The 1,105,214-nt window shown below is 32.6% G+C and overlaps 29 protein-coding genes, 6 long non-coding RNA genes and 1 other non-coding gene across 80 annotated transcripts; 22 read left to right on the plus strand and 14 right to left on the minus strand.

Annotated features, from left to right (window-relative positions):
• Positions 1 to 1,199: 1,199 nt before the first annotated feature.
• On the plus strand, positions 1,200 to 11,590 carry LOC141457176 (inhibitor of nuclear factor kappa-B kinase subunit beta-like). 6 transcript variants are annotated; one of them, XM_074133768.1, is made up of 13 exons: positions 2,769 to 2,931; positions 3,499 to 3,701; positions 3,917 to 4,075; positions 4,182 to 4,294; positions 5,756 to 5,854; positions 6,749 to 6,856; positions 7,281 to 7,407; positions 7,952 to 8,149; positions 8,281 to 8,489; positions 9,883 to 10,031; positions 10,623 to 10,806; positions 11,025 to 11,183; positions 11,400 to 11,590. In XM_074133768.1, exons 1-13 carry the CDS (start codon positions 2,820 to 2,822, stop codon positions 11,548 to 11,550), a joined length of 1,971 nt encoding a protein of 656 aa, XP_073989869.1. In that variant the 5' UTR covers positions 2,769 to 2,819; the 3' UTR covers positions 11,551 to 11,590. The 6 variants fall into 6 exon arrangements, with proteins under 6 accessions (XP_073989901.1, XP_073989917.1, XP_073989869.1 ...); XM_074133779.1 differs by having other exon boundaries at positions 2,771 to 2,931; positions 10,626 to 10,806; XM_074133800.1 differs by lacking the exons at positions 2,769 to 2,931; positions 3,499 to 3,701 and adding an exon at positions 1,200 to 1,335.
• Positions 11,591 to 17,552: 5,962 nt separating this feature from the next.
• Positions 17,553 to 30,595, plus strand: LOC141457267 (ceramide phosphoethanolamine synthase-like). Of its 2 annotated transcripts, XM_074133997.1 has the most exons (7): positions 17,555 to 17,994; positions 18,069 to 18,236; positions 18,319 to 18,662; positions 18,734 to 18,865; positions 19,067 to 19,224; positions 20,351 to 29,831; positions 30,190 to 30,595. In XM_074133997.1, exons 1-6 carry the CDS (start codon positions 17,824 to 17,826, stop codon positions 20,776 to 20,778), a joined length of 1,401 nt encoding a protein of 466 aa, XP_073990098.1. In that variant the 5' UTR covers positions 17,555 to 17,823; the 3' UTR covers positions 20,779 to 29,831; positions 30,190 to 30,595. The 2 variants fall into 2 exon arrangements, with proteins under 2 accessions (XP_073990107.1, XP_073990098.1); XM_074134006.1 differs by lacking the exon at positions 18,069 to 18,236 and having other exon boundaries at positions 17,553 to 17,994.
• Positions 30,596 to 30,601: 6 nt separating this feature from the next.
• On the plus strand, positions 30,602 to 32,195 carry LOC141457289 (uncharacterized). The gene is made up of 2 exons (XR_012460299.1): positions 30,602 to 31,969; positions 32,044 to 32,195. It is a non-coding gene; the product is annotated as an uncharacterized lncRNA (long non-coding RNA).
• On the minus strand, positions 32,082 to 34,655 carry Arpc3A (Actin-related protein 2/3 complex, subunit 3A). Its single transcript, XM_074134042.1, has 2 exons — positions 34,258 to 34,655; positions 32,082 to 32,831 (listed from the first exon to the last, which is right to left on the minus strand). Exon 2 carries the CDS (start codon positions 32,818 to 32,820, stop codon positions 32,290 to 32,292), a length of 531 nt encoding a protein of 176 aa, XP_073990143.1. The 5' UTR covers positions 32,821 to 32,831; positions 34,258 to 34,655; the 3' UTR covers positions 32,082 to 32,289.
• Positions 34,656 to 34,761: 106 nt separating this feature from the next.
• On the plus strand, positions 34,762 to 47,605 carry LOC141457237 (protein MMS22-like). 4 transcript variants are annotated; one of them, XM_074133946.1, is made up of 21 exons: positions 34,762 to 35,077; positions 36,090 to 36,327; positions 36,442 to 36,591; positions 36,732 to 36,882; positions 37,370 to 37,585; positions 37,656 to 37,769; positions 37,976 to 38,149; positions 38,238 to 38,467; positions 38,549 to 38,643; positions 38,716 to 38,885; positions 40,313 to 40,577; positions 41,922 to 42,038; positions 42,969 to 43,179; positions 43,294 to 43,378; positions 43,466 to 43,654; positions 44,299 to 44,373; positions 44,709 to 44,856; positions 44,924 to 45,150; positions 45,226 to 45,425; positions 46,159 to 46,350; positions 46,623 to 47,605. In XM_074133946.1, exons 1-21 carry the CDS (start codon positions 35,029 to 35,031, stop codon positions 46,678 to 46,680), a joined length of 3,354 nt encoding a protein of 1,117 aa, XP_073990047.1. In that variant the 5' UTR covers positions 34,762 to 35,028; the 3' UTR covers positions 46,681 to 47,605. The 4 variants fall into 4 exon arrangements, with proteins under 4 accessions (XP_073990047.1, XP_073990055.1, XP_073990027.1 ...); XM_074133926.1 differs by having other exon boundaries at positions 34,767 to 35,077; positions 44,299 to 44,469; XM_074133936.1 differs by lacking the exon at positions 34,762 to 35,077 and adding an exon at positions 35,334 to 35,535 and having other exon boundaries at positions 44,299 to 44,469.
• Positions 47,606 to 48,669: 1,064 nt separating this feature from the next.
• On the plus strand, positions 48,670 to 57,028 carry dib (Cytochrome P450 302a1, mitochondrial). Of its 2 annotated transcripts, none has more exons than XM_074133988.1 (9): positions 48,670 to 49,018; positions 51,183 to 51,336; positions 51,642 to 51,876; positions 52,841 to 53,022; positions 53,114 to 53,318; positions 53,401 to 53,569; positions 54,561 to 54,809; positions 54,898 to 55,104; positions 56,494 to 57,028. In XM_074133988.1, the coding sequence occupies exons 2-9, from the start codon at positions 51,195 to 51,197 to the stop codon at positions 56,599 to 56,601; spliced, it is 1,497 nt and encodes a 498-aa protein (XP_073990089.1). In that variant the 5' UTR covers positions 48,670 to 49,018; positions 51,183 to 51,194; the 3' UTR covers positions 56,602 to 57,028. The 2 variants fall into 2 exon arrangements, with proteins under 2 accessions (XP_073990089.1, XP_073990078.1); XM_074133977.1 differs by having other exon boundaries at positions 51,195 to 51,336.
• Positions 57,029 to 57,130: 102 nt separating this feature from the next.
• Positions 57,131 to 61,790, minus strand: LOC141457251 (uncharacterized). Its single transcript, XM_074133963.1, has 3 exons — positions 61,504 to 61,790; positions 60,307 to 60,592; positions 57,131 to 59,177 (listed from the first exon to the last, which is right to left on the minus strand). Exons 2-3 carry the CDS (start codon positions 60,307 to 60,309, stop codon positions 57,369 to 57,371), a joined length of 1,812 nt encoding a protein of 603 aa, XP_073990064.1. The 5' UTR covers positions 60,310 to 60,592; positions 61,504 to 61,790; the 3' UTR covers positions 57,131 to 57,368.
• Positions 61,791 to 65,908: 4,118 nt separating this feature from the next.
• On the minus strand, positions 65,909 to 129,855 carry LOC141457276 (uncharacterized). Of its 2 annotated transcripts, none has more exons than XM_074134028.1 (3): positions 129,697 to 129,855; positions 68,134 to 68,930; positions 65,909 to 67,494 (listed from the first exon to the last, which is right to left on the minus strand). In XM_074134028.1, the coding sequence occupies exons 1-3, from the start codon at positions 129,727 to 129,729 to the stop codon at positions 67,299 to 67,301; spliced, it is 1,026 nt and encodes a 341-aa protein (XP_073990129.1). In that variant the 5' UTR covers positions 129,730 to 129,855; the 3' UTR covers positions 65,909 to 67,298. The 2 variants fall into 2 exon arrangements, with proteins under 2 accessions (XP_073990129.1, XP_073990120.1); XM_074134019.1 differs by lacking the exon at positions 129,697 to 129,855 and adding an exon at positions 87,393 to 87,681.
• Positions 129,856 to 139,907: 10,052 nt separating this feature from the next.
• On the plus strand, positions 139,908 to 140,228 carry LOC141457418 (small lysine-rich protein 1). The gene has a single exon (XM_074134371.1). It carries the CDS (start codon positions 139,943 to 139,945, stop codon positions 140,192 to 140,194), a length of 252 nt encoding a protein of 83 aa, XP_073990472.1. The 5' UTR covers positions 139,908 to 139,942; the 3' UTR covers positions 140,195 to 140,228.
• A 1,449-nt stretch (positions 140,229 to 141,677) lies between these two features.
• On the plus strand, positions 141,678 to 143,590 carry galla-1 (cytosolic iron-sulfur assembly component galla-1). The gene is made up of 5 exons (XM_074134231.1): positions 141,678 to 141,692; positions 141,799 to 141,977; positions 142,707 to 142,786; positions 142,945 to 143,128; positions 143,356 to 143,590. The coding sequence occupies exons 2-5, from the start codon at positions 141,824 to 141,826 to the stop codon at positions 143,451 to 143,453; spliced, it is 516 nt and encodes a 171-aa protein (XP_073990332.1). The 5' UTR covers positions 141,678 to 141,692; positions 141,799 to 141,823; the 3' UTR covers positions 143,454 to 143,590.
• LOC141457341 (uncharacterized) lies at positions 143,386 to 166,006 on the minus strand. 4 transcript variants are annotated; one of them, XM_074134208.1, is made up of 5 exons: positions 159,097 to 160,059; positions 157,133 to 157,285; positions 147,413 to 147,533; positions 146,523 to 146,654; positions 143,386 to 145,430 (listed from the first exon to the last, which is right to left on the minus strand). In XM_074134208.1, the coding sequence occupies exons 4-5, from the start codon at positions 146,635 to 146,637 to the stop codon at positions 144,649 to 144,651; spliced, it is 897 nt and encodes a 298-aa protein (XP_073990309.1). In that variant the 5' UTR covers positions 146,638 to 146,654; positions 147,413 to 147,533; positions 157,133 to 157,285; positions 159,097 to 160,059; the 3' UTR covers positions 143,386 to 144,648. The 4 variants fall into 4 exon arrangements, 3 of the variants coding, with proteins under 3 accessions (XP_073990309.1, XP_073990317.1, XP_073990301.1); XR_012460322.1 differs by lacking the exons at positions 143,386 to 145,430; positions 146,523 to 146,654; positions 147,413 to 147,533; positions 157,133 to 157,285 and adding exons at positions 158,545 to 158,927; positions 160,704 to 160,814; positions 161,814 to 161,924; positions 165,867 to 166,006 and having other exon boundaries at positions 159,097 to 160,627; XM_074134216.1 differs by lacking the exons at positions 157,133 to 157,285; positions 159,097 to 160,059 and adding an exon at positions 165,867 to 165,996.
• Positions 160,332 to 166,137, plus strand: LOC141457357 (uncharacterized). The gene is made up of 5 exons (XM_074134242.1): positions 160,332 to 160,473; positions 160,564 to 160,640; positions 164,911 to 165,026; positions 165,676 to 165,774; positions 165,853 to 166,137. Exons 1-5 carry the CDS (start codon positions 160,465 to 160,467, stop codon positions 165,921 to 165,923), a joined length of 372 nt encoding a protein of 123 aa, XP_073990343.1. The 5' UTR covers positions 160,332 to 160,464; the 3' UTR covers positions 165,924 to 166,137.
• Positions 166,138 to 166,458: 321 nt separating this feature from the next.
• LOC141457392 (uncharacterized) lies at positions 166,459 to 173,521 on the plus strand. Its single transcript, XM_074134275.1, has 6 exons — positions 166,459 to 166,763; positions 167,156 to 167,192; positions 167,787 to 167,875; positions 168,237 to 168,325; positions 169,316 to 169,408; positions 170,474 to 173,521. Exons 2-6 carry the CDS (start codon positions 167,184 to 167,186, stop codon positions 170,530 to 170,532), a joined length of 339 nt encoding a protein of 112 aa, XP_073990376.1. The 5' UTR covers positions 166,459 to 166,763; positions 167,156 to 167,183; the 3' UTR covers positions 170,533 to 173,521.
• A 4,440-nt stretch (positions 173,522 to 177,961) lies between these two features.
• LOC141457331 (uncharacterized) lies at positions 177,962 to 183,198 on the plus strand. 3 transcript variants are annotated; one of them, XM_074134184.1, is made up of 7 exons: positions 177,962 to 178,043; positions 178,514 to 178,590; positions 179,019 to 179,101; positions 179,585 to 179,677; positions 181,505 to 181,988; positions 182,129 to 182,248; positions 182,938 to 183,198. In XM_074134184.1, the coding sequence occupies exons 1-5, from the start codon at positions 178,038 to 178,040 to the stop codon at positions 181,582 to 181,584; spliced, it is 339 nt and encodes a 112-aa protein (XP_073990285.1). In that variant the 5' UTR covers positions 177,962 to 178,037; the 3' UTR covers positions 181,585 to 181,988; positions 182,129 to 182,248; positions 182,938 to 183,198. The 3 variants fall into 3 exon arrangements, with proteins under 3 accessions (XP_073990285.1, XP_073990275.1, XP_073990290.1); XM_074134174.1 differs by having other exon boundaries at positions 181,505 to 182,248; XM_074134189.1 differs by lacking the exons at positions 181,505 to 181,988; positions 182,129 to 182,248 and having other exon boundaries at positions 177,964 to 178,043.
• A 9,136-nt stretch (positions 183,199 to 192,334) lies between these two features.
• On the plus strand, positions 192,335 to 196,821 carry LOC141457294 (uncharacterized). Of its 12 annotated transcripts, none has more exons than XM_074134155.1 (7): positions 192,358 to 192,558; positions 192,931 to 193,000; positions 193,066 to 193,144; positions 193,588 to 193,676; positions 194,027 to 194,115; positions 194,986 to 195,078; positions 196,563 to 196,821. In XM_074134155.1, exons 4-7 carry the CDS (start codon positions 193,618 to 193,620, stop codon positions 196,622 to 196,624), a joined length of 303 nt encoding a protein of 100 aa, XP_073990256.1. In that variant the 5' UTR covers positions 192,358 to 192,558; positions 192,931 to 193,000; positions 193,066 to 193,144; positions 193,588 to 193,617; the 3' UTR covers positions 196,625 to 196,821. The 12 variants fall into 12 exon arrangements, with proteins under 12 accessions (XP_073990183.1, XP_073990176.1, XP_073990171.1 ...); XM_074134145.1 differs by having other exon boundaries at positions 193,071 to 193,144; XM_074134134.1 differs by having other exon boundaries at positions 192,955 to 193,000.
• Positions 196,822 to 200,460: 3,639 nt separating this feature from the next.
• Positions 200,461 to 204,808, minus strand: LOC141457425 (uncharacterized). The gene is made up of 4 exons (XR_012460378.1): positions 204,456 to 204,808; positions 203,733 to 203,782; positions 203,379 to 203,546; positions 200,461 to 201,685 (listed from the first exon to the last, which is right to left on the minus strand). It is a non-coding gene; the product is annotated as an uncharacterized lncRNA (long non-coding RNA).
• On the plus strand, positions 203,816 to 208,292 carry LOC141457360 (uncharacterized). 5 transcript variants are annotated; one of them, XM_074134264.1, is made up of 6 exons: positions 203,830 to 203,964; positions 204,361 to 204,397; positions 204,986 to 205,074; positions 205,428 to 205,522; positions 206,470 to 206,562; positions 208,030 to 208,292. In XM_074134264.1, exons 2-6 carry the CDS (start codon positions 204,389 to 204,391, stop codon positions 208,089 to 208,091), a joined length of 348 nt encoding a protein of 115 aa, XP_073990365.1. In that variant the 5' UTR covers positions 203,830 to 203,964; positions 204,361 to 204,388; the 3' UTR covers positions 208,092 to 208,292. The 5 variants fall into 5 exon arrangements, with proteins under 5 accessions (XP_073990373.1, XP_073990365.1, XP_073990372.1 ...); XM_074134271.1 differs by having other exon boundaries at positions 203,853 to 203,964; positions 204,305 to 204,397; XM_074134267.1 differs by having other exon boundaries at positions 203,854 to 203,964; positions 204,352 to 204,397.
• Positions 208,293 to 274,083: 65,791 nt separating this feature from the next.
• On the plus strand, positions 274,084 to 276,492 carry LOC141451363 (uncharacterized). 2 transcript variants are annotated; one of them, XR_012456716.1, is made up of 3 exons: positions 274,084 to 274,117; positions 274,841 to 275,334; positions 275,935 to 276,492. It is a non-coding gene; the product is annotated as an uncharacterized lncRNA (long non-coding RNA). The 2 variants fall into 2 exon arrangements; XR_012456724.1 differs by having other exon boundaries at positions 274,841 to 275,004; positions 275,160 to 275,958.
• A 3,986-nt stretch (positions 276,493 to 280,478) lies between these two features.
• On the plus strand, positions 280,479 to 280,985 carry LOC141446323 (histone-lysine N-methyltransferase SETMAR-like). The gene has a single exon (XM_074112884.1). The coding sequence runs from the start codon at positions 280,479 to 280,481 to the stop codon at positions 280,983 to 280,985; it is 507 nt and encodes a 168-aa protein (XP_073968985.1).
• A 656-nt stretch (positions 280,986 to 281,641) lies between these two features.
• cv-c (RhoGTPase activating protein) lies at positions 281,642 to 793,879 on the plus strand. 3 transcript variants are annotated; one of them, XM_074134447.1, is made up of 22 exons: positions 281,642 to 281,727; positions 369,824 to 369,884; positions 415,871 to 415,980; positions 491,311 to 491,652; positions 494,294 to 494,474; positions 498,562 to 498,953; positions 504,781 to 504,823; positions 722,213 to 722,284; positions 752,434 to 752,576; positions 778,278 to 778,410; positions 782,599 to 782,831; positions 782,944 to 783,144; positions 784,920 to 785,055; positions 785,136 to 785,226; positions 786,596 to 786,819; positions 787,372 to 787,484; positions 788,385 to 788,583; positions 789,360 to 789,682; positions 789,820 to 789,971; positions 790,045 to 790,320; positions 790,402 to 790,581; positions 791,641 to 793,879. In XM_074134447.1, the coding sequence occupies exons 3-22, from the start codon at positions 415,885 to 415,887 to the stop codon at positions 791,753 to 791,755; spliced, it is 3,645 nt and encodes a 1,214-aa protein (XP_073990548.1). In that variant the 5' UTR covers positions 281,642 to 281,727; positions 369,824 to 369,884; positions 415,871 to 415,884; the 3' UTR covers positions 791,756 to 793,879. The 3 variants fall into 3 exon arrangements, with proteins under 3 accessions (XP_073990548.1, XP_073990540.1, XP_073990559.1); XM_074134439.1 differs by lacking the exon at positions 281,642 to 281,727 and adding an exon at positions 284,892 to 285,209; XM_074134458.1 differs by lacking the exons at positions 281,642 to 281,727; positions 369,824 to 369,884; positions 415,871 to 415,980 and adding an exon at positions 468,054 to 468,147.
• Positions 288,469 to 289,986, minus strand: LOC141446324 (uncharacterized). The gene is made up of 2 exons (XM_074112885.1): positions 289,781 to 289,986; positions 288,469 to 288,752 (listed from the first exon to the last, which is right to left on the minus strand). The coding sequence occupies exons 1-2, from the start codon at positions 289,984 to 289,986 to the stop codon at positions 288,578 to 288,580; spliced, it is 381 nt and encodes a 126-aa protein (XP_073968986.1). The 3' UTR covers positions 288,469 to 288,577.
• TRNAF-GAA (transfer RNA phenylalanine (anticodon GAA)) lies at positions 535,697 to 535,769 on the plus strand. The gene has a single exon. It is a non-coding gene; the product is annotated as a tRNA-Phe (tRNA).
• Positions 624,676 to 639,630, plus strand: LOC141457461 (uncharacterized). Its single transcript, XR_012460385.1, has 2 exons — positions 624,676 to 639,328; positions 639,398 to 639,630. It is a non-coding gene; the product is annotated as an uncharacterized lncRNA (long non-coding RNA).
• A 2,855-nt stretch (positions 793,880 to 796,734) lies between the features above and the next one.
• Sobp (Sine oculis-binding protein) lies at positions 796,735 to 853,001 on the minus strand. The gene is made up of 5 exons (XM_074134471.1): positions 852,769 to 853,001; positions 823,938 to 824,103; positions 800,524 to 800,752; positions 799,731 to 800,037; positions 796,735 to 799,378 (listed from the first exon to the last, which is right to left on the minus strand). The coding sequence occupies exons 1-5, from the start codon at positions 852,859 to 852,861 to the stop codon at positions 798,599 to 798,601; spliced, it is 1,575 nt and encodes a 524-aa protein (XP_073990572.1). The 5' UTR covers positions 852,862 to 853,001; the 3' UTR covers positions 796,735 to 798,598.
• Positions 853,002 to 863,281: 10,280 nt separating this feature from the next.
• bdg (sodium-dependent transporter bedraggled) lies at positions 863,282 to 966,706 on the plus strand. Of its 3 annotated transcripts, none has more exons than XM_074134492.1 (16): positions 863,282 to 863,557; positions 910,407 to 910,521; positions 930,383 to 931,161; positions 936,613 to 936,879; positions 957,299 to 957,438; positions 958,334 to 958,464; positions 958,787 to 958,934; positions 959,139 to 959,324; positions 961,263 to 961,423; positions 962,403 to 962,625; positions 962,708 to 962,988; positions 963,068 to 963,199; positions 963,362 to 963,589; positions 964,450 to 964,650; positions 964,730 to 964,905; positions 966,124 to 966,706. In XM_074134492.1, the coding sequence occupies exons 3-16, from the start codon at positions 930,392 to 930,394 to the stop codon at positions 966,566 to 966,568; spliced, it is 3,489 nt and encodes a 1,162-aa protein (XP_073990593.1). In that variant the 5' UTR covers positions 863,282 to 863,557; positions 910,407 to 910,521; positions 930,383 to 930,391; the 3' UTR covers positions 966,569 to 966,706. The 3 variants fall into 3 exon arrangements, with proteins under 3 accessions (XP_073990593.1, XP_073990606.1, XP_073990598.1); XM_074134505.1 differs by having other exon boundaries at positions 959,148 to 959,324; XM_074134497.1 differs by lacking the exon at positions 910,407 to 910,521 and having other exon boundaries at positions 863,431 to 863,557.
• A 1,498-nt stretch (positions 966,707 to 968,204) lies between these two features.
• On the minus strand, positions 968,205 to 970,429 carry beag (IC cytokine homolog beag). Its single transcript, XM_074134521.1, has 2 exons — positions 969,298 to 970,429; positions 968,205 to 969,191 (listed from the first exon to the last, which is right to left on the minus strand). The coding sequence occupies exons 1-2, from the start codon at positions 970,189 to 970,191 to the stop codon at positions 968,613 to 968,615; spliced, it is 1,473 nt and encodes a 490-aa protein (XP_073990622.1). The 5' UTR covers positions 970,192 to 970,429; the 3' UTR covers positions 968,205 to 968,612.
• A 2,333-nt stretch (positions 970,430 to 972,762) lies between these two features.
• Positions 972,763 to 979,774, minus strand: LOC141457492 (rho guanine nucleotide exchange factor 39-like). Its single transcript, XM_074134565.1, has 9 exons — positions 979,507 to 979,774; positions 979,307 to 979,437; positions 978,017 to 978,238; positions 977,674 to 977,860; positions 977,318 to 977,481; positions 975,817 to 976,083; positions 975,016 to 975,132; positions 974,699 to 974,779; positions 972,763 to 973,257 (listed from the first exon to the last, which is right to left on the minus strand). Exons 1-9 carry the CDS (start codon positions 979,604 to 979,606, stop codon positions 973,090 to 973,092), a joined length of 1,437 nt encoding a protein of 478 aa, XP_073990666.1. The 5' UTR covers positions 979,607 to 979,774; the 3' UTR covers positions 972,763 to 973,089.
• A 781-nt stretch (positions 979,775 to 980,555) lies between these two features.
• LOC141457479 (uncharacterized) lies at positions 980,556 to 996,309 on the plus strand. Of its 3 annotated transcripts, XM_074134537.1 has the most exons (14): positions 980,556 to 981,405; positions 982,142 to 982,306; positions 983,454 to 983,505; positions 984,108 to 984,842; positions 985,057 to 985,262; positions 985,791 to 985,936; positions 986,017 to 986,125; positions 986,306 to 986,520; positions 986,806 to 986,892; positions 987,479 to 987,592; positions 993,816 to 993,963; positions 994,877 to 994,969; positions 995,890 to 996,005; positions 996,123 to 996,309. In XM_074134537.1, the coding sequence occupies exons 1-14, from the start codon at positions 980,781 to 980,783 to the stop codon at positions 996,237 to 996,239; spliced, it is 2,928 nt and encodes a 975-aa protein (XP_073990638.1). In that variant the 5' UTR covers positions 980,556 to 980,780; the 3' UTR covers positions 996,240 to 996,309. The 3 variants fall into 3 exon arrangements, with proteins under 3 accessions (XP_073990638.1, XP_073990645.1, XP_073990653.1); XM_074134544.1 differs by lacking the exons at positions 994,877 to 994,969; positions 995,890 to 996,005; positions 996,123 to 996,309 and adding an exon at positions 991,349 to 991,513 and having other exon boundaries at positions 993,816 to 993,861; XM_074134552.1 differs by lacking the exons at positions 994,877 to 994,969; positions 995,890 to 996,005; positions 996,123 to 996,309 and adding an exon at positions 991,409 to 991,513 and having other exon boundaries at positions 993,816 to 993,861.
• A 4,583-nt stretch (positions 996,310 to 1,000,892) lies between these two features.
• LOC141457501 (uncharacterized) lies at positions 1,000,893 to 1,002,756 on the minus strand. The gene is made up of 2 exons (XM_074134591.1): positions 1,002,634 to 1,002,756; positions 1,000,893 to 1,001,994 (listed from the first exon to the last, which is right to left on the minus strand). The coding sequence occupies exon 2, from the start codon at positions 1,001,900 to 1,001,902 to the stop codon at positions 1,000,973 to 1,000,975; it is 930 nt and encodes a 309-aa protein (XP_073990692.1). The 5' UTR covers positions 1,001,903 to 1,001,994; positions 1,002,634 to 1,002,756; the 3' UTR covers positions 1,000,893 to 1,000,972.
• Positions 1,002,757 to 1,003,255: 499 nt separating this feature from the next.
• Positions 1,003,256 to 1,007,208, plus strand: LOC141457517 (fibroblast growth factor 1-like). 4 transcript variants are annotated; one of them, XM_074134642.1, is made up of 5 exons: positions 1,003,256 to 1,003,394; positions 1,004,217 to 1,004,406; positions 1,004,967 to 1,005,070; positions 1,005,154 to 1,005,340; positions 1,007,035 to 1,007,208. In XM_074134642.1, exons 2-5 carry the CDS (start codon positions 1,004,232 to 1,004,234, stop codon positions 1,007,064 to 1,007,066), a joined length of 498 nt encoding a protein of 165 aa, XP_073990743.1. In that variant the 5' UTR covers positions 1,003,256 to 1,003,394; positions 1,004,217 to 1,004,231; the 3' UTR covers positions 1,007,067 to 1,007,208. The 4 variants fall into 4 exon arrangements, with proteins under 4 accessions (XP_073990743.1, XP_073990722.1, XP_073990754.1 ...); XM_074134621.1 differs by having other exon boundaries at positions 1,003,257 to 1,003,394; positions 1,004,201 to 1,004,406; XM_074134653.1 differs by lacking the exon at positions 1,003,256 to 1,003,394 and adding an exon at positions 1,004,001 to 1,004,129.
• A 3,024-nt stretch (positions 1,007,209 to 1,010,232) lies between these two features.
• On the minus strand, positions 1,010,233 to 1,013,610 carry LOC141457527 (uncharacterized). The gene is made up of 4 exons (XM_074134664.1): positions 1,013,400 to 1,013,610; positions 1,012,808 to 1,012,933; positions 1,012,455 to 1,012,541; positions 1,010,233 to 1,010,731 (listed from the first exon to the last, which is right to left on the minus strand). Exons 1-4 carry the CDS (start codon positions 1,013,461 to 1,013,463, stop codon positions 1,010,589 to 1,010,591), a joined length of 420 nt encoding a protein of 139 aa, XP_073990765.1. The 5' UTR covers positions 1,013,464 to 1,013,610; the 3' UTR covers positions 1,010,233 to 1,010,588.
• A 224-nt stretch (positions 1,013,611 to 1,013,834) lies between these two features.
• On the plus strand, positions 1,013,835 to 1,019,365 carry LOC141457509 (cysteine-rich hydrophobic domain-containing protein 2). 2 transcript variants are annotated; one of them, XR_012460398.1, is made up of 5 exons: positions 1,013,835 to 1,014,085; positions 1,016,298 to 1,016,508; positions 1,016,592 to 1,016,708; positions 1,018,872 to 1,019,113; positions 1,019,204 to 1,019,365. XR_012460398.1 is itself a non-coding variant. In XM_074134604.1 (4 exons), exons 1-4 carry the CDS (start codon positions 1,013,967 to 1,013,969, stop codon positions 1,018,920 to 1,018,922), a joined length of 498 nt encoding a protein of 165 aa, XP_073990705.1. In that variant the 5' UTR covers positions 1,013,835 to 1,013,966; the 3' UTR covers positions 1,018,923 to 1,019,365. The 2 variants fall into 2 exon arrangements, 1 of the variants encoding a protein (XP_073990705.1); XM_074134604.1 differs by having other exon boundaries at positions 1,018,872 to 1,019,365.
• A 9,201-nt stretch (positions 1,019,366 to 1,028,566) lies between these two features.
• LOC141457499 (uncharacterized) lies at positions 1,028,567 to 1,035,915 on the minus strand. Its single transcript, XM_074134578.1, has 8 exons — positions 1,035,757 to 1,035,915; positions 1,035,602 to 1,035,689; positions 1,035,365 to 1,035,458; positions 1,033,618 to 1,033,829; positions 1,031,672 to 1,032,119; positions 1,030,948 to 1,031,028; positions 1,029,514 to 1,029,711; positions 1,028,567 to 1,028,832 (listed from the first exon to the last, which is right to left on the minus strand). Exons 1-8 carry the CDS (start codon positions 1,035,773 to 1,035,775, stop codon positions 1,028,704 to 1,028,706), a joined length of 1,269 nt encoding a protein of 422 aa, XP_073990679.1. The 5' UTR covers positions 1,035,776 to 1,035,915; the 3' UTR covers positions 1,028,567 to 1,028,703.
• A 6,352-nt stretch (positions 1,035,916 to 1,042,267) lies between these two features.
• Positions 1,042,268 to 1,046,513, minus strand: ATPsynO (ATP synthase subunit O, mitochondrial). The gene is made up of 5 exons (XM_074134824.1): positions 1,046,412 to 1,046,513; positions 1,046,278 to 1,046,319; positions 1,045,390 to 1,045,500; positions 1,044,018 to 1,044,263; positions 1,042,268 to 1,042,595 (listed from the first exon to the last, which is right to left on the minus strand). The coding sequence occupies exons 1-5, from the start codon at positions 1,046,436 to 1,046,438 to the stop codon at positions 1,042,395 to 1,042,397; spliced, it is 627 nt and encodes a 208-aa protein (XP_073990925.1). The 5' UTR covers positions 1,046,439 to 1,046,513; the 3' UTR covers positions 1,042,268 to 1,042,394.
• Positions 1,046,473 to 1,048,976, plus strand: LOC141457674 (uncharacterized). The gene is made up of 2 exons (XR_012460437.1): positions 1,046,473 to 1,046,610; positions 1,048,679 to 1,048,976. It is a non-coding gene; the product is annotated as an uncharacterized lncRNA (long non-coding RNA).
• Positions 1,048,977 to 1,053,575: 4,599 nt separating this feature from the next.
• LOC141457690 (uncharacterized) lies at positions 1,053,576 to 1,088,147 on the minus strand. 3 transcript variants are annotated; one of them, XR_012460455.1, is made up of 4 exons: positions 1,088,008 to 1,088,147; positions 1,087,753 to 1,087,930; positions 1,085,354 to 1,086,766; positions 1,053,576 to 1,053,810 (listed from the first exon to the last, which is right to left on the minus strand). It is a non-coding gene; the product is annotated as an uncharacterized lncRNA (long non-coding RNA). The 3 variants fall into 3 exon arrangements; XR_012460456.1 differs by lacking the exon at positions 1,053,576 to 1,053,810 and adding an exon at positions 1,083,835 to 1,083,970; XR_012460465.1 differs by lacking the exon at positions 1,053,576 to 1,053,810 and having other exon boundaries at positions 1,085,357 to 1,085,492; positions 1,086,635 to 1,086,766.
• Positions 1,088,148 to 1,105,214: the final 17,067 nt, after the last annotated feature.

Consider the following 1,105,214-nt stretch of genomic DNA (forward strand, 5'->3'; position numbering starts at 1 on the left):
GCAAAATTAAAATCACAGTTAAAAACTCAAAATGAGGAAAAACTAAGATTAGAAAAGCTCTTGTGTAAAGAAAGGAATGCCACTTTGTCTATAAAAGAATCGTTAGATTCCACTTTGAATTTAAAGAAAACATTAGAAAGGGAGTTAAGAGAATATAAAAAAGAAATTAAAAATTTAAAAAAAATTATAGATATTCAGAATATGCAGTATGGAAACGAACTTTTAGGAAAAGAAAATACTATAGCCAATCTTAAATTTAAATTGAACAAATTCGTGAACAACGACAACAGTTCAGACAAAGAAGAGTTATTTGTACAAAAACATTTGCCGTTAACCAAATATCCAAAATTAAAAGAATATGTTAATTCTCTTAATAATAATGTACAGTGGCTAATATTGGATAATGCAAATTTAAGAAATTTAATTTTAAAAATAATGATTGTCCTTTCCGATAAATTAAGTTCTAAAAATATTGACGAAAAGAAGTTATCTGAACAATTGTTGAATCTTCCTGGTGAAGATTTGATCGTTAAATTAGAAAAGGAATTTAAAAATATTTTGAACCAGTTTAAAATTTAGAAGGTTGTATTTCTGTTAAAAAAAACAACAAAAATTTAAAAATAACACAACTAGTAACTTTATTAAATTAGTGATTTTAATAACTGTTAAAACAAGAATAGTTACTTTTTAAAGAATAACTGCTACTTGTTCATTTCAGTTATTCAAATAAGTAGTTCTTTTGTTACTTATTTCTGTTTTAATAATAAATCTGGCGTGAGCCCGACTTTCTCTTACTACTATGTTTATTTATTTGAAAGAACCCTTTCAGTAATTCCCAGAGAAGCATTTGACGACCAGGTTGTTTGTGCTGTCATCGAGAAGATCCAAGAAGACTTGTTTGCTTATCCTTTGTTCTAGATATCAATGTGTACTACCATCTCTCAGGAGTAGGAATGGAGGTGTTCTATAGGTGGATCATGTTTGGATCGGTATGTATTACGTTTCTGGGCATGATCCAAATGAATTATTTAAAAAAGGACACCTTTTCAGTTTTCATAACAAGATAGCTAAGGCGGCATCAGGTGGCTACACATAAGTTGTTGTTCCAAGAACTCTGGACTGTCAGGTAAGAAAATTGCGTACATCAATGACCACATTCTTGATAGGAGTAATGTTAATTACAAGATTTGGTGTCGATTCAGGTGTAATATTGGTCGAGTAAGGAACATAGCATCTTATCAAGGGTCTTAACGTTGCTGAAGGAATCCCAAATTAGAGGAATTCTGACGGGAGTGTACACTTCTAGTCGAAAGCGTGAGGGCTCCTAGCATTGTGGTAAGAATACCAAAATAAATATAATATTCTATCGTATGTGGGAGAAATAATATACTAATGTGACGGTATCTTTATGAGTATTAAATAGTTTATAATAATCATAAATTAGATACATATCCCTAGGATTTAATTTAAAATATACAAAAAAAAAGGAAATGATTTGGATTCTGAGTATAGATTTCATAGATTTATTATTGTGTTTGTTTTAAGTTTTTTCATTTACTGTAAAAACTATCAGAGCTTTATCTTGTGAGTTAACAACTGTCTACGAGTGCTAGTAGACCATATATTGTGAATAAATGGTGCGGGATAAGAGGTTTTTCAGCAATCCACAAAAAAATTAAATTTGTCCTTTTACTCAAAAAGAGGAAACTGTTTTAACTCAGGCATTTTACTCCTTTTGTCCCTTGAACTTCTTCACTAGCAACCAGAACTCGTAAAATAACTTTCCAGAAAAGCGGTTAAATTAAAATTACATATTTAATTATCTATTTGGTAGATCTTTAGTTCAAGAAAAGACGTTGTTGATAATATTCCATAAACTTTAAATTAATTTTATACACTGCATTATTCCGATGTCCTTGGAAGTTAGTATACTATCTACTCTACAAATGTACCTTTTCCAACTGATGCAATTTTACACTGCATGTACGTTTCACTTTTGTGTGCAAAATTTTACATTTTGAGGTGCGCAAAATAAATTTGTCTGGGTAAATTTTCTAAATAGAAATATAGAATAGAGCTTTAATTTTTCCAAAATATTCGATTTGTAACAAAATTATTAGAACTATTTTTCTGAATAAAACTGAAAAATCCTCTTTACAAGACGTATTTGCGGTTGATCTACTGCACCCAAAGCCTCAGAAAATATCACCATGTCCTGAAACACAGATAAAATACTGAGTAAAAGGGTTCCTTGCATCCTTTTGTGTTTGTGGTATTCTGTTGAAAATGTAGTTAGGTCCGCAGTGCTGGATAAGATCTTTGATTTTATTTTGTGTTTGTGTGCAGGGCACCTGAACGCTTGTATTTTTCTTAAACTGAATTACGAAAATTTTTACGCGCTTCAAAAAATGTTGAATATTAACAAATAAAAAATAGTCGACATTTAAACAATTACCCATGGTAAATTTGATAGAATTTGATGTGTGATCACACTTTAAAAATTGGCTGAGTTAAAAAATATAGAAAATTTCTGCCTGTTTTTATAGACTAGCATTTTGTTTTTAATTTATTTAATTTATTTTTTTCTTATGCAAATATAATGATTTATATAAGTGAAATCAATTAATTGTTTAACTATTAGGAAGATTATTAATGAATTTTAAAGATCAAATAACTGACTTTTTTCTGGCAAATTGTTAATACTGTATTGGTGCTACCAAAATAGTTTCCAACTGCATTCCATAAGTAGGAAGGAGCGCTTTCTAAAAATAAAAATGTATAGACAGTTTTTATATAGGTGTGTGGTTTGTTAGGTAGTTATGGGCACAAAAAAACAAACTGTGGGTCTATGGTGCAAAGAAAGTGTTTTGGGAAAAGGTGGTTTTGGTGTGGTTACCCAATGGAAAAATATGAATACTGGAGAAATGATAGGTACTTGTAAAATTTAACAATAAAAATATTGGGATGCTTTAAAGCCCAAATTAATTTGTGCCAAGGGCACCGTAAGTGAATTAAAAATAAAAGAAAAACCAAAGCCAAGGATTTATGTGTTACTAAGGGACGTGGAATTTTTGACTTTTATTTTTATATTTTAAAACAGATTGTTTAAATTTAAACACTCAGTTTAAAATATTTAAAGAAAAAAACAAAATAATAGTTTCTTATTTTTTCATTTATTTATAATATGAATAAATTATTTAATTTTCTCAATTTATTAATTGATATAGTTGATTTATAAAGTTTATTTTATTATTGACTTTTAGTCTGTATTTATGATGCATGCGTACTTGTTAATTTGTCTTGAGACAAAGAATATTTGTTTAAAATTTTAATAACGAAATCAAATAAGTTTCTTAATCATCGCCTTCAGCATAAAAATAAATTTAATTTAATACCTAGAGTAATTCCAAAAAAAATTGAAAACCATAAGAGTAGAATACATAATTTTTTTTTTGCTTTCTTTCATGTACTTTTCGTTAAAGATAGACACTATTTCAGCATTGAAGTTAATCCGTACCGGTGAAGGAAAGAATCAAAAACGTTTTAGAGAAAAATTGCTCAAAGAAGTTGATGATATTAAAAAGCTTTCTCATACAAATTTAGTAAAAATTTTACCTTTACCTGATGAAATGTGTGAAAAGTTGTCGGACAATGTAGTATTAATTTGTATGGAATATTGTAAAGGTGGTGATCTTAGAAAGGTGCGTTAAATTGAGGAATTGGTTTTTGTAATAATATGTATATGTATTTATGTAATTAAAAATATATATACTTTGTGAAAGCTCTGAACATTTTAAAAGAACTTTCTTCTAAAAACGAAATAATTATTTTAAATTAGATGTACGTGTTTTTAACCTGTTCTTTTTTAAAACATTAACCACCCATGAAAAAGATGCAGTAAAACTTTGTTTTATAGATATTAAATCAACCCAAAAATTGTTGCGGCCTTACCGAACGAATCATTAGACAATTATTGAGGGATATTAAAAATGGAGTTCATTATCTACATAAAATGGGCATAATTCATGGTGATATAAAACCAGAGAATATTGTCTTACAAGAAATAAATAATGAGGTAACCTTATATTATTTCTTTTAAATTTAGTTTTAACTTAAATCCCAAGAATAAATTACAAATACCTAGAAATGCATTCACATAAATAACATTTGCATTTTTGTAGGTAGTGTACAAGTTAATAGATCTTGGCCATCGAAAAGAATTGGATCAAAACAAACTTTACTCGTCCTACGTTGGCACATTGCAATATCTTGCCCCGGAGATATTAAGCCAAACGTAAGTAAATTTAATAATAGTCAATTAGGGAAGGGATTAGCTATGAGGTTAGCATACTGGACTCCCACGCGGAGGACCCGGGTTCGAATCCAGCAGCTGACCCTTAGATTTTCTCTTCCTAGGAGCTTCTTACAGCTCACTGTCCGGTGATGGACAGTGTTGTCTGTAACGAGAGAACACTGTCCGGAGGCCGGCAGTGCACTGGAAAAAGCTCCAGGCGCTAATGACCTCAGCTATTGATGCGCCAAAAAAAAAAAAAAAAAAAATAGTCACTCAAAATAGTAACAAACTTCAAGGATGAGGCCAAAGACCTGTTCCGGCTTCCAATCGTCAACATATTAAGCAATAACAACAGTAGGCCTTAAAGTGCAAAATACTTTATAAAATAACGAAATAAACCCTGAAACACGATGGTAACCTCTTTGGGAGACATTATTATTTACTTAGTCTCAAAAAAATATTAGCTTGGTTGGTTGCGCGGGGACGTAAGCTGTAGGTCCCCAGTTCAAATTCAGGCGCACTACCATCAAATTTTTTTTTTCTAGAAAACTTCTGCGGTTCTCTGAGCGGTAATGGATGAGTTCAGACACAGCCCGAGAGTCGGTAGAATACTGAGCAGAATTCGGCTGCTAAGGACCTTAGATGTGACGTACTTTAAATACATAAATAAAATAATAATAAATTTGTTAATAAGAAACAAGCACAACCATGTGGAAAACTCTCGTATTACTTGTATTAACTGCATAATTTCTCTGGAAGAGCCGGGTAAGGATATATTGGTTGCCTTGATGATTGATCAATGACAGGGCAATTCCGAATAAAAATTCTGAAACACTAATACTATAATTGAGAAATAAGGTTTCCCAAATATTATTTTTTGCTTTAATGAGAATGAACGAAAATGCAAGAGGTAAGATTAGAAAATATCTAAAATTGGTTTATCAGTTGAAGGAAATTTATGAATGGATAAGTTGGTGATCGTTCATTCAAATTTAATCATGATGTCTGTCATTGGATTTGTATCTAAGAGCACTGTAGAAGTTTTTCGCTAGCTGGACTTCGCTATTCTGAAGAAATCCAGAAATAGGTTCTTTTAGAATTCACAAGAATAGGTGAGAAATTCTGAAGACGAAAATATTAAGGTGCAGAAGATTGCAACTTCGTTGCCCCATCCAACTTAAAAAAAATCCCGCTTCTGCTAGAAGTACTACTAATAACTATATTAGTAACATGAACAAGTATTTTACAGCGTGGATTTTGAAAGTAAACTATTACGCAGTTTGTTTTTTTCCTAAGCAGTTTTCTGAAGTTTCAAATGATAATTTTCGCATATTCTTTGTAGAAAAGTTACTTTGAAATTAATAATGATCAAGATAGATAGGATTTTCTAATGTAGCGCATATAGAAGAAGACTAATAATTTGCAAATTGATGTGAAAGAGATTTGATTGATTACTTTTAGGAATTCATTTTCGGTGGATTACTGGAGTCTAGGTGTCGTATGCCATGAAATTATTACTGGTTTCAGGCCATTTCCTTCAGATATTCCCCCATTGAGGTGGTAAGTATATCCACATTTCACGTAGTAAAACTGATCAAGGAATTGCTTGCAATTGTTTTTTTGTCCCAAGCTGGAGAGATAAAATGAGACTGAAATTGGCAATAATTTCTCTTCCCTCGTAAAAAATTAAATTATTTGCTTTTTACTGTGCAAGTTCAGATTTAAGTCAAATTTTGGATTCACAGTTTTCATCGATATCCTAGTTTTTATGTCTCCTGGGACCAATAAACAATTGAAAAATGTTTTTGAAGATGTGTTGAAACAAATTCCCGCTTCCGAACATGGAAGTTAGCTAAATATTTCACTCATACTAATATAATTTTGAATCTGTAACTTACGATAAATTTAAAAGTCAATTTTGGGACTAATTCGGAAACGTGGTACTACTTTAATTTTGTTTAAATTCATTTTTGAGTCATACTAACTCTCATTTTTTTCAGTTTTCATTTCTAAATGTTTGGTTTAAAAATGCTGTTTTAACAGGCTAGTTTATAAATTCTAGAAACTTCATACTTAGTGAAAATGTTCAAATAAAAAAAAGTTTGATTGCAATACCTTCCTTAAATCAGTACTAAGGAAAATTAATGAGGTGAATATCTATAGAGAAATCAAAATAATCTGTGTAATTCAAAATTTTATTTACTTGACTTTGCGACCCGATATTTTTAGAAAAAAGTAATTTAAAATGAATTAATTGTGTACAGGAGTGATTTTTAATTTTCCCACTCTAGTCTTTATTTTATTTTATTTTTGTAATGAATAATGGAAATAGATTTTTGCCGGATCACCATGTTATTTTGGTTTGTGAATATTGAAAGATTTGTTTGATTGAATGACTTTTAAATTATTTTTCTTTTTATCATCGAATACTATTCTCATATATTTCATTCTTAGGGCTTCGCTTATAAAGAGCAAAGATTATGAAGATATATGCATCAGTAAAAATATTGATGGAGTTATGGAATTTAATAAACATCTTCCATCAGAAGTTCACATATCACAGTAATAAACTATTAAAACTTAAATACAAGAATATAATTAATGAAGACATTTAACGTTTTGCTTATAGAGAAGAGAAGTAAGTGTAGTGGACTCTCTCACCTGAAGATCTCGGGTTCGATTCCAGTTTTGAATGAATATAGCATTTGTGAAACACATTAAGCATGTCCGCCCATATAATGTTTCTTAAACTAATTTCAGGCAATACTTTGTTTCCACAAAATTTTAAAACAGTGAAAATTTATTTACTATGCTTTCAAATTTAGATGTGATTATTACATTTTGGTCGAAACTAATTACTATTTAAACAAAACTTTAACATTTACTTTTCTTCTGTATTAAGGATGTGATCCTATTTAGTGATTGTCTTTTTATTTCGTTAAATTTTCAGACTTTTCATTTATTGTTAAATATTTTTTCTTTTCAGATTTCTAAAAGATGAATTTGAATATTGGTTAAGACTTTCATTAGAGTGGAATGGAAAAATAAGAGGAAGAAATATTAACAACGAAATTCTTATATTTTCTGCGCTCGATTCTATTCTAAATAAAAAAGTAAATTGCGTTATAATTAGATTTTCAAGTTTTTATTGAACCTACATAGCGAAGTTCTCGTAAGATATTCATGGATGCATAAGGAAATTATACACTTGCACCAATCAAAACTTTAGGAATAAGCTTAAAGGACAAGTTGGAACACAAGTTTATTGTAACTCTTGGATATATTGTGGTCTTTATTATATTCTATTTAACAGTGAATTACGATTCAAAATTATCATCTAGCAGTTGCAACCTTAAAAGTTATTCAAAAGTCATTTAGGTGTACATGTGGGCGGAAGCAGATGCTTTACTATTAACTTTTTTGTTAACATTTAAAAGTAGTACACGCGGGATTCGAAGTGGAGATCTCCCACTTACAAATCTCCGCTTCTTTACCACTAAACATCTAATATATTTGTTTTGTAGGTAATCAAGATAATTTATAACTGATTTATATGAATAAATGAATGAATATTTATATGAATTATAACTGAATTATTTATGAATAAACAAAATTTATAAATAAAAACTGAGATAAGGATAATAAACTATTTTTTAGATTATCACAATATTTTCAACAGTCACTCTAAAACAACTTAGCTACGAAATAGATTATTCTACTGCGATCACTACATTGAAGGGATGGATTCAGAGAGATACAAAGCATTTCATTGACGATCAATTAATTTTACTTCCTTCAGGAGAGACCTTATTGGACGAAAGTATGGCCTGCACTTGCTGGGATCCAACTAACGAGGTTTAAGCAATAGATTTCATTTTTTAGAAATACCTAACTACATGTTACTTTGTATCACTGCATTCCAGAATTTGTTACTTAATTATATAACTAAAAATATACGGAGTTGTTTCATGAAATGTTTATTGCAGGTTGCGATGGCGTATGTATTCAGTAAATCAGATTTAAAACTTCCTTCAGTATATCCAGAAATTCCATCAATGGTAAAAACAATTATAGAAGAACCTAAACGATTACACGAATATAAAGTAATCAAAAAAATTTGGAGTCATGCTGTATACTTCATTCAAAATCAACTTCGCTTATACAGTACTTTTTTGGAAGCGCTTGCTGTAAAATTGTGAGTGACTTATTTTAATACTATGAGAAGCAGATGCAGAGTACTTTTATTCGAAAAAGTTTGTCATTTAGACTTAGAGAGAGAGGATAAAAGTTAAAAATGAGTGGATTACTCCCTTTCATACTTGAGGATCTATCAAATTTATGTTATTGAATTGTTCAAGTCATTATTTACTGCAATGTCATTAAAAATTCGGCTTCCTGCCAATGAGTAAGCGAGCGTTTCCTTCACCTTCGTGAACGCGGCTTCCGCTTCAACTGTCATAAGATAGGCTTTTTTCCGTCGGGCGGTTTCAAACGTCAATGGGAAATGAAACGTCAATGAACTTCGGTTTCGTGGCAATCTGGTACAAATTTTCTGTCATGAATACAAAATCGAGCAATCCCGAAGCTCTTTCTTATTTTGGATGCTCGCCATAATCACTTCCAGTTTGCTAGGCGAATTGCATTAAAAAACGATGCAATATAGTCAAGGTAAATTACTTCTTTCTGCACAAGATGGAACTTTACTGGGTTTGGGCCTGCGCTCTTACATGTACCTTTGAAGATTTATTTCAGATTCCTCAATTGCTATTCGCCCAGAATTATTAGTTTATCGAGATATTTCAGGCCTGCAGCATTTCTCTATTATTCAATCGAAGTTTGCAGGAATGTTGCACAATCTGAAAGGCATTACAGTGGTGAGATGTGCTCCTGACAGCAGATGTTGCCTTTTTTTTAATTTGCGTGCAGCGCCACCTGCCAATATCCTCTTCAAACATATGGATCCCTGAGTTATCTGAAACGTCAACTATGTATGGTAGCGGGTAGCTGTTGTGCACCTTGCAAAACTATTTTTAATTTTTAACTGTGGAATATGATCTCACGATACTGTAGGAATGTACTCAGAGAAAGAAGACGTATCTCAAACGTGATAAATTGGTTTGATTGCGAGAATGTTTAAATGAAGGTGCCCTCGAGGACAGAAACAGAAAGAAGTCTGCAAGACCTTGATTATAAAGGAAGTGAAATAGACCATTCGTAATTTGGTACCTCAGTTTTCAAACAGTCATGGTCTTTCTCATATACGTACAAGAAATGCAAAACCGATTCGGCACTTCTTTTTCATTCGTTATCCTATGATATCTGAGCATCCTTGCGTTCCAAGGCCGATTGTCTGTCTGTAGCAAAATTTTGGATTTACCCATACAATACAGGCTCAGCATTATAACGGATGTGTGTAACAAAAATTTAGGGAAACATTTGTTTGATTTATATAATATTAATAGGAAAGTAAAATAATCTTCAATAAGTTTTCAAATTCCTTTTTTAAATTAGAAAATGCTATAAATGTGGATTTGAAAATGTGTTGTTTTTAACGAACTTCTTTCCAAAATATATACTTTTCTTTTCAGGCTCTCTATTTTAAAAAACATTGAAGTTTTGACTTCTTCAGACACTGTAATAACAAATGAGATTCAACAAGCTATTGGAAAAATGAAGTTATGTACCGATTCTATGAATTTTAATCAAGAATATTTGAAAAAAATCGGTGCTCTAAATGGTAAAGGATTTTTTTTTTTTAGTACAATCGACCTAATCAAATTCTTTATTTAATAACAGAATAAAGCAAAAAATACCTTAAAAATGTTATAAATTTCCATGTTTACACTATTCAAGAGAAATTCGTCCTGATACATTTCTAGGGTTTTTTTTTTAAAAAGAAGGTAATCAAACTTGTAAATATTATCATAACTTGTATTATTAGTACTGGTCCCCTCTCATACATAGTGATAACTTTGTCGTAAAAAACAAAAAATATTTCATTACAAGTTCCAGAATTATTATTTCAGAGGCAATATGCATTAAAATTTCATACTTAAATTTTTTTTTTGATTCAGAACAAAATAGTTCTCATTTCATACGAGTGCAAAGATGTTTTTGTGTATTTTTGTTTATTACTAATTTATTATTAATATGTTTCAACTTTTTACGAACTTTTCTTTAACATAAAGTAATCCTTGACACAATAGTGGTCTTATCCGCCGATTTTATTATTACAATTAATTATTATTATTAATTATTATTATTAATATTATTATTATTAATCTAATATTTCACAGAAAGCTTATTATTATTTTTTAATATAAATAAGCAGGAAAAATAAATATAACAAGCGACTGGCGAAAGCGATCAAAAGTACTTCACGAACAACTGTCTCAAATCTATGCTATTGCCAAAACATTATCAAGCAAAATTACCGTGGCCAAATTTAACTTCGAAAAAGCTCAAACAATCCATGAAAGAGCCTTGGATCATGAGGATCAGCTGCAGAAAATGTAAGAGATATCTATCTACTACTTTACTTTCTGTTATATACATATAAAAAAAAATTCCAACATTTTAGATAAAAATTTGTACTTCTAGTTCTTATAAGAAGTAACACAAATTTATATAAAAAAAAATATAAAATATAAAAAATATAAAATTTATATTTATATTTTAGTCATCTGCGATCTTTTAGTTAGGTGTGATTAATATGTTTTTTATTTATTAGATTAGAAGCCAGCTATAAACTATATAAAAGTCTTCAGACTATGCCAAAAGAACTTAGAGAAAGTGAATCTAATTCATTTGAAATGGTAGCACTAGTTGTTAAAACTTTGGAAGCAAGAGACAATTTGCTGAAAAATAGAATTTTTTGTACTAATCTAAAGTAAGTAATGTTGCATTAAAAATTGAGCATTCATTTAAAAAATATAACAGACTCAAGTGTAAATAGTCAAACGAATTTCTCTTACAAGGATCTAAATATTCTTTTCTTCAATTAATGAATATTAAAATAATCTTATTTCTTGCTATATGGTAAAACCAGATATATAAATATAAATAAGCAGGAAAAATAAAAATAAATATAACAAGCGACTGGCAGATTTATATGTGAATCCGAAAGTGAAATAATAAATCTCAAGCATCCATTAGAAGAATTCTATAGCAGTGTGAAAGAATTAAGTAATGACATAGCCAAGTTTCATTGTGCAACATTGCAAGATACTTGGGAAGCAACAACATGCAGGGTTTAATTTATTTTTTCTTATTTTATCAAATTTATATTTTAGACATCTGCGAAAAGATCGATGCTTTATGTTCTGCTAAAATGCTTTAAGTTACTGAAAAAAAGACACTGTAAAAAGTTTCAAATTAAAGTTAAGCGTACTTTGTGAAAGATATTTGTAATTAAAAGGATATTACTCTAGGATATTTACAATTTTGCTTGCACCTTTTCCTTCAAATACGAAATTTTAACAACTCATTTGATGGAGATACTCATTTAATCATTCTCATTATTTTATTAGTATTAGACTCGTACATTACAAACAATTACACTTTTGAAGGAAGCGTGACCATTCTCTTTCCAGAAGTGCCCAAAGCTGAATTGTTCCTTGTAAACAAACATGTGGGCGATGATTATACTAACTTTAAAGGAAATAAGAGACGTTTAAAGAATTTGTCAAAAAACAAATTAATAACAAAATAATGTGCTACATCGGTTAACAGATTTGAACTAAATTGTTCCTTAGGGGGTACCTAAGCGAAATATCAAATTTTAACTTTTTGCTATTGTTTGTTTTTTAAATTATATACTTAGGAAAATTTCTAGATATCACTTTTGCGTATAATTTTTCAAAACACTCATTTTCGTGAAAACAAATTAAAATCTACAATACTTCTGAACTACCTTTTAATTGAAAGATACAAATTAGAATTTCATGTTTGGATATTTATTGGACTCAGAATAAGCAGAAGATTTGGAAATAGTTTTGGTAGACTTTTTTCATTTTTAAACTTCTTCTTTTCAAAATAACTACACATAAATACGGAACTGTAATTTTCAGTTGGAAAATTATTCATTTTTATTTTCGATCACTACTAGTAAGAATATGCGAACTGTCTAATTTTCGAATTAGATTTCACTGATAATATTCATTTTGAGGACTATCCAGTCCTCTTTCTTTTCTAAAAATGTTTAATACCTGTGTATGAAAGCATTTAGAGAGATGTAGCGGCGTAGAATTAATGATTCTATTAAGTTATTATTAATTAATTAATTAACTTTGATTCAAATTTATATTGAATTTCAGATTTATATGTGAATCCGAAAGTGAAATAATAAATCTCAAGCATCCATTAGAAGAATTCTATAGCAGTGTGAAAGAATTAAGTAATGACATAGCCAAGTTTCATTGTGCAACATTGCAAGATACTTGGGAAGCAACAACATGTAGGGTTTAATTTATTTTTTCTTATTTTATCAAATTTATATTTTAGACATCTGCGAAAAGATCGATGCTTTATGTTCTGCTAAATCTTCAGTATCTGCTTTACCTACAATTCGTTCTATATTCCTACTTAAAAATAAAATTAGTTAATGAGAAAATGATTCTATCTAATAAGTAAATTTTAAATTCACCTAATCACCCACTTAAAAAATAGTAATGTTAAAAAAGTTCTTGTTCCAATTAAATAATGCAAATGTTCGTTTATTCATTAATTATATTTATGATGCAAATTTTCTAATTTATAAATATATTATAATTTAATACTACTAATTTATGTATTTTACTAATAATAAAGGAAATCAAAGAAATTTATCACTTTTCTAATACTTCCGTGTGATATTTGGCTTCCCTTTCTAGATGGTAAAAATCATAAACTGCACATTTATAAATTTCTAGTCGATTCCTTATTAATTTGCGTCAATCGTTGCATTAATATTTTCCTAGGAATTTAATTTCATTACTCAGAAATTTTGTGACTCACACTAACTACATTGCGAAAGAAGGACCTCTTCGTAAACTTCGTTCTTATTCTAATCCTATTAAATTTAAATTCAGGTGCTCATTTATGATGAGTTCACAAAAAAACTGACCATTTGTGAAATAGTCCATTCTCAGACATATACACCATCTCGCTTCTAAGATAACTCTGAGATTTAACCCTGAGATGCCGTTGCAAAGCCTATCTTTCGACTTCATTTGTCGTACATTCTTACATTAATGTCAAGACGGAAGGAACGTTTCCACGGGATTTGACTTGGTCACTTTTTAAAGAGCTATTCTAAATGAAAAATTTACTTAATACTGATTGGAAGATTACCTTACACCTATTTTTCTGCTTTTCACAAGTGGTTCATTGTATTTTAATAATTTTTATTTTTATTTTAATCTTTATGACTTTTTCATTTTTTCAGAATCATTGTGACATCTCGAGGAAGCGATTTCTGTCAATTTTTTAATTTTTAGTTCAAACAAGAACAAAGCATTAAGGTGGCTTGAAAAGTTAAGTTTTAGGCACCAGCAGTGTTGGAGAAAGTAAAAGTGCAGCCTTTCCAGAAATTTCTATCTTTATCTCGCCCAAAAACCGGTCGACGTGTGGTAACTGTAGATCACGCATTACGGATCATTGAGAGATCCAAAGCAACTGGACGTTATCCAACTGCAGTAATAATTGGTTTAAAGAGTATCATAAAAAAGAAAACCTCGAAGTGTGAGTCCCCGAAAATTTTCCATTGGCCAAAACCAATTTTAAAAAAAACGTTGGCTACGTTTTGTCTCCCGCAATTCATTTTTGAAAACCTGTGAAATAAGCAGAGGTTATTGACGAAAGGTACCAGAAATTATAATTTTTAATTAGAAATTGTCTGAAACAATACACTTTGAAAGTCTTCAAAATAATTCTCACAGTGCATTGGTGGCCTTTAAGCTAGACATTCTGATAAAGCATAACTTCCATTCATTTTGAATAAGCGTCTAATCTAACGTTTTAATATGCGAAAAACCTAGATTTCGACGCTCCTATCTGCTTCCAAGAACAATCGTCTATTACCATTAACTAAAACTTCACTATAACTGGTCCTGTGACATTTATTTATAGCTTTGGCTCCGACAATATATTCTAAGAGAACTTCGCAGATTCTCAGTCATAAAGACAGTACACGATTTTATAAAGGCTTGAGAATAAACAATGTATCCTTAAGTGGCATAGATAGGTAACTTTCATGAACTGAAGTGCAGAGACAGCTTTCTTAGCGCTGAAGGAACCACAATCAGCCACATCAAATCACAGCAGTCATCACATGATAATTCTTCTGGAAGTAGTTGTATAGTTCTTGAGTAAGGTTTTCTTATCCGCCCATCACATTTCCATAAATTTTAAAACTAGGGGCAGTGTTGTACCTTCCAAGTTACTCCTTGTCAATTTTAATTTCGTCACTGCTAAGTTCTTAAGCTCATCTGATAATACAAGTTCCGGGTTTGTTAATACGAACCCATTTATTAAGATTTTTTATTAACAAACCTAACTAATTGAGAATTTATATTAGTTTTTACTAACTAATTATTGTGTAAAAATGAGTATTCCTGGAGCATCATGAATAATATGGTTTCTGCAAAAACTGAAAAATAAAACTGTTTTCACCTAACAAGTTCTTTGTTAATATCCGATTTATTCCACCTCCGACGCAGCAATGCCTGTAGAAGCGATATAGCTGGTAGTAGATTCACACTAACGTTTACCCGGTACCTCCGCGAAGATCCAGAAAAATATTCGACCATTACCCTTTTTATCACCTTCTAAAATTTGGTTGTAAATAATATAGTATTCTTTAGTTAATGAAATTTCGTAATTAAAAACTACAGTACTGAGAAATTTGTGTCGTACCTAATTTGTCTGAGGTCGTCTTTAATTTGTAACTCTGTTTCACAGATTATAGCTGAGGAAAACCATTCTGTTCTAAACATTGTTCTCCCAAAGACACTGCAAATTTAAAATGAAACAGGTATTTATTGTAGACTTCATCGTGGTGAACATTCTGATGTAACTCTGACTCTTCTTGACGCAATAAGTTCTCTGCCATGCTATTATCCTGTTTTTCTCAATAAGTGACGCATCCGATACTTGACAAGATTGAAAAAATAAGCAAAATTCCCACAGTTGAAAGAAGCATTACCAAGAGCAACTTCTACCTTAATGGCGTAGCAGTACTTGTTATCTAGCAAACAAAAAAAAATTGTGTGCTGATACAACCATATCCTAATGGTATATGGGATGAACTGTAGCATAAGCAGTCTTCAAATTGAAGAATAACGTTTTGATCTTAAATTTATAAATTAGATAACAGCATTTTAGAAGGAACAGTATCCATCCTATCCAAAGCGTTGTCTTTTTTCCACACGCTGACAGCCGTCGACACCAGTTCACTATATCTTTCCTCAAATCTGTTGATTTCCCTTACATAACAGGAAGGAACTTCAACAAAATCATTCGATAAAAGAGCAGTTTTCTGAAGTGGTTGTTAAATTTTTTGTCCATATGTTATTTGGATTAAAGTCAAATCGCTTCTATTTTCCACGTACCTACACATCTTTCCAAGATGGACGCAAGCGGTTAGAAGCGTACTATTTAGAAAAATCCTGTCTACTTCATAAAAGGAACTTACTGGCCAAATATCATGTTTCTAGCTTTAATTTTCGGCTCTAGTTGATGAAGCAGCCACTCAGTAAGGATACGACTCATTATAAATATATCAGATAAAGTTTGTTTAAATGGATCCAGTTTTAGTTTACAATATTCAGAATTCCAAAGCAAACTATAGATTTAAATTAATTTCTAATTAATATTTTCTTGTTCAGAGAGTCTAGTACCATTGAAGACAATGCAGCAAAAAGCATTTCGTAAAAGTTTCACTTGATGAGTAGATAAATACGTGTAAATAAGTAGAAAACGTAAAGAAGTTTCAATATGTAGTGAATAATGGGAGAATAGAAAATGTTCAATTAACTTTTCCTTTACTTTTTTAGTGAAAGTGAAAATTAATACTTCTGAATATTGACTAATTAGTGTTTTATTTTTATTTTTTATATATTTTTTGTGTTGTATTATATAAAAATAAAATAGTGCTAACAATAGCTTCCTTTATCATTGAAGTTTACTTCTGTAATTAAAATTTATTTATTACTCATTGTCGTAAGAATATCTTTTTCCAAATTTGCAATAAATATTGATTTTTATAAATTGAGAATAAGATGGAATAACTTAGTCTAGAATAGTTTAAAATTAAATATATATATAATCTCTTTTGCGCCAAAAATAGTTTTCCTAACTTACATTGATCTTTACATTTTCAGTTCATGAGCCAATGATGAATGAAAGTGAGAAACATATCCAATTACTTTGGTTACTATTCTTGACTAAGTGATTCCAGCTTATCTTTACATACATGAAGAGCTCGTTTAGCCAGTTGGATTTTAAGTTGTTGATTGGGGGCCCGGATAGATGAATTGGTCTTTTGTGGAAAAATCTGAGTCTCCCGTAGTTGACTTTACTTTTAATTGACCGTGCATTTACACCTTTACATAATGGGACTCGAACCATTTCTTTTTCTCACTTTGAAAAACAGAGGAGGAAACATTTTATCTCATAAAGCTTGTTTGGAAATTAGGTTTAGTTGTTTGGGCAGGAACAGGTTGAGTGGAAAAGTTCAAGATGCTCCACTTAAGTTTTTTTCCATTGGTTCGGGCCAATTGGAATCAGTTCGATGCTGCGAATCTTAAATGGTTCAAGTTCGGACCTGGATTTTTTCCTATGTTGGATTGTCGTGCTGTTTTGACCTATTGAGTCAAGAGTGCTTTATAGAGATTCGCTTTGTCCTTTTCCAAAGGAAAATAATTATTATTTTAATTAATTGTATTCACCCACTTTTCAATACACAAGATTTCAAAACACGAATTTTCTGCCGAATTAAAGACCAAAAATTGTCATTCAACGCATTTCCAGTAACATCACAATAATTAAATAATAAGCCCACAATAATTTTTTGGAGGGGGCTTTACCTAGTATTTTTTAAAATGCTTTTCTGAATGAATTTTGAATCACCAAGATTATGATTTAAAATATTTTAATTTTAAGCTTTCTAATGAAAAGGACGATTGAATTTAAAGTGAAGAACACGTAAGTTATGGAGATATAATGTCCAACTCAAAAGGGATTTTTTTTGTTTCAATTGTTTCTGCATTTTCTTTGTAGGGGCTATCAGTTCTTTTACCTTGCAGTTTTGTGTTAGTACGAATCGGTTTCGTTGATGCTTATCAATGTTATTACAGCTCCTCGCATACTACTTATACCTAAAACGCCATCACAATTAACACGATAACATATGTTTTTATTTTATTGTAGATTATTCCTGCCCTTCGTACTTCATTAGGACATAACTAAAATTATACATTTTGTTTAGGTAAAAATATTAAGACCTTTCTGTAAATTTATGTTTGCTTCCGTGAGTTTTGGTTTTTCCAGCGATGGCAAATACGGAGCAGGTGTTAAAATGGACTGCTGATAAAGTAAGTGACTGGTTAGTTGAGAAAGGATTTTCGAAGTACAGTAACGTATTTAAAGAACACAAAATTGATGGAAAAGCTCTTCTGCTAATTAATGAGGCTGACCTAAAATCTGCCCCAATAAGTATTAATGTAAGTAGCTTTTAATAATTAGTTCGATATAATATTCTTTGTCTAAAAACTAACTTAAAATTTTTCTCCTATAGACCTTAGGAGATATTAAGCGCTTGAGTTTAGAAATAAGACAGTTAAAAGTTGAGTGCCAACAAGCTCTGATAGATCAAGGCTATCATCCTGATACACTAATCTATTTATCAAAAGGCTTTCCTAACATTATAACTCATGGGAACTACCAATCAAATCACCGATTTGAAGTTCGTTTTATTTTTTGATGTTACAAAGTTGTTCAAATTAACATGTTAGGGTTTTATTTATTAGCTTTTAACTTCATTGTAGGAAAGTATTCTGAATTACCGTTATCAATCGCTGGATGGCATGGAACATGAGCTTCTTCATCCTCAGTCAAGTAGATCTTCAGAAGATGGGCGAGCAACTAATCTTAGGCCTGAATTATGGAAAGCTTTCATCGCTTTAGCATATTGCTTCGTAGTAACTTGGATTACTGCTTTTGTTATGGTGATTGTTCACGACAGAGTACCCGATATGAAAAAGTATCCTCCGCTTCCGGATATCTTCCTCGATAATGTACCTCATATACCATGGGCCTTCCACATGTGTGAATGGACTGGGACTTTACTTCTTTTCATATGGCTGTGCGTCTTAGTTTTCCACAAACATAGGTAAAAAAGTGTTCAATATTTAGAACTGACTAATAGGAAAGATTGAAATTAATTCTACTTTTTTTTTTTAGATTTATTTTACTACGAAGATTTTTTGCACTATCGGGAACAGTATTTTTATTACGTTGTATTACTATGTTAATAACATCTCTTTCGGTACCAGGGACACATTTAGATTGCAACCCTAGGCCAAATTCTTCCAGGTATTTTATTAAATTTAATTGTCTTATTTGCATTGCTAAAAATCAGAAAATGTTTTTCGAAAACAGGTGCCAAACTTGTGATATGATTGGTTCAGAAATTTATTTTTAAAAATGTAAAACTTAATGAACTTTATTGAAGAAAATGATTGAACTAGGAGGTCATTCGTCTTATAAAATTTTATTAACTTAGAATAATTTCAGTGGGAATGGAACGTCGGATATATTAACTAAAATGCAGGCAGCGTACGAAATATGGAGAGGAGCCGGAATGTCCATACAAGGTGTTAGGACATGTGGTGATTATATGTTTAGTGGTCATACGGTTGCTTTAACTATGCTCAACTTTTTTATCACTGAATGTAAGTACTTTTTCCATTCTAAAGTACCTTTGAAATTTCTGTTTGTTTCTTTTTAAGTTTATTCAATGCTATGTGATCTGGATATTTTAAAGTTCGAAAAGATAAAGTAGAATAGTATTCTGCACAGTAATTCCTTATAAATTAAGTAGTTTTTATGGAAAAAAAAACTGCCGTCTCTGACATGACAAAACATCTAATTTCGAGGAGCTAGGAAAGTCAAAAGTGTCCCATCTTGTCTTAACATCATAAACCACCTATGATGCAACCGTGGAGGTTGGATTTGTTTGAAGCATTATTAAACACGCCTCTGTTTGCCATGTTAATTCTTCTGTTCCTGGTTTGCTTTCCTATAATAACTCTATGTCCTCAGATTTGAGAAGCCTGTATTGATCGACCGGCTCTGTTTTGTGGTCCTATTGGGTGAATGTGTGAATATTGTTAATTGGGAGGGAGATTTTATCTTCATAAGTGCACTCCACCCTTGTAACTGCCGTATTGCTCTTCCTTCCAACAATCCTGGATTTATCAGGATTTAAGAGATCCTCATTTGGTTAGATAACATGGGATTATTACCGGATTATTATTATGATAATATTATAAAAATTAATTGATGAATTACTATTTTCCCATAATTCATGAGGGAAAGAACTGATACTGAAACGATTTAAGTCGCAACCTCAGTCTAGTTTTATTTTATGATTAACAAAATCAAATATATAAAGATCATTTTTTTTTCGAAATTTATCTTTTATTTTCTTCTATATGTCTATTTCATTCGTTATGACTACCATTTCGTCTAGTTTTGAAATGATACCTAGAATTGATAGAATGCTATTTTTAGTTCACTTTGCTAGTGATAGCTTATAATTATAAATTGTTTTCCTCGTAGTGATTGCCATTATATTAAAGCTTGTTATGGCTTTGTCACACTGAGTAAAACATATATATTAAAAATAATTGTATGAACAATGTGTAGAACTATTTGTTTGTAAAAGTTTACATTTAGATATTTATAAGTTGTTTACTCTTTCTTAAAGTTGTTTACTTGGGTTGATTGTTTATGAGTCATTAATTATTTATGTTTGTAAGCTGATCTCTTTTTTCTTTTTTTTTTCTTTTTTTCCAGACTCTCCAAGGGATATTTATTTACTCCATACCTTTACGTGGCTGTTAAATATGTTTGGTATATTTTTCATTCTTTCAGGCCATGAACATTATTCAATTGATGTATTTATAGCATTTTATATTACATCTCGATTATTTCTCTATTATCATACTTTGGCAAATAATCAATCGTTAATGCAGCGAGATTCTGGAAGAACTAGAATTTGGTTTCCTCTATTTAGCTTTTTTGAATCAGATGTTGATGGTATTGTCCCAAATGAGTATGAATCACCATTTGTGGTTATCCACAAAGTTAATGGAATAATAAAACAATCTATTAAACATATAATATTTCTAATTCAAGCAAATTTAACCATGAAATCCAATGCTACGCAGAGTAGCCCAACCAGTATTCACGCTAGTAAAAAACATAAGAAAAAAGTAAATTAGTACTTTAAAGACTGTTTTGTGATATGTAATATATTGTCCTTAATTATTGTACTCAGGATGTCATGTGAGCCATTTTTGTGAACATAAACCTTAAACAAAATGAATTCTCCAATACATTTAAAGTTGATAATGTCCTTTTTAAAAATGCTATTCATTTATTTTATTAACGATAATAAAGTAAATATGCTGCCAGTGATATATAGTTGTGTTAAAAATAATAATAATAATAGGCTCCTTAATTTCTTCCATCCATATTAAAAATATGTATCAAAAAATATGATAATAATAGCTGTATATTTGTTTTCATTCTTTCTTAAAATATGTACAAAATATGGCGTTTGAGCTTACAATTTTCTCCACCAATTAATAAGATTCTTCCAAGAAAACTTGTGAGAAGGCTGTCATATCTAGTTTTGCTGAGTTGGTTTTACATAATTTTTATTTTTATAACGCCTCTACATGTTTGATTATTGTTGTTGGAAGCCTCTCTAGTGTTGTCACATTAAAATCAATATTTCTCACGTTTGGAAGTTGGTAATTGATTATTCTTGCGCGAGAATATCTGTGGCTAAGTTGAAGTCGATAGTCATTTACAACCAAGACTATATTGGAACTTTCCTCTTCCTTTTGTTATTACAATATAATAATAGTGACTTTGGTTGTCAAAATCTAGTCTCATTATTTGCTTTGCTACCAAAACAGGAGATACTTAATTTTTTGCATGTTCACTGTCGTCTAGAAGTCATGGTCCATTCAAAAAAATGTTCTGGATTTCATTAGAGAGAGAAAGAAAGAGAGAGAGAGACCATACATTTTGACTAAAGAATTCTGAATTCGACACAAATGCACTTCTAAAAGAAGTCCTTTTAAGAATTGAGCAAAGCCATTTTTCACCGTGCTTGAAGGGTCACGCTGAAATCAAAGGGTTAGTTGTCATAACTGATCCCTTTTCGCAGACTGTTAAGATAGATTACTTGGAGATATCTAGCTCTATACCACCACCTTTACACAAAGAGCTTATTGTGGTATTCGGAATTAGGAAATTGTCTTCTCCCAGCTGTTTGATTAGTGTTCGAAGTCGAGAATGGATTCTGGGGAATTTCGTTTTGGCAATCATATAATTTAAGACTTGGGTAATATCTTATGGTTAGATTTAATTAAAAACGCAGTGCAAAACCTCCTCTAAAAAAAAAAATAAAAGAAAAAAATATATATATATATATATATATATATATATATATATATATAAATTTATATAAAGTAAAAATGCACAAGTTAAATACGATACTACGTTGAAAAATAATCTCTTTATCAGTGTGTACTATTATTACACTTAAGTACTGTTCGATAAAAAGAGTGTCAATGTCCAGTCTAAGCAACTGATATAATTTCTTGGAGTAGTGTTGTGAGCAATCCTTGAGCAATGCGAAAATTGACGCCCGAAGCAAATCAATAATTTGGCATTTCTCCTGCGTTTTACAAACATGATTGAGAAAATTATGTTGAAAGAAAAAATCTCCATTCGAGAACATTCTAAAAATAAAACATAAATAAATAAAATTACGTTATAAAACTAACTTATTATAAAAAAAGTTGCGTTTTGTATGGATTAGGTTTGATGCTGGAAATTTAACTGTAGCCGGTTGATGTACCAGATTATTTTTATTTTCTTTACTTACTTTTCATATAAATAAAGAGGGAGTGTTGAATCGTGCAGTTTTTAAATTTCGAAGAAGTCCGTTTTGAGCTTTGTGGGTCCGAAAAAGTGGTATATCTAATTGGCAATTGTTAGTATGTGTATTTGGACGCGCATTATAATTCAAAAACGAAATTCGCTGAATGATTATTATTTTTTTACTTTTTTTTTTGAACTACCAGTGGACAGATGATAACTTTTTAGTAAAAATCGGGCAAATAGAAGTGATTCTTTACAGAATATATTTTTCAGATTTTTTAAAGTTTTATCGAAAAGAGCTTAAACAATTTTCTTTGAACTCCGTTCCCTCGTTGCATTAGGATGGATTATAACAAACACTTTTCCAAGGAAATACTTCTTTTGGCAGTTCCGAGGGGTGACGAGATTAAGCTTATATTTAATGAGTCATTTCTAATATCATGTGTCTTCTTCATTTGTTTAAGTAAAATTCTAACTTTGAAGAAATTCGGTCGTCCCCGAGGTGCTGTACTAAAGTAACTTTAGTATTTTGCATATTTTCTTAGTAATCCTATGTTTAAGAAATGTCACTACATTTGATCGCCTTAGAAAAAATGGTTCAGTAGAAAACCATATTGCTTTGTCACAAAGCCAAACATTCTGTAATTGAAAATTTAGTGCTTGAAATTTCAAGTTTTTGTTTTATTTTCAAGTGCACACCTCTGTAAAATTGAAGACCTGGAGTTGGCCTGAAAATAATAATAAACTTAAATACTTAACACTTAAATGCATAATACCTTCAATGCATTCAAATGCATATTACCTGCAAGCGCCCTGTTTAGGATGCGTGTGTCACAGTTAAATGTTGCTTTTTATAAACCTCGAAAACCAATTAAAACTAAGTTGCTTTGAAAAATGTCTCAGTTTTCCTATCGAAGTTGCGAATCTGCCACTTTTCAACTGTAGTTAACATTTTCATTTGATCAAACGTTGCTTTAGTCAAAATTTCCATTTTTATTTATAGTATATGATGATGGTTTATTAGTCATAAGTTCGTGACAGCACTTTCTTTGCTATTATGCATGCTATTTATTTAAGATGCATATTCAGCCTCATGTATCTCGAACCCACCTCACTTACGCCATATGGCTACGGAACACATAAAACTGTAAAATATTAACTATCATTAAATTAATTACTTATTTTAATTAAATTAAACTCAACTAAATGGAGATACTGACATGAAAAGTATTATTAATAATACTTTAAAAATATTATTGATAATTATTATTATAATAACAATAGTTTTACATGATTAGACTCTCCCACGTTAACAATAAGTTGGCGCTAATGGCTGCAACAGTCGTTGCGCCCGAAAAAATCAACAAATTATTCGAAAACAAAATTTATAAAAATTCCATTTGTACGGTTCACAGTACATACAAGCATTAGAAACCTAGCACAAATAGCAAAGAAAATGCACGTATGTACATAAATAAATATAAGGCTACAAATAAAATGGATAACAACCGTTAAAAAGTTAACAATAATAATAATAATTAAATTAAAATTTTAAGATATTAAAATACTGAACAGTTGGCACAAAAAACTGTACTCCGCAGTGAAGGGACGTACGAGGGGGTACCCAAAAATAACCGGAATTGCGTTGCCGCGCATGGAGCTTATGTAGTACGCATTTCTGCCGCTAGACGTGTATAGCGCAATTCCTTGCCAGTTCAGTCCTGCCTGTGTTGTCTGCCTGGCTTGTTCTGTTCATCTGCAGTGATTGTTTTTACCAGCGCTGTTTTGTTCTTTTTTCGTTTTTTATGATGGCAAGTTTAAGTGGACAACGTGCATCTCTGAAATTTTGTTTTCTACTCGGCAAAAATGCTGCTGAAAGTGTTTTAATGTTGAAAACAGCTTACAAAAATGACGCTATGGGAAAAACTCAAGTATACGAGTGGTTTACTCGGTTTAAAAATGGCGACATGTCGATTGATGACAAACCTCGTTCTGGACGTCCATCAACTGCCCGAATCGACGAAAATGTTGAAAAAATTCGAGAGCTGGTGTTCACAGACCGTCGACAGACAATTGATCAACTGTCCGAGAGTAGTGGGTTATCTTGGAGCTCGGTTCAGCGAATTTTAACGGAAGATTTGGGGATGAAAAGGGTTGCTGCCAAGTTTGTTCCTCGAGTTCTAGTCAGTCGACAATCAAAAAGAACATCGAGTTGAAACATGTCGTGCTTTGAAACAACAGCTTGAAACTGATCCAGACTTTCTGTCAAAGGTCATTACTGGTGATGAGTCATGGTGCTATGGTTATGACCCAGAAACAAAGCAACAGTCGAGCCAATGGAAGACGTCATCTTCACCCCGACCAAAAAAATGTCAAGTCAAGTCAAACATCAAAACAATGCTGATTTGCTTTTTTGATGCCAAAGGCGTAGTCCATTCAGAGTTTGTCCCCGTCAATCAAACCTTGTATTTGGAAGTTTTGAAAAGATTGCGCAATAGTGTTCGCCAAAAAAGACCCGATTTGTGGCAAACAGGAGACTGGTTCTTCCACCACGACAATGCACCTGCACACACAGCCATCTCTGTTACACAGTTTTTGGCTAAAAATGGCATGGTTCCGCTGCCCCACGCACCTTACTCGCCTGACCTGGCTCCGTGCGACTTTTTCTTATTTCCACTCATGAAAAAGGGCATGAAAGGTCACCGATTTGACAACATTGAAGAGGTCAAGAAAAAAACGAAGAAGGAGCTGTCAGCCATTTCTAAAGATGACTACAAAAAATGTTTCGAACAGTGGAAGCACCGTTGGGACAAATGTATTAGTTGTAATGGAGAGTATTTTGAAGGGGATAAGGTTGTTCTGTAAAAAATTTGTAAATAAATAGCTTTTAAAAAATAATTCCGGTTTTTTTTGGGTACCCCCTCGTATACGAATGTGCTCCATTCTATTAGTTTATTGGTTTTAAAACTTTCACTGATCCGTATTGTGTCACGCTTCTGCCTGCCCACAAAATACGCCAAGATAGGGAGCGATGCTTTTTTAACAATTCGCTGGAATTATCATGCAAAGTTGTCTCAGTCCTATAGAATAACCATGCCTCTTTTCGTTACTAGGGAAACAAATTCTGTGCAGGAAATAATCTATTCTTTAGAATAATAATTAATTTACAACTTTTCACCATATAGATTATAAACGGATAATTGCAGTATGAAATAAAGTGATAAATTCGCTTTTGAATAGATTAATGAGCCTCTTTATGCTAGACTGTTCCCTTTATTGAATGTATGTTGTTTGATACAATAAATTCTTTCTGTAAATCTTGGGAGTTTCAAATACAGGTCCTGATTTTCTTCCTTGGTTAGGCTTATGGTTTTTTTTTTTTTTCTTTAGACTGCAGTTTGGGCACTTCGTAGCTTTAGATAACTTAATTAAATAAAATAGTATTTGGATAACTTATTAAATATTATAGTAACCTTTCAGGATTCCCTTTTTCTAGATTTTAGTAGCTTTTTATTAAGAGTAATTAGCATTACATAAAGTTAAGCATAAGTCTGCTCTTGCTCTTGTGCTCATGTATTCTACTCAAAATCTTAGAAATGGTAATTTTCTAAATTGACTTTAGTTCCTAATGTAAAAATGTTTTCTTATTTAATTTCAAATGTACATATAAAAAGATTCTCTTTTAACAACCTGAATAAATGTAAAATTATTGTAAATAATATTTAAAAAAAATATTAAATTATTTTTTGTACTTTTATTAATTTTTTTTTTTACAATATAGTAAATTTTAATTTTGTTACCCTACTATTGGAAATTATATTTTATTATATTAGGGGAACTTTGGTAATCGTGCACTTGTATATATTAGAGTTGCAGCTTTTATACATTTATTAATACCGTATAAAGATTTAGTTGTTACTAGTTTGTCTTGAGTCTTTTTAAGCAACTCAAGATAGTGAATTTTCTTAAACCTGTTACTAAACTTAATTTTCTGTAATGTACATTTTCTGAATTTAGTAACTTGTAAAACATTTCCAATTTTATCTGAAGATTTGAAGTACAAGTATAACTGTAATAATTCAATGTTTATTTGGTTAGAATTTTTTTAGGTTGCAGGAAAAAAATTACTAAAGCTGCATGAAAACCTGTATAATAAAAAAATACTTTAAACAGAAACAATCAGAGCTTACAACTGAATCAGTTTTGATTTTAAAGATAAGATTTTTACAGCAACCAGAATTATACCATTATCTTTATAATCGTCACAATAACTGCGATATTGCGATAAGTTTTCTTCAAGAGGTTTAAAGCTTTATCCTAATCAGTAAGTTCAAGTTGATATTTAATAAGAACCGTCAAGTCATTAAATGTTATTTAAAATTACATTTAAGCTTCAGTTGTTTTTTCACATATGTAATTGTTTAGTTTAAAACTTATTTTTATTGTGACTTATTTCTTATCTTTTTCAAGTTAAAAAAAATTTATGTACTCATTTTTTATTTATTTAATGTCTTTTGTTGTAATTTATAATACCCTATTAAAATTATTTGTTTGTTTGTTACTAAACTCATTTATACTGCACATTTAAGAAATATGTGAAAAATAAAATGAAAACAAACAATAAAGTGTAACTATGACAGCCTTACATAGTGTATATAGTTAAGATATTAATGTTAAGATTTTGCAATTGTGAAATACTGAATAGCTAAAAAATACGACAGTTAAAAGTATATATTTTAAATTTGATATTTTGCTAATTAAAATAAGCTTTCGGTCCTTTACTGAGGTACCAGAATGCTATTGAGACGTTAAGTGCGCTTTGTTAAGAAACTAGAATAGAAATTGAATTTTTCTTTTCTCCTTTAACTTTACTTGATTTTTTTATCCTCATTTTTTACCATAATAGGTAAAAGTTGAAGCTAAAGATTAAAATTAGACTTTAACTTAAATTTCAAAATTATTTAGCAATTATTTATTTGTCAAAATGTTGAACACAAACCTTTGTTCTTCCTTGTAATAAGTGCGTAAAATTTTCTACTTCTTTATAGTTATTTGATTTATTAAAAAGAATTTATTTTTTAACTTTGAAATAATTGTTAATCCTTGTTTAATCCCTTCATTCTGGGCGCTGACGCAACCTGAATTTGAATTTCTTACATTGAAATATTAATTTTAATTTGTTGAATCTTCTAATTTGATTAAGAAATGTGAAATCCAAAATGCTTAATGCATGCTACGGAATCACTGCTGCTAGAAGTACATGGATCTTTCCAGTTGTAGAAAAAATATGGTCTGAATTTGTAAAACAGGTAGTTCAAACTTTTCTTTTAGGTACGACTACTCCGATTTCTTTATTACTATCTGTTCCTGAATGCCTCCATGTCTATTAGAAACAGTTTCCAGGAAAATTCATCTTTATTGGTTCTCTGGATCAATTTAAAAGAATTCATATTTATTTATTCTTTCTCATAATTTTTATAATATTAAAGATCACCAAAGAATTCCGATTTCAGGGCTTGAAGGCAATCGTCTACTAATTATGTTTCAGCTCACTAGAAACATAAGTGTGCCAGAATTTTATCGAAAAAGAATCTACATTTTCTTCAGAGTTGGAGTGAAGCATTGTAAAACCTCTTCTTTAATTCAAGCTATCACTCGTTATGGAGTTAAATTATATTATTATTATCTTATGGTAGTCCATGGTGCCTCAGGTTCCCTTGTATTCTAGAAGATGGACAACAAGTGATTTTTTGTTTTATATATTTTATATTTTAAGATTTTACTGTTCCATCCCGTTCCATGTGTATTTTACACTTTTATGCCCTCCGGATGAATTTTAAACAAGACTTTAAGTAGGAAGTCACGTAATTAAAACGCTGCTATACCCAGATGATATAGTATTAATTACTGATCAGCCGCATACTCTGGAAAAAAAAAAAAATTCTGAAGCTAGAAGGATATTGCAAGAGGTGGAATTTCAAGTGAACCATGGCAGACGAATATCCATACCTTAATAAGTTTGTATTTTTATAAATTATAATGTCTTTTTGTATTTTGAATTTTTTCAATAAAACTTGCAATTATTATTCATATAGTTTTTATACTATATTTGAAACTCAATTTAACATAGCTGAACAATAACAAAAAAATTAAAATTTTTACAGAAAATTAGATAAATTTCAATAAATGAACATGAAAATTGCGTTGAGGCACAGAACTCGTCGGGTCATTCAGCCTCTCATGCGTCTCATTTGACGGATCTAAGTGCTTGTAACTCTGACGCAAAAAAGGCACCATGTAAACTTAACATTTATTCCGCCTTATCGTATACGTTACACAAAACATTTCACTGGTATATCGCTCTAGAGCGAAGTTGAATACTTAGTCTCCTCCACACAAATTAAGATAAATAATAATAATAAAAAAAAAATCAAATTTTAAACGAGTGATAGATACTCATTAAGAAGGATACGAAGTAGAAAGAAACCCTTAGGTTTCGAGAAAATACATAATGAATTATCTATTTAATGAAATGGTGTTTCGTTGAGTGATGGTGCCCAGAATGGTACTAAGAGTAATGTAAAGTTTGAGCTTCTGAAATTTTTGTTTGGAGCTTTATAGTTCACATAGTTGCATATGCAATTTTCTATAAAACACTTTCTCTTGCTTAGAAAACGCATCCAGAGAAATCACTGTACCTAGGAAGCAGGTATTTACTTACTTTAGCCTGTTATATAGAAAAATGAAAAAAAGGTCACATCTTTGTACAATATCATAATTTGACAAAGTAAGATATGTATGTTCCAGGGTTTATAATACAATATTACTAGAATGTATTAATAACTTTTGAGGATCTTCTTTAAAAATTAATAAACTTAGACCGTACTTTTTTAAAACTTCAATAAGGACTAATTCATGAATATTGGTACCTATAAGTCAACTATATTAAATTTAACAATTCACAATTATTCTGCTCATGTCACCTAAACATCAGATAACATAAAACATCCGGCTTATTGTACTAAAAAATTATTTCATTTTGATTTCCGCTGATAGATTAATATTGCAACATTGCCACAAAGGTTCTTTTATTATTACTTTAATTATACGATCATATTTTTATTTTCTAAGAATGCTTTCTAGAGTTTTCACGATACTCCTGTTTCTGTGGTTTGGGCTATTCAATTTAGTTTTGGTAAGTACAATCTTTAGTATCTTAATGACTTATTTTTGTGGAATTCATGTCTAAGTGGAATCTAACTTTTCCAGCTTCAAAGACCAAAGACAGGTGGACACCCTCAAAATAAAACTGCTTTACTTAAAGCAAGTTTTATAGAATCATCTAAATATTGCTCTGAAAGGCATGATGTGAATATGGGTAATAATCATTTTTATTTTACTAATTTATTCAATTTAACGCCTCTTACTCTATTATTTATTTCTAACTGGTACGACTTTCATTTATCATTTTTCTCTAGTTCATTTTTGTAACTACTCCAGAATATCCCCTTCATATTTCATGTTTTATTTTCATTCAAACATTGTACCTAAAAATAAAAAGGAACTTTTTCTAAGATTTTTGATTCAATTGAAATGATCTCCATAAGTAGCAAAAACCCAGAGCACAGATTATTTTATATAAATACTTTTTTAAAAATAATTTACTAGTAATTTTAATTCTAGCATTATAATCCGAATAAAGGGTTATTATAATATTGTATATATATATTTTTTAGTTCAAATGTTGGTCTTGTTTTCCGAAAAAGAAGTTAATGACTATAAAGGAAAATGTTACTTGCATTGCATGTTACAGAGATATAGATTGGTAAGGAAATCTTTTTAATTCAAAATTGAGAATTAAGCATACGTTGTAATAATATTGTAATTTGGCTAAATATCATCAGTAATATGGGATATTTACAATTATTATTACTTCTACTATCCACGGCGCTAGGTTTTGTAGGATCCTTATTTTTTTTTTGTACGCCCTTTAAAAATAGTTTTTGAACACATTTTTTTTTTTTCAGATGGATAAGGATGGAAATTACTTAAAAGATAGGTTTCAACCATTTATGGAGTACATCCCCATTTCTAACTTCCTGAAAACACTAAAAAAGAATCTTAATTATTGCCTAAATCAAGGTTAATTATTTGCTTTATCTGTCTGTTCGAAAAGTAATTAGAATGTAAACTATCCAGTTTATATAGTTAGTAAAGTAGCATTTCATTCACAAAGATCAGTGAAAAAATAAAATATAATGACTACAACCCTCATATTTTCTTTCATTATGAGCGGGTTTGGATTTTCGCCCATCATTAGAGATATAATGTTAAGCTATACATCTGGGTCTGCTGCTGAAATAAATATCTAAACTACGAATCCCTCCATTCTGTGTAAGTCATCAGAGTGAACCAGGTAGATTGTCTTCGGTCCCATTACTTCTACATGCTTGGAAATTTAAGCACTAGTACCCCGCGATCCTTGAGTGCCCGAAGTTGATGCTAACTCAAAATAATTTATGGAGATCATACGAATGCGAATAGGCAAATGCGTCTGCAAAAACCTGGGGTACCTTCTGCGAGGTATCAGCTGTCCACAATATTCAAAGCCGGCTGGATCCTCTTCGTATCCAAGAAAAGGAATTAACTATCCCAGACAGATCATCCTTATTGGAAGTCCTCCAGGATAACCAATTTAGCTAACGAAAAAGGTGGCTTTACTCCCCATTGGGATCACTTTTTAAAACCCAAGCCACTTCTGAAATTTCGTTCATTATATAGTTAACAATATTGTCTAATATGAGGTTGGCCAAGTTACACTAATTGGATAGATGCCTCCTTGCATAGTAATAGAGATTTAAGTGTCAAACGAGATATTAATAACCTTAGATATTTACAAAGACTTGCTTATAGGTACGTACTGTTGTAGATTTGCACCCATGTTCTCTAGCCTGTCATAACGTCCAGCAGCCGATATGTCATCATTAAGAAGCAATTAAAACTCATGGGTATGGGGGGAAAAAAAATTAGCGATACAAATTGAGTATAGAATTTTTTTCACTTAGACTGTTAAACTTCCAGCCTCAAAACAGGTTGGTTTGTATTGCACACCAGAACTTTCGAAATGCATTAGCTCTGAGTTTGACATAATGTTACTAATTATCAAAAATTAGAATAACTTTTCAATCAGATAAAACTGGAATTTTTTGGTTACGTTAATTCGGTTTTTGGCTTGAAATTTAAAATTTTATCCTCTTTTAAAGCAATAAATGTTGATTTATTTTAGATATATGTTAAATACATATATTGATTTTCTATGCGGGATCATGCATGAACAGAAGTTCACTAATAGATCATTTATGCTTACTTATTTATATCATTCAAGTTATACTATTTGATATAAACAGTAATAGTATAGTTTAATAGAAATCCCTTATATTAATTTTAGACAGTGAAGATCCTTGCGAAAAAGCATATAGATTTATAAAATGTTTTCAAATGAGAGGGGGAACAAAGGTATGTAGGTCTTTATTTTTATTATTCCAATTTCCTACTAAATGCTTTATCCTGGAATTCTTTTTAATTTTTAGACAAACCCGTTCCAAGAAACAGAAGTTCAACCTGCAGATGGATTTTAATATAAAACATATATTTGAATAAAATAAATGTATACATTAATTTGGCTTTCATTATTCTAACACTTCTATTTTATAATCCTTAATTACTTATATCATTGTTCAAAGCTAGCTTGCAAAAAAAGATTTCATTAGATATTCGTAAATTTAATACATTGTTGCAACTGAAATTTAAAACTTAATCTTCGCAAAATACAATAATTATTGGCCAGGGGCAGAAAGTGATTTATCCATAAATTTCTTTTTAGCAAAACAAAGCCACCATTTGGAAGGCTTTCCATCTTCACCATAAACTTTGTCACAAATGCGTACACCTGTTTCTTGCCTAATTTGTTGCAAATATTGTCTCATAAGATCAGCTTCACTCGATGTAGCAGGTTTTGCATATACTGAGTTAAGAGGAAATCCTGGTTCTCCAGGAATATCAAACTTTGATATTGCTAATGTGTACATTTCCTTCAAGCCATCGTTTTTTGATATACATTTTTGTAATTTTTTCAAACATTCTGTAATATATAGTATTATATAGATTAACACTCGATCAGCTTCACTTTTAATTTCATAAGTTCTGAAGAATACATTAGCCTTAAAATAGTATATAGCTTCATCAATAATATCCATATCTTTATCTGTTATGGGAGCTGGACCTCTATATTGTGTCCTCAAAGGAAGGATTGCCATGTTTCCTACTTGGTTACTGTAATCCAAAAATGAGGAGTGGTAGGCTGGCATTTCGATCTCTTCTAGAAGAAAATACAGAAAATTTCCGTTAAAAATGCGTTTAGAGAATCCACAATGCAATACATAGTTACATATCTGTTATTAATTCTAGAACATCTGATTAACAAGTATTTCATGTAACTGTTGAGATATTCTTAGAAATTTTAAATGATAGTAAAGTTCACCAAGGGAGAATAAGTTAGTTCTTATTAAAACACAATGTGTCAGAACTTATGTAAAGGGAGTCTCAAAATTCACGCAAGATTTCAATTTTGCTCCATTTGTTCGGTAAAGTGGTGCCAATGAAAAAAAAGACAGCTTGACAGCCGACTGTTCAGGGTTAATAAAAATGGAGCGCTACACAAAAGGAGAACGCGGCTGTTCAGGCAATGACAGTAAATAGTGCTTGCTATTGCGTCATGATATCCAATTTCTGTGCCTAAATTGCAAGATATGAATGTGGACGACATGTTGTCTCAACAAACGGTGCCACATGCCATACAACCCGAGAAACAATTATACAATTAATCCTTGCGAATATTAAGGAGCGGTAAAAATATTCTCAAGGATAATCTATTAACAACAGTCGATAACCAACCCATAAATCAATTATTGCTTGAGTCCTTTCCTGGTCGTGTAATTACTGTTTTAGTGATCAGGATTGGCTGCTCAGATCAAGCCATTTAGCGCCGTTGGACTTTTTTCTTTGGGGCTCCTTGAAGTCTAAGGTTAATGCCAATAAACCCACGACTACCCACGCCTTGAAGGAGGAAATTGAGCGCTGTATCAACGAAATTCATCCATTGAGGCCACATATATACAAGCAGTCATGGAAAACTTCAACATTTCAGTACGTAATGTGCCAGGCAAATGGAGACCACTTACTTGATATACTATTCCATACATAAACCCTTTATAAGATTGCTATAAAAAAATTAATCACAGAAATATTATAAGATGATCCTGTTTGATTTCAATGGTGACATAGACAGAAAAACATTCTAAAAAGGAGCAATTAATTTTATTTTGTTAAGGCGAGCCAACATCTCTGGTCGTGTAACAAATAATGGATTGAACGTGCAGCCAGCCGGGGACTTGGCTCTCAGCGTTTTGGGTTCAGAAATCACTCTTACTAACCAAATTGAAGCCACTAATTCTCATTGGAATATTAGAAAATTTTGACTCCGTCTACTAAAGTAATGCCTATTTTTTCAGGAGAGCTTTACGCCTAACCACCTAATTACCTGTCGATAGAGGCAATAGCAAACGTACTGTTCTCATATCAAATATTTAATAAAATCCAAGGTCAAGACCCTGAATTGAAACCAGTGCCACAACACATCTTAATTTTGGGAGCCTCTACAATTTCTTTCTTAAGATACATTACACCTTGCTTTTTCAGAACTTGCTTTATAAAATAAACTTTCTGATATTACTGAAAATACTTACCTTTTAAATTTCAACTGTTCTTAAAATTATTTCCAAACAACTAAACCCATTCAGCCCCTATAACTTATCAACTTCACTTTTAGAAACCTTTTCTTTATTCCTTTTAAATCACTAATAAAGAAAACCCAAAATGATTAAAAGTAAAGATTCTTAAACTGTCAATTTGTTTCCAAAATACTAGTTACTTAAGTTTCTACTTTCACCGATTCCACCTGCAGTTCCCAGTCTTAATTCCTATCCTATACTATTGCAACACCTGAATCTGAATCACTACACTAGGTGAGGCGTGGTAAATGCTATCCGTATCTGTTTGGAGTGTGGAGGGTTCTGGGCGTTAACTGTTGTGTAGAATGTAGATGTAGAGGAGTGTAGACGTTAATGAAGATGCTTGAACACGGCATGAGATTACTTTTGAAGATATTTGATTATCGATTAGTTGGGAATCGATATTGCGAGCAAAACCGAGAATTTCGCCTAAATGACCCCACTTATACTTTATTTATAAGTTTTAAAAGGAAAAGTATATATTTTAAATTATAAATCTTTGTTGTAAGCAAAATAAACGACTGATTGGAATTATTTCATCAATTACCCGCCAATTGCAATAAATGGAAGGTTATATTGTTTACTAATATTCAAAAGTAAAGGTTCTTTAAAATAAGGGATGATAAATGGAAGAAAAGCTAAGACCAATAATTTCTTTCCTTACTTTTATTTTTAAATGTTAGTTTTAATATCTAACGATTCAAGCAAGAGAATTTGACAAGTAATATGGATGAATCCATTTTTCTTCTTAAAAAAAGCGATGAAGAATTTGAGGGTAAGTAACTTAAATTGTTAACAGAAAAAAGTGCTTAATTATTAATTTCGAATTTTTTTTTACGTTCGCAGAGAATTAGAAAAAGAAGGAAATTTTCTAACCTTATATTTTGCTACATTATTTTATTATTACATTTTTTGGGGGGAACATTGCTATCCGGGAGTAAATTTGTTTTAATGGACAGAAGCTAATATGCAAGCGCATGAGGACACACCTCTCCTATTTGATCAACTTTCTCCAGTGGGAAGCTGCGCCGTTAGTTTTTTCAGCCATGTCCAAAAAGTGTTAATTATTGAACGGAAAATTTTCTCCTTTAGAGTTAGAAAGTTAGAGTGACTACGATAATTTTCCTAAAACTTTACAATATTTGATATATAATTGAGACCCTATGTACAATATAACACATTATATTGTAAACTAGATGAAACTTTACTTAGTTTCGTCTCTTCATGAAGAAGGTATCCATTTTTATAGTGCAATAAAAAAATATTAGTAGATTAGTTAATTATTGTATTTGCTGACTCCTGTAATTGATAGGTTTCAATAAAAAAGACTTTAATGTACTTTAGTGTCCTTATTAGAACTGTTTCGAGTAGGATTCCAATGAGCTGTCAAATTTGAACTGCATTTAGTTCAGTTGGATAGGGTTCTTACTTTCAGGGCGAAAAATTTTGCAGAATGATAATGAACTGATGTTTGAACTTCTTCCTCATCCTCCTTATTTCTCATACTGAAAATAAGTGCTTGGCATTTAAAGTACTTCCATGTACTAGAGTAATGATGGTTGATACTTTGAACGATAAACTAGTAAGTTTTAATTTAATGCTCATTTAAGTGAATCATCCATAAACTTAGATTTTTGATTCACTCTATTAAAATGCTATTTTTCCTCTAGAACCATAATCAAGAGCTGAGGTTCCCTTCACAAAACTACTTGCTGAATTCTGAATAAGAACGTGTAACTATAAAAGTTATCTGATTATTTCCACTAATTAGTGTTAATCTATTTCAGGAAATTACGAATTTAAAAATAGCGTGCTTTTCAACTGTAGGGGTGAAGTGAATATTAAACAGATGCATTTCCCTAGTGATAGTTATTTAAAATATTATGAAGGAGCGCAACTTGAAGACATTACTCTTAAACCTCTATCATCTATGAATAGATGCTGTGACACGTATTTGTTCGGAAAACGATGGGATTACGGCTCGGTTTTGTACAAACATTTAGACATTCTTTTTAAAATGGCAAGGTTTGTAGTAGAAAAAATATGTATTATTTCGATTGTAATTAATAAATTTAGAATAAAATTATTATGATAAATAATTTAGAATTTAGTTAGATTTAATTTATAAACCTTTTTTAGCCAAGAGCTTATGCAAATTGAAGAAGGTGCCAAATTGCATAATTCTTTAGGAACAAATGCTGAAAGAGTGTCAAACAAATTAATAAATTATAAAAATTCAAGATTTTATTGTGTGGAATTGTATTTGTTTATTGAAAAGTTCGTCAAGTGGTCAGTTACCATGTTTTACTAGATTCCAGTCCTAACATATTCCATAAAACACAAGTTTTTTTTTGTACAATTGAGTGATACATGCTTATTTGAAGTTTTAACATGTAATTATTATTTTTAACATTAACTTATTTTTATAGTTTATGCAGTTCGCCAGATTTTGTTTGGATGTTACAACATATGTGTCCTCTAATAATTAAAAAAATGAACACTTTACAACGCCAATTAAAACGCTTTACTGACTTACCTGATTATGTCTATCTTCATGGATGTAATTCGTTAGGAAATAAGGTAAAAATGCAAAATGATTTACCGAGACATTTTTAGCATATGGCTGTTTTAATAAGAGATAATTTTACTTTCATTATTTACTGTCATTATAATGTTTGTAGCTCTTAAGATGAGGTGATTTTTTTTGTTTAGGCGCGTCAACATCTGAGGCCATTTGCGCCCAGAGCTTTTCTTAGTTCTCTGCCTTCCTTTGTACTATTCAGCTTTCAATTTTGCTCATTCTTATTTTACATTATCTAGGGTATAATAAATAAAACTGTTAATAGAACTGAATCTTCCTTATTTTACAATTGTACTTTGGTTTAATTTAATTATTCCATTTATCTCGGACCTCTTTGATCGATTCGATAATGGAATGTACAATATTATTGTAGATAGGCCTGCAAAATTCCGTTAATTATTTAAATGATTGCCTAAATTTTAATACAAAACTAAAAACTATTGAATTTAACATTAGTTTGTTTTTTTCATGATTTCATTTTTTCAGATTGCTCAGCCCTCCTATCATCTGCTTCATGTTTATCTAGATCTGCGTTGGTTAAATATTACATTGTTATTTTCTCTTTCTAAAGCAAAGGAACTTGTTAAATTCAACTCAGACTCCACATTATCCCAACATTCTTTTGATTTAAGTGCAGTTTATAAAAGCATACAACAATTAATTTTTGAATTGTTTGATATTATTGTCAAACGTTATGAAAAGGTATTGCAATGCTTTAGATTTGAATAATGCCATATTGTTTTCAGATTGTTAATAATAAATTTTGATTTAGATAGAAATCAATTCATTGTATAAGAAATCGCCTTTCGTATGTACATGTGTCCAGGAACTGTGGGCCCTCCTTCAGATACTTTCAGATACTCTGTGTAAGAATAATAGTGGAAAAGTAAGTAATTATATATTTATATTTAATAATAATAGTGTAATCTTGTTAGTTTTTGAAAATGACTTAACTATTTAAAAAAAAAAAATCATAAAAAATGAAACTCTCTAAATAGGTAGAGCAAATATTTATAAAAGTAAAGTAAAGTAATCGCCAATTTTTTCAGGCGGGTATTAACAATTTAATTCTTTAATGTTTTATTTTTGTAGAAATTTTGGGATTTTTTGTCAGATTATATAAATGAAATGAACGGTTTTCAAAATAATTCATTTCTTGAAAATGATAATGACGCTGTTTATTCCAACCTCTCTTGCACTTCAAGGATTACTTGCAGTTTGTGGGCATTATGCAGTATTGCAAATCTTTACAAGTTAGCTGGTTACGTTAGTATAAAATGAAATCTTTATAATTTACCTGATTTCTTACAAATAGAAGTTACGATTTTTGTTTTGTTTTCATCGTAACTTGCAGGACGTAATTAGCTGTTATCCCTTACTGGAAGATTTACTAAAAGCGATAGGAACTGAAGATATGACAGAAAGTTTAATGAGAACCTGCCTTACATTTATTGAAAAAATATGTATAGATATATGGGAACCCAAAGTAGAACCACTAGTGCTTCTTTGGGAATATTTTCAGAAAAAGTTAAATAATTCTTTTTACATTCCTGGTACTACTCCTGATTCTCTAGCAGTTGTAAGGTATATTTATAATGTATTTTTTTTTACTTGAAAATTTATGAAATTTCTTGAATGATAAATTTGTAAAATCCTCGGATTTAGTAAAAATGCCAGAGGCCTACTTAATCAAATAAAATCTTTTTTGCAAGATATAAATTTTGTTCGAGATAGTTTTCAGCACTTTTTAAGGATTTTAGGTAATTTTATATCTTGTTATGTATGTTATTGATTACAGTTTTTACCAAAATTGATATGAATTTGAAATGTAGGTTTACATTTAGAAAAAACGAAAGATTCGCCTAAAAATTGGAGGCTGATTAAAGCTAGAATATTCACAAAATTATCGCCGGCAAATGTAGCCACCTTGAGTCAGATTGGAGAATATCATTTTGTGTCCATTTTTTTAACGTTGGCTTTAACTCTTGGCTATACTCAGGTGGTAAGTTCAGTTTAAGCGAAATTTATTATTGCACAACTGTTATGTTTTACACATTTCAATCTTAATATATAAACTCCTAACCACAAAACAATGGACTAATTAGTTTCTCAGTTTCAATTCTTTAAATAATCACACCTATTAATCTACAACTTTGCTTCAATAATTTCTACCTACTACCATTGCTGCTACAGGCCAACTTACCCGTAGGCCTAATGAATCACAGATCTCTATTGGCTCCTCTCCCAGTTTCTTACTTTCTAGCTCCCAAACTCTGTTCTAAACCTTAGCTCTCCAACTCCAAACGGAAAAATACAAAATTGTATAGATAGGAAGCCATTTTACGTGTCCAGGTAGATGCTGTGACAGTTCTTAATCTCTGTTGTGTCCATTTAAAGGCCACTATAACTAGAAAATATTTCAATGGTCGGTAGGCCCGTCAGAGTGTATACAGATTTTCCCAGCATACTATACAGAGCTGTTCTTTCCATCCCTTCAAATAAGTTAGAGCGAATATTAATTAGGAGTACCACTTTTTTAACCTCTTCTGCCGGTTTATTTGCACATTTATTTATTTATTTTTTCACGCTTATATAGGCTTTAACCCATAAGAAACAAAGCTTAACGTTGCTCAAGCTTGAATAATGTGCTTCTTATGTGTTCGCTAAGCTGTCAGTGGATTCTGGTGTTTCTCAATGAATCATTGCACCCTTCCAGAATTTTACCATTTTTATTGTAGCGGATGTCAAAACAGAATACCTTTCAAGATTCTATTTTGGTATAATTTATTTTGGCTGGATAAGCAGTCCTAAATTAAGGTAATTTTTTTCCTGGTTTCAAGAAGAGGTTAGTTGATAATTGCATAAGTACAGTCTGGCATTAAAGGTTTTGTCTTAAACTGTGTTCGTCATCATTTTCCCAAACTTATACTTTTTTTGGGGGGGGAGGGCAGGTATTAACTTATGGCTAGCAAGCTCTTTCAAATGCCTTTATCACCATTTCATACAGTTCATCAACACACTTTTCCTTATTTTGATTATTGCGAACCAAGTCAATTAAATCGTCTAACCTCTCATTTCTGAAAACAAAACATCTGTATTAACATTAACAAAGTCGCATTACTGCTTATGTAACTCCTCCTTAAGTTCTTACCAATCCGCATTTTTATTTTTGTATACTCAAGTTTACCTAAGACGTTGGAGTTGCATGATCAATTTCCGGTTGAGCAGAAGTTTATTTTCTTCAGCCCAATTTGGAGAAATTAATTTTATAAAAATTTCTTTCTATATAAAATTTCTGTAAAATTTGGTATTTTATCCACAGTAAGTCTTGTATTTTTTTTAAAATGTAAATTAACGGCAATTTTTGGAGAAATGCAAATTTTTAAAGTAAGTTGTTCAACTTTTTTGCTTTGTATTTTTTTTTTTTAGGGAAACAAAATGATTGAATTAGGGAATTTATCCAAAAATTCACGGGGAAGTATGAATATTGAATTAGTCAAAGGGCAACTTGCTTTTATTATAATTATATTTGAAAATAATGGCGATGCTGAAAATTTAATTAAACCAATTGTGGAACATGTAAATACCTTATCTGGAATCGAACATATTGACAAATTAAGATTGTTTGCCGAAGCAGTGCAAGATATTTTACAAAGCCATGATTGTTTGGCAGTGGGACAACATTTGTTGATAGGTAATGATTATTATATATTTTATTAGTTAAAGTGATATTATATTAAGAATTAATTCTTTATCCTAAAATGTTTCGTTACTATCATTGTGCAACAGGCATAACTATTGTATTCGCTTAATATCTCTCTCTTTTATATATACATATATAATTTCAGATATATATATATATCTGATTAATATACATGTATATAAAGTAAAGTAATCACATATTTTGTTCAGGCGGGAATTGACGTCCACTATCATTAGTGGACATGTATGTAATATAAAGTACGAGTATATAATATATACTACTTTTAAATCTAATTGCACTTCTTTTATCAGTATTACAGTTTATGTTAACTTTTTATAATTAAAATTAATATTTCTAGGGAAGGGATTAGCTATGGGTTAGCATACTGGACTCCCACGCGGAGGTCCCGGGTTCGAATCCAGCAGCTGGCCCTTAGATTTTCTCTTCCTAGGAGCTTCTTACAGCTCACTGTCCGGTGATGGACAGTGTTGTCTGTAACGAGAGAACACTGTCCGGAGGCCGGCAGTGCACTGGAAAAAGCTCCGGGCGCTAATGACCTCAGCTGTTGATGCGCCAAAAAAAAAAAAAAAAAAATATTTCTATTTTTTAAAAGAAATTTTCATCTCTAAATGAGCACTTCTTTTTTCCCTCCAATCAACTTGTTACCTCATTATGAACAATTAGCATCTTTTTCCTACCACCATCTTGTCTTAGGCAACTTCGTAGTTTATTATGGTGCAATATTGACTAATTTCACTCATGCTGATTTTTCTTTTAACCAAGTTGGTACATCTTTGTTTCGCAAATTAGACTTTCTTTCTTCCAACTTGGATTTTATTAATAGCAATTTGATCCAATTTTGGATGTGGTTTTTACAAATGAGCCATTTACTGCACAAATCGATTTACTTTACTTTTTGAAATATTTTAAATTTAAGTGTCAAAGCACTTGTTTCAGTCACAGCTTTTTATATTTAAGCTAAATATTGAAGATTAACACCATACAACGACAATTTTTTTTTGGCTATTGGATAATAATAAATTTATTTCAGAAACCATTTTGTATAACTTCGTGCTGTAAGTAAATTGTTGCAATAAATCAACTCAAATTCACTAGCAGGCACTAATTGATTACGGTAAATTTATTTGAATTTATATTATGATCGGCATTTTAAAAAACAATGTACATTATTTTGTCGCATTTCTCCAATTTTTGTTTTATGGTGTTAATCGAGTTGTACTGTAAACGGCTCAAATATTTATATGTAAATTGCGTATGTATTACGATATTATATAAATAAAAAATCTGTTTTTTAATGTACTTTTATTCTATTAGATGTTTGGATGGTCAATTATTTATCGTGTTGCTCTACTATGGAGGGAACTAAACTGCTAATTTCTTTATTGAGAATTATAAAACGTCATAAAGAGTTAATTGTTTTTCAAAAGCCAGGTAATTTTTAAACATATTACTTTGTGTTAATTTACTATCGCATTGACTGTTTTACTACTATGCTAAGTGGTGAGCTGAAATATTAAAACCAAAAATGATAAAGACGTAGTACTCAAAAGTGTATTAAAGTTAAACCGTTGACAATTTCAGACTGAAAACATTTACTACTTGATACACACCAACTAAATTTATTGCCAGTTTAGTTCTGAAAAATACCTCAGGTCTCACTTGTTCGTTTTCAATTACCCAGCAATAGAACAATATTTTCTAGTAATTTTCTATAGCCTAAACATACTCTCCCACTGAAGGTGAGCCAACTTTCAACTCACAGATTTCACGACTTTCATTTTATAACAAATGAATCTCACAAGCCTTTTCGATAATCAGTAATTTTATAAAAATAATTTTTTAATTTTTAAAAAAGTGTCATTCATCAACGATGCCTCTAATTCTAATCAAAAATTAAAATATGCTGGCTATATTTAGCCACTTTTCCTTGTTTATTTACTCTTTGGACACCAGCTTTCAAATAACAAAGTTTTTTCAGTAGATTTAAATTTAAATTTGTTTAATTCTATTATTAGTTTCTCGCCTAAGAACTCTAAAATTCTTTCTAAGAGCTCAATTCTTGTGGAGGCAATTTTACTGGACAAATAGTTTATTTTGGGAATTACCCATAAACGACGCCTTCATTTTCTTTAAAATTTTAGGTGCCTAATATTTAATTTAAATATGATTTTTGACTATAGTTGCAAAATAAATAAATAAGTAAAAAGATATGATTTGATATTAGTGAGTTAGAACAATAATTTTTAACAATTGCGGTAAGAAGAGTAGAAAAAGCGTTTCCTAAAAAGTTTGCTTTTCTTTAAAAAAAATCTCTTCTTTTACCTACAAGAAGGTTCTAATAGATTCTTTTATTTCTTGCAGAACCACAGTTTTTATTGTTCATTAACAAATTATGGGCCCAACTTGAACCTTACTTGAGCGCAATGCTGCTGGCATCGTCGCACTCAACAATTCCCACTGAAGCATTAGAACTCGCAGCAGCATTAGCTATGCTATATCATAATTTAGCTTGTCAGGAAACATTTAAAAATATTTTGTCTTTATTTTTATGCCGCGAAGTTGCTGAAATAAGGTAGGCTTTATATATACCATTTTACAATTTAAAATGATCAATAAATCTATAATTAAATAGATGTACAGTTTCTGATTTTAAAGTATGATAGTGATTTCTATTCTTTCATTTCAGTTTGATAAGAAATTTTTTGTTTCAATTCATAGAATATTTTGGAATGAATAATCTTACACCATATTACAACAAAATGATAATTAAGGTTTGTGTAGATTATTTTTAGTTTATTATGGAACAACACATTTAAATGACGAGAAAATCTCTATAAAACAAAATGTTTTATTTTAAGGCATGGATTCGTTGTTGTTTTTTTTGCGCCTGTAAAGAAAGTCCTGAAATGAGACAGCTCACTACATTTATTTTAACAGTTCCTGAAATAAAAAATTTATTTGATGGATATGAAGAAAATTTAAGTTCTTTGGAAGAGCCGTTATTAATACTCTTTGTGTGCTTACAGAATAAATACACATCCTTAGAGGTATATTTTAAATTCTTATTTATCTTTAAATTCGTCATTATCTTCGCCTATAACGTGAAGTTGTTTATTTATTCTCAACAATAGTACTGTGAAAACTTTTTTATATTGTGTGCTATTTCTTTGAAATTTGAATATTACCATGAAATTGGTTTTCGTTGTTGTAGACTGTTTACAATATATAAAAATATATTATTTTATCTGAAAAAGGCAGAAGTAGCGAAAATATTCTTTACATTTTCTTTCTTTTTTAATTTATATTTATGTATGTACAAAAATGGCTTATATGAATACAGATTGAAATATGTCTTTCTTGCTTTTTAAAGTGCACACTTGTGATAATCTTCATGAAAGAATTCGTATTTTCATGTAGGCCATATTCTCTAAAGATTGAGTTAAGTCTCTTATTTATTTTCGAGGGATCTGGTGTCGGGTAAGTTCTTAACTTCTTAGCGTAGTTCATGCTCTCCAAAACAAACAATATAAGTTTTTTCAACAACAAGTATGATAAGTGCTTTTAGAGAAAGGAGCCTTTTATTTCCCCTCGAGTTGGGAATGTATTCGCAGGATTTTTCTTTTTCTTATTTCTTTCTTATACAGTTAAAAAAGCCATTCCAAGAATTAATTTGTAACTTTATTTTGTTTAGGACATTTACAAGAAGCAGGCCATACGTGAACAGTTATTAAGTTATATTGAAGGGCTGGAGATTTGGGTTAAACCGGTAATTAGTAATCCACGAAACGTAATTCAAGTTAACAGATTATATAGTACAGTAGGGAACATGTTTCGACTAGTTGCTCCTCTCCTTTATGTCAAGGTAGAAATAACTTAATTCTATGAAAAGTAAATACCTACACTACTACTGGCAGCTTATTCTAATGATTTCATTAATGTGGCTTATCCCACGGTAATGAAGAAATGAACGATTAAAATAACTACTAGAGAGAATCATTGCTGGTATTCTCTGCAGAGTAAAATATTCAATTGTTGAGATCAAAACATGTTGTTCTAATGGTGTATATTAACTCTTTTTTTTTTGTTCATTGTATTTTGCAGTCCAAGCCTAGTACATTGTTGCAACAGTTAGTAGACCAACTTCTTTTGCCATTTGCTGTTCATAATCCTGATACTAAAGTACATGAAAATATTATTGTAGCTATCAAATCATATTTGCATTTATTTATTCAAGGCTTAATGCAATTGTGTAAGTATTATTTCATTAATACTAAGTATACCTAAAAATTATTTTTCTTAAGTTTTACTGCGCTCAGGCCCCGAAGAGGATCATTACATTTTAAGGATTCTAAAAGAATTAATAACGATATACGTTCCAAAATGTCTTTATTCCTCAAGAAATAGTACATTTTCTCAGACAACATTTTCGTTAATAAGAGAATTTCAAAATTTTGATTTCAAGTTAAAAACATTTATTCTAAAAACTGTTTGCAATATTTTTCTGAAAAGAAGAACTAGAATTCCAAGTGATCAGGCTATATTCGTAAGTTTTCAGAATATGTTTATTTATTTGTAGTATTAAACTATTAGTTTTTTCTCATACATTTTATCTTTTCAGGGTTTAATTTTCGTAAGAGAAATAATGAATTTACATGGAAAATGCGAAAATGTATTTTCTTGTTTAGTAACATGCACTTTCGACCGCTTGTGCGATGTTATTATGTATTGTGATGAAAATGCTTCAGTTCATCGGTCAGCTAAAGAGTTAATGAAACTTTTCTTAAATAACAATTCTCTCCGAATAAATAATAACTTAATGTAAGAATTTAAATTTAATAAGTAGTAATTAATTTTAATTAGTTATTTGATCCATCATAGTTTATGTGGTCAGATAGGTGATATAACTTGACCAAAACATACCGTTGAGGAAGTTCTCTACTCATACCTGATTATTCGCTTATCGATGAAAATCCAAAAATACAGGAAGACAAAAACAAGAATGCTTTAATGAAAACTAATTTGCCCAGCATTATTAACTATTCAACAATTAGTTGTAATCGTTTAAAAATTCAAGTAATTAGCTTCCTAGAAGTCTCTAACAGCTGTTTTCCAGAGATGGACAGTTTTATACAACTACAGAGCAGAGTCCGGAAGCCTAAAGTGCAGTGATAAAGTGTCCAGACACCAAAGAAAAATAGACAACGTGCCCTAATTAGAAAAGATTAAAATAAAATATACTGTAAAAATGAATTTAGTTAACTAAATCTTATCCTTTTTGACATTGAAAAGTAAACCTCGTTACTTTAACGTTAAAAATCTTACAAATTATGAACAAATTAATACTTAAAAAATGTATAAACAAGGAATTACTCAAAGAGAAATGGTTAGTAATTAGAAACCCGCTTTTAATATTCGTCCAAAACATGAAATAGAGGTTAATTGATATTTCCTGCTTGTTATCTATTATACAGTATTGATATCACAATTTTGTTTTTTTGTTTTTTTAATTAACATTTTCACTTAAATATGTAATTGTTTTCTATTTTATCAGGGAAGATGTAAAGACGGCGCTAGCTGTTGTAACAAACGAGAATTTGGCTTGGTCCTCAAAGCAGGTATTTGAATTGTTGACTTTCCTGTCATCGGAGGCTCCAGATATTGTGTTAAATTTTTTGCCAAAATTATTGCATCTTATTAAGGAAGTGGAATTAAAGCGAGGAGTGGGTTATGATAAAACATTAAGGTATAGCTTTTGCATTTCTTCTAATATGATTACATGGTTAAAACCTTAGCAGATTTCGTTTCAAGAATCTATCGATTAAATACATATGAAGGCTGCTACTTCAGTTTATGTAGAAAGTTTTGGAAATTAGCAAACAACAGATTTTCAACATTAATTTATTTTTGTTATATTAAAACTGTCCGGTAGGTAACTGAGGTTCATCGACAAAAACTGCACGAAAAAGCGCAACGTTGAATAACACCCAACTTTGACAATTTTTTTTTTTTTTGTAGGATTGGATTTGAGAAAATAGAGCAGCACTTAAATGTTTTAACGAAAAGAATGGTATAAATAATTTAATACATCACACCATGAAGAAGTACGATAGCTCGATTTTAGAAAGGAACTCCAACATTTTCCTTACTTTAAGTTTAAATGTTTCACTGTATGATGAAAGCCAATCAATGTAAAAACAAAAGCTGACAAAAGATGTGAAAATCCTTAAAAATGGTGCTATTTTTTTTTGTTAATTTCAAAATTATATCCATTTATTTGTTATACTATTTGTGAGGTCCTCTTGTTTTTGAATCAGACGCTTGGAAAATTAAAACCATTAAGTTTTCTGACTCATTTCAAGCTGAAGATCCACATTGTAACTTTGTTCCTTTAATGCACAAAGTTGAGGTTCGTTATTTTTAAGTGAGGAAATTTACCATTGATGATTACATTTTTTTTACTTAAATTGAGTTTAATTATTATGTAGATCTTTTCGTAAATAACTGTTAAAATTTAGTATTTTATTATGAACTGTTTCGTGAATCGTTGGGCCTTAAAATATTAATGTTAAGTAGGTTTTATCAGCATTTGGTTGGAGAAAGACTTTTGGAGACTATTTTAATTGTTATTATAATTTTTATATATTTCGGATACAGTAATGAAAATTATTGATGGTCAACTGGCATTTTTCTGGCCATTGCTGGTCAAATCTCACATTATTGGAAGTTGTACCTATTTTTAAAGATTCTTGATATTTTAATTTTATGTGTATATATGTAAATTGAAAATACTAGTTGTTATTTGTAGAATTTATTAGTCATATAGTATGTAATATTTGATTTGTATAGCGAAATAGTTTTCATATAACATCACTACCAAATTTTCAAGTATTTAAGGCTGTGATGTGAATTCAGTTAGGAATATAAGTTCTTTTATTTGTATGTATATATTAGTTTTATCATTCTTATATTAAATTATTATTATTTTTTTTATAATTTCACTAGACATGTTTTACAAGATAAATAACCAATTCTCCTACCAGCTAAAAAACAAAACATGAATTTATTATTCTGACATTTATCTCTTCAATTTTTTCAACGTTAAATCAAAATTCTTGAGTAATTTTTCAACACTGTTGATTTTGGAGTTCAATATTATGCTGCCGATAGTAGCGATGATTCAAGTTACTTTGAAGTGGTGCTTTAACGTTACACTTTGCCTAAGCCTCTTAAAGTGAATTCAAGATATCACATTGTCTAACAAGATACAGAATGAACCATTTACAGAGCACATCGCTAGCAAGTTGTGAAGGAATGTTTTCACGTTCTGCTTGTGAAATTTAATCCTTAGTTAATATCTTCATGATTCCTCACTAATTCGTCAGGAATTACTCAATTCTACTTGTGTTTGGAGGGTGGATTTTTTTCTTGTTAACGCAGCTTTTTCTGCTAGTGTGTGCAATCCTACAAGAGGCCAGCATTACCATGGTAATATCCTTTAATCTCTATCCAGTAAGCTATTTATGCTTCTAGTTTCTTGATATTTTAAAAACAAGTAAGGGAAGCGTGTTTGTCGGTGGGAGGAACGGATTTTATACAAGTACTTATAGAACGATGTTCCAGTGTCTCAATTCCAAAGCTTCTTCATAGTGATACAATAGACTTTTTTATCCATGAAACGGTTGTAGAGAAGCACGCGACGCGACATGTACTCTCCATATCTCCTATGCCACATATATGTTATTGTGCTATTAATTGCTACCCACCCTTAGTTGTGCAAAATGTCATCAATTAAGCTTTCTTGAGTCAATCTAATGTTTGTTGGCTCTTGGTTGTCCATTCGAAAGATTCCTCATTATTGGTCATCTGATGATAAGGCCTGGATATATGCACAAATTTCAGAAAGGATTTACTGCAGCTCCTAACTTCATATTTTTATTTCTACATTACCCTTCGGTCTTACAAGGGTCGGTTTTAATTCTTCATCAGCCTCTCGAAAGAAGCTGGGGCATTGCATATTTCGAAACACATCGCTTTGGACTGACGAGAACTTGTTAAGAAAGCCGACATTTCTCTCGATCCACTGAACTTGATTATCCATTACTTTGATTTATCGATACTTTTCTGGTAATTTATAGTAGTTTAAATTCATCAATACTGGTTTAAATATGTATCGATACGTTCCCGACTATCGCACATCGGTAGGGTATATGTGACGTTTTACTTGTAGTGAATTTTGTTTAGAGTAGTTTTGAGATGGTTCGTGTTGTTTGGAATGCGGAGTTTCGGGGTTATAATCGTTCATATGAACTGTATGAAGCTGTAATCTCTTCACTTCGCAGATAGCACAACTAATTCTACATCATCAAACCTCATCAGTACCCTAGAGGAAAGCATACAACAACGGTTGCCAGGTATAATTAAATAGTTTGTAACATAAGCACAGAAATCTATCCAAACTGAAATTTACAATTATACTGGATGCGTATTAAAAAACATGCTGGTAAATTTGGCAAGTAAAAATAAACAGATGTGTAGATCAGTGCGATATCACGGATGATCAGCAGCAACAGGTTTAAGAGCTTTTTTCTTTAGTTCTTCTTCATTCATGACTAGATATGATAGCTCTCTAGTCCTGCAGTTAATCACACCTGGTTTCCATTCTTTCTTTTTTTTTATCCAAATTTCTTGTCCCTCAGTACATTCTCTCTTTTAGATACTTTGATCGTGGTAACTTTTCTGTTTCCCTATCTCCTTCTCCATGACTTCCTTCGGATCTTAGTTCAACCTATCTAACACTATTTATTCTTTTCATAAATAACTCGGCCGGTGATTTATGTGCAGTTTAGTTCTTCCGTTAACTTAGTAACAACCTTGCTTTCTTTTTATTGAGGGCTGCCTCCTCCGTCTTACCCCGCTAGATACCTTTGTTCCAATGAATCGTTCCAATAATCTATCAGACTTCGAGTGGTATTGTGAGATCCTGGGGTGCTGAATCGTTACTGGAGAAATAGATTAATCTATTTATGGACGAATTGTAGATTCTTTGGTTATATTTCTCATTGTGGCTATTTCTGACCACTTGGAGTTAGCATCCATTTCCACCATCCAGTAGTTACTTTGGAGTGGTCCAGCGAAGTTAACGTGTATTCTCTACCATGGTTTGCCTACATAGTCGTGAATTTCAAGAAAATAATTTTGTTTTATTAATTTAAACTACTAAAATTAAATAAGGATTTAAATTTAGTGAAAAGGGAATTTTATTTTATTTCGGTTAAAAGGCAAATTTTGCGGGTTTGACGATTTAAAATTGTACAACACAACTAATTCTCATTTTATGTAATTGCAACATCATCAGCATTAGCATATCTTTGCCATCCAGAAATTAGTCGATTTATCCAATCACTGTTAAAATTGGATCCTCCAAATTCAAAGGATTTCACATATGTCATTTTTGCCTAGCCCTCAGTGGGAAGTTTATCCAGGAAGAAAGTTACACAGTTGCTTTAAAAGGCGATAATTTGGCAGAGTTCTGGGAAAAGGCAGAACTTCGATCTCCTAGTCATTCAATTTTTGGACAATAATTTGTGAAATTCATGTGGGCAGCCACTGTTTTGCATTAAGATAGTACCCCTTTTATTGACGAGTGCCGACAGTTATTGGTATAATTTTCAATACATCCGTCAATTTCTAGAAAATATCTCCATGCATTGGTAGTTTTACCGGTTTTCAAAAATGTATGGAGGATGACACCATCGCAGATCATCACACTCTAATCAGGTTTAATTTATTATTATTTTATTTTTTTTGCTGGGTTTTGGTGATTGGGAACTATTAGCGGGACTCAACCTTGCCCAATCGCTGTCAATAGTTGTTCAGGAGTCATTTTTTGTCACAAAACACGAGTCGATCAAAGCTCAGGTAGTTTTCAGTTCGCAAGTACATGTAGAAAAAAATTCCACACTTGAAAATGTTTGTCGATGGTTTAAATTATGAGGCACCCACTTTTCTAACTTACCAATGCGCTTTAAATCTCCAAAATAGCAGGGTAGCAAACGTTCATTTGCGCTGCAATGCTACGAACCATTCAAGGTGGGTTAGTTTCCACGATGTTCTTAAAATTGTTCTTGGGTTCCGAGGTGTTTTCGAGGTCAAGATTTTCAGACTGGATGTTCTGGAAACATTTTTAAACATGCTTTCACTAATCCCGTTGCACCAAACTGCATTTATTTTTCGAGTGATTTCAACAGCGCTTTGCCCAGACATTTGTATTTAAAAAAAGTAAATCGACCAAATTGCTTCCTGGGCATTTAATAGTTTTAGAGTAATGGAAAAAACAATAAAGGCTAAGTGAAAAACAAGATGAAGTGATTCACAAGATAAAATTTATTTATATAAATCGAACAAAACCAAACATTTAAATGATTGAATACATAATGTAAAGTATATGATTTAAATATAATTTTCTCACGAATTCAGTGCTACATTTAACACTTACGAGGCTAAGTTCAATCTTGGTTAGTTCTTTAGTTACATTGGTTCCTATCCTATTTAACTTAGTTATTTAAGTAATTACAGTTTGTTAATTAGATGGAAGTAACTAAGAGAGGATTGAAGCAGTTAATATCTTCAGCTATTCAAGCTGATGTATCTGCAAAACCATTTGAATGCATACCTGGCCCAAAATCACTACCAATTTTGGGAGGATTGTGGAAATACTTGCCATTAATAGGTAATGGAATTCACCATTTATGATAACTTAAAAATTCATTTTTATTTTTTTCTTTAATAAGAATAAGTTTCAACTTTTAAGACCAATCCAAATGTCTTTTGAGCTAACTGAAGAAAGTTTTTTTCTTTTTAAGGAAATTTCTGTACAATTAATATCTATTTTATATTTAGAACACTCAAGTAGCTTACCATTTTCTTTTTCTTATTCTACTACAAAACTAAAATGCTTATTTTGAATTGTTAAATAAAAACCATAATTGCGACTTATGTAAAAATGTAAAGAATTTGTAAAATCTTGTGCTACAGGTAATTACGACCTAAATCGCCTACATATTACCGGTTATAAAATGCAAGAAGAATATGGAAGTCTTGTAAAGCAGAATATGGGTGGAGAGGTAATTGTTAACGTATTTGATCCAAGTGATATTGAACAAGTTTATAAATCTGAAGGAAAGTTTCCTGCAAGAAGGAGCCATTTGGCAGTTGCACACTACCGTTTGTCGCGACCACACCTTTATAATACTGGCGGACTTCTTCCGACGTTAGTAATAATGTATTGCTTTCAATAAGTTTTTTTTAAAAATTTAATTAGTGAAAATTGAAACTTGATGTTTTTTACAAATTAATTAGTTGAAGGCGCTAATGGCCAAGCAGTCGATGCGCCCCCCCCAAAAAAAATTAGTTAAATTTTTAATTAATTTTATATCTTAATTAATTTTATATTTTGTGGAAGAGGGTAAGAGAGTGAGGGGGAGAGAGTATGTGTGTGTGTAGCATAATTCTAAAACAAGAAATCTCAGAAAGTCCAAATGTAATATTTTGGATTTGGATCTCGAGTGATGCAATTGTAAGGTGTTAGATAATATCTGCCATTAGAAGAACACTTCACTGAATAGATTTTTAAGTTTTTGAGATTTTTATGACAATAGCTGTTTCATTTTGTCTAAAATTCGTTTCCTCATTGCAGACATGAAGATCTGTAGCTTTTATTTAAAACATCATCTCTGGAAAATGCTTCTTAAGGCAGTTGTAGGCAAGAGGTAGAAGTGGGATTAAGGCTTCCTCTAAACGATCATTAAGTGTAATATTCTCCTTACGTATAAGCTAGTGTATGAATTCAATTTGTAATCTAAAATTGTTGAAAATAGATTGAGCAAAAATGGCAATTTGCTGAATAAAGTTTGTTGTTTTTAGCTTTTTTCCCCTCTAAAGTTGAAGTTTTAAGAAAATTTCATCAGGTTCACATTTCAGGTTAAAAATTCGTGTGGGTGTTTACTCTTTCTGATTTTTAATGATTAAAATTTAGTGCGAAGACGTTTCGAAAATTTGATTGGAAGTATGATGAATCCTCTTAAAAAAAAAAAATTGTTAAAGGAAGATCTTTAGATGCCTTTGATTTATTGCTATTTGCATAATTTTTTCTAACAACGGTTGCTCATTTATTATCATTTTTATTTGGCTTAGCTTTTTTTTTTTTGCATTTTTGTATGTTTTTTTTGTTCTAGAAATGGAAGTGAATGGTGGCGTTTGAGGAGTACATTTCAAAAACCACTTGCTCGCATTCAGGATGTGAGATTATTTCTGCCTTCATCCGACAAGATAATCGGAGATTTTCTGACGACATTCATTGGTGAAGGGGTAGTGATATATGACTTTCTTCCACATATTTCAAGATTAAATTTGGAATGTACTTCCATCAAATTTTTATCGATTAATTTATAGCTATATTTTTACTTTAACTACTATAAAAATTTTTTAGATGGAACTTTTTTTTTCAGTAACATGGTCAGCATTATTCGGAGAGAGATTAGGTAGTTTCCACTCAACTCAATCAAATTGTGATTCTATAGTTGCTGGATTAATTGAAGCTACAGAAATAGCAAATTCTTGTATTCTTCGGACGGATATGACAGAAACGATTTGGTCTAAGATGAAAACACCTATTTATAAGAAATTAGAAAAGAGCCTTAGTTTCATTGAATGGTATTGCTTTTTTTAAATTAAAAAAAAAAGAAAAAGTGTAATATTTTATTTTTAGCCATATTTTAGTTACAAATTATTGAAGTGTTGTAGATAAGCAGTTAAATAAAATAACAACTGTAACAGATGAATCTGCCCAAAAAAAAACAGAAGAAACTATCTCTTTAGTAGATAAATATTTGAAATTTGAAGAGTCTGACCTGAAAGATGTTCGTGGAATGGTTTCTGACTTAATTTTAGGTGGAATAGATACGGTAATGTAACTAGAATATTTGATATACTTGGTGTACTTGATTCATTTGATGTAATTTTTAATACCCATACAACTTAATTTTTGTTCCTTAAACGATTATTAAGTTTTTAGAGGCATTATGGGACCTATACTTGCTTCTTTGAAAATTGGTGTTCATTTAGTGTTCTTAGATTTAGGTTTTCTGAAAAAAAAATCTGTTGTGAATACTCTCTCAATTTTTTTGTTTTTCTTTAATTCCAAGATTCTAACTTACACATTTTCTTCAAACTTGAAAAGCAGAACATACGGTCAAACCTGTTTTTGTGCGGTCTTTTTTAATGCGTTTTTTTGTGCGATTTATTTTTTTGTTCGTTCTTTTTGATGCGTTGTATGAATATGTATCGAGATTCTATATATTGCATTAGCCAGTTTCATTATATGCTCATTGTATAAACCAGGATACTTCAGCAGATGTTTAAAAAAATACACACTTTAAATTCGTGTTGCTAAGCCTGTATGTGTCATTAATAGGAATGTAACCGCAAAAACATCCACGTTATTATCAGAAATCGTCGCGTTAGCACATAACATTTGCGGAGAAAGTTTTGACACTTTCAGCGAAAATGATCGAAATGATTAAGGACGAAACATTATATTTATTGTAGATGTATTAGTACCTTTTAAATAAATTAAAAATTATACAGAGAAGTGGTAATTCCCGCTTTAATCGTTTTCTTTCCGCCAGATCCCATGGGATATCTAAAGGAAAATTGAATTTGTAGATCCTCATATTTCTTGTTTTTGAGTTTATGTTTTCTTTAATACATAAAGAGATCATTTTGCTTTTAAAAACTCATTTTCGAAAATTTGTAATGAAGGCAATTCTTCCCTTAGGGCGATAAATCAATAATCTTATATGTTTTGAAATTTTATTTTATTTTTAATTAATTTATTTTGATAAATGAATTAATTTTTATTTACTATTTAATATTTGAATTCCTTTGTGTTTTTAGACATCTTATACATCATGCTTTATTTTGTATCATATATCACGCAATAAGTTTGTTCAAGAACGTTTAAAAGCTGAAGCACTGAAGCTATTACCCAATGCGAATTCGCCAGTTAGTCCATCAGTGTTAAACGAAGCTATTTATTCAAGAGCTATTTTAAAGGAAACGTTTAGGCTTAACCCTATTGCTACTGGCATCAGCCGTAATTTAGACCAGGATACTACTCTTTCAGGTTACTTAGTGCCAAAAGGGGTAATTATCTAACATTACCTGCATTTTCTATAAAAAAATTAATTTTTTATGAAATACCTTCTTAGAATCCAATTTTTAATTGTTGCAGACATTAATTATTACTCATAATTTGGTGGCTTGCCGTTTAGAAAAAAATTTCAAAGACCCACTTACATTCTTACCTGAACGTTGGATTCGAGGAAGTAAAGATTACTGTAATGTTTCTCCTTATCTAGTCCTTCCATTCAGTCACGGAATTCGTACATGTATTGCTCGCAGATTGGCTGAACAAAATTTGCTGAGCTTTATATTGAAGGTAAATAAACCTGACTAATTTATTATTTATCTTCAAATTTTTTCCTTAATATGTAAATATGTTCCCCTTTAATCTGTACTAATGTTATCTGATGAGTGTATTAGGCACTAAGCTTGAAATCTCAATTTCTGTATTCTTTCATTTTTGTGTACATACGTAAAGATCTTCAATTTCTTCTAATTCGCCTTAAAAAGATTAAAAAGTGAAAAAAATAAATTTAACCTATTAACTTATTAAATTGTTACATTTTGGAAACTTTATTATTTGAAATGAACCTCGACAAAAATGGTTTTCTAAAATATGTATATTTACCAAAATTGAAAGAAACGTTTGGTTACTTAAAATCATAGAATAAATACATTTGTTGTCAACATGACATACCATTAAAATACTGTCTGCTTTAATGTTGCGGTCTTTATGATTTCACGTAGAAGATAGAAATGGTTTATTTTACAAAATTTGGTTCCCTGTTAGTCGCAGTTTTTCGTTTTAAATATAAAATAAATATGTGAAATATGATATTGTTTTTAGAAGTTGGCTATTGGCCTTATAAGCGGGTGTTGGTCTAGTAGTCAAGAGCGTGGCTTTGTAGTTGGGAATCCTGCGTAAGACTACTTTTTATTTGTTAGAAAAAATTGTTTATTGTAAAGTACGAGCTTCCGCCCCCGTCCACGAAACCTAATTAACGTTAAGCCTTGCCTGAAAAATAGGTGATTACTTTCTCTTTGCTTTTTGGCCTTATAAAGGTAAAAGAAAAAAAAAACAGAAAAAAGGAAGAAGAAGAGTTGCTAAACGGAAGTTACACTCTACAATCTAGAATCATGATGTTAATATCCCTAAAAACGTAAAATATACACCTCATGTTTTAGAAAGTTTGGAATTATATGGATCTGAGGCATGGAAGCCCATAAGCAAAATGCAGAATACGTGTGAAAAAAAAAAATTGTTTTTTTGGGGGAGGTAAAAACGTACCGTTGCAGAGCATATTATGCTAGATGGTCGCTGAAGATATGGACAAGAATGAGGATATCCTCTACAAGAATTTGAATAAATTCTTAAAATAAAAAAGTTCTCAGTTTACCCTCCCAGAAGGTGCTGGATCTTGCTGGTAACTGAAGACATGACAGCGCGAAGTGCAAGGAACCCTGATTGAGCAAAACACCATGGCCAAGAAGAAAGAGAACCTTATAGACAGACCCTGGTAGCGTGAAATCGAAGTAATACATTTGAACTTTCTACTATGTGAGTGAAAGCAAAAAAAAAAAAAAAAAAATCTTCAGAAATCTGTTCTTTATTATTTTTCCATAATGTTTTACAGACATGGTCTATCATTTTTGAGGGATTACAAAAATAATAATAATAACTTAAAATATTGTTTTGTGTTTCTAGGTTGGAAGAAATTATTCTCTGGAGTGGAAGGGCTCCCAGCTGGACGTGGTAACTCCAATTATATGTAAGCCTGATAATCATGTTGCTATTGCCTTCAAATCTATTTAGTTTACATTGAATACTTATAGTATAGTGAATATAGTGAATATTTTTTTAAATAAATGATAATAAAAGTATGTTTATAATTTCACTGTCATTTAAAGAGTTTGGTCTTTAAACATTCTTAAAATGGAAGGGTTTCAGAGTAATAAATTTAACAAAGTATCCTAAAGGATTGTAGAATCATGTAATTATTTTCCCTCGCTTGAGAGAAAACGCATGATTGAGTAGGAATACTGCAATAGTAATGTCAGAAGTAACAATAGAGGTAAGTTTTCTCGAACTCTTACTGTAGTTCGTTGTTCATAACATGAAAGCATGCCGTTAGAAAAAAGGAATCCTCCACTCAATTAAACAACAGCGGCATACTTACATTGAAAGAACTAAGTATTTTAAAAATTCTGTTTTTTGTTTTGCTTTATAGCTGATTTAAAGTCTATTCTAAAGAAACATAAAGTTTAACCAGATAATTTTAGAAAAATTAAACTAGTTGCTGAAAATGTTTGATGACTTGAAATTCATTAAACAATTAAATTAATTTATCATTCAATTACTTTATACAAAAAATATTTGTCTTTAAATATAATTATTACTAGCTAGTTATTTTGTAATAGTTTTTTATTTTTTATAAATAAATAATGGAATTTGGAAAATACAGCACAAGATTAAAGAAAAAATTACTTACAAATTTCATTTGTTTTAATAAAAATATATAAAAACTTAAGTGTAATTTTTTTACATATTAAAATTCTTACTTAGCTTTATTTATTAATGACTTAGAAACCTCCGGGTGCACCATAAGTGGAAGCAGGTTTTGGTGGTGGAGCTGGTAGTTCATAATGCGAAGGCGCTGGAGCTGAATAAGGCGCTGGAGCTGGGTAAGGCCCTGGCCGCCTAGAAGGATGAGGTTCATGGTGCGGTGCGTGTGCGTGTGAAGGGGATGGAGGAGGTGGAGGTGCTTTATAAGGTTTGGGCGGTCCATACTTTACTTTAAGTGGCTCTGGAGGAGAAGGTGCAGTTGGGGGGGCTGGTGGGGCAGGTGCAGATGTAGTATAGGGACCTGATGATTCGTGTTCTTCTTTTGGTGGCTCTGATAGGTGAGGATGACCATATTCTGGAGCGGGTGCATGTGGCGGATATGGAGGTAGCACAACCGCTGGATGTGGAGCTGCCGGCCTGTTTTCGTCATTTGTTTGCTCCGGAGGAGATGGATGTCCATACTCTGGAGCAGGCGCTGGAGGTGGTGGTGGAGGAGGTAATGGCGCTGCATAAGGACCAGGCGGTGGTCCGTACTCATGATTTGGAGGTTCCGGTGGCCCATATTCTGCTGCGGGTGCCGAAGGTGGAGGCGGTAGTGGAGCTGGATAGGGAGCTGGCGGTCCATTTTCTTCCGTTGGTGGCTCTGTTTCGGATGGAAGTCCGTACTCTGGAGCAGGCGCTGGAGGTGGTGGTGGTGGAGGAGGTAATGGCGCTGCATAAGGACCAGGCGCTCCGTACTCATGATTTGGAGGTTCTGGTGGCCCATATTCTGCTGCGGGTGCCGAAGGTGGAGGCGGTATTGTAGCTGGATAGGGAGCTGGTGGTCCATTTTCTTCCGTTGGTGGCTCTGTTTCGGATGGAAGTCCGTACTCTGGAGCAGGCGCTGGAGGTGGTGGTGGTGGTGGTGGAGGAGGTAATGGCGCTGCATAAGGACCAGGCGGTCCGTACTCATGATTTGGAGGTTCTGGTGGCCCATATTCTGCTGCGGGTGCCGAAGGTGGAGGCGGTATTGTAGCTGGATAGGGAGCTGGCGGTCCATTTTCTTCCGTTGGTGGCTCTGTTTCGGATGGAAGTCCGTACTCTGGAGCAGGCGCTGGAGGTGGTAGTGGAGGAGGAGGTAATGGCGCTGCATAAGGACCAGGCGGTCCGTACTCATGATTTGGAGGTTCTGGTGGCCCATATTCTGCTGCGGGTGCCGAAGGTGGAGGCGGTATTGTAGCTGGATAGGGAGCTGGCGGTCCATTTTCTTCCGTTGGTGGCTCTGTTTCGGATGGAAGTCCGTACTCTGGAGCAGGCGCTGGAGGTGTTAGTGGAGGAGGAGGTAATGGCGCTGCATAAGGACCAGGCGGTCCGTACTCATGATTTGGAGGTTCTGGTGGTGGTGCCAGTGGAGGATAAGGACCTGGGGGACCATATTCTTCGTTTGGGATTTCTGGTTCTGCTGGAGGTCCGTATTCTGAAACTGGTGAAGGAGGCGATGGCGCTGAAGCTACTGGTTCTGGAGCTGGATACGGATAATCATCTTCTGTAGATGGTGTTGCTATTCCTGGTGGTCTGTATTCTGTGTGTGGAGATTCCGGGAAAGATGGCTTCTCTTCGTGTGGAACTACTGGGGCTGCTGGATGAGGAGCAGCTGGAGCATAAGGAGCAGTGTTCGAAAAACTGTCTTGTTCATTGTCTAATCCAAAACCATTACCTTGATTGTTGTCGAAGCGTGGCAGAAGGATATTAGTATGTACAGGTCTGTGAAATATTCGGCCTCTGTGGAAAAACACAGCATTGCCGCTCACTGAAAGGATTATACTTCCCCATATTATTAACACCAGCTGGAAAATATTCAAGTATTGAGTTAGTAAATACATATTGCCTTGGTTTATAAGGGACCAAGTATTTTGGTCCATATTTATTCCATTTTGTCTAAAATATAAGAATCAACTTACTGGTTAATTAATCTTTTTTTTTACTTGAAAATTCGCCTGTTACTATCAAGTTCGTAACGCATGATTTTGTAAAAATTATACAATAATTATCTATATAGTCTGACCATATTTTGAAAGTTACTTGCGGATTGATTGATTTACTAATCCTTTCTTAGATTTATTTATAAAAATATTAATGTTTGGGTAAAGCGTCACTTTACTGTCAGGTGAGCCCCAAGATAAATATTTTGATATATAATAGAAGATAGCCGGATATCATCTACACTTGTTTAAACAAATAAGACAGCTTTTTTTTTCGGAATCATTATAGCTTCTAACATTTTTAGGCTTGGCTTTGCTCTCTAGTTACGAAAGTATTTATTATTTTTTAATACATTTGAACGTTGAATATGGGAATTAATGCATTCTTTTTGCTTAATAGAAAAATAAAACAAAGTAATATTTTCTAGGTAGGGTAGTCCTACATATATGTGATCATTTTAGTAACCCCTAATTAAAACAATGTGAAAGTTTAAAAGAGTATTATTTTTAAAGGGTAGTAGTAGCGCAAGCATTTTACTTCATTTATTGATATCTTGAGAGCTAAAGCTAAATCATTTTAGTTTGAAACTTTTTTATGATCATTTTTAATGGGACTAAATGGGACCCTCAGTGACTGATTTGTTACTTTTAGTGTAAGCAGTCTCATTTTAAAGTTCTTCAGAAAATTAGGGCGTGCGTCATTTATTTTCTCAGCAAATTGCTTATTGCACTCATTTAGCTTAGATTTTGACCCGATATTATAAAGTATTGAAATTAAGTGGAAAAATGTGCCTTTTGTTATTTGTATTTCTATTGATGGGAGAAAAATAATAAAATTAACAATGGTAACTTTATATTTACTTAATTTTTGTAAACTGATAGAGCTACTTAAGTGATATACTGTTAATTGAAGATTAATTCTAATTCTAAATAAATTATTTTGTTTCAAAAAATTCCTTAATTAAAGAAATCATTACAATTTTTTAGTACTTACCATAGCCGGTTGTGTTTCTTACTGATTTCATTCTGGAAAATTCTTTCTTATATATGTATATACCCCTTCTATGAACTCTTTTGGAATTTTATGTGAAATCTTACTGCTCTAGGGAAAATTATTTGTGTATGTGTGTGTTTCGAGTACATTTCATAAACAACTTAATTTGGAAGATGTAACATTCTCTCAATTTTTAGGTTTATATTTTTAAATAAAATGGTCTCGTTTACTTTTTAATCACTTTAATCGAATATTCATTCGGAGGCGGAACTGTTCATTTAATAGTCTGAAACACGGTAACCAAAGAAATTATTCCGTAGAGTCATACCACCACAAAATAATGTTAAAACATTTAGTATTTTTTTGTTTTTCTGTACAGTTAAATTTATCCCTTTCTGATGTAGATTAACAATGATTTACAATGGAATTTATATCAAATCAATAATCAGATACTTAGTGCTGATACAGAAATCCTATATTTTGAACTTTGGTTAGTTAAGTCTGACACTTAAAAAATTGAAAGACTAAGGTTATTGCGGGCTGTTAATTGTGGAGCGCGAGGAATGGAAGATTATTAAGTCACCTGGAATATATAAGAAAATCAGTGTCACTGAGTGCAGTCCCGTATCTGCAGTTATTTAAAAAATTATTATTTTAAGGATAATTAAACTTCATTTTAAACATCTTTTTGGAGATTTCGTCTGCTATGATTGAGATCCGTCCCTTGATCTCACCTTAGAAAGAAATCAGATATTACTTAACACAAGTTCATTTCTCCTAAACATATCCTTACCAATATTCTTTCTAATACATAAATCAAAATATAGATGTTTACTACTAAGGAAAATATTAGAAGCTGCGCATTAGGTCTAGACTCAAGGAATTGAAAGAAATTGAAGTTTGCACATTAAGTTTGTTGGAAATTGCTTGCTGGACATGTAGCATCTGTTCTTAAAAAAAACAATGGCATATTCCTTAATAGCAGAAGACCTCATTGGAATACATCTTTTTTCAGAATATATTGATTGTTTTTTAAGAAAATCTGGAACTTTAGGATACTGGTCTGATCTATAGCCTACAATTTTCTATTTATGCTTTTAAATTGCTGAACTGCAACTTTAGTTACATACAAATTTTGGTTTCTTTTAAAGTGATCTCCAGGGATCTACTTAATGTCCACTCCAGTTCCTTACTTACTTGAACCGAATGCCACGCTCTAATTGATAATAGTACCATTCGATGATGTTGTTATTTCTGAAAATTGAGATCAATTTGTCACCAAGTGTTAGCGAAGGATTCAGCTGGTACCTTCATCAGCCCAGTAAATTATCTGGTAAACTCCCGATCAAAAGCTCACGTTTATTCAATACATGAGGGACAGGATCAACTGTGGCAAGCCGAAATTTAAGAAATTTCTTAAATAAAATATTAATTTATTGCAAATGATTAGTTTGTTTAAATTTTTAATTTGGTAATCATGATAGCTACTTTGTTGCATATGATCTATAAGTTATAAAATAATTACATTTTACTTTTCAAGTATTTAATTACTTAACATCCAAGGATCATAACCAAGTAAAATTTCCAGACCACACATATGTTAAAAGATTAAAATAAAAATCTAATTTATAAATGAAGAGAGCAGCCACACACGTCATGGTTTTATAATAGCCAATAATTCTCCCAAATATTGGTGCAAATATCCATTATTGTTTTTCATTCATATCTTCTGTACTATCTTGACGTTATTTTTTATTTTATTTTATTTTTTTGCGGGTTGTTGAGCGAAATCGGGGAATAAAATCTTAAAAGGTTACTTCTTTCTGAATTGATTGCATTAGCACGCAGAAAGTAATTTGACTTTTATCTGAATATTGTTTTTTAAAAATAATTCTCACAATTTTCTAAGCGTTATCACTCGAAGAATATGGCTAACCAGTAATGTTTGGGATAAAGTCAAAAGTTACAATAGAGTCAGTTTTTGTGAAATCAAGATAGGAAAATAGCAAACTTTGTTAGTCCAGGATTCTTGAAGACCGTAAAAAAACTTATAGAATCTAGGTTATATCAATATTAGAGACGTTATTCTCAAACGAATATTGAAACTGTATTAAGATGTCAGACGGGCTCTTCTGCAAGTGAGATATTATATTTCCTCCCAAGAAAACGTTTGACAAAGAGATAAAGATAAATCACCTTTTGCAAAACTGAATATTGTAAATAGTTACATTCTTTCAAACTCTTAAGATTGACAGTTGATATTTTTTACTGGTTAAGATTCAGAAAATGGAGCATAATATTTCAGTTACTGGATTTTACCAGCTTTCTTGCATTTCAAAGAAGACAAAACAAAACTTGTCATTACATAGACGTGCGCTTTAACAAAAAATATGCTGATGGTCTCTCGCCCTTAACCAGTGTTCCAGCACACGGTACATACAGATTAGTCCAAAAACAGGCATGTTGAATACCTAGTTTCTTCACACAGTGTCAAACCTTTAAAACTAACAAACGTCAGGAATGAGGCAAGACCCAGATTTTACTGTTTTTGCTCTGTTTTGACAATGTATTCCCGTCCCAAACCTAGGAACCTTTACAAGCGCAAATATGTTAAAACCAATTCGTAAATAAAGCAAAAGTATTTTATCCTTCTGGCGGCCCTCTTTTTTTTTACAAACGGATCTTCTATGAGACCAAATTATGTATGCGTTTCCTAAAGAGCCATACCTCTTTGATGTGATTCCTAAAGAGACTTAACTTTTGTTACCAATACTCCTTTTAATTTTTTCTCTTGCGCCGATGTGAGTTTCCAAAACATCATCTCGGCGCTAACCTGAAATAAGGCTCTTATCCAAAACGATTTGCTTTTTTTTTAACTAACCAGTAATATATTCTCAGGCAGTGCATGCTTCGAGCAGCGACCTTTTCTGACATAGTTCCTCGCTAATAATTGAAATTACTACTTGGTTAAGATTACTTTCTTCAATTGTTAGATTAATAATGTATTATTATATTTCAGTTTCAAGTTAAATTGTTCAATTTTTTAAAGTGAAACTTATCATTTGTGGCTATTCACTTATGAAGCATAAACTTCATTAACAGCCGATAATTGCTAAAAACAAATGTCTCATTAGAGGTAATTGTTCTACAGTTTTAAACTAATTGTAGATCCATTAGTATATGTGATTTATGTTTATTTTGTCAAACTCTAATTGTTAACAAGGATATTCTTCTAAAATTATCACATTCCGTTTTAAGTTTAAAATTATTTCTCAAGGTTCCTGGAAAGCTGAATGTTTTCCTATTTTTCAAATTTCGGACAAATAATTGTAGTACATTAACAAGGTCACACATTATCAACCGGATGTTGTAGTCAGGAATAAAAATTAATGATTGATGATTGTGATAATAAAGGTAATTTTCACTCTTTCAGCCAGAAGTATTTTCATTTATTCTATACAGCAAAGAAGTTCATACTAATTTCAATACACACTACATTTTACGATGTTAGGCTGCAAAAATAACGGAACATATTGTTGAAATAACATAGATTCTATAAGTTTTTACGGACTTCAAGCATTCCTTGGCTCAGTGAAAAGATCTTATAACAAAATTTGCTATTTTCCTAAACCTGATTTAGCAGAACCTGACCCTATCTTAACTAATGACTTCATCCAGACTTTACTGGTTGGCCATACTCTTCGAGTGATAACGCTTAGAAAATTTTGCCCTAAGATTTTCTCTTCCTAGGGGCTTCACTGACCATTGACAGACAGCTATGGTTGCCCAACGCCAGTACCACTTTTGCTATCTTGACAGACGTTATCATAATGACTTAACTATCTTGAGTCTATACCGTTTGTTCGATACAGGATCGGTGGTAAGATCTTAAAGGAAGAATTCATCAGCTGCACCAGATGTCGGAATTGAGAAGATCATGCTTGAAGCCAACAGTGTATAAGAAGTTAGAAGACGAAACTGCCTCAGAAAACTGAGACAAAAACTTTTCTTTTTTCTTTAAGCTGTGTGAAACCGTGCTCGATTGTGTATTAGGAAAGAGGTCGGCAGTTTGAGAATATTCTCATTAAATTACTTGTAAAGTATTAACTTGCGATTTTTTAAATAAATAAAGTTTAAATTGAATACAAATACGATTCAACTCTCCCCTGTCACACCCTTTAAACACCATGTTTTTTCATACTTTTGTGGTAATAATGAATCAACGAAATCAACTAACAAAAAAATTACACCATTAGAACGTTATCAAATCAGTTTTTTAAAATGTGAAAGTTTATATTTTCATTGATTGGGAAATTTTTTAAATGTTAAAATTCCTAATTTTCAAAAATATTAATGTTTGATTTGTACTTAATTAATCCATGTTTGATAGATATAAGTCTTAACTGACTGTAAATTCAATACTGAATCCGACACTGAGCTTAATTCTGGGACTAAATAAGTCAAAGTTCAAGAAATAGTGATTTTATTTTAAAGTCAGGTTTAACTGAATCCGACGAGTTGTTGACGCACTGGTTGCTCCTGTGGAGATCCCAGTTTCGGATCCAGCTGCTTATATTTAGATTTTTTTCTTCCTTGGAGCCTCTTACCGCTCACTTCTGTACTATTCGGAGGCTAACAGTGCACTGAAGAGGACTCCAAGCACCAAAACCGTCAAATGATTAAAACGAGAATAAAGACACGAAATTAGAACCGTAACCATGAACAAGGGTCCGATTTATATTTTATTTTATTTATTATGTATTGTGTCAACATCTACTTGTTTAAAATCTGAACGTATTCTCAATATGTAAATTGTGTTAAATACCTAATAATTTAGTTTTAATTCTTATGGGATCCAACACCCTTATCAGAATGGATCTAGAAAGAGTGTTTAGAAGGTCGCAATGCTACTTTCAGTTCTTAGCGCTTAGAATAGAAGCTAATAGAAGATTATCGTGATTTTGGACGCCGGTAGGGATGAGCAATGAGATGCTAAATTATTGTGGAATTCAGAAAGCGAGAATATCTAGTTTTTTCGCGACTACTCCAATCCAAAATTTGCCAGCATTTTGTTTTACAAAATAAACGGGTTTCGCTTTAATCATTAAAAATGATGTTAGAAACGAATCCAAAAATAATATCTACCCAGTAAGAAAAAGTAATAATTAATGTGCTAATTCACCTGAAAGAAAAAATTAAAATTAAGAGAAATCTGCAGGATTTTTGTTGACAAATTGGATAACTCTTTAATATTCTTTTTCTTTATATTCGCGATATTATTTTCCCTATCGTTTAAACCTATTTTTTAAAAATCCTTCTTTTATTCTGATTTTTACTGATTCCCAAAGCCGTTGATTAAGAGAAGGTTCGCTTTGATCTGGAAATGTGATTCCTGTTAACCTTTGTCTATCTACACTTTTTGTCAGTTTTAGTTTTAATAACTCTCTTATAAAATTCCTTGCTCATAAATTTTCAAGTTCACAGAAAAAAAAAAAAAATCATGAAAGAAAATAACTGTTGGTAAGCCATTTACAAATGATCAGAATATGGGTGATATTTTGTATTGAACTCAAAAGTTTTAATAAAGGAAGACAACAATTAATCGATTTGTACAAATTTAATATTTTTCAATTAGTCGTACAATTTGTATTAGTAACTTGCCCTTTCTTACATTCTAAATATTAAAACGATTTATTCCTTCAAGTACAGATATAAATAGGTCTTTACAAAAATTTAGTTAGAAATCTTTAAGTTTAGTACAAAATCAGCCAAATATAAAATAAATTACGCAGAGAGTTTGTTTTGAATGTATTGATTTTCAAAATTTTATCTCTCACAGATACTAATTCATCAAGATTTCTACAATGTAAGAGAACTCATCTTTCTCGCGCTTATAAGTTTTTAGACATTGAAACCATAGTACATTATATATTTTCTCAATGTCCAATGATTTCAGTGTCAATTATGGCACATCAGTAAACCCTTACAGGGTTAACGATCTTACCTTAATCGTTTAATTCGGCTCACATGTTATGAGCAACAATTATAAATTATTTACTCTACATAATGTCGTTTATTCTGTCGACTAGGATATAATTCTACTGGTTGCTAGTATTTATAATTAGAATAACTTTTTCATGATGTGGACAACTTTACTATTTAAAATATCTAGTCAAAGTTTGTTAAAGAATTGTTTGTACAATTCAGGCCACACTTAAATAATCTTTTAAATTTAAATATTGAAATTTAAATAATATTGACATAATTTGAATGCCATATTTAAACCATAATTCAAAGGTTTTTACAGTTTCAGATAACTTTTAATCTGCAAAATTTAATAGTTCTTGTTGGTAATTAAAGTTAAATTAATTAATGTTTTGTGGTTTTTGTTCATTTTTTATTTTTTGCTAATCAGCAATTTGAATTAGTTTTTAGAATACAATTTGATGAGCGAAATATATATTTTTTTTTTACGATTCACTCCCTGTGAATTGCTAATAGTCTTCACTACTCCAGTAGAATAAGATAAATTAAGTAGGTGGCACTCGGCGCCAAACAAGGCTACCCTCCTACGTTTTTTTCTATGTCCGGGTTTTGGAAATTCACACGTTTGTCAATGTTAATATATTGTTATTATTTAAACATTAAATATTCTCAATGTCCACACCAGATGCTCGATAAAACATATCATCTGCAAAAAACTTAAAAACCTATCACGTCTTTAAAGCTAAAACCAAAGTCTTATTTTTATCCACGAATTATTATTTTAAACTATTGTGTTACTAATCTTTAAAGACTTTTTAATGTAAAGTTATAACTAACAAATAACAAAATTTACATGTTAAGTTATAACAATAAATAAATAATTTTATATTACATCACTTTTACTCAAAAAATAGAGAAGATTGAGATAGACCCTAGATTGTTGTGACGAGATCAATGCGATGTACCTCATTTCATCTCTGGATTCGTTTGAAAATGTGGCACAAAAATCAGAATCGTGGATCGTATGGAGTAGCCTGGAAGCCCACATATCTATTGTTCTTTCGATGAACAAAACCATCTACAGGCGAAGTATTGTAGTAGATTACTCTTCTAATTCCAAAAGGGTCGATATAACCGAAACTTCCAGCTCTTTGATCCCCTTGTAGAGTTTCTTCTTCGTGATAGTGGCGAGGTAGGTAGTATCTGAAAAGGAATTTGATTTTACATTAGTCTCAATGAGTATAAAGTTATTTTTTGATTGAGAGATATATTAAGAATGTAAAAGCTTCTCTAACGTATTAAGTAAAGTTAACATATTCACCACTTGAGATCTGTGATGGGCAATACAAAACATTTTTTCGATTTTTTTTTTAAATAGTTTTATTTAGTTACAATCAACGCATATATTGCGTTTCAAGCAACAAAGATAATATATGATTCCCAGTGGTAACACCCCAACATTTCTCTATCTATTGTATATCTCTCTTCGACAGAGAGTTTCCCCTCTTTAAATAATCTTTCCTTTAATGAAATAATTTAATAATACGTTCAAAAACTTTGAAGAAGAAAATTTCTACCAAACATAATTTTTCTCCCTCTGAGACGAATAAATATTTTTAAGTGAAATAGGGGATGGAAGGCTGTAGCACCTCAGAGATTCCATTTCAGGCAAGCGCTTTTTTATTTTCTCTTCCTGCCAGTGTCTACAGTTCCGGAATCAGATTGTTTAGATTGTAATGTTACAACAATGTATCTGATATTGCGTTGTTCAGACTTTGGTAGCCAGTGATGAAAATGTTGACGCACCTTAATAAGAATGACAAAAAGATAAAAATGAGATACCTGAAGCCATTGTGCGTCATAGCCACTCCGTCATACTGAGGAGGCTCGCCTTGTCCAGTTTCATACCTTGCAGCTCCCACACTCTCGTACGCCTTTTGATCATATGTGATAGCATTTGGATTGAAATATGGTCTGAAAGTTTGCGGTCTCACATGAGATGGTGTAGTTGAATAATACGGAGCCGGAGTAGACGGGTATTCAATGGGAGCTGGTGTGGTGTTTGGCTCTTGTCTAAAAGGAGCAGCTGTCGATGATGGCAGGCCATTGTTTGATACTTCTACGATTGGTGACTTTAGGTAAGTACTGAGTGCCAATGGCGCTGGAGTGGTAGCATATTGTTTTTCTTTCAGATAATCACTCAACGATATTGGAGCTGGTGATGTTACAAATTTTTCGTTGAGGTAATCACTTAACGATATTGGGGCAGGCTTTGTTGGTGGACGCCTTGTGGTTTGTTGTAAGCCAACTCCTCCTTGGCTAGGTAGCTTCTTAGAAACGGACACAGCTTCACCTATTGGCATATCTACTCCCACCCGTACCATTTTAGTATTTACTATTCTGTATCCTTTGTCATCCGCTATGTAGTCTCGTAATCTGAGAAAGCCGTTAGCGTCAACCCAACCATATGATCCTACTACTGTACCATCCTGCAGTCTCTTCTCTTTACGATATTGCCCGCTAATGGTTTGGTATTTAAAATATCTTTCTGGACCTTCGTCAGTTTGAATATGATACTGGGTATTTGGAGCAGTATCCCAGCCTCCTATTTTGGCTCCGGCGCTCCAGGCATAGCAAAGCTGAAACATGTAAAACATAAAATTAATGATCTTATTAAATTGCATTATTACGAGTAGTTATTTAAAAAATACTAACACCAAATTACAAGATTTGATGATAAATTATAATCTTAAATGAGTGTAAAAATTTGTTAAAATAATTCAGCTTATAAATACGTATCACAATATTTCGCGAGCATTTGACTCTTCTTTGCCAGATGATATTGTATGCTAACTAGAGCGTGACATAATAGATTCTCCGGATCTCGTTGATATTGGGTTACTTGGACAACAAAAGGATTCATGATTCTATTCAGTTGTAGGAACGTTAAGCCATTTAATCATTTCTGGGATTTTCTAAAATTTGAATGCAGTCAACATTTTCAACTTCTAATCCCACTGGTTATACCTATGTTGCTGGCATTCTAATCTACAAACAACAAATGAGAAACTCAATTGGTTTGTGTAATGATTCTGAACCTCACGACCACTTTGTTTTAGGGAACCGATCTGGATTTAACTTCCTTATAAAAGATTTATTTGTTTGTTTCAAATTCTGCTAATCAATTTTTATTTCGACAATTATTCTTAATTTTTTATCATTTTCACAAAAGAACAGATTTTTAAATTAGGGTTACTAGCATTCTTACGAGTATCTTACATGACTCATAAATTTCTTGCTAACATAGAAAACCAGCGCTAACGCCTTGGCAGCCGATGTACCCCCAAAGCAAATACTGGAAATGTATTTGAGGTCCTCATTCTCATTAATAAAAATATTTAAGCAGTAACTTATTAAAGTAATGCCAATTTTTAATGCGGACTTTAAAACCAACTACTGTTCAGGTATCGTGAAGGAGGTTGATGAACAGATATGTTACTTTACGATTCAATTTTAGGTAACAGGGTAACATTCATTATTATGCATTTCCTAACTTAATGCAATAGATAAAATTTAGCCAGGACCGGGAATGAAACGGAGAATAGCATGTATCTCAGCTTACCTGCATGTATCTCTAAGCAAAAACAACTCATATGGAAAAATACAATTTCAAGAAAATTTGCTATTTGGAGTTAACAATAAAAAACTTCTGTTACGTTTTTTATTTGATTTGTTATTCAGACTTCTTGTGTACTTGTTATTCTTCAGTACCTACGTTAAAGAGTAGGTCAGTGTCCTTTCTTAACCGCTGCAAAGGTAGTAAATACGTATTTGGCAAATAATAACCGCAAGTATGGTTTCTTTCTGAAGAAAAGGATTTAGCGGTGAATAGATATCTCATTGACTATAGACCTCTTCATTTTCCATGTAATTCATATGAAAATAATTAGAGACTCTACAGAAATAGTAAACATAGAGCACATTGAGTTTTGTTTTGCAATCAATAAATAAGTTTTGTGGGAAGATCTACGTCTGTGGCTTTTCAAATAATTACTCAGCCACTTCAATTCAATAGAGCCAGATAATATTCTGAAAAAGAATAAAATAACTAGCAGAAAGAAGGTGAACAATACCGCACTGGTTTCTATAAATTTTAAATAAATGTTCATACGGTTAATGTCCTTTCAAACTTCTTCAGTTGATACTTCAAAAAGAAATGAACATCCATAGCAATAGTGAAAATAATCGGCCCGGCCAAACCATCTGAAACTGACTGGAAAATTGATGTAATCTCATTTGTTGTTACAACAGGGTTTGTCAACAGGGAAAGATGGAGTTACCATCTTTCATGACAAGGTTGCAGTTTGGACTTTTCCTTTCATTGGTTTATAAAGCTCTAGAAAAGCCTAGGATAATTTAGAAACGACTGTCCCACCCTATTAAAAAATGTTATGTATTCTTTAATTTCAAATACCTAAATTTTATTTTGTTGAGTACACATAATGAGAAATAAAAGCTTTCAGTTTTAGTGAAGCACCTTTTTTCCTGTATGTAAGTTTTGTAGTTTCTATGCTAAACCATTTTTGAAATTTCGCAAACCGATCATTATTGAGGTGCGAAAACGCCTATCTCTGTGTCATGATAAATATTATTATAAACAACGCTTCGAAAGTTTTTAAGAAATGGTGATCGATTAATGTATATGTTTAAAAGAGGATGGTGCTTATCCAAGCACCATGGATTTCTTGTCTCGCCGATCAGTACTGCATAATTTGAAAAGAAAACAAGATCTAACAGAACACACGAACATATCTTTCTTTATGAAAAAATATTTAAAGATAAATCATCAGGGTAGAGAGCCGAGCTAGGTTTAATGTCTAGGTTAGTGATCTCATTGAAAATAAATTAAAAAATGTTGGCCCCAGAAAAAAATCTTGAGGAACACCAGCTGAGGTCAGATGAAACGCTACTATCAGTTAAATACATTAAATTTTCTGTAATCTTATTAATTTTAATTTTAATTAAACATTTCAGCATCATAGAGAGATATGCAGGCCTCTAGCTCTGTTCAGCAGATATTAGTATGTCAATTCTCTTCTTTTTTTTTATAAATTGTGTGCTACATCTATGTCTTAAATGATTTTGATTAAAATTTCAGCGTTATTAACAGCGGAAGTTAGCCAAATCTCAGTAAAAATAATAGTGTGATAGTAATGTAAGTACCACTCTCTAATGCAGGCTAAGTGGAATTAATTTATTCTTACATACAATTAGATTACAACCAAGTAAACTTACAAAGATTTCTCAATTTACCTTCATATTATTATTTCAGTCAGTTTTTTAGAGAACCAAGAACTAAAAAATATTCTTAAGTGAGAGAATCCATCACGAAGTCTTATTATTTATAACATTAAATTGTTATCCAATTAAAGCTTAAACTGAGTCGATGGTTTGATCTAAGCATTCTTCGTCCAGTTTTGTTAAATTGATTAATATATTTCAAAATCAATTACATTTGAGAAACTAGGACACTATGTATTTTTATTAATTCTCTCTTCATAATATGGTTCGAGTGGGCACAGAATTAACAGTTGCCCACATGTCGAGAGTGGTCAGTAATTTTTAAATGATTAATTAAAAATAAACCTGCTACTATTAAGAAAAAAATTACTCTATAAAAACTTCTATGACAGCGTGAGAAAACAGCATTTGCTTATTTGTTATGTAAGCTTGCTAAATATCAATTTTTGTTTTGGTTAAATGTGTAGATTTTTACACTGTTTTACAGCGAACTTTTTTATTCCATTCTCCTTGGAGATATAACTAAGAGGCAAACATTTGTATTTATTGGTTATTTTCTATTCGAACTACGAATGGGCGAAGGACAACTAAAACAACATTCAATGAACAAAGAGAGAAATGGATAGGAAGTAGGAAATAAATGCATCTGAAAATTTGCAGTTTTTAATTGTAACGATAGTTCAATCTCTTAAGTGCTTCTATAAAATTTTCAAAGTCTCTTAATGACTATTTTAGGACAAAAAAATAAATAAATAAATTAGAAATGTGATACTGTTAGATAGATGCACTTGTAAGTGCTATTTGTCAATATTTCCAAGCGATGGATAAACATTATCTAAGAATGCCTGAGCCACAAAATAGATTATCGGCTCTAACGTTAATTTTAATTAAAATCAATTAGAAGATTGTCTTTGCTTAATAATAATACTTTGAAGTTTGCGTTCCTGAAATGTAGGAAGTAACTACAGATTCCACGGGAAAAAAAACTGTTGATTTTTATCTAATCAGTTATTAATCATTAAAAATGACGTCAAATAAATATAATCAATTTAACAAACCTGCGAAGACTTGTAAGTTGACAAAGAGAAAGAAAATTACAAATTTCTTTATTGTTGGCGATGTCCCCATTGGTGACGAGCATATTTAACGATCTGATTGTTCGGGAAATTAGCTGATATAAGAGCTGACTTTTGTCAAGGAAGAATGACGTGATAAGAACCTCGAATCGTTATTAGAATAGAGCTTTCTGCTAAAAAAAAAAAAAAAAAAAACAATATCTTTCCTTACAAGGAAGTTACCATGCAACACTCTTTCCAAGAACACAGAGAAATTGAGATAAAACTCTTCTCTGAGATAATCTGAGTAATATTTATATTTATTTTTTGCGTCGGGAAGGAGTTTTGGGTGAATTTATTTTGCAGGCAGGAGTCTAGATTTTTTTGTTTTTTGTTTAATTTCCCGAGAATTTTAAATGATAAGAACCTAATATGATTCTGCCATCTAGGGAAACCAGTTAACAATATTAGATATTTAATTTATCAAAAGTCCAAAAATAAGTAAATTTCCTATAAATTACTAGAGAACAGAAAAAGTATGTATATTTAAGCAATGCAGAAAATAGGACATTAATTGTGGTGATAAGGAAGTAAACTAATAGACGGTCAGTGCAAGCGATGATTCGGGCGACTCTTTATAAATTGCACAACAGAACTGGGGAAATGGAACGTTCTACAAAACTTAATTTACTTCATTTAAATCATTTGTTAAAACTTTATAGTCTACATGCAGGTCAAGGTTTTGGTTACTTTATTGTGAATTAATTTGTTAAGATTACTGATAATAAACTATGATGACGTAATAAAAAGGTAATCTAATGAAGTATGTAATTACCTACTACCATTTGTGAAAGGTGTATTACGTTATCATAATGTAATATAAGGAATATTAAAATTAATTAAGGGAACGACTGAATTGTCCATTCATTACTAACAGTTGATTTTTAACGAAAAATAAAAATTGAAAGATTTCTTTCCGGCTTAATTATGCAGTTCTATTCTCTTTCAATAGAATAGATTCCAAAGAAGCCGAACAGATCTAGTTTCAAATAATTTACAGTAGTCATTCGTCACATATCCAAATCAATAGATTTGTAGTTAATTTATGAAAAAACAGGGAAATAACGCCAATGTTAAGGAAAACAAAATTATCTTTTGTTTAGTTTAAACGTGTAGTGATTGGACGATAGTTAATGTGCAGAATAATGTGAACAAATGATATCATCATGACGTGCAAGAAATATGTCATCTGACGAAAATAAAAACTTTCATTACTGCAATAATTACCATTTATGACAAATTTTGTTCTTGATAACAATTTTACATGTTGCTCTTTTAAAAATGGAGGGTATTAATCTGTCACCAATTTCAATTCTGATAAGTGAATACTTATACGTTGAAGTTCCTTAACTGAAATTTCTTTAGAGTCAAACATCTACTCATTTTCTGGAACTTCACTGGAAAAATCACTGTTTTGTGTAAAAATAGAGCAGATGAAAGTGCTAAGCATTAAGTTCAAAAGGATTCTGTGCAACCAGAAAGACTAAAAACAGTAGTCTTCTCGTCTAACTTGCTTTAATGAATAAGAACAGAGACTTTGTAAAAGCTTTATGATATTAACGTAATAACCGTTGACACAGCAATAGTTTGAAGCTCTCATTAATGACATCATCAGGCCCTGAAGCTACGAGCAACTTAAGATTCCCTGTACCCTCTTCAGTACCCTGATGTGATCTCATATTCTAAAATCGGATGGCAATCAAAACTCAGGAGAAAAATCAGGAGTAGATTCATCATATTGTAATGCATACTGCGCTTAAATTTCTCACCAAAAAATATGTTCATTAATCCGTAAAAATCTAAATAATTAATTTTGTAAATCTGCTCTCCTTAACGATTTTATTTTGACATTGTGTTATTTTCGTTCAATTCACCACTGTTATTAGAAGTTCGTAGTTTTCAGATCATAGATTCTCCGTAGTCTTTTGGAAATTCTTTCTGGAGAATATTTTTTTAATTAAAAGTTAAAGTGATATCTACGGCAGTTAATTTTACGGAAATTAGTGGAAGCCTTCGGAAGTAATAATTGAAATGTAGAAATATTCATTAAAGGCATTTCCGTTTGAAGCGACAGTTGCGTTTATCGCTTTAGGATCGCAGCTTCTGCGATTTTCTTTAATATATTGAATATATTTTCAATACACTTTTTCATACATAGATCCAAGCACATATTTCCACATAACTCTCGAACAGATGTAGATAAAAATTGCAAAATATTTTTTTTCCTTCAAAGTATTTCTTAGCTTAATCACGACAAAGAATGAAAATGAAAAAAGCCTTATCAGTTATTGATATTTTGAAAGATTGGAATTTGTAATCTTTGTTTGGGAAATTGATCTTGTTTTGAAAGAATAAAACAATCTCTTGCTTCAATTGCGTCTTTATTACAAGAATGTTATAAGACAAACGGATTGTCTGATATCTGTTATCCAACTTACTTAATATCGGATACAAGTGTCTTCCTTTCTTTCTTACAATGTTGCATTTCATTTCCAAACTATATTGTCAATTTGATTTCTTTTGGAAATTTCTAAACTCTTTTTGGTGAAATAGTTGCTTAATATCAATTGCGTATTTTCAACTAACAAATATATAACCAATTACCTTAAATAATACATGTTTCTCATTAACAATATTGGTTCACCTTTTCCTTACTTATATTACGTTGGACTGTATTAATAATAACTGCTTTTAACATTCCTTACTAGGATATAAGGTGGAATGAAATGTTGGGATGGTTGCGTATGTTTGGAATCAGGCTTCCAGAACTGCAGTTTCATACCTTGGATGAGCTCTTTAGTTTAGTCGAGACTCTAAAAAAATGCAACTGAGGTTTCAAACGAGACTTTAGGGAGATGTTACTGTGATCGCCTCTGTTTCATCAGATTCTGAGCTAAAAATGATTCAAACTTGATTCAAATTAAATTATAAAATTAAACAAAAATATATTTTTCTACAAAAATCTGGATAGCCAAAGACCTCAAAAATTAAATTAAAATTTTTAAATTAAATTATGATTACTTAAAGAAGAAATAACAAAAAATGATTTCAAAATTCACTAACGTAGCAGATGTTCGATAATTTTGATAAATGATGGGCATTATGAATTGTAAACCCAATTAATCCAAAAAGAAAGAGTCCTTTTCATTAAGCGAGCAGCTGTTTCTGAAATAACTATTTTTTCGTGAATTGCTACTCAAGGATTAGCTAAAATTTCGTTGTAAAAAGATAAAACTAGATATAAAAGTTATTGTACGCTCTTGGCCCTTGTTATTTTCAAGGATATTATGTGGGTTTAGTGGTCGTAATGTATTTTATGTAGTAAAACAAATTACAAGGTTGGCTATTTCATTGATTTTAGATTTTAAATAATTAGATGGACACGAACTAGGTCAGGATCAAATTCATTGATAAACGAAACATTGTGAAAGTCAACAGTTATTGTAACTATCACAGTGCACGCTTAAAAATGTATGTAATTTGTCTGTGCAGTTACAATTCTCTCACACATTGTACTTTTAACAAACAAATATTAATATTGCAGACAAAACTTTCAATTTTATCGTCTTAGTGTTGCTTGTGAAAAATTTCCACCCGTTATGAAGTTAGAGAAATTTCACTGCTAAACTCATAGTTCCCATTGTTTTACATTAATAGAAAACTTTATTCAATTCTCCACAAACAACATTATATTTTCCTCGATGTTCTAACTTTTCATTTAGAAACTTGAATTAATAAGACCTTTATTAAATTTATTCAATCTAAAGAAGTTGTCTTAGAACCAGAAAAAATAGATTATAACAATAGAAAATAGGTTGACCTACATCTAGTGAACCCAGAAAAAGGCTTTTTTCTTTCCAGAGAGTCTCCAAAGTTCATTTTTTCTAAAAAATTTCTTTATCTGGTGATTCTGCGTTGACTAGTTTCCATTTAATTTGCCGCGCTATTTGGTTGAAGTGAATATAGTCTGAGGAATTCCTAGTTCTCTGCCATAACTTGTAGATTCTGTTTTCCTCATGAATAAGATTGAGAAACCGTTCTAGGCATTTAGTTTTATTTGTAGAATAGTCAGTGTAAATAATACAAGTGATTCATTAGTAGAGTTCCATGAATTTTTTAAATTAAGCAAGAACATTGATGATGCAAGAAGTTCTTTTATATCCTACAGAGTTAAAGAACATAATTTTTAAAAAGTTTAATTACGGGAAAATGTCGTTTCTGTAACAGCAATCAATCGTCCTTTCGTTTGAGCTATTAAAAACATCTACCTATTTTGTTTTCTACCTTGCAGAACGTACAGTTTTTCATTTTATGAATAATGAATGTAACTCTAGTGATTACATCTTTTTTTTTGCAATTTAGCTAATTGCCTTGTTTCATTCTAATTAAATAAATCATAACACTTAGATTTCTTATTATTTTAGTTTAACAATGAAAAGCTACCTTTAGGTAGCTTTAACTAACAGAGCCCTCTTCTAATGTGATGTAATAAATCGTTCTATAAGGACGATGACCTAAAAAACTCAAATTTTGAGATCTTTGTCCCTTTAAAGTGTTATTCAAAGTTTTTGAACATTCAATCCATATTTGATTCCGTTCAAAGTATAAATTATTTATTTATCTTGACATTTTGCGCACAATAAAATTTATGTTGTTTTTGAATAAAAATGAATATAACTTTTGTTACTTGTGAAACATAAAATGTAATTCTTTGTCTGAGCATAATTATAAATATCTTTCTTACAGCATATTACAACAGGTTTTGGAAAATTTTTAAAAAATGAAATTGAGTAAATTCAAGGTTGATCGGTTAGGTGAATTGCTATCAACTTAATAAGATTTTTCCTTCATTTTTCAATTTTATATGGAATCGTTCGCTTCCAAATTTGAATTTTAATCCATTACTCTCAATTAATGGAACTGTTTAAGTTGTAGAGTATAAGTGGCAAGAGGGATTTTCTTAATATAATAATCGGTATTAAACAATAATTGTAAACCGTTGGGCAGATATATTCTTAGGTTTGAAGTATTAGGCGAAGGAGAAAACAATACGAATATTCACCAATATCACCATGATGTTATTACCTTTTTCGTAGGCACAAATATATGTTGAATTGTAAGCTGTAATAAGTCCATAGATCCGGTTTAATTTATATGAAACAGTCTCTCCGACGAACCCAACTTTAAAAAATGTGATAAAATTTTCAAAACGGCGCAATTATTATTAGTGAAGTGCCTCACAAACCTTTTTTCTTTTTCCTGCAGCTTACTATTATTATTATTTCTTTTTATTAATGGCACATAATACCACTTAATTACATCACAATAATATGTTTCATTCTACTCAAATGTCTTGCAGGATGAATTACAGTAACTGCTTAATTAAAGATACCGTTTATCATTATTTTGTAACACCTTGCTGCAAATTCTTGAATTGTCTGCTAGTTTTTTTTTTTTTAATAGTAATTTTCACACTTTTTAAAAATATGTATCTTTGAGAAGATTCTCCTTTTGACCTACTAAAGAATTGCAATGTCATGGAGTTTTCAATTATTACTCAATACACGAGTCAAAAAAGGAATAATTTTATTTCTGTCCACCACTCTAGAGATGGGTTTGCAAATTTAAGCTTAATTTCTCATTCATAAACAACTTCATTATACTTACCTACTTCTTCTAGAAAGGCAATATTCTAAATTTTAATTTCAAAAACAAACTAAATTAAGAGTTAATGTAGGTCAGGTGAAACCCAATAAATAAAATCATGCCTAACAACATTCATTTAAACAGAAAAGAAAGTTTATAAAGCAAGAAATAAGTACTTTATTCAACTAAATAGGATGGGTGCCAGCATTGTTGTAGTTTAAGATATTAAGGCTTGTATATGTTTAGTTTACGAAATAGACCAACATGTGCATGTGCAGGAAACAAACGGTCTACATTTTACCAAGACTTGTTCTCTATTAATTCTTTATCAACATCTTAAAACTGGCTCAGCGAGAAAGTGTGGCCTGACGTAATTCTGGTGTGACTGGAGTTTCGGACACACGCCTACATATTTTATGAGTTCAGCAACATATTAACACAATGAAAGGTCATTTTGGATTTTTTGCTAAATAAAAAGCAAACAAAAAACACTCCTTTCGATTTTAAATTACCGGTTATATTGTATTATGAGGAAAATAAGTATCTGAAATAAAAATAAAAGATTGATGACTTAGATTTGCTGTAATGATGAGCACAATAATATGCTGGGCTTGTGCAAACTATAGGAAAATTGAAACTTTTGTTGTAAGAATAAGTCCTTATAAGCAATAAATAAAATTACAAATTATAGGAAATTTAGATTATTGTTTGGATTTTTCAATTCAATTATCTTTAAGAATTTAAATTACTACCCATTTTCAATTCAATACTTTCCAATGCCGATACTCTTCTTGTTCAATTTGACTAAATCTTTACTCTGCAGTTACAAGTAGGGTCTTTTGGTACTTAACTACTACATAGTCCAAATCCATGTCACAGTCTTTAATTAAACTGTCTACTTTTTTCATTTCAACTATGTTTTGGATACTTTAAAACTTAAATGACCTTGCTTTAGTCAATTTAATAACTAACTGTCATTGTTCAATTTACATGTATACAGGATGAACCGGTAAGAAATGTCCATAGGCCTACAGTGTGTAGTACATCTGAAGTGGAGTTCAATGACGTATTGGCCAACTTCATATTTTCCACTGTTCTTAAGTGACGTCACTTTAATTTTTTTATAAAATCATTACTTTTTTGCAATAAAAATGCTATTACTCAGAAAGTTTTAGTCCGAATTCGATTCTGATGACACGGTTAGAAAGACAGATAAATTTTCTAAAAATTGACATTATTTCGAAGCATAAGTCATTCTCCAAGCAGCCTCAATCTTCCTCCGGATGCTGGAAAAATAAAAGTAATCGAAATTTTTAAGGAAACTCATTAGGCCATTATGTGATCATTATCGGCACCTTTTATAAAAGTTTCCTTGCCTAATGGGCTTTCAAATGGTATATCATTTTATAGGATTCCTTTTATCTTCTTATGAGAAATTACGTTTGTTTTACAAGAAAACGTGTTCACGAGCACTCAACAGTGTTAGTTATCAAGTAGTTTCATTCATTGAAAACTCTTTTAGATGGGCCAGTAGTCAATTTTTAAAGTAGATTGTCTTAAAAAAACGAAGTCAAAGGTTACAAAGAGTTATACAAGTTCTAAATTTCAAATATCTGAATAAAAAAATGTTCAATCTTTTAAAATCGACAAAAGTTTTTAGAACTTAAATATTTTTAATTATGTTGCAGGAAATAACTGATTTTATAGCTGAGAAAAATTATAATATTGAACATGATATCTAATAACGATTCTCCGCTGCGAAGATCCACAAAAATATAACGTAATATAATGTTTGTTGTGATCGATGAGTGAGTTCCGTCATTACACAATACGAAATATAGATGGATGGATAGATATATTAGTTCAGTCACTTCACTATTTGGAGAGACTGAGTCAGCAACATGAGAATACTAATCAACCCAACTATTTGTTTACTAGAACCTTTCAATGTCACTAACAAACCATGTCAGGTACTTGGTTTATCAAACGACCATTAATCAAGTATTGCATAATTCAAATTATTTGGTTTCGGTGACTCGCTTGTAACAAATTGAGTGTTGCTTAGAAGTGGGGAGAAGTTATTTTTAATATATCCAGCGACAGAAATATTTCAAAGCTTATTTCCTGATCGTCGTTAGGATCCTGATTAAAGGGTTATAAATAGTAAATCTTTGGAATTATGAAGCCTCAAATTTTAGGAAAGGTTCTTAAAAAATAGGAGTGCACTTTTATAATTTACCAAGTTTTCTTTCTTTTTAAACCGTGAGTTTTCCTCAAATAAATGTGGGTGTTGTGGAGATAATGGAGGCATCTCAGGTATTACTGCTAGTCCTGCAGACATTAAAGTCAACCTCTCTTTTTACACTTGTGTTCATAGATTCTCAACGTCTCAACGTCAAGATTCTTCACAGTCAAACATTCACATAAAATCTGTTATTATGTTATCTGTAACAATTATCGTGATAAAACTGAAAGGGTAAATAGAAAACAAAGGTTCAAGAAAAATCGTTGGGGCTATTTTTTTTTTTTTATAAAATCGTGAAAAAATGAAAAATTGTCCTTTCGGTTGATTAATTGTGGCCAAAACTTGCACTATTGGTGCTAAGTGTAAGCACTGCGATTTTTAGTTTCAATGTAATGCTGCTTTTACATGCATTATTTGTTTAAAAACATTTCATATATTTTTTTTTGCGTTCAGAGAATTATAAAACAAATATTCCATTTTAGAAACCAGTTTAGAAACTTTGAAGAAATAAGTTTATAACAAGTTTTCAGAGCATTTGTCAGCATCTGATCCTAAATCGGCTACTAGGTAATAAATACGTAATGCTTTTATACATACTAAAACCTTGTTAAGCGGTAACATAGTTTATGATTGAGTTGTTATTAAAACTAAACAACAAGAACCAATTGGCCATCGAAAGAAGTGATGATAAAACCATATCTAATCATTGGCCACAGTTTTTATAAGAGTTAAGGCTTCCTCCAGTTAGAATAAACAATGAATACTGAAGTCGGATATAATGTAACCGTAACTAAAAACTCCTTGATATGCGATACTATTACGCTTGTAATAATTATAATAATAAAACAAAATCTGTGTGCGCATAATATTAATTCTCAGTGTTACTTGTGAAAAATGAGATGTTAGATGGTTAAAGACGACTGACAGTGAAGGTTCGGAAGGAAAATCTTAAATTAATCTGATGTGAACACTGATTCGAGTTCATCTTAACGTGGTTTTCGTAATTAAATTTTCTTTTAACTAATTACTAATTAGTACTAGAAAGTAGTTAACTTCCATATTATCCATGTACCACTTTAAAGGTGCAAAAATGTCGCCGAAAATCATAAAATCAACTCCAGAAAGTGGCACTTTTGGTTTACAAATTTGGAATTGGGTTACTTGTTTTATTATTATTAATAATTAATAAGCTGCAAGTTCATAAATTACCCGGAAGGGGAGTTAAAGAGGAATGACCAGTAACTACCCTCGCAACTCTCAGAGAATCTTAATCTTCGCTGGAACTAAATTGCGCTAAATGTACACCTTCCTTAGAGACTAATCGTTTGGGTCTTATCGAGATAATCTAAAAAAAAAAATGCAAAAAATCGTTTCAATTAAACAGTACTTTAAGTTGGTTGATTTTATCCAAAAGTTTACTGCCGGGTCCAATAAGCACCTAAATCATATACCAAATTTTAAATTTCTGCTATTTTTTATTTTATTTTTGGATTAAGCGGACAAAGCACACACTACGGACTGATGGATCAACAGTCAGATACAAACCAGATAGGCCACCAATTTGAAACAATCGCAATGCTTTCCCTTACCTAGAGTGGATATACTGAGTAAAAAATGGAATTTGTTTAGAGTTAGACTAGTAACAGAATAGTATGAAATTAAAAGAGTGTCACCAAAAGTGACACCAATAATTTCACAGTAAGACCTATATGTGCAGAGTAATCTAATGATTAAAAGAATAATTCTAAACTAAAAATCATTCTAACGTCACTGGATTAAATCCAGAAAACAGTAGCTTTAAGTCAGATTTCATGTACCTACCTGTACAATAATAACCAGCTGCTCAGTTTAGTTGGCTTTCCTTGGGTGGTCTTATTTCAAGCCGAAATAATCAATTCACCTGATTCACTCAACTAAACAGCAATAATTATTATTTCGATTTAATAACCAACAAAATGCTCAAATGGATTGACCAAGTAACACGCCAGATGTTTCACTCAAAGAGATCAACTTGTTTCATATAGCCTATCTCGGTTTTTTTGTACCTTGATATTAATGAATGAAGATTTTGTAAAAGCCGTGAGTTAATGGCATAATGAGCCAATAGCGCTTGAATATGTTACCTGCAGTCTTTGCGGCAAGTTTATTCACTTCACTCTTCGGGGGTGTTCTGAGGCGGCGAGAAACTTTGATCTTTATTTCTGTAAATTTTTACTCTATCCCAATATATTTTCTGCCATTTTGTGAAGGAATCGCCTTTGCTTTTATTTTTTATTTTTTACACTTGGCTACGCTTTCTTCGATAATAGCTTAATAAAGAAACATTTTTTGCTTTAAAAAGTTTAGCTTAAATTCCAAACACAGTGACAATGAATTGGTGGGTGAATGATTAAACCAAATATAGGCCTCTTGTGTAGAAAAGGTTTTGAACATTCATTATATTTTATATAAATAAAAAACCTTTTGCAGTATTGGAACAACTGAAAGTACGACGATTTCACTTTTAAATTAGCAATGAAGTGCACGTAATTAGCTAATAACGTCAATCAAGGAAGGAAGTAAAATTGGAAAAGTAATTATTGCGGCTGTGTATTATTGGAGATTTGTCAAAATATTTTCTTAATATATTTATTGGCAATTTTCTCCTCTTGAGTGTCATATGAACATTTTTCCTCGTATAATATTTTGTGAAATTTGCTCCCTAGTGCAGGGTTTAGAAATTATTTTATGGATACGTTCGAAAATTCCTTTGTTTTTTGTACCAAACAATTTTATTTTGGGTTAGATTATATTATACACACTTATGATCTTTGTGTTTATAAATTGTACTCCAATATCACTTCAAAATAGTCAAAAGAAGAGCGCTAGAGCTATCTTTCTTCAACTTCTCGTTTCTCCCAATATATTTGTCTTCTTGGCTGTTCTTAATGGATTTCGGCGGTAGTTTTTACATTTAAACATTTTAATTTATTAAATCTCTATTTTTCCCTTTCTTTGATAAGGCATTCTTAAATCTTTATTTTCTCTTTAATGGCAATTTAAGGATCTCGCTAAATATGTAAACCTCTTGGGACATTGTTACCAATAACTATAAGTTCTTGTAAATAAATAAAGTATAAATTGCGTCTTATAATATCGGAGTTCAATACTTAGCATGATAAAAGATCGTGGTAGACGAATGTTATATACGAGTATATTTTTAATAATTTTTTCTGTGACTCTTTTCCTCCCCAAAATTATTATTTTGTTTCTTACACTCGATTACTGATAATAATTGTAAATTTAGAAGTACGTGTAATAATCTAACCAAAAATACGATAGTTTTAAACTAAGAAATAAGAAATTGAAAATGTGTGTAATAAATATAATTTCTACGTCTTGAAGTACGTACATAAATTTTACAAAAATTGGCCTATGAAACGAATTTATTTGATTGATGTCTTACCAAGAAAAGAAACAAAAAAAAAAGAAGTTAAATATATAAGAAATAAAAGCTAATCATAGCAAAAGAAATGTACATTGTAATTTATTTCTTTATTATAGATGTGGTAAGTTTAGTTTGGCCCTAACCACCACCAGTGTGGAGTTCCGATAGAAAAAGAAAGCTTTCTAATGAATGAAGTTCAGGGCCGTCATTGGTAAACTTATCACGTCATCATAGCTATTTCACGGAGCTTGCGGTATTTAGGATTTGTTTTAACGTATTTAAATCACGTTAGTAGCAATTCACACGGAATTTAAAAAATAAACAAGTACAGAGCATTTTAAGATTTGCTTACTATAAAAATTAAAGGTCAGGTGTACAATACTGGATATTAATAGTGATTGTAGCGTATAATTGCATTATTTCATTGCAATAGTTCGTAATGGGTTATTTTGCCACTTCTGCTTTTTCCATTTAGAACAGGCCTCTACAATCGACGATCCTCGTAGCATTTTGTGCGACCTCCAGGGCGAAATGGAATTAAAAGCCTACAGTATCTACAGTATAGATGTAAACCCTCTTTAAGTGAAATAATTTCTTTATTAATTTTTTGCAGTCATTCTTTAGGACGGTATTAAAAAAGAAATATTTTCATTTTCTTAAATGTTATTAGACACTCGATAAAATTCGAGTGATCAATTCCCCATTATAGTCGGCTAGATTGTAACGTCGGATGTCTCCGCTTGACGGCGATGCAATATTTTATACCTTCAGGTTAATCTTTACCAAGATAGGGATGTGTGAGTCCTTTGGAAGATGCGATAACTATCGTGAATGTCCTTACCGAATAAGTGAATAATCCTGAGAAGGCGCCACGCTAGCCGAGCGGTTAGAGGCAAGACCTGTAGCTAATATGTATTGTGGTACTGGGTTCGATTCCCGGTCTTAGGCCTTGGATTTTATTTAATGGTTAATAAAAGAAATTTACAGTAGTTTGCTAGTCGCCTCCGTCCTCGACACCTAATTGGTAGTTTGACGTAAAGCCCGCTTGAAAAAAATAGAATAAGTCCTGAGGGAATGGGACAGTTCTAGACTATGGGGGCAGTCATCTAGACATGAACTTGGGATTATTAGTACAGTAGACAAACCAATGAAGTTCCTGATCCCTGCGTTGAATTGAAAGAAAAGGATCATTACTTATAAGAACTTAAAGCAAGATTTTTCTAAAAAGGTTTCGAATGTTTTTTAAAGCTCAGCTTTACCTTAGTGGTTAATACAGGAAAGTACATCATCTACTTTCTTTCTTTTATCGTCAAGTGCAAGTTCTTTATTTACATGTCCTTAAAAAGTAATCATTTCCTATATAAACCTGATTAGAAAACACAAAGAGCAACATTATACACAGTTAAGAGGAGCTTTTTTATTCGCCATTTCTCCAAATAGAGTCTCTGTCTGATTCTACAAGTGCTGCTTCTGATCCGTGACTAACACTAAGCGGAGAAACTAAAGATTATCCCATTCACACACCCTTTTGTCTGTTTTGGTGTTAATCTGATGAAGAATACATTCAGTCTACATCTGACTCCAAATTAATGTTATGAAAGGAAGCAGAAGTGCAAAGTATGAATTTCTACTAATATCTGCAATATTAATTATTAAATAAAATCCGTGCAAACAACTTCCGTTCTAGAATCTAACTTTGTGACCCTTGTCTCTAACCGCTTTATTATGATTAACCAAATAATCATGATTAACTGAAATAATTAAAAGTAACTAAAGTCTTTGATTCTTCTATTTTACATTATTTCATTGCAATTAAGGAAGTTTCATTCTAATAATACAATTTCAAATTAGTAGTAATAATCTTTGCTTTTTTAATATTTTAATGGTCCAGTTATTTGATCTTACAGTTGGAACATTCACTGAGTTATTTTGATGATTCAAAAACATTTTAAACATTTCTGATTCATTGATATTTTAAAACATGATCTCTTCCTTGCTGGACAAAGTCAAGCGTTTTCTTTAAGTTTTTATCTAACGTTATTCCCAGCCGTGTGATGGCAGTTCACATTCACAAGTAAGTAAGTTACTTACAGAATACACACTTGCCTTTTTTGCGATTTTCAAAACGAGTACTTCGTTGTCCGTTAATAAAATCTATTGCTTTCAAAATATACCTGAACATTCTCGCGACTTTAAAGATTGAAACTTTAATAATAATAATAATAAAAACAAAGTTACTCTAAATATTTATTGTCTTATTTTAGTACCAAAGGATTTTATAAAGTCAGAATCTCTTTCAGTTAGCATTAAGATTTTAGTAAGTTTTTCAAGTTCACAATGAAAACTATACTTAGTTTTTTGCATCGATGTTTTATATTTAAAGAATATTTTTCTCCTTTAGGAAAAACTAGTTTAAATTCAATGTAAACATCAATTTTTTTAAAATTAATTCACATTATTTTTATTATTTTGCAAATACGTAGGTTTTTTACTATCGTCTAATCCCAACTGTATTTGGTCCAGGAAGAAAAGTTGTATGTGTCAAATAATTACATATTTATAGTGCCACATAAAAATTAAGAAATGGTATTTTACGAATTAGGTAATAATGAAACTTCTAAAAAATAACATTTTTTGAAGAGAAAGAGATACGTATAACATACATATTGAAAATGTGGTTAAATCCCCTCGGAAAGATATCTTTGATTTTATCCTTCTCAGTATACCATTAAAAATGGTATTAATATACAAATTTACACATCTCATACCATTGAATAAATAAACTAATTAATAATAATTTAAGAATAATCGCAATTTTCTTTGTAACTGATAATACACATCTGTCAAAAATCGGCTCACCAGCTTTATGTTTTCTATGTGCCAGACAGTATTCTGTACTCCATGTATAAACGAAATAGAGATTAATGAAAATCGTTAAAAATAGAAAGAAAGGCGTGAAGCCATTTTTATTCAGATCCAGTTTATTTCGGGTCTTCTATTTAACTTTTAGAAGGATACTAAATCATATTTTGTGAAGTTAATTCCACACAAAGCGCAGTAATTTTTTTAAAGTACTTTTGTGTCATGATATTCCGATTAATATGTTACAAATCCCAAATTTTTCTGCATTAATAGGCACAAGATAAACATATGCCTAAAAAATATAGATAGATTAGGTGAGTGGAGCAATGATTAAGTGTAATTTCAAAATAATTCCTTGGAGCTATAACATTTATAGTGAAATAAATAAGCGATTAAGGAAAGCAAGTGTTTTTCATGATAGAATTAATATTAAAATCATTGAATGCAAACTTTTCAATTGTTTGTTCGGCTATTTATAGAAAATTTGACACAAAAGAAAACTTACAGATATAATGAGATGAATCCTTGTCCCCAAACACATGTTTGTTGAATGAACGCCCCCTTAACTACGTCCAAACAGTTTCATATATAAACAGCGGCTTTCAATTAGCAAAATGTATACCCAAATGCACCAAATAACAAGTAACAACAAGAGTAATTGGTTTTTAACATTCTTTAATTTCACTTAGTTTTTCATGACACGCATTTGTTTTAGTAATGTTTAGAGATGTAACTATGTCACACTTGCAACCTGACCAGTTATGAGGACTGCCCAAATATAGATACAGTAGGAAAGCTACAAATATAGAGCAAATGAAAAAGATTTAAAAAAATTATTTTATAATGATGATCACTACTAAATAAATATAAAATAAAATAAGAGAGAGAGAGTGAGAGAGGGAGAGATTGTCTGTTTATAAAGACAGCCGAACAAGAACTGAGAGACCACATCTACCTTCCAGTGGTGTCTCTTCCGAAATAGCAGAGATACAGTCATAGAGCGGGAGAATCAACCAGTGAAAGTTATAGACCAACACTCATCATGTGGTGGGTCTAACACTTACCGTCTGATTTCAGCGAGGATCCATCGCCTTCCACTTAATCTAAGCGAGTATGATCGATTCCGTCTAGAAAAATAATACCTATCTTCCACTGTACTATATTTCGGAACTAAATTACATCACAGTAGTTTCATCAGAAATCATAAAAATATTTATTTTTAAACCAAACTACCATTGTATTATAATTTTTTTTTTTTATGAATCCTTGAAAATATTGTTAGCACATCGGTAAAAATATATATCGCTCAGTCACATATAAAGAATCTCCATTTGTGTAAAGGACTAACTGAATAATTAGAAACAAAAATCAACAAAGCTAATAATCAATCATCAAAAAGACCAAAAATACGATTTTTGAAAGACCATATTGGTTATCATAAAGAGAATAGATCGTGAAAACTTGTTGATGGAATTAATACTTATCATAAAATGTATAGTAATAAAAGAGAAAGAAGATATACTTAATTATTTTTATAACACTAACTTTAAAAGAAAATAGTATTAAAAATTATACTATAAAAAAGAAATCAGCAGACACAAAACTTAATTTTTACTTTTATCATCCTAAACACATGGAGATGAATATTTATCCTATATTAATGGTAGCTGTATCTTAACAATAAAAGAAGTAATAATAATATTAAAAAACAATGGATATCCAGAATGTCTCTAATGAAATTATTCTCTTTTCACTGACATCGCTGTCCATCTGAGCTGTAAGAGGTATTTGGGAAAAGAAACCACTGAATATAATTACTAATTATTGTTATTTTACCTTCGGTCTTTACAAGTTAAACTTTATTAATAGCGAATTGACATGCATTGAATGTCACTATTTTAAATAAATTTCATAGATTTCTGCATGCTTATTAGACTGCATCCGGCAAATTTTAAAGCAATTGATTTAAAGTTAAAAAACTGAACAGTTCTGTTAGTTTACATAATTATCTGCATTTAATATACTTTAAACGAAAAAAGAATGTATTTAAACTCCTTAAATTAACACTTTACATTTAAAATACTTTAATACATCACAAGTATTTTAAATGTAAAGAATAACTGCGTCAGTTGCTTTTAAATGGATCACAATTTTTAAAGCTTAGGTAGTACTCTCTTTCAAAAGTTGTTTAAGTATAATTAAATGCAGATGAATAGAAAGTATTGAAAGATGATTGGACGGGTAACTTGGTATTTACCATACTTAAATATTTTGATGAGTAATGTCGTACATATATTACCATAACATGCTAGAGGAAAACATATGGTCACTAGTTGTCAGCATATTTCTATAATTGTGGTCTTCTCTGATTGTGAACCAGCAATTATGTACAGGATATGCCTTTGCTGGCGATGAGTGTTAGATTTATGTAACTTTGTTTTTGTGAGGTATAAAACTTTCTTCTTTGGATGAAACAAAATCTGGATGGAGTTATCCGGTATCTGATTATTGTGACGATCGCGAAGTGGAACATTAAGTTGGAAATCCTTATGAGTTACTTAGTTCAAACACAAGTATGATTAACTTAGTTCCTCATACAGTAAAAAACGCAAACAGGACTATTGAGGATAAGTATTTGTTAAAGAGGAAGGGATATGAACATGATTGGTGAGATTGTCCTCAAGAACTACTTTCCACTTCATTATATTAGGGACAGTGTTTGCGATATCCGCTCACCTTTCTTAATCTACTATTTTAAGAGGTTTGAAGACATGATTATATGATACTGGGTTCTTCTCTTCCAAACCTTATATTTCTGCCTTTACTAGTCACTGATCACTTGTCGACCACCAAATATTCGTACCATCCACCCACAAGATTAACATATTTCTTTTTTCTTAAGCTGATTCTAAGATAAATACTTTGTTTTAAACATGGAAATGAAATTTTGTTACTTCAACACAAAGAGCACCTAATCAATCCATATCAAGAAATGATTTCATCTACGAGACACCTAGAGTTGACTAAAAATTGAGATGGAAGATTTGTAATAATTCTAAGGAATCCTCAGTTTAGGAAACGAAAAACTAAGTATTAATAGCGATTCTAAAATATGATTGTTGTCATTCAAGTTAAGATGTGATTAGCTGAGAGAAATTATGGATGAAACATTTTGGACTAAAAATAGAAAATTGAAATTTGATGAAAGATTTTTAGAATTTCTGGTCTTTTAAATTTCTCTTTCACATATTTGAACTAATGCCTCCTTTGTTTGACTGTGAATTAGAAGAAATAAATGTTTAAATAACAATAATCAAGATAATAAAGGAAAAGGTTTATCAAGAGGAAGTGGGATCTACGCTGAGTTTCAGAATCAAATCAAGCTAGTTACTCTAAGATGTTTTCTTCCTAGTAGCTTATATCTCACAGGAGCTCTTAAGTGATGTATGTATACCTGCAATGCGAGTACACTCACCCACGCAGCACTTGCGGCAATGAAACAGGTCATCCAGGTTCTACAAGAAAGATCTAAGAAAAGAAATGGGAGTCAAGGATATCCTCCCTGGTGCCAATTTTCTTTTCCTCTCCTGTTCTGATTGGTTGTCTATTGGCTGGATCTCAAGAGAAGTTCTAGGAAGAGAGGGAAGCTAATAGTCAGGGATAACCTCTCTGTGGTAACATCCTCTCCAAATATGATATTCTAAATTAGATATTCCAAATTTGGCACCATAAATGAAGTAGATATTAGGGATTTAGAGAAGGTATATTCCTTTCCAATCCTGTTAACCTGATCCCGATTTGATTTCGGAGAGCCGGCAGATTAGGATTGCCGCTTCCCGGTGACAGTCACCCTCCCCTCTAATGCCCAAAGGAGGATAAATCCCTCTTCAACACTGTATAAATACTTAAGTTTACTACGTTAAGCTCCTGAAAGAGATAGAAACCGGCAGATTGAGACAATACTGGTGCTTAAAACAACCTCTCTTCCAAGAGGAGTAGTTCTCCTACACCACCAGGTAACTACGTGGGCTTCCTGAGGAAGTCTTAAAACCCTCCCAAGCCTAAGCCAGCCAGGAAAAGCTTCTTAATCCTTAACTCAACATAGTGATGCTTGGCCATCCTTTACGGGTCGTGGGAACTTAGATTAGGCTAGGAACATGTTGAACTGCTGTTCCAAGTTCCTCGAAAGGAGTTGAAAGCTAGCTACTATCATTCCTTCATCCTGTGTTTACATTCTTAGTAGTATTCCCGGTAAAAAAGTTGCCTTAACTTTCTGAATGTTCGTTACCAAGGTGAAGATTCTTTCTTGATCCGGTAAGTATTATTACCCTTTTCCTGTACCGGCAGAGAAAAAAAGTCTATTTAGAGTTCATTTCCTTCTTGTGACAGTTAATTAGCCAGCCTTAGATTGATGATCATTTCAACATTTCCCTTTCATTTTTAACTTTATTATTCATTCTTGGTGTTATTTATAATTGACTTCGTTTTCTGATGCTTTTGTTCTGAAAGTGCAAAATTCTTTAAACAGTAATAACTTCTTTTAGCCTGCCTTTTCCTTTAGTCTTTAACTTCAGTATTAGACTACAATGTAACAATAGAATTGACTCAAATAAGCGTGGATTAAATTATATTTAATACATAATATTATTCGCACTAACAGGCTCCAAAACTATATTGGTCTGAATTAAAAGTGTATTTTAGATTTTTAAAATATCATAACTTACTGAATTAAAATTACTTACTTACTCCGCTGGAAGGGATTTGCCGATACTGATATTAGGTTCTTCACGGATAGCCAGGCTGCAATTAAAGCTCTGGCCTCTCATAGTAAGAACCAAATCTCGGTCAATTCTTGTCATGTTGCTCTCAATTTGTTAGGAGCTCTGAATTCTGTTTCGGTTGCTTGGTCCCCTGGTCATACTGGGATTCCGGGTAATGAACTTGCTGATGAAACAGCAAAGGAAGGAGCTGCGTTGATAACAATGACTCCTCAGCCCATTTTCCCTGTATCCTATCGACGTTGTAGAACAGAGGTGGAGCAGTGGATTTTGAAAAAACATCGGAAACGGTGGAGATCTCGAACTGACTGCCGTCAGACTAAGGAAATCCTTGGCCTTTCAAAAACGGATATGGTTGGTTTTAGCAGGTCCCGGATCCGCCAGTTGGTTCAGGTGTTAAGTTGACATGCGAATTTAGCGTATCATCTTTTCAAATGCGGCCTTATCCAGTCGCCAAATTGTGCTGGTTGTGGTGAGTTCGATGAAACTGTGCGGCACTTTGTTGAGGTGTGTCCAGTTTATTCTAAAACTAGATTCCTCGTCTTCGGTAGGGTAAATGTTTCCCTACCGGAAATTGTGGCATCTGGTAATCTTAACTAACTTTCTAGGTTTATTCAGTGCACTGGGCGATTGAATCGCTCCCTAGTGTCCTGTTACAACTTTATTAGTTTATTATATTAGCGTCTGGCAACCTTTAGCCGGCTTTGTTGTTCTAAAGCCCCGGTATCTCTTATGAGATGATTGGTGGACGGGGAACAATGGGCATTTCGGATTGCCTGCGTTCCTTCCCCTTTCTGGTGGAACCGCCCGTCTAAAGCAATCTAATCTAATCTACTGAATTAATATTATATCATTCTAAAATAATAGTAACATATATCTGGCACTTTTAGTGCTTTCAGAAATCAAGGTAGAATTTTAAGACATTTCCATTATAATTGAAAGGAGATGAAAATTACAAAAAGATATATATTCAGATTTAGAATGAGAGAGAGAATCTTTACTCACCTTAAATTTTATGAATTCTAATTTTTTAAACCTCTTTATGTTTGACAATATGACGTGACATAAATTTAAACAAAATGTAGTATGCATATATACTCGTACAATAAAACCAATGCCGGATATTTATTACCAACAAGAAATGAAATGTAAATATTTCCGGTAAATTATGTAAGTAGAACGTAATTTTTTGTTTACATTTTAAATCTTCTTTTTGTTTTTATTTCTAAGAGCATTATCTTCAAGTAACTAAGAGAATGATCTATTGTTTTTAAGGTGTGAGAAAGACAGTTTGCCTCACCAGCATTCGGTATTGTGATTTTTTGTTCTGTTTTGGAAAGCGTGAGACTCCACAAATCATGACTATTTTTTAATATATTTACTCAATGAATTAGATCATAATATAATTTTAATCTTTTAGCGATAATAAATTTATCCAGAATGCTGTCTATTTTTTTTTTTCCATTATATGTTTAATACAAATAGATACGATCAGAAGATAAAGAGAATATATTATGTTTATACTTTCTTACCTGCAGTTAAAATAGTACAAATAAATAAATATATTGGGCCTTCAATATAAATATTAGAGAAGTAAGAAAGATTGAAATAAAAAATTATTATTATTATTTTTTGTTTTCGTTTCTTTTTAAAATTCTTGGTTAAAAAACGTTCTACAAAAGTGCCAATCTATTTATAGCATGTTTTAGGGCTACTGTAATAGTGACGGCTGAAGTGCTAATAACTTAATAGTCTTTCAGATATAATGAAAACATTTGTATGAATTTGAAATCTAAGTTATTTATATTCTGAAGATAAAAAAGTAGGTGGTTTGAAAGGAACTTTATAGGAAAGGACGCAGAGTAGAGATATATTGCAGTACCGGAATCGATTACTCATCTGTTAGCCATGGATTTTATTTTATACTTTATTATGGAGACGTTTAGTGTAGTTAGCTGTCCGCCTGAGTTCACGTCACTGATCGGTTAGTGGACGGACGTTAATCCACTTGAAAACATAGCATTAGTTTTCTTTAATAAGCTTACATTTGCCTTTAAGTTTAAGCAAATCTTAAATTCCTTAGAATAGGAGCCGAATCCGAAGGTAATAAACAGTTGGTTCCAGAATGCTTGACAATATTCAATATTTCTTCTTTCATAGTATGCTTGTTTCTAATCTTTCCTACAAGCTTCGGATTTTCATCAATGTTCAAAGATTGTATAATCAAGAGAGAAATTCGACTTACTCGCGAATTGCTACTGTTAAAATAATAAAAATTACCAATTGCATTTTGTGCTCGAAGTACATCTTATCTAGTTTTTCCTTTGAACACTTTTCTAGAATTTTTTGTTTAGAGTACATATGATTTTTTATAACTTTTACTGGCTACTTTCCAAGTTTTGAAGCAATTAATTAGGTCTGCAGATTGGAATTCCGATGCTTCTATGACATAATAATCAACAAATAAAACTAAGGGCTACTACCGACTACATTGGTAATCAAGTTGTAGAAAATTAGACGTTTAGGAACCGCCCAGATTTAAAGAAAATTATATTAGTTTTTCCACAACACAAGTTTATTACCTTTAGAAAGATTTATAGCAATGTTTGGGACAATCTCTCAAGCAAATCTCTAATGTGAGAAATAGTTTGAAGGCTTTGGAATAGATTTGTAACTGGAATTAAATTTCTTTACACAAACATGATGAATTCGTCTCTGAAGATAGATGAAAATGAGAAACAAATTTAAAGGAATGGTTTGGTTTATTGACTTTGAAATTGGTAGACCTGTACGTAGATACTATATATAGTAAATATAATCGCTGACAGCTTGCGTCATATATTAATCTCTTACTTGACAATTAGTCAGTTTTCCTAGCGATCTCTGCTACTGACTACGTCTCTTGATCTAGACCAAGGCGAGGGACATGATGACCTAATCTGACCTTAATTCTGAAAGCAACTTGTTCATGCTCAGAAAAAGAATAAAACAAGTTTTCCACACACGTTTTACCTGTGAAAAACGGATCTTGACGATTTCCCGACTGACATAGTAAAACATTTGTTTCTCTATACCAGACACAGTAAATATGGACCGACGATTGACCTAATGGATGGATTAGCTGGCACTGTCTCCAGCAACAAACATATGGCTAATTACATTATCAACGAATATATCACCAACTTTCACTTTGTAATCATTTTCGTCCGTTTCAAATTACAATTCGTTACGTCTTGTTGTGCTAACAATTTGTGACAGACTTCTTGTACAAACAGTATGGTATCCCCCATGTAAAATAATATTTATACCGCTTCATACAATATAGTGCTCACATCATCAGAGGAACAATGGAGGGAGAGTTAAGAGCGGGAATGTGTTAACACTGAAGCAATGTCGTTGGGGATAAATGGCGAATTATCTTGGTAGTCAGGCATTAGTACGGAACCTTTCTTATTGAGCTCTGTAAGTGCATATTTGGCCTGGAAGGGAATTGTTTTGTTCATTAGATTCGGCATGGTGATATTGAGTTATAGATCGAACTTCAGAATTATAATTTTTTTTTTTATAAAAAAGATACATTAAATCAAGATCAATTTCCAAAATTACTCTTTTAGCCTGTTCATTTTCTTAAAAGAAAAGCAAGTTTATTTTGAAAAATAAAGGGTTCTTATTAGTTTCACCTAAAATAATAAATATCTCCAATAGTTCAAACTTACAACGGCTACAAGCGCTTAATACCAAGCGTTTGGGTCCCAATTGTGACACTGAAACTTTCCAGCTCACTGCCCTTAGTAAGTAGCGTGGAGAACAAGAACAAGAACTCTATATCCGGAGGCTTCCATGATTAATTTTATTTTTACATTTTATCAAAAATTATAACATTTCACTAAACAATATCGACATAAAATTGATTGGTATTTTCACATCACTGAGCATAAAATGTTATTGTAAAAGAAGCGAGTTCACATCCTCCTGCATAGTAACCAAGAGATAGTGGAGAGTTAGTTGCAATGAAATCTAACGTCATTTTATATATCCTATTTCCTTTATAATAATTATACTGCACTATTATGCTAATCCAATTCAAAGTGTGTGAATATTGGAAAGTTGAACATGAATTGGGCTTTAGTAAATCCAATATTTAATTTTGCGCGACCATCTTAACATACTTCTTCAAATTCGTTTATAATTATATTTAATTCCTCGACTTTATTTGCTTAGTTAAAATTCCTAATAATAAGTTGATTGCAAAGATCTTATTGCACATAACTTTAATTATTCCCTCCACTTTCACTCAAAGTGTAACATCAAATCTTATTTAGAAGGAAAATTTTACTTTATATTGTAAACTCTAATTTCCTGATAGCTTTATGATATCATAAGTGATTGAAGTATCAAGAATGTTGTTCTGATCATTAAGATTGTTTTTCAATTTCAAGGTAATGTGATATCATTCCTTAATAGTTGGTGTGAAATTCCCTTTTATAAAAGTCTTGTAATTCTATTTCAAAATAATAGATATCTTGAAAGTCAAGAAATAAATAATTAATCTACTTAACATTAGTTAAAAGAATTTACGATTAATTTAACGATTAATCAATTACAAAAGAACAATTACTTTCTTGGTTGATTACATTGAACTTTTTTAATTATATAAAAGATGTCGTTTCAGTTTGAGGACAAATTTTTGATGAACATTTTTGAGAATTTGAAGGATAGATAGATAAACCTTAATGTGTAAATAGCTGTGCCATTTATAAATAATTTGTTTTACATATGTATATGAATAATTACATAATAGAAATTGTACAAAGAAAATGAATAATGTTTTTCACACAGCATTGGAAGACTATGTAAACATAAATTTAAAAATAATAAATTAAAACGAATCAAAAACAAAATAATTTACTTTAAAAAAAAATTATATTTTGAGTTTATAATATTAAATAATATTAAATAAATAATATTATAATAAATTATTTATTATATTTGAATTTTTACATATTTAAACAACTATAGACGCCACAAGTATAAACTTTACAAGCGATGAATTAAATTAAAACAATTTGTTTTAACAAATAAATACTCCGGAATCATTATATTTCAAAGATTGATTTTCTTCATTCTAGTCAACTATCTGCAAAAAATAGGAAATTACTGGCCTTACAACCTATTACAATAACTGTATCACTATTTAGCTAAGTTTAGGATGAATAATCTTAAACTACGAGAATATTCAGCAAATTAACTATTTTACAAATAAATATAATCTTTAAAATAAAGATAATGCTAGATTGTTTTAACATCCTCTCTAATTGAAATGAATATTAGAAACTCAGATCAGTGTGAGCAGTTAACATAAGGTCATTGTGTGAAATAGTGTTTTTTTTTTATTCTGCAAGTAAAAGTGCATTTTAAAGGCAGTTGTTGTTGGTAGAAAATATCGATATGGCAGATTAAAGCTAAATACATAAGGTTACAGCAGATCCTTTAGGATGGCAGTGACTTTGGTCCGTTTGACTCATTTCCTCTCGTCTGTATTCTCAGGGTAAATTGGAGAGATAGGAGTAGAATGGAGGACCTTCTAGAAGGAAAGAAACTGTGAAAGGCAGTACACGATATCGTGGACTGGGGCGGATGCATAAACTTTTCAAGTAACATTTTTCTTACAGGTTCAAGGGTATTTAGTTGCTGGTCGAACTAGGGTTCTTTTAAATTTCTTACTTGTCCAACCTTCAACCAAATTACACCAAACTAGCCCCTGAAATTCTTTGCGTTATATTAATTACACTTGGAAAAGAAAAAAGAAATCATTGCATTCTAGTTTATATCAAACAAATATATTTGTGCTCACTCAAAACTGCACATATGGCTGACTACAGAAAGAATTAGTCTATTGCCAGCGCTGATCAGATTTTGGTTCAAGTCTTGCTAACCTTTTCTTTCTTTCCTAGGTATCTCTGTGCTTCTTGATAGGCGACGGTCAGGGTTATTTGCATCGGGAGTGTGGGGAAAATCATTAATAGACAGCGAAGACTTCGAGCTCCGAACATAATGACGTTTATAGGAATGATTGATGATCACCTGTGATGTTAACTAAATTGTTGTAATTAATGTTCTTAACCATTGTTTGTTTGTTGTTCACATAATTTTAGGACCATTACTGAATCCTTCTTTAGTTTCGGATCGTTTGCGAGAAAATTTCAGACAACTTAGATAGCTATAGAAATTTAGTATTGCATTTTATATTGCAGATTGTTAATGTAAAACTCTACATTTTTTCGTAAAGACCTTTCAGTTTACCAGGCAGGTTAACATACACTAGAAACAAAAATGTTGGAAGTAAAAGCGTTAGCCCTTGTACTTTAAGCTTAATGGCTTGTGGGAAAAGAAATTGAAAAAGTTGCTGCTGAAGTATTTTAGACGGATACAGTGGTAAGGACTATCCTGAACAAATCGTCAAATTCTGCTTTTCTGAGCTTCTTTTCTTAATTAACCTTTATCACACAAACAAAGGGAAGGGAACTCTTCAAATAAGTTAACAACTATAGTTCGAAATTAGTTGCGAACCCAACACCACTGCTTTAGCAATAGGAAAACAAAAAAAAATTCAAACCTCTTTGCATTAATTGTTATACACTTGACAATGAAAGGTTATTGAACTAGTTTAGAATTACAATGAAACATAATATGATGGTAAATTTAGCGTAGGATGTTGGTTTGTAGTTGTAACGCCTACTTGGAGAGGATCTCGACAAGCTGGTACAGAACGATGGAAAAGCCATGTATAGATTTCTGTAAGCGTTGTGGGTGTTTGGAAATACTCAGGAATTTAAAAAAAACATGGTTACAACATCCCACTTATATCTTGTGACAGAATTCATCACTCCTTAATGAAAAGTACCGTATTGAAAGGACTGTAGCACATTTACTAGTTTAAGGTGTCATTCTAGAATCATTACATTATTTTGCAATTTTAGTGCAAAAATCACTTCAATTTTGTTTATCTTCAGTTAAATTTAAATGAAAATAAAAATTACAGTAAATATGAATAGATAAAGAATTTGAAATTGACCGTTAAATTAAAAATAGAGCTTATAAAAAGTGTAACAAGAAAATGATATAATATGCGCACGGTGTAATGACTTGGTATTCTATGGGGAATGTTGCATGCAGAAGAGGCTGATAGAGGGGAGCCCTTCTAGTTGGTATGGGAGTGACACATCACTTCCTTGTACGATTAGCTCGGCACTGAGTGGCGCCGCATCAGCTGATTCCGCCAGCATGCTTTAGCAGTCAGTTAGAACCAGTGCTTAATGACATTTCTAATCATTAAGAATGGTGGGGTTGGACTTATTACAGCTGGCTTTATACATTTACTTTTATTTTACTTCCTCTATAAGCGCCGAAGAAAATATGGCAACGCCCTCTCTTTTCTTCCCAAATACTACGTTTTTTAGGTAATAAAAAGATCTCTTTTGCGATCGATAAAGCAAACGTGAGTGCACACTAATAAGTCACTTTCACTTTGACCAAAAAGATTTATTGTCGCTTCCTTAGATAGATTCCATGGCGATTGGCCAGTTACCCATCGCTCCACGTTTAAAATGAGCTATTACCGCATTCTGTACTCATTAAAACCTTCTGTTTAAGCTTAGGTACCTGGAGGGTAGCTCCATAACAAAGCTCAAAAGATATTTTTTTTTGTTTCTCTGCTGAAAAAAAGCTCAACTTTCAGCCATAAATGTCTTTTACAATATTACGATGCCGATTTCAGGTCAATTTGTCCTCAAGCTGCAATGGCAACCTTATGGTTGCCTCAAGTTGTTGCCACGCGACTTTTCCAAACTAATTTTAAAGTAAGCTTATGCTTAGGAGAGTCTTTTTTAATTTTTAGCTAGTTTTAGACTTAATTAATTTCTCCATTCCTGTGATTTTTTTGTGCGTCCAGGCTATACCGCAATAGCCTCCAACAACCCTCTTTCCTGACCAAGCGATCTCATTAACTTTACATTCCAATCCGGTAACCAAGACGAGTGAAACATTAATGCGGCTGTAAAGTGCCGCAGCCATGCACATCAGTCAATTAAATAAATAAATTGTCAGAAAGCATGAGCTGAAGGGCAATCGTGAGCACATTCAGCCCGCTTGCTGTGCAACAAGGAATTCATCAGAGCTGCGAAACAAGGACCCTAAAGGTCCGAAATGTTTCACTTTTAGCTAGCAGTATGTAGTAGTTTCACGGTAATTTCGGCCAACAAAAATAATTGCCTCTTTATTCATTTGTTCCCTGAAGATGAAAAATGAAAATAAACAAATATTTTAATAACCAGTAAAATACGGAAGAAACCGTCCATTGCTTTACTGATCATATCATCAATGGTGAACTGCCGAAATTCAGCTACGATATATTCTACTTTTGTGTTTTTGTTTTTTTAGTTTTTTATTATATTCTTAAATAATTATAGTTGTGTTAACTTCAATTTTTTTATATTTTCTGTTTAAACCAATACAATACTTTGTTTATTCAATTTTATTGAGAAGGATTAAATAACATCTGGCAACATTTCATTCATGTTTTTGGGAAGATAAGGAAATACGAGCTGCAGTAAGAGATCAGTGGCTAGCAATTCAGCCTTTTTGATACATTACAATGGTAAGCACCAAGTTCTAGTGTTGATTTAAACAGATGGTAGAATAGTGGCGAGTGAAAGTGGACAAGTAACCTCTGGTTCCGGACACATAATATAGTTCACGTCTGACCTACAAGGGGTCACAGTGCCGAATGTGAAAATCGCTGATTTTCCTTTCATGGGTGTTGGGCCCATGAAAGATTGGTCAAACTGTTTTTTTTTTTGTTTTTTTTGTAAATTTTGATTTACTTTGAAATCGTAAATCTTACATTTTTCCACTCTTAAGTTACGTAATAAATAAAACTGATGTATTTGTTGTAAATCAAAATCGATTTGAACCGCTCTTATCAGATATTTTTACTAAACATTGTTCCTTTCACTTGTATGAAACGGAAATATCATTATTTTTAAATTTTGTCTATTTGTTCTTGGTTTATGTAAATGTAGGCTGCGGAACATAAAAGAACATATGCACTATAACCTTAAACAGACAATCGAATATATTTACAACACATTAACTAAAGAATTCAAAAAACAAGAAGAAGATCTCATGCAGTTTCTTTACTCGTTAGCCATTGAAGGCTGTTGCGACCAAAAGCCTAGGTAAAATCAAACTTACCCAGAACTAGACGGATAGGTTTCATTGATATATCCATTTACCAATAACTTGTTTATTTACTTAAACTAATAAAATCTATCAGTTTTAACTGATCATGCTCAAAGTATAATCAAATTAATGGTACCAGCAAAAATGCCGAGAAATTTGCAAAGGCAAACATAATTGAACTCTTTCCTCTGCTGTCAGTTTGACAGTGGCTCTCCTCACTGTATCTGAGTATCTGCATGATTTGAGAGGTAATTAAAATTTCTACAATCAGGCAGTTATTTTTAAGGCAGGACTATTTCAACTTAAGTTAGTGAAAATTGTCATTAAATTTTTCTCAAGAATAAGACGGCGAGTTGTTCAATTTTTAGAGTTATACAAAGGAATGGTTTAATAAATCCAATATTAATGATCGCAGTGCCAATATTGCTAGATGTGCGCGGGTTATCAGAGGTACGCCTTCCTTAATTTCTGATATTAGGGTGTTAGTGCTGATTAGTATATTTCTACCAGCCCTTAAGGCAGGTCTCGAATTGGATAGATCCTCCAATGCTTAGTGGAATCTTCCACAAAAGCACTCCTTTTTAAAACGAACGACTTGCTTGCGGGGAGCTTCGGCTTACTTCGAAACGAAGCAAGTTTGCTATCTGAAAATCCCTGGACAAATAAAATGAGGCAAAATGGTTGAAACTAGAAGAGAATCATAATAAATTACAATTGAAGTTGGAGAGTTGAGTTTAAACGTGAATCAAATTGTCTAAATGCCTTGTCTGTCTTCCATGTTCACTATAATAAATAAATAAATATTAAGAAATTAGAAAATAAGTAGAATTAATTTCAAAAAGAACAGAGAACGTAATTATCTAACTTGAACATTTCGTTAAATTTGGTAAATAATTTTAAGTGAATTAAAAAAAGCCAATTAAATGTCGTTATGCCAAAACATAAAAGCCAATTATGTTGCTGGTAAACACCTAATAAAAACGATATAAAAGCTACCCTTGTTTAGTCATTGATCAAAAAATAAATTGCCATTATTTTGATTACATAAATCAATAATAATAATAATAATGACAGCGGAATGGATGAGATAATGAGGTTTACAATATCCAATTCGAAATGGACTTGACAGTGACCCAATTCTCTCTGAAAGACCTTAACTCTGAAGGCCATATTAATGTTTCTCAGAACAATTTTATGCCTTATCATATACTAAGTACCATTTATATTCTTGCATTACCACTTTTTAAAATAAAAAATATTCATTAAATATTATTTCATTATTTCGCAGGAATTTATTTCATATTAAATCAATATAACAGGTGTGAGGGGAAATAATTTTCTATTGTGAAATAAAATGAGAGAATAGACGAGGAAGGAGAGGGAAATACTTCAGGTTATTGTGTGTTCATATAGACCTTGTGTGATGGTTAAAAATGCAAGATAAATTCAGTCTCCGCAACTTTTGGATTAAGTCGCTTCGGATCTGTCCGAAGATTGCATCTATAACAACGCATTATTTGTGATTCAGTTCGTAGAGAATCATAGTTATTCATAATGCATAGAGTATTTTTTTTTTTTTTTTTCATAGAGCAATATATATTTATTTCAGCTATTAGAATGATTGTTACTAGAATAGTTTCAAGAAAATATAGGTAATTAAGTTTTACCAGAGAACTATGCAACTTCTCAAGATAATGGAAAAACCGTGTTCGTAAAAGTTAAAGAATAAAAGCTGGGATAACATTGTAAAACAAAAATAACGCATAATATTACGAGTATTGAAAAATAAATAATGATCAAACAAATTACATTTAAATAATCATGTTTCAGAATTAAGACTGATGATGGATCCAGCTAAAATCCGAAACGTAAAAACAAATAAAGAAACAGACTGTAGTGTAAAGACTGAATTTGTGCAGTAAAGCTCATCTTAGGTTTCGTCTCTTGGTACTATCGTGACAGGAGTACATGCCTTACTCGAGAATTAAGGATTTACAAATCTAATAAAGTAAGTATGTAATGCCAGTCATTATAAGTAATAAGTGCAATATTAGTCATACAATCCGGATGGATGTTTCTAAATATCCACAAAATCTAAGTCTTCTCATCTAGGAGGCGGTTCCAGTTTACTTAGTAAAGTGCAAAGGGCACCACCATCTCTTCTAACGATAGTTTCCCCCAAGGTTCTGGTAATCGACAGAAAGCGCATATCTCTCGACAATTATTTACAAACACATCCCATGTACTCTACAATGGATGATTATAAGAAAAATCCACCAAACAGTCCTCGAGCTTCAAACTCTAATGTTTCCTGCTTCTTCAGACTCAGGGTTTCTTATATCTTCTAAACGATCTTCGCTGAAAAATTGAAAAATTTACGTAAGTGCTCCCTTATTTCCTAAACCATTCCTTCCGTGTTCACGCCAAACTTGTTTTATTACTCGCCCTTTTGTTATTAATTAATAGTACCATTCTTATGTTAATACTATAACAGACTTCATGTTGCAGAGTAAAGGTGACAAATTTCATTTAGGAATTACTCGCTCGTTTGTTTTTAATGGCTAGTAAATATTTATTCTTAAACTTTTATTTTATTACGAAGTTTTAATTATTTTTGTTTATAACAACTTCAACAATAGTAATAGGAATAGTATCTTTTAAATCGTCACTAAAAAAAAAACAGAGTGGGTGTACTTTAAACCCACAGAGATAAGTGGCTATGATCTAAGTTTACTACGACGAAATATATGCAATACAATACAATTTAAATATTAAACTCGCAGTTCTGACGGGAACGAAAGAACTTATAAAGGAGTGGTTTACCCTAGTTGTGGCCATGAGAAGATGGCAAAATAAAAATAATGAAAAACTATGACAGAGAAGTTTGTAGGCGTAACTGGGTGACCTCCGACTGTGCCAGTAAACATCCCCATGTTTATCTTAGAAGTCGATTACCTCTACGTCACAGAATATAGTATGAATCACTTGCAAGTTTTAGCAGCTGATATGTTTTTAATAACTTGATAACTATTTTACAACGAACTACTTTAAAGTAGTTCACCAAATTAGAATGAAATTGGTTTGAGAAACGATAAGGCACAAACCTTTACTGATAAAACGTTTTGCAGGAAAAGAAGTAATAATAGTCAAACCAGTTCCACAAAAGGGGGAAAAAAATCTTAAGAAATTTATAGAAAACTAATGATATCAGAAGGAATTTCATTTGCGGTAAAATGTTAAACCTCAAGAAGAAGGTGACGATGGTGACCGCTGAAAATGGAAACCAAACGACTACGTAGAAGACAAAAAAAGGTGAAAAAGTCACCTCAAAATAGAAAGAAAGCAATTCCAAGAAGAAGAGAAAAAAAAAATATACTTAAATAAATTAAAGATTTCATAAGAAAGTAAAAATAGGAAGCAAAAAAAGATTAGCGAGAAAGAGCGAGAACAGTTTGGAGCAAGAACGAAAGAGCATCGAAAACAAACACGAAAAACAGCGTTTAGGGAAAAATGTTACCCTTTTGCAATAATCAAGAGAACACTGAAATAAACATTTCGTTTGGGTATTACACAATTTTTTTTTAAAAAAAATATACTCGATTAGTATTTTGTGTTGAATATAAAGTAACTAAAAAGACATCAAATCTATGAAAAGCCGTAAAATATAATTATGTAATCCATTAAAAAGTGGTAGACAGCCAGATGTAGGCGGTTTGACAATATTCGCACGTTAATTAACTTAGATCAATCTGAAAACTGGTTTATTGTATCATAACCACAATTAATTATCGTGAATGAACTGGCAACTTTTTCCTGGATATGGTCAGTAATTATCCTCGGTCAGGTAGTTTACCCTTACTTAGATCGTAATAGAGTTTATTTATGTTTTGTTTTTTTTGGACTTGTTTTGTTTAGAACCATTTTATTTTTTACTTGATTAATATTATATACCTATATATCGTTTACTATTTTTGTTCTTATTTCCAAATTCTAAAATATTTCGTTATCAGTTCTGACTGCAAGTAGAAACAGACTGTACACTACATCTACCAAACTGAAACCAATTTTCGTAACAAATCTATAATTAAAATTTCCACACTCATTATTAAAATAGACGTAGTGTCCAAGTTGTAAGAAACTCGCTAAACAGTTTACGAAAAAGTAACTATCATTGAACAAACTAACAGTTTGATCGCACACCCACTTATCCAATGTTCTTTAGCTTCTAACTGTAACCAGCGTATTGTTAAGGAACTTACAATAAAATTCTTCCCTAAATGTAGAATGTGTATTTTAATGCGTAATCTAATGCGCAGAACAAAACTTGATGCAAAATTAAACGCTAAAGAATCCACCAATAATTAAGATAAGAAAAACTTTTTTTAAAAATGAATGACTTGAATCACTTGCTTTTTCGGTTGACTTAATTTACTTCTGTAACATTTAGAGACTTGAAATGCTTAACAATTATGGAATCAATTAACAATTGGAACATCAAGTTAGTGCTTTCTTGTCCATATACTGGTGTACATACACACATATGTAGCCATACATATACACAAGAGAGAAAGTAAATAAGCAAAAAGACATTTCTTAACAATTATGTTGTGGCGTAGAATGGAATTTTAATCGGGATATGTCCAATCCACTGTGGTTTCATTTGTGAGAGATACATGATACTTCATCAAAATAGTAAAAAAAAAAGTATATTTAATATGCAGTATCAAAATGCAATTCAGATTATTCATGTATTTTTTGTGTGCTCTATCTAATTTACCCAGCTTCAAATTACATATTTGCATTTTATTAAAGTATGAAACAATGACAAAAATTTATTGTGGTAAATATATCAGAGCAGTTGCATTTTAATGGTGAAATAAAATAGAATGGATAATCATCATCTGTTAGATCTAATGCAGTTATTAACATTTATATTCTATTTACCTAATTGGTATATGAATAAAATTGGAATATACATAAATTTATTGAAGCAATAATGATTTTCTGTGGTCATTAGTAATATTTGAGCAACTTTGAAACGATAAAATGGTTCAATTTACCATTTAATAGTCTCATTTATTTTTAAGTTGGAACCCAACTGTGGCTGGCATAGGTACAAGAACTTAGTGACTAGTACATTCAGTTGCACTGTGAAATTGGCGGGTGATTTATAATAGCGAGCATGCTCAAACTGCATGCTCTACAAGAATACTTGAAGAGCGAAGTGCTGGGCTTCAAGTCAGCTGGGCATCTGATTGGTTTCTGCTTCGGAAAATTACTTTTACCTCATTTCGCTGTTGCGCATTGACTCAAATCACTCTTTTCTTTACAACAATTCCAATAAATTCTATTTTAATTTTCTTAAATTTCATTTTATTATTTATTTTTTTGTTTAACCTTTCTTTTTAATAGTTATGTACTAATGAACAGAAGCCGGCGTCCGCTCTGAACTATTCACCCCAAAATGGTACACCTCTGCAACTATGCTACGAGTAGTTCAAGTGAACACAAAACTTTTAAGTAGACAGAGTTAGATTGTAATCCTTCTTCGTGCTTAAACAAGAGAAAATAAATGATATAATTCTAAATCTAAGATATTTTTGTTTAAATTTGGAGAATCACATTTTGTTTACTAAAAACACTGATGTCAATACTAACACGACTTTGTCTTAATTAATATTTTCAAGAGTCTGGCTAAAAATTTTCTTCAAAAGTAAAGTATGCAAAATTAAAAACATCTTGTGACATATTAAATTTTTAACAACATAATACAGTCTATAAAATCTTTCGACTCACTGAAACGTTACTTTAAGGGAATCCTGCACCGACCCCTCCGCGGGAAGAGCTCTAAAATGATTTTTTTTTTTTGAAAATATAAAAGCTAGAAATCTATTAGTAAGTAGCCACGTTAGCCGAACGGTTATAGGCGAGACCTGCTAAGCTAATATGCATTGTGGTACTGGGTTCGATTCCCGGTCTTAGGCCTTGGATTTTATTTAATGGTTAATAAAAGAAATTTACAGTAAAGTATGTTTGCTAGTCGCCTCCTTCCACGACACATAATTGGTAGTTGGACGTTAGGCCCCGCCTGAAAAAATAGGCAATTACTTTACTTTATTTTTTTTATTCGTGAGTCATGTATATAAGTAGTTTAAAGAAGTGCCTAGAAGGCTCATTCAACAAAGTGGACAAATCCATTGAGTAAAGATTACTTCTTCAATATCGACTTTAAAAAACACAAACAAACCGTCTTATCATTATTAAATCTCTAGGACCGAATAATTCCCCAAAATGGCTTAATGGAGGAAATTTAGCCATGTCTTTCCCATAAGGATCCTTAATAGAATTTTACGGGAAAAATTTATAAAAGTTGCAGGGCTACTAATGCTACTAGTTGAACAAGTGGACTGATTTTCAACAAAACCTTAGTATGCTGCCATATTCCTAAGCGGAATATGGAATGACAACTTCCAGTAATTTTAAGTTTTTGAATAACGGGGTAATCCCACAAAAATGGACCAATCGGTAAAAATCGCTTCTGAGTTAGTAAAAGTTAATTACACACTTCTAGTTGAATCTCAAAATGGAAAATCAGCACGATCTGCCTTAACTAGTAAAGTAAATAAATAAATTAAAATTAACGAAATGTTTAGAATGAACGAAAAATATCAAATGAAATTTAAATGCCCATATTGGCGTAAATAACTCAGTATGATTTACAGTTTTATTTAAACTAATATTTACTGTCTAAAGAACGTTACCTTTTAACCTACGACATTATTTAGTTTATTATTGCCAAGTCTAGAAAGTTGTGGAACTTAGGAAATGGAGCGCAGTTACTAGAGAGAGATTGCAGTTCTAACTTCCTGTTTGATATATTGTCTAGTTAAACATTAAAACACCATAAAAATAAAACAATTACTCCACACTCATTTAAATTGAATAAATGGTAATAAATTTCTTTTTTTTTTCAAAGTTTCACGTTCCAATTTCAAAATAATTTTTTTTTTTTGCACTCGTTAAGAAATTTTAACGCCACAAATGGCTCGATTTTTGAAGTTAGCATTTAGAGGAAAGTCTAAATTTCTATTTTATGAGAAGGTTCCAAAATCAACTTTGCTATGTCAAAAAGGGAAAGTGAAAATGAAATCTGGGAAAAAAACTGTATGGGTTTCAAAGAATCAAAGAAAATTCGAACTAATGCTAATGGCTGTTTTATTTGTAGTTTTATGTTAATATAATTTTGAACATGAATGAAATAGCAAATTAATTAGGCTTAGAATACAGTGATGGTTTACGTTGTACAGTAAATCAGGTGGATTATCAAGTCATTTAAAAACCATATTCATAACATTTTAGAGAAACTAATCTGCGCAGGTTTTATAGCAAAACTGGTGAAAATATGGACAAATACGATTTGTTGTACAGAAATCCTTTACCTTTCTTAAGATTTTAGGTTTGAACATGGCAGTCTGTGTTAACAAGTATAGAATTAAAATATAGTGAACCTTATATTGGTAATGTAAAGTTATTATATTTATTTAGGATAATTGTAAGCAATGAAGATGAAATATCGTTAATTTTTTTTTATAGCTTTGACATTTAAAGCTATTGCAGAAACAAAAACGTCCTAAGTTCTTTAGAGCTGTTGAATGAAGTTACGTAAATGGTTGATAGTTCGGCTTACCACTGTTTGGCTGCAACTTATTATTTATTTATTTATTTATTTTATTTTATTTTTTTTTTTGGCGCATCAACAGCTGAGGTCATTAGCGCCCGGAGCTTTTTCCAGTGCACTGCCGGCCTCCGGACAGTGTTCTCTCGTTACAGACAACACTGTCCATCACCGGACAGTGAGCTGTAAGAAGCTCCTAGGAAGAGAAAATCTAAGGGTCAGCTGCTGGATTCGAACCCGGGACCTCCGCGTGGTAGTCCAGTATGCTAACCTCATAGCTAATCCCTTCCCTTTATTTTATTTATACGATGCAAACCAATTAAATTCACCCACTTATTAATCTACTTTTGTTTTTCTGTCCGTATGGGATTAATTATAGCAATGTGAACAAAGAGGTCCCTCAAAACGTCCATTTTACCACATTAATTGCCTATATTACAAGTTTTCAGCTTTTAAAAATAATAATCATTAATGTCTCAACATTTTTCCGAAGAAAACCAAGCTTTTACATATATTTCTACATTTTGTAATTTCCTAACTCATTAACGAATATTGTTTTGTGTGGACTTGTTTAAACAAGTAACATTAGCGTAACATTTATCTGAAGGCGTGTTTGCACATTTCGTAATAAAGCACTATATATAACAGAATAATTTATATGCCAAACATTAAACCTTGCCAGTTAATAGTAAACACAGTTCTCTGCGGGGAATGTCTGTGACCTCTTCTAAGAGAAAACTACACGCCCACCTGGAGGTCAATCAGACATCTTTCGGCCTTCCCTGATAACGCGAATATTTTTTTTTTGGATTTTGATCTCATCACAGTTGAGTAATTGTAGAGGAGGGATTAGCTCAGGGGTTAGCGTATTCATGGAAATACATTGCAGAACACTGATCTAATAAATTTATAATGTATAAAAAAAAAATTGCTATGGCAACTGTGCCAGATTGAAAATACAAACACTGTAAAGTGAGGAAATAACTCAAGGTTAAGGTATATTGTAATTGTTCATTCAATAGTTCCTCTTGATCTGACTTGATTACTGAACGCTTCATAAATAAATAAAATATGATTTTAATAAGGTAATTCGCTTCTATCTACATTCTGCTGTTAGGTGCACTGTTGGTGGCTCTTACAATGCAACAAGTTTGTATGTTCACACATTTGCCACCGTAAAAAGTGAAAAATCAGCAAGTAACTAAATAAGTTCCTATCAAACCAGCTGATTTCCGGTGAGAGCTGACTTTTAAAAGCAAGTTAGGTAACAGACTCAACTTTGAAAAGAAAAAAATGTTTCAAAGAATAGAAATTTCATTCGTTAAAGTAAATATATTTTTACAAAATATTTTGTTTTTTAATTTCTAAAATATCACGTTCTAGAAAGATTTCCCTAAAGTTCTGTTTTTTTTATTTAAATATATATTTTCTTTAATATCTGGTACGAAACGCATGCACAATAGTTTTTTACTAATTATTAACAAATTATTTTACAAATTACAGACTTCTTTTTCTTAAAAAAGGATTGTTGACCGAGGCTCTTGGTAGGAAGATAGTTTGGCTTCTATGCGAAGTCAGGCCGTTTATTCCGGTGAATTCTTTTTCATATTTTCTCTTCACTTTGATTTTGCTGACTGCCAAAGTGCTGTTCACTCCCATTTTTATCATTCGCTAGGACCGGCCCTGTTAGGGTGATGCAGGATGGAAAGTTATTTAAAAAAAAAAACGTAAAATGCAGTATACAAATCATTCTGTTTAAATGATTAATCGAAATAAATATTCAAGGTAGATTTTAAAAACAGTGTGAAATAATTTGCGAAAAATAAATGTGTAATTAAAACGCAATGTTTTTTAAAGTATATCCTTTAAAGTATTAAAAAAATAGCGCAAATATTTCATTTTCAGTTGTTTACTAGAAATGGGTATATAACAATCTATATTTACTTTTTTCTTAATCGGTCGATCTTTATGAACATTTTTCAATTAGGCATATATTTCTGTTGAGAGCTCGCATAGATTCTAATTTTAATTAAAATATTGACCTTAAACTTGATATTGAACAGGAACAAAAACGGATGTGGCAATGCTTTTAAGCGACTCTATTACACTATCATTAAATAATGGGATGGGCTTTATTATATCCGAGGCAATTACCATAAGAATTTGACCTTGATATTGTGAGAACTATATTATGTTTATTTTTGTAAGCGTTTAATTAAACAGAAGATAGCTATTTGTCCACTCTGATTTTTTTTTTTTTTTTAGGACAGATCTGCTAATAATTTGCATTGTGTGCGTTGGAATTTGGGGAGAAAAATAAAAAGTTGTAATTGCGCACATTTTGTAAAAAAAAGAAAAGAAAAATAGAATGCATATTTTTCTAAACTTAATTCAGATTGTTATAATATTAATACATATTTCAGAGATCTCATTATCTCTTCATTCTATTGCTCAAAATCTAATCTATTATCTGTTGCACTGTTGAATTATCGGCGGATTAGATTGTTTGGAAAAAGATGATAGTCAGATAATAATCTACTACTATTTAGTTACAATTTTAGCAACAATCATTGAACTCTTCCACTCTTCAAACATTGAATTCACTCTGAACGTATTAATGAAGAATTCATATAGAAATAGGAGATTGATATTTTAGCTGATGGTTTTTTCATCTAAATTTACTTGAATCTGAATATGCAGTATTTTATTAAGACTTATCTAAAATTAGTAAGTAGCTTCATCTAAACAGAGCCAGTCAGAATTCAAGGGAGATTGTTCCAAATAAATATGAAAAGCCGTTGTTATGTAGTTAGCAGAGGACTTTAATAAAACCAACGTTTGAACCAACTTTGAGAAAAGTTCCATGAAGTGAAAATGATGATTACTAAAGTCCCAAATTGTTTTGATTTTGCGCAGAACGTTTTGGGGTGATACAAAATCGAATCCCAACTTTGGACCTTCCGGCAATTTTTATTTTATTTTTGTTTTCTCATACTAGTCGCATCGACTATCGATTTCAACTTTTCTCAGGAGATATTTTGAAGACCCAGTGAATTCAGGAAAAAATTGTTTTTATTTAAAAATTGATTTGATTGTGTACCTAAATACGGAAAATCGATGAAAGTACCAATTTAATACTTCAATCCAGTACCGAGATGGTTTTTTGGTTATGAGGTTATGGACAACATTAGCCAAGTAAAAGTGCCACTGAGACGATTTTCGGTTTTGTGGAATTTTCCTGAAAATATCTCCAACGATTTTTTTTAAACTTCTTTTTTTATGCTCATGACACCAGAAAATGGCAATTAGAGGTGTGTTGAGCTTCGCTCTTAAGTGACATTTAAGTTTAATGTGCAGATAATAACCTTTACAACTTGAATAAGAATATGTAAGCAAAGTGTCAAATCGAATAAAATCATCTGAACAGAAGTGCCACCCCAATGTTTGTATTTTTATCCTTTTTTTTTGCCCAAAATATGTCAAGAAAAATTTTCCTACATCGGTAGTGTTAAGATGATCGGGTCCAGTGTCTGTCAGGTTACGTTAAATTCCTATAAAAATAGCTCTCTGTCATAATCGTTATCGTACAGTCAACTGAGCAAACTTTATGTAAATATCCAGCTATATCAACAAATGAAGATACTAGAAGGTTGTCCCTGGTTCGTCAAGTAGGTCTGTTACCGTACAAGGAGTGAAGATTGTTCGGAACATCTGGGGGTCAAGGAAACTACTAAGATCAGTGGCGAGTGATTGTGTAGATGCCACAATAACCCCACAGGAATGCTATTTACTACAGCCTAAGCCCAGCACACTGCTGCAGGCAAAACTAATATAGACTTAATAACAATAGATTAATGTCGAGTAACTAGCCACTCAGGTGAGGAGATCCTTCGCCTTCAACCGTTTCAACATAACTGAGCTATTCCATCATATTTGTAATTTTCAATTTACGAGCATTAAATGCTTTTATACATTAAAATTATTGTTCTTTTAATTACATGTCATATAACTTTAATGGCTGTTGCTTGTAATTGCTAAGAGGTTTATAAGAGTCTTAATTACTTCGGCATATAACTTTCCGAATTCCGCATACAACCTTCTAGTAGTCGCATATAACATATAGTTCGATCTCGGTTAATTGCACATAAAAAAAGGGCGCTTCACCAATAATAAATGTTTCTATTATGCCTCAAGTAATGAATTCAATTCATTACTCAACTCTACTAAAGGCCCCCGGATAAAAACAATGTGGAAGGGCTTCTACGACAATCAGTTGCTTAAAAAATGTTAAAGGTCGACAGGACAATAATATGAATGGCATTTCAACTAAATTAGCAATAAAACTTCAAAAGTATGTTATACAACAGTAACTAATCAACATGATGTTCATTTAAGTATACATAAAGCTTAGAAAACTTAATAATACTCAGTAGGTCACACATTTTTGATGGCTAAGTTTGAAATTACTACGAAATTCTTATTTTAACTAGATAGGCGGAATTTATTCACAGATAATTGTTGCATTATTGACGTGGAGTAAATACTTCAGCATGTCGATTTCCGTGCTGCAATGTAGCAGTTTTTTTAAAAAATAAAAATTGGTTTCCAAACTCTTCACGGGCACCAGACAATCGCAAAAGGCGTACTTTTATCAGTTACATGTTTTATAAGATCACACAAGCCTCAAAATTTTTGGCGAGTAGTTCATTAAGTTAAGAAATAAGGGAAATAAGGCACGTAAGGGTAATAGAAGGTATATTCTAAGAAATTAGCAAGCCTAAATTAACTATTACACTAAAATAAATAAAAACTATCTTTACCTTCTCTTTCTCTTAGGGCAAAGAAAGTATTGCTATTACATTATTGCGATAACAGCAGTTTTCTCTGGATAAAACCTTTTTGAGATCTCCGGAGTCCAAGAACTTAATATTTCGATTTGGTCCCGCAAGGGGTTAAGTTAAAACTAATTAAAGCCCTTCAGCCCAATTTTCTTGACTCCTAATTTTCTTTATGTTTTTTTCTAGAATCCTTACTTTACATAGCATTTTTTTATTTTAATTTTAATGATTTTTTTAGTAAAAATTCGATTTAGGGCAGTTTTGGGGAAAGGTGGGAAAACTTTCCCACATCGTGAAAAGAAAATGGAATTGCTCCCCATTTGGGATTGACAAAGAGAAAGTCTAGTAACTTTACTCCAGATTTTTCTTTCAAGAACTTTATAGAATGTAGTATATTGAACTATTAAATCATTGTAATATGAAGGAAGTATTACAAAATTGAACTCTTTTAAAAATGATGGAGGGCGCGACAATTTATTTATAAGAGAACTCACAGAAATACAGGTTTCAAATTGTCCGAAAATTTCTGCGCAGTGAGATGCTAGTGGTACACATAATGGCGTCACTTATTACACACTGAGGATGCGGCCTCAATGCTAGTGTTCTGGCATAAATCTTGTTAAAAAAAACTAAACACCTAAACTTGTTTCAGCAACAAGTAGCCAACAACAGTCTAGAAGAGCAACGCTCACCTGTGTTTTTTTTTCTGAAAGTACCATCAGAGCCCCAGCATCTCCTTAGGGTGATATGAGATTTAGTTGACAATAATTATCTTCGGTAACTTACTCGTATTCATTTGGAGAAACAGATGAATTAAGAGCAAAAGTTACATGATAGATAGAAAGGCATAACTAATGCTCATTTGACCTGAAACCTCACAGATATTTGCAAATTCAATTGGAAACCTGTCTCTTTCAAGATTGATAGAAACAATTTTAATTCTACTTAAAGGCATAATTCAAGGGGATCAGCAGCGTTAATCTTTCGTCTAAACTGACATTGAAAAACTAGAAAAAGTAAGAGAAAGTAAAAATCTTTGTTTTCTTAATTTCTATTTGACTACGTTGTTGTGTGGTGTTCACGTTGAAAATTTAGAAATCTGTAATTTCTATTCTGTCTTCAAATCTTACCACAGATTGTTAAACAATTAACGTATTCACATCTTCTAAAAACTTATACCTACCATAAGTTTAAACGAACTCAAGTTAGGTTGTAGATTTTATTTATTTTAAAGGAAGAAAAGTTAATTATAATATTGAACAGAAAGATAATGCTAAAGATAATTGCACTGTATCATTTCTTGCATAGACTACAACATGCAACTGGCTGTTTAGACGTTATTCAACTACAGGGTCAAAATTATTTTGTCAAATTAATCTTTCTCTATTACAGGTAATTCACAGGTAATTTATGTGAATACGGAAAACGAACAAGTCCTCAAAAAACAAAAGAAGCTTAAACCTGAAATAAGGGAGCGCACCCTACAATATGGCCGGTAATTTTAAAGATATTTCTACCCCCAAAAAATCGATCCAACACTTTTACTTTTTCTGCGACAAATATTTTTTACTTTGGTGAACACGTTTCAAGATAGAAATGTGATTATTTTTATGAGTAATTGCAGAACAATTTCAGATGTAAGTTTACTCTCTTTAAGTATTTAAGAAGAAACTAAAGTTTAAATCTCAAATTTATATTTCACAGAGGGTAAACTTAGAAGAAATGTGGACAAAAAAAAACCCATAGCCGAAGTTATAACATTTTTTATTAAATACCTAAAAAAAATTCTATACCTACGTACTTGTTTAATATTAACAAAAAACTGGGAGAGTTGTACTGACAAGTACCAAAATAATACTAAAGATATTTTTATTTAATTTGGTGTTTGCAGATAATACATTCATAAGTAAGCTGCAAGATACCTGAAATATATCCTTGCTACTTATATTGTGCGTTTTTTTTGAAAGAATAGAATAGAATTTTATTACTTAAATTAATTGATACTTAATCTGAATGTTAGAATCTTTCCTAAAGTTTGAAAAATAATTTCCTAGTTTATTTAGGCAATCAACTAACAATACCCTATCCACTTTAAGTTCTGATTAATTGCTAAACCGTATATTATAGCTTACTCATTTTTTTACTTAAAACTGTTTTTTGATGGTGAACTTAATTCATATATTACACATTAAGGAAGGAATAGACTTCAACTATAATCTTTAAACATTTCTGTTAATACACACCAATCTATTTCTATTTTTAATTCTCTTAATTCTCCTTCCTTCAGATGTAGATCAGGAGAAAACTGTTGGGTTAAAAACTTTTAAAGATGAGTTTAAATATCAGTTGAATTTCTGTTCAAACTTTTTTATCTGAATGTGCAAAGCAATGCTTTTTTAAATCACCTTTAATTAAAAATATTTTTTATAAATTCAAAAGGAAGGGAATGCAATAAGCGTTTAGCCGTAATGTACTTACAGCCAAAGAATAATGAATGATAGAGTTCGCAATTAAGGATTCAAGTGCAAGGCTGGCGCACTGTGCAGACAATGCAATCGCGATACTAATGATCCTGGATGGATAAGAAAAGAAGAAAGAATTGGCAAATTTGAAAAAATAATTCATTCAACTTGTTTTTATTATGTTATTATGCGTTCGATCTCACTAGGTCTTTTAATTTACACTAACTAATAGTACATTTAATGTGTTGAAAGTAGAGTGCAGTTCCTTCAATTATAACATAAAATAAAAAGATGTTTCATCTGTTTTAGTGCCACTGATTTTTGTGATAAATTTTAATATTTAATTACGCTGAAACTCTTCCAGGGAAATGGGTATGGTAGTGCTTTAACACTACCATCATCAGTAATGCCGGAGATGTGCTTACATTGCTCATTTGGTAGCAAATAAAAACTTGGAAATAACCAAGAAATGGGTAGCATCGAATAATACGATTCTGAACGAGCAGAAAACAGTGTACAGGATTTTTACGTTGAGTAAGAACTCCCAGCTTTGAAGTGTTCACATTCTTGGAAATTACTTTAGATTCTAAATCTACCTGGAATCATCATATAGATGTCCTCGCCGGCAAGTAATTAATCTAAAGTAACTTATCTTTTGAGAAAACTGCCTATGAAGTGGACCTCCATTTAGTTAAAATGGCTTATTATGGATTGTTTCAGTCTCCAATTCTAATATGGGGTGCTACTCCAAACGCCAATATAATATTCAAGCAACAGAAGAAAGCATTAAGATTATATCCATGAAAAGTACACTGCAGTCTTTAGACTTGTTGTGCTTAAAAGTATAATGGTGAAACCAAACCAGCGACAGGCAGATAATTACAAAAAATAGAAAAATAAATCTGATAAATATTCCTACTAACAGGTTAGTCTATCTTACTTATTCCAATTATCTTAGCTAGAAAAAAATTTAATAAGTTACCTATGGAGACAAAAGAATAAAGTTTAAAACTTTAACAAGATTATATAAGATTTAAAATAAAACAATTTTATACCGATTTGAATAATTTGTTTAAAATTATAAATACACAATTTTTAGTTGAATGTAAATTAGTGAATGGGGTTGTGATTCAGAATATTAGAATAGTCATCATTAAGTACCGGCAATGAGCAAATGAAAGCGGTTAATTATTATTAAATAGCAAACAAAAACCTGCATTTAAATTAAAGAGATTAAGATGAATTTAAAATCAGAAAATCTGAGAAATTTGTAAAGGGTTTACTTTGTTAATATCTAATGTTAATGCTTAAACAGCAAATTAAGAAAACTTGGGTTGCAAAATTATTATTTTCTAGCGTTTATTTTCTACAACTTCCATTTTGTAAAGTGTTTGTAAGAAGCAAAGATGCGATTATTAGAGAATTCTTATCTTTTAAGTTTCAGATGTAACAATGATTAAGTAAGAAAACAAAATTTAGCAAGTTACAAGTTGTCATTAAACATGAGTTGCTTAATATTTCCTTTTTAAAATCTAGATCGTATCAATGGTTTACTCTCAAATGACTGAAGACATTATTGTGGGAGAGCATGACGTGGGAATACCTGTTCTCCAGAGAATGATAAATAATAATGTTTAGAGGTAGCACTAAATTATTATTTTTAAAAAATAAACAAAAATGAACTAACTTGTAAAAATTTGTTCACTAGAAATTAGCTAATACCGTCTTTTTTCCGCAATGTAAAGTGACAAAATTCTTAGTTTGCTCTTGCAATTCAATACTAATTTTTTTCTGGCGCAAAAAACTGTTAAAGACATTAGCGCTTTAAATTTATTTAGTATTAAAGATGTTAACAATCGCGGAATCTGAGTTACTCTTCTAGGCAGCAAAGGTTTTTTTTTTTTTTTTTAATTGTAATTATGGTTAAATATTTAATACTTACCGTTTAAAAGGAGATAAGTCAGTTTAGAGGTGAAATTGCACCAGAGAAGAAAACTAAATAACCACCCCTCTCCCAAATTGACCTTAATGGAATTTTTATGTTAATCTTAAAAGACAATGTTAAAAAACTATTTGTACTCAATAAATATCAAGTTTGAAATACCAGGGTGCGCCCTCCAAAACAATCTAAAAAAAAATAGTAAAAAGTCTCTTAGTAAAGTGTTTAATAAAGTCTTCAATAAAATGTTCTGGTTCAGGATTTTAGGTTCCATGTGGGTACCCAATCGAAATATAAAATTTAAGCTTCCTGCTATTTTTTCATTTTTTTGAGATAGTGTTCCGCTCACACACATTGCCAAAAACAAAAAACTTTTTCGGGCACAGGGAATTTCAAAACGGATAATTCTGTTAAAAACTCGGTCTCAAAAATTTCAAAATCGCCATACACGAAATAGTAGACAAATATATAATACAATAATAAATAATAAACACATTGTAGCTTCGTTGATTTTATCCGTGTAGCACGCATGTTTGTGCCTGTTCAAGCAAGTGTGTGAAACAGAAACATAAGTGAAGACTCTACCATCAAACTGATAAATCTACCTCTAATGATGGATGAGAATCTCAAGCCGGTTAGGGTTGCTAAAGGCAAATAAATAAAGCACCTCATATGTTAAAGTGGTACTCCAGGCGGGGCTCCTGAGCACAACTCTCTCTTCCAGAACTGCCCTAAAAAATTTTAGTATTTAATATTTATTAGCAAATAAATATTTGCATGGAAAAAAATATTTGAAATTTGATGTAAAGTTTAAGATTAAAGAAAATCGAAGGAGAGTATTTGTGAACAGCTAAAAAACTGAAAAAATGAAATAGATTTCGCTAACTAACTTACAGTCGGTTTCTTTAAGTAGTATCTAAACAACATGCATCAAACAATCAACTTAAATGGACGAGTACAAATATCTTAGATGAAGGAGTTGTGTAATTTTCAACACATTAAATGTAAATAAAATGTTACAACTTGTATTTCTTTTTGGTTAAGAGCAAAAGCAAAAAAATACTTAAAGACAAGAATAGTAAAAAATCAATGAAAATGATATGCAGCGATTAAGAGAGTAAATACACAGAATAACTAAGGGAAAATAAAAATATGGGACTATTGTTATTTAAAAAAAACCATCAAGGCCCTGGCACTAAATCATAATGGCCACAATTAAATACAAACAATAAACATCGAAATGACAGTCTTATAATAAATAAGTAAATAAAATAAACGATGAATAGATATGTCTTTACATAGTTTAAGTGGGTACTATTGAACAAAATGAGTTTAAATATTATGAGATTTTTCTATTTTAATAAGTTACCATAAAAAGTAATAACAGGCTATAGCCATTTTTCTGCGTTCATATTATTATTTTTTAAACAAACAATTTTCTGAGAGAGGGCTACATAACATTATCATTGATAATTTTTTTTTAAAGTTAGTTCCAATTGAAAAGGATGCCGGTCACTCCAGGAAAAACGGTGGAATCATTGTTCCTGCCCAGATCGCAATCCTGGCAGAGTTCTCCTTGGTGGAATGAGATTTCTCTCCTCTTAATACAACTCTACACTTTCAATTCGCAAGTCTGATCTGTACCACCCGTCTGATCTTTTTTTTTCATCTCTTTTAAACAATTTGTAACTTGATTCCTTCCCTTTAGTTAATGTCAGCAACCATTCAAGAAAAAAATTTACATTTTTGCTGATCAAATGAATTTCTCAACCTTCCATCATTGTACTTTTGAAGAATAAGGCAGACTAATAATTTCATTGAAAAATAAAGTGATCGTATCAAATAGAAATTAGATTAGTTATTAATTTCACATTCCAGCTGAACGGTTATCAAAACAAGACAGTCATAAAACGAACTTAATTCAAACAGGCTTTACGTCCACAGATCTCTAAGTATGATGTCTTTGGTAGAGCAGTTAGCTAAAATACTTAATTTTTTTCATTTAAGACAAAAGATAAAAAGAGTTAGGCTGGGAATCACACCTTGTACCATGATACAACTTCGCTCTGCGGGCTGGGGCACCGTGGCGCTTATATAATGAACATCCTTCTCTCATCATGGATGAAAATCCAACACTAAATACCAAGAAATACGCATCTTATGTTGAATAAAATCTTAGTTAAGAGTAAAATCTTCTAAAAACAAACTTCATCGTATCGTCCTGCTTTACTGTCAAGTATTGCAGAATAAATTATTAATTGTAGCACACCATCGTAACTTTAAACACAATTACTTAAAGGAGCTACAGTAGACGTTTTGGCTCTACAATCTACAAACCAGAATTAAAATTTAAAGAACAAAGAGAGAATCACAGGAAGCTAAGTTTAATTTTCTTTCTTCACAGCAACTTGCAAGTTGTAATTTAGATTATATATCTGTTCAATGTACTCGAGTAGACTAGATAAATATCAAGACATCAGAGTTGGAACGTCAAGGAAGGATTGCTAATAGATGTAATTAAATATGAAATTATTATTATTAATTTGTATTTATTTTTTGTAAATTCTAAATTACTATACTCACAGGTAAATACTTTTCTTTTTTATGTAACTTGTAATTTCAAGGACGAATCCAACAAAAAAGGGGTATTAATTTCTAACGATTAAAAGATTAGAAAATAAAGCTATAAAAAGAAATGGCTATTGAAAACGTTTTCAAACGCGTACGAATCTTTACAGTTCATCGAACAAAGTTCAAACGGTGATTACCTTGACATGTTTAGCGCTCATTTTATAGTTTAAACATTTATTTATAATCAAAAGTAGTTGGTTATTAAATGAGATTGATTTTTTTAGAGAGACATTTTGTGTTGGCTGAAAAATAACTGCTAACTTAGACATCAATATCGAATTTGTAGGAAAGGAATTAGATCTGTGGTGGGTATAGAGTGCTCCCACGAAGAGATCTGGATTCGAGTTCAGTTTTCTGCCCTTGGATTTGTTGCCTGAAATGAAATAACGAAGTCCGGAGGCCAGAATAGCTTTAAAAAAAGGCACTTAAGATGTGATGTCCAAATTAAAAAAAAAATTCAATAATGCAAACATTAAGTGTGTGAATGAATTGAAAAGTCATTGAACTTTGAATGTGCCCCATTAACATACTTAATTTAGGCCTAACAAAATTTGTATATTTATTTACTATTAATTTTTATCCTCCACTAGACAACTCCGAGCAGCCCAAAATAGAAAAATGGGTTAAGTATACCTTAGTGTACCTAATACGATATATACATCGCATATACATATGCCTTCCAGTTTGTGCACAATTAGTAGAAATAAAGCTACCGGTACTTCAAACTGTTTTAGTTTATAAGTAAATATATACTAGAATCTAAAAAGTGAAATGGTATTAAAAAGAGATCTTGCGTCACCAATAGTTATTAAAGAAAACAAAATCGGAATGCAGCTTCTGAATTCAGCAATTTAAATAAATTTATTCACTTTCATTTCGAGATAGTTTCTTGGCCTTTCAGCATTATTCATAGAAGGTTAACTCTGCTCTAGACACTTCAATCATTCGTTATATTAGGGTTTTTAATGTACCTATGAATACACCAACAGGCTTTAAGAAAATAATGTCACCAAGTGGTGACAGTTCTTAAAGTGGATGATGTTTCTCATGAATGTAGAAGTCACAAAACAAAAATTATACACATTTTTTACGAACATTAATGAATTTACCTTACTGGCAAATAAAAAAAGTTTTTGTTTTAAACTATGTTTCAACAAAAATTAATCAATAAATGTTTCTTAATTCGAAAAAAAATGAGAGAAAATAAAAAGTAACTTGTCAAGGTGAATAATTTTTCCCAGCAGCTAAATATGTTAAATGTTGAAATAATAGCATGTTATGAAAATAGATAATTGATTGTAAAAAGGTCTAATTTGCTTGAAAAATAGAGTTTAATTTCAATGAAAAAAGCTTTACTTGATTTGGAAAAGCTTCAATTTTCTGTGTTTATTAATATCATGTTTGACTGAATAATTCTTGTTACAATCAACTGACAATTTGATAACGTTGCTTTATTATGAACAATTCTAATGTGGAGACAAAGTAAACATTTTAATAAGAAAAACGTTGGTGATAAACTCAATAACATTCTAGATGTGATTGTTTTATAAAACTAATTTACATATTACTTAATAGTTGTAATTTACTCCTTCTTGAAGGTTGAACAAAGGAGCGACAATGTATAACGCCTTTTGTAAGTACAAGTTCAAAATTCTTCATAAGTTCAGGGGCGTATATGTATTTGTGTAAAATTACGGCATCCCATACAATCCGCGACAGTTATTATGGCTGCCGATAACTGATGTGGTGAATAAAAAGGATAAGTTACATATAATATTTTTAAAACCAAGTGTAATAATAAATTAAATAAAATTTCCTCTTAGATTGTTCCCTTACTGCAAGCTTCTTACAGCTCAATACAGAGCTATCTGCAACGAAACAACTCAACATCCGGGAGCTAGCAGTGGAAAAGCTCTATGGAGCTAATGACCTCAAAATGTTGACCCACCTTGAATGGCAAAACAATAATAAAAGAGTAGTTGAAGCTTCATCGACTTAAGAGCAAGTAAATTGCCTTTATAACGTTTATTCCACCCCCATATTTAATGTTTTTCAGCTTTTTGGCCCTCGGATCTGTTTCAGCAAGCTGTCCCTGAACTGTCACTTGGAACCAGGGAATCCAGTACACTAACCTCTTAATTGATCCTTTCCGTTACTCTGTTGGCCGTCCACACATAGTTGATCAATCTTGGCTAAGAGACCGAAGTGTGGGTCAGAGTAGAAAATTGAAACCGAACACAAACTATTTTTTTCTGAATAAGTAAGCAGAAGAGTAGCATTTTTAGTACAACATAGTCTCTCTCCAAACCTCAAAATCTCTATTCTGGCCGAAATCCAATAATGATTATTAAGGGAAAAGTTGCTAAGTAGATGGTAAAATTACTGATGCAGACCTAGAAAAAAAAAACAAAGGAAAAGAAAAGACCACCATGTTGGAAATAAACTAGTTTGTTCCTTAATAACTGTGATATTTAATGTGGTCTCGAAATAATTATTTACATATCATTGCATTGGTTGCTGTGGTTCGCAACTTACTGTCAGTGAAAGGCAGCACTTTTTTACCAACAAGAAGAAGACTGCTACTGACGGCTAAATAAGATTTGACCTACGAATCCACGAAAATATTTAGGAAACCATGTAAATGTTGTCAACAGTGCTTTTAAAAACAACATTCTAATACTCAAAATCCTGTATTTTTCTTTAATTCTAATTCTTGCTTCTCTAAATAGGAGAGACAAGAGATTTCACTTTTTTCTTTGCTATTATTGAATAAAAAATCACTCACATTCGGTGACTCGATTTATACTTCAGTTACAAACTTAACAATAGTGTGTAAGGTAATGAAATGAGTTAGTGGGTGTTGAAAACCTCTTAAAAGATTTAGTGGAAGAAGTTAGTTCGCTGCAGGCAACAAAGGTAAAAAAAAAGGAGCAACATTTGTTGAAAGGAGGTGCGTTAACAAATCTGCATAGCTAGAAATATAAATAATGTGCAAATATTCCGTTCAAAATAAAATAAGTAAACTGGTGTATTTGTAATGATAGAAACTATACAGAAAAGGGGAAAAAGCAGTAACTTAGTAAAATATGAAGCATGAAATACAACGTATTTCCTACGTGTTCCACTTGAACGGCGCTCGGAGTCAACAGCGGAAGACAGTAACAGATCAGCCAGGAAGTTGAGGTAAAATAGTTAATTAGTGAAGATCGATTCAAGTAAATTCTTCCTGTCATCTGTAATTAATGGGCAAGAAATGCTTTTCTTCAACACAGTGTCTACAACATCGATATTTTCACATTTCTACTAACATTACATTGCCAAAAATATGGATGCAAAATTTGTGTATGTTGATTTCAGCCAGGAGATATAAATTGTTTACTATTCAAGAATATATCTACGTTAAGAAATGAAGAACTAGAAGAAGAAAGAAATAAAAAAGATACAAGAGAACAAACTAGCTATACGTTTAGCGTATACTGGATTTCAACGCGGAGATCCCGGGTTCGAATCCAGCCTTTGGCCATTAGATTTTCTCTTCCTAGGAGCTTTTTACTGCTTACTAATGGTCCGGTGATCCAGTGTATTGAGAGAACACTGTCCGGAGGCCAGCTATGCACTAAAAAGAAAAATCTCCGGGTGCCAATGTCCTCAAAAAAAAAGAAGATACAATTTGAGTTTTAGCATTGAAATTTGGGATTTAAGAAAATATGGAAAACTGAGTGCAATTCAACAGATCACAAACTATAGTCTGCGTAATTAATTGCATGAATTTCTCGCGAATTAAAAGCAAACAAATATTAATGCACATAAAAATGTAAATTCAATTTGGATGTAAAAATTGGTTACCAATGCAGTATTTCTTTTAAAAAGTTGTATAGAAAGATAATTGTTTCTGCATTAGTCTAATTTTTCACAAAATTAAGGCTAAATTCAAAGGTGATTTCCATTGGTATCAGATAACAAATTGAAATTCCCTTCCATAAAGCCGGGATTACACACAAAACTTAATTTCCGTCCTTAATGTGAACTGTTTACAAAATTATCATTAATTAACTATTATAATTTACAAATACATATTACTGTATTTTTTATTAAATTCAAAATATGTGGAAGTAATAATCACTTAATATAATCATAGTTATCTATGTGCATATTTCCCTTTTTTTCGGAAACCTAAGTTGTAAGGTTGCCTAGGTCTAGTCCTTTTTGTCTAGCATGTTGTCTTGTCTTCTTCATCCTTCTCTCTGTTTCGAGAAATGAGAACTTGGCGAATGAATTCACGATTTCGAAGATAAATAGTCCCAGTAACCTCTTGAGATGAGATCACGAACTTAGAGGTTTCACCCATTATTACGGCTCCGGTGTGAGTTTCACGCCTGATAGATCACTGTTGGCTATCTATGGCAGAAATGTGCACTACTATAGTAATTTTTTGTTAACTTTTCTTTTCTTACTGTTAATTTTCCGCGATGTTAGGCTCCAATAAATCGCTTAAAACAAGAAGTCCACTTCTCAGTAATCTAGAAAAAAATCTCTATGTTGGACAACTTTCCTAAATTCGGCTTGAAAATTCTGGAAGAAATCAAAGGCTACCAAGCTGTTTCCACAAATTGCAGGCTATCTCCACAGCAGAGTCTTCTTGTCTGTGTTATATGGCAATGATGTCGCCCCAGACTTTTGCTGAATTCATAATCTATGGGGCGTCATCATTGACGATGAATTGATATAAAACGGCAAGTAACAATTTTCTCTAATATTTATTCTAACAATTTAAATTTTGCAGTTTGTAGTGATAATAAAATATAAACAAATCGACTAGTTTTTTGAATTATGTAGGACCCAATAGCATACAAAATTTCCAACAAGGTGTCTATTAAAAATAGTTCTAAACGTAATATGTTTTTACCCTAATCACTTAACATATATTCAACAAACAAGCAAAATTTTCCACGCGTAAACGTTTCAATTTACCATAGTTACTGGACAGGAAATATTGAATTATTATTTATGTAAGCGTAAAGTTGATACGCACGTAAAAATAAATTTAACTTTTACAATGTCTATTATCGCCACTTTAGTATCACTTAGACGCTAAGGTTATTCACTTATATAATATTTTAGGAAAGGATATGTTCTTGTCTGACCTTTTTAGGTAGAACGCACAAACTTATTTTGTCCAAGCACTGTTTGAATTACTTACGTAAAGCAAAAAAAAAGTAATAAAACTAGATTATTTGTTTAACTTGCGGTATGAAGTCTCCCACACTATATTTGCTCGTAAATAGAAATGTGAATCGTCCAGTTTGAATACGAGTAATTTTAAGTTGGGTAAAATATTCGGACTAAGTTGGGAGTGCAGTTTTGTAATCAAATGGTTACTTGAATTTGTTTTACTACATCCGCGAACTCTAAATAAGTTATGTAAAATAAGAAAGTAACAAAATACTATTTTTCTCTAACAGATGTTGCGAAAATATAAGCCTTGCGCACAATATTGTTATACTAATAGACAGTTGTTTGAAAGATTACAACTTCCTTGTTTAAGAATCAGTACTTGGCAGATAAATGTTTAAAGAATAAAGAATTTGAATTTTTGTTGTTCATTAAATAATAAGCAGGCGATATGTAGGGCAAAGTCCAATTAACGTTCAAAGAACGATTTTTCGTAATTTTATTCTAATTTCTCCTGACAAATAAATCTTTAAAAAATCAGCCATTAAAATATCTTTGATAGGACCACTTTCAAACCTAGATAACGTTTCCGAAAAATTGATGACAAATAAATTTAATATACTATCAGACTGATGATATCGCATCATGTCTCAGACTGGATTTCCTTGTGCTGATACAGTACGACTCTTTGAACCAAACGATTCCAAAAGACTAGACTCAAAAGACAAAAATTCAAAAAACTTTATCATTTACTGGCTCGTTTTATATACAGGGTGTCCCAAGCTATATGGATAACGACTTTTTCTCGGAAACTAAGATAGCTAGAAAAAAACTAAAAAATATGTATTCCCTTAGTTTTTTGTTAGGAATCCAAATTTAATTTGTAAATTTTTTTCAGTGCCACCAGAAGCGAGATACAGACACCAACTTCATTTTTTCAAATGGGAAGGTGCGGTTTTTATTTCAGAAATAGATTCCTCTATTTTTTTAAAGAAAAATTTACCTGAGCGGTTTTTTTCTGTGAGCGATATTTTACAAGTTATGAATGAAAACATGATTCTTATAAGAAATTTCAAAATGATAATATTTAACGGTTTTTTGATAGAATAAGAAGAAAAGTACTATTTTATTATAAATTTTACTCCTCATTAATATTACAGATCGTGCTCGAAATGGCCTCCACCATTAGAGATGCAAAGACATGCACTTTCCTGCCAATTGCCCCTTACTGTCAAAGAAATAGATTCGGCTTTAACCGACTTACAGGTATCTGTTATTCTCTGCTTTAGTTCATCTACAGATGCAATTCCGGCTTGATTCTGATGCACCTAGATTTAGAAATGCTTTTAGGTAAGCAGAAATAAGGAAAGAAAGAAAAAAGTTATGAATAATCACCTTGTTTTTCAGGGATACCCAAAGGAAATAGTCCATAAGTGTCCAATCCGGTGAGAGAGGTATCACTGAATCGCCCCCCGAGTTGATATAATACGCCCATCAAATTGCCTATCGAAAAATCTCTTTACATGCCTGGTGGTGTGTATCGACACAGGGGGCGATTCAGTGGCCACCTCTCTCACCGGATTTGACACCTATGGACACCTGTAATATTAATGAGGAGTAAAATTTATAATAAAATAGTACTTTTCTTCATATTCAATCAAAAAACCGTTATATCATTTTGAAATTTCTTATAAGAATCATGTTTTCATTCATAACTTCTAAATTATCGCTCACAGAAAAAAACCGTTCAAGTAAATTTTTCTTTTAAAAAATAGAGGAATCTATTTCTGAAATAAAAACCGCCCCTTCCCATTTGAAAAAATGAAGTTGGTGTCTGTATCTCGCTTCTGGAAGCACCGAAAAAAATTTACAAAGTAAATTTGGATTCCTAACAAAAAAACTAAGGGAACACGTATTTTTTAGTTTTTTTCTAGCTATCTTAGTTTCCGAGAAAAAGTCGTTATCCATATAGCTTGGGACACCCTGTATATAAAAAACAGACATTAAAAAATATTTAATAGATTTACAACTCACAACTGAAACCTACATTTGGACATCTGGTATTAAAACTCTAAAGACAAAGACGTCTGGACTATCTCACTCGCATAACTCAGAGCACTAGTTACATCCTTCCTGACTATTTAAGGACAGTGTAAGATGTAGAAGTGTCAGCATGATACAGTTGAAGGATCACATGGATGAACTGGAACCTGGGACCAAAAGTAAACTGACTAATTTGAGTTATTGCAAAAGGAATCCATACGTACGAAATGGACTGAAGTATCTAAATGAGATAGACTTACTTCTTTTTTCCAATACTTTTGTTTAGAATTATTAAAAAGTACCGATTGTTAACTTTAAGTAAGGTTATCCATAATTGATTTCAAAATTACATAAAATATAATAAAGCAAAATAATAGCTATTGAGAACGGTGAAAGATGAAATAGCTCCTTATACGGTTAGTCCACATAACCCGTATTAACAATGTTGTAACGCTATTGGTAAGATCCTTTGCAATACATTATATATGGGTCAGAATCAACTACAGGCTACATACGCCTACTACCTTAATTTTTATGTGAAAATTTTTATTTATTTATGAAATGTCTACTAGTTTATATGCGCATAATTTAAAAACTCCTGTTTATTGACTTCCTGTAATACAATTTAGTTCCCTATAAAGATCCTAAAGAAAAAGAAAACTTCAAGTCTGAGGATTTAAAATTTGTTCGTGTTTGATTGAAAACATATTTGGTTTTTAGGAAAGACCTGCTATTTTATGGAAATTTAATTGCTTCATAATGTCATAAAATTAAAGATATGGTATACACTACTCGTATATCCAAAACTTGTATTGGAGCAGCTAGCCCTCTTGGAGCCCCTGACAAATTTATTTATGAAAATTAAAACAAACGAGGAGCACTTTTGAAAAAATATGTTTATATTCATGAGGTATTAAAACTAAATTCTCTTTTCATAATGAAGCAATTAAACAGTACTGGACTATATGTATAGACGCAATATGCGATTGCATTCTCAACTAAAAAGATTTAAAATTGCAATTAGACGTCTGTACCATTCATCGATGTCGTTTGTTGAATTATCAATACAATCAAAATATTGTTTTGATAGTTAAAAAGTTGGTTTGTCTTTTATGTCCACCTCTTAGATTGCTGATTAGATTCCTTGCTGGGCATTTTGGTTTCATCTTATGCCAGATGGGGATCACAATGGTGATCATACCATAACTTTTCTTGTAGAATTGTGAGGAGGAAGAAGCTACCCTCATTGAATTCTGCTTAGTTTGTTGTAAGATCTCTGGTTAGATAGCTGTGCTGAAATACTAAGGGCGTTTCTCTCTGAGGTTACTAACTGAATCGTTCATAATGCTGGCATTGAATAGTTCCTAGCATTGAACTTCCAATCACTTCTTCAACCAAATGTTCATTATTGATGTTTAGGAAATAAATTTTCATAAAAATTTAATACGCCATTTTAAGGAGGGAATGAACAGGGCATCCTTGTGAAATAAGTACCCGAAGGTGAAAGAGAAATAAAGAGTTGCTGCGTTAGTTTATAAAAGGAAAATAAAAAAAATCGTGGGTATCGTTTACATTAGAGCAAAATTAACGCTTATCTACATAAGGTAAAAATACTTATAAATTGCTAAAACAAAAATCATCGTAATCTGAAAAAAAAATATCTGTGATTTTGATGTGATAAAATAAAAATGTTTTAAACTAATAATTAAGAATTACTGATAAAATAGATTCATTGATTGTTGAAAAATTTAAATATCAAGTTCAGCATTCATGTATTATTAAAATTAAATCTGTAATAGTATGTTGGAAAATGATGCCATTGATTTTGTTTGAATGAAGGTTGCAGTAACAAGAGCGGTATAGGGGTTGTTAGTGGGTTAGTTATGTGCAAAATCTTATCAAAGTTTTCAAGAAAATTAAAAATAAATAAATAAATAAAACTGATATTAGATTTTTCTGAAGAATCCTTACTTTTAAAATTAGACAAAAAAACAATGGGTTAGTTGTAAAATAAAGGCAAGTGGCACATACGATCAGAAGACAGGCGAGAAGGGATGTCGGCATGACGACCTGGTGGACACACTGTACCGTACTCCTGAATAGTGAACTTAAGAAGAGAATGCAACACACTGTACAGCCACCGCGGATCTGTGTGGGAGCCACGCCGCCACAATATTCTCTCTTAGCCCCCTCCGCTGCGACGCACCTAACTTCTATCTCTTTAGCCTCACTAATATAGTCATATCTTTAATTGCCGCTAAATTGCCGATTATACAGTGCGATGATTTACAGCTTAGAGACAACAGTTCTCTCAAGATTTGAGCCATTAAACGAGGCTTCGGTTTAAACTATTGTTAAGAAGAAGCATAAACAAAAGTTTCCTTAAACGAAGCAGCTTTTGATTTTATTGCTTTCGTTTTTTTTTAACTGTAATGTTTCCCAACCTAAGAAGTTAGGACAGTTTCTTGTACTGAGCCAGGTCTGACTTTCTATAATCTTTTAATACGCATTAAATAAAATTTCAGGCTAAAACGTGAGTCAAAACACTGAAGCTTTGAGATCTGCGCAAAAAACAACTCGATCCACAAACATGTTTACAACTTCAAACTTTAAAATGTCGAAGATCCTCTATCGTCTCTCTGAAATGAACTACGTTTATTAGTAGCATAAATCCTAATTAAGGCCGAGTATTACTTACAAAATTACCAATATCTTTTTTCTTGCTGTTACAATGGTTCTGATCCCTAAATAAAATAATATTTATATAAAGTATACGTTTAATTATATAAAGTATACATTTATTAATATATTTGTATATCAAATTTATATGTATATGTGAATGGACAGATCACAAATTTGTTCTAAGAAGTTCTATAAATTAATTCAGTTACCATAATTAGAGAATTATATCAAGAACTTTCATGGACAGTCATGTCACTATTTATGGAGCACAAAGATGTATCTTCCATATTTTGCAATAAATACATAAATAAATAATAAATTGAGTATATGATTAGTTGAGATAGCCAAGATTAATGCTGAGAGGTAATCCAATTCGGGTGATCCGTGGCCTAAGAATTTTATCATTTCTTTTGGATATATGTTCTTTTCAGATATTAACTTAGTATCGTTGATAGTGCTGTGGGCTGACCTATTGAATCAATCAGTATCATCAGAAAGGTTTGCCTATATTTATTGTTTTTCCGAGGTAGGGCAATACCCTGGGACCTTTAAAATCTACTGGGCTTCCTTTTCTCGTGTCAGATGGTTTCTTATAGCACTCGCTGATATCAGAGAAATCCTAGGATCTGAGTGGTATGTGCTACTCCAGAACCTGGTAGTTTCGCTGTCAGTCAGAACGTGTTCTGAAGTTCGCTCCATCTTTCCACAAAATCTACCAGTGCCATCACGTCCTAGACCTCAGCTTCTTTAGATGCCTTCTGAGCCGACAATGCCCCGTAAAGAAACCTGCTATTTTTTGGGGAATTTATCTTTATTCAGGCTGAGGCGTGCCTCAGATCGGTTACGATTATAATTACCCAAATAGATCTTCGCTTGTCTCACAGCAGGAAGGCTAGTCCAGTGCGCACTTTAGTAGTTCTCCCTCTTCAAACTCCTCACGGAACTTTTTTTTGTGTGTTAATGTTGGTTTTGGATATACTAACACACGGCTTAAAACCGTGGCTGAGGTGTTTTCAAATTCAGAAAAGCTGATCTGTCCAACTTGGGAATATCTGGACGGCGATACGGCTTTCTTTGTGCTTCCATCCCCTCTAATAATGATTGAATTCTTCGTAGTAATGTATATAACCATTAAATCTAAGTAGCCAGTTGATTAAGCGACTTCATCCAGATCACATGTAGTATAACCTTGATTGAAGTTCGATAGGTAAATAAGGTTCAGGAGGAAGACCTCCCAGTTTTAGTTTAGAAAAAACGATTTTTACTTTAAAACGTCACACTAGTACAATAAAAGATGTCTACGTAATTGATACGACCCATACAAATAGTTTTTCAATGAGGTGAACAGTGGGCTAACATATTGTTAGTCTGTACACTTATTTACATATCTAGGATGGTGTTACATCAAACAATAAACTAATAACATAGGATAGACCGCCGGCAGCATTGGTACTCAAACTGTTCACCTGGTAGGAAGCTCTGGACAAGGTCACCACTACGTCATAACCGTGTAATAAACGTTACATATTAATTAGTTGCTATGAAATGAATTATACATAAATATAGGGAAATAATATGATTTAGCGAAGAATTTCATAAAACACGGTAATAGTCGAAGATATTCGTTCAATATCTTTATTTAAGACAAACAATTCGACCTCTCAAGAACGACAAACACAAAACAGTAGCGTTACTAACTACTAACTAGGTCACTAACCTCTTTTAAAGTACAACAAGTCAAAATCAAATTGAAACCATAACTACAAAACTAAATGAAAAATAAACATTACAAAACACATTACACGAAAAGATATTTTTTCTCAAATCTCATGTGGCGATTGAAAAAGTCCAACAATCAAATCCAATGTAGGAAATGATATGAAATGAATTCCGGGGGAAAAAAATATAGAAGAAATATTCCAATATTTAATAGAACAGTGACCCAAGCCTCGTATGATACAAAATTAAGTAAGAACACTACAACACTGTTGATACTCAGCGCAAAAACCATCAAAAATTTAGATTTCTCCGACCCAAAAATACTAAAATAGGAAGAAACACACAAAAGATAGAAATAATGGAACAGAAAACAGTGTTTAAACTATTTCAGCGAGAGACTTTTTCTTCCGAGAAGTTTGGTTTTATTGCAATTAATTGATGGATTATTTTTGCAATTTGAATGTGACTATATAAATATTCATTTAAAGCTGTTCTCAAACTTGTCCCTATGCTGTGAGTGATGTATCCCAATTTTGGCGTTTCACTTGTCATCTTATACAGATCCATATGCTTTACAAAATATTCGTGTTGCTTACCTGGTCTTGTATCTCCGTCATAAATCCTTAAGTATCTGGCCCTCGAGTAATTCACGAGTTCGATGCATCTTTATCTTTATAAATATTTAGCCATCTCAGTTCTCAATTCATGAGGGTGCTTCCAGTCAGTTTTCTTAGATTCTTCTACGTTCTTTTGCTGGAGATGTGCAACTACTTAATTTATGAGATTTAAGTTTCTCATTAGCGCTTCATAGTTATTGTTGCTGGCTAATTAATTATTTTTATTACTATTGTAACTTATGGGCTATATTGTTCAGTGGTTGATGGACTGGCGAAGAAAGAGAGGCAACGCCACCAGAACAACCGGTTGCGTACCTTCAAGCTAAGAGTAATGGTGGAATTGGAGGAGGCACAGAAGAAGTGAAGCTGAAAGAGGCTTTCCTGCAGAGATGGTGCCAAACACCTCTCGCAGAAGACGAAGCATGATTTCCAATAGGCGCTTTTCTTTAAAATTAATGTGAAAGACAGCTCTATTGCCTTGGGTGCAACTGGACCAGAGAATGACAGGCAACTGCTCGACATTTTCTTCAAAACTGTCATGACTATGCAATAAATTTCGCCATATTGCTATTAAGATCTTTATTGTATTGGGCTGCAAAATCGAAACGGGATTTTCCCCCTTCAAAAGACTGTCTTTTTCTGTTCTCACGTTACAAACAACTCTATTTAGCTATTGCAGTAAACTGATCTAAGAAGATCTAAGGCAGTCAAGCTCGATCCCTGAATATTTTTATAGAATCCAGTGCACTAACGTATCAGCTAATAACTAAAAAATGATTTTTTTTATTATTAAGTGAGAGTAGCGAATAAAAAAGGTAGTATTATCTTTAAATTACTGGAGACGAGACAATTTAATAAGTAAGTACACTATAAAAACAAGCGTCTGTATTTTTCTGCGAATTTGTTTAACTAACAAAGCAGAAGGGGAAAAATACATCGGTCAGGTCAACGTCTATTTGAAAAACCATTGGTTGAACGTATATGGAATGATGACTGTACTCGTGTGGGAAGCTGTGCCTACACGGTGAACATTGTATGGCTGTGAATCGTCTGCAAACTCAACAAACCGGAACAGTGTTAATGTGTACATTGAACTTGGAAAAATAGAAAAATTAATCTCCTCTGTAATCATTATATTTTTATCTCAATTCTAATCAGACCCTTTAGAGTGAGGAGTAGCAAAAAAAAAAAAGGTAAATCTGCAATCTATTAAAGCCGATTGAGACAGTAGCCTAGTGGGCGAGAATAGACCCCAAAGTCGTTCCTTTGCTCGTTTAAAAGAATATGATTAAAAAAATATGGTAACTCAAAGTCTCCAATTTTTTTATAGGTTTTTCTAATAAAAAATTTATCATCTATTACTAAATGGAGCCAATCGACTAAGAAAAAAAAATATTACCGAAGAATGTAGAACTTGTGCTAAAATAACCAAAATTATTAACTTGAAATCCTCCATTTCTTGAGGTAATAAGAATTCTTTTTCAAGAAGATAAAGTATTTGATAATATTTTGTGTGCAACTAATAAAGATAGCATATTTCTCTCTATGAATTTTGAAAATTGTAAAGAAATTATAGAAAATGGTTATTCTATTCTTAAACGTGACAAGTTCCTATTATTATTAATAATAATAATTATAATACTAATAAAATACTCTGACAAAATGTATTAAATATAAACTTAAGTCTTCTCAGACTAGTAGGAGAAAGTAATACCTGAATTCTAAGTAATACTTTAAAATGACTATATCGTAATTACCTTCAATTAATAATTTTTTAATAAAATGATAAAGGAGATTTAACCTTGCCTACGATAGTACTCAATAGGAAAAATCTAACCGTCAATCAGGACACTTCCTAGAGTGGAGCTATTGACAAACAAAATAGGTTTTGTAGCGATAATTCGATTAAAGTTGAATATATGTAGCTAGCTTCACCTTCATGGAATAAAAATTAGCGGACAGTACATTGCACGATTGCTGCAATTGGGAAGACAATGTTTGCCTCTCGGGCTTTGTATGATTACTTTTTGATATTTGATTGCTACAGACCCCAATTAAAAAATCTAATTTCATTTGTATCTCTAAACCAGTTGGTTGTGAATTAGCTGAAGATGAAACCTAAACCACAGCATTTGTTTCATGCAGGAGAAATGAGTTGTGGGAAATATATGAGAATGTGTGGTTGTTTTATCTCAGCCGACATCAACATTTTCTCTCTAGTAGTTTCTTTTACTTTATTTTTACTTCGCAAATTATTCTTTCAGTTTAAAACAACTGACGGCTCGAAACAAACAATTTTCCTAATATTGATTTACTGAAGTAAAAAAGGAAATATGCTATTTTCAATTTTTTTCCTGTAAAATTATAAAAAAAGATTTTGTATTTTTTGATGTACATTTAATTTCTACAATCTTAACCTTTTCGTGGTCATGAGCGTTCTTTAAAAAAATAACTAACTTATTGTATGTTTGTTGAACGATGCCCATTTCATTTCTTTTTTATTTATTTATAAATCCCACTACAACTCTTTTATAAATACTGAGATTCAAACTGTTCCAAAGATATTTTTCAAATTTGAAAACAATCGCTTACTTATAAAGTTCAGAACAAATACCATTTACTTTAGCTCCGAAATATTGTAGATATACTTCATCATTAATCTCAAATAGTTTGAATGACAAAATGGAATATAATGTCAATTATAATTAATTATAATGTCAATATAATGGCATATAGTATCTCACTTCAGGTAAAAAAATCGATTACAAAATGATTGGAACCTTTCCAAATTGTGAAATTCATATTGTGACCTGTTGTGGGTCGTGGAAGACGTAGCCTTTCTTGACAACCTCCTTGGAATCAGTGGCAAAGCAAAGAGAGAGTGAGTGAGGGTTCCCAAAGTAAATATGAAGAAAACATTTTATATGAATAACCAAAAAAGTGTATTAGGAAATAGAAAAGCTAAGAATTAATGCTGAAGAAGTCCTCATTTAATTAAAAGTTTTAATATCTCGTCTCGTCGAATGAATTGGAATAATTAAAAATCATATAGGAATATACGGTGAACGAGTTTTAGAAATCGGGTTTGATCGTGAACTTGATTTAAATAATATAATAAAATATACGGAAAATTAGAAATTTACTTTGAATATATGTATCTAAATACACATTGTTTAATTTAGGGTTAATGTAGACTTGTATTCTTAACAGAGACTTACCCAGTACCAATTGCATAGCTGGTTTTTTGGGTCCTATCTGATTATGACTAAACCCAACATCACACTTTTGTGACGCATTGATGAAATTAATACTCCAAATTAAAATAAACAAACCTTGTATTAATGTTTAGAGTGGGCACACGAGTCTCTATTATACATCCTTGCGCTCATCCTACGAATAACATTAAATACCTACTAGCGCCTACACATTACAAATATTCTATACATTTGATCAGTCTGATTGCGACTTAGATATTTTTATTTTTTAATTATTCTAATAAATTATATTTGCATGTTTGCGAGCTTATTAAAGAAATAAAACCTGCACATAGTGTAAGTTCAATCTTATCAATCCGTACACTTATTTCCAGAGATTTAACATTGTTTTTACTTTATCTTCTTCCTATTTGGAAGATATTGGAACATTAGGGCTAGACATTCGGGACTGTTTATAAAGGATCTTAAATTACTTTAAATTTGTATTAAATCATAAACTGTATTTTTTCTTTTGAATATTAAAATGTGGTTTGATAAATGTTTTTAAAGTACAGTTGTTTTTAAATTAGCTTAATAAGTGTAATTAAAAACTTCCCCAACTATTTCTGTTTAGAAACATTTCATAAAATATCTTTTAATTATTATACCTTAATTAATTTATTTATTTTTAAACTGTTATTTTGAAAAAGAAACATTGTGCAGTATGTTTTTTAACTTTAAATTTTTAACAGTCTTATTTTTGCATTTCTTCAATAATATATACTCAACTCTTCATCCGCCCAATAGAATTTTCTTTCCACTTTTTTTTACCTCTAAAAAATGGATTTTTACACTTAGATATTTTACTACTCATTTAAAATCCTTAAAAATATCATGAATTGTGGAAGAATACAATTTATTTAGATTGAAATAACAGTTGTTATGGAGATAACAACACAACTACTGGATTGTAAACCTATTAAACTACAAGGTTGAGTCCATGAATAATACAGTTGATTTAAACTGTGTTTGTCTAATGCGTTCTGACAGAAACTTTATATTTACTTGGAAAACAAATTCCCACAATGACAAGACAACTACAAAGTTCCAAGATTAAAAAATCTGAAACCGGTCGGATGTATGTATAAAAAAAAGAGCAATATTTTTTAAGTTTAAGGCGGAAAATAAATCTACGTTTTTAAAATTCCAATTTGTTTTTCCCCAGCACTTGCATAAATTTTGAAAAGAGGCAGTATGTGAACTGCCAGCGGTCCATTGTGAGAAAAAGATAAAATGTGTGGAGATTATACATACAAATTAAAAAATTAAAATAAAAATTATAATTGAAAATATAAACTTTATTTGGTCGGTCCAAAAAAAAAAAAAAAAATGAATGAAAAAATAATTGTAAAAATTTAACTTATAACAAATTGTAATCTGACCCTTAAAACAACTCAGACCTTATTCTAAAAATACATTTTTATTTTTATTTTTATTAACTTAGATATATAATACAAACGACATTGTACATTTATACAGGGCAAACATACCAGTATGGATTACATACCTATATCCTCACTCAGAGTACAATGACACATTCATATAAACGTGTTTGTCTAAATAATCTACGTAGATCTTTTACATTATTGTGTTGCCCTTGATGCAAGGCCGCAGTGGGTGTACCACGCCTCGGACGGTTTAATACCTCAACTTCTGTGCTGTTGGGCGCCCCTCATCATTCATTCATTCATTTGTTTTTCTTTTTCTTTTTTTTTCAGTACCACCCGGTCATTCTCGCATATAAAGTAAGTAGGTGTTGCAGACCATCTGTAGCAGCAACATTTTGCCGAGCTGATTTCAGCATAATGTTGATTTGAGTTATTAAAAAAGCATTTTAAAAAAATCAAGTGTGTTAATTGTAAATTATTAATAATTAGTTATATGCTTTACTCACTTACAAGCTATAGTTTTTTTGAGTACAGATCCATAAATTGAGAAGATACTGAGAGTTGAAATTTTTGTGGGCAATAACTTCCTCAAAAATTGGTTCCCCGTTTATCTCACTTTCTAAACAACATATTAGAATGGAATTTTGTTCTCTTATACACTATACTCTACTCAGTTATAAGCTACAGTTTTTATGTTTACAGATCCATAAATTCAAAAGAAAGAGAGAGTTGAATTATTGGTTCAAATATCAAAAAAATTAAGAATTAGTTAGTATTTTTCAATATTTTGACACGCCGAGCTTAAAACGTTCGCCATCGCTGGCTTAGTTTTAAATATCTACTCCTGTTGATGCATTGTTTAGTCGATTTTTTAAGTTGTACTATAGGCTCCTCACTTATTCAAATCGAGAATCCATCCATTTTGATCTACGATGGATATGGTGCTTGTAAGTGGAAGTATTTGATCGAAACTGTGTTTTCAAATTGTTGTTCAATTTGAAAAACTCGTGTGACGTCCGTCCCTTTAGTCCGTAAAATTGAATTTTAGATAATGATTCGATGGGCGAACTAACTTATGAACTACGTAGATATAATTGGTTAGTGTTGCATTATTTTTAACTACCACAACCTCCAAGAGATCTTCAAGAAATTACTATTTCTTCCTGAAGAAATCTCTCATTTGAATAACCATTTAGCGGAATGAATTTTTAAGCTTTTAGAGACATGGACTAAAGTGATAGGTATGCAAATTCTTGAAACTTTTATTTAAAACATTTTAGCGTAGAAATTGATGTTAAACGTTTTACGAGTGTGAAATCCTTCTCTTAAAAGTGTCATTTTATTAAAATAACAGAACCATCTCCTGCGCCATTGAATGGGAATTTGATTTTTTGCTACGATCCTGGAACGAAAAAGCCCAATTAACTGTTTGTTAGTTAAGGATTCAACATGTTTCAAGTGAACTTGATAAGAAATACTTCTATTCATATTCTGAACAATTTTTCACTCATTTCTGCAAAAATTGTTGATCATTAAAAAAATATGTTTTTCCCCTGCTTCCATAATACGAATTTGGAATATCCAGGTTTCTCTTCGATGTAAAAGGTTTTAATTTTTTTAACTTGAACAGAACGGAAGTGTTTAGAGTTCATTAGTTAATAGAAAGTAGTTGCATAGATGGTGTTGTGGTGATACATGCGGGTTTCCTGAAAAAATCACCACATTGACAGTACATTACTTCACGACGAGTACATTTAAAAGGAACGATTCATTTTCATCCACTTTATTAAGACGAGAAATGTATGTGTAATGATTTGTAAGGTTTAAATTACTGATTTACTTATTATAAAATAAAAAAATAAAAGCTTTGTTGGAAGAAGTGGAGAAGTTCATTGTGCCAGACTAACTTTTTAGTTTATAGAATGGGATTTTCAAATTAACACCAATAAACATTGCAACTGCTGTGTCGAAATCTTATTTGGTAAAATCAAATCCCTGAAAGAACCAGTTTATTGTTGTGAATGAGGTTTAAAACTTTTTCAGAATCATCTTTACCCACCTAATTTTTGATAACACATATTGCATGGATGAGAGTTGTCCTTACAATGATTTTATTAGTGGAGGAACGTGATTACAATGTTTCATTTCTCTATTATATAGAATTAATAAGCATTAAGATATAATACGTTTTTTAAATAGTCATGGATAAATAAAATGTTCAATACCACTCCATACTCTCGAAACCCATGCAGAGCATCGCTAATTAGGTGCAAAATCAGTTATTTATTTATTTCAATCATTCAATTCTTTTTTAACCACTGTCATTTTTTTGCAACTGAAAATTATGAAGCTTACGAAAAAAAAAGAAATATATTTCGCTGTATTTTATATTTTACTTTACTGCAGTATTAAAAAATTCTTTTATAAAATGTATGCCCCCTTTTTTTTTTTAATATATTTGCATAAATGTAATTTAAGAGAAATATAAAAAATAAAATTTTAAATATATTTTTTAAAGTTGGGAAAATTAACAGAAGTTTTTTGCTTGACCTTAAAAACCAGAATATTGATCAAACATTCTTTATCACAAGCAAGGTACCATTCAGCTGTAGAAGTTATGGCGGTTAAAGGGAAGAAGAAAGACAAGAAAAATGGTGATAAGAAAAAGAAAGTGCCGAAGAGAGCCACTGTAAAAACCGGAGGCAAAAAGGAAGGTAGATCCAAAAGCAGGTGTCAAGTAGATGTTTTGAACGAACATGCTGTGGAAAACGCTTATTACACTTGTCACAATGTAATGGATATACTAAGAATCAGAGGATTTCCATGGCCTGAACTTGCCAAGAAGAAGAAGAAGGGTAAGAGGAAGTAAAAGTGTTACTAGTATGTGTGCTTCTTGTAATCTAGCACTTTTAGAACAAATACTTTCCAGATATGTATCTTATCAGTGTTGTATAATAATATATTTAATAAAATGTTTTTGCGAGGTCTGTCAGTCCTTATCACTTGTCATTTTTTTAATAAGTGAAGAAATCGTCCAACGATACCTAATTTTGATGTGTTTCCCATCATTTTTACAGAATGCAACAGAATTGGTGCATAATCCAGGTAAAAATTTTTTATTGTTTTTTAAATTTAAATTTAGTTTTGTTGCCATAATAGAAAATTCTCTCTTAGCTGGAATAGTCCCTATCCTAATATCACTTTACTCGTATATTAAATTAAGTAGTTATAACAAGATAATAGGTAGTCATCAAAAAATTATTAAAAAAAAAAAATATTTACCATTTCAGCAAATTTATTACCTTGGTTAATTTTTTTTAAAATATATATATATTTTAAATAAAGGTGAACAGTCAATATTACTGGTGAGGTGATTTAATGATCAGTTAAGTACATAGAACAGGAGAATTAAGAATACCTAACTTAGCATTGAAACCATAGAATAGTCAGGTCCGCACAATCTAACGGCAGCATTAGAAACTAAATAACAATCTGAAGTTTAATCACTTCAAACTGATATAGTTTAATCACATTCTCCTTGAACTACTTTGGTATCAGCTTCTTTGTATTATTGATGTTTTCCCCTTAGTACCAAAAAAAATTCATTTTTGAAACTGATTTCTCAGAAGTACTTTTCTGCGTTTGAGTTTTTATTGCCATTTTTTCAGTGTTTTGGAGGTTCAAATACAGATTTGGATCAAGTTTTATTTGCCCCAGATGACTGTATTATCTGCCTTCCTCATGATCTAAATTTTTCTCTATAACAACAAAATTTCTTGCGCTCTTCGAAATATTCGATTTTTTGGCATTAATTTTTATTTTACTGGCTGGGCATCGGTCCATAAAGTAAAAAATGCAAATACCGTCTCTTTGGCAAGTATAATTACAATTCACCAAATAAGTTCTATCAGCTATTCGTATAATTAATCTGGTTTATTCTTTGAAATGTATAAATAAAACTGTATTTCAGCTTCTTCTCATCTTAGCGATGAATCTAGATTAATTCTGGAAAGAAAGAAGTGTTTAAATTATTAGTCTTAGCTGCCAAACTCTTCACGGCTTTATCCTTGTCATAGAAGAATATTAGAAATTGGAAAGCATTTTACTCATTGAAATAAAATAAGTGATTGATTTTATCTGGTGGTTGTTGTCGTTTTTAAAGGTAATTTTTTGATATGGTTAGTGATTGTCTGGTACTATTATGATGAGAATGTTTTATAATTGTGATATATTTTGTTTTGGCCAATATCTGTAAAAACTCATAGTAATTTTTAAGTTCCGCGCCCATATAGTTAATACCTTGGTAACCTGTCATTCCTTTCTGAACTGTGAACATATGAGTTGAATTAATGGAAGGACCATTGCTGGTTATACAACTCAAATATTTGTTTTCGTCCTTTAAACTATTTTATTAATATTGACATTAAAATTATGCAATTCAAGAAATGATATTTTCTGGTTTTTCAATCACAGGTTGGGATTCAGCTTTCTCACGAAAATGTTCTCGCCTATATTAAAAAAAATCAAGCAACTCGTTTTATCTGAAAATAATATCAATAAGTTATGCAATGAGACTTCACAAATCCACACGCCTATCAAAGATGACGAGATGATTACAAAGCAAAACCAAGAATTTAAGGAAACAGTTTTCGGTAAGTTACTTTATTTAGCTTTTATTCTGTATATTATGTCAAACGAATGAAAACTAAGTTTACCAAAATCAATGTTGGGCGCCTTCATTTTGGGTTTATTTTCGAAAGTAGTAAGCTTCATTACTCCAACAGAATTGATTTTCTTTCTAAAAATATTCTGGGAAAGAAATTCTGGGTTTTTAAGTTTTAAGGTTAAGTTTTTATTTAAAAAATATTTTTATTATAAAATCTTGGAAGGTTTTTGTAGTCACAGCACTCAATCTGATGTCTTTTAAAAATAAATAGGTTAAATATAAGAACACAAATACGCAGTTTTTTTAATGATCTACTAACGTTTCATCTTCTCTAAATTTTATTGTTTCATCAGATGTTTATATCTTTTCCTTGACATTATAACAATTAAAGCAAATATTTTCCAGTTTCTAACCTTAACTATGAATTTCTATTTTGAAGCCAAATAGTAATGACAAATTCTTAATTATTTTTGTTAATTTAAAAAATAATTAGTACTCGTCATCTAAAGACATTTGGGCACGGAGCTTTTTTCAGTGCGCTACTGGCCTCCGGACAGTGTTCTCTTGTACAGACAACACTGCCCATCTCCCGGACAGTGAGCTGTAAGAAGCTCAAAAGAGAAGAAAAAACCCGTGATAATGATGTGCCATTGTTTCTTAATTATTCAAGTTTGTGTTGATGATGAATTATTAACAATTATTATATTTATTACAGATCTGGTTAGATCAATTCGTGATCCTGAAAAACCTGCAACTTTAGAAGATCTGGACGTGGTATCGGAAGATGGAATAAAGGTGTGTTTGAGCATATTCCTTTGAGCTTTTGAAATTTTAATGAAATAATATGCGTAAATTTTTTATGATCTAGTAAATAAATTTAGTCATTGAATACTTACTTTATTAAACTAGATATTTCTTTCTGACTTGTATTTTATATTTTAATTTTCTTTAAGATTTGCCGAAATTGGGATAACTCAATATTTTATGTTTCGTTGGAATTCCAACCAACAGTTGCGCATTGTAACTTAGCTACTCTTATAGGTTTATGCATAAGAGTAAAACTTCAGAAGAATCTTGTACATAAGTTTAAATTGAATGTGCAAGTGAAAAAAGGAACTCACCAGACTGAAGATGAAGGTGAAATAAATTACCTTTAATTTCTCTGTATCAGCTATAAAGTTTAAATAGTGTGCTTGATCTTTTCAATAATTAAGTTTTATTTTTCGTATCCTGCTAGCATAGGCGAAAAATATTTAATTACCTATTGTTTTCTTAAATTTTTATTTTAGAATAATTTAAAATTTAGGATTAAGAGGCTTTTATTTTATTTTTTTGTATTTATAATTTTTGTGTGTTCTTTTCAGTTAATAAACAAATCAACGATAAAGAAAGAGTATCTGCTGCTTTAGAAAATCCATCGTTACTGGAAATGGTTCAAAACTGCATAAAAGAAGCGGAATAAATATTAGACTAAGGTTTGTTTTCTTTAAGTACAGATAAATAATTAATCTCCAAGGACAAGTTTCAAAGTATTCTCATTGTATATAAAAATGTACGTATTTTTTTAATTGAGAATAAAATGTATGTTATTTTAAGTGATATTGTTTGTATTTTCTTTTACATCGTCTTAACTAATTGATGAGAAGATCATCATATTATTGCCAAAATTATTTTTGTAAATACTAACTTAAGATCAATGACTTGTTAAATTATGGGAATTTTATGTTTTCTATGCAAGTTTTTAATCTGTTCAGGTTATCCTTTTTCAGGGGTTATTATCGTTAGTAATTCTCTCTTAGTTATTGAATTTAATTAATTTATCTATACGTAGTCGGCATCGAGCTGTTCACTAATTTTTACTAATGAACATAATTATTTTAGGAGAATGAGTTACGACTCTCTTTATATTTTACACAAGAACTCATACAGCGGTGATAATTTGGATTTCAGAAACTTTCCTGATAATGCAGAACACATATAGGAAAATGAGTTAATGAAATTCAGGGAATTATCTGTTGATTTAGATTAATTTAACAATCTTGAAATACAATTCGCAGAAAGGCATAAGAGCTAAGACGAAGAAGAAGAAGAAATAACATTACATGGCACTTTTAAATACATAATATAATTAAATAATTATGTTATTGGCCATTTGTATTGCAAAATAGGTATATATTATATTAATAATAATTTTTCAGGCTGGAAAAGCTTGGTAATTTAGAGCATCCCCCACCCTGACAGGGTGGGTAATTTTGGAAAAGAGAAGACTGAGAGAATGCAGGAGAAAGCAGCATGGAATTTTCTGCTTTTATGTTTCTTGGGTAATTACTGCATAACCACCTCTTATCGATGTTTGCCAAATTCAAGAGAGTACAGATCACTTTGAAAATTACTAAGTGGCATGTTTCAACAGCACATTGTTGAGTCTATAGATATTATACGATTTCAAAATGTATTACTATTTATCTAACATACGCACAAATTATATTAATTCGCTCACACAGTTAGCAAGATGAAAGAAGCCGTTGCCAAGTACAAAAATATCGATGCAAAAAAATAAATAAATAAATAAAAATCAGTTTGCATGTGCAATTCTTTGGCAAGTTAACAGAATGATGGAACTGGTAAAGAAAAATCCTGAAAAAAAAAACGTATATTTAATAATACCAAATAAATTCATTTCCCAGGAGTTTAGTTAATTCTTTTTCCGTTTCTTCTTTTGGTGTGTCATTTATGTTCAGTTCAACTAGTGTAATGTTTGGTTGATATCCAAATTCATTGGCCAAATATTTTACATCTCTACCAAAACCATCACGGCCGTTAAAGAAATAAGATCCATTTTTCTCACCAGCTCTATTGCCAATTTCATTGTGGCCATGATAAGTTAATGTATAATTGAATTTATACAAAATAGCCATTAAGTCCGAAACATTCATTTTTTTGAAATGATATTTACTATTTGGATCATTGTTTACATTAATTTTCTCTTTGTCCAATGTTCTGCCTAATGTACTAAAAGGATCTGAAAATTTATTATTCTTCCCAAACTGATTCTTAGCAATTAAGTTTTGATCAATTAATCCCACATTTGTTTCAAATTCTTTAGGAAATTTTACATTTTTATCTGCATTAACGACTGGTAAATTTTTATTTTGCTGAAAGTTAGGATATTCTGTTTTTCCTTGCTGCTGGGTCCTAATATCAATGCCATATCTATTATCTTCGAAAGCACTAGCTGGAAAAGACTGTTTAACAGGCCCAGAAATTGGCGGATTCCTGTTTATGTCCTTTTCTGGTGATACTGTTGGTATTAAGCACCCACTGCAAGCAGCCCTGCCAGTTAACTTTGTAAACTGCTTTTGGGTTGAAGTTATTTGTCTCAATGTTGGTGTGGTAACTGCAGCAACGCCTGGCAATGGTGTTGTCGTCTTTTCCATTGCTAAAAATCAACTTATTATTGGTACTTGGTACATTTATTCTTTTCTAAATAAATCATAAGTTTAAATAAATTATCAAAACAAATTAATATTCCAAACAGCATTGGAAGAAATATGGTGATGCCTTAAGAGGGTTTAGATGTACTCTGGATAAGTCAGTTTTCAAAAAGTAAAGGATACTTATATTAATTCCAATGAAAATGCAATTAAATATCAATAAGGTTCTGGTTAAGAAAAAAAATTATCTCACAACACATCAAAATTCTGTAGGCATTTTAAAAGAAGTTAATGATCTCAAAATAATCTATGTATATCATAATATTGCTTTGAAGTTAAATTATTCTTGCCAAAAATAAAAAAGTACATTCCAAAAAGCACAAAAGGGATTGAATTATTCTCTTAGTATATTGATTTTACCATCTTTAGAAAAAAAGTAAGTTTTAGGCCTTCAACCTTAAAACTAATAATAATTTACAGTTCGTTATAGCAAGGAGATTAAAAAAATAATAAGGCATTGTTTAAGAGGTTCAATGCCCAATCAAACAATGCTTCCAAATCGGAATTTTAGCTTTTACATTTTAACTGCAATATTTAACATACGGTTATAGCAAAAATCAGTAAAATGGCACGTTGAAGGAAAACCTACTTCCAGCCCTACACCAGAACTGTCCTAAAACTATTTGAAGGAAAATAAAAAATTCAAATGAAAGTTGTCTTTGATAAAAGTTGTAAATGTGTACACAATGGGCAGTGAGTACATTAAGATTAAAGCAATTCGTTGGAACCATTTTTGAAAACCAAAAAATGTATATCCTACTATAAATATAATGAAAAACAGTACTGTAAAAAATATGCGATTGAATGTTTTTTGATCGTTAAGATGCTGAAGAGAATCCATAGTTTAAAGTTTGAATTTCCTGAGATCTTTAGGATAACCATTTTCTAAAAACTACTTCTTTAGGACTCCAGAGGCTTAAAACATTAAAAAAAAAATCATTATTCAAAATTTGAGACTATCACAATATTTCTTCTTTCCAGTTGTACGAGAAAATAAAAATTAGAACTAGGTATAAAGATTTTTTTTTTATACTTACGCAAGCCGATATATGTATTCTTCATTTTCAATATTTTAAAATTTCCATTTTCATCTGTAGCATATACAGTTAAATGATAGACTCCATCTGCAGTGATGAATCCGAACTCGCCCATAATTATTCCTTTTTCATCTGAAACAAATATTCCACTGTTTTAATTCTGTTTCAATTTGGGGAGAACATGATGAATGAACCAGGATAAAACTATCTCTTCTGCTAAATTTAGGGTTAAATTCTGACAAGTCATTGCAACCTTAATATTAATTTTCGAATACTTGAACAAAATTCTAATTCCAATTGCGCTTCCAAACCAAAGAACACGGCGTCGCTAGCTTCAGAGGTAAGGAGTCAGCTTTTATTTTTGTAGAGCTTACAAGGAAGGAAGCAGACAGAACAAAGAAGACACGTTTCTGTTGATAAGGAAATAATCGGCAATATTTATTCAAAAAGTAAAGAAAAAAAAAATATAAGGGGGATTGCACTTGGGAGTTTCTGTTAGGTTGCGAGCTCCCAAACATTATTAAATGAACATTTAGTTGTACAGGCGATTGGGAAGAGCAGTGTTGAAGTTCAAAGATGGGAAATATACAATCTGAGTAATAATGAACAATTCAGAGAAGAAAGTTTTGAGAAAATACACTAAAGTCTTCAACACAGTTGGCTTAGCAGTGAGATTGCACCTGATTTTCTCACTTCCCAAATAGTCAGAGATCAATGGGATATTCCTCTACCTCCTCACAAATTTTACAAAAATAGCTATACGTGGCCCATTATTTAGAGTTAAATTTTACAAAAACAGCTCTACGTGGCCCATTATTTAGAGTTTTGAAACCACAGTGCCCAGCAGCGAATCCAACTAGACTAGGGCCTCTTATTACATATAGTATTACCTTTCTTTTCATGTCTATGCTGATATCCTTCTATGTTAAATCCAAATTCATATGGCCGGTTTTCATCTGTAAACCCATCTTGTGTTACAATAGTTTTTACTGCAGCAATTAATATCAGTATCTGAAAATGTTAGTAAACTTGCATAACATTTTAGTTTCTATTAATTTAATATTTTGAAATCTATTTCTCTTAACAGCTATAGCTGATACTAATTTCGGTTACATTTTTTTTGTTCTAATTTGTAGCAAAATGTGTTAGTTTAGTGCAAAATTGAAAGTAACAATTACCAATTTAGAAACTTCATATATACTTAACCAGTGCTTATGTTTCCTAGCACTTTACCGCATGTCACTCCCACGAATGTCTTGATGGTAAGTGTTGGTCACTTAATGGCTCTTTCTCTAGTTTTTAATTTATTTTTTCTTGTTTCAAAAAATGCGGCTTAAAAAAAGATATTACAGTATTTTGGCTAGAGAAGTAGAATTTTTATCTCTCTAGATTAACCTATTTTAAGAAGAAACTATATTCTTTTTTTAATTTATGGAGTTTTGTTTACCAGGAAATTAATACTTTATAAGCTTGTTCAGAATTAATTCCCGGACCCAACTTCTAACTAAATAGTGGCGTATCTATCACAGAATCAAAGAGTCTGTTTGCCTTTAGCTAATAAATAAATTTACCTCTAGCTAATAGCTTTATCTCTCTAATCTTGGAAGATTAGATTAGTTCATGGCATTTATCAAGTGTCCTGAGGATTATTTAAATTTCCCTGATGACGCAGATAGCACACCTTGAGCTCTTAGGAAATTCCTGTACTGAAATTTCTCCCTTAAAATGGCTTTAAATTTTTTTGTTATTTGATTTTTGAAAACTCATTTCACGTTTCTCATGGCCTAAATATTAACCTAAATATTAAAAAGATATTAGAATATCTTTCCAAAATTGGCCACGGTAGCCGAGCGTTAGAGGCTTGACCTGCAAAGCTAATATGTATTGTGGTACTGGGTTCGATTCCTGGTCTTAGGCCTTGGAGTTTATTTAATGGTTAATAAAAGAAATTTATAGTAAAGTATGTCTGCTAGTCGCCTCCGTCCGCGACACCTAATTGGTAGTTGCACGTTAAGCCCCGCCTGAAAAAATAGGCGATTACTTTACTTTTTTTAATTCTTCATGGTGTATGTGGGTGGTTTGTCCGAAGAAATTTAATCTTTTAACATATTTGTCAACAGAATAGGAGTTGTATTCTACTCATTTGTTAAACTAATTTTTTTGAGAAAAATTGCTGGAGAGAAAGCAACTATTAGGGCCACGACAAAGTTAGAGAGATGAAGATGATGTAGCAGTGACGGCGAGAAAAGAAGCGAAGTGTAGGAAATAAACATGTGAAGGAAAATAACTGATAATCTATCCAACTACGTACCCTGGCAATCCAATAGTTACTTTTCTCCATTAAATCAGAGATAATGATAGACTTACCGTCCTGAGAAGCTTGCAAGGAAGTTTGGAAAAAAATATTTTTTGGTACAACCATCGTTTAATATTGTAATCAATCAACATCATCATCTTCAAGAGTAGAAAATAAGAATGATGACTGATGATGGTAATTAAATTGCAATCGAAACGCTAGCAGTTTAAAAACATGATTTCCTTCCTAATAAATCATTCAGGATTTCTAAATTTAAAGTAATGAAGCATTATTTAATTATTCTATATATTACTATCTAAATTATAATTATTTATTTCGTACTTAGCATTAAAAAATTAACTTTAACTGCCGTGGACTATCCTCTACTGCAATTAATATTAAATTACCTACAATTAGTTCTGAAGGTTTACTGGTTTGCGTTTTTTTTATGCAAGAATTTTACAACTATAATGGTATCAGGGAAGGGATTAGCTATGAGGTTAGCATACTGGACTCCCACGCGGAGGTCCCGGGTTCGAATCCAGCAGCTGACCCTTAGATTTTCTCTTCCTAGGAGCTTCTTACAGCTCACTGTCCGGTGATGGACAGTGTTGTCTGTAACGAGAGAACACTGTCCGGAGGCCGGCAGTGCACTGGGAAAAGCTCCGGGCGCTAATGACCTCAGCTGTTGATGCGCCAAAAAAAAAAAAAAAAAAAAAAAAATATAATGGTATCATAACATGTACAACTTAAAGTTCTTAGATGAAAATAATGAATAACTTCCTATTACAAACAATTTGAATTTTTCAAAATTCCTTAAGGAATAATAATTTTAACTTCAGCCCAATTTTTTTCATTTGTCAGAAGAATTTTGCGATTTTTTGATGTTATTCTTATACTGTGATTAAATAATGAACCAGAGTGAGGAAGGCCTAAATATTTTAACTCTACTAAAGTTCACAGGAATTTCTGGGTTGATCACTCACATGACTTTTGGTTAGCCACAAACTTTTTTTAAACAATCCATTTAGTTCTTAGTTCGTCTCATTGCCACAATTACCTTAAAGTACAATATAAAATATCTATTTTTCTTTTTATTTTTTCATTGATATACACGTACCATTTCTCATATACTATTATCTTATTTAGTACTAGGAGATTTTCACAAAATTTTATTTCTTATTTCGAAAATTTTACATTATTTACAATTTTTTTTTGTTTATCTGCAGCTGTAGTAAGGAGTATCTTTTAGCTTTTACTATGAATAATTTTATTTTTGGCACAGTTATAACATTTATATTCTACAATCGTTTGTTACATTTATTGCTGCATAAAGTCAGAATTCTATAGATCGGTTTTATCAATACATCTACAGCTCGTTCCATTCAGAAAGCATCATTGTACCTTTAGTTAGCCTTGACTTTTAAATTTAGAAGTATAAATAACTTGAAAGATGTATCATTTTTTTCTAATTTTATGTTTTATAAATTATTAATGAGCTTGATGAAACAATGATAACGACAACGCTGAAGGAACAACAAGTTAGGGAACATAATTTATTGGTAATACAGTACTTTATGAAGAAAACCTCGCTGTTCTTCTAAAAATAGTGCCGTTAGCGTCTCTTGTTTCTGCTTGATTGGAATCACATTTTAAATGTCAATGAAATTTATAAATCGTATATCAGTTTTCGTGATGAGGAAGTCTGTAATCAATGAAAACACACCTAAAGATTTATTAAACTTCTGAACTAGTAGCACCGTCATAAGCGCAAACTACACAACTCAATCGGCCGCCCCTTGTATTTATGGAAATCGAGGTAAAACTAAAACATCAGATCTCTATAATTAACAACCTATCGTTATTTAATTATTCTTTCTTAAGTTAGTTCTTTTTAATAAAACTTAGGCTGAACTTAATTTTAATAAAACTTAAAATATCTAAAAGTTTAACCTAGTGCTATTATTATAAACAACAAAAAGTGTAAGAAAAAATAAAATAAATAAACACAACAAAAAAGAACTAGTACGTATAAATAAAGATTCATAAACAAAATTTTGCCAATTTTTTTCTCAACTAAATCGTTGCGTTTAAGTCTAACGAATGAGTAGAACACAACTTCTATTCTATTGGCAATTACATTAAAAGATTGTGGGAATACAGTATCTATGTTAGTTATGTTAATACAGTATCAGATGAAAATCTAATAAAATTTTCAAGCTGATTCTAAGATTTTCGAAGCCCGTATTGGGACAATCTACGAGACATTTTAAAGGAGTCTTATACACATTGTTCTGGCAACATTCATCTCAGAACATTTGAATTTCTTTGAACAAGATAATTTTGGTTAGAGCCGTTTTTGGCCCAATTTCAGCATAGAATCTTCATTATTTAGTTGTTCATCTTCTATTAATTTTAAAGTGGGTCGTTAGAAAGAAAATCGTTTATTAACCGATTAAATTTAATAATTTATGTTTTCTCAAAATTATTATCTCTTTGTAAACGTGGGGCCCTGTGATAGAAATAGTTGGTAATTTGTTAATCTACTTTTGAAAATTGTGCTATAAATATTTGTACCTTGAAATATAAGAGGAACATATTTTATGCAGCGAATTTCAACTTGATCTTATAAAAATTGTAGTTTTCATTTACACGAAACTTTACGAATCATGTATTTTACGACAATTCAGAAATTGAATAAACATCTAAATAGTTACATATATTGATGAAAAATTCGAGAAAGAATGATGCAACGGATTTAGAATTGGTTACTAACAGAGAACTCTCACCTCAAGTTGTGATAGAACTATTCCAGAAATGGAAGAACCATTTACTTAGAAGTACCAATTCCTCGTATTTTTGTACTCTTGATTTCCTCTTTCTAATCTATGATGAAATATTGAGGGTGAACACGTTGTTGAATTTGATTTTCACTTATTTTATCAGAGTTAGTCCAAAAAAATATCTTTAATAATCTTTTTGTTTTTTGTTTTTTTACGCGAATGTACGAAAATCTCAAAAACTAATTATTGCAGTGATCTCTCTCTTGTTATTTCTTCAAGGAATATTTGGGAAATCGAGTTTCTGAGTACCTAAATTAATTTTAATTAATTATTTTCTTTTGGATCCTTCACCTTCGTACAAGTGCCAGCATTTCAAGGCAAATATTCTAATAATTAAACTGATATGGTTTACTCCAGGAAGGCAAGAACTAAATGGGGTGGGAGCAGCTGTCTCCTTACCAAACTTCCTCCTAATAAAATTTGCCTCTAGGACTTTCGTGGTCCGTTGTGCCTAAACTTTTATTTTCGGTTATGGGTGCTTATATTATATAAAAGTTCTCACATAAGTCCGAACCGGTTGTCTATATTGCGCACAATTATTTCGAAATCATTTTTTTTTGTAAAAACACAAGTAGGAAAGTTAGAGATGTTTACATCTTGATAAAATTATTTTAGAAATTTTATTTTATTTCTAAAAAAAATTAATAATGTTAGATGTCTTGTAATCGTTTTGATAATGTTAAAAATAATGTAAAGATTATTTAGTCTCGCAGTTAAATGGATAAAGGCATCTATAGGACAATTCAATAGATATATGCGATTAGTTAGCTATGCGTTAAGGAACAACATGTGACCTCTAGTCGTGTTGCAATGTTAAAATAAGGTATTCCACGAATAACCGTGTTAATTACCTTTAAAAATTATGTTTAGTTTCGTCATTGTATGATAATTTTTGCAGTTACTAATATCTAAACACATAAATTATATTACGCGTGTAACCAATTTTTATCAAAGTTTTAAAAAGGATTAATTAAGTTACAACTACAACTTGGTATTAGAAATATGTTGCGCCTATCTGACTGCCTGACAACTACATTTCTTGAAAGTGATTACTCCAATTATTTTATTTTTTCCCTTACCACATTAATTATAATTAACTCTGAATAAAATTTTAATCTCTACCCCGTTATTTTGGCCATTTCCTACAAGTTAGTGCCTCTCCATGACACAATCCTTCATATTAACCTTTCAATCATACCTTCAGTACACTGGAAGGGAGGGTACCTTGCGTTCCGGCAAAAAACAAAAAAATATTTGCTTCTACAGGGTGGGGCAAAAGGTATGAACCAGTTTTAAAGGGATGTAAAACAAAAACAATTCAACTTACTGAAATTATGTTTATATTGTTTAATTCAGTACAGAATCTAGTTTTTTACATTAAGTTTGAAAGATGATATCACGTAGGTAGCGGCCGTCAGCCGCGATGCACTCTTGAAGGCGAATTCTGAAGTTTTCAACCGCTCTTCTGCACATTTCGATGGGTATTGCCGTAACTTCCTCTCTGATTCTGTCCTTAACTTCTTCCTGGGTATGTGGACGATGTTTAAAAACTTTTTCCTTTATGTACCCCCAAAGAAAAAAATCACAAATGCTCAAAAATCTGGTGAGCGCGCAGGCCACTCCACGTCACCCCTCAAAGAGACGAGGCGCTGGCGGAACACTTGCCTCAATCTCGCCATTGAAATCCTAGCAGTGTGGGATGTAGCCCCGTCCTGTTGGAACCAGATGTCTTCCAGATTAGTTGCTTCACTCAATTCTTCCAGCTCAGGTTCAAAAAACTCTTCCAACATTGTCACTTAGCGCTCAGCGGTGACGGTTCGCCCATTATCCTCGAAAAAGTAAGGACCAATAAACCCAAATTGGCAAGTGTTCCCCCACTTACCCAGTTACCCCACTTGTTTTTAAACATCGTCCACATACCCAGGAAAAACTTAAGGACAGAATCAGAGAGGAAGTTACGGCAATACCCATCGAAATGTGCAGAAGAGCGGTTGAAAACTTCAGAATTCACCTTCAAGAGTGCATCGCGGCTGACGGCCGCCACCTACGTGATATCATCTTTCAAACTTAATGTAAAACACTAGATTCTATACTGAATTAAACATTATAAACATAATTTCTGTAAGTTGAATTGTTTTTGTCTTACAACCCTTTAAAACCGGTTCATACGTTTTGCCCCACCCTGTATAAGTAATAATATAGTCACTTAAGATTAGCTGTAAATGGTATGTTTAACCACACACTATACAGACTCTTAGACAAAGAAAAATTTGTCCTTCAAGGTTTACCCAGAAGTCCCTCTTCAGACTAATTAAATCTAATCAAACAGATAAGACTTCAGAATCCCACAACAGATCTCCTGGGTTGCGGTGGAACAGGCTGTCTGGCCAACACACACGTAATATAATCTAAACCAATTCTAATGTTTGTCCAATATTTAGATTAGAGAATTCTGAATGGTGACAACAGATAAATTTATTTTATTTTATCCTTTTTCTATTTGAAATTTTAAAATTCTATTTTAATTTCATTTACTTAGTTTATAAACGATTTAAATTATTTTATTATCATTGAAAAAATCATTAATAAACTAATATACATGGACTACATAATATACCACTTAAAATTTATTAAATTCAAATTCATATCAATGTTTCACGGCCCTGAAGATGACAAAGAAGTGCCTAAGTTGAAATTTGGGTAAAAATATAATAATAAAGTAGTAAAGAACAACTGAGAATTACCGCTCTACCTAACAATCAAACAGCAAATAAAGTGAAAAGAACTCTAAAATTAATAGACATTGTTGTAATCATGTCAAAATAATTTAAAATTAATAAAAAAATTTGAATTGTAATCCGGAAAAAATGTGTTTGGGTGACTAACTTTTTTCAAATTTAGTATTTTATTTACATAATTATTTTGTAATTATATTGATAGAGCTGGTGGAGCCAGTTTTGTAAAGTGATAAAGAAGGCAGACCTTTTCCTAAATTGCCTTAATATGAATTTTCTTGGAAAAGTGTTTAAAATAAAAGTTATAGAGCTACACATTGGCAATTAGTGTAACAGTTTTAATGAAAATCGTTAGACGTTTTTGAGCAATGAAAAAATAAAAAAGAGATTCTGTAAAGTAGCATTTTTTTTTTGGTTGAACGATTGCCCCTAAGTAAATTGTTGGGTCTGATCGAAGCGGAAAATCTAAAGATCAACTATTAACTTTTTACAAATTTTGTTAATGAATCACGGTGACTACACACTCCTGAGGTAGAATAAATGGGCCGTTTACTGCACAACTTGATTTAATCCATAAAACAAAAAAAATGGAGAAATGCGGTGAAATAATGGTCATTGTTTTTTATAATTCTGTTTATAATATAAAATCAAATAAATTTACCGTTATCATTTAGCGGCTGCTACTGAATTTGTGTTGAATTATTACAACGATTGGAGCTCGCAGTTAATCAAAATGGCTTTTGAAATAAATTATTTATTTTTTAATGGCCAACATTTCTTTTGTCGTTGAATGGTGTTAATCTTTATTATTTGTGAAATTTATGACAAATATAAAAAGCTCTGACTGAACAAAGTGCTTTGACACTTAAATTTAAGTTATTTCAAAAAGGGGAGCTCAGTTTGTGCAGTGAACAGCTCTCTTCCTCACACAAACACCCATATCGTCTTTACCGATTTGAATAAACCACTTTTTCTTGCAAAGTGGACCTTAAAACTGATATTTAAGGTGAAAATTCAAAACAGAAAATCAGAACGATTGCAATAGTTCCCCTTTCTAGTAGAAGGAGGAAGAAAACACTCAAATACTTCTTTAAGTAAAAGACATTGTGGAAGTAAAAGACAACATACCTTGAAGAGTAGGTTCATTTCGATAAGGTAGTTACAATGATACTAACTTGAGGGGCTTAACATATTAAAAAAACCCCACTACTCAAGGATTCACTTCTGTTTATGCATCCTATTTAACTTTCAAATCATTGTAATATAACCTCTGTGAAGAATGTATTTGAAGTAAAGGCGGATATTCTGTTATGAAAGGACAAAATGATATCGTGTCGGTGGTTATCGTGCTTTCATTGTGATCATCTTCAGGGTATCGTTGGAAGGGATATAGATATTTTCCCTTACCTAACAGAAGTTTACCTTTATTAATTATTATTACGTTGGAGTTAAATAAGTATATTTATGTTGGTTTATCAAAAGATATTTTTTTTAATTGTAAATTTTAGAATTGTAGAGTGAAAGAGATAATGTTATTGTTTTAAAAGTTGAATTTTATTAGCACCAAAATTTAATATCTCAAATAATCATCATTCAATAATTATAAATAATCTCATTAAGAGATTTCAAATTCACATTAAGAAATTGCCTCAAAACTTAAATATTATGTAAAGTAAACTTCGCCCAGCTGTAAGCTAAATCTATTTCTGTTTCTACTTAATTTTTGTTATAAGTTAAAAAAGCTTTTTTTAATCTCATCTAAAAGATGAAAGAATCTGTTTGAACATTTGGCAACTAATAGTAAATAAAGAAAGATCTTAGTAGCTTTACTAGATAATTTTTATTCAATTTTTTATTACCTGGTCAACATTACTGATATTCTACATGGCGGAATAGATTATAAGGTGTACGAACGAGTGGCGAATACCGGACGAAATGTAAAAAATGTTTTAAGGTTTAATCATATAATATTATCTGATAGATAATGGTGAACAGTAGCTGAATCAAATAATACTTTTAATCAAATTTATTTTGTGGTAGATATATGTATTTGGACACTTCTTAATTCTAATGTTGTACCTAATTTTAATGCCTCTTTGCTAGTGGTGTCCTCTTTGTTTATATATTTTTAATTTCAATGCATTTTTATATGAGTTCTCGTGAGAAAATTAAATTTGTTAGAAGATATCAATTGTTATAACATTTGAATATAACACATTAGCTTTTTCGAACGTTTCCTAATGTCTTAAATTTTGAACTGATGTTTGAATGACATGTTGGGTACTTGCTGATTTGTGTTTTCATTTTTCAACCTTTAAACTTAACTTTTTAAACAGTAAGTTTTTGTTAAGATATGAATTAAGATATGGGTTTTCAAAAAACCTCTTTACAAAATATTTACGATATCTAAAAAAAAACTTGGAATATAAGCCGTTTATTACACGCGGGTATCACTGCTCTTCATAAAACAATCCAGAAAAAAGGTTTTAAAGAGGTTCTGAGAGAGGTGAGATATAAAAACACCTCTGCAATTCATTTCTGTCTTAAGTTCGGTCCAATTGCAACTAACTGATGAAAGGTAACCTAACTAAACAATTTGCTGGTTCTTAATTTAGTGCGAACACTCATACAACCGTCTCTTACCTCAATTTACGTTTTTAAATATAAAAAATTTAGTAAATTTATTTTTCTTTGTTAAAATACACTCTCCAAGAATTTGAAATATTATAGCGTTACCTATATGGTAATATTTTAAGCCAAAATTGATTCCATAAGTACGTCCAAGGCGAAAAAACCTCCTGCTGCATTTGCTACGCCAACCTAGGAGTTAGATGGTACACACTAATCTTTAATTTTGGCTTTTTCCTGTGACTTTTTTACCTGGATTCGCTAGAACATTAAGGAATCTAATTAGGAGGAAGTTTAGCGAATTTTACCACTTTGAGAAGAATGAGGAAAAAACTAATTGCATCAAATAAGGAAACCTACTTAGTTAACAGAATAAATGAATCGGAACTATACAGTTTTAAAATTGAGTTGTAATGAAAGAAAACTATTAATATAAATACTGAAAAACGGAGATGATAAAGGCAACAGAACTTTCTCTAACGTGCTCATTACACTTGCAGACTAAATGACAAAGATGTGACCACAAAATACTAAAACTAGAAAAATCACACTCTACGTTAATACTAAGTTTATAACTTGATTGGCCATAAATTTATAAAAACCAATCAGTATTAGTTGTTTTTTATGCCTGTTTATGCAATATAGTAAGGCGTTGCTAAGTATTGTGCACACATTCTCCTCCTTACTGTGAAGTACAAATTAGGAAGTAACTTCACATATGACCTAATGGCCCCTCTCTAAAGTATTGTCACCATTATATGAGCAACATTATTACAAACATTAGCAAAAATAATTTGCCTCATCTTTAGATATATTACGTCATTGGCTGTAAATCAATTGATACTTCTGCCTAAAACTAATAGGGTATGTATTTGAAGTACATAAATGTTTATGAGTGTAAAATTATGTTGCAATCCGTTCTAGGAAATAAATAATTCCAAGAGGAAAGAAACTAGAAGTTGTAAATCAACGCTAGTAGCAGCACTAGGAAAGTTTGAAGTATTAATCTCTGTGAGCTGTGAGCATAAAGTAAAATGTGGAGCCACATTTTTTGGTACTCCAAGGTAACATATGGAAGGAATGGATTTTTCTTCTAAGTAACCGGTCAAACTACCACAATTCATGCAGTGTAGTTTCCTTTTTTCGTGGCAGAACTTGCATTGGCTGACCGTTGTTGCGTTACATATGTTTAGATTCATCGTTAACCTCCCTTCATCATCAAAAACATCAACGTCGTTTTGTGTAAAGGTAAATCCGTCATTGGAACCTTAAAAGTCAATACATCATAGATGGTGAAATTATCAAATCCCTTATCTTGTTCCTGTCTTTTTAATTTTTAACACACTGTAAAGGCCAGGTATTTCACCTTAAAAGAGGGACGGAATTATTTAAAAAAGGAAGTTTAGAAAATGAATCCATGGTATTAAAAAAAATAGTTGTTCGTGGTTTCAACTTTACGTTACCAAGAAGTAAAAAGACAATAATGGGAAAAAACACAGAATGACTCAAGGCCGACAAGGCAATGATATGTTTCTTCGTTGATTTACTCTGACGTGATTAAGGAATTACAAGCTAACAGTTAAGATAATGCTAGGAATTCCTATGAGGAAAGTTTGAAGTATTAATCTCTGTGAGCTGTGAGCATAAAGTAAAACGGAAATAAATAAATCTTTGAAAATTAGATTTAAAAAATTATGATTAAATTAATTTATACCTGATATTTTGAGTAATATATTTATTTTATAAAAATTTACTTTTTTACAGAATTTTTAGGAAATGATGAGTACAAAAAAAGGGTTTGCTAGAAACGTTATTTCTTGTAAATTTTCTCAAAATGTAGTAGCATCACCTTGTCTCACTGGAACTTCTAATAGTAATTCAACTTTGGTACTCAAAAAAATCCCTAAAATCAATTTCTTTAGCTGAATGTACCCATTCATGCATAGACCAATAGTATATTAGGTTAAGAAAGAAGCTGTACATGGTTTATTCAAAGGAATAATTCCACAAGATAGAAATTATTCTTTAAGATTAAGAAGCCAAAATTAAATAAATAAAAAAGATTATATTACCTTTAACGGATTTGCTTTACACTTAGATTCTGCAATGGTTTATTAGGCCTTTTGTAGTGAATAGACTCGTGTGAGTGTTCTACAGAGTCACATTAGCTAAAATTGAATGTTACAATCTCCAGAAAAACCTTCTCAAATATAATTTTACTAATGAAACATTTCAAATTAAGGTTCAAATATAAGTAGCTATCCTCTAAGTTACTAAAAAATCGTGGAAGGTATTTTTTGAGAAAAACAACGATGGAGACAAAAAAAATAAATCTTTTTTTTGATTCTGTGACATACTTAACGTGAGATAAGTTCAAACTTTCTCATTTTTCCCGTAAGAGATATTTTTGTATTACCCACGAATATATGTACATATTTGTTGAAATAATCCGATTCTGTGGGCCTCAATTGGTATAGATGCTATGTTCGAAAGCACTTATTTTTAAAAAATTATTGTTGTGACATTTTCAGTACTTCACTTCACCAGTGAAGTATTAGAGAAAATGTGGCGGCAATAAATTTTTACTGATGAAGTATGAGAAGAACAAATTGCACTATAATTTATTAATTATAATCAATAAAATCTTAAAGTAATTACTGCTGCAAATAAAATACGTTGTTCTTGTAAAAATTGAGATAATTTTGATATTGGGGTTTTTACCGTAATAATTATGTTTAAGGTCGTGGCTTGTGAAGGTGATTTATAAAAATAAGCAATAAGCATGTGGTAAGTATGTGTTCTTGTGAGAAAGAGGGATGTTGAAGAGAGAGAACTGTGTATCTAAAAATATAATCCGTAAATTGCTAACACTAAAATGTCATAACTACTGTTATGTCATTCACTGAAATGTTCCGTTTTTCGTGATACTCTTGAAAATCTACAATGGCCAGTTTCTTATGTTTCTGGATTTAACCAATGAGTTAATTCTAAATGTAATGATCACTTCAAATGAAGAAAGTGTAAGATAGTTATGAAGTTACTGCGGACATTTGTATTGATTAGTGGATGTGAAAGACACTCTTAAACTTGTTTACCTTCAGTCGCTTATGAAATTATACTCTCTCACAGACTCGCATTTTGTTTTTTTTTGATGTACCAACTTATAATATTACTTTGTTAAGAATGGTTGATACTAAACATTGTAAAAATTATCTACTTTTTCTCAAATATTTCAAGCAATAGTTGCAATAAAGGAAACTTTTGGCAATATATTGATACTATTTGAGTCATTTCTTGTAAAACAATTAAACTCCCCACCCCCATTGAGTAAGTCATAGCTGTCAGTTCCAGTTCTTCTCAAATGCAATTTCCTTACTGGACCTTGTACGATTTATAGAGGGAGAAAACACCTGGCCATTTCATTTCGATTGTAGCGTGCCATGGATAAGGTAATTAATCTTTAAAATACTTTTCTAAAGATTCGGTTACTCTGTGTGCATTTTATTCTAAGTGTAAATATAAAACTATTTACTTTCCAGACAATGTCAGTTCAGTTTGTGACAGTTGTGTTCACATGCCTTCTAGTTGGACTTTTAGCTGAAACTGTTAAAGTCATGTAAGTGCTAATTTTGTTACTTAAATTTGTTAATATTGAAAAAATTGATTCAGATTCTATTACATTTTTGAACTCTGCCCATCAAGTCCATGCTGTATCTGCTCCTAGATACATAAAATTATTAACTTTATTGAAATCCTGTTTCTGCAATATTATTCGCTTCTGTAGAGGCAGCTGTAAGAAAATAAGCATAATAAAATCATTAAGATTAACTTAGTGCTTAGTTTTACACAGTAAAGTTTTTTTTCATGTTTACTGTTAATTTTTGAGATGTTAAACATATAAAATGTTGACAGCTTTTCTATACAAAATAATAACTGAATCTTGACTGTTTTATTTTTAAATTATTTGACTTAATCAAGTATTCTCTATAAGTTTGAAAATTTCTGGGGTTTTTCGCTTTAAAATGTAGGCGCCTTGGGTTCCATATTAGAGTAGTTATTAAGATTGAAGAAGGAATTTTAATTGAATAACCCTGTTCTATCGAATTTCGAACTAAGCAATGATACATTCAGTAATTTCTAATAACAAATTTTTCATAACATTCGAACCATCTATTCCAAGATATGGACGACCTCAAACTGAACTGCAGAATGTGGTAATTTATATGTACCTTTCCAGTTTCTATCCAAACTATAAGTAAGGTGGAGTAGATTCTTTTTCTAGCTCATTCTTCTGTCACAGACCCCAGATTAGAACTGCACCCAACAGTACACTTGAGGTTAAAGCTTAATACAATCAAAGATAACTTGAATTTTAAACAAATATTTAGTACTGGGGCAGTCTTCTAACGTCCATTACAGTTGCCTGACTGACCTTTTCAGCTCAAACTCGATATTTACGCCCCTATTAATTAAATTATTCGATGTAGTCTAATTCTATATCTTTGCTTAGAGTTTTTTAAAGTTTTTCTGGGACCTTCATTTTGGAACTCACAATTTTAGTTTGGCTGGCGTTTACTAGTGATAAATCGTTCTAAGTATAATCTCTAAAATAGATTAAATTTTCCGCTTTATATCTATATAACAATCTCCAAAAATAATAGTCTACCTATCAAATTAGCAGTATGTATCAAGTGTCAAGTTGGTGTAGCAAAAATATCGATCTTACCATCCTTCTTAAAATATTTCTCTATATCGCTAAAAATGAAATAGCCCGAACACTGCTGATTACCTTGTTATTCTGAAGGTTTCATTCTATCTTTCCTAATTCGGTTCCGTAATATCAAAGAGTTCTAACCTTCTTTTTCAATTAGAACTATATCTACAGCATGGGGCGTATATCCTACGAAGAGCAAAAAATAAATTAAAGATCATTGAAAGTTATATTAAGAGATTACCTAATAATACTAAAAAAATAAGTACAGTCATCAAAACTTGAACTTTCGTTTTAGTGTTAGCCGAAGCGCTAATTTCTGTCATTCTTTATAATATTTCATATTTCAAGTTATGTTATCTAATATCAAGTTTATGTATTTACTGGCTGTATGCAAAGAAAATTTGATGTCGTTAATTTAACATAATGAAACACTTCCTAGAGTACAGCAAGAGAAAATAGAAATAAAAAACAAAAAAAAATTACATAACTAAACTGAGGCATTATCTCGCTAGTCAGTTTACATTTTTGTTAACATACTTGAACAGTGCAATTTTAAAGTATTTACATTTGGCACGCATTATGTAATCCGTGATCTTTCCTGTATTATTGTAAAAAGGCTGAGAACAAAATATTTATCCAATATATTCACCTGAATTTTTTTTTAGAAAGGTTTGCCATAATTTTTATCATTTGCCAATTTGGAACGTTTAGGTTTGTCAGTGATTTCAGACTTTATTTATTGATGCTGATGGGGATTAACCCAAAACTAGACATGACGAATGTTAACTGTTTTTATTTATTATAAACAGTGAATAAAGCTTTTTTGCGCTCTAAACGACATATTTTTTCAACTGTTTCTTGCAAATAATCCAGCTTTTAGGTCAAAGTGCTTTAGAAACTAAATGCCATTAAATTTTTAAATATTTCTCTTGAAGTAAAATAATAACTTTAAATAACTTTCATAAATGGTAAACATTTCATTTCTTTGCTAGTTCAATATGCTCCATCATGAAGACCAGAGCAAGATCTGGAGGCGAGATTTGTGTTTATTGCTAAATCATTTTACGGTGTAATCAAAGCTGAGTTCTAAAATATAAAATTGGATTTCAATCGAACACGTTTTCTTAGGCTTATTTTGTCTTTTTTAATTTGGTCAAATTAACAAAGGTCATTGGCATAATTTCGAGGCGCAAAAACATTTCACTTTATGGGACACTTGTTTTTTAATATTTAGCTTTTTTAAGCATAAATCATACAATACCGTGCTATTATTAGAATCACTGACACCAAGATTTCTGCTAATTCAGTGATTCAAGGTTCCTTTGCGACGCAAAAGGATGGCAGAAATGGGAAGCTTGAGGATGCGTAGAATCTCAAACTAGTACTATTTTAAAATATTTCCACAGCTTACTTATTTTCCTTGATGTTTGTCTGGTTAAGATGATTATTTGTGGAACTATTTGTTTGCCATATTGTAAAAGGTCTGCTTTAATAGGTTGCATCAAATACTTATTTTTTTTTTTTTAATTATTATTTCTGCAATATATCTGTTACATATTCAATCTATTCCTACAATTTTGAAAATTACGAAATTAAAATATTTCATTTCAATTCAGGTTTCCGACAAGCACAAAAAACTGCAATACATTTTCTTGCATTTACTAGCTTTATCGCTTTCTGATCTAAATCTTTGTATTTATAATTTTTTTTATCTATGAACATTGCCCCTTTCTTTGAACCTTACTTCCTCTGAGTTTAGTTCGGACAGGCACCTTATAACGCTTTATTCAAAATACTGTTGAAGGTATGTGATATAAATTTATAACCGTATATATACATATATATATTTTTCTGCTTAACCATATTCATCATTGAAATTTTCGACGTCGCATTCCACGGTTTGCTTCAAAAATCATGTGTATTAGACTCTCAACATATGGTCTTTTAACTTTTTATTAAAATTCGAGAAATTGAGTTCTTGACTGGTAGTCACTTTTCTTCAGAAAGTGCTATTTATTTAACAAATATTAAATTTAAGCTTAAATTGCTTATTTTAGAAAGTTGACTTTCAAAGCGAATAAAAACTTTAAAAAAATAAAATAATATACTCAAAACTAATACAAAAGTTTGACAGAAATAAAACGGAACGCTTCAAAATAATAGAATAGCAAATAAAACAAAAAATAATATAAATAGGAACCAGTCAAGTAAAAACAGAGAACAAAATTTGCAATAAAATTGATAAAACATAAATGATAAATATGATGTATGTACATGAAATAAAATTCATATTATTTAAGGTAGCTTAAATAATATGATCTTCATTTATACGAAACATTTAGTATCTGAATTATTCTCTCCCACTGTGAGGAAGGAATAAATTTATTTTCGTTTGGAACAAATTAAGCACAACTTGTAACTTAAGCTATATTTTTGACCTTTTTGCTCAATTTTTTGTCAATAAATAAAAAAAACCCATCATACTGAACAGTATATTTCAAAAGTGTGTCATATAACTAAGATTTTAGAAATTTAAAAGTATTTAATAATAATTACAGTCGAGATATCAAATTATTCCAATAGAATGCTTCAAATGTAGGGAGTAATTGTATGAGAATAAGTGCATAATTGACTTAATACAGAATTCGACAGATGCTTCCGACGACTGAAAAAACTACTCGACTACAGATCAAAACTCTCTCTCGACAACACAAGATTTATTTATGTAAGCATATTGGGCTGATGGCATCGAACTGTGGGGTTCAACCAAACGTTGAAACCTCCAAAGGATCCAGTCCTTACAATCTAAAATTCTTCGTACAGTAGTAAACACTCCTTTCTAAGTGGCCAATCCAAACCATTCACCCAAACTTAAACATTCCTTTCGTCACACAAGTGGCTCACACCCATCTCGACATACTCGTACAATCTCATCGCAATCCACTGTTACAACAACTTCCTTCCAGGACATTTCCAAATATCGCTTGTTGTGGGCATTGTTTGTGATTATCCTTCTGGCTTTTAAAGTAATGTTTTGATTATAACAAAATAAACGATAAAATAAAAAAGTACATATTTAGACAAATTCAACTAACTTAAAAATTGAGGTCTTTTGTGTAAAAACATTTCAACATACATCTAAAAAAAATATATTACTTATTTATTGTTCTAGAAATTCTACGGACATTAATAATATAACATTACCACTTCCGCCAGAAGATAAATCCGGTTCTGTCCAGTATGTGTATCCTACTGTCGGGGAAGAAGAAGAATTTAAGAATTTGACAAGTAAGTTTTGCAATTTTTTTTTTTTATTTTACTCCAAGTCGGCTGAAGCGCAGTTGGCCACGCGATCTTCTAAGTGAAATAATTACCAGTGCACAATAGTGAACTGAACCTCTTTGGGAGTTTCACCAATGGGTGAATTCTCCCCTCATGCTATTCATGTACTTATTTATTATCATGTTGAATGTATCAGCCTCACATAATGCAGAAGTATACTGCAGTTGTGAAAATAAATAAAGTAAAACAAAAATATTTTAAATGCTAAAGGTAATGGTTTATAAATAAAAATTTATAAAATAATCCATTATCACTCCTTGATTTGGTTCGGGTTTATAAAAACATTAAAACATATTTCAGTTATAACCTGCTAATGGACATCTATTATTATAATTAAAAATATAAATATAATAACTTCTTACAGTATAATGATTGGTGATCATATCAGCTGACCAAAGTATGGATGCTCGATTCTGAACATTTTAAACGAAGTTTTTTCCCACGAAATTGAAATTTAAAAAAAAACAAGAGTTGAGAATAACAAGTTTGAGTACTAATTAAGTCCTAAATATTTGAGTACCAATCACTGGGTCAATTAGAATTTGAGTGACATATAGATTTAATGAGTACCTAAAATATAGTATTCTGTCTTTAGTAATCTGCTATGTGAAGATCAATGAAAACGGAAAAGACGTCACTTTGTTCAACCAAACAAGAGCTGAAGTCGAAAAACTTGGAAAAATCGTACTGGAAGGTAAAAATAAATACTGATATTTAATTGTACAAAATTTTGACAAATATTACCCCTAATTATTAACTTATTGTTGAATAGAACACTGTACTTACGCAGAAGATGATATGCGAAAAATTGGTCCAGGATTGATTGCCAGCTTGGGTGGTTAAAACATCTAGTCGTTTAAGTCTAATTTTTCTTTCTTAAGGGTGATATTCAGTAATGTAAATAATGGAAGTAAGTGCTTTTTCACAAGTGGTTGTTATTGCAACTGATAGCTCATGATTGAGCAAGTGTATATATAATTTTATTTATTTTTCAAAGAAATGCACCAGGTGTGTTTGTTATTTATGTCATATATAAATAAATGTTTTTAATATTGAATATTTTAACATTTATTGTCACAGTATTACCTGATATTTAATTGATTTTTGGAATAAATAGATTCTTTAATTGTTCAAAACTATTGAATAATTATGTCTAAGGATTTATTCATTTTTTTGTAGTGCCAATAATCCGCAACATGGATCTAACAAAAAGTTAATTAAGCACATTAAAAATTATTTTGTAGGACATTCCTCAAGTACTTCTGACTATCTCCAATACATTTGAAGCTTTCATTTTATTATTAGTCCAAATAAATTGGAGTTCAAAAAGTTTCCATAAAACGCACGTCTAATTAAAAAAAAACTATAATAAAATACACCATAATTTGTGTACAATAGACTGTTGATAATTAATGATATATTATCGACTTATATTTTCAAAAAAAGATTACCAAAGAGGTTATCATTTATTCTGGCTATTTTGAAGATTAAATGAATATTGCCTCCTTAAAAAAATTTGTATTTCTCTTGTGATTAATTTCAGATCTAGTTTAAAAATGAGTACATTCAAATTAGTTGCTAAAACTGATTGTTGATTTTTTTTTATTTAGACATCATATCTAGTTATTTTAAAGCTTTATGTGGAGCCTCTTTATACATTGTTTTAGATAAAAAATTGTATTAGTAAGTATCTTGTTATGCACAAATTTGTTTTGTTTCATTTTAAGCAGAAAATTTTATGGATTTTTATTGTTTTGTACAACTTCTTTCATACATTATTTTCTTTTTTATTTATTAATTCTAAAATGTTAACAAATTATAAAATTCATTGTAATTAGTAAATAAACTTTAGAAATCTGAAAAGATGGTTCAGTCTTGGTGTGTGTTTGTAGCTTCAAAATTAGTTAGTTTCGAAAGATATAATTTTGAAATATCTTTATAATATATAAAATATGAAATATCTTTCGTAGACTTTTGCTACTATTTAAGAATACGATGTAATTTTCAAATGTTTCAGATGTCAATTAAGTAAATTTTTTAATTTTGATGAGATAATTATTATTCACCTTTTGCAGGTCTACTCAGTTATCTGAATCGATCAATATGAAAATGGTAAGAATTTCATTTTCTTGATATGATTAATAAACAATTTTCTTTTGAAATTAATTACCTTTTAGTTAGGATTTCATTGCGGCTCTTAGTGATATGCAAATATGCTGTTGAAAGAATCATTTTGTTACCTCTTACTCTTCAAAGTAGTACTCTAGCAAAAAATATATTCAAACTCCCTCTGTTGCTAAGTCTTAATATTTACATGGATATTCAAAAAGTGTTCAAGGTATATTTTATGCTATTTAGAACAACTAACACTTTTGACTAAACAAAACATTAATAAACTCATAAGGAGGGGTACTTTTGACTAAATATTCTTTTCTAAAGTTAAACTTACCAACTTTCCTCAGCTCTAAAGAAGTAAGATAAATTATTAATGCTGGGTAATCATTTCCCAAACAAGATTAATCTAAAAAAGTATTTAATCATTTAAACACCAAAGATTTGGAATTCCTTGATAATTTTGATATTTACCATCCACCAGCTGGTAGTTAGTTAAGTTTTTAAGCTGTCTACATATAACTGCGGAAGAATGTTTTGAATTGCTAGGCAGTTTAATTCTGGCTAAGTTAATGGTTAATTATGTGATTGCAGGTTATTTTTAAATGTGCTTTGATAAGTTACATGTATTTGTTGAACATAGCATATTCACAAGATGAAACAAATGTTGAAGAATCATCAGAGTTAGTATTGAGAAAATTTTTTTTTGGAATGGTTGAATAGATAAAAAAAAATATAATTTTCAAATAAATTCAAACTAACATTAACTAACATGTCTAGTTTCTGAATTTCTTTTTAGAGTAATTTTGCATTTGGTTTCATTTATAAAATTAAAAAAAAACTTTTATTTCTGAAATAATAATCCTTTTAGAGTTTTTAAAATTGTTTACGATCTAATTTCAAATATATTTGAAGAAAATTTGATAACTGAAGCTGAAGGAGAGTCTACTTTTTGTAGTTGCTAGTAACATCTTTGGAAACGTAGAAGAATAAAGATTGTTTTAATTTCTAAGGATAATATGTAAGTATAATTTTTAATTTCAGAAACTCAACAGATCTATTGTTACAAGAGTTTAATTTTTCAATTCCTTTACTTAACATGAGTGATACGAACGAAACTTATCCATCATTGAGTAAGTAGTTTTTTAAAAAAATGATTTAATAAATTCCCTGTATAATTTCAATTTTTTAAAAAATAATTTATTTTAAATTTAATAATTTCATTGGAGAGTAAACAGGGGCCTTTTTAGACTAAAAAGAACACGCCTTAGATCGTGTTTGGCACCCTGCATTATTGTTCAAATTAAATAAGTTCCTTTCTTTAACCTTTTTCCTCATTCTACTATCCAATCTTTCAGAAGAGGCTTTCAAGTTCTGGCCCAGCAATCTCTCCTTAATCATCAGCGGGGCGGGAGTGCCGCAGAGGAGTGCATTTGGTCCAGTCCTCTACTCTGTATCCTCATCAGATATATCTACGCAACCCTCCACTGTACTCTGCACATTTACAGACGGTTACAGTTACAGTAACAAGAACACGCTCTTCATCAGATTTATACAAATTATGGGCACAGTTTCATAAAATAGAATCCTGAGCAAATAAGTGGCGAATTCAAATGAACCCACAGAAATGCCAGCATGCCACATTTACTCATCGGCGAGGCTCCTATACTCCTGAATCGCTTAATAACAATCCTCTTCCTGATACACATCTGATCAGATCACACACAAGAATTGAGATACAACCAATGACAAAACGTTCCTATAGACTACTTAGTCGACGCTCAAAACGGTCCATAGAACCACTTGCCAAATAAAATATTATAAGTAAATGAACTAATCCTTTCGTACAGCCACTCACCTTTTCTGACATTCCTGACAATCAACCACGATTAAATCGTCAGTGGCCCCGAGATTTCCTTGAGGTCTGAAGATCATCATCATCATCGCTATCCTATAGAAGATGCTACCGTATTTACTCTCTTTCTGCTTTTCACGCTCCATTTACATCATCACCATCATATTTACAATACTTAATCTAAAACAACATTTTATTGTAATATGTAGATTGTAAATTACTAACTAAATTTACGAATAATTGAACAAAATTAATTGTACTTTTGTAGCGTGTTATTTAATAAAGGAAGTAAATAACACTTTTTTGAGGGTTGACAAATCTCGAGCTGATGTTGGCGATGATCAATATTCGGACTACCAAGGTAGGAAAATATTATTCCTTTAATATTTAAAATTATTTTTCTATCTTTGGTAAAAATTCACTAAGAAGGTTCTTTCTGGGTGTTTTGTGGAATAGTGAACTCCGGCTGATGATTTTTCTGATTGCACCTTATGAATTTTTTTAGCTGCTCTGTATAAGATATAATCTTTGTTTGCTAAATATTGTTTTTCTAAATGAAGTAAGCCACATTTTTGCTGTTAAAACAAATATTTTACTGTCTTCCCTTTGAGGCTGCTCTCGCTGCAGTGCCAAAAATCTAATTCGAAAATATTGCGTCTCTGTTCCGCACAGATCTGTATTTTTTTTTTTGGTAAAAAAAATTCTTCTAATCTTTAACTGTAACAATATAAAATTCTTTAAATACTTATAATAATAATGGCGTTTATTTAAGTAGTAATCAATATACATTTTCAAATACATCTGATATTACAAACACGTCTACATGGACTCAGTCCGTCTGCAAAGTTGTTTAAACAAAAAAAGAATACTCTGAGGAAAGATTAAAGTGTATCTGTTCTTAAATAGTAATAAGTGCTGAAGTTTTAGGATTTTGAAGTGGCTTCAACAAGGGGGCTCCTAAAACGTTTTCCTTTAATGGTGCTAAAGTAATGATTATACTGAATAATAATAGATACAAACGAGTATTCTCTTCATAAGAGAGAGAACATCACGAGGCCACTGTCTTTTAAGACGCCTTGTTTGGTTATCAGGAAGAGTTCTAGTAAAAAAAAAATCAAACTAGAGGATTTGCGTGTGACTTCAAAAGTTTCAGGTCAAACTTTTTATTTTTATAACGTTTTTTATTTAAAAATTATTTAGCGAGTTATTTGTATAAAATTTGTTTCTATTTAATGTTTTAATTTTGGGAAATTTTGAAGTTTTAGAAAATGCTTTGTAGTTAACAAAAGAAATACATTCTTTTATTACAATTCTATTTAAAGTAACTTTTTTTGTTTTAAGAAGGGCTTTACGATGATAGAGTTAAATAAATTTGATATAAAACTTTATTTAATTTAGTTTTTAAAACTACTTTTTTTATTTGCAGAAGTATGCCCTACACCATACGCCTTTCAAAGCACAATTAACAGTTTAGCAGGAAAGTAAACATAACTGTCAAACTTAATTTTATTATTAGTAAATAATAAGATTATCTGTAATGAAGCAAGTTTTCTGAGTGAAAAATTGTAAAATAAAAACTTTTTTAAAGGATTGGAAATAGAAGCAATTTTAATATTAAAATTTATTTCATTAGAGAGTATGAAGAACCCTCATCAAAGGAATTGCTATACATAAATGAGAATTGAAAAGAAAAAGGCTTAGAAATCCCAGACCTAAGACTCGCAATGAGGTTAAGTGAAGATGAGAGGGGTTAATAAATTGAATTAAAATAGAGCGAGTTTGCAAAGTTCAGAAAATCTTCCAGTGCAGCGGAGAGGATTATTTACAGCCAGTCTCCTTATGTTCGACCCATAAATTCCGCGACGAGAAAGTTATATACCATTTATTTGGCGAGTGTATATTCTCATCAAGTTTCCTTCACTTTCAGGGAACACATTCACAATAAATTACATTCACCCTACCAGAAGATATGTACCCTTTCAGGTTGTTGTCTAGGTTAGCAGGTTGTCTGGTTAATTCTGTATTATGATAGTGAGAACCATATTTGAACTGTCAGTTTCCTAATTCAGTATATATATATTTTTTTCTAATTTTCGCTTCCTCATATATTTGTTGCAAAGTATCTGTAAATAAATTATTATTTTGTATTGTATTAAGTCATTCACCATAGTTAATTATTATTTATTTTATTTGTCAAAGGGCATCCACCCCATACAAAGGAGTTGGATATATTACAATGTACAACACTAAAAATAAAGAAGTTTCTGTAAAATACACAAAATAAATTTACAATATTAATAACAAAAAATTTGAAAATAATTAAAGAGTTAGTTCGAAAGAAAAATATATTTACAAAAATTACAGAAGTATTTTAGATTGGTTACATAAGTGTAAAAAGAAAAAAATACCTTTAAGAGAAAACTAAACAAAACACTATTCTCAAACAATTCTGCTATTTCCAGACAAATAATAAGAAATACGTTTGAGAAATTACATGAACAAGATCAAGCCATATTTATCAAAGAAGTCCATCTATTTCTTTTATCGAGGGCGTTCACCGCAAACAGATATAATTTGCATAATTGTGCCGTATCATTTAAAATTAGAAGCTGTTTAATGTTTCCATGGTTACCAAGGCATTCACCAATATACCGCCCGCGTAAAGTTACATAGAAGGGACAAGAGACAAAGAAGTGTTCAAGATCATCCGAACTCTGCCCTATACAAGTTGGACACGGCTTATTAGGGGAAAATATAGTTCTTTGTTTATCCACATATAAAATTGGCATCTTACTGCTGGCAAGACGTATTTGCGAGAATAATCTTATACACTGGGCCAAAAAAGTCTGTGAACACTAACCTAAATTTTATTACTTTTATTATTATCTTATTAGAAACTTCTTTTATTTTCAAATGAAATATACTATTCGATAGAGAGAAACCAGAGTTTTTCATTTTATATTCAATCTTTTATTTTTGTTCAGCAGGAATATCACAATTAAATGTTTAACAAAACAACACCCCAAACGAATGCAAAAAAAGTCTGTGAACAGCTGTATAAATATGTAAAAACATTAAGATAACAAACAGAAAAACGATTGAATAAAGTTTCAAAGTTCTCTATTGTATTGTAGAAACCACTACAGTCAGTTTTGTGAATAAATAATCTAATTAGTACATATTTAACCACTAATATGGAAGTTCCCAGACCAATTCGAGAACTTATTGTGACGTTGCGAAATGAAAGAAAAAGTATTCGAGAAATAGGGAAGATAGTTCAAAAAAACCCTTCAACGGTGCATAATATAATTAAAAAGTACGGAAATGTGATTAGTAGGCCACGCAGTGGACGGCCACCAAAACTTAATTCCTTTCATAAACGGCAAATTCTGAAGTCTGTTCGAGAAGAACCCAGGACAAGCGCTCAAAAAATCAGTCAAGAATTATCAAGTGGTTATGTGTAAGCGTAACACCACATACAATTAGAAATAAATTACATGAATACGATTATTGCGGTCGAGTCCCGAGGAAAAAACCTTTAATCAATAAAATAAATAGTAACCGCCGATTGGATTTCGCGAAAGAATATGTTTCTAAGCCTTCTAGTTTCTGGGAAACCGTAATCTTTTCAGATGAGTCGAAATTCAATGTATGTGGGTCTGATTGACGACAAAAAGTGTGGCAAAAAAGAAATGAAGCTATGAAAATGAAAAATATGAAGCCTACTTTTAAGCATGGGGAGGCAACATTCTGGTGTGGGGTGCATGAGTGCTAAAGGAGTGGGCAAGTTAGATCTAATTAATGGTATGATGGACCAATATGTGTATGTGGATATATTAAGACGCAATTTAAAAGAAAATTCAAAAAAATTAGGGTTGGAGGGAACGTTTGTTTTCCAACAAGACAATGACCCGAAACATACCGCACCAAAAACTCGGGAATGGCTTTTAAATAATACACTCTGGCGCCTAAACACCCCTCCACAAATGCCAGACCTTAACCCAATAGAACATTTGTGGGATGAAATCAGCCGCGAAATAAATAAACGAGGAATAAGAAACCGTGAACAACTAAAAAACGCTATTTTAGAAGAGAGGGATAAAATTCCAACATTGACGACCACAAAATTATTAGGATCGATGAAAGCTCGTTTGTTGGAAGTGATTAGGAACATAGGAGGTCCTACAAGTTTTTAAAATTTATAATTCACGTACAATGTGTAACAATGATTTATTTCTGCAAAGTGTTCACAGACTTTTTTTGCATTCGTTTGGGGTGTTGTTTTGTTAAACATTTAATTGTGATATTCCTGCTGAACAAAAATAAAAGATTGAATATAAAATGAAAAACTCTGGTTTCTCTCTATCGAATAGTATATTTCATTTGAAAATAAAAGAAGTTTCTAATAAGATAATAATAAAAGTAATAAAATTTAGGTTAGTGTTCACAGACTTTTTTGGCCCAGTGTATATCTTACTTCATTCTTATCAAGGTACACTTCACTTGAAGAACCTAAGGAACTAATATCTCTAAAGTATGTGTTATATTTTGAGTTTAAAATGTTATCTATGTCTTTACTAAAGCAGTGATTACTATATTTTTCTATTATATTATTGAAATTTGATTTGATCAGTGAGCTGTCACACAAATATCTATCGTCCCAAGCGCCGATAGTCAAAAGATTTTGTTTTAGTTGGGCCAGCCAGTTGAAGGGAATAGATTTATTTTCAATTAGTTGCACAAGACGGTTATAACAATGTTTCTGCAAATGATCATCAGGGAGTTCCACTAACTTTAACCAGTATTTAACTGTTCTTTTAAATACAAGTGCTTTTAGATGCAATGAGCCTGTTTCTAATCGGATATACGAACTAGAAGTACTCATTGGCAAGTGTAATAACTGTTTAAAATATTTTTGTTGGACTTTTTCGACTTGATCAGTGTAAGGGAAGCCCACACTTCAGAAGCGTATAATGTCACTGAAGATACTAATGAATTAAAGAGCAGTATTTTAGGAGACCAAGTATCGGATTTATAATATGAAAGCGTTCTTAATGTTCTGGTGATAGCAATATTGCTTTTAGATACAAAATAATTCGCAGCTTTAGAGAATTTTCCCGAGGAGGAAAATGGGACACCAAGATAGACAAATGTGCGAACTAAAGAAAGCGGGATACTATTATAGGTGAATTGCCTTATTTTTTTAAAGCGACCAGATTTTTGAAAAGGAACAACTACGGTTTTACTGGTATTAACTTTCAGATCGTTCTCCGAACAGTACTGATGTAACAAATCCAATTTAAACTGAACATCCATCGGCAAATACGCCGTTATTGCAAGATCATCAGCGTAGAGAAGCATTAAAAGATCTTTGTCCTTATTAATTGAAATGCCTTCAATTTCCCCCTACTCCGAAAGAAACTAACTATATCGCTGATGAACAGGGAAAATAAAAGAGGGCTCAGTATTTCCCCTTGTAGGACCCCTTTCGTGACTCTAATTTCATTGGATTTAGCACCGTTCACATCAATCACTAGCCTCGCGCACTTATAAATTTCTTTAATAATTCTTATTAATTTCGGGCTAACATTCAAAGCGAATAATTTCCTAAGGAGCAATTCATGTGAGATGGTGTCGAATGCTTTTTCAAAATCAACGAAGATTATGAAAAAGTGACTTTTAGTTAAACTGAGCTGAAAGTTTATAACCGAACCAAGAGTAAAATAGCATCTATACAGCTTTTATTCTTCCTAAAACTCATTTGCACTACGGGCAGAATATCATTTTCCTCAGTCCACCCCACCAATCGTTCATGCAGTATACTGGTAAACACCTTGACGATACAATTCAAAAGAGCAATCCCTCTATAATTGGAGGGGGTATTTGGATCGCCTTTTTTAAATAAAAGTATAAGCTTGGATATTCCCCATCCTAAAGGTATTTTTTCTTGCGACCATACTTCGTTGAACAAGTTCAAAAGATATTGCACCCATGCACATTCACTATAGTTAATAGTAATGCTCTTGAACGACAGACAGTGACGATCGTGGACTACTTGGGTCTCTCACCTTACTGAAGGTGTTGAGTAACTCCTTTACAGTGTTGGCTGTGAGGAGCATTTTAAGGCCACTTATAACCCACATGTGTTCTATTGTGTTTTAATACAGAGAACAGCTGGCTCAGATATAATCTCTACTAAATCTTGTAGAAAGTGTACAAAATTCTCACAGCATAAAGCCAATCATTCTGTTGTTGATCAGTGTTGAATGTTATTACCAAGGGTACCGAAATTGGGCTAAAGTTCTCTTCTTACTGATGCGTCGGATAAAATGCCACTTAAATCCACTATGGAATCCCATACCATGTTACCTACTAATCTCGAGTTGCAAGCACAAAATTTTAGCTGTCACACCAAAACATTAACATTAATTTCGATCTTATGCTACGGCTCAAACGGGACTCATCACTTGAGAATGTTATCCAATTAGTTGAAGCCCTGATGTAACATACGTTATCACCACTGAGATCTAAATAAATGATGTCTAGGCAATGCTATAAGTTGGAAGCTGTTCCTAGAGGCAACCTTTATCTTATCGTTAAATCTCCAATCCAGTAAAGTAGCGACGGCCGTCGGAGGCCACAATCTTTGCATAGATTACTTTACCAAAAACACTTACTGAACGATGTTGCTGGAAGCTTTCCTCAAACTGGGTTCTCTGTACTCCAAAGGGAAACCTCGAATTTTACTGAAAGGAAACAACTTCTTCAAACAAACGGACACTCTTTTTGATATTTTGAACGTTGAATTTGTTTAAAGAGACATTTATGAAAGAGCTGGTTGGAAATAAATACCTAATAATATTCAATTGTTAAGTGATTTTTCTTGAATGAAAGTGCTCCAAGCAAGAAGTTCAAAAATACACTTCACTTTTGAGTTTTATAATTTCAAAAATAATTTACATTTATTCTAATAATATATTTTCAGGTCAGATCAATAAAAAAAATTCAGAAAAAATTGTCGTAATTATTTTTTAACGATCATAGAAACGTAGCATTCCTAACGACTTGCAAAAGTGGTCATCAAAAGGTAGGTAACGGTTTGCTGACCTCCATTAAAAATAGCTATTGGACAACAAGCTTGGCGAACCAGTAATTGAAAAACGGCTGCTCATTAAAGAAGGAACTAAATGGAAGCAACATTTCCGTCAGAAGTATCTCATTCCAATCTCTAAATGCCAGAAAACGAATTTTCGTAGTACAATTATTCAGATAAAAGTTATTGATAATTACTTGTATAAGTCACAAGAATGTTGAATAATTTTTGCTTTTTTTGCAATATTACTACGGTTTAAGATATTGAATATTAGGCACCTATTATGCAATGTTACAATAAAGAATGAGTAATTCTGCTAAGTGCTAACCACAATCATAATATTGGAAAAGAGTCAACATTTATTCAACCTTACTAAATAATTTTAGCATTTGAGCAAAATTCCAATGTAAGTGCCTTAAAACATTGAAGAAAATTATAATTTTGCCCAGTTTTGAATTTCATCATTAATTTGTGTTTCTCGATCTCCAAGAGCGTTGACACGATTATTAATTTATCTACAGCTTCTTGACCATGCCATTGACTAGATTCCCAAGATGTCCTTCAGGTTTCGTTTGCCTTGAATAATTATTGGCAGCAATAGATATTTTTATTTCTTCGATATTCTTCTGTATGTTCCCATTTCGAAAGCTTCTAGCTTTTTTGAAGATTGCTCTGTTACAAAATATTCTAAACAATGACTACTGAAAACGTAACATAAAAACAATCGTTTAAGGAGAGGAATTTTCTGATTCCGTCTGGTGATGTGGTTTCATATTTATAAACGAACTTCTTCCTTTTACAATTCTACATTTTTCTTCTCTGTTGTCTCAATTTTCAGTTATCGAAGAAACCAAATATTTGTAACTTGATTCTCTCACAACAATAATATTTCCGTCCGCAAGCTTCCCTATGTGCACTTATAAAAATCTATATGGTCTTTTTCAAGTTCAGCTGTAAACAATTTTTTTAGACTTTTGCTTATAAAAACTGGTCTTCAAACTGGTGGATTATGCATGTCTTAAAATATTTATCGGGAAACAATTATCACCAGTTTTAAGGTTTTCCAGAGACTCTTGAATATATTCACATAAATTGAATGATAAGTTGAACAGCAGTGGCGAAACAACATTCCTCTGGTAATTTATCGTCGATTGGGATCAAATCACCCTGTTAACGTAGGTTTGCAATTTTCCGAAATCTCTACCATCCAATCCATTTTCTTCAAAATTTCTATTAGTTTGTCAAGTTGTACCTTTTTTTTTGATAATTTGCCTTCTCACAAACATTGAGACAAGCCAATACATCTACTTTAAAATACGACATTGTGGTTTTGCTCCAAGTAAGGTAATTTCTAAAACCAAACTGTGTGTTGCTTAAATTCTCTTTGCATTTATGATAAATTTTAGAAATATCTTTAAGCTTAACAACCAGTGGTCGTTGTAGTGGTTTTTTTTTAGGTAAACAAATTATAAAGTTGACTACATCCAGTGGGTCGGCATTGAGCCAGTTCAGTAAAAGCGATAAAGCCAAAGCTTGTAGGCAATCTATCCGAATGCGAGAAGGTTTTCCTGTACACATTTAAATTTTCTTTCTTAGAAGCTCTAAACCATTGAAAGACTTTTAATCGATTTAAATTTTAATAAAATAATGATAATTTCAGCAAAAATAAAAATAAATGCTATTAAATTTGGAATATCATTAAAAAAATTACCTTTACCTTTACTTGTAAAATGTTTAATGACGTGTAATATTTATTTAGTATAAACTATGTATATTGTGGAGAGTGGGAATCCTTGTTATGGCAAGACATTCGACTGATTTAGATCCTTGATGGTGGGGAGATATCGAAGAATATCTTCCAAGTCAGCTGCCTTCTCACAGTCTCTAATCGACAATCATGAAGGTTAGTCTCGCATAGTGCGAACATTCATTGTTCCAATCTATTTTTAAAAGTAGCTGTAAATACTTATTTATCAAGAACAGATAACAATAATTGCTTGCACTTATTAGCATGTTATTTATTTTTATTTCTTAATTAAGCCCCTTGAACATCTAAGGCTCTTGATGCCTCGAGCCTCTTCAGCGCAATGTTAGCTAGCCTCCGGATAGTATACTCTTGTTAAACAGACAGCAATGGTCATTTTCGGACTGTGAGCAAAACGGGACTCTATAAAATGATCGTCTACTGGTAGAAAGCTAAACTCCAATAGGGCACCTTCTCGTTATTAGCCATTTACAATCCCTTCGTTATATTTATTATTTGTATTTTTTATTTTCATTTCTCATCCAATAGAATTAGGATATTATAAACAAAATTATTTAAAAAATAAGATTTTTCATACATTTGTTAAAAACAATTTTATTCAATTTTAGGAAAACATCTTACCAATTGGACTTTTCTTGCTGGGCTTTGTCTATCTAATAATTTGCAGCCCACTTGTTGACAAAAGGTATTAGTTCTTCAAAATATTTTCTTTATAAATATTGCCAATTAATTCACTGAAATTTAAACTGTGAGTTTAATTGACAAAGAAATACTAGGCCATTCCATTGCGAGGGCATATCAGATGCGAGGTTTCCAAACAGGACTTCAAAGCTCATGGCACGGCTTTGAGCTGAAAGATGGCGCCTTACAGATGGCTTTAGGGACCTGTTTATGGGCCGAACTGAAAAGCTCATGACGATATGGGCTCATGGTTTGACATGCCACGCCATAAAGCATTCTCTTTACAAAATAAATATGCAATGATTTTTCATACTTTTGCTCTTATTTTTGTAAAAAAAAATTAATATGCAACAATGTTTAAAAAATTAAGCATGATCTAAATGAATAACCTGTTTTCAACTGTTATAATTAAATAATTGATTGGCGTTTTAGGCAAGCTGATGAGGTATCGGAACACACAAACCATTCACTCACAGAAGAAAATCAGCAATCATTCGGAAATGAAACTGTCCCACGTAAGTATTGGACAAATAAATCACAAGTGATTTTAAGATATAGTTTACAGATTTAAGCAGGAAGTAAAATTATCATTATCGCGAAAAAAATCTACTTAATATTTGCCCGCCTAAATTTCCATGTTTTCATTGGAATTACGTGAATTTTCAGTTTGTTTTTTTTTTTTAAATTTCATCATGTTATTTGAGATTTTTATCAAATTGCGAAAAAATGCGTCAGTAGATAATTTTTTTATTCATTAAGAAAGCAGAATGGTTTAATTTAATTAAAAATTGTTTGTTTACTGCAATAATTTTATTATAATACTTAATTATAATTCATGAGTGGATAAAGATTTTCTAGGAATGAGAAGTACTTGAGAATATGACTTGCTTGTTTAATTATAATATAATGAATTAATTAATTTATTTCAAAAAATTTATTAAATCAAAATTATAGCAAACTGAATTGTTCCCAAATATTAAATACATTTATATTTTCAGTGGACTGTTTCTTGTACACAGTAGAAAACGGTTCTTATGTCGTAACGAATCGGACAAAGGAAGAACTCACCCAAGATAATATTCCATATTTTGGTATGCTATTTCAGAATATATGAGTGAACAAATGAATGTTGATTGCAAACTGTATTTTATGTAGAAAATATCTAGGGGCAGGTTTAGTTTAGAGTTTATGAGCATGCGACAGGTCTCCAGTACGAGATGGGCCACTACTAAATAACTAGTAACTATTAAATTCATTTTTGCTGAAAATTATACTAAATAGTAATGTATTTTTATGTCCCAACTACTATATCTATTACTTAGGTAGATCTTGAGCCCACCTAAAGAAATACTGATAACGTTTTCAGAGTGCTGCACGTTTGCAGATCGCAAACATTTTGAGTAGCGGCAAGAGGATCAGGTCAATTGTAAGTCAGTCCTATTCCCGTATCACTCCAACATGAGTCCGAAAATAAATAAAGCATCTCCTGTCTCCAAGGCGAATTGTGAATCTCTAGGGTGTTTCTACTTTTTGATGCTACGTTTAGCAATAAAGAACTTGTGCGCTTGAATAATTTTAGCTCCGAGTACCTTAATTCTAGATATATAGCTTTGCAGATCTCTCCTGGAGAATAACATAAAATTGTCCAGGTACCCCACTAAGAGCGCTGCCAGCCTCTACTGTAGGATTTTTTGTAGAGCCTATAAGGAAGGAAGCAATAGAAAAAAACATTTATCTTGATGAGCCTATAATTAAAAATAATGATTGAAAAGTAACAGTAAAATTTTCTTAGTTTAGAATTTTGACACTGAATAAAGTCGCTGTCGTCAAACATAAATTGTCTAAGTTCACTTGAAACAGCTACTCTGTCAACCAGTGCTCCACCTTAGTGTTAATTTGTAACATTTATCTTGATTCTCTGAGATTGTTGGAAGAATTGACACTGCGACTTCGAACTGCAAATCCAATGTAGCTCTTTTTATCCGGAACCTTCTCAATATTCATTTTTTTAAAAACGGTAGTCCTTCTCAAAGGTAATGCCCTGTAATGTCTTTCTTAACACACCGACCCTCTCTAATTTTTAAACGTTGATAGAAATCAGAGTCAAATGAAGCTACAAGTCGGTAAATTGCTCGGATTCTCTTACTCTTAATTGATTTATCCAATAACTCCATTACAGCTGAAGGGCAATACCTCTCTATTCGTTGGAAGTGTCGATCAACACGTTCATTATTTCTTTAGAACATCCATTTCCATAATGGCGGTCTAAATGCCATCTTCAGAGCAGTATCGTCTTATTCGAAACTGAAGAAGAGTTCCTGATTCCAGCACCCTTGTAATTATTATCCTATCAAAGTCAGTTAATTATGTGTTAGGTAGTCTCCTGGCAATACTTCTAAAATTCTAGACTAAGACTATTTTATCCAATAAAAACAGAATTAGTTTATTTCCCAGTATTACTATGACTATACATTCTTTTATTTTCTTCTTTTTCTTTTAATTTCTTTAAATGTGATTATACTTCGGTGATTGAACGAATCAACCCTGTATCTTTACATCTTCTGGATAGTGGAATATTTCTGCATATATGTAGTTTTGATACATGAATGCAAAAGGCAAGTTAGTTGTCATATTATTCTCGTGGATTTGAATTTAACTATACTTCTGCCTTCTTTATTACTTCAGCTTCCATCTAGGGTGAGGCAGCTGCCTTCCTGCCCAATCCGTCGACATCCATATGCCGTACCGTTCTGGTTTATTGACAAAAGAAACCACTTTTTTTGGGGGCACTTTTTTGTTTATGTTAGTCATATTTTTCTTTCAGTGCATCATAATTTGTCATGCTGTTTATTAACGAATACAATTAATCAGAATATTTTTGTGAAATTAACTTTCTAACTGATATTTCATTGTTATAGAAATATGTGAAAACGAGGAAGATAAGTTAACATCTGGCTTCATAGGTTCAGGAACTATGCTTAGCTTATGTTGTGGATAATTTACTGATAATCTTATTTTTAACTGGTCAGAGCATGTTTTGGCGAATAACATTTTGGTTTGAACCATCAGTTTTATTTAAATACAATTTATTGTTTATTTATTTATTACAAAAGTTGTTTTTAAAAGGATTTTTAAATATAACCTTGGGTCCAAGTGTGAATTATCAGGAAACATTTAAACATTATTTATCTAACTTGTGCATGTTTAATGGACTACTTATAAGTTTAACTAAATTCGGATTTCATATATGGGGCAATTAGTGTGTGATAATTATTTCAGTGCCCCACCTTGCCAAAAAAGTATTCCTTAGATACTTTAGAACCATTTAATGTTAGTGATTTGTGGAGTTCTTTTTTCGCTAGAGCGAAACTCATTCTCAAGTTTTTCTACTTTATTCCAAAGGTAATTTTGTTAAGTGCCATTGTTTTATTTACATGCACCAAATGTAAACCTGGGATAGAATGGAATATTTGTCTTAAAAAGTTTTAATAAAAATTCTTTATTCCATCTTAAACAATTACGATTTTGTGTTAAAAAAACAGAAGCTTTAATTAAAAAAAATTATTGCTGTCATTGATTTGCCTTGGAAAGAGATTATAGGAGAAAAAGAGCAAGGGACAAATCTTTTTTCCGAAACTTACTCGCCCATCATCTGATTAAAGGTAGGATTGTGATTCATTTTGGAAATGTAATCATTTTAGAAATTTATTTTGTTTTGTCCAAATGAACAAACTCAAATCGTGCTGAATATTAATAATGGAAGTTATCTTGAAAATTTTTCAAATAGGCATTTTATGTTTAACTAATAACATATCTATTACCTATTAATCTTCTATTTTCCAACAATAAAGAATTTTTATTCTCAAAACCAAATTTGAGAATTATTTCGATAAAATATTTTAACTGTGCATGATATTTTGCTAAAGTATCACTAATTTAATAAAAATAAAGTTGGTATAAATAATTTAATAAATTGAAAAATAAACTATTCTTGTCCTTAATTTAATATTTACAGTAGGAAAATTAAGGAACATGAAATGGTAAAATTAAACAAGTTTTGTGTAAAAATGCATTTAAACGCAGTGCACTACTATTAAAAATGTTATGTAAAAATTCGAAATTCCAATCTATCAAAACCCTAAAGTTGTTAACTATTTTGTAAAATAGTTGTCTTATTTTTTAATTGTCTTTATCAAAAGGAGGTTGAAACCTCAAGAATTATTTTAGTAAAAATTACCTTTAGATGATGTGGATTTACATCAGAATAAAATTCTAATTCAACGCAAATAGTTATATTTATTTTTTGTGCTCCTCACAACAGTACAGTAACATCTAAATATTGCTGTTTTAGAACTTTGTGACGAAGAAAGCAGATTGGGCTCCAAAACATTATCTAGTCTAACCTCCGGCTAATTAGAAAAGTTAAATTGGAGTTATTATTTGAATTGATACATTAATATTTGAATTGTTATCCAGAATAGAAGTTTTTTATGTTTTCTTAAGTAATTTAAACATTAAAAATAATCTACTTTTTCCTTAAAAGAATTGTTCTATGTAAATATTACAACAAAGAAATTAAATTATTAGGATATAATAAAAGTTTGTCAACATATTTTTCTTTTTAGTTTCCCCTTTGCTGAACTTACTTCATTTTACACAGTAGAGTTTTTCCCCCTAGACCAGTGGTTCTTAACCGGTGTTCCGCGGAACACTAGTGTTCCACGCGTATGGTCCAAGTGTTCCGCGAAATTTCAATTTTAAATGTATTGAAATTTAGAAACTTAGGAAAGATACGAAAACAAAAAATTGTTCCTTTTTTTTATAATTTGAATTTAATTTTAAGTTCTTGCTAAATACCGAATTTCAAATTATTTAATGTTAGTGTTCCGAGAGAAAAATATATACATATAATTGTGTTCCGCGTCTTTGAAAAGGTTAAGAACCACTGATATAAAGGGTTGAAAATTTTGAGTCATGAAATTCTGTAAAATTATGGCCGTTCTATATCTCCCACTGTAAACCACGTATTCGTATGAAATTTTGTACACTTGTACACTTTGTTTTTCTCAATTATAAGCTATAGTTATTTTGTGCACAGATCTATAAATGTAGAAGATATAAGGGGTTGAAAATTTTTTGGGTCATGAAATTCTGTAAAATTATGGCCGTTCCATATCTCCCACTGTGAACCACGTATACGTATGAAATTTTGTTCACTTGTACACTTTGTTTTTCTCAATTATTAGCTATAGTTATTTTGTGCACAGATCTATAAATGTAGAAGATATAAAGGGTTGAAAATTTTTTGGGTCATGAAATTCTGTAAAATTATAGCCGTTCTATATCTCCCACTGTGAACCACTTATTCGTATGGAATTTTGTCCTCTGGTACACTTTGTTTTTCTCAATTATAAGCTATAGTTATTTTGTGCACAGATCTATAAATGTAGAAGATATAAAGGGTTGAAAATTTTTTGGGTCATGAAATTCTGTAAAATTATGGCCGTTCCATATCTCCCACTGTGAACCACGTATTCGTATTCAATTTAGTTCACTTGTACACTTTGTTTTTCTCAATATAAGCTATAGTTATTTTGTACACAGATCTATAAATGTAGAAGATATAAAGGGTTGAAAATTTTTTGGGTCATGAAATTCTGTAAAATTATGGCCGTTCTATATCTCCCACTGTGAACCACGTATTCGTATGGAATTTTGTCCTCTTGTACACTTTGTTTTTCTTATTTATAAGCTATAGTTATTTTGTGCTCAGATCTATAAATGTAGAAGATATAAGGGGTTGAAAATTTTTTGGGTCATGAAATTCTGTAAAATTATGGCCTTTCTATATCTCCCACTGTGAACCACGTATTCGTATGAAATTTTGTTCTCTTGTACACTTTGTTTTTCTCAATTATAAGCTATAGTTATTTTGTGCACAGATCTATAAATGTAGAAGATATAAGGGGTTGAAAATTTTTTGGGTCATGAAATTCTGAAAAATTATGGCCGTTCCATATCTCCCACTGTGAACCACGTATTCGTATTAAATTTAGTTCACTTGTACACTTTGTTTTTCTCAATATAAGCTATAGTTATTTTGTGTACAGATCTATAAATGTAGAAGATATAAAGGGTTGAAAATTTTTTGGGTCATGAAATTCTGTAAAATTATGGCCGTTCTATATCTCCCACTGTGAACCACGTATTCGTATGGAATTTTGTCCTCTTGTACACTTTGTTTTTCTCAATTATAAGCTATAGTTATTTTGTGCACAGATCTATTAATGTAGAAGATACAGGGGGTTCAAAATTTTTTGGGTCATGAAATTCTGTAAAATTATGGCCGTTCCATATCTCCCACTGTGAACCACGTATACGTATGAAATTTTGTTCACTTGTACACTTTGTTTTTCTCAATTATAAGCTATAGTTATTTTGTGCACAGATCTATAAATGTAGAAGAAATAAAGGATAGACAATTTCTTGGGTCATGAATTTCTGTAAAATTATAGCCGTTCCATATCTCCCACTGTGAACCACGTATACGTATGAAATTTTGTTCACTTGTACACTTTTTTTTTCTCAATTATAAGCTATAGTTATTTTGTGCACAGATCTATAAATGTAGAAGAAATAAAGGATAGACAATTTCTTGGGTCATGAAATTCTGTAAAATTATGGCCGTTCCATATCTCCCACTGTGAACCACGTATACGTATGAAATTTTGTTCACTTGTACACTTTGTTTTTCTCAATTATTAGCTATAGTTATTTTGTGCACAGATCTATAAATGTAGAAGATATAAAGGGTTGAAAATTTTTTGGGTCATGAAATTCTGTAAAATTATGGCCGTTCTATATCTCCCACTGTGAACCACTTATTCGTATGGAATTTTGTCCTCTTGTACACTTTGTTTTTCTCAATTATAAGCTATAGTTATTTTGTGCACAGATCTATAAATGTAGAAGATATAAAGGGTTGAAAATTTTTTGGGTCATGAAATTCTGTAAAATTATGGCCGTTCCATATCTCCCACTGTGAACCACGTATTCGTATTCAATTTAGTTCACTTGTACACTTTGTTTTTCTCAATATAAGCTATAGTTATTTTGTACACAGATCTATAAATGTAGAAGATATAAAGGGTTGAAAATTTTTTGGGTCATGAAATTCTGTAAAATTATGGCCGTTCTATATCTCCCACTGTGAACCACGTATTCGTATGGAATTTTGTCCTCTTGTACACTTTGTTTTTCTTATTTATAAGCTATAGTTATTTTGTGCTCAGATCTATAAATGTAGAAGATATAAGGGGTTGAAAATTTTTTGGGTCATGAAATTCTGTAAAATTATGGCCTTTCTATATCTCCCACTGTGAACCACGTATTCGTATGAAATTTTGTTCTCTTGTACACTTTGTTTTTCTCAATTATAAGCTATAGTTATTTTGTGCACAGATCTATAAATGTAGAAGATATAAGGGGTTGAAAATTTTTTGGGTCATGAAATTCTGAAAAATTATGGCCGTTCCATATCTCCCACTGTGAACCACGTATTCGTATTAAATTTAGTACACTTGTACACTTTGTTTTTCTCAATATAAGCTATAGTTATTTTGTGCACAGATCTATAAATGTAGAAGATATAAAGGGTTGAAAATTGTTTGGGTCATGAAATTCTGTAAAATTATGGCCGTTCTATATCTCCCACTGTGAACCACGTATTCGTATGGAATTTTGTCCTCTTGTACACTTTGTTTTTCTCAATTATAAGCTATAGTTATTTTGTGCACAGATCTATTAATGTAGAAGATACAGGGGGTTCAAAATTTTTTGGGTCATGAAATTCTGTAAAATTATGGCCGTTCCATATCTCCCACTGTGAACCACGTATACGTATGAAATTTTGTTCACTTGTACACTTTGTTTTTCTCAATTATAAGCTATAGTTATTTTGTGCACAGATCTATAAATGTAGAAGAAATAAAGGATAGACAATTTCTTGGGTCATGAATTTCTGTAAAATTATAGCCGTTCCATATCTCCCACTGTGAACCACGTATACGTATGAAATTTTGTTCACTTGTACACTTTTTTTTTCTCAATTATAAGCTATAGTTATTTTGTGCACAGATCTATAAATGTAGAAGAAATAAAGGATAGACAATTTCTTGGGTCATGAAATTCTGTAAAATTATGGCCGTTCCATATCTCCCACTGTGAACCACGTATACGTATGAAATTTTGTTCACTTGTACACTTTGTTTTTCTCAATTATAAGCTATAGTTATTTTGTGTACAGATCTATTAATGTAGAAGATATAGGGGGTTCAAAATTTTTTGGGTCATGAAATTCTGTAAAATTATAGCCGTTCCATATCTCCCACTGTGAACCACGTATACGTATGAAATTTTGTTCACTTGTACACTTTGTTTTTCTCAATTATAAGCTATAGTTATTTTGTGCACAGATCTATAAATGTAGAAGATATAAGGGGTTGAAAATTTTTTGGGTCATGAAATTCTGTAAAATTATGGCCGTTCCATATCTCCTTCTGTGAACCACGTATACGTATGAAATTTTGTTCACTTGTACACTTTGTTTTTCTCAATTATAAGCTATAGTTATTTTGTGCACAGATCTATAAATGTAGAAGAAATAAAGGATAGACAATTTCTTGGGTCATGAATTTCTGTAAAATTATGGCCTTTCTATATCTCCCACTGTGAACCACGTATTCGTATGGAATTTTGTCCTCTTGTACACTTTATTTTTCTCAATTATAAGCTATAGTTATTTTGTGCACAGATCTATTAATGTAGAAGATATAGGGGGTTCAAAATTTTTTGGGTCAAGAAATTCTGTAAAATTATGGCCGTTCCATATCTCCTACTGTGAACCACGTATACGTATGAAATTTTGTTCACTTGTACACTTTGTTTTTCTCAATTATAAGCTATAGTTATTTTGTGCACAGATCTATAAATGTAGAAGAAATAAAGGATAGACAATTTTTTGGGTCATGAAATTCTGTAAAATTATGGCCGTTCCATATCTCCCACTGTGAACCACGTATACGTATGAAATTTTGTTCACTTGTACACTTTGTTTTTCTCAATTATAAGCTATAGTTATTTTGTGCACAGATCTATAAATGTAGAAGATATAAGGGGTTGAAAATTTTTTGGGTCATGAAATTCTGTAAAATTATGGCCTTTCTATATCTCCCACTGTGAACCACGTATTCGTATTCAATTTAGTTCACTTGTACACTTTGTTTTTCTCAATATAAGCTATAGTTATTTTGTACACAGATCTATAAATGTAGAAGATATAAAGGGTTGAAAATTTTTTGGGTCATGAAATTCTGTAAAATTATGGCCGTTCTATATCTCCCACTGTGAACCACGTATTCGTATGGAATTTTGTCCTCTTGTACACTTTGTTTTTCTTATTTATAAGCTATAGTTATTTTGTGCTCAGATCTATAAATGTAGAAGATATAAGGGGTTGAAAATTTTTTGGGTCATGAAATTCTGTAAAATTATGGCCTTTCTATATCTCCCACTGTGAACCACGTATTCGTATGAAATTTTGTTCTCTTGTACACTTTGTTTTTCTCAATTATAAGCTATAGTTATTTTGTGCACAGATCTATAAATGTAGAAGATATAAGGGGTTGAAAATTTTTTGGGTCATGAAATTCTGAAAAATTATGGCCGTTCCATATCTCCCACTGTGAACCACGTATTCGTATTAAATTTAGTTCACTTGTACACTTTGTTTTTCTCAATATAAGCTATAGTTATTTTGTGCACAGATCTATAAATGTAGAAGATATAAAGGGTTGAAAATTTTTTGGGTCATGAAATTCTGTAAAATTATGGCCGTTCTATATCTCCCACTGCGAACCACGTATTCGTATGGAATTTTGTCCTCTTGTACACTTTGTTTTTCTCAATTATAAGCTATAGTTATTTTGTGCACAGATCTATTAATGTAGAAGATACAGGGGGTTCAAAATTTTTTGGGTCATGAAATTCTGTAAAATTATGGCCGTTCCATATCTCCCACTGTGAACCACGTATACGTATGAAATTTTGTTCACTTGTACACTTTGTTTTTCTCAATTATAAGCTATAGTTATTTTGTGCACAGATCTATAAATGTAGAAGAAATAAAGGATAGACAATTTCTTGGGTCATGAATTTCTGTAAAATTATAGCCGTTCCATATCTCCCACTGTGAACCACGTATACGTATGAAATTTTGTTCACTTGTACACTTTTTTTTTCTCAATTATAAGCTATAGTTATTTTGTGCACAGATCTATAAATGTAGAAGAAATAAAGGATAGACAATTTCTTGGGTCATGAAATTCTGTAAAATTATGGCCGTTCCATATCTCCCACTGTGAACCACGTATACGTATGAAATTTTGTTCACTTGTACACTTTGTTTTTCTCAATTATAAGCTATAGTTATTTTGTGTACAGATCTATTAATGTAGAAGATATAGGGGGTTCAAAATTTTTTGGGTCATGAAATTCTGTAAAATTATAGCCGTTCCATATCTCCCACTGTGAACCACGTATACGTATGAAATTTTGTTCACTTGTACACTTTGTTTTTCTCAATTATAAGCTATAGTTATTTTGTGCACAGATCTATAAATGTAGAAGATATAAGGGGTTGAAAATTTTTTGGGTCATGAAATTCTGTAAAATTATGGCCGTTCCATATCTCCTTCTGTGAACCACGTATACGTATGAAATTTTGTTCACTTGTACACTTTGTTTTTCTCAATTATAAGCTATAGTTATTTTGTGCACAGATCTATAAATGTAGAAGAAATAAAGGATAGACAATTTCTTGGGTCATGAATTTCTGTAAAATTATGGCCTTTCTATATCTCCCACTGTGAACCACGTATTCGTATGGAATTTTGTCCTCTTGTACACTTTATTTTTCTCAATTATAAGCTATAGTTATTTTGTGCACAGATCTATTAATGTAGAAGATATAGGGGGTTCAAAATTTTTTGGGTCAAGAAATTCTGTAAAATTATGGCCGTTCCATATCTCCCACTGTGAACTACGTATACGTATGAAATTTTGTTCACTTGTACACTTTGTTTTTCTCAATTATAAGCTATAGTTATTTTGTGCACAGATCTATAAATGTAGAAGAAATAAAGGATAGACAATTTTTTGGGTCATGAAATTCTGTAAAATTATGGCCGTTCCATATCTCCCACTGTGAACCACGTATACGTATGAAATTTTGTTCACTTGTACACTTTGTTTTTCTCAATTATAAGCTATAGTTATTTTGTGCACAGATCTATAAATGTAGAAGATATAAGGGGTTGAAAATTTTTTGGGTCATGAAATTCTGTAAAATTATGGCCTTTCTATATCTCCCACTGTGAACCACGTATACGTATGAAATTTTGTTCACTTGTACACTTTGTTTTTCTCAATTATAAGCTATAGTTATTTTGTGCACAGATCTATAAATGTAGAAGATATAAAGGGTTGAAAATTTTTTGGGTCATGAAATTCTGTAAAATTATGGCCGTTCTATATCTCCCACTGTGAACCACGTATTCGTATGAAATTTTGTTCTCTTGTACACATTGTTTTTCTCAATTATAAGCTATAGTTATTTTGTGCACAGATCTATAATTTTAGAAGATATAAAGCAGTGGTTCTTAACCGGTGTTCCGCGGAAAGTTGAATTCTACACAATTGTAGAGGTAAACGAGTACTATAATTCACCATATTTCCGCAGAGATTACACCAATAGAACAGGAGATAAAGCAATTTGAAATTTGAGCCAAATGCAAAACCCATAAACCAGTGGTTCTTAACCGGTGTTCCGCGAAGATGGTCCAAGTGTTGATGTGTATGTATTTAGAAACTTAGAAAAGATACGAAAACAAAGAATTGTTCCTTTTTTTAATTTGAATTTAATTTTAAGTTCTTGCTAAATACCGAATTTCAAATTATTTAATGTTAGTGTTCCGCGAGAAAAATATATACATATAATTGTGTTCCACGTCTTTGAAAAGGTTAAGACCACTGCCCTAGACGCATATTATCTGGTTTGAAAGAAGTGGTTAGTTTAGAAGTTATTAGGTAAAACTGGATGTTTACAGAGGAATTAAGGGTATCAATGTCATGTGCAATACAAGTGTAAATGGAAGTTGCTATTCTCTCATCTTTCTTGTTTTCATGTTACATTCAGTTGAATTTTATTTATTTATTTATTTTATTTACTAATTATTAGAATAAAACAAATAACCAGGTTTATTGCTAAAAAATAAAAAGAAAAAAGTAGATTATCACGGGTCCCTTAGGGAGACAGGTACCTCCTCTTTAGTAGAACGAACATTAAGCTTAACTGAACGAAATAATTTAGCTCTTATGAACTTGGAACTTGGCCATATCAAAGACGATGTGAATTCGATGAGCGTTATGTTTGGTGTGGTTAAATATCTTGACTAGGGTTCGAATGTCTGACTGGCCCATATAGTTCCATTCCGTAAGTCCATATAGACTTTCTTATTGAATAGTAAAGTTGCTTTTTGTTCCATAGTCAGACATTGTTTCAATGAAGTGAAAAAAATGGGCAGTGTTTACAGAAGATTTCTCAATCGGAAAAACTAGCAAATATTTATTGAAACGTCTAGAGCGTTCACCTTTTTTTTAATTAGAAAAAACTAATTTTGTGCCCTTCAAACTGAGGTGCCCAAATTTATAATCTGTAAAATCCTTCTTTTAATTCGTTTTTTCTTTTTATTTGATTGTACAATCATTAAAATACAGTAAGGAAAATACTTAAATTTAGCTGCTAATAGAAGGTGACAATGTTTTTACATCTACATTATTATTCATTCATACATGAAATATATTTATAAATTATATTTTCCAAATTTTATTGCCGAGTTAATTTAAAGAAGTTTGATTATACAGACAAACATTAATCCGGAGATGGGTATTTTATAAAATCTGGAAAGTGGTGCAAATCTTGGAAGGTGGTGCGACCTAGCGGCCCAAAGTCATATTAAAATGTTCATTGCTTTTCTCCTATTATTTTCTCTAAACTATGACAAACAATAATTCGTTGTTGTTTTAAAGAATATTGTTTAAAAAAAACATGAAGGACTATAATGTTATAAAGTTTTGATTAAAAAGAAAGATGACAGGTAGCAAAAATTAGTGAGCGGAATACAACATCTTAGTAATCATGAATGAATGCTACATAAAGCAGGTTTCAAATAATAGTAATAATAATAAAATTATTATGGGGTCGTAAACTATCCTTACTGTATGGTATGTTAATAATACAAGATTTCTAGATTATTTTTCAGATGTAATCCAATGTTCTTAATCACTACTACCTTTTTTTATGCCGCAATTTAATTTTCTTAATACCTCGAACGTTCTTTGAAGTAGAAAAATTAAATTCAGGGTGCTTTCACTTCCTATTCGGCAAGAATTTTTACCAATACAGAAAATGTCATGAAATAGAATCTTTTCCTTATTCATTCCGATCTGCGGGGAACATCATCAGAGAGACAACTGTCTAAATCAGGATTAGATATGAAACCTTATTATAAGCGATCCTTAAATAACTAGCGAACGGAAACTCCAATGTTTTTTTACTAGACTGAATATCGTGTAAATATATTATCGCAACAAAATCAAAACAAGAATGGAATTGTGCTAATCTCAGATGAACTTAGACCTGCATTTTGATCATGACCCCATGGTCAACTGTTGCCTCCTTAAAAAAGAAAGGAATTTTTCTAGTGATTAATTTCAGATCTAGTTTAAAAATGAGTACATTCAAATTGGTTGCTAAAACTGATTGTTGATATTTTTATTTAGACATCATATCTAGTTATTTTAAAGCTTTATGTGAAGCCTCTTAATACATTGTTTTAGAAGAAAAATTGTATTAGTAAGTATCTTGTTATGAACACATTTGTTTTGTTTCATTTTAAGCAGAGTAAGAAACTTTTATGGATTTTTATTGTTTTATAAAACTTTTTTTATTCATTAATTTACTTTTTATTTATGAATTCTAAAATGTTAAAAGTATAAAATTCATTGTAAGCAGTAAATCAACTAAACAAATCTGAAAAGATAGTTCAGTCTGGTTGTGTGTTTACAGCTTCAAAATTAGTTGGTTTTGATAGAAATAATTTTGAAATATCTTTACATATAATATACAAAATATGAAATATGTTTTGTAGACTTTTGTTACTATTTAAGAATAAGATGTAATTCCCAAATGTACAAAGTCAATGAAGTAAACTTTTTGATGTACTAGGTATATGAGATAATTATTACACAGCTTTTGCAGGTCTACTCAGTTATCTGAATCGATCAAAATGAAAATGGTAAGAATTTCATTTTCTTGCTGCGATTAATAAACAATTTTCTTTTGAAATTAATTACCTTTTAGTGAAGATTTCATGGCGGCTCTCAGTGATATCCAAGTACGCTGTTGAAAGAATCGTTTTGTTATCTCTTACTGAAAAGTAGTAAGTGCACAAAAAATATTTTCAAACTCCCTCTATTGCTAAGTCTTAATATTTATATGGTTATTCAAAAAGTTTTCAATGTATATTTTATGCTATTTAAATACTTTTGACTAAACAAAACATTAGTAAACTCATAAGGAGGGGTACTTTTGACTAAATATTCTTTTCTAAAGTTAATCTTACCAACTTTCCTCAGCTCTAAAGAAGTAAGATAAATTATTAATGCTGGGTAATCATTTCGCAAACAAGATTAATCTAAAAAAGTCTTTAATCTTTAGTTAAACACTAAACATTTGGAATTCCTAGATAATTTTGATATTTACCATCTTCCAACTGGTAGTTCGTTAAGACTTTAAGCTGTCTACACATAACTGCGGTAGAATGTTTTAAATTGGTAGGCAGTTTAATTCTGGCTAAATTAATGGTTAATTATGTGATTGCAGGTAATTTTTCAATGTGCTTTGATAAGTTACATGTATTTGTTGAACATAGCATATTCACAAGATGAAACAAATGTTGAAGAATCATCTGAGTTAGTATTAAGAAAAAGTTTTTCCTGGAATGGATGAATAGATAAAAAAGTAATATAATTTACAAATAAATTCTAACGAACATATCTAGTTTCTGAATTTCTCTTTAGAGTAATTTTGCATTTGGTTTCATTTATAAAATTAAAAAAAAAACTTTTATTTCAGAAATAATAATCCTATTAGTGTTTTTAAAATTGTTTACGATCTAATTTTAAATATGTTTGAAGAAAGTTTTATAACTGAAGCTGAAAGAGAGTCTACTTTTTGTAGTTGCTAGTAACATCTTTGGAAACATAGAAGATTAAAGATTGTTTTAATTTCTAATGATAATATAAATAATTATAAATTTTAGAAACTCAACAGATGTATTGGTACAAGAGTCTAATTATTCAATTCCTTTATTTAACATGAGTGATACGGACGAAACTAATGAATCATCGCGTAAGTAATTTTGTTAAAAAATTATTTAATAATTTCATTGGAGAGGAAACAGGTGCCTTTTTAGTCCAAAAAGAACCCCTGGCCGTGGATCGTGTTTGGCACCCTGCATTATTGTTCAAATTAAATTTCTTTAACCTTTTTCCTCATTCTACTATCCAGTCTTTCAGATAGAGTATTTCAAGTACTGGCCCAGCAATCTCTCCTTTTTCATCAGCGGGGTGGGAGTGCCGCAGGGGAGTGTATTTGGTCCTCATCAGATATATCTACGCAACCCCCCACCCTACTCTGCACATTTACAGACGGTTACAGTTACAGTTACAAGAACACGCTCTTCATCAGATTTATACAAATTATGGGCCCAGTTTCATAAAATAGAATCCTGAGAAAATAAGTGGCTAGTTCAAATGAACCCACAGAAATGCCAGCATGCCACATTTGCTCATCGGCGAGGCTCCTGTACTCCTGACTCGCTTAATAACAATTCTCTTCCTGGTACAGATCTGGTACACCACAATGGGCTTTTCGTACCAAACGTGGTGTTTTTCAGTTATTTTTTTGAAAATTAGATTATGATGTGAAATACTTATCAAATTGTGAACAAATGCGACAGTAGTTAATTTTTTTTATTCATTACGGAGAGCAGGATGGTTTTATTTAATTAAAAATGGTTTGTTTACTGCATAAATTTTATTATTAATTCATGAATTGATAAATGTTTCAGCAAGATTTTCTAGGCATGAAAAGTACTTGAAACTATGACTTGCTTAAATCTGGTTTAATTATAGGAAAATATATTTATTAATTTAAAAAATTTATTAACAAAAGCTATGGCAAACTGTTTGGAAACAATAAATAAATTTATATTTTCAGCGGACTGTTTGTTGTTCATAGAAGAAAACGGTTCTTATGTCGAAACAAATCGGACAAAGGAAGAACTCACCCAAGATAATATTCCATATTTTGGTATGCTATTTCAGAATATATGACTGAACAAATGAATATTGATTACAATCTATATTTTGTGTAGAAAATATCTAGTGGCAGGCTTAGTTTAGAGTTTATGAGCATGCATGAGATGGGCGACTACTAAATAACTAATAACTACTAAATTTATTTTTTCCTGAAAATTGTGATAAATAGTAAAGTATTTTAATGTCCCAACTACTACATCTATTACTTAGGTAGATCTTGAGCCCACCTAAATAAATACTGATAACGTTTTCAGAGTGCTGCACGTTTGCAGATCGCAAACATTTTGAGTAGCGGCAAGAGGATCCGGTCAATTGTAAGGCAGTCCTATTCCCGTTTCACTCCAACATGAGTCCGAAAATAGAAAAAGCATCTCCTGTCTCCAAGGCGAATTGTGAATCTCTAGGGTGTTTCTACTTTTTGATAACATTCAAAATAAGTTTAGCAATAAGGAACTAGTGTGCTTGAATAATTTTAGATCCGAGTACCTTAATTCTAGAAATATAACTTTCTTTGCAGATCTCTCCTGGAGAATAACATAAAATTGTCCAGGTACCTTACTAAGAGCGCTGCCAGCCTCTACTGTAGGATTTTTTGTAGAGCTTATTAGGAAGGCAGCAAAAGAAAAAAACATTTGTGTTGATGAGCAGAGCTTAATGCAATTCAAATGCTACCTACCAGAACTCTGAAGAACCCAAAGAGACCTACCAGACCACACTCATTCGCATCGAATTAGCGATTTGAGTTTGCTCATTTGGACAAAGAGACAATAGTGACTTGTCCCTTCCTGTGCCACAACCTGATCGAACTATCAGGACAGCCGCTAATGAGATTGGAGAGGATAGGAGAAAGATTTACCCATTGTTTTTCTCAAGAGTTGAATTCCTAGTCTGGCTTACAACGGCAATTTTTCAAATAGGCATTTTATGTTTAACTGATAACTTACTTATCTGTTACCTATTAATCTTCTATTTTCCAACAATAAAGAATTTTTATTCTCAAAACAAAATTTGAGAATTATTTCGATGAAATATTTTAACTGTGCATGAAATTTTGCTAAAGTATCACTAATTTAATAAAAATAAAGTTGGTATAAATGATTTAGAAAATTGAAGAAATAAACTAATTCTTGTCCTTATTTCAGTAGTTACAGTAGGAAAATTAAGGAACATGAAATGGTACATAATTAAACAAGTTTTATGTAAAAATGCTTTTAAATGCAGTGTATTACTATTAAAAATGTTATATGAAGATTCGAAAACCAATCTATCAAAGCCCTAAAGTTGTTAACTATTTTGTTAAATAGTTGTCCTATTTTTTAATTATCTTAATCAAAAAGAGGTTGAAATCTAAAGAAAGATTACCTTCAGATGATCTGGGTCTACATCAGAGCAAAATTCTAATTCAACGCAAATTGTTATATTTATTTTTTGTGCTCCTCACAACAGTACAGTAACATCTAAATATTGCTGTTTTAGAACTTTGTGGCGGAGGAGGCAGAATGGGTTTCAAAACATTATCTAGTCTAACCTCAGGCTAAACTAAGAAAAGTTAAATTGGAGTTATTATTCATCACATTAATTATTTGAATTGTTATCCTGAATATAAGTTTTTTATGTTTTCTTAAGTAATTTAAACATTAAAAATAATCTAATTTTTCTCTAAAACAATTGTTCAATGTAAATATTACAACAAAGAAATTAAATTATTAGGATATAATAAAAGTTTGTCAACATACTAGGATATTCTTTTTTTTAGTTTCCCCTTTGCTGACCTTACTTCATTTTACAAAGTAGAGTTCAATTCTAAATAATGCCACTACTGAATAACTAGTGACTATTAAATTCATTTTTGCTGAAAATTATGCTAAATAGTAAAGTATTTTTATGTCCCAACTACTATATCTATTACTTAGGTAGATCTTGAGCCCACCTAAGAAATACTGATAACGTTTTCAGAGTGCTGCACGTTTGCAGGTCGCAAACATTTTGAGTAGCGGCAAGAGGATCAGGTCAATTGTAAGTCAGTCCTATTCCCGTTTCACTCCAACATGAGTCCGAAAATAGAAAAAGCATATTCTGTCTCCAAGGCGAATGGTGAATCTCTAGGGTGTTTCTACTTTTTGATGCTACGTTTAGCAATAAAGAACTTGTGCGCTTGAATAATTTTAGCTCCGAGTACCTTAATTCTAGATATACAGCTTTGCAGATCTCTCCTGGAGAATAACATAAAATTGTCCAGGCACCTTACTAAGAGCGCTGCTAGCCTCTACTGTAGGATATTTTGTAGAGCCTATAAGGAAGGAAGCAGAAGAAGAACCATTCGTGTTGATGAGCATATAATTGATAACAATGATTGAAAAGTAACAGTAAAATATTCTTAGTTTTGAATTTTGACACTGAATAAAGTCGCTGACGTCAAACATAAATTTTCTAAGTTCACTTGAAACAGCTACTCTGTTGACCAGGGCTCCACCATAGTGACAATTTGTAACATTTATCTTGATTCTTTGGGATTGATGGAAGAATTTACACTTCGACTTCGAACTGCAAATCCAATGTAACTCTTTTTATCCGAAACCTTCTCAATATTCATTTCTTTACAGATAAAAACATTATTCGTTCTCAAAGGTAATGCCCTATAATGTCTTTCTTGACACACCGACCCTCGCTAATTTTTACACGTCGATATAAATCAGAGTCAAATGAAGCTACTCGTCGGTAAATTGCTTGGATTCTTTTACTCTTAACTCGTTTATCCAATAACTCCATTACAGCCGAAGGGCAATACCTCTCTATTCGTTGCAAGTGTCGATTAACACGTTCATTATTTCTTTAGGACATCCATTTCCATAACGGCGGTCTGAATGCCATCATCAGAGCAGTAACGTCTTAATCGAAACTAAAGAAGAGTTCCTGATTCCAGCACCCATATAATTTTATCCTATCAAAGTCAGTTAATTATGTGTTAGGTAGTCTCCTGGCAATACTTTACTTATTAATGTTCACGTTTCACACTTCACTTCTTTGTTTTAAGACAGCATTTCATCAAGAATGAGAGGTATTTAGATCTCAATCAAGAAAGGTGGGGAATGTAGATAATATGATTTTTTTTCAACATTATTAAAAGCACTTTAGAGTAATAGTGTGTGGTCTGTGAGAAAATCTGTAGATACAGTACTTGTAGACTTTCCCCATCCTTTGACTTAATTGCATGGTAGTACTGTAGGACTCGTAGTATGGTTAGCTAGGTGTAAACTCCTCACCGTCCAGGTGTACTGAGACCACACACATTGCTTTTCACACTCCACCCGTTGTACTATTTGTTAATTCAAAATATTACTGTTTAATTAGGTCAATTTAAAAAAATCTAAGATAGTTAGTTATTCAAGATAAAAATAATGGTGATCCTTAGATTTACTCTTTTTAGGAGCTTCTTACAGCTCACTGTCTGGTGATGGACCCACTCAAAGAACTAGGCCATTCTCTAGTTGAAATACGTAGGCGATTGGTGCTAGGTAAAGCCATACAGAGCACCTTTCCTAATCTAAGAATTTAAGGAATATGCAAGTATTTGGAAGTCTCACGATCTGGGATATTTCCGGGGATGGCCTCCAAGGTCTCCTCTAACAACTTGTTAACTCATCAGGCGTTGGATTCTTCCAATCAAAGCAACGCAGACAGTTTGGAATTTCATTGGAATAATCTCTTTCTCCTTTCAGTCTTGCAGTGCCTCATGTTTCGGATTTGGCTTCTTCATCAGCTTTCTGAGCCATAAAAACGCTCTGACAAAAGCTCCATAATGAATGAGGTAAGGATGCGAAACCCAAATCTTTTTTGTCAAAGATACGCTTAGCTCTGTTACAAGTATGGTTGTACAGACAGATATTCTCTTTGCCCTAGATACTGTAGACTTCCTCTACCTTTTAAGCTCCTCGAAGGAGGCTATCCTGTTTTGCTTACTTCATTCATTATCTCAACCTCAGTCTCGTGAGAAAGCTTAAAAATTTATTTCAGCCTTCGTTATTTCTTACTTTACAAAAAGGCTTTTTTATAATTTTCTTTTATCTGGTCAAAACCAGATAGAAACTTGAACACATATAATATACAATATCATTAAGGTCAACTATTTTTCTGTACTAAATTTTCAGTTTAATTTACAAGGACAGTGTTCAAGTTTCTGGACAATTCTAAATTGTGGTTAAAAGGAAGGCTCATTAGAATTCTCACCAGATCTTTTTGGTTAGAATGTCACAACTCTAGCTTGGTGATGATATATTTATGCGATATTTTCTGCCTTGGGACCTTTATGCGTCACTTGTGTTCACTATTTGTACGTACTTCAATAATTATCTGAAAAATTATTTATATTTCTTATTTTAAAGTTAAAGAATTTATTATACAAAGAAGTAGATTCCTGTAAACAATCATATAACTGTTACAGAAATCCTAACAAATTCTATAATTCCTTCCTTTATAAGAAACATTTGGTATCTGAATTATTCTCTCTTACTGTGTGGAAGGAATAAATTTATTTTTGAACAAATTAAGCACAACTTGTAACTTTAAGCTCTAATTTTGACCTTTTTGCTCAATTTTTTGTCAATAAATAAAACAAATAATTAACAAAAAACCTTCAAACTGAATATATATTTTAAAAGTGTGCCATATAACTAAGATTTTAGAAATTTAAAAGTATTTAAAATTATTACAATCGAGATATCAAATCATTCCAATAGAATGCTTCAAATGTAGGGAGTAATTGTATGAGAATAAGTGCATAATTGACTTAAGAGAACAGAACTCGACAGACGCTTCCGACAACTGAAAATACTGCTCGACAGCAATCAAAACTCTCTCTTGACAACACAAGGTTCATTTATGTGAGCATATTGGGCTGATGGCATCGAACTGTGGGGTACAACCAAACGCTCAACCCTCCAAAGGATCCAGTCCTTACAGTCTAAGATTCTTCGCACTACAGTAAACGCTCCTTTCTAAGTCGCCAAACCAAACCATTTACCCAAACTTAAACATTCCTTTCGTCACACAAGTGGCTCACACCCATCTTGACATATTCGTACAATCTCATCGCAATCCACTGTTACAACAACTTCCTTCCAGGACATTTCCAAATATCGCTTGTAGACGTATTAAAAGACTTATCCGTCGACGAGGGTTACAGACAGTGAAATGTTGATAGAGTGTTATCACCGGCTACTTCCCCTCTCTGAGTATGTTGTGGGCATTGTTTATTATTATCCTCGAGGTTTTTAAAGCAATGCTTTGATTATAACAAAATAAACGATAAAATAAAAAAGTACATATTTTGACAAATTCAACTAACTTTTAAAAATTATTTATTATTTTATTTATTTATTGATAACTGTTTAAATACAATTGTATATAACAGTGAAATTTGACCCAACAAAAGAAATAAACTAAAACTGTATAAATTATAAACATAAAGAATAAGTACATAACTTTTATAAATATAATAGAAAATTCCATATAATATTATAATCTCATTTTTTCTTTCTCACTCTCCCTCTCTTTCTAATATATAAACAAATAAACATAATATACAATTCTGGGTTAAACTAAAACTAGGAACTAAGAATAAATAAAAGAAAAGTTACAACTTATGCATAAAAAAAATAAAAAAATAAAAAAAAATACACTCGGATAACTAGAACATAATATTAAATTTTTGCTTATTTAACTAATTTGGAGAGAATCCCTTAAGTGGAGAGCTTGTACAGTAAAATAAAAGATATTACTAATTTTTTCTAAAGTGTCCACTGTTAACAATATCAAAAAAGGCTCACCACAACCAATTATATATCTATTTATATATTTCTCCCGAAGGGAGTAACTTTTAAAAATTGAGGTCTTTTGTGTAAAAACATTTCAACATACAGCTAAAAATAATATATTACTTATTTATTGTTCTAGAAATTCTACGGACATTAATAATATAACATTACCACTGCCGCCAGAAGATAAATCTGGTTCTGTCCTCTATGTGTATCCTACTGTCGGGGAAGAAGAAGAATTTAAGAATTTGACAAGTAAGTTTTGCGATTATTTTTTATTTTAAATGCTAAAGGTAATGGTTTGGTTAATCCATTATCACTCCTTGATTTGGTTCGGATTTATAAAAACATTAAAACATATTTCTGTTATAACCTGCTAATGGAAATCTATTATTATAATTAAAAATATATATACAATAAGTTCTAACAGTATAAATGTAGTAAGTTATAGTTTAGGGGCAACTTAAGTTATTTGGTTAGAAAAGTAGTGTATTGAGTTTGATCCAAAACTTTAATTTTATAATTAAGTGACATAACGACCAAAAGCTGAGTCTTGATCTATTCCAACGTTGTCTATAATCTATGCAATCATCTCTACTTATTGTTGCTTCCTTCCTATTGTATACGTTATGCAGCGTAAGGGAATCAGTTGCAATCTTCCCACCTTTAAGCGGTGGGCGCAGTTAGTCACCCTTCAATTTTGTTCCGATTTTTACTTGTTATTCTAAATCAAATTTAAGTCGACACGTGTTCGGCCGTTGGTTCTTCTGAATTGGCCTCAGGAGTCTAGAAAAAAATTAATTAAAATGATTAAAATTGATGTCAAAAATGGTCAAAAGAAGATTTTGTTAAATAACTGCTGCTCTTCGCCCCTGAACTGATATTGATAAAACTTTTAAGATGTTTAAAACTTTTAGGATCTTTAGAACTTTTAAAATGTTTAAAACTCTTACAAGAAAAACAAATTGAGACTCGTGTATAGAGATTTTTTAAATTAGTCGGAAGGCCAAAACAAAATCTTTGAACATTAGGCCAAAGTCAAGTTGGTTATTCTTCGTTCTTGACGGTGTTTACTTGAGCCAGCTTCGATTAGGCATGTTTGAGGGTGTATTGAAAATAAAACAATTTACTCATATCTTTGAGTATCACCTACGTATTTATATCCTAATTTTAAACTCAAATATAATATAACTAACTCTGCATCATTTTTGAAAGAATTCCGTCAATTATATCCATCATACATTCAACTAATCTTTTTCTTATTCATTCCGATCTGCGGGGAACATCATCAGAGAGACAACTGTCTAAATCACGATTGCGGATGAAATCTTATTATAAGCGATCCTTAAATAACTAGCGAACGGAAACCCCAACGTTTTTTTCACTAGACTGATTATCGTGTTACCTGTGTAATCTGAGTATCGTATTTCACTCCCTCAAATATATTATCGCTAAAAAACAAAACATGAGTGTAATAGTGCTAATCTCCGATGAACTTAGAACTGTATTTTTGAGTTGCTTGTTCTGCCACACAAGCACTAATGATTCAATAAAATACATACATATATACAAATTCAGGTTTCCGGCATAACCCAAGATATGCACATTTTTTTTTGTGAACTGGGTTCATGCCCAATCATTTATAGTTTCTTCTTATCCTCTCCAGGATAGATAAGATATAGATAATACAAGGCTGAACACCTGTTTCTAACTTAATTCAGCATCTCATGCACTTAGGACAAAACACCATTGCTATTGTTAAAAACAACACGATTGAATACTTGTGGTTCACGGGGGCTTGTTGGAATTCAATGAATCGACATTTGCTCCTCTGTAGAGCCTAAGATGAGGAGGGCGGAAATGTTTCTCATACTTACTAACATCTCCTAACATTATCTATTTGTGTTGTGATTTGAACGTTTGCCCCATACTTTGGTCAGCTGATATGATCACCAATTCATATTATAAATCATTTATTAAATGTAAAACACTAATTAAGTAAACCTAAATCTTTAAATTAAATAGAATATTAATCCCAGTTTATTTGAGTTTCTTTTTTGCAAATTAGATACTCAATTAGTTCCAAAACTTAACTTAGAGATGCTCTATTCTGAACATTTAAACATTTTTCCCACGAAATTGAAATTTTAGGCAAAACAAGAGTTAAGAATAACAAGTTTGAGTACTAATTAAGTCCTAAATATTTGAGTACCAAGCACTGGGTCAGTTAGAATTTGAGTGACACATAGGTTTATTGTGTAACTAAAATATAGTATTCTTTGTTTAGAAATCTTCTATGTGAAGATCAATGAAGACGGAAAAGACGTCACTTTGTTCAACCAAACAAGAGCTAAAGTAGAAAAATCTGGGAAAAATCGTACTTGAAGGTGAAAATAAATACTGATATTTAATTGTACACAATTTTGACAAATATTGTCACTAATTATTAACTTATTGTTGATTAGAACACTGTACATACGCAGAAGATGATATGGGAAAAATTGGTCCAGGATTGATTGCCGGCTGGGTTATTATTATTATTATTATTATTTTGTAGGACATTCCTCAAGTACTCCTGACTATCTCCAATACATTTAAAGCTTTCATTTTATTATTAGTCCAAATAAATCGGAGTTCAAAAAGTTTCCTAAAACCGTACATTTAAAAAAACTACAATAAAATACATCATAATTTATGTACAATAGACTGTTGATAACTTCTTTTATACATTACTTTCTTTTTTATTTATGAATTCTAAAATGTTAACAAATTATAAAATACATTGTAAGTATTAATGATACATTATCGACTTATATTTTCAAAATAAGATTACCAAGGAGGTTATCATATCGGCTATTTTGAAGATGAAATGAATAAGGCCACCTTAAAAAAAGAAAAGAAATGTATTTCACTAGTGATTAATTTCATATCTAGTTTAAAACAGTTCATTCAAACTGAGTTGCTGGAAGTGATTGTTGATTTTTGTATTTAGACATCATATCTGGTTATTTTAAAGCTTTATGTGAAGCATTTTTATACATTGATTTAGAAGAAAAATTGTATTAGTAAGTATCTTGTAATGAACAAATTTGTTTCGTTTCATTTTAAGCAGAGTAAGAAAATTTTATGGATTTTTATTGGTTTATAAAACTTCTTTTATACATTACTTTCTTTTTTATTTATGAATACTAAAATGTTAACAAATTATAAAATACATTGTAAGGAGTTAGTAAACTTTATAAATCTGAAAAGATAGTTCAGTCTGATTGTGTGTTTGCCGCTTCAAAATTAGATGGTTTCGATAAATATAATTTTGATATATCTTTATAAGTTAGAAAATATGAAGTATGTTTTGTAGACTTTTGTTACTATTTAAGAATACGATGTAATTTCTAAATGTACAAGGTCAATGAAGTAAACTCTTTAATGTATATGAGATAATTATAATACAGCTTTTGCAGATCTACTCAGTTATCTGAATCTATCAAAATGAAAATGGTAAGAATTTCATTTTCTTGTTTTGATTAATAAAAAAAATTCTATTGAAATTAATTACGTTTTAGTGAAGATTTCATTGCAGCTCTCAGTGATATGCAAATACGCTGTTCAAATAATCGTTTCGTTATCTCTTACCGAAAAGTAGTACGCAAAAAATATATTCAAACTCCCTCTATTGCTAAGTCTTAATATTTACATGGTCATTCAAAAAGTGTTCAAGGTGTATTTTATGCTATTTATAACAACTAACACTTTTGACTAAACAAAACATTATTAAACTCACAAGGAAGGGTACTTTTGACTAAATATTCTTTTCTAAAATTAATCTTACCAACTTTTACGAGCTCTAAAAAACTAAGATAAATCATTAATGCTGGGTAATCATTTCCCAAACAAGATTAATCTAAAAAAGTATTTAATCATTTAAACACCAAAGATTTGGAATTCCTAGATAATTTTGATATTTACCATCCACCAGCTGGTAGTTAGTTAAGTTTTTAAGCTGTGTACATATAACTGCGGTAGATTGTTTTGAATTGGTAGGCAGTTTAATTCTGGCTAAATTAATGCTTAATTATGTGATTGCAGGTAATTTTTCAATGTGCTTTGATAAGTTACATGTATTTGTTGAACATAGCATATTCACAAGATGAAACAAATGTTGAAGAATCATCTGAGTTAGTATTAAGAAAAAGTTTTTCCTGGAATGGATGAATAGATAAAAAAGTAATATAATTTACAAATAAATTCTAACTTACATGTCTCGTTTCTGAATTCCTCTTCACAGTAATTTTGCATTTGGTTTCGTTTATAAAATTTGAAAAAAAAAAAAACTTTTTTCAGAAATAATTATTCTATTAGTGTTTTCAAAATTGTTTACGATCTAATTTCAAATATGTTTGAAGAAAGTTTTATAACTGAAGCTGAAAGAGAGTCTACTTTTTGTAGTTGCTAGTAACATCTTTGGAAACTTAGAAGATTAAAGATTGTTTTAATTTCTAACGAAAATCTTTATAATTTTTAATTTCAGAAACTCAACAGATGTACTCGTATTGGTGCAAGAATCTAATTTTTCAATTCCTTTTTTTGACATGAGTGATACGAACGAAACTTATGAATCATCGCGTAAGTAGTTTTTTTAAAAAATGATTTAATAATTACCATGTATTATTTAAATTTTTTAAAAAAACCTATTTCAAATATTAATAATTTCATTGGAGAGGAAACAGGTGCCTTTTTATACCAAAAAGAACCCCTGGCCGTGGATCGTGTTTGGCACCCTGCATTATTGTTCAAATTAAAGAAGTGTCTTTCTTTAACCTTTTTCCTCATTCTACTATCCTATCTTTCAGATTGTCTTTCAAGTACTGGCCCAGCAATCTCTTCTTTTTCATCAGTGTGGCGGGAGTGCCGCCGGGGAGTGTATTTGGTCCCGTCATCTACTCTGTATACTCATCAGATATATCTACGCAACCCCCCACCCTACTCTGCACATTTACAGACGGTTACAATTACAGTTACAAGAACACGCTCTTCATCAGATTTATACAAATTATGGGCCCAGTTTCATAAAATAGAATCCTGAGAAAATAAGTGGCTAGTTCAAATGAACCCACAGAAATGCCAGCATGCCACATTTGCTCATCGGCGAGGCTCCTGTACTCCTGACTCGCTTAATAACAATTCTCTTCCTGGTACAGATCTGGTACACCACCTTGGGTTTTTCATACCAAACGTGGTGTTTTTCAGTAATTTTTTTGAAAATTAGATTATGATGTGAAATACTTATCAAATTGTGAACAAATGCGACAGTAGATAATTTTTTTTATTCATTACGGAGAGCAGGATGGTTTTATTTAATTAAAAATGGTTTGTTTACTGCAATAATTTTATTATTAATTCATGATATGATAAATGTTTCAGCAAGATTTTCTAGGCATGAAAAGTACTTGAAACTATGACTTGCTTAAATCTGGTTTAATTATAGGAAAATATATTTATTAATTTAAAAAATTTATTAACAAAAGCTATGGCAAACTGTTTGGAAACAATAAATAAATTTATATTTTCAGCGGACTGTTTGTTGTTCATAGAAGAAAACGGTTCTAATGTCGTAACGAATCGGACAAAGGAAGAACTCACCCAAGATAATATTCCATATTTTGGTATGCTATTTCAGAATATATGACTGAACAAATGAATGTTGATTGCAAACTGTATTTTATGTAGAAAATATCTGGGGGCAGGTTTAGTTTAGAGTTTATGAGCATGCAAGAGGTCTCCAGTGCGAGATGAGCGACTACTACGTAAATAAGTAGTAACTATTAAATTCATTTTTGCTGAAAATTATGCTAAATAGTAAAGTATTTTTATGTCCCAACTACTATATCTATTACTGAGGTAGATCTTGAGCCCACCTAAAGAAATACTGATAAACTTTTCACGCAAACATTTTGATTAGCGGCAAAAGGATGAGGTCAATTGTAAGTCAGTCCTATTCCCGATTCACTCACAACATGAGTCCGAAAATAGAAAAAGCATCTTCTGCCTCTAAAGCGAATTGTGAATCACTAGGGTGTTTCTACTTTTTGATGTCATTCAAAATAAGTTTAGCAATAAGGAACTAGTGTGCTTGAATAATTTTAGCTCCGAGTTCCTTAATTCTAGATATATAGCTTTGCAGATCTCTCCTGGAGAATAACATAAAATTGTCCAGGTACCTTACTAAGAGCGCTGCCAGCCTCTACTGTAGGATATTTTGTAGAGCTTATTAGGAAGGAAGCAAAAGAGAAAAACATTTGTGTTGATGAGCATAGCTTAATGCATCTCAAACGCTACCTTTTTGCATAAAGAAATGCACTCAGTACTCTGAAGAACCCAAAGAGACCTACCAGACCACACTCATTCGCATCGAATTAGCGATTTGAGTTTGCTCATTTGGACAAAGAGACAATAGTGACTTGTCCTTTCCTGTGTCACAACCTGATCGTACTATCAGGACAGCCGCTAATGAGATTGGAGAGGATAGGAGAAAGATTTACCCATTGTTTTTCTCAAGAGTTGAATTCCTAGTCTGGCTTTCAACGGCAATTTTTCAAATAGGGATTTTATGTTTAACTGATTACGTATCTATTACCTATTAATCTTCTATTTTCCAACAATAAAGAGAATTTTTTCGATGAAATATATTAACTATGCATGAAATTTCGCTAAAATATCACTAATTTAATAAAAATAAAGTTGTTATAAATGATTTAGAAATTTGAAGAAATAAATCATTCATGTTCCTTATTTCAGTAGTTACAGTAGGAAAATTAAGAAACATGAAATGGTACATAATTAAACAAGTTTTACGTAAAAATGCATTTAAACGCAGTAAACTGCTATTAAAAATGTTATATGAAGATTCGAAAACCAATCTATCAAAGCCTTAAAGTTGTTAACTATTTTGTTAAATAGTTGTCCTATTTTTTAAATATCTTTATCAAAAGGAGGTTAAAATGTAAAGAAAGATTACCTTTAGATGATGTGGATATATGGATATATAGAGTAAAATTCTACTAATTCAACGCAAATTGTTATATTTTTAGTGCTCCTCACAGTATAGTAACACAAAAATATTGCTGTTTTAGAACTTTGTGGCGGAGTAGGCAGAATGGGTTTCAAAACATTATCTAGTCTAACCTCAGGCTAAACTAAGAAAAGTTAAATTGGAGTTATTATTCATCACATTAATTATTTGAATTGTTATCCTGAATATAAGTTTTTTATGTTTTCTTAAGTAATTTAAACATTAAAAATAATCTAATTTTTCTCTAAAAGAATTGTTCAATGTAAATATTACAACAAAGAAATTAAATTATTAGGATATAATAAAGTTTTGTTAATATACTGGGATATTCTTTTTTTTAGTTTCCCCTTTGCTGAACTTACTTCATTTTACAGAGTAAAGTTTCTCCCCCTAGATGCATATTTTCTGGTTTGAAAGAAGTGGTTAGTTTAGAAGTTATTAGGTAAAACTGGATGTTTACAGTGGAATTAAGGGTATCAATGTCATGTGCAATACAAGTGTAAATGGAAGTTGCTATTCTCTCATCTTTCTTGTTTTCATGTTACATTCAGTTGAATTTTATTTATTTATTTTTTTTATTTACTAATTATTAGAATAAAACAAATAACCAGGTTTATTGCTAAAAAATAAAAAGAAAAAAGTAGATTATCACGGGTCCCTTAGGGAGACATGTACCTTCTCTTTATAGTAGAACGAACATTAAGCTTAACTGAACGAAATAATTTAGCTCTTATGAACTTGGAACTTGGCCATATCAATGACGAAGGGAATTCGAAGAGCGTTGTGGATGCTGTGGTTAAAGGGTTCGAATGTCTGACTGACCCTTATAGTCAATATAGACTTTCTTATTGAATAGTAAAGTTTCTTTTTGTTCCATAGAGTCAGTTCCGAAAGTATGTCTTTGTGTGTGTTAAAAAAAAATTATGACTTTTGTCTTATCTAATTGTTCATTTTTGAATCCAGATTAAACGTTTTTTTGCTATATAAATAGAAAAAAAAGTTTTTTCTTATGTAATATATACATATACTTAATATATATTTTATACATATATTATATAAATAAATATACATATATATATATTATATATATGTATTATATATACATAAGATATGTAATATCTAAGGAACGAAACGGTAACAAATAACGTCACAAACTGTAACTGTAACAAATAATGTGTGAAGTAAGAAAACTAACAAATTTGAAGGATGGAAAGAGTAAGAAATGACTTGGTTAAATTATCTTCTTTTTCTTTCCTTGTCTCTCACACACTCTCTCTCCTTTAATTAATTTATAGAAAACCAAACCTAAAGTCTTAAATTGACCAAGGAGCTTGGCAACCTTCGGGGTACCCAGTATGACATCTTAAAACCCTCACTTTTAGGCATCACTTCCACACAAGGTCTGTAGTGGTAGCTGATTAACACAGTCAAATTTTAGAACTGACCACAGTATTTTTTATTCGCTCGCTGGCATACCCAGATTTTTATCCGAGAGAGAAGGTTGGTTATTTTAAAGTTCAGTATAGATAAAAAAGCTGTACATTTTATTTAGAAAACTCCTTTTCACTTTCTTAATAAGGTTATTTCCGAGAATATGTTTACTAAATAATTTAGACAAATGATCTTATGCTGTAAAACAAACTTAAATAATTGTGTCATTTATAATTAAGTAATAATGGACACGTTGTGAACCCTTTTTTAGCTTAGGACCAAAGCCTTAAAGAACCCTCCAAAATAATTACTTTAAATTTATGGTTGATTGTGGCTCTCGGAGGATCCAAGAAGGAAAAGACGGTGATATACGAACTAATTCAATTTATCATATTTATTTAAGCTTGTGAAAACTGGCTATAGCCTTTTGACTAAGGTGCTTGCAATACATTAGTGCTTAGAACATTACAAGATAAGAATAATCAATTCTAATATCCTAAATTTCGTAAATATACAGACTGCCCTGCTTACTGGCTCTCAAATCCTATGGAGTTACTTCCTGACATCCTTACATCCTTTAGGACAGGAGATAAAGCAATTTGAAATTTGAGGCAAATGCAAAACCCATTAACTTTATCATCTTATATCACCTTTTAAAATAATGCTAGAAAGTTGGAATTCTGCACAATTGTAGAGGTAAACGAGTGCTATAATTGCCCATATTTACGCAGAGATAACACCAATAGAACCGGAGATACACCAATTTGAAATATGAAGGAAATGCAAAACCCATAAACCAGTGGTTCTTAACCGGTGTTCCGCGAATATGGTCCAAGTGTTCCGCGAAATTTCAATTTTAAATGTATTGAAATTTAGAAACTTAGAAAAGATACGACAACAAAAAATTGTTCCTTTTTTTTAATTTGAATTTAATTTCAAGTTCTTGCTAAATACCGAATTTCAAATTATTTAATGTTAGTGTTCCGCGAGAAAAATATATACATATAATTGTGTTCCGCGTCTTTGAAAAGGTTAAGAACCACTGCCATATCAAAGACGATGTGAATTCGATGAGCGTTATGTTTGGTGTGGTTAAATATCTTGACTAGGGTTCGAATGTCTGACTGGCCCATATAGTTCCATTCCGTAAGTCCATATAGACTTTCTTATTGAATAGTAAAGTTGCTTTTTGTTCCATAGTCAGACATTGTTTCAATGAAGTGAAAAAAATGGGCAGTGTTTACAGAAGATTTCTCAATCGGAAAAACTAGCAAATATTTATTGAAACGTCTAGAGCGTTCACCTTTTTTTTAATTAGAAAAAACTAATTTTGTGCCCTTCAAACTGAGGTGCCCAAATTTATAATCTGTAAAATCCTTCTTTTAATTCGTTTTTTCTTTTTATTTGATTGTACAATCATTAAAATACAGTAAGGAAAATACTTAAATTTAGCTGCTAATAGAAGGTGACAATGTTTTTACATCTACATTATTATTCATTCATACATGAAATATATTTATAAATTATATTTTCCAAATTTTATTGCCGAGTTAATTTAAAGAAGTTTGATTATACAGAGAAACATTAATCCGGAGATGGGTATTTTATAAAATCTGGAAAGTGGTGCAAATCTTGGAAGGTGGTGCGACCTAGCGGCCCAAAGTCATATTAAAATGTTCATTGCTTTTCTCCTATTATTTTCTCTAAACTATGACAAACAATAATTCGTTGTTGTTTTAAAGAATATTGTTTAAAAAAAACATAAAGGACTATAATGTTATAAAGTTTTGATTAAAAAGTAAGATGACAGATAGCAAAAATTAGTGAGTGGAATAATAAATTAATAATCTTAATCTTAAATGAATGCTACATACGGTAGGTTCCAAATAATAATAATAATAATAATAATAATAATAATAATAATAATAATAATAATAATAATAATAATAATAATAATTAATTATTCAAGATTTCTAGATTATTTTTCAGATGTAATCCAATGTTCTTAATCACTATTTTCCTTTTTTTATGCCACAATTTAATTTTCTTTAATAACTTGAACTTTCTTTGAAATAGAAATATTAAGTACAGGCTGCACGCTATGTGGGTAGCATACTCGATTCCCACGCGGTGGTCTCGGGTTCGAATCCAGCTGCAAACCCTTACATTTTCTCTTCCTAGGAGCTTCTTACAGCTCACTGTCCGGTGATGGACAGTGTTGTCTGTAACGAGAGAACACTATCCGGAGGCCGGCAGTGCACTGAAAAAAGCTTCAAGCGCTAATAACCTCAGCTGTTGATGCGCTAAAAAAATTTTTAAAAATTTTATTAAGTACAGGGTGCTTTCACTTCCTATTCGGCAAGAATGTTTACCAATACAGAAAATGTCATGAAGTAGAATAAGTGGTGGTCCAAAGGAGCGGGATCTATTTGTAAACAGAGATAACATGAAGTTCCAATTCTATTCGTTAATTCTTGAGACAGTCTGACACAAAGTCTTGCATTATCAAGCTATTGAGGAGTACTAGAGTACAGAGATGGGAAAAATTTAAATTTAAATTGAATTAAAACAAAATTTAATTTTCTACATGATTAAAATTAAAAAATTTAATCGGCCAAAATTAGTTGATTGAATTAAATACACTTTTAATTTTTTTTTTTTTTTTAATTTATTTGTTAAGTTACACCCGCTATAAGTATCAATGACAATAACTGATACCACTACGAACTCACTGATTGAGGGGAAAAGTTATCCAGTGATAACACTCCCTAAGTCGTCTCCAGGATTAGCTACTCTCTTCAGAAGAGAGAAAATCGCGAGGCCACTGGCGTTTTAATCGTCTGGGAGGATGATCTGGATGGTGATGAGATGATAAATGGCGAACAAGAGGATTGGAATGAGAGTGCAAGTTCTGATGAAAACTTTTAAATTTAATCGGATTTTAATCAATTAAAATTTTCAATTGTAAGAAAATTAAAATTAAATAATCCGAATTTTAATTGATTGAATTAAATTCCAAATTTAGTTTTAAACACTTTGGACGATTAAATTTCTTAATTTAATCAAAATTCAAGTTAAAGTTTTATAACCACAACTTTCCTATGGTTAAATCACGCTTAGAGTGTACCCCTAACATATATATATATATATATATATATATATATATACCCCTAACATATATATATATATATATTTATATATTATATAAATACAAAAAATAAATAATCGTATTCTTGATTTTACGTAAAATTGTAACTTTAAATTAACAGCAAAACAGTCTGAATATAATGTGTCTGGTAAAGAACATATACATATGATATGTTCCTATTAAAAAAATCATTTATGAATAGGTAAACATTTCAAACCAATAACTATAGCAGGGGTCGTAAATTGAAACAGCAAAGCGTTACTAAAGGAGAAGTAAATTATATGCGGGCCATGTGTAATATTAGTTAAAACTAAAGCAACATTTTTTCGAAATTTTACATTTTCTGCCATAATAACTTTTTTTTTGCGTACCCCTAAACAATCTTTCGCGTACCCCAGGTTGGGAACCGCTGGCCTACTTTATAAATGGCAAGTCAATTCAAGGTTGGTTCAATGTAACATAAAGTGATAATTACTGTTATGTGTGCATAAAACCAAAATAATTACTCACCAGTTAACTGAGTAAAATAGCCTTACGTGAGATCTTTATAGTCCAGGAATTTCCTACAAAACGATGTTCCACAAGAGTGGAATAGCAAAGGTGAAAATGGAGAACTTATGTACGTCACTAACATGGAGGTAGTAGTAGATAGATTGACAAATTAATACATTACATGAATAGGTTACATGTAATGGGGTAAAAAGTAAGTTAAATATGAGTGTAGGATGGTCCTATATAGGTCTAGTGAGTCACCAAATTGATTAAATGTGAGTGTAAGGTGGTCCTACAAATGTTTAGTGAGTCACCAACATTGTTGTATTTGAATGTAAGATAGTCTTATATAAGTCTAGTGAGTCGTCATCATGGTTAAATGACATGGTGAACCAACTGTGAATGTAGAAACTGCATTTGTGTTTAAAGAAATTTCCAATAGAGTTCTCCACCGAATGGAGTATGAAGTATAAGCTTACAACCTATGGAATGGCCTCTTACAAGTTTATAATCCCATTCCTCTTTGATCTATTTCACAATTAAATAATAAAAATTCTAAAGTTTTTTTGTTTCTGTTAACGATAATTGTGTAATACTTAACGTATTATTAAAAAAAAAAAAATTGTTTTTGGTATTTTTAAAGAGAAATTATTTTATTGCTTAATTGGAAAGTTTATCAAATACCTGGGGGAGAAATGTTGAAAAAAAAATTGTTAATTATTTATTTCATGGAAATTATTATGTTTAAACTATTGGCCAATCACAATGTAGTATGGTTGCAGACTGTGGGCGGGCATGCTGTCATCTAACGTGATCACGCCCCGTCCAATGAAAACGAGTTATGGTTGGTCAAAGCGTATTATCAATGGTGTTCCAATACCTTTCACTTCTTTTTTTTAAATCTTTTATTATTTTCTCATATCTTAATAACATTTTTTGATTTTTAGAAATAATGTTAATCTTATTTAAATATTGAGAAAAAATGCCAACAAATTATTTTTAAAAAAAGATATTCTCAATTTTCAAGACATTTTTAATCAAGTTAAGATCGTTTTCGCCATTATTCTACAGTTTCACTTTACTTTCTCATGAAAAGAATCTCGTATGAAAACTCACATGACTTTGTCTTACGAATATAATTGAATTTTATTATAACTTAGAATTGCATAAAAAAAGAAAAAAGGAATAAAATTTATAATAATGTTGATAGGATGCAACCTATTTCTTCGGGACCAAATTAATTAAGAAAGAAATTAAAAGTCAAACTGACATTTAAGCTTAAGTAAAGTTAGACCAGTGTTAGATCGCCTTTAGATCTGCTTCAAATGAATCCGTTTGGCAAATACATAGTAAATTACAGGAAAAGCCTTTCTTTAACATTGCACTTCCGGTGTATTGATTGTCTTTCTTCTTGGAAGTTTGGTTAGAAGTTTAATAATCAAATACTTAGAGGTAGTGAAACCTTAAAATATCTAAATGGAAGTTTAGAAAACCTTATTTAACCCCTCGTAAAATAAGGTATTTGATGGCTTGTCCAATTCGAAATGCACCATTCCCTTAAAAATTTCATCACACTTAGTGCATTATTAATTAATTTTTTTTTTTTTTTTCAAATCATTTGCTTCGAAGTACAAAAAGTTTTTTCATTTGTTTGATTTAAAAACATTTATTTTGATAAGTGATTTGGTAATAGTCCCAACAAAATTCAACTATGTTATATAAAAAAGAGTAATAATAAACATAATAATACATAAAATAAATTCCATGATGACAAAACTTTAATGATGAAAAACATATTTAGAAAGAGTGTGCCATCATGGGCAGTAGGAGAAAATTCTCATTTGACCCATAAAAAAGTTGATACACATTTCTCATTTAATAATGTTCACGTTTCACACTTTACTTCTTTGTTTTAAGATAGCATTTCATCAAGAATGAGAGGTATTTAGATCTCAATCAAGAAAGGTGGGGAATGTAGATAATATGATTTTTTTTTTTATTATTAAAAGCACTTTAGAATAATAGTGTGTGGTCTGTGAGAAAATCTGTAGATACAGTACTTGTAGACTTTCCCCATCCTTTGACTTAATTGCATGGTAGTACTGTAGGACTCGTAGTATGGTTAGCTAGGTGTAAACTCCTCACCGTCCAGGTGTACTGAGACCACACACATTGCTTTTCACACTCCACCCGTTGTACTATTTGTTAATTCAAAATATTATTGTTTAATTAGGTCAAATTAAAAAAAAAAGCTTAGGTAGTTAGATAAGATAATAATAATAATGCTGACCCTCAGATTTTCTATTTTTAGGAGCTTCTTACAGCTTACTGTCCGGTGATGGACACACTCAAAGTACTAGGCCATTCTCTGGTAGAAACTGGAGAAATACGTAGGCGATTGGTGCTAGGTAAAGCCATACAGAGTACCTAACCTAATCTAAGAATTTAAGGTATATCTAATTATTTGGAAGTCTCATGATCTGGGATAGTTCCGGGGATGGCCTCCAAGGCCTGCTCCAACAACTTGTTAACTCTTCAGGCGTTGAAACCTTCCTTTCACAGCAACGCAGACAGTTTGGAATTTCATTGGAATATTCTTTTTCTCCTTTCAGTATTGCAGGTGCCTTATGTTTCGGATTTGGCTTCTTCAACATCTTTCTGAGTCATAAAAACGCTCTGTCAAAAGCTCCATAAGGAATGAGGTAAGGATGCGAAACCCAAATCTATTTTGACAAAGATACGCTTAGTTCTCTTTCAAGTATAGTTGTACAGACAGATATTCTCTTTGCCCTAGATCCTGTAGACTTCCTCTACCTTTAAAGCTCCTCGAAGGAGGCTATCCTGTTTTGCTTACTTCTTTCATTTGCTCAACCTCATTCTCATCAAAAAGCTTAAATATTTATTAATTTATTATAAATATTTAATGCTTACTTTACAAAAAAAAAAGCTTTTTTTATAATTTTCTTATCAATAGCCTCAGGGATTTATCTGGTCAAAACGTTTGTTTCTGATTAATATCGGTTTTGAATAAACTTTCTTTTCAAAGAACAGAAAGTTTCTGATGGAGATGTCATATCTGCAGTAATATTTAAACACTTATGTATAACATTAGGGTCAACTATTTGTCTGCACCAAATTTTCAGTTTTTGTAGTTTCCCGTGAACAATCATATAACTGTTACAGAATTCCTAACAAATTCTATAAATAATTATCTCCTTATATATTTTATAATGTTTAATAGATATCTAAATATAATGTTAATTCTGTTAGACAGCCAATGTTTGATACATTTGATTAAAAAAAAAACCTAATAATTTTTTCAACTATTATTATCTTGTTAAAGTAATATAATGAGATTGAAATTGATGGGTTTGCTGAGAAGAGAAAGGTATGGTATGAATTAGATGCCCATGTTTCAGATCGTTATCCCACAGGGTATCTAATATGCAAAGGTGTTACTACCACTAACTTAAGTGTGATAATAATAGCAATTAGGTGAAAACTGGATCTTATTATAATATACTTACATATATAATAAGAAGACAAGGGAGACATGCAATAATATTTAAGTGTGTGCCAATTTATATTTACTACCAATGAGTTTTATTATAAGTTGAACTTGACAAGTATTAAGCCAGTTTTATTATATATGTTAACATATTTTTCTAATTATCTTAATTATCTTAGATGCTGATCTAAGTTATAGATTTAATAGCTAATATTTGTGATAATAGAAGTAAAAAATTATGAGAATAACATTCGATTTGTTTAATGTATTTTAAGCGTGTGGGTATTTATTTAATATGATAAAAAATACAAGTATTTTTAATCTAGTATTGAAATAACAATTTTTTATATGGCCAACGGAAGAATGTGTATATTCTTATTTCTCTTTCTCCTAGGAATTAGGAAGTATCGCAATCGGGTCAAGTTTTCAGAATTGATATTTTACCGTAATAAATAAAAAGTAAAATAATAATAATATAAAAAAACCTTCAAACTGAATAGCATATTTCAGAAGTGTGTCATAATACTAAGATTTTAGAAACATACAAGTATTTAATAATTATTATAATCGAGATAACCAATTATTCCAATAGAATGCTTCAAATGTAGGGAGTAATGGTATGAGAATAAGTGCATAATAGTCTTAAGACAACTGAAAAGACTACTCGACAGCAGATCAAAACTCTCTCTCGACTACACAAGGTTTATTTATATAAGTTTATTGGGTTGATGGCATCGAACTGTGGGGTTCAACCAAATGCTCAAACCTCCAAAAATTATTTATCAGTCTAAAATACAGTCTTCTTACAGTCTAAAATTCTTCGCTCTATAGTAAACGCTCCTTTCTACGTCGCCAATCAAAACCATTCACTCAAACTTAAACATTCCTTTCGTCACACAAGTGGCTCATACCCATCTAGACAAACTCGTACAATCTTATCGCAATCCACCGTTACATCAACTTCCTTCCAGGACATTACCAAATATCGCTTGTAGACGTATTAAAAGACTTCTCCGTCGACGAGGGTTATAGAAAGTGAAATGTTGATGGAGTGTTAACACCTGCAAACTTCATGTTTCAACATTTATTGTCACCATTATTACCTGATATTTAATTGATTTTTGGAATAAATAGATTCTTTAATTGTTCAAAACTATTGAATACTTATGTCTAAGAATTTATTCATTTTTTGTAGTGCCAACAATCCGCAACATGGCTCTAACAAAAAGTAAATTAAACATAAATATAAAAAAATATTTTTTGGACATTCCTCAAGTACTCCTGACTATCTCCAATACATTTGAAGCTTTCATTTTATTATTATACCAAATAAATCGGAGTTCAAAAAGTTTTGTTAAAACGCACCTATAATTAAAAAAAACTATAATAAAATACATACATCAAAATTTATGTACAACAGACTGTTGTTATATAATTTATGACACATTACCGACTTACATTTTCGATATACCAAGGAGGTTATCATATTTTGATGATTAAATGAATATGGCCTCCTTAAATAAAGAAAAGAAATGTATTTCACTAGTGATTAATTTCATATCTAGTTTAAAACTGAGTTCCTTCAAATTTAGTTGCTGGAAGTGATTGTTGATTTTTGTATTTAGACATCATATCTAGTTATTTTAAAGCTTTATGTGAAGCCTCTTTATACATTGTTTTAGAAGAAAAATTGTATTAGTAAGTATCTTGTTATGCACAAATTTGTTTCGTTTCATTTTAAGCAGAAAATTTTATGGATTTTTATTGTTTTGTACAACTTCTTTCATACATTACTTTCTTTTTTATTTATTAATTGTAAAATGTTATAATAAAATTCATTGTAATTAGTAAATAAACTTTAGAAATCTGAAAAGATGGTTCAGTCTGGGCATGTGTTTGCAGCTTCAAAATTAGTTAGTTTCGAAAGATTGAAATATTCGAAAATTTTGAAATATCTTTATAATATATAAAATATCTTTTGTAGACTTTTGTTACTATTCAAGAATACGATGTAATTTTAAAATGTACAAGGTCAATTAAGTAATTTTTTTAATTTAGATGAGAATTATTATACGCCTTTTGCAGATCTACTCAGTTATCTGAATCGATCAATATGAAAATGGTAAGAATTTCATTTTCTTGTTTTGATTAATAAAAATTATTCTTTTGAAATTAATTACCTTTTAGTGAAGATTTCATTGCGGCTCTCACTGATATCCAAATACGCTGTTAAAAGAATCGTTTCGTTATCTCTTATTGCAAAGTAGTACATTCGCAAAAAATATATTCAAACTCCCTCTATTGGTAAGTCTTAATATTTACATGGTTTTCCAAAAAGTGTTCAAGGTATATTGTATGCTTTTTAAAACAACTAACACTTTTGACTAAACAGAACATTAGTAAACTCAAGGGATACTTTATACTAAATATTCTTTTCTAAAGTTAATCTTACCAACTTTCCTCAGCTCTAAAGAACTAAGATAAATTATTAACGCTGGATAATCATTTCGCAAACAAGATTAATCTAAAAAAGTCTTTAATGAGTTAAACACCAAAGATTTGGAATTCCTTGATTATTTTGGCATTTACCAGCCACCAACTGGTAGTTCGTTGTTTTTAACCTGTCTACTATATTTAACTGCGGAAGAATTGCTAGGCAGTTTAATTCTTGATAAATAAATAGTTAATTATGTGATTGCAGGTAATTTTTAAATGTGCTTTGATAAGTTACATGTATTTGTTGAACATAGCATATTCACAAGATGATACAAATGTTGAAGGATCATCTGAGTTAGTATTAAGAAAACTTTTTTCCTAGAATGGTTGAATAGATAAAAAATATTTAATTTTGAAATAAATTCAAACTAACATTAACTAACAAGTCTAGTTTCTGAATTCAGATTAATTTTGCATTTGGTTTCGTTTTTTAAAATTAAAAAAAAACTTTTATTTCAGAAATAATGATTCTATTATTGTTTTCAAAATTACTTATTTTGAAATCTAATTTGATCTAATTACAAATATATTCGAAAAAATTTGATAACTGAAGCTGAAGGAGTCTCTACTTTTTGTAGTTGCTAGTAACATCTTTGGAAACTTAGAAGATTAAAGATTGTTATAATTTCTAACGATATTATGTATAATTTTAAATTTCAGAAACTCAACAGATGTATTGATACAAGAGTCTAATTCTTCAATTCCTTTACTTAACAAGAGTGATACGAACAAAACAAACTCGTATAAATCAGTGCGTAAGTAGTTTAGAAAATGATTTAATAAATTCCATGTATTATTTAAATTTTTTAAAAAAATCTATTTTAAATATTAATAATTTCATTGGAGAGGAAACAGGTGCCTTTTTAGACCAAAAAGAACCCCTGGCCGTGGATCGTGTTTGGCACCCTGCATTATTGTTCAAATTAAAAATGTTCCTTTCTTTAACCTTTTTCCTCATTCTGCTATCCAGTCTTTCAGATAGAGTCTTTCAAGTACTGGCCCAACAATCTCTCCTTTTTCACTAGCGGGGCGGGAGTGCCGCAGTGGGCCAAACACGATACACACCATAGTGTTCAGTCTTTTAGAAAATCTACTTCCAAGCTCGTTGAGTCGAACTGACTGAAATTGTGGCTGTATCCTAAACGTTAACTGGGCACCGATAACTCCAGAAGTACTTATTTGGAATTGCATTTGGCCTGTTAGTCTACAGGATGCTGATGAATGGGGTAGATAGATGCCCAACACCTGCAACAATGAGTGGGGTAGATAGCTACTCTGCTTACTCAGACTGGTGACCACCAAAGCTTGGCAAAATTACGAGTATAATGGATTTGCGGGACGCCGAATGAGAGAAATTTCAATCGCGCTGGCATTGGAAAATAAATAGAGCTTGTTTAAACAATAAATAAATAAAAAAGATGCTATTCTTAATAGTGACTTCATCTTGTAATAAGACGCCATTATCCCACACGCGATATAATCAATATCCAAAATAAAAAGAACAAACCATGATGTTAGAAGTAATGTGTGATGGATGGAAAAGAAACAATAGTGTGAACAACTTAAATGTTAAAACTTCAGTCCGCTACATCAAATTAGTTGAATGTTAATTTTATAAGAAAAGAAGACGTGCTTAGAGAACTGAAATTGCCTCGTCTACCTTCTATCGTTCATCAACTTTAGACGATCTGTCAAGGTACAAAGTGAAATAAGAGTGTAGTGAAATCTCTTTCTGTTGACGTCACCGCATGTGACTCATCTTTTAACAACTGGGAGCAGTTAAAACCTTGAAATTCAGGCAATCATGCTGCTAAGTGACAGGGTATCATTAAAACTCTTGACAATCAAGGAATATTCCATAGTTCTCCAAGTAGAATAGAAAAGAACATCATTTTATCAGATTTGCAATAGGTTGTTGCAAATGACCACTAATTTTAGTTATTACTCTACTGCAGTTAAAGTAAATCTTGTCGCAGAAATGATGAATAGATCAGTTACTTAGCTTTGTTTGTTTTTTCAAATAATGGTAATGAGTGTTAGTCCTTAATGAGGGCGTTTCCACTGAGAGGAAAGGAACGTAGACAAGGAATTAACATCGCTCATTTAAAGAAGAGATCTAGGGAAGGACAGCAATAAATAACAACTGTAGAACACTGGTTTAATAAGGTTACAGAGTAACTAAGGGAACATTGAAGGGTAATTAACTCGGCCCTTGTTCAAAAACATCGGTGTGAACCTTTCACAAAATAATGCACCCATCCAATAACGAAAACCACAAAAAAAAAACTGAAAATGTCTCGGCTTCTATATGCCCTTTCAGAAATAGGTCCAAGTAGTTTGCAGTAGTAAGCAAGAATCTCCATGAAATACAGCTCGAAATCTCCACCTTTTTCCTTATACTTTCGAAGGGAATTATCTTGAGAAAAGTTTTGTATAAAGAAGTGTCGTGACTAATATTTCATCAGTTTCTGTCTTTGATGCCGCTGAATGATCCAGGGGATGTTGTACTTTGCGAAGAAAATACAACCCTTCATCCTTTGGAAATCGGAAATATAGAAATTGTAGTAGAAGATATTTCATGGGACTTGCAGAGAAAAAAAAGAAAAAATAAATAAATAAAATTAGAAATATACAGTGAATATAGTATTATTTGTCATAAACCATTGTATGCACCTGAAGAGGTTGCAATATTAACTATTTTTTTGTCTTTTCCAAGACCTGGAAATGATAGTGAATAGAGAAGAAGGACTAATACCAAAATATGGCATGTTATATTCGTGTTTTTGCAGTGCAAAGAAGTCCTGAGTTATGATTTATCTTACGACGTACAAATAAAAGAGAACTTAGAATTCTGTAGATTTTTTATTTGCATAAAGATCTTGATTTGCATCGTTGGAAGCGTTTGAAAAAAGTACAATAATTAGAAAAAAAAATGCATAATACAGTTATTTTTTTTTCAAAGGGTTTTTTTTTTTTTTTTTTTCAAAGAAATTGTACATTTCCCAATTCAAAAGTCGCTAATATTCTTTTTTTGTTTTTGAGCAATTTCACTATCATCGCCACAAACGTGTTGAAAATTCTAGGGTAAGAAATGTCAATTTGTCATCTAAAGTCTCCAGGAAATGAATAACTTCATAAAGACTATATTTATTTCCTTTTTACTTAATTTAAATTTCTAGTTAATTACTTAAACTCAATTTAAAACTTCACATAATTTGTAAAGACCTCGAACTTTTCGCTCAAGGTTTAAAACCTGAAAAAAGAAAAAAGGTTAATTGCCCACATACACATCTGGAAAATGCAAACAGAAATATTTAAGGTGCCAAGATCTGATGAAACAAAACATCAAAAATATCTTCCTAGAGATAATATATTTGTTCTCCTCTAGAATTGTTAATTGAAATAAGTTGAATAAAGACAGTCGGCAAACCTTTGTAGTATAATTAACAATTGAAATGCCAATCTATTAATTTGATTAGTCAACGTGTGAATCAACGACCCTGCCATTAAATCAGAAGTTTGCCATTAAGTTTCTTTCTTTTAATGAACCTCATTCAATCACGGTTCCTTGTAGTGATGACCATATTAACTTACTAATCTATTGCAATAACTTACTTATGAACATATTTTATTAAATAGTTTTGTAAAGAATCTTTTATATTTATTATATTTTGAAAAAAATTAAATATCTAATTAAAAATAAATTTAATATTCGAAACTAAGGCTTAAAATTTGAGTAATTATGAAATTGAGTTACATTCCAAAACAGTCTTCTTATTTACTTCCGGACTTGAATTTGGGTGTGTTTGAACAAAAATGTGTAAATCAATCGCTAGCGTTAGTTTTTTCCTATAATGTTTTTAACCATATCTTAGTCTTTTGATGTGCATCTTATTAAAAGTGACCAAACTCTAAACATCATATTTTGTAAAAACTTGGTTGTTTATATATAAACAACCAGATTTTTACAAAATATGATGGAGAAGTATTTTTCCAGTGTAAGGGTATGTAAACTCTATTTACAAATATACAGATTGAGCTTCCCCCGATTTTTTAAATTCGAACTGGAATATTCAAGTACAAACACATCTAAAAGCAGAAAATGCACGAAACTGATTCTAATTCATATTCCGATAATCTCAAAACAATATGCACTTACGGTAAAATATCAATTCTGAAAACTTGACCCGATTGCGATACTTCCTAATTCCTAGGAGAAAGAGAAATTAGAATATACCCATTCTTCCAATGACCATATAAAAAATTGTTATTTCAATGCTCGATTAAAAATACTTATTATTTTTTTTTAACCATTTTAAATAAATACCCACACGCTTAAAATATTATATATTAAGCAAATCGAATGTTAATCTCATAGTTTTGTACTTCTATTATCACAAATATTAGCTATTAAATCTATAACTTAGATCAGCATAATATAAGATAATTAGAAAAATATGTTAACATATATAATAAAACTGGCTTAATACTTGTCAAGTTTAACTTATAATAAAACTCATTGGTAGTAAATATAAATTGGCACACACTTGAATATTATTGCATGTCTCCCTTGTCTTCGTATTATATATGTAAGTATATTATAATAAGATCCAGTTTTCACTTAATTGCTATTATTATCACACTTAAGTTAGTGGTAGTAACACCTTTGCATATTAGATACCCTGTGGGATAATGATCTGAAACATGGGCATCTAATTCATACCGTATCTTTCTGTTCTCAGCAAACCCATCAATTTCAATCTCATTATATTATTATAGTTGAAAAAATTATAAGTTTTTTTTTTTTTTTTAATCAAATGTATCAAACATTGGCTGTCTAACAGAATTAACATTATATTTGGATATTTATTAAACATTAAAAAATATATTAGGAGATAATCATTTATAGAATTTGTTAGGATTTCTGTAACAGTTATATGATTGTTCAAAGGAAATCTACTTCTTTGGAAGTAGATATTCTAAAAGACAGAACACCATAGTTTACCTTGAGCATGGCCTAAATGTCATCTTTTTGTAATATTTTTTTAGGTGTGATTTAATAATGTAAATTAATAATTTTAAAGTGAAGTTTTTGCTGAAGAGTAAGATATGGGGTTATCCTTGCGGCATCCTCCCTGTCGAGTCTAGTTATAATCCCGCTTGTCTCCGTAGAGCCCCCATTGGCCGGACTCACACTGAAGTAAATTCGTGAATCCTTTTTACCAAAAAAGCATCTCAATTTTCTGCATGATCTCTTCCACCTTCAGAGGCAAACGCATCTTTTTGACCACAACATGAGAGTTCACCATGAGCAAGAAAAGTGAAGAGTTTGTGAAGACGCGATTCTGTCTGGAGTCAAAGCAATATCCTTGACTTCTTTGCTTTGACTCCAGACAGAATCGCGTCTCCTTGACTTCTTTTTCTAAGTTTTTGGCTTAAACTCCAGTTAAAGGAGAGATCGAAAAATCATAGCAAAAGATGCATGAGATACTGTTGGCCGATAGTACTAACCACCAGTGTACCATTCTTCTAATTCCGTCTTAAACATTAAATTTCCAGAACTGTAAGAATTTATTTATATTATACATGTGGCCCGTTTATTTCTTTTCTATTTTACATATTTCAAAGTTAGCAAACAAAACTGACAAGTTCAACCATTAGTTTTATTTACTTACAGGTGTAGAATGTGAATTCATTAAACTGGACGCTTCAGACATAAATGCCTTTTCAAATCAACCAATATATATGTGTAAAACGATTTGGAATAGGCGGTAGGAGCAGACATGTTTCTCTTGTTACTAAATTGTAAAGGTGATAATAGCTAAAGCATGGAATCTTTCTTCTTTATTTCATTATTTTTGGTGAACTTTAACTTGCTTTTCTGTCTTGTTTTGTTTTATCTTTTAAATTATCTAATTAAATTTTAATTTATTGAAGGAAATTCGAAGATTCTCATAAACTCTTACAGCCAACTGATCTGTAGTTTTCTATCAATCCACAATTGGAGAGTTATTTTTCATTTGAATAAAAATTATTTAAGAGTTTAATTATTTATTTGTTTTATTATATTTTAAGGTCCTGCGGATTTTTAATAAGACAATTACACAACTAATTATCAAGGAAATTTTCAGGTGAAAGTAATTTTTAAAAGTACTTTTAAAAGAAGGGATGTCCTATAGATCTAAGTTAGGAAATTGGATTCAGTTTATCTAAGCTTATTCTAAGTGCACATTCACACGACTTAAAAAAATATAAAATAGGAGCGTGAGAAGCAGGATTATTCTCCTTCAATACTCTCAGGTTTCCCTTTGAATTTGATGTATCTTGAAGAGATAGCAAGGATTAGCATTTAACAGAGAAACTTTTCTAGTCTGGGAGGCTCACTGTCTAATTTTAGGCAGATTGGGAGCCTTCTAGGAAAGTAAGGCATTTAGTAATAGACATTAGGCCCAGTATCGAAGACCGCGCATGTTCCTTTGGAACGTCTTCCCTTACACCAGTTACCCCTGAAGCCTTTGAGTTGGAGGTGTAAATAACTTAGGGACAGCATACGTTGTACAAGTTCTTATCTCTAGACTCTGTTGGCCAAGGAGAACGGCGCATTCCAAGTGGTACCTCCAATATTTTTATCCGAAATAGACTGGGACCCCGTGCGTACTAAAAAGGCCAAATTCGTCATTACAAAGAGGTAAACTCAGTCTCAGTGTTCACCAACTGCATCGAAGTGCTGATATGCCCTACTCTCCATTCTTTGAAAGTAACTGGTTAAAGAGTATGCGGTTAAAAAGGGCTACCTTTCGGCTCCTTTAGAAGTCCTCGGAAAGGTAAGGCGCCGTTAAAGAATAACAAGCTATTATGTCAAATACTATTAATTATTTTGTGTAAACAAATCTTATAAATTGCATAATTCATTCAATTATTATGTTTTGAATTGAAAAGAGATTATTTGAAAAAGTTAGAGATTAATGTTGGATTTTTGTGCGTGCTTCTATCTGACAGTAATAATACTACAGAAACTTCAGCCAAGATACTTTGGACTCCTACACAATCTCTAAGATATTCAGTATCAAGAATCCTAAGATAGTGCTGACCTCTAATAAATGTCACCAATAAAATTTCAAAGTAAGTTAAACATTGTTACTATTCCTGCTTTCAAATATGTCAGCGATACAAGTTTGTCTTGGTTATTAATTATTGCAGAGAAATATCAGCTACGAAGTATCGTATGTTGCTGCTATATCGTACAATGGAATGATGTTCTGTAACTTGGACAGACTTTCTACAGTATACTTGTTTAATCTGATTTATATTTATATATAGGCTCTTACTTATCTTACTTAACCTATAACGATATTCATTGGTAGTATCACTCTTTCCTTTATTAAAAGTTCACTTGATAAATAAATACTCAGTTAGATTAATATAAATCACTTAGTCCGGCAAGGTGCTATACAGTTGGCAGTTAACCTACATTACCAGGAGAGATGCAATTATAGAAAGAGTTCAGTTCCCATTTACGTCTCCTCAACCTGAACTCTGATATAAATCTCTGACACCACTTTAATGGCACCCTTCAATAGCTTGTAGTTAGCCACCTCCTCTCACCTAATTACCATCCGAAATCTCTTTATCGTCGCCACAGCCTCTTTTTCAGTTTGTAAGCTCTCAATTTTTCATTTGAACAATTCTTAGCCATATTCTTTTCCAGTAAATGGTTAAAAAGTCAATAATTAATTATTTCATTTAATTATAGCAACATGTTATTTATTTTTTGGAAAATAATCTATTTTCATTTAATTCTCTTCTCATTTATTAATATTCAGCAAGAATTTTGATAAAATTCCACTCACAGTGAAAAATGCCATGCTTTAAAAATTATACTTGGCAAAAATTTCTGCATTTTGGATTGTCTGATTCTAAGTATTTTATTGGCTCTAGCTAGCAAAAGTGAAATAATAATAATTATCAATACAACGGACTGCATTTGAATCTTTTTTAAACGCAGAAAGGATGTGATTTGGCAGAATTTCAGCTTTTACTTCATTGCGCGGAATAAAACAGAATTTCATGTGTTTCTCCGATCTTTGAAGCTTCGGTGGTTGTAATCTCAAAGAACACCAAGATTTGGTAGGCGTTGTCTCTGTAAGAAGCGGTAAAAATTAAAATAAAAACAGTTTCAGAACTAACCATTAAACGGTATCCGCCATTCAATTTAAAATACAGATTTTTCCAAGCACAGTTAGTTTATTAGGTTCAACCATAAATTATTCTTTGAAAAATTATTAACAATTACAATAACGATTGCTATATTCACCGTTTGCAATAATTTTAATATGAAATATTAAAAAAGTTCCTGTGCAATTTTTAATTAGGGTTGTACTATCGTTTAACCTAAGGAAGATCGGCCATTGCTATATAGCAGCATTCGCATTATGTCGACCTGGAATGTCTTGGAACAGTTTCAATGAGAGCTAAGAATGCCATTCATAAAATTGGACGTATTAAAAGTTCCTTGACCCGCTTTGCAGCAATGACAAACAAATTGCCTCGGGTGTGAACCTCGCGGCGAAACATTCCTACAAGTTTACAATTAAATATTGTAAAGCGCTCAATAATGGATCCCTTGGAATGAATTGCTATCTATTTGTTCTTATTTACAAAGAATTGTGTCTAATTTATTCTTTAATTTATTATTTATATCCTTAGTAGGGTAGCATTACTTTTTTTCCTTTATAAACTATAGTTTAATTAAATGTGCTAAATGAAGAAGATCACAAGCGTGGGAAGTAAATAAGACAGAATGTAGAGAGCAGAAGCAGATGTTGAGTTTAATTGTGTTTAATTTCTCATGTTTTATTTTTGGAGAGGGAGATCTTTTTTAATTTAGTTTTATTTTTAGGAACATCTTATGTTTAAAACAAAATCATTTATCAAAATATTTCTGCTTACTATCGGTATTTTATGTTTCATTTTTATGTTTCACCTATGCATTGAAGCTCCGTTTCAAAATTCTTCATAAAAGTAATTGAAGTTCTCACACTTGAAAGGCAATAGAAAAACTAATGCAATTAATATGAAGCAGTTTTTCGAAATCATTTGGAAAATCTTCAAGTATGAAAGAAAATTTTCTCGGAAATTTGTTATTGAAAAAACGGTTAAGAAGATGGCAATGTCAAAGTTTGAATAAAACAGGCATTGAAAGAGCGATTAATCTATTCAAAACCATAATTTTCGGTTGAACATAGGGCCTCCACAAAGTCGATATTCCTAGTCCTAAATTGTTATTCAAGTATAAAATGCTGGACATTATAGATCAACACTATGATTTAAAGATTTCTCTACAAAATTTTATTGGAATAAATATTGATTTATTAAGATAAGGTATCAAATTAGCCGAATGGTTTATACACGAGGGATAGCAGAGCTAAGATAGCTTTTAATTAATGTATTACGTGAGAAATTTAAATTAGTATGCTAACTATACAGTGGATCCCCGTCTGAAAAAATGGCCATTACTTTACTATTATTGCCACTTACACTGTAAAGAAAAACTTCTAATAATGATCAAACGCCAGGGATAGAAGTACCAACCAAACATAATTTAACGCCCGCTCAGTAAAAGAATAATTACATCTTTAAAATTGAAAAATTAATTTTTCTAAAATATTATGGCCTACTATCATTTGGAATAAATAAAAATTAAAAAGAAAAATTTTAAATTAACTCCGCTGAAATAACTAGTTCCTAGTTTATTGAAATAGTTGCTACTAATGACTGCACTTAAGTGGAACACTTTCAAAATTAGTTTTTGCCTCGCAACGACTTAGTAAATAACAGACATACTAAGAGGTTATTTTTTTTTTTATTTGTTAAAAAAATATATGGACAACACTGCTACTGTGATAGGGTATAAAGTCGTGCTCTGTTAGCAGTAATAAAACTGTACCAAGGGTAGTTTCAACTCGTAAAATCTAATTTATTACCTTGTACTGAGAAGTTCAGTAACCGTCTGCGTTACTTAACACACAAAAAGTGAGCCTTTATATTTATGTACTTATCTAATTGTTGTACTTCTTTATTATATTGTAATATTCAATTTTAGTAGCTGCTTGAATAATGGCTGTGATTGTGAATAATAAAACAGCCTTTATTTAAAACATATATTTGAATGTTTAGTGATGATATTGCGTGATGTTTTTACCCAATCACATTCTTAGTCATTCTTATTTCTGTAGGTGATATTTTCATTTTAGCATAATCTTATGTTGTTAAGTTTAAATTCCAGTCTAGTGTTCATGACGTCATCTGCTGAACTGTGAAATTAACTCATCTATAAGCAATCATATATTTACATTCCATTCTAGAGCGCCTGAAACAAAAGTTATAATTCTTTTCTTTACCTTATTCAATAACAGTTTTGGAGGTAAAGCTGGTAAAATTTATTTTCACTATAATATAGATAAACCAATACGAGCATTATGTGAGAATGTGTGATTTTATAACAAAAGATGCTATTGAATAAAACTAACTGCAGTGGTAGGGACCAAGATATATTCTTACCTGAGTGAGAGTAACAGTTAAGCCTACCAGAAATCGAGACTCTAAGTGCTAGAGGAATGTGGGAAACGACATTCTATCGCCAATACCAGGATGTACCTAGTGAGCTTAACCAGCCACAGAACAATTGGAAAGAACTCGTCGAAACCACTAACTGCCACGTTTTATTGCAGCGCGATTCCACACTTCTGATTCGCATCGTTTATAATTAGTTCAGCAGATAAACTAACCAGCAAGTATAATTATTCACTATTATATGGCGTCTAACATCAAAGATCTTCTGAAGAGTATATATACTCGTAGTTTAGCCTCTGGTTAATGGATTAATTATTATTAGAGTTTAGAACAAATTAACTTCTTCGCGTAACCAAGTCAAACAAGATTAACTTGAAATTAAATTTATTTTTATGCCAGAAATCTTTGTGTTCTCCTAATCAATGTAGATCATATTTGTAATTGTTTGTCAAAAAATAAGGTTGTACTTTGTATTATAAGGTTTGTTCCAACAAACAATTTGTGACTCGTTTTCAATGGTTTGCGATTATTCAGAATTTGAAGTCTATTGAAAATTTTTTAAATAGAAATTTATGTTTTGTTATTGTTTTATGATGGTATCAGAAAATGATTCGATTTTTTCTGTCTGCTCTGATCGAACTCTAACCAATTTGATCATAATTGGATTTTGTGGAGAGACAAAGATGGAAATTGATTTGTAATTTGTTGGAAAAATTATTTCTTATTATCCACCTCCTTTCCATCGGGAGGTTCTGTTAGATTATTCCTAATTATTCTCTCTATTAAGGCGTCTATCTTCAAAGATCTGAAGAACATTCTTCTTGACGAAACAGATGGAAAATTCTCACAAACTGACAATCATTCCCTCGGCCGCAAATATCAGCCGGAAATAATACCCTCAAGCTTTTGTCATTCTTGAAGAGGGATTGCCTTGATTGAAGAAATATCGGAATAGAAATTTTATTGGAGGTGTTTTTATGAAGTTGAGTTTCTAAATTCTATCGAAGTGTGTGAGGAAGGTTTTTGCACCTGCTAAAATGTTTTATTTTTTATGCAAGCTGTACACAATGTGCATTAATTGAGTGCCTAATGGTGAAAACCAGTCATTAGGTTTGTATATGAAATTGTATGCTTTTAAAAGAGTTTCCTTTTTCTATTTATTTATTTTAATAATGGGCTCTAGATAAAGTTTTATGAAAAATTAAAGAAAAAATCTAAACTTTAGTTTTTGTTCTATTTTATTCGCATAAAGTTAGCAACTTTAATGATAACAGACACAGATGAAGGTGATGATATGATGTCAAAAAGGTTACGCTGGTGACCCGCTAATAAAGTGGTCCAAGCTGCGAGCCATCACGTGCAGCGTGTCGTCGCGTACACGACCATTCATTATTGCCTCAATCGTAGTCCGTTACTTACATATACTTACCTTTTCCAACTGTCTAATAAATAAAAACTACCAACTTTTCAACTTTGGTTTTAATTTAATACACTATATGTTTTATAATATTTTCAATACTTGGTAAATGAAAAGTCTGGGTAGTTTTTGCATTTAAGTTTCTTTCCTTGAGAAGGTATAAACTTTTTATTTCTTTATTAGTTTTCTTTTTTATTTAAATTGATGATTGTAATTTTATTTCACTAAAATTCTGTTCTATTCTGTAATTAACCGACAGAAATACCATAGTGCTTCGGCCTGCATTACAGGTTGACCTTTGCTTGTTTCTTATGGATGGGGCTTGTATGACTGCAATGTTGAAGCTGCAGAATTTCCTAAATAAAGTACAATAGATCGCCTTGGACAGTGATTCTTTAACAATTTCAAAATTTGGCGGTACAATAAGATAAGTTTAAAAGCATCTTACTTATCCATAATGCACTGTGTAAAATAGTTTGTTTATTTTCAATATAAAATAAAATAATATGTACTACAAAAACAACAGTAAATGTTTAAAAAGGGATTAATTACAAGTTAATAATAAGAATACTTTTAATGAGAAATTTGAGCTTGATGTTTTTTGATAATTTCGTTTATATTTGGTCGTATAAATGATAATGCTACTCTCAAATCGTCTTCTACATTGAACATATAATTTTTATTGTATGCATTTCTAAAATTTGGCGGCACACTTCAAAACTTTCGCGGCACTTTTGCGTGCTGCGGCATAGTAGTTAAGAATCACTGCCTTAGATACTCTGTGGAAGGAATAAATTCACTGGAAGCTTACCAAAATATCCACCAGAACTTCGTGGGGCTCACATTTCTAGAGATCCCACGCACATCTTCACTACGCGTTGCTTGACACCACAAACTCAGACTGAAAACAGACCGACGACGGCTAAAACCTGTACTGCTACAGAAAATAATACAAAACTTAACAATCAGTCAGTCAACTTTAAAAATATTCTATTTGTTTGCTGTATTTTGTACGAAAGAAACTGTCGCGAAAAAGTAGGTGATGGTTTCTTCAATCTTTTTATGATGAAGCTGACTGCAGTGAGTCTGGTAAGTCTAGCTAACAACGTTCTAAAAAACCGGATGACTTCATCAAAAAGCCGACGGAAGTAGATGTCTTTGATAAACTATTATTGCTCACCATACCGTACTCAAACTTTTGCACTTTACCAATGCAGATTGCTTCCGATTATATATGTTGAGGAAGCCACAGTTGGCAGACACAGCAGTTCCTAGTCTATTTACAGAGATCATGTCATTGCTTTTATGCTACTTGACTGGAACAACTTATCTTAATTTTATCCACTTGATTACAATAAATAAATATTTTTAACAAGGAAGATATTTTTTTATAAAATTGATAAATTCACAATAACATCGATTGCGTAACATAAAAATACCAGGAGATAAATCTAACTATAATAGTGTAAGATTTACAGAAGGGATAATTGGCAAGTCTATTTTCTGAGGCGTACTGACAAATAATTAACTATGACAAGGTCACTGTATTATTCATGTCTATAATTATGTTAATACTACAAATGATCATCATTGTTTTAGTACAAATAATTGAATTATGGACTGTTTCATTTTAAGAATGGAGTAGGTACTCTTCTTTTTTATTTTTGTATTTTTAGAAGAACCTGCGTTAATTAACGAAATATTAGGAAGATTTATTTAGAATTGAATTTATTCGTAATTAGAGAAAGACTACTGAACTATTAAACGATTTGGACAGAATTATCTCAAACTGAATCTTAATCAGATTAGAATCGGGTTTACCAAATTGTTTTATCTATTCCCTTAATTCAAAAAACTCCAGAAAACATGTAAAAGTGCTGCTCGGTCTGGAACTTCTGTTCTGTTGATGTTTGTTAAAAATGCCCAAGTTTTTATTTTAGCTTTCATTAATCATTGTTAGAACTCACATTAAACATAAATTGATTTATCTTATTTTTGTGACGAAGTATTTGTTTTACTTGAATTTCACTACATTGTACGCCACCAGAGAACCACTCTGTCACTTCCAAACTACAATCAACAATGTATATCGCTTGGACTTATAAAAATCCTTTGAGATTTTTTGGACAAAATATCGTATAATAAGGTTAATATAGTATAAGCTTAATTCTACCATTCGTGCTGTTAGTGTGCTCACAAACGTTGTTAAAAGTATTGTGAAAAATGCCCAAATTTGTAAATAATGTTGACATATTAGAATTAGACAATCAGGACAACGGTTGCTCGTAGTTCCAATCGCAGCCTCGCTCTTCTTTAGGATTGAGAGGGAAAAAGGAAACGTTAATTGCTTCTGCTAAGAGCCAAAAATAGACTATTTTTTGATCATTTTTTTCAACCATAAAAGTAAAGTAAAGTAATCGCCTATTTTTTCAGGCAGGGCTTAACGCCCAACTACTAATTAGGTGTCGTGGACGGAGGCGACTAGCAAACATACTTCACTATAAATTTCTCATATTAACCATTAAATAAAATCCAAGACCTAGAGACCGGGGAATCGAACCTAGTACCACAATACATATTAGCTTTGCAGGTCTCGCCTCTAACCGCTCGGCTACCGTGGCGACTTTTTTTTCAATCATAATAAAAGAAAAACACTCAAATTGTCTAAAATTGTTTCTCTTTTCGTAAGTCAGCCCTTATTTTCTAATGAGATTGGTTCAAATTTGACACCTTTTGTTTGAATGAAACAATTTATACTATCTCTTACTAAACCAGGCGAGAAGTATTGAGCATTTACATGAGCTTTTCAACATGATTAAGTATTCTCGGAGAATATCTCACTTCGAGAACACCCTGAATACAAAAGAAGTGTTTTAACAAATCGTTCTGTATGTGTGAAACTGTGTCAATCAGTCTGTCAATCTAGTCCAAAGTGTGTGATTCACATAACTCAAAATCTACAAATTACAAGAAATTTTTAAGGCGCCACGGTTGCCGAGCGGTTAGAGACGAGAACTGCAAAGGTACATAATATGAATTTTGGTACTAGGTTCGATTCCCGGTCTTAGGCCTTGGTTTTTATTTAATGGTTAATAAAAGAAATTTACAGTAAAGTATGTTTGCTAGTCGCCTCCGTCCGCGACACCTAATTGGTAGTTGTACTTAAAGTCTGCCTGAAAAATAGGCATTACTTTACTTTTACAAGAAATTTTTAATATGATATCTTGTTATGATGCAATTTTACTTTATAGAATCGATTGTTCAGTGTTTTTAAGACTAGTTTAAAAACAGCTTCTATGATTATCTTTACACTAAGTATCCTTATTTCGAATTAGTTGTTCTACAAAGTTTAATTATTAATTTTTCCGTGAAATTTTGTTTACGGGCACTTCTGGACAAAAGGATGGTTGGGATTTACTAAAAAGAACGATTTCAGCGTAAAGTATAGACTTATTACTTATTTAATATAATTAGGATTAAATATATATATCGGAAATTCGAAGTATGAAAAATATATTGTTTGTTATATACATTTCATAACATCAGAAGCGCCATTTCACTGAACATATGTATTTTTATAGTGTTTAGTGGTTTTTTAAAAAAACTATTACGTTTAAAATGAACTCATATAATATTGAAGTCAATTTCTTCTAAGCACAAATTTTAAGTTTCAAATAAATTTTTAATTACCTAACCTGCAGCCAGAGAGTCATGTGAGTTAACGCCAATTATTTTTCCAATTAATATTTAGAAGCTTTCTAAAAATAAAATGTAATTTATAAAGTGTTTTATTTTTGGACAGCAATATTTTTTTTAATCAGCTGGTATTAGGCTGAAGGCATGCCGTGTAATTACTTTAATGAGCTGACTCTTTCTCTGTTTCTAAAATTGTAGCCACATATGTAAATAACCTATGATCTAGGAGGCCTAGAGAACATGAGGCCACTAGTCATCAGAGCATCATCATCATCATGTGACCTGCTTTCACTATAATTGGAGAGAGACAGAAGAAGATTGTATGTTCTACTACAATGAGATGAAGGTCGAATGTGGCCGTCAATATGTTGCTTCGTATAATGTGGTCTATTTTTAGTCTTACATTTTATTTTATAAGGTAAGCTAATGCCTATTTTAAAGATAGACTTGAAGTCCAATTCCCGATTAATATTTAGATTCTAATAGTCAATTAAAGTAGTCGAGATATTTCCGTGTAGGGTAATTTAACATGCAACCTTGATATACTTGTGAGTAGTTACTAATTGTCAATTACGAAGGAATAAAATTTCAGTCACAATTACAGTTACATACCTTTTTAATAAACAGAACACCTCCAGTGAAAGATTGGCTCAATGGCAATGAGCTGGACTAGACGAACAAGGGAGTTCCGTGTTAAAGCAGGGCTGTTAGAGAGTCTCTTTCTCTCTGAGACTCTCCGCCGTTCTCTAGCGGACTTAAAACAGCAACCTCCCATTCTGAAAGATCCTTAAGTGTCCTTCTTTCCTTAGGCGTCTATGTTTGTTGTGGGCTTCAGTAAAATGGCGCTATATATGTCCAACTAGTTATGCACATCAATATTACCTCTACCGGCTGTTATGAATATTGTGTGAATGCGTTCGGTGTTTCATTGTTGGTATTGTTTTTTGTGTTAACTCGAGCTGCCAGCAGATATGCCAAAATATTTGAGGAAATACCTAATCCACGAGTATGGTGCCATTTCCGTAGACCGGTTGCTATCTTGAAGTAGATTAATTTAGGAAACAGGGCCCACAATATGAATTTGGTTTCTTTTTCTTCTGTTTGAGTTATTAGTGTCACCACTAGTTACAAAATTCAGTATCTTGTTTTAAAATAAAATTAAGTTGAAATACAATTGCAAGCAAATTTAAGTCTGCGTGACGGAAATGCTCTCTTGGACACCGCTTCCGGGTTAAATGTGACGTATGTAAATATGAACACCATGTAACTGCATCAACCATCTCTTTGTTGAACAAATAATGATTTTCTAATAGAAACAAAAATTTCAAACTGCACTTTATTATATAAATTAAAGTTTTCTCCAAACAAACAACTTTGAGTAGGTTTTCTCAAATCAGAGGTGAGTATTTAAAAAAAATAAATAAAGCTACAAAGTCATATTTGTCCCTGAAAGAGTACTTCAGCCAATAGTAAAGAAAGTTTATTTAAAAATAAATGTAATAATTGGCAGAGGCAGTTTGAATGCACTTTGAGGCTTTAGTGTTTTATCGCACCATAAAAATTTTAATTTCAGGAATAGTTTACTTCTTTTATGATTATTTTTATTGCCTTTATTGTTTTTTGATTCAATTCTTCATGTAGTCGTTTAATGGTACGCAATTTACGCTGTTATTTTGTAAAATTGAAATTTTTTCGTGCCAACTTGTAACAAAACTCTACTGCGTTTATTAAACAAGTATAAAATGTTCTGAAAATTAATGTATATTGAGAATAGAAGACTAAGATTCATTGATTTGTAAAAAAAAAGTAAGGAAGTGCCTGTTATTTTTTAAGGTGGGCTTTGCTACCAACAACCGATCAGGTGAACGAACATAGGTGGATGCAAACAAGCTTCACTAAGAAAATGAATGTTCTACTTTAACAAAATAAATAAAATTCAAGGCCTAGACGGATGAATCTAACCCAATACCCATATTATTCACGGTCTTTATATGTTCGTCCACGTGTACTCACATATGCAGATACAACACCTTTTCCGACTAAGAGCACATTTTAACTTCTAATTCTGGTGTTAACTTAGAAATTTCTCGCTATTCTGATTGCGGTAAGAGAAGAAATATATTTAACTTAAAGCAGTTTTAAGATCGCGATGGAAGTAAAATACACAAGACACTTGCCTGTCCAATCTTAAAAATAGAATGTTCGATAATGATTCTACTTAAACAAAAAAAAAAAAATTGACAGTGGAATATTTAATTTGAAATAATGATTAGCTGCCATGACATGCGTCATGGTCATGACTTAATGGTAATTACTTCAGTAAAATAACAATGAACGCTGGTCGATCATAATAGAACATTTTTTTGTTTATTTTTATTTCTTAATTTAGGACCACTGTTTCGAAAACATTAAAATGAGACAATCATTAATATGAATCAGAAAGCTTATGGACTGAGATAATGAAGGATAAAGAATCGCTAATGGAAAATGTATGTTTTTAATAAATTAATCATAAAATGAATAAAATATCAGGGCATTCTTAATTTGACGTCTATTGCCAGAATCAGGATAGGAACAAATCCACTAAATTATGAAATATGTTGTACAGGCTGTCACTGTCATTCTAACGAAAATGTTTGTCTTGCAGATGACAACAGTTTTTACTGAATTCCGAATTTGTTTTTAATAAGAATTAGTAGTAGAGTAAGTAATCGCCTATTTTTCCAGGTGGGGCTTAACGTCCAACTACCAATGACATGGTAGGCGACTAGCAAACATACTTTACTGTAAATTTCTTTTATTAACCATTAAATAAAATCCAAGGCCTAAGACCGGGAATCGAACCCAGTACCACAATGCATATTAGCTTTGCAGGTCTTAACAAGAATAATTTTACGTTTAACTTTATTCAAAACAACTTTGAAATGGACTTTTCTCGAACATTGTTTAGGTATAACTAAATAAATAAATGAACTGGAAGGAAGGAAAACTAACTCAAAACGGCATAACTGGATCAAATCAGGTAGGTTCAAAAGAAATCATTGATTTTGTATCGCAATTATCTCATTAATATAGATGTTTCAAACAAAACCTGAACTAATTTCCTGAAGATCCTTATCAGAATGTGCAGTCCTCATTTTATATAAGGCAGATCCTCTAATTAAAATTTCACTCCATTTATGAGGAAATCAATCAATAATGAGGGGGATTAAGTTCAATTGTTTAGGAGAAATCATACCATCTGATGAAATATGTCCAGGACAACATTCCTATTGTTTCTTGGTATTGTCATAATGTTGGGAGAATAATAATATAGAGGTGAAATTGTGCGAGTTACTATTAGGAAAGAACAGGTTACCTTCATGAAGAAAATATGTGTGCCAAGCAGAGTGTTCGAAACGAGAAAACTATTTCAGGAATTATCCTGATTTGTTTTAATCATGAACTCACTGAATTTTGATTAATTGTTATTTGATATACATGGTGTTCATTTTAAGACGGCTCAAATGCATTTCATGCTTAAACGGTTGATCTGAGCAAAAAATGGTAGAGGAAAAATTTGAAACCCGTCACTTCTAGTTTCATAATATGTGACTTGATTTTAGATTCCTGCCCGCATACGCGGGCAAAAGTGAGGGTTCGCAGTTGACCCCTATTTTCATATACTCGTTACACAGTTAAGTATAAAAAGTTATGTAAGAAACCGGAAACCGCAATTCGATATCTTCAAAATTAAAGGTGCTAGGCCATTACAAAATCTGGTATTTATTTATCATATTTCAATTTTTTAATAACTTATATTTAATAACTTATTCCTTAATTCATCAAATATTGCACTTTACTCAACTTGTGAAGCATGTACTGAGTCTTCCAAGGTGCCTCCTTTGGTTCGCAAGCCAGGTTAGCCAGGAGGTTATCAACTGCTCTCTGTTTCTGAGGAGGCACCTTTGAAGGCACAGAATGCTTCACAAGTTGAGTAAAGTGCATTATTTGATAAATTAAGGAATAAGTTTGATCCTTTACATGAAAGATATTGATCACTTAAATATGTGGCAGGAGGTTTCCAATGTTTTTGGTAATTAAACGCAACTCTCTCAAAATTACCAAAAAATTATTAAACCTTCTTGTTTGTAACAGATGTAAAATTAATTTTTAGCCATTTTGTTTATGCTTGAGAACATCTAAAGCTCTTAACACTCGGAAAACGACTTATTTCCCGATATTAAGAAAAATACGAGCTTTACTGCTTTGGCAATATTTGTAGTAGAAAGGGGATGAAAAAATACATAAAAATAACCTATCGCGAGCACTTCTTTCTCTTTGATAACAAGTTAAAAAATTTAAATATGATAAATAAATACCAGATTTTGAAATAACCTAGCACCTTCAATTTTAAAAATATCGAATTGCGGTTTCCAGTTTCTTTCATAACTTTTTATATTCTTTAAAACTGTGGATATGAAAATGGGGTCAACTGCAAACCCTCACTTTTGCCCGCATACGCGGGCAGGAATCTAAAATCAAGTCACATATTCTGAAACTAGAGGTGACGGGCAACAAATTTTTCCTCTACCATTTTTTGCTCAGATTAACCGTTTAAGCATGAAATGCATTTGAGCCGTCTTAAAATGAACAACCTGTATAATAGAAAATTTAAATTTGCTCGATATTACGTTATTCCAAAGCTTCACTTTTTCTCCGTTTTGATTCCAATTATAGTTACTGATTAGCGACCTAGAGTAATACGCGGAAATGGAAGAAATAATTTGGGAATCTGAAATATGAAACAATAATTATTGATTACTAATAAAGTTTTTTTTTTCTTCAATGATGATTGAATCATTAGCTACCGCAGGAAATGAAAACATGAAAAATAATTTTCCCATGAATAGAGTGAGAGACTAGTAACAAAAGGTTAATTTATTATCTTGTATAAATTAGGAAAATATATTTGTCTAAAGCAATAAAACTTAATGTAAATATGATTCTGGTGGAAATTATGAGTTTTGTTAATTAATAATGAAAACTGTAATAACATTACTTTTTATCTAAGAAGCTTCTGTTGAGTTTTATATCAGCCGAACGATAATGAAATTTGATCTGGTGGGAAAATATAATATCTTAAAGGTAATACGATGATTTTAGATACGTATAATGTTTAATAATTACGTAATCTGTCCTTCAGCGTGCTGATCGCTTAGCACACTTGATGTGTGCAACTACGCCTGCTCAACATGGATATTTAGTATCAAGAAGTGATATCGAATTGTAGCACGGGCTCGAAAGCAGTAGGTTATAAAGGGAAAGATTAGCTCAAAGATATTGCACTGGTCTTTCTTGAGGAAAATCTGGGTTCTAAATGCAATATGCGGCTTTTAAAAACTTCTCTTTCTTCTCTGCAGCTCAGTGATGATGAGCGTTGCTTCTCTAACGAGGAAAAATTGGGTTTTAAACCGGAATTCGAGAGGAATGAGTAACCTCAGTAAACGCACGATTATGCGATTTAATTGGAAAATATAGGTATGGAACTGGGTTGCAGTCATTAATGCAGCATAGAAGCAATAATGGGATGGGTACATTGATATAAAAAACGTTTGCCTATCAATTACATTTCTCATTTGCAAAACTGTCCTGAAAACTGTACAGCAATTTCTATTGGCTCCTGCAAAAATCTTCTCTTTGTTTAAAGTGTTTTATCATAAGAAGCACGTTCTTAAAATACATTTTATGTCAGTACCGGGATTTGGGCTCTAACCTTTAACCAGTTAACTGTTTATGACGAAGATATTCGTCATGCGTTTTCAGTACTGACCATCGGCAGTTAATTTTACAATTTTAGTTAAAACTAAAATATATTCGTAAACTGCAAGAAGTTTGGAATATTTTGAGGCCATGTCGAAATAAAAAGAACTAATAGAAGATATATTTAGTATGAATTAGTCTTCGTAAATGTATCCTTGTCTTTTATTATTCATCACTGAATCAATAACGAATTCACATATTGTGTTAGGCTAGATTATGTAGTAAGTGGCGCGCCTGGTAATAAAAAACGGTATGAGGATCCTTTTGTCCCCTATTTACCTGTATTCTTTGGTGGAGCTTTTTTCGGCTCATGTGCGGGGTTCAAGATTTAGCGATCATCCCCAAATTGCGTCGTGGGCTACTAACCTGCCAAGATATTTCCCTGCATAATTGTTTGTATTTTATCATCTGGTCAGGGATTCATTTGCATAAATACCAGTCTGTAATGTTGCGATCAACTCGGGATAATTGCAGCAACCCAATTTCATATCAAACATACTCTGGGTTTGATGAATCGCTTAATTTGTACGACGCACGTAGGGGACACATTTTCCAACAAGGTCGAAACAGTTAACTGGTTAAGAGGTAAGGGGGCTCTGCACATAAGCCCCACGGCCCAGAAGAAGGCGCTAAAACTGTCTACATAGGGAAAACTTTGCAATACTGTAAGAGGCTGAAGTTGAACTTTGTTCGAGGAAAAAGAAAATGCAATCAACTTGTTGAAAAATAGTTCCATTGCATAGTATAACTATGCATAGTAGTATAAATGTTAGCTTAAAGACTCAGAAATTCTTCTCGCTGTATAAATAGAAAAACTTATTCTCATTTAAAGTTTGGTTAAAAAAAAGAATTTAGCAAATAAAGCAGAGGGTTGTTGAATCCAACGGGAGATAAATCGCCTAAGAGACGTTTCATTGAAAGATAATATTTAAACTTTTACCTGCTCTTCCTACAATGGACTCTAATCCAGTTATATCAAGGAGATGGCTTGTTATTTTTATTCGCTCTCTAGGTAATTTGTTTGATTCTTTTTTAAGGTCATGTTACCATATCGTGATCCACAATGGCAGGTTTCTGGTAATGTCCTAAGTTATCAGAAGAATACTTCATTCCTGGCTGAACTTCTCTATATAAGCGAAGAAGTGAACCTGATAAATAAGGAAATAGAAAGAAAAATTGTCGATTGGCCGAACTGACACATTATTGAAGAGCCTAAAATATTATCGATTAGGATCATACTAAGGCTCATAAATTCTGTTTTCTATCCTTTATTTTATTTTTTCAGAATGTTTAGAATCTTCTTAGTAGCATAGAATTTCATTTAACATATATATATTTGCAATCTTGTTTGAAAAAACCAAAAAAATAGCATTAGTCACATGTTCGCTTTTTATGTGCGAAGAATTTTTTGAATTAAATCACCATATTTTTGTTTTAAGCATTCTTTAGTAAATACGGTTCTAATTAAATTGAGACTTTCTTCAATTATCTAGAAACTTTTTACAATCTAAGAGCAAAAAATTAAACTGTTTTTCTTAAAGTTAATCTATTATCGAAAAAATACGCCATTTTCTAGTATTTGAATTTGATTTATCTGCTGCATGTTCCTATTATTTTGTATTTAAAACGGTTTCGACATATTATAATGCAGAATGTTCACTTTAACTTGATGAACAGGAGAAAATGATTTTAAGGAGATGCAGTTGGAAGGTAAAGGGTTTCCCGATGAGTAAGTAGAAGGTAGAGAGACCCTGAATTACCAGAACAGAAGTGGATGCCATAGTTGACCGCGAGGAAAAGTCCCTTGAAGCAAAACTTCTTTTTTCTCAAGAACTAGATGGGATGATATCATCTCTGCAATGTTGGTACAATGGCGCAGATTAATGTTTGCCCATATCCAAACTGAAGAGATGAAGTTTTAAAGCGCGAGTAGTTTGAAGGTGAACATAAATTTGATTATTCACGAATAATTAACTGTATCATTTAAAAATAATAATCTGCAGGTGTGAAGCTTTTAGCGAATTATTGGCAAGGTACTTTAGCAAACTACCTAGTCTGTCATGTAATATTACATTAGCCGTAAAATTCTATTTCAGATATGAGCAATAACCATCTAATTTCCATAATATTAACAGAAGCTTTAATGGCTATTTAAATGCAAATGTTTTTGAATTTTAAATTTTATTTATATTTATATTTTATTATTTACTGTAGATTATTAACACATCACATGTTAGGAACGTATAGTTTACTTCAATCTCGACATCAAGTAAATGTTTAAAAACAGAGGAATGATTCATGTAAAATAGAATTTTTACTGCTTATTTGCAAGTATTAGATGCTAGCTTTGTTGTGGATGAAATATAAATATCCAGACAATATGTTTTTAACAGAAGGAAGAAAGAATAATGTCAATTTCAGTCTTCATTTCGACCCTGGGTCTAGGTCATCTTCAGGTCTTAAGCTATAGACAATTGTACTACTCGTATTTTTTTACATTGTTATATTATAACACGAAAGGTTGGAGTAGTCTTCAGCACTTTCTGTTTACATACTGAGTGTAGTTTTTAATGTTCTCGAGATTTATTTAGGTAAGAATTATATTTGTTTTACATTTTAAAAATCCTGGGACGAAAACTTCGCAAAAATAAAAAAAATGACTGAAATTGGCAATAATCTTTCTTCTTTTTGGATTAATGAATCAATCACCAAAAACGATGAACAACTTTTTCGAAGTTATATGATAGATCTCAACGCACTAATCGTTCTTGAAAGTACAAATATTTAATGCTGTATTAGTAGAGCGCGTAAAATCTATTATGTCTGTAAGGGAATGAGTGTATGATGATGACATAGAGAAGAGTATCTAGAGTTCTACGTTCTGAGCCTCAAGGAAAATGAATAATAGGAATGTTGACGTTTCAATTGATGAAGTTTGCTTAATGTTAACAAAAAGAAAATGAAGACCAGCCACTATTTACAAATCGAAGATTCATAAATCGACCATTCATAAATTTTGGATACCCAACAAAAGTAATAGCCCTAGATATTTTATTAAATGTCTCCACATTGTACCTCAGAGAATTGGGTTATCATTTATTTATTTTGTATAACCATATGCAAAGCAAGCACATGTTGATTTTAATTGAAGGTAAACATAAAAATTGGATAAATTAATTATTTTTCATGACCAAACATAAAGCCCATCTCATATAAAATGAGTTGATAAGTATTATTTATGGAGAACAATATAATGGAAATTGAAGTGTAGAAAGCAATTGCGAAATGTTTGCTCTTGGAAAGAGTTCGTTGTACGCTTCGAACTCTGTATTCAGGGCTAAGGATTCAAAGTAATGTTTGGAGACTGAAAATTGCGGTATTTCGAGTGAAACGAGAAAGAAAATGGAAGTATCCAAGTTTTTGGTTGTATTAACAGAAGTAAGAGAGAATCTTACCTTTTGAGTCCATGCTTTAAAAATGGAATCGATTTAGTTTCAATTTTTTTCCAAATCTTTCCTTAATTCAATCGGGTCTCTGATAATTAAGATAAAAGTCTAAGATGTTAAGCACATTAAGGGACCAGTGACTGGCTTGTACTTGTATACTTGCCCAATGGATAACTGAATAATGGCAAATTGCTTGCCGCATAACTCAATTAAGCATAAATTCCAATCCACAAATCTTTATTAAAATATCAATTAATACACATTTCTGAAGGATGACTAAATTTTTTTTTAAGGCGAACAGCATTTTGGAAATGAAAACCATCATCAGAGACATTCTCGTCCTACTTTAGAGTGCAGTCGGTTAGTATACAGGCGGTCTACCTTCACTTGAAGCCACTTTTGATGTGGCAACAGTAGCTGATGTCATTTCTTTACATAGAAACTTGACCACAATATCAACCACACATCATCGTCTCCTTCTCCCTTCTTACATTGTTAAGTTTATTGTAGCCTTGTTAATAAACATGTTGTTTCCTATCTTCTAGTTAAGATACATATTTTTTTCTTTAATCTATCTTGTCATGGTTACAGCTAATTATTCTATGTTTAATTAACTAACCAGTTATATCTTGATATAAAGAAGTAGGAATTATTCTTCTATATTAAGAAAGCAAATTATTCTCATAGAATTATTACTTCTACACTCCTCCATTCCACTCTGTTTCAAGCATAAAAAGTTTGATTATATTTATTTGTTTGAATATTTTGTAAGGGCAGCTAACCCTTTGCATTGATTGTTAAGAGCTACACCTACAGAAAGTTAAAGCTTGGTAAAATAATGGAGATAACTTAAACGGTTAACTGATAAATTAACATGATGGCACTTAATAACTTATCTTGATAAAATAAAATCAAAACCTTCTTTTACTTAGTGGTAAAAGGGACTAATGTACAGAATCCTGAATAATTTATTCTATAAAAGTCGTCAATCACTGGGAGCGTATCGCCTGTAATTTGTCTGTACTATATAAAGTATTTTGAATCTTGTAGTAGAGTAAGTAAAGTTACCGCCTTCTTTTACAGGCCCCATTACAGAGATTAGTGGTTCTATGAAAATCAAATATTGTATCTATGTGACTGGCATCACTCTGTAGAAGTTCGTTCAGATTGTCTGCTCAGTCTTAAGTGAGCTTTCAAGCCATTTAGTGAAAATATGTTTGATGGCGAGCGTGACACCACACGATTAGAAAGTTGAAAGGAAGTCACTGCCGTCTATGTGCCAGTCTTGAAAGCCCTAGTCGGAGGCGGCTGAGTATCACCGCTTCTCGATGTCAGAAAGAGGAGTTCCATCTGTTGACATCGCTTCTTATTTGCCGTCGCATCTTTGACTCCATTTCTAAGATACTGATACTGATAAAAGAAGACACTGTTCTTTTATTAAAAGAGATGTAGTCCGATACTGGAATCATTCTGTTCTTTGTCTATGATATTCTAACTCCAATAAAAGGCGATATCGAGGTCATTTGTTCTTAGAAGTAAATTGTTGAAAACAATGGTACGAAAACGGTGTTCATAGTTGCTTTTCGAGTTGTCAGAATCATGCAAAGAAAACAAATATCTATCAATAATCAAAGACCAGTTTAAGAAACATTTGCTGTAGAATCCTGAACCCTATTTTACACCGTAAGTCCGTTTTTTGTATTTTGAATTGCTGGGCATGAAATTGGTTTGGCGGCTGTGGTGCACTGTGACCTTCATAAATCTGTTATACTTCTACTGGTGCTCGCCAAATTCTATTCAGGGTTACAAGGAGGGTATATCCTTCTTAAACGTGTTCTGGTATATTCTAAATCTTCTCTGCCTAACAGCTCCACAAACCGTCAAAAGGTAAATAAGAGTCTATCTCCATACAAAGTCAGTAGGTGTTACCGCGTTCAAAGCCCAGTTTTTAGGTAACTACCGAGTCGAAATGCTTCATGAGGAGACCCTGAAGAGACATTGGTACGGACTTTAGAACTGAGAACTGAATATATCGAATGCTCTTTAAGAAGACGTTTAGAGTTTCATGTGAATCAGTCATTATACGATGAAGTGGCCGAATTATAAATTTTATTAATTTCCTTTAAACTTTTATTGTTATTTAATTTTAAGTTCATCTTTCTTATTTAAGATGGTGATGATGTAAATTCTAGTCAGTATTTGAGTGGCCTCAGGTATTTTGGAGAAGGGTAGTGACATTCAGAGCTTGCTCCGTAGGCAAATTGTACTAAAATATAAACTCTTTCGAACCATATAAAATCATTTTTTTTCATATTGTTTTACTTTTCTGTGAAGCACTTTTTATTAAAATAAAACACAAAAATTCAATTCTTAGAAATTACACTTGCGTATGGCAACTTCGATACCAATTTTCAAGATGGCGTTTAATACACTCTAATATTAAGAATATTTTATTAAATAACCTCCCAGGAATTTTGATTAATTAATTTCATCTTATTCTTGAGATTTTTTAGCTTCCCAAATTCTTGTTACACCATCTTGTCCCTTTTGTGCACCATCCCATCAGTGTCTAGGTCTTCCAAACCAATCCAATCAGCATCTCACCCAGCATTAATTCCACACACCTTGACAGAAATTATTTACATTTCCCTTCAAATTTTCATTCTTTTAGCCGCTATAAACTGTAAAGGAAGGCTACAAATAATACAAGGATAACGCTTCTCGAAGAACAGATAGTGTAGCCGTTACTGTAAAGTCATCTTTTTAAATGATCTAAGAAAATCGTCTAAAGGTGAATTATGGTTGCGATAAGCCCTCTAACTGATTGGTTTATCGGATATACCATACAAACATCTTTACGTAGGACTTCCATGTAAATTGGTTTTCAACAGTATGTCAGTTAGCGATGACAAGTACACATTATACTGCCCTTAGGGTTACATTAACAACATGTTTGAATAGTTTGACACAGGTGTTATTTATTATGAAAATTATTTATATCATTTTAACGGACTACTAGGCCTTTTGTCTGTAAAACCTTAGTATGCAGCAGTAACATCAATAGTCTAGGAAATATGTAAACAGGTTGTTAATCATCTTTTGCAGATACATACAAACTTTAGTTCATGAAGGAAATATCAGACTTTAAAAAATATTTATGACAAAGTTTTATGATTATTGGAAAAACATATGGCGAGAGAGAAAGAGAGAACACTTTATTTACAACCAATAAGATTGCAGTCATGTGAGGCTGCTTAAATGGAGTTAAGAATAAATTATTTGTAGGAACAAGGGGGATCGTATGAGAATACAATTTCTTATCGCTTTGGTTGGTTGGGTTCTTGGTCGTAGCATTTGACTTTTATGGGTGCAATTAAAATAATGATTAAAATTTCTTAAGTTGTCTGCAAATATTTAGCTGGAGCCTTCAGCATACAAACTGCTATGTAACTCTCACAAGCATTTTTTCTGGTGCTATTCTAATGGTTCTTTGTCCAGAGATGCACTATATACGAGAAATGTTTGGCACAATATGTGCAGTTATACCCAGAGAACGATGGTACCTCATCAAGAGTGCTTTTGCTAGTAAATCCCCACGATATTCTACATCAATTTTTCAGGAAAATGTATCAAATAAAAGAAATATATTTATAGGTGTTTGTTAGGTAAGTAGGTATAAGATGTTCATCCCTCCTGGTAATTTTTAATTTTTTAAATCGCGTTTCCCTGTAATACATGATTTATAAACTAATTTCAAATCTGCAATCAGTTTCAGTCACTGGTACGGCAAATTATTTCTGACAGAAACACACAAAAGCATCGGGAAATGGTTATCGCTAACTGCCGGAATCCCTGCTCTAATTGGGGCTTTCTAGAGGGCCTAAAGCGTTGGAGGGGCTTCCTTCAGGAGGCATTAACTGGCCCCAAGGAATGGTTATCCCTAATTGTCGATTCCCCTTTATCTTCCTAGTACTTCCACAGGGAACCAGGGTGAGTTCTTTCATCGTCGAGAGTGCTGCAATGTAGTTGGTGTTATCTGGAATCAGTGGGATATGTTAACTTTAGATGAATTAATAAATTTGGGGCAACTCTTTCATTTATGTAACCCGAGGCTATTCATATCAAATAATGTCCTTTTTTTTCAGAGCTTTCCCTGGATAATTAATATAAATTTTAATTTATTTTAAGAACTTATAAATAATTGTACATAAAAACCCTATCTTTATTTTTATTTAAATTAAAATGCTAATATTATTATCTTCAAAGGCTACTGTTCAAAAACTATTATATGAAATTAGATTTAAGATATGACTATGAAGGTGTAAGAGTATCTATTCTAAATATCAGTTTACTGTTGGACTAGAGCGGCCACCCTGCTGTTATTAGATTGTTAATATCACAGTTTTATATTAAAGTAACCTACCGCATTGTTGCCTTCATAGACCTCTCTTATATTTCAATATAATAACTGTTTTGTTAAGGTTTTTAGTTTATCCTTTTTTTTTTTTTTTTTTTTTTTTTAGAATCTGTGGTTTACATTCAAGGAGAAAAGTCCAATTATTAAAGTAAAAATAGATTTTCTTTTATCCTTCACATTTTTTTATTTGCACATTCAATTTAGTTGTACAGGTTTGTGGTGATTGAGGTTCTTTTTGTTAATGTATTTATTTGAAAGCTTGATAAGGCAACTGATGTGATAGGAATGATTTACCCCGATCTATCGATGTACCTGTAAATATAAATAAATTTTATCAAAGTTTCAATGTGGAGTGTTAAGAAGGTTGAAGTAGTCGTAACATAAGAGCGACTAAAGTTTCTTGGTGACTCTTGATTATAATGCGGAGTATTGTAATTAGTTTAAAGTAATCGCTGTTAGCGTGTTATTCATGTCGAGGTACTTGTAGTCTTGGATGGCTGTAGACAATATCTAGATATTGATTTTAACCTAATCACTAGTAGTAACCACTGTCGCTAGCGTCCTAGAAAGAGAGGAATTACAGCTTTTGGTTAAGCTAAAATCTATCTATCATCATCTATCTTCCCCTGTAGTCCTACTATATCAGTTCGCTTTTTCCAAGTTATCTAAAGCTCTTCGTCCTCTCCTATTTATCCACACCTCAAAGGAGTATTCTCGCCCTCCTTCTCAGCACCCTATACACGGAAAATCTTGCTCACCTAACCAATAAATCCACAATTGCCACCCGATTCCTGCAGTCTTATCTTCATATCCTCGAAACCAGTATGCGCCTATGGCGAACAGAGATCAATGAGAGAAAATCCCATTACTTAGCCTGTAACCTGAACATTACTGAAACCTCAGACTGCAGCTCTATAACATAAATGCCACACCAGGAGGCGTGACCTCCAGAAAAGAACACAAGGTACCTAATGTCAAGAAGATTACTCGACAAGCCATCCACATTGACTTTACTAAACTCAAAAAAGCTCTATTTAGCCTTATTACCGCTCACTCTGGACATGCGAACTTGAACTGTTCGGAACAGCTAAGCAATAGAACTGTTCCAATCTTATTCGAATTATTATTATTAAATGCACCTTATACAACCAAATGGCTTAAAGGATTTTTGAATCAGGGACATCCTTTGATGAGCACGACAGATTTACCATCGTAGTGTGGGGAAAAAACAAAAACAAACTAGAATTTAGAAATTAAGAGAACGTTACTTTAAGATCTAATTTGGTTTCAACAAAAAGAAGTTTTAGTAATAAAACTAAGCTTTATAGATTGACGTCATTAACCAATCAATGACATGGAAAATCAATTATATGTATCATAAAATTCGAATAAAAATAAAAACCAGTTGTATTAAACGCAAGACAAAAAATAACTTTTGCGTACATTTATTTAGCTTACACTTCACTTTAGTGAATTTATATAACTCCCAAATATATACTATAGTATATTTAAATATATTTAGTCACTCACTAATATTTATTCAAGTAAATTTGGAACATAAATAATTTATGTGAATAGAAATCAGGAAGTAAAATAAATGAGGAAACCACCAAAGTGGATACCATTCTTATTGATTATTAGGGTGAAATCATTTAGTTTATTAGTTTTAGACCTGAAAAGGTTGTTTTAGTTTTAAAAATCTTTCTTTTTTTCGTTCATTCTTAGTATAAAATAGACAACTTTCATCTCGCAAGTTGCCGAAATTATAGTGGAAGAACTTGAACCACCTAACAACATTAGTAGTTATTTTTCATTCGATTCAACCTAGTTCAACAATTTTTAGATTAAATTGAATGTTGGAGAAATTTATTGCCTACTTCCGCTTATTGCTTCTATTAACCAAAACAGTTTTAAAAACGGAACACTCAAGTAAATAATCAGCTTTAACACGTTTCGTGGATAACAGATTATTACAGCGAACTATTTGGTTTTCTTTTTTTTTTTGTAGCGGAATGCGTTATCAAAATTTATGTAATTTAAGGAATAACCAGTGAAAGTTTGCTTGAAAACAAGCCACATTCTTTTAAGGATAGAAGAAATAATTGAAATGAACATGTAGCCTAGTTTTAACTGATTATTTTTGAACAATTGAATTATTACCACTCTCTAATTAGCTTAGAGTAATGTGGCAAGTTTGACTATTGCTCAAGTGTGCCCATAATATTGCCCATATGTTTACAGAGTGAAAGTGATGTTTAAAAAAAAAACAGAAAAGTACATTAGTTTACATACGAACTATTCGTGTGCAATGCACCCTTTGTCCTCATTACTGATCATTATAAAACTATCCAGTTTTATCTTTTTTATGAACAATTTTCGAAGTTAAAAAGAAACTAAATGTGAATACACGATCCTGGGTATAACTTGTACACATTTACAGCTAAGTAATTATAAACTTTTTAAATGTATTGTAATTAATTTAATTTTTATCGGCTCTCTTCATAAGGTGGTAGGAGAGAGTGAGATAACAATGACGTAGATTAACATAGTTCCGTAATAGGTCTGTCCTATTCACCGTCTGTCGTGTACACGCCTTCCACATACCACAGTAAATTGTACTTTCAGTTAGCCAGCAAGATATAAAGTAAATAATTAAACTTCTTTAAGGTTTTTAAAATTTAAAGATGTCTAGAAAGGAATCTTTATCTATTGGCTTCCACAACAAATCCCTACACTAATGCATTATAAACTATTTATATAATATAAGTAAATGTATTCTTCAATTATCTTTTTCATTTTTTTTTCTTGCAGCCTAGTAAAGATCGGATGTCTATTGAAAAGAGTTTCGGGGACAAGTATCGTGTCCTTAAATTGGGAGCATTGACGCACGGTTGATCGCCACAAAAGGGGATATCGAACTGTCAGCAACGCCCAATACCATGCAGATGCTCTGTAGTAGATCGTTACCAATCAGCGACCCAATTATTTTAACATTAGTGATTCCTTTTTTTGCCCCAATCTCAAATTGATCCTTGCCTTTCTACAATTTCCTTAATATTTCTTAAGAAGATGTGTAAATCAGTCTGTGCATGAGTCCTCTTTAGCCAAAAGGATAGCTGGTTCATTACCGCGAAATCCGCAATGATCTGGCATTCTTTGTAATGTTTGCTTACCATTGTTTATCAATAAAAGTTTGCATGCTAAAAACCACAAGCTTTTAGTTCGAGATTCTAAAGAAATGAGGGGTTAAATGATGCCTGAGAATCATTAAAAAGAACTACTCGTTTCAGACCTGGTGCTAATGAAATTCAAAACTATATGGACTGCAAACAATTCTCCATTGTGATTATCGATTAGATGGCAGAATCGTGAATAAACTCGATAAATCCATCTGTAAAAACATCCAGCGATTCATTCCCTGATTCCTTTTCTCTTTCATTCCTTCCCTACCAGCATTTTTAAGGCTGCTTTTTAAGTTGTGTCTAATCTAAGGATTTGTGTTTTCATGTCATCTATAAGATCAAGTCTACCTTAACTTTGTTTACTTTGCTTTACTTGCATGTTTAATGGACAATGATTGTCCGAAAGTAAGGGACAATAAGTAATAGTGTAGAAGCCTAATTTCATTGCGAAGCTCTACCGATCTCGCAAACAGGGTTTTTGAGTTTTTAAGTGAACTTAGCCTCAGTTAATTTCAGGAGTTTTCACATAAGTGATAGCTCTTTTCTTGCAGTTAGAGGCTCTATCTCCGCTTTCAATGCTGATCTATATATGTCTATAAGTAAATTTAGCTCATCCAGTAATGATTCTAAGAGCTTCGTTTAGAGAAATCCAGCATTAGTTTGTGTGACCGTAACTAGCAGTTCACAACAGTTCCGATTACAATGAGGTTTTGTATGTTTGCTTAATACAATTTTATGACCATTTTGGATTGAAGACCTCTGTTGCACTAGGCCTACCAACAAATTTTAAAATTTAAGGATTAATATTACTAAATATCGTCTCCAACTTTGATACATTTAATTAGAGGCTCATTAACAATTTTGCTGTTTTTAACATGCACTTGTAAATATCAATAAGTTACTAAGAAAAACTAGTTACAGACAGAACAATTGATATGATAGGTACTTATCTCAGTTTGAATCCACAGCTCCAAATCGACCTGAACCCATTTTCATTTCCAAGTTAGTGTTCCCACTCTGCAATTTGCCCAACCAACTTCAAGAAACCAGCAGATCTCGCCCCTTCTCATTCTACTTCGCTGTAGACATGCATTTTTCCATCAATATCTTAGGATAACTATCATTTCAAGATTGTCATATAGTTCTAATTTATCTTGCGGTAGGTGCCACAACTACAGTCAGTTAGTGTGAACTTCAATACTATGAAATCGTGGTACTGGGTTCGATTCCCGGTCTTGGACTTTGAATGCATTTAAGGTGTTATTATGAAAATTTAGTGTAAAGTATGGGTGAGTTTGATATCTGCCTCTCTGTCTGTGACAACTGATCGCAGTGGGATGTAAAGTCCGCCTGAGAAATGCGCATTTATTTTCTGAATCCAAAGCAATAAAGTTAGTTTCATATTTCTTTATTAATAAACAATGTGCCTAGAATTAACATATTTGCATAAACAATTTGTTATTCCATTTTTATTTATAGTTCTTTGTAATCTTTAGTCGTTTGCTATAAAACTTATAAACATTGCTTTGGTTCATTATGATCGTTCCCTATACAATTTTTTTCTTAGTTATAATATTTTCTTTTTTGACTGACAGAAGTAAAATGAAGGAATAGAATATGGCTGTTGAAGAGAACTACTTTACATATCAGATCATCTTTCAATTTAATTACAATACGGTAGAACAAGTTTCATATCTTAAACTAAGCTCTCGTATTTTTTTCTCTCTTCTTTGAAGAGTAATGGACAAGGTAAGAAAACTTTTTCTAGCCAGCAAGGTACAATAAGGGACTGATTAGGACTGTCGAGACACTGCAGTAAACCCTCATCTGCACACAATAGAATATGGCACACCCTTAGGGACCCTCAAGGGAGCCGCCCTGTAAGACGCTCTCATTGTTGTCCCGACTCTTTTACCATCCAATATTAATGGTAGATTTGTTTTTTTTTTTTACTTGAAAACCTAAAAGTTGATGTGTTATATCTACTAAGTAGAATTACAGAGTTCTTTTATTTTGGCTGCTTTTAAAGAAGTATTTGGAATAAGTCAAATCCAAAATTATGTTCTCCAGTGATTTTCTGCTTCAAATACCGAAATCTTCCCAAATACATCCGTTCACTTAATAATGAACTGGATACACTTCTCTGGGTTGAAGAAAATCCTCATTCGAGCGTTAGACATTTCTTCTAAAATTACAGTCAGAAGGTTTTTGAAGAATTATAAAGCCTAATAGAGGCCACGTGGTACAAGAGTTGCGCTCTATAGATCACGACGTCGTCTTGAATTTATTTCAATGACGGAATCCATATTCCTTGGAACCATTACTGACCGTCCGCTGTTTGTATATAAAGTCGTAGGCATAAATGGTAGAGTATTTAAACAGTTGATGCCAATTGTTAAATTTAGGTAAGTAGAGCAGAGCTCCCAAAAATATAGATTGGAGATTATGTGTTATGTCTGCCCTAAGTTACGTTTTCATTTATGGATTAGCTTTGTTTTATTTTACCAATAAATATTGAATAGTTGCTTTATTTACATATTTTTTGATTGGAGAGTAATTTTAGTTTTCAATTAAAGTTAACTCAAATCCGGTAAGAATATTAAATGCGCTAAAATAAGCTAGTTTGTCCATTGATATTGAAATTAAGAATTGTTAAAAATAAATTCACCTTTTCTTTAAAACGGCCCAGAAGAGTTTTCAACATTTTAGTTTAAGCACTGCAGATAACCTTTAAATTTTAATGGTTTATTATTGTTATTTTGAAAAAAAGAGGTTGTTTCGGGTAGAACTTTTACACTAGAATTCTAATTAGCATAATTACGCCCTACTACTTAGTAAATTCTAATAATGAATACTAATAAATCATAAATTCCAACTTTTAGGATAAATTTGGTGATTAGTACAGAAATTGCGTACTGTGCAAATTGCAAAGAAAGAAAACAGGAGAAAATTACCAAAGCTTTTGTTTAGAATTCAGTAGAAACACAATGAAAGAAAAACTACGATGGCAGAGTGTAATGTTCTAATGTTCTAGAAATTATGTGAATCGCACCGAAATTGGAACTGAAGAAAGGGGAAAGCCGTGCTCTCGGAGGATTATGCTTTACCTGAGTTTTCAGCGCTATCCAGAGTTGGGGTTGTTGAATGAGAATGGAATTAAATCTAAATTAAATCTAAGGTAAAAGTGCTTTCATTTCATTTACGGCTTTATTATCAGTAATCTTTCAATCTAACTTCAACATTAGTCCGAGTGCAACTTTTAATTTTATAACCTTGCTTTGCAGGTGTCTAAACTGGTGTAAAAGCTTACTTTACCATGAAAACAAGTTTTTTTTTTTTCAAATTGACTTTCTATTTTATGTTTCTCAAGATTTTGGAGATTACTAGCGAACTTTTGGACACGAACATTAAAGGGAAAAGTGATGTGTGGTTAATTAACAACTAACACTTAACAATCACATAAACAACTTTTTTTGTAATTGGTATTTCTTTTCAAACAAACAGTTTTTCTATTCTGTTTTATTTGTGTTATATTCAAGAACAAATTATTCCATCAAAATTTACTTAAGAACGTGTTAAAATATGTGTTTGGAAATTCAACAAATGAAATTTAATGATAATGATCAAATTGGACGGTAATTTGAAAAAATATCATTAATAATTTCTGATTAATGATGAATGAAATCGGAAAACAAGTGCTATGGAAATTGGTAAATTTATTTTCCCATTTAATTTAATCTCTACTTTCTCAAGAAGTAATTAGAGGTATTTTTCTGACTGAAGTGGAGAATAGCAATACAGGAATAGATACAGCAAAAGAAGTGATTGGAGTATATGAAAATCTCTTGTCAAACAGAGGATGAGATCAGGTTATTTGGATGACTGATATGAGTTTTAATGTGTAAGTTAAACTGGAGATTGGACGGGAAATGTATGCAAAGATGGAAAGATAGTCAGATAAAGATTTTTGCAGAATCTTATCACTAACGTTATAAATGTCGAGAAAAGCAGTTTTGAATCTATAATTAATTTTGTTAGATTTGTATGAGTAACTAATGAAAATTTGACTGGTTTTAACAGAATACTATTTGTATTGTACCAATTGTAAATTCTGTTGAGATTTTCCTGATAAATAACGGAATCTGATAGTGATTTAACATATTTAAACAGCTTAAGCACGTCGGCGTGTAGAAGGAAGGAGATAACCGGGTGAATTTTGGAAGTAACGCTTTCGTACAACTTATAAAAAATAAGACCAAGATAGGAACCACAAGGAACACCCAAGGGTTCAGAGCATGGATGAAAACCCAATACATATTCTGTCCAATGCTAAGGCCAAATTATTTTTCTACAAATTCTAAAGTTTCTGATTTTTTTCACTGTAAGTTAAGACGGCCTTTGAATGCCCTAAATCGGTCCTGATTATGCAAATTCTTATATTTTGGTTCTGTTTTAACATTTTCAAAACCAAATGGCTTATTTATTTACATATTCATAATTATAATTGTTCTTTGTTTTGAAAGGTGCGCAAAATCAAGGGTTTTTTTTGCACCTGAACTATATCGGAGAATAGACACACTACTATACAGCCTAATCTACACCGACCTAGTCAATCTAACGCGTCTAACCTAATTAATGTTGGGGTGTAGTACTCGATATTCCTCGCATCTCATAATTATAATTTTGACAGCTGTTAACAGTTTTAACGATCTTGTTTCTGAATAGTTATTAATAATGTGTAATAGTTAAAAGATAATTTTTATCTTGTTTGATAAATTGTTATTAAAGATAATGTGTGCTGTGGCGCCTGGACGTAAATTAAAAATAAACAACCAGCGATAAGAACCTATCTGTTAACATTAAACAAATTATTAGCAAGAATTTGTTTTAAATAACAATAAGGTTACAAGATTGAAATCTTGATTGCTTTTGATGTATTTTACATTTTGTTGGGATGTGAGGTCATCCTTATTGCTACGAAGATTAAGATACTTATCTAAAGTTTATAAGTATTTAGACAGTAATAACGTAGGGAACGGATTCGTATGTATTTACATATTTTTTTCTAGGCAATTTACAGACGTTTTTCAACTAGAAGTATTCATACTGACACTTTTTAAGCCGTTTGAGTCTACTTTTATTTCACATATTTCCACATATTTGGATGTTATCGCAAATTTATACATATTTGATTAAAATAAATAAATATTTCTACATATTTAATCAAAATATGTACATATTTTTCATTTTGGGCACATTTTCATAATTGGGAGGTGGTTGACAGGAACTGTGAACCACAGACTGTAGGGCTGTGAATCACAGTGGGTACAATGGTTATTGTAATTTACACAGAATGCTGCTAAACCGTGACGGGCACTTGTTTTTGAAGTTGTCTGATGTTGCCTGTTCTTTCAGCTCGTTCGTTGAAGTGTCCAATTCATTTCGTTCGGTCACTTAGTGTATTCTTTTTTGGTTGAAATGCCACGAACTTCGGCCTCAAACAAACAACTGGTTGCTAAATATCTTCGCGAGTTTCCAGCAGAACTTTTTCGAAGTGATGGAGACATTTTGTACTGCACAGCTTGTGACAAGCGCGTTTCTTGCTCTCAACGTTCCCAAGCCACCCAACATATTGCCACCGGATCGCACATAGAGAATAAAAACAGAAAGAAAGAGAGGACGTCCTATCAAGCCTTCCTTACATCTCCATCATCAAGTAAGTCTACTCTGAGTACAGATCTGTGTCGGGCTTTGGTTAGAGCAGATATCCCTTTCCACAAACTTAAAAATCCTCATTTCAAAGGATTTTAGTCGTTACAAGTCCATCTTACGCCCAGATCGTCGTCACTTTACGTTCCAACATTTGAAATTTCATGTGGTTGCAAACAATTTCGAAGAGTGAAGTTTTCAAAATTGAAAATTTAACACATCTTTTTATAAATAGTAAAAATGTTCTTTGTTGTATAAATCATTATAACTTGTAAAAACAAATTATTTTGTTCCTAATAAATTATTATAAATTGTAAAAATGTTCTTTTCTTGTATAAATAATTATAACTTGCCCCCCCCCCCAAAAAAAATTCCATTTTCATAAAAAAAATGTCCATTTTACTTAAATATTCCAGAAAATATTTCAAGAAAATCACATATTTTCTACATAATTGACGAAAATAAATGCATATTTTAATTAAATATTTGGCATTTTTAAATACATACTAATAAGACAAGCTCTTGTTTGACCATTCTATTTTAATTTCAATCATAAATTAACTTTGAATTTAAGTAATTAATAATGTTTATTTTTAAGTGTAAGGAAAGAATTGTATGTAATAATCCTTACTGAATTATATGAGATAAAAATTAACTAGTCAACAGAATCCTCAAATACGAAAATATTCCAGGAAAAATGGATCAAATTAAACTGTTAGTCTTAAATATTGATTGTTGGTTCGATTTTGAATGAGATCTTGAAGCTATTTTTGACAATAAAATTGTAAAAAAATTACGAAAGCTCTACAGATTAATAATAATAATAATAATAATAATAATAATGTGACCTCTGAACCCTTCTTCTGGAATGAAATTATAGATTCTTTAATTTATATATATTTGTTTTTTGTATTGCAAAAATAGAAGAATTGTATTTCCACATGTTCCATTATACATTGTATGTACACACGTTGCTTAAACAATTTAAATGCATTTGATAATTAGTCAGAAAGTGTAAACTTAAGTGAAGTCAAAATCTCTACACTAAACTGATTTCGGATTATGAATGAAAAACCAAAACCGGTCAGAGATACAGTAAATATACAAGAACGACAGATAAAATTAAAGATATCTTCTAGCACTGCAGAGCTAACAAAATTTTCAATTAATAACATGTAGAACGCCAACAACTTGGATTCCAACAAAATTCACTTTTTCCTTACAATAGTTGCAGTAGGTTGAAATCTGAAAATTCAATAGTGTGTTTGATTAGATGATTAGGATTGCAGAGTGTACTCGAACCAATCGAAAGAAAAATTCCTCAAAGTCAATGAAAATATAAAAAAGAGACGGTGACTCACACTTTCATTAAAAGTTGACTCTTTTTTTTAAACACATATATTTTTTTAATGTCAGCTAATACAAATAAATACTAATTTTTATTTATTATAAGCAGTTTGTGAAATAGAAGTCTTAATTCTAAGTAACGAATTCACTAAAACAAATAGTAAATTTAATCACAGTCAAAAGAGGACGATAATAAAATAGCTTATTTTATCCCTAGATTCCTCACTTCTTAATGAACATTTAAAATTTATATAGCTTCTATTTCTTCTACAATATGTTGGTTGCTAAAGAGAAAACCAGAGGATCCAGAAAGCAGAGAAGGGCTCTCAACATGTTTGGGTAAGATTAGAGCTTTTTGAGCTGTTAAGTGGGTGGGCCTTCCGACATATGTTTACCCTCTGAAATATTTGAGTTAAAAGAAATGTTCTTTGTAAACCTCCTTCAAACTGAATACTAATCATCATCATCATCTCAAGAAAGTTGCAGTTTAGCTATTAATTAAGGAACAATGACGATGAAGGAAAAGACGATCATTTAGTAACGTCTCTATAATGCGTCAACTGATCGAAAATTCGGAGATGCATATGGGTTTTATGAATGATTAGAAGGCCTTCGATCGGTCGAAAAAATTAGAATAACAAAGATATCCTAAGCAATTTAAAATCTCATTTAAAAGCATTGAAAGATCCAACATTTTCGTAAATACTGGGAAGGATAAGACTGCAACCATTAAGTTTGGGAACTGTGATTAGGCAGGGATGCAGTTTATCGCCCTACTCCGTTCAATACATACCTTGGCACATCGTAAGGGCATCAGAATCATTTTTTTAATACGATTATCAATGTTTTTATGCATCTTTGTATGCTGAGACCAAGATATCTTATTCAAGAATCGAGAATAATTCACAAGTGGCAATAATAATAAATAATTCAGTAGAATCTGTTAAGTTGTGACTTCAGGTTGTAACCTGAACATATCTATTGTGAAGATCCAGTAGATGGTTTTCCAAGTGTGCGTTTCTATGTAATTTTAATCAATGAAATAGAAGAACGAGTCTCCAAATTTCAGTTTCCTAGTGTACAATAAGTACTATAAAATGGAAAATGGCCCAGACAAAATAAGGAAGGAAAAAAGAAAATAATATGGAACGAAACTGAGTTAAAATTGTGTAAATCGTGGCGATGTGCCGAATCAGCTTGGTAGTATCTACAGCGATCAGTTAGCAGTAACCGAATTTCTGAGAAGAGTTAGAAGCTACACCCTGAAGCATAAAGGGAAGAATATGAGTACAAGAAAATACCTAAAAATTTAAAAATTATCTCTGACAATGTTAAGAGAATCAAAATAAATAAGAAAAGATGGCTACCTCATAATAGAATGGACGGCAGCAAGCTTTTAAGTAGATTATTTACAATAGACCTTCTGGTACAAGGGATGTCGGTATCGGTAGGCTTCGAAAAGGACATGATGAAGATCAGAACCAGCTACAAGTCTGATCCTTGAAGTGAAGAAGAAGAAGAATATATAAACAAGAAATGAGGTCGAGGAGAATTTGATTAAATTTAAACTTAACATTCAAAAGTCAAAAGCAACAGATGGTTACTTTGTAAAAATTGTGATGTCTTCATAGCCTGAAACTATCCTGGAGAATTGCTTTCAGAAATTTTGTTCAGGCAAGGAAAATTGAAAAGAATAAACGAGTTGCTTGGACCAAAGTACTGAATTAATTCTTGAATCACTTTTACGATGTACAGTAAATACTAGGCCTAGACCAACAGAGGTCGGTCGTTGTCTATTGTAGTTTGTCCTTTCTTAGTGACAGCAAGTTTATCGTGGATATTCTGTTTACATTACGTAAACTTTTGATACAGAAGGTGCAGTAGAAAAAAAGAACAAAAGCTAATCTTTGTTTTTGAAAATGTGGCCTACCTTCACTACATTGGGGCGTATAAAATTCAAACTATCAAAATATGAATTACCTCTTGGAAATGAAAGAGGTATTATTACAAGAGTCAATTGAACATATGCGTAGTAATCTTCTAGCTGAAGTTAAGAGGAAACTAGAAAGTAATTTAAATTTCTAGCACTTGGTGGGAGTCAAGGCGGCCAATTATCTATTTACTGGAGGACATAGGCCGGAAGGTTGCACACTCCTCTCGACTGTTATTTTCCACCTTAATTGTACTTGAGAAACACTTATACTGGAGTATAATGATTAGACGGCAATCTGGACTAGGCCTAAGATCCATTTGGTGTTGTGTTGTATCGCCATAGCTGTATGTTTAGTTTACATTTTTTTCCGAAACTAATTTAAATTTAAGAACAATTACTGCATTGCTTTCATCATTAAAACTACTGAATTTTTTTTTGTTTTTAATCATGTATATGAGAACGAAATATTTCAAAAAGGAGTAACTCCAGGAATTCAATTTATCATTGCGTAACTTCCTGCCTTGAAAAACCAATCTGCAATGAAAATTTTACTAAAACTTCATCAATCAAAAAGTACGGATTTAATGAAAGTGTTTTCCAGCTTTCGCGTTCGTATTTATAACGCTTTTGCAATGGTACTGATAATTAATCGCGCGAGAGCGATTGTCTGATGGATACTAAGTATGAGTTAATAACAATCTACTCGAATGGTATTTACTTGGATATGAAGAGAAAAGATTATCCCATTGTTTAGAGCTCTGGAATCCCAAGAGGGGGATCCATGGTCCGATTTCAACTAACAGTCATGAAGAATGCTCTGCTGAAATAGGCAAGAGTTCATTATTACGCTCCTGACTTGGTCGAAATCATGGAATTTGTGCACATTGGTGGGTAATTGAATACAAAATGAAGTATAATATAATAATATGAAGGGAATGGACATAAATTCTTTAAAAGGCTCAACCAAAAACGTGAATACCATCTTTTTTGTTATTAATAAAAGCATATAGTTGTACGCGGAAAAGCATGCTGTTTTCTTTCTATGCAAAATCGGATTTCTTCGTAAAAGTATAGTTTCATTACATTTGGATGGAAATTTATCCACCTGACAGTTACAACAAACAATTATCTCATTCTGTTACTATTAGTGCACATAATTATTGTAGTACAATATTATAGCTTCCTTTAGAAATATAATATCTAAAAATTGATTAAAATTTCCTAATTGAAGATAGTTCACACTTTACTTTCATCAAAATCTAAAGAAAAACCTGTTTTGCCCAGATTTGGGGAAGTCCTTCCCCTCTTGACAATCTCCTGCTTGAAGTGAGAGAAATTAAAAAAAAAAAAAAACTCTCTCTGGAACCGGAAGAATATGGATTTGGTTTGTTTCCATTTATTCTATTTTTTGAAAAATCTGTAATAGAAGGAAACTTTACAATGACTTATTTTGGTGGTTTATTAGGGCCGGAAATAGAGCCCTCATGACGGACATTTTACAACTAAAAAGAGGGTAAAAACTAGCACACGTGTGTCCCACATTGATCGCTTGTAAATAGCAGCACCATGTGTTTGCGACTTTGGACACAAGAATGAAATCGGAAACATTCCTAACCTTCTGCATTTATCGTAAAACAGAATAAACATACTTCCTTCAGATATTGGGCAAAATGTGTTCCTAATTAATTTGTGAATTAGTGATTTAAAAAAAGGTGTATTATTCATGAAGCTGATCTATAACACTTGAATCTTAATTAAAAATAAAAAGTTTTCATCTTTCAAATTTAGATAATATTTCCAGAAATAAGGCGTAGATTCTCATATCTTGAATGTCAAGGCAATCATCACTAGCGCTTCGTATCCAATAGAACAAGTGGCATTACGTCAATTCTAACCTGAACAGTTATATAAGAGCATTAACCATAATAACTTAATTTAGTGGTCACTTCAGTAGCGTACAGGGATTTAGAAATTTGCCCAACTCCAATGACAAGATATTACACGATCGAATGAAGGGGGTAAGGTCAGAGTACTGGAGTCCCCCAAGGAGAGCCTGAGTTCGAATCTTGCTACTCATGGAGCTTCTTCTTACTGTTCGGTGCGAGACGGCGCTACCGTTACGAGTGAACACATCTGGCAGCAGGCAAAACACTAAAAAAGGTTCCGGGCACCACTAATTTAGATGTTGATGTGCCTTAATTGAAACAAAAAAATATCCCATAACACTATTCAATTTATTATTTTGAGCTTGTAAGGAGAGTTGTGGAAACCCCAATATCAATCCACTTTGTACCATTTATCAAAGATTGGCGAATCTTCCAACTAATGACCAAAATTGGGGCGTCTATAAATTGTCTATTCTTCACCCCTACTATGTATGTACATCTCTGGTAAAATAGGGAACGGAATAGATAAGTGATGATGTACGGGACTCACAACTCGCGGAGGTTGTAGATTCGAATCCAGGTGGCTGCCCACAGATTTCCTCTTTTTTAGCAGTCTCTTAAGGTCGTTGCCCTATGATGAGCTCTCATTTTGTTCCAACCAATAAAACAATAAAATATCTATGAATCGAAGAGCTAAATAATGCATGAAAAAATATTACATTTCTAGTACTGTGGCACATGAATTAATGGAGTTACATTTTCCTTTTTGTGAAGCAGAGAATATGATTTTTTTGGAATTGATTTCCTACTTTGCGCAAAATCGTAAGAACTGATTGGTGTCGGCTATTGTAGAGAAAGATCAAGCTTTGTAAGAGTAAATCAAACTCTACTTAATCTGCTGAAAAATTAACCTCTGGTGATGGATGAAATTCAGATATATGGAAAAGATGACAAATAAAATCAATCATATTTCCCAGCTTTGGGAACCCCATCAACAATTCTATAATTTTGATGCGCATTTATTTGAGTAAGAACCATTACTTCACAATCTTATCTAATCTGAGAAGGTAAATATAAAAATGCAATTTATTTATTAGCCAATGTTTCCATTGAAAACTTAACATTGAGTATTATAAGAATTTCGATATCCATTTTCAGTTATCTCATGCAAAAATTATTGTATATTTTTTTTATTTTAATGATGAAGCATGTTGAATTTAGAGATATGAGCAAATTATATCATTAATCAATAGAGTGTTTGGTTGAAATATTCTCGTGATTACTTTCATTAGGATTCTAGTAAAATAGCTCTCCCTTCAGCTTGAACTGTAGACCTTGGCTTCGGAGAGATTCCGACGTTGAAATGTGTTCTCCCTGTAACTTCAATAGTCGCAAAGAGTTATACCATTTACTGGACGACTGCTCTCTATTGGCAGAGTTTCGGGTTCTTTATTTCGGTAAGCGAAATCTTGCAAGGAGTGAAAATATTGCTTTTTTTTATCCGGACAAGTAAATCCTCGCCCACTGATCCGCTATGCTCGGCACGCTTGGAGAGTTAGGTACATCTGGATTACAGACGCATCCTAGAAAATTTATGTTTAGGTATCATCTATTATCTGTATATAGTATCTATCATCTCTATACGTACATCACATGTATAGTTACATTTATTTTTGTGTCATTGCAGTCTACTGAAATTTAAATTGCTACCAATGCTGTTCTCTTCTTTCGTTTTGTTTCAGCTGATTATCATCGTTAATATTATTATTTAATATTCTTATTTGTTAAGACAAGTTCGGCTTATTTCATTACGAGGGTCGTTTGAAAAGTCCGTGCAAAAATAAAAACTACTTAATTTTTTGGGGTAAACCTTTTTTATTTTTCAACATAGTCTCCTTTTAGGCTTATACACTTCGTCCAACGCTGCTCTAGTTTGTTGATCCCTTCCGAATAATAGGATTTGTCCAAGTCTGAAAAATAGCCATTCGTTTCTGCAATCACCTCCTCGTTTGAATAAAATCTTTTTCCCGCCAGCCATTTCTTCATATTGGGGAACAAATAGTAGTCCGAGGGAGCCAAGTCTGGAGAATAGGGGGGATGTGAAACGAGTTGGAACCCTATTTCCATTAATTTTGCGACCACAACTGCTGAGGTGTGAGCTGGTGCGTTGTCGTGATGGAAAAGGACTTTTTTGTGGGCCAATCGTGGGCGTTTTTCTTGCAGCTCGGTTTTCAAACGGTCCAATAACGATGAATAATATGCACCTGTAATAGTTTTACCCTTTTCCAGATAGTCGATGAGGATTATTCCTTGCGAATCCCAAAAGACAGTCGCCATAATCTTTCCGGCCGAAGGAACGGTCTTCGCCTTTTTTGGCGCAGATTCCCCCTTGGTAACACATTGTTTAGATTCAGGAGTGTAGTGATGTATCCATGTTTCACCCACAGTGACGAAACGACGCTTAAAGTCCTGCGGATTCTTCTGGAACAGCTGCAAACCGTCCTTGCAACACTTCACACGATTTCGTTTTTGGTCAAGCGTGAGCAATCGCGGCACCCATCTTGCGGATAGCTTTGTCATGTCCAAATTTTGATGCAAAATATTATGTACCCGTTCATTCGAGATGCCCACAGCACTAGCAATCTCACGCACCTTCACTCTTCTGTCATCCATCACCATATCATGGATTTTATCAATGATTTCTGGAGTAGTAACCTCAACAGGGCGTCCAGAACGTTCAGCGTCACTTGTTACCATATGGCCACTCCGAAAATTTTGAAACCACTTATAAACTGTTCTAATCGAAGGTGCAGAGTCACCATAATGTTTATCAAGCTTCTCTTTAGTCTCCTGAGGCGTTTTGCCTTTCATAAAGTAGTGTTTAATCAACACACGAAATTCTTTTTCGTCCATTTTTTGAAAATCACTCGACTTCCTCGATTCAAACGAATGCCAAACACAAAGAAATAGACCGATCTGGCTGAAACTTGGTGTGTGTTCATCCAAGAGATGCTACTAACTAAACATAACCTCGATACGCGCCAGTGGTGCTATCTCTCTGACTTTGCACGGACTTTTCAAACGACCCTCGTAAGAAAGATAGTTTTCTTTTCATTTATAGTAAACTCTGGCAGACAGCAAACTCAAACCATGCCGAATATACTTGTTTTTTAAAATGATGTAGTGACTTTTTTAAATCTATTATTATTATTATTATTATTACTTTAATTGGGATTCTGAGAAGAACTATTGAGATCTTGTGAAATATTTCAATTTTAATTTTAATAGAAAATACAGATTTTGGGCTTCCTTAGTTTAAAGTAAGTTGTAAGCGATAGTTTGGTACAAACACACAATTATTTGGATTTCTTGAATCAAAATATCTTAAATAAAAGGGTTTTTTTTTCTATTTAAAATGGCTTTAATGTATCACATTGAAGCCTGATAAGTCGAGCTTATTATACCACACTCTGACCTTCCTAGAGTGTGCCCTTGAAGCCTTTCAACAAGTGTGCAGGCTACTATTTGAAATAATCTTGCGATAAAATTTATTTTAGAGATTTATTTATCTTGGAAGGGTTTAAAATGATTTCAAATCAGTATTATGGAGCTGGTTGAACACTTGTATACGGGTTCACATGCTTCAATTGGTTTATAATTATTAACATCGTCAACAGTTGTTTGGTAAAAAATCATGATTGGAAGATATTATTCGGACAGACCTATAGAAAGGTAGTAAGAGCCGTCCATATTACACCGGATGTTGATTTAGTTAACAGTTTTATTTTCTACTTTATTTGTGGTTCGGCCATAAAATAAAATAATCGATCAAATGTTCATAGCAAATGGTACAATATATTTTTTCATTTTAAGCCTTGATAAAACATAGTTGAAAAGTTGGCCATTTTAATTAGGCTTTAAAACCACGATTTTTATTTCACCGAATCTCAATAAATCAGAAAACGAAAATTTTTCTACGGCTCCTTATTAATTAAGTGCTTACTAAACTTATGCTTACTAAAATATGCGTAATTCCATAATTAATGAATATTATTGAGTAACTTTTAAGTTTATTAGTTGATTCATTTTATCTGTATAATTCATTTTGGTTCTCTATTCTGTTAGAATTAATTGCGTTGAAATGGATTTGTAATCGCAACGGCTAAGAAACACTTAGATGGTGCCGTAGGAGATTTAAGACCACTAACTAACGCTTTAAAAGCGGCTATTTTCATGTCAGAAGGAATCTCTTTAAACCTAGTGGTTTCATCATTCTTCTTATGAGGAGGCAACCTAATGGCTGTTGATTAAGATAACTTTTAACTTATAAATCTTTGATCTATTAAAAGTTTTTAGAACATCTTTTTGATTATTATCTAGAAATGTGTAAAAAAAATGCTTAGTATAAAAAAAAAACCTTTTATATACCTGTAATTTATAAAAATATTCCAACCCTAAATGTTTGTGAAGACCATCCAACTATTTAAATGAATTTATTGTAAACGGAAACAAAATTAGTTTGCAATAACACTACTAATTGCAGTTAATATGCGATTTTACCAATTGAACTAATCGTAAGTGCACCTCAAATAGACTTTGTAACAGAATTTCCAAGAAATATGCGTTTCTTATCGCAATCCAAAGTTTTAATTCAAGTCTCGGCTTAACAGAATTTTATGCACATTTAATGGTTAAGGATGTATCTTTTTTCGTTAGCAGGCTATTTTACGAGGTATCTCACTTTTATGTCAATCAGTGAGTGTATTGAAGTTTGCACCATCTTGATCTAGAATTTCTAAATGCCATCTTCTAAACAGTTTTAAAGTCTCCCAACATTCAGAGAGCTCCCAAATTTGCTTTTGAAATTTTCTTGGCCATACTAAAACCCGTTCTGATCTAAACGAATAGAATGTCTTAGCTGCCTGCCTTACTTTCGATAGAGTTCTCCGAAACACAAACTTAACTTTCTCAAGATAAAGAACAGCATCAGATAAACAAGATTTGAAATGCTCTACACAGTGGACTGCAGTTGCAGTTAGCTGTTTAGAAACGCCTTGCTTCCTGCATTTGATTAGTGGAACATCGCTACTTCTTTCAGCTGTTATGAAGAAAAAATAAATAAATAGATAAAACATCATTTCACTAAGTGTACTTTAAAACCGACCTAGTTAAACAACTCATCGTCTAGGTTTCTAGTTTGTCAGAAACCTTTTCGAGTTTTTATTCTTTGATTTATTCAAGGGTAACTCAAAGGTAACTCTAATTCACAAATTTATTTATTTAATATAAAAAATATTAATCTAGCATGGAGACTAGGTAATTATCTATTATCTGATGCAGTTATTAATAGGAAAGTCGTAAACAAATTTGCAATGGAAATTAGATATGGTGGACATTCACGCTGAAACGGTGTTTTTCTGATAACTTATATCCTAATAAAACTCAATTCGAAAACTAGATATTGCCATTGAGTTAAAAGAAGCAGAAAGTGGAGGAAACGTTACAAGCAAGTTCGGCTTGGAGAAATGGGATGCTACTGGTTATTGTAAACTTGCAAATGATTGAATTTAGATTTGGTGTGATACTGGATCACGACGTCATTAATAGCTACTAACGGAGACCTTGCATCACATTTTAGCTCATTACTGTCCTCCGCTGTTTTCGACAGCCTCGTATGCCTTCGTCAGTCCCAGTTAATGACCTAAAGAAGAAATTTATCATTAAGTCGCCCTTCATAAATTATCATTTTATTATCATTTCACAGGTCCGAAACAAAGCATGGACATTCTCTAATTACAGTACTGACAAATTTCGGTCAAATTAGAAATTGTTTCTTTACTAAATGTTTAATTACTCCGAACATTTAAAGTAAATAAAGATGTCCGAAAACAATAAACATTTTACTTGAAGAGAAACCTGATTTAGCATAACCACCAAGCGGTCACAACCAATTACTAGAAAACCTTTGCATGCATTATTCTCAGATACTCCTTTTGCAGGAAAGTTTTGAAGTATGATATTTCTTGCGTGAATCTTGGCTGATGCACCTAATTGCTCGTCTTTTAAACGATTATGACAACCCTAGTCTACATTTCTACTTTGCCACCTACTTTTATGGCCAATGCTAAAACAAACACAAAGGATAGCCTACATTTGGAAAGTGAAATGTAAAATACAAGGGTGTCTTCCAGTTCGTCTAGATTTCTGCTTTTTCTGTCTATGTCACTCACTTTTGTAGCCAGGGCTAAAATAAACATAAAGGGTAGCCTTCATTTGGAAAATGAAAGGATAAATAGAACGGAAAAACACCGAATTGTCTTCCAGTTCGTCTAGATTTCTACTTTTTCTTTCTTTGACACCTACTTTTACGGCCAGGGTTAAAATAAACATAAAGGATAGCCTTCATTTGGAAAATTAAAGCTAAAATACAGGAGAAAAACACCGAATTGGCTACCAGTTCGTCTAGATTTCTACTTTTTCTGTCTTTGTCGCCTACTTTTACGGCCAGGGCTAAAATAAACATAAAGGGTAGCCTTCATTTGGAAAATTAAAGCTAAAATACAGGAGAAAAACACCGAATTGGCTACCAGTTCGTCTAGATTTCTACTTTTTCTGTCTTTGTCGCCTACTTTTACGGCCAGGGCTAAAATAAACATAAAGGGTAGCCTTCATTTGGAAAATTAAAGCTAAAATACAGGAGAAAAACACCGAATCGGCTACCAGTTCGTCTAGATTTCTACTTTTTCTTTCTTTGACACCTACTTTTACGGCCAGGGCTAAAATAAACATAAAGGGTAGCCTTCATTTGGAAAATGAAAGGATAAATAGAACGGAAAAACACCGAATTGTCTTCCAGTTCGTCTAGATTTCTACTTTTTCTTTCTTTGACACCTACTTTTACGGCCAGGGTTAAAATAAACATAAAGGATAGCCTTCATTTGGAAAATTAAAGTTAAAATACAAGAGAAAAACACAGAAATGGCTTCCAGTTCGTCTATATTTCTAAAGCATTCTGGGTTGTGATGTTATGAATCAGAACTATAATCAAATTTGTAAATATTTTGTGCCCCTCGAGAATCTTGCATATTGTACCAAATGGCCCGTGTTTTAAAGACATTCTTTTACCTGATCAAGAAACTTGGCTACTTTATCCTTAATTGTAATTTTTAAGAAATACATATATTTGTGCGATCCGAATAGTTATCTTTTTCAACCCTGCAAGAGCTTGAGTTAAGCTCTCTGGAGTTATTCCTTCTGGCGTAGAAGGACCAGGTGAATTTATTCCACTATCACGACTACTGGTTGGACTTCCATCATATAAGCAAATGTTGAAATGAAAATGTGGCCCACCAATGTGTTATTTTTTCAAAACATTTAGACAAAAGTTGCTGCTACTTTTTAAAAAATCGAAATTTGCAAAGTTTACTTCTGCCTTCGAATATTAACTAGCTTCAAAATAGTCCCCTAATAACTTAAATAAAATTCAATAACAAACTTTGTCAATTAATTCGTAATGAATGAGTAAAATAAAATCGTCTTTAAGTACGATAAATGTTTTTTTTTTTTTAATCGATAATAATTAAATAGTCAAGGCAAATGGAAAGAGTTATCTGAAGTGAAAGAGGAAGTGAATTCATCTTATAACAACTTTAATTACCAATCTGTTGTGCCCAAGTTTGGAATGTTGATGTTCCAGGCTGTAAACTTTACTTTCCAAACAAACCTAGCAGCTTATTCTCGTTTTAAAAATCGCAGTTTCTTTATTATTATTTTTAAAAGTTTAGGAGTATTCTTTATTAAATTATCTATTATCTGATGCTGGTATAATTTTCAGGCACTATAGAGTAGCTGTTGCAACGTGCTAGTTGTGGCAACGAGGTATTGCGAGCATGTAGGCCCCTACTTAGATCCATCATATGATGTCTTTGTCATTATTATTCTCCAAAAAATTATTAAAAACAAAAACCAAAAAAATTAGAGAGTAGTGATTCCAGAGAAATCATAAAGATCAATAACAATGTCGTATTTTTACAGACCTTAAAGATCTACACAGATTCCTAACGGTAATAAGATGGGTACTGTAAATTTTCCCAGTAATTTTGAGTTGATGAAACCATTTCCAAGTTTTTGGACCAAGAACTAGGCACTCCAAAACCATTGGGAAGTGTCCCAGCAATCTTCCACGATTGCAATTGTGAGATTGTGAGATTTGTTCGATTTAATGTCGAAAGGCGCCATAGTGATTGAAAGATTGTCACCTTTTTTTTGATAGTCAGGCTGCCATCAAAGCGCTGAACGCATATGTTGTCAGCTAAAAGTTGCCTCTCTCAATAAACTATGAAAATATGACATACTGACCGGATTTATGGTACACTAAAAGAAAAATTGCTGAACATATTCTTGATAAACCATTTAATCGACAACTTGAAAGAATCAACACAGTAAAGTTCAATGAAGTCACTGAGTTCTTTATGGATTTGATAATAGTAATATTTATTTAGTTCAATAATCGAGTTCATTTATTGTAAGCGGTTTGGTTTATTTGTTAGTTTGTTCTTGTTTATCATAAATATGAAAAAAGACAATTCTTGATGTACTCTTTAAAATAAAATAAATCAATTTTTACTCAGGAATTCTCGCTAGTTATATTTTTGCCTTCCGCCTGATCTTGTTGAAATCTCTCCTCCTTGAAGTGTAGTGGACAAATAATGAAATGAAGGCGTGGTTTGAACTGGGTCAAGTTTATTCGTTTCTCTTTCCTCCCAAAAAAAAAACCCATCATACCTCAAGGCTAAAGTAAAACTGCATTCTTAAACATCTTGTTATTCTGCAGCTTATTTATTTATAGTTGCAGTTATACATTCAGTTTGTGAGAGCAGCTAAATTGTTAGAATTGCACTGGTTTTGTTTGATGAGTTTTCTATTGAAGTAATCTACGAGGTGTGGCTATTAAATAACGAGACTATTGCTATAAAACATTTTATTTTAAATTTATACATATTTAGTTATTATCACCTTCAGTATCCCCTACAACCCCCTATTACCCCTTCCCTATCCCTACAACGTTCCATGCAAATTTACCATTGTTCGAAAAAGTGCTGGAAGTCTTATTCTGTGAGCTCCTGCATGACGCGTGCCGCTTTTTCTTTCACAGCTTCAACAGGTTTGAAATCGGGTTCCATTTAGTGTAGATTTTACTTTGGGGAACAGATAAAAGTCACATGGGGCCAGATCAGGCGAATAAGGCGGATGGCCTAAAACTGGGATGTTGTACTTGGCTAGAAACGTCTTGACAGACAATGCAGTGTGAGCCGGCGCGTTGTCTTGATGGAGTTGTCTTGTTCTTCCACAAATCGGCTCGTTTTTTCCTTACTCTTTCACAGAGTTGAGCAAGCACCTCACGGTAGTAATGTTGATTAATTATAATCGATATTTTCATCCGTTTTGGACTTTGGAAGGGCGACCCGGAAGGGCGGTCATCATCTCCGACGTCTTCTCGGCCATCTTGGAAACGCTTGAACCACTCAAAAACTCGCGCACGTGATAAACATTCATCGCCATAAACTTCTTTTAATAAAAGATAAGTTTCAGTAGAGGTTTTACCCCCGACAATTCGTTGCTCTACTCGTACAACATGTGTAGTATCATGTTTTCGGCAAAACGAAACTAACACCTATTACACAAACGAAGGTTCCGGTCTGACAGATTTCTCTACAAACACGTGAGACGCTGCAATCGAAAGAGAAGGCTTTACGCTGCACAGCTTTCGGTCGTTAGGATTTGGCGCATGCATAGTTCTTCTGTAGCAGCATCAGTCTCATTATTTAAAAGCTACACCTCGTAGTTTTCGTCCAAAGACAATACTGCCTGAAATCTTTTTTTTGTTTTTTTTTTTGCAGGCTAATCTCACAAAATCAAGACTATCTTAAGCCTAACAGCATCCAGAGTGCTCTCTCAACTACTTCAATTAATTTTCAATTAATCCACTTGAATCCACTGACACTCTTAAATTTACCTCACCCTAAGAACCTCGCTAAAATAGTTCCTGACAAATTGTTTCGCATAAATATAATAGATCTACATGTAAGTAGTGTGAATACACAATTGATACAGCAATTACTCAATATTTAAAGTGAATCATTAGATTTTATTTCAAGTTATCTTTATTAATCTACTTAATGATTTCTCTGTGAAATTCTAGCAAAATCTTAAATTACAGTCAATATTTGGTTCCTCTTTTCTGAATCATAAAATATTATAAAATAATTAACCTGAAGAAGAATGATGCACGATCGGGTGCTATAAAGATTAAAGTAATCAATCAGATTTTCATTTAATGACGATTGCATTCTTAAGCTACAATTAGCATAATTTTATAGTAATATTGTGTATTACTGTTCGTGGTTTCAATGATCTCAAATCATTATTAATACTTTATTAGTAATGTAGTCCCATTTCCTATTATTCAACGGCTATAAAAGTAGGAAATTGTAAGTGGTTATTTTTTTATACCTAGTTATTTTTAATATAATTTTTTATTGATTATTGCAATTTCTCTCCTTCACTTTGTCTAATACCACCTTTCACTGCACTTGTCTAACTAAATAAAAACCTTGAATCGAGTCTAATTCTGATTAGAATTGATGATAAACAAATTATATGCACCTTGAAACTTATTACCTTGGAAATTATTAAATTATTTTAAATAATTACACTTTCTTATATAATCCTAAATACACACGCGCGTTGTTTTATAATTCATATTAATAGTAATTGTATTATTTTTCATATAAATACTAACGTCTATTAAAGTTTAAAAAGATAAGTAGTTGCTTATTATTATATAAAAAAAAAGTTCACACAGAGTTTTGACCTTGTTACTTGTATAGACAAATGGCTTAAAACTACGTTTAAAAGTAAATTAAAAATATATAGTTTTCGTGACCGCAAATTGTTAAACGTAGGATGGAAAATTTGCGAGGAATCGGTCAAATAAAACAACTCGTCTTTTTGCCAACGTTTCGACAAATATATTGTCCTCTTCAGGACCTGGATATTACAAATACAAAACAATTTACAGAGTCAGTAACATAGAAAAAACAGTAAAAATCAGTAATACAAAAATAAACAGTAAAATACAATAAATTCTTTATAATTATTGAAACTTACGTGGCTATGCGGGTTGGTTGAGTTACAGAAACTAAGAGCCAGAAATGGAGAAGCAGGTATATATATACAGATATAGCGGGACTTACACGGGAATTTTGGTAATTACAATTGAACAGATACAATAGACTAATTACAACAAAAGAGTAAATACAATAAATGACGAAATTGTAGCAGTTAAAAAATAAATAGATATCCAAATTTTGTACATAATTATTGCTGGGTTTTTTAAATTTACTTCAAATCTTTTGGTTATTTGTTATTTAGTGCATAAGGGTTATTTGGTTTCTCCTGTGTTTTGTGTTTAACGGTTTTTGTTGTTTAAAGAAATTTCCCAATATTTTATTGTATTTACTCTTTTGTTGTAACTAGTCTATTGTATCTGTTCAATTGTAATTACCAAAATTCCCGTCTAAGTCCCGCTATATCTGTATATATACGAATACCTGTTCTCCAGTTCTGGCTCTTAGTTTCTGTAACTCAACCAACCCGCATAGCCACGTAAGTTTCAATAATTATAAAGAATTTATTGTATTTTACTGTTTATTTTTGTATTACTGATTTTTACTGTTTTTTCTATGTTACTGACTCTGTAAATTGTTTTGTAATTGTAATATCCAGACCCTGAAGAGGACAATATATTTGTCGAAACGTTGGCAAAAAGACGAGTTGTTTTTATTTGACCGATTCCTCGCAAATCTTCCATCCTAAGTAAATTAAAAATATAAAGTGAACGTAACAGCTAACTTGATAGCGCAAGTAAAATTAACAACGATCCAAACCTGAAAAAGTAACTTTTAATAGTAATACTGCTGATTATTTGTAGATTACAGAAAGGAAGAAGAAATCCAAATAAAAAAACATTAAATAGGTACTTGAAAGAAAACAACAACACAAATTCCCAACTTCAAACTAGAAATACAATAATTATAAATCATCTTTAAATAAAGAGATACCATAGAATTTTATTATTTATTTAGAGCATTTATTTACGGTGTTAGTTTCAAATTGCCGAAGTTCAGATTTCAACTGAAAGAAATTGCACATCACGCCTCCACCATTCATTCGTTCTTGTCGTTGGGTTCTCCATGTTTTAATAATTTGAAAATTGCAGTATCTTCCACATGCACCTCTCAGATTCTTAGTTAGATTACCAGCTGGGCATTATACTTTCAACTCCATCTTTGTTTAACAATAATGTATGCATTATTAGTTTTCTTGTAGGACGATTCGCTTTAATGATATAACAACATTGGACGATTTTGGTGTCTCTTTATTTCTCCTTAAGATTAAAAAATGTTTTAAACATTTAACCAATCAGATTGCAAAGTTAGTGAGTGTAAAATGTGGGCAGTTGGATCGGCCAATCAGAAGCTGAACCTTTCATAGTAAGTACATATCTTTTTTCGATTGCTAGTGCTAGTGTACAGCTTGTACGATAAGTAGTTTAAGCTAAAAATGTCCTTTGTAGTTTTTTGCTACTTTTTGAAAATGGCAACAAAGATATAATTTAATACATTTTGTTCAAACTATGTACTTCTAGCAATTAACTTAAAGATGGTTGTAATAAAGTTAGACATTAACTGGAATTAGATGTAGAGATTGAATTCAAAATTAATTCAAGGTATGAATGATGTTCGAGGTTGCTCTTTAGTCAGCTGGGATCACCTTGGTTGTCTATTTCTGATTTACGTAGATCGGTACTCAAAGTTGTAAAGGTTAGTAAGATTACTTTTTAGCTTTTTTTATAATTGCATGCAGAATGAATTTCTTTTTTTTTAAACAAACTAAATATTTATAATAAATTGTTGAAATAAAGAAGAAGTGAAATTATACAAAGTTAATATGTGAGAAAAGATGCTGAAAGGTGTTGACCTGTGGCACGAAGTGAGGACAAATATGGAAGTTTAGCCATTATCACCCTGGTTAATGAGCATCTCTCCCTCCGACTTACCTGTAGTTTATAATTTATATGTGACCACGCTTTACGGTGATAATGTATATATCTGCTGAGTGTGTTTATCATTTTATTATACCGTTAGATGAGTCTGTGATCTTGTAAAACTATATTTTAAATCTCAATATTTATTGCCATCAGTCTATACTTTATTTATTTCGCTATTTAAATATATGTGGGGCTACTTGTAATCAACTTGTAAATGACATCATGTTTCCTTTAAATTTAATCAATGAGGTTGCATTTAGAATAATGAGATAAGGTATCTTCAATTGTAAACAGTTATTGGATATTTGAGTTGTGAGCTATCATTAAAATAATAATTAATACAAATTCCTCATACCTCCATCTTCCCTCACAGGTATCAAGTACGCTACTCCAACCTACTGCAACTTATGAAATCAATGTCATACATTTTCTAAATTCAAAGAAACCCATATTTACTGGAAAATGGTTCAAATGGAGTATTAACATGTAAGTGAGCGAATAAAATTTCGGAAGAAAACAGTGCTGGCCTTTTTGAGTAAATACCAAAAAGTGGAAAAAGATGGAGTTTAATGGAGTCTCATCTATGATGAAAATGAATTTAACGGAACACGAGTGCATCTTAGACTAGCCTGCTCTGACTTTTTCATCGTTTTCTCCCTCCAACAGTTTCTGCCACTCCTTTCTAATTATTTCATTAATCCCAAACGGATTTAATAAACCAGCTTTCCTTAAGATGAGAGGTTCTCATCAGTCGGATTTCTCGAAGGGGCTTTGATAATTACCTCTCAACTTCTTTTCATTAGTGTACCCCTTTACCTGATTGTTTCCTTAGTGTGTACCCCTAACTTATATATATATAAAAGAAATAATTGCATTCTTGATTTTACGTATTGTAACTTTAAATTAACAGCAAAACTATCTGAATATAATGTGTCTTGTAAAGAACATATACATATGATATGTTCCTATTAAAAAAATCATCTATGAATAGGTAAACATTTCAAACCTCTAGGTTTGCAGGGGTCGTAAATTGAAACAGCAAAGCGTTAATTTATCCTTTAGGAGAAGTGAATTATATGCGGGCCATGTGTAATATTAGTCAAAACAAAAGCAACATTTTTTGAATTTTTACATTTTACGCCATAATAACTTTTTTTTTTGCGTACCCCTAAACAATCTTTTGCGTACCCCTTAGGGGTACGCGTACCCCTTAGGGGTACGCGTACCCCAGGTTGGGAACCGCTGCTCTAGCTAGTACAGATATTGAATGAACATGCTGCTTTATCACCTATTTAATTACCATCCTGTGGGTGCGTTTAGTGAAACTGCGCTTCATTTCAAAGAGAGTTTGACTTTGCTTCCTGACTGAAGCAACATCCAGCTTCTTCTGATTATTTAGATTTCTATTTAACCCTTCCTGTTTAGCGCGTTGGGAGGTGGACGAGGAACAATGGGCAGCATGAGCCTGCGTTCCTTCTCTTATGGCTGACGTCCCTCAATGCAATAATCATTTACTTAGTTCAATATATGAACCTCCACTATTTATAGTATTTATATTTGTAGTTCTCTTATGGCTGACGTCCCTCAATGCAATAATCATTTACTTAGTTCAATATATGAACCTCCACTATTTATAGTATTTATATTTGTAGTTCAGTTTCTTGCAACCTGTTAAAATAATCTGGGCTGATTTCAACATTAAAAACTTTTTGTAAAAATGCCAAAATTGATCAAATTATTTTCTGTTTTACAATAAGTTTTCCCACTCTGGTCAAAATATTACTCGACCCAATACAAACAAAACAATACAAAACAAAGTATCACTAACTTTAAAAAAGTGCAGTTAAGAGTTCAATCACGTCTTCTTGACAGACAATTGTTCCTTTACCACCACCCAGAAAACGAATTTACTAAAAAATGATTAAATCTATATAATTACGTATCTCTTGACAGATGGGCTGAAGTAAATGAAACAATCGCTTTTATTCTGAAAGAATGATTATTTCTTTAGTGACAGGATATATCAACTACTAATTCCCTGACGTCATCTATGTAATGTGTTCATGCATTCATGTTTTCATTTATTTTATCACAAAAGTAAAATAAAATGAAATTTCTAAGAGAAAGTTCTTCTTTTTTTTTACTTTTTATTAACCTAAAAGTTGCCCAGTCTGACTCAAACATGCAGTGTGTGCTCGTAATTAATTATAAGCACAAAGTAATTGTATAGAATTTATAACTTATGTTTCTGAAATGACTTCATGGTTGTCTTTTGAACCGAAAGATTCCATTAATACGAGATGATTAGTGAGCTGTCAAGACAGAAAATGTGATGCCATCTCCTGCTCCCCACTCCTGTTCTTGTCACACGCCAGAATCATTCCCTATTGGATCCTTCACTTTCTACTCTCAAATTAATATGTTCAACTTTATATTTATTTCATCCCTTTGAAACGTATTCACTTCGATTTCTACAACGTTTGTTCTCATCTCTGAAGGTTTTTGAACCTAAGTTGCATAACTGAAATTTACAAAAACCTAATCCACTTTTAGATGAAATTTTGCAATAATTGAATAGTAGTATTTATGGAATCGAGTTCTCAAATACTTTATTCGTTTCCTAATGTCTGTTTTCACGGCCTACAAACCTAGAGACTGGACATTTTCAAAGAACTAGAACTGCAAATAGTGGAGGCTGGACATAAAGTCTGTTTGGCTGGACATTACGGCGAGCAAAGATGATTTACCAGTGTATTGGGGTGCAGGCACTTGAGAATTGAAAAACTAAGCTACTGTAGAATGTTGCGGGCATCACCAAAATCAGTCAACAAAATTAACGAGCCAACGAGTCAATTGTAATCCAGCTAGCTAATAATTAACTCCAAAACCATTGTCTCTCAGCAATAGCTGAGAAGAGACATAAGTACAAGGCTCTGATGATGAAGTAGCTCAATATGTGGCATTCATATGATTGCTGTGTCACCTCACGAAGAACGACCTTAGTCCCCAAGCCTTTGAAAGAAGACACACATGCTCTGTAGGCAGAAGACTTTGATGGTTCGCACGGCGTGTTAAGCCAGTTTATGGCTAAGCAGACTATCTTTGCTTTTCTTTTTTCTAGCCGGGTTGTCGCCTTTTAGCACTCTCCTCGCAAGAAAAAGAAGGGTAAGAGATTAACTAAGTGGTTAGCGCTCTAGGCTCCTTCACACGGATCCAAAGGTTTGAGTCTTTCCCAGTAAGTTATTCCACCCTCAGCTATCTTTATTATTTCTTATACAAAAGGCTGCTAATGAAATGTAACACATCCATTGCATATATAAGCAATAAAGTTCACTATAATGCTGTAAATTTCTATTTATCTAAATAAATGCATATTTTATAAGAACTGTGGCCGCTATAAAAATATAGATATTATTAGGGAATAGTTGCTGTTCATATATCTTCTGATTGTGCTAAGGTATTCAAAGTTCGGGTTTGTTTGAAAGAAAGATCTTTTCACTTACTGGTAGAGGACTGAAAAGAGTTATCGATTGAAATATCACTGAGCTGTGAGGCTGTGGTTATGGGCCGGATAACGATACCTAGTTCTGCATCGGAACTAACTTTACTTTGTTTCTTTTTTTTTAATCTTTCAAAACTGTGACTGCCAGTTGAACCATCTAATTCTCTAAACAATGACGTTGTGGATCTGGTATCCTGGCGTAGTGTATGGATGTACAATGATAGCACTCTTCACAAAGGCACATTGTAGCCACTTTTCACAAAGCCACATTGTAGCCACTCTTCATTTAGTTAAACTTTTTTGACTTAGAAATGTTCAATTCCCCTCATTATATCATTATTAACATTATCATTAAAACATTTTCCTTCTTAATGACACAAATTTCATGTTATCAACACTTTCTCTCGTTAACCAAAAATGTTAATCGACAATGCGATATGTCCATGAAAAAGCCAATCGACATGTATATCGTGTATAAAATAAACCAAACATGTCAAAGGTAAGTTTCTATTAAAATGTTTTTACTTTAAAAAAGTTTAAAATGGACATCAGATGCGAACTGTTGTTGTGATTAATTATCAAAAGCATTCTAAGATGCGATAATTCAGAGGAAAAAGAAGTGCTTGCACAATACTCAAATTTTTGGAACTCATATTCCTAGTATATAAAAAAATAATTCAAATTTCCAACAGTTATTGATTCATGCTTGCGGTTATTCATGCTAATAAGTATAGATTACACTGTATAATTAATAAATTTATTAATTTATTAATCAACACTTTTTATATTATTAACAACTGCTCAATATTCTTTAATCGGAACTTGGAAGAAGAACAAGAATTACTGCCGTTTTCAATAAGTTATCTTAAACCAATACCGTTATTATCAAGATCGCAATTTATCTTTTCTTAAAGACATTTTTAGTGCCTAATTTAATTTTCCTTTCGTTGCTAATGGAACTCCCAGGTAGCAAAGTAATCTCGCTCTAACGATCGATACAGTTGTTTTATTCTATCCAAAGCACAACTTTTGAAGACATTTTTTTAGTTTTATTGACTTTAATCAATTTATTTTAACTGTTTTCTGTGCAAAGTGTTCAACTTTTGTTGGGCATTTCACCCAGATATCCCTCTGGATAGCTATTTCGACAACACACACTGTAGTATAAATACATGGTTTGGGAAAAATAAATCCATTATTTTCTCGGTAGATGACTGTAGTGATCGATATCTCGTAAAGTATCGATCAAACAATTTCAAGTTTATGGTCGTTGTGAAGGTGGATTTCACACTAAAAAAATTCTTTTGCTGTTTTTTGTTTGTACCATTCAGTTGTGAGTTACAGGGTGTTAACAATGGAAGTCAACAAAGAGAATATTCGGTACATTTTATAGTTTTTCTTTGATAAAGGCGAAAATGCAAGCCAGGCAACCTGAAATTGTGAATGGTGTTTATGGTGCCGATACTGTAACAGCTAATTGCGTGAAATTTTGGTTTCGTCGATTCCGTTCAGGCATTTTTGATGTTAAAGATGAACCTCGCACAGGCAGACCCGTCGACGGAAATGTCGATAAAATCACAGAAATAATCGAAGTTGACCAGCATGTTAGTAGTCGTACCATCGCCCAGGAGCTAAAGATCGACCATAAAACAGTTTTAACACCAAAAAACATGATGGATCGAATTTCCATCTGCGAAGCCTTGGCCAAACGGAATGAAATCGACCCATTTCTTAAACGGATGGTGACTGGGGATGAGAAATGGGTCACATACGACAATATTGTGCGAAAACGGTCGTGGTCAAAGCGTGGTAAAGCAGCTCAAACGGTGGCCAAACCAGGACTAACGGCCAGGAAGCTTCTACTGTGTATCTGGTGGGACTTGAAAGGAATCAAGAGTTGCTTCCGTAAGGCCAAAGACTAAATTCAGATCTCTACTGTCAACAACTGGACCGTTTGAAGCTAGCGATTGACCAGAAACGGCCAGAATTGGCCAACAGAAGAGGTGTTGTGTTCCATCAGGTCAACGCAAGGCCACACACGTCTGTAGTGACTTGCCAGAAACTCCGGGAGCTTGGTTGGGAAGTTTTAATGCATCCACCATATAGTACGGACCTGGCACCAAGCGATTACCACCTTTTTCTCGCATTGCAAAACTTCCTGAGTGATGAGAAATTGGGATCAAGAGAAGAGTTTTTCGCCAATAAGGACCAAGACTTCTATGAGAGAGGCATTATGAAGCTACCTTTAAAATGGCAACAAATTATACAACAAAATGGTGTATATTTGACCCAAATCGGACAATCCCAAACATCTTAAATAATGTTTTGAATTTCACGCAAAAATAATGGATTTCTTTTTCCCCAACCTATACAAGTATACTCGTATTATCTTCGACAATAATCTCATCAGATCACTTATTATCTTCTATCATTTTCAACAATAATTCTCATTAGGTTTCTTGCGATTATCTTATTATAATTTTAATTATCTAAAATATGATTAAATATATTGTTGAAGTAGAATGTCAGTGTTACCTGCTGATAGTATTAATGGAGTAAATCAGCTGATTTCTTGATTTCCTTCCTCACATTAACCTGTGTAGTATTCAAAAATCATCTGAAGGAGAAAAAGAGAAAATAAAATGCTGAAGACAATACATCTGGGTAAGTACAGTTTCTCGGCACTTCATTTTACAGCTAATTTGAAGAATGATTGCTTGATATAATAAATTTTGCTCTTGTTCTACTTTTGACGTGGGGAAAAGGTTAATTAATTCGGAAGAAAAAGTCTATTTATTATAAGGAAACACTTCAGGAGATTAAATTGTTGGATTGGAGAAAGAAAAACAGAATGAAATTTAATAAAAATGAGATGGATTGAGCATCAAATTCAGCAGCATATTTCTTTAGGTGAAAATCAAACAACTGTAATTTTAATGCAACTCACAAAAAAACTTAACGTTTAATTCGTAAATAGTAAAAGAAATCTGTAAATTTTAAAATATGTCATTAAAGACATAATTGTTGTTTTATGTTTTGCTTTCTAGACATTCGTGTTTTCACATAAAAATACTAAATGTTTCCACTTTCACTTGAGTGATAAAGCTTCTTTTTTTTTTTTTTTTTTTGCTTTTAAAATAATTATCTTTTTAATTTTAATTAATTATCTTGAATTCTTTAGGTTAGAGACAATTATTATCTATTATACCTGCACCATTATACTTTCCTAGTAACGGATATTACACTTCTTTTAATATCGTTGAGGGAAAAGAAATTATCGCTTATTTGAGTATTTTTTTTTAATGATTATTGGTGAATAAAAACCATTATGCCAGTGGCCTCATTCATTTCTTTCTTTGCAGGTTTTTACATTACTATTTTGAACGTTTACTGCTTTACTGGACATCTTCAGCTTGATTTTAATGCTGTGAAATGTTTAATTCGAACTACGTTTTTCTTTAAATGCTAGATGATGTTTTCCTTTTAGTTTCATCTATAATTGATTTAAGGGATAGTTGTTTCTTTAATTGAGTACTCCCTTACTTAGTTACTGAGCTTTTATTGAGGCTAGCTGAGATTCGGTCTCCCGAAATCAATCATATCTAGTATTGCTTTTGAGATAAGGAAGTTTTCCTTTCGGTATGTTTAAAAGATATTTCAATTCTCGGGAAATTATTGTGTTGGAGAATGTTCTTATTCAATGTTTTATTAAACAATCTATTTCTTTATAATATGTATGAACAACTGGAATCAATAGTAGAACACACATTATATACGCAGTAACACAATTTTATTATACAGACAAATACACGGAAATACCAAATTTTTAACTCACAATTGCTCACGAGCTGTTTTAAAATTTGTTCTTTTGCATGATAAGCATAGCTTCTGTGCAGAAATTCATTTAAAATTTTATTGATGTTGTTAGCAGTGTTGACTTCCGTCGTATTGTTGGGTTAATCTATCTTCAGATGTTAAGATTATCTAAAGAGAATACTTAATGACTATTTCATTCTTTATTTAATCGTTTTATTCAAATTAATTTAACAACCAATTGGTTTTTTTTTTGTGTAATGTTATTTCTTAGAAATTATAGAATGAACCATAATGGTTACTAAGTAGACATTCTGTGAAGTATTAATACAGAAATGAATGCGGAAGAGAGATCATACACTGTTTAATTTCTATTTAGGAGAGGTCATGGACCTATAATAGCAGCTCGTAACACACTTATTTAATAAACCTAAAATACAATAGCATTATGTGATATCTTTACAGCTCTCTTCAATAACCTAACTGTACTGGATCTGTATTGTGAGGCGAAGTACATCTCTCCAATAAATCGTGACACCCGCCACGGTTAGACATTAATTGCTACTTGTTACACCCTCTCACCATTACGTTTACATTTAGTGCCACTATTAACAGCACATTTCTGATGGCTGCTTTGATGCGATAATCCCAACACACTCGGTCTCTAGACTGCTTCTTCTCAGACAATCTTGATCACTTTTAAAACAAGAACTGCTTTAGGAATTCCTATTCAGTGCGTTGGGTTAATTTATCTACTGCAGTTTATATCGTCTACAAAAATGAAGGTTTAATGACTATTCTATTTTTATTGCTACTTCAAGTATTTTACTTCTTCCAAATTCCTTGGATTCCATTTTCTCTATTCAAACTGTAATGTTGATTGAGAAGAGTGTATAACAACAAATACTGGCAGCGAATCGTTCAAATATTCGAATTGCACTCTTTCTGAATAGAATTTAAGTAACTCCTTTCTATTTACAATGGGAAATCTATCACATCTGTCGATAGCGTTATTTTGAGTTACACCTTGAAATACGAGGTGTGGCTATTAAATAACGAGACTATTGCTATAAAACATTTTATTTTAAATTTATACATATTTAGTTATTGTCACCTTCAATATACACCCCTCCACTATCCCTTCAACGCTCCAAGCAAATTTACCATTGTTCGAAAAAGTGCTGGAAATCTTATTCTGTGAGCTCCTGCATGACGCGTGCCGCTTTTTCTTTCACTGCTTCAACGGGTTTGAAATCGGGTTCCATTTAGTGTAGATCTACTACTTGGGGAACAGATAAAAGTCACATGGGGCCAGATCAGGCGAATAAGGCGGGTGGCCTAAAACTGGGATGTTGTACTTGGCTAGAAACGTCTTGACAGACAATGCAGTGTGAGCCAGCGCGTTATCTTGATGGAGTACCCATGATTTGTTCTTTCACAAATCGGGCCGTTCTTCCTTACTCTTTCACGGAGTGTTAAGCAAGCACCTCCTTGGACAGTTAAGGAGAAGGTAGAATTGAATTGGGCTTCAACCTAATTCTGTTCAGCTTGCAAGTGGTCAGTTATAACTTTTTATTTTAGCTTTTGGAAAGAAGTATATTTGACTCACCTTTATTGTTATTATTAATTTATTAAATTGTTCAGTCACTTTGCAATTATTTTGAGTCTAATCCATTAAAATTGTTGTCTATAATCGAGCACGAATTTTATCGTTCTTGAGCTTCCACTTCATACTGCAATTTGACTATTTGAGAAGGTAAATTAGGTCCCTATCCTTCTTTGTTGAACGAAATTTTTTTTTATTTTTATTTCAAAATTTCCAAAACTATATGTAGTAAGTGTTTGAACAAGTGTGCATGGTACAGTTTTCTGTTTGTTGAGTGACGTCAGGCCAGAGGTGGCGGTAACAGCAGCGCCGGCAATGTCACGTGACTCAGAGCCCATGCAAAGCAAGCGGGCGGGAGAGATATTGCCTCCTCTCCTAAAGCTATACTTCTCACACTAACCATGGTCTTGGTAATCAGACTTCAGTCAGTTCTCGACTATTCAGATGGAAGTATAGCCGTCCATTCGTTCAGTCTTACAATTATTTCGAACAATTTCTGTCGATTAATCTTTGTTTTCTTATTTCATTTTTTATTGAATTGATTGCTTATAGTTTTGAAAAATAGTGACCAGGAAACTATCGCGAGTGAAGTGTTACTTTGTTTTTTTAATGAATAAAAAAAATTAAAAAAACTGTGTTACTGTGTGATATTGAATTGTGTTTTTGTGTTCATTAGAGCAGACTTTAAGGATTCGGAACTACTTTAAGGGATAGTTACTGTGCATATGTAAGTATCAATGTTTTTATATCCTGATTTCAAATTAATATGCTTTTTGAATTGAACTTATGTCTTGTTGAGTTGAAATTTTGAACTTTGTAGCGAAGGTAGAGTTTAGAAATATACATTATTCGTAGTTTGATAATGATTAGTCATAGTTTTAAAATTTGTATATTTTTTGTTTCGTAAAATTATTTACTTTTTCTCAAGCATGAATTTAGAGCACTTGGGGAATAATAGTAGAACGCAGTTTTGCTATTGATTAATTTCTAAAATTTATAAATATATTTTTGAATGAAGGAGCGCGCTCCTCCTTCAAAGTTGCAAACAAAATTAAAAGTTTTCTTATTTCAAATAGAGATATTTTGTATTTAAATTATTTGTAACAGGATGCAGTTGAAATACTATTTTGAAAATAGTTTCAAGAAAGATTTACAAAACAAAAAATTGTTGAAGATGTTACATTAGAATAAAGGTTTTTTGTTTTCATATCAGCCGGTTTCCTTATCTAAAAGGTGAATGTTCTCGTTGGACCCACATCCGCTTATATTGTGTTTCATATTTCTTTAAGGGACAGGCGATAGAAAAAAGAAAAATTGTTGATCTATAGACTACGTAATAGTCTTAACACTTAAATGCAGTCACATGATTGATGATTTGATTGTGACTTCACATTGATGAAATATGGGAATATATTGTTGTAATTGATGTTGGTCAGTTTTTTTTTTTTTTTATGAATAATTATTTGACTGACGTTTACTTAACTTTTTATGTAACAATCATTATAAAGTTTTATTCTTAAGGATTGTTTAAAATTTAAGCGTAGATTGCTGTACATATAGCTGAATTGAATTTAAGAAAAATGTATTGCTATTTATTTATGAATAAATATTCTTATTATCAAAATGCTCTCCTTTTTTCGTTTATTTGCTTAAATTTTAAGTTGCAAAATCCCATCCACTTTTATAGAAATAGTTCAGTTTTGTTTCACTTGAAATTACGGGCATTATCAAGCCATATTTCCTGTACAATCTAACGGCTAAATTCTGTTGCTATATGAGGTGTTCTTTTTTTAAAATTTACCACAAGTAGATTACCAATATTTTTGTGTCAACAACCTTTTAAAATTTCTTGATTAATATATAAAAAGTACGTGTTTTAAAAGAATTTAAATTTTCTGATAAATAATCTTTCAAATTTTATGGACACGTGCTTCTAAAATATTTAAATTCAATGATTGAATGTTCATGTTTCATTTATTCTTAAAAAATCTTTTATTTAAAGAACAATTCTGTACTTTCTGAATTAATGAACATGCATGTGTAATGTAAAGGATACAGGAAGGCGGTTGTTACTCCTTCTTCTTGCCGATGGACGAGATGCACTGTAGCCTGGAAAGAAACGTAGGTGTAAAAATTGCTGCATGCAAAAAATCAATTTTTTCCTGTGATAAGAGACTTGTAATTGACTGATAAAAGTTATAACCATATTTTTGTGGGTCGCTAAAACAAACCATTCTAGGCCTAACCTGTCACTGTGTTCAACAAACGTACTTTAATTGTTCATAATTCCAAATAAGTTTATGCTATTAATTAACTAAAGTAAAAACATATCTACACACTTTTCAGTAAATGTCCTTTAGTTTAGTTACGTAGTTATTTGGCAAATTTCTGTTTGAAATAAGTTCAATTTTGATAATTGGCTACATTTTTTTGATACCCGACCATACTCAATGTGTCCAATTGTATACTTTCTGTTATTAGATCATCTTGTCGGGTTAGCTTAAATTTTTCCTTAAATTTCAACTAAATAGGATCTTCTTTCTCCCCACTAAAACATATCGACGCTGGAGTTCCACAGGGCAGCATTCTGGGTCCTATTCTCTACTCCATTTACACTTCAGACATACCAACAGATCCTAACACTACACTTCTCACATACGCAGATGACACCGCCTTACTGTCCACTAATCATGATCCTGTTCTTGCTCACAGAAATCTGCAATCTCATCTCTCCTCTTTAGAGCAATGGTTCAAGAAATGGGCTATAAAGCTTAATGAAACTAAGTCGCAAAACATCACCTTCACTCTTCGGCGCATTACTCTTCCTCCAATCATCTATAACCTAACACCTCTACAAATAGTAAACGTTGCCCGCTACCTTGGGCTTTACTTAGACCGACGACTTTCTTGGAACCCCCACACTAGACTTAAAAGAACAGAACTGAACAGACGCTATCGACTACTTAAAAGACTCTTAGACGACAGATCAAAACTCTCTCTGGACAACAAAAGACTGATTTATATACTTCTATTTTGAAACCCATCTGGGCGTATGGAATAGAGCTGTGGGGTTCAACCAAACGCTCCAATCTCCAAAGGATTCAATCACTACAATCTAAAATACTTCGAACTATTGTTCACGCTCCTTTTTATGTCTCAAACCTGACTATACACACTGACCTTAACATTCCTTTTATCACCGAAGTTGCTAAAACAAGATACAGAAAACTCCACTTCAACCTGCAATCTCATATAAATCCTCTAGCTAAAAATCTTTCTTCTAGAACTCTTCCTGACAACCCGACAAGACGCCTTAAAAGATAGTGGCCTCGTGATCTCCTCTCCAGTGAAGAGAGTGACTAACCATCCAATATTAGGGAGTGTTACCACTGGGTAACTTCTCCACTCGTTACTTATCATTTATTGCTCTATTGAATCATTGTTACTTATAGCGCTAACGCGCTGATTGTAGCACAATAAACGCAAAAAAAAAAAATTTCAACTTGACATGGAGTTGCTGCTATTGAATTCCAATGGCTTGGCATTGTTAAATATTTCTACAGTACTTATATTGTGATTGCTTTAAATTATTTCAATCTTTCTGCCTATCGCTTTTATTAAAATAAATCTTGAAGTTTCTGAACATATTTTAAAAGCTTTTTCATTTTTTGCTTTTAATTTGATAAATTTATGCATTATATAAGTTATCGGGAGGGAAATGAAACGGAAGATGATAAGAAAGCTTACTGATTCATTCCCTAATTCTTGGTCAGCGACCAAGTAACATGTACACATATTCATGGTGTAGGTGGGCGAAGGCACCCACACCCAGAAGCGGAAGACGCGAGAATTTTCGAGAGGGTTAATCTCTAGTACCCTTAGTGCGTAAACCCCACCACCTCGACAAGATTGGACACGAATTGGGGTCAAGGGTCATAAAGAGGGCAAACAAAAGACACCGAGACAACACCTGCAGATTTATTTATTTATTGTATTTGTGGTCTTGTTTGCACATTAACCAATTACTTTATATGAGGGCTGGAAAAAACCAACATATTGGTATGAACAATTACAGTTGGCTTTGAATGCCTTAATTTACCAATATGTTGGTGGAAAAAAACCAGCCCTATCTTTTCCAATATTCAATTTGAGGAATAGCACAGCCTCTTTCCCTTCTTTCTTCGTCATGCCAGCCACTCTTCTACTACATTCTGCGTCGTGGCTTCCATGAGATAAGGATATCTTGAGCGCTGCGTACTGACATTCCTTCCTAGAACAACACAATGGTCTCTGAATGTGACTATGGAGTTTAGCTGCATCCTATATTTTTATTTTATTCTCTCTAATGAATTTGTAAATAATTCGTAGCGCATCAGGATTCATTATAGCTAAAACACTTTTAGCGCTACAGGGAAATCGTACATGTGTTGCCAATTCCTTTAGGAACTTGTCTCTATTTCTATTATATCTACTGCATCTGAAGAGGAGGTGATCGATGTCCCCATCCTCCCCGCTATTGCAATCACATTTGGGACTATCTAATAACTTAATTTTATGCAGATGCGGATTTGTGAGATTATGGTTGAACCTCAGTCGCATTATTTTGTGTAAAATTGCCTTCCCCCCTCCAGTACTTCTACAAACCATGGCTTGTTGGGAATCCTAGGCTGTAAATCAGCGTAATATTTACCCTTAATTTCTTTTTCCAGATCGTAGAGCTTTTGCCATGCGTCATAACAACGCTTTCTTAAAGCACCTTCGAAATCCTCTAAATTGAGCACTGGAGTGTGTTCCCCTAACAAGATCGCTCTTTTTGCTAGCACGTCGACTTTCTCGTTATCAACTATCCCAGCTTGCCCTTTCAGCCAAACCAGATGCAACCTACCCATTGCATTAATCAAATGACTTATAATTTCTATAATTATGGGATCAAAAACATCGCCCGGACGTTTTATTTTTTGGAGTGCACTTTTAGAATCACTAAGAATGACTATTATGTCATTACTTTGTATTTGTTCCGCCAGGATTACCGCATTCCAAATCGCTACGATTTCTGCGGTAAATATTGAGGCATTATTAGGGAGCTTGTATAGGCGAAAACTTCCCGTTTGCGGGTCAAGTACAGCACAACCTACTCCCTGCTCCGATTTTGATCCGTCCGTAAATAGTAAATAAGGGTTGATTATGATTTCCCTCATGCGCGCTATAAAAGCTAGGTATGTTAAATCCCCCCATTCTTCTTTCACCTTATCATATAAATCTAAATGGACGTACGGAGATTCTTTACAAGATACTCACCTGCAGATGAAGATGGAGAAAAACTGATGCTGAAAAGAAGTATGTGTAATGTAAAGGATACAGGAAGGCGGTTGTTGCTCCTTCTTCTTGCCGATGGACGAGATGCACTGTAGCCTGGAAAGAATAGAAATTGAAACACAGCGAAGGTTATAATAGAATGAGAGGCTACAGAATTTTGGCGGGAACCAAAACGCGGGTAAAGGCATGGCGGGAATGTTAAAAGGGCCGCCAAGAAAAGCTGTGTACGACTCGAACACATGGTTTCTTATTAGTTTCATAGTTGGCTGCAGTTACATTAGCTTGTCCGCCTCCGTCTACAGAGTTGAACGAAATGAAACAATGGGCATTAATTTTTAGACGTCAATAAATCAAAATAATTTGAATATTTCAAAAAAGTCTTTTGTCTTTTTTTTTTTTTTTAAATTGCGTAAAATATTCCGCCTAGCTTTGATCCTCCACAAATGTTGCTTCCAATACTCTGCAAATCAGCAACATTATTTTTCAAAAACTCTTTTTTTATGTTAATTGAACTTCTATTTTTTATAGGTTAATTATATTTACGCCCTCAGTTTGGTTTTTCTCTTTCTGTACTACAAAGAGAGAGAGAACTCAGTTTGTGCGTGTGTTTACCTTAACTCACGCAACTAAACTCAAGAAACTAAAACATATAGAACCTGCAATTAATTTTCTTAGATTTTTTTTTCTTTATTTGAGGTTTGTAAATAAAGAGTTTTAGTCGAAATTCGACTATAGTTCGAAACTTTTTTCCTTGTTTTTACTTTTGTTTTATTGTTGTGCGGATTCTGTAATTTAAGGCAGGGATGAAAATCCCTCTACTTCTGCATTTATTTCATTTCGTTTGGAATATTTCGCCTATTTTGCTGAAAAATTAACATCATTTTGTGCAGATTAAAGCTGATTATTCGTATTATTTTGTAAGAATTCCCTTTTATTAATCAATTTCTAATTAATTAGTAACACCTAAGTGGTTGAGTAACAACTAAGAGGTTGAAACGAATTAACATAACAACTTGTACGATCTAAAAGAACTACATTAAAAAGTAGTGGAATGTAAAAATAACATGATCGCTTATTCTTTCTGGCAGGCCTTGACACCAAGTTACCAAATTAGGTGACATGGATTGCACTAATAGTATTTTTACTATCAAATAAAAAATTCCACTATACCCAGGGTCCCTAACTGAAGATTTCCCAGTGCAACACTGCATCAGACTACCTACGAGCAGAAGAATGAATCGTCATCAGTTTTACTTTCTGTTTGAACAGAAATTTATTCGCTTTTCATCAATTTTCTATAGTTTTCTTTAAACGTTGTACCAAAATATATTGAAATACAAGTGTGAACTTTAAAAAACAAAATATCACTAATTTTTCTTTTTAATAATCTTCATTTGGGGCTCTCGATTGTCCACAAGTAGTGTTATAAATGTTTAGCAAGGCATCATTAAGTTAGGTAGTTTTTTTCAAATTGGTCGATATTTAACCAAATCGTTTCGAGAATGACGGATCTAGTCTTCTATATAAAAACATAACGTTGAACACTGTATAGCTAGCTAAACCAGGTAGTTCCATGTTTCAAATTTGTGTTTGTGTGCTGGTGTCGTGAGAGTATATTCAGTCGGAAAAATTAAATATAATTGGAAATGACGGCAGTGAAAACTTGCTAAGATACACCAAATTTACTTTAGGTTAGAACTGGATTTTGGTGCAGTGCTGTGAACGATGCGACATTTAACTTAGGGAGGTCTCCAATTCGAATTCCCTGTGTATCTAAATTTATATTTGGTAATAAATAAATAAATAAAATGTAATAGTAAAGTGCGTTTGCTTGTCCTTGTTCATGATAACTAATTTGTTAGCTGGACGTTAAGTCATCATGAAGAAAATAGACATTACGTCTTTTAGGTTGATTAATCAATATTGTGTGTTAGATAAAAGCTGAACTTGCTTTTACTTATTTATTTAAAAGCTTTCTTATCTAAACTTGATTAAAGTTCAAAATAGAAAAATAAGGGGTTATTTGTCGCCCTTTTCACCTGACAGCCGCTAAGAGTACTTTTAAGATTGGATACATGCGCTCAGCAAGAGAATGAATGCATTGCCTCTTCCAGAACAACAATTTTAAATAAGGAGTTATCAGACGTTTTAACTTATTACAGTCCGTTAGTTTAAAAAAAGAAGAGATAAACTGGCAAATAAATTAAATCGCTAAATAGTGTGTAGTTGTGATTTTAGAAAAAAATATCTTTACCTTTATTAATAAAGTTAATTAGGACTGTACCTTATTTGAAGGTATTGACCGATTAAATGTTTAATGCTAGTTCATCCCCTCTCAGCATCCTTCTGACCGTACGTGTTATTTGCTTTATTAACTTTTAATCTATAAAACCTTCTAAAATATTTCATTTTACAGCCATCAGATAATTATGTCGTTTTATTACTTTTTTGTGGAGATTCCCATATCTAGTGTCCAGTAGAGCGTTTGCTTATAGAATCTTCTGAGATACATAATTATGGCAAATTAAGAAGGCATTGTCCTTTCTGTGGAGCACCTTCTTGTTATGTTTTCACCTAATTTGAAAAGGTTATGTTTAAGCTAAATAAGCCACTAAACTAAGCTGCTCTTTTTTGGTTGTGTTTCACTTATTGTGGACTTCACCTTTTCTCTTTTTTTCCAGGGTTTTAAACTCTGGTTTGTAGAGCGTTAGTCTTGAAAAACGTTTCGGCACGGTTATTAGCCTAATTTTCTTTATTTTTATTTCATTTTCTTTATTACTTTTGTTATTATAATTATTACATTAATAGTAGAAAATGTGGTTAGATCTGCAGTTCTGGATAATATCGTTGATTTACCGTTTAGCTATCGTTACCGTTCTAGCTCCATTTTTGTGTACCACTGTCTGGTTTCGGTTTTCATCTATCCTCAGAGATTTGTTTAATCAAGTTGGGGTGTTAAACAGTGTACAGATACAATAAACACATCCGTGCTACGTCAGATACAATCAGCGAACGTTTGCCGTTAATATTAAATTTGAGAAGAGAACAGTACAATGATTTTATAGAACAGTAAAGTATTAGCAGATTTAAAGTTACAGTCTGTAAGTGAACTGGATTAAACTTGTACAAGTATGCTTTCGAGAGATTTTGAACGCTTAAATGCCAACTGGAGCTTGAATTTCTAAACGGAATATTACTACATTTCGAAAAGCTATTCCAGCGCGGGATAGGTTGGTACTAACGTTCCGCTTTTTGGCAACCGGTGATTCCAATAATATTATAAGTATGTTAAGTATGTAATAATAATAGTAATTATGGCAAAATATTAACAAATAGTATTACAAAAACTTGTACATCGCACATAAAATTTTGATAGTAGAGCTTAATGCAAAGTAGATTGTAGAGATTAAATTAGAAGGGAAACGAATGGTACCCAATATCTGCGGAACCGTTCAATCTAAATCTTTTCTCTTGGTTTTTCGCCAAAAATCACCCAATGGTTGATCCCCCAACTAGCGAAGCTTTTTATCATATCTGATACAATCTCGAAGCTACATATAGCGTATCCTCAACGTATCACTGTTTATAATTCGAGTACGAAGATTAGGGGTGATATAAAGATGGTTTTTGCGACAATCTAATCATCTAATATTTTCATTATGAATTGAAAATTACTAATAGAATAAGAAAGACAACAGATTCTCAGGACTCAAAGACTAGAGTATATGACTGACTGTAAGATGTGATTGGCTGTTCAAAGAACTACGGCTCCCATTCGTGAAGTTTAGAGAGGAGGACTTAGAAAGTCTCTTTGACCTATCGTAAATTAATGTTATCAATTAAAAGTTTGTTTTTTTTAATGTAGAATTAAAAAATATTTTCTAGCTCAATTCATTGGATGATATTTTGTTACGAACATCTCCGCAAAAAAAAAAAGCGCCAGTGTCCTAGAAAATTAATATTCATACCGAATTTAAAATTGACTTAATTGTTGCCAGAATTCGTGTGCTGAATGTAATTTAAAAATGGAACGAACAAATTAATTATTATGTATGTTTTGCCACTCCATGTTGTTTATTGCCTGTGGGTTGGTAATTCTTTTCACGTACATGGAGTTACTGATGAATTGTTAATTTTTCTAATGTGGCATCATTCATTTTAATTAATTTAATAAAACTAGGAGTGTGTCATTATGTTAAGCGGAGGAAATATGTTCAATATTAAGTTGTAAACAGGTTCCGCTCTAGACTATCGTCTGTTTTATTTGATTGTTCATCTTAATTATTTTATATTACATTTATCTTAGTAAAAATACAAACTAAGTAACTCCTTTACTTTATAAATGTCCAATCTCGCTACAAAAAACTTGAATTATTATTTGGTTTTTCTTACCACAATACCCACAAGAACAGTTTTTTGCAGATTATCAACTTGAGACCAATTCGATCTCAAAGCTATTTTCAGGAAATCACGGCCGCCGGCAGGAAGTGATTTCAACACATCAATAACTAATTAAAACATGAGATACAACTTTGAATGGGTTAAACGTCCAGATTTCAGTTGGTAGGACACATTTTTTGTTTTTATTTTTAAAAGTCGATCAAATATTTACAGAAGATGGCCACACCTGGTTTGGACGATAAGTTTCTTCCGTTTAAACTTTACCATTGAATAGGTTCTGTTAATACATGTCCGATGTTAAGTTAGTATAAGAACTTTGCAGCCACTTCTTTCCACATCAGATTATTGAATAATGTTGTATTCAGATGATAAAAAAAAGTCCAATATGAGCTATGATACGTGGGCAGCGTTTGTCTTGGCCCTATAAGAAATCATACATATAACCTTGGATGTTCGAGGTAAATTCAAGAAATTACACTAAGCCACTATAAATTACACTATAAAAATAATAATTTAAAGTCACAATTTTATTTATTTGATTATTAAAAAGATTTTTATTTTTTATTGCATTATTAACATATAAAATATGAATAAATACTATGTATTATTATTTTAATTAATTACGGAATGAATTTTAAGTGATGACGTAATTCAATCTTTGGTCAATGATCAATTTGCTTTTGGTTACATTTTGATCAGGGTTATAAATGTTGAACCTGAACATAATATTTCTACAACAATGGAGTGCTGTGTGCCTTCACTTCCTGGCCATGCCTAGAAGCCGAGTGGGCGATTATGGCTCTAGGCTTTACGATAATTATTATTCACTACTTAGCCACGAGTGGCTTCTGCTTATGCAAATAACAGTCTTTCTCAGTGGTAATAAAATTAAGATATAAAATGTGGTATTGATCAGAATTAATAGGAAGAAATTATGGCTTTTGATTTTTCTATGATGACAAAAACATCATAAAGTTGTAATTTCAAGCATTCTCTTTCTATTAAAAAATTAATTTGTAATTTGTACAAATTCTTAATTTGTAATTGAAGTGTTGCAGATGTTAATTTATTTTGTCTGCCACAGCAGCTTTCGAATTTCGGAATTTAGTTCATAAATTAGTAATGATGGAAGCTCAGTTTCATTCTTAACACCAAACAAATGAAATTCCGAAATTTGTGAATATTGAAATGGAGTTTGAAATTGTTTTCTTTTTCACTTCCTAATTCGCGTAGTCTGAATTTTGACTCATAGCGTGCAATCATATTCAGGGTTTGTCCAGTAATAAGTTTCGTATTTTTATTTTATTTTCTTTTAAATAACTGGAATAAAAATAGGCCTGTCTCTAAGATGGAAACTAATGCTCTATAATTAAGCGTATTTTCGTGGGTCGTTCATTAAGTGTCACACCAGTTGTAGAGTACACTATTTTGTTGGATTTTGAACTAGGTGGAAGAGGATATTTTCGAATTAATAAAATACGATAAGTATACATGCACCTTATGGCTTGCGTTCTTGAAGGTGAGCGTTGATTGCGTACTGGGCTGGGATATCCCCCAGAGTAGCCATGATTCTTTGAAGGAGAGGCGGCTACACATCTTCCTCTGAAGAAACAGTTTGATTTTCCGGTGTATGAAATATTTGAAACATGACTAAAGTAATAACTTCTTTTTTTGGGTTTTTGTTGCGAGGCATTAAATTGTTTACAGTTTTTGAGACGAACAAATTACCTTGAGGAAACGTTTTGGTAAACTGAAATGGAACAAAATGGGCGTCCCAGTGAAAAGACTGAATTCTACATTTGGGTTGTTATTATCATTACTACATTTTGTGCTTTCCAACATTTTTCCCTTACCTTTCTTCTATTTTATCCAGTTTTGGAAAACGTAAGTTGATAAATAACAATACGAGTATGATCCTGTTCTTGTAAACAAAATTGGTGCACATTCTTTGTTGGTATACTGCAAATTAAGTAATTCTTTTATTTTTAAAACCATTTCCTTTTTCTGAAATGGTATTTTTTTTTCGTGCTTTCACAAGGTTGCAAAGGTTAATAATCTTTAAAGGCACACAAATTACTTCGTTAGGCTGTACTGTAAAAATAACTAATGCAAATATATTTTTAAAGATATTCAAATTTCTTTCATAAAACCATTAAGAGATCAAACCAAGTCTTTGTTAGTTTAATGCTTGCCTTAATACGTCCGCTTAAAGTATGATTCTTTTGTGACATTATTTTCAGTATCTCCCCATTTTAGCACTACCTCAATCTGTCACTGTGTGTTGTATTTAATTTAATTATTATTTTAAAGCTGTTTGTGTGTTTCAACTTAATATATAATTTTTGTAAATTTTTGAATAGGAGATTTGAATACATAGTTCAGTTCTATAAGTCCAAATACGGGCGAATAGGGCTACATATAGACTTTTCTTATTCTCCATTCTTACCCACAAATACATTCGCTTCACACATTCATCATTCTACTATATACCGCTATTTACATAAACTACTGCTAATGGATGGAGCAGCACTCTGTGCTCCTGCCATCCTTATAGCTTAACCAAAATTAAAATCACGTAATCCTTCTCTAAGCATTTTCTTCCATTCATTCTAATTCGGCTATAGCTTTTAAATACATTCATATTTCATTGCTAGCTCTGCTATCGACTTAAGCACATAAATGTTGGTGGAGAATATAATGTCTTCGTAGCGAAATGGTGCATCTAAATACCTGTATATATCGTCAAACATGCGTTTCCTTTCTACCACATAACGTGGACATATCATTATTACATGTTTGAAATCCTCCTCCTCATTGCAATCTACGCAAAGAGGAGAGGACCTTTTGTTGATCCTGTGTAGATACGATCCGCAAACCGCGTGGTTCGCTCTCAGCCAGCTTATTGTCGTAACAACCCATTTATTAGTGACAGTTCCCTTAAACCATGGTTGTCTAGGTAACTGATCTGCCATAGTTTTATAGAATCTACCTTTATCACCATTATTGTAATCTGTCTGCCATTTTTGTAGTGCTGCTTTTGCAATTATACCCTTGATATCGGTGTGTGGTAATTTATAATTAGCCATTTCCCCACTATTGGTGGCTTCCTTTGCAAGTGTATCAACAATTTCATTCTCTTTTATACCACAATGACCTCTTACCCACAAAAAATTAATGCAGACTCCCTTCTCTTTAAAAATGGCAATAGTTTCTACAATCTCTGCGATAATGTGATTCATTCCTGCAGACTGGTTGTGTATATGTGATAATTTACACAACGCACTCTGGCTGTCACTAATAATGGTATATTTTTTCTCCGACAACGAATAAATATATTTTAAAGCCGTTAAAATAGCAATTAGCTCCGCTGTATAGATGGACGCCTCATCTTCTAATTTAATTATCGTAAAATAGTTCCAAACCGGATCATACACAGCACTTCCGACTTTATTATTGATTTTGGACCCATCTGTAAATAAACGATATGAGCCCGGATAATGGGAAGAAATGTAATCTTCGAAGGCCGCGGTTCTCATCTTTTCCGGTACCTTTAACAAGTCGAAGGAAGTGTTAACACTTAATTCGCTCAATAAATGTTCGTATTTTAAGTTGTACACATCTAACTTATTATTAGAATATACCTTATCTCTAAAGGTAGAGATTCTAATAAAACTTTCTGTGTAAATGGGGCCTTTCTTTTTTGTCCAATATTTGGGAGTGAGGACTTCGGTATTTAATTGTTTGATTGTTTGATAAGTAGTTTGTTGAGCATTCGGTTCATGTGATTGGGTTTAGAGCCTTTTGAATCCAAATGGTACCTGCTACAAAAATAGCAACGTCATCTAGGTACACCGGAAGTAGTGTATTTATATTAATAACAAAGGATTTGGCTGGACCAGAAGGGATATGGAAGCGATAACAGGGTCAGAATTATAGGAGAGGACTGCAATGTCGTCTGCGAAGATTTAAATGCTTATTTCCTGGAAGTATAAAATTTGAACGTTCTGAAATTTCACTTTTTTCGAGTTGTGATGCAGATTCACACATCCACTCACCAGATTGTAAAAACCATTTTTTTCGACTCAAAAAACCTCAAACCGGATCTTTTTTTCTGGTCACAACTTTAAATTGAAAATCTACACGATCTCAACTTCTAAAAGAAAGCTACAAACTTCAAAATCTATCACGTACCTAATTAATGGTTAACCACTTTTATTATTTCTTGATCTATTATAAGTAGTGGGGGTAATACTGTGTGATTGCCAATTATCATTATCATTGCTACTAATTAATCTTGAGGCGGGAATTGCAGTAATAATAAACTTGGCCGCCTAAATTAGAAAATGAAATAAATGAAAGATTAGGCCTTCTACCTCTGGAACCTTTTGAACTACACGATTCTGATTAGCAATTATATAGCGCTGTGTCATTGAATACACTTTCCTCACTCTGTCAAAAGCTAGAGATTCGTTAATATATGCCAAGGTAGGCACGTGACTGATCAATTAAATTCTAGCCTTTGTAACGGATCCGATTCAGCAATCTAGTATTTCTTTTCTAGCACCGCTGCCTCTCAGTTGAGAGATTTTGTTTATTTGTACTCGAAAGATTATTTTCATAATGTTATGGTTAGTTGAATGTTTTTTGTTTTTTTTTAATTTAAGGTGCCTTAACAACTAAGGTTTAGATATAAAAGGTGTAAGGAGCCTTTACCGTGCACTGCCAGCCACTAAATTGAGTTCTCTCGTTACGTACAGCTCTGCCCATCACCAAAAAATAAGGAGGAGTAACTTTAAAGTTAACGAGCGTGGTTTTGAACTCGGTACCTCCGACTTACTAGTCTTTTGCGCTAAAAAGCCAATCATTCTTTACCTATTCGTACTTAATTTTCACTTTAATTTGTGCAGAAATTTGTGTGTAAATTTAAATAACCGAGTTTTTTCTTTCTTAAGATCATAATAAATTTTAAAATTATTTATCGCCGCTTCCACGGTCGTCTTCATTTCGAACTTTTTTTCCTCTGATCATCATTAAGTGGTAAAATAAGGAATGAAACTTCAATTTAAACCATCACCATACTTTCCCTTCTAAGGATTTTAACATTAATTCCTCGAGAACTGATAATTTTGATTTTATTAAACTATTGCCTTGTTTCTCTGATTATTGCTCGATAATTTATGATTAGAGTTGTAAGGTTTGTATATTCGTGTAAACGCATAATTTCACTAAAAAATCTCAACAGCTAATCAATTGGGCCTTCTATACCAACTATTGCAGTCAATCAGGTGCGGTGCTATACTATCGCGTGCGATAAAACACCATCGTTCTTTAATTGCATTAATCGACTGATAATAATGTTAGGTTATTCTCACCATATAAACTGTAGTTAATGTAGAAATTTACATTACACTAATTGTAAGTATTTTATTTGCTAAACAAAATAAAATGAATATTTTCTATTTTGTAATTTGTGAAATTATCCAATTAAATACATTCGTGCAGTAATAAGTTTCCTTTAATAATATTAAGTAGATTATTAACTCAATCCTTGTTTCCATTAAATAATTGCAATCTTGCACTCAATTGCACTTAATCAATTTTTATAGAAACAAGGTAGTAGTTTAATTTACTCAAAATTACCTGTAAAATTATCGGCATTCTGGATATTACCGTTAAAAACCCACTAACCGTATCTTACATTTAGAGTGTGTAAATTCATTTCAGTAATGTCCTGGCAAAGTATCGGACTTATAGCTTTTCTCTAAATTGATGGTATTGGAGAATCATATAAAATTTGGTAATTTTTATTTGGTTTTTATTTTAAGGTGTCTAAAATTTGAGGTAATTGATTTGGAGTCTTTTCAAGTACACTGTCCTTTGGCCGTGTTCTCTCGTTACAAACAACTAGCTGTAAGGGGCGCCTATAAATTTAAACCTTAAATGACAATTTTCATTTTATAACTGTTTATAATGTATAATAAATATGGGAGTAATAACAATTATATAAGTTTAATGAGGGAGATGGTTATTATATTGAAGGGATATAATATATAAATAAAACACCAAGTTCAGTGTAGCAGATCGCCCACAATTTTGGTTACTTTTTACATTTTATAAAGTAGATAAACTGAAGCAGACAGCTGTTGAAGTCCTTGGAATTGGATAGAAGAAACGTGGGACGGAAACTTTTCAATGAATGAGTTACTAAGAAGTAGTGGGAGATGCAAAGTAATGTAATCATCTTTTATTTGTTAATTTTTTGCTTTTTTTTCTCCATCATTTCTCTCTAAATCGTTCTCCTACACACAGTTCTGGCAGTTTGAAAACTGAATGTTTTTATTTGTGCAATATTAGCGTTTCATTTCTATACAATAATCGCGCAGATGTTTGTTTACAAAACGGAATAAGATAAGAAATTTAGTAAACTTAAGTATATATAAATATATATTTCATGCCTTAAAAGTGTTGTGGGAGATTATTTCGGAGCTAATTGAAATGATAGAGTCAGCTATATACGGAAAGAGCTGAGAACAACGAACCCCCCCAATTTAAACTAATATTAATTTTCCTTTTCTGCGGATAACAGTTTTGTTAAAACAGACATGATTAAAATGGACAATGAGGTTAGATCTGTAGTGCAGCATAATATCTCATCATCTAAGTTCGTTGGCCCTTGGAGCCATTATTAATATTTATAAATATGTAAATTAAGCTATTTGGTCTAATTTTTCGTGTAAATCGGAACTTAAATTACGTTTGAATGGGTTCCAGACTACTTGATCCAGAGTTTTCCTCATCTTCAAGGTTGGGCCTAAATTTCCTTTCAAGGTTGTTCTTGTCATGTTATTATTTTAACACAGATGGATGTGATCTGGAATGTTTCTCGATGTGAAGCAGGCATTCGTTCGAAGACTTTTCTGGAAGCTAATGGCCGTCCTATTTCCTATTATGGATGTCTTACCTGAATGGTATTTTTGATTACAAGTGAGATCTATTCTTTCATTATTCAGTGTGAGATGGAGTTACTTTAGGAAGTCTACTAATTCCTATCTTCAGACATACTAATTAACGCTGACTCTTCTTACCTATGCCGCCTCCAAGCTCCTAGAAACTGTAGTCTCACTTCTATAGAAAAGTGGTATTAAAAATGAGTCATAAAACTAAACGAGACAAAAACTCGTTTGATTACACCTTCACTCTTCAACACCTCCCTTCTGTGCTCTACAATCATATTTCTTTACCTAGTCCCTTATTTAGTCCTTTACCTTAGTCCTTTACCTAGTTCTTTACCTCAGTCCTTTACCTAGTCCTTTAACCAAGTCCTTTGCCTACTCGTTTACCTTACTCCTTTACGTTAGGCTTTACTACAAAAGGTTTACTTGAATCCTTAGATGCATCTTAATACATTGCCGACCATTCGAGGAAATCTCTCCGTTTTGTAAAATGTCAGTGCACGTCCGATCGGGGAAATCTCCCCGTAAGTGCACGACCGATCGGGGAAATCTCCCCGTTTGACAATGCAATGCAATGGAGTACTGAATGCATGGTTTTAAGTATATTAAGTGCTTATATATTTTGATGCCCGCTTCTCTTCGTTGATCGCTATATATTATCACTATATTTTTTAAATAATAGAGAGTAAAAGAATTAGGAGATGAGAAAGAAAGAGATATAGCTAAAAATAATGCTGATAAACGGTTCATAAAATTTTCAAAAAAATATACGCCATATTGGATTACAGTTGATAGCATAGTCATCTACAATTCCAGTCTTACAATTTTTGTATTGAGCATAACAACTCCATATCTATTTTGTAATTTATCTTTGTAATATAATAAAAGACCTTAATAAAATGTCCCAGGAAAGTGAAGATGCTTTTAATGAATTTTATCTTGATACTGCATCAGAATGTTCTGAAGACAATTTTGATATCCATGATGGGGACATTATCAAACCAGGAAATAATATACTCGTAGAATAATTTCAAGCGATTCAGAGAGTAATTTGGAAGATTCAGACAGTGATTTAACTATATTCAGTTGCAACTCGTGCGGTCGGTAATGTGTTAAGAGAGAACAAAACCCCACCGAAGCTTCAATAACTTAATAGTTTACTATACTTTCTCTCCTTTCTGGTCAGCGAGAGACTAACTTATGTAAATGTATTATACCTAGAACTATGGCATCAATACAGAATTCTAATTTCTAAAGAATGCAATCCTTAAAGTCTTAAATTCCTCGCCCAATAGTGGACGCTTCTTTCTACTACACAAATCAAATTCATTTTCCTTTTGCCGCACCAGTTGCTCGAACCCTTTTGCGGAAAATTTCATCTTAATTTAAAATTAAGATAACAGGATACTCCTAGACGTTTTAAAAGACGATGGTCACGCAATCTCCTCTCTGGAGTGTCAATAAGATAGTGAGGTGTTTTTTGAGAATACCGTGGGTAACTACTCCGCGCTGAATTTTTTCGTGAACCATTTTAGTCTTGCAAATACGAGCGCAATGATACCTGATTCTAACAAATAGAAAAAACTATAAAAAAAAATTAATTATCAAAAAAATCCTAGGTACCACAGTCAATGCTCCCTTTTGCTTCTCAAACCACACCTTTGTTTCCGCCAAAGCCAAACTCCGTTACCTGAAACTTCATCCCAAACTTTCCTCTCATTTAAGTCCACTTATTGAAGCCCTTTTAACCTCAAATCTTCCATCAAACCCACCTAGATGTTTGAGACGCTGCTGGCCGCGCGGCCATCTGAATGCCCGACGTCGACTATCCAGAGAGGCGATAGCACTCCCTAACGCCATCACTGGATAGCCGCCGTTCAAGGAATCAAGCCAGTGTAAACCTATTGTACATTCATCTTTTTTACTTACTGTAGTTGCTGTACAGTTTTAAAATTCCTAAATAAAAAGAAAAAAGTTATTAAAAGACAACAGATATAGGCGAGGTAGGTTAGTAATATAAGGCACTTTCTGTGGTGCCATTAAAAAAACTACAAATTATCCAGACATTTATTACTCTGGACTAGGAGACTATACTGTTCACCTCCCCGTCCTCAATACAGTAGTTTCTGTACAAAACATTCATGGCGACCCTGTTGGCAACGGGTTTTTTATAATACTATTAAAGTATTTCAAATATTTCATTTGTACCATATGAGTCTAGTGTTTACTATGTTTGTCCCTAGTAATGATGTAGTTAGATGAAGTTTACATATTTCACAAAATATTAAGTTTAAATTAATAAAACTCAAAATAATGTTAGAGAGGCTAACATAATCTTCAGAGACTTGATGAAGCTTATAAAAATAACTTCGCTAGGGTATGTGAACTTCTTGGTCTCCAGTTTCTGGGGTCTTATTCTACTCTTCAGGCTAGTAAATAATGTAGATCCAAACATCTACAGTCAACTACTATGTTCCTTCTTTCATGTATACTATACTGTTTTATATGTATATAGTATATGTTATTCCTCTAGACTATTTAAGCCCTGATCCTTTTGTGTACATCTTTATAGTCTCCTCTTATCATACATTTCTTAGAATTCGCTGAAATATTAAATCATGCCGCAGTGCTTCTTATAATGTGTATATAATAAAATATATTGATGAGAAACTTCTATTTTCTTACCAGGACTACAGAAGGTTACTTTGAAACCATCTTGTAATAAATAGGAAAAACAAATTCAAGTTTTGTAAGATGCTAGAAATTCATAAAGAATGGTGTTCGGCTTCGCTGAGACAACCTGATCCTCCCTGATATCTAGTATTCAACTTGCCTAGGACATCTAGGGAGAGAAATAACTTCAACTCTTTGGCTTACCTCGACCACATAATTTTTATTTGTCTCGTTTTAAGTTGGGTTATATTTTAGGACTTGGTTCTTCATATTAAATATAATTTTAAAGAATAAATACACTTATTCATTATTTAAAATATAAATCCTACTCAGAAGCTTACTTTGGTATTCTTCGTTTCAGCTTTTAATAATAATTTATTATTAATATCCAATTTAAAAAATAAGCCGATTAGAATTTTAATAATAAAATCTTAAAATGTTCCCGTTATAATTTATTTTTATATTTTTTTAAATTAACTGAATTTGTTCGACTGAATTACAAATAATTCATCTTCAGAGCAGTTCCAGTTCCTCATTCACCGCCAATAAAGAGAGTAGTTATCTGCACGTGAAAGAAATTTACTATTGATTAGTTAAACTATAAAGTACATAAAAGCTACATATGATTGTGATAACTTGTAAACTTTGTTGTAAACTAAATTACCCGCAGGTGAGTTGGCTCCGAAAAGTCGACTGACGACAGGACCGCCAGAGAGGTACCCAGCTAACAGACTTTGGGAGGGCCCGGCAGTGCGATAATTTCAGAAGTCATAAAGGAAGTTCTGCTGGGGGATAATAACTCGCTGGACAGTATTCCAACGCTCCGGATTTCCCGTTTTAAGCGCTTAAACCTTTACGCTAGCAGCTTCTACGGGTTCTTGGAACACCCAAAGGTGTCTAGGAAAACGGGGAAATGCCCACTCCTCCTAGTTCATGTTTAAAATGGCTCGCCCTACGATGGAAAGGAGAGTGACTCAGCTAACTTTACACTACTAGGTACTGCTCGTATATTTCTGGACCAGTGCACAACACCAATTATTTGCAGTCCTTGATTAGCTCCCAGAAGTAATTAGTTTCCTTAGCTCACAGACGTTAGTCCTTGACAATAGCAATATCTCCTTAAAGAATCCAGGCGACATCCTGTACTACATTTCATTGAGTTAATATTTGTGGTGTTTGTAAGAAAAAAGAAATTCAAGCTTGATAATGTTAATTTCATCTCTGTCTTTCTAAATAAAGCTGACTCCAAAAAAAACGGAGGTCGATGAACTTATATCAACATTATTTTAAAATCATTTCAAATTATGTCAAATTTCTTAAAAATAAGATTTATTTATAAATGTAAATAATTCTACGAAATATTCATATAAACAATTTAATATTTCCTAATTGACATATTAATGATTATCAGTTGGCTATAAGTATCCTCCCACTTCCTGTTTAGATGTTCATTTCCTTTTAGATTCACTATTGTTCTGGAATATTATGAATAATTATAGCTTTAGAATTGCTGATTGTGTTCCACTATCTAATAAGGCAAAAGCTAGCTTTCGACATTGCTTCACAATTATAATAATTATTATTTTTTACAAATTTTTGTTAAAAGATGTATTGTTCGTTTGTGGTTTCTAACTACTGCAATGTAAATTATTTGAAATTGTCACCTTGAATTGTCCAGGGTGTAAGATTGTTGATCCTTGAACCGCAAGAAATTCCCTTCATTGTGCTTTCTTTTGGTTCACTTCGTTCTTCACTTGAGCCCCCAACAAATGTCAGCAGGATTGCAACAACCACAGCCTGTATAAGAGCTGGAGAGTTTAGTTGAAAAATTAGTACACCTCAAGACCCCGGTGCGTGTGATGCAAATGTTGTGTTAAGTACTTGTAGTGCAAATAATCTAGATAGAACAGTATCTAACTGGTATCTAGACACATGTTTCCTATCAGAACACACTTTATGCTTTTTGTACATACATAGATAAGGTACAATTTAAATGTACCCTCTAAATCTTTAGGTTTGTAGAACCATATATAGTACGGTAAGGCGTCGAGCGAGCTATAAGGCGAGGCCTGTAAAGCTAACATGTGTTGGGTATATCACTGGGCTCGTTTCCAGCCTAGGGCCTGGATTTTATATGATATTTATTACAAGAAATTTGGTCTAGTACGACCGCTATTCGATCCTCGTCGACGATTTCTAATTTGGGCATTGTACAGAAAACCTGCCTGAAGAAACATAAAAAAGAAAAAAATTAAAACTGTCCGGTAGGAGAGTTGTATAAGGGTTGATCGTCAAAAACTGCACGAAAAAGCGTAACGTTGAAAAACACCCAACTTTGACAATTTTTTTCTCTTTTTCTATAAAAGATAAAATTCCCAAATTTTCTTCTTAATATAGGGCAAATCCTCTCCTTTATAACTGTAATTTTTTTGCAACAACCCAGATATAATATTAGTAAGTGAAATGTTTAACGCAAGGCTTCCAGACATAAATATTAAGGAATACCTCAACTTTTAATTTATTAATTTAACCAGAAAAATATTATAATTAAAAATGAAAGCCTTTTAATTAAAAAGTTAAAGGCGTAGGCAAAGTTTACTGGAATTTTCTTTTAAGGAAATGTAAAGCATTTAGTAAAATGGTATGAAATGGTATTTCCGATTTTGAAACGGAAAGTTCTCATCTTATGTTATGTTTGGGATTTTCCTCATTTGAGTTAACCAATGATAATTTAAAAGATTGATAATTAGAGTAGCCACTTAGAATAGTCTCAAAATTTACATTTACCTGCACATTTCTTTACTTGATTATTTAGTCCGCTTCGTAGTGGTCAATGTTCTACTAGAAGAGTAACAAATTAATTTTAACTTTAATAAAATAATTGACTAAAATAAAAGGCAATTATGTTTTTAGATGGTCTAAATCTAGACTTTAGATTTCAAAAACCAGTATCCGGTGTGAACATTCGCATGAAAATATAAGTGTAATTAAATTAAAATTGTTTTGAAAATTAAAATTGTTTCTAAAAGTTAAGATAATTTCAATTTTATACACGTTCAGTGTAAATAAATATTACTGTCGAATAAATGGGGACATCACAGCTTCCCCTAGACCAGCCTAAGTTCTTACTTTTGCTGGACTCAGGCTGATATTTCTGGGAAAAACCTTCTTAACCTTCAGCAACAGTAGAAGAGGAAAAAAAAAATGCAGAAGTACATCTTGTGTGGGTGCATACGCTTGTATTTATGAGCAAGCTAAATGATTATTTTGTAATAATTTTTTGTTTTCCAGAATTATTGTGCATTTAGGGATATTAATCGGTGATGATGTTAACAGTGGCTTATCTAATAACGAAACTAAGGACACCAACTTTTGTCATGATGAGCTAGCAATCGGCCGCTCTCTAAAAGTGTTTGGTGACATCAGGCAGGATGCTTTATTGTGACGCATTTTAATTTATACTTCCCGGATATTCCTCGTGCCCCTCCTCTTTTTTTTTCCTATCTGCATTGCACTTTTTTATTTTTTGTAAATTATGTACTAAGTGCTGGAGAGGAGATTGATCAATTATTATTCCAAAAATTAAGTGGAATTATCCAGTTCCAGAAATGATAATTTTCTTAAATAAGTTTCTAAGTCTAAAGTGTAATATTCTCACGAACCAATCTGAGGATTCCCCATCATTATGCTTCCGTTTTCAGCAAAAAGTTATGCTTGAGAATGGAATGGGAAAACAGCCTACTCAAACTTATCTTCATAGCCACAGAGATTGCATCACTTTAGCTGATAGTTACCGCAGTAAATTGAGGTGTTATTCTTTTCAGGAATGTGCAGTGTATGGTTAATGATATATAAAAAATTCCTTACTTTTTTTTATTACTTATTCACATCATTGTTTGATTGGAAATAAAAATTCTGCGTACCGATTTCAATATTAAAACGAAACGACCATTTTATTGGATGAATTTTCTAGCTATAAAATCAAGTAGACCAGTGTTTGAGCAAATATGGTAAATACGATACAAAAAACATAATTTAGTTACCCAATATCAATAAGTGCTTGACGTAAAATTCCGAAAATGTCCCAAGGCTGGTCCACTTATCAGAAAACTTGTGAAAGAATCTCGGACGATCATTTTTCGTGAACCATTCACTTTTTATTTCCTTTGTTTTCGGTTTTATATTCTACGTTCAGATGCTAATCTTGAGATGATAAGTATCTCTTTACAAACTATTCTTTTCAAATATTCGTAACTTCAGTTATAAGTTATATTTAATATTGTTGGATATAACAGAAGTCTTAATTTCATTTACAGTACATAACGTTTAACTACCATCATTAGTTCCCTCTTTTGGTTCCTGATTGGTGAGCTATCATGTCTGAACTCGAATCAGTAAAAGGGCATCATGGGGCCCAAGCTTTATGGGACCTCTCTTTAGTCAGAAAAGAACAGAAATTCTTTTGCAACATGGCTGTACTTTTCTCGTCACATAGTCTCAAAAATTAATAAGCTAAAGTTAGAATTTTTGCTCATCCTGCTGCAGCCTAAACTTCGCTCTTTCGGACTGTCACTTATCTTCGACCCATCACTCAATAGTTACGGTACAAAAATAGTTGTACATTAAGCAGGTAATGTAGAATTCTTTGCAATCAAAGAATCTTCGTGATGCCAAATAGGATTTGAATTACTAGGCATAAATATGGGAAAGCTCGAATTGTTTTTGGGACAATAAACCGTCAAGTCTAATGTTTTTAATACTCGATTAATGGTTAAAACAATCAGAAATAATAGAAAAACACCTTTTTTGCCCTAGAATATTTGAGAATTAAAACAAATTGTACTTATGTACTTAAATCATTAAATTTGTTTGTTAATGTAGCATATTCTGTAGCAGTTTCGCCTCTAGTCGGCCAGTTTTCTGACCAAATTGTTGGCACTGTCCAGCCTCTATAGTTTGTAGATTGTCTAGGAATGTGTTGGCTGTCTTGTCTAAGAACTCTTTGGGCGAGTGTTCGTATTTCCTTTTCTCTGTTTTATATTTTTTATCGTTTAACGGTGATTTTCTGACGATTCGTAATACTTTACAAAAAATACCTGCGATTTGTTCGTTACGATCTTAATAGGGCAAACGTAATTCAAAAACAGCGTAAAAGCGGAGACCATTAATTTTTTCTTTCTGGTCTTCTTTTTTGCGTAAAATATAATTATTATGCGGATAAACTTTAGAGTTCTATTAATGTCTCAGTTTTAATTTGTATCTAGTACTTACTCGTATAAACATTTAATTTTCTTTAACTTTAATTCTGAATCACAATGTAGAGTTTTTGGTTTTGTTCTTTCTTTTTAAAGAAAAAAAGCTGTCTTAGAATAAATATTACTAGAATAACGAAAGATAGCGTGTAATAAAAGTGTATCTATTATCTATTATTACAGATTAAATTGGTGATCTATTGGACAAGAAGAAAAATATTACATTATTACAAAGGTGTAATTATTGTTATTACAGAAAGGGCTTCTGGCTTTCATAATATTACCGTGTTAATTGCTAACTGCAAGTTGACTTTTAAGTCCAACTTATCTGTTTCTAAGATAGAGTATTTAATTGCTTTAAAGAAAAAATTATTGTATCTTTAATTATAGATTTGCTTGCCTATTTATGAAATAGCTAGAATATTTCAACCGATTATTTGTGCATTTAGAGCTGCGATTGTTTGTATACTTCTAGAAAAGAATTACTTATATCCAAGTGAAAACTATACTTGTACTGCATCCTTCGGTGGTCCTTTACGGGAAAAAAATTTCATAATTTCACATCCTGAGTGAAGACTTGAAAAAAAAGTTCCAGTGAACTTAGTCAGTTTACATGTAAATTCTATTCTGCTGCAAATTTTAATTTGTCCAAATCAACTCTTGTTTGGCAAGTCGTATAATCAGAGTTTACTTCGTACGAAGTGTTAGCCAGAGATGAATAATTTATTTTCTTGGCGGAAATTGTTGTTTTAAACAAAAGACATAAGAAACCAAAAGTTAACAAATCAAGGCAAATGATGTAACGATTTTTTTACTTTCCCTTATCCCGCTAAGTAAGAGAAGTTATTGTAATCGTGCGGATTTACGATTTGAAGATTTACCCACAAACGTCCGGTAATTTTACTGGCAAATATCTCTTTGGATTTTGTTTATTTAAAGAAGAGAAAAAGAATAGCATTACGTATTAAATGAAGGTACAATAGTAGGCTAGAAAGTAGGTCTTGTCAAGAATGCAACAAGTTGTGACAGGTGACAAACAGCACCATAATGGGTAAACTGCAGACAGTGTGCCGGTTGGATTGCTTGATCACCAACCAAAACACGACATCTCAAGGAGAGTTACCCACATTGCAAATGTTCCATTATTTCAGAGATAAATTGCATCTCTTCGTAGAGGGTTGAAACATTCATAAGCTCTATCTCAGTTCTTAGCAGTAAAAATGCTGTTGAATAAATTAATATTTAATTGAGCGCATGGACGAACCAATAGTACGAGTACTTACAAATAAGACTACAAATAAGACTACGAGGTAGTAAAAAATAAATTTGAATAATTTTTTTTTAATATCCTGTCTAGGAATTCAGATCATAAAAGGAATTTCTGTTATAAGACTAAAATAATATTTACTGTGAAAGCATAATATTTATGTTTCTCTCGGCGTAGATCGCCAAATCGCTTGTCTTATTACAGTCTTGTAATACTTTTATTTTATATTTACATTGGAATATTTGTTTAATTAAGATGTGCGAAAAGTATGTTTCTTTATTTAATAATTTAAACTAAAGCTTCTTACAGAAAGTTAACCTCAAATTTCCTTTTTTTAACACATTTCCTTTAGTACAGGACGCCAGCGATCATTTGTTCAATTCCTGGAGCTTCAGGACTTTCTGCTACAGCGTCTTGACTAAACGGCTACGTGAAATAAGTCTTCCTAGAAAAACAAAGTGCCTTCCGCTGTCTGGCTGCAGAGATTTTGGGTTGGTGCCCAAAAACGGTTAATTTTCGTTTTTGAAAGCTTATAGATCGATAGGTTGAAAAATGAATGCCAGTTTCAGTCATGAAAAACTTTATTATGCCGAGCTTACGTCCTAGGGACTAGGTCATCTTCAGGGCTAATTTACAATTATACTGTTTCACATCATTAAAGGGTTGGTATGTCTTCTGTCACACATGGACCGTGAACAGACAAGACAGAAGACATGAACGGAGTCCATGAATAGATGAGACAGAAGACACACCAACCCTTTAATGATGTAAAACAGTATAATTGTAAATTAGCCCTGAAGATGACCTAGTCCCTAGGTCGTAAGCTCGGCATAATAAAGTTTTTCATGACTGAAACTGGCATTCATTTTTCAACCTATTGAAACTATGATTCAGTCACCAAAAACGATGAACAGTTATCTAGTCTTAGATATTAAGATAATTTGACTGCATTTGTTTTTTCTATCTAGATGTTTAGGAGTAGTTCCATTGAAGTCGAGAACATTAGTCTGTTGATGAGCTTACCTATTATCGTTTTCTATAGTTCAGTATTATTTTTTGCCAAAACTTTAAACTAATCACATATTAACTTAAACATGTTGTTTTATTTTGAAAGATGGTGGGATTAACTTTTGCTAGATGAATTTTGGTCGGATACTTTAAATAACTAGTTCGAACTGAGAACCATTCGATTTATCTGTTGCCGTACATGCACACCCACACTCACAACAATTCTTTCCTGCTAAGAGAGATGACGAAGAAAGTGGGAGAGAAATGGACGGAAATGTCACTTCCAGAACAACTATTTTGTCATGACAAACATAACTTTTTTTGACTCCATTTTCAAAATTTGAAATAAACCAATAGAATTTTCTTCAAGCTATAAGATTATGAATAATTGACTGTGGAATGTGAAGAGAAGTCACGACGTGCATTTAGAACTGACCACAATGTCTTTTGTTTTGCCAGATGATGACCCAGCACGAAAATTCGTTCTATTGTTAATGGTGAACTGAATTTGTGATCTAACGAGCGATAGGAAACCCTATCACTGAGTTCACTTTCTTTGTGCAGGATTTTGCAGTTCTTTATTTTATTATTTAAAATAAAAGCCATATTATCATTATAAAGTAAATTGAAACTGCACTTTGTTAACACTTTAGTTCCCTGAGAAGTGTATAATACACCGCCATTATCTCCTTGAGCATAGTTCTATAGATTCGGTCTATGTTTAAACCAATTTACTTCTTTAATAAATAGAAAGCTGAGATCGAACTTTTAATTAATTTTGATTTAAGTGAACCTGGCGCCCCTCTAAATCATATCTGCTTGTTTACAGAGTTCTGAGTAAATAATAATGTTCAAATTAGTTCTATTGTTTGGTCAGGTATAGTGATATCATGTTTTTTTTCCGATAGAATTTAATCTATTTCTTATCCTTAATTTGATTTGATTTTTTTTTTTGCTTTATTATCATTTTTAATAAACAACCTGCTTCTTTAATAAACACTTCAGAATACTTGTTTAATTATTTAGACTCTTGACTACACATTGACCAATATTTTGTTGATTGGTTTTCAATAAAGATTCGCCGTTTTGTTTTTAAATGGATCTTACGTTTTCATTTACCAAAGTAATAGGAAAATTTAAAAAAAAAATATGGTCATATATTTTAATTGATAATTTACAGAATAACACTAGATTAACAAAACAAAAACTAACTTTCAAAACATTGAGCTGAGATGGAATTAAAGATGTGAATTTAGTGTTATTTCTTAAACAAAGGGTTCTTTAAAAATAAAGTGAATAATGTGAAAGATGGTTGAAATAATTGTTGTGGTTAAAAGCTTATTATCATAAGCTTTTTTAATTTAAAAATGTTTTAGTCCTTGGATCTACAACTTTACTCTGAGTCCATCTTGGAGCAGTTTGGTACTGCAGTCCTCATTCTTCTTTTTTTTCTACAAATCTGTAATTTAGACATCCTAATACTGTCCAGAATCCCTTTTGTACTATGTGGGGATTTTATCTTTTACGGAAATATAGGAAAAAACTGTAGAAGTAGGTTAGTTTTCAATAGCATTTTATTATGTGCAGTTTTTCGCGATTAACCCATATACTCGTAGAGCAGTCCTCTGCGAGATGCACATACTATTGAACGTTTATCTTTATTTTTCAACTCATATTTTTCAAAACACATTTGCAGTGAGTTCAAATAGTACTTGGTACAAGAGGTGAAAGAATGACTTTATCTCTGTGTGAAGATCATTGAGTTTGAGTGTGAGAAAAGGTTGAAAATTTGCCCAAGAACACTAACTATAAGGTGTAACACTAACACTAGTCTATAAGGCGTTCGTAAAAATAATTGACAACAGGCTGAAAGCAATAGCAGACGTAGTTCTTGAGAAAGGGCCGCTCCTGCAGTGACAATGTTTTTAGTGTTAAGAGAATTTCAGAAAAAAAGGCAAGAAATGAATCTAGAAACTCATTTGGAATTTGTAGACTTCCTTAAGGCGTTCGACTCAGTTGACAGAGAGAAGATGTGGTCCATAATGAGAGAAAGAAATTATCCCTTCCATTTAATTGAAACAATTAAACATACGTATGAAAGTACAAAAATCATAATAAACACAGGCACTTCAAGAACCGAAGTGGTGACAATAAACAAAGGTGTACGACAAGGATGCAGTATATCGCCAACTCTGTTTAATATTTATGTAGATGACCTGATAAAAAAATGGAAAAAAGAAGTTAGTTCAGGTATCCAATTGAACAGTAAGAGCAATCTAAACATCTTACTCTATGCTGACGATGTAATAATACTTCAGAAGTATGAGGAAGATTTACAACGCTCAGTGTATAAACTACATCAACTTGGTAGAGAGTATAACTTAAATATATCAGTTTTAAAGACAAAGGTTATGGCCCACCATGGAAAGCACCCACTTCGTTCTAAAATAGTAATAGATGATAAGCCACTGGAACAGGTCTCGTTTTTTAATTATTTGGGTTGTGAGGTTAGCTTTCATCCTGATAATGATGCACAGAATAAAGTAAATAAATTTCAAGCCATCACTTAAAAATAAAACGAGACCGGAAACAAAACTAAAATTTTACAAAACTATGGCTGTGCCTCTGCTCACTTATGGGAGCGAATCTTGGGTTACCAGAGCTAAAGATAAAAGTAACCTACAAAGTGCAGAGATGCGATTCCTCAGAAGTGTTAAGGGTTGCACAAAAAGAGAGAGAATACGGAATGTTGACATACGGGAAGAATTGGATATATCTTAACCGTATGTTAACTACAAGAGTACCGGTCAATAAATACAGACCTAGAGGACAACGTAGTGTAGGACGACCATTAAAAAGATGGAGATAAAAACAAAAATCAAATGAATAAATACAAAAAATAATAAAATAAATATATAAAATATTGTGAAGACGGAACAGGCATGTTGCCTAATTCCTGAAGTGGTGAAGAAGAAGAACACTAACCTGAGGAACACCAACCTTCACAATGATTAAGAAAGAGTGGATAGAATTCTCATCAACACTCGAGTATTTGTAAGAAGGAAAATATTTCATGATAAATTGAAGTAGTTGGTATTTGAACAAGTGCTTTGAGATTCCATTAAACTGTTATTGAATTTATAACTAACCAATGATACCTCCAAGAATATAAACTTTTTTAAACTTAAAACATTATTTTCGAGCCAATATTTCAAAGAAATTAATGCCAAAGTTTTGAACCTGCTCAATAGTTCGAAACATTATCGAAAAGTGTTTTCTTTCTGTTTTTTTTTTTTTTTTAATTTAGGCTAGTTCGCAAGGATCTTAAAAGAAACATGCTTATAAACTAAGGATAGTGATTGCCACAATTTTATCGTGTTAGCTGCGTGAGCTATTATGCTTTCTTTTGTATTCTCTAAAGTCCTGACAACTTGGATGAAGGCGTATTTCAGAAACCAAATTAGTGCGCATAAATTGAAGAACTAATATAATACCATGTGCCAAACGCTTTTTGTTAGCGCTTCCTAGATAGTACGATCAATACGATAAACATAAAACCTTCATGATTTTATCAGTAACTGTAGTCTACGAGCGTTGTCGGATTGCGGTAAACCGAAGTCTGCAAGGCAGCATTGATGGAGGAAAATAACAATGCAGAAGAGGAATCCAAGGCTAAGACTAGTGATAGATTGTTCTGTCGTCGAGTATCCGTCTTAGTTCTGTAGTTAGCATTACTGACTAGAAACCAGTATTCCAAGAAATATCACTTGAAGTATTTAATTCAATTTACATTACTTCACTCACAGCTTTTTAAATAAATATATTGCGCAAGATGTAGGAACGGTTTTTATTCCGTGTGTAATTCCTGTTGTTCACTTATGCAATGTCAACATTATGTATTTAAGCTTCATTCCATAATTAATGAGCAGTTCTTTACATTTAAGGAAATTTCAAATTAGTTATAATTTTTCATAATTTATTACCAAGCATTATTTAATTTTTAAGCTAATATTAATTGTGTTAACACAGTTTTTTGTCGGTACAGTGCTGGATTGTTTAGCTGTAGATGAGGTTGATGTCAAACGAGTATGGCCACGAAAAGAAGATTTAAGAGGAGCTATTAATTTATAGGCAGGAGCGCAAATTTAGATTTGATTAGGAAGATTGAAGGGCTATGTTCTCGTAGAATAAAAGATAAATTTACTGACTAAGAGTTTAATGGCTAGCATTAACACTAACTTAGGAACGAGAGTGGATTGCAATAACTAAATAGACTAGATTTAAACCATTTCTAAAAGAATTGGCTAAACTGAATGGCGTGTAGCGTAACGTCGTGAAGAGGGTGTAAAAATTGAATCCTCAGTGAGTGAATGCAATGTCCTAGTTACGATTTAGTTTCTTGAGCAATGGTCTGGAGTCCTTACATACTCTAATGCTTGGGACAGCTTCTATTGTTCTCAGCCCTACCTGGCTTTAACCCTTTTAACCTTTCACAGCCACTTTTTTTCAAACTTTTCAGTTTTCCTAATTCTGAGGCATTGCATTGCCGACCTGCCGACAGTATTCTCTCGTCACAAGTTTTTATTGATTTTTGAATCCTAAATTCGGCGTTTTTTTTTTTTTTTTTTATCTACGCCACCCGTAAGTCACGGCAGTTCTGCCATCCGACATCGGGCTTTTTTCCTGTAGATATTGTCCGATAAGATAAGACTTCTTATGTCCTCGATAGAAGGACACACGTCAAGGTGTCCACACAGAGTGCAGGTCGGGTCCACCGCCAACCCAATGCGATATACGTGGGCCTGCAAATAATCATGACCCGTGAGCAGTCTGAAGCAGGCACGCCGTCCCTTCTTGTCAGATTAGATGGAACTCGTCCATCTGGTTCAACCAATACTTGCCACCGTTTTCCATCCGCTTTTGCTTTTTGTCTGCACTTCACTTCTAATCGAAGACAAGCAGCAGTTATCCTTTTAAAAGCGTGCATAGAGATCGGATGCTCAGGTTGATCCATTTGCGCACCTCTTTTTTTACGCCCAAATTCGGCGTAGAATTACTTGATCAAAAAATTACACTCCTTAATTACTCAATCCTTTGAAAATAAAAAATACCATAATTACTTCATATCTGAGGCTGCTTCATTTTTGAGGTAATCTAATCCATCTTCAGGACAAATAGGCACGATAGAGGATGTTACCTCAGGGGGAAGAACATGATGATTGATTGCCCAGTTAGGCGGAAGCCCCCCCCCCCATTAGGTCTATTCCTGGAAAAGATTTCAATATTTCCTTTTTTGTTTTGCACTCGGATCCGACCAATATCAATAAGGAAATTCTCGATAGTGTAAAAAAGGCGACTGTCAAGCCGAAAACTCACGGCCGAACGTGTTTGCTGTTATACACGTGACTCCAATTAGGAAATGGAAAGATGAGATGTAGCTGATTAAGCACATTAGAAACCTTTTGAAATTAAGCAAAGTTAATGAAAATGATTCTAGCGGAAACTCGCTGAAACGAATCTGAAATTTAACTAATGAAATGTTCTTGATAGGAATAGGTGCTAAAAACTATTGTAATAGTTATATACTTTAAAGATACTAATATTGTAATAGTTCACGTTTAAGATACAACTTTCGAAAAAGTTGTTAAAAGTAGGAAAATTTATCCAGTAAAATAGTAATTGGGGCCAGTTTTCGAAAAAAATTTGAAATTTAGTTGCATATTTAATGCTTGATAAGTCAATAATTAATTATGTTGTAATGAGCTGGGTTATTGATTTTATATTTCAGTAAATTTTGTTACAAGTTACTACTTATTCAGTTATTACAAGTAATTTTATAGCAATAACTTTTAAATTACATTGTTATAAATAAGCGGTAAGCATAATTATTTTGTATACTATATTAGCTTATTGTTGCCATTGTTTGCTGACAATAGCGGCACTTTAAAGGCCAGTTAGCTAATTACCTCATTAACATTAATTATAAATTTATTATCAGTAACATATTGTTTTGGCATGCTCTTTGTTTTATGGTATAGACAAAGCCAACTATTATGAGAAATAGAAATAGTGGAGAGGGTTAGTAATCATTCTCCTAGAAAATTAAAAATGTAACAATAAATCTTGACAAGAAAAAGCCACGTATTAAGGGAGGTTTTTAATTGTTATTAATTTTGTGTTAGGATTCGGTTTTTTTAAGAGTTTATATAGGTTATCTTTGATAAGATAATGCAATAAGGCAATAGATGTTTTTGTTTTAACGTTGATAAATGTTAAAAATGATTACCTCAGGTTTAAAAAAAAATCTTTCTACCATTGTGCTGTGGTTATAAATGATTGAATAATGGATTTGGTGAATGATTGAGAGATTGTAACCTCTAGTTTGACATTGCAAATAATACCCAAGATATCTGGACCACATATTCAGATTACTGCTCATATATTCTTTCTCCTATCCAACAAAAGTTCGAATTATTTGAATTTTAGATTTTATTGGAAATATTGTTTTTAGGATCCCTGAATTCGAGCAGTGTTTTTTTTTTTAAAGTTAAAATCTATCCCAAACTTTCTTTTTGATTTTTGGTGCGGTTTCTATCAAGAAGACTTATCAGTATTTTCCGCTCTTCTACAATCTGACTTCATTTTTCAATAAATATAAAGTACTAAACTGTCAAACTGGAATTATGAAAGAACAACAATATGTTTTGTACTCTCGTGCTCTACAAGTAAAAGGAGAATTACATGGTTTATGTGGCACTTCTCTGTTGATAAGTACATTATGCAGGAGCGGGGGAATGTCTGTAAAATGCATCGTATATATGATACCATATGGTATCTCCTAGAATTCAGTGCTTACATTCTATATTTCTTATCTCGTATCCATTCATTTGTATCTATCTGCTGTTATTGTTTTTTAAGAGTAATAAATTCTGGCAAAATGATGCGTAACTCTTTGGGCTGATTTGCCTAGAGATTTACTCAATTATTACGCCAATTACTTCTTAGATAATGAATTAGGTGGTAATTCAGAGTCTGAATTTCCTGTTAATTTAAAGTACAATTCCCACTTTATGATTCCCAAAAATTACTAAAACTCAAAGATTATTCATGTAGATAGAACTATGTAGATTTTACACGACTTTTCATTAACTTTAGTTTTTTACTTTTAGAAAATCTTTTCATGATTCACTAATAACTATCTTTTACATATTATATTTTTCATTATTTTATTATAATAGTGATATTATTAAATAATGCGTGACACTTAGCAGGAGTGTGACTGAAACGTTAAATGAAGTCAAATTCTCTTCACCAAACTGGTAAATCAAAAACCTCTGTTATCCGATGAAAATATGAAACTGTTTAGAAATAAGAAAGATATGCGTGTAAAATTAACGATATTACGCAGCATTACGGGAGCAATCATATTTTCCATAATAATCAAGTTCTATATTGCCCTTTGCTAAGCAGTTTTAGTTATATTTAAATTAAATCTTTGGTCCTACTTAATATTTTACAATAAAAATTCTTGCATTTGATCATTTTATTAAATATAACTCACAGCGAAGGAATGGCCTGTTTATGAAATCTTTCATTTTGAATGGTGAATATTAATTGAGCCTTACAAATTAAATATGATGACAGAATATCGTCTCGGCATGTTTAGAAAACGGCAGAATGAACTTAGCTATTTATCTATCTGTCTTTATGGATAGCTGCCACTACCTCATTCAGTTTGGAGGAATGCCGAGGACTTGTCTTTTAGAGATTCTTTATTTAAATATTATAAATATTTATACGAAGAATTGGAAGTTAAAGGAATGACATATTAATGTTTGGATTTATTATTTATGGTTTATTTAACCTTTGAACTTTTTAGATTTTTTATATTTTTTATTTTTGATTCATGATAAGACTATCTAAATACTGTAAAATATTAACTTCATAAAAAAAAGAACATACTGTCTGAACAGATGTAACCATTAATAGCTAATTATCTGATAATGTGAGCTGATAACACAGATAAATGCATAAATTACTTCCTACATTGGATGCAAAAATAAGTAAATAAAATTTCACAGTTCATGCATTTTTACTAGAATATGCTACTTGTGATTTGCTTTATGTTAATGTTGTTATTCTAAGATCTTTGTAAAAAAACTGGTTTTAGTGCGCAAAATGTCAGAAGCAGTTTTGTTTTATTATTTTATTATTTGTTAAATAATATTATTATACAGCTTTTTGCAATTGTTTATGGCTTTAAATAACTGATGAATGTTTTGCAGGTAAAAAAAGGCGTGTTAAAGGTATTGGTGAAAGAATTTTTGTGATTTTAACGTAGTAGGACTTGCAACTCTATATTCCATTTTGCAAGCTCACTGCATACTTTTATTTAGTTCTATCTGTAACCTTTATTTGATACGTTTTTTTCTGGAAAGTTCTTTTATAAGAAAGATTTGTGGGAATGGTGGAGATTAGTTCCTTGTAATTATCTGCGTAATGTTAATAGAGAGTAAATGTGTATTGTAAATGCAATTAACCAAAGTGATGGACCAAACATAGGTTATGTTCAAATTCTAAGCTTTTGGTAACTGTTCTCTACAATTACTGAAAGCTAGAAGTATGGAACAATGTGTGACTAGGAATTTGAGCAACACATTTAATACTCATAGGTATTAACTACACAATAAGAGGAGAGCCTAATTTCAATGTTAACACAAAAGATTTGTTAACTAATTCTTATTTCTATGAAAATACAATAGTTATTGAATTAAGCGACATTAATTTTCGGTTACTAAAACCAGAACTAAAGAATTCCTCCTTTAGTTTTGCATTTGAAGAGCTTCAACTTTTTTTATTTTTTATTTTGTTCAAGTTGATCTTCGTGGTTCTAAAGAAAGGGACAATAGTTCTGATAAAAGGACTCCTTTGATTTAAAGCGCCTCATTTATTGTGTGCTTTCTTTGATGCTTATCTGAATTAATCCTTGCTTTGTTTGCAGTTCTTGAGTTACCCAAATTTATTACCTATTCTTTTCTCAATTTTTTTTTTTTTTTTTTTTTACCATAATTATTTTCTCTAAAGATGCAAAAGTTTGTCCTTCACCATTATTATAACTTTTGGTCATACGAGTAGTAATAAATGTGTTATTGTCAATCTGCTTACCCAATAGTTACGTACAGTATAGTTAAAACTTATTTTACAAATAATTAAACAACAAATTTTGTAAATTTATTTAAAATAACAAAATTTATGTTTTAAATAAAGTATTAACAAACACGTTCAAATTGCAACAGCTTTGATTCTTTGTCAAACAGGAATTCTTTTACAGATACTAAATTTGTGATGTTGCAGTTAATAAAATGCAATTTTATTTTTTTGACAGTTTATATTTATCTTAAAACTAAATTTGTTTGGCAGTGTTGTTTCATATCGTTGATCTAATCCGTCTTGGTAGGCATTTTTTTGTGTTTTGGTTATTTTTTTTTTTGCTTCTGAACATTTCTTTCTTTCGGACATTATTATATTCGATTGAAGGCCAGCAGCTGGTTTCGAACCCAGGATGTCCGAGTAGACATCTAATGCGCTAACCATTGGGCCAACCCAATCTCTTCTTATCCATATAGTTTAACTGAGCTTTATGCCAGTAAACTGGTTCTATTCTAAACACATTCTTTTTAAGATTCCATACTTATTTTTTCTATTTCATCGTTCTGATGGTATAACTTGATGGCGAAATTCGTACATATGACATCCTGAATATTGGAAAAGTTACTTAAGCTTTAGGAAATCATTTTGTGAAGTTTTGGTCTTGTTGTAAGTCCACTTAGTCTTCGCCCAATAAGAAACTGTAAAGATTATAGCTCAATCAATGTAACCATCCGATCTGTTCAGGCAATACTTCTGTTGGATTTTCTGGCTACGCGGTGGATTTTTAGGAACGTAGAAAGAATTTGAATAAATCCTATCCTAAATCGCAAACATTTTTTACGATCACAATTCCTTTAACAGATTTTATTAGAGAATAATAATGATAATAAGTTGAATCGAAATCTAAATTAAAATAGTAATAAAAATATAATCTCAATAATAAATTTGTTAGCGTTACACTCATTCATAAAATTGAGAAGATGAAGCATGTTGCCCTCATAGGATGTGTGCAACAAATATGGTGGAGTCAAGGATGCGAGTATGTGTAACTGTCTTATTGATTAGAGTTTCATTGTTTCTATCATATTGCCTTTATATAACTATCAATTGGGAAAAGATAATGAAACTTATGTTAGCCGAATGAAAGCCGTTAACCTCTTTTTCTTATCCATTCCAATTCGTCCGCTCATTCATTCAGTAAAATACATGTAGCGTACAGTGATTTTCATTCATTGATTAAGTTGTATTTATTATTTAGTAAGAAGCATTGATTTATCGCAGGAGTATTTTGACTTTAGAACACAAAATAAAATAAGAAAAAAAAAAAATAATAACACAAACAATTTCATTAAAAGGTTTAAACAAGACATGATGTCATTGCGTCGTTATTTTTAACTATTATGCAAAATATTCATGGTCAAACAGAGTAGTCGCCAACTACTGAAATATATTGATTTAAAAAACTCACAAATGCTTTGTTAAATTAAGTATGTTGCCCAGTTTACCAACAAAACAGTCTTCCAGATTTACTTTGAAAACGGCGTTTTATTCTGTGCGCTTAGTATTTTGAAACAGGAATCTGGTGAAGCTCAAGGATCCTTGCTTGGATCAGTATTAATCTTAATGTGTATTGATTTAGAAAAGATGATTTGTGAGCTTGTTGTACGCAGAAGACATAAAGTGGTTGAGAGTGTATAGAAACATGACATTAGATAGACAAAACATGCCGAAATACTACAGCAGAATGCAGAAAATTCTCTTAATGACAATCAAAGCTCATTTTGAAAAGCACCAGGATACCTCTTGAGATTACTGCAATTCAAGAAAGTCCTGGTATTTCTTGTAGTCCAAGAATTCTGTTCCTCCAACTTCTACTACATGGAACGGAGCTCGCTCTGAGTGAATTTCGACTCTAGAAAGTGTCGATTAAGGGAATAGACGGACCTTTAAGGGATCAATGTAAGCCAATCGTAGGAGCTTCAAATATTTCCCTTTTAGCATTTATTTACGGAGTAGTTTAGAATCTGTGACTAACGGGTTAGATGTATTCGCAACAATATGTTAAATTCTCCACAACCCTAATAATATAATAATTAGTCCAAACGAAATTTCGATATTATGTCTAAAAATATTTTCGATAAGATTTCGACAAGATTAAAGTAGTTAAAATAACAAAATCTTCTAAGGTCATCAAATATATCTGTAGAAATAAATGTTTTAATTGGGGAAAAAACAGAAATAATTTTACTTTGTTCTGTTATCTATAACATTATTTTGGTAAAATGTTTATTACTATTAATATTATCTTTCTTTTTATTAAATTAAAATTGTAGAATCTGTACCGCTGTGAATTATTTAAAATGGTTCTCTGCAGACAACTGGTTGTTTATCACACCAAATTCACAGGTATTAAACAATTTATTGAAATTGGAGACGTTGATTAAATTAATTAATTGACAGTTTTCTTCTCTTCAAATGAAAGTGATTTACATATTCTGAATGGACCCCTTAATTTTATTTTAAATCCGAGAGAAAGTAACCATATTTGATTATATATTGTAGTTGCTACATTAGATATATTTGCCGCTATATCATTCTTTATTTGCATAATTTTTTCTTCTTTTAAATTTTTTTTGTTTTAACTTATGAATTATTAATAAGTAATTGTTTGAATATTCATTTTAATTTATAAACTGTATGCAAAATAATTACACCACCCAGAAGGAGGGAATCGACATGGTTGCCTATGTTCAAAGCTTGTTTACATTTAGGTAAATGACTGTGGTAAGGCAATAAAGTGGTAGCAATTAAAAAGGAACAGTTTTATAACCTAAAATATCTTATCTGAACATAAAAATCAGTTCTTTATCCACTATTTTCAGCATAAATGAACAGCTTTTTGTTTAGATAAATCATTTTGGACTACATTCACCACCAACTATTTCGAAAGGCACTAGGTTTCCTAGCCTTCTACATCTGCCCAATTCTCCGCTCCTGTACTGCGGGCAAAATTGGAATTGTACACCTCATTTCCAACAAATTTTGTTAGGATAAATTTGGCCGTTTCTTTAAATAGAGGAACTTCCTTTTAATGATCTGTACTAAAACATTATCGTATTAGGTAAAGGAAGTGATCTGGCTAATAAAGATAAGACACAGATAGATTGCACCAGACGAAACTCCTTAAAGTTAAATTCAGTGGTAACTTTTTTGAATATTATGCTAACATATTTATAAAATAATAATAATTCATTCTTGTTGCCCTGATATTAAGGAATGTAACTCTTTCATTAAAACGAATTATAATCTCTTTTAGTCTCATTTATAATCAAGAAGTGTTGATAAATCATTTAAATCTTAATGTCTCTGTTATTACAGCTGGCAGATCGAAATGAGACGTGTTAAAACCTGCACCACATCACCTCCATTCAGCGCAACTATGCTGATATCATTTCTTATACAAATTTAATTTATTTTGTTTGTTTTTAATTAAATTATATTTGTTCAAAAAAATGTATGCAATTAATTGAAAAACTAAATAAATTGAAACAACTTATTTTAAGAGTTATTTAATGCTCCTTACTACGTGTCTTAACAGAAACCACTCACTACGATCTTAAAAATACCTTTTATTCAAGACTTAATCGCCGCCTGATGCAAGCAGTTACATTCTTGCCTTTTAGCGCATTCAACATATTGTGCCTGATCAGTTTTCGTCGTTGTCTCTTCCTGAAAACCCCAACCCCAAAGGAAATTGGCGCCCGAAGCTTTTTTCAGTGAAATAGTACATATTATTGTATTAGTTACTTTACTTAATTGTTGCTGGAGCAATTACTCCTGCAGTTGTAAATTTCAATGAAGTTATTTAAAAAATAAAACAAAAAGAAACTATGTAATTGAAATGTTGTGCACTTTATAACAGAATGTTTGTTACTAGAGTCTTTAACATAAGTTAAAGCACAAATTTATAAAATTTAAAGTGGGATTGACACCCCCGACAATTGAGTGAAGTGATGAAGAAGGAACGAAGTTGAAGTAAGATCAAGATTCATAATAACCGTAAGGTCCCTTGCTCAGAAGGGAAGAAACCTTAAGTACCTTGTGAAATTCTATTGAAATTTTAAGGGTATTTATCCAAAACAGAAGTTTGAGGTTGTCCCCTTCAGGGCCACTTTTCCCAAGTTCATGTAGACGTATGCTATAAGATCTTTTAGAGTGAACTTAATTAACAGTTACAAAACATTTATTTGCTGAATCTATTATCTATCTTAATATGAGAATTAGTTTCCGATCACTGTTTGTCTTTGAAATGTTGAATCTGAGATTACTATCTTATCATTTTTTTTGTTTAAGAAGCATTTAGAAAAAAACTAATTAATTTGTTAAGATTTAAAAAAAATCTAAAAATTGAATTTATCTATGAAATTTGAGTTAATGTTGTCATGGGCACATTTAAGAGCGGCAATAATCAATTCGGTAAATATTTTAAGATTCCTGTTCTTACTTTACTCAGTGCAGTAATTTATATTCTATTCGTGCATTGAAATTTAAAAAATAACCCTCATTATTCAAAGTGCTTTGAATAAATATTGCCTTTAAATTTATGTACGTCAGTAATTTTAATTTATATTTTCTTTACTTAGCATTTAATTGTAATTTGTGTCGGCCATTCTCATTCATAGTAGGATACTCATTTTTGTAATAACTGTGTAGACTTTAATGAGCCACGCCTCTCATTTCAATAATTAATACGTTTGCTAAATTTTCATACTAATATTTACTGCGTTAAATTTGCATTTGTTTTTATTTAGTAATTCTATTTTCTAGCTAATGCAGATTATCATGGTATACTTGATGGAAAAAGATTGTTGAAAAGTCTCAGGTGGCACTTAATAAAATGCACACTTTTTCCGAAATTCAAATACTTGTTAAAAATTAATCAGAGTGTTGCATTCAACTGCATTGGCGTTTTAACTATTGAGTATGGTATTATAAAACTTCAAATTTGACGAGAGCCTTGACTTAAATTAAACACTAATTTGAGTTCGTGTTCATGCTGTAATGTAATAGAAGTTCTGCTAAATTCTTCTTGATAGATATGTTTATATTCAGAGATGATTCTATTCAGAATTTCAATTCAGATCTGCAATTATTTTTTTTTAATAATTAATTTAAGGCGCGTCAACATGTGAGGTTATTGATGCCTGTAACCTTTTTCAGTACCCTGCCAGCCTTCAAACAGTGTTCTCTCTTTACAGAACTCACCGGATAGTGAGCTGTAAGAGGCTCCTAGGATAAGAATATCTAAGTGGAGGAATATTTCCTCCAAGCTTTTTTCCTTATTTGAGGCCATAAAGAACTTTGAGCCTACTGACAATTTAAATCCATGCGAGGGCACTTGCCAGGCTTGTTTTGTGATTGCAACGAAATGCTTAGCCGCTTTGGATATGGTAGAAACCCTCAACATGAGGAAACAGATTGCCATATTATGCCAAAAATGCAAATTCGTTAGATTTTTTTTTTATCTATATAAATTTTAGCGTGAACGACTACGCGTTGACTAATAGACTTTGCAATTGACAGTTTCAACCGATGAATAACATTTTTTAGACATTCACGACATTTGAACTCTTGCCTTGATGGTAGAGCATTTAATGGGCTTTTGAGGGTGCATATTAGTTTTTTCCCCTAATTCACTATTCACCCCGTAATCGCACATGGCATTCTTAGTTACATTGTTAATTTCTTCTATTGTTCGATTGAGGTTGAGAATGTAAATATAAATAAGTTAGGATCGAGTCAAATAAAAAGTATTTCGAGTATTTAAAATGTTTCAGAGTGCAGCATTAAACATTTTTACAATTTAAAAAATTGAATTCAATGGTGCTAGCACAGAGCTTCTGTTAGAATGGAATAGAGTGTGCAGAAATACTTGACTTCAAAAGAACATTTAGTTGGCCGTGACAGACAAAAATATCTCTCGCACAATGGATTAAGATTCATGAGCCACTTTTATTATTCGCCTCTCATTTTCAAAGCAACTCACTGTGCTTGGAATCAAATCACAGATCATTATTCAAACAATGACAACGAATTTATTATTCTAGACAACAATAACAGTTATGGATTCTTCTCCGTGCCACTCAGCCCTTGCACTTACAACAAGAAAGAGTTGATTGCCTACCAGTTGGAGTACACAAATTTCTGAACCTAATTCTCTGAACTAGTATCCGAAATAAATGAATAACAAAAAAAAAATAAATAAATAAAAGTACAAAGAAAGAAGGTATTTCTGATGTTCTAGACTCAAGTATGCGGTCGTGTAATTCTTTTGAATGTCATCACCCCCTGCTGAGAAATATCTTCACGGTGCGACGAATACCCAAAGACGATACTTATAGATTTCTTTTATTTAACATTTAAAAATTACTTTCTATCCTTCCCATATACATGTATGGAACACATTCTTGAAAAAACTCTATTTTTGCAGAGAGACGCTTTGCTGTTTCATAAATTGTGTTCTAAAAATTGTAGGATGTTTATCTTAATTCCAATCAGCAACTTCATTCTGATTTATGTCCTTTCCTTGCTCTTTCTAACTGGAAGCATTATTATCGAGTTCGATTTTCGAAATTTAAGGCTTGTGTTTGTGAATTATCTCAAAAATGAAAAGTCTTACAAACCTTGGTATTCTGAGTTGATAGGATTGTCACTTTTTGACCAAAATTCGTCAAAATTTCTAATAAACTTAGATTCCAATATGTTTTATGTACAATTAGTTCTAAAAGTGATATATTGGTCAAAGAACTGGCTATTTTCTTCTATACATATAACAGTTGGGTAGATAGTGTGGTTGTTTTATCTGGATAGGCTATATCAATGGTGACTCTTCAATTGTAAGTTAGTGAAATTTCTTTTAAAGAACTTCCTCTAAAGACGGATTTAACTTTATGATGGTCATATCATTTTGTGAAATGATATTGCTCACTGTGGAGGAACTCTTCTATGAAATTTAAATTTACGGGACAAATATAAATAACATTTAGTAATTAGGTACCTGTTATAAATTCATATTTTTGGGAAATGATTCCTCCAGGATTGAAGGAGGAATTTTCTGACTGGACAGTTTACAGAAATAGAGAGTATTTACTACGCTTTATCCGTACCAAAATGGCAGCATGATTAAACTTGATGAACGCTTTTCGGAGATAGCCGAAAGGCTAGAATTCGGACCCTTAAGACATCAAACGTAATCACAATCAGAGTAGAGAATTGCACAGGAGGCTGTGAAAAGGCCCAGCTTTTGCTGTCATTCTTAAACGTTGTTTACTCGTTCAGCACGCAATTAAAAATTATTTGTTTAACAAATCTCCATTGGCATGCTGAAATGCAGTTATAAATATTGATAAATATTTTGGAATGAACAGCCTTGAATATTAAGCAGCTATACCACATCTATTTGTTCTGTATATTGGCAGTTAAAGAGAAGAAAATTGCTTTGGCAACCGGAAAGTCTTTTTGTTTAATTTAAATTAAGCAAAAGCTCTGATCTGTTCACTCAATATTGCCTGTACATTTTCAAATGTTTGACTTAAAGTAAAAGATTTAACTGCAGGAAAAGAAATTGACTCTTACCATTGTTATTACACTTTCCATGTACACATTTTGGTTTTCTGTTTCATTATTTGTGTTTTTAATATTTGAGAAATCATTATTTGATTTCGAAAAGGTCGAAAGCTAGCAGTAAAAGTCGATAGCAGTAACTTCTATAATCTTCCTCGATTCCAATGATCAGTTCATTGAATTTGATAGTTAGTTTCCATTACTTATTAGTGAGCATTTACTCTACTATATCTTTTATTTATTTTTTCTACTTTCCCACATATTTTTCTTATGTTTTCTTACTCCTCGCAGGAAGAAAGCATTGCAATCGGGCAGATTATCGATTATGTGATTTCACCAGAAAGATCCGTTCTGAGTGCGCAAAAGTACTCGTAGTTTAATCAAATTGTTCTGTATCTTATCTGTGAGCTGAGTTATTTAATAAAATACTTAAAATTTTTAAGTTATATAAATATTTTATTTTAAATTCAAAAATGATGTAATATTATTTAAATGAATGAATAATTACGTAAATAATCATTCATGCAAATTTTATAACCTTGAAATTCCTGTCTTAAAAAGGCGTAATAGTATTTTATTTTATTTTTAATTATTTAATCATTTTTTACGTTAGAAATGCATTTTAACTTTTAAAATTTAATGTTCTACATAAATAAAAAATTCCTTTAACATGATTTTTATTAGTTGTTGTAATAAGTTAAATCTGAAATGGTTTTTGAATAATTTATATAACTAGAACAAGTTTTGTATAAGAAAACCGATCTCTTGTTGATTAAACACTTTAAAACTGCAAAAAAAATATTCAGGATACAACAGAGATGTTTGCCGTGGACTGGTTCTTGGTGAACAGTGTGACATCATAGATCCTTATAAAGAACAAACTAGATCGTAAACACTTCACTGTAAGGTTGTGAAAACTATTTCTTCAAATAGTGTGCACTTGGCCATCCCCGCCTGAAACTGTCATTTCCTCTGAAATGTATATTTATAAGTTGGGTTATAAATTTTTATGTTACCAGGAAGTTGAAGTCATCGGTGAAACTAACGATCGTAGGAAAGTCCGCTCACTTCAACTTACGCTAGTAAGAGATACAGAAAGACTCGTAAGACTGAGAGAACAGCTTACCAGCTCCATAATAGCGAAGAACTATGCAGATTGCCGATCAGTTCATTGATTTTGGAGGGACAAACTCCTAACTATGTCTTGTTCATCGTTTTTCCAACCAATAGATTTTCATCCCTGAAAGCATGGAAAACACGCACTTTCAACGTTATACTTCGTTTACTGGATTCAAATTTCTTTCTATGTATGGAAATCTGTGGGTGCCAAATCCAGTAAAACAGTAGATGTTTTAGCAATTCCTAGTTCAAATCCCTCAGGACTTACACAAGTGCATAGTCCTGATGTCCTGTTGAAATCCAGGCAGTTTTCTTAAGATTTTTTCACTCAGCTATTCCTAAAGACTTGGTAGTATTCCACTTAGTATTCCACCACTTAGTTTTATCCTTCAAAAGAAGAACTCTTGTGCATCCCAGAGAATATACGTAAGCCTTGACCTTCTACAAATTCAATCGATTCATCTTTTTTGGGGCGACAGACTCATCGGTTTTCACCCAATATTTTGGGTGCTACTCTCTTTCTTGCTATTTAGGATGAAATTCGTTTACGCGTTTGATTTCAGTCAGCGGTTAACAAATATGCCTCTCAGCTTGCTCAGCACGAGTTATTCTTATATGTCTACAGCATCAGCTTATATCTATTTATCCACCTTTTTCAGTATTTTCAACTCTGTTTGCACTTTTGCGCCATCCTTCAAATGGATAACCATCAAAGTACGTTAAATTCAGCCGCCAATTTCTTGACTACTGGCAATGGAAGTGTAGACTTCTTATAAACCTTCACCAAATGCAAATGAATTATCGTGAGCGAAAAACCGTCCAAAATAAAGAATTTCATGACGGCGCGATATTCCAGGTCTTTCATCCTCTTTAATGAAACACTCATTTCACTCAACAAACATTTCTGATTTACAAAACCGTTTGAAGAAAACTTTCAAAGTTTAAGTTGTTCATTGACAAGACTGCAAAACGTTGAAAGCAACGACACGCTAAGCAAGACAATAACTTTTCACTTTGACCTTGTAAACGTTACCAGAGTTAATCATCAGACCAAATCGGACTTCTGTAAAATCCACGTTATTTAGAATTCTTTAACTTTTACTTTGTAGCGATTTTTCCCGTAAACATCTTCATTAATTTTCTTGAAGCATTAGTTATACAGCATTCATATTTTGTAAGGAAGCGACAATCAGTGTTTTCTCTGAAGTGCCGCTTTAATGAAACATTGATTTCCCCGCTCTAGAATGGTTCTAACCTGGAAATTTAAATTAATTTTGTTAATGCCCTGTTGAAGAACGTCCTGAATTTCTGTTTATTTATTTCTTTTGTGATACAAAACTTCCAAATGTAGGAATTTTATTTCAAATTTATGTTAAAAGAAACACACATTCTTTGATATGTTTATATAAAATTCCAGTTTAGTGTTCACGCAGCTATATGTATATAGAGTTCCCAATAATGGATGTTTTACTTCCAAATATGGTGGTACACTTGAGCTTAATTTATTTTCTCCTGTTGAACTGAGAGCGTTACAAAAATGGAAAGACAACAAATTAAATTGCATTATTTATTCTATTTTTATTTTTTAATAGAGGCCTTTCTTTATAAGCAATTAAATAGACAAATGTGTGCACAACATGCTACAGATTTGCCGCTCTGTCCACTTCCATAACCTCTGCTTAAATTATTTCCTCAATTATTTATTTCCTCTAGGATTTAATAAATTAATGTATTTAATATGTATTTTAGTTTTCTGAAGAGGCTGTTAATGGTTTAAATTTATTATTATTTTAATAATAATAATAATAATTTTGCTAGTAATTTATTAGTTATTTACTAGCTTCCGGTGGTTGGATGAGATCTGTACCTGAACTAAGCCGAGTACCCATGCCTCCTTAATCAGAACTTCATCTTATGGTGGGATAAGCCAGAAAATGTCTCCACAATGTGTTTCATCCTTATATGAACGGATATAATTGTTAACAGCAATTTTAAGACGTAAACAAAAAATAACCTTTTTAAATTTTTATTGTAATTTTACGAGCTATAGTGGTTACAAAAGGAATTAAAGCTGCAGGACCCAGTAACTTCATCTTACACTTAAAACAAGTATCTTATCTAGTTTACCCTACCAATTCACTTTAATTGCAAAATTCCTATTTAATAATTTGCAAAATTGATGTCTAAATTTAATGTAAAGATATCTCCCTACGTTCCTAATTTAATTTGGAAATTCTTGTAAATGAAAACAGGAAGAAGGACTGAAATAGATGCCTAATCTTTTTAAGGATGCTGAGAATGTATTGTCTATTTTAAGAAAATTATGTTTCACTCTAAATAGAAATTTTTGCTGCTAACAGAAATAGATTTCTTCTAAGTGTATTTTCTTTTTTGCCAAAGAGGGACGGCTGTGATCATGAAGATTTTCTAGTTATAGTTTTGATGATAGTGAGAGTATGGAGGTTCTCTGGCCAACAACAAATTGTTGTTATAAATTGTATCGCATGGGTGGGTTTGGTTGGGGCAGTCTGTCTAAGGTCGCATGCTCAATATAAAAAAATGCAGATAGAACCAATTCGATATATTTTTAGGTCCTTCGTGGGGAAATCTGTTGTAGGGATTGGCCATAATCCATCCAATGATCGACTTTGCAAAATCCGTTTTATAGATTTTATTTCTTCAAACTCTGCTCGAACGAATTCCATTAGGTTTGGAATACTGATGGCCTACAAATAGATTTATGTTTAAATATATCTTCGTTTCTCAGGAAACTTTATTTTAGGGCACTTCTGAAGGGAGGGTAAGGTTACCCTACTCTCTAAAGAATCCTGGATTGTTTTACTCGAAGGATGCAAACACAAACATTGCATAATGGCGCACTAAACTGCGTGCAAGTATAAAAAGATTTTTTTTTTAAATAAGTTATTTAGCAATTTATGATCTGTGTATATAAATTGATACAATAAGTAAATCTGCGTAAAGAGAAGGAGGAGAGAAACTACTCAGCGGTAGCTGTGAGTAGAGATCTTCAGACTTCAAGGAAAACTCGGGGCTATTGACGGTACTGCCGGAGTGGTCGTTTGTCAGGAGGCGAGAGACTGTACAAGAGAATTAGAGCTAATCGAGAGAGTAGTATGGAATTTTTTATATTTCGTCTTGGTGAGTTGGTGTACGAGTGGAATGTTGAGGTCATTTTGAAGAGTAAGGTTAGTCATCGTAGAAAGAAGCGTCAGCTATCTGTCGGAGAAGTTTTGACTGAAATTTTGTACTGTCCGTATGTTTGTAGGTTTGGCTGAACCCCACAGCTCTAGCCCTTAAGTCCACATAGGTTTGAGGATAGTGTTGTACGTATATTAAGCGTTTGAGTTCAATGGGCGATTTGGAGTGTCGTCCAAGTAATATGTAGAGCAGTTTTGCAAGTTTTGTCATTGCTTGTCTTTTAAGTCTATTATGTGGGTTCCATGTGAGTCGTTTGTCTATGTAGAGCCCAAGGTAGCGCACCAGATCTGTATAAGGAAGAGGATTGCTGTTGAAGAGGACAGGTGGACAGGAGCTCCGCCTGAGAGTAAACGTGGCATGCTGGCATTTCTGTGGGTTCATTTGTAATCTGCCACTTCTTTGCCCAGGATTTTATTTTATGTAAGTGTGTCTGCAACTTGTATGAAGCTGATGAAGGATGTGTCCTTAAGGCTAGTATGGCTGTGTCGCCTGCATTTTTACAGAGTAGTGTAGAGGGTTGCAAAGGTATGTCTGTTGTGTATACTGTATAGAGGACGGGGCCAAGTATACCTAACTTTCGTCTATTGTGGTGGATATCAATATTCCTGATTTTTTTTAAATTGATTTCAAAGAGAGCTCTGGCACGACACGCTTCTAACAAACGTGAACCTATAATGAAGCCCCACATTTTTTATTTACTCGTATATAGCTCAAGGCTACTACATTGAGTAACAGTTAAATTAGAAGGAATCCTGGAGAATTATGGAAGTCTTGAGAGTGGTCGCACCAGTTTGTACTTGATGAAATAAATAAGTTGCTTTGTGAATAATACAACCATCATGGATTGTTGGCAAAGATAAAAGAACACATCTTAAAAACTTTATTAATAGTTGTTATTACGAGTATTGAAATTATTGAGTTAGTGAATAAAGAACATTTCTTGGCAATAGTATCGCCCCTATTTATTTAATAATATATTCATAATAAATAGAGATGTATGTAGAAGGCTGTATTTAACTGGTTACCTATTAGAATATTAATTATATTGACTTTATAATGTTGTAATTCTACACAATCTTGTTTATTGAGACAATAGTGTTTAGTTTTGTTTTTTGTGTTCAGCAGTTCTAGTTTCTCTGCGGTAATTGTTTATATGTTTTATAATATTGAGGTATTTGTATTAAGTATGTCATTCATTTACTAATTAATTGCAAGCGGTCAAGTTTTTCACTTCATACCTAGCCATTTCTCTAAAAATTGCAAAGGAAACGCCGAAATTCTGGCACACAAGCCTATTCAGCTAACGCATTTTTGGTTTAATTTGTTTTTCGGTCAGAGCTTTAACTAATTCTCAATACTGTGTGGCTGATAGAACCTTACATTGTTCTGGCTTGTTAGAGGAAAGGTTACAGTTCGCATTCCCCGAAAACAGCGAAAAAGAGAGAAATAAGTAAATAAATTGACCGTCAGAACAAGAAAATTTAGCTGCACTTTGGTGACCCAGTTCCCATCTGATCATATTGTTTAACGGTAGCAATTAAAACCTCATTGAAAGCAATTTAACATTTAGCGAAAATTCTAAATTGCGATTTGAGAAATTTGTGTGAATATTTACTCTCGGTTTTTGTTTCTAAGTTATGGTAAATATTATACTGCTTACAACTGCATTTTATTAACCTGGTCTATTGATATCATTTGTTTTGTTATTAATACATCCACGTTTCCTTTCAAATGCATTGGTTATTGTTAAAATTAAGATAAATAAAAGGTCATCTAAAATTTCTGAAAGTTCTAAGGGAAAATTTTAAAAATACTTTGCAGCAGCTGAAATGTTTTTTTTTTTTTAAACTTATGCATAGGGTGAAGGGACCAGTAATTGACTGGGCACCAGTAATTGACATACCAGAAATAAACTGGTATTATAAGAGATATGAGCCGTTTTTAGTGGTGATTCTTTCAATTTCGTTATTGAGAAGCCTTTGGGCAGCAGTTCCAGAAAAATATTAATTATTGGAAGGTTCCTTGGTATCAGTGGAAGGTTATTTGTGTTAAAAGTTCAAAATCAAGGAAAAAACAAGCCGTTGCTAAGGAGGATTGATAAGAAAATAATTTTTCTTTTTTCTTATTTTTCGCTTATTTGTTCATATATTCGTGTGGTTATCAATGTTCTGTTATAATTAGTATTACTTGTAGCTTTAATTTATGTAGTTTTTTTTTTAGTTATAAGAAGCATTGAGGATTAAAATGGGGCTGTCAATCACTGGTCCTTGAAACGGCAATCTGCCCAGTAATTGACATGTATGTCAATTACTAGTCCTACAGCTTTTTTGTTTGAGACCAGTGATTGACTTCCTGGGAAAATGGTAAGATAGGTTGATAAATTTTATTATAATTAAAAATTCAATCATTGTAAAATAAAATCATTGATAAAAATCGGCAAAATAAATAGTAAAACTTCCAACAAAATATGTTTAAATTAATGAATTAGCAAATGTACGCCTTATTTCAAGAGGGCATGCAGAATGATTATTCTGTAGAGAACAACAATGTATGAACAACAAACTGGAATAATCGTGATCGCCGAACAGCTTCACGAGGCCTACGTGCCTAATAAAAACGACGCCCACTTATCGGAGTTGGAAAATCTCTCATTCTCCCTCAGTTTTGGGTCCTTACCACATGACAAAGAAGAAAGGGAGGAAATGGCTGAACCATAGAATTCCATCAAAGGAAACGGCCAGGGGAAAAATGAAGCTCCCTCAAGAGAAGTACCAGGTGCGAAATCAAACATACGTGGAGAAGTTGGTGACTTGGTGATTTTACACAATAATAACATAAAAAAGATTGTAAGATCTATTGTATTTACTAATTGACAGACATGTTGACCGAAGACGAATATATAGCATCCCATAGGCTAAATAGGCTAAACTGTATTAAAAAAAAATGAAATCGGTATGAAAACCATTTTTAATTCCCAAATAGGTGAAGGTTGGATCGCCCTGTACTACTTTATGGAGAACGTTACCAATTTAATAAAACCGTTAATTCGTGAGGTTTTCAAATGGCTTGTGATTTCAAGTGGCTAATTATCAATTACATGAGATATATTATGATGTTCATTTCCTATGTATTCCGAAAGAATATTTTGTTTTTTCATTCATTTTTTCTTTTATGGTGTGCCTATTTTAATAACACATATTTTTGTCAATTGGTTACCTAGTTATGTGAATATCAGTGGTTTATTTGTAGGTATGTGTATTTTAATACCTATCCTTTCCAAGTTAAAGAGTAATAACAGATATATATTTTTTAATCTAGTTTTATTTTTCATTGACGTTTCATTTATTTATTACTGTTATAAGTGCGAATGCTTACAACCTGTGGCGGGACGCGAGGAACGTGCACACAATGTATAATATACATGTGCCCAAGAGGTAACTCAGTAATAATAAACAATAAAATACTGAATAGATGCAGAAAGTAAGAATGAATTACATTCAGATAGTTTGGTTTCGAAGCAAATGACACTGGCAGCACAGATTGTGGAAAATATTAGCGAAGCGCTCCAAAAGAAGGGAAGCGTAGGAGAAATTTGGTTCACTAGAAAGCACCAACAACTCGAACACAAAGTCGCGTAGTTGCGATCGGTAGCAGCGTTATAGGCGGAATGAATAAAACAAGGATGTGACCACATAGTCTAATCGGAAGTAGAGTTTGGTAAAGTGAGAACCAAAAAAGTTCCCAAAAAAAAAGGTTTAAGTAACAAAATATTTAGCGGAAACTTGAAAGGATAAGAGAGCGGAAGGGTTGAGAGAAAGAGATAAAAGCGAGCCGACAGACATTGTGTACGATCTAACAAGCATGTTAGCTAATATCGCCTTGGTACTATTGAAAGAAAGGGCTGTTCTTCAAATTTCCTGTCTTGGTTTAGATTTAATTAAAACTGTCCGGTAGGACAGTTGTGTAAGGGTTGATCGTCAAAAACTGCATGAAAAAGAGTAACGATGAAAAAATATTAGATTATTTAGGTTTGCCTATTTAAGAACTGATTGTAATTAATTATGAATAAGACTGATTTTTGTTATAAATCCAATTGAAAAAGTGATTTAAGTGATTTATTTAGATTTAAAAGTGATTTTGAATGCATACCTTATGTCATTTCATGAATATATTTGTATGTCAATTACTGGTCCCACTCCATGTCAAACACTAGTTCCACCGAAAATTCGGTATGTCAATTACTGGGTCATTGACATACTTACAAATAAAGTCATTTTTGGTTGACATAAAGATCGAATTTACTGCATTTAAAATATTAATAAAATAAAGTACATCCTACTGGAGCGGTACAATTTTACAACCTACATCTGGAGCCAAAATAACGGAAGTTATTCTATCTTAAACTCGAATTTTTTCTTAAGCAGTCAATTACTGGTCCCTTCACCCTATATATTTATTTTTTTGTTTTGTTTTGTTAAATTAGTAGAGAAAGTCAGATGTTGAGTTTTACGTTGAGATTTGTATCAAAAGTTAACTGTACCACATTTCCCCTTATCTAGTCAATCTATATCATGCTTGAGAGCAGTCTAGTCTCAGTTTGCTGTATAAAGTTTCATTTTTTGTCATTAAGAAGTGGTCCGCGTGCTTAGTTTGTGTGACACTTGAATCTGAGCTTTGTAACTTTCTCGTCTGACCTCCTCGGCAATAGTTAGCTAATTTACGAAGCTGCAAAATTTCTCACTTTTGATATTTCAATTGATTTTCAATTAAATCTACTCACACGGCCTCTAGGCTGTTGTTCTGGACTTGATTCTAGTCAATTGTCTATGTTTGGTGGCTGTCTGAATCTTGTATCTTCCCTTAAGACGCGTGTAGAACAAAATTAGTATTACGAGGTGTGGCTATTAAATAACGAGACTGATGATGCTACAGAAGAACTATGCATGCGCCAAATCCTAAAGACCTACAGCTGTGCAGCGTAAAGCCTTCTCTTTCGATGGCAGCGTCTCACGTGTTTGTAGAGAAATCTGTCTGACCGGAACCGTCGTTTGTGTAAGAGGTGTTAGTTTCGTTTAGCCGAATACATGATACTACACATGTAGTAGAGCAACGAATTGTCGTGAAATTTCACATGAAACTGGGTAAAACCGCTATTGAAACTTATCTTTTATTAAAAGAAATTTATGGCGATGAATGTTTAACACGCGCGCGAGTTTTTGAGTGGTTCAAGCGTTTCCAAAATGGCCGAGAAGAAGTCGGAGATGATGACCACCCGGGTCGCCCTTCCACGTCCAAAACGGATGAAAATATCGATAATAATTAATCAAACATTACTACCGTAATGTGCTTGCTCAACTCCGTGAAAGAGTAAGGAAAAAACGACCCGATTTGTGGAAGAACAAGTGGACAAATACAACATCCCAGTTATAGGCCATCCGCCTTATTCGCCTGACCTGGCCCCATGTGACTTTTATCTGTGCCCCAAAGTCAAATCTGCATTAAAAGGTACACGATTTCGGTCCGTTGAAGCTGTGAAAGAAAAAGCGGCACGCGTCTTGCAGGAGCTCACAGAAAAAGACTTCCAGCACTGTTTCGAACAATGGTAAATTCGCATGGAGCGTTGTAGGGATAGGCGAGGGGTTTATATTGAAGGTGATAATAACTAAATATGTTTAAATTTCAAATAAAATGTTTTACAGCAATAGTCTCGTTATTTAATAGCCACACCTCGTACTTTAATGTTCTGTATACCCTGGATTATGTGCAAACTTTGAAACTTTTAGAATGAGCCATTTCTCAAGATGCAAAAATTAAAAGTACGTATCATAAATATTTAAAATGAAAAAGTTTATCTTTAAAAATAAAATTGATCTTGCAGTGTGAGTGTATTAGATATTTTTGAAATTTGTAGCAGAGATATTTTAAAGATAGCTGCACACGTAAACACCAGACGTTGCGTTAAATTAAAAGTCGTACTTGATATTAACGAGCCGAGAGTTTACTAGAATGTGTACCTTGTAATTATAAAATGAGATAAATCGAAGAGAAATAAAAAATAAATTAGAAGGCGACACCTTGATCTTGTCTTTATGTGAAGCCGCTTAAATCCTTATATAGAAAATACCCTCGCATAATTTGCTATACCACATAACTAGTCCTGCAGGTCTAATGAGTTAATAAAGGATGAGGGGACGTTTTTCTTGCAGAGTTCGCGTTTTATCGAGTAATTTACAGAAAATGGCTAACTTCAACTGCATTTTTACTTTTATAATAATGAGTTATTTACAATCGCTTCTCTTACAGTTGTAATATATTTCAAGTTAGTATTTCTACTAACGTTTCATTTTTCAAGCATACTTTTAAACATTCTCAATTGGAGGAATTTGTAGTAGTCCTGCAACCAATCTTCTGAACTTTAGCCCGAACTGCTTGCCTAACTTCTATTTAATATTAGAGAGATAGTCAAACGCCAAATTTATATTGTTTGACTGAATTCAGACATATTTATGAGCGTACAATTATTGATTCTCGGGAAACACTGTTTTTATTTATATATACTTGTAAGAGTACTTCTTCAGGTAACTTTAGACAGTTGGTAGTAGCAAAAAAAAAAAGACATTGTAGCGGAGGTACATATAATAAATCAGTTGTATCGCGAAGTCCTAGAGCCAAGTCTACACGGACTTAGATCCTTCTCCAAGAAACTATCTATTGATGGACAGTAACAAGGTGGGGTATGTAACTTGATCACCAGAACCCCGAAGTGCACTGATAACTCTGGCGCCTGGGACTTGTAATGTTCATCTCACGTAGTTGTTAAAAAAAAAAGAAAAGAAAAAAAACCTAGAAATTTCTCCAATTTCAATGAAAATTATGAAAATTCAATGAAAATACCCTAAATTTAACCTTATACTGTTCATTAATAGTGTATTAAACTATTTCAGAAACTATCAGATTTTAGTAATATTTTTATAAGAATGAACTGACAGTTTATTTAAGAAATAACCCTGAACTCAAATCTTCTCTTATAAATTCCTTTGCATTCCCGATTATACTTAGTTTCTATTAATGGCATTCATTTAACGGTTATATTGTCGTAACCTTGTCTACATTGTTTCTATCTATTGAAGTTGTGTATGGAAGTGCACTTGTCTAGTTCCTACGTTCATCAAAGAGTTTATTTTTAAAAATTTGCAGTAGTTATTCAAAATTATTTTTATTGTATCTGGTTTTAGATGATCATTTCTTTACTTTCTGATGATTAGGAAATATTCCAGACGACTTAGATTCTCCAAAATAGTTTTTACCAATATTGGTTTTAAAATTGGATGCTTCTGATTAAAAAAACGTGATGATTCCAAATTGATGAACCTGTGATGAACGCCTAATCCTAAAAGGTAAAGCTTTTCACATAGTTTTAAATTTAAATTGTATTGTACATTATAAAATACTCCAATATTATAAACTAATGTACATTTATAATTACTATCAATACCGAACTAAATAAATGATGACTGAAATGTGGCGGTGCAAAATAATGGCAGCGAATAAAGCAAAGGTTGTAGTTTTCGTTCAGAACTGTTCCACTGCGCCGTCTAGATCTGGAATAATACTGTTCAGTACATCTTCACTCAGATAATTCTCTAATTTGTTAATTTCCTTGCTTAGAGATTGCAGGCCCTCTAGTTTAAATAAAGCCACACTATTTGGGACAATTTTTCCTCAAGAAAGTTGTGAGAAAATGCACTACTATATAAACTCTGCCCAATTACTAGGCACATTGTGAGCACTTGAGGCTGCCAAGGTTTTGTTCCTTGAAAATTCAAATTCTTGGACCTTTCAAGTTATTGATACAGTCGATCTAAACAATTCAGACATGTTTTAGTTGTATTTATTTTTTAATAATCTAATCCATTTACATTAATTCAGGATTACAGCACATTCGCCTGTCAGTTGTGTTCTGTCTGACCAGTTTTTCAAATAACTTAAATATGATAATCCTCTTTGCTAATGTCTACCGGAACATCTCTTGAGAAATGCATTTGGTTTGCTTTTTTTTTTTTTTGCAATGAAACACCAGCCATCTAAATTCTTATAAATTTATTTTTTTCTTTATATTTTATTATTTTTAAAGCCTAAATTGTGACGAAAGTGGCGCGCTGTAGACATCTGTTTGGCGATGTCGACCACCAGTAATAGAGTTCGACCTACACTTCCATGTCTTTAATATTAGGTTGGTTGATGATGGCTTGCTTTTTTTGGAAACTCCCACGTATATTTCACCAAAATTCTGTAATTTACTTAATCATTATTCATTTTTCATTCTACTTTGTTATTTTTTTTTTATTATAAACCTAGTGGTTAAATTAGATTTGATCGAAAATTTTATATAGTATGTATATAATTTTTAGGTTGTTTTATAAGTTTGTTCTTATTTTATATATTAGTGATTTTATTTTTATTACATATTTTAGAATGCAATTAACATTAAGACCTACTATTACCGTTTGAATATAGACGTTTTATTTTAATTTTTCTTGTTATTCGATAAAAAAAACCCAATTTTTCTCGGTCTCAGTTATTATATTAAATGACGTTTCAGCTAATTTGCCATTTTCTTCGTTCATTTTTGAAGTTTATCTCAAACAGTGGATACACCTGTTTATTTTATTTTATTTCATTAAAATTTTGTTCGTTAGGTTACTTTTGTTATTTTGTTTGATCCTTCCTGCTCACGTTATTAATGTATCATTCATTTTTATTGTCTGAAAACATTTGATAAATGAGACCATCTTTTCTGTAATTCTTTGGATTCAACGATCTGTGAAATAGAAACTTCTCATTTTTTGAACTGCTTCTCATGAATCAATCTTCACTTTTTACACCGCTTATGTGTACGATTCATGTGACATACTTGTGGTCACAGTCACCATCTGAAAAATGGTTATTCATGAGGAATAAAATCTTATTTTATCTTTTCCAGTTATTCGATCTGATGGGAGCTAAGCAAACAGTGATCTAGCTGTTTGTAGTAATTGATGTTTTGATAAGAGCCACGAATGGTTAAATTAGATTTAATTAGAAAAGGCTAAGGAGGTTTATTAGGATAAAAGATTGAAGTAACATTTAAGAATACAATGACTGGCATTAACACTAACTTTAAACGAGAGATAACTATATACTCACTAGGGAAGTGAAGTACACTTTAAGATTAAGTGAAAGTGGTTAAATTGTTTATTATAATGCTTTTATCGCAGCTTTTTCACCAACACAAGAAGAGGTGGAGTTCCTCACAAACTTTCAATGGCAGTGCTTTGCACAGGTGGCCGTCAGGAAAGCCAAGCGTCGAGTACCTTCAGTTAACAAGGACCATCGCTTCAATTGACAAACTACCGCTGCAGTAATTAAAACGGATTTTATAACAATCGAGTCTGTTCGTAACATTATCAAGGATCAGATCCTCTAAGTTTTCCTACAATTTTGCTGCATTTTAACATGTTCTGACCTGTTTAATTTGCTGTTAAGAACTAGTATTAGGAACTTCATCATCTCTGCAGAATATTATCCTGGGAAGTGTGAAGCCTTTTTTTTCACTGATTTCGTTTTTCTAAGGATGAAATCTCTTCCTGTGACCAAACTTAGTGCTTATAACAAGCAATTTGCATTAAATATATAATTTTATCCAAACTGCGCCCTGTCATTATAATAACTCGCTCGCTTGCATGTGGGTTTTGATGAATTCATCCTCGTTAACAGCACACAACACGCTAAGTCCTCAATACTGTCTCTTACAGAATTATTGTTTGAACTAGTACAACGGGAATCCCCGGCAATGAGAGTAAATTGCCATTACAATTAAAAAAGACATGATAACGAATTCTTCGCGTATTTTGCTGTCAATTGCATGATTGATCAATTCTTCTGATCTTATTTGTTCTCTGCAATTATATCTATTGCGATAGGCCATCAATCATTATGGATTGAATCTCAGAATAACAAACAGTAAAATATTGTAAACTAATAATGGAAAATTATTTGAATTAACCTATTTGATATGATCAACAGCAGTTGGCTTGGAAGTGGGTATTTCATTCATGGAACAGAATGTTAGTGCCCTTCAGTCTTATTTCTTTCAATCTTCATTAATGGTTGATGATCGTTTGACAGTTTAAATTTTTTCTTACAGAATTGATTTGTTGTCTTTTTGATTCTGAAGGCAATGAACTCTTGAATACTTTTCTCTTATGCATTTTAACAATTTTTGAAGAAGATTTTAAGTCGCCTGGTGCTTAATATATTATTTTCTATTAAAAACATTTTGAGTTACTTTGATAATAAAATTTTAGTCAGTCATTTAAGGATCATTTGAATCCATAAAAACAGCACTCGAAGAAAATACTTAAAAAAAAAAAAAATAAAGTCTGAGACTTGTAACGTAGTTAAAGAATTCTTTTATTATAAAGTTCTGCGCAGATGTTATTGGAACATCCTGGTGCTGGGCAGATCACGAACAATACGCCAAGTTGCTTATCTATCATCTAAATTACAAAATAACATGTTAGCAAATCCCAACCGTCAATTCCGTCATTTTTTTTCAACCTCTTTTAGATCGTTCATTTTCCCAACTGTCGGTCTATTAGCATGAGATATTCCCCGCCATCAAATAGCTATTTTCAGACATATATATATTTAAATTCAACAGAAAGGTGTCTAATTTCAAGAGAAACACCTCTGTCATGGCAAATTAATTTCTTTTTGTTATAGAATTCAACTGAACATAAAGTTTAATTGATATAGGATCAACTTACATGTTATTTCGATTTTTGTAAACATTTCGAACTCTCCAGTGATTCTGATGGGAAAGATATTTTATTTTTATAATTATCTTCAAACCGAAAGGAAATATACCCAATTTCTTTAAAATATTTTCCAAGGATATTTGGTTATGGAATTTTAGGTAACGGTAGCGGTAATAATGTCACTTTCTTGGTGAGAAGTTACATTGGTGGCTCAATTATTGTCTTTCAACGCCAAGTAAATCACGAGGTTAGCGTCGATAGTTAGGGTTATATGGAAGGGTCAAAGATGAAAGCTGGTAAATGGGAGAATTGGTATGTGAGCCAGAGTGCAATTTGTTGTATCGCGCGGTGATACAACTGTATCACCTGGATACAGTCCTGGATGAGAGGTACTTTTAGATCAGAGTGAATGGTTCAGTTAGAGACGTAGGATGGAGAGCATTTGTAATACGGCGCAGAATTGTGTATTATATTGTTTGCAGTGTTTTGCTGAACGCCACAATTCGAGTCCGTAAGTCCAAATAGGTTTCAGAAACTGATGTATTTAGTGATACGTCAAAAAGTCTTGCGAGTAGGTAGTAGCGATTTTTGTTTTCTTGTCGTTTAAGACGTGCGTGTGGATTCCATGTCAAACTTCTGTCCATATATAGTCCCAGGTAACTTACAGTATCAAGTGCAAGGAAGTGCAGTTCGTTTGCGCAATAAATATTCTCCTTGTTAAGTGTGCATGTAATTAGTAGCTCTTAAATAGTTCTAAAATGCGTACACTATTTATTAACCAGTTAAGCGTGGAATTTAGTTTAAAAAAAAAAAACCCACAGTGTGCGGAATTAAAATCAGACAATGACGTGTATACACGTCGAACGCAGAGCAAAACAACCAAAAGTTTACAACGTCGTAATAGTCACTGCAAGCACTTTTTCTGCAATCTCTGAGGCTTGAGATTACTGAGCATTCTGTGCTCTTTCAAAATCTTGCACCGTTTCACGTATGCATTGCCTAGTTAACTAGGGACGCAAGAGCTTTTACAAGGAAGAAAATAGCTTTGAATTCTGCGCAAAATGAAATCATGCTTGTACTGAAGTCTGAACTCTATCTAAGGTAAAAACGGCTTTGCACAAGGGTTGAGAGCTTTTATTTGTGTGGTAATTCCCAATCTCTGATGCGGAGACCAAACATGTACCAACCACTTATCATTTGGCTGGCTCCCACCAACCCTCTCCATATAAAATACTTGGCAGTTCTATTGGTAAGATAAAGGAAACATTCCACCAAATAATATTCTTATTGTATTTTATTAAAATTTCGAATTTTTTTAGTTGATGGCAATTTTATATTTTTCACAACGAGTATGCACGTCGAACGCACCGTAATAGAGATTTGGTTTGACGCGTAGTATACACGTCAAACACACTTAACAGGTTAATGAATCAATGAATGGATCAGTTGGTAAGTTGTGAAGTGCACCCGATAACTTACGAACAGCACAACTCTGTTTACATCTAATAAAAGGTTCGACCCTCCAGTGAGAGGTGTGGCCACACGATGGACAGCTGTTGTTTCTGGTTTAAACTGTCCAGCTATAAACTCTACGCCGTAAACTGTTTCATTTTGCCATCATTATGCGAGCATATTACATCTTTAAATACAAATCATTCTTAGTTGTGTTCACCAACTGTTTTCTGCCGAACCAATACAGAAAGCACTATCTTGATCCTATACCCCACACAGTTAGCGTCATATTATATACATATATGTATCCTTATATAAATAAGCCCGCCAGTCTCCCAATCTGTATAACTCTTCATCTTGTTCTATTTTGTTTTGCCTCTATTTACCAAATGTTCTCCTATTCTTTTATAAATAGAAACTACGCGTTTGTTTCAATCCCACTGAGTGTACATATTTTATTCCGTTTGATTTTGTACAGAACATGTTTTGAATTTATTTTATAACGTTTGTTTTCGAGATCATAATTTATTTGTTTATTTGTATATAAAACAGAATCTCATTTAGATGAAATATATGTCCTTATTTTAATAATGTACATTTTAATGCCCTCCACGGTAGGTCTGTTAGGTTGTGATGCTTCATCAGTTTACCTTCGAAAATGCTGAGGGCTCAAGCAAACAATTTTTATACATATAACGTTGGTGAGATCTTAAAGTTAAATTAACCTCTCTCTGCATTAAGATGTACAAAATTATGCTGTTTATCCGTTTGCGATCGAGAAACTGTTATTTAATACATAAACTCTAAAATTGCGTTTTCTTAATCTTTTTCTACTTTATTCCCTTTCACCAGTTTATTTCTTACTGTTTGACAGCTTATTCTACTTGGTTTTATTGGTACCTAGGCGGATGGATATCCCTGCTAAGAAAATCAGTGAATAACATTGGCTGTGGGCACAAAGAAGAAAATTGCTGAGCTCGATTTTAATCAAATTTTGCAAATAAATATACTTCTTCATCAAGTGTTTTAATTAGTGCTTTATAAGTAAACTGCATTAATTATCATTCAATGCCAAGTAATACAAAATCATAGTGGGCTATATGTCTAGGATTAGCTTTATCTCCTAAAGAGTTATTGTACAAATTTTAAACCATTATTCTTTCTATTTATCAGTTCCGCTGGATGTTTTTTTTTAAAGAGATTGGAGTGAAATGAAGTGCTACCTCAATGTAGTCTATTCCAGTTACTAGGCAACTTGCTACTAAATCACTGGAGGATGATTATTTTTATTTTAGACTAGTTTTTACTTAAACTCTAAAAACCAAACCAATCTAAAATTTCCTTTAATTAGAATTAGGTAGACTTCACAGCAAAAAAGATTGAGTATTCATCGCCCACTGCGAATCCTACCTCCTAAAACAGCTCTGGATTATAGGGTGTACCTACGCTATCTAGTTGGCTTGACGTTTTACCTTGCAAAATGATGAATAATTTTCGAAGGAGTATTTCAAAGCAAAGGCCGCCAAAAAATGCTTCACTTCGAATGTTTAAAGTTGAGTCATTCCATAAGCGTGAAGGGTTGCAATTTTGGATTGTTATCTATTGATACCGAATTCTGCATTTATGAAATTATCTAGCAGAATTTGTTTTTACCTCGACTCAATTAATGAGAAAAAGAAAAAGCTGAATTTACACTTTTAATTCTCAAGATGGTATTTAAACTGTACTGGGGATTCGGTAGCTTTAACCACTCAATAGTGCGAATTGTGAAATTTAAAAGAGAAAAATGTTGAAATGTCGATTGGGTTTTTATAACCCAAAACTTGATTTCAGCTGCCCTTGTCACTTTGATATATTTAATGGTTACGAGATCGGACAGAGTTTAGAAGTGGATGGAACCTATAGATGGTTAGTTTCCCTATTTGGTCCGTGGCCACTTCCTCCATCGCTGTTACATTCCTCTAATAAGCTGCTCCAGCTATTCATTAATAGATGTCTAATTATAAATAACTGTACTCTTTGAAAAATACACCTATATTATTTTCACATGCATTCCTAGGAAAATGTAAAAACCACTTTTTTTTTGCGGTTAGCTGTATAAAGAAGAAAATTAAGAGAACTAGTGGACGTTTGCTGCTTGACACAAATAGGAGAGAGTTTACGGCTTATTTTTGCCTTTTTCCCTAGACTACGTGCTGGCGCACCTTTTTATAGTTGAAATTCTCCATTTTATAGCAATGATTTTTGCAAAAAGTAAAACTAAAATCATTTTGGAAGTAAAAGCAATTTACGTTTTGCTATCCATAAAAGAAGGCTAACCTAATAAACTAGATGTTTTATAACAAATAATATATTAATTGAAAAAGAAATATTTGGTAATTTAAAAAGTTTTACATGATTTTACAGTTTCATTTATTATTTTATTGCATTTGTTAACACAATCTCTATTCTCTTTTTATAGCTTTGTTGTTTTTATTACATAGACATTAACCTACTTTATAATTTCAATTTTGTCTCGTTAATAAAGTGCAGAAAATAGCACTTACCGATGGATATTTCGCTTTCTTTGCGAAATTACCAGAGAAAGCTGAACATTTTTATTTCTTGTTCTATGATTATCCAAACTGATATCCGCTAGGTCGAAACAGTGACTTTTAGACAATGCTATTTTATGTAATTTCCTCCAAATCGCCCAATGACTTTTTTCAAATTCTGTATATAGATATATTAGTTTTATTTCAGCCATTTTTCTAGAAGTTCGAAGGAGTATTTTTATAGCAGTTTTGAAGGTTGCTTGGGTACACGCTCCTCTCTTTGAACTTCAGTATGATATACTACTTTACATTTGCATTCAATTAGAAGTAGATATGTTTCAAATTCCGAAATGATAGGGTTAGAAAATTAAAAATTGTAGAATGAAAATATTCGGGCCATTTTTATTGAAAATTTACATTGATAATTCTTTATTAATTAATTTGCTTAGATATGCTTTTTTGTGGACATTTTAATTTTTTTAAGTCTTTGTTAATTATTGTAACAGTAATTGAAACAATGATTTATAAACAGAATTTATATATTAGATTTTTTTTATTTTATTTTAGTTTCTAAATTAGGTTCATTAGCATCAAAAGATATAACTGTTTTAATGAGCTGTTATGGGAAAAAGTTTTTGGATAAAGCAGAAACTAGAAAAAAGAATAGATAAAGAATCAAGTCGCCCAGTTTTTATTATTAATAAATTTTAGAAGAAAGAAATTAATGTCACAAAAATTTTACTACAATCTATCAAAATTAGTTAGCTAATTTGAATTTCTATTTGCATCTAAATAGTAAATAAATCTTCTAACGCTTTTACTTCCTATTTCTTTCATTTTATATTCGTGGCGTCCATATTTGTAGCTAAGTTCGTATTGTGTAAGTGAAAAATGCCGTTAGGCCCAGAACAATGATTTGATAATACTTTTACCAACATAAATCTTGCTTATTTACGCCTCTAAAAATACTTCTGAGGAAGTATAATTTATCTTTTTCTACATCCACGATAATTATTTACCAAACCTGTGCCGATTGTTTTGTTTAATTAAATAATGAAAATAAAATTTTGTGTTGGATGTCTGGTTTGATAGAAGAAGTTCTTACCCCTTTGAAATTCAAATTCAGTTGATCTGAATGTTAAATTAGTTAATGAATTCATTCAGCACCTTCAATTTAGTCCTGGACAGCTGAAAGTTTGCTTTACGCTCTCCTGGATGACTGAACAAGCTAGGGACCGTCTATAGGACTTGGTCGGTTGATAAGTTCTTCCTCTCCGGTGAATCCAGTCCTAATTAAGGCGTGAAGTAACTCGCATCTGCAGTCTCCTCACAAATTATCTTGTTACAGACATCGCTGCCACTCTCCGGTCAGTAAGGACTCCTCAGTAGAAAAACTTTGATAATGCTACTCATTAGACTTGCACCCAAAGAATTCCTGAAATTATAGTGAGTGTGGTAATCTACATATAGTGAACGATTTAGATTCTGAGTAATGGAAATGATTCAAATCGTAACCAACTTTATCATGAAGTCGTCTGCTTCTACTTTACATTTGATTGTTTAATGTTTTCAAAATGTATAAACAATGCCTCGCAAATAACATGAGTAACCCTGAAGAGGCATTGTTCATGTTATTCACAACCCTTAATGAATTATTTAACAGCGAATCTTGCTTTAAAATAAATTATTGCATACTTAGAATTCTGGTGATTCATTGGATTCCATTCAATTGTACAGATTGTAAGTGACTGATTGTTCGTTTCTCTTCAATATTGTGATACAATTGTCCTCTTCAAAACGTAGTGCAAATGTTTAATTAAACTCCTAATTCATCTTTATTTCTATTTTATCTATTAGTCCTACATCTACCTGATTGGTTTCGAAACAAATATCAGATGCAATGGAATTCTCACAAAGGACAAAGTTCTTATATTCTAATCACGTAATTCTGTATACGCTTTAGCTTTGCCTTTACCCAATTTCATTCCTCTCTTTGTATGACCAAAAGGTGCCAGTTCGAAACCACTGCCAGAGAGAGAGTTATCTAATCTATCATAAATGAAATCAATGTTATCATCTGAAACCCAAACTTCAAGAATATCTTCTGGAGTTGGGCAACTTCTCTCTCCTCTGGAAGATTCTAAATTAAAACTGTCCGGTAGGACAGTTGTATAAGGGTTGACCATCAAAAACTGCACGAAAAAGTGTAACGTTCAAAAACGCCCAACTTTGACAATTTTTTTCTATTTTTCTATAAAAGATAAAATTCCCAAATTTTCTTTAAATCTTACTCCAAACCATCCTTTATAACTGTAATTTTTTTGCAACCACCCAGATCTAATAGGTTTCGAGAAAATAGTTGCGCAAAATGAGCAAAAACGACTTTTTCAAAAAATGTTCTTGTTCTTGTTCTTCTTGTTCTTCTTGTTCTTCTTGTTCTTGTTCTTCTTCTTCTTGTTACCTTTTTTGTAAACAACGTAGCGCTTAAACGCGTGAACCGATTTTCAGGAATGAGGTGTCATTCGATTCGAAATTTTATGTAGATGTGCCTTTTGGGGGTCTCGACCCTGTACATTGAATGGGAGGGGAGTTAGCCCCCTTTATGTAAGGCCCCCTCCAAAATTATTATTACTAATTACTCTGTAAATCTTGGCCCGATTTTGATAAAATTTGGTAGGATGATAGGGTTAGGGCTCCCCTACCTAACAATAAAGCGACGATCTGCTCTTACACTTGTTAAGGGGAAGTATAGCAATCGTTTCAAATTATCGACACGTGAACCGATTTTCATGAATGAAGTGTCATTCGAATCGAAATTTTGTACAGATTTGTACTTTAAAAGTCTCGACGCTATGCCTCATAAGGAGGGGAGTTCGCCCCACCCAAATAAGGCCCTTTCTAAAACTATTATTACCAATATTTCTACAAAGCTTAGTCCGATTTTGATAAAATTTAGCACGAAGAAGTGATTAAAGCTCCTCTACGTGGCTGTGAAGTGCCATCATGCTCTTACACCTACTAAGAGGAAGTACTGCCATCGTTTAAATTATCAATGAGTGAACCGATTTAAATCAATGAATTGTCGTTCGATTAAAAAATCTTTGCCTCTTTGCCTTTTAGGGAGAAGTACTGCAATCGTAGTTTATTTTTCTTACTCCTCTTAAAAGGAAGTACTGAAATCGCAGTTTAATTTTGCTATTTACGTACAAATACCTTCCTATGTTATTCAAAACGCTTTTTCAAAAACATTGTTATTGGGGATGGTTTGGGGGACCGCAACTATAACCATTCTTTAAAAAGATCTCTCCAGTGGTAGTTACGGTACCGACTTAACACCTTATCAGGTTATAATTATAGAATTGCTTATTCCAAATTTTAAAAAAATCTGTAAAGCAGATATGTAACTTTGTAAAATAGACAAAAAGGAAAATCTATCCAAAAGGTACAAAAATCTCCTTAACAAAAACTTACAGTTTAAAAAGTTAAGTATAAGGGTTGATAAAACGCCAAAAGGTACACAAATCAGCGAGTACCCAACATTTCATTAATACTTCATTAATATTTAAGTAATTCTACTGCATTAATTTTCATTAATAAGTTATTTTTTAGAATTTATTAGATGTCACAGACCCTTATGCTGGCCACTTCATTTATAATATTTTTTGTTTTAATTATGATAAATCACATATACGTACATGCATGTTAAAGTAGAAAAAGACAAAGTTAGAGTAGGCTACTGTCTTGAATTCGTCTTACCGAAATATTCGAGAGCACAAATAACACACAGTTATAACAAGTAGATTATTCAACAACAATTATTGATTTCTCGATTGTAATTTAATTTTGACCTCCTAATTTTACTTATAGTAAAATACTGGAATAATTAGCTGTCCTAAAAATATGCATATCTTATTTACTTTATATTACATGTATACAACATTGTGGGATGAATACCTAGATTGAGAATGTAATTGAAGAAAACTATGTTACTTGCGATAAAGCCAGATAATTTATTACCTATTATTATAAACGTTTGACTACTTCATAAAATAACAATTACTTTAATCGAAGAATGAACTTAAACCGACGATTTTTGAAAATCATTGATGTATGTTGGTGAAGTTTCTTTTAAAAAAAAGTTTTGAATTTTTTAGCCTCATAATTTTTTTTTATTTTTTGTAACGTTTTTCTTTTTAACCTGTAATTAATAGTTTCATTATTATAGATAACTAGGTATTACAGTCAATCTACAGTGCTACTTGAACATATATTTTGTAGACGAAAATGGCCAGCATAAGGGTCTGTGACATCTAATAAATTCTAAAAAATAACTTATTAATGAAAATTAATGCAGTAGAATTACTTAAATATTAATGAAGTATTAATGAAATGTTGGGTACTCGCTGATTTGTGTACCTTTTGGCGTTTTATCAACCCTTATACTTAACATTTTAAACTGTAAGTTTTTGTTAAGGAGTTTAGTGTTCTTCTTACTTATATTTGTGTGCAACCCGAATATCTAAGCTGCTGGTCATCCTCTGTAACGTTTTTTCAATAACGTAGTTGACCGTCACTTCTTTTCGCGCTGATCTTTCTGTGGACCATACTCTATGTACTACCACCATTTAATCTTGGCTTGCCTTTCGACTTTGCCTCAGTTGTTCGGTAAGCACTCTCAACTTATTCTGTCTTTCTTTACATATGAGACAAAATTAAGTCCTCCTGAATAGTTATAGGAAGTGGAGATTCAAAGTTCTCTTGGTTCTTCACATTCCTGTGTTTTCTTACCTTAGCCGGACATGAATCTGTTTTACAAATTTCCTTTTTCTAAACATTGAGAGCTCAAAAAACATAACTTACTTGTGAGTAATCACTTTTACAAAATCAAGAAAGCGTTCTCAAACAAAGTACTTGTTTCTCGCAGCGATTCTCGTTTTTATTTTGGGACTTATATCATTTACAGTTTCCAACGCACCAGAAAGTTGATCGAATTGCTGGAGGAAAGAAATGCTGTTCTATTTGGATTCTAAAAAACTTTTTAGGTTTTTGATCGTCTTCATATACCTTGTAGCATTTTTTAATTACTCTTTGACAGAGCATTACATTAGAGTGATGACATTAGTATACGCAAAATATGGGACAACATATTGAATGTCGGTCTTGCTATAGTCTGTATCGCTGCTCTTGCGGCATTACTAACATTAAATTGAATAATACTGAAGAGTGAGGGGGAGCACTGCTCAGTCACGAGACCATGTTTTACTCTGAGAAATCTTGAATATTGAAGTTGGAGCCTGTCGTAGTAAGTTGTGCGCTTTAGTATTGACCTCCTTAAGAGAAAATTTGCTCATATTTTTTAAATAATTCCTTACTGAAGCATCGTTAAAAGATTTAAATTTATTTTTGTATTTATTCTCCATTTGGTTCGGTTATGATATTGTGATTCTAACCGCCAGAAGGACAGTGATTGTGCTAGGCAGGTGAGACTACGACACGAGATTGTCTTTAGCAGTTCAGCCACAGCAACATCACGTCGTACTTCCGGCCATTGTCCTCCTGTGTATATATATAAACAACACTGTCCTCACTTTAGTATTTCCTGTCTCCCCTTCTTCGAAAGGAACAATGGTAATCATTATTATAGAAGAAACTTTCTTTTACCTCACATGTTTTTTTGTATTTAAAGTTAAAGTTTGTTTAGTATTTTACGGCCTCCAACAGAAACATTGGTAGGTCCTTCAATAGTTTGTGGAAATAAAATGCTCATTTTTAATGAACTTGATCTCGAACGGTAGAAGGGTTTATATATTAATTATATACAAACACACTATCGTTTGTGAGCTGTTTGAGAAGAGAATGATTGCCAAATTTATATTAACTAATTTTCTAAACAAAGACCTGAGATTTGAATCCGACATTTTCTGGCAAATCCGATCATTGGGTCAGTTTTTGACTATTTTGAAAATGAATTTGTGATAATGAGATGGGATTTAAAAATAATTATTTTTGCCTCAAGTTGCTCGTATGATTACCGTAGTATTTTATCTGTTCCTTTTCAGTTTGCTCTTAATTACATCTTTCTGTAGGTTCTAGTCATGCTGCTGGCAAAATAGACAAAAAACTCGCTTTTTGCGTCTAGGTATGAGATATTCTTCTCGCCCATTAATTGCTTTAGAATTTTCTCTTTCTTATATTGGGGACACATATTCACGTTAGTTGCCAAATGGCTAGCACTGCCGCAATTCACACATTTAGGTGTGTTATCTTTACATTGAGATGCTTCATGATTCTCCCCACATTTCCCACAACTTACATTCCCTTTACATTGGTCTTTAAAGTGACCAAATCGTAAACACTGTTTACATTGTATAACATTTTGAACGTAATTGTGCACTTCGCATCGTACGTAATGTATATACACGTATAGTGGTAGCTGCTGTCCCCTAACCGAGAACAAAACCGACCGAGTGGGAACGCATTTTGTCTCTTTCGTATCCCTGTCTTTAACTTTTCGCTTTAATCTTCTGATTTCTATTAGCTGGTATTCAGCCCCTAATGGGCCCCTCATAACCTCCTTTATCTCCTCTTCTGTCAGATCCGTCTCTACATCCCTAATTACTCCCCTTCTCTGCAATAAATATCTGGGTATGTATACTCGGAACCCCTTTTCCTTTAGAATTGCGGAACTCACTAATCTGTTGGCCGCTACCCCATTGTTCATCTCAACTCTCATTCTATTTACGCCGAGCTTTTTAATTCCGTCGATACTTTTGGCAATGTCTATGTGTTTTTCGTATAATAGTTTCCCAACTGACATTGGGTGCACCCTCGAAAGCCCCTTTTTGTCCTTGTTAGTGCTTTCCACTATAACATAAAAGGGTCCTAAATCCGTACTTTGATATGCCATATTTGTGTATGCATTTGTACTTTTGTTCGCCTTGGTGTAAATTTGTTCATCACTTACCTTGTTTGCTTCTTGGTTGGTGCTTACCTCAGTCAGTTCCATAGCTACCTTCACATCCGGTTGGCGCAACATGCTTCTAGTGGTAGGACCGATCCACTCTCCGTCCCTTTACGTTTTCCAGCCACGTTCACCACCTTCTTGACTGACTTAGTAGGCATATTTGAGATTTTTATTAATATTTTCAAAAAACGCTTTGTTATTGTTGCTAGTGTTTTTTGACTCGGTTCTTTTTACACCAAATTAAATGTTTTAAGCGTTTATGTTTTTGGAACTAATTATTGTCATAATTAGCTATATTATTTATTGAGCACAATTCAATTAACTCCATAAAGCAAAAAATGGAGAAGTGGGATTAAAAAATGTACATTGTTTTTTTAAATTCCGTTTGTAATATAAATTCAAAGAAATTTACTGTTATCATTTAGCGCCTGCTACTGAATTTGAGTTGAATTATTGAAACGATTTACATTAGAGCACGGAGTTAATCAAAATGGCTTCTGAAATAAATTATTTATTATTCAATGGCCAATAAAATTTTGTCGTTTAATGGTGTTAATCTTTATTATTTAGGAAATTTATTATGAATATAAAAAGCTATAACTAAACCAAGTGCTTTGACACTTAAATTTAAGATACGTTATTACAAAAAGTGGAGTTAATCGATTCATGCAGTTAATGGCTCAATTAGCGGATTAACGCTAAGTGTGGCATTTTTAAAGAAATTGAAACAAATTACATTCATGTCTTTCACAAGTTGTACTCATGTAATTTCATGCAAGTTAGCAATAGATGTGTACCTTGGAGCATCAATGACCAATCTTAAGGAACTTACTCATATGTAACCTACTTAACAAAAAACTTACAGTTTAAAAAGTTAAGTATAAGGGTTGATTAAACACCAAAAGGTACACAAATCAGCAAGTACCCAACATTTCATTCATACTTTAGCTTGTAATTTCAGCCATGCTTGAAAAAGCTTAAGTGTTTTATTCAAATTTTATAACAATTGATGTCATTTAAGTAATTTTACTGCTTTAAATTTTCGTTAATATTGTTTAGGATTGTTACTTCACTTTGTCTAGCAGTTGAGCGTTTAAAATAGTATGTAATTAATCTAGTTTATTAGTATTAAACTTTAATTTAGTTTTCTTCAACTCGTATATTAGAATTTTGAGTACAAAGAACAAGAAATGTTTCGTTTGAGAATTATTTTGTTCTCGTAAGCGAACAAAACTCACGTCCACGCACTTTCGGTGGGAACTTATTTTCCAAAATACGTCATGATGGCAGTACTGCTTTTTATGGGCAGTAAAAATAAAAAAGGAAAAAAAAGTGCATTTTAGCATTGCTAACGCTTACAATCTGTGTAGAACAGTGAAAATACTTTGGGAAAATGCATTTCAAGCCTTCTTGTTTACAACACAAGCAGCAAAATTTACTTTAATTACTGGGACTATTCCAAATTTGCAATTTGTTTACAAATAGCGTATTTAAAATAACACCCTTTATGCCAAATTACCCCCTTATGTTATAATTGCAGTGTTAACAGTTATTAGGGAAGGAAGAAACGCGTAGTCTGTGGTGTGTAATTATTGAGAATAATAGTCTATAATGATAGTGAATCTTGTGTTGTAAGTTCCCCTCTAGTCTAGTCCACCGTGTGGTAGTGATATTAATGACAAATATTTTTAATAATAGTTATGAAGAAATAACACAAAAAAAAATTAAGAGAATCTACTTTCAATGGTAGAGTAATTACTCCGAGTAATTGTCGATGTTACACTCTGGGGGACTCATATCTATGAACAAAGTTCTTCTACTTTCTGTTGTCAGTCGGGAACATTTTGGACGGTTTCATGTCATCTGGGACAGTTTCTGATGTCCTGCTTCTTTTGATGTCTTGAATGTGAACCCTAGACTGGTGAATGAGACAGAAAGCTGGAAGAAACTAACTGGAATAGCTTCTCGGAAATTCATGTGCGGCTTGGTGATTTTGTCTCCTAATCATCCGAAGCAAATCTGAACAGATAGGGGGGATTCATGAAAAAGTCTAAAGACGATTGCTCGATTGTGTCCATTGGTGTGAAAAAGACATTAAAATTGGTGAAACCATGACCCGATTTTATCTTAATCTAATCTTCCAGTTAACAAACTGTCTTCGAAATCGTTATTTTTACTTGGGCCAACTTCAGTAGCTTGCAGTACCGAAAATTCCAAAACCTCGCCAAAGTCGAGTTTTTGTTTATTTTCTGTTAGGGATCTTTGTAAATTGCTAATAATTTTCAGGTTTCTAAAATAAGTTAAAAGTTTGTGTTTCCCATGGGGTATACTGATGTACGTTAAGGACTCTACTTTCGCGTGTGAATCCAATACGCTAAACGCATAGCTAAACCGTTCCCTGTACTAAGTATGAGCAATGTAGACAGCGTCACGGTGTTCCGAACTCACTGGAGGAAGCCTTCGCAAATGACCAGACAAGAATAGATACAAGAACGTAATGTAATAAAGTTTTTGAAGGAAATTAAATTAATTAACAATATATAGGAAACTAAATTAATATATAGAATCATGTATATAAAATTTTTTAAAAATGTTTATATAACTGTATTTAATTGTACTAGGTATGAATGTAATTTATAGTGTGAATGAGTTAACTTTAAGTGTATAGCTTTAAGAATGGAGTTCCGTAAGTGACTGTTATAGCAAAACGTTGTGTATAAAGTTGGCATGGCATATCCACTGCCACAGGGCGGTAAAGGGCATAATAACCACCTAGGTTCATTGCCTTAAAAAACTCTATTTTATTTTTTTCGTTTGGTGCTTCAACATTTAAGATCATTTTTTCAGTCAGCTGTAAAAAAAGCTCCTAGGAAGAGAACATCTAAAGACCTGCAGCTGGATTCGAACCCGTGATCTTCGCGTGGGAATCCAGTTCGCTTACTATTGAGCTATTCCTTTTCTCCCTACTTTACATAATATTTTTTGTGTTATGTGAAATTGTTGAAAGTTTTGACGATCGCCATTGAATATTAATTAACGCTTGTTTCTTTTAGTAGTCAACCAGATGCGAATAGCACTTCCAATTTGACCAAGATATTCTAAATATATTTATATAACGGTTATGCTTTCACTTACTATTGTTGTCACTCTAGAACTAGGCCTATTTATGTCACTACCTTATATGGTATACACGTCTGACGAGATGCTGGAGCGCTTCCAGGCTTCAAGCTATAAAATCAATAATAATAGGTTACGGTTTCCAAATAGGACTTATATGCTGTAACGATTTCTTTTGTATATGTGACGGCTTAATGGACGATAACTTTCCTATCTTAATCCATACATTATTTGCTTAATCCATAAAATTCGCTTAGGTATATAGCTTAAAAAGGGAAGACTTTAGACTATCTACGGATTAGTAATCCTAATATTTTTAGAATGAACTTAAAAAATAGATTGTGTTAACAAAAATTGTGCGCGGTAACCTTGTCTCAAAATTAATGAAAGTGGAACTTATTTGAAGCAATTCTTAACAAAGTTTTAGTAATAAATTGTAACAATTTTTCCACTTCATTGCACTTGCACCTCCATCAGACCTGAGCCTAACATGTAACTGACCTATTGATAGAATTAAGAACACAAGGTTAGTGCATAAAACAATGTTTCTAATTTGAACTTCTTTTGCTAAACTAAGCATAAAAATTGGACCTTTTTTTTTGGCGATTGCCAAAAAATTAATATCTAAACAGAATTTAGTGACGCACTGCTACTTACTACAATGCATACGTATACATTCAATAAAAATATAGTTGTGTATGTAGTTGGTAGAGTGGCGGGGTTGGTTAAGTGTTAGCTGTGTACGAAGAGATATTCTGCAGGAGCGCCTGTATCTGACGGGATGTGGTCGTTCCAGTAATGTACTTGCTGTATATTTATATTACCTCCCTACTGGCAGCCAGTAAGCCAGAGGTCTCTCGACCTCTCCTACAAACCATATAATGTAAACAGATGTTACAAAGAAACTGTTTACACTTCGTAACACGCCGTGAACTCTTCTGTAGCTCATATCTTTCCTGTTCTGCTGCTATACACTTCGTAACCATATTTAACACATTTCATTTAGTTCCTTGTTATATTTTCAGCTTTTATTGGCAACAATAGCCTAGATCAGATAAATCTAGTCTGCTTTATAAACTATCCTGCATATACACAACTGTTTGCTAGTATTTTACTAAATTTAGCACCAAGAAGTAAAAATTGTACGGAAGTTTCTTGGTTTTATGTGTTTGTTACATGAGTCATGGCTTTCTGCTGCTAAAACACCTGGTGCTCTAAACTGTCTTACTATGATTTCAGCTTGAATTAGGAGAGACGGGAAAAAGGAAATTTTATGGGAAAACTACAAAGAAAATTGTAGTTTCAGTTCAATTATAAACTTTTTCTAATTGCAATCAGATTCAATAAACATATTGTTATAGTGCTGATTTTTGCGTCGTAGCGCGTAATTCATCGATCATTAGTGGATGATTAATCAAATCAGCTTGGTCGCGTAATCCAAAATACTTCACACCACGTAATTTCCCTTAAGTAGTCAGCAAGTGTAGTTTGAGACGGTAGTTAATGCGTGAACTTGTTTGTGGTAAACTTTTCTACAACAAACTGATAATCAACCTCAGATTACAGATTAAAATCCGATTTCGATCAGAAATATGAGATACTCGTGTGCTACGAAGAAATAAAAATCAGCGTTACAATCTGATATCTTTTAATTACAATGAAATTTTAATTTGTTAAAAACAAAAGTAATAATTAAATTGAAAAACAAAGCTCTCTTTTGGCGTAACTACGATTCAGCTTTATTCTGCTAGCATTGTCCAAGCTGTAGCCCTCAGTATTCAATACAGTGGCGTTTTCTGCTCAGACCACAGTTTGCCAAGAATTAGGCAGAAGTATTTCTTATATATTACTCAAAATAGTACAGGCTCTTGGCAACCTGTAGATCGGTCATGGAAAGAATCATTTATCTGGTGGCGTGAATGTGATATGAGTAAAGTAAAAAGGCGAAGTGTAAATTATGTCATTGCCTCTTTTTACGGAGAAGAAAACACCATTGTGAAGTATTTCCGATTTTCAGAGTTTTGACTTATAGTTAATTTTCGCGTCCCTGATGGTACCTAAACGAAATTTCAAATTTGGCCGAATATATTTTTCAATAAATAAGTTTTGAATTGTGCTGAATTAATAAAACACAGTCAGATATTTTTTTCGAACTCAGGATGTGTACATTGTTCCCGCAGAAAACCTGTGCGAACGCGCTTATATATTTAGTACATGCTAGGATATTCAGTACAACACGAAGTACATTTTTTCAAAATTTATTTTTTTAATCTTTCTAATACAAAATTATTGTTTTTTATTACACAACCTTCTGTTAACGTGCATCTACGAGTATGTTACTTATTATCGACCAAAGATTTAAGCAAAATAACTCCTGTGGGCTTACAAGTAAAAAAAAAATCTTTCATTTGCTCTCCTGTAAAAAAATTAAAAATGTGACATAGTGTTGTGTACCTCCGAGGTACAATATATAAAATGTGCAAGTGTGTGTGTTTAAGAACAATGTTATATTGATAGAGAAGGCAATGGTATATCGAATATCATTCCTCCACTCATTTGAGAACTTAATGAATCCCTTAACCCATTGTTTTATTGTATTAATAAGTTCTATTGTTACATTAGTTTGGTTTCATTTCGGCAGCTTGTTTGCTCTTGGATTTAAATTTTAAATCTATCGAACATGATCTCTTATCTTTTTAATCTATTCGAGGAAAAATTTAAATTTTCTAAATCGAGTTGACGTCTGAATTTTATGTATTAAGGATCCATCCCCTGAATTGACCTTTTTCAGTTATGATGGCTTCTTCATACTTATGAAATACATCACATATGCTATGTAAATACGGTGAATTTAAACAGCGTTTCTATACAAAGTTGTTTAAATCTAGTAAACACTATTTATTAAGCAAAAGTGTTTATGAGAAATGATATATTAGTCATATTAATGGAAGCTAGTGTGATTCGCTTAAATTGACCCTTGAACTGACTGGCGTTTTGGGATAAAACCACTTCAAGTTATTCTCTTAATAAAATTGATATAATTTTAAACTCATCTTGTTTAAAACAAAACAGAGTTACAAAAAAATAAAAAGTAAAAATGAAACTAGCAGAAATAATAACTCGAGCTCTGTATTTACTATATTTTGACCGAATTATCATTACTTATCAGCTTATCACACTTCTCAATTCAAAAATCGTCACAAAGAAGTGGGAGAAAATTATATATTCATTAAAGAGAAAATAATTTATTACCTTGGAGAATACTCTTATACAATTTATTACCTTTAATAGCTCAATTAAAACACAAAGAGAGTAATAAATTTTCAAGTAATTATATAATTAGAAAACAAAATAGGTGAACGTGAATGAGCTGGGGTGGTCCAAACATTTAATTTATACTTCAATGATTCTGTTTGTTTTTTCAGATCGTAAACTCTATATTGTAGATTACCGCGCACGAACTTCATCAATGGTCGTGTTCAACAAATTAATGATAACAGCTTAAACGAAGTTTATCACGGTTCACTAAATTGCAGTAGGAAAATAGAATTCAATATAAAATATAAGTAAGCCCTGAAATAGTTGAAGGAAAACAGTATATATAAAAATAACAGCCATGTTTACTCAGTTTCAGTTTCAAGGTCGTTATCCATAATACTATACAATTAGGCTAATTTTCGGTATCAACAAATTATTGTTGATTATGTATATACAAAAAGTAAGGGGGCGTTGAAGAAGGGCTATTTTTTGAATTACCGCTTCCTTTCATCTGCGATGTTATACTGTTTGCACAGGAAACAATTTCAAGGTGAAATCAGCTGTTGCAGTAGAATGGTAATATACTTAAATAAATAAAAACTACATAATTATTTGATTTTAATCAAATTCTCCTGTAATTAAATATTTTTGAATTTCTAATTCAGTGTTAACAGATTTTCTATGTTTATTAGACATGTTAAATAGGCAAGATAACCCAAATTTTTATTGAATTTTTTTTCAGCAGTTTTTGACTGTTACATTTACAGAATTGGATGTTAAAATTTCAGAAAATAATAAAAAGTAAATAAATAAATAATTAAGGATTCAAAATTAGCGAGGAATCGGTCAAATAAATACAATAACTCGTCTTTTTGCCAACGTTTCGACAAATATATTGTCTTCTTCAGGGCGTGGCAATACGGGTTGTTTGAATTACAGAAACTGTTGAGTTTTGTCGAAACGTTGGCAAAAAGACGAGTTGTTGTATTTATTTGATCGAGTAGTTGGATGGAGGCCTGTAAAGCTATGATGTATTGTGTTACTGGGTTCTATTCCTGGACAAGGCCTTGGATTTTATTTTATGTTTAATATGAGAATTTAATAGCAAGGGTATGTTTGCTAGTCGCCTCAGTCCGCGACAGCTAATTTGGTAATTGAACGTAAAGCCCATTTGAAAATAATAGGCGTCACTTTATTTTACTTTTTGAATTTTAAAGCAGTTGGTTCTGAGGCAGTTGCTTTTTTAAAAGAGCGGATCACTTCAAAAGCGTAATAGATCTTAGGCTTCCTTTCAGCGATCTTCGAAGTTAGGTTACTGTATTAACCGAGAGGGCAATTATGGTTTATTTCTTAGCATTAGTTTGGATTAGTCTGTAGTAAACATTTTTAGAAATTTTTCATAGAGCTCAGTGAATTATTTATTTTTTTTGGCGAAATTCTCAGCGCATCACTGTTCAACAAAGATACAGAAGAGGCTTGCGTTTCCTTCTGGCCACCTTCCAATATCAAGTTGAATGTGAAATCAACACCATGGACATGCTTCCTCAACATCCAGCTGTCTTATGTACAGCTCCCAGGTGTCTAAAAGAACTATCTTCCTAGAAGTAACACCATACTACATTTTGAAATCATGAAATTATCTGAGTAGTCCAGAATATAGTCGATGAAAGCTATAGTTAATGCCCTCAAGTTCCATGAATTATATACCAGTACCAACTGTAATAGATTGATTTGGATCACTTGAACTCAATTACCCTGGAATTACATATTAAATTACTCTGCCTGAGGACGTATACTCTGAGGATGGCCGGATGTTATCGCTGTTAGATCGGTTAACTACTCTCTCTTGCACAATACTCCACTGATTTGGAAATTTAAATGAATAAAGATAATTTTAAACATTTGGAGATTCCATTCTTGGTTGTTTGTTTTAAATGGAAATTACCAATATATTGTGTTAGGCAATGTGTTCCTTATTGGGCATCAACCAACCATTGCCCATCATTACAATATTCTGTACAACTTTCCATTATATTAAGAACATATTTAAACAACATTAAGTTCTAAATAATTATGGATAAACGCTTTCTTCAGGTAATTTCTAATAAGAGCAGTTGTGCTACTTTATTATAATTAGGGTTATGTAAACATTCAGGCCACTGTTTTTTGTTTGTTCGTTGTTTTATTTTCTTAAACAGGACATCTTAATTTTAATAGAATTCATCACATTAGATTATTAATGGCGGTCTTTTTGATATACATATTTCGTTTGTTTAGCTTTTAATTTTTAATTCTTTGAATAATTGTAGGTTTTTTAAAGAAAGTTTAAAACAAAAAATCTAGAGCGCACATCAATCGCACTTTCACTCGCAGCAAAATACGAAGTATAATTTTCTTGAAACTTGAAAATTTTCGAAAGAAGCTGCTAAAAAGTAAAAAAAAAAATAAGTAAAGTAACACTTGCGTTTAAGCAATTTACTTCAAATTTGGAATTTTATTTACAAAATGAATTTCTGTTTGTTGTTCAAAGGTCATACGTTGCACTGCTAGGTTCAAAGAAAGTCGTTGTAACCATTTTTGAAAAAAAAATTAAAAAACTGAAAAGTAAATTCAGAGCTGGTTAGGACATATTAAATAGGCTATTGCTTTGTGGATAATTTTAATGGAGAAATTACTGCAAGTTCTAAGTTGGAACAATATGCTAGTTACAGGAAATGGTAGAGAAAGTAGAAGATAATTTTGATCATCCTAGATATTTAAAGGAATATTTCTAAAATAAAGACTGTAATTTGAGGAGTATAGTCTACATCAGTGTTGTTTAAATTAATGAGTAAGGAAAACATAGAGCCTTGTTAACTCTGGGTTCAGCTTCCAAGTTGTACCCTGCTTCAGCTCTAACCCTACCTCGCTGCTATAAATGGGCTGCAATCGAGAAAGTTCGCTACTTCTTCACCAGGTACCCAGGTCTCACCTTCGTGAAGGTACCGCTTTTTACTAGCTCATGGTAAGTTCCCATTTTTGCCTCTAGATTGAATTCTTTGGCCCATAAAAAAAATTTCCCTTCCACTGTTGAAATTGAAGGTGACACCCGGGTATTTAAAATTACCCAAAGCTTCTATTTTTTCTACAACCAAAGTCCAATGTAGCGGATAGAGCAAATGTTTATTGTTAATCCCTATTTTTGATGTTCCTCACCCAGTTTGCGGGTCACGTAGGCTACGACTTCCTGGTCTGAGGCAACCAATTCCTGTCCACCAGCATATTGGAGGCGATACTGCCTTCACCACCTTTATTTATCCTTCCACCTTTATTCTCATACCTTTATATAGCCTTTTTCACATTCAATTCAAATATAAACAAAATAGAAAAGTAATGAAACATCGGCCCAATTTAGAAAAAAAATAATCTGGAGATGTACGCCGCATTTTGAATTAATTAGTTGAGATGATTAAAATCTATTGTTGGCAGGCGATAAGATTATCGTTTGTAATCGATTACAAATCCGTAAATTTGAGAGTTGTAAGTTAATTAAGAAGAGATTCATTCATAAATTGATATTAAGACTAATTCTTAATGTTTGACTTTTCTAACTAAAAAATTTTGACATTCAGGGCAAAGAATGTACACGTTTTAACTACTTACAAAGAGATTCTAAATATATGCAAAGAATTCACTAAATATTCATTTTTTTTTTTTTTATAGTCTTTATATATTTTTTTGACACTTCTTCTGTCATGTATATTTATGCATGATGTCATCTTCTGAATATTTGGTTTTAAATTATAATAAATACCAAAACTATTTCTACGTTTGGAAGTCACGTTTTAACTTAGGTCCGCACCTAACTGAAATAGTAAAATAAAAATCTACAACCAAAGCGTGGTGACTTGTTTTCCATATGGGCTATCAAACTGAATGTGGTTACGTAAAAGCAACTTGCTACAGTACTGCGTGGGTCGACTGACACTGATACACAGGTTACACTTGAGTAAGTGATTTTTCCTTTCTTACGAAATATCTTACGCCTTAATGGAGAACACATGTGGCTTTCTTACTTTTTCTTGCTCCTTGTAGGTGATCGCTTAGAAATTCGAAATTTAGTTTTCACTGAGGTAATATACCATTGTAGCTCGCATTGAACGACTAAAATTCCTTATTTTTCATTGCTAACAGTGCTGAATAAGCTTCAGAGAGTTTCCACATCATTTAGGAAGTATGTCCTTCATGCAAGCGATCACAACCTGATCGTTCGCAAATTGAATCGTATTCAACACGTCGTTCACCGAACTTTCCTCAGACCACATATCCACTCCTTTAATGCTAATCTCACTCAAAAGATTACTATGGGGAGAGGATATTCTTGTTTCAGGTCTTAAGTTACAAGGAACGTTAAAGTAACATAACTTCTTAACTTTATATACTCCTGGGCATTTATTAGGATTTTACTTATTCTAAGGCTACTTGTTCTAAGACCTCTAATAATATCATGTGCCACAAATTTATTGCAGGTCCACGAAAAACATGTGGAGCTCCTGTTACAGGATAATAACTTGCTGAACACAAAGAGTTACGATTCACCTGCTCTAAAAGCAGCCTTTTCTATTGGCTATAATTTACTTTTTTTAAAAAATTATTATCACCTTAAGGATTGGCCCAAAGAGTCAACTCATGCTAATTGTGAAGATTATTTCCCAATAGTCCGAGCATTTCTACGATCAGCTTTTATTAAGCTGATGGGGTAATGTATCTGAGGTTCCATTCTTTGGAGGTAATTTTATGTTTCTTGCATCAGTTTTTAATTTTATTGACACGTGATTAATACTCAGGAAAGATTACTGGGGCCGGATGAGCGGTTGTACTTCTTATAGAGCTTTCTACTTTTACTACGATTGGAGGCGCCACGGTAGCCAAGCGGTTAGGGGCGAGATCTGCAAAGCTAATTTGCATTGTGTTGGTACTAGGTTCGATTCCCGGTCTAGGCTTTGGATTTTACTTATCTTATTAATCTTTATTATGAGAACTTTTTGGTAAAGTATGTTCGCTAGTCGCCTCCGTCCACGGCACCTAATTGGTAGATGGACGTAAAGCCCACCTGAAAAAATACTTTACTACGATTAGAGAAACTTTCAGTTGAACTTTCTACTTCTCCTTTAAGAAATTTTGTTAAACTTTTTAATAATATTTCCATTCTTTCAAATATTTATGTACATACTCTGTAAGAACAAGTACTGCGATCGCCTTCTTTTTTAATTTGAGTATTCATTTATCTTTTGTGGTAAGAAATGTGCGTAATTGTGCTAAAATTTTGATGAAATAAAATCAATTAGTCCTTGCAATTATTGTATTTTTATCAGTCACAAAGCATGAACTAATTTTACGTTAAAAAAAAATATTGCTAGGTGTGTTACTGTTCTCTTTGAACACTTGGAAATAAGATCAAATAAACCCTAGTCGAAGAGGAAGCAGAGAACCTAAAGTGGGTTGTTAAGTTTGATGAGGTCAGCAGGATCGGTCAGACAGCTCGGCGGCCGCAGGTTATTCACGCTCCTTCGAGGGGGAAAGTTGCGGAGGAACGGCCGTCGGATCGCCACCTCTCTAACCTAATCTCGCCGTTCCAGCTTAATAAGATGAAGATTTTGTTTTTGGTTTTACATATTAATTTATTTTTGTGCTTATATAAGCTCCTTTAATAAGAGATAAACGCTTCTATGCCGCTTAACACTGTTTTACAAATTTAATTTAATAATCCGCTTGTACACACACCGTCTGGTGAAATTTTGATGTTTTATCTTTTAGGAGGATAACTATTAATATTATTTTTTCGCGGTTATTAATTTACAACTGATCGGTTATATATTTTTTTAATGTCTTTGAAAATTTGCCACAGCATCTCCGACAGCAGTACCAGCATCAAGAATATAGTTTGCCATCTAATGACGGCGAAGAAGAAATCACCATCCAGTAGTGACTCTCCTCATTATTTGAGAGAACTCTAGCCGAACTAAACTATTTATCTAGTGGCACTTAATAAGAAATTGCGTAACCACTACTCATTCATTGAGGACGGATATCTGGAATGGCTGCTGAGGAAAGTTGGTGGATTAAAGGACAGTTGTTATAAGCGTATATGGAATGGAATTTGCGAAAACCCATTCTAATTAAGTCATTGGTGAATTGGATCAGTAGATTGGTATAGATTGTCATATTTGTTACTTAAAAAAGAGCATTAATAAAACAATGGAGTATCTTAGAAAGAAGGAATTGGAGTTGGTAGATATTGGATGAATCCAATGAATTATTGGAGACAGTAAGACCGTTAAACAGTAAATTGTTGTTAACTTTAAGTAAAAGGTTAACTTCGAGCGATCGGCCAGTAGTCGCTTGAGTAGGTAACGTTATTTTTACTGCGTTTCAATCTGGGTTCGAGAGCAAAAATTTGTTAATGTAGTGTCCGAGGTATTCCAAGGTATCAACGCTTGGTAGGAAGGTCTGGTTCGTAAAATTGGAGGTCACTTAGCACATTTCAGTGTGAAGGTTATATTTTTTTACTGTCATGGACATTAACCTTCAATCTCCTCCTAATTTTTAACCTTTAAAATATAATTTTTCATTATTTACATTATTGGGTTAATTGTTATAATCGTATAAAATTGAAAAATATCATTCAAGCTTTTTAGAATTTGTGGGAGTAATTTTTGTTCAACAATTTTGTTAGAATCATCCCAATATTGTGCTAAAAGCAACGACGAAAGCATGGAATGAGAGAGAATTTAAGTGGTGACTGTCTTAGAACAAGCTGTCTATCCTAGAGATGAAGATCGTTATTAGGTTAAGAAAATTACAAAGTTTGAGCAAGTTGTGTAACGAAAATAATTTTAAAGTCTTTCTAAATATTCTAATTTGAGACAGAAGGTATCGTTAACGTTGAACCGAAGGATTTATATTTTCTACTACTGTTTATTATCTTTTTCAAAATACTTATAAAATATTATCAAGGTATTAAATTATATAAATAATTTCACTAGTAATGGAATTACCTCTCAGGCAAGGCAACTAACTTCTTGTCTACTTAAGCATCTCTTTGGGAGAAACGCATTGCGACTCCAGGTTCTGTCGCAGCTGCTCCACAAATGCAACTTTTACTGTGCTGACGTACCGTTCCTTACAAAACTCTCCGATGCTAATGGGCTAAAGTGTGATATGTACAGTCAAATCTAAAGAAAGACCTGCGACCTGCTCGGCTTATCTGTAAAGTTTTTATCTTTGACTTTAAGTGAATTTTAACGCATACAAATGCTGTGGTTACAGCTAATCCTTGTTTTCCTTATTTCTTTATCTTTTTTAAGTTTGTTAAAGAATAATGTCTAGTATTTATTAATATTATTGGTTTTTATTTATTAATTTTTTTAACATATTTACGATCAATTATGAAAGAAACTAAAAACTTAATTTACTATAACAAAAGCCAGCTTCATGTTCGAACCGTAATAAGCAGTCGAATACCTAATTCTCCCAGCACATTACCGTGCACAATAAAAGAATGAATAAATGAAAGTGTAGTGGTTACGAAGCGTGGAATTGTAAGTGGGAGATCGCCAGTTGTTTACTTTACCCCAAACATTATACACGAAAATTACATTTGCTGTAATTTTCTAACTTTGTTTTTTCCCTCTATGCTACATTTAATTTTTAAAATAACCAAAAAGAGTCGTAATTAAATGCAGGTTCTAGATAGCGTATTATTTCGGCAGTGGGATGGTGAATTGAAAAATCGGTTAGAATTACTGGAAGGTGGGAGCTCGCAGATGACTCATGGCAAGGTAGTGTGGAGTCCTGCAGACTCAGTAATCAGCCCACATATCCTCACATCCTACTATTAGGAATTATTATTTCAAACAGTGTAACAGTTTGATGACTTAGAACTGTAACTACTTCACAGCCTACGTGACCATTTTCTTATTATTTTATTTTTTTGCCACAATGTTCTTACTTAGTGTTATTACCAACGGTTTTTTCTTGTAAACTATTTCGGTTAACGAATTCTTGCTATCTCGGATGGTTGGTAGCTGGAAGTATTGCGATCGAATCAAATACTCGTTTCACGATTCCTCTAGAGCATGAGAATGTAGTAGCTCTCTCCAATACTCACTTTTTCTGATTGTATATCGGATGAGCCAGGGCTCTTTAAATTGTGTCTCTTAAGAGCAACAGAGTAAAGTAAAGGGCGCTACTCTGGTTGTTCCAGAGTCTTTTCAACAACAGAGAAAGAAGTTAGGTTTGTGGCAATCCTCAAGAGCTTGTTTGAACCGTCTGGAGTCCTTGAAGATCCATACGTGACTTTATCCATAAACAATAAAGTAACCCATTTCTTTAGGATGAAAAAAATAACTGCCAGTTTCAGTCAAGATATATTTTTATTATGCCGAGCTTTCGACCTAGGGACTAGGTCATCTTCAGGGCTAATTTACAATGTACTATTTTACATCATTGAAGGATTGGTGTGTCTTCTGTCTTGTCTGTACGTTGACTGAGTGTACATGACTGAAACTGGCAGTTATTTTTTCATCCTATTGAAACTATGAATCAGCCACCAAAAATAATGAACAGTAAACGATTTTACTTTGATCGTTCATTAGATTTTAACTTTTTGACATGTCTGTGAGTAAGTTACTGACTTTAAAAAGAATTTGTCTGTAAGTGAAGCAGAAATGATTAAAACTTGATAGATCTAGACAAGATTATAGACTTAAATAGTTCAATAATAAATTACATTTTCTAGCTTTGAATTATAATTAGGTACTTCATTGCAAGCTTTATGATTGGCAGCCCATTCAGTTCATTTATTCAAGTATACAAGCGTGGCCAGTCTTTTTATTGAACTAATATTTCTTCATCAGTTATTATGACATACTTTCTTGGCTTTCATAATTTTATTCTGCACTGAAATTTGCTTTCAGTATTGAACGCTTTAGTACGCCAAGAATAAACGAATAACTCCATTGGTTAGATAGCGTTACATTTACTTGCCAATTTGTGATAAGAGAATTTGCTAACTTTACTCAAATTTTCCCATGTTTTTTTTTAACTTAGATAAAATCAGAATTTATTCCCTTAAATTTTACTCTCCTCTAATAACTGTGAATGGTTTTCTGCATTCTATATTCCAAGTGGAGAAAAATGAATTATTGTGATTTCATTGAAAGAATTCTTTCTATAGAAATATATATTTGTTGCAGGTCCTGCGCAATGCCTCCATATCTTGGAAACAGTTGATGACTAAGGGTCTCATCTGAAACGGTAAGAAACCTTATTTATTCAAGTATTTGATTTTATTTTCTCTTATCTAATATCATGAGGCGAAACATTGCTATCTTACAAAGTTTCGAAGTAGAGTATTTTGCGGAAGTATTGAGTTCCCTGGAGTACTTAAATAATAAAAAAAATGTAAATACATCTTCCTAAGTGTGCCATTTTTATCAGCCACATTTGTTTTCGAAGGCTTAAATTCTTTATCAAAACTCAATGGAATCTTTGCTAGTGATCAATGTTGAAACTAAAGTAAATAGTATGTAAGTAAAGAAAAGTAATTGCCCATTTTTAATTAATTAGATGTCGTGGACGGAGGCTACTAGCAAACATACTTTACTGTAAATTTCTTTTATTAACCATTAAATAAACTCCAAGGCCTAAGACCGGGAATCGAACCCAGTACCACAATGCATATTAGCTTCGCAGGATAGTTTTGTCAAACTCTCGCTGTAAGACCGTCTAATATTGAAGTAAATGCAATATTATAATAAATCTGCTGCCATGAATCTGCTCTGGGCGTCCTAATGTACTATTTTTTTTTCAATTTTCAAACATTCTTCGTAATTCTAGTGCGAACCCCAAATGTTTGTCCCTGTGCATTAAAACAGTGCATCAGAAAATTCGTATTAAAGGGATTAAGCTGGCTTCTGTTAAAATCGCAATCTTATTGCAGAAAATCAGAATATAAAAATAATATCTTATATATCACATACAGGGTGACCATGGTTACAGGCTCCACCCACTTTTTTTTTAAACGGCGGGAAATTTCGAAAAAATAAAAAACACGTATTTAATCATTTTTAGTCTAGTTTATTTTCAGTGATTGACCCATATTTTAAAACCCTTGTATCTCGAGATACAACATCCAACTTTTGTTTTTCAAATGGAACGTTATATTTTTTGTTGCATATTTTTGTAGTATTTGAGCTGCTAAAAACAACAAAAAAAATTTTTTTGAAATCGGTTAGGTTTTTCAAAAGTTATGATAATTTAAAATATGAAAAACAAATTTCAGTTTACTGTCAAAATTACGTTATTTTTTTTTAAAGAATCTATTCAAACTAGGCACAATCAACAGATAGGCGAGCCAAAACTCTGGACTCCCACGCTTTGCTTGTAGCACACTTATGGTGGCGAAGTCAAGATCTAGGCAGGTTAGAGTTATTCGACGTTTCAGATCATCGACTGAAGCCACGGGATTAAGGATACTTTACACTTTATTGTTTTAGGTATCTCCACAAAAAATGGTCCATTTGGTTTAAGTCCGGAGATCGAGGAGGCCATTGGATGGGACAATGAGCCCCTAAGCATTTTTCATGGAAATTTCTGTCCAGGTAACCTCGAACCACTCTCGGGGCAACCATCTTGTTGACATACATATCTAGCCGACGTTGTAGATGAATATCTTCAAGCAGAACTGGCAAAATGTCTCTTAAAATAAAGTTAGATACGTTTCACCAGTTAAGTTCTCTCTGTAGAAGTATGGGCCAATTAGGTGATTTCCTAAAACTCCACACCAAACGTTTGTAGAAAAAACAACCTAAACGTCGAATACTTCTAGCCTGCCTAGATCTTGACTTCGCCACCACAAGTGCTGCTAAAAGCAAAACGTGGGAGTCCAGAGTTTTGGCTCGCCTATCTGTTGATTGTGCCTAGTTTGAATAGATTCTTTAAAAAAAATAACGTAATTTTGACAGTAAACTGAACTTTGTTTTTCATATTTTAAATTACCATAACTTTTGAAAAACCTAACCGATTTCAAAAAAAAAATTTTTGTTTTTTTTAGGAGCTCAAATACTATAAAAATCTCTTTAACAAAAACTTACAGTTTAAAATGTTAAGTATAAGGGTTGATTAAACGCCAAAAGGTACACAAATCAGCAAGTACCCAACATTTCATTAATACTTCATTAATATTTAAGTAATTTTACTACATTAATTTTCATTAATATTTTTTTGAATTTATTAGATGTTTCACAGACCCTTATGCTGGCCATTTTAATCTACAAAATATTTGTTCAAGTAGAACACCATTTAACTTAGATTGACTGTAATAAGATAAATAAGATATGCATATTTTTATGACAGCTAACATAATTATTCCAGTATTTTACTATAAGTAAAATTAGAGGGACTAAATTAAATTACAATTGAGAAATGAATAATTATTGTTGAATAATTTACTTGATATTACCTACGCGTTATTACCTACGCTCACAAATACTTCGGAAAGGCGAATTCTAGACTGAAATATTGTTTTAAATCCGTGATTCAAATTTAAATAGTAGCCGACTCTACTTAGTCTTTATCTACTTTAACGTGCATGTACATACTCGTACATACATGTGACTACTCAGAATAAAGAGCATAATAAAGATAAATCAGAAGAATAATTTGGAATAAAGCTAAAATAAAGTACCTATTTAATTATGAAGATATAATATACATTTTATCATAATTAGAACAAAAAAATAAAATATTATGAATGAACAAAGGGAAGGGATTAGCTATGCGGTTAGCGTATTGGATTCCCACGTGGAGGTTCCGGGTTCGTATCCAGCTGCAGACCCTTTGATTTTCTCTTTCTAAGAGCTTCTTACAGCTCACTGTCCGGGTGATGGACAGTGTTGTCTGTAACGAGAGAACACTGTCTGGAGGCCGGCAGTGCACTGAAAAAAGTTCCGGGCGCCAATAACCTTAGATGTTGACGCGACTTAAATCATAAAAAAAAGAAAATGAATGAACTGGCCAGCATAAGGGTCTGTGAAACATCTAATAAATTCAAAAAAATATTAATGAAAATTAATGCAGTAGAATTATTTAAATATTAATGAAGTATTAATGAAATGTTGGGTACTTGCTGATTTGTGTACCTTTTGGCGTTTAATCAACCCTTATACTTAACATTTTAAACTGTAAGTTTTTGTTAGAGATTTTTGTACCTTTTGAATAGATTTTCCTTTTTGTATGTTCTTCAAAGTTACATATCTGCTTTACAGATTTTATTAAAATTGGGAATAATAAATTTTAATTGTATCATTATAACCTGAAAAGGTGTTAAGTCGGAGTTACTACCACTGGAGAGATCTTTTTAAAGAATGATTATAGTTGCGGTCCCCAAACCATCCTCAATAACAATTTTTTTGAGAAAGCATTTTGAATAAAATAGGAAGGTAATTTGTACGTAAATAGCAAAATTAAACTGCGATTTCAGTTCTTCCCTTTAAGAGGAGTAAGAAAAATAAACTGCGATTACAGTACTTCTCCCTAAAAGGCAAAGAGGCAAAGATTTTGAATCGAACGACAATTCATTGATGTAAATCGGTTCACTCATTGATAATTTTAACGATTGCAGTACTTCCTCTTAGTACGTGTAAGAGCATGATGGCACTTCACAGCCACGTAGAGGAGCTTTGATCACTTCTTCATGCTAAATTTTATCAAAATCGGACTAAGCGTTATAGAATAGAAATATTGGTAATAATAGTTTTAGAAAGGGCCTTACCTGGGTGGGGCAAACTCCCCTCCTTATGAGGCACAGCGTCGAGGCTTTTAAAGTGCAAATCTGTACAAAATTTCGATTCGAATGACACTTCATTCATGAAAATCGGTTCACGTTTCGATAATTTGAAACGATTGCTATACTTCCCCTTAACAAGTGTAAGAGCAGATCGTCGTTTTAATGTTACGTAGGGGAGCCCTAACCCTGTCATCCTACCAAATTTTATCAAAATCGGGCTAAGATTTACAGAGTAATTAATTATAATAATTTTGGAGGGGGCCTTACATAAAAGCGGCTAACTCCTCTCCCATTCCATGTACAGCGTCGAGACCCACAAAAGGCACATCTACATAAAATTCCGAATCGAATGATACCTCATTCATGAAAATCGGTTCACGCGTTTAGGCGCTACGTTGTTTACAAAAAAGGTAACAACAACAACAACAAGAAGAAGAAGAACAAGAACAAGAACAAGAACAATTTTTGAAAATGCCGTTTTTGCTCATTTTCAGCATCTTTTTTCTCAAAATCTATCAAATCTAGGTTGTTGCAAAAAAATTACAGTCATAAAGGAGGATTTGCCCTATATTATGAAGAAAATTTGGGAATTTTATCTTTTATAGAAAAAGAGAAAAAAATTGTCAAAGTTGGGTGTTTTTCAACGTTACGCTTTTTCGTGCAGTTTTTGATGATCAACCCTTATACAACTGTCCTACCGGACAGTTTTAATATGCAACAAAAAATATAACGTTCCATTTGAAAAACAAAAGTTGGATGCTGTATCTCGAGATACAGGGGTTTAAAAAAATGGGGCAATCACTGAAAATAAACTAGACTAAAAATGATTAAATACGTGTTTTTTATTTTTTCGAAATTTCCCGCCGTTTAAAAAAAAAGTGGGTGGAGCATATAACTTTGGTCACCCTGTATTTGTTAAACGGAAGAGTTGTGAGTGTGTCACTCTGCAAATGTATTCAGAAGGCTGTGCTTCTTGAAATAAACACCGGCACCGTTCGTGCCAGCTTAATGAATAATTTTTGCAGTTAGAAAATTATTATTTATTACGTACAAACTTAACTGAACAAATTTATCATATTTCTGAAAAAAAACAAAAAAAAAACTGTTCGGCTTTTGTAAATAGACGCCGCTAATCTTAATTCGATGAAGAGATAAAATTTGTTGATTTGGCCATGTGCTATTGGTTTATCCGGAAACGGTGCAGTCATTAAGGTCTGAGATAGCAGCGGCTATCAGTGCCTCAAGAAGGAGGCGCTCAGATCTCTCTGAAATTATACATAATTTATCTCTAAATAACGATGGTGTGTTCCACTAATTAAATCACACTTTAATTCAATAATAAAAAATTCTAATTACGGGTGAATGAGGAGGTCATAAACAATGTATTTAATTAAAATAACCGTCTTTTGGTGTTTGTTTAAGTAGGTTACCTAATTTTTAGGAAAATAAATTGCAACCACTCTCACACAAATATTCGCACGGAGCAATTTTATTGTAATTAGCATAATTTTATAATTTTGATAATTAGAAAATAAAAAATCATTAACTCATTTTCTTAAACAAATACATGCGTAAATATCAAGTTTATTTTAACACATTCATATGAAGCCAAAAACTTATTTCAAGAAATGAGGAAAGCGTTCAAGTGGGGAGTGTGCCAACCTGCTGTTATTGTAATATTTCCACCGCACACTTTATTTTCTGTGGATAATATACTTCGATTGAATGATATTTTTTCTTATTTAGCCGTCAGAGTAACTGAAATATATATTTAAATATTCTATTAACATAAAATATGGCCTATTTTTATGGATGGATTATCACAATGCCTTGATGCAAAATTAAGTGTTAAATATTGCTGAACAGAAGCTCTAATTATTATTGACATTTTTCCGATAAAGTTAGCCGTTAATACCGAATATCATGAACGACCAGTAGCAATTTTATTTAACTGGTATATATATTTCTTGTTATTATTATTGTATTTCATGGAATTAAGAAATGATAATGCTCTAAAGTTAAACCGCATATATAACAATATATAACTAACATATATATAACTTCCGCATTAGTCACGAATATATTTTTTCTTACCGTGATAATTAGAATAATATAATTATTTAGAATACAAACATAACGAGACAAAATGTAAAAAAAACTGTTAGTATTATCTTGGTAAATTGGTGTAACAGCAAAGTCAAATTTGACTTAATAAGTCAGGAAACAATTCCTTTCTAACTGTTAACACAAATTTCTCAAATTGTAGTAATTGCTAATCATTTACGTAACATAAAGGTTAGGTTAACCACTTCTATGTAGTTTTGTTACAATAAATTAATGTAAACCTTATTTTTGTGTGTGTTTTTAGAGAATAAATCAACCGATTTGAACTAAATAGATGTAAAATGTGAAGTCGTAATGTAATTTGATACCCTATATGAATAAGGTTCTTACTATTAGGCAGCAGTTCACAATATGCGTCGAGATGCTTGTAGGAAATGAAACGATGGTCGCGAAGAGAGCCATTAAGTATTTGGGGTTATGCCTCGATAAGAAACACTTTTTCTGGAAAAAATCCTGCAACGCTCAGAGCCTGCCTCTGACCGTGTCTAAACCTGTCAGTTTGCGGACATTATCTTCACGCTGGCCACGGCATTTCTTAGATCTGTTCCGGTTATAATTACCTCAACAGATTTTCGTCTGTCTTACACCAGGAACGCCGATCCAGAAAGTACCCCCTGCGCTTAACTCCTTTAATTTTGTTTTAAATATATTTCTGAAAATAGTGTGAATGTTCCAGAGTTATCTGCACTTTTGGTATCAAACTGAAGTGTTTGCAACGATATTAGAGAACTAGAATGTCAGCTACTGCTCAGTTACCGTGCTAATGTGCAGCACACTCCACTTACCACTACATTTTGTAATAACTAAACGCAATTTTAAAGGAAATTGGTAAATTATGAACCATTGAAGCAGAGAAAGTCGTGCATTTTGCCCCAAAACCATCAGTGGACTAGTGGAAGTCAATAAAGTCCATAAAAGCAGACAACAGCTGCTTTGTAACCATGTTGATGAGGTAATAGTTGCATTCAGAAGTAGTAATGACATACACACACATGACTAGAAATGTCCCCTTCCTGGCAATATAAAATAAATCTAAACCGAGTTGAACACGACCGAGTTACAACTCTGTAAACGATTTAGAAACCTCGTTATTTCACAACCTTGAACTCCATTTATACTCCGCTTTTTCTTCGATCTTCAGCTATAAGCAACTATTACTTCCCATGTTTATCAAACCAACCTACCACTGCCTCCTGCATGTTTGTCTTGTATTTTTGTATTAACTACAGGAGTGAACAGAACCAAGACGACTTCCATCGTGTAGCACATTGAGGTTCCAATAAGATGAGTCATTAATTAACACTAGTTAATTCTTCCAGTTCTTTTACTCACACAGCTGAATATACGCTCGCATATACACTCGTAAACTCTAATACATACTTTATTAATTAATATTGTTAATGTTTTACATCCAATTATTTCCTTTATTTACCCAGCATTTAATTGTTACAATGTTTTGTTAGCTGTAAACGCTTTGGATTGAAGTAAAGACCCTTCCCTCCATTTACTCATTCAGTTAATAGCGAGTTTAGTTATGAAGAGAGAAAATTTTCGTAAGTTCTTTAAAACGCATTTCTTGCAAGACTGCGCAGTCTACCGGAACTTTACTTGTTCTCGCCTATTTTGAAATTAAATATTATTGATCCTCATCGCCACAGACTAGATATAGACTGCCCCATCCTAGCCCTAGCACTCGAGAAGTCTTCTATTACTCCTTCTAGCCAGGTATTCTGGGTTTTTCTCCTAATAGAACCTCAATTGGAATTTGGGATACTCAATTTTTTACTTCACAGTAAAACAGCAGAAATCTTAACGGGCGTTTTACCCAAAACTCTTCTTCAGTCATTTGTTAACGTGTTACCTAACTAAGCTAGTTGATTAATTTTGCGGTATGAATCATTGTTAAGGAGGGGCTTCGTATTTATAATCGCCTAAACAAATATATTTTTATCCGGAATTTGAGCTTAACGTTTTATCTTAAATTTATATAGTGATTACAAACAAATAAAGCTATAACTTTTATTGAAACATTTATTTCCCAGTAAATTCGATCAAAGGGAAATTTTGGATAAAAGGATTAATAAATTTCTCCTAATGTGGGGTTTAAATGTTCTAAGAAGAGGTAAATGTGTTCCCAAAAATTATGAGTTTAAAAAAATTCTATAACTTTCTAGACTTTTGAGATTCTAGCGAAACATTCTAGTTAACTTCGTTCTGTACATTACAAATAATCGTTCTTCTATAAGAATTTGTTTTTGGAGCAGTTCTCGAAGTAGAGATCAGGGGTGGCTTCTTTTTAAGAGTACGATGTTGTCACCTCCATATCACGCGTTCATCACTTCTTCCAAAAGTTTTGTTTCCTGAAAGAACACTCTTCTTATGTTCTCTGCATTCAGTTAGGTCAGAGGGTGAAGCATCATCTAAGCCCTAAGATTTCATTAATTAAACAGTACTTGCATTCAACCATCCTACAATTCTTGCTTATTACAGGATCTGCAATAATTATTTTTGAAAAAAAAAGTTAAGCTCTCAATTGATTTCTTCCTTATCTTGTACTGTAATTATCAGTCTGACATCAAGCTCAGAATAATTTGTAGAAAGAGTTAGTTGTCAGTATTATTACACAACAAGGACTTTTAGACTTAGAACATTGTGTTCGGTTATATTAGCAAAGCCCCTAAATGGCAGCTAACCACTATTTTTCAAAACAAAATTATAGTTTACTTTTTATACTGCACAAGTTAGATGTTTTATACTAGAAGATTAGATGTTTTAGGCTGTGGCTGTGTAATATTTTAGAATGGCTATCCCGCCAGTTTGCTGGTTGGTAATTTTCTAATCATGAGAAAATGTTTAATGGGGTCCTATTATCAGGTACAAAGTAAATACAGTAATCCATCTTTTTGATCGTTAACTAATTTATCATGAATAGATATTATTTTTCGCTCTTGTTAGAAGACAGTTGGCCCACGAAAGTTTATTGAAGAATTGGAAACGCGAGATACAATAACCGGACGAATTTGCATGACCAAGTTCTCCTTAATCAATCTATTTATAAACCTTAAAGCAGTAGGAGATAGTGGGCAGTATGTTTGCAAAATTGTTTCCATTAGTTTCAAAAAAAAAAGAAAAAAAAAGGACAGATTTGAGATAGACTACTGATACATATATTATACCTGTGCCCTGCTCTGTTTGATCAGGTTTACCAACAGACATTCATAGATATTTAGTGTAAAGCCTGTTTTTTCTCTTATCTGAAGTAAACAAACTCTGGTTTCCTCCCTTTTTACAAAGTTTTTATCTCGAACAGTTTTACAGAGAACTTCCATATCCTGGTTTTATCATGTTTACCCTTGGATAAGGCCGTCCATATTCCTCGTATCTATGGAACTTTTATTAGAAATTAGGTCATTCTTTATTTCATACATTATTAATCGTTATATAAGCAATTAGAGCTTACTCAGTAAAACTATCTTGTGAAAGGCTCGCTCTACTTTCTCTTCCCTCTTATCAAACTTGGAATTTATACTAAATCTTAGTTTCATTCTACTACTAAATAGAAAAACATTTAATGGAAGAATGACCTCCCACTAACTCTCCTAAAATTTATTTTTCATAAAAAGAAAATTTCTGAACAAAAACGAAAAGGTTTTATCTGAGTTTATTTATTATATTTAGTTTTTGACGTTAAACCCTTATACAACTGTCCTACCGCTAAATTTTTAACACACAATAGCATTATAAGCTTATGCTGGAGAGAATTGATGGAGCAAACTGTTGCAGACTAAATAAACGCAATTCAATAGAGTTCAAAACTGATTTGTTCTGACAATGTTAACTGGTTTAAGCGAGACTTTTTAATGAAAACACTGGTTGGATCCCCAATTCTGTGAGCGATTTCATCTGTTTTTCGTTATAGTAACCAATAAAGCTTGGATCACGTTAACATCTCACTATCCAATTCCTTAAATCCTGTAGATTTTCACATTCTGGTTAGGTTTAGATTGTATTACTGCTAGGAGAGTTGGCCAAAAAGCATGCGCCACCGCGCGTTATAGCATCTATTTCTGTCTCCTTTTCTGTCTGTATAACTACACTGCAGGAGTTTGGTGAAAGGCTCCTGTGCAAAGCATGAAGGAGTGGATTTTTGTCATTTCTGAAGAGCCGAGTCCCTAGCCAAATTAGCCCTTCCCACTGGCACAAAACGTTTAGTGATGTTTCATCTTCTTATTGACAGAAGGCTGTCCTCTGCGGGATCCATGCGACGCATTTGTTGTTTATTGAATGTACCCTCGTACAATAGCCACTGAAAAGACTTACTATCATCGTAATGGCCGCTAAGCCTTGCTGAAGTTTAGGCTGGTAGTAAAAGCTGATAATAAACTTTTCCACCTGCCATTGGCTTAGCGCCACCTTCCTCCACTCCAGCGACTTAATTGTGTACTCATTCTTTGATGGCCGCACTGAAAAGCACATTTGGCGATGCCGGAAAAGGGTAAAGGTACCGGGAAAGTTGTTTAAAACACTTCCCGGGACATTAAGGATTGTAAAGGATTTGTTTATCTTCTGGTTACGCAGAAACTAGCATTCTAACAACAGGAATGGTAGATACAAGGCCATTTATGGAGTTGGGTTGTGAAGGAGTCATGGTATGGTTAAGAAACTCTTGAAACTTGAGATGTTCTCAGCTAAAATTCAGTAGTTGGAGCAGCTCCTGTTTCTCAGCATCTTCTACTACCAGAATCAAAGCTCTGGATATCAGCTGGATGGTACAAGCGAATAAAGAAGTTCTATTACTAGAGATGAATGTAAGAATTTATTGTTTTATATGTAGATTCGTTTAAATTTAATTCAAGAAGAATAATACGCTCGGATACAGACTTTTCGAATCTTTTAATTAACAAAAACGATTATGAAAAGCCCATATTTTGTTTTAAATAATTATTAAGGTGCGTGTTTAATATTTTATCATTCCTTAATTAATTATATATGTTGAAAAATTCTACATACGGCTAGTAAGGTAGTGCAATGTTAAGTATAAAACTAGCAGATATACTAATCTACTTGGCAGTGTAAAACAGTACAAGTGCGTGCGACTGTGTACACGAAATACACTTGGGCGTGCGCCCTTGAGGCTTGTCAGCGACTTATTATTATTTATCGTATTCACCGGTTTATCTTTCTTATGGACTTGGTTCTCTTTTACTTTTTGCAATTCTTGATTGTTCGCTTTTTTTTTTCCTCTATCCCTCTCTTCATTTTCTGTTATTTATTTAACGTTTTCATTTTATTTATTTCGCTTCTAGATTTGAAATATTGTTCAAATATCCTTCATTTAAAACAAATATTTCACAAAACCTAATTTATGTAGAACTTTATTTTTGTTAAATAATATTGTTCTTATTCGCAGCATTTATATTTTATTGGGTATTTGCTATCCTAGAAAATTAGTTGTGATATTTGCGATGTTGTGGTCGTAGTTAAATTTATCGTATCAATGAGTTATCAAAGTAAATATTAAATCATCATTTGGTTACGAGACTGACGTATGAGTTAAATGTGGTTACATTGCAGCCATTTCCAGTCTAAAAATCTTTATTTTAATAAAAGTTTTGTACCATACTCAGGGGGCCCATCTCTTCGAATATTTTTTCTTTGCTGAAGAAAATTACTTCTACCTATATATAAGGCGTTTGAATATCAGAAAATGCAATTCACATGACCCTTAATAATTTAAACCAAGTGTAACTAAAATTTCGTTATTAATAATTTAGCACAACCACAAGGCTGGTACGACTGGAGGGTTTTTGGCCAGTTAACTAGTCAATTCTTTGCCATATTATTCTCAAGTATCCTCTGAGGATGAAAATAAAGGTTTATGGACTAAAAATGGCTGTAATGTAACCAAATTTTGTATAATATGTTAAATTAGTTAATGTTACAGTTTAAACATGAATTTTTTGCCATGGTACTTTTGTTTGCTTGAGAAGAATTTTTTATTTTCTAGATTATTATGGATGTTTAAAGTAGTTAATGGCCAATCTTGTTTATTTATATGTACATTTATGAAAGTTTCCCAGATATTAAAGGTTTGTCTAAAAGAAGGTAGAACCTACGTCAGGGGAACCAACACTCTCTTACTTTTCTCACAATTATCTGCCAACAGTCCACAGCAGAGGCGGCTTAACCTATAGTGCAGGGTGTGCAATGCACACGGGCGCCGCCGTCTCAGGGGGCGCCGCGGCGCTCCCTGAGACAGCTAAGAGCATCGTCTTGGACCATCATGGTACAACAAAGATATGACAGAAGCGGCCAGCCAGCGCGGTGGCGGCAGTTATACAAACGCGATAACTTAGTTAATAGTTATAGCCGCGGGGGGGGGGGTCAGGCCTAGGGGGCGCCAGGGTTTCATTGCACACGGGCGCTACACGAGCTAGAGCCGCCCCTGGTCCACAGTCAACAGTTTTTCAAGAAGAACTAATTTTTTCATTTCTTCTTCCATTTACAGTAACATTTCCAAATTCTTTTGGACAATCATCCCTCTTCTTGTTTGATAAATACGGTGTCTATCTCCTTCTATTTTGATTCATATTTATTCATCTGTGAAGTTTTCTCTATCTTAATCAAATCAAATCATTTCGATAAAAACTTAGAACCATGAATCTTTAAATTCGTACTGTCAACTAATTTTCTTTACACTATCTAGGGCAAAACTGCAGGAGAAAATTTGTTCTTTTCCTTTTTGGTTTGTATGTTTTTCGATTTGCTTTGTTTTGGGCAATTTTTAATTGGTCTATTTCCTGGATTTTGGTCAAAAAATGCCTTTGGATGTAATTTAATTTTAAATGTTTTCTAGGAGTGAGCTTCGATCTTCCACTTTCCGTATTATCTGTCTGAGTACAAATATTGCGTCATCTCCTTTCTAAACTGGAACCATGTATCATCATGTAATCATCAGTAAAAACTAGAATGTTTGAAAAAGCATTCCTTTAATGATGAGATCATACGTTTCTAGGATTTTGTTTTTTGTTTGTTTGTCTTTTTCTTTCGAGAAACTGGAGCCTTAAAACTATCTTTAACCTCACCACTTTAATCTTTAACTTAGATCCTCAAGGATTGTCATATTTTCATGTAGGCGTATCCTAATTTGGGCCAAACTAATGTCAATTTTGAGGCATTGAAGGTAAATTCTGTTTTAATTATTTCTAGGTTGTGGAATAGCCTTTTAATGGAAAGGTGTTTAAAGATTAAGAACGATTACTTCTTTTTATTAACATTAAAGAATACCAACCGAATTTAAAGGCTGAAAAATGTTAAAAAACTGAAAGCGTAAACGAGAAGATTTAATTGAAAATAAACACACTAAATATATTACAAGAATTTTGCTACAGAATTAAGAAAATTAAGATAACGAACGAAAAATAATATATAAAATTGATGGAATCGACTAAAATTACATCAATTTAAAAAATTTAACGCTAACTACGTGATCTTCATAAAGCTAGTGCTTCATGTAAAAGACAGTCCACCTGGGCCTTCTAGATCCTGATGGGTGGTAAATAAATAAAAAATCAAACTATAAATAATAAAACAAGATTAATGAATAATGTTTGGAAAGCTTTTAACGAACCGGTTCCAGTGTACTCCTCCTCAAACTCGGCTATCGGACCATCCGTTAGACATGCGCTAACTTCATTAAAATAATTGCAGGGTAATTAACTGACGGTATTTAAAAATTATTTACTCATATTAAAAAAAAAAAATCAGCGTCATTGGAATGTTTATTGAAAGAAATCTTTTGATTTCTAATGATCATATTTTCAGTTGCGAATATTATGATTTAACTAAGGGCATCATTGCCTTAGTTACCTCCATTCCGCATTTTATACTGAAGTGGCGCTTTAGAGTGTAGGTCAAAGCCCTTACAGCTGCAAACCGTCCTTGCAACACTTCACACAATTTCGTTTTTGGTCAAGCGTGAGCAATCGCGGCACCCATCTTGCGGATAGCTTTGTCATGTCCAAATGTTGATGCAAAATATTATGTACCCGTTCATTCGAGATGCCCACCGCACTAGCAATCTCACGCACCTTCACATTTCTGTCATCCATCACCATATCATGGATTTTATCAATGATTTCTGGAGTAGTAACCTCAACAGGGCGTCCAGAACGTTCAGCGTCACTTGTGCCCATATGGCCACTCCGAAAATTTTGAAACCACTTATAAACTGTTCTAATCGAAGGTGCAGAGTCACCATAATGTTTATCAAGCTTCTCTAATAGTCTCCTGAGGCGTTTTGCCTTTCATAAAGTAGTGTTTAATCAACACACGAAATTCTTTTTCATCCATTTTTTGAAAATCACTCGACTTCCTCGATTCAAACGAATGCCAAACACAAAGAAATAGACCGATATGGCTGAAACTTGGTGTGTGTTCTTCCAAGAGATGCTACTAACTAAACATAACCTCGATACGCGCCAGTAGTTCTATCTCTCTTACTTTGCACGGACTTTTCAAACGACCCTCGTATTATGCCCTACATTATTATTGGTAGAAATCGTTTCAAGTTTAAAGAAAATCATAGTAACCATTTTAGATAAAATATCAAGTAACTTTTATGAAATGTGCCATGAGCGGATGATCTAATTATTGCAATGAAAATTAAAAATCTTTATAATTATATCGATTAGTACAAAATGATAATAGATTAAATCATTCATTATTGGAGCTTGGAGGAATAGAAGTTAACTTTTTATGTGAACGTTTTTCATCTTAGGAACTAATGCAGTTTTTTTTATTGCAAGTAAATATGTACATAAAATTAAAAAAAAATAAGTTGAATCTTTTAAAAAAGAAGCAAAAATTTCATTTCAATGTAGGTTCCGGTATGAAGACCTCCGCCTATTAAAACTCAACATTCGGGAAATTCCCTAGAAACGAAAGGATCAAGGAGTGAGCTTCCTTGGCGTAATCCTTGATATATAACTAACCTGGATACTGCACATCAACACTAAACTTTAATAAGCGAACATTCGACTGAAACAATCGTACCTTACGTCTGGATTACAACTAGCAACACGCTGATGAAAAGGCATTAAACTTTCCAGAATAATGCACAACAAACTGCACTGAATGCCCCCATGGTTCAAACCAGGAACACACAGATACCCTGAGGACTCGATATTCAAGGTCATTCGCACTCTCAAGACCAAACTAACTGACAACTTCTTCCTTTACCCTTCACACTCGGCATTTCATTACCACCTTGGCGAGCCTACAGCTTCAAGAAGACTGAATCCAAGTCTGTCTTAAGACCTGCGAAGAAGTGAACTCAATTTAGAATAAGTACCAACGTGTCTAAAGCTCATACTGGGCTGGCCCATCGTTAATTTGTAGATATGAAGTATTTGTAAACCTATGCCTCTCATATGCTACTCAATCGTCAAATTGCTACTTCACTGACAATAATGGGCTTATAAGATTTTATTTGTAAAAAATTATAAATGTAATCCAAAATTATAAATGTAAGATTCAATATAAATCTAAAGGAATTTAAAGAAGTAGCACGCTTTTTACTAGCGTGTGAGTCATGCATTTAGATATGGACTGTCAAATGGTGTTTGATAACTTCTATTTCACGTGACCCACAACAATCTCGAGGGCTAGAATGCGCACTAGACCAAAATTTAATGAATATTAGTCATTTTAACTGGACCAAAATTTCTTCTAATAGAATTTTGAAATTAAAAGAAAACTCTACATATTTTGCTTATTAATTCAAAGGATTTATGAGATGTTTAGATTGCTATACCTGGTATGTGATCTGTCTAAGGCTATCTATTTAGGACACCCAGGAAGATGAGATATTGCTCATTGTCGTCTTACTTTTCATTTTCTAAACATTAACTTTGTGTGGGGGTGAAGGTTGCACCTTAGTATGGAATCCTCTAGAAGCACTTCTCAGGTTCCTCATAATGACCAAAATCACTTTTCAGATCTTATTCTCATGCTTCCTTTAAATCTTCATTCATTCCTGTCGTGGCCTTCTTCTGGATCTGTGATTGTATCTCTGGATCATTTCTCGCCGTGTACGATAACCCCACTTTTCCATTGATCACTTCTTATTATGTTTTAAAATTCTTCAAACTGGAAAAAAAGTAGGTATACACTAATGAAGGATTTAAATTTATGAATGATCTGTCACATTGATTAAACTCATTACACACACATTTATTGCTAATTAATTGCTCTCGACTTCAGCACTCTGTCAGAAAGAAACCATATTAGCGGAAGAAAGTATTGCGGTGACCTGATTTTAGTGGCGCCTCCTGCCATCCTGGACTGGTCCATGTACTCACTTTTTCAGTTATTTATTTATTTTTATTTTCAGATGAATTCTCCACATTATGTTGGTAATACTGTGAGAGACTACTGTTATTATTTGTGTTTTAGTTGGAATGGAAAGATACCAAACAGATGTGTTGTGCCGGAAATAGGCCGTCTGACAATCTTAGACTTCCTTTTTGTATTTTAAGTCTCCGAAACCCTTCCTAACTTTGTTCTGCTTTGACAAAGCGTATTATTTATCTGTTATTATGGGTCTGATGTTTAATTAAATAAAAAGTAAAAAAAAAAAGTAATTCTAAGTAAGAGAGGGATTTTGCCGATTTGTTTTATTTTAAATTTTCGCCAGAAACATCACTTTGCAAGTCTCCTAAGTCAGAAAAAGTGTTTTTTACAAAATAATGTGCTTGAACAACACTGTTTCAATAATTAAAAAAAAAAAAAAATTAAATTAAATTTGCGTTTTCGGGAAAGGGGCAAGATTCCCTTGTAAGATTAATTACATTTCAGTTTAGTTTAGTTCAGTGATGGGCAAAGTACGGCCCGCGGGCCAACTCCGGCCCGCGAAAGTATTTAATCCGGCCCGCCGAGGGTCCATCGACAAGGATAGTATATGGCCCGCTATAATTACGTTTTGACGGTCGAGAAGTATAAAGTAGATTCTACTTAGTAGAATAATAGATGCATAACCTATAGGTGAAGCTAAACTAGCCGCGTAGTTACACAAGTGTGTGGTAATGCTGTAATGTTTTTATAATATTATGATTAAAAGCTTTAACACAAAATGCATTTTTTCTATAATTCTGGCCCTCCTCTAGAATTTCTTAAACTTTGTGGCCCCCCATTAAAAAAGTTTGCCCACCACTGGTCTAGTTCATGCTGCTTAAGCAAGTTTCAAATCTGCAGAGTTTTGAAAAAAATTAATGTTTTTTTGGTTTTGATTTCGAGAACAGTAGTCTATAGTGACCACTTTCAAATTTACGTATCCTTCAATTTCTTTCTTTCATTTTATACTGATTTTAACTAAATCAGATGAAAAGTGAATCCATTAGAAAGTACAGTGTCAGGAGAATGAAATCCTTCACTTCTATCCCATGGATATCGTATCCACGGGAAGTAAAGTACCGTCCATAGAGATTAAACAGGAAATGGAGCAAGTAATTAACTTTGGGGTCAGCTGTTAAGAGTAAGAACCCATTATTATCCGAGATTATTCCTTCCAAATCCTAATATAATCACAATCGGTTTAAAATCTAATTTATCTTTAAAAATATGCCGAAAGTTACAAATTTCGACAGAAGCTTCTACAGGCGTTGACCCAATGTGGGACGTAAATGGCCGTCTTTTGGTAAACAAGAATGCCCGTTGAGGGGATGAAAGTCTGGGCGACAAATGATCAGGACCTAAGCGAATGATTTGCTGAGCCAAAGAGTGTTGGTCGGTCCAACCACGATGGACAGTTGGGCTAAAGAAGAACCATTATTTCTTCGATGATAGAAGAAACTGGAAGGCTGGGCCCAACAAGGTGGACGTATCGCGGAGGTCCATCAGTAGCGCCGAACAAGAGGGTGGGAGAGAATTCCTTTTAAAGATAACCTCACGAAGCTGTTTTACTAGAGTAATTGATTTGTTGATATTATCTTGTCTAGAAATATCTCTTAGATATGATGTTTAAGGTGAGAGCTTCGAGGAGTCAACTTTGATTAAATACAACTGAACTCTTTCCGGCATGATGCCAACGTAGTAATACTGTTTTGGTTTTCACTCACACTACACTACGTTATTATTGGCTTAACGGTACTACCAATTATAATATTCATAACTACTTTTTTTTTTTCTCAAGATATTTCAATCTTTGTTTCATATTTGAAAACAGTTATTTCTGAGAACTTGCTCTATGGTTGCCAGTTAATGTAATTGATCGCTTGGGGAGGAGATTAGCTCAGTGCTTAGTGTACTACAAGATCTGGAACTACAAATTCAGTTGCCTCCCTTAGATTCTTTCTTTCTAGAAGCCTCTTGTGCTCACTGTCCGGCTGCCGTCCATGCAGTGAAAATAGTTCATGGCGCCAATGACCCCAGATGTTAGCATAAAATAAAATAAATCCCAAATTTACTGAGGTAAATTTAAACATTAATAACATACCATGTGATTAGGGAGGAGATCTAGGGAACCTATTGGTTTCGTGAAACTGTTTAAAAGGGAGTTTAAGTTAATACAAGTTCTCAGGTGGGAATAAGATATGGTGATTTTCACGAAAAATGTTGTAAAATGAGGTCTGAAATTCATTAAACATGCTCAAGTCCGAATCAGATTTGTTTGTTACATTAAAACTGTCCGTTAGAACAATTGTGTAAAGGTTGATCGTCAAAAATTGCACGAAAATGCGTAATGTATTGGCAGAGTATGAAGCTTTTGGTTGTTTTCTTTCTCTTCCTCCTGACCCAGGGTATCCTCTGCCAGACTCCAGCCTCGCATGTTTCTTTAGTGGCTAGTTAAAGAGGCTGCCATCTTTAAAATGTAATGCAATAAATTTAGGCGCTCGCTGTTGATAAACTTTTTCTTCTGCTTCTTTTTTTCTCACATTATTTGTATATTTACAACTGCAACAATTGTTGTATCAAGTAAATTTGATCTTACTGGTTCAGTTCTCTTGTAATGTGATGGTTAGAGCAATCACCCATTGGTAAACTCTTTCACAGTGATTTAATCACAACAGATTTCTAGGCCACTGCCGCTTCAAACGACGAGGAGGATTGTCGGGAAGGTGAGGAGAGGAGAGTTGTTGGACAAGAGGATTAAGATGGAGAGCTAGGAGGCTATGAAATTTGCGGTAGCGAGACTTTATTAGGTCAGTGACAAAAGGGATGTGAAGGTCAGTGTGTATGGTAAGGTTAGAAATGTAGAATGGAGCATTCAGGATTTTCCGTAGGATTTTAGACTGTAGTGTCTGCAGGCGTTTGGAGTTAGAGGGTTTGGTTGAGCCCCACACTTCAGCTCCGTATGTCCATATGGGTCTTAACTGTCTTCTGTCTGAATTGGATACTCATCCACTAATTTCCTTAGACTTTTTAAGTACCCATTCTTTGATGGGTCACTCTTCTGAACATTATGTAATGCCACATTGGGTTCGGGTCCGCTGAAAACCCCGTTAGACCAAGCGAATTGTCGGCTGATTGCCCCTATATTTCGAATGACCTAGTTGAAAATGAACCTTTATTGTGGTTACCAATTCTTATCTGGATTTATAAACAGCCCTACACTAGCCTTAAGCAGACTTCATAGGATCTTTTGGCCAGTAAGGTTGAGTAGATGACCACCCTAGAATAGCAATTTTCTGTTTAATGATCTCTCAAAGTATATTGCATTTAGCTCCGCCTGAAATACTGATGCAGGCCTACCAAGGTTTACCGAAACGTCAAATCTTGGTTTAGCCCCAAACTCTCTGGATCCCATTTCTTCCTTTCTCATTCAACTGGCAGTGGATACATTAGTCCACCACTATTCATTGGTAACTGAATCGCATGACACTGGCCGCCCACGTTTCCAAGTTTCTCTAAAATAATACTGTAAAAGCTATCTAGAAAATAATAATATTATAATGGAAACTGCAGTTAAGAATACAAAAATAAGACCATTCAGAATCCATAGCCTCCAAAATTGACATCAGTAGCGTTTCCTGCTTTCATATTGGCCCGTTATAGTATACTTAAAATAATCTTATATAAAAGAATATATGCATGTGCAAAATTTTGTTTTAGGTGCTAAAACAAGGAACTTAATTTCAGGTATTTCTTACTGTCTGGTATCTCAGTAAGAATCCCAGTTGCTCAAGGCAAAACACAGGCCTTTACTATTTGTTCAACTGAACTAACGGTAAAAATAAACGCTGTATGCATGCATTAAATTAGTAAAAAGTGGGGAATTACAAGGTAAACGGAATTTTTATATTCTCTTCCAGATATTTACTAAATTTATTTTTTGGTTTTGTTTGTGATATTTTACATTGTTTTTGTGTTCTGGTTGGTTAATTTAATTTGAATTACTACCTTTCAAATTTCACGTGAGTATTTTTATATTTTTAAAAGTTTGAAATCGCTTTGTTGTGTGGTATATTGGATACATATAAGGAGTTAAAAGAAACCGGAAACCCTGCTGGGTTGAATAACCGTCAATCTTTTACTCGTAGCACGCTCGCTTAAAAAGCAACACAAAAAAAGAAGTCACTCTAGACAAAACTTCCTCCACGCAAAGGGCACTCACTTATCTTCAAATGCAAAATAAAAAAAAGTATAGTAAATGTTGTAAAGAATAAGTAATCGTTTTAGTCAATATCTTTTCTTCACTTCATGTATTTATGTTACAACATAGTGAAGTATTTTTGTAGAGGATGTTATAGAAAGTGTACCCGACTGTTTCTTATTATCTGTAGAATTTCGTTCTGATCTAATCAATCACAGGTGCATCTCATCATGTGCATGATTCATTTAAAATTATTCATGCATGGCTTTCCCCTTAAAGGTATTTATGAATCATGTTTATAGTTATGGTTGCATTTTGTATAAACAATTGTAAGCGTTGTTTACTACCATTGGAGCTGCCCTTAGGGTGAATTATATTTAAATCGTTGACCTACTCAAATATATGATTACAGTTATTATATTCTCAAAGTTTCATTCATTTTTTCTTTTCCTATTTTTTGTTTTAAAATATGTACAATAGGTGTTGCTTTTTATTCCTATGTCCGTCTCATATTCTAAATTACAATACATAAAACATTACGGTAAACTTCTTGGGAAATGACAAAAGAAAATGAAAGCATGCTGAGGATATAGGAAACGAAACTGCTTTACGGACCCATCATTGAGAGTGGTCTTCAGAATTCCGAACAGAGGTTATAGGAAACGAATGCTATACAAAAATGTTGATAATAAAATTGAATTTAAAAAATGTCCACCAAATAACTTCATTGTTAGTTACTTAAACAAAATTTAAATAACTCAGCGAGTGTGCCTTAATATTACTAAGAGGTTGATTGTAACTCTTAGGCCTTGGGTTCTGAATTATTGAGGTATAACACGCAAAGTTGTTACAAATTTTGTTTAAAAAACTAACGAATAAAGTTGCATGCCGACGAATATTTTCTAAATTCAATTTTAAGATCTACAAAATTTGTTTTCTGAGTGATGTAGGAACCAAATTCGATCTAAAAGTTACTATATTTAAAGCTTATAAAAAAGATGTCTAATAATTGATAAATTATGTAATTTTTTAGTTGGAGTGTAATAGTGTTTCGTAATGTCAACTTAATAATGTAGGCCCTCTTGTCTCCTTTATTTCAGACTGTAAATGAATCTTTGGTTAATTGAAAAAGTTTCACCAATGTAGACCATAATATACCATCCGAGTCTTTATTCTGGCTTCCTTACTGATATCAATCACTGGCTAATATGTACCCACCATTATATTATAATACTAAATAATGTGTTTAATTCAAAGCTTATGTTCATGTTAATAATATTTTTAAGTCACTTCGGAATTTTGTACCTGACCTTACGCCATTATTCGAGCAGAGAATAAAAGAAAAACAAACAACATGACATTTAAAGGCGGAGCTAGTGGGTTTTAAATAATTGGCAAATGCAATAATACTTGGAAATATATTTATGCTCAAAAGAGGTGCAGCGTAGGTTGTGTGAGTAGGTTTTTTTTTTAAACTTTTTTAGATCATTTCCGTCGGAAATCGGTCATAAACTTAAAATAGGTACCTATTACTAACTAAAAATTAATTTTGAAATCACAAATCTTGATTAAATTAATTAAAATGTGAATAATAAATACATGATAGATTAATTACAATATTCAAGAATCAGAGTACATCATTTAAATCAAACGTTTGTTTTGAGCTTCTTACTTAGCAGCATATTTTCCTGTTTCTTTGTGTAAAGTTTTGTAATAGCAAACTTCTTTGTTATCATCAACATCGTCGCTTCTATCAGTGAATTATCTGTTGTAATAATAAGGGTTTCTATTTCCCTGATTGTCTAGCAAATGGAAACCATCAATTTGAATTGATAGTTCATTCATTGTTCCACATTGTTTGTAAAATTCTTTCTGTACATTGTAATCCTGAGGATCTTTTCTATAAGTTTTATTTTACTAAAGAATAATGGGAAACAATCTTATCAGATTTTTTTTATGTTAGCGGTATTTTCTTTTTAATCTACTGAGCTTGGTTTAAGGCCATATGAACTTTGAAAAAATGCATTTTTGAATGGAAGTTTTCTTTTAGGGTATTAAAAATTGCTATAAAAGGAAATCATTTGGATTTCTCATAAGATTGGATTAATTCAATTTTTAAAAGTAAATTTTATGAATTTATTAACTTTGCCATGAGCACTCTGTAATAAGATTCAAATAGAACATTTTACAGAGGGAATGCTTGTTAGATGCATTTGTTAATTTTAGTTGAAATTAATTCGGATAATTAAGGAGTCATTCTATCGTAATAAAAGAGATCAATTAGTCAACTAATAATTTAGTAATTTAACTTGGGACTAGTTTCATTTGTCGGCATCTCTCTTTATTTTAGTTAATGAGTGTTGCAGGCTAAATTGATAAAATACATTCATTCCTTCTGTCTTTGTTTTAATTAAAGGAACTAATTATTGTTTTTATAGCAATAATTGTTTAAAACTCTCTTTCTAGTGTACGGTATACAAATTTAAAAATTAAATATGGGCCATCTCTCTCTAAGAGCTCTACAAATATTGATACATATTCTTAATGAAATTCGCTTCTTCAAAAATATTAGTAATACAATTTTAAATGTGCTTCTTAATTAGATACTTATATGTTCAATATAACAATTACTTTTGTTCATGTTGATTCTTCAGCTGAGGGCTCTCGCTAGATAATACCTTAAGCCAGTAATTAGTTATTTAATGTAAATAAATGTTGGCCAGATTGGAGGTTGCTAGTTTATGTTATGTCGCAGACCAGCCGTCTGTGTGGGGGATTTACCCTAAGTTGTGTGCTTCTTACAACGCCTTAAGACTTCCCACGCACTCCTTGCTTGCGAGAGTATACACTTTGCCTTTTTGGTTTTACTTTCTGGCAGACTCCTCTGCAAATATTGTTCCATATGACTTGTAATTCTATATCTCTATTACCTTTTTAATGGTTTTACCACTTTTTTTTATGCGATTTAGTTAACATATTTGTTTAATCTGTAGCTTTCTTAACTCAGATTCAGCTGTGTTTAAAATTCCTCCATTTTTCAAATATAATATTGGTGTCCCAATCAGTAAATTTCAACATTTAAACCTTCTTAAACATTTGTTAGTTTCTCCATATTATTGCGCATATGTAATAATTGTTTTTCAAATTTACCTTTTATTATGTACAATCTGGATCTTAACGTTAGAGATATCCTTAAAATTTCACAACTTAATAAGAGTTCTTATGGATTACACTTGTAATGGAGGCAAACCGGTTAGTTAGTACATTCCAGAATGTTTACTCATCTAGTTCTGCATTTATTTTATACACAAAAAACTTAAAATAGTGTTCATTAACATTTCTAATTTTTATCTTTTGTCTTCACAAGCTATTTCAATTATAAAACCTATTGTTCTTTCCCTGACGATTTTGTGTTGTTTTCAATTAAAAAAACTTATTTGTTTTTAATTGTCTCAGCTAATGCTATTTTCCACCGCTTCATCTAGATTCCTCATAATCTTTGTGAATAATTATTAAATTTTATTATTCAGTTCAGGTCCAATATTTCGATGAGGTACTGAACAGGTTACTATACCGATGTAAAATTAAAGTCACCCGGCTTACAGCCTACCCTCGCTTCACTAATGAATTAGTTATTTTAGAAAACTATTTCTAGTTTATTAAGCGAAATTCTGTTTTAGTACTGCATAACCCAGGAGGTAGAGGATAGAAGTGCTTGCAGGCGCGGTGAACAATCTCTACATAAACCAAAGTAGCTACGATAGCTACAAATGGTAAACTATTTCTGCAGATATAATGAGTCTGAGAGCTAGAATGGGATACCAGCATCAAGTTGCTCCTAATTAACTACTTTTAACAAAAGGAGCTTTTGAAAAGATTGCTTCTAATTTCTTTCAGACTCAGTGGAATCGCTTTCACCTCCAATTTTGGTTCTCCAACAGGGGCACTTGGCTTCTAATTTCTTTCAGTCTCAGTGGAATCGCTTTCACCTCCAATTTTGGTTCTCCAACAGGGGCACTGGGCTTCTAAGTTCTTTCAGACTCAGTGGAATCGATTTCACCTCCAATTTTGGTTCTCCAACAGGGGCACTGGGCTTCTAAGTTCTTTCAGACTCAGTGTAATCGCTTTCACCTCCAATTTTGGTTCACCAACAGGGGCACTTTAATTTTTGTTTACCTTTCGTAACGGGTTCTGCATATTGCAGCAACAATGAAAAAAAAAACTATCAGTGCTGTATGGTTGGCAAGTGGCCCCTTTAATTCTGGGAGGTGGCCCAGCAAGGTCGCGGATGCACCAGTCGCCCCTTTACAGCGATGTACAGATGCACCGGACACAAACCTCTACCTACACATTCACTCTCAAGCCGAGAATACTTTCTCTCCCACTCTGTCTACTCTCTCAGATCTTCTTTAAACAATTCATTTACATAAAACTCCCTTTATTTTCTATGATAGTTTTAAATATTATTTTTTCCTGCAATAGCTAAATAATAAGCATACAACTGTCTAAATTAAAACTGTCCGGTAGGACAGTTGTATAATGGTCGGTCGTTAAAAAATGGATGAAAAAGCGTAACGTTGGAAAACACCCAACTTTGACATTTTTTTCTCTATATTTATAAAAGATGAAATTCTCGAATTTTCTTTAAAATATAGGGCATATCTTCCATTATAACTGTGATTTTTTCGCAAAAAATCCCAGATCTAGTAGGTTTCGAGAAAAAAGTTACTGAAAATGTGCAAAAACATCATTTTCAAAAATTGTTCTTGTTGTTGTTACCTTTTTTGTAAACAACGTAGCGCCTAAACGCGCGAACCGATTTTCATGAATGAGGTGTCATTCGATTCGCAATTTTATGTAGATCTGCCTTTTGGGGATCTCGACGCAGCAAATGGAGTGGGAGAGAAGTTAGCCCCATGCAGTAAAGCCCCCTCCAAAATTATTATTGCTAAAAGCGCTGTAAATCTTGCCCCGATTTTTATAAATTTTGCAGGTTGAAAACGTTAGGGCTCGCCTACGCAATATTAATGCCACTTAAGCAAAGCAGTTTGCGCACTGAACACACTAAAACTATTATTACTAATATAACTTAAATGCTAAGTCTGATTTTGATAAAAATTAGCTCCAAGAAATTGTTAAAACTTCTCTACTCGACTATAAACTGCCATAATGCACTTACATCTACTAAAGGGAAGTATTGTTCAGATTCCAATGAATTCTTTACCAAATTGTAGAAAAAATCTAGCTCTATAACTTGTTTAAATCGCAACAATTTAGTGATAATAGTTTATGAGATATAGAAGGTTAAATTTTGGAGGTTTGCTAATTCGTTCAAATTTCAAACCATTATATCTCTCTTCGTATTTCGGGTTTTTACTGTCTTTAACAAAAACTTGCAGTTAAAAAAGTTAAGTATAAGGGTTGATTAAAAGCTAAAAGGTACACAAATCAGCATGTATGTACCTAACACTTCTTTAATACTTCATTGATATCATTTAAGTAATTTTACTGCAGTAACTTTTCATTAATATTTTTGAGAATTTGTCACAAACCCTTATGCTGGCTATTTATTTAGATTTTTTTTTATAATGATAAAATGTACATATATATTACAACAAGCAGGCACTATATTATTACTCGATTTCACGTGATAATGCTGAATATATTTCTCTTTCTAAATTTTTTAACCAATTACAGGAATTTAATAGATAACTTACTAATATGGTAACATAGTAGCTACTAATAAACAGCGAGATTTTCCATCATGCTAGCTATTGAAACAATTGTAAGTAAGCTCTTTCCCCTCCGTCGACTGTAGTCGATGGTCAAATGGTTGGAGAGGGAAGTTGTGCTCCAGTGTCCCTCGGCTTCCCCGGGAAGCGGTATAGGATGTAACGAGGGAGGAAGAGGTGTCATCCGAGTACGATGTGATTTTAAGTGACGAGACGGCGCTAATGGCCACGCTGTCGATGCGCCGGAAAAAAAATTGTAAGTAAGGTCAACTTTTAGTCGTAGTATAAAATTAAATTAAAATCTGTCTTAACAATTTTAATTTGTTTTTTAAATTGTACCCAGAAAAGCTCAAGTTAAGTCAACTTCTTAAATTAAACCTTTAATCGGGATGAAGCGATAAAACAAAAAATATTGAACACTTTAGAAATGGGTGTTTTTCAACCTTGTTCAGATGCATTCATATGAACTCTGCGTGTGTAAAGTTAATTTCACTCACTTGTTAGATAAATAATTATAAGGTTTATTGGCCTATAACAAATGAATTTATATATTTTCTCATTAAAGAAGGAGACTTTGTTCTAATTAAATCAATTAAATGCTACTATCCACTCCATATGGTTACAGGAAGTTTGGCCCAATAAGTTTTGAAACCATTCTTAACTAATAAAAGTTTTATTAAATTAACGTAATGGTTTTATATTCAGGAGCATAACATCCGCTTTAATTGCCTCCTTATAGTTTTTATTTAAATAATTAATTAACTTAAAGAAACAAAAAATCAGTTTTTACCATTTTTATTTCTTAATTATGACTTTCATTCAAAAAGGAATATTCATTAACAAACTAAAAAGGAATATCTTATCTCTAATTTTATCGACTCTAAAAAAGTTTTTATAAGTGGATATTAATCCTTTATTATATTTAGAATAATTAAGGTCAACTTTTTGTTTTTATAGTTAATTATTAAAATAACTATTCATTGATAAATGTGGAGAAACTGAATTAAAGATGGAAAAATAACCATGGATTGTTAGCCCAGAGGCATGCCGATTTGTATTGTTTAAAACAACACGTGTCTTATTTGTTCCATTTCATTAATTATTCGATAATTTAGTTGGCAGAAGGTTATAATATGCTAATCGGTGTAACCTGTAGATAGATCTTAACAGATGAATGTAGTCACGCAGATGGTTTTTGTTAAATTTTGTTTCTTAGTTAAAGTTCCATTTATCTGTGTAGCATGTATGATAATGCCCAATGAATATCAACATTGAAGCATCAAGGCTGATAGCGACAAATAGGGCGGTGGCCCCGATTCTCATGGGAAATTGATTGTGCTGTTGTGGCAGAGATTTGTAAAAAACATCACAATTTCCTGTACATTTTGTTGGTTGAGTTCCATTTGAATTATAGCTGATCATCTCGATTCGGTATTTAAAATCCACAATGTACTACTTGCGGTAGTACCTTGTATTACTTGTAATATCTTGTATTATAATGTATTACTGGATGGTAATCCAGCATCCTTCTTATACATGGTTTCATCAGTGTTTCTTAACCTTGTTTAATTTTTCTAAGATTTTGTTTTTTTTATCATAAAATATACATAGACTGCACAAACGGACTGCTCCCTTTAGGGCAGTGAATGCCCATTTTTCCCCGTCCATCTTCCATCTCCAAAAGGAGTACCGGATACTAATAATACTATTAGAAAATATGAAGGTGTGATAACTATAGAACAGAAGACATTAAAGTCCTATCTCCCAGATTTTTTAAGGGTTCCTTCTTCTTACTGCTCGCAAAAACCTCGGGAAGGGAGATAGAGTCCCTCATCTTTCCGAAGACAAGAGATCTGGTTCTACTATAAGCACAACATCCCTGTGTGAAGCACGCAGTTTTCTTTAGATTCACCATAGAGGGCTCAAATTTGTGACACGGTAAGGCTGCAGTTGAATGTATATTATGCCAGAATACTCGTATAGTGTCCACTCAACATCTTATTAACTGCTGAATCCGAGAATCTGTTAAAAGTAAGAGAGTCGTCCTCCTTCAATCAGTATAGGGTCGAGAGTTCTATACAGCGTTAGAGTACAGTCTAAACAGGTCGAGCAGTCAAGCTCCTTCCAGTGCCTTCGATGAGGGTTCTTTACAGAACATTGGAATAATTTCACTGCACCCGAAAGAGCAGCACGGCTAATATTAAGTGAGAATTAGTTCTTCCTAGGAGAATCTAAGGCGAGAAATAGCTTGTAGTCTATCAGTGAAGAACCGGATATCAATTAATTCCTTCCAACGGAATTAAGTAGTTAATTAATTCTGCTTGAAAGATAGATGAATAACTAACTAGGTCAATGCGGTCACTTTTCACCTGTAAGTCTTAACAGTGAAGCCCTAACGCACAAACCAGAATCTGCTTTGCCTGTATACTATGTGAACTATCCGTGAAAACGGAAATGGCTGTTAAGGGAAAATATTTTAACGAATGCCAGCCTAAGTCTCAGCCTCTTTCCTTCCCAGAAAACTCATACCAAAGCAGAAACTTCAAAACTGCCAGAAACACCACCGCCGAAGAGCAAACCTGGGCTAAACCCAAGTCCCAAAGAGTACAGATTAACAGAACAGATCTTTTGTAGCTGCCCGGAGCATTACAAATGCTTCTACTGACTCTGTTACCCATAACCCGACTGAAGTCTTGTAAGTCCAAAAGTAGCCACTGCCTGGATTTAAATGGGGAGGAATTTTCTGAAGTCTTTTTATAGTTTAGAACGGTGTTAAAACAAGGAAAATGTTATATAATGTAATCGACACAATTCAAATCAATTTCTCGCTATAATCAACGAATATTGTAACGTCGGGTGTGTTGATACAACAATGCCTTCGCAATGTACAATCAGCTTTTAAATCTTCACTTTAGGATTGAGCTTGTATTTGGAAACCAAAAGAAAGAAGGTATTCTCTCTCGTTCTCTAGTAATTAACAACAATAATACATTATTTTTATAATCAAAAACTTATTAGAATTAGAATTATAACATTGAAAATAGTGCGACACATCTGTGGAATCCAAAAATGTTTTCCGAAATGCTGGAATAAATAAATAAGGATCGCTAAGAGGTGAAATAGTATTCAGTAAATCCTGCCAGGAAAAAGATCCTTTAATCGGCCTGAAAACATATTTTGTAGCTTAAAAACTTACTCTTTTTAGAGGTTGATTTGCGGAGTAGTTTTTCCAATTCACACCAGTATGGTCAACCAACATTAATACAAATTTGCTAGTGGACCTTTAGGTTAGGAGAGCTGGCTCCTCTCTCATTTATTATTACATCCCTTTAATGTTCAGTCATGCGACAAACTCTTGAGAGCCCATTAATGAAAGATTTCCCACGAATATGACACCTATACATATTTTGTCTAATTAATGTGTTTGTTACATTAGAATTGTTTATACTTATATATCTTTTTCTTTTGTATTTGTTTCTAATTATGGGACATTTAATATACAAAGAGCTGGCATTTCTATTGTTTACACCAAATCGTAAAACAATAGGAACTTTTTATAGTAACTCCGTGATGTTTCTTGGGTATTATTTTCTTTCTTTTTTCAAAGATGTAATTATCTTTAAGATGACGTAACGTACAAAACGTTGGGTTAATTAGTGTGAAGATGTCCCGGTATTATTACTGATACGTAATGGATTATATTGGAAAGAAATCTGATAATTTACTATGAACAATAAATAGAAATCTTGAATGTAGAAAGAAACTTCTGCTTCAAAGCTTTTACAAACAGGTTAGCCACCTTCATTGTAAATATTTTTCGAATAAAATTAAGGAGGAAACCAAGGAATTGTGGGTAGAGCAGTAGCCCACAATCTTTTCTCAGTACAATTTACCATCCTCTTCATTCAGGTAGACCGATTTCGGCTGCAAACAGTAGCTTCTTATCGGAAGAACACATGGAATAATCTGGTACCCTTGCACAGCCAATAAGTACGTGTAAACTTGAAAATTAATTAATTTTATTTCTAAAATTTTTCAAAACCTGTTAACCAAGCTTACTGCTTAGAGTCACTAGCAAAATAGACCCCAATTAATTCATTTTTCATATTATTTGTTAAAATTGTATTGAAATGTTCAATTTCGGTGTTGAATATGGAATTTTGTCGCTAATTCGCTTGGATTTTCAATAAAAAGTAATTCAATAATTCAAAAGCAACCATTAGACCTGAATGACAACAATAAGCGTAGACAAATATCTACATGGACACAACAATCATTATCATAGGAATTTATTATTCGATCGGAGAGTAAATATAGTATTAAGTAATTACAAATAAATATAATAATTATTGGATTGCAGAGAGACCTTGAGAATAATAATATCGTATATATATTTATATAATTATACAATAATCTCTGTAATAGTGAATATAATCTCACATCTGATGTAATTTATTGTAATTACGTAGATGGGGAGTTGGGGTAAAGTCATCTGTATAATATTATGTATCATGTAATCTCTTTGGATGCATTTTACAATGTAGTAATAAAAAAGTTTGTGCATCGTAGTATTCTTAAAAGAAAATAATAATTCCAATCCATTAAAATGGATTTTTCACGCTTTGGGAGAATTCTTAAATAAAAGTAGAATATTTTGTAATAGCGTCGGAAGTGATGTAAATAGTTTTTTTAAAAAATCACATTAAAATTCAGTTTGCTGTGAACATCATGCTCCTCCAAGAGGGGAATTTCGAAATCCACTCCCTTGTTAGAGTATCCTAGGAAAAATAGAGTAGCCATCACTGTGTTAAATACGCTGCAATTTTGTAATAATTGTACATTTAATTATAACTATTTTATATTGTAGATTGTTTCATCTTTTTTAGTGACCAAAAAGTAGAGACTTTACAGCTAATTTCCGTCGTATTTTTTTAACAATTTTTGCAAAGCTCAAGACAGTGTATACACATCAACCTTTGACAATGTTAACAATGTAAAACAAATTGTAAATTTTTAAGTATAAGCTTTGAAGAAGGATGATTAAGTATAAGCTTTGAAGAAGGATGACCTAGTCCCTTGCTCGAAAGTTACTGTTATCAGTAATAATCTTTCTTCCTTTTGTAACTACAGTAATTACTCATATGAATTAAGTAAAATGCATAAAATACATTTTTTAATTTTGAAATGTACCGTTTGGGTAAACATCAGTTTAAAAAGTAATTTATCTTACTGTGATTCCTGAAATTATCCGATTAAATAACATTTGTCCAATAATAAGTTTTCTTTAATAATTTTAAGTAAATTATTAACTCAATTCTTGTTTCCATTAAACAATAAGACTTCTCGCGCAATTATTGTGGAAATGATTATAACCACTCCATTATGAACAATTAAAATACTCAAAATTACCAACAAAATGTTCAGTCTCAATGAGAATGAAGGATTTCAGTTCACCAGATTGGTTGGACAGAATGACATACCTATCAAGTTTCTCATAATTTTCCAGAGAATCGTTTAGGACCAATTACTTTGGTTTTTATTTTAAAGAAAATTTAAATTAACTAGTGAGCACATGTGACACTGAAACCAACTATTTTCTGCGTAAAAAATCTAGAATTCAAAAAAATAGAAGTTTATTGAAGGAAAGTTGTGTTATTAAGACGTAATGATCAATGCTCATTATTCAAAATTATTCTCACAATAAATCATGATATAATAAAAATAATAAATATGAAATGCGATCTGAAGGGATACTAGAGTATAAAAATAGAGAACAGACAATGTGTAGCATACAACTGTTCGTACATTGAAATATAGGTTTGTTACAAACTTCATGAATGCTTTGTCTTACCAGTTACTATTTAGCCTGCAGTGGAAATTGATAGGGCTGTTTTATATCTTCTTTGGTTTAGTCCAAGACAATATATATAGGGCAAGGAGTGTTTAGATTGGGCTGTAATCATAAATAAGACCGAACAGTACTGGGCGCAAGGGCGCCATCTAGCCACTTACCACTTTTATCCTACCAACTTGATCGTCTGTTAAAGTCAAGTAAACAAGCGAGGTGTTGTACTGGGTGGCCACCCGTTCAAAGCCAACTACAGCCACTAACGCACTCGTTTACTTAGAGTTTGAACAAACACATCACTAAATTAGATCTACTACATTAGCATCATTAAAACTGATTACTTTTCACATATTTTACCGGCTAGTTAGTTTAAAAAATAAGGCCACAACACTTGTTGGAAAGTTTCTCCAATCATTAACTTCAACAGACTCGAACAATTTAAATTTTATTTAAACTCTTGTTTCTTATTTATTGCATCAACTTTGCCATAATATGAATCAACGTAAAACTATCAACACCCACATTACTTTCTCTGACCTTAGTATAGGAACTAAATCATCTAAAAACTAAATTTATACTAACTCAAGCTTCAGTATTGTGCATATAATCGCTCGATTGAAGGAAACTTGTCGTCACAGCCTCCCTAGTATCATCACTGTCCTCTAAAAAAAAAAAAAAAAACCAAAGTGATAGGCATAGTTTACAAAATATTTCTAATTACAAATTAAACTATTTACTGGACGGTGGCGGAAAATTTGCAAAAGCCGAGTTGCACATTTTCTAACTTAGTGTTTTAGCTACACATTTGATTCTCACATAATTATATTTACTGTGCTAAAACCATAAATGGCCCCCGAAAGGGAAGCCAAAACCCCTTTTGTCAAAAATGTTTCTTATAAAATGTTCCAACAATATTTATAAAACTAGCTCTGAAGCAATAATTGAGCGCTACCTAAAACTATGATTAAAAAGAAATACGCAAGAGGCTGATATTTTCTTCAAATGTTTAGTCTATCATGAGAGAACAATATCCAGAGTGTGGCTCAAAAGATTCTCACTTTTATTTTAAATATTTGTTTAGATTTTGGTGGGAATTCGAATGCTACTGATTTTTGAAGTGTTCAACGTGTTTAGAATGAACTTTTCTAACGAGCAACTGAGGAACGGGAATGATTAAAATAGGTTCTTTTTCTTACATTTTCTGTTGGATGGTTACAAGATCTCATTGATGCTGGAAGAGAATGTAAGGTCCTTCGTTAACTATCTTACATTTTTCACTTCCTAGTGAAACCTATTTAAAATTAATTGGTCTCTTTAAATTTAGTTCCTGCGATAGAAGTGCCATGAACTTGTATACATTACTTGACGTTTTTTCATCTTTTCGTAATTTCCAAGTTTTCTCGGATTATTCAAACTACTGCAAGAATTGAAACTCGTTTTTTTCAACTGATTGATCAATCAGAAAGATTGAAAAGAAAACTTTTTGAATAATTATGACAGGTGCAAACTAATAGAAATATCTTAGTATTATAGTATTACTTGAAAGTATAAACCTAGTTAAAGATCGTACAATCTACGGAATGGTTGGTATGTTTAGTTATGTTGCAATGTTTACTAGTCTTTATCTTTACTTTGGGTTCGTTCCAAAAAAAAGACGTCACACTTTGTTAAAGAATTTACGGAATAATTAGGAGGAAATGTTAGTTAATATCAGTAAAGAATATATCTGTTAATGAGGAAGCAATAATTTATCTTAGGTGATAACTTTAACAGATATTAAGTCTTTAGTATTTGAAGAAAACATGCTATTGACGTATTTTTCAAAAAAGCTTAGTTCTTTTAAAAGTATTCAGCTGTTGAAGGAAGGTTGTTGGCCGGTACGACCTTGACTGGTGTAGGAGTTAAATGGACGCTTAATTTTCAAGAAAAGAAAAAGTCTAATGAACCAAAGCGTTTAAATATAAGTAAAAGAAATTGTTATTCGTGCATCGTAAAATACTTTTTTCATTTTAAAAATAATTTTGATTTTTTGGTAGATATTTTTATATTTTATTTTCAAATCTTTATCTAAAATTATAGAGTTGACGTTTGAATTTCGTAGTTTCCAAAAAATAAAATAATTTTTTTTTTTTTTTTGCGCATCAACAGCTGAGGTTATTAGCGCCCGGAGCTTTTTCCAGTGCACTGCCGGCCTCCGGACAGTGTTCTCTCGTTACAGACAACACTGTCCATCACCGGACAGTGAGCTGTAAGAAGCTCCTAGGAAGAGAAAATCTAAGGGTCAGCTGCTGGATTCGAACCCGGGGGTCCTCCGCGTGGGAGTCCAGTTACGCTAACCGCATAGCTAATCCCTTCCCTTATTATTATTATTGTTATTATTATTATTATTATTATTATTATTATTATTATATTCAAGGCTTTCAAGCCAGGACTGTGAAGCTTCTTGGGAAAGTCGAAATTTACGTCATTCAATTTTTAAATCGGTATGCATTCTTCCGGACGTACCTTAAAAGATTATGAAAAACAGAAGCTGAGTGTGGGCTTTACAGCCCCGAAGTTAGACATGACGCTGTAGACACCTTTCTTTGCTTATCCCAGTAAAGAAGTGCACGTGAGGCGGAGATGGCTCAGCTGAACACTGATAATGCTGAACCGTAAGGGTGGAATTTGATGGCGTTCTAGCTTAGGAGTATTCTTTAACATTAGATACCTGACTTAGACCAGAGCTAGGCAGACGTTTATTCTTAGATAAGGCTAGCTCTGAAGCAATAATGGTAGCGCAGTGCAGTACTAAGCTTGTTACCGCGAGAAGGAGGAGGTGTTTTATCGGAAGTCTTGCAGGGAGTCCAGTATGCTGTGCCTAAATCCATTTCACCTCCGAACAAAAATTATAACAATAAAGTTTGGAGTCAGTCAATTTTTAAAACTGATTCAAGTATTCAAGCGGTGATTTCTAGTTTAGCCAATTTGGTGAATAACGAGTGCAACCCATATTATTTGTGAAATAACTCTGTCTTGTGTTTATTAGTTTGAAAACTAGAAAATAACGAATAGAATTCATGATATCATGATGATGTGCAGGGGTGTTTGGTGTATTAATGTAGGAAAGGATGAATGGACTAGCCAGTGAGAAAGGCGGAGTTGTAACTCCAAGACCAGCGACATTGCCAGCTGGTGGGGACAGAAAGATGACGCCCGGCTGTCTGCGGCGGCCCAGTTATTGCTTCACTCTCCGCTGACTTTGCACAATATCCAACAGTCGCATTCTTTCATAATAATGCCTCCCTGTTTACTTTCCTTTCCTTTATAACAATACTAATACACGTTCAGTTAGTGTAAACCTTATTTTTATTTTAGCCATATAAATATTACTGACTCATTCAAATTTTTATTGCCATGAAATTAATTTCAGTTTTATTGTTACTGGATATTTTTAAACAAGTTGTGCAAAAAAAAACACTTCGACATTAGCTATTAAAAAAAAAAAAGTGCTAACTTACAGGCAAATCCAACGTGACCTCCATGAGGTCGTTGTCTGCTTCTATAGAAACATTATTGTTTTGTTTTAAGGTAACTTTGGTAACTTTGGTAACAGCTTCAGACAGAGCAGTCGTTGACTTCCTTTCCACATAATATTTTAACCTTTTTTTTTTTATTCTTCTTAATTTTTAAAATTATAGAATTATAACAATTTGGAAGCCTTAAACTAGTAATACGAGGGTCGTTTGAAAAGTCCGTGCAAAAATAAAAACTACTTAATTTTTTGGGGTAACCCTTTTTTATTTTTCAACACAGTCTCCTTTTAGGCTTATACACTTCGTCCAACGCTGCTCTAGTTTGTTGATCCCTTCCGAATAATAGGATTTGTCCAAGTCTGAAAAATAGCCATTCGTTTCTGCCATCACCTCCTCGTTTGAATAAAATCTTTTTCCCGCCTGCCATTTCTTCATATTGGGGAACAAATAGTAGTCCGAGGGAGCCAAGTCTGGAGAATAGGGGGGATGTGAAACGAGTTGGAACCCTATTTCCATTAATTTTGCGACCACAACTGCTGAGGTGTGAGCTGGTGCGTTGTCGTGATGGAAAAGGGCTTTTTTGTGGGCCAATCGTGGGCGTTTTTCTTGCAGCTCGGTTTTCAAACGGTCCAATAACCATGAATAATGTGCACCTGTAATAGTTTTACCCTTTTCCAGATAGTCGATGAGGATTATTCCTTGCGAATCCCAAAAGACAGTCGCCATAATCTTTCCGGCCGAAGGAACGGTCTTCGCCTTTTTTGGCGCAGATTCCCCCTTGGTAACCCATTGTTTAGATTGTTCTTTGGTCTCAGGAGTATAATGATGTATCCATGTTTCATCCACAGTGACGAAACGACGCTGAAAGTCCTGCGGATTCTTCTGGAACAGCTGCAAACCGTCCTTGCAACACTTCACACGATTTCGTTTTTGGTCAAGCGTGAGCAATCGCGGCACCCATCTTGCGGATAGATTTGTCATGTCCAAATGTTGATGCAAAATATTATGTACCCGTTCATTCGAGATGCCCACAGCACTAGCAATCTCACGCACCTTCACTCTTCTGTCATCTATCACCACATCATGGATTTTATCAATGATTTCTGGAGTAGTAACTTCAACAGGGCGTCCAGAACGTTCAGCATCACTTGTGCCCATATGGCCACTCCGAAAATTTTGAAACCACTTATAAACTGTTCTAATCGAAGGTGCAGAGTCACCATAATGTTTATCAAGCTTCTCTTTAGTCTCCTGAAGCGTTTTGCCTTTCATAAAGTAGTGTTTAATCAACACACGAAATTCTTTTTCGTCCATTTTTTGAAAATCACTCGACTTCCTCGATTCAAACGAATGCCAAACACAAAGAAATAGACCGATCTGGCTGAAACTTGGTGTGTGTTCTTCCAAGAGATGCTACTAACTAAACATAACCTCGATACGCGTCAGTGGTGCTATCTCTCTTACTTTGCACGGACTTTTCAAACGACCCTCGTATGTTCTCAAAAAGTTGCAGTTATAAATTGAAATCACTTCCAATTCTGCAATAAATCAAAACCCGTCGATTGCAGGCACTGCGCATTTACTATTTTGCAGGCGAAAAGTGAATTATTGTCAAGTTAGCAGTTATAAGTATCAATTCCAAGTTTCAGTAAACAGTTATTTCAACTAAATACAAAAATTTGACTTAAATTATGTCCTTTTTTTAAGAACATCAGTTATGACTACAACTTTTTTTTGTTGTAATTGATTTTAGGAGTGTTTCCTAGATAAAGAGGTACGTGGCTTCCTTTTATTGTGCTATTTCTGGAGAATTTTTCGGTTTTACCACCTATATAATGCTGTGTAAATTCAATACTATGCTGAAATCCGAAGAATATCACAGTTGAGTTAGAATAAATCTTTGAGTGTTTTTTTTAGGTTTAGTTGTTTCTTTTCATTTCGACAAACAGATAAACAGTTGTTGTTTTTCACAATTGTAAACATATTATTGTAATTATCAATTAGAAACTAAATTTATACTTTTAGTCTCTTGAGAAAGACATCCATTAGTTTCAATTCCTAGAGATTTTCATCTATTTTCAAACTTCATTTTCATTTCAAACTTCATTTAAACTTCTAACGTATCTTCTGAAGTATCAATTTTTTATAGAAACTTAAGATAATTTTTCTAATTCGTGAAGGTTTTTACCGATTCAATAGTTAAAAAAGTCCTTAGTTAATAAACCTTTGAATTTAAAATTATTCTGTCAAATAAAGTGCATTTCCAATGCTGGTATTCTCTTACTTTTATATATCCGAATCGAATGTCACCTCATTCATGAAAATCGTTTCGCGCGTTTAGGCGCTACGCAGTTTACAAAAAAGGTAACAACAACAACAACAACAAGAACAAGACCACTTTTTGAAAAAGCCGTTTTTACCCATTTTCAGCTACGTATTTCTCGAAATCTATTTAATCTATGTTGTTACAAAAAAATTACAGTTATAAAGAAGGATTTGCCCTATATTATAAAGAAAATTTGGGAATTTTATCTTTTATAGGAAAAGAGAAAAAATGTTGTCAAAGTTGGGTGTTTTTCAACGTTACGCTTTTTCGTGCAGTTTTTGACGATCAACCCTTAAACAACTGCCTTACTGGACAGTTTTAATTCTTTAATTTACAATTTATAAATAATTTGATTTAGTTTCTGAAAAAATGTATTCAACTGCGAGGTAATGTAATTCTAACTTTCACGATTCCACTCTCTGTGCTTCTGCGATCCAAAAACTAGGTGTATAAAAACCCCCGCATTACTCACGCATACAAAACAATGATCTAGACTTAGGACTTGGCGAAATAAGTTAATGTTTCCAAAGGTAATTAAACAGAGTAAAACAGTCCCTATTCTTTGATACAGAACAACCTGACGCTTTGATTGAGCTAACAGCATCAAATCACAATGTTCTGTATAAAAACTCACAGCCACTAAACGTTTGCCCCTCTATTCTAATAGTAGGTTAGAACGAAGTGTATCTTATCTTCGAGAGTCACTATAATAATTTAAATAATTGATTTTTTAATTCATAAATATATAATTCTAGTCTACTGCTGTTATCTCTTGCATTAATATTGTTAAAATATGTTCTTATACCGGATTATAGTTTATTGCATAACTTCCATAGTATCAATAAGATGTTATAGAAGTTTAGTATTATAGGTAACAAGAAGTTGACCTTGACGTTTTAAAAAACTACTTCTTTTTTAACTCATTCTTATCTGAAATTAATCAAATACCAAACACTCCTCTATATTAATCACTTTTCTAGTCCTTTTATCTCACTAATAACAATATACGCAGGTAGATTCTTTTGTAATGTGTTGCATCTATTTAATATCTAAGCATTATCTCGGACATCACAAACAGTAATGGTAATTAGGCGCATGAGAGCGTGTGGTTTGTTTGATATTTCCCCTCTCATTTGAGATCATTAGTGTTTAATGTTCGGAGCTTTATCTTCCGATGTTTTCTTTTTTTTTGTTCAGTAAAGAGTTCATAATTACGTAGTTCCATATTAGCAGGAAATAACCGCATGAATACCTCCGTTCCTAATGGTTAGTTTTTTTTGCACTTGAAAACAGTTTTTGCATCCAAAGCGCAATTATATCTAAGTGTATAGCGTATTAAGGACAATCAAACTATCTCTTACTATACTATACTTTATGTTTAGTGGTTATCTTATTAGTTTCATGTTGAGTGAGTCTACTGACCAAGTAAAACCCAGGGAGCGTACTTAGTTCCAGGGAGGATGGTATTTCTATGTACGGCCACTTTTGTGCACGTTTATCATCTAAGCGTAAAAGACACATGGACATATTTATTTGTGCCACTGGTTACACCAACTTTGTAATTAAGGTTTAGGTGTTAGTGCGGGTAGGAATGTCATCAATATGTATGTAGTGTACAGTTTGCTGCCTTGTGAAACTCTTGCCGAGATGGGCGTAATTGGAGAATATTCACAGAGCCCACTCTTACTTTAAAAAGTTGATCGATTCAATGGGAAGAAGATTGGAGTGGCTCCAGCTCATCATAAGGAAAATGCTTCCTGCCGGTAGGTAAGCTACAATGGGGCTAAAATCTTGCACCGGCTGTGACGGGGAAAAGAAAGAAACTAGGATACATCAAGGTGGCCGAGTAACTCTTTAAAATTTTCAGCAATGGCAGTGAATCCAATATTGTTTATAATTCCCAACAGATGCAGAAAGTCCGTAACTCTTTATAATTCCCAGCAAAGGCATTGAATCCACAACTCTTTATGATTCCCAGCAGTGGCAGTGAATCCACAACTCTTTATAATTCCCAGTAGAGGCAGTGAATCCGCTACTCTTTATGATTCCCAGCAGTGGCAGTGAATCCACTTCTGTTTATAATTCCCAGCAGATGCAGAAAGTCCGTAACTCATTATAATTCCCAGCAGTAACAGTGAATCCACAACTCTTTATGATTCCCAGCAGTGGCAGTGAAACCGCAACTCTTTATAATTCCCAGCAGTGGCAGTAAGTCCGTAACTCTTTATAATTCCCAATGGTGACATATTTAAAATAAGGTGAGACTTTACGAGAAATTTAAGGTAGAGATTCTGTTTACGTGCATTAGAATAAAAAACTATTAAAATTAACAAAAGTCAATAAACATACTTGATAATTGAAAAAATAAGACTAATTTGAAAATTATTTTCAATGTAGCCATTGAACTGTAAGTGGAACTTGATTGATATAACTTATTTAAGATATCGATTAGGTTTTTATGAATTCAGGAGCTGCATGAATATTGACTATGAGGAAACCTTATTTGATTTCGCATTTCATCTTTGTGAAGGGAGATACACCTTTTCCTTTAACCATTACATTCTTCTTTCAAATAGGTGTTTGATTTTTGTATAAGTGCCAAATATTTATTTAGCTTAAAAAGCCTAAACTTCTAGTCAGTCAGTAACCTTATCTTAAAATTAGACAAATATGTGTGTAAATATGTGTAAGAAATGTACATTCTTATCTATTCTCTTTCTCATTCGTTCTATCTTACCTTGTTTAATTGCAGCCGGATGTGAATAGTTAGGCATGTTTGTACTTGTATAAAATGTTGAAACGCAGCAATATTTATTAAAGGAAGAATAATAGACCTGCTTGCAAGCTGGTTATGTTTGATTAATTTAATGATGTTTTTTTTCTAAGTTCAATAAAGGGTTTCCACAATAATTATAAGTGAATCATTCATTCTACAAGCCGTTAATAGTTCATTGAACTATCAATCTGAGCAGCAGATGCTCTTCCCTTATTAATTAATAGAATTTTTTTTTAATTATTAATGGTTGGTAATTTATTTATGCTAATTATTCCTTCGTAAGAAAATATTCCATTTTAATTGATCTTAAGAAATTGCTTTCATTATTTGAGTATTAAACTTTAAAAAGTTTTAGTTAACCTGATAAAAATTTCAATATAAATCTTAAAAAACATTTCTTTAGATATGAATGTCGCAATTGCTGATTTTGACTGTGGCTCAAGCTGTTTACTTTTGAGGGGTTTTTAGCATCAACTTCTAGAGCTATTGGTGCCCGCTTTATCTTATTATCATAAAATAAAGTTCTGCTATCTCCAAGCTTTATAAATTAAGTTATAAGTTACTTTCAGGAGAAAACAGTTACTGCGGTTAGTTTTTTGGCTTTATAATTCATTCCATTACTAAATTTTATTATCAGTGACTGTTTGAACGAACAATGCACGAACGAACACTTGCAGATTGGTTACTTAAAAGAAACTCGTACTTCTTCTTTCCAAATCCAAAAAAGCTCCGCTACTACGTTATTTATTTGAAGGAAATCGGATTTTTGGAAAGAATAAGTCGAGACTTGTACCAATTCAGGGCCTAACTTTGTAAAAGAAAGTTACATTAACTTAGGCTATGAATGAACCAACAGCAAATTAACAGACTCATTAGTGTAGAGGGAGAGATATACCCTAATGAGAGAAATACTATGATGATTGGAAAGATTTTAGGAAGACATAGTAAACCTAGGGATTTGTTTAAAGAGCGATTTGATTGGCAGAAGAATATTTTACCCACAACACCGTTCCACATGGAGCGCGCAATCGTAAGCTGGGCAATGCTTGTCATTTAATCGGTTTGAGAAACGACAAAAATCTGCTTGCGGCCCTTCGAGCTCCAAGATAGAGAGGAAGTTAATTAGGGCCAGGATGCGTCATACAAGTTCATTCTGGCACATCGAAGTACATCTTCAGAGGTCCTTCTAATAACTGATCGGGGATTTGGTCCAATCTAGCCAATTCCGTCTTAATGTAGACTTATGTCTTCTTATAGGGCACGGAAAGTTAGAAAATATCCCTCTATAGAGTATTCCGCTGGAGTCAGTTCAGCTCCTGTGGAGACCTTAGCAGAGGAAGACAGATCTCTTATACCCTGTAAATCATAACAGGTAATTGGCGATCTATGACCTCTTCACTAGGAGATCAGAGTAGATCAGTCGCAAAAACAACTAATGGAAACCCAGGTCTTTATAAAAAAAACCAAAGCGTTAACTACAAGGGGTCGACACAATAAGCTTCTTTGTTTCACAAGATAGGGTTGATTACACTAGAGCTGCTAGACATTCTGGGTTAGGAAGAGAAGAAAAGGACTTCCCAGTTTGACGGCTTAACAATCGCTAGGATGCAAGATGATAAGTGAGACGTTTGAAACCAGAAAAGATCATTTCGCAGAAAACCAGTGGAAAAACCCTGTATCTCGTGAAGGGAGGCTGCTTGGTTTCTAGAACTATCAAAGGTGTGATAAAATGAGTCTTTTACGCTGCACAGCCCGCCAAGTGCACCAATAAATAAACAAAAAAACAGTTATTGTTCTTTCTTCATCTTTGCATTGCACTAGCCATTACTAGTCATCAGCGGTCATAACATTCTATAATTAAGACTTCAAAAAATAGTAAAATTGAGGAATCAAAAACATTCTTTCAAACCTAAAGAAAAGCCGGAAGTGATCTTAACAAGTTTTAAGTTTTAACAAGCACAAATCAAGAGAAATTAGAGTAGTTAAATTTGACCCGTTAAGCAGTTTGTTCGCGCTTATAAACACCGAAAGAAATAACTTCCTTGAGAATAATTTTCGTTTTCATTGTTTGATTATAACTTCGATTTAGTGACTACATTAATTTTACTTACTGCCCTTGACAGTAAATGTTGACCTAGTAAGTTTTATCGTGACTTGTGCAGATTTGTTAGAGAGACTGGCTGCATTTTACAAGATTGACTAGCCTGATCGGTGCCTGTCCAGTCTCTGATTTATCTATCACGGTGCAACGATTATTCTCCTCACATTAATAATGCGACAGTCTTGGGCTACACGTTGCCAGTATTAAAAACATTTATCCCAACACAATCTACAAATTACTTTCACACTTTTATATTCTCTCTTCCTTTTTATCTCCAGGATGAAATCTTTTCATGTTATCCTGGTTTATTCCTACTTCACAAAAAAACATGAAAGAGAAATTATGTTTTGAAATTTGTTACATCTTACGATCCCTTTTATTTTTTACTTTTAATTGAAGTCCGGTTTCTTGCAGTGGCTTTTATCCTTCCACCATATTTCACTTTGGCGGCTATATCCATTCCAACTAAATACTATCGTACGTAAGGAGGTGGACTGCAAGGGTAAAAAGAGTGTATATATATCACTGACGAAATGAGTATTGGGCGGTATAACTGTCAGACGCCTCCACGGAACCTGCTAGACGTCCCCACAATATATGTGAATCGTCTTGTTACCTGCTGTTAAGGTTATTGCATTAGATCCTTTATTAATGTTTAAATATTAATAAATAGCCATTCTTGGTTGTAAATCTTTCTTGGTACCTTATCAATTGTTTATTTTTAAGTATTTAGTACGACCATTCAAATTGCCTTTTATGTTTTGCTACCTGCTTCTGTAGATCTGAAAGATGGAGTACTTCTAGGCTTCTGATGAGATTAACTTTTTGTATTCATTAAGAAATTATCCATATACGCACTCTATCTGCACAGGTAGGTTTCAATTAAAAGAAATATAACTTCACTCCAAATGATTGCTTGCAGAATTACAATTTTTAGCAGTGTATCAGTAGAAATATAAATATAACTTACATATATTTTTTCTGCAACCATGTAGGAATGTTCTCATTACTCAATTAAAATCAGCTGTGTAATGCAAAACTTCCCTCACTAGTGGGGAAAAATTCCTATTAGTGTCACTTTCCTCACTAGTGAGTGGAAAAACTTTATTGTGCTTCCTTGATATAAGAAGTTTTGTTATTAAATATTTTCTGTAAAACTTTAATAAGCTTACTTAAATTTATTTTATCTAAATAATTAAAAAACGAATATTAAAAAAATTAAATAAAAATTGAAAGGAATATAGAAATAAAAATAATATTTTAATAAATAATTAGATATTTTTAATTATAACAGTTAAAAAGATTATAGTGTTACCTTACAGAAATTTAAAATGGATTCTAGTGATTCCTGTTTAGTTTTTTTTTTTAGTTAATAACCCTAATGGTTGCAGAAAAAATATAATATTTAACTCGAGTGTAAAGTATTTTCCTCACACCCTGCCTCGCGTGAGGAAAAGTACTACTTTCCGCACTTGTTAAATAAATAACTATTACAGTACAACTGAGGGAATTTCAGTTTTAACTCACGAGTTCAGGAATTACTATTAATTACACGGGCTTAGTGTGGATCAGGATTTAAAACTCTTCCTCAGGCGTGAATTTTTTTAGAAAAATAGTAAGTAATAACGTAGAGAATTATGTATTTTTGTTCACACCAGGTTGTTTGTTTCAATTTTTGTAGTAATACAGATTATGAGCCTATCAGTAAATGTTCAGTTTTCTTTGCAATATGTGCACTGCACTTTTTGACTCAAACATCAAAAGGTTTAATATATTTCAAAATTGAAATAAGCTATCAGAAGTAAGCTAACCAAATTAACAATTACTACTAAGATACAGACAATAAAGTTGTTGAACATTCTATTTAAAACTGTCTCATTAGAACATATATCCAATTCAGTTATAGTAAGATGTCTAGGGATAATCGTTTGTACAAAATGTCACGATATGAATTTGCCAATAACATGCACTAAATGTATGTATATTGCAATTTGCATATTCCATTTTCGATTAGTTGCGCTTATGCCTATCTTTCTTTTATAATATCAATAGTCCTTTTTTTGTCCACCCATTTTTCACAATCATCCCACGTGGAATGAGTCTGTAACGAAACAACTACATTTATTAGTGATTTTGAAAAATGATTATAGTATTGAATATTTTAAAAGTTTTTAAACCATTATTAACAGCATTGTCGTTGTCTTCATAAAAACAAGAAATGAATGAATATTGTAAAAAAATAAAGAAAGGTAAGATCCATAAATAGTTTCATGTCCGTTTTATCACTTTATGAAAAACAATACATAATTTATAAGTGAAGACGGTACAACGTTCACGTACAGACTTCCTGTAAAGCTTTGAAATTACGTTGGTATCATGCTAAGTCTTTTTCTTTTGTGTGTTTGTAACTACTTAAAAACTAGCACATTCTTTTCTTACTGTTAATTCTTTGCTTACATGATCGTAACCTGAATAAATAATTTGTTACCAGTGTACAGTTTCATACTTATAAGAAATAAACTTCTATTGAACTTCACATGTTTATTGACCAAAATTTATGGCTAGGAAGGAAATCAAAAAGATATTTTCAAGAGCGATTCTTTCTTCGCAATAAGTGCACTATTTTACACTTTTTTCACTCAAACATCAAAAGGTTTATTATATTTAGAAATTGAAATAAGTTAATCAAATTAACAATTACAATAAAAAGGGATTGTTTTCTGCGCTTTTAGTCCAGAAACTTTTTAACAAAATCTTTTTGAATTACGTATAATTAGAATTTTACTTATGAAATGAATAAATTCCTTTTTCAATTATTTTAATTTCTGATCAAAGAAATAACAGGCAAACTGAGTACACGACTATTATTTCCTCTTCTCTCACGTGACTCCAAAATGACTGTGACTAACAAACTTCTCCTCTAAAAAGTAGTCATTAGACCGATGCTGCTCTACGCCTGCTCCGCCTGGAAGTAGCAACATCAAGAAACTCCAGGACAACACAGAACAAATTTCTGAGACTCGCAATAGACTCTTCACGTCGCACTAGAATTGACTCACTCCACGAGACTGCGTCCATTATTCCCGTACACACCTATATCCAAAATCGTCTGCTCAAACTCCTTTCCATCCTAGGCTGCCATCCCAATCCACTATGCCGCGTCATAGCCTCCTACAGATCCTTCTATTCCTTACAGGACACAAAAGACTAAAACAGATACTCCTCTAACTCTCTACACTAGTTGCAGGTTTTTCCCTGCATTCCTATCCTGCTCACTTAACCTTTCTCGTTCCTTACTTGTTATGAAGGTTAAAATGTATTGTCAATACAGTATTGAACATTAGACTTCATTATTTATTTTATGTATATATTTATTTAAATAAATATTTATTAAGTTATTTAGGGGAACAAAAAGAAATAACAAAATATTCCTCTGTTACAGAATGCTGGAGCGAAATGGATACCCTGACAAGGCCTGACGAACGGGCAGCCGGAGTGATTTCCGGCGCGGATCCATATCGGGAGCTTGAACTCTATCTTGAAAAAGTGAACGTGAGTAATGAAACTATCTTTTGTCAGGCTTAATTCACTTCTTTTTTTTTAACAAAAGAGCGGCCATTAGCACAATTTGATTTCATGCTCTAATTCATCAATTGGTTTCAATTTAGGCCTTTTGTTATCTTCCACTCTCGGCATGAACAAACGACCTCGATAACGGTTTGTCTCCGGCACTGTTATTGTATTGTTTTCTGTTAAAGTGTTTTTTTTTTTAAATTATTTATTTATAAGTTCTTTGATGGTTAGTTTTTACTCATTTATTTCTGATAATTGATTATTTATCATTTATATTTTGGTCCACATTCACGCTGATGTGATGTCACTTGACTAATACTCCGATTCTATGGGCAATTTTGAAAATAATATAATTATTCAACCTCTAATCGTTAAGAGTGTACTGCCGGCCACAAAGACTGTGTTCTCTCTAAGCGTCCATCATTTGCTATTAAGCTGTGTAAGGTACTGAGAAGAGAAAATCTAAGAGTTGCTTGTGGATTCGAACCCAGTACCTCCGCGTTCTCTTCTATCAACACCTAATCAATCCCTTCCAAATTATTTTAATCTGTCTTTGGAAAGGACGTTAGAACACAAAGGATATGAATGTCTTTTCGGAAGAGAATTCTTTGGTGGAGCGGTATCACTTGTTTGATTAAGTTTGCCATATTCACAGACCTCAAGAGCATTCAAATTTGGGCTTTAGTTCATATTCATTTTAGCACGTAAAGTGAAGGAAAAAGCTTACAACAAATCAATAGGATGAAATACATAATAATGAATGAATCAGTCACCAAAAATAATGAACAGTAATTACAACATATCTTAACTTCCAGTCTTTTATGCACTAATTAATATTAAGTTCGTGTTACTCAACGGGTTCTGACGTTCCTCATCTAATTGGTTCAGAAACCTTCTAGACCATACTTTTAGGCGTTCCTCTATCTATAGCACCATTTGAGTATAATCTAAGGTTTTGTGTGCTTCTCCTTTAAGCACCATTTGAGTATAATCTAAGGTTTTGTGGTTTTGTTTTATTCCAAAACCGTGAGCATTTCTTTACTGAACGCATTTTTCGAAATGCTGAGATTCGTTGTAAGTATTTTGAGGTGTGAGTTGAAATGTTCCTCTGAGTTCCTCCGAGAAAGATGTAATAGCGCTATCACCAAATTTAGTTTTTGTTTATAATTAAGGCGGGTCAACATTTGAGGTCTATTATTCCTGAAACTTTTTAAATACATTTTCGGCTCCTGGAAAATGTTTTTCTCGTTATTGACTACTCTGTACATGACCAGACATTGAGCTGAAGTCCTAGAAAAGGAAAACTATAAGGCCAGACAGTTTATATCATTAAATGAAATACTTTGAAGGACGTGTTAAAAATAGTCAACGTCGTCTGGCAATTTTATAACCAATTATATTCTCGAATGATGGTTCTTTTGATTATTTGTGTTATTTTTTTAACCATAAATAAAATGTATTTTACAACAATGGTAATAAATATTGTGTATCTTATAAATGACTTTTACCTGTTTGTGCCCGAAGGTCATAAGAAGATTTTTCCTTTCTTTTACAATTCAATTTCCATTACTATTTGTAACTTATTGATTTTATTAGAATATTGAACAGATAATAAAGTTGTGTCGTTACCTGTAAAAGGACAGTTCTTAAGTCTTTAATTGAAGTAACTTAGTATTTATTATTGCTTGAAAAATTTGATTGCGTTCTGAGCAATAGCAAACAGACAAATTATTTATTAATTATTTCAAAGTCATAAATTTATGATCTTCATAGAATATCCTAAGGATAAGAGTATTTTATCGGTCATTTCATGCAATTAATAATGGTAGCTAAAAATGATCGGTTTCCTTAACAGTTCATTATAGTCTCCTTCAATGTGTATTTCAAATGCAAATGCAATGATGACTAACTTTTCTATTAAAATCAATGATTTATGTTTATGAGACCGAGCTATACAGGTATTATCTCATCAGTAAGTTAAAGTGAAGCACTTCTTCACAAACCGAACAAGCGAAAAAAGCAAAAACACGTATTGCATTTGAATATTATTTCCATTTCGGTGCGTTTAAATCGCATAGATTCAACTAGAATAAATTATATTGTGTATATTATATTTGGAGTAAAGTGGTTGATTCATTTAGATGAATTGTAAGTATTGAATCCTTATTATTCTACTCTCACGATGAGAATAGATCACGAGGATATCATCTCTTCAGTCTCCTTGGAGGATTACCTGGTAAAGTGAAAGAAGATAGATGCTCAATTAATATTGTAGATTAGGATAAACTGCTGGAATGAAATTATAGATAGTTGGGTGTGTGAGCTATGAATCGCATTTAGAAAAGTAGTCTGCTTATTAATTGAGTGAATTTAGTCTGTCAGTTTGTTATTTAGAATCAGATATTTTTCTTCAAAGTTAATGGCCGTTCTAAATGTAAATTGATGTTATAAATGCTGTTCTTATTGCCACGTGCATCCTAATTGCTTTCTCTAGTTCCTATTTTGCACGCTCTAATAACATATCCTGACAGGACGCTTCTTGCAACCGATATCTATCCTTTAATATTTCAAAATGCACAAAGGCTATTTATTTTTCAAAGACTATAGTTAATTTCAACAATTTTAGATAAGTATCCGCACGTAATTACGAAAATTCATTCGTTATATATTAGCAGACATTAACAGAGTAATGAGCATTATTAAAAGTAATGTGCATTATTTGAAGTAGAGTGCAATATTAAGTTTACTATAAAAAACTATTACTAAGCTATAATTTTGGTTTACCTTGAAGAAGGACCAGGAATCAGTGAGTAATAATGTAAATTCCATTTAATGCCGCGTCATTCTAAATACCCTACAGTTTTTTAAACCAACTGGAGAAGTTACTAACAAGCATTTATTCTAAATTGAACCTGTAGTTCTATTATCATCATTTTTTCAGGAACTATTGGTATTTCTATGGAAGTACTATGAAAAACACATCTCTAGATAATTTATAATAATACAGAACAGGTTGAGAAAGTATACGGAATTCGAGCAAGACTTGTAAAACTCTGCAGCAGCATAAACATTTTAGCTCCATATTTGATACTTCCGTTTATAAAGAAGGCTACCCCATCTTTTTCTTAGAATGTTTCCTGCATATTTCAGATTAAAGTTGTGGATTTCCATTTTGGCAGTGAGTGTACTAAGCTGAAAGAAAATATCAAATTGTTGGGAAAATCGACTCAATAAAATGGTAACGCCACTTGCGGTTGATGGATTTTGGCCAAAATTTTATTTCTTCCATCTGCTGGCGACACCTAAGTAAATAAATATCTAAGTGGAACTTCCTATGATTTGTCAACACACCAATTGGTTCCAAAAACCTCTTCGAACCTGTGGAATCTGAAAACGGATATTTATGATAAAAACTTGAATTAAAAAAAAAAAAAAATTGAAGTTTAATGGCAATAATTTCTTCTTGCGTGGTATAAGAGAATTTAAAAATGATTTTTGGTGCATACGGTTTGTAGGTGTACCTGATCAGATCATCACTAGAGTGAGTAATCGAAGAGAAGCTCAGCCTTGCTAGCTCGTTTTGGTAATTTAGTCATTTCCTCTTCTAAGATTGCAGAAGATATTGTAGAAGTGTAGGTGTGTGATCGTTTTGATATACGTATTTTAGAACAATTACTTCATCTAATACGGGCGAATGATTTGTTTAAAGAAATATAATTGATAGCGAAAGACTTATAATTTAATGGCACTAAAACAATGTTTCATCCAAAATCTTTAAGCTAATCCAGTGGGCAGTGATGCGAGGTTACTAAATGAAGTGCTCATTAATTTCCAATTTCTAAAAAATATTACCATCGCTTTATTAACACTCCGAGAATATTTGCACACCTAAAGACCCAACACCCATTTCTTCAGTTAAATTCATTTTTGGAGAGGTTTTTTCTGGAAATTGAAATGTTACTACTTCGTTCTAAGTGCCTTTTAAGAACAATACCTTTCAGCGATCATTAATGCTGATTAATTAATCATTCGAATTCGATTAACCGGATGAACGATTTTACCAAACTTGCTTCTCTGAGTGATTCAAACTTTTCTAGATATTGGTCACATCGATTATCTCTAAACATGAAATGCTGGTTATATAAATGATAATCTATCACGCATATCTGAAATCGATTTTTCCCGGAAAAATCGATTTCACACTCCGTTCTGGGTAGTTCAATCTTACGATAGATGCAAAAAAACGGCCAGAGATTATTTTGATTTCCCTCCATCTTTAAGAATGAAATTTGGCAAGCTTCCTTGTTAAACCTAAAGACATAATTCGTTAATTAGAAATGATAGGGAGTGTACTAAGAGGTTACGTTAAGACCAAATAGGCAAAACGCTATAACTGTAAATGGATACAAGATGCAAAAGCAAGGACCAGTTTAAATACCTAGGTACAATAATCACTGCAAAAAATGAAGTGCCTCAGAAGATTGCAGAAAGGTTGATGGCAGGAAATAGGTGCTATGCAGCACTTCACAATGTTTTAAAAAGCAAGACGGTTTTGAGAGAAATCAAAGTAAATATTTACAAAACCGTAATAAGACCTATAGTGACCTATGCAGCAAAAACATGGGTGTTAACGAGAGAGCAGGAAAAGAGATTAAATACCTGGGAAAGAAAGGTTTTTAGAAAAAATCTAGTTAGAAGAGGTGACGGATGGAAAATTAGATACAACTTAGAACTGAGGGAGCTGTTTTATGAACCAGATATAGTGGGTGTGGTGAAAGACAGTAGACTGAGTTGGATTGGGCATGTGGAAAGAATGGGAAAAGAAAGAATGCCCAAGAAAGCAATGGGTGGTCATCCAGGTGGTAGAAGATTAAGGGGCAGGCCGAGAACGAGATGGTTGGAGGATGTAGAGGAGGATATCCGAAGATTGGGTATTAGAAGATGGCGAGTTAAGGCGCAAGACAGGGAGGTTTGGAAGATTTTCGAGGAAGCCAAGGGTCTCCGTGGGTTACGTTAGTGTTCCACAAAATATTATTAAAATTAAAGTGAACCCAAATTTAAACCAATTTCGATTAAATTAAACCTTTTGTTACCCTAGGTATTACCTCTTTCTTAGCATCTTTACTCGTACATAGAACCATTTTTTTAACCAATTCGAGATTATTTTTTTTTAGTAACCGAAATTTGCGAAATGACAAACTTGGTGTTAGTTGTGATAACAGTCTAACAAACTATTAACTATTACGCCCTAAAGGCATCATATTTTTGCGCTTTATATTGTCTATTCTAATCGTAACCATCTTTTATTTAAAAGGTCAACGTATACATACACACCACGAAAGCTATATAATATTACATACTATTTAATCTAGATTGGATCATGGTAAATCAATAAATCATTAAGTAAAAGATTATTATTATTAGTATTTCTTAAACTTTTATAGAAGAGGGTCATGGTTGACGTCGGTAAATAGTTCTCTCCTCCATCCAGGACGACATAATATCAGATATCCTGACAAAGGAAACTTCATTAAGCACTTCACAAGGCTGCACACAGTTTGACGAGACACTGACAAATGATGTGTGGTAAACATTCCCACTCTAATCTTGAACATATTCATGATTTCATTCTTGATTCTTCTTTAAAACTTAAATTCAAGTGGACATCCACACTAAACGTTTATCGTTAAATTAAAACTTTTCAAACCCACCACCAAACATTCTTCTCATAGCTTAGGCACTTATTTCTACTTTATTAGCAGCTAGAGTAATTTCCTTTGCTTTTAATCACTAGGATACCCGTGCTAGCTACTAAAAGTTCTCCATCTTAAGGTGAACCAACGTTTAACCAGCTTGGTACCCTCACCAATTTTCCTAAGTTTGTTCTTAAGCCGACATTTTTCAGCAAAGCTTACAAACAGATTCATACATCATTAATGACAGGAAAAAATTATCATCTTTATGCAAAAATAGTAATTTTTTCTGTAACCATGTTGGAATGTTCTTATTACTCAATTAAAATCAGCTGTGTAATGCCCAACTTTACCTCACTAGTGGGGAAAAATTCCCATTAGTGTCACTTTCCTCACTAGTGAGTGGAAAAACTTTATTGTGCTTCCTTGATATAAGAGGTTTTGTTATTAAATATTTTCTGTAAAACTTTAATAAGCTTACTTAAATTTATTTTATCTAAATAATTAAAAAACGAATATTAAAAAAATTAAATAAAAATTGAAAGGAATATAGAAATAAAAATAATATTTTAATAAATAATTAGATATTTTTAATTATAACAGTTAAAAAGGTTATAGTGTTACCTTATAGAAATTTAAAATGGATTCTAGTGATTCCTGTTTAGTTTTTTTTTTTTAGTTAATAACCCTAATGGTTGCAGAAAAAATAAAATATTTAACTCGAGTGTAAAGTATTTTCCTCACACTCGGCAATTTGCACTAGCACTCGCCTCGCTTCGCTCGCTCGTGCGTGCAAACCCTGCCTCCTGTGAGAAGTACTATTTTCCGCACTTGTTAAATAAATAACTATTTAATAAGGGGGAAAAAAATATTTATTTACGATTCTTCAAAGTTAGGGAAAAATTTTATTGTTACTGTTTTATTTTTAAACCCAGTTGATGGGTTACCCAAGCTGTAAATACTTCTGTCATTAGGTCTGTTCCATCAGAACCTCCGACTGATTTTTGGTTGTACGAAGCATGCGTACTAAGATTTTTTTTTGTGTTCATCCCAGTTCAAACCGATTTCCTATTTTTCGTTCACTGTTCAGTCAGTAACTGATTTGTGATCTGTCAGTGCAGCCAGAGAATAAAGCAGCAGCTGTATTTGTTTGCTGTAGAAAAGTTTCAAAAATGTTCTTTAAAATTTGTTTGAGCATGCGCAAAGTAATTCATATAAAAAAAAGTAAAGCAATCACCTATTTTTTCAGGTGGAGCTTAACGTCCATCTACCAATTAGGTGTCGTGGACGGGGGCGGAAGCTCATACTTTACTGTAAACAATTTTTTTCTAACAAATAAAAAGTAGTCATACGCGGGATTCGAACTGGGGATCTCCCACTTACAAAGTCACGCTCTTGACCACTAGACCAACATACCCGCCTCTCTAAAGAAATTCTTGTCTTACATTAGAACCAAAATTCAAATAGAATTCAAATGAGTTCATGAATCACACTTGTGCACTAAATAATTGCTACATTAATAATAATTGATTGCCAATTTGTTCAAATTGACTGGATGGAACAAACCTAAAATCTTCTTAAAAACCGTTTGGTTATCATTCAATAAAACACTCTTGTATTTATGTTTTGTGAATGAACTTGACTTTTAATAAACATTCTTAAAAAAAAAAAAACATTTTGGGTAGTCTTGGAACTTACCATGAAGCCACGCTAATTCAAGGAATAGTCAGTTTGACTTCAGCATTTTTCGTGAAAATTAATGCAGAAGTTTTTCCGAAGAAGGAGGTTGTTTACTTGCCTCTAATGTGCCATTTCTGGGAACTCTGCAGCCACTCTATAAGGCTATTACTGTGAATTAATTGTATTGCTACATCCGTGTTTGCTCCATATGTTGTGGAATTGGAGCAAAAGTAATTCGTATGCTCACCAGATTTTGTTTATTTTTTTTGCCTCTTACAGATCAAAAGACTGTTTTTTACCCTTTTCTTTTTTAACATATTCCATTTCTTGCATTTCTGGTTAGAAAAAAAAGAGAAGAGCATCTTGTTTATAAAAGACCCAAGCAGTGACGTCAGTGACATTGGTTTAACTATTTAAATTGCAGATGTTCCTTGAAAGAAGTTTTTGTCCTCACATGTTAATTACATTTGCGGCAGTAGCATTCAAAGCAACACATGCCTGGATATGCCTTATTCCCACACAATATTCTCCAGCGCATTTATCCCTCATTCTTTGGCGTTTAATCTCTTTTTGATTAGTCATAAATATATAGGATGAAAGATCCAATTTCATAATGACCTTATGGATTTTTTGCATTTTCGGTTTACCAATTCATCTTCAAGTTAAATAATTTATTATTATTATTATTTAAAGGCTTTATTTATAAATCTTACAGACATAAAAACAATAAAATAATCACCTCTAAAGACATCAGCCGTGGTCATAGACCGTCGGTGGAGTCGAAAAAAAAAACCCATTGAAATAAAGAAAATATACTACAAGATAACGAAATACAAAATGAACTATAAGTAGTATTAATACAAGTGTGATAATACAATATTACTTTAAGAAACAAAAAATAAAAAGAAAATATAGAAATTAAGTATAAACTAGAAAATACACTGCGAAATTACGAGAGAATGAGCTAACCAAATTTCTAAAGTTCTAAATTCTTACATAAAAATGACATTAAATCGTACAATAAACGCTATAAATAGTTTAGAATATGAACATACGCTGCTTTGATGTAACCGACAGTTGAGACCCAATTACGACCATTCATGCTGGCCAATGCTCCCTCTCCAGAGAGTTGCCGTTGGCCAAGATATCTCAGCCTAATGTCAGATAGTCTCGGGCAGCTTGCTATGAAGTGATATCTACCAATCAGCTACAGTATCATTACACCGTTGGCAAGTGTCATTTTCAGCTCTTTGGTAGGGACCAGAGCTCTCTAACTTCAATACAACCGCTCGGGTCTTCATTAGCCAACGCGTATATAATCATAAGTAATGATTTCAAGTTAAATAAGTTACTATTCAAATTTACAATACTTTGCATTACTGTGCAAAAATATAAGCTTCAGTTGCTATTTATTATGGCCACTTCTTTACAGAATAGCAAAAACCGATAGTGCGATCTAGTTAAATACTATATATTTTATAGACGTTCAACCGATCCATTCTACTGGGAACTTGATAGAAAAGTTCATAAGTGTTTGGAAACTTAGAAAGCCTTGGCAGGAATGTGAGTTTTATAAACAATTCCTCTTTTAATGTCCTTTATTGTTTTACGTGGAAATCTGGATTTTGGAGAGGAATATCTGTATTTTTAGATGCAACACCAAGAAATCAAGATTAATGGCTCAGCTAAAAATATTTAGTAACTAGTTTTCGTCTCCGTTTTATTTAGAACAATCAATAGACAGAGGAGCGCTAGTTCCGTAAAGTGAATCTAGAAGAAGGTAATTGGGCTTGCATATTTCATGTTTACAGGGCTTCTTATGTTAAAGTTTGATGCAGCATAACTTACTAAAAACACAACATTCAAAATTTATCACGATTACAAAACTTCTTACACGCTGGAATAGGAATAATAATGAAGGAAACCAAAAGTAATGTATAAGTAAGATGTTTTACGAGAAATAAATTGTTCTTCAAGTATTTTTAAAGAATGCACTTGGTTTATTAAAATGACTGCACACTTGGTGATATATTTTTCAGTTATAGACCAATTTTACTTTGAAAAGATTTTTAAAAAAACAAAAAAGGAATTTAAAATAGTGTTGATATCCTTGAAAATAACACGATCTTGCTTCACTGGATGCATCACAAATCTTTTTTGAAGCGATAATTGGCCAATTGACTGACGCTTGTCTGTTTTGAAAGGCTTTTTTTTTTGTTTTTTCTAAACTGGTTCACTACTTATTATTCTAAAGGGCTCTAAGATTTAAAAACTGAATTAATTAATTATTAAAGAGGTTTCTTTAATCAGATATAGATTTCCATCCGACGTCATTGAATAGTTAGTTAACGATTGTCACCCAAAAAGAGAAAAGCCTATTACAGATAATTAATTGTCTAGAATCCAAATTTACCTGGGAATTATATGGACTTTTGCAGCAGAATTGCGGTCATAATCGGTCTTCCGGAAGTTTCGCTTTAGTAAATCAAGTTTTTTTTTTAGTTTCTTAAAAGTTTTTTTTAAAAAAATGTCGCATCTGAGACCTTCTTCAAACTGGTTATATCCTGGAAAATTTTATTAATGGCTTTTCTGGGAGTTTCTGATTTAAATTAAAAAAAAAAAAAATCTGTAGACTGGAAGTGTCACTTTACCGAATATATTTTTCTGTACTTGGAGATTTTCTCACAAACGATTTCGACAATTGTATTGATTACAAACACATAAATCTACGAATTTTACTTGATTTTTTTCCCCCAAAAAAATCGATTAAGTGTAGTTCTTGTAGTTAGAGGATGGGTAAATTACTTTCGATGTGATAAGAATTAAATAGGAGTCAAAGTTTGGAAGTTAGCAGTAGGAGAAAATAATGTGAGGAGTATACACTTCTCTGTGACATGTGCTTGAACCATGGCTAACTAAATGTTTACGACGCATTCAACTTCTTGAGAGCTACTTGATGATTTAGAACGGCCAGAGTTTTAGCAAGAGAAAGTGGAGTAAGTGTTTTATGTATGGTACTACTGTAGCGCCAAATCTTAACAGTCGTTAAGAACGCGACAGACAGCAGTATAATTCATTTACCGACGTCAGTGACTGGTCCGGATCTTGGTATTAATTAAAACTCGTATAAAGTTTGCGGCGCAGTTCCCCCTAATTAGTTTCGAATACAAATGGCGTGATTTAAGAATTTAAGTGTAACGGACGGCGACGTCTAGTTACCGCCTGGTAATTTGTGTTTGAATTTTATTTTCGCCAACACCTTTCGAAGTAGGCCAATTAATTAGTAGAACAAATCTAAGATACTTTATTGTTTCGACGGTTTATTAGTAGCTAATCAGGTACTTTCTCAGTTCGTCCAGTAATCTTTTATTATTAATTATTATTATTATATTTTAATCAATAAAGAACAGGAAATTGGAAAAAAGTTATGAACCTTTTATTATTTTTTTAATAAACCAAAAAAAAAAGCTTCTTGCTAAGTAAAGATTACTCAAAAAGATTCTTGTTAACGTAATTTAAGTCGTCCAGTTCGTAATTCGTTTGGCTTTAAATTACAAGAATAATGTCTTTTGGCAATGAGCAGTCTTTTTTTTCAATAAAAAAAATAGTTCATGGCTTCTGAGGAGAAGAATTGGGTAACATTGGTGTGCTTCATCAAAATTTCTCGCCAAGATCTTTTGGAGTCTGAAGGTTAGAACCTGTACACATATATTGTTAAAGGACCGCACTAGTCAGTCTTCAAATTCCTATTTGAGCCTAATCTATCATCAAATTAATTTTAAATGATTTTGATTGATTGATGAAGAAGAAAGGCCCTCCTTTAGGACAGAAACTTCAAACACTGCCCATTACTGCTCACCCATCTCTCTTCTCCGAAGGTTAATACCGGAAAAGCGTCAGATAAAAATATTATCCAGTCAGATGACGCTATGGATCATAACCTTACCGCGTATCATAACCTTACGGACGATCTAGTCTCCCAGTGCTCTGTAATAAACCTGGAGAGTTCGATTTATTTTCCAGTCGCGAAAAATTCCAGAAATAAAACTTAGGGCACCAAAGTCAAGGAAACTGGTTCGTCAAGGAAGAATTGGAACAACAATCCTCTATAAAGAGGCGTGTAGTTGTTGCATAATAATTCACTTATAAAGCTGGTGACAAATAATGAGTATTTGGGATCTCCAATAAAAATTGTAGTTCCTCATTAGAATAAAAAGTATCGTGCGGTTTTTTGACAGTTATTTTAATGATGGAGGCTAGTTAGTATCAAGATTATTTGTAGAAATAAATATCAAAAATTATACTACCAATCTTGTATTGCTTTAATCTTTTGTTGAATTGTTTTAGTTAAGTAAGTAGTCAGTTTAACCATACTTTGGGATAGAAAATTTCCCTCTAACCTCTTGAAAATCTGTTCAGCGTTATTTGCAAAAACGTGACACATAATAGATTACTTATTTATGTAAGTACAATATATTATAACATGTATTAACAAAAATTGATCTTTTATTTATGCAAATCTCACTTTATCTGATAATATTAAAATTGGTTACATATTATTTATACTGTGACATGATGTTTTCTCGTAATTTATAAGTGAGATAGACCGATAATGTAACATGATGAAAGAGAGGTTATCTCAGTGGCAATTTGCTGTTGGTAGATGATTCACTACTGTTCACTTTGAATTACAAGCAAAATTTGTCTCTATTAGGGATATTAATAGCACATATTGGTCTCTTTTTCCAATTTTTTCTGAAATTTTGGCCAACTTGGGCAATTCTCAGAGGATTATTTTGTTTTAAAGAATTATTGTTTTGAATCCTTATCTTTTGGATCTACAAGTATCGTGTTTTTCTGTTATTTGTTTGTTAAATGGTTATTTTTGTTTTATTAGTTAGAATTTTTGCAATTAGGATAGTATTTTTTAAACACTTCACTTAACATTGGCTTATTATAATATTTATCTAGTTTGTATCTTTTTTGAGTTTACGCCTCGCTTGTGGTCAGGTTCGTTACTATTATTGAGCAAAAAAAAATGTATCTATTAAATAAGGCAAATAACAAAAAAATGATTCTTGATAATAGTAAAATAAAATTTGATTTTTACCAGTGTTCCAGTGTTGCTGGGTGAATAGCTGGACAAAAATACCACTTTTATGATACAGATTTGAGAGAATATAAGGAAACTATTGTTTCACAGCAACTAAAACCGAAATATAGCTTCTTTTTTTTCTATTCCTTCCACATCTCAGAAACAAAAATTAACAACAATCACTGATTTACATGACAATGCAAAAATGTTAATAATTTCTATTTTGTATTATCTAGCGAGCAGTATGAAGGTATTACAATAATTGCTGCAATAACATTCAGCGCAATGGCTGGGGAAGAGGTACTGCCGGTGCGCAGAGACCTGTTGCTCTCTGTTAGTCACTAATATATGCGAACAGCGTCTCCTTCTTACTAGAATATCACCTCCATTACTATTCTGGTTACATTCCTTAGAGAATTCTTATGCTTGTATCGCATGTGTCCTCCACTGTGAGCCGCGGCAACACAAAGAAACATTCAAGTACGCAATTCACTGTAGTATCGGGCACCATTATTATTATTACATAGTGTAATGTACCTTACATCGTCGACGCTCTTTATTATTTATTTATTTATTTTTTTTTTTGAAGGATTTTAGCTTTTTAAATTATTAATTTACCCTTTGCTATCTTATCTTGGTAAGAGAAGTATTAATGGCAATAATGAATAAGTTGATTTTGAGTTTTATAAAGTATCAGCATGGCTCAATATGGAAAATTGCGGAACGATCAAATTGTATAATTTTTTTAGGTCACCATGGGAACCGTCTGTAAGGTTTCTACATTTTCTTTAATAAAGGAAACCATTAGGTTGAGAATTTTTGAGAGAGTCGTGATTCAAATAATATTTTTAAAATATAGTTTTCGTTTTCTTTTTTTCAGAGATCTTTCATTTAGGCATCACTGGTGTAGTGACCTGTTAATAATTAAAATTCAAATCTGATTAGAAATACTTGTAATTGACTTGAGCTCTAGCAGGCGATCATTTTTTTGAATTAACAATCATTCTTTTAATTCTCCATAATTTATGAAAAGCGTTCAAAATTCTTCTTTCATATTACTAACAGCTTCCATTTTAAAACAGAAAGCGCCAAGGATTAAATCAAGAAAATGATTTAAGGGTTACGAGAATATGTTTTTTTTTTCTCTCTGTCCAATGATTCTCTTTAAAAGGATGGATTCTTGTCCTTGTTAACCAGCGGGATAATGAATATGAAATTTAGAAACCTTGATTCCTCCTCATAATACCCATTATACAGGTACATGCGACGGAATAAGTTGAATATTTCATTTTAGATTGGAATAAATGTCCTTGCAGACTTAGCACTTATCAACGTGATGACTCATTTTATGTTCACAATAAATTTTGCTTCTTCATTTCCTTATTCATGTGCCATTAATTTACTTTTTCCTTAATTTGTTTTTTGTTCGGAGCAGAATAGTTGTCTAAGAAATTTTGTTATTTGTAGTTTTAGTGTTTTTTTGTTAACAAAGGTTTTCGGAAAATAGTATTTATGTAATTTTGAATAAATATATATATTTGTATATAAAGAATAATCAACTAGTAATTATTTTTGGTTGAAATGATTTTGGAATACGCCATCACAACTATAATTTATTATTTCTTATAGCGTGCCCACAATTGTGATTGTTAGATTTACGGACGCTAACAATAGTGGCCTTCCTTTTAAAATAATTTGTGGTTTCTTTTTGTGGTGGTTTTTTAAGAAAAAAAAAAATAAAATAAAAATTGTTCGTAGCGTTACTCAACCTGTTATTGTAAAATTTTCTGTAATATTTATTGACCTATGTTTCAACTACTTATTTTTACACTTTTATGTGAAATTTCAGCGAAGAATATCATTTCCTAACTTAGTTCTATTTTGTTTTCATCAAATTATTATTATTTTTTATTTTTTGTAAGGTATCCGAGATAGATCTTAAGAGAGATGAACGTTCTTTATGTCCTTCATTAAAAATTCAGTTTCTACTAGATCCAGGTGTCTTGTATAAATTTATAGAGAAGATAAATTCTAAGGTTACTCCCATTATCACGCATATCAGGTTAGCGGTCCAAGTCCCTACAGAAATAACCGTGTAGAATTGTCCTCCTTTAGGACAGATTCTCAAATATTATCGAATATCCTGAGAATTGAATAGTCCAGATTCGTTAGCTTAGACGAGCTCCCAAGTTAGATAAACTAATCCCAGACTTACTTTTACATTAGTTATTATTTGTTTTTGCCTTTTTATTTTAGGCGCATCATCATTATGAGATATCTGGCGCTTGGAGCATTTTTCAGAACACTGCCGGTCTCGAAACCAATCTCTGTTACAAGAGAATTGTCCATCACAGGACAGTGAGCTATAAGAAGCTAATAAGAAGAGAAAATCTAATTATCAATGACTGAATTCGAAACCGGGGTATCCGCGTGGGAATTAATTACGCTAACCACTTTTTTGGAAGAATACAAAATGAGGAGATTGCCAGTGGTCCTCTCAATTAGCAATTAGGTGAGGGAAACATAATAGCACAGGAAATTCCTGCCCTGTAAAAATGGTATAATTCCTGGTTGATGAATCGTTAGCCTTAGGCTATTATAAGAAGAGTCGGTCGGCAATTGCCAAAGAACGTCTTTTTTGGAAGGTCGTTGTTTTAAGTTACGGGTATCTTTGGTGTCCTTCATCTGGGTCTACTTTAAAAAAAAAAAACAGTTTCGTCTATCATAAAGCTTCTACAGTTGTTACTAAGGATAATGAGGAAATCGGGCTTCAAAAAGATAGAATTTCATTGGTCTAACTTCACCACTTCTTTCCCTAAAATCAAATTTCCCAGGAAAATATTTTAATTAAAAGTGATAGGGCTACAATGTTTAAAGAAAATTGGAGATTTTTCTGGTAAACTATTCGGTAAAGTGGTTTTTCCGGGAGGTGTATTGTCCTTTATCAAATTCCCCGATGGTACCTGAACAAATATAAAATTTAAGCAATCTACGATTGTACAATTTACTTAGGTCATTTTCATATATCAAGGACACCTAAAAATCAAAGAAATTTAAAATTTAAAATCTTGGCCACCGCTGCTGTATTATCTCGAACCACACACCGAGATATTGATTAAAAAGTGTTACATTTTTGGTGCCCTTTCTAAATACGGTTTATAACCTGACTTTTGAGTTTAGTATGTAGATTTCAAGTTGGTATTTTGTGCAGATAGAATCACAAGCAGTAACCTTTGTTTACAGAAGGAAGGAATCTATCATTTGGAACTAGCGAGGGGCTCCGAAAAGTGAAGGTGATTGATTCTGTTTCCAAAAACAATTCATCAAGAAGACTTTCGTTCGAGGGCTATGACAATTTGGTTTCATGTTCATGGATAATATATATTAGTATGCTTAAAGTTAAATGCATAAACGTTAGATACCCATATTAACCTGAGACGTGGTCGACCTAAAGTCGCAGAAGATCATTACATGGGAAGAATAGTCTACTCACGTTCCAGTATTCTTTACTAAACGTTGGTAACAAATTATTCACACTTTCTAAAAAGATTCCAACTGTGAATTTACAAGAAAAAAGCCAGTATTCTAATCGATAGATCAAAGTAGGTGAGATGCGCAGAGTTCTTTGCGTGCATGTAGTAAAAGTCTGTTTAACAGACGGCCGTGTTCCTATAAACATTCGTTACTGTATATGTGACCCTGTTACTCTCACTGCAAGTACTATTTCTTTTTTTTTTTTTAATCTGTTTGTCTCTTTCTTTAAAAATCTCCAAGTATGGTAGTTAGAAGTTGAAGAACTCTCTCTGGGGCAGTAGTTGGCTGTTGCCACTGATATGGCAGTATGCCGCGCTGGACTTTCATTGCGCTCGCTGTTTTTTTTTTTCTTCTTCTTCTTCTCTTTTTATTGAGCTAACTCCTGGCAGCAAGAATGCAAGCCAGCATGAGCTTGTTTAGTGCACCAACGTCACAGCTCACATTCTTCAACCTTGCCACATATTTCTGTATCCTCATTGTTACTGGTTATGGCGTAACTAACCTCTTAAATACGCATCATCTCGCAGATTAATAAATATCCAGTGTGATAGTAATAATAACAGCAAATTCCAACAAGTCCAAATAATATTAATATCGTAATAATATGTAGTTGCAAAAGCAAAGGGAAACCTAATCTATTCAACGTACGAGATTATCCCTAAATGTTTATTTACATAGGCTTAATCAGGTCGCCCTTGTTAATACATCAGAAGCTTGCAAAAGAAATGCATTTAACGCAGAACAAGTTCCTAATTAGAAATATATCCCTAGTCCAGGACTGGAATCAAATGATTCAAGTTATGTTAGGACGGCGCTAACTGATTGGTTGGTGTACGTCATCTTCATGTATGATGTGCTTCACAATAAGAAGAAAGAACCTGTATCTTGAAGTCCACTCCGTTCCTAGCCAAACTTATGCCTTCCATAAGGGCCATGTGACCTGCCAGTTTCCAAATTAACATGTGAGCTTCTACGTCCAAGTTCTGCGTATTTCCGACTCTTCTACCTGACTTCAGCGTTCTTTTTCTTATCCTGGCGATTCGTATACTTCGTAGCATTTTTTTTTTTTTGCGTCATTCTAATCTAATTAGAATTAGAATTGGAGTTAACTGGTAAAGGCATACATCTGGTAGCCATTCAGGATGCCCGGGTATTGTGTGAGTGCTTTTCCACTCAGCAAATATCCCCTTAAATATACTTTTATACTGAATTTCTTCCATTCTTTGTTAATTCTACTGTAAAACTCTTCTTTTCTCCTTTGGAAGGAATTAGTTTAACCTAAATAATTTAATTTGTCAACCATCTTACGTTCATTGCAAATAATGCAATAGATTCGTTGGATGGTATTGTATTATATTTTATTTTTAAATGTAAGTCTAAGATGCGCTGGCGCAAATATATTTATCAAACTGTATTGTATTTATTTGATACATCTCGAAAAACTTCTACGATTTTAAAATACAGTTCTAGTCTGTTACCATTTAACATTAAAGTGGGGTCAAGATATAAATTTATTTATCTATTTAAACAAATTAGTTGGTGAGGATGAGGATTCTATACTCCAGAAAAATCTATGTGCGGGAACGCCGAGACGATCAATGGCGAAGATTAGGAGCGATGAATTGGACTAACAAAAAACTTAAAAACTTTCGATTCACAAATTAATCAACCGGAATATTTATAGTTTTTACAAGAACGAGCGAAGATGGTGCATGATGAATGACGATACTCGTTGGTTAAGAAATGGTTCTTCTACAATGGCTTTCTATATAAGCTAGCGTTTAAGAAACAGTTCCCTGTTTGGAGCTGAAACCTAAGTTAGAAAAAGGTTCAACTTAAAAATTAATCTTCAAGTGAGTTACTTAAAATGGGTCGCAGAAAGTTCAAATTTGGCTGATTCGGTCAAAATTAGCCAACTAGAAGCAACTGAATAAATTTTTTTAGTGTAATAGTTTAAATATTTTCAAAATTGTGCTAATTATTCTCTTTTTCCTTTGATTTCCTTCACGGTCAGACATGAAGCTAACACATAAAATATTAGCCACCATTGGTATAAAAAAAGAAGTTGTCCCAACGACGGATATATTTCTATTTTTTGGTATAGTAAGGTTATAAATCGATCTATTCAAATCTTCCTCCATCCTGCTTATAGAAGACGAAGTTCTAAAAGAAGTTGTATTGTTAAAAATTAATCCACATGTTTGGTTGAGTTCTTTTTATTTGACCTTCGTCATGATATAAACACATTTTCCCTCTTAAATCATTCCCACATGTGGCCTGCATCCCGTTATAACCATATGTCTTTCTTTAAAATTGCGTCATAACATTATTAATCTGTTTAAAGAAATAACCATGTCCAACATCGCATCCTTGTGACAGTTCCGGCATTAGTTCTTCGCCACTTGCTTTAATAACTCTCATGGTATCGTTTGGCGCAGAGAGGGGAATAGTTCAGCATATGTAGTTCCATTTGCTGAATCCGGATTAGTTGATAAAAAATAGATCAAGTCAATGGTTTCCTTAAATCAAGCTTTTGACATTTTACCTTTAAACTGTATCTTTTCTCATTTTGAAGCGCAGAAAATCTTGCACAAATGATTTTCACAGAATGTAACTAAGCACAGTTTATATAAATGAACACTTTTGAAGACTAAGAAACATTGCATATTGAAATAATAGTACGATAATAGATGCAGTATTGTTTCAATGCATTCCGAAGAATCGTAGGCGGTTTCAGATTCTGGTGTGGTTTGTAGCAATACGGCTGAAAAAAATGTGTAACAAGTGATTGTTTTAAGCATTTCTGATGTTGCCAGCATTGAGGTTTCACTAACTCTTCAGGTAGGATGTTTTTTCAGTAGTGCGTGCTGTTGTATAACTCAAGAGTGCTTCAGAGACTTCAGAGCTTGGTTGAGCTTGCCGTTTGCTCTAACTTTGGAGGTAGTAATAGTAGCGTTATGTTCCCTCTGCTGAATTACATTGGGTTACAGCCTATAACTTACAGGTGAGAGAGCCTAGAGGTTCTCACAACTCTGATCTAACACTCAAAATTAATTACTGCTTATCACTAATCACAATATATTCATTATATATTGAATCTAGTGTAAAAAACAGAAGTGGAATGTTTAGCTCCCTTCTCAAGTATTAAGAAAACAATTACTAAAGTTAGTATTGTACCGGGGGGCTTGCGGTTAACAGGCGGCGTTTTTGAAGGCTCTCTTCTACCCTAATGGGGCGGAACATTAGGAAATTTATTACTGTATAAAATTTATAGGTAGAAGTAAATACAGAATAAATCAAGTATCTATCTTGGGCGTGGTTTTCATTTTTTCAATGTATTTTTTTTAATTTCTACACTAGTGAATAGTCGGATTGGGAGTTTTCAATGTTTGAGATTAGAATCTCGTTGTCTTTTTAATTGTTACTTTTTGCGATTATTGCAAAGGTTCCTAGGTTGCTATTGTTGCACAATGGACAAACAACTTTTACCTGATTTAGGCTCCAAATTGATTAACTTTAGTCAAATCTTTGTAAGTATAGAATATTTAAATACACTCCCTGTAATAATTGATAACTCTCATACGTTTAACCAACTTTGATGAGGCCTTATTCAAGCACTGGTCTTAGATTAGTCCAGGAAAATAAGTTAAAAAATAGTTCATTGTATTATATGGTGCCTAATCAAATTACTTATCAAATTTTATTCTTTGTGTTTTGGAATTTTGAGATATTTAGGCTTAATGATTCTGCATACCATTTACAACGCTTGTAAGATATAAATAAAAAAGAATTTGAAGTGAGAAGTTCCACCATTTTGTTCAGAGTTTTTATTTTTCACTCTCTCGAAAATGCGCATTACACAAGACAAAGACAAAAAAGACACTTTATTCAAAAATGTATACTTGCACAGCTTTTTCTTCTAGAAGAGGGTCTCCACGAAGGACAGACATATTGTACACTTGGTTTGACTACTACCTTGCTCTTGTTAATTATGGTCAGTTTATACTCTCTGCAGAGTAGCAGAAATATTTGGCATCACTGCCTTTGTTAATACGATTCTTTATGTGAAGGGTAAAGGGGTAAGTTTCCGGTCGAGAGTGATACCTAGATATCGGACAGAACCTGGATATCAATAAATTCGGATTTTCTCGTTGCCTCGAATTCTTTACTACTTAAACAGTGATTAACGGACATAGAGCCTGTTGTAAGAAAATTCGCTGTTCCTGTCGATGCGCCAAGAAGACATAAAACGATCGAGAAAGCGATGCGAGGATGCAATAGTGAAACAGCATCCCGATGATAGTGCATGAAACGCCTTCTTTATCTTGCGAGTCGTAAATCATTGTGACCCCTAGTCATGTCGTGAGATCTTATGGCGAGGCAGATAGCCTTCTTGACATAAAGTAATACTAAACTTACTAAAAGACAGGGTCCTGACCTCTTCTAAAAAAACATTGTCATAAATACGACTGTAGTCTCATAAAGTTGCCAATATTTAAAAGATTGTTAAAAAAATTAAACTATTAGCGCATATTACGCGTGTAGTGTTGTTGAAAAAACTACATTTATAATCTCTTTTTCAATATCTCTTTCCCATCATTCTAAAAGATAAAGGAGGCTATTTAAATTTGGCAACAAGCCTTAAGTAATAAATCAACTGTCTCCATTCAAGACATCCGCACATTTGTCTTTACAATGTACACAAAATAGCAGACAGTTTTTTCATTTTTATTTTGACGTAGGTGACGTTTTAGAATGGGCTTGTCTTTCATTCTCACTTAATGACCCTACTTATTGCTCATTCAAATTAGAGAAAATATGATAAATTAGTTTGCTTTTTCTCACTTAAAGATTACATTAACATCTTATATAATCTTAGCCTGGACTGAATGGAGTCGCTTTTCCATCTTTATATGCTCATTAAAATGCTCTGATACATTCTAGATTCGTCTTTCTTCCTTTGAACACTCGTCAAAATCTTCTGGGACAATTCTCCACTCTTTGGTGGTCAGTTGGAGCAGTTCAGATGTAGTATTTTCTTCGAGGGGCAGCGCTTTGTAACTACCTTTAAATATAATATGTATTTTACTTTTAACAATCCTCAATTTTCTAGGCTAATATTGATTATGTTAATTGATTTCTTTTAAAAATATATTACTCTCCGTTGCTAGAATCATTAAAAATGTTAAAAAAATTAATTTATTTTAAACAAACTTAAATACAACAAACCTCCTGCCGTTATTGTTTCGTTAGTAACATAATTTTGTAGTACAAAATTTAATGCTGTAATCAGCTGTACACAGTTTAAGAGCAGATAAAATGTTACGGACATCATTTAATCTCTCCTTAAGAGATAGACGTGAAAGACTCAAGACACCAGAAGAAGACAAGCCTGTAGACTTACGTGTGAGACTTCTGCAAGAGGTCACCACCACTCACGAGTAAAATCACCTCGTCGCCAAACATCCCTTGCTTTATCTTTATTTCGATTCAAATTGCATTCATTAACAGTCTTAGTTTTGTCTAGTTTATAGTATTATATATTAGAATATTGTCAAGTTTCGTTATCTTTATAAGTGTTATTAATTGTCCTTTTCACAATTTCATCATCTCTTCTCATTTAGTTTCACTCATCTCAAAATTTATGTCATTATAACTAAATAAATTTTACTAAAAGAAATTCACATTAGTCTTTTACATATTATTGTTTCATCTCCTACGAAATATCATAAAATGTTAATGGTAAATGTTCTAATGGTAAAAACTCTTATGATAGATAATATCATATCTTAATTTCGTTTTCGTTCACGATGTTGTTTCTTCTGGCAATGTAATTGGTGTTATAATTACACATTATATTCGAAATTTGTAAACATAATTTTAATTATCCTTTTAAATGAACTTAGATATTAGATAATATCCAACTTTACTGAATATATATAGTATATATATTTTTTTAAATTATGTTTAATTTCTTCCATTTACGGCTCTCTAGATTCTTGAACCACAGTTGATAGTTAACCTTGCTGACCTGCTGATGTGGTGTGTGCTTTTCAAATGATTACGTATTGTGTAGGTAGGCATACAGAAATGGGCGGAAATGTCCTTGACATGGTTTGGTCCACTTACATTTGGATGCAGCATTTCCAAACTATTGAGAAATCTCGTTTCATAGTGCGTCTTTCTAACCATTTTACATCTATTTTAACTTGGAAAACTAAAGTGCATACTTCCTTTTGCACCCATGCCATGCAGTGTTATTTTAATGAAATCTATTAGTAGACAACTGTCCAAATATTGTTGATATCTTTAATTTTTTTTTTAAAAAAAACTTTCTTATTGAGTAAGGAAAGTATTGCAAACATGTCAAAATGTTGATTCCGATTTTATACAGGGAATGTTCGTAGTTAGATCTTATTAGTTCGAAAAAAGTGAAAATGTGGGTGAAGTAGCTGTCGGAACTAGGTATTTCGTTTCGGCCCTCAGAGGTCCCGACTGCAACTGAGCAAACTATGTTAGGAAATGATTTTTCACTATTTTAAGATTTTCTTGGAAGTAGCTGGAAAGATTTTATTTAAACTCTGAACACACATTGGATCGCGTTGTTCAGCTACTTACTTTTAAAATATTTTCCCTGGAAATATCAATCAGGGCACTTCTAGGAGAGGGTGGTTGTGGTGGCATTCCCTCTAAGGTATTTTTTAGTAAATGGTCTTCTGAATAAAATACGACGGTTAAATGTCTGGCTAAATTTCGTAATTTGAAGAAAAGTTCCCACAAGATGTTTTCGTAGCAAAATTGTATTCTGAGGTCGAATTAGAACTCATCCCTTAAGGGTCATTTCTGAGTTATTTGAAGGTTTTCTTTCTTTTTCTTGTCTTTTTTTAATTTAAGGTGCGTCAAAATTCATAGATGCTCTAAGCTTTTTCAGTGCACTTTTTCAATGCACTTTTTCTGTCCTTTTTATATGCAAATGTGCAGTTTTTCAGGCTAGTTAGTGTTAATAATATTTAAATATTTTGTAAAATTCGTATTTTAGAAAAACTATGGAAGTTACGCCCTCAAAAATTTTAGAAATAAAGTCTTGTGAGTTTTGTACACATATATTTTTAATTTTTATTATTTGCTCCGATTATTCTTTGATTAGTACTTATGTAAATTTACATTTTATTGAATTCCTTCAAAAAATTATCAAATTAATTTGACTTTGTTCTGAGTACAATTTCTCTATTTATTCTAGGTTGGCGATTTAATGAGCTTTAATAATGTCCGTTGTTTGTACTAAAAGAAGTGCTCAGTTATTGCAAACATCTGTTTGTTCTTCCTTTATCATGAGAAACTATTAAGAAGAAAAAAAAAATTAACCTTGAATGTTGATGCGAGACGATGATGATGACGGAGATTATGATGATGTAAATATTTAGCCAAAACAACAACAACGACGAAGACAACAAGGCTACTGTCTGTTTGTAGTGCGTAGAGATATCCTGCTGATTTTCCCAACCATTTATACTCGCTTCCTGATCTTAATTACATGTGCGTTTCAATAATGAGTGATCTCGTCTTAAATGTCATCCGCAGCATTGTCCTTTGTTTCAGTATCTCAGCTCCTTCTTGGCCAGCTACATTAAAACTGTCCGGTAGGACAGTTGTATAAGGGTTGACCATCAAAAACTGCACGAAAAAGCGTAACGTTGAAAAACACCTAACTTTGACAATTTTTTTCTCTTTTTCTATAAAAGATAAAATTCCCAAATTTTCTTTAAATCTTACTCCAAACCCTCCTTTATAACTGTAATTTTTTTGCAACCACCCAGATCTAATAGGTTTCGAGAAAAAAGTTGCCGAAAATGAGCAAAAACGGCTTTTTCAAAAAATGTTCTTGTTCTTGTTCTTGTTGTTGTTCTTGTTGTTGTTGTTACCTTTTTTTGTAAACAACGTAGCGCCTAAACGCGCGAACCGATTTTCATGAATGAGGTGTCATTCGATTCGGAATTTTATGTAGATGTGCCTTTTGGGGGTCTCGATGCTGTACATCGAATGGGAGAGGAGTTAGCCCCCTTTATGTATGGCCCCCTCCAAAATTATTATTACTAATTACTCTGTAAATCTTGGCCCGATTTTGATAAAATTTGGTAGGGTGATAGGGTTAGGGCTCCCCTACGTAACATTAAAGCGACGATCAGCTCTTACACTTTTTAAGGGGAAGTATAGCAATCGTTGCAAATTATCGACACGTGAACCGATTTTCATGAATGAAGTGTCATTCGAATCGAAATTTTGTACAGATTTGCACATTAAAAGTCTCGACGCCGTGCCTCATAAGGAGGGGAGTTTGCCCCACCCAAATAAGACCCTTTCTAAAACTATTATTACCAATATTTCTATAACGCTTAGTCCGATTTTGATAAAATTCAGCCCGAATAAGTGGTTAAAGCTCCTCTACATGGCTGTCAAGTGCCATCTTGCTCTTACACCTACTAAGAGGAAGTACTGCAATCGTTTAAATTATCAATGAGTGAACCGATTTAAATCAATGAATTGTCGTTCGATTAAAAAATCTTTCCTCTTTGCCTTTTAGGGAGAAGTACTGCAATCGTAGTTTATTTTTCTTACTCCTCTTAAAAGGAAGTACTGAAATCGCAGTTTAATTTTGCTATTTACGTACAAATACCTTCCTATGTTATTCAAAACGCTTTTTCAAAAAAATTGTTATTGAGGATGGTTTGGGGGAACGCAACTATAATCATTCTATAAAAAGATCTCTCCAGTGGTAGTTACGGTTCCGACTTAACATCTTATCAGATTATAATGATAGAATTGCTTATTCCAAATTTTAAAAAAATCTGTAAAGAAGATATGTAACTTTGTAAAATAGACAAAAAGGAAAATCTATCCAAAAGGTACAAAAATCTCCTTAACAAAAACTTACAGTTTAAAATGTTAAGTATAAGGGTTGATTAAACGCCAAAAGGTACACAAATCAGCGAGTACCCAACATTTCATTAATACTTCATTAATATTTAAGTAATTCTACTGCATTAATTTTCATTAATAAGTTATTTTTTAGAATTTATTAGATGTCACAGACCCTTATGCTGGCCACTTCATTTATAATATTTTTTAGTTATAATTATGATAAATCACATATATACGTACATGCATGTTAAAGTAGAAAAAGACAAAGTTAGAGTAGGCTACTGTCTTGAATTCGTCTTACCGAATTATTCGTGAGCACAAATAATACACAGATAATAACAAGTAGATTATTTAACAACAATTATTCATTTCTCAATTGTAATTTAATTTAGTCCCCCTAATTTTACTTATAGTAAAATCCTGGAATAATTAGCTGTCCTAAAATATGCATATCTTATTTACTTTATATTACATATATACAACATTGTGGTATGAATACCTAGATTGAGAATGTATTTGAAGAAAACTATATTATTTGCGATAAAGCCAGATAATTATTACCTATTATTATAAACGTTTGACTACTACATAAAATAACAATTACTTTAATCGAAGAATGAACTTAAACCGACGATTTTTATTTAAAAATAAATAAATAAATAAAATAAAATCATTGATGTAAGTTTTTTATAAAAAAAAGTTTTGAATTTTTTAGCCTCATTTTTTTTTCTTTTTAACCTGTAATTAATAGTTTGATTATTATAAATAACTAGATATTACAGTCAATCTACAGTGCTACTTGAACATATATTTTGTAGACGAAAATGGCCAGCATAAGGGTCTGTGACATCTAATAAATTCTAAAAAATAACTTATTAATGAAAATTAATGCAGTAGAATTACTTAAATATTAATGAAGTATTAATGAAATGTTGGGTACTCGCTGATTTGTGTACCTTTTGGCGTTTAATCAACCCTTATACTTAACATTTTAAACTGTAAGTTTTTGTTAAGGATCAACCCTCAAGTATTAAAACCAGAAAGTAAAACAATCAGTTTTTAACGTAGTACGATAATATTCATAATAGCAACATTTTTTCCCCCGTAAATTTTCAAAATGTTGCTCTATCTGCTATTTATTGAAGAACGACAAACAGCGTATTTTCAGCCTGTTAGGAGAAGGTATATGGAATGTTTGTAACGGGCAATTACTAGGGAATACTAAAATCAGTGTGGACGATTAAATTTGATTCATTCCAGGGTGCTTGGGCAATTTTTCGGAGATTCTTTTGAAATTGAAGCGCCTGGTCGAGTCCAACATCTCAGTTCCGTATTCCAGGTAGACCATATTATGGTCTTGTACATTATTTTGTTGTGTACTGAGAAAACTTGGATCGTCCGTTTTCAGAGAATTTATATCGACGGTTTTTTGTTGTCTTTTTAGTCTAGTATGGGGATTCCAGGTTAGTCTTTTGCCTATGTACTTTCCTAATTACTTAACTGGGTCAGCTGTTGAGATAAGGGTAGATAGTTAGACAAGGGTAATTACCAGATAGTGGGGGATCCGTCCCGCGACGCCAGGTGAAAGTAACATTGGTGTTTTTTCTTTCATTGATTTTGTTTTGTCTTGCCCAGTGCTGGCATTCAGTTAAGTGTTGCTGCATGCAACAGTTGACGATTAAGTTCGAGGATAGGATTGTTGAATAATCATTGAATCTGGCAAAGACAGTGTCGGTATTTGGAGGATTATCAGCTGTATACACCGCGTAGAGGAGTAGGCAGGGTTTTATCTTCCTTGCGGCATACTGGCGGAGATTAGAAAATATTCTCCCTACCTTGCCAATTCTGAAGTACCGGTCGGTTGGATATTAAGGCCAAGGCGTAATACAATTAAATTTTAAAATTAAAATTATGAGTATAAAAACTAGAAAAACAAGCTTTACTCTGCCGTATCTTACTGCTGCTAGCCGACGGACCGACAAACCAATGGCAGTCGGTAGTGATTAAAAAAATTAACTCTTAAACCTTCTGTGGGTGCGAGTAATATTAATATACATTAAATAATACAGATAAAAAGGCGCCACGGTAGCCGAGCGGTTAGAGGCGAGACCTGTAAAGCTAATATGTATTGTGGTACTGGGTTCGATTCCCAGTCTGAGGCCTTGGATTTTATTTAATAGCTAAAAAAAGAAATTTACAGTAAAGTATGAGCTTCTGCCCCCATCGCGACACCTAATTGGTAGTTGAACGTAAAGCCCGCCTGAAAAAATAGGCGATTACTTTACTTTAATTTAGATAAAATTCTAACAATTTTTGTAACTAATTAGTGCCGTATCCTCTAGACTGGTTGACTTGGAACCCATACCGTACTTTACTTGCCGAACATATCTGGGAGCTTGAATAATGCCTTACTAAATTCTTACAAAGCTCAAACTAACTTTACAGATAAATGCCAACTGAAGCCCTGCTTGCTTTGATTTAGACCTACAGAATGGATCTGTACGGCGCGCTAAAAACGATCGAATGTAAACAAAATATAAACTCTTCACTCTAAATTCCTTTATCGCAATCGTTAACCGCTCCCTTTTGTGTTAATAACCTGTTTCTAGAGAACTCGAACATTCTATTTGTATCTGAACTTTCCAAATCTCATCACAACAAATTTATCTTCCAACAAAACTTTTTCACAGTGACACTTCCATCTAACCCTCGAAGGCCGGCTGTGATGCCGTTGAAGCATCTCGTAACTGGACAACTAATATAGTTCATCGCACATGACTGGATGTTCGCCATTCATGTTTCTTAAGTTGTGTATATGTTCTAAACACATTGATTTATTGTGTTCTAGCGCAGTTGTATTAAACAAAAAAAAAGTATAGCTTATAATGTTTTCATGGATGCATTGCAGTAAATTTACCAAATTCTTTAAAAACTGATTCATGCATAAATTTTGCAATTACCCAATTAATACTTTATTAAGTCTTTTCCGTTCATGTCTGCTACGTAGCGTATAGATATATTGACTGTACACGAAAGGTTTATTGTTTGTTTGTAATAACGTTGAACTAACAACATAAACTTTGCATGAAATAGTATTATACATAACAGATAAACTGATTTCTTTCGTCCAGTCCAAGTTAACACTTCACCCTAGATATGTCAACAATATATCCCCGTCTACATGTGTCTCTTTGATTCATGACCAGAGATTTAAATTTTAAATATTGTATCACCTTTATTATTCTTGGTGAACATTGATTATAATATTTATTTTATTGTTGTTTTTCATGTTAACGATCTGTTGAGCAATAAAATTTCAATATATTGACGATAGTGTATAACTTTATGGAGCGTTGCCTTCATTACTTCACTAATATCAAAATTGTTATCCATATTTTAGAAAGGTTTCCTTCAATCTGAATGGTTTTGGATGGAAATCCGAGAAGCAATACTTTAATTAATAGTATATCTACAGATCGCATTAGTGTCACTTATTTGTACTTTGTTTAGACAATGTAAAAAACTGAGTATAGGAATATTAAGTCGTATTTCTTAAAAATGGATCAGAAGAGACCGTTAATAGTCCCCTAATTTTACACTAAACAAAAAAAATGAAAAACTTGCTTCACATTAAAGCAAATATCCAAAGTATATTTAGGGGTAACGGCCAATCTCTAATCCTGGGATTCATTTAATTTTTATTATTTAAAATTACCATCGTTTCTTGTTACATTTTATTCTGAAGAATTCATTTTTGAAGTATTCCTTCGTGTCCTTCGTTTTCAAATTAATAGGGACTCAGTCTAGGAGTATAACATGTAATAGCATAATTAAATTTTGGATAAGAAGGTTAACATTTGCCTGTTTTTACAAGAGATTTTTTTTTTAAAATTTACTAAAGGATGACGTGAAATAATGTAATAATTGAAACTGAAGTGACGATTCATAACAATAGAAATAAATAATAATTAATTAAAAAAGCTTCTTCGAATGTCTATCACATCCAAAGTAAAACAAATTTAAATTATAAAAATAAAATGAAACCAAAATTAGAAATTCGTCACTACTCCAAATAGAAGAAAAAAATTATTAATTATTTTTTAAAATACAGATTGTAAATGTTACGTCCGTAAAAAATCCATTTAAAAGGAAACCAATCCTTAGTTTTAACTAAAATGTTTATGACCTTAACTTTCTTTAAAGTTAAACGTTTTGCCTACTATTTCTCTTGTTTTTAGACTGTTAATTGTCTGCCATAAATTTTTACTATCATAACCAGTAGAAAGTGTTTTACTAAAATTAACTAGAAATGGGTGGAAAAAGGAGAGTTACTGGTTAAAAATTAATCAATAATTCATTAGATGTGACAAGCGTTGGTTCTATTTTTGTGTCCTATTTACACACAGTAAGTTTCTATTATGTAATAGTATTGGTCCATTGGAGATATTGAGTTATTATCTTAACTCAGAAAATATATGAGGTGATAGTAGTTTTGTCAGACACGTGTCTGCCAGAGTTGCTCCTATTTTTAGTTGCTGTTACGTGTGTAGTGTAAATATTCTTACAAGAAATTATTTAATATAATAAATATTTAATGTAATAAATTGTAAATATTTATTATATCAACGCAAATCTTTTTTTAAAATTTATTTTGTAATTTACAATCTGTATAAATATATACAATAAGTAAATAGGATGTAAATAAGATGAACTGGTGCGGGAAGAGCAGGAGGAGAGAAGCTACCCAGTGGTAGCACTCTCTATATGAGATGAGATAGGAGAATGTGAGGAGGAGAATATGAGTAGGAGAGAGGAGAGATAGGAGAATTTAGGCCTTCAGACCTCAAGGAAGTCGCGGGGCCACTGGCGATTCAGTCGTCGAGGAGTATTGTTAGGGATGTCAGAGGAGGCGAGAGACTGCACAAGAGGATTTGAGCAAGTAGAGAGAGCAGTATGGAATTTTCGATATTTAGTCTTGGCGAGTTGGTCTATGAAGGGAATGTTGAGGTCGGTGTGAAGAGTGAGGTAAGTCACGTAGAAATGTGCGTCAGCCGTCTGTCGGAGGAGTTTTGACTGAAATGTTTGTACCATCCTTAGGTTTGTTGGTTTTGCTGAACCCCACAGCTCTAGTCCGTATGTCCACATAGGTTTGAGGATAGTATTGTCTGATTACTATTAATCGTTTGAGTTCAATGGGCAATTTAGAGCGTCGTCCAAGTAATTTGTAAAGCAGTTTCGCACGTTTCGTCATTGCTTGTCTTTTAAGTCTAGTATGTGAGTTCCACGTGAGTCGTTTGTCTATGTAGAGCCCAAGTTAGCGCACCAGATCTGTATAAGGAAGAGGATTGCTGTTGAAGAGGACAGGTGGACAGGAGCCCCGCCGGAGTCAATGCAAATCGTAGAATATTAGTAAATGTTTTTAAATTCTATGTTTAAATGTTTTAATCTTTTAAATTTTGATTAATATTATCACATTACTACTTTATTGTTTATTGTAACATTTCTTAAAGATTTCCATTTTCTACCAATTTACCAAAAAAGAAATTATCATTGTTCGTGCAGATCTATAGAAATAAAAAACCTACTAAATACTTCTTTAGCTAATTTCAAAATAAAATATACTTGAAATTACTTAATAATTGCTGTTCATAATGTTATACGTGTTAACATTTCATCATGATTATCGATTAGGTAATCTCATTTTAGCTAACAATCCAGCAAAACAGAACGCTATTCAGACACTTCGAGTTATTCTTGTCGGCCAAGAATTTTACCCTGTTCTGTGGATGGAATTCTGGAATAATAAATGTGTAACGGAATTATAATTTTTTTTCTAATTTCCACCAAGTTGTTTAACAATCATTTTTTTTCTTTACTGTAATAATTTTGCAGCATTTAGTCCTAAAGTAGTGATTAAATCTGTCAACAGATCTAGTCCAATGATGAGGCCTCAAGTGTTCCATACTTGCATTAAGCATTCTTTGTAAGTGTAAGGTCATTTTTTGATCCATCAAAAAATAAAAAGAAAAGTTTAATGAGTTGGTTTTTGGTTAAATTTTTATTCTATTAATGCTTGATTTAGAGAGGGTATTTGATCGTGTTAGGTAAAAAAAGTCACCGAAAAATCAATTATTTCAGATGAAAAGAATATGGAGTACAGTAAAAAATTGTTATATTAATTCAGTAAACGATCAATAATTTTTTATCAAACACATTTCCATTTTTAGAAGCAGTTGACGGCTGGTATATCCATCAAAACGGTATGGAGTTGTAATAAGATTCAACCACTAAAAGATCAATAACAACTTGATAGCTAGACTAGTTTATGTATAAAATATGGGTTAATTTGTTATTTTTAATAGAAGAGATACGTTATACGAGCATGAACATGGCTTAATGCCAAACAGAAATGCACCGAGACACATTAAGTATGTTGGCTGCAATGCCCTCATTAAATTGTTGCCAACTGGGTATATTTCAGGTACTCCGTTTCTAGGAGGGAGAAAGAGCCTGTTTTTGCTTTGGTATCTCAAGTTTATGAGAAATTGAAGAATTTTATTTATTTTGATTTTTATTTAATTCTGCATCTTTTTAATAAAACAATTAGTGTAACTATTTACATTTTCTGTTTAATCTTTACTGGGAAGCCTACCGCCAATCTCGCTGTAAATATTTACTAAAATATTTTTTCTACAGAATGTTTATTGTGAAAATCATAGGATTAACTTAGGAGTAACTTTGTACATGTAATTTACACATGAAGATTTCCATTTTCTACCAATTTACCAAAAAAGAAATTATCATTGTTCGTGCAGATCTATAGAAATAAAAAACCGACTAAATACTTCTTTAGCTAAGTTCACATCCTAGAAGCCACGTCGAGACAAGATCAAATGATAGAATCTGGAAGAAATTTTGTCCTCAAATCGGAATTTCACCTTTACATTTAACTATCGGTTACTGAATATAAGCTATAGTTTCGTACATTACTCAGAAATGGCACCGAAAGCGGGATTCAAGCCAACTTCTTTCACAAATCTGATCACTCAAAATACTGAATCTTCTAATCAGAGTAGTGGTAATCTTTTCAGTCTGGCAAATTTTCTTCAGTTTAAAAATATACTGTTCTACATTTGATTTTTATTAGTAGAATGAGGCGTACTTTTTGAGTAAATTACCGTTTTGAAATTGCCTGCGCGCTGTGTACCTTCATCTGTTAGAAAGAAATCAGACGCTATTACGGAGACATTCGACCGTGATTACGTCTGTTTGCGAGTATTTAATGTGCCTCCGTCGATAGATAATTTCGCTGACTGTGAAATAGGAGGTGTGATTCGCTTTCTTAGTGCTAAATGTGTAAAAGCAGCTTAAATTCTTCGTGAGATGAGTGAAGTTTGTGGAGAAAATATTATGAACAGTGAAATGGAACAAATTGTGCAACCTTCAGTTATTACTGAAGATTTGGTGCTAAAGGTGACGAAAAAGTGAATGAGAGGGACTACCTCCTGTTTCTGCATTTGAAGATGAATCTGGATGGTCAGCGCCTCAACGACGATGATGAGGTCAAATCGACCGTGGTAAAATCATAAAAATAAAATTGTTAAGAAAAGTACTCTTGTTTTTCTTTTGTTTCATAATGGTACTTACAAAATATGCCTCGTATATGTACAGATATTCAGAAATGGCTGTTCAGGCGGAAACATAGCCAACCCGCTTTCTAAGAAACAAGTAGTTTCGGAGGACCGACTTTGAACGAAGAAGCCATTACTAGAGAGTCCCATAGTAGTTCTCATGTGAATACGATCTTTCTTTAATTTTTAAAACTCTCTTCACATAAAAAAGGTGATAAATTGCCTCATTTTGTTTTGTTTTGGCCCTTGTATTTGTTTTAAACGTTCGTTTTTAACAGCCCAAAAATTCTGATTGTTCATAGGATTTTGTTCTTATATTGTAAAGGGAGTAAATTGCAGTTTGATATGGTTGACTTGAAACACTTAGCATGTTTTGTGTCTTAGTTAAATCGTTATAGAATTCCAAAGTATTTATGTACAAGACTAAGAATAAAGTGGTAAAAGAGAACACCTTAATAAGTGAAGGGATGAATGTTGGGCAGGCTGCTACTCTAGAGAGTTTAGGGTGTGCATTATGTCTGGAAGGGACTCCCGCATCTTGTTGCACATAAGTGTTTGTAGTACACGATGGGGGTACCCGGACATCTGCTTTTAGTCAGATCTATTTATTTTTTGTAAACTAAATTTGTAGTAACTTGTCTACGGCTCATTTAACAGATATTTTTACATTTTTAACTATTGCAGCTTATAGAAAACATTTTAATTCCTACCTGGGGTTAATAAAGTATATTTTTAAGTGAATGTATTAGAATCAAATAAACTGATTGGTTGCAATCGGCCAAAACAGTAACGTTAGAGGGTTACGGTTTGGTGGTGTTTTGATGGTGACGTTTACAAACATATGTAGTTTAAGAATAACTTGTTATATTTTTGCACAATAACAAAGGACTCAAGTGAGACTTGACTAGAACTGACTTTGATTGGTAGTTAGGTTAGCACTGCATGAATTCTTGATCCTGATTGCTGCTCTCCTTCCATGTACTTCTCTCTGTAATACTTTGGTTCAGTAACACTTGTAGCGAGGCCCATAAACCCATTCCTGACTGCAGCTAAAATTGGTCCCTCTATTTATGCAAATTATATTTCCTCCATCTAAATTACGTGAAGGGCAGCTAAGAACCTACTTTGTGCCACTCATGGCAGCCCTGGTCAAGAAGTCTTATTTTACCAGATAATGTTTTGCGATCTATGCTTTACCTTATGTCCGAGCAACACGATATTAATTGCTTGTTGTTAAAACTATCTTTTCATTGGCTACCGTTTCTCAGCTGCTGCCTTTTTACTAGCTGATGTTGTTCAGCGTTAGTTTACGCTGCTACAAGGTTCACTTCCGGATGACGTTAGTCTTCTTGCATATTGATTGGTTTACGCCCAGTGAAAGAGATAGATGGAGTTTTCAAGTGTACTACTTTTCTAACGTAGTCTATTTCCAGGCCTATTGCAGATTTGGGGGTACTATACTAGCAAGATATGACTTCATAGACCATCTCTTAGAAGTTTTTACCTGTTATGTTTTTAAAGAGAACTTCAGCAAGTACACTGAAAATCTGGAGTCACAATGGGAGCATTTCAGCGGATTAATGTGTGAACATAAGTGCTATATAATTTTATAAACATGATAGGATAGTAACTATTAGGCGCAGCCGAGGAGGAGAGTTAGAAATTAAAATGTCTCCCGAAATTATATGAAATAATTAACGTTTTCCATAAATATGATGCAAAAAATGTAACTTTAACCTAGAGTGCTTCCATTATTTAAAATTTCCAGCTTTAAGGCTAATTAACTTTCTTAGGACTTGATAATCAGTCAGTTGAAGCGGGAAGCTGTGAAAATATCACCACTAAAGTTGTGTAGGATTATTAATACGTAACAACCCATTAGCATCGTGCTCCTTGGCTCCCCTTCTTCGGTTCTGGAGCCGAACTGAGTCACGAGCTTAAAGAAAATACGACTGTCAATTATAATTTTTGTTATCCCTTGAAGAGGTCAACAAAATATGTTATCTCAATTATTTAGTTAACATATTTTCAGCAAAAAATATCTTCAAGAATGTGCTTCTTTTGTATTCTAAATTAAAGTTTAGTTTTAACAAGAAAAAAGCTGTGGATGTATTTCTCAAACCAAACCTTCCTCCAAAAAAAGATCCAGGCTGCACCCCTGATTAACCATCCCATTTCCGTTACTCGCACTCAGAGAAAATTAACATTATAATAATCGTGGCGGGAAGGAAGAAGATTCCCTTCTACAAGTGTTCAAGCCCTTTGTTACTGGCAAGCGGATCGTCCTTTGTGGAAGGATTAACTGCATTCTCTATTTATTTATATATCTCAAAGCTTACCTACCCCTTCTCTATGTGTAACCAAGTTCGAGAATTACTAGCCGCCTTAATATCTACAAAAAAAAAAAAAACTGTCCCTCTTTATAGAGAAGTAGCTTTAGAATATAATTTTTTGTTACCACATCCGACAGATAGATACCAAACAAAGATAAGATGAAATATTAGTTAAGTTTTATTAAGCGTCGGCTAACTAACATTCCATTTACAATTATTTAAATCCAGCAACTTGGTTTATTTGTTTATTTTAATAATAAATTTTGTCAATTTGAAGTTTACAGTTAATTTTAAATATTCTACTAAGCTTTTATAGCAGACCACTCAATGAATTGTTGCAATAGGCCACTTTGTAATAATAGTTCTGATAAGATTTGCATTTTCGCGCGCCGATTCCAAATGAAAAATGTCTTAGTGTAAATTTAATTAACTAGAAATTGACGAAAGGATTCTGCAGTAGAACGAAATGTAACGGCTCCCTAATGACTCTATTCTGGTTCTTTGTTAGAATTATTGGCTTAAGTATTCTGTATAGCGAACATCAAGAATCTAACTGGCTTCTATCGGTTGAATAGAATTACAGAATGTGTGCATACTATTTGACAAGAGATTTAACTAAAGGTAGCATTATACCACAATACACTAGATACATTTCGGTGATTTTACCCTTAAACCTCTTTGGTGGTAGATTGAAAAATCTGGTCAGACCAAATTTAAGGTATTCTCTTTAAGATTTCTTTGAATTAATTTCGAAGTATTAATATTATACGCATAATCTGGATTTCTAATTGTATTTTGACTCGTATGCATTGGATTGAGAAAGCATCGTCTGTTTGTTAACATACCTTTCAAACATAATGATGATGGAAGTACGTAATCCAAAAATTATGGATTACCCAAAAAGTAGAGCAAGTAAAATTGTTCTCTGCTTCAATATTCAGGTTGGAAGTCATTTTGATTTTAATATTAATGTATAATATTAATTCTAGCACAAATTAAGTAATAAATTAATAATTATTTTTTGATTCTAAGTTAATTAGACTGCGAGAGAGGTTTTACTGGTAGACCAAACACGAATTATGTTTAGACGATGTAGTATAGAAGAAGACAGTGGACGGTAGCCAGCCGTAAATAGTATAAATAGTTAGAGTGGTGGGGTGTAGTTTGTTTATGATTGTCTGAGTGAAGATTACCAGACTGTCCTCGACCCTGGCTGACTGCACGTTCAAGAGAGGGGAGCGCTGGCAGTTTCATTCATAAATCTGAAGCTGGAAAGCATACAAGGAACCTTGAAAAGTATAAGGGAAAAGAAAGCTCTATTATTAGGCTAAGTTTTAATTGAAATACTTTTTTCTCTCATTTTCTAAATAAACGGTCCTGCATATTCACTTCCTTTCACTTGAAACTGGAAGTTTAACATAACCTGGAAAAAGTAAAATGCTTTTCTTTCCTAGAATTGTTTATTTTTTGCTTTTCCGTTAAATGTCTTTTTCCTCTCTCGTTCTTTATTAAGAGAGACGTTTCACCATTGGCTGAATTCTATCCTCATCTTTATGTGTACGAGTGTCACCTTTTATCAGCTTCACTTGTATAAATTTACTGCTGCTGTTGAAATAAAGTTTTAAAAAAGAGAGGTTTGTGTAATCGTGTAGATATTGGATTTTGAATGTACAACGGAAATATTCTTTTTCGAGGTCCTCTAAGGCTGGAAACATAGTGGAGCGGCGAGCAAAGCGGCGATGATAGTTGCTTCAAATCAAAGAGACCGACAAACAGCGAGCAAAGAGTCGCATGCACATTGTGACGAGTTTAGTCGCGTTCTTCTTTCGACGAGACATGCTGGAGGAATTATTTGTATATGAAAATTCTTCGTTGAAAATTTGGTATTTACAGCAGCTTATTAGCAGGGGCTGCAGTGTTCATGATACTACAAACATAACTAGACTTGAACTTGGTGAATTCCATCACTTGTACCAACAACTTCAGGAGCATCCTGGCAAGTTTCATGTCTATTCCAACATTTGATTACATACTAACCAGTGTTGAAGGCATGTTAATCAAGGATAGGACGAATTTTAATGTTAACCATATTAATCCTGTCCTATTTCTTATCCAACACAAATTTGCGAGTTACACCCTTGAGAACATTAGTAAGAAAAAAAGTCATGAAAGTGACTATTTATATATTTTTAACTTTAGTTCCTCATTTTTACTTTATATATTATTTTCAAATTTGAATTATTCAATTTTAAAAGCGCTGCTTTACACGGCGGGCAGTCTAAGTTGAGAAAGATAATGGAGTGACACTAGCGCTTTCTGTTAAAATCAGTTTCAACTGGTTTAAGTAATGCAACATAGATAGCGCGACATGCTTCTCAGTCCTTTAAAGTTGGTTTCACTTTCTTTTTTTTTTATAAGCTCATTATCAATAGGGATTTTCAGTTTTATAGAAATCCAAAAAACTTTTCTTTTTATTTTTTCATTTTTTGGTAAGGAAATGAATGCAATAATTTCGAAATCTAGTTTGCAATGGAAATATTTGCCTTGAGGCCCTCTGAGTCAAATAAAATAATTTTTTGAAAATGGTCTGTGTGTGTGTGTGTGTTTTACAAAATATCTCAAAAACAAAAATCGTTGAAGCTGAAATCGATTATTACGATTTGGACCTTAAGGGAAGTAATTTATTATTATTATTATTATTTTCAATGATTTAAGGCGCGTCAACATCAGGTTATTGGCGCCCGGAGCTTTTTTCAGTGCACTGCCGGCCTCCGGATAGTGTTCTCTCGTTACAGACAACATTGTCCATCACCGGACAGTGAGCTATAAGAAGCTCCTAGGAAGAGAAAATCTAAGGGTCAGCAGCTGGATTCAAACCCGGAACCTCCGCGTGGGAGTCCAGTATGTTAACCTCATAGCTAATCCCTTCCCTAGTAACATATTATTGTTTGGATTTTTCTTATAACTTTCTATACAAATTTTACTCAAAGTTGCCTATATTTTTTAGCCGGAGCCTAATGTTACTGTTACAAGTTTTATGTTGCAGATGCTTTCATTTTACTATTTGTATTTTTTCGAGCAAATAAAAAGTAGCTAGACACGGGGAACTCGATCTGAGACTCTCCCACGTATTAGTAAACACTCTTAATTACTTCAAGAACCGTCGATAAGTCTCTTATGAATGGAATATGCAGATTATTCATGTTTAATTATTGCATTATAGATTCGTAAGTCTCTCGCGTTAGTTTCAGCAATATCCACTGCAGACAGTGCATAGTAAAGGAACCTTGCTAATAGATTAGCTGCATTAATTTCTACTCCAGAGATAGATCTTGATAAGTGACTACCTGCCACCATAGCTGTAAATCCCCTTCTAACCTGCCAAACTTGGTTTTGGAGGCTAGAGTTCGGCTGTCAAAGTTTGAAGCCCCCTGAGGTGCTATTGATTTACTGTTTTGCCAATTACCTGTTCCTTCACTTTGGGTTACCACTAGTAAGGCCAACAATTATAAAATTTGTCTTAGACATCTGTCCGCAGAAGGAAACGTTTTGGCATTTTCTTTGACACCTTACAGTTTGGTGGAGCAGAGATCAGAGTTTTTTTTTGTTTGCATACATTCAGGCGGTCTTTTTGTTTTTCTTGTTAGCAACCACATCTTTGTACGAGTTAGCCCCTCTAGTTCCTTTCTCAGAAGCTTCGGAAATCTTACTGTACCCTTTGTACTCTGGTTAATCTACCACTTTTATTTCAAACAATCTTCCTGGGCAATTCCAGTTCTGGGCTGCCCTTAAAGAAGCGATAGGCTTTACTCCATTGTGCAATTTATGGTAACTCTTCTTTATTTAACAAAAAAGGGTTGAATGTGTGGCTATTTCTCTGATTTTGAAGAAAATTCCATTTTACTGGATTTTTCACCTTACTGGGTCTTGTTCGAAAATGGATCCTACGATTATCTCTGAACTTCGGATTTGATAAGTAATCTGTAACATTTATTTGAGTAATTAATTTGTACAAGTATATTTGGTTATAGTACTTTCTAACGTGAGATAGAAGAGATATATTGTCATGTCGAAGTAGTTTCAGTTTTACAATCAGGGTAATGTTGATAAAAATTAAATGTGTTTTTAAGTTTGGACTTTTAAAAGATGTTAAAATTAAAACCTCTATAATTATAATGCGAGAAAGTAGCAGAGTGTTTACATCTGAGTTTTTAAAACATAACCGTAGGTAATAAGCCATTTTTATGAGATGAGATGCGTAGAATCTTCTACTCTTTTCTAATCTTTTTTAATAGTCAACCCATCAACTTTTCATAATTCTATATAAGATTATAAACTCTCAGTACTGAACACAAATTACACCAAATCTTTCCATATTTATCGCCGAACTAATGGTGATGTACAATCATCATGTAGCATCATCTTTACTCCCTAAATTTACTATATTCTCTCTGATAGTGAAAGCGTTCATCACCAACCTAAGCAACCGGTTAAAAATCCTGCCTTTACGCTGACAAGAGTAGTTATTAACGAACATGAATATCGTCAGAGAAAATGGTCCGCACATAATTTGGACTAAGAGCTACTCACGGATAGAGGTCCACGGAACTAAGATCTATCATCTCTTCAGTTCTTCCCATCAGCAAAGTTCTCTCTTACCGTCAGACATTAAGAATTTTTGCTAGACTCAATATCTTGGAGAATGGAGATCAACTGTGGGACTCTATAATTGAAGCTGGGTTCACAAATCCGCCAAATCTGAACGGATTTTAGTAATGATATGTGTTTTGCACCATTATCTGTACAAATATTTACGAGATAATGTTTATTTAATTTTTTTTTTTTTTTTAAATATTGCTGAACTTGAAAAATGAATCATACGATAACGAATCAATACGATGTATTTTTCTTAAATTCTTTTATATGGTTAGAAAATTATATATTCATCAATTAGATATATGCTTAAGCAGGTAAATGTTGCAATGTATCCAAAAATAATTCAAATAGGTAAATGTAGTTGAATAATATGAATCATTGTAGAGTTGGTACAAGAAAGTTCCAACAGATGTCAGCATCTTGTCCTGTAAAATTTCGTAAAAATTTCTTACTCACTATCCAGTGTGGTATCATTTTATGAATTTTAGTATTTTGTTATTACTTATTTTAATAAAATAGTAAGGCACCATGGTAGCCCAGCTGTCTGAAGTGTAACCTGCCAAAAATAAGTATTGTGGTCTTGGGTTCGATTGTAGATCTTTGCCTTTGACTTTATTTAGTGGTTAATATAAGAGATTTATAGTAATTTATGTGTGCTAGACATCTAAATTGTATTAGAGTAAAGCCTGCCTGAATAAGTAGGCAATGCTAGCAAGAGAGAGCATTTGATTATGCAGATTTTGAGAGTTTGTGGTCCTCTGAGTCAGAAATGGTTTATTTTTTATAAATATTCCAAATTGGTCTTTTTGTAGTGCGTCTTTGCGAATTTCTATCTTGCCTTTCAACGGAAACTATCCTAGTTTTTACAAAATACATTCTGGAGGCGTTTGAAGATGATTATTATACAGGGTGTTCATTTTAAGACGGCTCAAATGCATTTCATGCTTAAACGGTTGTTCTGAGCGAAAAATGGTAGAGGAAAAATTTGTTGTTCTCTTCAGATACAGAGAGCAGTTGATAACCTCCTGGCTAACCTGGCTTGCGAGTCTGAGGAGGTACCTTTTAAGACACAGTTCATGCTGCAAAAGTGCATTATTTGATAAATTAAGGAATAAATTTGATCCTTTACATGAAAGATATTGATCTCTCAAATATGTGGCAGGAGGTTTCCAATTTTTTTGATAATTAAACGCAACTCTCCCAAAATTACCAAATAATTATTAAACCTTCTTGTTTGTAACAGATGTAAAATTAGTTTTTAGCCATTTTGAGTATGTTTGAGAACATCTAAAGCTCTTAACATTTGATTTTTCTTAGAAAAATCACACGGAAAACGACTTATTTCCCGATATTAAGAAAAATACTAGCTTTACGGCCTTGGCAATATTTTTAGTAGAAAGGGGATGAAAAAATACATAAAAATTACCTATCGCGTGCTCTTCTTTCTCTTTGATAACAAGTTAAAAAATTGAAATATGATTAAAAATACCAGATTTTGAAATGGCCTAGCACCTTTAATTTTAAAAACATCGAATTGCGGTTTCCAGTTTCTTTCATAACTTTTTATACTCTTTAAAACTGTTTATATGAAAATGGGGGTCAACTGCGAACCTTCACTTTTGGTCGCGCGTCAGCCGCGTATGCGGGCAGGAATCTAAAATCAAGTCACATATTCTAAAACTAGAGGTGGCGGACAACAAATTTTTCCTCTACCATTTTTCGCTCAGAACAGCCGTTTAAGCATGAAATGCATTTGAGCCGTCTTAAAATGAACACCCTGTATATTGGTTTTAGTAAGTCATCTGATATATCCCCCATGGCTTGCTGCGCAAGAAATGGGCACGTTTAGGAATTCATTTCCAGCTACACTCTTCTTTTTCATCGTATTTTAAGGAAAGAAAACAGTTTATCAAATAGAATAGACTTATTTCTTTTTGTTGGGAACATGAATCTTCTGTCTGATAGTTCTAATAAGTGATTGGGTGGGAAAAGAAATGCCTGGTTCTAAACATTGAGGAATGCGCGGCTATTACTTCCTCTGGGAGGAGACACTCGTTCTTGGCCTCTTACATTCTTAGAGATTCTCTTCTAAATAGAGTTGAAGTAGCGAGGGACTTTGGAGTGTTCATAGACCTTGGGATTCCAATTCAAAGAGCGCATTAATGATGTGTAAAGATGTCAACTAAATCTACGGGTTTATTTTTAGGCATTGCAAGGATATCAAAGCTCTGAAATCTAAATTTGAATAAGCCTCCATTATTTGGAATCAGTACTCAGCAGGGGAAATAAAAAGTTAAAAAAAAAAAAACCTGCAAATGAAATTTGTCCGCTTCTTCAAATGTTCAAAGGCAGTGCAATGACGACAAGGTGAATTTGGATTTCCTTGAGGATTGACGACGGAGTTATGATATGCATTTAGTTTTTTAAGATTTTAAATTTCAGAATCTTATCGAGCGTGAGATTTTATATTCCGCCAGTCAAACTTAGACGTGCCGCATTGTTTAACATTCCTCATTTCAGCAGTGCATTTTACGAAATCCATTTTTGGGTACTTCATGACGTATAATTCCACTGTAAATTTCTATTAAAAAATTGGCATGATTACTAACTAGGAAAAAGTAAAAAAAAAGTTTAAAATCTATGTTTTGAGAGTTTAAATCGATTCCATTAGTTGTGAGTTTCACGCAAAGAAAAATATAAGTATATTTCTGTAAAAGGATGGATTTAACCAATCACTATTATTTTGAAATCAAGAAGAATTAAATTCTGAAAACTACTGCAAATGTTGTTTTGGAAAGTACTGTTTTAGTAAGGACACAGCGTAAAGCGTATTTACTCGACATTATTGATGAAGGCCAGATTGCTAAGGAGGACACAGCGTAAAGCGTATTTACTCGACATTATTGATGAAGGGCAGATTGCTAAGGAGGACACAGCGTAAAGCGTATTTACTCGACATTATTGATGAAGGGCAGATTGCTAAGGAGGACACAGCGTAAAGCGTATTTACTCGACATTATTGATGAAGGGCAGATTGCTAAGGAGGACACAGCGTAAAGCGTATTTACTCGACATTATTGATGAAGGGCAGATTGCTAAGGAGGACACAGCGTAAAGCGTATTTACTCGACATTATTGATGAAGGGCAGATTGCTAAGGAGGACACAGCGTAAAGCGTATTTACTCGACATTATTGATGAAGGGCAGATTGCTAAGGAGGACACAGCGTAAAGCGTATTTACTCGACATTATTGATGAAGGGCAGATTGCTAAGGAGGACACAGCGTAAAGCGTATTTACTCGACATTATTGATGAAGGGCAGATTGCTAAGGAGGACACAGCGTAAAGCGTATTTACTCGACATTATTGATGAAGGGCAGATTGCTAAGGAGGACACAGCGTAAAGCGTATTTACTCGACATTATTGATGAAGGGCAGATTGCTAAGGAGGACACAGCGTAAAGCGTAATTACTCCACATTATTGATGAAGGGCAGATTGCTAAGGAGGACACAGCGTAAAGCGTATTTACTCGACATTATTGATGAAGGGCAGATTGCTAAGGAGGACACAGTGTAAAGCGTATTTACTCGACATTATTGATGAAGGGCAGATTGCTAAGGAGGACACAGCGTAAAGCGTATTTACTCCACATTATTGATGAAGGGCAGATTGCTAAGGAGGACACAGCGTAAAGCGTATTTACTCCACATTATTGATGAAGGGCAGATTGCTAAGGAGGACACAGCGTAAAGCGTATTTACTCCACATTGTTGATGAAGGGCAGATTGCTAAGGAGGACACAGCGTAAAGCGTATTTACTCCACATTGTTGATGAAGGGCAGATTGCTAAGGAGGACACAGCGTAAAGCGTATTTACTCCACATTGTTGATGAAGGGCAGATTGCTAAGGAGGAACATTGCTAGATATTCTTTTGCTACTTTTTCTTTTTCTTTTCTTTTCTTTTTTCTTTTTCTTTTCTTTTCTTTTTTTCTTTTTTTTTTTAGAGAGACAGAGAAATCAATGTTATAATAATAAAATCAATATTTTCTATATAAAAATTTCCTCTGTTTAAACTAAGTATTGTTAAACTTTTTTAATAAAGGTGGATATAAAAAAAAAGGTTATTTAATATTTAAACATTTTATAGCATCATGTTGGAATTAATAAGACCTGCAGGATGTTAAACCTGGCACCACTTTGATGATAAAGGGAAGTACAACTGACATGATGCCCCACAAGTCCGAGATAAATGACTTTTAATATAAATTAGTCCGGTACATACCTTGGCCAGGGGATGTATTTTAAACAGCGAAATAATCTCATTAAGGGATTTTCCTTTTCGTTATTTCCCTTAGCCGGCCGGAAAATACCTGCGCTGGATTTTCATCAAGTCTAAGCGTTTTCTCTCTCATTTAAATTTACTAGATTAGTAGATATATTACATTTTTCTCATTACTGTTCGCTTTTTTTTGTTATTAGAAAAAGTTATGTTCTTTAGGCGCATAATTCATACATTTATCTTTCTTTTATTTTTTAATTTCGGCTCTATATTTATGCACTGCAATCATTATTAGTTCTCTTTTCTGCCTCCACTGGAATCAGAGCTATTCTGCAGCACCTCCAAGGAAGAACTACATGCCCAGGTACTCTTAGGAAAGTTATTATTCGCGACAGGTGCCCTATGTCTTTGAGCTCCTAACCTCCAACGATAAATTCTGAGTCCTCACAATCTTATACCTGCCAGTCTCGTTGCAGTAGCTTATCAAATCCGATAAATCGTATAACATATTTATCTATCTCTAGCACTTAACTCAGACAAAGAACTGAAGTATTTTTACTTTTTTGGTGTACTATATTGGCTGGCCTCTTTCAACATGCCTCTACGATTGTGACGCTGGATCCACCAGAATTCAGCGAACAATCTGTGCTTAACCCGAGATAGATCACATTTACGTGTTGTAGATATGTAGAGGTTGTAAATAAATAAATAAATACTCCGATTTATTGCAATAGGATCCCTCTTCCGCCTGTCAATATTGTCCGCTACCATTGGCTGTATATCGACCAACGCCTTATGCGGAATCCTCACTCAAGACAAACGAAAACAACTGTTTATTCGCATTAAATTACTCAAAAAAGATTACAACATATCCGAACTGTCATTACTAACCATAAGTCCACAAAATCATAAAGTGGCATAATGTCGCCTGCCAGAGTTTGAACTGGTGTATTACATTATAATTTATATATATATATATATATATATATAAATTTGCGACTGCAACGGTTGTTGAAACAAGCAAATGTAATGTAATGTCTTTGAATGAAGATTGGAGAAGGCACCCAGTGGCAACACTACATTAACGTGAACAGATCACTATACTGTTATGAGGAGAGTAGATCGCGGGGCCATCTTCTCTTCAATCTCCTTGGAGGATTGCCTGGTAATGTGGAAGAAGATAAGTGTTCAATTAAAGGATTAGGATGACCTGCTGTAAAGGAATGAAATTTTAAGAAACGAGTTTTAGCAAGGTCGTTAATGAAAGGGATGTTGAGGTCATTATGGATGGTGAGGTTAGAAATATAGAATGGAGCGTTAAGAAGTTTTCGTAGTATTTTTGATTTTAAAGTCTGAATGCATAAAGAATTGGAACGTTTAGTTGATCCCCAAACTTCAATGCCGCAGTAACAACAGGTCTTTTGTTTTGTAGGTTGAGTTTAGATCGTTTGTCAAGTAGTCTGGTGAGAGGTTTGTAGCGTTGGTTAGTTTCTTGTCTTTTCAGTCTACTCGTAGTATGGGAATTCCATGTCAACCGTTTGTCTAGGTACAGTCCAAGCTAGCGTACTTTGTCCACAGTTGGTATAGGTGTTTGGTTCAAGATGATGGGAGGTAGAATTTTACGTCTTAAAGTAAATACTATATATTTTGATTTCGTAACGTTAGTTTTGATTCGCCATTTGATAAGCCAGTCCTGTAAGTCGTTGATGTGCGTTTGAAGAGTTTGTGTAGCGATAAGAGGATCGGAATGAGGAGATACGATAGCAGTATCGTCAGCAAAGGTGGATGGATGCTTGGCTAATTGACCAACTTTAAATTGAAGCGTTATAAAAATAAGACTGTTTGCTTGCTTCTTATTTTTGAGATCTCGGTATCAGCACCTTCCCTCTCTTTCTCCCTTACCCAAAGAGGAAGAAACATTTCCTGTTCTCAGACATTTTCAAAAATGTATTTTCGATGGAAATTTGTGTAATAATAACCCCTAATATTATCTCGTAAACTGCGAAGTGAAAGTAAGTAGTTAAAATCCGGAAGGCAGCGACTATGTAATTTACTAAATCAGTACGTTTGTTAGTATTAATTGATTTTGAAACCAAATTAATAATTCTATCTGTTAAACTGGGTCAATGTTTTGTTGAATGTTTGTGTAGGATGACAAATAGTTCAGCTTGCAATGTGCGGGTACCTGTGTTTATTGCATTATGAAACAGTTAACATTTTGACGTAGAGGTGATAGTAATTAAATTCCATCGTGGATGTTATGCAGCTTTTAGGGTTCTACATTGCTCGAAATATCAATTAGAAGTGAAATTCTTAAATTACTGAAAGATAATCTAAGATTTTCTATTGTTGCTAAAGTAAATAAGTTTTTCGAAATATTATTTAAAGTAAAGTAGAATAATATCTTCGTCTTATTTGACTTAGCTGAGAGGATCGCCCGACTGAAGATATAATATCTCTTTTAGCTTTGCTGCTAAATTTCGTCCCTTCTCATTTCGCGGACCCATTTTTAGCAGAAATCTAAGCAAATACCTTCGATAATTTAGCTCTTCACATTTAGATCTTAAACTTATTAATTTTATTTTTAAGAAAATAGGATTCATGTAGTGGAGAGGGGGGCACCTTTGAACAGTTTATTTAAATATTTAAAACGTTTATGATTGGTAATTTTCTCCATATTTTGTGGTAGACCTGTTGTATAATTGACAGAGTTTCCCTTCGTTTTCATTGTTTGTAAAGTCAGAATTGAGGAATGTTATATTTTGTAAGGTGGAAGTAAAATGTTTGTTGCACCTTTGGAAGTGTATTGTGAAGATTGTAGTGGACAAGGTTTAAGTATTGTCAGTCCATATTACCATTTGGAAGTCGTATTTTTAAATCTAGTATTTACAAAAGTCTATTTGCTTGCAAAAAGTTTTGGATATTATATTTTCTTTTATGGAAGGAGAGGGGCCACATTTCAACTTCACCAGTTACAATGTGCTCTACCGACCTGCAAGTTTGTGACTTTTTTTTTTGTTTAATCGCAGAGAAGGGGAAAGCGGTCCCTGAACCTACATTAAGAAGCGCAACAAACCGAATATTTTGTTCAAACTTCCTGTGTCCATCCGGGAACAACATCCCGAACTGAGTCATTCTTGATTTTTGAACTAGATTTCAGTGGTTTAAAAGAGAAAGTAATGTAGTAGTGAGAGAAATAACTGATAGAAGGTGGATTCAGAGTAAAGTAATATCATTTCTTTCTATTTTATATTGTGTTCAAAGATACCCCACCAGTGGGGCAGATATTAACATTTGTCACAAAATTTTTAAATTAAAAAAAATATAGATATTTTTGTAAAGTACCAACTATTTATTGATATAGATCTGTTAAGAAGACTTGAAAGTTGTAGAAAACAAAATAAAATGGTTCAATAATACGATTCTGTGCACTCTTCAACGGAAAATGTAATTTCTGTTCAAATGTGCTCCCTCTCCACTACATATATTTTTTAAATAACTTTGTATTCATTATTCAAAACCATAAAAATTTTAAAATTTCTCTCATTCTGCAAAATCAATTAAATTTCAAGCCTCAGAGCAAGCACATAGTTGATTGGAGGTGTGTTGATTTACTCAAAAATCTTGATGAGGAATATAAATAAACAATTACGCTCTGTAAATATTACAGAGGAATTCTTTACTCTCATTATTTGCCAAAAATATTATAATAATCGATTTAATTGTTGAAATATGTAATGTATTCGAGAATCTAGAATAGCTGCTAAACTCAGCCCTGGTTAAATGTAAATTTATGTAAAATAATTTACCACTCTGTGTGGAGGGAAAGTTAGAAAAGCCTATTTGGAGATGTAGGCTTTGCGGTGAGGGACGAACCAGGATACCGGCGAGGGCACGCAATCCTGCTTTACTCGGCTGTTTGTGGAGACAATAATTTAGCAGCCATCTGAAGAGAGACGCTTGCTTGTGGCTGGACTTCCTTCAGATTCGGCCAATGCCCTTCATTTACACGCTGATCACACATTCAGTACAAACTCTGCTACAAGTAATGTTAATGCTACTGCAATGCCTTTTAATTTAACAAACTCTTATTGTTCGTTATAAGTGAATGCTAATTAAAATGCTACTTCTTAGCAAAAAGTTACTAATTGCATATTAATGTTACGTCAGCAAGGAAAAAAGGTTCTTTGAATGTATAATTTCAAAGTTTGTTTCATTTCTTTTCAAAAAAGTTTTACGCATTCTTTTTTTAACTAAATGAACTTTTAACTTAATTTTATTAACAGTTCTATTGTTAAAATAACATTAAATGCCCTCTGATTCCAATACTCCATTATTTTCACAGATCATGAACATATTTCACATCAGACTTATCAGACTGCCCTATTCTTCCGAATGTTCCTTCAAATCTTGTTTCCTTCAGGCTAACTGATCAATCACTTTTATTGCAGAAATATTTATGGATACCAACTTTTTGATGTATTTTTAGCATACTCTATCCTGTTGTTGATAAAAATCATTTAAAAACTTTTAATAAGTAGACCATATGATTTCCTTAGAATCTTGATAAATTAGAGAAAGTGGAAATTGCGAGATTTGGATGTCCGTATGAATCTTCCAGATTTTTAATGGTATATGAGAAGCAATCTTCTTACTTCTGTCAGAAACTATTTACGGTTATGAGTAATCAATGATTCTGATTCTACAGAGACATTGTCTGGTGTTGTGTGGATTAATCCAATTGGTCTTCGCAAACCAGATTAACCAATTGCTGAAGGTGAATGTAACGGCTAAATTCATGGAAATCATGCATTTATTTGATTATCAAAATGAACATCACTTCATCAATTTATTGATTTTGCTTGATTTAACTTGTGCTTCAACTTAATGACCTGGACAGCTGCTGAGTTACGGATAGTGATGATTATAAATTTGACTCGGATGATGGAAGTAAATCTATCCAATCAATGTAATGGGTATTATCTAATATTTTCCAAACCAAAAGAATTCTTCTTTCTTTGAAGTATTCAGTCAAATTAGTGGTTTACCTGCTTCTGCTCTAATATATTTCAAATTAGTACAACTTTCCTCCTTTACATTATATTAGAGCAAATAATCCTCTAGTTTTGAATTTAATTTTAAACTAAATTTTTAGTAAAAACTAAGATTTTGTTAACTTTAAATGCATTTTTAACCTCAATTGCTCTCAGTTCTTGCCTGAGCTTGGCCATTATGGATTTATAAGTCTCTCCTAATTTCAAGTGCATTAAAAATCATAACTAATTGATTGAAGGAGGTTACTTGTAAGTTATTAACATCACTAGCTTACCTAAAACTGCCTCTGTTAGTTAATACATACATTAAAAACATCGTCGACTTCTTTATTGTTGGAATTTACCATCAAATGAATACAATAAATTTTTATTATTTACTTTAAAATTTAATCCTTACTCTAAAATAAAAGATTTCAGTTACTAAGTAGTACTTAGTAATATAAAGTCTGTAGGTGAGCCAGGTTACCCACGCTTATTTAAAAATATTATTATTATAATTTATTATTTTTGATTATATTTCTACCCACTTCTTTTATTCGGTATATGTATTGTTTTTATTCTTTAAAAATTTAAATTTCAGCTTTTTTCGGAGATGGATTACGATCTTTCACCCTTAAGAATAAAGTACGTAATAAATTGATCGATTGAAGAATCGATCGTGTTGTTTCTTTATTAAATTCTTGTTGAACCCTGGTGAGTAAATCCTCAACTATTACACCGAAGACTCGTAACTTACAAATATTATTCAAATTTCAAATATATGAATCAGATTAGATTATTAAAAAAAAAATAAAAAGTTCATAAAATGAAACATTATAGTGAAAAGTAACCTTACAGGGTAAGAAAGCCACACCAATAACTTTCCAGAAACTACTCTAAAAAGGTAATTTTTAGAAAAATGTTAATATATGCGTATTTACGAAGTTTACAGAACATACTTAAAGCCATCCTCGAGGAAATCTCAAAAACGTTAATAACTTTAATTAAAGATCCACTTCAGCATTTAAAGAAGCTTTTGCAAATGGACAAGATGTTCACAACATCACCGCAAGGCAAGTTTTTGGAGTGCGAGAAGGTGCAGAGGTAGATAAACAGCTAAGGCAAAAGGCAAAATCCATTAATTTTGGCATTATATATGGCATTAGCCCGTTTGGCCTTGCAAGGCGGTTTAAAATTACCGTTGAGGAAGCTGCCGAATACATTAATTATTATTTCTCCTGTTATCCAGAAATAAAGGTCTATATGGAAAAGGAGATGTCTATCGCGAGACAGCACGGCTATGTAGAAACTTTGTTTGGTAGAAGATGCTTTGTAGAAGACATAAACAATAAAATCCCTTACTTAAGGCAATTTGCAGAAAGGGCAGCAATAAACGCACCTGTGCAAGGAACTGCTGCTGATATAATAAAAAGTGCAATGATCCGACTTTTTGATCAGTTAAAAGCTGGTAAAATAATCCTCCAAGTTCACGATGAGCTACTGGTCGAAGTAAAGGATGAAAAGGTACAAGAAACAGCAAAACTTGTGAAAGACGTAATGGAAAATGCAGTAAAAATTTCTGTACCGCTTGAAGTGGAGGTAAAAATTAGCGACAACTGGGGCTCAAATTTTCTTAATTATGATTTAAACACCGCAAATTCCGAGAGTATAAATCATTTGAACTAATATGAAAAATATGCTACAATTAAAACATGGGTAAATGCGAATAGGTCAGCAATGGTAAAGAAAGAATCTACAGGACCATCTATTCAGTTAACTAACGAAGATAAGAAAACTTTTGAAAGAAAGGAACATCAGTTAATCTATCGTGCTTTTCTAGATACTTTAAAAAATCCAGAGAAGCAAACACAACAGGAGATGGAGGAAATAGCAAAGAAACTGCAAGAAGAACTTCCAAAGGAACAAGAACAAAAATTACAGGGTGATCTGAGGTCATTAAAGGAACGGGTACCTCGATTACAGAATGAAAATGAAAAGAAAATTTTTACTTTTGTACTTGAGAATAGAGGAAAGATATTCAACGACGTTAATCAAAAAATAAAGTCACTAAGTGAGGAAAATTTCCTTCAGTTTTTATTTTCTGCATTTGAGAAAATTAGAGAAAAAAATTTAGCTAGCAAAGAGAATTTAGAGAATAATAAAATAAAAGAAGTAATTAATGAGTGTGTAGATGATATACGCGGTACAGAAGCTAAAGATTCACTTATAAAGCTTGCTGGGTGGCCGTTTGGAATAAAGGTAGATCCTAAAAACATTTCTGGCTCCTTTATGAGTGGGCTAAAAGAAAAAGTACCATTTTTAGGTGGAGGTAAAGAAGAAGATGAGCCACCACTTAGTGACGAAGAAATGGTAACAACGTTCTTACGTAAGATTTTTCTTCCTACTCTTTTTTCCATTGTTTTTTTTTATTAACTGGAATTTTAGTCACAAATTTAATTCTTCCTGTAAAACAAGAAAGATATAAAACAAATAAATAAGAGAGGAAATTTACCAATTTTCTTTTTTATAAGTGTTACTAATTAAATTTTCCTGAAAAAACATTTCAAATAAATGTTGTATAATTAAAATTACCAATATACGATGTTTTAAATAAAATTGTAGGAGTTGTTTTGGCGAAAATCACAAAATACTGGAAAATCTATTCCGTAGAGTGGTAGAGTGGCACTTTTGGTCAGCTGATCAATTCTCTCCAATTTGGAAATCATAAAAAAACTTGAAATTTGATTTATTAAAGTGTTTTACTTACTTCTGGTTGGATTAAAACCTTATTGTAACCTTTTCGCTGGCCACTTAATCGATATATCCAAATTGAACTTTCATTACTTTGTTACGTTGAATACTTTCACTGACCAATTTATGGCTCCCAAGTTTTCGGAACGGATATCACTGGTGAAAATTGAAAAATTGCGCGATTACAATACCTTTGAGAAAGTAAAAGCTACACTAAATATTTATAATTAACTTTTCCTTTTTGAAATTAAATTTCACCGTTAAACTAAGTTAAAGGAGGGGCCAAATCGCTTTCACTGTTCGGATGTGGTGTAATGATTTTCAAGGTCTTTTCTCTTACCGACCGCCCTCGTGGGGGGTTGTCCGTTGTAATGAACAACTACTAGTACTGATTAGTATCTTGGTTAGTAACAAACTTAAGTACACTTTATGATATGTTTTAGTTTGGTATTTAAGTGCGGTCGCGTGTGCCTCTATGTAACATCCAACGTACATCTGTTTTCATCTAACGTTTTTCTATTGATTTTTTTTTGTATTAGTAAGTACTTTTTAGACTACCTTTCATGTTTTACAACTAATCTTGATGCATAAAATCGAATTCCAATTTTTAGTATTACCAAAAAAGTCACATAAGTAATGCACACTTGTTACAAATAAACCGTTACCGTTGCCTGTTTTTTCAGGCAAGCTTTACGTCCAACTACCAATTAGGTGTCGTGGACGAAGGCGACTAGCAAACATACTTTACTGTAAATGTCTTTTATTAACCATTAAATAAAATCCAAAGCCTAAGACCGGGAATCGAACCCAGTTCCACAATACATATTAACTTCATAGCTCTCGCCTCTGACCGTTCGGCTACCGTGGCGCCTACCGTTTTTAAATATTTTTTACTTGATTTTAGAAAGTCACCAAGATCTAAAAAAGGGTTATTATCTATCACGATGCCGTTGACCAACCGAAGTTTCCTCTTGAACCGATCTAACGGGTTTATTTATGCGATTTAAATCTACTGGAGAATAGCGAAAATTCAAATGACTTGCCTTACCGGAGAAAATTCTAAACTCTTAATTTTTAAATGTTAATGTTTTGGTTTTTCTTTTAAGTTTTCCTTTTTGATGCTATGAGGTCCTTTACACTTAGTCTTCCTAGCTTTCAATGGGAAAACTTTGTTATCTACATAATGTTAAAAATAATTTGAAGGAACTACTAATTGGAATTCCAAAATTATATATGGTAATGGAAGGTCCTTTTTAACCCCAGATTTTAATTTAAATATTTCTGTATGTAGTGAACATTATGAACTGAATCAGTCTTATGTAATTCACTTAAAAGAATGGCTAATGGTTTTTCATAGTTCCCTCTTATTTTCCAGAATTGCTAGTCAACTTTTTCTTTCCTATTTAATGTGAAATTTTTCGAAATATTTTGGCAGTTTATAAACGAAACTTCACATAAAATATGATAAGAAAATTTGAATCCTTCAACATTTTTCTACTTCTGTAAAATCTTCTTAGTCCTGCATTGGTCGAGTTTAAGAAGTCTTAAGTCGTTGTATTAGATGAAGATACAGAAATATAATAATAATTTTTTTTTTTTTGGTTTTGTCCTGGCGTATTGATGGGAAATAGTAAAATGTCAAATCTTGGATACATTCTGTGATGTAATGAAAGACAAAAACAGATAAATTCTCTTACGCTCTTGTCTCCTGATTAATCTGGTTCATACTAAAAAAAATCTCTCTTGTCAGGCATCCAAGCCAGTTCGATTAGATGAAGAGTTCATTACTGAAACTCTCACTTAGCCATAAACAACGTTATCAACATTGAATGTGCTAAATATGTTCTGCAGTACGATAAACATGCATTACTAAAATACTAGGCACTACATTCTCTTCCTCGGTGTTTTTTTAAATAAATATATTCCAGAAATACTCTATTTAAAATTCGAAAACATTCAATTTTAGGATATCTTTTTCCGCTCGATACGTGAACATAAAATATGTGTCGGGTTACACTGTATTAGTTTGCTATTTTCTCTCACAATGGACGGCCCAATTTCAAACCATTTTTAGTTGTTGATTCTATAACAGAACTATTGTAATTGTACAATGTGATGTATTCTGCCCATTTCCATTATTATCATGTCTTTTCCTCTTCGTAAGATAAGAACATAATGCATAAATGTCAACATTCTTTATGGTAATTGCTTGAAAAATAATACCAAAGTCTCATGATTGTTATATTAACTTTCTTATTACATTAGAAACGTCATGAGTTCATTCCAAGTTTAAGATAAAAGAAGTCCCAAGATAAATGGTAGTAATGGTAGTAAGAATACAGTAAAGTAATGCCTGTTTTTTCTCAGACAGGCTTTACGTCCTACTTCCAATTAGGTTGGCTGATAGCAAACTTACTTTACTACAAAGTTCTCATATTAAATATTAAATAAAATCCAAGACCTAGACTAGGATTGAACCCATATTATCGTAGTACATCTTAGCTTTGCGGGCCTCGCCTCTAACCAATCGGCTACCGTGGCGCCGCTATACATGGTAGTACAAATATACATATTTAAAGTAATAATAACAACATACAAGGTGTGGCTATTAAATAACGAGACTATTGCTGTAAAACATTATATTTTAAATTTATACATATTTAGTTATCATCACTTTCAATATACAACACTCCCCTATCCCTACAACGCTCCATGCGAATTTACCATTGTTCGAAACAGTGCTGGAAGTCTTTTTCTGTGAGCTCCTGCATGACGCGTGACGCTTTTTCTTTCACAGTCTCAACGAACTGAAATCGTGTTCCATTTAATGCAAATTTTACTTTAGGGAACAGATAAAAGTCACATGGGGCCATGTCAGGCGAATAAGGCGGATTGCCTAAAACTGGGATGTTGTACTTGGCTAAAAACGTCTTGACAGACAATGCAGTGTGAGCCGGCGTGAGCGCGTGGAGAAACCATGACTTGTTCTTCCACAAATCGGGACGTTTTTTCCTTACTCTTTCACAGAGTTGAGCAAGCACCTAACGGTAGTAATGTTGATTAATTATAATCGATATTTTCATCCGTTTTGGACGTGGAAGGGCGACCCGGGTGGTCAACATCTCAGACGTCTTCTCGGCCATCTTGGAAACGCTTGAACCACTCAAAAACTCGCGCACGTGATAAACATTCATCGCCATAAACTTCTTTTAATAACAGATAAGTTTCAGTAGCGGTTTTACCAAATTTCATGTGAAATTTCACAACAATTCGTTGCTCTACTACATGTGTAGTATCATGTTTTCGGCAAAACGAAACTAACAGCTCTTACACAAACGACGGTTCCGGTCAGAAAGAGAAGGCTTTACTCTGCACAGCTGTCGGTCTTTAGGATTTGGCGCATGCATAGTTCTTCTGTAGCAGCATCAGTCTCATTATTTAATAGCCACACCTCGTATACCATATATGATGATTGTTTTATCACATTGAAACATTTTTGAGTTGAGCTGCCATAGTAAGAATGATTTATTAAATGAAAATTGCTTAAAAAAAATCTATGGAACTCCACCATAATACGTTGTTAGCAGAAGACTCTCTTCAACAGCGAGCACTTATTTCTCTTTAATAAAAAATTTAATTAATGTGGTAAAAACAACTTTCTGGATGACAATCCAAAATAAGCCAGATGTATATTAAAGGTACGATGAATAAAATCACCGATTTCTATGCAATAGTTGTGGGGATAGTTAATAGTTTTTTAACGTCTAGAAAAGTGGCAACCTTCTATTGAGTAATATTTCTAGGTGTGTAAACAATTATCCTTCTTTTTCAAGGAATTATATTGAGGTATAAAACACTCTTTGAAGCGTTCTTTAAAAAATATATGGGTAGACAATTAACGCTTCGTATTATTTAAAATTTAATAGAATGCAGCTTGCGTATTTACAAGCCAAAATGAAGATTATTTGTTAAAAAATAGGATATTTAATTAAGAACAGATGTTTTCATACAATAAATTCACCTGCCCCATAATAAACAGTAAATAAATAGATTGTTGTTAATTTGTCATAACCATATTTAGAAGTTTCTCATTTTCTATTGATTTAATATTCAATCATTACCTAATTATATATAATATGTGTACATAAACTACAGCTCCTTAGCTATGTAAATCATGATAAGTATTATATGTAACAATTTCACCTTTTAATATTACTTTCTCTTTTATCGTTAAAAAGATCAATTAGTAAAAGTTTTGCTCCCATTGTAATTTATATAATTAGTAAACAAATTAAAGTCAAATTTTAATGAATCTTATTTGCTAAAGATATAATTGGTTAAATAGATTTATAATTACGTCTAGCTGAAATGAAAAATAGGATTTCTGATGTGAAACACTCATATGACAATCTTTCACTGCAATTTACTTATTCAGTTGTTCGTTTTTTAAAAAATTCAAGTCACCATCTGCATTCGTTAGTGCCCGGTTTTTATGTGGTACCCATTGTATCTCAGTGTACTGCCAAGTCTCCAGACACACGTTCTCGACGTTACAGACAACACTGTCTATAACCGGACGTACAATGAGCTGCAAGAAGTTCCTAGGAACAGATAAAGCCAGCGGATGAATTCGAAACCGGTATCTTAAAGTGGGGAATTCAGTGTGCTAACTATTGGTCTAATTATGTCCCTAGATTAGTGTGTTGATTTAATTTAATTTGATCGCTGGTCTTCTTGATATGAGCGAGTATGAAAGAATACTTTTAGAATGAATGCAATTAAATGTTGAAAATGTGGCAGAGTCCGCATTGCTGGATATTATCGCTGATTTTAGTCGCAGTAACGCGCGTCTTTTTGAATCAGAGTCAACAAGTATAGTTTTTGAGACAGAAACATAGTTGAGGTCAAATTCTTTACTCCAAACGTCTATTTAAAAATTGTTTATTATTAATAGATTTAAAAACGTACATAATTGCATAATTATTGCAGCTATATGATATGCATCAAGTTTCTCTTAATTATCCAAAAAAAGAATCAAAAACTACATATTATTGACTTAATTCATAATTTTTATAATAATCATCACATTTATTCAAAACAATAATAATTTATGGTAAAATTATCATCGTACTAATCCATCTATTATTAGAAAAATAGAACAAACCTTTCGGCAAGTTGACGATGGCTCGATTTGGTTTTTGCAAAATCTTCCAACACATTTATTTTCTCTTCTAGAGTTAACCAGTTTCGTTTGGGAGACATATCGGAAAAAATAATATTGTTCGTCCAAAGTAATATTGAAAAATGATTAAAGTGGTACAAGATGTATGAGCTTATATAGGAAACTTTAGGAAATACCAGAAAAAAAACAAAAACTTGAGAGGGGATAATTCTTTTTATCACCGCGTCAAACGAACTTTTAATAATAAGGTGGTCGTTGGTGGGAGGTGAAACATATAATCCGTTCCCCAAAATCAATGTCCGCGGTCACTATCTAGAATGTCCGTTAGACGGAGGTTCTTTTATATAGAAAGTGTATAGGGGTAATACGGGGAAATCCAAAAACTGTCCATAAATGGAGGTGGTTGCTAGTGAGAGTGTCCTTTATGGGAGGCTCGGCTGTATTATGTTATTATTTTCTTTCCATAAAAAAGTTCAGATAATCTCGTTGAGCAGCATCATTGCACAAAGTTCAGTTTATTTGTACTCCCGTAGAGTTAATTGAATGAGAATTGCCTTTGTTGGCCTATTGTAAAGAACCATTTCATCGTGACCTGGTTTCAGCACAAAATTAATTTTGGGCGCCCAGTACTTTTAATTAAAACGGAAATAAAGTGTTAATTTGATTAAAGAGTAGTTAATTTTACTTTGAAGTTCAATTGTTAGTACACAGATTTCACTCGCGATCCCACAATATTGGTAAGGCATTCTGTTTGCCTTAATCCATTTTCGTTATAATATTTTTAAATTCGTTCAACTATTTATTTACTGCATAAAATAGATCATTTTACATTAACAAAATGAAGAGAATTTAAACAAATTACAAGTATAATGTGAAATACTAGACTTTTACTCTAACCTCAATTTACGAATTACAATTTTTTTTTGTAATCATTTCGAAACTACGTTTTAACTAATCGCCGGAACCCAAAAATTTATACAAAAATGTGTCACTTCCACTCGACTGACTTTTTTCCAATCTAATTTTACTTTCATATTTAATTTTTATTGGTATAGGACTGCACTTTACATTAAATGACACTTAAGAGTTACAGAAAAAGAACTGCAGTCCAGAACACTAAGCGTGAACTCATTGTGTGGTGGATTTTCACCAGATAATGTGATTGAAAATTGGAAGCTTGTGATAGTGGGAGTGATTGCTAATTTTAAAAATTTGGTTGCAGCTTGCACTGTCAATCACTGGATGCAAGCTGTAAGAAGCTCTTAGAAAGGGACAGAACAGCTGCATCCAAAACCTCAGTGTGTAGAAATGCATTACGCGATCTACTGAGCCAATTCCTTGCTTGGGATATGACATTGTTGACAGTTTAATGGAAGTTTCGATTCCAAATATTTTCTGAGTTGTCTTCTTTTTTGATTCCTCTCAGTATAAAGTTGTATTTACAGTAGTTTTACTTCAATTATAAAACAAACATCATTAAATATAATTATTTAACCTTGATTTTTCAGTTTGTTTTTTAGTAAATAATTCCAATAATTTATTATAAATTCCTCTGCTTAAATTATCCTAAATCCTGTAGCTAAAATTACACCAAGTTAAAAGATTTAAGGAAGTTTTCAGAACTGTTATTAAGTTAATAATTGACTGTTAGTACTATTTAACATAAACTCAAGGTTCTTTCTTTATTTAATTTTAGTAGATAATTTTAAATTATTCTTTAATTAAATGCTCTGTGTAGCCGGCGAATGGTGTTTGTAAATTAGTAATGGTGTTATTAATTAATTTTTTTCTCGTAACTGTGTTTGCGATTCAGTTTGGTACACAATTCTATTGTTATATCTTGTAACTGAAACAAGTACTGTGATATTGGCAAGTTTTCATAGCTGTATTTTCAAACTGAATGTTTTGGAGGGGAGATAATGGGTGCTGCTTAAAGTATCATCAGGGTAATGTCCAGTTTTATATTCCAAATAACGTGAGTAATAATTAAATATGTTTTAAAATTCGGAGTTCGAAAACATGTATAAGTTACATGTAGAATCTCCTGTATAAGTTAGAATCCACTGTATAAGTTAGAACCTCCTGTATTAGTTAGAATCTCCTGCAAATGAGTGTTCAATCCATATTATTTTTTTGTAGAAGAACAAGGTTGTTTGGTTTTCCTGGACAATCTGATGCCTTAAATGTATTTTGAGAGTCAGTGAAGTGTTAATTGAATCAAAAAACCTCTACGATTCTTGTGTTCTTTCTTCAGAAGTTAGAGCCAAGAATTTTGAGTGTAGTATATCAAAACGCTTACTACTTGCACAAAGTTAACCCACATTTCCTATTACTTCTGCAGCATAATGTAAATTAATTCTTAACAACGATTAAGATAATTATAGGTAGACAATTTGTTAGATGGAGTTGCAAGATTACGAGAAGATTGGAACAAAGTGGAAAATATTTTTGCCTTGAAATGGGCCTAATTTCAATAAAGAAATAAAAATTATACCATATTTTATGTTTCATTTTGTTTAATTTCATTTTTTTTTTTTTTGCAATTGAAGGATAGATATTTCTATTTTCAAATTGGTACTAATGATCTAAATTATGACAATCAAATAAAGGCTCATCATATAACTATTATTATTAACAAAGTTTTAAGTGAATTAAGACGGTAGAATTTAAGCGTTATTTGGTAACTTTCACTGTTACAATTAATTTTAATAAAATAGAAAATTAGTAAAATTATTCATAATTATTTTAAATTTGATGAAGGGAAACATTTATCTTTGATTATTGTAACTTATTTAAATTAAAGAAGAATTATTGAACTGTTTCATTTGAAACTGTAGAGTGAACAAGTCAGGTAGATAATAAGTGTTAAGAAATAGCTTCTATTTGTGACTATTCAACTAGCCTAGTAATTTACTAGGCAGTTTTCCAAACTGTAAGTCAGCGTAAATGGAGTGTACAGCTTTTATCAGAAAAATGCAGCGGAACTCGACAAATTTATTATGAATCAGAAAGAAGGCGGTGGTACAGAAACTTGGTAGACAATGATGTGCTCAAAGGAATTGCAATGATTTTTAGGCTTGTAGCTGACATTGAAAATACAACTGTAAACAAAATCAATAATTTTTAAATTCATGTGGTTCTCCTGAATAATGGCGAATCTATTGGATGGGCAGACTTTCTAAATACAAAAATTATTTAAAATCTAGAATTGCTCATTGTTTTTTTTTTAAATTGGAAGAAAAACTATTGAAGCGCAAACTTTCCCTGACTAGAACAATGCCCTTACCTATTTCTATTCATAGAAGAGACTTACTTTTCGAATGAACAAAAAAAAAAGTGTCTATCTGATACACTTTCTCCTTATTTATAATTGGCAGTGTCGCCTAGCTGCACTATTCTATTAACCAAAATATATGCCTTTCTTTCCTTCATTTGAAGAGATCTCATGCGGCAGTAACCTTGAGGTTTCAATTATTTCGGATCGCTTAGCCAGTTCCTAGTTATTATAGAAGATAATAAGAAATTATTTAGTTGGAAAAATTTGGAAGATACCCAGTATTATTTCTTTCTATTTTCTGAGACCTAAGAAAGAAGTTAAAAAAAATATAGAATAATATTTAAATCAATCAGGTGTACACCAACACGACTTCCTCTGACTCTTAAGATTCTAACTCAAGAATGATGCTTACGGCCTGCGACTGCCTAACTTCAACATCTTAACAGTTCAAGTTTTCCAATGGCAGATGTTTCTCTTAAACAAAATGAAAATACCGCTCTAAATCTTCTTCTATTTCCTCTTCATCAACGTCATAATCAATTTCCAATTATAAAATACTCTCGAATAACGTAAGTTCTTGTAATATATACTTGCAATATTTTTTTAGTTTTTGATATTAGTCGAATTTCTAGTTTGCAGGGAATATATGTTTATATATGTATGTATAATTCTCTATTTAACCACCTTGAACCTTCTTCAGAAGAATCAATATAAATACGCAAAATATAAGTTTCGATAGGTTAATCACAAGTACAACTCGAATGTAAAAATGAGCGTAAAAAAAATCTATATTCCATCAATTGGTGATTCGGAAGAAAAAGTGATGAGTGCAATGTATTTTACAATACATAAATTCTAGTAAATATGGTTCTTTAACATATGAAAGCAGAATACGTACATATGTCTGCTTTCACAATATCTAATACTGTTCAGGAATGATATTTGTTTAATAATTTCTATTCAGATTATGTTTTTGGATTCTCTTTGTGATGCCTAACTCACTTTTCGCAAAGCTCACAATTGTTTCCCACTGTTACAGTTACGTTCAATTTTATGCTTTTTCTTCCTTCAAACATCCCTAAAAATGTGTTTTGTTTAAACAACATAATTTAATAGTTGTATTTATTTATAACATAAATTGAAAATAATCATATTATGATTATTACTATACTTATTTTCAGAACCCGAAGCAGGTGGTAACTAACCTTTTTTGGAATTACTAGCCTTCCAACTGTTGTAGCCTATTTTTACTCTTAATCGTTGCAAGCCTTAGTTTTTTTCTGGTAAATAATGCCTCAGTCCTAAAACGTTACTCCAGTCAGAACAGCTCTGTTGGTTTCCACCTTCTTCTTAAGGACCCTGTCGCTGATCTCACCCAGGGAATCTGTCCTCCTAAAGGGGTGTACAATGCCCTGCCTTTCTAGGCTACCAGATTCATCGTACCCTAACTTGTCGACATGATCTGGCACTCCAAGTAGGGTTACTATATTTTGTTGTTCATTCTTTTTGGTGACTGATTCATAGTTTCAATAGGATGAAAAAATAATTGCCATTTTAGAAACCAACACACAAAAAAGGAAAGTTCTAGAAATGATATACATATCTAAGACAGAAAACAGTTTAAATTTCAAAACAGACACAAACAATTTAAACAACATATACGTAAACTTACTACAAAATACTTGACAATTAGCAACACTGACTTCCACACAACCTAACACATATGACACACAGACCGATCACACTCAGTCCATGAACAGAGAAGACAGAAGACACACCAACCCTGAAATGTAAAAATATTACTTTGTAAACTGGGTAAATAATTTTTGTAAATTTCATTATATTATACGTATTCATTTTAATGGAATCATTGTTAACAATCTGTAAACATGTTCCACAGCCCTGAAGATGACCTAGTCCCTAGGTCGAAAGCTCGGCAGAATAAATGTATCACGACTGAAATGGCAATTAGTTGTTCATCCTATTGTAACTATATTTTCTTTTCCCTGGTCCATTAAGTGTGCCTCTACATTTCCAAAGCTCAGCGCTTTAATTGCAGCTTGGTTATCAAAAAGGACTATTATTACCTCTTGGTCACGAGTCGAGTTTGAACTGGTCGCACCTTTCTTATGCGGAGGAAGCTGGGAAATTATCCCATAGGTTCTGGTTTCTCGCCCATTCTATGGCGTGTTCTTTAAAATTTTGGACTTAATTGAAATGGATACATTTTTGGTTTATAATGTATCTTTAAAATGAATTTGAACTTATTAAATAGTTGTAGGCACTTATTTACTTAGTAAACAAGTTAGCCGATTGAAATGAAATGTATTGCGTTGGCTGGGTGAAGAGTTGAATGATTCGATAGAAATATTGTGTTTCCGTTTGATGGCTGTCCGCCTTTATTTCACCTGCGTCCTGTCAGTACACTCCCCACCTTGAATTTATTTGCGCTCCTTTTGTGCACAATTCTCTAATGCCGCAGACCAACTAGCTTCAATTCCTTTATCTCTCTCATTGTCATGTTCTTTCTTCTCCATTCATTTCCCCCGTGAATATTTTCTGTCTCTGTCTTTCAGTTGAAGTCCGTGACTTGGTTAGTGATGCTGTGGAATTCTTTGAAAAGAAAACGTTTTTGTTACGAATCTATTTGCTCAACTAAATACAGCCTTTACATTATTTATTGTCTCCCAGAATTTTTTAAAAATTCTTTAATTAAGAGCTGCCTCTAATTTAAAGATTTTTAAATAAATAATTGAGAAACTATTAAAAAATTTCATAATATAATACTATATAATTTTATAAAAAATATGATAACCCAAGTTTTACGCTATCTAGCTATTTCAGCGTTCATTGACTGATTAAGTTCAATTACCCTAAATTGAAAAAACGCCCCATCAACTAAGAGCAATCCCAAAACGTGATGACAAATTTAATTAAATGGACATATATAATCAAAAGATATTGTGGGTCGGAAGTGAAGTGAAAAGTGCTTTGGTTCATTTTTATGATCTTTTACGCGATTATTATTATTATTATTTTATTAAAAGATATTAGCTTAGAAACTGAAACTAACCTCAAGCCGCTAAGTTTAATAATCGGATAGGAAGGCTTTATAGTTAATAACAACCCTTTGTCCTTATTAAATGCAGATCCGTCAGTGCGAAGTTTATTGAAATGCAGGCGCTTGCAGTGCGGGGTTTATTGCAGCGATGCAAAGTATAAAACGTTAACTACTGCTGTTTTTCACCTAGTTAAAAAAAATAAAGCGTTTTTTATTTCTCATGGAAAGCATTGCCGTTAAATTGAAATTTCAGAAGAGTGAGAAATGTGCTTTTGGGACATGTTTCATTGAATATGATTTAAAGCTTGTTATTTTAATAATAAAAATACTTTTTTCCCCTCTTTTAGCAAAGTGAGATTTCAGATATTGTTATAATCAGTTTGGGTGGTTATACTAACTGGAGTTCGATAACGATTCAAGGAATAAACGTTGAATCATTGTAATTATGAGTCAAATATGATATATTGTCATAAAGAGATTACAATTTTGCCATAATTAAATAGAATCACTTACTTTGCTACGATTTTAGATTTAACAGCCAAATAAAGGCTAAAAGGATGACAATAAGCGGTTAAGGTAGGCGACTGTACTCTAAAGTATACCAGGTACTTCCAGTTGAAAACCTAAATCATCTGTAATACGACATCTGAGAGAATGGAGGATATGGTGTCAAATAGTTGCAAGAGACAAAGAACTTACAGAAAAGTTAACTTATACACTACAACATGTAAAAGTTATTAACGAGGATCCAGTGGCGGATAGGGGATCCGTTGCTATTAACAAGTTCTTATTTAGGAAGGTGCAACTCTTGGATGCCTAGGCATAGAGAAGCATCGGTCTCAAGAAGGACTGGTAAAAGAGAAGTTCACTACGTAGATCATACTCTCTGGCTAACCCAGGAAATAGTATACGAATGGGAAAAGAAGAGATTACTGTTGTTAAAGGCTTAAAGATCGCTAGATCCTTCAGAGCAGTACAGTTTCAAAAAGTACACTGAGAAGTAGTGAAAATTGTGTACATATCGATATCAACACACTACCAGCTAATCAAACCAACAGTTTTACAACATAAAATAATGATATCTTTAAACTTATTCTGATTTATCTGTTAAAATAGTTTAATACTGTTCGATTTACTAGTTTGGGTATATCGATCAGCGACCGTTATCTGGTAATATGGCAGAATGGTATTGGCAAACTCTCTGCGGTTTCAATTGTATAGATCTCTGTGAATCTGACTGACTTATTGACTAGAGAGAAGATAGCAGATTCAACTTGAAGATTAATGTTCTATTTGTATGCGAATAATCTGTAAAGCACTGTTTCGTAACCAGCTGTAACACATTTGTTTGTACAAATATATACTGACATTGAAATCTTCTATCTAAGTAGTAAATTTTCTTTTTGAAAGAGAACAATATAGATGAGATTACGTGCGTCAACATTTTGAAAAAAATAATCGTTTCTACTAATTAAGGAATATGTTGCATATAATAACTCTTCAGTTTGTTTAGAATGGGCTGGCCATTTTAAAATCTATAGCAGTAATTGTAGCAATATTCAGTAGTGAGTAAAAACAGTCGATTTTCTGTAATTACATGTAAGATTTCTGCCTTATTTTGTTATTCTTTTATCTTATTCTTTTGTGATCATGTTATTGGGCAGAATACAAATGATCAATGAAATGAGCCCTATTCCCCACAAATCCACAAGAGTAAAATAACATTCAGTTCTATTCTATTTTTGTTATCTAGCTCCGAACTTATAATCTCTTCCTTTTTTTCAGTTCTAAGAATGTTTTTGTTTCTCGATTTACCACCTACAGCTTTGTAATGAATTTACCGTGATCTTGAGAAAGCCGTTCGTCATCCTATTTCGATTTATTAATCACGATTTGGTTAGATTTTTCCTTCTGATTTTCAAAAAATCTGGTGTCAACTCAAACGTCATTATTTGATTACAATCCTCAAGGTTCTATCTTATACAATTTGTTCTTACGTTTTTAATTATTATAAATGTTATCTAGTATAGAAACTGCATGTAACACAGGAATAACATTTTAAGAGGCCCAACTCATATCCGATCTCAGAATCCCTTGAAAATTTACTCAGATAAAAGTGGCTATCTACTTTGTGCAATTAGTGTTGCATGTTCAGAGAAAATGTAAGGAAGCTATTTAGGAAAAAGAAAAGATCTTCAAAAAAGTAAAAACTCCCAGTAGCGATGTGTTACTGCCAGTTAACTTCATTTCTCGTATAAAATTTAAGTACTTAATCAGAACGTAGATGAACTGCGTCTTTTCAATAAACTTATGGATTAGAAGATAAATATTTGGTCCTTAGGTACTGAAGATGATTCACTTATTGAACTGGCCGTGGGAATAGGATCAGAGTGCCAAGTGGGACAGTTTTTATAAGCAGAACTGTGGGAAGAACCAAACTGCAGAGTTAAGGCAACTATATTGACGTTCATGTGAAATCCATTTTTAAGGCAGAGACTTGATGGGCTGAAGGATGATTTTAACGACTTTTTTTTTCGCACAATTTCAATAAAATTGCATTAAGTAAATAGTGGTATGAGGAAACCTGTGTACGCCAAAGATTTATTTATTTTTTTCAATTGCAGAAAACACATTATTTTATTAACTTATTATTATTTTTTCTAAATATACATTGTCGTCTCTTAACGTTTCTATCTTCGCAGATGGTCAGATATAACAGTTACAAAAGTTATTGCATTCGATAATGAAAATGGCAAACATTCCCTAGACTGGGAAATGTTTAACCTGTAGCAGATCAGCATAGAGCTGAGATATTAATTCTAAAGTTTATGTTAAGAAAACATTAACGTAGCCACTGAATATTTATCTGTCTAGATTAGATCTCTCTGACTCGATGTATACTAACCACGCTTAGTTGCTACTTGAATCGAACATACGAGTACATACCAACAAGTAAGTGCAAAAAATAAAAGGCTAGAAATACCAGCCACATGTGTTAGATTCTACAAGTGTTAGAATTTCTTTTGCGTCATCTTCTCCATCATCTGATGATTGCAAGTAATCATAATTATACAATACTGGTGACCTACTTGCCACTGATGTGTTTGATGTAAACGCAGAAAAAAAGTTGAGGAGCAAATAGTGTTAGAATATCAACAAGATACAACTTTTTACTTTAAAATTTTCTGAATTACTGTTTATTTACCTTCATTATTGGCTTAATTTCTTCGGTTTTTTTTTTTAATTTTTAATAATAAAAATAAAAAAGTCACATGTTCGTAGCACCTAACTTAGTGTCGGGAAACTATTTGATCATTTAGAAAACAAATTTAGTGCAGAGGCACAGATAAGCTCGCATTAACTTGATGGAAGAGAAGTGAGGAGGAGACTGGATGAAGAGGTAAAGTAATTCCAGAGGATGGACCAGATTTATGTCCTGAATAATTATAATAGCTCCCGCAGGAGGTCGCTGTTGCGTGCAGCTTCCCGGGTGTTGCAATCCCACGGGTTCCAGGCACTGTACTCGGATGCACTAACACTGTACGTTAGGGACACAATGCATTTACACTACATTCGCGTAAACAAGCACACCAAGGCACATACACTACCCACCCTAGGTCTAGCTTTTCTTGGTGATTGCTTCGGCAAAGGGAATAAACCGTTTAAATCTTGGATCCTCCATTGTTTCGAGGATTGGGTGTAGGTTCGACAACCCTACCCTTAATACGTCTCGAAATCTCAAGGGGAAAATTGAGCAGGCTAGGGCCCTTCATGGGCTATAATGCCGAGAAAGAACAAGAAGATGATTGTATTAACTTTTTCAGAAAACTTCAAACAAGAGAAAACTCCACCCTCAAAGTGTGTTCTCTTTTTTTGGCTTTTGCCCGGTAGATTCGTCTTGTGGTCTCAAAAGGAATGGATGGTTAAGGCTGTGCCATATTCGCTGACAGCTTAGCGAGTCTGCCAGCTTCCTCATTCCCGCTGAGGCCGCAATGGTGTGGGGCTCCATTGTAAAACCACCCTCACATTCTCCTCGATGAGATCGATAATTATTTTACGACATTGAATTATATCGTAAGAGTCGGTCGCAGCCCAAGTAGTGAGTGCCATTATCGTGGCCAGCGAATCGATAAAAAGGACTACATTCTTAATCGTCATATTTACGATATGGTTTTTAGGGCTAAAAGGTCCTCCCCATCGAAATTAGAGGCCACTCTTCCGACAGGCTCCACTGAAAGCGGAGCTGTAAACCCCCTGCGCCTGCACTACACTGCCACTAGCGTTTACAGCTGACCCATCCGTATACACATGCAGCCAAAGGCTGTCCGGGTATCTATTATTGATGGTTTCTAAGGGCTCATATGCTGGAGTTTCACATTTATTAACATTTTTGATGAGATGCAGCAAGGTGCCTTTGACGTATCTCACCCAGCAGAGAAAAATAGCTGTCTTTCGCCTGCCGGCACGGCATTCAAAGTTGTTTTCTTTTCTGCAATCGATAAAAATATGCTTTGAGTTTTCAGTCGTTGAAACTTATTTAGATGCGGGGTAGTTGACAACCCGAACTGTTTGCTTTGCAGAGACGGGCACATGACAGGAGATCATCTTTTTGTGTGCGAAGCCCTGTCCGATTTGACTGTGACATACACTGACGAGCTCTCTTCAAGAGCTAAAATATATTGGGCTGCGAGACGTCAATGGCAGAGCGCCAGTGACGAATAGCATTAGGAAAAATACATAAATAAATGAAAAATAAAATAAAATAAATAAATGAAAATAGTAATATGTGAGGGGAATATTGTAAATTCATCTTTAATGTGTGGTAAGTTTGAAGAACAGACATTCCTTCTGCAATAAATAACTCCAGAACAAAAAAAAATTGTTTAAATATTTTGTCGTGCGAGTGTGTTCACTAGATTTTTAATTAACGTTCCACAAATTTGTAAAAAATTGTGCTCCCATTTTGCAATCTAATCAGCACAAAACTAATGAAACACAAAATGATATTTCCCTGGTGGCTTACAATTTAGGGCAAATGTTCATAAATGAAAGTAAGAACAAGTAGCTGCGTTATCGCTGCTTGGAAATGAGTGAAGCTGACTTTTGTGTTCCGGCCATGACACAGAAAATGCTCCCGGTATCCCTTCTCATCAGACATATCTATCTAGTTGTGCCTTTAATGGCAACATTTCGCTTGTTTCATCACCGCTACTTGCAATGTGCTTACAAACTTAATGCGTTTTAATTTCCACTAATGTCTTATAGCAGTATTCACAATCTGGTCACATTTATATTTTGGTTTTTAATCATTTATTTTTCACAAAATAATTAAAAATTGTTGTTCAAATAATGTTACTGTGAAAAAAAAAAATTCATTTGTTTCATTTATTTTTTCTTCTGCAGATTTTGGAGTTTTGCTTCTGATATTTTCGTGCTTGATGCTTGATACCATTTAGCGGTAACCTCGTAGGATAAATTTGTCGTCAGAGAATCGTGGCCAATTAGCCTGAAAAGTAAGGCAACGCTTTACTTTTGGATTGCCAAACCAACGGCGTAATATTTATGTATCAAAATATATGTAAACTTCCTTTTGTAACTGAACAATTTAACAGTAAGATTTGGTTTAGTTTTTTTTTTTTTTCTAAAACAGTCTTCATTCTTCCGAGAGTACCATGTCTACATTCATTTCTTTCTGAATTTGATTCTATGAATGAAATAAATTTTTGGTGTACTCATGTTTCTCGTACTGTCGACTTCTAACTTGATAAACCTTCAAATTGTTTATTGTGAATCTTAGATGGCTTCACTGATATACTGCCTTGACGCTATTGAGGATGGTTATGCCCTTGTGGCTCCTGAAGTGTAAGTAATCTAAATCCCCTCCATCTTCGCACAGCATCCTTCTAAAATCACTTTTCTATTAAAATGTACGAATAAAAGTAAAAAGAGTTGTGCAAAAAAAAAAAAACCTCATTTGCCGAAGCAACTTGCACTCTGAAATGTTATGCAGTCAGAATCAAAGCTGCGGGTTAATTAATTTTGCAGTTTCTCGACTGCAATGCTGTTATTTATTTAGTTTATTGATTAGTAACAGGGTGGCGACGATGAGTTCACAAAGGACCTTGCACAGACCCGCAATATTCTCAGCAGTTCCACTTATTCCTTAAAAACGAGCTATCTGTTTAATTTATTCTATTTAATTCCATCCTAATTAAGTTACTTTAAAATTGAATCATGTAAGACAAGTTCTCTCCAAACTCGAAAACAATTTCCATTCGATCAACATCTTGAAATCTGACGTTTCACATTTGAGCCGTTCACTGCAGAACTTGATTAACTCCATAAAAAACAAAAAATGGAGAAATGCGATGAAATAATGTGCATTTCCTTTTTAAATTCCGTTTCTAATATAAATTCAAATAAATTTACCGCTATCATTTAGCGCCTGCTACTGAATTTGAATTATTGCAACGATTTACATTAGAGTACGGAATTAATAATAATGGCTTCTGAAATAAATTATTTATTATTCAATGGCCAATAAAATTTTGTCGTTTAATGGTGTTAATCTTTATTATTTGGGAAATTTATTATGAATATAAAAAGCTATAACTAAGCCAAGTGCTTTGACACTTAAATTTAAGGTATTTCAAAAAGTGGAGTCAATCGATTTGCGCAGTGAACGGCTCATTTACTTATCATAATATTCTTCTTGAGATGAAGTTATTAGCTAACAGAATTCGCACAACCATTACTAGTCAACAATTTAGGCACCAACTGGCAGATTATAACCAATTAACTTTTTTAAATTAAAATTTTATTAAAATTGTACTTTAAATTATGGTTTTAAGTGCAATTTATTGTCTTAAAACTATAAAAATTCAGTTAATAAAAGTTTTTAGAGAGCTCGCAAAGTAGCAGCTTTGAATCTGAAGTGTTTGTGGATGCAGATTTAGAATCTTATGTTAGCTTCGCATTTACATTTGTTGAAAGTAATTTATAAAAATCAGTTTAAAATCAATATTCAGAAACTCCACCTTTGCCACAATCTCTCGTTGACATCTTTTTTAACTAGTTGAATGGAGAAACGTTTGCTCCACTTATCAGATAAATTTCTTAGAAGTGTTCTTATAGAGTTTTTAATGAATCATTTGAAATATTGACCAGTTATAAATTACTTACTGCTTGAAAATTATAAATGATATTGTTATAAGTAGAGAAATAAATATTAGGGAATCTGTAAAGGAATAGGAAACGCGTTTCGGATTAATAAAATCCCAACTGTTTTACTTGACGTAATTGATTTTATCAATGTTTATTTATTTATATTTATTTCATTTTTTTCTAGTTATACCAAGCATATTCTGAATGCTTTTTGGTTATTAGGATTCCAATTGATTATTCTTTAACTTTTCTTACAAGAAAGTTTAAATTCTCAACTAGTGGTCGATCCTGTATGTTTTAGTGCTATTTCAGTCAGACAGTAAGTGACTGAAACTCGTATTTGAATTCTTCCAGTTCTGTCTTTCCTTAGCTTTATTACTCACATTAGTCACCGAACCATTACTTTAAGAAATGTTATGTTCTGTAAAAGATAAATTAATAATGGGCCATTTCTGCATATTGCTCTGTCAGTCCCTGTTTAAGTTAATATTTATTAGGATCAAATGTGAGACTAAAAGTCCCAAATGAAGACAAAAACTGACTGGATTGCCACATTTCTTTAAAGTTCTTATACACATTAAACCCACATACATAGATCCGTAATAGCTTACTACTTAAATCGTTTTATATAATTCGTTTCGGACAGTTCTAGGGGAAAGATTGGCGTAGGCTTTCCTGAAGATTACATTCAGTATCTGTACCAACACTCTTACGACACAAAACTAAAAAAGAACACCACAGCACTTTCCTTACACAGCACAGAAAATCATCACACTTTCGATTTCCCAAACACAAAGATACTTAAATCTGAAACTAACACACAAAAAAAGGAAACTGCTAGAAATAATATACATATCTAAGACAGAAAACAGTTTAAATTTCAAAACAGACACGAACAATTTAAACAACATATACGCAAACTTACTACAAAATACATGACAATTGGCAACACTGACTTCCACATAACCTAACACATTACACACACAGACCGATCACACTCAGTCTATGAACAGAGAAGACAGAAGATACACCAACCCTGAAATGTAAAAATATTACTTTGTAAACTGGGTAAATAATTTTTGTAAATTTCATTATATTATACATATTCATTTTAATGGAATCATTGTTAACAATCAGTAAACCACAGCCCTGAAGATGACCTAGTCCCTAGGTCGAAAGCTCGGCAGAATAAATGTATCACGACTGAAATGGTAATTATTTTTTCATCCTACCTTTTTGGTTTGAAACTTTTTTGATATGATGCCATCTTTTCTTTGTCATTGTATTTTATTCCAGAGAACGTGTATAATATTTGAGACAAATACTTTTTTGAAATGAATTCCAAGTTTTAATTAAACGTTCAGACTTCTTTGACATTTAAACTCTTTCATCAATAATTGAAATGATGATTATTATTATTATTTGATTCATTGCAACTTCTTTTTTTTTTATCTGCTAATTGCTGAAAAAGCGAAATAAAGTAAGTTTCAAGTCGTTATGTAGGAGTAGAAATTAAGTTTTATGGAACAGGTCGTCCACCTTTAAAGTAGTTACAGTCTGCCTACACTTATTTCCTATAACAAAAATACTTTTTTATACATTTTATGATACAGGATGAAACAGTGGCCGGGGCTCTAAGTTCACACGCCACAGAGTGCTGTCCTGTCCAGTTTCACTAAATGCGTTTATCACTAGCAAACATTCACTTACCTTTTTATTCAACCAGGCTAACAAATCATAATTAAAAATCTTCATTTACTGTCCACCTCTTCTTCAGTCAAAGGTGAACAATTTTATCAACTTTGGCCTTGTTTTATTCCACACACATTTCTATGTACAACTACACAATTGTACAGGTTATTTTTATATTTCGTGATCTGATGCTTGAATTCAATTCTCGAGTAATTAAATTCATACTACTTTCTAGCTTCTGTGGCATTTAAACTCTCTCGCCTTTTGATTAAAAAAAAAAAAAATCTTTACAATATTTTATTTTCATTTACACAACTCTCATTGGCCATTTTTTTTTTAATTGTAGGAACATTTAATACAAACAATATGACCTTAAAGTGTAACGCAAGAATTTAGAGCCCAACTTCGTGAACAGAAATAAGAAAATTACTGATAAAAAATGATAGTTTTACAGTTTTAGAAAATCAATTTTGGAGAAAACCTTTTTAAAAAGTTTACGAAAAACAGGAGAATGTTAAGTGACATAAATTTATTTTTGATTAACATATTTTCTTGTAATTCCAAATTTTATCAGCTCTATTAAAGCATCTTAATCATAATTATGTATGTATTCCATGAGATTAAGTTTATCTAATTGAAGTAGCGGGTAAAGTGAATAGGACTTCAATTCTTCTCGTCAAATGTTTCAACTAAATCAAAATTCATAGTTTATCTTTTGGTCTTTATTTTTACTCATTCTAGATTTGCAATAATTAGAATTGTAGGAAATGGGTCAAAGATGGTTTGCCAAAACTTGGACTCGCAATTCACCTGAACCTGATGCATGTTTGCTAATACAGTTTCTATTGGTTCATTCAATTAAAAAAAAAAATAGAAATTTATCCTTTTTTTAAAGCTGCATAGTGGAGATTCGTTTTTTAAAAAGAACTACGATTGTTTAACCTCTCTTGATTGGGCGTCAATATTCCTGAAGTAATACTTAATAGTTGAACTTAAATATACGAGTAAATTGGTTAAAATTTATTTCTTCAAAGATTTTCAAGCGATTATAGATTTTCGACTTGATTTTATTTGATTAAATTAATAAATAACTTTAAATGTCTGCTCATTACTGAACACTAGCTATTTAAATTTAATTCTATAACTATGTAATTGGTTAAAATTTATTTCTTCAAAGATTTTCAAGCGATTATAGATTTTCGACTTGATTTTATTTGATTAAATTAATAAATAACTTTAAATGTCTGCTCATTACTGAACACTAGCTATTTAAATTTAATTCTATAACTATCTGTACATTTATTTAGGTGTCGATGATTTAAATTTACAATTTGACAAGAAAATTCTCTTTGTGTGAATGATACGTTATTAAATATTAATAATAAATAGGGTAATCCATTTTTATAAGAATTTATAGTTCATTACACTCTTCCGACTAATATGAAATTTGACTGGATCTGAGTTATGTGATGTTACTTGGAAATGATTTTCAACGTAGTGCTAACTCTCGCTTGACATTCAATCTAATACCGTGATATTTACGCCAGAAGTTGATATTGACAGCTTTCAATTACTGATAACAACCTCTGTGATTTATGTTGTAAGTTTGTACATCCTTTTTTGATGGGTCATTAAATTTTTGTCGCTTATTTAATCTATAAATGGATTAAAATTTAAAAAAATGATTTATATACATATTAAAATTGTTTTATAATTTGTTTTATGGCATTAAAATTTAATTAAGGACTTATTCTTACAAAATAATATTTGATAAAATTGATTTATTTTTGACGTATTTTTTTAAAAGAGTTGGGCTCATTCTAAATGTTAGGTAGTCAATGTCCAGGAAAATCTAGAAGACAAAATGTGCTCAGATAAATGACAAAAGTAATATGGAAGGATTCGAAGGGAAGTAAAAAGGATTCTCGAGACCGCTCTTGGGCCTTGAAAAAGGGTTCAAAGCCGTTAAAAATAGTATGCGAAAAGCTCGAATAAGGTTAGTTATCTTCTTGGAAGTTCACAGTACGTCAGTTTGATGCACAATGAGGAAACATTTCCGTTTCACTTTCTATATCAGATCGAGGTTTTTCGCTAACAATTATGTGTTCATGATACGGGATAACATTTTAAAATGATCCATTAAAAAGCTTTCTGAAGGAGGAGATGGAAAACTATGTCTTCATCAAATAATTATGAAGACGCCCAGGTGAACAGGGAACCGGGAATGTATACTTGAAATTAAATGCTGTGTTAAAAACCAGTGCTCACTGAAAGGGGCGTTACTCTCGGGTAACAAATTTCAGAGGGCGCTAAAAATCACAGGGAGGAACATTTTTGAAAATATATTTAGATTAATAAATATTCTTAAAGAGAAGATGGAACTTTTGAATTCGGAGAAATGTCGGAAGTTAACAAGAGATAACAAAGTTAAGGTTTCATTTCCTGTGTTCCAAGAGGGGGAAAAAAACCAACAGACAGCAAAGAACAACAAAGTTAATTCACATTTGAGTAAATTATTGCTTCCTGAAGACCGAATTTCAGCAAATTGAAATATTACTTTAAAATAACGAATTTACATTAATGATAATGTACAACTTACTGAAGAGGAAAAGGAAGCTTATCCCCGCCCTGCTCTCTGAACTTCCGTTAGACTTTTTTACTTGTTATTTGTTTGAAAATAGAAGTCTTTTACAATCAATATTTTTTTTTTTACATTTTTACATCAATCGTTGATCGTTTTTCGGCAATGTAACGACAGTTAGTGCAGTTTTTTTTCCCTCAAAAAAGGGGAAAAAAACATACTGCAGTGATATATCCGATTGTTGGGTTTTTGAGATATGCAAACAAATTATAAAGTTTTTGCTCAAACCGATCCATGCAGGCAAGTTCAAGAAAAGCAAGATCATTGTACAAAGTAAGTAATCTTGTGTTTGGGCTTGAATTTGTGAAACACCCCAACTTTCTGACTTAAAACTTGTAATATTTCTCGTGAAAGTTCAATATGTAAAGTCTACAGGTTCACTAAATAATCATAACGTGTAGCCGTAGCCGAAAAATAGTTACCAAAAATTTTTATAAATTACAAAAATTAGAACACCAACGAGCAAGCTGTAAGTTGCACTTTTTCAGCCCGCTCCACAGAGAAATTACTAGTATTCCGCCTAAATCCAATACTCTGACTATTTTATTACGGAATTATTAGTTTTATTATATTTCTAAATCATTTTCGTAGTCTAGTAGAGGGACCAAATGATTGCTTTGCCCCTGGCGCTGGTTTAACTCAGAAGAATTTGTTCTAACTAATAGTTTTTGATTTATGTTTCAGGAGGAGATAGGTGAAGTGTTTGAACGATGGTCTGTAGATGGCAATCCTACTAACAAAACTAACGATGGAACTAACGTAAACACGTCACAAGATAAAGAGATCACCACGGTGGATGGAACAAAACGTTTATCAGCTTGGTCAGAAAATCTATTAGCTTCTTGGACAGAATTCAATTCTATAATAGCTGAAGAATTGCATAGTCTGTTAACAATTGAAATGGCTCATGATACTGGCTCTTCTGAATCATCACCAGAACCGGAACAGAGGACGTTGGAAGATGAAGCTGAGGATAGTGGTTTAGAAAGATCCGCCGAAGTGTTGGACCAACATTCTACCAATCATGTGTGTATAATTTATTTTACTTATTAAGCACATTCTATTTGTGGTAACAGAGATGTTAAATTTATTGATCCACTTGTTGTTAAGAGCTGGTAAAGTGACAAAGACAAACTTTTGTAACTTCCTTAAGCGTTGAATTACAGCATAAGCTTGTTTTGGCAACTATTTAACTAGATTTACAACCAAAGCTAGAGTACAGCATCCCATATTATATTCTAGAATCTGTGTCCTTATTTTCCCAGTTTAACCCTCAAACCACAAGATGAATTTTCCTGACACGAACACTAAGGTAGGGTCGGATCCGACCCGATACTATATTTTCTTACTTACAGTGAAAAACTCAAATATAACTCAAAATAACATATTTATTTCTACATAAAATGTATAAATTTTTTAATAAATTGTATAATTTTATGGCACATTAACTTAGAATAGACTAATACATGAAGAAATGAACTTGAAAAAGGAACCTTGTCTCAATGAAAATAAAACAGTTTACAAAGAGCTTGAATGAAAATTAAAGTAAAATAGTTGCGTGGTAACAAAATTATCGCGTCGTTATGGAAAAAAAATCATTTGTTTGTTCGCCATTATCAGTGGGAACAAGTAGGACATATTTTCCAATCGTAAGGAGTAATTCCTTTGGAAAACGCTCGTTTTTCAGTCTTTTTCCTACAAGAGGTTGCGTCAAGGAAAACGCAAGGTTCTTGAGAAACGTCGAACGTGCATCTCCAGAGTAACTTTCTTCATTTTTGTTTCACTTGTACAGGACAAAACGTATAACGTTAATACCAAGGTCGGGTCGGATCCGACCTAGAATCTGACTTACTAACAAAAATAAGAGCGGAGTGACACTTACCGAATCGGCGGAAACAGTGTGGGCTCTTCCTAAGGACTCACAGAAAGGGTATACCGAGTCTAATATCTAAGAGTTAATTGTGGGGGGAACAATGGAAATATATTTTCGCCTCGGGTCGGATCCGACCCGCATCTTGTGGTTTGAGGGTTAACATATCCTAGTACAGACGTATGCACGTCTTTCCATTATTTCAGTGCATCACTTCAAATGTAATAATTTCTCTGGTCAATAACTGCTTCCCGCTCCCGAAGAAGAAAGGATCGAGCTCAAAGTCTTACTCTCTTATGCAGATTAAAAATCGTTTACAAACTTAAATACATTGCAAATCGCCATTTTATTCTTACGTCGAACACATTCATGTTAATACAAATATAGAGAAGCATTATAATAATTAGCTAGATAACCAAAATCTTAAAACTTCAATATTCAATTAAGAATTTCCTTAATTTTAGATAAGTAATCAATACACAAATATACTGTACACTTTATATTTTCATCATTTAGCAAAGATCCCATTGTGTTTTGAGTGAGATATGTTGCGATGTATTCTTCTGAGGCCATTTTTCTCTAATCATCCGCTCGATCATCACACAAATGGCCGTAACATTTTTCAATATTCGCGTCTCAAAGGAATACAAAGTATGTTTTTTGCATTCCAACATATCTTGGGATTTCTGAAATAGGAACGTGCCATACCTTGGGGACCCTGCAGCTTCTTCGCAGGAAGTGATTTTCTTGCCTGAAGTCTTCCAAGTAATGTTCGAATATTATTCTTAGAGCCCTCAAATGTTGTTATCTCATGGTTTCTTTCTACATAACATCTTTTACTTTCATTCAGTAATAGTGCTCACCCAGTTTTAAAACTGAACCATTAACAAAAATGTATATAAAACATCATTATGAAGTAATGAGACCTTAAAATAACTTGTAAAAAAAAAAAATTGTTATGAAGGCGCCATGTTGTTTGAATAATTACTGAGAGATTTTTGTTAATGACCTGCTGCCATCTTGAGAAAACTGAATGCTGAGAGAATATGATTTAATTATTCACACACTTGCTTTCTATATAAATAGATTTCTCATTTTACATCTTGTGGAATTTATTTTTTCACTAGTATTATTACAACGAATTTGCAAACGCAAACATTGCTGAAAAAAGTTGGTCATTATTTCAGTTCTTTGTTATCATTATAATGAGAATTATTTCGCCTAATTTTCGAATTGAGTTTTCATTGCGAGGGTAAAAAAAACATAATTTGAAATCATCTAAATATTGAAAAAAACTGACATTCTCTTTCTGTAATTTACATGATGGCCAACAGTGAGGTTGCACACCTCATGAGGAAAGAAAGAAACAAGATATAAGAAAGATGTTTATGATATTCCGGCCACGAGAGGATGACTCGACGATGCGAAAAAGGTTTGAAATAGCTGGCGGAGCTTGGACAAGGTTCAAAGAAAGTGAAAGCCAAGTATGAACGGAAACATTATTTACCTTTCCCTGAGTTATTAGTTTTTCTTCTGGTAACCAACTTATACTACTACTTATATATAACCTAATTTTATTGTTGATGACCGGTTTCGAGCGTAGACACAGTAAAACATGCCAACATGGAAAAGGTCTCTAAATATATTTTTTTTTTAGGTCAAACGAAACTAAATGTTTAACCCAGACACACACTTCGAGGGAAAATGATATATGGTCCACCCAGATACAGAGTATTTTGGAATGATTTTACAACTGTTTGTTCGCCAATAAAATATAGTGCATCCTTTATTTGCCAGGAAGAAGATTGCGGTACACAGACATCACCCGCAGTATCTAGGTGTTCCAGTTTCACTTGGCTCTCTGATTCTTCTTCGTTGCCAGAGGAGGACACTTCGTCATCGTCTCCACATCCTGACAGTTCAGGGGATTCACATAAAGAAGAGCCATCTCCTTCACCGCCAACAGCGTCACCCAAAAGTATGTTATCTTTTTTTTTGCTCTGATTTGTTTTTTGTTAGTTGAATATTTTGATAGCACTGGTTTAAGTAATTTTAAAAATGATTAAGTGGATTAATTTATATCTTTTGCCGGAATGGCTACAATGCGTTTTCATGCAGATGTATAATATAAATAAAAAATAATTATTTTTCATTATTTCGGAGATGTTATCTATGTTTTTACATTTCTTATCATTTGCGGAATCATATTCTGATTACTGCATCATCGAATTATAAAATTCGTGGTAGAAAGGATGAAAAAGCCTTTAAAAAATTTTAAAAGTAAGGAAAAAGTTGTCTGCAAATGGGATAGTTGAGTTGCCCAAGAAGATAGAGGTCTCGAGAGTAATGAAAATTCATCTCTTCTGCATCCTACACTAGATATCTAAACTGGCCGCCAGATCATACAACCAAATTTTAGTAATTCATCTCTCTGCCATCCATCTTCTATGTTTTTATTAGCCTTCAATTATAATAAAACCTTATTTACTTTTTACAAATATGTAAAAAGATATCTGCCGTAGCGATTTTCATTTCTGAGGAATTGAAAAGAATTTTATTGAGTATAATATGAATAAATATTCAATTTCTGATATTAATACTATCCTAAAGAGTAGGCGCCACGGTAGCCGAGCGGATAGAGGCGAGACCTGCGAAGCTAATATGTATTGTGGTAATAGGTTCGATTCCCGGTCTTAGGCCTTGGATTTTATTTAATGGTTAATAAAAAGAAATTTACAGTAAAGTATGTTTGCTAGTCGCCTCCACCTAATTGGTAGTTGGACGTTAAGCCCCGCCTGAATAAATAGGCGATTACTTTACTTTACTTTACTCTCCTAAAGATACAGCTTTTTTTTCATTCTTTGTTAATAGAGGATTATTTTAATCTTTGTTAATGACATATGTAGTCGTTCCTAGTAATAGGTTTTCAATTCAATTTCGTATTGCCCAAAAATGTTGCTGCAGGTTGCACGTGCCTGGGTAAAACACAGTGATGTCTGGTTAGTGTGGAATTGCAATAGTTTTTGTTAGTGACGACAACTTGGTATTAGAGAGAGGACCGTACTGCGGCTAGACAATTAGCTACGCAGTTTGAGCCATGTTCTACACCTGCGGCTATCGATACAGAATGATGCGATTGTGCCATGGCCGCCGTTATAAACTGAGCGCCACATAACGGACCATATTGTCATATCGCACCAGTCTGTTGTTATCTTCCACTATTGGTCTCTTTTCTAGGTCATTCGGCTACTAATCTCTTCATCTTAGTCTCTCCCTTTTATTGTGATTTCTATTTTTAAATTGTTTGGGCTTCCCAGTTAATCTAAAAGAAGCGATTCTTTTATGACCGACAATAAATCACAGGGAAAAAATCACATAAAAAAGACCAGAGGGTAGAGTAACAATTCAATAAAAAGAATCTGTTTCAAAAACTTGCAGTGCCGTGAACCGTGATTAACACCGTAAATATTTACATCAGCTGTTAATTGGAAACTAAATATTTGGCATCATTACTCACGATGGCGTTTTATGTGAGTGAAAAATTGGTGCCTAAAACACTTCTTTTTCTCATTGCGATTTTCTTTAAGCGGGAAAAGACTAGAAAGTACAAAATTTATTCAATTTAAGAGGTTTTTGGTTTGGTCAGCCGATTAACTTCAAACTGTGAATTATATATTTCATTTCTACATTATAAAGTTAATGTGGCCGTACATTTTAAACATTTTGAAGGGAACTAATTCCCACATATCCCCCTGAGGAGCTACCTTAAGAAGAGCTTTCTGAGAGAAAATGGTTCAAATAAAAAATTGTGGCTCTGTACGTAAACAATGAGTGTTAAAATTTGATTCAAAATCTCTAAAACCTCAAATAAAACTTGAGCAAAGCGATATTTTCGGTTACCAGATTATTATTAATATTTTTAATTGCATCACAAAAAAAGTTTGCGTAATTTTATTATTATAATTATTTTAAATCGTTAATGGGAAGGAGACGCAGAATTAGGGCAAAATTGTCCTGTATATGAATTCTTTCCTGTTACATTTTTTATATTTCTGATTTCCTCTTGTTCTTTATAATTTGGCCTTATAAATCAGTGTGTACACTTTCAAAAAGAGAGTCCACTGCACCTTTTGAATGGACATCCCTTTGCCATATATGAAGATTCTTCCGAAATGACACTGATAGCGGTCTCAATTAAATTTCATTTCCATCTTTCTTATTTTTTTAATTTTAAGTTTCGGCCTATAGTTGTTTTTTTAAACCCCAGTTTTTGAAAAATTTTCTTTTAAATCCGAATAAGCCTTGGACAAAAAATAAGTAAACCGAATTCTCTGAATTGAATAGACCTTTCTCCTCCAGCGTATCAGATCATTATACGCCATATTGTACCCCTAACTAATTGAAATGGCGTTCTAAGAATAAACGTAGTCTCCAAAATACTAAAACATTTAGAAAATTTTAGATATCTTTTTAAAGAGGATTTACGTGCTGAGCGTTTGTCCTTTAATGATGCGAAATAACTTTTTACAATCAGCATTATAATTTCTGACAAACTTTTTTTTTGTAAAGCACTTGCTTTATTTAGTACCATTAAAACATAACAAGCATTATTGGAAATTTAGATTATCTTAATGCCCTTCAGTTGACCTACATTTCATTCTATGACTCGTTTAAATGATTTATATTAATTGAACTGAACCAATTTTGGCTTTTATCCAGTCTTTTAACGGATTAATTTGTACTAATGGCATTAAAGTGCATTTTAAATGGATAATTCTTCCTAATTGTAATTATGCACTACATTTAGGTAATAGATTACTACAGTCTTGTTGCTCGCAAACCGTTGAGGGGTAAATTAATAATCTGTTAGAAGTGGGAATAGCATGAATAAACCTCTTTGGAGAAAGAAGTAGTCTAAAGAAGAGAACTGTTTAAATTTGTCAGCAAAAAATGTCGTTATTTCGATGCCGAGTGTTAATTTGATTTATTTTTTTAAAATTTCAAATAATTAATTTTAAATCTCTACACAAAAAGCTCAAATTCTGCCGCTGATTTATTCGACATATTAAGCAGATTTTTCGCAGCAATATTTTAGTTTTGTATCCAAAATTTAAGTCACATGGGTATAAACTTTGTTGAAGTTAAATCCTCTACAGTCACTGAACAATAAAATTAAAGTTCAAAAGCAGTCAGGGATTCAAAAACCAGCGATATTATCGAGCACTGCAGAGCTGACCACATTTTCAACAGCCCAAATACTGTCTCAGAATCTTTCTCGACAAAAAAATAAGGAGTGATACAGAAAACGGGAAAATTAGGACAAATTGATGCACAATTAAGGATATTGATGGTCTAAAAACCTAAATGCTATTACTTTGTGTGTGACGTTAGTATAATATTAATAAGAGAATTCTCTTAAGCAGCTAAATTAGCTGATTTGCTAAATAAAATTATTTGAGATCTTTTTTTTTAATTTTATCAAGAGAAAATGTTTCTGAACTTAAGCTCAATTCGCCCATTTGGGATTCATTAACCTCGTTTGAGAATTCTGTTCTTGAACATACCGTATAATGGATCGACATCAGCAATTTCTGCGCTTTGTATCCATGCGGCAGTATTCAGTTTGGCTAAGAGTTACCAGGCATGTACTCGCTTCTCTCAGCCTGCGATTAATGTATACACTACATGTTTAAATAAACAGCCAATCACAAGCAAGCCATTAAACAAAAAAATTAACTAATTTTACTCAAATGTTTTTCTGCATTTGATCCAGATTTCTTTGGTTGAGCATGAGGCCAAATTTTCAATGTAGAGGTCTCGGAATGTTTCCCTATTATCAGAGTTTACAGGCACCTCCATTTTTGATTGAATTATGGTTCTTTACGCTTGAAGATGCGAGGGAGTGTGTTTGTATTAGTTTGTACATTTAACTATTTACCAGTAGATAACTAACTCATCGTAAACAAATTTTGAATAATAATAAAATGTATTTAAAACCTGTTGTTGGAAGCCTGGTGTGTGGTTTCCATAGAATACTCTAATTTAACTTGTTATTATTTGTACAGATTGCCAGAAATGTCGTCGTAAAGAAACCTGGGAACGTTTAAGACGTCGTCAGTCCGGCAAATTGCAAGGATGTTCGGCTATCGGAGCCATGCGCGATGTTTGGATACGTCGTGAAAGTCAACAGTTACCTGAATCGTCCAGTGAACCAGAACTAACTCGTCCACCGCTCGCATCGGTTCGCCTCTGTGCCCGTACGACCGTGCCCAGGCCAGTTTGCCTTCCACTTGGACCTTCAGTTCCATCGAGTCGTTCTCCAGTTGTACCTTCACTGCCATCACCATCCGGCACTTCCTTACATAATGAGCCACTAACTCCACAAGATCTTGGGAATAAGTCGTCATCGGCACCATTATTAGCCAACTCTAAGCATCCATCTCCTGCAAGTGCCAAGGTAAGTGCTGTTTGGTCGTTTCATTTTTTAACACTGTTCATAATATTAATAGTTATTTCAAATTATCCTTGTCAGTTCTTAGATCCTAACTCCCTCTCCTCACATTGAGACCAATTTTTCTAACTAAAGTGATCTCGAAAACTGATATTTCGGTGAAAACTTCTAGTAGAAAATCTGTACGGTTCTCAAGCTTTCACTCACGAGCGTTAGAGAAGGAAAAATCGGTCTCGAGTGTTCAAAAGTGCTCGTACCTCTTCTTTTTTTGTTTCCTTTTGAATTTAAGTCGTGTCAACATCTGCCGCCATTGGCGTCCGGAGCTTTTTGAAGTGCACTGCCGGCCTCCGGACAATATTCTCTCATTACAGACACTATCCATAACCGTGAGCTGTGAGAAGGTCCTAGAAAGAGAAAATCTACGGGCAGGCAGCTGTATCATACCTATTAGTTAGCATTTCTAATTCTTAAAATATAGTTGTTTTTAAATTGTAAAATGGTAAGTACTAAGTAATGAATTTGATTTGAACCTCTTCATGTAAGTTGTGTTTGTCTTTACGATGATGAGTCTTAGAGCATCAGTAATGTTAGAATAATTCCCGCGAGGAAGTTACAATCTCTGTTGAAGAGACTTCCCCCTACGGCAAATGTTTATAAAAAATTTTATATTGTAACTTACAAGGCGTCATTTACATTCTTCTTTTTGAATTCAAAGTTACTTTAAATTTGATTCATCACTTCTTTTTTTAAAAAAAAAAATGATATAGGTATCATGAACCCTACAATTGTCGGCCTGTAGTAAACAAATGAATATGTAAACAAAAATGTAATAAAGGGACGCCCCCAATACCTGAGGCAGTACACCGTGTTAATATATATGTAAATAGCCTGACAACTTTATTGTTTCTGAAACCTTTGGTCTTTATTAATTTTTTGTTTCATTTTGTTCAAACTGGTATCGGACAAAAGAAAGAAAATTCATTAATATCTATTAAAATTTCAATATTGCAAACTACAACTCCAAAATTAGTAGCTTTGCTGTAGTTACAGTGTCATGACCACTTGAAACTTTTTTTTTTTTTTTTTACATGGCACTACAGCCCTTGAAGGGCCTTGACCTCCTTAGTAATTTGCCTCCAGCTCTCTCTATCTGTGGCCTTTCTTCTCCAATTCCTCACACCAAGCCTTCTGAGGTCTCCTTCCACATCCTCCAACCATCTCTTTCTAGGTCTTCCCACTTTCCTCCTTCCTTCTGGCCAATTCCGGAAAATCTTTTTCAGTGCACGATCCTCGTCCATTCTTTCCAAATGTCCCAGCCATGCCAATCTTTTGCTCCTTACCTCGGCAACCAAATCCGGCGATGCAAACAATTCTTTCAGCTCCGTGTTACTTTTTATCTTCCACGAGCCATTTATAAGATTTGGCCCGTAAATCTTACGTAACACACGCCTTTCCCACACAAGAAGTTGATTGCTCTCACTCTCATTCAGTATCCAAGTTTCCGAAGCATACAGAACTATCGCTCGGATAACTGTCTTGTAGACGTTTATTTTATGTTTTCGAGAGACATTTCTGGATTTAAGGATCTTGTTTAGAGCAAACGTGCACCTACTTCCGGCCGCCAACCTCTCTTTAATTTCTTTTCTGACGTCCATTTCTCTAGTGAAGATGGCACCCAAGTATTTAAAAGCTTGTACATTTTCAAACGCTCTTCCGCTTAACATCACAGAAGGAGCGTTGCAGATTCGGTTATCGTTCCTAGAGCATAGCATATACTTGGTCTTGTCAGTATTAATGGACAGACCCACAGCCTTGGCACTGTTTTCCAATTGATCATAGCACTCTTCCAGAGCCCTTAAGGTTCTTCCTAAAAGTACTATGTCATCTGCGTAAGCCAGGTACTGCCTTGACCTATTAAATATCGTTCCGTTTGGGTTTGTCTCAATATCTCTGACAACTTTCTCCAAGGAGAGGTTAAATAGGATTGTGGAGAGGACGTCACCTTGCCTAAGACCTCTGTTTATCTCAAACTCTTGAGAGTAATCCCCTTTAATTCTGACTTTCGCAGTTGTTTTTAAGAGGCACATGTTAACGAGCCGGATTAATTTATCTGGGATGGCAAACTCTTTCATAGTTTGTAAAACTTTATCCCTGTAAAGGCTGTCATATGCTTGCCTGAAGTCCACAAATAAATGGTGAACATCAATATTGTATTCGTAACACTTCTCATGAATCAGTCTTAATGCACATATTTGGTCCGTGGTTGCTCTACTCCTTCGAAAACCAGCTTGGTAATCACCTAAAATCTGGTCCGCATACTCAGTTAGCCTCTTTGCTATTATTTTGGCCATTATCTTATAAACAACTGACAATAGGGCAATACCGCGATAGTTTTCACAGGAAGTTTTATCACCCTTCTTAAAAATTGGGCAAATTATTGCAACCGTCCAATCCTGTGGCATCTCTTCTTTTTCCCATATCATTTGTATCAGCTCAAACACTCTTTCCTGAAGAAGTTCTCCTCCCAGTTTCAGAAGTTCGGCCACTATTCCATCAGCGCCTGGAGCTTTATTATTTTTGAGTCCCATTATGATCTCAATAACTTCTTCCTTTTCAGGGTACTCTACATAATCATCATTTAGCATTTCAATATTTTCGGGTATGTTTCCTTCTCTTTGTATAGTTTCCTGTCCCATATTCAGCAATCCCTCAAAATATTCCGCCCATCTCTTCTTGATCTCCATTTCATCACCTATCATATCTCCATCCTTTCCTCTACAAAAGTCTACACCAGGTTGAAATCCTTTCCTTTCTTTCTTCACTGCTGCATAAAATTCTCTGACTCTTTTGTTTTCTCCATCCTCCTCCATTTTCTTCAAAAAATCCAGTTCGAAATTTCTTTTTTTCCTTCTACATATTTTATTTGCTTCTTTTCTTTTTGTAATCCGTTGTATTCGCTCTCGTAGCTCTTTCTATCATTTTTATTCTTGCCTTATTTCTTTCTTCTAAGGCATACTTACACTCCTCATCGAACCACATGCTTCTTTGCATCTTTTCCTTCCTTCCTACAGAACTTTCTGCTGCAGTGCTAATTGCTATCCTTACATCTTCCCATCGTTGGGCTACATTGTCTTCTTCTTGATCGCTTCTCACACTGAGACCTTTTTCTACTTCCTCGATATATTTTTCTCTACATTTTTCATCCAATTTCAATTTTTCAATGTTCCATTTCTTCTCTACTGTTCCTAATTTCCGTTTATTAAGTGATATTCGTTGTCTGTACTTAATCCTTACTAAATTATGATCGGAATCTCCATCTGCTCCTCTACAACTTTTAACATCACAGATATCAGAGGCATGTCTAAAATCAATCATCACGTGATCAATCTGATTTTTTCGGAGGCCATCAGGCGTTCTCCAGGTTTCTTTATGAATGTTTTTATGAGGGAATTGCGTACTTCTAATGGACATATTTTTTGATATAGCAAAGTCAATCACTCTCATCCCGTTTTCATTACTAATTTCGTGTAGACTGTGGCGTCCTAAAAATGGGCGGTAACTTTCCTCTTGCCCTAGCTTAGCATTGAAGTCTCCTAACACGATTTTAATATCGTTAGAGGGTATGCTGTCATATACTGCCTCCAGTTGTCCATAGAATTCGTCTTTTACTTCCTCATCTTTATCCTCTGTGGGAGCATGGACATTAATAAGTGAAATACTGAAAAATTTTGCCTTTATTCTAAGTGTAGAGATTTTTTCATTCACATTTTTAAAATTTACCACTAAGTGTTTAATTTTATTATTTATTAGGAAACCAGTTCCAAAGTTTCCTTTTATGCTGCCTCCATGGAAAATGGTATAATTTCCAGATCTAAACACACCTTCATTTTTCCATCTAATCTCCTGGAGAGCAGCAAGACTAACTTTGTATTTATCCAATTGTTCAATCAAATTTTTTAACGCTCCAGGTTTACCTAAACTTCTAACATTCCATGTTGCTAGCCAAAGATTTGTTCCGTTTCCTCGCCTGTTTCGTACCTTTTTAGCTGTCGGTGTATTACTTTTTGGTTCCATAACAAGTAAGATTTTTCTAAGATAGGGGTGTTAACCCTATGCTAAACCCCCATTACTTTGGAGGACCTATGATTTTATGAGGTTTACTCCTCTGGCCTAAGCCTGGACTTAGGGACGGAAACCCTAAGTTGTGTATTGTTATGCCTTTGTGTATGTGTAATGTGAATGTGTAGTGTAATGTGTTCAGTGTACTGTTTTGGTGAGTGTGCATGGTGTACTAAGCTCAGGAACCCGTGGGGTCGCTACTCCCCAAGTAGTTGCATGCAACAACTACCCCTTGCGGGGACCACTTGAAACTAGTGAACTTTTTTTCTGTTGTGAGAAAAACTATTGTGGAAAGTTTTTTTTTTTTTTTTTTTTTTTTTTAATCATTTATTTAGTTACAATCAACGCATTTTGCGTTATAAGCAACAATGATAACAATAAATAACAGAATAAAAGAGTGGAGAAGTTACCCAGCGGTAACACTCCAAAAGATTGTGGAAAGTTAAATTTAAAAATTCATTCGACGCTACAAGCTACTTACTAGACTACTTGACCGCAGATCCAAACTCGGCTTGCATCACAAACTGACAATTTACAAGATACTGTTAAGACCGATATGGACATACGGAGCAGAAGGGTGGGGCTCAACCAAACCCTCGTAACTCCAAAACGCCTGCAGACACTACAGTCTAAAATCTTAAGGAAATCTTCCTGAATGCTCCATATTACATTTCTAACCTTACCATACATACTGAACTTCACATCCCTTTTGTCTCTGATCTAATAAAGTCTCGCTGCCGCAACTTTCACAGCCTTCTGGCTCTCCATCCTAATCCTCTTGTACAACAGCTCTCCTCTCCTCACCTTCTAGACAATCCTCCTCGTCGCTTGAAGCGGAAGTGGCCTAGGGACCTACTGATGTAAGGGTAATATCCACTGAGAAAGAGTTCCATCAATGGGTGATTGTTCTTATCATGACTTTCATGTGAACTTAACCAGTTTCATCAAATTTACTTGATGCAACATTTGTTGCAGTTGTAAATGTACTTACAAAGTAAAAAAAAAAAAAAAATCAAAAATCATTCACCATTAATAATACCTACGACTTGTTTTAGAGGCGGATTCCCACTTTGGGAGTGGTACTTTGTGAAGGTGTTTAAATTATTTCAAAAATGGATCGCAAGAAGCACCAGCTGGTTATCTGTTTGCCAGATTATTACACGATCTATTGTTTATAAAATATGAACCAAACAAAGGTACTGGATATGGTGTTTCACTAATTACAGTTGAATAATTGTTTCTCCGTCTGGACACTGACCAGTAGTTAAGGAATTTAAAGCCTCTCTTAGACCAGAGGCCGCCGAACTGTTTTTATCATACCCCTAAAAACAGGGTTTCTTTGAAACTTTACGAAACTGTATTGTCTTCCACAGAATTAACCACTTGAAATCCATTAATCCCCTACAACACAAAATATTGAAGCATATTCTCTATCGCTTGAAGGTTCTCCTTTCTTGTATGCTTATAAATTTACTTGGTACAATAATGTTTGCTTTTCATTGCATTATAATTCAGTAGCAAAGTTTTTTTTTTTCCCCCCCCCCCTTAATATTTGTACTTTTCATTAAAGCCGATTGGCTACTGAAACAAAGAAGAAATCTCTAGTGGTAAATTTTATTCAATAAAATTAGGATCTCTTCAGTTTACTTTACAATCTCTTATTAAAATAAACTTAAAAACTGTTTTATTTAATTATCTTTTCATTTCTTTTTAGGTTTACAAACAGCCGAGATCGCAGTCCGAAAAACAACTGACAGGTAAGTGCTGCCTTTGTATTTTTTGTTTGTTTCTTGGCTTCCAGTTGTGATCATTTTAAATACTAACTTAGACAACTTTGCGTCCATTGAAGAGGATACAATGGTTTATAATACTCAGTCGCGAAACTCAAGTTTTTATGATTCAAGCAGTAAAATCTACTGATACTTTTAGACGCGTCAACATCTTAGGTCATTGGTGTTTGGAGCTTTTTTCTTTTAGTGCACTGCCAGCTTCCGGAAATATTCTTTTGTAACAGACACCACTGATCATTACCAGCAGTGAGCTATAAATTATTTACACGAATAGCAAAGTCAAGACTAAACTTACTGTCCGACCAACTGCAAAGTAGTGTACAAGGTTGGGATTGTCTATTTTCAGTGGATTAACGGTCACTCAGAGAATGCTTGAATCAAGCTAGTAGTTTGTTTAGCCTAAGAGAGTCCGGCAAGCTCTGATCTATCATTTTTAATAGGAGATCTCGTATTGTACGGTGTTGAGGAAGTGACATCCATTAATTATGAAACATAGGCTAAAGAATGGGTACCGGCAGAAAATTGCTAATTGCTACTAATAAGTTTTACCAAGCAAGGAGGAGAAAACTGGTAAAGCTGCTACAACAACTACTGCACGGCCATAGAAGTCAACTTTGCATTCAACCTTGCACCACATCTGGTGGTCTGTTCAGATCATGTTCAGACATATTTATAAATTTTGTTTTAACTTTAGACTGTAGGTGAATGTTTTAAAGTTTTCCCAAAATTATTAATTTTGAAATTGAAATAATTGGTAAATTAGTGTTACATATTTTGGATTTATTTATTTTAGTTGAAATGTACTACTAACATTAGTGTGGAGGGTAAATACTTATACGTAAAAACCGACGTCCTTACAGGCCATGTTCTAAAAACCACTTCTTTGCACTCCGGGAACACCAAATTTATTTTCAGTGAATCTCAGTATTGAAAACAGGATGCAATCGTAGTAACTGAAAAGCAAAGACATTGTTCCTTGTTTTCTATTCTAAGAAAACTTCTAAACGAAAAACTTTCTGATATTTGGAAAAGTTTTTGAATGAATAAAAACTGTTTATTAAAGGCACTAAATATTAAAACAGCAACTGAAACTCGAAGCTTCTTTAGAAATATATAAATTTTAATAAATTCTCTGTAGTATAGAATATAATATAGAAGGAGTATAACATTACAGAAAGTAATAATTTATAAGATGATAGTCAACTGGATTGCATTATTACAGCCTGAAGGAATTGGGTTACTTTATTTAACTCTCTTTTTTATCTTTACTTAAAAATTCAGGATTAAAAAAAAATAAGAATTGTTGAAATATAATGGCCTGAGTAATAAACCTTTTCAGTCTCAATTCAATAATAGAACATTTTGGGACTTCCTTGAGCCCATCTTTAGTCTATAGATAAATATTTTGTATTATATCACGAATTTATGTAACAAAAGATGAACCAATAAAACAAAGAAATTTACATCACTATAGATTCTAAATTAGTTTTTACTATAATTTACTAGATTTTACAATATTTAAATATTCATTTAGGCTACAGTATGCGGGAACCAGGATATCCTAATCAGAAGAATTAGGCCAATCGTTTGGCTCAGTTAATTTTTATAATTTCCTTAATGATTTTTTTCATTTCTATTTAATTATTATTATTTTTTTTTTTTGCGTTTATTGTGCTACAATCAGAGCGTTAGCGCTATAAGTAACAATGATTCAATGGAGCAATAAATGATAAGTAAAGAGTGGAGAAGTTACCCAGTGGTAACACTCCCTATAATTATTTTTAATTTGTTTATTTATTTTATTTTGTTCGATTGCTTCATCATCCCGCCTTCGACATTTGCTTACATATTTACTTGTAACGATGATCATTCACTAATATTAATTTTTAATCTAAATCGAGGCACATCTCCTACTTACATCTAAATAATCACTATTTACGCATCTACAAGGGTCGTTTGAAAAGTCCGTGCAAAGTCAGAGAGATAGCACTACTGGCGCGTATCGAGGTTATGTTTAGTTAGTAGCATCTCTTGGAAGAACACACACCAAGTTTCAGCCAGATCGGTCTATTTCTTTGTGTTTGGCATTCGTTTGAATCGAGGAAGTCCAGTGATTTTCAAAAAATGGACGAAAAAGAATTTCGTGTGTTGATTAAACACTACTTTATGAAAGGCAAAACGCCTCAGGAGACTAAAGAGAAGCTTGATAAACATTATGGTGACTCTGCACCTTCGATTAGAACAGTTTATAAGTGGTTTCAAAATTTTCGGAGTGGCCATATGGGCACAAGTGACGCTGAACGTTCTGGACGCCCTGTTGAGGTTACTACTCCAGAAATCATTGATAAAATCCATGATATGGTGATGGATGACAGAAGAGTGAAGGTGCGTGAGTTTGCTAGTGCTGTGGGCATCTCGAATGAACGGGTACATAATATTTTGCAACATTTGGACATGACAAAGCTATCCGCAAGATGGGTGCCGCGATTGCTCACGCTTGACCAAATACGAAATCGTGTGAAGTGTTGCAAGGACGGTTTGCAGCTGTTCCAGAAGAATCCGCAGGACTTGAAGCGTCGTTTCGTCACTGTGGATGAAACATGGATACATTTCTACACTCCTGAGACTAAAGAACAATCTAAACAATGGGTTACCAAGGGGGAATCTGCGCCAAAAAAGGCGAAGACCGTTCCTTCGGCTGGAAAGATTATGGTAACTGTCTTTTGGGATTCGCAAGGAATAATCCTCATCGACTATCTGGAAAAGGGTAAAACTATTACAGGTGCATATTATTCATCGTTATTGGACCGTTTGAAAACCGAGCTGCAAGAAAAACGCCCACGATTGGCCCACAAAAAAGTCCTTTTCCATCACGACAACGCACCAGCTCACACCTCAGCAGTTGTGGTCGCAAAATTAATGGAAATAGGGTTCCAACTCGTTTCACATCCCCCCCTATTCTCCAGACTTGGCTCCCTCGGACTACCATTTGTTCCCCAATATGAAGAAATGGCTGGCGGGAAAAAGATTTTATTCAAACGAGGAGGTGATTGCAGAAACGAATGGCTATTTTTCAGACTTGGACAAATCCTATTATTCGGAAGGGATCAACAAACTAGAGCAGTGTTGGACGAAGTGTATAAGCCTAAAAGGAGACTATGTTGAAAAATAAAAAAGGTTTACCCCAAAAAATTAAGTAGTTTTTATTTTTGCACGGACTTTTCAAACGACCCTCGTACTTATACCACACCTATCACCAAAAAAGGTAGTTTATCTATCTTTATAGCCTCACAATAGCAGTTTTCTTTTCTGTAACTCAAACAACTCACATAACCACGCTCTGAGGAAGGCAATAAATTTGTTGAAACGTAAAGACTGAAATGCTGTTTTTTTATTTTGACCGAATCCTCGCTATTTCAATCCAACATATAAAAAATTATATTTAAAAACACCAGAATTAATCATTTTTCCCTTTATCGTATATTTTTATACTTCTATGTTAGCCAGAAGCAGGAAAAAGTAGGATTATTAATTTTATCAATAAAAATGTTTAAATGAAGATTGGGCATGTTTAATATAATCGTAAATCCGCCATTTAATTATTTTTTTGCTGCATTTGAAATTGAAAATTCTGCTAATTCACCAGTTTTTTGGTTTACGCTAATATACTTATTATCCTCCAAATAGCACATTTTAGGAGGAAAAAATGACAAGAAATATATTCCTGATTAGGACAGAACAATTCTTAAATTGACTTTGACCTCTTAAAAGAAACTCAGTTTGAAAGCGCATATTAATCTCGAATAATACGTGTTTTTTTTTATTTAATTTTTTTCTTCTTACGAGTTTCGAACTTTTAATCATCATTCAGAGGTTTATTCTCAGTTCGGGTTGAGAATTTGATTTCTGTTCTCGAAGCTTTTTGCCACTCACAACGCTAGCCATCTCTAAACAGACCTTTTACTATGCTTCTTTCTCCCAACACTCCTGGAATCTAAAGCAATATTTTTGTTTTAGCAGACTTATTCTTTTAAGGGTTATACTATCGAAAATACTTAATTTCTAAAATGTGGCAATATCGTAAAACTTCCTGTGCAATTGTTAGTACAACTTTTTTTTTTTTTTTTTTTTTTTTTTTTGGTATCAGTGCTTACACTATTAACCAATCAACAACTAACTGTATGTTAAATATTGTATTGTTTAATAAATTCTATCAAAGACGAATATACATAGATATTATTTGAGAATATTATCTCCTTAAAATATAGGGGAACAGTGCAATATCTCGAGATTTCGTTAAAAAACTTTTCTCTTTCTTTATTATATCTAGGGCAGACCATCACCACGTGTTCAAAATCTTCTGTCTCATTACATCTCCTACAAAGAGGAGAGGCCAATTTCCCTATTCTAAACAAATACGACCGACAAATACCATGGTTTGCTCTCATTCTATTTATTATCGTAACCATTGTTTTACCAAAATACCCATCTTTAAACCATACTTTATGGTTAACCTGTGGTACCATTGTTTTATAAAATAAGCCCTTATCCGATTTTTCAAATTTACACTGCCATTTTTCAATGATTTTTCTTTTAACCCAGCCCTTTAAATCTGATGGTGGGAGAGGGATCGCTAAGTACTCTCCAGAGCTACTGGCCTCCTTAGCAAGTAAATCTACTGTTTCATTATTACTAATACCACAGTGAGCTTTGCACCAACCAAACTTAATATTCTTTCCTTGATTTTTCAGATTTAAAAGAGCTTCGGCAATGTTAATTATTAAATGATTGGCTGATGCCAACTTCCAATGATACAGGGCATCTAAGGCGCTTCTACTATCACTAAATATGGTGATATCTGTGGCATTCAATGTGTAAGAGTATACCATAGCCTGATGTTAGTACAACTTGAACAATAATTTACTAAATAGTGGTTCATATTATCAAGAATTTGTGCTATTCTTAATTAAATAAATTAAATAAATAAACTTACGGAAATTTAGAAACATATAGTTGTTCTTTAGTTTTTAATTAATACAAAGTTATCTACCAAATATTTATATTACAATAGATTATCCATAGAATTATCATTTATTTGCTATAAATCGTCAGATGGCTGTGTAATTCTATGTAATTTATCTTGACGTTACATCACAAACTATTGAATGATTAGAAGGCCATTGAGGAGCACTACGTGATACCATTCACGCCATCACAGATTTAATATTCGGATAGAAATTTTCTGTTAAACCTTCTACTTCTACATTATTAGCTTGTCTGAATACTAGATATTTTTTTTTTTGTCTTCTAACGTTCTTATATGTTCATTTTTATTTAAATTTATTTCTAAAAGGAAATAATGGACGCAAAACAGAAACATGAATTGATTTTATTGCTATATTATACACTATTATGTAATCCACCTACAATATTTCTAGGGGACTTTCCGGGTTATGGCTGTTCTGTTTCTATTCGCCTATTCCTAAAACTAAAACCTTACTTCCGTAGACGTTTGACTGTCCTATTATTACCATTTTTCGTTGCCTATTATTTCTTAAATATTAAAATGCATTAATAGATAAAAGAAAAACTTAAAAAAAAATGAATTTCCTTCCTCTTTTCTCATTTATCTCAACCAATTTTTGTAAAATACGGAATTGGTACCAAATTGATATTGGTACTATTGATTAGCACTATGATCCCTTTTTGACCCAACAGTAGAAGTAAACAGTTTGCTAAGGTTTTTTAAAGATTAATGTTCTCAGTTTTTGGTGGCAATAAATTATCCTTAAGGTAGAAAGATTAATTTTTATCACCTAACTATTTATATTTACAATAATCTAGAGAAAGGATTGAATCTTAAAGTAAGAGTTTGGGTTCTGTCTTGATGAAGTAAGTAAGGAATAATTTGGACCTATGCCCTGCAACACCCTGGGACCTATTGTCAATGAGGTCACTGGGCTAGTTTACGGATTCGTTCGAAACCGGAGTCTAAAAAGCGAGGTTGGTAATCAAACTAAACCTTAAGGTTGACAGTTCTGCAGGTATCCATTTCTTTCTTCACTTATACAAACACCTGTAAATCGCTTTTACCATTTCCTAATTAAACTTATTTTCAATACTCATGTGTAGAAAGAGAAGAAAAATATTTCATCTTTTATAAATAATTTCGAATGTTGTAAGTTAACAAGAATTTTCGATAAGTACGCATTACTTCTCAGTTAATAATAAATTGATGGCTACAATATAAGTTGAAGACTAAATTTTACTTTTTTGTTTCACTTTACATGAATTGATTCACTGTACATATAATAAATAACTTTTTTTTTGTATGGATTGAGACGCTTCTGAAAAATATTGGTTAATGGTTAAAACCGAACTGAAATAAAAAGATAGTAATTCTCAGAGGATTGCCAGCTTTTAAATTGAGTTATCTATCTACTGCAGACTGCAGTCAACGCTCTCTATACCAATATAGTGTACTGAATTGGCTCATTGGAAATCTAAGTGCAGCAAGAACTCGACAGTGTTAACCTGTAATTTGTAAATACGTATTTTTATTTTTAGTGAAAAAGTTATCGTGAAAAATAGTTGAAGATAAGGTATTTTTCATCATTTTTTAAAAATATTTGTTCGCTAATTTCCAATTTATTAGATTTAGCTAATTAAAAGTTACATTTACCCTTCCGATTGTTAGTAGCTGGGCTGCTTAAATTGACCAATTTGATTCTAATTATCTAGGAATGCTAATCAGCAAGAACTGTATAAATATAAACTAGTTTACAGTAGGTAATAATAGCTGATTAGGTATGAATATAAAGCAAGTAATTCATTTCTTATCAAATATCGTTTCTATTTATAACTATCCTTGCGTTAACATATTATCGCTTGCTAAGTAATTACTTATCTGTAGCCAAAGGTTTTACTGGTCGTGTGAGTCATTTTTGTAAAAGTTTATTAATTCACCACAATCAGAGGTTACAGACTACAGCTAGCTACCCTGACGATAAACAACAAACTTTAAAACCTTCTAATATTCAACCTATACTATTCTTTAACGCCAACGTCGTTCGCAGAATTATAATGTCTTGCTATGGCTCCACTAGTAAACTCAATGATGATCTTAAAGTTCACTATGTCAATGAAGTTTATCCACACCCGATTCTAAAATTTCCACCTCAATCTAGTTTTCGTCCAATCTTCATCCTTATACTCCCAATAATCTGATAATCTTCCTCGTCGTTTAAAATGATGTTGGCTTTTTGCTCGCTTCTGGGTGCCCTACTTCACATTTTATATTCTGTTACTGTATAAAAATTATGGAAATCGATTGTCATCTGCAAGAAATGCCCCGAAGCACCTCAGTTTGGTCAAAATCACTCAATAAATTAGGTGTGCTGTTGTGTAATGTAAACATTGTCTTTGAGTGAATGCATGAACGAAATAAACGTGAGTTACCGTAGTAAGTTCTAGCTTGATACAAGTAAGTGTGTAACATATACTCTGCACGAAGGATTTAATCAAGAAGTGTCTACCTAGTTATTACCTTCTCATTTTCTTGAGTAAATTTTGTTTTACGTAATCTTTTATGCCTAGTAACTCGCATAAATTTATAAATACGTATGTATTTGTGTAAATTGTATCATTTTTGTTTAGAATACCTAAATATTTTCTCCTAATCTGCTTATAAAAGAAGCAAAGAAGGTTTGGCGTTCATGCAGATTTTCATTTTTTAATTATTGCGTCATTTAATTAATGATTGATTGCACTCAAACGACAAACTCCACCACCTGTCTTCTTACATCATACACCTATCCCACCAGCCGACCATATGCGGTACCTTGGAATGTACCTAGACAAGAGACTTACCTGGAACCCCCATACGAGACTTAAACGTACCGAACTAAACAAACGATACAAACTTCTAGCCAGGCTACTCGACAAACGCTCAAAACTCTCACTACAGAACAAACGACGACTCTATACAGCTCTTCTCACACCAATATGGACTTACGGACTCGAACTTTACGGAGCAGCTAAAAAATCCAACATCAATAGACTGCAAACTTTCCTATCTAAAATACTCCGCCGCATAGTAGACGCACACATTCTATGTTAGCAACCACACAATTCATACAGATCTCCAAATTCCACTCATCTCCGAACTTGCCAAAATTCGATATAAAAATTTTCACCAAAAACTCTCACTTCATCACAACTCTTTAGCTGCACACTTATCTTCAATTACGCTACCCTCCAATCCTCGAAGACGGCTGAGGCGCCGTTGGCCCCGTGACCAACTGGGTGACTAATGGCGGCCATCACTGGATGACCGTCATTCACGTCTGACACGCTATTGATTTACACCTATCACATTTACCTATTGTACCCTGTAGGTACAGGTGTAAATCTCATTAAAAGGATAAATAAATAAATAATTATTGCGGGAAAAATCCATTTTAAAATCTCAAGTGCGAAAAAATGTTTTTTCAAATTAGTAAGACGCGCGTGGTTAGCACAACTCAAAATGAAAGATAGTGATAACTTCAAATTTGATATTTAGCAACAGTACCACCATGAGACATTGGTAATAAGATTTCGGATAAAATTGGCGTTTTAAAAATAATAATGTTCACCAAATTTAGATTAGATTAGGTTTAGGTTTAGAGGTTAAAGGGAAGAGGAATATCGAGTACTCTTCCCAAAGTGTAAATGTAAAGTGAAAGAATTTTATTGGTATAAATGTATTTATTAGCGTGAATGTATTTATTGGCGTGAATGATTGTATATAACTATATAGTATTTAGTTGTAGGTATAGCTATTGTAGCGGGTGTAGGAATATTTATAAGAGTACTACACCCAGTTAGAATTAAGGACTATTAACAGGGGAAGGAATATTTATTAAAGTACTTCCCTTCAAGAGCAAATAACCTTTTGGCCAAGAAATAAACGAGTTGAGTCTACATGATATACTATAGGGAAGCACATCAATAATTTACTTACAATTATTTTAATTTATCTTACTGATAAGTGGCATACCTAAGGGTTTGGATAACCCCGAAATGAGGAAAATGTAAGGGATGGCAACTATGTATCCACCCTCCCCCTCGTCGACTGAGTCGATGATGTAAGAGGGGATGTATGGAGGCATTGTTCGTTACCTGGAGCTCCACTAACCTTGCTGGTCAAGGTTCAGCGTCGGATGCGCATGGGTTACAAGAACATCCGCCATCCCAAATAGTGGAGTAATATATTCGAGAAAGAACAGATATTAGAGGCGCTAATAACCTCAGCTGTTGATGCGCCCCCCCCCAAAAAAAAATAATAATAATAATGTTTTCATAGAAATAAAAATTGAATCAATAAAAAGTTGGTCTCTTTTCCCAAAGAAGAAAATATCGTAATTTAAATGCATTGACAGTGAAAAGTCTAATAGGTGCCAGTCTGCAGATAGAGGCCGTCAGTTTTCCCAGGTGCAAACAAAATGGTTTAGTTACGCTTGTTTACAAATGTACTCCCTGAATGCTGGAGCGTTACTGTAAAAGCACGTCTTGCATTACGATAGATGTAAATGTATCTCTCTGCTAGAAACCTACTTTTTCCAGCATAATTTCTACCATTTCAAATAGCATCTTTACACGTAAATAAAAAGTATTTTACCACCTTGTTTTTAACAAGAAAAACATTTTCTCGGGCATGTTTTTTTTATTTTTTTTTTATTTTATATCAACGTAGCTTAGCTCTAAAAAAAAGTAGAGCTCACTATAATGAATTAGTGACTTGTAGTAATTTTGAATTAGGTATATGTCATTACATTTCGTATAAATTTGATTTATTTACGTATATTTTGGTCTTTTTACAACCATTATCACTGATGGTTTTCACACTAACACACAGGGCTCTTGAGTGTAAATAAATGTGTGTCGCCTCTTCAGAGGTGTGCATTTCTCATCAAAATTTAATGAAAAAGCTCACATCTCAATCGTTTTTGAGAAGTCGGCCATTTTATAACTTTTTATTTCGCCAGACATTTTCCTATTAGTTGCTTTCACTTTAAGAAAGAACTTTTTAAAAATACGCCCTATTCTGTTAAGAATTTTATTGTTAGTTAAAAAATTTGAACTTTTTTAATTCTTTTTATACTAACTAGGTATATGATCTAAATAAAATGAACCCTTGCCGGCAACAGTCTGGTCCATCTCTGTGGACTTATGCTAGCTTATCTAGCAGACCCATCGTTGTTCTTACATTCTTTACTCTCGTCTAAGTTCAAACTTAGTTGGTATTCAGCAGACCCATCGTTCATACATTGTTTACCCTCGTCTAAGTTCAAACTTAGTTGGTATTCAACAGACCCATCGTTCATACATTCTGTGCTCTCGTCTAAGTTCAAACTTAGTTGGTATTCAGCAGACCCATGGTTCTTACATTCTTTACTCTCGTCTAAGTTCAAACTTAGTTGGTATTCAGCAGACACATCGTTCATACAATCTCTGCTCTCGTCTAAGTTCAAACTTAGTTGGTATTCAACAGACCCATCGTTCATACATTCTGTGCTCTCGTCTAAGTTCAAACTTAGTTGGTATTCAGCAGACCCATCGTTCATACATCCTGTGCTCTCGTCTAAGTTCAAACTTAGTTGGTATTCAGCAGACCCATCGTTCATACAATCTCTACTCTCGTCTAAGTTCAAACTTAGTTGGTGTTCAGTAGACCCATCGTTCATACAATCTCTACTCTCGTCTAAGTTCAAACTTAGTTGGTGTTCAGTAGACCCATCGTTCATACATTCTGCGCTCTCGTCTAAGTTCAAACTTAGTTGGTATTCAGCAGACCCATCGTTCATACAATCTCTACTCTCGTCTAAGTTCAAACTTAGTTGGTGTTCAGTAGACCCATCGTTCATACATTCTGTACTCTCGTCTAAGTTCAAACTTAGTCGGTATTCAGCAGACCCATGGTTCTTACATTCTTTACTCTCGTCTAAGTTCAAACTTAGTGGTTATTCAGCAGACCCATCGTTCATACAATCTCTACTCTCGTCTAAGTTCAAACTTAGTTGGTATTCAACAGACCCATCGTTCATACAATCTCTACTCTCGTTTAAGTTCAAATTTATCACCAAATCACTTTGTGGTTCCAACAGGTTTGGTCTCTTTTGTTATCTCCTCCTTAAGGAGCCTCCTTCTTATTTCCTTCGTCTGCTTGTACATCCATATCCGCTTCAACATTTTTGTTACACTCCTTCTTTTTGAATTTCATTATCATCGTTTGCATAATTTTCTTCTCCTTTAGCTCTCTTTCTGCCAACTTCTTCACGGACTAATCAAAGTTGTCATATTACAAGGTATGTGGAGCTTAAGTGATTTTTTTAAAAAAAGATTATTCTGTTGTAAATATTCCTGAATTCATTTATTTTATAAATTGATGGCGTAGAGGAGAAACGGTTAACTGTGTGATTTGTTAAAGTCAGAAGTTTGTTTATTCGATATAAATTAATTGTTTTCACATAATGTCACAGCCACCTGGGAATTGTAAATATTAATCAATTTCATTATATTTGGCGCTGGAAGTAGGTAAACAGTTGTCTAGGTATAGCAGGGTAGTGTTAAGGCTGTCTGGTCTAGTGAGATAGGACGAGAAGCTTGTATCAGCCTCAGTTGTAAGTTAATACTTGTTGCGTTTGCGCGGCCGCACGCTACCAGGGCGGGGATATGGCCCGCCAAAGGCGGGAGTTGAGCGTAGTGAGATGGAAAAGAGGCCAGTTGTAGATCGTGTGACGCGCTGCCCGCGTCAGCTGGTGCGGCCGCTCTAATAAGCGGACCTCTCCGTCCGTTATAGTTTTTTTTTGAACAAATAATTAAGAAAAAAAAAGTTTAATATTTACTTTTTTGAAATATTAAGAATATTTTGGTCTATTTGGAAGACAAAAAAAATGGCTGAGGCACCGAGGGAATATAAATTCTTCAGAAGTTTCAGCGCCAAAGTTGAGACAGGATGGCCTATGAGAAAAGCTGAACAATTTTGGAGAAGGTTAAGAGAGCGGAAAATCGCAGGTCGGTCTTGTTTTTTATGGCTCCTAACCGGTCCAGCCCTTTCTTTGTTTACCATTTGCATTCTGTCCGGTGTATCTGCAGCCTTAATTACATATTTTCCCTTTTACCTTATATTCAAAGTATTTTTTCAGCATTACATACTTTATAAACTATTCTTGTCCTATTCTATTGAAAAACAAATTGACAAAATAATCGCTATGATACCGAACTTTGACAATCTAAACTAGCTTTTTTTACCACTTAATTTGCATACAAATGAAAGCAATACGTTCCTCTTGATCTCCCAAAGATGCACATAATGCTGTGATTTGTTTTAGATGTACTTCGTGATCTGAATCTATTGCAGTGCGCCTTTTATTCTCTTCCCTAAATCCCTTAAAGTTATTTATTTATTTATTATTTTTAATTTTTCTTTAAAATAAATTAAACTAAATAGGTGCAAGTGAAGAGCAAACTATTTGACTAGTCAAATTTGAGTTGGATCGTCGTTGATTCCTGCTGAATTAGTAAATTAGTGTTACGCTTCTGAATTCATTCTAGATACATGTGTACGCACACATTCCTTTATCCATGCAAGATTAAAAAAAAACAAACTTTTGATTAAATTTTTTTTTACTTTCCCTCGTGCCAAATTTTGAACTTGAGTTTATAACTGATATATCCATTTTGAGTCAACTCAGTCCGAAAAGTGGTTTTTAGGAAATGATCTGTGTTTGCAGAATATGCCCAAAACGAAAAGTATCGCGCAGTAAGATTATACTTTCATTGAGCGCTACCAAGAAAGCAGATATAATTTTTTACACATTAATTTAAAACTGCCTATTGAGAAGCAAATATTGTTATAAGTTTATATGTAACACATAAACAAAATAAATTGTAAAAAATGGAAATGAGGGCCATCTAACGATGACCATTTATGAGTCGGTTAACACAGGATAGATACCATTGGAGGGAATCTTTCTATCATGCGTTCAGGTGATCGCCAGGCCATTGATGCCTCCGTCTCCAGGAAGAATTCGAGGATAGTTTGGGACCTGGGTGTGTATCAGCGATTTGCAGAATGTAATTTGGTGTAGCCGAGATTTGACTTTTCAAAATTCTTCACTTGTAGCATCAATTTAGTGAATGGATTTTTCACATTTTCGGAATTGTCTTAAATACACTGTAGTTACAGTGCTCTATAACTTTTATTTAAAACATTTTTTCTAGAAAAAATCTGTTTAGGGCGATTCTGGAAGAGAAGATAAGTCGTTTGTTGTTTAATGAAAGTTTCGATCGTTTGTCAAGAAGTCTAGAGAGAAGTTTGAATCGTTTGTTTAGTTCTTTTCGTTTAAGTCTAGAATGTGGATTCGAGGTTAAGCGTTTGTCCATGAAGAGCCCTAGGTACTTAACACCATCTGTTTAGGTAGACGAGTGGAAGTATAGTTGGTCTCAGGAAGAATGTAATGTAATTACAGTTTTTTTAAATTGATTTCGATTCTCCATTTCTTTAGCCAAGTCTCAAGAGAATCTGTAAGGATTTTATGAGGGAGCGGATAGGCTAAGATCTCGGATTTTATGAGGGGACAGGATTATCGTGTCATCGGAGTTAGTAAAAAGAAAAATATGAGGATTGGTAGGGATGTAAGTGATGTCTATGGTGTAGAATACAGGCCCAAGGAAACTTCCTTGGGGAACACCTTCAAGGATTGGGGAATAAAAAGAGTATGAATTACCTCAGATGACAATAAAAAAGCGTCCAGAAAGATAAGATTGGAGGATGAGAAAATATGTAGTCAGTAGGATGCTCTTGAGTTTAGAGAGAGCAATTCTCGGTGCTAGACGCGATCGAAAGCTTGAGCAACGTCGAGAAAAACGCCCGGGCAATACTGTATATCTTCAAAAGAGGTTGAGATTACATCCTCAACGCGATAACATTGCTGGGATGTAAAATGTTGAGCGCTGAAGTAGAACTTATTATGTATAATACTCAATCGTTTGCTCATTCCATTGCTTTAGTTTTTACACATTAATTTTGCAGATATTTTCTCAACGAAAGATCCACCGTTTAACAGTTCTTGAGTAGAGGGGTGATAAATAGTTCTCTTTTAGAGAGAGATACTCTCTTTTCCTAGATCCAGTATAATGTACGTCAACATCAACTGCTGCAACACCTACGTCAACAATCACCTACCTAATAGTGATTATGTATATGTAAGTAGAATTCCAAACTTGGAAAAAATCGATTAGGCTAAGGCGCCATTTTACTGTATAAATTTAGGGCTCTCTAGCGATTTTACCGTTTAAAATATTTAAATTTCCAGAAAATTTCAATGTGTGCATAGTTTTAGCAAACAGTAGTGTCGGTGTTCGCACCTGTCATTTTCACATAAATGTAAAGCCAACGTAGTGACTACAATATGTAACTAACTACAACTCATATGTTGCCAGTTAATTGGTGATATAAATACATTCTGTTTACATCATTATAGTGGTTTATGGTACTTTAATCAAGTTTGATGTACTTTAATATTTTCATTTGATTACCTTAAATTGCCGGAATTTGAATTTTTATTATTTGTAAATTGTTTTCCGGCTACAAAATTAAACTGTATTTTCTCGTTTGATATTTATTTCTTATCCACAATTGACTGTATTTTCTAAGTGACTTTTTTCTGGGCACTATAGTTGAATTCGATTTTTCTCCTCTGACACTATTTCCAGACAGGCCTTTAGGTTGGTGAGCTCTCGCAAATAGTTGGTATTCGGAAAACGAATTTTCGGGTATTCTATTTCATTTCCTAATCAAGTACACCTTGCTTATTCAAGAATAAAACCACAGCTGCAGCTTCTGACGATCAGCTTATCAAATTTAAAAAACAGAAAGTTACGTAACGAAAATTTCATTATTTAATTAAGCTCAAGTGTAAAAGGTAATTTCGGAACTTAAATGTATTTTTAAACTTCACACGTCACACGTCAAAGTTAAGGAAGTTAATAACGCCTCCACATTTCTATCACAGCCTTCACTTTCAGCTTGCATTATTAATTTCACCTTTCTAGGAGAGGGTTGATAATTTTAGACAAAAAGCCTATTATTGCCCTGTCAAAGACCTTCTTTCACCTGCTATAACGTAAACACTATTAACAGTCTTATCTGGTTTTAAACACACACAGAGACCATTTCCTAAAAACCTCTTTTTCAGATTTAAGAGGACCTCAAAACGAATTTAGGGTGAACCAACTTAAATTGGGTATAAATGATAGGAATAAAATTAACATGTTGGAATTTTAAAATATCTATTGCTTTGCAGGTTATAAGTTTAGTTTGTTATTTTTTTTATTGAATGATAAAATCCGCTTTTAATTACAACTTTTAAGTAGCACTGGAATCAGGATGATTGAAAGCCCATATTGGCATCAGAGGTAGCGAACTGATTGATGCTCTAACCAAAAAGTCTAAAGAAAAGGCGATCTTTAAATATAAAGGTTCCTCCTACAGATTTCATTAAGAAATTAAAACGAAATGGTCCAAACATTCAGCAACAAGATTAAAGATTCTTCATTCTCAATCAAAGCTTTATTCTTTAAACCATTCAATTTTTCAGTTTTGAGCAAATCCTTTTAATGTGTAATGTAAAAAGAAATTTACCCGATTAACAAAGAAGCAAACGTTGAATTGGTTTTCGTTTTCATTTTGTATTACTACATGGACTTCAGTTTACATAGAAGTATTTAAAACAGTCTCCGTGTAAGTAGCTTCGCCACTCACAGTAAAACAAGTATTAAATTAAACATTCCTTAAAAGAACTTAAGATACAGATTGGGAGTTCAAGCTTTCTTTCCTATCGTTTAAATGAACTGATATAGCGCAGTATTCTAACATCATAGTATTTACTGATTCTAAAATGTCGTGAATCATTACCAACATTTATTGTATTGAACCTAACTCTTTACTGTTGATAAATCAATCTCGTCTTTTTTTTTATCTTTAATGTTATTTTTTCCATTCTATAGTTTCCCATTGTATGATAAGAGTTCTAGGAGAAATAACCTCTCTTCTATTATGAACAAATTTATTTTTCTTTATTTCCTTTTACATGACGCTATCCACAAACTTACATTGCGATAGCTATTTGATTTTTTAACTAAAATATATTATAAATTTGTGTTTCAGTGAAGTAATACTTTATAGAAACAAGTATCATGAACTATCCTGTAAAATATAGTTTATATAATATTAATTGTCAGTTTAAACTTTACCTCTACGTTATTCTCGTCGAAGCTGTAATCCCTCGTTTGGTTTTCGAGACTTTCTCGAAAGAGATTCCGTATATATACAGGGTGACCAAAGTTATATGCTCCACCCACTTTTTTTTTAAACGGCGGGAAATTTCGAAAAAATAAAAAACACGTATTTAATCATTTTTAGTCTAGTTTATTTTCAGTGATTGACCCATTTTTTTAAACCCTTGTATCTCGAGATACAGCAGCCAACTTTTGTTTTTCAAATGGAACGTTATATTTTTTGTTGCATATTTTTGTAGTATTTGAGCTCCTAAAAACAACAAAAAATTTTTTTTTGAAATCGGTTAGATTTTTCAAAAGTTATGGTAATTTAAAATATGAAAAACAAATTTCAGTTTACTGTCAAAATTACGTTATTTTTTTTAAAGAATCTATTCAAACTGGGCACCATCAACGGATAGTCAAGTCAAAACTCTGGACTCCCACGCTTCGCTTGTGGCAGCACTTATAGTGGCAGTCAAGATCTAGGCAGGCTAGAGTAATTCGACGTTTCAGATCATCGACTGAAGCCACGGGATTAAGGATACTTTACACTTTATTTTTTTAGGTATCCCCACAAAATATAGTCCATTTGGGTTAAGTCCGGAGATCGAGGTGGCCATTGGATGGGACAATGAGTCCTTAAGCACTTTTAATGGAAATTTCTGTCCAGGTAACCTCGAACCACTCTCGCCGGGCAACCATCTTGTTGAAAATACATATCTAGTCGACGTTGTAGATGAACATCTTCAAGCGAAACTGGCAAAATGTCTCTGAAAATAAAGTTGGATACCTTTCACCAGTTAAGTTCTCTCTGTAGGAGTATGGGCCGATTAGTTGATTTCCTATAACTCCAACCAAACGTTTGTAGAAAAAACAACCTGAACGTCGAATACTTCTAGCCTGCCTAGATCTTCACTTCGCCACCATAACTGCTGCTACAAGCAAAGCGTGGGAGTCCAGAGTTTTGGCTTGCCTATCCGTTGGTTGTGCCCAGTTTTTTTACAGATTCTTTAAAAAAAATAACGTAATTTTGACAGTAAACTGAAATTTGTTTTTCATATTTTAAATTACCATAACTTTTGAAAAACCTAACCGTTTCCAAAAAATTTTTTTTTGTTGTTTTTAGGAGTACAAATACTACAAAAATATGCAACAAAAAATATAACGTTCCATTTGAAAAACATAAGTTGGATGCTGTATCTCGAGATACAAGGGTTTAAAAAAATGGGTCAATCACTGAAAATAAACTAGACTAAAAATGATTAAATACGTGTTTTTTATTTTTTCGAAATTTCCCGTCGTTAAAAAAAAAGTGGGTGGAGCATATAACTCTGGTCACCCTGTATATTCTTTCCTTATTCCTTTCGTTTGATGGAAAAGTGTTGAAGAAAATGGTCCTGCTCTTACAGTGCTCATTGGTTGCTTTCATTATTCCAGGATTATGCTTAATATTGATGCAAGAAGCTTAATTTGACTCGTTCTAATAAATATTTAAAGCCCCATTATGTCGTTTGTGTGTTGATACACTAGCATTTTGTACTAGCACAATACAGTTATAACTCCTGCCGCTACTGATCAAACCTCAAAACCAACTCCAAAAACCCTTTAAATGTAAGAAGTAAACAAAATAACTCACTACACTTTACTTAAAAACTAATTTGGTCTTGGGAACTCGAGTTATGGTGTACAGCCAAGCGTTCCAATATGGCCACCCTCCAGCCCTTGCAATAATTTATAGTAACTAATGTTTTTTTTTAATGTACGCAAGATGAAAATGGAATCCAGATCTCAACATTGACCTAATCCGAACGCATTATCGTCAATTTCGCTTCCTTCTCGCACATCATCTTAATCCTAATTCTTTAATCTACCACAACTTATCTCAGCCACATTTTGCAGATAATTCTTCTTGACGATTATTGAGGCAATGGTAACGTGATCTCTTATGAAGTGCCGACAGTGAAATAATAGTAAATGTTTGTTCGGCTAGTGTTCTCTGAAATACTGTGCAAGTCATCACTGCATGATTGCCTCTTTGCAGTCAATTGAATGTCAAAGTACTTGTTGCTGGTTGTGCTAGATGTTTTAAATTTAAATGTACTAGACAAAATCATTTCTTTAAATGTGCTATGTAATGATTGTACTAAGTTTGCAAATGATGAATGAAACAACACATAAGTGTAGTAGAATGTTGAGTTCAGAGAAAGTGTGTAGATTAGTTTTTTGCAATTAAAGTCAATTTTCAAAAATGAAAACTGATTAGGAAAACCTTTTTTTTTTGTAAATTTTATTTTAGAGCAAATAAATTATCGGAAAATGTCCCCGTTAGTGTTTCCTTCTGTATAGTTGTCTGTTTTTCGTAATTTTCTCCAGGATCACTGAACGATTTGATATAAATTCCTGGAAGAAATAGGAGAATTGGTTCAGCCAAGAAAACCAGTTTAGTAGATAGGACACAACCTTCACCAAAGTTAGCCGAAGATAAGGGTAACTTGATGAAAATTAACCAGTGACTAGTGAATCTCGCCAGATTTTTAGACTTGAGAACTGATGTGGTAAACAACACAACGGGAAGTGTTAACAAGTGCCCTACTGATGGAGTTGGCGTGTCAATAGATGGGTAGGGCAGTCCAATGTTTTGTATTCCCTTATCGCTGGCCCTTTTCCGACCCATACACTACCACGTCACACATTACCACCTGCTGTTCCACTTCCACTTTCTTTACGTTACTAAATTTACCAAATGTTGAGAGTTTGTGCTTTAGATCGTAAAAACTAGTTTTAATAAAAATAATTTTTTATTTAATGATTATTATTGCTGACTCAATCGCTTCAACTTCATAGTAAGTTTTTTGAAGAATCGTTTAAGAAATGGAGAATTTAAATAAACACAGAAAAATGTAATCACATCACCTTCACTCTTCGGAGAGTGACTTGTCCTCCAGTGTTTTTAAGTGATAGAAATCTTCCTTCTGTGGATAAAGTTCGCTACTTAGGACTCTATTTGGACAAAAGACTCACTTGGAATGTACAAACTAAACTTAAGAGACAGGAACTAAACCGACGTTACAAACTGCTCTCACGATTACTCGACAAATGTTCCCATCTTAGCTCGAGACAACAAAGTCTCTCATCTACATCACTATACCTTTATGGACTTTCGGAACAGAAGTGTGGAGTTCTACCAAGCGCTCTAATTATCACCGACTCAACAAACACTCCAATGCAAAAATCTTCGCAGAATCACTAATGGTCCATTTTACGTTTCTAACCAGACCATCCACAAAAGGTCTCAGTGTTCCTTTTGTACACGACCTTATCACATCTTGGTACGAAAAATTTCATATCTCTCTCTCAATCCATTAATCGAAGAATTCTCTTCCCCTCCTAATAATCCTAATACGAGGACTGTCCTCGTAGAAGACTGAGACGCCGGTGGCCAGGAGATCTACTACTGGAATAAAAGTGATCTACAGTTTATTGTAAATATATTAAGTATGTAAAATATCCCTCTTTCTTCGCATACTGTTGAATTCTAAGCGCTATTATTCTGCTAATTACTATTTATAATCAGGATTGAATAAGCGAGGATTCGGTCAGAATAAAAAACAATTTCGTCTTTTCGCCAATTTTTCCACAAATATATTGTCAGGGCTTGGTTATGTGAGTTGGTTGAGGAAAAAACAAAAAAAAATCCAAGAACTGAAAATACATGTATAAAGTTTTTTTTTTGCGTTTATTTAAGCTACAATCAGCGCGTTAGCGCTATAAGTAACAGTGATAACCGAGTAACAAATGATATAAGTAACGAGTGGAGAAGTTACCAGTGGTAACACTCCCAAATATTAGATGGTTAGTCCACTTTCCTCACTAGAGAGGGGATCACGAGGCCACTGTCTTTTAAGACATCTTGTTGGGTTGTCAGGAAGAGTTCTAGAAGAAAGATTTTTAGCTACAGAATTTATATGAGATTGCAGGTTGAAGTGGAGTTTTCTGTATCGTGTTTTAGCATACTTCGGTGATAAAAGGAACGTTAAGGTCAGTGTGTATAATCAGGTTGGAGACATAAAATGGAGCGTGTACAATAGTTAGAAGTATTTTAGATTGTAGAGATTGAATCCTTTGGAGATTGGAGCGTTTGGTTGAACCCCACAGCTCTATTCCATTCGCCCAGATGGGTTTCAAAACAGAAGTATAAATTAGTCTTTTGTTGTCCAGAGAGAGTTTTGTTCTGTCGTCTAAGAGTCTTTTAAGTAGTTGATAGCAATAAATACAAAGTTAAAAAATTTAAAGATTGAAGTTAAAATATAAGAAAACATAAAAATGACTATTTGTGAAATAGTCTACATAAATTCTAAATTGACTACACTAATCTGCCAAAATAGTAATAATAATCAAATTCAAAAAATTATTCCATACATTTGGTCCTTTCGTTACTAAAACGTTGAACTATCATGACAGAAACTGTCCTGACTCACGCCGGTCTGAACACAGATGTTTTTTTCCTAAAAGCTTAATGTGAGGACCAATGGTGTTGCCAAATCAGATTTCAAATTAAGAATTCCTGTAGTTGTGCTGACCACACTTCCACTTATCAAGGATATCTACAGAGAAAATTAAACATTCGTTGCGGATAACGTTTTAAACATTGTGTAAACCCAACGAATTCTTTTCGATTTTAAATTCCAATTTACTGTTAGTGTTCAAATAATTAAAAGATTAAATCTTTTCAAGATAAGAAGGAAATCAACGTGGAGATAAGTTGGTGAATAAGTTGAATAGAGAAGCTGTTAGTTAGATAAGCGAGTTAGATGTCTATTTCGTTTAGATAATTTACTGCTATTCTCTGCTTAAAGACTCATAATTTAGTTTTATCAGGGGCAAACTCTTACTTTAACTGAATCACCTTCAATCATTCTGCATTCTATTTTGGTTTATATTCACTTTTATTTTTCAATGAGGGTAATAGTTATTTTTGTAATCATTGTTATTATTTTCGTCATATTACTATCAGCACCAGATTCTCTCACATCTTGTCAGCAATGTGACAGGAACACATGTCGAGTGGAAGTCGAAATTACCCTGCACAAAATTAAGCTGTCTCGCTGATGTTGGTCGAAAATCTAAAGCCAGGCAGGGGAATGCAAATAAAGACGGATAAAGCAGACACCACATACAATCAGTTTAAATTATATGTCAAATTTTAACGCTGACATTTGATCTGAAACATTTCTTATTAATAATCAAATTTGCTGCTACCGCAGTTTTTTTCTTGAAACAATTGGCGCGAAATCAAATCGGTATAAAAACCCAAAATTTCAGTAAAGTGACACCTGCGCCAAACCGACTCTCCTTAAAATTCGTAATATTAGATACTTATATATTTTATTTCTGTAAATGTGCTCGTTAACTGTAAAGAGGGACGCTTAACCCCTAGAATTCACTAAAGTAGCATTTAAATGTATATTTCAAATAAAAGTTATTGGTCATGTATTTTTGAGAGTATTTTTGAGGTTTTTACCAGAAAACTGAAAATTCAATTCAGTAAAGTGGTATGATCATCTGTAAAAGAAAAGCATAACAAGTAAATTCGATGGCACCGATTCGAAATATCGGATTTGAATTTTCTTTGATTTTTCGACTTCGAGTTACGTTACATAATTACAAACAGATATATAATTACTGAGACAGACACCAATTTTCCCCAAAAACCACATTTTTGAACTCCGAAGGCGTATTATACTTGTTATATATTACATTTTAAAGAGTTCGCCCTGATAAAACTAAATTATGGGTACTTTAAAACGGCCTCAAATTCAGAACGCTTTATAGTGCTTACTTTTAATAAGTATGCTGGAATTTTTTAGTGTATGTAAACTTCTGTTTTTGATTGCGTTACAATATTTTTTGAATCACCTGAAATGTCAGAAAATTAAAAAAACAAACCGAAAACGAACACTTACCGCACTATTTCTTTGTGTAATGTAATTCTCATGTAGCTCAGTACTTCAGAAAAAAATTACACATAACCATAAAATTTATTCATTCAGTTAAATTCTGCTGTAGTCTTCAAATTTGTGATTTTACGTTCACATGTTGAATTCCTGTTAAACATTTAATGTTAACTAATCCGAGAACATTATACTTTATGACGCTTTAGAAGGGTGCCTAACTTCATTTCTATTACAGAACTACCTTAAGAAGCATTTTTCATTTAAAAATAGAAATAGAAATAGAAAAGAAATTTATTATTCTGGGACAATTGTCCCCTAAGAATAAATACAGGAACAAATAGAGGCCTTAACAGATTGGCCTGTGATTATACAGAAATTAAATAAATAAGTATTTACAAAAAGTGAAAATAAAAATAACAGCAGAAATTAAGGAAATAAATTAAAACAATTAGAATTTCGGAGGAAGCTGAATAGAAAGGAGATAACTGAATAGACGGGATTTAAAGATGGATAGGGTAGGAGCATGGCGGACAGATGAAGGAGTTCCAGAGAGAGGTAGCACGTATTAGGAAGAACTTGTCAAAGGATGAGGTACGGTGAGAGGGAATATAGAGATCAGATGAGCGAGATCTAGTGTTACGGGAATGCATGGAGGATTTAAACTTAAGGAGTTGAAAAATAATTCAAGTCAGCTATATTTCATGAGAACTACAGATGCGAAATAAATAATTTATTGCAAAGATTAGTGGTTGGCTAAAAGACTATTGTCAGGTCACACGATGCAGCTATTTTAACTTGAGACCACTTTTCGCTTTTGAATGTGCTCTTTTACACAAATATACACATCAATACTTAAACATCACTTGTACAAACAAAGGTGACCACAAAAAAATATATAAGTATAATGTGAGAAACAAAATCGGTAATCTGCAGGATCGTAATACTTCCTTCCTTGTAGTTAAGTTAAGAGAAAGTAAAATTTTAATTTAATAAATTCAAACAGAATAAAAATAAAACGCAAACCAAGAAATTAAAGAGCAATTCTTTATCCTTTATAACTTGGTTGGCACAAATTTTAAGCTTGTTGTCAACAAAGATCCTGCCGCTTCTTTGAGAGTATATTGACGTTTAGTGCTTTCATATAATCCTCTTTTCTTGCTTTCTTCAATGGAGTGTTTTATTGCTGTTACTGAATAAGGAGCTTTAACAGATAACGGATATCTAATTGGCTCACTGACAGTTGTTTGGAGTTCACATTCCATGGATTTATTTGTGTCAGTGGTCAATTTGATTTCCTTCTTTCGATTCTCTCGCTGAACAAGTTTTGATACTTTTGTACTTATGATTCTAGGCAAAATTAAGTTCTTAAATGTGTTGGCATCAGTAAAAGCTTGACAATATTCCCATTTGTAGAATGAGGAGTTTGTACTATTAATCACCTATTATTTGAACCCTATTCGTTTAGTCTCCGTGTTTTTGGTCCTATGACATAACGAAAGAAACTTTGATTGTTGATGTTTTTATGCTCTCCAAATCAACTCCTGAATCAGAAATGGTTATTAAGGTAAATAATAATAATTTTAGTAACTCTCATTTCCTCTACTACATTGAAGTATTGAAATAATCTGAAAATTTCTTCATATATACTTTACTAATGCGTAGTTGACTTTTACGACTCGTATTATGCAGGTTAGTTCGAAAGAAATCGGACACAATAAAAACCTACTCAGTATTTCCGGCAAAATATTGGCGAGCCAATATTCTTCAGATTCGGAATTCCAGTTTTCTAGTCTGTAAGTAATTGCCTATTTTTTCAGGCGGGGCTTTACTTCCAACTACCAATTAGGTGTCATGGACGGAGGCGATTAGCAAACATACTTTACTGTAAATATCTTTTATTAACCTTTAAATAAAATCCAAGGCCTAAGACCGGAAATCGAACCCAGTACCACAATACATATTAGCTTCGCAGGTCTCGCCTCTAACCGCTCGGCTACCGTGGCGCCCCCTTCGAATTACCTAATTTTTACATGAATTCACTAAATTTCACTATTCATATCATTCGTTCATTCAATTTCATAAATTTGAACTTAAATATTTTTTTTTTTTTTTTTTTTTTGGCGCATCAACAGCTGAAGTCATTAGCGCCCGGAGCTTTTTCCAGTGCACTGCCGGCCTCCGGACAGTGTTCTCTCGTTACAGATAACACTGTCCATCACCGGACAGTGAGCTGTAAGAAGCTCCTAGGAAGAGAAAATCTAAGGGTCAGCTGCTGGATTCGAACCCGGGACCTCCGCGTGGGAGTCCAGTATGCTAACCTCATAGCTAATCCCTTCCCTAGATATTATTTGAATTATATTTTAGAATTAGTGAATTTGAAAAAAAAGACTATTTATGCATCTAAAAAATATTGGTACAAATTTTCGTTTTTAAGATGCACTTTGCCCAAGCATTGATACATAGAAGAGCTTTTACTGAGTCAGAAGTTAGAGAAGATCTTCTATTGATCATTATCATCGCAGCTTGCGAAAATAATCTTTCAGATGGCACTGAAGTTGCACAGATACTAAAAATATCTTTTGCCATTCTAGACAAATTTTTGAAGGAATTCTTAAGTGTTTTCCACCATTCTAAAATATCAACGTCTACTGGTGCTTGGTCTAATTTGGTGTAATTAATTATTTCTGTCTTCCATGCTTCGGTGATATTTGCTGATTTTTGAGCAAATGGTGAAAAAATATTGATGCAGTCGTCGTCGTCGTCAAAAGCTGAATCATCAGATTCTTTATCTTCACCAACAGCCATAACTAATGGAGCGGGAAGTTTGTTGGGAGGTGTATTTTTTATTTCACGAATCGACTTGATATAGGAGGCAGATATGTTATTTGGGTCTTTCATTTGGCGCGTTTTTAACATCTTTTTGAAATTATAAAAAGATATATAACAGTAATAGTAATATATGATGCATTGAAGTGTAAGTAGTTGTCTTCTTTTACACACATTTTCATTACCAATATATAAATTAAAATAATTATTAGAAAATAATAACATTTTTTGAAAAGATTATTAATAGCAAACCATTTTTAATACTTAAACAAAAATTCAAAAAACCGAGATATATCGACTAGTCCGAGACCGAGATATCTTGACGAGACCGAGACCGAGATCGAGACTGCATAAAGTCTCGCCTCGTCTCGATCTCGTGCAGCACTACTCAAAAGTGCTCTTAATTTCTTCGGGTAAAAGAATCAAATGAATTTTATAGAAGTATTTATGCGCAATAAGTGTTCCAAATTTAAGGAAATTTATAGAAGACGTTTTTGAGAAAGTGTAAAATTATAATTGAACAATCAATTTAATAAAGTAGCTTTTTCTCTTGATAGAATTTGTTCGAAAGCTTATTTTATCGCATCCGATAAAGGCACTTTAATCTGAAATTATATTAGAACATATTGCTATTTTTCTTCAAATTTCTATTTGATTTTTACCACTTTAAAAGCGATGAAATTGGCAAAAACTGAATTTAATTGGCAAAGATACTTTCATTTAGTTCTCAGTATTAAGGATTGTATATTGGAAACAAAATATAATACTGCTAATGATGATTTAACTGGTCTATAAAATTTGTTGATTGTAGGCAAGAATGTTCAAAAACTTTGTCAGATATTCAACAATTACAACTTTAAGTAAGTAATAAAATATGAATTTTAAAAGGGGATTTCCATATTTCTAGTAGTAAATGTCCTATAACAGTGAATTTTAAAGATCAATGTCTCGTAACCAAAAAAAAGTCTAGCTTCCTTAGGAATACATAACAATTGTTATATCCACACCATCTTTGTTTCTGTGAAGCCATCATCATTAGGAGTCAATGTTCAACAGTAACCTCTCTCTGGAACTTTGCATATCTCACTTACTTGATACTTCCATTGGTATGATGGCAGCTCGTTATTTCTCTTGTTTCCTGGCTGAATTTAATGGAAAAGAAAGCATGAGAATTCTTGAATTTCTTGTTTATTTTAAAATTTCTTCTCAAAACTAAACAGTTAGTGAACATTTTCATAGACTACTTTCTGCTTACAGTATTGCGTAGTCAAAATTTAAATTAATGTTTGAATTTAATTAATGTAAATGCGAAGATCTGTGTTCTAATGTCAGCTGGATGCCACTGTATCAGATCGAAGTGAATTGGCAATTACTCGCATTACCAAAACTCTATTAAAATTTCAACATTGCTCATTATATGAAGGTTTAGGTGTCTTAGTTGATTATTTAGATGATTTAGAGGTTCCAAACAATCAAGAGAGTGCAAGGATTCTTTATTAAACAGCCATTTGCCCTTCACTTATATGCACCTAGGTATTGGTGTTACCTCGGTGGATAACTCCGAAAATAAACTATATTCTAAAAGATAACTACACAACCGATTTAATTTATTTAATGTTATTATAACATTTATTAATTATGATTAAATATGGATTAATGATTGTTAAGCTGATTGCTCGAACTGGTGTTGAGTGAATGATATGATGAACTATTGACGCTGATGGACTTCATGTAAGAGTTCTGCTTCCAACTCTATGACTCGGCATCTTGGGAAGGTTGTCTTTCGGACCACTCTGAAAGACTTGTCCTTATCCTCTTACAGCCGAAAGCTATTAACCGTAATCACGTCCACCTCCTCTGTCCCTGCGATGGCGTGGTTAGAACGAGCGTAGTTGGAACGCCTACGGCTATAAGTAGTTGTACGCCGTTGTCTCTCAGGTGAGAATAAGACTTTAAGCCGAGGTCATTGGTAAGTTTGGGGTAAAACAATAAGCTTTACCCCTCACTCAATTCCAAGCCCTTGTAGACCATTTATCGACCTCCTTTAAACTGGAATGCCTTGTCCCCCGACAGCCATCAATTATTAGCTGTTATGGTTTGCGAAGGTCTCTTAGTCCACATGACATTCCATTACTAATTTTGTTTTAACACGTGCGGATCTTCAGTCCGGCCTTACCAATCTGTTCCATCTGTAAACTTTTCTAATCTAAAAGTTTTTAATTACTTTTGTTAGCAAACAATTCAATTAATTTAGGTAAATTTCTATACGTGATTTACCATATAAACGTAAAACTATTTGATATTAGTAATTTAGAATAATTACTAATTGTAGTTGTAGTTTGTGCGTAATATTGATTCAGGCTAGTTGGTTTGTAATCAAAATGTAGTGCAGTGGTTTACTAAATGCTTCGCAGCATTTGTAACCTGATCTGACTTATTTATCTATTTGAAAGATACCTTCATTGCATTCCTGCTTAAAACTATTCCCCTGAATATGGCAGTCATTAAAATATATACTTGTAAGAGCAAATATTTCTTCTTTTTTTTTTGTAAATCTAAGCTTCACAAACTAGGAGTTAGACAGGGCTGTCTCCTCAGTCCGATCCTCTTCTCCATTTTTATAGATGACCTGTCGAGAGATCTAGAGGGCGGTGTGAGGGTTGGTAAAACTAAAATTAACATTTTGTTGTATGCAGATTACGTCGTACTCATTTCTGAAAATCCTGTGCTTCTCTAAAGAAACATTAATATCACCGAGGCTTATTGCCAAAGATGGGGCCTCTCTTTAAACGCAAATAAATCTAAGATAGTTGTTTTCAGAAAAGGTGGCCGACTAGCTGCTAGAGAACGTTGGTTCTATCAAGGCCAGAAAATTGAGGTTATTAATCAATATAGATATTTAGGGATCCTCTTAAAGTCCAGTCTCTCCTTAAACAGTTATTTTAGTGAAAAAATCTCAGCGGCTAAGATTGGAATAAACAAAGTCTGGTCGTCCTTTATCTGTCAGAATGATGTCCCCCTTAGTATGAAATATCAGCTATTTAATTCGTTCTCGAGAACCATAGTTTGCTACGGAGCTCAGATTTGGGGTTTTCAGAATTTTGACCTTCTCTATAAATTTCAAAGATATTTTCTTAAGAAGCTCTTTTCTCTACCGTCTTCCACCCCTTCTTATATGTTTCATATAGAAACTGCAATAGATCCTCTCTTCCTGCACACCTTGAGATTACATTTTAATTACTGTAATAAAATTTTATCTCTTCCGGAGTTTCGTCTCCCACGTATTGTAGCTTATCAGTAAAAATGTGGGTTTCTTTAGACAATGGGCAGCACTGGCTCAGAAGTATTCGCCCGAGGTAAATTTCTCATTGAGTAATTTTGATAACTGGCGAAAATATCAATCAGATATCCTCATAAAAATTAAAGACAGTTTTCGAGAGGAGTCTCTTAGGCTGGCCAGAGGTACAGAACACTGGTGGACGTTAGTTCTCAATTTGGACTGTTCTTCGGTGAAAAAGCAAAAAGCAAGTTGCTGTTGAGTGATATGCGTTGGCTTTTTAAACTCAGAGGGTAATTATTACCCTTGAAACAATAAGGTAATTGTTCCTTGGATTGAAAAAGCGGACTCTCAGAAGCTGTGCCCTCTTTGCTCCCAAAGTGCCCAAGAAGACCTTTTTCACTTCTTGATTGATTGTCCGTTATTAACGGAGCTTCGATCTCAGTGTTTAGGGAAATCTGGTGTTACAGGTCATCACATAGTTAATCTTCTTTCTTCTTCGGTTTGTAGATCCGTCATTACGTTTGCTAAACTAGCCTGGAAATACAGATTAAAGTGTCTCAATTATTAATTTTCTTTAGTATATATATATTTAGTTTATTTTCTTTATCAGAGAAGAATTGAAAATATTTTGGTATAACCCATTTATTATTTTTTTATTTTTACTCTCCAAGTATCTTCTATTTTCTCATATTATAATTGTGTATTATCTATTCCCCCCCCCTCTCTTTTCGTTCTCATTAGTGTATTAATATAACATTCTTAAAATATCTTAGTAATTCATTTATCTGAATGTATTTTTCATTTATTTTCTATAAGCAGTTACTCCAGCAGACGGCTTTGGCCATGCTGTATACCTTGTGCACTTGTCACTTTTGTATAATTGTATTTATTTAAATAAAGGTTATAATAATAATAATAATTCAGTGACTGTACAGCTCATTGTAGCTGTCTCTAGCGAGTGAAAAATATTCATGTAGCTAGCAGTGCTCTGAGGTGGCTACTGGTTAATACCATTTATTTACTTTAGATGTTGACGACACAAAATGGGCATAAATTTCTGTTTAAAATCATATATACATAATTACCTAAGTTTGAAATTCTCTTAGAATTTCAAGAGAAAATAGTCTAATTTCTTCAACTTATGCGTTGATTCTTACTGAAATGAATAACAAAAATGGTATAGACCTAGTTAAAGATGATTTTTTTTTTAGTTATTGAAAATACACGCTACATCCAGTGGGGCTACAGTGCACTTGGTTACTATCAGCAGTTAGCCTCAGTGTGTTCTAATTTTAATATCTCAAGAAGCTAACGTCTTGTTGAGTTGTCATTGTGTAATGTCATCTCATCTGACCATATCAGATTATTGTTGAAGACAAAAAGAGAAACATAACTTGACAGCCAGCCGACATCCTCCAAATGTTTTGGTTGGAAGAAAGATAAACCTAAGGATTGCCTCTTTAGGATGGTTGGATAAGATGAGGCAACAATAGTTTTATGCACGCTGTTGCTTCACTCTGTCTTCAATAATTTTTTTTTCTGAATTTAATATCGTAAAATGTTGTTTATTTATTTTTGTCGTAAAAACATTTTTGGCAAAACTATTTAAAATAGTGGTGCCTTTACTATTTTTAGTTGCTAGAGAATAAATAACTAAATAAAGAAATGAATATTTGCTAGTGAAGAATGGTTAGATTCAGAAAAGTGAAAGAATCGGACGATTTGAGTCAAATTCTTTGCATAAACTATCTTCGGATTGTATTTTTCCCTGATTTTGCACATACGTAGATGTCGTAGATACAATGAAACAGGTACTCCTACACAAACCTTTCTACTAAATGAAGGGAGTTTTTGTTTTATTAATTATTTTATTAATTTAATGCTTAACAGTTAGTAGCTCGCTCTAAAGGGTTAATTAATGTATAATGCAAAGGGCCTAACAACTATTATATAATAGGATTATTAATATAGGCACATAAAATTCTTAATTAAAAAAAAAATGGTTGCGTACAAAGTGCCTCTTTACTGAATGAATTTTTTAATTTTTTGGTTATTTTCTTTGCGCAGGTTTAGTTTCTTTGAAAATTCCATTACCAAGAGTTGGTAAAAGTAAGTCGTAAGCCAAACAAAATTTTATTTATTTAGTTCAGTGAATAATACATATTCTCTTTGACGTAAATAATCATAATACTATTAGAACGTGCAAAATATTGTTCCTATAGTGGGTAGTGGTTTGCCTGGTGGAGAAAAAACGAAACTAAAAAATATTTTGAATTTCAATGAAAAGCAAAGTGCCTATTTATATTGATTTTGATGGATAAATGGTTTTTAAAATACAGTTAATAGACTATAACTTAGTAATAAAAATTATTCAAAGAATGAATAATTTATGAGTGTATTACGTCATACTCTTTGATAAATTACACTACTGAGAAATCGAATAACAGCCGTCCCGCCGAAATAGCTCAGTTGGGAGAGCGTTAGACTGAAGATCTAAAGGTCCCTGGTTCGATCCCGGGTTTCGGCATTTAATTTTTTTTTTTTAATTTTTAAATTAGTTTGTTTAATACTTTAATAACTTCATTTTTATTTTTGTTTCAGGTAAATACCACCTCTGTTTTTTAATGTTGGTTTACAATGAGGTAGGTCTTTATTTATTTTTGCTTAAATTAAAGCATTTTAGAATGTTTTGTGAATGATGTGTCAATTCTGAATTTTTATAAAACTTTCAAAAATTATTTCGAGATAAATGTTATATTTAGAGACCAAACTGGCTAATGCTAATTTGTATGTTTTAAATTTTTGTTAGTGATCGGTAATAATCACTACCAAAAAAAAAAAATCAATTGGCTGTTTGGGTGACTCCCTTAGTCTATCTGATTGCTAATTGTTTGTCCAGTCCACGGCTACCTAAAAGAACTAATATGGCTCCCTCCTTTGTTTGTGCATTGCAGTGGCCTTAGAGATAATTGTGTATGTTTTGACAGTTGGTCCGTGTGAGTGACAATGAGCTCACGTTTGTCTGTGGGTTCGATAAACCCAAATAGTTGCACAAATCAACTACCACTGCAAGTACAAGTGTGAACTGTGTGATTGTTTTGGTTGTCAGTCTAAGTGTTAGTGTTGTTATTCTGGCTATACAGGGAAGCCAAGTTCCCAAAAGAAATGGCTATCCGACAGCCCCCAGTAACCTCTGCAGTACTGATCAACATCGCAGTACACCTGTGGGATTTGATTGTAGAATTTCTAGCACAAGAACCCTAGCTGGATAGTTTTAAGAATCTATACTCGTATATAATGCTCTTATTATATACGAACGATTTGTCATAAAATTAATGAACTAGTCTAGTGTGCTATTAACGGTTTAAGGTATTAAGTTGATCCGTAGCCATTCAGTACATCTTGCAACGTAGTAAAGGATCCAGATCGCTTTTAGTGGTGTGAGAACTATACCAATGACGAGTTGAGGGAGGATGGGGCAGAATGATTGGATTTGGAATATAGAGATTTTTAGTTATTTTAAATGAGATTAAAAATTTTAAATATAATGTTAGATATATTATTGTGTAAATTAAAGAGCCATTAAATTTAAAGTAAATTTAGTCATAATAAGGCGAGTCACGGTAGCCGAGCGGTTAGAAGCGCGACACGTTAAGCTAAAATGTATTGTGGCTCTGGGATCGATTCCCCGGTATTAGCCTTAAATTTTATTTCTTGTGAAAAAACATTTAAGTGAGGTTCATTAAAAAAAATACAAGAGGAAATCCTCTTACTTTATTATAAAGATACATTATGTTGTTTGCATTTTATGTTTTACAATCGATCTGTTGTTCACCATTAAACTTTGATATGGAAAGTTGCATACTAACATGAACTATTAGGGCTTAGAGAGGGCTTAGAAAGAAGTTGGAATTGTTAGTTTACCTTCGTCATACTGGAGGAATGTAGATATCTCCCAAGTAGATAAATCTTCTTCTCTAATTAACTGCGGATCTTCAATTTATTTTGAAATATCTTCAGATATCTCCTTAACAAAAACTTACAGTTTAAAAAGTTAAGTATAAGGGTTGATTAAACGCCAAAAGGTACACAAATCAGCTAGTACCCAACATTTCATTCAAGCTTAGTTGATATAATTTAAGTAATTTTGCTGCATTAACTTTTCCTTCACATTTTTTAGAATTTATTAGATGTCACAGACCTTTATGCTGGCCAGTTCGTTCATAATATTATTTGGTTATAATTATGATAAAATGTATATTATATCTTCGTTTTTAAATAGGTACTTTATTTTAACTCTATTCCAAATTATTCTTCTGATTTATCTTTAATATGCCCTTTATTCTGAAGTTGTCACATCTTATACATGCATGTTAAAGTAGAAAAAGACAAAGTTAGAGTCGGCTACTGTTTAAATTTGAATCACGGAGGATTTAAAACAATATTTCAGACTTGAATTCGTCTTACCGAAATATTCGTGAGCACAAATAACACACAGTTAATAACAAGTAGATTATTCAACAACAATTATTCATTTCTCAATTGTAATTTAATTTTACTTATAGTAAAATACTGGAATAATTAGCTGTCCTTAAAGTATGCAATACTTATTTATTTTATATTACATAACATATATATAACATTGTGAGAAGAACAGCTACATTGAGAGTGTGATTGAAGAAAACTATATTATTTGCGATAAAGCCAGATAATTATTACCTATTATTATAAACGTTTGACTACTTCATAAAATAACAATTACTTTAATCGAAGAATGAACTTAAACAGACGATTTTTATTAAAAATAAAATAATCGAAATCATTGATGTATGTTGGTGTAAGCATTTTTTTAAAAAAGTTTTTAAATTTTGTAGCCTCGTAATTTTTTTTATTTTTTATACCGTTTTCTTTTTAACCTGTAATTAATAGTTTGATTATTATAGATTAATAGATATTAAAGTCAATCTACAGTGCTACTTGAACAAATATTTTGTAGATGAAAATGGCCAGCATAAGGGTCTGTGACATCTAATAAATTCTAAAAAATGTGAAGGAAAAGTTAATGCAGCAAAATTACTTAAATTATATCAACTAAGCTTGAATGAAATGTTGGGTACTAGCTGATTTGTGTACCTTTTGGCGTTTAATCAACCCTTATACTTAACTTTTTAAACTGTAAGTTTTTGTTAAGGAGATTTTTGTACCTTTTGGATAGATTTTCATTTTTGTCTATTTTGCTAAGTTACATATCTGCTTTACTGCTTTTTTTAAATTAGGAATAAGCAATTCTATCATTATAACCTGATAAGGTGTTAACTACCACTGGAGAGATCTTTTTAAAGAATGATTATAGTTGCGGTCCCCAAACCATCCTCAATAACAATTTTTTTGAGAAAGCCTTTTTATATAAAATAGGAAGGTATTTGTACGTAAAAAGCAAATTTAAACTGCGATTTCAGACCTTCCTTTTAAGAGGAGTAAGAAAAATAAACGGGCGATTACAGTACTTCTCCCTAAAATGCAAAGATTTTGAATCGAACAACAATTCATTAATGTAAATAGGTTCACCCATTGATAATTTTAACGATTGCAGTACTTCCTCTTAGTAGGTGTAAGAGCATGATGGCACTTCACAGTCATGTAGAGGAGCTTTAATCACTTCTTCGTGCTAAATTTTATCAAAATCGGACAAAGCGTTATAGAAATATTGGTAATAATAGTTTTAGAAACGGCCTTACTTGGGTGGGGCAAACTCCCCTCCATATGAGGCATAGCGACGAGACTTTTAAAGTGCAAATCTGTACAAATTTCGATTCGAATGACACTTCATTCATGAAAATCAGTTCACGTGTCGATAATTTGAAACGATTGCTATACTTCCCCTTAACTAGTGTAAGAGCAGATCGTCGCTTTAATGTTACATAGGGGAGCTCTAACCCCATCATCCTACCAAATTTTATCAAAATCGGGCTAAGATTTACAGAGTAATTAGTAATAATAATTTTGAAGGGGGCCTTACATAAAGGGGGCTAACTCCTCTCCCATTCGGTGTACAGCGTCGAGACCCCCAAAAGGCACATCTACATAAAATTCCGAATCGAATGACACCTCATTCATGAAAATCGGTTCGCGCGTTTAGGCGCTACGCAGTTTACAAAAAAGGTAACAACAACAACAAGAAGAAGAAGAAGAACAACAACAACAATTTCTGAAAAAGCCGTTTTTGCTCATTTTCAGCAACTTTTTTCTCGAAACCTATAAGATCTGGGTTGTTGCAAAAAAATTACAGTCATAAAGGAGGGTTTGCCCTTTATTTTAAAGAAAATTTGGGAATTTTATCTTTAGTAGAAAAAGAGAAAAAAATTGTCAAAGTTGGGTGTTTTTCAACGTTACGCTTTTTCGTGCACTTTTTGATGATCAACCCTTATACAACTGTCCTACCGGACAGTTTTAATACACCGTGCACTTATCTATTCATGCTGAATATATATCATTAAGCTGCAGACTATTCATTTCTCTTGCTGATCTTTGTATGTTATTGCCAAAAAGTTCACCGCGTACAGACCTAACCTGCAAAGTTGTTTGTGATAAATACTTTTAATACGAAATTTATCTACTACTTTGTCGGCTGCTTGCCTTTCTAAGAAGTTAAAAGAAGTAGAAATTATATCTACTGCGCTAACTGATAGTAAATTATAAACTCTTCTATTAAAAACAATATTAATTCTAATAATGAACGTTTATTTTTATATTCGCTTATAATTTCACAGATAGGATTTTTTTTTATTTATTAATTCCTTTGTACTTATACCTCTTGAGTGAGCTATCTTACGCATGAATTACTTTGCCATTGAGCCTTTGCTGAAATCGTTCACTTGTTATTTCCACTAAATTAATACGTTTAGCGCTTTCACAAGCACGCTTATCTATCGCTCTTATAACATAGGAATATCGAACATGTTAGCCACCTGACCTGTGAAAACGCTAAACACACCTTGCACCAACGCTTTTAAGCGCTCTCCGCTCTTTATGTTTCTACAAACACTCGCTTCTTTTTATACAGCGCCACTTAACCATTTATAATTCTACTTAACATAAATATACTAATATTAAATATGAACAGCACGATCTAGTCAATATTTAGTGTGAACATCATAAATCTTTACAAAAAAAAAGGTGCTTTGATATATCTGTGACAGTCACAGTCTCGTATACAATTCCTCGACTTGAATAGTAACAGTCTGGTTATCGGCTGCCACTCAGCTGGCTGATTTTTCTATCGAATTCAGTCTCATACCATTTTGCCCTCATTTTTTTGTTTGCTTCTAATTTCATACCGGCATTTATACTATTCATGCTTATTTCTTTCTTGGAAATAATTGAGCATAATATTATTTAGCTCTTCATTCTTGTTTTTTTTTTTTTTTTTTTTTAAAAAAAATAGATATTTCGTGTCAAACACTTCCACGATGTTTTGTTTTGCTAATTACTACCAAATTTAATCGATTAATCGATAACTCTCCTTCTTAAATAATCTTTATCAAATTATTACAATTCCTTACTTAGCTAATCTTATTAACATTACACTAATGATGATTACAACGCGCTCATTTTACTTACATAACATTGTAGAGGAAACCAAATTCACCACACCCCTAAATTGCCTGTAGAAAACTATTTCAAAAAGAAGAAATTTAACTAAATACTGCACTAAATTGAAAATGAAAAATGAACTATGGAGAGTCTAACGTAAAACACAGCACAAACCTCTTCTCAGGGTACGTTCACAACGGAGCTGTGAGCATAGATGATAGCGGAGATGATAGCAGTGATGCATCAGCGCTTATAGAATAACCTAGTACATTCTTATGTGAGCGTGCACAACGAAGCTTCGACTAGAGACTCATACTCGCTGGTATAAACGAGCATAGATGATAGAATTGAATTTTTCATTTTTCTGCTAGCTGAACTCCAGTATCGTAGCTTCAAAATGGACGTAGAAAAATTATTTTATATTATAATTATTATTTATAATAATGAGTCTTTACTCATTATTTTTGGTTATTATTTTATTATTTACTTTTAAACAATATTTTGTTTTTTAAATCGTGCTTACATTTATTTTCATGTGTATTTATTTGGTTTTTTTTTTTCAATAAAATCATTACTTACCTAAGAATAATCACTAGTTTTTCTTCTATGGTTATAGGATTTCCATGACAATTTTTCCAAAGTTTTCTTAATTTTGACCTTATTTTTTCTAAAATATAGTCGAATGTGGGTGGACCCATCCTCACATATTCAAAAAAACGATCCAGATAATTTCTAAGTTCCTTATATAAATGGTGAAATTCACCCAAAGTATTTCGTTTTTTATTTATGGGATATACATGATATTCTCTAAAGCGTTTTTTCTTTAAAATACACCATTTCGTTGCTGCTGAACATAAAAACTCTTCTTCACTACTCGGTCATGTTGCATGTATCACAGCTCCGTTGTGCACACTAATCAGCGATTATATTTTACTCTATCAGTTATCATCTCTGCTATCATCTATACTCACAGCTCCGTTGTAAACGTACCCTCAGTCGACAAATGAGACGTAATACTCACTTTCTCTGCACTCGTTCAGGGCAGAGTGAATTGGATGCAAAACTACTATTTCCTTTACTGAGACTCGGAAACTATACAGAACAAACTTCTCCTCTACAAAGTAGTCATCAGGCTAATGTTACATTCTATGCCTGCTTCGGATGGAGCCTGACCTGTAGTAAATAACATCAAGAAACTCCAGACAACATTGAACAAATTCTTCAGACTTGCAACAGACTCTCTATTCGACGCAAATAGACTCATTCCATGAGATTGCCCAGTACACTCCTATAACTACGAGTAAAACTGTCTGCTGAAACTTCTTCCCAATGTAGTTTGTCATTTAAACATACCCTTGTTTTTCCTCTAATCATTATGACTGAAATTGGCATTATTCTTCCTTATGATTTAATGAATCAGTCACCAAAATCAATGAACCATAATCCTATCATTTAATTTTTTATAAATACATTTTTTTGATTTAAAAAATGAAATTTTGATGATAGTCTGTAGCGGTGACAAAAGGCAGACTGATGACTGAATGTTTCTTAAACATTGTTCAACTATTTTCTAATGTTGTTCATTTTGCCTTCCTTAAAATAATTAAGTGCAATTTACAATTAAATTTAATTACTTACAATTTAATTATTAATTAAATTTGGAACAAAACATAGTTTATTTGAATAAAAATAAAATGACTAAAAATATGCCGAAAAAGTAGATACTCCTTGTGACCAAATTCAGCAATTCTTGCCAGTTTAAGGACATAATGTGCTAAATGGGCGTTCAGTTCATCAAATTCTATTTGTTAGGTCTGATCAGTAGTAAATTACTACCACAGCCGCAACAATTATTCTCAGGTGCGTTCACTCATTGATTTCTCTGTGTGGGTTGGAGTGAATGTACGTGGTGACGAACTAGGTTATCTGTGGGTATTGCAAACCCACCAAACGGGATAAGCTCTGCAGGCGTGGTTTGTAGTGTGCCATTTTGGGGATTATCAGAGTAGAAGTTGTTTGGGCCTTCAATCAGTGGTGTCGGTTTTCTTCTTTCGAATTTCTCCATCAGCTTCTTCGATAGAAATTAAATTTATACACGCATGCTCAGTGCCGTCATTTCCAATAATATAATTTATTCGCGATTTTTAAAAAAACATTTAAATTCTATTAAATTAATTTAAAGAATAAAATTTCCGGAATAAAAAGGATTCATTGACAAATAAACTGCATGCCAAAAATATTATACATCTAGAGTGAAGGCTTGGGAACTGTGCAAGTTACGTACTCTAACCTCAGAAGTAACTGATTTCAATCTGGTGGAAGGTGAGCAGCAAGAAGAAGCAAGTAAAGAAGCATTAGGCTATTGTGGTTAACGTTAGATTCCCTTAAAGATGGAGTATTCCTCGAAAAGATGATCAGTATCCTCTAATGGTATCTCACTCCAGGCTTGCTGTAGGTGACTTTCACAGGCCCTCTTAAGCGATGTTTTAGCGTAACCGACGCACAATTTCAATCTATCTTGTGAATATGGGCGACAAATTCTTGCAACTGATGTCGAACAAGGATACGGCAAGAAGAAAATCGCATCATAAACTGGCCTTAAGATCTCACCAGACCAGGAGATGACCTGAACCCCATTCATTACCCATGGGCCTCAACACCGCAATGTCATTTCTCACGAATCATTTCTACCTTTGGCAAAAACAGGACTTGTTGGTCCCATTTGCAAATTCTCTTTCTTTCTTGGCATCCCTGAGACTGGGTGCCTCATGAAATCGTGTCAATAATAATCTTCGACGTAGCGTAATCGTGAAGACCAAACAACTATAAAGTCAGTCTTTTTAAAACTATGATCTCTATACTAAAAATGATATTTCAATTAAATAAGATTTAATTTTCATTTTTCTTCAGAATATAATTGTTAAAGTTGAATATCACTGAAGCAGCAAGAAATTAATTATACCGCTTGTCCGAAATTGATTGATGAATTTTCTGACATGACTGTAACAGAGCATTTAATAAAGTTACGAAACGCAAGACTAAGCTGTCAAGTGATTACTAAAGTCTCTCAAGACTATCAAACTGGAGTGAGCAGCTGTGCAAGTCCAGGAGGCCACCTATTGGGACAGTCTGTGGCAAAATTCTTGTAAGCACAATATGTGGAAGTCATTAGATGAAAGAAAAGTGCGTCTATTTGGCAATAAGGGTGATCATGAAGGCAGCCAGTGACTTGTAGGTCCAATCAGTATATTTACTTTTCACTTAGTAGCAAATTATTAAATTCAAGTTGCAAGTCGGTTGGAAGAGGCACTGGTGTTTGGTTTACACCAATTTTTGTTTTTGTATCTTTTATCCCAGTATCATCTTCTATTACTCTCGTTGGTATTGTGAATAAATTTATACATTATTTTATCTTAACGACATTCAGTGTGCTACATGGCTGAGATGGTTATGAAAGATTGCGCTAACAGTAGAGATGCTGCTACTTCGTGTGAGAGTCTGTCTATTGTCTATCCGTTTCCTATCTGATCTGTAACTGCGACTACTGTTGCCTCCTTTATTCGGAATAACAAATAAGATTTTCTCTTCACACATGCTTTCCCCCCTCCATATCAAGATCCTGGTTATCCTTCACTCACAGGAAGTGTGCAGCATAAATATTGTTCATTTTTAATTTATTTAATATATTCCTTGAGCTGCACGAATTTTCAGTAAATTGTATGCATTTTGTGCAATTAGTAAATCAAACAATTGATTATTTAATAATTCTTCGCCACTTTTATCTGCACTTACTGACGTTTTTCTATGAGATACTACAGACTGAGGAACATTTTTTTACTGTGATTATTATAAATTCCTGAATTTAAAAAAAAAAATTCTCTGGCTTGAATCTCTAATGCAGCAAAGAGATGTGTTCAGCCTATTAAAACATTTATGGTGCGAACACTTGCATAATTTACTCTAACCGCAATTTACATATTGAAATATTCTTTAAACAATTTGTGGGCAAAAAAAAAAAGTTTAAAACCACAAAGTTAATTCAGTAAAATGATACTTGCGCTTTATCGATTTTTTCCCCCCAATTCATCATTATACTTACATATTGAGTTGCTATTAGTATTAAAATGGTAATTAATCCGTAAGTTACACTTGAATGACACTTTTGTGTTTCATAACTTTACTTACTTTCAGAACCTCCTTACAAAGTATTTTTCTGTGACGTTTTAAATGAAGTTTATAGATGTGCATATAGTAAAGGGGAACCTACCTTTTTCGAGTAATTCGTAAAACGCGGGATTTTTTTTTTATAATGTTCCATCTCCAGCTTCCTTTCTAGAACCTCTTTAACGTATAATTTTAATCAAAAGATTACTTTTTTATAAAAATTGTATTATTAAAAATGTTAATAACTTTTTTTTTTTTTATTATCCTTTTAATGAAATTTACACCTGTACCTACAGGTACAATAGGTAAATGCGATGAATGTATGTGAATAGCGTGACAGACGTGAATGACGGTCATCCATTGATGGCCGCCGTTAGTCACCCAGTTGGTCACGGGGCCAACGGCGCCTCAGCCGTCTTCGAGGATTGGAGGGTAGCGTAGTTGTAGACAGGTTTGCAGCTAAAGGGTTGGGATGCAGTGAGAGTTTTTGGTGAAAATTTTTGTATCGAATTTTGGCAAGTTCGGAGATAAGTGGAATTTGGAGATCTGTATGTATAGTGTGGTTGCTTACGTAGAATGGAGCGTCTAGTATGCGGCGGAGAATTTTGGATTGTAGTGTTTGTAGTCTATTGAGGTTGGATTTTTTGGCTGTTCCGTAAAGTTCGAGTCCGTAAGTCCATATTGGTGTGAGAAGGGCTGTATAGAGTCGTCGTTTGTTCTGTAGTGAGAGTTTTGAGCGTTTGTCGAGTAGCCTGGCTAGAAGTTTGTATCGTTTGTTAATAACTTAAAATAATATCTAACTACATTTCTAAACTAAAATTTTACAATGGGCTACTACACAATTCACATTTTCGATCTCGGAGAGTGTTTCCAGCTATATTGTAACTTAATTAGAAATTTATAAATTAAAAATTTCGAAAAATACTTTCCTTACGTAGGTGAGAAGAAGTTTCAGCTATAAGAGAAAGTAAGTAAGAAGATGAAAAGATTTATTTTGGTACACTCAAGAACAAACATCTACGACGTTCTTAAATAAAAGATAAAAGCAGAAGGTTCATCAGGAGATGATGTTAAATTAAGTCATTAACTCAGCCATAAAGTTTTTATGATCTATTGTTTTAAATTAGATAATTCGCGTTTTGTTTCACTTTGAAATTGATTACATATTAACTGCAAAAGCTTTAGAATCCGCTACGATAATTAGACGATTGATTAATTCAACTTAAGTATTAACACAAGTTACACTTTAGTTTTATTAAAAGTATTTTATTGAAGGAGGACAAAATTCAAATGTATAAGACGTTGATCCGGCCAGTGCTTATGTACGGCTTCGAAGCATGGACCATGTCAAAAGTAGATGAGAAGTCCTTGGCGGTATTCGAGCGGAAGGTTCTCCGTAGAATTTATGGCCCTGTACGTGATGGACAGAACTGGAGGATCAGGAAAAAACCGGGAGGTATATCCTTTGTTCGAGGGGCCGGATATAGTCAAATTTGTAAAACTCGGAAGACTGCGATGGGCAGGGCACGTGGCAAGGATGGGGGATGAAGAAATACCCAAAAAAATTATGGATGGTAGCGTACAAGGTCCCAGGAGGGTAGGCAGACCAAGAACGCGATGGCAGGACTGTGTAGCAAGAGATGCTTTGGCATTGCTTGGATTCCGTAACTGGAGGGCGGCTGCGCAGGACAGAGGAGGCCAAGACTCTTCATGAGTTGTAGCGCAATTTAATAAGAAGAAGAATTAAAGGAGGATTGTCAGACATGAAATTAGATGAAAGTTTGGACCTGAGTTTTTACATCAGAAAGTTTAAGTCTTATTAAAATCACTCTATTTGATAGATGCCAGTAAACAGCAACAGTTTTATACCCAAAGTATTGGGGGAAAAAATGTCTGCTTTTTACAAAAAAAAATAATAATAATAATACACGTGGCTACTTAATAACTGTTTAAATGTTTATGAAATGGAAACCACCGGGATGATGTTTTAGTTCCCAAACTCTCACTGCAGACTAGAGTTTGCTTGAGGCGGAATTCATTAGGGCAGCGAACATAATCACTCCAACTTTTAAACTTTGCTCATTCTCTAGTTTGTCCACTTTCATTTAAATCTTTTCAACATTTTGCTTGTTCTTCTATGAAAAACAGTTGTGCGCCATATGAAATTGTACTTCTAAATTGCTTTGAAACAATGCTAACTTTATTTTACTTTCAATATACTTATTGTCGTGTGAGTCAACACATTTGTAGTCGATTACTGTTTTCGGTAATAATATTCTATTTTTCCAAGTTCCAATAATGGCATACTTTAATTAAAACTGCTATTCCATTATATTAAAATGTTTTTCCAAAATAATGCCCACGCCTCTTCTATTTATAAAAATAAACGTGACGTAATTTTTCTTTTTTAAATATTTCTTAAATCTAGTGAAGTGAACATCGCTTTTCAGTAATATTTCCCCAAATTAGGGTAAACTCTCATGAAATTGACATTACCATCATTTTTTTTTTTTTTACAAAGCCGAGCACACAAATATTTTATTGATCAATTACTTTAAAAATTATCTGATTAAGTTCTAAATAATTTTTATCGTTTAGGTATTTATTTATATTTTAACAGTAATAATTTTTATTTAATTGTGGGTACTGCGACTGTTTCACTATTACAATAAACTTTTTGGAAGCTCATTCATTATTATTTTTGATAATGCTCTTCGGTTTATAGCCCTTTTTATTGAAATTATTAGATCATCTAGGTAAAGTTGCGAAGATTGGTTGCCAAATTAAACCAAACTTAGAACCCGAAGATTTTCGAATTTGTTAGAAATTTTCCATTTTTCTAAGTTCTTAATTACAAATTTTCAAAATATATTTTACTTATAAGTGACATGTTCTGTTAAATATAAGATTATTACATGTTGCAAGATAAAGATAGTTCTTGAGTGTAGGGTAGGGAGGGTGCTAAGCAGCTTTTTTTTTTAAACAAAATATCTTAGTAATTTTAACTGGTTCATACTTATTGTATCCTTCAATCTGAAGGGCTAGCTAAGTGATTAACGCACTAGTTTCCCATGCGGAGATCATGGGTTCGAATTCAGCTGCTGGTCCTTCGATTTTTTCTTTCTGGAAGCCTCTTATAGCTCACTGTACAGTTGATCTAAACTATAAAGACTGATCGAACCTTCCTTGGATAACGATGAGAAGTGTCTACTGCCTCCCCGCGAAAAGTTCCTTAATCCTTATGAACTAATCCTTAATAGTTAGTAGCTGTATCTGAGGTTATAGTTTTATTGTTTCCACCCATCTAATTAATCATTCAATAAATTCTGAAATAGTTGCGGAATCCAAGAATTCTAAATGGGAGTTCTGAAAGTGAAAATAATTTAAAAATTATAAAAGCTCGAGTTAAATGGTACTTGGTACCTACTTAGCAGGTAGAAAAGGGTCTACAGGGCTTACCCAATAAACTTAGCCTTTTCCAAGGGGGCAACTGAACAAATGAGGGCGATGCACTTTCTGTATAAAAATATGAGGACATCGTCACCAAAGAAGAGTCTAATTTCAACCGTTAACAGTGCCATTTCTATGTCCCTTGTTTAATCAAGTTACGAGTATGTAGCCGATTGTTGTCTAGTTTTTAGTGCTTTAAATTGTTCGTCTTATTCTAGTCATTAAAGTTAATTATAACACATATTGCTAACTCCTCAATTTCTAATTTTTGTTCTTTAAATGAATATTCCGCTCTTACCAAACTAAGTTTTTGTTCTAAATGTTTCAATAATCTCACTTAGCTGTTTTTTTTTCGTAATCTAGCACAAAATCTCGTAATATTTAGTAAATTTCCTTCTAGATTATTTACATTTACTAACAAGTGTTTCCTGAGTAAGTGGCTCCTCCATGAATTCCCGGTTTTGTGTTAATCAATAAAGAAAGTAAATGACTGGAAGGAGATTTTTTTAAAGCTTCAACGATTATGAATATCGTACATCTTTTGGAAGATAATACAATAGAAAATATATTTCTATCTTGTAACTGTGAAAGTTCTTTTAAATCTGAAAGAGTTAATCTTTCCACTAGCTCTGTCATCTTCTATTTAACTGATAATATCGGTGTTTGAAAATTAACATATCTCCAGCGCAGAAGTGAATAAATCTAATGTTAAATCACGTTTTTATTCTGTAAAAACTCTCATTCTAAAGATATTTATATGCTTTCTTTCAAAATTTATAATTTTATTGTTTCTTATCTGATTCTAGTTTACATTCATAGCATCCAAAGAGATTTATATAAAAGTACGTAATTGGAGAATACTTTTAAATTTGGTAAAACGGAAAAATATTTTTTATTACCCAGGTAAGTTTTTTTTTTTATTGATGTCCCAAGTTTTTAAGTTTCTACTAAACTGGTTTCGGTTTGATCAAAGCAGATCAAGGATTTCTCAGTCCGAGTCCCCTTTTGTCTTTGACTTCATTTCAAAAATGTATAGTACATACTTAAAAGAAAACGAGTCAATTGATTAAAAATAGTGTCTGGGAATCAAATAAGCTCTCTTTTTACATAGACTAACCGTGGCGGTAGAGGCTTCAGGGTAATTCTCCAAGGCAGTAGGGTTGGACTTGGACCTTGAAATCTTCACGTGCAAATACATGGCGGTAGCCATAACTTATCTCTCCTAAATGTTGGATGGTGAAGACTCTACCGGGCAGCTTGTCATCGAATGGCTGAACAGCCGAGATCGAGCGTAGAATTAAATAAATAAAAAAATTATTGGATATTGTAGTATTCTCATTTTCACTGTAATGGTGAAGCAAATGTATATTTCCAAACGTTGGCAAGAATTTGTTTACAGGCTGTTCATTTTAAGACGGCTCAAATGCATTTCATGCTTAAACGGTTAATCTGAGCAAAAAATGGTAGAGGAAAAATTTGTTGCCCGTCACCTCTAGTTTCAGAATATGTGACTTGATTTTAGATTCCTGCCCACATACGCGGCTGATGCGCGACCAAAAATGAGGGTTCAGATACAGAGAGCAGTTGATAACCTCCTGCCTAACCTGGCTGGCGAGCCAGAGAAGGCACCTTTGAAGGCACAGTACATGCTTCACAAGTTGAATAAAGTGCATTATTTGATAAATTAAGGAATAAGTTTGATCCTATACATGAAAGATATTGATCACTTAAGTACTCGTATGTGGCAGGAGGTTTCCAATTTCTTTAGTAATTAAACGCAACTCTCCCAAAATTACCAAATAATTATTAAACCTTCTTGTTTATAACAGATGTAAAATTAATTTTTAGCCATTCAGTGTATGCTTGAGAACATCTAAAGCTCTTAACATTTGATTTTTCATAAAAAAATCATTCGAAAAATGACTTATTTCCCGATATTAAGAAAAATACTAGCTTTACTGCCTTGACAATATTTTTAGTAGAAAGGGGATGAAAAAATACATAGAAATGACCTATCGCGTGGTCTCCTTTCTCTTTGATAACAAGTTTAAAAATTGAAATATGATTAATAAATATCCAGATTTTGAAATGGCCTAGCACCTTTAATTTTGAAGATATCGAATTGCGATTTCCGGTTTCTTTCATAACTTTTTATACTCTTTAAAACTGTGTATATGAAAATGGGGGTCAACTACTAATCCTTACTTTTGGTAACGCGTCAGCCGCGTATGCGAGCAGGAATCTAAAATCAAGTCACATATTCTGAAGCTAGAGGTGACGGGCAACAAAATTTTCCTCTACCATTTTTTGCTCATATTAACCGTTTAAGCATGAAATGCATTTAAGCCATCTTAAAATGAACACCCTGTATAAGTTCTTTTACTTTGGTATATCTAGATTGTTGTGTTGTAAAGGGAAGTCCTATAGTAAGTGTTATTGAATATCGTTTAATTAATCGATTTCACCATTGACTTCTATTCAATTACATCATTTCTATTTGAAACATCTTCATGGAAAAAAACTGGCTTCAGAGAGTCACAGAAGTGGGAATATCTGTATTTCCTTGGTAACTCGCTATTCAGTAAAGCAATAAGCGAGCTATTCACGGGATCTTTCTACCTGGGGTAAGGAATGTGTACAGAAAGGAGCGCCAACTTATTGTAACTGAACGACCTTGCAAGGTCGCTTAACGTTGGCCCATCCTAGCCAAACACTTCAAACTTACCCACACAATAGTTTTAATTGTAAGGCAACTCCTCAGGGTCCTCTTTTTCATCTTTTTTTTTTTCTTATTTTGCTTCGTAAATTATAGTTGAAAAAGTCTTCAAACTTTTTTTGAAAAAGTTGTTTATGAACTTCTGAAGCAAAGTTTATCTAATATTTTTTGATAAAAAAATTTTTTTCCTCACAAAGTTTTAAGCTTACTTCGAGCTTTTTAATGATATTAATTTAAATACAAGTTCAACAAATACTTTTTTTGATTTTGATTGTGCTTTTAGAAGTTATGAACGTTACTGGCGAATCTCAGAATAGGCAGCTGATTTCGAACCCGGGATCTCATTGTAGGAATAGTTATATAATTTATATTTGGATAAGAGTTAAGAGGGATTGTTCCTTCACCTCAAATTTTGCGTGGCCTAATTTTTATTAGACTAAACGTTCTTATTGAACTTTTACACAAAACGTTATTAAAATAACTTCTATTAAAAGCTTTCAAATATCTTACTAAAAAGAATTTTGCCACTTAAAAGTTTAATAAGTGTTAGTTAAACCTAAACTTTTGAGAAATAAAAGTTGACTTCAAATTTTTGGCTGACCTAAGGAGTGTTTACGTATAACAATGTGGAACCAAATTAATTTTCAAATTAAAACAAAAAACCGGATGACTGGACGTGTTACTTTACCGATTGGATTTTCTAATATTTTCCAATGTGTTTCAAAAACGACTCCTACAATTTCATCGAAACATTGCAAACATATAGATGAAAATTTTAGATATTTTGAAACGTTTTTCCTAGAAAAATCGAGTGGGGGTACTTGTAAGGAAGGAAGTGAATAGATTTTATATCAAGTATCATTTTTTGTGTGAACTGCGTTATATCTCTGGTTACTGATAAGTAGGGTAATAATAATAATAATAATAACCCGCGCGATCAACGCTTTCTGTGTCCCGGTGCTGTCATACACATTTGGGATAATTAGATGGACCAGCACAGAACTTAGTGCATTGCAGCGTATGATGCGTACTTCGCTGACAGCGCAAAACAAGCACCACCCCAGGGCAGCGGTGGAGAGGATTATCCTCCCACGTGCGGAAGGCGGCAGGGGTGTTGTGGATATAATCGCGCAGCACGAAGCCCAGGTAAACCGAATGCGGGAGTATTTCTTGGCACGGCGGGGATCAGGGCTGATAGATGCAATGCTTGCTAGTGATACAGGTTTTACCCCTCTGAATTTGAGTGCTGAGCCTACGAGGGTGGAGGTGGATAATGAGCCCCCACCTAGCGTGGGCGAGACCTGGCGGAGAAAGGCGTTACACGGACAATACCCGGCAGCACTAGATGGAGAATTGATTGACAAGGAGGCGTCCGTGGCCTGGTTGACGCGTTGGCTGCTGTTCCCGGAAACGGAAGGTGCCCTCATCGCGATACAGGACCAGGTTGTTCCCACCAGGTACTACAGGAACCGCATCATGAACGATAGCGGTGTCGCCGACGTCAGGTGCAGACTGTGCCGGGCTGCGCCGGAGACAGTTCACCACCTGCTAGCGGCGTGCCCCTTGCTGGCACAAAGAGACTATCTCCAAAGGCACAACAGTGTGGCCAGGATCCTACACAGAGAGTTGGCGCAGAAACTCGGTTTGATTCAAGACGCCCCCCCCCCATACTACAGGTATGACCCCCTGCCCGTGCTGGAAGACGCGCGGTGTCTCTTGTACTGGGACAGAGAGGTACTGACGGACCATGCCGTCGCCAACACCCGGCCGGATGTGATCTGGCATAACAAAATAACAGGCAGGGTGTGGCTGATTGATGTATCTGTCCCGGATGACGCCAACATAGCCCGCGCGAATACCACGAAATTGGCTAAATACAGGCCACTGGCGGCAGAAATATCTGCTGTGTGGAGAGGAGTCTCAGGGGTGGAGATAGTCCCGTTGATTATTTCAGCCACGGGACTTGTGCCGCGGTCGCTGGGGGAGGGCCTCTGCATGATGGGAATCAGGAGGACCATCATATACGAGATGCAGCAGGCTGTGGTTCTCCACACCTGCCGCATTGTAAGGGAAGTGCTAAGGGAAGACGCCAGAGACTAGCACGGACATATTTTTCTTTTTCTTTTTCATAGGACAATTGTCCGGTTCCAGTTAGAACCGTAATACCAGATAAAGAAAACAGGTTCCTCCCTTGCCTGCGGGCCGCGAGGGATTTGGAAAAAAAAAAAAAAAAATAATAATAATAATAATAATGAGGTTAGCATACTGCTGGACTCCCACGCGGAGGTCCCGGGTTCGAATCCAGCAGCTGACCCTTAGATTTTCTCTTCCTAGGAGCTTCTTACAGCTCACTGTCCGGCGATGGACAGTGTTGTCTGTAACGAGAGAACACTGTTCGGAGTCCGGCAGTGCACTGGAAAAAGCTCCGGGCGCTAATAACCTGAGCTGTTGATGCGCAAAAAAAAAAAATAATAATAATAATGTTTTATTAATACAATAATAGATACAAAAATAAAGAAATTCCTCACATTTTACGGCTTGGTAAGTAGGGTTATAGGAGTTATCAAAATTCCGAATTTAAAGAAAATATATTAATTTGAAGTTTGTCTTTTCAAAAATAATTTTTCACTAATTTAAGAATTAAAAAAAAAATACATATATAGTTCCTAGTATTTTCTGCAAATTTCGGATATTAATTACAAAACATACACATATGTGTTGCACTGAGGGGTAGGTTGCCTGTTACGTTTCAACGTAATTATGCATAATTAAGGTTTTGGGTTTAGTACCTTGAAAATAGAAGTCTTGTTGAGTGTTGACAGCAGGATTTTTTCCCCTCCAATTAATTCTTTCTGAAATTCAGTATTTTCAATTCTATGAACAATTGCTAAGTCTTATTTTAGCAATTCGATTCCACATTCAATTATTTTGAATATGACCTTTAAGGCTAACCCACTACAAATTAAACTCAACTCTTACATTGAGTGGGCGAATCTAATTTCATACAAAGATAAACAATGTAACTATCTCTTTCTCAGTATCACTATATATTTCACACAATGGAAAAATAATACCTAATACTAAAAAATAACTTTTTAATTAATGCTATAAATGCTACTACTGCAATTCCAATAATGAAGCCTAGCTTATTGGAATTAATAAAACAAAAATACTCACGTGGAATCGCTTATTGTCAATTTAACAATTCTAATTTAGTTTTTTTAAAATTAGAATTCGAGAAATGATTCAGTTGGTCCTTACTTATTATTTGGTAGGAATTATGTTGGTGTAGGGCATGAAGTTAACCTGGGAATAGCTCGGCAGCGTTATCTTCTTCTACTAGCACAACTAAGGGCAGTTTAAGATTTCGTCTGGCATCATTTTTTAAAATCATTCAAAATAACCTTTAAAATATTGTTTCAAGTGTGACACCGCTGGCTGCTTTCTCCAATCCGATATCCCAATCCATTTCAACAAGAGAAAATGAGAAAACTAGATATAATAAATTTGTGGAAATGTTTCAGGTGATACTTGTATAATCGAATCCTTAATTTCCAAAATTGCATACGTCCGTATTCACTACTACTCGAGTGAAATGATATAAAATACAAATTTGCTTCGTCTTACAACCAAAAATAGAAGTTAAAAGAGTTGATTTCATGTTGAACTTTATTTTTTGAACATTTCCAAATAGCATATTTAATACACATACTGAGAACTTACTGTGTTAAGGTAGGCTATCCAGTTGTTATATTTGTATAAATATAGTAAAATTTCAATTTACCTTTACAGAAACAACTCCTACACAGTATTAGTCTAGTTGCCCACGCTTCTTAGAAAATGATTAGTCGTTTTCCCACCTACACATTGACCGAAAATTCTGAAAATTTTTCAGGTATTCTTTATTGGGAAAACAAATTTACACACTTTCGCTCATTCCCAGTTAATCGAAAACAGAAAATCGGGGTTAAGTTCAAATTTAATATTTGGTTTTAGTACCAAGGAGTAAACAGAACAATAAGTTTTCTCTTTTACTTATTTGAAAGAATCTACCTCTACTTCTCGCCTAAATAGTGTTTTCAGTTTTTGAGATTTTCTCTAAAAATCGACTTTGAATACGACCAAAACATTATTTTGGAAAAGTGATTGTATGGGTAATAAATAGTTTTAAAGTAGTGGGTTACTGTTGAAAATATTATTTAAAATTAAGTTTTGTGAGATGGTACAAATCTCCTTCTTTGTGGTACCATGATGTTTAGATTAAGCACTCTTTACTAATATAATCTATACTGAATATAAATTTTTGAATAGCCTAATCACTTCTTTTGATAGGTGAATGTCTAACTCAAAACCTGGTTTTTTCAACTTCACTCATTATCATTATTTGGAAATTATAACATTTACTGGCGCCACTGAGTCGAATTGTTAAAACCGACACAAAATATCTTTATGGTTGGACAGAGTTCACTAAAAGCTGTCCCATGTACACTATTGTACTAGCTGTCAGTACCATTTACTATCAGTACCCACAATACATTTTAGTGACGGGCCCCATGATAAGTGTACTTTTAGAAATCGCTTTTCTTAACTCGATGCATGTTTTGTCTAGACGTGCAAGTAGAGCGTTTATATTTTTCACAAAATTTTTAGAATTGTATTACTTTACACTTTGTGTGATGATTCTTTAATTGATTTAATTATTTTTCCGTTTGTAGCTATTACCAATGTGATCTTCCCTCCGTGATTCAATTTCTGCAGTAAAAGCTTATTAAAAAAGTATGAGAATACTTTATTAAAGTAAAGTTTACTACAACTTTCTTTATATAACTTGTAAATGAGAACAATTGTTTTAATAATAATACCGACCACGTAAATCTATTTTAAATTACAGATTTCTTTGTTTGGTTTATAATTTTAAAACGAAAACTTAGTTCAACTTTATGAAGTTTGTTACTTTATCTTATCAAAATCGACAAGCTTGTTTCAGTAAGAACATTGTAAACTTCATTTTGGGTTCAAAAACTTTTAAAGTTTAAGTTCGCAGTGATTTCCCTTATTTACTTACCTCGAAAGTTAATTCTTTGTAAATTTAATATGAAATTATTTAAAAATTCTTTAGCATTACCGGTGAATTCGTTATAACTGACTGGAAACCTAAGTAGATAAAGAAATTCATGTTCATGTTTATTCAAAAAGCGTTTACTTTTTATTCAGTCTTCCTTACAGTGGTCAAAAAAAGTATTCATACACTAAGTTTTTTTACTTTATCTACTGAACTTTTGTTTCTCGGATGACTATTTCTTCAGCACTGAAATCGAAGATAGTAACAATGAATTTAATGCTCTCATTTTCTTTTATAAACATAAAGAATTGATTAAAAAGCAGAAAAATCAAACCCTATTGAAAATTTATGGTCTTATTTGGAGAGGAAAATTCGAAAATTGAAATGTTCTTCCAGAAAAGAGCTCATAACCAATTTAAAGAAATCCTGGACAGAAATCACATCTCAAGAGACACTAAACCTGGTGGAATCTATGCCAAGGAGGCTTCAGGCAATAACAAATGCAAAGGGATTGCTTACAAAATATTATGCCTTTAGTTTTGCGTTAATTATAACATTCAGAATGTGTGTATGAATACTTATTTTGAATACAATAAATTATTTTTCTGCTTTTTAATCAATTCTTTATGTTTATAAAAGAAAATGAGAACATTAAAATTCATTGTGACTATCTTCGATTTCAGTGCTGAAGAAATAGTCATCCTAGAAACAAAAGTTCAGTAGATAAAGTAAAATAACTTAGTGTATGAATACTTTTTTGACCACTGTAAATATGGTTAAAGAAGATGATGTAGGCTAAGGAAGAAGCAGTTCAAAGCTGAGCTTCAAGGTTGCTAATCACTTAAATTTGCAATATAGAATCAATCCATCAAGAAGAAAATACTTTTATTCCTATGGGCTTTAAAGCTTTATTTTCTAGTTGTATGTGGAGCAGAATGGTAAAAGAGCGAATCAAATGGATGTTAATCAAGAAGCGATCCTTTTACTGAAATCAATTTTTGAACAAATTAGACAGTGTAGAATATAATTTGCTGGTTAGGTACAGTTGCAGACCATTCTAATGGTACAGGTTGGGAGCAGAAACTGTTGATGGGCATTAAAAAGGTTTATTTTACATTATATTATTTATTTATTCTGTTTTAAGCAGATAGGTGTACAGAAGGAGTTGCGAAAACAAAACTTTTTAGAAACAAATACTAAAAGATACAAATTAAACAGAAAAACAAAAAATAATTATAAAATAATAAATCACATAATGTAAAAATAATCCTACTAAATGAAAGATAAACTTCTAAATTAAATTATAACTTAAATATTATAACAGTACCTTATAACTTACTCTAGTCATTAAGCAAGGATGAGCGCAACATTACTACGTTTATGGTATAATTGTAAATATTAAAACAGTCAGATTTTATTAAATTATTAAAAAATATTAAATATTATATTATAAATATATTATAAATATTAAATAATAAATATAATAAATATAATAAATAATAAATATAAATAAATTATAAATATTATAAAAAATATTAAAACAGTAAATGAAATAGTTGTTCCTCTCTGCTAACAGTGGTTGGGATAGATAATGGGGGTAGATATTTTAATCTAATACATTCATAAATCGGACAGGTAATAAATAAATGGAATAAGTCTTCATTTTCATGGAGATTACAACAGTCCGTCTTCCCAAAATTTCGACGGTAAATATAATCGATCATGTCTGAGTTCATTTTATATTATTTTTTTTTCCGGCGCATCGACAGCTTGGTCATTAGCGCCGTCTTGTCACTTAAAATCCCCTCGTACTCGGATGGCCCCTGCTCCTCCATCGTTACATCCTTTACAGCTTCCATCGGAAAGTAGTATGGAGCCAAGGGACACTGGAGCATATCTTCCCTCTTATGCATTTTGGACGTTTTACTTAGTACGAATCCAGTTGAGAATGCGGTGCATCTACAGAGACTGTGACAGCTGATTGTCCAACTGGCTTTACTCCAAAAATGTGTCACGATGATTACTTAATTGCTGTGAGTTAAGTAAGTTATAGTTTACACAGATTCTTTTCTCCTAAATTTGTATATTTATATTACATATTTTGATTGTACGATTAGTGTAAACAGGAGAACTAGCTAAATTGCTATCGCTCCATATAGTTCTATAAAATAACGATAGAAAATTTGTTTACAATCATCACTTGCTACACTGAACCCATTATTTAGCGATGGCAGGAAAAAAACCTGAATTATCCATAGCAGTTTTTCCGGGTACTTATAAACATTAACTTTAGGAAGTTTAATACTAGAATTGAGGTAATAAATGTATAGTGTGAGAGATAGCAAGTGGCAATACAATGTCCTGTACCTTCCCATGGCTTAGTTCATTAGCAAACACATCTTGACACATTTAGGTCTGGTGAGCAACACAAAGGCTGCTCTTCCCAGGTTTTTTTGCATTCCTTTCTTTGCCAGGACCACTAATTTTATTTTACATTTCCTCCAGTCGGTACTCTGGTTCAGTGGTGTAACCAAATGTACATGTACTTGTAATTAATTACCTTTGACGAATAGTCTTTATTCTAAATTTAAACAACTAGCAAATTTCTTACTTAACAGTTGAATTGCAACTACGTACGGTTATGTAAATAGAACCAATGCCTTACAAATTTGGTTTTTCACTTGTTTTAAGATTTTACTCATGTTTCATTTTTTGTTCTTACATGCCTGAGATTAAAAGAGGGTAAACAATTCTTCACGGACATTTTGGAGATGAAAGACTTCCGTAGATTAAGATTAAGATTAAAAAACGTGCCTTCCCCTTTTGAGTCGAGTAGTTGGAACCTCCCCTTCTTAAAGGGTTGAGGACTTTCCCTACTAGTTCTTTTTGCGCTACTATCTCCTTTGGTCTCAACGTTCCAAAGATTTCATAGCGCAACCGCTCGATTGCAACACAATCGAACAACAGGTGAGAGGCCGTCTCCTCCTCTTCCTGACACAGTCTGCACAGCGGTTCCGAGCTAATAAGCCCCCACCTTGTGCAGATGTTTCCTGGACCTACATGCCCCGTGAATAGGCCTGTAATCAGAGTAATCTGATTTCTGCCCAAACACAGAGTCTCTTTGGCATTTTGCTTGCACAGCCAAGGCTTTATAGTCTTGCTGTGCATCACCCACCTCTTCTCGTGCTCCTTCCAGATCCAATCTCTAAGAGCCGCACGAGCCGAACCCTCGGTGATCCCCAGGACAGGCTCCGGGCCAATGAAAGGAGTGTTAGCTCCATTCCTGGGCCAGTAGATCAGCTGTCTCATTCCCCTTAATCCCCACATGACCCAGCACCCATTCTAACCGAACTTTATTGTGCCGAGCCAGTAGTTCTAGGGCCTTTCTGCATTCCCAAACCAGGGAAGAGGTAATTCTGAAGGAAACAATGGCCTTCAACGCAGCCTGACTGTCCGAAAAGATGCAGATCTCCCTATTTCTAAGATCCATTCGCAGGTTTTCCTCAGCACATATTTTAATTACAAAGACCTCGGCCTGGAAGACGGTGGCGTATCTCCCAAGAGACCTCTCAATGAGTACTTCGGGTGTAACCCCATACACTCCAGCCCCAGTCCCACAGTCCATCTTTGAACCGAATGTCTCCGTTCCGGCACTGCTCCGTCCAGTCACCCTCCAATCAGTCCTCGATCTGAGAAACACCTGAAATGGAGTCTGGAAACTGTATATAGGACAGATACTGTCTCCCGCAATGCCGATAATCAGCCCAGGGTGGACTTTATCCGTTACGTTCATATGGCCAATGCAGTAACTAATGCGCCTAATACTTCTGTATAACGCCTTATTAATAAACCCTTGGGATGCGAGGATTGGGGTCCAACCTGGAATTCCCATTCCTACCGGGTAAATCCTTCCAGACAGTAACACTCAGAAATATTACCAGTGCCTTGTTCTTTGTACCAAACTTAACTTTCAGAATTCCCCTAAAATGTCTATTGTACTAACTCATTTGAAATCGCAATTTTAAAAAATCCATGGTAAAAAAGCACTTGCAAAGTGATCTTCTTTCCATTGGAACACATCTCCCCACTCGATCAGATTCACTTAAAATGTGTAGTTAAAAAAAAAAAAGAAAAAGAAAAGTAAAACAGTGTTTATCCAAACGAACACTGAGTGACTAATTTTAAAAGACTTCTTGAAAAACAGATTTGTTTCTAGTTTATACAGTGATCTCAGTTCGTTGTTGACCAAATTCCATTTCATATAAAGTTTGTAAGTTGAGTGGTTGATACCTGAAGGTACGTTAAATCACATGCCAGAATGTTGGGTAATATTTTTAAAAAAAATCATCCGAAGTGGTATTTACTTTCAATGAATCCATAATAATTACAGTCAATCCTGAAATTTTTGTCAAAAATATAGTACAACTTTCAAATGAATAAGTACAATATTGTAGTCAAAATGGTGAATTTCAAAAAAATTAAATTAGTGTTGGCCATTTCTATTTCGTTTTGTAATTTCAAAAAATATCGTCCAAATATTCGCCTACCTTGCGGCGTTCATGATACTTAATTTTGTTTGAAGCTACTTTATATAGTATTGTAAAGTTTTTCTTGTCCTTTTACTAAGAAATAACTTTACTTACACAACTAATGCCTGCCACTAGTTATTGAATAATATGTGGGTTTGATAAATAATAAAACTCGCTAAAGTTGTAAGTAATAACCTGATTTATTAACACATTACCTTTACTCACATTATCATTTACTAGCAACTAACGCTATTCATTACAGTCACCATTTACAACAGTCACAACAGTTTACTGTTACTTACTCACTACGTAACGCCACAAAACTGTTCCCCGACTGACCACTGGTCCGCACTGCACCGAATTGCACTAGTCTCTGCCACACAAACAAAGCTCTACTCACTAACTGACTAACCGCCTAACTAGCTACCACTGAAGCACTCCGCAACACTGACTCTCTCAAACTGTCACTTCCAAAGTGTCTCTCCAAACTAACGTCTCTCCAAGACTCACTCAAAACTAACTGATTAAAACTGATTAACAACTCATTAAGAACTCCTTTAAAACTGACTTCTCCAGCTGTGTCTGCCTCCTTTTAACTGCGTGCCTCCCTCCAACTGAGACTGCCCTCCTCCAACTCTCTGAGCATAAGTTTCCACGCCCTCCTGACGTTCATTGGCTGGAGAAAACATACTGCCACCACCTCAGCTGGGGCCGCCCTCCTCCTACTCTCTCTCTCGCTCCTACCTGTCAATCACTGGCTGGGAAAACACATATGCCACCACCCCAACTGAGGCCTTTCTCTTAGCTGGCTTTTACACAGGTCACTAACTCCTTGAACAATCTAGCCCTTTCCTTTCTTCAGGTAGAGACCGGCCCTTTTGTCTACACAGTGGTGGCCTGATACCGACTTTGGTCGCTTAACCCCTAGAACAATCTAGGCCTTTCTTCTCTGCCACAGGTAGATACCGCCCTTTTGTTTATGCAGTGGCGGCCTGTTACTGACTTTGATCGCTCAACCCCTAGAACAATCTAGGCCTTTCTTCTCTGCCCAGGTCAACTTCGTTACAGTATGTATGTTGGTATTATTTTTGTGATAACTTTGTAACTTAGTAATTTATCCTCCACTCCAACCCGTTCCTCCATCTTGTTACTTCCAGATTTGCAATATCCTCCTTAACTCCATCAATCCATCTTCTTCCTAGTTTATCCTAGCTTATCCTTTTCCTATCTTTTCTTACCTTTCTTATGCGCTATACATGTTCTAGCAAGTTAAGTCTTTGTCCTTTAATTTCTGAAACCGTGACTATTATGTACAAGTACAATATTGTTGCAGAAATACTGATTATTTATCTTATCCGCCATTTCACTTTACTGCTAAATGATGTTCTTACCTTGTTAGTCTTCTAAATTAAAGGAAAATAAATTTAATTACATAATTAAATTTTAAACTAAAGACAGATTTGTTTCAGAGAACAATACAATTCCTAGGTGTAAACTACTACTTTTGTCTGTTATACCAAAAGCATAACCCATCTCGTTTTTGCACCTCTGAATGCCTATCTACGCTAATTCGCCGTACGCGACGCACAAACTCTTGTACACATATCAATAGAATGTATGAGAATTATGTTTATTCTTGCCATGAACGTAAATACCATTTTGTCCCTTTCAAATACACTGCTTCTCTGTGTAAGTTTAAATGTATTTTGGGGTTCATGACCTTTCAGGTTGAATTGTGCTGAAAAGATATGACAAGGTAGTGTAATTCAGCTGGAGTGAATTGAACTTTTTAATTCATTGAACTTAAAGTTGTGGGTATCCATCCTTAACTGTAATATTGTTTTTAAATACAATGTTTATTTATTGTTACTACCTGATATATCTAAAGAAAACCACCAGTCCAATCAAGGAAATTGCTTAAAACGACTTAAGTTATGTGATGATTCGATTTCTGTATCAAAGTGATTGCATTTTCCCTTTTACCGGAAATTATCTGTTTCCTTTCTTCCATAACTAGTTTAAATATCCTCGTTTACTGTGCGAGAAAACATTATTTTGTCTTTTAAGCTTGCAACAATAAAACCCAAACTAAAATTCGCTATTTCCTGCTGTTAAAAAAAAACAAAATTATATTTGGAATGTCGCGATATGTTGTGTTTCCTTTGTGCAATTAATCTCCGCAATGTGCTCTTGGTGGCGAGGACTACTTTAAGATTCTCAGAACTTATTAGTCATCCTGATTCCAGGATGTGGACCTATACGCTCTTTCGAACTGGATTTCATCTTCACTCACTCATACACTGTTCAATAATTCATTGCACGTCCTTAATAAATAATAAGATTTATAATGTAAGAAAGGATGGAATAAAACTGAACCACTAACCCATTTCTCCATATTATACTCTGATATGTGCCGTCCTAAAATGAAGATTAAGTATTTTTATTGAGGATTGATATTTATTAAGATAAAAAAAATTGTTGAAGCCAGGGCATTGTTTAAGATCAATATGAACGTCAGAAAAAAGAAATATAGTTCTGTTAGAGTGATCGTCCTTACGTATAAAATGGTAAATCACTTAATTAGGAGCATAAAGTTGTAAACGTATTCTAATTAGTTTTATTTATATTCAATAGTTTTAACTTTGACATCATTCATTGCTATAAGTAGATAGCTGCAAAAAATTAGTAATTATTTAGTTCAATAAAAATTGAAAACGTTAGTTGATTTAAGCTTTGACTATCGATCTATAAAGTGGTTGATCCTGTTTTTTTTAGTCGCTCAACAACAGTTTGCTTCTAGTGAGTGTAAATATTTCATTAATGCACTTCCTTTTTGCAGGTTGAGTGCATTAAAATACAGTTCACGAATACAGTACACGTAAAACCTAAAACACAAGTTTTCAATCAATTAATTGCTAATAAAAGTTCATAGTTTTTATACTAAATGTTTATTTATTTTCATTTAGGGTCAATTCGCTTTAAAGGTTGACTGGACCATTATCCCTTCATTTTGGAAACTAATTTCAGAGGTTTATTGACTATTTAATCTATCTAGATGCACCGACTTTAGCAAATCCATTTCACTTATCATGACTGATCAATTTTTTTTTGTGGTTTATTTTGTACGGCGACTTTTAATTTAACCCATAGTGTCCACACTTGTGCTAGATCAATACCCTAGAGATAAACGACTAGAGATCTTCGGGAGCTGACAAGCTAAGAATCCCTCCTATCCTGCTGTCCACAAACATTCTGGAAAAAACTAAATATTCTAGTAACCGACAGCAAGGGATTGTGTGTCTAGTTACTTCATAACCTGGGTTTTCTTTTAGGGTTTGTTTACGATAGAGAATGTAACCTAGAGTCAGTATTATTGGCTTTTCTCACGTTTTTATATTTACCTAAACGAAGCATAAGATCACGTAGTTTAGCCTCATTGATATTTTTAAAAAATCTTGCATTCGTTGCTGGTTTCTAGTCTGAAAACTCGGAAAATCTGTTGTTCATTAAATAATATTTTTTTGATATTTTTTCTCCAACGTGGAATTTTATAAACACAAGTGATGGATTAAAATCATAAATCTATTCATTAATTTGTTCTGCTATCAACCATTTTATGCAAAACCTCGTCATTAATCACCGCTTTTTGTTATATTTCAGTAAAAAAAAATCAAGGCGCGATACATTCAAAGCAATACCTGGAACCTTTTTTAAGGCAATGCAGAATGCGGTAGTGTTCTCTCCTTAATTGTGTATTAGGACATAATAGAATCCCTTCAGTAAGGAATAATTATTCAATTGTACTGTCTTCAATACCACGACTTATTAACCGGTAGAGGCTGCTGCAGTAGAGAAAAATATCTGAAGACAGACAGTTGGACTTACATCCGGAATCTCCGCCTTCTCAGTCCAGTTTAGGCCTCCGGTGTCTTTTCCTAATAAACTCTAACTCCGATGTTCTAGCGTCAACATCCTCAAGTAATCAGAGTTCCAATTAATTAGTTTTAGCAGTGTGCTTTGACGTTGTGTTATTGGGTTGTCCGGAAAATATTGCAGGATTTTATGTTTTCTTTAAAATAATCCTCCAAAATAGTAAACTGTTTATGTTTGTTGAACTTTTGACCTTTATAAATGTAAACACATATTAATCTTCTTTCAAACAAAAATGTTTACCTCTGTAACATTTTGCTACTTGGAAATAATTCAGTCTTTACAAAGATGTCAAAGCGTGATTTTCGCATAATTTTTGTTTTATGAGTTCAAACTCGGCCGGAACGGGCCCAAACGGCCAGAAATTTCAACGATGTCTGGGGCGAAGGCAGTATAAGTGAGTGTACTGTTCAACGGTGGTTCCAGAGATTTCGAGAAGGAGACTTGAACCTTGAAGACAAAGAAGGCCGTGGAAGAAGTTCTACCCTTAATGACGAGGTTCTGCGAGCCTTGGTGGGAGAAAATCCCAGAACAACTTTTTCGAGAACTAGCAGGGAAACTCGAAGTCAGCTAATCAACCATCGATGACCCTCTCAAGGCGATTGGGAAGGTGAAAATGCTTGAAAGTTGGGTTCCTCACACATTAAACGATATGAAATTTGTGCTGCACTCTTCTGTCCAGAATTGTGACTTGCGATGAAAAGTGGATCCTCTACGACAACAGCAGACGCTCTAGACAGTGGCTTGACAAAGGAGAAGCAGCAAGACCTTTTCCAAAGCCCTCATATCATAAAAAAAAGGTGATGGTTACTGTTTGGTGGGCATCATTTGGTTTGATTCATTACAGCTTCTTGAATCCTGACAGAAACCAACAATGCCGAATCGTATTATAACCAAATTGACGTAATGCATCAGAAATTGGCAATAATGAAGCCATCTTTAAGTCAATCGAAAGGGGCCTATTCTGTTGCATGACAACGCTCGGCCACATATCTCACGTTTGACTTCCCGAAAATTGTTGGAGCTTGGCTATGAGACTGCCACACCCGCCCTACTCAAGGGACCTCTCGCCTACTGATTACCACTTTTTTAGACACCTGGACCGCTATTTACAAAATGGAAAATTTACCCACACGTTGGCAGAAATGTATAGAAAGTAATTGAGACTATTTTGATCAATAAAAACAGTTATAAATCATTAATTTTTATTATTTTTTTAAAAACCATAATCCTGCATTATTTTCCGGACAATCCAATAGATAAAATATTTTAACGTTCTCTTGTTCGAGAAGCTGCTGACTGCATTAATGTGCTCTCTTCATCAAAGTCTCTCTGCGAAAGTTTTTTTACATTGTTAATGATGGTATTTTTGAAAAAGTTATTTTTATGTAAAAATATTGAATTATAACATTTTTTAAGATGTCCCCAAACTGTTTAACCTGAATAGAACTCTCCAAGTAATGAATAATTATACAACTGAAGTGCCTGGAAACAGATGAGAGCTAGTAGTTGTGCGTGTGTACGTTGCGATAGCGCAGAGGTCGGCTTGCACACGTGTTCTCTAAGTTGAGCTAAATTGGGCTCTGACTCAGCACTTTCTATGACGTACTAGTTAGGAAGATTGGCAGACCGAGTGGCTCCTTTTTTATCTTTTAATAATATATCTCTCTCTGCCAAGAAATTACAGATGTTCTGCTGATGACGACATTCTTCAGTTTAAAAAAAAACATCAAATATGCCGACGATTTTGGTTGATATGAATAAATCTGTTATTTGGCGTTCCAAATGTAATAGATAATTTACTTATCAATCTTTTTGATAAAATTTTTAAGAATTAATCCAAATATTTTAATATTTATATTTATGACGATATTCAAGGAGAATTTTATTGAATGCAGAACACGCAATTCCAGTCAATTCGATATCGGAAATGCTTAGAAGAACAAATATTCTTGGTAACTGTGTTTGAAAGTGAAAGCAAAGATTCATTAGACACAATGCAAAGATATATAAAAATTAGATCTCTGTTATGATGTTCTTACAGGACTTTTTCTTACCGCAATTCATGAGATAAAATTTGAAAATATATGAGAGAAAAAACCCGCAAAATTTATCCAAAAAATTCCACTTTTACTCAACCAATTTTCCTCAAATTCAGAATTTGGATCACATTTTAATTTCTTTTGATGTTACACTGAAGTGGAGGATGCTCTTTATACCCAAGTGTGACGCTTAACCTAACTCTTAAAATAATTTGTCATCGACACTGAAATAAGAGGTGTGGCTATTAAATAACGAGACTGATGCTGCTACAGAAGAACTATGCATGCGCCAAATCCTAACGACCGACATCTGTGCAGCGTAAAGCCTTCTCTTTCGATAGTAACGTCTCCCGCGTTTGTAGAGAAATCTGTCTCACCGGAACCGTTGTTTGTGTAAGAGGTGATAGTTTCGTTTTGCCGAAAACATGATACTACACACGTAGTAGAGCAACGAATTGTCGTGAAATTTCACATGAAACTGGGTAAAACCGCTACTGAAACTTATCTTTTATTAAAAGAAGTTTATGGCGATGAATGTTAATCACGGCACGAGTTTTTGAGTGGTTCAAGCGTTTCCAAGATTACCGAGAAGACGTCTGAGATGTTGACCGCCCGGATCGCCCTTCCTCGTCCAAAACGGATGAAAATATCGATTACAATTAATCAGCATGACTACCGTGAAAGAATAAGGAAAAATGACCCGATTTGTGAAAGAACAAGTCACGGGTTCTCCATCAAGATAAACGCGCCGGCTCACACTGCATTGTCTGTCAAGACGTTTTTAGCCAAGTACAACATCCCAGTTTTAAGCCATCCGCCTTATTCGCCTGACCTGGCCTCATGTGACTTTTATCTGTTCCCCAAAGTCAAATCTGCATTAAAAGGATCACGATTTCAGCCCATTGAAGCTGTGAAAGAAAAAGCGGCACGCGTCATGCAGGAGCTCTATCAATAGTAGTAGCAATAGTCTAATTTAAATTATTTTTAAAGTACATTATTACGTGTGTAATTTCTTTACATACGAGGGGGTACCCAAAAAAAACCGGAATTATTTTTTAAAAGCTATTTATTTACAAATTTTTTACAGAACAATCTTATCCCCTTCAAAATACTCTCCATTACAACTAATAGATTTGTCCCACCGGTGCTTCCACTGTTCGAAACATTTTTTGTAGTCATCTTTAGAAATGGCTGACAGCTCCTTCTTCGTTTTTTTCTTGACCTCTTCAATGTTGTCAAATCGGTGACCTTTCATGCCCTTTTTCATGCGTGGAAATAAGAAAAAGTCGCACGGAGCCAGGTCAGGCGAGTAAGGTGCGTGGGGCAGCGGAACCATGCCATTTTTAGCCAAAAACTGTGTAACAGAGATGGCTGTGTGTGCAGGTGCATTGTCGTGGTGGAAGAACCAGTCTCCTGTTTGCCACAAATCGGGTCTTTTTTGGCGAACACTATTGCGCAATCTTTTCAAAACTTCCAAATACAAGGTTTGATTGACGGTCTGACCTGGGGGGACAAACTCTGAATGGACTACGCCTTTGACATGAAAAAAGCAAATCAGCATTGTTTTGATGTTTGACTTGACGACATTTTTTTGGTCGGGGTGAAGATGACGTCTTCCATTGGCTCGACTGTTGCTTTGTTTCTGGGTCATAACCATAGCAACATGACTCATCACCAGTAATGACCTTTGACAGAAAGTCTGGATCAGTTTCAAGCTGTTGTTTCAAAGCACGACATGTTTCAACTCGATGTTCTTTTTGATTGTCAGTCAGAACTCGAGGAACAAACTTGGCAGCAACCCTTTTCATCCCCAAATCTTCCGTTAAAATTCGCTGAACCGAGCTCCAAGATAACCCACTACTCTCTGACAGTTGATCAATTGTCTGTCGACGGTCTGTGAACACCAGCTCTCGAATTTTTTCAACATTTTCGTCGATTGGGGCAGTTGATGGACGTCCAGAACGAGGTTTGTCATCAATCGACATGTCGCCATTTTTAAACCGAGTAAACCACTCGTATACTTGAGTTTTTCCCATAGCGTCATCTTTGTAAGCTGTTTTCAACATTAAAACACTTTCAGCAGCATTTTTGCCGAGTAGAAAACAAAATTTCAGAGCTGCACGTTGTTCACTTAAACTTGCCATCATAAAAAACGAAAAAAGAACAAAACAGCGCTGGTAAAAACAATCACTGCAGATGAACAGAACAAGCCAGGCAGACAACACAGGCAGGACTGAACTGGCAAGGAATTGCGCTATTCACGTCTAGCGGCAGAAATGCGTACTACATAAGCTCCATGCGCGGCAACGCAATTCCGGTTATTTTTTGGGTACCCCCTCGTACTACTTACTTGGACGGCGCTCCAAATTGCCCATAAAACTAAATGATTGATATTCTCAAACCTATGTGGTCTTACGGACTAGAGTTGTGAAGTTCAGCCGAATAAAATAAGACTGTGCAGATATTTCAACCAAAACTACACCGACAGATAGTTGTCGCTTCTTCTTCACAATGACCTCAACAACCCATTCGTACTCAACATATCGCATGTTCCAAACTGATCTCTCTACTTACTCTAATCCTTTCGTACAGTCCCTCGCCTCCTCTTCATTCCTCACAATCCACCACGTCAACTGAATCGCCAGTAACCCCGGTTCTTCCTTCTGAAATGCGTCATCATCATCGTAGAGAGTGCTGCCGCTAGGTAGTTTCTCTCGTCCTACTCTTCACGCACAATTTATATCTTCACCACTTATGTATATAATAAGGAAATCAATTTATATGTATATAATAAGGAAATCAATTTATATGTATATAATAAGGACAGTTTTAATTATATACATATACTTATTATATACAATGGCGCTTTTAAAGTGAGATTTAATTCTAAGAATGTAGTATAGTGAATCATGCATTTGTAAAACAATTTAAAAGAACAGTATAGAAAAGTACATGTGCACAGAACAGGTCTTTGTAACAGTACGAAACTTGTATAGTTACTCATACGCTGGTTCTGTTGTTTGTCATGAATCATTTTTCTATGTATCATCAGTGAAAAAGTAAAGCGAACCTCTACAACAAGCTACCTGCAACAGGAAACTTTCTTTAAGCAAGTTCTTAGTGAGTGGGAAGTTAAGCTCTCTCCTCTGAAGAGCTATTTCCGTATCTTCCTCTTCCATCCAGATGACGTAAGTTAGGTCTGACATTTTGATTAGGAACTTTTCATCCGGCAATAATCGATTTATTGGGGGTTCAAGAAGGAGCTTCAAAGACACGCTATTTACTTATTTTTTGCCTTCTCTTCTAAGCAATTGGAAGTATTGAGATTGTGGCAAATTATTTTTCCCCTATGAATATTCGATCTACATTCAATCTACATCTTCGCATCTCTTGAAGATTGTAAAAGGATTGGGACTTTAAGTGCTTTAGAGAGAGATCCAGAAGCCCCTAAAAGCTCTGAAGAAGAACCTGCTCTTCTTTCGGAGAGTGAGTACCTTACTTCACTGCAAGAAAAGTAGTTCTAAAACAGCTTTTGACCCCCTAGTAAACGCCCATACAAAGAGTTAGAAGACATTTTAGAATGAATACCATTAAGAAACAATGTCAATTCCAATTTCCAGAAATATCCAAACTGATCCAAATTAAATTAGGTTAGAATGTTCTTAGTAACATACTAAATATGTCTTTTTTTAAAGAACTTCTCTGTTATAAAAAAAATAAATCCAGATTGTATTTATCGAATAAACTATTAACAGGCTAAATTAAAAGTCAGTTATCAAACTGTTAATTCTAACACTTGTAGAAACCTTATTTATCTTCTCTTATTTTGGATAGAACTAAGTTGAATTTGTTTACTTTCTTTAAAAATGATCATTTTGGTGTGATTTACTGCAGACCCGATTGTGACCTAGTTTTAATTAATGTGTTAAGAAGATTTTTAAAATTAAACACATCTCTATCGTATTGATGTAGCAATCAGATCAGTATGGTTTCTCTGCTAACCTTGATCCAATATAGGTTACTAGATGGGTGAGGCAACGAAGTAATCAGACTAATTATATTCTTTTTCCCTTCGTATAGACTAGGAAACTGCGACAAATGTTTTTCTATTGATTAAAGAAATGTTGCTGGGATAGCTTTCAAGCTCGTCTGTAACCTTACTTTTGAGAGTATCTGAAGCACCAAAATGGAGCATTCCAACAGTGTACTCTGAGCTAGGAAATGAAAGGAAAGGTGCAGTTGGTCTGTAGCATGAGGTGTTAATTCTAGGATCTATATTGGTGCCACTGATGTTCATAATAAATTTTAATAATTACCATAATCAGTAAAGCCACTGTTTAAATGATAGCAAATAAAAATCTAGAAACGGTTAAGAAATGATTAGCAACGATTCTGAACGAGCAGGAAACAGTGAACAGGATTTCCCAAAATGAAGCTTTCACATTCTTCAGCTAATAATAATAATAATAATGATAATAAGGTGTATATTTTCCATTTATAATAAACATACAATGAAGAAAAATTACAATACAGAACACAAATGCATGGACAACGTCCATCAGCAGAGTACCACGTAACTAAAATTCCAACTCTTCAGCTACTAATTGAAGGTGTGGTAAAACACACTGGAGGATCGAACCAGTTAATGTTGCAACATTATTGGATGAGTTGTGATTAGGGGTGAAAGGCCAATCAAACTTGGAAATAGCTGGTTCTCCGCGAAATCTATTTAGGTAGAGCGTTGTATGTATGTTATTGGGGGTAGAGCACTGGATAGACTAGGGGGACTCACCGACTTACCAAATCTAACTAAACTCCGAATACCAATAATTAATTATACAACAGACAGGGACCTGGAAACATCATGTAGACGGTGAAGTGGAACCCTTTCAAGTAGTTAAAAACATTGTTTTTACGAACTAAACTATAATCTGGACGAACGGTTTTCACCTGCAGAGTAGATACCAACGCCGTTTGACGAACCTCCTTCATGAAGTTAATGTATGTTAATTATACTTTGTTTTTGTGACCATTTTTGTACATTATTATATAATGTGTTCTATGGAATAGTAATAATAATGAAGTAAGTTTTACCAATAAAAAGTTGAAATAGAGCAGAAAATCGAGAGTCGTGAGTGGACGGAGGATATATTACACGATAACAAGAGAGACCACTTCCTAGGGAAAAGTCTAAGTCGGCAATTTGCCCGATTACTAATCGTCAAAGGAAATAGAAAATAAAATGGTCAACAGCGAGCACAATAGAAGAACATGACTTTATTTATTCTATCTATTAAACTGGGGTGCGTTGACCCAGTCTTTCTTCTGTTTAATTGAAGAGTCACGATTTAGTTGGCAGTTCGGGTCCGTTGAATAGAACTGAATCACTAAATATGCCTTTATAGATTTCCGCTCAGGATTGGTTGTGCGAAATTACGGGCGCATTTCTTTAAATAGTTTTACACTTTTTTTTTAACGTCTTAGTACACAACTTGCTTTAAAAATTTCGCAGTCTTTAAGTTGCCTTTTTTTTTAATTGCAGATGAATTTAACCCGCCCCACAACTTCCTTAAGAAGAACGCTAAGTAAAATGTTTCAAAATTAAAAGAAATAAAAGTTTAAGTACCACATACTAACTTCGTTGAGACTAAATTTGTCTGTCGTTTGTTAGTTGCAAATATTTGTAGTTTTTGTAAAAATTGCTATTCATCATTTTATTATTTTTATACATGAAATAATAAAAACTATTTTTTTGATTCATTACAGTACGATGAATCACTTTTCCGTGCAATCAGCGGTTTAGGGTCACGTCATTGTATAAGGAATTGCAAAGGCAAGCCTAAACAGCTCTATTTATTAATTAAAGTGTTTATGCCCTGCTAACTGTATTACAAGAGATAGCACTGCCTATTCATTCATAGTAATTAACAACTATTTACGAATTTAATAGGCTCCTGACCTTAATATTCTGTTAAAGTTAACTAAATTCTAAATGCACAGATTTCGTTATATTTAATTCTAATATTTAGTGATCATGAACCTACATTGTCATTTATTTCTATTGCGTCACTTATTTTATCAAGATAGAGATTTAAATTTCATTCTTCCTCGGTAATCATAACTATTAAAAAATAACCTTTATTTTGAGATCGAATTTTCTTCGTTGAAATGTATGTAAAAGTTACTTTACGATTGTTCTATCGCATTTTTCATAGTGACAAATATAACTGCTAAACTTATAGATTGGAAATTAAGGATTATTTCACAAACTTGTCTTAAGATTTCAATAAAATAATTAATAAATCTGGTTGTCCTCTGTTTCTCGTTGGGTAAATTTGATCGATAAGTGACATTCTAGTTTCCTGTTAGGATTCAATCGAAATAAAAATTTTTAACTTCCTGCTAGAGAACTTTCTAAAAAAAACACTTTTCCAGACTCGGAGAACCTCAAAACCAATTTTCCTAGTGAAAATCCAAAATCCAAAATTTTACTTGAACGCAATACTTTCCTTAATTAGTGAAAGAAATTAATAAATTCAGTAATTAACATATTTAAATTTAGAAATTTAAATACATTATTATTAACAAACTTAACATTTTTATTTAGCTCATATACATATCTTATGTATCTTTTATGCATCTGGAAAGTTTTCTAGGGACCTGTAACTTTGAGCATCTGTTTTAAGACCACATCAGAACAGGTTAATGTTTTTCCGAATAGAGAAAAATTAAGTAACCCTTAAAATTTTGATGAAGTTAGGCTAATCATAAAAATAACTTCACAGAATAAGTGTCTGGTTGTTTATACATCTTCAGAAATGACTTTAGAAATGTTCTGTTAACTTGCAGTGCTCTGTCCAGGCAACCCTCTAGTGTGCCCATTTAGAAACGTCTCAAATGTAACTCTGGAATTCGAATTTTGAGGAAAAATGCTGTTTTTTGTTATAATTATAATTATTTTAGTAAAAGGCCGCCGCATTTTGGGCAACCTTATACGCTTAGAAAAGGTCTACCACATATCTTTAAAAAAAAAATTTCAGGCAACGTTGATTATACCCAAGTATTTAGGAATGAATGCATGAGTTGTCATTTAAATTTTCGCTGCACAGACTACGGAAGAAATAGTGGGTTGCCGACATGAAATCCAGATCAGTCCCAAGCCTCCTTGGTCCGTCCGAAATATCTCTTTAAACTATTGTCTATTTATCCTCCGATAATTAAAACTGTCCGGTAGGGCAGTTGTATAAGGGTTGATCGTCAAAAACTGCACGAAAAAGCGTAACGTTGGAAAACACCCAACTTTGACAATTTTTTTCTTTTATTTCTATAAAAGATAAAATTCCCAAATTTTCTTTAAAATATAGGGCAAATCTTCGTTTACAAGTACAGTAAGGAGTAGTGTGAAGGCCTAGATGTATTTTTTTTTACATATTCCAACTTCCGTTGATTAGAAATGAATTAATAAAAATTTAGTTTATTTCTAATGGAGAGGGCGGACGGAGAAAATACGAAGTTTGTATTAATTATTATTTGAATTGGATCCGTCAAGATCTGTGGGTCAACTTTCTAGTCACTCTGCTGGTTTCCAGCAAAGTCACTGACATCACAGTCCAGTGATGGGCAGTCATGTTAGTGGGAAAGGCATATGGAAAGAGAAATTGAGATAAAGCCAGGCCTCGCGCTGGGACCACCATTTGTATGAGGTTTCTTTCCCAAATGCTATTATGATAAAATTAATTGTCCATTGTTTGTTTACTTAATTGAACCCAACAACATTATTACAACATCGATAGCATTATACCCAGCATTGGCCAATTACCACACAAAGAAAAGTCTGTGTACTAATTAGCATAATTCTTACTATTTATAAAAGGATCTTTAAAGTTATAATTGTACTAAGACGGAACATGCTTATTTTATAGCCAGCTAGCTTCGAATTTTTGTCCATTTTCTTAGTTGGTTCTTTAGGTACATCCTTAGTGTGGACAAACTTTTGACTTCAACCTAAGTTTCTACCCCGTCTCGCACTGTGAGTAATTGTGATAGTTTACGATATGATGACCCATTCTTCCCACGTAAAGATGGCGCATGCCTGAAACTGTCAAAGATACTAAATGATGTAGCTTTCAAGAAAAAAATAAATTCTCTAGAAGTAATCAATCATTCAGTACCCAGTGCATATTATAAATTTGTTGTATTATTAATTTTTTTTGCAAGTTGGCCAGAAACGACAGAATTTATTTATTTATGATTTTCTGTTAGGATAATAATATTATTTAAAAAAATAAATAAATAATAAAATAAGATAATAAAAATAAATAAATAAATAAAACCTGTATTTTGAGAAATGAATTTAATTTAATTGCAACTCTCTCTCCAATCACAATATAATATATTAACAAAATAATAATCTCAAATCCACTTGGAATACAATTTAAATTTAGTGTAAAAAATATTATTGTTTAATTTGTAAAGAGAACTTTTGTTTAAAATATTTTGTCTATTGTACTGTTTTTGTACAGAGCTCGCCTGACGGTCTTGGACCAAGGCATTCACGTTTGTTAGATTTTTTAAAGTACTTTTTCTGTTGTACAAGAAACGTTTAAATAAATAAAATATTATTTTCAAGGTTAGTAAAGTATTGGGAACATGCCATATTTTTTTTATTGGTTTTTCACCGTTTTAAGAGATCCTCTAGACAATAAAAGTGATTTTTAGAAAGATAGATTCTTTAAGGATTGACCAGAAAGCCAACACTATTACGATTCATTCAGTTTCTAGAAATTTTTTTTTGTATTCCCCTGGTTTACAAAATGTGTCTCCAAAGCAGAAAATCGCAGAAATTGGAACATTTATAATTCTATTCAGTCCGATGAGAACTTGACTGTAAGTGTGGTCTCAAGACCAATTTCTCAAGACCAGAAGCACCACTCTGCCGAAAATATTGGATTTTTCCCGAAAACAGCTGCAATGATTTTCTTCAACTTTGTACTCATGATGTTCTACAATTATTCAAAACAGTTCTGAGGAGAATTTGATTAAGAACTCTTGATAGAGTGGTGGTTTGGAGGTAGGCTGTTCTCTGAATACCACTTTATTACCATCTAATGAACTGTGAATATTCACAATAGATTTCAGTTTTATGATTGAGAGTTATTCGTTAAGAAAATAATCGATTTCATTGGTGGTTAAAATTAATGAAACACCATTTAAAAAAGTTATTCTGGATAAAATTACTTAATAATAAGAACAAATTTAATCAAATTATCACTCGATATTCACTACGAATATCTCAGTAGATTTTCAATATAAAGTTCATTCTACAGTCAAATTAAAGTATTAAACGAAAGGAGAAAGTGGAAGATTTTGCAAAGGCGCTGCTTTTGTGTAAATTAAATTAAAGAAACCCATTCGCTTCAAAGTTAATCGAATTCCATCCAATAGAAAGTAAATCGTTAATTAACATTTATATGTTTAATTAGTTTTCTTAGTTTCCGCCCATTTTGATTATTTTCCAAAAAGATGATGCCATTTTGCACTTCGTTATTTTGTAACTGTAAATATCCGCAGAAAGCTACTAATAATCTTAGGGTAAAAATTAATTGGTCGATATTTCAATGCCAAATAAACGGATGATGGTGATTTTTAATTTAATTAGATTTCAGTTTTTGTAATTATAGCTTGTCTAGATTATACTATCGTATACTTTATATAAATATACATGTAGTAACTTATTTTTATCTTGCCTCGGGTACAATTTTTTTTAAAATTAAAATCTCATAATAACACTAATTTTAGGAGAAGAAAGATTATTGCAAAATTTCAGTCATAATTTTTTTGGCATTTGTATAAATGCTAACCTTTTGACCTAGAGTCTAGGTCATCTTCAGAGCTTTTCAAAGATTTATCCAAAAGTTTCCGTTAAAACATAGAATTGTCCGCTATTTTCTCTATGATTCATCTTTCTGCCATTTTACACTTTTTGGGTCATTCTTATGGCCAGTTTATAATTAGAAATTGTGGTTATTAATAGTGGATTGAATAACATATTATACTTTTAGTGCAAATATGTGTGTGATTAAAAATGAAACCTACTAATTAAGTGCTGAATTAAGTACAAAATACAGCAATTGAATAATTTAAATCACCAGTGATTGAATTTTAAATTTCCTTCCGTAATTTAATAAAACAATCCCTTTTTAGCGATTGCAAAAAATATGTATACGAGTATATTACAATATTATTATTATTTAAATTATTTTTAAGAAAACAATTTTTTTGCATGTTATTTCCCAGTTATTCCATTTAAATGTAATAGAATTCTGTCAATCAGGGCAAACGTTGAAGTTGGTATAAAGCAAAACGCACCGAGAAACAGACAGGGAGTGAAGTGCTATCAACATGTTCTTCTATTTCTATCTGTATTGCTCAGCTCTTCCTTTATGAAAAGAAATAGGTTTGATTGTCTTCTAGTAACGTCTCCTACTTTTTAGCACAAAAATAAATAAATAATCTTCTGTAAAGCGGAATATTCGGCCTAACTGTCTGAAAGAATCTTTAGAGTAAGCTACGAATGAATCTGTAGAATGGAGCACTCCGTCACAGATGGTATTCCAATCTGGATAATCTGAATGCAATCTTTAGAGCAAGCTACGAATGAATCTGTAGAATGGAGCACTCCGTCACAGATGGCATTCCAATGTGGATAGTCTGAATGCAATCTTTAGAGCAAGCTACGAATGAATCTGTAGAATGGAGCACTCCGTCACAGATGGCATTCCAATGTGGATAGTCTGAATGCAATCTTTAGAGCAAGCTACGAATGAATCTGTAGAATGGAACACTCCGTCACAGATGACATTCCAATGTGGATAGTCTGAATGCAATCTTTAGAGCAAGCTACGAATGAATCTGTAGAATGGAGCACTCCGTCACAGATGGCATTCCAATGTGGGTAGTCTGAATGCAATCTTTAGAGTAAGCTACGAATGAATCTGTAGAATGGAGCACTCCGTCACAGATGGCATTCCAATCTGGATAATCTGAATGCAATCTTTAGAGCAAGCTACGAATGAATCTGTAGAATGGAGCACTCCGTCACAGATGGCATTCCAATATGGATAGTCTGAATGCAATCTTTAGAGCAAGCTACGAATGAATCTGTAGAATGGAGCACTCCGTCACAGATGGCATTCCAATATGGATAGTCTGAATGCAATCTTTAGAGCAAGTTACGAATGAATCTGTAGAATGGAGCACTCCGTCACAGATGGCATTCCAATGTGGATAGTCTGAATGCAATCTTTAGAGCAAGCTACGAATGAATCTGTAGAATGGAGCACTCCGTCACAGATGGCATTCCAATATGGATAGTCTGAATGCAATCTTTAGAGCAAGTTACGAATGAATCTGTAGAATGGAGCACTCCGTCACAGATGGCATTCCAATGTGGATAGTCTGAATGCAATCTTTAGAGCAAGCTACGAATGAATCTGTAGAATGGAGCACTCCGTCACAGATGGCATTCCAATCTGGATAATCTGAATGCAATCTTTAGAGCAAGCTACGAATGAATCTGTAGAATGGAGCACTCCGTCACAGATGGCATTCCAATATGGATAGTCTGAATGCAATCTTTAGAGCAAGCTACGAATGAATCTGTAGAATGGAGCACTCCGTCACAGATGGCATTCCAATATGGATAGTCTGAATGCAATCTTTAGAGCAAGTTACGAATGAATCTGTAGAATGGAGCACTCCGTCACAGATGGCATTCCAATGTGGATAGTCTGAATGCAATCTTTAGAGCAAGCTACGAATGAATCTGTAGAATGGAGCACTCCGTCACAGATGGCATTCCAATCTGGATAGTCTGAAAGATTCTTTAAAACTGTCATCTCTGTCTTAGGTAGTATTCAAGTCAGATAAAGTCTTTAGTGCGGGTGATTCTGTCTCAGGTGGCAATCCAACTTGGATATTCTTAAGTGGGATATTCGATAACAGATGAAATTCCAATCTAAACTGCCTGAAACTGCATTTTTAGTGTGGATCGAAACTGATGGTTACAAGCTTTGTCACAGATTACACTTCAGAATAGCCTGAAAAAGCCTCGAATTTCACAGCTTTCATTCTGGTAACTCGATTGGTGATTTAAAATAAGTCTGAGATAGACATTTTCAATTATTTTTATTATTTTTACACTCTTTAAACTGATACGGCTAGTTAAAAATAAAACTTTTGTGTCATCTTCTGCTGTTGGATTATATCACCTAATTGTGACCGTAACTGGACGTAGCCGGACTCATTATATTTAAACACTTCAGACTGTAGAGTTGATACGGAGGACCGTTCATGCTACCTTTTTACTCTTAATAACAAGCAACCTTTGTACAAGGTTCACATTTTGTATGGTAGCCTCCTTCTTTACTTTCTCCGGGTCAACAAAACCAATATTTGCCTCCGATTGGATACGAAGTATACCACAGACAGTGATAGAACGAAGGCTGTGGTAGTTTAGAGTTTGTGCGTGTGTATGTCTGTATAATGTATACAGGAAAGGTTTGTGCTGGTTTGGTCGCCCACTAAAAGCACTTTCTAAAAGTAAAGGTTGCAAAGGGTTGGTAAATGGTTACAGGGACAAGAGCAAAGGGTTTGTGACAAGCTGTTCTACGGAGGACGTCTGAGGGCGGTTCGCTCAGGAGAGGCTTGCCTTCTGTATTATATAATATAACTGAGTTACTGGTCAGACCTTTAATGACGGTCAGTTGCTCTTGGAAAGATGAAGTCTCTCTCTTTATTATTATTATCTTTATTTATTTTTATTTTTTCATTTTTTATGTTGATGTGTATTGTACATAAAATGAGTTTTTTCCATACAATTTAAGTGGTTTTGTTTGCACATTAATCATCTACTGTTTTCGAGGGCAAGATAGAACCGAGATGTAGTATTCAAGCAACAGTTAGTTGGTTAGTTTCTAATGCTTCAGTTTACTAATTTGCTTCATATTGCTAGAAAAAACCAACTCTTTCTCTTCGTTTTGCTTCATGACTTCCACGAAGTAAGAGCAGCTTTCTTCCACTTCATTCTTCTTCGTTGCTTCCACAAGATAAGGATATCTAGAGCGCTGCACATGCAAGTTTATTCCTTCCTATTCGCTAAGCACTCACTTAACAATTTCCCTTGAACTTTGTATTCACGTCATCCTTATGTATTTATAAACAATTTATTTTCAATTTTTTTTCCAGAAATTAAGGACACTTCTGTGTTGGGTTGGAATCCTAAGTTATCCTTTCAATACAATGTACGAGGTGTGGCTATTAAATAACGAGACTATTGCTATAAAACAATTATTTTAAAATTTATACATATTTAGTTATTATCACCTTCAATACACACCCCTCCCTTATCGCTACAACGCTCTATGCGAATTTACCATTGTACGAAACAGTGCTGGAAGTCTTTTTCTGTGAGCTCCTGCATGACGCGTGCCGCTTTTTCTTTCACTGCTTCAACGGACTGAAATCGTGATCCTTTTAATGCAGATTTGACTTTGGGGAACACATAAAAGTCACATGGGGTCAGGTCAGGCGAATAAGGCGGATTGCCTAAAACTGGGATGTTGTACTTGGCTAAAAACGTCTTGACAGACAATGCAGTGTGAGCTGGCGCGTTGTCTTGATGGAGAACCCATGACTTGTTCTTCCACAAATCGGGTCATTTTGCCTTACTCTTTCACTGTAGTCATGTTAATTAATTGTAATCGATATTTTCATACGTTTTGGACGTGGAAGGGCGACCCGGGTGGTCATCATCTCCGACGTCTTCTCGGCCATTTTGGAAACGTTTGAACCACTCAGAAACTCGCGCACGTGATAAACATTCATCGCCATAAACTTCTTTTAATAAAAGATTAGTTTCAGTAGCGGTTTTACTCAGTTTCATGTGAAATTTCACGACAATTCGTTGCTCTACTACATGTGTAGTACGAGGGGGTACCCAAAAAAAACCGGAATTATTTTTTAAAAGCTATTTATTTACAAATTTTTTACAGAACAACCTTATCCCCTTCAAAATACTCTCCATTACAACTAATACATTTGTCCCACCGGTGCTTCCACTGTTCGAAACATTTTTTGTAGTCATCTTTAGAAATGGCTGACAGCTCCTTCTTCGTTTTTTTCTTGACCTCTTCAATGTTGTCAAATCGGTGACCTTTCATGCCCTTTTTCATGCGTGGAAATAAGAAAAAGTCGCACGGAGCCAGGTCAGGCGAGTAAGGTGCGTGGGGCAGCGGAACCATGCCATTTTTAGCCAAAAACTGTGTAACAGAGATGGCTGTGTGTGCAGGTGCATTGTCGTGGTGGAAGAACCAGGTCTCCTGTTTGCCACAAATCGGGTCTTTTTTGGCGAACACTATTGCGCAATCTTTTCAAACCTTTCAAATACAAGGTTTGATTGACGGTCTGACCTGGGGGCACAAACTCTGAATGGACTACGCCTTTGGCATCAAAAAAGCAAATCAGCATTGTTTTGATGTTTGACTTGACTTGACGACATTTTTTTGGTCGGGGTGAAGATGACGTCTTCCATTGGCTCGACTGTTGCTTTGTTTCTGGGTCATAACCATAGCACCATGACTCATCACCTTTGACAGAAAGTCTGGATCAGTTTCAAGCTGTTGTTTCAAAGCACGACATGTTTCAACTCGATGTTCTTTTTGATTGTCAGTCAGAACTCGAGGAACAAACTTGGCAGCAACCCTTTTCATCCCCAAATCTTCCGTTAAAATTCGCTGAATCGAGCTCCAAGATAACCCACTACTCTCTGACAGTTGATCAATTGTCTGTCGACGGTCTGTGAACACCAGCTCTCGAATTTTTTCAACATTTTCGTCGATTCGGGCAGTTGATGGACGTCCAGAACGAGGTTTGTCATCAATCGACATGTCGCCATTTTTAAACCGAGTAAACCACTCGTATACTTGAGTTTTTCCCATAGCGTCATCTTTGTAAGCTGTTTTCAACATTAAAACACTTTCAGCAGCATTTTTGCCGAGTAGAAAACAAAATTTCAGAGCTGCACGTTGTTCACTTAAACTTGCCATCATAAAAAACGAAAAAAGAACAAAACAGCGCTGGTAAAAACAATCACTGCAGATGAACAGAACCAGCCAGGCAGACAACACAGGCAGGACTGAACTGGCAAGGAATTGCGCTATACACGTCTAGCGGCAGAAATGCGTACTACATAAGCTCCATGCGCGGCAACGCAATTCCGGTTATTTTTGGGTACCCCCTCCTATGTTTTCGGTAAAACGAAACTATCACCTCTTACACAAACGACGGTTCCGGTCAGACAGATTTCTCTACAAACACGAGAGACGTTACAATCGAAAGAGAAGGCTTTACGCTGCACAGATATCGGTCGTTAGGATTTGGCGCATGCATACTTCTTCTGTAGCAGCATCAGTCTCGTTATTTAATAGCCACACCTGAGTCTTGTAAGTTATTAAAATTGCGGGTTCGAATTACTATTTGGCCAGATAGATCTTTCACTTTTCGAGCACCTTTGAAGATGCAAAGCACTGCCTTCGCAATAGCTGCAGTGACCAGTAATTTTAAGCTCCATTTTTTATTTTATCTGTAATTTTATCTTTTTGTTGCAGTGCTTTAAATAGTTTTGTTATTTTAAATGTTTATAACATTATTATTCATCAGTTATTTCACTCAGTTATATTAGCTTTACAGTTTTATGGAACTTTTTTTATTTTATTTTGTAATCAAAAAATTTATCAAATACAATAAATGAAGCAGGAATTAATTGATTAGCATAGGCGTTCCTTGTATCAGTACAGGTAATTAAACTCCTGTCGAAAACAAGTATTGGAAATTCGCTGCTAGAGAGAATCGTCTTTCTCCTCTGGTGGTTAGTGTGCAGGTCCCACCTTTAGCCTTAGGAGAACTGACTGAGGTAGCTGGCTGATCTGTTTAGTAATGTGGGTGGTCTGTCGGCCTGCCTACATCTCCATCTCTACGTGACGAATAATTTTTTTTTAGCTCTCCAAAAATATTTATTTATTTATTCAGTTCGTAACTTTTTTTACTTTACATTCTTGGTAGCTAGATGAAATTAAATTTTGATGAAAATATTTCCAGTAATTTAAAAGCTAATTAAGTTCAATTAGAAAGGTATTTTCTCTTATTTTCCTGGTGTGTGAGGAAATGTTGAGGAAGAGAGCATATTTTCCTATTGGAGTTGGCCCGGGAAATCCATTTTTAGGTGTCTCTTGGGAGAAAAACAATGTTTTAAGCGAATTCTCTTATTGCGAACTAAATTCTATGTGAAAAACATAAATTCAAATAATTTTAAGTACTATTACCACTGCATCTGACATTAAAGTTCCGGTTGTAATACTAATAGATAAAATAACTCAATTTCTATCTATCTATTTTTTAATTTATTGTTTTCTCAACTGCAATACATCAACTGCATCAAGCCGATTCAACGTGATCGATATGAATACACGAGTAGCTTACAATTCACCCAATTGTAAAACTCCCAAAGAAGAGCATTATACTATGCATTGGCACTTATTTCATCAAGAATATCACGTGGTCAACATCTTGGAGAATTCCTAATGAATGCCTTGATTTGAGACATAATAAGGATACATGGTGTTGGTCTAGTGCTCAAGAGCGTGGCTTTGTAAGTGAGAGATCCCAGTTCTAATACAGCGTATGACTACTTTTTATTTGTTAGAAAAAAAATTGTTTATAGTAAAAAGTATGAGCTTACGCCCCCGTCCATGGCACCTAATTGGTAGTTGGACGTTAAGCCCCGCCTGGAAAAACGATAGACGATTACTTTATAGGCGAAGGATAGTAGGGACTGAAAACGTTTGGGTTGGATCGTTTAGTTGAACCCCAATAGACGATTACTTTATAGGCGAAGGATAGTAGGGACTGAAAACGTTTGGGTTGGATCGTTTAGTTGAACCCCAACAAGGTTCGATGCCGTAAGTCCAGTTATCGGTTTGATATGAGTGAAAAAATAAGGCTAGGGTGTACTAGAAATAAATAGCTAACATCCTCCCGGAAGTCAGATCTGTAAATGGACGTCGCATGTACTACGTCATGCTTGATAAACAGATGCCTAATATATCACATTTCTTTCTGAGTACATTCTACAGTCTGCCCTATTTTATCGATGTCCTATCCAATCAGAAGGGAATACATACTATGCAATCTCTTTGTACCATCTTCTTTTGCTGAATTACTTTCAGTTCTTTAATTTATCTTAAATCTTGTGACTGAAAAATGAAAGAAAGATTAATTCGTTTGATATTGACACATCATCTTCTTTGCTGAATTATAGTTTTCATACTTCTTTGCATTAAAATTAATGATGAACTGTTATGAGCTGACACTATTGTAAATGACATTTATCTGACCATTTGTACTCTCAAGGACAATTTCAATGGCTAAATACAATGTACCTAGCATTTCCTTACTTTTGGAAAACTAACAATTGCAATGAAGTAGTCTCGTTGACTCAAAAGAGCTCTTCAGGCCTGCTTTAGAGCAAATCATTCTCAGTTTCCTCTTCTAAGTCATCTTGAAAAGGATTTTCCATAGAGTAGAGTATTTTTTATAAAAAAAAAAAAAACTGACTAATAATTAAATATGTTTTAAAGGTCCTTCTTCAATGAAAATGTATGAAAATCTTGATTGAGGTTTCAGTTAGAAAAAGGCTGTATATATTGAATTTCATATACAGGGTGTCCCAAGCTATATGGATAACGACTTTTACTCGAAAACTAAGATAGCTAGAAAAAAACTAAAAAATACGTGTTCCCTTAGTTTTTTGTTAGGAATCCAAATTTAATTTGTAAATTTTTTTCGGTGCTTCCAGAAGCGAGATACAGGCACCAACTTCATTTTTTCAAATGGGAAGGTGTGGTTTTTATTTCAGAAATAGATTCCTCTATTTTTTTAAAGAAAAATTTACTTGAAGTGTTTTTTTCTGTGAGCGATATTTTAGAAGTTATGAATGAAAACATGATTCTTATTATAAACGTCAAAATGATAATATTTTAACGGTTTTTTGATTAAATAAGAAGAAAAGTACTATTTTATTATAAATTTTACTCCTCATTAATATTACAGATCATGCTCGAAATGGTGTCCACCATTAGAGATGCATAGACATGCACTTTCCTGCCAATTGCCCCTTGCTGCCAAAGAAATAGTTTCGGCTTTAACCGAGTTACAGGTATCTATTATTCTCTGCTTTAGTTCATCTACAGATGCAATTCCGGCTTGATTCTGATGCACCTAGATAAGCAGAAATAAGGAAAGAAAGAAAAACGTTATGAATAATCAACTTGTATTTCAGGTATCCCCAAAGGAAATAGTCCATAGGTGTCAAATCCGGTGAGAGAGGTGGCCACTGAATAGCCTCCGTGATGGATATAACACCATCAGGCATGTAAAGAGATATCTCGATAGGAAATTTGATGGGCTATCAAAAAGCATTTCTAAATCTAGGTGCATCAGAATCAAGCCGGAATTGCATCTGTAGATGAACTAAAGCAGAGAATAATAGATACCTGTAACTCGGTTAAAGCCGAATCTATTTCTTTGGCAGTAAGGGACAATTGGCAGGAAAGTGCATGTCTATGCATCTCTAATGGTGGACGCCATTTCGGGCATGATCTGTAATATTAATGAGGAGTGAAATTTATAATAAAATAGTACTTTTCTTCTTATTTAATCAAAAAACCGATAAAATATTATCATTTTGACGTTTATTATAAGAATCATGTTTTCATTCATAACTTGTAAAATATCGCTCACAGAAAAAAATCGTTCATGTAAATTTTTCTTTAAAAAAATAGAGGAATCTATTTCTGAAATAAAAACCGCACCTTCCCATTTGAAAAAATGAAGTTGGTGCCTGTATCTCGCTTCTGGCAGCACCAAAAAAAATTTACAAATTAAATTTGGATTCCTAACAAAAAACTAAGGGAACACGTATTTTTTAGTTTTTTTCTAGCTATCTTAGTTTCCGAGAAAAAGTCGTTATCCATATACCTTGGGACACCCTGTATATTTATATTTTTAAATAAAAGTCCCTTTTAGAACAATAAGTAGTCTGCACTAATAAGGAATCTGCCTCTCAATATATCTTTTATTTCTCTAATTAGCTTTGATTATTAAACATGAGCTCTGCTTTTGTTTGAAAATTGAAACAGAAATGAAAAACTCTCTTGATTTTACAAAAATAATTTCTCCTGAAAACAAATAGTTTCTCATTTTGTTTGTTGGAATGAAACAATAGCGTGGACCTTTAATTTGTTTCTTCAATCCAGCATTGTAATTTTCAAGGCACAATTTGTTGCTTTCTTGCTATCTTGTTTTCATGATTTTTATTTTGAAATCTTAATGAAATTGATTTTTAGTGTGTCTTAAAATTTTCTATTAACCCAACTTCACTTTATCGTAATCATGTTTCAGATTTCCCTTGATTATTATGGTATTATAATAATACTTTATAGAATCAATATTGATCACAATTATGGAGGTTTAAATAATTATTTAATTAGTTCTTATTAAGAAAAACAGGGCAAAAAAAAAGTAATAAAGCAGTAACACATCTCCATCGATACTTCTCCAACTCACAAATAGTCTTATTAAAACTTTCCGTTCAAGTTCTCCAATTATGAGTTGTGACGTTGGCAGAGAACAGTCCGCGATTACAACCTAATTTATTCCCGTGCCAACAAAAGTGTTGACAAGTTTTTTCCTTTTTCTTTCTCTCGCCTTGTTCGCTTTGCAGATAGATTCCCTTTGTAGTTTTCAGCACGTGTTCGGATTTAAATCATCCAAACGACCCAACTAAGAAAGTTTTCAACTTTTATCAAGTTGTCTAATTATTAAACTCAGTCTTGTTATCCAAAGTGTTATATAAGTTTGTATTTTATTATTTAATATTATTGTTGATTTTACTCTCAATAAAATATTTTATTGCACGGCTTGTTTTATTATTATTATTATTATTATCATTTAAGACGTTCCATCATCTAAGGTAATTGGCGTCCTGAGCTTTCTTCTTTGTGAATCTTCATAGGCTAGACTTGTCCCCCAATTTTTCGGATAAATGAACATTGTATCATTAGCATACCTCCAAGACAATCCTGTTCTTAGACTTCACCGTACATCCTAATTCCTCACTCAGCACTTATAGAAATAGTACTATTGCGAATATTTTGACTTGGTGTAAAAGTATCAACATTGCCTTATAACTGCACACTTGAGTTAGATTCTACGAAATAGCCTCCTTAGGATAGACTATATACATGAACTAGATTAAGTCGTTGTTACATATGTCATATACTACTATATAAGTCTTACACACATGTTTATAATTGTTAAAGCAAAACCCAAAGTACTTTTAAATGCATGAATTTTAGAAAATGTCAACTTGTGAACATAAGGGATGGTACCATCGGCGAAACCGCATTCCCCCTCGTCGGCTAGACCGATGATGTAAGAGGGGAGCGCGGTCTGCTTCCGTTTGCCTAGGCTCCACCCTGCCTTGCTGAGCAAGATATGTGTGTGGCAGCCTGATAGGACAATAGGGTACCTTCCCAGCTCTAGTGGCCTTTGAATAAGAAAAGAAAATGTGTAGCAGGCGCTAATGGCCACAGACGTCGATGCGCCAGAAAAAAAAAAAAAAAAAAAAAAAAAAAAAAAAAAAAAAAAAAAATTGCCTTATATTAAAATCTTAGTTTCTGTAAAAAGGATTGCGTTAATAAGAATTAATTGTGTTCAATATTAAAACTGTTCTGCAGAACAGTCGTGCAAAGGGTTGTTAATCAAATACTGTTCAAAAATGATTGCTGTTGATAAACTTTCTTGATAGTTGAGAAGAATTCAAATTATTACAAATACAAATCTATCAAAGGAAAATTGTACATTTTTGACCATTTTGTGCTGAAATTCCGGAATGCAAATTTCAATTTTGCATTCACAAACAATAATTGGGTGCTGCTAATGAAATCATTGAAAGAAATAAAAGAATTATTTGGAAAAGAAACAATATCTTCCAAGGTTTAGGTATTCGTCACATGCATTGCATTGGTGCAAGACTGAACTACATTGCCTAAAGGAAAGGAAGCTGTCTACATCGCATAAATAGCGCTTTAGAAAAAGAATATAGTAAACGGATAACTATGAAGATTTAGCGTTAAAGAAGTATATACTACTTTAACTAAGTTAAACGAACGGAAAGTATGAATGAGCATGCCAAGATAGTTGTAAATTTGAAGCTAAGGCAAACGATAGATGATGAAGGGAGAAATCGGAAAGTAATGCTCGTTATAAAACAAAAGTAAAGAAGTACAAATTTATGAAAGTGATAAAAATGCAGTTATGGATGGGAAAAAAAGGGTAGGAATTGTCGACAAAGAAATGCAGTTACTTTTGGCAGACATTTGGGAAAACTGAAAGTTTAAAATGTACTAAAAAAAAAATGGAGCAAAGATAAAGAAGAGGTTGAGGGGTACAAACTAGTCGAAGAAGAATCGAGATCAAAACTTTTGGAAGCTGACTGAGGAGAAAGAATCCTATTGAGTTTATGGTAGAGGTCGTCCTTACACCTCCGGGGAATATACTATAATATTTACATAAAATAAATTTTTTATTACAACTACCTTTTAAGTAGATTATATTAAAATCAGAGGATAATAGATGATACTATTGTTGTTTTATTAACAATTAATTGCTGTACATGTTTCTTACGAACAGTATATAATAGCCATTAGATAATTATACATTTTTAAAACCAATTTTTCTACCGCACCTGCGCATTAATTGTTAAAAAGGAGAACGATAATAGCTGAGGTTGATTCTCTTTATCGTTATATGGTCCCAAGACCACGATTATTGCAGCAACAAATTATTTTGTGGAAAAAAAATGGAGAACAAGTGCCCTGCACAGTTCCTGGAGGGAGCCGAAAAGATATGGTTAAATGATATTCTGCAGAAGTTAGTCGGAAGATTTACCAAGTGCCTTCTCCATTTAGTGGCATGTAATTAAAAAGTTACCGGTAGATGTTACGTGTTATCACATTTCGGTGGCCATTTGCACAGTTCTGCAAAGCACGAAGGCAATTCCATAAAATTGTATTGATAATCTGTTAGGAGAAAGCCTTGTAATTATTACACCTCAGTTTTAAAATACAATTTGGAGAGAGAGTATCTAATGATCATATCAGGAGATATAATAAATTAGGTGATTGTGGAAGTTGCAGTTATACCTTTACACAAACTTTTCCATTTTGAATTCAGTGGTGTCAGTTTTGCCAATTTATTATAGGGGCCGTAATATAAACTATTTTTTTTTTTCTTCCTTAATTTGTAAATGGGGAAAGTAAGAAATAAGGTAAATATTTTTCATTCGAGTTTGGATAAATGAGTAATTGATATATTGCACGCCTAGCCCAGCCATGTTGGTGAGAGTGAATGCAGTACAGGAGTTATTAAAGTTTGAAAGTTTATAGAAATGATAAAACTATTATATTTACCACTAAGATATCGCCGCTGATCTCCGGTAGTTCGCTTGGCTACTCTTTTACCTAGCAAGTCGTGAGTCACCATTAATCCTTCTCGCAGACTTAACACGCTTGTGCAACGTCTTCAGATTGCACAACGCTATCTCAAATCGCTATTAAAAAAAAAAAAAATATAAAAGGAGAAATTTCTGCCACTTATTAATTCTGTATTTTTGAATGAATACCAAGTGTCACTTTGAAAAATCGACTTTAATTTGCACATCGATCAAAATACTTGAGGCACTAGTTGGCACTCCTCTATTCATTAAAGTGAAAAAAAAAGCAATTATTTCTGAGTCCCAAACCTTCCAACATGTCCATTTTAGAATATTAATACATTATTATACATTATACTATTTCTATTCTAGAGACTGAGGCTAGTTTTGTGACAATATGTTGCATCTAAGGTTTGTACCACGGTTTTCATTACATCTGTTCCGGATCGTTGATGATACAAAAAAAAGAAAGGTAATAAAATGTCGAAATTTATATACAATTGTTGTCTTATTGCGTTTGTAAAATAAGATGTGACGTTTTCGATTCTTTGGAATGGAATTAGCTTCGAAAGTGTTGCCGTTAGCAATTAAATATAGAATGATACTTTTTCTACTTCGATTCTATTAATCTGCATTTAATTTTCAATTAGCCATATTAAGTTAACAATTATTTAATTCTGGAACGCCATTGGTTTAGTAAATTAATTCTTCATTGAATTACTGTAAGTAATTCCGTTACTTAGAGTACCGCTACGATATCTTTATCGACCTATCCTTCATCATAATCGTGACAACTTTGTGAACAAGAACTATTTTCTTATATTTGATTCATCTTCTTACACCACCGTTTGTTTAAAGATCAATTCGCATAACGTTAGAAAGATAAAACAAAAATCGCTATAAAGAGAGATTGAAAAGACAAAAAAACTGACAGTAAAAGGCATTGAGCAACCAAACTAGAATATGAAAGGAATAAAAATGTCCATTTTTCGGCACATATTTATAATTTTATCTTCAATCGCAAAGCTCCTTACTAGTTTTTATTATAAATTCCTTCTCCTTATTTTAAAAAGTTGACGTTTTTGTGGACACTTAGATGTCAAATATTCTTTGTTAAACGAATAAATTTTTATAATTTAAGATGATTGATGAAAATTGATAAGCACCTTCAAAAAAGATTTTCAAAGAAAGAAACGTGCGATTAAGTTGTACAAGCACCATAATAATTTTTGCCAATTTCACTCATAAATTTTCATTTATTTGTTGCGAAGTTTTTGATCTTCAGCGTTTTACTTTATTAACAATATGATTTATTTTACATCGTTAGCATTAAAAGTTGGTGTATCTTCTCTCCTGAATCTTAAGGTACTGTAAAGCTTGACAAAAGTCGAAAGCAAGGCCATTATACGTGGATAATTATGACTGAAATTGGCAATCATCTTTCTTCTTTTAGATTAATGAATTGGTCACCAATAAAAAAGATCAATATTCTTCTCCGAAATGACATTTTTTTAAATAGAATTTGCTTTTTTTTCCTTATTTTTCTTAAACATCACATAAATAATTTTTTTTTTAGATAATGCTTCTCAAGCAAATTGGAAAACAGAATTTGAAATGTTTGATTACTTATTGATGCAGTACTTTGGTGTAACCATCACTTTAATATGAAAAATATTAGCAGAGTATTCTTTAAGACTGTGTTGAACTTTTGAAATGCTATTTCCACCTAAATGGCCGATATCAGTTCTTCTAAATAAGAACTTTATTTCTCTAATTAAACTCTAAATTATTCTCTCTCTCTGCGCCCCCTCTGTACAAAGTATCTCCGAAAAGACCAATCATACTCTTGCATCTTATCGAAGTTTTCAATCAGAAGTCTTAACTGAATGAGTCCTCAACTTTTTCTCATTGTTTCCACTTTTGTCTTTTTTAACTTTTATAGTAACAAAAACATTAAAAACTATCCACCATCGACGCTTCAGCTTCTTTGAAAAGAATACGAGGAAAAAGTTTGCCAACGTGCAAGTTGTAGTGCTGGGACTGTTTAGAATGAAAATTGATGTAATTGGATTTGGCTATGTCAAGATCAAAAGGGAATTTTAAGGTCAATGTGAATAGTTTGATAACGTAGAAAGGTGCGTTTACGATCGTGCGTGAAGATTGCTTTTTATTTGGATCAAACTTGTGCTCGCTAAAATACAGATTATTTACTATTAGTAATTAGTAAATTCTGTATATCTAGACAAATTTTCAAATATGCTTTTGCACTGTAGTTGTAAAGAATGTCGTGATTGTACGAGCTAATAAAAAGAGCCATTCTTACTTATATTTCAGATCAATCTCATCTTAAAGAATTAGTTCATAATTTATTTTGTTGCACATAGACTTGAAATTGCATTTTTAATGTTTATTAAATCAATAATATGGCACGGACAAGTTAATACTGTGAATATACTAGGGCATGTTTGACAAATGTTCTGGGAAGTTCTTAATCATTCTTTATTTTAGGTGATAAGAGATCGTCCTAAGATTTTGGCTCGGCCGACAACAGCCGATGACATGGTGGGAACGCAGTCTTATCTTTGTCTTGTTCACTTCTACAGGAACATTAATTTTCTCATACTATTAATAATATTGTAAATAACAAACAGATATCATATTTTTTCCAGTGTTCTAGTTGATAAGATTATGTTAGTTATCTAAATTTGAATCAGCGTACCATAATGAGCAAGTGATTGTGCAAATGGTTTGCCTAGCCCACTTGTTCCCCTTAAAAACCCCTTATTTTAGAAAATATTCTACATTTTTGAGAAATCAACCCAATGGTGAAGCTCCCAAAGAAGAGCATCCACTTTTATGCACTGGCACTTACTTCATTAAGAAGATCACGTCACCAACCACCGGCGCTTCAACCGACTTGCAGGATTTCCTGACTACACAGGAAGTTGGGAAATCGTGTTTGATGTATGCATTTGCTTCGATTAGCGAACTCACTAGCAAAATCTTGATTGTCTCACACACGGGTACACACTTATTCTCGCAATGTTGAGTTTCCGCAATACTTTGCCTTTGGCAACACTGTCTATCACTGACAGTGAGCTACTTTGTGAAGTTCTTGGAGAGAGAGAATATCTCAGGTTGTAATTATATGTTATCCTCGAAATTCTCTCCCGCAATGCGAATGCAAAAAGGCAGCCACTAGGCTAAAAGAAAACCGAGGTCTGCCTTGCCAAGTGTGGGCGGACTTTTATCGTTTTCTTCTACACCCTTCTCATTTATTTTTATAATTATTACTATAATTATCTTCAACGAGCAATTTTAAAAAGTCCAAGACGTCAGGAAATTTATCCTAAATTTCTGAATTCTGAAAATGGTTCAGAATTAAACTAGTGCATTAATGGTAACTTATGGAAAATGTCTTACAATTTCTAGATTTCCAGGTTCTGGATATTTTTCCGAGACAATTGTTGCTACAAGTAAATTTGTTATTTGATAAAAAAACATCAGGATTTTGGTTCGGCGAAGACACTCAGTGTTTCATTCCATTGTCTTGAGCAGTTATTACACTGTTCTCATGATAAGAGTAATCGCGAGGACATCTTCTCGTTATTCTGCTTGTAGAATTACCTGGTTTTATGGATGATGATAGGTGTTCGATGATAGGATGGAGCTGCTGTAGAGAGATTTTTTCTCGAAACCTATTAGATCTGGGTTGTTGCAAAAAAATTATAAATTATTTTATATTTTAAAGAAAATTTGGGAATTTTATCTTTTGTAGAAAAAGAGAAAAAAATTGTCAAAGTTGGGTGTTTTTCAACGTTACGCTTTTTCGTGCAGTTTTTGACGATCAACCCTTATACAACTGTCCTACCGGACAGTTTTAATGAAATTTGAGGAAATAAGTTTTCGCAAGATCATTAACGGAAGGGATTTTGTGGGTAAACATGGCCAGTGAGGTTATATACAGAAAACGGAATATTATGAATTTTCTGAAGTATTTTTAATTACTATTTCTGAATGCGTTTAGACGATCCTCATACTTTGATGCCGTATGACCAAATTTTTCTTAATAACAGTAGGGATTTAAGTCTTTTGCTATTTAAGGAGTTATTTTCATTTATTTACTAGGTTTGTTTATTGAATAGACTTGTTTTTTGGTTTGGTTTCTCATTAATAATCATTTTAGGTTTTCAATTTTTTCTGTGATTTAATCGATGTATTTAATTAAATTTTATATAAAGCATAAAATGTTTTTGTTGTATTTTTCTATAATAAAAATGGTTTGTTTTTTTATTAATAAATATTGTTACTTTAATTTTATTTCTGTACCTAATTATGTTTTCTCTGTTTTTCAGGTATGTTTGCTATATTTGTGGGTTTTGACAGACATCGGGTGAGTGGCATTGCTTTCATTTGTGACCTGTATGCGCCTAAATGTTTTATATGTTCTTTTATTTTTTGGTAATGTTTGTGTTTCATTTGTGATGCATTAGTTTCTTTTATGTATTTTAATGTATTCGAGGTTGTTTATATTCTTCAGTCTTAAATTTAAATCAGCTTTGAACTACTGACATTATAATGCGGCAGGGAGTTAAAGAGACTTGTCTTCAAGCAGAGAAATATCACCTGATCTGAAACAATGTAAGGGTCGCCCTAAATACTCCGAGGACATTTTAAATAAATTAACCAAATAAATAAATAAATTATAAATAGAACCACTTCTTTATAAGGGTTTGTTATGTAAGATTGTATTTAGTTTAGAAGGGAAAAAAAAATAAAATAAATATACTGGGCCCCACTACTGTTGTGGTAAGTCTCTGGAGCAGACATCAACAGTTCAGTGGAGGGGCTTTCAGTTCTCTCAGTGCTTCCTTGCTGTTCGGGCACATGTGTAGCAACTATTCGTATATTTCTTTTATTTTTTTTTTCACTTACATTGCTATTTTAATAAGGTTTACGACCGGCCCACTTGATCTCAAACTAATGGTATGTCTTCTTGATTGTTTTGTTACTTATTTTTTTTTGGTTTTACAATATTCTATTTTATTTGGAAAAAAGTAAACACTTAAATAAATTATTGACATGAAGGTTTAAAATGAAAATTCAACGATAAATGTAAAAAAAACATTTGGCTTGAACACCGCAAAATATCGCTTGCTGCTATTGTCATTTATCTAACACATTTACTTTGGACTAGTTGCGTTTTAGTAATATTTTATTCTTATCATTTTAGAGAGATATACCTCTTAGCAAAAATTTTCTAGTAAAAAATGTTTCAATTGAAAGTTGTAATTTATGTTTTTCTAATCGTTGTACAAAGTTTAAATAGAATTGTAAGTGCTGTTTGTGAGAAAATCTCAAAATACTAAAAAAAAAAAAATTAATCAGTGAAGTGCTACTTCCAACGTCTGCCAATTTACTTTAAATTTAAAAATTCAGACTCTCATCTGATTTTTATTAATCTTAAACAAGTGGTAAGATTGTACAATAAACTTGAATGGCACTTAGCAGGAAAGCCTTTTCCAGAGGGGATCTTAAACGAATTTTCTTGGAAAACATTTTCAAGTAAAGATCTCCATCTTCTAGTGCTTCAAGTTTAAAGAAAACCCTTGGGTTCATTTTCTAGTAAAAACTAGAGAATTTATTCAGTAAATTGATATTTACGGTTGATCGATTTTGGCTATAATCATTTGGATATTTTTTGACGGGATTTAAACTAAATTTTAACTTGGTGCGATGTTCGTTTTGGAGATATAGACACTCATACTTACAGACAGATCAATAACAAAAAAAAAAAAATTATGGGACTCAATAAGAATCGAATCTTTTCGGCCACAACTTAAAACCAAAAATCTGCACAATGGCAATACCTTAATCTCTGCATGCTGAGTGAAGTTTGCAGATACGTGTTATAAATTGCCTTGGCCATCATAAAAGCGAGCTCTCTGAGTCTTTCGCCAGTTTAATAAATTTATTGCTGCTTGCTTTTTAGCGCGCGCTTCAATTAAAACAATTAAATAATCTAATTTTCCTTTTTAATTTACAATAGTTTCAATAAGCTTTGATCACAATGTGTCGTCAATTAAGTTTACAACCATAGACACATTTATCATAAGCCGCACCTCTACTTTATAGAACAAGTTAGTTATCCCTTGCTAGAAATTTTCCGCTAATTCAGAAAGATAAAGAAGTCAATTATAAGAAGTAATTGAATTCTTCACAGTTATGAACATTAATTTTGTAACCACCCATTTGAATTAAAGATATTAAAGAGCACATGATTTATATAGGATGGGATTAATGGCACAGAGATTAGTGTACGGGGATTCCCCATGCGAACGATTGCAGGTTTGAATCAAAGGGACAGCTCTGAGATTATCTTGTTCTGGTAGCCTTTATAAGTTCGTTGACGAAACAGTTTTAAGGAGGGAGCACTATTTGGAGGCCACAGTCCAAGAAGGAGCCATAAATTAACCAAAAAGCAGAATCAGATGAGGATGTTCAGATGAGCTTGAAGATGGCGAGTAGCCATGACTTGATCATTACTAGGGGAATGGTTAGCCGTATTAGTTTAATTGTAAATATTTTATTAACAATTTTTTGTGTGTGTTTTTATTTAAGAATTTCACAACTGTACAAGTAACAAGTAAAAAGATTAATTGTGCGTAAAGTAAGTACGTTGACTTAGCGCCAGCGCATATACATTGGGCTTGATTTCTTGAACGGAGTCTACGAGGGTTTGTGGGAAAAAGTTAAGATTAAGAGGGCTTGGATAAGTGGATTTGGATGAGGGGATAGTTTTGGATGAAGTTTCAGGTAACGGAGTTTGGCTTTGGCGGAAACGAAGGGAATTTTTAAGTCGGTATGGATGGTGATGTTTGAAATGTAAAAGGGAACATTGACTATGGTACGTAGGATTTTGGATTGAAAGGATTGAATGCGATTGAGATTTGTGCGTTTGGCAGTCTCGTTTAGTTCAAGTCCTTTAAATCCATATTGGAGCTAGTGGAAGAGGTAGTATAGTTGTCGTTTGTTTTGTAAAGTTAGTTAGGAGCGTTTTTCTAATAGCTTCTTCAAAATTCTGTATTTGTGATTCGGTTCAGTTCGTTTGAGTCTAGTTTGAGGGTTCCATGGCAATCGTTTGTCCAGATAGAGTCCTAGATAACGGACTTGAGTAACTGCAGAGAGGGAAGATTTTACGGTTTAAGGTGAAATCAAAGTGCTTCGATTATTCTTCTTCTTCTTCTTTTTTTATTGACCTGTATTCTTCACTTCCTGGATGTTCAGATGAGCTTGGAGATGGCGAGTAGCCATGACGGGATCATTACTAGGGGAAAGGATAAGCCGCATTATCAGTGTAGTAGGTAAAGGTGACAGGATGAAGTGGGAGATCTTCCGTGTATATTGAGTATAAAAGTGGAGCAAGTATTCTTTCTTGAGAGACACCTACCTGCTAGGATAGGAATTATAGAAGAGGTAGTGTCTTTGACAACTAAGAAGTAGCGATCAGTAAGATATAAGGATTTGGCAGTAGGTAGAAGGAAGATTGCCCTTAAGTTTCCTTAGCAACCCCAGGTGCCTGATCCGGTCAGAAGCGGGAGAGATGTCAAGAAAAGCCATTGGGCAGTACAGTTTCAGCTCAACGGAGGAAGCGATGGTATCTACAACTCTGTGTGCCTGGTGGATGGTAGAGTGATTGTTGCGGAAGTCAATTTAGGTGGGTTAGGCATGAGATAGAGTGGAGTTATTAGAGTTTGGAGTTCGGAAAATAGCTTTTCACAGATTGTTCCAAGTAGCAGTAGTAGCTGAATTGTCTGTAGGATAAAGGAGAATGAACTGATTTGTTGAATCGACAAAGTAAAACAATAAAGTGGTAAATTGAGTTCATTTGATAAGCTCAAACATAATACCAATCAGGCAAGTTGAAATATGAATATAACTCGTACAACAGTTGCATTATGTCAATTCAACCTTAGAGAACTCCACAGTTCAATGAATGCAACATAAATACTCTCCAGATATTACTTATTAAAAAACAAAACAGTACAATATCCTACGTGCCTTCTAGATTATTTCAGTATCTTAATTTCTTCGTTGTTGTAGTCCTCTAATCTTTTCGGTTACTTATCAGTTGTTCAGAAGTAAATTAATTTTTGCCATTGTTTGGAAGTGATCATAAATATACTTCTCAAATATCGGCGTTAAAATCAAATCTTCGTATTTTGTTTTTTTTTTTGTAACAAAAGTCCAAATGGTAAAAATGCGTAGTGTAACTTTCAACTTTTTATAGCGCTGAATTTCATGATTAACTTACTGACTTAAAGACTCTTTTACCTGCTGTTACTGCGACCTATTTGGTCATACGGCATCGAAGTATGGGAATCGACTAAACGTTCCAACTCTCTAAGCATTCAGACTTTACAGTCAAAAATACTACGAAAACTAATTAACGGTCCATTCTATATTTCTAACCTGACCATTCATAAAGATCTCAAAATCCCTTTCATTAACAACCTTGCTAAAACTCGTTTCTTAAAATTTCATTCCTCTACCACAGCTCATCATAACCTCCTAGAACACCTATCTTCCTCCACATTTACAGGTAATCCTCCAAGAAGATAGAAGAGAAGATGGCCTCGCGATCTACTATCCTCATAAGAGCGGTGTAGTACTACCTTCACGATAATGGAGTGTCACTACTGGGTGCTTTCTCCTATCCACATTCATGTTATTCCTTTATCTTTATCACATTTGCTTATAGCAACAGTTGTTGCAGTTACGAATTTCAATAAAAGATTAAAAATAAACTTACTGACATGGACTTCACTTTATTTTTTCGTAAAAACAGACTCAAAATGTAGCCGTATCAACTTTTGATGTCACTCGCGTCCGAGGCCTTCTGAAGCGCACCGTCGGCTTCTGTATTTGTACTTACTAACCAGGATCATCAATAACTGAATCATGATTTTAATCTTTCAAATAATCCTCTCCCTCAGCATAAAATAAATAATTTTAATTCCTGAAGCTTTCTGCGTTAATTTAATTTAATTCCTGAATCTTCTGCGATCTCATTGGATCCCAGTTAAACAAACAAAATTCACTCCCCCTCTTTCTAGACAACAATCCTTTAATTCAAGAACTCTCTGTCCACTGTATCCCCGGAAATCCAACGTCGGCGGCCAAGATTCTACTAACGAAATAAAAGCAATTATGATTATTCTTAATACTCTTCTCTCTTCTCGTATTAACATTTAACCTTGCTTTTCTCACATTTTCCTCAACGTTTACTGCAAATACATCATCTCATTCACTTTATCTATCGCCTGCAAACCAATCGTTCTTTAATTTTAGTAAAATTCTCAGAGGGTTGCTATTCGATACTGCTCTCATACTAGTACTCATCTTTTGCTTAACTCTTTTATCTTTATCACCAATTTACTTGATGTTTTATTTGTACAGTTGTTAATATCTTAATGAAATTTTAAAAAATAAATGCAGTGTAGAGCATAATCTTAAAACTTAGTTCTTAAAGTACGAGTAAGAACAGAGTTTCGTAGAACGATTATATCTTTGTTTGTACCATGATATAGAGTAGCTAACCGGTGGAATGCAGAGAGAAGTTACCAAAGCTCTTGGTACTGACTGATTGACGCGACAAGTTAATGTATTTACATTTTTTACAACAAATATGGAGGAAATAATACTTTATCCAAAATTAATAAGTCCTTATTTCATTAAAATGGAGAAAATGTAAATTTAGTCTGACGAAAGGATCTGCCAAAACAACTAAATGGTGCTAGTTGTCTGTTTTATTAATTTTTATAAAAAATGTTTCTTCTTCGCTTTGAATAAATTCGCAAAAAAAAAAATGTAAGAGAAGCAAGAGATTAATGTGGTAAAGGTCAGAGCGCTAAGGTCGTGTATTTTCCTAAAAGGTTACTTTTTCTTATTAAATAAAAATGATGGCGATAAATCAGTCACTGTACTACAGAGAGCTGCGTCCTACAGTATTATTTATTGTATCATTGAACATCTCCATGGCGACCTACCCCTGTTGACAAGTAGCTCGTAATTTTCATTTCAATAAAGTTCTTTTTCTAAAAGTAAAAAAAGAAGAAAGACTGGGAAGATAAAATAAATAAATAATCCGAAGAGTTGCGAACTGGGGGGGATCAGCTGGAAATAAAGTTATATTCAACCTTTTTCGTAATATTTCCGCTTTTAGTCTAAAAAAAATATATATATATATTTTTCCCCAAGTCATTTCTTTTCAATTTATTGCTTCTTTTTCACTTCTCTGAGGGGGCCTTGTTTAGTAACTTCATTACTCACACAGTTTGTGAGAGGTTTAAAAATAATTTTGATACTTTACTAAGGTAAATATATTTAGAAGAGTTCTTACACGTGGATTTTATTATTAGCTCTTTTGGGATAATAGTAACCCTTTTTTTTCTTCTGTTCACTTTAAAGTTAAAATATTTCTAAATACAAAAATATCACTCTTATAATTTGTTTTTTGATGCTTCTATTAGTAATATTAATTTTATATTCTGTATTAAGTATAAGTATAATTTATTTGTTCTTAGGGTACTTCCCTATACAAATGGAGTATTGTACAGATAAAAAACTAAATACAAAATAAACAAAATAATAGACAAAATATACAAAATAAAAGACAACTAAAAGAACTAAAATTTATAAAGAAAAATAACAAAATGCTCTTTAATTTTCAATATTAATAATGAATTCTCTAATTTTTAAAGCAGATACACAAAGTAAGCAGATACACATTATTAAATTTATTGAGACTGTCAATTACTAATAAATTAAGTAAATTTTTCTTCTTCGTTATCGTGGCTCAGCTTTAATAAATTCTGATAAATATTCATTCCTGGCAGATCTAAACGATGGGCACACCAACAGAAAATGATATAAAGTGTCTGGGGCACCTAAATTACAGCAGATACAATGATTGTCCACATTGAATCTGAAAAGACTGTCTTTAAAGATCGCACGACAGTTATCAGGATGCCCCAGCCTCAGTTGACCTACAATCCTCTTCTTCAAAATACTACTTCTATATTCTAAGTACCATTCTCTTTTACCCAAGTTACTGACTTTCCTATACAAGGGATGAATACTACGAGTTTAAAGCAGAAGATATGTCAACTGAGAGATTGTGGTTTCTTATATTCTGTATTAGTAAATTTGTATTACAGATGCTTGTAATTTTAATGTTTCACCACAAAATATATTTTTTATACTAATTGATGCAGACGTAAATTGATTCCTTTAACTTTATTGCAATGTAACAGGTATTCAGTTAAAATTATAGTCAAAGTTTACATTGAATAACCAACTGCGTACTTTCCTTTACCTATTACCGCATTTTTAAATCTCCTTAACAAAAACTTACAGTTTAAAATGTTAAGTATAAGGGTTGATTAAACGCCAAAAGGTACACAAATCAGCGAGTACCCAACATTTCATTAATACTTCATTAATATTTAAGTAATTCTACTGCATTAATTTTCATTAATAAGTTATTTTTTAGAATTTATTAGATGTCACAGACCCTTATGCTGGCCATTTTCGTCTACAAAATATATGTTCAAGTAGCACTGTAGATTATTATTTTTATTTTTAAATAAAAATCGTCGGTTTAAGTTCATTCTTCGATTAAAGTAATTGTTATTTTATGTAGTAGTCAAACGTTTATAATAATAGGTAATAATTATCTGGCTTTATCGCAAATAATATAGTTTTCTTCAATTACATTCTCAATCTAGGTATTCATCCCACAATGTTGTATATATGTAATATAAAGTAAATAAGATATGCATATTTTTAGGACATCTAATTATTCCAGTATTTTACTATAAGTAAAATTAGGGGGTCTAAATTAAATTACAATTGAGAAATCAATAATTGTTGAATAATCTACTTGTTATAACTGTGTGTTAATTGTGCTCACGAATATTTCGGTAAGACGAATTCAAGACAGTAGCCTACTCTAACTTTGTCTTTTTCTACTTTAACATGCATCTACATATATGTGATTTATCATAATTATAACAAAAAAATATTATAAATGAAGTGGCCAGCATAAGGGTCTGTGACATCTAATAAATTCTAAAAAATAACTTATTAATGAAAATTAATGCAGTAGAATTACTTAAATGTTAATGAAGTATTAATGAAATGTTGGGTACTCGCTGATTTGTGTACGTTTTGGCGTTTAATCAACCCTTATACTTAACATTTTAAACTGTAAGTTTTTGTTAAGGAGATTTTTGTACCTTTTGGATAGATTTTCCTTTTTGTCTATTTTACAAAGTTACATATCTGCATTACAGATTTTTTTAAAATTTGGAATAAGCAATTCTATCATTATAACCTGATAAGGTGGTAAGTCGGAACCGTAACTACCACTGGAGAAATCTTTTTAATGAATGATTATAGTTGCGGTCCCCCAAACCATCCTCAATAACAATTTTTTTGAAAAAGCGTTTTGAATAACATAGGAAGGTATTTGTACGTAAATAGCAAAATTAAACTGCGATTTCAGTACTTCCTTTTTAGAGGAGTAAGAAAAATAAACTACGATTGCAGTACTTCTCCCTAAAAGGCAAAGAGGCAAAGATTTTTTAATCGAACGACAATTCATTGATTTAAATCGGTTCACTCATTGATAATTTAAACGATTGCAGTACTTCCTCTGAGTAGGTGCAAGAGCAACAGCAACGTAGAGGAGCTTTAACCACTTATTCGAGCTGAATTTTATCAAAATCGTACTAAGCGTTATAGAAATATTGGTAATAATAGTTTTAGAAAGGGCCTTATTTGGGTGGGAACTCCCCTCCTTATGAGGCACGGCGTCGAGACTTTTAAAGTGCAAATCTGTACAAAATTTCGATTCGAATGACACTTCATTCATGAAAATTGGTTCACGTATCGATAATTTGAAACGATTGCTATACTTCCCCTTAACAAGAGTAAGAGCTGATCGCCGCTTTAATGTTACGTAGGGGAGCCCTAACCCTATCATCCTACCAAATTTTATCAAAATCGGGCCAAGATTTACAGAGTAATTAGTAATAATAATTTTGGAGGGGGCCTTACATAAAGGGGGCTAACTCCTCTCCCATTCGATGTACAGGATCGAGACCCCCAAAAGGCACATCTACATAAAATTCCGAATCGAATGACACCTCATTCATGAAAATCGGTTCGCGCGTTTAGGCGCTACGCAGTTTACAAAAAAGGTAACAACAACAAGAAAAAGAAGAACATTTTTTGAAAAAGCGGTTTTTGCTCATTTTCGGCAACTTTTTTCTCGAAACCTATTAGATCTTGGTTGTTGCAAAAAAATTACTGTTATAAAGGAGGATCTGCCCTATATTATAAAGAAAATTTGGGAATTTTATCTTTTATAGAAAAAGAGAAAAAAATTGTCAAAGTTGGGTGTTTTTCAACGTTACGCTTTTTCGTGCAGTTTTTGACGATCAACCCTTATACAACTGTCCTACCGGACAGTTTTAATCATACGATGGCATGACCATTACCAGAGTTGTAATGAAAGACTCTTTATCTCCTTTTTTTTTGTCGAGCAGAAGCGAGTGTTCCGCAATGGAATATTCTAGGCCCTCTAGACACAGTACGCACTGTAGATATCCCCTATTGATCCCAAGATTATCCACGCTAATTAAGCTGAAGACAATGCATCTTGACCCATAGATACGATGCAGAATCAACTTACAAGCTTAGTAAAAATGGGTTTTTGCTTTTTGAATAACTATAATTGGTAGCAAGTTCAGCTTTAAATAATATCGGTGTCTCGTCCACATTTCGAAACGAATTTCTTGTCAAATATTTGATGTATTTTGCTTTTCTTGGGGTGTTCTTCAATAAAAGAATATTACATGGAACTCTCGCTTAAGGGAAAAGAAATGGACACACGATACCAACAGCTCAAAATTACATTAAACGGGCTATTACAAGAACATTCATCTCTTATACAACGACTTCACTTAAACCAGAGATCTACTTCCGGAGTCGAACTATGGGATTCTGCCAAGCGTATCCAACTTTTTAAAAATCCTCTTCACTCTCTATTCCGTTCCTATCCGGCGTAACCACAATTCGTGACAAGAAATTACCCAATAGCCTATCTGTACTTCATAATCCCTTTAGCCCGTCACGTCTCTTCTCGAACAATTCTTGACAATCCTTATAGACGTCTTAATTATGTGACCGAGGTAAGTAAATAGAAATTATACTATGTATTGTTGTAGGTAATGATAAGGAAAGCTTCTAAAATGTGGGTTAAGGAAGAGAAATAAGGAAAATAAGGAAAACATTGGAAATTTAGAGAGAATTTTTTTTACACTGAAGTTAAAACGAAAAGAATTAGCCTGTAACAATGGATGATTAAATATTTCGAGGGATATAATTCAATGAATTAGAAAAAAAATGTAAAAATGAATAATTAAGTAAATGTAAGGTACTAAGTTCAACAACCTCGGTTAGGAGCCATAATGCCAGTTACCAGCAAGTTAGTTGGAAGTTTCTTACTCCTCAACTCTCTTCTATTTCTAATTATAACGAGTACTGCATAACAAGACCTTCATAACTAACAAGGTGCAAGTTATACCAAAGGAACTACGCTTCCATAAACTCTTTCTTAGCTAATCAATCCGATCAACGTCTTTCAAGAGGTTATATCTCCTTCAACCGGCGATTGAACTAGAAACTGCTCTAGGTTTAGGACTGTTTCTCATTTAAAAACCAATTTTATGTAAACGTTAACTACATTATTCAAGATTATGGCTTTAAGGGATAGAAGAGGAAATAGAGACGAACAAACACAGGGTAGAATATATTAAAGTTGGAATAGGTTAGTTATTTTTGTTAAAGGATGTGGGTCAAGCTGAAATAGGGCGCAGTAAGTGGTCTGCTTGTGGGAGGATGAATAGGTAAAAAAAATATATCTTGTGGGAGGCTCTTTGCGGCATGCTCCTGGGGGTGCTCCGTTCAACAAGTTGCCTCAACCATTCTGCCACTCTCGTACTCTTCTAATCATTTCTTTTATTATTTTATTCATACAGTTTTATTTTGCTGTTTGAAAATGCATTCAAGATTGACATTGAACATTCAAGGGACATTTGATGTGGTAATGGATTCTGTGACAGCAAGATTAGAACTATGAAATTTAGTTTTAAAAGATGAACTGTCAAATTAACAGTAAAGAAATGCATATTTTTTCAGGCGAGCTGTACGCCCAACTTCCAAATTAGAGGTCTTGGACGGTACTTTACTGCAAATTCCTTTTATTACCCAACAAAATAAAATCCAAAGCCTAGACCGGGAATCAAATCCAGTACCACAATACTTCTTAGCTTTGCGGAATTGTTAAATTGTATGTCTAGTAATAGATTTGCAATGTTTATTCATAATTAAAGCACTCCATTTCCGGGAGGAAGATGCTAGTAAACTTTCCCAAAAGATCCCTTATTCTTCCCCACACCCACCAGCAGCAGTTCTCTCAGGAGTCTTCGGCCCCCATCTATACAATACTGGGAAATACAAGAACTTTGTAGGCCTATCAATGCAATTGGAATAATGTGCTTTTGGTTTAGCACTAAGTTAGACTTCCTATTTTTGTTTTAATTTAACTTAAAGCGCTTCCACATGAAAGGTTTTGGCCCCAGGAGCCTTCTCAAATCCACCGCCCGCTTCTGGACGATAAGTTGCAGAGGTCCCTGGTAGACTGTTGCCATAAGAGCAACTGGTTTTATTTTTAACTAGTTAGTTGAGTGTGTAACGTTTCAAATTATTTCCGAGACGTTTTATTCTAAACTTTTACTAAAAATGCTGGCATTACCGTTACATATATCGTTCAAATGTCTGTCACTTGTCTCTTTTTTCAAATCTTTAACTAAACTAACTTAACTTTGTCTAATTTTTCAAATCTAACTTATTTAATAATATTTAAATAATTTTAATACAAAACCAGTTGCTGTTGTTGCTGTAACAACATTTTTATTTACATCAAAATGAATGTTTTGAACTTGTTTCATATAAATTATATGGATAAGTTGTAAGACGTTTGAGTAGTTTAGTATTTAATCCTAATTTGGTAAACTTTACAAGATGGAATAGTTGGAAATATTTAAATAACCAAGTTGTAAATTCAATAGAGCGCACTAGACAGACATACGAGCTTGTTTGCTCCAATAAACACGGCACTAAACTTTTTACATCCATTTCGGAATATCCATGCTTCACTTTACACGGCTCTAAATTAATCTCTTTTCCCTTTCCTTTAGTAGTTAAAATTTACTTCAGGTACCAAAGACAACAAAATAAGTGACGCAAAAGAAATAAATATTCTGTTCAACTTCCTTCTTCAATTCCTACAACTACGAAAAGGACTAAATATATGGGCCGTCTATAACGCAGCTGTGTACGGTTTTACTAACTGTAATGTTTGTAAGGATTGAATACAACCCAAATATTTGGAGTTTGTGTTAGTACCTTAAGAATCGTAGCAAGAGAAATTGGTATTCATGTTTAAACCAAATATTTGAATATTAGCGAGTTCATTTATTTAATGAGGTTATTATTTCATCAATTCTACAGTAGAAAAGTTTTTCAGATGAATAGTTACTGTTTACCCTCTTTGCTAACAGTAGCGGAAGAAATTTTAAGAAGAGTCATGCTTGGTGATTACGTTTGTGAAGACTGCAACCAAGTGGGAAACGTGACGAATGATTAGGTAGTGCAAAACATTGTGGTGAAGGTTCTGGATCAGCAGGTACCAATTTATTCGAATGAAATGGCTTTTTATTCATACTTTTTAACATTAACTTAGCTGTCGGTTTTTAACAATAAACCAGCGTACTGGCTGATCATTTGATTACGATTTCAAATGAATAAATATGGTGAACTTGAATCCAACTTAAAAGAACTCCTTTCTTGAATCCAACAAATTCTCCTTCTTCTTTTTTTTTTTACAGAAAATCCATTTTAATATGAAGTAGACTTTTTAAGGGATAATTATAATTTTCTGAGTCTTTGATAATTTTCTCCTGTTTTTTTCTATTTTCCTCATCTTTGAAGTGAAGATGTCTCAGGATAAATAAATTTTAACTCTTTATCCAGTGAATTTTATATATCCAATTTTAGAGACCAAACTGGACAGAAAATTCGAAATGAGTTTCTCTTGTTACCATTTTTTTCATTTTCTTTGTTTTATACGTTTTGATACAGAGAATTTTAAATAATATTTAATTAACACAAAAATTATCTCGATTATAAAACTGTAAATTAAACCGAAATGTTACTTTAGGGTTTCTATTTCACTTATTTCCTCAGTTTTTACTCCACAAAAGTTTTGCTAGAAACATTTAAATAAAAATTAATCCTTTTTCATGTATGGATCTACAATTTTTTGAAAAAATAGCAGAAAAGTGGAAAATCCATTGGATAAGCTTCTATTTCCAGTTGTTGATTTTTTTTGTGAAAATCAAAATTTTACCCACATATTCATTTCCCCTTGATAAAAATATCAGTAAAGAACCGTACGTCAATGGTAATCTATGTAGTGCAGCTCATATGAATCTTTGGGTCGCAGTCCAAGCTTATGCTTCTTTAAATTTTTAAGAGAACGCAAAGGCGTTTCTAAAACGTTTTATGAATAACTTTTAGAATAAACTTTTATGTGAACTTTCATGGTTATAGTTCTTTAAAGAAAAGTTTTCAATTCATCGTTACTCGTTTCGACATCTCTTTTCATGCAAAAATCAGTCACCATAATTGTCTATCTGTATGGTTACAAATATGAATAATAAGGTTGGAACTGTCCGAGGGACCATTACAGACCAAGGCTGCACTCTACGAGGGTCGTTTGAAAAGTCCGTGCAAAAATAAAAACTACTTAATTTTTTGGGGTAAACCTTTTTTATTTTTCAACATAGTCTCCTTTTAGGCTTATACACTTCGTCCAACGCTGCTCTAGTTTGTTGATGCCTTCCGAATAATAGGATTTGTCCAAGTCTGAAAAATAGCCATTCGTTTCTGCAATCACCTCCTCGTTTGAATAAAATATTTTTCCCGCCAGCCATTTCTTCATATTGGGGAACAAATAGTAGTCCGAGGGAGCCAAGTCTGGAGAATAGGGGGGATGTGAAACGTGTTGGAACCCTATTTCCATTAATTTTGCGACCACAACTGCTGAGGTGTGAGCTGGTGCGTTGTCGTGATGGAAAAGGACTTTTTTGTGGGCCAATCGTGGGCGTTTTACTTGCAGCTCGGTTTTCAAACGGTCCAATAACGATGAATAATATGCACCTGTAATAGTTTTACCCTTTTCCAGATAGTCGATGAGGATTATTCCTTGCGAATCCTAAAAGACAGTCGCCATAATCTTTCCGGCCGAAGGAACGGTCTTCGCCTTTTTTGGCGCAGATTCCCCTTTGGTAACCCATTGTTTAGATTGTACTTTGGTCTCAGGAGTGTAGTGATGTATCCATGTTTCATCCACAGTGACGAAACGACGCTTAAAGTCCTGCGGATTCTTCTGGAACAGCTGCAAACCGTCCTTGCAACACTTCACACGATTTCGTTTTTGGTCAAGCGTGAGCAATCGCGGCACCCATCTTGCGGATAGCTTTGTCATGTCCAAATGTTGATGCAAAATATTATGTACCCGTTCATTCGAGATGCCCACAGCACTAGTAATCTCACGCACCTTCACTCTTCTGTCATCCATCACCATATCATGGATTTTATCAATGATTTCTGGAGTAGTAACCTCAACAGGGCGCCCAGAACGTTCAGCGTCACTTGTGCCCATATGGCCACTCCGAAAATTTTGAAACCACTTGTAAACTGTTCTAATCGAAGGTGCAGAGTCACCATAATGTTTATCAAGCTTCTCTTTAGTCTCCTGAGGCGTTTTGCCTTTCATAAATTAGTGTTTAATCAACACACGAAATTCTTTTTCGTCCATTTTTTGAAAATCACTCGACTTCCTCGATTCAAACGAATGCCAAACACAAAGAAATAGACCGATCTGGCTGAAACTTGGTGTGTGTTCTTCCAAGAGATGCTACTAACTAAACATAACCTCGATACGCGCCAGTGGTACTATCTCTCTGACTTTGCACGGACTTTTCAAACGACCCTCGTATCTTACTGGGATGTAAGGTGTTGTAAGAGGACATCACTTGATGTCCCAGATCGAGCGGCCAGGAACGAGATAAAAGAGGAAATGATTAAGGACGCTAACGGCCGCAGCCGTCGATGCGCCAAAAAATAAAAAAATATGGGGATAACCAATTATACAGATTCATCGCCACGTAAAAGTTGCAGATTCAATAAAAACTTCATAACATCAAAATACTATTAGTTAAACTTCAAATTTTTAGACAAAAGATTGCATGAAACCATGAAAAATTGTACAGCTGCGTTTAGAGGTATAAAGTATATGAATCAGTTAAATTTTTCGTTATTTATTGTTCTTTAATACGCTGGTCTTTTAACAGAGAGATCAGCGCTAACTGAGAGCTATAAATCAGAATCGCCGATAAATGTATTGAAAGTGTTCTTTGTTTTAGAACAAAGAAAAATGTATCTGAATAGATAATCCGATGGTCCAGGCTATTAGAGCCATCCCTTTTTTTTACTGCTTTAAAAAAACCGTTTTGATACCACGTCAATTGTAAAGCCGGCAGGCCTCTCCATATCCGTGCCTAATCACGGTGTTTTCTAAAGAGTTCGCCCATGAATCACGTGCTGAATTCGCATCTACATGCTTATATTATTTGAAAAGTTTTATTTTTTATTTCTCGCCCTTTTATTTACTTTGTGGCGTGTGGAGTGTTTTGGGCTCTATTATAAACGTTTTTTCTTTTTGTCGAATCTTCTTCTAGTTTTGTTGTTATAACAAAGACATGGGAGCAAAAAAACATGGAAATTTTAGTTCAATGGGGAAGCAATTGAAGTTAATTTGTTTTCTTGCTTAAATATTTTGTTTCTTCTTCATTTTGCCCAAATACTGAACATGTTTTAGTTGTTAAAAATAGTTTTATCTAATAAAACTTTAACATCAATACCAATCTTCAACTCAGTCTTCTCAAAATGACTAATTGCTAGATCCATAAAGAAAATTACCTGCAGTTTTGTGCGGGTGCTGAACTTGCTTATCAGCTAGCCAGAAATAGAGCGTACACTCCTAATTATTACACTTCTTAAGCTGAAGTTAATTCGTTATTCTAAATGACTTACTTTCCTTCAGCGGATAGCCTTTTCGTCCAGGTTCAAAGTTTTTGTACCAAGCTATTAAAGTAACAGTAGAAAAAATTTAATATTGCATACTTGAGAGGGAAATTGTTTTAGTACGCTTGCGGGTGCAATATCTGGACTCAGTGAGTGAATACTCGGCTTCCCACACACGTACAATAAGTAATTACTATTTGAGTTCAGCGAACTGTAGAATGGATATTTCTGGTGGAACATTTTTCAATGCTATCTGCCACTTTCATGGAGTCTAAGGAAAAAACTAATTTAAAAGATACAGAAAGGGAGAAAGGTCTTGATGAGAGATTGGCCAATAATTTTATTGTTTTGGTTACCTCCAATGGAAGTAGCCCTTTCATCACTGGCAAGTTCCTGTCACCTGGAGCTAAGGAACAAAACACTTAATAGGTACAGTCGAGCCTCCTATGATGGACACTCTCACTAACTACCGCGGACATTGATTTTGGGGAACGTATTATATGTTTCACCTCCCACCAACGACCACCTTATTATTAAAAGTTCGTTTGACGCGGTGATAAAAATAATTATCCCCTCTCAATTTTTGGGGTTTTTTTTTCTGGTTTTTCCTAAAGTTTCCTATATAAGCTCCATACACCTTGCACCATTTTTCAATATTACTTTGGACGAACAATATTATTTTTTCCGATATGTCTCCCAAACGAAAGTGGTTAACTCTAAAAGAGAAAATAAATATGTTGGAAGATTTTGCAAAAACCAAACCGAGCCATCGTCAACTTACCGAAAGGTTTGTTCTATTTTTCTAACAATAGATGATAGTATGATGATAATTTTACCATAAATTATTTTTGTTATGAATAAATGTGATGATTATTATAAAAATTGTTACAAAAATTATTAATTAAGTCAATAATATGTAGTTTTTTGATAATTTTTTTTGATAATTAAGAAAAACTAGATGCTTATCATGTAGCTAAATTATTATGCAATTATGTACGTTTTTAAATCTATTAATAATAAACAATTTTTAAATAGATGTTTGGAAAAAAAACCCATATTTTTTCATTATGAAACTTGCCCACCTCCTTCTAACGGCCACCTCCAAACAGCGGCCACTTAGCTTTCCCCCGCCAGTGTCCGTTATTGAGAGATTCGACTGTATATGTTTGAAAAACCCTGATCCATAGCTGAATATGCCTCTTTGATTATTCATAAACGGGGCAAACCACTCTGAGATGTCATTGCCATGAGTCTTATTGCAGCCGCTAAACAATTAGCTAGCTATCACCTTACTATTGGTGTATACACTAACTATTGGTGACATCACTGAACTGAGCATGATCTAAGCTCATTGGTGCCCGAAGCTTTTTTTTAGTGATCCGCTGGTCTCTGGACAGTGTTCTGTCGAACATAGACGACACTATCCATCACCAGACAGTGATCTGGAAGAAGCTTCTTTGAAAGAACATCTCCGGGACTTCTGCGTAGGAATCCCTTCCCTAGAACGCCACTTACCGCAGCATTACTGCTCAACATATCACTCGTGTACAGTGTCTTACATTAACTAACAGAGCAAGGCTAATAAGTAGTTCGTCTCTTGTATACATCTTCCCTCTCAAATTTAGATATTTACTCAAAAGATTTGAATTTCAAGGCAAAGTTCGTGTTAAAGTTTATTTAATTTTAGTTATTAATTCATTAAAAATAAATGGAGCACAATAGGGAAGTCAAGAAAAGCAGATATATGACGATCTACTGTAAAATTGTCACCATTATTAGTGTGTCCTTGTCAAATAATGCGGATTAGGGGCGGATAGGAAACGCACGTGCGTATTACGCTTCCCAAACGCTTTGTAAACATCTGTTTAAAAAGGATTATGAATGAATACTTTGTGTGCTATTTAAGCGGAGTGAACATTTCACACTAAATACGAACTGAACTATATTATGTAGTACACCAGACTTCCTCATTGCTAGACCCTTAGATCATCGTACCATCATCGTACATAATGTTGAAATTTTTTTTATCACGTCCCAGTTATTAGAGTTCATCGTTTAAATATCACTTTCTTCTTATACTACAATTTATTAATTGTCCACTTTATTTAAAAAGGTTCCACTTATGTTGGTTTATAGTGCCATCATCTCGGAGGCTGTAAACTGATTAATAGTAAATGACTTCCCAGTTGAAAATAAGTTTCTATCGTTCTTTAATTAATACAATATTAAAGAGCCATTACTGTGGTAGAGTTTTATAATTTACATTAAGTAAAATATCGTGGAAGGAATTACTTACTTTTCAAAAATATATCTCTCTAATTTATTTCCATGCCGTTGCTGCTACGTTCAACCGCTTAATTCTGACATTAAAGTGGTGTATATTTTTGTCTAGAATCAGTGAATTTAATTCTATAGTTCATGAGAATAAAATTGCTCTGAAAATTAGAAAATATCTTTTCTTTTTTATAGAAGTAATTTCTTTTCTCTGACAGCCCACAGTGAATTTGCACTGAAATTTGAGCACAAAACCCTCGTAATGTTAATAAAAAATCAGATTCAATTTAACCTTCTTAATCAAAGTAAATTCTTGGAAATTAATAATTCATTTTTAAAATCCATTAGCTAATGCTTACACGTGCAAAAAATATTTTAGAAGCATAAGTTGAACAAGATTACTTATTATAAAAGTTAATTAAAGGAAAATTTAATTAACTTTTTTAAAATGTATTTCAATTTGCTGAAATATCATTTTTTTTATGTTAACCATTTTCTTTTCCTTTTCTACTTATTTGTTTATTTACTTTATTTTACCGAATAAAAATTATTACACTAAAAATAAGTTATTGTAAAAAGTTTGTTAAATTTTAATTTAAAAAAGAATTTGAACATTCTGGAGACCCTGGAATCTGCATTGAGCAGTTTTGTTGAATGATGGAATCTCTGAAAAACTCTCCAAGAAAAAGCTTGAATTTCCTGATTTAGATTGAATTGCTTTTGAAATTCCTTCACGGAATTTTGCCTAAATGAGGTTCCACTTAAGCATTACAACGTCAGACACTCTGGTGACTGCATCTACAAGTTAGAGTTCTAATTTTGCTCAGATGATAATGGGAAACGCAGTTAAAACTGCAATATATTGCTCGAAGTTCGGCTACTTACAGACCATCTAGAGCCGTACCATTAAGTTAAAGATTTTCGACCTGGAGATTGAAGTTGGCCTGGATTGATTACCTGTTATACAATAAAGATACAGAAACGTAACTTTGAAATCGATTTGCCATTCATCGAATGTAAGTAACAAGGGGCAGAAGCTTGTCACATCAGGGGATACCGTAAATTTAAAAATTGTATGTGCTCCAAACTTCCTGAGGGGGTACAGTTTTTTGAAATAAAATCCCCGCTGTATTTAAAGACGGTTCATGAATGCTGTATCTTCTGCCACTTAACGCAACTAAGAGAACGAAAAATGGGTAATGTGCTCGGCAATTCTACGGGCAAAACACGCAGTCTTGCAAATAGAAAAAGCCAAAGGCTAAAGATTGCTATCTGTGAATCTCAACTACACTACTCTGAGAAAGAATTTGCAGTATATTGTGACAGTTCTCCGATATTTTTATTTATTTTTGCTAACAATTGCTTTGGTTTAAGAGTAGGCTGTTATGCGACTCAAAATAGTTGACTTGTGCAATTAACTCCTACTAAAACTCGTTTAATTGTGACTTTGTAGTTTGATATATGTATGTAAATAAAAACATCCGAATGCTGTTTTTAGTGGCGAGTGGTTTTATTTAGAGATTCATTGGGCGTTTTTGAAAGAGAAAAATGGTTACGATTTCTATTTACAATATTTTTTCACTAGTTATCAGAAGTGAAGACAAACCCACTTTTCAATTGACAAAACAAAAATCTTTACGTACCTAAAAAAGTGGTTAACTCTTATTTTCACAATAATACGCTCGACTGAAAGTAATACTAGTAATTCATTCTAAACTCGCTGGAAGTTATCTTTGTACCAAATCGAACTTGTATTTTTTCATTTCTTTTGCGTATTTAAATGAAAATTTGATTATTTAATTGAATTCCTTTGATAACGATCCAATAGATTATTTTTGATCCATTTAATAAATTAAAGAGCCCCTATCCATCTTTTAAATGTAGATCATTCAGTCAGGGCTTAATGGACCGTGTGCCTCGTTCATAGTTCTCTTTTTCAGACCCATCTATTTTTAGCGCTTTCAAGAGGCGAGTTTGATGTTTCCGGGAGTTGATAAAAGAAAGGTTATTAACTGCTGCTTATTATGTTGTATTTAGTAACGATCTTACTTTATCTATTATAAGCTCACTTTCTTTCCGCACCACTTTTTAATGGTGTTTTGCGATATTTTGGTTCGGAGAAAATTCTACCTACGAGCTCTGTATGGTCTTTCCCAATTGCTTTCGATGTGATGTATCCTCATTTCTATTTGAAACTTTTCCAGAAGAAATGCTTTCTGAATTCTGTTAAATCTTTCACTTTGGTTTCAAGTGTTTGAAGGAATGTCTTCTAGAAAACAATGTTTACGTAGTATAGGCCTGTTGGCCTCTAGTCTTCTTTCTGGATGTAGCATATGATGGAAATCTATTTCTTCCTTAAAGTTTTGTAGCCATTTAATGCTAAAACATTTCTAAATTCCGATCCGTAAAAAAATATTCCAAGCTTACACATGCCCTTTCCTGGTTTGATAAGAGTAAAATTTCATATAAAGGTAGAACGTTAATTAACTAAGTTCATGGACCATTCAAAGTTATATTTAAAACAAGCTCGAAGGGAGAGTTGAATAGGTTGAAATTAAGTAGAACATAGTTAGCCCTGTTCGTCATTCTCTGTACTCGGCCGACATTACGCTCGGAATATCTAGCTTACTTACGTCACTACTCTTCTTCCGCAAAACATTCGAATTATCTGTTCTAGGACTAGTTAATGTGTACGATGAGTGAGGTCACTTTCGATTTATTTTGCGAAAATTTGGAAAACAAAAAAAAAATTATATACGGTTTGAAAGTTGGAACCACTTTTCCAACTGCAGTTAGCGTAACAAGTAACAAGCTAGACAGTAGTAGACTTCGATATTAATTGCTTCATATTAAAGATACCATTTCGAAAAAGTGCTGCGAAAAACCACAAATATCTACTCGGCAAAATGTCACTTCCGGTGGATTTTCTTTAAATTGGAAACTTCGGTTTCTTTTTCGAAAGTACAACTTTATTGCTATTAAACTTTCTGTCAAAGTAAACTCATAAAAAATTTGAAAAATTATTTGCAATAAAGAGAAAGAGTAGTGAAAATAAGGCACTAGGTTCAGAAAATTTGCTAATAATAAAGTAATTTTATTGGGTCCATTTCATTGAACTAAATTCTCAGAACATTTGGGAATTTTTGATTGATTTTTAAAAGAGAAGAAATGCTTTTTCATTCTATTTTCATTCTATTTTGATTCTATTTATTCATCATCAGTAAACTTATTACTACGTTCTTTAGTAGGAAGCTCAGACAAAAAAGTAATACCTATGTATTATCTATTTATTCATCATCAGTAAACTTATTACTACGTTCTTTAGTAGGAAGCTCAGACAAAAAAGTAATACCTATGTATTATCTATTTATTCATCATCAGTAAACTTATTACTACGTTCTTTAGTAGGAAGCTCAGACAAAAAAGTAATACCTATGTATTATCTATTTATTCATCATCAGTAAACTTATTACTACGTTCTTTAGTAGGAAGCTCAGACAAAAAAGTAATACCTATGTATTATTCACCTTTATTGAGAATTTCTCTTAATGGACGGAACTCTGGTATTCATTGGTACTCTTTATTGAGAATTTCTCTTAATGGACGGAACTCTGGTATTCATTGGTACTCTTTATTGAGAATTTCTCTTAATGGACGGAACTCTGGTATTCATTGGTACTCTTTATTGAGAATTTCTCTTAATGGACGGAACTCTGGTATTCATTGGTACTCTTTATTGAGAATTTCTCTTAATGGACGGAACTCTGGTATTCATTGGTACTCTTTATTGAGAATTTCTCTTAATGGACGGAACTCTGGTATTCATTGGTACTCTTTATTGAGAATTTCTTTTGTAAAATCTATTGAAAACTTTCGTGTTCTTTGATTTTTTGATTATTTTATAGATAGCTAGATAGTATTTTATTTATAAAATTACAAAATACAATAAATAAATTTATATACGCTATTAGACAATGGACATTTGTCCTCTGACAATAATTATTTTATATTTTTAGCTAACGATATTTTATTTTATTGTTTTGCGTTTGTGCGTTATTTCCTTCACTTATTGACTTGAGTATTCCTTTTTGTAAGTTCTTTTGTTTTGTTTTTGTTTAACAGTAGAATCATTTTATTGTTGGCCACAACTTTAAAACTACAATACTTTGCTCCATGCTTGAGGCTGAACAGCAATAAATATACTTCCATAAAAAGTACTGAAAATCACTCTATTTTTCAGCTGCAAGAAATATGAAAAGATACTTAAGTTTTTGGCTGTTATCCCTTGTAATTTTGGAAATTTCTTAAATAATAAAAAGTTATTAATGAGCAGTATTTATATTGTAACTATATTTATAGGAAGTTGTCAAGTATATAATTATTGTAAGATTTATTTTTAGTTAGCTGTGGTGGTAGAACTATTTCTGTATGTAGTGTTGTTAGTTTTTCAAGTAGTTATGAAGTGTGGCTATTTGGTCGTGTCAACTGGGTTACACACAACGTCTTCCTTTGATACTCCTTCAAGGTCTCTTGATCTTGGGGAGACGGCGCACACTCGCCTTTGTGGTGTCCCCTCTGGATAATATTGTGGTTTGTGGACACTCCTTTTCTAAATATACCTTCCTACTTTGCCCATAAATTATTATACAAAATAGAATTCATACATCTGTTTAAATATTTTACATAATTTACACTTTGTATAAGTTACTTATATGATCGTGGTAACTAATTATCAGTTATTGAAAACATTCAACATTATTAAGTGCAATAGACGTCAATCGCTAATGCACCAAAAAAATTCAAATAATATTGAACAGCAATACGTACAAAAAAAATTGTTAAAAGAATGTAATGGATTAAAATATATTTTTATTTTTCGACGGCTCAAATTAATCTTCATTGTTCTAAGGAAACATCTGCGGATTCCCTTTTATGGTAAATTTAGAGTAGGCCTTCAGAATCACTGAAAAAATTAAAAATAATAATAGTAAATAGTAAAACATAAAAATAACACTAATATTAAGCGTTTTATGGTGGTCTTGTCACGCCAGATGAAATGTTCCAAAGAACATCGCTTGATCTTATTGTGTGAAAAGTATTTTCTCTCACTTGTACAATAAGTAACTATTTTCTATTCACAATTTTTAGATTTTAACAAATTGTCTTCCATTTTGCAAACTTGTTCATGTGAGTAGTATGAAGTTCTAAAGTAGGCAACTGTCTACAATTAGGGACCTCTTTAAAAGAATTATTGAATTATTCAATAATGACGAAACTACTGCAGATTTTGGAAGAGTTGTGTCCACATATCCATACAATACTTCACAAATCTGACATATCAATTTCCCAAAACCAACTATAATATAAACATCGCTTATAATTGTTTTAACTGAACACTCTAAATTCGTCTATAAACAAATATTATTAACATTATGGAAGGTAGTGTTTAAAAAACGTCCAAAGTTAGGGTTTATTTACTTAGAGGAAAGTTTTAGAAGCTCAGAGGCACCAGTGAGTGGCAAGGCCCTCTCATCAATAGCAAGATGATTCATCAGTTCCTTTGCATTCCTTTAGTGCTAGTTAAGTCTGGTAAATCAGTCTATTGTCTAAAAGGGCAATACCCAGTATCCATTACAATATCAACTGTAGATTTCTTCATTGAATTCTTAAATACTATATGTAAGTTTTTTGCGAGAGTAAAGTTACCGTTTTTTTTTTTGCTTAAAAGAGGTTCTTTGAAGAATTTCTGAGATATTGGAAGCAGTTCATAGAATACTCTGATGGAAATTTTGTATTTTAATCAGACTATCATCTAATTTTACCGACTAAATTCTTCGCTCCATAGTTAAGTTCTTCTTTCTATATCACCAATCAATCCCTTCAACCAGACTTCAAACATTCCTTTCACTTAAAACAAGTTGCTTAAACACTTTACAGTAAATTCCACCATAATTCACAATCTTATTCTCACCCAGTAGGACAACATCTTCTAGGAACTATCAATAAACACTCATAGAATGTGGTTGCTTCATGATTTTCTCTCTGACGCCCAAAATCAATAGATACAAAAGGGTTTTTAGTGAATTATCACCAGGTAAACTTCTTCAATCTTGTTTATTGGAGCTCAGTGATGCGCTGGTTGTAACTAAATAAGGAATAAAAACCTTGACAAAAACTGTAAAGAATCTTTTGAGGTCAATTAAATTAGTGATAATCTAAGAAAAGTATTAATAAAACATAATAATTAATTTTAAACAAGAAGTAGGCGTGGCAGGAAGCTTAGAAGCCACAGGATCTAATACATATATTGAATTTAGTGTGATTAGAAATTTATTCCTAAATGCGAGTATCTTAAATTGTGATTTTCAATAATCTTTTGAGATTGTTCGGCAATAAAATCACTAATTTCTTGTATCATCCGTATAGATTTGAAAGTAAAAATTTTGCTTAAATTATGACCGTGAATTATGAAAAAAAAGTAATATAAAATTATAGATTTTTATCACTTTCACTTTTATAATTTAGTTACCAAATGCAGTCTGTGTGTGGAAAAATTATAGAAATTAGTTAACGTGTGAGAATAGTGTACACTTTCATATGACCAATTGTTATCCAGTAAGGTTGCTTATTGTTTTTTGTATTAGTAAAAATGTTGGGAACACTGTCATTGTTGTTGAGTATTCGAAAGGGCACGGGAAGATTTCTTTCTGTAATCACTATCATACAACGTGATTCACCTGAAACAAAGATTAGAGACTTACCTTTACGGAAATAATACGTTAGAAAGATCTTCAAAACAGGAAGTTTTTCAGACAGAAGTTGAAATTTAAAAAAAAAAGAAAAATAAAAGGTTTGAATTTTAATTTCAAAATCCCTTACATAATGTGTACTTCTAAGTGTTGTCCAGACCACTGATGTTATAATGGTCACCCACGCGGAGATATAGGGTCCGTGTCACCAATCCTGCCCTTAGAATTTTTAAAATAATCATTGATTATTGCGGAAGTTATGATTTTTATATAAAGTACGGATTTGGCTCCTTTGAAAGCACTGTGGGTGAAATAATATTTTACTGAAACAACGTTCTAATGTTTCACAAACAGCTCTGTGAACACTTTTGGTCGATGCTTGCTGAGCTAAGTCAAAATAATATCAATTTAGATAGAGCCTTTTTGCATCCTCGAAAGATTTTAAACGTAATTCTTTTTACTCACTTTTCAGCCCCGTAAAACGGTCTTTAGTCTTTAGAAGAGAACAACCCGTAAAGTTATCTCCGCCGATGTTCACAAAGAAACTACGAGGTATCAGTGTATTTGAGGTTGAAAAATATGTTGTCTATTCTTAAGTAGTATTCTTCATGTTCCAATCAGTAACTTAACTTCTGAACTGATGGCGACCAAATCCTGACTGGGGCTGATCGCTGTCATAAAGGATTGAGTTGGGTTCACATCTGTATAATTTTGAAATGTCTATATTCCTGTACCGGTGTTTGCTAAGGATAATACCTCCTGCACTCCTTATTTTGTTACATACTGTACCCTATTTCTTGGAAACCGTATTCTTTGTAGAAGCCGTCAGTCCACTTCTCCTTATCATATAATATCTTCTGTAATGGTTGGCTCAGTAAGACCTAATACCTAATCCTAATCCTTACGTTTGGTAGCTCTTGCATGGAACTCCTCACAGCTACTAGATCCATGTTGATTCGAAACACGCTAATAGAATGCGAAGCACTTGGGTTCAGTTTCTTCTAAGTGATCGCGAATAGCCTTTAGCATTTGCTCTTAGCATTCTATGATGTCACCGCACTTTAATTAGCAATTAGTTCTTCTACTTAAAAAAATAATATTGAAATATACATATATTGTAAATGTATATAAATTCTATTTGGAAACAAAGTTTGATACAGCAGCTACAAAAATAAAATGAACTATTAATATTTTTGCATTTATTTATTTTTGAATAGATCTGTAGATTTTGAATTGACCCACTTTTCCTAATATGTTTTAATAAAAACGAAACTGCGCCAATATTTGAAATTAGATGCAATATTTAATTTTTATTTACTTAAATAAATTTTTAAAGCGTAAAAAATTATGCCCACAAATTGTTTAAACAAATTTGAAAGTTACTTTTCGTTGAAACAGAATAAATGAAGTAATAATAATTGCCTTTTTGGTTCGTATCGTTGGTAGAAGTTGAAGATAGGCGTTATTTCAGTGTATAAATAGAATGGGACCCACTCCTAGATTTTGAGACACTCCCTACTGTGATGTCACCACACTCTCGCTTCATTTATCTATTTTATATTTATGTAACGTAGCATCTATTTTTATAGTAGTCGATAAATTAATTACATTAATTTAAGTGATTATTTGTAACTATCACTTTATTGCTGTAACTGAAAACCTTCAGAAATTATTAAAAGACCACCTATTACAATTTATGTTTTTATATATTATATTGTGTTGTCCGGAAACTAATGCAGGATTGTGGTTTTAAAAGAAAAAAAATAAAAATTAATGATTTATAACTGTTTTTATTAATCAAAATAGTCTCCATTACTTTCTATACATTTCTGCCAACGTGTGGGTAACTTTTCCATCCCCTCTGTATAGAATTTGGAATCCTTAGAATTTATAAATTCAGAAAACGCATTTTCTAATGTTCTTTGGTCAATAAATTTTTTATTTTGTAAATAGCAGTCCAGGTGTCTAAATGGTAATCAGTAGGCGAGAGGTCCGGTGAGTAGGGCGGGTGTGGCAGAGTCTCATAGCCAAGCTCCAACAATTTTCGGGAAGTCAATATGGCCGAGTGCTGTCATGCAACAGAATGGGCCCCTTTCGATTGACTTAAAGATGGCTTCATTATTGCCAATTTCTGATACATTACGTCCAATTTGGTTACAATACGATTCGGCATTTGATGGTTTCGCCAGGATTCGAGAAGCTGTAATGAATCAGACCAAATGAAGCCCACCAAACAGTAACCATCTACTTTTTTTGATGGCTTTGGAAAATGTCGTGCTGCTTCTTCTTTGTCAAGCCACTGTCCAGAGCGTCTGCTGTTGTCGTAGAGGATGCATTTTACATCGTAAGTCAAAATTCTGAACAGAAAAGGATCGCTGTTGTTTCGGCAAAGAAGTGCAGCACAAATTTCATTCCTCTGATCTTTTTGGCGGTCGTTTAATGTATGAGAACCCAACTTTCAAGCTTTTTACCTTCCCAATCGTCTTGAGATGGTCATCGACGGTTGATTTGCTGACTTCGAGTTTCCCTGCCAGTTCTCGAACAGTTGTTCTGGGATTTTCTTCCACCAGAGCTCGGAGAATACACTTTTTGTATAACCTCCAATGTATCACGTTTAACTTTTTGCCCTCATTGCACTAGAATTGATCTATACTTTATTTTGAGAATTTTTGGCCTGGAAAATTCTATTAAAGAGATTCTTGGGGTTATCCTTCCCAGTAAAGTGAGAGATTTCAGAGTATAATACGATTTTGTGTGTTCGGTATTATACTCTTATAAAATGGGGGTTATCCCTCTGGATAAAATGTCTTGATAATTACCGCCAAAAGTATCGCAATTACCGCATTAAAGAATGGATCATTCGCTTTTAAATGCCTCCTAAATTTTCTCTAAACTTGCCTTTCGGATCAAAAGTTTTAATTTAAATAATTGTTCTGATCAGAAAGTCGTTCTAGGCATTTTGAGGATGGTTAAAATGTAACGGTTAGTCAATAAATTTGCGGATTTAAGCGAAAGAAAATAGTGGAATTTTGTGCTTGACTTCCAACTTCCAAATTATTGGAACAACTTGAACGGTGGTGGAAGCAAAAGTAACCACTTTACCACGCAGGCAACTACTACACCAAACTCACCCCGTTATTTTTTATTTCATTCACGCGTTCCAAAATATCTGCAAGTCATATTAACTTCCGACTGTTTCAATAGTAATTATTATAAAAATTAATAGGAAAGCGATAAGGTCTGAGTAAACTTAAGTAGTCTCTTAGATTTTCTTACCCTAGTAGCCTCTTACAGCACGCTGTCTCTTAGTGGCCAGAGTTATCTTGAATGAAAGAATATTTGTCGGAGTCTGGCATATCACTGAAAAAAGTCTCCAAGTGACAACGACCTCAATTTCCGACAAAGCCTAAATTAAAAAAAAATAAAATAATAATAATAATAATGAAAAAATTCAATTGATCAACGTAGACTCTATAAAATTTGCATTCAATTTTGTGTAATAAAACTGATTTTATTAACGATTCACATAAAATTATCATTTCGCCCGATACATCGTTAAAATTGATTCTAGTTAGTGCCTGGGTTTCATTAATATTCACTACTTGCAGTTGGTTATTTATAAACGCCGTTTTAGCGGTTGAGTTTTATGAGAATGGTTTACCATTGAAATCGTTTTAGAATGGACATTCAGCAATCAAGAAAAATAATAATTTCTATTGGTAGTACAAAAAATTTCTTAAATTTTTATGTTAGTCTTGATTTGAGTACTTTTTTTTTTTTTAACAACATTGAAATTTTATGCTGAACTCACTTATTGGCATCATACATTAAGCTGTTAAATGTCTGTATGCAGTTATAAAATTTCAAAGAACTTTTACATGCTATTACTTATTAAATATAACAAGGTATCTAGGTTAAAGAATTTCTATTTGTGTATTTTAAATTGTTGAATAGAAAGTTAATATACGATTTTGTTTTTAAAAATTTTTGCACTTAATCTCATTTTAGAACTCAAAGTTAATTTTTTCATTTTAAAAAAGATTTGTTTTGAATTTTTGAATTCATTTTAAAAAGATAATTTATCGATAATTTCATTCACGAGCTTAACCGGTTGTCAGATTGCACGTTGATCAGTAAATTCAACCATTTTGTTGTGTAGTTATAAAAGCGACACAATACCACATGCTATATAATTGATGCTACTTTATCACTAACAGAGTGGCATAAAAATCAGCTGACGTCATTAAATTTTTTGAAAACTATTTTGGGCTAAACAATCACCAAAAAAAAAAAAATTTATTCAGTTAGTGGCACATGTGCTTAATCGTTTTCAAATTCGAAATGTTAGTTAAACATTTCTTATTAGTATTATACGGTTAATGAGGCAGCTTGAGGCATTTTAGAGCTAAGCTTAACTACCCTCTCTCTCCACCATCACGTACGAAGCACTTTCCTGGGGAAAAGATTTTTCTTAAAAAAGCATTTTCAAATAAAAAGTTACAGATTTACACGTGTTCTTTGTGTGTACCAAGTAAAATTGTTGCTACCGTTCTAGTTACAATATTATTTGGTTTGGTATAATTTAAAACTCTAATTATGAATATTCTTTAAATTAGAAGTAGGCATTAAAACTGTCCGGTAGGACAGTTGTATAAGGGTTGATCATCAAAAACTGCACGAAAAAGCGTAACGTTGAAAAACACCCAAATTTGACAATTTTTTTCTCTTTTTCTAAAAAAAATAAAATTCCCAAATTTTCTTTAAAATGTAGGGCAAATCCTCCTTCATAACTGTAATTTTTTGTAACAACATAGATTAAAGAAATTTCGAGAAATACGTTGGTGAAAATGGGCAAAAACGGCATTTTCAAAAACGTTCTTGTTCTTGTTCTTCTTGTTATCGATTTTGCAATGTAGCGCCTAAACGTGCGAACCGATTTTCATGAATGAGGTGTCATTTGATTCGGAATTTTATTTAGATATTATAAGTACGCGGGTCGTTTGAAAAGTCCGTGCAAAAATAAAAACTACTTAATTTTTTGGGGTAAACCTTTTTTATTTTACAACATAGTCTCCTTTTAGGCTTATACACTTCGCCCAACGCTGCTCTAGTTTGTTGATCCCTTCCGAATAATAGGATTTGTCCAAGTCTGAAAAATAGCCATTCGTTTCTGCAATCACCTCCTCGTTTGAATAAAATTTTTTTCCCGCCAGCCATTTCTTCATATTGGGGAACAAATAGTAGTCCGAGGGAGCCAAGTCTGGAGAATAGGGGGGATGTGAAACGAGTTGGAACCCTATTTCCATTAATTTTGCGACCACAACTGCTGAGGTGTGAGCTGGTGCGTTGTCGTGATGGAAAAGGACTTTTTTGTGGGCCAATCGTGGGCGTTTTTCTTGCAGCTCGGTTTTCAAACGGTCCAATAACGATGAATAATATGCACCTTTAATAGTTTTACCCTTTTCCAGATAGTCGATGAGGATTATTCCTTGCGAATCCCAAAAGACAGTCGCCATAATCTTTCCGGCCGAAGGAACGGTCTTCGCCTTTTTTGGCGCAGATTCCCCCTTGGTAACCCATTGTTTAGATTGTTCTTTGGTCTCAGGAGTGTAGTGATGTATCCATGTTTCATCCACAGTGACGAAACGACGCTTAAAGTCCTGCGGATTTTTCTGGAACAGCTGCAAACCGTCCTTGCAACACTTCACACGATTTCGTTTTTGGTCAAGCGTGAGCAATCGCGGCACCCATCTTGCGGATAGCTTTGTCATATCCAAATGTTGATGCAAAATATCACCCGTTCATTCGAGATGCCCACAGCACTAGCAATCTCACGCACCTTCACTCTTCTGTCATCCATCACCATATCATGGATTTTATCAATGATTTCTGGAGTAAGGCGTCCAGAACGTTCAGCGTCACTTGTGCCCATATGGCCACTGCGAAAATTTTGAAACCACTTATAAACTGTTCTAATCGAAGGTGCAGAGTCACCATAATGTTTATCAAGCTTCTCTTTAGTCTCCTGAGGCGTTTTGCCTTTCATAAAGTAGTGTTTAATCAACACACGAAATTCTTTTTCGTCCATTTTTTGAAAATCACTCGACTTCCTCGATTCAAACGAATGCCAAACACAAAGAAATAGACCGATCTGGCTGAAACTTTGTGTGGGTTCTTTCAGAGATGCTACTAACTAAACATAACCTCGATACGCGCCAGTAGTGCTATCTCTCTGACTTTGCACGGACTTTTCAAACGACCCTCGTATAAGCAAGTCCTATTTCGAATAGTATCGACTTTTGTTTTTACTAAAAACATTCCAGTTTAATAGATACCTGTTAAAATTTGGGAAATCTAATATGTGATTATTGTATCATAAAGGTGATCCGAGCATTGAAGTTCGCGAATGACGTAGACATAGATGTCCATTTTAATTTTAACTCTAAAAAGCCATTTAAATGCAATCCACTGCCTTATTGTACTTATAATAATTCTAATTCAAGTCAAATTTGTGGAAAAACTGTTAAACGGAAGTATTATAAAAGCTTTTTGGCGAAGTTTTCGCGTAAAATAGTTTAAAAAAAAAAAATTTTTTTACGTGCATTGCGACACGACATAAAACTTCATTTCATTTGCTGACGGATTGATTTTAAGTTTATAATTTATGACAGCTGGTTGCGGCCAAGAAACTATATTTTTGAAGATAAATAATTTCTACCACTTTTCGGACACGTCTGGCGACGTTCATCGTGAACTGAGGAAAACAGTTGGGGTTTTACGGCAAGTGGAAGGTCATTCAATTTGATTAGGTTTGATTTTTAAAAAATGGTAACTTCTCTTTTGTAGATTAATTTTGGTAAATTTTTTATTTATGTACATTTCAATTGTATAGAAAAGACTTCTGGGTGGTCACCAAAATAATTATCAATTACGAGTATACCCTTCTTGATAGGAAAAGTTGAAAAACCATTGCTCTAGTGGGAAATTACTTGCCACTCTATTCAAAATTTTTGAGAAAAATTGATTCTATCAGAAGTAGTAGGCAGCCATGAATAAAATGAATAAAAAAAAAGTTGAAAATAAAAGCCATTTTGGAAAATCAGGAAATTTTTAGAAAATCTCACAAAATGAAAAAATCACTTCTTAAGAAATGTAAAGAAATCAGTGAACTGTTAATCCAATTGGATATATTCTGCACAGGTTTAAGATAAATGTGCACCTTTCAAGATTACTGTCTGCAAATTTTCGAAGCGACAAAATGCGATGAGTCGAAATTAATTTTGAATGCTTTAAGAACCGTTTATTCAGATTCTAGTTCTAGATTGGTCTATTTCCTACTCAGTGACAATCGCGTCAGTACATAACGTGTTTTTTTGTAATTTTATTGTCTCGCATTTTTTCCCCTCCAAATTTAATATCGCTTTTTAATGAGTGAGCAAAAAAAAAAAAACTGGATGGCGCCAGAATAGCAAAACTCTCAATTATGGACAACAGTTATTCCAAACTTGACATATTCCTTTCAGGTAATTATTTAACAGTTATTTCCATAATTAACTTTAATTATTCAAATAATTATTTAACTTAAGGAAATGTTAGAGCATAGTTTTCTTCCTGGGCGCCTTTCTGTCTTCATTGCAGCCATGTTGACCGTACAACCAATGGAATTATGGTGGAATAAAAATATTTCTGGGCGCTAGTGGATGTACTAGTCGATGCTCCAAAACAAATAGAATAAAAATAATGTTTTTGTCCATTTGCATATGACGCAATCAACGTATATTGTCATTAATAAAAATGACTTTAACACTTTCAATAAAACAGAATTCAATATGCATCTCCCCGCATTCTTCTTAGCCGAGCAGTAATTGTTGTAGCTTCAAATGAGATTGTTTCCATCTAAGTAACCAGCCTATCTTCTACGATCACCGGTCTCAACGATTCAATTTTTGGCCAGGATAAGTTAGCTTTTAAGTAGGTAGGTAGATAACCAAAGTTAACCAGTGGTTCATGGCACATATGCTAGTCCAATCTCACAAGCTAGCTCCAAGCTTGAGAAGCTCCTCTGTATGGTTCAACGCCTGTACACCCTGTTTGAAGAACCTCCTTCAAGCCATCAACGTCAAGCAAAGTCTGCATTGTCCAGTCAGCAGACTTAGCTTTAACTCTTAAATTAGATTTTTCACTTGAAATATTCTTTTTTGTGGTCCCGTCTGCCCGAAATGTGGTTGTGAGGAAATGACATGTCGGTAAGCCTGAACAAAATATCACAGAAACAGAAATTATAGGTATCTGAACTTGATATTTTTGGGTCTTACCAGAAATCCCGACCGTAATTAACGATCTGATTTTTTGGTTTTATCCTTAAACACTTAATTTATTGAAGTCACCACAGTTGGTGAGCGGTTAGAGACTAGGCCCGCAAAGATCTATTGTGGTACTGTGTTCCGAATCCTGTTCTAGGCCTTGGATTTCAATTAATGTTTAATACGAGAACTTTGTTGTAAAGTACGATTTGCCTTCGTCCGCGACTAATTAGTTAGACGTTAAGCCCAGCTTAAAAAACTTCTTTTTTTTTTAATGTTTACTTAATTTACTGAATATGTTTTTAATATTTTTTTCAATTTAGTATTTTTTCTCGTAAAAATTGGATTTTGAGTATTCTGAGGTGTAATTAAATGTAGTTTATTATTTCTAGAAAGAAGAGTCATGTGAGTGATTCTTTCCTTACTTTGTTTATATCGAATTAATGGAATAGTTGGTCTGCAAACATCTGCGCGAAAGGATCTGTAAATAAGTAGGTACCTAGATAGTGCAATTATTAAATATTAAATACAAGGCTTGCCAAAGAATTCTCTTGTTTTAGTTAATCTCAAAATAAAATAAAAAATTGCAAGATTTCAGCAATATCATTAAGTGTTTGGAATAAGGAAAACTAAGCCTAAGCTGCAGGTTAGAACGTATAATTTAGTTCAATTTGTACAACGTTTATTGCCTATTCTAGCTTTGTCCCACGAACTAATTTCAGTTCAGTAAAAACTCTACTTTTTGTTGTGCTGCTACTATAATTCTCAATTCATGCTCCATTTTTTATAACCAAAGAAATATCAATTTCCTATTTTTCAGGGTAAAAGGAAAGAAGTAGAAAATATTTTTGCAATTTAATGGTGACAGACAGGTTGATTTTTTTTTAAAGAAAACGTGTATGCTTACGCTACATCCAATGTTTTCTGTTTTGTTAACCTATTTTTCTATAAATAAGGATACTACTTCATAAGCACCATATCATAATGCTTACATTTACGGTGAGGAGCAAGGGCGGTTGTTGTCAAAATGGATCTTCTTTAAATCCATAATGTGTGGGTATCCCGTTATAAATCATTACGGGTACTATATCATCACAGATCCAGCTTTGCCTTTAACCATGTCTGAGATAATACTTTCTCGCCAACAATCTTATGTATCTGGTCAATATTTAGCTAGTCGTGTGCTTCCTTGTTGCTACTTCTTAACGGAATTCTGATCGCGTTACGACTGATAGTTCCTAGTTCAAGAGATAATCTCGAAACTTCCTAACCCTTGCTTGCTTGCCATTGTTCTCTATATCCAATTTTTCTACGAACAATTGTGATTCGTCCACGTCACTAGGGTCATTCAGCGTGTCTTATTAATTTTCTGAAATACGGTAAAGCTTTAATACTGTTTAGGCGATTGGGAAATTAGCCCTCATCATTCGTTTCCGAAAGGTTCTGCACGCATCCTAAAGAAAGAAATTTCTGTCCTCAGTTGGTAGAGGACCTCTCAATGTCACTTGTGAGGCCATGGTAAGTAAATTAATACTACTCAAAAAATAAATACTCAATATATTGTAACTCGCTTTAGGTAACCGGACAAGCTGGAAGTTCTCTGCGTGATAATTAAACTTAAAGTCCGCCATTTCACTTTGAAGTTTCATTAAAGGGTTGAAAAAGGGTCTGATCAGCTTCTCAATTTCCGGTTAAAGTACTCTTAAAGGTATTCTCTTTTTATTCAACTTTTTCTCATGGTTTGTATTTTATAAACTAACTTAATTGTGTAAAATTTTCCCTTTGTATGAAAGTGAAACTAAAATTCTTAAAATATCTAAATTTATTTATTTTATTTATATTATTTATTACTTTATTAAATTACATTTTGTTGTTAGATTGCTGGTATTAGTCAAACATGTCAGTTTTCTTGTAGAGAAAAAGCAAGAGAATATTGCAATTCTAGCAAGAATATTAAGTCTATTTTTGTCGGTATTTTAAATCCACGAGTATAAATTAAATGTTAGATCTGTGAGTGACATTTGTACAGTTGTTGCTTTAAACACCTGAAATAGAATTCTGAAAACTTTTAGTGCCATTATTCATAACAGCATTTCAATAGTTTATTTAACGTGCAAATTTTAAGACTTTCAGATTTCAATTGATTGCTTTTTTGTTTTCTGGTTTTAACTCCCACACGGTTTGGTTATCATTTTCTTGACTGAAAGAGGTTCTATGGTTGTTCTTCGACTAGAGAGGTGGCAGACAGGATAGTCCAATCGTGAGCCTTACCCTCCTAAACCAGCTATTCGCCTGCCTTGTCCAACCTCGCAGGATCCTTATGGATGAGCTCTTGTGGGCTGTCAGTTCAAAAGATTGGTTTCAGAATTGTTAACGGGATTCTTAAGGGTCTCTCGTCAGAAGTATTGCAGAAAACTGGTTTTTGGCTCCTTGGTTTAAGGAGGCTCTTCTACAAAATGGGTCTCATGCCCGATTCTGTTAGGACAGATTTTTGAGATGGAGGACTAATCTGGATACTCTAATCCATCTTATGACGGATTGTAGATAGGCTGACAATGTTGGAACTTTGGATGTTTCTCCTTAAGCTCTATTGGTTCTGGGCTGCTGTTGAACAATCTTAGGTGGCCCAGGCTCAGGGCTGGACTTTTAGACGTGGTCTGACACGGTTCTTGTTTTTTTTTTTTTCTTCGAGATGGGCTTTTGCAGCTTAAAATTTCGCTCCTCTTTGACGAATAATAACAATCTTCTTGCAGTACATATTTTCTCAAGCTGCTCTTTGAAATCTTTGAAGTATAACACTTTGTTGGCAAAGTCCTAGGATGAAAAATCTCACATTCTTGAACTTTTAATATATTTTGCCCATTTCTACATATATTTGCCTCCATATTTCAGTTCCTTTTGTACTTGCTTATGAAGAAATATTGCCTCTTCTTCTTCTTGGATTTCCTTTCTTCAGTTAACATCGATTGACCTAAAAAAAGGCGATTTAGTAACAGACAAAGCTTTACCTTCGTAGTTGATATTTTAGTTCGTTTCTTTTAATATATCTTGCGCCCATTTATTTCATTTCAGTAGAAAATAAGCCAAGAATCGTGCTTGCTGCGTCTGCTTTGGGCTCGTTCACAACGTCTGAATTGTTGAATGCATTGTATAAATGATTTAATATAAAACTGCCAATATGAATGCAGGTTTAATAGCTGTGCTTTGTAAAAGGTTCATATCTAGCAGTTAACAGCTGCTGTTGAATGTGTTATGGAAGGTTACATGTGTTTTTAATCTCCGAATGGTCGAAGGGGGCCGTTGGTTACTGCTAGAATCCTATGGTAACTTATCATCTTATGAATTATTTACAGAAAAATCCATTCTGCTTGGCAGACTATCAAGGCAGAGGAATACTTTAGACTAAAAAAAATCACACCTTGTGATGAACGCAAGCACTCCTAGAAGGCCGTGCAAGTTTTAAATTAAAAGTTTAAAAATTTTCACTTAAAATATAAAAAATATTGCCTTCGCTGTGAATCTAGCACAACACTAAACCATAGTCCATTTTGGTCGCTTATTTTTTTTTAAATAATTAAAATTATCCGATCGCCTGAGATTTCAATTATACGTCACAATCTATTTAAGAAGTTTGTAAATTTAAGTAAAATGTCTTACATTTTCATTTAGGAAGTTGCAAGTTGGTATTCCATTTGAGCTTTATGTTTTGCTTAAAGTTACAAATGCAAAACAAGCTTTAAAATAAACAATATACACAGGGTGAACCAGTAAGTAATGTCCATAGGCCTACTGAGTATAGTACATCTAAAGTGGAGTTCAATGACGTATTGGCTAACTTCATATTTTCCACTGTTCTTGAGTGACGTCATTTTAATTTTTTTTTTCTAAAATCATAACTTTTTTCCAATAAAAATGTTATTACTCAGAAAGTTTTAGTCCGAATTCGATTCCGATGTCACGGTTAGAAAGATAGATAAATTTCCTAAAAATTGACACCATTTCGAAGCATAAATTATTCTCTAAACAGCCTCAATCTTCGTCCGAATGCTTGAAAAATAAAAGTAATCGAAATTTTTAAGAAAACTCTTGAGACCCTTACGTGATCATTATCAGACCAAAAATTAAAGTGACGTCACTCAAGAACAGAGGAAAATATGAAGTTAGCCAATAAGTGATTGAACTCCATTTTAGATGTACTACAACATACACAGTAGGCCTATGTACATTACTTACGGGTTCACCCTGCATACATCTGACATCTGAATTCTGGGCGGAAGCAAAATTTTTCTTTATTATAATGTTAATATTCAACCCTTGTAGGCGTCTCTGGTTAAAATCAAAAATTATACAGAAAATAATTCCAAACGTAACAGCTCAATATTTCTATCCTGGATTTTTTAATGTAGTTTTTATTTTAGAGATCCTTATTTTACCCACTCGTATAATAAATAAACTGTTGCTATTTAACCGGATGTAGTATTGTATTTCCATTTGTAAAGTAAATATAGGTGGGTTCGGCGGTAGTTGTTTTTTTCATATTTAAGTATTTTTCCATTGTATTTACATAAATTAGGAAATGAAAACAATTGAAAGATTTATACTGTAAGCAAATTGATTGCACGTGGGTTTCAGCCAAGTCGTAGTTGATCTTACAAAAATTTCCAGGATGTTCCTTTATTATTTTTTTTTAAAGTTTTTATTTATTTCTCTAGTGAATTTAGTTTTTCTGTTTCACTTAGAAGGGCCCTTTTTCTTGTTTAAGAGGCTGGTAAAATGAATTAATGAATGTAGTTTGTATTTTACAAAAATGAACCGTAATTTTCCACCTTCGCAATCAGCATGTTCCCAAAAAAGAGAAATGACTATCAGGACAGCTGGATGAGGATAATAAAAACCTTATTAATACGACAACTTCATTTTTATTTTGCAATATTAAAGCATTAATAATTGTGGAGGTTATATTTAGGGACGGTTTCCAAATTAAAGGAGAACAAGGTCTTAAAGGTTACTGTTATAGATTCAGCAATGGCTAATTAATTATATTTTCACACTTTTTTAAAAATTATTGTTTGCGTAACTTTATATTATCCATCCGGAATCACAGTAAACGTCTTTTTATTGACCAAGAATACGTAAAGACGAGTTTCCTACATTTTAGTTCATAAGACAACTGATTTCTTAAATTTTTCTCTTGCAGGTAGGGCAAGAAGCAATAAATACTTGATATTTTAGATATTCTCTCTCAGGTGACTAATCTAACAATTTTTTTTGGTACCTTTAACCATCAATCATGGCTACACTAGTAAGTTGTCTTTATTCTAGATGGCAGAAACCTCAAATCAATGGAGGTCAATTATGTTCATTCCGCATTGCTTGTTTCTATTTTAGTTTCTGCGAATGTAATTCATTTCACAGAAGCACTTTTTAGATAACTAATTCTTGCCTCTGACATTGGTTTGTTTTTTTAAGGAATTTGCTTGAGATAGATACGGGGGAACTGTTAAAAAGCGTTTATTTTGGACTTTTTCTTTAAAAAAAACAAAAGTAAATGTGGAGGAGATAGAGAGGACCGATAGATTTTGGTAGAAGAATATGTATTCAAAGAGTGGCTACACTGTCAAATCCTCTGCAACCAAGAACTGCAAAGGCTTACTCCTATTCCGGTGTGAGAATATAGTAGGAATAAAGATAGACTGTTCTAACCAAGAACTAAAGAGGCTTACTCCTATTCCGGTGTGAGAATACGTATAGTAGGAATAAAGATAGAATGTTGTAACCAAGAACTGCAGAGGCTTACTCCTATTCCGGTGTAAGAATATAGTAGGAATAAAGATAAAATGTTGTAACCAAGAACTGCAGAGGCTTACTCCTATTCCGGTGTAAGAATATAGTAGGAATAAAGATAGAATGTTGTAGCGTTGGTAAATGCGTATGGGTATATTGAACTGAAGTACTTGCCCACATCATCTACCTCTAAGTTGACCATTTTGGGTTCCATTCTGCTGTTCTAGGCACGGAAATCCTTTCATTTAAGCCACAGTAAATTTTGGAATTGCTGGTGGAATTGATACTTCTTTGATTAATCATTCAGTACTGTGCGAACTAATTCTTGTTTCGTTAAAAAAAAAGTATATTTACATAATATTGAATCCGGAGCTACTGTTTCCCACCTAGGCCAAGTTTATACTTGATTTCATGTTTCCCATTCAAGCCTCATGGTCTATTAGATGTGGAAGTGCAGTTAGATGTGCTCCGTACTTAGATAGCTTCCTGGTTTCAGTAGATACAATCCTGGTAGGATTAAACCAGTCTTGTGTGTCCCTTTAGATTCAAAAATAGCTCCTTAAATTGTATGTTTGCCACTCCTACAATCTTTAAAGCAAAAATCACAATATGCTTAATTCCAACGCTTATAAATATAATCTCTTTTTTAGCTTTAATTATTTAAAAGATAATTAACAGTTCGTGTTATAAAAAAATTAATAAATTATTATTATTTTTTTCCAAAAATAACTTCACAAATGATTATGCAAATTTAGTTAATTTATATGGTGGAGCGATATCAAGCTGTTTACAGACAACCGGCAGGAGTGGGGACAAGGTTTGATTAGTTAATTATCATAATAATATATGGACAAAATGCATGGAATTAATAACTGGTTCACATACATAATGCGATCTTATTTACTCTCCTCATGTATAATAATTCATATTATTATTAATTATTTTAATGTTATGCAGTAGGAGATTCTTTTTTTAAAAGGATAAATTAATTTCTTTTATTTAATTTTCATTTTATAAATAGCGGTTTTACGGAAGACATTAATAGAACGGTGATTTTACTTTCTTTTTGTTTTAACCAGTTAAGCGCGTTCGACGTGTATACACGACAAACCAAATCTCTATTACGGTGCGTTCGACGTGTATACGCGTTGTGAAAAATATAAAATTGTCATTAACTATAAAAACTCTAAATTTTAATAGAATACAATAAGAATATTATTTGGTGGGATGTTTCCTTTATCTTACCAATAGAACTGCCAAGTATTTTATACGGAGGGGGTGGAGGGAGTCAGCCAAATGATAAGTGGTTGGAACATGTTTGGTCTCAGCATTAGAGACTGGGGAATTACGCCCACACAAATAGAAGCTCTCAACCCTTGTGCAATGCCGTTTTTACCTTAGATAGAGGTTCAGACCTCAGTACGAGCATGATTTCATTTTACACAGAATTCAGAGCTCTCTTTTCTTCCTTGTAAAAGCTCTTGCGTCCCTAGTTAACTAGCTAGGCAATGCGGTGCAAGATTTTGAAAGAGCACAGAATGCTCTGTAATCTCAAGCCCCAAAAATTGCAGAAAAAGTGTTTGCAGTGACTATGCAACATTGTAAACTTTTGGTTGTTTTGCCCTGCGTTCCGACGTGTATACACGTCATTGTCTGATTTTAATTCCGCACACTGTGGGGGGGATTTTTTAAAACTAAATTGCACGCTTAACTGGTTAATTGCAGTTATTTTATTTATATCTAGTTAGACAGATTTTCTCTACTTCAGTCAGGTTAAACCTTCTTTCTAGATCTAGCCGTTCTCCATCTCTTAGACCTCTTCTTGCAGCCATCAGCACTTCGATGTCCTCTTTTCATTTCCTTCATGGTCTGCCACTTCTTAACCATTTCTGGCCAACTCTCTCGGTGGACATTCATCTAAGGACCTTCTTCTTTTCTTTTTTTTAAAAAAATATTTTTAGTTGCTTCTTCTTGTCATTATTTGTTACTTCTATCTCCTTTCGCGGCACCTCATCCTTGTACTGTTCATTCCTGTTTTCTTTAGATATCTTTCCCAGTAATAAGGCTTTTTCAGGACTTGTAGGCCAGGTTTTTTTGTAAAGTAGATGAACATGCAGCGTCATGGAACATCCAACTTAGTACACGAGTGTCCTGTAGAAGTGCTATAGGCCGAAGGTAGATAGATAATGCTCACACAACACAAGAACACAAAGTAGATGTCCCACTTGGGAATTTTCCATTTTAATTGTTATCATTACTTTAAAATAATCTCTCATAAAAAATTTTAAATTATTGTAACGCCTATTTTACGAACGACGTGTGGGACAGGAAAGAGTTTATTGAGTCTTACCATAAATACATAACTACTTTCTCCCCTATGATCCTTCGTATAAAAAAGTTTTTTTTAAAATTTTATATATATATTTATAAAATCATAAACAAGTAATAAGTTGGTTTCATAAAAAATGAAAGTCTCACTTAAGTCCTGTGACATGGTGGCTGTCACAATAATTTATTAAGAAATCTCCCTTATAAAGAGATAAAGTTTAAAGCCCACAGATAATATATATGTACTACGTATTTTTTTAATGTTTTACCAATAATTTTGTGTGTAAGTCTCTCTTCTCATCTAGTTCCTGTAGGCCAACCATTTATATTACGGGTTTTGTCCGTTTTTTTACATCGAATTCCTTAAATAGTAAAAATTATGTACCTTTGATATTGTTTCATGAGCATGAACTTCGTCAGCATCAGGTGAAAAAAAAGTTTACGCATTTTTCGCTTCCAAAAAAAGAAAAAGAAAAAACAGTTGTTTCTCAATTTATTCCAGCATTATTTCACTTTTTCATTTTCATTATTCAGAAATTTTAGTATTTTCACTTTACTACAAATTGAAACTAAAGGATGTATTAAATTGTTTGCAAAAAGTTTGCGCAGGAAATATTTATTTTCTGCTCTTGAAATGTATTAAAAAATAGATTTATACAAGAGATTAACAAATATTGACAATAATAAATACTTAACTAAAACTACTTCATTACTTTAATAAAGAAAAGAAGGCACGCTTACAAAAAACAACTTTTCAATAAAGAAAATGAGTTAATTAAAGATGAAAATTAACGCTATTAACAAACAGCTGTCAGCTTTTTGAAATAATAAAGTTTACAATTAAAGAGATAAATATTGTTCATTTTATCTGAGTTGATGTACTTAGAGATTTAAGAGACTTTCTATTTTGTCACCATCATTATCCCACTTGTAGAGGTTTTGTTTTAATTCCTATTTATAAATGGCGAGAGTAATGGACAATTAACTGAAGGTGTGGTCAATGAATTCAAAACCATATTTTGTTTCTTCATCTATAGTTATGAGATGATATAGCTTAAAGTTAAACTCCACAAATTTTACACTACCCTGAAGCTGGTAATAGATTTACAGAAACGTTGGTGAGATGAAACAAAAGTGTCTGAATTTATTGATCGCACCTCCAATATTCCCCAAAATCATAAATCATAAAACGGTCGAAAACCTAAACCCGTATTTACCGTAAATATCCTTTAGAGGTCCTTTGAGTCAGAAAAAGTGGTGTAAAATTTGTGTTTTTCCTGCATAACACAAACACAGAAAATCGTAGAATTTTCAAATTTCTTATTTCGAACTGATGATACCACACCATTGGTTAGTTTGAGAACAAACTACTGGAAAACCGGTAGTTCCATTTTCAGGAATCCATTTTTCTTCTTTTTTTTTCGAAATTCCGTCGAAAATGGTTTCCTTTAAAAGTGTGCAGTTTAATCGCACACATGCAGATATGGACTAATTTCCCTTAAAAACACTTCTAAAGGTAGTTCTGGAGGCAGAGTTAGGTAAAGCTTTGCTATGCAGTTTAATTAATGTGTCACGAACAGCCTCATTACCAGTGTAACACTAAATTGAAATTAAATATGGCCGAAAATGCCACTTCATTGAATTAATTTTGTTGTTTATAATAGCGATGTTTTGTTTCTCACAAAATTGTTTAGAGGCATTTTCTTTTTTACGTAAATTTCATATGAAAAGTCTTGAGGGTGTTCCGCGCCATACTGTATTTTCCTGTTGTAAACTGTTCTAATCTTATTTGAGCAATTATCTCTACTTTATCTATTTATGGTTATTTATTCAGGTAATTTTCTCTAATTCCGAGCGTGTAAATGTGAGCTGCGGGATGAATTCATAATAAACTGTCTTATTTAAAAAATTGAAGATGTTGGGTTGGATAATTTGTGGGAAAGCATTAAAACAGCTATTCTTGATTCAGCAAAAGCGGTATGTGGAATTATAAGAGTAGGTAAAGTTCAGAAAAGAACGAGTTGGTGGAGCTAGGAGGTAAAGGAAGCCGTAAAAAAGGAAAAAGATAGCTTGGAAGAAGTATATAGACACTAGGAATGAAGTAGAAAGACAAGAGTATGTTAATTGTAGAAACGCGGCAAAACAAGTAGTTAGGGAAGCGAAAATGGAAAGCTGAGAAGAATTGGGGAAAGGTTTAGAGGATAGCTATCAGGAAAATGTAAGGCACTTCTGGTAGATAGTCCAAAACATTGAGAGGCAAAAGGAGCAAGCCAGTTAGAAATGTCAGAGATCAGGAAGGAAGGATTGTGTCGAATAGCAATGAGATCCTGGACACTTGGAGAAGATATTTCGCAGGTAGATTTAGGGGCAATTGCCCGTTGGAATCTGGAAGAACTCCGTTTAGAGATAGCGTTGACTCAGAGATCCAAGAAGATGATGACGAACTGGGAAGAGGATGTGGAGTTTGCTCTGGAAAGGATTAAAACTGAGAAAGCTTCAGGAATAGACAATATTGATCCGGAGCTGATTAAATATGGAGGACCGGACTTACTTAAAAAACTGCATACCTTATTTCTAAGAATATGGGTAGGTAAAAGAATCCCTAAAGAGTGGGAATATAATGTCATAAAATCCTCATACATCCCCATACATAAAAAAGGTAATGCAAGTACATCCGTTGGTTAAAGGCCTAAGTTATCTAAAGCTCGACGCTGAAAGGCATAAGAGCATTAGGCAAAGAAGAAGAAGAAGATTTAAAAAATTATTTTCAACAGTTTCAGTAAGACTACACATGTTGTCCATTGGGTTGTCTTCTATTATCCTGTCGCACTACCCTATCTGGTAGACTAGGTGGCAGACCTAATCCATATAATATACCAAAAATTCAGTTACCATTTCAGCACCATATTGAAATATTAGACCCAAATTTCAGTTTTATGTAATGATCGGCTCTCAAAGAAGGAATCATACTACTTTGTTCTTGTGTCTTTCGCTTGAACTCTTGATTTTAATGCAAACATGAGTTGAAACACCTAGAGGTGGAGGCCAATCATGTCTAAACCTTGCCGAAGAAGAAAGAATCACACCTATATAATTAAAAGTACTACAAATTAACAATGTTTTTTAAGTGTTGATAAAATTCTTATTATTACTTATTCGCCGTCTTTGTGATTTTTGTTTTTTAAGCTTTAAAGTGGATGATTCCGAAAATATGGTTTTTGAAAAAAAGAAATCTCTCAGATTGTGTGTTTGTATTTGGATTACTTGCTGTGACTACTGCAGATCTTACTTTGGATACCAAAATTGAGTACTGCTATAACATGGTATTTTTTTTAAAGCGCGCTTTACATCTGGGACAACAATATTGGATTTTCTCTTTGCTGTAAAGTAAATTGGTTCCCTCACCGGCCGCCTCGTTCTCACCTTGGCTTGCCGTGATAGCATGGTCGGCTAATACCCTGATAACTAATAAAGATAACTCCACCTTCGTTTGTTTGTTTTATACATGTTTATTTTAAAGATCATGCGATATAGTTGGCTGTTTTGTTGATATAATTTAATGAAATATGATACATTAATTTCAAGGTTTATTAATAGTTAAACTTACTTTGAGAAACTTTTGTTTTTGCCATTAAAAATATAATTGATGGAGCAGCAGTGCCTTTACATATTAATAAAAATTTCAGTATTTTGACGAAATTACACCGAAACGTGGAATATGAATTTTATATCATAAATAATTAAAACACCGAGTTGGATGCTTGAAGTGAACTATATATTATCGCAAAAAACAATGTCCGAAGCAAAGTAGTGATTATCACTTGGATTAAAAAGATTTAAAAAGAATTGCGGAAAAAAAAGGTGCATCCTAAGTTAAAAGTGGTAGCGCTTTAGATCAAAAATAAATAATTTCCTCTATGTGTTAATACTTTCAAGAAGTTCTGAAAAACCAAATGATGATGATGTTGGTTACAAGTATTTTCCAGAACTTAAATCCAACGGGGATAAAGAAAATGTGATTCGGAGATGGATTAAAAATATTCAGAAACTTTTGTTGCACAAAAACTAGCTAAGCCTAAGTTAAATCTGAGACAAAGTCAGGCGGAAGGATACAGTAAAGATAAAAAATGGAGTAAACGAAGGAAGCAAAAGAAAAAAGAATGAGCTTTAAACTACAGAATTATTTCCTGAAGTGAAAAAATATGAATATAATAAAGATGCAATTAAGGATGGAAGCAAGATGGAAGAAGTCGTTGAATTTCGAGTATTAATGGTAAATATTTGACGAAGATATGATATTTCTCAAATGAATGTTTCATTTATCTTTATTTTTTCCAAACAGACGTGAATTGATGATGATCACGAGGCTAACAACGTTTCAATCGGCAAGGAAGTTTGTTCTGAAATCGTTGTGGAGGCAAGATTTTGAACAAGAAGATTTGTGCTGAAAGGTAGAGTGGCAAAGAAATTTCTATGTCTGGATTTTGATTCTTCAGTTACGTATGAGTTCTTGAGATCATTATGGAGTGTAGTATTAGTGACATAAAATGGAGAATTAGTAATTGATGAAGTATATTTTTGAATTTGAAAGTTTGGTTAAAACCACAGTTTAAGTTGGTGAGTCTAGATTGGTTTGAGTACGGTATTGTATATTGAGCTATGTCGAGAAAGGCCCCACATACAAATATACAGGGTGTCCCAAGCTATATGGATAACGACTTTTTCTCGGAAACTAAGATAGCTAGAAAAAAACTAAAAAATACATGTTCCCTTAGTTTTTTGTTAGGAATCCAAATTTACTTTGTAAATTTTTTTCGGTGCTTCCAGAAGCGAGATACAGGCACCAACTTCATTTTTCAAATGGGGAGGTGGGGTTTTTATTTCAGAAATTGATTCCTCTATTTTTTTAAAGAAACTTTTACTCGAAAGGTTTTTTTCTGTGAGCGATATTTTAGAAGTTATGAATGAAAACATGATCTTATAAGAAATGTCAAAATGATAATATTATAACGGTTTTTTGATTGAATAAGAAGAAAAGTACTATTTTATCATAAATTTTACTCCTCATTAATATTACAGATCATGCTCGAAATGGCCTCCACCATTAGAGATGCATAGACATGCACTTTCCTGCCCCTTACTGCCAAAGAAATAGATTCAGCTTTAACCGACTTACAGGCATCTATTATTCTCTGCTTTAGTTCATCTACAGATGCAATTCCGGCTTGATTCTGATGCACCTAGATTTAGAAATGCTTTTAGGTAAGCAGAAATAAGAAAAGGAAGAAAAAGGTTATGAATGATCACCTTGTTTTTCAGGTATCCCCAAAGGAAATAGTCCATAGGTGTCAAGTCCTGTGAGAGAGGTGGCTACTGAATAGCCCCCGTGTCGATATAACATGCCCATCAAATTGCCTATCGAGATATCTCTTTACATGCCTCATGGTATTATATCGACATGGGGGACGATTCAGTGGCCATCTCGTTCACCGGATTTGACACTTACGGACTATTTCCTTTGAGGATACCTGAAAAACAAGGTGATTATTCATAACTTTTTTCTTTCTTTCCTTATTTCTGCTTATCTAAAAGCATTTCTAAATCTAGGTATCAGAATCAAGCAGGGATTGCATCTGTAGATGAACTAAAGCAGAGAATAATAGATGCCTGTAACTCGGTTAAAGCCGAATGTACTTCTTTGGCAGTAAGGGGCAATTGGCAGGAAAGTGCATGTCTATGCATCTCTAATTGTGGAGGCCATTTCGAGCATGATCTGCAATATTAATGAGGAGTAAAATTTATGATAAAATAGTACTTTTCTTCTTATTCAATCAAAAAACCGTTATAATATTATCATTTTGAAATTTCTTAGAATCATGTTTTCATTCATAACTTGTAAAATATCGCTCACAGAAAAAAACCGTTCAAGTAAATTTTCTTTAAAAAAATAGAGGAATCTATTTCTGAAATAAAAACCGCACCTTCCTATTTGAAAAAATGAAGTTGGTGCCTGTACCTCGCTTCTGGAAGCACCGAAAAAAATTTACGAAGTAAATTTGGATTCCTAACAAAAAACTAAGGGAACACGTATTTTTTAGTTTTTTTCTAGCTATCTTAGTTTCTGAGAAAAAGTCGTTATCCATATAGCTTGGGACACCCTGTATATACTTACATATATTTTTTAAATTTAATTTTAAAACATCTACTCAGAATGGGCCTAATAATTAATATGATTTTGGTTAATGAATGTTTTCGTTAATAAATCTATCCTAGATTCCAAACTGTTTTTACATTCCATTGGGCGACTTTATCCAGTTATTTATTAATTTATTTTAATTGTGTCCAATTTTGTGATTGTTTTAAATTAGGTCCTTTCTTAGCGATATCTACTTGTCGCGTTATCGAAGGTTTTGATTTCCTAATTCATGCTGACCATTTATTTTACTGTAATGTATTCCATCGTCATGGCTGAGAAAATTCGCTCACAGTACCATCTTAAATAGAGATTTTTTTTCTTTATGTGAATGTAAGAGAATGTACCGTTAATGTACCGGCGGATATGGCTAAGCTCACATGATAAGTAGCTACTAATGAGGCTGAATGTGTATGTCTCAGATTTTGAGTTCCAGAAGAAGATAGAGGAGGAAGAACAAAATATTTATGAATAATCGAGGAAATCACGAACCTTATTCAGTTTCCATCACAAGAATGAAGTACTTCTTGAACGAATAGTTTAAGTTTCCAATTTGGAGTCCCGAAATCCAAAAAGAGGCCGCTAATACCTCACATTTACATCATTAGTCTCCTGAAAGTACGTCTTTCGTTTACTCCTTTGCGAAAGCAGGGAGGCAATCCCTTGGAAGTCCTCAGAACAGAGATTTTCATGTATTTTCTTCCCGTTCAGCTATTGTATTTACTTATAAAACTTCTGTTAAAAATTTAGTCTGAACTATGATTAGCATTGAGCATGCAATGTTTGGTATAATATTTCAAGGATTACTTTGTTCATCGATTTAAATGAAGCGAAGATTGCGACAGCCATCAATTAAGATTTTGGTGTGGTGTCGGGGGTGTAGGAGCTTTATTTACTGCAGTTTTATGTCCAATTATAATTAGATCGCGTGCAGACGAATATAGCTCTGTTTATTCCTAGCAGTACGAGTATGTCTGTCTATAGTTAGTTCTATTGATTAAATGTTTAAGTTGTGTTGAAAGTGGCAAATTGTGGATAGTTCTTTGTTTTTCAAAATTTTATAAAATATATAATTTTGATAGAGAAGTAAATCTGTATTAATAAGGCATTGAAGAAATGATAAAAGATCTACTCAAGATTCGACTTCCTGAAGCCTAAGTTCCCGCAGGAACTGATTACACTTTAGTTTATTATCGTTAATACCCCCACTTCTCTCTCACAATTACAATTTTTTTCTGGCATCCCCAATTCTTTTCTAACAATGCGTGAAATTTGTGGTACGTCTACTCCAAAATAGCTCTAAAATACTGCTCTTACACCATGATGGACAGCCTCAAAATATGAAATAAAGCATTTAGAGATTAACGCTTATAGAATTTCCACAATCTAAACAGATACCAGCAGTTATTTTAAAGTTCGAACTTATTACTTACGATTTGATTCCTTTAATTTATGAACGTCCGAAGGCGTAGCTTCTATTTTGACTTCAATGCTGAACCTAACCCAAACAATTTGTGGAAAAAATACTGCTTAATTTAGTCTTCTATAACTACCTTGACTGCAGTCTGGGGCTTTCACTGCCTTCTACCCTATTAATCCTATTGTAATTTCCGCTTGATATCACTAAAGAGTGAAAGAAGGCTAGTCTTTCGGTTATCTCCAAAAGTTGTCGTAGAGATGGGGCACACTTTAAGACAATCATATTGATCTTTGTCAAGTATTCAGCATCCAGTCGTTCGTCCGGTCCGATCAAACGTGACACCTATTTGAGGCTTTATTGCTCTAAAAACATAGCGTTAAAATCACAATTTTTAGGTCCCAAGTCGTACAATATTAGTTATAAGTGGGAGGTAACTCTCAGACCCATCTGGTGTAGTCACAGCCCTGTAGATTGTATTATACTGAGAATTCAGGCACGATTTATATCCGATGACAGACTATGATTTCTCATTCTTAATACCAAGTCAGAAAGGTTAGCCTGAAGTAGGCAAATTCTGGCAACCATAAATTGTCGGTACCAATTTATAGCAATCTCAAATGTAAAATTGTATTGTACAACAGTATCTTAAAATTTATATATTTCTATTGAAATATCTGTTTAAAGTGCCATTTCTGCTTACCAACTTCATAACATTATTCAGAATCAAATAACGAAAGGCCTAAATATAACAAAAAAAAATTGCCTTACATTGACATAAAATGCCATTTTAACTGAATAATTTTATATATGTGCATGTATATATTCAGATTTTCACGAAATTGGCTCGCGGGATTTTCTGTAACTTCATCAATGCATTACATAAACATTGATTTTATAACTTTTATTTTAAACATGTTTTTAGAAAAATTAATTCTCGGGGAGAACAGTCCACCGTTTAGAGTGACCCTTTTGGGCAAGAATGGTGTTTGCAAGGTGTATAATGTTCATAAGAGTCATGTATGACTCAAATATTCGCGTTTTGAAAACAATTGGTTAGTTAGAATGTTGGGAAAGTTATGAGTAAGAACTAGACGTATGAGAATTAAATACAATTTTTTTTAACATGAAAACGTTAGATATCTTCATCACAGATATTGTTTCATTCGCTGTAGGTTATTTAATTAACTGTCTGATGGTATTGTTTCCTAGTTAATAAGCCCGATTCAAACGGTAGTATTTCACTTTCATTGGGTAACGCTCCACTCTGGTTTATTTACATACGGCAGCGTGTATAGCTTGAAGAATGAAAGTGAGGTTCACATAATGTGTGTGATACTATCTGAGAGATAGTTTCCTTACAGATGTATTCCCCGCAATTATAATGTGCAGGAGGAGAGTTTTATTGCTAAATCCAGTTACTCGTTATGCAGATGCGTATTGTTGAGGTTGCACGGTAGACCATTCTGGCGTAGAAGGAGCCGGGCCGTCTGCGGCAGTCCCGTTGCTGCGGCCCCGCTAGTAATGAGCGGTCGCTGGCATGCGGCCTTCCATATCAGGACTGTCCCCCTCCTCTTGTTGACGAGACAACGGTCCTTCCACAAACATCCGCTATGGCTACATCTGAAAACATCAACTTTGGTCATCACTATGCCAGTAAAACATCGTAAACACCTTCTTTCTTTTGCTTCCTTCTTTTTTTATACTTACGTTTGTTTTGTTCGCTACAGAACTGAGCTGGTTTTAGTATTGGTTCGGCTTGTTATTACGTCCTTATGTTGTCAACCAATCCTTACATATGGGGAACTAGTAAAATACTGAACATAAGAACGGTGCCGTTAGTTTCTGCGACAGTTTACCTAAATTATCTTCTACCATTTAAATCGATAAAATATTATTTTGTGAAGAAATGGTGGGCGAAACAGTTGTTAAGGATGGAAGTTAAACAAAGATATGTTACACTTGATATGCCAGATGATTCAGATCTGCATGCCGCAGTTCTCACGTTACACAACTTAAACTACTGCCATTATGCAAATTAAGTGAATTGTACCATGTGTTTGTTTCTTTTGTCGCGTTTTATTGAAGGCATATTTTTCGTTTTATTCTCTGGTTTTTACAAGAGATAGAAGTGCTTTTCGTTTCAGATTTCCATTGCAGATGTTCTTCAAAAAAGAAGAACGGCTTTTGACAGAGGTAATTGTCTCGAGTTTAATATTAGAAAATTATTGTAGTAGAGGGAAAATGGCGGTACTGGCGCACCTAAATTGTGCCAGATCCAAACACCTCCAAATCTGACGAGGGTAATCATCGAGTTCAACGAAGCTGTAAGCCATACCCATCAGCAACATTCTACCCCCACCTATCATCAAATTTGACGAGGCTGAAATCCGCACCATCACAAAAAAAAAGAGGAATCGTTTTAAAAGATCTAAAGATTTAAATCGGTATAGATATACTCAGATCTCAGAACTGTTAAATAATAATTTTGTTCAGAATAATGTTTGAAATAAATAAATTTATGACAGAGAAGTTTAAAATAAACAACAGACTAAAGGTTTTTTTTAAGCGTATGCTTATTTTTTTCAAAAAATGAGTTTAAAAAAGCACTCACACAAAACAAATAGGGTGAAGCGACCGGTAATTTAGAGCTTAAGAAAAAATTCGAGTTTTGTTTAGAATATCTTCCGTTATTTTGGCTCCAGTTGTTGGTTGGTACAATTGTGCCGCTCCATTAGATTGCATTATGTATTCAGTAAATTCGATTTTTATGTCAACCAAAAATTATTACTTTTTTAAAGTATTTCAATGACCCGGTGATTGACATACCGAATTATCGGTGGTACCAGTGTTTGACATGGGTTGAGACCAGTGATTGACAACAAGTATATTCCTGAAACGACCTAAAAAATTCAAAATACCTAAATCACTGTTCCACTTAGATTTTTAACAAAAAAATCAGTCTTATTCATAATTAAAAACTATCGGTTTTTAAATTGGCCTACCTAAATAATGTAATATATTTCAAAAATACGCTTTTTCATGCAGTTATTGTCGATCAGCCCTTATACAACTATCCTACCGGAGATTTTTAATTTCGTTCAAACCTTCTAGCGCATCTGCGTCATTCAATTATCGAGAAACTTCATTATACAAAACGTTAAAAACTAGTATTGGTTAATTTGGCTCAAGAAACAGTTCGCTTATCCTACTTGCAATGATAGGATGACGGTTCCGGAATGCTTTCCACCAAGATTTAACATGTAGGTAATTAGTGAAAGGGTTCGGTATATCTAGATTTTTAATAAGTTGCCACACACTCATCAGTAGAAGGCAACGGAAGTGATCCACAAAGCCAAAAAAAATCTTCTTTCGCAGAGGAGAGTACTGTACATGGCTCCATGACCCAAAAAAATTTCAACTCTCAATATCTTCTCAACTAATGGATCTGTACGCAAGAAAACTATAGCATACTACTCAGTAAAACCGAGTGTGTAAGAGCACAAAATTTCGTACGAATAATCAGTTGTTTACTGTGCGAGTTATAAGGTCCCTACTTCACAGCAAAACCATGACCCAAAAAAATTTCAACTCTCAATATCTTCTCAACTAATGGATCTGTACTCAAGAAAACTATAGCATACTACTCAGTAAAACCGAGTGTGTAAGAGCACAAAATTTCGTACGAATAATCAGTTGTTTACTGTGGGAGTTATAAGGTCTCTATTTCACAGCAAAACCATGACCCAAAAAAATTTCAACTCTCAATATCTTCTCAACTAATGGATCTGTACTCAAGAAAACTATAGCATACTACTCAGTAAAACCGAGTGTGTAAGAGCACAAAATTTCGTACGAATAATCAGTTGTTTACTGTGCGAGTTATAAAGTCCCTATTTCACAGCAAAACCATGACCCAAAAAAATCTCAACTCTCAATATCTTCTCAACTAATGGATCTGTACTCAAGAAAACTATAGCATACTACTCAGTAAAACCGAGTGTGTAAGAGCACAAAATTTCGTACGAATAATCAGTTGTTTACTGTGGGAGTTTTAAGGTCCCTATTTCACAGCAAAACCATGACCCAAAAAGATTTCAACTCTCAATATCTTCTCAACTAATGGATCTGTACTCAAGAAAACTATAGCATACTACTCAGTAAAACAGAGTGTGTAAGAGCAGAAAGTTTCATACGAATAATCTGTTGTTTACTGTGGGAATTATAAGGGCCCCATTTCACAGCAAATCCATGACCCAAAAAGATTTCAACTCTCAATATCTTCTCAACTAATGGATCTGTACTCAAGAAAACTATAGCATACTACTCAGTAAAACCGAGTGTGTAAGAGCACAAAATTTCGTACGAATAATCAGTTGTTTACTGTGGGAGTTATAAGGTCCCTATTTCACAGCAAAAACATGACCCAAAAAAATTTCAACTCTCAATATCTTCTCAACTAATGGATCTGTACTCAAGAAAACTATAGCATACTACTCAGTAAAACCGAGTGTGTAAGAGCACAAAATTTCATACGGATAATCTGTTGTTTACGGTGGGAGTTATAAGGGCCCAATTTCACAGCAAAACCATGACCCGAAAAAATTTCAACTCTCAATATCTTCTCAACTAATGAGTCTGTACTCAAGAAAACTATAGCATACTACTCAGTAAAACAGAGTGTGTAAGAGCAGAAAGTTTCATACGAATAATCTGTTGTTTACTGTGGGAGTTATAAGGTCCCTATTTCACAGCAAATCCATGACCCAAAAAAATTTCAACTCTCAATATCTTCTCAAATAATGGATCTGTACTTAAGAAATCTATAGCATACTACTCAGTAATACAGAGTGTGTAAGAGTACTAAATTTCATACAAATAATCTGTTGTTTACTGTGGGAGTTATAAGGGCCCCATTTCACAGCAAAACCATGACCCAAAAAGATTTCAACTCTCAATACCTTCTCAACTAATGGATCTTTACTCAAGAAAACTATAGCATACTTCTCAGTAAAACAGAGTGTTTAAGAGCAGAAAGTTCCATACGAATAATCTGTTGTTTACTGTGGGAATTATAAGGGCCCCATTTCACAGCAAATCCATGACCCAAAAAGATTTTATCTGAAATATTTTACCTGTAATACTCATTTAAGGGTCGCAGGAGACGTGAATGTTCATTTCGATGTAATGTGCTGCCTCATCATCTATATCATATTGATACGAATCAAATATGCAGTTAAAATTCCAAAATTGAAGAAGAACATCAAACCCGAACTGCTCTTTTAGTGGATAGATGTACCTTTTAATTCTTAGAGGTTTTCCCGAACATGCTACTTTTAAAGCGACTTTTTATATTATTAAATTCAACTACTTTTCAGTAAAAATCGTAAAATGCATGGAAATTTAATTTCTCCCCTATCTGTGGTAATAGAAATTATGTGCGTTTCAGACATGTTTTTTGTTTTCTATTCGAAGTAATTCTATTAATAAGACAAATTACGTAGAGACGATTAACTATTCACTACTTTTTATTTCAATTAATAATGTTTAACGTAACAACTTACTCCAAAGATTAAAAAATAAACAGTGTTCTGACAGCCTTTCCGGTCCAGTTTCCAGTTGACAGAGAAGAAAATAAATGAATTCGATGCAACGCTACAAAACCATTTTCATATGTTTCTCTTTGGGAAATGTATTTACACAAAAACAAAACAAAAATTCTCAAATGAAAAAGTTACATACCTGAAGTACAATTTTAGTTTCATGTTTTGAGTATATTATTAATTGAATATTTTTAATAAATAACGTGAATTAATAACTTAAGCTCAAAAATGAAATTATAGTATTTACAATAACCTTTAAAAAAAAGAAGTTAAGTAAAACAACGACATAGACAACCCAACAATGGTGATCCTTCTATATTTTAAACATCTTAAGCAATAAAAAAGCTTTGTTTATTTACAGAATGAAAGAAACGTTTTTCACACTCTTCCATGTCTGCTAAATCGATGAAATAGTAGAGGAATTTTGGAGAAACCTTGCGTACCAAGGTTCCACCCTGCCATGCTTAAGTGTCCGTTGTTATGCTAGCTCGATTGGCTAAGAAAAGAGTTAACAGAAAATTATTAGGACTCTAATTGCCACAACAAAATTAATGTCTAGAAAGATCACAATGACACAACTGAAGATGTCTATGAGGGATGGAGAGGCGATTAAAACTAGAGAACTTGTTGTGAGAGGATGAAGGCTCTGGAATTTTCTGAAAAGCGGATAATGATGATGTTTTTAAGGAAAGATATATTGAATTAATTGTGGATCGTTAAGATTTATGAATATTAAGGGATTTTCGATTGTTGGGATTGGATAAGGTTAGGATTATAACTCATTTCAAACACGTTAGTCTGTACGGCATGTATTTGATTATTTTTTTAAAAAATTTCAGTTGTTTTCTGTACATTTTAACTAGACGGTTCCGTTTGTTCATCACTTGTCGTTTAAGGATTCTGCCTTTTGTCGATGTAGAGCCTAAAGTCGAGAACGACTTCAGCAGAGTGACTGCGAAGAGAGGTAGGGAATCCGTTACAGTAAGAAGCTGATCTATTGTCATTTATATTCGTTAATTTGTATTTTGTATTCTTTTGAAACAAGGATCCAATTTTGTTAAACGACTCAGCAGCTTTCTATGATGGAGTAAAAATTAGGATGAAGGGAGAGTATCGCGGTAACTTCGTGCAATAAGTGCAAAGTGTGTCAGTTCGAGTAGGAATGTCTGCATAATATATATATTGAGTGAAGTGTAAGAGCGAGGTTAATGCCCCTACAACCCACCGTACTCGCAGAACTGAAGAGGACCAAGAGAGAGAAACCGACGGACGCTTAGAAGAAAATGGTTTTCACTTTATTCTAGGCAAAATTTGTTAAATGTGACGCCTAAATTTATTAAATAAAGAAGCGATAAACTGTACGTGTGGTTCGTTGATACATGATGATACGATATATGATATATGATGTTGGAACTGGTGCCAATCTGTAACAAATTACTGTAATATTTGTTTTCTTATTCTTTTTTTCATAATCAGAAAATTTATAGAATGATCATTTTTATTAAACTGGCAAATTAACTGATGAACGGGAGACTCGTTGAAGGGAGAGAACACAGGCTTCTCAATAATTAAAATTAATTAGGCACTTATGTATATCAGATTGAATTATCTTAAGAAATTAAAGAAACCGCTTCTATAGAATTAATAATCAGCCCGTTCCTGTAATGATGGGCTATTTAGTAGAGATCCCCGGGCTACTAGCTATTTTTTGGCTTTAATATTAACTAAGTGAAGTGTGCTTATATAGATAGTGGATCAATAACTTTAATTTGTAGCGATTTCAAAGAAATATTTTTTTAGGGCCACTTATGGGATGGTGAGAATTTTATTGAATTAAGTTGAATAAAGCTCCTTGTACGAGGTACATAGCTAGCTGGGAGGTTATCCTCAAATGAAGTTCATTCTTTAAAAGACTTTGTGTAAATTAAAATTTACTTCTTCCACTCAAGTGACTTTCGGAATCAATACATTCGGATTTGGTACACACAGCCTTTTTCTCGCTGTTCCTAATTTTTCTTTGGTTTAATAGGTTATATATTATAGTTATCTCCTGTTTAAATATAAACTTAAAGCTTTAGAACAATTGCATACTGCATTTGTGCCGTAATATGCCTTTTTCCGACTTTTTCTTTTTTTTAATTTAAGGTACAACATTAAGGTCATTGTTATCTAAGTTCACCTCAGTGCATTGCCAGCCTTCAGAGGAGTTCTCTGCCTACAGACAAATGAGCTTTAAAAGCTTCGAGGAAGAGAAATTTTAAGGGTAACTTGTCTGGAGTTAAAGTCGAGGCCACCAGTTTCTAAATGTTGATTGAGAAGAACTCACGATTGTTGGAAATGAAATGAATGGACGTAGATCTAAAACATTAAAATTTAAGTTCTTATTTTACGGCATTAATTGGAAAAATAGATATGGGCTAACTAAAACTAGTTTCCGCTAAGCAGTAAGTTTTTCGAAGAGTCCGATCCTAATGTATTTACTGCAACAGCTTCTATCAATTATTAAATTTTTAGGGAATTATGTTAAACACTTTCTGAGAGAAAAACAAATAGCATCAACTCTGCTGAGAATGTTTGGCATTACCTTAAACTAGATGTTCAAATATTTCTTATAACTGAACAATGCTTAAAATTACATGGCGATTTAAATTGATTTGTTAATCTTTCATTGCTAACAAAATGAAGTTTTACAACAAGAATTGTAAACACATCAATTTTTTTGACATCTTATTTGCGTATCAAGAACAAAAAGTAGTAAGTAAAGTAATCGCCTATTTTTTTTCAGGCGGGGCTTAACGTCCAACTACTAATTTCGTAGACGGAGGCGACTAGCATACATACTTTACTGTAAATTTCTTTTATTAACCATTAAATAAATTCCAAGGTCTAAGACCGGGAATCGAACCCAGTACCACAATAGATACTAGCTTCGCAGGTCTCGTCTCTAACCGTTCGGCTACCGTGGCGCCCGTATCAAGAACATTAACGATTAAAATAGTGAATCTCTCAGTGGCTATAAAAAAAAAGAGATCTGTGTCTAACGATAACGATGCTCTTCTTAAAAAATAATATATTAATAAGACAATAAGCGGTTATGTGCCATGTGGACTTCTTTTAACTCTTTTGGTTAAAAAAATAATAGATTATTTAAATCATTTTTTAAAGAAAAGTAGCTACAGCTTCCGTTCTTGTGCATCATTTGTAGACATGAGAAAGAAAGTCTGTTTTGAACTGACCGACTTTCTTTCAGTATTCTGAGCGTTCTAACTCATAATTTTTTTAAAAAAACTCAGAATATTTTTTATTATATTGATTTTCACCAACATTATGATTTTGAAATCGTATAATACACTGAAATCTAACCTTACAGGCAACCCTTCTGTAAGAACTGCTTCAAAACGATTCTTATCTTAAACAAAATTGTCTTTCAAAAAAAGAACAAGTTGTAAGTGTATTATGTATGGGATGGTTTGTTCTGTCAAAATTTGAGCTTTATAGTTTAGAAATATCAGCCGTATTTCTAATTTTTTTTTTTTTTAATTTTGTTACAGGTAAGTGAGTTGTCTGGACCGGTTAAGGGTTTCTCAGCGGTAAGATATTAATTTCAATCAGTATGAGATTGATTAATGATTTAAGTCTTAAATTTCTCGATAATTTCACTAGAAAAGTAAAAAAATCAGTGATATAGCCTAACAGTTGTATACGACAATAAAAATTTTAAAAAAGGGTTTATATCGAGTGAGCGAGCCAATAAAGCGCATTAATTGGGAAATAAAACGCATTTCACAGCCTTATGAATTATGCAGTGGGGTTGCCAATGCCGCAGATTACATGTTGAAGTGTACATAGTAAACGATCGTGTTTGTTAACATTGTAAATTATTGTTATCTCTCTTTCAGTATGTTTTTATTTTTTTAGCGAAAAAAAATTTCAGAAACAGAAAGGGAAGGGGTTAGCTCAGTGGTTAGCGTATTGGATTTCCGCGTGGAGATCCCAAGTTCGAATCCAGGTGCTGGTCCTCAGAATTGCTCTTCCTAGGAGCTTCTTACAGCTTAAAGTGTAATGATGAACACTATTGTCTGTAACGAGAGAATGGTATCCGTAGGCCAGAAATGCGCTGGAATAGCTCTGGGCACCAAAGACGTCAGATATTGTCTTGCCTTTAGGTTAAAAAAATTAAAATATAGTTAGAGTAATATAATAAATAAATGTTCATTATTCATATAATATACTTTTGATATGCCACGAAATTTGGGGGTAGAACAAACATGTTCTATTTTTTTATAATCAATATTTTAAGGAATTACTTAGCGAAGATTTAGCATCGACAGAAAATAAAGATTTATTTTGAGCTATCTATGTAATATTAGTAGAGTTTCATTTTTGCCAGCGCTGGTAGTTCTAAAACGGTTGAATTGTGGGAAAAGTTACTGGAATAGCTGTTATCAGTTGAAACTTCCTGAAATTGATAAGAGCTCAGCATCCAACTCCTCTATTTCCTATCCCAGTGACAGTTGTGTGGATGTTCAATTATATTTCTCACTGTATTGACTCTGGTACGTATTTTAATTGTTCAACATATTTGTAAATGTTATTTATTTTTTGTTTTATTTAATGAGAGGCCTTAGTCATGCGCAAACGTCTTTTAACTTACTTAATTCACTTTTTTAAAGAATAATAATTGTGCAAATTAAGTAGACCTTGACGGACAGTTACTTTTAGACTGTTATTATCCAGACTTTTAGCAAAATACGTAGAGGTTTTTTTTTCCATTTTTAAACGGAACTAAATCTACTTTGCGGCACACAACTTCCTTTTGATACCATTACGAGTATAACTCTGTTTTTTTTTTTTTTTTTTTAATACCCAAACAGGAATTAGACTGCCAATTTCTTCAAAAGAATTTGCACCTCTGTGGATATGCCAGCCTAGCAACAAGATCTAACTTAAAACATTCCTCAACTCTTACCCATTAAAGATATGGCTCCAGAGCTAGTTGATGTGTATAGCTACAGGGCATTTCTACGAATAAGCACTGAAAAAGGTGCCTCAACAATAGATCTTTTAGGTCGCTGAATTAGGCTTTAAAGCCTCGCCTTCTCCAATCTAAAACTAAATAGTTCAATTGCCTTTTTTAAACTTTGGGGGTAATCGCGACAGAAACGGTTTGGTGATTTGCATTTATCTTTAAACGACTTTCTTTAGTCTTAAAATGTATCAAAGCAAACAACATAAAATCTTTAGTATAATTACTTAGGAACTAACAATATCGTATCTCATTGACGTCGACCCTTACCTAGGAATTCCTTTAAAGGCTTGTTTGGAACTTAGTTTCCGAGTTCAAACAAAGAGAGAGTTTAACAATAGCGTCTAGATAGGTGATAGAACTTAGATTGTTGGATTGAAAGTTTGAGCAACCTATTGGAGTTCTAAAGAGAGGGAGGAGACTCAGTGGCCTTGCTTGGAGGAATAATATGAAGCTATTCTGCGTACCCGGGCAAGTCGGGGTAGAATGCGGAGAGAGAGGCTAAATGTGGCGGACGAGATGGCTAAAGTGGGAGCCTTAGCACTTTTTTGGGGTCCCTAGCCAGTGATAATTGCTACGAATCGATTTTTTTGACAGAGAAATTAAAAATTGAAGAATAGGTATTTAGGTGGAACATCAGAGAGTGTTTCGAATGTAGAAAGGTTTGTAAAACATACTGAACAGGGAGTCAGGTATTATCTTCTCATGCTGAGTGGTTTTGTGAACTCTAGCTTCAAAGACATCCTTCCAAGAAAACACTGCGGGACTTTAGTACCTCTTACCGAGAATGCTTCTGGGGGAGATCACTTTGTTGATTTTTTGAAAGAGATACGAAAGGTTCAGATCTTTTCTCTTAAGTACCACATTTAAGTTTCTAAGTCAGGACTCCACAGCTAGCAATTAGCGAAGGCATGTTTCTCTTGCAGTAGAGCAAGAATAGTGAATGTAAAAAGACTTGCAACTATTTGTCACTCTTCAATCAGCATTAATCACAAGAAGATTGGTAGCCACTAATCTTCGTAAATATATGTCTTCGATTTATTACAATCTTTTAAAGTGGCATAGTACCAGTGAAGTGCATTTTCTGGATAATAAATATTATTGAGTGCAATTAAATAAAAGTAGATAATGTCTATTTTTTCAGGCAAGCTTTAATTTTAAATTCCGAAAAGGTCTTGTGCATGGAGACCGATACCTATGATCGAGTCTTTTAATGGCGGTTAGTTGAAAAATCAAATTTTGAATCTTCCTCTATTTAGTATTATACATTGTGCTGACACCAAACACCAATTTGAGATAGCGTTTTTTTTTGTTTGTTTTTTTTTAGATTAGAAAATTTGCATATTTTTTCTTATGTGGAAAAGAGAAAGTGAAAAATCTTGAAAGAAATATTTGTGTAGTATTAATTTTAAATTTTTACATTTTGTAACTGTTTCCCTTGTCAGACAAATAACAAAACTTCAATTTTTTTAGAGAAAATTTAAAGTCAATTTCGTTTTTAATTAAGAGTAGCCAAACTTGGAAATACGGACCTGTTTGTGAAATGTGCATTTACTCTGAGCTAAATTGATTTTCTATAGCTATCTTTTGGGGCAGTATCATTTTTTACGATATTTTTTTGTATTTTCCTCTTTTTTTGAACGATTCACACAAGTGGCCACCCATTAATTTACTTTGTATTAATTAAATGTTCTTAATTAATAAAAAAAATATCTCCAGTTTCAATTTCTTTTTCCTTATGGTGCGTATATTTTTACAGTTTAATTAGTAATTATTTTTTATCGTTTAGTTCAAATACATTAGTCGGTTTCCTCTTCCACTATTGTAACTCCACTATTATTGAATTGTTCATTCATTAAACATTAAACTGGAAACGTGAATTGAAATTGAACCACCGGTAAAGTTAGAAGAACAATCTTATTTAATATTTGGTGATAAATTGAAAAAGGAGATGATAGAGGCAGTGTGGCCAGGTTATCTTATCGCAGTTCAAAGATTTTCGTAGTTTTATTGAGTGTCATAAAGTGATCTGTGGACATTTTGAATAGTAACACAATTTACTGACAACTCTATACATTTTGCATAACATAACGCTAAACTAGAGCTGGACTGTTAACCTGACTAGCAATGACTGATGATGAGGCTCCCTGCCGGGTGCCAAGTTCTCTTCAGAGCGGGGAGTTCACTATTTCTACGTAGACTAAAGTCTTCTGAGACGTAAGATTTTTATACAAAAATAATTTGCTCTCATAAATGTTTTTGTGAGTCCATGAGGGAGTTAAGGGCGTATTTATAAATGAGGAAGTGACACAAAGTCTACGGCTTCAAAATGATCATAACATCTTGATCATGTAACTCAAAGTCAATAGTTCTATCAGTTGTTCTGTCGTTGATGTTCCAGATTTCTTGTTATTTTTTAGGAGCACACTTATGTTCTTTATATAAGAATTTGAAAGTTTAAGCTGCATTTTGCTATACATATAAATAAATACATATTAGAATAGAAAAAACGGACATGTACGAGGGTCGTTTGAAAAGTCCGTGCAAAAATAAAAACTACTTAATTTTTTGGGGTAAACCTTTTTTATTTTTCAACATAGTCTCCTTTTAGGCTTATACACTTCGTCCAACGCTGCTCTAGTTTGTTGATCCCTTCCGAATAATAGGATTTGTCCAAGTCTGAAAAATAGCCATTCGTTTCTGCAATCACCTCCTCGTTTGAATAAAATCTTTTTCCCGCCAGCCATTTCTTCATATTGGGGAACAAATAGTAGTCCGAGGGAGCCAAGTCTGGAGAATAGGGGGGATGTGAAACGAGTTGGAACCCTATTTCCATTAATTTTGCGACCACAACTGCTGAGGTGTGAGCTGGTGCGTTGTCGTGATGGAAAAGGACTTTTTTGTGGGCCAATCGTGGGCGTTTTTTTTGCAGCTCGGTTTTCAAACGGTCCAATAACGATGAATAATATGCACCTGTAATAGTTTTACCCTTTTCCAGATAGTCGATGAGGATTATTCCTTGCGAATCCCAAAAGACAGTCGCCATAATCTTTCCGGCCGAAGGAACGGTCTTCGCCTTTTTTAGCGCAGATTCCCCCTTGGTAACCCATTGTTCAGATTGTTCTATGGTCTCAGGAGTGTAGTGATGTATCCATGTTTCATCCACAGTGACGAAACGACGCTTAAAGTCCTGCGGATTCTACTGGAACAGCTGCAAACCGTCCTTGCAACACTTCACACGATTTCGTTTTTGGTCAAGCGTGAGCAATCGCGGCACCCATCTTGCGGATAGCTTTGTCATGTCCAAATGTTGATGCAAAATATTATGTACCCGTTCATTCGAGATGCCCACAGCACTAGTAATCTCACGCACCTTCACTCTTCTGTCATCCATCACCATATCATGGATTTTATCAATGATTTCTGGAGTAGTAACCTCAACAGGGCGTCCAGAACGTTCAGCGTCACTTGTGCCCATATGGCCACTCCGAAAATTTTGAAACCACTTATAAACTGTTCTAATCGAAGGTGCAGAGTCACCATAATGTTTATCAAGCTTCTCTTTAGTCTCCTGAGGCGTTTTGCCTTTCATAAAGTAGTGTTTAATCAACACACGAAATTCTTTTTCGTCCATTTTTTGAAAATCACTCGACTTCCTCGATTCAAACGAATGGCAAACACAAAGAAATAGACCAATCTGGCTGAAACTTGGTGTTTGTTCTTCCAAGAGATGCTACTAACTAAACATAACCTCGATACGCGCCAGTGGTGCTATCTCTCTGACTTTGCACGGACTTTTCAAACGACCCTCGTATTTAAAACTATTTTTAAACATATAATATCTCGCACATGTTCCAAAGATTAAAATCAACGTTATTTACAATAAAAGCATAATAATTATAAAATGCCCAAAACATACTCGGAGGGGAGAAGTTGGGGTAATATCCTAACAATATTTCACTAGCTTAAGGAGATCACGAGGCCACTGTCTTTTAAGACGTGTAGAAGTGTTATTTGGAAGTGTCCCGGAAGAAAGATGTTGTACCAGTGGATTGCGATGAGATTGTTAATTAAGATGGAAAAATAATAATTATGATAATAAAATGATATCTGTTAACCAGTTATCTGATTTATTTGATCATCTGATTTATATACTTTGTTGTTAGCTATCAAAAGCCCCATAAATTTAGTGATGAAAATTAACCTACAATGTGGATGCCAGGAAATATTGTGGCAATCAATAACAATTAACGAACTTTAATTAACAAGTAATATACTATAATTAAGGTCAAAAAACATTGACAACCTTTATGTACATTTAGACACTCTTCTTGAACAAATAGTGCAGTAACTTTGGTTAATTTCAAAATTTATTTGTAAGTGATTTTTAGTGACTTTTGTCACGGTTTGCAAATAGTTATTTTAATTTTTGATTAAATAAATTAAAATGGAAAATATCTTTAAGCAACAAATTAGGAATTATTTTTTCTATAGTTTAAAACAATTTGCAATGATCCCGCGCTTTGCAAGTTTTTTGTCCGTTGCCTTCAGATTCCTGCTGAGAGTTTGACTGTACTGTGGCTTTTAGACATGGATTTCAGAGATTTATGGTTCCTGCATCCGGCCTTCAGTATTCTTTACTATATTTTAGATCATTGGAAAGGAATTTCAAATGTGAACAGCAGAGTTTACAATCTTCTGTTCTGCAGCATTCACTCTAAAAACTATACAGCTAAGCATTACCTTCAAAATACGAGTAGATCACCATAAACAGTAAAAAATTTTCGTCTCTATTTTTTTTTTTTAGTTTATAATAATTTCAAATTTGACGCCTGCATGGCCAAACATTCATTTTTTGGCACGAAATGCTTTTACGATGTAAAAACATTTTTCTTTGTGGCTAGATTCAGAGTTTAGCATTAGAGTCGCGTGTTTAATCTAAAATTGCGATGTGAAAATTGAGATACTATTCTTGTTTAACACGATATCTTGTAGACGGTAGTTTTACGTTAATAGTAACTCAATAATTCCTTTGAACTACTTTAGTTTTGTTTTTTTATTAAACGCGTTAGCAATTGAAATCATTGGCACTTTTATGTGCACTGCTAGGTTTCGAACAGTGTTCCTTGAGAGAGGAACTGTAAAGGCTCCTAGGAAGAGAAAATATAATCCAGTCTGCTGGAAGCCGAGATCCCGCTTGGACATTTAGTGCACTTCAGCGTAGTTCTATATGTTTTAATGGCTCTGAGACCTTGGCCTTCTCAACCATTCTTCTTTCACTGCAGAACTCCTTCTAATCCTTTTATTCCGAACTTCTCAGATCCAATTCAACTCTACCTCATCCTGCTACCTGGGACTTAGTCTTACGAGTTGTAAGGATAACCCCCCACAGTGCCATTCAGCATTCTCTTGGGAATGTTGCACTCCTTCGTTCTTTCTATATGCCTCAACCACTTAATCCTTCCCTGCCTTCTTGATCCATCTGATTCTGGTATAACTAACCCAATTCTGTATTTTCTCTCATTCTGTACTTCTCTTCTTCCAAATTGTGCCTAAGATCTTCCTCTCATGAGCATTTAGTAACTTTCCGGTTTTGTCAACCCTGTTGCCGGCTACTATTGGTCTTAACATGTTCTTGTTCGTGACCACCTTCACTTCCTTCTCTATATAAGTTCGAAAGCTTACCGCTTTCTGTGAGGCCTAAAAGCAACCATTATTCTGCTCTCGATTTCTACTTTGCAGTAATTTTTCTTGACACAAAGGACTCTAAATGGCAACGGTCTGCACTTCCTGACGTTTAAAATGCCGTTTAACACTGGCTTATGATCTTTGAGTTTCCTTTTTCTGTAGCTAGGCTAACTTTTTTTTATACTTCCATGAAGTCTTGAAACGCAAGGGCCAGAGCCGCTTTAACAACATTTGCAAAATGTTGTCTGAATCTGTTCTGTTCTAATTTTGCGGTTAAGTTAGGGAAAATCGATGCTGCAGTTTTGGAGTCAACTCCACGCGCCAAAAATGCTATTCTCTAAATCTCTTCTCTCTCCTCGCGCCACTGTTTTTATACCTATTATCACCGGCTTACGTAAATTTATAAATTCATCTCCTTGAATTTTGTATTACCTCATCGCCTAATTGTTTTGCAAACTAAATTTATCTTAACACCTATTTATGAATGAAAAGCGTTTTACTACAATAAGGACTTCAATTTAATGGGCACATTCTTTGGATGAGCATTTTCTGCTCATTGAACTGATGAAATTCTATACGCGATTCCTTTAGCAGGTATACGTACTTGAAATCTGAGTATATGCTCTTTAATCTAAGCTCTTTTATTAAAAGCTCACATCAACGTTTGTGTCTCCATTTTCCCTTGTGAAATGAAGAAAATCCAAATTAAGCATGTAGTTTATGTTCGTGTAGTCCTTTTTTTTGTTAATTAAAAATTGATATTTAATTATAAATCTTGTTTGACATAAAAGGATTAATTACTACGTTGTTTTCAAAGCTCGTAGCTTGGAGCGCCACTTTGCAGCTTTAATTATTCATTTATCTATTTGATAAATTCTCCTGTTCTGAAGTTTGTAGTTGTTTTAATCCGAGTTTTTTTTTTTAAATTTATTAAAATTGATCCCTATGATTTTGTGATGCTTCTACTTGAAGAGAAGCCATTTTAATCGTACAGATTTTCGGTCTTCACTCGAAATATCCACTTTGAGAACTTCTACGAAAAAGGGTTTTTCATAAAAGGTCCCGTATGTTTATGTATGTATGCATCGTTACAAAACGAAAAATTGCAAAAAGTTTGAAGTGTATATTTATTATCTTTGCCTAGGTGCCAAAAGTGGGAGCTACAATAAACTTTTGGTGAAAATCGCTCTCCAAATGTTAGTGTCTCATTATTTCAGTTTGATTTTTTAAGATTTTTTAGAAAACGGCCCTCATGGGTTGCTTCAAATTTCTGGCCGTAAAAAACCCTCACAATTCCCCCGAAAACGCTAGTAATATATCATTTATAGCCTTAATGTCTGCAGTAAGTTAAAAAGAATAAAATTTGGAATTGATGTGACGATGACCTGAGAACCCAAATTACAGAATATATTTTTCTGCATTCTAAGATATTTCTCGAAAAGGACTCTTACGATTTTATTTAAAATTTGTCTCTTGATTACAAACATATAAATTTACAATTTTACTTAGAAACTTTTACGCGGATGATTCGATTAAGGAAAGATAGTTCGTAGAATGTGGATGAACAGATTCAATGAATAGAAGACTTGATAATTTGAAGAATACAATTGAGTTTGAGCCTTGAAAATAGTTCTTAAGAAAAAGTTATGCGAGTATCTATATCAAATTTTGTTTTTCCTCTAATTCATTGGTTTATGGCTTCCTCTGTACAATTGCTTATAACAGAAGTAATATAAAAAAGAACTCAGGCGCCGCAACGGTAGCTGAGCGGTTAATGACGGTGGCCTGCAAAACTATGATGTATTGAGTATTATAGTTCTGGATTCGATTCCCAGATTCTTGGCCTTGGATATTATTTAATGTTTAAAATGAGCGTTTATTAGAGTATTGTTTGCTAGACGCCTCCGTCCATGACACCTAATTTGGTAGTTGGACTTAAAGCCCGCCTAAAATAATAGGCATTACCTTCCTTCTACTTTTCTACTTTAAAAAAATTATAATCAATGCTCGTGGTACATTGAAAACATGAATAAAACTTTTTTAACAAAATGATCGAATAAAATCGAAAGTTTTCCACCCCTTTTTGATATAAAAATCGACCTAGTAGTACAGACATTTAGCGATTATTTACAGTATTTATCCTAAAGGTGGGATCTTAATCCTGTATCTGCTAATTCCTTAATGATTTTATATCCAGTTTAACATACCTTTATATTTAAATATTTTGATACTACACACATCAAAAGTATCACTAATTATAGAGGTATAAACTTTTAATAACGTGCACGATTTATTGCTGCAGCTGTTAATAAGCGTCCACTCTCGCACATTAGTGTTTATTATCTCATTAGAAGGAGTGCACTCTAGGCGCACTATAACTGGGACACTTTCGCCACACACTATAGTCTTAGTATTTTATCTAAATTTAACTTTAATAAAATGTATGCAAATGAGTCTTCTATTGATAAATACGTTGATTCACTGTTGTAGGTGTAATAATTATTTAATTTATTACAGATGATTTACGTATTTACGAGATGAGCAAAACAGATTTTAGTAAAATTCTAATTATTTTAATCCATCTTACCTTAATCTGTAAAACGCTTATCATTTACACTGTGTTTATATCTTGTAGACCCTTTCTTACAAAACCCAAAAAATAAACTAAGTGAAGTAAAATAGAAAAAAACTATTATCATTTTTGCTATACTTTCTGGTTCATAAAATAGTAGAAATTACAAGTTCCAAAATGAAAAAAATTAAATATATACCCACCATTTTGTGTAGGTTGCCCAATTAAGATTTCATTGGTGATCTGTTTGTGGTGGCGTGGCCAGTTTTCACATGTGTGGCTTCGTATTGGCTCCACAAATCGCCGACATTTTGCATCTTCATTTTTTCCAAATCTGATTGGTCCATTTTTATTGTCTTTAATTTCTTGTTAAAACGCTTCTTTATTTTTTTTTAAATAATTTTTCCCTCTTAGGTGTTTGATGAATTCTCAAAATATGTAATAAAATTTGTTTATCACAAATACATTGAAAGTGGAGAATTAAATTGAATTAATAAATAAATAGAATATCGTAATATTTTCTGTTTAATGTTACTATTGCGAGCAGAAATAGACAAGTTAGGGAATATCGATTATCCTATTACAAAAATGTATATAAAAAAAATGCATATTATTCTCTAAGTAAATCCGCCTTTGTCTAAGTTTATTTGCATATGGATGTCATTTGACTGGTTGTGTAAATCTTGACCGGTTTTACTCCTCGTTAAGAATTGTGATTGTTAGAAAGGTTTTTTTTTTTTAAAAAAAAATTTGGGTATGTACATGAAAGATTAGTAATGTGAGGGTTTTAAAAATGGTTAGCAGTTAGCTTAAGTAATTAGCTGTTAGGGAGGAATTTGACTGGCAGGTGGCACGTTTAAGTTCGCCTTTAGGGATTGTACAGTTTTTTCTAGGTAAATAAGTACAGCGAGAGATATTAGAGGGAAACTGGATAATTTCTACAAGTATAAAAAAAATTCTACACAGATGTGCTTCTCAGCCAATAGTAATCGCAATGTTTCTAGCTAATTACTTTTTCTTTTTTGCTTTTAATGTCAGTGCTGCTTTTTATTTAAATAAATATTCCATTATTTAGAAACTTTATGAGAATCTCCTAATTCAGAATAAGTCGAAATAAGAATAGAGTTATCCTTCTTCTTTTATGTTTATTTTGTTCATCAAAATGAGCTTAAAAAACTGGGACAAGTTCTTTTTTGAATTTTTAATAAAAAATTCCATTTCGTGTGTTAGAAGCTCAGTTTATTCTGTTTGGATATGGTGATTGAACCCTCAAGGAATCATGTCTTCCTTTGTGTCTTAATTTTATACTTTATCTCCACTAGTTTGAATATATGAGGCATTGAAATGAAACGCTCGAAGAAAAAATAAGTCTGGTGTGTACACGACTTTTCTCTCACTTATGTTGACGTTCTAACTTAGACATTTTCTTCAAAATAACAAAATTTGGAACATATAATTAAATCAACATAATAACGTTTGTAAAACTGTACGTTTCACTGAATTGATATTTAAAGAAAAGCGATCCTATTCTTTATTTATTCCCCCGAAATATCTCCTTAAACATTTTCTATGAAAAATGATTGAAGTAAAAGTTATTTGCCCATGTATAAGATCATGGCAGTTTTTAGAAGAAAGCCTCCAAAAAAGTGACAAAGTCCATTTAATAAAACGATAATTTTAGTTATGAAATTCTTTTTTTGAAAAACTCTGTTTAAATTTGGAACTTAACTAACATTTATTCCTACTTTATTAATCATGTGAAGATTATACTGATTTGTTTTTATTTTAGAGGGAAACCTTTCATCACAAATTTTACAGACCTTTTCTTAGTCGAATTTTTCATTAAAATATGTTTTCAGTAAAAGTTGTAGAACATCTTGAGTTCACAAAAGTTAAAGAAAATCTTTGGGACAATTTCCTAGCAAATCTGGATAAAGTGAAAAATCCATTCAGTTGTATTTCCAGTTGAGGGATTTGATCGTTGAAGTATACCATTGGCCGTCATCTCCAGCCTTAAGAAGATTTAAGGGCAGACGGATATCAGCTTTGAGTCACTACGAGTCAGCATTTAGCTTTGAGCCACTCACAAGTTCACCAACTTTTGAAAAAATCCGTTCGATGTGACAATAACATTGCTTTATCTTTTATTCATTATTAATCCTACATTAATTATCTCAAATTATGTAAACTTATATTAAAATATAGTCACAATTTCATCAAAAAATTTCCCATATCATCGCATTCATTATTACTACAATTGTTTACGTCTTCGCAAGTGATTCAGGCTATAAAATATTGTTAAATAAGAATGAGATTATTAAATATTAATTATAATTTTCTTGTTTAATAACGTTTATAGCAATTAATTTCTAAGAGGTACGTTGATGACGAATGAAGGTTCATTAGCTTGAACAGCCGAGAACTTCGTTAGAAATGAGTCATCCGCTTTAATAGGCGCTCTAACCGCCATAATTCCTATCTTGTCCGTTTCAGCGATGTGTTTGCCTTATAAAGACTGTATAAAAGTACGTATATTTTCCATTTAACTTGCATGCTCGGTTTGATCTGTAAATTAGTAAAGGATAAATGTTCTGCTATATTAATGAAAAAGTTCGCAAAAGATAAGATTAACTACGAATGCACAGTGTACAATGAATGACCTTTTGTAAAATGAAATTCTTTTTCATTCATATGCAACACGTTGGCGAAGATCAGGAACAGTTTTATTCAAATCGTTAATAACTACCTAATTTGCATCTGCAAGTTTTTGTGAGCCTAGAATAATTGTTCCTTCAACAGCAGACTGTTCCTTTCATTTGAAGGTTTAACACCTTATTAGGTAACCAACCCTTATTTGGAATTTTAAAACAACAATTTCGCTCTATATTAGACGAACATGGCTAATTATTACCGTTATATTTAATTTATAGGTCATTTAATAAATCAATCAATTTCGATTTTCCCCCCCTCAGTTTTGGATTATGTATCCTTGAATCTGTTCTAAGTGGAATGTTTATGGTTCGTTCATACAATGTTCTATTCTACGTCAGTTTCGCACCTATTTTAATGTTTATTTAGATTACCCTTTTCACTTGAAGCAGTAACATGTAGGTTACACCTACGCGAGCTAAAATGTACCGGAAGATACAATGAAATAAGTTCGAAAAAGGTCGTAGAGCAGATCCTAGATAAGAAGTATTTTTGTGTGAATGGACCTCAAAACGTTTTCAATTTTTGTAGAATTAATAGCGGTTTAAAAGTTAGTGTACTGTTCTGATGAGGGTACATGGTGTACTGAGCGATGTGGAGACGCTGCTTCCCAAGTATCTGCATGGAATAGGTAGGTACTCCTTGCGGGGTCGAGAAACTCTATGTGCTAGTAAAATAAACAGTTTAAATTCTACATGAACCAATATTTAGTTTGAAGAAAAAGTAAAATTTGATTGGGAAAGATTTAATTTGTTATTTTAAAGGATTAATTGGAATGGAAAATGTTGCTCTCTTTATTGCTTGTCGATGTGTTAAATTCGCAGTAATCCATATTTGTTACAATCATAAAATTTGTCAACCTAATTATTATGTGCATCCATGTGTAATACTGATGTGAGGAATGATAATGTAAGATGTTTTTTACGCAACGTTTTGCTTCCTGAATGACCGCACCTATGAAACTGCGTAATTACAGCGGATGTGAGTTTTAATAGTGATAACTCAGAGAATGAATTTGAGACTGTATGTCTTTAGGGGGTAAGGCAGGGAATGATTGTTGTTTAATTACGCATAATTTTTTTTATATTTTTCGAGTGGGTCTAACAGGAAATTCGCGATTTTGAGTCCACTGCAAATCTCACATTCTCGTTAAAGATCCAGAATATAGATACTTGGATAAAGATTAGAAAAAATAGGAATATGGGGTGTAAAATAATGATTATAAGTGTCGTCTAAAACCTGCTTTTTCCTGTATGCATATTAACCATGTTTTGTTTTTAAGGGCTGGTAAAAACCAACCTATTTGCATTTATTTATTATTTACATCTAATGTTAGTTTTTCAACGGCTCCGTAGTCAATATATTGAAAGGTATCTGGATTGCTGAACACAGGTTCATTTCATCCTGGAAATAATGTAATGGTAACTGAAGGTGTTTGATTTAATGGTCGACGTTTATAATACCTTTAATCTCTCCGGTAGGATACAATTGTATAATGGTTGAAGAAGCGTAACGTAGAAAAACACCCAACTTTGACAATTTTTTTCTCTTTCTCTATAAAAGATAAAATTCCAAAATTTTCTTTAAAATATATGGCAAATCCTCCTTTATAACTGTAATTTTTTTGCAACAACCCAGATCTAATAGGTTTCGAGAAAAAAGTTGCCGAAATGAGCAAAAACGGCTTTTTCAAAAAATGTTCTTCTTCTTCTTCTTGTTGTTGTTGTTCTTGTTGTTACCTTTATTGTAAACAACGTAGCGCTTAAACGCGTTAACCGATTTTCATGAATGAGGAGTCACTCGATTTGGAATTTCATGTAGATGTGCCTTTTGGGGGTCTCGATGTTCTACAATCCGTGGGAGAGGAGTTAGCCCCATGTATGTAAGGTAAAACTATTGTCACTAATAACTCTGTAAATGATTGGCTGCAGTGGAAAACTGTAAATATGCGTGAGTTCTTTGAAGAAACTGTAAAGTATTTCTTATCTCGTGAATCCAATTTTTTTTTTTTTTTTTTTATTCCTTCTGATGAAGTTATAAATGCTTCGAAGCCATTTCCGGATTCATTATAGCTAAATACTTCTGACTCTACAAGGAAATCGTACTTGTTACTGACAGTTCTTTTTTTAGAAACTTGCCTCTATTTCCACTATATCAGCTGCATCCAAAGAGGAGAAGATTGATATCTCCATCCTTTCCCCTGCCACAATCACACTTATCTAGTAACTGTATTTTATGCAAATGAGGATGTTGTAAGATTATTGGTTTAACCATAAAAGTGCTAAAATCAAACTCTGGCCAAACGTTCCAACATGCGTTCAATGCTCTTTTGATGTCCGCCAATTTTAGTACAGGAAATTATTTTCTTAATTTTACTAGCACATCGAGTTTCTCGTCCTCGCAAGGGGTACCTGTTCCATGCAGATACTTGGGTAGCAGCGTCTTCTCGGGTTACCACATCGCTCAGTACACCATGTACCCTCACCAGAACAGTACACTAATATTTAAACAGCGCACACACATCTTGAAGTCCAAGGCACCAACAGCATATACCATAGGGCTACCATCCCTAGGAAGCCACCGCAAAAGGGGAACAAGCCCAATTGCTTTCATGGGGCATCTCCCCACTTAAGCTCTGGCCCTGAGGATCAATCACCCACTCGCTTTAAACTACCAGATTAAGAAACGATAAACTGGAAAGATGGTCACAAAAGGTTCATTTTAAAGTGGGCGATGAGGATGATCTGCAATATGAGGAACATGAAAGTGAAGATATAAAGCCTCCAGATGGTGTTCTTCCGTCATGCAACTAAAAAAATAATAAAACCCCGGGAATGATGTGTGCAGGCCGAACTCCAAAGACCCAGAAAATGTGAAGAGATTGCGTGACATTATAATGAAGGCGTGTTTAGAGAAAGCTATTCCACATTAAAAACTTCCTTCAGTTTTTTAACATGACCTTCAGTATCAAGAGTTAAGATGACTGAAGGATGATGGAGATCATAGGATTAAAATCTGATCCCAGTAGAGTGTAGTCAGCGGTGCTAAGACTCAGGAGCTTCGTAAAGACCTCAAAGAAGAAGAACAGATGGTGCTGTTAAGGATAAGAAAGACAGACATCTAATTTCTCTCGTTAGATTGAAATACCTGGCGGGTAAACATACTTCTTTTTGGTCGATTGACTTACCAAAAATCCACAAAAAACCTGTCGATCCTTCTTTCTAACTTATCACGTTACTAAGGACCAATAATTTCTTCTGCAATGCTCTGAGCAAACACTTCTTGCCGATGTAAGTTGTCTAATATTTCGGAGAGAGAGACTCTGTAAAACGGCTGTTTATCATTGGTTTTGAGTTTTTGATGGAATCCATTTCCTCAACCGCTTTCTTTCCGTAAGGATGAATGAATCCAGACTCTCGCTCTGATCTGGAGTTCTTCTCGGGATGCTTTCCGGTTAGGAATCTTAGGGAATCTAGAGTTCGGGTTCTGTAACCGAAAGCTTCCTTCAACTTTCTTTTAATTGTAGTTAAAATAATCATCGAAGTTTAAGAAAGAGAGTTAAAATAAAATTGTAAACTAAATTTTTTTGTTCTTCTGTTGGTAAACACTATAGCTTTAGAACTAATAATTGCCAACTCACATAGTTTTAATGTGAAAGTATTTTAAGTGTAAATAGATGCATCAGTTTGTGCCGGGTAAAGTACATAACTTTTATGCAACATGATTCTGCATTTTACAAACAAAACAGAATTAACCCCTTTACCATCTCCCTGTTAATTAGTATCCAGAGACAGAGATATAAGGAAGAAAGATTCCTGGGCGCAGGCTTTTAATGTTATTGCATTCTGTCGCATTAATCTAATGAATGCAGGACTTCATGCTGCACTTTTCTAGTAAAAAAATAAAATAAAAATAAAGTTTTATTCTCAGTTTTACGACTGAAGAAGGTTTTGAAATTAACTGAAGTTCTTAGTTGAAAGAAATAAAACTTTCTTCGACGTATTTATTACAAAACACCATTCTAAATCATTGAATATTAATTTATTAACGACAATACTTACATTTGCAAATTTTGCTTGAACTTACTGCACTGTTACCTTCCAAACAATTTATTTTTTACATTGTCTCTTTCAATGGTGAAGTAATAAATAATTTAATCATCTTTTTAATGTATGAATATATTTTCGCAGTTGATTTATAATTCAATCGCTGCAGCTCCTTTTCACCTCCATGTTTGCTGCTAGCCACTCTCTCCGTATGTATTACTTACTATTGTCTCTTGTAGCAAATAATGTTTGTGTTGAATTCACAAATTTGTAAAAACGTTTGTATTATATCTTCTATGATAAATTCTTCGGTCAAAAGTTCTTCAAGAGTAAACTCAACGATTTGTGAGTGAATTATAATGAACTTGTGAATTCAGTGTATTAAAGGGATCATTATTAAATATAATTTCATTATTAAATATTGATAAGAGTGTGGCAACTTGAACGAAACGTAACATTTCAAAACTATTCCCTCAATTTTAACTTTTTTCTGCAATAGATTCAATAGTTCAGAAGACTTTATTAAGGTATTAAAATAAACTTAGATCGAATGTAAAACATTTTATTAATTTGAGCTTTAGATGTGTAAAAATTAAGCAACAACAGTATAAAATTGCTAAGTTATAATTAATTTTTTTGTAAGTAATTTTAATCAATTTAATTTTACAATTAAACTATCATTTTACAATTATTTCCATATCTGATGTGTTAGTGTTGATAGGATACTACTATCATATTATGTGTTAGTTTTCTATTAGTATGTAAATCTATTAGTTTTATGCAATTGATTTAATTTTAGGAGGAATATTTCAGAAAACTATTCCATCACCTTCGCTTAAAATTGTTAGAAGAATCGTGATATTAGCTCAGTAAATAAGAAGGTATCTCTGGTTACGCTAGAGAGATATCTCAAATTGTATATATTATTTAAAAGGTTGAATTAACTTGCAATTTAAAGTTTAAATTGCATTTATTAATCAGAATTTAACCATCTAATAAATTTTTAAGATTACTTTTCTAGGATTTTATGATTAATGTAAAAATGAGAATCTTCTAATTGAACACACATAACAATAGCGCTATAATTCGGATTGAAAAAAAAATTTCAAACACTTTTGACTGAAATGTTTAAAAACTAGTTCTAGAATTTGTTGGGCCGGTGATTTGTATTTATTTATTTAAAATTATCTGTCCTAAAGGTTTGGGGTTAGCAGTGAACGCTAGCCAAAGTGCGGATATCGTGCAGTTATCAACTAGTATTGGGTACGCTTCACAACACATCGCCAAGAACAGAGAGAATTGTTTGCCTTTACGACAACAATGAATGGAAGGACCGATAGTTGGCTGGGATATTGTAGCCTGTACAGATGTCACCTATCTCACCTGGAGCACTGTCACTGAGTTAGCAGCAGTCCGTGAAGATACGAGTATACTCCGCGTTGCTGCAGTTACATGGTGCACTTCTCTCTCTCTCTGGCAATTGTTGGGAGAATGCAACTGTTAGAAAATGCCTCTCCTATACTTCATTGTATATGTTCTTCTTCTTAGCATGTTATTCTTATGCTCTAACTCCCAAATTCGTTAATCTCATTGCCTCCCTTCGTTTCTTCAAACATGCGTCGTTCATGTGTTGCCCACAGACTCTCTGTTCAATTAATTGTAACCACTACATGATTCAGTATAATAACTGCATTCTTTGAAGAGATCACATTTGTTACTCGTCGTTTTATAGTTATATCGCGGAAGTACTCAACCCAATTGTGCGCAGGAAAAAACTTTGGTACTCAACCAACAACTCCGCCTCTACCAAAAAGAGGTGAATCCTCCCCTTAACAAATTATTACGGTATTTTAGTTTTTCTTCTAGGGCCAAACAATACACTTCTGGGTGTTTGAGGAAGACTCGAGGAAGTCCGAATAGTTGGTTGAAATCTAAGGAAGAAGTCAAGGAGTAGCCAGTAATTGTTAGTCATTTCACTATCATACTACTTCATGAGAAAACAATCGTTGTACGGCTCAGGGTTGCGCAGAGGAGCTCGTGGCCGGAATTGGTACACAATTATTGATGAAGAATCCCGTCCTCCAATGTTCTATAAAAGCTTATTAACCATAAGATTATTTATTGTTATAAATTGGTTTCTTTATTCACCTTGAAATTTGCCCTGTATTTATTTATCATTATGAAGATTTAGTTGTTCTTTATCACAGTGTTTGGTTTCACACTTTCAGAAATTACCTAAATTAATAAAAATCTGATGTAATATGTTTTTAGTTATCTTTAAAATTAGCTTTTCTTATTTTTTGTCTTAATCTTTATAACATAAATCAGTTACGTATAAATAAATATTATATCAGACGGAATTATTACTTTGATGTACACGAACTTATTGTGGTTTTTATAATTTGATAAATTATTTATGTTCTTCGTTTCACTGACTGTCACATCTCACTTCCAAAATTTGGTGGAAGCCCACGGGGGTTGTGTTGTTGAAGTAGAACTTCAAGACTCTGCTTTTCTTTAAAAGTTGGCCATCTGCTGATGAACAGAAAGCATCATCTTCAGATTTAAATTAATATATACGCATTTATATATTAAAAAACGCCGATCATGTTTTATCTCATTGAGAACAAATTTAAGTATAAAATAAGTATAAATATAAGGACTATATTACCTTACTGTTGATGCAAAGTGTGGCAAACACCTCGTAAAATAATAAGTTTTTGATAAGACTCAATAATATGTATTATTTTGTGCTAATATCATCGTTTCCTGTATTTATTTCCAATAATAAAGCAAAAATTAAATCTGTTGGCATAAATAAACTAGAAATACTCTTTAAACAAAACAACAACAATAATAAGTTTTTGATAAGACTCAATAATATGTATTATTTTGTGCTAATATCATCGTTCCCTGTATTTATTTCCAATAATAAAGCAAAAATTAAATCTGTTGGCATAAATAAACTAGAAATACTCTTTAAACAAAACAACTTAAGTAAAACACTATTTATAGCCTTTAGCTGCATTTCTTTGGATTCACTTTGCAAATGAAAAGAGAGGAAAAAATATATCTTTAATGGGATAAGACGGTATTAGACGTAGTGCTTCAGTGGTAATTTAAAAGAAACGTCGTAATAAAACGTTTATTTCATGAACGAATGTTTTGTTTTGTTAGAAATATAGTTTTTTTGTGCGTTATTGAGGAGCTGCTCCGTTAGATTTCACTTAGTTTATCCGTACGGTTCCATGTTAGCGTCCTTTTCGTCTTCTACCGCCTAATCTGTCTTAATTTTCTTCCAAAAGCAAATACAAAAGACCTTTTATTTGAAATATATGCCAGGTAAAATTGATTTAAAGGATAGTTATAGAAGAGAGCCTAAAGGAAGGACCTTTCTCTGTAGCATTCATACATTTTAATTTCCTGTTTTATGTATTGCTAGCCAGGATGCTGTCATTTTAAGATTATACAAAGTGTTAATTAAATGTTAACAAAGTTCTCTACTAGAATTGCAAATTTGACAGATAGGATGATGACAATTGTTCAAAAGACAGACTAGAAACGTTTCTAATCTCAGTATTTGAAGAAGCCGACTTGTATTCTTTAAAGATGTACAGGATGACAGTTTCTCATTGTCCTTGTACAAACTAGATGTTAGAAGTTAACGTAACACACGTCCGAGTCAAGTAATCTTAGTAGAAACCTTAATTCACCCAGTCACACCTTTACAGCCAGTCATTAAGACTTAATTTCCTCCACATGATTGACTATAGCCCATCGTGGTATCCATGTTAGAGACAGTCAAAGTCGCCTGTTGAATAACTAGACCACCCCATCATCAACAGTTGCACCATATCGCACACCACTCTGTTACGGTAATAATGTGGTCCTGGACGGCCCCTTTACAAACATAATGAAACTGTCATGTTTCTATGTTTAACCCTCTCCTGTCCTACAATTATAACCAACTGACATACTGTTTATACGCAATAACTGGCAATATTAGGTGCATTATATTCATATATAGCTTGTCCTCATTGCAATATTATCAGATTTTTGTTTATTTCTAGGTTATTATTTTTTTATTAGCAAACTTTCAGCGTATTATTTAAAAAAGTAAAGCTAACTGCTACTCTTTTTCGGTCTGTTATTTTTTTTTATTATGAAATGAGCCGAAAAATGTTATTTTTTTCATTAAATTAAAAAAATCAATAAATAGTACAATCCTCGGAATATTTTCGATACAATGAGGCCTGAATCATACATTTGCTTTGTATTTCTTAATATACATGAAAATAATTATATATTACGATATATACTATGGCGTTAAAGGCATAAAACTTTAGTGGGAATGTTAGTAAAATAATGCAATTGGTGTTTAAAAAGGAATAAACCAATAATATGAAACCATAATCTAGCAACACACAAGGCCCCACAGAATGTCACTTGCACTTCTCGAATGTTCGCGTCTAGAGTTACATATAACTGTCACTTAATGCCACTTATTGTTTAGTTCAGAATGGGCGTTCTAGAATTCAAATGGCTCTTTGCATTTGTGGTAAATACAAAAGTGAATTTTTCAGTCTCTATTTTTTTATTTGGTTTTCTCTCTCTGCAGTCTATTCCGTCTTTTATTTTTCATATTTCATATTTTTAAATTATTATGTGCTTATTTTTTCACGAGTTATAAACTTAGTTTAAATTTTTGTGTTTGCTTATTTATTTTGTTTAACAGGGTTAGTTTTCTTTCTAATTTTACTCTTTTTCAATGTCTAATGATGCATCTACATTGTATTTTATTTATTACTTCTATCTGGCAAAGTGTGAACAGAGTGAACTACAACTACATGTTGTGAAAGGTGTCCGACACAGCCGATGCACAACACACAAGACACGGGAAGAGGGAAATCAGCCAGTGCTGACACTCTCGAGAATTATAGTGAAGGGAATTATCTTAGAATTGGAGATCACCAAGCCAACGTCGTTTTAGACGTCGTGGTTGATTATCAGGATGGGTTAATGAGTAAAGTTGAATTGGGATAGCAGGATAGACTTCTTTGGAAATTGAGGAATCGCGAAGGGATAGATTAGGTGACAAAAGGTTTATTTAGGTCTTTGAGAAGACATTGATTGAAAAGATTGGATGCGGTAAATATTGAAGGGATAGTTGAGCCCCACAGTTCTGAACCGAAAGTCCAGATTAAGTAAGTCTTGTAGAGGGTTAGTTTGTTAGATGGACTTACTTTAGATTTAGTCCGACCATGCGCCTGAGAAAGAGTGTTTTGAAAATAGTCAGAAATCTAATGATACTTAGATAGGAAGGTTTTTATCGGCAATGGACAAAGAAAATCTTCTTATTTAGACCAATTTTTTTTTTTATTTAAACAAAAAGAAAAAGAAAAAATCCAGGGGTCGGAATTAGAAGTCATTTTTTATTTTGAAAAAGTTAAGGGTTTCACTTATACTTTAAGCTTGCTGAAGTTTTTATTGATCTTCAACTTTTAAGTTTGGAAGACTGTTTGAGAAAGTTATTTGAAAAGTTTTTATTTTTATGAAAGGAATTTTATTAGTAAACAGTAAAACTTCCTTACAAACGTTTAAGCGTAAAAAGATTTGTAGGAGAAAATTAAAAGTTAATAATTTGGATGAATGGAAAAAACCGATTCAAATAAAATCTGTTCTGGAAATCTCGAGTGTGAATAACTTTTTTGCAAGTCTGCTTTGAGTAATTATAATAACATTTATGTGAAAACAGTGCATTCATTCCGTTATAGCCCACTTAATCGAAAAGTGATTACACTGATAGTTACTCGTATAATTTGATAACTCGTACAATATTACTAAAATACTTAGTTCAAACACAGATCTTGATTGCACTTAATTACTTCAAGAGGAAGTCGCCATTAAGTTGGTTTAATGTTCTTGAATGTACTTTTAGGTTGCTCTGGAAATTGAGTGCTGTAAGATGGCCTTTTTATGTACTCGATGAGTTACATTGAGTAGAAGTTAAATGTATGTGTCCATATTCCATTTTTTAAAATCTTTCTTCTTTTTTTTTACAGGTAAGTGAGAAGCTTCTGCCATCTCTATTAGATTAATCCTCGTTATCTGGAAGGGCTTATTATCGGATACATAATTGGTAAGATGAGTCAGCAGCAATAAAGAAGCTGTGAAGACCGGTGCAGCAGGTAAACCAAGACCCAGAACTTATTTTGTTTTATACCCACTAAGGGGGCTTACAGTGTGGTTACACTACGCCACCCCAACGCTCTTTCTAATATATTTATTTAAGGTTTGGATATCTATTTCTCTAATTAAACAGCTCTTATGATTAAAGACGGATTATAGTTTCCAATTAATTTCTTTCACTTGTTGGGAAGAATAATCGAAATGAATGTATGGAGGAATACACTTGCATATCATTAAAGAATGTTGTCTTCGTGAGAAAGAGTAAGAAAACAAAATGCACCTAAACCATAACTTGCCAGATCAACTCTGTCTTCTGTTTAACTATTAATACAGAAGGCACATCTCCGTACATCGTCTATTTCCATCAACTGCCATTCTTTCACCTTTGTTTTGTGGTTTATTTTTACATTTTTTCTACTCGCTTGTAGCAGTTTTAACCGATTTTTGGCAGGAAATAGATGTTTTTTTGAGAAGGCGCCACGGTAGCCGAGCGGTTAGAGGCGAGACCTGCGAAGCTAATATGTATTGTGGTACTGGGTTCGATTCCCGGTCTTAGGCCTTGGATTTTATTTAATGGTTAATTAAAGAAATTTACAGTAAAGTATGTTTGCTAGTCACCTTCGTCCACGACACCTAATTGGGTAGTTGGACGTAAAACCCGCCTCATAAAATAGGCATTACTTTACTTTTTACTTTTTTGTAGATGTTTTTTGAGGTCCTCTATAAATTATGTTCAATTTTTCATTCAAATATGCCTAATTTACGAATGCTGGGCATGATTAATTCTTTGAAGTTTTGTTATAATCATATAATATAATGTTTATCCTAATTTATAAATATAATTTACTTTGTGCAACTCTCCTCTAAACACTGTAAAAGTGTTGTTTACCAAACCGTCAGATCCATTTCTCCATTCTGTTCTCCAAAAAACTCTTTTGTATGAACTGGGCATCTGCAACCTTGAACCACCTCTTCAATTAACTTACATTTTGTGAGAAAACCTTTCGTTCCTGGTGTCAAAAATTCTTAAGTAACCTTACTTTTTCAGATTTCTTTACAAACAGTCAATCCATTCCCAGTTTCGGATCACTTAGTGCGCTTACGTGTTCCTTGAGGTTTTGAATTTAAGTACTGTTGAAACTTAACTTGGTTACTTCGCGAAATTCCCCCAAACTTTTGAAGAAATTAATTCAGCTTACTGTGCTTACATTTCGGACTGCTGATTGTTAAATTGTTCTATCACATATCAGTTTAAAATTAGTTTGGGTTTTGTTGGAGAGCCAACTTAAAGTTGGAATCTATTTTAATTCTATTTGAACTAACATCATTCATTTTAGATGTTTTGTTCTGTCGAAAACCAGTCACAGCTTCTGTTGGAACAAATCATACAATCATCTAATCAAGTGAAACCAACTTATTGACTGAACCTCTCCTAGTACGAAGTGTTGGTTTTTTCATTGCGGTTTTTAGTTGACTGTCTCTTTTATCAGCTGGTAGGACTGATGAGGGCTGAAGAATATCACACTTACTAATACTTAACAAAGAGATAAAAATTAAAACAACAAACCTTTTCAGGAGTAACATTTCTTATCTAGTGCCTGTATGCACTTGAATTGGTGGCAATATATTATTAAATTCTGTCCAAGTATTTCTGTGGTGACCTTCTACGTGGTGATTTATCAAAGAATTACTCTGGGTACATTGTGTTTTACATTCTGCCTATGGGTACATTACATGGCAGCAGAGACTGTAATCAGCCCTTCAGAACTGATTTTGTGTTTCTATGTTACCACAAACAAATCAATGGGCTCAGAATATTAGATAAGCTAGTTTTCATGAATGATAAATGCATTCTAGGGGGGGGAAGTGCATTTACTGCCACCATAAATTAAAAGTAAGTAAGTAAATAATAATATTAAGTAATTAGAAAATAATTTTCCTAGAATGCTTTGGTGGTCATGATTCCAATTCATATTCCATTTTTTATTTTTTTTCTGCATTCATCTATAAGAGTCAGAATTTTTGATGTTGAATTTATACGGGAAATACAAGTTTAGTGGTAGAGACAACCTAAAATCAAAAAATTATAGGAAGTAAAGTTCGTTAGAACATGCAAATTTTACTTGATGATTGGCGAAAGACAAAAAGCAATGTCAAAGGATGTTTTTTTTTTAATTTTTAAATTCCATTTCCGGATTTGGAGCTTTTTGGAGTATCAAATTATTATTATTTTCTTTATTTTAGAATTTTACAACTGTACAGCAAGCTCAACAAGTAAAAAAGATGAATGTACAATAAGTATGGGCATTGACTTAGCGTCATCGCACACACACTAGCTTGATTTCTTGATGGCCGGCCAACCACTGATGACAGATTTATTTGCAAGTTACAGAATTTTATTAGCTAGCACTTTTTTTAAAAAATAAATTCAAGCTTAACTACTTTTATAGAATTTTTGCTTTTGTTAAATATATTTAAAAGAATTTTTTACATCACAAGAGTTCTCTGAACGTTCAAGTTAGTCAAACATAAGTTCTTACTTTGACCAGCAGTCACGTACGCTAGTGAAAGCTGAGTTCTTTCCAAGGTCGAAGTACTAGCATGATGGATTCGAGAACTGAAGTTGTGTGAAAGAGAACTGTAACTATAGATTTGTATTAAGTGTGTATGTATGTAGTAAGAAAAAAAAAGTACTCAGAATTTTATATGGAGAACTTGATTTTGTGCTGGATCTAGAAAAGGGAGATGGTTGAGATAAGGTGGTTGTAAGAGAATGTGACACATGGAGGGTTTGACCTGAGCTTTTACTATGGAAGATGCTGTACGAGAAGTCAGGCAGAGAATAGCATGCCCTGAATAACTGAACGATACAGAGGGAAACCTGCGGAATGTAAGGATAAATATCTGGCTTTGGATAGCTACTATTAGAGTAACTGATGATCCTTAGATGACTGTACGCGCAGAAGAAAAAAAAAAGACCTAATGCTGACAAAGTACGCTACCTAGGACTGTACGTAAGACAGTCGACTTACATGGAACCCACACACTAGACTGAAAAGGAACTCAATAGACGATAGGGACAACTTCGAAGACTGCTAGGGCGGAGATCAGCCATGAACGTACAGAACAAACTGACTCTATACAAGACACTACTAAGACCCATCTGGACCTAGAGAGCTGAGCTGCGAAACCTTCCAACATCCAAAGAATCTAATCCTTTCAATCTAAAGTCCTTCGGCATATCGTCAACGCTCCTTATTATGTACCCAATTTAACCCTCCACACAGACCTCAATATCCCTCTTGTCAATGACCAAATCCATTTTCGCTTCCTTAATTTTCACAATAGCCTAACCATACATCCTAATCCCACAGCACAAGCCCATCCTGACAGTCCTCCACGACGCCTGAAAAGACGTTGGCCCCGTGACTTTTTACCAATTTCCCAAACTTCCTTCCAACCTCTAGAGAGTTCCAGCATTGGCTGACCCCTCTCAGCATGCCTTCCCGATTGTGGCGCTGGATCCTCCATGATTCATCCTACAATCTGTGCATAACTCAATTAAGCACACATTTACTTTATGTATATGTTTATGCACTGGTTGTAAATAAATAAATAAAATAAAATTAATAAATGTTGACAAAAATCCAGTTTGTGTATATTCGAAGACGCCAATAAAAACAGAAGAGCAATTAGGTAACAAAATATGTGTGATTTGTTAGTGGAAATATGGAGTCTCGCGAACTGATAAATTTCAGTTTGTTGAAAAAAAAAGAAGAAGTTTATAAATATTGTATAAATAAAGCTTTGACCCGTTGGAGGTCGCCTGTTGCTAATGCCAACATAATCATCAGCAAAGATTTCTTTTTTAATAATTTTGAAAAACTAAGTACATACACCAGAAAGAAAAGATATCCGCAACAAATGTAAAACGGCACGTTTTCATCAGAATACCCACGAACAGCCCTGACCCAGTTTTAACTATCGTTTTATTTATAATGGTAGCATTGTGACATTTCCATTCGCCATAATCAAAACATTACTTTTAATTTCATCTAGGCGAGGTTTTTGTATACTCCCTCGTTCCACTGAGCTAACATGAATGTCGTAAAACGATAATAAAATTTAATGTTTTTTTAAATGAATGTTTAATGTTAATCAAGTTGGAACATGTGTGCACACAAAAAAAATTGTTAGTAATAAACCTGCGCTTTAATAATATAATTTTACTTATTGTGACCAGTTTTGTTTGTAGCCTATTTCCAGTAATTTCATAATTAAAGTATAGCCTTAAATTGAAAGAAATAAAAAGAGAAAAATTTATTTCCGGCCAATTGCATTTCAGGAAATTATATATCGGACCATACTTCGTTCTTTACGAACATTTTTTCAGGTTATTTACTTATTGTTGTGTTTTTTTGCGTTTATTTGTGCTATAATCAGCGCCTTGGCGCTACACAGAGATAACAGAAACAATGAAGCAAACGAGTGGAGAAGTTACCCAGTGGTAACACTCCAAAACATTAGGCTGTTAGTCACTCTCTTCACTAGAGAGGAGATCACGAGGCCACTGTCTCCTAAGGACTGTCTTGTCGGGTTATCAGGAAGCGTTCTTGAAGAAAGATTGGTAGCTAGAGGATTTATATGAGATTGCAGGCTAAAGTGGTGTTTCCTGTATCTTGTTTTAAAAACTTGAGTGACAAAAGGAATGGTTAAGGTCAGCGTGTATAGTAAGGTTGGAGACATAAAATGAAGCGTTTACAATAGTTCGAAGTATTTTAAACTGTAGAAATTGAATCCTTTGGAGATTTGTGCATTTAGTTGAACCTCACAGCTCTATTCCATACGCCAGTAGTTGTCCAGAGAAAGTTTTGATCTTTCGTCTAAAAGTCTTTTAAGTAGTCGATAGCGTCTGTTTAGTTCTGTTCTTTTTAGTCTAGTGTGGGAGTTCCAAGAAAGTCTTCTGTCTAAGTAAAGCCCAAGGTAGCGGGAAATGTTATATGTTAAGTGTTATTTATTTAAATTTGGAATACAACTGTAGAATGAGAGTCCAGAATGAGAGTAATCGTAGGGATACCATAACCATCCCCTCCTGAAGTAAGGAAGAGATTTAGGAAACTTGGGAAGCCTTGGAAGGCTTCAGCTTTGCGTACACCATCACTTCCTGAGTAACTTCACCATTATTTCATTTCATTTGAATTGCTACATTTAACTTACATTCAATATGAGTCTTTATTTTAATTAGATTGTTACATGTTATTAGAATGTAGTCTAGTGTCAATAACTTTATGGGTGTTATTAATTATTCTTCATCACGATTGATCTTTTTTTCATTTCCACACAAACTACACAAACTATCAGACTTGCAAGGAGGCTGACCTTCTTTACTGCCCATTTTTTATATTAGCTCATTAAATAAAATCTAAAGTCAAAAATCGAACCCAGAACCACCTGCAGTCCTTGACTTCAACCGCTCAGCTTCTGTGGTTAATTACACCATCTTGAGATTTAGATACTTTTTAATTAATTTTTTTTTTTTAAGCAGGTTCACGCTTTAAAAAGTCATAAAATTCAAACAGTTTATTTGAAAGTTGTATTTGACGGAAATACATGCTTCTAATGTGCTTATCTTTAACTGGTTTTTCTCATTCGTCCACATATTATTCACCAATGAATTTTAAACCTTAAAAATAGGACAAAAGGCCTATTTTGTCCTATTTTACAAAATAAATACACTCAAACCGGTTTTTATGCGGTCCTTTTTTATGCGATTTTTTATTTGTGCGTTTTTTTTGTGCGATCTCATAATTTAATTATTGAACTGATAATAATTTCAATGTCAACGAATAAAATGTGCAATACAATGTTGCGATTGAATTTTTGGGTAGCAATGCAAAAATGCATTGATCGCAAATAAACATTAAAGGACATCTGCAGTTTTGTATGTATAAAATAAATACATATGTAATTAAAATATTTAACAATGTTCGCAAGTGTTTTTTCTAAATCAGGCTCCAAAAGGTTTTGCGAGATTCGAGGAGCTGCCAAGCCTCGTGTCTTGATTTCGTTTAAAAAAGCAATTGCTAGTTATGGTTATGAGTTATTTTATAAGTGAGATTTTTTTTAATATTGTTTCGAAAACTATTTCTTATAGCTACTCGTGAAGTTTTATGCAATTTCTTTTATGCGTTTTCTTTTATTCGGTCCCTATTCACCGCACAAAAACAGGTTTGAGTGTAAAGTTAAACAGAGTGAAATAAAGGACTGTCCTCTTAAATAAAGGACCTACGGTCACCGTAGCTATAGTTAGGTTTATGGTTGTGATGTACGAAAGAAGTGATTTGGGATTTAGAAACATTCTATTTCCGCTTCTGAAATGTTATTTTATTGCCATCGATAATATTTGCCCCAAGTCTCATGGTAACTTTTAGTCTAATGATATTTTGTTTAACATTCTTTTATAAAACCTTTATCAGCTATTTTATTGTTTATATCGCTGTCAGTTTTAGTCGTTTATTTAGTTACAAAACAACGCATTTAAATGCGTTGTAAGCTTTCGAAGATAATAATATGAAGTCCACAATATAGTGAGAGTGGAGAAGTTATCCAGCAACAAAATGGTAACACTCCAACAACAAAGTAGCTATTAAAATGCATTCCTTGTTCAAAGATCCATTCGGTGGCTTTGCTCAAGTTGATATGGAACAATGGTGATCTAATTTAAACTCTAACTCAACGCCAATGTATTATTTGATATCGAATTCATGTCCACAGATTATATTTATTGCAGTTGAAGAATAAACGATTGATGTCACATCCGCTACATTGCTATAACAATATTTAAGAAAAGTTCAAGGATAAAGCGAACCCTTTGCTGAAGACGGATAAAAAAGGAAAACGTATCGTACTGCTTAGAATAAATTAATAATTTTATTAAAAAAAGAAAATAACATTGGAAGCCATCTTGGTGCAATAAGCATTGGTAATTTAAAGCTCGTGGAGAAGCTGCAATTCACAGCCATTACCAAACAGATGTTAGAAACTTTATCTAGTATATATGCCATCAGCACTTATATTTAATTTTCAATTACATCTGTATTATTCCAATTACATTGTTATTACGTGTCGCAGCTGTTTCAATTTTGAATATTTTTTTTTAATAGTTGTATATGAGCAGGCATTCAAGTAAGGGTAATGGAGTACCAAGTAAGAGTTATGTAATACCTATTTTTCTAATACGAACTTTAGGTTCCATCTATGTACGAGTTACGTGTCTTGGACGAAGGTGGATAAGCAAACCTACTGGGAATTTCACTATAGGTTTCGTAAATCTGGAATTGAATCCATTTTAGCTTTTTCAACACGCTCAGCTCTATGCGCTGGAATGTAAATTTAATCTAAAATTCCAACAAATTCTTAATAAGTTCAAACATACACAAGAATTTCTCTTAAAGCATGGCAAAAACAAGATTTAAATTTATAAATTCCTTCAAAATAAGCACATTTGAGCTGTGCAGTTTGTATCACATAGAATATATTTTGTTAATTCATTTGAGAAATGAATAGATTATACTGAAGTCTTGGAGGATCAGCTGATCCTAGAGCGCTACAACTTTTTCTTATACATCTCGTACTGTGTAATATGGTCAGAACTCTTTCTTGACCACCTTTTCTTGCTGAACTAGAAGAGTGGCCAGATAAGACCTCCACAGTTCTCATCCCTCACTTCTTTGGCCCTTATCCGCGAGGCATATCCTCGCAACATATACTATTTCTTATAGAATGATCTCTATATAATCTCCTTCTTAAAGAAGACTGACTAAATTAGTATGTGTGTGCATATTTATAAAGACCAATAGTAAATTTCGTATCTGTAAGTCTGTATCTGTGAAAAATCGGCAGAACATAATATCTAGTATTTATTTTCAGTAAAAAAGGAAAAAGTAAAGTAATTGTCTAAGTTTTCAGGCGGGCTTTATCAATTAGGTGTCATGGACGGAGGCGACTAGCAATCATACTTAACTGTAAATTTCTTGTATTAACCATTAAATAAAATCCAAGGCCTAAGACATATTAGCTTTACAGGCCTCTAACCGCTCGGCTACCGTGGTGCCTCTATTTTCAGTATGTCAGTCCGTATTCTAAATTTCGAAAATATATTTTTGTAGTTCTGTATGTTGTCCAAATATTTCCTGGACGGTATGATCACATATCTGCATTCTCTTCCAAATGTCGTGTCTTGCAGTTTTGGTTCGCATAGTCTTGACTGAGTAGATCTTTCTGTTATTCTTCCATGTAGTCTGAAAAACTAATTACCTGAACACAAACTATATTTATATATTTTAAACATCTAGTTATTAATATAAGTTTTTCATGTTGGTGGAGTAATTAATATGTTCCTTAATTATTATTATTGTGTTCTTTTTAAAGGTGCTCAACATCTAAGGTCCTTCGCACCTGACAATGTTGCTGTAAGACACTACACTAGTTCATTCTAAACTAAAACTATCATTCTATGTTCCTTAATGCACTTATTTATCTCGTACCAATCTGGCCGCTCTTTTACAAATAGTTTTTTTTTTTTAATGGTTGAAACCTCCATCGAATTTCAGCTCAATAAGTGACATTAGCTTATTTTGGCTGCTTCAAATGCAATTACATTTCCATAAACATTGATATGACCCAACACCGAGCCGTCCAATTGTTTGGGAAGGTTTTTATTAGTAACAGCTGGCTGTGGATGTTGAACATTAAGCAAAGAGTTTAATGAATGAGTCACTTAAGCAGAGAAGGTCTACTAGGGTCGAAGGCTGCCAGTTGATAACATTTTACAGTTTTGTTGGCAATATTAGACGAGTGAGAGCAGATGTTGCAGGGGAACGGCTCGGGCGGCAGCTGCCAGCACCTCACTTCCGTATTCTGACTTCCTCTGCAACCTTATCAATGCTGTTCACATTTCCAGGTGTGCGTGCCAACACTGACACCTCTCCCCTCTACTCACTAAACCTATTTTCTAAACTCTTCTTCAATTTCTCTTCTCATTCTGCCCATTTTTTTTACTTTATTTTTCTTTATTAATTTATTAATTGTTAATTTTTCTTTATTTTGTGTTAATTACAATTAGAAATTTACCTTGGGATTTGAAATTTTCTTTGTACAGGTTATTTATAATTTAGAATGGTTTATTTTAGAAGTTTATTTGTGATTGTGCCATCAGAGCAAATCTACTTCAAATTAATTTTTGCCTCACCCTTTTATCCATTTTTTAAGCCTAATAATTTTCATTTAAATACTGACTATTCATTGCCTGCTTATTGAAATATTTTAATTTCAGCGGTTTCCAAACTTTCTGAATCATCGCCCTTCGTTTTGTTCAAAAGAAAATGTCACTCTCTTCAGTTCTCTCACCGCAGGTAACACCATCCATCTCCAGTAAGTTGGTTGGAGGCTCTAAAATATAGTATTTTAATAAAAGGGACTGCCCTGTGCTTATTATTAAAATTCCCACTTTGAAGAATATTTCACTACCATTTTAATTTTTCTCTATTTTTGTTTTTTCAAAAACTCTTCTACGATGATTTTCTGCCATTTTCATCAATAACTTTTATTTGAATAATTTTAGTAGTAAAATTCTTTTTCGGTGTATTTTGAGGACATCTGATTGGTTACGTATTCCTCCCTTAGAAGTACGTATATTTGAGTTGTAGAGCTCTTGGCATTTGTGAGGGTTTACCAGCCTAACAACGCAAACTAAACTTGAAAAATTACCGCCCCAAAATTCACACCAAACAAGTATGGCCTTCAGGAATAGATTTTTTTTCGTATTTAAGGCGCATCAACAGCCGAGGTCATTGGCACCCAAGATCCTTATTCAATCACAGCCGACCGCCTGACAGTTTTCTCTCGTTACAGGCAACACTATCCACCTCCAGAAAGTGGAAGCATGTCAGAGATAGTGATGGATGTACGCAACTATTTAGTTTTCATGAACCTACCTGTTCTGTACGCAGAAACTCTACACGTTGAGGAATCACTGTACAGTCTGAAGGTTACATTGGATTTGATTTAGAGTCCCACCTTGAACAATCTACTTGCGGTAGTATATCACATAATTTTATTTAAAACAAAAATAGCGCAAGAATAACTAAATTCCGATTAGATTTGACAACAAGGCAAGTTCAGATCTGATATCTCTAATAACAATATAAGATAACTCACAATTATTTTCAAAATGATACCATGTTAGAATTTTGATATCCTTAACCAAGTGTGATTTAAGACCCATTTATCTCAAACTTATGCACAGGTGAAAAACATTTACGTAAAAAGTCAAAATATATGAAAAGCACAAAATTATAAAAAGAATTATTCATAAATATTACAAAATTAGCTTAGAATTTTCTAATCCAAGGGGGAATAAAAAAAAACAAAAATTATGTAAACGTCAAATTATGAATGTTCGAAGAAGTTAAAAATTGATTTGACACTTCTGGTTTTAATTTTAATCGTATAAAAGTTTTATTTAAGTCATCTGACATCCATTAATCTCTGTTAGAAACGACATATATATATATATATATATATATATATTTATAAAATGCAGCATCTACTATTCAACATTAACTTTAACGGAGAATAGTTGATGTAAACCATGTGTTTTAGCCATTAGCAATGATGTAAATAAATCTTCAAAGAAGTAAAAATGGCTTTTTTTAATGGTTTAAGTTTTAAAAATAGACGGCAAGAGTTTAGACGAGCCACTGATACGAACGAGAATTGATGGTTAGCGTTTCTTGCATAATTATTATCAAGAAACTTCTAAGATGGTTTCTTAATTTGTTGTCTAAAATGTAGTCCCATTAAGTATTTCGTAACGAAAAATTATCTAGTATTGTGTAGAGACATTGTTAGCATACTTTCGTTTCTTTTTTCGTATGAAATATTAGATTTAATATTTAGATCATTTATTTAAAACTCAAAAAACATGCTATTGCTCATTATTATTTCGTTAGATTACAGCTCATTAACTGAGGAGAGCTCTCAGTTTAAATTAATTATAAAACAAAATAATGAAATATTAACTTGTGATTAAATTCATTATTAACAAATCTACTTTAGATTTTAATTTAATATCTTTTCAATAATGTGTACAATCTTAGATATCCCTGTACTGTAACCAGAGCAATCTCTTACCGATCTAACATCACTTTATTGAGAATAATTTTCGGAAATGCTCCTTCTAAAATTAAACCAATTGCAGTAAACCAATAGAGAACTTATAACTTACACAGGGACAGCCTGTGTAAATATGTTAATGCAGCCATTAGATATAGAAATGTTTTAGTTTCAGAGTTTAATTATTAAGAAGTCTATGTAATTTGGTTCAATTAGGGTTTTATTATTATTATTATTGGCGCCACGGTAGCCGAGCGGTTAAGAGGCGGGACCTGCAAAGCTAATCTGCATTGTGGTACTGGGTTCGATTCCCGGTCTTTAGGCCTTGGATTTTATTTAATGATTAAATGAGAAATAGTAAATACGTTTGCTAGTCGTCTCCGTCCACGAAATGGCAGTTGGATGTAAAGCCCCGCCTGAAAAAATAGGGGATTGCTTTTACTACTTTACTTATTATTATTATTATTTTTATGTTTTTTCCTCTTTCTGTGTTGTATTACTAATTAGTGATTGTTTATTTTCATTTTTATTCAGCTTTTTTTATAGTTTTTTGATTCGAGTTATTGAGTTTAGATTAACAACTTGAGTTAACTCCTGGCAGACGGTTAATACCCCATGCCTTTCAAACTTTAAGTTAAAATTTTGAAATTTTTTATGTATATACCAATGGTGAGAGTGACATTGAAGAGGAGGACGATGATTTTTGTATTGAGTGTAAAGGATATTTTTATGGTAGGAAGGGCCCAAAATGCGATTGGCTTCAATGCATAACATGCAAGAAATGGCTACATGAAATTCGCAGCAAAGACAATTTGCATTGCAAAAAAATGTTAAAAATGAAACAAAAAATGTCTTTTGTTCGGTGTTTCTTCCCCTCAGCGTTTAATGAGAATATTTTGCTGTTTACCTAACATTAAATTTGTAATTTTTTCTTTCTCAATTTATATCTTAAGATATTGTTGCATCTTCCCCCGCATCAACTGGCATCTTCCCCACATGATGGGGGAAGATGCCAGTTTTGACAAATTTCATTCAAATGCATTTTTAATGGTTTTGCAATTAATCTAATATACTAATAAATATATGTAATTAAAGAATAAAAAACAACCTGGACGTTGATACATTTGGTGTTGCTTTTCGATAACCCAGTTTCCTACAGAACGGAAATAAGTGTTAAGTGTGGCATCTTCCCCCCACTTACCTTATAATTTGGATGTAAATACTACTATTTATAACTTAGAAAAAAAATGAAACTTGGGTGCCCTTAAACCCTTAAAAAAATGCCTACCGTAATGTTTTAATAATACCAGTATTTAACAGCAAGATTACCAAGTTAACAGAATCAATTATTGTCAATGAGTAATAAAATAATTTAATTAAACTATATTTTCGTAATTTTAATTTGTTTTATTTAATTTTTGCTCGGCTAAAGCTGAAGTTAATCCAATAACCCAAATTCTATACTTAATAGTGAATGAGTTCCCTTTTTGTCTAAGTTTAGATTTTGTCTTCTGAATAGTTGAAACTATTTTAGGTAAAATTCAATATAGATCACCTGAAGGAAGTGCTTTCACTCCCTTGGTCCAAGATCTTCTCTCTTGCTACGCTCGTTGGGCATTACTTGAACTCGGTGAGCACTCTTCCCTGACATCTACAATTTATTACCTTAAATAAACATTAATCTTAACAAAGAAAAACCTTCTAAGTTAAATTATTTCTATTCAAATTTACTATTGTTAATATTTTATTTGATTTGAAATAGTTTTATTTTTTTATTTGAATAAGAAACGCACCTGCTCTTCTAAATCAAATACGAACTTTGATGAGTTTGCTTATTTATCCATTTATTTATTTATTTTAAGTACCTAACTTAAATCTAGTAAAATTATCAACACTTTTTATAGCATGTTGCATTATTTTGGCTTAACTTTTCCTATATTTCTATTTTGAGGTTGAACTTATGATAAAGATGTATTTATTATATTTATTTTCAAATAATGGATAATATTTATTCGATGTTGAAAAGTATTCGAAATAAAAAATTGTTTATCTCTTGGGTGGTCCCTTTGGAATTTAATATAACGTGGGACGTTTTCCGGACCGTCATGATTACAGTGACGAAGGAAATGTATTATTTCACTTTGTTTTTCATGGAGATCATGTTTTTCATTGTATTTGTTTTGTTATTAAAAAAGAAGGATTCTTATTTTATTTGAAGGAAATCTATTTACGCCAAGCGTGCGCTGTCTCAACTAATCTTCACGTTGTCAAGGATTCTTTAATCAGAATATTAATTAGTGCTAACTCTCCCTAAATACTGCTGCTTCAAAAGGAAACTTGAGTTACAGAAATCGTCTCTAGTTACATTTTTCGAATATCTTTTAATCTTTTCAGTTTACTACAATAGATTTTTGAGGAAATTGGACTCACAATAATAGCAGAAAAAGGAAAGGGATTGGCTACGTCGATTGCGAAGTGCATTCAGAAGTGGAGGTCTCAGGTTTGAATCCAGCTGACGCCTTTTAGTCTTTCTTGCCCTTGGTGCCTCAAGGCCTCCTTCGAAACCTCCCTTTAAAGGATCCCTTTACTTCTCTTGAGTTCTTAGCTTCTACAAAATGACCACAAGTTTACCAAATCGAGAGTTTTTCTTCTCCTCAGCTGCCCTAAACCAGCATTTGGCGTGTCCTTTTCTTCATACAAGCATGTCTGGTTTTCAGGTGAGGATACACATACTGTAATCATTCATATGAGAACTGTCGACAGGCAGAAATCTTTATTCGGGGAGCCCAGAGTTCTTAATGAAATGCTTAGGCGTTTTCACTACTTTATCGGGCACCTAGTTGGTTGGAATTGTGGTTTATACAGGCGTTCCTTGCCGTACAGTTTGTGAAATAGTGGAAGAAATATACAGCCATTTTATGACAAATTGTTTAGGATGTGAAGTGGTTAGGTTTAGGATCTTCCGTAGATTTAGGTTAACAGCGCAGAAGCTTAGGCGTTCCGCTCGTTATGTTCGGATCCTAGATGGAACTGTATTATCGCCCTCCACTCGGTCTTTTGCTGGTGCTGCTTTTCTCGTGGGTAGCCGTATGGGCGCATAGTGGCTCTGTGTGTAGCGTACAGGTTCCCTCTCAATTGACGAGAAATTTCTTAGTCTTTCCATTCTTCTATACTTTGATCGTTTTCCTGTAAATTCTTTAATGACTAATCTCAAGATAGTTTATAGTCACCATATCAAGTATTTGGATTCCCTTTAAGTAAAGAGAGCTTATATTTAAAGTCAACCCAGTTTATATTTCCTCCATCTTGCCATCATGAGCTGGGAATCCCTGTCTATCGTGTGTCCTGGGATTTTCATTTAAATGTGCAAATGCTTCCGCCATGTTTGAATTACTTTTTATCGGAATAGATTGCAACTAATACATAACTCACACGACCGTTTTTTTAAAATTTGTAGTTAACTTCACTATATCGAATTAATGTTAGGACTTGACCTCGGGCCCGACAAGCTATCATGCTGATTGAGATCAAAGTGGTGTATGGTTTCTATATTGATTAGTGCAAGTGGACAGACAAGTCTCTTAGGTATCGCCTGTACATCCTACTGGAATTATATTCTACTGGACAGAATTATAACTTACTTCGTTATTATCCACTTTTTATGCTTGCACTTAATTTTATCTTAGCAGTACAAGAACAGATCGTCATCCGTTAAGTTCGGTTGAGATTGCATCGTTCTGGGTCTGTTAGGCATGTTCATTTTTAATTAATATACTCACATCTTACGGTAAGTTAATGTTACTCTTGATTAACTTTAACAAATTCAAACCCAGAATTCTTCAAATCAAGTTTTACTGGGGATATTATTATTTTATAGGATTAATTTCCCTTAGACAAATTTATCTAATTAATAAATATTATTTATTAACGAATCCTTTCCATTTTTATATCTATTATTTTCCTGGCCTCTTGTTATTTTGTATTCTTTAGCCAACGTTCTCAGGGCTTTCTAGAGAATAATTATAATTTTAAAATTTCAAAATTGTAAAATACTTATTAATTCCCAAAAAATAAAACCATAAATTGTGCGAACCATGAATTGTTCAAATCTCGAGTGTTTTTTTTTTTTAAATGTTTTTAAACTTTCTGTACATATTTCTGCAAATTTTTAATTTTTGTCAAATCACACGAACTTCTACACTCATGTGAAAAGTTAAAGCAAGTGCTAAATCAAGTTAGATATTTTTCATATTAACTCTTACTATTGAACGCAGTAATTGACCAAGTATTTACTTGGTGATGGACAGTGTTGTCTTTAACGAAGGGGGAATCACCATCTGAAGACCTGCGATGCACTGGGAAAGCTCCCGGCGCAGTGATAGATTCACGTGAATTTTTTTTTTTTAAACTTTATAAAGACCAAACGAATATTATTCTAAGATTTTTTTTATATAAAGTAACTTGACTGGAATCAAGTTTTTCAGAAAAAGAGGTAAATAATGTAATCGCCTATTTTTTTCAGACGGAGCTTAATGTCTTACTCTCAGTTTGAAGTCGTGGATGAGAAGGTGGCAACACGTACTTAACTATTAACCTTTGTTCTATCAAAAATAGTAGCTGGGGACTTTCGTCTTACAACTCTACGCTTCGTAACCACTAAGCCTACATCCGATTAGACTTAATTTGTAGCCACGCTTTCTAAGAATATATTAGCAATAAGCGGCCATACCGTTTGTCGCTAGATTAGATTCCCAACACCTATACATAGAAGTGTTGAAGCGATAATGGTAATTCTAATTGGTTGCAATATAACCCAGTAATTAAGATGACTTCCACTTGGCGGGGTGAAATGTTGAAATAGTCTGCATTACCTTTTTCATTGCAACCGTCCGAGTAATTATTATGAATTCATTCTTGAAATTGACGACCTAAAAAAACAAATTAAAAAGGGCTAGTAGACTTAAAAAAAATGAATGAAGGTCACCTTATTAATTAGGAACGTTTTGTTTGTGCTGTTATTTAAAGAAAACGTAACAATGATATAGGAAAGCAGGCCTCACGTTAATAAATGATTGTGTCGAACATGAAGCTCTTCGCCTTGAGCTTAATGATTGTTATGTTCTCTTTTACTGATTGTATGTACCTCTGTGCATATAGATATTGCTCCAGTTTGTTCTCAACAAATTTTGCACCATGCCGCACCTTTCATTATGTAATTACCTTTAGTAAGAAATGCAATTATTAATTATATTGTTTCTTACGTTTGTACATTTGTCCTAGTTTGTTTTTTTTCTGTCTGTCGCGAAATAAGTATTTCAGTATCTCTTCGTTCTTTGTTTCTAACAGTCTTCATTTATCAATATACCAATTAATTAAAATTGTAAATGTAAGAATGTGGAAATGACGTAGTGAAACGAAGGTTGATTTATAAATTATTCAAATGCAAAGCGGGTTAGAAAGATTAAAATAAAGACAGAATATAAAAAAAACAAATGACGGTTTAATTATTATTTAAATTTCGATTAATTTTTTTTTTGTTGTTATTAAAAAATATTTCGATTAAGTTGTTTGATTTTTGGGAGATGTCATTTTCAAATGGTGCTAATTTGTATTCTAACTTAATATTATAAAATTGCTAAATTAAAAGAAAAGGTAACTTAATTGTTTAATTTATACATAGAAAAGTAAAAGTTTATTTTAAAGGTTTCTTATTTACTTTCTGTAGGTTTTATTTATAGAATTTAAATCTGCCCGTAGAAACCGCTTGCATTTCTTGATTTAAATATTAAGTTATATTCATCCGATGTTAAAAAAATATCCAAATAAAGTCATTCTAAGATTCTTAACTTTTTTTTTAAATACCTACATTTTTGCTATTACACCTAAAAATAGGACTTTTGCGCTTTTTTGATAGAATTTAGCCGTAGATTATAAAATATTGTCTAGAATCGAAGATTTCAGGCCGAGCCTTGGGCCAACCTCTTGTTAAATGCTACGGATCGAAGATATGTTTTAATGTTAGCTTTTCTATTAAAATAGATTTTGGTTAATTTTGGTTTTTAGCACATTTACACTCTATATCAGTGGTTCTTAACCTTTTCAAAGACGCGGAACACAATTATGTATATATTTTTCTCGCGGAACACTAACATTAAAAAAATTGAAATTCGGTATTTAGCAAGAACTTAATATTAATGAATAATAAAAAATCGAATATAATTTTCAAAAAAGATATAGGTATTAATTAAAATTAAAAAGGATAAATTATTACATATTTACGATTTTTTGTTTTCGTATCTTTCTTAAGTTTCTAATTTTCAATACATTTAAAATTGGAATTTCGCGGAACACTTGGACCATATTCGCGGAACACCGGTTAAGAACCACTGCTCTGTAGGCTCACCCGCCACCCAAAGAGTTGACACAACCCAAGTGACCAGTGAAAGTCCCCCATCAATAATTGCTTGCTTTCTTTATGATTCAAATTCTAATGCTAGAAAGTAAATATGGGCTAACTTTAGCAAAGTTTTAGTGTTTTAGACCTTTTCAAAGAATGGATATTAATGAAGAGCTTGTTAGTATTGATAAAAGAGTTTTTTCGTTTTTGCAGCAAACTAAAATATTATAGATGGGTCTGATACAGACTTTTTTTTATTTAATAATTAGTTTTCTTTAAAAAAACAACTTCTTTTCTTCAAAATAAATAAAAAACCCAACCCAAATTCTCTCGAAGACCAAAAAAAATCCGTGTGCAAAGAGTAAACTGTCTTAATTGTTCCATAATTACTGTTCATAATCCAACAGTATCATTAGTGCGCTTCTCTTCTGATCAAATGTTGGTTATTTGCTACTAATATCGCGTCTGTTGTGTGCTTTTATGAGGCATAAAACATATTGTCGGCTACTCAGGTAGTGCTTACTGTTTGAGGTATGCATTATTCTGTCCATTAAGAGCAACTCCAGTATCTTTCCTCTAGTTGGTAACAAACTTATTGGTCTGTACTTCTATGATTTACTTTATAGATTATCATAAAATCATCATTGAATACACAAGATGAAAACAATTCAAGAAAGAAGGTTTATCGAAGAGTATTAGTGTCCAAGGGCAACTCTGGACTAAAAAGAACAAGAATATGATTGTAAGTGTCTAGAGAGTAGTTAGCGTTAAGGTCTAAATATGTAAACAGTTTGGAACTTTTCCTAATTATACATTTAAAATAGACTCTGGTCGATATGGAATAAGATGAAGGCTAATAATTCATTTGTAGAGAAAGGATGAAAAGTGAAGAAATGGTGAGAGTTCTTAAAAGAAAGAGAAATCATTAGACGTCATACATAGAGATACCTACATAAGAGATACAAGGCATATATATATGCAGCAGGGTTTTAGTTAGAACGGCTGAGAGTTGATGACACTTGATAATAAAACATTGAGATCCATAATGTTAAAGGAAAATATGATAAACGGCATCGTCAAGCAATGAGATAAGAGCGCCACTACAGCATCGCTCTCGGTCCATCCTGCACACAAATATACTTCCCACCAATCATAATAAACATGTAATATATTTAAAATGAGATCCGGTCCGCCCACTCGAACAACACAACTCTGGCACAGAACAAAACACCTCGATTCTTTTCATCGTTCTATCTTTAACCAATAACAGAGGTACCCATATCTATAAACATTAGCATATATTAAAACTAGTGTACTATATATATAACCTTGGGTGGGCCAAACTATTGTCATATCCACTAAATAGTATACTTCTTCTTTGTCAATGTTGCCAACAACTGAGCCGAGTCTCTTCGTTAACAGCAGCCACTTCTATTGTTTTCTTAAAGTTGTTTTTTTTTATCTACAGAAACACCAAAGATTATCATAGCATAAATTAAGTATTCTTTGTAATTATCACTTACATACTATAAACGTCTAATTATGCATAATAACAACAATAATAAAAACAATAAAAAAAAAAGTTAATTAAAAATAATAACTTTTATTTTCACACACTTAGAAATTTGTTGCACAGGTTGGAAGCAACCCTTTAATAAACTAATAGAATTTGCATTTTTATTGCATAAGTATTCGTGAATCTTTATCGAAATCGATAAACCAGAATGAAAGCAATTTTTCAGACAAAGTTTTACTACTTTTCAATGTAATCCTCCTTGAATTATATCGTTCGAACTGGCGACCGGCCGTAACCAGTGCCCAAATCAAATATTTTATATATTTACGCAGAATGTCCATCGAAAATTGAATGTTTTTTTTCTATATATAACCGGTTTCGGATTCTCATCCATCAACAGAGCCTTGATTAATCAGATTCATGTAGTGAAATGCAAGTACAGCATTGTGACTTAAACACAACGTTCCACACTGTATACCTTTACATCTCTCCAGAATACTCTGTACCAGCCATCATATCAGCTTCAAGTACTCCATTCACATCAGCTTTGTACAAATTACAGACACACTCCCATAAAATAGAATCCTGGACAAAGAAGTGGCGGATTAAAATGAACCTACAGAAATGCCAGAGCATGCCACGTTTGCTCTCCGGCGGGGCTCCTGTCCACCTGGTCCACTTCAACAGCAATCCTCTTCCTTGTACAGATCTGGTGCACTACCTTGGGCTCTTTATGTGGGGAGCTGTGGGGTTCAGCCAAACCTACAAACAAAACTACTCCGACAGATAGCTTCTTTCTACGTGACTAACGTTACTCTTCACAACGACCTCAACATTCCCTTCTTACATCAACTTGCCAAGAAGAAATACCAAAAGTTCCATACTGCTCTCTCTACTTGCTCTAATCCTCTTGTACTGTCAGATGCTCTGTATTTGAAGGTAAATTTTATGTTTAGAAAATGTGACACAATTGACAGGCTTTCGGTATAGTTTTGTAAGAATTTCGAGAAATCTTTCCAGATCTGCCAGGAAATATTTCTCCAACAGTATCTATTTTATTTGCTTTACTTCTTTTGCATTAATTGCAAGTTGTACGTGGTGATTAATTATAAAGTCACGGGAAAAAAGCGATTATTTTGACTTGCCTCTTCTGACATCCCTAATACTCTTCGCCGACTGAATCGTCAATGGCGCCAATGGCTTCCTTGAGGTCTGAAGATCACCATACAGAGCAGAGAGAGCCACATTTTCAGCTTTATATATTGAATTAAAAGTAAAAATTAAAAAAAAAAAATTAGAGGAAAATGTTCGTTTAATTTCTAGAATAAGGTTTAATTAAATTATTTTACTTGGGAAAAAAATGAATGGTTACAAAAGAAGTAGAAGCAGGAAAAAACTAATTTCGTGGCATTTTCTTGTAGGTTAATATTTTAAAGGAAAATGGATGTTAAAGTTATTTTTGAAAACGGAATATTAAATTTTTCTGCACATTATATCTTGTGAACAAAGCGTAAAGGAAGCTACATTTCTCAAATTACCGGAAATGAGATTTTTAATTTATACATTTTTTTTTATATTTCTAACACTTCTTTTTTTGTTTTATTTCCTTCAGTACAGTGTACTTCCGGTAAATCGAAGAATATAATGACACTTTCTAATATAAAACAAACAAAGGACGCTCTGTAATTTACGAGAATTTACCTACGCTTTCACTCTTTTTTTTCCCCCACGATTTTGAGATAAATTTATTTTTTGTTTTTTAGGTAAATTTTATGTTTAGAAAATGTGACACAATTGACAGGCTTTCGGTATATCCAGATCTGCCAGGAAATATTTCTCAAACAGTATCTATTTTATTAAAACTGTCCGGTAGGACAGTTGTATAAGGGTTGATCGTCAAAAACTGCACGAAAGAGCGTAACGTTGAAAAACACCCAACTTTGACAATTTTTTTCTCTTTTTCTACAAAAGATAAAATTCCCAAATTTTCTTTAAAATATAGGGCAAATCCTCCTTTATAGCTGTAATTTTTTTGCAACAACCCAGATCTAATAGGTTTCGAGAAAAAAGTTGCCGAAAATGAGCAAAAACGACTTTTTCAAAAAATGTTCTTGTTCTTGTTCTTCTTGTTCTTGTTCTTGTTCTTCTTCTTGTTACCTTTTTTGTAAACAACGTACAGCCTAAACGCGCGAACCGATTTTCATGAATGAGGTGTCATTCGATTCGGAATTTTATGTAGATGTGCCTTTTGGGGGTCTCGACCCTGTACATCGAATGGGAGAGGAGTTAGCCCCCTTTATGTAAGGCCCCCTCCAAAATTATTATTACTAATTACTCTGTAAATCTTGGCCCGATTTTGATAAAATTTGGTAGGATGATAGGGTTAGGGCTCCCCTACGTAACATTAAAGCGGCGATCAGCTCTTACACTTGTTAAGGGGAAGTATAGGAATCGTTTCAAATTATCGACACGTGAACCGATTTTCATGAATGAAGTGTCATTCGAATCGAAATTTTGTACAGATTTGCTCTTTAAAAGTCTCGACGCCGTGCCTCATAAGGAGGGGAGTTTGCCCCACCCAAATAAGGCCCTTTCTAAAACTATTATTACCAATATTTCTATAACGCTTAGTCCGATTTTGATAAAATTCAGCTCGAATAAGTGGTTAAAGCTCCTCTACATTGCTGATGCTCTTGCACCTACTAAGAGGAAGTACTGCAATCGTTTGAATTATCAATGAGTGAACCGATTTAAATCAATGAATTGTCGTTCGATTAAAAAATCTTTGCCTCTTTGCCTAGAAGTACTGCAATCGCAGTTTATTTTACTTACTCCTCTTAAAAGGAAGTAATGAAATCGCAGTTTAATTTTGCTATTTACGCACAAATACCTTCCTATGTTATTCAAAACGCTTTTTCAAAAAAAGGTTGTTACTGAGGATGGTTTGGGGGACCTTAACGATAATCATTCTTTAAAAAGATCTCTCTAGTGGTAGTTACGGTTCCGACTTACCATCTTATCAGGTTATAATGATAGAATTGCTTATTCCAAATTTAAAAAAATCTGTAAAGCAGATATGTAACTTTGTAAAATAGACAAAAAGGAAAATCTATCCAAAAGGTACAAAAATCTCTTTAACAAAAACTTACAGTTTAAAATGTTAAGTATAAGGGTTGATTAAACGCCAAAAGGTACACAAATCAGCGAGTACCCAACATTTCATTAATATTTTTTAGAATTTATTAGATGTCACAGACCCTTATTATGCTGGCCACTTCATTTATAATATTTTTTTGTTATAATTATGATAAATCACACATATGTACATGCATGTTAAAGTAGAAAAAGACAAAGTTAGAGTAGGCTACTGTCTTGAATTCGTCTTACCGAAATATTCGTGAGCATAAATATCACACAGTTATATCAAGTAGATTATTCATTTCTCAATTGTAATTTAATTTAGTCCCCCTAATTTTACTTATAGTAAAATACTGGAATTATTAGCTGTCCTAAAAATATGCATATCTTATTTACTTTATATTACATATTACATTTTTTTTTATAAAAAAAAAGTTTTGAATTTTTTAGCCTCATAATTTTTTTTTATTTTTTATAACGTTTTTCTTTTTAACCTGTATTTAATAGTTTGATTATTATAAATAACTAGATATTACAGTCAATCTACAGTGCTACTTGAACAAATATTTTGTAGACGAAAATGGCCAGCATGAGGGTCTGTGATATCTAATAAATTCTAAAAAATATTAATGAATATTAATGCAGTAAAATTACTTAAATATTAATGAAGAATTAATGAAATGTTAGGTGCTTGCTGATTTGTGTACCTTTTGGCGTTTAATCAACCCTTATACTTAACATTTTAAACTGTAAGTTTTTGTTAAAGAGTTAACAGTACTTGGTGATTAATTATAAAGTCACGAAAAAAAAGCGATTATTTTGGTTTGGAAATAAAGTTACTATTAATAAGTTAATTCTACGCATTTTATAACATATCTGCGTAAAAGTAAGTTTATAAAAAAATTGATGGTAGATATTTTCTAAACTATTTAAAGATTTCAAATCACAATATTAATTAAAGTAATACTAACTAAGACATGGGGGACCGGGAAGCTTGGTGACGCGGCCCCCCAGTTGTGGGAGACTCAATGTGGTACACGGACGGCTCCAGAACAGAAGAAGTGGTGGGAGTGGGAGTGTACGGGGTGAAGCCGAAATTTAGGTTTTCGGTTAGCCTAGGAAAACTGGCTGCGGTTTTTCAGGCTGAGCTAGTTGCAATTAGGTTCTGTGCTGCTGAGATTGTTGGACGGAGAATAACTAATTCTAAGGGCATGATTTTCTCGGATAGCCAGGCGGCTCTGCAAGCTATCGGTTACTATCGGGTCAATTCAAGGCTGGTATGGGACTGTCTGGGTGCCCTGAAGGAAATCAGTGACCAAAATAAGGTGTCTTTTTGGTGTAGGTGCCTGGTCATTCAGGACTTAAGGGAAACGAAGCGGCAGATTTATTGGCCAGGGAAGGCTCTGCGGGGCACTTCGTTGGCCCGGAGCCCTATTTTGGGGTCTCCAAATGTCTTTATGACTGCGGCCATCAAACTATGGGTGCAGACTAGGTCTCAGGAGTGGTGGCTTGCCACCACAGGGCAGAGACAGGCGAAGGAGTTCATTAGAGGCTATTCGCCGAGGCTGATCGCAGAATTAATCCGTCAAGGCCGTGGGGCTGTTAGAATAATTGTAGGCCTATTAGCCGGCCACCGCAGGCACAGAAAACACATGCATCGCATGGGCGTGGCAGATGATAGGCTTTGTAGGTTCTGTCAGGAAGAGGCACTCACGTGTTGTGTCAGTGTGAGGGGTTTGTTTGGGCTAAGGATGTTACTTCTCGGGGAGGAAAATCCAAGGCATGTGGGCTTTACCCAGGAATCGCTCTCCAGAATTAAGAATCTGATTAAAAGGGACGGGTAGATTCCTGGCTTGATGAAGGAAATGGAATGAGTAAAGTTGCGTACGAATTTAATGTTTTTTGTTTTTAGTTTGGCGCCATCTTTCCGATCAACATCCCATTTAACCTCTTTATAGTTGATTTACTAATTTATCTTGAGAGCACAACTCTAAGTTTTTGCTCCATACTTACTGCCTCAGACTTGTAGATGCACTCAAGTGCCTTTTCTGCTTTACATTTCTGCAGTTTCATCATTAGCTTAATATTATTGTGAATCAATTACGTTTAAATTTCGAGTTTGCTGCAAATACGAAGAAGATTTGTCTTCTCGAGATGTGTAGTTAGGAAAATTCATGTGAATTTCTTTGAATTCTCCCACCTATTTCCCTGAACCTATTGTTGCCATAAGTTCCCTTCCACGTCATTAAATTATCCAATCTCCAACTTTCTGTGCTTATTATCTCCAGCTTACTTTCTCTCCAAAATCAGAATTGACATTTGCTTTTCCTTTCGAATGAAATATGAATCATTCATCAATTAGCTCGAGGCAGAAATTAATATTCTAATCGGCATCTGTTTCTCGAGCAGCTTGCTGCTCATTCTCTAATTTTACTTTCTAAGGTAGTCCATCAATTTCTTAACTACGAATTTTTAAATAAGCCATGTAGATACACATTTGTATTTGTTGATATCCATTATTTATTTGGAAGTTAGAAGAACAATTTTTGGTTTATTTCTCTTGAAGAGTTTTACTAACTATCGATGGCGTGTGTCCTTTAAAACAAAAATTTCTTTTAGTGAATAATATTGTCTAACCTCTTCAGAGCGATAGTAAATCATTAATCATAAATAAATGTAATAAAAAGAATAGATTTTCAAGTAAATTACGATAAAGAATTAATTACATATTTATAAAAGAATTTATGAATGGATCAGTCGTTTTTGTTTTTTTGGCGCATCAGCTACCGGGTTATTAGCGCCTTCATGTTTCCTCTAAATCTGAAATGGCGCTTTTCTTAAAATTGCCCGACATCCGGGTGAACGCCTTTAAAATCTTAAAGGCAGTGTGAATCTTAAAGCAGTCAGGTGATGTACTGATCCTGACTTCCTCTCTTGATCAGATGGGGAGAAATCAGTTTAGATGCTTTGCACTATTCTTTTGGCTATTAGAAGGAGATTACTGAAGTAATCCTTGTGTATAGAATGAACACATACAGGAGAAATAACAGATATGCACTAAGAGCATACGCACGTTGGTATATTAGTCATTACATCTGTTCTTTAATGTAAATTATTTAGAATTCTAATAATAAGTGTTCCGAAAATAGTGATTTGGTCCTTTAGGCTCGAAAAGGAAATAAGGGGTTGCACTTTCCTTAAACGCAATTGTAAATGTAATGAAATATATTCGTAGTGGGGATGAATATAATTAAAAAATAGTTTCTGAGATTTAGTTGATCTTCTGCTTTTGAAAGTTCGATTCCCTATTCTGAGCATCTTCAACTACGAGTACTTCGGTTACTATTTACTCACTGTTAATTCTAATTTCTTTATAAGTAGCCTTTCTTAAAACAGTTTAACTAATAAAAAATGAAACACGGAATCATTAAGCTCAACATTTAAACAAAACTTAATAAAATATATCCAATAAAAGACAATGTTATCTTTTCTTAGCAAAGAGACTGACATGAAAGTAATTCAGCAATACCAGCAAAAGCTATAACCATTAAATGTTGGGCAATTCACTTGAGAAAGTGTATTGGATTTGGTTATATTCAGAAGGCCATTCCATAAAACTCTTATGTCAACCTCCATAAATTGTAATAAAAGTTGACTGTATAAATTCTCGTGACATTATAGGCTTGATTTGTGAGTAAATTGTAACATCGTTGATATCCATTAGATTCTCTTTGCTTTTATACTGAGATACATATTTTTATTTAACTTATTAGTTTATAATATAATTTCGAGTTTTTTAATTCAGTTCATAATTGGTTGATTTAGAATCGTTTACTCAGTATTCCAGAGGTTTGAATGAAATTTATGATAGTTCATGCCTGGTTTTTATAAACCTGATAACATTTTGGGCGGATAAATGGTTTATTTCAATGTTTTGTCTTTCATCTAAGAATATGGGTATCTTGTTTCATCAATTTTATTCGAAGTATCAAAACATTTGAAGCCAGTATTTGATTACACCTTCTTTAACTCAGTTTACAACAATTTTACTTCAGACCATATATTATTTAATATTAACATGGAATTTATTACATTTTTGTTACTGCTTATTTAAACACTGAAACAAAAAAAATGTCTCGGACCTGTTTAATGAACTATTCAATTCAACAAAGTTGTAGTGATTTTAAAATGGCGAAAAATGGCTTGAAGTCTTTGTGAAAGCTAATATTTAGATTAAGTTTATGGATCTTTGGATCTGTCTTAAAATTAATTTGAATGTAGCTTATTTAATTGTAAGCTGATTTGATAATTATGAAATTCTAACAGTTTTTCCAGTTGCACACTGTCGTGGCCATTTTGCGAATGTACTTCCATCAGCGCGTTTTGCTTTTAGTTTTTATTGTGAGAGTAGATATCTATTAAAAAGAAGCTATTGTTTCACTAATAGAAACAAAATGAAATTTAACAAATAATAGAAAAGGTTTATTTGGGATTGTTGGAATGAAAAGACAATAATCCGAAAATGTGTACATTCCATAATTCTACTAGGATTCGGTTAGGGCAGGGGTCGGCAACCTATTTTAAGTAAAGAGCCATTTCTTCTTAAATAATTTTAATAAATCTTACTAAGAGCCACAAGAATGATAGTGTAAAGAACTCTGTAGATCATTTGTATTCATAATTTATTATTTTATGATATTCAATAACAATTGAATGTTTTAAAACTGTCCGGTAGAACACTGGTAAAAGGGTTGATGGACAAAAACTGCATGAAAAAGCGGTAACGTTGAAAAACACCCACTTTGACAATTTTATATATTTATTTTCACATATTGCAAAGTAAATAAAGAAATAAATAATAACTAAACCTGTGTTAGAATGAAAATGGCAGCAGTCCTATATATTACGTACTGTATTTTAATATACAATAATACTATTCAATTTCAAACCTATCACATTTAAAATTCTTTTTTTGAAAAAATATCTTTACTTTAATAAATGAAATTTTCATTTGTTCCAATAAAATTGAAATGTACAATTTATAATTTGGACAGGCTGAAGAGCCACAAAATTTGGATAAAAGAGCCGCATGCGGCTCGCGAGCCGCGGGTTGCCGACCCCTGGGTTAGGGCGAATGGGTTTGCTAGAACCATTCAGCAGGATACCTCTGGGATAGAATTCCTATCATTATTATGTGTAATCTCATATTTTTTTAAAAAATTTAAAACTTATGCTATTGAATACATATAAATATGATTTTTTATAAGTGAATATTTATTTAGCTTGGTTATCTTGAAGCATCCATTGATGAATACCTTGGGCAATTATAAGGCCGGTGCCGTAATCGTCGTTATGATTTTGCGAGAGTATGAGAAGATAGTATCAGTGCTAAAGAGTTTGAGTGAATGATTGGTAGAAGGATGTGATGGCAAATGTGGTGTCGAAGGGAATGTTGCAAGTTTACTAGATATACGTATAGTATGGACTGTCATTATGTGGCGAAGGATTTCAGGCTTGGAGGATTTAAAACTGGTTCAGGTTGAAACGTTCGATTGTCTCGTGTATCCAGAGTGGTTTTAGTTTAGGATGTACAGATTTTTAGTAAAAGAAAATTTCATGAAATGGATCCCATCACAAAAGAATTCACTTTTTAGAGAAGGAATTAGTTCAGTGTTTAGCGAACTAGATTCCCACGCGCTAATTCCAGGTTCGAATCCAGCTGCCGGCTCTTAGATTTTCTCTTCCAAGGAAGCTTCTTACAGCCAGTTACAACTGTCCAGTAATAGATTTGGCGGTCTGTAACTGAGGACGGTATTGCTCTGAAAAAAGCTCCCGGCGCCAACAATCAGGGCGTCAACGTTGAGACGCACCTTAAAACTGAAAAAAAAAATAATAATTTTTTCTCTTGTAACGAAATCCATATTTTTGGTTAATGTAAAGTCTTATTCTACTGCATACAGACAATCTGTTGACGTCGAACATTGTCGCTACTTATTGTTTTGATTGACGACCTAGAAAATCAAAAAAGAAATATATTTCTCATTGTATTTAGAAAGTAAGTTGAATCGGTCCAAAGTTTGATTTGATCTATACCCACCTGTCTCCTACTCTTTCCATTGTTTCAATTCATTTTAGGTAAAACGTGGCCATTGTTAAACTCGCTCTATTTATCTTCTGTGACCTTTCGTCTCAGTCAATTTATTTTTACTTCAAATTAAATATTATTATGTTTTTTGCTGGAAAAAAAATCTTAAATATTTGCTTGTAACTAATGTTTATTCTAAACCGAGAAGCATTCTACATTCTGAATTCGGTATCAGAGTTTAAGAGACCTACATTTAAGTATTAATTGGTAATTCTATTTCAGGGTTCTTTATTTAGTTTATATTTTATTAATCTTTTTAAAAAACTTTCTTCATTTTTTACACCTTTAAAAAGTAGTGCTAATGAATATATAGTTTTCGTAACCGCAAATTGTTAAACTTAGGATGGAAAATTTGCGAGGAATCGGTCAAATAAAACAACTCGTCTTTTTGCCAACGTTTCAGAATGTGACAGTACTCGATAGGGGAAAAAAACAGTATAAGCGAAATTTTCTTGAAATGTGCCACATAGTAAAACAGAACAACACAGTTAACTTTAGGACAGACACGTCGAATTTGGCCAACTGCTACAATTTTGTCATTAAAAAATAAATAGATATCCAAATTTTGTACATAATTATTGCTGGGTTTTTTTAAATTTACTTCAAATCTTTTGGTTATTTGTTATTTAGTGCATAAGGGTTATTTGGTTTCTCCTGTGTTTTGTGTTCAACGGTTTTTGTTGTTTAAAGAAATTTCCCAATATTTATTGTATTTACTCTTTTGTTGTAATTAGTCTATTGTATCTGTTCAATTGTAATTACCAAAATTCCCGTGTAAGTCCCGCTATATCTGTATATATATACCTGCTTCTCCATTTCTGGCTCTTAGTTTCTGTAACTCAACCAACCCGCATAGCCACGTAAGTTTCAATAATTATAAAGAATTTATTGTATTTTACTGTTTATTTTTGTATTACTGATTTTTACTGTTTTTTCTATGTTACTGACTCTTTAAATTGTTTTGTATTTGTAATATCCAGGCCCTGAAGAGGACAATATATTTGTCGAAACGTTGGCAAAAAGACGAGTTGTTTTATTTGACCGATTCCTAGCAAATCTTCCATCCTAAGTAGTGCTAATTTTCATTCTTTATAGAAACCATATCCTTTATGTATTATTGCGATTGGTAGGTTAACATTTTTGTAAATTCTGCAAAAATATGCATAATTATAGAAGTTATAGTTCCTTTATTATGCGAATTTCTGAAGTAATTTGTATTTTACATTCATCCACAGACTTTGGAGCCAAAATGGTGGTTCTAAGTTCCAGAGATTATGGCTACTGCTTTTATAATCTTCAATTTATTATTAATTTTTTTTTTAAATTATTTTATATTTTACAAGAAACTATGGAGTTGGCTTAACAAGGTGTTCTGATCAACAGAACATTAATTTGAAGATAAAAACTATTAACTGTGAATTAATGAAGTTACTAACTTAGTTACTGAAAGAGTGAATAAAATAAAATATAAAATAAATAAATAAAAATAAAGTTTACGTTGTAAAAAGTAATAAAATATTTAACAGTTAAAACATAAAATAGAATTTGTTATAATTAAAATCTTAATAAAAAAAATAAAAAATTCTAGATAAACCCTGCTTTGGTGAAGTATTTAGATTGCAGTAATTAGCGGGTACGCCCGTGCGCCTGCCTAAGTACCTGCATGTTCCCTAATGAGTGTCTCCTCTGCAGCGTTTTCGAAGTGCAGGATTACCATGATGTGCAGTTTCTGACTAATATTATTTTAATAAAAGCAAAACAATTACATGAGGTTGTAAAGAGGTTTGTTTTTTTTAATGATAAATATAGATCTGTGTAATTTCTTGCTCAATAAAAATAAAATAACTACAAATATTATTAATTATCACAGCTATATTTGTATCGATTATTTGTTACAAGGTTTTCTAGTTTTACAAAAGCGTCCATATTAATGAAATGTTTTTCTTAAAAAGAAGGACCGCAGAATAATTATTGTATTTTGTACTAGTCAAGTTTGATGTCTGCCTTCAGTTTCTGGAGGAGAAGGGGACTCCTAATTATCTTTTTACAAAGTTCGATTTAATATTAAGCATTATTTTTATTTTGTTTATAATGTATGTTGCAGAATATGTGCATAATAGGAGAAGAGCGTTAAGACGGCATACTTTAACAAGTTGAAGACTTTACACATTTAGTGTAAGGACACAAGAGGGTGCAAGGACAGAAAAGAATGTTATTTCCTTCGAATTTCTTGAAATCAATTGCCTCATATAGAAGTTCGTAAGAGCAGCAACCTAGCAAACCTCTTATGGGAAATGCTAACTGTTCTCTCTTTGCTGAGTGTAGGACGATTTGAGTTATGAGAGTTCCTAAAAAAAAATAATATTTTAGTGAATAAAATTCCTTCTACAAAAGGGTGGTGCGCCTTGTGTCAAATAGTTACTCCTGCAACATCCTCTGCTTAATAGTTTTAACCACTGTTCCAGAGCACATGCACAAGAGAGTTCAAATCACCCTTGAGTTTCATCCACTCTCAAAGAATCACCTCATGTTAATAAAGCTGTACTTACCGGAGTAACGTAGGTACCTACCGGTATGGGCTTCGTAGTGGAGAATGTCAGTTCTTAATTTGTTGTACATAAATGTTTTTTGACTAAGAGTTTTCAAAACAGAGGTTTCCGATGATAAGTTGATATTGAAAAATTGACAAAACCACAGTGATAAAGTGAAGTAATTACCAATTTTTTCAGGGAGGCTTAACGTCCAACTAAAAAAAAAATGGTGAAAAATCACAATACTTCCGTTACAGAAATTAAAAATAGAAGCTTCTAATGTATGACGATTACCTGTGGGGGCCCCCCATCATAACGCCAACTTTTCGTGAACGATACAATTTTATCAGTGACCAGTCATCCAATTATTATCGTTTTAAAAAACTTTATAAGACTTGCTCACTTATTTTTAGGAATTACTTTATCTCGATATATGTAGCTTATTTATCGCTTAATTTCCTTGCAGCTTGATGGAGTGCTTATATAGTCGGACTTGAAAGCGACGAGGTTTGAATGCTCGACAAAAAAGGAGCTTCCCCAGCGCAGTAAATCTCTCAATTGTTACATCCTTCTGGAAATTTTCGACGCTTGAGAATATTCCCTTTATAATTGAAAATAGAGCTTCCAAGTTAACATAATTACGTAATTAGATGAACGCTCGTTTCGATAACTTGGCTATATTTTATATAATGGAAAATTAGTTTTGGTGGTGGCAAAGAGATGGTGGCTAATTACTTTTGTATATATTGTTGCTGTTAACAATTATGCCTGCTATAATACTCATTACTGCCGACAGATATATAGATAACATTGTTGTTTTATTACATCTTGCGCATTGTTATTATGATTATGTGCTAGACTGATAATGATCTTCATGTATCCATGGTAATGGTCCATATTATAGTCGTAAGATACAATCTACAGTATTATGTCCGCTTTGTTATCATTGTTTACGATATTATTTTTAAAATACACAGTTTAGTCACATGTTTAGGGCACTCTCTCATCACCAGATTAACAATTTAGATAGTAAAAAGACAGCAGAAAACGTTACGCAACTCTCACCGCGGTGACTCTGCTACTCATGGGTCTCCGCTAAAATAGAGCCAATCATTTCCTTTTCCTCGAAGTTGAATTTAATTAAACAAGCTCTTTTAGAAAATCAAAGCTTATTTATTTAATCTCCGCCCCCAAAACAATTTAAGTAGTTTGAAATTTATTCGATTCTTTTAAAGATAATCTTCTATTTAATGTCATGAACTTCCATAAATTTAACATGAATGTACGCTTTTTTGTGAGTTTCGTATTTTTCCATTAGTTTTTTTTTATCCATTTATTTCTTTGAAACTGTGAATTAACAACTATTGACCAAAGAACATTAGAAAAATGCGTTTACTGAATTTATAAATTCTAAGGATTCCAAATTCTATACAGAGGGGATGGAAAAGTTACCCACACGTTGGCAGAAATGTATAGAAAATAATGGAGACTATTTTGATTAGTAAAAACAGTTATAAATCATTAATTTTTATTTTTTGTCTTTTAAAACCATAATCCTGTATCATTTTCCGGACAACCCAATAGAAAATGGGATTACTGAATAAAGTGACATTTTATTTCACTTGTTAAGTAGTTAAGAAACCAATATCACATGTGAAGAATATGCCCTGTGATATCACGCCATTATGATCATGGGTCCCGGCGCTGCAATCGTCTGAATGGAATATAGAGTACGGTTAGGTTTAGAAGCTGTTGGACCAGAAGATTATAATGATAAAGTAAGGAGTTAATGGAATTTTTGTTTGCAGAATTTTATCAAATCTGAAACAAAGAGAACGGATAGGTCATTAGGGTTTTGTTCATATTGTAAAGGAACTTTGGCGATCTTTCGTAGAATTTCGGAATGTCAAGACTGAATTCGGTCAATATTGGGAATGTTTAGCCGAACCCTATAGTTCTAGTCGATTGGTTCAACAAAGTTTGTTTTATAATGTAAGTTTAGATCATTTGTCAATAAGTTTTGATTGCAAGCGAAATCGCCTGTAAGTTCCCATTCTTTTTAGTACTGTGTGAGGATTCCAAGTTAGTGTTGTACCCAAGATAGTGAACTCTGGACAGGTGTAGAAAGCATCTTATTATTTAACTTTATACCAGGATTAGACGAATGTCGGGGAGTAAAAGTGGTTCACAACATTTCTGTTCGTTCACCTTCATCTACCATTTTATGCAACATTTTTATGCTAAGGATAGGCAGCTGCTTGGAGGCTGAGTTAGGTTCTGGTAGTGAAAAGAATACTCAGTATCATCAATGAAGATCTATACTACTGTTCTAGCGTGCAAAGGAAGAATAATCTGGATCTGGAGCTATGAAGTACACTTAGCTAAGGAAATATTCTGGAACCTAAACAAAATACTTCCTTAGCTAAGTGTACTTCTTAGCTAAGGAAATATTCTGGAACCTAAACAAAATACTTCCTTAGCTAAGTGTACTTCTTAGCTAAGTAGGGAAAACAGAATAATTTGAGAGACTTGACAAAACTGCACGCTGATTTAAGAATGAGAAAATAGGTATGTTGTTAGATGACTTTGATATTAGTGCGGTAACTCGTGATGCAACATCTTGTCAGATAAGTAAAGATATCCAAGATGTCGAGGTACTATCTTCTGAATTACCTTTTTAATGTACTGGGTCAAGTGTATAATAAAAGTGTGTGCCGAAATTCCAGGTTCAAAGAAAAAGGATATTTCAACTCTCTGGAGCTTTTTGAAAATTATTTCTGAGTTTTTTTCCCCCCTAAATTTCGTGAGCACTAGATAAAATTTGGTTAAGTTCCATTTCAATAATTTTACTAAATAAAATTTAATATATTTTCAAATTCAGAGTTAGAAAAATTATGCATGGAAAAACAATGTGAGCTTTTACATCAGATTCGATTAGTATTCAACAGAGCGAAACTACTAAAAACGCAGACTTTTATCACACCTTAGTAATGAATGTTTATTTATATGTAGAATAGATAAATAGATTGTATGCAAATAGTAAATAAGGAAATGCAAGAGACTGGAGAAGTGGCTATGTTGTTAGTATTTATAATTAAGAAGCAGTAGCATGGCACCCACATCTTTCAATATGTGCTGTAAATATTTATATGGTTTACGAGTTGGCACTAAAATAAAATAAGGCACGCCTACCGCCAGTACGTGTAAGGTATACAGCTAGCTACTGGACATACGTGGATGCATGCAGTGACCGCTACCTGTGAAGGGAATATTAGAAGTACCAGTTGGCTCTAAATAGAGCGGAGATAGCTACTGGAGTGTTACTGGATCTGAACCATTCATCCTTCTCAAAACTGCCATCTGCTTTCAAAGCGGATTTGTTAATTCTGCGAAGGATAACAATTAGGGCGTGAATCTCAGGCGAACCTTAACGCGCTTAGCAGTTTATTTATAATCACTTTGATGCCAGCCATGGGGGTTGAAACCTTGTGTACACTTCATTGTCACCCCAGTCTTGTCATGCATTTTATAATTCCTCTCCCCAACCCTTGTGTGCAAAATTAATAAAAATTATCCCTTCTCTAAAAAAAATTATCCAAAAATTAAGAAGTAACCGTTCTTCGCACAGTTTTATATAAGGCTGATTGTATCTACATAGTGAATCTCTCCTTGCAAGATATTCTTCTTTGCACCATGTGACATTCGCAGGTCTCCAGAACCTCACATTCACGTAAGCCTCTGTGCGAAGAATTTGAATTTCTTCCAGTCATCTATAGAAAAGAAGACTCTTATAACATAATGTCCTTTTCGAAGTTCCTTTTTATTTCATATTTATTTTCCCATACAAAATGTTTTTAAATTCCTTAATTTGGCGACATGAGCAATTTTTTCTAACCAGCAAATATGTTCCTATTTTGTACAAAGCGTAGTTCTAAATAGTTTGGTGATTGGAACTTTGTTAGCAAAGTTATCTAAGTATTCTAAGCGCATCTAAAATTTTAGATTTTGGAAGAGGTGTATGAGAATCTAAGATAAGATTACGGTATCTTAAGAGTGACAGCCTTTGCGAAACGATGCTATGGCTTGGACATTTCCCTAATCAAGGATGAAACGCTAGTTTTAAGAAACTTTTAATTGGCAACCACCTGGCAGACAGAAGAGAGAAAGGTCAAGGAGTAAGTAGGCTTGCAAAGGTACTAGAGTTATTGACGGAGCGAGTCTTACGTGAAGGCGAGGTTTCAAGAGACCAGCGAATGTCACTTGGAGCACAGAAGGATATCTTGTGAGGAGAGATTCTTTATGTAGATGCAATCAGCGTTATTATGAACAACAGTAAACTGAAATTTTCATAAAGTGGAAAGTTACGGCATGGTTACAGTCGAACTACCTTCTATTGACTCTTCTGGTCCATTCTATTAGTCTAGCAAGTGTCTTGGAAACAAAACGCTTTTCGCTAAGGGCCATAGTGGAACCCAGTAATGTAGTAGAATACCAACATTTATTCGTAAAAGATGGAGTGTTCTCCTCTAAATTTTTCATACTACAATACATATACTTCAAAATATAATTTATAAGAATTAATTTAGAACTGATTAATTTGGGTGTGAGTTAGAATTAGGTCATAAAATTGTAAATCATCTTGTTTGTATGTTTGTCTCATAAAACGGCAAATTTCTTTTTCCTAACGTAAACATTGTAAGTAATAAACTTAGTTTTACTGTTTTGCAGTAAAAATTAGATTGTACATACTGGCAAAGTGCCTAATTGCCCTTTTTTTCCTAGTTCAGTTTTATCCCGATTTTGCATTAATAATTAGATGAGTAACTAAGAAAATAAAACATATCTATGTGCGATCAGATTATAGTCTGTATTGAAGGTAGTGTTTGCTTTTAGTAATACAGTTGTGTGTGACTAACCTGTGATAATATTATGGACGAAGCAAAGCTGCTCTTTGGGAGTTATCTTTGGACTTAAATTAGCTTTTAGTCAAGTTTCCACGATTTCTTATTCTGTCTTCAACGTTATATTCCACGGCAGGACAACTTAGGAGTGTACTTTAAAAATAATCTCCAATTAAGTCTAACATTTCAGTTTTTCCAAACAAGAATTCTTTTAAGAAAAAAAAAAAAGTTACAACTCTAAACGGAAAGTTAATTATAGCAATCCGTAACAAGACTTGTATTATGAGACAGGATACAGGTCGTGAGGTGGTAGTTACATTCCAGGAAATTCTGATAAATCTCTAAGATCGCACTTACGGTTACCTGATCTTGGAATTCTCTCAGTACTTTCATTAGTATGAAGTGGCGTAAAAGCCCAACTGAAGTCGAACTTAAGTATAGTAAAATGCCAAAACTTTAGTGTCCTCAAATGCCAGAAAAATCTATTTTCCTGGCACAGTATTTCAATAGAATGTTATAGGTCAGCGGTTCCCAACCTGGGGTACGCGAAAGATTGTTTAGGAGTAGGCAAAAAAAAAAGTTATTATGGCGGAAGATATAAAAATTATACAGATATATTATTAATGAGGAAAAAATTATATAATAAATGATTCCTACAACTTAATTACAAAGTTATTATAATAAAACTGAATAACATATAAATTGACAAGAATTAAGTACTCATTCGATACTGCAGTATTTTTTTTTTTTAAAATAAATATATTTGTATATCAAAAATTATTGAGTGATTTCTTGAAAATGTAAAAATTTGAAAAAATGTTACTTTAGTTTTGACTAATATTACACATGGCCCGCATATAATTTACTTCTACTTTATTAACGCTTTGCTGTTTCAATTTACGACCCCTACAATAGTTATTGGTTTGAAATGTTCACCTATTCATAAATAATTTTTTTTAACAGGAACATATCATATGTGTTCTTTACTTCTTTACAAGACACATTATATTCAGATAGTTTTGCTGTTAATTTAAAGTTACAGTACGTAAAATCAAGAATGCAATTATTTATTTTACATACATATAAGTTAGGGATACACACTAAGGAAACAATCAGGTTTAGGGGTACACTAATGAAAAAAGATTTGGAACCGCTGTATATAGGTGCATTAATAAGGCCCCACACCCACTGTATGTTAGGAGGAAGTTGGACGTGAACTGTAGAGCAGAACGGAAGTCTCCGGATTCGTGTTCACTGCGCTTAGTTTTTCTATTCCTAAAAGCGTCTACAATCACTGAGCTGTGTTACTGTTAACACAATGCCGAACATTGCTCTCAAAGCAGTTTCTCTAAAGTCTACGGGGTGATATTAAGCGTACTTAAATCAAAATCAAAAAGGATGCTACTTGGTTGTCAAGTTGAAGAAAATTAATCTTATTTAATCACATTTAAATTATTAATCGTATTTAAACTGAAAAGATATTTTCCAAATCTGATATTCTCCTATCAAAAAAGTCGAATTATTTTAAACGTCTTGAGATTTTTTATCTTTCGAAAAATTTGGTACGTCTACAAAATACTCAGTTTAAAAAAAAATGAAAAAAATGTACAGAAATTAGAAAATAAAACTAAAGTAAAGCCAATACTTGAGCGTTTTGATCGATCAGTTGAGTTTAGGACATTTTCACTTTAATTCCATCCGTCCCGAATTGGATGACTAGGTCAGGATACTTAGCCCACTTTATTGGCGGTAGGAGAAGCACTGTCCACCGACAGTGACTCCTTGGTAAGCCGCACCTCCCACTCCAACTGTTTGGTTACTATTTTATCCTTATCATTGTAATTAACTTTTAGAACCGGAAGTACAGCCATCTCCAGGCAATTTTAATATTTTTAAAGTTTCCAGAACTTCAGTGGCTTGAGTTTGTTTAATTACTTTTAAAAGAGTTGAAAATTTATTAGAAATGAGTTTGGCTAAATAATTCTAATTGGAGGAGATAAATTCTCGATTAAGCTAATTTAATTAGTTTCCTAATTAGTAGGATTTAGAATTAATCTTTTAAATCAGGAACAAGAGAATAAAGTTTTAGAAATGAACTTTTTGTATTTGCCGCCAATTTTTCTCTCTCCATCGGTGAATATACGTATCTTAATTTTTAATGTTTAAACGTTTTAATTTTTGTCTTTAGTATTTAAAGGTGAAGCTAGAGTACGAATTAATGTAGCGTCAACTCACATTAATCTTTCAAACACAAAAAAATGGTTATTATTGTTCAAATATTTCTTTCATCACAGTTATCTGAATTGTTTGTTATGTAGTACCCAGAGTGGGTGTCAGATTATGCTGGCTGCATTACTTAGGAGTAACAAAGTTGCTGATCAGCTGGGCAGTCATCGAGCATCCATTCCCCTCATTGGACCATTACCTGTTCTCGGTATTACCAAGGGCCCCATGAGAACGGTCTCTTAAGCTAAGAACTTGGGATAAATTTTGGAAGGTTATAACTGGAATCAAACACTGTAAAAAGCTTCTTGTTTTTCTTATCTTTGAGGTGCTGAAGTGAGGAGTCTTAGAGATGAAGTAGGGACCAGATTAATCTGGCTATACCGGCCCCTTTACAGGGCACGGTTCAGAAAACACCTGAACCGTGTATATTTATAACCTGTTTAATTTTGTCAGGTTGAAGAGAAACATCTTGTTTGCGTTGATGTCGCGAGTTTGAGGGACGATATATTTGACTCTTTGCATACAAAGATCATTTCGCAACGTACACTTGGGGAATATTCTGGATCTTGAATGGGAGAGGGATATACTAGTCCCACTTGTGGGGCTACAGTGCCGTGGGTAACTGGACTCTCCCCATAAGTCAGCAATAATAATCCTACTTCCTCTCTGTAGTTCCGAAAAATGAACAGTCAATCCAATGTCAGTTCTTTTCAGACAATGTTAGTGGTGCCAAGTAGTATAGCTTTCTGCATAATGCACAAACTCTTATCTAATAATTGCAGCTTCACTTTCACTTCATCAATGTCCGACATGTTGCAAAGGGTACTTTTTTTTGAAGTTCAACACCCTTGAGCTTAGTATCTGCGCTTCTTCTCAGTTTGAACTAACTGAGCTGTCGAGGGAGATGCGGCCTCGCACGTCTTTATCCCAGCGTGTTCGCGTCCACTCCTCGGTCAGTGATTGTAGCATTATCCCACACGATTTTTGATAAGGCACCTATTCTTTTTGTGCGAAGCTTCACTATTTTCTTAAGATAATTGCCTTTTCATTGAAATTTTAAGGCAAGGTAGCCTTGAAAGTTTTTAGAAAATCATGAAAGACAATTACCACGCCAAAAATGAAAAGAAAGTTTTAAAAACAGATTTTAGCATTAGATTTTTCTATTAAGCGGTTAAATAGTAAATAATCTAAGTCTTGACGAATAATTTGTGCAAATAGTGGATAGAACATAGTAGTGGGTACTGAAATACCTCAGTCACCTGGAGGTTATCAGTGTAGTTTTCTTGCCATCAAACAGGTACACAATGCCCCTACTCTTGAGGTCGGCGTTCAAGAGATTTAGCCAAGTGGTCTGCCTTGAGTGTTTATTATTGTAATAGGTTCTAACTGGATGATGTCATCCTAGTTTGCTATTAGTTATCAGCTAGTTTTTATGGTATCTAGGCTTAATGATGGTTACAAGACGTCATGGAAAGAAATAGTCTTGCCATATTTTACACTGTCAATAGTTACTGGAACGGAGAACAGATTTATTCTTCAATGACTAGCGCTAAAGTTAAATTGGGATGAAGGTGAAGCTACTAACTCCATCTAATTTGGATTGAACTCGTAACATTTCGGATCTACACTGTAACTTTGATTGAATCGGAACATTTATGTGGGTTTCTTTTTTAAAACATATCTAGTTTGTAACCTATTAATGGCTTTAATTACATAATTTACTTTATTTATTATTATTATTATTTTTTTTTTATGATTTAAGGCGCGTCAACATCTAAGGTTATTGGCGCCCGGAGTTTTTTTTTCAGTGCACTGCCGGCCTCTGGACAATGCTCTCTCGTTACAGACAACACTGTCCATCACCGGACAGTGAGCTGTAAGAAGCTCCTAGGAAGAGAAATTATTATTATTATTGTTATTATAATTGTTATTGTAATTGTTATTATTATGGTCGTCCTTTTGTAGGATCTTCACTTCATTCAAGAGAGATACTGACATTCTTTCCAATCTTCGGCTTTTTGACGCCGAATTCTGATCCCTGCCTTCCGCAGATCGCTTTCTGCGCCATCCAACTATCATATCCTGGATCTACTATTAGATCTAGTAACCCCTTCCCGCTTGTGGAGTCGCGTTATTTAGTCAATTTTCTTAGTACCTATATTTTGGGTAAAACTAAAAGCGACTTCTATTTAGGCATGGCCCACCGTCTTCTGATGTACACGTGATGGTACTAGAGATAAAGTTAATTTGACGTTAGAGTTCCTCCAACAACTCTAGAAAGCTTCTTCAAGAGACTAGTAGTCACGGTGTGACGCAGCTTATGTTGTAGCTTATTTTAGATAATTGCCGACGTTTGCTAACACAATTATTTGTATTCAGAGATTTGGGTAGATAAGGATTTGACACCTAGAGGATATGGTAAGCTCGTACTTAGATAATGGGAATTCGAGAACCATTGTAACTGTTTTTATTTTTTTAAATGATTTTTTTTAGAAAAATTTTTATTCATAAAATGTTAACTTCCGCCTCTTTCTCGTTATTTTCTTTTTGCTCGGCCAAAATTTACTATGGTTTTCTGAATTTGTTGAGATGCTTTTTTAAATTGCCAAACAATAAAACATATACATTTTTGAAGCCCTAATATTGAAGTTCAAATTAATGATAATAATGTAAAAATTTGTTAATTAACAAAAAAATATGAAGGTCCACAATGAACAAAAATATTTCTCACATACTTTCATCGTATCCTTGGCGGAGAACTTATTTTGTAATTTCTGTTACAATTAGTGTAAACCTGAAAGAATGACAGTTATCAACTAATTAAAAAGAAGGCGTTCACGATTCAAGAAGTAAAATGATAGATGAGAAGAAACATTCATCTCACATAACATGAAATATGAAATACACTCCCACTCATTTGAATGAGCTTCAAAAATAAAATTAAATAAAAAATACCCCATATTAATACTTTACATATGTAAGTACATGGTGCTGAGACGTACTTAGATAATTGGAAGTAAGAAGAATGGTTCTCTGTGTAATTACATCTTGACAAATGATTCAGTACCAACAGAATAGTTTATGTAAATGAGAGATGTGTCTATTTATAAAATTGAAAAATAAGAAATAACATTTTATAAAGTTTCATTTGAAAATCCGCATTTAAAAACTAAGATAATATTGGCATGGTTCCTTCTGAAGTAGGGATGTGATTGAGTTCCGAAGTAAATTTATTGAAATTTAGTTCCCAAACTAGTTGATATACTTTGACGGTGGGAAATTCCGTTTTAAAGTAAAATGGCCGGGGCGGTTGGTGCACAAAACAATTTGGGTATTGCAGCCTATAAAACATTTAGGTGTTTGCTCCGCTGTTTCTAACATTGGCGATTAATGATTTAAGACTCAATCGAACTGTTTCATCGCACTCTTACTTAAAGAGAAAATCTATATTTTTTTCTCTCTTTGAAGATGAGTTCTCTCTATATAGAGAACAATACTATACATTGTAGTCTTCCTCACTTAATTAGTGAAATTTGGTACCCAGTCCAAGTGTGTTTAACAAATAGAAGACTTTTTTTAATATAAAGATCTTTATTACTTTACTAGGCGGAGTCTAGCGAACGTACATGGCTATAAATTGCTCACATTCATCAGTAAATAAAAGACCGAGAAACGAACCCAGTTCCCCAATACATCGTAGCTTTCCTCACTTACCTAGTAATTCGGCAGAAATTTTTGTTACTTAATTACTCGAAACCCAAGCGATTTCATTTGTTTTTTCAATCTTGGAAGTAAAAAAATGCTCTTAGCTTAGTACACCAGGAATTTATTTAGCGTAACTTAAGTAACTGGCAGTGAAAAAACAGAACTTATTAATATGATTTACAATATATTTGGAAGCCAACATGATATATTCTTTTGAATGAGTTTGTAATAGTAAATTCTTAACGAGGGATCAGTGTCCTTTCTAGAAATTCTTGAGCAAATAGTGTTGCTGGTGGAAAGTAAAAGTAAATAGTGGTTATGAAAGAGGATGTAAATCCTTTAATTCTTTAACCCAAGTGTGCCGTAAAGGACTTCCTATGTTATTTACACTCCTATGGCGCTAGTAAAATGCTAAAATGGCTGGTAGTAAAGTGAACTTTTACATTAAAATTCCAAAACGTAAAATATTAGTGTGGACCTTTAAAATGACAGAACTTTATTAAAATGTTGTGTTTATAGTAAACATTAGTCTGTGAGTGCCGCTGTTGTTTTAGATTTTGCGTACTCGAGTACATCAATACTGGGTGAAAGAAACACGTCGATGGTGTTTGGTTAAGAGAGGATGTTTGTTCAGGTAAAATGTATTATTATATAACCATCCTGGAGGTAGCAAACATTTACCGAGAAATTTCGTTAAACCAGCTGACGACACTAGTATGCTTGATTTCAGCTTTATTGTGGATATTTGTATATAGCTTGGCTTAACCATCTTAATTATAGTTTATCCCTTACATAGTAATTTAAAAAGAAATTGTTTTGGGTTTAATTAAGAGAGATATTTATTTTTTAAAATTTCCTTGCGTTAACTAACATTTTTTGCTTGACTTACTTTTCTTAATCGGCGATTTCCCATCTACGGGTTTCCGTTCAGAGTTAAAGTCTCTCCCAAAAGCTCCTGATCCCACCAGTTGTTCTTCTTCTGGTCTCTGGCAGAAGTTTCTTTCTCTTACCTTCTGTGGCAACTACTGGGAGAAGGGATCCCTCCTAAGAGTTGTCCATACTACTTCGTCTTTTCTGTTCTCTCCTCAAGTGTTTATGTTATTTCCTGCCTGTTATCCCAGTTTTTTAGGAAAATACAAATAATTGCCAATATGAGGGAAGGGATTAGCTATGAGGTTAGCATACTGGACTCCCACGCGGAGGTCCCGGGTTCGAATCCAGCAGCTGACCCTTAGATTTTCTCTTCCTAGGAGCTTCTTACAGCTCACTGTCCGGTGATGGACAGTGGTGTCTGTAACGAGAGAACACTGTCCGGAGGCCGGCAGTGCACTGGAAAAAGCTCCGGGCGCTAATGACCTCAGCTGTTGATGCGCCAAAAAAAAAAAAAAAATTTGCCAATATGCCCGCTTGATATTATTTACTGGTACGATAGCTTTTGCATTGCTATTCGAGCACCGACCCATAAGGTAAAATTGAAATATTCGTCCACTCATTTGAAAGAACTTGAAAAGAAAACTCCATATTAATTACTTCATTTAAATACATGGTGGTGAGACTTACTTATTGGAAGTAAGAAGAATTGTTCTCCGTGCAATTACTTCTTGATAAATGATTCAGTACCAACAGAATAGTTTATGTAAATGAGAGATGTGTCTATTTATAAAACTGAAAAATAAGAAATAACATTTTATAAAGTTTCATTTGATAATAATCTGTATTTAAAGGCTAAGTTAATACAGTGGCAAGTTATGGTTAACGACGCTTTTGATTCTATAAAAAAAAAAGTGTGAAAAATCACATCGGTAAAGCTATTACTCTGAGGTTAATGGATGACGGACAAACATTTTAATATCAGAAAGTGGCAACAGAACCAAAAATAAGTACTTAGTTCAAGCTTTGGTGACTTTTTAAAACCGTTTATTCTGTTAATACCCACAGAATAAATGGTATTTATTTTGCTAAAACATTTTCGTTTATCATCTTTACAAATTTCAAATTCAGGTGAAAATTTCAATTTCAAAAATGTGGCACACGATCGCGATACTTCTTTTTACTGAAAATAAAAAAAATAAAAAATTATGCAAAATTAGACGGTGGTACAGTCACGTACTGAGTTCTCATCTTTTGATTACATAAGTTAATTAGGATGTGTACATATTTACAGTTTATATTGTAGTCTATATTTGTCACTATAGAAAAGTGGGAGATAATGAAGGTTTGTCATCTCTCTCTTTGTCGCTCAGTCTGAAAGTGCACTTTAGTTACGGACATTCACAGTGATGTTCCCCCTTTATCCTAAACTAAATCCAGTTCAGCATATTTTCACGTACACACTATATTACGCACGGTACATCTATTGTTGTTTTGGCCGCGATCATATGTTGTAGTGACAATCATTGTATGCTTGTGACGCCATATGTTGCATCATCAACCAACTACATCTAAACAGTAGAGGACCTTGTTGCAGACAACTTACATACTCTGGCATTGTTCAAAGTCGTCCACAGTTCAAGGTCAGTTCATTTATACAGTACATATTTGTTCCTGTCTGCCACCCCCGCATTGTGCAATAATAATATCTGTAAAGAGTGAGTTAAAGGCTATTTCATGTATCATCATTAATGCTTGAAGGTCTACTGGATATTCTGTGGTAATTAAAATTAACTAATTGGTAATAAAATTCCTCTTTTGTTTACTGTTGGACTTATTCTTGTTTCGGTTATCTTATTATTGTCAGGATTTTAGACTGTAGTGTCTGCAGGCGTTTGGAGTTAGAGGGTTTGGTTGAGCCCCACACTTCTGCTCCGTATGTCCATATGGGTCTTAACAGGGTCTTGTAAATAGTCAGTTTGTGATTCAAGTCGAGTTTGGATCTGCGGTCAAGAAGTCTGGTAAGTAGCTGTTCACGTCTTGTCGTTTCAGTCGAGTATGTCTCAATTGAACTTCGAATAGTCTTACATAATTGCTGAGGCGTAGCTTCTGCCTAGAATATATAAAAAATAAATATATAAATGTTGATTTTATTGATTTGTATAACTATTAGATTAAAGCAAACGAATGCAGATTTATTAAACAACTCATTTTGATTTACAAATATGGATTAAACAAAACCAGAACATTCAAGATTTGTTCAAAAAGCTGCCTCTTTTCGCAACCTCCCGCAGCAGCGCAGTTCTGCACACCGTATTTGATGGAGGTTGTTTCGATTGTTTTGAGAGTCTGGCTGTTCTGCTAGCTGAAATAGTTCGGATAGATAAGGCGCTCTTTAATCGCTCTGTCATTTTGAACTTTTGCAACTTCATTAAATGCCCTATTATCTCCTTGTTAAAATTCGTAATTCGACCGTAAAATCCAGACAAGCATGTTACTGTTTTCTAGCTATATTAGAGTTTTGGTTTTGTTTTTACTCTCTAATTTGAATTTAAATTTTAAGCGTACCAATCATTAATCAGCAAAAATCAGTGCACATTACGTTTACTTTACGAAAATCTGCGAGTTCACCAGTTCAACTGAACGGTGTAACGATTCCTTCAGCTGGCATAGTACGATACTTAGGACTGTACATTGACAAGATACTCACGTGGAACCCACATACTCGACTGAAACGACAAGACGTGAACAGCTACTTACCAGACTTCTTGACCGCAGATCCAAACTCGACTTGAATCACAAACTGACTATTTACAAGACCCTGTTAATACCCATATGGACATACGGAGCAGAAGTGTGGGGCTCAACCAAACCCTCTAACTCCAAACGCCTGCGGACACTACAGTCTAAAATCCTACGGAAAATCCTGAATGCTCCATACTACATTTCTAACCTTACCATACACACTGACCTTCACATCCCTTTCGTCACTGACCTAATAAAGTCTCGCTACCGTAAATTTCACAGCCTCCTAGCTCTCCATCCTAATCCTCTTGTCCAACAACTCTCCTCTCTAAACCTTCCAGACAATCCTGCTCGTCGCTTGAAGCGGAAGTGGCCTAGGAACCTACTGATGTGAGTGTAATATCCACTGGGAAAGAGTTTCACCATTTGGTGATTATTCTTAAAAGACTTTCATGTGAATTTAACCAGTACCATCAAATTTACTTGATGCAACATTTGTTGTAATTGTAAATATGGCTAATAAAGTGAAAAAAAAAGCGTACCAATCAATCAAGTTGGAAAAAAAATTTGCTTTTAAAAGAATTATTCTGCTATTTGTGTCTGAGATTGTAACTTTAAATATAAAATTTGACATTTATAATCGTCTTCCTTCTGTATCTGAATAAAATTTAGATTTAAGATGTACTCATGATCACACTTTAAGGAAGTTTGCAATTTATAGTGAGTACATTTTCAAAAATATGTTTGCATATATTTCTCGCCGGAAATTAAAAGATGCTATTTAGATTTTTCCAGTAAATGAGTATTTTACAATAAGCTAGTTTCTTTACAGTGATGCATTTTAAAAATATGTTTTTGCTCTCAGTAACGAGATTCCAATTTCAAAGAAAATAGTTATCTTTAATGCTTGTGTACGCTCAATAATATGTTATGCGGCCCAAGTATGGGGGAGCCATAGTTTTGAAGAAATCGAAAAATTAAATCTCTTCTTCATGAAAAAATTGTTTTCGCTGCCGTTCAATTCACCCAGATATATTTTGTACTTGGAAACAAATTTTTACCCGATTTTTTTCTATACGCTGAATTTACATTTTAATTATATTAGGAAGGTTTTGCTGATGCCAGATTCAAGGTTGCCTAAAATTTTGGCAAAGCAAATTATTGATAAAAGAATATTGTGGCACAAAGATAATCTAGACTTGTGTAATAAAATGGGTTTGCAGTTGGATTTTCTGTCCGGGGATATGTATGAAAATATGTTAGAAGCTTTAAAAAAAGATTTTAGGAAAGAAATGATATGTAAAGCGCAAAAATCCAGTTTTCATGCCTTGTATAAAGATCTGAAGTTGTTCTCCTCAGAAGATCATTATATCTCGGATCACAATAGCTTAAGGTTTATAAGAGATATATTTAAACTGCGTGGACAGCTAATTAAGCTCAATTTCGGCATTTGTAGATCCGAGGAACAAAGAAGGTGTTCCCTTTGTATTAGTAATGAAATGGAGGATGTTTATCACTATTTGGGTGTATGCACTACCTTACAGGAATGGCGAGTGAAGTGGTTTGGTAAAAAGTGTCTAACACCGAATGAAGTGATAAACCAATTGAATGGTGATAATTGGAGAAACTTAATAAATTTTCATACATGTGCTTATAAATTAAAATATAGAAGCCTACTTGTGCAGGAGTTCAACTACTGAGCACAAAGGGAATCTCACTGTTACTATGGCATATATCATTATTATTATTACTATTATTATTATATACAAGTATTCCTTTTGCTTTATTTTCACAGGTATTTATTTTATTGGTTTGATTATTTAATTATTGAAGTTTCATTCACTTTGTTTAGTTTTTTGTAAATACCACAGTTCATAATAGATGACAGCTCTGGCTGACGGTGTTAAGCACCAAGCCAAATAGCTTTGAAGTTTATTTTTGTTTATTTATGTTATATTTTTGTTAATAAAGCATTTCTATTCTATTCTATTCTATTCTATTCTCTCAGTATTTTATGAGTAAGACACAGGTAGGTCCGATATTCGGTGATGTTAGTTAGAGGGAGCTTTATTAGCATGTGTTGAGCTACATTAATAAAATAACCTAACTACTTCGCCCAATCAGACATTGATATAACCTCGCAATGCGTTCCCGATTACGTAGAATGTTGGAAATCTGCTTATTTCAATGCAGGCTACTTGTTAACCAATTTTTAAAACAGCTTTTTAAAATGTTTCCCAGTTTTATGCTACTTATATTTCACTCGCTCACCATTCACAGAGATTTCAGATTTTATATAACAATAAGAAATGTGTTGTTGGTAATATTCCATTTTTAAGTAAATTTTTCTCTTTTTGCTTTACAGAGATCGAAGCGAGCGAGGCTTGTCAGTGGTTGAGAGCTGCAGGGTTTCCACAGTATGCCCAGATGTACGAAGGTAAGTTCAAAAAATTATTTTAATACATGTGAATTTAACCCTTCTTATTTTTTTTTTTTATTCGTTGAATTTAAATATGTATGCTACTACAATACTTGCTATGAAGACTTATGGTTTATAATTAAATATCCATTATCCACCTGCAGAATCATTCCGGCCCTAAGTCCTTCGCAGAATGGTAATCACTCCTTTCGATGTCTCCAATCGCCCTACCTACCCTAAAATGCCCACACCAATCTAGCTGATCACCCGAATCACCAACTCGTCCAATAATTATCCATCCACCTCCCTATCTCTTCCTTTAAGAGCGTGCTAACGCAGCAAGTTGGTTTCTCTTATCGGGTAGTCCCGTTTGTGGCGCTAAGTCTCAGGGGCACACCTTATATTCAATGTATAAACTTTCTATGTAGGCTGTAAGGATCCAAATAAATAAGAAACAAACCTGTTAAACGTTTAATTTTGAAGTAAATCGGGTAGTTTACTGACAAATAGTTTCTAATGTTTTCTGTAGTAACGGTCTCAGAATATTCACAATACACTTTAACTTTTATTTGATGCATAATTTTTGGACTGATTAGGAAATAAAACTGTCGATTTGATCCCGGATAAAGTTCTTTTAGAAGGAATAAAACAGAGGATAGAAGTCTATATCAGAGGATACTACAAGACTGTTGACTCTATCAGAGAATACGACAAGACTGTTAACTCTATCGGAAGTTACGACAAGACGGTTGACTCTATCAGAGGATACGACAAGACTGTTGACTCTATCAGAGGATACGACAAGACTGTTGACTCTATCGGAAGATACGACAAGACGGTTGACTCTACCAGAGGATACGACAAGACTGTTGATCTATCAGAGAACACTGCAAATCTTTTGACTCTGTCAGACCAAACTAGACTATAGACAAAAACCTAGAACTATTAGTAACATAGGATCGCGTGTTTCCTATGAATTTTTTTAATTTATTAGTTAATATTATATTACAGATAAACTAACTTATTCGAATTTAATACTTGAAATCGTGCGAAAATATTATTACTATTTCTTTTAATATCGATTTCAATCCTTCGTTTACAAATGAGCATATATTTTTGGTTAAGTTTTATGAGTAGTTTGTTGATGAAGGGAGTACACGTTCTATTTACTGAATAATTGATTTTTGGAACCATTCTCCGCCTTTACCGGAAGGAGTTTTATATCTGGAAGGAAGCTGGGCGGAATCCACCGGATGAAGAAAATGTTATGCAAGTTAGCAACGTGTTTCCTTTGATATTATCTACCAGAACTCTTAATTTAAATACTGGATAACAATATTTGTTATAAATTGTCAGTGAATTAAAAATTCATTCACGTAGTATTACAATTGGCTAACCTGAGGAGTTTTGTTTAGTAGGAAAAACACTTTTATGGGTTGGTAAGGGACTTTATTTTTTAATCGATATCGCTTAAAGTTCGATTTATTAAATTAAGTAAACTTTTACATTCTATTTGTATTTTATGTTTATTCTGATTCTGATTGTTTAATGTACTGTTAATTTCATCGACTAGAATTATGCTGACTAAATCTGTACAGTTTCACATATGTAATAAGTGGCCGTTGGACTGAGATAATTCCAAATGGTGTACTGGTTTCCCTTAAATCGCTTGTATCAATCGCTTAATTCTCCCTCGTTAGCCCTCTCTTATTTACATATATAATAATCATAGATAATAATCTATGCCTCTTACTCGCGCACGCAGAGAGTAAGGTAGCTTGTCGTAATGATGATTTCAAATAGACACTGATATAAATATCATTTACATTAGAACTGTAGATAAAAAACCAATTACATAGAAAACTGGGCGAATAACTTCTCTATTTTAATTTGTTTACAGTAATTTGAGTGTACGTGTGTGATTGACTGATTAAAACAAGGCACGAGTTCAATAATCTACTCAAAACTAAAATAAATTATTGCATGAATAATATATTATTTATTACTTAATTGGATTATTTCACGAACACTCAGATGATTGGAGTAAGGTAATTACTTAATTGGTAATGTTCAGCAAATCGATGCTTTTCAAAATAAAAAATAATTTTTTACATTTTAATTAATTTTTTTTCATTCTTTTAGTAAAGTATTCATTAATTTGTATGTTTTCTTTCTTTTCACGGTTCTACGGTCCTGAGGTAACCTTTGCCTTCTCCAGCTAGAGTTGCCAACCTTCCCTATCAACTGCTTTTCTCCGCCTAGTCCTCTGCAAGTCACCTGTACCATCCCAACCTGGAATTTCCTCAAGGCTGCCCGCCATATGGATCGCTCTCCCACGCTTTCCTAGGGCTTCTTTGATCTTTAGTACCCTATTCTTCACTAGAATTATCAACATATCCTCTTTTAATAATTCAGTCACAATTCTTTTGAGATTATCAAAGTCCGACCCATTGAGCACTTGTCCCGAAGAGATGAACGCAGAGATGCATGCGTCTACACCTATTTCTTACCACAATTATTGCACTTGATATGGCTGACATCATTTTTGCTAGTAAGTATTGAAACTAGGTGCTTAAACTAAATTGTGACTTTAAAGTTATTTTCACCACAGATCCTCGAATCTTTTTCGCCTTCTAGTTGGGTCCTATCTTGAACTCAAACGCGCCCGCTCCTTCTAAATCCTTGCAAGCTAATTTGAGCACTGCGACTGCTATACAAGCAAGCGAGGCATCGAAAGAGAGCATTGTATACATTTCCCCTGGGGTTTATGGAAACTATCCTCACAGTCAATTCTAGAACCGAATCGAAGGTAACAGAGGATATCTTACTATTTATCCTCCTTCATTGCACATCCCCTTGAGACACTGCATGCATCGTTGCTCTTGTCGAACTATGAGATAAGGTAATTCCAATCAAACTTATAAATTTTCAGCTATTATTACAGCTGATATTGTAGTATTATAACCTAACTTTAGTATCAACTGATTAATGGAATTCCAGGACGACGCTGTGCTATTGTTGTCATTTGCACCTTATTGGTTGAAATAATTGGAATAGTGAAATAAATAGGCAGTTTAGTTTATGAGAGAAATGTCCACTGAAGACATTCCATGAATTTTAAATAATGATATTTCTTACAATTTCATAAATTCATTGGTCAGATTTCTGTAAAAAAGTCGCACGATTAAATTATTTTTTCTGCAACCATGTAGGGAAGTTCTCATTACTCAATTAAAATCAGCTGTGTAATGCCCAACTTCCCACACTAGTGGGGGGAAATTCCCATTAGTGTCACTTTCCGCACAAGTGAGTGGAAAAACTTTATTGTGCTTCCTTGATATAAGAAGTTTTGTTATTAACATAAATATTTTCTGTAAAACTCTAATAAGCTTATTTAAATTTATTTTATTTAAATAATTAAAAAACGAATATTAAAAAATAAAATAAAAATTGAAAGGAATATAGAAATAAAAATAATACTTTAATAAATAATTAGATATTTTTAATTATAACAGTTAAAAAGGTTATAGTGTTACCTTATAGAAATTTAAAATGGATTCTAGTGATGCCTGTTTAGAAAACACTCCTCCATCAATAAAAGAAACAGCAGAAAATGTAATAAGTAATGTAAATACCTAAGTAATGTAAATAATTGTAATATAACAATAAATGTTTATAATAAATAAATTACTTTTTGTAGACTGTAAATATGAAATTTTTAATTTTATTAGTTAATAAATGGTTGCAGAAAAAATATAATATTTAACTCTAGTGTAAAGTATTTTCCTCACACTCGGCAATTTGCACTTGCACTCGCATCGCTTCGCTCGCTCATGCGTGCAAACCCTGCCTCGCGTGAGGAAAAGTACTACTTTCCACACTTGTTAAATAAATAACTATTTTTCATAACATAATACTTTCTGTCCTCTTTTAATTATGAGAAAGTAAAACGTCAGAATTGTTAATGAGGGCCATTCATGGATGTGATGCCTAATCTGTAGCTGTCCTTGGCTGCAAACACGTGATTATTTATATTTTTGTTTTATTATGTGGGTGATTATGGAGGACATTATTACGTAGTGCATCCGAAAATTATTGGCAATCAGTTAGTAAATCGACACGTTTCAGACTCAGACGTGGATTTTGATCTGCTGAAGCAATAAACTACAAAAGAAAAAGAAATAAGCATTCCAGTGCTAATCCTACAAACGAAAGTTGTTTCGAATCGATTAACAAAAATTATTGTTTTTATTTTTGAATTACTGTTTTTTACTGTGGGTGTTTCACTGAAACAGCTGTAACCGGATGGAGTAATTATTTAAAATTAGTTTTTAATGCGGAGGAAGTTTTGATGTGTTGTTATAAAGAGGGCTGAAGTTGTGCCGGATTTTTATAAATAACATTATCTAAGACCAGGTCACCCTCAGGCCTAAAACCCCAACTAGACATGACACTAATGGATTATCCATTTCCTTTTGCCATTGCTTACACAATACATATGCTAGTGCATCTTCTTTTAGGTTTACTGTTTTACAGAAGTAATTTTTACGACACATACTTCTTATTTCCAAAACTTCAAGTTCAGATTGGACTTTAGAACTTTCATTATTCATGTAGTAAGTAAAAGATTGAAAATTATTCAAATAGCAGCTTCAATAACGAATAATGATAAATAACAATGAATAATTTTTGATTTGGTTCTAACAAAATATCCGCAATTCATTCAGTTCAATAGACTTTCAAAATCAAACTTAATTCCCATTTAAATGAGCCACAATTTCATAGATATTTACATCACATTGTCGTCTCTTACGAACAAAAATAAACTCTACACAGCTCTACTAGCCCCAATCTAGACATACGAACTTGAACAGTACGATACTGCAAAGCGTTCCAATCTCAAACGCATCCAATCCCTTCAATCGAAAATCCTAAGCACCATCATTAACGCTCCTTTCTACGTAAGCAATCACACCATCCACACTGACTTAAAAATCCCTTTTGTCCTTGACCTACCCAAATCCCGTTACCACAAATTTCATTCCAAACCTTCCCAACACTTCAATCTGCTCTTATACAACCAGTCCCAGTCTACTCTTTCCTCGAATCCTCCCCGAAGACTGAAGCGTCGATGGCCTCGCGATCACCTGATCGCATGATAGAAAAGGGCATTCACTTCAACGGCATCTCGTGTTAGCCGACTCATGATGGTTATCGTTGGATGGCCCTCATTCAAATCTTTCAAGCCGTTTTTATTTATGTATTGTAATCCGATTTACTTGTTGCCAATAGGCAGTTGTAAATTAAATAAAGAGAATTTAAAAAAATAAAAAATAAAAGAAGAATCTTTTAATACATTTTGTAAGGAAGAAATTAGCTGAGAGGTTAATGTACTGGACTCCCACGCGTAGATTTCAGGTTCGATCCTACCTGTACTTAGATTTTCTCTCTCTATTGCTGCAACACCAACAGGCAGCGTTGTCTGTGAAAATAGAGCACTGTTCGGACTCCGGCAGTGCACTGAAAAAAAAAAAAAAATCTCCATCAACTCGTCTTAATGGTGTCTTTAACTTGTTAAGCCTGGTTAACCTAAATCCTCGGACAGTAATTACCTGAGCCCTGAATTTAATTTTGTTTGTGCAGTAATTTTTGCACATAATTACAGCTTTCACTAGCTCAGACAGTACAATTAATGCAGTAAATAATCTTTTGTCAAGTGAAAGTATAACTGACAACAAAGTGAAATGTACAATGTATTTATATATTTAATTATTATGAAATTATTTTTAAAATCTATCTATTAGTATGTAATGTTTTTGAAAATAATCTTGACAGGTCCTAGTTGAGTTCTTGAGTGGAGATGAGAATGAAAGAAGTATTGATTATAAAAAAAAATGCGTAAATATCTGTTCAAGGTGATCAAGGGACTTGTCAGATGCCAATCTTTTGTAAAAAGTTTGTTGCGCATACATAATTTGATTTTTTTTTTTTAAATCTTTTATTGCAATTTACCACTGCAACAGTGGTTGCAACAAGCAAATACGGTGAAAGAGAAAAGAAATAACGGGAAATCATGATTGGAGAAGGCACCCAGTGGTGCCACTTCAGTAACGTGCTTAAGATAAGAGAAGATCACGAGGCCATCTTCTCTTCAATCTCCTTAGAGGATTACCTGGTAATGTGGAGGAAGATAGGTGTTCTATGAGAGGGTTAGGATGAGCTGCTGTAGAGGAATGAAATTTGAAGAAACGAGTGTTAGCAAGATCTGTAATGAAAGGAATTTTGAGGTCATTATGGATAGTGAGGTTAGATACATAGAACGGAGCGTTAAGAAGTTTTCGAAGTATTTTTGACTGTAATGTCTGGAGGCGTAGTGAGTTGGAACGCTTAGTCGATCCCCATACTTCGATGCCGTATGACCAAATGGGTCGCAGTAACATTAGATATAAGAGTCTTTTGTTATGTAGGTTAAGTTTCGAACGTTTGTCAAGTAGTCTGGCGAGAAGTTTGTAGCGTTGGTTAGTTTCTTGTCTTTTCAGTCTAGTATGGAGATTCCATGTCAACCGTTTTTCTAGGTGCAGTCCAAGGTAACGTACTTTGTCCACAGCTGGTATAGGAGTTTGGCTCAAGATGACAGGAGGTAGGATTTTCCGTCTGAGAGTAAATACTATAAACTTAGACTTCGTAACGTTGGTTTTGATTCTCCATTTGAAAAGCCAGTCCTGTAAGTGATTGATGTGTGTTTGTAGAGTTCGTGTAGCGATAAGGGGATCGGAATGTGAAGATAAGATAGCAGTATCGTCAGCAAAGGTGGAGAGGATAGTATTTGGATGTTGAGGTATGTCTGCTGTATACAAGGAGTAAAGAATAGGACCTAGGACACTGCCCTGAGGAACACCAGCTCGAGCTAGACGGATATCAGAGTCTGCTGCTCCACAGTTGACTCTGAAATATCGATCTTTTAGGTAAGATTTGAGGATGAGGTAGTAAGTATGAGGAAGAATCTCCCTCAGCTTAAACAGTAGTCCCTCGTGCCACACCCACCCTGTCGAACGCCTGAGCGACGTCAAGGAAAACACTCGGGCAATACTGCTTTCGCTCGAGGGAGGTAGCAATAGTGTCTACAACGCGAAGCACCTGGTGAGAAGTTGAGTGATGTCTCCGAAATCCGAATTGATGATCGGGAATCATATTTTGTTCTGACACTAAAGGATAAAGTCTTTTAAGAAGTAGCTTTTTGAGGATTTTGGAAAGAAGTGGTAGTAAGCAGATTGGTCGGTAGGAAGTAATACTAGTGATGGGTTTCGTCGGTTTTGGTATCATTTTGATGATTGAGAATTTCCACAGAGTAGGAAAGTGCGTCGTTCTGAGGACAGAGTTGTAAAGCATAATTTGATTAAAGTTATTTTTTTTTTTTCCTTTAAGCTGAGAAGTAATTACATTAATGATACTTTTATGGCCATTACAGGATTTAATCAACAATGAAGTAGCAATGCAATTTTTCTTTTTTGTGGCAGCCGAGAAAACTATTGAGATTATGTTATTTTTTAGATTGTTTTTGGGACATTTATTGTGGGGTTTTTAATAAGCATAGTTCAATTTAGAATTTATTTCAGTAATAAGCTACCGAATCCACCACATTGTGACATTCAGAGTGCCAGCCATTGTGTTCAAGGAAGCAATGGGACAAATGTAAACAGGGACGGAAGTTTGCTTGATACACTTGCCATCCATTACTTATTATTATTTCATAACGATTTTAAGGTTCCTTAGATTCAATATTAAAAGCAAAATTATTTGGCCTACACCTTAAATAAGTTATAATTTCTCGTACTTTCGTGGTAGTTATACAAATTAGTTTGTTTAGCGCTTATGCACTAATATAGAACATAAATACTATGTCATCCCAGCCGATCTCCTGCAACAAGTGACATCTTAAAGTTTGCCCGATCTTGGTAATTGTCTTTCTTCTGTGTGTATGGTCTATATACCTAGTTCATCAGTCCTAGAGGAGGAAAGACATCACATCTAATTGAGCTCTCCTCAAGTCTCACTTTTATTTCTTTTCGCCAACTTCCTTGTGGCTGTAAGCAATGCATCCAAATCTTATGTCGCTAACTTTTGGCCTTTTCCTACCGCAATAAAAGCATCTTTCAACATTAGGATAATCTTCACCTCGATTGCATTTGACTGTTATTGGAAACGGAAGCCTTGCATGGGTGTGGCAGGTGATAGCTAATGTTGTGTCAGGGAGAAATGCAGGTGCTTAAGAGTTGTGACTGAGTCAATGCTCAGGATTTAGATCTCTGGAGAAGTCAAAACCTCGCCTTCTTGCTTTGCCCAGTATTTTCTTTTTTCATTGAATGATTGAAACTTTAGGTTCAATACCACATCAACAACAAATTAATAATAACACCAGCGAGTCATCGGTCCTTACGAAGGGCGAACTGATTATCTATTAACTAAGATTGCTTTAGTATTATCTTTGATTACAATTTTCTCACGGCTTTATTATATAATCGTTTTGTAATTATTGTTTGAAATAATTTTGCTGGTTTATGACATAAAATTTGCATCCATCTTTAGTATTTTAAGTAAAAGATACAAAACAGTATACTGCAATCAGATGATTTTGTATTAACTTAATGCCAAAAGAAAGATAGAAGATTACGTCATACATACATACTGTAAGAAGAGGTTTGCAAATATAGTGTTTATCTATAAATGGTAAGCTCATATAGAAATGTTGCAATTTCATAATGACATCGTATAAATGTTCCATCAATTGCGTTTTCTATGAAATATTGTGTTTTAAATATTTATAGGCATATTTATAGGTATCCATGGTTTTTTATATGCGCTTTTGAAGTAATCATTTGCCGATATTCCGTCAGTTATCTCTTACAACAGCAAACATATTTACAGGTGGGACAGAAGATTGATTTTGTTATCTTTAGATTTAGAATAATGCTTCAATACAATTTTAGGAATTTGTAGAAAAAAGTTTCCTAATCATTTTTAATATCTGAGAATACCTATTTTGTTGGCCCCTTTTTTTTATATTTTGTTTGATAATATTGAATAGTATTTCGATTTGAAACGGGAAAAAAGGAATTTAATATTAATATCTCTTGCACTGCACACATCTGCGGAATAGAAAAGGATTTTCTTGGACATTACATTTCCGACCAAATTACCTGCTTTACGGTTGACATAAATAGTTATTTTTCTTTAATTAGACGAACAAAGTTGGTTAATGTTTATTTGAAACTGGTGCAGGTGGGTGTGGCTCAGCCATCATAATAATTCCCTAATCCTGTATTATCAAATCTGTTTGATACAACTGATTAGAAATAACCTAATCCGTTTTGGTTGTTAATGCAGTTATAAACTATAATCATAATCTCCTTTACATAAATATTTCTTCGCTTCGTTACTAGAAAAGTTCTACTAAAAATACGGTGCCGTATAAATAGCAACCAGTGAAATCTGTCTAGCAATAAGTATTGTGAACCTCATGAAATTGGTGAGAAATTAAATATGCCTCATTCTTCTTGTCAACTGTTCGCAATTTAGAGCCGACTATCCACAGATTTCTTAGTTATAAATCAGGACCGGCTGCAGATTATTCCCTTGATTTATTAATTCTCAAATCGTATTTGAAATTGAATAGAGATTTTTTTCTTTTCGATGTCAGTTAATTTGAAATAAGATTATTTAATCCTAGGTCTAAATTTTCTACTTAAATTTGTATTTGTCGGTGTTATCTTTCGCAATTTCCTGGTTCAACTTCTTGAGCTTTCTTAATTGAAAATGAAACGTGTGTGTTCATATTAATTTGTACAAGATATTATGCATATTTGCACCACACTTACACTTAATATTTAACTACATATTTTATTATTATTATTGCTTCCTTTACTTGAACTGTTCTATGTTATGATGTATTTTTCTTTGTAAGTTATTTTTTATGGGGTATGTAAAATACAGTTTTGATAGTTAAGAAGTTGTACTTTTTTTACAGAAATCTCTCAGATTTCTGGTTAGATCCCTTGTTGGGCAATGTGGTTATACAAAACTATTCTATATAATGGTGTTCGTGCCAGATCTTTTCTAGTAGAGTTTATAAGGAAGAAGAGACTACTTCCGTTTATCTTTGGCTGGTTGGGAATTGAGAAGATCAAATCCAAAGGCTCTAGTAGTTGGGTTAAAAAATTGAGGAGTGTTTTACTATATAGTTACCATCAGAATCGTGCATTAATCCTCGCAATGGATATATCCAATATAAACTGGTTATAACCCAGCATTGAACTACCAATTACCTCATAAACTACAGATTTATTCCAATAGTGTTAAGAAAATCAGCCAATCGCCATAGTAGCAGAACTACGTTTGGGACTTACTTTTACTAACCCTTATTTGAACAGACTTTGATGTTTCCTTTTTATTCATAAAATTATATTAATCTCTCTCATTTTCTTCCTCCCTTAACCATAAATAAGATAATCCAATAAATATTATTACATTTGATTTTGTACAGAGTTTTTGTTTGTAATATGATAATTTATCAAATACCTACAGGGGAAAAATATTAATAATAATCCAAACCAAATTTTACCTTATAATAATTAGTGTTAAATAATTTACCAATCAGAGGCAAAGTTAGAGGAGTAAAATATGGGCGGTTGGATTGGCCAATCAGAAACGTGTTACTTTCATGGCGGCCATATTAAAAGCCACGCCTTATTCCATCAGATAAAAACAAGGCTGCTAGTTAAAATGTGCTAGCTTTATCATTGATTTTGATTTGATCAGCTGCAACTTGCGAGCAATATGCGCGGCTCACAGCAAAGTTTTCCGGATCTCGTATTTTTTAAACATCAAAGTAAACCATGGTTCAATCAAGAGACATTAGTTATTTATTTACTTCTATCTTTCTAAAACTTGGTAACTGTGGCGATCGTCTCGTGTTTTCTCAGTTAAGATTTCATTGGAAATTGCATCCATGGAGGATTTGAGGTCACTTGAAATGATTTTAGTCAGCATATGTGAGTTTAGGCCAGAGTATTTTCAAATCGTAAGTCAAATAAATTCAGCAGTGCTCAAAACTAAGTGGACACTTGAGAAACTAAGAGACAGCGAAGAACGCCAGCCTTAGTATCAGATCAACTGATTGGAATCAAATAGCAACAAATGTTGAAATAAAGAAAAATACAAACTTTAAAAGAAATAAAAGAATTTAACCTAATATTATTGAAATCAAACTGTAAAGGATTATCGTTCCCCACTCACAGAAGAATCATATGTTCGTAAGGATTCCTTTTTACCAACAATCAGGGTGGTGATTACCAATGTCTTACCTCTAAAATAATTAGTTTATTCTGTATTATTTTGAAGAACATCTTGTCCAGATTCACAGGTATTATTTGTGTTAGTTGAATCGCCTCTCAAACCTGCCGGCATTAGAATGTGATAAATATCAGGTGTTCTGAGGCCGACCACAACCAGTTCACTCATGTTACTTCTTTCATTCATACTTGCCTGGCCATCACTAATCGCATTAACTCATAATCTTTATCTTACTGAATCTTGTCATCTCATTCATAAATCCTAGTTACTTTAATTCCACCATTAATTTTATTTCATCTTTAGCTTTTTATGTATTTTTTTTTTTTTTTATGATTATTTTTATTATTGATTTAGGTGACATTTAATCTTTTATAGCTTACCTCATTTTTTTGTGTGTACGGCGATTTAAGACGTGCTTTAATTAACCTGTCCCACAATTCATGTACATTAATTATTGTTTCATTGCTTCTTTAGCCTCGTTATTACAGCTCTCAAGGACTTCGCATATGTGTACTTTTGAGTATATTTATTACATAATCTAGTAAGGCAAAAAGTTTTATTAAAATAAAGCATCACCAATTTTTTCAGGCGTGGCTTAACGTCCAACTACCAATTAGGAAAAATCCTTTATTAAAGTAAAATTAATATGTCACTAAATTAAAAACACAAAGCAAATTATTTTTTCTCAAAATATTATATTTAGCTAAGCATAGTTACCCTTTATTAAATATCGTAAATTTTCATTGTTGGATCTTGGGCCGTGGAAGTTACTAAAAGATAAAAATGAGGCTCTGCCTTATTAAAAACACTAGCAAACTTTGAAAATGCACATATTCAAGTTTAGCCTACAAATGAACACTATCTTTCCAAAAACGATTTTGAAAAAGAGTTCCTTGAGGAAGTAATTTATTTTTAATTATACAATTAGAACAGGTAAGATTCTGCTCGTGCCTTTGGGCAGAAGGAAAAGACAAGACGGAGAAAGATGGGCCAGGCACCCTGGTTTAAGAACATACAGAGTATTTGGCCATCTTCGTAAAGATAGTTTTGAAAATAGAAGTTACGAATAGACAAGTGCTACTGGTAAGATATTCAAAGCGACATAAAGGAATTCGACAACAGCACAGACAGAGATTAGGAACAGAAATTAGTGGCACATCACGATTCTCGCCGATTTGGCTTAAATAAGAAACACTTAGATCAGTCTCTGAGGTGAGATATTTGAGAAATTGAGGTGGCAGAAGACGAGACAAGTTGTCCAACAGAGGGACCAGCATAGGAGTAAATCCATCAGGAAGAGATGCATCAGAGAATGGGCTACTGAAGGACACGTTCTAGCTGTCTGTATAGGGTAGTATATAAGTATAAGCCTATAAAAAAGTGAAAGAGAAATCATATGGTGCTATTCGATGAGGACAGAAACAGTATAAATAAAGATGTAACTAGATTTTTGTGATAGAAGCGTCACACCTCTAGACAGAGACAGCTCTGTGTTATGATGAAGCCATCAGCTGGGAAATTACATTTATTTGTTAGATTTAAGCCACAGAAGCTGCCGTAACTCTAATGGTATTGTCTCTGTAATCTCCATGAAAATGTGAAAAAGCAAAGAACCTTTTTGCCATTCTTTTGCCAGCGTTGTTCTTGAGAAAATGAGTGAAGGAACTTAATTATATTAATTATGAAACTTAATTACAAATGGTTTAGATTCGTACATAAATTTGAAATGATTCGTTAGAAGCATGGTGGCGATTTGGAAATATATGATTTTAATTTGGATACTTCAATATTTCCAATTGATTCAGTAACTACTGACCCTATATCCGGTTTATATGGATTTTAAGAATCAGAAAATCAAGTCAAGTTGAGTTCGTATAGTCAGTTTGTTCCAATACACACGAACATCTCATGAATCATTCGTAATATTTACATTGAGGTCGTTTCAGAAATCCAAAGATCTTTCTTCTCTACTTCTAAAAAAACTGTACTTTAATTGTTAGTATCTAACTTAATTCCATTAAAAGTTTGGTGTCAAGGTGAGAAATGAACAGTAATTCTCATCACCTATTCATACACAAGAAGTGAATATGTATATTTATGGTTAAAAATTGGATAAGAATTATTATAACAACAATAAGTTAGCCAAAAAAGTCTTTCGCTTGTCAGGGTGTTTTTACCAAACTTATTCATTCAACCAAAAATGTTAATTTAGTTGTAGGGTAAATTCTAACAACTTGGAGATATTAAAACAGAAAAATTTCAAAGAAAGAGTACCAGCCAGCTTATTTCATGGAAAAAATGTATGCAAAACTGTCTTTTCTTGAATTTTGAAGTTAAATTCTCTTCGCCACCTTTATCCTCCTATCTCTGAAGGTGGATGAAATACCGAAAACGGTAAGGATTTAAGAAAGTCAACTACTTAACCAACTTTTATTATCATCCAGTCCAACAAGTAGGCAAATTTAATCTATAAAAAAGTAGACTGCCTTGTTGAAATTAAACCTTAGCAATATTTGGGATAATCTATTCTGGAGGGCAGGGATTAGCTTTGCGGTTAGCGTACTGGACTCCCACGCGGAGGTCCCGGGTTCGAGTCCAGCTGCTGACCCTTAGATTTTCTCTTCCTAGGAGCTTCTTCAGCTCACTATCCGGAGGCCGGCAGTGCACTGAAAAAAGCTACGGAAGCAAATAACGTTAGATGTTGGCGCGCCTTAAATCATTAAAAAAATATATATATTCTGGATTGAATTTAAGTGTTTAAAAACTAATCTGGATCTATGAAAGAGACAAATAATAAAAATATAATAGTGAAGGAATAACTACTTTAACAATGTCAATATTGCTTGCTTATTGGTGGTTAATTACTACAAATTAGCGAATATCAATAGATATTATAATTATTATGCACAGTACGATAGATGTCAAATGAAAAAATAATATAAAAGTATTTAGAGAGATTTCTGGAGAATTTCGCTTTAATTAAAGTAAAAAAATTTGAATAAAAAAGAGGCTGTAAATATGAGGTTGGGCAGTGTTCAGCTTGAGAATGTTTGTAGTAGGCTATCTCAAGGTCTCACTGCTAAATTGTTGCGCTATTAGAACCTAAAGAAATGGAGGAGCATTATGTCCATGTTGGGCATATGACCAATTGAAGTGAATGCGCTGACGTGGCAATAACATGCCAAATTTGGTACTCCAACCTGGACCTTCCATCTCTTTGCAGCGTCTTTCTTTTATTACTTTGCTTCCTTTCTCATTTCTCTTCCATCTTTATCTCTCTCTTTTTAAGAAAGCTTTCATGAGATAAAACTATTTATTATATGAATATATAAATGCAATTCAGCTGTAGAATATATTTCACTCCATTTATACAGCGTATTAAATATTTTTGAGGATGGTCCGTGCATATTAAATTAATTCATTTAAAAAATTATAAAGCAATTTCTGGATACTCCTTCAAAAGTGCTTAGTGAGGACTATGGTCAACACCATATACGCTGCTGATATCCCAACCAATCCTCATGTTTTTCATTTTAGGCTGATTTCATTACTTAGGCCGACAACACGGCAATCCATTGCGCTCACTAAGTCCCAGCTCTTGCCTATCGCTTCCTTCAATCCCATAAAAAATTTCTGAGCCTTGACTAAAAATTAAAAAAAAATCAGAATTAAATGAAAAAAACATGTTCGCTTTAAGGCGAAATATCCTTCTACCCATTTGCTTAAATCACTCCTCTTCCCAAAACAGATTGTGTCAAGTACCCAGGACTCTTCATGGACTGACGCCTAACCTGGAATCCACATACTAGACTTAAACCGTAAAGAACTAAATAGACGATTTAAACTTCTCTCTAGACTTCTCAACAAACGATCCAAACTTTCATTAAACAACAAACGATTTATTTACACCATGATACTCAAACCTGTCTGGACTTAAGGCATGGAACCTTAGGGCTCAGCAAAAGCTACCAGTATCTACAGAACCCAATCATTTCATTCAAAAACGTTGCGTTGAATCGCTAATGCTCCTTACTTTGTTTTTAACTCTACCTTGCACAAAGAGTTCCTGGTTCCTTATGCTTCTGCAGCTGCAAGATCCCGTTACCTTTAAATTCCATGCTTCAATTTCTTCACATCCTAATCCTCTAGTTTCCCAACTTACGTGGAGGATAGCCAGATAATCATCTAAGACGGTTGAAGAATGGTGACCAGATGTTCTTAATGAAGTACCAGTGTGTAAGATTGAAAGGCTCTACTATGGTAATTTCACCATTAGTTATAAACATATACGTATAGACGGAAACAAACTCTCTTGGTCTTTATTTTAGAGAAATCTTGAACCATTCAGTTAATATCAAACACTTACGTAAATTTTTGCTTAACCGAAAAAAAATTATTTAACAAAATTCCAGTTTATAAGAAAGACCTAACTCGGTAAGGTAACAGTTCAGAAAGAATCAGCTCATTAAAATATCTCTCGTAAAAAATTTTTTACTTCTAGCAATATCTAGTTTTTTAATAAAAGTTTCTACCATTTATGGATAAAACAATAAATGTCAACCATATAAATACAGTTAACCTGAAACACCTTCTGGTGTTTAAATGCGCGCTCTATTTAAATAGTTCTCCTGAGAAATTTTATGGAATTTTTTTATGATTCACTACGTGTGGTCAATTCTGTCTGCAAATTCTTAGCAAGTTGGCCGCAGAACTATCAATTAATAACATATTTATGAGGTTACAGCCAAAGAGAAATAATTACATTCATTCTACTGTTAGCAAATATGTTGTTTCTTTCCATCGTAAGATTTAATCAAAAATTTAGCACATTGATAGTTATAAAAACCATTTATTCAGCGTTAAATCATAAGTAGACTTATATTTAACAACTAATATAAATATGCACTTTGTGTGTGTTCTGTGAATTTATTGAACCGCCATAGTGTCACTACCGTATTACCGTTATAAAATCCTTTACCCTAGGAATTATAAATATTTTACTCAGTTTTACATCGTTTTTATGATACAAAACAATTTCACTTCAGTACGACGGCATCCACGTACATTCCTATCATTTTGTTTTGTCGACTGGTGTTTGGTTCGTAGATTTCATCTTTATCGCTAAGTTTGTCTGAAGATGTTATGTTTATGGGTTGACAAATGTGTAACTCGCTTCATACTTCACATATTTTGCTTAACATTTCACACATGTGTATTAGAAAACTTTACGTTAACTGTATTTTTATGTAAAATTATGATAGGAGAGAAAAGTCAATGACTACACCATAACAAATTCCTTTTCCTGTTCCTGGACGGCTAGACAAATATTTAGACTATTTAGAACATTACTATTCCACAGATGAATTCAGGAAAGTTACGGTTCGCTACCCATATTATATCAGGTGACCTTAAATGCATCTAAAATTAAAACAACAAAAAATCGGTTAACGACCAATACGAGACTCCATCGAATTTGAGTTGTTTTTATGGATTGAATAAATAAATTTTCTTCCAGAATAACCGCGCTGACTTTGTACTAGGAATTACTATTGCACATGTTTGTTACTTTTATGCACCTCTACAAAATAATTTCAAATTAATTTTGGCTGGTAGAGATTCTACGAGATCGATTTGAAGTTATTGAAAAATAAAATGTTCCATTCACTTCTCGGACATTTATCGCCTCCTCTGCCAAAATTTTAGATAAATTTGTCAATTTAGAAGGGACAAAATGCTTGTAAGTTAAGTAGTAGGGTAAACTGAAAGTATGAAGTTAATTTGTCAAGTTCGATGAATTAAACGTTTAAAGTATTGCTTAGTTTTTGATGCTTTTACGTTGGAAATATGACTTAACTCAGAACGTACAGTTAACCAAAATAAACATATAAACGTTCTAATATCCGAACGTTCAGTCCAACCAGAATGCAGATCGTTTTGATTAAGTTACGTTCACCATCTTGAATGAAGCATCAATTTGTAAAATTGGCAGTAAATTTGTCTGGATTGTAATAAATGGAATAGAAGAAAGTCGTTCTAGCAAACCGCACCAGATTTGAGAAAGTGAGGTAGTCCACAAAATATTTTGAAAATTAAGAATGAAAAAGACTTGTATTTGATGAAATATATTTAATCATTCAATGTTTTATAAAAGTTCTTCAATAGGAGGCCAAAGAAATTGCATTTTTAGACTTATTAATTAAAATTTTCCGTTAAATTAAATGCAGAAGTTCTGCAAAGTATTTATGATTTAATTTTCAATTCTGCAAGAAAATATATATAAGAGATAAAAAAGTTATGTTTGTGAGACTTGTTGCTAGCAGATAAGTCGAAAAGATCTGATGGTATTTCAACTTCTTTTACTTTTCTTTAGTTCTTTTTGCGCACCACCGGACAAGTGACCACTTGTCCAGTCAGGGGGAAAAACATTTGAATCAAGTTAAGGAGAATCCAGGGTCCGCCATTATCCCCTCTTTACAAAGAAAAAAAAACATTCTGGTGACCCGACTTGTACTCTTCGAAGGGCAGGACAGACAACAGTCTTCTTTATTACCAACAAATCTTTATTTCAACTACTACTTCTTTGATTTCTATCTAACAACAATAAGTTAAAAGAAATTTTAAAGATTTTTTTAATGGCATTAAATCAAAATTTTGGGTGGTTGGATTTCAGAATTAGCTGCATCTTATATTTAATTGTAAAAAGAGTCAGGAGAGTGAACCCTCTAGAAAGCAGCCCACATCATCCAAGAATGTTACGCATTATGAAATATCATTATGAATCTTACGCATCTTCCAAGGAAGTGGAACGGAGCTCCAACTTCCTGATTTTGGTAACAGTAACTGTAGCTTGCTCCATTCTTTGTAGATGCTTGCTTAAGAGGCATTGCTCTGTACCCTTAGGGCTACAAGTTCCCCTATCTCCACTTTCGTTTTACCACATGCCGTAAACATTTTCCAGCTAATTTTAAATTGGCAAGAAATGTAAGTATATGCCTTCTGGCGAAGACTCATTGAAGAGAGCAGAGTTCACAGCAGATCGCTACAATACCGGATGTTGTCCATATAATTTTCACATTTTACAGCTGTGATAGGATCTGGCATAATTGAAAGTAAAAGTAGGCTTGAAACGTACCTTCGATGCCGCTCCGAGTTGCACCGAACATTATGAATCTTACGCATCTTCCAAGGAAGTGGAACGGAGCTCCAACTTCCTGATTTTGGTAACAGTAACTGTAGCTTGCTCCATTCTTTGTAGATGCTTGCTTAAGAGGCATTGCTCTGTACCCTTAGGGCTACAAGTTCCCCTATCTCCACTTTCGTTTTACCACATGCCGTAAACATTTTCCAGCTAATTTTAAATTGGCAAGAAATGTAAGTATATGCCTTCTGGCGAAGACTCATTGAAGAGAGCAGAGTTCACAGCAGATCGCTACAATACCGGATGTTGTACATATAATTTTCACATTTTACAGCTGTGATAGGATCTGGCATAATTGAAAGTAAAAGTAGGCTTGAAACGTACCTTCGATGCCGCTCCGAGTTGCACCGAACATTATGAATCTTACGCATCTTCCAAGGAAGTGGAACGGAGCTCCAACTTCCTGATTTTGGTAACAGTAACTGTAGCTTGCTCCATTCTTTGTAGATGCTTGCTTAAGAGGCATTGCTCTGTACCCTTAGGGCTACAAGTTCCCCTATCTCCACTTTCGTTTTACCACATGCCGTAAAAAGTTCGGAGCAAAAAAATCCGCCAGATCCCCTCCTTGGCCAGCTTGTTACCTTGCTCCTCAGCCTCCACGTTACCTCAGCCTGCATACCAAAATCTGGCGTGAACACTATATGATTTTGTCATACCTCTATTCTCCAGGTACTGACTCTTATTTGCTATATCTTATCTGACATTTATTAAACTCTTATCTGCTATATACAGTTTTTAAAAAACGCCCATTACCCAAACCAATGTAACGTTCAATGGAAGCCTTAAAAATCGAATCATTAAGTAAAAGTAGTTACTCTATGTGTATAAGATGCTAACAGAAGATTCTAGTAGCCGCTTTTGAGAAAATGTATAATATGAGAACAGTTTGAGAAAACTCGAAATTGAAAACTACCATGATTACATTACCTTCTTAAAAGGGGGTATTTGGAGGAAGTTGGCGGTGTATAGGGTACTAGATCTGAACTCGCTCCCTCAGGATCCATACCCGTATATTTAAAATCCGATCTGATTTCTAAAAAGGGCTGAGTAGAATGTTATTAAACGTGAAAAGTAGAAGATTAATTAAATATGTCCAAGAACTACGTAAGATACACTCTATTTTACTGTCGTATTTATAAGTGCAGTTTACTTACATTTTCCAGCTAATTTTAAATTGGCAAGAAATGTAAGTATATGCCTTCTGGCGAAGACTCATTGAAGAGAGCAGAGTTCACAGCAGATCGCTACAATACCGGATGTTGTCCATATAATTTTCACGTTTTACAGCTGTGATAGGATCTGGCATAATACGTTGTCTCCTTTTTTGGGATTTACTGAAAGAAGGATAAACACTACTGTGTACATATAATTTTATTTTCAATTGCTGGATTCGTTGTTTCTATTTGATACGAATTATTCCTGAATAATTTATGTGTAATCTTGTACCTCTTCGTGGTTTCTTAATCATAATCTGTAACCTAAATATAATCTATTTGCTAAAAATATTTTGTTCTACAAATAAAACACAAGTTAACATTTGTCTTTTCAGATAATATTTACAGAAATAAATAAAAATAAAAGCTTCTACATTCCACATGTTATCCCAGGTTATGTGTTCTTATTTTAAATTCTTCTGTTATTCCTACATCGTCTGAGACTTGGCATTTTTGACAGAAATAGATCGGTAGAAAAAAGAATAAATAGCCTCTTTAATATAAGTCCATTTACTTTGGGTCACTTGATACAACGTGGTACTCTCTTAAATTTGTAAACTGTATTCCATTTCTTTAGTACACTTCATATTATTGATTGCTTCCATCATGAGACATAGTTCGTTTAATTTACAATCGTAATAAAATGGTAGTATATTCAAAATAATAAATAGAGATTTGAAAGATCCATATTTAAAGGCTTGTTTTCCATGAAATTCTTTTTATATTTCTGTGTATATATGTAGTTAAAAAAAAAGGAAAGTGGGAGAGTAAATAAATATAAAACTTGATGCCGACAATAATATTCATGAGACAGTGTTTACATTGAATACAATGGTTAATAAATTTCAAAGGAATACACAGCATCTTATCGCAAACAGACATATATACATATTATGTATATATATAGTTGAACACAATTTTAGAATGGTTTCCCTCATATATTTTACCTTTATTATTATTTGATCTTATTGATATTAAAAGTTGCTTGTATACAATTTTATTAAACGTTATAAATATTTTTGGGAATCACGCAATGAAGAAGCTTTTACAAATTCATGTAAATTTTAATTATACAAAAATAAGTCCAAAACATTAAATTATTTAAATATTATTAATTTAAATATCCCCTACATAGGTTTTTTAAATTTAATTTTCCTTGATATGTAAATATGTTCTCCTTTAATCTCATCTAATAGTAGTTGAGGTGTTATTAGGCACCAAGCTTGAAAGTACAATTCAACTTTATTTTTGAGAACTATCGCATTGATTGATTTCAATATTACAACTTAAGTTTCAAATCTTTCTTCTTGCTCGCTACACAAATCGTTTTTGCTGGAGATTGCAGTGTTCGTATGCATTTGAAGCTGTCCATAAGTGTTTAATAAGGTCATTTTTTCCGTTCATTTTCTCTTTGTATTTATTCGCCAAATGTTAAAAAGACAACGTTCATAAATTGTATTTGTTTTAATTGAATTTCGAAAGTCGGATGGCATCTTGAAGTTTTGATTTGAATAACTTCAAAGAATGATGTTTTTCAGATTGAAATACCTATAGTCATGGAAACAGGAAACACCTGGGGTAACAGGATCGAAGCAGAGCTTTGAGAGACCTCTGTCCTTTTTTTTTTTTTTGGAAAGATCTTGATATAGGTAGCAGTGAAACCTTAAAAATGGGTTTCGTCCGGTGAGGGCAGTGATGTCTGGAAGGAAAGAAAACTGCCGGGAGGCCGGCGAAGCACCTCCAAATTGTAAATTGCTAGTAAATTTTTTTCCTCCTTTTATTGATTTGCGACTGTGTAATACATTGAAGCAACCAGCAAATATGACGAAGGTGTAAATAAGTACAGCATAAATATGAAATAGAAAGAAAAATTGAATGAAGTCAAAAGTAAAGTAGAAACAAAACAAAATAAAATAAATAAGTAAATAAAATAAGGCACAGGAAGGACTTGAATGAAGGCCATCCAACGATGACCATCATAAGTCGGTTAAATTAAAATACCGAATGGATTGAATACGATGGATGTCTTGTTTGTCTCTCGACCAGGTGATCGCGAGGCAATCAGCGCCTCAGTCTGCGAGGAGGATTTGACGGGAGGTTAGTACAGGACAAGTTGCTGATTAAGGGATTATATAGTGTAGGTAAAGTTTGGAGTGGAATTTGATTATAGCGGGACTGGGCAAGGTCAGAAACAAATGGGATTCTCAGGCCGTGGTGGATGGTATGGTTGCTCACGTAGAAGGGTGTGTCCAGTGATGGTTCGAAGGATTTGTGACTGGAGGGTTTGGATTCTGTTTACTTTCGAACGCTTTGCTGTTTCGTACAGTTCAAGTCCGTAAGTCTAGATAGGAGCAAGAAGGGCTATGTTTAGTCGTTTCTTGTTTGTAAGAGTGAGCTTTGCCCATTTATCGAGTAGCCTCTTGAGTGTAGTAAATTTAAAAACAAAATAAAATTTGGTTGTCACGTCACTTTAGCGAATTTTATGACATAACCTCAATTGCTTTTCCCAATTGACTGGCGCTCTTGAGTCGCTATGGTTAGCCTTTCTTTGCCAGCCCTCTTAGAATCTAGAATCTCTAAATTTGACCTCTAAAGAAAACTGGTGATGTTGAAAACAAAGAGTTAAGGCAAAAATTTTTATGAGAAAAGGCGACGTCAATTTGTTCGATCAAATCTCTAGAATACTGCAGTTTGGTTTAGTAAATTTATTTTCCTAAATCCTTTGATTTATGAAAAGTAATCAGTGTCAAAAATGTTTAAAATTTTTGCAGCCAGCTATACTTATATTGTTTTATAATTTAAAAAAGTTAAGTATCTACTCGAAAACAAACCTGAGAACAAGTTCTGACCTATTTTTAGATATTTCGTCATGAATTTTTATGGAGGTGTCGTTTTGTGTTTACGGCTATAAACAAGTATAGCCACTCCAGTCTCTAATCACCGTAATCTATTTAGGAAAGTTATATTTCTATTTTGTACGCCACGACATTTTATCTATTTCTATTTTGTATTCAACATTTATCTATTTTTATTTTTGCCTCTTATTATGGAATTTGTACTATGAAACAGCAGAATTTATCATATTAATAAAAAATAATTTGTTTCCACCAAAAATTTTGAGGTGCCTTAATTATAATAAACACGTTACTTTTTGGCTTGACATAAAAAATGTGGCGAGAACACATTTCCGACTCTGACCGGAAGTCTAGATAGGAGCAAGTTGGGCTATATCTCATTTTATTTAAACTCGGTATTTTAAAAGATATTTAACTCTCATTAAACAATAAAACCTTATATTTATAAATTCAATTGAGGGTCCATCGAAAGAAGTCTACTCCATCGATCCGTATAGTTGTCTCAAAATAATAATCATTATTGTTCAAGCTCATTCCTACTCCTTTCTGTCCTCCAATGTATGCTAACCGCATCGCACGCATAGACCTCGGCAGTTGTCGTGCTTACGACAGTTCTCGGCTGCTCTTTGCTCTGTGCAGTCACCTCCCAGTATGTGTATGAGTATGTGAGTGAGTCTCTCTTCGTCGTTTACCGCAGTCTGTTCGTAACGTTTGTTCTCTGGCGCTCGTACGGAAGTGTTTTCCGTTTTCCGCTATTCTCGCTACACCGCACGTTCACCGCAACTGTACGAGTGCTCAGTTTACTACTCTTCCTGTTACACCGCAATTTCAAGTGTTATCCCGTGTTCACTTCCATTCGTTACACCGCATTTCACGGGTACGCAGTTTTCCGCTATTCTCGCTACACCGCATGTTCACCGCTATTCTCGCTACACCGCATTTCACGGGTACGCAGTTTTCCGCTATTCTCGCTACACCGCATGTTCACCGCTATTCTCGCTACACCGCATGTTCACCGCGATAAAGAATATCAATGCCTATTTGGCCTTCAATCAGCTCGCCTTTAGTCAAGAGGACATAATCTACGCTCACAAAGGTATCTGGGGCCGGGGGGTGGGGGAGTCGACTCTCTTTTCCCTTTGGGGTTTCCGTTTCCTTAGAGCTGTGTCACGCCAGTGTCCACATCTTGCAAGGTAAGCCTTATTATCTCATTCTATTTGTATAATTTCATTTGATTGCCCGCTTAACGAACTACACCCTACTCTATACAGTCCACTTACCGCGTTTGTTTGCAAAGATCAAACAATTATCTTTATAGAATAATTATTAATTCAAAAGATAAACTACGTGCGTTAACTGTAAATTTCAAGTTTAAGAGCAAAATCTTGAAAGCAATTTTCAAAAAATCTTAATGAAGTTAAAAATTCATCCAGTAAGGATTCTTTGTTTTATAATTTTGCCTGTGAAACGAATTTCTATTAATATTTTATTGGACTAGAAGATGCAATGAGATCTAAAAGTGAATAGAAATATACTTAAGAGGTGACGGTCGTTATAATTACATGAGCAGATAAAAGCACGAAGATGTCAGTCAACAGCAAAAGTTTTTGAACAATACTTTCAATAATTCTTAAAAAATACATGTTGCTGAGAATCCTTTAATAATTTCTCTTCCACAAAATGAAAATTTATCTTTTTGTTAAGCAGAGAATGTTTAGATATTTTTTTTTTTAATTGAGAAGATGAAGACTAAAATCTGAAGCTTTCTGTTGATTGTGATCACATAATCGAACTGCATACATCATCACACCATCATCGATATTCACTCAGATAGTACGAGGGGGTACCCAAAAATAACCGGAATTGCGTTGCCGCGCATGGAGCTTATGTAGTACGCATTTCTGCCGCTAGACGTGTATAGCGCAATTCCTTGCCAGTTCAGTCCTGCCTGTGTTGTCTGCCTGGCTTGTTCTGTTCATCTGCAGTGATTGTTTTTACCAGCGCTGTTTTGTTCTTTTTTCGTTTTTTATGATGGCAAGTTTAAGTGAACAACGTGCAGCTCTGAAATTTTGTTTCCTACTCGGCAAAAATGCTGCTGAAAGTGTTTTAATGTTGAAAACAGCTTACAAAGATGACGCTATGGGAAAAACTCAAGTATACGAGTGGTTTACTCGGTATAAAAATGGCGACATGTCGATTGATGACAAACCTCGTTCTGGACGTCCATCAACTGCCCGAATCGACGAAAATGTTGAAAAAATTCGAGAGCTGGTGTTCACAGACCGTCGACAGACAATTGATCAACTGTCAGAGAGTAGTGGGTTATCTTGGAGCTCGGTTCAGCGAATTTTAACGGAAGATTTGGGGATGAAAAGGGTTGCTGCCAAGTTTGTTCCTCGAGTTCTGACTGACAATCAAAAAGAACATCGAGTTGAAACATGTCGTGCTTTGAAACAACAGCTTGAAACTGATCCAGACTTTCTGTCAAAGGTCATTACTGGTGATAAGTCATGGTGCTATGGTTATGACCCAGAAACAAAGCAACAGTCGAGCCAATGGAAGACGTCATCTTCACCCCGACCAAAAAAATGTCGTCAATTCAAGTCAAACATCAAAACAATGCTGATTTGCTTTTTTGATGCCAAAGGCGTAGTCCATTCAGAGTTTGTCCCCCCAGGTCAGACCGTCAATCAAACCTTGTATTTGGAAGTTTTGAAAAGATTGCGCAATAGTGTTCGCCAAAAAAGACCCGATTTGTGGCAAACAGGAGACTGGTTCTTCCACCACGACAATGCACCTGCACACACAGCCATCTCTGTTACACAGTTTTTGGCTAAAAATGGCATGGTTCCGCTGCCCCACGCACCTTACTCGCCTGACCTGGCTCCGAGCGACTTTTTCTTATTTCCACGCATGAAAAAGGACATGAAAGGTCACCGATTTGACAACATTGAAGAGGTCAAGAAAAAAACGAAGAAGGATCTGTCAGCCATTTCTAAAGATGACTACAAAAAATGTTTCGAACAGTGGAAGCACCGGTGGGACAAATGTATTAGTTGTAATGGAGAGTATTTTGAAGGGGATAAGGTTGTTCTGTAAAAAATTTGTAAATAAATAGCTTTTAAAAAATAATTCCGGTTTTTTTTGGGTACCCCCTCGTATATGGTGGCAACAGGCAGATATTCTGTGAGTGAAAGTCAAATTTCTCTATTCCAAAAGCTGATTATTCAATCACTCAAGATGGATGAAAATACAAAATAGTGACGTGTTATATCACTGACACAAATATTCTGCGTTCTTCATCTTCTAACTGAAGAGGTCAATCGAATTAGTCATGTTATGACGTAGCAATGAAAAAAGTTAATTTAATTTTTAACTACTCTATTCAAAACTAAATTTTCACTTAAATTTCAGAACTGAAGATATCTTGGAATTCCCCGGAATATACGAGTATATTTGTCTGATTGGTTAAAGTAGATATTGTGTAAGATTACTGATATTCACTGTGGTTGACATCTTCGCGCTGTTATCTCCTTACAATCTCCATAGAGTGTAACTCTCTGTATAAAAGTAAATAAAAACTCCAAGAATCTTGAATAAAGACTACCAGATCTGTTTTTATGAAGACTTTTGTTACTTTCTTTTAGATTTTATAGCATGTTCTAGATGTACGACTAGTGTAGATTTATAGTCACACAGCTCAAATAATTTTAATCTGTCTATTTATGTGTGTGTATACTAAAATTAAAATGTTTATTTTTGCAAAGCTTGTTTTCTGAATAGTCGAGACAGTTTCGTCTGGTAATTCTTACAATGACCATCTTACATGGTGTAATGGTAGTAAACAGGTCTTTGACAGCAATGATAGTCACTGTAATGATTTAGTTTAACCTTTTATTATTCACATTTTATTACTCTTCTCCGTATTTTAAGTACTACACATACCCAATATTTGATAAAATATAACAAACATACAAAAATATACAAACACTTTTCGCACCTCATGCCGATATGTCGCAAAATCTAACTTTGATTACGTCGTATTCGCAAATATTCAACATCTATAATTATTTTTCAGACACAATGAAAAGTTTTGCCTTGAATTTTAATTGAATAATTTATACTTCTGCAATTTGGTTTTCAATTTGTTAAGGAATTTTGAGGAAATATTCTCTAATTTACTGACTTCATTCATGTTCAATTTTTTCTCTATTTAAAGAGATTGTAATTTTAATTCTTACGTGCGTTGTAACAATTTATTGTGTACTTTTATGCTTGGCTAGCTTTTTTGGTTTTCTGGTTTTCATTACTGCACTTCAAAAACTACCTGCATTTAAGGTGTAAATCTTCTTAAAGCTTTCAACATATTTTATTTTTTATATAACTTTATTTATAGCCCGTGCAATGTGTACGTCATGTTATAATGCCCTCACGATTGCGCGATGATTCCTTTAGTCTAGGACCCAACGCCAGAATCAGATGAGCGTTTTAAGAGGATCCAGCCTGTGCTGAACTCTCTGGTAAGAAATCGGAAGCTAGGAGTTAAGGGGGTAGCTTGCCCAAGTTGTTTTTAAGGAAATGGATGGAGGAACGTATAATGAATGGATGTACGTAGAAAGAACTTGTGCAACGGGAATGGATTGGGCCAGGTTATTGCCAGGAAGCGAGAATGGATTAGTTTGGTCATGAAGGCCTTTGTGGAGGAGGTGAATTACAGATATTAGAGAACGTTGACAACATGGCTTAAATTTGGAAGGATTGCCTTGAATAAATGTATAATACTCTTTTAAAATATCTATTACTCCTGTTAATGGCAATTTAACAAGAGACCAATTTCTGTTTCAAAGTAGAATACATGCTTTATTAAGGCTTCAATTTCATCAATAACTTCATCAAAGTTCTTTATAAAAGTAAAACTTGTAAATCTTATTCATTTGGGAAACTATTTAAAGAAAGGACAGTAGCCAAGTCGGATTTAACACGTGTTTATGTTGTCGAAAAATTAGATACTTAACCGGTACAAAATCTTGGTCAATTATTATTTTTTAAATATGTATTTAAACCAAAAAATAGAATCTACATTTAGTTGGGAAATGGAACAGGATATTATTATGATTTATTCATCTGTATAATATATAACACTTTATGCTGGAATGATGTATTATTGAAGTGGCATTAAATTAAGGTACCCGTGAACGAAGAATACTTTGTTAATTTATGCGATACAAACAGTGCTGACAGTCACCTTATATTTCCAAAAAAAACGACATTAGATTACTGCGTGTTTGGTACATTTTTATACTTTATCGCTCCAGTGCTGTTGTGGTGGAGGAACCACTAATCAAAAAGAGCGAACTAATATTAGTGTATAGAATGGAGAGATCCGTTGCCCTGGTAGCCTCTTTCTTCCATCTCTTCTGCATCATCTTGGTTGGCTCCTCTCCGTACACTCACTGTACACAAGGAAACCCAGTTCCGCCACCTGTATTTACCATCAGCTTAATGTCCGCCTCTTTCACAAGAATGTTTACCTATTTTGCGACCTGGTACTCCGGCTAACTCTTTATGACCAACTTTTGCGATTATAGTTTTTTTAATTCCTCGCAAGTATAATATCCGTATTGATGACCTCGGAGGCAGAAAAAAACCTAATCACTTTTCATTTACAATATATTTTCACTAAACCATCCTAACTAATCATGGTAGTTTACAACTTTCATTTGGAACATTTTTTTCAGAACAATTATGAGCATTTTCGGGGGAGAAAAAGTTGAGTATATTTCCGTTTAAAATGCCTTCTGTATCGTGTAAATCGTGGAATAGATAATCAAATAAAAATGCTTATATTAATTCTTATTCGACTATTAGAGAAACCAGAAAATGTCGATACTCTCAAATGTCAATAATATATTTTGGGAATTGAATTAATGCAAGTTGATTAGTTTGAAGAGAAGTTCAATCTGAAAATCAACAAAACGAATCACGTGCCAGCTGTCGGGAGACATCATTAATGTTTACAAAACATCATTGATGTTTACAGGAACCTTACCAGATGGTTGAATGTTTATTGGTTATCAGGATTGATTTCATATTCTCCCATTTGTCTTAATTTATTTGCCTTAATTTACTCTTGTTATTGATATTTGTATAATTTGAAGTTTTTAAACAATTGGCTTTTTTATTTAATTAATTTCAAAATGCATCGTGATTATTAGATAATTATTGTTGCAATCAATAACTACCAGAACTTTCTTGACTAGATATTATTAATAAAAAGTATTGTAACGTCAAATGAAAGCAAAAAAAGCGGAGTTAAACCAGTGTATGCTTCACAATTCTAACTAACGACTGAAAGTAACTGAACTTCGTTTGGTGATAGGACATATATCGTATTTAGCTGAAGTAGCATTTAGAGGCAAGCGAACCCTGCAATTCCTCCAGCAAAAAGTAATAATTCTTTTAAACTTTAAATAAAAGTGTTAGGCTCAAAAAAATAATTAGAAGAAGATGTAAAGAAGAAAAACCGGAAAGTAACAGCAGAAGTAATCTAGGAATGTGCAAGAGAAAGTTCTCAGGAAGATCTTTGTATTCAAAATGGTACATGGAGATCGGAACAACCGGAATAAATGAACCTATAGGATCTCTGTGGCGATATGAATGTTGAGGGCAAAAGTCTAAAGTTGTGTGGAGAGCCTAGAATAAGAGGAAGATGAGTGACTTCTCTGAGATAAACCAGGAGGGACGTGAGTTTAGGATAGAGCTTTTTACGTGGGCTGGATAATCTGTAGGAGAACTCTCCAAGATGGCTGTAAGAAGACAGAGGTTGTTAGCGAACAACAGAGCTGAATACCTGGGAGGTCTATATTGAAGGGTAGTGCCTATATAAAATAAAAGTCGATTGAGTAATTCCTCAATACGAATTCATATAGTTCCCGGGTTGGAATACAGTTACAATCCATTAGATTTTCTCTTTCTATTAGCGCCGATGATGGACAGTGTTGTCTGTAACGAGAGAACACTATTCAGAGGCGAATAGTGCGCTGGGAAAAGCACCGGGCGCCAATGACCATAGATGTGACGCGCTTTAAATTAAAAAGAAAGGTAAAATAACGCATTAATAAATAAATAATAATTAATTGATTAAAACCTAGCACAAGCAGTTAAATTTTTGATTTGATTGGAGAAACATCAAAAGACAAATTTAATTTACATTCATTAGTGACTTCCATTATTTATTTTGTACCTTAAATGGTAGAAATAGACAAAGGGCATAGGCCTTTAGCACAATTTTGAGAGTTAAACCTTATTTATAAACAAGCCTTATCTATATATTATGCATTTATAGCAGCGTTGGTTTGTGTAAGCACTAGTGTGAGCCAGAAAAAGCTTTACATTCAATATTTGCGTGTTACACGCCACAGCTTGAAACATAATCCTACAAATTGCTAATATTTGTAAATATATTTATATATATATATATATATATATATATATATATATATATATTGGCACCTAAAATTAGACTAACAATCTTTTTGTTTATATTTGCAGACCTCCAGTTCCCGATTGATGTAAGTGGCGTACAAAAGGATCATCCGTTTCTTGACACGGATAGTCTACAGTCTCTGTTCAGGAGATTGCACGCTCTCAACCGCTGTGCCAATATGAAACTTGAGGCTCCAACTAAACAATCGGTGAGAATTTATTTTTCGTCTTATAATATTTTTTAAGTTTATTATCCATCTTGCCAGAGCTAGTGTTCCTCAGGGCAGTGTCCTAGGTCCTCTTCTTTACTCCTTATATACAGCACGTTCACCTCAATATCCAAATACCATTCTTTCCACTTTTGTCGGCGATACTGCTTTTTTATATCTCCTCATTCAGATCCTTTTATCGCTACACGAACTCTTCAAACGCACATCAACCACTAACGTTACGAAATCAAAATATATAGTATTTACTCTAAGACAGGAAAATCCTACCTCCCATCATCTTGAACCAAACTCCTATACTAACTGTGGACAAAGTACGCTACCTTGGACTGTACCTAGACAAACGGTTGACATGGAATCCCCATACTAGACTGAAAAGGCAAGAACTAACCAACTCTACAAACTTCTACAAAACAAAAGATTCTTGTTGTTACTGCGACCTGTTTGGTCATACGGCATTGAAGTATGGGGATCGACTAAACGTTCCAATTCTTTACTCATTCAGACTTTACAATCAAAAATACTACGAAAACTATTTAACGCTCCATTCTATATTTCTAACCTGACCATTCATAATGACCTCAAAATCCCTTTCATTAACGACCTTACTAAAACTCGTTTCTTTCATTCCTCTACAGCAGCTCATCCTAATCCTTTAATTGAACACTTATCTTCTTCCGCATTACCAGGTAATCCTCCAAGGAGATTGAAGAGAAGATGGCCCCGCGATCTACTCTCCTCATAAGAGCAGTATAGTGCATCTATTCGCGTTAATGGAGTGTCGCCATTGGGTGCCTTCTCCTATCTTCATTCATGACATTATATTATATCACATTTGCTTGTTGCAACAACCGTTGCAGGCGCATATTTCAATGAGCGATTAAAAAAAAAAAAAGAAAAAAGTTTTTAGATAAAATTATTTTAGATAAAAAATATTTAAAAAAATAAATAAATAAAAAATCTTAAGGCTAAATAAGAGGGGAGACTTGGGAAATTTACATAAACAAAAACATTGACAACTTCTCTGTAACATTGCGGCTGGATGTTGAGCTGCAGGAAGAGGAACAGATTTTGACAATGATAAATCGCTGCCATTGCAACTGCCTACTTTCTCCAAGTTTAAGGTCTCTGCATACTCAATTTTCGCATTCGAGGTTTTCTGTTTCTTTATTTGCTATTATTGATTGATTTTATTTGAATATTATAATTTATTTCCTGTTTTAGTTTAACTAATTTTTTATTTTTATTATTATTTTCATTGTACTTACTAAATGGCATTGAAAATTTAGGAAAAATTGATTTTTATACGTTCTAGTATATAAAAAAAAAAAAAAATGTAATCCTATGAAAGAGGCAAGGTTTTTGTACACAGAGAATTCACCAAATTGCACTCACTAATCTTTAACGCATTTTAGTTAAGTTACCGCTAAATTGACCAAGGATCAAGTATGAAGATTTACGTCGAGCGTTAGAATATTTTATATAGTAACCAGTGGTTGACTGTCCAAGTTTAACAGGACTGTCGAATGCTAGCTTGTCTAAATGTAGTCATTCTTTCTCCTTATTTCTGACTCCGTCTTCATGTATTTACCCTTTTTGGCTTTTAATAATTTTAGAGAAATGCACTGTTAAGCCTCTTCATGGAAAGAAAGAAACGTTATTATTTATCTACAGCATTTGCAATGCACTAATTAACAGAATACATCGAACCTCGGCTTACTGATTGAACCTGATGTTACTTTTACTGCACACTTCAATGAAACAGGATTAACTGCAAAGCCAGCAAACCTCTAATTTCAATTCCATTTTTTAAAAAAAGATGAATGTTTTTTAGTTCGTTTCCGTGTTCTTCTTTAGTCTTTCTATTATCGCACCCTTATCAGCCAAACAGTTTTATAGACTGATTTTCTATTATGATCTGGAGAGAATATCGCAGACAATATTCTAATTTTCCCTACAAAGATTTTCCTGGACACCCTTGGTCTATTCTCAGTATAATTTGAGTTAATATTCACTTATAACCATATTTTTTAATAATATGGATTAAATTCTTTCAATAGACTTTATCAAAAAACTACCAATTTGGCTGTTTAATTATTTTTATTAAATTAAGTTGTAAAAAGTTTTTAGAAATTATGCGGTCCTTGGGACTTCATTTTTAAAGCATTAAAAAGTTCTTTGCTTTAAAAAAGGACTTTAAACTGAAATTCCAGCCAATTCATGAGTGGTTTAAAACCGAAATGACCGGAGATGGAGTCTTGATCTTAAATAAATTATACTAAAGATCTAAACCAGAATGGTCCAAAATGTCTTAAAAAGTTAAAAATAAAAAGTATTAGTTTAGGGAAAAACAACTCTAGATTGTTGAATATTTAAATTGCAGGTAAGCCAAACTAGGCACCAATCTTAGCATATTAGAGGAATATTGCAATGTAACCAATCATTTAGTAACCTCCCTTCCATTTAATACATATTTAGGTGGAGAACCAGCACACCTTCTGACGGAGGACAGAACCGGGCGGTATGCGAGAGGTCGCCTTACTGGCATTGATAGCTGCATTCCATCTCTCGCTTCCTCGTCCAGAGCTGTTTAGCTCCATTTCAGCTATTTGCAGATTTACGCCTGTCTCTGTCACACTTCATTTCTGAATATTAACTATAAAAATAGGTAATTTATTGCAACAATGATTTATATATTTATTATCCAAGTACCTACAAATAATTTTATTATTTATGTACAGACTTGTATATAAATATATTGTTGCTAATAAATACGAAGAGATCAAACAGGAATGGGCGATATGCCAGTTAAATTGTTATCTAAATAATGGATCTGTATATACCAGACATGTATTTACCTCATTCAATCTTTCACCTTTACGATCAACGGTCCATTCCTTCTAAGACGCAGGTCGATAAGAATATTTACTGCTTCCTTAGAAGCAGTATTTGTTAGGGAAGTAAGGTCTCCTGTGGTGTTGTATTCCATATTTCATTGAAGTCTGACTATATATATATATATATATTTTCTTTAGCTTACCGGAATTTGAGAAGCTTCTAGTTTCCTAGTTTAAGCAAGTTTCTTATCGTGTAAAATTTCTTTAAAAAAAAAAAGAAGATTTTACAGGAAATTACATGTTTCAAAGTGCATTCATTGCAGCAAACCTGAAAGCGAATAAAGTTTTGGATTAAAACATCTCAAAAACAGGAAACTTAAACTTCATAATTCATTTGTATATTTTCGCCTCGGAAAATAAAGATTTTGTCGAAACAGGAGCTGGAAATGCAACTATTTGGAGCGATTTTTGATATTTATTTGAAAATAGCTCCAAAATTTGTTGTTTTCTTCTTCTGAAACTTCGTTTTCATTGGTGCGTTTGTAGACGCATCACTTTCATTTGAAAACTTTTTGCATGGAAAATTTATTTTTTGCACATTCTTACGAACTTCAAGCTTAAGCGTTTTTCAAAGTGCTCTTCCATAACAACCTAATGTTTTCACCAATATCTGGGAACATAAAGAACAATGTAAATGTAGTAAATCGTGTTTTAAGTATTATGCATTTTATTACTAACCTAGAGAAGAGGGATCTTGCAGCTTCAGAAGCATAAGAAACAAGAAGATCACGTTGCAAGGTAGAATTAGAAATATAGCAAGGAGCACTAGCGATTCGACGGTGTGTTTTTGATTAAAATGATTGGAATTTATAGATAATTGAAGTGTTGCGGTTCCCCAAATATCCATTCCTTTTATCCAGACAAAAATAAGTACCATTCAGCAAATAAGTTGTTGTTATTTAGGACACTTTCGATTATTTGTCGATAAGCCTAGAGAGAAGTTTGAATCGTTCCTTTAGTTCTTTCACAGTGAAGTTAAGTTTGAGTTTTTTAATAAAGTAATTAGGGTTTCGAGACTGTATTCTCGCAGAGTACTCTCTCTTTGCTATCAAACCAGATTCACGCTGGTCTCTGATTTCTGAATGTACTCTGAAAGGCATAAGATTCAAGTCAGAAAAGATTGTATGATGTCTTTCTAGCTATTTGCTGGTCATTCAAGCCAATAATGCCAACATTTTCCTTGTTTCTGAAGTTCTATTTTCTATTTAGAATGACCTGATATGTTTATCTTTGCTGATAGGGAAACGAAAATACTGCTTAAAGACAAAGAATTTAATGCAACAATTAAATACTATGAAAATACAACCTACAAACAAACTGTTTTCTCTCTTATAATATCTTTCTCTTTTTGCTGCAGATCCACTAAGACCTTTGAAATAAATATAATATTGAGTTTAAATTAGATCTACACCTTCTGAAATTATTTTCCAGCAATAGATAATTATGGCTGACCAACAGTCCAGGTTTGGTCACTGTTAGTCTGAAATGTTTTTAAATCCTCCGTTCCTCTTCTGTGACGATTCCTCGATTGTAATGTCTTATCTTCTTTTTCGAACTCCACAAAATTAATTTTTTGTCGAAATATGAAAATTGGAATCATTCCATAACTGTGGACTATGTCTTTGAAAACATAATATAGGACCGCTGGTTGTTGGTCCAGTAGTAGTCAATACTAAAGAAGGTATACCCGCTTCTACTCTACTCTATAGCTGGAGCTATATTCCTCCAAAAGGACGGAGAATACTTGCTAGAAGGATTTTGATAATTATTTGCTATAAACCATGTGTTAAGGTTTTTTAGCGGAAACAAAAGAATAACTTCAGGGCCTTCGTATAAAGAGATAGAATGAACTTTATCTAAATTTAAACCTAATAAAATACCTATTTAATTGCAATATCAGTATTTATAAAGACTTTTCCGTAATATTCATACGAAACTTAAATACTGCATTGTTTTATTTAATTTTTTTGCGTAACAGATACTTTTTTGGAAATGTCGAAAACTTACATGTTACAAAAAGTCATTACAAAATAGCACAATGTATTCTGACGAAATAAGTCTGTATCTGAAAGATTTATTATACCTGATTTATTCTAACGGAATTTCAGTGAATAAAATATTGCATCACAATCTAACTGACCAACTGGATGTATCCACTTCGTATTTACAATTATTTAGCTGTAATTTATGCATTTATATCATCAAACATGGTTGTAGAAATGTGAGAACTGGACTTTTTTAAGAACAACTGTTTTATAGTTTATATTTGATCTATTTATAGATATTTATAGATGTGTATAAATTACTTTTACAGATCAAAATCGGTCAAATCTTTTAAAAACAAATATCTAATTTTAATATAGGAAGCAAATAAAAAGCAATGTAGGTTTTTCTAATCTTGTTTGCAAAAATAAAAGCAAATTAATGTTCTAAATATTGTTCATTTTATACTGTACTAATTATCAGTCTATCGGGTTGCCGATAAGTTTCCTTAGAATTGCAGAAGCAAAGAGTTTTCTGCACTACGACTTTATATAAATTGTTGAATCATCGGCTCTGAAGAATATACAAATACGGAAAAGAATAAAACAGCTGTGGTTGGCTTCAGCAGGTCCCGGATCCGCCAGTTGGTGAAGGTGTTGAGTGGACATGCGAATTTAGCGTACCATCTTTTTTAAATGTGGCCTTACCCAGTCTCGCCAATCTTCGCTGCGTGTGGTGAGTCCAATGAGACTGTGCGGCACTTTGTAGAAGTGTGTCCCGTTTATTCCTAAAACTAGATTGAGGAATCTAGACGAGGGTCTTCGGGATGTTCGAATGTTTTCCTCCCGGAGATTGCGGCATCTGGTAATCTTAACGAACTTTCTGGGTTTATTCAGTGCACTGGGCGATTGAGTCGCCATGCTCCCTATTGTCCTATCACTAATTTATTAATTTATTGCACTGTTACCCAGCAATTTTTAGCTGGATTTGTTGGTCTTGAAGCCCCGGCTCTTATGAGGTTATGGAGTGGCGGAAAACAATGGGCATTTTGGATTGCCTGCATTTCTTCCCCCTTATGGAGGGACCGCCCTTTAGTACAATCTAATCTAATACGGAAAAGAAAAGGTAATAATCGTAGCTGATGTAGCAGATCAGTTCCATCAAGTTCTTGTAAATTCTCATGGTTGAATTTTGATGTATGGGGGTCTCACAATGACACAATGGAGAGTACTTATTTGGTTCACTGTAGCTGATGTTGTATTCTTTACTGTAGCTGTAGAATATCATTTAGCCGGCAATCAAGGACATAAAAACATAAAACTTCATCGTTTTCCATATCTTGTTCAAAGCATATCTTTTTCTTTTCAAACTGATAACGTTTTTTAACGAGATAAGCAGGACTGGTAACTATTTAGCCATTTTGACTGAAGATATTAGATCCAGCTTTCTTCGCCTTTAACGATTCGATTGATGAAATGTCTTTCGTAGATTTTCATTTAGATTTAGTTTATAATTTAAATTAATTAGATAGATACCTGGCTGGGCTTAGTTGGCTTTTAGGTTAATAAATTAGAAGCCTTTGATTTTGTCAGCGATATTATTTACAGAGTGATTAAATGTTTAATGATTAGTTAACCAATTTCATTAGCACTAATTGATAATTGATTTATGTTAATAATTTTGGTTAGTTAGGAATAATTAACCTGCTCAATTTAGATGTTCATCATATTCTTGAATTTGTTTCACTTACCAGAATCGCGATCATGACAAACTTCTTGTTTACTGACATATTTTCAGGACTTCTTAGGCCGAAAAAGTTTTTTTTTTTTATTTGTTTTGCGTGTCCTCAAAAAAGAAAACTCGAAATAAGTTTAACTTTTTCACCACCAGGTATCGTGATGGATTAAACTAGGTACGCTTGTTGCTTCAGACATAGATATTCAATTTCCAATTCTAACAGTTTCCATCATTATGGCATTTTCTGGGAGAAAATGGGAATAATTTCTCAATACTTCCACTTTGGCACAATGTACGGTTCTCTCCATTATGTATGATAAAGGAGTATTAAATTTGCGCTAAAGTTCTCGAGTTTAAAGGAAGATTCCTCCACCATAAGCGCTACTATACTGGCAAGGACTGTTTCTTTTTATTATTCTCAAAAAGAGGTGCTACGGATTCTCTCCCTTTATATGGGCATCACTTTTTAGAGAGAACACCTTTTTTAAATTAAGCTTTAGCTTAATACATTCTGTTGTGCGCCAATATTTGCCCTGCTCAGATTTTCATTCTTTCTTTCGAAAGCCATGAACACTTATAAAATCTTTTTACCTTTTTTTTTTAGATTTCCAGCTTTTTCAGACATGCCTTTGCTACTTTCTTTGTTAGTTTAGATTTACATTTTTTATTGAAAGGATAGAATTGACATTCAAGCATGTATATGCATATTTTTTTCTTTGCAATTTCTTCCTTAGAAACCAATCCAGTTATATTCAATCCCTGTATTGACCGTTACCTACTGGTTATGTTTGCATTTTTCTTTTCTCGTCTTTCTATCGACAGAAACTGGAAAACTTTCAGTTAGATCCCCATTCACTAGTTGGAAGTTTTATAAAAAGAAGGGCAAAAGAACTTACCAACTTTTGTAATATATTATTTACTAGAATTTGTCGTTGTTCTACAATGTGTTCGTTCCGATTTAGGTACGCCCACTCCTGGTGTTTTACGTATAAACACACCCACAATTGCAGATTACTTCCAAAATTAGAATCATAATTATTTCTTTACATTTAATTTTTTGATATGTTTTATTAATACTCCCAGGTTTTGGCAACCTTTTTTTTAAAAAAATATAACATTCCTTTAATAATCTTGAATTTACCTTAAAAGAAATATAGCAAAAGAGTAGATTAGATTAGATGGTAGATGGGACGGGACCTATACCCCAAGGCACCGCAGCCACAGAAGACTTATTGTGCCAGTCCCTTCTTAGTTCTAGTAGGCGAACCCTCCCCTCCTAAAGAGGTCAAGGACTTTCCCTACTAGTTGTTTTTGCGCTACTATCTCCTTCGGCCTCAACGTTCCAAAGGTTTCATAGCGCAAACTTTCGATTGCAACGCAATCGAACAACAGGTGAGAGGCCGTTTCCTCCTCTTCCTGACATAATCTGCACAACGGCTCCGAGCTGATAAGCCCCACCTTGCGCAGATGCTTCTTGAACCTACCGTGCCCCGTGAATAGGCCTGTAATCAGAGTAATCTGATTTCTGCCCAAACACAGGGTCTCTTTGGATCTTTGCTTACACAGCCAAGGCATCAAAGTCTTGCTGTGTTTAACCCCAGGACACATCACCCAGTTCTTTTCGTGCTCCCTCCAGATCCAATCTCTGAGAGCCGCGCGAACCGAACCCCTGGTGATCCCCAGGACAGGCTCTGGACCGATGAAAGGAGTGTTAGCCCCATTCATGGCCAGATAATCAGCTTTTTCATTCCCTTCAATACCCACATGACCCGGCACCCATTCCAACCGAACTTTGTTGTGCCGCGCCAGTAGTTCTAGGGCCTTCCTGCATTCCCAGACCAGGGAAGAGGTGATTCTGAAGGATACGAGAGCCTTCAGTGCAGCCTGGCTGTCCGAAAAGATGCGAATCTCCCTATTTCTAGGTTCCATCCGCAGGTTTTCCTCAGCACATATTTTAATAGCAAAAACCTCGGCCTGGAAGACTGTGGCGTATCTCCCAAGAGATCTCTCAATGAGTACCTCGGGTTTAACCCCATACACTCCAGACCCAGTCCCACAGTCCATCTTGGAGCCATCGGTAAACCAAATGCCTCCCTTCCGGTACTGATCCGTCCAGTTTACCCTCCATTCAGTCCTCGGTTTAATACACACCTGAAAAGGAGTCTCGAAACTGTATTTAGGACAGATACTGTCCCCTGCCATGTCAATAACCGGCCCAGGGTCGACCTTATCTGAAATAATCATATGGCCAATGCAGGAACTTATACGCCTCCATTGCCCATTGCTCGCCATTCTGTACGCACTGGCCCTTGCCTCCGCCTGAATAACATATTGAAGCGGAGCCAACCCCAGAAGTACCTCCAGCGCCGCAGTAGGGGTGCTACTAAAGGCCCCCGTGATCATCAGACAGGCCAGTCTCTGCACCCTTGCTAGAGCCTTAATTGCCGTCTGTTGTTCAGTCTTCCTCCACCACACCACTGAACCGTAGGTGATGATAGGTATGACTGTACGTGTATAGAGCCAGTGGGTCATCTTTGGGCTAAGACCCCATGTCTTCCCACAGGTTCTAGTTATTCCACAAAGGGCCTGTTTAGCCCTTAATGTAACTCTCTCAATCTGCGCCTTCCAAGTGAGTCTGGTATCCAGGACAATGCCCAAATACTTGACCTCACCCGACACATCCAGAGTTTTACCAAAAAATCGAAGGTTTTTGTAGCTCTCCTTATCCCTTCTCCTTGTAAAGGGGACCAGAGTAGTTTTAGAAGGGTTCACTGAAAGCTCTACCCTTCTACACCAATTTTCTATAACCTTGAGAGCTTCCTGCATGAGTTCAGCCACGATTGTCTCATGTCTACCCCTGACCACTACAGAAATATCATCTGCATAGCCAAGGACCGAGAACCCACGAAGGTCTAGCACCTCAAGTAACTCATCTACGACCATACACCAAAGGAGCGGGGATAGAACCCCCCCCCTGAGGGCACCCCCTAACTGTCGTTAACTCCAGCGATTCCCCAAAAAGGGTCGCTGTGATTCTCCTTGACGATAGCATGTTACAGATCCATCTTGAAACAGTGGACTCTACGCCATGTCTATCCATCGCCAAGGCAATTGAACTGTAGGTAGTGTTACTGAAGGCACCCTCAATATCCAGAAACACGCCCACAGCTGTCTCCTTGCAAAATGCCGAAGCCTCCAACTCCTTAACCAGACAATGGAGGGCTGTCTCGCAAGATTTGCCTGTTTGGTAGGCATGCTGATTGGCATGCAGAGGCCGTTGCTTTAAAGCCACCTCCTTAATATACATGTCAATCAGTTTTTCTAGCACCTTCAACATGAACGATGTTAGACTAATTGGTCTAAATTCCTTCGCCTGGGTATGAGTTCTCTTCCCAGGCTTTGGAATAAAGATAATTTTTACAGGCCTCCATGCCCTAGGGACATGGTTGAGTGCCAAGCATGCCCTCATTATCCTGCATAAAATAGGAGTAATTAAATCTTTCCCCTGCTGCAAAAGGGCAGGGAAAATGCCATCAGGACCCGGGGATTTATAGGGCTTAAAATAATTTACAGCCCAGGCCACCTTATTGTAGGTAATGCAGTATTTAGCCACGGCCCAGGTTTCCCTGGTCCCCCGACACCTATCGGGTCCCAGAGTATCCTCACCATGCTGTCCTGACTCAATTACCTTCGAATCGGGAAAATGAGTTCTCATGAGACACTCCAATGTGTCTCTCCCCGATTTGGTAAAAATCCCTTCCTCGTTCCTGATGGTACCCAGGGCACCCCCTGGACTTTTTGATATTATGCGATGGAGCCTAGCCCCCTCCGAGGTCATCTCTACCTCTTCACAGAGCTTCCTCCAAGCATCTCTTTTAGCCTTTCTAATGGCTATGTTGTAAGAAGTTAGGGCCTCACGGTACTCCTTCCATGTACCCCTTCTTTTAGCTACATTGAACAGTTTCCTAACTTTACTGCGGAGCTCCTTCAGCTGGTTATTCCACCAGCCTACTTTCCTGTTAGATGTTATCACTGTCTCCGCACAATTCTCCCAGAAGGCCTCCTTGATGACGCCCTGAAGTCTCTCAGCAAAAGAGTAAGTCCGTAAAAAAACAGAACAGTAATAACTTTCGAGATCAATAAAAAGGCACTGTCTTCATTACTCTTCTAACAAGAGTGTACACTCTTGAAAATCCACAGAGTCTCCTCTTCTGTAGATTTTGAAGTAAGAATTCACTAAGTTACAGGACTTGAAAATACTTTATATGTTCGATAGAATTTATTTGTGCTAATTTGGTTTCAATTTAATGTCATCAAACTATTTTTATTCAAAATCTCAAATTCTATTTACACTTTAAATAAGCTTACAATAATAAATATTACATTTTATTATGCTTAATACATAATTTTGTTTTTATTATAGACATATAATAAATGATGATATTTACTATTTATATTATTACATTATTCCAAATTAATATTTGTAAAATATTCTTTTAATTAATTCTCCATTTTGCTATTACTATATGTTTATTTATAATATTTATATAATCCAGTCCAACATTTATTTATTATTTTAAAATTATTTCAGGTGGCTAAGACAATAAATTTAACTAAACTGCAAAAAATCGTTCGACTTATTGACCGAATTCTCATGGACATATTCAAAATCTTTTCGAAAATCGCATTTTCTCAATTCTTAATATTTATAATTTCACCTTAAGACTGCTCTATTTTTGGGTATGCAAACTGTAAAACTATTCATTAAAAGGGAAATTCCATATATTGTAAGAACCGATCTATTTGTCACCTGCACCCGAGTCAGAATATAAAACTGGACCCCGTTAGGGTGGATCCAGCAAGTAAGTAGAGGACATTTTTTCGCAGGTAAATTTTGTATTGTTGTTGTGTAGTTTATGGGATACCTTTTTACATTCCACTCATGTCATTCGTAGGGGAGATGCCGTTACAGATATCTTTTGGAAACTGCAGTAAATTTTAGTTTCTTTTCCTTGTTGGCTTTCTTCTTTTTTCTAGGACATCTTTGTTGAATTTTTTTTATCAAAACAACGTAAAGTTCTTTTCGAAAATGTTTTTTCGAAATCTAAGTAAAAAAAAAAAGTAATTCCTATTTTGCAGAGGGCTTAACACGTTCAACTATCTAATTAGTAGCTAGCTAACATAGTTTACCATTAATTTCTAGTATTAAATTGAATAAAATCGTAGACCTAGATTAGGATTCGAACCGAGTACCACAATAGTTTTTAAGACATAAACTACAGCTTGTAAAATGACTTTGTATATCTTTTTGGGTTTTAGTCTCAAAACTATTTAATTTTTAGTATCATTTCTTGAAGTTTTGAAAAGTAGTTTGTAACAAATTTTACTGCTCTAAATCATCCTATTTACAAAAATAAATTGTTATAAACTGTTCGAAAAGATTTTAAAAATGCAAAAAACGCAGTGATTTCTTTTTTTAAAAATAGAATTACGACAGTAAAAACAATTATTTTTGGCGGTAGATTCCAAAAAACAAACAAACAAATAATTCGGCTACAGCAGTGTCTTAAATTACTACATAATGCAAGAAACAGAACCAATCACTCTTGAGATATCCAAGAAGCACGACCTCCGAACTAGAATATAAGCAATACTTTCAAGAAATATTAAGTAGAGGGCAATTTGTCCAGGTTTTGTATACTGACGGATCTAAAAATGAAATAGGCTGTGGGGCTGCAGTCGTTGTTCAAAATAGAAAATATAAGTTTGGGTTACAGTCGACAAGCAGCATATATGTTGCAGAACTTTACGCTATTTACATGGCACTAAGTATTATAGGAGGAATCCGGGGTAAAGTTGCAGTTTGCTCCGATTCTATAAGCTCTTTACTATCGTTGCAACATATTTATTGCAAACACCCTATAATCCAAGATATACACACATTACTTTTTAACTTGAGAGTGGAAGAGATTAATGTGTGCTTTATATGGATTCCGGGCCATTCAGGGATACAAGGCAATATACACGCGGATTTAGCCGCAAAAGAGGCCGCTAGCATGACAGCAAATATAGAAAGGAACATGCCAGTTGATATAAGTCGTGTGGCAAAAGAGCATGTAAAGCGTAGCTGGCAGCGCGAGTGGACGTCAGTAACGGACAATAAACTAAGAGCAATTAAGAAACCTGTGCACGCCTGGGACTCAGCATACAGGTCAATTAGAAGAGAGGAGGTAGTAGTGGCTCGGCTGCGAATTGGTCATACCCGGCTAAAGCATGGTTACCTGAAGTGTGGCGAGCCTACCCCGTTGTGCAACGCCTGTAACAGCTGCCTTTCAGTGCAGCATGTCATTGCTGAATGCCCGTCCTATGAACAGGCTCGACGGAGTAATAATATTCAAAACGACATTGCGGAGACCCTTAGGAATGATCCAGCTCAGATAAACAGGGTGATCGGGTTTTTGAAGCAAATCAGGCTGTTTGATGAGATATAGCTTGGAAGGTAGATCTTGAGTGGTCCGTGAAGGGATGAGGAGAGAAGTGGGATAGAGAGCATAATAACCGAAAGGTGTTAATGTAAGTTTATTTGGTTTAAATGAAACTAATTTTTTTACTTATTAAAAATGTCCCAGTGACATAATCATTAAAAAAAAAACGTAATTATGTGGAGAATGAATTATTGCGCGAACGATGCATTAATCTACTCATGGATGGTAACTAAGCAAATATTCATACCGCAATGAATGATTCATTTCAATGAATGGATTCTTTTAAAGGAAACCATTTTATTGCTACTGTTTTGTAACTAATTACTTTATTATCTATATTTTTGCAAAGAATGAACCATTATTTTTAAATGAAAATTCAATGAATTACGTTTTCTTGGTCTTTTTTTTTATTCTACATCTTTTGGACTGGAAATCAATTCCTTGTTTTCTGTAAAAGTGGAATTTAAGAAACATAATTTGAACTAAATAAGACATAGTACAAAAAATCTGGTGAAAAAATTACCATAGATTTATCTGTATTTTTATTGCATTTTATGGAAGTTTTATTTTTATTTGCTATTCAACACAAAAAACGTGGCTTTAAGAAGTTTGACCCCAATGAAGCTTCGGAGAAAAAAATAATTAAATTTAGGGGATTCAGAGTTATTTTTTTGGAACTGAAAAAGGCTTTACGATGCTTTTCTTTGGGCTATTCTTTTTTAAGCCCTTATAAAGATGAATGAAGCGAGGAAATGTTCCATACTAGCAAAGAATGGATTGCTCGAGGTATTCAAAATGTAAAATCAAGTGCACCTCAGAAAGATGGAGTTAAGCATGCAGAAATGCAATTCACAATAATCTAAGGCTATTCAGTTTTTTAAGAAAAATGTTGAAGGCATCGAGATTGGGTGGTGGTAGCATCAAACGGAAGGTCGAGTAAGAAACAGGAGTATGTTTACATGGGAAGCAGTTGGAGGAAAAGTAAAGGCAGGACGTCATAACAAGAGGATAGACGTCCGAGAAAACCTCCAATACAATAGGATCCAACTGGATGAGGTGTATCCTGGGTAGATCTAATTAAAAGTAAAACCCAATAAAGCATTTGGTGTATCCTTAGTTCTGAGGAACTCCTTATAAACCGAAAACCTAAACAAATACCAAATTTTCTATTAACATTTAGTGTCCCTCAACTTCGAATAAATAAATCGCAATTTAGGGAATCAGACCAAGGAGTGAAATTTTTGAGATCTCACAAAAAACTGTTTATATTTAATATTATGCCGAAAAGTGCTTAATAAAGTAACCAATAATAGTAACTCAGGCTCTTTTAACTAATTGCGATTCAAAAATATGTAGTAAAGAACGTGTACTGAGTTCTTCCTAAGGTAAATTTAGATCTGATGGTTATCTTAAAATCAGCATCACAAATACCATCAGCTCAAGAATCCACATAAAACCATTTGTCTAGAAAAAAAAATGTGCTGCCAGTTGGACGTTTTAAGAAAAATGTTAGAGTCATTTTTAAGAAAATTGTGATTCTTCAGAGCTCAATTTTGGGCTGCAATTTTATTATCAGTTGTTACTTCCTGCAATATTTAATCTTGGAGATACTGCGTTTCACGCAAACGCAAACCTACTGATGGAAAAACACTGAAGATTTTTCTCGCATTAAAAAAAACAAACCTAAAACTAGTTCAAAGATATAATGCAGAGAAAAGTTACAATTGATTGATTTGAACTAGAGAAATTTAAAGAAGAGGCAGGGTCTTTCATTTCTTATTCTAAAGAAATTTAAAATAATAAAGGTAAAACAGAGTTTGGTTAAAGAATTTATTTTGCAATTGTGAAAAACTAAACTTGAAGGAAGTTTAAAAAAATACTGATAAACTATTTTTTTCTTTCTTGCTTGAGGGATACCTAAATTCCAAAACTTTTTTATTTATTTTTGGCTCTGACCTAATAATCTGTTTTTAAAAAAATAGGCAAACCATCTTATTAAATATAATTTTGGAGTTAAAAATCTGTATATTTTTTATAGACCAAGTATGAAAGTGAAAACACGCTCTTCGTATTTTTATAGATAGAAATCTTTCTAGATCAGAATAGTCGACTAGGACAGATACATCTAGCCTCAGGCTGGAGTCAAGATCATGTGCCATTTTATCTTGAGGCCCACTTCTTGCTCATCTAACTCGCTCTCTTTCATTTTCTTCCTGCAAAAGATGTGCCTTCTTTTCTTTCAGTGGAGGGTGCCGCAACTTTTTATTTGTCCTAAAAGTGGCCTATAACTACAAAATAATAATTAATTGTAACCTAAGAAATAGTAATATATTCTAAAATACTAGGTTAATCCACTTCTGTTACAAAAATCCTTGCCACTAAACACTTTCTCCCAAAATACATCCTGTCTGCCCAACCTCGAAGCGATGTAGTGTCCAGATTATTAAAAAGTAATGACGGAGAGAATTGGAGAGGCTAAGAGGTTTATAGAAAGAACTGATTCGGACACTAGAATGTGCACTACTTGTTTGATCTGGAACAGAAGCATTTACGATTTCTGGACGCGGTGATGACTGGGACTGCTATTGTTTAGCTATACACTAAGTTTAAAAAATGGTTTTAACAAATATTATTCGAATTTTAAGGCAGTTCTAAAGCTGGTTTCCAGCGAGACTTCATAGTGAATTATTAGCATAACAGAAATGAATAAGTTTGTTACTCTGAATGGGTAGCCTTTACAGTTTCAGATACTCATAACTTGTGTTTCTGTTTTACTCAGGTTTACAAACATTTTACTGATAGTGGCGGTTTAGTTTTAGTGGTGATGAGTTTTTTTGGACTCCTGTGGAGATCGCCAATTCGAGCCCAGCGAGCAGCTACTTTCTATTTACTCGTAAAACGTTAATAGCGAAGTATAAATGTCCGCTCCCCATTAGTGGTATCTAATTTGGTAGATAGGCCCTAAAAAAAATAGATTACAGTACAACCTCGATTAACCGGCCCTCGTTTAACCGGGATTCGGATTAACCGGGATCATGTTGAGTCTTCATAAGTACACCTGGATCGGCGCCGAAACAAAAGTTTATTTTCAGTGGCGACAGGAAAATTTTTTGTCTTCCGATGTAACATAATTTTAGGCGTGGCTGCAACTCTTTTATACCTGATTTTCTTGAAGGATCATTATGTACGTATGTATGTGTGTAAAAACCCAAAATATGGTGCAATTAGCACTGAATTTCTTGGGATTTACCACGGTCTTACAAAAGACCATGGGATTTACGTGTCGTAAATCGTTGATTTTCGACTTCACGGTTATATGTTATATTTTTATGGATAATTACCGGCATTATTTTAATCTTCCCAGAGAGCAGCCTAATCTCAAGCTAGTCTTCAGTGTTAATCAGTTCGTCCTACAGAAAACATCTTTCGTTTGCCCCCTTTCGGTCGAATTTTTATTTCACTTACGCAATGGAATCCGTTAAGAAAACTGGTGCTAAACGTAAACGTATTTGTTTATCTATCGAAGATAAAATCCACATCATTGAAATTTTTCATATGTACATTCAAAGGTACAACTTTTATTGAGATTATCTCCAATTATAAAATTTACTTTTTAGTTCTGACAGAATTTTTGTTTCTTTTTAATTTAAACATTTAGGTATAATTTTTTGGTTAAAATGTTTCATTTTATTGCAACTCATGCAGACGGAGTAAATTCCATGCATTATTTGTGTTTTGTTTTTATGTTTCATATTATTGTAATATTTTTTGAATTATTAAATATTTTATTATTATTATCTCTGTATGTACTGTAGTAAAGGATGATTCCCTATCTATTCAAATCAATCCTTCAAATTACTCATTGGCCATTATTTTGAATTTCTTTGTTCTCCAATACAGGAAATAAACGGGCGCAGAAAGTGGATATTTTGGATTCTGTTGATTACAGACCATTATTTCGACGGCTTCCAGAGAATCAAAACAATTTAACTCTTTATTAAAGTTTGATAAAAACCACTTCTTCTTTTTTAAATTAGGTGATCTGCCCCAATAAGAATTATTTTAATTAGTTTTCTATAACTGCAATTTATACAATTTGTTTCTCTTTTTTAGTCTAGTTGAGATTAATTTCTTTCGTTAGTCCCTAAACAACAGCCTTAAATTAGTTGGAATTCAATTAGTGTTGTACTCTGCATACTTTTTATTCTCGATTTATTTTAATTTGTTTAACCCTCTTTTTTACTTATCTTGTTAATTAATACCACATTTGCTGCTATGTTAATGTTAACTGATTATATGGAAATAACTTTTAGCTCTTTTTACTGGTTTGTTATTTTTAAACACTAGAAGAAAAACCATAACCATTAAATTTCCTTTTGTGAAAACTGAAATATGTTTAATTATATAACAAGATATGCTATTTTCAAGCGACTAATATTCTACCGCTTTTATCTGCCGACATATTTACATTCTTCTCTATTTTGTCTTTCATTATTTAAACCATCAACCGGCTTTTAGCAGAAACAGTAAAGCAATGTCTATTAACTGCAATATTTATTTGAAACTGCCTACAAATAATGCATGCAACATTAATTTAAATTGCGAATAAAGTATTAATTCAAATAATTGAAATTTGGTTTTTATAAAAAAAAAAAAATAGCATGCTTCTGTGTAATATTTATACTTTGCTTCTTTTCGCTTGTCTGGGCCAGCTCGGACACATTCTATTCGGGCTCCTTTTACACTCTACAACGGAAATCCCTTTCCACTCAAAAACAATCTTTCATTACTTCCCACAATGATACTGATTCGTCTTTTCAACTGTTGAACTGCCCTGGAAGCCGCCGCATTCTCTAAGACCACAAGAATTCCTTGCGACCTAACTCTTACACAACTATCTTGTACATCAAGGCACCATTTTCCAATTTTTGTTTATTGACATCAAAAATGTTTTATCGGGATAGCTTTAAGATCTATTATGCCCCATTTCATTTGTCTTTAGGCGATCCTCTATAACAGCACCTTCCAATTCAGATATCGGATAAATCCCAGGATCGGAGAGGGTTATATATATCCCTCCAACACGTGGTAATTGCCCAGATGTCTGAATCTTACTAGAATAATGGCATCGCATTCAATTAGGAGGTATACTAGAGTTTCCACAAAATCGAAATGTGCCATCACGTTCTAGACCCATCTTTTTCAGATGCTCACTGAGCTGACAATGCCATTCAAACGAAAAGTATCAATTTACGAAATTCATCTATGTTTCGGCCGAGGCATGCCTCAAATCTGTTACACTTATAATGCCCCAAACGGATCTGTTTCCGCTTAGACCGGGAGGAAGGCTGGTCCAACGTTTCCTAGCTGTTTCTTGGTCGCCATTAAAAAGTTCAAAACGCCGCTACTCTCTACTTTTTCTTTTATAGCCGTAAGACAAAAGCGCTTTACTACTGTAATAAATAGTTGTCTTTAAGAAGCAGAGTGAAGATAATTAGAGAAGACATCATATGTTGACATCTCCGCCTTCAAGAAAGTAAACTTGCTAGCAGGCACTTAAATAATTCATTACGAATCGTCTATTCTACGAGTCAGCAGTCTCACTCTGCTCGAAACTCCACTTTTATAGCTTGCTTTTCTGTAATTATTCAATAGTTGCATTTATTTTTTAGAATCTATCTTATAGTTGCTCTCCTACAAGATGAGCACATCTCATCCTATTTATCATCTCATTCATTCAATGCTCTGCGACATCTACTTTCACCTAATCTGTTGAAAATAAATTAAAATAAGTTGAAAAGATTTCAATTGGAAAAAACCTGATGTTATATTTTCATTTTACATTCACCACGATTTGTGTTTGTATTGCGAATTTCAATAAAAGGAAATAAAAATATTCGTATATGTAAAAGCTGTTTGCAAACTTTCAGATACACTAACACAACAATCGTAAGAACTACATAATTAATTTGATAAAAAAATATTTACTCCTGATTTTAGAACCTTAGATAAAAATATTAGTAGGACTGGTGCTGCGGTTTAAACCAATGCGCCAGGTTTCGTGCAGTGCACTACCAACCTGTCTGAGCTAAAAAAAACTGCACCAACTTCATTCTTCATTATCCATATTTGGTTACAGATTCTCTTACACAATTCTATGTCTTACACAATCTATAATTTATATTATTCGTTTCCAACTTTTATTTCTTAATTTATTCTTCGAGTACAAGCGGGCAAAGACATTTCTTATTATGACATTTTATTTATTCTTTTAATATTTTAAAATACAATTACGCTTTGCTTTTGATTGCACCACAGACAGTTAACTGCTTGTTGATAAATCAGTTTGTGATTTTAATTTCTCTCTTAAATTAAAGAACAATATTCTAGAGATTAGGTGAGCACTTACGACATACATTTGATTAGATTTCAGTTAACCAGTTTTAGCAATATTAGATTTGAGTACACCAATTTCAGCAATATTGGATTTGAATTCATCAGTTTCAACGATATTAGATTTGAGTTCACCAGTGTTAGCAATAATGGATTTGAGTTCACCAGTTTTAGCAATATTGGATTTGAGTTCACAAGTTTTAACAATACAATATTTTGTGACGTACTACTTTTTTTTGTGTGTTTTGTTGGATTTGCAGCTATAGAATCTTATTTTCAAAAAGTGAATTATTGCCTATTTTTTACAGGCTAGCTTTACATTTTACCACCAGACATAGCGTACTAAGAAGAATATTAACCAATACATTGTATTATACAATATACCAATACATATTAACCAATATCAGCATAATAAACTCAGAAATTTATCCAATAAATACAAACCAAGACCGGGAAACCAAAACAATACCAAAAAACATCTACCTCGTTGCATTGATTTTCGTTTTTTGTTTCATACCTCTTTGCATATTTATAAGGATCCACATTTTCATAATATTCACAAAAACCTACTTCGCCAAACTTTGCTGGTTATTTCTGTACTCCTTCTGTTTTAAAATAATTCTCAAATGAACTTAGTAGCCCTTTAAAAGTAAATCTAGTGTCTAGAGGAACAGTTCAAAAACCTACCCCTATTATGGGTTTTCAGAAGTGAATTGCAACTTTTAAGAATAAAATGTTAAATGCTATTGTATACTTGTTCTAAAAAGAAAAATGAAAATACTGACGTATTTTTTAGCTTCCGTAAAATGTTGAAAAATAAATTCTGAATAAATGGCATTCCAAACTTTTGATTTGACATTGGATCCGCGAATTATATCTTAGTATGTTTTATTATACTATTTTCAGATTTTCATTGCGTCGTCTGAGATATGTTCGTCAGTTTTGTCTAGGGATTCCCTTTCACGTGAACAAAGCTTAAGCAAGTGAAGTGAATGACAGAAACTTAGTGGAAATCATATTGTCTACATGAACCTGTCTCTGAAAATGAATGGAAATCCAAATACATTCTAACAATGAGATACCTGCTAATGACTGATCAAATCAACCGTGTAAAGGCGCTTCTGACCAGATATTTTGCTAAATAATATTATTAACATGGTTGTGACATAGATATAGACATCCTGTAGATTACTTTGCTAAAGTTTTAGTTTCTATGCCCTATTTTAGAATTTGAAGTAACACTATAAAAGTTGTATAGACAAATAAAATGCGGCATTTCATTAAAGTCACTTCAATAAAAGTCTGTACATAATTTAACTATATTTTTTCTTTATAATAAAATATTTTTAACCTTTTTTAGTTTTATTTTGACAGAGAAATAAAAATGAAAATGCCAGTTCCTAATATGCATTTATATTAGAATTGCAGCACCCACTTGTTTATTACAAAGAATTGCTAGTTTAGTTTAAAATATTGGTATACTTGCCCCGGTGAAAGTTTGAAAAATCACAATTTTGTATTTTGCAGGCCTTTCTGTTTTTGAGAAAGTCCGTTGTAAATATTTATTTTTATGCGTTTCAGTCTCATGAATAAATTATGAATAGTGCGTTTGGAAAAAATGATTTTTTTCGTTCTTCCTAAACAAAAAGTATGAACTTTAAAAAGTATTCTTAACCTTTGCGAAATCTCAGGCAATAATTTCATTTTTACATGTAATATATTAGACTCGCTACCGCTTTTTTTTACGATTATCTAAGGACTAGCGTTTACGATTTTTAAAGAAATAAACGCTCTGAGAATTGCTAGTTTGATGTAAGTGCTAAAATACAACGTTTATCCTGGACTAGAGTAGTATAATTTGCCAATTAGAACGTTGTCTTAAACATTTTTATCTGAGCTGCATTCTTGTACACGATAGGTTGGAGGTTATCTAATTACTTCTCAAATTTTTGGCCGACTTTTAACTCTTTTTGATTTAGAACTCCAGAGGATAAATAAGAAGATTTTTTCATTTCATTATCTAAGTTCTTCAGTTAAGGCCACAATAAGAAATTAAGTAGTGTATTAACCTGCAAATTTATTACTTAGTATTACATTCATGTAACTCAGGATTTGAATGCGGCTACTGTCCGATTACATAAGCTGTAGCTACAGAACGTTCCTACATTACATTTTTTGAACTTGAATCTCAGGTGCGTGGCTACGTCATTGAAATTTTCAATATTAATTATTTAACCATTTATTGCTCCGGATTTCTATTTTTCTTTCCAAGATTGATGGTTTTAATTTTGTTTTATTAATTTTCGTTTTTTCCTGACACTTCTACTAGGAATTCTTTTCTAAAAGATTTTATTTCTCTTGGGACCAATAAATTTGTTTTATAATAAGAAGATTAATTCAGCAATGGCCAAGAAATAAGTTTTTTAAGAACAGTTTCTGTATATTTATATACGTTCCGGATTCCATTGTGGGCTTTATTGGAAGCTTCCTTTGAAAGGAGAATGGGTATGTTTTAGGAAAGAGAAGGAAGATGCGTATATTGTAACCGTAGTTAGCTGCCCGGAGATAGACAGTGATCTAAAACGAGAGAACACCGGCCGGTGGTCGGTAGAGTAGTCTCTGGGCATCACTGCCAGATGTTAAAGTTCTATAAATTAAAAAAACAAAACAAGCAAAAACCAAAAATTTAAATTTAAATCCAAAAGTAGTAAGTGTCCAATCTAATTTCTCAGCGTGAATGGCAGGTTGAAGTGTATATTATTGGTAAAAAAGTAAACGATATTTTACTCTAATTTTTTGAGTTAGCAAATTTATCACCCAGCCGGTTGTAATGATATCATGGTTATAAAACTTTTACAGCCCCCCTCTAGACTTCTAATTCTCATTCTGACATTTTACTCTCCCAGATATCTCTGACCTTCAAGGGAACTTGTCGCATTCAATTGTTTTATACAACACGATCCCAGGAGTACGTTGCCATGTGAAATATATGTTCACTTGATGTATTTAAAATGTAAATCTAAAGGATGCTCTTGTTAGTCTCGAAGAAGAGAAGTTTTTCTTTAAATATACATTTTTAAATTTCCCATAACTAAACTACCTCGGTGAGGAAAGTATTGCAATTTTTTCTTTTTTAATTAGCGAAGACATGTGTTACCAGAAAATATTTCTTTTGGAGGTGGCCCCCGAGTCCAAAATAGTGGATTTTAAAAATATGTAGCTCTGGGAATTATATTGTAGCCATTTTTTTGTGATTTAATTTTTTTATTTCTTGAAACATATGGGGTGGTCTGAAACGTCTGTATGAACCTTAAATGGATTTAAACTGAAAAAACGGCTTCAATATAATTCCAAGAAACATACTTAACAAGAGTCATCATCATCAGTCTGTAAAGAAAACATCACAATAAGAAAGAAAAACAAAGAAAAAGATGGTTTTGTTTGTGTCTACATATATGTATGTATAGTAGATCTGACTGTCTTTTTGTTTGTTAATCTGCCTGTCGCCAGATGTGATTCAGAAATGAATTATCGTAGAAAGTTCAAATTTTATGTTTAGTTTAGGTCTGACCCAACAGGAGAAGCTTTTGGGTAAAATCAGTCTACCGAAATGCCTCTTTATTGAATTACAGGTTTAATTAAAACTGTCCGGTAGAACAGTTGTATAAGGGTTGATCGTCAAAAACTGCACCAGAAAAAGCATAACTTTGAAATACACCCAACTTTCTCAATTTTTTTCTCTTTTTCTAAGAAAGATAAAATTTCCACATTTTCTTCATAATATAGGGCCAATCCTTCTTTATTAGTGTAATTTTTTTCCATCAATCCAGATCTAATAGATTTCGAGGTGAAAAGTTGCTGAAAATGAGCAAAAACGTCATTTTCAAAAATTGTCCTTGCTGTTGTTACCTTTATTTTGTAGACAACGTAGCGCCTAAACGCGCTAACCGATTTTCATGAATGAGGTGTCATTCGATTCAGAATTTTATGTAGATGTGCCTTTGGAGGGTTTTAACGCTATACATCGAATGGGAAAGGAGTTAGCCCCATGTATGTAAGGCCCCCTCCAGAATTATTGCTAATAACTCATCCCATATTATATCAATATGGGTATTGATAAAATTTGAAAGGATGAAAAGGTTAGGGCTCTCCTACGCAATATTAAAGCGACGTGCTGCTCTTACACCTTATTAAGAGAAAGTATGGCAATCGTGCGTATTTTAATTTTAATTTCTCTTTGCAATTTAGGGTGAAGTACTGTAATTGCAGTTTACTTTTTCTTACTTCTCTTGAGATAAGTACTGTATTCGCAGTTTAATTTTGCTATTTACGATCAAATATCTTCCTATTTTATTCGAAACGTTTTACCAAGTAAATTGTTTTTGAGGATTCTTTGGGGACTGAATCTATAAACATTCTTTAAAAAGATCTCTCCAGTTAAGAGTATAAGGGTTAATCAACCCTTATACTTAAGTTTGTAACTGTAACCTTCGTTAAGGAGATAGTTAATATGATATAGATCATTAAATTGTGGAGGCTTTCAAATTCGTTCAAACTTCAAACATTCATATCTCTCTTCGTATTGTTCAGATTTCAATGAACTCTTTACCGAATCGTAGAGAAATGTTAGCTCTATAACTGGTATAAATTGCAATATTCTACTATAATAGGTAATGAGATGTGGAAGGTTACATTTTAGAAGTTTCATTCAAATTTCAAAATTCGATCAAATTGCAAACCTTTACCTTTGTCTTTTTTCGTATTATTCATATTTAAATGAATTCTTTACTAAACTGTAGAGAAAGATTATTAACTGGTATAAATGGCAATTTTTTAGTTATAATAGTTTGTGTGATACAGAAGTTTAAATGTTGGAGGTTCAAATTGATCAAAAGCTCCCATAATTTATGTATAAATAAAGACTAACAAACAGAGAGTAAGCGAGGAATTTAAAGTGTACTCAGTAACTCGAAACAGGGAGCTTCAAAGTTGAAATTTTTGAAGTTTAAATAGGAAAAAACGTCTTTTCCAGCCTGTCTGGAATTGTTAGATGGCTCCTGTAAACGTAGTTGAATCGGACAAAAAGAACAAATTAAACAAATAGATCAAGCGGTACAGAATTAAGTGACTGTAATATTAGCACTTATTAGAATCTGGCTTAATAAAATGAGTCAAAGATTCTATTTTTTACCCTCCATAAATTTCTTGGTGTTCAGACTATTGTTACTCTATTAAAAGTATAAATGAGTAACGACAGAAAAACATTTTCTTATCTAATTGCTGGGTCCTGAATTAAGTTTTAGTAAATAGTAAAAACAACGAAATCGGTATGATTTCAGCTCTTTTGTAACTAGAAAAGATTTCAATACCTTCTATTCTTCTAGGGTTCTTTGCCTCAATCTTTTCTAAATTGTTTAATAAAAAATTGAGGACATATTCAGGCACATTAATACCCTACTTACATTGTTGAAAAAGAATGGTTTGTTTGTGTAGAGTTATTGTGAAGACAATGATTAGCCTTTGTGTCTGTTCACAATTAGGGTCCAGGTAGGTGTAGAAAATAGTTCGGTACAATTAGAACAAAACTGTAATTAACGGTTACTACTAAGTAATATTTCACCCAATCCTTAGGTTATTTTTCTCTTATTAAATGTATTGCTTAAATATTCTAGGAATTATTTTTGTTTTTAAGGAAAACAGAAACAGATGAATAAATTCTTTGAAAATAATAAAGTTCGAAAATCTCTTACCTGACCGCTTGTTATGGATTTCAATGAAAAGGCCCTTAAATTTTTGTTAACTTTCAATAATTTCATACTGTGTATAAATATTTGACTAAATTTTGTAGTAAAAACTAGTGAATAAAACGTCACAAAGCTTGATCAAGAACTAACTACCGACTAAATTCTCTTTTGGTCTTAAAATTTTCTACGCTTCATTTCAAAGTTAGCTGGAAGCAGATATGAGCACGAACTTGTATGCTATCTTAACATGTAGCAAAATAAACATTATGTGACTCTTATCAGACTAAGAATCACATTTTCAATACTTTCTAAAATTTTCTTGCAAACAATTCATTTAAAATACAAAACTAGTCTAATTGACAAACTTTAGAAGTTTGCAACAAATTCTAGTCATAGTAGTGCAAATGGCTTCTATTATATTCTAAACGTCCATTTGATTTTCAGCGAGGAGGTGATGATTCTGATGAAGAAGATCAGTGTGCGCTTAGTGAGAACTGGACATTTCAACCAGAAATCAGACGATGGTCCAGAGTTACTGAAGTGACACCACAGAAATTGCAAGCACTGCAAGCAGCGAGTAAGTTTTATTATTTTATTGAAAATATTTAGTGCTGAATGTCACTGGTTTTTTTTTTATCCTCGACAAGTTTTGGACTTTCATCTACAATATATCAGAGATTGATTTTATCAGTATAGTGTAGAGAACAAGACATCCTTCAAACTACGAAGTTGGAAACGTAGTGAAAGTGAGATTGATTAACACCAAACATCTGATGATAGATAGATGAATGTCCAGAACCGGTCAGTGTTGCATGCTACCACGGATAAAATCCTCATTATTTATTAATAATGAGTAAAACAAGGTAGACTGTAAGTATTTTCTCCCTATCTTAAATTAGTACTTTAAGCAACTATGGTTTTTCCTAACCTAGGCTGCCTAAGACATATTGAATTACCCTAATTATATTTAATTAGATGATATTATTAAGCTATTTAATTCAAGCATTGTCTTCGAATTCTTTGATATACAAATCTATATACAAGAAATACCTTCAGAAAGATTATGTTACACGAAGTATTGTAAAAATTATGCCTGCAATAGTCGAACTCTCAGCTGCCTTTTAACGCATTTAAAGCAGCTGCTACAGACTGGACTTCAAGTAACATATCTCTAGGGTCCATCCAACTAGACCAAAAAGAAAAAGTGAATCTATCAGATAGCACCGGGCCAAGAACTTACATAGAATACTGAAGATTACTTCAATAAAATCTTGAGTAATTTACTTACGTTTCAATTTTTGGAGATAAAAGTACCCACTTAGAAACAAATGGATATTCGCTGTTATTCTCTTTCGAATTCCTTTTTCAATCCCAGTATAATTGCTACCTAGATGGAATCTACAATAATCGATGGTTTAGAGTATTGATTTTGAAAGTTTTCAGAATTATGAAAGAAATAGTGACATGAATCCTTGACCAAAATTGAAAAATAAAACAGAAACTTGGGAGATATGAGCTTGGAGATTTACTTCAAGCTATTTTATTCTTTGTGACTCCGAAGTACAAGCTAAGTAAAACAAATTAACCCTTACGGGCAAAAATAATATTTTTAACGCTTTGTTATTGTTTGTTTTTTAAATCTGCAATTCTGAGAAGCTTTTTTTTTTAAAGAAAAATGAACATGAATTAATGTTTTGTTTTATTTTTTTTTATAATTGTTATACTTTGTAGAATACTTTGTTTTTTAGAATTTAAAAAAGAAAATTTAAAACTACATTCTTCTAACTTGCTTGTATCAAATTTTGAACTTGATGCTGAATTTTCCTTCATTAAACAGACAAAAGTAATTTTGCACAGTGAAACGTTACTTTAGAAGAACGATTGGTATTCGGAGAAAATTTTTTTTTAAAAAAATGATCGTTTCTGCACATATTGTAAGTGGGTTGGATAGTACCTCATTGTTATTGTTTTATCGAGAAAATCGGGGAGACAAATAATTATTTATTCAAATCGAATTTCTAGTCTACCGATTTTCTGACTAAAAAATATAATATTCCAAGCAGCACACTATACGCTAGCTACCTTTTAAATTCGGATAGCACGTAACTTAGGCGTGTCTCTTTGTTTTGAATCTTTTCTTTAGTGGGATCTTGATTTTATCGAAGTTCTGACGAAAATGTGACGATATATTTATGCCAGCCATCTTTTTTTTTGTACAAATTCAGTCTTAAGAAACCTTATTGATATAATGATGAAAGAGAAACCAGATTTGTTCATTATCTCGACGATTATTTCGTCTTCAAACAAAATATCTCAGGCCTCTTTTTTCTATTGATAATATTTTTACAGAAAGAAGCTAATTTATATTTATTTGGTTGCTCAAATCCAGTTTAATGTCTTAAATTATCCTCCATTTATTTAGTTATCTGTCAGAATGTCTTGTGTTTTAAAATTCAATCTTACTTTTTCCTGTTTTTATCTTTTCGTGTTAGTAAAAGAAACTGCTACGATCGCGTCAAATTTTACCACTTGCAACTAAGGTTTCAGTTAATAGGATAATCGTTTTGTTTTAATTTAGTGAAATAATTATAATAAGAATAATTCGTTTTGGATGTTTTGTTTTCTAGTAACGTTAATATTCTATTCTCGGGTATTTCCCGGTTTATATATCTGGGACTGGCTGTTGGCCAAGTCATTGTGAAAAAGAAGAGGATAAAAATCAAAAAATTAAATAAAACAACACGCCATATTTGTGCGCATAAGTTTTGTATTGCAAATTACTCCGGACAATTATTGCAGCGTCTAATAAAACAGACTTCTGAGCAGCTAATGCAATTATCTATGTGCAACTGCCATCCAAAGTTGCATTTGAGAGCAACTGCCTGTTGGTGGGCGGTGATGTCTGAGACTCAGTTTGTGAATTTCTTTCCTTCGCGGTCGTATCTCTCGATATTTCTCCACTGATGGTTTTTAGTAAGTCCTCCACTATGTCTACATCAATTATTTAAACTAATATTGCTGGTAATTTCCTAAAATATCTTTCTTTTCTAAATACAATCTTTTACCATTTGCACATCCAAGTAATGAGTAGATCGGTGTTCTTCCTTTTGGATCATACTTTTAGTGCGACAAAACTCCTAGGTGCATCTTACACTAACTTCTCACATAGGCTTAGTGACCCTACATTGTTATCATGAAGGAGATATTCCTTGAGTATTGTATAGCCTGAAGTGGTGTGTCGAAACCCTCTGCTACGAACGTGCCACACAATCTACAACTCTCATCTACCTAGATTTCTCTAGCACTTACTACTTTCAAAGTATTTACCTGAAAACTAGAATGTCAGCTAGAACGCCTTCCGTCTCATTTATTTTAACTAAAAAAAAGTTCCCCACATTCCTTAAAATATGTGTTTAAAAACATGGCGTCTCCTAGAGTGTTTTTGCCATTAAACCTTGAAGAATTCCAGTAGGCTGTCACAAAACTGGACATCACAAGGTCAATTAAAGTAGTACCAGGTTGGCATGTACTGACTCAACAATTTTACTCATTCCGCTTTAAATAATATATTTTGAACGATTTTTTCATTTCAAATAAGTTTAAATATGTCATTTAGTATGGGATGTTAGCTGGAGGTTTTACAAACTTTTTGGAAAGATAAAGAAAACTTAGAGTGGGGGGTGACTCAATGTTTCCCCACCCTGCTTCTGCAGTTCAATTTCAACTAAACGTTCAACCTACCTCCACAGTTTCAGTTGAAGATGTGAAGTGTAACGATGTATAAATCGTGTACGTGTGTGACTTTGTTAAGAGGCTCGTAAATTGTGATTCACCTGTGATTTTTTTCATTATAATTTTGCTAGCGTTTACGTTTAGGAAAGATGTCAATGTGTTACTGTATACATCAAAGCGTCTCAAAATTAGTTAATCCTACTATCAGTATGTATAAAATAGTTTTACTAATTTTTAGAATATTTTCCAATGAAGTTTTTTTTTTTAATCGAATTTTATAATTGAAAATTTAGGGTGATTCAATTTTATTTTAATTGAAGAAGTTAAAAATCAACGAGTAGACACGTTCTGGTTACTTCGGAAATAATTACAATTCTATTTCCCTTTCCTGCATTTTGCAGTGATTCCATTTTTTATGAAATCAGTTGTTTATTGGTATTGTGTTATGAGTTAAAAAAATAAAAGTTACCACCTACCTTCGTTTTCCAAATCAAATCGATAATTATCGATGTATAACTATCACCGATAATTGGAAAAATAAGCAGGATATTTAAATTATTTCTTTAACTATACATTTTTTTTGCATTGGCATTTCAGCATACACAGCCACCAACATCGACAAATATCCCACTAGTTTGTGTGATCCAGAATTATATACACTAAAAGAGAGTGTAGTTAGTTTATCTGTCGTTCTAATAGAAAAAGTTTTAATTACTGTACACTTCTATTTACCGATTCACAAACAATTATTATGACGTATTTTTTTTAATTAAAAAAATCGTGAAAAAAAGGGAACTTTTTACATTTCACTTTCCGGTGTTGTACAGTAATGTCTACTACGAGAGAACTCTGTCCGGAGGATGGCAGTGCTTGAAAAAAGCTCTGGGCACCGTTAATTTCAGATGTCACGTAACAATTTTGGGAAAAACAGTAGTAAACGTCTAATGTTTTCTTTAGATTATAGACTTATAGAGCAATTATTGGAATAGATAGTAACAGTCACATGTTTACAACTAGATTGTTTTCATTGCAGGTAAAGAAGCAGAGGCCAATAAAGCTGGCAAAGAAATTCCAGTTATAAGATATGGCAGTCTACCACCTGGTGCTTTAAGTCCAGATAGCGAACTATTGGCTGCCAAGTTTAGGCGAAGCGGTAGTGAACGCCTACGAGATGGTGCCAAAGCTTTCCTTCGAAGGGTTGAAAGCCTTAAATCTAGACGTAGGAAAAGACACAACAGAGATGGTGTCATCATTAGTGGTCCACAGGTTCGCAGGCAATAAATAAATAATTAAATAAAACAGAGGTCTATTTTTGAAATTGAAAATACTAAATAATGTTGATATAACAAATTAAAAATTTTTTTTTTGTTATTTCTAGGTAGTTGATATGGCTTCAATGGAAAGACGTATGCGGGACATGAACTGTGTTGATGTTACCCCACCAGAATCTCCGCTTGCAGATTCAAGGTCATCGCACAGGTATCTGGCTCGACCAGAATCAGATAGTGGTGCTTTATCTGATTCTGAATTGCCCTGGAGGCAACACTATTATAAGGATGCGAACAGCAATCATACTAAGGTATTCCATTTCTCAAGTTGCTTTAATAGCAATTCAGCCTATTACTGCACTAATTACAGATTAACTTTTTTATATTTTGTGATTTTTTTTATGTACATATGACTGGTTCAGTATGAGTTTGCGCCGACTTACAGCTAGACATTTTTTTTAATGACTCAGATTATGATGTCATATGTTGGTGCACGAAGAGGCCAGTTGCCTCTTCGTTTTCTGTAATGTTTCTTATATAACAAGTTTTCAAGCTGGACGTTATTATAATTCAAAATATATCATTTGCAAAAATTTTAAAAACCAAATACTTTCATTATTCTTCGCAGAATTTTTAAATATTTATATAACTTTGATGTGTAAATACAGTTTTCAATGTCAAACAAATTAATATGTTTCAAAATCTTTTCAATTAATAGCAGAGTATAGTGACTATTTTCATTTACATTTTGTTACTTTGCACTTCTAAGACACTAAGTGGCATTTTCAAACGTGAAACCAAATAAGTTTTCACGAATCTAAAGAAATTTATAAAAATAATTATGGCACTATTCGTGAGAGAATTAAAATATATATATTTTTATATGAGTGAATTGAATTTTTAATTTTTGTAACCGAACCGTTTTCGCGATATTTATATTAATGTATTAATAACAATCATTAAATTATATTAAAATTGACTGTTAGCCAGCTAAAAATTCGGATATATGATTGAGATTTGTGTTATAATTTTGAAGAGGTTTTCATTTTGCTCACTGCGGCAGCACTTGCTAGTTCCCAATTAAAAGGAGTTAGAATTCTTTATCTGTAGACTAATATCAAACATTGAGCTTATGCAACAGCAGCATAAGCATATGAAAATTATTATTTTAATTCTTATTTTTTGCTTCTCTTAACCTTCTTCGGTACCCCCTTACTAAGTAAAACTAGTGAGATCATCTCAAATTTTAGATAATTTGTTTTGCAAATTTGTTTATTAGGAAATAGTATGCGTGTGAATACTCAAACGGAAAATCATAGAAAACTAAACTTTTATTTTTTGTGGGCATGGAAACTATCACTGTAATTCATTTCATTAATGTAGATCTACAATTTTATTTAAAACTTGTTTTTCCATAAAATATGATCAAATGAGGGAGGATGTGTAAAGTGTTTTCTTCTTGTCTTAACGGTAGCCGTGAGGTTAGAGGCGTGGCAATGCCGTATTGTGGTACTGTGTTCGATTCCCGTCTGAGCCTTGGATTTTATTAAATGGGTAACATGAGAAATTTATGGTTAGGTATATTTGTTAGTCGCCTCTGCCCACAACACCTAATTTGTTTATTTGACGCAAAGCCCGCATGAAAAAATAGATATTACTTAGGAGTTGCCATTTTCACTTAAACAAGTTTTTTGCTATTAGAATGACAGCTTAAATGCACTGTGCACATTACTTACTACGAGATCTATAACTTATACTTGCATAATTATTTTGGAAAAATTTGTTTCGAAGTATTTCTTTAAAGTAGGCTTTTCTTTTAAGAGACAATCCAGTTAAGTATACGAATTGACTAACTGTAGTAAGTTTTGAAAGGATTATGTTTGTTTCAAAACTTTGAAATTCTATGAATTACGAATTTGAGAATTTAGTGAAAGTTGTAAGATGTTCCCGCCAATTGTTTAATCTACTTTGCAGATAAATTCTTAATTGATGGCACTTCCATTAGGGTGCGTTAATACCTTTTTTTAAAAATACATTTATCCTTGCCCATGTTACAAATAATACTTCTAAGCATAATTGATTACAGGTGTTAGACTTTAGTGACATAGAAAGAAGAGCTGGAAGTACTCGTGAGAGACTGTCACCTTCTTCTAGAAGCGCCAGTCTTACGAACACGCCTGATAGCAATACGTTCAGGAATCGACCTTTTAGGCGACCGCCAGGTACGTTTTACTATTAATATAAGTTTAGTTTTAACCACTTTAAAGTTGATTTGATTACTTTTTTTTGTTTTTGTTTTCAGAAATAACAGTATTTCGAGAAAATGAAGTTGAAAGCGCTGAAAGTAGCAGTGCTGTAGCCGACAGCGATAGCGACACACCTCCCAGGCAAAAGTTTGTTCATTTCTTGAATGATTATTATATTATATTTACCGTTATCAAAGTATTTACAAACATTATTTTTAAAATATTGACAGTGTAATACAAAAAGTTAAATGTAATTATAGTTCCCATAGTTCTAAGTGCTATATTTAGAAGGGCTTGCTAAGCAAATACCAAAGAGAGATTAAGATTATCTCGAACAGTTCATAAATCGTGAACCATTTCAGTTTTATTCGGTCTGAACATTTTTGTATAAAAAAAAATTAAAAAAAGAATTAAAACTGCCTACGTCTGAAAAGTGCTCAATTAAATTTGCTTTAATTATGAAATTATTTCTTATCTACTTCAACACGCTGCCTAACCCCAAAGAATGTTAATTTAGCCTTATATGCTGATAACGTTCCTCTCTGTTCTTCATCAAAGACTACTCTCACATTGTCAATATCTGCTGATGCAGATGTTGCAAAAGATGGAAAATTGCAAAACTGAAGCCATCTTATTTGCCAAACGTAGACTCATGCTTTGGTAAGAAGTACACTTGCTAGGACAGTTAGTGCCATGTTCTGACCGATGTCTAGGTGTCATCTCGACTTAAGCAAACTTACCCCTCGCATAAAGACAGTGATCCGAGTACGCACTATTCCTGCTACTCTGCAGAGAGTCTAAACTGACCACAAGTAACTTGCTGTTGACAGTCAAATCCATGTTTTTGTATAACCTTGTCCTCGTGGAGTATCACCTGCAAGTCCAATACTGGGATGGCCTGCAAAACAAGTTTCTAAGGCTGCCATCAAATTCGCTGCCATGTAAAAAGATTAAAGACTAGCACGATCCTAGTAAGATGGAAAAAGTGGAAAAATGTATTATTCTGGCCACTGAAAAAGTTTTTTTACCTTCACCAGTGTAAGTAGTAACCCGGTTTGTAGAAACAATGGGAACTGTAACGTTGGAGTTGAGTACAAACTCGAAGGGTGAAAAGCGCTCTCAAGTAAAGTGAGCTTACTACGATGCTTAGGGCATTTTAATTTTTTCCCCTAATTTAATTAATTTCTCTTAATTTAGATCTGATTTTGATCCTAATCGTTAGTTAAAAGGTTATAGTGTGAACTGAAACTCCAGAAGTAAAATGGTATATGTATACTTTTGAATGAAGGGCCTTTTGTTTTTGTCACAATTAAATTTGACTTTTTAATGAACATAGCTGTACTTCTTTATTAATTTATTGACTTTTGTTATTAGATAAATTAATAACAAAAGTCAATAAATTAATAGAAACAGATTGTTTCTATGAAAAACTTGAGAAAACAAATCAACCAATTAAATCGCCTCCTACAACGTTTTATTTGAATATTTCGCTAGAATGTATTTACTTTATTTTCAGAGGTGTTGTGAGATGGCATAGTTTTCAAAGGGCCTCTGTCAGGCCAGAATCTTACATTGGCCAGTCTGTTAGTTCAATGTCAACTGGCCAATTGCTGGTACTTAGAAAGTTGGCCCTATTGAAACTTACTTCAATAATGGAAAAACATTGTCCCACACACCGAACAGGATGGAATTGGGAATTACCAAAGTTCATGAGAAAAATAAAAGCGCCCGATTATAAAGGTAAGAGTAGGTATTACTATTTATTTTTAATACTAGTCATAATACTAATTTTAGCTTTATAATATTAATACTAGCTATTCGTGGCCAACATCATTTATATAAAAAGAAAATTAAATATTTACTTTACTTTGGAAGGTCATAGTGAACGCTTTTATCATTTTTATTCATTACAGTTCTCTCTAATGAGGGTAAAAAGTTATTGGTAGCGTTAGCTATTATTAATAGAACATCAGGTGGTCGCTAAAATAAATATCAAAGCTTATATTCACACACCAGCCTATAACTATTTGAGTTGAAATAATTATTTGAAATTCTTCACGGTTTTTTCATTAAATCGCGCAACTCATGTTAGTGGGGCTGTTAGATGAATATTTTGTAACTCGTAACATCTATAGAGAGGAGTTGCCGAGGTTCAAACAGCAAGAAAATCCGTCAAGCCGAAGATGTGATTTAACTTGTATCAAAAACACTTATCAAGATGTCCTAATTTTAGTTATATGTTTTGTAAACTAGATTATTTGATTAGTAACTTTATTTTTTTATTTTTTTTAGATAAAACTGTGTTTGGTGTACCATTGATAGTTTCTCTCCAGCGGAGTGGCCAAACCCTGCCGTCATGCATTCAAATGGCACTTTCATGGTTAAGAGCTAATGCGTTGGATCAGGTAATGTTCCTTCACGCTTAAGCATTTTTCTAAAAAAATGTCTAGACTTCAAACATAAAACTCTTTCTACTGTTATGGTGACTGTTATATTCTCCTGTATTGTGTTTATTTATCTAAGAAGTTCGGTCCCAGAGAGAGATGCAGCATAGTTAATCTATTAAAACAGCTTATGGTCTTTATTGGAATTATGTCGCTGACAAATGGTTATTTTTAGGCTAATAACTTTAAGACTCTTACAGTTTTTTAACTTATCAAATAGACCCTGACTGTAATTGCTAGCGAAAAGCTTTCAAATAGCTTTTCTTGAAGTAGAGGTTACTTGTACATGAGGGTAATACTTAGGATTTGATACTTTAAAACATACTTTGATGGTAACAATAGTTTCGTTAGTACTACTGATAAGTGCGATTTTGTCAACTTATAAGTTAGTAAACTATAGTAAAGTTTTTGTAAGTTAAATTTTAAGGCGTTTAATTTCTCTACTTTGTTCATTTCATCATTTTATCAAACTATCATAAATTCGAACTGTTCCAAAATACCAGAGATAACGAGAATCTATGATTCATAACAAAAACTGCTTTATCCATGACCGAAAAATGTTATGTAGCACAATGGTTTCCACTCTATAATGTCCAATTTTGTGTTTATCTTTATTTTATGTTTAATAGTGAGTGATTTAAATGAAATTTATGAGATTGAGTTTCTTATAATATTGATTATTTCTTATGAATTAATTACTTCAAAGTTTCTGATGTACTCGTAGGTTCAACATTTCTATTCATTAATTTTGTTATTTGTCTTTGGCTTATACTGCACAGAGTTTATATTATATTTATTTAGTCTATTATGTTAGAGATAATATTATACAGTACATTGAACGACTTTGTGATTTTTTTTTAGGTGGGACTATTCAGAAAGCCTGGAGTTAGGTCTAGAATACAAAAACTTAAATCGATGGCTGAGTCTCAAGGCGATGAAATAAGTTACGAAGGTCAACAAGCATTTGATGTAGCCGATATGGTTAAACAATATTTCAGAGAGCTGCCAGAAGCTCTTCTTACCAATAAACTTTCAGATACTTTCATTGCTATCTTCCAACGTATGTATCTAAATTACATATATAACGTATTTTAGTTTATTTACTCGTTGAGACTTGTTTAAAGTAGACTTGCTTATTGAATCTCAATTACATAAATTTATTGAGTTCATTTGTTTATTTATTTATTCAAGGACCTAGAATACAACTTTTTGTTTCTGATTCGTAACAGTACATTTTCCTGGAGAACCAAGAATTTTTAGTTTTCTCCTCTAGGGAAGGTAGGAGTGGGAACTATAATTGTTTTTTTGGAGCTATGTGAAAATGTTTTTGAGCTGATTCATTGAGACTGCGGTGCCAATTTAATAAGTTGGATACTACTATTGCTAGTGAGTTTTAAATTTAAAAAGTTAGAGCAGAGAATCTAAAGCAATATGAGACTCTTCTCAACCCTCTGGTTGTGATAGAATGGTTTTTCCCTCAGCGCCTACTTAATTTAATCTCCTCTTGATTAACAAATAAATAAATGGTAAATCCTCCCCTATTGATTGAAATTCGGGGTTAACCAACTAATTTTCAAGCATTAAAATTTGTAAAAGTACTTTATTTTGCAATTATTTCCCAATTTATCAACATGAACTGGTTGTCTGTCTATTGTCGAGGACCTAAATTGGAAAAGTGAATCTAGAACTAGATCTAGGGAAGGGGTTGTTGATACTTTGCGACTACCATATATGTTTCCATTTTCCATAAATATTGTGTGAATATGTTCACTTCTTATTTATATCCATAATGTGGGTTGTTTTCAATAATATAATTAGTGTACTGCTCATTTCCAGATGTGCCTGTAAGTCTACGAATTGAAGCGATGCAGTGCGCTTTGTTATTATTGCCGGACGATCATAGAGAAGCACTTCACCATTTACTACAATTTCTAAGTGATGTTGCAGCACATGCACCAACCAATCAAATGACAGCCAGTAATTTGGCTGTTTGTTTAGCACCTTCCTTATTCCATTGGACAACGGCACCTCTTAGTAGATCTGCTTCAGTGTCACCCCGACGTAATCATGGAGTACCAGATCCTCGTCAATTGGGACACAACAAGGCAGCTCACGATTGCTTGCTTGCCCTTATTAAAAATCATAGAGAGTTGTTTACAGTAAGTTGTTGCATCTATTATCTTGCTTAACTGCAAGTTAACTGAAGTTTATTTATCATTTCTACGAGTTACCTTCCTTAACTCATAGCTAAATTTGAAGAAAAAGATAAGCGTTACAAAATAATTATTTTGCTTAGGTGTGTGACGAACTGCTTGCTCAGTGTCATTTTAGCTATATGGAAGAGAGCGTGCCCGTAGCCCTGGAGGAGCTTGGAACAGAACTACAACAAGACTGGAGAGGTTACCTATACGCCTGCCAGTCTGCTCTTATGAAAGAAGCCCGAGAAAAGTATGTATACTAAGATGAGTGTCGCTATGCATGTACTTACAACATTAATAATCACCTACTTTGCCATTTATAGAAGCAGAGGTTGGGTAAATATAAGTAGCTGGATGAGTGTGGATATGTCTTACAAAAAAGTTGGAGATGGGCATCCTCTAAGGTTATGGAGAGTTTCCACAGACGTTGAAGCCCCACCAACTGAATTATTACATCGAGTGTTGAGAGAACGCCAATTATGGGATCCATCTTTGTTGAAGTGGAGGGTTGTTACGAGACTTGAACCTAATGCCGAAGTATTCCAGTATCTTACAGCCAGTATGGCACCAATACCAGCTAAGGACTATTGTGTGTTGAGGTATGCAACTATTTCACCTACACAGATAAACAATATTAAAAAAGCATATCGAAGATAGGTATTAGTCAACTTTGTTTTCAGATCTTGGAGGACAGAATTAGCTAAAGGTGCATGTGTTATTGTGGAAACATCTGTGGAACATGCTGAAGGTCAAGTTCTTTCTGGAGGAGTGAGAGGAATTGTGCTCGCTTCGCGTTATCTTATTGAACCATGCGGTTCAGGGAAGTCTCGTATCATTCACCTTTCCAGAGTTGATACGAAGTAAGTAAATATTTAATTAAATTGCGTTTCACAGAGCAAAAAAAATCAATCGTTTAGATATTGTTTATATAGATAAAATATATCATTGACTACAATTTAAGCATTATTTGTACAATAAGATATTACAACACACGGTCAATATTTAAATTAGGACATTGTACGAAATTTTTTAATATAGACATTTAAAGGTAAACAACTATAAGTAGACTAGAGAAGGTAGGAGTTATAAAGTTGAAAATAATTCATTATTAATAAGGGGAAAAAATGTCTACTAGTACTTGATTGACAATCATCTGTGACCCTTTAAATGTGATCCATTAGCGAAAATAACTACAAAGGGTTCCAGACTTGAGTTTTGTTAAGAAATATTTATTCTTTTTAATTGATCTTTCTGTGTAAATATTGAACAGTAAAATTACTTCTTTTTTTTCGTGATTGTATGTGTGCTTCATTTTTGTTCGGAGCCGCTCTGCAAAATTAGGTGCTAGAGAGCCAGATTCCCTAAAAATTTTGATTTTACCGCCGTTATTGTTCGTTTTCTTTATTTTACGCGAAATGTTATTCTGCCTGATATAAGCTGTTTTATTTATTATTTTGGGTTAAGTAATAATGTTTTGTATGATGTCGTTTTGATACAAAATATAGATCAACGGAATTGGATACAGAAGATTTACATTGAGTTCTAAATTAAAAATCATGAATGAGTGCAAATACATAAGATGTTTGATAGATAATGCAATTCATGCCCATGATGTCCATTGTTTTGTGTTTCAATTTAGAGGAGATTTGATGGGGCTGGCACAGTAAGCCTCTTGTGGCTGTGGGGCGTGGGTCCCTGTTTCTGTTCTAATTTCTACTGTTGATTTAATTAATGTTCGCTTCAAAAAATTCATTAACCACATATCCAAATTATTTGAATAATAAAATGCATTCTTGTGAGTAGCTCAGGGAAAATAGATTAACTAGGGTGTTATCAATAGAATTGTTTTGAAGATTTAATACAAATTTCTTTAAATAATAAAATATAGTGTTTATTAGACGCAATGTTTTATATTGCAGAGGAAGAACGCCAGAATGGTACAACAAAACTTATGGACATTTATGTGCTTTGTACCTATCGAAAATACGCAGTTCGTTTAAACACACAGCCGAAGGCCCTGAAAGTAAAGTATGATATAGGAGCAAATCCCTGTCAGTGGACGATATAGGGGAAGTCAAATCCATTCTTAAAAAATAACTCTTAGGACTAGTTAGTTTAGAAGAAACAAAATCATCATGCCTAAGTGAACTTTCTACAAAAATAAATGAATTAATTAATTTAAATCAATTATTTTTACAAAGGTGATTAATAATATTGAAAAAGATGGCATGTACCTGTTTATTATATATATTTTTTTATTAGTGTCTCTCTATATCTATGTATGTAACAGTCGTTGTACAAAGTAATTATTGTATTATTGTTAAGAGTGTAATAACAATTAATGTAGTTACACCACATTTACAATATTTGTATGAGTCCCTATTTGATATTGTGCAAAGGGAATTAATAAAATATGTGCTTAAATCCAGTTGGTTGAAAATTGGATTTATAAATGTATTTTTGTACATTGAAGCTTATTAGTTATTATTAATAAATAAATACCAAATAAATGTATTTTATTATACTGATATATATATGTATACCGTTTAAGGAAAATAAAAAATTGAAAAAGTATAATTGTTAAAACATGAAATAATTTTATTAAAGTACATTTACTTAATGTACATGTTAAATTTTTGTAAATGTATTTTTAACAAAACAAAAACAAAATGAAAAGAAAAATGTTTTATTTGAACTTGTTTTGTTTCAAGTGGAAAAATGAATATAAAACTACGCAATACATTTTTCATGCTAGTCATGCCTGAAAATTCATATAAAATAAAATATACCTTACTTGGGAGCTCAGGGATGTATGTATATATATTAAATTAATTAACTTCTTGCTGGAATATTTTCTGAAATATCTTATTTAATTTCTGAGATCATAATGAAAATTCAAATTTTTAAAATAATTTCTAGCGTTACACCTTTATTTTAATTTCGCACTTTGAGAATGGGTAATTTCTTTAGTACTTATTGATTACATGACACACTCTATTACTTTTTAATGGAGTCTACACATTTTTTTTTGTCCAAATGGTGTTGAAACAAGTTGCAGCTGCGCTTATGGAAACTTTATTTTTTGTGGTTTCAGTTCGTTTCAGTAATCGTTCCAATTATTATTTATTGTTTCAGTTAAACAAATAAAAATGAAATCATGTTTTAAATTTGATCTTAAAATATATATTTCTTTAAATTATAACCAAAAATGTTTATGTACCTAATTCATATCAACTATAAATAAATAACTATGAAAAATTTGAAGAAAATACTTGAACAAGCAAAGACAAAAAAATATGCAAAGACCATTTACTTCCAGACTGTTGAAACATTTAACGTTGTATAGATTAGTTTTAGTAAAATAACATTAGTCATGTTTAGGACGTTTTAAATAAATATATAAGTAAATGGAATATTATGTTGTAAAATATTGTAAAAAATTACAAATATTTGTTTTGTATGTATTAATTTTTTACTTTGCATTGTTATAATATACACAAGTGACTTGTACAATATTAAAATTATAAAATTCTTAAAAAAATAACAAAACTAACTAAACAAAAAGTGTACACAATTGTATAATTTATGTGTTTTTCAGTCACTGTATATCGTTTTATACTTAGCTTTATAGGTTTATCACCGCAGTAACAATATTTACAATTTAATGCTAAATGTAAATCCATATTTATCGTAATGAAAGTAGAAAGTACTGGTGTACGTAAATATATTGTTTCAAGTCCTAATTTTGTTCTAGAATTTTTTTTAAATCATGATTAATTTTTTGTTTAACCAAAACTTTTAATTCTGACCCACAAATAATAAATAAGACTGGGACCAAATTTCAAAACCTGGGCTCATTTTTTATAAGTTTTTAAAAAAATTTAAAAACTCAAGCGAAGAAATCTTTTTGTTTGTAATAAAATAAAATATGGACCTGTAAGTAAACTAACATCACATTAACATCACATTTAATTGATAATTATTGATTAGAATTTAAAATGATAGACAGGACCAAGAGTTACCATGTGGGAAATTTTGAATTGTAAATAAATGTCATTTTAATAAAAGTAAAAAATAGAAATTAATGAAAACCAAGTGTGTTAATGAATATGTAAGAAAGTTAAGTGTTTACACCGTTAAATAAATGTTCAAATGTTACTTACATTGTTTTTATTTAGGTATCCATTAATTATGCACTAATAATGGCAGGATATAAGATTTTGCTTGAGGAATACGTGAAATGTTTTAGATCCCGTCTGAGGCATCAAGCTTTAGAAGGCTTGAGAGATTTAAGTCCTACACGCAGATATATTGTATAAAAAGATTGTTGATCAAATCATTTAATGGTCCAAGCCCATGGAATAATAAAGATCGCAAAACAAAACAAATAAAAAAAGCTAACTCCACATTCAAAAAAAGCTTCGTAGGAATTAGGATTCGAAATACGAGGTAAGAGGTCTGTGGTTTGAACAGGGATGAGGTAGTGGTGATTCGTACCGCAGTTTCTTCGGCCAGGTCTGATTTCGTTCGTCATTTGAAAGTTTCAGTGAAATTCTGTTTGTTTCTGTCTTGATCACGTTTTTTACTGCTAGCATAACTGCATCTTTCAGTTCCGGGTTCATGAATTATTCTGGATCTACTAGTGACTTGCATTTTCATACTTACTTCCATCCCTGTCTAATTTAAAGTAATAGTTCTCCTATAGTATACGAAGATCTAGAGTAACAGAATGAAAAGGAATAACAAGTATGAATAAAGAGACTAACGTTAATATTGACAAATAATTATTGTTTAGAAAGTATGTTCCTCATAGAGATATTGGCTGCAGAGAGATAGCTAAATTTAAAGATGAAATCATAAAGCAATGGAGGTTGAAAGTGAATTTCAACCAAAAGGCAACTTCAATTCATAAGAATACGCGCCTATTTAAGTATAGTAAGAAGATTACTAGCAATGATATTGGAATTAGCAATGTAGCTATAACTTGTGTGTGACAAATGGAAAAGGAAAGACGGCTTTCTTAGCACCAATTAAGTTTTTATTGCTAAACAATTTATAATTGTATCAGTATTAAAAAGTGCAAACATTTTTTTATAAGATCTAAAAAAAATATAGTAATATAAATCTTTTTAAAGATATAACAGTGCCTAAAATATCTATTTATAAGAGTACGAGCAAGAAGATTTGGGCTCCCCAAATTGTGCTAGCCAAATAGGTATGATCTGAAGGTATTAGAATCCTATTAAATGTTTGAAACTGAATGGGTGCTATAATAAACAGAGAGAACTGGCAAAAGTCGTTTCAGGATGCGAGCAAGAAGAAGACGAATTTATCTATTTCTGTCTGTTTGGGAACTTAATCAATCAGTTATGGATGTAATAAATATTGTTAAAATCAGATAGATGATTAGGAGATTAGATAAAATAGTTCTAGTCAGAAGACTTATTTGCACACTAGCCAAAACTGTTCATAACTGTTCATTAAAATATTCAAAACAATTATGTTGGTAACGTTTGTCTAAAATTGACGCCTTGGGCCAACAAGTGGCGACGCTTTTCTTGGATTATTTTAACACTTATAAGAAAATTATGGGATACAGGGTAGGTCGTCTCCGTGCGTTGAACCCTGGGTTAGGCGAAATTACCTTCACGGGCGTACAAAACTCATTGCAGTGGTGAAGACCGCTTTCTATGGGAAGGAACCCCGAAATCAAATCCCCCTGGTCCTTCAGGTTGGGGGTTAGGCGTGGGGTAAACATCCCTTCTCTATAAAAAATCAATAGTGACGTAGCAGAAACGAAAAAACAGACTGTTTTGACGGAAAACAAAACCCAGGCGAAGAATATGAAATATATCAACGTGGAATGTGCGGAGTCTGTTTTTTGTTAGACGCAACATCTGAGATCAATGTCGCTCAGAGCTTTTACAATGCACTGCCGGTCTTCGGACAGTATACTCTCGTCACAGACAAATAAATCCCTTTATCCATCACTGAAGGTAGCTCCTAGGAAGAGAAAATATAAGGGCCAGCTGCTGGATTCATACCCGGGATCTCCGCGTTGGAATCCGGTATTCGCTAACCACTCAGCAAATCCCTTCCCAAAGCACTTTAAAAGTACCTTAAAAAAAAAATTTTACTACATACATATTTTTAAAGCAAATAAATGAAATTTAAAAAAAAGTTCCTTGGAACTAATTTGAGTTCTCTCTGTAATTTTGCACCCAGGACGATGCCCCTTTCGCTAAAAATAATTTAAGTTTTACATCTCGATCTCTTCCTGCAAGTGATTCCAAGCTACTATAGATTTTTTTTGTGGATTTCGACATTCTGAAGTTTTGAAAGAAGAAAAATGGCTAACTGAAAAGAACGCCTTGGAAAGATCAATGTCACGATTTGGTCAGTTGAAGAGAAGGATTAAGGAATGTTGTCCTGGAAAAAAATTAAATTCGTGAAAGTCAAACTACCTTTAAGAAAACTAGTACAATCCTGTCAAATCCAAAGCATAAAACTTGCAGCCATATTCATTTTCTTCACATGTTCCTGCATCTTTAAATATGTATTAATCTATTTTGAGATAAACCTGTTTGATCATTACACCCTATAATTTCTTCCTTAAAAACTGTATAAAATCTTCTTTACAAAGATATTATATCATCACAGGTAAGACACTGTTCTAGATTTATAATGAAGCTCAATTTCTCTTGCTCTGGCATAATATTTCAGCCAAATGCCATTTCACTTTCGTATTTTATTAATATCTTACTTCATTTTATTAATTATCATACTAGCTTCAAAGTACTATTTTATGTGCACAAGCTGCCAGTGCTAAATTTGAGAAATAATATTCTGCACATTTGCTCAAGTATTATGGCTAATGGTGGGTGACAGTTTTATACAGTTGGCAATTCTTACTTTTTAGAATACTTCCAACAACTCATTTTTGCATAAATGTCACTTTTTTCGTTCTGAAAACGGTAATCTCATTATCGGGGTAATTTTAAGAATACAGCAAAATAGTCTGAAAATTTATTTCAACAAAAGAAAAGGATTTAAACGTTCATACTATACAATTTTTAGATAAAAGTAACAAACATTTTGTAATAATTTGTATAAGGCAATATTAAACAACCAGTCAGGTATCAAGGAAAGTATGGGATAGGTCCCTATATATTTAGATATCTAATTACATGTCTAAAAAGTAATACATTTATAGTAAGGAAGTTCTAATTCTTAAAACTAATTTTAAGAGTATTTTGTACATAATTAGCTCCAATCAAAAGTAAACTATCAAAATAATAAATTCAATTTTTTTGGCATAGTAAGTATGCAAAAAATATATTTTCTTAAAGAAACTTTTCGAAATATTTTTATTTTTTTTGTAATTTAAGTAAATAGGTAATATTACTGCAAATTGTACTTATCAATCCAGACATTTCATTCTTTATTTTATTTGAAGTTCGCAATTGTAGTTAATAATAATCATTAGAAAAAATAATAAAAATAAAATAAAAACAAAATAAACAAAATTCATGTATAACAAACAAAAAAGTTTTAGAAATATCTTAATGTCAGAATCTGAACTGATTAGCAGTTAAATGATAGTTTTATACTCTCTTAATTCTTCCGCCTGTTACACTACCCTTCTTTACATGGCCTAGCACACGATTTAAATTATTATAATAAGAAATTAAAAACATCAACATTTTTCTGTCTTGACCTTACATAAATGAAATTTTTCCTTTTTTAAACCGTAAATAGTTACCAAAAAGGGTTCAAGTTTTTGCAAAAAATAATTATTTATTTATGATTAGTAATTTTCATTATAGCAATTAAAATGGTCATTAAAGCACCGATAAACTTTAATTGAGTTACTGAGATGCCTTAATTGATATATGTATAAAATTTCAAAGTCAAATAATCCCTTACCAAATTTATTTGTAAGTAGCTACTGAAGATATAAATTTATTAAATAATACTGATCTTTTACTTAGAACTTTGGGACAGTTTCCCAGACATTAAAGTCAAAATATATCTGTTCTATCATCCTACAATGCAACATAAATAACGGAATTTATTGCGAAAATTTTGAAATACAACTTATAAACCAGTGCTTGATCACAATTTTTCAGATTTGTCGTTTATTTTGTCATATTTTGTATCTCCTTTATTGTAGTATATGTATGCTAATTTTCTTCTTTTACTTTTAATTATCTTCTGATTTCACTTTTTACACTGCATTGTAAAATAAAACTAAAGTCAGACAGTAAACACTGCTTAATTTTGTTAAAACAAAGTAACCCAACACTCAATAAATCAAAATTATTAAATAAAAAAAGAAATGCGTTTTGTTATTGTGAACAAAAAAGAAATCAGAAATAAACAAAGGTGAGCTGGACAGAAATAAAATAACTTTTTTTATCTAAAAGATTACAATTTTTAATGAGAACATTAAGAATGTGGATAAATTAAATGACCACGAGGACTTATGAATATAAAAAATACATTCACTATATAAAATGGACAGCACCTTTGAGGTAACAAAAAAATAATACAATTTATAAATCTTGCCAAACAAAGTACCTAAACCTATAACAACAGGAAGGAACATGAATTGAACATGTCAAAGTAATAAAATAGGAGTATGATAGAATCATACAACTCCCACTTTTTTTTTTGCAAACTAAAACTTAATGACTAGTATATTAGAATAATTACTTTACAATTGTGCCAAATTTGTAAATAATGTACTTTATAGTTGACACTTATAATTCTATAATAGGGAATTGGGAACTTAAACAAATCATTTTAATTGTGTAAAAATGCACCAAATATTTTGCACACCATAATTAAAGCTATTAAATTAATGTTTTACAAACATTATGCATGAACCGATTTAGCATTTCTAATTGGTTCACTTTCTTGAGAGATTTCAGTTAATCTTTTTCTTTTACGTGGAGGTGGAGGTGCTTGTACATATTTAGTAGCAGGAATTGCTTCTGGTGTTGTTTCTCTTGTATTAGTATTACTATTAATGTCAGAATTATTGTTAATACTATTATTATTGTTAACAACATTGTTATTATTATTAACATTGCTTAAAACATTATTATTATTAATATTATCATTTGTTTCCAGAGAGGCGTGTGATGGTGGAGATGGACTTAAGTTTTCAGGTTTACTGTTAGCTAGGTCACTGAATTTAACTCCAGGCAATGGTATCGGAATGGGTATAGGCAGAGGGATTGGCAGAAAGACTGGGTACGGAACAATAGTGGTCGGTGGTGGAATTAATGGGGAAGTAGGTATGAATGGGTAAATTGGAGGCTGTAAAGGCCTATTTATTGGTAATAAAGGAGGTACATGGGCTTGAGATGTTCTCTGCGGTAAACGTTGAGTACCATTAAATCTTATATCGTGGAAAATGTGTGGAGAAGGAATGAAACCTGGTGGAATAAAAATTGGAGGACGGTCTGGTAGAAAGTGGTGATGAGGAGGAGGTGGAAGTGGCACGGGTGGTTGTCCCATGGGTGGCGCCTGTAGATGAGCCTTTGGAGGCGAAGCTGAACCGTTACTTCGCGGTGACAGGGATGAATTCCTTTGATCGTTGGCCAGTGGAAGTGAGTGGTCAGCTTTGACAGTTTTTCTAATTTTCATCATCTGCAAATGACAAATAATAGTTTTTAATACAAAACTTAAACTATAGTTACTAGAAAATCCGAAAAGCTATTGTCTGTTTAGTGAAAAAATCTATTCATTAAGTGTAACGGCGGTTGATTTTCTACAAATTTGGAAATTTAGTTTCATATTGTATTCTTAATACTATTATACAGGGGACAAGACTGCAAAATACAAACAAGAGGGAAGCCTTACCATCTGCTAACCTTATTTGAAGTTTGTTGAACAAATGTTTCAATTAAAAGTATTAATCAACAGCTACATAATATATAATTTTTAAAAATATATAATATGTACCTAATATAATAATAATTGTAGAACAACTTTTAGTTACCTTTTTCTTAATGCCCTCCCTTGAAGATTTCTTATCAGTTACTACTTGATTACGTCGAGGTGAAGTCTTTATTTCTACTAAAGGTGAAGGTATACGTGGTGGAGTTGCGGATCTGTCAGTATCTGGCGACTGGGATCTACAATCTCGCATCCAAAGTTCAGGTGTAATTAGGTTAGCGTTTCCACCACCGGAGTCAGAACTACCCTGTCCACTGTTGGCACCTTCTCTAAGATGAGGATGTAATTCCAGATGAGCTTGAGTCTCCTTACAGAAGATATTCATCTTATATTGATTCAAACACTTATCACTGTGAACAGAAAAATAAACTATCACATTAAACAAAAATAAAATTAAAAACAGTTTTAGGTCAGTATTAAAATTTATATAAGAAAATGAATTTGAATGGAATGTGGGGAAGTTGCAACATTAAGTATCTATGGAAGCGACACTTCATCAGTATAAGGCTTAGTTCTTTCTATTATCTAAGCTATAACAGATCTAAAATATATTGCTAGGATTCAATTGTAGTTAAGTAACAGAACGTTTCTTAGGTTCCAATTTTGAAGTAATCTGGACAGTAAAACTGTAGAATTGAAGCAATGACTGTAATAGTAAATTTTCAGAAGACAAAACTAATAAACAACCAAAAACTAATTGCTTTATTTAACTTGTTTATTAAGTTCATACTGTAAATCAGTCACTTATATTTCATTTCTGTGATTTCAAGTGGTAATTCAGCCATGTGTTTGATATATTTAACATCATGAACTTAATTTTTTTACCCGAAAATTACCTGCAGAATTGCAGCTGGTGGTCTCCGTCTTGAAAATCAACATAATTAACAGTATGTCTAACGTGGCGACACCAATCACATGTCTTATTACGTTTAAAATTAGCACGTCTACACTGGGTGAAGCACTGTTCAGAGCAGAACACGGTTTTACCACTTGGAGTTTTGAAGTTAAACTGTTTTGCATTGCTGACCTTCTGACACCAAGCACAGCACATACATCCAGCTGGAACTAAACAAACGTTATTTATTATTTTACATAGGAATGTATCTACTAATATAAAGTTGTGAAGATATATCCTTGAATATCTAAAATTAAAACCAAATGTTGACATTGAGATATTTAATTTTGCGAACAGTATTATGAAAGACTAAGAGATATAAATAGAATACCTTCTCCTTCTTTAGGAAAAAATGATCTAAAATGAGTAGTGTTAACAGTGTTCAGTTTGATGAACTTTTTATTTATCAATAACAATCTCAAGCAAAAATATAAATTTCGCATTGGAAACATAATTAGTTTTAATATATTAATGTATTATCAAAACTTGGGAACTCTGTTGAGTGATAGTGCAGCTTTATCCGCCTGTTCTGGTTTCCACTGTTTTCAAACCGATAGTTTTTAATCACAACTTACAGAAACATTAATTTTTAAGAAAATGAACATGATTCCTTTAATAAATTTACAATTTGAATTACTGTACGAACGGCTGGGATTCTTGTATGGGATTGTGAATGTTAGACGATTCACGAAAATAAAAAATTCAACACACGATCTATATGGGCCAAGGTAACTCAATAGATTATCAGTATCGAAGTTAGTTCAATTATATTTTATCACAATGTTGTATTATTGCCATTTGTATTACTCCAATATAAGAAAAGCTGAGTATTCTAAATTGAATTCTGTGTTAGTTACTGTAAATGTAAATTTAACGTATTCTACTCCAGCTCTAAAATATCAAATAGCTCAATATTATCCAACATCTATAGACTTAAGTTTAGATTAGATTAGCCTAATCCATGTGACCCAGGAATGTGTTGTGGCATCCACAAGATGAAGTACCTCTTTCTGTTTGGTTAAACGTCTGGAGCACTGCTGGGCAAAGTTCAGTCAACCACATCCTTCATACAGACGGGAAATACTCAATTTATGTATTGCCGTTTCTTCCTCTTTCTGTCAAACCTACACAGGACTTAAGTTGACATGCCCATAAAAAGCATGTTTTTATTAAGTTTAGCGTTGCCCTTCAAGAGATTTAAGATTGTCCTAATGGCCTCCCAGCATTGTTGGAGCAATGCCGTTGTATACTTAGGCTAAAAATGAAATCTTTTACCTATGCTTGCGGTTTATTTACATCAATTGCTATTGGTTAGTTATCTTATTCTAAAACTCTGTTGGCTGTACTTGTTGTTATTGTCATATATAACCGCTTTTTGTACTGAATGAGAATATTTACCAATGCTCATTAGAATGTTCAATCAGGCAGTATTCAGACACTTCTTCAATTAACTTTGTAATACTTGCTAGCCAGTAGAACTGTGTGGATGTCTATAGAAATAATGTCTTTGGTATTAATTATCCTTGTATTGTAATCCCAGCAACACAAATGTATTGAAACCAGTTTTGTCTGAAAAGTCAGTTTCGTTAAGCTTACCGAGATATCACACCAAAAATTATTGCCGATATCCCTGCTCCTAGTTTTACTGTACGAGAACGTACAGAGTAAAGAGCTTTATGTACTTACTTAATAATGATTTCTAATGATATCGATGTTTTTATTTTATAGTTAAAAGAGATCATGTTGCCTAAATTATTTTGTAAACTAATTCTCAGGGACAATCTCATTAAGGAAGTGATCTGTACGCCATTAACATTTGGAAAAGGCACGCCTGCCGAACATTACTCAGTTCTAAGAGGTAAAATTTGAGTTGAATCCAAAATGGAAGAATAGTTTTAAATAGAAATTTGATGAATTTTACTTCTTAAACCAAATTCTCTCTTGAAACAAAATATGGGAGTTCTCCTGTGATATTACATATGTATATTTTAGATTAAGATCACGATTATTTCGTTTTCCAGTTACATTGGCACATCTCATAGCTGCTCAAATACCCTCTAAAAACATTTTGCAACATAAGACAGGGGAATATCACATGAAACCTTAATTGTTGATTACTGATTAATTCGTTATCTTCAAAATATTTAACTGACTGTTTTACCTTAGCTTTCTCCGTTACTTTTGACAAATTTGGTATTAGCATAAATTAGCCTTCAATATTAGGATGACTTCTTTCCTCCTTCATTTTTGTACGGGCTTACTTCGGCTTATAGTTTTTTTTTTTTTTTTTTTTTTTTTTTTTTTATGGGATGAATTAGAGTTCAATCGTTCAGCTTCTTTAAAAGTTAATGCTTTGATTGTGGAGAAAGTGGGTGACATAACGGATTGTTCTTTGACTGAAATTTGGTACGACAAAAATGAAAGAAGTTTAGGCGATGCTAATTCTCTTCGAATTATTAATCATGTTAGACACTCATACATTCAGTTTTAAGACATTAGTAAGATTCGTCTTTTTAAATAAACTTAAAAATGACCAATAATTAATTAATTATTATAATAGCTGGTTCACATTGTTTAAAAGTTATTTATTGTTGGTTGGATGGTACACATCTTCATTCAGTTCAACAGAAGACCATGTACATCCAAAAGTGAGTTATGCTCTTAAATCTGATCATACATTCCAAATATTAGTTAGCTATAAACAATTTATTCCTTCACTTATTGTGAATTATTCACTTTTTTAATAATTATAATTATTAAATTAAATTATTACAATTATATAATAATAATTTATTCACTTATTGGGATAATTGCGTAATCTACTAATATTATAATAAAATTGAATCTTTCTGGATGTAACATATGAAATGCATTTTGAGCTCTTTGAACTTTTTCAAATTCAGAAAAATTAATTAGCAAAAACGAATTCTCAAATGAAGTTTAGGAAAATTCCAATGTTATAACAGGATGATGCATCAATTCAATCTAAACCAGATGTGCTAGTTGTAGTCTAATAAGATGAGATGCGGACTGATTTCTTTTCTTCTTTTTTATTTCTATTAGAGTGCACCATTCCTTAATTAGGAGGGGAAACAGCTGGATATCGTATTCTCTAGTAATAATTTATATAGTAGTTTTTATCTAAACATCGGGGTATCAAATGAAGACAGTCGTCTACACAATGTTAGAAATACAGTTCAGGGCCACAGTCAAATGAAGAAAAATAAATCACAGCTAAAGCTAACTTATAAAGTAAATCTGTTATATTTTATCACAAATTAAAATCATTGGATCACATTTTATATTATCATGTGTTACCGTAATATATAATTTTCTTAACCATCGGTGACTTAAGCACTTATATAACTGGGTAGCTTCAACTCACGGGATAATAATTTTCTCCCATCAGTTCCACTTTAAGCTCAAAGTTTTCCTAGAACCTCATTGTAAGAGATCATTTTTTACATTTTTTTTTTTTTTTTAGATAGAGGATTACACTGGTAACTCATACGAAAATGCAAATGATGTCAAAAGCTTAGCGTGATAAAAATTCTAGCGCGATGCCATGTTTGCGACGTCTTAACGGAGATCTGATAAGCAAGAGACACGAGATACCCAACACTACGTGACCTCCGGCGTGCCTACTGCTATCTTGAGTACCTGGCTACCAGCCTGACTTCTGCGTGTAGTAGCCGTCTTTGATCTATTCTACAGCGGAAATAATGTTTTTTTTTTTAAAGTAAGAAATGTTTTTTATACGATATATAGAAAAGACATGATATTTGTATCCATAAGTTTACACTTTTAAAAGCAATAAACCTTATTATTATTATTATTATTATATTTTTATCCATACAAATTTCTGCTCTAAAGTTAATGAAGTCCATCATGATGTCAACAACAAAAATCGAAAAACTTGAATAAAAGAGTTGATTCTTAGATTCTTAAAAGAAAAGATTCTTCCTCTTGTTATTAAGACCACAGGACGGAGCGCCATTCAATGTTAGATGGAAATTAGTCAACTTTATCCCCTGTTTAATCTCTTACGACCCCTATTTCACTTGTGAATTAATTACCACATTAATAGACGTTTATTTTTATATCATTACAAAAATATCCAAGACCTAGACCGAAAAACGAACGCAGAACCACGATACCTTTCAGTATATCGTGGCATAATTTCAGCCTTGCTTTTGTCAATAAGTAATTATTATTACTGCTTAGAAAAAATTATATATGTATATATAATAACAATAATAATAATAACTCAAAAAGGGAAAGGATTATTAGCTGTGTGATTAGCGAATACTGGATTCCAATGCGGAGATCACGGGTTCGAATCCAGCTTGTAGACCCTTAGATTTTTTCTTCCTAGCAGCTTTTTATAGCTCATTATCTGGTGATGGACAGTGATGTAAGTAACGAGGGGATACTGTCCGTAGGCCGGCAGTGCACTGGAAAAAGCTCTGGCTCAAATAACGTCAGAAGTAGATGCGTCTTAAATACAAAAAAAATAAATAAATAAAAATAATAATTGAAAAATGATAGTTAAATTGTAATAAAGTAATAAAAGCCCCTAGACTAAATTAAAAGTGGCAAATTTAAATTTAGGGTGGTTGTTCTCTGTACGCCATTACCATTTGGAAAAGGCACGCCTGCCGAACATTACTCAGTTCTAAAAGGTAAAATTTGTTATATTCTTGCTTATAAATCATTAAACAATTTTTTGTATACAGTTTTGCAGGACAAAATCAAGTGCCTCAGTTATGTTATAAATTATATCAGAATAAAACTTAGTAGGAAGCAGGTGGGCCAATATTGTGAAGAAATATAATAAGGGTAACTAAACCGCAAATAGCTCAGATAACAGTGTGTAAATTTGATATTTTCCCCAGTTAAATGATAATGTTACATTAATGTGTTTTGCAATCACTTAGAAAAATTAATTTTGTTATTATATATAAAGTACACCCTCTTCCAGCAAAAATATAGCCGATTTTCATGAAGAGTGAGAGAACCTGGTGGTTTGAAAGTAGCGAGAACACTCTATTTCTCTTCTCGCGAATTTCAAATAATTGTAAACAGAATCATCATCATTACCATCAATGAATTTTACGAGGTGCAGATCAAAATTCCCAAATTCTGAGATTATATTTTCTCAAATAGCAACTTTATTTTAAAACTTCAGATAGACTTTGGATTTCTTCTTCTGCGGAGGTTTTCTTAGGCACACGTAAGCTTGTAGGATCAACTGTTTCCTGCGGAATGGAAGCTAGTACATAAAAAGAATTAATACAGAAGCGAAGATTTGTCGAACGAATGTCTCGTCATTTCTGAGGAGCATTTTCAGATTAGAGACGACAATTGCATTGCTCATATTGAAGGATGGGTTTAAACATTTTTCTTAAAACTTCGTCGGAAAAAGTTTATGAGGGAGGACATTGGAACGCTTAGCAAGTTTAAATGACAGGTTGGAAGGACAGAACAGCTGTATCGACAGCAAAAGTAAGGGGTAAAGATATTAGGAAGAGTGGGAATTTCAGCTGCGAATATCTGTTACAAGATTGGAGCAGTACTCTGCGATGAGGAGCATCTAAGAAACCCCTAGAATAGTTTGATCCCAAGTGAGATGGAGAAGACGTAATGATGGAGATACAGTCAGATGATACTGCTGCATTGTTGAGTGCAAACTGAAAATCCAAACTGAATGTTTTAATTGAATGAATTAAAAATTTCAAAATGATATAAAATAATGTTTACATTGATAATGATAAATTATAATATGAGGAGTTGATTCGATTACTGGTTTTGGCCTTGGATCCTTCCAGATATGTATGAAGAATGAAAGAATGATCGTCAAGAGTGCGGTTAGTTTTTGGACAGTAAACTCCCATACTAAAAGAGAAGATCAGGCCATCCTCAGAGATAGCCGCCAAAGTTACAACTGCATTGATGACAAATTTTGGGTGGCCGGCAGCGGGTAAGAGGCACCTATTGATGTCAAGGAAACCACACGCGAAAAATAAGTTAACACAGACAAGAAAGAAAAATATCGTAAACAGATGATGACCTCAGTTCCAATGGTGAACCTGGAGAATCCATCTTTAGTGACACGGCGTTCGATGATGATTGTGTGCGTTAGATAGGCAACAAAGAGGCTCAGGGAAAAAGAAAAAAAAAATAGATTTGCCCGAGAATACTATCCGGATCATGCATTCCCGCATATCTGCTGGGACAAGATGGCGATGTACATCAAGCACTCCACAGATGCAGAAACCCAGGAAGTAGTTCTGTGCTATTGATCATGGAAAGTTGATTCTGTTAGCGGTAGACATATAGGCGGTTGAGGATATTAGAGCTGAGCGGCAATGAGCGCAGAAGGGCTTTCCTGGAGCCGTCGCTGGTGCTCATCTAGTGGCAGTAGCAAACTCCAAGAAACAGTTTACAGACAGCAGTAGGAATAGTTCACTGGACCAAAATCCGTCTTAAACTATTTTAACCTACCCATTTGCAAACAGCCATTTAGGACATATTCCATTAAATATTTTACATATACAATTTCAAGTAGCTCAACACAATGATTCGTTGCTGTTATTTTGATTTTGTAAGCAATACTCTGTTTTCTGAATTTGAAGTATATGATTAAATAATCATATACTATTCCCTTCATCAATTAATATTTACATTCTCTTCATCAATATCTACGACCAGTATATTTAAATCTGAGAACTCCTACTCCCAAGAATGCACTCAGAAATATTATTTGCCACTAAGGATTTTATGTATATTATTTATAATTTATTAAATATTAATATACAGAAGATTGGAAGACAGAACAAGTAACTGCCCGCGAAATAATTATATAAAACACACAAAGGCCCACCACCTGTGGGGTCCAGATAATGATCCAGATAATGGTGAGGCTGGTACTCGGAAACAAATTGGAAATTTAATTTTTGATATTCGATAGGTTCACGTTTATTTGTTGTAATTTAACTAACTTTATAGGATGCGGCGGGGATCGGAAGAGTTCCTATCTGGGCTTGTAATTATTTTGTAATGAATATTTAATGCAAATACATATAATACGCAATATACCACTTATTTGTTTATAATTTTATTGCTGTAAAATAAATAAAACCTAAGTTTAAAATTACATTTAAAACGCTGTAAATTTAATTTACGAGTGTAGCTCACGCTAAAAATCGTACTTTACAAATGAAAAAGCCCAACTGTAATATATATATATATATATATTATATATATATATATATTACAAAATAATGATTAAATTATTTTAGCTTTTATATACTGGATTTTCCACGTCTGAAACTTTATTAATATGTTTTCAAAACTTGTCTTTCACAATAGTTATCGTTTCTCTCTAATTTAGTTCAAGTGTGCCTGTTATTCCATTGCCTTTAGAACGATAATTATATTTCGTATCTTATATTTGAACCATTTTCATTTTATATTTTATTAGTCAAACAAATTATTGTGTTACACTTTTTCTTAATGTACTGCTTAAAGAAACAAAAACATATGGAAGCTAAGAAGGTGTATTAAGCATTTTACAAAATGATGATAATGATTTTATAGGTTACGGCCAGAGAGTTTTTTTTGGGACAATTGGTTCCCTTCATCTGGAACTTCTTTAGGGGTCAGAAGGTGTCACAAACTAGCCTCAAGTAAGACTTTTTCTGCCCATCGCCGATAAAGATAATTCTCTTAATTTAAGGCCAGGTTGTTCACTAAACATTAAACTAAACTATTTTTTAGTAAGATATTGTGTATTACTTTGTAGCCCAAACTTTTAAAAAGCAAAGAGCCATTTGCAATTTGTTTTGAAAAGTTGTTGAGCCAAAACTGTGGACATTAACCAATATTTTTTTCTTGTCATTCTTCAAATGATTTCTGGGATAGTAGAAGTTAATTTTCCTGGTAAGATTTTCTAAATAACTGAACATTTATTTCATTACTGAATCACCCTTTAGGGTCCTTTGTTGTGGAGTAAACATTTGGATTCAATAGATGTAATGCACTCTTCATAAAAAAGAAACAATTTTAAGGCAAAGAATGTGGTGTTCTCTTCATGTGATTGTATATTTTAAAGTATTTCTGTAATAAATTTCTTTATAGAATCTCCAATAGGTAAAATTTAAAAACATGTTGGACTATTTAAAGTATCTTGTTACTTTCAGTAGAAATCGTCCATTTTATTTGTTAAGTATTACAGAGTCGGTAATAAACAATGTAATCGAACGCTGACGACAGTAGCAATACGGTAGGCCAAAAGGAGGAGAGGTTGGACTCTACGGGATTATCTTACATCGGTGTGCACGTGTGCATTGCGTAAGGCTAATCTATCGGTTGGTAAATGGAGTAGCTGATATGTTTGTTGCGGACTGTTAACGAGAATCAGCGCCCACCATAATACGACACCTATTGCCTGCCCTGGTGGCCTGTTCGTATCAACAGCGTTTTAAAGAATCAAGATAACTTTGATCCTGCTCAAAAAACTGTATTGGTTCTGAGAGCATAGAAAATAAAGATTTATTTTCATAAAAATTAACTTTTTCTCGTCATTAAGTGAACATTGAGGAATAAAAGGAAACGGGCGATCCTGAAGTAGAGTGAGACATTCTTCTCTTCCTTGAAAGATATTCGTTGGAATCATTTCCAAAAAAATAGAGTCCTGTACTGTTTTTTTAATGTGGTATTTTAGTATTTAATGTGATGAATAGATATTCAAAAATTACTTTTCGTTCATTTAGAATAAAACATGATCACTTTCTTAAACTTCTTTACGATGTAAAAAACATAAAATAAGTTAATTGTTTTTAATTCAATTTCAAAATTATTCATTGTAAAGTTGTCGAATCCTATCAAGTCAGATCCACTTAATATGGATATTAAATTCATCATGAGGGGAGCTGGGCTTATTGAAGGATTTCAGTGTTGTTTTTATGAGGACCGAACTTATTGTCTAAAAAAAGGATAGAGTCTCCTTAAAGATTAAACGTAGAACATAAATGCAAGTTTTCCTCTGCCACCCAGGATTTGTAATGTAGTTTAAGCAAATCACAAGAACCTTCAGGATCACTTACTTCTTCAAATTATCTAATGGTTTTCAGGAAAACTACAATATAATCAAGTAAAGCTCGTGTAAACTTGCCCTTAGCGCAAAATACTTTAAATTCTTGCCTGATCAAGTCTATTTGCTTTTTAATATCACTGGACCATAAAAACTAGTTTCATATCTTGACTGTCCAAAGAATTAAGGAAATTTAAAGAGAAACTTTTCATAACTCAGCATGTTTTAGTGTTCATTTACAAACATTTAAAACAAAGTCGAAGGTGAAGCTTTAACGGGAAAGAAAATAGTCGTATTTTGATTTCCAGACTATATGACAGACTACATTCTGCGGTAAACTAAACATTACCTTAATAAAGAAGCTCTGCACAAAACCTCACAAACCTGACTTAACTCCTACTACAGAGTGACCACAGAGTGTAGCACTGCGTCAATTATAGGGAATTAGGGAATTTTGTGGTCATATCAATTGCTTAATTTATTATAAAAGTTTACCAAACTCTTCCGTTGCAACGTTTATACCTTTTCCTTTAAATGTTTAGTAATTTCTAACGTAGTGAGTGGTGGTGTTTTCTAGAAATGAGAGCTCTTAATAGTTTCTTTTCTTTCCTTGAACTACCTTAATGTGTTTGCAAACTCAAAGCGACCGAATTTGTCTTAAGAGTTTGTTAGCGTTTCATATTTTAAGCAAAGGCACTAATGGTGAAAATAAAGTTAATAAATAAAATGTAGTTAAAAGGAAAACTACCCATTGACTACAAAATGCTTACGCACGGTGCTGAATTTACATTCGGATAATGGGGAACACAGTTCACACATGTGGAGCTCCTGTCGCTCTTTGTCTTCCGATCTTCCACTACAACAATATTACTCCAACCTAAAGCATCACATTACAATTTTGCATTGAATTGCAAATAATGGTTCAATTTTCACAAACTCAGTTGTAATGCGAAACGATTTTAATTGATCCGACCTCACTAGGGTAGTGTCATTTTGCCAAATGAATGTTGAAAGTTAAAAAAAAAAATAGAAGCTTATTGGTAGGCTATTTAGCATTGTTCTAATTAAAAGATTTTGGCCAGTTAATTAAAGTTTCTTTACAATAACAGTATTTATATATATGATTGCAAAAAATGAGAAAAAGTTGGAGCTGGAGATCATTCTTGAGGTAAATGTGTTCTGTTACTTATTTTGTTTCTATGGAATTTTTTGCTCTTAGCTATACCTTGAAGTTTAAACAATACAATCTCCCATTAATGTCCATTACTTTAGTTCAAATTCATAAAAGTCAGTACGTTACTACTTGAAATACTAACAAAATGTTTTTGCGCTGCATTAATTACTGCAGTAAAATTTCAATATTTTGGCTAAACATTGTGTAGAGGCCTTTTTTAATGTGATTGCTTAAATTGAAATTCGTGCAGTTTTTTATGATCAACTCTTAAACAACTGTCCTACCGGGTAGTTTTAATATAGTTTTACTAATTTTTTTTGGTTTACCTATTACTGCAACCTTTCGATTAGGAATACAATGCCAAGAAGTGTATTTAAGTTACCTAAGGTATAATACAAAGAGCTATACTCTTTATCATCAAAATATAATTAAAAAAAAAAGCTTCTTTGTTCTGGTTGGGAGCGGCGATCACCCTCTGAATGCGCCACATTGAGAGATGCATTATTTTACCAAGAGAAGGTTCAGAAACATCGGTTATCCTTCAATGGCTCGTGCTGAAGTAGATAAAATTCTTTATCGATTTTAAACAAAGCCTCACTTTAAAACAACAATGAACGTAAATTATGTAAACTTCTCAATTTACATAAGGTTTCTTCATCTTTCTTTCATCTTTTAATATAACATTTCCAATCAACACTTCTGACTAAGATCTGTCAAGATTTTTTCCAAAAGTGATGTATTTGCTATCTGAAAATGTTAAATACAATATTTGGATTAACAACAGCAATAGGCACGCTGCTAGAAGACACGGAGAGGTTGGGACTCTTATTACATTAGAAGAAGAACACAATTTCTGTACATTTTGTTGAGTTTAGAAATAACACATCCTTGTGGTACTTTACTGACTTCAATTCTGCAATGTTTGATTTGTGGTCATGTCTGTGAAAACTCAAAAGACCTTAAAATGAGATTTTCTCTAAATGTGCTTTTTTTGACGGTGAGTGTTGGAATCTGCCAAACCTAACTACCTAATTGTTGGCATATATCTTTCTGAGAACCACCTAAATGTTAATGGGATTTCTAAAATAATGCAGTTTACATTGTTTCTGCCATTTTAGGATTCCTTTTGTCCAGGAAGATTTCTTATATATTTCATTCAAATTTCAGTAAAAACGTTTTGAGTTTCCTGTATATCATCACTGATCTTATTTGAATTTCATGCTATAATTGAAACTAAATAAACCTGTTTCGTCGAAACACCGAAAATGGAGTTCTGCACCAAGGCCATCTTAAACACATTAATATTCCCAGATGACAGATGAAGATAAATTTAATGGTTAATTAACTTAAAACTAACTGGAATGACAGATGACAAAAAGTACTCGTATTTATTACTATTTTTGAAAATGTTACTAAGCACAATTTATCATCCCACCAGTACTTGCTTTTGGTTGATATCCAAAATCTTGAAAGAAATTAAGCAATATTTTTAGATAAAATAGGATTTTTAATTAATTAATTTCAATTCTAGATAGGAGATACCACTTTAGCGGAAAGGGCGTTGAAAACGTATAAATCTAAACCTTTATTTGAAGAACTTTCTATGTAAAGTTAAATTTCAATAAATTATATGACTTTACAAAGTATATAATTTTGGTAATAATTGAATATAGCTTAAACATTTGTGAGCTTTTTTCAGTGCACTACCAGTCACCAACATCAATGAATAGTGAGCTGTAAGATGCTCCTAGAAAAAGAAAATCTTAACGGCCAGCAACTGAATTCGAATTCGGGTTCTCCGCTTGAGAATCCAATACCGCTAACCACATAGCTAATCCCTTAACTTGCTCCTAGTAATTATTATGAGAAAATTTCCGATTGCCCTCTCAACCTCAAAAAATGAATAGTTATAAGATTTAGGATTATCTCAATTCCTGCAATGTGAAAAATCCCTATTTTCTGATTACAGGTGACTGTCTCGGTTAGCTAGCTCCTAATAGGCTAGGCGCTAAAGCTACCTAAGGCGAGGTAGAGAACGGATTTTGCTCTCATCAAAATGTCTAGGTGTTCCTTGAGGCGTACAACGCTAGATCTTTGATCTATTCCCACTTATTTTAACCATCCGAGAGATATACGCATAAATTGATAGCGATATTTCAAATTGCTGTCGCAATCGAAGTGACTGATTATAAATTAAAAAAATAATAAATTTGTTTTTGCGATCGAGTTGGCTGCATATTGATTACATGCTCAGGCTACATGATTCTTTGTTGATAAAATAAAAGTATATCTTTAGTAAAAGCCGATAATTAAATAAATTATGAACTTTTATAACATTCTCCTTTTGAAAAAAGAGAGACTACGTAAAAACTCTAAATAAATGATGACTAACGTAAATTTTAATTGCGAAACTAAAAGCCTGCAATGTATCAGTTTACACCTGTCTGTGTATCAAGTTACAAAGGTTGGACTGTTGGGTACCATGTTATTTATGGCACCTTCTCAGTAACGTACCATGTTTAGAACTATAGTTTCTCTCTATAAAACTTTTATAATAAAATTTATATATAAGGCCTTTTACAAATCAAATCTGTCACATACAGTTTATGTAAATATCTATTGAAATTCTAATCCATTCTTTATTACTTTTATATAAAGAAAAATACAGTAATACTAAACCAATCTGTTTTTGCTATAATCAAATGACAAGAATTTCAAAAATACTAATTAGTGTGGATCTGAAAGGTTTAAAAGCGTTGGGGATAAAAACTAGAAGGGTTTAAATTTCAGTTGTTAGTAGTTCCTTTTTAAACCTTCTATCTGATTTCTACTAACACCGAAATGTAATTCCTATTTCCCCTAGCTCTTCTTCCAACTAGGAATTATTTCCTAATTTTATAAAGGTATCCATTTTCAACTCGAACTAGAAAAATATAAAAGTCATTTAACTTCTTAAAAAGATTATTGATTATTCCGGATTTAAAAATTAAAATTAATTAAATTATTTTAAGAGCACAATTATTATTACTATTATAGTCTCGACTATATAAAAATTAAATAAAACTTTCCTCAGCTTCAATAAACACATTTGAAGTTCTCTTTAAGATTCATTGAAAGATATTTTTAGCATGCATGAATGCAAATTTTGCTATAGTCAGCCAATAGCTTGACAGACAAAGGACTATCTTCTTGAGATGTACCGTCTTTAAAATCAATTAGAACTGGAGGCACATGCCAAGGATGAGACATCAAGTTATTATCTATGTCACCTATCGCCAAACTTTGCCAAATTCTCAACTATGTGTTGAGCTCCTTGTAGATATCTACAAGTAATATGAACGATGATACACAGCACCGATGTTGTGAGTACGTGGTTCTGCTCATAAGTTGTCTCTATAGCTTAGACCCAGGAGTCGCCAAACTCTTTTGATCATGAACCGCTATGTAATTTTTCGAAATCTCCATCGACCCCCATAAAAGTAATTTTCAGTTAATTAAAATAAAACTATCTATTAGACATTATCGTAGGTACTGTGTATATTTATTTTATGATTTTAAACATTTATTAAAGTAATTTTACATTGTGTAACAATAGTTTTATGAAAAATATCTTAATGTTGGAATTTAAATTCCTTAATATTTATTAAATAATAAGTAATTATAATTAAGACCCCCCAATCGACCCCATGGCTCAGATCGACCCCTACTTTTGTTAAATAGACCCCTGGGGGTCTATATAGACCACTTTGGCGAACTCTGGTTCAGACCATGGTTTTATTTTTTTAATCATCGAATGCGAGCTGATGTTATCTCTTAGCTACGGCAAGAGATATTAAGAAAATGAAATTCACATATTGTCAACCCTTAAGAATTGAAATTTAATAGAGCCCTAAGAAACTAGAATAGTATAGTTTGATAAAGTTCCAAACTAATAAATAAATCTAACAGATGTTTTGGGGAAGAAGTAAAATCACAAACTTTCTTATCAGGAATTTGTCAGTTTAGCCCTCTGAAGATAGCATCCAATATATAGTAATAGCAAGCACTAATCTCTACAAATACTGCTTTAATACATTTCCTTTATTTCTTAAGTAAAAATATATTTTATTCAAAAATTTATCATTTGCAGATCGATGATTTTATATTCCAAGATCTCTATCATTCTAGAATCTTAACTTCGACCCAACTGGCTGGAGTGCTGATTCTCTGATTGTAGTTTGTAAATTTATGCCTATTTTTTTCTAGAGAGTTTTCTATTCGTCTATCGACAAATAGCGTGATCGTTTGTAAATGAAACACTATTCATAATGAATGAACGATAATTGTATTCTACACTAGTAGAACTACATTATACTGAAAACAGTCAGCAAAACGTTTGATAAAACTAGTAGCGGAGAAGTAAAGTGTTTCGTCGTGGCTGATTTCTGATTGTATGACCACTAACAGTCCAACTGTATGAAGCAGCCACCTGCCCTGAGCTCCTCACGTCTGTTTGTCAGAAGAACACAATAACGACCCCCGTGTTCGTATAACATAGTTTTTTCAGCAGCTTGGGCAACAAGATGATTTTAAGTGAACCGTTCGTGCAGCTTCGTGAGTTACTCGTAGTTAACTTCAGTTTTTTGTACTGTATGAGTTCGTTATCTTATTGGGTAGCTTACATTACAACGCTAATAGTTGTTTGTAAATCTGTGTTTTCATCTTGTCTGCTACTTACTTATTCTTAATATAATTGTCTACCTAAATTTGTGTACGTAAGATAGTGCCGTCCCAATTACTGCAATCGTAAAAGTATAAAAACATGCCAGTCATTTACGTAAAAACCCGTTTGTTACAATTTTTAACTACTTCACGAAGGCATTAATAGGGCAAGGACGATCCATTAAGAGAATTATAAAGGAATTCCTTGACAGATTTTTCTACGAACTTTAGATATTTTAGCCTTAAAAACACTATAACTGAAATCTCTTTTTAAATTCATAGTTCTTGCGGAGGTAGTTTTATAAGAAATTACTAGGGTTTACCGAACAAAAAATTCCGTATTAAAACATGGATCAAAAGAAAATATAACTCTACTTAAGTAATAGCCTTAATCTTCCACTAACGGGAGAGAAATCGGCACGCAAAAACCAAAATAACCTACTCAAACACAGCAATTGAAATGTCCCTGTGTTGACCATGAATATGTTTGGAGTTCTAAGATTCACAAAGATTTGCTCCCACTGTTGGTTATTATTAATCAGTATACTAACGATGTTTACAGAATGTAGAACAGTTTATTTGTTGTTTTTTTTAACTTTTTGACATCAGCTTTTACCATCTACATTCCTTATATCCATGTACACTCACAAATATGAATAATACAATCACAATCCAACACAACATCTAATTGCATCCAAGTACCTACTACAATATTTACACTATTCATAAATCTATTTACAGCTCACCCGTGAAAGTGTTCATTACTTAAAGGAAATACACAAATAATTTTCTTAAACAAACCAATTAAATAGCTACAGAAGATTAAGTAGAAATATTACTTAAAATCCTAATCTCATAATTTCTTCCAATCGAAGGAGGATTATGTTTGGATAAACTTTCGGAGAGCTAATTGTTTTCCTGGACGGAAATAAATAAAGGTTAAATTAAAATTAAAAGATAAACTTAAAAAGAATATTTCAATTATGCTTTGACAATGATAGATGACAATTCTTTAAATGCTTATAAACACAGACAGACTATTTTCTTCAAAAAAGTTGATGAAGTAGAGTATTCAATTTTAAAACTAAAAATAGTATAAAAATCTTATGGAAACATAGAGAAGATAGTGATAAAATTATTGTGATGGGGCGTTTGAAGAAGTACAAACGGAGTACAGTAAGTCGTAACGGTTGGCCTAAGAGAGAGTTAGTAAGATAGAGAGGGGCTCGGAGAGGACTTGCCGTTTGTAACTCAAGACGTGCCGAGGAAATCTAATTGTATGGATTTGTTCGGCGAAACCTGAAACTTGGGGACTCATTGTATAAACAGGCATGGAAGGCTTAAAAACATACAGTTTTATTTATAACTATAAACCGAGATGTCCGAACGAACACATGGCCTCCTCTACTTGTATACTTGTGGCTAGAATTACATACAAGTATATAAGATAAAAGTTAGGACTGTTTCTCATCATTGCTCATCAGTACGTGGCTCCTCTCTACTTTATAGCCAGCTAATAATAGACTTTCTGCCATTTTTACAATCACTAAAATAAACGCAGATGTGCATATTGCTAATTAATCTTTATTTATGGTTTGGATTTGGGCTATATTCTACATTTGCATGAATAACTGCAGACTTAGGAATTTCACAATACATCGACGGCCAGAGGTGCTACTGAATTTAAAGCGTTAAAATGATAAGAAACGTAGTATTTTTTAAAAAGGAATCTGTTAGAGAACAGTAAACAGATCTTTCTAACTGGAAAGAAGAAGCGAAATTATCTCTTTAACAATCAAAAGAAAAGATTTTTTGTTTATATACCACAACTATTTAATAAGAATCTTTCACTAAAATATTTCTCAAACTGAGTATCACTTGAATTTACTTATTTTATTTACCGTTAATATAAATTGAGGCTTATTTATTTGTTTTATCAATAATTTTCATTATGAATTAAGAGTGCCTTTTTTTTTTAAAGACATATTTCCTCGACTGAAGTGGCCAAAATTCCAAAAGTAGATTAGAGACCCATGTGTCACACTTTAGTTCATCCTTTTACTAACATTAAGTTACATATATCTTGAGGTTTTTAAAAATACCTCCTGACAGATACTCTAGACTCAATCTTCAAAAACTTATTAAGGATACTGGAATTATCAAGTTTTCGAAAGAAAAAGAAATGGTTTAACAGCACAGGTATCTGTTTAAACTAACTGGGCATGAGTATCTATTGGAAACAGGAAAGCTCAGGGCACTAAAATGAATCATCCCAACTGAATAAGCAAATTTTAAAAATTACTTAAAGAATCTAGATTGACAAAGTCTACATAACTCAGATATCAGCCATGCTAAAATATTAAATATATCTACAATAGTGTAGAAGTAAAGCAAATTTACTCAAAATGGTTCAACTTTCAAAAGTCTGTGACTTACGATGGAGAACTTCTCAACTACACCCTTTCTTCGGCTCTACAAGTTCTCATTGTTGAAAGAACGATACAAATAACTATTTTCGGCCCTTTCTTTTATTAACCCAGCGTCTTAACGTTTGTTCCCTCAATAGTTCATTCAATGTTTAGTTACAATTTCATTTTGCGTCATCTTACAGAGAATTTCAACTGAATGAAATTTAAAACCATTTATTTTAATTTGGCAGCTCTCATTAAAAATCTATAACTCAAGGATAATCAAAATTTCCTAAAAGAACAACATAATATTCATTTTTCATTCCAGATGTTCAACGATACTTTTTTTTTAGCAATATTTTGATTGCACAAAAATTGGAAAAAAGTAAATTGTGATAGCATTCTTATAAAAAAAATAATGTATTTCTTTAGCCAACTGGCGACAATAATGTGGAGTATTGTATGGATATTTTCTACCATTTTTTATCTGACCAATGAAGAATATTACATTTAATAGAATGTTTCTTACACATTTAAAAGAAATAAAAATAATGAGATTTTGAGAAATATGAACCAACATCACATCGAGATATAACTAAAATGCTAGAATGAAGAACGTTGCCACCAAAAATCTTTTAAATCTTATTTTAAAATATTTTTCCAAAAATCAAGAGTCAGCGTTTAAATATACCGGTTCGAAAATAAATAGTAATAATTAAATTTGTGACAACTGAAGCGGATCTCTCCTTCACAGAGAACCGTATAAAACCTTTTTAATTTCTAATAGGTATCAAATTACAAATAAGATAAATGGTAGTTGTACCTAGGCGTGTAGAGTGCAGCAGCATCCATCAGATATTGAAAACTATAATATCTAAATGTATATATAGTTAGATATTATAATTTTCAACATGTATATATATAGACCTTAATTTATAAAATATTATATTTCATTTACAGTTTATTACATTTATAAGTGACAGATTGGCACACCAAAACATTCTATCTTGGAGTTTATAGTTTCTTTTTACTTGTCCAAATAGTATATCAAATCAGATCATTAATTTTAATCAAGTTAATTAATTGACCTTCTTGGAAGTTGATTACACTTTCTTAATTAAGGATAAAGTTTAAACTTTCAGCTTGGGCAAGGTGCATCAAAGTTATTAGACAATATATTCAATTACTGACAGATTTTTAATTTTTTGAACTATTGATCTATTGATGAAAGCACATTATTTCAATTATATACATTTTTTTCATTATGTAAATTTGCAAATCGTATTATCTGCACAATCAAGGAAAATATCAGCTCTTCAGACCCAGATCATGTAAAGATGCTGGAGCACCCTCAACACTCATTTGCTAATGAAAAATACTCTTATCAAATTGTCCAAGTTATATTGGGCAGTATGATCCCGATTGTTGATGACGTAAAGCTAAAATACGATTTACTGATTATTTTTTTCATTTTTCACAAACAAGTTGAAACAGTAATTAACTTATATTAAAGAGAGAGAAAGAATATTAATTTTATTTCATTTATTTGAACAAAAGTTTTATTTTATTGCTTTTGAGACCTAGATTGATTCACCTAAGTACCGGTTACCATTATGTTAACCCTATAATTCAGACCGTAACCCACAACCTTTTCTTGAGTAGGAAATGGTTGAAGAAGAAGTTCAAAAAAAAGCTTTTAAATCGAAACGATTGATGTCGGTAAAGAAAGAATATAGTAGAAAAAAAAAAAAAAAAAATTGAGTTAATAGCACTTAAGGAGAACATACTGCAAGGAAAGCAATAATTACTAGTGAAGGATTTACAATATTTCGTGTTCTTCTACTCCTGTAATTAGTGTTTTTTGTACGACAGCTCGCATCCCATTGGAGATAATATATGTACATAATTATTCTACATGCGAAATACCGACTCCCAAAATTCAACCATCTAAGAGCCACTTTTAGAGCATATATTTTGATTCAACAAGACTTTGCTACTTATTTGTGTTTCCTGAAATATAACAAACAGAACAATATTTCGCATCTCTTGGAAATGAACCATAATCTAAGTAAAATATAGTGAGATTATGTGAGAAATTGGAGTAAATTAATCCTAAAAATTATCTTTATTATTTCTACGAGATGTTCAAGAACTTTTGACTAGTGAACTGGTGTTAGCATCTACTAACAGCTTAGCCCCAACGGATTGCTATTTTAAGCTTTAGTAATATCATTTTGAAATACTAATTACACAATATTATTGGGTCAATGAAATAAAATTAAAGAAAACCCAACTCTTTTAAGCAGAGTTTAGGCCAACTGCCTGTAAGGTTCCTGGACAGGGCCTCGGATAGCCCAAATACTTAGTTATAAAATTCTCACATTAATAATATAAAAAATAAAATAAATAAGGCCTTGATCGGGAATTGAACAACTGATATTGCGGCCTACACTCTAAATATTCAGCTAAAAGAATATTAAGCCTATGAAATATTGGTTTAACTGTTTTTCTCATATCTCTTCTTTCTTTGCTGTGGAGTAAGTAGTCAGGTAGGTGAGGATTTCACCACCAAGAAACTCGCAACTGTACAGGCAATTGAGAACGAAAAGAACAGGGTCAGTAGCGCCACTCAAAAGAAGCTTAAAACTAATCGCTGAGTGCTTATTTAATATTTGTACGATAGCTCGTCTGTTGCGGATGATTCGACGATCCTTGAATGCTTAGCCCTGCGTAGCAACTCTAAAGTTACCATGCTTATTGACTTATCTATGCATGAAGGTCTTCGTAATATTGCCCAGATTTTAGAATTTCGTTAGAATATAGAGTTAGAAGAATTTTTTAAGGCCTGATCCTCTATAATAGAGCAACACATCCTCCCATAAATAAAAAAAACACAGTCCACTGCAAGGTACCACGGAGAACTTTATGGTTCTAAGAACCATTGCCACTCTATAGCTTATAACAAGAAGGTTCACTTTAGATTCTGAAGATCCTTATGCGACAGGTGATTTAGAAACCATTAGAAAGCAACAAATTTGAACATGATTTGTTCTTCATAGAACTCATTCCTGGAAGAATAACACAATATATAATACATAAAACCAATTTCAACATTTATTTAAGTTTGGTTATTAGCGATAAAGTAGTAAAACACGATATACGGCACAAAATGAACAGAATATAATAGAAAACTAAATACTACAGGTAATGAATGTTTCGCAGAAGAAGAATGAAATATCCACAGCATGAAATTATATGATCACAAGGTACAAAATCAGCCATAGTTGGCATGAATCCAAACAATGGCCCATCATTAATCAGCTCTAACTACCAGCAAATAAGGTACGGTAAATACGAGTATCATTCAGAAATCAGGTATCATGAACAAATAAATTCGGAGTTCATAAAATCACTCTTGACGGTACATTACAGTCAGTACTTCTTCATTTTTTTTTTTTAACCTTTATTTAGATTTTTACAACTGCACAGAAATCAATGCAACAAGTAAAACAGGTGGTCGATAATAGAGTGTGTAATAACTTCTCAATTAACTACTCTTTGATTTCTTTCCCTATTTAAGAAAATAATTTTATTATTTCTCTTATTTGAGTTTATTATCTTATAAAAGATAATTCGGCCAAAGAAAAAAAAAGAAGAAGAAGAAGAATTTATGCTAAAATGATTAGAGAATACTAATCTTGGCATTTTTTCAGAAAACATTATTTTTGGTTTTGTGAGAAACTTAAAACTTCATACTAAAATTACCTCTTTGTACTTACATCATACTACTATGGCGTCTATAGCGTTAAGGTAAAAAAAATCAAAGTTCAATGTTAGAATGGCAAGTTTGGCACAAAAAACAGTAAGCGAAAAACCATATCTTTACGTTTCTGAGTTATTAACATTTTTGGGTAAAACTGCTTAGAAATCTGTGGTGTTGGAGAGTTTGATGGAGGAACTGAGTTACGGAGATTAGAATGAAACCTGCAGTACATGTGATTCTTGCGGTGCAGAAAGGAACAAGTAATAAAGTCACCATCCAGAATTAATATCTTAATAATCTTAATAACAATATCAATAGTAAAAAATAAATTGATATAGTCCAAATACTGGTCAGGTGTCGTGGACGGAGACTGTTAAGTATATTCTAATTTTCTTAAATTTCTCTATTATCTTATTAATAAAATCCAAGGCATAGGCGGAAATTCCTGACGAAAAATGAAAATTTAATATTTATAATATAAATGAAGATGTAGACCTCAGATGTGGGCACACTTTAATTTAGAAAATACATTAATCTTCTTATCTACAATTTAGGGTTCTTAAATCGGTTTAATCATACATACTATTCCTCTAATGTTCTAATGCCTTCTCAGAGAAATTTCAGCACGCTACCTAGTTAGAGAGATGGAAGTACTCGGTAGTAACAATGTGATGAGTACTCAAAAACTATTTTTTTTCTACTTACAGTATTAAAAGTATTACATTTCATTCATGGCCTCAATTGAGGGGTGTTTAGTTAGCTTAATGAAACAAATACTTCATAAATGGCTTAACCGAAACACCGTAATATTACCATGATGATGATTTAACATGAGCAGTTTAGTATCGTGACAAACTACATGCTAATGCTAACAGTAACTGTTTGAATAAGGCAATATTTAGTAACAATATTGTGACAATAATGAATCTCCCAGATGTTATTACACTGTCATGTAACATTGAAATCACTCGATTTATTGCTAAAGTCAGGGTTTCCAAAGATTTCCTGTTGTGACGTCCTTCACATGCTGCCCAAATACCCACTCATCTCCCTTATTTAAAGTAAAATATGATGAGCGGAAATGAAAATGCAGACATATTCTAATGTTTAACACTGCATTGCCAATGCTCGAACTTAGTAAGTTATGTTATTGCCAATGTGGAGTCATATTGACTCCATAATTTATTTTTATCTTTTTTTATATTGGTTACAATTTTAATAATAAAATTTTAAAACAGAAGGAATTAACTTCAACTTAGGATCGCAGTAATTTCAGTATTTTCTAGAACCCTGATTGACTGCCTTCTGATCAGGGACTTTTTCATTTTTTCAATTACATTCACTATTTTTTCAATTAATGTGCGCTGTTGAATCGGATCGGAAATTACCCAATTCGCTGCAAGTTTTTGCTGCAGTTCGGACAGGAAATCAATTCTAGAAAGAGGCTTTTATTTGTTCTTTGATACTTTCTATGAAAATTATGTAAATTTATCAAATAAGCATTTAAGCAATAATCTGGAGTCAAGTTAATATTAGAAAATCTACTTATATTGCCAATCAGGAGTCGAAATGACTCCGATATATTTACGTGTAATGCCAATCTGGAGTCAAATTGCAGTGTTAATGTCGATGGGATGTCGTGTACCGCCTAAGCTAACGAAGTTTTTTTCGAAAGTTCACTACGAATCTCTCTATAAGTTCTTCCAGAAACTGGAGTGCAAGGGCCTGGAAGATGCACAACTGGATAGAACCTGGAATAATAGGACGGGGATGTGTTTATGAGGATCTGGTCAGAGAACCGACCCTATCTGGCTTTAGATAGAGTTCTTAAAAGCCGATTGGTCAGGCACTATACTAAATCCTGATTGTATCATTCCAAAATAAAGCCAGTTACCACTTACGTCACAGAAAACTTGACACTTCAACAAAAAGTGAATCTGCTTTATGGGTCTTTGAAGATTTTTAAAGTGATTGTTGCCGATTTGGTTTCGCAAGCTGAAAGTGTAGTACTCTTAGATAATGCCTTACTATTATCATTTAAAAACAGTTAATTTTTTATATATATATATATATAAAAAAAAAACTTCATTTAAGTTTTAGGATTAATTTAATTCAATATTAAACACTATTGGAATCAAGTTGTATATATTATCCATTTTAAATAGAACCCAAAATGTTAATTACAAACTCAGTGCATTAAAAAAAGAGTGCTTACTGTTTGGTGTAGGTTGGGGAGAAGACTCTTTGTTCGTCTTGATGCGCCTTGAGACTGACGTTCCGCCGCCATTCTCCAGATCTGACGATGTATCCGAACTGGATCCACCGCCTCTTTCATAACCATACCAGCCCAGCATCTCTTTCATCGCATTCTCAGCATAATCCTTGTCAAAACAAAACAAAACATTTATTACTTTTTAGGTTTCCAAATAAGAAACGTTTGCTCTAGATATTCGTATCCTAATTTACTGAAATGTACATGAACGTAAACCTGAAGCTTACTACAGTACTTATTATAAAAAAAAGCACATTCTAAAATTACTGACTGCTAAAAAACAAACTTACTTCACCTAAAGTTCTTTACTAACTGCAACTGTAAACAATTCAAACATTGTTCCTATTGAACTTTTTACTAAATATTATGAAACTAAAATGGCAAGCCTAGCTTCTCTCGTGTCTCTTAGATCAATCAATTGTTTTGAAAAACAAATCAAAAAAGGGGCGGTTTGAATCTACAAAGTGCCCCTCTCTTAACAATAGCCCAAAATCTTAAAAAAAATAAAGACCCATGCCTTTGCCCAAACTTCCTAATAGTAATTGAGCTTCCCGCTATCTGTAGCTTTCATAAATATTTAGTTTTACTCTAAGTAATGATACATAAAATGGTAGAATAATCCGTTTGCAGAACACTTAAAATGTAAGTATCATGTGGACATAAACGAATGTAATGAACTGGGTTAAAACAGAAGCGCAGTTTCACAGCAGACGAACTAAAAGCTGAACAAGTTATTTCATATGCTATGGTTTAATGGTAAATCTAAACAGGCTAAGGAGATAGCAATGGATGAGCGAACAGTATAGAATGTTTGCTGTGAGCAGCTTTTAAAACAAAACTGTTTTGTAAACATGAGAAGTTGTAATACGATCATGGTTGGGGCTATATATGCATAAAGGTCAGCATTCTTTACAGTCTGTCTACAACTGTGGTAAATAAGGGAAGTGCTCGTAGGCGGCAAATGGACAGGCAACTGGTCTCCCCGCCAACTGCAAGCACTCGCAGTGTTGCATCCAGTGTGTTCTCTTGACCAATTTCCTGAACAAGTCTCTTAAACATTCCAATAACTTCCTAAAATTAGTATTAAATTAATTTTAAAAAAGAAGATAAAAAAGAAGATTTCATTCACAACTTAATTCGTATATGTACCTTAATAGATGTACAGTGTAACTCTTGGGCTATTATTATCTAAGTAGTTAAATAGATATTGGTAGTGTTTCAACACCAGAGGTCTCAACAGAGCATTGTGATTGGGAAGAGGGATATCTCCTCTGAGTAGCTTCCCTTAAATTAGCGAGGTGCTTATCGGGATGTTACCAGAAATGCATACTTAAGTTGGGTGATTTCAATGTTTTATATATTTATTTTCACATATTGCAAAGTAAATAAACAAATAAATAATAACTTAACGAATGAAAAGGCGGCAGTCTTACAATATAAATCAAGAATTTTATTTTGATATTGTATAATTCTATTCAATTTCGAACCTATCACATTTAAAATTATTTTTGAAAAAATACCTTTAATAAATGGAATTTTAATTCGTTTCAATAAAATTAAACTATATAATATACGTTATTTTGGGCAGGCTGAAGAGCCACACAATTTCGATACAAGAGCCGCATGCGGCTCGCGAGCCGCGGGTTGCCGACCCCTGACTTAGCGTAAGGTAGGCATCGACAATAGCCCTCGCCTTTTAGTAAAGTAATTGTTGCAATATCTTCATTTTCAAGATTTCTTTTTCTAAAATCAGTGAGGGATACCCAGAAGATCTGGCCGAATGGTAACCGCAAACAGTTTGCACAAATTATTGGAAAAATACACTCTCTTGCATAGATTTTTCGCATGTGCACAGCGCTTCTTCGACCTTGCATCTGGTGGATCTTAAACTTCTGATATGTCTGTATATCTTCCTCTGTATTGGCGATTCAGTCGGCGAGGAGTATTAGGGATGTCAGAGGAAGCGAGAGACAGTACAAGAGGATTAGAGCTAGTCGAGAGAGTAGTATGGAATTTTTGGTATTTAGTCTTGGCGAGTTGGTCTATGAAGGGGATGTTGAGGTCGCTGTGAAGAGTGAGGTTAGTCACGTAGAAAGGAGCGTCAGCTATCTGTCGGAGGAGTTTTGACACTTTTAAATTCGCTAACAAATAAGTAGAAGGGACAGTAAATCTCATATAAATTTGTATTTCTATTCATAAAATAAATAACAAATTATTTAATTTTACGTTTTTATTTCAGTCTTGATAGTTCGCCGGTTCTAAACGTAATTCCCTTTTTTTGACGGTCCACGAGAGTCGAAAGATTGAAAAATGGTAAGGAAGTAAGGGAAGAAATAATAAGTTCACTCAAGATTTTTTTTGGGAGACCCTGATTGACAAACCGAAGGGCAAACCGAAATGGGTACTTCAGGACGGCTGGTGAGGCAGGAGATGAAGGAGTGTAAACATAGCATTGTAGTCTTTGTCTTATTTACTGAGATTGCATTTATTTATCCACAAAATGTTTGGTTCGACTTTAACAAAATAAAGGTTACAAAAAAAATTGTTTGAATAAGATAAAAGTAAATTACAATAAAGATATAAAATGTCGGATTCTTTAATCTAGCTCATCAGTAAACTGTTTTGCATAAACAGATGGGTAGATGAAAACAATAGATTCTGTAGGAGAAAGGTAATCGTAAAGAACTATATCCACCCAAAAATTATGCTTACATACGTACTCACGCAGTATAATTCACCGTAGATAACATCTCCTCCTCGCCAATAGACTCGAAGTTAGAAGATTAAAGTAACCCCTTATCAGTCGCTAGAGTTACAGTCATGAACAGTCTGTAATTTTAGTATAAAGTTTAATGTAACTTGATACAACATTTGCATTATTCATGTGACATCAAATATGGTAGAAAATAAAATATCACATGTACTCTTAAAAGTGAAAATTTGATACTGTTTTTACTAAACAGACTAAATGTAAGGAGAAAAGCACAAGGAAGTATTGGGCCGCAGTAAAAGGAATGGTGGAAGAGGGCGTGTTTTCAAGAAAAATATTGTTTAGGTAAAGTAACTGGACACTTCACAACTGTATCTAGAATGGTGGATGGTAATAGAAACTAAATATTATGTTTAAGAGAGTTTGGAAGAGTTCAGGTCGCCTAGAGCAACTGGGACGTCCCAGCGAGAGGATACGCTGCCACAGGTATCAAAATAGAAAGAGAGTCATAATACAAGCTTCTGTATATAATTTCACAATGTATATTTAGTTAAGTAAGAATAAATAGTGCGCGTTGGTTGCTACCATTGGCCCGCTAAAGTTTAGGTAGAGGTGCTAAAAAGCATGTAAGAAAAGAGGGTATACCAGATATCCGGTTACACTAGACAACATAGCAGAGTTTAGAGCCTCTGTAATGGACTATCCCTAAGCTACACGATACTATATAGGCAACAACACTTTAAATCAAATACCAACCCTAAAACATATACTCCCCCAGACTGGAGTTCATAAAATCCAACCTCTACCACCAGTAGACCCAGTTGAAGCACCACGACCAGAGAAAACAAAGTGTAAAATGATATGGGAGATAGCCAAATCCTCATCTTCAATTACTCCCAATACCTAGTATATATTTCTCAGCTCAATTAATTCAAAATTAACTTAATTATAAGAGAGAGATAATATTATATTAAAATTTACGTAAAACCAAGATTGGAATTAGAGTTATTACTAAAATATCATATTACAGGTAATAAATAACTTAAAAGCGTTAGGAGTAAAATTGTAATCATTATATCTGAAATTACTCATACTTCATTTATAAAGTATTCTAAAATACTATTTAAGTAATAGTTAAATAAATAAATAAATAAATAAAAAGGTGAGTCAATTATGTGATAAGAAAAGAATTTTATTTGCATTGAGTTCAAGGCTTTTGTTCTTGTGTGTTAGTCTTTTAGTACTTCCTCTAAAGGAATCACAGCTTTGATGGCTATAAATCAAAAATAGAAGCCAAAAAGAGTTTCTACAACCATTTTTTTAAAATGAAAATTGGAAAGTGTTTCGAAACTCTCAGAATCCAATACCAGTCTTACGAGTATTACGACTATTTTAAAATTATGATTCGATTCTTAATACTCATAAATTATTTGAGACAGATAGATATATTTCAGACAGATTGATTAGATATATTATACCTAATAGATAGATAGAAATAATAGATAGATAGATATAATATATAGGTAGATATAATAGATATATAGATATAATAGATAGATAGATATAATAGATAGATATAATATATAGGTAGATATAATAGATACATAGATATAATAGATACATAGATATAATAGTTAGATAGATATAATAGATAGATATAATATATAGTTAGATATAATAGATACATAGTTATAATAGTTAGATAGGTATAATAGATAGATAGATAAAATAGATAGATAGATATAATAGATAGACAGATAGTTAGATAAATATAATAGATAGATAGATATAATAGATAGATAGATAGATATAATAGATAGATTACTCAGCGTACTGAGAAGTCAAGATAAATGAAATTAAAGGGGTGGGTTTGTTGAGGGGGTGATTAGTTGGAGACTCAGTGTAGCCGGTTGCTACTTTTATTGGTAAATTGTCAGTAGAAATAGTTAATAGTGCTTCCGCGTCCTGTCCACTCCTTATTTGGTAGTTGGACGTCAAACCCAACATGCAAAATAGGTGACTACTTATTTACGTAGATTTACTTTAATAAAATTAATAATTTTCTATAGTTAATATAATAATAAATTCTATTTCTTAATAAAGCATCAAGTGTCTGGCCGATTTCATTCATCAAAAGTCAGACTGTTAAAAGTAAGATCTACTTTACTAATTATTTGATTATAAAATTTCTTTACAAGTGCTCAATTAAAGGGACTGCATTTAATTATAATTAAAAGGGTCAGTGACATCTAATACACTCTAAAAAATATGATACTAGAAAAATGATTGAAGTGCTGGGTACTTGCTGATTTGTGTACCTTTTGGCGTTTAATCAACCCTTATACTTAACCTTTTAAACTAAATTTATAATTGAAATTTTTATTAAGGGGATATCACAGAGCCAATAGATCAATATTATCTGACCTACGATAACCTTTTTATCTTGTTTTCTCCTAAATCCATGTTAGTTTCAGTAATATAAAAGATCAAAATGATGAAGCTGTGTATGTGGTGTTTAGTGTTGTTAGTGTGTATTTTCCAAATTTATTGTGTAACAGTACCAGCTGGACAACTCAATTCAAAAAACCATAATAACACACATCGTCGCTCTCGAACTCACCATCGCCAACAACATCAACACAGAAAAAATCTGGTAGAAACGACGACAAAGATTTCATCTCAGTTATTAACTACCCACATTACTACTGGTAAACCTTCTATACTTACATCAGATGTAAAAAGAAAATTAGACAATCATGCAAATCAAAAAGAAATTATTACATCGATCATAATAGTGCCCTGCAGACCGTGTCCTGAGGGTAAGAGAAGGATCAACGGACATTGTAGAAAAGTTTATTTAATTTAAAGTGGAATTCATTAGGAGAAATAATGAATTTATAAAAAAAAAAAAATCTGAATAAAGAAAATTGATATGAAGCTTACGTGTTAAGTACTACAAGAGAGCCCTCATTCTTTATGCAAAGTTAGCAATGTGAGGGAGGATGTAGTTGTTCAATTAGGCAGGTAATTAATGGAGCATAAAAGCTCTGGTGGTATAATATTACATAGGGTAACATCGGCATCGCAACGATCCACAAAGGGAATACACGGCTGGCCGACACTATCCACAGTCCACATCACATCTCTCAGCATGGCACCGCCTTGTACTGTTTTCTTCCTCGTGGGAATTTTTTTATCATCACCTTTCCAATCACTTTTACATTTACATAAATGAGTAAAATTAAAAGAACGCCTAGGTGTGGAAGTAGCTTTCTTGAAATGTCATGTAACTGAATTCTTTTCAGTGTTGGAGAAGGTTAACTTAGTTTATCAGTGGTTATCACAGTGGTTTTAACAAACAGCACCATTTTTAGTTACGTAGTAATTTATATACTAAGTAATTAAACAAAACTCAAACGTAAAGTTTATTTTCTTTTACTTATTTTTTTTTGAACTACTTGATTCGAACGGGTACCGCACTAGCCTACGTCGTTGTTAAACTTGAAAATTTAAATTTTTTAACATCTTGTCGCGACGGCCAAGAAAATGAGGTTACATCTAAAAGTTTCTTACCCAAAAATAAAGAAGTAGAAAAATTTGAAAAGGAAGCAGATTGCAAAAAAGAAGTAGTAGTTAATAACAATTGAAAAATAATAAGTAGCACGATGTTGTGTGCAGATTGTCAGTGCTAAACCAAAAGTGGAATCAACGAGGGATCTCAAAATTAGAACCTCTTTATTATAATTTATGGCTAGACGATTTACTAAGCAGTTTAAAATTATAAACGAGGTACCCATTGTAATAAACATCTTGTATCTACAAAGAGTTACGAGATCTATAACTCGAATTTGAATTTTATTTAAATAAGTTTCCCATGAAAATCCATTTTATGGCAGTTTAGAGAAGAAAGAAATAAGAATAGGCTTCTCTCTAAAATGTTATTTTTGTAAAAATGTAGATAATTTGCAGTTTTACAAATTTTAAATTGAATATGTTTTTAAATTCAGTGTGTGAAGAGAGTTTTCAAGTTGTTAAAAGAAAGTCCGAATGAGGGCAAACCACTAGATTTTTATAAAATCTTCGCAACAAAAATAGATTTAGGCTCATATGAAAGAATTATATGGCACCGGTATTCAATCTACGTAATGAGGAAATTACACTTCTTGATAGCAAGATAAAAAACAAAAACAAAGTCAGACGTTCAAAAAGGTAGGGTGTGACCCTAAGGTTTTACCTGACCAAGTCTAATGATGATCTCTCCACTTTCTAGGCGTGATAGGTGCTGCTTCCCCGGCTATTAAATGGTCAGAAATTGCTCTTCCAGTTCTTTTATTCTTAACGCAAATATATGTTATTATCGGTTTGAGTAAAAGCCGGTCCTTGAACACAATTCCTATTCCATATGATATTCATCGTAATGGCCTTAAATTTTTATTTTATAATTTTGTAAAACAAAGGGAGAGAGAAAAAAAGGTTTTAATTTTAAACTTACGCAGTTCTTACAGTTAAAACTGTCAATTTTTTTTTAACAAATTGTGTTTTTCCAAAATGCTTAGTTATCTTCATGCCAGAAAGTTCAGCAGACGTCTCTTTCGCAGGATATCATTCTAGAGTGAAGGCTATATGGTTTTTCTACAAGACCATAACATTAAAAATCCTAGATATCCTAGCCTAACAACATGTACACAGACCATGAATTATAGGATGTGTGTGGAACTATTGGAGTTTAGCTTATCCACAGACAAAGTCCTGCCAACCGTCATACATCTAGTTGTAAATATTCTAATTCTATTTATTTATTTTATTTATTTATTTATCTTCTGATTTTTACATAAGTAAAATACAGAGAGTTTGGCTTGAAAAATACAAAAATAAAAGTACATACTTAAAAGTACACACCAGAAAAAGAGAATAAGAAAAAAAAACACAAACAAAACTTAGAATTTAACTTTCGAAATAATAAGAAATGAAATAAAATACTATTCATAGTAATAATGATGAGAGGAAAAAAAATATATACAGGGTGTTCATTTTAGGACGGCTCAAATGCATTTCATGCTTAAATGGTTAATCTGAGCAAAAAGTGGTAGAGGAAAAATTTGTTGCCCGTCACCTCTAGTTTCAGAATATGTTACTTGGTTTTAGATTCCTGCCCGCATACGCGGCTGACGCGCGACCAAAAGTGAGGGTTCGCAGTTGACCCCTATTTTCATATACACCGTTTTAAAGAGTACAAAAAGTTATGAAAGAAACCGTAAACCGCAATTCGATATCTTCAAAATTAAAGGTGCTAGGCCAGTTCAAAATCTGGTATTTATTAATCATATTTCAATTTTTTAACTTGCTATCAAAGAGAAAGAAGAGCACGCGATAGGTCATTTTTATGTATTTTTTCATCCCCTTTCTACTAGAAATATTGCCAAGGCAGTAAAACTAGTATTTTTCTTAATATCGAGAAATAAATAGTTTTCCGAGTGATTTTCTAAGAAAAATCAAATGTTAAGAGCTTTAGATGTTCTCAAGCATACATAAAAATTAATTTTACATCTGTTACAAACAAGAAAGTTTAATAATTATTTGGTAATTTTGGGAGAGTTGCCACATATTTAAGTGATCAATATCTTTCATGTAAAGGATCAAACTTATTCCTTAATTTATCAAATAATGCACTTTACTCAACTTGTTAAGCATGTACTGTGCCTTCAAAGGTGCCTCCTCTGGCTCGCAAGACACGTTAGCCAGGAGGTTATCAACTGCTCTCTGTATCTGAGGAGGCACCTTTGAAGGCACAGTACATGCTTTACAAGTTGAGTGAAGTGCATTATTTGATATATTAAGGAATAAGTTTGATCCTTTACATGAAAGATATTAATCACTTAAATATGTGGCAGGAGGTTTCCAATTTTTTTGGTAATTAAACGCAACTCTCCCAAAATTATCAAATAATTATTAAACCTTCTTGTTTGTAACAGATATAAAATTATTTTTTATGTATGCTTGACAACATCTAAAGCTCTTAACCTTTGATTTTTCCTAGAAAATCACTCAGAAAACTACTTATTTCCCGATAATAAGGAAAATACTAGCTTTACTGCCTTGGCAATATTTTCAGAAGAAAGGGGATGAAAAAATACATAAAAATGACCTATCGCGTGCTCTTCTTTCTCTTTGATAACAAGTTAAAAAATTGAAATATGATTAAAAACATCAGATTTTGAAATGGCCAGCACCTTTAATTTTGAAGATATCAAATTGCGGTTTCCGGTTTCTTTCATAACTTTTTATACTCTTTAAAACTGTGTATGTGAAAATGGGGGTCAACTGCAAACCCTCACTTTTGATCGCGCGTCAGCCGCGTATGCTGGCAGGAATCTAAAATCAAGTCACATATTCTGAAACTAGAGGTGACGGGCAACAAATTTTTCCTCTACCATTTTTTTTGCTCAGATCAACCGTTTAAGCATGAAATGCATTTGAGCCGTCTTAAAATGAACACCCTGTATGTTACTGTGAATTTAATTTTAAACGAAACAATTTGGAACTCTGAAATAACACAAAGAACAAAAAAAATAAGTATATATGAGCCGTTTATTTTGAAAGTGGCATAAGTCACTTTTTCAAAAAAAAATCGAGTTAATGGCAACACTAAATACAATTGAACGGTATCTTTTCATTTTTAAAAAATTTGCAATGCAATAAGTTGAGAAATATTGAGATTTGTTGGAGAGAAGTGTTGGTAATTAACGGTATAACAAACATGTTTATTTTGAAAGTGGCGTAAGTCGCTGTACTCAGGAAATTAATTACGGGGCTTAGTGTGAAAGAAATAGAAACATGTGATAAGTGTGTGTGAAGTATTGGTTTGAATTATTTTCAGTATTTTTAAAAAAGTTGTGATCATGGGACTTATTTTTATAAGTGCGAAAGAATAGTGCAGTTTTGTAAATTATATTATAACCAAAAACTGATTTTAATTCTTCTCCTTTGGAGGAGCTCAGGTGAGAAGGGAAGGTCGAGCAGTTACAGAGCCCAAGTTAAACAAAGTAAATCACTGCCCTTTCAAAACATCACTTCAGTAAAATACGTCGGACAAAATTAATATATGTCACTCATTTTTCTAAACTATTTATTTTGAAAATGGCTTAAGTCACTTTACCGTAATGAAAAATGGTGATTTTTTTAATGTTTATACGAAATTATTTATACTGAGAAAAATATCAGTATCATGAGATAACCAATACAAGTAAATTTTCTCGAAAGTTAGCATCCATATTTCTAAACGTGTTAAAACGCAAACCTTTAAATATCTCGACTTAAAAACAAAGTGACTTATGCCACTTTCAAAATAAACGACTCACATTATGTATAAAAAATAATAATAATATAAAACAGTTTCTCATGAAAAAGAAACAAAAAAAAAAACGGAACAGTGAAGTATGAATCAATTAATCAAAGCTATTCTAATACTTAGGACTTTAGTTAGAAAATAATAAATATTTACAAAATGACTAATAAGTTTTCGATTTAATACAGTAGAGATATCGTGTTTGCACGAACTCAAATATTTACTTCTTGGTTCAACATAAAATGGACAAACAAAAAATATATGATTTAAATCATCATGTGAATTATTTAAACAAAGAGGACAATGGTCTATAGTATTAATTCTGTATATGGCTTTACGAAAGTAAAAAATTATTTGTTTACTTGGAGAAACTCTGATTTGGCTTATTAACCTAATTCTATCTAAAGGTAAATCTACTGTCAAATACGTTTGAACTGAATTTTTACAAAATAAATTTTTATACAATACATTGTATTGTGAACAAAGAGCTCTACTTACGTCTTGCTCATATAACAAGTGTTTATATTTTCTTAATAATTCTTTTTTGTGTTTCAATACCAAATGGGGATCTTGTTCTGACCACAACCAGCTATATCCCAAATTAGAAATTAAATTCTCTAATTGACTCGCCCAGTTATACTTGAATACATTACTCGAAGACCCTTAAATCTATTTATTTATATTTAAATATACAGTGACTCCCATTAATATTGGGACAGTACATACAGAAGTTCAAAATTGACGAAAATTCAAAGTAGCACCCATTTATTCAAATTTTTATAAATTCATTTCATTTTATAATTACTATTAATTAAATAAAAACTATTTAAATAAGTACATAAAAATGTTTTGGTAGATTAAAAAAAATATATATAATAATAAGAGCAAATTCTACCTTTCATAAATATTGGGACACTATTATAATTTATAGTTTGTCCAAGGTTTTGCCCGAATATTTATACAATTTGTAAATATATACCTTAAGCATATATTCAATATGAAATTAATAATTAAATTAGTTTATATAAATCAAGCCAGGTGTAACATGTCGCGCAAAAATACAAATACAACGATTGAACAAAGAAATATTATAATTTCTTTGCACAAAGACAATAAAAAGTGTTAGAGAGACAGAAAAACTGATCGGACCTAAAACATCTACTGCGTGGAACATCATTCAGCGTTACCAAAAAGAAAAAAGAATTGTTTCAACCCCACAAAAAGGCCGTCCTCAACTGCTCTCTGAGAGAGAGCAGCAGAGAGCAGCGTTATATATTAAAAGAATTAAAAAAGATCACCGACTTAGTGCTCCAAAACTTCTATGTGAAATTTTTGACATGTTCAGAGAGCAAAAAAGGAGCAGAAACAGTTCGGAGAGTGTTAAGAAAACTCGACTATCATGGTAGAGTAGCCTGGAAGAATCCTTTTGTCAGTAAGATAAATCGTGTTAAGAGAGTGAAATTTGCCGAAAAATATTCCAATGTAAATAGTGACTTTTGGAATGATATACTCTAGCGATGAAACAAAATTTAATGTTTTCCAGTCTGATGGATGGGTTATGGTCTGGAGGAAAGCGAATGCTGAACTCGAAAAGAAGAATTTACAGCCAACTTTAAAGGATTTTAAAGCTGCACCTCCGGGTGGAGGTGGGTCAGTTCTGGTTTGGGGCTGGATGTCCGCATCAGGATTTGGAGAATTAGTGTTTATTGATGGAATGATGCACAAAATGGTTTATAGTAATATATTAAAATATAATTTGAAAAAAGTGCCCAAACATTTGGTCTTCTTTTATCTTAGGGTCTTCTAAATTCTACCAAGATAACGACCCCAAACCTACGGCTTGGGTGATACGTCAGTGACTGTTATACAATTGCCCAAAAGTATTCCAAACCTCTCCGCAGTCACCAGATCTTAATCCCATTGAACATTTATGGCAATATTTAGCCAGTGCTTTAAGAAAAACGAATAATATCTAACAAAAATGAATTAAAACTATGTTTCCTGGAAGAATAGGAAAAAAACACCACCTGAATTAACCAAAAACTTGTTTCACCTATGCCTGATCGTTTGAGGGCTATTGTAAGTCAAAAAGCAATTATTAAATTATTACCAACCAATTATTAAATAGTAGGAGATTTTAAATATTGAACATTTAAACTCTAGCACTTCTGGTGTCCCAATATTTTTGAGAGCCTTATTTTACACTTTTTCAAAAAGTGCTACCTAACAGTTTGGAATTTCATCGATTTATACTTATATATAATTTCTACAGATGTTGCTAATGTAATTTAAAAAAAAAAAAATCTAAACTTTTGTACTCGTATGTTGTTTTCATTTTCCTTTTAAATCATTTTGTAATAGGTGTCCCAATATTAATGGGAGTCACTGTATATGTATTTCTATGAAACAAATAGGTAACTGCTTACCACACACCTCTTTCTATATGTATTGTTATACATTATTTATCCTATCATCTGTCGACAGTAATTATATACAGTGGTAAACTCTATAGAGTAAAATATCATTTAGAGCTAAATCAGCAACTTATTTTATAAATATAATTATATACAGTGTACATTTATGTGATTAAAATGCTAAAAAATACTAAATGTTAAAATGTGAGTCTAAAAACTGTTTCCTTTCTAAGTCTATATTTCTTGGCAAGAAAACTGCAAATTTGTAGGGTATGCTGTATGTGAATATACTAAATACAGTGCGTAACATGTTCAATGATCTGTGCCCCCTCTTATGTCATCTTGGAATCTACAATTTGATTAACTTGGAATATAATACCTGTTCCAAATGACAGTCTGCAAACTAATAAACAGTCGATCAAAATTACCTAAGGAACACCTAGAACCGATTTAAAGTGGGTATCTCGAACCAATATAGACTCACTGCCTTGAAATGTGAGGAGATCCAAAAGATCAAATGCTTTGTAATTCTAACCCTTCCAAGCTCAAATTTTCCAACGACTGGCATCTGTTTTAGAAACAGCTAAATTCAAATGCCCAAAATTCTACAACTCTCTACCTTTGTCTAAGCCCTTAGATACCTTTCCAACGTCGGATAAGCTGCAGCTGGCCAGGCGATATTCTTGTGACTAACCATAGTCTAATATCCTCATAGCTATCAAGACAACACAGGCTCATTCAGATTTGAGCTCATCAACTCATTGTACACATAGTACACATAGATTGCAAATTTCAAAAAATATTATTTAAAACAAAACAGCTTAACATTTATAATTTTGTTGCATTATGTACACACTTAGGCCCAAAAGGAATACATATATGGTTTCTGATGTATTTTGTTCAGGGCAGTGGATGCCAAGGATTCTTCCCTGAACTTCTCCCACTATACTCTCCACAAAGATCTCAAAATTTCATAATTAACAGAAACAGCAAAATTCAAATACCAAAAAGTATTCTTCTTCTTTTTTTTGGTAAGCTTCGTCAATTTCTGAATTACGAGCTGGTGCAACAAATGCGTAATAATAACCTCACCATTTAAGAAAGACCCTATAGCCTCTACGTTAATTGCTGTACATTATTTTTTATATTATTTATGCATTTTTAGTGCAAATATTGAAAGTATAAAGAGTATTATTGGCTAGGGAAGATGTGATTTTTAAATTTTCCAATGAAAATGAGTTAAAACCTTCAAAGAAAAATTGGAAGAACAAACCTAAATAACGAACAATAAAGTAACAGAAGAAAGATAATCTCGTCAGCGATAAATGGTATCTCTAGCTGAGAGTTAACTTTCAAAAGCAGAACATTGTTTATATTTATGAAAATATTTAATTACCTTCTCTCTTTATATAAGTGCAAACAAACTAATGGGTTCCTTAGAAGCTCAATAAGAACTATATTGTAATGCGCATATTAAAACGTTGTGTTTTTGCGTTACATCATTTCATTTTTCTGAATGTAACAAGTGAAAGCGCAAAATTGTAAAAAAAAAAAAAAAAAAATAGACTACGTACCAAATGTAATAATTACAATATTAATTTTAGGACTGTAAGAAGGCGTTCCGAATTTTGAAGAAACTCATTAGAGCATGTTTTGAAACAAAGATCTTAAAACTAATCATTTTGAAGATACAGTTCCATTTAATAAATTTTAACTAAAAGGAGTTTCCCAAAGATGTGAATAAGATTAGTATTATAATAGCTGAATTTAATATTTTTATAATACAGACAAGTTTTCCAATTACTAATGTCAAAGAGAACCAGACAAAAGAAAATTTAAGTAAAGAAATAAAAGTAAGATACTTTGATTGATCCAGGGTTCTGTTTATTGACTAAAACGCGACTGTGAATTATATTGCCTTCATTCTTCATCGTGGCTGTAAAGTCTTTCATCATAATTCAAATTCAAAATTTTTGATCTAATTTTGAGAGTACAATCCTAATAAAATGGAATACAGAATTTTATAAGCCAACTTTGTTTCTAAACAAACAAACACTGTTTGCAATCGAAGCAAAAATAGAAAAGTTTCTGCAGTTAAAGCAGAAGAGATGCTTCAAAAATTAAACTCAGTGAAGCATTGATTTAGAAAGAAGGGCAGAACTTCAGTACAAATGTAATATTCTGACCAAAACTGCGGAGCTAAGGTACCCTCAATTATCTAACCTGAGATATATTCCAGTCAACAGTTAAACCGGCACTTTGCCAACCTTGGTAAACGAGCGGACAGATAGAATCTCCACAGTCAGCATCTTTTAGAAACAAGCCGAACTCTACTTGTAGATCCACGTGGCGATTATTAAAATGACGAATTAATACTGCAACAGAAAATGGATCCACTACCGTAATTATTCCAACAACTTCTCTCTCATAATCGTTAGTGGTGAGTACTGGTGTATAGAAGAGGGAGTAAAGTTCACAAACGTAAGGCTGACAAATATTAGTTGAAGAAGGTAGTCTTGTCTTGGATACCTTCTACCTTAGTTTGCAAAGAAGGAGTATTTCGCCCAGTCTTTGGACATCTAGTACTGATTGAAGGTTTGCTGGAGGAAATCCCTACCACAATGGGTCCTTGAAGTTTCCTAGCTGCAGTTGTAGTTATTCCTGTCCTTACTTCAAGCTAAATGACATACTTCCTCGAGATCCTGCCGATAATTGGCCGTGGCACTTGACCAGCCCTGGTTAATATCCCACAGCGATTCAATCTGGTCATATGCCTTTTATATAAAGGCTCTCAACAATTTTTCTTTTTTTTTTATAGTCTTATGAAGACAGAAAGGGAGATTAGGAAACAGTCTGTTATGTATAGTCTGATTGCATTTCATTCATTGTTTCACCTTAAGATCAGAATATATGTGACATCCTTGGACCCACCAAGAAGGAGAATCTTCTAGATAGGTACAATGCAGTCTCATTGCTGTAAGATGCATTGGAAACTGGGCCCTCTCCGAGTCTAATCTAAACTCTAAGCCTTGGACAATCATTCTGCTCACTTGGAAAGTGGTTGCTTAAAAAAAGAAGTGGTAAGTGTTTTTAGAACTAAATGGGACTTAAAACTGCTGAAACTAACAGTGACAGTTTTCATTTTGCCAACCTCAGTAACAACATTAAAAAGTGAAATATTTCATTTTATTAGAAATGCTTTAACAAAAGAACTTAATAGTTTTTATTGCAAAATAGTTTTAAAAATATATAGGTATTTGAAATAAAATAAATAATCAGATTTCATATTTAAAAATACATAGTTGACGTAAATAAGCAATTAAAATAGCCACGGCTTAAATAACGCAAACACACAGGAGTAGTGAGATTAGGGGGGGAGTAACAATCTGATGATGTCAAACAACTTGTAGTAAATATTTTGGCGTCTCATCAGAAAGCCTCGGCTCGCTCTAACCGCGAGTGTGGAATGATCGTTGCTCTCTGACATCCTAGCGGCTTAAAGTACAAACGGATATTATGTACCTAATACTACTGAAAATATTGGGCTTAAGCCAGAAATATTTTAAAATACCAAAACAATGATATATGAGTAATTATTACACAGTAAATTTCTCACCATTTCAATCGTAAAGTTTAAACCACAATTGTTATTTAGATTATAAGGTAATGTGTTTTCTTTCCTGATTAATTCAAGTACTGAAACCTAAACATGTTAGGTACTTAGAGTTAAACACCAATCTTAGAGTTAACAATGTTTTATAAAAATCAGAGTTAAAGAAAGAAACAGAAGTTATTGTTTTCATTAAACGTCACCAGTTCCCCCTAATATTCTCCTAAACACCTTTAAACTATTATTCAAAGGTAATGTTCCAAATAAAAATCGTAGAACTTGGATGAATTCGCAGTTTAAGGAGAGTCAATTAAAGAAAATCACAAAAACGTGAAAAATCTCTCTATTTGCGAAATACTTTTTCCTTAGGATTTGTAAGAAAATAATCTTACTACCTTTTCCTTCGCCGGGACCCGGAAATAGGTTGAGCTTATATGTTTCTGCTCTTTGATTGCATTAGGAGCGTGAGTGTGAGAACGAATTCAAAACAACTTTTTTTGGCCCAAAAAGTATTTGTGATAATCTTAATTTCGAAAATTCTACGATATTTTAATTTTTTTCTCTCAAATACGAAAAGTTCAAACAAAAAAATAAATAAATATCGATTTAATGAAGTACTTCGATTACAATGATTTTATGAGTGACTTTCAATGCAAGTACTTATATTTTCTTTATTAATTCTTATAGCAAATTATAAAAACAACCTAACAAAAACAACAAACAACTAAATGTGGGGTGACAATCACATTAAAATAATTTTATGTTATTAATAAAGTGCAAATAATAATATTAGAATATATTATAAAGAAAATATGAGAAGAAAATTTCATTCCAATTAAAAAATGAAAATAATATTACTCTGAAAGAGTGTGTAATGTGTAGAATGTATTGGGTTTTTTGTCCTTTTTCCCAAAATATAAAAAGAAAAATTTTTTTAAGTATGAAGAAGTTTAACTTATTTTTGTCAGAGGAAAAGAACTGGTTCTGGTACTCCAATGTTTATATAAAGTAAAAACTATTGTATTATTTGGACAATAAAAACATTTTATTATTATTATTAATGTGTAGAAACATCATTTGGCTCGTAAAGATTGGTTATCTCGGGCATTCTACAAGCCAGTCCTTACTTACAACTAGCAGATGAAGAGATCCAAAACTGACACCATAAATTAGAGTCTGTTGTAACAATACACGGACATCTTTTTAAGAAAACTCTGGTTATTCTACTAGCTAACTTAAGAGATTTGGATGTACTCCATAATATAATAGAAAAGTAAATTGCCAAAATATCTAATATTGTAGAAATTATACTTTTGGCATTCAATATTGAAACAATAATCTTATTACAGAGTAGTATACCCAGCGATAAAGAATTTTCAGTTTCAAGTGTTTACAAAGTAGTTTTAATAGCTTCTTTTTTTTAAAATAGAAATCACATTTTATTTTTTTTGAAAGACCAAAAATAAAATTTTACAAAACCATATTATCAGGCCAATTTTTTGTGAAAATAGAATTCCGAAATTATAAGTTGGTAGTGCGAAGGGCATCGTTTCCTTGAGATCGTTACAAAAATAGAATGACCTATTTTAAATTGAAATTCGAGTAAATATTTATATAATACATAAAATGGTATAATGTATTGTCGTGCAATACATAACTAGGCTAAAATCAAATAAAGAGTATATTTTTAATTCACATATATAAACGCGCAATACTGATTATTGGTACAGCAGTATTTCACTCAGTTCCAAAATGCATTCCTTTAAGATTATTTTTTAAAAAGAACTGTAAATTGTAGTTTATTAAAGAGTTACGGTGACATCTGCTGTCTAAATAAAAATTGAAAAGTAAATTGGAATTCCGTTTTTAAGAGCTGATTTCTCTAAAGCGTAACAGAAAGCGCAAAACATATGACCGCATGGAATGGCGTACAAGCCATAAAATTCAATAAAAAAAGAGAAAACAAAATAGCTTGAAGGCATTTCGTAATTCGAACCCCTTCGTTGTTTCATATTTTAAAGAAGAAGAATGGTCCATTAAATAAAGCAAAAATGCTGATTTATGGTTTTTCTTGTTTTGTTCTTCAGATCTATTAAGCAGTGATACACCGCACTGCCAATTAAATAAAGCAAAAAGAAACAAACAAGTAATCGAAATTGGATCTTGTACATTCGTCTCCACCATAGTTCTGATGGGATAGGGAGGATTTAGCTAGTTCCCCATCATTAATTTGAACTCGGGTGACTGGTAACAGAAATCTAAAGAGATATTCAAGTGAGAAGTAGATGGGTTGGTAAAGTTTAGAATCTGAAAGTTACTGTGGCTAGTAAAATTGATAACTAGAGCAAATCTGTCACCAGCAGACATTTTGTAAAGTTAAGAAGTTATTTGCTATAATTATATGGAAAAGGTAATGAAGGCCATATAAACTATAGCAGGTACATATGAGAAGTGTGGTACATATATTCCACAATCAAGCAGCACCCTGCCCACTCCAGGTGGATTGGGGGGGCAGCCGCTCTTGTAGCTTCTCTTCCATAATAAAGGTAAACGTATACAGGTCTAATGAGAATGACCCGGGTCCGTTGACAAGCCCCTTATAAGGAGAAATAATGCTTCTCTTGTAACAAGAGACCCAGGGTGACACTGGAGAAGTGCCCCCCACCAGCTACCCCTACCAATTATTCAACTCCCATCACAAGAAAACCTACACCGGCTCCCAGCTTCTCGTTACACGCTTTTTAATTAAAGCCCGGTTTTAACGCGATCCTGAATTAGTTAATGGATTTCGTTTCTTCATTCAAATCATCTCTTAAAAAATTGCACTTTTTTTTTTTTTTACTTAAGGATTGACACTTTGTATTGTTAATAGTGAACATAATATCTAATACTTTCTCAATTCATTATTTTTAACTAGTATAAGTTTTCATTATCACACTAGAAACTGATGAATCCGTTCACAAATAGAATATAATCTAAACTTTTCTTGTCTGCCGAGATAAGATCTCACGAATGAAAGAAGTAAATTAGTGCATTAGATATTATATTATTGCAAGTCAAATTGGTTCTTCTCAATAATTATTGAGAACACAACTACCTACAAGGGAATTACCATGAAAACTACAAATATTACAGAAAGGCGAGAATTTAAGAAAGCAATGACACTTTTTTCTCTTAAAAAAAGAGTGGTCACTAAATTCGAGAATCTAAGGATTAAGAATTGAGTCAATCTGAATGTTACAGCAGTTGTTATTAGAAGAAATCAGATTCACTCTTTGACTATATGGTCACCTATTCGCTATTAGAATGCAGTGAGGTATTAAGGCAAAGTAATAATTAAGTTTTTTAAATCTCTATTCCAACTTTCGGAGGCCATTCCAGAAGCCTGCAAATACAAGAACTACACATCTGCGATCAGACAATAAATGGAATTTACTTCTTAAGGTTGAAAAGTGATAGAATCCCAAAAGTGTGCTAATACTACTCCTGTTCTGTGACCTAAGAGTACAGAAAACTAGCCTAACATCGCGCTGCTCGCACGCGATAGTAATATACAGGGTAATCCATTTAAAACGCACCAATCGCTAATAACTTTTTAGGGAAGCGGAATTCCGAAAAAAAAAACCACGAAGTAAACTATATGTTGTTTTTTGTTTGTCTAGTTTTCAAATTTTTCACCCCCGATGCTGTATCTTCATTTTTTGCGGAGTTACGGCCAAAAAACTGATCGGGGTTCATAAGGACCACTGGTTTTGACAATGATTATGAAAAATGACGTTGATCCCGTTTCGATATCCCTAATATTTGTTGAGATATTTAAGATCAAAGTTACAATTTTATCTATTCCAGATCGTTTTTTTTTTCAATATTAATTTTCCACAAGAAATAAACGTTTTAGGAGGTCCTTTGACTGCAAAAAATGTTATTGTTGACACAAAGAACAAAAGTAATAATAATTGAACATTTTAAAAAATGTAGTATAATGTAATGGTTGTGGGTGTGTCAGGATAAATTTGTTTTATCATCAAATAAAAGCAACCATTACATCATTGAAATGTACCTCTTGACCTATGATTACGGTAAGAATATCATGTCAGGGAGAGGCGGGTGTTGGTCTTGTGGTCAAAAGCGTGGCTTTGTAAGTGGGAGATCCCCAGTTCGAATCCCGCGTATGACTACACTTTATTAACAAAAGTATTATGATATATTAAGTATTATGAATGACTGCGTACACGGGATTCGAACTGGGGATTTCCCACTCACAAAGCCATGTACCACCTTTATTGTCCAAAAGGCTAAATTCATCCTGTTTCTGGAGGCTGCTCGACCACCAAGGTGGTCTTACGTGATACTTTGACTAAGAATACTACTTATAAGGAAGAAGTTATAAAATGTTGTGTTCAGTTTGTCCTTCTCAATCTTTTGTCGAATGAAACAATTAAGCGAGAGCTAAACTGGTACAGACAACATCAAAAATTTAGGAATAAAATTGGTTCAAACCAAACACATCGTAAAATGGTGAAACTAAATGCACTTAATTTAATTTAAACTGAAGGTGGTGACATTCCATTAGGAGTATAAAAATCTATCGGCATCGAAGAAATTTTATACAAAAGGTTAAAATGTATTAATACTTTGAATATTTCAAGAAACTCGAAGATCACCTAAAGAAATAGGATCAAGTGACAGAAGTAAAGGGGTACATTGTTTGCACAAACATACAAACAAATGGATCGACTACTTGAGAAGCTTTTTTTTGGGAAATTCAATTTTAAGAATTTGGCACGATCCAGAAAGTCCTCTGTAACTAAATAGAGTTCCATTTAAATTAAACATGTTGGTCATTTTAATTGACACGAATAATGGAATAGACGTGGAACAAAGGATATGAGAGAGTAGTCAGAGATGTTTTTACAGTGAGCGAGTTGGAGGCGGCAAGCTGAGACCTGGAGGCGGGTAGCTCTAAATGCAGGAAGCACAGAGCATTGGGGTATTTATAGTTCTCTAGCCGGCCGTGTAATATTATATCTTCGTTGTAACGGGACCCGTTTATTTAAAACTCTTCCGTAGCATTCACTTGTACAATACGCTCTTGTACATAATGCTCAACTTCATTGCTCTTCCCTCTTCTCTTTTCATTGAGTCAACGGATTGAATAAATGAGTTTTAGTAGGCTAGCAGAAAGACTGATGGCAAAATTGTTTTAAAAAAAATTAATGAATAGATGGGGTTGAAGTGAGTGGCTCATTTAGTTTAACATCTTAACTTAATTTGAAATGCGAGTCTGGCGAAGATTGTTGCAATAGCTTAGCTAGCGAAACCGAACCGCTTCAGATTAGTTTCTTGTAAACTCTTGGCCGAAAAATTCTATAATATAAAATCAAACCAAGAGCTCTTATCAGATTTCAATTACCATTTTTTTAATGAAGATTTACAATAAAGAGTTAGCTAAAGGTGTTGAAGTAGCTGGCAAATAACGTCTATCAGACTCAGGGGGAGCTGTCGCTGAGTTTCGTGCCGGTTAAATGATACGTTTAAATACTTCAGCTTATTTATATAATAAATAAAATAATAATTTGTATGAGGCACTCAGTTAAGACAAAGAATAGTTAAAATTTTTATAAGAGAGTTTTTACTTAATTTTCAAATGTACTAATTAAACAGTTTATTTCGTTTTAATGTAATAAAAATATATAAAACACTGTGTATGACAAAACTAGGTATTTGTAATATTTTACAGACATTACAGTTGCTAGTAACAATAGTTTCTAAGGCCCGAGAAAGTAAAAATACAAAGTATACAGGGTGTCCCAAGCTATATGGATAACGACTTTTTCTCGGAAACTAAGATAGCTAGAAAAAAAAACTAAAAAATACGTGTTCCCTTAGTTTTTTGTTAGAAATCCAAATTTAATTTGTAAATTTTTTTTCGGTGCTTCCAGAAGCGAGATACAGGCACCAACTTCATTTTTTCAAGTGGAAGGTGTGGTTTTTATTTAAGAAATAGATTCCTTATGAATAATCACCTTGTTTTGCAGGCATCCTCAAAGGAAATAGTCCATAGGTGTCAAATCCGGTGAACGGTGAACCACTGAATCGCCCCCCGTGTCGCTGTAACACCACCAGGCATGTAAACAGATATCTCGATAGGCAATTTGATGGGCATGTTATATCGACACGGGGGACGATTCAGTGGCCACCTCGTACACAGGATTTGACTCCTATGGACTATTTCCTTTGGGGATACCTGAAAAACAAGGTGATTATTCATAACTTCCTTCTTTCTTTCCTTATTTCTGCTTACCTAAAAGCATTTCTAAATCTAGGTGTATCAGAATCAGGCCGGGGATTGAATCTGTAGATGAACTAAAGCAAAGAATAGTAGATGCCTGTAACTCGGTTAAAGCCGAATCTATTTCTTTGGCAGTAAGGGACAATTGGCAGGAAAGAGCATGTCTATTCATCTCTAATGGTGGAGGCCTGTTCGAGCATGATCTGTAATATTAATGAGGAGTAAAATTTATAATAAAATAGTACTTTTCTTCTTATTCAATCAAAAAAACCTTTATAATATTATCATTTTGAAATTTCTCATAAGAATCATGTTTTCATTCATAACTTGTAAAATATCGCTCACAGAAAAAAACCGTTCAAGTAAATTTTTCTTAAAAAAAAAATAGAGGAATCTATTTCTGAAATAAAAACCCCACCTCCCCATTTGAAAAAATGAAGTTGGTGCCTATATCTCACTTCTGGAAGCACCGAAAAAAAATTACAAATTAAATTTGGATTCCTAACAAAAAAAACTAAGGGGACACGTATTTTTTAGTTTTTTTTTCTAGCTATCTTAGTTTCCGAGAAAAAGTCGTTATCCATATTCCTTGGGACACCCTGTATATTGAGAAAATTTAATCAAAAATGTAGAACTACAGCACAAGTTCAGAGTTAAATCAACGTCTGACGCGCTTAATTTTTTTTAAAAGGTTTCGCTTCCAGTTAAAAAATTGTAGGAACTAAAATAAAAATAACTGGAAACATGTGCCGCGATTAGAAAACCAGAGACAGCTTTACTCCTACCAAGGAAAGCACGAGTAGGGGCGTTGACAGGATGTGTGCAGCATCTCGAAGAGTAACCCAGACAATGTAATTTTATATTTAATAGTTCCGTTTGTTAGTTTTTCATCTGTTTATAAAGTTGACCTATAAAATATGTTACTCGTATATCTTTATCACCCTAAATTACCACCAAGAGACACTTCACAACGATCTTTCACAAAACTTCAATATGTTTATACTTTACGAGCATATACTTTGTTAATATTAGTAATAAATAAAAAAATATTTAAAGTAAATAAAGATCTTTCTTTCTTACCTTACCAGTTAGTATGATTTTCATAACAGTACGAGTGATTTTAAATTCCAATTAGGGCTGACATTTTTAATAACAATTTTAAACACATTTTTATTCTCAACCCAAGTTTTTATGTACACCATGATATACTTTATTTAAACATCTTTAGGACAATTGAGGTGAATTATTTCTTTTTATGTAGTATTTCTGATATTATATACCTGATTAACTCTTGTGGTCATCAATAAATAGTTAAAGAAGAATTTTAGAATAAGAAAGTAAATCAAACTGTAAATTGTAATTGAGAAATTACAGAAGGAAAAATTAGTTATTGGTAAAGTCTGCCTTGGTGATATTTTTGAAGACAAAGCTGGCACTTAAGAGTAAAATTAATAAATGGCGTCACAAAATTTTTGTACCAGCAAGATAATTAAGATATAAACAAGATCTTTTTTTTAATACAAAAGAAATATATAATAATAAACTTACAGGAATCTCTTTTAACTGCCTGATAAAAGAGCCGTTTAAATGTTAAATTCATTAGTAAGGTTTTTGATTTTTTTTTTTATTTCTACTAAAGAGCAACATATGTAGAAAATGTCCCAAAAACATTTATAATAACCATTTCTAAAATATTTCAGAGATAATCAAGTTCCTGACAAATGTTTAGAATATTCTGGATTTTTGTTTATTTTTTCTGGTCTATAAAGAAAATAAAATGGGCAGTTAAACAAACAAGAGACAGGTGTTTTTTTTTCAACATATTTATTCCAGACTCAAGATAATATTCAGAATATGAATTTTTTTAGTAGATTTTAGTTTATTCAAAGAATTTAACGGAATGAATAAAGATATTTTAACTGGGGTCTATTAATGAATAAATTCTAGCAACCAATGGCCAATGTTGATAAAAATTTTAAAAATATAAGAACAAAACCACCTTAAAACTTTTGTTTTAGATCACAATAACTAACCAATCCATTCATTGTCAAAAAAAGACACAATTTATAGAAATGATTAATGTCACAGTTCCCAACCCTATAATAATTTTTAGTCCAGACTCATAAAGCTATGATTTTGGTTGAAGTGAAATCCTTGTTCAGTGTCTTTCCATCGTTGGACTTTCTCCATTCTTTACCAAGAGTTACCGACCATTGCTTTACCAAAAAAGAAGATCTTTACGTGTAATACATTGGGTTACAAGTAAATAATAGTACACCCAAAAAAAAACAAAATACAATTTATTATAAATTAGAAATTAATGTCTATAATGGTTAACTATTTAGAATTATAATTTGTTGATGAAGTAGCAAAACCCAAGGATGCGGTTTGTTTTTACTCCTACTTTAGTTACAAAAAGGTAATGTGATAGATTTAATTTCATTTTATATGATGGCAAAGAAATAGAAATATCCTATTCCTTCCATCTCAAGTTACCTCCCTTATTGCGTTACTGGATACTCTGATATCATGTGATACAAAATATAAATGCGCTTCGGGTACCCACCCCAAGTATGGAAGAAGTAAGGGTGAGTTTTTAAAGACTAGAAAATGATAAAAGTTTTGAAATGAGTCATCTCTTTTCTGCTGAATCTGGAACACATGGAATGATCGTACATCCTCTTTGAAAAACTCTTGGTGAAGAATTACAGCATCTCTTATTCCAGTGATCAGATCTCCAGTGTTGTTGGTTCAACTAGTAACGATGGAGAACACTAAACCCTAACTGCTCGTATTACTCGCCTTCCCAGACCCTCTTTGTCTGTCGTTATTTCTACGGCAACAAAACTCTCCGTCCCAACTTTAATCTGAAACTATTATACTACTCCCTACCCCATCCGAGATAGATGGAATATGCGCAGTGGTGATTATTCACCTTTGTTACTATTACATCTAGATAGTTACAACTATCACCGAATACTAGTCATTAAAGTCAGGCTCACCTGTTCCCCTCGGACAGGATACAACTGGGCATATTCCAAGTATATCTTAAAATACATGCCTCTCATCTGACACCAAGTTTTTCAAAGCAATAAGATATTTATAATTGTTGCCACATTAATGTTGTAATCAAGTCTCGAACAAATTTAGGATCAGGTTAGATATCTTTCAAGTTCAAACAATCGAATTCTTTATTTTTTTGAACATTACTACTGCAGAACATTACTATTGCAGAACAAAATATCCTCAATCAAAAGTAACTCTGCTGATAAAAAGAGCGGAATTCATTAGGTAATGATGATTTTCTAAAAGTAATATTTAATTACTGACCTCCAGTGGAGAGACGTCGCATGGGCTTGTCAGGCAGAGTAAGAGATAAGAAAAGATGGATTAATGCATTAAGATAACCAGAAAGTGAGAATTATATATATATATATATACAATATGAATATTATATATTAATATATATATAATATGTATATATTTTTGTAGCTATGTTAGATAACATTAAGTCCTTGGAAATTGTGGATTGTACTATTGGAAACATAATCTGGAGCACTCGTTATTTGGCAACAAATTTCGAAGAGTTATGATTGGAGGCAGTAGTTATTGGAATGGTTCAAGACTGAAAGTCCAGATCGTTTACTCTACTACGTTGTAAATCCGTAGTTTGTTGGCCAGTGTCAGTTTTCTACCTCTGTCAGTAATCGTGCTAAAAAGGAAATAACCTTATTTTTAGTTCTGATCGTTTGGACGATGTGAGCTGATTCCACTTTAATCAGGGTCCTCTGTAGTAGAAAGTGTCATCTGAGCAAGAAAGAGGTTGCCTGCTTTAGATGAACTGGAGAGCATGTAGAAATCTAAAAGATATACTTTAGAATTTATTAACATTTGACTTTATTTTCCAATTCTAAACTAGGTTACTGAGAAAGTTTAAGTGTGTGTGCAATTTTCAAGAGGATTGCACTGGCATCGTCTGCACAAGTGGAGGTCTTTGTGTAAGGATAAGTTGGAAGTTATGGATTGTACAAAGTAAAGAGAAGGGTACCATCAGGGACAATGAAAGCACAATGATGTCAAGACACGTTGGTTCCAGAAAGCTTGGTTATTGGAGCACTTTGACCTTGAAGACATTGGTGATACTTTAAAGACTATCGTGGAAGTTGAATCATAACTTGACACAGTTCAGGAAATCGTGAACCAACTAGATGTTAACATCACTTTTATTACGGATGGTTTAAAGCGCATTGGAAAAGAGAAAAAACAATTTAAAAAAAAACCTAGGCGTCTTCGTGACACGGCTAATACGTATTTTCATGTTTCGAGCTTTGCTTTTGACTGTATTTGCGAAACAAAACCATCTGTAATTGTATCGGATTGTAGCCAAAACCCAAAAAGGAAAAAGAATGGATACGATATGGTGGTCGACGAATGGTGTCTCCACTATAAATTTTAGAAAAATCCTGAAACCTTCAATGCAAAAAAGGGAAAGAAACTGAAAATAAACCGGAAATCACACCAACTACAGCTGGCAATGAACAATGGATGAAGTCTGATCCAATTGCTAGGGGAACTGCGCCTACGTATTTCAAAAATCTCCATCCAAATATTGAATGAATTGGAGGAAGAAGTTTTCCCAGTTCACCATACTCTTCAGACCACTCATCCATTACTAATACTGGTCGGACCATCACCAGTGAGGACAAAAAAAAATATGGCTACCACCGCCTTCAATGAATCCCAATTTTACAGAGATGAAATGAACAGCCTTGTTTCTTGTTGACAAAGTTATACTGAGGATAATGGTGTTTATTTCCATTAAACTACTCAATGGAGCCGAAATGTCACGACTTCAAATTTTTTCTGTTTGATTTTTGGAAGGAGTGGGGTTTAATGAAGAAGGAGATGTACGTTACTTATTTCTATTTCATGAGCACTGACCCCCACATATCAGCGGGCATTTGGTATAAGCCACTGTCAAAAACTGGGTCAAGGGTACAAATTTTTCTTATTATTGGTGAACTTGAACAAATTTAGAATCACATAGTATTTGCAAACATCACAAAAACTAAATATTCGTTAGCGTTCAATCAAGAAAGGCTGAAGGATTTAATAACAATCAATTTATTCAGAAGTTCATCGAAAGTTATGGAATAAATCTATAAAATAATGTCCTTTCGGGAACATTAACCTGTCCAAAAATCATCAAAAGAAATATTCCATTGAAATGTGTCGGTCTATGAAACAGAAATATTAAAAAACATATTTTTAAGTATTTGTTTATGATTATTATAAATGTTGGTTGGGGAAATAAACTTTTGTGCAATTCGTGTTTAATAACAAGGCTAGAATATTAGTGATATTGGAAGCAGCATAAAACAAAGTCTCCAGCAAACTAAACGATCTAATTGGAATCTTTTTCGAGTTGATACATTAAAGGTGTAGTAGTGTGAACAAAAAATAAAGGAATGTCTATCCAATCCTCTTTTCCGATATGATTTATGTAAATAACTTTTTAAAAAAAATCAATTTCAAATACTTCTACTTGGTTGTAAATAAATTTGTTCCAAGCTTTCAAGCATAGAAGGAGCAACGACCACTCCTTGCTCATACGTTTTTGTTTCGACTAACAAAAAAAATTGTTTTCCTGCAATATTTTGCAAAGAGATGTGTTAATGGATGCTGTGTGGACTATTCTTAACAGATTCTTTCATTTTGTGATATATCAAGTAGATAGCTCACACATCCAGTATTATGTAGCCTAGATAAGATGTTTAGTACTGGTTACGCCCCAATAAAGTGTATGACTGTGTGTGTGAGAAAGATGGCAAATGATTCCTTTGTGTTTCGAAACCGAATAGTTGCAACTACATCTGCAGGCACTATGAGTGGAAGTGGAGATGTCATTGTAAGCGTTTTTATAGTATAGCTGGGATACCCGCAGGGACACCAAAGTCCATTTGCTCTTTTAGGGGATTTGGGACTCTATTGCTGTTAACTGAACAATAAAATTGTGTTCCCACTTTCCACTAGTTCGTCGCATTTCATTCCCAACTGATTCTTGACAAGTCGCCCAGACTATTACATGCCTTGTGATTAAGTCTTTAATTTATTTCAATTAATAGGATATTTCTACTGACTTAAATATAATATATATATCAATCGAAAAGCACAAATTATTTTCAAGAAAAAAACGTTATTAAAATTCAGTATATGGTAACAAATAACAAGTGAAATGTTGTGGCATGGCAAAAATTGATGTCGCTCTCACTAATTTTTTTTTTTTAGTAAATATTAATGGAAGTAAAGAAAAAAGATTATTCACTGTAATTTCACAAATTATTTATTTACTAAAACGAAACATTAAATGAAAGAAGTCAGTAGGTAAATAGAGTTCACTTACTTTCATTTCAAAATCTGGCGCTTCTTTTTTAATTTTAATGATAAGAGGAAGGGTGGGTGAGGATTGCGCTGAATGTGACGTCTTGCTGGCCATGTCGCTGTTTACACTCTACCCGCCAACTACTACACTCTGCTACCAACACTACACAACTGCCCGACCAGATATGTTCAAATCTAACTTAGCGCACAGTTTGCCACTCAGCTCGCTAGAGTTCAGGCACATCTACTCCAGTGTCTATAGTAATAGTGTTCTTCAGTTACTTCACAATAATTCAATTCTAGCCACAATTTAGGCTCAAAATCTGAATATTTGTATGATCTACTTAGACAAATTATTATTAGTAGTAATAATCACCTCATCAACACATCCAAAATTAATAGTAACACTTTTTTTCTTCTTGTGGTGTCCATGGTCACAGTGTGAAACAGCATCTTAGTTTTCAGATTCAAAGTTGTACCTTTCAAGAACCTAAAACTTTCTCCTATTTCTCTTGGTACCTACGATCTGAAAAATAACAATTAATACTAAATAGAAGGCATCATTCATTTCAATATGTCTGGGTCATCACATATATAATCAAAAAATTAAAAGCCAATTGTATTAAAGTGAGTTCACGAAATTGAAACTTAGTTAAATGGCAATATCCAATTGATACATAAAATATTTTGTAAGTTAATAGAACTTGGCTGAGGCAAAGAATGGTATACCAAAATAAAGTTCAGAACTTAACTTGAATTTTTGAAGAACTGAACCAGAATTATATAATTTGTACAGTATACCTCCTGTAACTAGATGGATTCGTTGCTGAGAAGTTAGTAGGTCTGTAATTTTGCAGAATTATTACATTTGTTTGCACAACCAGCCCAGAGCCTAGGAATAAAACAATGGGATGAGCACCATCCCTATCATTTTTAACACTGAAACTATGTACCCTATCAGTTTAACCGAAATATCCCCCAAACAACAGGGTAAGAGTAGGTGATTTAGGATTTCTCCTTTTGGATTCCTTCTGAAACAGTAATCACTTCGGATAGGGGCTGGCCATCAGAGATTTTAATTTTTACAGCATTATTCAAATTCATGGTTATTATAACAATGCTGCAACTAATTCCAAGGTAATACTATTAGCGCATCAATTTTTATGAGGAACCGAATCAAAGCCATTTTTCAAAAATCTACAAAATAGAGCGCTGATACGCTTCTCATCATTGTACAAATATTGATGGTTTTGTATCAGATAGGATGAAAAAATAGTGTCCTAACAACCTCTTCGAATGGAAATCCATCTTCTCCTCAGGTCCGTGGCTACAACCCAAGCAGCATTAAAGATTTTCATTGTAACATTAAATAATAATATTCCTCCATAACTTCTTGCGCAAAAGCTTCAGTTTTATTTTATGCTGCACTAAAGATAATTCATGCACACAAATATAGTTAAACAAGTAATGTATGTCCAGGAGAAAAGTAAGTATTTGTGGCATTTGTTTGGAATTAAAGCCAAACAAGATTCCACCGTCTGGGTTGAATTCACAAAAAATGCAAAATTAGTATCTTGGATATAATTAAAAATAAAACTACTCCCACTCCTCTATAAGGACCAAACATTTATCATTACTCTCCCAACTAATCAGATTTACGGACTTTCAAAATTCGTTGAGATTTAACGTTTATAATTAAATTGTATTTGCATCATTGTATTTTGCCTTCAGCAAGATTGAACTATCTAGCTGTGGAGCATGCTTATTTGCAGAAACTATGAATTTTATTTATTTATTTATTTATTTATTACTTGTTACAACTAACAATTTTTACAAGAGACTTGGGACTTCACAAAATATAGTTCAATCTACTCATATACATGAATGTATGTAAAAGTAATATTAATATTACGAAAAATTATAGCTATAAAAAACAACCAATAGTGCAGCACAATGTGTAAGAAAGATATCCTGTGGTTTCATCATTTGAAAAATTTATCTAGAATTACCAATATATATTCTTATATTTATTAATTATTCATTAATAATGAAGGATCTTAGCTTCAATGAACCTAATACATAATACACAATGTCATTAATCTTGTCTATGCTGTCAAATACAAACAAACATAATATCAAGGTTCATTGAAGGGAAATATTTTAGTACATACAGATCGCTTAGAGGTCCGTATTTAGGGCAGTAGAAGAAGAAATGTTCCTAATTTTCCAATAAAATATGATAAGAAGTCATCAGTTGCAGCTTTTTTATCGTAGAACGAAATTTGGAACACCTAGTTTGACCATGACGTGTCCTACCTATGCAAGAAAAAAAAAAATGCATATCGTTTACTGAGTTACATAAATAATTAGACTGTCCTATTCGTTATGAAGATGTTATATTCTCTCATAATATTTTCGAAAGAAACATTAATTGAACTCACTAAGATTATGAATGTGTATAGAATAAAATGGAAAAGATTATGTATTTGTGTAATTATACGAGGGTCGTTTGAAAAGTCAGTGCAAAGTCAGAGAGATAGCACCACTGGCGCGTATCGAGGTAATGTTTAGTTAGTAGCATCTCTTGGAAGAACACACACCAAGTTTCAGCCAGATCGGTCTATTTCTTTGTGTTTGGCATTCGTTTGAATCGAGGAAGTCGAGTGATTTTCAAAAAATGGACGAAAAAGAATTTCGTGTGTTGATTAAACACTACTTTATGAAAGGTAAAACGCCTCAGGAGACTAAAGAGAAGCTTGATAAACATTATGGTGACTCTGCACCTTCGATTAGAACAGTTTATAAGTGGTTTCAAAATTTTCGGAGTGGCCATATGGGCACAAGTGACGCTGAACGTTCTGGGCGCCCTGTTGAGGTTACTACTCCAGAAATCATTGATAAAATCCATGATATGGTGTTGGATGACAGAAGAGTGAAGGTGCGTGAGATTGCTAGTGCTGCGGGCATCTCGAATGAACGGGTACATAATATTTTGCATCAACATTTGGACATGACAAAGCTATCCGCAAGATGGGTGCCGCGATTGCTCACGCTTGACCAAAAACGAAATCGTGTGAAGTGTTGCAAGGACGGTTCGCAGCTGTTCCAGAAGAATCCGCAGGACTTTAAGCGTCGTTTCGTCACTGTGGATGAAACATGGATACATCACTACACTCCTGAGACCAAAGAACAATCTAAACAATGGGTTACCAAGGGGGAATCTGCGCCAAAAAAGGCGAAGACCGTTCCTTCGGCCGGAAAGATTATGGCGACTGTCTTTTGGGATTCGCAAGGAATAATCCTCATCGACTATCTGGAAAAGGGTAAAACTATTACAGGTGCATATTATTCATCGTTATTGGACCGTTTGAAAACCGAGCTGCAAGAAAAACGCCCACGATTGGCCCACAAAAAAGTCCTTTTCCATCACGACAACGCACCAGCTCACACCTCAGCAGTTGTGGTCGCAAAATTAATGGAAATAGGGTTCCAACTCGTTTCACATCCCCCCTATTCTCCAGACTTGGCTCCCTCGGACTACTATTTGTTCCCCAATATGAAGAACTGGCTGACGGGAAAAAGATTTTATTTAAACGAGGTGATTGCAGAAACGAATGGCTATTTTTCAGACTTGGACAAATCCTATTATTCGGAAGGGATCAACAAACTAGAGCAGTGTTGGACGAAGTGTATAAGCCTAAAAGGAGACTATGTTGAAAAATAAAAAAGGTTTACCCCAAAAAATTAAGTAGTTTTTATTTTTGCACGGACTTTTCAAACGACCCTCGTAGTATATATTACAGAAAATTTTTGCAAATAAACCTTTATAATCAATAATCACATTATAAAAGAACAGAGTAATTTTTATATAACTTCTCAATTTCTCTCGCTAAAAAATTAATCAATTATATTAACAATGTGAACAAAAATGAATTATTATTTAATTAAAAGAAAGCAGAAATTAAAGTATCGACTGAACTATTCTATTATTCATTGATAATGAAGAATCTAATCTTCACAGCTTTTATTAAAAAGTAATATAATCTGTTTCATTGATCTTCAGATTCTATTAGTAGCAGGTTTATTAAGGAGTCATTTAAAAAAATAACTCTATTTTTAAATAATTTGTTGTTTCATATGTATATTCATATTTGGTCAGGTGTTACTTTTAGCTGACTAATCAATTTGATTTTGTCAATATAACAATTGAAATATAAATATGGGACTTTATCCTCTAATATCAAAGAGTATGAATGTTTACATTAGTTAGATTGTGTTACGAATGATTTAGGCGCTAGGTAATGAGGAATGGAGGACTAGCGAGTACCTCATGCTTCATTGTAAATTGAATTTATGTAGTATTTGGTGATTATCAATAATTTAGTTTTTATTTTTGAGAATGATTTTCATTGTTAGCGAAGACCTAGTGTGAGCAGAATAAGAAATACTCCACCCTAACAATCAACCTATGAATGTCTGTACGAATTTAGGTATGAGGTTAGAAGATAGATTGCAGTGTGAATGCATTTATTGGCATGTATGTAAGGAGAATGTGGTGGGTTCTAATGTACGCTCTAGGAGGGTATATTCGTGGCAGTAAAAAGAGCATAGTTAGTTCTATGCACAAATATTTGGCTGAATGGCGAAGAAACAAAAAAAAATAGCCTTCTCAGTTGCTCTTCAGACAATGTTCTCTCACAGGGTAGTGAGATGAAGAAACATCATTTGAAAAGAGAAACTTTCAAGATAATTATAATCTACCTAAACTACCCTCACGCTGCCGCCCAGCTATCTTTTTCTTAACTTTAGATTAGATTAGATTAAATTTGGGTGGCCTCAGGGCCTACGCCACTGCGACCCCTTTGGGTCTATTGTGGCTTCCCTAACTTTAAAGCTCACCCTCCAGACCTGTCCTTTTAATTAGACTCTTAATGCTGGAGAGCGACTCTTGGGTAAAGCTCACAGGCCTTGGTTTTTCCTCCCCGAGAAGTAACATCCTTAGCCAAACAAGCCCCTCACACTGGCACAACACGTGCAGTGCTGTTTCCTCCTCTTCTTGACAGAACCTACAAAGGCTATCATCTGCGAGGCCCATGCGATGCATGTGTTTTCTGAGTCTGCAGTGGCCAGTTAATAGACCTACAATCATCCTGATAGCCCCACGGCCTTGGCGGATTAATTCTGCAGTCAGCCTCGGCGAATAGCCTTTAATAAACTCCTTCGCCTGTCTCTGTCCAGTGGTGGCAGACCACCACTCCTGAGACCTACTCTGCACCCATAAGTTAATGGTCGCAGTCTTAATACACTTCGGAACCCCAAAACAGGGCTCCGGGCCAACGAAGTATCTCGCAGAGCCTTCCCGGGCCAATAAATCTGCCGCTTCGTTACCCTTATGTCCTGAATGACCAGGTACCCAGACCAGAAAGACCTTATTTTGGTCACTAATTTCCTTCAGGGCACCCAGACAGTCCCAAACCAGTTTTGAGTTAATCTGATAGGAACTAATTGCCCGTAGAGCAGCCTGACTATCCGAAAAAATTACGACTTTAGAATTAATAATTCCTCGCCCTTCAATCTCGGTAGCACAGAACCTAATTGCAGCCAGCTCAGCCTGAAAAACTGTAGCTAGCTTCCCTAGGCTAACCGAAAAGCTACATTTCGGCTTCACCCCGTACACTCCCGCTCCCACTCCCTCCTCCATCTTGGAGCCATCAGTGTACCACATTGAATCTCCCACCACTGGGGGTCCACGTCTCCAAGCCTCCCGGTCTCCAATACAGACCTTGAACGGCTTGTCGAAGTTATATTTGGGAGTCATAGAATCCGAAGGCAGGCCCAAAATAGAATCGGCCTCCAGCTCCTCATATAACTCTTGATATGCTCCTCCATGCCTGACGGTAATAGGAGCTTGTCCTTCCATAAGCCTAACGACAACGGCCCTTGCAACGCCTTGAATGTATATGTGCAGTGGGGGCAGATTTAACAAAACCTCCAAGGCCGCAGTAGGGGAGGTCCTCATGGCACCGGTGACACTCAGGCAAGCTAGCCTTTGAATACCACTGAGCGCCCGGATTTCTTAACTTTGCTTTGTGTTAAATAATTTAATTTAATAACTTCTAAAGAGGATCTAATAATTGACCCAATAATAGTAGATACAGTTTTTCGTTTATAGTATGTGGATAAAGAAAAGAATGGTGAGGGCAAGGGAACAGAAGATTACAACATCCTGGCAAAAGATTCTGCTAAAGAACAGATGGAGGATTTGTGACAATGTTCCTCACACTCGTTGATTAGATTTTAAGATAGGTAATTCTAAGTTGAGGTGTAAAAGGGAGCAACTAATCGCATTTTATATAGAATAAAGGTAGTATGTAGCGTAAAGGTAAATCTAGCGTACAAACACAGACAGTGGAAATATTAATCATTTTTGACTCAATTGTATCGAACTTGTGAGAACAGAGTCTTTAATAGAACTGTCAAAAAAATTTGATATTCCTATACTTTCTTCAAAAATATTTTAAGAGGTGGACAAAGGGAGTCAACCTAACAACTTTTTGGAGAGGGTTTTAAGGAATAGAAAGGGAACAATAGTTAGACAGAAGATATTTCTAAAGTTTTTCTTAGTGCTCCAAGCACTTCTACAATTAATAGCACTCTTATTGGTAGAATGAAAGTGCAGAGTTTAAGAATATTGGTATTATTGATGTTGATGAGGCACCAGCTGGACAGAATGAAGGTGCATTGGCCCGATCCTGGTTCAGCCATTGGCATTGAAAACAATTTAAGCGTCCAAAGTGATTAAAACTAAATTTGGAATTTAATTCAGTCAATTAAAACTCTGATTATTTAATTTTAATTTTATTCTTCATTGTTTTTATGATCAAAAGTTTTATTTATTAAATTCCAATTAAATTAAAAGTGAATTTCATTCAATCAACTAATTTTGGCCAATAAAATTTTGTTTTAATTCAATTGGAATTTAATTGATTAAATTGCCCTTCTCTGTCATTAGGGATGAAGGCCCGAAAGCAGTAAGGGATACGAGAACAAGCGACGATAAAATCAGCGATATCATCCATCTCTTATGGTTTAACCACATTTACAAATATAGTGCAGGTGTCGTGCATATGTGTGAAGAAGTAAGAGGCATGAGATGAGTCGCCATCTAATGGATATGGCCCCATTCTTTTGTTATTGTTGTTTTATTGAATAAATAGAAATTTCGACACAAAAACATGAGAATCATGAGAATTTAACAAATACAAACCTTTTTTATTTAATTTTGTGAAAATTCTTCCTTTCTTACTTTTTTGGGACTTACATGGAACCACTAATTTTATTTGTAATAAATATCCCATGTTTATGGCTTTTTTCAATTATTCTTTATTTCGGTGACTTAAAAAAATAATATTGTTTCTGAAGACTTGCATAAATATAAGAAACGATTCGTCAATATCACGTTGGTGTTATTCCTAGACTCCATATGATAACAAATACAATATGCTAACGTGGTGACAATAATACCGAAACATGAGAGGTTTAAGTTTAAATTCCTGTTGGTTTTTACAAGCATGTAGTGTAACAGAAAGTATTGTTTTGCTTGAAGTAAAGGAAATGATAACTGGAATCTCCAAAGATTTATTGACTTCTTAGCTAAGTTGAAATTAAAATTATTGAGGATGTGGTTTTGTCTTTGTTGTAAATGTGGTTAAATGGCTGAATGGTCAAGAACTAGTTGAACAAACTTTTTGCAGTTTAAAATGTATCATTAAAAAAGTTCTAAATGCAAACGGAATCAAATGGATTTTTGGTTGACCGAATTGAATATTTCAGTCCTTCTGAAATCCTGTATTTCACATGTACCTGAATTTGTTTCAGTCTTTGAATAGCACAAAGGTCCAGAATTATTTATTTTAATAGACAAGAGCTGACTGACTATTCTGATTTTTATGTTCCTGAAATACTGGGTAATTAAATTTAGAAAATGCATTCTATTTAGAAGTTGAAGTAAATTTGGCTAAGGACTGATACATTATTGCGTGCTTTATCTTGTTATAATTCAGTACGTATTGTAAACCATTGTTACAATTATAGAAACTGGACCATTATTTTAATCAGCACTTTTCTTTGTAGATAAAACAAATCAATTAACGATTTAAAAGCGTTGAGAATGCTCAACTATTATAAGCTCTTATAAGATTTCTCATGAATTGGCACAAAGTCAAAAGTCGTTTCACTCACTTTTGAAGGAAAAATATACCCTTCTTAAAATATGGAAGCTCACAGTAGATGGAGTTTAAAAAAATTGTCAGAATATTATGGATAAGCTTGGTAGTTCCAGAAGTTCCCACATGACTTCGTAATTCGCTTTAAGTCGTTGTTATACTCGTACATGTCAACGATTATATCTGAATGGCATACATTGGCTACCGTCTGTGTAGAACTCTTGACTGAATTCACATTTCATAAGTAAATTCAACAGGCTGGATATTGTACAAAGTTATCGAAACATTTGTTTGATTAAAAGCGCTTGTTCATTTCATTTATTACAACTTCGCGATAACTAATTTATTCGTTATTTTCAAAATTTGTCATGAAAATTGGCAATACATTCTACAACATGAAAGCATATCCTTCGATCTTGCGCACATACTATCCCATACATCGTATGCAATATTTCAGTATCTACATTACTATGAAAGAGTTCAACTGTTGGTTTTCGTTTTTTTACGTAGTCAACTCTACAGGATGACCATCAAATAAGGGAACACGGAAATATAAATTGACTTCGTTAAAAGTAAACTATTTTGTTTTTATTTCACTTTTAATAATTATTGTAACTGAATTGTGAATAAGGCACTGTTTGATAAGATCTGTAACTTTTTAATTTTGTTCTCGCCAGCAATTAAGAAAGAAGAGTCCGTTACAATATTTCTTTTGTTAACTTTCTCACACTCCTAAGTTTGAATGTGATAGACAATGCGCTATTGTTGTGCTGGAAATTACTGAAGAATTCTTAAATTAAATAAATAAATCTTCAAGAAGGTGAAGGATGCACTTCTTAACAAATATTTACCGCTATCTTTATTATTTACTAAATTTATGCAATCTGACCAGAAGTGCGTCTACAATTTTTTTGGGTAAAGTAGGGAGGTTTGGTTTGAAGTATTGCATTATGAGATTATGTTAGAATTTGCGAGTCACATCATTCGGAGAAGATTGAGAGATTTTGGGCAGAAGCGTAAGCAAGACTCTTTGTCAAGTTGAAATCTTTTTCTTATTAATTGTATCATTAATACGATCAAACTGTGGCGTTCAAAAAAATGATCTATGCTGTGATACCAAACTGTAGATCTGGACTCCACACGAAACTTAAACACAATGGAAATGTTTATTTTGTTAATATGGAATGTCCCATGGAATTCTAGAATTCCTGGCTATCTCAATTCCCCATCGAATTGATCAAATATGGTCAAATCATACAATATTATTGCCAGCATTAAAACATATTTATATTTGTAGAGCACTTCTTTCCATTAGTTGTTCTTTCTTAGTTTTACACTCGGCGCCTCGGAAGCCGAGTGGTAGGCGTGGCCCGCAATACTAAGATGTAATGCGGTACTGGATTCGATTCTCCAGGCTAAGCTTTTAATTTTATTTAATGAGAAAATTAAGTAAAGAATTTAGCTATCCGCCTCTGTTCTTGACACCTGATTGGTGACAATAATAATCTTTATAATAAACGTAAAATGTTTTTGTATTGGGCTTCGAGTTTTCCTTTAGACATATCTTGAGATTTTCCGCTATATAACGACCTAGGTACACTTGGACATATCGGACCCTAATCCCTTATGGAAGGGACTAGCTATGCGGTTAGCGTTTTGGTTTCCCACGCGGAGGTCCCGCGTTCGAATCCAGCTGCTGACCCTTAGATTTTCTCTTCCTAGAAGCTTCTTACAGCTCACTGTCCGGTGATGGACAGTGTTGTCTGTAACGAAAGTACACTGTTCGAAGGCTGGTAGTGCACTGGAAAAACCTCCAGATGCCAATAACCTCATATGTTGACGTAAAGTCTTCCTGAATGAATTGGCATTGCATATTACCTAGACTAAAATTTGTGAGTAAAAAATGGACAATTTTTTACAATCACCGTGTTCATTGTTATAACCCTGTTCATTACAAAAAGACGGAAGACAATTAAGTTCTTACATCATTTTCATGACCTGTGAGACCTTGGGACAAACATAAGTCACAAATTTATGTAAGTAAAAACCAAAATATCTACCTAACATTTAGCTATGTTTTTAAAATAAGAATTCCGATTAGTTTGAAGGTTAAATAAGCCTGTTATTAAATTTATTATCAACAAAAATAGTGGTAACAAATGATATGTAGAACATAAATGGAAGTAGACAACTTTAATTATGTTACCTATAGCTAAAGTTAGATGGCGTTAGCTGTGCATTAACTAAGTAGTGGAAGGAGTTTGGAAATAACTTCAATAAAGTATAGGGGGACCAAGTGACTAGGTGAAGAGATTGTCTTGTGAGTGGAAGGAGCCAGCACAGGCTTCAGTGAAGTAGACGGGATACACGCTAGATATTCGTTCAGTGTACCTTCTGTGGTGACGTGGCACTCAGCAGACCTGAGGCCGGTTTGTACAGTCCCCAATCAACAACTGTTACTGTGTAGTTACTAGATTCACTGCACAACTCGGGCCCAATATATACAGTGTGAAGTGAACAGAGTGCTAGATACTAAAATTACCTAAACTAAACTGAATACAACATGCTTTAAATTCTTCTAAAATAGTAAGTTACTTGTTCATTTTCCTTATTTTTGTTGTTAAAGTAGATATGAAAGGCCGCCTTAATTGACCTTGGTTTATTTTTAAAATTTTGTTTTCAGAAAAAAAAAACTACTACGAAAAAATCATTGTATTGCAAATTTGAATAATTTAATTCGAACCAATGAGCTTCATTCAAATGAGTTTGTTCAGTAATTATTGGGAATTATTTAATACATTTCTTTTACATTTTTGAATATTTATTCAATTGAGTGCTTACACATTTATTTCTAAACTTACTGTTATTATTTTTATTTTCCTTTTATATAAAACACTATAATCTGCACAGTTCAGGATTTTTTTGTGTGTTTTTGTCTTCTTAAGATAAACTATCTGCAGACATTAAATGATCTAATAAACAGGCAATTTCTCTCTGTTTATCGAATGAATTTGGAAGCTTGTTTTTATTTAGATTGATTTGGATATTTCATCGGGTAAGGGTTTAACGCCACATTTAGGGGTCCTAGTTAGGTGGTTTTAATCAGATTAAAAAGAAATTAATTCAAAAGTGATCTTTACTTCCTAAAATGCATTCCATTTCCTAATTTTCAAATGTCTCAAATCATTAGTCTTACTTGCATTTCTTTCAATTTTGAAATTTCTATAATTTAATTCTAGTAATGAGATCTTATTCGTTTTTAAAGATCTGGTTTTCAAGGAATGGACCATTACTAGCCATATTATCTTTAATTAAAGTGATGCGATTTACTGGAAATGTAAATTATTAATCAAACTTCAACTAGAGTTGTCTTTAACGTAGAGTATTTAAGAAAATTTTTGACTCCAGCTATAGTTTGTGTTGCAACAACGGCCTAGGAAGAGAAAATCTAAGGGCCAGCATCTGGATCTGATTTATTCATCAGAAAATAATTATTATTTAATATTCCTTTAAATAGGGTCAAGTTCCCCCTTTATGATTGCATAAGAATTGTTTTTTTAACTCCATTCAAAAGTAACTATCAAATGGTTGAGCTGAAATATTAAAAATAAATAAATGTTTTAATTTCCCTATTGTTTATTGAATTTACCTTGAATTTGTCAGAATTTTTTGTAAGCTGATTTATTTTATTTCTTATTAGTTATTGGCCGCAGTTTCTTTTATAGTAAGATTTTGATTTATCTAGTACGATGTGGATACTTAAGCATATATCTAAAAATTTCAGAAAGCTTCTTTTATGTCGAAATTTGACCTTTTTGAAAAAAATAATGGAAGAAGATTGTCTCTTTCATTTTACCCCAATTATTCCTCCTGCTGTTAAAAACAAAATTCAAAAAGAAAATAATCCTTTTTCAAAATGTCAACTGCTGGTCCCTGAGTCATTGCTTTCCAGAAACCAAATAAGTAAATTGTAGATTAATAATTTTTGAATGAAATATTTAAGAAGATACATTAAATCTTAAAGTCTTCAGCGATGTGAAGCGATGATGATGATGATGAGTGTCAACAATAACAGTATTTACAGCAATATTCTTTAAATACTTCAAACAACTTAACTTTGCCGGAAGAGTTTTACTTTTCAAGTTGCGATGTTTCAATGAATTCAAGTCTCAATGAATATCTTGAGATGTAAAAGACAAAGCACTTGGTAGCGAAAACATACACAAATTGAGAAGTACATTACCCAATAAGGTACCATATTATTAAATGGGCTTTCTAAGTAGCGTTCCCAAAATTGTCAAATGTCAATTTTTATCTGCGATGCCAATATAAGAACACATCTGTATATATTAGTACATAGTTCGAGTGTTTTGGCAGACTATAATATTTCAATTTTTTGCAACCCCCTTTTCAGGACCGCAAGTGGTCCAAGAAATAAGCTGTTGCAAAAGTTACTTTGAACAGCATAAAGTAGTAAACTGCATTGTGGCATTCCGTTACTATTCAGCGTTGATTCATGCAGAGGCTATTTTGTTTTACTGTTATGAGTTCTGTAAATGTTTTGATTCGGAAGATGTGTCCAAATTAACTTATAACTAGAATACAAATAGTCAACATTTATACCGATAATTTTCTAACCAATTTGGCCAATCCATCAATAATTATGGTGATTCATCAGCGACTTAAGAGTTTTAGTAGAAGTTTAAAAACATTTTCAATTGTTAAAGAAATGAAAGAAACTTGTTTTGGGAATAGTAATGAACAGAATGACTGTCCAGTTCGATCAGGTTGGTTTGATATTCCTTTTCAGGAAGTCTCCACAGTTCAGCGTTCTATGATGGAGGTGGTTTGTTTAACGGCAGAACTTAGACAGAAAATCTTACTGAAGGTTCTCTGCTGCAATTACCTTAGATGAAAATTCACCTTAATTTTAAATAAATAAGAGTCAAATTCGAGTCATTTGAAGTAGACAAGCTTATTTTTTTCTTAGAAGCCATTGTAGTATATTTTAACATTTTCTTCAGTTTTACTGGGGTTCCGTTAAAGCAAAAAAAGTTCTCTTCACTTCCGTTAGCGGTTAAACATTTCTTATAACCAATACTACCATTACATAGAGATCCATTTTATAGGAGTTGTAACAAAAACAATATCATTGTATTGGAATGAACCTAGTCTTAAAATAACTGTGATATTGTTTTTTATGAATAAACTGTCTGTTCTCTAATTTTCTTTAATAAATAAATAAAATAATAATGTTACTTTGTATAGATGTTCACGAAACTTTTTTACTCATAAAGAACGAAATACCACAATCGCCAAGGTGGTACTGGTAGTCAGTTTGGTTGCCTTCCTAATTGATTAAGTGGTGAAGTCAATAAAAATCTAATTGAATAACAAAAAATACTAATTGGAAGGCATAGCAATAAACTAATCAGAAACAAAAAAGTTAAGCAGTCCCCGTAATATTCAACTTAGATTTAGTACTTTTAAGCTGCAGTTAAAACACAAAACCTCTGAATGACACACGTTAGATGCTAATCAAATAATCTAAATCTTTAACATTAATTTGTGGAGGATTCAATGGACATTAAAACGAGAGTAAGTCCACTTTCTACACCTTCCTGGTAGGAATGCATCTGTGATTCCATGAAAATATTTTCTCATATTGCAATAATCTTCTTCATAGCAGTTTCTAGGTCGATTACAGGTGGTTTTCTTCTATTCACATTCAAAGTCTACTCACTTAGATGTTTTCTTTTTTTTTGACAATTTTTGGGGAACGATGTGGATACGCTCTGGTGGACAATGTCATTGTTCTGAATCGTCTCAGTTGCCGTTTACAGACAGTTTGACTTGTATACTTTCTTCCATCTTCGTAAATACTATTATCAGACTTTTGTAAAGAGAATTTCTTTCACATTATCTCCGATGGTTAAAAGGATAAAATAGTGTCAAAATCTTACCAGCACCGATCAAATCATTGATACTTTCGGAAAGTCATTCCTATGGGGTAGACCTCTCATAGATCTGAAATAGATCTGATTTGAGATATCTGAGAAGACTCAGAATCGGACGATTTTAAGTGGAGGATAAATGCTCAGGCTTCCATATCTTCTTCTAAAATTTTTGAAATCTCCTCCTTTTCTCCACAGAACCTGTAAATGTCAAGTACTGTCTTCGACTCTTCAGGTGCTCACCAAATGGACAATGATCCTATTTTTGCTAATGCCGAGGCAAGCTCCAGTTCTTTTACGGTTATAACTGCCTGCATAGACAGCAGATCTATGTTTGCCTGTTCCTCCTGAGCTAAGCTTTGCTCGTTTTGTCTGCATCCTTGAGCTCCACAGAGTGAAGCCAGTCGCTTAACCCACGGAGACCTTGTCGGCCTCTTATTTAATGTTATGCCAGTACGCTCTGGTTTCCTTCTAGTTTGGACACTAGATAGATTTAGATTTAAAGTTCTGACAGATTTATCTCCAACATTGCAACTTGTTCCTATATTTAATTACCTTTGGTGGCCTTCTTAATGTAACCAGCACTTTAAGTTGCTCGGGTGTCGCTCACTCTAGAAGTAAACTGTTGTCAATCCGGATGTTATAAACGGCAAGGAGAGCAATCACAAGTTCTCACCAGATTTTCGCAGTTCTAGACTTTCTTTTACAACAAGGTATTTCTGAATTGGCAATAAGTTAACGACATTCGAACCTCACAGTTTTCAAAATAAGTCTCAATGATTCTTATAATAAATGAGAATTGTTCAATAACGATTATTTAATCGCACTAAACCAAAAAGTCAAAACTTTATTACACATTACTTTATATTAAATTTGAATAGAAGTATGTTGTCAATCATACTAAAGTAGGGTGAATATGAATATGAAAGTGCGCAATGTGAGGTAATGAAGAATTAAAGCAGCTGCAATGTACGATTCTTTCAAAGCTTTTTTAGTTAATGTTGTTTAATCAATACAATGCCGGACTAGAAAGTTAGAAACAACATCTTTAAGGGGACCAGGGAAGATTTACAGTAATGTATTTTATACTCAAATAAGGAAAATAATTAATTTTAGTTTACAGTGATGCGTATTTCCTTAAAATATCAGGGCCGAAATGTAAATAACCAAGAGAATTAGGTTATTATTTCAACAGCAGTTAAATTTGTATTAATGATCTTTCACAAGATTCTATCATCCAAATTAAATAAATAAAAAAGAACATTATTTCAAAATAATTTTTTGAATCTTCTCTTAATCAGCCTTGAATGTTTATCTGTTTGGACTTTGTCCAAAGAATGCTCATTTGCACATTTAAAGTTGTAAATTTTCTATCGGCAAAGGAAAAACAATTAAAATTTGCTGTAACGATCCGATCTGAGGTTCTAGTCAAAATCCGTCCACCAAATATCCGATTTTGCGAGTTTTCACGATAATTTAGAAACAAAATGCGTGCCAAAACGGTTACAAAAAACGTTATGAAAGCTTTTATGATTTCATAGTAATAAAATTCAAACTTCATGTGACACAATCAATGATATAAAGTCTTTATCATTTTCTATTATTTTTACACTAACAATAAAAATTATTTTCTACTTTTTTCATGATAAATCTGAATGAGGTGATAAATTTAATGTAAAGTAAACTGAAGAAATGTATATTTTAGAAACTGGGCAGTGAGATAATGTATCCTGGCTACATAAACTGCCATTTGCAATTGTTTTATTAATTACGATCTAGTGCTTGCGCTATTTCTTCAAGTCGTTAATTACAAGAAGTTCCTTCACCCGAACATATAACAGTTCTTCAAGTGTTTTTCATGCCATCCCAACACCATAATCTTTTATTATTCGTATGAATATTTTATACGCTTCGTTAATCATTTAGAAAAATTATTTCATATTTTTCTTTAAGTATAACTTATAATTTTAATTATGATTATTTTTTAATAGCGACTTATTCCAGCATGGACTCCACAGAGTTCCAAATTAAATTCTGTGCAGGTTTTCTTTAAAACCATTTACAAATCCAATTAAAAGGAGATAGAGGTTTACTTTACCAGATCAAAAGTAACATGGCGTAATTAATTTTGATTTTCTTAATTACCAGTTTGTACTACATATAGTCTACAAAGGATGGAGGCTTCACCAGGATCTGAAGTTATTTCAGGTGATCTTGAGCTTTTTTTACCACTCTGGAAAGTCTTCCTTTGAACTTAAGTAACCAAGCGAGCCTAGAACCATTATTTTTCTAGCTTACCCAGCCATCAATGGCAAATTCAATCAATCTATTCTGGCAATGCAGTCAGATTCCCGAAGTATCCACGTTGCTCTGCTTCGTGCAAATCTTACATTTTCTTTCGCATTCTTTGATCGTCAATTTCTGCCACACTTTTTTTTTAAAGAAGTAGAGAATTCCAGCCTGTTTTGTAAGGGGATTTTTAAGATTTCTTAAAGCATAAAGCTTTAGCAATGAAAATAGCGACGATTCCCAGTTTCTACAAGCTTTGATTTCTTGTGATGGTCGAAACAGAACGTAAAAACTTTACAGAAAACATTATTCACTCTTCTGAGATTCTTTCGAAATGCTCTCTAAACTTATGAATCCATAACTTCTATTTTTATCATTTCTTTAGGAGAATTCATTTTAGGGCATTTTTGAGACGATAAGGTCGGTGAAAATTTTTATTCCGGTGAAATGCACGTTTACAATTTGGATATTAACAGTAATAATAATAAAACCCTTTTAGCACTAATGGCTGTAGATCTCCCATTTAATAAATTTAAAAAAAAAAAATCTGTCTGCCATTGCATTACATGTGTATTATGAGTAATTGTTTTTTATAAAAATATTTATGACAGTCACTGTATTGTAGAATGAGAAAATTAAGGGCATGTTTTGTATTATTGGGGCACGGATATTAAGAAATTACTTCACTGATTTCGTCACCATATACTAGTTCATTACCTTGGCTATTTACTAGTTTTATGTTTGGTAACGTCACCTTTTCAAACGTAACTTTCATTTCTGCCCTCGAGGAAGATTAAACAAAGAATATTTTCCATAATGAAATTGCTGGTAACTAAATTAGAAACCATATTCTACAATATTTGTCCTATCAAGAGTTCAGAATACATGTCTGCTTGTTCCACAACATAATTTGTCTCCTAATAATTCCATAAGGATCGTACAGTAATTCTGATACATACGAGGGTCGTTTGAAAAGTCCGTGCAAAAATAAAAACTACTTAATTTTTTGGGGTAAAACTTTTTTATTTTTCAACACAGTCTCGTTTTAGGCTTATACACTTCGTCCAACGCTGCTCTAGTTTGTTGATCCCTTCCGAATAATAGGATTTGTCCAAGTCTGAAAAATAGCCATTCGTTTCTGCAATCACCTCCTCGTTTGAATAAAATCTTTTCCCCGCCAGCCATTTCTTCATATTGGGGAACAAATAGTAGTCCGAGGGAGCCAAGTCTGGAGAATAGGGGGATGTGAAACGAGTTGGAACCCTATTTCCATTAATTTTGCGACCACAACTGCTGAGGTGTGAGCTGGTGCGTTGTCGTGATGGAAAAGGACTTTTTTGTGGGCCAATTGTGGGCGTTTTTCTTGCAGCTCGGTTTTCAAACGGTCCAATAACGATGAATAATATGCACCTGTAATAGTTTTACCCTTTTCCAGATATTCGATGAGGATTATTCCTTGCGAATCCCAAAAGACAGTCGCCATAATCTTTCCGGCCGAAGGAACGGTCTTCGCCTTTTTTGGCGCAGATTCCCCCTTGGTAACCCATTGTTTAGATTGTTCTTTGGTCTCAGGAGTGTAGTGATGTATCCATGTTTCATCCACAGTGACGAAACGACGCTTAAAGTCCTGCGGATTCTTCTGGAACAGCTGCAAACCGTCCTTGCAACACTTCATACGATTTCGTTTTTGGTCAAGCGTGAGCAATCGCGGCACCCATCTTGCGGATAGCTTTGTCATGTCCAAATGTTGATGCAAAATATTATGTACCCGTTCATTCGAGATGCCCACAGCACCTTCACTCTTCTGTCATCCATCACCATATCATGGATTTTATCAATGATTTCTGGAGTAGTAACCTCAACAGGGCGTCCAGAACGTTCAGCGTCACTTGTGCCCATATGGCCACTCCGAAAATTTTGAAACCACTTATAAACTGTTCTAATCGAAGGTGCAGAGTCACCATAATGTTTATCAAGCTTCTCTTTAGTCTCCTGAGGCGTTTTGCCTTTCATAAAGTAGTGTTTAATCAACACACGAAATTCTTTTTCGTCCATTTTTTTGAAAATCACTCGACTTCCTCGATTCAAACGAATGCCAAACACAAAGAAATAGACCGATCTGGCTGAAACTTGGTGTGTGTACTTCCAAGAGATGCTACTAACAAGACATAATCTCGATACGCGCCAGTGATGCTATCTCTCTGACTTTGCACGGACTTTTCAACCGACCCTCGTATTAACAGGCACGAAATTCATTGTAGCGTACTTCCAGTTTCCGGTAAGATGATATTTTGTTTGTTACAAGGAAATATGCTCCAAAGTTTCGTTAGTAACTTTCCTTGCTTTTGACTTTTTTAAAAACAGTAGTTTATTTTTTGCTATTTAAATTATTATTGATTTCTAATTATCTTGAATTATTATTATATTTTTTTAATTTAAGGCACTTCAAGGTCTGAAATCATTGGTTCCCAGAGCTTTTTCGTTGCATTGCTGGCTGCTGAAAAGTATGCTCACTGAGAATCCTGTACGCAAACCACTGAGATAATCCATTCCCTATCTTATTAATTGTAATTATACTTTCGTAAAAAGAGAATGAAACGTAAGTCAGTAACAGATTTAAACAAAGTATAATTAAAAACTGTTACGAATTTTATCGAACGGACTTTGCGTTAACTATAAGGTTCAGGTACTTTATTCATTTTATTTTTTTTCAAACATGCCGATTTTCATTTTTGTTTTCTCAAAATATCTGCTTTTTGGCAACATAATATTCTCTCAATTGGCATTTGCTAAATTTTTTTTACGTTAGCGCAATTTTCTATCGTTTCTAAGTACAGTTGCTGCTAGGGACTTGGACATCACAAGATTCATTTTACCGACAAAATGAACTTTTTTGGCCACGTAAATCGGGTTCAGAGAGATTGTGTAAATATTATGGCTCTATTCATGCCGAAGACTCCTGATCCTGGACTTCCACAGTAATTATGGGGTTCAGAAAGTAGAAACTAGGTTAGCAAGTTATCCTTAGACTCATGGATGGTTCATTGTGTCTGGTGCTCAATTTAAGCTCAGATGGAAACGTGCCAGCTGTGACTTTCGCGATGTATACCTCTGTCTTTTAAGTGATGCTGACTTCTATTGAAATAGTAGCTTCAATATTCAGTTGGAAGCGATCCTCATACTGATCCTCTTATTCGAATCTTTAGATAGCCAGGTAGTTTTTCAAAACCCTAAGGTCTCCTAATAAGAACCACTCTTACAGTATAAGGAATCGAGAGCAATTTTACCGTCTCGGTTTACACACCGGGATTCCAGATAACGAGAATGATGACGAGCAGGCGCGGAAGAGAGTTCGTTGGTTACATTGACTCCTCAAACCCGTTACCTCTTTAACATACCGCTGTTGCCAAACGGAAATGAATCAGCGGATTTCAAAAGATCAAAAGGTACCGGATGAGTTGGAGGTTCCATTCCAACTGTTTACATGATTCTGTTTAACTTGAACAGGTCTCGGATTCACCAGCTATTTCAGGTGATGAGTTGACTGTTCTTCAAAATGTCGTCTACATATTGATTAATTAATTAATAATACAAATATTTATCATCAATTTGCAAATCTAGTATGTATTTGTGGTACTGCGTTCGATTCCCAGGCTAAGCCTTGAATTTTAATTAATGGTTAATGTAAGAACTGCTTAGCCTCCTTCCAACGCACCTTATTGTTAGTTGGGCGTAAAGCCCGCCTGAAAAATAGGCATTACTTTATCAATTTATTTAGGAACTATACTTTTTAGCAACACTTAAAAATATTAGAATTTCTCTCTTTGCCTGTAGATTAACACTGAGCACCTTGCGTATTTATTGAGCATCTTAAAGGTGGATTTCAGATTTATCTGGAGCAATTTTTAAGAAAAATAAGTTAAAGTCATCTTTGAGAAAATTTAAAAAAAAATCGAAAATTCCCGAAAAAAAATGGTACTTTCATTCTTCGGAGTGGAATTTTCATTCTTCGGAATTTCGGCAACACTTTCATCCCACCTTAGTAACATGGAGCACACAAAACCGTGCTTTATACTTAAACGAAAAAGCCTAACCAACCCCCTCGTATGTTAATTAAGTACGAAGTTAAACGCATTTTTCTGGAAAAAATATTTTAAATAAAAGTGATAGACTACCATAATTGTGTTTAAAGGAAAACGTTGGAGCCATTTTAAAGAAAATCTCTAAAATATTCCCTTCAATAAAATTGATTTCCGGTCGGGCGAGTTTCCCCCTTCAGGACAACGCTGCTAGTCACTAATATTGTCCGTACACAACTAATTTACCGCAATGTGCGTTGGAATGAAACAAGCCCCTTTGAGAAGGATTGTTGCTCTTATGCTATGTCCAGATTCCTTGCTTGGGGAGGTTTCTCTTTCTGAGATTGTAGCTTGTACAGAATTGTATAAACTCTCTGGGAATCACTGGGAGATTGAACTCTTTCTATAATTGTTCTTTAATCACTTGATTCAAGTATTATGCGATAACTAGTGCTTATTGAGTATCTTATGGATGGACTTTTGTTTTATCTAACGCTCCAATACTCCCTTCGGAGGTTAGAGGTTTAAGGCAAATTTACGCGGTATTAATCTACATCTTTTTTCATCAACTCTCAACCAATGAATCTTTAAAAGGCAAAAATTAAAGAAACTTTTTGTAAGATATATCCTACATCCAATAAGCAGCTGCCGTTCTGTTGATTGTCCAATGCAGCTCCGACGGTATAAGAGGTCATTCAGACAACAAAAAGCAAAGAAGTTGGACAACAAAATTAAAGATTACTGTTGATGCTAATATTATTATGAGTAAACTCAATAAAGAGAGGGCAGGAAATTTATACATTCGTGTACGGCGGTTGTTCATCAGTATATGAAAGTGTATCCCGCACGAGAACAATGAACCGACACGGTCTGTTGACGTACTAACCACAGAAAGGAGTGAAGGCCCTTATCTGTACTAAATAGAAGTAGTACACCGCCAGCTGCCACCATTTTTGTACCATTATTTTAGACTATGTGGGTATTTTTAATTTCATTATGTATTAACCTTGCACCAAAGAGATTGTGTTCAATTAAGTAGTACGAAATAATTTTGGAGAATATTATGTAACAAGGAACAACGTTCAAGATGCCATTATTGCAATAGCTTTTAATAATTATTCTACCAAACTGAAAGAGTAATTTTGCCATAATTTTTAGCTAGTGTATAAGCATTGAGAATTGTTCGTAAGAAATAAAAGGCTCTCGTCACTTTAACAAAACCAAATTACAGTAGAAAAGTACGTATAACATACGTATAATAAGTAAAATACTCGTATAACATAAAGTTTTCTAAAATTGACCGAAGTTTGTCGAATTAATGGCCTTACTACAATTGCTAATAGGATAGTTTATTTTTATTTTAGTTTTTAATTTTAGTTAACAATCAGCGTACATTGCGTTATAAGCTACAAAGATTATGTGAAATGTCCGCAACACTTTCAGAGTGGAGTCGTTACCCAAGTGGTTAACCACTATGTACAAACTTCTCTCGTTAGAGAGGAGGTGACAATGCATTCTTGTAAAATTTCTTGTAATATTTTAATGGAATGTCCTGCGAGAAAATTCTTATACTAGAACAGTGAGATGGGATTCCAAGCTTCCTGCAACTATCAGCCACCTGTGAAATGAAAGGAGTGTTTAGGTTTAGGTTTGTAATTTCGGTTTGATTGGTTGAATGCAAAGATACTGCGACTATGGAGACTGCCAAGAAATGGATTCTTTTGAGCTTTAAGTTCTGGTTGAATCCCACAAAACCCGAACCTTTCTTACATTCGCAGAAATACATAAATCTTTTGTTGTCTAGGAAGAGTTTTGAACTGTTATCCAGGTTATCTTTTTATTTATATGAAGCGCCTGTTAAGTTTTGTTCTCTTTACTTGTGTTTAGAGATCCATTAAGTAATTTTTCGATTTAAATCCAAGATTAACTACTAGTAAAAGATTTAGGTTCTAGAAGACAGGATGAAGAGTGATGCATCGAAGAGATACTATGTTGAAACTTTGTTTCACAAACCTTTTTTCTAGAATTATTGAAACTAAATATGATTCTGTGATTACGTTTCGTGTTTGTTAATTCCATTTTCGATAGAACTTTTATTTATTTTTAAGAAAAATATAAGTTTAAATACTATTTTAAAATAGAAAATTCTAAGTGCCTAAGACAATATTTTTGCTAAACAATTTTGTTTGTTATCCGTAAAACGATTCTATTATCTTAAATGGATCACTTATCTTGTCTATATACTTTTTGACAATAAAATCAATTGTCTTTTTATGACCTACATTAAAAATTTCTCAACTAAACAGTCTAAATAGAACAGAGAGAGAGTAAATAAAAGAAATTGGCTTCACTTTTGGAAAGAATAATAGGAGCATTTTTCCTTTTCTGTTTATACACAATTACACAACTGGCAGTAGGCGGTAACAATAGTTATCTATTAACATTGTCTATTTCCCTACAAAATTAGAAACATTCCGAATGACCGCATGAAATTCTTACTTAAACTCTTTTTAGTTTAGATTTATTTCTGTTTCAATGATCTAGCTATTTCTAGCTGCATTGGTTAGATTTCCAACAACTATTTTGTTTTTTAATAGATTACATTTGTAATTTTAGAAATAAAACTGCTAAAAATATATTTGATTTGTAGCTAGAAAAGTATCTAGTGCATCAGCTAGTTCATTCATTACTCTACATCTGATTTCTTATCATTTGTTTCTTTAATTTATAATAACAACGCTTCATGGTATGTCCAAACAGACAGCCTTCTTCCAAAGTTGGAAAAATTATGAAAATTAATGAAAAACTACTAAAAAGTGAATTATTAAATCATTCTTTCGCTAAGCTCTTCTTAATTTTTTGGTTTCTAGCATCGCTAAGAGAATGCGTTGCAATCGCATCACATTTAAAAGTTGGTTTTTCACGGATGAACATATTTAAGGTGCAAAAGAACACTATGTAATACCGCAAGTATATATGTTACGGTGTGTTGTAACTTGAGAAACGACTTCCCTAGAACACTCAGATTTGATGAGCAGTTTGATTTTATTGATGGAGGATTCAATCGAAAATTTAGGAGAAAAATCCACTAACTAATTTGAGACTTTATTAGGCATTTTCAATTTCTATGGACTGTTAAACAGAAATAAAGTAAATTTTTGCCTGTGAACCTTAATATCGTATTAAACTGGCAAGAAAATTTGCTGGGACATAAGATATGCAAATTTCAAGTGTACAATTGTTTTATAGTGTACCCTACATTCCTCCAATATTTGTCTTAAATATCCAAATCAACACTTCATAAAATATGTAGTAAAACATTCAAAATATTATCATTTAGCCAATTATATCCAAAACTGTTTAACCAAATTTTTATCTATAGATGGAAAACAAGTCTACTATGTTCAGTATTGTCAAACATTTCCGATACAACCATGTGGTCAGCTATTTTTGTCATACATAATATTACATATGAATATCAGCGTATGACATGGAGTTATTATGTTTTGAAGGATATACTGATTTCTGTTTATTAATAAATGGATTCTTTTTCGATTTGGTTAGAAAACCAGTTTTTCTAGAAAAAAAAAAAGATTTCAATTCACTCGTTTAATTTTAAAGTTCAAGCAATTTTTGTTAAAATTTCAACAGTTTAGAAATCTTTCTGCAACTTGTGCACAACTGAATTTTTTTATATTTTTAACTCTAGCAGTGCTGTAATTCAAAATAAAATTATAGAACTGTATGTTATTCTAAAATGGCAGGGGTATCATAACCAACCTCTACTTCTAAAACTGTCCCAAAAAAATTATCTATAAATGAGTAAAATTAGTATGTGGTATACCATCCTATAGGATGTTTTAATAAAATTATGGAGAACTTCTAAAAAATCTAGTAAATTATAACTTTCGGTTGATCGATTTGGCCCACAACTGAACGACATTTAAAAATTTTAAATTTAAATATTCTACAATTTTCCTATTTTGAGCTTTATTGGATACAAAAAACACTGAGAGAGAGAGAGCATCTCCAAACACTTCTTCGTATGCAGCGGAACTCAAACGCGTATTTCCGGCAAAAAAATCAAGTGGGAATCTGCATGATTGCAATACTTCCGCTTAGAAGTGAAAGGAGAGAAAATAATATTATCAGTTCTCTTTTACAAATAGTGAAATGGTGTTTTCTCTATCTTCCTTTAAAGCGCGTCAACATCTCACAGGTTGAGAATTTATTTTTATTTCTTTTTATTTGGTTCAAAATATTTGACTTTTTCTCAAATTCATTTTCTGTTCAATCAATCTGAATGAAAAATGATACAAATCTTTTAACAACTTCGTAAGTTATATTAAAAATTTCAAATTTTATGTTTTATCGAAGAAGTTAGCATTCATCAGAGATGCGCCATTATCCTAAATAAAGAAACTGAACATTCCGTTAACTAGTAAACATATAATTTATATAATTCAAAATTTTAAGAAAACACACTGTTTTTCTGTTAATAGATAAATAATCTCTTAAAAGATAAGTTGATTGGTTAGTTTATTGGCAATTTTAGCGATAATTCAATTAATTGGAACTGTTAATGACTAAGAAAGATGGATGTTAACGGAAACATTTAACAGTGTAACAATGTCGTTAGATATTGGAGTGGAAAGACCTATGGAAGGTCTCGGATGGTTGAACTTGTTGGGACTTCCTGGAATGGCTACTGTTGCAGCTGCACCAATATATTAAACCAAGTGAATCAATGTCATAGGGCGCGCCCTTGTCCTGTTACTAACGATTTGTTTTGCTTAGAGATGCATTATCTAAACATTTGGGCGAGATATTCTCACTGTACGCCATATTCTCAAATTTCAAATGGCAAAGTATCCCTTACTATTAAAATTTTATTATACTCGAATAGCTTCTAAAACCAACTGTGGAGAGAATCTTTTCCTTAGGGGCTTCTTTTCATCGATTAGTGGCACACTCTAATTCATTCAGGATGCCAGCCAGATTGGAGATCAGCATTTGGTCAAAAAAACGCTGACTTAAGAAAACATTTGTTCTCACCATTTAGAGCAAAACAATTACTTGTCGAAGTAAGTGGAAACCATATCCTGTAGAATGTAGTGCCTAACGCCATCGTTCTGCTTGACTGAAGAAGCAGAACCAATGTCCGTGAACTCGGGAGAAGTTTCCTCCACAGATGTAGAAATTTCCTCACTGTAAGTCTCATGGAAAGTTAGTAGTTTTTTTGATTATGCCAAATGTGTTTTCTTGCTGTAATACCTGTTTTTAGGCACTTCATTCGGAAGCAGTTTTTAAGCGAATGTTAGTGTAAGTACGCAAATGACAAGAAAACGCTAACTCCAGGTTCCTAATGAGATCGAATTTGATATTCCATACATAAATCAATTCACCATCTCGCACTTACTTTATTATAATGTTTAAATCTCCCTTATTATTATTATGAGAAAAATTATTAAGATTATTGTGAAATATCTGTTTAGTCTTAAGCTTCCGAATTCCAATAAGCACTGCCATGTTTCTCATCACAAACATATTCATGTTTAAGATATCTGAACATTGATAAGAAATTCCCTTACCTTTAGCTCACTTTGTTGAACAATTAAATATCTTGTATAGCCTGATTTGGCCAAAGTGCGTAATTAACAGAGATCCTGAAAATGGCCGAATGTACCTTAACCAACTTATAACAGCCACAGAAAAGAACTTAGCTGTTTAGTTGTCCAGATAAAATTAATTTCGGTGATCTGCAGTAAAGATTAAAGTAAAAGATAAGGTGTGACTGTTTCCTACGCGCCATTTCCGACATAGCTTCATGCTTTCAAATATAATAATTTCAATAATTTGCATGTAAATATGAAAAGTGTTATTTTTTAATATTGATCAAAGATATAAAGATTATCCTAAACCTAATCTAACATTAACCTTTAAAAATGTATTCAAAATTATTAAAACGAGAAAGATTAACAGTTGTTTATTTTTATAGGATGACCTTCCTTTATGACAGACTCTTCAAAATACCTTCTGGCATTCGGTTGCTTATCTTATGATACTAGTCTAGACAGCTCTGAAGAATGTGTTATATAAGATGACTTCTTTCTAATTTAAAGAGAAACTCTTTTACATTGTTTTCTTTAAATTGGTCTATAATTGAAACAAAACGAAACATTTAGTACAATCTAGTTGTTTCTTATATTAAGTAAATTAGTGGAGTTCTAGAATTGCTGGGAGAGAAAGTGTTGCGATAGATAATTTTATATATTGAGTTTTTATTTTAAGAGTATCAAAATATCGTGCTAATCCGCTACTGTGAGGCTACGAAAAACCAAGTAATAGAAGTTTGAGACTACTGCGTTTTTTTTTGTTTTTTTTTTTAAGCACACATACACATTGATTCATTCTCTAAATTCACTCTTGTCGACTCTGCAAATTTCAGAATCAATTTTGTATCGAATTGTGTTTGTATGCTTTACATGAAAACACACCTTACAAATATCTTTAAACGCAGTTCTAAACATTTTTCGGGAAAAACTGCTATTAGGAATTGCGGAAGTGCTGCTAAATAAAAGTTTGATCTAACACTAATCACGTATTGTGATTTAACACTAATATTCATAATCCCTAATATTTCTAATTTAAAGAAAATAGTTTAACCAGAAGTGGATATTTGCAGAATATTGATCTCTTTAGTATTTTCCCACAAATGACTACAATCTTACGTTTAAATTTGAAGGGATAACTGCAAGAGTTAAAGCAATGTCCCTTTTATTGAAAGTACATCTATCATTTCTGAAAAATTTACAGAAACATTTCCAGCTCGTTCTGATATTATCTACAACTTCACGTTTAGTATTAAAGAGTATTTTTCAAACTACAGTAGTTCTTGTATTCAGATAGCCTCTTCTTGTGCTCTTAGAACAATTAAAAAAAACAAACAAACAAAATTTGGAAGACCAAATGTTAAATAAAGAAACGTAGTTGTGCTAACTGTCTAACGCTGGATAAGTAATTAGCCATGATTGTCTGAAAATGTTGGGAATGCCCCAACAAATTCCATAGAACTCAGAGATAAACAAATTAACTTGTCTCCCTTAAATATAAGTTGAATATCAAACATTTATTTATAGTTATAAATATTAAATGTATTCATTTATTACCTTATTTATAAATATATAATGCGATGACTTCATTTGAGGTAGTTACTGAGAAAACTGAACAAAAAACAAAATCTCAAAGTACTTTTTATCTGAAAATTCACCTTAAAGGTCATCTGAGCTGCCCACAAACTACATAAAATTATTTTACATAAATAAATGCAATAGAACAAAGTGTAGGGATATAAAGTTCAAAGGTACTCTTTAGTAATGCATTTGTTGCACAATATTGCTGTGTGTTTTACCGAACTCTCTCAGAATACTGGTGGATTTCTCGCTGGATATTGTGGTTTAACCAGACATCTCTACTTAATGGGGCTCGCATCAGACCTTCTATGAAGAGGCTACTCGTATAAAGCTCCGAATACTTGGGGCTGTACAAATATCAGGTTCAAGGTATTATTAGAATGCTGTGTAAAAGAATCTAGGTGTTTCTCCATAACCTTGAGGTTACTAAGTGAATGATTGCACTGATTGGATATAACATCATTGAAATAACAACTTCTTTCAACAATTTGTTCATTCAATAACGTTTAGAAAAGGAATTTACATTAAAAGGTTCTACGCCGTATTAACATCACAACAAAGCAGACTTACTGTTTATGATTAGTAACTATTACTAGTGCTACTTACTGTTTAGCTGACATCTAAACTGATGTTTTTTTTCTTTTTTCCTTAAAATCACACAAATCTACCTATGTAATTTTCTATTTCCATTAAGAAAATATAAGAAAAACAATCAATAAAATAGATATTTTCATATAAAATTTTTATTGCATAATTTGAAAATTGATCAAATACCTACGAGGGAAAAATTAGTAAAAAACTCTAAACGACATTGTTCTATGAAATAAATTAGTGTTAAATAATTAACCAATCGGAATACAGAGGTATGTTAGAGGTGTAAAATGTGGGCGGTTGGTTTAGCCAATCAGAAGCTGGAAATTTCTTGACGACCACGCCCACTCCTATCGCTTTGCAATGACTGCTTGTTAGAATGTGCAAACTTAAACCTCATAGTTTTAAATTTTAAAAATTAACAATAAAAACTTTCTTTTTTTTTTTGGAAATGTCTCCCAACGATTTTCTACTAACATTGTGTACATTTAAATCTGTTGTACATAATCTATTGCCCGCCGCAACATTTCCTGGTCCCAATAATGTATGTCAATGCCAAGTTGATGAATATCATCGACCGATATTTCTTTTTTACTCACTTGTTTTTGTCACGGTTTTCGCGGTTAGACGTAGAATTTTTAAAAACCCGCTCATAGCAATCACCTGGAACCCCAGTGAACCTGCATAATAAGTACCAAATTTTAAGTTCATCGGACTGTGGTTTAGAAGATTTTGTGATGAGAGAATGAATGTGATTTGTCTTTTACTTATCAGATATATGAACATAATGAAATGAAGAAGTTCCAAACGAAACAAAGTATACAATTATAGTTTTAAACAATTTTTAACAAATACAATTTACATATTAATTTAGTATTTATCTATTTTAGAATTTTCTAAGGAGCTCACAACAGTTTTAATGTTAACGTTTTTTATTTATAATTAAGGAAAATGAGTCTTGTATTCTTATACTTCGAATCATCATTGTCTTTGCATAAATTGCAGAAATACATGGTTATTTTTATTGCATAAAAAATTATAATTAGAAACAAAGTCTACTAGAGAAACTTGGAAGATTTTTCAAATGGTTTATGATGCATGCTCATCAGTATATTTATATTGATTACCTTTTACTTTTAAAGTTGATTTTTGGTTTCTATCTTTACCTGTTTGTGAAAACTTCATAAATAAAGAAGCCTTGAAGAAATTATGAGTAAAAAATTAAGATGATTCAAAGTTATTAATACTTTCATCGTTTTAACTAAAGTCGTGAAGAAGTAACTTGAATAATATAAATAGCAAAATAGAAATTATTTACCCAGTCACGTATCTACTTTAGGTGTTCACTTTACATTTGCTTTTCTGGTACTTTCTCACTCAATAACAATCCAAGAACATTAACTGGATTGGAACGAAGTACCAATTATGCAGTAGTGCATAATTACTAACTAATCATTGCGTTTTTTTTATACTATTTAGTTTCACTAATGTATTTTTTACTTTAGCTTGTTTTTTACCTTTGTCATTGGTCTTAATGCCCACATAGCATTTGTAGTTTGGAATTCTACTGTATAAAAAAATATATATTGTATATCTTAAAGCATTTTTGTAATTTTTTATTAGAGCAATTTCTTTAATTTATGGCGGACTGCTTTGGTAATAAACCAAATCAGGTTTGAATACTTACATGAATTTCTCTTAGAATTCTAGAGGAGCTAATCTACAAATAGTTTCAAACGTTTAAGTTCAAAACTTAGGTGATTCAGATTGTGAAACTGCTCACTGCACCTAAATGACATTTAGAGCGAACTTAGGTCCATCTGTTCTCAGATGAATTTTCCAAAAAAAGGGATTCCATTAAAAGTAATTGAACTATATGTGTGTAGGAAGTACAGATTAAAAAGCGTTGAAAGTCTCTTGGGCAAAGCCCCAGAAAAGTGAATAATTCATTTAGCAGAGTGGTAATCTGGAGAATTTGTGGCATAGGACTTTACATTATCCTGAAATGTTGCTTTAGAGGTAAGCCTTTCTCTCCTAAATGTGCTCCTAATCGTAAAAGATTAAAATGAGGTAGTTCTAAGTTTTCTCTACGACAAAACAATGTTTTTAAACCATGGTCAAATCCAGAGCCTTTTTCGAGGTCATTTTATACCTATGAACATAATTACAGATGAATATTTTTATTATAAGTGATTTGAAAGCTTACTACTTAAAAAAGAAACAATGAAAAAAAAGAAAAAAAGTTTGCAATGAAGATATTCTAAATTTGAAAATGATGATATTTCTTTAATTCAAGCTCTTAAGTGATGATAATACCTCTTATATAATTTACAAAATACCATCTTCTAATAAAACATTTAATGTTCTTACAATTGGTGTTGTCAAACTAACCGTGAGGATTCGAGGCTATTTCAATGCAAAAAAGTTTTGAAAAAATAAATAATATTAAGTCTAGTTAAAATAAAAGAAGTCTGCATTTTGAATCAGTACATAATCACTTTCTTCTATTATTTTATCTACCCTGTTTTGAAAGAACTAAGAATGCCAGTTTTATGCCTTGGCACCTCCTGACTTGTAATGTGGCTATTCTTTGATTTTTATCCAACAAATTTACCTTTTTCGTGGTCGCCTTCTCAAAAATATCTCTAATACTAGGGGGATCCGCAAAATAACAGTAGAATAGGTAATTTGGTTGCATAGCTACATCTTTCTATAGATCTAACTAAAGCTGTTGACAGGGAAGGTGATTCTAGCTTATAGAACCTTAGTACCCAAAAAGTGCTCACGTTCTTTGCTTATAGTCAACTCTAAACTTTCGTGACAAACTTTTTTTAAAATATTCAAAAGTGAGATCCGTTTGTGATACGCGTACTGCTTGGTAGTTATTCTTTGAAATATCTCAAATTGCCAATTTTCTATGACTCATTACATTCACCTTGCTACCCTCCAACTGTATTTTGTTCAAGAGAGGCGCTAAGACTCCACTGTGGCGATAATGGCAACTGTTTCCAAAGTTTAATCCACTTCGACGCATAATTTGACTAATAGTAATGGATTAAATCATAAATAATATTCTTTATGATCCCAGCCAATCGCAGCAATCGGCACTGTATAACTTTTAAACATCTAGTATTTGCGTCTGCTTGGCCTGAGCCCTAGAGTTATGTAAAAATGACGAAAATAATCTCCAAAATTTCTACATTTGGATATTAAAAAATGAAAGACTTTTGTTGACATCTTTAAAGCTTTATTTTCAAAATATTGGCACCTTTCAGTGTATTCCAGCCCAAGGGATGTTCATCCATAAAAAACACATTGTCCATCTCTGGCGAAGTGAACTGCAGAGATGCTTGAGTCAAGAAAATCTAACAGACCGCAAGCTGAATTCAGAAAGAAGTTGTAATGTCATCATGGTTTATCTCCATACGAAGCAAAAAACAAAAATTTATCTTGGATTTTTAAAACTGACAACTAAATTATTGAGAGTAGTAAGTTTTTAAGAGAGTAGTAATCTTGGAAAATATAAAACATTGTATGTTTTGCCAACCAGCTGTGAGGTAACTCCAATTTGTACGAGGGTCCCCATTCAGTCGACCATCTGACCCTATGGATAGTTTCCATTCTGATACACGTTTCTGTTGTTTAAACCAACCTATCTCTTCTCCTTTATATTCATTCTTACAGAATTACAATTGTAATATTACAGTTCACTTAGTGTTGCTCATAATAATTTATAGAATAACATGATTGCTTACAGAAGAGGAAAAGGCAAATTCAAAGGTTGTAGAATAGTGTGCAATCATAAAAAAGAGCCTACTAATCCAATTTACCCTTAAATTAATACTTAAATTGATAAAATTCTCTTCCTTTTAGACAATATTCTTTGGTAAAAGAAGTTTTCCAAAGAGAATTTAAACTAATGTGGTACTCCATTGTTTCATGTCAAAAATATTAGTTCAAACCATTTAAATCAAAATATGCGACCTCTAGATGGAAGTTGAACATAAATAAAAGAAAAACTAATAATAGTGTTACCAACACGTTTAGAATTGGTTAAACAATAAAACCGTCCTGGTTTACATTCAAGAAAATTGCTCAATGTGTGTTTTAGAGAATAGAAATAATTCAGTTATATTTGAAATTTTCAATTTTAATTAAACATAAAATAATATTGAACTGTAGAATTGAAGAATAGTTGTACACAATTCTTTCTAATTAGGAACTGAACATCAGTGACAACGAAGTTACTACTAATATTTTGCAATTAGAATAGAGATAAATAAAGAGTACTGACTAAGTAAATAATTAGTTGTTTACTAAGTTATGTCGCATGTTTGCTTTACACATTCTACCATCTATTTCATTTCTAACGCAGCTGTTATTACAATATTGCTTGCACACAGCAAAAGCAATATATTTACAACAACTTATCCAGCTGGTTGACCTTAGATTTTCACTTCCTATAAGTGATTCACAGCTCACTGCCCTGTGATGGACATTGTTATCTAACGGGAAAACCCTTATCCGGAGGCTGCATTAGCTGAAAAGGCTCCGTGGAAATGTTCACAGATTTAAGCGTGAAAAATAAAAAATTATTATTTATTAATTATTTCTCTCTATATTTGTAAATAAATTACTATTGAGAGTATTGAGAATAAGAGTTTCGCACCTCAAAAAAGTTGTTGGATTAAACTGAGCTACCACTCTTTTACAAAAGGGCTTTACAATTACATTATCTATTAGTGTTAGTGAGGAAAGAATATTTACGGTCATTACAAAATTTGAACTCTGTCAGTTGTAACCTTAATGACTTAGTTGAGAAGCTAAAAAATCACTGCTTAATTTAGGATATTGAAAAAGTTCTTAACTCTAAATTTAAATGTAATTTATTGTAGTGCAAGTTGTTTGGCAGCTTCGGAAGACTATCTCCAGTTCAGATGTAATTTTAAGAAGATTAAATCCAACGATGTCCCTACAATTTCCTTGTGTTTTTATGAGGAGGAAATTTTATGCAATTGAAACAGAAGTTACTTGCAGAAAATGTAAATAAGATCCAGAAACCTTAAAACATAATGTCTATCACTGTTCTGCACTTATTCTTTCAAAAACTGTCTTCATATCTAGAGCAAATAGCCTTCTGGAGACTTTAATAATTAATAATGTTTTATCAAGTGCATTCTTTTTAATTGCACTTTCTGCACTAAAAGTCACTCAGAGATCTGATCTCAGATTAAATTAATGTTTTTTAAACAGGTGTGTAATATGAATTTTGCTGTTTTCTTAATTGTAATATTCTCTTCCTTTCTATCCCGCTGGAGGATATTGTTGTTAATAATTACATAAGTTATTAAAACAATATCTTAATTTAAATTGTATTTAATGTTACAACGTTTCTTATTTGTGCTATTAAAACATAGTTATTTTATTTCTGCAATTATTAATATTATTTTTGTATTTTCATATTTTTACACTAAGATTCATTCACTTCCATTTTGTTCTGCTCCTTTGCTCTTTCATCTTTGATAAATATAACTGTTCTAAAAGTCATTATTTAATTTTGCTTTTATTAAAAGAAGAAAATTTAGCTTTGTTCTTGCCCTCGCAGGCCGATTTGTCAAAATAATTGTTTATTCCAATAAACTATTGTTATTACTTAATTAAAAGCGTCAACAGCTGCTGATGTGGTCACCCGGAACTTTTTTCAGTGCACTACCAGCCTTTGGATTGAGCTTTTTGTTATAGATAATGCTTACTTCATAGGAAAAGAAATTTTAAGAACTGGCTACTGGATTCGGGCCTGAGATTTTCGCGTTAGCATCCAGTTAGCTAACCACTGAGCTAATCTCTTCCTTAATCAAACTATTATTATTATTATTATTATTATTATTATTATTATTATTATTATTATTATATCATGTTATGTTTATTCATTAAGGTACAGTACTGGGGCTTAACTTTATATTAGCATCTAATTATTTTTGTTTATTGATACATTGCGGCATTTGTTGTTGGACGAAGAGGCTAGATCCTCTAAAGAAGTAACACTGACAAGACTTGAACTTAACACCTCCACGTGCCCAGCCACTCTGTTCTACTTCCTGGCAAGGTTTGACTAATATAAATGCAGTTAATTGTTTTTTACTGAGCAATAGAACAAAATAAAACGAGGAACTTAGGTTATTAAATTATTTACACCAAAAAATTTAGCTATCACTAAATTTCCTAAACGTAATTTATAGATTCATTTACAATGAGCTAGGTAGGGTAAATTGATAGTAACTATGTCAATTGAAAGATCGATGTAATAATTTGTTGGTATTGGAATAAATATGATTCGCATACAATTCTGTTATATAAATCACATTCCAAGCTTCGTTTACGGGATTTAATAGTTTCCTAGAAAGATACCAAAGGTTTTTAACCACAAAGATTAATTGCTGTTTGTGATATTAGATGGCTAGAAGTTAATCACCCGACGGAGAAAGTGGACTATTCACTTAAGGAATTTTAGTGACCCTGCTGGAATTCCTGCCTGACAGTACACTGACACCCCTTATACTTAAAGTCTACTAAGAGATAGTTAATGTGTGCTTGGATTTAGCAGATAAAAATCTACAATTGTTATACACAAATTGTACAGTTCCCAGAAGCATGCATTCTGTGAGTAAACTCAGTCTTTCGGAAGCCACAAGGTCACAATGTAGAAATCTATCAAATTACTTTAAGTTTATTAAGCTAAAGATGTCTGAGTGGATTCCTAAGATAGAAAATTCCTTTCACAAGTTCCTTCTTCCTTTTCAGTATAAAAATTGTAACAAATTATTTTAAAGATTAACAAATAATGTGAATGAAACAAAATCCAGAATGCAGTCCGAACAAATCGAAATCAGCTGATAGAACAAAGCAATGTACAGCTTTAAAAATCTTGCTCTTTATGAAGAATGACGTTCACCGTGATAGTCATTTAATTTCTATGCAGTTCACCGGAAACTTGAAATAACGGAGGCAGATGTGCTAATTTTTTCGCGGTTTTTTTCCTACTTTAATAATTAATTTCCTGGTCCAAAAGAAATTTATACTTAGGTGATGGATTTTTAATTTCTCAAGGGAAGAAAATTCCTCCTTTCTTTTAAAACTTGCCAGCAAATATCTACAGTTGGAGCACAAATAACGGTCTTTATCAATAATTAACAATTATTGTTCAACATTAGTGAAACGGCTTCAAAGTAGGACAAGTTTTTATTGCAGTAATTTTAGTATATTTTGCTGGTTTGTTTGATAATGTTTTATTGTAATTACTAGACCCGCAAATTCACTTATTTATAATGGGAAAACTTGCTTGTGTTCTATTCTTCTGAGCCCTTTGATAAACAAATTCGGACACAAGTATGTTTAGAGAGTAAGAGTCTCTTTGGTACTACATATACGAGTAAACCTCAATTTATTAAAAAAGGACAGAGGAAAATAGCAAACTTTGTTGGCGAATTGGCGCCTCTTGTAGTTATAGCAATAAAATAGCAAATGTATACGATGTTTTTGTTGAAAAATATTAATCTAATTAACTTGGACCTGTTGCAACTGATTAAGGTAGTTAAAATCAAGGCAGTTTTATTTTTATTATTTTAGAACCTCTCATATTTTTGGTCATTGAGGGCTATGACCTCATCCACGTAGAATGCGTTTTCTCCTTAAACGTCTCAAACGAAAGAATCCGGATTTGAATGGACATCCGGATTATATCTACATAAATGAATACCTACTTCACCAAGTGTAAAACATGTTTTGGAGGAGAAGCTTAATAAGTACATGTGTTTAAAAAACACGGGAAAAACATTAAAAACATATCCTTTTTATAAGTTAGATGTGGTAATAGCTGAAGTTGTAACACTCGAGGATAGCAGTATCATCAGGAACGGTAGAGGTTACTGCTATTTCTAGGCTGCAGAGGAAGATCAGTAGTGTAAATTGTATATAAAATAGGTTCCAAAATACTTCCCTGCGGAACTCTTTTCTTTTTCCTCTCAGAAAAGTAGAAAGAAAAGGAAGTCCTTGAGATTCTTCACAAAACCGGTCTTTAAGATTTGTCTTAAGGATGAGGAAATAGATATGGGATAGGAGGCCTTTGATGTTTGACAGAAGCTCTGGTTGCCACACCTTGTTAAATGCCGGGAGAGATTGAGGAAGGCTTTCGTAAAGTACTATTTCTTCTCAAAGGGAAAGAATGCGGCATCTACAACGCGATGAGGTCAGGTTTTTAAAAACAAATTTTACACATGAAGGACTAAATGCTTTAGAAGAATGTGTAATAGTAGTAGTAGAAGACAATCAAGTTCCTGCAATACTTTGTTGTCGTGGTTTTGGTCAGTTATATTAAGTTCTTGGTCAGAAAATTTTAACACAACAACTGATATGCTTCTACTTATGACTTGAATGTAATATTTAAACAGAGATAAGTATTTATCGACTTTTCAAGCTGCTCGCGAAGATTAATTCTTTCTAAAACCTGGCACCACGATCCTAAAGAACATTAATAGCGCGTTACAGTGTTTCCATTAGCCAAAAGCAGTTTTACTCTTTGGCATGGCGCACATCTACGTGACTGGTTTAGTATGATTAGGATAGTGCTGCAGTTAATTGACTTCAGTATAACTCTTAAAAATGGGTGTCCTTCTAGATGAATTGAAAGAACTCTATTATCTGTATTCGTTTGCTCCAGGAGCTTTCACAAAGTGGAAATGTTTGTTCTTTATTTTAGTGTTGGGTTTTTCTTTAGTGCTTGTAATTATAAGTATGTGTATTGGGAATTATGATTTTGATTTCAGACCCTTACCTATAAATATGAATCTACCAACTCCTAGCACTGTGACTGTAGTCGCATTGTAGCCTAACGACTCTGAAATTCCTAAAGAAATCTTAAACAGTATCTCAGAAGATTTTTTTTTTTAATCACGCTTTTGTAGAACACGTTGGACAATACCACTTTGATTTTATCTATCATCAGAGATTGAAACATCAGTTTTGTGTAGATAAATTTGACTTCTACTTATAACGGTTCTCACAAATTTCGCTTCTGGGTGCGATAATTCACAACAACTATATAAGTGGAAGTCAAATTTCTCTACCAAATCTGATGGATTCGTCTAATAAGTGGGAGGAAATATGCATACTTGTTGATACTTCCGATTTTGTCTAGCTGGCCTTTGAATCAGTTGTTTCAATTAAAACCAGCTTTGTTTCGCTGAAATTGATCTATGAGAAGATTGCTTGCCTAGTGCCTTCTGATGATGCATGATTCAAAGAAATTAAAGGCTGGAATAACTGGAGTCCAAAAGCAGCACTGACTTAAAATACTTCAACTTAATTACAGTTTTCGAATTCTCCTCTTATTCTTCCTTAATCTAAATCGTTCAAATTGAATATTATCGCAGTGTTATATATAAGTCTGTCAGTCTTTTATAATTACCCATCGTTTAAAACAGTCCGTGAGCAATCCTGTTTGTTCAACAATGCTCGAACGGAAATATCTCATAGGAACACCTGCATCTTGAATTTCCAAGGATAAAACTTCAAAATATCCTACCACATGGTCTACAGCAGGTATCTATTTAATAAAATAATATATCCTTGTTCAACTCACGTAATTTTAAAAATAAAACAGCACTAGCGGCGACATATTGTTATTTATTTGACTTTTTTTTTTGAAGCTGGACATCCAATGGCTTTTTCCTTTCTTTCTTTTTTTAAATTTGATTTGCTACACATGTTTTTATTTTTATTAGACATTGTCTTAAATTTTTTTTTTTTTTCTTTAGAAGCATCACTCTTTTATTGAATGCCAAGCAGCGATAGTTGATGTCATGACCTCCGCCGTAGCATTACAATTCATTCCATTACTACAGTTATATTTATACAAAAAAAAGTAGAATATATTAACGCTAAACTTCCGTATTACGTATTAAGTTGGTTCTTACCTTTATCTACATTTGATCAATCCAGCCATCAAAGGAGAAACCAGTATTAGGCGAAAGTGTTTTAGAATTACGACCGACATTTCATTCTGGCTAGGAATTTTACGATTTCATTCTCAAGTTCTAATTATTTAAATATACTAGACTTTGTTTGATGATCATGATGCAAGCACACTTATCACAGCTTCTTTACACTTGTTAACGAAACAGTTCTTCAAGGCAAACCGACAATGGGCAAGCATATGGAACGGTATATGGCCAGACAATCTACTTCTGGTTAGTCAAAAAAAAAAAATCAATTCTCAGCAGTGTGGAGGAACAATCTTAAAAAATGACCTTCAATTGTTCTCTTCCTCCCGCAATGTATATTGCGAATGTATACAGCATTCTAAACCCGTTAAATTTTCGAATCTGTTTTGTATTCACAAAATGCAAAACCTTTTTTTTTATCACTTCCTTCTTCATTTCCAAATCTTTTGTGGTGCGCATGTGTTTCTGAAAGGAAAGCAATGAAACCATTTTAACAAATAATCATAAAAACCTAAAAACGATCATAAGGCAGCTGATTACAGCTTTTTCTAAAATAAAAAATGTCGAAAAGGCTCCGACATTTTTCTTTAAACTAATTCCGTCTAAAATCAATTAAAACTCTTTTCCGGGTAAACTGAGTTTATGGCCATTGCAAGCGAGCGTCAAGTTTACAATTTGCTCTGAAATATCATCTTTTTATCCAAACATTGATCAATGCATTCATTGCTTTGCTAAGATTTTGGATTTTTTTTTGAAAATGATTTCAGCTTTTTTCATTAAGTTATAAATATTCAATAGAAGTACTTCAATAGAAGTACAAATGAATACCAATTCTCCGATTCCGTCCATTAGGACATGTATATGCACAAGGGTGAACATATCGGACCCTCTCTAATATTTACCGCGTTTATGTAAACCTCTACTTTTAGTTGAAAATTTTCGGTCCTAGAAGTATTTAAACCAACAATTTCTCTTAAGTATTGCAGTGAAATTTTTAATATCATTTTGTTGGGTAATGTTACGTAGATACATAGTCAGGAGCTTGGGAGATTAAGATTTTAAAGGGCTGGATTCTTTCGGAATAAGTCCGCTTGGTTTAGGTTAAGACTGAACATCCCCGTATGCCCGAATTGGTCGTATAAATCAGTAGAAAGTTTAAAAGTCTACTAAGAACCTGTTGAAATAATTTATAACTTCTACTTTATTCTACATATTTTGAATGAATATCTATCACGAAAAAGGCTCCGAACGCCAATGTGGAGTGAGTCAATTCCTTTGAGTGAGTCATTATTATTATTTCAATTAAGGGCTTTTGGAGAATTTGTGTGTGTGTGTTCTTCAGGCTTCCATGCAGTGTTCTCTCGTTAAATGCTCTAAGTATTACAATTTTTTAAGGTTCATTTGAATTAAATTAAAAATAAAATGTTTATTTTTACGAATCATTATATTGTGGAAGGTAAAGTGTAGTAGTTGGTTTATATTTATAACCGGATATATTAGGTAATAAACTTCTACTTCCGTTCTCGGAGAAAACAATAGCATCCTCTGTAATCATCAGAAGAGAATAGAAAAGTAAATTTATTATCTAATCCGATTTCCTTTAGTGGCTACTTGAATGAACCGTGTTAACCAAATAGTCTACAGAGCATTAACGCATTATGAACAATGTATAGTCGTTGTACGTACACCATTCAGTTAGAATAACTCAAAATATTGAATTTCATTCAATTCGTTTGGCTAAGATTTTTATCCAGCACTGATGTATTTAAATGCGTGATATTTTCATTTTTTGAAATGCATTCTACAGAACGTCAATTATTAAACAATTACAGTCCCACTTTTAATCATCAAATTCTTCATGGTACTTCATCTGTAGAATTCAAATTAAGACTTCAAACACAAACCACTGTCCGGAGGACGTCTGTGCACTGAAAAAGACTCTTGCCACCAATGACCATAGATGTTGACTCTCATTAAATTAAAAACAATATAAATAGATAAATAAAAAACTAATTCAATTTTTTCATACCTTAAATTTTATTGTACTTTGATATGAGTACGTTCACAATAAGGGCGAGTTCACGCTCAAGGTAAGGTTAGAATTCGTTCACGTCAAGGTACGCTTTAGTCAGGCTGACACTCCAGGCACAGTTTGGGTGTTTACGCTGGAGGTATGAGTACTTTTAGGGTCAAAATGAACTCGGGTCACGTTCACGCTCGAGACTAACTTAGGGTATTCATATTAGAGGTCATAAGAAGTACGTTCACGGTCAAGGCATGTTCATGCAAAAAAGGCTCTGTCAAGGCCGGTTCAGGTTCAGTTCACATTCCGCTCATGATCGAACAATAATAATAGACTGGTGTGATTCGCATCGGAGAGCACCTTAGCTCATGTTCAAGGCAAGCGATCAGGTTTCAATCGTCGAGTTAGCAAAGAATCTTTAAAATTATAACATTGATTGTTCCTTAGATGCGCGAGATCTCACAGATATTGGTACACAAGACTGGGTATGCAACCCATTTTGCAAGAAACACAGCGATTAGAGCACGTTTGTTTGCCTTCAAGGTTTGCGAAGTTCCCCGTTGGATACTACCGCTTTGTGAAAGGGATATAAGCTATCATTTATCTGAGGTAAGTTTACCTCTAGGTGACTCTGCCTTAAGGGATTCTTGAGTTTGTCGTTGGTCACGGAGATTTTCTAGTAAATGCGAAGGAATGAAAGAAAAAAAGCAAAAGTTTCACCAAGAATAATTTTAATCACCTACGAAAAGGCTAGACAGGTCGGCAGGTTTTGCTTCAAATGAGTTATTATCCTATTTATTAGTTTATTCAGTAAGTAAAAACTCAAAAACACTATTATCCCTTCTTTGTCAAATCTTTGTTTCATCGCGAGATTCAAAATAATACATACGTTTCCGTTGCAGTAGAATCCTTGCAGCACAAAAGGAAAAAACAGAATGTGGTTATTGAAACCTTGCACCACAAAAGAAAAAAAGAATGTGGACTAATTATGTTAGAAGTCTAGAACCTGCAAAGCTCAAAGATTTATATTAAAAAAGTCCTCTCCTAATTACTATACATATGTCAAAGAATTAGCCAATAACGTTTATTTGAAATCAGTGTGAATGTTTTATCAAATACGCTTGTTTACTGTGAAGAACTTTTTATTTTGTAGAAACCAAAAGCAATTAAAACTTTTAAGTTCAATTTATTGGAAAATTGATGCGTGAATTTTAAAACCTTACATTTTCTACTGTTACTTCAATGAATGATGTTTGTATTTTTCTAAAAAAAAAGAAGCAGATAAGTAGAGACATAAATCAAGCTATAATAAGTTTTTGTCACGTTTACATCCAAGTTTCTCAGTTAAGTATTGTTGCCAGTGTTTACGCTTTAGTGAAGTCATACTTAACACTGCCGATTACTCATCCAACCATAATGTACATTTTTATTGTTCTGTCCGAACAAATTACATTTTTTGAATCATTGACAACACAAGAATGCTGGACTATTCAGTTGATTAAATTCATTTAACAATAGATTTCGAGTATTAATTCATCTCTCTCTACCTAATGTAAAAACTGATTGAATTTTTTAACACCTATTACAATTTAATATACTATTTTAATTTTCCCAAACACAATCAATAGCAATAATCATGCATATTAGAAAATTAAAATATCTAAAACAGAAAAATAGGATAAAGATTTTGAATAACCAAAATAGTTTTGCAGTATTAAATAAGAACAAATACAAATACATTTAATTCAAATAAAATAAAATATAAAAAATATAGTCCTAATGTCCCAATTTTCTATTACAAGATAGTTTGCACCAAAAATAATTTATTTCATTGCCTTTTTTAGTCGAGATAGAAGTTGATTGTAAGCTTTGTCAGCAGAACTAAATCTAAAATTCGCAGAATCTATAAAATTTACATGTTTCAACTTCCTATTGAATAGTTTTTAAATTATTTTGAATATTGACCAAATATTTTCTTCAAAGTTTGCTCTATATTTTTGTAGTTAGCTCTATCAGTTGAACTTACGTACCCTTCACTCATAGTGTAGCCATTCGGCTTTTGTAATTCAACTTTACTACTGAAATCCTATCGGTTACTTGATGCATTTAGCATTTAGAAGAGACGTTTTTGTTTAAGTAGGTCAAAGGTTGACCCACAGAATACACTGGTAGAGAGATAGTTGTGATTTTTCTATTGGTCCTCACATTTGATTTTTCTTCGTCACATGTTGCTTCAGAAAGGAGTTGGTGGAAATGACATTTCATTTAAGGATTTGGATAAATTACTAGCATAACTTTATACACCTAGCTAAGTTCTTAAGAAAGATATACGTAATTATAAAAAAAATACATTTATTTTCATTCAATTTATGTCTGTAGCCGATTGGTTACGAATAAAAATAATGAATAAAATCAATTTGAAATGTTCAGTAGGTTTTTCATCATTTGATGAAAGATCATCTGATATTTTTTGAATCAAAAATAAAAATCCATGCACTCAAGTTTGTAATGTAATTTTAAATATTAGCTTTGTTAGCATTAATATGCTCTAAATGAGTTGCCAGAAGAAGCTAATAAGAGAACGACTCGTTAACTAAACGTGTGACTTCATTGAACTAATTTTATTAAATGTTTTTTTTTTCATCTCTGCAATCTTTCGACATACAACAACCAAATAGGTTATTTTGAACTCAGAACGGTGACTGGATGTACAAGAAGGAAACCTAACACATCTTTCAAAACAATTTACTAACAATAGTACCTTTTACAATATATTCATGAAAGTTTCTTTCTTAAAATAAACTAAATCAAAAAACTGAAAAACTAAACATCCAGCTAGTTTAAAGTTTCTAATTTTTTTATAATTACAAGGAAAGTTTGTAGCGTAAGGGCGCTTTGTTATCAGAATAAGATTTAAATTTGATTAGCAATCAGAGCAGAATGATGTTTATCTTTCCAAAGGTTATATTGTTCAAAAAGGATTTGTAGTTGTATGAAAAAGTAGATTAAAGCTGAAATTATTTCATTCTGAATCACTTTCTCCATTTAATTACCTCTCTCTCCAATGAAACAATGGCAGACAACCAACAAATTATAAAAACTCAAGCCTTCTTTTCCCAAGAAATTTCTAAATTAATCAGGGACCACTATCTTGACCTGGAACATAGGAAAAACTCTTACCAGAAGCAAATTCACTGCTGCGATTCTCTTAAGATGTTTCCTGTGCTGTTCGCGTGTTAAAATAAGATTTCTGTGAACTGGAATTTTAGTTCTTGTGAATTACAATAACTGAGTTGGAACTAGAATAGAAATTAAATGCAAGAAACACCTAACTGTGTTAGACAATAAGTTCGTGTGGTTCTGCTTCTTTGCAGTATTCAAGGCAACAAGAAGACGAATAGATAGCTCAAAAGCCAGACCCTAGAAGTCACTCAAGAGAGGACTTAAATTATAAAGGCTGAACTGGAGGAGAGCATAAGGGGACAACAGGAAGGGTTGGCAAAATCTAGAAAATTCTAATAACTGCGAGAAAAATCTAGAAAACTATGGCGGGAAAATCCAACACAGATTAAGACGATGCTATTCAGTGGCTCTCTTAAAATTTGGCACCACGCTATCTTCAACACCAATTCTTCAAATGCATCTCTATAGTTTAGGAGTAGTTGGTAAACCGGTATGGCCACTGTACTACCTGGGAGAGATGGATGCCACTAACCTTAGGAAATATCTAGATCTCGGCACCAACGGTAATAAATGTATCATACGAACGCAAACTACTTAATCTGTACTGGACAGCAAGATGCTATACCTGAAGCGAAAATTCATTAGTAAAATCAATAATTAAAATGAGTAAATGCATACAATTTTTCCCCTTTTAAGGTATTCATATTTCCAAAGAATAATAATATATCTGTCTTATTAGAAGTTATTGAACTTTTGTAGCCAATTCAATAATCATAATTTTTACTGCTAGCAAAATATGTGCATAAAATAGACAAATTTTTTGAAATATTGCTTCCATTGGTAGTATATACATAAGAATTTTTAGCAAAAAAATACCAAAAATTCATAAACGAAATTAATATTTCCAACAAACATACTTATTCAAAGACTTCTTTTCTGGAAAGACGCTCTACAAGAGGACATATGTTGCTCTCTTCGTGTTGTTGACTAGTGTTGCAGTAAATCCATCATTTGCCCTTAGCACCGAGGAAATTACCCAATTGTAGATCTTGAGTCATACTCTTCCGGATATTAGGCCATTAAAAAAGTATTTGTTGAACTGAATATCTGAGCGAGCCATGAAGATGTTCAGAGGTTGTTATTAAAGTAAAAAAGTGGTCAATGGATAAATATTCAGTTCCACTCATTAGCTTATCGTATTTAATTGCAACATTATCATTAATTAGTTTTAGATGGGCGCTTAAAGCTTCCCTTGATATCAGTTCAGTTCCTCAAGATGTAACTTCACAAAGGTACAATGTTTTGGCCATTTTAAAATTACCATAAACCGATTTCATTTCTAACAATCGTGCTTAATGAGCTTAAGATTTAACTTTAATTCCACAATCTTCTGCCAATGCCTTGTTTTGAAAAAATATTATCGGAATTAAAATATAAAAATAAAATTGTAACTTATCATGTGACTTGATATCACTTAGAGTTAATAACATAAATTGTAAGGTGAAAAAAATTGCTGATTTTTGTAGAAACAGTCATAGGTTCACAATTTCTGTAAATATTAGAGTTTTTTTTAAAAAAAAAGTGTGTGAAGGTTACAGGTACACAATGACCTGTTATTTATAACGGACTATTATGAGAATATTTTAATTTTTTAGACATATTTTCATTGTTTGCTCACCATTTCTCAAGTCAAATGGGTTTCCCACATTAATTAATATTTTTATTTGATCTCATTGCATTACGTTTAACGATGTCTATCTTATTTGTTTATGTATGCTTTTCAGTTTTTATTTTGATTTCTTTTATTATTATTCAGATTTCTTTTGTTATTGTTTACCTACAGTTTCGCTTTTAAACAAATCATCAGGAAGTGAATCTTTCACTATGTAAGGATAATCTTTGCGTATAATACTGTGTCCAAGAAATTGACTCAGCGTCTAAGAAATTGACTTCTCCCCTTTTCTGAACTTACACCGTCAGTTTTCTCTTACTTTTGGAGCATTAAAAGCGTTTGAGTCAAATTTTTATTTTATTTTAAATTACATGTTTGTTTTTATTGTGCTTGTGCTCTCAAATGAGAAAAGTAATGGTTTTTTTGGTACACTAAATACGAACTGAAGACCTACATATCTAAGCTGGTCCTGAAGAATCGTCAGAATATTTAATTTTAAAATGCTTATAAAGATTGACTGAAATATAATTAAAAAGGAGATGAATTATTTTGCGGCTATAAAAGTGGTACTTGACAACTTGTCATTATTTGAAAGATCGTGGGAGAGAGGCAATATTGTTCTTTTCTTTTTTCTGACAATTCCTCACTTTCTTAAGTTTTGCAATGTCAATTTTATTCCTAAAAATTATTTTCATTTCTAAAATATGGCATAATTGATGGATATTAATTCAAATTCAAATTCTCTACCAAGTTTTCCATAATAGCGTCTAGCGTTTTATAATTTGTAAAAGTGTCAATTTTCAAGTGGAAAAGAAAGAATTCCAGAGTTAATTAAAATTGGTCATTGTTTACGCTACTAAGTTACAATACTCCCTTTCTTTGGAGTGGTCAGTGTTTGGAGGTTCCGCAAGTGTCGAGTACTTAAGATTGGTTCTCACAGGTTTACTAGTTTATTTATCACGTATGTTCATTTTCATTAATTATTCAATTAAAAGCTGGCCAATTCTTTCCAAATGTTTGAATTTAATGACATGATTTGATCTTGGCGATGTTTTCTGGTAGTCATGTGTTTGGACTGAACGATACAAAATGGGTCAAAAACTGGCACTACTGTTGAATTTAAACAGCTTGAAAAAACTTTAAACGTAAATAGTGCTAATTTTGAGTCTTCAGTGCGTTTCAATGCGCTGATTATCAGAAGAACTCGCAGGTAAATATAGTATTGGTGCGGTTTGTCGATATAGGGCCTAGTTTTTGAAAAATGAAGTGGACTACTCTTCAGGACGGTTATCTTCTTGCTTGGCTGAAGAAGAACTCAAAAAGAAACATTAATCCAAACTGCTTTATCCATTACCTTTGGATGTGACTTCAGTGACATCAGCTGTGTATGAATGCTTTCAGTTCTGAATGCTTTCAGCGTCCATAAAATTGTTTTAAGAAATCTGGATGTATACTTAAAATTAGTATACATAAAATTGTACCGACAATAAAATAAAAATATAACATCACAAAATATTTCTGTTGAAGGAACATGATGAAGTTAACTAACTGCAAGACAAGAAAAAACCATTTATATATATAAAACATCTAATACATTAAAGTTTCTTTCTCGAGAGTTAGTCTGCCTGTGACTGAGATTTGAAGGCCGAAGTTGGCTCATTGCCACCCAACTTGCGCAATACCTTCTTAAAACACTTCTCTACGAGTCAAAAAAATATTTTAGAATATGTTTTAAAATGGTAATTATTAAAATTTCTTAGTGCGATATATTTTTAATTAATCCCTTTTTTTGCAATATTCCATGCAATAGAAAACAAAAATGGCTGAAGTTACAATAATTATTGTTAATCACGCATACCAACAGATGTGCGCGTTACGAAATTAATCCCCGGGTAGTTCAACTAACTTGAACTGTTCCATAACTACAAAAATTGAAACCTTTATTTTGGAAAATAAATAGATATAAGACCAAAAATTTAATCGAAGCAGGATATGACATAGCGTACTGGTTATGAATACCTTTCTACTCTAGACACGGTGACATTTAAGTCATTGTATTTTCCAATGTTATACGAACCATGCAAGTTGTTTCCGGGGATTGTAAACGTCCTTCTAGACAGGACGATGAACCTTCTATTGTTTTTAAAAAATTCGCACAAAAATTAAAAACAAACCACTTTATGCCTAACAAGAAATAGTCAAACAAAACAAAAAACAAAATTTCTTCGAACTGAAAGTATGTCAAAGATAGCAACGAGTTGTATGTGAAAAAAATTCTCCAAATGACTCTTCATTCATATTTTGGACAATAGGTAGGTAAAGCAGTTTATGGTAACCCAACAGTATAAATTACAGTAAAATGTTATATCTCATGGAAACTAGTTCATAACTGAAGCTAATAATTTTAAATCGAACTATTTTAGGTTTCAGTAATCCATAAAATTATGGTAATTTAGTAATTTTGTGAATTGCCTTTACTAAACTCATGACCTAACGCCACACTGCGATCCCAATGGCAAAATATGTCAAATTGTATAAATTTTTTTTTTTCAAATGGTATTAAATATTATTAATACTTAGTTTAATACAAATAATTTTTTAGAACCGATAAACATTTAGTGCATTCATCAAGCAACATAAATAAACTACGTTATTCTCGTACTATAGTTATTTGCCGTTTTATTCCTGAAATAATAAAAGCTATTTAAATTCTGAAAATGAGTCATCGTAAAACTTATAAATTTGAAATACCAATTTTTATGTATCAATTTTATGCTGGTACGTAAGAATATATTCATAAGTGTCTAAACATACATTTGTTTGCGTGCTTATTATTTTTTCGAATTACACAATTTTTAAGCTTCTAAAAAATGAAAGATCAGTCAAATCTACTTTAAACGTTAGGTAGAATAGCGCAATGGACTCGCATGAGGAAGTCCTGATTGCGAGCAAAGACTGCTTCTTCACCCATCAACCAGTGATCGTCAGCATTGTTCTGCAGCGCTCTGAGGAAACTCCAATGCCAACGACTACGTAGCTGGTCACGCTTTACTTACCATCAGATATTGAAATAGGTTATTGCCCATGACATAATTTCATTTTCCTCAGAAAAGGTTATTCACAATCTTGAATTCTCTTTCACCAGGAAGATAGGTAATTAGACAGTAAAAACCTAAGAAATAAACAAAAAATATTGTCAAAGAACAAATTGGAGTATTTTTTCCAATTCACCGACAAATGTGTCTACATTCGGTTATTTAATTTAATAACTGAAGAGAAATTTTCAAATTCAGTGGAATTGTACACTTTTTCCGAATAGCAAACAAGATGCAACGTTTCGGTAATACCAGCTTCTTATTTCGTTGTACACAGTGCTCCTTCTCGCAGTCAATGACCTACTTGATAATAAGAATATTAACTGAAGCAATTAGTTCAAGAGTACATTAATAAATAATTGTAAGTTAGGGTCAAAAACCAAAATGAACCAATTAACTTTAATTAGTTTTATATTCGTAACAAAGTGGACCGTCTTTTACTATTGTAAGAATTTCAATTTCACCTCATTTCGTAACTTAGGCTTTGCCAGAAAAAACATTTGGTGACATTTCCTCAGAATCCTAAATATTTTTTTGCGAAGTTCTGGACACATGTTTATGTTAGGCCTTGCATACGACACATATAAAATCAATCACCGAAAATGTGATAGCTAAGTTATGAAAATCGCATGCTATTTAAATTTGATGATTTCAGCTAAATTGCAAAATTTTGGATGTATATATATATATAAGGTAAGTGGGGGGAAGATGCCACACTTAACACTTATTTCCGTTTTGTAGGAAACTGGGTTATCGAAAAACAACACCAAATGTATCAACGTCCGGTTGTTTTTTACTCTTTAATTACATATATATATTAGTATATTAGATTAATTGCAAAACCATAAAAAATGCATTTGAATGAAATTTGTCAAAACTGGCATCTTCCCCATCATATGGGGAAGATGCCAGTTGATGCGGGGGAAGATGCAACAATATCTTAAGATATAAATTGAGAAAGAAAAAATTACAAATTTAATGTTAGGTAAACAGCAAAATATTCTCATTAAACACTGAGGGGTAGGAACACTAGACATTTTTTGTTTAATTTTTAACATTTTTTGTAATGCAAATTGTCTTTACTGCAAATTTCATGTAGCCATCTCTTGCATGTTATGCATTGAAGCCAATCGCATTTTGGGCCCTTCCTTATCATAAAAATATCCTTTACACTCAATACAAAAATCATCGTCCTCCTCTTCAATGTCACTCTCACCACTGGTCATTACCAAATTATCGGTAGCGGAGGATGCTGAAGATGAACTGTCCTTCCTTTTCTTTTTCTGCTGTACTTTTCCTCCTTTTTCTGTCGACAGAGTAGCCTTTCTTCTCAATGCCTCCCGTTTCTCCACCGTCGTAAGGACTTCAGCAGTTTGTTTCTTTCTTCGAGTTTGCTTGGGTTTCTGAAATCTGGGGGTAGGACTAATTTCTTCAAAAGAAGTGATGGCACCGCTCCTGCTTGTTGAAGCTATTGCCAGAGGTGTGTTAACTTCTTGTGTGGCATTCAAATTTTTTGTATTCTGTAAATTCTGTAATTTTTTGCGGATCGTATGTATAAACTAGATATAAATAGAAAAACTCACAAGCACGGTATTCACAGTTGTTTACTACACACTTTAACGTAGGAATTGCTGTCATCCAGTTGTAGATATGCAAAATATGACGATACTTGCATCTTCCCCCAACTGGCATCTTCCCCCCACTTACCTTATAAATATGATTGTCTCAAAATTTCTCCCAAGTGACTTGAATCTTCGCGTGCTAATGATTAACCGTAATCATTTCAGATAATCACTTAACCGATATTTTTTCTTTTTTTGTAAATAGACTTTCGCCAATTTTATTTTCCATGCTAAAGGTGAATTTAAACCCAATTAGTTGCCCACATCAACACTCCAATTGTGCGAGAACTACGCCTCCACGAATAGTACTATGTTTAGACCGATGTGCCCAAGCTCACAGTCCCTGAAGAAATGGCTCCCTCTCAAGTCTAGCTTTAAATGATCAACTTGCTTTCTCTCCTGATTAAACGTTACTATTGTACTTCAAATCATTTCAACAGACTTAACCATTTCAGCTGCCTTTTCTCAAAAAGTAGAGCTTGAGAAAACCAAGCACACTCTTAATCTTCTGTAGGGTTAAATCATTATTATCTCCAAAGAATCTTCTTAAAAAATAAAAAGTGTAAGCTTGGGATAAAAACCGCACAAAACTAATCATGGCCACAGTAAATGGCACTCCTTAAATATACCAATCGATTGTTTAAGAATTCAACAAATTTATTTGCAAACTATTCTACTAATAAGCACTAAAAGCACTGATGTCGAGGTCTGGGTGTGCAGTCAAGTTCTTTGAAAGCGAGGTCGGCCTCTGTAGGGACTGGACCTGATTGTAGTGGCTAGATTTAATATGTTCATGGCTGTTAATAACAGAAATTTATAAAATTATCAATAATTTTTAAAGTAAATTACTTAGTTTTTGTTTTTAATAGGAAAAAAAAAAAAACATTTTTAGAAGGTGAAACTTCTCAATAAACAGCCAAACTTGCGTATTAAGGTACTTAACTTCTTGGGCCTTATTATGTTTATGTAAATTTAAGACTCAAGTGATTCTCGGGACAGTTATGCTATTGACGTAAAATATTATTTAATCATATCGCAAAAAATAAACGAATTACAAACTAAAAGTAAAATATTGCCGCTTATTCAGACGGGGCTTTAAGTCCACCAACTCAAAGAGACAGAGGTTATCAGACTAAATGAGATTTAATTTTCTTATTAATGACGTTTAATAAAATCCAAGACCTAAAACGATAATCGAACCAAGAACCACAATACTTGTGGCAGCTAATGTGACACCTAAAGAACTATTACAATTATTTACACTCTGAGTACCTTTACAAAGGCATTCGGGTTTTTTAATATAGATTTTAATTACTTCTCAAAAGGATAAAAAAAAATGCTGTTTCAAAACTTATATCAATTCGACAATTTCAAATTTACATGAACATCACTGTCATGTGAGACTTAATCTGTCGAACTATCTTTTCATAAAAATTAATTTTCTATCGATCGTTTTAGGGTAGGAAAAACGGCACAAATGACTTCTTATCCCTTCTCCAATGAATTCAGAGGGGTGAAACCTTAGATTTTGGCTAGCAATCTATCAATTCAACTATTTTAATATCATTTTAATACAACTTTTGGGAAGTGTCTAATAATAACAAAGAGTTGAAGAGATTGATTTACAATTTAACAAATATAAGTTCGAAAAAACAAATTTCATAAAATTGGGGAAGTAAAACTGGTGCAAAACTCGCTAGAGGATACGCGCACACCCTAGTTGCAGAAAACCGTGGCCTAGAACCACTTTCTGTGCAACAGTTCAATGCCACGTTTCAGCGAAACATTACAACACAATAGTGTGAGGCCAGACTAAAGTACCCATTAACTGTATTGCACTTATTAGCTCGCATAAAATAGGCAGTTATAATTTTCTCAAAAAAACAATTATTGTTTTACGTCTACAATGGTATTGTCTAAAAAAAATTAATTTCACAATAAATTAACAAATGACAAGCGAGTAAATCAATTTATTACTTACAATTTTTTTACTTAAAAATGGAACACCTTGATTTTGATATTTAATTGTTTTTACTGATAGGAATTATTTATTATTTTATTAATTTCACTGTTTTGTATGAGATAGACTTTGTATAAATTAACTGACACTTCAAGAATCAATAAAAACACTTCTGTCCTTAAAACAGGATCTGGACTTTCTCAAATTTCTCCCAAACTTTTCGCTTGTCCGCGCCATCTTCTTACAGGGGTTTGTCTAAAAAGTATTCACCTTTTTAAACAATTTTTCTCGGCTTAGACGCTTTCTGGTCTATCATTCTTGGTCTCTTTTGGAAGCCTCTCTTGCCTCAACTCTAACATATAAAGTTCATCCGAAAATTTCGCTTTCGATCGTTTTCGATTTGGGTTGTAAAAAGAAATATTCTATGCTCAATTCTATATTTATTTTAATGGAAGCGAAACAAATAAATTTGAATGACTTTTACTAAATAAATTTCTAACCAATACCTACTTTATTTCTACAGTAATCGCCTATTTCTTCAGGCGGGGAAGCAACTCGAACTATAAATATAAATAGTAAATTCATGTTTTAGTTTTTAAAGATTTCTTGCAATTATTAGTTAAAAAAAAAGAAAAAAAATGTTCTTATCCTAAATATGAAGGACACAAATAGTGCATAAACTTTTAAATATTTATTGTGTAATGTTTACCCTTCAATTACTGATTCGCTGTTAAACATTATGTTCCAAGGTAGTCTATGACTTAAATTTCTGTACTATAAATAAAAGGTGTTCTTCTGCAGCATTTGCTAAATTTACCTATTTTTTTTTATTGACCAACCTTTTTCTCAATAATGCGAATATTTATTTATTTTTTTTTGTTTATTACTCGAACATAAAGCACAAATAAGATATTTTGCCAAAGGATTTATTGGGTTCGCAAAGTTTCTCAAATGTTCTCTCATTTACTAATCACTTTTAAGCCTTTCATTTGAAATATTGTTTAACAAAATATATATGTACATCATTTTAGGTGGATCCGAGAGTTGGGTGAGGGTAGACTTACACAAATATATGGTATGGTTTTAACTCTTGTAAAATATTAATTGGAATTAAATAAGATGCCAAAACGCTGAGTTTGAAAAAAAAATCAGTTGATAGGGTGGGAATTTATGATATTTTTTTTCAATTTTTACCTATTTTCTCAAAAATGGCTCCAACGAGTTGGTTTAATCTTTGCACTCTTACTAAATGTAAACGCAGCACTATCATTTATATTTGAAAAATTGATTTTAGTGGTTGTCTTGGAGAAGGCTGAAGTTAACTTGAGAAACATTAGAAGAAAGCTTGTGAGATTATATAGCCAATTTTTATTTCTTTGTTAATCCAAGACAACGATTTAATTTATAACGTAAATTTATTTATTTATTTACTTTTTTATTAGTGCCGATTGGCATTTTCAATACAGATAAATTAAACGTTAAGAATGTATATCATGTATTGAGCAAAAAACCCAAGAGATAGCTTTCCCGTGCTTCATTTTGTGGTTCTCGAAACTGGTATCGTCTAATTCTTAGTAACGTTAAAATCACTTCTTGAAAAAGTGTGCACTAACTTTTGTTATCTGACAAGTCTCTGATGTCACTTTGCTTTTTAAACTTCTTAAAAATGAATGTATAGGGTGTTTATTTTATGTCTGTGTTTGCCACTTTTAAGCGGCATGGTAAAGTGGTATTCATTAGGATACCTGCAAAATATATATATATTAAATTAAGTAAATTAACAATTAAACTTAGTTTTTATTAGATAATGAGTCCACAATTACTTTGTTGATTACTTTATTGGTTTCTTACAATATACAACCCTGAGATCATTAGCTCAGTGATTAAGGCACGGGATTCTTTCGCAAAGATCCAATGTTTGAATCCAGCTCTCAGATTTTCTTTTAGTAGCCTGTTCACAGTCCGATGATGACAGTATTAATATTAACTAGAGAATACTGTCCGGCAGTGCGCTGAAAACATTCAAGGTGCTAATGATCTCAGGTGTCGAAGCGCCTTTAAATTAAAAATAAAATATAACTAGGAACATACAAGGGACCAATAAAAAGAAACTGTAAGTTGTCATGTACAAATATATAATTTTGAGTGATCAAAAAAGGTAGTAACACTTGAACCGTCAAGAATAAATTATTACGACATGTTAAAGAGCCATTGACAAAAAATGGTAAACGATTTACCATTCGCCTTTCTTACGAGAGTTTAATTTAATGCATTTGATTTTTGAGGAAAACAAAATGTCTAAAGTTAACATTTTCAGTCCAAGAAGCTAAGATTTCCTAATTACTAGGTATCTTTTTTTTTCAAACATCAAATTAAACATTTTATGATTTGTTTATTTAGTTTTTGTATCCCCTTTAAAAACATTCAATTAAAATGCTAAAAAGGTCTCCTGCTTGAACTGGTTTCAATGTTGTTTTACCAGATTCTTGTACTCGAACTTAAATTGTAACAAAGATAAAGCACCCTCCAGAGAGAAATAATTTCATGATTTTTATCTTAAACAAAAAGTACTTAAATAATTTAACAAGAACGTTAAAACAAAACAAAAAGTTTTTTGAGAAATATGAATAATTTTTATTTATAATTTACATTGTTGCAAGCATACTGCACTGTCATAATGACAGTGTTATTACGGTAGTAATTTTTTATGGCATAAATTTAATTATTTTAAATACATTTTCAAACATTCTGAAAAGTAGGAAAACAAAACGCTTCTTTAATAGTCTTTTGTTATCTTCTTAAAAAAAAATTAATTGGAATAATAGACATTTATTTGTTACTGCCATGAAATTAGTTTCACAACAATCCACTAGAGTGCAAGGCATGTATTAACTGTGGTGTACAAGTGACAGGATTAAGTGCTTTAAGTATAATATTTAAAATGACTATAATTTTCAAGTTTTTGTGTATATTAGGAATTCCGGGAAGGTGTTGTTGGCTATTTTTATTAATCTGGGCATTTTTATTTGCGTTATTGCTGGCGATATTCAAATAATAATGCTATGACTTGCATGCTCTCCATTAGTCACTAAACTTTAAAGCTTAGTACTTCAATGAAGTGAAGTTTCCACATTATGGCAATACATATAGCGACCAGTACTCTTAAGCATTAAAACAAAAGTCTACTCTGACCTACTGGAAGCTTAAAACAACAATATAAGTTGTTTGGATAAAGTGCAAAATCCAAGATTCATCAGTAACCTCGAGATTTTTCTAACGCAAACATTTTAAAAGCCATCGTCCTGGACATAAATAGAATTTTTTTTTTTGAGGGGGGATTGAACAAGAGTTGATAATTCTTGATTTTCAGTTAGAGATGACTTTTGAGACCCGAGAAAGACGATGAAAACAATCTTCCGGAGATCCAAATTCAACTTTGTTGCATAACCTTTCCTGTCTTGGTACAAAAACTCATGCAATCCGCAAATTGGTCCGTGCTGCCTCGACAGGAACGTCCTTGCCTCTCACTTGTCAGAGAATATGATTTTACCTCCGTTACTTTTTGTCCAATTTCATTTTCAAGTTCCAACTTTCTCGTTCTCAGCCATCGCAGCAAAAAGCAGGTTTTTCTTTAAATTGTTACTTTAGTGAATGTAATTAAAACTTTTAATTTAAAAGCTATATTCAGTAATTATTTAACATATATTCATAGCTATATTCAATAATGTTTAACATTCAGAGTTTGATGTAATGTGTAAGTTAGATCCTTAAAAAAAAATCTAATTTCCTCCTGTGAGTCATTATTATTATATTATCAATTATCAAACAGTAATCTAAGGTTTTTATCACTATCAAAAACTAAAGAACTGTAAAATTTTTAAGATGACCAACACTGATTTAATTTGTGGTTTTCAGACTTTTAACATTCAGACAGATATTTCTTACTTCAAAGTTCAAGGCTTCATCACTGAAAAGATCATCTAAAAATAATTTTTTTTATTGAGCATAAATAAAAAAGCTAGTTAATTTGTTAGAGAAAAAAATATTTCTGAATGGTTTTATCACCTAAGTCAGGCCGTGACTGGCCTGGTTAAACAAAACATATAAAATTTATACAGATTGTTTTTTGTATAATTAGGATGAATTTTGAAAGATGAATTACATGAACAGAATGCACCACGCGCCTGGTCTGTAACGTCTAATGTCGCGCCTTCTTGAGGATCAGTTACTTACATTTCATAAAATCCGTTCCTTTTATCTGGAAAATGTTTAAAATATGACAGAAGGTAAGAGCAGTTAGCAGTCCAAGTTCACAAAAAGTTGTTGAAATCGTATTAGAGGAAATTCTCAAGCATGTTCTGAAATCTGGCATGTAAGAAGAAGTAAAAAATTCCTAAATGAAATGTTCTGCTCAGTTTATTTCTAGATATCCTGAAAACATGCTTTAATGAATTATGAGAAAAAGGTTTTTATGCAAAAACAAGAAACACTTTTTTCTAATACTGCCCAGAATAATTGTCCATTCCACACTCCAGTAGTTTCTGAGTAAGGTAGATTTTGGCCATTCTAGGTGACCAAGATACTTTGAATCATTTCCGATCGCTTCACTGACCTTCACGCCTTGCTAGCTCTCTGTAGCATTTCCAATGCTTTCGTTTGAGATTGTATCCTACTACTTTACAGGACAGTTGTTCACATAGAACTTGACTTTTGATTCATGTCCGTTTTCTTATAAAGCTGCAATATTTGGACATCTCATACGCCTCGTTATCATTATTTTTATTTCAGAGAATGGTGATATAAATTTTGGACTCAAGTCTTTTTAATTCGGTGTAATTCATAAAAATGTTTCTTAAGTTAGAATTCGTTCTATCTTTAGATTTTATTTTTTATTTTTTTATTTTAGGTATTGATGAAACAATGTTCTGCAAGTTAAATTCTATAGTCGTTAGTCTCCTTAAAACAGACTATATACATCATATTTGGATTAAAAAACTAAGATTATATTCAAGATAAAGTGAAACCTAAAGTACTTTACAGGTTTTAAAATAGAGATGGCAGTATCAACAAATCCACCCTCCTTCTCGACGTCTAGATCGAGGGTGTTAATAGGAGAGTGTTGTTAATATTTGATAACCTAGGATCGACTCTGCCTAGCTGTACAAGATAAGAGTTGGAAGCCAAGTAGGTCCGTAGGAGCCATTCTAACTCTTATCATTGTGAAAGAAAATTAATTTAATTTTGTGACATACCCAGCCAATATCTGTGTTCATTCCTTGAGATTTTTCAAGTTTTTTCTTGTCTGAAAGACCAACTTTCACTCTCGTTTATCCCTAAAAGACCTTGCGAAAGGCTTGAGGAATAATAGATATTTATTAAATAGAACTTACAAAAATGAATATTGACAATGCTATTTCATAAATTTGTATGCTCCGTAAGCACGTGTCTGTCACAAATAAATATTACTGCCTCTCAGTTTTGATATTCACAATAAGAATGTGTAGATGTTTTACATTAATTGATGCTTTGTACGTTAAAAATTCTCCAAAAGTACAAGCATTTTGTTGATTGTTATTCAGTCTTCTTCCCTCTTCCCTTTCTCTTTCATTTTAATTCCTACTCATTAAGAAAATTAAGCCCGTCACTTAAAAGAATTCCTTCGTTTCTCGCTCATTCAAGGACATTAGTGTCTTCTTTATTTAGAAATCTTATTCAATCTGATAATCAAACAAAAGATAATAAGTATTTATAATAATGTTACCATATTTATTTTCAGGGCAGATCTCTAATTTGGAACTTCAATGAAGTATTGATTCTCAGATAAGAGAAGAATGCTCTAAATGCACTAGTCATCCTGGGTAAAATTGGCTGAGATAAAAATTGACCTGCAGGTAAATTGTCCTGAAAGTATTTATTTTTGTTTTTTAAATTAATATTGTTATGCATTTTGGGGAGCAACTGTAACCGCATTTAGTAGTAATAAAAAATTATAACTCAATTTTTCTACAAAATAATATTTAGTAAGTAAATTTTTATGAAATAGAATGCATTAACACTATCCGGTTGGTATGATTGTCAAAAACTGCACAAAAAGCGTACTGAACAATCTTTTCTTTTAGAATAAAAGAAATGCATCAATTATAAAATAACAAAGGAATTGTATAATTTTGGTGACATTTGTTACATTGATATTTGGAAAGATTTTTGTTAGAGTAAATCCTCTTAAAAGAGGTTTAACAATGGCACAGGGGTTCTTCTTTCGAAGAGTTAGACTGTAAATTAATTATTAGATGGATAGAATAACAAGCAGATGGAAGTGTTAGGTCTTAGTCCAAATATCTTGTCAGTATGATATACTAGGGTTCATTTTTATGCGCCATTTCTGCAGCCGTGGTTCTAGTGAATGGAGATGTTAATAGAAATAATTATTTAATTTACAAATCTTTGTGGTTGTGTGGTTTTGCAACCTTGACGTAGCTATTAAATGAAACAGTTTCATTTATTAAACAGACTTCGCTAAAGCAGAAATCTTTTAAAACTAACTTCTTAGAATAATTTATCCTATTGATTAGTGTACAATAAGTTCTATTCGAACAAGTGGTATTCTGCAAAAATAGTTTGTACTTGTGGAGTCAATATTGCTGATTATGTCTTGACAAAAAAAAATATATATATAAGTATATATTATATATTAAGAATATAGTATCTTTTCAGATCTCGAAGTGCTTTTTTTTATTTAATGAATTAATCTACGCAAAAAGTTGCAATCTTCTAGCAAAAGAAGTTTGCTTTTTTGATGATTCACAAGAACATTATTTACTAAATATATTTATTTACTATTGTACAACTCAGTACAACCAGTAAAACTAATCACGGAGATGCAAAACACAAGTGGCTCTTAACAAAGATAATAATAATAATAATAATTAGAGTGTCTTACTAACTGTACACTCACTTGATTGATTTAGATGATCTCTACGCCACTTGCGTTTCAGTATATGTCTTGAATTTCCGGAAAGAGAAACAGAGGAGATCAGAGAATGGAAAGGCTGGAGAGGAATTCCGTAAATTTAGTGATAATCAGATTGAAAATGAGGAAAAGAAAGTTGGAGCCGTAAAAGGGAACGCCTGAAATTCGGCGGAGTATTTTGGATTAAGATGACTAGATGCGCAGGAATCAGAATGCTTAGTTGAATCCAATAGTAATCTTTGGTTTTGTAGTGGTAGTTTGGAGATCTCTAGTCAAAGAGATGAATTAGATTTTTTGTTTTGTTTCATTTTCTTTAATTTTCCATTAACGAAACCTGGTTTTAAGTAACATTAGATGAACTTTTAGGGTTCATCTAGCCGCAGCCGGACCGTGTTACGAAACAGGATTGCTGAATCATTAGCGGAGGTGGATAAGATTGTGCCAGTATAAGCGGAAATTTCAGCTGTGAAATGGATGTAGAGGATTCAAGGATACTGAGGATCTTCAGCCTTTCTAGAATGGGTTCACCCACCGATCAATCAACAAGAATGCCAGGATAAGGTAATGAGTATGTATTGGAAAAGTGGCCTCAGCGAGACTTCTAAGGCTTTATTGGGATGGCAGTTCCGTCAAAAAAACTGATGTCTCTGTTAAACAGCTGAGTGACTGCTGTGAACTGAGCAAGTGATTCAGGATTGCTTGATGGTAATCAAATATCGGAAGACGTTTCAGAATGAGTCTTTCCAAAGTCTAACTCATTATAAGCAAGAAAAAAAAAAGATGACAAGATGATGAAAGATTTATGGATTTTTGGGTTTGTGGATCATTTTTATAACAGAGAACTTCCATAGGACTACAATTAGAAAATTGTCAAATTCAAAACCTTTCTCCTCTAGAGAAAGCAAAGGCAGTGAGGAATTGGGAATAAGAAAAATAATGAAAATACGATGGCACTCTAAAATAATGGTTTGGAGAAAAGGCAAGAGAACAACCCTTACATAGGTTTCAGATGATTGCAATTACATTAAGAACTTTCATTAGACAAAGTCTGCCAGTTGCATCTTCAACACTATCAGAAAGAAGTTTAATATGTTAATTAAACATATTAATTAATAATTGGTTAGGAGAGTCAACGTTTGGTATTGAAACAGTGAACACGTATTTCTTGCGCTCTTCATTTTTTTATATTTTAAACAGTTTTTATCTTGTTTTTTTACAATAACTTTATATGTGTAAGTTCCTTTGACTGTACTTGAATATTTTCGAAAGTTTATTTGGAATTCTACCGAAGAAAATTGGTGAAAAACAGTTTTAAAGTGTATTTCAAGGTCAAATAGTTGTTATTATTTGAACAAATTTTAAATTTGAACATCGGACTTGGTGAGCTGAGAAGTGTAGCATTGTTTATAGTTGGTGCCAGTGGTGACTCTGGAGTTGGTGTCTCTTAGTGGTAGGGGACCATATCTCTGTCCTTCTCGCACCATTCGCACTACCCGGCCAGCTACTGCGAGACTCCGTATGTTATATCACCTAATTTATTATTATAATTGATTTTTGTTGCTGAACTCTTTTTATCATTTCTTTTTAAAGAATTAAATTTTACTGGTGAGTCTTCAAGTTCGGCATTTAATTATTAAAACTATGAATCAACAATTGATCGACTTGCTATCTCAATTCAAAGATGAATTGAAAAAAGATATTAATACTCAACGTAATTTAATAGTTTCTGAGCTTAAGGATTCCCTAAGCTTAATGAGTAACAAAATGGACAATTTAAACAGAAAGGTTTGTCAACTCGATAGAGAAAATCGCAAAAGAAATTTAGTGCTATTTGGCATTTCTAAGGAGTTTGAAGATTTTTTTTGAACTGGAACGTTTTGTATGCGAATTTCTAAACGAAAAGTTGCACCTTACGTTAGATTCAACACATTTTGACTTCGTAAGGAGATTAGGAATTTTTCAAGAAAATAAAGTGCGGCCAATTTTGATTGGTTTAACGCAATTCCGTACGAAGTTGACTATTTTAAAAAATAGTCCAATGTTAAAGGGATCAGGAATAAAGATGTCTGAAGATCTTCCTAGAGAGGTCCTACAGCACAGAAAAACTTTGATCCCCAAACTCATTGAAGCGCGAAAAGAGGGCAAATACGCCGTAATTAAATATGACAAATTAGTTATAAGAGACGGCAATAACTCAGAGTACAGTATGGCACAAAGGCAAAAACGTCAACTCTCTGCTACGCCTCCCGAAAATTTGGATGAGAATAGGAAGCTAAAGGAAACAGCAATAACTAAGAAAACAAAATCAGGAACAAAACCAAATCAGATTAAAGAGAAACTGCAGCAATTTAGTTATGGACCTCATGGCTCCTCTACACCCAGTGTGCTCTCCGATCAATCAAACAGCGAGACTGACTCTACTGTGTCTAGTCATAAGAAATAGCAACTATTCGGGACGGAACGATATCTGCGAGTTTTGGCTTATAATATACATGGTCTGCGGAATAAGAAAAACAACTTAGATTTTATTTCATATGTACAGCGATTTGACATCATTCTATTATTTGAAATGTTTGAGGAAGAGGAAATGATAAAAGACTATGAAAATACTTTTCAAGATTTTCAGCTATTTTGGGTACCAGCGACGAAAGAGCGCCTGCTTTGTTAACATGGTTTATGTTTTGTCAAATTTACTTTCTTATTAAAATATATTATATATATTATAAAATAAATAAATAAAAATACAATCATATTTAAATATTATTAAATTACTAAATATTACTAAATTACTATATTACTAAATTCACTAAATTACTTCACTATATCTGAACAGACTCCCCTGACGGTCAGAGTACCATGTGGACGTCTTTATGGCTAAATATTCTAATTAAATTTTAATTACTTAAATTGAATAAAGTTTCTTTTTGTTTTATTATTATATGATTTATAAATTTGTGCATTAGGAATTCTATAATTTATACATATTTTTTAAAAAGAAATAATTATAAGTTATGTATCTTTTTAAATTGAATAAAGACTTATTTCATTCATTCATAATAATTGGTTAGCTCTGGTAATATATACGTACTCGTAGATATGTAGGATATTTTTAAGTAGAATTTTCTATTCTCTCTTATAAATGACAGGAATTGTTAGTTTCGAATCCCAAATAAAATTGTTTACCTTTCATGTCTACTTATCTCAACTACACTTTCCGCTGAGCTTTTTAGTTGTATTCTGCTTGGATTTTATCTCTGTTTTGAAGATTATTCTTGGTACATTTATTGCTTTTGTTATAGCTCTCTGAATTGATAGTAATGTTCTATTTTTTTTTTTAACTATAAAACCGAAGTTTAATAAAACTCAATTAAATATATTATGAAAGGAAGTAGATATAAGTAGAGGGAACTGACATGGAAGATAAATCTAACAGGCATTAATAATATGATTTAGGAGAAGATGTGTTTCATTGACCCCTGAACCAAACTGGAGTACTGCAACAATTACTTTCTATAGATGTAAAGAGAAAAATTAGCTTTTAATAATTTGTTATGTAGCCGGCTATTGCTCCCTTTTTATTGATTTTTCTTTATTCTGAGTTGTATTATTGATTACGTGCCCTACATATTCTCCTGTTGTTTACTTTTATGCAAGAACTTTGTGACAACTTTAATCTTCGAAAATCTCTACGTTTGAATCTCATTCGCTTAAATATTACTATTCGTTCTGGATTGAATTTACACAATATTATTAAGCTTCTGGTCCTCGATGATTTCATAACATACCATATAATAAATAATACCCAAAATAATACCATACCTAAAATCTATTAAGTCAAAAATGATTGACCAATTTAAATTGTAATTGTCAAATACAAACTATCTGATGATATCTAATCATAAGACAACCAGTCTGAACGAATGAACCAAAATTTTCATGCTAATTCTTGGCGAAATTTGATTTGAAAAATAACAGAAAATGAATTAGGCGATCCAATTGTTGTTCAAATGTAATTTAAGTCGATTCGTTTTCCGGACTATTTGTTTCTGTAATGTTATAAAGCAGAAGATACTCATTGTGGTTAGGAAAAAAAAAGAAGTTAAAAGTATTCTTGGATATCTATTGAAATTAGGTCATGGTTTGATGAAAATTGTTCCTTCCAAACAATAAGGACGAATTTAAATAAATAGCTTCATGAACAAGATCTATTTCATAATTTTTCTTCAGAAAGATGTCATTTAAAAATAAACAAGTAGAAAATTTCTATTAGGCTTGTGACTTCTAAATTAAAACAAACACCTTCTTTGTCAGAGGTAAATTCAAGAACAAAATTATAGTATTTTTCTAAGTACTTATGAAGACAGTGCGATGTACTGCGAATCACCATTCTTATTTTTTGGTTTTCAAGCAATCATAAATATTTTTGTTTTATTTCAACGCACAAATAACGAAGGTTTAAGAAAGTTTGTAAAGTCTAAACAACTAGCTCCATTCTCCGCCTTTTTTTACAAGTCTGGAAATGTTTAGTATTTGGACTCCGATCTATCAGTATAACTACCATTTCAAACGACACCACCTGCGTCGGTTGTTGATTTTTTCATTAATATTGAATAAAAGTATTAAAAGTGGGTGCTAATCAAATGATCAGTGAACTCATTTATCACTTTAGCCAAAATAATTTTTGTCTTCAGTCACTCATTACTGTTTCTGCAAAAAAAGTTTATATTATAGATTGCTTTCTAAGAAAATTACTGCGGACTTTAGCCAGTAAGCGTGATTACTTGAATTGTGCACAGAACACTTGATCATGTTAACCCTTATCACTTGATAAGGGAAGGAAATTATTAGGTTTTTGTATCATATATTTCTCCTGCCTTTTATTCGAAGATGAGGAAGCAAAATAAGTATGAACGGTTCATAAAAGAAATGAAGATTACACTCTAAGGCAGGGCAAAAAATAATAATAAGATATTGGCTGAAAAGTTTTAAGATGGCTGCACCTACAAAACTAAAGTAAAAAATTAAACAGCTAAAAGAAATTTTCCAAAACGGTTTATAACATCGGCAGCCAATAAACCTCATGAGAGAAGGTCCCTCCAGGAATTAGTTCTGAAATACTTTGGTTGAGGTTCTCTCTTGAAACTTCAGTATAAACTTCTAGGAAATTCGGCGAAAGAAGAAAGAGTTGACTTACTCCTTGGCAATAGAGTCCCAGAAGAAAAACTTCAATATATTAATCTGAAAATGTTAAAATCAGTAAATGAGATTTACATTCACTGTGGATGAAGTGTGTTCAACTCTTGTAAATAAATCTTTTGCATTGATTAATAATGATAATCATTGATAAATCTTTTACATTAATCTTTTAATGAACATTTGTTCATTCCTGATTTTATAAAAACTAAGTAATGTAGTACAGTACTAAATTATTTCAACGTAACTTTCCATAATTTTGATGATTGTTTGTTGGCTAGTAACAGATTCCCATTTATTATTCAATCTCATTTTTCCGAATGAGTGAACTAGAAAACTTTTCTCTTCCAACGAAAACATCGGCGGTGAATTATTAAATTTTACAATTGTTACAGCATTGAAAGAAGGAGTAATATTCACTTTTAAATAATGTTTTCCTGAAGGGGTGGCCTCTAACTAATTATAGATCTGTGAAGGCTGGCTAACTGTTTCGTAATTCACCACAATTTTAGGCAGAATAGATTTTTGTGCCCTCAGCTGAATATCAATTGGCTTTTTTCAGCGCCTAATAATTTAGTTATAACCTGAAATTCGTTGGTTGCCCCTTTTTGACGAAATGTTGATTTAAAAATAAATAAATAATAAACAGAGGACAACATTTTCCTAAATATTTTTATTAAAAAAGTAGCTAGTTATTTCAATTTAACAACCCTTAGTAAACTTGTTTTTTAATTTTGGTTTATTCTTAGATCACAAATAAAAAGAAAGTCATGTAATGCTGACACTAAATGGCATGTCAGCATCTGAAGTATTGGTGTCAGAAGACTTTTTAGAGTTCTACGGGACTCCGGAATGTGTTCGACATTCATCAACGGAGCACCGAAAGTGAGCTGAAAATATCTCCCAGAAAAAGAGAAAATGTAAGGTTAGGTTTCTAGATTCAGTACCAAAATCTGCTGCGCTAACCATTAAGCTAATGCTAATTGATGTTCGAAATAATTTTGTGATAAATGGACGAATTTAGATAGATGCTACAGTGAGGGTTGTTACCAATTTTTTTGTGTAAAGAGAAGGAATTTGCTTGAATCTGCTGGCTATAATCGGGATCGAGTATTACTCGAAGCACCTAGATTTTCTCGACCTAGGAGCTGTACAGCTCGTGTATAAGAGCACACTTGAAAAATAATAATTAAAAACTGTTCTCTATCTTTTATCTAACTGTTGTATTTTGGTCTTTCCTTCTCAGTGAAGATAATGTCTATTGTTATTTAACATTGTTACATTGATCGTTACGGACGTTTCACCCAGTCGCATTGACATTCACTTCGACAAGTGGAAATTCCATCTAGGATCGTTTCCGTGGTTATAAGGCGGTACTCATTGAAAATTAAAAATATTTATGCCATTGTTTAATTCTAGATCAGTTTCATTTGGAACTAAATGCTTTTTGAACACTGAAAGCTCATGAACGTGCAAATTTGTGAAGTATAATAAAGAAATACTTGCAAGACCTCTAAAAATTATAAAGGAGGGTTTGCCCTGTATTATAAAGAAAATTTGGGAATTTTATCTTTTATAGAAAAAGAGAAATAAATTGTCAAAGTTGGGTGTTTTTCAACGTTACGCTTTTTCGTGCAGTTTTTGACGATCAACCCTTATACAACTGTCCTACCGGACAGTTTTAATACATATTTTTTTCTGATCTTTATGTATTTTGTAAGTATTTTATTACTGGTACCTCTAAATATTTGAATTACTAAGCAATTTTAAAAGAGAGATAAAAGCTCTCCTGGCTGTAGAAGCCCCTAATTAAAAGAATGACTTAACAATTGTCTCAAGTGCTGATTGTGTTTATAATACTGATGAGAGTTGCGGTGTTCTGAATTATATAGAAACTTTTTGGCGATGTAATAGATTTTGGTTTTGAGATAGTTTTACAATAAATAACATGACATGAAAGTAATGAAGAAGCGATCGAATTCTTCATGTTTATGACTGATAAATGCATAAAAACAAATGGATACGACTAAAATAAGCATTTGTATTTGTAAATACCTTTAGAATTTTCAGCGAAGCTTTTCTGAACTTCTAGAATGCAAATTGGTCATGTTTATGACAATTTAGCCATGTAAAAAATCAGAAGTTCCGAAAAAAATGTGTTCTTTCCATTGATATTACTTTGCAATTTGTTGCAACTGTGGTAGAACAAAAGTTTTTTACAGTTTTAGATTGATGAGAAATAAAAAAATTAGACTCCAGTTCATTCTTTAAAACATAATTTATTGTTATTAATTACTTCCACCAATTTCTGTGCCAGTAATTCAATGCCTTTTTCGTACCAGAAGATTGTTTGGAGGCTATAAATAAATACTCTGTTTCCACTCCCTCTAATAAAATAATGTGTTTTCCCCCAAAAAATGAGCCTTTGATCGGAATAAAGAGGTAGATTAGATTAAGTTAGGGTGGCCTCAAGGCCTGCGCCACCGCGACCCCTATGGATCTATTGTGGCTCAATAAAGAGGTAGTAAAAAGAGGAAGATAAATTATAATTCCAGATCATTGTCCGCCTGCATATTTTCTACTTCTTGTTCTAAGTTTAGATTCCGCAGTTTCCTTAAAATTGAAGTCTTCGCTAAAACTTAAAACTTGAAGGATGATTAAGAAGTAAACCTAACATCAATAGTGCTTAAGAAATCCTACCTTTTATTGATTGTTAAATAGCAAGGTAGAATCTGAGGCCAAATATCACTAGAAGTAATGCTGATGCTCAAGACCAGTGATGGGCAAAGTACGGCCCGCGGGCCAACTCCGGCCCGCGAAAGTATTTAATTCGGCCCGCCGAGGGTCAATCGACATGGATAGTATATGGCCCGCTATAATTACGTTTTGACGGTCGAGAAGTATAAAGTAGATTCTACTTAGTAGAATAATAGATGCATAACCTATAGGTGAAGCTAAACTAGCCGCGTAGTTACACAAGTGTGTAATGCTGTAATGTTTTTATAATATTATAATTAAAAGCTTTAACACAAAATGCATTTTTTCTATAATTCTGGCCCTCCTCTAGAATTTCTTAAACTTTGTGGCCCCCCATTAAAAAAGTTTGCCCTCCACTGCTCAAGACTATTGAAACTAAAAACTAAATTGGAGAGTAACAGATAGAAGTCATAATGATCTGGCGTTATTTGCAATGGTAAAAGAAGGACCACAAACTCTGACTCAGCCACTGGCCTTGAACTAGCCAACAGCACCTCATTCATGCTCAGCCAATCAACTACTTCGTTGTCTATCCACACTAACAATGAATTCAGATTATATCTACAAAGAAGAGACCAGCCATTACACCTGTGATTACCAAGAATTCTTGGAATTAAAAGTTATAAAAGAAAGTTGGCCACGCTTTAATGTGATGATTCAATTATAATAGTTATTCAAAAGATTGATAATCAATAATTAAAATTGTATAGACCACACACGTATCAGTTTCTTCTTCGCAATACTACAGCCAACAATAACAACAGTAACCAACATAACAGCCAACAAGTCTTGGAAAATTGTGTGTTTTTTAGTTTATAGTTTGTTTTATAACTAAAGATTTGTATAATTCTCGCTATGGAAATAAATAACTGATTCTTTTGATCAATTATTCTTTAATAAATGGTGCTACTGTAGCCGACAGGTTTGAGGCGAGGTTCGCTTAGATAAGAAGTATTGTGCCACTGGTTTCGATTCACGGTCTTGGCGATGGATTTTATTTAATGGTAATGTGAGAAATGATTATGCATTACTTTACTTATTCTTTATTGTCTTGCAAAGTATTGTTAAATCATCAAAGAGTGTGTTGTATTATAATTAATAATTTAAAAAAGCAAACTCCCTTCAGTTTCTACATATTGTTGGAACGCAAACAGAATTTAAACTAAGCGAGGGCTGTATACTAGATTAATATACAAAATATATTTTCACACTCTTATCTTTTAGGAACAAGGGATTTATAAAACTTTCCCCACATCCAACAGGTGGGCGGATGTCTAAGCAGGTGAGATTCCTGCTGATAAATTAAATCATAATCCTCGCCATAGACCAACTCGCCAAGACTAAATATCGAAAATTCCATACTGCTCTCTCTACTTGCTCAAATCCTCTTGTACAGTCTCTCGCCTCCTCTGACATCCCTAACAATCCTACTCGACGACTGAATCGTCAGTGGCCCCGCGACTTCCTTACTGTCTAAGAACTAAACGCCATTATTCTCCTATCTCTCCTCTCTCCTACTCATATTCTCCTCTTCACAAAATTATTACTCAATATGCTTTAAATACACATGGAAAAGGAAAACTTGGTCATTTTATGGTTGTACGAGAATGTTCTGCGCCATTTCTTGCTACGAAACAAATTGAACTAACCAAAAATTGGGGAATTTTTTATTCAGAAAACTGAGACCTTACCCTTGACATTCTGAGTAGAAAAAAAGGTCTTAGAGGAAAGTACAATGTGGAAGTACTACGCATTAAGCAATCTAGTTGAATCAGTTTTTACTACGAGTATATAATGTAGTGAAGGGATATAAGATTGGTGTGAGATGCCAGCCGTTTAGCGTGCGATTATAGGCGTGGTGTTACTGGATTTGATTCCTGGCCTTGGCCTTGGAATTTATTTAATGTGTTAATGAGAAAATTAAATGAAGGATATTAGCTATTCGCTACATTCACTTCACCTGATCGGTAGTTGGGCGTAAATGATAGTCATTACTCTTCTTTCTATTGGCTCAAATCAAGGAATATGAAAAATTAAAAAAAAAAGAGGCCTTTTTTTGGTCAAATCTACTGCTCAATAACCTACACTTTATGAAGTGACACTTTTGGAAGCCTTGTAGCTAGAATGATATGGCTACGTTCTGGGTATGGACAACGGAGACGAAGCCATAGTTACTGGATGTCACAGGCACATGTACTAGGAATACATAAAAGGATTCAGCCGGACAGAGAGCAACTTCAGAGTAAGATGATATATTACAGGAACTGACGGAATTACCAGATTGGGGCTGCTCTCCACACTTCACACAAAGAAACTTGCGAAAGAAGAAATAATATTTTAATCAGGTTCTATTTAGATTGAGAAATCGTTGAGGAAGGTCAATTAATTTCGGTTCACTTATTTGGAGAGAACATTAAATTTTGTTCATTAATATATGTAGACTAGCTGTACCCGTTCACACGTTGCTGTGTTCAACAAAAAGGCAGTTTTGATACCTCAAACATAATTTATTAATGATCAAATGTGTACAATACATCGAAATGAAAATTAACAATAAAATTATCCCTACTTCAGAGTACAGTAGTGTCCTTGCAAAGGTAGCATTTCTGCATAATGTGAAAAATTCAGTTAATGTTGTTGGAGGTGGTGACATTGCTCTTGCACGTACATTTTCTGATGTAAAGTACACACGATGTCCATTTTCTGCTAAATGAACAACCGGTGGATATCGCTCATGAATGGAAAATGATAAAATACGCCATACGGCCTCATTGCTACTTATGTAGCGTCCCAGTTGATACTGAGTGACTTCATCGTTAGATGCAGTTGTATTTTCCACTCCAAACACTGCCATGTCGCTTCCTTTGTTCACATATTTGCAAATATATTTTATCGCTTTCACTGAATGCAGTACTCAACATTTATGTGCGCGTTATACGTTTTTAGTAGTAATGGAGAATATGGTACTACCCAACGATTATCAACATCAATAGTATTGTTGAGTTCTTTTAGTTTAATGGATTTTCCACCATCTTTGGTATAATTTATTCTCGTATTAATAATTACAAAAAACTGTTTTTCATGGTTTTCATGGTTACACTTTTAACAAATATTACTAATTAAATGTTATTTTGATATTTTTAAAATATTTGTTCGGGAGCACCTAGAGCCCCAACTCTGATTTTAAAAAAACTTTGCAAAAACCTACCCGGGGATATACCTAATAATTTCCCAAATTTTCACGGCGATTGGATGTATGGTTTTTGAATCTATCGAGTACAAACAAACAAACAGACACACATTCATTTTTATATATATAGATTAATTTAATTATAGGAAAGAATTAGTTAAGCTGAGATCCCATGTTCAAATCCAGTTGCTGGCCTTTAAAGATACGCTGCCTAGGAACTTGTTACTGCCGTTGATGGTAAAGAGAGAACATGCAAAAGGCTAAGGGCGCCAATGACTTCAGATGTAAACGCGCTTTTAAATTAAAAAAAGTAATAATAGTTATCCAATTTATTAACTTAGCCACACTCAATTGTTTAGTAGTTATTAATAAATTATAAAAGTAAAGTTATTGTTTGCCCTTTCAATGTATGTATCATTTGTATCTTGGGCGTTCTTTCTTTGTTCTTTCACAAATTATCTGTAAACATCCGGTCTGCAATGGTGGGCGATATAAAGAAGAATGTGGTGGGCGATCAGCCAGCTGGGCTAAATAATGGTTAGTGCTTGTCACAATGAACGGTGCATCATTCCCACGATTCATAACGCTTTTTATTGGCATCATAGCACATTACAAACTCTTTGCTAGTTTTTTTTAACATTGTCTTTTAGCTACCCATATAGCTGTTTCTTCTCAATCATTCAGTTCTTGTAAGTGTTAAGGGGTGTGTTCACTTGTTGCAAAATTGCATAAAAAGTGATTCTGTAACCTTTGTTATTAAAATGTGTAAGTGGATACACTGCATGTAGCTTCGTTTTGAACCAAATATCGTATAAAGCTACGAAAGATAGACACGATCGGCCATCTTGTGGTTTAAAGAAAATGTCCAAACAAAGAAATTATACTAACATTTCATTAATTGCAAGGAATGACTTTTTTCCTGCTTTTACTTATTAGTTTTTCGCTCCTACTTTAACGTCTCCAATCTACATTGCTGTTTTGTCTTTTCTTGCTGGCGCCGTTATTTTGTAACTCTTATTTATTTGAGGTGAGTCAACATCTTAAGCCATTCGCCCAGAGATTGTTCAGTATACTGCCGGTCTCCAGACTACACTGTCCATCACCGGAGAGTGAGCTGTAGCAGAATCAGATTGAATCTCGATTCTTTCGAATTTCACCAAAGTTAGGATCTTCGCATGAAAATCCAAGCTAATTATTTATGCCACTATTTATGCCTTTTCATTTATACTTAATGTTTTCATACATTATTTGTTATATTTGTTTAATAATATTTAATGCTTTAATGTATTAATGCTTTTTTTTATTATATTGCTGAGATATTTGCTCAATTGCATCACCTTCTGCATCATGCAAAATAGTTCCTTGTACAAAAAGAATCCGGCAAATCAAGGCACAGTTTGGAATAATGTGATACGGTTACACGATTATTCCACTTACAACGAATATGGCTTTAGAGACAGAGGATGAAGCAAAACAAAATATTCTCAGAATCGAAAAAAACCCAGGAAACACGACGCTGAGGAAAGTTAATATAGTAAAGCAAAACTTACTGAACACAGAATTGTGATTAGCCGCGGTAGTTTTGGGCAGAGCTGAAACTTGGTCTCTCACAGCAGCAGATAAACTCCTACCGAACATTTAGAAATAACTGAATTTCATTAATTCTTAGGCATAAATGATTCCTAAAACTTCGTTGGAGAGAAACGGAAAAAATCTTGTCTATTTGTCAAAGCGCAAAGGTTTTTTCTAGATAAAGATCGTGACTGTGTGTCCAAGGTGACAATGAAGAGGAAGTATTTGCTTACCTGAGCGCGATGTCCTAACAGTGACTTCCTAAAAAGAAAGAAATTAATAGCGTTTAACGAAGCTGGCATCTCCTAAATACTCGTTGAACCTATGTTCACATCCTCTTGTCTCCTCCTCAAGACACTGCCAAATCATTTAATATCCCTTACCATCTCACGCATTTTTTTTCTTTCTTAAATTGATAAGTATTTATTTTTGGCTCACTAGTCCAAGATTAGGAAGTATAAAATAGATTTGATTTTACGCAAATATTAATATTTTTAGATCACTCTTTTGTAAGGAATTAAGCTAAGTTAATTTTATACAACAATAAATAACATAATATATTTTTTTTTATATGCCTAAATTAATATAAATTATAAAATTAAAGGTGTGTCTTACTTAAATCGGTCATTTTGCTGAATTAAGCAAAAATTTACTTTAACTGATTGATTTAACCTAAAAACCGTTAATTAAGTTGCACTTTCAAGTTCATTGCACCAAGCAAGATAGCTGAAAAAGAAGTGGTCTACAAATAACCTTGTCAACTATCATTTCAACTGTGGAAAATGTGGTTGGTTCCACAATGTTGGTCAATATCATTGATTTTATCGTAGCTCGCATGTTTTTCCTGTTCTATTTCGGATCTTCTTCATCCATCAACAGAGCTTAATACATCATTTTTGTAGTAGAGTATTTGACTTCTATAATGGATGAAGATCAGAAACCGGACAGAAATAGAATTCATTGATGAATAAAGCCAACGATATCCTTTCACCCTTAGAGTGGCATCGTGGCTTCTCTCTGCATGGTGACATCACTTGCAAGCAGAAGAGATTAGTGTCTGCTTTCTGATATTTTTTCAATATAAAAATTTGTGATTTAATTTTTCTTAGCAATTCACTTAGCAAAGTGTAGCAATTATGCCAATTTTCCAAATTCACTGGGGTTAAATGCCTTGAAACCCCACTTAAGTACAAAAACTATATGATCATATGATATGAAATATCTTAAACATAAAAAAAGTTTATTCTCTGTTTAGGCCTCAATGTACACTTTTGTCCCAGAGGATCCAATCAAATCCAGTTATTTTTCACGGACTTTTTTTTCTACACCAAAAAAAGAAGAAGAATGTTTTTATTATTATAATCACAAGAAATAAATTCAACAATAATTTATAACCGATATACAAACAATATAAAAAATAATCATCTTTTTTTATTACAATTTTATTATAAATTGCAAGTATTAATAGATTCGAGAGTGCCGTTAAGTAATAGAATAGACACCTTATTTTATATTTAGAATCCCATAAGAATTTTATAGTAATTGCTGCAAACTGGTCAACATTGTGAGGAATAAAATCAGATTTCATGAACGTACGATATCATTAAAAAAAAAAAATTCTCTCTTGTTCAATAAATAAATCAAAAATTATTTCTGCAAATTATTCATAATATTACTTCTAAATTCATTCTTAATTTATTTATTTGAATAAATAATCTGGTCCGTTATTCAGTCCGATTGAGTACATCTAGTGGTTAATACGAGTATGTATGTGACTCTGGATCGATAGTAGCCTACTTGAATGGGAAATTGTTATTTATTTAAATTCAGTAAATTTTTAATGTTGCACTATTAAACAAAGTAAGGCATAAAAACATGTAGCTTTCTCCTTAGTAACCATATGGAGATGCAACGGTTAATCTCTTTAAACCATCTGCTACAAAGAAATGTCTAATCAGTGCATGAACCTTTTCTATCCAACCCAAACAACTATTTTGTTCCGAAGAAGTCTAACTTCTTTGATTCTCCTTAATTAATTCGTTAGATCATTTAATTCTTTACTACAAATTATTTATTAAATATCAAAGTGATGGTTTTATTATATTGAAATTTGTTAGGAGCAGTTATTATGATATAGAATAAATCTTTAAATAGAGATTCGGCTAGGATTGTAATCCTGCTACACTTAAATTTACTTTTTCTAACAGCCTCTATATCTCTGTCTGATGATGACATTGTTGTCTGTTTAGAGAGAAACTGCACGAAGGTCGAGTACCCCAAGAAAACCCCAAGGCTCCATGACCCCGAGATCTTGACGCGCTTTCAACTTCTTATTAACCTAAAATTAGTCTTTAAAAACAAGAAAAAAAGAAAAAGGAAATTTAATTACAAAATAACAATGATAAAAATTAAGCAATGCTAAAATAAGTCAAATTATAAATGCAAAAATCATATAAATCGAAACATCGTTTACAAATTAAATTGTACAGACTTAATGCTATTATAAGCAATACTCTAAATGGCTTGAATGATTAATTAGAATTCAAGGCCGTTCTAAATCAATAACTCGTTATCGTACGTAATTACCTCAATTTAAAATAATTGCGTATCTTATTTAAATAGTAATCTACATATATATAAGGTAAAGTGGCTTCTAATTAATAAAAATAGCGTCTATCGCTGAACGATTGAAATAAATAGTGAAATTAGCAAGAATGATCCATATTTATTGAACAGCGTGTGGAATATTGTTAATTTAGAATAGATTTGGTTTCGGACATTTCAATAAATAATAAAATGCCATACCATCTCTTCTGCTAAGTTTGAGGTTGGTGATTAGAGGCATTTGGAAAGGTCGTCGCAAATACGATTGACTACCATCTAGTCTATGTCTTGTCTTTCTTCTAAGCTGATTAGCCGAAATCTTTCGGAACTAAAACGGAATGAGTGAATCTGACGATACCATCGTTCATTCATTCTTTTAATATACATCTGAAGGATGAGAAACCTTACCTAATATTCTGGGACAGATCAGTATAGGGGAGAGAAGCGTCTAATTGGAGGCGAACTTATCTTATTTTTCACTTTACGAAATGTCCATTTGGCCCGGCATTCGTTTTTAGAGGCTACTTCTTTCAATCTTATTTCAGTAACATTTCAGAAGTTATTTCGAGGAGTAGTCACGATAATATAAAGTAGTCAGGGCAAAATTATCCGAGCACATTTAAATTTCTATTAAATTAGGTTCCATTCCTGCTAATGTGAAATACATTAAAGAATAGTATTGGCTCTCAGAAAAGAAGACATCCGGGCAAATCAAAAGATCTACCGTCTTAAAATAGATCGCTGTTTTCATCAGTAGACTTTTCATCCGTTCTGGAACCACCTAAGTAACATCAGGTATCATACCAGACAGACTCGTCTTTTACAGCCTCCTGGAAGCCAATATTACTCTATTATAAGAATAATCAAACACAAATGGTTTTAAATACTGTCAGTAGAAAGCCAGAGATTAGGATCTTAAAAATAATCTCGCAGTAAATGGCCGAATGACCATATCCCATTTCTTTCCCAAACACCTAATTTAATTGTGTAAGAGTAGTATTCGGGTTTAAAGGAAATCGGGATCTGTGACTGAGAGGCTAATCTACAACGTGGTAACTAAGCTAATCCTTTATATTTAATAATCCTTGATATTTATCGCTATTAATTAGCTTTCTTTTAAGGAAGGGGATCCATTCTAGATCAATAAATTCATAACAAAAAGTATAGTTTGACATAAGTAAACGAAAATATGATATTCTGATTTATAAATTATTGTGGCCCTGAAGTACACAGAACAAATTTCACTAAGTGGTGACCAAGAAGGAAGTTTATTTCAGGAGTGTAGTTAGTTGGTGGATTAGAGGATATTTAGAACTTATAGAGGAAGCAGAATATAAAAAGATAACCTTCCTGAAACATTTCTATATAACACAGATTATTTGACATAATTACAGAGAAGTAGGGAAGCGTGTAATGTTGAAGGTGAAATGGTAGTGTGATGAAGAATGAAATATGGAAGCTCGAACAATGTATTAGCCTTGAGTCGATGAATTATAGGGATATATTAGCGCTTAAATATTAGAACTTAAAGAGCGAACAGCGAAGTAATAACTAATGCAACTCAAGTTTTGGGAGTTGTTTCATGCTATGACCTCCATTACTAAAATGTAAGAGAAATTACTTCTCTTTTTCTTCTGTGTCGGTTGGTAACTCTCTGCTTTGTTTTCCAGTACAACCCCTTTCCCCTCAAAAATAACGAAATTCCAAAGAAAACATACAAATTCCAAAAATCATTTTTATTATTGTTATTTCACTACTACAAAAGATAAGTTTCAGTAGCGGTTTCACCAAGTTTCATGTGAAATTTCACGACAGTTCGTTGCTCTACTACATGTGTAGTATCATGTTTTCGGCAAAACGAAACTAACACTTCTTACACAAACGACGGTCCCGGTCAGACTGATTTCTCTACAAACACGTGAGACGCTGCAATCAAAAGAGAAGGCTTTACGCTGCACAGCTGTCGGTCGTTAGGATTTGGCGCATGCATAGTTCTTCTGTAGCAGCGTCAGACTCGTTATTTAATAGCCACATCTCGTATTTATAGTTTAACTTTATTTTGGAACTTAATTGATTCTCTTTAATCTTCGAAAGATAACCACGGCCTTAAAGCCGAATCGCTAAAAATGATATTTTCTTTAGAAATAACAAGTAATAATAAATAGTTCGTTATTATTATTTAATTATAGTTTTTGCCACCAAGATTCAGAGGAAGCTATGAGCATATGATTAATAACTAATGCGTGAAGTATTAAGTACACTCTAGAAAGAAAGGCTGTATTTCGTATTGATTTAAGTAGGCTACATCCCAATTGTAACTGGACAATGAGACAGTACAGTTTGCTTTTATGGAATTTCCGATGCGTCAATAAGTAATTGATGGCGAATTGGCGTGTGATCAACAATTCGTAATTGATTTTATCTCTCACAGTGACCCAGACTGGTTTCTGCTTTTCATAGAACATCAGAGGTAGATTTTTTTTTTTTTTTTTTTTTTTTTTTTTTTTTTTTTTTTTTTTTTTTTTGGCGCATCAACAGCTGAGGTCATTAGCGCCCGGAGCTTTTTCCAGTGCACTGCCGGCTTCCGGACAGTGTTCTCTCGTTACAGACAACACTGTCCATCACCGGACAGTGAGCTGTAAGAAGCTCCTAGGAAGAGAAAATCTAAGGGTCAGCTGCTGGATTCGAACCCGGGACCTCCGCGTGGGAGTCCAGTATGCTAACCTCATAGCTAATCCCTTCCCTCAGAGGTAGATTGATTAGTTTGGTGTGGAGAATTCGACTTTACTTATGTCTCCGTCTCACACTACACTCGCATTAGTAAAATTAGTTGGGGTATTTGTTGGATAGAAGTAGTGTAGGTCTGGATAGATCAAGTTGAACTTCATCTCGTTGGTTTTAGTTCGTTTTAGTACAGTTTTTGGGTAGTAGTGCTTCTCACAGAAATATCGGGTTCCGGGAGGAATGATAAATGTCAAAACCCTAAAATAAATCTAAAAATATGTAGCTGTATAATTCAGTGTCCTTCTCAGGCTTCAGTACAAAAGGATCTTGGATTCAATATTATATTTAATAAGGGTTTTTCGAATCCTCAGCTGGATTAATGATTATATTCTAAACATTAAAAAAAATTCTTCAGTTTGAACTGCTCTTCTATCAAGGTTTTTTGTTACTACCTAGAGTGCACTATTATTGACTTTTTCCGATGTAGAACAGAAAAATGTAAGTTATTTAATATAAAAAAAAATATGAAGTTTAGAAGGGAGAAAAGATGTTAGTTGTTCACTAAGTTTTGCTCTCTTCAACTGTTTTAATGGCATACTTTATAGAGTCAACCATTTTTTTAATTTGCGGTTTTATTCTTTTATGAAGAAGCCTCTTTTAAAGTAACTTTTCTTGCCAATCATTAATGTACAGTTTAATTTTTAACAAAGTAAAACATATTTTTTTTGTTTTTATGTTACAGAAGTAAACTATGGAGGGTGAAGTGGATTTAATTGAATTTGAAAGTCCATCTCGAGATGCAATATCAGCAGCTACCTCACCGACAACTTCTACTCCCATTGGTTCAAATAATAGTGTGCCAAAAAGACGTCTATTAGTGACCAATTGGGACGACTCTTGGTCAAGACCTACAACAGAATCTTCGCCTAAGAAAACTTTGCAAAGTTTAGGCGATGATGCGACCTATTTAGACGCTCTGTTGAACAATATGTTGCCCGGTTGTAGCAGCACTGTTCCCGCTAGAGAAGAAGTTCTTCCTTCAGCGCCACCTTTAGAACTAGATGATGATCCTTATTGGGAGAGTGCCCCGATCGATGAAACTCCGTTAACCTCTACAACTACAATAATGGCAGATGAAGAAAGATTAGAAGAATTACTACCATACTCTTCATTGGCTGGAAGCTCTAATTATGAATCTCCTTTAGGATCACGTTCTGGTTCTGATATTACTTTATGTTTAGACAAATTGGATAAATATCTAGATTGCCAAACAGACACTTCACGCGATAATCATCAAGAAAGATTCCAGAGAAATTTAATTAGAAGTAGCTTATGTGCACAGACAACTAGGTACAGTGAAGAATGCGGATCGCAAAGAAGAGCTAGATCTGTATCGCCGAGGAGGCCTAGATCTCCGACTCCAGAAGTCACATATCCTGAACTGCCAACACCTAGTCCTGATACAAGTTCGCAAACAATTGTCTATCCATCTTCAACTGAGCCAACGGAAATGGCGAACAGGTAATACTTTTGTACATGGCACTAGATATTTTGTTGAAAGATAATTTGTAACGATTGGTATTGTCTAAAGAGAAATCTTCGAATCCTGGCTACATTCGACTTTTTCCTAGTAATACTTGTCTTCAAAACACTTGAATTCGTATTCTTCAGAAAACGAACCCCTGTTTCTGGCACACTCATTGTAGTTATTGTAGATAGAAAATGGTTTAGCTCCTCATTTCATGTTTCTTAAAAAAGATTTCTCTTACTTTCCTAATAGAGGAAGGTTTAATCTTGCAGATTTTTTATATTGAAATTCACTGGAAATATTCATTTTGAGAGTCCTTGAGCACAAAAAAAAAGTGGTTTTTATAAATTGGTCACTGCTTGAGAGTATAAACCGAAATTCAAAAAAATGAAAGATTGCAGTAGTTAAAAAATTGACATTTCGCTTAGGATCTAACACTGGATGCCACAACCAAATTTTGGCCAAAATGCTTTGACTCTAACGCTTTTCTTTAAGTTTGTTGCACCAATTACACACTTGTAGATCACGTAACTTTTATTTAAAACATTTTTCTACAAAAAAAATTAGATTAATTCGTCTATATTCTGTGAGAGGGAATGGTTAGGTTTCCCCTCTAACGTAACGTTTTTGAATATTGTTGATTAATAGGCTGTGTGTTAATTAATGTTGTAGTCTTGACTGCAGTATTGTTAATTACAAAGTTTATTACTATATCATCATTATGTCTTGATGAGTAAGAGGGCCGCGGAGATGAGCGCAGAAGGGTCTGGGCGAGAGCCCGCCTGGAGCCGTCGCTGGTGCAGATCTTGGTGGTAGTAGCAAAAATTCACATGGTTTAGCCATGTGTATTACAATAAGTCTCAAAAGTGGAACTAAATTTCTAAATTTAAAAAAATAATCGGCTTACCAGAAGGGAATAGATTAAATTTAATAAATCGATTTTTTTTAGTATTTTGAGCTTTTTGTTTTTTTTGAAAATGACTCCTTCTATTTTCTTTAATCTAATTAAATTGTATTTTTGGGGTTTTGAAACTTTTTCTTGTAACTTTTCCCCGGAAAATTCGTTTAATGGTACATCTGGAAAAAGGAATGTTTAGATTTTCTTTAATAAGCCTTTTTTTCTGTGAAGTACGGATACATTTCTTGTGCACTTTCATGTATTATGGTTACAACAAACTGGTTTAATACTTCTTTCAGCAGTACTTTTTTAATCAAAGCTATTCTCTATGCTTTATGTTAACTTCGTATATCCATTACATATGTATAGATTTATACATTTTTATATCGTTTTAAAGCAGTTTTGGGGGATGTTTTGGAGTATTTTAGTGTAATCTATGATTAGCTAACTTATAGTGTTGAAGAATTTAATAAGACTCAGATGTTCGTAGATTGAAGAAAATTTATTATTTAGAACCTTGAGGATTAGAAGTGTGTGTTTTTAAATCATTTTTCATACTATACGCAATCAGATATTTCAATTATATTTATTTTTATTATATGTTAGGCACACGAGGCACATAATTATTGCTTTGTATCGTGACAGCTAGTTAGTAACAAAATAGAACGAGTTATTTGGTAGTATCAACTGAAACGAAAATTAGTTTTAATATGCCGTAATATAATATATTTTAGTATAATTACTTTGAATATGAAAGTATATATTTTTTTAATGAGCTCTAAAAAAGTTTAGTGTTTTGGACTATTTTCAATATTTGTCACTTTAGGATCCAAATTAAGGTATTGTTGTGACTGAATTTTTCTTTTCTTGTGTAACTCAGAGTGGAAATATTGTAAATAAGTCTTGTTGCGAGTGTTCTGATAATGAGTTGGTAGATACGTGTAGTAATTCAAAATTATTTTGGAATCAGCGTTTTGCGAAACCACCCAAAGAAATATTAGAGATAAGCTATACTGTTCATACCATCTCCTTCAGTGTCAGCTTGTATATTATATAAAGATCTGATTTCCTTTATTTAAGTGCAAGTAACGATAAAAGATGTAATGCTAAGATTGACGAAATTTCTCCCTCGCCAAATTGCTCTCCCAATTATAATGCCTCTGCAATAAGAAAAGAAATGGTAAAACTGTTACTTACATTTAAACCAACAATCATTGTAAAAATCGCAATTATCTCTTATATGTAGACATTCCATTTAACATTTCATCATTCACAAGTAAATGTCTGTAATCCTAATTTATAAGCATGATCATCATTTTTCAACTAATATCAACATCCCCACAAAACGAACATCAGCTTAGCAAGTAATGCTTACCGTTTTATAGTCTTGGTTAACGGCAGTTTTTGTTTATATTTATACGAGTATATATATTCATAATTCACCAATTATTAATTTGGCAGAATAATGTTACTCCTAATTAAAAGTCTTAATTACATATTTATTTCATTATAATTAATTTTGAATTATAATTTATTTATTTATTGCACCATCTTGTTGTTTACCCATAAAAAATAATATTGGTTTGATCTAAGTAAAGTAATTAATTAAAAACATTACAAATAAATAAAATAATCGTACGAACAGATTAAATTCGAGGGTACCTACTTTTATACTGCAAGGTCGACTTATAAATCTTTATCTTCTTTTTTAAATAAGTACTATTTCTTATTTTTTCAAGGACGTTATTTGATTCAAATAATCTGTTTACAATTGTTAGTAATTTGGGAGCTAATTCTTCCGATTTTTTTGTGGAAATAAGTCAAAATCAATTCAAAAATATGCATATTCTGAGTATTTTCGTAAAGTCCTTCTCAGATACAAAAATTAATTTAAAAAAAAATCAGGACTCTGCTCAATGAAACCTGCAATTTAGGAAACAGAAACTGCACTTTATACGTACTCGTGTGTAAGCACATCAAATAGTATTTATAGACTGGGAGAAACGTTGTAAAGAAGCATTTCAGACTTTTTATTTTTATAATTTTTAATTGAGAAGTTGCACAATATAAGCAAGAACGCCACAGGACTTCAGTACCGAATAACATTGCGTTCAGATTTGATTTATAGTGCTTATTTAAAGTGAGTTCTTTTTGATTCGTAAGTCAAGTTAATTGTAGCTTTCAGACGTTTATGTAACTCCTTATAGCAAGAAAGTAACCTTTGTAGCCGGGCAGTTTTTTCAGTTTAATTCTTTTGGTTTATTAATATGTTAATTCAAATTGATATTTACCAGGAGTAACTCTGTAAACAGTTGGAAGGCAGTTTAAGATTAGAAGTCAAAATTAGGGTAAATTTTCTACACTTTAAAAATTGCTTCATTTCGTTTAAAGTTACTGGTCAGCAGCTATTTATAATAAAATTCAGTTTCTTCTATTGAGTCAAATAGCTATTATCCCCAAGAGATCCAGATGTATTTTATGACTTACTATTTTCCATTAGAACTTAAGGGTTTTTTATTAAAATTACAACAATAAAAAGAATTTGGTATCTTCATTTGAATACTGTTCGAAATAAGAACATTCCAGATGAAAATGTAATGACGATAAATCCTCAATACCTAGATGGGAACATAAAACAGATGGCCAGTTCAATGCTAACTGCAATTATCTCATCTTTAGACCAACCACGATCTGAACCTTAACCTAGATTGTATTCTTTGTTTAGATTGTTATTCCACTTAAACAGGAAATTAACTTTACTTCTTTTTCATAAAAATGTAACTCGCATTTGGGTTGAGCCTTTAAATTACCAAACCAAAGAAAGATTACACCAGTAGGAGAACATCTATGTATAGTAGGGATACTGTCTGGGATAAGTTCTCTGATCCAAGCTGCTTACACGTAAATAATTATACTGAGTTGCGCTTTAAAAAATTATATTCTATTGTAGCTGACAGGCGCATATGTAACTCTTCGTAGGACGGAACTAACCATCGTAATCGGGCAGTTTTTCAAGGTTGAGCTTCTTTTTTTTTAGTTTTCTTCAGACAGATGCGTACATCCCTCATCTTTAGAGCCTGCAACTCTGAGCCGAACCATGAAAGTTTTCTCTCTTCTCTGCCCTGAAGATAGAAGGCAGGAGAGGGAGCGAAATGGGTCCACTTAAGGTCTGAGTTTCATGGGGCTCCTAATTAATAGAAGATGAAAGACAACCGTTTAAATTTACTCGACCTCATAGTTGCTGAATATAAGATCTTTTAATTTTTCGTTTACTTCTCCGCAGGTTCTGTCCTTCACAGAAGTCAACTAAATTTAAGTTTCCTTATAGAAGGCCAAGATTCAAGCGTTTAAGAGTTTTTTTCCAATGAAGCTATAAAATTAGCGACGCAAAGTATTTGTAATGTTAATTTTGAATTCACAGCGCTTGAAATATGCAATCTATATTTCAATTAGGTGACCTCATTTATAGAAATCTGAATGTTTTGTTTAAATTAGGGATAATTGTGATAAGGAAGAAATCTGTTAGATATTGTTAAGTATAATAGTAGCTAAGATGCGTCTTAGTAAAGGCAAGAGTGTATTTTGAGGACATGAGTGAAGGACGTAGCTGTCGTTCAATGTCGTCACAATGCAGTGACTGCTAAAGGAATTGCCCGAAATAATTACAACTTCTTTTGCGCCATGAAATTATAGTTTCAATTTACTTTCCGTTTTTTTCAGTCCTCCGTTATTTACTGGCAGATTGTACCAATTAACAGTAAAAACAATATTCTCTTCTTGGTTCCAAGTATGGCATCGATATCCTTGATTATGTATTAGCTCGGAGGGCCTTCTTACGCTAACCAATAAAATTATGCTTGCCAAAAATTACTTTTATTAAATATTGTGAAAGGGTGCTATAAAAATAAGGAACTAATGAGAAAAATTAGGGAACTTAAAGCAGTGATCGTTGGAGCATAATGTGCGAAAACCTATTGTTAGTAAATTATTGATGGAACTATAAACTGTGAACGTTGTGCCTTACTTTCAGCGAACTTCGATTGCAAATTAATGTCAACTACTGGTATCCTACTTCGAGCAATTGGTGTGACCATTCCTGTTCTGGCGTCGCTTGGAATTGTGTAAAAAGTAGTTAAAGGTTGGTCATTGAGAAGGATTGAATATGTGAGGTGATAAATCTTGAACAAAAAGAACTTTTAGATCAGTATAGGTAATTAAGTTAGAGATTATAGAATAGAGCATTGGTTTTGTTTAGGATAGTTTTGTTCTTTACCTAATAACCATCAGTTAGAATTCCATAACTTTCTTAAGATAGTATCCTTTTGGTTTCACACACCGTACATCAAACCCAATCGAATGTTTACGCCGTCGAGAAAGGCGAATTAAATTTGAAGTGTCTAACGACCACTACTATCCCAAACAAAAAGTGGGTAAGGCTAACTTACTAAGTACTATATGTACTGTGCTTAAGTAAAACGAAAAGAAAATGAATTACTCTGAGTAATAAGTTTACCCAAAATAAAACTTAAGTTGTTGATTGGTGCAGAGCGGACAGCAATGACTGGTCGGACCGGCGCACCAACGCGACAGGGCAGGACGCACCATCCTTCCGCCTTCCGGCGGCCAGTGGCATGTCGGCCTCCGTCCAGCCTGGACCCAGCGACCACGGGCCGAACTCTCCTCCTTGGACCAGGCAATCGATGCGCAGAATCACTCACTTCAGGTTAGCGGACCCGCCAGTACTTCCGTCTTCGAGTTCCGATCAACCTCTCTCATCACCTGAATCACAAGACCAGCATACTAGTTCTGAACAGTAAGTATATGATTTTTTTTTATTTCAACTTTGTAATATCTCATTACAAAAATTACGAACAATTTTTACCAGTACTTCAATTTCTCTTTACACTGAATAAATACAAAAACATAAAAAGTTAGTAGAAAAGTCTCAGAATACAGATTTCTTGTATTAAATATATGTTGTGCTGAGGAAACCGTTTGAACTGGTTGAACAATTCATCCTCCACATTTACATCACAATAGTGTTATTTCTACATCACTCAAAGAAGTTAACTTTCTCGTTGAACATTTTCAACTTGAATGCATATGCTTGAGATGTCAGAAGGTGTTACCTTCCAATTTTAATTACCTAATCAGTACAATTAAATTTTTATAAAAGTAAAAATCTAAATTTGAAGAAATTCAAATCTAGAATTTATTAAAATACTCCATATTTTGAGAATGCCTGGGTAGAATTTCAAACACCAGATAATTCAAAATGTTTCAATATAAAATGTATAATTGTAAAATATAATCGTTTTATAATAATTTAGGTAGTTGAAATTTGTTTTTGTCAACTATCTTAGTGGCGCAAAACCTTGATGGGTCTTGGTTTCCTCAATGAGTTTTGGCCGGGCAACTCTCAGTCTGGTCTGCAGAAGTGTTCTTTCACAATAGAATAGAATATTATTAAAAGAGAAAGTGAGCAAACGGCTCGCAATCACCAGTTCCCGTATGGATCTATTGGGACGTCCCCTGGTTAATTGGGCAAGCCTAATGCTCGCAAGCAGTTCTCAAAGCCGCCTGAGGGGGTTTCCTCAATGTTCTTGGATTAATACACTGCTGGTCTGTGATGTTCTCTCGGTACAATCAGTCAGTTTAGTAACCTTAACCGGTAAAAAATCTTATAATATAAAGTGGTAACCTATTATATATGTAACTCCTACCAGATATACTTTTTAAAAAAAGTCCGTTATCAAAAAAACAAATAATTGCAAAGTTAAAGACAACAAAAATATAATTTGGTTTCTGTTTATGGTCGATATCTTTAAAAAAAAAAATCTTCATATATTGGATATCTTCTTGCATTCCAAATGGAAACTGATCAAAGCTTAACATTCAAAAGGGCATAAATAACTTTTTTTTCGCAAAGCTTTACATAATAATTGCGACTCCTTGACAGTATTTTCGAAAAAAGATCTTGTCATCATAATGTCGCAAGCCAATCTTTCACTTGGATACAAGAATTAAGACATCGTCTTTACATTTGATTATATAGACACTCCTCTTCCAAAGCACTCTTCGTTTAACGTTCAAGTCTATTGTTTTATCCTAAATATTGACATTTAAAATAACATAATAAATAGCCATACCTTCGTAATGCATTTGCAAAGATGATAACACATTGTTTGCTCATTATAAATAGTGTACCAATATTTTGTTCACACACCAAAAAAAAAGGGAATCATGAATTGATCATGATTGTTAACAGTCCTTTCTCTTTCGATATAAACTATAAGAATATTTCGAAATTGTGCAAATTTCTAACTTTGTATCCACGAGTTTACATTCTGTATAAATTTATTTACATTATTATTCATTATTATTTACATTATTTTGGTAATACAACTTTTTGTGTATTGAAGACCTGAAAAAATACGCATACACCCACTTTCGTTGGGATGTATTTTTTATCTACACTTTTTTTTCGGAATTATTAATATTTTAGTCAGTATTTTACCTTATTTGAACGCGTTAATGTATGCTTTCATTATACGCCTTAGAATTATACAGTAGTACAATAATTCTTGTCACAAATGCAACGAATGCTTTCATATCATTGGCTACAAAAAATTTATGTTAAGTGAAAATAGATAGATTCAAAAGTTCATTTTCAGTACTGTTTATTGACGAACAAAGCAAAGATTGAACTTTGTGCTGTAATTAATTATTTGTGGATAATACGTTTTATAATTATTACAGAAACTGTTTCTGTTCACAACTTTTATATTCAGCAGCAGATAATTAGAATTTTTCAAACATAAAGTAAAGCAATACCTAATTTTTTTTTTAGGCGACCTTCAGGTCACAATCCTTTAAAAATCTTCTTTGATACTCTTGTGTGACTCAGGCAAAGAGAGAGTAAACAAAATTTCGAGTTTTATTCATGAATTATAAACTCAAATCGACGCAATAATTTGAAAAAAAAGAAGAAAAAAAAGATAACTATCGCACATTAAAATTTCCTTTTTTGATTAAACATTTAAAATAGTCCTTATGAAAGAACAGAGTGCGTTAGGTACTCTAGTAAATGGTTTGTTGTTTTAGAGAATTTTTACTTTGAGGACTTACAGTGTGTTGTTGTTACCAGTATGTTGCTTCACTTTTTAAAAAAATATTCTTTGATATTTACAAACAGCAAACTTAAAAAGAGTTTAAGTATTTATTCTCTTTACTTTCTCAGTCTCTTTAATTTGATGCCTTCCAATATATATAAATTAGGATTTAATATGTTCTGTTAGAATAATCGTTTTTATAGATCTAAAGAAAACGTGTCTGCGAAGCTGGACATTTATGTCTGTCGCTGCTATTAGACCATTACTTGATAAAGTCGCTCCACTACTAATCAATTTTTAGTGAAATCGCGCTTACACAGATTTGTAAAAAAAAAGAAAAGAAAAGTGCTTTACTTCTATTTATACGCAGTCTTAAATTTGGTAGAAGTCCTTAAAATACTCGTACTATGAATGAGAAGCTACCAGAGTTGACTATGTCTAATATTTTTGTTTTGTTTTCACTTAAAAAAAAACCTTATTCTAAAAAGTAAAAAGTGATTATCAAAGAAAAATTTTTACATTTACTAACGAAAAGAAAATTTCTGAAAAACAAACAACTTTAAAAAAATGTTTTTCAGAGAATCAGTTAAAAAGAATGTGAACAACAGGATTTGCTAAATGGTTAGTGTATTGCACTCGCCCGTGGAAGTCTCAGGTTCGAAACCAGCTTGCTAGTCTTAGATTTTCTCTTCTTTGACTTCTCACTGTCAGGAAATGGGCCGGCACTGACAAGGCTTCATTACCTCAAGAGAAGAGGAAACCTTTCTTAAACACTATTAGATTGCAAAGCAATGGCTGCGTGAGACCTCTGGCGCTTGGAGGCCAGAGTGTAGTGAAATGCAAAATTGACTGGTCATTGTGAAAGGGCAAGTTTCATCCTTTTATAAAAGCTACAAATGGTCTACACAATATACATACCTCTTCTCTTCACTGGTAAGGTGATTAACTCATAGCCCTTGGGCAGGAGACTGTCAAGAGAAGGAAATGGCCAACGATGCGGTCGGTACGTTGAAATCTTCTGACGAGAGAAGTTGATGTCCCAGAAAGAACTAGTGGGTTAAACCCTGGATCTCGTTGAAAAAAAGGGTGGATCTACTAGTCGTTTTAAGAGGATGGTACAACAATCCTCTATGGCTGTAGTGCTTTAGGGACTGTACCAGCCCTTATTTCTATTGTTTCTATATCAGTAATAATACATTTTAAAATATAAGAAAACTATCTATAAAATGACTATTTTCAGTCTATTATGCTCACCTAAAGAAAGACAAATAACGTATTTCTGTTGAGAAATAACTGCATTTGAATAACTGTTTCTTGTTTTTCTTATTAAGTTGGCCAGTTAAGTGAGGTAGACAGTTTGAGCAACTGCTTTGAATAATGCAGATCGTATTGTAGAGCAAACAGCTACGTTTCACACATCTTTGAGACCTCAATAAGTTTCTGATCTGATCTGCAGTACAGTGACATAATTACCATATTCACAAAAAAATAAAAGGAATAATTTATTTTGTATTTAATCTTTTGATCTTCATTAAGTACCTATTTAAAAATATAAATAAATAAAACACTAGCTTTTGGCCAGGGAACTAGGTCATTCTCAAGTATTTTACCTGATATTAAATACACTTATTTTAAGAAAAAAAAATTATAATATTCAAATAATTTATGCTTCTTTCTACATAAAGCCGCTAACGAATATTTTATTGCTTAAATTATGTACCCAAACTGACAAATTTTTCAAAAACGTTAAATGAGGAAATTCATCGACCTTTCATTAAACTCTACTACGGAAATGGTTGAAGAAAGGAAGCAAAAAAAGTCATTACTATGCTAAACAGTTTCACTGAAGATTTCACGACAGGATGACTGTAATGTCCTCAGCAGACCTTGTTGCATTACAAAAATAAAAGCGACAGATGTAGTGGGAGAATGAAATATTTAATTATTCAGGACGCGTAGTGAGAACATTGTTATATTATTGTTACAAAAAGTAAAACAATAATAAGAAAGCACTTAAGTTGATCTATTTTAAAATATTAAATACATTCAAAGACTTCATTTAAAATTCCTTTCAAAGAATTATTTAAAAAAAAATGTATAAGAGCTAAAAGGTAGAATACGAAGATTAGGACGATATTGTGAAAAGGAGTAACAGATCAGCTTGATGTCTGAAGAATAATCAAGGAACTCTTTAAGTTCATCACACCAAATAGAGATAGTCGGAGGTGGAGCTTCAATCAGACCTGTTGCCAGTGCTATCCATAGCCTCAGTCACTCTTATTTTAAAGCATAGAAAATCAAAGATCCAAATGGCTCTTATATATAGATTGAAAATTATGTTTATTAAAACTAAATCTCAAAAAAATAATTTTATTCTCCGCCGCATCACTGTTCCTCCTGCCAATGTTGGGCACTGTATTTAGACAAAAGACTGTCATGTCTTCCGTAAAAACAACTTAAACCAACAGAAATTAACTAGCTAATCTTTTCCTTAATTACAAACGACTGAGATACACCTGCATACCAAAATCTACTTGAACGTAACTTATTGAACTATAGGATTTAACGAATCGTTCTAATATTCAACGAATTCAATCCCTACCTTCGCACTATCATTAACCCTCCATTTTATGTTTCATATCTTACCTGAATTTGAACTATTAACATTTAAGATTTAAATAAGAGACTTAAACGTACCGAACTAAACAAACGATATAAACTTCTAGCCAGACTACTCGACAAACGCTCAAAACTCTCACTACAGAACAAACGACGACTCTATACAGCTCTTCTCTCACCAATATGGGCTTACATCACTGGATGGCCGTCATTCAAGTCCGCCACGCTATTCATATACACTTATCGCATTTACCTATTGTACCCTGTAGGTACAGGTGTAAATTACATTAAAAGGATAAATAAAATAAAAGATATAAATAGCGAGGATTCTGTCAAAATAAAAGACTAACTCCGTCTTCAGTTTTCTTTTCTGAAACTCTGCCAATTCACATAATAAACACGCCCTGAGGAAGACAACTAATTTGACGTAACGTTGGCGTAATTGTTTTTTATTTTGACCGAATCCTCGTTATTTCAATCCTAAATATCAATTCTTACCATCCACACAGACTTAGAAATTTCAGGTTGCTCGAACTGGCTATAAAAACTTATATCAGGACTCAATCCAATCCTTTTGTTCGCCATTTCCCACATCTCAACTATCCTCCTAGTCAATTAAAACGCCACAGGCATCGAGATTTTTTCTCCTATTAATGCTGGAACTGACTTTGGAAGCGTTACCGCTGGGATATCATTCCCCCATGTTAATGCGTGTGTTGTACTGTCAGTATCATTGCTAAAAGGGCAGCTAGCGATGGTGAAACTTTTAACATAAAAAAATTGCACTTGATAAAAATATGGCCACTCATTACCGTTTGCAGTAAGTAATTTTTGTAAAGACCTACAAAAACAAGTCAGTAACGTACTAAGACCTTGCAGAAAACCTATAATATTGAACAATTTTAAGACCATTCATAGGTTTCTTTTTTCTTTTTTAATTCGTTTAGGCGAAAATTGCAACTTTTTGACCCGAATACCGTTATTAAACGTTTGAATTTAGGTTCCTTTCCTTTCTGCAAGAAAATTGTAGTTATTTCTTGATTAATTGATTTATAAGATTCTTATTTCCTTAACTCCCTAATTAAAAAGAAATAAGATTTTTTTCTTTGTAATTGTGTTGCAACTTACTTATTTCTTTTTGTACAAGCAAGCAGTAAGATTCTTAAGAGATTTTTATAATTTTATGCAGAAGATACGTACTAATAAAATACTGTGAACAACTTTAAAGAAGTACGCATAACAAACTGTTGTTAGTGATTGTAAAAAAGATTCAAGAGCCGAAGAGGGAATGAGAAGGAGGCAGAAACTAGTGTTGAGGGGGGTAACGGTACTGCAGTCGGTAACGGTGAGTTCAGTTGTTGGCTGGTGCTTTCAGTAGTTTTCAGTCGGCGCCCAGCACTTGGCCTGGATGCACTCAACATCATGCACCCTCTTTGTGGATTATTAGTGGTTTATTTGTGCAATCAGGTTTGTTACCTCTTTTACCAGCTACCTACGTATACTCCCATTAAATTCTCTTGTTTAAATCTGATTTTTAATTTATACTTAGTATGAAAAAAATTTGTTCAAGCTGATTAAGCACTTATCACTTCACCTTATGGTAAGTTTTATAAATTGATATTAATTGATTACCTATTCGATTGATGCTCTTTATAATGCTTATTGATTTATTTCAATTGCCTTTTTTATTCTGGAAATGGATGAGGCGAATTTATTGTTAATTACAAGCAATCCTCATTTTCAGTTGATAAAATTGAAATTTAATATTTAACAGTGAATTCTGACAGCATTATGTTTGCACATACACCTAAGGTAAAATATAACATAATTCTGTTATCACTACAGAATCACTGTCTGTTCCTCCTGAACTACGTATATTCCCTCTTTTAAACATTGATGTTCAAACTATAATTTTTTTGGCCAGCTCAGATTTTCCAATTTTATAACTGAATTCATTAAACGAGAGTTTCCAAATTAGAAAATAGCTATTAAATTTTCAATTTGTGTTTTAAACAATTCTTGCTGTATTAGTTGAAGTATAAAAGGATGGTTTGTTTATATATTTTATTTATTTATTGTATTTTTATTTTGATAATAGTTTATGGCGCTGATAGCAATCAGGTACTAAAAGAAGACCATTCAATCAACATTTATTTATCCGTAATTGCTTTGGTAGTTTAGTTGGTCTTCAATTCCTGATGAGTACTTCATTTCTATGTAAGGCAGTCCAGGTTTCATTTTGCTGGCAACAACCCTTATACAACTATCCTTCCGAACAGTTTTAATGTAAACAAAGTAATAGCTAGCACATCTCCAATTAGATTTAATGTAATCTTTAGTTAGGCTTTTTTTAGTTAAGACTCTTCATCTGAGACCATGCCATTCGGTCAATGGTAAAATGGTTTTGATCGTATTCAATGAGTTGATTTCGTGAATAAAATAAATCTGTTTAAGATTAGAAGTTGTTTATGCCAAACCTGGGATGATTCCAGTTTCATATTTTCCGTAAAAGCTTTTATATTTTAGAGTGTTGGCTTCCTTTTCAAGATAAATTGCAAGAAATTCAAATTTGTTTTGAGCTTAACGAAAGTTTGGATCACGATCTTCCATGGTTCTCTTCCTTTTCAGTTCATACTTAAAAAAGTTCTAAGGAAGCGTAATTAATTTATTTTTGCTTAAATAAACTTTGCTAGTTTCAGTATCTACCAATCAGCAAATTAGTTGAGTATTATTTCTCATCAAATTTTTCAAATTAGAATTTGAAAGTAAACATTTGTTTTCATCCTCACTCTTTATGTTTCCTCACGCCAATTTGAAATTCTGTGATCTTATTACGCTACTAATTCTTGCTAAAATTAATTAAAAATAAAATAACTTTTTAATAACATAAGCAAAAACTGCTATAATCATAACAGTTAACAGTATAAAACAGAATTAATCATAATTATAAAGCGATAAATAGTCATTATTAGTGTAACTTTATCAAGGTTGCAGAATAAAATAGTAAATATCCTTATTTAGTTTATTTTGAAGAAATGGTTGATAATCACGTATTAGTATTAAAATAGTTCGTGACAATATCACCAATTACCAGCAGGTTACACTAATATTTCCAAACTCGCATTTATTAATATTAACAGAAATATGTTATTGATATATGGAGTTTGTGTGTTGAGGGTTCTTGCAGTTGAGTGGACTGTAGAGAGAAATAAAGAGGTCAGGAGGCCAATGTCTGTGTGACTGGACACCTCCTGGCAGCTCACCTTCGGGCCACCCTACCAGATATTTTGTATTTCTTTGTCTGAATGTTTTTACTTTCTCTTACTAGATAAGGAAAGTAAAGCGATCTTGCTAATGTTGCGAAAAGGAATCCTGTTCCGGGAAGCTCTGTTTTTGAGATTTTATGGAATTCGAAAAAGAGCGAGTGGGAACAAGGTATAACGAAAACGGAAATTGACAAGAAACTGAAACTTTATATTTCGGTTGTATCACTCTAGGAAATCCAACCTAAACTTGGCGATCAAAAATACCTCTACAGAAAGTACTAATTTATCGAATGGGTTTTTCAATACTGAAGTTCCTTTGTACTTGGAATACCCATAGTATTCACTCACGATGGTCTAAAATGTTTATTTGAAACCTTTTTTCGAGGAATAACTTTTTGAGTGGGGACACTTTTTAAGTATTGTTTCAATATAATTCACGGTCCCATTTCCTAAATTTTGCAAAAAAAAATCGTTTTATGATTAATAAAATTAGAATTTGAAGAACATTCCACAACCAGAAATAACACAACTAAATGCATTTTTCATTCTTATGTGTTTCTAATTGTGCAGTTATTTATCTAGAAAATGTTAATTATAGTTGTTAGGTTTTTTTTAGTTTAATTTAAGGTGCCTGGATACCTTGGTCTTTTTTCAGTGCACGGCTGGTCTTTGGACAGTGTTCTTTCGTTACAGAGAATACTGTCCATTACCTGGCAATGAGCTGTAAGAAGCTCCTAGAAAGAGAAAAATATAATTTTATACCACGAAACGTTGCTCTTTAGTTTGACATTTATATTCTTCTGAGGAAAATTGTTATTGTTTCTACGTACTTGTAGAGACATCTTACAAATTCGCATTTTTAAAAAAACTGATGAGAAAACAGATTAAATCTTGAGGCTCTACATACTCATCCAAGCAACTCAAATTCGACTGTCATGAACGTAGTCCTTCATAACAGAAAGTAGAAGTTTAAAAACTTAAATACGTATATTTCCAAAATTGAATCATCCTGTTTGAACAAGATTAGAATGAAAAAGCGATAACATTCCTTGCTTTCTCTCTGTAATAATTGAAAATTGTTCTTTTAACTCGTTAACTTTTCCAAATTTGTGTGTCAGCTTGATATTATCCAATAAATTATTTATTTTTATTATTTTTGTCGAGACCTGCAAAGTTAATATGCATTGAGGTACTGGGTTCGATACCCGATCTTGGCCTAGGATTTTATTTAATGGTTAAATGAGAAATAGTAAAGTACGTTTGCTAGTCGCCTCCGTCCACGACACCTAGTAAATGGTAGTTGGACGTTAAGCCCCGTCTGAAAAAACAGGCGATTACTTTACTTTTTTCTTTTTTTCATTTATTTTTGTGTTTGTATTTATAAAATAGAAAAATTGAAAATAAGTTATCCTCTTCTGAAGGCCATCTGCCTCTACTTTTATTTCTTTTGTTACATATCTTCAGCTGTGCCAATTTGCTAGCTGCTATTTAAACTAACCATCTGTGTTCTACTATTCCATATTCTATCATTTATCTATTCTATCACTTCGAATAGATATCAATTTCTTTATTATTCTATCTGAAAAAAAAAAAAAAAATTATCAGCCCATAAAAGAACAAAAGCTAGGATTCACAGATAAAACACTCGTGGCCTAATAAAAATATATCCTAGATAAGCTTTGTCATCTTTCTCACATTTTATCCTCCACATAATTCTGTTAATGGAAGCAAAATGCAAATGATAAGAAAAAAATAAAAAAGTCCGAAATGGAGTGTCTTTTGAGGACACATGTGATACAAATTAAACAACTTGTCTAAAATACGAACAAACTACTTCTATTCTACTCATTTACAAAGAATTAAGATTGGAAATAAAATCATAAGTGACGATATTAGTCGTAAGTTCGTTCAATTGATCTAATCAACGAAAGGTAGCGAAAACAACATTATTGTTACATCAATAAAACGCAACATTCAAGACTGTATTTAGTGAATTTATAAGTGAATGAATAGCCTCACCCTAAAGAACAAAGAGTTCCCTTAATTGCGCCGGATTCACCATCACCAGGAGGGAGGTAGATGTTCCACTTCGTATTACAATGTCTTGGGCGCGTCTTTAAGTGCAGTATTTTTTTTAAATTATTTGATTGCAGCTGCTATGCATCTCTATTCCTTGAATAAATTTCATTTGTGAATAACAATAATAATAGGAAATCTTGGTAAAGTCCCGTTAGTACATGAATCATTCCACGGCATTTGCAACTAGCCATCAGGAATGACGAGAATTGAACAAGCTATTGTCCGGAGTCACCATTGCTCAAGTAGGTGTCCTTCCTAATTCAAGGCGTGTTGTTGCCTAAGAAGACAGAATAGCTCTTAATTGTCCACTCCTACAAAATTTGTATCCATTATTTCCATTAAATTAACTTAACATCCATTAAGTTTCATCTTTCTGCGATTTCCAGATTTTGACCAATTAAATTATTATTTAATGAAAGTAGCAGTTATCAAATATAATTAACAATATTGTGTTTTCTTCAAGAGTATCTTTTTTCAAGAAAAGAGCACTGAACTCTTCTTTTAATTAACTAAACAGTTGTTCTGCCACAGTTTTTTTTTTTTTAATTTGATATTTCCGCCAAGTTTCCTAACTTAATAAAGTTCATTCCCCGTACATGAGTACATTGCCTCCGGATACAATAGTGGAAATATCCAAAGATTTATCACTTAATTGTCAAAAATCTAAAGACTTTTGTATATCCTGCATAAATATTTAACATTCTGTTACAGTTATCTAGCTGATAACCTTGACATTTATGTAGACTGAAATGAGTTAAAATTTATTTTAATTTTTTGGAGAAGTGCCTCGAAAAAGCAGGTGTACGGAATACAGACGAGTGGCCGAAGATATAACCGTGAACTTGTAAATCAATTCAAGGCGCGTTGACATCTGAAGTCAATGGCATCCGGAGCTTTTTTTCTCATTCTCTCTGTCCTTCACAGGACAGTAATGAAGAAGAAGCTCCTAGAAAGAGAAAATTAACTGGATTCAAACCCGGGATCTCCTCGTGGAAACATTACAGTTTCCAATTCTAAGCCAATCCCTTACCTAAAATACAAATTGTTTATTTGTTCTATTTAACTGTTTTTTAATATTCATTAAACTTCTGTTCGTGACTATAGGATTGCAAAACAATTGCGTCAGACTTGTTTCATTTCAGCGTTCAGGCATCCAAATGAATTGGATCTTCGAAAGATGTTGCTAAATTATTTCCTTAATTATTTAAGCGCCTCTCTGCAAAAGGTCAAAACCCTTATTGAGTTTACTTTCTAATAAACGATTGGTACAGTCTGATAGCAGAAACATTCTATTATATTTAATTAAATAACAACCTTTGTCAGCTATCACTTTATACTAATAAGTCATAAAATAATTTATAGTTATTGCGGTAATAAAAACATAAATGGATCATTCATCAAGTCAAGTAATAGTTTTTCGGTCAGCCCGTATACAGAATCTCCTTAACAAAAACTTACAGTTTAAAATGTTAAGTAAAAGGGTTGATTAAACGCCAAAAGGTACACAAATCAGCAAGTACCTATCATTTCATTTATACTTCATTGATATGATTTAAGTAATTTTACTGCATTAACTTTTCCTTCACATTTTTAGAATTTATTAGATGTCACAGACCCTTATGCTGGCCATTTTCATCTACAAAATATTTGTTCTAGACTGTAGATTGTAATATCTATTTATCTATAATAATCAAACTATTAATTACAGGTTAAAAAGAAAAAAAAAATTAAGCTAAAGATTTCAAAAACTTTTTTTAAAAAAATGCTTACACCAACATACATTAATGATTTCATTTTATTTATTTTTATTTTTAAATAAAAATCGTCGGTTTAAGTTCATTCTTCGATTAAAGTAATTGTTATTTTATGAAGTAGTCAAACGTTTATAATAATAGGTAATAATTATCTGGCTTTATCGCAAATAATATAGTTTTCTTCAATTACATTCTCAATCTAGATGTTCTTCCCACAATGTTGTATATATGTAATATAAAATAAATAAGATATGCATATTTTTAGGACAGCTAATTATTCCAGTATTTTACTATAAGTAAAATTAGGGGGACTAAATTAAATTACAATTGAGAAATGAATAATTATTGTTGAATAATCTACTTGTTATTAACTGTGTGTTATTTGTGCTCACGAATATTTCGGTAAGACGAATTCAAGACTGAAATATTGTTTTAAATCCTTCGTGATTCAAATTTAAACAGTGGCTGACTCTGACTTTGTCTTTTTCTACTTTAACATGCATGTATATGTGACTACTCAGAATAATTCAGAACTCATTTTATCATAATTATAACAAAAAAATATTATGAATGAACTGGCCAGCATAAGGGTCTGTGACATCTAATAAATTCTAAAAATGTGAAGGAAAAGTTAATGCAGTAAAATTACTTAAATCATATCAATGAAGTATAAATGAAATGATAGGTACTTGCTGATTTGTGTACCTTTTGGCGTTTAATCAACCCTTTTACTTAACATTTTAAACTGTAAGTTTTTGTTAAGGAGATTTTTGTACCTTTTGGATAGATTTTTCTTTTTGTCTATTTTGCAAAGTTACATATCTGCTTTACAGATTTTTTTAAAATTTGGTATAAGCAATTCTATCATTATAACCTGATAAGGCGTTAAGTCGGAACCGTAACTACTGTAGAGATCTTTTTAAAGAACGATTATAATTGCGGTCCCCAAACCATCCTCAATAACAATTTTTTTGAGAAAGCGTTTTGAATAAAATAGGAAGGTATTTGTACGTAAATAGCAAAATTAAACTGCGATTTCAGTACTTCCTTTTAAGAGGAGCAAGAAAAATAAACTGCGATTACTGTACTTCTCCCTAAAAGGCAAAGATTTTGAATCGAACGACAATTCATTGATGTAAATCGGTTCACTCATTGATAATTTTAACGATTGCAGTACTTCCTGTTGGTAGGCGTAAGAGCATGATGGCACTTCACAGCCACGTAGAGGAGCTTTAATCACTTCTTCGTGCTAAATTTTATCAAAATCGGACTAAGCTTTATAGAAATATTGGTAATAATAGTTTTAGAAAGGGCCTTATTTGGGTAGGGCAAACTCCCCTCCTTATGAGGCATGGCGTCGAGACTTTTAAAGTACAAATCTGTACAAAATTTTGATTCGAATGACACTTTATTCAAGAAAATCGGTTCACGTCTCGATAATTTGAAAGATTGCTATACTTCCCCTTAACAAGTGTAAGAGCTGATCGCCGCTTTAATGTTACGTAGGGGAGCCCTAACCCTATCATCCTACCAAATTTTATCAAAATCGGGCCAAGATTTACAGAGAAATTAGAAATAATAATTTTGGAGGGGGCCTTACATAAAGGGGGCTAACTCCTCTCCCATTCGATGTACAGCGTCGAGACCCCCAAAAGGCACATCTACAAAAAATTCCGAATCGAATGACACCTCATTCATGAAAATCGGTTCACGCGTTTAGGCGGTACGCGGTTTACAAAAAAGGTAACAACAACAACAACAACAACAAGAAGAAGAAGAACAACAACAATTTTTGAAAAAGCCGTTTTTGCTCATTTTCGGCAACTTTTTTCTCGAAATCTATTAGATCTATGTTGTTGCAAAAAAATTTCAGTTATAAAGGAGGGTTTGTCCTATAATTTAAAGAAAATTTGGGAATTTTATCTTTTATAGAAAAAGAGAAAAAAATTGTCAAAGTTGGGTGTTTTTCAACGTTACACTTTTTCGTGCAGTTTTTGACGATCAACCCTTATACAACTGTCCTACCGGACAGTTTTAATATGATGAGTTAAAGGGTAAATATTGAATCAATTAACTTCCCAAATTTGCAAGTGACACTATATTCCTACAAAAATGCATACAGAATATGATGAGTTAAAGGGTAAATATTGAATCAATTAACTTCCCAAATTTGCAAGTGACACTATATTCCTACAAAAATGCAATCGCATTCTCAATTCAGAATCTAGTGTGGCAACTCACAAGTCTTTATTTTACTATCAAATACATAAATTTATTTAAAAACCCGAACATTTGTTTACATACTATTTATTGTTTGTAAGAATTCTGTGCTTTGAAAATATTGGTGAGTTAGAACCTTGAGAAGAATAGTGCGAGAAAGTCGAGCGAGTGATCAGACTAGATTGTTTTAAAATAAACATTACACAGTTGTTATAATGTCCTCATCATGTGTAATTGGAAGCATTGCATGCGATCAGGGTCACTGGAACGGCATTCAATTCTCTTGGACGCCCACGATTATTACCTTGTGAATTTTGGCGCACAGAAAAGCTGTACATTCTTCACATGAAAGATGCTCATTAAGAAAAAAAGAGAGAATACAAGTTTACATGCTCTACATTAATAGTATTACTAATAGTTTTCTAATGATGGAGGAGAATTGGTATCAGGAAGTGACAGACAGTATATCGACTGGTTTTCTGCATTTCCTAGGATTTTCTTGTTTACAGATGGAAAGCTCACTGCATTCTCTTTAGCCTATTTTTTTCATGTTAAACCATTGGCTTAGTTGCACATTAGGATCCAAGGCTGAACCTACTTATCTTATATATTTAAAATAAAAAAAGATATTCCATCCGTTTTTTTACTTAATAGATTTTTGAAGTTTTTAGCGATTTGTTTTGTAAATACTACCTTATAAGTGGATAAGTATAATTTTGATGGAATCATTTTTTCATGCTAATTGTAAATTTCAAGAAAATTTAAGTTCGTTAATGTAGTTCTAAGAGAAAGATTTAACCACAAAATGTTTGTATTTATTTTCAGCTCAAAAATAAGCTTTTTTTTAATTGCATTATAGATTTCGCTTTATTTATATATATATATATATATATATATATATATATATATATATATATATATATATATATAAAAAGAAGCTTCTGAATATTAATGACTGCACAAAGGCTGTATGATGTGTAAGGCGAGTAAAGTTAGGAAGGGCTATGATTGCTAATCTTTGGAAAGGGGAGGGTTTCGAGAATGCGGTAACTGATAGATTTACTTTATGGTACAACTTATTGTCTTGCTGTTTTAATGCGTAAATTTCTAAACTTGCGGATCAAGTTTAATATTTACAGCTAGACAGAAGTGAAAATAAATCCTTGTAAAATAGTGAAATTTGGTTACAGAGGTTATGGACTTCAATGGACAACAAAAATTAAGCTGCTATTTTATAAATAGTATCTTCGTTTTTGTTGGAATTAGGTAAAAGATAAATGTTAAAGTAATGCCAATTTTTCAAATGTACATCTTCCAAATTTGGTGAAGTGGACGGTAGCGACTAACAAACATACTTTACTAAATGCTCATTTTAACCATTAAATGCAATCCAAGGCCTAGACCGTGAATCGAGCCCAGTACCACAATACATTTTAGTTTTGCGGGCCTCGCCTCTTACCGCTCGGCCATCGTGGCGCCTAAAGATAAATGATTAAATGCCAACAGTAATAACTAGTAATATCTTATTTTTACTTAAGGAAACTTGTTGGGAAATTTAGACGTCATTCCAGTTTCCAAAAATATTTCCACGTGTCTTTTTACCAGAAAATTTAAAAAATTTATTCAGATATCTCTGCTATACAAAGCTTCTGTTAGTTACTGAATAAATAATCACTAGGACTACAGCTTAGATTAAAGACAACCTCGCTAGGTTTGTAGAAACATTCCGAAGATATTGAATTTAAAGGGATTTCTATGGTATTCTTTTGACGTTCGGCTACATCCTAGAATTAATCAGGCAAGTGTTGAACACCTTTATTTATACATAAACTCAGGCCAGATGTCAACTAAACATGAATAAAATTGCCTACAAAACAAAGTTTGTTGAAGATTTAGAGGTTAGCATTGTTATAATTGCAATGAAAGTCATCTGCTTTTATTTTATTTATTTTTCAATGTCGAAATGGAGAATAAATTTGTTGGTAATGTTAGGATGGCCGCGTAGTGTGGCATGGCCGCTGATCGTGACTCTTTGATCCGGTTCAGGACGAGAATTCTACACACAGGCTTCATTGCCATCGACGCCTCTACCTACTTTCTATCGTGATGACGTTATCCTCAACGACCACACGTGACGCCACACATTACGATTTATCTATCTTCAATAATCAATAAACTTTATGTAGACCTAGACCATCTGGAATTTTATTTATATACAATAAATTTTCCAAATTGTGTGGGACTTGTTTTTTGACTTTAGTTGCTATATTCGAAGAGCATTAAATCTGTATGGATGAGAGACCTACATAGCCATTCCAGGTCAGTGGGCCTCTGGGGTCATGAGAGTGGCAGTTCGCTGGTAGGCGGTAAATTAACATAAAACTTAGTTGCATATTATTTCAAATTGTAAGCTCTTTGCGGTATTTCCTCATAATTGTAATTAAAAATTTGAATTATGAATCAATGTTTCGTATATCTCACAGCCCTGAAGATGACCTAGACCCTAAGTCGAAAGCTTGGTACTGAAAAAAATAAGGAATGTAACTGGCAATCAATCTCATACTGACGAATCAATCAGTCGGCTAAAAAGATGAATATTAACTTTATAAATTAGAATTATCGTTTGAAAGAATCTTATTTTAATTCCTTTAGATTATGTCTAATTTTTACTAACCTTCCTAACATTAGATGTGACCGTACTACTTGTTGGTAGCTGTGCACTGTTAGATTATCTAAAAAAATATAGTTTAACTATTTTCCTGTATTTATTTTAAATATTAAATAAACTATTAAAGTCTTATTTATTTGCGAAGCATAAGCCATACAAATGAGCACAGTATTTACAGCAAAACAGTAAAAATAATAATAACACTAATCTTCTTTTTAAAAAAAATGAATATAAATAGGCAACAAAAACAATTACTTTAACCAAATTGTTGAAAAAAAGAAGTAAAAAAGAACATAAAATAAATATTAATTCAAATTAAAATAAGATGATATTATTAAACGAAAGGAATAAACCCACTTCTTAAAAAATAAAGAATACTAATATGACTGCTGTCAAAAATCATTTAAAAAAATAAAAAACAAAAAAAGAAAAACACTAATCATACATATGGTAAAACTATTCATTAAAAATGAAAGACCTCAATTTAAACATATTCACAGTAAATAAAAATAAATTGTCTAATTGGTCGCTATCAGCTATGGATAGCAAGCTCTCAACCTGCTTAGGGTACACAGAGAGATAATGTATTCTAAGTGGCTTATATATAGGACAGACAATCAGTACATGATGGAGGGTCTCGAATTCATTGCGATTGCAAATTCTGCACAATTCATCACAATTTATGATATAAGAATTATTTAGAAAATAGCATCAATTCTATTCTTAAAGGAAAGTCGCAATTGACTAATAATTCGTAACAATAAATAAATAAATAAAAACTATTAAAGTCAAACAAGAAAAGAACAAATTTCTCAACCAGTGAGATACCAATGCGATAGAAACTTGACGAGTCAAAGTCTTAATTCATTAATTACAAAAACAATTTTCCAAAGGTGGATGAGAATTCAAAACCAGCTAAATTGAAGTAAACTTGAGTGAATAGAACTCGAATAAAATTAAATCACTCTGACACAGATTACAAAATTAAACTTAATAATGATATATTACTCTTAGAAAATGACTGGGAATCCCCATCAATTGAACTCTCTTGGTTATTAGTTTGTTGCTAAAATTTGTTAACCCAAATAAATGTCTTCGTGCTAGTGTGAACTGTGCTGCATGTTAGATGGACTTCGCTGCAGTGTAGACAAAAACTCTTAAGAACTGTATTCACTTCTCTTCGCTTTCAAAAGTAACAAAGATGAAAAACTATTTGCAAGTTACTGGTATAAAAACAAAAAACCTGTTGCTAACTCAGTTATGGGTGTAGTATATAGTGGTGTAATGTGGATACCTAATTATCTCTCAACATGAAGGAGGAAGAGGACAAGCAACTTCTTCACGGACTACATACAGACTCAATCTTATACCAAAAGGTACAGAAACAAACCCGTACCTACTAATTTGAAAAACTACTTTTTCAGTCTCAGAGAAATCAACTTGTTCGGTGGGAGTAACAAAAAAAGAAAATCTGGTGCGAATGCATATTTACATATTTCGTAATGAACGCCTCTAGAAACTGAATTGGTGCGAATAAATTGCTAAAATCTTAAAACTTTTATCTTAAATTTTATTTTGATTACCCAAATAAATTGATTATTTTAAGCACAAGAATCATTAAAAAGAGGTTGTATGTATAAATAAGTGTATATAAATTACGAGTAAAAGCAGTATTATTATAAATATTCCCAAGCGTTTGCGTTTTTGGATGGTCAGTTCGTTTCGCTATATTTTATTAGCTTATACTTAAGAGTAGGTTTTTGTTTTGTGTATAGCTTACGTCGCTTAGGAGACCGCTATATCTACTCGGAACACGCCACATTACAATTCCCTTATCTGATTCACTCTATTGCCTTCTCACACTTCTGTTTTTCCCATATACATTTATATATTTATTATATGTGCAGGGAAGTACTTTTTTAAATGATTACTAATTGTCGGTCATTATATTGAAAATAAAACAATAAAAAAAGAAACAATTAATCATAAAAAACATTAAAACTTTAAACATATAAATTTTTTAGAGAATCAAAGTAATCTAGAAATGTTTTCGTTAGTTGGGTATTAGAAATTGCTGTAGATACATAGAAATAAAATTTGTAGGAAGGTAACTGCTGAACCTCATTTTATCTCTAAAGGTTTGGTAATTACGCTTCCATATTTTAAGTTTTAACATTTTCATCATATGCTTTTTGTTATCTTGGTAGTATATGCGCAAGTTTTACTCATTTCCAAGTATTTGTTAGCTAACTTCCACAAACATCTTTGAATCCAAGTGATTTAATTCAAATAAAAATTATTTAAAAAAAACTATTAAAAAAAAATCTTTTCATTATATTATTAATGAAATCATAAATCTCTGTTCAAATTCGAAAGTAAAGTGGTCTCTTTCAAACTCACGGTTTGTGCTTCTAATCCAGTAGACTTAACAACGGTTGTTCTTTTATCCTCAATTCTTCCTGAATTCTAAATCTTCCAAAGAATTCTTTGTGTTAAATGACTTGCATCTCAAACTCTAAACATGTCAATTTATTATTAATTCTTTAAGCAGTTTTAGATTAGTAGCAAAATAATTTTCGAACCCGAAATAAATGTACATTACTTTGAAAAAGTTTTTTGCTGAATCTGAAAGGCGACAAAAAGAGGGCAATCTGAAGGAGGGCATTTGTTCAAATTGTTCAAAAGCTTTCTTTAGGTACTAAAATGGTTAAGATTCTTTAGTTAATTACTTATTTATTTATATATGTTCGGGTTTTGTTTAGATATTTAACCATTCTATTCTGAAGGCTGAAAACAAAACACATATCGGCATTCCTGACAAATGTTAGCTTCTAGTGTCCGCAAATGTCACACCCGTTACGTTGCAACAATATATTTCAAAATACTTTAGAAAAAAAGTGGCGAAAATCATCTGTGTTAATATAGACAGTTAACGAGGAAAGCAATTAAGTTATCTAAAGTTAAAATCATTTCTTAAATTTACACGGTAAATATTACGGTCGGACATAATTCTGATGAGTAGTCACTCAGTATCAAAGTTAATAAACAAATTGTTTTCTATAAAAACTTGTAAAACTTCAAAACACACAATATATTGCAACATAAAATGCACTGCACGCCAATAAATTGCTACTAAAAGGTTTCCATCAGAGAAGTGAATCCACATTTTTGCGCCATAATAAAAAAAAATTAGAAATAAAATGAATAATAAAAGTTAGCCTAAACATTTGACATTATAAGGTGATGAAATCTATTCAGCCGTACTTTCCACAAAAGTTCTTTTGTTAGAGTGAAGTTTAATAGCTTAAATAAATAAGCTTAATGAAGCTTATAATGAGAAAAAGCGTAAGAGAAAATTGTGTGAGATTTTTTGCCAAATTTATTTTTCCTTCCAGTTGACGTTTGGGAAAATTTTTCTCATTCAATTTTCAATTCTAAATCAATGAATTTGATTTTTTAATTTTATTTATTTATTATTACTAGAATAATAATAATAATTATTATTATGTTACAGGGAGTGTGATATGGTTAGTGAATCCCTAAGCCCTATAGGCCAATGGCCTCATAGACTCAGCTCAATGCTGGCTTGCCTTGCATGCACTCTAGGACTTTTTAATATTTCAAGATTTGCCATTCTTAGTGTCCAGTTTGGTGGTAAGAATTAACTTGGTTATTATTTAATTTTTCTTTTACAACCCATTTTAAAATTAAATAGTATTAAAAATTAACTACTGTTAATAACAAAATATGAAAATAAATTGAAAATAAAGCAAAATAATTTCATGAATGAACTCTGTTCAAATTAAAAGAAACCTTTAAATAAGCAATTGTGAATAGAAATAATAAATTTATTCTATACAGGAAGTTAACGAACAGATTATAGAATTAGGGAGGAATTAAATCCTGCTTTGAGAGTGGCCTTTCTCCAGTCGTCAGCACCGACCTCATTCATGGTATTTCTCTCTTTCGAAGTTGCTGCAATCATAAATTGTATGGTCCCAGGTCTGATTGAAACCATTTTTACAAGTGCAAAAAGCATTTCCATCTATACCAAATCTGAGAACTGATCTCTGTTCTTTCGATGTCCACTTGAAGCTAGCGTGATCATATGGCAGATTGTCATATGAACAGCTGACTGGCTATCTTGAACATGGGGACAAAATTCCTACTGTTCTTCACTCCTTTTCACATGTCATTCACTCTGACGCAATGTCTATTGAACCAAGAAATCGGAGCCTTACTGTATGGTGGGTGCTGGAAATTAACAGCAAAAATTGTAATTAGCATTCATCCAACGTTTTTGGAAGACCCAAATTTTTTTGGATTAATTATTACTGTTTCACGTAACAGATACTGAACTAGCTAAAACGAAGAAACCACTCAAAATTCAGAGCACTCAGTAAATGAAACCAAAAAAAATTAGTCCCTTTGGTATTATCTATGGAATCAGAGAAGTATTTCATTGCAAAGTATGGTTCTTTTCTCCTTCCAAATAATTTTTTTTTTACAATACAAAAACACTGATGCAGATCATTATTTATTTTTTCAGCAAACTTCATTATCCAGTTTTTTTTTATGTCATTAATACTGGGAATTCCTCTATTTACGTTTCACGTATCAATTGGACAATTATTAGGAGCTGGTACAATGGACATGTGGAAAATATCACCAATATTTCAGGTGAATCTAATAAACTGCTTACTTTTAAGCTGTTTATTTTAAATTATTGAAATACAGAAACTTGCTTTACTCTTTCCCTTCAAATATATGATCAACGTTAATATACAATACTTTCCTAGATAAATGTAGCGGCTATAATCAATTTACTCAAAAGGAAGACTTTCTAAGAACTGAAAGAATAGTAAATTTTGAATGGTTTAAAATTGAAACGTCTGACGAAAAGCGTTCTCTTCATTCACCTCACCCTCCTCACTCTTTCTTTATTTCATTGTAATCCTTGAATAAACTGTTTCCAAAATTTAGTTTGATTAAATTTTTCCAGGGCATTGGTATAGCATTAATCCTAACACAGGCTCTGATGGGAATTTATAGTGTAGTTGGAGTTTCGTGGATGTTCGTTTACTTTAGAGATTCATTTATTACTAAACAAGACACGTATAGATGGGCAGAACCTCTTGAAGGTCTAGCTGGTAAGTTTTTTTTATTATTAAAGCTACAATCTTTCTTGTATTAAGAAATAATTAATAATAAAACGAATTTTTATTTTTTTATTAAATTTTGAAAGAAACTGTAGAAAAAGTACACTATGAGAACAATATCACACTCTGTTTGTCCTGTTTTTGAGTAATTCTAGCATTTGTTTGTAACCAAATAATGGATTAGCACTTTTACAGGTGGACTAGGGTGGAGATATAATTCGACTGTAAAATTTGAAGAAACAGTTGCTGATTACTTCAGTGGAATTGTGCTCCAAAGGCATAATCTAGAATCTCCCGCAAATACGCCAGGACATCTCAAATTTCAAGTTACTTTTAACCTGGCTGTTGTGTGGATGATTGTTTTTATATCATTAAGTAAAGGTAAGATCTTTGTCCTTTTGAAGCTAATATTAGTTAAAACCCTTTAGGACCTCGGATTGCTTGACTACTAATTAACCATCTTATGCACTCTAATCGAATATAGATTCCTTTCCTTGGAATTATGAATATTAATTTTAAGTGGTTTATAAGAAATGTAAAAATGAGATATAAGTGAATTGTTACAAGTCCTGCGCTGAAGAACACAGACCTCTCTTATGGGAATGAACTCAGATCAATTACTATACATAAATATTCCAATATATGATATTCCTAGTTATTGATGTCAAGACCATCTAAACTTTTAGCGATTTGTAAATTTGGGAAGTGTAAGGGAAAAAATGGAAGTGGCATTTTGATGCTCATTCAGCTTCTATTTGTATGCAAAATAGAATAGTGTTGTACCGCATAAATTATTACTAAATTATTATGTTAGAAAACATAATATTGAGATTATTTTATCTCTCAAAAAGATGCAGTAGGGGCTTGTTATTTGGCATAATGTGTGAAGCTGGATCTGCTGCCTAAAAAAAGACAAGATGGGATTTAATGTATATTTGGCAATACAGAATAACTGAAAGAATGCTGATGCTAAAGAGCTGAGTGGGAATTGGTAGCACAATGAAATGGTAAAAGCTGAAACCATGTTCAGTTACGCGTGTTGTAAGAATGGGGATCTTTAAACACTCGGCACTTTGTTATAGTTTTAAAGTTGAAAAAGCTCTTATAATTTTTTGAAGTTTTTTTTAAAGTTTGAGACAGATATCAACTTGGAGATCGGAATAATTAAACCAAAGAAGCTGTAGATCAATGAACAGAAAATAAAATAGTAACATTATTAAAAAAAAGTAAGGATGGATTTTAATGTAGGGAAAGGATAAGCATTTCCTATTTGTGATTTTCGGTTCATTGAAAGAATATTTACTTGCGATTGAAACAGTTTTTATTTTGAACAAATAAAAATAATGGGTTAATTTCTGAATGATTACACATTATTTTTGTTTGCTTAGTAAAAGAACAAACAAACAAAAAACATCTATCGCAAGTAATAATTCGTTCAATTTCAAAACTATAATCACACGGGTTTTGATGAAGGGTTTTTACGAAATTCAAGTCGGTGGTGGCTTGCATTGACCGATTCTGATTCTGGTTCTGGTTGGTAGTGCGGGGAGAGTAGAGCAGATCTAATTTACCAGAATGTTTTGTGGGTCTTGACAAAGTTATACTGACAGAATGGCTGATTATAAAGCTGGAGACTGACTCCCTGTCTCTACCACTAACTCTCAAGCTATCATTTGAAGGAGGTCTACAATGTCGTGTAGCAACACCTCTGCTTATTAAGTTCTCACGCGGCGTATTGTTTCGTAGTCTTTTTTAAGTGATGATGTATAAATATAAAATCGCTTACACCTCTTCATTAGCGAATTCTAGCAAAAATTAAAGTGAAAGGAATATCTATTAACAAAAACGTTCTGTAAACCTTGTTAGTTAGCAGAACCAAGTGTGGTTGAGGTCGTTGGGTTATTGTACCTAAGCACAACTAGAGGTGTATGTACGATAAAAATACATGATAAAGTTTCTCTTGCCCTTTTAAAAAATTTTATTGCGCATTAGCTCACACATAAAGGCCGAGCGGAAGATTAATAAAAATTAGTGCAAGAATACTACACCTGGAATGACATTTTTGTTCAAGGGTCTTTAGAAAACAGTCTAAATAATTTAAAAAAAAAGAGAGGGAGAGATCGTCGGAGAACTAGATTCGTCATAAATTTGTTGCAGAAGAACGCAAAAACTCTCGTTATGGCTTTAGTTAAGAATAAAATTCGTAGTTCATTTTCAGTAGCATTATGAAACTTTATTATAAAATCGTACTTTACGATATTAACAAAATAATTATTACTATTCCTCATATTTTTCAACTGATTTTTTCTTTGTTTTCAGGTTTGAAGTCTTATGGAAAAGTTGTATTTCTATTTTCCCTCGTCCCAGCATTTGGCATGTTGGTGTTATGTACTAAATTACTTGGATTAACACCCCATGGAACTAGATTACATATGGTATTCCCCCAAACTGATTGGAGTGAATTCTTCTTAAATTCTAAGGTTATTTTTCTGTTTTATTAAACTATAAATGTATAAGAATTACTTATCGACAGTGCTTTCTGTGAGAGAACATTGTCCGCAGGCCGCCAGCAGAGCACTGAAAAAATAATACCATTTCGCCATACTCAAAGTATTCTAACTAATACGCCAGAATACTAATAATAAGAATTAAATTAAGAATACTAATTCGCCAGACTCACAAAACTTATCTAATACTTCTTAATGAAGTTCCTTCTTTTACTAATTCGGTTCTAGATAAAAGATCAGGGACTATTTTTGTAACTTAATATCCGTATGATTATCACTAAAACTTTTAATTGTCAAATATGACTTCATAGCTTCATCCTAAATGACCACATCCAACGGTGTCACATTAAGCAATATCTCCATGCCTGCCGTAGTATGGTTTACTTAAAGCTACTTAGATTGCTAGGTTAATAAATCTCTGTATCTTTGTGAGGAGTATATATTCCTCTGTATTAATATCCAGACCCCAAATAACTGCTGCTTAGTTGATCGTAAGCCTAATCACTGTCTATTGTTAGCGAGTTCATTACTCTCGAGTTTGTTCTCAGATTTTACATACAACCCCTCGGCACTTCTTTGACGTACATATATCTTTTCATTTTATTGACCCTCAATTCTCAATCGGCAATAAGGCAAAGGTACTTTACTTCTATTGCCAACTAGAGGAGGAGCCAACCTAGAGTGCCTGAAATTTGGTGTATAATTAGAGGTATATGGAACCAGATAGTTAAAAGGTAGTACGTGTTTATCTAGTGTATATCATCAGAGCCTCGTTAGCCACTGCTGTTGCAGTGTTGCTCGGCATCCACGTCGTGGTAGTGAGGCTGACTTTGCTGCACTGTCTGAACTGCCTGAACCACGCTTGGGGTTATTATCTTCTGATTATTAAGAATGATGAAAGCTGAACATCATTGAACAAGAGTATCAGGTCTTAAAACTTTGTATTTTTCAGTGTTGGACAGCCGCAATGACAGAAGCATTTTATACGTGGGGATTGTTGGGAGCGTCTGCAATGCAAATAGCTTCTCACAACAGCCCCAAACATCTTTTACATAGAGATACAAGTTTTGTTACAACTATCACGTTATCCATCTTAATATTAGCAGCTTTTTTAGCCAATACTTGTTCTCAACTATTACATGCAAATGGATATATATATGTCCCCAGTTCTTTTGGTAAGTTTCACTATCTATACTTTTAAAACTTTTTTTTTACCTCCTTCAGTAAAATAATTTTATATCTTGTATATGTATTTAGAAAAGATGTCTACATATGGATTTCTACACCCAGTAAAATCTCCCTTACCAGCGACACAAAGTTCAACACCAATAAGGTGGATGCAACATAGTCTTTACCTTGCTGGTGATAAAGTTACAAAACCGGGCGTGAACTCACGTCAACAAAGCGGATATCAAGCTTTACGGCTGGCTACAGAACTCGTACCAGCAACTTTGGCTATAATTGGTGCTGAAAGATTATCGCCGTTTTGGTCCGTCTTATTTTACTTTGTACTAATACTATTTGGCATTGCGCAACAGGTAACCTGCTTGAGAAATCTGTTAATAAATCTAAATATTTGTATTTTAATTATTATAAAAGGCAATTTCTAAATTTCAGTTGGCCATCATGCACTGCGTAATTACAGGAATCATGGCTATAAAAGTAAAAACTATGAAGTCATGGGAAACAACAATTACATTCTTTACATGCACTTGTTGCTTTATATTAGGACTTCCAATGGCAACTGAGGTTTATCCTTTACTTTTTTTTATTCACTCAGTATTGATAAATAAATAAATGAAATAATCGATCTAATCAGTTATTGCTATACAAGATAATTATTATTCTGTATTTAATTTCAGTCTTTAAATTAATTTTATTTTAACAGTGCTTTAATTAAATATGTTTCAGCTGGGAATATTTGTAGTTTATTTTTTGGACTATTGTGTGGGAGGAGGTTGGTGGATAATGCTACTGTACTTAACCGAACTTATTGCAGTATTTATGGTAAGAGGGAGGCCTTACAGCGGGGAAACTGTTGTAGCCACACTCTTTATAAAAGCCGGCCAGTGGTTTCAGAATTGGGCAGCACCATTATTATCTTTTACTTGGAATGTCATTCTACCTGTTCTTCTGATGGTTAGAAATTGCTTTGTACTTATGTGAATAGATATGTTAATTTTACTACATACAACAATACTTCAGAAAGATGAAAAGCCTCCAGATTTGAAAGTAGAAGATACTTTTTTTTTTACTTCTTGCAATGAAATTTGATTAGCAATTACCTGTATCAAAGTAAATTAGATTTGATTCTACAGGGTTGTCGTACGCGCCGAAACCCATTTGTTCTTTGTGGTACTCACTTAGTACATCTCTTCTAGTCCCGTCAGTTTGAAAGGTTTTGTTGAAAGAGACATTGGCAAAGTATGAAGGGGTGAATTTTTTGACTCCGATGAGCAAAACTATACGACTTTCACATAGTCAATAATAGACGCGTCCAGCGTCGATTATTTTTCTTGTTCCTAACAAAAACTGAAAAGGTTTTCCTCTGTCAGGCCTATGCGATAGTATTTACAATAATATATTGACTCGTGAAGAGGCTACTTTTTAGCCACCCAGCCTAGCTGAGTAATGTCACATTAAGTTGGGCGAATAACTGTTAAACTTTTCGTTTGGTTTGTATGTGCTTGCTCCCACCCCTTGTGCGGTATATTTGCATCCATTCTTTCATGGCTGTTAGTCTTCTCTCATGCAAGGCAGCTCCTAAATGCTTCAAAGTTCTTATTTTAAAACACAGTCACACTCAAGTCTTTAAACCGACTAGGAAGGCCCTCTAACCAACCCATGCTGTGTCTCCAAACTGAACACCGGTCTTTCCACACTGGTATAGAACCACAAGGTCATACTGGGATATAATAATACTTATATTATATATAATTATATTATTACTTAATATCTGGTACTTTTTAATTTAACTAAAATATTGTGAATATTTTCAGGTACTGTTTATTTCTGTTTTTAAAAGTGGCAATTATCGCGATTTATTTCGATGGAGTGCACCAATGATTTACGATTATTGGCCTTCGTGGAGCCGCCAGCTTGGATCATTAATTCAATTGATACCACTATTAATTATTCCTTTTATTGGAATTGTTCAGAGTTGTAGGTATTTATCACACGGGCCAGCTGATGTATTTGAGGTAAGTCTACCATATTTTTTAAATACTTGAGCAATTCATCAATCAATTTTCAAAACAAACTACTTTGACATATACACAGAGGATACAGCTGTTATACCGACCACCTGAAGAAACGCTTTCCGCCTCTCAAGAAGCAGCTACACCACCCTCGGACGCAGAAACTACTTCAATATCCGTGCCACCAATTGCAACAATTGAAGATCCTCCTCCAAAATATACCCCACCTCCTTCATATACAACCGCTACAGGTGCAAGGTGAGAATCTAACATTTATATAGTAGAAAGGAATTTATAATTTTATAAGTAAAAAAATAAATGCCCTCATCAGGAAATAAATTTATGGCCTCTAGATAAAGTTTCTTTTTTTTACCTAGGTTTTCGAGAGACGTCCTAAGAGAATATTTCTGTGAAATTTGGGGTAAATAGGCAAATAGCATAGCGGAAACCTTGATTTTTATTGGTTACTAATCCGGAAAGGGGTTCGCAGGGGGGCTACACACGTTGGAGTTCTTGTTCTTTACGATTACCACAGGAGAGATCACAGAAGAAATACTAGTACAAGATAGCTCAGTAAATGATTGCGACAACAAGTACGAGAAAGTAGTTGGGAGAAAAATGAACGTTGATGCACCAAACAGAGTTGTTGAAGTTGAATCGCTCAAAAAAAAAACTTTCGAAGTTCCGAATGCTACTAGGCAGCAATTTTAGGCGGAAAGTATTTTTAAACCCAATGGACCTTAGATGGTCCCAAAAGGATATTAAGTCCATATCTTTTGTCACTTCCGCTGGACTAGGCGGAGTGTTCATCCGCACGCCAAAATGTCAGGGAATTGCTTAAGTGATTATCTGCAATCCCCGTATCATTTCTGGAATGGAGAACAATGCTGAGGCAATACCAAATTGTCTTCTATATTAAGGTCCCAGAACCCTTAGAAGGTAAAGCCGATTAATCCAGCATTTAATCTTGGAAACTAATTGCAGTATGTTCAATTGTTAATTATGTTAACTGTTAATTTTCTCGAGCTATAGAAGTTCCCTCTTAGTAATAATTATCTTATTGCTAATAAAAATCTACGTTCCTTATCATACGGTTTCTTGTTTATTTAAAGGTTAATACAATTGTAAGTTTGTGTGAAGAAATTTTATCAATTGAAAGATGAAAAGTTTCAAGTAGATTAAGATACTTTTTTTATTTAAGACGCGTCATCATTTAAGGTCATTGGCGCCTAGTCTTTTTCAGTGCACTTCCGGTCTCCAACAGTGTTCTATTGTTACAAAAATATTGTTTATCACTGGGCAGTGAGCTGTAATAGACTTCTAAAAATCAAAAAATCTAAGGGTTAGCAACTGGATTCGAATCCTTGGTCTCCGCATGAGAATCCAGTGCTTTAAATTCTCAGATGATCTCTTACCTAAAATAAAACTTTATTTTATTTTTGTTTTTTAATATTAAACTTGTGTTTGTAACTGTAGGATTGCAAAACTGTTGCGCCAGAGTTTCCGCAGAAGCATGCGCCGAATTACAAACGCCATGGGGAACGCTGAAGGGTCCGCAATCTCAAATTCAACCAATACTCCAGAAACATTGCCACCTCCACCAGATTATGCCACCGTTTTAGTAGAAATAAATCAGGCATTGTCTTCCCACACGGCAAATGAAAATAGTGATCGTATAAATGGAGTGTCATCGAACGATAATTGCACAACTACAGCTTCAACTTCTACTAGTACTACAACTACTGCAACTTCCACCACCACAAGCCTCACAATGAATGAGGTGGCACAGAGACTGAGAAGTAGTTTTCGCCGCGCGATGAGAGACACTATTGTTGAAAGTTCAAGTTCTCAAAGGCTAGTAGAATCAGCAACTCCGATAAATTGCGATTCAATCATTCCAAATCAAACGGAAGATAAATAATAAAAATAATTAATTAATTAAATAAATAAATTCTGTGATAGTTGTAATTGTGAGAACTTATTTTGTACAATAAGATAATTTTTTGTATTATATAAGATTAAGAGTTACGATCTTTGAACTGGTGCCACTTTGAGCAAAAGACAACTTTTGTTAAAAAGACAATTCAGGGATTTTGTAAAGGAAAGAAAACTTGCTTCCTAGTAATAATTTTTATTCCAAATTTTTTGTATTTTGTAAATATTTGACTGAAATATTTTGTATTGAGAATAAAATGCCAGAATTGGTATGATACTAGTCGGTTATATCCTGGTTAGTTTATTTACTGTAGTAAACTGTTAATTAGAGATAAGTAATTTATTATAATGAAGAAATGTACAAAGCTTGCATAACTCCTAAAATAACTTATTATAATTACTTTTAAATACACTCTGTAAAACTAAGTATATTATTATTAAATAGACCTCATCCACTTTATGCTAAGAGAGCTTATTCAAAACGAATTGAATCGTGGTGAAATGATTCTACAACTTGATAAATTCCATCACGAAATTTTAAACATTTGTTTCCAAATCTAAAATACTCGTATTTTAAGATAGAGAAATGCAACACATTACAAAGAAATGTTTATTTACTTCTAATTTTAAAATTCGAATCATTTCGAGCAATATACAAGTTTAGAACAAATGGTTAAAGAGTTGGTATATTATTGCCTACAACCAATAATATAAAAAGTTTAATTTATTTTGTTAATTTCTTATTACCATCAAGCTATGTGTAATAGTTCAATAAAATAAATTAAAAATGCTTAATTAAATGTGTGTTTTTTAAACAAAGAAATTGGATCACACCTCAATAAATTAAATAAGAAAAGCGTGACCATTGAAAATCACTGCTAAATTATTTTAATTCATTTATTTATTTTTCATGAAGAACGAAATTCTGAATGTTGAACACGATTTGCAACATTGAATTAAGTAAGTTAGAAAGTAAACTTAAATTTTTGTTCTCCAGAATCACAAAAAGAATTTTAGCAGAAAAATAGAAAATAAAACTATTGTAGATCTTAATTATTACATACCTAGTATATTATATCCGTTGATGTGTAGGTGGAGTACTTCTATGAATTAAATTCGTTGTCGATCAATTTTTGTTAAAATGAAGTTAGCAAGTGCCTTACTTTTCAGTACCCCTTTAAAATAAATTTTCCTAGCATTGTTTAACTATATTTTTATACCTTTGTACGTTGAGATGATGTACCAAGATGACAGAGACTATTGGAGACGGTTTTGAGAATCTGAGAAATAAACTGATATTCATTAATTAATTGACAGATTTATCTGTAGCTTCTTAATAAAAGATCAATATATCGCTGGTTTTTATGTATGCTAATGATATACTCATCCACCACAAAATGTGAAAGAAAGAAGGGATGAGACGGACCCCCCAATCAATTAGAAATGAAATAAATGTCTCATAACTGCAAATCCTAATTGATCCTAAACCTTTTTAGGATTCCTAATGAACTATTATTTCCTTTACATTTATTCTTACCAAACAACATGATACCATTTACAATCGTACAATCAGCAGCACAAGGCGTTCGCAGACAATGTAAAAGTGATAACTGAATACAAAATTTGACTAAAATAAACATTATCAAAAATGTTTATTAATTTCATACTTTATTTGTTACATATTTACAATTCAGAATTAGTACTCAAAACAATCATATAATCTCGTAATTTGTATTTTTTGAATATACATAGCTCCTTTCCAAAAGATATTTTAGAACTCACTAACCCGAACACATTTTCTTTAAAGACTAACAAGATTCACTAAGTATAATGAACTTTTCTTCATTTATCAATTATCTAAAAGGTACTGTACCAAACTGCGTTACAAAAAAAATAAATAGAAAATAATGTTTCAGCATTGTAAATAATTTTGTTTTAACCAATATTTCTCATGCCGTTCAAAATTTTTTGTCTTACAAAAAAAAAACTTGGAGTTTTATAACACAATAAAATAATATGATCCACAAAATTTAGTATCTAGGGATTTTGAATTGTGGCGTGCCTAAATTTGACGAGTCTGGATCTTTTCTCTTTTGAATAATATTTTGAATTTTGTTCCATTCCCGATCCAATTCTGCACGTTCATTCTTCTCCTTATTATGTTTACGCGTCCTACGGCCATCTGCCATTTTAACACCATACTGAAACGCTGCTTTTGGTAATGCTTCTTTTGTATTCATGTATTGGCTATATTCTTCTTGAGTATCAAAATCCCACCTTCCGACTGGCCCTTTCTTATTACCTTGGTCCATCTTTGTATAATCTACTTCATCGTCTGAGTCATCTATAGCATCCTGCATTTCATCCAAACCAGGATAACATTCTGCATATCCAGTCGGTTCTGCCGCAAGTCTGGATAAAATTCCAGCAGCTCTTGATTCCTTTTTTGCGCCTACTTGAACGATTTTCTTATTTTCAGTAGTACGAGGGGGGCTAGGTGGGGCTTTTTCACTATCCTTAAAATAATTAGAAATTTTCTTTCTTGTATCATTTTGCTTAGTGGTTGACGGCACATACTCCCCAGCATCAGGAAATATTCCTTCTTCAACCTAAAAAAATAAAAATAATAGAAAAATTAGTAGTCAACACAAAAATAATAATTAACACCAGAAAAAAATGACTCTTTAGAAGTACAATACTTATGCAGACACTTACAACTTTATCTCGTTTCCTAGATTTCTTATGTCTTGGCCCTTGACGCAAGTATGAAAGTATCTGTGCTAATTTATTAATTACTATGTCATTTGTAGTTAAAGTGGTAACTGATTCCTGGGTAGGTACATCTGCTATACTTCTTAATAAAGTGGTGGGAATATCGCTGTCAGCCATTTCATCATTTAGTTCAACCACATACGCCATTCTTCCTTGTGAAAACAGAGGATTTCTTTCCACTTCATGGTTACCAAGAGCAACTTTATAAATGTTTCTACCCAAGCGAGTTTTAAATACCATTTCTTCTTCTTCTTTAGTTTTTTTTTCTTTTTTAGGTTTGGCTACTAACTTTTCCATTTCCTCTTCTTGTTCTAATTCTTTCATCTGAATTTCGCTTCTTACTTTTTGCAATAGGGCATAATCTAAGCCCTTGACAAGATGGGTGTGTTCCATATCACCACCTAAAAATTTGGATTCTTGAATCATTTGACGACGTCTTTCCGCAGCATCTATTCCAGATTTTAAATCGGGCGCAACAGCACGATAACCACTTGAAGTTGACATAGGATCGTCAACTTGATAGTCAGCATTTGTCCCGTCACGTCTTTCTTTAGCGCGATCTCTGTACTTCTCTGCTAACTCCGCCAATTTATTTTCTTCCTGCTTTTTAAGTTTTGCATAAAATATTTTTTTCTTACGTCTCCTCTCCCCTCGGTCGTCTTCAACACTCGGCACTGTTTTCTTAACATCGTTATTTTCTGGTGCTGGAGTATGTGCTGCCGAGACAGGAGTTGATACAGGAGTTGAACGCGGAGTCATTAACAACCGACGAAAATCGTCGTTTGTAAGGCGTTGTAGGTAGGACTGACATTTCAAGTCTGAATTAATTTGTGTCATTTTTTCAAATTCTAAATAGTATGAGAAGGAATTAATCCAAGCTTAATGTTATAAAAACACATTCAACTTCGATACTTCCTCACAAATTATATTATTTTACCTGTCAAAATTAAATTTTAACAACGCTCAGATTCCAGTCCATCTAACATCTCCGGTTTGGAACTAAGCACTTAAACCGAAATTTTACGATAAAAACCACAATCTAAACAAGTTAGAATATGAGTTAAGGTTATATTTGGCTTCTGGAATACAAGTACACAACTCATAGATCAGTGATGCCAACGTTTTTATAAGTTAATTCAGTTTATAAATTACATTTTCGCAAACCCCCTTCAAAATTAGAGCTGGTATTGCCAGAAAAATGTAGGTATATTTTATAGATGTGAAAGAAATATTGCAAAATCAAATTCTTATTTCAGATTTATTAATGCCGAACCAATTAGTATAAATATAATCTTACATTCAAAGATAATTATTCAGAATTCGAACGAAATCACGGCTTTAACTACTTTTTAAACAGATTTATTTGTGTACTAAAACTTGGGACAGTTAAGATGAATTGAGGTACTAGTTTCGACTAACTGTCTTGGCCTTGTATTTATGTACCTAAATATTAGGACTTATAAATTTTAGGTAACAACCTACATCCTCGCCTTCTGATCGAATAGCACGCAAAACCTAAGCACATAGGTCCCACTTTATTAATTAATATATGGGGGAAATTCCATCTTATATTTATAACCTGAATTCGTAGGTTTTCATAAAAAGTGACTGCGTTCTCAATCATTCATTTCTCCCAGAAAGAACCAGTATATCTATCCATACAATATTCTGATATGTAGTATGTTGTCAGTCATTTTTAAAATATACCTTCTCTCAGGGGATGAAAGATGAAGTGAATAGGATGGGTTTGAAGATTGCAGATAATCTGTATCTTTCTGAACCATTGTATGCTGATGATCAACTCATTATTGCAGAAGAGTGCAATACAACGTTGTTTATATGCTGAGGGTTGTATGAAAAGAATCCTGAATGAAGACTGTGCAGAAATTTTAATAAGACGGAATACTTATCCAATTAGAATGAAAATAGATAAGATAAATATCTAAACAGGAAAACAGATTGAATACTTGAGCCCAATAAGGGAAAAGAATACAAAGCAGAGAGGAGAATCAGGGAGAAGAAGAATGTAATAAGTCTATCGATCTCAACGCTCTGGGGCAGAAATGTTCCCCAATTTGAAGAGGATAGATAGGTCCGGTAGGATTACCTAGGATGGTAAATGGCAGCGAGGTGGATGTTCGAAAGACACGGAGAGATTAAATTGAAAAGACCATGACAGAATATTGACTAACTGGAATAAGCAAAATATAAGTTCCAAAAAGAAAAAGATTGTAGCGATGTTTGAAGGAAACCATTCTATTACAGAAAACCTAACATTAAAAAACTGGAATTGTATTGACTGCCATATGGGCATCTACTTTCCCACATAAATCTTGCGATTTTTTTAGCAATATCCGGTTCTTTAAAGTGGTCTACTCAGCTCTTTAATTCAGAAGCCATCGTTCGTCTGTAACAAACTTAGAAATGATTTTATTACTGTTCCATTCAAATTTTTAATTATAAAAAATTTCATTAAATTACAAAATTTTCATACTTGAACACTCAATCATTTGTATTTTTAGTAGCATATTATGTAGAAACAAATAAAGGCCCATTAGCATCTCGAATTACCCTCTAGAAGTAAGAAATCACATAATTATGTGAGCTTATAAAAGAGCCATTCTTATACTTCTTTCTCTAAAAACTTCTAGTCTTGCTTTCATTCAAAGCCAACCTTGGTATTTTGACAGAACGTCTAAATTCTCAGAAAGCATTCCAAACGCTCTATCTGAGGTATTTATATAATTTGCTTAAGTAGTGGAATCACTTCAATTGAAAATTTTTCTTTGCCTAGATAGAACAAAATCATGTGAATGCTCCTCTTTATTCGCCAAGAAAAATCTGATAAAACGAAAACATTCATTCAGAAAAAACTTTATTAATAAACACTTGAAAAAGTATAAAAGTACAAATTTCTTTCAGCTTTATACATGTAAAATTATTAAAACCATTAGAAATGAATTACTTTATTCAGCCAATTGCTCTACATTACTTAAAGTGTATCAAATTGTAAAGATACATTATGTTCACTACTGTCAATGCACTCATGATTTTTATCGAAGTAAAAAAAAGTTGTGCATTTAAAAAGCTATTTTAAAAATTGTGCCCTCTACTAATAAATTCTATATGAAAATAATTGGCAATGTTATAATATTGTAATATGCATAATCAATACTTTATCAATTCAAATGACAATAATTACAAGTTTTTTAAAATTAGATACTGGTAAGTTGTATCTAAAACTGCGTTTATTAAACCTAATTTTAACTTCTTAAAATATTTTGGGTAAATTATTCCCTTTACTCTAAATTATGTATTCAAAAATTATGGCACATTAAAGAGATTCTGGATTTAAAAGAAAAAAGGAACATGAAGATCATCCTCAAAAAGCTCTCCCGACTTATGACAAACTGTTTTGAACGATATTCTGAAAATAAAATTAATTTTTCCCAAGAATGTAAAATTGAAAATAGCTAAAATTTTAATAACTTTCTTATGTAATCATAATTTACAACAAGCACTATAAATTGATTTTATTTATAACAAATAATAAAACAATTATGTAATGAATCATTAAACAATAGGGATATTTGTTTGATAATTCTGTTTTTCACAAGAATACCAATCATTGGAGAAATTGACATGACCTGACAATGAGATTTCAGACAAATAAGGACCTTTCACAGACTTAAAAGAAAACAGTGTCTCAGGATTCTCTGTTTAATAAGGGAATTTCTAATTAGAAGTTATATGACGCCCAGAATTTTCTCTTCTTGTGTACATAGGGAACCAATACTTTTGAAGTGACTGACCGAAGTTTGAAATTGCCTCTTTAATTGATGATATATATCCTTGACGTTTAGGTAGTAGATTATCGTTGGAAGGTGATGTTGATGAACTTCCCTAGGCAATGTAAAAAAAAATGTCTGAATAAGTGAAAATTATGTCATTCATTTCTTTAATTAAATCAAAGGCTAAATAGCCCTTTTACAAAAACATTAATTAACAAATAGGAAAAGTTAAGAAAAAATAATTTAAAAAATTAAAATCTGTGATACAATTGAAATAAAATAATGCACAGTATTAATCAAAAAATAAGTAACATAAATCCACAAATTCATACAAATAAAATGATCTTATTAGTCCTTTTTAAACTTAAGAATATTATACAAAATATTTTTTAAATTCATTTTAGGATTTGCAAAAAACTTCATAGTTCCGTTTGGCAGAATATTGTTTTTAATATGAATATGTAGTTTTCAAGACCGCAAATTGTTAAACTTAGGATGGAAGATTTGCGAGGAATCGGTCAAAAATTTTTATAGGCAAAAAGACGAGTTGTTTTATTTGACCGATTCCTCGCAAATCTTCCATCATAAATTGTTTTTAATGTTCTTTAACTGAAAGTGATGTGTGAAGAGGAAATGAATTCGTTGTTTGTCAGTCACCTTGTTTAAGATAATTGTATTAAAAAAAAAAATGGAGAGTGATAAGTGCGAGGTTTACATATCGAATAAGATACTGAAAAACAGGAATTATACTAACTCAGAGCAGTTCATACGTGAATGTGGTTGTACATTAAAATATCAACCTGTTTCCCTCAAGCAGACAACTTTGGTAGATTAAAAATTACTCGGTATGCAAATTTTTGATGATAACCAAACTACATCGGATGATTTTGAGAAATAGTAAAAGTAAAGTAAGTAAAGTAATCGCCTATTTTTTCAGGCGGGGCTTAACGTCCAACTACCAATTAGGTGTCGTGGACGGAGGCGTCTAGCAAACATACTTTACTATTTCTCATTTTTAAACATTAAATAAAATCCAAGGCCTATGACCGGGAATCGAACCCAGTACCACAATACATATTAGCTTCGCAGGTCTCGCCTCTAACCGCTTGGCTACCGTGGCGCCTGATTTTGAGAAATATGTTTTGAAATCTTTCAATTCTTAGAGAGGACTGTGGTGTGAAAGGAGAAAAAAAATATAAGAACGGTATTGGGGCGGTAGGTGGTCTAGTGGTTATGTGCGTGGATTTGTAAGTGGGAGTTCGAATCCCGCGTACAAATGCTTTTTAATTGATAGAAAAAAATGTTTTTAAAAATAGATTTTAAACCTTTCAAGTAAAAATGGAGTAGTAGAGAAATTAGCAAAAATCCGTTCCTGATCAGAATTTGACATTTCGTAAAAAACATGTCAAATCACTTAGGAAGATTTGAAAGCAATGATCGAAAGAATGATAAATTCGAAAAACAAGACTGGTTATCATAAAAAACCTTTTAAAATTTGAATTTAAATGTAAAGAGAATTTCTAAGATTTAAATTTCAAGAAAGATTGACTTACAATGCTGGAGGCGTTACTAGAAGTTATTTTGTTTCTTTTCCATGGGCTGTGGAAAGGAGCACATACATCATCAGCATCCTCCTTAAAAATTATAATTTAATTGATATATAACCTTTGCTGATGATTTAGTGGTGAAATTTAATAAAAAATAATAAGCATATTTGTTAGTTACTTCTAACATATTTAAATATTTTCTTATTCACTTCTCATTCTAATAAATAAGACTTTTTTTAATTTATCGAGGAAAATACCTAATTATCAATTAATTTATTGTAAGTAAATAATTTCATTAAAATCCTCACTTTAAAAATATTTACCTGAAGTTGTTTTCTTTTTCGCGGCGTGAGTGCATCATTCATAAAATTAAGATCTTTTTTTTTTAATACTTGCCTGCTACTTCCTCGCCTATTTAATGTTTGCCTATGTTGGGCATCCTAAAAAGAAAGAAACTTCATAAGATATATTTTAAAACATAATACATAATCGTGAAAATCGCAATAGACATTTTAAGAATAAAAGAATAATTAAATTTAACCAAACAATGGTAATATTTCTGAAATTGGATTTTTAATTGTTTGACTTGAAGTAACCAGAAGATGGCGCCGCCATTAAATTGGGGGCAATTAAAATTAATCATTATATAAATTAGTATACAAAAAGAAAATTATGCAATATATATTGTCTAGGCCTGGATTACCGGTCTAGGCCTTGGATTTTATTTGATGTTAAATGAGAAAATTTATTAAAGCCTCCGATTACGTCACTGTGAGATTGGTAGTTTTTCGCAAAGCCTGTCTGAAATATGCTTTTTTATTCAAAGCAATGTTTATTAGGGGTGAAATTTCAATTTAGCAATCTACTTTACTTTTTTACAAAGTTCATCCAGATCTAGAATCAAGATTTTGCATCCATTTTTCATCCTCATCAAAAATATTCCATCAATTCTTCTAAACGGCACATAACTAATATTAACGTAATAAAGGCAAATGTGGCAAACCATTAAACAAGGCATTGAAAGCAAGCTGGCTGCTCTCAGAAATTTTTATTTATCATAATTTTAATATGATATGATATTTATTTTTAATATCACCAACTACCAAGAAACATTATAAAATAACCTGCATAATTGCTTTATTAATAGCTTCAAACCAGGCTTCAGTTGTGCAGGATTCCTGGTCACTGTAGAGTACGACAGTCAAAGTTTGACAAGTAATACTAAAAATCCTATTTCCTTGTTGTATTGTACATCTTCTTAAGGGTAGCACACAAGAACATCGTAGGCTGTTTTGATCTCCTAAAGGTACTCCAGTCATTTTACAATACATTAACAAATCACTTAAAAGAACCACATATCTTGGACATGCCTTATTATTTTTTTTAGACACCTGAAAAACAGAACATCAGGAATATCATTCAAATAATTTCTTACCTAAATTAATTCCCCCCCTCCCCAACAGTAAAAAATAAATTAATTAAGAGTTTTCCATGACATATTTTTAACACTTTTATGTAAATAAATTTGATATGAAATTATTTATATTTTAGGTTAATGTAATTTTTTTCATCGATCTTGATTGTTAGATTCTCAAAATAATTCAATTATATGACCCTAAATTCTGTGATTGTGGATGGATTTTGACTCCACCTGAATACATAAATATTTTCTGGCATCTATTCGGCAGATTCAAGAAACACTCACAGTTTTTTATTTTTATTATTATTTTCTGATGGGGCGCATCAACTTTTAAGACCATCAGCACTTATCTTTATTATTTTTCAACAAAGTGATAAAAACCGCGCAGTTAGAATTTCCCAAGCAAAAAGAAAATAGTTTGAATCGCATTCAGAGAAATCCTGAAAATTTCATAACAATATCTAGTGAAAAGTGACTGGGTCATGCGATTTGCTCTATCACCGTATTAAATGAAAGGTATAACGGTTTATCTAAATAGTTGATTCAAGTACTTAAAAATACTAGTACTTACTATTTAAAAACTATCAATTGAGGAGGCCTCAATCTCAATATTAAATCTGTTTATTTATTTTTAATTCAAAAGATCTATCGCAAAAGAAGTTTTAGTATTATAACCATGCGAAGATGTAGGTTCAAATATCGCCTGCTCTCGACATTCATCTTTTGCGAAAGAAAATTGTCCAGACTGGTAGTGGACCGAAAAAGAATACGGCCTCTGATATTGACGAGCTTTAAATTTAATAGAAATAATAGTGATATATCGTATTGGATTTCCACGCGAAGATCCCGGGTTCGAATCCCTTACATTTTCTCTTCCTAGAAGTTTCTTACAGCTAATACAGCTAATAGACAATGGGGACTATAACGAGAGAACTCTGCGCAGAGGCCGGCAATGCACTGAAAACAGCTCCGGACGCCAGTGGCCTCAGATGTTGTCGCGTCTTATATTTAAAATAAAATAATAATAATCATCATCTCTAACTTTTCACATCTACCAATAGGAAAAGTAATAAAAATAAATGATAGACATCAAGTAGAAGTTTGCAGCGCTTGGTCTTACCCGTACTTCAATTGATTACCCAGCAAAAAACAAAAGCGAAACAATGCTAATAAAACATTTGATCAACTAATTCAACTGTGCTCACCTTCTGCAGTACTCCCTCTTTAATAAGTTTTCTTCCAGGATGCACTAAGACAGGTTTAGAACCACACAAACTTTTCTGAAGTTCCACTATTCTTTGCATATTTTCTTGTTCATAAACTAAGCTATTTATGTGTTCTGTGGAAGCTTCAACTTTTTTTATTGCCTCTATAATAAAAATTCATTGACTATATGTATGCAAATAAACAATGTTATTTGATGAAAATTATTTATGCCCACATTACTGTTAGAAATTCTAATTATTGTTATAACTGTAATTTGTCATTAACAGAATAAATTAAAATTTACATAAAGCAACAATTTTAGTTTCTCTTAGATGCAATGAACTTGTCAACTCACCCATTATTGAAGCATGTTGGGGATGAGATATAGGTGTATGGCTCAAAAGTTCTTTTAATAACAATCTGTACCTTGGAATTCTTTGAATAGGGGCAATTAACAAAGCGCTCAGTTTACTGTTCACTTCTGGTCGGGTTTCTTGCTTCTTTATAAATGCATCGACCTTAGAGTTTGTTTTAGAAAGATCCTAGGAGAATGATTATTTACTTTATAAGATATATAATTTGAATTGACATATTAAAAATTTATAAATTCATGTTTCCTTTGATTACTTGAAGGTACCAAATGCAGATGATATTAGCTTCTTTCTAAAACATGAACTTTTCTTTACATTCAGTCCTACCTGTAGTGCAATTATGCCATGTCTGTAGTCATATGCATAGACAGAATATAGTTTAAAGAAGGGAGCAACGGTTATAAAAGCTAATGCTACATCCTCGTCATGTCTTCTAAGCTCATTCAGAAGTTCACCATTCACATTGTAGACAGATTCCAAGTTCAAAAGCATTACTTTTAGAGCATCTGGTAATTTTAAATTTGACTTCAATAGAGGATCCTTGAAGTACTACAACAAAATTTAAGAAATAATAATACTAGAGAATATAGCTTATTATATAATCTAATATATAAAATTATAAAAATACAATCTATTTATAATCCATTAATTTAAGGCGCCACGACAATCGAGCGGTTAGAGGCGAAACCTTAAAGCTAAGATGTACTCGTGGTTCGTTTCCTGACATGGGTCTTGAAATTTATTTAAAGATGAATAAAAGAAATTTAAAGCAAAGAAAACATTTGCAGTACAATGGTGGCAATGGTAAATAGATACAAAAATTTATTATAAGTAGACTAAACAGATTTTTTTTTTTTTGGTCTTTCAGTACCAGATGTACTGTCGCAAATTCCAGTGGCCATTCAGAATTGCTAAAGTAAAGGGGCATCCTTGTAGCTAATTCCCTAAATTGATTCACCATACGCTTCTTAGTATACTGTAGTCAGTTTGCCAAATTTGTAATGTCGTTTTGGTTATTCTTCCTCTTAAATCCGACATTGGAACTTTGTACTCTTCCAATCCTCCATATTTAGTGGCATCTTTAACGAGTGTATCCACTACTTCATTCCTTTTAACACCACTATGTCCTCTTATCCAAAGAAAATGAACATGAAACATCCTCCTCTTTAAGAAGTGCTATCTTCTCTGCTATTGCAGTTAAATATTACTATATGGCTAAGACGCTAGTCCAAGATAGTAAACAACAATACATGCGTAGTTTATCACTATACGACTGGTATAAATCTTGTTTTGAATAACAAGGCTTAAGGTCTTAAGCTCTAAGCTTAGCGAAGGTGTTGAGGGTGTAGTTACTGAACACATTATTTATATTATTTCCAGTAAATAGTGTATAATGTATATTATGAACTTTTGTTCACTACTTACAAATTTGTTTTGAATAACAAAATTTATTTAAGAAAACTTTGCTAATTCATAGATCGGTTACAAGTCGATTTTAGCAAAACTACAAAAAAAAAAAAATCTACCAAATTTTCTTATGTATTGTAGTTTAATCGATTTGCTATAAAATTTCGTTTGATTTATTTCATCAAAAATGTAAATTAGAAGAATACTCACTTTCATTGCTATTTCTAGTTGATTTAAGTACGAAACTTCTGAAGTGAAGATCTCTTCAACCGCCTTTGCTTTTAATTGTACTTCTTTTTGTAGATTATCCCGTTGAATTTGCCTAGTAAGATCTCTTATAACTAAAAATACACTACTGATTAGGCTTAACTGTAAATGAACAAATTTAAACAATTTTTTATATTTATTACCTCTTGATTTGCTTCTGGTTGTTAACACATTTCGTTGTTCAATTAAGGCTTTAAGCTCTAAACTTAGCGAAGGTGTTGAAGGTGCAGTTACTGAACACATTATTTCTTTTCCAATTAACAGTGTATTATGTATATTATGGACTTCCCTGTTCCACTACTTACAAACTATAGGAACTCCGTGTATTAGTTATTAATAGTGAAACCTTTTATTCTGTTACTATGAAGCAGACACCAAAAAGAAACATTGATAGTTTACTCTCCCCAATCAGCAAAATTCCGTTGAGAATTGTAATTTTGGAATTGGTACGCCTTAAGATTGGTGGGTAACTTGAATGTATTTGCATTTAGTTTAAATGCAATTGCGCCAAATTTAAATTTTTAGTGTTTTGTAAAAGCATGGAAATTAAAAAGCAATTTCAAATAATTCTCTCTAAATTAAAAAGTTGAAAAAGTGTCATATATTTTAAAAGTCAAAAACTTGAAATAAAAAATTGCAGTAATACAAATACCCTATTAATTCATGGTTATAAATAATACAAACAATGGTAAATAATTACAAAATTATTGGAATTAAGAACTTAATTTAAAGTCTACACAATGAAATCAAGCCCTTTTGCAACTAAGATCTTGATTTAAATTTGCAGTAGTAGAAGTACGAATTCCCTAATAACCAACTTACAAAAGTAAAATATTGAAATTATATGAGAAGAATTTTTCATTTATATATGTAATTTAAAATGTACTATAGGGGAAAATAGAGTTGAATTATTTTTTTTGTTTAGAAAAAATGTGATTATGCACAAACTGGCTAAAGAATCGATCATAGATCTTAATTTTATTAGTATTATTATTATAAACTGTAAACATTGTAAAAGTTTCTTAAATGAGCAACTTGTGTATTAATTTTTAAGTTAGTAAAAAATGTGAAAAGTCTAACGATTTGTTGAAATTGCTTTTAAAAATGTTTAAAAGTTAATATTCGAGAAGTTGTTTACAAATACATGTACTATGTACCTTCATGAAACTTGTTTGTTAACAATGGTGATAATTATGTGTACGGTTATACTTACAACTATTTAACTGTTTGTCTGTGTTCGGATTATATTTACTTATTTTATTGTTTTGAGGGTAAACAAAATGTTGAAGTTGATATAAAATTAGCCTTAAAATCAGTGGTTCCAAAATAATGTTTCATATAAAAAACCTACTTTATGTCAAAAGCTAATACTTTTTTTATTTATTCGTTCGGTTATTAGACTTTGAATCTTTTAAAAATGACAGATTTGAAGAAATCATCAGATGAAATAATTACTGAATTGTTTGATTCTATCAACACGGTGAATGCTTCAGAATCAGATTCAGCTGAATCTGAAGATAAGTCCAAAAAAAGTAGTAAAAAAGAACGAAAAAAAACAAAAAAATCTGCCAAGTATAAATCAAGTAAAAAAACAAAACATGAAGATGATTCTAAAAGCCGGCGACATAAAAAGAAGAAAAAGCGAAAAAAACATAAAAGAAAAATACACACATCAGAAAGTGACATTGAGGGTGTTGGTAAGAGAAAAAAATTAAAAAGAAAGAGTAGTAAACATAAAGTTAAAAATTTGCCAGAGGAAATTTGTGCTGTTAGACATGAAGATGACAAAAATAAAAGTGTACCTGAAAATAATGTATTGAATGTAGTTACTAATAATCATTCGGATACATCCTTGATACCCTTGCCTCCAAGTGAAAATACCAACTTAAAGAGTAGTATACCAAAACCTAATGCAAATCGTAATTCAAGTAGTAAATTGGAAGAAGTGAACGTCAATTGTTTAAAAGTTGCGGATGTATTCGTCGAAGACTTAATTGAAAGTGGTGACCAAAAGACAGTGAAATCTTTAATACTTCCTCCAGGTATTTACACTTTTTTATATTTGTGCAAAAATTCATTAAGTGGATCATATGGATCAGATATCTGAGCTCCTCAAAAAATTAGTGTTATAAATATCTATAAGTAATATATTCCACAATTGATACCCAGACTCACAAGGACAGTTCAAATCTCATTCCTCTTACAGTTGTAGGAATGGTTAGCGATGAAAGCTCATTTTTTATAGTAATAGTTTACTTTTATCAAAATTAGTTGATCAAGAAAAAAAATCTTTTGATCAAAGCTCAGTTAGTGATAACGTTTTAAAATGAATCAAAATATAAATTTTCACAAATAAATTAGTCTTGTGATAATCATGCTAAGGTCTCAAGATTGGTTGTGCTAATTATTGCCAAGTTCTTCATGATCCAAACTTTTCCAACCTTCATCTTAGAATTTATCACTTACATGTTAAACAATTTAGTTTTAAGTTCAATCAGTTTCCTTTACACATCTTGAGACATGTTCTTTCATTAAATATTTTTTGTTTTACAATGTATTTTTATATACTGGCTGGAGGGAAGGGTATGTTTTTTCAAACAACCAAATTATATTAATCGGAAGATCATATGAAGATTTTACTTGAAATTAGAAAGGAATCTTCTTGAATTCCAACCTCACTCTTAAAAAGGCACCATTTAATTCATAATAGACTTTCCTGATATCTTTTGATATTTTTGCTTTAAATGTTTCTATTTAAAACAAAAAAAAAATCAACAGATAAACCCAAGATGGCCATCAAAATAAGCGATTTAAGAAATAGCACTGTTTTGGAATTAGCTGAAGAGCAAGCCAAACTTCAGGCTGATATCCACGAAGATGGAGAAATTATTGAGAGTAGCCGTTCATCATTTGATGTATCTCCTTTTAGAAATAAAAGTCAAGGTAAAGTAAATCTCTGAGTATATTTGTTTAATAAAGGTTTTTTCACTGTTGAATGATTCTGCACTGGTAGGAAAAAATGGAGTTTTTAAAAACTCCAACATGGTGCTATACAGAGATGTACTCAGGGAAGGGATTAGCTATGGGGTTAGCATACTGGACTCCCACGCGGAGGTCCCGGGTTCGAATCCAGCAGCTGACCCTTAGATTTTCTCTTCCTAGGAGCTTCTTACAGCTCATTGTCCGGTGATGGACAGTGTTGTTTGTAACGAGAGAACACTGTCCGGCGCTAATAACCTCAGCTGTTGATCCGCCAAAAAAAAAAAAAAAATAAGGTTTGAAGAAATGGTTTTATTTATTTATTTAGCCAGAGTGATTTAAAGATCTGCTTGAAACACAGTTTGCAGGTAAGCCCGTATGATTACTATTGTGTGATAGTGCATTACATTTAACACTAAGTATAGTAACATCATCCCTTTAAAACAACTATCTAATACGGACCAATAAATATCCAGGCTAGCGATTTCTCAGCAAAGGCACATTAAATGGACTTTTTTTGGGGGGGGGGGAATGTATTTTCATATCGTGGATTGACTTAGTTTTTAAAACTCGTTTTTGGCGTATTCCTTCGAACTAGAAAATCTATTTGTTGTAGATTTCAGTTTTTCTGCCTTGCGGTTTCGTCACATATGAGAGAATGGTATTTGAAATAGTTATAGATTTAGGTGAAACTTCAGTATGGTACTTTATGTTACCAAAACTAATCAAATCTTTTTCTATACTATTTTTTCATTACATTAAGATGCGCTAGCAAAAAAAAAAAAGCGGTAAATCTTTTGTATGGTACCCTATTTATTTTAACTTCCATTTGTTATTACTGGATTATCTCCTAAAAAAGCTATCCAATATCTCCTTTCATTTAACTCGCACACGCTTTTGCCTCGAATCACTATTTCTGTAAACTGCTTATGTACAACTACAGTAGTATGCGCTAAGTGATTAGGTATACCTTACAGAAGTTTAACTACATTTGTGTATTTTATTACTAAAATCAATAATGTAATTCTTTATATAAATATTTTTTTAAATAAACATTGATTATTTTACAAGAGTTCAGACTATCGCCTAATTGATTCTTTTCTTCTTCTAGATGTAGGACTTGACTCCTCTAAAAATCGCCATATAAGTGACCTTTTAGAAAAGTAAGTTGCATTTTATATTATTTTAATAATCAGTTATTAAGAGCAAAAAAGTGATCATCTTAATTATATTCAGTTTTCTTTTATTGTTTTGTAAAAGAAAAAGGTAAAGTAAAATGTAATTGGTATTTTTTCTGCGAGTTCTGAGAATACTACTATCACGTCCTCATTGGATAGTAAATGTATTGTAATAGATTGTACTTGTGCTGTTATTATTGTCTTCAAATAAAATTAATTTTCAAGAAATGGACTAAAAGCAAAAAATTAAGTAATTAAAATGGGACTCTACTAGAAAGATGTCACCAAAACACAACGAAAGTGCTAAACGATCAAATAAATTTAATTTTCCACTTTTGTTCCACAGTCGCTAGGTACATAATTTCGCATTTTTTATTTCCTTCAATAATGAGGAGAGTTATTGCGATCGTGAAGATTTCGGTTGAACTTTTTTTCTTATAATATCTGGTTTTCACAAATTAATAGTTTTTTAATTAATTTTTCAACCCATTTATAATAGCACACTAATTGTACATTACATTTTAACCTATATTTTATAGCTTATACTTTCTCCTTTCATTCTTTCAAAACTTTTGGTTTATTCACAGAGTTAACCCAGCATCTAGTCACCTAGAGAGTAAGTTTCAGCTGTCTCTTTCTGAACATCGGACGATAGAAGAAATAGGTTCAAGTAAAGAAAAAAGGAGCAGAGATAAATGTTACGAAAAAGTAAACCAAAAAAGTAGAGAACGTGACAAGCCCAGAGATAATTCTCCTCAGAATTCCAAATTGAAAAAACGTTCGTTGGAAAGATATTCGCTTGACGATTCTAAAGAAAAAAAAAGATACGAGCGCGAAAGATCACGAGATAGAAGAAGATCTCGAGAGAAGAAAACTGGAAGATCACGGTCGCGAGAAAAGCGATCTAGATCAGGCTCAAAATCTAGAACTCGATATCGATCTCGATCTAAAGAGAAAAAAATCTCCGGATCAAAAGAAAGAAGAAGGTCTAAGTCAAGAGAAAGGAATAAATTAAAGGATTTAGAGAAAAATAAAGAAAGTAAAATAAATAAAGATAAAAAACTCTTGGATTATGGAGAAAATTCTAAAGAAAGTGATCAGGTGAAATATAAATATCAGACGGATAGCGTCAAAAAAAGTGATAACGTTCTTACGGATTCTACTAAAAGTAATAGAAGGTCAAAGTCAAAAGAGAGTAAAAGGGAGCGTTCAAGATCTAAAGAACCTCAAAAAAGTAGAAGAGAGAAAAAAACTCCTGAAAGAAGAGGAAGATCTAGAGAAGGACATTCTAAAAGATCGAGATCATCACGATCTCGTTCCAGGTCAGTTATTGTTTTTGTTGATAGTATTTTTGTTTAATCTGGAGAAAAGCCGTTTTATTCAATCGATTTGGGAAGGCAAACGTTATTCATTTATTTGTAGTTGAATTTTCTGTTCTAAATCTTTACTCTGCTTCAGTTCTAAGATCTACTTAAGTAGAAGAAAGTAATCTTTAAAATTGTTTTATAGTTTCCAATTTATTGCATTTATGTTTAGGAGTAAACACAAAGGTGAATATTTCATCGACAAATCCAAACTGTTGGAAATTGCCAGAAAAAACGCTTTGAATATGATAAAGCAAGGGCATGTAAATATTGGTGTTAGTTCAGGAATCTCTGGAGGAGTTGGTGTCGGTGGATCTGCTGATGTTAACAAAGTGGCAGCTATTACCGCTGGTGGCAAAACAGTTGACGAACTTACAGGTATTGTTTGTACAAACAATTATTTGTAGGTGTATAATTATATATATTAGAAAATTTATGTAATTTTATACATTTTAAAATTAATAATTTTAAATAAAAAATAATTTTAAATACATGAAATATATTACAAATAATAAGAAATTATAAAAAGTTTTCGGAAAACTAAATTCATTAATTTTTTGTGTGCTTTTTAAAAGCGAAGATTTACGAAGATTTTATCCGTCAAAGTATGATTTTTTGTTAATATGCCCGATTTCTGATTTCTATTCATCTTCAGATATGGCTCTATCAGTAGGTGTAGAGAGTTTTTACTTCTAAAGTTTCTATATGTTAAACAATTAAAAAATAAAATCTATGCAGCTGGTTAAGATAGTTCTGTTGATAAGAAATATTGTGGCCATCTTTTTTATGCATCGATTTAAACTTTAAAGCATTTCATCAATTTATACGATATTTTTTGAATAAACTTTTGTTTTAGTTTAACGATTCCTTTGTGAAAAATTCTATATTTTTGTACATTTGTTTCAGATTTCTGTAAGTTACTGTCTCAGAAAGAAGCTACTGGTCAAGAATCTGTTAGTTCTGAAAGTTCAAGTGATAATGAAAATGAAAGGCCATTTCACCATCCATTTCAACTCAAAGAAAGACCTAATAATATCGTTATGAATATAAGAGTAAGTTGTAACGTTATTTCATTTTAATGCAATTTTTCCCATGTAACTTGAAACTTTTTAAGTTTTTTTCTATTTATTAGAATTGTGCATCGTTGCCAGTGAAAACTCATCAAGAAAAAACTACGGAAAACGCTCAACAATTACGTCTTCAGTTTCCAGTTTCTAGTGGTCAGCAACATCGCAAGACAGGTAAATAGTTAATAATTTGAAGGATTGATTAGAATATTTTCCAACTGGTGCCACTTCTATCAACGACCAGGGCGGCAGTATAAATTGCTGTGCTCACACAGTCGTTTGAACTAATTGTATATGTATTGTATAAATATAAATTTGTTTGATACATTTTGTATGCATAAATTGTTCTTCTAGAAAGCGAATGGATTCCGGTTTCTTCGACAAAAAACGAACCAAAAGCAATAATGCCTCCTCAGTCCGCTACAAAATTTGAATCATTCGAACTACCGCCCTTACCGAGAGAAGTAGAACGAGAAACCAGAACGGTTCAGCCACCGTTTGTACCTCTGCCTCCTCCTCCTCCACCACCGCCACCACCCGTGTATGTGGAACCTACCATTCTCCATGCAGTAAGTCAAAAGTTATTTTTACTTTAGTTTATCATTGCTATTGTTAGTGAATAATGTATTTTCAGAGTTATCATTGAAGAATTTTGCTTTTCTTCTTACAGTGTCACAATTTAACTTATTGAATCAACATTTTAGAGGCAAAAAAATTGAAAAAGAGTTGCGAATTGTTTATTGGAAATTCTCGGGTTATTGATCTATTTATTCCTTACCCAAAAAAACTTAGTGTTAAAGTAAAAAGAAAAAAGAAATTCGTCAAATATAATTTTTTCGAATTTTTTGTTTCAGAACAATTATGAAATTGGTAATTTAATATCAGAACGACTTTCTGAAATAAGGCATCAGTACGAAACTTCAAGTCAACCGTATCAACAGGTAAACTAAAGTCCATTTCTAAACTCTTCAAATAATTGACATTAGTGATAGTTGTTAGTTTACATTTATTTCATTTGCTTTGTTCTACAAAATAGAGAAATCAAAACATTTTTACCCTTTTTTGATTAGTTAAGGCGAAGCGACTGGTGTATTTGAATCTACTGTTTCCTTGTGGAACGTTGGACTAGGTTTAGAATTTTGATGATTGCTATTTTGCAGCTTTTTGTGGAATAACGGAATACGTGAAATATTTACCATGTAGTATTAGTTGTTATTTTGTGTTTTATTCACTGTAAATAGTTATGATAATTATTTCGTTCGTTTTATTCTTACTCATTTTCCTTCCTAACGGATGTATCGTTATGGTCATTCATGGGCAGGGTACCCAGTATTCCAGTACAGCTCTATTGGGTAGGAAAGATATTCATATTAAATATGTTATTATTCAGCTAATGGTATTAACGCAATGGTGGATTAATGGCTAAGGGTGGAGTGATTTCATCTTTAATAGCATACTTGCTATTTGCTTGATCAGATAATTTCCACTTGACTAAAAAACTTAATACTGGGTTCATTATAATTTCAGATCAATTGTTGGCAAGCGATGGAAAATCAAGCAGGATTATTTACAGGTAGTACTGGAGCCAGAGTTTTGTCTGCAGCAGAATTAGCTTCTGGACAACAGGCTTGGGCTAAAAAGGTTAGATGTTAAAATATTAGTAATTAGTTGAGTAGTTTTCAATAAAGTGATATTTTAATTAATTTTATATTTTCTTTAAGAATTAATCATTGATACATTAGAATAATATTTGACAATATAGGAATTCTTTAAAAGATATATTAAATGTATATTGAATTTCTGAATGGTTAATAATAGCAAATATATATCTTTTTAATTATCATAATTGGTTCAATTTTAATCTGGTTAAAATAAATTGCCCTTCTACAATTTTTAATTTATATTAAAATTTTGTTTTAATTTATTCTTTTTTAATAACCATATTTAACTTCTTTTTTTCATTATCAGTAAATTTCATTGGTTACGTTAAGAATACAGATTACCTGCTTGCAAATGCCTCACCGGCTAATATAATCAAATGTTTTAGGCTGTTGTCGTCTTTAAAAGTTTTTGTCAGTTGCCAAAATTTGGCGGTATTGACTCTATCATAAAATTCATATAATTAAAATTAAAAAACCTTTAAAAGACATTAATATTCTTAATAAATTTTAAGGAGGGGATTAACTGAGTGGATAGCGTCTAGTGCATTCCAACGCGGAGATCCCGTGTTCGAATCCAGCGGCTAGCCCTTAGATTTTTTTTTCCTAGAGCGTGTGAGCTCTAGACAGTGGTACAGTGGTGGAACGCTGTTCGGAGGGCGGTAGTGCCAATGTCTTCAGATGTTGATGCGCCTTTAAAAAAATTTAGTACTAATATTTTATTATTAACTTTATTTTCATCGTAAATATAAAATAAACTAAAATAAAACAAAGCTGTAGAGTGTTAGACGTTACATTATAGAAGATTTTTTTAATTGGAAACAATGCTTGTAAAATCACTGTAATATGATTGTAAAAATTGTACTCATTGGCAAGAAACTAAGAATTGTTACGTGCACTAAAGTATTATTTTGACTAATTGTTAGAAATGAGCTACGTTTAGCTGAACACTTTTGAATAACTGTGCATCGTGTCACAAAGCACACATTAATTTTAATTAACACATTTGGTCTTATTTTAATCAAAGTACATATTAATTCCTTTACAGAAGAATACACTCATACATTACCTTGAATAAATAGGAGTTTATGTGGCAAGCTTCCGTGTAGGGGACCCTTAAAGTAGATTTCTGAGCTTTACTATTTTCCTGACTCGTACTCTCTTCCATTACCTTCTTCCTTATTTATTCATAAAGTTTAGACACACTCGGTATGCATGGAGACTTTTTGCATTTCTGAGAAGAGGCTCTATTCATTTTCCATGAGTTTAGAAAGATAGGTAACGTTACAGATCTTTGGATCAACAGATAGCTCCTAATCGAACAGAGCAACAAGTTTAAAGGGAGAATGTGATTTTAAATAATACACTAGAGAAACTTCAACTATTAAACTTCTAAAGTCGTTGTTAATTACAGTGTTGGCTATTCACAAAAAAAGTTAAAATTTGCTCTTCCACCCTTTAGTTGACTCGGTTCAGACATCTCAACTAAGCTTATTTCATAGGATTACTGAACTTTCATCTAAAGATGATTCTACGGTTTTCTGGAGCAAAACAGTCTTGAATTTCGATTACATAAACTTAATGAGTTTTATTTTCCTTATATTTAAAAAAAAAGTACATACTTTGAATGCATGTCAATTCCTCCTTAGGATTGTAACGTAGGTAGTTTTGTAGAATTTGGCTATAATATTTAAATAAATAAATAAATATGGTATGGTAAGGATTACTTACCAAGTTAGTGAGCCATTTTTTGAGCCAGTTTTTAGGTTGAATAGTTGTATCGAAATTTATACAGAACTATTGCAGTGGAGGTTAAGATGCATCAAACATCAGAGTTCATTGGCGTAATAATTTTTGTGGAAAAGAAAAATTAACTTTTTATTTCAACTAAGTTCCATTCTGTCAAATAAGACGTCCAAAGCTTAAAATATTTCACAAGACATTCCCAGAGTAAGAAAATGAAGATAAATTTTCTTTCATTCTGATTATATTTAGCCAACTTGCTTCCATTTTAGAAATTAATTAATATGTTTTATTCAGAATTAATTGAGTCAATGCAGGCATGTAGTCTACTTACACATAAGCTCAAAGATCATTTTATTTTTAATTTACATTTTAACATTCCTTTATTTTGTAAAGGGTATTATTGTTAAACCCTCCAAACCATAATGGGGTTTATATTATTACTGTAAAAAGTTATTTTGATAAATGAATGTAATAATTACATTCGAATATTAGTTCAATTATTTTATTTATTGTTCACCGAAGAGAATGCTTGTTTTTAAGTAATGTTTTTATACTTTTAATTGCAGCTGTAACAAATTTTCAGGTCTATATTCATAAGTTTGAAACAGGTAATGCTTTTTTATCGGATGATAAGTTTACCTGTTTCACTTATGAAGTTATTTTACTTAATATAAAACATGTTCTCATAACTAAGATATTACTTTTGTTATTTTTTTAAATTGTTTTCAATTTTTTTCTTGACAAGTTTGCGTATTATTAGTATTTTTCTTGAATCTTTTATAATTTTCATTTTTATTATATGAGAAAAAATAAAGAAACTCGTATCTTTAAGGCATGATGGAGTACATGCAGACATCTTTTTTGAAAACCTAGTTTATTGAAATGTGATTATCTCTTATTTACATAAAATATTTCACACATCTCATAACAACATTACTTTTTTACATTATCATGTATTAATTTAATAATATTTTGTTTGCGAAAGGAAATATTAATGCTTTAGGACGTTCTATGTAACATCAAGTAAATGATTGATTTATTCTTAGTCGGCCGAATTCATACAATAGTTTAGTTGCAGATTAGGAAAAAATAATTTTGTAATTAATTCTTTTAATCAAAAAGTGGAAAGAATTTTGACTATGATGCCTAAGACCAACTGGAAGCTACTACGTTTTCATACGACCACAAGGGACTTTTTAGTGAAATAGATTTTGAGAATTTTTTTTTTTCGAGAGTTCATTTTTGCCAGTCGTCGGCTTCTAACTCAAAAAAAGAAAATAATATGGGTGATGTATCCTATTATATACTCGTAAATAAAACTTGATATCCCATTGTGGCACCAAATACCCGCTATAATTGAAGAAATTAAAATAGTCCGATTAAAAATATTATCCTTATTTTATTCATTTAGAAACTTTATTTTCTAAGTTTAGCTGCAGAACAATAACATTGAATTATCCGTCATCTTCCTAGATTTTATCATTAACATTAGCCAATGAAGGGGACCAGATAGGGTAAGCTAGACAATGTACAGCCAGACAGTGCTGATATGTGTCCGCAATTTTACGAGAGGAAAATCTTTAGTAGTTAGATCTGATGAATCAATCTTTGAAGTTGGATTGAAAACCAAATCCTGTCTGTAACATATAAGGGAAGGTACACGTGTGCTATATCGGATAAAGTGGTCGATATGAGGTTCTATTTTTTGAATGTTTGGATTGACAATTGGAACATCCAAAAGTAAAATCGTCAATATTTTATGTAGAGCATGATCTACATAATTATCTGTAGATTTTTTTGATATTCCTATAATTAATATTAATTTTTCTTCCCCGCTTATAAAGAAATATTGACTGTTTTATTTCAATAATATTTATAAAAAATTGTAAGTACTTTAGTTCACAATTTTAATATGTTCACAATTTCAATATATATATTAAAATTGTGAAACATTTTTGAGTGATAAATCATTTTAAACATTGTTTCAAAATAGGTGTCTGTCATGTACAAGGCCCATTATTGGACCACAAAGAGACCTGAAAATTTGTTGCAGGCTTCTAGAAACAGGTTGCTCAGGGGAGTATTACATCTGTATTGTGTTGTTGCTTAATACACTGCCATTGATGGACCATCTGCATCGGGTACTGGTTAGTTCAAGGTAAAATAGTTGAGTGTAATAAATTTTAAAAATTAATCATAACTCTGACATGGAAATGTAAAGAGGACTTAAAATAATAAACAAAATAATTGTTTAAAAAAATAACCAGATTGCAGATTTTTGTAAGTATTTAAGGTAGGTTAATTATAAAATTTTTAGTCTAAATGAATTTTATTTTTATTTATATTGGGTTCAGTTTTTTAAAAACCGAATGAAGTGGAAAAAATAAATTATGAATTAAATGTTGTTTAAAATAGTATCCAACTGAGTGGTACATTAAGCTGAAACTGTTTTTTTTTAATTACTTGTAACAAAAAAAAATAAAATAAAAGTTACTAATTTTCTTTCCCAATATCATTTTTTGTTAACTTTGATACCTCCTGATAATTGGATTAATCATTCTTTTTCTAATTTAAGTCATTGAGTGATAGAAAGTAGGTTTTTTATTAGGCGGTAAAAGTTTCTTAAACAGAAATTATGTTTTTATTAAACTTAGTACTTTATTTTATTATTATTACTATTTTTATTATTGTTATTATCTCCTCGTTTCTTCTTGAAGTCTTAAAAACTTTTTTTAAATCTGCATTCCAATTTTTTTCGAATTTGCTATTCAGGTTGTTGGAAGAAATAAATTATTACAAGTCAAATAGTGTCTTAGTTGCCTTCTCAAATCTGGCTAGATTTCTTGATAGACCCTGGACTTCTTTCTTCAGTAGTAGTGCCTTAAACTAATAAGAAGGTTTTACTGGCGTGTCGAGTCCAAAACTTGATTGCGTATTTGACTTGTTGATGTAGAGATGTACTGTTTAAAGGGACCTCTAAAAGTTACTTACTATTCGTAGACATTAACATTTTTATTAGGATAATGTATTGTAGTTAGGAAAGAATCTCCACCCACCTATGCTAGATATTTCTGTTAGCAGCTAGTTTGGTACCCTCCATCTAGTCATGTCTTCATCAAATCGAATAATCCGAAATATTTTACATTATCCTTAAGGAATACGGATGTAAGGAAAATATTTCATCTAGAATCTCTGTAAACTTATGGAAATTTTGCGTCATTTAAAGTCTTTATGTATTTTTAAATTTATTTATTAACGAGCACATATCGCTATTGTAATTGAACAAACAATCATGTAAAAGCAAAACAATATTAGGTTCAAATAGACCCGAATAGTAAACCTATTAATTGAGATAAGGGTTTCCTGTTAGATTTTCTTCCAATCAGGTCCAGGAGAATGAATTTAACTGAAAACATGCCCTAAATTAAAAGAAATCTTCGAATGTACGATCTTCCACCGGTGAAGCCTGACGGGCCCCGGTTTTATCACTTTCAATTGCACTCTATACTCTGCAGTCGTTTCAGAAGTCATTAATGTTTTTATAGAATCTCTGACATTTGTTATGTCCTTCTCTTCTAATGCAGATTAGTTCAATATTATAAGTTTCATATTATATGAAAATACAAAATTTGTGCTTTGATTTATTTTTAGTAACAAGTTGGTGTTTTAAGTTATCCTTTCCTTAAAATATTTCGTGCATTTAGTTTTCTAATTCTATAGTTTATAGATTTCACGTTCTTTAGTTGCATCAAAGTTCTGATAAAAATTGATTACTTAAACCGTAACTTGTCCTTTATATTTCGTTTCACATGTTTTTATTTCATTATATTACTCTAAGTCATTCTCGTTTCAAACAAATGTTTATTCTTAGTGTTTGAATTACCCTCTATTGTTGTCGACTGGTTCTTTAGTTATAACAAACTTCGGTATTTAATTAATTTTGTAAAATTACTCAAAATACATACGTTCAGTTTTTATGTTAGAATAATTCGTGAAAATCAGAGCCAGATTACAAAAAAATCTATATATATATTCCCCTGGTGCCTGGTGCTTCATGGTTTATTGCCAGCGAAAATATTGCATTTTTGCGTTTTATAGCCTATATTATATTAACAGACACTGACACTGTTGTCTTGTCGGCTTTAGAGCTAATTTTCTAGCTTATAATGTAGCAGATAAAGGTAGGAATTTCATAGATGTGTTGTTATTGTGTGACAATTATCTTGAACTGTGATTTTTGAAGTAAAATAATGTTTCTTTAAAGTTAAGTAACTGTGCTTGCATAGAGAACTCAGTAATGTCATAATCGTGAACCCCTGGAAAATTATTTGGTCTTGCACAAAAGAAAAGGAACTGATTGTATCCATATTTTATGAAATTTTACTTATATTATTTCTGACTGTATTTTATTTGTATTGGAATAGAATATATGTTAATTAATTTTTGTTTTTAATCTTTAGGATCAACTGATCTGTGCACAGCCTGTAAGTGGAGGAATGGGGATGTCGCTGTTGCAAAAAATGGGATGGAAACCTGGTGAAGGATTGGGCAAGCATAGCGAGGGCTCCTTAGAACCTTTAAAACTTCAAGTAAAAATGGATAAGAGAGGTAAATAATTATTAGTATTTCACATTCAAACTTATAGGATTAGAACCCTGTACCCTACTTAGAGAGTAAGGCCTGCCAGTAAGGACGTTGAGTGAGTCTAGAAACGATATCGACTTACCAGAGAAACTTTACTCGTTGTACACTGTTTTATTGGGGATGACGCGCGTGAGGTGAAGCTTGGAACATTTAACAGCAGTCACGTATATGTATACTCCGAAGAGAGGGGATAGAAGGAAAATTTATGTTCTACAATCTCAAGACAATACTGACTGGAAGACAAAACTATATATACCTAAAACTAGATACCTGATGTTCATGATTACTGCGTAAAGTTTGAATTGTCTGTGAAAAAAAAGTCTGATTGAGAAGAGTGTATCGGAAAAGCGGAAGTTAGTCTTTTCAAGAAAATTGGGCCATTATCTAAAAAAAAAATAAGCCTAGCAGCATGATTTGGAGAAAGGCGTGTAAATTTTCTGGCTCGAACTAAATGTTTTGCAGAGCAGCGGCTTAAGTTAATGAGAACATATTGTCTTCCCTCATGGAAAAGAAGCGATTAGCAGGCCAACGACGTAAACCAATTCGGTATGCCTGGGTACTGATCACTTCCATTAGTAGATAATGTACGCTGGAAAAGGCACTAGTTATTTAAAGTATTGATGTGGTCAGGCCATACTATTCCTGTAATGTCCTCTTGTAGTTTTTTAAAATTAGCTATCTATTTGAAATCATATATTAAATTATTTAATAGATCGTTACTCTCAGTAAAGAGTTTATAGAATTATAGCATGTTCAAACTACCATACTTGAGAAACCTAATGTTTTCTTAAGAACGCTTTGTGCTTTAAAGTCACTTTCTTACTTATAATTTATTTATTTTATTATTAATTATTTTTTATTTTTTCGTATGTTGAAGGTCTAGTTTGTGCTGAAGAATTGCCACGTAGACATAGGATATTTCCGCCACCTCCACCCAAAGATATCCCTCTTCCCGCCAAATCATTAGAAGGTAAGAAAAATCTTGTTTTCTCCCAATTTTAATGCAGTTACAGATGAAATTTTTTGTATATTTAAAGTTAAAAAATCTTCACATTCCTCGAAAATCACTTCTCTGTAATTTATAAAGCTTTTATGAGGAATATTAAAAAAAAAATGCATTTAATCTTCAACTTCTTTACTTTCTTTATGTCGGTTATTATTTTTTTAAATTATATCAATGAACGTATGGGATTGTTAATAGTGACATAGTCGCTAAACTACACGCCTTTCATTGCAATACTCAATGCGGTCGACAATGTCCTGCTCAGTTAAGTGACAAAAATCCTTCGGAGAATGCCCAATGATCCCATTTCGTTTCTATTCCACCAACCTCCATCATGGTTTTAAAATCCCTGGATTGCAAATCATCATATCGTAGCTCCTTATGAAAAGGTTGCTCTCTGTCACCATCTTCCTAAATATGATGTCTTCGAGATTTCCGCTTTCCCATTTTATCCTTATATTCTTTTCCTCCAAAATATATCAACAGAATACTCATTGAGAGTAATCGCCTATGTTTATTTTAAATCAAATTTTCATTAAAACAGTTCATTATATTCACATGTCTCACTATATATTGTTGAGAATATCAATTAAAACTGAATTAATCAAAATATTGATAAGGAGTGGTAATCACTGTAGAAAGCAGGAATTTGCAAACTATCCTACTAAATTATGACAAAACAAATTATTTAATTACCTCTATGATTTTATACACATGGTCTAGTAAAAATATCGTCATTTGACTCTTCATAAAGGAGTAAAATGAATTAGACAGACCTACAAATTATATACATTTATTTAACTTTTAACAGGTTTTAATCCCCAAGATTAAATAAGTCATTAATTTTTAGTAGTTCTGATTTTTTTTTGTTCACTTATTTTTCCAAGGTAAACATCCTGTTTCACTACTAGTAGAATACTGTTCAAGAAGGCATTTACCGCCTCCTATATTCACAGTCATTTCAGAAGAAGGTCCTGCTCATAAGAAGAACTTTGTTTTTAAGGTAAAAATTAAAAATAGTTATTGCTGATTTTATTATATCAATTTCATTTAGTCAATTATAAGTTTTGATAAACAAATTTAGAAAAAACTTATTCAATAAATTAACGTTTTATTATAGGTAACGGTTAATGGAACTGATTTTCAGCCACCAAATCCCAGTCCGAATAAAAAACAAGCCAAATCAGAAGCCGCAACACTTTGTTTGAAGTCGTTAAATATTTTACCAACAGTGTAATCAGAATTTTATAAATTTAGCTTCAGTGTATTTCTCGTGTAAATATATCTATTTTTTCTTTTTTAAAATACTTGTAGAATTGATATTCTTTCAAAACTGTGCAATTAGTTTTATATCCATAAAAAAAAAAATGTTAATTTTGCAATACATTTTATCGCCAGGAATTAGAGAAAGTAAAAGACAAAAATTAGATTAGAATTTGTTTTAGTGCACTTCAACAATAGTTCCATTGAAATCTAGATATTCTTTTAACTGTAAATGTTATTTGTTAAATTCCGCAGTTGCAATAATTTAATAAGCCTCTTTGGCCTATTGAAGGCTATCGTATCTATAACGGATATCGGTAATGGTTTTTGGATGATTAAGGATCGTGTCAAAGCATCTCCCTTCTGTTTTTGTACGTTGAAGTAATTACATTATTTGTCAGAAGAAGTTTTATGAAAAACAAGGTTGGATTAGTACACAATTAAAAAGAAAAAAAAAAAATCTGTTACTCAAAAACTATTTAAAAAAATTGAGTGCATTAATCCGAGTTATAAATGGTGTAAAACATTTTTCTTATTTTCATAATTAAATAATAAGACTCTGCTTTTAATTTCTCATTATAAGCAGTTGTAAATAGGAATTTATTTTAACTTATGTATCTGCAAAGTATTTCTAATTTGTATTACTCATATTTAATAAATATTCTTCATCGAATATTAGAGAACTGCAAGGGGCGAAAAGGAAAATCATATGGTGAATTTATAATAAAATCGCCGTGGCAGGTGAACCGTTAGAGGCACTCACTGCTAAGCTGTGTCAATAAATTTGAGAACTACATTACTTTTCTAATCCCTGTCTAGGCCAAAGGATTTTATTTAATGTGAAAATGCCACGTAATTTTTATCTAAATCAAGTAAAATATGTTGGCAATCCGCCTTCACACACGAAACCTGACAAATAGTTGAATATAGAGCCAATCTGAAATAATAGGCGTTACTTTAATTTACTATATAATAAGTTCAATGTCATTACAAATTGAAGAATTTTACTTATGTTACGGTCAAGTTACTTTTAATTTAATAAAACTGGGTTTGCTGAATTTTCAATAATTCTATTCCATCCAAACAAATTTAATACGACTTCAAAATTGAACATGTTATAAGTAATGTTTCTACTACTTCGTCATTCGCGAATTACTATTTATTTTATTTTCTCTTTAATTTAAAAAAAAAAAAAACAGATTTTTTTAGAATTGTGGCGATTGAAACTTTGGATTATTTCCAAAGTGTCTTTTCAGTAAAATTCATGAAATCCTACGTTTTATTTACAACGGCTGCGAATGTGGCCTCTTTTATTCTAAGAGGCATAGGAAGTTTGTGCTTGTATGGTACCTAATTTTCAATTTTACTTAGTTTTACTAATGTGGATAACGAATGCATGTTGTGAATATTAACTTTTCAGGGGGCTTCTATGAATCATTGACCTCTGTTGACGAGTGACGAAAGCAGTCAATGTTTAGTAGAAATTTCCTTGGTTCTGTAACTGATCTTGATAAAGCAATTGCACACCTGGCATTTGATATTGCGTTTAACTTCCTAAGATAACAGATTTTAACTTCAGAATAAAATTCGTCTGCGTAAACACTTGCCCAAGCTAATCTCCTGATCTTGTCTTCAGTTCTCATTTTTCAATAATCTAACATATATTATCTCTCAAATATTGTCTCCTACTTTCAGATTCAATTTATTGAGCGGGATATCTGTTTATTCGTTGGATAAGTTTAGTGTCTCACTAGCCAATGGTAAGCCTGGCAGGGGCATTGTAGGGATTGACAAGTCTCTAGACAGTGAGAGAAAACCCACCTCACTCACTAAGCTAATAATTAAAACATTAGTTATATTCAACCTGAACTGATTCATATTTATTTACTCTTTGAGTGAATCATTTCTCGATTCCTCGGCAAGTGGTTCTCTACAAACGTTTCCAGCCATAAACTGTGTAAGAAAATAGATTTTGCTCTCTCTGTCGCAATTCGTAATGCCTTATTCAAAGCCAATTCCAGCTTATTGGATGAAGTTTATGAAAACTGCAAAATTACTCTTTGGTTTTTGAGGTAGCCCTTTTTAATGTAGTAATGAAGCCAATTGTTCCACTACAGTTCTACGATTTTTGAAAATAGATTGTCTGCTTGTAAAATCAGGTACAATGTTACTTTCTATCGTGAGTGTTATCCGCCTATTTTTATTGATAAATTTCTGAAGATTTTTTTTTTTGTGCATCGACTGCCGAGGTCATTAGCGCCCCAAATCATTTTAATCTTCTCTCTACTTTTATCCACTCGAGCTGGGTCGGCACGCGGTTCCTTCGGGCTTCCACATACTGCACCTTGCTGAGCAAGGTAGGGTGGAGCCCAGGTATGTTGGAGTATATATCCCACTCATCCCCTCTTGTCCATCGATCCAGTCGACGAGGGGGAGAGTGGAATATATTTGTGCCTTCCTCTATCTACACAAACTAAAGATATTAAAGCAAGACCAAAAGTGTTTTATTAACAAATATAACTAATTACTAAACCTAATCTACCATAAGGAGGCTATTTCCTTAGAACTATGATAATGTGCAGTACTTTTAACAAATTTTCCTGCACATTCTAAAATAAACTTAGTCTAAAATTAACCTAGAGGGGTTGAAATACTTTTATAAAATTTCTTTCAACCCCCGATTATGATCTATCTGAAGATTTATTATTATGACCTTTATGTTTTCTGAGTTAATCTTTACAAACTGAAACCTTCTTTATGTTACTATCAAAGAGTTAAGATTTATGCTTCGTTTTAGAAGGGTTTGCAACGGCAGATATTGGTAAGTCCATGCTTTCTTTTAAATGAGGCTAACTCTGTGTATTGCCAGCCTTGTTAGTTCGGATATATAGCTTAGATTGAAGTGTGCAAGAGTTAAATGAAATTACTATATCTTCAAACTGAAAATTTGCAAAGTTATTTTCTAAGATAATGCTTTTTATAGATTAATGGCAAAATTGACTTTGAAGAACTCGGCAAAGGTTTTGCGTTAGGTATACTTCAAATGCTGTTTGAGTTCAACAAATAATGAAAACCGAGTGAACAAATATACTTTGAGATATAAACCGGAGAGAGCACAATGGTAGCTCGAAATGTTGCCGATAGATCATAGAAAAATTCATTTATTAGAGCTGCTCAGTGCAGAGCAGGTATTTTCTGAGTCAGCATGGCCATTAGGGGAAAAAGGAGATCGCTTGATCCCTTAATTTTGTTAAAAATTGCAACAATCTTTTCTACATTTTGGTACTAAAATAAGATAACTTCCCTTGTAGTTCCCAAAAAATTGTAGTTCAAAATATTACGTTGATAATAGTGCCATAAAGTGCAGTAAAATGGCAGAAATTAGAAGGACTCTTTCCTTCACCCAGAACTCTCCTAAAGTAAATATTCTTTGAAAAAATGTTATTCTTTTAATGTTTATTTATCAAAGTTAAAAGCCAGTGCTGGTGGTTTTCGATTAAATCGCAGAAAACCAATCTGAAAACTGGCATTTACGATTACCAATTTTCTCCGATCTCGAAATTTTAGCTAAGCTTTTTATTTTTAGTAATGTTATTGAAAGTAACCAGGTTAAACACTGCTTAAATAACACACTAGATAGAGACCTAAAAAATCGGGGGGATTCTTTCTCCGAATGACCTTAATCTAATTTTCCAGAAAGTTTTCAAAAATAAGTTGTAAATCTGGAGATAGCAATGAGTAGTTTAAAGAAAATCGTTGAAAACATTTTCTAGAAAACTCAAAATCCTGAGAAATCTACTTAAAAAACTGGCACTTCTGGATTGTCAATTATAAAAACCTTTTTCAGTTGTCTCCGGTCTCTAGTAGTACCTTAAGAAACAAATTCAATATGAACACTCTTACGACTTAAACCTTACTACTATTTTAAACTTCCTTTTTCATAAATTTACTTCGAATTTCTAACATTTAAATTATTTATAATTTTTATGAATATTGTACAGATGATTACCGTGTATTACACTGAAGTGGCACTTTTGAGGGATGTCTGTTCACCTCTCTCTCACACTCTGAAATGCTCTTAATCGAATTTTCTATAGGTAATAAAACAAATAAAAGAATAGATCTATGTAATCACTGTGTAAAGTTGTTAAGAATATTTTAGAGCTGTTTTCGAGAAAATCCCAAAAAACTAAAAAATTCATTCAGTAAAGTATTTCTTCCTGAAGACCGATTTTGACCAAAAACATTAGTGACACCCAAAAGAAATTGTCAGTATCAAATATGAATTTTCTGAGATTTTTATGCACTGTTTTTTTTATTCAAAAATTCATCTCTTTAAATGAGACAGTTTTGGTCATTTATGAGGTGTTCTTTCATTGGAATAGTGTAACTGACCAAGCAGCACAGACACCTCCGTTATGTATAATCTATAATGTTTTTAGTGTACGCCGTGTATACTGCTCAAGCACATGTTGTTGATGTAAGCTGGAGTTTGCCACTGGATTCTCAAAACTGGCTCAGCTCTATTTTTTGTTTTTGACGGCATATTGTAAATTGGATTTGCGTGAGGGCGCGCAGGCTCTGTTGAAAATTGTTTTATAGATCACCTAAATAGACAAATCATATGTTAACATAAAACTTTATATTTATTATTGTTCTAAACTACAGTATGAATCGTAAATAAAAACTATTAATCATGATACAATATTATGTTTCGTCGTCTTCATTGTCCGGTGGTAAAAAAACTTTTGCGAGGATGGACAATTTTTTATTTTCATTTTCAACTAATTCTTTTTGAATTTGTATTAATCTTTTAAACAATATTACATCCATTTTTGCATAATCACTGAACTTATTTTCAGGACTATGGAAAAAGTTTATTTCATTTTTTATTTTTTCATCATTTTTATTGAAATTGGGCAAAGGAATAGGTTTTAAAATACTATTTTCATTAAACTGACATTCCCTTTGCTTCGGCGGAGTATTATTCCCTTCGTTATAATTTATTGTTCTTTTACACTCTTTTTTATTTTCATCACAGTTGTCTTTAGTAACCGATGAATTTTCGCTCTCAGTTTGTAATATTGGAGATTCCTTTTCGGGATCATCAATTTTTTCATTCGAAATATATCTCTTACTATTGTTTAAAAATTGAATTGACAGTCTTCTTTGGAGTGAACTTATATTTCGTTCTGCGTTTGGTTTCAGAGCGGATAGTGAAATATTCTTCTCTAATTTATTCGTGTTTGTTTTATTTTTATTTGAGTAATTATTATTAACTCTATTATTGCATGGTGTTAACCACCGATTCCTGTTTATGTCATAGCCCGATTTTGCTTGCTTTTTTGAGCTATTGCTGAGACCCACAGAGTATATTCTCTGTGTACTTGTTCTACCTGCCGAATATCTATTGCACTTACCAAAACTTTTGCTGTTTAATTTAGAAATTGGGGTATTATTGTTTATGTGATAAGTGCTAGTACGTTTGTAGCACGAATTTTGAAGGCACAAATTATTCCGTTCTTTGACATTTACCTTAGTTTTTCGGTCTTGCCCAAACTTGTTCAGTCCAATCTTTTTTTCTTTATTTCCCGTTTGGGAATTAATATTTTCTTCATTAATATTCAAATGTTCCATTTGATTGTTAATATACAATCAAAGAATTTTTATTCTGAAATTCAGGATTTTCACTTTTCTTAATATTAACATACGGTGTTGTATTTAAATATCTATAGAAACAGAAAAATGAATATTTTATTAGTAGTAATCGTGCATAAAACTCAGAATTGTAAATCTTGATTTAGATGAAGCGGAAAATTAGACTACACATCAAGACTGTAGGAGACTGAGTTTTTCTTAAGTCTCCAATTAATTATAATGATTACTTTTGATTTTGAGATTGCAGTTAAGCTTTAAATTTTCTATTCTGGTGCAGAAAATGCTTTAAAAATGTTGTGTACATTTACACACTCAAGTGTCGTTTATTTACAATTTCAAGTTATTCTAAGGCTACATTACTTTTTATAGAACACTTCTCGTGCTGTGTTAATTAGATAATTCTCGAAATATAATCAAGTTTTTCAGATAAATTGGACAGTTTTAGAATAAGTTTTATAATATAGCTGTTACAATTATTTGAAAATTTGCAGTATGAATTCCAAGTTTAATGCAAAGTTGTTGAGACTGCCTAAAAAAAAAAAATATACCTGTTTTCGTTATATTTAGAATCCTAGCAAAGCAAGTTATTCCACTCTATTTCCTGGTAGGAGAGCCCCAAAAATCTTAAAAAAATATTTCTTGCAAAATGTAACAAGCTTACATGGTACTCTGTGTACTTGTTCTACCTGCCGAATATCTATTGCACTTACCAAAACTTTTGCTGTTTAATTTAGAAATTGGGGTATTATTGTTTATGTGATAAGTGCTAGTACGTTTGTAGCACGAATTTTGAAGGCACAAATTATTTGACGAAATAAAAAAATCGTTCAAACGGTTTTTATACAAAATCACAAACAAACAAGAAAAAACAAGTTTAGTAAAATTGCTTCCTTTCAAAGGATTTCTACAGAAACATTAATATACTAGCAACGATTTTAACCAAATTGTATTCTAAGTTTAATTCCCCTGTTTTTTTTTTTTTTTTGTTTTTGAGATATTCTATTCCCTTTTTTTTTTATTCATTATATATATTTTATTAGTTTGCTCAATGTTTCTTCCCAAGACTTTCGAATCAAGTCATTCCGGAAGAAACTTATTTAAAAATTTGACTGAATTGCAATCTTCTTTTTAAGAAATTAAAAATGACTGTTTTTCTTTTCTAAGAGCAAATGTTTTTGTACCAAAAATTTATTTCTTTTTAGTAAAAATCTAGTTTATTAGAGTATTACTTAACCATTACCATTACCATGAATGGAAATTCCTTACAGCCTACGTACGCACCTCTCCTCTAATCTAAATCTGGCATCTCAAGTGGGAGTTTTAATGTGACAAGTTTCAGATAGATTGTGAGTGTCTTTATCTGAATTTTCGTAATATGTACTCAAAATCTCATTTAGTTGTCATATTTTGCAACAACTATTTTATATCAGAATTATGAAAGAAGTGGATAAGTACTATTACAACATAAAAGGTAAGTTGAAATAGTTGCAAATTTTCTGGTACAAGTTTAACTGACTTATTTATTAAAAATAAAAAGAATATTTCATAAATAAAAATTATGTAAACATTTTAGGATGTTATGTTTTTACAACATTTCGTAACAATGAATTAGTCGAATGAAAGAATCTCTTTGATATATATGTTTCTAAATAGTGCTATTCTATTTAATTTTGGGTATTATTATTCAGATCTAGTCATAACTTTACGTTCAATAACATATGATATTGTGGAGCGAGGTAGAGATTTTTAATATAACTTCCAATAGATAATTGGAATATATAATTTTTTTATTACCAAATGAATGGCTCTCGTATTTCTGTAGTTTTAGATTGCATAATAAACATTTCCCTTTATTGAGCATGGAAAAACAAACTTCGTACTCGAAAAAATGTTCAGTTTTTATAAATTCATATTTGATAGGCGTATAATATAAAAATAAGCGTATAAATATGGATGTAAAAATAGGATGTAAATAAAGTATTAGAGTAAACAAAAATTTAAATGTCCTGTAAAAACATCTTACTGTAAATGGCATAACTCAAAGTTAAAAATAGTACTTCAAGTGGCCTTCCCCTTATTTCTTTTATGCCTGTTTTAAAAAAAGCTTTTAAATCTTCCAGAACATTGACAGAAATAATAATAACTTATGCTTCAGTTTTCATTGTAGAATTTTTAGCCAGTTTTCCTCGCGACAGTTGTCGACACAGTATGTTCAAATAAGTATAAAATATTTCACTTTTTAACTAAAAACTTTCTTAACTTTCTTATAACTTTCAGGTGTTAACATTTTTAGGATTTTACCAGATTAATGGGCGACAACGCATCGAAATTCAAAGATTTACCACCAGGAATTGATCCAACCCTTAGAGAGGGCAATCCGCATTATGGGCCCCGAATGCAATTATTTTGTAGAAATGGTTACCATCTTATAATTAGAAGTGATGGATCTGTTTTAGGTGATAATGACGACAGCAATCCATACGGTACATTAAAATAATAACGTATTTTAACTTAAAAAAATAAGCCTATTTTAATTAATCATGAGTCACTGTTATTAATCTCTAGGATTAGACAAATAATAAATGTCCATATAATGTGTAATAAATTTCCAAAGTAAATACAATTTTTTTTTCCAACGCCATAAATCAAAGGTCCAAGACATTTCACTTACTTATAGTCTTCGAAAATCTTACAAAGCAGGTAAAACTCATATAAAACTCATATTCACATGTGCTGGATTTGGAGAAGTAAAAATCAGAGGAATTCAAGCAAATTTATATTTAGCTTTCAACAAAAAAAGACAATTATATGGAGAAGTAATTTTTTTCCTTTTGCACATTTTTTTTTTAGAATAAAAAAGAGTTATCTTTCTTTAAAATTAAGCCTTTTCAAATTTTCTAGTGAAATTCCTTTGATTTTCCTAAAATTTCCATTACACACACACACAAATACACATGTATATATATCTCATTGTTGATACATAATATGTATTTGACATATTCCGTTCACTACATTACTAAAATATCTATATTTATTCTTTTAGCAATCATGGAATTCACATCTGCTGGATTTGGAGAAGTAAAAATCAGAGGAATTCAAGCAAATTTATATTTAGCTTTCAACAAAAAAGGACAATTATATGGAGAAGTAATTTTTTTCCTTTTGCACATTTTTTTTTAGAATAAGAAAATTTACAAGCAAAGTACCGGATTTTTCATTTGTTTTTAAAGATAGACCCTTTTGAAGAAGCAACAATATTTAGAGAATCTCTACTAAATAGTTGGAACATATATCTTTCAAAAAAGTATGAACATCTTAACTGGTACGTTGGAATTAAGAAATCTGGAAAATCGAAAAATGGTCAGCTTACAAAACTGGGACAGAAAGCGATTCAGTTCTTACCAAGAAGAATTCCAAGTGAGCGTGAAATGAAAATTTAATATTACATTGATGGCTATGCGGGTAACAAAACAAATGGTGCTGGTATGAAAGATTAGCCATAAAAATGAATTCCTATGTAGTATTACAACGTTCAGTATTATAATTTTATTTTTTCAATTATTTAACGTAAGTAATTAGAATCTCCTCATTTTTTAAATAAAACTCTAATTAAAAACAGGATAAAAAAACTTCTGCATTATCCTTGCTTTTCTTTTTTGCGTATTATATTAAATTATGGATTACATTCCCCGCATCTAGCTAAACATTTCTATTCTTAATAATCTTGGCTGAGGTAATTAAGCTGAAACAATATTTGAACTAATTTTAATGAATTTAGTTCATAAACACTGTTTTTGAAGGCTACGATAAAATTTTTTACAACTCTATAGAGTAATTATATGTAAATTCAGTACTAAAAAAACACTCCATATTTTGGGTTGCTACTGAAACTGTACTTAATTAATATTGGGCTTAATCAAGAATGTTTCATTAAAAAATTCAACACTTTATTAATTCTTAATCATAATTAATTGTTTGACAATAATTTTGTTGTAAATTGCCTTTCTTTCTTTCTTCTTAATGCTCACTGAAATAATGTAATATGTCTTTCTTTACAAAAAGGTGACGTTATAGAACTAACATACTTTGATTCCAAACTTTTCAAAGCTATATTAGTTCTTTATTTCAAAGGGCAGTTCATGTTTAGTCTATAAATAAACTGCTTTCCTCTGTTCGGTAAGTACATGCAAGGAATTTGAAGGAAAATAATTTAACATATTGCAGGTATTGACTTGGTGTTCTTTTTTGCGCATCGACTTCTTAGTCTATTAGTACCTAGCTTTTTGCTCATTTTAATAACTCAGTTCACGAAAAGATAGTTTTTTCTATTCTTTGAGAGGGATTGTATCTTTACTAAATATCTTGAATATTTGCCACTAATTAACGAAATTTCCTGCAGGATTAATCATTCCTTTTTCTATGATTTTTGATAGTTATTAATTTGTGTGCAATTATGAAGCTTATTTCTTATAAAGTCCAAAGTTTTTTTATTGCCCATAATTATACTATAATTACTTTTTTTTTATTCAAGACGCGTCCCCATCTGAGATTACTGGCGCCTTGAGCTTCTTTCAGTTTACTGCTAGCATACAGACACTATCCATTACCGGACAGTGAACAGTAAGAAGCTCCTAGTAAGAGAAAATCTAAAGGCCAGCAGCTGGATTCGAACCCGTGATCTCCGTGTTGGAATCTAGTATTTGCTTTCGATTCAGCTAATCCCTTCCCTCATAATTAAACTAGAAGTTATTGAAATATCTTTTAAAAAATGCGTTTATTCATTCAATTATGATCGTTCATTTAAATGATCAGAACTATTTTTAACTAAAATCATTGCAATGCTTTCTGATCTTTATTAATATTACTTTTTTTATTTACTTATCTCGTCCAATAATTATGTATGTATAAATTAAATAATATATACCTCATTGAAACCCGTATGTAAGTATTCCTTTAAAGCAGTGTGATATTAAAATTGTTTATGTTCCTAATTTTTTCCCATCTTTAATTTTCCTTCGTTTAGTAAATAGATATATTTCTGTTTGCATCCTTATCACATAAATTATTTACTTTTTCGGGAGTACTTAAAATCCATCTTTTTATTATTGCAGATAACGAGGACATAATACCCCTGATTGAGTGAAGAAATTTAAAAAATTTCCTTTAATTTAATATTTTATTTAACTAGCAGTAGCCATTTACTCGCAAATTGAGATTTGCTGCTGAAATTTTGAATTTCTTTTACCTAATTTTGGGACTTTAGAGGTATCTTTGTGTACATTCAAGCAATAGTTGAAAAGCATCATGTAAAAAATGAATCTCAAAAATGAGTCACCTGAATAACTATCCTGGAAGGATAGTTTTTAAGAATGTATATAAAGTTGTTTAAAAGGCATCTTACAATAACAATCAGATTTTTTTTCTGGTAATATGGGATTAACTATAAGATAATCTCGACGTAAAGGAATGCCTTTAAAAAGAAAAGCTCAAGAATTCAAGAAATAAGATTGAACGACTTTTTTTTCAAGACTAATTTAAACAAAAAATTAAAAAAATGAAAAATTGTAATAGAGTCACTAGATAAGATAAAATATATAACTATCTTATAATTCAGATCGCGTAGGACGTAGGTAAAAAAACACACTGTCTTCATTTAAACCCTAGTCCCTTGCTCTGCCTGCAATAACTCGAGACCTGCCGGTCCTCTAAATGTATCATCTCGAATAAAACCAGACAAAACACTGAATCTCTTATACGTGTCTGATCTAGATATCCACAATCTGGTGCTCACAAACCTTGAGCAGTCACCTAATTAGTGTACCGTGGTTTCCTTAACTCCCTTTATTCCGCAACATTCTAACACTAAGCCTTACCAAGTATTATCCTGTTTCTCCAGCAATTCTGCTCTAATGAATTAATTATGCTATAATATTAAATCGGAATAAGAGTTCAGTTTTTTCATTAAGACGAATAAAGTAAATGGATAATTTTTCTTCTTTTGACAAAATTGCTAAGAATTTATTACAAATCGGGTTTGAGATCTGCTTTGTACAGATTTATCCAAAAAATACAGGGCATTTTTTTAGTGGTTTTGCTTTATTTATCAAAATTATGAAAATATTGTCTAGAATTAAAAATATTGAAAGCATGAAAAGGGACTCACGCTGAATCAGCAGTAAGAAATCTTTTATGGTATTAGTAGTCTGCAAATTCTGATTGTTCGAAGTGAAATTGTTATTTGAAACCGATATTTTAGATGCATTAAATTTTGACTGTTTTGAGTACAAATAATTTATAAGCAACTGGCCGAAAATATGCTTTAGGTCTCCAGTTTGAGAGAAATCATTAACTAACCAATTGCAACAAAACTCTCATTCGCCTCAACGTCTATCCGTTGTCAGGCGAACAGATAACGAGAGTTTTGTTTTTCTTTCTCTCTCCTCAGGTTTTTAACCGAAAAAGTATTTGAGAAAATTAATAGTTCTAAAAATACGCCAAATACAATCAGGACATATTATATCTAATACGTACTTTGCTGAGCATTTAATGTAATTATTATTTTGATGTGGTTAGCCCTGAGTTGAATTTATTACGTTTCATAAATTAAAGTAGCCAAAAGGTAGATATTTACTTAGGTAGTAATTAAATACTTATACAAAATAATTATTTTCTAGTACTACCTTTTTTTAAGCCTTACTCCAGATAGTGTGACTCTATATCAATTGATGTATGTAACTTTGTGTAAATACAAAAAATGAGTTTCAGATAATTGTGATTTGTTCTTTATTAGACCTGTTCATATAGTGTTAAAGGGTACAAAAAGAAAGAAAACATCAGTTGTACTAATATGAAATTTTATTTGTCCTACTTTACAGATACCTTTGATGTTTTCTAGTATTACTCGTACTTTCATTTCATGCCTTACTACAGACAGTGTTACTCTATATAAATGTGATGTATATAAATGAGTTTCATTAAATTGTAATTTGTTTTTTTGTTATCCTTATCATAAAGGGTTGGAGGATACAAAAAGAAAGAAAACATCAGTTCTACTTATATGAAATTTTATTTGTCCTACTTTTCAATACCTTTGATGTCCTGTCAGTAAAGATATTTATATAAAAATTACATTTTTTATTCAATTACTGTAGACGATAGATTGATTGGCGTGCAATTTCATTTCGTGATTAATTTAGAATATGTAAAATAAAAAATGGTGTGAAGTATCCAAGTTCCTTATGTATCTTCTAAGTACCTCTCAGTTGTCAAAGACCTTCCTCGCACAACAACCAATTCAGTACGGCCATCGAAAGAAATGCCACCCTAGAACATACGTGAGCCTCCACGAAATGCCACCTGAGGGACCACACAGCATGGCGCGTACCTCTCTCCTGGGCGTCTCCAGGTGTAACTACGGCCATATGAAGAATTTAGGCCTACTCTCACCTCATCTGTAAAGAGAACTCTCTTCCAGTTGTCTAAAGTCCAATTCACATGTTCACGTGCAAACTGAAGCCTGGTCATTTTGTTAACTGTGGTAAGGAGAGGGCCACGAGCAGGATGTTGGGCTCTAAGGTTATTTCATTGAGTCTTCTTCTAACAGCCCTACTGGAAATTGAAACATTTCGGACTTGCCTTATGAGACTTTTTATCTCATTTCTCGATATGCTCCTGTTTCGGAAAGCCAGGTGCTGGATGTACCTAACGTCTCTCTCTGCTGTACATCTAGGCCGACCTTGCCCCTCTCTTCTTGAATGACCTCCTGTCTCCCTAAATCGCTTTAGTGCCCTGCCTATAGACGAGTGATGTACGCCAGCCTCCTAGCGACTTCACGCTGACTATACCCTTCCTCTAGCAAAGTCATAGCTTTAACGCAATCACTTAAATTCCTTACTGCGGCCATTGAACAAAATTCTTTTTAAAGTACATACACTAAAGATAATAAACAAAAAGGTTCAGGGTAAAGAGAAAGACTGAGTCAGAATGAATTTTATGATGTGCAGATTGGATGGGTCACAGGCTACTGTTTGTGAAAACGGGATTAAAAAAAGAATAAAGAAAAAAAAGTACGAAGAATAAAACAAAGTATTATTCATGGTTTATGTTTACACTAATATCACCCAGAAATCAATAGTTCACCAAAACAAAAGCGGAAGATAATTTATTTAATTTTAACTAAACAAAAACTGAGTGCTGCGCTAATTTTGTCCATGAGTATATATTCATTTGGACTAACGGATGTGGACGTGTTAAGAAAAATATAAAATTTTAGTGTTAGGTGTGATGGGGAGAAATAAAATGAAATGATCTACATCAACATAAATAACTCATGTATTTAGCTGGAGATTTACAATAAAAAATTTAAAACAATAAATAAATATACAAAATATTTACAAAAAAAAAATTTACATTTGCATTAAATTTAACAAAATTAGGGTTAAAATTAATCCGTATAAATGCTAAGCGTGTGAATTCAACAATAAGCGAATAAAATTTGATTCGATGCTTTGATCAATAAGATAGAAAGTAAATAGTGCACGTTTTTGACCTCGCGAAGAAATTTTTATAAAGATAAAAGGAATGTAATTAAAAGGCATGGTAATTGAAAAAAATTGTTTTTCGTATTGAATTATATAAAAGCTTTGTTTATGCTTTTTATAAACATTTACTTATTCTTAGTTTTTGGTGAAGTGGATTGAAACACACTTGAAGCCGACATTAAATTTTGTATGTACTGACCAAGCACTTGATTCTCAGACCGGAGCTTCAAATTTTCTTCTTTTACACTATCTACTCTTTGTGACAAATCTGTTCAAACCACACAGAACAAAAGTTGAAAACAAAAATATTTGAAAAATCTATACTAAAAAGATCTTATATAATAAATAACTTCTCACTAGAGATGGTAAAATATATCTGAAAGTGCTAAATTATTATTATGAGCATATTATCAAATTCGTATTACATTAATTGGTAACAAAGAAATATGAGGAAAGCTTATTATACAGTGTATAAACATAGTATGCATTTCACACCCCTTCTTTCCCCTTATAGACTACGTCTATGACAATAAGTCGATCGCGACACACTTTTAAGATAAAAAGTAGATCTTATATTCAGAAAAGTTGGCCACCCCTGCTCTGAAACATGATAGCTGAATAAGCTTAACAGCTTCAAAACTATTCTGTGAAACAATATAACTGCAAGGACATTTTTTCATGGCGGTACCATCAAAATCTTTAAATGTGATTCAACAACGTTCCTACATCAACGTTCCAGCTGTATTCAATATGCTCCAATCGATAGTATGTACAAAGAGCGGAATACTGATATCTTCGTGAATTATTATCTCGCAGATACTTCACATTTACTCATTCGGGTTGATATAGAAAAAGAAAAAAATTATAATAACCATATCATATCGTGTAAACCTTCGCCTTGAAAATAAAAATTCTTCTGTCTATAGACAACAAAGACACAATATCTAAATCGACCCCTGAACAAGTGTATTGTTTAATGAACCCTGATGAAACAAATCGTCTACGCTTTCTGAAAGCAAGATACCCCACACAACATGTTTCAAAAGAGACCTTGAAGAACATTTCACCTCTAAATCAAAACTAGAACGATCCGCAAAGGCCAAATTGTGCGCCTAAAAGTAAGACTTATTATTTAAGGCGGGCTTTACATCCAACTACCAATTAGGTGTTGTGGACGGAGGAGACCAGCAAACATACTTTACAACGAAGTTCTCATATTAAGCATTAAATAAAATCCAAGGCCTAGACTGGGAATCGAATCCAATACAAAATACATATTAGCTTAACAGGCCTCGCCTCTATCCTAATTCAATACTGCGGAGTATAGAACCCTTATACAATTGTCTTACCGGGCAGTTTTAATAATTATCTCGTTCTTTACATTATAATTAAACATTCCTAAACCTCTAAAACGTTCTACGCTCAGCTGGAGTCTCAAAAGTCGACTTCTTGAGAAAATGAAGTACTTATAATTATTTTTTTTAAGGACCGACCATCTTTCACCCAATTAAAGGTCACCACAAAATTTAGATTAGCTAAATTACCTAAAATAGCTACTTTATTATGTATTAGCTATTGCTGATTCTTCAAGTTCTAATTTCATCTATGTTTTCCTATTACATTACACAAGTGGGTCGTAAATATACAAATTTCTAACAAGATATGACTCAGAACTCTCTATTCTCTTGTTTACCTTACAAAAAAAAGATACTTCTTTCTGAACACTTAGAATCGATCTGGCCAGAGTACAAAGATGTCCGAAATATCAGTTTTCCCTAATTTTCATTTTACGATAAACCGTACTCCATCAATAAATGAAGTGTTAACAATTACATATCAGATACTATATTAATGCATTACACTATGCATGTAAATGGCATTTACTTGAGGGTCTGTCGTATCTACTTATTTTCTAGCAAATTACGTTTTACATTCAATCTAAAATTTGATCTCTTAAAAAGATTCTAGAGAGATAAAAAGCAACATTTTACCGTCTAAAGTATTCTGTAGTTCTAAAACTTGTGTTATGAGCCTGGCTTTCTCTTCTTGTTCGTCAGGGCTTATGTCTGGATCGAGACCTGAATTAAACATATTTAATAACAAAAAAAGTTAAAGAAATATTAGAAACTGGCATATGAAGTAACAAATATTATATAAACAATAATAAAAAGAATGTGACGCTCTTTAAATTAAAAGAATAAATACCTGCAGTATGATCAATTATCACATAAAGCTAATAGGTTCCTATTGTACAGAACTGTCTCTTCATCAATTAAGTAAGCCCAGAACTTTACTGTCTCTCCTTCAAATACGACAAATTCTAATAGTTCAAAAAACTACTTACTATTTGGTCCAGGGCTGCTGCTACCATTCGTAAAGGTGGACGGAATGGAATCCATACTTCTGCCATGTACCATTGGATCTGAAGCTTGAGACATTTCTGTTACATCCCCTTCATCTTGAATGATCACTTAAAAAAAACAAAACATGAAATAAACATTACTTCGACGACAAATGCTTGGGATCAAATTTTATATTTCTATAGATGACAGTCCTCGCATTCTGAATGTTCAAAGCAATAACGGAAAAGATCCTTTACAAATTTTATGGTGAAGCCCCCATTCCAAAAAAACTTAATATTGTCTTTCACAAAATGTTTCCGTAACTTTTTCTTTCATTACTGCTGAAAATATAATATCATTTGAGTGAATGCAGCACTGTAACGTTCAGTAAGTGAGCAGGATTAAAGGCTATATTATTTCAAGAAGGGCATTACAGTATCCTACGAAAAACCAAAATATTAGTTATTGAAATCCCTTCTTTATTTATTACTTATACAAGATTGAATATATTTTGAATTATCATTGCTTGTTTAATTACGTACACTATTATCGGTTTAACAGTAGTGATAAAATACAAGAAGTATTTTACTATACCTTGGGGATCGTCATCGGCGAGAGGAATGTTATTAATTTCATCTTGCATTTTTATTTCATTCATTTTTTAGGATTAAGAAAAAAAAATTTAAATTTACACAATATTGCAAATCAGCAATCCTCCCATAGCTTTCATTAAATCACCACCTTTACATAAGCACTATTGAAAAGTCGATCAACCTAATTCGATAAAGGCAAGCTATTTAGCTGGCTGCATAGGCACAGGTGAAGGACAGATGATAATGATAGGAAACAAGTTGGCCAACCAACCTTCAAATAATTATTCTTTTTAATTTTATGTTATTTAGTTTTAATTCACTTTATTTTACAATCACATTTTTGAAATAGAAATGAATTGAAATTGTACGAGTGTATTTTTATCTTTTATTTAAGAAAGAAGTAGATCAAAACTTTAGTTTTAGACAGTAGACACTACTGATTCGTCTGTTTTCTTTCGTTTAGTTTATGTAAGAGAGCTGTGTTTTGTTTACTGCAGTATAGGAGTATGCAATTAGCATGTACAAAAGAACTTAAAAGTTTCAATGTGTTTTAATTAATGAATAACAGATGGCTGATTTTGATGCAATATATGAAGAAGAAGAGGAGGCAGATGAAAACGTTGATGAAAATATTGTGTCCTTAGTAGCTGACCCTGTAGTTGTAAGAGGAACTGGAAACATGACTGTGTAAGTTGCATTGCCTATTACCAATTTGGAATTTACATTTAACAAAAATTAACACATTAGTATCAACATCTTTTGCTTGACTGTCTTAAATGTACATCTCATCATACCATTTGTGAGATCTAGCTTGTTATTTAAAAATAACATTCGTTTATTTTTAAACAAAAGAAGTTACTATCATTTGTGAAAATATGATAAAGGTAACTAGTTCGAATCATTTTCCATTAATTTTTTTTTTTTTTTTTAATATTTTTGTTCATTTCCTAATTTAATGAAAGACTTGATGTTGTAACTTTTTTCTTTAATTTCTGTAATTGTCCCAATTTCCAATTGTCGAATTTCCAATTTCTTTTATGGAGACGTGATCCTTGAAACAGTCAGTAACTTTCAGGAAGTTCGACGCATTTGCGACTGTTCATTGGAATTCCCTACTTTTTGTACATGACGTAGTTCCATGGCTCTATTTCTAGTTAGCTGCTGTATTATTGTCATATTTTATTATAATCAATCAGATTTGCCCTTTTTTCTATACAGGTGATTGGATGAATTTCTGAATCTAAGAATTTATATAGATTCAATAAACGGTCTTTTTGTGTTTACTAAGTATAAGTTTTTGCAAAATAAATACAAGCGAAAAATTATTTGCAGAAAATATATTTATAAAAAAAAAGGTCATTTTATCTCTTACTGGATTTGCATTTCAAACCCTTGAATATTATTATGGTTTCCCGAAAAAAATTACTGATAAGTTTTATTTCTTAATGTGAAGAAAAAAATAGTAACACTAAAGTGGAAATACGTTAGAAAAAATATACATATGTCAAAGAATAAGTTCAAGAAGGATTTTAAAAACTTCAATTTTGAAAAAATTGACAAAACGATCAAGAAGAATTTTGTAAATTATTTCTATCGAATTTAAAGACAAATAACTTAATTATCAATTCCATTCATTCTATTCATTTTAAGCATTCAACGCATACTTTTTAATTTGAAGTTTTGAAAATTTGCTGAATTTTACAGAAAAAGATATCGAACAATTATCAATACAAAAACTCTCAGGTTTCTTACTTATCAATCACCACTACCGCTGTCTTCTACCAAAAAGTTTACGCATAAAAATATCTAAATCTGTTGCTTTTATGTCAAATTATCAGTTTCGGATTTTTTTTCAATATATGTTGGATCATTAGGTTTGTGTAGAAACTTCTGTTTCTTTTATGTCAAATATCACCGCATAAGCTGACAGTACACCAGTGTTTGACATTGTGATAAAAACTTTTTTTAAAAAATTAAATTTTCTGCCTAAAGCTGATGGGCCATTACAAACCGCAATAGCTGACTGGGGCCTATAAGAATAAATGTTTTTTTTAATGTTAGATGATTCTTTGATATCAGGAACTGGTTTGCAGAAGTTGGGAAGATGGAAGCAAAATACGAAACATGTTATGAAAAGCTTGCTAAAAAGTTAACTCATTGAATTGGATGTCATCGCAGTTCTTACTAAGGTTCTGTGTTAAGCTTAATTTTAACCAATGATTACAAAGGATTATGCGGAACTAGTAATTCTTTCAATAAATGTTACCTCCAATACCAACATGGGCAATCCAGTACCTTCAACATATTAGCTTACAGTCTTTTTAAAATTCTAAGTCGAAGACAGTTTGTCTATAAGTACAATGATGTTATCAGTCAGAGGAGTGACATGAGTTAGAGGCAGGCCTAACTGCCTGAAAAGAAATCAACCTTTGTGGCCACTTACAAGATTATTACTACAGTTCTCTGGTTCTTTTATATTTTAACCAAACTTGGAATGTATGTTGAGGATTTGTGGACATTATCCAGTTTGGAAAACTAGACATCACAAATGACTGTTAAGAGGAAAGCCTATCCCCATTTATCCTCAGATCTGTCCTAAAACTACATTTCCTAAAAAATTCATAAAGTAAGTGAATGGAATGCATTAAGAAATTTCTATATTTGAGAAAGTCATTCTGTAAAGTATTATTTGCGTTTCTGTAATTTTCTCTAAAGCATTCAAGGGATCTGATAAAAGATATTTCCTTTAAAAATTAGATATTGGAACTAGAAAATTGGACATGTTGCAATACTCTTATTTTAATAAGAAAAAGTAAAAACAGTATTTTACTTAGCTTTGCTCAGTTAGGAACAAATCTTTTACGAAATCTACTAAATTAAGTTATTTTTTGTTTTTTAGGTTTGGATTAAGTAACAGATTTGACTTGGAATTTCCAAATGGTCTTGTATCTCGTGTGGCACCTGAAGAATACAAAGCAACAGTGTCTCGTGTAAATAATGTACTAAAGAAGACAATTCCTGTAAATGTTAAATGGTTATTTTGTGGTTGTGTGTGTTGTTGTTGCACACTTGGCTGTTCATTATGGCCAGTCATATGCTTAAGCAAAAGGGTATGGTGTCTTGCTCTTGAACAGTCTACTTTAATGTAAATTTGTTTTAATGGGCATTATTTGAATCATATGATCATTTTTAGACCCAGCATTCGATTGATAAACTCCTTGAATGGGAGAACAGTCACCTTTACCATAAACTAGGTCTCCATTGGAGGTTAGCTAAACAACGATGCGATTCATCGTCTATGATGGAATACGTACGTATAACTTAATCAACATTCATTTTTATAATAATTCTTGTTAATTTTTTATTAGCCGTTTGGTTTAATTTTACACATTTTTTTCCTTCTCGTCATTCTAGACAGTTAACTTCAAATAAGTAGCATTGTAACTGGCTTAAATATATTTCTTTAACGAAATCCAAAAGAAGTCCTTCTAACTCGTTACAAAATTCTTGAGACTTAGATAAAATAAATTTATTTGTCTTAATTTTTCACTAGTTTACCTTTTTTGGTTATATATTGGTTACATATGACATCATTTAATTTTAAAATTTCCAATAATAAAATCACCATTTTCAACTTAATAAAATAAAGTCACCTTCAAAAGTTGGTATATTATAATAAGTCAATTCAGAACAAATGAAATGTATAATGTATGTATTCCATCATACATCATACATTCTTATACCATCAGCTGGTATCGCAAGGAATACAGTAAACCAACTTACTTGTATATGTAAATGAATTGATGTGTATTTATTATGTTAATGTAAATAATTTTCACTGAGTTCCACCAAAGGGAGAACTCTTTTTGGAGGTCATAGAGCACTATCTTAAGTCATTCAGTAATTTCCCTGAGTATTTTCCTAGGTTTCTACGCGGGAATAGGCTTCAAAATTCATTAGGACTCCAATATTCTCAGTCTTTTCCTGCTTACATTTCGAAAACTATACTAATGTAATTGTTACAAGTTGGATATGATTCCTTCAGTAGCTTTTTTTTTCTATCCAAATTAAATGTCATATCCTATTGCTTTCTCAAGTTACCAAACGCATTGAACACTGTTTTGGAGTTCAGATTGATCAAGAATTTAGCTAGAGTAAGGGTTTAGGCGAGTTCTTAATGCAAATCGTCCCCAAAACTGGATTTAACAGAATTGACATCAAAAATTGGTTTCTTCCTTTTTTACTCACTTTCATTCGTGGGAGAATATGTGACGAATCTGAATTCAATCCTTATTTTGAACCGGGGGTCCTATTTCTTTATTATTAATTTTACATAGGGGCATCCCTAAATTGGTGATGTTTTTAAATGGCATCAACCCATTACATATCTTCAATAACTCTGGAAAAGTCATCTGAAATGAAATGTCTGTTCTTTTTAGCTTATTGTATTGTTAATTATCTGCAGTTTCAAAAGAAACGTAAGAATCTAACTCGGTAAATCTACATTTACATTCGGCTCCATTTTTTTCGGTACATTTACATCTGCCTCAATATTTTTTTAACTCCTAATGAGTAGGATTTATTTTTTTTTTAGATTTTCCAAATAAGACCATCTTCCTTTTCCTTTTTTCAATCTTAATTTTGTAACTGTTCAAATCTTTTATTTTAAATAAAAATGCAGCGTTAAAAATATCATTACGTCATCACTCATTTTAAATTAAATTTATGTTTAATGAGTACGAGAAATAAGTAAAGAGGCAGAAAAATATGGCTCTAATCGTAATTCTCTTCTAAAATGATGAGGTGGTTTTTTTAAACAATATGAATAGATAAACGAAGGCAACTTTAAATATAGTATCAGCTGATGCCCCCTCCAGTACTAACTCCTTATCATTGCTCTTCATTCATTCTTCCCACTCCCTAGTATTCTATTTAATTCGTTTATCTGAAATCGTATTTCCAAATGCACAAAAGATATTCTTTATTCATTAGATTAATTAATAATGTATAAGTCAAGAAATAATTTTAATTGCTTTTTTATTCATTCAAGTTGAAAAGTATCCTGATCAGAAATAGATTTTAGATAACATTACGTCATAAAGTGTGAATTAGTAAGAGGGAGATCCACTGTTTGAATCCTGAGTGTAGCTACTTTTTATTTGTTAAAAAAAAATTAATCGTAAAAAATGTACTTCCGTTCTTGTCCATGAAACCTAATTGGTTGTTGAACATTTAAGCCCCGCCTGAAAGTAGGCGATGATAATACCTTACTTTTTAATTGTTATGAATTTATGAGGAGATAAAGGGGACCAGAGTGCGGTTTGTTTTTTTGGTTGCTTAAATGTTTAGGGCAAGAATAAGTTACAAGATGCTGTTGCTTGGCATAACCAGCTTCTTGGCATAAACCAATAATGTTGTTGCTAGAAACAGCTGAAACAGAGAAGGTTATTTATTTAATACTTTTTTTTTTCAGGTTTTGCTCATAGAGTTTATTCCAAAGATACCAATATATAGGCCTGATTAGTGTATAACAGAGCTTGTTTCGGAGACAGGGCTTTTAATTTGGATCACCAAAAAAATCCAGCAGCTTCGCGCACAGAAACAAAAAGACAGAAGTTTTATTTATACTCAAAAACAAAGTGTTTAAGTTGGTTCGAAACAGAAAAAAAGTTTTCTAATTAAGAACCAGCTTTTGCCCCAGGTTGTTTTAATGAGGTAACGTTGAAGATTGTATCTCTTGTAATTTTGTTTTTGCTCTTTATTTTCTTGTTATTTATTTTTGTTTGTAATTTAATTCCTATCTAGTTCATGCAGGAAAAAAAAAAAAACTGGTGCAAATAATTGTTGAAGAATCTATTTAAAATACCTTATGCACATTTGTTGATGTAATTTTTTTAGTTTTATAAATGTAAGTAGAAGATTAGTACCCATCTTTAATGTGAAATAAGAGCATTTATTTTATGAAAATCTCAGGTTTTTTATTTCTAATTTTTTTATTTTTAAGATGAATAAAAAAAAGGACACTTCGCCAACATATTTTATGACTGGCTTTGTTGCCTTAACTGTAAGAGAGTGATGTTGAAAATTTTTAATAGTTTTCCTGTTAAAATTAATAATATTTACTATTAAAGATTTCAATATTTTCAAGAGCATAGTGGATTGGCATTTTCAAGCTACTATCGCTGTTAGCTTGCTTGTAAAGAACGAAGTTTGGTCGGAGCTACTTTCCTTTTCTTTTAAGTCTGGCTTCTTTTTTACTTATATTGAATGTTAGGAAAAGTCCTTGATATGTCTTCAGATCATTTGGTAATTTGTGAAACTTAAAGCCGTTAAAATAGGCTTAGAAATTGAGACTGCTCCTGTGAAAGGAATTTTTGTATTTTTCAGTATAAGATCAAGAATTGAGAGAAAATGTTGAAGAATATTTTTCAGAGATACTAATTCTTGATTCATCTCAGACCGACATTTAATAATTTTTATAACATTATCTAGAGATTTAACGTCACTATGAATTAATAAATAAAGTGTCAATCCTCTAAAGATATTGTTTAAAGTTTGTACATAATAAAATTATTGTTACCAATTCCTCAAAAAAATCTCGTAACTCTGATTTTTTATTTCATTTATTTTATTATTATTTTTTGTAAAAATCATATCTGAAAGGAAGTAGGTATTTAAAGGATAATAACTGTGCTGTTACTATTTTACAAAATGAAATAATGTTTTCATACATTTTACTTTATATTTTTATTTAGATTTTATGTGCCCATTTACTTTTGAATTTTATAGTTTTTAAATTTACGGCGTGAAATCATCTAAGGTAATTGGCGCTATATTACTATTTTTTTAAATTAAAATGATAACGCACATTAAAAGTTTTATTCATGGAATTAATATATTATTTTAATTAATCATTTAATTTACTTTCTGATATCTTTATTTCATCATTTATTTATTTATTTTGAAAAAATAAAATAAAATAGGCAATCATGTTTTAAAACACAAATCATACATTTAATATTCTTCAAGTGTGTTGTATAGTTAACTTACTCATCAACACCATTTAAATATTGAAAAAATAAAAATTATTTTATATGAATAATGTTTCAAACAAAAACTGTATTAATACGGATTATATAAATAAGTAAAAAATATGAACATATTTATTCGTCTAGATAGATATTCCTTATATATGTATTGAAAGTTTCATCTGGGTGTACAAACCTCTTTTTTTTCCAAGGTGGTATATCTCTGAATTGTTACCCTACAACCGACTCTGACTTTAATATAATTATATGTTATACATTTATTTTTTCAGATATCCTTTTATCAAGCATTGGCCAACTTTTATTTATTGTATGAACAAACTTAACTATGTTGCTTGGATTTCAGATTTATTTTAATTTTATTTTTTTACAAATTTTTAATAGATTTAATTTCTTGTTCTTAACTTTGTACTTTATAGTCCTTCTATAGACGAATTTATTAACTGCATACATTGTTCTTTTGCTTTGTATTGCATTCAAGTGAATACTATTTCTATTTGGCTTTCTTTATGACTGTTCGCTCTTAATTTTTCCGTTTAGAATTTTTAAATTTCAATGAAGTTCTAAATGTATTGATTTCCCATGTATAAAATAATTTTAATTGATGAATTTTTAATAACTTTGTATAATACTAGAATGATTGTGTTAGTAACGACTTATCGTTTTATGTTACGCTAAACTCATGCACGGGCCAGTAAGCTAATTTTTAATTAAGCAATCGTTTAAACTATAACAATTAAACATGAATTTTTCTTTTAACGCTGCTTCCAGGAGGTTGTTTGTTTTGACTCAGAATAAGTCTTTCATTCGAAAAATGGATATCCACTTAGCAGAGAGCGAGTTACCATATAGAAGAGTTACAGCCTGTGAATTTCTTATGTAACATGATGATACTTTTAACGCAATACTTAAATATCTTGCGTGAGTGTAGAACTAAATTAGAGCATGAGACTTTAACAGTCTCTTAGCCGGAAATACCACTTTAATAATGGTATATTAATTTTTCACTTTTTGTACTTTTTCTTAAATATCCTCTACGATTTAATCTATAATTCGTATTTACATTCGTGCATAAAAATGTTATGAAATCCCTAATTCGAAGAAAATTCATTTCATAAAAGAAAGTCGTGAGTAAGCAAGAATTTTGTAAAATTACTTTTAAATTTTTTTTTTCGTAATTAAATCTTTAGCTTCCTGTTTTTTGAACTTGAAATATTTTGTCCTTGAAAAAGGATATTATCGATGACAATTTAAAAAAGGAAATTTGACATTATGGTTAAGTATAGTAGTAAGAGAAAGTTAAAAAAACAAAAACTTGTCAATAATTTTCTGGTCTAAATGAGAACTTTTATGTTTCAATCTAGTTGAAATAATGAATTTTCTTCTCTGAGACAGATACTTCTTTCTTTATTTCTTTCATATTCTTATTCATTTCACCAGTGAACGTATTTAACACGATTGAAATTTTTATCATCTCTTTAGCTTGTAATATTATTTCATTTGTGCTCTACGCCCAAAATCTAATTAAGCTGATAGAATTCTACGAGTTATATAATTTTTCACAAGGAATAGCCGGGGTTTCATACCACCCCACCTCCCTTAGTACACTTTTATTTTTAAATAAATATGTTGCCAAAGACAAAGCTTTTCGCAGGTGAATGTTCATTTGGTCCTGTAGTTTCTCACCACGATGACGTTCAAGTGAAAGTGAGCTCCTTTAATATGACTCTTTGCACCATTAGAGGCAAGTGGAAGATAAATGTGCCTAGCACATCTCAATAGAGCCTCTCAATTCTCTTTTCTTGTATAAAATAGCGAAAGACATAAATTTATTAGTTTGACAAAAGAGAAACTAATGCCCTTTTTTTATGGTAAAATAGTTTTATAATTAAAAATACCAATTCGCTATGAGTCAATATTTAGTCAAATAAAAATCTCCTAAATTTTAAGTACTAAGGTGTTTTTGTAACTGATTTGTTTAATAACCCTCTCAATTATTGCACCAGAATTTTCGTTCAGTATGAAATATACAAGAAATATGTATTTATTTCAAGGATACAATGAGCTGCAGTTAAAGTTGTCTAGCTTGTCCTATCATTAACGAGATAGAGAAAAGTGAATGCAATTAATTACTTTCCTATTTAATAAATGTTGATCATATGTTAGACTAGCTTAAGTCAGTATACTATTTGCGTTCTGTTTCCTTAAAAAATAATTCACAAAAAAATGAAATACACGTTGCTATTTAGATTTGTAAATTTGGTACTTCTTTTTTCACGCGTACAAAATTGTATTAGTTACATTTAGTATTTTGGTTAAATTCTATCCTGCTGCAGCCTAATTGATTACTTAGGCTAATAATATGTATGACAAAATACTGTATATGTAATGTAAAAAAGTAACATTGTTATTGTTACTTGTTTACTCATTGATAAAACATTTTAAACAAGAAATTAAAAAAAAAAAAAACATTTTAACCGAACAACGAAACTCATGGAACTCGTTCCGTAGAGCTTAAATGTGCAGATACCGTCACAGTTCATGACAAAGTGGAAATGAAGAAGCATAACTTAAGAACGCTTTACTTACTTTAAGTGATAATTGATAAAAATTTTGTAACCTTATTGCTGAGAAATGAAAGGGCCGCGATTTGTATGTTTTTTGCAAATCAATTACGAAGAAGCTTAAAAAAATCTTTGTATATTACTACTTTTGTGAAGGAATACATACGTATATATTTGTTTAATTATGACAAAAAAAAAACAGATTATTAATTGTTGATATATGCACCAATGTGGCTGATGTTCGGTAGTGATGAAATACCTGTATATATTGTTACGAAAATGATCGTGTAACTAATTAGTTGATTAAATATTTTATAATACAGAGTTAAGCTAGACAATGATTCCTTATCCAATCCGCTTTATCGCTAAATGGCAATGTGGGCCAATATCATTAATTTACCTATAAAATAAAATTATTTGCCATATTGGCAAACCTTACTTCGGCATTTGAGTGTGGTTAGGAGATAACTGAAGTCTGTGTTTATTTATTTATTTATCTTTTGAGAAAATCAGAATTTTCCCTCATTTTTTATATATTTCTTTTTTTTACTTGGCTCTGATACCAAAAATAGAAACTAAAAAATATTCTTGAACAGTAACTCTGAAGATAGCAGAAATCTGTAGTAGTTAAAGACTACAAAATAAAAAGATAATATCAAAAGTTTAGACAGTACTCACAGTTGTAGACAATACACTGACACTGCTGTGCACTCGATAAGTATTCGGAGAAAACCAAGGGTTGAGCAATTCAAATACTTGGGCTCTGTCATCAACAAGAATGCTTCAAGCAGAAATGATGTATTGCAAAAAACGTAAGCGCAAAAAGAATAATCGGCACATACTGAACCCCGTTTTGTGGAGCGGCAATATTCAATATAGTACCATAAAGACTAACAGCTTTACAAAGTACACTACTATATGCTGCTAAGACTTGGACCTTGAATAAAGCTTTAATGAAAAATCTTCTAGTCACCGAGATGGATTACTGGAGAAAGACAGTACGAATATCAAGGTTTAAAAGAGGAAATAAGAAAGAAAATGAACGTTTCAAAAAATATTGCAGAAGGTGGAGGAAAAGAAAGATGGTACGGCCACATTAAAAGAATGGAAGATGACAGAATTGTAAGAGAACCTAGACTGGGAAGCCGAAGAAAGTAAGTAGAAGAAAGGACAGACCCAAGGAAAAGTGTATAGATGACATCCAAGAAAGCCTCTACGGTTACGGTCTGAGAGAACAGGATATCTGGGATAGATCCAGTTGGAAGATGAAATTAAAAGAAATATTTGGAACAGTAAAGTGACAATTTATTTATACTTCCTATTTATAAAAGCCTATTGGGTAACGGATACGAAGTACCAAAATTAAAAAAAATTGCGATTTCCCGTTTTGGAATTTTTTTGACCACACATGTTAACACAGATTAGTTGGAACAATTTTTTGTCTCAGGTGTCATAAAAATTAATATTCCTACTGAAATCTCAAAATCGAAAATTTGCACTACTTTTGAAATATTTTTTTAAATTCTGAACCATCAGTGAAGTAGATTTAATCTGGGTAAAGTATGACTACGCTAATGACTTATTCATAAAGAACCTCTATTTCATCTACACCTTATTGAAAATAATTTCTTTATTTGTACCAAAATAAATCATTGAGTAAAAGTGGTCATCTTTCCCGCCAATTTTTTTTTAGTCCATTTAACATCAAGATTCTCAGGTGTACATTGGTATTTATTATGAGAGAAGGAGCGCTAAAAATATTCGCAACAGTTTGGAAAAGTATTCTAAATGACTGATGCAAACTATTTCACAAAATATCTGAGAATATTAATATAATAATTTCTGCAGATGCAATTTTCAAAATATAAGTCATTTAATTGGTAACTTTCTATTTTATTAGTTAAGTATAAGAAAAATACACACATGAATCTTAAAATTATTATTAAACAGGTACTTAATACTTTCTTTTAGTTTCATCTGATGAAAATTTGTGCATTATAAAAATACAAATAATTTAATGAGTTCTTCATATTCTGGCAAATATATATAAATATTTTTACGTTTTAATATAAAAATACCCTGGACCTTAATACAAAAATATATATATACAAATATCACTAAAATATTCAAACATTTCTTTAATAACAGGGTTATAGCTGCAATTTAAATAGAAGAATCCTAGTTTTACAATTAATAAATTTAATATTTGTATCTATAAGTATCGTTATATTCAATTGCACTTGGTTTCAGTAGGTGAGAACACCAATATTAGAATAGTATTTTGTACTAATAATCGGAATAACCAGTATGGGGGCACTGTAGTGTTCTGTTCTACAGACGAAAAGGAAAACACTCGACAATATTGGAATTGGAATAAAAATATTGACATTTTCCCTATTAAAATGAGCGCAGGACATTAATTATAATAATATTTATAAACATCGATCATGAGTACTTATTTGCTCTTAATTTTTACACAAAAACAAATGTTAATTTATAGGGAACAAAACAAACTCACTTCTTATCTTATTGTGCAAACTTAGTATTAATTTTAAGATACATCTTACTTATTAAACGCACACATTTCAAGCGTCACATAACCATTAACAGATCTCACACATTAGCCTTAGTTTTTTGTATGAATGACGACAAAATGTTTATAGGTAATAAAAGTATCAGTTATTGCTTCGACTTGACTGCGTTTGTGGTTAGAACAATTTATGCTTAACTTTTGTAAACGCTTTTTAAATTACACCATACTATGGTAATAATTTTTCAAAACAAGGAGAGCTGGATTCAAATTTTTATCACTTTTAACATTTGGGATATAATTTTTTTTTTCTCAATGAAATTATTAAAAATTCAGAAAAGAAGTACTAATTAAAAAACAAGAAGACAAATACGCTAAACACAATTAACACATATTTACAGAATATTAATGACTTTGTTGAGATTCTTTACTTAAAATACTAAAACCTAAACAAACCTCTTAAAAGAAGGCCATCTATTACAGTAAAGACTTCAATATTCATCTATTAAAGTGTAATTTTCAATATTTAAATATAATCTGTCTAATTTCTATACATATGTACCAGTAAATTGTACTATGTAAATGCCTCATATTGTAGAGAACTTACTTCATTTTTAAATACGAACAACTTATGATTTTAAAAGATAAGTAAGCCAAAAAATTGGTTTTTCAATCTAGTTACAGTAATCGTAAATGATTCGTAAAAAAAAAATCAGTAAGTGGAAGAATTTTTCAACATTAATTTAATGAAACAAATTTACATTTAAGTTTCTCTCAAATTACAGTATATTTAACTGATATTTAATTTGACATTCAAAACTTTTCAGTTAAGGAAGCAAGAAGTTTTTTGACATTATTTTATTTTGTGTCAAAATAGATTCCATACCTTTCAGTATTTCAATATATACCTAGATGAACTTGACTATCTACAATTTACAAGCAGAAGACTTTAAAAAAGAATTAAATGCACAAATAGTAAACAGAAAATTGTGTTCTAATAATTTACAGGCAAAAGCAAATGTAATGCAAATAAGCAAATGAAACATTGACATGAAAAAGTGCCCAAGAGGATAGTTTTCGGTTGCAAGGCTTCAAGAAATTTTTTTAAATGATTCATACACCACAGTTATACTTGGCAAGATTCATTAGCGATTTCTAAGATGTAAATTAAATACGAATATTGACGTCTATCCTAAAAATAACTCCACATAGTGTGGAGTCTAGAGATACTTAAATTTATTTTTATGCCACCTCAGATCATTCCTTCTAATAGACCCTAAGACATTTGGAAGGAAAGATGATCCCTCAACATTTCTTCCCACATCCTCCGCTTGTAACTATGTGTATTTTTTACGAAGTAATTAAAACTCTTTTTCTCTATTTTTCCTCTTTTCCATGTAACGGGCAAAAAAGAAATAGTATCTGAAAACATTCATAAATGGGGTGGCTGAAGTAAGAAAATATGCCGAGTAATAATGAGTTTTAATTTGTGGAAGTAGCTAAAGGCATTTTTCTTCTGATAAGAAGAATTTTTATTTAGTATTGAGAAGCGGGCATTAAAAGAAAATTCTCCTTTTTTTACCGTTTCAGCAAATGATTTGCTTTTTTCGGGGTTTGTATGAAAATATTAAAAACTAATATACTAAATAAACAGGTTAAGAACGATATAAAATACGAATGAGAAATGTTATTTAAACTTAAATATATAAATAAAGATTATACATTAAAAATAAATAATCATGTAGCCTGAAGAACTTTTTTTATAAATATTGACGTATTATCTGTTCTGAAGTTAATTGATTTTTTGTTCTTACGACTTATCATTTCAGGTATGTTTTTGCATGTTACAGAGGGGTTTCTAAGGTCAAAAAAGTTGAGTAGGTCAAGATAGTGTGATATCGTTTTCACATAATTTTTATTTCAATGGTGGAAATTCTGACAGACATAATTCGAATGCCATTTTTGCATTTTAATAGATTATATTAGAAATTAAGATCTTATATGTTTGGGTCTTTCAATAAGTGTGATCAAGCTGAAGTTTACCCTCTTTTTCTTGCAAAAAAAAAAGAAAAAAAAAGTATTTCTGTTTAATCTTATCGTTCTGTCTTCAAGCCCCTAAACAACAAAATAAGAAGGATATAATGTTACAGTTCACTGGTACTTCTTCATTTTACTACTTTATGATAGTACGATACGAAAATATTTTTAGAAGTTTTATCTATCAATCTAATTTAGTGTATACTATATGCATAAGAATTTTTGAAGACCTAATAAAGATAGTTTATGTTTTCTGAAAACTGTAAACATTTTCCTAAAAAGACCATGATATCAGTAACAGAAATGTACTTTGATGATTGTATCTGAGACTGTGAGACTAAATTAAGTAGATGAGTTTTAGTAAGTGAGGGATGTTAGATAGGTGACTTGGTGGAGAATTTCTCAACGACGTTGACGTTGAAAGAATAAGTATTTTTGAAAATTTTAAAAAATAAACTCAATACATCTTGATCTACGAAGATGAGTAAAAGAAATAAAACGATCTAGAGCAGAACCAATAATCTTTTTACAATATTAATTCTTAAAATAAATTTAAAATTCAGATTATGACCATATACCTATAGGCATTAAGCTCGTGCTTGAAAAAAAAACAGTATTATTTTTATGTGAATATGTTATGGAAGAAATATTGCTATGAGATTTTTCTACAAAATAGAGAAAAATTCAAGATCAAATTTCTCTGTTTTTACAAATTAAGTCTGTGTCAAAAATACCATACAGTGGAGATTGTTTTGAATATTTGCAACTAACAAACCAGTGAGATCAATTTTTAGAAATGTCAAGTGTAAACTGAATTAATTTAAAAGACAGTTAAGAGATTATTTCATTCACTTTGGTCCTCCCTTTAAACGAAGACTGAGGAGGTTTTTTGTAAGATATTAATTCCTCTCTGTAACATTTTTTTTTTTTAAATTTCCTAATCCGATGTGATTGCAATGAATTATTCATTTTAAAAATTGACACACAGTTTATAAATTATTTTCTTTGCAATATTTGATAATTCATTATAAATATAATGAAGATAAAAATTACTATTTCTTATAATAACGATAAAAAATACTATAAAATATAATTTACAAGGGAAATTGTACAAACATAAAATTATTGTTATCCATCTACATCCAAGTCAGTAATGTCTTGTGTGTAACATTCAGGAAATTGACCTCTTTTCCCTTCACAGTCTCCGAACAGCCAATCTTTATTAATTCTTCTCAGTACTTTTATTTTATCTCCTTCCTAGAAATGGAATAAAATATTTAGAGCTTTTATTTCTTTATTTTTTAATTAGAAAATCGTCAAAATTTGTGGTCATTTGAATACTGAAATGTTTAAAAAAAGTATTTGTCTTAGGGACACCCTTATTAAGGTTAAGGTTGTGCATAGAGTAGTAGTTAGGATTAATCCAAAAAGCAGGGGGAAAAAAAGGCTTAATAAGCTTAAAGAGACTGAAACCAAAAAAGAGTGTGCAAGGAATTAGGAAGTCATTCCGAACGATTATGGGGATTCAAAATTCCAAATAACGATAGACGAGAAATGGGAAATGACTAGACATTCCTTTGATAAAAAGCTATGAAAAAGTAAGGGGAAAAGAAGACACAAAAGCGGGACATTTGGAATGATGAAAAATGGAGATCTTGAAGGAAGGGACGAAGAAAGACAAAGAATGCTCATTAGAAAAACTAGAGCTTAGAAGATTTGGTAATCTATTTAAAGAGTCGGGACAGTTGAAAAACTTCGGGCCCATTAATGGAAAAGAAAAATGATGTCGGCGGAGATGTGTGAAACACATTTCAGGCAGGGAACAATCTTTTGCTGTTGGTAAGGCCAACTCTAAGATATACAAACAGAAATTCATGAATTCCAATAAATATTTGCAAATATGTGGATGTAAGGTATAAAATTGTGTTACAAATTTACCTTCAAATCAAGATCATCCCACGTTTCAGCACTAAAGGGATAAACTGCGATCACTGTCATAATACTCTGAGGAGCTGACTCACACAAAGGTACCATGATTTTAACGTAACTCTTAGGAAATAAGCCTTCCTTATTTAAATGTATCCCCCGTAGCCACTCTTCATTAACTTCGCTTGTAAGGGTTATTACATCACCTTCCTAAAAAGTAAATACGATTTAACAAAAGATCGCAATAAAAAAATATTTAAATGTTATTTCTAGTTATTCCTTAAAAATTAAATATTTTTTTAAGATCAAAACATTACTTAAATTCTTTTCTCAAAGACCTTCCGTCTATTCTTGCAAAATTCCATCTACAATCTAATTGAGAGTTTGTTCGAACATTAAAAACTAAATTTTTAATTGTTACTAAAGTAAAGTGAAAAGAGTAAATGTATTAAGAGTGTGCTTTCGATAAAATATTGTTTTTGTTATGATGATTCACGGATCGTATTAACGGAAGCCAATGGCGAACTTGTCCTGTCGAAGAGATTTCTTTATACTGCTTTTAAGGTAGAAATCTTCAACTTAAATGAATAAACCTGAAAATTATTTATCAATAAATTATTCGCTTTGACTGAACATCAAAAGTTAAGAACACTTTTTGAACAGATGAGCAGATGAATATTGATGAAGATTTACGTGATACCGGCCCAAACTGCAACATCCAATATATTCTAGAATTGTATTGAACCGATCAGCTATAAAACTTTATAATTTTACTCTTAGATGAAACCACCAGAACAAAGAATGCAGTACATTTTGCAGCAAGCATTAAAAGAGGAGGAGAGAATGAGAAGGCAATTCATTTGTTAAATACAGTAAGAACTTCCTTTAATCAATTTTGCTTAAAAGTTGTTTGACAGTAGTTGTTATTACAAGATTTATTACAACATTAATAGTTTAAATGGTCTTTTACTTTGTCTATCCAATAGTATTTATCTTTCAGAAGCAACTTATGGAATTTGAAACAGTTATGGAAGAGTTACAAATAGGAGATGGCTGTCCTCCTAGAATAGATATTGTTACTTTTTCTTCTAGTTCGCATTTATGAATAAAGTTGAAGTACTAAAATTGTAAAATTTATATTTTGAATTTTTTTACAATTAGAAAAATATCAAAAAATTTGAAAAGGTCCATTTTCCAGAGGCTGCAACAGTTCAATAAATATTGTAGGGAAATGAATAAAAATCATTTATCTAAATTAAATGTTTTCAATCTGTATATCCTAGTTTTTAAAGTAGTAAACTTTATCAGTAATGGAATTACCAATGGAATAAAGTGGATTGTACTATAAGGGATTTATTTAAAAAAGTACAATCATTGTGCAACTAAAAAGTAGTCTCACTCCTTCGTATGTAAACAAATTAATGAATGAATAATAATAGTTGTTACCTTAAACTTTAAATCGTCGGGATGGTCTGATTCGTAATCATACTGTGCAATGCAACAGGGCTCTTTTTCACTAGAAGTGACCTAAAAAAATTAATTAATTAATAATAAGTTAATGAATAAAATCAATGAGTAAATAGAAATATGGAGTTTTCTCAAAACATTTCAGAATTGCCCCGGGTGTTTATTTATGACTATTTACAAAACACCCACCTTCTGCTCTGTAGATATGGGTCATAATTTCACCAAATAACTACATCTTGCTTACTAGTAAGTACTGCTTTGAAACACTAGTCTATGAGTTAGTCAAGCTCCTACTTCTTTATACTAAGTACAGAAAGATATATATAAATCTCCGCTGAAACAACTATTTTCAGGTGGCTTAATGTTCAACTACCAAATTAGAGACATGAACCATGGTTGTTCCTTACCGTGGAAAAAGAACCTCTATCAAAACAAATTCTAATGTCACTGTCAGATTTATACATTTTCTTTAAAAGAGGGATTTTTGCTAACAGTTTAGTTGCTTATGACTCTACCAGACTAGTACAGTTCGGTAAATTTTCTGAAAGTTGGATTGTACTAAAACTTTTTAATCTTTAGTACATTGTTTTTTCATTATATAAGTTAACGAAGATGTAGGTAAGCATTACTACTAATTGCCGGTGTTAAATTTTGAAAAAATAAAAATAAAAGTGTGTAATTAACATTAATATAGTATAATTACCTCAGCCTCTTCGACTGGTCTAGGTGGTACTGCAGGACAGGAGGCAAGAATATTTAATGCTTCTGGAGGTGGAGGCGGAGGAGGCATAGATGGCATCGGTGGAGAGCCTTCTTTAAGCAAAGGATTATTGCTGACATTTTTAGTACTACACAATGCACTGTTTGATGGTGGAGGTGGTCTAATTGGTTTTGCTTTGCTGTTGGATGGCACACAGATTATCGTTGGCTTATATCCAGTTTGATTTTTTGCCATCTGTTTAAAACTTTTAGTCTTTGATTCAGTTTTTGAAGATGGTGGTGGCAGTGGCATCATAAAGTCGGGTGATGGTGTTTTTGATGATGAAGGGGTAAAATCTGAATTTGTCGACCATGGATCAAAAGCCGGCGTTGTTGCAGTGGAAGATAAGATGGAATTAAAATCATCTTCAAATCCACTTTCAATAAGAGAGCTGAAAAAGATATCAGATTAATAGCCATAACAATAATAATAATAAAAATAATAAAATAAATATATAACGATGTTTCAAACATCGTTTGACTAGGGTCACTTTCAAAAGTTTTTTTTGCAGCTTTTGCTATGTTTGCACACTAAATTCTAAACGTTTTGCAATTTATTTGAAAAGATAAACGTAATACCTTTCTTATCTAATTGGAATAGAATATATTATAGCTCATGATGAAGCATCATGCAGGTTAGAGTATTGACAAATATAAGTACTGTATAATTGAAAAGAATACATTTTTGGCAAAAGAGGAAACAGAAAAGTTGCCAACACTAAAATTTTAAGAGTAAACCACTTTTAGTAATTAATGCGAAGGAACTTAATGTAAAATTAGTTCCATAAATGATTTCATTTCTGTGTGTTATCTTATATGTCAACAATTCAAACACACATTTAAAAAAAACAGTAAATTTTTTTGTCTTCTACTCAATTGAGTAATCTGTACTTTCCATTTGAATTTTTATCAAGAGATAGAATCATGTTCGAAAAAATCGATTATTACAATAACCAAAAGCGCCCAGCTCCCTATTTTATATACAATTTTTGTTGTATTGTGAATGTAAGAATTAAATTAAAGTATGTTATTACTTTATTCTGGACTATTTAAATAAATCCTAAAAAGTTCGTTAAAATTCGAAGTATAAAATAATATGGGCGCTACTAGATAATTTAAGCTTTAATCAAATAATGATACATTGGTGATTCGTTATGGGTTGATCAATTAGCCTTTACTCCCAAAACCCACGAGTTTATAGATGCACCCACATACATTTTGAATAGCCAATCCTACTATTTTTGTTTAATTAAGCTGAGGCTAAGTCAGAGAAAGTAACTTTGCAAGTATATCTTGATACATTAAAATTTTGAGAAGAAAATGCTGAATAGTTTAGAAAAATTATAATTGAAAACGTAAGTTTGTATGTGCAAACATATAAATTTTTGGTAGGACGGACCAATTACACGCCAGTAAAATAATACTGCATTGAAATATTCATTACGTTTTAAGGCATTAAAATTAAAAACGCAAATTCAAAAGTACTAGGTCTTTTTATGAGCTTCTTTTATGGGAAGTGTTATATACTGGTAACAACGACTAAGAAAAGTGACTACGAAGTCTGTTTTTCATTTTGAACAGAATATCTATATGGGCTCAATACTGAACATAAGTACCTACCAAAAAAAAAAGTGTCAAGAAATGTATATTTAAAATGCGACTCCTGCCAAGTTCTTGCCTTTTTCACAAATTATTTAATCTATAACCCTTCTCTCATTTAAATTTAATCAGTCTCTCACACTATCATTTAATACATAGCAAAAAATTTATTGCTATATTATGTTCTATATTTAATTGATTGAAATAATGATAATACAAAAATCAATTTAAAAAAAAAAATCAGAAATGATAAAGCCAAATAAACAAATTTACTAATTCAATTGTACTCACTTATTTTTGGTATAATTAGAAATATTCCCGAAACTTAAACTAGATCTCAATTTTGTAGGAAACTGCGGACTACTAGGAGGCGACTGTAAATCTATGAGTGTGCCTGTTGGAATATTAGAAGCTGGCGGAAGAGGTTTGACAATAGCAGTAGCAGCTGGCTTCTGTTGTTTCTTTTTGATGGAAGTAAAGGAGCTCCGATTCTGGTTAGTAACCTAGAACAAACATTATAATTAGTTCTACATTTAAAAATATTAACAATAGAATAATAAAATTAATTCTTTTTTTTCCCTCGTCCACTTGCTATCATGCAGGTGTTCTGTTGGAGATTCACCGAAAATCTCTGTTATGAGGTGGATTTTAGCATAAATAAAAAACGGAAAATCAAGACAAGTTCAAATTTTATACTTGGTTTAGGTTCTAACAGGGAGAACGAATAAGGTGAGACAAAAAAAATTGGTCAATATTGGATGTGCCACTTTAACTTTACAGAAAATATTTCAGATTTTTTTTTTTCGAATATGGCGCTCCGACTTAAATAAATATATTCCTAAAATGTGTTGATCTATACTTTTATTTGAAACAGTTTTCTAGGAAAGAGATTAGTTCAATATTTATTATTTATGTGAGTTACTCTACCTACACTGGTGTCTTTACAGTACACTGACCAATGGGGACAGTGTTGTCTGTAACAAGAAAACTCCGGAGAGCTCAATGAACATAAAAAAGCGTCTGTCACCGACGACCTCAGGTGTTGTGCCTTAAATATAACTATTGATATAAATTAAAATCATTCTCAAGGCAGATTAGCGGATACGATAGAATTAAGCTACCCTCTGAGAGCAATATGCTGCTTCATTACCTGTATAACGACAATTGGTATAAATATAATCAAGTAAAAATCCAATTTGATAGAAGTTTATTTTCATTCTCTTCTTTAAAATCTTCCTGATTATGTTTAGAAACACCAAAAAAATAATAAAAAGTAAAATAAAACTTTGAGAAGTAATTTTAGTTAAGGAAAATATTAAAAGAAGTACAGTAACCAATTGGAACGATGAACGCAAAAAAAAATTATTTCGTTTGTTATGATAACGGAAATGTATACACTGTGATTTTAAAACCTATACTATTATATTTTGTGCAAATCAATCCCTTAATATGTGCCCATCGAAAAAACTGAACGTGGCATTAACAACAACACCAAGGCAGAATAGGTCACGTCACAAAATAATAAAGTTAAAATAAAAAATTTAAAAAATATATTTCAAACACTACTTAACGAGAGAAATATTTAGTTTGTATTTCTAGTACACATATCAAGTATTATTAGTTTAGGAGGAAAGGTGTATTCAACATTGGCGCTGAACTCCAATAAAAGAAAGGATTGTCAAAAATAAAAAAGTTGAAGTATACCTTGAATACTCTCATACATTATATACTACATACATTATTTAAAAAGTTTGGCCAAATAATAATTATTAATTAACTACGTACTACTTCAAAAAATGAAGAAGTACGCTAATATCACAAATAACAGTTTTGAAAATAGGAAATCATTTCGGAAACTACCTTTTCAGGATTCCATAATCGTTTCCAAGGTCTTAACCAATTCCTGAAGGCCAATTGTTTTTGACAACTTTTAATCATTGGTAAAAATTCGAATTTAATATTTTCAACTTCTTAAATTACTCTTATTGAAAAATCTCTAGCTATTGAAATTTAAAGAATGAACAAATTGCATAATTACCTGAGAAGAGAATAGTTTTGGTGGAGGAGGTCGAGGAGGTGGCTTTTTCTTATCCTGCTGAGTTGAAATAGTTTTGAATGGACTAAACGGATCACTAAACAAAAATCAAAACATAACTTGCAATAAAAACTTAATAAAAGCTTTTAACATTATAACATATTTGCAGCAAGGTTATGAAGAGTTCAATACAACTACGGTAAATTTAGTTAATTACTGCATTGTGATGAGAATATTTACCTCATTGAACTTTCTACACGAGGGTGCATGACCATATTCGAACGACTTACTGGAAGACTAGGGGCAGGACGCGTTGGGACCTTGGTTCCTAAAGGCAAACTGTGCATAAGTTTCTTCCAAAATAAAAGATAATCATCTGAGGAGCGAAAACTCACCCGAATTCTGAGCAGCCATTTCTACATTAAGACTTGACACTTACTGTTTCAAGGTGACTAACTGACTGCCAACAAACAACTCTATCACCTTGCTACTGCAATATCTATGAGTCAATTCGATAACAGTGAAAACAGAATAACACACTAACCATAACCACTAAGAATAAATCAGGTTAAGCAACCAACAACGGTTTTCTCTAAAAAAGTCTCACAATCTAATTTTAATAATTTTTATTAAAGGTGATTTAATATTTAAGTCAAATTAATAAACATTTATCTAAAAATTATCAAAAATAATAAAAAAAATCCTTTTGAAGGGAACTCTACTCAAATAGTTTATTTTTTACAACACACTTGCAGTTTTATAACAAAGCAATTTTAATTATAAATTTGTATTCCATAAAAGTTTTACTTTTTATAAAGAGTACAAAAAAGGTGTTTATTTAATCTTAATTTTGTTTTTTATATTTGTTACATACCTCTCTACGAAATAAATTACTTCTAATATCCAAACTTAGTTAATTGTGTTAGTTAATTTTTAAAACTAGACCTAAGATTTCTTTCTTTTTATAGACTCCTCCTTTAATTTGTATTGTATATAAGATATTTATGTTGTCTTTTTGGATCAATGGTGCCACTTTTTGCAGAAGTTCTTGAAAATTAGAGGTGGAGATCCAAAGAAAATTTTCAGTTGATCTGTTGTCGGAATCCGCCATTTTTTTTTGTCTAATCTATGCCGCTCGCAAGTCACAGCAGTTCTGCCATCCGACGTCGAGCTTCCCAATACACAAATGATTCTCGTCTGAATACACCATCCGATATAACAGAATTTCTTGTCTTCGATGGAAGGACACACGCCAAGATGTTCGGAGGACATATCCTCTCTTCCACACAGAGTGCAGGTTCCAATGCGATGTAGGTGGGCCTGCAAATAATCATGTGGCCCGTGAGCAATCTGAAGTAGGCCACACCGTCCCTTCTTGACTTCTTGACTAGGTTCAACCAATACTTGCCATCGTTTTCTATCCGCTTTTGCTTTTTGCCTGCTCTTCACTTCTGAACGAAGACAGGCAGCAGTTGCCCTTTTAAAAGCATGCATGGCCACAATTATGCTCAGAAGAATTTAGCTAATCATTGACTGGAGTGAATAGTCTACTTTCACTATTATGTGCATTATTATTGTACTTGGGAAACATCTTGGGTAAAGCTCAAAAACTAAAGTATCATGCCCCCTCTACGATTCTGAACAATCCAAAGACGTGAAACATAATGTGTTGCCTAAATTAAATAACGCAGAAGTCGATTAAACTGAAAAAAGGAAAAAAAAGAAAGGCCGTTAGCACTTGACATCAACTAAAAGCAAATTGAACAAGCTTCTACTTGCTACTGGGGTAAGCTGAACAAAAATTACAGAGAAATGTGACCGTATACTGGTAACATTATGCCATCATTACAGTAGTTAGATCATTAAAAGTAATAATCACCTCCGAGGGAAAATTAGAGATCATCAAATTCCAAGGATGGTAATAAGAACTTATAAATTCATGAATAGTTTCAAGGCTCTCATTATTAATATTATTATTTTCTAAAGGCACAACTACTTGGTCATTATGACTAGGTTCAACCAATACATCGTTTTCTATCCGCTTTTGCTTTTTGCCTGCTCTTCACTTCTGAACGAAGACAGGCAGCAGTTGCCCTTTTAAAAGCATGCATGGCCACAATTATGCTCAGAAGAATTTAGCTAATCATTGACTGGACCGAATAGTCTACTTTCACTATTATGTGCATTATTATTGTACTTGGGAAACATCTTGGGTAAAGCTCAAAAACTAAAGTATCATGCCCCCTCTACGATTCTGAACAATCCAAAGACGTGAAACATAATGTGTTGCCTAAATTAAATAACGCAGAAGTCGATTAAACTGAAAAAAGGAAAAAAAAAGAAAGGCCGTTAGCACTTGACATCAACTAAAAGCAAATTGAACAAGCTTCTACTTGCTACTGGGGTAAGCTGAACAAAAATTACAGAGAAATGTGACCGTATACTGGTAACATTATGCCATCATTACAGTAGTTAGATCATTAAAAGTAATAATCACCTCCGAGGGAAAATTAGAGATCATCAAATTCCAAGGATGGTAATAAGAACTTATAAATTCATGAATAGTTTCAAGGCTCTCATTATTAATATTATTATTTTCTAAAGGCACAACTACTTGGTCATTATGCCTAGGTTTCGTAATTCAATCTTTCAACATATGATTATTATTTTCAACATTCATACCAGAAATTAAACTGTTATTGTGAATAAATGATTCTTTTAAAAAATTAACTGTGAATTAAAATTATTACGCTTCACTGTTGATTGTTAACTTAAGTAGAAAAGTTGGTTATTGTTGCTTTGTTTAAATAGAATCTTGCACCATTGCCATCAAGTACTTTGTGTTTTTTCTAATGCTTCAAACATGCCGCCTTTAAAAAAAAGAAGAAATAAAACTGGTTTTAGTTTAAAAATGAAGAGAATCCAGCATCCGTTAATTTCTAAATGCAATAGTGTAAGCATTAAAACTTTACCACCGAACTTTTTTTCTCATCAAATAATTACAAGAAGCAAAGCAAAACTCCTTTTACAAGCTGAAGAAAACTTTCAGGTGGATGACCCACAATATCCTTCTTTAAAGGACAATTATCTAACAAAACTTGAAAGTTTAAAAAAAAAGAAAAGCAGTTCACAGAAAAAAACTAACCGCAATGAAATGCAAAGAAAGGTACAACTAGAGTCGAATCCTGATATAACAACTAGATCAACATGTAGAGTGAAAAATAAATCAGATAAAATACCTCAGAATGATTCTGTTATCGGTAAGGATACAATTAATGATTCCCTAAAAAAAAATTATGTCGCTTTAGACAATGATTGCTTTATGAGTACTGGGCCCACATCTTATTCACGCAATCAAAGAGATGTGCCATTAACTAATATTTTACTATCTCCATATTCAAACCAGATGAAAGACAAAGTACAGGCAAAAGTCAAAGAAGATATAATAAATTCTATTGAAATGAATTTACAAGATTCATTTCAAAGCAAATTAAGTTTTGACAAAGAAAGAAGTTTAAATGAAAAAAATGTTTCCATGAGTAGTCAGCAAATTTATGCCGCCCATCAGAAGCAGACAATTAAAACTGAAGGTGGGATAGAAATTAACGGTATTACAGAACAGCCTTCATTTAACTTAATTGCGGATAACAAAGCCCACGGAATAGATTCAAAGAATTCAATTGGTCGAGAACAAGTTAGCGTAATAAAACAAAAACTTAAAAAAATATCCGGAAAGAAAAGAATTAAATGTGAGAAAGATAATATTTATATCGATTTATCCGAGGAAGCAATGATTAATTTCACTAAAGAGGGAATCGAAACCTATTCTGAGAATTTTCCAAGGAAATTAATTGCAGATAATAAACATAATGACAGACACAAGATTTTCTCAACGAGCGATGACCAGTTTTCTGCTCCTCTGGAACTTAAAAAAATATCTCAAAATGGGAAAAATGTTCATGAAAATTATAACACATTTACAGACCTAAAAGAGGGAGAAATGAGTAATTGCATTGGGCCTGGGGAAGAACTGCAAAAACAAAATTCAAAAAAATTAACTGCACTTAATGACACTGGAAGCATTAAGACCTCAATAATCACCAATCGTGAAGAAACAGAAGTTGCTCCTCAGCAAAAATTAAAAAAAAAATTAAAAAAAGAAAATAATGAATTTGAAAAGAATAAAATTTCAACTTCTTTTCTGGTGAAAGCAAACAGCAGTTGCGTTAAAAAAGATGAGCACTCCGAACACCTTTCAGAGGAATTCATCATGGTTGAAAATAAATCTGTTGAAAGTGCTGATTTGCACCAAACGCTTGAACAAAAAGATACTTCTCTCCAAAACCACCTCCAAAAAACCAAAAGGCAAAGTAATAATAGAAAGAATAAGAGTAGCATATTTTGCGAACCTGCTACAAAAGGGAAAGTAATTTCCGAACAGAACTGTAATCCTCAACATATTAAAAAAAGAGCAAGTAAACGAAAACTTAAGGATGAAGATTGTAATTTGTGTACACAGGATGTCAAGAGAGTGAAACAGAAGTCTGCAGAAACTTCTATGGCAGTGTATGATAATTCACTTATTCAGTCAGAAGAAAGTTTGATTTCAGAAAGTATAAATAATAAATCTAGCAACGAACATTCTTCAAGTTTGGAGTTTATTTTTACACCTCCTCATGGCCAACAGAAAAAAAGAAAAGGGGAAAAAAGGAAATTTTTAGAAGATGATGTGCTTTCAAAGACAGGCAATCATCTGAAGAAAGAAAACTCAACCATTTCCGATTTGTCACTAGGAATTGGTAGTTCTTCTGAATCATTAAAAAAATTAATCCTTACCAACAATAATGGTAACGATTGCACAGATACTATAAGTTATAAAGCGCTTCCTCGCACTAAACTTAATAAAAGACCGAAAAAACGAAAAGATGTCTTTAAAATCAACAACTCATCTTCAAGAGAGAAAGACAAAAGACAAATAATTGTAAAGTCAGCAATAACATCTGATAAACTGTCTAACAACTCTTTAAAACATGTTGACCGTCAAAAATTAGCAGTAACATCGTTGAATGGAAAAAGTGATATAAAAGAGAATAATTTTCAAAATACAAGCATAAAGGAAATCAATAACAATAATATAAGAAACGCCAATGGAGTCAAAAAACGTGTACAAGACCTAAACAATGTACATGTTGCTCCGTCTTCAACGAACAAAAGTTCAGAAGATAGGACGTTAGAGGATGATCAGGAAAGTATTATCTCAAGTTTTGTAACGCAAGAATTCTGGAAAAAGAAACAAATGTATAATATACAACAAGATATAGTAAAAATGGAAAGGAGAAAGTTATCTACATTCAATAATATGTTTTCTTCAATTTGTAAAACTTTATTCAACAAGTGTGAAGAAGGAAATTAATTGTACCGACCGCATTAATAGTAACGCTTAAAAGAATTTTTTTTTTAATGCTTAAACTCTTTTGATGAAATGTTATATGTTTTAACAATGTGAAATATAGTTCTACTTTTTTCATTATTATTATTATTTTTATTCTTCCTGCTAGTTATAAGAAATACTATTTTTATTTGTTTTACTATTTTTATTTGTTGCTATTATTATCACTTGAAATTGTAAGATCCATATTTTTTAAATTTATCCAAATTGACATTAACCTCGCTATTTTTCAAGTTCGATTGAAAAAAAGTAATCAGAGCCTGGAGTCTTTTTTGGTGCACAACTGGACGTTGAACAGTACCTTCTCGTTACAGAAATCACTGGTCCTTCACCAGAGAGTGCATTGTAAGTGGCCTCTAGAGGCTACCTTTCCTGGGAATGTTAAGGGCTAGGAGGTAATAATTTTATTTGAAAATGCAAGTGATTAACAGCAAATAACTTTGGAAACCATTAGTACATTCACTTCCGAATTTACTGAAATGAAACTCCCACAGCATCAGTTGAAATACGAATTGGAATAAGAAATTCATGTGAATTCAATTTACTTACTCTTCACACACCCCATGCAATCAAAACATCTTTCCTTATTGATTGTAAACTAAATATTCAGTTACTTTTAGACCCTGTGTTGGTGGGGAACTTTCATTAATGAAGGAAGGCACTACAAAGAAATTTCATTTTTTGGGAAAACATAAAATAAGACAGTAGCTTTGTATAAAGAACTCTGTTTTCCAAGATTATTTACTACAAAAACTTAATAAAACCCAAATGATTTTGGAGAATATTGTACAAACCTGAAATAATTTTTAAGAAATTTTCTCTGAATTTTTGCATCGTACTAAATTTCCCCTACCTAACAATTAGAAGAGAAAGTATGAGACTAAGTTCAACATTTTTACAGGAAATCCCACGGGTAAAATTTAAAAAAACATGATAAACAGGCCATACTTATGGAAGATGGTGATTTTTTTGAAAAAAAAAAAAAATATCGCTGAAAAGAGAAACTAACTGAATTGACTAACTGCAAGACTCTCTATTGCTATAATTTTAAGACGACATTCAAAAACTTCTTAACTGATTATTGTCATTTTAGTAACACAAAATTAGACTGAAGCATTTAAGTTTACTTTTTGTACTGTCTTTTATAGAACTCATGGAATTAGTTAAACAAAACACATTTTATGAAGTATTCCGTTAGTGTGCATTTTAGCAACTTATTAAGGTTAGCTAATTCATAAAATTATTAACTAAATCCAATTTATTTTACTTGTTTACAGGTGATTTGTTTCTATATTAAAAAAAAAAAACTAAAATATTTTAAACTGTAGTCACAAATTCTGCCTAGTTCTTTGGAAGGATTCCACGTTCTTTTTAAATTTGCTGAAGTTTAATAGTCCGCAATAAACACAGAGAAAATAAACAATAAAATTGGAAAATAAATTAGAAATAATAAAACATTTTTTAATAATTATATTAAGACAATTTATTGAAACCAGAATTTCACAACACTATAAAGCCACTAATAACATTACGCTTTCTTTATGTCAACCAATGTAAGGTTATACATTTTTTGTTTCTTGCTTTTTACACAGCAGCTTGTATGACTTGAGTATATTTCTTAATTTTACTAGCAACGCTCATATCAACGTACTTATCGCCTATGCTAACTATCATTCCACCAATAATAGACGGATCAACTTTCAGTTCTAAAATAATGTTTTCCCCTTTTTTCGCAAACGCTTTCAAAACTGTTTGAAGTTCTTTCTTCAACTCTTCATCAAGTTCCTGAAAATTAGGTGAATTTTAGACAAAAATTTTGTTTTATTCTCTATAAATTCTAAGTCAAAAGTAGGTTTCAAAAACATGCTTAAAGGATTCAATTGAAATAAATATTTCATTTTATTCTTCTATATTCTCAGTAAACATTCTTTAACATTTCCTTTCACTGATCTTAGAAAAGTGGAAGGTTTATAGCCGGTCATTGTTTCTCGAACGCTATTAAGCTTACATACCCGTTAATCATTTTTTAGTTTCTGCTTAACAGGTTACACGTCTGCTATACTTCATATTTCAATATTTCTTTTTCTTACTGCTAGTAATTTCAAGCACTGCTGGAATTCTTTGCAGTCTAGAATTTTAAATTTAAAAAAATCAGTTGATTTTTGTATTTTGTTGTTGGAAGTGCTTTTCCCGTAAACAGCTCGATTTTTCTTAAAATAGGATTGCTACTTTTAGAATGGGAAGTTGGTTACTGTGACATGGGGGATGCATTGAAGATATTTTAGAATTGTCTTAAGAAAGAGAACCACGATGCGAAGGAATTGAATCTCCTTTTCGTTCTCTTGTTATACATAACCATTTTGTTCGGTAAACTTTAAGTGAATCTTTTTAAACTTTCCGAATCTTTTTTTTTTTTTTAATAAAAATCTTATTTGAGTAAAAGAAGTGCAAGGTAGTGTACGGGCCAAATTTCAGACTTTCAAATAATTAAAAATTTGTTGAGTGAAGATGGATTTTAGGAAAGCTGGCATCCAAGAAAGAGGATAGCATCAATAATAAGATAGATGCAACAACTAACTTAGTAACTTGCGATTAAAAAAAGAAAACAATTTTTTTTTTTTTTTGCGCATCAAAAAAGTCAAATAATGTGCGAAGTAATGGTACTATTACGACAGGATTAGTCGCTCACTCAATTATTTGGAAATATAGATAAATAAGAATGAAATTCTACAACGTTTAAGTTACTTTTTGCTAGGTGCTTAAAAATGAAAACGATAAATTTAGGTTTAAAGATATGCAAACCAACATGCATATGACGCGTAAACTAAAGTCAAAGATATTTTTACTGCCTTTACAAAAATACAATATATAGAAAGGTAAGATGAACATCAGGGGATTTAAATAAACACATTAATTAATAAGCACATTAACATCACTTAAAAACTAGAACTGTTTACCTCCTTACTTCCAACTTGACCTCTTCAAATTTTTGAATTAAATAAAACCACTACACCAATGACTAAATTCTTTTGAAAATATTAACGTTTTACTATCTGGTCAGGGATATCAGATGTATAAATTGTCAATGTAAACTTCAGTCTATCCGTAACATTTATCTAAACGTACTTTGCGATTGTACTCAAAATTTTGAACACATACAAAATATTTTTAGAAAATTTTGCAATTGATAAAAAAATTCAACGTTACTTTTGCTGTGGTAACTTCGCATCTCAAATCTCCTCTATGCCCTGCCATAATAGTTGAAAAAGCAGATGTGACCCCAGCTAACCTATTAATACGACCATTTTCGGCTAAAAGTGCCAATAAATTCACTGAAGGAGGTGTAAGTTTAATTTTTGCAGCCATTTGTTTCACTGCCTCAACTTTAAGATTTCGCTTAATCACAGGATTGTGGAGGTATTCTTTCAATGTGGTGTCAGCATTCAAAGTTTTCTAAAAAAAATCAAAACACCTTACTTTATTAAATCTTAAATTTACTATAGAAACTGAACATGATTTATGGAAAATTTTCAGTAATTCAATTTCTATTGTAAGAATGGCAAACATGTGACAAAACAGTATCTTAAAGAATTAAAATAAATTCGAATAAAGATGCATAGTTATCAACTGGAAGAAAACAGTGAAATTGAAAAGATTAAATTTAAATTAAAACGCTGGAAATAACGTGTCATAAGCTACTGAAAACTATAAAAAAAATTTGGCACTCATATGGTTTTCTACATTAACAATTTTATATACATAAATGTACCGTGCAAACTTCGAATTTTTGAAACATTATGCAATTCTTAAAACCAAATCACACTGAAACGACTCTACAGAAGAATGCTTGCCACCACCAATCTTCAGGACTGCCTTAAAATTATTCTCCTATAAAAATCATTACGATAAATATTAGTGAATGTACGGCTGAATATGTAAAAATAAACATAAATTTAAGAGAAATTCTAGGAAATCTCAAAGACGCAAAGAAAAAATTTCAAAGGGTCAAGTTGAAAAATTATTTTCAAACTCACGAGATTCATTTATAAGTGATAGAAACTTTACACTAAAACGACTCTTTAGAGGAAAATGTACCAACCCTTTTCTACAAACGGCAATAACTCAGCTTAGATACTGACAGGACTCCACTCAAACGAAGTATTAAGTCTCGAGTTTTTTTTTTTTGCAATTTTTCGTTTTAGAGTTAGTGCTCACATATGTACACAAACCCCATTTTCTAAAAACCAGAAATAGTAAATTTAACATGATCTCAATATTTTCCATTAAAGATGAAAAAAATTACTACTCATCAATTAACTCAAAGTGAAGCTCTGAGACTTTAAAGATCAGATTTGTATTATTTTTTGCAAAAACATTTTTCTTCCTTCTTTGTTTTCACAATGCTGTTCTCTTACACAATCTCTTAAGATCGTGACAAGATCCGCAAAGAAAGGTTTCTTATTATTAAATGTTTATTGAAACCTTTTCACAATAATAAATTCTTCACATTTTTACCCTTCCATTATTAATTATCTTCTTAAGATTTAGAGGTAGTCATAATTATGATCTCAATTCTTACCTTTACATTTTCAAGATCCTTTTCTACGATGTCTAGCTGCTTCATCTTTGAGGCTGCAGAATAAAGAGCAGATGCATATCTACCATCTAAGCCGAAAACTTGGACTGGCGGCTGCAATACAGAATATATAGAAGAGCAACCTTAAAAATGTATGGCAAAGTAGAATTCAAAAGATATAACCAAATATATCATAAAGGATGATTGATTTCATGAATACATAGACACAGATAGATAGCCGTACTTGATAAATTTATGGTAAAACTTGGCTTATAAGACAAATCTAATCTGCATTTTTAATCAACTAAAAAGATTTAGATTCTGCTCAAACAGACATTACATAACTCTTGTATCTCAGCTTAGCTGCTCTCGAACACATAGTTATCAAACAGTAAAGTACATTAACACATTGCCAGCAAATTTTGATCTGTTTTATAATTTTCATAATCCTTTTTAACGAGAAACCACTTAACTAAAAAAACTAACATTTGAAAAAACAACCAAGTAAAAATTACATGATTGGATTCTTTTTTAATTTAAAAAATACAATTTTTGTATTTTTAGTACATGAAATCATTTTGAGGAAACTAAGTAGTATATCTTTATTTTTCATAATAGCGCGAACTTACTATTTCACTGGCTTTTCGATTCCCTTAGAGAAGAAAAGTAAATCAGTAAAATATGTAAAACAACTAATTTTTGAGAAAAGTTTTTTTTATCAAACTTAGTTTTTCTATGACAGTTCAATTATTAGCATACATTATTAAATTATCAATCAAACAAAATTTATATATTTTTCTTTGTTATTAAAAAGTTTTAAACATTTCGGCAAATGTACTTTGTAAAATAGATATACTTAGAAGATTAAAATATAATTGAAAAATTGAATACCTTAATAGGTTTAGTGGCGGCAGCTGAAGCGAGGGTCCTTACCTAAAAGAAAGAAAATATGAACAACTTGAAATTTCTAAAGATTACTTTGGTACCATATAATGAAAAAGTAATAATTAATTGATAAATCTTACAATATTGATGGTATAATTTGCAGCCATGACTAAATTCCAGAAAAAAAGTAAGGATAACCTGGTAATTTCAGCTGCTCACCCCTTCTCATAATCTATCAGCTGACATGGAACAATATGCATCAAGCATGACTTCTTGGGCTAAATTGTATAAATTATAATAGATTTTTTAGTAAAGTTTTTCAGTTATCAAACAAATGCAGTAAGTAATGTGTAATAATAAAGTAATGTAATGTAGTGAGTAATCAATATGTACGTTTTGTATCACAATTTGTATCTAGTAGGACGTCTAATCTAACCTTTAATCAGATTCAGAGTGCATTAAAATTAGCCAACATTACTTTAATTTAAATGTCGTTGCACGAAAATATCTGCTTATTTAGTCTATTTTATTTTAAATAAAACAATTTCAACTTCGCCTGACAGATACAAAATCATACCGTAATGCACTCGAAAGAATAACATTTTTTAAAATAACTTTTCCAAAAGTAAAATAGAAAATTACATAAATCTCAGTGAATCAATGAAAGACCGCAGTTAATGAATAAATATTTTTGGAAACTACTTTGTACGAAAGGTCGCTAAAAAAAACTCAATTGTATTCAATAAAGTGGCAGTTCCACTCAAATTTGGAATTTTATTTATGTACATTTATAACTCCTAATAATACGGTCATGAGACCGCTCATTAAACTTTAACTTAGTCCACTTTATATTGATTTTATAATCTTAACCTACACCTTCCATAAAACTGTCTTAAGAAGCTTTTTTCTGGAAAAAGGGTTTAAATAAAATAGATCTACATTTGTGCAATGAGCATACGAAGTTTAAAGAAAATCAGAGCAATTTCTAAAAAAAAATTCCAAAAACTGAAAAGTGGCACTTCTTGGCTGACTTTTACTTTCTTTTACTGTCTTACCAATAAGAGGAAGTATAGCGATCGCGTCAAATTTTTGATTTTTAGTTAACATCCGTTTTGATGTTTTTTGAATTCAGAAAAGTGGAAACTTTTCAATTTTCCGTATTAAGCATACTCACAAAATCAAACACACATTCAAATTTGTAACAACCACTTTTCAGACTTAGGGAACCTCCAAACAGATATTTTTGGTGAAATGTCAAAATCAAAAATCTGCGATTACAATGAGGAGAGTAAGGAAAGTAAAGCTGTAAAATAATCACATTTTTTAAGGCAAGACTTGACATCCAACTACCAACATTAGCATCTTGGACGGAAGGTAGAAGCTCCCTTAATCTGGAGTAACTGGCCTCAAAAAATATTCGGAACGCTGAGGGAGAGTTTTGGCGCTAGAAAGTTGTTATTTCTAGCTATGGGTTAACACTTTAAGTATTAAGTCAGTAGTTAACAGGATGGGAATGAAATATATATTTCTAGGTCCTCCAGTTTCTTTTAATTTGAAGAAGCCTTCTTCTTAAAATCTGGGGAGGTCATTGGAGTAGTGGAGATATTTGCACGGGAAGTGCTTTTGGCCTCATTGCCTTGCCGCGGAACATAAGGCCTAAGGGAACATAAGATCACAGCATGCTACGTGCTAAAAAAGGATTACATGTGAATATCTATAAGAGGTAATTTTTTAAGGCGACAGGCGGAAAAAAAGGTGTGGCATTCCAGAAGTTGAGAGAAATTGAGCAAACACACCGATTAAGTTTTACATTTTAATCTCTTCTTATTAAGTTCAAAGCCACTAGTTCAAAGCAATGTATGGAAAGTAGTAACGTAACTAATCAAAAGCCAAGGAAAATCAACGTATCATAATCGAAGACTTAAGGGTGTATTTCTAAAAGTGAAGCAAGTTCATGAGGTACTTGCCTTATTAATAAAAACCATGCGCTCATAAAATTTCTTTCCTGAGTGATTTCGACTAAGACTAGTGTCTCAAACCCCGAAAAATACAGGCATTGCGATTTACATTTACATAAAATTAAAATGTAAGCAGCATGAAATATTAAACTACTGGATAAAATTAATAGTAGAAACCCCAATTTTATCTGAAAGAGTGTCACAATATGTGCCTGTCTAAGTATTAGGTGGGTGGGAGATTGCCATAATTGGCTTTAGTTATAGTCAGACGCTGCATATCCTTTTATGGACAAAATGTAAGTCATACAGTCAGAACAATTGATGCTTAAGAAATCACTACGTATTTTATATAGGCCAAAACTTTATAAAAAAAAAAAATAAGAAGCTTATTAATTAATTAGCAAACAAATTTAAATTTATTATTGATGTAATTTTTATTTTAATTCAAGGTCAACATCTGCGGTAATTGGTGCCCTGAGTTTTTTTCTGTGCACTGTTGGCCTCGGAACAGTGTTCTCTCGTTAAAATCCTCTCTCCATCATCGGAGCCTGAAAGAAGAAGAGAAAATCTAAAAGGCCAGCAGCTGAACGAAATCTCCGCGTTGGAATTATTTAATTACTGTTAAAACTATTTACAATGAATAATAAGAGTAGTCTTATTACATATTACAAAAACTCAGCTCAACGTAAAAAATTAAGAAAGAAATATATACTGTAAAGAAATAAATGTAATGGAAAAAAGATTAAACTGGGATTAATATTTATTACTAAATTAACTCATCAAAATAACTGTGATCCTTAAGTCATAACTTAAAGTCAAAAATAAATAACTGTTTAAATTAAACGTGGTAATCTTGGATGTTAGTGGCAAAATAGTTCGAATTCTGGCATTTTTGAAAAATTTGGTGAAGACGCAAGTTAAAGTAAAAGGTAAACTCTCGAAACCCCTATTTGTTACTTGAAGAGAGGAACATTTTAATCATCTATTATTTGCGCTGTTTTTAGCAGATGTAGAATCACTTTTTAATAGAAAGGGACTTACAGTCTCAGTCTTAATTCTGGATGTTATGTCTTGCTTCTCGCTTAGAAAAACAATTTGGTTATCTAGGCTGATTCCCCATGTCAGAAACAAAGTTTGTATCCTGAAAAAATCCTTGAACAAAAGTTGTTTTGAAATACTTGGGATATATGAAAGACAATAGATGGCTAAAAACTATTATCTGGTTTTCCAAGCAGAGGATCTGAAAAAATTTACTTGTTGTTCTTACGCATTGAACATGGGAATCTTTTGGAGTCATTAATGAGGAAAACATTAAGCCTAATGGACACTCATCTCCTTAACTGAGTCTTATCCAAAAATAGTGATTTGAAACTTCCTCGATCTAAATTTATTATTTTTTGGGGAGCTTTTCTCGTTACGAAGGCTAACTTCCGTCCTTAATATTGAATAATGTGACATTTGAGTTGACTCGCTTGTTTGCTCTGACAGGAAAATTGCGAATGTCAAATTTATCATAAAAGGGAATAAACATGATTTTGTGTTGGAAAGTGTCTAGATTAAGGTGTTTATTATATTACTATAATTTATACATTTATAAAATTTATATTGCAATACAATTTATTATAATTATATTTATTATAATTTATTAAAATATTTCACGTATGTATGTTGCTATATGGCCAAGATTTTCTGGCAAAAAAAAAAATTCTTAAGCAAGGCGAAGCCGTTGAAAATCTGAAATGTATGCTGATAAACTAATTGTCGTGACATTTTTAAAGTCTATAATCAGATTATAAAAATATTTTCCGAAAAGTGGCTAATGTAAAGATGAATATTAGTCAAATTTACGAATGTACTGCGAACAATGAACCATGACAGAGGTGCGGACCGCAAAGCTAAGATGACTGACTTAGATTCCCGAACTTTGCCTTGACTTCAATTAGTGTGTATAGAAAAAAAATTAGTATTTTAGCTATCCGCCTCCTTCCAAGACAAGTGATAGGTAGTTGGAAGTAAAGCCCGCTTGAAATAACAGGCATTAATTTACTTCTTCTATTTTTTAATTTTTGATTTGTACTATAAAGTAAAGTAGAAAAGTAATGCCTATTTTTTCATGCAGGTTTTACGTCCAACAACCAGTTAGGGGTCGTGGACGGAGGCGACTAGCAAACATACTTTAATATAAATATAAATTTATTTACTTAACTTCCTCGGGAGTTGGATTACATTTTAAACTGGTACATATAAAATACAGATGATGTACTGGTATAATCAAAGTGTACCAGCATTACTGTTTTTATATACTCTTATAACAAGCAAACAGCTGCATTCATTGAACGAAGAATTAGAATCCGAAATAAGAAACTCCAAAAGCAGACAGAATGTGAAAGACTAAAAAATGTTTGTAGTCATTCTTTGACCAATTACTAATTATTAACATATAAGGGTCGTCATTACGAAACTTTAAGATCAATTCTTGGATTAATTTTGCTCATTATATGTGTTTGTGAAAGCCCGCGAACTATCTTAGAAATGCAATGTACTTATATAGTCAGTTCCAATATAGATTCAATTTTTAGAATATGAAGGCAAAATAAAATTTATTTTAATAATTAGTGAAACTTTTTTGTAGAAAACCTTTTTCATTAGAAATGATGATCGTATAAAAGCAACCAATACGAGAGCAATCATACACTTGATAGCCAATATACTCTTTAATAAAGAATATTAAAAATAAAAATAAAATAAAAATTAGTAAATTTTGCATTTATTTTATTAAAAAAAATAAAGCCAAGGTAATTTTACATCGCTTAGATTCAATGCTTATAAAATGTGAATTGAATAAAATTTGTTAAAGATATTAAAAATTGAAGCTTTTTAAGGACAGTAATAGTTTACAAAAAAAAAAATCATCGTAATCAGCTTATGATAAATACTATATATAGAATGTTTAAAAATTCTCTAGTAATGAGTCATCACTGACCTTCGTGTGTTTATTTCTAGCAACTTTTAACCATATTGATGACAATTTAATAAACTCTCAATAACTAGTAATCTTTGACATATTTTATTTACGTTTAAAATTTTCGAAAATTATTGGTTGCCATTACCGTGATTAGTATGTGTGTTGTGGCAACTATTTTTCCTAAGTCCTGATCTTGAAGCAACTTGCGAGGCTGTACTTAGATTTTTGGGGACCTAGGCAAAACTTCCTAGGAGAGGCCTTTTGTACATACGAGAAATTTTAATTATGAAATATAAATATAATTTTGATTAAGGGTTACGGTTTAGATAATAATTAATTAATAAGGCGCTACGGTATCCGAGCGGTTAGAGGCGAGGCCCACAAAGCTAAGATTGTGGTACTGGGTTAGAGTCTAGGCCTTGGATTTAATTTAATGGTTATTATAAGAATTTATTGTAAAGTATGTTTGCTTGTCACTCCGTCTACGACACCTAATTTGGTAGATGACTCAAAAATAGGCGATACTTTACTTTTAATTAATTAATAAACAAATAATCTATTCTAAACATACTTAAAATGCAAAATGATAAAATAATTTAAAACTCAACTTTTTCTTTTATTAATGGAGGGCAACAAAACAAATTCGTCACAAAGAATTTTTTTAAAATGTACAAACAAATATTCAAGGATTCACATTAGTTCTTTTAACGTAACTAAGCTTGCCTGCCAAATTTCTGTTCTTGACCATATAATTTTTTTTTTTTTTTTTTTTTTTTTTTTTTTTCATAGCAATCATGCAGATTTTCTATTTTGAATAGTCACAGAAATACTCGTTTGAGGTCCATGAACTCGGAAAAGTCTTTTGACAGAAAGGTCAGTGCTGTTTCTGATAGTTTATACTTAATTTCAAAGTTTTAATATTATCTCAGATTGGTTAATCCATATTAACCATTTTGATTCTAATTTTGTTTAATTTTAGTTTCAGGTTGTTCTAATCATGCTCTGCCTAAACTCTCCGAAACTATGCACTGGCAACGGCTTAATATGAAGACTGCACAAATACTTCATCGAAGTCAGGATTATCACAGAAACTGTTTTCTTTTCTGGATCCCACCTCACGACTACTTTCAATTGAAATTGGAAAATTATAATTATTGAATGTTGTTCCATTTTGGCGGGAGTGGCAGAGTGATTATAAAGTGAAGAGAATATTTACGGTTAGACTACGTTCAATTCTTGAGCAGCTACAGTTAGTGAAGACCCAGTAGACTCAGTGGCCTCGCTCAGAAGATTATGGCGAAGCTGTAACTAGGGCCAGATGAGTGCTAAAGTAATGAACTTAACTTAATATTCAATATTGTAAGATTGTGCAATCGTAATAATGTGGTACATGTCTGTTTTAATGAGCACCTTTCTAGATCAGAATATTAAAACTCCTAAGTACCTTGTGGTATAAATAAGAGAATTGGTGCCGTTCGTGACTCTCCAGTTGCTTGCTAATGGCTGAAAGTTTTACGGAAGGGATTAGGCTGGCAGATATGAAGCCATTTTTCTCCCTGAGTAGAATGAAGAGAAGAGATTTTAAGTAGAATCAGAATGGAGATAAGAGGCTTGGGGAAATAGTTAACTATCTAGATCAGTTAGCCTGTTTCGCTAGTTCTAAAGTGCTAGGAATGGCATTCCTTCTACGATAAGCTAATGGAGCGTAGATATATTTTTAATCATAATCATAGCATGACTAAAAGACAGTTTCTAGAGGGGGAGATTTAAGGTTTTTTTTTTCTGGATTGGTAAGTAGAAGGAAATGATAAAGCAGGGAAGAGCTTTAATAAGCCGATCAGAAACTCCACCGTGGAGGAAGGCACAAGTGTGGTGTTCAGCGAATGGATAGAAATAGGTGGAACAAGCCCAAGGGTTTGACGAGCGGCCAAAACAGAGATATTGCTGACTGCTTATACAAACGGGTTTTCTCAGGATCAACTTTTAGGTGCGGGAGATAATGATAACAAAATATCAGCACTTTTTCGGGCATGACATAAGCAATGACTTAATTCATTAACAGTTTGAATTTCTGCCTTCTAATGTCTTCATTTTTGTCGTTCATTATTACGAGAAATTACTATTAATAAAACAAATTAAAAATCTACATTATGTCAATGACAACATGGCTTGATTGTAACAGATTTCATTGTAATTACCCTTAACACTGGTAATACTCGTCACTCACTCACACTTCCCACGTAAGTACCATTAGTTTCTTGCATATCCAATTTCACCTTTAACATAGCCACAAGGTATGTGTAATTTATTTTCTAATATTGCATAATTTCATTGAAACGTTTAGCATTTAGTGGTACTCTGTAATCCAACATAATAATCTTGTCACCCGAATACATTTACGTGTAAAACCTTAAACTCTGGTTAAATTGTTTTCTAACTCTTCACGCATTCTAGTTATTGCTGAGTAATTGATAGCATTATAAAACTTTGCGTGTAAATAATAATCTGAGAACTTAAATTCTCCGACACATTTTTATTTTCTAAGAGGAAATAGCCAAATCTTATCAAATTGATATTTTAAAATCGTGTTTTTCCCTTAAAGATCTTTGATATCACCTAAAAAAGAAAGAAAAACATCTACTGTATTAATGGTTATGGTCAGGCATGAAAAGATGTCAAATATAAATAATTTGAAGGAATAGTGTTAATTTAGAGAGTATGCTTTGTAAAAAAATAAAAATAAAAACAATAATTAAAACCCTCATTTTGCACCCTCACCATTTCAAGAGGTGTACAATTTTTACGCTTATCCTAAATTTGAGGATGAAAATGTACATGCAGTAACATACAGAAAAGGAAACAAAATTTACAAAATAAATACGTCAAATGTTAATTTAATATTTATACATAATTTTTGATCAATTTTTTATTTTCAGTGAATTTTTGTTTTACAGACAGTCACTCTCTCTCTCTCTTTAATCTCCATCTTTAATTATGAAATTGCAATAGCAACTTTAAAACTGAATTATAATAATTAAAGCAGCTATTCAAACAAGGCGCCAATTAATGTTTAGTTATATTTATTATAATTTAATTTAATAGTTAATTAATAACCCAATAATTATTATTGTAACTAATTAGTAAATATTTATACCTAAGGTTTTTTTATTTGTTTTAGCTTATTTCTAAAGGTTCACTGAGCTTATCATGTTTAATTTATTTTATTTAACGTATTGTTTTCATTGTCCTTAAGGGATATTGTCCCAGGACAAAAAAAAGTTTCTTTCTTTTTTTCTATAACACTTTCACACTCACAGAAAAATGAATACTTCTAATTTATATTAAAATCAAATCAAATATTTCTAGAGGATTCCAAAATCTAAACTCTGCATTTTAACACCCTTCCTCACTAGAAGAATAAGAGGAAGTGCTCTTCTAAACCACTTCTCTTTCAGTAATGCAGAACTGTATGCAATAATTATTCTTGCTTGTACCTTTTTATTCCTGGTTTCTTTCATTTATTCTATCTTAACTTTACCTGTGCTCCCTCTTTCTACTCTTTGATTCAGGTTTATGGAGTTGGTAACCCATCAATCATTTTCATTGGATCCTACTCTAGGATGAAAAGAAAGTGGCAGGTCTAAGAAAAAATGTCAAATATTTTTTCTATAATTTTTCAACCTTTTCATCATACTCAGTTCAACTAGGAGGCTGCAACTATGTTATAGACGCCCAACGTACCCTGAAAATAGTCCTGAACCTGGACCACTCCACCTTACTGACTTTCTGGATTAAACTTATCCAACATCAGTTACGCACCTTTGGTCTGAAAACGTTACATCCACCAGTACTTTCCAGCTCTTAATTTTTTAGATCAACTTTTTAGAATCTGCAGTTTTATTGATGATCTCATATCTACTTTTAATTATAAAAGTAGTTTGATACCTTAAAGTAATAGTATCTTTACACAGCAAAGACTGTAAAAGCTTACCAACTATAAATAAAATTAATAATAATAATTAAATAATTGGCCCAATAAAAGCAATCCCAAACAAATTTGTGTGGCTGATTGGTCATTATAGACTTACAAAGACACTTCTTATGAACAATCTTCTTAGAACAAACGTAAACTGTTCCCAGGAGAAGAAGAACTTGACAACTTTTATTTGTAGTAATTAATTTGCTTACTGAATGTTTTCAATCACTTAAAAAGATAATTTCATCCTACCATTGCATTTTCAATGAAAAACAATAGCATTTTCTGCTGAAAGCTAGTTCTATTTACTAATTATATACTATAGAATTCAGTTTTATTCCTAAAACCACAAAAATTATAAATAGACATGTTTCATGTTAAATTAAAAACTTGATTTCTTTAACTTGCTGCTGAATGATTTGGATTTTCACCATAGAATAATAATCTAAATTAAACTAAATTTTGTGAATTATCCCGATTGTACATTCATATTTTTATAAAGAATATTTTTAAAATTTATTCAGATAATCCTTAACAAAAACTTACAGTTTAAAATGTTAAGTATAAGGGTTGATTAAACGCCAAAAGGTACACAAATCAGCGAGTACCCAACATTTCATCAATACTTCATTAATAGTTAAGTAATTCTACTGCATTAATTTTCATTAATAAGTTATTTTTTAGAATTTATTAGATGTCACAGACCCTTATGCTGGCCATTTTCGTCTACAAAATATATGTTCAAGTAGCACTGTAGATTGACTGTAATATCTAGTTATTTATAATAATCAAACTATTAATTACAGGTTAAAAAGAAAAACGTTATAAAAAATATAAAAAAATTATGAGGCTAAAAAATTCAAAACTTCTTTTTATAAAAAACTTACATCAATGATTTTGTTTATTTTATTTGTTTATTTTTATTTTTAAATAAAAATCGTCGGTTTAAGTTCATTCTTCGATTAAAGCAATTGTTATTTTATGAAGTAGTCAAACGTTTATAATAATAGGTAATAATTATCTGGCTTTATCGCAAATAATATAGTTTTCTTCAATTACATTCTCAATCTAGGTATTCATCCCACAATGTTGTATATATGTAATATAAAGTAAATAAGATATGCATATTTTTAGGACAGCTAATTATTCCAGTATTTTACTATAAGTAAAATTAGGGGGACTAAATTAAATTACAATTGAGAAATGAATAATTTTTGTTGAATAATCTACTTGTTATAACTGTGTGTTATTTGTGCTCACGAATATTTCGGTAAGACGAATTCAAGACAGTAGCCGACTCTAACTTTGTCTTTTTCTACTTTAACATGCATGTACATATATATGTGACTTATCATAATTATAACAAAAAAATATTATAAATGAAGTGGCCAGAAGGGTCTGTGACATCTAATAAATTCTAAAAAATAACTTATTAATGAAAATTAATGCAGTAGAATTACTTAACTATTAATGAAGTATTGATGAAATGTTGGGTACTCGCTGATTTGTGTACCTTTTGGCGTTTAATCAACCCTTATACTTAACATTTTAAACTGTAAGTTTTTGTTAAGGAGTTTTTTGTACCTTTTGGATAGATTTTCCTTTTTGTCTATTTCGCAATCTTTACAGACTTTTTTAAAATTTGGAATAAGCAATTCTATCATTATAATCTGATAAGCTGTTAAGTCGGAACCGTAACTACCACTGGAGGGATCTTTTTAAAGAATGATTATAGTTGCGTTCCCATCCATCCTCAATAACAATTTTTTTGAAAAAGCGTTTTGAATAACATAGGAAGGTATTTGTACGTAAATAGGAAAATTAAACTGCGATTTCAGTACTTCCTTTTAAGAGGAGTAAGAAAAATAAACTACGATTGCAGTACTTCTCCCTAAAAGGCAAAGAGGCAAAGATTTTTTAATCGAACGTCAATTCAATGATTTAAATCGGTTCACTCATTGATAATTTAAACGATTGCAGTACTTCATCTTAGTAGGTGCAAGAGCATCAGCAACGTAGAGGAGCTTTAACCACTTATTCGAGCTGAATTTTATCAAAATCGGACTAAGCGTTATAGAAATATTGGTAATAATAGTTTTAGAAAGGGCCTTATTTGGGTGGGGCAAACTCCCCTCCTTATGAGGCACGGCATCGAGACTTTTAAAGTGCAAATCTGTACAAAATTTCGATTCGAATGACACTTCATTCATGAAAATCGGTTCACGTGTCGATAATTTGCAACGATCGCTATACTTCCCCTTAACAAGTGTAAGAGCTGATCGCCGCTTTAATGTTACGTAGGGGAGCCCTAACCCTATCATCCTACCAAATTTTATCAAAATCGGGCCAAGATTTACGGAGTAATTAGTAATAATAATTTTGGAGGGGGCCTTACATAAAGGGGGCTATCTCCTCTCCCATTCGATGTACAGGGTCGAGACCCCCAAAAGGCACATCTACATAAAATTCCGAATCGAACGATACCTCATTCATGAAAATCGGTTCGCGCGTTTAGGCGCTACGTTGTTTACAAAAAAGGTAACAAGAAGAAGAAGAAGAAGAACAAGAACAAGAAGAACAAGAACAAGAACATTTTTTGAAAAAGTCGTTTTTGCTCATTTTTAGCAACTTTTTTCTCGAAATCTATTAGATCTGGGTTGTTGCAAAAAAATTACAGTTATAAACGAGGGTTTGCCCTTTATTTTAAAGAAAATTTGGGAATTTTCTTTAAATCTTACTCCAAACCCTCCTTTATAACTGTAATTTTTTTGCAACCACCCAGATCTAATAGGTTTCGAGAAAAAAGTTGCCGAAAATGAGCAAAAACGGCTTTTTCAAAAAATCTTCTTCTTCTTCTTCTTCTTCTTCTTCTTCTTCTTCTTCTTCTTCTTGTTCTTGTTACCTTTTTTGTAAACAACGTAGCGCCTAAACGCGTGAACCGATTTTCATGAATGAGGTGTCATTCAATTCGGAATTTTATGTAGATGTGCCTTTTGGGGGTCTCGGCCCTGTACATCGAATGGGAGAGGAGTTAGCCCCCTTTATGTAAGGCCCCCTCCAAAATTATTATTACTAATTACTCTGTAAATCTTGGCCCGATTTTGATAAAATTTGGTAGGATGATAGGGTTAGGGCTCCCCTACCTAACAATAAAGCGACGATCTGCTCTTACACTTGTTAAGGGGAAGTATAGCAATCGTTTCAAATTATCGACACGTGAACCGATTTTCATGAATGAAGTGTCATTCGAATCGAAATTTTGTACAGATTTGTACTTTAAAAGTCTCGACGCTATGCCTCATAAGGAGGGGAGTTCGCCCCACCCAAATAAGGCCCTTTCTAAAACTATTATTACCAATATTTCTACAAAGCTTAGTCCGATTTTGATAAAATTTAGCTCAAATAAGTGATTAAAGCTCCTCTACGTGGCTGTGAAGTGCCATCATGCTCTTACACCTACTAAGAGGAAGTACTACAATCGTTAAAATTATCAATGAGTGAACCTATTTACATCAATGAATTGTCGTTCGATTCAAAATCTTTGCCTTTTAGGGAGAAGTACTGTAATCGTTGTTTATTTTTCTTGCTCCTCTTAAAAGGAAGTACTGAAATCGCAGTTTAATTTTGCTATTTACGTACAAATACCTTCCTATTTTATTCAAAACGCTTTCTCAAAAAAATGGTTATTGAGGATGGTTTGGGGACCGCAACTATAATCATTCTTTAAAAAGATCTCTCCAGTGGTAGTTACGGTTCCGATTTAACACCTTATCAGGTTATAATGATAGAATAGCTTATTCCAAATTTTAAAAAATCTGTAAAGCAGACGTAACTTTGCAAATAGACAAAAAGGAAAATCTATCCAAAAGGTACAAAAATCTCCTTAACAAAAACTTACAGTTTTAAAAGTTAAGTATAAGGGTTGATTAAACGCCAAAAGGTACACAAATCAGCAGTTCCCAACATTTCATTAATACTTCATTGATATAATTTAAGTAATTTTACTGCATTAACTTTTCCTTCACATTTTTTAGAATTTATTAGATGTCACAGACCCTTATGCTGGCCAGTTCATTCATAATATTTTTTTATTATAATTATGATAAAATGAGTGATGAATTATTCTGAGTAGTCACATATACATGCATGTTAAAGTAGAAAAAAACAAAGTTAGAGTCGGCCACTTTTTAAATTTCAATTACGGAGGATTCAAAACAATATTTCAGTCTTAAATTCGTCTTACCGAAATATTCGTGAGCACAAATAACATACATTTAATAACAAGTAGATTATTCAACAATATTTACTCATTTCTCAATTGTAATTTAATTTAGTCCCCCTAAATCTCCTGTCCCTTTTTCACCTGTGATTAATAGTTTGATTATTATAGATAAATAGATATTACAGTCAATCTAAGTTATATGGTGTGCTACTTGAGTAAATATTTTGTAGACGAAAATGGCCAGCATAAGGGTCTGTGACATCTAATAAATTCTAAAAAATGTGAAGGAAAAGTTAATGCAGTAAAATTACTTAAATTATATCAATGAAGTATTAATGAAATGTTGGGAACTGCTGATTTGTGTACCTTTTGGCGTTTAATCAACCCTTATACTTAACTTTTAAAACTGTAAGTTTTTGTTAAGGAGTATTTCATATTTTCTCGTCATACCATTTGTGCAAATATTTTTCATGGGTCGTAACTAATGTTATACTCATATTATTTTACTCAGAATACAATATTTTTGAGTGGGCAATCGTAAAGAAATGAATAAATAAAAGTTAGTAAAGCCAACAATTTTCTGTACAAAAGTCAAGGCAAACATACCAAAATAAATACCCATTTGAAGATACTTTTAATAATATAAAACTTTCCGTTCCTAGATTTTATTACCTAATAGAAATATGGAACAAAAATAGTTATTATAAACAATATGAAATATAATGAAGCCAATACCGTTATTATAACACTCCTCAATGCTTTGGGCAAACTCTCCTTGGGCCAAAAGTTCTGTTTCTACTCTGAGGAAAAATCTCAAATTCAGCAAACCATCCCTTTATCCCTAAGTTTACCACCTAATCTCTTTCACCCTTCCTAGAGGTTTTTCCTCTTCCTCGCCCTCTTTTTGTATCTTTTTTCCATTCTCCTTCTTCCATAGACTCTTCAATTTCAACTTTTATCTAATTCTTCAACTTCGGCATCTATGTTTAGATAATTTTTGACATCTTCTTTATTTGCTCCCTTTCTACTATCTTCTTCGCGAACTCTACCCCTTAGGTCTTTTCCGTTACTGCATCTTTATTATCTGTATTCGATTTCATTTCATTTTTGTCTTTAACTGTATTCTCATATGGTTTATTCTTCGCGTCACAATTATTCTTTGTAAACAATGTGATAAAAATATAATGGACCCACTGCCGCAATTATTGTTTTCCACTGATACTGCCCATAAGTTTTCTCTTTCAAAAATTTCCATCACTGATTATTTTATTTTTCACTTAATATAAATTGATTGTAAAAATTAATATTTATTATGTTATACTTTAACTAATTTTAATCCCTGTTTTAGAATTGTTTTTGTTTATACTTTTGTAACTTTGCTGTAGATTTCTGTTCTTGATACATACAAATTACCGACTAGACAGTGGTAATATGTTGGTTCCCGTTATAGAGGAAAATGAAGGTAGAAGAAGGCTGAGCGATAATAAGGTAACTGTCTCATAGTTCTACCACCATTGTTCTACGTTGAAACACTCTACTTAAACCTAATTATATATGTCTTTTTGTACTTCAAGACGTTAACACTTCTTTTACATTATGTTGGTCATATCTTTCCTCCTGGCTTCAATTTTCCAATGGAACAAAGTGAATTATATGATAAACCTAATCACAGTTTAATAAAACAATCGCCTGAATTTTTAATCACATCTGCGCACATTTCCTTACAAATTTAATTAAGGATAATGGATTATTTATGAGTTCCAACAATATAAAGATATAAGACTGACATTAGAATAGTTATCTTTCTTTCAGTTTATCTCTAACTTCTGCGGTCTGATGTTCTCTCTTTAGGTAAATTTCTAAATTCTCTAATTTTCTGTTTGATAAATGCTTAGTTTGAACCCAAGAGTAGCTTTCATTTTCCACTGTAAATAGAGATTTTTAAAAATTTCGTACTGCTTGAAATTATATTATTTTTCCCAAAGATAAGAAATGTAAAGTAGCACACGTTAAGAAAGATTTGATCTTTTGATAAAATCTTCCTGATATTAATAATTCATTAAGAAAAACCTCGCTGAAGTATTTTTGAAAAAACAAAATTAATTGATGAAACATTGAAGCGGGACTTTTCCATGTCAGTAAACCCGCTAAATTTAGGTAAATGGCACATCTAATGATACTAATAGTTAAATTAAGTTCGATGTTAAATTTTGGATATAACATTAAAAAAAAAAAAAATTGTTATTGAATCCTTCTCTTCAAATTCAACGTTACGCTTTTTCGTGCAGTTTTTGACGATCAACCCTTATACAACTGTCCTACCGGACAGTTTTAATAAGTGACTAGGGAAAGAAGAGTCACAATTCCTCCTGAACTACGATTGAATTCAATGTGCTTTGACAAAGTTTTAAACAAAAGTGAAGTTTATGTCCAAATTCAATTTAAACCTTTAGGCAGACGTCCAATAAATTAGAATGAACTGAAAAAAAATTCTGTACTTTTGCATTTTTAGCTTAATAAGTTTCTTTAAATTTGCAATTTTGCTCATAAAATTAATTACTATTATTGGTACACTGGTGATGAGATCCTACATTACAACGGTACCGTTAGAGGGTAGTTTTCTTCGCTCTCTGCAAAACTTTAAACTAATCTTTCAAATAAAAGATTCAAAAAATGTATTTATACATAAATTTATGCCATGAAAAATATTACAATGAGGTTCTAGGCTTGTTGGCTACAATAACATACTTGTTTGTCTCTTATCTTATATTTTTAAATTTGTAATTTTGCTCATGCGATAGTTTTGGTTTTCGACCATTATTAATTGATGATTACGAGGAATATTGAGGTGAGGCCAATAAATTCTTCTTTTTTTTTTTTTAATAATTTATTTAGTTACAATCAACGCAATTTGCGTTATAAGCAACAATAATAACAATAAATAACATGCACATATCAGAGTGGAGAAGTTACCCAGCGGTAACACTCCAAAAAAATTCTAACTTCTACTGACTCTCTTCATCAGAGAGGAGATCGCCAGGCCACTGTCTTTTAAGACGTCTGGAAGTGTTGTCTGGAAATGTTCTTGAAGATAGATGTTGTACTAGTGGATTGTGATGTGTTTGAATGTTAAGATGGAATTTTCTGTTTTTGCAACTTGTGTGACGAAAGGAATATTCAAATCTGGGTGAATGGTTTGATTGGTGACGTAGAAAGGAGCGTTTACTATAGAGCGAAGAATTTTAGATTGCAAGGATTGGATCCTTTGCAGATTTTAGCGTTTGGTTGAACCCCACAGTTCGATGCCATAAGCCCAGACTGGCTTTAATATACTTACATATATAAGTCTTTTGTTGTCCAGAGTGAGTTTTGATCTGTTGTCTTTTCAGTTGTCGGAAGCGTCTGTTGAGTTCTGTTCTCTTAAGTCGAGTATGAGGGTTCCATGTAAGTCTTCTGTCAAGGTAAAGCCCAAGGTAGCGGACTACGTTGACTGCTGGTAAAGGAATTAAATTGTAAAAGACAGGAGGAAGAGTGATGCGTGAAGGTAATATTTTGAGATTTAGTTTCGTTCAGTTTGATAGCCCATTTTTTGAACCAATTTTCTGAGGAGGTGAGGTGAGACTGAAGGTTTCTATGAGCTATTATTGGATCTTTGTCAGTAGATAAGTTGGCAGTATCGTCAGCATAGGTGAGAAGAGTAGTTTGAGGATGAGTAAGTATGTCTGAGGAGTAGATTGTGTACAGAATGGGGCCTAGTATGCTGCCTTGCGGAACTCCAGCGTCAGCATGGCTGAATGGAGAAAGAATAGTTCCTACCTTCACTCTAAAATGTCTGTCAGTCAAGTATGATTTCAAAATGAGGAAATAGGTGGCTGGAAGGATAGCCTTGAGCTTCCAGAGAAGTTCAGTGTGCCACACCCGATCGAAAACCAATAAATTCAAAAAAAAATTTCATTCTTCATACCAACGTTTCGGTCAATTTTTTACCTTCTTCAGGGTATTTTAAAATTTGTGGAGAATAATGTTAAGCTACATTATCATAACTGTTGAACATAACATGTTATGTTATACCGAAACGTTGGTATGAAGAAAGAAATTTTTTTTTGAATTTATTTACCGCACCTCAATATTCCCCATAATTTGCTCATATGATTATTAATCATAGTTAAACCAAGAGAACTTTTATTGTAATCAATAATAATAACTAACTAGGATAGGATTGTGATGGCAACTAAAGTGCGATCTATCCGTTATTTTCCTTTTTTTGAGTTATGCGTATAGGTTCGTCCAAATCCTGTTGCTCGCCCGCTCTTTACTTACCATTATTGCGTTTCAGAGGCAAAAAATAAGTTCTTTATAGAAGATAAAAAAGATTTCCCAACGAATTGCATCAAAGAAGTATATTTTACATTACTTTACATTTCCTTCTTGCATTATTTTCCTTTTTGCTTTCCGTATCGTTAGTTCCCTCATTTGGATGAATTATAAACTATAACACCTTCATTTGCAAACTATAAAATACTATATCAAGCGTGCAATCTCAGTATAGCGATTTAATAATATTTAACCGTTAAAGATTAAGGTGAATGAAATTATATCCTGCGAAGCTTCAGCAATTTACCTCCCCTCTCGATGCGTACAATTAAACAACATTCTAATTAACGACTGAACCACTGAACCTTTAATTCAACAGTATCTTTTTGCTCTTAAGAGAAAGTATTCACTTAAGATATTTTTTCGAATTTTATAAATGAAAAACAGAAAACAACTACAGTTTAAATCAGGTATTTCGTTTATGCACTATCAATGTAATCAGATTCAAGTATGTAATTTCCCTCCTCCCATCTGTTTGCCTAAACCTCACTCCTCTTCCTACAACAGATTGTGTTAAGTACCTAGGGACTCTTCATGGACAAAAGCCTAACCTGGTTCCATACACTAGACTTTACAGATAGAACTAAACAGAGGATTCAAACTTCTCTTTAGACTTCTTAACAAACGATCGAATCTTTCATTAAAAACAAACCACTTAGCTACACTATGATACTCAAACCTGTCTGGACATACAGAATGGAACTTTGGGGCTCAACCAAAGCTCCCAGAACCTACACAATCTTTTCAATCAAAAACGCTCCGTAGAGTCGCTACGGCCCCTTACTTTGTTTCTAATTCCTAATTAGTATGGAGATCTCCTTGTTCATAAATTCTTAATGAAAGCTATTTCTAGTAATATCAAATCGACTTATTTGCCCTTTAATACAAATTATTTTATTTTGAAATCATTTTTCTATTCTGAAAACTGGTTTAGTTTGGTGAAATGTTTACTTTTGTTCTTTTGGTATCTTGCTGTGAAGAGCGGAAGTCTTAAAGGAGAAAGTAAGTAATTAATTTTGTTTCACAGTCATTATTTTGATTCAAATTTATATGAAAGAAAGTTTTTAAAAGGAAATTGAAGTTTATTTTTAGAAGATGCAAAAGTTTTATGCAAAAAAAAAAATTATTTTAAAAATCACTCCAATCACTTCCTCCAACAGTTTTATTGCATCTAGCTGCCTTAATGATTATTAAAATGTCTCATATTATTAAATGTGAGGGCCAAAGTCTCAGTAAATGTATAAAAATGTCATGTATCCATAATAAATAAAGGAGTTGAAAGGACAGTACTACGAGGGTATTTAACTAACTGTGAGAAACAAGGCCTGGGAATGAGATATTCAAAACAGAATATTGATTTTGCATAGTAACGTGTCTCTATCCACTGTTGGCTTGAGGGAAATCAAGACAATTTGTTTAAATAATTAGTCTATTCACTAATATTATTCAAATCTATTCAAAACAGATGCGGGAATTAGTTAGAGATTTGATAGATAGATAAAGAGTTGATATTCGGAAAATAAATATATATATTTTAACAATAATTTAGAATGATTTAAATTGTAACTAGAATGCACAACTATAACGACGTTGAATAGATATATGTTTAAACACTTAGATAGGGACGCGCTCGCGGTGTAACTCGCTGGTAGAATCTTGAGGTTACGGTGGTAAAAATCTGAAGAATAATCATCGACTGATGCCCCACTTCCTGTAGAGAGACCATATATAGCCCTCACCACACATTGACAAGTCTTGTAATTACGGGTCACACTCAAACATCTCTTGCCGTGTGTTGACCCTAGTCTTGAATAGGCCGGTGAAAGGTGTTGGATGTTGTCAAAGGGCTGTAGCCAGGTAGTCACTGTATACTGACCGTATAATGACCCTTTTGAAAGCGGTGTGTCTTTGGCGGGCGGTCCCTTTTTGCCCGTGCACTGACCGCGGCACTAGCGTCTGACTGGCACCACTAGTTATAATTTTTATAATTATATTTTTTCCTTCTGTTATCACATCACACAGTTATTTGATATTTTCTTAAGAACGGCTCTGGCGATTTTCTTTGAAATCCATAACGAATTGCTTATTAAGTACTTTAGTGAAATTTCAGGGTAATCAACGTTCTTATCACATAGTACTTATTAACAAAGATAAAATGAGTTGTTAAAATTTCATGTTTGAATAAAATAGGTTCGCTGTATAAAATGAGATTTTCTTAAATATTTAATAGCTTTCGCGATTATCCACAAAAATCATTGTAGTCGATCTGTTTAAAATTGTTGTACATACTATTTATTTGTTTTTATTTAAATGACCTCAACATCTGAGGTCACTAGAGGAATTTGGACCTTTTTTTAGTGTACTGCCACTCTCTGGAAATCTTTCTCTCGTTAGAGCCAACACTATCTATTACCGGATAGTGAGCTGTCCCTACAAAGAAAAGAAAAAAAAATCTAAGGGCTAGCAACTGGATTCGGGCTCGGGATCTCCACGTGGAAAGCCAGTACGCTACCCTCATTAGCCAATTCATTCCATTGTACTTATTATTGTATTAAGCGAAACTTTTAGTTTTGCTTGAATATCTATTAGATCGAACAAAATTATGCTTTCTACCACAGATTTTTCTTAAAATGAATTTCATCAGAACTATTTATTGTGATTTCAAACAATTTTCTTTTTCAGAAAATTTATTTATGCTGAGAAAGCCTGTTATAATTTTTTACTTTTCCGATCTTTAGTTTTTCCTAGAAGATATTTTGTAAATGGTAAGATGTTCAAAGTTGATATACGGTTTAGATAGGTAAAACTACTGGTTCAGCAAAGTTTCTACAAAAATCCATCAGCTAGAAGACAACCTATTAATTGGTTTCCTACTGTTTCTGCCATTTTACAGAAAATAATTATATTAGATGAAAAAAAAATTCTTAAAACAAATTATTATAATAAAATGGCGGGAAGAAGGGCACGGGATTAACACCGAATTGCCAATCCGAAGTCAATTTGACTCCAAAAAAATAGGAATGGTCTCTGTTTCCCCACATCTCAGAGCTATCCCAAAATGCTCTTAGATATGCTATCCCCACTCTCTCACCATTCGATAGTCATGAGCTAAAGACTATGGAATTCTTAGTTTCTTTTTGCAGATTAGTTTACTTGAAACATAAGAGTCATTTTGACTCCAGATTGGCATTACACGTAAATAAATCGGAGTTATTTCGACTCCTGATTGACAATATAAGTAGATTTTCTCTTATTAACTAAATGCTTATTTGCTAAATTTACATAATTTTCATAGAAAGTATTAAGGCACAAAAAATAAGCCTCTTTCTAAAATTGATTTTCTGTCCGAATTGCAGCAAAAACTTGCAGCGATTAATGCAATTATTAGTGTAATTTCCGATCAGTGTCAACAGCGCACAATAATTGAAAAAATAGTGAATGTAATTAAAAAAATGAAAAAGTCCCTGATCAGAAGGCAGTCAATCAGGGTTCTAGAAAATACTGAAATTACTGCGATCCTAAGTTGAAGTTAATTCCTTCTGCGTGAAATGTTAAAGCCGATTTGTGGACAAAATTTGTTTTTTCGTTCTTAATTCCTATTCTTTCTCATCCTTTAATGTAAATTTTATTATTAAAATTGAAATCAATGTAAAAAAAAAGATAAAAATAATTTATGGTGTCAATTTGACTCCACATTGGCAATAACTGACTTAAGTTCGAGCATTGGCAATGCAGTATTAAGAAGTAGTATATACTTCAGAGTCGGTGTTCTAGCTAGTGTGGGCTAGCCAAGGAGAATTAAAAGTTGGAAGCTAACAGGTAGTGCTAACTATGGACGATGCCCTCAGCTTAACCAACCTAACGTACAGACGGTGTTAGCGTTTATTGCACGCTCTGTTTACCGTTCAGCCGTTCCTCTCGTCAAGTACTTTGGCCCCCGGTGTATCCCCCACTCTTTTCCAATTAAATTCATTATGTGCTGCCTAATTAGTGCTCTAAGTGCCGCCATCTCCACATCACACATTCTCTCAGCAAATCTTTTACCAATATACACACATAAACCCGATGGGTGTGTGTGTGTGCACACGTTGAAGCATCTTAATGTTAAATCAACCTTAAGAATACAATTAAAATCGTGATGGTAATGGTAATTTATATATATACGATATATACCATATACAGGGTGTTCATTTTAAGACGGCTCAAATGCATTTCATGCTTAAACGGTTAGTCTGAGCGAAAAATGGTAGAGGAAAAATTTGTTGCCCATCACCTCTAGTTTCAGAATATGTGACTTGATTTTAGATTCCTGCCCACATACGCGGCTGACGCGCGACCAAAAGTAATAACATACCTCGGGCTTTTTTTTTTTTTTTTTTGTAAAGAAAACACTTTTTCTGACTCTGTAGAGCACAAAAAGAATACTTTTATTTTGACTTTTTTTCACTACAATTGAGTCAGAGAAGATAAAAATTTTAATAATTTTCTTGAATTTTTATCAATATGTTTAGCATTCTGTTAGCTTGTAAGGTTGTTATTGACAAGGCTAAAGTTTTTTAGAGAAGGATCAAAGAGGAGAGGTATTCGAAATTGATCTCTCCATCTTTGTGAAGGCCGTCCTACGCTTTTATTGCCAGTAGGTCGATAGTTCAACATGTTATGTGGAATTCGGATGATTTAAATCTTCTTTCTCTTTCTCTTAACGTTACGAAAAACCAAGGCTTGAGAGCTTTACCTAGGAGTCACTCTCCAGAATTAAGAGTCTGATTAAACGGACGGGTCTGGAGGTCGAGCTCTTAAGTCGGGGAGCCACTATAGATGCAAAGGGGTTGCAGTGGCGTAGGCCTTGAGGCCGCCCTACTTTAATCTATTCTCTTAACATTACCTCTGGCAGACGATCACTTTCTCGGTCAACTTTTAGGCCATCCAAAATCCCACTGTCAGAGGGTAGTTCCAGTAATCACTTAATGGGAATAAAAGGCCTTACGCAGGAATCATGCTATCTTTTTCTGTCAAAGGAGCTAGTGAGCTCCATCCATTGCCACTGTAAGGATCAAATCATCACCATAAGGTATAAAAAGTATATTATTAAGAATCCCAATGTGGCTATGAGGATGCCGCCGTTGTCAATCAAAATCTAAAAGTATATGCCACGTGATTGGGAAATGTCCCAATCTTTCCCGTAAAATGGGACCGACCAATCATCATAATGTTTTGAAAATTGTTCATCAACAATTGATCTTCAAATTTGAATTAATAAGCAATAAACGTGATCTCTACTTAAAATCTAAAGCTGCGCTTGTGCATGGCCACAGCTAACACTAGTAGAACCGGATCTGTCATAACAGGCTAGACATTGTTCTGGAATACAAGCTTAAGAAGCAATTTGATTGAGATCAAGTTAGTTGATGTCGCACAGAACCTTTCAAGTACTATTGCCAAACAAGAAAGCACGCCGATCTTTCTGAAGAAATCGTTGGAGTGATGCAAGTGGAGAATGTAGAGGTTACTCCATGTGAATACATGTGAGATCACACGATTCTTTAAAGAGCATTTTGTTCCGTTAAACCAGAAAGCGCCTGATTATTTTTAAATGATGGAAAATTATCAGTTATGCCTATTTATAAAAAATGTCAGATGTCAGTGATGTTCAGGTAGGATTGCTGCATTTTCTATTTTTTGAAGAAAGTACTATGCATCGAGAGACAATTCCAAATTATGTAAAAAAAAACAAAATCTATACATTCATTTTAAATAAAATTTGACTAACAATAACCATTTTCAATAGTACTTAACATAATAACATTATCAACTGTAGTCTATTACAGATTACACAGTATTACTGTTGTGTGAATATGAATGAATGGCCATAGGACAGATATGTAAAAGAGGCGCATAAATATACAAGAATGGAATTGATTGCGAAACTTGTAAAGTGTGCACGTGTTTATGTATTATGCTTAAAGTTCATTGTCCTAAATCTATCACTTTGGGGACTCAATTTCATAATTACAAAATTAATTTAAATAATAGTTCATAAACATGTTTAGAGTCTTAGCATTGTTAATGACTATTACACTTGACGCTAAGATGTTCTGTCTTCTTTGAGACTGATCCGTAAACCGTCAAAAGCCCTGAAAAATTTAATCACATTTCAAAGCTGAAGGGGACCTTATAGCTCATATTGACCCCTTAACCTTTGACTGAGAATCCATAAAATGCTCTTTGTTAAAGTTGTCAATTGTTTATAATTTATTAATTTTTATGTATGATGTATGTATGTACGTCTGATATATGTATATAATATTTGTATGTATGTATAATATATGTATGTGTGTATAATACATGTATATTCTATAAATTATTATATGTTATGTTATTATTAAATGTTACTTAAATTATAATTCATTGTAACTGGGTGATTGCCCGTATTGTAAATAAATAAATAAATAATTGATGGCGGGAGAACCAACAGTGTACAGATTACAGACGGAGGCTATGGTGGATATGACTATATTGGTGCCCTGTACTTGGAAATAGGGTGCGGCCCTTAATAGAGGTTCGGCCCGCTTACGCTATCACTCATTTCCGCCATATTCTCATGCACTTGAAAGTAACATTTGCCAAGAATTAACTTAAAACAAATAAAATAAAAAGAAATTACTAATTTGTTGAATAACATGTTTTCTAATACTTTATCTCAGATCCAGGCGATTTGCAATGAATCGTTTATCGTCTGTTATCTTGATAAATTGATAATTTTGTATTTTCATTTTAGTATTAATACAAATTTGCTTGACTTATCGTTAAGTATATAACATAATATTATAGGCCCAAAGCAACTATTTTTATAGATACTTTGATAAAATCTTGATTACCACTGCATTACCAATCCGAAGCCAATTTGACTCCAAAAAAATAGGAATGGTCTCTGTTTCCCTACATCACATAGCTATCTCGAAATGCTGTTAGATATGCTATCCCCACTCTCCCACCATTTGATAGTCACGAGCTGAAGACCATGGAATTCTTAGTTTCTTTTTGTAGATTAGTTTACTTAAATCATAAGACTCATTTTGACTCCAGATTGGTAATATAAGTAGATTTTCTGTTATTAACTTGACTCCAGATTATTGCCTAAATGCTTATTTGATAAATTTACATAATTTTCATAGAAAGTATCAAGGCACAAAAAAAAACTCTTTCTAGAATTGATTTTCTGTTCGAATTGCAGCGATCCTAAGTTGAAGTTAATTCCTTCTGCGTGGAATGTTAAAGCCGATTTGTGGACAAAATTTGTTTTTTCGTTCTTAATTCCTATTCTTTCTCGTCCTTTAATGCAAATTTTGTTATTAAAATTGTAATCAATATAAAAAAAGATAAAAATAAATTATGGAGTCAATAGCTGACTAAGTTCGAGCATTGGTAATGCAGTGTTAAACGATAAAAATGCAATAATAATGGTACATATACCTAACTTGCTAAATGAACAAAATAGTGGCTTGGTAAACTTAATTTTTATAATTTCTTTAAGATCTTTGAAATGTACTCCAGTTAGTACGTATCAATATGAGTACAGCTCTTATTGAGCTGACCCATATTTTACTGCGTTTGTGGCGTTGTCGCTTTTATAAAAATAGTGACTTAAAATCGCCCTAATTTTCCAGAATCAACTTTGCCCTTTTTTAAGAATCTTTGATGCAGCTGAAAGTAGTGAAACTTTTGAAAACAAATGAAAATAAACAAAAAGAAACGTTTGGTGAACTGAACAAAATTCGGATGGGATACAGACTATTTAATTTATTAATTTCTTAACTACTGCACAGTTAGCAGAAACTTGGTAATAACTGCCTCCATCAAAATTCAGTTATAAGATGGTTGCGGAAATAATTGAACTTGATGTTCAACCATCTTAAGTGCTGAAGTTGTTGCGCTTACTTAAGTAAAGTATTGTACATAATGTTTCAGGCCATTAGCTTGGTTTCCTCAATCTTCAACTTAGTAAATCTTCTTTGTGATGAGTTAACTCACTTAAATTATTGTTTCTGCCGTGTTCGGTGAAACTAGGAAATTGAACAATAATTTCACTTCATAAACTTTTAGTACTTAACATTTTTGTGTAGGAATCTTCTGCATTCTTTTTCTTTTTAGCGCATCAGCTGCCACGCATCTCAACTAATTATTATGATACTACACTAACCAATCAACTGCCAATCCTGTATCACCGGTGAAATGGCACCTATTCACTTCGTCTTGCATCCAACACAGCACCTAGTATTGTTATTGTGTAATTTTGCTAGCATGTATTGTTGTCACGGACTACATTTCCGTTTGCAATGATATATTGTATGTAACCGTATATAATATATAACTGATGTTAAGCTATACGGTCTATTATAAATAATGAATAAATTATAAATTAAGGAATACATGCTCTACTCCAAAGAAGAATCTACATCATTTATTAATTTCTAACGGCTGTTGCAACAAATTTCCCAAAGTTCTAAGTTCAGTAATCTATGTCTTAGATGCAACCGGTCAGCCTAAATCATAGATGATCTGTTTAGTGGTGCGTTCTGGTGATAATTACACCAAACACTTTCAATTTTAAAAATTTTGTTTTAAACTGACAGCAGAGTAGGGATGGAACGTGATAGCAGATGAGAACAATCTATTGCCCTGTAGATAATTTCATACAATATTTTAAGTGCGCAAAAATTTCATCTTTATTGCTAGAGCGTAGATTTAGCTCACTCTCATTAAGAGGAATTCGAGAGCTATCATTTATTCTAAAAAAATAAAAAATAAAAACTCCTCAAAAACATATTCTACACTCTCTCCAATCGAGCAATATGCAGTACTCGATACTCGTGAAGAAAGAAGTATCATATGGAACAATTTAAGAGTTTGGTATTATTGGAAATAAATGGTTGTTCCTCCTAAGATTAATATATTAAATTGTAGAAATATATTGAGAGGTTTTCGAAAAGAAAATATACAAAATCAGACAACTAAAAGTTAAAGGTCGAATAAAAGTCATTATTAGCTCTATAACTGATTCCAGTAAAAAACCTCAGAGCGATTGAAAGATTTATCTTTTAACAGTCAAAATTTTTTGCTAAGAAAAGCTACGTTCTTTTGGAAAAACTATTGCAACCAGCAAATCTTATTGAATTTTCGCTTGTATTAAGGTGCACTGAGAATAAAAAAATGTTTTTTCAAATTCGTCTCACTCTTATGAGTAAATCTGTCTGTGTGCATATGTGCGTGTGTCTTCTGTAACATAAAACTGTGAAAACTTATATAAAATTCAAATTTGATATTTTGCTTAAGTAAGCCGCAATGGAGCTTACCATAAGATTTTAGTCAAAATTGTTTTACCGTTCAAAAAATACTACTTTACATTGTTTCAGTTTTTGAGATTCCATCGAAAATGCTACTAACGGTTTGCTTTCAATTTCAAACACATACTGGGCATAAGTAGCTCAATAATTTTTATTTGATTATTTACGGAAAAATTTGACCAAGAAGATTCCTGCGCGTGGGAATTGTTTAGATATTTCTCTAAGGTGACTGTTCGGCGGAATGAAACATCAATTACTAATTATAATATTATGTAACAAAAATTTCTAATTTAAAGAAAATCTGCCAAAAGTGAGTAGATTTTTTAGTTTGTAGTGATTTTTTTCGAACTGTCTCTATAAAGTAATCTATCTTTTTAGTACAGTTAGTACTTAGCGATAAAAGATACTCGTGTTATTGTTCTCACCAGATTTTCATTGTAGCAGAGAAAATACTTTGTCTTAAAGAGTGTGTCGCTTTATAGACCCCTACGGAAATTAACGGGCAACTTGTTGGCCTTAATGACTCCTTGAGGGGATGAACAATAAGGAATGTAACAGTTGGAGATCTGGATTTTATGGCATCCCAAAACTTTCACCTTTATTTTTTAAAATTCTCAGCATTTATTGCACAGTTTGTGGACTAACATATCCCTGTTAAAATAATATTCATGTTTTCTACCAACGTTCTTTTTTTAAGCATTTCTATTGGTCCATAATACATTTATTTTTGTTTTTTTTTAATTAAAGCGTGTTAACATCTAATGTCCTAGCGGCCTGGAGATATCTCAGTGCACTGTCAGCCTTTGGAAAGTGTTCGCTCGTTATAAGCAACGTTCATCATCATAGAAACAGGTCCTGTAAAAGACCCCAAGTCTTTAAAAACAAACTAAGGACGCTGGATGTACACGAATCCAAGATTTCCGAAAACTAGCCCCATGGCACCATTTGAATGCTCCGTGGAGTTACGCGAAGTTTGGTTTCTCTGTTTAAACTTTTGGTTGAGTTGCCAAACAAGTAACTTTATTCTTAAGTAGATATACTCTGATTCAATATCTGTGAACGGAACTGTACACAGATTGTAAGCAATCTCGCTGAATGATACCTGTTCTCTCCTAAACAATTTTATTTTATTTTATTTGAGCAATTCTGGAGATCCTTGAAGGTCTTCTGGGATAATATGGTAATTGCGTTTCTCATTTACATAACAATGGAAATTTTAATTAAAATTTCTAACTTGATAGTGAATCTTCAATAAAGTAAAGAGTCTGGAGATGGAGCGCTCTAGATTTTGGTTTTTATTCAAATGGATGAACTCCATTGATGATTTGCTTCATTCTTGGGCTGAGAATTTTCTAAACACTACTTGAGTTTCATTTTAAATTTAAGAAACCCCCTTAATAACTGAAACCTTTCCCTTTTGAGGATAATCAATTTGACATCAACGCTTTACATCACAATGACATTAACATTGGATCAGGATATCAAGTACAACCATATCTAACATTCTATTGTCTATGATTACCTGATGGATGTTGCAGGACAAATTTAAACCAGATGAAATTGTGGTTTTAAGAAGTAGCAAGATCGTGGTTAATGGTTGGTTAGTCCCACAAGCCCACTTATTGACTGTAAAGAGACTTTTAGCATTTGGTTTTCTCAGCTCTCGCCAATGAAAAAAGGGATTGATTATACATTAACTTGATGTCGAGAAAAAAATACTTAAATAGTGTTCTTGAAGAACCAGTGTAATAAACTGGCAATGAATCTGACTAAGAGACAAGGCCCTTTAGTCTCCCTTTCAACATAAATTCGGCCGAAAGAGTGAAGATAATCGATGCACTCAAAAATCTGATATCAGGTCTCATCTCTAGATTGTATTATTTACATTAGACGCAATTTGATACCTATAAATAAAATGTAAATATGTTTATATTAAAAATTATTTGATTTTTTCAGCAAGAACAAATAAATTAAAAATATACAAATGTGATAAGAGTGATAAAAGTGATCATGTAACAGAATAAACGAATGAATCATAAAGATATCTCTAATTTAAACAGTCATTTTTCAATCTAAAAAATCAGATTAATCGGCAATGCTATGATACTCATTTCTCTCTCCGCTGATTCATTAACTGAGAACTGCCTAGATTTCTCAGAAATTCTATACTACATAACGGAAAGTAATCGATACATAACAAATAAATGGTGAGAGGGAAATAAACTAGCATTTGGCTACACTAATCATAGCAAAATATAAAAATAAAAGGAAAATTGAGAACTTTAAAAAAAACAAAAATCTGAATACTCACTCTATTTTCTTATACCGCAGTATATGTAATTAAATTTACAAGGATATAAATTTCTTAAGAATTTATACGAATCATTTAAATCAATCTCAATCAATTTTCACTTTCACTTACCTCGGTAAATAAACTTTTCAATTTCAAGTCAAAGAAGAGTATACAGTTTATTTATGAAGTTTGGGTAAATAAAAAAAGTATTTAAATTTCATGGAATGAAAAAAACCCACTTGCTTTGCAACTAATGTCAACTAATAGAAATAAGAAAAAAATACTATTTTTTGAATGAGTAAGAGAAAAATGGAAAGTAAATTAATATTTTACAGACAAAACTCAACAAATAAGCAATCAGTATTCAACATAATTATGAAGTTATTTCATCTTGAACTAAACTACCAGCAAATATGTTATCATAGATTTGTAATTTTACTATTGGTGAGAGAGTACAGCGATGATGAATTTTCGAAATTTAGTTTTCAAAGAAAATATTCGTTTTGGAGTCCTTTGAGTGAGAAAAATTGGTTTGTAGAAATAGGAAGTGTGCGTGCGTAAAAAAAAATCACACAAAGCTGAAACTCATTTTTCGATTTGCTGAAACTGAAACAAAGAAAAATCAAATTTATAAGGTAATCAGCTGCCGTCGTTGGTAGGTACTTTTATCGATCACTGTCTAAAGTGCAATCCATCTCATATGTAAATCTAGTCTCCCGTTTCACAATTCAGATTTGTATTGGTGAGGCTTGACATGAATCGACCTTGAACTGTGTATAAAAATAAATTCAGTCGTACAAAACACATGAAGATCCAAGTATGTACATTATCACAGTTTATATAATGCAAAATGTTTGTAGAGAATTCGAAGTGTAGTTTTTCTGCAACTGATTTCTTGTCATTTGTTTTGATAAAATTCAATTTTTCCTTACTAAAATTATGACTATTCTAATACAAATTTTCTTGAAAACAAACTTGTAAATAGTGTAGAAGGTGGACATTGTTTCAAGCCTCTTGCCAATGTTCAAGATAAGTAACTTCTTATTCTATGCCATAATGGTGTTCAATCAGAGCAATTGTACATAAAACTTTTAAAAAACATTAACCTAAAACATTTTTTTCAGAAAAATTCGATTAATGGCATTCTCAAAAGTTTTGAATTTTTCTCTGTATCCTCACTTTATAATCTCCTCAATTCTTTGCTAAATTTCAGATTTTGGCTAATTGAATCTCTTAAACATTAGAGTAGGTGGTGATTGATTATTAACTTATTTTCAACATTTCACCAATTCAACAATTCTCAACATTTTATTCTGGAAAGTTTATGAGAAATTTAATGGATAAAAGTGTAAAAGTTACTGATTGGAGATGGATCCGTCGATTGATGGAGGCAGATAAGATTTCAACAATTATTTCTCAAATTCAGTTTTTATTATTTTTTAATTTCTAATTTTTGTATTAAAAAAAAAACAACAATTTTCTCTAAATAGTTCTCCGTTTTAGTTATTTATGTTATCAACTTTGATCCCTTACTACTCAAGCTGCTTTGTATGGGTATTTCTTTTCTTTTCGTAATTTCTGGTTATTATTTTGATTGTATTGGTTGTTTATTAAAATGCAAATTTTTTTTATTAAATTATTTTTGAGATTAAGAAGCGCTCTGTTATTTATTTTATTTGATGGTTTTCTCTAAAAGGTTCTATCTTTTATGTTTTTATTCTTCCTATTTGTTTATTTTGTTGTTCTTTTCTCACTATTTTTTAATATAACAAAACAAATTAATATTAATTATAATAAAACTTAAGTTACTAATAATAAAGAGAGAGAGAAGTTTGAAGCACTAAGTGAAGACTAAATAGTAAAGAATAAATAGCTGATTCGAAACTAATCAATAGCTTAAAGTTAGATTTATTCAATCAGCATCTTAATGATATTGATTTGACTAATATTAAAGCTCAGCACTTCTGATCACTTTCTGCTGGCGTAGATAAATAACGAAAAAAAAATGCATCTAAACCGAACTAACCAATTGAAAACAAATCTCTAAGCACTGAGTTGCAAATAGAAATCAGGCATCAGTTAACAACGAAATCTAGAATACAGAAATCTTCATAGGATTTTGCTTTCATTAAATAATGTTTTTTATAAGAAAATTCTATTTAAGGCAGCTCTAGAGAAAGGTATGGGAGGCAGACATCCGTCATTTCTTGGTCATTTCAGTGTGACGCTCAACTTTAAATTCTATATTGGGTAGAAATGAATATATTTCGAAATTCCTGTCTACCATCCTTGAGAGCTGTAATAAGAGAGTGTTGTGTTTGTATTACACTAACTGAAATGTTGTTCAAAAACATCAATTACAGCTGAATTATACGATTTAATAGAATTTTTGTTTTCTAGTACTTTTTTTAAACTATTTTTCTGTTAAAAAGGTAATTTTTAGAAAAGATCTGGTGTACTTGAATATCAGGCGTCAACAGTCTGAATTGCTAGATGAAATGGTTCACACTGTATGACAGTAACGAAAATATTTTAGATTTACGACGCCTATTATTGAGTAAATATTAGTAAGTGTTTTGTGAAAATATCTTAAATACAGACTGACATAGAAAGGTTTTCATCGGATTATCTGTAAAAGGACTGAGGAGTTTTAGTTGAATTCTTATTGATTCCATTGTCACTTCACTGACGACAGAAGGTGTTATCTTCAGCCAACACGACCCACTACTTATTAGTCAAATATTATCCAATAGCTGTCATCTTCAGGCGTTGTTAGTGGACGTTGCCCAACTACCATATATTTTATTTCTTATAACATTTTTAAACCTTTAAAGACAAAGATTTGTGCCTACACATCTAACTTAGTCGACAGCAAACAAGCTATCTCTTTACTGCAAGTGAGGAAAAGAGAGCCCTTTATAAGTTGAGCATCAAATACTAATTTTTTTAGATTTCTTTGATAATGTAATTTTCCATGCACTTTTCACTATTAAAGTTCAATTTCAAAGTTTATACTAGATTGTTTGTAAAACACAGGTTTCACTTTTGTTAACTAGATTCAAATTAAAATTATAGAGCAGCCAACTGCTTTCTAACAGTTATTTTTATTATAATGTATTATTATATTAATATTATTACAGTGAACTTTTGGGGACATAGAAAATCTTAGAGCAGGCTGGGCTCGAGTCTAGTATTTCCAAGTGGTATCATAATTAATTTGACACTTAGATTTCCATTAGCGCCAATTTTTGTTTTATTACTTTGTTGTTTTTTTTATTATTGCTGTGTTTAGGAGTGAGATAAGTGAAAGAGAGAGCTTCGAGGATCTACTTAATTTTCTTTGACTTCTATAACAGATTCTCTTTGAACATTCAATGGAAAACGTATTTTAAAATGGTACTAGTCATATTGTCATCTACAACTAATGATACGCCTTTCAATGAGAATTAAATATACAAAATTGTGAATCTTTTGAAAAGTCATGCTTTCCTTAATTTTCTCAATAGTTAAATCACGGGGATTTCTGTTATGCGATTTTGGAGTGGTGATGTTAAGCCTGCGTCTGAAGTTCTACTCCAAAACTCTATAAGATTGTCCAGTCTACAGTGTTGATGAACAAAGTTAATAAGGTAGTGTGGTAGAGAGAATGATAGTTCGAAAATGCGAAGTTCGAATATAAAAAAATTATTTTTATTTAGAAGAAGATTTCTTACATAAAAAGTAAAGTAATGCCTAATTTTTCAGGCAGGCTTTATTCCAGCTAATAAATTAGGCCAGCGAATATTACATGTTTCATTTTTCTTTTACTTAAAAACCATTATATAAATTGAAAGGCCTATGCCAAGAATCGAACCCAGAACTAACCCTCTAAACACAACTAAAGGCTACTGCAGTGGATATGCAATCTATCAATAGTCTATACGTTTCTGGTGGAATAAATGAGTAATCGAAACTGATTATGGTTCAGTTATTTATCTACAGTAAATTATGTTTTTCATTATACATATAACGGTTATTCTATTTTCCATCAACCGGTGCTACTTTGGCCCGCTTTTCCACGCTTTCCTTGTAAGAGAAAAACAAACAGAGAAAAGCAAGGGTTTAAAATTATTTTTTCTGATACAAAGACTTTTTTTACATATAGCCTGTGACCTTTTCTAAAACTTCGATTTTGAATTTTCTCAGTCTGAGCTACTTTGCCTCATTCATTCATTACCATTTAAATTAAATGAACTTCTTATTGTGGCCCCATATTTAAGGTTATGCAACAAAATGACACCATTAATTTTGAAATAATAAAAATAATTACACTTAATCTAAAATAAACACTTAAGGAATATATCACTCCAAACCATTTAGTTTATGATAAAATCATGTTAAACAAGCTTAAATAAACATAATTTAAACAATGAAGCCTACCAATTTGGAAGGATTTCTTTAGCTCTTAATTTTGGCTTATTCATATTCTAAAAGATCCTGTTTTTTGTTTTTAATAAACCGAACCTACCCCGAACAGAGGAGTGTACGTAAATGCAGAAAACTAGGATGTTTGCGTAAACGACTTTTCACTGATATCAATTATTAATTTTCTCAAATGACAATTTTTGGAGAAGGAACAAAAAAAAAGTAACCATTTTAGTTTTTAACAATTATTATTTAATAAAACGGAAGTAAAAAATACAGTAGCAATAAAACACAGTAGTAATAAAATACAATAGGGAGGTGCCTAGCTAAAATCGCTACAAAAATTGTTCGAATTATTCAAACAAGGAAGTAGGAAAGAATTATGGCAAATTATTAGTTTCTTGACAATTGTTTGTGCAACTTATCTTAATGACATGGAGTTTTTTTTTCATCAAAGTTAATTAATAATAATTCACAACTAATCAATTTTTGGAACCAAAAGGAACAAAAAGAAAATAACCATTTTATTTTTGAATTATTATTAATTAACTTTGATGGAAAAAACCTACATTATGTTATTAAGATAAGTTGCACAAATAATTGTAGTCAACTACTGAGTTTTATTGCTACTGTATTTTTAATAATTGTTAAAAACTAAAACGGTTACTTTTCTTTTTGTTCCTTCACCAAAAACTGACATACGAGGAAATTAATAATTGATATCAGTGAAAAGTCGGTTACGCAAAATCCCAGTTATCTACAATTACACCCCTCTGTTCGGGGTAGGGTTTTATTAAAAACAAAAACAAAAAACCGTATGGTCTTGAAGCTCAATAAATGCGCAACTTTTCCTGTAATTATGTGACTCCTAGAATCATTAATCATTGAAAAAATTCAGTTGAAAATGTTAACAATAATATTCGAAAAAGAATTTTTTAGACATTAAAGTCAAAATGTCATTGTTTAATAGAAACGTTTTGAGGCTCTGGGTTAAGCAGATTTATAGAAAATTTAATGCTCTTTCGTTTGGAATAAACAGATTTGTTGTAGGATAAAGGATAAAAAAGTTACGGCTGTTTTTATGGTGGAAAACGCGAATATCGACGTAAAAATTAAGAATGCAAATATGTTGGTCAATATTGAGAATCGGGCCAAAGTGAACAGAATATTTTTTGTTGCATTTGAGCTGCTGAATCACCTCCCGAAGTTTCGACCTCTCCTTCGTGTACACCCTGTATAGTTTCAAAAACAAGTTTCCGGATTTGTTCCACAAAAAATAATAAAAAAATATAGAAAGGTATGTAATGTAGGACGAGGCAGTGAAGTTAAGGGCAAATATATAGTGTGGGTGGAAGGGAAAAGGGCGGATGCTGGGTCACAGTTGTGAGAGTAGCTGATTGTAGAAACAGGGGAATCCGACCTACCCCAGACCGGCACACGGCCTCTCTTCGATCAATACTGTCTACAGAAAATTAGTTTGTTCCTTTTTCAACTTTTGAGTTTACTAATCTTTAGAACTAAACTTCAGATATTAAATAGTGTTTTATTTTGCTGAAATCTATATGTATGTCGGTTGGTTTTTCGAGCGATAAAAATGAGCTGACAGTTAATGAGTATTATGCAAAATTAACTCCTACATTCTTTATCACATAGTTAAGTAAGTCGGCCACATAATAAGCTATTTTTACCTCTCTTTTTTGAAGCTATGATACTAAAAGAGAACATTTTTAAAACGTGGTTAAATCTGAAATTTTCAAATTGTGGCTTGATGAACTATACTGATTTTCATAAATAAATTCAAATCTAAGAGTGTCAGTTTTGAGAAATCTTTCAACCATCATAATATACTTTTCCGTCATAATATTATATTTAATACTTAATATTTTTGTTAATTAGTAGGAGATGATTAATGGGATTGAGAAACAATAACGTCTGTGGAGTTGACCATGTTGGAAGTTGAAGTTAAAAGAACTTATTGTTGATAGACTAAACCAGGGGTCGGCAACCTGCGGCTCGCGAGCCGCATGCGGCTTTTTTATCCAAATTGTGTGGCTCTTCAGCGTGCCCAAAATATATTACATATTTCAATTTTATTGGAACAAATGATAATTTCTTTTATTAAAGTAAAGATATTTTTTCTAAAAGAATTTTAACTGTGGTAGGTTAGTAATTTGAATATTAAAATAAAGTACGTAATTATATAAGACTGCCGCCGTTTCAATCAAACGCAGGTTTAGTTATTATTTATTTGTTTACTTACTTTGCAATATGTGAAAATAAATATATAAAACGTTTAAATGTTATTAAATATCATAAAATAATAATTTGTGAATACAAATGATCTACAGAGTCGTTCACACTATCATTCTTGCGGCACTTGATAAGATTTATTAAAATCATTTAAGGAGAAATGGCTCTCAACTTAAAATAGGTTGCCTACCCCTGGTCTAAACTCTTAAAAGAAAACCATTCAAATTCAAAGAGAAACTTTAAAAAATTAAATATTTATTCATGAAACCTCTGGTGCATACATTTCCATCAAAAGCTTATGGTTAGATCTCTTGATAGCTTCTACACAAAATATCAAATTTGAAATTGCCTTGAGAAAGTATTAGCTTGTAGCGCCATGGATTTGCAAGACGTAGATCCTGGGTTTAAATATAGGCTCGCCTCCTTTAGATTTCCTTTTTCTTAGAATCTCTATATAGATCATGGGGCCGATAATGAAGATCGTTGATTGAAGCAAGAGAACATTGTCAGCAATGTAGTGGTTTTGGGAATCAGTGACCTCAAATGTTGACCCTCCATAAATTTAAAAAAAAAAAAACTTACTGGATTTTTCAATTTTGAGTAATGCTGACCAAACACAATCAATTAAGCTCTACACCTGGACAGAACAATTAATTAACAACTTTTTCATACTAAGGGGAGTCCAAATTTTAAACTCAGTGGACATTCAAAAGTCTTAAGGATTGCAATATTTTCCTTGCAACAGAAGAGAGTAAAGATTTGGTTTGAAATAGTTGAAAACGACTTTTCCTTATTGGCGTTAATGACTATGTTAATTGGAACTTTTTTCTGATATTTTATTCTACTGAACGTTCAAGTGTTTTAACTACTTGAGTTGTATGGTTCTGCATTAAATTATACTTTCAGGAAGCAACCAAATGTATAGGCTTCATTACACCGTACAACGCTGCCATCGAACCCGGAAGTAAGGTGTCAATTAAATCTACATCCTTTGAACTATATAAAATAATTTTTTCCAGTAAATATTTGAAATAAAAGATCTTTATTTATTTAGTTTTTTAAGGCGCGTCAACATTTGAGGTCATTGGCGCAAAAAGTCCGGCCAGCCTTCGGACAATGGGCCTTATGATCCTCGGAAGTGATTATTCAACCCTAACAGAATCCACCTGTATCAGTTTCCTGCTAGTTTTCATTTTTGAGATTAGCATTATTCCTCCATCCGGTTAGAAATTGAATTCAGAAAGTTTAAAACGTCCGGAAATATGTTCTCTTACCAAAAGCAAGAGGAAGTAAGAATGTTGCGTTATCATTTGACCTTGCCCTGTCTAAGAGCATTGTCCTGGGTTATCAACATTCCTTTAGAAAGGCTACGATCCTAAACTTTTTCTAATGCTTGAATTAGTAGGCTCCTTTTTTATTTATAAATAATATTTTTTTACGTTCTAAATTCATCATGAATTGTATAGAAAATTGTTACTGTAGTGTAACCAGCAAAAATGATATAGAAACGATATCCATATATACACACATACTGTTAACCTGTTATAAAGAAGAAAGAATTCAATCAAAAGTTGAGATACACTTTATATGTTGAAAACAAAATATATAAGAAGATGTTTGTGTCCATACTTGAACGAAGTTGCTAGTAATGGTGAGTTGTGTAATATGTCTACCATTGGATGTTTTTATTACTCAGTAGTTTCATACAACATTGTACGGGTTGTGTTTATTGATTGCAAATTATTTTATTTGTAGAAACATTCGTCTACATATTACGTAATTGTATTCAACAAAATAAATACAAATGATGAAAATTTACATATGTAAAATTTTTTAGTGCTTTGTTCTCAACAATTGTGATATTATCAATTACTAGGTTTATTAGATGTTCATAATGGGGAATATTCCAAAAACTGAAATGTACAATTCAGTAAATTAGCATTTCCAGTTAAATGAGTAAACCTTAGTACGTATGGTTCAATAAGTGCACCAAAATTAAATATTTTAATTTTTTGTGATTTTTCGTTTTTTAGTTACGCTAAAAACTCCACAAATAAACAGACATACAACTTACATACTTATCAATTTGTAAAAAACATTTTTTCCTCTTCAGGAGACCTCAAATTGGGTATAGTGTGAAAACTTAAAACTCAGCATGCATTCAATACTTGGACCAAAGGAAAGATAGAGCATAAAATGTGTTAAACTGCTATTGGCACAAAGCGACCAGCCCATTCAAGTATACAGAAAAATAAGAAATAAATAACAATAAATGTTCAAATCGTTTATATATCCAGCTTTGAGGCATCCAAACTGACTGACTCATTCAGTTACACAACTTCCCCTTTAATATTGACAACTTTTGCCAAAACAATTACCATTTATGGTAATAATACGTTCGAAAAGTTAAAAAACAATTTTTTTTTTTTTTAAAAAAAAAACATGAAACCACAAATGGCCATTTATTTTAGCCCTCAATAAAAATAAAATTATAATTTTTGTAAAATACCGTTCTCTTAAATAATATTCTCTTAAATTTTATCACGCTATTCCAATCTTAAAAAAATGGCCTGTAATTTTAGAAAATAAAATTTATCTGTATAACAAGAACGCACACCTTGCAGCGATTTTAAAGTTGTCTTAAGAAATAAATATTCATTCTATAATTCGTTTCTGTTTGTTATTAATTTACTCTTTAAATCAAAAATTACTCAATCTAGAATATTTAATTATCATAGAAATGATCTTCTTTTACATGATTTTGATACAAAATAAATTAAAATTTTACAAAAAAAAAACATTCTCTCTTAAAATTTCAATTTTTTTTATAAATTGCTCAAAAATTTGGTTTCTCTTAAATTTTGTTTCTTTCTTAATGCAATTTGATAAATAAAATCTACTTGTACAGAGATATTTGTGTTTTTCCCAATTTTCAGGGTATTTCAAAATAATCTCCGAGAACTTGAAGGCCTGATTGATATTCAGAGAATTAATTCAATTCAGTTATGAAGTTTTCGATCAGGTGGACCAAAAACTTGAAACTTATTAAACATCCCTCTGTGATTTGTCTTCCCTTTTATTTAATGAAGTTCGAATTTCGTTTTAAAACTCGGACTTGCCATCTGCCATCTTGTCACCTTAGATTCAGTTCTTCAGTTTATACCCTTTTTGCGCTGACTAACTCTGCTCCAACTAGTAACTAGTTACTGAATCTGGTATTGCTAGCGATTTTCCGAAATATTCCTAACATTTAAATTTAATATAAAATTACTTTCGGTATACATACATATTCTTACCTTCTTTATTTGTGCTTTGTATTCCTGTACGATTTATTCAAATATCTTGATTTTTAGCACATTCTTTCGGAAAACACCTTGAGAAGAACAGTAACCAAGTAAACTGTGTTAGTTTTCAATAAGATTCAGACCTCTAAAACTATCAGACAGTACATTTTATTGTTGAAAAATTAAATAAAGAACAAGTGTGTACAAATTCCGATTATCTAATCCGATAAGTATGTACCCTTTTTTTCTATTGCAAACCTCAGCAGATCCGCGGATTGGAATTGTATCTACACTAAGTTACAATTTTTTTTTTTTAAATGTATAAACAGACATTTTTTATGTAATAATAATTTAAAATTAAAGGTATGCTAATGGGAGGTCAATTAAAGCACAACAGAACTATAAATATTTTAGACAGTATTTATCATTTTTGGTCGCATTAATACATGGTTCCATTACTAGGCCGAATCAGAGTCAAAAAAATAAACAGTAGTAATATAATTTAGTGCCTCAAATACAAAGAATTCTTTCATATCAATGGCAAGATAATACTAAGGTTTATCATAGTTTCGCTTAATAGAATAAATAACATTATTATTATTATGTTGTGTGGGATAATAAGATACACAAATGTTCATTCTTAGTGCTGCCTATGGATAAATTGAGACTGAATCAAACACTGAACTTGGTGCTGTAAGTGAAATTATTAGTCAGAACATACTTTCTATAATTAATACTGACTCCATTTCTGCTCATCTTTTATATTCAGCAGCAAATATTAAAATACTCTGAGTCATAATCACTTTAATTGAGCGAATTTATTGGCAAGGGTTTCATTTATATTGTTAAGCAATTGTCCCAGAAATGGCATCCTTGTTTTTTCATGTGTAAGTGGTAGAAGCAGATTATTTATTCTCTAGCCCATTGAGAATAGTTTTAGTCTATTAAAATAATAGCGTTTTCAGCCATTCGCAATCATTTCTTCATTGTGTATTTCAAGTGCAAATGCAGTGATGACTAACTTATCTATTAATGTTCAAGATTTATGTATGGAAGACGCAATTGATTATGTATTATACTGGTCACCAAAACATTTTTTAACAAAATAACAGTAAACTACCGGAAATAGCCCGTTTCCCGCATTTGATGGAATATTACTTTCATTTCAGCAAGTTCAGTTATAATCTAATAATGAGTTCACCTCTCTATAAAGAACAAAAATTCCTTTACATATCAATGGGATCTCTCAGAATCGAGAAGGCGCCCTTATCCAATGAATAATTGATTACTAACATTGTCAATGCGTACTGTACAACCATTACTACATCTTGTCTGTATAATGTATAATAGAGGTCACTTTGTATAAACTACAGCATTAATACTTCGCTACGGCTGCCAAGTTTCCTTTTTTAAAATCTTTATCAACTGTAAAGTCAGTATTCAATATTACCATTAAAAATTGGAAACATGATACTGCAAGAAAGTAAATTAAATAGAAAGATCAGAAATTTCAAGAAATTTAACTCAAAATTAAAACCAAAAAACAACTATTTTTGGATGGACCAAATCCGTACTGCCCAGTTGGCTCATACTTATTATGCATAATCACATTCAACATGATTTACCAACATTTACAAACTGGAAAAAAGGGGAGTCATTAAAGATAGTTACATTAATGAATAATTAATGGTTTTTATTTATTCATGTATTTTTATATTATATGAGCATGAACTTTCAGTTAAATTAGCTGAGAGGACCTGTATTATATTTGACTGCTCCACTAACACGAGATAAATTGTCGTGGTAATTTCTATACTTTTTTACTGATTTATTCCTTAATTACTGTCGTTTCTGGCTCCTAAGAGATTGGTTATTACGGAAGAACCATTAAGCATTCAATTTACTTCTTAAGACCTTATTTTGAAACAACTGAATCTTTGAAATTAGGTATTTGACGCACTCTCTCACATTTCGATTCCATATGTAAGCAGCAGGTGATTGGGCAAAGAATGTTGTTTTGGCTTTTGCCAGTTGTTGTTGAAGTGCTTAATTAACAATTAAATTTAGAAGTTAGCATCTCTATGTGGCTCCTCAAGGCATATCTGTAAAGATTGCTCCTGTTTTTTTTACCTTTTAGTTAATGTAAAAATAGTTTCTTTTTTTTCTAAATTCATTTAAAATCTGACAGCAGTACATGAAATGTTACAGTTTCCGTCATATTACATAAAGAAACATTATTACATTTCAACAAAGAAAAAAGGATTGGAATTAAATTGAGTAGGGGATCATATAAAAAAAATGTTAAGTATCGTAGATTTTGTGCTTTTGAAAATCAACTGTTTTCAGCCAACTCAAAATTTAACCGTCTATATATGTGAACCATGTGTGGAATCTTAAAGGAAGAAACTTACGCAGTAAGTCCCATATAATGGGGGTGGTGAAGTTCCAGGATTGCATCTGTAGCGGTGCATCCAGCTGGTCACAATGTAGGGATGTAGTAGACGTTCGGATACCAATCCCCTCTTTTGAGAAAGAGATTGGAAGACACGCATCACATATACCACTTACTTCGTTATGTACTTTTCCATGCTAAAAATGGATTTCATTTTTTAACTTAAAAATATTAGTTAACACCGTTATGGTTATGTTAAAATCACAATACTCACATAACTTTTTTGAAGCTGATTCAATTCTAGACTGAGCTTTTGAACGAACTTAAAGGATTTTTTGAAATCGATAAAGAAAATGTTTAAGTTAGAATTGGAAAAATGAAGTTGGAGAAAGCCTGCTCATTTCTTCTTATTACTATTAAGAGGTTCTGAGGGATTCAAAATGCAATGAGTATAAAATTGATTCGATTTGGGTACTAATTCAGTTTCTATTAATGATATTCACGTTACTAACGTAATTTTTCACTATTTCGTGATTTTCTCAAAAAATACCTGCACCTGTTTCCTTAAGCTTTATGTGCTATTCTGAAAGAAACTTCGAATACCATTTATTAACTTTTATACCATCACTTTTATTTGAAAATTATTCCAAAAAATTGTATTCTAAATATGTTCTAGAAAATCTATGCTTTGGTTTACTCTAGATTTTTTTTAAATTTCTTTAACCCTATAGAAGTATGTTCAATTAAAAATATTTTACTTTTTTTTCATAAAAAACCTTTTACATTTGGGGAACTGTTCTTTTTTTATATGTATTGTCTCACAGCTGTAATACAAATCTTTTTATTATAATAATAGAACATATTTATATAATGTAGTTCTTTTACTTTTTACCATCAAACATTTAAATGCATATATGTCCCTTAAAGCAAAAACAAAAAAAAACTGTATTTATTGTCATAGTTTTAAGTGTGAGATGTTTAACGTGAAATGAAACTGTGGATTGGACCTATTTCATTTCTGAAGAAAACTTTATCCAATGAAAAGTAAAATTTTATTCATTGAATAAACAGGATCTTGTAGAAACAAGATCTTAAATCAATTTACTTTTTGTGCTTTTCCAGTTTTATCTTGTCTGAGTTGACGTATTGCATGCTAACAGAAAGCTGTAGAAGTAAAAGGTAAGTTCTTAAAGAGAATGTAATAGTTTTTGATGTGTTCTTTGTTTTTGTTTGTTTGGTATTTGTTAAATTATGCTGTCACTGTGAACAATAACTTGTAAACAATTACCATCCTCGTTCTTTGAATGTGATTTAGAAAATATAAGACTGAAGCTATAATTTTCTCGTGATAAGTACTCTCTGACTGCTCTTGTCCTTGTGATTGGATTTTTTTTTTGTGCATTAAGTTTAGGCACTGATTTACACTTTGGTAAGTTACAACCTGTGACTTGTTTAATTGTGCGTTTGGCAGACAAGATGATGATGATGATGATTAGGTTTTCTTAACATGTGAAACTAAACGTTATGTTTCAAGGTATTGGTGTTATATAGGAGATGAGACTTAAAACACCACCTTATTCACTGAATATAAGTATATAGTATTACATTTTCGATACCTCGTTTTCAATTAAATAACCGTTCTGAGATCTCTGAGATGTTTTTCACGAAAATGGCTTCAACGATATTCTTTAAACTAATAGAGCCTCTAACTTCAATCATTTTCTAGAAAAGTTTATTTTAATGACGGAAAGACTCTCTAATTTATCATTACAGTTAAATGTACTGGCGTACAACTGTACAGTGTCAGCATGCATAAGATAAGTTTCTAAATTCTGAGTTTAGAGAAAATTTGTAAGATAGTACTTTGAAAACTAGTAAGAGAAAGTAGAGTGAGGTTCAAACAGAACTTAAATAAAAATTCCAGCATAACCGACTTCAAATCGTATTGTCGATAATTCTAAGAATAATAGTTAATGCTCCCTTCTACGTCTCCAATTACACAATATATTCTGATTTAAATATTCCTCTCATTTCTGAAATAGCCCAAACTCGCTACATAAAACTCTCCTCAGTCTAGATAGTCACTACAACTCTCTGATTCACAACAGGTCTACCAGAACACTTCCTTCAAATCCACATCGCAGTCTGAGTCGGCAGTGGCCTCGCGAACATTTCAACACACAACGCTAATCTCTTAGGACAGTTGCGTGTAAGCTTGCCAACATCAAGAGCTAACGGCTTCCATCACAAGATGGTCATCGTTTATTCTACTCATGTATCTGGGTAAACATAAATATGTTTTGTATGTTTATATTTGTAAAATTTCCTGCATCTCTCACAAGTTTTGTTTATTGAACATTGCAAATGGTTGCAAATTAAATAAAAAGAGAATATATTATACAATATATATACAATTATATATATTCATTTTAATGTATCTTCACAGGAGACATAAGTGTCTAGTCAAATATTCTAATCTGTCTACAGCCAGTTTGGAACTAGTAACTAATAAATGTTTTTGGTCAACCACTACCCGCTAAATAGAAAAAAACGTTCTTCAGTATCGCCATGATTTGGCGGGAAACTAACTAAATACAATTCTCCTGCTCGAGCCTTATCTAACCATTTGAAGTTTCCCAGAGTGCAAATTATTTTTGAAATAATGATTATCATTTAAATGAAAGTTAAGGTCTATTATGTATTCTGTTATCTTTTGTAAACAAAAAAAAAAAAAATGCTTTAAATTCTACTAGGATCACTTAACTATTCGATAATACGGTTTAATTTGTACAGTAAATTAATATTTATGATCCAGCTTAAACCAAAACAACTTCCTATTTACAATTTGGGTTGCTACTAATTTGGGAAATTTATAATCCTTTATTGAATAATATGATTGTAATGAAACTAAAGAGTATGTACATAAATTTAGCAAACAAGACCACAAAAACAATAAATAAATAAATTTAATGATGGTGTTTTTTTTAAAACTTAATGATTTTCTATGATTAAGAAACGGCAGAGCTTTTCCAAATCCTCACGATAGATCCAACTTCTTTACTAGCAAAATAATAAATACTTCGTCCTGGACTTTTGAAATTAATTTAGTCTTTTTAAGGATAGTAAACTTAAAAAAAAAACATCGAATTCACTATTTTATGGTTGTTGTGTAACCAATGATTGTTTTTAGTGTGCAATCATCCTACTAGTCTGTTTACTACGTTGTATAGAGATTTTATTGAAATAAAGGGTAAATAAAGTAAATACTTACAATTATCAAGCGACTAGATGACCATGTACTCTGACTAACGTTATTTAGGTCGACTCTATATAAAGTGAATTGTAAACATCTGTTACAATTCTGTATATGGAAATACAACTATTCAGGACAGTTCTCCTTGCTAGTGCCATACAGCTCCACTCAGTTACGGCTCCTATTTTCTCTTTGATCTGCATATTTACCTTCAAATTTCTCCTCATGATGATTATTTGTTTTTGTTTTAATTTTTTTTTCTTTTGAGAAATTTCAAATGGCCTCTCTTTCAAATGGTATCCATTTTTAATAAGAAGTAAGAATATTAGAGTAATCTTAATTCTTTTACAATGAAAAGTTTGTTATAAAAAGAAATCTGATGGGTAACATTCAGACGATTATCTTCTACCCTTATTCTTTTAGTTTAAGAGAGAGAATTTTGCAGATTCCGAGCAAAGTAAAAATTTTAGCAACATAAATTATTCACAGCAACAAAGTATAAGTAGTAATACCAAAAAACATCACGAAATGGAACTGTAGTGTGTAGCCCAAATACCCCATTCCCCGGCAACCCTACGAAAATCTGTTTACATAAAAAAAGTTCCAATAAATTAAAGTGCTTACAAGAGTATTTAATTTACTCAATTTTTGAGAAGTGAGCCCAATTGATTTTTCGAAATTAACGCAGTTAAAAATCTATTTAGTGAATTCGCCATTTTGTGTGTTATTTTCGGAATTCTAGCATTAATTAGGATAAAATATGTAAACCAAATTCTGAATTTGGAAAGAAAATCGGTTAACGGAAGTGCCACTGTACACAATAACAACAAATTTTGCAAGCTATTTTTCGAAAATAGTTCAAAAATTCTTAAAAGTTTGTGTACTCTCAACATATATGCTACATACATTCTATTATCTTCTGTTTTCATTCATTTTACAGAAAACTTTGTTTTATCGTTTACTTAAGGAGAAGAGAATTTGCTTTGAGAAGCTTTGCTTCTAATGTGCGGTTTCTATTAGCAGCTATCACCTAAAAGGACGAAGTGTTTGACCAAGATTCTGAGGTGGAAGAATATCAGGCTTCCGGAAGTATGATTGGTCGCACAGATCTGCTTTTGTAAGTTTTCTGATTCGGCTAATCGTAATCTTTTATAAGAGGTAATTACTTTTCCGCAGATATAATATAAATACTTGTCTACAAGGTCCAATCATTAGTTTGCGCGCATTATCTCCTTAAATGCACGAGTATTATGTATCTTACGCCGCGAACTAGTGATTGTAAACTACTATTTTATTAGAAAATCATTTGATATCTCTTTTCAAAATGATTCACACTTGCCTAAGTAGTTTTCCTGGGCAGTAGCCAAAGGGTTTCATTTTAGTTAGGCGTAACATAAATCTCCTTTTGTTTGAAATTTTACTTAGCTTCATACATTGTTTGTAGTTGGTATTTTGCAACCTTCAACATCATACTTTTATTTTAGTGAACATTTGTAATATTTAAGACAACTATCCTTTAATACAAATGTTTGGTTTCAATCGCCAGATATTTTTCAAAACTTTTTGGTACCATATAAGTACACACATTACTAAGTAATATGTATGTATGAATTTATTATTTTATGAATTTCTTACTAAAAACCCAGATTTATTAGTATTCATTGAGTCGTAACCCTTAACCCACTACGATCGGAAATCGGAACTTCATTAATTGAAAGAACCTTCGGACCCAATTAATTGGAATTCTCGTACTTAATTTGTTAAGTTGACTTGTATGATATATGTGTATACAGATTATAGCTTTATAGTAAAAATTGTAAAATATTTTCAGTTTATTTAAAAAATTAATTTTTGGAATAACTAGGGTTCTTCAATATTTCAAGGGAAGTTAATGAAATCCATCATAGCAAGAAAAACATTAATGTTCTATATTCTATTTGATATTCTTACTCGGGATTTCCTTACTAACATAGTTGACTTGTTAGTAGAAATTTATAAACTTTTAAAAGATTTTGTAATAAAATATTGAACTAAGTATTATTATAAACCCTCAAAGGGACAAGTTTGGTAACAACGGATGAAGGAACTTACATGACGCTCATCTGGGAATCATCTCTAAATGTAGATGGCGATTTAAAACTATTTGGTGGCCAGTAAGTCACAGTTGAAGACTTAACCAAAATTTTGCAGAACGTCTTCAAATTTTAGGACATGATAACCAAATTCTTAAAATTATTCATAAAAAAAAACATGAGGCTTTTTGTTGTTCATTTTTGTTTTCACATTGCAGGTTTTTTTTATTTTGTTGGTTCAATATTTTCTTTTAATTTTCTCAATATTTTCATTAGTCAATGTTATACAAGTGTTATTTTGAATCGTGATAGTTTTGTAGTCGTTTCGTCATCGCACAAAGAGAGTCAAAAGAGATTTTTTGTTTTATGCATCTTATTGAAACAGTTCGACAGTTAAGGGAAGTTGAATGTCAAAAATAAATTTATCAACTTTTCCAGATGTCTATTACCTCCTTTGACGAATTACAGATCAAAGTTGAAGGATATGTTACAACCCAAAACACACAATTTTGAAATTGTGGCAATCTGATTTTCAAAAACATCAAATGCTTTGACCCGTAGCACAGGTCTCCTTTAGACCAAGGTTATCAAATCTTCAGTATCAATATTATTCTTTTCTTAAAAGTCAATAATCATTAATGAAATAAACAATGTAGCTGAATTACGACTCAAAACCTTCGAATATGAAAGCATACTTTAGTCACGTAGACCACTATGTCAAAGGCACCATGCGGCATGTGCCATGTCATGCCATTGGCACAGTAGTGCAAAAAGGTGCCTTGCTTTCCTTGTCTTTACTAGAGATTGTTTTACAAGCGTCCAGCCTGGCTGACCGAGAAAATGAGATTCTTCGAGGCTTCTTCTCAGGTTCTCTTCAGCACAGGTTTTAATGGCATAAATTTTAGCGTGGAAAACTGAAAAGTAATTTCCAAGAGAACGTTAGGTCAAGTATGATTTAACTGGTGAATATCATAAGAGTAAAGTTTAAGCTAAATATAAATTCAAAGTAAATATCCCTATTAGAATTAAAGTGAAACAACATATTTGCCTAACAGAATGCACTGGTTATTCTAGTAGGTATCACTTACAGAATGAAGCAATATTTGACTTCAGTTGATTTCATAAAATTAAAAAAAGAAGCAAATTATTGAATTATTTGTACTTCAGAATTCAATGTTCCATGGACAAACGAGGAATAAGGCAGCTGCAAGTTGTAGGAAGAGATTCAACGTCTGATTTGAATTTTTCCTTCCTCTTGCTACCTAAGCGAAAGAATTTTCTTTCGGATACCTATCAATGATTATTTTTTGAAAATAGATTCCAAGGAGATAACGCATGCTTCTCTCAAATGACTTTTTTTAATTTTAGCAAAACTTTATTCAAGCTGACTAACATTTAGTTCAAATTGGTTGCTTAAAAAAAAAGTTCAGAATTGGGTAAAATAGAGCCGTGGGAGGGTCTCTCAAGAGTTCTTTATTTGTAAACTGTTGTAGAATATACAGATCGAAATAGTTATCACCCTTATATCACGCAAAATAGCAGGATCTGTCTTCAGATCACTTTATAGAATCATTAGCAAAATGCGTACTTTGCCGTACATAGGAATTGCTTCAAAGACAATAAGGAACCAAGTGAAAGAGACCCAGTGGTCTGCGGCGCCGTTAGAAATTGCTTACAATAACAGTTGCATGAAGAATGTATGTCACAGCAAGGTCGCATCCGCTCAATAGAAGGGATCAGTATAAATTAGTGTAGTATTAGGGTTATGTCATAGTTGTTATCTATAATATTCTCAGTCTATAATAACAATGAATGCAAGTTATGTTTGTGATTCTTAAGTTATTTCGATATTTTAATTGCTTTAGAGTTGACTCCATACTTGAATAGAGAAAGATCATGTGGTTAACATCTGGCACATCTGGTCTGACCAAGGAGTAATAACATTGGGTGCACTTGCAGCCTTCCTTTTCAATAACTTCCACTGTTTTACCAATTTGTTTAAATCTCTAAAAAATAATAATCTGGGAAAATTTTAAAGGAAATAATACTCAGAAATAAAATATATATTAAACGAATCAAGTGTTTACAGTTCTTAACGACTCTGTTATCGCCTTCTAGACGTTAAGATATATTTTCTACATTAATTAAAATACGTGATCGATAACATGTTTATATTATTTTTAATTTTTCAATTTTAAGATTTGTTTTTTCCTTTTTTAGAGTGTTACCACTGGGTAACTTTTCCACTCGTTTGCTTCATTTGTTACTCTGTTATCATTGTTAGTTATAGCGTTAACGCGCTGATTGCAGTACAAATAAACGCAAAAAAAGATGTTTTTTTTATTTTATTTGAAAATACATACAAGATATATTTTAGTATTATATATAATCTTATGTTTTATGTGACTTATTAAGAGAGGTTATTTTTTATTTTAAGAAATATTTTCCTGGTTGGTTTAAAACGTGGATTAAAAAGTTGTAACTCTATCATTAAGAAGAGCATGTAATAAAATGCTGAACTCCCTTTAAAGAAGCTCTTTCTGTGCGCATCTGAAAGATACTCCTCAATATTCCTTCAAGAAGGCTGGACAAAGATGGGGCTTGAATTCTATGAACAACCAGCATCTTTGTCCGTTTGCACCGAAGACCAAGGTTCTGACTAAGTTCAGCGGGCGATATTTCTGCTTAGATTTATTATCCCTGCTGGATCAACTGTATTGTTTCACACTTTGCTTATTTTTGTTACCTTAATGAATCTAGGTTATATTAGCGCTGAGATTACTTTTTTGAGCGGATTGACTATGACTAAGAGAAACTTGGAAATACAAACTTATTGGGATCGGGGATCATTCCGATTATTAAAAGTTCCAATTTTTGCAAAATTTGGTGTAAACACTCATATGACTTTCTATTTCCTCAATTTGCGCAAATTTTCTTGAAAATATTTTTTTCTTAAGTCATAGTTGATTAGAATGTACAATTATGATGACTATAACAAAAGTATACTGTTGAAAAGTAGCATAAGGTCGCATCCCCAAGAATCTGACTACAATCATCATATTTGTATATGTACAGCCTATTGTGAGAAAAAATTCAAACCAAACGCAAGATAGGCTTAATTATATTACATCTAAATTTAAATAAAATCGTTAGGCGGCTGCCTAAAATTCATAGAAAATCTTAAAAGCTGATGTGTGCAGTTACACTTCCGATTGCCTTATTCTTCGAACTCGGAATTTCGGTTAGGCATTTCATAATATTGTACAGAGCGTTCAACTCCTGCCTGAGAACTCCGCTAAATCACAAAAGATTTAAAATAAAAGTAATCGACCTAACTGTAAGCAAAGTTTTAGAAATTCACTAGAATTATTTTCAAAACAAAAACAAAAATCACTAATAATTTCCAAATTTATCAGATATGGTGGGCTTCCATTAAACAATTTTCCTCAAATTCAGAATATTGTGCACATTTTTAATTCTAATTAAGAAACCTCTATGCACATAATATTATAATACCCTCTTTGTAGAGTTTGTGGGAGAGGTTAAAAGACTCAGTTTTTGTTAGTTTTGCTGTCACGGGCAGACCCACACAGCTATTAAAAGTGTAGTTACAGTTAAATCTAAAAAAAATTATGGTAGATACACTACACCTCAGTGAACCCATTAAGAACAAAATAAGTAAGCCACAAAAAATGTAAATTCGACCATTTCCAATATTTTTGCCACCAACAGTATATTTGTTACGTACATCAGAAATCAAAGATACCAATTACAAACAATTTCAAAAAAAAAACTTGTAAGCTTTTAGAACAAATAATAAACTAGCCAAAAAAAAAAACTCACAAAATGAAACAAATGATATTTATTAGTTGTTTTCTCGGTGGGTATATTAGAAGGTGATAAAATTATTTTAATTAAACTTTATTTTAAACTCAGTCGAGTGATAACAATGCATTTAAGATACAAACTCACAATGAGTTCAGATCATTGAAGTGTGCTAATCACTTCTTTGAACTGATATCGTTCATCTATAACCTGATTTCTATCCCTTTTGTTTAAAATGTTAGCAGTTTGAAGATAATACATTTGTTACAGTGTGTCATGTAAAAACAGTTTTTGAATTTATTTTGTTTATAAGATGTATGTATTTGCGATCATATCATATTTTCGAAATTGATTTTTCACCAGAAACACACTACTCTTAAGTCCAAAAAAAAAGGGTTTTTTTATAAAATTAAATGTGTATAGGTATGTGTGTCTGTATTTAAATCAAGGTTTCAAAAGAAAAAAAAAAATACAAGGAGCTAAAATTTAGAAGTTCGTCCTTTAACTTAGAGGTGAAAATCCAGCTAGAAAACGAAAGATTCTCTCTTATAAATACTTTTTTCTCTTTAAAACTTTTCTGTATACTTAATACTTAATTTACAAGTTTTATTTCAAAACAATCATTGCAAACAATCAGTCAATCAATCAATTTACAATCAAACAATTATATTGCAACGAGAGATCACTGTCCAGAAGCATACAGTGATCATTGAATTTGTGCCAATGATCTCGGATGTTGAAATTAAAAATAATAATAATAAAGGCGCTGAAGACCAAGGCAGTTGATGCGCTAAAAAAATAAATTAAATAATAATAAAATAACGCACATTCAATGCGGAATACAGGGAGGGATTCATTCAATTATGAGTCATCAGTAATTATTAATATCACATTCCACACTGACGTAATATTGGTTAGTGCTTGAAATATTAAAGATTTTAAACGGGAAATTTAATGGCCTTTAATCTAGAAAATTGTTATCTTAACTGTTAATACTTAAATGGTGCAATTCTATATGGCTGCGGCGCAATTATTTAATACATTTTTGGAAGAAATTTATTTCATTATGTTCCTACAGCAATTTATCCATCTTTCGGGAAGATTTAGGATTCCATATTGATACCTTCCTTGAAAATTCTTGAACTTTACTTTCTCGTGAAATGCTTGTGAAAAAATCTGTTGTGAACTGCATTTTCTCTAATTGCTGTTTACATAAGGAAATTTTCTTGAAATTTGAATTTTGTTAGGGAGAAATTGCTAGACACCACTATCTTCGTTAAAATAGCATTTTCACGTTACGAATTTTCTTCAATTTGGAATTATACTTATATGTTTAATCCCTACTAATATTTTACATGTTATGGTGCCGAACATTTGACTTATGTTAAGTGACACTTTAAAGGTTGCTAATTCCTATTACTTCCCCAGTACTACCTTAAAAAGTATTTTACACTGAAAATGTTTTAAATAAAGTCACAGAAGTACACAAAAGCAATGGTCGAAGGAATTTTAAAGGGAATCGTTGGAGGCAGTTAAGCTCAGAAAGCCATTCAGCAAAGTGAAATTTCCGCTCGACTGATCGTTGAACAATTCCGCTGGCTAAACACTGCATGTGTGTTTTCTAGTCGTTCACAGCAGAGATGGAAATCAACGGTTTTGCCATCTGGAATAAGTTCATAATCAATAATTTTCCCTTATGGAAGGGATTAGCACACTGGACTCCCACGCGGAAATCCCGAGTTCGAATCCAGCTGCTGGCCCTTAGATATTTTTTCTTCTAGAAGCTTCTTACAGCTCACTGTCTAGTAATGGACAGTTTTTGTTTTAAATATATAAACAAGAAAACAATATGAGGACGTGACTATCTAGTGCTATTTTTATTTGAGACATTTATTAAAAATATATTTATATTGGTATTGGAAAATTGAATCAAAGGCTTTCCGAATCAAAGACAATCTAAATTAGAACAGTGCTCATTCCTCCAAATAGTGGGACACCATTAGAAATACAGGTGTACTTTAAGCAATTTGTCATTATTACCGTAACAATTACATTAAGAAAAGTTTAGTTGTTCATACATATTTCAAATTTTTGATTTGCTTTCAAATATAAATAAGAGACGATCACTTCTTTAATTGCCATTGACCTCCGGTGTCTTGTTCATTACATTCGATCCGTCATTGATATGTTTTTTATTAGGCTTTGTTTATTTTGCACAAACACCGGAAACTCATCTTGTTAAGAGTGAGGCAAATATATTTTCTTCCCCAATTCAATTGTTATTGTTATTACAGATTTAATTAATTTACTTTTATTAGGTCGATAATGTTCTATTAAAAAAATATTTGGCCTGTCTATAAACTAAGAAATTAGGCTTGTAACATTTAGACTTTGAAGAACGTAATTTCATTCTAACGCACTTTACACTCACAAATCTTAACTCTTGTTGCAAGCAAGTGAGTTAAATCACCGTATCCATTCCATGATATATAACTGCCCAAAGCTTTTCTTCATTTGTCGGATTTGATCTGTATCATTAACTATCTTTCATGAATAGTGTTATTTTAACTCCATTTTTCATAAAAATATTAGCCAAGTGTACCTCAACAATGAGCATCAGGTGCCTTATCATTAATAATTATTCTTTGCTAGTCACTTCGTTTGTGGACGTCAAAAATTATATTTAGAAGAGACCAGCACAATGGGAACAATTTAATTAGCAGATTTAATGTTTCAATTCTGACAAGGAACTGTGCAAAAAATCTCACAAGAAAGTATTCGTAGAATTTTTAATATTTTTATTGTTATTAATTGGAGGACAAATTTATTCATTTCGGAAAGCTATTCCTGCTCAGGGGAGGTTGGCGCTAATTTCCTGAAGCAACTTATTTGCGAATTTTATTAAAATGGTCAGTGTAAACTACCAATCATTGTACGTAGTTTTAAATTAATTTTATTGTCTCATGATTTACCCTCTTCTTAAATCAGAAATAATTAGTAATAATATGTAATTTGTGTTACAATAAGAAATAATAATAATATTTGTAATATAATTAAAGAAAGGCAAAATAATGATAAAGTTACATTCAATATCTACAAAAATAGAAACAAGAGCAATAAAAGATAAATTAAAAATAAACATTTGAAGTGAGCGCTGAGGACACAACGCACAGTGTTGATATTGCAGATTGCAGAGTTTAAATTTGGTAGGGAAAAAGGCTGATACGCAACGTGGGGCGTATTATCAATACTAATAGCGATTCAGATAATAACTTTAGAATTTGTTGTTTTAGAAAAATATGCCATAATTTCGGCTGCTTTGAAGCTATGTGATCTGTGTCGTCTTGTATTGTATCCTGTGATACTAGTAGCGCTTTTACATAACATAAAGAGACTACATGGTTAAACATACACCAGAATCATAACTGTGAACATTTTAGAGATTCTCCTCCATGGGCTTCTTCTAACACTTCTTCTTCCTCATTTCTTCTTCTTCATTTCCTCTTCCTTATTAATATCTGCAAAAAGATAAGTTTTTCTCTTCTTAGTGCACTTCTTCCGCTTTTTTTTCTTCTTGCCAGGCCTTTTTGCTAGAAAGAAATTTTGGTAATTTCATTCAATTTCTTTCTTTAAGCTTATTGTTTTGGTTTTTGTTAACTATTTTATCTCATGCCCTTTATTTTTAAAACGTTCTCCTGAATAATATTTTTCAGTTATGCAGCTTTATTTGTTTGTTAATTAGTTCACAAGTTAAGAGAAAATCTTTAATGGCATTTTCGAATAAACTCTTAAAAGTTAAAAGTTATTGTGGTACTTCAGGTGGAGATTTTATTTATTAAGTTACAGTACAAAACATAAATTTAAAGCTCCTTGTTATTAATTTTTTGAGAAGTTCACATACACAGCTCGGACTTCTAAGACCTCCAAATAGATAATTCCGTTTAAAACTAATTTCTAAAAGTTTCATGATCTCAATCAGAGTACATCCCCATTTTAGTTGATAAGAGAAAGTAAAAGTTTGCTGCGAAGACCCTCACGCTTTACGTGTTCTTATTCTCAAAGTAAAAATGCAACTCTTCAATTTGTCATAGGTAAAAATAAAATTATTACGTAATGTTAAACTTTTTATAAAAATTTCATCCAAAAGTTTTATTCAATTTGTTAAACAACCAAATAGACAATTATCTGCAATTGGAACCATTGTTAAACTTGAAACAATAACAGATTTTATGTAAGTATATTTTAGACAATTGTAAATATAATAAAACATAATAAAATTAATTGAGGTCGAACAGAAAAGAATTTTACTCCTGCGTTGTGTGTTGAGTAAGGGGAAAGCTGGAACCGGGCATGAGTCATAAGTATCCCCACTACAGCCAGACCGAATAGCGTTTTCATTCCCACTCGGCTTTACCTCTCCACTTCACCAACAGAGTGCCTGCTGCCCAGACATAACGTGAACCCCGCCTAGTCAAAAACAACTAATTCCTCGCCTTTTCCAACAGTGTTTCAAGTGAACCCTGAGATATCGGTATCTGATTGCTAATTTTTCTGTTTAAATAATCAATCTATTATTATTTTATTAGAAAAGCAGTAACAAGGTGTACTCGTACTTGTAAGTACTGGTAATTATGTTTTTTTTTTTTTTTTAAATGAATACATATTTAAACTTGTTTTCTAAGTGCTACGTTTTTTATTAAGAGGTTTATTAAATTATAAAGTAGGAACAGTTTTACATCGAGTAGGGATGTTACACAAGTGAGGTCGTTTGAGGGTTAACGTGCAACCATCTGCCGCAACTAAAGAATGTATGAGATTAGACTTATTATGAAGTAACTCAAGCTTATAAAATTTCATCGCAAGCTAATATTTATTGTTTATCTGTTTTCCTTCTTCTCTTTGAAAGAAAGATGTATGACTCACTCTGATTACTCATTTTAAAGTTCTGTACTGTGTTATCTAATTATTAGATTTGAAACAAGCGAGGCCTCTTTTTTCTTTAATTTGTTTATAATAATTAAATTTCCAATTTAGGTTTAAAAGTTTTTACTCTTAAATTGAACTAATTGCTTTTATTCCAGTTTCTAAAGATTTCAGAAAAAGAAAATGTCTCGTATTTCTTTTAGTGCAGTAGGAAGAGTTTATTAAATTCGTGCTAGATAAGGAAGTTAAGTTCTCTCCGTTTAATGTATTTTGAAGACCAATTTGTAAAATGACGGATTTTAGGATTATAGAAAAAGTACTGATTTTGTGTGCGCTGCTAGTTGAGAGCGTATCTGTGACCGAATTCGAGTGTGAAGAATTTGTTAGTTTTGTACATTGATACTCAAAAACAACCGCTAAAGTGTTCCTTAACAAACCGGTTAATTAGCAAGTATTTCTTTACACATTTTTCCCTTCTGAAGTCGGTAATATTTTCTTTGACGCGATTTACACGAATAGCGTTAATCTTTATTCATTTATGTACTCTTGAAGAATAGATTTTGTAGACATATTTTAGCAAAAATGGATTTTTGAAAATTCAGGGGGGCAGAGTATGTCGTTTAGAATGATTACATTCCACTTGTCAAAATGATTCTGTTTAATGTATAATATCAAAGAAAATACATGGTGTTATATTATTTGCATTAATATAATGCGTATTATTATTATTATTATTATTCGTATCAATAAATGAAATTATAATTATTCGTCAGATATTAACTTTATTTTACTTTCATTTACTTGTGAATTTGAAAGGTAATACTTTTTTATTTCTGGATTTTTAAGCAGAATATGTTTTCTAATCCAATTACTTTACCTATCTCACGCCTTTTATGCTAATACATTTAGTTTTAAGTCCTTGTTGTTTTGTCTGTTAAGTCAAGATTTAGCCTTGAAAGATGCTGCTATTTGTTTATTCTCTACTGTTAAATTTAATTTGGAATTAGTCGAGTAGTGAAGTTGCTGTAATGAAGTTTTAGAATAATATTTTTTGACAATATTGTTCACATTCACCATCTTTTTTTTTGTCATAATTCCTAATTCTAGCATTAAAGAATCATTGACTGTTCTCACAGGCCATGAATATTTAAAGATAAACTGTGAGCGTTCAATAAAAACTGCTTAGATTCATTCAAGTCTCTTTTACCCACTCTGTATTGAAGGCGTGGCTTTAGTTTTTTTGTGTGTTTCGTTTTTTTAAAGGATCTTAATATCATGCAACAGGAATTGTGAGGTGAAGCGAAAAGGTTTTTAAAAACTTATGATGTAGAAACGCTTACTAGATATGAAGGCGTATTTTATCTTCTATGTAGGAATGGTGGGGTTGCTATTTTATTTGTTGTAAATGTTTATTTTTAAGAACTTGTTTTTCAAAACTTATAAGATGTGAAAAAAAAATTACTTTCTTATTAAAAAAGAAATTATGACAACGTTTGTATTAAGTTCTCCTTTTGCAGATGTTACTGAAACAAAGGGGCGACAGGTGTTTTATTTTACGTGGCAAGTGAACGTCTCCCAAGTCTGTTGATCAAGGTTCTACAAAACGTGCTCATAGGAATCACCTTCCTTTCTTTATTTTCTATCTCCATCTTTTATTTGCACAAATAGACAAGTCGTCCTGTTTTATTTGTTATTCGCAGTTAATATTTTCCTAACTAAACTAATAAATGAGATATGATAGTTTAACTTATTTTATTATCAAAATTTTTGAAATAAAAAGATACAAATAATTTTTTTTATTCAAATCTAAGCGTGGTAATTAAATTTTTATCTTAGGTAATGATTGCCGAAAGTTTGCTTACGTCGCAACCCCTTTCGTCTGATTATAATAAATCCTCTCCTTTCGTAAATTTGGTAAATGTTGTCGAAAAATTAATAAATAATTTATTGTCAAAAGTGAAATCACCTGTTAATGAGATTAAGGCTGTACTTTCCTTAATTTGTTTTTAGATTCGAATTTCCTTTTTTTCATAACTGACATATTCTCATAAATACTGCATACGCTAAAAAATAATTGAACATTATTGAACTCATTAAAACTTAAATTTAACCGATCGAAGTTCTTTCTATAGTAGTAAACAAATTAATAATAATTAATAAGAATTCAACAGAACTTTTATACGCGCCTTAAATACCAAAAAATAAAAATAAATAAATTAGAATTAAAGTAAATATAATGACAGTATAGAGAAGTACAGTAAGTTTTGTGTATATGCCGGGTTTAAAATATAAGTAAATTAAGAAATGCTGATTACCTTCGACATCTTCTAATATTTATGGGTTTGTCTGAACAGTGTTTGTTGTATTATTTCTTTATGTTATTACGTTTTACGAGAACATTCAGTAGGTTCCACGAGACAATTTAATGAAAGTAGTGGCAAGAAAATAGCGATGGTATCGTTGGGTACTCTCTTTTAACAATGCTGGTTATATACGTCACATCTCATTGTTAGGACCTTCAATTTTTCATTCACTTATCGCCTTAAAAACAGGAATCTTCATCCGGAGTCTTTTTTTTATCTTAAGAGAAGTGAGGGCTTTTGTGGATTGATCTGACCGGGCACTCAAAATGATATTTGCTGAATTCTTCAATTCTGAGGAATTCTTGTTTTTAGTTGTCGGAAGAGCGTACAAACATTGAAAAGAAAGTCATGAATACATATATTCATGCGTTCACAACATATTATACTTTTCAACGTTCATTCATTGAGCTGAAGTTCTCGTATTTTTTTATTATTATTTTCTAAAATCTGAACCAGAATTAAAGTTTTTGTTTTTAAAAAAAACACCAACACAGGTTTTTCATTTTCAAGTTGAACTTTATAATTTTTTTTTTTCCAAAATTAACAACTCCTGGCATATATTTTTTTTTTAAATGAAATTTTACTTTTTATTACATTTTCCAATATTATTTACAAAATTGAAAATAAATTATATAGTTATTATTCATTTGTCCGTTCCTCAAGACTGTAAATTCATAATTATGAATTATGTGCAAATTATTACTCTCTGATTTCCTACAGCCAGGAAATAATTAAACGGGTTCGCAAAAGGATAAGTCTGGTGTCTTTCTCTCATTTACAATTATTACAATTTTAATTGAATCCCTACTCTGTTATAATTTTCTGCTTAAACTGAATTTTACTGCGCATGTTTTGTTATCAATGTAGCGATTGGACTTAACGTAAAGTATTCTAGCTGATAATTAAATTGATTGTTTTACTACTTATCTTTAATTGCACCTCCTTCAAATTTGGATTATTTTTTTTATCTTTATCGGTTCCAAAACAGGCAAAAATAATTTGTTCTAGAAAATTGTAGGAATAAAAGTGATTCAAAGTATTCCAA

The sequence above is a fragment of the Rhodnius prolixus genome, unplaced genomic scaffold, assembly GCF_049639745.1.
Source record: "Rhodnius prolixus isolate KJV_2025 unplaced genomic scaffold, Rpr scaffold_1, whole genome shotgun sequence".
In the NCBI taxonomy this organism is placed as follows: Eukaryota; Metazoa; Arthropoda; class Insecta; order Hemiptera; family Reduviidae; genus Rhodnius; species Rhodnius prolixus.

Excerpts from the sequence above, each read along its gene's own strand:
- LOC141457176 (XM_074133768.1), top strand. The coding sequence starts at position 2,820 with ATGGGCACAAAAAAACAAACTGTGGGTCTATGGTGCAAAGAAAGTGTT. Across the intron at positions 6,857-7,280 it reads TCAGAAGTTCACATATCACA|ATTTCTAAAAGATGAATTTG; the intron begins GTAATAAACTAT and ends TTTTCTTTTCAG. Across the intron at positions 10,032-10,622 it reads AAAAATCGGTGCTCTAAATG|CAGGAAAAATAAATATAACA; the intron begins GTAAAGGATTTT and ends AATATAAATAAG.
- LOC141457267 (XM_074133997.1), top strand. The coding sequence starts at position 17,824 with ATGGCAAATACGGAGCAGGTGTTAAAATGGACTGCTGATAAAGTAAGT. Across the intron at positions 18,237-18,318 it reads AATCAAATCACCGATTTGAA|GAAAGTATTCTGAATTACCG; the intron begins GTTCGTTTTATT and ends ACTTCATTGTAG. Across the intron at positions 18,663-18,733 it reads TTAGTTTTCCACAAACATAG|ATTTATTTTACTACGAAGAT; the intron begins GTAAAAAAGTGT and ends TTTTTTTTTTAG.
- Arpc3A (XM_074134042.1), bottom strand. The coding sequence starts at position 32,820 with ATGCCAGCCTACCACTCCTCATTTTTGGATTACAGTAACCAAGTAGGA.
- LOC141457237 (XM_074133926.1), top strand. The coding sequence starts at position 35,029 with ATGGATGAATCCATTTTTCTTCTTAAAAAAAGCGATGAAGAATTTGAG. Across the intron at positions 35,078-36,089 it reads AAGCGATGAAGAATTTGAGG|GAAATTACGAATTTAAAAAT; the intron begins GTAAGTAACTTA and ends AATCTATTTCAG. Across the intron at positions 40,578-41,921 it reads GGGACAACATTTGTTGATAG|ATGTTTGGATGGTCAATTAT; the intron begins GTAATGATTATT and ends TTATTCTATTAG.
- dib (XM_074133988.1), top strand. The coding sequence starts at position 51,195 with ATGGAAGTAACTAAGAGAGGATTGAAGCAGTTAATATCTTCAGCTATT. Across the intron at positions 53,319-53,400 it reads AGCCTTAGTTTCATTGAATG|TGTTGTAGATAAGCAGTTAA; the intron begins GTATTGCTTTTT and ends AAATTATTGAAG. Across the intron at positions 53,570-54,560 it reads TTTTAGGTGGAATAGATACG|ACATCTTATACATCATGCTT; the intron begins GTAATGTAACTA and ends TTGTGTTTTTAG.
- LOC141457276 (XM_074134019.1), bottom strand. The coding sequence starts at position 87,428 with ATGTGTTTGGGGACAAGGATTCATCTCATTATATCT. Across the intron at positions 68,931-87,392 it reads GGATTCATCTCATTATATCT|CTTTGCTATGCCTGGAGCGC; the intron begins GTAAGTTTTCTT and ends TACATGTTTCAG. Across the intron at positions 67,495-68,133 it reads ATGACGCACAATGGCTTCAG|ATACTACCTACCTCGCCACT; the intron begins GTATCTCATTTT and ends ATTCCTTTTCAG.
- LOC141457418 (XM_074134371.1), top strand. The coding sequence starts at position 139,943 with ATGGCGGTTAAAGGGAAGAAGAAAGACAAGAAAAATGGTGATAAGAAA.
- galla-1 (XM_074134231.1), top strand. The coding sequence starts at position 141,824 with ATGTTCTCGCCTATATTAAAAAAAATCAAGCAACTCGTTTTATCTGAA. Across the intron at positions 141,978-142,706 it reads ATTTAAGGAAACAGTTTTCG|ATCTGGTTAGATCAATTCGT; the intron begins GTAAGTTACTTT and ends TATTTATTACAG. Across the intron at positions 142,787-142,944 it reads TATCGGAAGATGGAATAAAG|ATTTGCCGAAATTGGGATAA; the intron begins GTGTGTTTGAGC and ends ATTTTCTTTAAG.
- LOC141457341 (XM_074134200.1), bottom strand. Across the intron at positions 146,655-147,412 it reads GCATAGACATGAAAAGAAAG|ATGAAAAAGGAATAATTATG; the intron begins GTAATACTATAT and ends TATTTGTTTCAG. Across the intron at positions 145,431-146,522 it reads GAATACATATATCGGCTTGC|CAATGGAAAAGACGACAACA; the intron begins GTAAGTATAAAA and ends GTTGATTTTTAG.
- LOC141457357 (XM_074134242.1), top strand. Across the intron at positions 160,641-164,910 it reads GCTGAAACTGTTAAAGTCAT|AAATTCTACGGACATTAATA; the intron begins GTAAGTGCTAAT and ends TTATTGTTCTAG. Across the intron at positions 165,027-165,675 it reads AGAATTTAAGAATTTGACAA|TAATCTGCTATGTGAAGATC; the intron begins GTAAGTTTTGCA and ends TTCTGTCTTTAG.
- LOC141457392 (XM_074134275.1), top strand. Across the intron at positions 167,876-168,236 it reads AATGTTGAAGAATCATCAGA|AAACTCAACAGATCTATTGT; the intron begins GTTAGTATTGAG and ends TTTTAATTTCAG. Across the intron at positions 169,409-170,473 it reads TCAATATTCGGACTACCAAG|AAGTATGCCCTACACCATAC; the intron begins GTAGGAAAATAT and ends TTTTATTTGCAG.
- LOC141457331 (XM_074134174.1), top strand. Across the intron at positions 179,102-179,584 it reads CGGAAATGAAACTGTCCCAC|TGGACTGTTTCTTGTACACA; the intron begins GTAAGTATTGGA and ends TTATATTTTCAG. Across the intron at positions 179,678-181,504 it reads AGATAATATTCCATATTTTG|AAATATGTGAAAACGAGGAA; the intron begins GTATGCTATTTC and ends TCATTGTTATAG.
- LOC141457294 (XM_074134075.1), top strand. Across the intron at positions 193,677-194,026 it reads AATGTTGAAGAATCATCTGA|AAACTCAACAGATGTATTGG; the intron begins GTTAGTATTAAG and ends TATAAATTTTAG. Across the intron at positions 195,079-196,562 it reads AGATAATATTCCATATTTTG|AACTTTGTGGCGGAGGAGGC; the intron begins GTATGCTATTTC and ends TTGCTGTTTTAG.
- LOC141457360 (XM_074134255.1), top strand. The coding sequence starts at position 204,594 with ATGGTCATTCAAAAAGTGTTCAAG. Across the intron at positions 204,618-204,985 it reads TCATTCAAAAAGTGTTCAAG|GTAATTTTTCAATGTGCTTT; the intron begins GTGTATTTTATG and ends ATGTGATTGCAG. Across the intron at positions 205,523-206,469 it reads CGAAACTTATGAATCATCGC|CGGACTGTTTGTTGTTCATA; the intron begins GTAAGTAGTTTT and ends TTATATTTTCAG.
- LOC141446323 (XM_074112884.1), top strand. The coding sequence starts at position 280,479 with ATGCAAGCCAGGCAACCTGAAATTGTGAATGGTGTTTATGGTGCCGAT.
- LOC141446324 (XM_074112885.1), bottom strand. The coding sequence starts at position 289,986 with ATGCCTTTACCCGCGTTTTGGTTCCCGCCAAAATTCTGTAGCCTCTCA. Across the intron at positions 288,753-289,780 it reads TTCTCCATCTTCATCTGCAG|GAAGGAATGTCAGTACGCAG; the intron begins GTGAGTATCTTG and ends GTGTTGTTCTAG.
- cv-c (XM_074134447.1), top strand. The coding sequence starts at position 415,885 with ATGGATACCCTGACAAGGCCTGACGAACGGGCAGCCGGAGTGATTTCC. Across the intron at positions 722,285-752,433 it reads GTATGCCCAGATGTACGAAG|ACCTCCAGTTCCCGATTGAT; the intron begins GTAAGTTCAAAA and ends TTATATTTGCAG. Across the intron at positions 786,820-787,371 it reads AAAAGCGCCCGATTATAAAG|ATAAAACTGTGTTTGGTGTA; the intron begins GTAAGAGTAGGT and ends TATTTTTTTTAG.
- Sobp (XM_074134471.1), bottom strand. The coding sequence starts at position 852,861 with ATGGCCAGCAAGACGTCACATTCAGCGCAATCCTCACCCACCCTTCCT. Across the intron at positions 824,104-852,768 it reads CGCCAGATTTTGAAATGAAA|GATTATGCTGAGAATGCGAT; the intron begins GTAAGTGAACTC and ends TGTTTTGACAAG. Across the intron at positions 799,379-799,730 it reads GGGAGGGCATTAAGAAAAAG|ATGATGAAAATTAGAAAAAC; the intron begins GTAACTAAAAGT and ends TGTCATTTGCAG.
- bdg (XM_074134492.1), top strand. The coding sequence starts at position 930,392 with ATGGAGGGTGAAGTGGATTTAATTGAATTTGAAAGTCCATCTCGAGAT. Across the intron at positions 962,626-962,707 it reads ATATGTCCCCAGTTCTTTTG|AAAAGATGTCTACATATGGA; the intron begins GTAAGTTTCACT and ends ATATGTATTTAG. Across the intron at positions 962,989-963,067 it reads TATTTGGCATTGCGCAACAG|TTGGCCATCATGCACTGCGT; the intron begins GTAACCTGCTTG and ends TCTAAATTTCAG.
- beag (XM_074134521.1), bottom strand. The coding sequence starts at position 970,191 with ATGACACAAATTAATTCAGACTTGAAATGTCAGTCCTACCTACAACGC. Across the intron at positions 969,192-969,297 it reads CTAGGAAACGAGATAAAGTT|GTTGAAGAAGGAATATTTCC; the intron begins GTAAGTGTCTGC and ends TTATTTTTTTAG.
- LOC141457492 (XM_074134565.1), bottom strand. The coding sequence starts at position 979,606 with ATGTGTTCAGTAACTGCACCTTCAACACCTTCGCTAAGTTTAGAGCTT. Across the intron at positions 978,239-979,306 it reads AACTAGAAATAGCAATGAAA|TACTTCAAGGATCCTCTATT; the intron begins GTGAGTATTCTT and ends ATTTTGTTGTAG. Across the intron at positions 977,482-977,673 it reads CCAACATGCTTCAATAATGG|AGGCAATAAAAAAAGTTGAA; the intron begins GTGAGTTGACAA and ends TTTTTATTATAG.
- LOC141457479 (XM_074134537.1), top strand. The coding sequence starts at position 980,781 with ATGACAGATTTGAAGAAATCATCAGATGAAATAATTACTGAATTGTTT. Across the intron at positions 985,263-985,790 it reads AACAGTTGACGAACTTACAG|ATTTCTGTAAGTTACTGTCT; the intron begins GTATTGTTTGTA and ends CATTTGTTTCAG. Across the intron at positions 986,521-986,805 it reads AACCTACCATTCTCCATGCA|AACAATTATGAAATTGGTAA; the intron begins GTAAGTCAAAAG and ends TTTTTGTTTCAG.
- LOC141457501 (XM_074134591.1), bottom strand. The coding sequence starts at position 1,001,902 with ATGGAACATTTGAATATTAATGAAGAAAATATTAATTCCCAAACGGGA.
- LOC141457517 (XM_074134642.1), top strand. The coding sequence starts at position 1,004,232 with ATGGGCGACAACGCATCGAAATTCAAAGATTTACCACCAGGAATTGAT. Across the intron at positions 1,004,407-1,004,966 it reads TGACGACAGCAATCCATACG|CAATCATGGAATTCACATCT; the intron begins GTACATTAAAAT and ends TTATTCTTTTAG. Across the intron at positions 1,005,341-1,007,034 it reads CTTACCAAGAAGAATTCCAA|ATAACGAGGACATAATACCC; the intron begins GTGAGCGTGAAA and ends TTATTATTGCAG.
- LOC141457527 (XM_074134664.1), bottom strand. The coding sequence starts at position 1,013,463 with ATGAATGAAATAAAAATGCAAGATGAAATTAATAACATTCCTCTCGCC. Across the intron at positions 1,012,934-1,013,399 it reads CGCCGATGACGATCCCCAAG|TGATCATTCAAGATGAAGGG; the intron begins GTATAGTAAAAT and ends GTTTTTTTTAAG. Across the intron at positions 1,010,732-1,012,454 it reads ACTACAGAATACTTTAGACG|ATTTGTCACAAAGAGTAGAT; the intron begins GTAAAATGTTGC and ends TGGTTTGAACAG.
- LOC141457509 (XM_074134604.1), top strand. The coding sequence starts at position 1,013,967 with ATGGCTGATTTTGATGCAATATATGAAGAAGAAGAGGAGGCAGATGAA. Across the intron at positions 1,014,086-1,016,297 it reads GGAACTGGAAACATGACTGT|GTTTGGATTAAGTAACAGAT; the intron begins GTAAGTTGCATT and ends TTTGTTTTTTAG. Across the intron at positions 1,016,709-1,018,871 it reads CATCGTCTATGATGGAATAC|GTTTTGCTCATAGAGTTTAT; the intron begins GTACGTATAACT and ends TTTTTTTTTCAG.
- LOC141457499 (XM_074134578.1), bottom strand. Across the intron at positions 1,032,120-1,033,617 it reads TCTAATTATACCAAAAATAA|CTCTCTTATTGAAAGTGGAT; the intron begins GTGAGTACAATT and ends TATCTTTTTCAG. Across the intron at positions 1,029,712-1,030,947 it reads CCGACGATTTAAAGTTTAAG|GAAGGTGATGTAATAACCCT; the intron begins GTAACAACTATT and ends TTTACTTTTTAG.
- ATPsynO (XM_074134824.1), bottom strand. The coding sequence starts at position 1,046,438 with ATGGCTGCAAATTATACCATCAATATT. Across the intron at positions 1,046,320-1,046,411 it reads CAAATTATACCATCAATATT|GTAAGGACCCTCGCTTCAGC; the intron begins GTAAGATTTATC and ends TCTTTCTTTTAG. Across the intron at positions 1,042,596-1,044,017 it reads GCGAAGTTACCACAGCAAAA|GAACTTGATGAAGAGTTGAA; the intron begins GTAACGTTGAAT and ends CCTAATTTTCAG.